The 1,096,717-nt window shown below is 37.9% G+C and overlaps 81 protein-coding genes, 19 long non-coding RNA genes, 9 other non-coding genes and 1 pseudogene across 157 annotated transcripts; 46 read left to right on the forward strand and 64 right to left on the reverse strand.

The window, feature by feature from the left end:
• Window positions 1–310: 310 nt before the first annotated feature.
• Window positions 311–44,011, forward strand: LOC119077290 (2-oxoglutarate dehydrogenase, mitochondrial). Of its 8 annotated transcripts, XM_037184445.1 has the most exons (14): window positions 311–322; window positions 9,154–9,156; window positions 20,316–20,426; window positions 20,715–20,855; window positions 22,944–23,135; window positions 26,207–26,327; window positions 31,687–31,765; window positions 31,838–32,014; window positions 32,083–32,897; window positions 32,964–33,524; window positions 33,588–34,210; window positions 34,295–34,449; window positions 38,620–38,808; window positions 43,265–44,011. In XM_037184445.1, exons 3-14 carry the CDS (start codon window positions 20,331–20,333, stop codon window positions 43,365–43,367), a joined length of 3,252 nt encoding a protein of 1,083 aa, XP_037040340.1. In that variant the 5' UTR covers window positions 311–322; window positions 9,154–9,156; window positions 20,316–20,330; the 3' UTR covers window positions 43,368–44,011. The 8 variants fall into 8 exon arrangements, with proteins under 8 accessions (XP_037040340.1, XP_037040345.1, XP_037040337.1 ...); XM_037184442.1 differs by lacking the exons at window positions 311–322; window positions 9,154–9,156 and adding an exon at window positions 15,228–15,376; XM_037184446.1 differs by lacking the exons at window positions 311–322; window positions 9,154–9,156; window positions 26,207–26,327 and adding exons at window positions 15,228–15,376; window positions 28,814–28,913.
• LOC119077302 (calmodulin-like) lies at window positions 12,627–13,178 on the forward strand. Its single transcript, XM_037184466.1, has one exon. It carries the CDS (start codon window positions 12,627–12,629, stop codon window positions 13,176–13,178), a length of 552 nt encoding a protein of 183 aa, XP_037040361.1.
• Window positions 44,012–44,379: 368 nt separating the features above from the next.
• Window positions 44,380–46,086, reverse strand: LOC119077260 (piggyBac transposable element-derived protein 4-like). Its single transcript, XM_037184409.1, has one exon. It carries the CDS (start codon window positions 46,084–46,086, stop codon window positions 44,380–44,382), a length of 1,707 nt encoding a protein of 568 aa, XP_037040304.1.
• Window positions 46,087–51,719: 5,633 nt separating this feature from the next.
• LOC119077291 (golgin subfamily A member 6-like protein 6) lies at window positions 51,720–53,125 on the reverse strand. Of its 2 annotated transcripts, none has more exons than XM_037184452.1 (4): window positions 52,973–53,125; window positions 52,703–52,907; window positions 52,559–52,643; window positions 51,720–52,499 (listed from the first exon to the last, which is right to left on the reverse strand). In XM_037184452.1, exons 1-4 carry the CDS (start codon window positions 53,032–53,034, stop codon window positions 51,811–51,813), a joined length of 1,041 nt encoding a protein of 346 aa, XP_037040347.1. In that variant the 5' UTR covers window positions 53,035–53,125; the 3' UTR covers window positions 51,720–51,810. The 2 variants fall into 2 exon arrangements, with proteins under 2 accessions (XP_037040347.1, XP_037040346.1); XM_037184451.1 differs by having other exon boundaries at window positions 52,703–52,910.
• A 1,982-nt stretch (window positions 53,126–55,107) lies between these two features.
• On the reverse strand, window positions 55,108–55,436 carry LOC119077292. The gene is made up of 2 exons (XR_005087771.1): window positions 55,302–55,436; window positions 55,108–55,140 (listed from the first exon to the last, which is right to left on the reverse strand). It is a non-coding gene; the product is annotated as an uncharacterized LOC119077292 (long non-coding RNA).
• Window positions 55,437–58,401: 2,965 nt separating this feature from the next.
• Window positions 58,402–70,587, reverse strand: LOC119077356. The gene is made up of 3 exons (XR_005087779.1): window positions 70,577–70,587; window positions 68,014–68,017; window positions 58,402–58,674 (listed from the first exon to the last, which is right to left on the reverse strand). It is a non-coding gene; the product is annotated as an uncharacterized LOC119077356 (long non-coding RNA).
• LOC119077334 lies at window positions 60,699–65,627 on the forward strand. The gene is made up of 6 exons (XM_037184517.1): window positions 60,699–61,055; window positions 61,120–61,631; window positions 64,823–64,922; window positions 64,982–65,071; window positions 65,124–65,279; window positions 65,539–65,627. The coding sequence occupies exons 1-6, from the start codon at window positions 60,762–60,764 to the stop codon at window positions 65,590–65,592; spliced, it is 1,206 nt and encodes a 401-aa protein (XP_037040412.1). The 5' UTR covers window positions 60,699–60,761; the 3' UTR covers window positions 65,593–65,627.
• Window positions 70,588–74,288: 3,701 nt separating the features above from the next.
• Window positions 74,289–80,952, forward strand: LOC119077335. Its single transcript, XM_037184519.1, has 6 exons — window positions 74,289–74,582; window positions 74,649–75,160; window positions 80,273–80,372; window positions 80,432–80,521; window positions 80,574–80,729; window positions 80,791–80,952. Exons 1-6 carry the CDS (start codon window positions 74,289–74,291, stop codon window positions 80,842–80,844), a joined length of 1,206 nt encoding a protein of 401 aa, XP_037040414.1. The 3' UTR covers window positions 80,845–80,952.
• A 6,705-nt stretch (window positions 80,953–87,657) lies between these two features.
• Window positions 87,658–473,220, forward strand: LOC119077315 (fasciclin-2-like). 2 transcript variants are annotated; one of them, XM_037184485.1, is made up of 8 exons: window positions 87,658–88,883; window positions 88,948–89,179; window positions 89,300–89,474; window positions 90,151–90,313; window positions 90,387–90,538; window positions 90,616–90,720; window positions 91,228–91,580; window positions 473,082–473,220. In XM_037184485.1, the coding sequence occupies exons 1-8, from the start codon at window positions 87,697–87,699 to the stop codon at window positions 473,082–473,084; spliced, it is 2,370 nt and encodes a 789-aa protein (XP_037040380.1). In that variant the 5' UTR covers window positions 87,658–87,696; the 3' UTR covers window positions 473,085–473,220. The 2 variants fall into 2 exon arrangements, with proteins under 2 accessions (XP_037040380.1, XP_037040379.1); XM_037184484.1 differs by lacking the exon at window positions 473,082–473,220 and having other exon boundaries at window positions 91,228–91,787.
• LOC119077352 lies at window positions 93,179–98,892 on the reverse strand. The gene is made up of 4 exons (XR_005087775.1): window positions 98,677–98,892; window positions 94,064–94,134; window positions 93,410–93,539; window positions 93,179–93,346 (listed from the first exon to the last, which is right to left on the reverse strand). It is a non-coding gene; the product is annotated as an uncharacterized LOC119077352 (long non-coding RNA).
• Window positions 102,946–106,805, reverse strand: LOC119077351. Its single transcript, XR_005087774.1, has 4 exons — window positions 106,596–106,805; window positions 103,562–103,721; window positions 103,380–103,500; window positions 102,946–103,297 (listed from the first exon to the last, which is right to left on the reverse strand). It is a non-coding gene; the product is annotated as an uncharacterized LOC119077351 (long non-coding RNA).
• Window positions 109,588–117,269, reverse strand: LOC119077324. 3 transcript variants are annotated; one of them, XM_037184508.1, is made up of 5 exons: window positions 116,811–117,269; window positions 113,868–114,005; window positions 112,121–112,302; window positions 110,318–110,845; window positions 109,588–110,251 (listed from the first exon to the last, which is right to left on the reverse strand). In XM_037184508.1, exons 1-5 carry the CDS (start codon window positions 116,918–116,920, stop codon window positions 109,731–109,733), a joined length of 1,479 nt encoding a protein of 492 aa, XP_037040403.1. In that variant the 5' UTR covers window positions 116,921–117,269; the 3' UTR covers window positions 109,588–109,730. The 3 variants fall into 3 exon arrangements, with proteins under 3 accessions (XP_037040403.1, XP_037040402.1, XP_037040400.1); XM_037184507.1 differs by having other exon boundaries at window positions 109,588–110,284; window positions 116,811–117,252; XM_037184505.1 differs by having other exon boundaries at window positions 109,588–110,845; window positions 116,811–117,252.
• LOC119077349 lies at window positions 128,744–129,371 on the reverse strand. The gene is made up of 2 exons (XM_037184535.1): window positions 129,210–129,371; window positions 128,744–129,145 (listed from the first exon to the last, which is right to left on the reverse strand). Exons 1-2 carry the CDS (start codon window positions 129,346–129,348, stop codon window positions 128,808–128,810), a joined length of 477 nt encoding a protein of 158 aa, XP_037040430.1. The 5' UTR covers window positions 129,349–129,371; the 3' UTR covers window positions 128,744–128,807.
• LOC119077327 (histidine-rich glycoprotein) lies at window positions 132,751–135,225 on the forward strand. Its single transcript, XM_037184510.1, has 5 exons — window positions 132,751–132,956; window positions 133,346–133,439; window positions 133,508–134,586; window positions 134,644–134,836; window positions 134,902–135,225. Exons 1-5 carry the CDS (start codon window positions 132,879–132,881, stop codon window positions 134,991–134,993), a joined length of 1,536 nt encoding a protein of 511 aa, XP_037040405.1. The 5' UTR covers window positions 132,751–132,878; the 3' UTR covers window positions 134,994–135,225.
• LOC119077361 lies at window positions 132,951–138,331 on the reverse strand. Its single transcript, XR_005087784.1, has 3 exons — window positions 138,321–138,331; window positions 133,099–133,101; window positions 132,951–133,048 (listed from the first exon to the last, which is right to left on the reverse strand). It is a non-coding gene; the product is annotated as an uncharacterized LOC119077361 (long non-coding RNA).
• On the forward strand, window positions 140,014–141,440 carry LOC119077337. Its single transcript, XM_037184522.1, has 4 exons — window positions 140,014–140,502; window positions 140,560–140,675; window positions 140,807–141,140; window positions 141,193–141,440. Exons 1-4 carry the CDS (start codon window positions 140,123–140,125, stop codon window positions 141,425–141,427), a joined length of 1,065 nt encoding a protein of 354 aa, XP_037040417.1. The 5' UTR covers window positions 140,014–140,122; the 3' UTR covers window positions 141,428–141,440.
• LOC119077319 (Bardet-Biedl syndrome 1 protein homolog) lies at window positions 150,757–184,171 on the reverse strand. The gene is made up of 12 exons (XM_037184499.1): window positions 184,036–184,171; window positions 183,637–183,893; window positions 183,453–183,568; window positions 183,274–183,393; window positions 159,026–159,288; window positions 158,649–158,962; window positions 157,177–157,245; window positions 156,845–157,012; window positions 156,508–156,644; window positions 151,213–151,347; window positions 151,013–151,153; window positions 150,757–150,889 (listed from the first exon to the last, which is right to left on the reverse strand). The coding sequence occupies exons 1-12, from the start codon at window positions 184,038–184,040 to the stop codon at window positions 150,821–150,823; spliced, it is 1,794 nt and encodes a 597-aa protein (XP_037040394.1). The 5' UTR covers window positions 184,041–184,171; the 3' UTR covers window positions 150,757–150,820.
• Window positions 152,400–152,472, forward strand: Trnak-cuu. The gene has a single exon. It is a non-coding gene; the product is annotated as a tRNA-Lys (tRNA).
• On the forward strand, window positions 160,287–165,490 carry LOC119077333 (gustatory receptor for sugar taste 43a-like). 2 transcript variants are annotated; one of them, XM_037184515.1, is made up of 13 exons: window positions 160,287–160,714; window positions 161,799–161,853; window positions 162,041–162,173; window positions 162,258–162,360; window positions 162,431–162,493; window positions 162,818–162,970; window positions 163,246–163,344; window positions 163,542–163,629; window positions 163,684–163,786; window positions 163,953–164,048; window positions 164,134–164,193; window positions 165,152–165,241; window positions 165,363–165,490. In XM_037184515.1, the coding sequence occupies exons 1-13, from the start codon at window positions 160,558–160,560 to the stop codon at window positions 165,423–165,425; spliced, it is 1,263 nt and encodes a 420-aa protein (XP_037040410.1). In that variant the 5' UTR covers window positions 160,287–160,557; the 3' UTR covers window positions 165,426–165,490. The 2 variants fall into 2 exon arrangements, with proteins under 2 accessions (XP_037040410.1, XP_037040411.1); XM_037184516.1 differs by lacking the exon at window positions 162,818–162,970.
• Window positions 167,259–169,283, forward strand: LOC119077346. The gene is made up of 5 exons (XM_037184533.1): window positions 167,259–167,391; window positions 167,850–167,972; window positions 168,028–168,093; window positions 168,844–168,926; window positions 168,991–169,283. Exons 1-5 carry the CDS (start codon window positions 167,329–167,331, stop codon window positions 169,205–169,207), a joined length of 552 nt encoding a protein of 183 aa, XP_037040428.1. The 5' UTR covers window positions 167,259–167,328; the 3' UTR covers window positions 169,208–169,283.
• LOC119077323 (sodium/potassium/calcium exchanger 4-like) lies at window positions 190,226–198,678 on the forward strand. Its single transcript, XM_037184504.1, has 10 exons — window positions 190,226–190,539; window positions 192,560–192,754; window positions 192,816–192,952; window positions 194,096–194,266; window positions 194,332–194,363; window positions 197,271–197,476; window positions 197,645–197,740; window positions 197,800–198,033; window positions 198,090–198,191; window positions 198,266–198,678. Exons 1-10 carry the CDS (start codon window positions 190,464–190,466, stop codon window positions 198,589–198,591), a joined length of 1,575 nt encoding a protein of 524 aa, XP_037040399.1. The 5' UTR covers window positions 190,226–190,463; the 3' UTR covers window positions 198,592–198,678.
• LOC119077358 lies at window positions 202,070–202,954 on the forward strand. The gene is made up of 3 exons (XR_005087781.1): window positions 202,070–202,203; window positions 202,265–202,369; window positions 202,431–202,954. It is a non-coding gene; the product is annotated as an uncharacterized LOC119077358 (long non-coding RNA).
• Window positions 217,149–218,076, reverse strand: LOC119077345. Its single transcript, XM_037184532.1, has 3 exons — window positions 217,853–218,076; window positions 217,628–217,719; window positions 217,149–217,554 (listed from the first exon to the last, which is right to left on the reverse strand). Exons 1-3 carry the CDS (start codon window positions 218,046–218,048, stop codon window positions 217,222–217,224), a joined length of 621 nt encoding a protein of 206 aa, XP_037040427.1. The 5' UTR covers window positions 218,049–218,076; the 3' UTR covers window positions 217,149–217,221.
• On the forward strand, window positions 223,590–337,547 carry LOC119077311. 4 transcript variants are annotated; one of them, XM_037184477.1, is made up of 13 exons: window positions 223,590–224,307; window positions 280,018–282,985; window positions 287,766–287,857; window positions 330,260–330,468; window positions 330,525–331,658; window positions 331,734–331,911; window positions 331,985–332,280; window positions 332,350–332,470; window positions 332,536–332,678; window positions 332,740–333,130; window positions 333,198–333,256; window positions 333,324–333,528; window positions 337,129–337,330. In XM_037184477.1, the coding sequence occupies exons 2-13, from the start codon at window positions 280,089–280,091 to the stop codon at window positions 337,290–337,292; spliced, it is 5,889 nt and encodes a 1,962-aa protein (XP_037040372.1). In that variant the 5' UTR covers window positions 223,590–224,307; window positions 280,018–280,088; the 3' UTR covers window positions 337,293–337,330. The 4 variants fall into 4 exon arrangements, with proteins under 4 accessions (XP_037040372.1, XP_037040375.1, XP_037040374.1 ...); XM_037184480.1 differs by lacking the exons at window positions 223,590–224,307; window positions 337,129–337,330 and adding exons at window positions 265,772–266,002; window positions 335,585–335,637; XM_037184479.1 differs by lacking the exon at window positions 223,590–224,307 and adding an exon at window positions 265,774–266,002 and having other exon boundaries at window positions 337,129–337,547.
• LOC119077339 lies at window positions 227,649–229,824 on the reverse strand. Its single transcript, XM_037184524.1, has 5 exons — window positions 229,571–229,824; window positions 229,477–229,510; window positions 228,478–228,678; window positions 227,986–228,399; window positions 227,649–227,928 (listed from the first exon to the last, which is right to left on the reverse strand). The coding sequence occupies exons 1-5, from the start codon at window positions 229,680–229,682 to the stop codon at window positions 227,793–227,795; spliced, it is 897 nt and encodes a 298-aa protein (XP_037040419.1). The 5' UTR covers window positions 229,683–229,824; the 3' UTR covers window positions 227,649–227,792.
• Window positions 236,349–239,240, reverse strand: LOC119077314 (protein artichoke-like). The gene is made up of 3 exons (XM_037184482.1): window positions 238,976–239,240; window positions 238,504–238,897; window positions 236,349–238,436 (listed from the first exon to the last, which is right to left on the reverse strand). Exons 1-3 carry the CDS (start codon window positions 239,220–239,222, stop codon window positions 236,414–236,416), a joined length of 2,664 nt encoding a protein of 887 aa, XP_037040377.1. The 5' UTR covers window positions 239,223–239,240; the 3' UTR covers window positions 236,349–236,413.
• LOC119077355 lies at window positions 240,033–264,791 on the reverse strand. Its single transcript, XR_005087778.1, has 4 exons — window positions 264,543–264,791; window positions 264,185–264,191; window positions 252,505–252,511; window positions 240,033–240,064 (listed from the first exon to the last, which is right to left on the reverse strand). It is a non-coding gene; the product is annotated as an uncharacterized LOC119077355 (long non-coding RNA).
• Window positions 241,639–243,256, reverse strand: LOC119077329 (carboxypeptidase N subunit 2-like). Its single transcript, XM_037184512.1, has 2 exons — window positions 241,912–243,256; window positions 241,639–241,840 (listed from the first exon to the last, which is right to left on the reverse strand). Exons 1-2 carry the CDS (start codon window positions 243,211–243,213, stop codon window positions 241,739–241,741), a joined length of 1,404 nt encoding a protein of 467 aa, XP_037040407.1. The 5' UTR covers window positions 243,214–243,256; the 3' UTR covers window positions 241,639–241,738.
• Window positions 253,901–256,389, forward strand: LOC119077336 (TRPM8 channel-associated factor 3-like). 2 transcript variants are annotated; one of them, XM_037184520.1, is made up of 2 exons: window positions 253,901–255,094; window positions 255,147–256,389. In XM_037184520.1, the coding sequence occupies exons 1-2, from the start codon at window positions 253,950–253,952 to the stop codon at window positions 255,160–255,162; spliced, it is 1,161 nt and encodes a 386-aa protein (XP_037040415.1). In that variant the 5' UTR covers window positions 253,901–253,949; the 3' UTR covers window positions 255,163–256,389. The 2 variants fall into 2 exon arrangements, with proteins under 2 accessions (XP_037040415.1, XP_037040416.1); XM_037184521.1 differs by having other exon boundaries at window positions 255,047–255,094.
• LOC119077330 (aminoacylase-1-like) lies at window positions 294,735–296,505 on the reverse strand. Its single transcript, XM_037184513.1, has 6 exons — window positions 296,398–296,505; window positions 296,151–296,329; window positions 295,313–296,091; window positions 295,108–295,241; window positions 294,985–295,045; window positions 294,735–294,921 (listed from the first exon to the last, which is right to left on the reverse strand). Exons 1-6 carry the CDS (start codon window positions 296,448–296,450, stop codon window positions 294,778–294,780), a joined length of 1,350 nt encoding a protein of 449 aa, XP_037040408.1. The 5' UTR covers window positions 296,451–296,505; the 3' UTR covers window positions 294,735–294,777.
• LOC119077342 (platelet-activating factor acetylhydrolase IB subunit beta-like) lies at window positions 302,835–316,530 on the forward strand. The gene is made up of 3 exons (XM_037184528.1): window positions 302,835–302,867; window positions 315,715–316,081; window positions 316,145–316,530. Exons 1-3 carry the CDS (start codon window positions 302,850–302,852, stop codon window positions 316,507–316,509), a joined length of 750 nt encoding a protein of 249 aa, XP_037040423.1. The 5' UTR covers window positions 302,835–302,849; the 3' UTR covers window positions 316,510–316,530.
• Window positions 342,829–343,557, reverse strand: LOC119077348 (carboxypeptidase Q-like). Its single transcript, XM_037184534.1, has 2 exons — window positions 343,227–343,557; window positions 342,829–343,020 (listed from the first exon to the last, which is right to left on the reverse strand). Exons 1-2 carry the CDS (start codon window positions 343,550–343,552, stop codon window positions 342,867–342,869), a joined length of 480 nt encoding a protein of 159 aa, XP_037040429.1. The 5' UTR covers window positions 343,553–343,557; the 3' UTR covers window positions 342,829–342,866.
• LOC119077343 (transmembrane emp24 domain-containing protein 6) lies at window positions 347,481–350,801 on the reverse strand. Its single transcript, XM_037184529.1, has 3 exons — window positions 350,448–350,801; window positions 348,025–348,288; window positions 347,481–347,953 (listed from the first exon to the last, which is right to left on the reverse strand). The coding sequence occupies exons 1-3, from the start codon at window positions 350,661–350,663 to the stop codon at window positions 347,726–347,728; spliced, it is 708 nt and encodes a 235-aa protein (XP_037040424.1). The 5' UTR covers window positions 350,664–350,801; the 3' UTR covers window positions 347,481–347,725.
• Window positions 363,561–364,816, reverse strand: LOC119077338. Its single transcript, XM_037184523.1, has one exon. It carries the CDS (start codon window positions 364,537–364,539, stop codon window positions 363,598–363,600), a length of 942 nt encoding a protein of 313 aa, XP_037040418.1. The 5' UTR covers window positions 364,540–364,816; the 3' UTR covers window positions 363,561–363,597.
• Window positions 369,760–370,213, reverse strand: LOC119077359. The gene is made up of 2 exons (XR_005087782.1): window positions 370,094–370,213; window positions 369,760–370,020 (listed from the first exon to the last, which is right to left on the reverse strand). It is a non-coding gene; the product is annotated as an uncharacterized LOC119077359 (long non-coding RNA).
• Window positions 377,870–378,939, reverse strand: LOC119077344. Of its 2 annotated transcripts, XM_037184530.1 has the most exons (3): window positions 378,768–378,938; window positions 378,521–378,736; window positions 377,870–378,457 (listed from the first exon to the last, which is right to left on the reverse strand). In XM_037184530.1, the coding sequence occupies exons 2-3, from the start codon at window positions 378,711–378,713 to the stop codon at window positions 377,958–377,960; spliced, it is 693 nt and encodes a 230-aa protein (XP_037040425.1). In that variant the 5' UTR covers window positions 378,714–378,736; window positions 378,768–378,938; the 3' UTR covers window positions 377,870–377,957. The 2 variants fall into 2 exon arrangements, with proteins under 2 accessions (XP_037040425.1, XP_037040426.1); XM_037184531.1 differs by having other exon boundaries at window positions 378,521–378,939.
• On the forward strand, window positions 387,314–388,070 carry LOC119077353. The gene is made up of 2 exons (XR_005087776.1): window positions 387,314–387,391; window positions 387,520–388,070. It is a non-coding gene; the product is annotated as an uncharacterized LOC119077353 (long non-coding RNA).
• LOC119077350 lies at window positions 388,593–389,275 on the reverse strand. The gene is made up of 2 exons (XR_005087773.1): window positions 389,136–389,275; window positions 388,593–389,070 (listed from the first exon to the last, which is right to left on the reverse strand). It is a non-coding gene; the product is annotated as an uncharacterized LOC119077350 (long non-coding RNA).
• LOC119077331 (multiple inositol polyphosphate phosphatase 1-like) lies at window positions 423,113–424,710 on the forward strand. Its single transcript, XM_037184514.1, has 4 exons — window positions 423,113–423,353; window positions 423,410–423,843; window positions 423,895–424,454; window positions 424,513–424,710. The coding sequence occupies exons 1-4, from the start codon at window positions 423,173–423,175 to the stop codon at window positions 424,682–424,684; spliced, it is 1,347 nt and encodes a 448-aa protein (XP_037040409.1). The 5' UTR covers window positions 423,113–423,172; the 3' UTR covers window positions 424,685–424,710.
• LOC119077328 (facilitated trehalose transporter Tret1-2 homolog) lies at window positions 424,918–427,868 on the reverse strand. The gene is made up of 6 exons (XM_037184511.1): window positions 427,487–427,868; window positions 427,095–427,425; window positions 426,006–426,198; window positions 425,795–425,945; window positions 425,257–425,672; window positions 424,918–425,194 (listed from the first exon to the last, which is right to left on the reverse strand). Exons 1-6 carry the CDS (start codon window positions 427,572–427,574, stop codon window positions 424,928–424,930), a joined length of 1,446 nt encoding a protein of 481 aa, XP_037040406.1. The 5' UTR covers window positions 427,575–427,868; the 3' UTR covers window positions 424,918–424,927.
• Window positions 432,551–433,854, forward strand: LOC119077357. The gene is made up of 2 exons (XR_005087780.1): window positions 432,551–432,688; window positions 433,818–433,854. It is a non-coding gene; the product is annotated as an uncharacterized LOC119077357 (long non-coding RNA).
• On the reverse strand, window positions 441,846–451,045 carry LOC119077313. The gene is made up of 3 exons (XM_037184481.1): window positions 449,566–451,045; window positions 444,586–444,713; window positions 441,846–444,507 (listed from the first exon to the last, which is right to left on the reverse strand). Exons 1-3 carry the CDS (start codon window positions 450,996–450,998, stop codon window positions 441,917–441,919), a joined length of 4,152 nt encoding a protein of 1,383 aa, XP_037040376.1. The 5' UTR covers window positions 450,999–451,045; the 3' UTR covers window positions 441,846–441,916.
• On the reverse strand, window positions 458,129–459,875 carry LOC119077321. Its single transcript, XM_037184501.1, has 2 exons — window positions 459,695–459,875; window positions 458,129–459,628 (listed from the first exon to the last, which is right to left on the reverse strand). Exons 1-2 carry the CDS (start codon window positions 459,863–459,865, stop codon window positions 458,183–458,185), a joined length of 1,617 nt encoding a protein of 538 aa, XP_037040396.1. The 5' UTR covers window positions 459,866–459,875; the 3' UTR covers window positions 458,129–458,182.
• On the reverse strand, window positions 463,058–464,799 carry LOC119077341. Its single transcript, XM_037184527.1, has 2 exons — window positions 464,642–464,799; window positions 463,058–464,564 (listed from the first exon to the last, which is right to left on the reverse strand). The coding sequence occupies exons 1-2, from the start codon at window positions 464,714–464,716 to the stop codon at window positions 463,821–463,823; spliced, it is 819 nt and encodes a 272-aa protein (XP_037040422.1). The 5' UTR covers window positions 464,717–464,799; the 3' UTR covers window positions 463,058–463,820.
• Window positions 468,074–499,396, forward strand: LOC119077320 (arabinose-proton symporter-like). Its single transcript, XM_037184500.1, has 5 exons — window positions 468,074–468,531; window positions 469,314–469,507; window positions 469,572–470,815; window positions 485,233–485,236; window positions 499,359–499,396. Exons 1-3 carry the CDS (start codon window positions 468,264–468,266, stop codon window positions 470,775–470,777), a joined length of 1,668 nt encoding a protein of 555 aa, XP_037040395.1. The 5' UTR covers window positions 468,074–468,263; the 3' UTR covers window positions 470,778–470,815; window positions 485,233–485,236; window positions 499,359–499,396.
• LOC119077322 (ecdysone-induced protein 78C) lies at window positions 497,242–583,002 on the reverse strand. Of its 2 annotated transcripts, XM_037184503.1 has the most exons (9): window positions 581,785–583,002; window positions 554,040–554,188; window positions 520,790–520,923; window positions 517,539–517,680; window positions 499,452–499,774; window positions 499,189–499,313; window positions 498,918–499,074; window positions 498,576–498,834; window positions 497,242–498,474 (listed from the first exon to the last, which is right to left on the reverse strand). In XM_037184503.1, exons 1-9 carry the CDS (start codon window positions 581,859–581,861, stop codon window positions 498,353–498,355), a joined length of 1,488 nt encoding a protein of 495 aa, XP_037040398.1. In that variant the 5' UTR covers window positions 581,862–583,002; the 3' UTR covers window positions 497,242–498,352. The 2 variants fall into 2 exon arrangements, with proteins under 2 accessions (XP_037040398.1, XP_037040397.1); XM_037184502.1 differs by lacking the exons at window positions 554,040–554,188; window positions 581,785–583,002 and adding an exon at window positions 540,744–541,535.
• LOC119077354 lies at window positions 501,240–515,632 on the forward strand. Its single transcript, XR_005087777.1, has 3 exons — window positions 501,240–501,395; window positions 514,485–514,488; window positions 515,623–515,632. It is a non-coding gene; the product is annotated as an uncharacterized LOC119077354 (long non-coding RNA).
• LOC119077317 (salivary glue protein Sgs-3-like) lies at window positions 518,113–520,175 on the forward strand. Of its 6 annotated transcripts, none has more exons than XM_037184495.1 (3): window positions 518,113–518,261; window positions 518,326–519,413; window positions 519,501–520,175. In XM_037184495.1, the coding sequence occupies exons 1-3, from the start codon at window positions 518,217–518,219 to the stop codon at window positions 520,087–520,089; spliced, it is 1,722 nt and encodes a 573-aa protein (XP_037040390.1). In that variant the 5' UTR covers window positions 518,113–518,216; the 3' UTR covers window positions 520,090–520,175. The 6 variants fall into 6 exon arrangements, with proteins under 6 accessions (XP_037040390.1, XP_037040392.1, XP_037040388.1 ...); XM_037184497.1 differs by having other exon boundaries at window positions 518,326–519,276; window positions 519,691–520,175; XM_037184493.1 differs by having other exon boundaries at window positions 518,326–519,245; window positions 519,312–520,175.
• On the forward strand, window positions 524,479–534,989 carry LOC119077360. The gene is made up of 3 exons (XR_005087783.1): window positions 524,479–524,634; window positions 532,815–532,821; window positions 534,979–534,989. It is a non-coding gene; the product is annotated as an uncharacterized LOC119077360 (long non-coding RNA).
• On the forward strand, window positions 525,068–527,021 carry LOC119077326 (probable cytochrome P450 6d5). The gene is made up of 2 exons (XM_037184509.1): window positions 525,068–526,259; window positions 526,355–527,021. Exons 1-2 carry the CDS (start codon window positions 525,143–525,145, stop codon window positions 526,774–526,776), a joined length of 1,539 nt encoding a protein of 512 aa, XP_037040404.1. The 5' UTR covers window positions 525,068–525,142; the 3' UTR covers window positions 526,777–527,021.
• On the forward strand, window positions 565,829–570,206 carry LOC119077340 (CD151 antigen-like). Its single transcript, XM_037184525.1, has 5 exons — window positions 565,829–566,033; window positions 568,940–569,128; window positions 569,192–569,362; window positions 569,416–569,715; window positions 569,971–570,206. Exons 1-5 carry the CDS (start codon window positions 565,941–565,943, stop codon window positions 570,085–570,087), a joined length of 870 nt encoding a protein of 289 aa, XP_037040420.1. The 5' UTR covers window positions 565,829–565,940; the 3' UTR covers window positions 570,088–570,206.
• Window positions 583,003–586,323: 3,321 nt separating the features above from the next.
• LOC119077316 (protein kibra) lies at window positions 586,324–598,587 on the reverse strand. 6 transcript variants are annotated; one of them, XM_037184487.1, is made up of 10 exons: window positions 598,467–598,587; window positions 597,343–597,448; window positions 593,939–594,073; window positions 593,553–593,752; window positions 592,879–593,175; window positions 591,771–592,015; window positions 591,487–591,688; window positions 590,798–591,055; window positions 589,733–589,894; window positions 586,324–588,340 (listed from the first exon to the last, which is right to left on the reverse strand). In XM_037184487.1, exons 1-10 carry the CDS (start codon window positions 598,583–598,585, stop codon window positions 588,130–588,132), a joined length of 1,935 nt encoding a protein of 644 aa, XP_037040382.1. In that variant the 5' UTR covers window positions 598,586–598,587; the 3' UTR covers window positions 586,324–588,129. The 6 variants fall into 6 exon arrangements, with proteins under 6 accessions (XP_037040382.1, XP_037040381.1, XP_037040383.1 ...); XM_037184486.1 differs by having other exon boundaries at window positions 589,733–589,912; XM_037184488.1 differs by lacking the exon at window positions 598,467–598,587 and adding an exon at window positions 598,137–598,197 and having other exon boundaries at window positions 589,733–589,912.
• A 1,178-nt stretch (window positions 598,588–599,765) lies between these two features.
• LOC119077300 (integrin-linked protein kinase homolog pat-4) lies at window positions 599,766–603,751 on the forward strand. Its single transcript, XM_037184464.1, has 6 exons — window positions 599,766–600,082; window positions 600,781–600,946; window positions 601,005–601,553; window positions 601,611–601,778; window positions 602,062–602,245; window positions 602,317–603,751. The coding sequence occupies exons 1-6, from the start codon at window positions 599,994–599,996 to the stop codon at window positions 602,508–602,510; spliced, it is 1,350 nt and encodes a 449-aa protein (XP_037040359.1). The 5' UTR covers window positions 599,766–599,993; the 3' UTR covers window positions 602,511–603,751.
• Window positions 603,752–605,069: 1,318 nt separating this feature from the next.
• Window positions 605,070–610,618, reverse strand: LOC119077299 (baeyer-Villiger monooxygenase-like). 2 transcript variants are annotated; one of them, XM_037184462.1, is made up of 8 exons: window positions 610,494–610,618; window positions 610,287–610,405; window positions 607,102–607,158; window positions 606,559–606,766; window positions 606,134–606,504; window positions 605,859–606,082; window positions 605,573–605,746; window positions 605,070–605,513 (listed from the first exon to the last, which is right to left on the reverse strand). In XM_037184462.1, the coding sequence occupies exons 1-8, from the start codon at window positions 610,526–610,528 to the stop codon at window positions 605,217–605,219; spliced, it is 1,485 nt and encodes a 494-aa protein (XP_037040357.1). In that variant the 5' UTR covers window positions 610,529–610,618; the 3' UTR covers window positions 605,070–605,216. The 2 variants fall into 2 exon arrangements, with proteins under 2 accessions (XP_037040357.1, XP_037040358.1); XM_037184463.1 differs by lacking the exons at window positions 610,287–610,405; window positions 610,494–610,618 and adding an exon at window positions 607,961–608,027.
• Trnat-agu lies at window positions 608,176–608,248 on the reverse strand. The gene has a single exon. It is a non-coding gene; the product is annotated as a tRNA-Thr (tRNA).
• Window positions 610,619–611,922: 1,304 nt separating the features above from the next.
• On the reverse strand, window positions 611,923–612,530 carry LOC119077301. The gene is made up of 3 exons (XM_037184465.1): window positions 612,418–612,530; window positions 612,147–612,350; window positions 611,923–612,086 (listed from the first exon to the last, which is right to left on the reverse strand). Exons 1-3 carry the CDS (start codon window positions 612,443–612,445, stop codon window positions 611,992–611,994), a joined length of 327 nt encoding a protein of 108 aa, XP_037040360.1. The 5' UTR covers window positions 612,446–612,530; the 3' UTR covers window positions 611,923–611,991.
• Window positions 612,531–614,794: 2,264 nt separating this feature from the next.
• Window positions 614,795–614,867, reverse strand: Trnav-uac. Its single transcript has one exon. It is a non-coding gene; the product is annotated as a tRNA-Val (tRNA).
• A 198-nt stretch (window positions 614,868–615,065) lies between these two features.
• Trnav-aac lies at window positions 615,066–615,138 on the reverse strand. Its single transcript has one exon. It is a non-coding gene; the product is annotated as a tRNA-Val (tRNA).
• Window positions 615,139–615,657: 519 nt separating this feature from the next.
• Window positions 615,658–615,730, reverse strand: Trnav-aac. The gene has a single exon. It is a non-coding gene; the product is annotated as a tRNA-Val (tRNA).
• Window positions 615,731–616,189: 459 nt separating this feature from the next.
• Window positions 616,190–616,262, reverse strand: Trnat-agu. The gene has a single exon. It is a non-coding gene; the product is annotated as a tRNA-Thr (tRNA).
• A 765-nt stretch (window positions 616,263–617,027) lies between these two features.
• Window positions 617,028–621,639, reverse strand: LOC119077298 (FAD-binding monooxygenase ktnD-like). Its single transcript, XM_037184460.1, has 8 exons — window positions 621,536–621,639; window positions 621,332–621,450; window positions 618,987–619,043; window positions 618,510–618,717; window positions 618,079–618,449; window positions 617,714–617,937; window positions 617,457–617,630; window positions 617,028–617,393 (listed from the first exon to the last, which is right to left on the reverse strand). The coding sequence occupies exons 1-8, from the start codon at window positions 621,568–621,570 to the stop codon at window positions 617,097–617,099; spliced, it is 1,485 nt and encodes a 494-aa protein (XP_037040355.1). The 5' UTR covers window positions 621,571–621,639; the 3' UTR covers window positions 617,028–617,096.
• Window positions 621,640–627,518: 5,879 nt separating this feature from the next.
• LOC119077278 lies at window positions 627,519–628,412 on the reverse strand. The gene is made up of 2 exons (XR_005087768.1): window positions 628,132–628,412; window positions 627,519–627,764 (listed from the first exon to the last, which is right to left on the reverse strand). It is a non-coding gene; the product is annotated as an uncharacterized LOC119077278 (long non-coding RNA).
• Window positions 628,413–637,337: 8,925 nt separating this feature from the next.
• On the reverse strand, window positions 637,338–638,967 carry LOC119077276 (baeyer-Villiger monooxygenase-like). The gene is made up of 5 exons (XM_037184423.1): window positions 638,732–638,967; window positions 638,296–638,666; window positions 638,009–638,232; window positions 637,728–637,901; window positions 637,338–637,657 (listed from the first exon to the last, which is right to left on the reverse strand). Exons 1-5 carry the CDS (start codon window positions 638,743–638,745, stop codon window positions 637,361–637,363), a joined length of 1,080 nt encoding a protein of 359 aa, XP_037040318.1. The 5' UTR covers window positions 638,746–638,967; the 3' UTR covers window positions 637,338–637,360.
• An 18,106-nt stretch (window positions 638,968–657,073) lies between these two features.
• Window positions 657,074–657,926, reverse strand: LOC119077275. Its single transcript, XR_005087767.1, has 3 exons — window positions 657,585–657,926; window positions 657,438–657,521; window positions 657,074–657,381 (listed from the first exon to the last, which is right to left on the reverse strand). It is a non-coding gene; the product is annotated as an uncharacterized LOC119077275 (long non-coding RNA).
• Window positions 657,927–683,286: 25,360 nt separating this feature from the next.
• On the reverse strand, window positions 683,287–689,392 carry LOC119077283 (FAD-binding monooxygenase ktnD-like). The gene is made up of 8 exons (XM_037184432.1): window positions 689,292–689,392; window positions 689,109–689,224; window positions 685,684–685,740; window positions 685,226–685,424; window positions 684,782–685,152; window positions 684,489–684,712; window positions 683,726–683,899; window positions 683,287–683,663 (listed from the first exon to the last, which is right to left on the reverse strand). Exons 1-8 carry the CDS (start codon window positions 689,348–689,350, stop codon window positions 683,367–683,369), a joined length of 1,497 nt encoding a protein of 498 aa, XP_037040327.1. The 5' UTR covers window positions 689,351–689,392; the 3' UTR covers window positions 683,287–683,366.
• A 1,046-nt stretch (window positions 689,393–690,438) lies between these two features.
• Window positions 690,439–692,054, reverse strand: LOC119077286. The gene is made up of 2 exons (XM_037184439.1): window positions 691,980–692,054; window positions 690,439–691,819 (listed from the first exon to the last, which is right to left on the reverse strand). Exon 2 carries the CDS (start codon window positions 691,230–691,232, stop codon window positions 690,582–690,584), a length of 651 nt encoding a protein of 216 aa, XP_037040334.1. The 5' UTR covers window positions 691,233–691,819; window positions 691,980–692,054; the 3' UTR covers window positions 690,439–690,581.
• Window positions 692,055–698,391: 6,337 nt separating this feature from the next.
• On the reverse strand, window positions 698,392–719,028 carry LOC119077282 (FAD-binding monooxygenase ktnD-like). 3 transcript variants are annotated; one of them, XM_037184429.1, is made up of 9 exons: window positions 718,580–719,028; window positions 709,350–709,447; window positions 709,166–709,281; window positions 700,287–700,343; window positions 699,865–700,069; window positions 699,429–699,799; window positions 699,142–699,365; window positions 698,861–699,034; window positions 698,392–698,790 (listed from the first exon to the last, which is right to left on the reverse strand). In XM_037184429.1, the coding sequence occupies exons 2-9, from the start codon at window positions 709,427–709,429 to the stop codon at window positions 698,494–698,496; spliced, it is 1,524 nt and encodes a 507-aa protein (XP_037040324.1). In that variant the 5' UTR covers window positions 709,430–709,447; window positions 718,580–719,028; the 3' UTR covers window positions 698,392–698,493. The 3 variants fall into 3 exon arrangements, with proteins under 3 accessions (XP_037040324.1, XP_037040323.1, XP_037040325.1); XM_037184428.1 differs by having other exon boundaries at window positions 709,350–709,450; window positions 718,580–719,026; XM_037184430.1 differs by lacking the exon at window positions 718,580–719,028 and adding an exon at window positions 711,783–711,867 and having other exon boundaries at window positions 709,350–709,450.
• Window positions 719,029–731,880: 12,852 nt separating this feature from the next.
• On the reverse strand, window positions 731,881–740,251 carry LOC119077288. Its single transcript, XR_005087769.1, has 3 exons — window positions 740,241–740,251; window positions 738,581–738,589; window positions 731,881–731,910 (listed from the first exon to the last, which is right to left on the reverse strand). It is a non-coding gene; the product is annotated as an uncharacterized LOC119077288 (long non-coding RNA).
• LOC119077279 lies at window positions 735,140–738,475 on the reverse strand. The gene is made up of 2 exons (XM_037184426.1): window positions 736,621–738,475; window positions 735,140–735,806 (listed from the first exon to the last, which is right to left on the reverse strand). Exons 1-2 carry the CDS (start codon window positions 738,434–738,436, stop codon window positions 735,175–735,177), a joined length of 2,448 nt encoding a protein of 815 aa, XP_037040321.1. The 5' UTR covers window positions 738,437–738,475; the 3' UTR covers window positions 735,140–735,174.
• A 3,936-nt stretch (window positions 740,252–744,187) lies between the features above and the next one.
• Window positions 744,188–768,797, forward strand: LOC119077285 (probable serine/threonine-protein kinase DDB_G0282963). Of its 3 annotated transcripts, none has more exons than XM_037184436.1 (6): window positions 744,188–744,813; window positions 751,104–751,821; window positions 757,577–757,686; window positions 766,889–767,218; window positions 767,807–767,902; window positions 767,965–768,797. In XM_037184436.1, exons 2-6 carry the CDS (start codon window positions 751,191–751,193, stop codon window positions 768,250–768,252), a joined length of 1,455 nt encoding a protein of 484 aa, XP_037040331.1. In that variant the 5' UTR covers window positions 744,188–744,813; window positions 751,104–751,190; the 3' UTR covers window positions 768,253–768,797. The 3 variants fall into 3 exon arrangements, with proteins under 3 accessions (XP_037040331.1, XP_037040333.1, XP_037040332.1); XM_037184438.1 differs by having other exon boundaries at window positions 751,129–751,821; XM_037184437.1 differs by having other exon boundaries at window positions 744,188–744,809.
• LOC119077287 (integumentary mucin A.1-like) lies at window positions 756,239–756,935 on the forward strand. The gene has a single exon (XM_037184441.1). It carries the CDS (start codon window positions 756,292–756,294, stop codon window positions 756,907–756,909), a length of 618 nt encoding a protein of 205 aa, XP_037040336.1. The 5' UTR covers window positions 756,239–756,291; the 3' UTR covers window positions 756,910–756,935.
• Window positions 768,798–770,064: 1,267 nt separating the features above from the next.
• LOC119077289 lies at window positions 770,065–771,260 on the forward strand. The gene is made up of 2 exons (XR_005087770.1): window positions 770,065–771,028; window positions 771,097–771,260. It is a non-coding gene; the product is annotated as an uncharacterized LOC119077289 (long non-coding RNA).
• Window positions 771,261–788,537: 17,277 nt separating this feature from the next.
• LOC119077280 (low-density lipoprotein receptor-related protein 1B-like) lies at window positions 788,538–794,488 on the reverse strand. Its single transcript, XM_037184427.1, has 4 exons — window positions 792,887–794,488; window positions 792,586–792,830; window positions 789,053–789,172; window positions 788,538–788,991 (listed from the first exon to the last, which is right to left on the reverse strand). Exons 1-3 carry the CDS (start codon window positions 794,418–794,420, stop codon window positions 789,059–789,061), a joined length of 1,893 nt encoding a protein of 630 aa, XP_037040322.1. The 5' UTR covers window positions 794,421–794,488; the 3' UTR covers window positions 788,538–788,991; window positions 789,053–789,058.
• A 3,620-nt stretch (window positions 794,489–798,108) lies between these two features.
• LOC119077284 lies at window positions 798,109–803,070 on the forward strand. 3 transcript variants are annotated; one of them, XM_037184434.1, is made up of 4 exons: window positions 798,109–798,357; window positions 801,393–801,454; window positions 801,523–802,349; window positions 802,461–803,070. In XM_037184434.1, exons 2-4 carry the CDS (start codon window positions 801,444–801,446, stop codon window positions 803,063–803,065), a joined length of 1,443 nt encoding a protein of 480 aa, XP_037040329.1. In that variant the 5' UTR covers window positions 798,109–798,357; window positions 801,393–801,443; the 3' UTR covers window positions 803,066–803,070. The 3 variants fall into 3 exon arrangements, with proteins under 3 accessions (XP_037040329.1, XP_037040330.1, XP_037040328.1); XM_037184435.1 differs by having other exon boundaries at window positions 801,415–801,454; XM_037184433.1 differs by lacking the exon at window positions 801,393–801,454.
• An 804-nt stretch (window positions 803,071–803,874) lies between these two features.
• LOC119077362 (integumentary mucin C.1-like) lies at window positions 803,875–805,160 on the reverse strand. The gene is made up of 3 exons (XM_037184539.1): window positions 804,913–805,160; window positions 804,732–804,853; window positions 803,875–804,669 (listed from the first exon to the last, which is right to left on the reverse strand). The coding sequence occupies exons 1-3, from the start codon at window positions 804,928–804,930 to the stop codon at window positions 803,979–803,981; spliced, it is 831 nt and encodes a 276-aa protein (XP_037040434.1). The 5' UTR covers window positions 804,931–805,160; the 3' UTR covers window positions 803,875–803,978.
• Window positions 805,161–807,648: 2,488 nt separating this feature from the next.
• On the reverse strand, window positions 807,649–807,721 carry Trnat-agu. Its single transcript has one exon. It is a non-coding gene; the product is annotated as a tRNA-Thr (tRNA).
• A 3,222-nt stretch (window positions 807,722–810,943) lies between these two features.
• On the forward strand, window positions 810,944–813,774 carry LOC119077272 (adenylosuccinate synthetase-like). The gene is made up of 7 exons (XM_037184419.1): window positions 810,944–811,118; window positions 811,181–811,260; window positions 811,893–811,995; window positions 812,067–812,352; window positions 812,833–812,907; window positions 812,970–813,100; window positions 813,159–813,774. Exons 1-7 carry the CDS (start codon window positions 811,031–811,033, stop codon window positions 813,728–813,730), a joined length of 1,335 nt encoding a protein of 444 aa, XP_037040314.1. The 5' UTR covers window positions 810,944–811,030; the 3' UTR covers window positions 813,731–813,774.
• A 3,382-nt stretch (window positions 813,775–817,156) lies between these two features.
• LOC119077274 (secreted chorismate mutase-like) lies at window positions 817,157–819,422 on the reverse strand. The gene is made up of 2 exons (XM_037184422.1): window positions 819,256–819,422; window positions 817,157–818,016 (listed from the first exon to the last, which is right to left on the reverse strand). The coding sequence occupies exons 1-2, from the start codon at window positions 819,327–819,329 to the stop codon at window positions 817,464–817,466; spliced, it is 627 nt and encodes a 208-aa protein (XP_037040317.1). The 5' UTR covers window positions 819,330–819,422; the 3' UTR covers window positions 817,157–817,463.
• A 5,927-nt stretch (window positions 819,423–825,349) lies between these two features.
• On the forward strand, window positions 825,350–826,588 carry LOC119077273 (probable G-protein coupled receptor tkr-1). Its single transcript, XM_037184421.1, has 2 exons — window positions 825,350–826,225; window positions 826,311–826,588. The coding sequence occupies exons 1-2, from the start codon at window positions 825,417–825,419 to the stop codon at window positions 826,468–826,470; spliced, it is 969 nt and encodes a 322-aa protein (XP_037040316.1). The 5' UTR covers window positions 825,350–825,416; the 3' UTR covers window positions 826,471–826,588.
• A 14,754-nt stretch (window positions 826,589–841,342) lies between these two features.
• Window positions 841,343–842,749, forward strand: LOC119077259 (brevican core protein-like). The gene is made up of 4 exons (XM_037184408.1): window positions 841,343–841,811; window positions 841,880–841,995; window positions 842,198–842,306; window positions 842,387–842,749. Exons 1-4 carry the CDS (start codon window positions 841,739–841,741, stop codon window positions 842,650–842,652), a joined length of 564 nt encoding a protein of 187 aa, XP_037040303.1. The 5' UTR covers window positions 841,343–841,738; the 3' UTR covers window positions 842,653–842,749.
• Window positions 842,750–851,765: 9,016 nt separating this feature from the next.
• Window positions 851,766–853,422, reverse strand: LOC119077308. The gene is made up of 4 exons (XM_037184475.1): window positions 853,289–853,422; window positions 853,116–853,231; window positions 852,667–853,000; window positions 851,766–852,092 (listed from the first exon to the last, which is right to left on the reverse strand). The coding sequence occupies exons 1-4, from the start codon at window positions 853,312–853,314 to the stop codon at window positions 851,858–851,860; spliced, it is 711 nt and encodes a 236-aa protein (XP_037040370.1). The 5' UTR covers window positions 853,315–853,422; the 3' UTR covers window positions 851,766–851,857.
• A 689-nt stretch (window positions 853,423–854,111) lies between these two features.
• Window positions 854,112–882,789, forward strand: LOC119077310. Its single transcript, XR_005087772.1, has 5 exons — window positions 854,112–854,122; window positions 855,432–855,443; window positions 866,351–866,353; window positions 875,892–875,896; window positions 882,652–882,789. It is a non-coding gene; the product is annotated as an uncharacterized LOC119077310 (long non-coding RNA).
• Window positions 859,692–861,427, forward strand: LOC119077307 (dnaJ homolog subfamily B member 13-like). Its single transcript, XM_037184474.1, has 6 exons — window positions 859,692–859,858; window positions 859,923–860,041; window positions 860,113–860,224; window positions 860,283–860,711; window positions 860,990–861,078; window positions 861,218–861,427. The coding sequence occupies exons 1-6, from the start codon at window positions 859,791–859,793 to the stop codon at window positions 861,289–861,291; spliced, it is 891 nt and encodes a 296-aa protein (XP_037040369.1). The 5' UTR covers window positions 859,692–859,790; the 3' UTR covers window positions 861,292–861,427.
• On the reverse strand, window positions 861,334–863,343 carry LOC119077309 (zinc finger protein 239-like). The gene is made up of 4 exons (XM_037184476.1): window positions 863,061–863,343; window positions 862,830–862,999; window positions 862,229–862,310; window positions 861,334–861,467 (listed from the first exon to the last, which is right to left on the reverse strand). Exons 1-4 carry the CDS (start codon window positions 863,260–863,262, stop codon window positions 861,382–861,384), a joined length of 540 nt encoding a protein of 179 aa, XP_037040371.1. The 5' UTR covers window positions 863,263–863,343; the 3' UTR covers window positions 861,334–861,381.
• Window positions 869,145–877,514, reverse strand: LOC119077306 (solute carrier family 46 member 3-like). 2 transcript variants are annotated; one of them, XM_037184471.1, is made up of 10 exons: window positions 877,364–877,514; window positions 872,511–872,648; window positions 871,487–871,606; window positions 871,312–871,422; window positions 871,111–871,253; window positions 870,665–870,812; window positions 870,216–870,598; window positions 870,012–870,149; window positions 869,705–869,945; window positions 869,145–869,397 (listed from the first exon to the last, which is right to left on the reverse strand). In XM_037184471.1, the coding sequence occupies exons 2-10, from the start codon at window positions 872,636–872,638 to the stop codon at window positions 869,232–869,234; spliced, it is 1,578 nt and encodes a 525-aa protein (XP_037040366.1). In that variant the 5' UTR covers window positions 872,639–872,648; window positions 877,364–877,514; the 3' UTR covers window positions 869,145–869,231. The 2 variants fall into 2 exon arrangements, with proteins under 2 accessions (XP_037040366.1, XP_037040367.1); XM_037184472.1 differs by lacking the exon at window positions 872,511–872,648 and having other exon boundaries at window positions 877,364–877,509.
• Window positions 882,790–887,220: 4,431 nt separating the features above from the next.
• LOC119077277 (leucine-rich repeat and fibronectin type III domain-containing protein 1-like) lies at window positions 887,221–888,261 on the forward strand. The gene is made up of 2 exons (XM_037184425.1): window positions 887,221–887,295; window positions 887,355–888,261. Exons 1-2 carry the CDS (start codon window positions 887,273–887,275, stop codon window positions 888,232–888,234), a joined length of 903 nt encoding a protein of 300 aa, XP_037040320.1. The 5' UTR covers window positions 887,221–887,272; the 3' UTR covers window positions 888,235–888,261.
• Window positions 888,262–894,574: 6,313 nt separating this feature from the next.
• LOC119077305 lies at window positions 894,575–895,411 on the forward strand. The gene is made up of 3 exons (XM_037184470.1): window positions 894,575–894,840; window positions 894,904–895,031; window positions 895,112–895,411. The coding sequence occupies exons 1-3, from the start codon at window positions 894,717–894,719 to the stop codon at window positions 895,325–895,327; spliced, it is 468 nt and encodes a 155-aa protein (XP_037040365.1). The 5' UTR covers window positions 894,575–894,716; the 3' UTR covers window positions 895,328–895,411.
• Window positions 895,412–898,664: 3,253 nt separating this feature from the next.
• LOC119077296 (mannosyl-oligosaccharide alpha-1,2-mannosidase IA-like) lies at window positions 898,665–901,736 on the reverse strand. Its single transcript, XM_037184458.1, has 9 exons — window positions 901,600–901,736; window positions 901,034–901,203; window positions 900,755–900,973; window positions 900,457–900,636; window positions 900,192–900,399; window positions 899,635–899,862; window positions 899,401–899,539; window positions 899,048–899,309; window positions 898,665–898,872 (listed from the first exon to the last, which is right to left on the reverse strand). Exons 1-9 carry the CDS (start codon window positions 901,607–901,609, stop codon window positions 898,807–898,809), a joined length of 1,482 nt encoding a protein of 493 aa, XP_037040353.1. The 5' UTR covers window positions 901,610–901,736; the 3' UTR covers window positions 898,665–898,806.
• Window positions 901,737–909,662: 7,926 nt separating this feature from the next.
• Window positions 909,663–933,881, forward strand: LOC119077293 (glycogen debranching enzyme). 4 transcript variants are annotated; one of them, XM_037184453.1, is made up of 24 exons: window positions 909,780–910,014; window positions 910,095–910,139; window positions 910,232–910,385; window positions 910,482–910,656; window positions 910,719–910,929; window positions 911,023–911,499; window positions 911,569–911,708; window positions 919,863–919,999; window positions 920,074–920,613; window positions 920,677–920,942; window positions 921,002–921,112; window positions 921,180–921,394; window positions 922,906–923,136; window positions 923,227–923,555; window positions 923,675–923,768; window positions 923,835–923,918; window positions 925,388–925,574; window positions 925,637–925,927; window positions 925,989–926,352; window positions 926,417–926,610; window positions 926,673–926,853; window positions 926,922–927,127; window positions 927,267–927,293; window positions 933,630–933,881. In XM_037184453.1, the coding sequence occupies exons 1-24, from the start codon at window positions 909,952–909,954 to the stop codon at window positions 933,666–933,668; spliced, it is 4,761 nt and encodes a 1,586-aa protein (XP_037040348.1). In that variant the 5' UTR covers window positions 909,780–909,951; the 3' UTR covers window positions 933,669–933,881. The 4 variants fall into 4 exon arrangements, with proteins under 4 accessions (XP_037040351.1, XP_037040348.1, XP_037040349.1 ...); XM_037184454.1 differs by having other exon boundaries at window positions 922,933–923,136; window positions 933,630–933,878; XM_037184455.1 differs by having other exon boundaries at window positions 922,936–923,136; window positions 933,630–933,878.
• Trnag-ucc lies at window positions 919,416–919,487 on the forward strand. Its single transcript has one exon. It is a non-coding gene; the product is annotated as a tRNA-Gly (tRNA).
• A 3,554-nt stretch (window positions 933,882–937,435) lies between the features above and the next one.
• Window positions 937,436–939,639, forward strand: LOC119077294 (putative peroxisomal-coenzyme A synthetase). Its single transcript, XM_037184457.1, has 3 exons — window positions 937,436–938,397; window positions 938,458–938,694; window positions 938,752–939,639. Exons 1-3 carry the CDS (start codon window positions 937,839–937,841, stop codon window positions 939,528–939,530), a joined length of 1,575 nt encoding a protein of 524 aa, XP_037040352.1. The 5' UTR covers window positions 937,436–937,838; the 3' UTR covers window positions 939,531–939,639.
• Window positions 939,640–940,024: 385 nt separating this feature from the next.
• On the reverse strand, window positions 940,025–951,417 carry LOC119077297 (myosin light chain kinase, smooth muscle-like). The gene is made up of 9 exons (XM_037184459.1): window positions 950,848–951,417; window positions 945,819–945,912; window positions 944,490–944,633; window positions 941,734–941,793; window positions 941,506–941,656; window positions 940,841–941,031; window positions 940,648–940,687; window positions 940,471–940,583; window positions 940,025–940,281 (listed from the first exon to the last, which is right to left on the reverse strand). Exons 1-9 carry the CDS (start codon window positions 950,879–950,881, stop codon window positions 940,095–940,097), a joined length of 1,014 nt encoding a protein of 337 aa, XP_037040354.1. The 5' UTR covers window positions 950,882–951,417; the 3' UTR covers window positions 940,025–940,094.
• A 3,272-nt stretch (window positions 951,418–954,689) lies between these two features.
• On the forward strand, window positions 954,690–961,811 carry LOC119077303 (transcription factor Sp2). Of its 3 annotated transcripts, XM_037184468.1 has the most exons (8): window positions 954,691–955,068; window positions 955,118–955,368; window positions 955,466–955,615; window positions 956,753–956,944; window positions 957,027–957,214; window positions 957,282–958,439; window positions 958,506–958,661; window positions 961,742–961,811. In XM_037184468.1, exons 2-8 carry the CDS (start codon window positions 955,228–955,230, stop codon window positions 961,794–961,796), a joined length of 2,040 nt encoding a protein of 679 aa, XP_037040363.1. In that variant the 5' UTR covers window positions 954,691–955,068; window positions 955,118–955,227; the 3' UTR covers window positions 961,797–961,811. The 3 variants fall into 3 exon arrangements, with proteins under 3 accessions (XP_037040364.1, XP_037040363.1, XP_037040362.1); XM_037184469.1 differs by having other exon boundaries at window positions 954,690–955,368; window positions 956,765–956,944; XM_037184467.1 differs by having other exon boundaries at window positions 954,691–955,368.
• A 2,848-nt stretch (window positions 961,812–964,659) lies between these two features.
• Window positions 964,660–966,608, reverse strand: LOC119077526. Its single transcript, XM_037184752.1, has 2 exons — window positions 965,391–966,608; window positions 964,660–964,851 (listed from the first exon to the last, which is right to left on the reverse strand). The coding sequence occupies exons 1-2, from the start codon at window positions 966,561–966,563 to the stop codon at window positions 964,741–964,743; spliced, it is 1,284 nt and encodes a 427-aa protein (XP_037040647.1). The 5' UTR covers window positions 966,564–966,608; the 3' UTR covers window positions 964,660–964,740.
• Window positions 966,609–972,387: 5,779 nt separating this feature from the next.
• LOC119077377 lies at window positions 972,388–1,002,747 on the reverse strand. Of its 3 annotated transcripts, none has more exons than XM_037184568.1 (10): window positions 1,002,669–1,002,747; window positions 975,251–975,446; window positions 974,608–974,914; window positions 974,429–974,542; window positions 974,119–974,367; window positions 973,696–974,016; window positions 973,213–973,415; window positions 973,036–973,153; window positions 972,809–972,965; window positions 972,388–972,746 (listed from the first exon to the last, which is right to left on the reverse strand). In XM_037184568.1, exons 2-10 carry the CDS (start codon window positions 975,407–975,409, stop codon window positions 972,626–972,628), a joined length of 1,749 nt encoding a protein of 582 aa, XP_037040463.1. In that variant the 5' UTR covers window positions 975,410–975,446; window positions 1,002,669–1,002,747; the 3' UTR covers window positions 972,388–972,625. The 3 variants fall into 3 exon arrangements, with proteins under 3 accessions (XP_037040463.1, XP_037040465.1, XP_037040466.1); XM_037184570.1 differs by lacking the exon at window positions 1,002,669–1,002,747 and adding an exon at window positions 976,132–976,609; XM_037184571.1 differs by lacking the exons at window positions 975,251–975,446; window positions 1,002,669–1,002,747 and adding an exon at window positions 976,132–976,605.
• On the forward strand, window positions 981,265–982,154 carry LOC119077423 (antigen 5 like allergen Cul n 1-like). The gene is made up of 2 exons (XM_037184637.1): window positions 981,265–981,426; window positions 981,489–982,154. Exons 1-2 carry the CDS (start codon window positions 981,313–981,315, stop codon window positions 982,140–982,142), a joined length of 768 nt encoding a protein of 255 aa, XP_037040532.1. The 5' UTR covers window positions 981,265–981,312; the 3' UTR covers window positions 982,143–982,154.
• On the reverse strand, window positions 982,259–988,478 carry LOC119077394 (UDP-GalNAc:beta-1,3-N-acetylgalactosaminyltransferase 1-like). 3 transcript variants are annotated; one of them, XM_037184597.1, is made up of 3 exons: window positions 988,343–988,478; window positions 988,157–988,257; window positions 982,259–983,451 (listed from the first exon to the last, which is right to left on the reverse strand). In XM_037184597.1, the coding sequence occupies exons 2-3, from the start codon at window positions 988,229–988,231 to the stop codon at window positions 982,291–982,293; spliced, it is 1,236 nt and encodes a 411-aa protein (XP_037040492.1). In that variant the 5' UTR covers window positions 988,232–988,257; window positions 988,343–988,478; the 3' UTR covers window positions 982,259–982,290. The 3 variants fall into 3 exon arrangements, with proteins under 3 accessions (XP_037040492.1, XP_037040493.1, XP_037040494.1); XM_037184599.1 differs by lacking the exon at window positions 982,259–983,451 and adding an exon at window positions 986,946–988,090 and having other exon boundaries at window positions 988,343–988,457; XM_037184598.1 differs by lacking the exons at window positions 988,157–988,257; window positions 988,343–988,478 and adding an exon at window positions 983,518–983,623 and having other exon boundaries at window positions 982,261–983,451.
• Window positions 990,272–992,288, reverse strand: LOC119077398 (beta-1,3-galactosyltransferase 5-like). 2 transcript variants are annotated; one of them, XM_037184604.1, is made up of 3 exons: window positions 992,186–992,288; window positions 992,001–992,147; window positions 990,272–991,934 (listed from the first exon to the last, which is right to left on the reverse strand). In XM_037184604.1, exons 2-3 carry the CDS (start codon window positions 992,073–992,075, stop codon window positions 990,861–990,863), a joined length of 1,149 nt encoding a protein of 382 aa, XP_037040499.1. In that variant the 5' UTR covers window positions 992,076–992,147; window positions 992,186–992,288; the 3' UTR covers window positions 990,272–990,860. The 2 variants fall into 2 exon arrangements, with proteins under 2 accessions (XP_037040499.1, XP_037040500.1); XM_037184605.1 differs by lacking the exon at window positions 992,186–992,288 and having other exon boundaries at window positions 992,001–992,162.
• Window positions 995,550–996,639, forward strand: LOC119077262 (annotated as a pseudogene).
• Window positions 1,001,565–1,008,557, reverse strand: LOC119077437. Its single transcript, XM_037184653.1, has 3 exons — window positions 1,008,038–1,008,557; window positions 1,007,793–1,007,950; window positions 1,001,565–1,003,882 (listed from the first exon to the last, which is right to left on the reverse strand). The coding sequence occupies exons 1-3, from the start codon at window positions 1,008,130–1,008,132 to the stop codon at window positions 1,003,698–1,003,700; spliced, it is 438 nt and encodes a 145-aa protein (XP_037040548.1). The 5' UTR covers window positions 1,008,133–1,008,557; the 3' UTR covers window positions 1,001,565–1,003,697.
• Window positions 1,008,558–1,009,258: 701 nt separating this feature from the next.
• LOC119077416 (m-AAA protease-interacting protein 1, mitochondrial) lies at window positions 1,009,259–1,010,666 on the forward strand. Its single transcript, XM_037184628.1, has 4 exons — window positions 1,009,259–1,009,737; window positions 1,009,994–1,010,158; window positions 1,010,236–1,010,366; window positions 1,010,443–1,010,666. Exons 1-4 carry the CDS (start codon window positions 1,009,282–1,009,284, stop codon window positions 1,010,576–1,010,578), a joined length of 888 nt encoding a protein of 295 aa, XP_037040523.1. The 5' UTR covers window positions 1,009,259–1,009,281; the 3' UTR covers window positions 1,010,579–1,010,666.
• Window positions 1,010,667–1,012,776: 2,110 nt separating this feature from the next.
• On the reverse strand, window positions 1,012,777–1,013,820 carry LOC119077263. The gene has a single exon (XM_037184410.1). It carries the CDS (start codon window positions 1,013,818–1,013,820, stop codon window positions 1,012,777–1,012,779), a length of 1,044 nt encoding a protein of 347 aa, XP_037040305.1.
• A 1,473-nt stretch (window positions 1,013,821–1,015,293) lies between these two features.
• LOC119077389 lies at window positions 1,015,294–1,017,485 on the forward strand. The gene is made up of 3 exons (XM_037184589.1): window positions 1,015,294–1,015,339; window positions 1,015,407–1,016,084; window positions 1,016,174–1,017,485. Exons 2-3 carry the CDS (start codon window positions 1,016,015–1,016,017, stop codon window positions 1,017,448–1,017,450), a joined length of 1,347 nt encoding a protein of 448 aa, XP_037040484.1. The 5' UTR covers window positions 1,015,294–1,015,339; window positions 1,015,407–1,016,014; the 3' UTR covers window positions 1,017,451–1,017,485.
• LOC119077533 lies at window positions 1,015,390–1,015,570 on the forward strand. Its single transcript, XR_005087830.1, has one exon. It is a non-coding gene; the product is annotated as a U2 spliceosomal RNA (small nuclear RNA).
• A 752-nt stretch (window positions 1,017,486–1,018,237) lies between the features above and the next one.
• On the reverse strand, window positions 1,018,238–1,024,480 carry LOC119077368 (testis-expressed protein 2). Of its 2 annotated transcripts, XM_037184556.1 has the most exons (9): window positions 1,024,001–1,024,479; window positions 1,023,677–1,023,792; window positions 1,021,068–1,022,389; window positions 1,020,711–1,020,951; window positions 1,020,199–1,020,642; window positions 1,020,030–1,020,095; window positions 1,019,706–1,019,894; window positions 1,019,273–1,019,637; window positions 1,018,238–1,019,207 (listed from the first exon to the last, which is right to left on the reverse strand). In XM_037184556.1, the coding sequence occupies exons 1-9, from the start codon at window positions 1,024,023–1,024,025 to the stop codon at window positions 1,018,802–1,018,804; spliced, it is 3,174 nt and encodes a 1,057-aa protein (XP_037040451.1). In that variant the 5' UTR covers window positions 1,024,026–1,024,479; the 3' UTR covers window positions 1,018,238–1,018,801. The 2 variants fall into 2 exon arrangements, with proteins under 2 accessions (XP_037040451.1, XP_037040453.1); XM_037184558.1 differs by lacking the exon at window positions 1,020,030–1,020,095 and having other exon boundaries at window positions 1,024,001–1,024,480.
• Window positions 1,024,481–1,029,824: 5,344 nt separating this feature from the next.
• Window positions 1,029,825–1,034,593, reverse strand: LOC119077366 (synaptojanin-1). 2 transcript variants are annotated; one of them, XM_037184552.1, is made up of 9 exons: window positions 1,034,380–1,034,593; window positions 1,034,012–1,034,311; window positions 1,032,909–1,033,929; window positions 1,032,602–1,032,836; window positions 1,032,192–1,032,531; window positions 1,031,684–1,032,129; window positions 1,031,112–1,031,615; window positions 1,030,460–1,031,044; window positions 1,029,825–1,030,392 (listed from the first exon to the last, which is right to left on the reverse strand). In XM_037184552.1, the coding sequence occupies exons 2-9, from the start codon at window positions 1,034,136–1,034,138 to the stop codon at window positions 1,030,135–1,030,137; spliced, it is 3,516 nt and encodes a 1,171-aa protein (XP_037040447.1). In that variant the 5' UTR covers window positions 1,034,139–1,034,311; window positions 1,034,380–1,034,593; the 3' UTR covers window positions 1,029,825–1,030,134. The 2 variants fall into 2 exon arrangements, with proteins under 2 accessions (XP_037040447.1, XP_037040446.1); XM_037184551.1 differs by having other exon boundaries at window positions 1,034,369–1,034,593.
• Window positions 1,034,594–1,037,661: 3,068 nt separating this feature from the next.
• LOC119077376 (zinc finger protein 135-like) lies at window positions 1,037,662–1,040,092 on the reverse strand. The gene is made up of 2 exons (XM_037184567.1): window positions 1,040,052–1,040,092; window positions 1,037,662–1,039,973 (listed from the first exon to the last, which is right to left on the reverse strand). The coding sequence occupies exon 2, from the start codon at window positions 1,039,955–1,039,957 to the stop codon at window positions 1,037,726–1,037,728; it is 2,232 nt and encodes a 743-aa protein (XP_037040462.1). The 5' UTR covers window positions 1,039,958–1,039,973; window positions 1,040,052–1,040,092; the 3' UTR covers window positions 1,037,662–1,037,725.
• Window positions 1,040,093–1,042,153: 2,061 nt separating this feature from the next.
• LOC119077440 (myotrophin) lies at window positions 1,042,154–1,046,206 on the forward strand. The gene is made up of 3 exons (XM_037184656.1): window positions 1,042,154–1,042,604; window positions 1,042,692–1,042,802; window positions 1,045,741–1,046,206. The coding sequence occupies exons 1-3, from the start codon at window positions 1,042,524–1,042,526 to the stop codon at window positions 1,045,909–1,045,911; spliced, it is 363 nt and encodes a 120-aa protein (XP_037040551.1). The 5' UTR covers window positions 1,042,154–1,042,523; the 3' UTR covers window positions 1,045,912–1,046,206.
• A 3,652-nt stretch (window positions 1,046,207–1,049,858) lies between these two features.
• On the reverse strand, window positions 1,049,859–1,051,276 carry LOC119077413 (zinc metalloproteinase nas-15-like). Its single transcript, XM_037184626.1, has 2 exons — window positions 1,050,274–1,051,276; window positions 1,049,859–1,050,209 (listed from the first exon to the last, which is right to left on the reverse strand). Exons 1-2 carry the CDS (start codon window positions 1,051,008–1,051,010, stop codon window positions 1,050,026–1,050,028), a joined length of 921 nt encoding a protein of 306 aa, XP_037040521.1. The 5' UTR covers window positions 1,051,011–1,051,276; the 3' UTR covers window positions 1,049,859–1,050,025.
• A 37,872-nt stretch (window positions 1,051,277–1,089,148) lies between these two features.
• Window positions 1,089,149–1,090,703, reverse strand: LOC119077447. The gene is made up of 2 exons (XR_005087792.1): window positions 1,089,520–1,090,703; window positions 1,089,149–1,089,482 (listed from the first exon to the last, which is right to left on the reverse strand). It is a non-coding gene; the product is annotated as an uncharacterized LOC119077447 (long non-coding RNA).
• Window positions 1,090,704–1,096,717: the final 6,014 nt, after the last annotated feature.

Consider the following 1,096,717-nt stretch of genomic DNA (forward strand, 5'->3'; position numbering starts at 1 on the left):
CGAATCGATTTATTGACTGGCAATACTTGGCGGTTGATTTTTTTTGGCTGGCGATACTTAAAAGTTCCATATTATTAACTGGCGAAAGTTGGAAGTTCAATTTTATTGACTGATACGTTGCAGTTCAATTTTATTGGCTGTCGATTCATTTGCAGCATTTTTGCCTAAATCTTTTAAAAAATTACCAGAATATTTCTGATAAATCGCCTGTTGATTATAATTAACGGTCAGAAAATGTAACTCAGTTTTTTTTATTCCAATGAGTGTCAAACCCTAGCATATCATAATAAGTACAAAAAAATCTTACTGAAATTATCATAGAGTGCCATGAAATCACTCGATTAATCAAATGCACGCAACACATTGCATTTGACAATAAACAAAAGATGTAAAACGGTTGTTAGTTTTAGAGTCCAATCGAATAAATTCATGGCATGTTTTTTTCGGTATATTGAATTGATTCTTGTGTGTGTTTGTGTGGGTTGGTGTTACCATACTGCCTCAGAACGAAAAAATCTTATTGAAATGATCAAAGATTGCCATGAAATCATTCGATTGACAAATGAACACAATACGTTACATTTTTTTTATTATTTGTATTTCAACTCTTGCAGGCGCAGGTCGTTTTTGTGCAAGTGTATAAAACTTTATTTTAAATAATAATCTCTTTGACGTTCTATATTTCAAATAATATTCTTTCAAGAAACGGCATTTTTCAATGCCAATCGTTTGTCTCGGCTGTCAGGACCAAAAACGGTCCAAAGACAGCAAGTTTTACGTTGCGAATTCTTTGTCTTTAGTTGCCGTTAATAACTTAAGACAAAAATTCAATGCTAAAAAACGAAAACTGGACGCAATCACCGTAATACCCGAGTCAAGCAAAATATGTAAATCTTGTTATGACATGAATCACAATAATGCCGTTGTGTCGGTAGATTTGAACGAGCCTGATTTGACCATCTACAGAAAGGGGTTGCACTCCATACTCAGTGTACTTTTGGGTGTCGGACTCTGGCAACTTGGTTTCTGTTCCCCGTGCTACACGAATGTTTCTGTTGATGAACTATAAGTTTTTAATTCTAAAGACATCTCAGATGTGTTCCGATCATATTGGTCTAGAGAATTACTGGCCCTTGGTAAAACAAATTACTCGTGAAGTGGCACCAGAAGAGCAAAAACTGGTCAGCGATCTTATGTTCGAGTACTACCAAAGTTCACGAAGTGAACTGGTTTTTAATATTGATAATTTGAATTCAATCGACGACGAGGATTTTAAGTCCTGGTTCGGTTTTTATAAAACCGAATTTACTACCATTTGTACATATATCAGATCAAGCGAAGCCAAGCATGTGGCCGTACTCTTATGCAAGATGCGCACTTCTTTGTCGAATAAACAGATGAGTTTTTTGTTCGGATGCTGTGAGCAGACGATTGCAAATCACATGACCAAAGCAAGGAATGACTTGCTAGAAAATCTGGTTCCCCTGTTTCTCAACAATAATGATCGCAATATAATTTTAAATCACAACACACCTATAGCAAAATCCCTTTTTGATATGGATGATCAAAATGGAGTTTGTTTATTCGATGCTACATATCGTTTTGCTCAGAAATCTAAGAATTTTGTCGGACAAAAACAACTCTGGAGTGAACAGAAAAAAATGCCCCTTACAAAGCCAATGGTCGGCTGCGCTCCAGATGGTTATGTGTTTTATGTTTTAGGTCCATACGATGCGACCCATAACGATGCCGTAATTTTGAAAGATTGTCTGGTTCGATATGAAGACACGTTAGCAGGTCTACGAAAAAATGATGTGATTGTTGTTGACAATGGATTTCGTGATGTTCTTGGTGATCTTAGCGAAAGAGGTCTTTTGGCCTACGTTCCTGGAACTGGTCAACGAGACACTTTTGAAGCAAATAAAGCACGGTTTGTTACAAAGATTCGTTGGGTTAACGAACAAGTGTTTGGTCGCCTGAAACAAAAATTTAAGCTATTCGCTATACCAGCTCATAATAGTACTTTATTCCATGACTATGACTCCCTCCGTATTGCCTTTGCGCTTCTAAATCTTTTTCATAAGCCTATCCTCAGCGATAAAGAACATGAAGATATTGCTATTCTTATGAAATCTCGTTTAAATGTTCCAAACCTCTTAAAGGATGTTGTTGACCATTACAATTTATCCAGAGTAAAGATTCCCTATATTGACTTAAATTACACGTCGCTTGATAACAGAGCGAACAATATGTTACTTCGGTTTCCCCAACTTTCAATGGATGATTTTATACAATGTTAGTCTTGGGCCCTATCAGATTAAAAATGCCATATCGTATTATGCGCAACACCAACAAGAAGATATCTTCCTCGTTCAAAAGTTTGAGCCCAGTCTTCGATATCGAATTGCTTCATTGGACTACGCCAAGTTTGATATTAAGATATCAGATCCAGTGCTCAATAAAAGCGTACATGAAATCTCGATTTCGGAGCACAAAACATCATCACATTTTTGTACTCTTCGATCAATCAAAGTCTGCAAGAGACTCGATTGTTGAATATTTTTGTACTTGTGAAACAGGATCTCGTACCGTTGGCTGTTGCAGTCATGTGATGACAATCATATGGTATCTCGGATACGGGCAGTACAATGAAATACCAAGTACCTAATCCTAATATAACGAATGTGTCGATAACAATTCCCAAAGTCCGAGTCAATGATGAAGAAAGGCATTGAAGATAGTGACACGGGACGACTAAAAAATAAGTGGTGGATGTGTATGAATGAATCAATGAGTGGATGGATATATGAAAGCGTGGATTAGGCAAGCTTTTTTTGGGTAGGGAGGGGCAGTCACCTCGAAAGGGGCTTACGTGGTCCGGAGGGCTAAAATATTGGACACGTATTTTTTCTTAGAATTTAAAAAAATATTTTAGGCACCTAGAAAAAGGCATTCATTCATATATACGAACACGTTGGTTAGAGCAGTAAAAAAGATATGCACAATATATCTGTACTGCTCTAACCAACGTGTTCGTATATATGAATGAATGCCTTTTTCTAGGTGCCTAAAATATTTTTTTAAATTCTAAAAAAAAATACGTGTCCAATGTTTTTAGCCCTCCGGACCACGTAAGCCCTTTTCGAGGTGACTGCCCCTCCCTACCTGTTGTAATTTCCTCGTGTACTTCGTTGCGTCTATTCTCCACCAGAATAGACGATACCAAATGTTGATTTGTTTCTCTGAGCTCAGCCGAGAACTCTTCGTAATTGAAGAACCCGTTCTCCTGAGCTCAGAGAACTAGTTAAAACAAGCTCGTTTTGGTTCAACAATAACAAAAAGACTGGTTTTATTCCATTAATTCACCTGCTTTTATACAAGAATTCTTCCCTACTACTTCCATACATAAATTTCGGTTCATTAACTCTTCGACTAATAATTGTCAAATTGACAATAATAATTCATTTTAAATAATTCAACGCATTTCACTTATCATGCAGTTATTTTCTTCAATAAGTATACTTCAAACAGAAACGCAACTTATGCATTTTTGTTTCAACTCAAAACATTCTAGATCAATATTTGTATTGGAACAGCGATCTTGCCAACCTTCAAATACTCTGTCCAATTCGGACATTCTCCCCTCTGTCGGCAGACCCTTGTAATGGCTGTCTGGTGTTAATCGGATACGTGTTAGATCGTTCTCTCCATGTTGCCAATTTCAAATGTTTTTAGATACTCATCAAAAGTGATTCCATTCAGTCTGACGGCTGCAGGCGGGCAAAAACGTAAAAAATTTTATCTGGCTGTAGATAAAACATTGAACAATCTGTTCCCATAAAGGTACTAATTTCTTCTCAGGGGTCGACAAAATAAAGAGCTCTTGGGTTAATTTCACAACTGCTGACTGCAGATAGTTCATTGTTAGGTTCTTTGATCTAATTACCTTTGCTTGCTAAGGCTTCAAATTTAACTGGCCGTTAATTAGAATTCAGGCTCTTTACTTGGTCAATGCTCAGAGTTTACTGGCATGATTCAGTGCTGCGTAATATTCAACATATATATATCAATTCTTCATGTCGTGGTCTTACATATGCACGATGCTCTTTCTTCATTGTTGAGTATCGTGCATCTTGCCACCTGATCTTCAAAAGGTATTTTCAGTAGTCGTTTTTAGATCTAATGCATTGTACCCGAATTCATTCAATCAAGTGTACTAGATTAATTCAATTCATCAATTCAGTTCTTAGTTCAATTCAAAATTTGTTATTTTCCGTTATGACATATTTTCAAACATCATATTCAAAGAAAGTTGTATTTACCCGAAATTGCATCTCTCTTTAATCATTAACAGACACATGTGTATTTACAACATAAACTTGCTTCCAATGTATCATGCGCATAGTTCAAAAAATTCTTCTAAAGTGTCGAATTTCACTCATTATTAGGGAGACGCCCTGGTATAACAACAACACAGTTAATTATTTCAAAGAGGATCGTTCGATTAAAGGATTGCTCAATATTTACTAGAATTGATCAAAGATTCAAATTAATTGTTTGTTTCATTTCTGACGTATCCAATTACGTCGTTTAATATCAACTGGCCAGTCAGGCATTACATTTGAACAGAGATTGTGACTTCCCAGAACGTTTTCAATAATTTTCAAATCTGTGTGCCTTTAAATCACACATCAATCTCTGTTCATTTGATTCTACCGTTTATGGGTCTCATGCATGCATGATGATTTTACATTTAGCGTGCATTCTATCAACAGAAATTTTATTCGGTTCTTTTTGTATTGATAAGCTTGATAACATTTTTCTTCCTTGTGTCCTTAACAAATGTGTACTCTTCCTCACAAGATTGGCATTTTCCTGCCCCTCAATTTTTACTTGATCAGTTTATGGCCGAATGATGGACCTTTTCAAATCTTCGTTTAATTTATTCATCAATATTGTTTAATTTTCAAGAATTTTATGATCAAACTTATCAAACATCGCTAATTTCTTTTCTAGTTCTTTTCACCCAATCAAGTTATTGCTTTTTGAATGATATAAAATTCACCAACATTAATTCGCTCAAAATTCTTTTCATTTTTTGTTGCTATTGTTTAGGTATTCGATCATAGATTGTGATTGATTGCAGATGAACTCGTAATCATGAATTTAATTACAGAATATCTTCCCTTCATTAGGTATTGAAACTTGCACTCAGTTCAAATTTAAATCACAATCTTTGATCTTGCCCATCTTTCGATTTCAATCTCAGGCAGGCGATTCATCAATTTTTTCAAATTTCGATGTTAGGTTTTTCGTGGTTCCCCATACTTAGGTAGTGTTGATTCAATTTCAACATACTGTAAAGAAAGAATTAAAGTCATTGTTCAAATTTAACAACTTATCCTTTTTTCCCAAAATTGGTTCAACGTTCATAGTTTTGTGTTCCATCAGTTTGTGTGGCTGCCGACGAATTGCTATTTCCAGGTTTTCGTTTCTCAGTTGTCGGCGTCAAATAACATTTACCTGCCATTCAAGAATTAGTTGGTCCAGTATTTGTTTGCCTTTTGCGTTCGTCATTCATTCAGTCGTGTCATATGTCACAATAATTTCGATAACCTTGGGTTGTTCATCTTGTAGTTTCAATAAGATTCCATTGTTCTGGAAGTTTCTGATTTGTTGACTCGGTCCCGTCCATTGTTGGAGGTTCGCTTGTTGTTCGGTTGTTGATTTTTATATTCATCTGCTTGTACTTTCTTCGGTCTCGCGTGGTTTCAGCCTGTTTGTTCATAGACAGGATTTTTGTTCCAAACAGTTCAATGTTGTTTCTTCAACTGCCAGCTGACGATATGTCTTCAGTATTTTCGTTCTGCTACAGGATATTGCATTCGAAATGCATTTCTATCTCCTGCCACTTTCTGTACAGTAGATTTGTTAATAAGGCCGCTCTTGTCACTTTCAAGTGTGACCGCCATTACAGTATCGATTCATTTATTGACCTGCCACTTTCTGGACGGTGTGAGTTTGTTGATAAGGCCGCTTTTGTCACTTTCAAGTGTGACCGCCATTCCATTATCGATTTATTCTTTGATTCAAATAGTCTCGCTGGTCATAACGTTACTATATATCATGGTGCGACAAGCATTTTTGTTAGCGCAACCTCGCATATTTTCATTTAAGTTCATTTGTTTTCGAGTCAATGGTTTCAGATATCACAATATTTTCAACACTCATGTTTTTTTTGTATATTTGGTTAATTCGTTTTCAAGTTCAGTTGTTTCACAGGTTGTAGTTACGACTTTTTTCATTAGTTTTCAGTTTTAAATGTCTCAAGTGTCTCACCATGTTCCGTTGACCCATATTATTCAATATCTCAAGCTCGACAGTTTCAGGTATCCAACTGTTCAATGTTGTTGACCCAGATATTAGTACAATGAATGTTATCCATATGCAGACCTTTACTGGTATTCAGTCAACTTCAAATTCTTTTAAACTCTTCCGAATTGATAAGACTCATGAACAACCAACGATCAGACAGATTGCGTCCAAAATGCCTAAGCTGTCTTTACTTCATCCTGCGTCCAAGATGATGTAAAGTTTGATTATTTACTGAGTCAAACCTATTCTTCCAATTTTAAAAGATTTATTCATCAATTGAATACGTTCTTCGTTCAATCTTTTCACGATTCTTAATGTATTTTTCCATTTTTCATTTCACACACATTCTCGTGTTATTTACTTGTTTTCCTTACAGGATTTGATACTTTAAGTGCCTGCTATCCACAGGATTTTTCCATTTCCATCAATTTGTGTACTTTTGACACTTTGAGTGCCTGCTATCTGCAGGACTTTTTCCATTTCCATCAATTTGTATACTTTTGACACTTTGAGTGCCTGCTATCTGCAGGACTTTTTCCATTTTCATCAATTTGTGTACTTTTGACACTTTGAGTGCCGGCTATCTGCAGGACTTTTTCCATTTTCATCAATTTGTGTACTTTTGACACTTTGAGTGCCTGCTATCTGCAGGACTTTTTCCATTTTCATCAATTTGTGTACTTTTGACACTTGTGTGCCTGCTATCTACAGGACTTTTTCCATTTTCATCAATTTGTTGTGTAATAAATTACCATTCGATGCTTCGAACCTGTCATTTACAGGAATTTGTTGCTAGGTGTCGCGTGTTGATTTTAACATCCTCGACGATTCGTACCTGCTGCTTACAGGAATTTTGTTTCCAAGTGTCGCGTGTTGATTTTAACATCCTCGACGATTCGCTCCTTCTGTTTACAGGAATTTCGTTTCAAGTTGTATCTACCATTTACAGGATTCGTGTTTCCAGTTGTGTTTCCAGGATTTTTTATTCAAGTTGTATCTGTCATTTACAGGAGTTGTTTCAATTTGTTGTGTGAATTGACCACATCCATCCGATGTTTCGTACCTGCCATTTACAGGAATTGTTTCAAGTTGCTTTTCGATTCAATTTGGTTTCAGTAGTTTTTCAAAATAGTGTCCATACCAATCTTCCCGGCTGTAGAAAGATTGCATATAAACAACTGTAATAATGCGGTGTGCTTGTGTGGTTTAATAATATTATTAACCCATTTCACTATTATGCGTTGCGTTGATTTAATTTTGTTTTTTCTGGTTCGTAATCACTTTTCATGTTGAGGTTCGTTCAACCTATTCGTTAATTCACTCTTGTAGTATTTATGTTATTTTCTTTTGTTGACCTTGCAACTTTATTATTTTCATTATCATTTTTGATATTTTGTTGCCTTCACAAATTGTTGTTGGCAAGTTGTAGCATATGGATTTGTTAACACTCATTCGATGCCGTTTCACAGGAATTTGTTTCATATTTAACAGTCATCTTTCACAAAATTTCTCATTTGAAAGTGTCTTTCAACCTTATTTTAATGTTTTTGCCCGCACAGTCAATTAGTCACAAGTATTCCGGTTTGATTAATTATTTCATTCAATTTGATTCCGAAGTAATGTTCACCCTTGTTTTCAATCAAGTTCTCCAAGTTATTTCGCGAATTTATGAGAATCCGGAATTCGGTTATAATTTAATTTCTGCTCATGTTTAATACGAACTGTAATTCGTTGATGTTAATATTCACTTTTCATTAAATTGTTTTAACCGTGCGGGCAGTGTTGAATTTTTTACCCATTATAGACATATTGTAGATTTTTCTGCTACACAATCGTGATTTATCCCGACCATCCGTCAAGACGTCATTTGTAGGATAACTGCTACACCAGTGTGATTGGTCCCGACCATCCGCCAAGACGTCGTTTGTAGAATAACTGCTACACCAGTGTGATTTGCCTTGACCATCCGCCAAGACGTCATTTGTAGGATCACTGCTACACCAGTGTGATTTGTCCTGACCATCCGCCAAGACGTCATTTGTAGGATAACTGCTACACCAGTATTTATCTCGATTTCTTTTGACTGCCAACAGTCAACTTGGCCTCTCCAAATGGTACGAGGACTATTTTTCTTTCTTGATTCTCACCGCACCCCGAGTGTTTTTTTTTACTTTCCGTACACCCGGAGTTTTAACTTTGCTCGAAGGACCATGTTGTAATTTCCTCGTGTACTTCGTTGCGTCTATTCTCCACCCAGAATAGACGATACCAAATGTTGATTTGTTTCTCTGAGCTCAGCCGAGAACTCTTCGTAATTGAAGAACCCGTTCTCCTGAGCTCAGAGAACTAGTTAAAACAAGCTCGTTTTGGTTCAACAATAACAAAAAGACTGGTTTTATTCCATTAATTCACCTGCTTTTATACAAGAATTCTTCCCTACTACTTCCATACATAAATTTCGGTTCATTAACTCTTCGACTAATAATTGTCAAATTGACAATAATAATTCATTTTAAATAATTCAACGCATTTCACTTATCATGCAGTTATTTTCTTCAATAAGTATACTTTCAAACAGAAACGCAACTTATGCATTTTTGTTTCAACTCAAAACATTCTAGATCAATATTTGTATTGGAACAGCGATCTTGCCAACCTTCAAATACTCTGTCCAATTCGGACACTACCACAAAAAAAGCTTGCCTAGCGTGGATTGTGTGTGTTTGAATTTATGAGTTGATGTATTGATGTATGGAGTGTATGAATGAAATGTGTGAGAGTGTGTGAGTGTGTGTGTGTGAGTCAGTGTGTGAGTGCGTGTGTGAGTGTATGTTAAAACTAATGAAGTAAAAGACCCTTTCAATTAAAAGGTTAACTTTGATGTCGAAACTTAAGTATGGTTTCCACTGAACAAAAAGTACCCCGTGTGAGAGCCGTGAGAGAGTAAGCTGTCAAGTAAACAAAGCAAAAATAGAAAAAATTCAATTTTGTCTCTCACAAGGAGTACTTATTTGGTAAGTGGAAATCAGGCCTTACTCTCAACGGATATATTGAAAAATTGTTTGAAGATTATTGTTCTGCCAAGTCGGATTACATTATTCCCACTCGGAAAAACCACAAACCAGAGTGTATATATAGTATGTTCTATAGTTTATTAACTTTTTTTGGTTTCAAAGGCATTTCAGATGTGTTCCGTTCATATTGGTGAAAGATTATCGATTTACTACCATATGTACATATATCAAATCTAGCGAAGAATTTTATAGAACCATGTATGCAAGATGGCATATGAAATAAACGCCCGAGCATATTAACCATTTTTATAATGCATTCGTGTTTCAACATTTCATATTCTAAATTCATGTTTACAACAACTGGTTCTACTGAAATCTAGTTGTTCGAACATTTATAAATCAGATGTCTTTTGCTTTGCGTTATTATTGACGAGTGTGGGAAGAGTAGATTTCGTATTTTAAAAAATCGCAAAGAATTCAGAAATATATTCTAGGACATACAATTTATACGCAAAAAAAACATATATCGTTCTGCGACCTATTTTTAAGCTTAAAGTTCTAAATACATGTTTGCAATGTACTACCATATGTACATATATCAAATCTAGTTAAGCACATTCTACGACCTAATGATACTGTTTTCGATAGCTTTGTGAGCCATAGGTTAACGGTGTCCCACCGGTTGGGTGGGTCATATCCCTTGACTGTCTAATTTTTGTGTTCTTTATTCGCTGTTTGACCAACATAATGTTGGCAGTTCGATTTTCTTGGTTGGCGATACTTGGCGGTTCGACTTTATTGAATTGCGATGCTTGGCGAATCGAATTTTTTGACAGGCACTACTTTCCAGTTCTATTTTATTGGCTGGCGATACTTGGCGGTTACATTTTATTAGCTGGCGACAGTTGACAGCTCGATTTTGTTGACTGACGAAACGTGATAGTTCGATTTTATTCACTGTCGACACTTGCCAAGTATCGCCAGCCAATAAAATCGAATCGTCAAGTATCGCCAGCAAATAAAATCAAACTGGCAAGTATTGTTAGTCAATAAAATCGATTCGTCAGTCTACAAAATACTTCGTAGTTTGATTTTCTTGACTGGCTACACTTTAACAGTTCCATTTTATCAGCTAGCATCATTTGGCTAACTGTCGCTAGCCAATTAAAATGGAACTGTTAAGTATCGCCAGGCAATAAAGTCCAACCGCCAAGTATCACCAGCCATTAAAATCCAATCGACAAGTATCGCCAGTCAATAAAATCGAACTGCCAACTGTCGCTAGACAATTAAAATGGAACTGTTAAGTATCGCCAGGCAATAAAGTCCAACCGCCAAGTATCACCAGTCAATAAAATCGAACTGCCAACTGTCGCCAGTTAATAAAATGAAATTATTAAGTATCGCCAGCCAAGAAAATCAAATTGCGAAGTATTTTGTAGACAGTCGATTCGATTTTATTTTATGTGATGATGGGCGAATCAATTTTCTTGGCTGGCGATACTTGGCAAGTGTCAACAGTGAATGAATAAAATCGAACTGCCAACTGTCGCTAGCCAATTAAAATGGAACTGTTAAGTATCGCCAGCCAATAAAATCCAACCGTCAAGTATCGCCAGCCATTAAAATCCAATCGACAAGTATCGCCAGTCAATAAAATCGAACTGCCAACTGTCGCTAGACAATTAAAATGAAACTGTTAAGTATCGCCAGCCAATAAAATTCAACAGGCAAGTATCGCCAGCCAATAAAATACAATCGCCAGTCAATAAAATCGAACTGCCAACTGTCGCCAGTTAATAAAATGGAATTATTAAGTATCGCCAGCCAAGATAATCAAACTGAGAAGTATTTTGTAGACTGGCGACTCGATTTTATTGGCTGTCGATGTTTGGCGAATCGATTTTCTCGGCTGGCGATACTTCGCAAGTGTCGACAGTGAATGAAATCCATTTGCCAAGTAATAAAATTGAACTGTCACATATCTCCAGTCAACAAAATCAAACAAGTATGGCCAGTCAATAAAATCGAACTGCCAACTGTCGCTAGTTAATAAAATGGAACTATTAAGTATCGCCAGCCAATAAAATCCAACCGCCAAGTATCGCCAGCCAAGAAAATCAAACCATCAATAAAATCGAACCTCGAACATACGAAATTGAAAGAGGAATATCATTGATTTTTTGAACTTTTATAAAAGCGTCAATTTCATAGTTTGTTAGCTGCCGCCTATCGCTTACGCTAGTTCCTTGCTTGTGAAGGCTTGTTGTATTGTCACAAAAGGGGACCTCACCCTACCCATCAAAAAAAAACCTAAATCCCAGCTTTTTTCGTACACTACATTTTAGTCATTTTTGGTAATACAGCAGTTTCTGTAAACAGCTTCTAGAGAGGCTCCGAGGATCCCAAACTCAGTAACCCGAGTCAGGATCAATCTGGAAAATTGTGTAATTGCATTTAGCACTATTTATTACCATTTTGTATCAATTTCAAATAGAATTCAGAGGGTGACGAAACAGGAAAAAACTGATGAGCCTCTTTGCTCAGACATTGGTTTGTTTTCAATGATTAATCTTGACATTTTCTGGACTGATAAAAACTGTCGTTGTTTGTAGTCCGGGCGGCTATGTCAAAAAAAAAAGTCGCGTTCTCGCTCGCTAGGGAGTTTTCAAATTGGATTGACTAGTGGATACCATTGGTGTGTCAAAGTTTTTGAACCATTTTTTTTTTTGGTCTTATGAACTGGTAATAACCGGTAAAAACAGGTTTTTCTGTACCCCATTACGGGTCACTACAAAGTTTGACAGACATACCGGTTTTGACCGGTTATTACCGGTTCATGAGGTCGCAAAAAAATTTCGAAAACGTTGACCCCCAATGGTATCCAAAAATCAACAGATATTGAATTCACTAGCGAACGCGATAACACAGCAGCCCAGACTATTAAGCTAGCGAGCGTCTAAGAATTGTTGTGAAATTAAATTACGTTCGGGGAATATTTACCGTTGATGCCATTCGCCCGCACGAATATGCCCTATAACGTTTGTTTCCTTCACAGAACTGGTTGCGTTAGTGAAAAAAAACACTTGAATGTCATCTCGTTTAAAAGATTTTTAATTACCAGTTTGATCGAACCAGTCGATTTGAATATATTTGAATAATAAATTGAGTTGACAATAAAAAGCAACGACATTCCATCTCTACAATCAGTCAAGTTCAAACAGGCAAACATTCAAAATGTTGTTCGTTCCCGCTGTCTTTCGGAAGTTAAATCCATTAACCGTTGAGTCAAAATGGAAAGTTTTATCGGTAACGCTCAAAAACTTCAGCTCCAGTAGTGGCTTTTCACCGGAAGAAATCGAACGATTCCGGAAAGTATTCCGCACAATGCCATCCTACGAAGAGTCTATAACTTCCCAGGACCTACCACAATTTTATCGCTCAATTAACTACATCAAATCCATGGAGACTTACCTAAAGCATGCCGAATACACCGACAAGATATTCGGCGGCCGAATCACGACCACCCAGCTTATGACATATCTTGCCAATGAACACGATTCACGTCTACTGATGCACGAATATTTGAAGACGTTCGATCGGAACAATGACGGATACATTTCGAAAGACGAATTTGAGATGGGCATTGGAGATATTAAAGTTCACGATCCGAGATTTAAGCATGTTTCTTACGAAGATTTTCTTAAACAGGCGGATACCAACAAGGACGGTAGAGTCAGTGTGTCCGAGTGTAGAGATTGGGTCAATAAGAATCTTGTGCTACCATGATTACACGTCATGACGTGTCAGTGTGTGGAGTTTATGAGATTTTTCATCCGTTGAATACATGTGTGAAAACGAACTGTGTTTGTATTTGTGTCTGTGAGAAACAAAAGTGTCCAATTTACCCTTTGCGATCAACCTTTATTAAACAGAGAGATGCTAATATGATGACTCGGTCGTTTCGACGGATAGAGGGAATATGTCGAATGATTTTGAAATTGGTTGAGCGAAAATGTATTGAATTCTCTCTCAAAAACCCAACTGTCATTCGACATATTCCCTCTATCCGTCGAAACGACCCAGTCGTCATATTAGCAACCTTTGTTATTAAAAGGTAGACAGATATCTCACTGCCATGTAATGGTTCACTAGAGATTCAAATCTAATTTTACCCATTTAATGTGGCACTCAATCACAGAAAATTCTCCCGACTTCCTGTAGGTCCAGTTCGGTTGACGAATCGTTCATGAAGTACTAATATCACTCTAAAAGATGAGACAAAACATCGAAACAGCATACCAAAATCCTATTTTGTCTTAGCGTGACATAAAAGTACTTCATGAACGATCACAATCACTTGGTCATCGGGCACCTTACAATATCTCAGGTTACTTAAGAATAACAGCTGCCGTGCCTGAAATGTCTTGTTTTTCAAAGATCTAGTTGTGATAGTCGTCATTGTGCTTCTAATCAAAACTTGACTTTTTGTCCTTCCTAAGTTACTTAGGCTTGCGGGTTCGAGTAACAATTACGTTTCTAGTGTCTTGTAAGACATCTATCTCTCGGTTGTTCAATAGCTGTGCCTAAATGAAAATTTTGCGCGGTAAATGCGAAAATTGTCTACCCGAGGCTAAGGCGACATTTCAGTTTAGACACATGTTAGTAACAAGATTTTATGTACAGAAGTCGTCTTTTTTACAAGCGTCACTTTTACGCACTAGTGCTTAAATATGTGAAAATCCATTCACTCACTACTTTTCACACATGCCCTAGGACTGAGAAAATCAATATTTCAAAACTCTGTTGACAAGACACTTGTCTCACTCTAAGATTAACTTTCTTATCGTTTGACCTTCGATACATTGAGAGATTTTCATCACCGATTGTCATAGGTCAGGGAAAATTAAATGATGTATGCGATTCAGTGTTGCCAGACACTGAGCTGTAACTCAAAAAATTTCTGATCTATCCCCCATTCAGGGGATCAGTCATACATTTGTACTAAAAGCGCCAGTAATGCATACTTATGGAGTTATCAGCGGTTTTCAATGGAAACACTGAATAGCAGGCGTCCTTTAAGTATACCCCCTGAATTGACGATGAGAGTACCTTACTTCTGATAAATAAGCTAAGTGCAGACATGTCCTGTGACGGTTGCCATTACATTTAGTTTCGACGATGAGAAGTCGCTTTTTAAAGACTTTCAACAAGTGCCACATTGTCAGGTGGCACGCGTCAGGTGCAACCGTTCAAACGTTTGAGATTTTTTTTATTCATCGTACGCCAGAAAAATGATAAGTTGGTACGCCTGTGGCGAGATAGAAGGAGCAGGAGCATGTCGAGCAGGAGCATGTCGAAAAAATTGACACCTCTCTTGAGAGAATTCGTACGTAATTCTCTCCCATACCGTACACAATTTTTAACCTCAGATTCCTTCTATCTCGCCACAGGCATACCAACTTATCATTTCTCTGTCTTACGCCTTACGTTACTTCAATTCTCACAAAATGTTTCCCTTGACAAGGTAGAGCTCGTCGTTGAAAATATTCGTTTCCCCTTCAATACCAATCCTACTACCGAATTCAATAACAATTCTTTTCCGCTCTTCTGCCTCTAAATGACGCAAAACTTGATCCAACAACAGAAAATGCAAAACAAAAAAAAAACCTAAAATTAACCAAAACACCAAAATGTGAAGTCATTTCAGTTCCAAAGAAAAAAAATTGTCAAAAAAATTTAATCGGTCGGAACCACACTTGTTCTGTGCTGAAGTGTAGGTATGTTGCTTAGTACTATTATACCGACTCGCTGTTCGCTTTATTATGAAAGAGCACATCGACAGTCAACACATAACGTTCGAAGCGATACGAACTCGCAGAAATAACAATTTCGTTGGTATAAATACAAAAGCGAAACTTTCGGTTTATCTGTCGTTCGAACGGGGAAAAAAATTATTTTTCATTGAACCAAACCAAATTTCAGATGTGAGTAAAACGAACGAAAATCTAACATTTTCATCGATCGACGTCTTAGAATATAGAACTGAAAGGTTCAGTGTTGTGTTCTTGATTCGAATTGTGGAAAATCGATAAAAGGAAAACCCGCTGTGCATTGTTTGTGACAGTCTCGGTGTGTGATGATTTCTGTGATATGACCTAGTTCATTGCAACGTCTTCTGACGGTTCCTATTCTCTTTTTTTTATCTATTTCTTTGCGGATTACATAAGACGAGAGTAAACGCAATTAAACGAAACTGGTGTTCATGGACTGCGGTGCTTCCGGACTGTACAATATTGTTTACGCTACCTTCATACTGTTCGTTGTATTTCTTTACGTTTTCTATTTGTAAAAGCTCAGTGAAAGGAAAAGTAAGTGGAAATGTCAGTTGTGGATGTCTTGAGAACCCGTCCCGTTCGTGGTACTAATTGTCAAAATGTTTTCCAAAAGTGATTCGTTATGTAAGCGGCAAAAGGAATCGAAGAAATGTTTTTTTCTTTTCTATCCGTGTGTGTCTGCACTGCAGCAACAGTAAAAATATAATTTCATTTTGTTACGGAAAAGTTCTTCGAATTTTTATTTAAAATAGAAATTCATTGACGTAGGTTGCCTGTATGGTAATCGAGAGAGGAGGAAAACTGAAAAGCAAATAAGTTGCCGCGAGTCAAAAATTCATTCAAGAAACAGCGAACTCTCTGTGTTTGTATTTGTTTGAAGTTTCTGTTTAAGCCGAACGCAACAATAGAACGGTTTTCAAACAGTCAGCTGACCTTATTTTTATTCAATTTTCGTTCGTTCGTTTGTGTATATGCACTCTCTCGTGATTCTGGTGTAATAATAAATCCGCATCGGCGAATATAATAAAAATGTACTGCGATTTCGCTAACAAATTACATGTCAAGTAATTTCAAGATCCGATTTTTTTGTTATAGCACAAACGGTTATTCTCACTAACATTTCCAATTCAAGGTCGATAGCGCGAGACGATAGTTTATTGTGGAAGGACAACTTGTGTGCTTTGCATATGTGCTCACTGCTCACCGTCTAATCGGAACTTTTATTTTCAATAAAATCGGTGAAAATACACCTACCTACGCAAATATCCGCAGCATGTTGTCTTGTCACAACATTGTTGTGTGCTTTCGTTTTCCGAATTCTTTGCTGGAAAATTACAATTAATTGTTACTGTCGCTAGGAGCTACAATTAGCCAATGAAAGTGTAAAACAGGTACGGTCGATCGTTCGTCCGGAGGACATAAAAATTTACGCACTCAAACGCACTCATTTTCATATTATTTTGACATAATTTATGAATGCGTTTAAGGTGAATTTGCCGATCGGCAATACCTGTTCTGTACTTTCATTGCACTTAGCGACGCGAAAGAGACCTAATTCAAATTTATTGCTTTTATAAAACTGTCAAAGTTGACAGCAGAACAAAAGAAAAATTTGAATTTAGGTCTCTTTCGCGTCGCTAAGTTAGTCGGTCGGGGAAATAAGCATTCAACACAGATCTCGCCTTAATTGTCCTAGGATTAAGATTAGCATAATCTAGGTGACACACAGTGTACCAGCACCTTGGTCTCTAATGTCCTGTTTTCCGTCTCATCGCACTTTGTACCTTTTAGTACCCTTCATGTAACTAAGAATATGCTTTGGATGGATGCGCCGAGTGGAACTGTATTGGATCGTGAAGTTACCCAGGAATCTTTTACGATCCATCACGAATGCTGAGGAATTTTTTCTGCTGGTTCTGTGTCTCCTCACCTTTTACAGTTCGGTTATTGTTATCGGGGTTTGACGAATTGTGGGTGAATTTAATTGTTTTGCGAGTTCGGGGCTGTGAAATGAGTTGAAGTTCAGTGATACGGACTTTTACTCTAGCTGAACATATCCATGTGAAAGCGACCTAATTCAAATTGGAATTAGGTTTTCTTTGAGTCGCTATGTGCATTGTGCAGCTAGAGTTACTTAGCAAACATCATTGTCTAACTGTAGCTACACATAGCGAAAGAGGCCTAATTCAAATTTATCTTTTGTTCTTCTGACAAGTTTGACAGAAGAACAATAGAAAAATTCGATTTAGATCACTTTCCCGTCGCTGCGTGTGGCTAGAGTAACTGCTCGTACACATATCGACGCGAAAGAGGCCTAATCCAAATTTATCTTTTATATTCCAGTCAAACTTGGCTGGAATACAAAAGAAAAATTTGAATTAGGCCTCTTTCGCGTCGATTATTGTGAAAATTCTGACCTGGAATCGTCCAATAAATGATCAAATGAAGTACCCACTTCTCCATCACGTTGTTACATATAATTTAGTCTAAAAAGTGGTCACGCGGTCACCCCTTACTTAAAAGTTAGCTTTCAGTGAGTTGCTGTTGCTGTTGCTAAAAATGTACAAAACTTTCAAACATTCGGTCCACGACAATTCTCATACACCCAGTTATCAGGGCCAAAATATTTTATTTCCAATTTCGATACAGCGTTGTTTCTCTCCACTGTGAGAATAATGAAAGCTGACACAAACATAGGTGAAAGAATTGCTGAGATTGAACATTCCAATGTCTCGTGTACGTTGGCCCTGATACCTCAGCAACTTACTGCGCAACGATAACGCGTAAATTTGCACAATTAAAAACGATTGAGTCAAAGTCCAACCATTAAATACTCGCAAAGTTTGCCGTTCAAATTTACATGACCATTGGGAATGGGTTTGGGTGTCATTTGCAGATCGTTATTAACCAAAACTTGTCATTGATCTAGAGCATTACCGCGGTCAATTAACGCCTTACGCCTAACTAGACTGACAAATTAACGTTTCCAAATTTGCTTGAACGAAAAAAAAAATTCCATCACGTCGTTTGCTGCTGGTATACGCTATATCACCGTGTAAACAAATATGATTAACGTGTCAATTTCCAACTCATAAAATCATTCCAATTCGGAAGTTCCTATGTGATTCACAGATTCGACGGACGAGATAGATGCTGCTGATGTTGTTCATGTTCTTATGTCTCATTCATGCAAACATAATCTTGTTTGTTCTTAGTTTAATAAACTCGTCGAGCTAATAATTTGAGCTCGTGATTTTATTGACACAGTAATTCCATGTCGTTTAACAAACGTCGTCATTGCATCAGATGTGTTGTTATATGGTGATGACGCTTTTTCATTATGAAATTCGGTTTCGCTGCCGATACGAAGTCATGTGGATTAATGTGGTGATGTCATCGTCAGAAGGGAGAATAATGGGAAAATGGTTGAGGAATTCGAAATGGATCATTTATCGAACAGATCATCGTCGAACGCGGAGAAATGGTAAAATGTTTCATTTTCAAGGTCATTCAAACCGTATCAACGGCCGCTCATGCGTCTATGCTATTCAAATGTTTCAATTTTAAATATAGAATGACCGAGATCGTTTCGGATAGGATTAAACCAGAATTCTTATCCAAAAATATGAAAAAGATCTCGCAGCTCTAGTGTAGGTTCTGGGCGCCCAAGATCTGATTGTTTTAAATTGACCACTTGCAATGGTATTCGCTAAATCACGTTTTGATTCGTCATAAGCTGAAGTGTTTTAATGAATTTTTGATTCTATTTTAATGCTCTGTAATCTTATCGCCGTTTTTCAATTGTTCATATTCTCCAGAGGGGTAACACCTAGACACACAATCATATCTCCGGTTCTGTAGATTCTACGTTGATTCTTCGTAAGCTCTCAGCTTAGCGTATTTACGATTAATTTCTCTATTCGTACTCGCTGATGGCACTTGCTCAGCGATGATAACACTATATTAAAGTCGCTAACTGACTGCTAGCAGCTCTAATAGAGCTCTAATAAAAAATAAATGACAATGAAAACTAGGACCTAAACACGTTTGAAATGCTTCGTTTTTGCTATCGGTAACAATGATTTACGAAAATTGTAGCGCCTGTATACGCTCTAGTGAAAAACAAATTAAACCGCTGACAGTAATGCGATTGGAATGAAATTCAGAACGGTTGGAATGATTTGGGATGTATTTTAGTGTATAGTTCACTTCATCCACGCGTTTTGTATGGGAATTGACATTCAAACGTTGATATCTCCCCTGTTTTTAAAGAATAAGAGCCAAATTTTGCTAGGTTTGCATCTTTTATTGGGTTTTATCGATTGGCATACTCATTTGTGTGAAATGTTGAGTAAAAATTTTCTTCGAATTATTTTACACAAATGAGTATGCCAATCGATAAAACCCAATAAAAGATGCAAACCTAGCAAAATCTAGCTCTTATTCTTTAAAAACAAGGGAGATATCAACGTTTGAATGTGAATTCCCATACAAAAATTCAAAATATCGGATTCGATCGTTTTTTTTCCGCAGCGCTTTCTACCACACCACTAAACGCGTGGATTGCAGCATTTACGATTCCAACAGAATTTTTTTGCAGTGGTTAAACATTCATATTCACCACATTCTATCAATTCTATAGGAACCGTTAGCGCTACACTAAACGAACTGTGGCGCTGCTCCTAAATTCACCCAAAACTTGGATTCTGTTTTTTGTTGTGATACGCTAAAGGTTGGCATTACCTTCAGTGGTGATAACGATAAACTTGACGCTGGAGGGTCGCGTTTAACGTCCACGAATTGAGAAGATGTCAATGAGACCTAACATTTTACTAAAACTAAATTACCGTTTGGGTGGTAAGGCCGGAAACAAACGGGCTATTTTGCGTTGATGAATTGACAATTTTGTTGAGTTTTCCATTGGTGAGACTGTGGTGAATATCTGATTACAATGCTGGTGTGTTTTCGACCTAATCCCTTTTCGTTCGCATTCCAATTTTGTCTTTCTGTTTCCCCCTCAAATTGAGCGACGTCGTAAAAGCGCTTATCGATTTTAAATAAAAAATTCTTTTCCACTTTCCATTTTCAGATTTAACTGATAACGATGCATAGGGCCCGTTCGGCATTTACATTGGCGTTGGCACCAGTGGGTCAACAAAGTTTTGCGTCATGGCTGTTAAAAGGCGCTAACAAATCGCGGGTAAGATTCACCAAAATTGAAAACTTTTAGCTTCTCTGACACAATTCAACCAGAAAGAATTGAAAAGTAAAAACGTTTAATGTGGTCATGCATGCCTAACGCTTAAGGTCGTTTCAAAAACTCTCTCATTCAATCCATCGTATTCATTCATTTCGTTCAAATAATGCCAATGTCACTCGAACGACAATGGTTTTTACAGTCTTGCATGGTCATGGCATTTTTTTGGCCGGATGGTTTTGTTCGAGTTGAATTAAAATTAAAATTTGTTTTTTATCAAAACATTTTCAGCTGAGCAAAGAAGTACTCGGTGCATCATCGATAAAATTTTACAATTCAACAGCCGCCGAACCATTTCTGGATGGTACCAGTTCTAGTTATGTAGAAGAAATGTACAATTCATGGTTACGCGATCCAGCGTCCGTACACACGGTGAGTCTAAATTTTTACGGTTAGAAAGTCATTTGTGTCTGTTTATGAGTTGAGTAGATCAGTCACGTGACTCATGTGTATTGTCGAAACTTTTAGATAGATGACACAAAATGCAGGGGGTTCGAACTAAATTGTGTATCCTCTATGGAAAAGAAGTAGAGGCACCTTGCTCTCGATCAGAATATTTCAAATCTCGAACAGGGATGACAGTTTTAAGTTCCCCTAACCGTAACGTTGACAACTGTAGACCGTGGCGTTCAATGACCAACAGAAGAGAAACGCTTGGTTTACTTTGGCCACATAAAATGGATCGGTTTCGAGGGCTGGACTGCCGGAAGCTGCAGCTAATTTGTAAAATGCCGACAAATTAAATGTACAAAAGTGCAATGAAAGTGTTAAACAGGTATGGTCTATCACCCGTTCGGAGGACATAAAAATTTGATTTCCGCCATGAAACGCACTCATTTTCATATTATTTTGACACAAATTGTGAGTGCGTTTAAGATGAATTTGTCGATTGGCCATACCTGTTCTGTACTTTCATTGCAAAAGTGTCCCTTCAGGAATCTCCTGAATGCACAGTATGGTCAGTCGGGGCCTGATGGTTTCGTTCTGTGAATTTGTAATGCACGAACTCAAATGTATTAGATGGACTGGTTCCATACATCAGCATGACATGACGATAAATTGGATGATAGACCAGATTTTGATGGAAACTCATAGTTACAGACTCTGCTCTGGTCACGTGTGATGTTAAAATTGTTACGAATAGGATCAGTACGATGCATACAACGCCAACGCCCGCGACTTGTCTTCATCTCTTTCCATATCTCAAGTACAATTCCATACGTTTTCATGTATCGTAATCGTGCCACTTGAACGTTCTTTATTCGAGTGGTTTGCCAATGGCATTTGACGCACTGTGAGAAATGTGATGCGAGAGCCGAACTCTTTAGAAATTTTGGATGACGAAACGTCTGTTCGACCCCGTCAACCTAGGTTACTGTAAGAAACTTTACTTTATGTTTGACGGTCTAAGGCTACTAAGCAGAGGGTATCACTCCATTTCACCACGATCACAGATCAAACAGCAAGAGCCTTGTTAACAGTGTTCTTCACACTTTTTTCCAATAGGTTGCCAAGTCTTGCCAACCATTCCATATCACATTTTAGGTGAAATACTGTAATTGCTAGAGTAGCTCAATCCACTAGAGTCGGCAAGCATTTCCTATAGACTCAAATACGGCTATGGCACTCAATTAAAGATTTGAGTCCGCCTTCAAGTACCGACAATGATCTTTCTAAATTTTTAATTGCCTGACTTTGAATTTGAATCCAAGTGTTTGGTGTGTCACTGTCACAGACGTCAAATGTGTAGGTTGTAATATTTTGTAGAGTTACGCAGAGATTCTGGGATCAGTTCAAGGCAAAGAGCTAGTTTTTTTGACCCGAAATAAATTAGAAAACCAACAACAAATTACGTTGCGTCCGTTTAGTAAACTGTTTTTAAGGTTCAAGGAGCACAGAGGAGCCCACATGTATGTCAGTCCACCACAACAACGAGTTCTAAATCCTAGGCCGTATTGTTACCTCAACGACGAAAAATGTTTGCTCTGGTTTTGACGCACTTAGGGAGTCCCTTTAACGATTAACGTCTATATCGGTCAGCTCACATCGTAGAGTCGAAGTGTTGCCGATCAATGTTGCCGATAAAATTTTGAACTGGTCAGGCACGTCAAACTTGTCTCTCTAATGCTCTCGTTTAAAAACGATAGAGTGTTTCACTTCGGACATTTTAGCACAGTTTAAGCTGTGCTGCGCTATTGTTTTAGTGTCACGTTAGCACACTTGATCTGTGGGACAACAATAGATTACCACTTGCGTCACTGTTATAACGAGGTAAAACACCCTATACGGTCACTAGAGTGAGAACAAAAACTTTTTCGCCTTAGGGAGTCTAACACAGTATGACATAGGTTTGAAACAGTGAAGGACTGACATTTACGTCATCTTTCGGTCTGGTATCTGTTTTTCGTGAGGGACGAATGTTTGTTCCAACTTGTACCAATAATTTCTTCTTCATTTCAGTCATGGGACGCATATTTCCGTAACAATGCGTACTGTCCACCACCATCTCTGGCACCAACACAAAAAGGACACGTTCCCATATCTCAGTTTGGTCCGTATTTGGGCGGTGGATCGGCGCTATCACGAGCCGAACCCGACGAGAAAACCATTGACGATCATTTGGCTGTGCAGGCAATCATCAGAAGTTATCAGGTACATTTGGAAATTGTTTCGCCCCGTTATTTCCCGTTTATAGAGCTTTGTGTTCTTCCCACCGGTTTCTTTTATTGGATCGTTTGTTTATTTTTACCACTCCATCCACAAAACCCGCCCGGTTAATTTTTTTGGTTTATTATTTTGATTGTAAAATACACTCTGATCATAATATGATGACACCAATTGAACCAGTGTTGAGCGATTAGCCAGCGTGATATGCACTCTCATAAAGTTCAGAAATTTAAACATAAAGAGGACGACCAACAATCAAAGTGAAATTGATGTATTTTGTAGCGAAGGAAAAGAAGTCCAATGATGGAAGGAAAATCGAATGAAAACGTTTTGATCAATGCATGCCACACAAACACACACAAGACACAGAATTAATTTTCGGTCGATTTTAATTTTTTTTAACTCTAATTTGCATGTACGTTTATGGTCCGAACGAAAATTAAATTAATTTTTCATTTGTGATCCGTTTTTACGATAACAATATTTTGGGAACTTAACCAACTTGGTGTCAGATTACCAATACGAGGTGCTGCAACCGTTTCGGTGACCATTAGAGAATCCACGCGTTTGGTGGTATGGTTTGTAGCGCTGCATAAAAAATCGGTCGAATCCGATATTTTGAATTTTTGTATAGGAATTGACATTCTAACGTTGGATACCTCCGCTGTTTTTGAAGAATAAGAGCCAGATTTTGCTAGGTTTGCATCTTTTATGGAGTTTTATCGATTGTCATACTCATTTGTGTGAAATAGTTAGAAACACATTTTTACTCAACATTTCACACAAATGAGTATGCCAATCGGTAAAACTCCATAAAAGATGCAAACCTAGCAAAATCTGGCTCTTATTCTTCAAAAACAGCGGAGGTATCCAACGTTAGAATGAGAATTCCCATACAAAAATTCAAAATATCGGATTCGACCGCTTTTTATGCAGCGCTTTCTACCAAGCCACTAAACGCGTGGATTGTAACAACCGACAATTTCAATCCAATTCGTCATGAGTACAACAGTAGGATGCGCAAACGTAAACGTATGTTACATACAGTAACATCTCGATATCGCATGTGGAATGAATCAAGGTTGTATGTGAAGAGGTTTCGCCGATCGCCATTTTTCAATGTGGTCTTATCCAAAAAAGAAGCATGCGGCGGCTATCGGTAACTCTTACTGCTTTTCAGTACGAAATTTCAACTGAACTGAAATTGCGCTACAATTTTGTATGAAAATTACAGCAGAATTCAGTGGTTTTTTGCGATAACGGAGCTAGCGATCAACGTAACCTCCTCATATACCACCTTGGAATGAATATCATGTATTGAATTGAAACTGTCAGTTCATAAAGCTCTCAACCAGTTATTCTGAAATATCTTTTGGCGCAGGCATCACTTAACTTTGGTCAATTTCGACTAGTTTCGAGTAGACGGAAAACATTTAAAAAAAAAATATTTCGAACAAAAAACAAAAAGTTGCAACAGCTTGCGTTGCCTTTGCAGACTACCAACAAAATCCGTCATATTTTCCACTTCAAATTGGACTTGACGTAAAAGTCCTGCAAATTGTTAACTGAATATTTGAAGAAAATTAATCGACGTCGTTTAGTTAATATCATGCATGCACGACACACTCATTAATGAAAATTACATTCGAAAATGTTGCGCTTTCGTTCTACGTTTGACTTTTCTTTACAGTTATTTAGCACGCAATTTGAATTCGTGGTTGAGATTTTAAGTTTTAGATTACAGTTCAGCCATTTTTATTTCAACCAGTTGTTGGTACGCCTGGTTTGAATGAAAATCAAGATAAGATTGAAGACGTCGAGCCTGGTTTTTGTGTATAATGGATATGGATAAGAGCATATATATTGAGTAGTCGATCAGTCGTGGTATCCTATCAAAATGTCAAATTTTTAATCGATGAAAGTGAACGCGAATCAGACGTTTCCGAATGTAACGAGATCGTAATGCAGATTTCTAGTACATTTTCGAAAGAGAAAGGTTAAGTTCGTACGCATGTTGCGAGAAGGAACATGTGACAGCTGGCACATGTGGGAGATAATTTAACCGATTTCGTATGAAATTCTCTCACATTCTCTCCCATATATTTACCAGCTGTCATTCACATGTTCCTTCCATCTCGCCGCACTCTCTGATTTTCGTTGAACTTTTTTTCATTATCGCTCCGATATTTCTGGGTGTTAAGGAATCTCGCGCCGCGTCATTCACAATAATTCACAAAGTGACATCTTCCTTATACAAAATGTGTCAAAATGTGAATAATTGTGAATGACGCGGCGCGAGATTCCTAGCAACCTGCGCCACAACCGACGTTTGAATTATCCGTAGTAAGGTGTTGCATCGGCTACAGTTTTAATAGTTTATGTACCGTCACCGTCTACGTATTGGTATACCAAAGAAACTTACTCCTTGCTACATGTTGACCAAAAAAGACAAATTTATGCTACAATTGCGCTACAGCGTAAAGTGCAGACAAAAGATTTTCCGAAGCCGTAAGTTCATACAAAGCCAATCGTCGTTTTTATCTTTCCCGATCAACATGTACGTACAGTGTACACATGCCGATGCGAAAGAGACCTTTCAAATTATTCTTTTGTTCTACTGTCAAAGTTGTCAAAAAGTTGACTTAGGTCCAAATGTGCTACAGTTTAGGTAGATTTCCCTTTCAAGTTTAAACGACATGTTGGTTCAAACTGATAAATAGCTGCTCTCAACGATCACTATCCATATACCAAAAACAAAAGCCAACTGCATATCGTCAAGCTTCGATTGTTTTGATTTTTATTTAAGGTCAGGGTGACAGTCAAAAATAAAGCGAAAGCGAAACATTTTGAAGAAAATAGCTCACTTCATGTAGTCAGTAAGTTTAACAAAAAAATTAGTTTTTAGTCCTAAGAAAAACCAGCAAAACCGTTACAAAATTCCAACATTTTTTATTCAAATTTTCATCTAACCAAACCAAAAAAAACAACACAAAAAATTTCCAAAAACCAAAAAACAAAACAAAAAATCGAAAATATCAAAATTACATGTAATTTAGTCACGTGGTCATTTGGTGGCTGATCTGGATCCCCTTGAAATTACAACTGCACAAGTTAAGGAAGTGGCCGGCATTCATCGACGTGCTAACGAAAATGTCACACGAAAATATTTTAATTTCGGTAATTGTTTTTTGTACAAATTTTCCAATTGAATGCAGATCAATTTTATAAAACAATCGGCTTGTCTAAAAACAAAACATTTAATTCTGACAACAGAACCAACAAATTGAAATTCGGAGATGTTTTTGGAACAAAATTTTTTTCTTTTTTCTTTTGACTTATCGTTGGTGTATTTTAATCGATTCGTAGTGTGTTAACCATTTTGGATAATTTTTTTTTATTATAATTTAGATGGCAAAATTTAATCAATTTGATCACAGGCACACCAAATTTTGTTTAGTTTTTAAGTATAAACTTGTAATTACATTGGTGGCCGGACGGTGTTGACTAATTTTATTCATAGAATTTTTTCCTAACTCTAATTGTGTGTGTGTTTCTTTCCGTTTTAATTTGTTTTCACCTTTCACTAATTAAATTAGTAATTGCATGTTCGACTGATTTTCTCACCGTTAACATCACTTGCTTAAAGAGATTCCAATTTAACAGAATAACAATTTCTCCCATGCTTAAATCCCACATATTCCACATAAAAGTGGACTTGCCAAAAAATTCAATTTCGCAAATTCCACAAATTCCACAATTAAATTCCAAAAGCTCCAACAGAGTTTAACTAATGCGTTCCACTCTACTATTTTACAATTATTGGAGCGTACAATGTAAGTGGTTTTAAACCAACCGAAAAGAGTACGATGAGAACACAGGGTGGAATATGTGGACGATGTTATTATGTTGTGGAACTTCTTTACGCCATGTTGTGAAGCCATACTCAAAAATCGTAATTTTCATAAAAAATTGACGACAATATCAATTTGAATCGAGTGAGCTTAAACATTTTTGTTTTAATAACGCTTTGCCGCGCACTTTACATTAAATTTCTAACTTATTTCTTGCAGCAAAAATTTAATGTCTTTATTGTAGTGTAACAGAGAAATGATTAGATGCGGCGGCTCTGCCACTGGATAGAAGGAAATGAAAACTGGTTCATATGGGACGGGATTCCCTTAAAATACAAAATGTTTAGTGTCATCCCATCGAAACCTACAGTTATCATATATGTTCCGTTCATTCTATCCGGCGGCTCAGACGCTGTTTCATTATCATTTCCCTGTAGTGAATTGACTACGTAAAAAATGACGCGGCTCCGTTATCTGTGGTGGCTCTAGAATTTCTAGCAATTAGAATTAGAAAGAATAGTAATTGAGGGTTGACTTTTAGTGCATTCTCGAAAGATGTAACCTATTTCAAGAAGACGTCACGTCTCAAATGTGTAAATTTGAAGATCATGCCGGTACCTACCACATAAATCTCTAAGTTCTGAATCGGATCACCTTCAAAGAGGGTTTCTTGGGCTCACATCTAACAAATTCCAGACAATAGGAAAGTTAATTTCATTTGCCTCTTGTCCGTGTTTGATGATCAGATTTTATAGCACTAGTGCGCAAATGAGATCTGCTTACGGCATCGAAAGTAACGGTTCTGTCCTCGAATTTTAAAGAACATTGTTCAGCAACATGTTTCGTCTGGTGGTGTTTTCTTTAAGTGCAAGACATTTTGTAAGCCTCAGTTTCGGCTCAGGTTGACAATGTGACACGCCCTTTCTAAGGTTACGTAGTTTACGCTGCCAACGTTCATATCAGTCGCTAGGAATACGGTTTGAAACATATTGTTACTCGACTGAAAACAAAATTGTTTGCACCGGCACTTGTGTTTTTGAAACGAAATTGGTGTCGAAATTAACTGTTGTTGTCTCATTAGGTAGGAATGGAAATCAAAAGTAAAATTTTCATTCTGTCGTGCTTCACAAATTAAATTTCCGAGATTTCATCTCGTCAACGACCAATGAAAATTTCAATTCCATTTTTCATATGTAGCCCTCCTTAGGACAATACTTGTGCTCAAAAGCAAAAGTGGCAGGGAGTCGTACAAAAATGACGTCATCTTTGTTCAGTGCTGTCATCAGTTTGAAATTACTAATAACTCGACAAGGATATTGAGCTTAGCGCATTCGGAAGTAGCACTGAAATAGCGTGACGTCATTTATGTTCGACCCCCCAACAACAGATAGCTATTTTCATAACTTGTGTCTAAATAGATATTTTGTGGGCACTTGGTGGTAGTGTGGGTAGAGAAGATTTTATTGGCTTTTTGGGTATTTAGTTGATTATTTTGAAGTTCAGACTCATGAAATTGAAATTGAATACAAGAACAGATACACTTTGACCACACGTCACATTACATTTGAATTGTTTACACAATTTTTTGTTTCCCCTTTTACGTTCCGTTTTGTTTGTTTTTCCCCCTAATTTCTCCTTATCTGTTTAGTTTACCGAATTTGATTTTCCATTATCCGTTGAACGAAAAACTTCCCACAACACTTGACTCGTCTATGATTTTCGTTAAAAAATTATTTTATTTTTTATTTTATTTTCATCCAAAAAAAACTTTATCTGTCTGACGACTTACCTAAAAATGTATGCACAAAATAGATACGGGGCCATCATATTGCAAATCTCGATCCTCTTGGTATTAATTCCAGCGAAATTACCAAAGATTCGATTAAATTCATTTACAATAATTACAATTTCGGTAAGTAAATTCTTTGGAATTTTGCATTTTTTTTAATTGTTGAAAATTTTGTGCAATGTTCCGAAATGAAATTACAAATATATAAAAAAAAGTGTCATTGTTTGTATGTTGCACCTATATATTATAGTCACACGTTCACTCAAATTTTGATTGAGACGACAAAAGAAAAATTAAATTGGAAAAAGGTTGCCTAGCGGATTGCCTGTCCTTTCATTTAAGATTCAGATTGGCATTGCATGCGGTGCATTAGCAATTTTACGCGGTTTGAATTTGAAGATAATTTCTGCATTCCTTTCTTTACAACGATGCGACGGTAACGTCATTGGTAGATGGTACAATTTTAACTAAAATTCTCTTCAGATTGCATGATTCTACAGAGATTAGGGGCCGTTCATAAATTACGTAACGCTTACATCTCTATTTTCAAGATCCCCTCCCCCTGTAACGCAAAATGTATGAGACTTTAAAAAAAATTGCAATGGACTGTCACGCAAGCCCTTTGAGTTACGTAATTTATCACGAGACCTTAGGGATCATCCATAAATGACGTCCACTGTTTTCAGTGCTGCCAGCAGATCTAAATCATAAATAACTCGATTGCATTTCGCCCTAATTGGAGGATATAACCCACATTAGACTCTACTGAACGCATGTTTTAGATCTGCTGGCAGCACTGCAAAAAGCAGACGTCATTTATGAAAAATCCATTATTAGCCTTGTTACGAGGGAACAAAATGTTGTCTTGATGAAAACATATACAAATCAGAACTTAGAAACGTGTTAAGTGTTCAGGTTATGTGACTGTAGGAATAAGGCAGGACAATTATCAAAATTCTTGAATTTCTTACAGGAAAGGGCAACTCACAACTGACAGTTTATACGGATTTAACAGCACACGCATATGTGTGGTACTGGTAGAGCCGTATAAACATACATAGCCAGTTTTATTTGTATTTGCTGAAAATCAGCTGAAAATCAGCTGAAGCACATTTCGGCTGAAATTTGGCCATTTACTGTAAGAAATTCAAGAATTTTGAGAATTTTCAAGAAACAATTCGCGTGGAAATAGGGCATGTGTGGATGGATCTCAATCCAAGAATGTGGCAAAACGCTTCAGCTGATTTTCTCACTCATACAAACAAAACTGGCTATAAATGATGGAATTTGTTTATGTACTGTCCGTTTGACAAGAGGATCGCCACGGTTCAGCAGGGGGTTTTGAACATTTGTTTTTTACACGTTGGCACACGTGCTCTTGTCAGATTCAAGATTCTTTTTACGAAGGTTACGCTGATTATACTTTGTGAAAAAGGCCAATACCTTGCAAATATGTCACATCTTGGACAGAATTTGACACTGCAATCTCTGCAACATGAAAAAACTAAATATTCGAAACCCCCTGAAACCCCGTGCTTCCACCTACGTAATATACACAAACTAGGTCAGCCAATCTTAATTTATAAGGTTCTACAACTATACACACATGCGTGTATTGTTAAAATCGTATAAACTATCAGTTGTTTGTATGAGTAAACCAGCAGAAAATCAGCTGAAGAATATTTCGGCAAAAATCTGATTGCCCTGTCCTGTAAACGACGAATTCAAAGAATTTTCAAGATAGAATTGGCGACAATAGATCTCGATCCACTCGCCCTTTTGTTGCCACTGTGGCAGTTTTTCATCGATTTCACAAAGTTTTTTCTTTCCTCATTAATATCATGAAGCGAGAAAGTTTCCGATTGTTTCCGATTGCCTTGCTTCTCAATCTACACATGCTTATCGTTTCGAGTGTCTTTTTAGAGAACCCTGAATCTATTCAGACAATTCGCGGTCTAGACTTTTTATACGGCTTCGTCGGACGAAGATCGTGAAGGTGAATTGATCTTTCTTTACGCAACATGTAAATGGCTCCACGGTCAGACGACCTTCAAAGACAAATTATTCGAAATTTAAACCGATCAATCAAAAAATTCATTTTCTTTCACCCTTTAAATCACAGCAAACATTTGCCGAATCAAATGAAAAACTCTGCGAGTCCTATACTCCTTTAACTGCCTCTATCTCTAATAAACGTAGCAAAATCTCAAAGAATTCGGATCACTGGAACAACTCCTTCATAGGAGATATCATTTGTTCACCAAACTAATTTCATTCGGTGCGCGGACGATGTTCATTCATCTTTCTAACAAAGCTGCTTCATTCTTCACACGTTCCATCCATACTACCTCTTTTACAGCTACGCTTTAGACACAATTAGTTACATTAGGACGAACGACTACGTCCTGTTTCAGGCATTTCGAAGCTCCTAAATGGTTCGCGCGTTCAATTTCCTGTTATGAGTAGACCTTAGAACTGTTTGTGCCACATACTGTCCACGTTGTAGCTTAACGTTGATTTGGTAGTCGGTTTTCTGCTTTTTTTTTAGCATTTTGTTTTTTATTGGCTTTGGGTATGATGATTAAGGTTCCTAGAACAATGGTTTACTGTCAGACAATGAAGCTCCGAATTTCAAGATCGCTTCGCTTTAACCTTTCGCAGACGGATATTGTCATGTGTTAGCGACCAGTTCTCGCTAAGATCTAGTACTTAACACTTGACAGAATTGTTAAAACAAATGAAGGACAAGATTTTGACCTAATCCGTTCGATCAACGGAAGTAGTAGACTGAATGTTTGTACGAAAATGACATGCTTGCCGTCTGTGAAAGTGTTCGATTTACAAAAACTTGCAGGCTGTGACAACGAAAATTAATTTCTTTTTTTCACTTGTAAAGACGAGAAGGACATGGATCGAGTATTCAAATTGCCAAGCACGACGTTTATCGGTGGTTCGGAGAAAGCCCTACCTTTGAGGTAATTTAGACAAGTTTTATTTCAACAATCGAATCGACTGACTGACCTTCGTCGTCGTGTGTTAATTTGTAGAGATATTCTTGACCGCTTGGAAAACGCTTATTGCAATAAAATTGGTGTCGAATTCATGTTCATCAATTCGTTGGAACAGTGCAATTGGATCCGACAGAAATTCGAGACTCCCGGCGTAATGAACTTTTCGCCGGAAGAAAAACGATTGATTTTGGCCCGTGTGACCAGAGCTACGGGGTAGATTTACTAAACCAATAAAGAGAAGTCCAACCGTCCCACTTAAACCCGCAAACCTTTATTCGCAGATTCGAGGCATTCTTACAGAAGAAATTCCAGTCGGAAAAGCGTTTCGGTCTGGAAGGCGGTGAAATGATGATTCCGGCTATGAAACAGATCATCGATCACTCGACAAAACTTGGTGTTGAATCAATCATCATGGGCATGCCACATCGTGGCCGTCTGAATACATTGGCCAATGTATGCCGCAAACCATTGCATCACATCTTCACGCAATTCGCCGGTCTGGAAGCGGCTGACGATGGATCCGGTGACGTTAAATACCATTTGGGCACGTACATCGAGCGCTTGAACCGTGTGACAAACAAAAATGTTCGTTTGGCCATCGTTGCCAATCCATCCCATTTGGAGGCTGTTGATCCGGTCGTACAGGGAAAAACTCGTGCCGAACAATTCTATCGAGGCGATGGTGAGGGCAAACGCGTCATGTCAATGTTGATTCATGGTGATGCTGCATTCTGCGGTCAGGGCGTTGTCTTTGAAACAATGCATTTGTCTGAGTTGCCCGACTATACGACCCACGGAACGGTACATTTGGTTGTGAACAATCAAATTGGTTTCACGACCGATCCACGTTTCTCACGCTCGTCACCGTACTGTACCGATGTGGCACGTGTCGTGAACGCACCAATTTTCCATGTTAACGCTGACGATCCAGAGGCTGTTATGCACGTCTGTAACGTTGCGGCTGAGTGGCGTGCCACTTTCCACAAGGATGTTGTCATTGATTTGGTCAGCTATCGACGCAACGGTCACAACGAAATCGACGAGCCAATGTTCACCCAACCGCTGATGTACCAAAAGATCAGACAACACAAAAATTGTAAGTTGTCTTGACTCGACTGACTCTGCATGACTCGATGACTAAAGTTCCACCATTCGATTGCAGGTTTGGACATTTATTCTGAAAGACTCGTCAACGAGGGTATCGTCACGCAAGAAGATGTGAAGAATGTTCGCGACAAGTACGAGAAAATCTGCGAAGAAGCCTTCCTGTTGGCCAAACAGGAAACGCACATCAAGTACAAGGACTGGCTCGACTCCCCATGGTCCGGATTCTTCGAAGGCAAAGACCCGTTGAAGGTGTCGCCAACTGGTGTCAAAGAGGAAACTCTTGTGCACATTGGAAACCGATTCTCGTCGCCGCCACCGAATGCTGCTGAGTTCATCATCCACAAAGGTCTGTTGCGTATTTTGGCTGCACGCAAGGATATGGTTGATCACAAGGTCGCCGATTGGGCGTTGGGAGAAGCAATGGCCTTCGGTTCGTTGTTGAAGGAAGGCATCCACGTTCGTCTGTCCGGTCAGGATGTTGAACGAGGCACGTTCTCGCATCGTCATCACGTTTTGCATCATCAAAATGTTGACAAAGCTATCTATCGACCACTGTGCCACTTGTATCCTGACCAAGCTCCGTACAGTGTTAACAACAGTTCCTTGTCTGAATATGGTGAGTAAATGGTCGACATATGGCGTTGACACGACGAAAATTTTATTTCTTTTTGTCCTGCAGCTGTCCTCGGTTTCGAACTGGGCTACAGTATGACCAATCCGAATGCCCTAGTCATTTGGGAAGCGCAGTTCGGTGATTTCTCAAACACCGCCCAGTGCATCATCGATCAGTTCATTTCAAGTGGTCAGGCCAAATGGGTGCGTCAAAGTGGATTGGTCATGTTGCTTCCGCACGGAATGGAAGGCATGGGACCGGAACATTCGTCGTGCCGTGTTGAACGTTTCCTACAAATGTGCTCGGACGATCCAGACTACTTCCCACCCGAATCCGAAGAGTTTGCCATCCGACAACTCCACGACATCAACTGGATCATTGCTAACGTTTCGACACCGGCCAACTTGTTCCACATTTTGCGTCGACAGATTGCCTTACCCTTCCGCAAACCGTTGGTTCTGTGCACACCAAAGTCGCTGTTGCGTCATCCGGAAGCGAAGAGCAACTTTGATTTGATGTGCGAGGGTACGGAATTCTTGCGAGTCATCCCCGATGAGGGTCCAGCCGCCAATAACGCTAACAATGTGAAGAAATTGATTTTCTGCACCGGTCGCGTTTACTACGATTTGACGAAATCTCGTGCCGAGCGCAGTTCCGAGAGTAACATCGCCATCACACGTATTGAACAAGTGAGTGTTTTTGCGCGGGTCTCGTCTATACCATGCGATGCTAATGGGTCGTTTCGATTTGTTTTTCTCTTTTGTCGCACACAGATTTCACCCTTCCCGTACGATCTAGTGAAGCAGGAATGCGAAAAGTATCCGAACGCTGAAATCATCTGGGCGCAAGAGGAACACAAAAATCAAGGCTGCTGGACGTACGTTCAGCCGAGATTTTTGACAGCGCTAAGTGGTGCACGTGAAGTGAGGTATGTAACCGGGCCGTTTGCCGTTATTTAAACATCTTAACCGAATTCATTCATTCAAATGATCACTTCAATTTTACTCTTCATTTTGGGGCAACCGGGGATTATGCTACCGGGGATGAACAAACAATGAGATGAACTAAATTGTTTGTCATGCAGTCAATCGACCTGATCGATTTGCTTGTTATGGGTGAATCGTGCTTTGAACTTATGCATCCGAAGTAGTAGATTTGTTAGGAAATTGTTTCACCTAGTGCTGACAGCACTGGCACAAAACAAGTTAATTTGATTTCCAAAAAAGGCAAGCTTGGTTTGCAAGACAATGTCAGATTCGCAGGACAGTTGGACTTCGAATATTTCGTTTGACGTTTAAAACGTCAATTTGACAGATGGAAAAGACCGACTTTTTATTCCAACTGCCACAATTGACAGCACAATTTTTCAGTGCATCCAGCAGTTAATTCGCAATGTCTTTTGCCACGAAGTACTATCAGGCCACCCTGCTTTAGTACTGAACATCGAATTGTTCATCGACGGAAGCAAGACGATAAATTTCAATGTTTCCAACAAAGTCACTTCAAATTTGAAACCTTGCTCAAGGGCTTTCAGGCTGAACTTCTGTCACTGGAGACTTTTCGCTCAGCAAATCTATGCTATCGTTCACCGATGGGTTCAGCAATTTTATTTTAGTTGGAGTATTTGCGTCCTTAGTACGTCTTTGGACCAAGTGATTTCTTAGCATGAAAAAGGCGAATTTTTGCCACTCAAATCAGTGACTCCATTCAATAACCGTTCCGGTCTCTCCCACTTTCGGCCTAAAAACCAGAAAAATTGGCGAAATGACTATTTGCACTCCGGGTGCAAATGTTCACACTACTGTTGCAGATGCACCTGGACTCGTCAAAATTCATCAAAGAAAATTGAACGAAAAAAAAACTTTTAACAAAAAGTGGCTGTGCTCCAACGAAAAAATTAGTCCGTCGAGTCGCAGGAATGATTTTTTCTTTTAAAATGCATACGTTCAGCAAAAGCTTCGATAAAATGCAGTTCATATCAGTCTTTGCTTCAATATTCAAACCAACATACACGGTGGCTGCGACACAAAATGTTAAATTATCAAAATTTTGCGATTGGGAAATATTTTATTGGGAATTGATGAACGGTTCATTTTAGAATTGGTGGAAATTAGCTGGGTCTCCTAACATCCCGATTTTTTATTTCCGTTTTTCTCCAAAACTTCAGTTAATTTCCTATTTTTTGTTCATGAAGTGCCAAGCTTCTATGTGAGTTACAAGTTCTCAGAAGTTCGGATAGAAAGTTACAGGAGCTCGAGAGTTACCGTTCCTCATAAGTGACTATTTCACCGGGATTTGTACGGTTTCTACTCCTAAGTAATGAGTCCTTGAAGGCTTTGGTTCACTGAGAATCACAGATTCGTTTAAATTTTAATTAAAAAAAAAATCCCAGCCGCACTTTCTAAAAAATAACTGAAGATGCAACCGCCCCAGTGAGAATTGTTTTGTACAAGCTGTCAACCATCATATAGTTTCACGGTGGTGAATTTCGCAAATACTCACCTCTGCACAAATTTGATTGTCGTGCTCAAATACATGTTCGTCGAGAGCTGTAGATTACTGTAGATACACATAGCAACGCGAGATTGACACAAAATCCTTTTGTTTTCAGACTTTTTCCAATTGCTTTGAAATGTCAAACTTACGAAAGCTACTCAATTCGGTCGATTGATTGGTTTCAATCATCGAAATTGCGTAGCTTTCGCAAGTTTGACATTTCAAAACAATTGGAAAACGTCTGAAAACAAAAGAATTTTATGTCAATCTCGCGTTGCTATGTGTATCTACAGTTAAAAAGTACTTTTCGTCACACAGTGCAATCAAAATTATCGCTGTCACAGAAATAATTTCTCATTTTGCTAGAAAATTGCGGCGAATTTCGCAGCAATTGCTCTCTAAATTTTTTGAAATTTATTTTCTCCTGCACATTTTGCCGCTTAAACGCTAGCAACGTTCAATGACGACATCTGTCACTGTAATGAATCTACAGCATTTACATGTCTATAAAAATCTTACAAACTCCACTCAATTCCAAGCCAAAATAACGTGTCGCATTTGTGACTTTGCCTTTGAAGAGCTTTCGCTGGCTCAAAAATTCCATTGAAATCTTCCACTTTTCCGATGGAATCCAAAAGAAGCTCAAAGCTTTCGACTCCAAAGCATTGTCATAACACGCTTCAGAGGAACTTACTTCTTAATGTCAGAGTTCGACACCGTTTCCTTATTGTCACACGTCTTAGAGCGTAAATTGCTTGTTCAGCACTTATGTTTTTAAGCTTAGATAGGCTTAAACGAGGATGGGTTTAGTGGGTATCCCGCTCAGATTGCATCGTTCAGTGTCGAGAAGCCATATTGGTAGAAATAGATGAAAGTTTAGAAATTTGACGTGCCATGCACGACACTCTGTTAAATAATTTCTTTTTTAAATTTGATTTTTCTTGCGACACCAACACTTTAACTTTGACAAGAATCTCATTCGTCTACGATGTAAATTAACTGAGCGAGATAAACTAGATTCACCCTCATTGGTGTCGTTCTTGCGCTGAAGAAGAGCCTACGTCTGAAATTTTTGTTTTCAAAATATCGAGAAACTTTCGCGAAATGGTTCAGATTTTACCGATTTTCTTGATAATTTGGGAAAGCCGAGAAAATCCACGAAAATTGAAAAAATAAGGAAAATTAGAGAAAATCAAAAAAAAAACTTTTTTCAAAGATAAGTCAGTGGTATCGAAACGCATACTTCATATCTTACTCTAGCTACACTACACATATCGAAAGAAAGCCTCATTGAAATTTTTCTTTTGTTCTTGTGTCAAGTTCAGTATAACAAAACATAAAAATTGAATTTAGGTCTCTTTCACATCGCTCTATCCTATGCTACAGTTAGGTATTGTGACAATTGGCAAAGACAAGTTTGAATTTAGGTCTCTTTCGCATCGCTGTTAGGTAGTGTGACGATTGACAATACGGCATAACTCTAGCGACACATAGATTCGCGAAGGAGGCCTAATTCAAATTTTTCTTTTGTTAAACTGTCAAAGTTGTCAGGAGTACAAAACAAAAATTTGAATTAGGTTTCCTTCGTGTTGCTATGTGCAGCTAAAGTAGCTAAGGCTTGACACTCAAAAAGGTCTATCTGTAATTACGTCTTTGTTTACTTGACAGATGCGTCTATAGAATAGCGCACGTGTATTTAAACACTGGGAGCACTTGTTATAATAGGCGTGACCTAACATGGTGCGCTATCTTTTAAATGCATCTGTCAAATAAACGGAGACGTAAGAGAGAGAGAGAGAGAGATCTTTGTGAGTGCCGCCTATAGTATTCAAATCGTGATCTTACCAATGACAGGTACAGAGGTACTCTCTCAGTCTATTTGGTCGTTTTTGTCTAAGATTGGCTCTTGGGAAAAGCCTTAATTGATGAGAAAAACTTTTGAGACGACAGAACTGAGTTTTTAGTCACCGTATGTCGCTCTGTATTGCTCCGATCTCTCGGCTGTCTCTCATCTAAATAAAAAATTTCCACCAAGTCTCAGATGAATTTTTCAGAATTATTTGCACAAAATTCGAAATTATTACTTGGGGGCTTTTCGATCGATTTCATCCATCATAATTGCACAGAAATTTACTTTTGATAATAATCGTTCTCTGTAGAACACTTCAAATTTACGTTTTCTCTCTTTCCAAGGTGCTAAAATTGTTGGATTTGATTTTGTTTTTGTATTTTTATATTTTAAACGAACATTTTTAATTATTATAACCACTAAGAGCACGAATTTTGTATTACGTTTCTCCCGTTTTTTTTCTTTTAGTTTTATTTTTTGTTGACTTGGTTTTATACCCCTCCATCTACCCCTGATTGCAAATCAAAAGAAACTCCCGATCATATCCAATCTATGAAATCCACCAATCATTATTTTCTCATGTTAATCACTCTACGAAACTAAATTAAAGACGAGAAGAAAAGATAAATTGAAAACAGAAAAGAAAAAAAGAAAAAATTTCGAACACAAAGTGAAAAAAAAACTCGAAAACTTCTTTGTTTCGTGGTTGTGTTTTCGCTGTTGTGTTTGTCTCTAAAATTGTTTGACTTACAGCCATGACGCCAACTCAGCAGACAGCTCAGATCAATCGAAAGATCCCGGTTGGTTGAAAAATATGTTTAACAAAAACACCGGCACCAACATTAAACCAGGCTTCGTTGCGATGAAATCTGATTTTAATGTGCCCACTGATGGTTTGCCAGCTACGACAATCAAATCGAAAAAAGCTGGACGATCGCTTAGGTGAGGGGATGGGATGTAGAGCTGAATTTTTTAAAAAAGGAAAAAATTTTGTTTGACAAAAAAAATTGGTTTTACGTTTTTCTTAGAAATTTATTTTTCGAATTTTTTTTTTCATTTTTGGTTTGGAGTTCGTGTAGCAAAAATTGAAATTTGTAACGATGATGGAAATTGGTTTTGTTGTTTGCTTAGAAATTTTATTTTTTTGGCGATCCTGTCTCGGTGTATTCTGATTGTTTCGACAATGTTTTCTAAAGAGAATTTTCGTTGGCCGAATGTAGATGTCGCGACGAAAAGAATTTTAATTTTTGGAGTAGTTAAAGGGCTACTCTCGACCAAGGCTGTAAACTTTGGGAAGTTCACGCAGGCTATGACACTCACCACGTTCCATGCTAAAAGTTCACCACGGCATACGAATTCGACTTTGGTGAATTTTTTGTTTGGTTTCCCGCGTATCTAACGGTAGAGAAACATGAAAAGTACTTCCTTTATTCAGATTTGAGTGTTATGTCAAATTGAGCGAATTTTCTTCTTTCGATTGACGTTGTCTTCGATCCTCGCTCAATTACCCTCTCCGTTAAGACTGCATAAAGCGACCATCTACTTGACCTCACCAAAGTTTACAGCCTTGTCTTCGACAATATGCTGTTTGTAATGCAAACTTTGAATCGGTTTAGTATTCTGTTGGCAATACGTTTATTGGCCTCGAAGCACAAAAAACACAGTCAAACCGTGTACGTATTTCGTTACGCTCAAACGATAAATATTCTTCCCACTTTCAATTGTTCTTAAGCAAGCGAAGAGTTAAACAGCTGTAGTGATAGTCAGAACCGCTCACGGAAACCTAAACAGAATGGAGAAAAAACTGCGGTTCATGCTTAATGTTGTGATTCTTCGTACAAAGAGTACATCACAACTCATACATTTGGTGACTTTTCCACTATATTACGAGGCTCTAAACTTAGGGGAGATCACGCAGATATGTATATACGCGGTTGACACAACACGAACACACTTGACGATAATATTGAACGGATTTTCACACACAAAATTCACCTTCCATGCGGAAGTGGTGAATTTTTTTGCATGTAAAATCATCAGAGGGGGTGTGTTTGGGCGTATCTGTGTGACATTCCGAAAGTCGCAACCTTGACGACATTATGACGCGGTGAATTTTCTTTGACTTATCATGTTATCGTCGAAAAAGTCAAGCTAGGTTTAATGAGAGTTTGAACGAGGGTGTTCTCTCTGATTCAGTGGCCATGACTTAAGCTTTGCAATCTAATTACAACAAGATGTCACTGTATCATTGTATACCCATATACAGTGTTCAAAGAGCGTATAAACAGGGGAAAAAACCAGTTAAATTAACTGATCTCGATGGGTGATACGTCAAAGTTTGTATGTAAAAAGGGGAAAAAACCAGTTAATTCAACTGATCTCGATGGGTGATATGTCAAAATGAGAACTCTCTTTGAACACTGTATACCCATGGGTCACTATAGACTGTTATGATCAGAGCGAGAGATCCGAAGACCAGTTTATTACAACTTGCCTTGGGGTACTTGTCAAAGTATTTGCTTCTCTTTCATCATAACACTCTATTGACTTTTCTGAGTCAGTTTTCACTGCACAAAAGGGTTCAATAACTGTCTGACTAATTACGTGCGTTCGACTTTTCTCTTGCTTGAACAGCATTCAAAACAATCAATTTCCATTGGTCGATCATTTTGTTCAACTTTACTTTGCTGAACGCCAAAGCGAAGACGAAGACGAAATTTTTTTTGGATTTAAAATTTTAACATCAAAACAAAAAAAAATTAATTTTAATTTAGTGCGATCGCTTCGTAATTGAAATTTTGTTTGTTTACTCAATCACATCCACACATTTTACACACAGGAAAAAAAAGCGTTTTTATTTGTTTTACTCAATGTCTTGGTTCGAGATCAAATTCATTTTCGTTTAACTTTCGTGTTACATTTTGTTTTTGCTGGCTTGATGCGTCACTTAATTTCCAAAGCGACCAGAATCCAGTCGCAATTTTGATTTCTATAATTTGCAAAATTTTGGTTTTAGGCCGAAAACACACGAGCAATTTGAAGTTGATCGGATTTTCCATCGTTTCGTCTGTGGTGAATATCCCATCAATGCCAAATCGCTCGTGTGCTTTCCGCCTTATTCTCGCGTGCTGGTCCTGAACTGTCGACGTCCTCAGTAAAAGTGAAATGTAATACAGGACGCAGATGAAAAGTTGCGTTACCGTGTGATTACTGGTGCCAGCGCTCCGCTGAGATCAACACATTTCACATGAAAACTCAACTTTTCGTTCCCACACAAATTTCTAAGCTTCAGTTACTCTGAAAACTTAACATTTTCTTTAAGAGGGATGGCTTCCGCCACAGACACTTTTTTTACGGCCATGGCCATGGCCAAGTCATTATTTTGATTTTGTTGCATTTTGGATTGTTTTTCGTTCAAAAACATTCATTTTTTTGGGCCAAACATTCACATTTATCATTTCTTTTCTGTCCCAGGATTCCCCCCTTTTTTTTGTTATCAACACAGACTTGCATGTTATTCGCTTTTTATACCAATTCAACAGAATTGATGCACATTTTTGCTTGCTGTAAATGTTTTTTCAACCTTGATTGTGTGTATTGCTTAGTGTTTTGCTTGGCTTTTCTGTTCACCTAGCTGAAGTACAGTCAACGACTTTCAAATGAGTGACGCATTTTGTTTCAGTTGTTTTTCAGCTGATCCACTCATACAAACTCATGTATTTAAACGGATTTTACCTTTTACCATTACTATGCGTATGCGTGTACTGTTCAACCGTGTAAACAAACATTAGCAAATTTGTTTGTATGAGTGGATCAGCTGAAAAACAGCTGATACAAAATACGTCACTCAATTCAAAGTCGCCGACTGTAATTTTAATTCCAACTAGACGTCGATTAACACAGACGGCGATGTATTTTTATGCGCAACGCAAACCAAATTGAAAAGAAAACTGTGAACTGTCTTTCGCGCCGCCACACCGTTACGACTCTCTTCTTTGAGCGAACTGATTGGTGAGCTAAAGGCCATAAGTTCTCTGAGGCTTTAAAACATCTTTCATGAGACAAATTTTCTTGTAGCATTTCTCTCTAAGAGAGAAAATCAGCTGAAGATCATTTGTAGGCCCTCTCTGAAACAGATGATTAAGCTTTTCGTTTAAACGATGAACTACATTTTAATTACTTTAGTTGCTTATAAATGGCTTAAAAAGTGGTGTGGTCTGTCAATATTTCGTCCTTTATTTGTAACGATTAACGACCGGAATAATTCATTCCTCTGCTTAAAATATAGGTCGTCTGGTTGCTCGTCTGTATTATGTCGTGCTAACTATCATTTTCGGAAGCAGGGATGAGCAGAGAGATTTTATGTCCTCACCACTTCAAGTAGAGTGATGACCTTTCCGATAAAACAGTCGAAGTTTAAGTCACTGACACGCGCTACCTTTGTCGGAAAAAACGATTGAAAAGAATCATTTTCAGTATAGCGGTAGTGGGTGTCTGATTTGTGAATAGAAACCTTTTCCAAGGCAACAATTTCCTCGATGGTTATGAGCCGCAGAAAGTGACAGATTTTTGAGATGTTTGAACACAAGTCTTACACAGCTGTAAGGCCGAGAACACACGAGCAATTTTGCGTTGCGTCGTTGTATATGCTACAAATCGGAGTACAACGGAAAACGCAGAATAATTGTCGATTTCTTTCGGCTAAAAGATTCCTCGAAAGTAACTAATGTTAGGAGAATGACACACCTTGGGAGCCACGACTCTACGTGAGTTATGAACCTTATTACCAGGATCTTAATTCTGGGTAAATTCGAGGGCAACGCAATTTATTTGCTCCGGTGTGGTGGCTATGATTTCAATCGAATGACTTAAGGTGAATATCGAATTTCGGGAGTGAATTTCACCGCTGAGAGAGTTCCATTCAAATCGTAATTTCTGTACACTGAGAGAACAACGACACCAGGTCCAAAAAATGAGAATTACCTAAAAAATTCAATGAATTTGGTGAATGTTCTAGTGACATTTGGGGAAGTAATTCTCATTGTTAGGACTTGTTACTCGCACTGTTACCCGATTAGCAGAGTCCATCTTCTATTTAACTTACATCTAAAACAGCGTTCAGCCTGTACCACACTACGCATTGCCTGGTAGCTTTTAATGTTCGTTTATCAAGCCACATGCTGCTAGCTTACCGTTTGAATGCTTGTAACTTTTTCCATCGTTTTTCTAACCATTTAAGAAACTACTAAACCGAAATGTCGATGCACTCCATTAATTTCCATTAACATTTTCCTCATTTAAACAATAAAAACGAAAAATTATTCGTCGCATCACCACACACGAACGGAATCGATTCCTAATCCGATGTTTTCTATTTTTGTTTTTCTATTCTGCGCAGCTATGCCGGCCGAACGACAGCCGCATCAACTGCAACCGGCTCGAAGGCTCAGCATAACAAGGAATTGGCCCATCTACTGGAATCAGCTTTATCGCTTCATTAAGGACAACAATGCAAAAATCCGATCATCCAGTCACTATATTGTACACACACACACACACCGATTCGTAATGGAGAATCGGAATATTGAAGAGGAGGAGGAGGAGAAGAGGAAGAAAAATTTATTTATTTCGCTTAAGTTTAATCTGTAGACTCTAAAAAAGTTAGTTGAATTACAACAGTTACAACAAACTGAACATTGCACCCGAAAACCATTTGTTCTCTGGTCGAATGATCGGAGTTCTCTTTTCCGTTTTTTTTTTAGGATTTTTGTTTTGGTTTTACTTCTTCTCGTTATACATTTCTCCGATGAGAGAAATGTGTCGTTCGTGTAGTATGGAATTTAATTTATTAATTTATTTATGGAACATTTGCAATCCGTTTTCCTTTTATCTGAATAGAATTCGTCAAACCCAAACGTGATTTACAAAATGCACCATTAACGACCATTTCGAATGGGCAAACAATTTGGAGAACAATTTGTTTGTTCGTTCGATTGTCATTCTAAATATTAGATCAACCCAGACTTAATCTACACTAACTTGTTGTTAAACTAGACGCTAGGATTTTTAAAACTATCAAATGAAAAGAGAGAATAAATTCAAACAAAAAAAAAAAAAAATATTCAAAGCATTGAGCCAACAACAAATTTCGTTTTTTATTTGTCCTAGAAGACTTAAAGGTAGTAGGCTGTGAGTGTCGAGTGTGGATGGTCGCGAAAATTTAACTAAATTTAAAATCAAAATAAAATCGTCTAATTATCACTAAATATTAATTAAATCGTCTCGAAAGTATCTTGGACGGATGCGCCTTGCTAGGAAAACGGAATATTTTTTTCCACTGCGAAAACAGGGTGCGGTCGAAATGACGCCTCCAAATTTTGAAATAATTTGGTACCGCGCGCCACCTGTTAGCGCTGGATAAGCGTGAAATATACCAAAAAACGATGCAAGAGGGATCCACTGCCTGTGTCAGACAAAAAAAAAATCTTAGCCAAGTAAACATTCGGTCAAATTTCATTTTATTTCCAAGCCCATTCCTAGGCTTTTGTTCCGGCACTTCGGTGTCTGGCAAATCGGTCGGCATCCGCTCGAAGTCATGATCTTTTTATTGGGTGAGTCCGGCAAAATTAGCGGTCGTTTCTCTGGTGCTGACTTCGACGTAATGTAGTTCTTTCGTAGGTCGTCAGCTAACGATAACAGATATTTGATGCGCGAAATTTTTTTGCCAGTCACCTCTCGATATAAGATCCAGGCGTTGATGGCGGCAAGGTCCAATATATTGTAGAAAACGTGTACCGGCCATCGACGTGAAGCAGCTTTGACTGAATGCGCCTTGGCCATTCCGTCGGTAATGTCAACGCCGTACTTGGTGTTGTTGTAGTACTCGATTGTGTCGGGTTTTTTGTTTGTTTTGTTTCCAACAACAACCGAATCATGAAATGTACTGAAGACTCCGATCAACTTGCTTTTCTTGCTCTGGTATAATGTGAGAATCTCGTTATCTGGTCCAGCAAATAAAATGGTTTCGTGCAAAGTCAGTCCGGCGTTTTTCTTCCTGGCAGTCGGCGGCAGCCATCTTCTATTCTTGTTGACAGTTCCCACAACAGTAATGCGCTTATCTTTCAATACTTTGGCACTGATCGGGCTAGTAAAAAAATTGTCCATCGTAGCACAGTAACCATTTCCGAAGAATGGTTCCAAAAGGCGAAGCACTATTTTGTCAGCAGCACTCCCCTCGTAGACACACTGTTCATCATTGCCGATGAATGGAAACCCATTCAGAACAAATTTCGATCGCAGATCAACGGCCAGGTAGAACATTATGCCGAATTTATCCGGCTTCTTCGGTAGGAACTGGGTGAATGGACATCGAGTTTTTGAAGGAAACAGTTGCTCGTCGATGGTTATGTTTTCGCCAGGTGCGTAGCAGGAACGACAATTGTGTATAAATTTGTCCCAAATCTGTCTTGCCATAGCAAACTTGTCGGTTTGCAGTCGTTCAGCGCGTGTCTCCTTTACATCGAACCGGAGGTAGCGCATTATTGACTTGAAACGTTCCCGGGACATGGTCCCACGAATAAGCTCTGGTCCATATTTCGTTGAAAAGATGTTCGACACCGACATGTTTTTCAATCCCATTGCTCCTCGCGCATACAAAACTGCGATGAACGCTTTCAGTTCATTTGGCGATATTGACCAGTCATTGTTTCCCATAGATCGATGAGCCTCCGCTTCTGTACATTCACGAATATATTCCAACAACTCTTCGTCGATCATTGATGAAAATGCAGTAAGAATGTCGGTGATGTTTCTTTTAGCGACAGGTGTCGGTCCGGGAATGATTTTAATTATATTTTGAGCGGACGCTCTGCCAACCCGTTTTTGACCAGACTTATCAGCCAGAGCGGTTTTCAGCCAAACTGTTCCATCGGCAGCAGTCTCACAATCCTCACCATTTTCTTCTTCTTCTTCACTCTCGCTTTCTTCTTCTTCCTCCTCACTTTCTGTTCCCGAATCGTCACTGTTCTCTGTAAATGGTGAAAAGCTAATGTAAACACGGACTTCGCACATCGACTTATGCAAGAAGCTTTCACCTTCCACACTTGGAATTTCGTCTGTGGCTGAGTCCTCTCCTGAATCACCAGACAACTCGGGATCAATATTGACTAACGCTGCCAATTTTTCGGAAACTTTTTTGGATTTCGATCGCGTATTGTACATTTTAAACAAAAATTTAGGATAATGCGAAAAGAACGTGAAGATTTTTAAGATACTGATTGACTGACTGACGTAACAGATTGAAAATGCATGGCTTGCTACATGCATTTTGATGTAAAATTAGCGAAAAAAATGTGCGGTCAAATTTACCGCACGTCGTTTTTAATGCTTAAAAATGGATTTTTTTCTCGATTAACGCAAGGTTTTAACTACAAGTTAGTGTTTCATGGACAAAAATGTTAGCCAGGAAATGTAGCAAAGCTACATACCGGGAATTTTTATTTTGTCAGAAATAAACCAAATCGTGTTATGAAAGTGATCATTTTGACCGCACTTGGCTTCCTCAACAGTGAAATTTGCACGAAGTGGCTCTTTGTTTTGAGACTTTCGCAGTAGACTAATTTTCTGTCTGGCTTCATAAAAGACTTGAAGATCGCGATACCGTAGTTGAGGATTACTTAAGTCAAAAATGGTGATGTATTGATGCACGGGAAGCTATGTTTGAAGATTGCGAGAGATGGTTGCCCCGTCTTGGTTTTGCTCTGTATCCCACTCAAAAATGCATAGGCGAAATTTCAAGCACTACCAGTTATTTTGAGCTCGAGCAGTTGGTTCATCTTCCCACTGCCACTTACGATGAGGATCCATTGTGTGGATCCCTGATTGGACTAGAATGATCTTTGGACTGTTGGAAGCTTTTTTGGCGGATAAGAGATACAAAAATGAATTTGAGAGTAAGTCTACATCAAAACTGTTAATTTCCTCGACGACCTGCACATGAATATCAATGAATTTGGGTGGATGAATGGAATGGTTTAAAAATTGGAATCAATGCTGGCAATAGCTACGATCTTCACTTTTTCGCATATTTTATTATGATGACAAATCGAATGGGCAAACAAGGTACTAACTTAAATGAATAGATGCAACTGACTCAGGTAAATCAGGTCAGGTAATTTCAATTAAGACTATGTTCAACTATATTGAGACAAATTTAGTAGCTAGTCCGGCCACAAGTCGAGCGACGGTGGTTGTTGTTAGTTTTAAGTTGTACATGTCAAGTTGCGGGCCAGCGCTGTTATTTTTGGACTCACGTCCATTATATAACTTGGAGGATCAAAAGGTGGTTCTGTCGGTAACGCTTTGTGCTACCAAAGTTCCAACGTTCATATCCTTCTGGTCGTGTGCAAAGGCACCAGGCTTGATTGTGTCAGGTCAGGTAGAAGACTTAAAGGTAAAAATTTTGTTTAATCGGACACACCATTTTTCTTTCCGTACATTTATGCCTCTATCGAAACTGAATTTCAAGGTGATCGTTTCGTAGAATAAATCGGTGAACCTTGCCAAATTTGAAAATTTTAAAATCAACCTGCAAAAAATTGAACTACCGGAACTAAGCGACCCGGTCGATTTTGATCTAATGGTAGTTTGTAGAGAATTGACGGATGTTTCTAATAAAAATATCTTTGGGTCGAAATATTGTAACGGTGAGTCAGGGTGAGGCATCAAAGTATAAATTTAGTGTTTTGTCAATGAGCACCAATTTTACATTTTATTGGCTTAAAATGAAGGCTAGCACATCCAATTTTTAAAACAAACAAGGTGCGAACATTCTTTTATGTGCCACCATTCCTGAGATTTTTTAGCCCCGTACGAAGTACAAAGGGGCTTATAGGATTACGATGCCGTGTGTAATTGATGGAATTCGAAGCAGACGGTAAGGGCAAAGTGTTTGCCTATGTTCATAGATGACGAATCTGCAATAAAAATTTTGTCTGTCCGTCTGTCACGTCGATATCTTGAGTAAATCAAATCCGATTTCAATTTTTTTTTCCCTGAAAGATAGTCGAAATAGTGAGGCTAAGTTCGAAGATGGGCATATTCGGGTCGGCCCTTCGTGAGTTAGGGCCACCTAAGTGATTTAAGGTCTTTTGGTGATATTTATGGCAAAATAAACGATGGAAATGTAAATGACACGGCAAATGATAGGTATTGTCAATACCAATCCAGCAAAAAAAATTTTTTTTTAAATCGGGTGAGTGGACCGTGAGTTAGGGCCTTAGAAGTGAAATGCTACTAGGGCCCTATGTGTATTTTACATAGAACTCGAGTAAATTTCATTCTTTTTTCGTAATTTTTGTTTCATTTGGAAAGTAATCAAAGGCCGAATAGAATGTTGTTGAAAAAAAATTAAATTTGGGTCCTTGGACTAAGGCCACTACTAGGGCCCTATGTGTATTTCACATATAACTCGAGCAAATTTCATCCGTTTTTCGTAATTTTTGTTTCATTTGGGAGGTAATCAAAGGCCTAATAGAATGTAGTTGAAAAAAAAAAATTAAATTTGGATCCTCGGACTGAGGCCGATACTAGGGCCCTATGTGTATTTTACATATAACTCGAGTAAATTTCATCCGTTTTTCGTAATCTTTGTTTCATTTGGAAAGTAATCAAAGGCCGAAAAGAATGTAGTTGAAAAAAAAATTTGGGTCCTTGGACTAAGGCCACTACTAGGGCCCTATGTGTATTTTACATATAACTCGAGTAAATTTCATCCGTTTTTCGTAATTTTTGTTTCATTTGGAAGGTAATCAAAGGTCGAATAGAATGTAGTTGAAAAAAAATGAAATTTGGGTCCTTGGACTAAGGCCACTACTAGGGCCCTATGTGTATTTCACATATAACTCGAGTAAATTTCATCCGTTTTTCGTAATTTTTGTTTCATTTGGAAGGTAATCAAAGGTCGAATAGAATGTAGTTGAAAAAAAAAAAAAATTGGGTCCTTGGACTAAGGCCACTACTAGGGCCCTATGTGTATTTTACATAGAACTCAAGTAAATTTAATCCGTTTTTCGTAATTTTTGTTTCATTTGGAAGGTAATCAAAGGCCGAATAGAATGTTGTTGAAAAAAAATTAAATTTGGGTCCTTGGACTAAGGCCACTACTAGGGCCCTATGTGTATTTCACATATAACTCGAGCAAATTTCATCCGTTTTTCGTAATTTTTGTTTCATTTGGGAGGTAATCAAAGGCCTAATAGAATGTAGTTGAAAAAAAAAAATTAAATTTGGATCCTCGGACTGAGGCCGATACTAGGGCCCTATGTGTATTTTACATATAACTCGAGTAAATTTCATCCGTTTTTCGTAATTTTTGTTTCATTTGGAAGGTAATCAAAGGCCGAATAGAATGTAGTTGAAAAAAAATTAAATTTGGGTCCTTGGACTAAGGCCACTACTAGGGCCCTATGTGTATTTCACATATAACTCGAGCAAATTTCATCCGTTTTTCGTAATTTTTGTTTCATTTGGAAGGTAATCAAAGGTCGAATAGAATGTAGTTGAAAAAAAATGAAATTTGGGTCCTTGGACTAAGGCCACTACTAGGGCCCTATGTGTATTTCACATATAACTCGAGTAAATTTCATCCGTTTTTCGTAATTTTTGTTTCATTTGGAAGGTAATCAAAGGTCGAATAGAATGTTGTTGAAAAAAAAAAAATTTGGGTCCTTGGCCTAAGGCCACTACTAGGGCCCTATGTGTATTTTACATATAACTCGAGTAAATTTCATCCGTTTTTCGTAATTTTTGTTTCATTTGGAAGGTAATCAAAGGCCGAATAGAATGTAGTTGAAAAAAAAAAAAATTGGGTCCTTGGACTAAGGCCACTACTAGGGCCCTATGTGTATTTTACATAGAACTCAAGTAAATTTAATCCGTTTTTCGTAATTTTTGTTTCATTTGGAAGGTAATCAAAGGCCGAATAGAATGTTGTTGAAAAAAAATTAAATTTGGGTCCTTGGACTAAGGCCACTACTAGGGCCCTATGTGTATTTCACATATAACTCGAGCAAATTTCATCCGTTTTTCGTAATTTTTGTTTCATTTGGGAGGTAATCAAAGGCCTAATAGAATGTAGTTGAAAAAAAAAATTAAATTTGGATCCTCGGACTGAGGCCGATACTAGGGCCCTATGTGTATTTTACATATAACTCGAGTAAATTTCATCCGTTTTTCGTAATTTTTGTTTCATTTGGAAGGTAATCAAAGGCCGAATAGAATGTAGTTGAAAAAAAAAAAAAAATTGGGTCCTTGGACTAAGGCCACTACTAGGGCCCTATGTGTATTTTACATATAACTCGAGTAAATTTCATCCGTTTTTCGTAATTTTTGTTTCATTTGGAAGGTAATCAAAGGCCGAATAGAATGTAGTTGAAAAAAATTTTAAATTTGGGTCCTCGGACTGAGGCCGATAATAGGCCCTTCAAAAAAATAAAATTTTAGGGCGATTTGAAATTTTTGTTTCATTTGAAAGGAACGTCGTACGGGGCTTCGTAATTGCGCTATGCGCAATTTGTAAGATGTACATATTACATAATAATTTTACTTTAACTACATTAACCGGCGCAATAGGCTTACGGTCAAAGTAGGGTGACAGACGCACTAGGGTCACGTACGCAATAGATATACGGGTTTGTACGGGTCTCAGTCGCAGCAAACGCTCCGACTGTTCTGATGGCTCTTTTTAAAAGAAATTCATTGAAAGTTGGACTAAAAATGAAATGAATTGCTATGTAGTGTTTGACTCTGGCCTGCCAAAAAATTATATGCACTAACAAGAAATTTAACATTTCTATTTTGTGAATACTGGACATCTTTCATTGATTTCTTCAAAATTGTGAAGCTTGCTGACCATCTGCAAATGCTGCTATATAGCCTGAGATCTCACCATTCCAAAAATACCAAACTTACCCTATTCGCTACCCGGCTTATATACTTTACGATGTCAAATATGCAAGCATTGGTTGACTGCCGGCAGTGCCGGACTGGCCCTATGGGCGTTCGGGCGATTCCCGAATGGCCTTTTGATTTTTGTATGGATAAGGGGCAACGATGGGCCTTTCGAAAAATTTCTCCATACAACTCCCGAAGGGCTTTTTCGAGCCAGTCCGGCACTGACTGCCGGGTAAGGTTTCTGAGCTATGGAAGCTCCTTGAAATATCGTTCCGCTGCGAACACCAAATGTCTTATATGACCAGGTACAATATGTTTTCTAATAGTTTTGAAAAGATATTGGGCATTCGGAACAATTATTGTTTTGCTATACTAGCTCATAGTGTTGTTCAGCCTCGAAAAATTTAGTCGTAGTTATACTCGGCCCTCGAGGTGCTACCGTAGTCGGCCACTCTGAGATGAGGCGGAAGCCTGCCGAAGTAATTAGTGTAATCGAGGAAGAAAATGATTTATACTGACTGCTAAAGACGCAAATATTTATCCGGTCCATTGGTTTGATATTTGCTTGTCGTGTTATCAAAATATCGCTCTTTTCAATTACATGGTGAAAAGTAAAACTTCCTTTGCCTGTATAAAAAGACGTTGTGTGCCTCCGAGTCGAGGCCGCAGACCCCGTCATTCGATTACAGAAGAAAGACGTGGTCCATGTATCAACTGTGGACATTATTGCACAGGGTCAATAATTTTTTTTTTTAATCACATGATCGACTCAAGCAGTTTCTGTTTTCCTTAGTAGCAATGTGTCTGCTATACGTTGGAGGATCCCGTGAAAATTATTCATTACGGCCTTAGGTCTGCGTAAGTATTAGCGGAAAGAAAATTGAACTCAAAGCAAATACTTCAAAACGATTTTTAATGTGATCCACAAGAAACGAGAGCTTTCGAAAGAATACAAAGAATTTAATTTGCATCAAATGTCCGGCGGTTACGATTTTAATTAATTTTTTTTTTTAATGAAATAATTTCCAAGTCAATACTTAACTCTTCTGCGATCATGCCCAATTTTTTTTGTTGAAGTCTGTTTATGTTTTTTTCAATGTCAATAATATTACTTCTAAGTTTGGCTTTCTTTACCTCTAACTTGTTTTGTGCTACCTTCCAAAGTGTTATTTCCTCATCACTGGCTTTTTGTTGTGTCTCAACTGTTTGAGTCTCCAACTCTTTCATGGTTTCTTCTTGTTCATCGGAATCAGTGGATCCAACCACTTCAGACTCATTTTGCTGTTGGTCGATTTCGTTCAATCGAGACTGTTCCATTCCGAGACGCTCGTCGGATAGATTTTCGTGTTCATCGGAATCAGTGGATCCAACCACTTCAGACTCATTTTGCTGTTGGTCGATTTCGTTCAATCGAGAATGTTCCATTCCGAGACGCTCGTCGGATAGATTTTCGTGTTCATCGGAATCAGTGGATCCAACCACTTCAGACTCATTTTGCTGTTGGTCGATTTCGTTCAATCGAGACTGTTCCATTCCGAGACGCTCGTCGGATAGATTTTCGTGGTCTTCCGAACACGAAGAAATGTTTCGATGCTGTACCGGATCTTCGTCATCGACATGTATCTCGGATGGAGATGACGAGGATTCTTTATCCAGTTGTTGTCCAGAATGTGATCTAAGATCTGAAAAAAATAGACAGATTTAGCTGGTGCGATCGGTGTCGTTATCAACATATAATCACCCCTCTGGTTTAGACGAACATCCTCCTCAGCGCAGATTGGCGTCATTTTGCCAGTAGCCCGGCTGTTAATTGTCCGAAGTCCAATCTATGAAAGTCAGTCAATTGTTAGATAGTGCATTGTTTAAAATGATGTAAAGACCTTACCTTTGTCGATCCCAACTTTTTCGGTTTCTTACGAAACCATTGTTTGATCTGAATTAGTCTTAAATTTTTCAATTTGCAGTCCAATTCGATAAAGTCGAATTTGTTTGGTCGGCCCTTTGTTCGAAAATATGCCTTTTCCAAAATCCGCAATTCATATTCAGCTAATCGTCTTGTGGGTCGGGGCTTCGCTCTGCTTTGTTCTGCTCTGCTTCGAAAATATTTTTTTTAAATTTTCAAATCACACGACTTATCGCCACGATAGATGCTCACCCTCTGGGTTGCAAATTTACGCTACTTTCCGGTGATTTGGAGCCTTCTTGGATGGATTCCATTATTGAAGATTGGAATGTATTTTTGTATGTGCAATGTAAATTGTCAGTTTTAGAGGTTTAAGATGACAGCGGTAAATTGTCAAACTCCCAGAGAAATGGTAAGTTGGTTCGCCTGCGACCAGCAGATAAATGATAACAGGTGGCGCTGCGCCCACGGCCGATCCCACACTGAAGGTAATGCAAATCCACATATATTTTCTCTATAGAGTGTTATGATGAAAGAGAAAGAAATATTTTGACAAGGCAAGATAAAAAAAAAACTGGTCATCGGACCTCTCATTCGCATCGTTAAGTATAGTTTCCACTTAAAAAGAGCACTCCGTTTAGCCTCCGTTTACACGACAGTTGTAAAATAGAACAAAAGGACTGTCACGCAAACGGAGTGGAAATTGAATTTATTTCAATTTTTTAGTAGACATGGGCGATATTGATATTGATAATCGATAATTATCGATTATCGATAATCGATAATTTTTTTTATCGAAAATTATCAAATGAATATCGATAATCGATAATCATTGATATTTCGATAATTATCGAAATATCGATATTTTGATAATTATCGAAATATCGATAATTATCGACATATCGATATTTTGATAATTATCGACATATCCTGTTACAATCCTGTTACAGCGAACGAAGCGAATGTAAGTATCTATAAATATGAAAAGAAGATTCTCGAGGTCTGTAATGTTTATAGGTTCATAAGACACCAGGGCATGAAATTATCGACATTTCCTCTATATTATCAAAAATAAAATTTGAAATTTGAAATTACCGAAAATAGGCTCTGTGACATACATATACTTTCGAATGAAAAGAGAAAGCGCTAACAAATTAATGTACACTAAACGGTGGTAATGAGCATTTTTGATTGATATGTAGTTTTCAGTAGCAATTTTTTATATTTTTTTGATATTTGTCATATGAAGCAATCCATGACCTTGTCCAGTGACGGACAAATTTCGTTTTGGAATTGCTCAAAATCTCTAGGACTTTTCGTAGAGCAACCTTCATGGATCGTCATCTGATCTACTAGTGGACCAAACTGAAGAGAATCCAACATGCTCTAAGAAAAGTCTGATAGATTCCGAAATATTTGGGTTTGAAAGTTTCGTTAGTCACGGGACAGGTCATGGATTGCTGCATATATTGTTTATGAAACTATCGATATTTTGATAATTATCGAAATATCGATATTTTTATAATTATCGAAATATCGATATTTCGATAATTATCGATAATTATCAAAATATCGATAACGATATGATATATCAATTATCGATAATTTCTTTCGATTGATATTATCGATAATATAAACCTCCTCCCATCCCTATTTTTTACGCCGTTTACGTGACAGTTCCTTTGTTCTATTTTACAACTGTTATGTAAACGGAGGCTAAACGAAGTGCTCTTTTTAAGTGGAAACTATACTTTAGATGTTGAAAAAGAAGCAAATACTTTGACATCTTTGACCCCAAGGCAAGTTATAATAAACTAGTATCCGCTCGCTCTAAAGTACATAAACATAATAAAGCAACACATTTCTACCAACATTAAAACGCCAAAAGTCACGCAAGCAACGTAACCAGTCTTATATTCCAATGATTATAGACCACAGGTATGGTCTAATGTCACGTTAGAGGAAATACGGATTTGAAAAACAGATTCTAACGCACCTATTTTTATATTATTTTCACAAAAATAATGAGTGCGTTCAAGATAAATCGACATATTTTGAAGAATCGGCCATACCTGGTATGTACATTCATAGTTATATTCACCCGAAACTTGGGTTGGGAACTTGGGTGGGAAAAATCCGATCATCCAGTCACTATATTGTACACACACACCGATTCGCAATGGAGAATCGGAATATTGAAGAGGAGGAGGAGGAGAAGAGGAAGAAACATTTCTTTATTTCGCTTAAGTTTAATCTGTAGACTCTAAAAAAGTTAGTTGAATTACAACAGTTACAACAAACTGAACATTGCACCCGAAAACCATTTGTTCTCTGGTCGAATGATCGGAGTTCTCTTTTCCGTTTTGTTTTTTAGGATTTTTGTTTTGGTTTTACTTCTCTTCGTTATACATTTATACAACCTCCGTTGTAACCTATATACATAACACTATACATAATAGTCATTCGCGCTCATATGTACGTTCAGAAAGTTACACAAAGTTAATGTCAGATGGCTCTCCTATCAGTTAGTTCTCGTTAGTATAACACTTATCTATTTGAATGTTCGCAACGGTTTCCGAACCAAAATGTGTCGTTCGTGTAGAATGGAATTTAATTTATTAATTTATTTATGGAATATTCGCAATCCGTTTTCCTTTTATCTGAATTCGTCAAACCCAAACGTGATTTACAAAATGCACCATTACCGACCATTTCGAATGGGCAAACAATTTGGAGAACAATTTGTTTGTTCGTTCGATTGTCATTCTAAATATTCAATTCAATTCAATTCAACTTTATTCAGCAGGACAAAAAGGAAAAACCTTGTACAAATATCCTTTCGATTTAACAAACACTATTCAACTCTCTCTATCGATAATTAAACATACCAAAGATAAACATTGAGATACAAAAAATATTAAAAAAAAAAAAAAAATAGCAAGTGACGGCATTAAATGGGAAAATAAGATTTTTAGCTCAGAGTATAAATGAACAAATAAACTCACCTACGGTGCTACCAGACACCACGCCCGCAAGCAACGCAGAAACATTCATTATATAAAGAAAAGAAATAATAATCTTGAAACGAAGGACTCCAGTCACAGAGCCGACAAGCAAACCCCGTGTGCAAAGCGTTTTTGACTCAATGGGGACGTACGTGATCTCGACATGCGTTGGAGAACCTCGACACAGAGCTAAGCATCCTCACTCCGACGGGAATCGCGTTGTAGTCAGCTACAGTCCTCACAAAGAACGACCGCCCATATTGGGTCGAAACATGCCTCGGAATGACGTATTGGCGGCTACGTCCTGACCTCCCCTCGGTCAGCTTATCAAAGAGAAATCCCGGCTCACGAGAAAGAACAAGGCCATGCATGAACGAGCAACGCCGACGCTTCAGATACGTCATAATATCACACCCTAATAACTCGTCGACGCGATCACGAGTGCTGTCGTAGCGCCTCAATCCAAAGACAAAACGGACACAGGCACTAAAAGCACCACCCAATGACCTAGCATCAGCGAAAGATAAATTGGTCGAGTAAACCGAGTCACAATACGTAAAGGCAGGCAGCACGAGCGACTTGATCAGCATCATCCGAACCTTCCGAGAGAACACGTGGCTATGGTGCCAAAGGCTACGAAGCCTGGCAAACACCTTCGAGCAAATCTCGCGCACTTGGTCTTTAAAGGTCAGCCTATTATCCATAACAAGCCCAAGGTTCAGAACCTTGTCTGCATATGGGATGACTATACCACCGAGAAGGACGGGAGGAAGTCGGTAAGGCGACAAGGATCTAGAATCCTCAAACAGGATAACTTGAGACTTCTTGGCATTTAGTTTCAAGGAGTTTTCACGAGCCCAGCGATCGACTGCGTATAGGTCTTGATTGACACGAAAAACGGCCTGATTGACCGCATCTTTGGGACTGGAGTACATCAACTGAACGTCATCAGCAAACATGTGGTGCGATGCAAATCTAAGGCAGCTCGGCAGGTCATTGATATACATTGAGAACAACAACGGACCCAAGACCGAACCTTGAGGTATCCCGGACTATTAGATATTAGATCAAAATCTAAATATTAGAAATAAAATCTAAAATCTAAAATCTAAATCTAAATATTAGATCAACCCAGACTTAATCTACACTAACTTGTTGTTAAACTAGACGCTAGGATTTTTAAAACTATCAAATGAAAAGAGAGAATAAATTCAAACAAAAAAAAAAAAATTATTCAAAGCATTGAGCCAACAACAAATTTCGTCTTTTATTTGTCCTAGAAGACCTTAACCACCCATGAGCATCATATCCGCATTTCTCATAGGCACTATCAACTTATCACACAAGTTAGCACTTAAATGACACGAGAGCAGCGAGTGGAGTATTTAAAATCAGTCAAAAAAAAATCCCTAAAGGGTAAATGTGACGCAAGTACTTGTATCCTTGTATATCTTACAATCATCAGTTATTGCCTTGCCACTTGTGACGCAATATTTTTAGAGTTCTTTGCTTCAGACGCAGAATGCGTCACTTCTAGCTATATCAGTTATTTTTGATGTTGACTTGCGTCACCTTTACCCTTAAAGGGTTTTTTTTTTCGACCAATGTCACTTTTTTGTAAGTATGGCTTGACTACTTCAAATGGTTGGGTTGTGTTTTGTGTAACACAAAATCTAGTAGCCAACCCATGGTTGGTTATAATGGTTCATTGAAAAACATGATGGAACTCGATAAATGCTAGAGAAGTCAAAAAGTTGCTTATTCTTTAGGAAGCATTCTTAAGTGACAGCCGGAAGGTTTTATCCTTTTTTACACACCCACACCCTGTCAACATTGGAACTGCAGCGCTTTTTATAAAATTGAATTTAACGAATTAATATCTTCAACGGAACTGTGTTTGGTATCAGAATTGTCCGAAATAAGAACTTCCTACAAAGAACCTACGACTCTACGTTCGGTAAAATTCGCTAACAATTCGTATTGAATTCTGTCAGTGCAAAAGTATTTTTGCGAGACTCTAGCTTTGGTGAACATTCGATTAACTCTACTGGGCGTCAATTCTCGTGAATTTAAGAATTACGTAACTTGACAGCTGTCAACTTAATGCTAAGAGTGGTCCATATGATTGGTAACTTTTAAGCCGATGACTGTCAAGTTACGAATTCCTAAATTCATGAGAATCGACACCCTGAAATCGTAAACGCTACACCGAAGGAAATATCGCACTGCACACAAAATGTCGGTATTTGTGGTAGCTCACAGGTCACGTTTCACTCGTTGGGAAATCGTAGAGTTGAATGCTGAAAATCACATTTTAAAATGTAAGTAGCTCATTTCAGCGCCAAGAGTCCTTTAGGGATCGTTCATTAATTTCTCAAACTTTCTTGAGCGAATAGCTATTAAGTTAACGCGTACTCAAGCTGTTACACGAGAACATTTTTGCGTAACTGGCACAGCGGTCGTATCAAACCTTGAATATCATTTTGAATTTTAGCGGTCGTTTTAAAATATCAAGGTTTCTGTTCGAATTCGAAACTTTGTCCGAATGACAGCTGTCATCGCAACTTGACATCAAAGCCATCAAAGACACCGAGAAACCGATTTTATTTTTCGTCCAAAGTGTTATACTCCAGTACCAAATCGATTACAAATTCCAAAGCTTCGTTCAATTAAATCGATTAAATTAAGCTTAAAAGTTTGACGACAATAGAATGGCTACCACACAGCTTCACGTCCAACAGAAGTACTTCGACTTTATCAAAAAAGGCCGAAAAACCGTCGAAGGTAGACTTGCATCCTCATCGTTAAAAGCCGTTAATGCGGGCGACACAATACTGTTCGAATGTTCCAACGAATCGGTAACCTGTCACGTTGTCGAGAAACGTGTCTACGAATCATTCGAGCAAATGCTGAACGACATGGGCCTTCAGAACTGTCTGCCTACGGTCACTGATGTTGCAGTTGGGGTGGAGATTTACCGTTCGTTTCCCAATTACAGGGAGCGTGAGGCAGAATGTGGTGTCATCGCTTTTAAAATAAAGTTGGCCTAAGCACCGTTCGACAAACGAATCGATGTTGTTTTCCGAAATACAATTAAGTACAATCCAAAAAAGGACGTTTTTTTTTGTTTAAGGCCAGTTCATGGTCGCATATATCGCAAAAATGTATGCGAGTATGAACTGGCCTTAGACATAAATGCGTAGGCCGAAGATCTGGGTGGATCGTCGGTGGTCATGGGAAATCGTGAGATACGCCTGGGTACGATTTGTGAAGTTGCAAAGACATTGAAATACTTCGCAGAATAGATTAAGATTGGATCGTTCGGAAAGTGTTTTTCACATAGGTGGAAGCACAAGGTTTCGGCGGGGTTTTCGAATTTAGTTTCTTTATGTTGCACACAATGCAATGTCAAGTAATATGTCCAGTCCAAGATCTATGATTTGTGGTAGAGGTGAAGTCCTTTTTTCCCAAGCCATCTGCGCAACCTTCCAATGTCTTGAAATGAAATTTTGACAGAAAATGCATGGATTGTCTGTCACTTTTGACTTGGTTTGGTAGCTGCGAAAAATCAATGAATGTACAAACCAGGTATGGTCTGTCCATACAAGCCGGAGGAAATAGCGATTTCATATAAACAAATCCATCTTTCAATGAAAATCATTGAGAGGTGAGTTTCTTTACATGAAATCGCTATTTCCTCCGCCCCATACAAATTTTTACATTAGGCCATACCTGGTTTGTACATTCATTGCGAAAAGTGACAGATAATGAAGATTGTTAATATCGGGAGAAATTTGAGGATTTTAATTCCTTTTATTGTGGACAACTAGATAATTTGTTAGAAATAGAAATTGTTAAAAATGTTCCCATCAACCCATCACTTCACCACCCACAAATAGTGCATACAATCAATATATCGCACAATTTAGTATTAACAAAATTCCAAAACAATAACTGATGTCCCGCCACGACGATAGAAACCTTATCAATTATTTAGCGAAGAGTTCGTTTCTAAACTGTCGGTAACATTACATCCATTCTCCCATGCTCTTGAACTCTCCATTTTTCTATCAAACAACAAATATCACCAACATATGCATCATGAGGGTCAACTCAAGTGAAACTTTTCACACGATTTTAGTCGAACGATATTTAAATTGAAATAAAAAAAAATTACGGAAAACGAAAGGGATGGACCCGTACGAATGGTGTCCGCAATATCTACTTGTCCATAACTGTTATGTTCATCGAGCCCGCTCGTTAGTAATCGATCGTGACGCAAGTCTTCTATACAAAAATAAATGTCATCCTCGGCTTCGCCTTAATAGGTAGATTTCACGCAAGAAATGCCATTTCTTGCATTCGTTCCATTTAATTGGTAAGTAATGCACTGTAATTGGCAATGCGACAAATGATGTAAATGACTTCTTGTGTTACGTTTACCGATCCGAGGCGAAGCCGATTTCTATCAGTTGCCCCATTGTGTGGGTAAGTAATGCACTATTAGATCTCAGATGGCTAAAGCGTTTAACATCAGAAATGGGTACCAAATGTGTTCACTCAAATTACAGTGGACGTAAGTAAAATTTTGGACATGAATTTGCTTCAGCTGTTGCACACTCGTACAAACAAATGCATACTTATTAATCGGTGTACTAACCTGTGTTGGTAACACTGAAATTGAGCCAGTTGCATGTCAAAATTTTATGAGACGATGGTGTAGCGTTGCGCCCTAGCATTGTATGAGTGAACCAGCTGAAGCAAATTCATGCTCAAAATTTCACTGTCGTTCACTGTAATTCTGCGACCAGACATATTAAACCTATAAGACCTAAGTACTTCGTAGGGGGATAATTACTATTTTCCTCTTCACAACTAAACAGTCGAGAACGAGCAGAAGCTCAGCATGTTTACAAAACAAAAAACTAGAAATCAAGCAAAGTATAGCTTTTGCAACATTTAGTAATATTCGTACATTACGACGGTTCGGAACGTAACGGAAGAGTTAAACACTTTAACACAAATAAGATAGGAATATGGAGTTTCTGCAGGGAATTGTCTCTAAAGTAAAACAAAAACTGGGCAAAAACGGAAAAGTAGCCAAACATGAAACAGCCAGCGAACAGATGGCCGTAATTTTGGAGTTCGTCCATAACTTCGCGTATCCCTTGGGATTTGAGCTAACAAACGAATGGCAGTTCAGTCTCAGAACCGCGTTCAATGTGTTTGTGAAGTGGTTCACCTGGTTTCTCATTGTTTACACAATTTACTTGGACTTCCCGTCCTTGGATGATGTTGTTGTGCTGGGTGGCACCTGTGTACACATAATAGTATAGCATTGAAAATCCAACTAACAATTTGTTGGGATTCAAATATTTGTTTCTACTCTCGTAGCACACGGCCAAATTTGTAGTTGTCGTTCTCAACCACAAAAAGTTCATGTCGCTGCTCAATTTCATACTCCAAGTGTACGAAGTTAATGTGACGGGAAACAGAGAGTGGATCCTAGCGAAGAGTGGGAAAACGATTTCATATCACTTTAACTGTGTCATTGTCGGCTCAGTGGCAGGAGCCGGTCTATATTCGTTTTGGCCATGTTACGATTTTCTAGTTAATGGAAATCTGACCAAAGTTTCTCCATTGATAATACCATTTGTGAATGACGAACAGCTTAAAGGATATTTAATCGCAACAGCTATAAACATCGGCCATGTAGTCTTCCACATTTTGGGCACGTTTGCGATGACTTGTGTATTCATAGTGTATGTGGACGTCTATGATGACCTGGTCTCTCTGATCGAGGACGACTTTAAATTGTTTGACGCAATGTCTGAGAAGGGGGTTAATGACTCCGAGCGCCAACTAGCGTTTAGAAATATGATCAAGGAGTTAATGGACTTAGCAAGGTACGTAAACATTAACTTCAAGGGCATGATCATCAGTGGTACAAAATCATTTTCATGCCTTGGGCATAAATTTCAGAAATTTAGGCCATCCGCATGAAAAGTGTTATACACATCTGTTGTGGACGATAGATCTTAGGCACTTTCGCAGGTCGACTTGTCTTTGAAGTACTGTCAAGTGGAACTTTACAAGGTTTTCGGGGGAGATAGCCAATTTTGTAATTAGACGCGAGCTCAGAAATACGTCTTTCGACGAGTTGCATCAATATGCAGTTCAAAAATACAATTTCTCATCAGGTCATGGCGACATTGGCACTGGCACAAATGCTCTATGAACCATTTTTCTCACGAAATAGTCTAGCGAATAATAGTCGATATGAAATTTCGTGGCCAGCACGTGGTAAACTACCACCAAACTAAAGAAAACAAAGGTTTGTACATTTGTATTTGAGCATATCAAAGCTTTTTCAAACCTTCGCTGCACATACCAATAAGACGACAGTTTTGATTCTTCTGGAGATACAAAATGCGAGTTTAGTAATGAGAAATTTCATTTCGACTATGATTCGCTAGACTTTTTCATGAACAAAATGGTATAGTGTTCATAGAGCATTTGTACCACTGTTGCCATGGCATGATGAGAAATGGTATTTTTGAACTGCATATTAATAGAAAACGTCGAAACAGTTAAGTGGTCAAATGTCTTTCCTATTTGCTCGACATTGTGTCTGTCTAATGTTAGACTAAAAAGTATTACCTAAGGCACCGATTCGTTGTTGATGTGATGAATTGCACACAGCATTCGAGTCAACGAACGTACTCCAAGAACATGATACATGCAAGAACAGATTTTATTAACGGTCAAAAGCCCTTTCAATTTGACAATTCAACAAATGTGGATATATGTGGACATTACAATCCGTATCAACAGAGGAATCGAAACAATTCACGCCGTAAGTGTGCCTAATATTTGAATTTCAAGTGAACCGATGAAAAAATGAACCGAAAAATACATTTCAACGCTTCCTTGTGCGTTAGAAAGACTTGCGTGAGAATGATTTTAAATTTCGACCGAACTTACGGCGTGAATTGTCACATTAATCGAGTTTTTGTCTTTTTTGAGCACTATGGAATCCCCAAATAACATTTTTAAGGAAAGGTTTCCGCCCTAATGTTCCACACAAACCGATAAAAATGCAGATTTTTTTGGTAAAATTTTTGTTGTTTCCAGTCAATTTTTTTTTGGTAAAAATTATTTGGCGGATGATGAGAAAAACTAAGCCAGCTTGTTTGAACTAAAATTGGGTGTAAAATTTAATTTTTGCGTAACGAAGCTGAAAGCGTCAACTCTAGCGATATCATTCATTTTAGAAATTGTATTTCAAAGACTGCGTCACACTTTTCTCGAAGAGGTTTTTGTTGGGACATCAGTCGTTTTAGAAGTTTTAGAACACTGCTTTTTATAACAGTTTATAACAGAAATTCGGAAATTTGGCGAAATTTGAAAATTTGACGAAATTCTAAAATTTGACGAAAATCGAAAATTTGACGAAAATCGAAAATTTGACGAAAATCGAGACGAAAATCGAAAATTTGACGAAATTCGAAAATTTGACGAAAATTGGACGAAGAAAGTAATTCTCTATCTGCCACCATTCAAGAAATATCTCCAAAACCCCAATTGATCCACCCATTTCCAACTTTCGACATTTTTCACGTATGCCCCTCTGTTCTACTCGTAAAACTCTGAGACTGCCGAAGAAAGTAACTCTCTATCTGCCACCATTCACAAAATAACTCTAAAGCCCTAATTGACCCACCCATTTCTAATTTTCGACATTTTTCACATATGCCCCTATGTTCTACTCGTAAAACTCTGAGACTTTGCCGAAGAAAGTAACTCTCTATCTCTCATAATTGCAAAAATATTAGTCCTTTCATCCTGCGCTCGAGTAGCTCAAAATTTGGTCACTCTAATCACTCTAGCTCAAACGAATCTGCCCCGATTTTTTTAATTATTTTTTTGTTCGAATCGTGTTACGAATACCTTTCATTTGATGGGTCGCACGCCTCTGTAGGTTTCAATACAGCTAAGCTACAGCCGAAAACGCGTGCCCGACCCTAGAAAACAACACTCAGAAACCACTTCGAGGCCAATAAAATAAAATTCTGGTTTTTCCTGGGGTAATGGCGTATCACATTTTCATTTTTATGCCCACCCTGAGGTTCCTGCAAAATTTCATGGAGATTGGCTGACTAGTTTCCGAGATCGACCGTCGATAGATAGATAGATAGATAGATAGATAGATAGACAGATAGAAACATACAGAGTAAGTTGAAAGATTTTGATTGTTTGGGAAAAGTCAATTTGGTGTATTTTGTATGAAAAGTGACCAATTTGAAAGCGATGTATCTCCGGCAATTTTAAACATACATACTATGTAGTACATAGTCGAGTGATAGCTCGTTTTGCTCGTATTTGAAGCGAGATGATAGAATATGTTTTGTGGTGATATAAACCAAACGGTAGAAACTGAAATGTTCGGCTATATATAGTTGCCGCGTCTCGAAAAAATTTCTTCGTTCTTTTTTTGGAACTTAGACTGCGTCAAGTCCTCCGCTATCGCTTTGGACATGATATACGTCTTCGCAAGAAACACAGCGAACTTTGTAAATTCCGCTCCTCTTGTCTTTTTCGATTTTGTCTTTGTTACAACACTCTTTTGATTTGCTTACCACTGGAAAAACCAGAGGCAACATTCAGATTCTTGAGCACTTTCGTCATCTTATCGGTGATGGGCGGAAAATAAGTGACGAGTACACGATGGTGTACGATGGTTTTACTCAATCAACTTGACGACGATTTGATAAATTTGAGATCAACAGTTTGGTTTATCACCTCCTGTAGATGGGTTCATAGATCCTGGAAACGTTCGAGGTAAATTTTAATCGTTAAAATATCTGCTCGTCCAGTTTTTTTCTGTTCGGTTGTGCATTTTTATCGGTTTGTGTGGAATATTAAGGCGGAAACCTTTCCTTAAAAATGTTAATTGTCACATTGGTGTGTACAATGTTATTTTGACACATGCAGTTGCATTACTCGCTCGCCTTCGTCTCGGATATGGAAACTTCACACTTTAGACGTTATTTATGTCAACAGTTACACGAAATTAAATTTTTGTAATTACTTTCAGATACAATGCGTACATGAACGAACTATTTACTGACATTGCAACCGTTGAATGTGTATGCTGTTATATTGGTACTGTAGCTTGCCTATTCGGTTATTTTGCCGTATAAATCTTAAAGCCATTTGTGTAGAAACTAGCTGTTGAAACCACTTCGTTTTTTAGGTTAATTTTACGAACGGAATTGGCGCAATTGCATATTTTGCCACCGAATTGTTGATGGTCTGCTATATCGGGCAATTAGTTGATAACACGGTAATCTGCTGAATTGTGTCTTCTCCGTCTGTATTTGTTCGCTTCTTTACAGACTCAGAGAATAACTGAAGTAATCAACAACACAAAGTGGTATATTTACGACGTAAAATATCAGAAGGTCATACTGTTGGTCCTGAATATTGTTGGAAGAATCCAACCGATTCTAATCATGAAGTTGCATCCGTTAAACTTTGCAACTGGCCTAATGGTTAGTTGAGTTTCGTAAATCGTTTTTTACCTTACTAGGAAAGTAAATAAGGCAATTACTACCCTAGGGCAAAGCCTTTACCAACCTCGTAAGGTAAAATAGCATACTATAACTGGGAAGTAACTAGTTATCTCGTATCACGGTGAGTAAAAGTATCCGAGGGCGGCACATACAAGATACAAGATAACTCGTCGCTTCCCAGTTATAGTAGTCTACTATTTTTTTTGTCGTAATTCGAATTTTGGTTTTCGTTGTACAGATAATCAAGAACATTTACAGTTTAACGATGTTCATGCTAAACTTTCTGGAGTGATCTACCGGAAATTGTCTCACATGCCTGTGGCACCGAATGTACACGCAGTACAATTCGTTATATGCAATTATTTATCTATATATTGAATTGACTAAACGTCATTGTTATTTGTCCGCACACCTAAGAGCAACTCCATTATCTGTTTTATATTTGAAACGAAGAAAAAAACATAGCTAACGCCGACCCGTACGAAACACCTATTCGTATCAAAAGCCTTTACTGTGAAACTCTTCATTTCTTTTACTTCATTCTCTACTGAAAAGCTATTCGCCCGTTAAAATCACTTACATTATCCACTCTTTGCCTTGTTATCATGTACAAATAAATTGCCGGAGGCAATATAGACAGCCCCGTACGAAGACAAATTTCATAAATTCCTATTTAAACAGCTATATACCGCTTTATTTACCTATATTTCACTACAAATAAACATTTCACAGATGAATATGCTATTATATAGCTCAATATGCCTGTATGTAGCTCAATATAGCTGTATATAGTTAAATATAGATGTCCATATATGGAATGCCTGAAACACCACACACACATAACCAATTACTTCTATGTTAACAGAAACTCTCTAAGTACAATTTTTCCCACTTTATACAACTTTTAATAAAATCCAATATGGCCGCCGGCAGCCATTTTATTAGGAGACCGGAAATAGTACCGACGCTTTACATTCGTTAATAGCTTTCAAACAAAAAGAAATTCATGAAATTCGGTCAATATTTACTCGACATATTGACAAAATACTTCACGTTCACGCTCAGGTGAGCCTAATTTCATAAAAAAAATTTCCCTGATTGGTACAGTCAATACCTATCTAACAAAGCGAAAGTAGACGAAATATGTTCAAAATTGGGCGCCCTACAAGCAAAAATACCTTTTATTTGGCGTATCACTGACAAGTGTAGTGCTTAAAAGTCTGGAGATATCGTCGAAAAACACTTAGGCACACATTGGGCCAAAGCTCCGGAGAGGTCGATCCGAAATCACCCATCTTCAAACTTAGCCTGTCTTTTGACATTACCAAACGAGGAAAAAGAGAATTGTTAAAATCGCAGAGTTCCCACTCCTCCTAAAATTCATAAAATTCCTAAAATGGACCAAATCCTCCTAAAATCTTCTGAAACTCCTAAAATTCCTAAAATGAGCCCATATTATCAAAGAAATTTTTTGATAAAACTGAAAAACAGTCAATTCTTATTGTTAATTACGCTGCAATGAATTTGAAAACAGTCTTTTCTTTGAATCATGCAAACAGCGATCCTGAACATGGATTTAGCGAAAACAAATACATTCTCGAGGATCGCAGTTTGTTAGAAGATCGTCGCACTTCGACCAAAATTATGGTGAATCTTGTTAACTTGAAAGAAGCGTCCACAATGAAAATAAAATCTACCAATTTTACCGTTGATTTGGAATCAACGGTCAAATTGATACCATGTACCAATTAGTTTGTGCAGCATGCCAACGATTGGTACGACTCACCAAATAAATTGGAATGTTCATTCCAAATCAACGGTAAAATTGGTACGTGGTACGAAAAAAAATTTCAGTTCAGTCGACAAGAAACAACTGATAAAGGCCAAGTTGCTGGTCGATACTGGCGTCAAAAAAGTGTAAACCATAAGAGTTTCAATTATTAAATTACATAAGGAAAAAGATGTTTTGATAAAAAAAACCTTTTTGTCAGTTAGGGATAAAGTATCGAGACTGGCGTAAATTTTAAAAACTCATTTACAACTTGTGACAAATCATAGAAGCTAAATTTTTTAGTTTTCGGTCTCCCACCCAAGGTTCTGAAAGAACAGGTTAAGACACCCACGAAGGCGGCTGACACACGAATTTTGACAAATAGATACTATGTAGTAGTAGTAGTAGTAGTATTTTTATTCTTCTTTTCATCAGTTTTGTACAATAATTAAAAAAAATTTGAAAAGAAGGTAATAGCAATTAATTTTTGACAAAACAATAAATTTAGGGCATCAATTCCAGCGAATTTCTTCATTTAAGGAATTTGATTGATAATTTAATAAAAGTTTAATACAATTATTTTTAGGTTAAAATCAATAAATAAAAAATTAGAAATAAAATAAAATTATTCCGTAATTGTTTTGATATTCAATCAGGATTATAATAATAGTAGCTTTGATAAAATGTCAAGTTGGGATCTTTCCAACAACCACAATTTCAAATTTTCTTTGAATTTAAAGAAACTAGACGTATCACTTATTGAATCAGGAATATGATTAAACAAATAAGGACCAATATAACTGATCGCACCCTTACCAATGTTAGTATTCGCGAATTGATAATATAAAGCATTCCTTGATCGAGTCTCATATCTATGCTCTACGACTTGAAAATCAATCGTCGAACATTTTCTTCCCAAAATCCTATCTTTAACGTACAGACAGACCTGGTAATAATATAAAGCTTTAAGTGGAAGTATATGTACTTGTCAGACTATAGAGATCAGCCGTGGAAATATATATATATAAACTATATATTGAGCATACTCATTACAGATTGTTTGAAATGTCAACTTGATAAAAACCATTTTTTTTCTTCAAGTTAACACATCAAACAATCTATGAGCAATGCTCATTGAGCTAGCCCTACTCACGTTAAAAAAATGTGGTTCAGATCCTTCGGAGGAATGTCGATTTCGTTTCATTATCGGACACTAAACAATTCTCTAGAACATCATAATTGACAAAGAATTGTTTCTGAGTCGCGCAACGCAATCAAAAATGCATGCGTTTCTATGCGTTACCATGCGTTTCTATGCGTTTTCATGTAAACTTTGAATGCGTTGCGCGACTCAGAAACAATTTTTTGTCAATTATGATGTTCTAGAGAATTGTTTAGTGTCCGATAATGAAACGAAATCGACATTCCTCCGAAGGATCTGAACACAATTTTTTTAACGTGAATAGGGCTATTGAGCATGCTCAATAAATAGTATCTATTTGTCAAAATTTGTATTTCACCACCTTCGTGATCAACTCAGATGTGTCTTACCCTGTTCTTTCAAAACCTTGCTATCACCTACTTCGACTTCTACCAAAAACCTTCCTTAAGATCTTTATTAGTTGCTACTAAAGACTAATATTCTACTAATTGGAGTTCAGTGCTACAGAAAAAAAAAATCCAGGCGAAGTTTGTCGAGAAAGTATTTTTGGTGAGTCGTCAAAGTTTGCCGACTATGACAAATTAAGTGAATCTTAAACTTGAAAATTCGGAAATTATACCAAGAAAATAATTCGATCTTTGATCAAGTGGGGTTAAATTCTTGGGAATGTTGTAGAACAGAAAAGTTTTTGAAAATCATGTGAGAAGTGTTTGTGTCGTGAGTGTTTGTTTGGTCTAAAATTGAGGCAAAATGGCTCAATTGAGAAAATCGAGTTTTTGACATCTAGGGATGCCAGTCTCGATCCTTTATTCATCGCACACCCCTAATAGAACATATTAATTTTCTGAAACATTTTTATTATTTTACGAAGTGTATGAGAAATAGAAAGATCTTGAGACTGCAAAAATTCCTCCGGAAATTACTTATAAAAACTTTATCAAATTTTTAAAAATTCCTTCTAAAATTACTTTCAAAACCTCCTAAAATTCTCCTAAAATTACCGTTAAAATTTCCTAAAATTCCTAATTTTAGGAGCCTGCCTAAGTCGTGGGAACTCTGAAATCGGATGCGTTTTACTTAAGTTCACAGAAGAATGTTTTTTTTTCGTTCAAACTTCAAAGTACCAAATCCACTACAAATTCCAAAGTTTCGTTCAATTAAATCGACTAGATTAAGCTTAAAAGTTTCACAACAAAAGAACGGTAACCGCACAGCTTCACATCCAACAGAAGTACTTCGACTTTATCAAAAATGGCCGAAAAACCGTCGAAGGTAGACTTGCATCGTCATCGTTAAAAGCCGTTAATGCGGGCGACACAATAGACTATGCCAATCATATTTAACCAATGATGCCATTTTAAAGGTCATCAATAGTGGTGACTTTATCACTATTTTATTTTACCGGAATCATGCACACATTCAAATAAAAGCATTTCCGCCAAAAAAAATCATTTTTTAAATTAACGGACAAAAAATTTCAGTTTTGTGGTGTCACTTACGACTGTCTTCACAACAGACATGTCAAGAATTTTGTTTACCTGAATGGCAACATATTTTTGTATGTTTTCTTCACATTTTACCGACTGAATTAGCACGAAACGTATTGCAGGCAATTTCTAGGCACATAAAATTAAGGAATTGAACACTGAATGGCACAATTCACACCAAATTACTTTTAAAAATGAGATTTTCACAACACCCACAATGTTTGACCAAATTAATTTGTCTTTGAAAGTATTTCGGAGAATTTGTCCTAAATTCTGTTTAAGACACTAGCATGAGCACACTCGGAACTATTTTCTGTGCGAAATTTAAACTGAATCACTTTGTTTTACGCGAAATACTCCAAATTTTCGACACAAACTTGTTTGAGATTTAAAATTTACTGTCCCGATTTGACATTTCATCAAAACAAAATTCAGTGAATCAGTCAAAACTGGATGAACTGAGTGAACAATACTACTCATACTACTGTAATTGAAAAGTGGCAAACTTAAGACCTTATGTGGAATTTGGGTGGAAAATGGCGCAAATCACATATTTCAGGAATTTATAAAGTGAAAAATCTTTCCGGTTTCAAGTTTTTTCGTCAAAAGACGAGACACGGGTATCTTTATTTTCAATTTTTAGCTGCTTTATGTAAAAAAATTGAGAAAAAAAATCATTTTGGCGTAGTCTATACTGTTCGATTGTTCCAACGTATCGGTAGCCTATCATGTTGACGGTAAACGTGTCTACGAAACATTCGAGCGAATGCGGAACGACATGGGCCTTCAGAACTGTCTGCCTATGGTCACTGATGTTGCAGTTGGGGTGGAGATTTACCGCTCGTTTCCCAATTACAGGGAGCGTGAACCCAAGTTAATGCTTAGGTGGCTCCGTTTTAGATTGTTGTGCTTTGGAATAAGATTTGTATTGAAATAAATATGCGTTCAGTTCATCAAACATTTTCGTTTTTATTGACCAATTTCGCGATATACACGATGACAGCTACTTTTCGCAGCTAGTGGTAAAAAGACTTTACGCAACAAGTGAAAAAAAGACCCCCATTACGCTCATCAAAGTAGGCATGCAAAAGTTCTCTTTTCGCAGAATTTGCAGAAAATAAAATATTAATAAAAATTGGATGTCCGCGTGTCAATAGTCACTGTATGCGTGTGTGAAGAGTAATGGAACCACATCATTGCGGCTGTTGTCGAGCTGTTAGCTGGTAACAAAATATCAACACAAAATATTAATATTCGAAATCAATTGAAACATAAAGGGCTGCTGGTAGCTCGGACTCTGATCCATCGAAATCAATCAGGTATTAAATTTAGTGCATTCTTTACAACAATGTGCGTCCTTACTTTTGAGACTGTTAACTTTTTCGGATTTTTTCTGAACCAGTTTCAAATAGTTAAGTTTGCCGTCTAACTCGATGAAGTCGTACTGATTTGGTCGGCCATTGGATTTAAAAAATGTTTTCTCTAAAATTCGTAAATCATATTCTGCCATTCGTCTCTGTTGTTTTGGGCTTCACGATGCTTCATTAATTCGATTTTTTTAATTTTCAAATAGCAGGTAAATTACAAATAGGCCATGTAAACTGAAAATTTTCTCAAGTCTCAAGCCAAACATAAATTTAATATGATGCCACAGAAAAACTCATCGTCACGATAGAAATAATTCAAAATTTTGACCACTGGCAGTGCGATCGCATACCACAATTTTGTGTGCTAAGTAAACACAGCCAACTTCGCGGAGCGCGGTAATTTTTGGATTCTTTGTTAAGAAAACGAATAAATTGAAAATTCGGACTAAAAAGTTGATTGAACAATTTGCCAGGAAGTAGCCAGGAAACATTTATATTTGAAGTTAAGTCACTAAATTTGTGAGGTTAGCTATACAATTAGTTAGCACCGTTAGCACACAAAATATTCAAAGTGAACTAGGTACTGTTATGATAAACTTTTTTCGATATTCTAAGAAAATGGTGGCCATCTTGAAACTTCGTTTTTTATTTTAAGATATTTTCGGCTATACGGACGGAATTTCAGATACAGTGTCACTTTTAAGCTTCGTTGCCGAATACCTTTTTTCGACATTTTAAGAAAATGGCGGAAAAAATTCGATTTTGTCTCTGACACAGAGTAGTACTTTTTTGTTAAGTGGAAATCAAGCTTAAGAAAACACAATTTTAGATTATTTATCAGAGTTTTTAATCGACGTACCCAGTGCATTTACTGATTCCCAGAGTATGGTAACTTGAAAAGTGGAAACAACTTAATTTGACTTAATTCGATGGCTTTTAAAACTCAACTTCTTAAATATGTACCAAACTAAAAAAGCCGATTGTTCGGTATGTAGACTTGGGATAAAGTGTCACTTGTAGAGCTCGCCTAATACTAAGCATTACCCAAAACAGCCGAGGGGGAAACAACAAGAACGAATGATGAGACAGGCTGCATTAGCCATTGGAACGAATGTAGGGAAATATGAGCGAATGATTGGAACGAACGAGCGCAAATTATAAACGAATGAAGAGAAAATGTGGTCGAACGTAGGGAAAATTTGAGAGATTGAACGATAAATATAATGCTGAAAACAAACGAGGCATTCAAAACATGTTTTGGTCCTTGTTTTCATGACGAAATTGTCGCAACTGTCAAATAAAGTTAGAAATTTCTCTATCGAAAATTACGATTGCTGCATTTGTCAATGAAAACTAGGACCAAAACACGTTTTCAATGTCTCGTTTGTTTTCAGCATAAGCGAATGTATGGAGTGAACGACGGGATACTATGAGCGAATGGATGGAGATTACGAGCGAATAGCATTTGAATGCGAATGGTGGGACAGGATTTTCCGTTGTTGTTTCTCTCTCGAAAACAACTGATATCCGCAAAAAAAAACTCAAAAGAGGAAAAGTTGACCCTAGTAATGTAAAAAATAAACTTCCAAAACATTTGATATCAGTTTTTGGGACGCATTCTCTGCCTTCTTATGTCTTTAGTTTACAAAAAAAAAAAATGTTAAAACCAAATATGTTTCCATGGTTTATTTAATCAACCCATCACTTCACCACCCATAAATAGTGCATACAATCAATAAATCGCGCAATTTAGTATTAACAAAATTCCAAAACAATAGCTGATGTCCCGCCACGACGATAGAAACCTTATCAATTATTTAGTGAAGAGTTCGTTTCTAAACTGTCGGTAACATTACATCCATTCTCCCATGCTCTTGAACTCTCCATTTTTCTATCAAACAACAAATATCACCAACATATATGCATCATGAGGGTCAACTCAAGTGAAACTTTTCACACGATTTTAGTCGAACGATATTTAAATTGAAATAAAAAAAAAATATGGAAAACGAAAGGGATGGACCCGTACGAATGGTGTCCGCAATATCTACTTGTCCATAAAGGTTATGTTCATCGTGCCCGCTTGTTAGTAATCGATCGTGACGCAAGTCCACTATACAAAAAAAAATGTCATCCTCGGCTACGCCTCGATCGGTAAATTTCACACAAGAAGTGCCAATTTGCTGCATTCGTTCCATTGGTAAGTAATGCACTGTAATTGGCAATGCGACAAATGATGTAAATGACTTCTTGTATTACGTTTACCGATCTGAGGCGAAGCCGATTTCTATCAGTTGCCGCATTGCGTGGGTAGATCTCCTATTAGATCTCACATGGCTAAAGTGTTTAACATCAGAAATGGGTACCAAATGTGTTGCACTCAAAATACGGGTCTGCGAATCGCTCGAGTTGGAATTTCCCATTTTTCCCCGGGGCAAACACAACGTTTCTCATGTGTGCGTGGTGTGATTAGCTGTTTTTCTCCACTAAACGAAAACTTTTATTTTTCGCGGATTTATAAATGTTGAGGGGTGACACAGGTTCGAACGTTCGAAGGAAATGCCACATAAGATAGCATATGTCCGGTGAAGATACGAGCAAATTAAGACACCACGTAGATCATATTCAAGGACGTTCGAAATGGCATGCACGTTGTAAATGAATGAATGAATGAAACAATTAACGAGACTTGGGTGAGGTTATGTCTGAAAGTACCGTAACTTGAAGATGATCTATTTTGACCAGTGGATAACGCCTTGATAAAAATCGAGGGGGAAACAACAACGGACAATTCTGTCCCACCATTCGCTCATTATCTCCCTTCATTCGCTCATATTTTCCCATTATTCACTCATATTTCCATTTAGTCGCTCCAATGGCCAATGAAGCCTGTCCATCTCTCGCTCTTGTTGTTCCCTCTCGATAAAAATGCTCTGCCATTACCGCCTGCTTCGAATTATTTGTGTTACCAACAATGTCCGAATCCAATACACCCGCAGTGCTTCGTATGAGGCGCGTTACTACTTTCCTATTGTTGACTATGATAGTCGAGAAGCAGAAACACGTCAGAATGTTTATGAAACAAGCAGAGTATTGCTTTTGTCGATTCATTTGCCCTTAGTAATATTCGTATGTTACTACAGTTCGGAACGTTGCGGAAGAGTTTGATATTGAACACTTTAACACAAATACGAGAGAAATATGGAATTTCTGCAGCGACTTGTCTCTAAAGTAAAACAAAAGTGGGGAAAAACCGACAGAGTAGTCAAACGTAAGACGGCCAGCGAACACATGGCCGTAATTTTGGAGTTCGTACATAAAGTCGCGTTTCCATTGGGACTCGAACTAACAAACGAATGGAAGTTCAGTCTCAGAACAGCGTTTAATGTGTTTATGAAATGGTTCGTCTGGTTTCTAATCGTTTACACAATTTACTTGGACTTCCCGTCCTTGGAGGATGTTGTTGTGCTGGGCGGCACCACCGTACACACAATAGTATATAACATAAAGAATCCAATTCAAAATCTATTTGGATTCAAATATTTCTTTCTACTCTCGTAGCACACAGTCAAATTTATAATTTTCATTCTCAACCACAAAAAGTTCATGTCGCTGCTCGATTTCATACTCAAAGTGTACGAAGTTAATGTGACGGGAAACAGAGAGTGGATCCTAGCGAACAGTGGCAAAAGAATTTTCTATCACTTTAACTGTGTCATGGTCGGCACAATGGCAGGAGCCGGTCTATATTCGTTTTGGCCATGTTACGATTTTCTAGTTAATGGAAATCTGACCACAGTTTCTCCATTGGTAATACCATTTGTGAATGACGAACAGCTCAGAGGGTATTTAATTGCAACAGCCTTAAACATCGGCCTTGCAGTCTTCCACGTTTTTGGTACGTATGCGATGAATTGCCTATTCATAGTGTATGTGGACGTGTATGATGAACTGGTCTCACTGATCGAGGACGATTTTAAAATGTTTGACGCAATGTCTGAGATGAAGGTTAACGACTCCAAACGCCAACTGGCGTTTAGAAATATAATCAGAGAGTTAATGGACCTAGCAAGGTATGTAAACATGAACTTAAGGGTTATGGTCAGTCAGTGGTATAATAGTTGTTTATGCATCAAGTTGCGAAATGGGGCTGTTTTCGTCATTACACCCAAAAAACGTACTAAGTTTTCATCGCCCAAAAACGATAAAAAGACCAATGGTTTACTTATCCGCACACTATGTACATTGAAAACGTACAGTAAGTGTCATACAAACTTTGACGTTTGATCATCAATTTAAGAATAGATCGAACATACAGTGAACGACATCTCAAATGTCTCACTGTCAAATTTTTCTGAGAATTTTATTGTGTCATTGCAAATTCACAATGACATTCTCTGAAAAAAATGACAGTGAGACACTTGAGATGTCGTTCACTGTAAATTACTGATTCAATCATATTATCTGGGAGCTGCGGGGATCTACAGTTCTCACCAATGAAACTTAAAATATAATTCTATCATAACTCCAGTGGTACATCACCCAAAATTCGAATAAGTCTAAACTCACACCACCTGTAACTAAGAAAAGAAAATGTCGATTTCTGACATTGGTGACGAAAGTAAATTCACGCCGTGTAAGTGTGCTTAAGGCCCGTCATTGGGAAATGACAGGACAGTTTCCCGAAAATGTATGGAAAATTTTGTCACAAAAATTCACCGAAAAAATTCAAAGAAACTCACCTCTTATGCTTTCCATTGAATTCGGGCATAGTCTCTTTAGGTCGCCAAGGCATATTTGAACACTAAACACTTTTTACTCGATGCAAAAACCAAAAGTTTTTTTTTGTTTTGTCGCGACAAAAAGACAGAAAATATTTCGACACAACTGTGACACTCCGCTACTTCTTTAGTAAGCTAACAAGATTTCGCTGGATCTAATTATGCCAACTCTTTGAAAATACGGCTTAGGTCGAATAATTCTCCGCTGAGCCTTAACAAACCTCCTCTGAGCTCTGATAATTCTCCACTGAGCTTTGACAAACCTCTAATGAGCTCTAATAATTCTCCGCTAGGCCTTAGCACGTTGTAGTAAGGCAATGAAGCTAAGCGAACACTCAATAAGCATCAGCGGATACCTAATGATTGTTGCTATGATTAAACAAGACTCCACTTAGCTTTGGCAGATCTCCGCTGAGTGTCCGATTCGCTCCATTAAGCCTTCCTGCAACTTGCTTAGGCCTAACGGACACTTCCTGAAGCCTAGCGGAGAATTATTAGAGCTCAGCGGAGGTTTGTTAAAGCTCAGCGGGGAATTATTAGAGCTCAGCGAAGAATTATTAGAACTCAGCCGATATTTTTATTCAAAGAGGTTGCATAATTAGACTTCGCGAAGTCTTCTAAGCTTACTAAAGAGGAACGAACATTTATTTACGCTCAGCGCAGTCTTCGTAGAAGCTAAATTTTTAATAAATGCTCTCCCATCGTTGAAAGAATGTCCGCTTAGCTCTTGTAAAGCTTTGAAAAACGATCGGCGAACATTATTTAATGTATACGCTACCTTTTATCAACTGTTTGATGGTTTTTATAAAATGTCCGACACTTTTTCAAATGAAAATATTTTACCGCCGAAGTGAACACAGCAAACATTCATTCTAGTACTTATAATAGCGGAGTGTCACAGTTGTGTCGAAATATTTTCTGTGTTTTTGTCGCGACAAAACAAAAAAAAACTTTTTGTTTTTGCATCGAGTAAAAAGTGTTTTAGTGTTCAAATATGCCTTGGCGACCCAAAGAGACTATGCCCGAATACAATAGAAAGCATTAGAGGTGAGTTTCTTTGAATTTTTTCGGTGAATTTTTGTGATAAAATTTTCCATACATTTTCGGGAAACTGTCCTGTCATTTCCCAATGACGGGCCTTAAAATTTGAATTTTATGTGAACGATTCGATGAAAAAGTGAACCGAAACGTACATTTCAACGCTTCCTTGTATGGAAATGACGGTGCGTTAGAAGGACTTGCGTGAGAAAGATTTTGAATTTCGACCGCACTTACGGCGTGAATTGAAATACACTCCCAGTGTATTCAATTTCTCCTTTTTAATTATTTTTTGAGGACTCAATAGATTAAGATTGGCTCGTTCGGTATGTGTTTTTTATGAAGATGGAAGCACGGGGTTTCGGTGGGTTTTGAAATTAAGTTTCTCTATGTTGCCCACATTGCATTGTCAAATATGACTTTTAATTTGTGCTTGGTGAAGTCCTTTTTCACCAAGCGATCAGCGTAGCCTCCCAATTGAAATATCTTGAAAGTGTCAAAAAAGTGTGGAAACGTGTGAAAAACCAAAATCAAAGTCCAGAAACCGGTGGCGATCTACATGTCAACGGACAATACATAAACAAATTCCTGAATCTATTGTTAAGGTGCTTTCAGTCTAAAAAAAATCATCCGTTTAAAAGAAAAATTCACGCCGTAAGTGCGGTCGAAATTCAAAATGGAAAGTGCGGAGGTCTTTTTAACGTAGCGTCATTTTCATACAGGGAAGCGTTGAAATGTATTTTTTGGTTCACTTTTTCATCGAATCGTTCACTTCAAATTCAAATTTTAGGCGCACTTACGGCGTGAATTCATCCGTTTACAACAAATGTTCATCCGTTTGAACACATCTGTCAAGTACACGGATGAACTAAACGGACGACTCTGAATTGGGCTTGATACAACTTTTTGACCGTAACTGGCCATTCTGAGAGCAATGTAAATGTGACAGATGCGTAATTTCAACTCGAATTTTCATTCATAATTCAAGCCGTAAGTGCGGTCGAAATTCAAAATGAAAAGTGTGGATTTGTTGGAAAAATACAAAATATCATTTAAAACAGACCCATACCGCCATATAATCCAAGGCTGTAAACTTTGGGAAGGTCACGCAGATACACCACAGTTGATGACCGATTTCATACAAAAATTCACCTCCTGTGATGATTCTCGTCGCCTTGATGATGTGGTGAAGTTTACAGCCTTGGGATTTTTGTCGTTTGTTTAATTTTTGGGAATAAAAAGTTACGTAGAATTTTATTTCAAATTGTAACTCATTCAATCTGTTCGAAACAGTGATTTATCCCCTTGGTAAACAATAGCTATTTGTGTTTGGACGATTATTTTGTGGAATTCACGACGTAGGTGTGCCTAAAATTCGAATGTTATGAACGAGTTGATGAAAAATTGATCCGAAAAATACATTTCAACGCTTCTTTGTATGAAAATGACGCTGCGTTAGAAAGACTTGCGTGAGAAAGATTTTTAATAGATCATTGTTATGTGCATTTGATCAAAGTATATAAACATACTGGTAGGTAATGCAAATGCTCAGCGGATCACAAATTTTGCGGAACCCCAGTGAATATAAGAACTGTTATGTTGCTTGCGTATCGTTTGGCGTTTTAATGTTGGTAGAAATGTGTTGTTCTGCATACAATTTTTTGTGTTGAGTGTAAGGATGCAACCTAACAAAGTGGAATTAACTAGTGGCCAACATGGTAAAAATTATATTCACCCTAAAGTAGGGTTCCGTGAGTTTTTGTGGATTTGCATTATGTTTAAATACTTTGCATTTGATATGAAATAGTATTTTACATAACTGGGGATAAAAAGAAAAGGCGAAGCCGAGGTCAATAAACACACGAAAACGAGACTTTTCTTTTTTATCCCGAGTTATGTAATGGATTTTACGTGCTGAGTGAGGGCCTCGAAAGAAGTGCTTGAAACATGAAAAGTACGGTTTTCGACGCATGTAGCATGCAAAATTATTTGTCATTTTCACAAAGCTAACCTCAAACTTTGAAAAATTTAAATGAAATTTTATTTTAGAGGTTCGCTTTATGAAAATGACAGTTAAATGCATAATATCAAATGCACTTGACAATCATCTATTGCGACCGAATTGTGAATTTCGCGAGTTGTAAACTGAATGTAATTTTTCATGCAAATGACCGAAAACAACCCACAAACTTCCTGATTTTTGGCCCGCAGCCTAAAATAGTAATTTATGAACTTTCGAAATACAAAACATAACTACGTGATACGAGATATCAAATTATTTCAATTATATATTAAAGGGTGGCGTTTTACTTTACGAGCGAGGGAAAGGGTCACATTCCCTCACTAGTAAAGTAAATACAATTTCATGCTTTGGGGCACAAAAATGAAAGCAATTCATCAGGTTTTTTCTGGTTTTCGGTCGTTTTCATGAAAAATCATTCGGTGTGCAACTGTCGAATCAATCGTCCAAAACAGGTACACAAATAACTATTTCCCATGCCTCAAGAGCGATGTGTGATTTTCGGGATAGTAGAGTGAGATTACATACATCGCTGAATGATTTCTCTGACATGCATGAGGTGTCGTGAATGTTGATTTAACCTGTCACAGACGGCAAGCATACTAACAGTTTTACTATCTGATCTGTTACTTCATTTGATCGAAGATTTTCGTAGATTTATTTCAGAAATCTTTTACTTCATTAGCCCCGTACGAAGTACAAAGGGGCTTATAGGATTACGATGCCGTGTGTAATTGATGGAATTCGAAGCAGACGGTAAGGGCAAAGTGTTTGCCTATGTTCATAGATGACGAATCCGCAATAAACATTTTGTCAGTCCGTCTGTCCGTCACGTCGATATCTTGAGTAAATCAAATCCGATTTCAAAAATTTTTCCCTGAAAGATAGTCGAAATAGTGAGGCTAAGTTCGAAGATGGGCGATTTGAAATTTTTGTTTCATTTGAAAGAAACGTCGTACGGGGCTTCGTAATTGCGCTATGCGCTATTTGTAAGATGTACACATTCCATAAAAAATTTACTTTAACTACATTAACCGGTGCAATAGGTTTACGGTCAAAGTAGGGTGACAGACGCACTAGGGTCACGTACGCAATAGATATACGGGTTTGTACGGGGATCAGTCGCAGCAAACGCTCCGACTGTTCTGATGGCTCGTTTGTTTTGAACTTGCTTTTTGCTATATAAGAACTCTTTAGTCAGAGCTTGTCGTTTATTATTACTGTCGTTGTCGATAACAGATGACAGCCGTCTGTAACAGGTTTGGCACTTACATGTCGGACATTGTACGTGGGTCGGTTGTCTCGACCATGACCAAGTTACTGGAAATTTTTGTAATTACTTTCAGATACAATGCGTACATGAACGAACTATTTACTGACGTTGCAAGCGTGGAATGTGTATGCTGCTTTATTGGTACTGCAGCTTGCCTATTCGGTTATCTTGCCGTATAAATCTTAAAGCCATTTGTGTAGAAACTAGCTGTTGAAACCACTTCGTTTTTTAGGTTAATTTTACGAACGGAATTGGCGCACTTGCGTATTTTGCCACCGAATTGTTTATGGTCTGCTATATCGGGCAATTGGTTGATAACACGGTAATCTGCTGAATTTTGTCTTTTCCGTTTGTATTCGTTCGTTTCTTTGCAGACTTGTAGAACGGTTAACGTAATCAACAATTCAAAGTGGTACATCTACGATGTAAAATATCAAAAGGACATGCTGTTGGTCCTGGATATTGTTGGAAGAGTCAAACCGATTCTAATCATGAAATTGCATCCGTTAAACTTAGAAACTTGCCTACTGGTTAGTTGAGTTGCGTTAACTGGTTTTGTTGTAATTCGAATTTTTGTTTTCGTTGTACCAGATAATCAAGAACATTTTCAGTTTAACGATGTTCATGCTACACTTTTTGGAGTGATATACAGGAATTTGTCTAGTATTTATAATTGGTTAAAACCAACGCAAACTCTCACGCGACTGTGGCACCGAATGGACCTCGGAATGGACACAATTTTTTGCTGAGACACACAACACGACTTGTTTTGCAATGAATTATTTATTAAATTGACTTATGTCATTATTATTCGTCCGCACAACTTAGCGCAACACCCCTAGCTGTTTTATGTTTCAAACGTAGAACAAAAGAACTTTCTTGTTTTTCCCCTCCCCTTTTAAGAAATAGTCCACAAAATCCAAACGTTTTGTGATATGGTAGGAAGTTACGTCGATCGCCGTTATCGTTAATGCGAGCGACACAATATTGTTGGAATGTCCAAACGAATCACTACGACATTGGTCTCCAGAACTGTCTGAACTGGGAGATTTACCGCTCGTTTTCCAATTATATGGAGCGTGAGGCGAAATGTGGTGGCATCGCTGACGTACAAAGACGACTGAGCAGTTCGAAACGAAAACTTCTATTTTTTTCGGATTTATGGGATTTATAAAAAAACACGAGCAAATCACGACACCACATAGATCATATTCAAGGACGTTTGAAATGCCATGCACGTCTCATACAAATGAATGAATGAACGAAACATTTAACGAGAGTTGGGTGAAGCTGCGTCTGAAACAGGGCCTTTCATAAGGAACAAGCGCGTGGGAAAAATCCCACCCAGGTCCACCTGAATCCCCCCACTTTTTATAAATCCCCCTCAGTGCCCCCCACTTTTAAAAAATACTCCACAGTCTCTCACTTACAGTCAGTTACTAAAATTATAAGAAGTTGTTATTCTTTAAAAAAATCGCTGCGCGGCAGCTCATTATTAGTCAACTGCGAAGTATCACAATAAAACTTTCGTCCGTATGTTAAGAGAATTTGAGTAAATGTTATTCGGCTCTCTTTTTTTGTTCCACGTTAGTTAAGTGATTGTTGTGGCTTCTTCAGTTCGTCCTTAAAAATTCGATGGTTAAAGAGTTTAGATTCACAAAATGTAAATAAAAAGGTAACTAAAATTTTAATGAGGAAAGGAAAAGCTTATGAAAATTGGATAGTTTCCAATCTAAGGTCTATTGAGTGACCTAAAGTCTGGCTACTCGACCATAGAAGATTTTTAAAATAGAATCGGAATAATAGAACTAAGAAAAGTTAATCGATTTGTCGCTGAAATGGTGACTTTGTGTTCATTGTTCTATTAGCATTTTAACGGAACCCCAAAAAGTCGAGGATTATTGGAATTATTAGGAAAATTTTACAATTCTATTTTTTCGTTGCGAACCCAAAAAGCTGAACGGAAGTTGCTTGTGTGGTTAATTGGACAAAGCAACTCACGGATCAAATAGCACAACTCTGATTTCTCTAAAAAGCTACTCTGTAAGCGTAAACTAATTGCCGATTCATTAAGAAGTGTTTGATCTTCACAGTACCAATGATCCCTGCTGGTTTCCGTCAAAATGTTCCAAGAACAAAACTTTGAAACAAAGAAAATCCGGTTCCACTAACTCATTATCAATTATCAATTCCTTAGTATAAAAAATCTATTTCGAAAAAGTATGGTATTAGATTCCAGACGGAAAGTTCTTTTAGTTATATAAAAATGTCAAGTACCAAAATATTTAGCGTTAGAAACGTAACTAAGTTTCTACTCATAAATGCCTATTCGGATTTCTGATCACCCTCCTCCCAGTAACTAGTAAAAATAAGATTGCGTTGGGTCTACTTACAGGGAGACAAAGGTGAAATTCAGCATATTTTCTCATTTGAAAGTTTTGCGGTTTTTGATTGATTCCAAGAAAAGTTCGTTGAACAAGTGAAGATTTTAATTTTTTGAATTTTGATTAGACACGCGCACAAAACAAGGATGAATAAAATAAAAAATCTAGATTTTCATTTGTTAAATAAATTTTTTGTGGAATCATTTACAAACCAAAACAAATGGCAAAACAGAAAACATGACGAATTACACTTTTCTCTCCCTGTAACTCGTAAAATAACTGCCAAAAAACAAGTAAGGGCCGAAGAACTGGCAATAACTCTTTTGAAAACGCCATTATCGCCAATCGCGAAAGTTTGACTGAGTTGTCCATGTCCTCCTATGGAAACTTAATAAAGCTTTTTCGGATAGATGATCCATCCTTAGTGTTCCAGGAATTAATATAGAAAATATTGAAAAGATTGTGAAATCATAGTATGTTCTGCAGCTAAAACACACAATATACATGCAACATTAAGCGGCACCTGACAGTACCCTAGTCACTAAAGTTCTCAAATTTGAAACTTGTCTAATTTTTCAAAGAAGGCCCTTCACAATAAAAATATAGGGCCCCTTCACGGAAAAAATTGGGGCCCCCAAATCGAAATCCCCCCAGTGCGAAACTCTTATAAAAGGCCCTGGTCTGAAAGTACCGTAACTTGAAACAACAACGGACAATTCTGTCCCACCATTCGCATGGCATTCGCTCATTATCTCCATTCATCCGTGTCCGTGTGTCCATAGTCACTGTACGCGAGTGTGAAGAGTAATGGAACCTTGCGACTGTTATCGTCTCGAGGGTAACAAAATATCAGTTTTCGAACTCAATCATGTTCGGAGCGATAGCGGAGGACTTGACGCAGTCTAACTCCCAAAAAAAGAACGAAGGAACTTTTTTGAGACGCGTTAACTATGCATAGCCGAACATTTCAGTTTCTACCCTTTGGTCACAAAACCTATTTCATAATATTCTTTAAATACGAACAAAACGAGCTATCACTCGACTATGTAGGTTTAAAATTACCGGAGATACATCGGTTTGAAATTGGTCACTTTCCATACTAAATACACAAAATTGACTTTTTCCAAACAATCAAAATCTTTCAACTTACTCTGTATGTTTCTTAGTCAAGTGCGAGTTGTCCAAAAAAGCCGTTTCGCTCATATTGAATGTAAAAAGCGATATTATGGTTGATTATCGTAGATGTATCAACCAGTAACTCAAGTCGCGATGTTGCCAAGCTGGGATCGGCCTGGTTTGGTCTAGGGGGCCAACGTTGCCTAACACTTCTTTTCGCTCTATGAAATTTTGATTTTTGAAAATTTATTTAAAAATATAAAACGAAATATTTTTGACATGGTTCCATGTGCGAAATAATTCCGAATGGTGTCTATTTTATGCTAAAAATAAAAAACATTAATTACTTTAAAAAAAGCATTTACCGGATTTTCCAAGTTTGCACATTTTGCTATCACTCGACTATGTAGCTTTAAAATTACCGGAGATACATCGTTTTGAAATTGGCACTTTTCATAGAAAATACACCAAATTGACTTTTCACAAACAATCAAAATCTTTCAACTTACTCTGTATGTTTCTATCTGTCTATCTGTCTATCTATCTATCGACGGACAATCTCGGAAACTAGTCAGCCAATCTCCATGAAATTTTGCAGGAACCTCAGGGTGGCAGATAGAGAATTACTTTCTTCGAAAGGACCAATATTTTTTTGGGTTATGAAAGATAGAGACTTACTTTCTTCGGCAAAGTCTCAGAGTTTTACGAGTAGAACAGAGGGGCATATGTGAAAAATGTCGAAAGTTGGAAATGGGTGGGTCAATTGGGGTTTTGGAGATATTTCTTGAATGGTGGCATATAGAGAATTACTTTCTTCGCAAATTTTCGATTTTCGTCAAATTTTCGATCTTCGTCAAATTTTCGATCTTCGTCAAATTTTCAAATTTCGTCGAATTTTCGAATTTCGTCAAATTTTCGAATTTCGTAAAATTTTCGATTTTCGTCAAATTTTCGAATTTCGTCAAATTTCGTCAAATTTTCGATTTTCGTCAAATTTTCAATTTTCGACAAATTTTTGAATTTCGTCAAATTTTTAAATTTCGCCAAATTTTCGAATTTCTGTTATAAACTGTTATAAAAAGCAGTGTTCTAAAACTTCTAAAACGACTGATATCCCAACAAAAATCTCTTCGAGAAAAGTGTGACGCAGTCTTTGAAGTACAATTTCTAAAATGAATGATATCGCTAGAGTTGACGCTTTCAGCTTCGTTACGCAAAAATTAAATTTTACACCCAATTTTAGTTCAAACAAGCTGGCTGGCTTTACCAAAAAAAAATTTGACTGGAAACAACCAAAATTTTACCAAAAAAGTCTGCGTCGCAAAGTGGCAGATGCTCATGGACAAACCTACGAGAACTTTAATCTGCCACTTTGCAACGCAGAATTTTTTTGGTAATTTTTTTTCTGAGTTCCTCGATGTATCGATGTTTGGGATAAGTGGAATTGTTGTTGAAATATTATGGAAGAACTGTTTTCTTGAAAAAAATAATAAACAAAATGGCGGCGGTATTCATGTTCAAAGAAAAAGTGTCCTGGAAAATTCCTCAACTTTATGGACTGATAACTTCGCCAAATCTTAGTCACTTTTGATAAGTAAAATTGATTTGGAAGGATATAAGTAAACTCTTTCACTATTTTGACCGTTAATTTAAAAAAACGATTTTTTGGCGGAAATGCTTTTATTTGAATGTGTGCATGTTTCCGGTAAAATAAAATAGTGATAAAGTCACCACTATTGAGGACCTTTAAAATGGCATCGTTGGTTAAAGTTGATTGGCATAGTCTGTTACCTCGTGGTGTGGGACATAATCGCTACAATTGTCTTCGTCGTCATTTGACGGACAGTCGTTCGGACAGCCTTTCACCAGCAAACTTCGAAGAATTTTTTGAAAATGGTTTCGGCTTCTATAAGGGTGAAATACCTTTCTAGGCACATATAAAAAAGTCCAATAGAAAATGCGTTCGATTTCGGCAGCCTGTTTTTTAAAAGAATCTCTCTATTTGATTAACCCTGTTTCGATTCGACGTATTTAGTACACCCATGATAGTATGAAGAATGTTAATGATTTGAATTTAATTTTGGGCAAATTTATTATTCAGATTGTTGGACTTGATCTTGAGATGAGATTAAGATCTCAATCTCAACCCAATTCTCAATTTTAGTGATCTTGAGTTGAGGGTGAGTTGTGCTAAAGTAATACACATCGTTTATCATCTAATTTTTTGAAGTTAATTTTTGCCCCGGGAGTACTCGACCTCAGCTTTCCAACGAGCCCATAAACGCCCGTGTCCTCGACACCTTACGGAAATGAAATCCGGACTACGAAACCCCATTTTTCGACTTTTGGCCGGTTACAACCAGCCAGGTATGGAAGATCAAAAATATCTGAGACTGGTTTTAAGGCCTAAGCACCAAGGCCTAACTAAACATTACATATAAAAAAGTCCCAGAATAAATAGCAGCGATTTCGGTCAGACGAAATTCAAAAGAATCCCTCGTTATGATTTGATGATGATTTTATTGTGGTGATAATTGTTAGTGTTTTATTCGCTGAGAAACGTATTTTATTCAGCCAATATTGGCGGTGGCAGGCAAATGGAAATAAAAGTTCGAAAACAAGAAATTTTAATAAAAATTAAAATTCATCGAAGTCGCTCAGCATCATAACAATTAATAGCCCATTTCCTATCAGAGCTTATCAGCGATGATAAATTTAACACGTCGCTAAGCTGCAAAAGGCTATCGTCGATGCTACTATAAAGTTACCGAGATAAATTTAACTGACCGCTGTTAAATTTATCAGTGCCGATAAACTCTGATAGGAATTGCGCTAAGGGGCCGTTCATAAATTACTACCCTACTTCCTTGGATGCTACTACCTAAAGGTGAGCACGTTATTTTTAGCAGATCGTGTGTCGTCCCCAAATCTCAAAGATATGATAACAGATGGCGTTGCTTCCACCCAACGGACGCCATCTGTTATCAACTCTCTGCATCTATGTTTTCAAAGCTGAATTGAATTGACGCCATAGAACTAGTCCCTTTTCGCTGAATGCGCCATCATAGTTGTATACGCTTCAGAAAGTCGTTGATACTTAACTTGTCGTCGAACATCCGGTGCAAGAATTCGCAGACCGAAGTTGAAATGAGCGTTTACCTGCACGTGTCGGGGATCCATTCAGTTTATTCTCATGAAAACTTCTTTTGACGTCTCCTTCTTTTCGGACTTGTCCTACTCTGGAGAAATTTTTTTCACTTGATGTCTTTGCTGCTGGGACTGCTAATATGATGTAGAAAACCATTCCAATATCCGAAGACTACGTTGTTCCCTGCCGGTAGAAAGCTCTACAAGAAAGCAGGGAGAAAGACAACAGAAATAAGGAAAAAGGCAGATTTTAGTCTGGTCATTTGAAAGAGAAGGAAACGTCAGTTTTAGTATCGGAAGTGATTCTGTGAACGGAGGAACGATGAGTCGATGACAAAGATTTGGTTGGTCCAGATAATAGAAGTGACATATGTTCTAAGAATGTGGCCGTAGTCAGCTCATCGGAATGCAGATTGGACACAGCCCAGTGCAATATGTTGTAAGAAATCTCGAAGTGTTGTTGGTTTGACAATACGAAGGAAGATTCGATTGAAAAGTGAGTTGGGGGCACCCTCTGGCAGAAAATCAGATGATCAATGTTAGACATGAGGAAAATAAAGTGATTGTTGAACAAGAGACAGCATCCTAACGCCCCTAGCATGTTCTAGTATTTGGGGAACACTCCCTCTTCCCTAACGTGGGTGTGTGCATAATTCATCATTGGCCTCTCAACGACCATATCATGTGCTGTATTTTACTACGAACGAGAATGAATAAATTGTTTTTCGATAATTTTCTACGACGCAAGATAAGAATTCAAAGAAATAAATGGACAGCAGAATCCGCTCAATATAAAAAGCGCCGATAAAAACGCCTGCGTTAGTCACACTGTTTGTTCACCAGTTGAGTTATGTTGTTGAAGTTATTGATTGTATTGGTAAGTTGCAAAGACCTTCTTTGCAACGCAGCAGCAGAGGCCTACTATCATGAATTTGAAGATGGTAAACCGGAAATTGTCAACGTTGATTTGGTGCATGACGTTAAGATTGGAGACAGCTTTGCAATTGATTGCTTAGCAACTGAAGATCCTGTACAGTACAAATGGTCCAAGGAGCAACAAGACATCGTGAATACAGATCGCTTTACAGTTTTTGCGGAAAATGGAACGATGCGAGTGATTCGTGTGGATGAGGCGGACAGTGGAGTGTACACATGCGCAGCTAGTAACAGTTTCGGTTCGAGCGAACAAAACTTTACAGTCAATGTGTTGGTACCGCCAAATATAGATGAATTCGAGAACATTTCGATTGTCGTGGGTACGGAAGGTATACTAACATGCAAGGCATCGGGACGTCCTGCACCTTTCGTTACGTTTAGTTGGTATGGTTGGAAATTTACGACTCCAGAAAGTAGTCCCTTCAGGGATGTTATACCGGCTCAAGTGGCGAACGAAGAATTGGGACAAACAATTGCTACACTTAATTTCACGGGAGCAATGCGCTCGTACTACGGAGAGTATGAATGTTTGGCCGAAAATCAGATCGATTCAGCCAAACAAATTGCTTACGTTACAATCGAGTATCCGCCCGATTTTAATTACATGGGAAATCCATCGCCCGCTTACAGCTTTCATCGTCGTCCCGTTAACGTAACTTGTGTGGCAAGAGCTCTTCCCGAAGCAACTATCGCTTGGTATTGGAACGAAAAACTTATCAGTGACCTTGATCCGTTCTTTGAAGTCATCAACAGTGGATCGGAAAGTATGTTGGTGGTTGAGCCGGTCGATGATAGTTATTTTACCACCTACAAATGTGTCGCTTCGAATAAACACGGTGAAGCTGAACGCATCATGGAAGTGCGAGAAGCTCAGTCCCCAGAAGTTATGGCTGACGTTATGGTTCGACGGTGGTCGATCGATTGGATTGCTTTCGAAATAACGGCTTCACCGACGGGAACCCCGGCTGAATTTTACAAATATCAATACAAGGAAGACGCAGAATTGGATTGGATAGATTCGGTTAATGTCACCAGGGTAGTGGGACCAGTAACAACGGTTATGGTTCAAGGTTTGAAAGCGAACACCAAATATAATTTTAGGTAAAATGAAAGAGAAGAAATATCGAGAACTTTCCCGGGTGATTCCATTCGATAAATTTTGTAGATTTTATGCTGAAAACGAGATCGGAACCAGCCCGTTCATAGAATTAAGTGAACAGACCATGTGTCAATACAGATATGAAGAGCCAAAGATTCTGAACAAAATCAGTGAAGACCGTGCCTTCGAAGAAGTTGAATTCATTGAATCACCTTACACCGATAAATTTGAAATGATTTGGGAGCCAATTATAGAACCGTGCGAAGAGATAGTCCAATACTCGGTCGAATATTGTTTGGTAAGAATGCAGAGAATTGCTAGCAGCACTGCACCGGTCCGCAGCCGTGTAGTGCTGTTAACACTTCTCTGCGAAGTGTTGTAGAAAATTGCTCTTTGTAAAACGGAATATTTTTCGCAGGCCTCGCTGATGGATTTTAGGTCGTTCTCAATTTATGAAGGGGAGTGTAGGTATATTTACGGGATAACCAGTACCAATTATGTCATCGGAAACTTAACCACTGACAGCTATTACGCTATTAGACTCACTGGAGTAAGACTTTCAACTTCATACCATTTGATGAGAACTGCAAGAGGTAATTTTTGGCTCAAATACATCAGGGGCTGTCCATAAATAACAATAGCAAGGGGATGTGTAAGAAGGGGCTGGGCGTATACAATTTGAAAGGAACTGTCTCCATCTTTCCACCTGTCAATGGAATGATAGAATGCTGTTATACTGACGCATTACATTTATAGCCAATCATTCGTTGCCTGTCGAGTGAAGATGCTCTCTCCGATCAATTCCCTGTTAATCGAGTCCACAACCATAATCTGCATAAAGATTTGTTTCATACCTGCCCAGCACTTGATGGTTGTACTTCTCTTTCTGCTAGTACTTGCCATGCTATAAATGATATCGAATCTGTGTTGTCGCAGGTACACTCAATGACAACACTAAATTTAAAGCGCCACATCCCATCAAAGAACTTTTCATTCTGGGATACCAGGCAGTGCAGTGCAGAGTCCGTAGACTTATCCATTTGGTAGGCATGATAGTTAACAGTGGAAAGTCAGTGGAATATCTTCTATAGTTTAAGTGTCTATGGGCCTCTCCTAATTGGGTTAAGCCAAACTTTAGTAGTTAGTAGTAGCAGTTGTCGGTGTCAGAGCGAAGAGAAGTCCAATTTCGAGTTTTTGATGGACTTCATTTATGGACAGCATCTCACCTAGTTTTAGCGTTGTTACACCTAACTTCTATCCTAACTTTAGATCCAATAACTGGTGGAGATCCTCGGTTAAAAATTTATCCGACTTATAGCTTACATAGCATTGCAGTCGGTACGTTCTTCAATTTTACTTGTAAGTCCAAAGTGGATACAATTACTAATCTAATCTGGCGAAATACTTTCGACAATCCTATCAATGCCAAATCGTGAGTAGCGCCATCATAGGAAGCACACAGAGAGAAACTGAAGAAGAAATTTGATTTTTTCGTTCAATTTTAGATCGGATGACGTTATGTACACTGAAATTATAAATGACAGAGAAGTAATGTTGGTCATACCGTTCGTGAAACATGCAATGTCCGGGACCTACTATTGTGAGTCGGCTGCCGGATCAGAGACCATTGACACTTTTGTAAAAATTGAGACGTACAGTAAGTCAGATTGACTGGTTTTGCAGAGTACCAAGGACTCAAAAGATTCTAAATTATGGCAAATGTCTGTCTTTTAGCATTGATACGATCATCAGACGAATTGCAGTACAACTTTGGCGTTGCTGGGGAAGATGGTTACGTGAGTTGCAGCTTCTATAATGTTGATGATAACACGACTGTAGGTGGGTATCGTTCTTCTTCTTCTTCTTTTTCAGCCTGATTGCATCTCACCTATCTCCTTCTATTTTGAACGCTCCATTGCCACTTATTGCCAAGGGATCATTCATAAATTGCGTAATGATTTTCAGTGCTGTCATCAGAATGAAATCTTAAATACTTCGAGAAATATACGATCTGCGAAAGTGAGACTATGTTCAATACAGCTCCCTAGATTGGAGGATAGAGCATAGCTTCAACTTTAGATAGCACGAATTTCTCGAGTTTTTTACGATTTCATTTGGTTGACAGCACTGAGAACACGTTACGTAATTCATAAATGATTCCCTATGTCGGTGTCCCTACTCCATAACATCAAGGACTTCCGTTTGTTTCCTAATCCAGTAATCTCTCTGAGCATAATTCCAAGCATATTCCTCCGCTCCAGTCTAATTTCTTGAAAACACTCTCCAGATTCGGTTATCATTCAGACAATGAGAGAGACTTGGACTAATTTCCATTTCCATTTTCAGATTGGATGTTCGAGAACAATCCCATTGAACCTTCTGATCGCTACGAATACCGTATCGACGAGTACCCGGGTTTCACGACGTCATACGCTTTGCTTATTCATCATCTTACCGAGGCTGATGAAGGCTTTTACACCTGTCGTCAATCTGCCAATGAAAGACTGATGTACCACGAAGTCGTAGTGAAGCCAACAATTTTGAGTAATGCCACGGAGTATTCGGCTGTGGAGGGAGTCGACTTTGCTATTGATTGTCCGACACTGGGAAAACCTGCGCCAATTGTTAAATGGGTCGATCGATATGAAATCGACGTGACGACACGGGACAGTCGATTCTCGGTGGATCGTTCGGGTCAAATGAAAATACGACACATTGAAGAAGGGGATGAAGGAAGGTATACGTGTCAAGTTGTTAGTATTGCTGGTAGGGATGAGAAAACTGTTCAATTGAAAGTGGATCCAAGCGAAAAGAATCGAGGGAAAAGTGTACACGAATACTGCGTGTTCACTGCATTCATTTGTTTACTTTTGTATACTTTTCAATTAAAGTGATAAAAACTTAAGTTAACCATGCACGGCCAATTTCTTTGTTGCAACCCATTACAAACCTCAATAATCCCAAAATACCAGAATGGAATTCCACAGGTGGAAGTTGTGTGACCTCAGAAAAAGAAATTCCTTCTGAATCATGACCACTGATTTTGACGTGTGATAGGTTGTGCTCGTTTAGGAAAAGCGTTGTTCCTAACTTATTCGATTACAGTATTTGTACATTTTTCGTTAAAATTTTCGTTAAAATGAAAGTTGAGGTTAAGTGGCCTTCTGTGGATGAAATTTGACATTTCAAACCTATAGGTTTGTTCCAAGGCCATATGAAATGTCAAATTTCATCCACAGAACCATAACCTCAATAATATTTTCGTGTAAATCGCGTAGGCGACGTTGCTCGATTTGTATGAAATATCACGTAAGCGACGTTGCTGTGGATAAAATTGTCGTTGTTCGGGTTGTCAAAGTTTGTGTTTAGAGTTACTTGGAACAAACCTATTCAGCACAACAAAAATTTGATGTAAACACAATCGACGTAGCTTAAATATTGCGATGTAGCGTAACTCTTCCTTAACACAACGACGTATGCGAGGTTGCCAATTGTGACGCGAGATTCAAAAAATTTTCATTCATAAAAGCTTACCGCTGCTCTGAATCTATGCAACATCGACATGACATTTTGGTCACTGGAAAGACCACGACAGAGTAAAGGTCAATGAACGTCAACACAAGGTAAAGTCGAATGTCAAACTTTGTATGGAGCAAGGCTGTATACTTTGGGGAGGTCACGCAGATACAGATACGCGGGTGACACACCACAGTTGATGATAAAATGGCCGATTTCATACAAAAATGCAAAGTATATAAACAAACTGAAGGTAATGCAAATGCTCAGCGGATCACAAATTTTACGGAACCCAAGTTTCGGGTGAATATAAGACTTGTTATGTTGCTTGCGTGACGTTTGGCGTTTTAATGTTGGTAGAAATGTGTTGCTCTGCATACAATTTTTTGTGTCTTTATAGCAACCTAACAAAGTGAATGTAACTAGTGGCCAACATTGTAAAAATTATATTCACCCGAAAGTAGGGTTCCGTGAGTTTTTGTGGATTTGCATTACCTTCAGTATGTTTATATACTTTGCAAAAATGCACCTACTCTGATGATTCTCGTCGTCTTGATGATGTGGTGAATTTTTTTACATGTAAAATCATCAGAAGTGGTGTGTTCCCGCGTATCTAATAAAATGGCGGTCTGCGTGACCTCCTCAAAGTATACAGCCTTGGTATGGAGGACATCAATGAATATACAGCATTCGACCATACCTTGTGTTGACGTTCATTGCTCTGCATTTCAGTTTTTTTCGTTGTTCTTTTGTTCAACAAAAACGACATAAACCATCGATTTTTATGTCTGGAAATATTTATTCATTCTCTAAATTCGAGAGCATCTGTAAAATGTTCAATAATATTCCTTCGTCTCTACTAGTAGCATAGGTTCGAACTGATAATATTTAATTTGTCGGTAATAAATCGTAACGGCAATGGTCAAGCAGACAGAATAAATGTACGCAGCTGCAAAAACAAAACGAAAAATCGTAAAAAATCGCTTCTTTTTGTGGAGCATCCCAATTTTACCTGATTGCATGAAAATATAGCTCGCTTCTTCCTTCATAATTGCTTGGAGAGTTCTAATTATGGAATGGGTCATAAATACCATGACAACGAAACTGCATAGAAGCCATGGAGAGATGAAAGCCGCCGATTTCTGACAGACACATGAAATGATTCAAAGAGTAAATAAAAGCTTGATTCCAATTTAAGCGCGCAATTCAGCAAGAGTGTAAACTTTCGGAAGGTCACGCAGATCGCTTCGATCAAGGTAAATATACATTCTGAAGGTAACGCAAATCCTCAGGGAATAGCAAGAAATGCGGACCCCAAGTTCCGGGTGAATATAAGATTTGTTATGTTGCATCCGTGACGTTTGGCGCGATAATGTTGTTGGAAGTGTGTTGTATAGTATTGAGTTGTGGCATGTGTTGCAACCTGACAAAGTAAATTTGACTTGTGTCCAACATTATAAAAACTATATTCACCCGAAAGTTGGGGTCCGTGTGTTCTCGCGGATTTGCGTTACCTTCAGTGTCTATATACTTTGGCTTCTACATACAGAGAAATTCACCAAAATTGAGTGTGTATGCCGAGGTGAATTTTTAGTATGGAAAGTGATGCGTCATTCGCTTATCCCCAAAGCTTACAGCCTTGCAATTCGGTCGAAATATTGCTAACCTTGTAAATTCCATATAACAGTAGACCATTAGTGATTGTCGGTATGCTCATACATATGACAAATAGAAGAACTAAGACATAAAATGAGTAAGATAATAATTTCAACTAAAATTGGTCTATATTTAGAATGAATTGTTAAGGCGTCGGACACTTTTTTGAATGAAGATATTTTACCGCCGAAGTGAACACAGCAAACATTCATTCCAGTATAGTAGCGGAGTGTCACAGTTGTGTCGAAATATTTTCTGTGTTTTGGTCGCGACAAAACAAAAAAAAAACTTTTGGTTTTTGCATCGAGTAAAAAGTGTTTAGTGTTCAAATATGCCTTGGCGACCTAAAGAGACTATGCCCGAATACAATGGAAAGTATCAGAGGTGAGTTCCTTTAAATTTTTTCGTTGAATTTTTGTGATAAATTTTTGCATACATTTTCGGGAAACTGTCCTGTCATTTCCCAATGACGGGCCTTAGCATGGATCGCACAACACTCACTTTAGAAATCGGACCATCCGTTTACATGGCACTTAAGGTGCCAGCGCAGTTCACCGTTTTGGGTCTCCGTTTAGACAATGCGCATGTGCACAGAGAGAATTCTCTCTGTGCGCATGCGCAATATCTAAACGGAGACCCAAAACAGTGACGGTATTTTTTTTGGCATATCTTTTAGCATATCTTTTCAAAAAAAATTTTGGGTTCCAAAAATTATTTTTGTTTCCAAAAAAAAGTTTTGTAAGTATATAAAGAATTTTGGTTTTCAAAAAAAAGTTTTGATTAAGTATATAAGGAGTTTGGTTGAAGAAAAAGTAACTAAAAAATACTTGTTTTTTCTACATATGAGAAAATATGGTAATAATTGATTGCAAAGAGAAATTTAGAAATGAAAACTAAAAGAAAATTGAGAAAATAGATAAAAGTGAATAAATGAAAGGGAATATTTTTAAGGGAAAGGATTGGTCTGAGCAATGGATCGGTGGTTGGATGTAATATTTTTTTTTGTTTTTTGTGTAAAATTGATTTCTAAAATTGAAAAGGAAATAATTTCCGTATAACACGTAAAAGAAAATTGAGAATGCAGATAATAGCTATTTTGCTAACATGTGCCTAAATGGAAATTTTGCGCAATAGATGTGACGATTGTCAATCCGAGGCGAAGCCGAGGTTGACAACACATCGTATGCGCAAAATTCCAGTTTAGGCACAAGTTAGCAACAAGATTTTATGTACTGTAGCAATTTTACACTTCATCGAATGCATATTTACGCACGCAAAATGAACATATGCGCACTACAGTGCATAAAAGTGATTAGATGCAAGGAAAAAATCATTTTCAGTTGAACCATCGAACTTTTATTGTCCAATTTGTTTTTATGTATATTTGCCGTCTATAATTTGGTTTTGTAAATTTAATTTTTATGAAAAACAAATTACACAGGCTAATTATTGGACGAGTCGAGAAAAAAAAAAATTAACTCCTAAGTTACCGACACCGTTCCGGCGCCCGGCTCGCATTGCGGCCCTCCGCTTCGCTCCGGGGCAATGGGCCGGATCGCTCGGCGTGTTAAAACACTTTTTATGTGCAATAAAAATTGGTATTCATTTCGTAAAAAGACGAACTAAACTCCTTTACGTTTTCGTAAAAGGATGAATTCCATAGGAACCAACAAAACGGCTTGAGTTGAACTTTCGAACTTCTAGATAGATAATCTTCAAATTGCAAATTTATAAAAAAAAATCCATGATTTCACTTTACTCTCTCAATCTGTTGTTTTCTGACTTTGATTTGAAGTTGTAGTTGTACCTTCGAACTTTTATTGGAAAGAATCGCCAGTGAAGAGAATATATTTGCACTCTCCAAAAAGCAACTTTTCCCAAAAAGTATTCGTGGTTATATTTCACTGTGCTCCACTGGCGATTCTTTCCAATAAAAGTTCGAAGGTACAACTACAACTTCAAATCAAAGTCAGAAAACAACAGATTGAGAGAGTAAAGTGAAATCATGGATTTTTTTTTTATAAATTTGCAATTTGAAGATTATCTATCTAGAAGTTCGAAAGTTCAACTCAAGCCGTTTTGTTGGTTCCTATGGAATTCATCCTTTTACGAAAACGTAAAGGAGTTTAGTTCGTCTTTTTACGAAATGAATACCAATTTTTATTGCACATAAAAAGTGTTTTAACACGCCGAGCGATCCGGCCCATTGCCCCGGAGCGAAGCGGAGGGCCGCAATGCGAGCCGGGCGCCGGAACGGTGTCGGTAACTTAGGAGTTAATTTTTTTTTTCTCGACTCGTCCAATAATTAGCCTGTGTAATTTGTTTTTCATAAAAATTAAATTTACAAAACCAAATTATAGACGGCAAATATACATAAAAACAAATTGGACAATAAAAGTTCGATGGTTCAACTGAAAATGATTTTTTCCTTGCATCTAATCACTTTTATGCACTGTAGTGCGCATATGTTCATTTTGCGTGCGTAAATATGCATTCGATGAAGTGTAAAATTGCTACAGTACATAAAATCTTGTTGCTAACTTGTGCCTAAACTGGAATTTTGCGCATACGATGTGTTGTCAACCTCGGCTTCGCCTCGGATTGACAATCGTCACATCTATTGCGCAAAATTTCCATTTAGGCACATGTTAGCAAAATAGCTATTATCTGCATTCTCAATTTTCTTTTACGTGTTATACGGAAATTATTTCCTTTTCAATTTTAGAAATCAATTTTACACAAAAAACAAAAAAAAATATTACATCCAACCACCGATCCATTGCTCAGACCAATCCTTTCCCTTAAAAATATTCCCTTTCATTTATTCACTTTTATCTATTTTCTCAATTTTCTTTTAGTTTTCATTTCTAAATTTCTCTTTGCAATCAATTATTACCATATTTTCTCATATGTAGAAAAAACAAGTATTTTTTAGTTACTTTTTCTTCAACCAAACTCCTTATATACTTAATCAAAACTTTTTTTTGAAAACCAAAATTCTTTATATACTTACAAAACTTTTTTTTGGAAACAAAAATAATTTTTGGAAACAAAAATTTTTTTTGAAAAGATATGCTAAAAGATATGCCAAAAAAAATACCGTAAAACAGTGAACTGCGATTGCAGCTTTAAACAAAAGCCAGTGAATCAAAACGTATTTTTAAGAGAAAACTATGTAAACCGTTTTCAATTTTGATCGTAAAGCACATACCGAACGAGCCAATCTTAATCTATGTCATTCAAACGCATTTTACCCCAGCGGAGAGATACCGCTTAACATTTCTTTGATGAAAAAACCGCAAACAATAGGTTTGTTCCAAGGCCATATGAATTGTCAAATTTCATCCACAGAGCCATAGCCTCAATAATATTTCTGTGTAAATCGCGTAAGCGACGTTGCTCGATTTGTATGAAATATCACGTAAGCGACGTTGCTGTGGATGAAATTGTCGTTGTTCGGGTTGTCAAAGTTCGTGTTTACTGTTACTTGGAACAAACCTACACAGTAGTGCGAGTCTTGCTTCACAGAATGGAAAATGTTAGTCTTAAAGATGAGTACACAGTTCGTGAAAAATGCATGCAAAATCGACCGCTGCAAAATGCTTGCAAGATATGACACAAAATGTATTAGCCAAATGTCAAATATTTTGCAAGAACAGTGTAAGCATCAGGTTTCACGGCAGAGGTTTACACCGAGCTTGCAAAATATTTGAGAGATAACTCATGCATTTTATGTCATATTTTGCATATGGGTCGATTTTTCACGCTTTTTTCACGATCTGTGTACTAGCCTTATTTACGAATTTCATTAAAGTTTGACGAAACAAAACACAGTAAATAGTATAAACGTACTGATTTGGAGATATTTTTATTTTGACAAGCGAAGGGTGTACAGCAATACAGTAGCCCAATTCCCATCAGAGCTGGTATATTTAACAGATTTCCGTTAATTTTGGTTAAATTTATCGATCGTTAAACTTTAACTAGTTCCGACACCACCTTTTGAGCTCGTTCAGAAACTCTTCGTTAAGTTTCACTGTTGACGATTTTGACACTTCTTGCATATAAAATATGTCAAAATCTTCACTTTGGGTAGCGAATTTTTAGTTCGTGAACGAGCCCTTTTGATCGAATAAATTTAACTGACAGTTGTTAAATTTACCAACGCCGATGCGAAAGTGACAGATGCGAAATTTTTCTTTTGTCAAATATCAAAAGAAAAAATTCGAATCTGTCACTTTCGCGTCGTTGCGTGCGATCGATAAATTTAACCGAATTTTACAATCTCTTCAAAATTATCAGCTCCGTTAACCTGTTACAGACGGTAGTATAATTATCGGGTATATTACTTCCATCGATCAAGTTATTAATCTGTTGATTTCAAATCTTGTACTTCAATTGTTTTAACATGCATTTTACTTTATAACGGACCATATTACCCAGAGCTTGTCACTATTTTTGTCGCCGTTATCGATAACAGATGAACACCCGTATGTAACAGGTTAAATGCTGACGGGAATTGGGCTAGTAATACAAACCCACAACTACAAAAATATCTCCAAACCAATACGTAGCAACGCCATAGTCATTGACCACCAGGGGGACAAGCACTGCGATGATTACCGAAAGGGTCGTAGGGTTCGAATAAAGCAAAAACTATGCAGATTGTTGAAACAATAAATATCACAGTTGCATTTGACACCACAAACCAATGCAAAATGGTCTTTGTCGTCGATTTCATTGCAAATTTTAAAGTACAACAACAACAAGTAACAAAACCTTCAACTCACAGTTGCAATAATGCCGTCTGTAAGACCGATATGCAACGACTGAACGGAGAAACACGATGCAGTGTGCAAATCGAGACCAATGGGATCAATGACATTATAGTCAACTAGTGGAGCCCGTCGCTTTTGGGCGATCTAAAAGTTAAACAATTTGAATTTCCTCGAATTTGAATTTGAATTTTAGTGGCAAATCGTAAACGTGCGTTTCGACACTGTAAACAACCATTTCATACAAAATAGTACGCTATCCACGCGCTTTGTGGCATGCTAGAAAGCGCTGCATAAAAAAACGGTCGAATCCGATATTTTGAATTTTCGTGTGGGAATTCGCATTCAAACGTTTATATCTCCGTTATTTTTAAATAATAAGAGCCAGATTTTGCTAGGTTTGCATCTTTTATGGAGTTTTATCGATTGGTCCACTCATTTTTGTGTTAAATAATTAGAAGAAAATTTTTACTCAACATTTCACACAAATGAGCATGCCAATCGATAAAAATCCATAAAATATGCAAACCTAGCAAAATCTGGCTCTTATTCTTTAAAAACCACGGAGATATCAACGTTTGAATGTGATTTCCCATACAAAAATTCAAAATATCGGATTCGACCGCATTTTTATGCAGCGCTACAAACCATATAACTAAAAGCGTCGATTTGGCAGCTGTCGACTATGATCACTTTAGCTTGAAGTGCTTTGAAGTAAGTTAAAATCAGGTTAGGAATGGCGAACACAGTGGCTGTAAAATAAAGACTTCCACAAAATTGACCGCATTTCCAAGAAAAAGTCTCTCAGTCTGATGTCAATTTATTGCGAGCAGGTTATGTCTCTATATGAGAGGAGAGGAGTTTCGGATTTTTCGCTTGATACACTGCAACTAGTGACAAGAGCGCATTTTTTCCTAAAGAAAAGTTGAAAGATAATGGTTTGTCTTACCTTCCCGCCCCTTTCCACTCTATTGACCGTGTGTTCGAATTTTTTTTTATTTTATTTTATCGTTCAAAGGAGGCGTTAATTAAATTAGGCAAATGTTTGAGACCGAAAACTGTTTGATCTGTCACTCGAGCGTGATCCATTTTTACTTTTTGCGTTGCGTGTAGTTTTTGAACGGCACCCGAAAACGTAGAAATTTTCAGTAAAATTGATTGATTGAATTCTTGTTGTAATGCAGCTAGTTTTTCAGCGCACAACCGTAGTGCAACTCGTGACCCATGGAACATTCCGGCATCCGATAAATTTGGTTCCAAGCCGATGCCAGTCTAGACGATCTGAGCTTTTCATCGAAATTGTTGTGAAGGAACTTACATCCGTATTCGCACATTGACCAAAATTTAGCCAGAAACGCTTCAAGGTAGCGCAGAAACGCAGATCGGCTCGGTTGCATTCGATTGCTTTCCAAATAGTAGTATCGTCCTTTCGGCTTCAAAACGCGATGAATTTCAGCCAGAGCCGCTTCGTTGTCGTTAATGCAGCACATGATCAACGTTCCGCAGACGATGTCAAAGGTATTGTCCTCGAAACAGGTCATATTCTCGGCATTGGCCACTTGACTGTCGACAACGCTGACCAGCGGATATTCTACGGACAATCTCTCGGCCGTCTCTTTGAGGAAGGGATTCAAGTCGATTGTAGTCAATTGGATGGGCAATTTGTAAAATTTGAAGTTGTCGCCAGTGCCTGGACCGATTTCTAAAACTTTGATTGCATGGTCGGCTTCTGTTGGCGGCATTTCCTTCAAATGCTTGTTCACCGAATCGAACAGTTTTCGCTTGGGTTCAACTAAAATTTTCGTGCACAATGTGCAAATCAGTCCGAAAATGTTTGAGTAGTACCATTGGCGAGTAATCGGGTGCAGCTGAAGCAACAAAATAATTGGCCATGTTAGCACCGTCAATATCATGAATGTTGTGCCCAGAAATATGACGTAGAGACGACGTAGTATTAAATCCATTTTGTCTTTTGTGGTGGACCACTGTCTATTTTAACAAACTCGTTTTATAAGTTGCCACCTCAACCGCTTTTGTTATACTACTCAAATCGGGTTTCATTTATTCATTATCAGAATTTCTATTATTTTTGGAACAATAGAATTTCTTTGTTGTTAATTGGCTGTCCAGTGGCGAATTAATAAATCGTACGCCAGGTTCAATGGTATTTTGTATTTCACCTAACGATGCATCCCGAAGTGTGACTTGTAAATGATGTTGCGCCGATAGTTTGAATGATAATAGACACAGCATACACGTAAGTTCACTTCAATGCAGCAGCACCCACAATTTCAATAGAATTTTTGCAGTTGTTCACGACTTGCCATCAATTCTATAGAAATACTAAGCGCTACAATGAAGTGACCTTACGCTGCAATTATATTCATCAGAAAGTCGGGCTCAGGACTTTTTGTGAACCTCTTGAAGGTTTACGTGTGGATCACCATTTTATGAGTTACGTTGTGACTCAACACTTTCGATGATGACACAAAAGAAGCAAGGTTCTTAAAGAACAGGTTAAGACAACCCTGAATTGATCACGAAGGCGGTTGCACACAAATTGCGTCAAGGGTTGCGAAGGTTTTATGAAAAATGCAAATTCGTTCACTTTGACATTGCACTTACTCCCGAACAAAAGAAATATTTTGTCACCTTCTCTCAGTTGAAACTTTTCAATTGACCGTTGGACCTAACCGGTTCCGAACCTTCGTAGCCATATAAAATACCGTTTCGCCTCTGATTCGATTTCCGGTCAAATTTTAGAATTTGACTTAGAATTCACAGGTGATAGTCTTCAAATTTAATCGACAAAACTGTTTCGATTGCTCATTGTAATTATTTATAACAATTGAAAAGTGCAAGCCGTCATATGAACAATTTGTCGATATAATGTAGCAATGCACTTCAAGCAAAAGTACGTTTAATGATATGTAGCTTACAAATGAAGACCTATTTCGTATGGAAAAATTTCATTTTTTGATACTGTTACCGTTGGTTCGCTATTCTGTCCAGTTAGATTACCACTCATGCCTGAAGTGCGTGGATTAAATGATTAATTGCATTGATTTAGCTAAATTAATTCTATAAACTTTGGCTCGCATAGTTAAATTGTTAAAATTTGGTTTTTCATTCAATTCGGATTCTTAATGCGGATTCTTCCACTAACCAAATTTTTCCAATTTTTGCTTTGTTTACTTGACAGATCGCTCTCTTACGGCTCTCACACGGAGTACTTTTTGTTGAGTGGAAACCATACTTATGTATGGTCAAATGGTCAAATAAACTAAACAAAAACTGACACTGAGTACTTTTTCGGTAAGTGAAAATTAAGCATTAAGCTCTAATCGAACTTCACCGTTTTAATAATGCGCATGCGCAAAGAGAGAACAGAGACGGAAAAGTGGTTTAATGGACGCTCTCCGCGTCACAGTATTTAAACACAAAACACTGAAGATAAATACAAACCTTCAGATTCATTACGGATCACGACTTTCAGGTGACTAATGCTGTTGCATCCAAGGCTGTGAACTTTGGGGAGATCATGCAGATCCCCATTTTATTAGATACGCGGGAACACACATTGTCCATACAAATATATTCACCAAAATCGATGCTATATCACGTGGTGAATTTTAAATATGAAACATCGGGTGCCACCCGCGTATCTGCATCCCCAAAGATTACAGCCTTGGTTGCACCGAAGGAATATCAACACTGAAGGTACTGTAAATGCGCAGTTACTTTCAGGTGAATTTAATTTCGTTGTGTTGCACACATGTTGAATCCGTTTGCGTCAAGTTGCAGCTGGAAGTCTGGTGAATTCGATTACGTAAAGGTTGCGGTACCGTTAGTGTTCATATACTCTGCTCAGCATGGTGTTTTGAATGGCAATTGTGTTGCAAAAATTTCGAACTGGAGTCGGAGACTCTAAAATAGATTCCTCAGTTGTCAAATGTTTCTTTTCATAAATCAACACGGGCGTAAGCAGATTTTCTACTTTCAAGCAGAAAATGGACAGCTCAAGCTCATCTCTTCACTACGGTAACGTTGCTTCGCATTTAAGCTGGATTCTCTCCGAGTAATTTTGTTGAGAAAGGAAAAAGTCAGCGTAGAATCTGTGCAAAATTTTTATTGAAAATCATGTTTCGTAAATGTAAATTTTTATGCTCACAAAACGATCATGAATCATTGGATTGTATACGAAGATGATCAATCAATAAACGAGAAAGAGACTGCGTCACAAAACACAATCGCTAGAGAGTTTCTGTTCTTCTGATCAACAGAAAAGAGCTTACTTCTAAAACAGCGAAAAATTACAATTTTTTCGATTCAAATTTGACGTTTTCTTCGGATTTGGATGGTGAAACGAAATCGAAATTCATTAGATTTGTGAACCGCAATTGGCGCAAAAGAGTCTCGGCTCACGACACATCTTCGTGCAGTAAACGAATGGAGCGCATGGCCAACACCTGAAAATGAGCCAAGAAAAAAAATTCAAAAATTCAAACCTCATCCTCCGTTCAATTACGAACACTTTCTGTAGGTACTCACAAAAACAAACAGCAGAACAGAAAGGCACAGTGCGTTGAACAGGTGGATACATAACCAGAACGTGTATGCAACGGCATTCGACAGGATCCACAAGTTGCTGCAAGTCCGCCAATGGTAATGTCTGAAATGCCGATATACAAATGAGATGCGTGGCGAGATTTCGAAATTTTTCGATTGCCTACTGTGGACTTGTAGTTGAGGCTGCACCGTTTGAGGATAATATGGATTCGGCTCAATGTTCGGATACAGTTGCTGCGTTGGGCCATTCATTGCCTCTTCGTATGATGGTACAGTTGGTGGTACAGTTTCAAATGATTTTGATGCCATTACGAGGTTTCACGGCTTGTAATTAGAGTAATGAAATTGAGATGTGGAGTTGCATGATGTGACAGTATCACTTTTAAAAGTGTTTTTTTTGCTACCACAAGGTACGGTCAAAGATTCGGTGACGTGTCCGTTCATTACACAATTACACACTTCAATCAACGCACTGCAGATCGTAAGTTTAATGAATTAAAAATATCACTTTGTGGTATAGTAGCGGAACTGAAGACTAAAGCAAGAAACAATTTCCAAAAATCGCTTCCTTCTTAGCACCATGGTTAACTCATAGTATATAAACAGCTGAAGTTAATGAAAACCTTCAGCGGATCATAAAAAATTCGGAACTCAAGTTTCGGATGAATTTAAGCAGAGGACGCACGAGCGATTTTGCGTTGACGTAATCGCTAATCGACAATTATGCTGCGTTTTCCATTGTTTAACCTGTAGTGAATAGCGGATTACAGTGGAAAACGTAGCGTAAAGCGAATATTCGTATCGCGTCCCAATATATACTTAATTACAGCTTTAAGTATGGGTTCCACTCAACAAAAATAGTACTCTGTGTGACAGCCGTCAAGAGAGAGCGGAGCTGTCAAGTAAACAAAGTAAAAATTGGAAAAATTAAATTTTATCTCCCATAAGGACTACCTTTTTAGACCCGTACGAAGTACTGGGGTCTTATAGGTTTACGTATACGTTTGTAACACGTCGAATTGCACTCCCTGAGTAAGGGGAAACCTATTGTGGTTGTCTAGAGATGCCAAATCCGCGGAAAAAAAAATGTCCGTCTGTCCGTCTGTCTGTCTGCACGATAACTTGAGTAAAACGCATCCGATTTCGAAAATTCTTTTTTTCCCGTTTGGTAATGTCAAAAGACAGGCTAAGTTCGAAGATGAGTGATTTTGGATCGACCCCTCCCGAGCTGTGGCCCAATAAGTGCTTTACAGTTTTTCGAAGATATCTCCGGACATTTAAACGTTAAACTTGTAAGTGATACGTCAAATAAAAGGTATTTACAATACCGATCGACAAAAAAAAGTTTATGGAAATCGGATGACCGACTCGTGAGTTAGACCCCTTGGTGTGGAACAGGCACAGGGCGGCAAGCAGTTTTTGCTTGTAGGTCGGCCACATTTGAACATATTTCGTCTGTGTTAGCTTTATTAGATAGGTATTGACCGTACCAATCAGGGAAATTTTTTTTTATGAAATTATGTTCTCCGGAGCGTGAGCTAGGTCTCTTGGAGTGAGCTCTTATCTGGCTACTCGGAAGTACAGTGAACGTGGTGTATTTTGACAATATCTCGAGTAAATTTTGACCGAATTTCATGATTTTTTTTTTGTTTGAAAGGTATTAACGAATGTAAAGCGTCGGTACTATTTCCTAACAAAATGGCTGCCGGCGGCCATATTGGATTTTAGTAAAATAGAAATATCTTGGGAAAAATGATACTTAGAGTGTTTCCGTTAACATGGAAATAATTTGTTATGTGTGTGGGGTTTCTGGGATTCCATATACGGACATCTATATATACCTATATACAGCTATATTGAGCTATATACAGGCATATAGAGCTATATAATAGCATATTCATCTGTGAAATGTTTATTTATAGGAAAATATAGGTAAATATAGCGGTATACAGCTGTTTAAATAGGAATTTATGAAATTTGTCTTCGTACGGGGCTGTCTATATTGCCTCCGGCAATTTAGTTGTATATGATAACAAGGCAAAGAGTGGATAATGTAAGTGATTTTAAAGGGAGAATAGTTTTTCAGCAGAGAAGAAAATGAAGTAAGAGAAATGAAGAGTTTCACATTAAAGGCTTTTGATACGAATAGGTGTTTCGTACGGGTCGGCGTTAGCTGTGTTTGGTAAGTGGAAATCAAGCCTTAAGTTGAATTCTCAGTCATCCGTTTTGTCTCTGTTTTCACTCGGTTTTGCCTACGTGTACTTGACAGTTGACCCTTCAAACAATAGGTCTAACATTGTTTGAAATGTCAACTGTCATGTACAGGGAAGCAAAACAGAAACGAAATGGATGACTCTGTGGCTGATTACTATCTGTATCAGCAAAGCCAAATTGCTAGTGTGTTTCCAGCCTTAAGTACAGCGTGTAGCGCTAACGATTTCTATAGAATCGATCGATTGCTGTGGTGAATGTCAATGAACATCAGAACAAGGTATGGTCGAATGTCAAACTTTGTATGAAGCTGAGGACATAGCGATTTCATATAAACAAACTCACCTCTCATGTCCTCCGGTTTGTATGAACAGACCATACCTGGTTTATAGTTTCATTGGTGAATATTGACTGCAGTCCTAACAATTGATCGGCAAAGAAATCAATTTTAACGAAAAGAATCGCGGATTGTCATATTGGTTTTCATTCGTGTTTCGATAAGGCCCGAAAACACACTAGCAATTTTGCGTTGATGGAATCGACAATTACGCTGCGTTTTCCATTGTTTATCCTGTGGTGAATATCGGATTACAATTGAACACGCAGCATAATTGTCGATCCCATCAACGCGAAATTGCTAGTGTGTTTTCGGGCCTTAGCCAAAAACCTGTCTCACAAATGCGAATTTCAAAAATTTCTGAACTCTGAGCGCCCTCCTACACTGCTGTCAATTTGCCCCTGTTATATCTATTCTACCCTGAAGACGAGTAACCATCAGTTGAAAACTCTGCCATTGTTGATAAAATAAGAATATTTCTCCAGTAATGACGCTCAAGTGTTCTAAAGAATTTCTTCGAGTAATAAAACAAAGACGAAAGACAATTGATCGCGCGTTCTTCTGAGGGCTCGTAAACTAAATGTCGATCTTGTTGTTGGGTGTTGAACAAGCACGATAAATGAACAAAAGAAAATTGCGCATCAGCTTACCGTAATCACAATCCTGTTCACTCCCTGCTTTAACGCTCACAAAATAATCGCAAATGTTCGATGTGACGAATGAACAAAAGAAATGGTGGGTGAAATTACTCACTGGAAAGCGGATAAAACGTTTACACTCACTTCAAACACAAATTCCAACTAAATTCTCAAACGAAAGGGAAAGCAGTGTAATCGACCGATTGAGGTTCGTTTTACTGAGATGTTAGAAACAGAGAAAACGTTCCGTTTCTTTCGCACCGGTACCAGATGCGTGTGACGACATTCTCATATCAAATTTGTTATGCATTAACAGTGGTGGAGTCTGACAAAAATTTTGAATTTGAATTTGACAAATGTTGTGCGTCACACATGATCAAAGTGAAAATAAACAGCAGAAATGTTTGGGGACAAATAATTTCGTATTCTCACTATGTATGTACCATTCGACGACAATGATTGATCTATTCGAATTAGAACTTGAGCTGAATTTTTTTACTTGTCCATTGGTGGTATGAACCTAATGCGTCACTGACCATCAACATAGAATGTGTCGAGTTCGTTTTTATCTCTGAACCGTTTTTCCTTTTGCTGACACAGAATTCTTCGAAGAGTTGAGTTGTTGAAAGATACTTATAAGTAAATAGCCTCAATACGAACAACACACACTCTACGGATAATAGCGGCAGAGTCGAAATTTTGCTTGATTTTTGCAAGTGGTTCCAGTCGGTTCCGGGTGGTTCCCGTGGTCCAATCGAAAAGTGATGTATGGAAGGTGCCCCTTATTTTTGATAATGAACAAGTCGTCTATACATCATTTTGTCCAAAAACTTCAAATTTAGCCGATATATTTTTGGGTCATTTTGACTCTGCCGCTATTATCCGTAGAGTGTGTGTTGTTCGTATTGAGGCTATTTACTTATAAGTATGGCATATTCCACAGCAGAGTAAAATAAACCAGGCAGGAGCGCTTGATTTGACTAGAGACCTGGATTATCTAGTAGCCTTATGTTTTGAGAATAAACTTAATTCAATTTATGTCCAGTGTTCATTTGAGTTCATTTTCTTCCCGTGTATTAGGTCGTTTCAAAAATGAACCGCTCCTGCCTGGTTTATTTTACTCTGCCGTGCATTTTGAGATGCGTGTACGACGTTGTATATTTCAAAAATGAACCACACTTACTCAATTTGCATTAAAGATAACGTAACAGTTGCTGCGTAAGCCTACAGTATACTGTATACAGATCGCGACTTTGACATAAAAACATTTTGTTTTAAGGTTTTTTCCAAGATGGGCGGAGGTTATGCCAAATATAACCGAATCAGAAGTGGATACAAACGTCATCTCTTTACTTTATTAAAAGAAAAGAAATGCATAGAAACCTGGGCCATATGTTTTGTGATAGGCACCATAAGCACAGCGCGTCTACGCATTAAGCCCAATTCAGAGTCGTCCGTTTAGTTCATCCGTGTACTTGACAGATGTATTTTAACAATAGAGCACGTGTTAGAAAAGGCGTGGCTTCACAATTTCGCTATTGTTAAAACACATCTGTCAAGTACACGGATGAACATTTTTGTGTAAACGGATGAATTTATTTGAGTGAAACTGAAAGCACCTTTATCTCCGTCTATAAATTTTCGATTGTGTAGCAATTCATCAAAACTGCGTAGCTTACGCGAGTTTGACATTTTAAAACAATTCAAAAAAAAAGTTGAAAACAAAAGACTTAAGTGCCCATTCCACTTAAAAAAAGTACGCCGTGAGAGAGCCGTTAGAGCGCCGTGAGAGAGCAAACTGTCAAATAAACAAAGAAAAATTAAAAAAAAATCAATTTTGTCTCTCACACGGAATACTTTGTTGGTAAGAGGAAACTAAGGCTGCGAGCGCACTTACGCCGTTTAGCACTCCGTTTACGAGTGAACAATGGAAGCTCCTCCCACTTTCCATTGTTAAAACGTAAACGGAGAGCTAAACGGTGTAAGTGCGCTCGCAGCTTAAGCTTTATGTGAAACTCACGTTGCTATGTAAACCGTTACATTTACGCATAGATGAAAAGTACTTGGAGAGAAAATAGATTTAGGGAGAAGAACCAGAGCCGATACCTTCTTTTGTTACTACTTAACTCTACTTAATCCACAAAAAATATAGTAAGAGCGATGAACCCTTTGCAAATTTGTAGCCTACATTGGGCGGAAAAATATTCTTTTTTTGATGATTTCTCTGAACCAAAATCTTTTTTTGAAAATTGAAACATTGAAGCACGCAAAAATGTGTTAGTTTTAAAAGAGAAATTGGTTTGTGGGTAACTTATCCCACTTGGAGAAACGTGTGCAGCGCAGATTACATAAATTTACATAATCTGCAAGGGTTTGCAAGGGAAGAAGTGGTTCATCGCTCTTCAGAAATGCAGTCGTCAACAGAGTGTAGGCACGAAGTATTTTGAGTTGGTGTTCGGGCAAACGTTGAATGAAATATCTTAATTTTATATTCTGTGGGAGATAAGTCAATCATCTAATATCGCTAACGACTTTACACATCACATAGATGTATCTGGAGATGTTTGCCGATTTTTATGATCAACAGATGGCATATTGCTTTCTATGTACGATTTGCAATTTTTGGTGTCTTTGGTTTTAGTCTTTGTGGAATTTTTAATGGAGTTGTAAGAAGGCAATGTCTGCTTTATCTCTAGCTTTATGTAAAGAAGGCGGTTATTATAAACTGTAATTCATATAAAAATTTCTGTTGTTCTTCTGTCAATTTTGACAGGTTTGAATTAGGTCTATGTAGCGTGGCTATGAGAGTCGCTTGAGTTTGTAACGATATTGTTTCCGCTAAGCTCTTTTTAATCACCACATTCTACACCCTTTGTTACAATAAGGGATGTATGCTAGCTGTAGGTGGTTACTTACATGTAATTCCACAACTGACTTTCGGCTGTGTTCTCTAACATCCATTCTTCAATCTCTGTTTGCGGAAAGTCGTTAAGACGCTTAGGGTAAGTCGTTTCTTTTATTCAATTTTATTATTACAAAATCATACAATAAATCATAGCGAACCAGTAAAGAATCGACATTTTTCCTTCCTGATTCAAACCCTTAATCTTCTTGGGTCCGCGCTCCTTCCATCAATTCTCTATCGTTTCAGTATTGTTTCGATCTCTGTTCGTCTCTTCGCAAAGCATCTGACGGTGATGGTGGTCGACCGCCCAACGGAAGTAAATCGATGCTTTGCACATGTGCTCTAACAGCAGACCCAGGTGGCAGACCCACATACCAATCGCCGGTATTTTTGATCAATGTGGAATCTTGATGATGCTGCGACCAATCACTGTTGCGTTCAGCATTCAAACCGAAATGGTCTCGGGTGATGTAAGGTGGTCCCAAGCTGGCGATGACATTTGGCCGATTGTTCGGACTGTAATCGGAACCTTTGTTGCCTGAATATCGAGTCGATCCCCGATTTGACGAAGATGTTTGACGATGTGAGCTGTCAGTGTCGTGCACCGAATTGTCGTGATGTCCATCTGTTTTATGGTAATTTGGTGATGATGGCGAATTATGTGCATTGCCCCCGGAGTTTGTTCCTGATGAAAATGATGAACCGGATGTGGGATGGTCTTGACTACTATGCAACGGATCTCGTTCCCTGTTGCCATGTGCGGCTGCCGGATCTCGTTCCCTGTTGCCATGAGCGGCTGCCGGATCTCGTTCCCTGTTACCGTGAGCACCTGCGTTATCGTACACATTATTCTGTCCTCCACTTCCTCTATTTGGTACCACCGATCCCGATTCGGCCGTTTTGAATCCACTACCATCAATATCGCTGATGTCATTCGATTGCGGCGGCACACTATTGAAATCCGGAATGTATGGTCGTGGTACCAGATGAGAGCCCGGACCAGTTGTTGTTTTAACCACTCGATAACCGATTCCAGCACCAGCAATATATTCGACAGTTCTCTGCACACCTTTATCATCCAGATATGAATAGGAACCGCGTGTAATGCCATCGGCACCCGTACTTTCCGAACGTCTCTGATCGGGACCGGAAGAAATAAATTTGTACTGGGCACCAGGTCCACGTTCGTAGCTAATGCGACCACGAGTGAGACGATTGGCTTTATATAACGGAGCTGTGTATCTGACAAATGATGGACTATCCGGCACAGCATTCGTAACCTCATAACCAGTTCCAGCTCCAGCTGCATAACGTACGGAATGCCTTTCGCCAATGTCATCGATGTAGGAGTAGAGACCTTGAAATGAAAAATTTCTTAATGAGCTCAATCGGTTAGGTTTCGATGGAATAAATTGAATTTTTCGCAAGAGTAGGACTTCGACTCAAATTTGTAACCACGTATCTGTGCATGTAGACAAGATTAGGTAAAACACACCTATGGTCAAAATTACCTAAAAAAATTTCGTTTGCAAAGTCAAATAACAAAGGAAACTTTAGCATAATTTGACTTTAGGTATGTTTCACCCACATAGAATGAGACATACAAAAATTTAACCGTTAACCGTAGACCTAAAGCAAAAGAAATGTTCGCAATAGGTGTCTTTCGTGTCGCTATGTGCCAAAACGACTTTGCTACACGTAGCGCCGCAAAGTAGACCAAATTCAGATTGTCATTGGATTAGGTCTCCTTCGCGTCGGTATGTGTAGGTATAGGTACTATAAGGAAAGAGGAAATTGTCATATGTAAGGCAAAATGTCGTATACCGACATAACAATTGTATGCTTACAGGCGAAACAATGGAACTACAATGACAACGGATCTCTGCACATACGTCTGGCGTCTACAGTCTTCACTATACGATAAAGACAAGAACTTCGATAACTACGTACGATTCTGTTTGCACTAACGTCAAATTTAGTAGTGGCCACTTCACCACTTCCTGAGGAAATTACTCTGGCGACGCGAAAAAGACTTAATTATAATTTTTCTTTTGTTATTTTGGTCCCTTTCGGGTCGGTATGTGTATCTGCAGTAATAACAACAAATGTAACCGTAGACCTAAAGCAAAAGAAATGTTTGCAATAGGTTCTTTCGTGCCACTATGTGTAAGTGCTGTAAGACTTTATCATGTTGTCAAAACATCTGACATTGTTGTATGCATTTGCACAATTTCACCCAAAACTCTTGTTCTTCTACACGAACCAAAGACACTTTAGGTGAAAATTTGAATTAGGCAAAAGCATTTGCTAGTTGCGTCTACAATCTTCACGCTTCACTGTACGATGTTCGATGGAGAGAAGAATGTTGACAAATACCACCCATAGCGACGCGAAAGAGATCTAATTCAAATTTTTCTTTTGTTCTCCTGTCAGAATTGACAGTACTAATGAAAAAGAAACATTTAAATTAGGTCTGTTTCGCGTCGCTATGTGTAGCCAAAGAAGTTCTATGAAAATTAAGAAATTGGTTGACATTCGAGAGGAGAAAAAGAAGTTAGTAAAATGTTCACGCAAATTGTTCCTCCTTGATTAAAATGCTCAAACCCAACTCTGCCCACTCAAGAAAAATTACCTCTTACACGCCCCGTACTATCGCCATCTTCACGACGCTGATACTCCGACGTGCGAAAGCCAAAACCATAGGAAGGATCGTCATACGGATCGGCCAACGGGTCATCGATCGAACCAATCGGTCCACGAGGCACTTGCGACAAATCCATTTTCCGATGAATATTCGGTCCACGAGCACGAAATCTATAAATGTTACAAATATACAGCGAACGCATCGACCATTAAAAATTGATGTCAAGATCAATGTTTCTAAAAAGCATTATGCAATCGGCACCGAAAATATTTTCGGCCACTTAAAGTGTGGGTCTTATTAATAAAACAGGTGCTTGCTGTTTATTGTTTATATTTAAATTTATTGTGTCTGCGGAGCGTGTCGACACATATGATCCACTCTCATTTGTATATCAGGAGAATATTTCGTATGCAAATGAAATTCATTAAAAGAAACAACGAAAATCTTTTGGCGATTTCTGTTTTGCATAATATTTGGGGCATTGTTGTTGTTGTTATGTTCTCTTTAAAAAAAAAAAGCAACGGAAATGACGGAGCAATAGTTAAATCGTTTCATATCGTCGAGATCAGTTTGTTGGCTCGTTTGCTCATTAATTAGGCGTAAGTTTGTTTTGTTTGTTTTGTTTGTAGCCGAGTTTTAATAGAATGAATGGATACTGTTAAGTGAATAATCTCGCACCACTGACCCGGTGTGTGTATATATAGTGTGAGAGCGAGATGGGCGCGTGTGTAATATTATGCATTTACAATTCCATTGATGAATAAGTTCACACACAAGTTCATGTTTGCGTAGTGGACTACAACTACTACACAAAACTGGTGCAATATTGGCTCGTAATACGATGAACAATGGAAAATGAATTGATTGAATGATTCTCCCAGTAGGTACTTTGTTAGAACAACTTTTAATGGATTAATGGCCTGTAAGGCTTGATTTCCACTTACAAATTTTGGCATCGGGGAATCTGGCACACGGTGCCAAAAGAACGCGCTTTTAAACTACGTAAAAGGGTTAACTCGCACACGCAAGTTTATTGCTGCAAATGCTTTTTAGCCATGTCATCGACTTAATGACTCCTTTTACAAAATGTTTGTATCGAAAAATCGTGCGCGAGTTCACTTTTCAAGTAGTTTAAAGTATAGTTTCCACTTAAAAAGAGCACTCCGTTTAGCCTCCGTTTACATGACAGTTGTAAAACATAACAAAGGAACTGTCACGTAAACGGAGTAAAAAATTGTAATGCTCAAAACAAACGAGGCATTGAAAACGTGTTTTGGTCCTAGTTTTCATTGACAGATGCAGCAATCGCGATTTTGAATAGAAAAAGTTCTAACTTCATTTGACAGTTTCGAAAATTTCGTCATGAAAAATAGGACCAAAACACGTTTTCAATGCCTCGTTTGTTTTGAGCATAATAAATTCAATTTCCACTCCGTTTGCGTGACAGTTCTTTTGTTCTATTTTACAACTGTCATGTAAACGAGGGCTAAACGGAGTGCTCTTTTTAAGTGGAAACTATACTTAAAGGTGTGTTGTTTTAGCACCGTGTGCCAAATTACCCCACGCCCAAATTTTCGTTGTAAGAGAGGATTTTTTGGTTAAAAAACGATGCTCTATTACGGCGAACATTTTTAAGTGGTAACCAGACTTAACCATGCTAATCATGCTTTATCCATTCCACATTGGGCAATAGAAAATTCAAAGAAATTTGTTTTAAATTTATGTTTACACTCACCCTCTCGGACCGGCTGTGTACGTTGTTTCGTCGACTCTTCCCGTCTCTGGATTTCTTGAACCATATCTGCCCCTGACTATTTTGTTGTTTGCACCAGATGCAGTGTGGTAATGCGCTCCATAGTCGTTGTTTGAAAGACTGAAAAGACAAAGTTATTTGACTGGTGATTTCAAACTTTGGATTAAGAACAAGTTGAGAGTAAAGGTTCAACCTAAGAGTATATTATACGCAGAGAGAAGAAATTTTGAACAAAATTATGTAATGTATGTGGTCCTAACATGAAATACAAATTAGTATGTGTTTTCCCACTTAATTAAGTGGGCAATTGAACTATCAAAAGCGTCAACGAGTCCACATGTATTAGTGTAAAATCAGACGAAATGTGTATCTTATACAAACTGATTTTGAGGACACATGGTACGAAATACCAGTCTAGGTGCAATTTGTCTTAAGGATAACATTTGTATGTGGGTATGTGTATAGACTCTACACAAAATGCTTTATCCAACGCACTTCAAGCAAAAGTGCTATTTTTGACAGCTGCCAAATAGAGTACTTTTTGTATGAAAAAAGTTTCCAGATTTTTTTACAGTGCTAAAATTTGTTCGATACACTGGCCAGTTTCAGTAACCTATTTAGAGTACCACTCATGCTTGAAGTGCGTTGCTATATCAAAAATTCAGATTTTCAGTTACGTAAAAGCTGCGTAAAGGTAAGGTTTGAACAAAGTAAAAAGGATGCTTTGCGAACAGTTTAGCTATTTTAACTCGAATTGTAGCTTATAGCTTTCGTTCTTGAGCTTTTATTTCTGGTAATACCATAGTTGTGAATGACCATCAATCGGCAGAGAGATGCTAGTATGAGGGAATATGTCAAATGACTGCTGGTTTTTCGAGAGAGAATTCAATACATTTTCTCTCGACCAAATTCAAATTCATTCGATATATTCCCTCTATCTACCCAGTCGTCATAATAGCACCTCTCTGTCAATTAGTATAAGTGTTTCATGGATCAAAAATAACTTAAATGTTCGCATTCTGTTGTATTCTTTCTCCGTAAGTGATTCAACATCATTAATTTCGTGTGGGGTTACTTTCGATTAATTAGGGACGGTGAGGAAGTAAAACGTATTTTAATCCCACTGGGTTTCTCTGTAAGAATGGTTGTGTAACACAATGGTTACTTAACATTCAAATATTTCACATTTGCGATGAATAAAAAATGACTCCTGTCCGACACGTTTAGTAGATGTCGACACATCTAGAAAGAAAAAAATCTAAGTCGACGTCCAATGAAAGTAGTTCTTGAGGGATTCAATTTTAATTCCTAAAAAGATTCGTTCGAACACCGTTAATCACTAAAGGATTTAAATTGAAGCTCACATTTATATCAAGAATCAATCAATAATTTTCCATCGCATTGTCTCGTATTATTCTCAGGTAATAATTTATTTGTGCGACAAAATTCAATGAAAGTCTAGAACAGGTATGGTCGATCGGCAAATTCGTCTTAAACACACTCACATTTTATGTCAAAATAATATGAAAATGAGTGCGTTTAAGTACGAAAATCAAATTTTTATGTCCTCCAGGCGGACAATAGACCATACATGTTTTACACTTTCATTGACAAAATTCACGCCATAAGTGCGCTTCAGAAATTGAATTTTCGATGAATCGATGGATGAACCAACAACCAATGAATTGAAAAATAAACTTCAACGGAATATGAAAATAAAGCGAGTTGACGAAACATTACGCTGCCTTTGATTTGGGTGGTGTGCGTTTCATTTTGAATTTGCAGCGGACTTATGGTGTGAATACAAAGAACTGCTTTATTCTGCTTCATTTCAGGGAACATTTTTGCTATTTTCTCTATTTACTGATTAATGAAAATTGTCGAAATCTACCAAAATTTAACAAAAGTTCTCAGTCATCTCTGACTGACTGAGAACTTTTGTCAATACAATTAAAAATTTCTCTGAACCTATTAGAAGCAAAACCAGCAAAACATTAGAACAAAGATTAGCTTTTCTTATTTTTCATGGACCTGAGCGTAGGCCCGGACTGGCCATATGGTGAATTCGGGGAATTCCCGATGGGCCTTTTGGATTTTTGTATGAGAATTTTTAATTTGTGGGCCCTTTTAAATTGAGTTGCATGGAGCCCCCGATGGGCTTTTTCGAGCCAGTCCGGTACTGCCTGAGCGGTTTTTCCTCATAAAAAATTGTCTAGAAAATTTTAACTAAATTAAAATTGGTTCCTTCAGAACTCAGTGTGGTATCTCCATCTTAATGTAATATATGAATGAACATCGCTGGTAAAAATATTCAGTGAAACGAATCAGTCGAGAAGATAAAAAATTTCCCTTTCGTGTGCACCAACGACTAACACTGTCTCATCCAATTATCTATAACTTGAGGAATCCCTATAATAATTTGCATTAGACAATCAAGAAAACTACCAATATGATTTTGGTATGAAAGTTTTTAATTTTAGGGATTTTTATAAATGAAGTAGCCCCGGGGTAAATTTCAGTAGGTAATTTCAGCTCATCAGATTCCCAATAACAAATCCTGATGGCTTGACTTGATTATTTGGAGAAAAAAGTGACGAGAAAATTCAACATTGAACTCGTTAAGAACGAAAGTCGTGACGACGAACAATGGAGTTTCGAGTTTTCGCTAGAGTTTTAGATATTTCACTTCTACTTACTTCACAGTGTGAAGTTCACACACTAGGTACTCGAAAGATTCGTGTTATCAGGACATTTTGAAAATTATGCCTTAAAAACGTAAAATCACAAAAATCTCCACATTTTTTTCCTGTCAAGAGTACTAGTCATTCCTTTACACATGCACAAATTTGGCGAATCATAAGTGAAATGAAAATTGAGTCAAAAAATCTACAACTTTATACAACAGAAAAATGTCCAAAAAATTACCCAAATGAAAATGAACCATCCGGACTGATGATATTGTAATCCGTTTCATCCGAATGTACACCTCCAGAAATTGTCGCAATTATAACGATAACACTGAGAACCGATCGCATTTTATGTTCCGTTTTTCTTTCTTTCTCGATTCTTTCAAAGCACTTAACTTAGCTAAACTCCAACGGCTATGTTTTCATAAGCAACACTCAAATATGACTTGTTCTGTATAACATTAAGTACCAGCGTTCTAGTTGATCAAATCTATCTCGAAATTTGGTAATATACTCGCAATTCGCAATTCGTAAGGTTTATCTGTATCATTCCATCATGTTACACATTACCGATTCATAAGTTACACACTTTACACAATGTATTTACAATTTGTACACAACCTTCTTCAAATCAACCGACCGGTACATTAACGATTTACACGTTCAATCCACTCGTGATTAAGACAACAATAAAACTGACGTGCAATTTTTCCCACATCATTTTTATATGGTTCTTGATTCGCATAATCCCTCTTCTTCTTCTTTATGATTTTCTTGAAATGAAAAATTAAATTTTACATAAAATTAGCGAAAAAATTATTTATAAAAAATGCACGAAAACGAAAATAATTATTACTTTTGTTGCCTATTGGAGTCTACTTTAGATGGGCGATTTTACTTATGGAACGAAGACAATTCGTTTATTAATACGGACAATTATAACGAGTTTGATTTCCTTTCCGTGTGGGCGATATAATTTCTAATCGATGCTTTGTTCTGGTCTAAAACGATTTTTTTTTCGTTAATTGTAGGCTCGTACGAAGTATGCGCAAGGTCAATGCTTTAACGATTACTTTTGTCATCTAATGTCATCTAATGTTGAGCTTTGGAAATTCTGTTCTGGTACAGGTTGGGTTTGACCTTACCATCTTACCTGAACCTGAAATTGTCTTTTATACAGAAGTATCGACTACGTAAGAAACGAGGTCTTCTAGAAGAAAATTGGAAGTCTAGAAGAAAAAGGTTTGCCTTTTATCAACAGTCGCCTTTGAGGAACCTCAAAAATGTAAAACGGTGTTTCGACGAAAATTCTCTTTGTTATAGTTTCGTTAAACATCAAAGCACTAAGAACATTTTGGTCGAAAGCAAATGCGTTGAAAGAGCAGGTTTTGTCACTAAGGCTACCGGCAGCAAAATTTGAGCGATTGAGAAGATTTTCTTCCATACATGGGGAAATTTCCGTAAAGTTACGCTACAGTTGCGCTACAATGAAAAGAATTTACATTTTTTGACAATAGGTTTGTTCCAAGGCCAAACGAACTGTCAAATTTCGTCCATAGAGCCATAACCTTCTCAATATTTGTATGTAGCGTATAGAGTGTTATGATGAACGAGAAGAAGATATTTTAACAAGTACCCCAAGGCAAGTTAAAATAAACTGGTCTTCTGTCCTCTCGCTCTCAACGTACCACGTTGAAAGAGAAGCAAATACTTTGACAAACACCCCAAGACAAGTTATAATAACTATTCTTCGGTTTTCTCGCTCAGATATTATTCTTTCTGTTATTCTGTTACTATTCTTTCAGACAAAGTATATAAACACTGGTCCGTATTTCTTGCTATTCCCTGAGGGTCTGCGGTACCTTCAGTGCGAAATGCATTTTACTGCGAAATGAAAGAGCGATCTTCGGAGTCAGAATTGTCGATAAAACTATAATCAAATTATGCTACGATTGCCCATCGTACGGGTCGCTTGACGTAACACACGCCAAACACAATGTTTTTGTCTTTAGCGATAAAATGATTCTATAATTTAAGAACAAAATTTCGACTCATATTACATTGGTTGGATTAATGGACGGTCGACCAAATCAGTTCATTTGATTTTATTTATTTTTTAAATGTTAAATACTCATGCTATAAAGTAGACCATTTATGGGACACATGTATGGTCTATTCATCTCAATTTTTGCGAGTATGAATTGGAGATTATAATTGGAGACACATTTCCGTTGGACGAAAATTATACAAAAATTTAATTATAATTGGGTACGAGTGCCTCGTGTGGCACCTGACGAAGATCATTACGATTACATCATTCTTTTTGAAAAAAGATAATCGAAAAAATGAAAAGATAAAATGGGTTTGAAGTGCACGGAGCTCAGTGCCGGACTGGCTCAAAAAAGCCCTTCGGGCTTTGTATGAAGAAATTTTTCAAAAGGCCGCTTTATCCATACAAAAATCAAAAAGCCCTTCGGGAATCGCCCCAACGCCCATAGGGCCAGTCCGGCACTGACGGAGCTACAGTTAGGGCGCCAATTTCTCTCTAAACATCATGAAGCTTGAAGCCATTTTATCATAAATTTTAGCATCAGCGCCATCTCTTAGTAAGAAAAGTACTAAAAAAATCGAAAGTTCACTTTCTGTATCCTAGTGCTATATATACCTCACGCATCAATTCTGTTGTAAGCGCTACACCGGAGAATGTATGGCGCTACATTTGAATCCACACCAACTTCATAACCTCATCTATGAAGTGAAATTGACACATCCCTGCTACCCTACCTACCTCGCTTAATAGAGAGCGGCGATTCCGTTACAGTTTAGAGCATCCGTTAAACTTGTCCCTAACGCTGTCACACCGTCACATTTTCTCGTGTAGAACTAACTATGTTCCGGACTGTAACATTTCATAATAATTGGTCAATTGAATTGATGCTCTCCAGCAGTGTGTCCTTTATTGTTTTAAACTCAAATCGGCGTACAATGAAAAACCCATTCATATTTTACATGATGTAGCTCGGATGTTTGATGTTTCGTTACACTTGGTGGCTGATTCAATTCAAAAGAAATCCATGGAATTATTGCAACATTTCGCAAGATAAATCAAAAATCTTTCAATCGAATAAATTCATAAATCAGATAAGGTGTTTTGAATATCTCATAAAACTGCGGCCGCTGTATGCATTCTACTCGGTCGTTTCGTTATTGAACACGGCTCAAACAAAAGACATGTGTTGTATCCATATACGCAAATGAAGAGTTTTTAATGATTTTTGCGCTGTTATTAATTGGTATGATCCATTGTGCAGTTTCAAGGGAATGTTTTGCTTACCATTTGCAGAGAAGAAATTGTTCTGACACAAAATCGCAATGAAAATGTTTAAAGGAGCGGAAACCATACAAGCAATTTTGAGTTACTGAGATCGACAATTATGTTGCGTTTTGCCAACGTATATAAACACCGAGGGTAATGCAAACCTTCAGCAGATCAGAGAAAATACCAAGGTACATATACATACTGAAGGTAACGCAAATCCTCAGGGAATAGCAAGAAATACGGATCCAAAGTTTCGGGTGAATATAAGATTTGTTATGTTGCATCCCTGAGATTTGGCGTGATAATGTTCTTGGATCTGCGTTGTTTAGTATTGAGTTTTGGCATGTGTTGCAACCTAACAAAGTGAATTTGACTTGTGTCCAACATTATAAAAACTATATTCACCCGAAACTAGGGATCCGTGTGTTCTTGCGGATTTGCGTTACCTTCAGTGTCTGAATACTTTGGAAAATACGGATCCCGACTTTCAGGTGAATTCATTTTTGTAATATTGTCATTGTAGGATTTTCTTGTTTGTAATGTTGTTGCACCTGCTCAGTTTGTATGGAATCCATGGAATCGAATTCACCTCACTAATTAGCTGCAACTTGACGCGAACGAACTCAATATGTGTGAAAGATAACGAAACTAAATTCTTTGCTTTGCGGAACCCAAGTTTCGGGTGAATATAAGATTTGTTATGTTGCATCCGTGACGTTTGGCGAAATAATGTTGTTGGAACTGTGTTGGTTAGTATTGAGTTTTGGCATGTGTTCCAATCCAACAAATTCAATTTGACTTGTTGCCAACGTTATAAAAATTAAATTCCACCGAAACTAGGGTTCCGTGGCTTTAGCAAGGTAAAATAAACATACTGAAGGTAACGAAAATCCGCAAAAACACACGGACCCCTACTTTAAGGTTAATATAATTTTTATAATGTTGGACACAAGTGTAACAACGCAGTTCCAGCAACATTATTATGTTAAACGTACCGGTTGCAACATAGCCCAATCATGCCCGCACGCTAGTAAGCGGGCGTGACGCAAGTCCACTACCAAAAATGTTTTAAACATTTTTTGTTTGGCTCCAATGGCTCTCAACCAAAGTATATACAGTGAGCGACATCTCAAATGTCTCACTGTCATTTTTTTCAGAGAATGTCATTGTGAATTTGCAATGACACAACAAAATTCTCAGAAAAATTTGACAGTGAGACATTTGAGATGTCGTTCACTGTAAACACTGAAACGTAACAAAGTGAATTTTACTCCATTTTACTTGTGTAGAACGTTATGGAAATTATTTTCACCCGAAAGTAGGTATCCGCTTGTTTTTGCGGATCTGCCCTACCTTCAGTGTTTATATACTTTGGCTCTCAACCACTTGCCACTTGTGACGCCATTTTTTTTTTTAAAGTTTTCTTTCTAAAAATTTTTGTGTTCATTTTGTGTTGATAAAACTTTTGCGTACAGGCGCAGAATGCGTCGCCCTCAGCGATATCAAGTATTTTTTAAGAAAGATAAAGGACTTGCGTCACATTTACCCTTTAAGGGTTTTTTGACTGATCTTATATTCACCCGAAAGTTGGGGTCCGTATCTCTTGCTAATCCCTGAGGGTTTGCATTACCTTCAGTATGTTTATATGCCTTGGGTTTTGATGGATTTGCATTCGCTTCAATGTTTATATACTTTTCACTCTGCGACCGATGTTTTGAAAACGAAACCGCAGAGTTCATTCTCTGCCAATGCCCAGTCCACATAAAGCTCGAACCAAATTCTTTAGTTATGCTCTATAAAAAATCACTCACCCAGAATAGTACTAAATTATCTTAACCGAATTAAAAGGACAAACCTTCAAATTATGTGGGTTCCATTGGATGCTTAGGTGCGAGAAATAATTCTGGTTAAAATTCAATTTTGTATTAGCTTAATCACAGACTCTCGCATGTCTGGTGATGAAAGTTTACTTTCATTTTAGTTACGATTCGCTAGACTTTTTCATGCAAAAAGAGATGACCTGCTTCGTAGATGTCACCATGGCCTGATGAGATGTGGTATTTTTGAACATTATTATTAAATGCAAAGCATCAAAAGATTCTGTTATCATCTCATAGATGGAAACCGTTCGATACCTGCCCTCTCCTTTCCTAGATATCAGATATCGAAATCCACAATATAAAGTCAGCAACAGATTTATACCGTTCTCTTCAGCCCCGTCTAGATTGGTAACGTATAGACCACAAGCAACGTTAATTCGCATTTAATTTGCATTGCCTTCATTTAAGAAAACACACCTCGGACAACCCATTAAATTACAACACTCCCGATGCGGCCATGCTCGAGTGCCTCTACAATTTAAACTTTGGCATCTGAAACAGCGCAAACGGCAAACATTTACGTGTTTGTTATGGAGGAACTCATAAACCATATTTACCATTAATAAAACTCAACGGCATTATTATACTGCACATCACTGCTGTACAAGCAGGTATTATATACGATAGTGGGTAATAATATAAACAGTCAGTGCTACTATATACACAAAGCGTCGTCGTCGTCGTTGACCCCAACTCATTCATTTCAAATTCCATTCATTAAACAATTCTTTTAATTGGCAACAAAATGTTCATTGTTTTTAACCTTAGAGATATTCAAATTCGTTACCAATTCTTTTTATGAATAAAAATGTAATTCTCTTTCGACGATAATTTCGTTTTGATTACTCATTTTGCCGTGTCTATATTGTGGCGGACCTTGAATTGTCATAAAGATGGTCTATGGTGCATAGAATATGAAAGAATAAATTTTCTTTTAAATTTTTATTTTTTAATGAATTTCGATTGACTGACGGTCTCATCTCAACTACAGTGCGATCCATCCGAAATAAAATAGAATTTTAATGCGCGCGTACGTTACATACAGCGATCATAATTCCTACGATAAATTCGTTTAGCACAACCACAAGATTTATGTTTCCATCGCCGACAAAATCTAATTTTAATTTAAAGTTCTGAACAATGGACACGCTAAGACATCTTGAAATGATGTTTGAATGATTCCTCAGAGTTTCCGTCATATCGTTCCGATGTGAATTCTTAATTCGCTATTAATTTGTTGTTCGCATCTTTATTGTTCAATTCGATGATGACGGACGATGAGCACGGTTGAAGGTGTATTTTTCTGCATCATAAACCGATCACAAGGATAGACACATTTAACTCGAAACAGTTTTTAGGAACGCACTGACCATACGATCAACCATCGCGTCGATGGATGAGGCTTCAGAATTCAAATTTTGAGTGAATTTTGATTAAGAAATGAATTGATATGGTTATTTGTTTACCAAGGAAGAGAATGGGAAATTCCAACAAGACCGAAAGTTTGCTGCCAGAGCGAAGCGAAGTTCGCAATTCGCCCGAGTTGGAATTTCCTATTTTCTTCCCGAACATCGAAACGCTTTCAAAACGATTGGAAAAAGTGGAACTGGAACTCACAAAAGCTGAAGAATGAAGAATCATGGGAATCAATCACTGGACTGATAAACCCTCACACGTCTTACTGACTTCTACCCTATAACAGTCAGTACATCTCATCAGTAGTAATAAATTAACGGAAGTTAAGATTGTACTATTAATACCAATAAAAGGTGTTTTTGAAAAAAAAAAAAAAAAAAATTCTTCCCGAGGTGAAGACATAATTTTTCATCCGTTTTAACCGTTTTTATCCACGAAACAAACACATCCATTAGTTTCACCCCTCTTAAAAATCAAAGCAAAGTGACTGTTACAAAGAGAAAAAAAAACCTCTTGTTCGCTCAATGGGAAAAATAAGAGTTGAGAAATTAAGAATTTTTTCACCTATAAGCTCTCATCAGAGCGAGCGTCAACAAAGCGAAAGCTTCTTCTAGAGAAAATAGGGTTATTCACGCCGCACGGATGAAAAACAAATTTCAACGCACTGCACACAATATGAGTGATGCACATACCATACTCAATTTTCCACATAATTTGACAGATAAAACGTCAAACAAAATATTAGTGAATCACAAAATGTATGAAATATTGTCAATATTGTGTATGATTGGGCACGGATTTAACTAACACACTCCAAGAACAGGCACAAGAACAGAATTCCACGACGCAGTAGTCCAAAATCCCAACAAAAATCTCTTCGAGAAAAGTGTGACGCAGTCTTTGAAATACAATTTCTAAAATGAATGATATCGCTAGAGTTGACGCTTTCAGCTTCGTTACGCAAAAATTAAATTTTACACCCAATTAGATCAAACAAGCTGGCTTAGGTTTCTCATCATCTGCCAAATAATTGTTACAAAAAAAAATTTAGACTGGTAACAACCAAAATTTTACCAAAAAAATCTGCGTCGCAAAGTGGCAAATGTTCAGGAACATACCAGCAAGAAAATTTATCTGCCACATGCGACGCAGATTTTTTTGGTTTTTAGTTGTTTCCAGTCAATTTTTTTTTTGTAAAAATTATTTGGCAGATGATGAGAAAACCTAAGCCAGCTTGTTTGAACTAATTGGGTGTAAAATTTAATTTTTGCGTAACGAAGCTGAAAGCGTCAACTCTAGCGATATCATTCATTTTAGAAATTGTATTTCAAAGACTGCGTCACACTTTTCTCGAAGAGATTTTTGTTGGGATATCAGTCGTTTTAGAAGTGTAGTCAACACTGCTTTTTATAACAGTTTACAGTTTTAATTCAAAAATTTTACAAAAATCGAAAATTTGACGAAATTCGAAAATTTGACGAAATTCGAAAATTTGACGAAATTTGACGAAATTCGAAAATTTGACGAAATTCGAAAATTTGACGAAATTTGAAAATTTGACGAAAATCGAAAATTTGACGAAATTCCAAAATCTGACGAAATTCAGAAAATTTGACGAAAATCCAAAATTTGACGAAAGTAATTCTCTATCTGCCACCATTCAAGAAATATCTCCAAAACCCCAATTGACCCACCCATATCCAACTTTCGACATTTTTCACATATGTTCTCTGTCCTACTCGTAAAACTCTGAGACTTTGCCGAAGAAAGTAATTCTCTATCTTTCATAACCCAAAAAAATATTAGTCCTTTCATCCTACGCTCGAGTAGCTCAAAATTTGGTCACTCTAATCACTCTAGCTCAAACGAATCTGCCCCGATTTTTTTAATTATTTTTTTGTTCGAATCGTGTTACGAATACCTTTCATTTGATGGGTCGCACGCCTCTGTAGGTTTCAATACAGCTAAGCTACAGCCGAAAACACGTTCCCGACCCTCGAAAACCACACTCAGAAACCACTTCGAGGCCAATAAAACAAAATTCTGGTTTTTCGTGGGGTAATGGCGTATCACATTTTCATTTTTATGCCCACCCTGAGGTTCCTGCAAAATTTCATGGAGATTGGCTGACTAGTTTCCGAGATCGACCGTCGATAGATAGACAGATAGACAGAAACATACAGAGTAAGTTGAAAGATTTTGATTGTTTGGAAAACGTTAATTTGGTGCATTTTCTATCAAAATGACCAACTTCAAAACGATGTATCTCCGGCAATTTTAAAGTTACATAGTCGAGTGATAGCTCGTTTTGCTCGTATTTGAAGCGCGAATAAGATAGAATAGGATTTGTGGTGATACAGGCCAAAGAAAAGAAACTTAAATTCTCGCCTATATATAGTTGCCGCGTCTCAAACAAATTTCTTCGTTCTTTTTTTGGAAGTTAGACTGCGTCAAGTCCTCCGCTAACGCTCCGGACATGATTCTCATATAAATTATTGCCAAATTCATGCCTTGGTCTGGCAGATTTATGTACCTAAATATGACCCATTTTTATACTGTTTTTGGTAGTGTGTCTAAACTGAACGGAGCCAACGAAGAACCGAAGTCGCAGTCATCTGCAAATAGTCAATATTAATGCTATTTGCAGTCAACTGCCACTAGTCAATATTGATGCTATTCGCAGTTACTTATTTGAAAAATTGTAAATTACTAAAAATATCTTCTAAAATAAAAGTAGAGCAAGTTAGGAAGATTGTTGGTTTGTTAGTTATATTAAAACAAAGAAAATTCGTTCAGTCAAAAAATTAGAATTGTTCGATAATTTGTAAAGTATATATATTGCAAAATGCAACGAAAGAAACTGTTTATCCATTGTATAAGCTTTGAAGACTGTTGGTCACATGTATAAACTGTAAAACTAGGGATTGATCATCCCTTTTACCAACTGTATCATTACGGATTGTTGATCCCTTTGACAAACTGTGACATTACAAAGTGCTGCTCCCTATAACAAACGGTAACATTACAGATTCTCGCTCCCTTTTACAAACTGTAACATTAGAGAATGTCGCTACACTTTATAAACTGTAACACAGAGTGTTGATCCCTTTTACAAACTGTGACATAACAGAGCGTTGCTACATATAACAAACGGTAGCATTACAGAGTGTATATCCATTTTAAAAACTGTAAAATTACAGAGTGTTGATCCCTTTTACAAACTTTAACATTACAGACTGTTACTACCTTTTACAAACTGTGACATTACAAGGTGATATTCGCTTTTATTGCCTGCCCCATGCGAAAATTGACTATTACACGGCTGTTTACCCCCTGCGAAAGTGATCCATTACACTAGTGATATTTGGGGTTTATTTCAAGTTGACAGTTCTTTCAAGTAAAATTTGACTTGCTTTCACTTTTTTTGTTGAATGAGTCGATCGATCGAAAAAGAATGTAAGAAATGTCGCTAAAATAACATTTTTTTGATAAAAATATTGATCGACAAACACAGTTATTTCAGAAAAACTTGTTACGCAAGTAATCTGGTTACAACATACTTTTAGAAGAATTCGCAACACAGAATTGTCGGCCATATTGATTGTAACAATAATTTTGATGTTCCGAAGTAACACTTTATGGCCACACATTTCGTTGTATTTTTCTCTTGTAACACTAGATGCTTTTGCTTTTAGTACAAACACTACACTTTGATGCACATTTTTTTGAAAACATTAAAAAGGACTAAACAAAATAATTGCACAAACAATGCGTCTTCATCGATACTAACTGCGAAAAACTATTCAATGTCAACATGTCACCAACGCAATTGTAACTACTGTTGCGACAATACTAATGTAACACGACTGCTGTTTTCGGAATCAATTTTTTAGGAGACGTGTAGCGTGTGAGCCGATTTCGTAAGTACACTAGATTTGTTTATAAACGTTTCATCGGAAGATCAGATTTATTTTTGTTTTGTTGGTTTTGGTTTATTGAGATACTGAATTTATGTAGAATTTCTGCAGAACAGCCGTGTAATAGTCAATTTTCGCATGAGCAGGCAATAAACCAGAATACGTTGGATGCTGCGACGTAATTCATTGCTCTCGGACACAATTTTGTAGAACTCGCAAACTCACTCGTGTTTTTGAGCAACAAGCTTCGGTAACTGTTTTCTCGATAAGTGAACTCTACACTTTCCTCGAAAACAGTTACCGGAGCTTGTTGCTCAAAAACTTACTCGTGAGTTTGCTCGTATCACAAAATTGTGTCCTTGTGTAATGAATTACTTTCGCAGCATCCAACGTAATCTACTATTATATTCTGTACCATTACAGACTGTCGCTCCCTTTTAGAAACTGTTACATTACAGAGTGCAGATACCTTTTACAAACTTTGACATAACAGAGTGTTGCTCCTTTTTACAAACTGTAACATTGCAGACTGTTGATCCCTTTTACAAACTGTGACATCACAGATTTTTGCTGCCTATTACAAACTGCGATTGTACAGACTCTTGCGCTACTTTACAAAACTTTAATCACAATTTCTAAAAACAGTCAATATTAATGCTATTCGCAGACTAATTGTGCCTTCACATTGATGAGAAATCATTTTGCGCTGCGCAAAATCATTTCTCATCAATGTGAGGGCACAATTAGTCTGCGAATAGCATTAATATTGACTATTGGCAGTTGACTGCGAATAGCATCAATATTGACTATTGGCAGACGCAGTAGTCTAGTCCCAAATTCTCATATAAATTCAGTTTTTATCTTTTTTAAGTTGGTATAATGCCACTTCGTTAGGAACGTTCCATACAATAAAAGGGGCCAAATGGCAGTTAATAATAAAATCTGCTCCGTTACCTCTTGTCGTGAGTTTGAATAAACGCATGAGAATATAGTGAACGAGACAAATTCAACGCTGCGTTCATTTAACTCTTGCCTATTTCCTTTTCGAATGTTTAGCGCGCTAACGACGACGTCAATTAGGATGTATGTATGGATTCGTATAAGTATTTTAAAGCTGTGCTGCCCAAAAAATCATGACCAGTCCCATAGTCCAACTAGAAATTTTAAAAATGAGAAGTCCTGAAAAAATGTATTGGTTGTCGGTTAGAGTTTTCAAAGAAATTATTTAGAAAAATAAAGGACACAAACAGTAGTATTTTAGTTTACTCCATTCCCTCACTAGTGAAAAGTCTGGACCGAAAACGGGAGTTTTGGAGAAGTTTTCTCGGGTTTTCGGAAAGTTGTATACGCATCTGTAGTTGTGGACGGTTGATTTTTGAAAAGTAACTTTTCTACTTAATACCGAAACCGATCCAGGCGATTTTGACCAAAGATATACCCAGTACCGGACTGGCTCGAAAAAGCCCATCGGGGGCTCCATGCAACTCAATTGCAAAAGGCCCACAAATTAAATATTTTCATACAAAAATCGAAAAGGCCCATCGGGAATCCCCCGAATTCACCATATGGCCAGTCCGGGCCTGGCTATACCTTTTCGCAAAGTCCAAAATGTTTGGATTCAGATTATCAAACTCAACAATTTTTCGAAAGAAAAATGTTTTATTTATCGCAAGTCATATGTTGCAGGAAAACCATTCGACATTCTATCCACAGCTGACGTGGACTCCAACGTATAACCAGCCAACTTCAACCACCAAAGAGCACTTAAATCTCAGAGCAGCTTTTCTTTTCGACCGACGGATACCAGTTTCATTTTGTTCCGCGTTACGAATTATTTCGCAAATTTTTCCCGATTCTTGAGTGATAACCATTTCACATCCTCCTGGTACACAAGCTGAACATTCAGATCTACCTCCATCGACATCTTCGGCAGTCACCCATTTTATAGTCAGTAGTTCCCTGCTTTCGACACAGTAGAATTCTTTGCCCTTCAGTAAACCCTTCGTCTCCAAATTGGCTTGCATACATTTGCATAATTCATCTGGGAATGGAACCAAAACTTAGTAACAGCTAAACACCAAGTTTCACAAATTTAATGTGCTCACCAATTGCATGTCCACCATCGTACGAAAATGAATACGAAGTGTAATTGCCTCCTGTTTCCTCACAATATTCGGCAGAAATATTGGAGATCAACGTCGCTGCTAGCAATAATAGGATTTGAATTACTTTGTTGTCTCGCATTTTGAATTTTATTCAATAGAAAACAAAATGTTTAATGTGAAGCAATGGAAACTGTCTGATGCTTTTATAGTGGCAAGAAGTCATTGTTGTTCATACAAGATATTTTTAGGCAACAGGTGGAAAATTATTTCCATGAATTAAATTCGAAACGAAATAATTTATTCCGAGTGTTACGTAGGTCCAGTCCCGATAAACGTTTTCATAAAAAATTTGAAATTAACAAACAAACAACGCATCTCTTTTAATGTTTTGCACGAAGACAATGGGGCAAAACATTAAAACCGATCGTTTCACCTTAATGTTTTGCACCATTCCAATTGTCTTTATCGTCAAACAATTTATTTTGTGCCATGCAATGAACTCACCTCATTTGGGTCAATTGCCTGTAGTTTGCACAGCATCCAAAACAGTGAGTTTATGGAGCATGACAAATAGTGCACATGTCTCTTGTTTCTAATCTTCAAAAAGTACTAGATTATCTTCTGGTACATAGATATAAGAGTACCTAGATATGCGCCATGGTCAAACAATGTGGAAACAATGTATTTTTAAATTTAAACATTTAATTGAAATCCAAAACTTGTTGATTGGGATCAGCCACGGATAACCAAACAAGGTCACAGGTGCTGCTGATCCTATTTTTGTGCTACGAAAAAAAGCCCCGTCGACCGATGGCACGTTGGAAAAATATAAAATTGATGTGGCACAAAAAACGTAGATTAATAATTAAGACGGAAATAGTATATAGCTTAGAACACACGTTTATTGTTTAGCAAAGCACACTAATTTCATTCAATTGTATTATAAACATCCTCATCACCTTCATGTACCGAAAATAGTGTAGTTATGACAAGTAGACTGCTAAGAAAATAAAAGGAATTTAGGAAAACTATTACATTTTGCACCATAAACTGAACTGTCAGTTTCAGTTACGTTTGAACAGAAAATAATATGAAACGAAAGCGATTACGTAGAAAAGTAGAACTAACAGTGAACTAACAATGACATTCTTTTCAGAAGTAGAAAGGACAAATTAAGTTGAGGATAGTGTCAACAGATACCTTTTATATCAAAAACCAACACCCTCTCTAGCAACCAAACTACTTTTATTAAGAAGGTGGTGAAAGAATCAAGTAGCCTTTGGAATTTACATGTTGATTACAGCCAGCGTATAGTGTTTGTAGACTACAAAGAAATAACTTGGGAATTTGACACAGAGAGATGAGAGTTTGATTGCTAGAGAGAGTATTGCAAAAACGCATGTGCAACAGAGCCAAAAAATCATTTTTCAGCGTAAAGACTGAAATTCGACGGATTTCGACACGCAGACTACCATCGAATAGTTCAATTTCATAAAATTCGCCATCCGAAAATTGATTTTCATATTTTTTCGGACGCGATCAAGTTCGTTGTTGAAATTGGGTATCGAGTGATTTCTTTGTTTTTTTTGTTGTGGTTTCGTCTCATTTCAGTTTTCAGCGCAGAAAATGTCGCTTGTTTCGGTACATTTCGTAAGCTGTCCTAACGAGGCGGAGCCGAGTACCAAAAATTCAACTTTTCATCGAATGGTTCCATTGTGATTGTAATTGTGATTTAAGGTGGCCCCACAGTCATCCGTTTACATTCCGATGTGCTCTATTGTATGAACTGCCAACTGTCATGAACATTAGGGTGTGTCGATTTCAATTATTTTTTTTAGTCATTCCGGGTTCCGCCCTACCGCGATTCACCCTCGCACTAGCAATAATAATCAGCAAAATTTTTTTTTTCTAAGTCAATATAAGCTTGCACCGTCACTTTTTCAAAAATTTTCGAGCTACACGAGATAGCTGGATTATGGGTCCGAACCAAAAAAAATCTACAGATGCTTTTGCAAAGTTTTCACTCTGTACGGCATCTAGAGGGTCTACTAGAACATACAAAAATTAAAAAAAGTTAAAAAAATGTTTTACCGTCATTTTGGTCAAGTTTCACCGAGGTGGAATTTTCAAGAATTTTGTAAGTGGAAAAGTCATCTCACCTGGGTGAATTTTTTTCAAGCTATTGTTGTGATAGCTCATTTTGTAGGTATTTCAATAGCGCATCCAGCAAACATACAGTTTCGATACGTAAATTTAAATATTTTTTGGTTTCGCTGTTGGAAGGCCCAAAAATTGGGCATTTCTTCGAGTATGGAGACAATTAACATTTTAAATACAGCAAGTAAATGAAAAATTTTGACAGAAATTCAAATATTATTTATGAATAACACATTTAAAAGCTGAAAATAGTAAGATTTCGTTTTTTAAGAGAAGCCAATTTGTTATGTTTTCGAAAATACCCAAAGAAATGCCCCATTTTTGGTCCTTCCAAAAGTGAAACCAAAAAATATTTAAATTTACCTATCGAAACTGTACGTTTGCTGGATGCGCTATTGAAATACCTACAAAATGAGCTATCACAACAATAGCTTGAAAAAAATTCACCCAGGTGAAATGACTTTTCCACTTACAAAATTCTTGAAAATTCCACCTCGGTGAAACTTGACCAAAATGACGGTAAAACATTTTTTTAACTTTTTTTAATTTTTGTATGTTCTAGTAGACCCTCTAGATGCCGTACAGAGTGAAAACTTTGCAAAAGCATCTGTAGATTTTTTTTGGTTCGGACCCATAATCCAGCTATCTCGTGTAGCTCGAAAATTTTTGAAAAAGTGACGGTGCAAGCTTATATTGACTTAGAAAAAAAATTTTTTGCTGATTATTATTGCTAGTGCGAGGGTGAATCGCGGTAGGGCGGAACCCGGAATGACTAAAAAAAATAATTGAAATCGACACACCCTAATGAACATGGAGATAAAAACGAATGACAACGGATGACTGTGTGAATTCAGACTTAGGATTAGTACAGAAAAATTGCGAGCTTCAATTGAACCATGTTTTAAGTTATTTAGCCTGTGATGAATTTATCCATCAACGCAAAATTGCTCGCCTAAAATTAGTCTTGTGATTTACAGCATTTCTTTGTTGTTGTTTCCCCCTCGCTACAAACGAGAAACTCACTTTCAATACGCTTCTTCTTATCATCTCTCGTCAATTGTTACACCATCAACATGGTCAACATTTTGGAATCGTTGTTGTTTTATTGCAAAATAATTGACTTGAATTTATGACTTAAACAATCATCGAAACAGTAGAAAGTAATTTTACTATCCAAAAACAGTCAAAGATAATTTCTTGTTGCATCCATACGGAGAAAAAGAAAAACCCGATCAATGTCTCTTCTCGTTGCATTCAATTAAATGAGCAGAAAAGTGATAATCAATTCGTGTTAGACGAGCTTCTTCATGTCTCTTTCCATATATACGTAAAATTTTCGATCATCTTATACCACTCTTGGCAACATACATAGATGATGAGAAAGAAACATTGAATTTATATCCGATCCGATTATCAAGTTCATTCGGTGTGTCTGATTGCTAACATTATCGAGCCGCTTTGTCGTCTTTGGTTTAATCAAAAAGTGAAAATATTTTCTAATCGACCGAAGAAATGATCAAATTTTCATTCGTAACATTTTGGTTATTTGGTGTGTGCATGCTACGAACTAGTAGCAGTCAGGAAACGAAAGTAAAATTTTTCAAATATTTTGAAATATTTTTCCGTGCGAGCATTGTGTTTTCTATTATTTTCTCCCCTCAGTAGGCCATGAGAAAATAGTACTGTCTTGAAAACTAGTTGAATGACATTTCTAGTGAAAAAAGTGCTGCACTTTCTGTGCCGTGGGAAGAAATTAGAACTTTTCTCATTCGAACTGTCACTTTGTTTATGTTATCGAAAATAGTATGGCGAATCAATGTTCGTGGAGAAAAACGACAAACACAACATGCACGCACGAAAAACACTCTGTATGGGAGAAAACAGGAAATTCCGACTCGAGCATCGCTCTTGTTGGAATTTCCTATTTTCTCCACTCTGTAAACAAATAACTATAATCGTTTGACCGGTACGTGATCTAGACGCCAAAATGTGCAAAAACACCCGATACTTGGAAGAAAGTCGACGCAGCAATTAAGGAGTGTCAGGAGGACGTTAAATTGAAAATCATTACAGGTGACTCGATACAATACCATAACGCAATCAGACCTACTTACTTTGTTCTTGCATTTGTCTCGGTTAAGATACCTTCTATTCAAACGAATGGGACGATTCCATATTCGATGACGATGGCCACTTTCAGTTTTCTAGTGCACATGAAGATCATCTGCCAATAATCGATCATTCTACAATTTACGGTCGTAAACCTCATACGATCGAGGATCATCCGCATATTCACGATCACCACTCACTCGTTTCTGATCATTCATCACATAATCTCGGTCATGGATCTATTTATGATCATCATTCAAACGTTCATGATGATCATACCAAAATCCACAATCACCATCCGCAAATCCACGATCACCCGCAAAACCACGATCACCTGCAAAACCACGATCACCTGCAAAACCACGATCACCTGCAAAACCACGATCACCCGCAAAACCACGATCAGAATACACAAATCCATGATCACAGCTCACAAATCCACAACCACAATCCACCAATTCACAATCACCACCCACAACAAATTTACGAATACCACTCACAAATCGATGATCACAAACCACAAATTCACGATCACAATCCACAAATCAATGATCATAACCCACAGATTCACGATACACAAGCTCACGACCACCACCCAAAAATCCACGATCACCTCCCACAAATCCACGACCAAAATCCACCAATCCACAATCACCACCAACAACAAACCCACGAATACCACTCACAACTAAATGATCACAATCTACAAATGAATAATCACAGCCCACAAATTCACGATCACCTCCCGAAAGTTCAAGATCACCAAATTCCAATCCATGATTCTTCTAAAAGTGAGCATTTTCCAACCCTTCTCAGTTATGAAGCCTTAGCGCATCGTCCACATGAGCTTTTACCGAAACCACACCATTCGCATGATGTACTCCGACTGAAGAATCCACAACCTTTTTCACTCTCTACCCATCAAGACAGCACAAGAAATGCTGTACATATGCCGGAGGAACATGTCAAGCATACCACGTCAATGTCTGATAGCCCGATCGAGCAGGATCACTACATTGATTTTAATGAATTTCGAAAAAAGCGACATGCAAACGAACATGATCGTATTCATTCGTCCACTGCCACGTACCATGATAAACGAATCGCTGGTGTAAGTATTATTGATTAGCAAATCCGAGACCCGACCCGATCGAACAATTCCTTCCAGTGCATAATGCAGTGTATCTACAAGAAGAACCATGCTGTTGACAAGCTCGGCTGGCCAACACTTGATGGGCTAGTAAACTTTTACTCTGAAGGTGTCAACGACCACGGATATTTCATGGCTACTTTGCGAGCCGTTGATTACTGCCTGAAAGGGTCATCAGCTAAATATCATGTAAACAGACGCTCAACACCAGGTGACAATTTGTAATGTTCAAATCGTTTTATCGCTCTCTAATTCAAAAAAAAATCGAATTATTAGAAAAGGGACAGACGTGCGATGTGGCTTTCGATGTTTTCGACTGTATCTCGGATCAAATTACCGAATATTGCAGTGATGGTCATTCTGATTGAAGTGTGATTCGAATCATAAAAATACAAAAAAAAACAAGAAGCTAATGAACGATCGTGTTTGAGTTATAATCTCGATTATGACGCCGCGGTCATTGGGAAGGAAATAATTTTTTGGTTTGAACCGTTCCGTAATGACTTCCTCATCAGATTGACGAGATTATTGTGGATAGATAAAATCTATGTCTTCGAAGACATTATCTCACTCGATCGTATGCGTTTTAAACATTTTTTTTTTGAAGAATCACTCATAAAAACGTACGTAATATAAACGGTCAAGCCCAATGGACTACGTCAAGGATTTCTGATCAATTTCAAATTCAAACAAAAATAATTTTTCTGTTTAAAGTTTAAACAATTTAAAGCATAATTATGGGCATTTATGGCATCACAGAAAAATGATTGTCTGTTTGTTTGTCGATTTGATAATCATTTTCGTTTGTTTTCGTATTATATATATTCACTGTTTAGCTGTTGTTGATGGTGCATGTGGTACTTTGTCGATCTTTACGTATTCAAACAGACAATCTTTTGATATCTTGATGAGCATAATTACATTATCGGCTAATTATGGCACGAAACGACGTTAAAATTGTCGACGGCTGTGTGTCTGTGCATTTTGTGGGTGTGTGCGTGTGTTTGTTTTAATATTTAAGATTTTTAAATTGCAAATTTTTGTTGATAATTTTGTATTTATGATATGAGATTAGTGTCGAAGGCAACGCTGGTTATTAATGCTTGAAGATTTCGTATCGTCTCATTGTAGATTATTTTTGTTGATAAATAAATTAAAAAAAAAAAATCTTAATTAACCGAGAGAATTTTCATTCAATCGAAATGTTTGACCATTTGCATCGAGACAGATTGTCGTTTTTGCATATTATACATTACCAGAAAGAAAATGAGTGCCAAACGAAAGGTATGGTGCTACTAATGTCCTATTAATAGCACGGTATAAGCATCATTAATGAAACACTACGTTAATATTCTTTCATATGAAGACAACAGACAATGAAAATTGTCGTATGTGACTAGAACAAAGGTCAGGGCTATTAGGGAACGTCAGATTTTCTGAACCGAAAATCCGAACAAAAACACAAACAAAAACGAAAATTTGACAGATTCACTGAAAAATAATTAAGTTCTGACTCAATCGGACAGGCAATTGGACCAATCACCAATATATGCCGAGCGATAAACTTTTGAAAATGTGATTTTTATATTGATTGTATCAAAGTCTTATCGCTCGGAAAATATTGGCCTGATTAAGAAAACAATTTGTTTACCAGCACTAGGGTTACCATTTTTCAATATTGAAAAAGAGGACGTTTGGATGTAAAAAAAGAGGTCGAAAAGTGAATTTTTAACGATGGATTATAATGAGTGTACATGCACTTTGTACAGTTATTGTGTAATTAAAACACACTGAAGATAATTGCGGCTCGCTGAATTTCGGCTTCCTCGATTGTTGTCAAGGAGACCTGCAAAAAAAAATCTAAAAATCTAGAACTTTATCTTTTATTTTTAAATGTTTTTTGAGGTGTTCCCTGACTCCTTAACAAAAATCCAGGGAGCCGCAATTGTCGGCACTGTGACACCAAAAGGTTTTGAATTCAAAATCCGTTGTACAATCACGGAACTGTCAGCTATAACATCCATCGAATTTTAATACAATGAAGCGTTGAAGCGTTGCAAAATCTTTATCATAAACAGTTCTTGCTGAGAATCATACATGGCATATTTGGTATCATTGGAAAGCTTAGACTTCAGGCTAACTGTTACTGGTATGTCGTGTTGAAATATTCCAACAGGCAAGGTATGGGAGTAGCCAAAGTTCACCGAGGGTTGCAAAAAAGTGACTTTTCTGAAAATGTACCAAAAGAGACCACTTAAAAAAAAATTTATTGCCATTCGAAAGAGCACATTAACTTTGTCTAGAAACGCTATTAAAGTGCTGGATCGAGAACTTCGTCGAGGAGGCATCACCCCTTGAAGAGGTGGAATTTTCGACTTTCAGCTTCTATGGCTCTGCGACCAAATGACCGAGAGCAATAATTTTTACATGGTTGTTCTTAGAATTTGTCCCTCTACCGATTCCAGTTTCAAACACTGGTCCAGCAACTTCCGCGTAGCCAGGCGACGATATTCCTAGTTCTCAGAAACGGCTCAGCGGTTGCGCCCGCAACATGTGCCGTTGGATAGTACCAGTCCCCCTAACACAGCTATGAAAAGAACCAAGATGGAAGTCGACATGTTTATTTAAAGTTCCTTCAGCCCCACCGTGATAAAAGAATATTTTGAAAAGATTTAAAAAGGTGATAAAGAAGACGAGCGGAGCGAGCGAAAATTGCTGAGATACAAAATTACTTGCATGTAGCTAATGCCGCGCAGCGAAAATTTTCACTCTGTGGGTATGAACTGCGTCAAATTTACTTAAGAAAGAAGAAGACCCTAAAAAAAAGACATGTCCTCTAAAAAGAGGACGAATGGGAACCCTATGCACAATAGCTTTTTATTTAATTGAAGTCTTTGCAGTAAAATTTTATTTATTTTTCAGTGAATCTTTCGTTTTCCGTTTGTTTTCGTTTGTGTTTTTGTTAGGATTTTCTGTTCAGAAAATCTGACGTTCCCTATTATGTCCTACGCTATAATCACAAACCATTTCGACAACAAAAATTTCGCATTCTTGTCGATTCGCTGACAAAAATAAAAGGATAGACTGTTATGATCAGAGCGAGAGAACCTAAGACTAGTTAATTATATCTTGCCTTGTGGTTACCTGTCAAAATGTTGCTTTCTCTTTCATCATAACACTCTATAGCCTCCACAATTGCGCTCACGCTCACTACTAAAAGATCAATAAACAAACGACGATGTTGCGAAACAATAGGTTTTTTCCAAGGTCATTTCAGCTGTCAAAACGTCATCGATGGAGACATAACCAAAAAAATATTATTGACGAAATGTTTACAGAGCGTTGAGGTTATGGTTGTCAAAGTATATAAACACTGAAGGTAATGCAGACCCTCAACGGATCAGAGAAATTACGGATCCAAACTTTCAGGTGAATTCATTTTCGTATGTTGTCTAACTTAGACTTGTGCAACATGACGGCCCTAAATACTTCCAATTCACCACTAAATACAACTTGACGCAAACGAATTTTATATATGTGCAACATAACGCCGCTAAATCGTTCCAGATTCACCACTAGATGCAACTTGACGCAAACGAATTCAATACGTGTGTAACATGACGGAGCTAAAATTCACCTGAAAGTTTGGATCCGTGTGTAACTGCGGATTTGCATTACCTTCAGTGTTTATATACTTTGATGGTTGTTACTTAGCACACAAAATTTAGCATGCGATCAGGTACAAATAACTAGCAGTTCTAGCAGTACGATACTTTTATCTAATCCGTTGGTTTCCCCAACAATTTCGTTGTACTCATCGATACACACTTTCTTTCAAACTAAGATCGAATCACAGCAATTCGACTTAATAACATGAAATTTCCGTTCATCAACTTCAAACTTTTTAACAAACAAACAAACCGAGTTGAAAACTTTTATTCCCTTGATTGAGTGAATAAACGGCGCTGATTGATTGATTGATACTTCATTTTATTGTCTACTATATACTAGTCGACATGGAAAAAGCCTCACAATGAACCGTAGTAAATTTGTTGGATTCTCTGGCTTATTGATTTTACTATTCCATGAAATTGGTTCCTCATATGGATTCTATGCAGGCTATTTGTCGATTTCCAATTGCAAAACACCGAATCTCAAACCGTGGATCAATTTCCCATTTGGTGTGTGCCTTCATTTGATTGCAAATGATCGGTCATCATCGATTTGTTACAAACAGCTAATCGATTCGCTCACTGAGGATGGTGTAACGATCTACCAGAAATCGTCGATTTCCATGAAAAACCAAAACATTTTGAATCGAACAAAAACGAACTGCGAATCCTATCTGCTAGTCGTGGAAAACCCTCAACAATGGTTCGATGACATCGTCAACCAGCCGTTTAATGAGGCGCAGCGAATATTTTTCCCATTCTCACGCCTCTACGTTTTATCGTTCAATGCTAACGACACCAATTATCAAAGTGGAAATGTAGCAGAATACTTGCACCGGAATGCACTTTTCGGATATCGTTTTCATTTGGATGGCAATGACCAGCAAGTGGTATCGGTACACGATATAATGAACAATTTGACAATAGACAGTCGTCCGAATCAGACCGACATTGGTCATCCTTTGCTCGACACTAACGTTCATCAGAGAGGATTCAATGTTAGCGTTTTTAGCTGCCCTCCACACATTTTTCGCGTAAACGAAACTGGAGGACGGTACGTATGTGCCAGACATTGTAATTTGTTCCGATGAGGTTCAAAACTTAACCATACATGGATCGACTTGAACATGAAAGATTTCAGGCTCAACCGTAATGAACCTGCGTGCGTAAGTTCTGGAAATTCAAGTAATATTCGTGACAACTTGAGCAGAGCTTACCAAACCTGAAGTAATGAAAGTTTGTCAAATTCGTTGACAAGTCCCGCAAGGCAATTTAAAATTTACTGATCCTCGGTTTTCTCGCTCTAATCGTAGTACTATACACAGTGATATCGGAGAGAGATTTCGGCTCAGTTCAACCTAACTGGAATCGAAGGCCAGAAATGATAGAATATTCGCAAACAAAATTCTTTGAATTTCGATTTGTTTTCATTCATGTTAAGGGAGATCGTTAACAGTAAAATTTAACTGATCTCTGGATCAGTTGTCGGTAATTTATGAATGAGAGTTAATTAGTAAACCAGTCAGAAATCGCTCTCCTTGAACACCCTATTAATCAACGAGATTTCATGAATTTCTTGACGGATTTTATGCCAACCTTGACACAATTGTTCAAGGTCATCCCCATTAACGAGGTTCTCTTCAACATTTCAACTTCTTTGCAGTCCCTTTACGTGACAATAATAAAGTTTTAATACAATAAATTGGTCCATGTTCAACAGAATCGACGGCCTGGAATACCGGTTTCTAACTCACGTGCTGAAGAACTGGAAATTGCGATTTCTGTTCCAGAACGAATCTATAATATCATCCACCGTATATTCATCAATGTTTAAAGAATTAGCTGAAGGACAAAGTGATGTGGTTGCATGTGGAGTCTGGCAATCTTCAAACCGTTCCACCAAAGATTTAACATCTTATTTCGACGACATGTGCAGCACCTGGATAGCGCCGAAACCCCAGAGACTTGATCCAGCATCTCTGATTTACTTGACACTGAGCACACCCGTGTGGGGCTTGTACATTTTCTGTTTCATTTGCACTGCAACTCTGTTGACAACTATATCGAAAATCGAGGAGGAAATTAGGAACACCAAAATTGCATCGTCGACGCTTGGTCGATCTTTTCTGGACGCAACAAATGCGGCCACATCTCATGGAATTACAAATTTCCCCAATCAGATCTCGGTTCAGGTTCTTCTGATCAGGTAAAGTGAAGTGTGAGATTTTTAAGGGCGCAGAGCTGAAGTACAATTCATTTGAAGTTGGCATCTACTCAACCTATTGGTTGGAGCTGGCTACACCACGATGTACACTTCGCGTTTAACAAAACCTGGCTATACAAAACCGATTGATACTTTTGAGGACTTTGCTGAGCAAGGTAATTTGTTTCAATGTTTGAGTCTGTAGGTGTCCGTTCTCTGGGATTGTCTCTATCCCGACTCGAATTTGTTGGATTTACTATCCGATTGCTCGTCAAAATTGAAATATTTTTCGCTATTCAATCGAAAGGAATCTCCTGGATAACGAGACTTCCGTACAAAGTAGTAACCACCGCGTTAAACGAGTCGACAAGACCAGCTTTCCAACACATTTACATGAGTAAGCTAACCGAATACAACGATGAGCAACTGGTGAAAAGTCTCCGTACCGGTCATTATGGCGTCTTCATGACAATTCGTTCGAATAAATATCCCGTCGATCTTGAGCGCATCACTCATCCCAGTGGAGCCGGCATTTGGAATTTATTTCGATTTATGAAGGTTTGCTTCTACAGCCACTTCTCGGTATTTTCGTTGCGTAAACACTCTCCGTATACGGTGCTGTTTAACAGTCACATCAAGAGGTAAAACGCTCTTTCGCTTGGAAGCCTAACATTGACAAAGTTCATTCTGTAGATACCAGGAGTGTGGTATTATCAAACATTGGTATGAAGAACTGTACAGAAAAGATGAATTGATCGACACGCTGTTTGAGACACATCCCAGAGGTAACAACGAACCGAAATCGTTAACGCTATGGGATATGAGGGGAGCGTTTTTTGTCTTATTAACAGGACTTTTCATTGCCATTGTAGCTTGTTTGTGTGAGTTCAGTTTCGTGGTGTTGAAAAAAATGTTATCCAGCAAATAGAATAAGTCTCGAGCTCTCTTTAAACACTATGTTGCCTTTGAGTGAATAAAAATGTCTTTGTGGATGATGTGATTAAATTGAACTTGGAAATAAAGTCATTGAGAGCCAAGGGAGCTATTATGCTATACAAGAAAGAAGAAACAGAGTTCTATTACGATTTAGGAATGGTAGGATTTAGGAAAGCTATTCAGTGGTTTCGCCTGAAAAGTTGACTGGAGACTTTGAATTGCGTGTAAATGCAGTGATTGATGTTAGAGATTATAGCCACGACTCGAAAGCATAACTTAAGGAGAAAACAAAAAACAAATTTTTCTCTACATGTGTAGGTCAGCATTTAACTCGTATACATATATAGCACCGCATCACGGTGAGCTTGAAATAACTTTTAGTCACAATGGTTTATTGTAGGGCTCACTAGATGTATTTTCGTGCATTTTTGTATAAAAGCGTGAATTTTTTACCATTGATAAATATGCATTTGGGGATTCCAAAACGATTAGGAGACTTTGAAAAAATGACCACCAGCGCCATCTACATCCGATGGAAGTTTTCTATGCAGAGTTGAAGAATTTCTGTGAAGCGCCCCTCGAAGTTACATAGATGATAAAGTGCACAAAAATTTTCGGAATTTTCCGTTTTTCTCGTAGTTTTTCCGACTTTCGTTAAGGCTAGTACAGAGTTCGTGAAAAATGTATGCAAAATCGACCTCTGCAAAATGCTTGCAAAATATGACACAAAATGTATGAGCCAGCTGTCAAATAGTTTGCAAACTCGGTGGAAACCTGATGTTTACACTGTGCTTGCAAAACATTTGACAGCTGGCTCATACATTTTGTGTCATATTTTGCAAGCATTTTGCAGAGGTCGATTTTGCATGCATTTTTCACGAACTCTGTACTCATCTTTAGAAAAGAAGTTTTAAATTTGTGGTTAAAATTGACTATTTTCTTTTAAATTTGTTCAAAAACTTTTTTTCTTCTTCTGTATTACCATTCCGCATCCAGTTTCCGTATTTGTAGCTAGTTTCTGTTTTCATCGAATTCATGGCGAATTTTTTCTGTCAAATTTTTTTTTTTCATGAATTCTAGCACTAATATTGTTGGGTTTTCGGTTTTTTTTTTTAAATATTGAGAACTCGAAATCTGCTAAAATCTTAGAATTTTCTGCCCTCGGCGAACTTTGTCATACGCTACAACTCCTATAGACGTCTCAGACGGCAATAGATTACTTGTATCCAGGGCCGGATTAGCATTTACAGCGCCCTGGGCAATGAGCCTTGCAGCGCCGCATGAAAAATTTATTAAAGAAATTGTTTCCCACATTGTCAACCAAATCAAATAAAATGTTTTCAACATTTCCTCAAGAATATTATTTTCTAAGTAATGTGTAGTTAGAAACGGCGAGCGAGGCGAGGTGGCAAGCTTATGATAACATATAACCATATATGAATGAGAGATACATGATATAACCAGAGTTTTCGTGATTAATTAGCAAAACTTTCCCACAAACAAAAATCAAGTAAAGTTATAAAAAGGTTTTGCTCGTATTTTTCGGGATTTTAAGTTTGAAGTTTGTAGAATGAATCCGAAACTAATTTATTTAGCAAATAGCTATTTTCAAATACAAAGTTCCATAATCACAGACATTGAAAAATGAACACTACAATTCAAATTTACATCACAATTCTATAGTTTCATTCAGGTGTTCTTTCAATTTACACTCGAATGTCCTCTCATTATTCTCACTTTTCACTTCCCTTGGAAGATCGTTAGAACATGAACGCGTTGTGAGGAAAAACCAAGAAAAAAACGTGAATTTTTGACACAATATTTGTGATACTGTTACAGTTTCATTATATTGCGAGATTTACTCTACTTGGTAAGGCAACGCACTGCTCCTAGCATGAACACTACTTTGACAAACGTCGAATTTGGAGGTTTTTGTGATGAGAGTTACCGCTTAAGACTGATTGTATTGTGTGTTTGAACTCACACAACTAAAACAAGTCACCTATCTTCACGAAAGAAACGCAGTGCCTACTGTGACTTCATCAGCCTCCAAATATTTCTTACAGTGAACGACATCTCAAATGTCTCACTGCCAAATTTTTCTGAGAATTTTATTGTGTCATTGCAAATTCACAATGACATTCTCTGAAAAAAATGACAGTGAGACATTTGAGATGTCCTTCACTGTATGTTCATGCTAGGAGCAGTGCGTTGGGTAAGGTCATGATTCGGAAAAAACGACTTGCGTTGAAGCAATTTCAAGGATCTAGGACTCGGGATCCCAAAAGTATTGAAGTTTAGGGCACTCTAGAATGATCCTTTGTCTTCACTCTGAAAGTGTTAGATCTTGAAATTTCGGTAGTTGGCCTTGGATTTCGACAAAAAAAATCGCGAATATATGCCATGAAAATATATGCCAATGGGCGGAAACGGATTTGTTCGGCAGCTTTTCCAGCTGCTTTATTTGTTCCAAACTCCCGTTGTCCGGCGATCATGAGCAGGTTTCAGCTCATGAGGAATTTTCAAAATTTTCGAAAATTCCTCATGAGCTAAAAGATTTTCATCATCCGACTATCACCGGCGGCTGACGAAAATGAAGCAATGGAATGGTTATTGAAAATTATTTATAGTGTCTTCAGCCAGAAGCCTCAAAGTTCAACTTTTCTAAAGCAGGACCATCAAAAAAACGCTTTAAATAACCAAATACGAACAGCCTTGGGTTAGTCGATGTGCGTGTATTATTCAAAAATATCAAGTTAGATGTATATATGCATTTCTTGTAGCTCACATTTACCCCAAGAATGTAATGTACAGACGCAAGCGAAGCGAGCGCGATTTTTTTTAAATCGACGTTGATTTGTGCATGACTTATGTTGAACGTGAAATTGTCGAGAAAATTTAATTTCAAAGCGCCCCTATTTTCCCAGCGCACTGGGCCGGGCCCACTTTGCCCATGGGTTAATTCGGCTCTGCTTGTATCGCTAAGCTGGTAATTTTATGTGCTTTTGGGCCAAATAGGGTCTTATGGGGGTTTGAAAGCATCTACGATGAAATAAGAGAAGTTGAAATGTTTAAGTGCCCATATTTCATCGCATATGCATCCAAGCCCCATAAGACCTTATTTAGCCCAAAAGCACATAAAATTACCTTTCAAATGATACCCCACACCACCATGTACGGCTCGTGTAACTAGAGAAATATTGGTAAGAAAAGTGCAAGTTTTCTGTTGAAAACTTCAACTGCACATATTTCAGTGTGGATTAATTTTAAAACCAATGAGTCTCTATTCGGCTCAATAGTACATGTGATTACCTTTCTAATGACACCCCACACGACCCTGTACGGCTCGTGTATCTGGAGAAATTTTGGTAAGAATTTTCGGCTTTCCATCACCTTTAACAAGTCATAAAAGCTTCGAAGAATTTTTTTGAGAGTGGTTTTGGCTTCTAGGGTCGAAGTCCTTTCTAGGTACCTATAAAAAGTTCCACTAGAAAACACACCCGATTTCGGTAGGCTGTTTTTCAAAAGAATCCCTCTTATACATCTAGTGAGCCCTACTATTTGTCTATTTCATGGTGTGGCGAGTGTAAATTTTTGTGCATCACAGTTTTCAAACTAGGAAATTACAGTCGCCTCCGTCTCGACGAAACATACATACTTATGCAAAAATTATACTCTCGGTATACGAATTCACACGCATACTGTAATTTCGTGGTTTCAAGCCAAGTGGGCGTGGGCTAATTTGGCACACCACACAAAATGTTTGCGTGCCAAATTCACCCCTAAGGTGAATCTGGCACAGTGCCAATTTTACCTTTTTGGGGCGAATTTGGCACAATAGTCGCTTTATAATACTGTGGCTAATGGCACCGGGTGCCAATAGTCTCTTTATAATGATGTGGCTAATGGCACCGAGACCAAGAAGTGGAGATGTTTTACGAAGACATTGAAAAAGCCATGGACGAAAATCGGTCATACTTCCAATACCTAGTCGGTGATTTCAATGCGAAGCTGGGGAAACGAGAAGAAGAGTCTGAAATTTCTATTGGAAAGTTTAGTTACGACCAAAGAAACGAACGTGGAGACACATTACTCAATTTCCTACTACAGCACGAATTATTCGCAATGAATTCATTTTTCACTGGAAAAAGTCAACGGAAGTGGACTTGGGCCAGTCCAGATGGTGTAACGAAAAATGAAATTGACTACATCATAACAAATCGCAAATCAACCGTTAAGAACGTCGCGGTCCTGAACAAATTTACAACTGGTAGTGATCACCGGATGGTTCGTGCAAGAGTCACGTTAAATACCCGATTCCAAAGATCAAAACTAGTGAAAAAACGCGAAGGGATTGACGTTCAACGACTGTACGAACAAAGTGAAGAGTTTGCAACACAGATGAGTGCTGAATTGGTCGACATAGACAACCAATACGAGACATTAGACGAATTGAACAACAAAATCGTCGAATCAATCAAGGGTTATATGGAGATCAAATGCAAATCTATTCATTTAAATGAATCGAAACTGAGTAAAGAAACGCTGGATTTAATAGCTAGCCGAGTAGAGTTGATAAAAAACGGAAAGAGAGATTCAGTAGAATACCGAAACTTAACAAAAACTATCAACAAGGCAATGAGATCAGATCTAAGGAAATATAACGTCCAACTGGCTCAAAATACGATTCAAGCGAATTGCAACATGAAAGTCTTACGATCCAAACTGATGAATGTGAAGAAAGAAATCTTCAAATTACGAGACAAAACAGGAACGATTCAATCGGATCGACCCGAATTCTACGACAGAAGAAGACAGACCAGTCGTTAGGAACGTAGGATCAGAAGATCTGCCTGACGTACTTGTTGAAGAAGTAAAGGCTGCAGTCAACGAAATGAAAAACAAAAAGTCACCTGGTGAAGATGGTGTTCCCATCGAAGCCATTAAACTAGGTGGAGACTCCCTATTAAGTGCAATAACGGCTTTGTTCAATCAGTGCCTCCAATGGGAAAAAATCCCGGAAGCATGGGAAAATGCAGAGATCACATTACTGCACAAAAAAGGGGACATAACAAAGCTAGAAAATTACCGGGCCATAAGTCTTTTATCAACACTGTACAAGCTATTCATGAAAATCATCACAAAAAGGAACACGAAAAAGTTCGACTTCTACCAACCAGTCGAACAAGGTGGATTTAGATCAGGTTTCAGCACGAACGATCATTTACAAGTGATGAGAACGTTGATTGAAAAATGCAACGAATACAAGATTAGCATAGTCTTGATATTCATTGACTTCGAAAAAGCTTTTGATTCAGTTGAAACATGGTCGATATGGGACTCATTGGACGAATGTAGAGTGGACTCAAGGTACTCCAAGGTGCTCCAATATGTGTACGAAAATGCTACGTCATGTATTAAACTTCATGAGAACACGACGAAATTCAGGCTAGGTCGAGGTGTAAGACAGGGTGACACCATCTCACCGAAACTGTTCACATCAGTCCTGGAGAGTGTTTTGAAGAAATTAGACTGGAGCAAAAAGGGAATTGACATAAAAGGAGAATTCCTTAGTCATCTCCGTTTCGTAGATGACATTGTCCTAGTCGCACTAAATCTATACCAAGCACAAGTCATGTTAGAAGAGTTAAATGAAGAGGCTAACAAAGTTGGTCTCAAGATGAACTTATCTAAAACGAAAATCATGACAAACATTGACGACGACAGACAAATAAAAATTGGAGATACAGTTATTGAAAGAGTCGACAGCTATGTATACCTTGGTCACAAACTGAAATTAGGTCTAGACAACCAAACTGCAGAAATCAAACGTAGAATTGGTCTTGGATGGGCAGCTTTCGGGAAACTCAGCCTGATTTTCAAAAGCAAAATGAATAATAGTCTAAAACGGAAAGTTTTCGATAGGTGTGTCCTTCCAGTGTTGACATGTGGAGCAGAAACGTTAACATTAACCAAAGCATCTGAAAATAAGTTGAGAGTGGCACAAAGAGCCATGGAACGAAGTATGCTTGGAATTACACTCAGAGACAAAATGACAAACCAATGGATTCGCCAACAAACAAAAGTCGTTGATGTCATGGAAAGAATTGCGTCTCTAAAGTGGAGTTGGGCAGGACATATTGCAAGAAGGACAGATGACCGTTGGACCAAAGCCATCATGGACTGGAGACCCCCCACAACAAGACCTGTCGGAAGACCACCAGAGAGATGGACAAACGGAATAAAGAAATACATCAAAGGTACATATGGACACACGAACTGGCAACAAGTGGCAATGGATCGTACAACATGGAAAAATTTAGGGGAGGCCTACATCCAGCAGTGGATACAAACAGGCTAAAGAAGAAGAAGAAGAGAATGGCACCGGGTGCGATTAGCCTTACTATAATAAATAGACTATTGACACCCGATGCCATTAGCCACAGTATTATAAAGCGACTATTGGCACCCGGTGCCAAAAGTAGAATGTGTGTGCCAAACAGTAAAAAGTGCGTTATAAGTGCTAAAGGTATTTTCCGGTATATATTTCAAGGTCAAGGGTCTCTGAATACGAGAAATTGGAATACAACAAATCGTGGGAAGGAAGAACTACGTTTTGGAGGTTGGCAGACGGTTCCCATTTTTGGCACATTTTGGATTTTTCATATAACCAGACCATCGAAATACTCTGAAAAACACTTCCCACCACTTGGCAGACACATTTTAGAGGTTGGCACACGGATCCCATTTTTGGCACACGAATTCGAATTTTTCCTATTCCCAGACCCTCGAAATGCTCTGAAAAATACTTTCTACCACTTGACACAAACGTTTTAGTTATTTGCACATGCATTCCATTTTTGGCACATGACATTTTTGACACACAAATTCCAAATGTAGCAAGGTCTTTAAAAGTTAAGTTGGCACATAAATTCCGTTATGTGCCAAAGTATACAAAATTGAAAAAAGATTGGCCCGTGAGTGAGATTATCCGATGCCCCAAGTGATGCAAATAACTATTGAGTTTTCTATTTTCTTCAAAGAGTGTGTAATATTCAACATTATACAGCACCGTATCAACACTACGTTATAATATAAAAAGAATCGATGAATGAAATTCGCTCAGTTCATTTATGCGTCCTTGGGTCGTTGTGTGTAAACATTTTCGCTCGTTTTATTTCTCCTCATATAATAAAATTAAGTAAATTTTGACCGGAAAGAATGACCATACCGAGCTATTTAGCCGTGGAATTGGCTAAAATCGCTGATAGTGCAGGATTTGCTGTTTATACCATTGAACAAGCACCCGGTTCTGACCACGGAGATGGTTTCACAGCTACAATGTTAGCAGTTACGTTGGTTGATTCAGTGTCCGACGCTCGGCTGCATCTAATGTGTAAGCTGTTACCACAAGTCGAAGATCGTTTCGATTCAACTGAAACGTCCAGCATATTCGAGCACGAAGTTTTTGTGTACAACAATGTGTTGCCGGTGTTCGAACGGTTTCAAAGTGAGAAAAATGTACCAGTCGCCGATCGATTTACGGAATACCCGAAATGTTATGTGGCCGTAAACAATGTTGAGCAGCATGTAATAATTATGGAAAATTTGAAAAGTTTTGGCTACGGACTGTGGGACAGAACGAAACCAATTGAATACGAAACCGTTTGTCTATTTATGAGAGCAGTGGGTAAATTGCATGCACTATCATTCGCCCTTCGTGACCAAGAACCGGAGCTGTTTAACGAAATAATCAGTCAACCTAAAGACAATGTAATAACAGAGGATGGGAATACATTCTTTTTCAATATGTTGGACGTTGTTAACAGCAAAGCAATATCATTGATGGATAACGATGAGCATCGCCAGTTTCTTCAAAATCTTAGAGCTGACTGTAAAAAAGATCTTTGTCGTTTGATGTCACCAGGATCTTCTCCGAAGTTCAGTGTCATAAATCACGGCGATTGCTGGAATAACAATATGCTTTACTCAAATGAAGGAACCGTAAGTCTCGGAATCATAACTTCTGATCTCTCGTAATTTTCAATTTAAATCAATCAATCCATAGTCAACGCCACAAAAGATAAAGTTACTGGACTGGCAGGATGGTCGATATGCTTCCCCAGCGTTAGATATCAGTTGCTATCTCATGACATCGACCAATAAACAAGTTCGTGAACGGTACGACGAACTGCTGACAGAATATCACAGCGCATTCTGTCAATTAACTCGCCAGTTGGGTAGCGATCCGGACCAGTTGTTCAGTTTCGACGATCTTCGTAATCAAATGAAAGAATCAGGGAAATACGGAGTACATGTGGCCGCGTCGTTTTTAGAAGTCTTGGTTTCCGATCCCGAGAATATCGTCAATTTAGATGAAATTACGAAAGAGTCGCCTCAATTACCCGAATTTGCAGTATTTGACGAAAAAGCCACACAATTGTTTACGCAACGATTGGCTGACGTAATTGACGATGCGAAGAGATTGGGATGGGTGTAAAGTTCGAAAATCCGTGTGCGGAGCAATATTAGCAAAATTATGTAGGTTGTGTAGGGTGGGCATGAACCAGTAGTCGGATACTTGTTATTTCGTTCATAAAAACGGTTACCTATGAAAGAACAATAGGTGATCGATTTCTGGTACATGTGCGTAGACTGGAAGATGTCACCTACGATGTGGACATCCACTATCTGTCGCATTGTAAATAGGTTTATTGCCTGCCCTATGCGAAAGTTGACCAAAACATTAACTAAATGTTGTATTGCTTTTTTATTAGACCAGATTGTTGAAAAAATTTCTTTCATTCAACCGGTGAACGAAACGTGTTACCGTTTACAATTCATGACGAAACGTTTTACCGTTTACAATCAAAGTGGACGAACAACAAGGACCCGTCACCACTAAGTTTACAAATACGTTAACGGAGAGATTGATTGAGCGAGGCTGCAGAGCAACATTTGACAAAAGAAGTTTCGCTCATTTTGACATTGTCCTCAACCCCGAACAAAACAAATATTTTTCAAAATTTTAAATCTGTTTCTTGTCGGACTTGGGCTCGGTTCGGGTTGAACTAAAATTGCAGATTCGACCCGAATCTGAACCGAACCTTTGTGGAAGATGAATCCAGATATTCCACGAGTTCTATGATCTGTATAAAAATCCACAAGAACCTCTGAAAAGAAGCATCTACATGCGAAGTTGTCTCATTCTGTTTGTACAGTTAGCTTTCTCCCTCTTCCAACTACAGTACAACAACATTGATACCTTTTTCTGGACTTCACATACTGAGTCGGTGTAACAAAAATCGTTCGCAATTTCGAGTCAAATTTTATTGAATCAAACAACACAAAATGTAATTTCATTTAAAGCATAACGATTCCCAAATTAATAAATGTCATTCTCCAACGGTTCAGTCATGGGCATTGCAATTGTAGCAGCAATAAGTGGTTTCGCCTGAAAATACACATACGATTGAGACTTTTAATTGCGCCAGTGAATGCAGCAATATTGTTCTAAGAAAATATTGTCGCAACTCGAAAGCATAACTAAAGGCGCAAAACAAATTTTCATTCTTACATGTCCGGATTTGATCAGCATAACTCGTATAATGGCATTTTCAGGCGTTAGATCCGATGGAGGTAGGCCATCGTTTGGGTCCAACAGTGTTGTTATTTTGAAATCGATTTTCATTGGTGAACCGGGCACTAGGGATGGTAACTGAAAATTTGAAAATGTTTTGCGGTGAGAGTGTCAGTTATTTTTGTTATCGTTCAGACCATCGCATACGGTTGCTCCAAGCGATAATGTTGATCGTCTGCATGTAAGAGAACGTTTATATGCGATGCATCTCGTCTAGCTGCCATATTCTCTAATGTTAGAACAATACGAAAGACTGGTCCCAGACCTAGTACCTGTATCAGTAGGAAATTGTTGTTGTTTGAGTGGAGAAGTGAAAATTGAGAAAGTAGAAAAAAATAACGATCGGGAGCCCCCTTAACACTACTAGTTTTTTCCACTTATAAGTCTGCCCCGTAAATTTTGTGAGTTTTTTTTTGTGACTTCTGTAGGTCTTTTCTAGGTACAACAACCACATAGACTACGAAATTAACTTTTTTGGGTGGGCGATGTCTTTAAAATGTTCTTCTGGGCGTGAACCAGCGTGAAAAATTTCGTTGATTTCGTTTCAAATAGTTTCTAACACTGTCTAGAATCAAGTTTGGTTCTCAAATTCTGACATATGATGAAGAGAACAGTTTTCTGTTAAATCTTTCGTTAAGTTACAAATGGAACGCTCTCAAAGAATTTCTGTAGGTGGACGTGGTAACGCGAGTTTGACATAAAATTCTTTTGTTTTCGGGATTTTTTCAATTGATTTGAAACGTCAAACTTGTGTAAGCTACGCAATTTAGTTGATATTAATATGGCGGATATCGGTAACCGAAACTTTACTTCAATACGAAATTCCAACTTCGCTAGAATTTTGTTTGAAAATTACGGCACAATTCAGTGGTTTGTTTGTGATAAAGGCGAAGTCTGAAGAATACTATCTTCAACTGTTTTATGTCTGCGTATATTGTATTCACGCCATAAGTCCGCTAAAAATTTAAATATTTTCAATTGACAGTTGGACAAAATCAGGGAGCCCACTCCTCCTTGATTCCTTAAATCTCCTTGATTTTCAAAAATCCTCCTGAAACCTCCTTAATCTCCTCAAACTCCTTATTTTTAGTTTCAATCTAGTTAAAACTTCTAACATTTTAATTCTCACTGTATATCTTTATTCAAAACCGTTCCTCGCTTACTTCACCAAAAAAAGCTCATGAAACCTAAATAATTAACAAATGAGATCGATAGTGCTAAAAGGTACTTGCAAAACCCTATTGCTTCAATTGTTCTTTTCATCGATTGTGTTGATGCTGCTGGTAACTTAAAATCATTTATTGTCAATCAATTGTTAACTTTCGCCCGGCTAGCTCAGTCGGTAGAGCATGAGACTCTTAATCTCAGGGTCGTGGGTTCGAGCCCCACGTTGGGCGCCACTGTGATGTCCCAGTCCCGGCTAGAGGATGTTCTGGGGCACACTTAGATCACTTGTGATCACAGAATAATACGATACACGAAAGTCCGTAAATTGATTCCAACTATAATTTATTTTTATAACTGAAAATTATATCATTTCTTTACAACACAATTTTACACATTTAAAATGAGTTAGCCAACATTATTCTGATTATTTTTATATTTAACTACTCTACCCGAAAACCGACAAGAGGCTAAATTAAGAAGGATCCAACCACTCTCTTCAAAATGCTATAACTAACTGACTTGAGAAGGATTGAACCGTTCTAATCAAAATATTATAATAGACTGACTTAAAAATCATTTCACTGAAACCATCTAAGCTTAGATCATGGATTCGTCTCGCTATCAAACCACACCCTTCGAAGGAATAAATGGATCATTCATAGATATGAAATAGTCATACGCATATATGAAAATAGCAGATGTTTCCACTTTAATAGTGTCTAGACAGCATTTCCTTTCACACACTTGACTTATCTCATGGGTCAAAGTGTTAATGCATCTAATCTGCATTTTCATATATCTATTCGTGTGAACAAATTCATAAATGAATTCTCACAAATATCGATAACACACAAACGGCTCATTATGCAATGAGTCCGTTATGTATATGATTCTAAGAATATCCAACCTCAATATGATTTCGTGGAATATTCTAGAATCGACAAATTCCCTTCATCATTCACTATTCGGAATACGGGATACCACATGTATCGTGTTTGAGAAAAGTTTGGCCATCTGGTTAAGTTAGCCAATGCGTATTTATTCCTCAATCATAGGAATTAGGGATTACAAACCGGTTTAAACCGAACCGGTTAACCGGGCGATTTTGGGCGTTAACAAACCGCGGTTTTTAGACCCGTACGAAGTACTGGGGTCTTATAGGTTTACGCATACGTTTGTAACACGTCGAATTGGACTCCCTGAGTAAGGGGAAACCTATTGTGGTTGTCTAGAGATGTCAAATCCGCGAAAAAAAAATGTCCGTCTGTCTGTCCGTCTGTCCGTCTGCACGATAACTTGAGTAAAAGGCATCCGATTTTGAAAATTCTTTTTTTTCCCGTTTGGTAATGTCAAAAGACAGGCTAAGTTCGAAGATGAGTGATTTTGGATCGACCCCTCCCGAGCTGTGGCCCAATAAGTGCTTTACGGTTTTTCGAAGATATCTCCGGACATTTAAACGTTAAACTTGTAAGTGATACGTCAAATAAAAGGTATTTACAATACCGATCGACAAAAAAAAAGTTTATGGAAATCGGATGACCGACTCGTGAGTTAGACCCCTTGGTGTGGAACAGGCACAGGGCGGCAAGCAGTTTTTGCTTGTAGGTCGGCCACATTTGAACATATTTCGTCTGTTTTAGCTTTATTAGAGAGGTATTGACCGTACCAATCAGGGAAAATTTTTTTTATGAAATTATGTTCTCCGGAGCGTGAGCTAGGTCTCTTGGAGTGAGCTCTTATCTGGCTACTCGGAAGTACAGTGAACGTGGTGTATTTTGACAATATCTCGAGTAAATTTTGACCGAATTTCATGAATTTTTTTTTGTTTGAAAGGTATACATCTATATATACCTATATACAGCTATATTGAGCTATATACAGGCATATAGAGCTATATAATAGCATATTCCTCTGTGAAATGTTTATTTACAGTGAAATATAGGTAAATATAGCGGTATATAGCTGTTTAAATAGGAATTTATGAAATTTGACTTCGTACGGGGCTGTCTATATTGCCTCCGGCAATTTAATTGTATATGATAACAAGGCAAAGAGTGGATAATGTAAGTGATTTTAAAGGCTTTTGACACGAATAGGTGTTTCGTACGGGTCGGCGTTAGCTATGTTTTTATCAAGAAAACCGCGGTTTTCGGGTTTTCAATGAAGCGTTAGAAATCTCTAGTTTTTGGGAGAATTTAAGCATTTATTTTGTGTATTGGTATCATTTCAGCAACGTTTTGAGCTAGTTGCAGATAATTTCGCCAGCCATCAGTCTCTGTAAAAGAAAAATGCTATTCCTACCAATAGCTTTCGTAAACAGGAAAAGGCTTACTTAAAATGTGAATAGTAATATAAGATAAATTATCTTAGTTCGTTCTAACAACAAATTTCCGTTTCCGTGCTGAGACTCAAAATTTTGTGAAATAGAACTAACTAAAATACGTAAAAATAAGGAGCCTGATAGGTCTGATTATAAGGGGACAACGTGATCAACTCAGAGGAACAGGTTACGTCGCCTCTGAGTTGATGACGTTTTCCTTTCAGGTCGGTATATTTGGTAAAGGTCTGGCAATTCACATGTCATTGTGGAGTATTTGGAGATCATTTTAAGAAAATCAAAAATATTCTTAAAGTAAGCCCGAGAAGACATTTTGAAGATGCTTTAACATTTACTTTTCACCGAGTTGCATCCATTGTGCGTAACAGGGGTAATAAGAGGCGACCATTTTCCGCATTACGATTTCCAATTACATTTTTTTAAAGAAGAAAGCAAAAAAGCCCAAAAAATAGTCTTTTCATTTTGTTAATTACGAAAAGCGAATGCAATAAATAAAAGAGCACGCTAAAAAGTAGTGGAACCAATTAGACTTGTTTAAGAATTTGCTTTAGATTTTGCTGATCCGAAAAACCGCGGTTTTTCAAAACGGGTTCGGTTTGCAATCCCTATAGGGCTGATCCTGAGCGAGGATTAAGCGTAAATAAATTTATGCTTCCCGAAATTTCAAGGAGCAACTCTTAGAAGAAACGATTGCGGCTATTCGGATAGAGTTAGAATGCTTTGTATTTCTACGATAAGTTATTAGCAAAATCGAAACAAAACGAGTCAGACAAAAACGAAAAGCATAAGAAAGAGGCCAACATTCAAAGCATCGAAGCTGAAATAGCTGAGGAGACTTTAAAGTTAAAAGTCGCCGAAAAGTTAATTGATGATGGTAATAACACTTCGTCAGCTGTAGTTAGCGAACGTAAATTAAATAAATCATCAGTGGCCAAGGCACAGATGATTTTAAATGCAGGCATTACAAGTAGCAAGAAGATGAAATCATAAAAATCAAAAAAAAGACAAAAGTAAGAAACTAGGCTAATCTTTTTTTAAATCTAACTGCGTGAACATAGGGGTACGTTGGGTATCTTATCTAGAGTAAACATTTTTTGGAAAAATCTTCGATAAAATATTTGTGAAAAATTCGGAAAAAATTTCCCAAAGAATATTCTTTGAGAAACACCAAAAAATCTACTTCATATATCCTTAACATGACTTTGGAAAGTCAAAAAAATTTCGAATTCATCAAATTTAATCCAAAATCTCTTTAAAACTCCTGAAATGCTCCTTAAATTATCGAAATATCCTCCTTTATTCCTTAAAAAGGAGGCCGAATTTTGAGTGGGCTCCCTGCAAAATACCGCTGACGTCATTGTAACAAATGTCAAAAACTGCGCGTCAAAATGTCCCGATTTGCGTTATGTTTTGAAATGGAACTTACGCCGTGAATCCTCAGTTCGAATTCTTAAATTCAAGAATTCCAGGAATTCCCAAAATTTTAGAGAAACAAATCCTGAAAGTAGGCTCTGCGGTCTTCTGTCAAAATCTTATAACTCAAAAGCTAATTCGAAGGATTTAAACGTTTGAAAGAAGAGCTTTGAAAGCTTCCCTGCTACTATCTCTAATCCTGAATAGACCTTTTAAGTTCATCTTCATACCCCCGGACCATCTAATCCATTTTCGAACTTAAAAGGTCTATTGATTATGAAACCTTTGAACTTGGTGTGACAGGTTGAAAGCGCCCCGTAGTGATGGATTCCTAAAGTGACATCAAGTTAACAATCTGTTTGTTAAGGTAATGCCATTGATATTATGTCACCACATAGGGTATAGGATCGTTTAAGAGATATCGTTTTTTGGGAGACAAGATCGCCTACCGAGACAAAACTGTCCTCAATTTAACTCCCATTCAGACACAATAAAAAACTGTAAAATTTCAAACCTCTGCTGCCAATTTGATGGGTGCACTGCCAATGTCACCAGAAATTGTACTTTCAGCCGAATTGATTGTGTCGATGGTAGTACGGGCAGCTGTTAACCTTAACCTCCACAATTCCGTTTGAAAATTGTGATAAATTGCTAGCGAGAAAATCAATTTTCGATAATTTTACCAAGTAGCGACGACACGAATGTGCCTCTTTCTTTTACACATTTTCATTGTCTTCACATGCTCAGCCAATAATTTAATGAACATTTACGAAATCAACAAAACCGCAAAACGAAATGTAAGCAACGAGAAGCAGCAAAATGTTTATAATTTTCGATAAAACAACATTTACCTGATGCATTATCGCACTCACGAATTGTCTGTTCGAGGAAAACTTTCGACTTCTTGGGTATTTGCAATTTACCCGTCGCATTACCTGTTCCATCGTTAGTATGATTATCAATTGCGTCTACCTTGAAATCAGCGGTTCGCTTTAATATTTTTACGATAAACGAACCGTCTGTTGTGTGTATGTGGTTTGGGTATACGCGGAGAAAAACATTAAAAAAAAATTTAAATTTAATTCTCTCTAAATTGACGATCGTAAAAATGATTGATTTTATGTGCACGACGATTACAATAAATTGGTTGGACAATAAAACACAAAAAATTGTTTTAATTTACCATTCGTGACCAAGATCAACACATGATCCTCCTGACCAAGTTTTCCGAATGCCATTGCAGACACAGTGTCTACGTGTTTGTGTACAGGTGCGGTGAAAGAGAATGAATGAAAATGTGTTGTTAATCAGAGAACATTGTTGTCATGATGCTAAATTCAACAAGCTTTCGCAATTAACGCATTAACTTGTTACAGACGGCAAGCATATGACCAATATTATTGTCGGGTCTATTACTTCCATCAATCAAAGTATTTTTAATCGGTTGATTTCAAATCTTGTACTTCAATTATTTTACCATGCACTTTTCTGTATAAGGGACCATATTGCCCAGAGCTTGTCATTATTTTTGTCGTCGAAATCGATAACAGATGAATAGCCGTATGTGACACTTGTAATTGGAAGGAAAGCGTTCGACTATGTTCAGGCCCGTACTGGCCATATGGTGAATTCGGGGGATTCCCGATGGGCCTTTTCGATTTTTGTATGAAAATATTTAATTTGTGGGCCTTTTGCAATTGAGTTGCATGGAGCCCCCGATGGGCTTTTTCGAGCCAGTCCGGTACTGACTATGTTTGTCGTTTGTTGGAAGAATGCTCAGTTTTCAGCACAGAATTTCTGTATTTCATATAGGTTCCATGTGCAACATCGAAGTCAATGGTTATCCACAGACAACATAACCAAACAAAATGTTGACAGAATGTATGAAAAAGCGTTGAGGTTATGAATCTATAAACTATACTTTGCGTCTGCACTTGGAACAGATCTGTGGTAGAGAAATCATCGTTGCAGCTTTAACTGTCACGCAAATTTCAATCAGTTAGTGGTTTTTGACAGCTACCCCTAATATAACACTGGGTTCTATGGGTGAGAATCGGTCCAATAGACTGTTTGTACGGCACTATTTTAATTTCCATTCAACACATACAATGGTAGAGAATGGTACAAAGCAAACTCATATTTGCCAGCCATATAGGCCCCTGAGCTGTACTGTAGTGGTCGTCACTTTTCTTTATCAAAAAGCAAAGATCACGAGTTGTCCTCTCATTTTTCCATAGATCTGTTCAATCGTACGGTAAAAACGATTTTTGACAAAGAGAAAACGAACGAGATCATCCACAGAGCCATATAACATCAACGCTTTTACAAGCAATTTGTCAACAATACATTTTTGGTTATGGCTCTGTGGATGACGTTTTGACAGCTCAAATAACCTTGTGTAACAGACCTATGTATTTTTGCCGTATCGTGATCGTTGCTTACAGTGTTGTCAGCTTACACCCAAAGTGCTAATGTCAACAGACTCTTTTTTCAACGGTTTACTTAGTAAGCAATTCTCTCCCATATCTCACATGGACTTTAACCTCTCGACTGCAAGTTGACAGTGTTAACAAAGTTCAAAGTGAACAGATGCCAATGGCGAAACTGAGACTTTACTTGGAGTTAAAGTCTGACTTGATTTTCGTTCCGTCTTACCTGGAGCAGTAAATTGATCCACTAAATTCTTCTGCAAGTACAATTGAACCAGGCCTCCGCGTAATGCCACACAAATTAGTGTCAGGTTTAGGTGAGTTAGCCCAATGGGAACCATACACGTTGCCGATTCACTCAATCCAACCGACCACAATTGCTTGCCCTTTTTCGAGAAACAATCCAACGTTTTGTTCATGCAAACGACGATTATCGTCTGTTCGATAGGCAAAATTGATAAACCGACTGTCGGATTGTCTAATTTAGTGATCTGACGACCTTCCAGCCAAGACTTCCGGAGAATGCAAATCGATCCTTCCCTGGAATGTAAAATGGTTCTTACACCACCGGTGGATTTATTGATTCATTGTAACGACACAAACCTAGTTCCGATTACAATTTTAAAGTCAACGTCGAAATGACCACTAACGGAGAGTAAGGCTGGTGTGGACTTAAGAGAACACACTCTAGCTTCGTGTATTACGGTGAATGCTTGGCAGTCCAGGAATATTATGTCACCAGATTCGGTGGCTAATATTAGAAAAGAAACTCCATTGTTATCGGTGGATGATTTACGTAATGTTGCCGTAGCAGTTATGGTTGCAAAACGTTGAAGATCCTTCATGTCATGTTCTTTGACAAATTGCTAGAAAAGACGGAAGCAAATTTCATCAAACTGAAAAGTACTTAAATCGAGGGGGTAACAACTACAAAAGATCCTGTTGGTGAACTAGCAAACTTTACAGGGGCTTCTAAGGACAAGTGAGGCCTGGGCACCACTTCTCAAAGGTTGATTGATACCGATCACCAGCACTTTTATAGCAAAATAAATAAAAAGGGTGTCATGGGCATCATTACTCACAAATACAAGTCGGCGCTTCTGATACTTTTTCGTACTCATGCCATTTCGAAAATAGTATTTTTCGTTACGAGTGATGAAAAGTGAAAAAGTCGTAAGCTTGTTCTAACGAGGCGAAGCCGAAAGAGTTTTTCAAGAAATTTGGGATCATTCATAAAATCCAGAGCGTTGGTTCAGTGCTGTCATCAAAATAAAATTTTTAATAACTGCAGATAGCGCAGCAAAGTTAAACTATGTTCACTAACATCCATTTAGGGAGTATATTGGTGGTGTAGTCCGGAATTCAAGATCTAACTTAAACGTTACATGGGGAATCACACAAAACACATTTCAAAAACGCTATCATCGGAGACGGATGATATTCAATAGTTTGTTTAACCGGCCTATCAATTCAAAACTTAATGAATGCATCGAAAAAGCTTTGTTGATTTGTAACACGAACACGAGTCACTTAACGTATTTAAACGCTACAATTAAACTTAAATTTGTGTTTACAATACAAAACAGCGTAGAAAAGGAACAACAATTTTTGCTGATCAATTATTCAGTATACTGACCGGAGTGTAGAACGTGTCGAAATTAAATAAAAATATAGAAAAAAAACAACTGCCTGCCTACAGATACCGTCAACGCACTTCAAGCAAAAGTAGTCATAGTCGACAGCTGCCAAATAGGCTACTATTTGGTATGAAATGGTTTTTACTGTGTCTTACAATTGTTGAGTTTCAGTACCCTATTAAGAGTACCACATATGCTTGAAGTGCGTTGATATATCAGTGCATGATATTGCTAATTAACACGAAATCAATGTTTTTTTCATGTTTCATTAATCTAAAAAAACAAAATTGAATAAAACGTTGAACATGAAACTTTCGTCGTCAGTATTGGAAAGTAACGACGCGAGACAATGTTTTAAGAAAGAACACGTGCTCCGAATGAAGTTGTTGAGTTGAGAAAAAAAATACAATCGAACGGATGCGTACTTCGTAATGAGAATTTCGTAATTGGTCGAACATTGACGTGACCATTTGCGGTGTTTAGTGACCTATTCCATCTATGGAAATCAACGAAGCATCCCTACCTGTGTTTTATGTTAGCCGAATATTTGGATATGCACCCTATCGAATTGAACGGACTGTTTCGGGGAAGTTTAAAGGGGTTCTGAGGAGTATTCCAATCAGAATCTACAGTGTTGTTTTGCTCAGTACATTAGGTAAATTAATATGTTGTACACAACAGAGATGTTGTAATGCGAATCAAGGTTGCAAACACTCTGTCACGAGGGTATAAGCGCTTTCCATATATGGGTAATTCTAGCAGCTATCCACATTTTTGCTTACAGAACAACAAAAGAATTCCAATGAAATTTTTGTGAATTTTTTAAAATTCTCAGAAGTAATGTGGGTAGCTGCGCTGGAATTAGTCATATGTGTTCTTAGTCCTACGGAACTTTTTTTTTTACAAACTTTTTAGTGGGTTAGGACTTGGGTCACGGCGCCTTTTACTGATGTAGCGACATGATTACTTAGTCATAAGTAAGAAAGCACTTGCTAACGGCCCGTGATTGCGTGATTAAATCTACACTTCGACTAGTTAATCAGCTTCTGTTGTTACATCAACTCACTTCAAGTACAAGTGATCATAGTCTACAGCTGCAATACCCTCTCTAGCAACCAAACTACTTTCATTAAGGTAGTGAAAGAATCAAGTAGCCTTTGTAATTTATATGTACATTACAGCGTAGTCAGTCGTGATGTAGAAGAGTGTAAAGAAATAAGGCGTGAATTTGACACAGAGAGCTGCGAGTTGGTTTGCTAGATAGAGTATTTATTGACAGCTGTCAAATTCAGTTTAACTTTGCATGAAATGGTTTTTTTACAGTATCTTACAGTATCTGTGACCAGAGTGCTACTAATATGACGACTGTGACCTCGCTTCGACGTCTGGAGGGAATATGTCGAATGACAGCTGGTTTTTTGATAGAGAATCAATACATTCTATCCGTCGAATCGACCCGGTCGTCATATTAGCAGCTCTCTGTGTGTGGCCCACTATCAAGTTTCAGTACCCTATAGGTTTGTTCCACTTAACGTTAACTGTCCACAGAGATGAACATAACCTAAACGTCAACTTTCCGTTAAAATTTTCGTCAACCTGAAAGGTGAGGTTAAGTTACCTTCTGTAAATGAAATTTGACATTTTGAAATGACCTTGGAACAAACCTATTTAGAGTACAACTCATGCTTGAAGTGCGTTGGTTAGATTCTTGAAACAAACTGTCTATTCTACAATTGCAGCTCTTTTGTGTGCATATGGAATGTATTGCGACGTTGTAGCTACGGTGACTTTAAGGTAAATTCCGATCCTACAGATCATTGTCAAATAGCGATTTCTTCGCTCAAATAGTGTCCCAGACGTTGTCAATTTCACACAGCTGACCTCAAAGATAGAAAACTTCAAACGACACTGTCAATGATCTATTTACCGCAACACCTGAATGAAGGGAAGTTAATTTTTTTCCTCAAATATTCCGACACAGAATGAAATCAACTACAGCGAGAATTGCTACCGTCTTCGATGTGAACATTATTGGGGTCTCGTGTCTATTTGGGGTTTTATCAGGTACGGTTGGCTTCGATCAAATGCTGGAAATAAATCGTCGACTTAAAGAGGTTAAATGAAGAAATCTTGAAAATGACGAAGATCAGTGAAGCTCAGCTGCTCCATTGATTTATTTAATTTTGAAATTTCTCTAGGTAGACGAGATTTTATTGATTTATATTGACCGGGACAAGGAATCGAGACGTAGAGCACTTAAATTGCTTCTTCCCATTTATACAGCGATACTATCACTGTTAGGTAAACCTTTTTTAGAGCGGCGTTCTGCTTTACATGTTCATTAAATCGAATTTCAATTCTGTTGGAATAGCTTTAGATGTGTTCGGTTGGTACAGACAAGCTCTGAAAATTAAAGAAACTGATCCCTTAGCAGGTAAGTTCAGTAGAGTGTTATGATCGGAGCGAAAATCCCGAGGACTAGTTAGTTATAACTTGCCTTGGGGTACTTGTCAAAGTATTTGTTTCTCTTTCAACATGTTATGATGCGAGCGTGAGGACGGTGAGGACCGAAGACCAGTTCAAAACATTTCTTTCTCTTTCATCATAACACTCTATTTTGTCTTTCTTTCATAGAGTGATGACATAACATGTCAGCGAGTTTTGTCGTTTCGTTTCCTCCTAGTAAAAGAAATTGACAACCCGCGCCATATCTTAAAAATTTCGAGAGTAAATCTGTCAATAATCAATAAACTTTCAGTCAATGTTGTAAATAACTTGTATTGGTATGCACCATTCTACACACTGTACATCTTTCTGCTGACATTGCAAATTCAATTTACCCACTTATCATGGAGTCTGGGAACAAGATACCAACGTTTGAATTTGGCTTTGAAGTACACGTTTTATAGAGGTAAGGCAAACAAATAATTGTGAATCGACAGCACTCTTCTGTTGTTAGTAAAAACAGAGCCTGTCTGGCAACACTGACATACCTCAGCGTTGCCAAACCAGCCCCTTTCAAAGGACCTGGTATAGAGGCTGGTATAGAAACGTAGAGAAAGGAAAATTGAAATTGTTGGAACAGGTCAGCACTTGTTTGAACTGAACCTGAAATGGAAAATCCAGATAATATTCAGAAATAGAATTTTTGCACCAAATTGTCAAAAAAAGATAATTTTATTGCAGAGAGATCATTTTTACATCAGAAGAATGTAGCTTTCGGTATCACGTCAACTAATGAATTTCCCAAAATTGAAAAAGCCATCAACAATGCACCTCGTCGTGGTAGGATGTCTCTGAAGTATACGCCTCACGAACGTAGCCTTTAAGCTTAGCGTTCTGCTACTTTTTCTTGTAAATGTACTAGATCAGCGAAAATTCGCATAAAAAATTCGATCGCTTCGTTCGTTCGGTGTATGCTTAAGCCTAAATTAAGACTTCTATCAATCGCGAAACGAATAAATTCTAAATTTCGTATGTAGATCGGGCTGCTTATCTGCACAACATTTACTTGAAGAACTTTGCTTACGTTCACGAAACATTGGGAAAAACAGTCATTTCTATTTCAAGGTAAGACTGATGATTATACTGCGCTCGAATGTAAAAGAAAAATAATCTCAACAGCTACTTCGGCATCACCCTGTTGATGCTGCTGTCGTCCTGCCTTCTACATTTGACAGTGACCGCATACTTTCTGATACTGTCGTTACTGGATCAGAATGCATTGGTAATGAAAATGAATTTGATAATTCAGAAAAGGCTTTTTGCGGCACCCAATTTAATAAAATGATTTGCTCAAATATTTGATTCGAAAAAATTATAAAATAAATTCAGCAAACTTAATCCGCCATTTTGTTTCACAAATATAACTTTGAGTGCCATTTTCGTTACAGGATCCATTTCATATATCGTTGCAAGCTGTATGGCTGGTATTTCACACTTTTCGGTTATTGTTAATTGTTGAGCCCTGTAACATGACGTCTGCAGAGGTAGTTTTTGATAAGTCCTTTCATCGAAGGACAATCACAATGAATCTTTGATGCCCAATAAAATTTTCATTGAAATCAATTTCAGTCTAGCCACACTACCCATCTCGTCTGCAATATATTAAGGGACAGACCAAAATCAGCCATTGTAAGTCAAACTGAAAGCTTTTATCACAAGTTCACGTTCTCATTTAAAACCTAACGTATAGTAGGGCATTTACCGCATAGTTGCTTTAAGTAAAGTTTCCACTTAAAAAGAGCACTCCGTTTAGCCTCCGTCTACATGACAGTTGTAAAATAGAACTGTCACGCAAACAGAGTGGAAATTGAATTTATTTCAATTTTTTACTCCGTTTACGTGACAGTTCCTTTATTCTATTTTACAACTGTCATGTAAACGGTGGCTAAACGGAGTGTTCTTTTTAAGTGGAAACTATACTTTATACGTCTATAAAGTGAGAGAACTATACATGTGTGCTCATACAGTTAAAGGCAGTGAAATTTCAGAATGAATTTGCTTCAGGAGTTTTTCAGCTGACTCACATATACAATACTGTTTACTTGTTCATACGGTTGAAGCTGCTACACGCACGCACGTGGTAATGCTAAAACCGCATACAAACAGTTTGGATTAGATTGTTTGTGTGGATCAGCTGAAAAACTTTGCCTCTACCTGTATGTGTCGATTTACGGTAAACTGGGCATGTAATACAGTGAAATGATCAACAGGTGGCACTAATTCTCAGCTCCAGAATGAGCGCCATCAATTTATCATTTTACTGATTGTTTGTCTCGTAAATCCGTGTGTTGAGTGCTAGTCAGAATTCACAGTCATTCCGTTTTGTCTCTGTGTACATGAGTTGGCATTTCATACAACAGAGCACATTGTTTGATATGACAACTGTCACGTACACGAAGCCAAAACGGACGACTCTGACGCCACCTTCATTGACTGTTTACAAGTATTATGATAGTTAACCGGTTGTCGAATGGAACATGAACATAAGATCTTTCTGTAGTCTCTCACCAAGGCACACTTCGAAATAGTCTTGATTAATCATATTTCAATCGACTGAAATCCGTGAGTTGATCCAAATTATTTTCAGCTAGAGTCTTTTTGGCAACAGTTGATAGCAAAGGAAACATACTTTACTGCGCATGGCATCTGTAGGATTGATCGCAGTATTTTAACAACGGTAAGTGTAGACTTTGACAGTAGGTATACTTGCGACGAATTTGAAACGACATTCCTCTATATCCGATTCATAGCGTCCAATGTGTCGGAACAACTAAGCTTCACTCTCATTTATTTTACAGGTACTGTGGTCTATAACGACATATCTGGTCATACTATTACAGTTTGAAAAGATCTACGGATAGACATTTCACTGCAATTTAAATTTGATGGCTTCTTTACTGTAACAGATTATTCAACTGATGATTCAATTATAGAACTGACCTGTGCAATATCGACAGTGTTTTTATTTATCATCGAATCGAATTTCTACAGTTATTAAAGTCCATAACTTATACGGGAAAAATTCTAAGCTGACAGCACTGCGGCACGACTTCTACTTCTTATACAGAGAGTATACAATAGGTCGGTTCCAAGTGCTACATAGAAATGTCAATTATCATCCACAGACAACCTAACTAAGCAAAATGTATGGAAAAGCGTTGAGTTTATGGCTCTGTGGATGACGTTTGACAGTAAACTGCATTTTGCACCTGCACTTGGAACAGATCTATATCCAGCAACTGATCCAAAGTCCAAGTGAATCATACACAGAGCCTGACACATAAAATGAAAAATTTTATTCGCAAGACACAAAGGCTACCAGATTATTCAGGTCCCTAGTTAAATCAGCGCTACTGCCTGGAACACGTTGAAGTTAATTGCGGCTTGTCAACTTTCGACACCCTGGACTTTAAATAAATCGTCGAGGAATGCCTCCAAATAAATTTGTAAAAATCTAGAATTCCGTTTTGGATTTTTAGAAATTTATTTGGAGGCATTCCTCGACGATTTAAGTAAAGCCCAGGGTGCCGAAAGTTGACAAGCCGCAAATAACTTCAACGTGGTATGAAACAATTTTCCAGATTTTTTTACAGTGCCAAAATTTGTTCGATACATTGTCCAGTTTCAGTACCCTATTTAGAGTACCGCTCATGCTTGAGGTGCGTTGGCTTTAAACAAAAAAATCGTTTCAAAATCAACAGTTAGGCTTGATTTCCACTTACAAAAAAACACACAGTTTTGCCATCGTTTAGCTATACAACCCATTTCTATTGTTCAAATACGAGAATTATGAGTTACTGTGAACTCTGGTGTAAAACCAACAAATTTTTTTTTGAAACATACTTGACATCAAAAACTGAAGTGAAAACATAAATGTCCATAATGTCCTTAGCTGGGCTTGAACTAGCAACCTCTAGTTTATAAATCCAGCGCCTATACAACTCCACCAACGAGACGAGCAAAAATGAAGTCATTTCAGATGTTTATGTGCCACGTGCAACATTTAACGTTAACAATCTATTGTTCAAAGTGTAAACAAAACAAAACGTAAGTGAAAATCAAGACTTTAGTTGAATTCACAGTTGTCCATTTTACAGCCGTTTACTTGACAGTTGGAATTAAAACAATACAAAAATCATCCAAACAATAGAAACGTCATGTAAATGAAGAGCCAAGGCCGAAGTCACAAGAGCAATTTTGCATTGATGGTATCGAAAATTATGCTGCGTAAACAGAGGCAAAACGGACGAGTGTATTAAGCTGAAAACAGACGACGCATTAAGAATCTATTTCGATCAAATTTTTCGTTGCTTTAATTTCGTTAAGAGGGAAAAGTGACTTTAGAACAAGGAAAAAATTGATCGAAACCAACGTTTCGTTAGTTGTCAGCATTAACACTCAGAAACCCCAATACCATTTCGATTGAATCTAAAAGGCCAGAAACGATTTTAATGATAGGAAAATAAAATCTGCTTTCATTACCTGTGTATGTAACTAAAGTACAGATCACTTCATCACGCTACGGATGAATTCATCGTTAATTTGTTCACCGAAATTAGTTAAGGAAACAATAAATGTTAAAATTTTTTTATGATTTTTCAAGTTTAAAACAAATTTTTATGGAATAATCACATCCGCAATCGATAACAACTAACGACCACAGTCAATGGATCCTAATAGATTGCCATGAATGAATAAAACCCACTGAACATCGGTATCTCGCCAAACAGTGCCAAAGTTTATCCGTTTTGAACAGACTTAACGATGATATCTACACGTTTTATAGTAACTGTGATTACTGTGACCATTTGGATCGGAACGGCTAATGTACGAATATAGTGTGTCCGTTAGGGCTCAAAATGGTGCATTTTGGGGTAGAGTTGATTCGATGATTGAATATTATTCTAAAATCATCGCGGTCTATTGCGGCAGCTCAATATATCGCCATCACCTTCCGCCATTTTTTTCGTTTTTTTTTGTCAATGAAAGAACTTTGAACTTTTCAAAATATTTTACAATCTGTTCAACATCGATATCTACTTTGGAACCAGAATGAAAAAGTAAAGCCAACGTGACAAAACAGCCGCTCACAGACAATTTATTAAGCTGCCGCAAAGAACCCTGATGATTTTAGAATTAGCGTTCGCTGCTGAATAATATTCACTCATTGGACCAATTCTACCTCAAAATGCACGATTTTGCAAAAAAAAAAATTCTGCCTCAACCGACTCAATAGAATCTCGGCAACATGTGTACAATTTAACTACTTTTTGTTTTGTCGACAGGGCGAAGGTTGTCGCATTCGACGAGCTAATCCGGAAGAATTTGCTGACGCGTTTGGTCAACCAGCAGCAAAGACACATGCTGGAAGATGTATCTATGACTGTATGTTACGTTTGACTGAAGTGGTAAGAACATAAATTGTACGTCTAGCCAATAGTACTGATGAATCTTTTAATTCAGTTAAAGGGAGGCGGTCTCGTTGACGTCGATAAAGTGGTGAAAAAGTTACGAGCAATTACATCGCAGGTAAGAATTAGGTTTTAACAAGTCTGATTAGTCCAGTCATTGCACTGCTACTAGCACGAACATAGAAAATATTCGGAGGCTGATGAAATCACAGTAGGCACTGCGTTTCTGTTATACAGATAGATGACTTGTTTTCGTTGTATGAGTTAAAACATACAATACAAACAATCCTAAACGGTAGCTCCTATCACTAAAGCCTCCAAATTTGACACTTGTCAATTCAGTGTTCATGCTCGCTATAGTCAAAGACCGTGACTCCGCTCGCTATAGGTTTTTCGAATTGTTTAACATGAAAAAACTGTGCGCGAAAAACATAATTCCACAATTTTTCTGAAAAATCACGACAGAGTAAAGTAACCCAGGCAGGAGCGCTTGTTTGACTAGGGACCTGAATAATCTAGTAGCCGTATGTTTTTTGTGAATTAAATTTTTCAACTTATGTCAGTGTTCATTTGAGTTCATTTTCATACAGTGTATTAGGTCCCTCATTTGACGTTTCAATAATGAACCGCTCCTGCCAGGTTTACTTTTACTCTGCCGTGGAAAAATACAATACTTTCAATCAGAAACTCAGTGTCGGACTGGCTACCGAGAAAATCGGGAAAAGACTCGTAAAATTCGAAAAAGGTCATATTTCAGACAAAAATGCAAAGAGCCCTCCAGGAATCGCCCGATTTCCCAGAATGGCCAGTCCAACAATGCAGAAAGCGAATTAGAAAACCTTTTTGATTTGAACAATTTTTTAACTAGGATAAATTGTCGTCAGAGCAAATTAACAAGATAGAGAATGCCATCAAGAGATGCACGAATCATAGGCATTTAAGTGAAGACAAGTTAGTAATAAATTCGTAAAGGTCTTCCTAGTGTCACGAAAGTTAATTAACTTTTTATGTTTAGATGTGAAACTGCTGGAATTTTTGTACTTTGTGGCTCGGAGGAGGTGGCAAAGGAAGGATTGCCACCAAGGACTCTAGTTAATGCTCTGCTAGCCATTTATTTCGACTTACCACAGCGGATAACCGACGAGCCATCACCGTATGGGAAAGGTACATTCCTATTTCCAGCGTTGTGGGACAAGATAAGCGAATTCGTGAATAGTTTTTCAACGGAATGAGAGCCGCATCACAGCGGAATAAAAACAAATCTTTCAAAATATTAACCGACAATAGCAACTGAAAAGTTAAAAAGCATTTTCGTGTTGTTTTTCATTTACTATAAATTCCACATGATATGTGTGCCACACATTGTGGCTGCAAAAAGCAAAAAAGTTTTTAACTTAAACCCGTACGAAACACCTATTCGTATCAAAAGCCTTTAATGTGAAACTCTTCATTTCTCTTACTTCATTTTCTTCTCTGCTGAAAAACTATTCTTCCTTTTAAATCACTTACATTATCCACTCTTTGCCTTGTTATCATATACAATTAAATTGCCGGAGGCAATATAGACAGCCCCGTACGAAGTCAAATTTCATAAATTCCTATTTAAACAGCTATATACCGCTATATTTAACTATATTTCACTGTAAATAAACATTTCACAGATGAATATGCTATTATATAGCTCTATATGTCTGTATATAGCTCAATATAGCTGTATATAGGTATATATAGATGTCCATATATGGAATCCCTGAAACCCCTCACACTTAACACATTATTTCCATGTTAACAGAAACTCTCTTAGTACCACTTTCCCCAAGATACTTCAATTTTACTAAAATCCAATATGGCCGCCGGTAGCCATTTTCTTGGGAGACCGGAAATAGTACCGACGCTTTACATTCGTTAATACCTTTCAAACAAAAAAAAATTCATGAAATTCGGTCAAAATTTACTCGAGATATTGTCAAAATACACCACGTTCACTGTACTTCCGAGTAGCCAGATAAGAGCTCACTCCAAGAGACCTAGCTCACGCTCCGGAGAACATAATTTCATAAAAATCTTTCCCTGATTGGTACGGTCAATACCTATCTAATAAAGCTAAAACAGACGAAATATGTTCAAATGTGGCCGACCTACAAGCAAAAACTGCTTGCCGCCCTGTGCCTGTTCCACACCAAGGGGTCTAACTCACGAGTCGGTCATCCGATTTCGATAAACTTTTTTTTTGTCGATCGGTATTGTAAATACCTTTTATTTGACGTATCACTTACAAGTTTAACGTTTAAATGTCCGGAGATATCTTCGAAAAACCGTAAAGCACTTATTGGGCCACAGCTCGGGAGGGGTCGATCCAAAATCACTCATCTTCGAACTTAGCCTGTCTTTTGACATTACCAAACGGGAAAAAAAAGAATTTTCAAAATCGGATACGTTTTACTCAAGTTATCGTGCAGACAGACAGACGGACAGACAGACGGACAGACAGACGGACATTTTTTTTTCGCGGATTTGGCATCTCTAGACAACCACAATAGGTTTCCCCTTACTTAGGGAGTCCAATTCGACGTGTTACAAACGTATGCGTAAACCTATAAGACCCCAGTATCGCCTTTGTGTTTCTGCTTTTGAAGAGCGACTGGTAATTATCAAGGTAAATACAGTATGGAGGTAATGTCATATATAAACATATGTGCGGTGGCACGAATAGAACGTTCGATAGAAACACCATCTCCTTTCTTCGTCAAAAACATAAACAGAATAGAAACTCGGACCATCTGTTTTGAGATAGCAAAAATATTTTAAACGCGCTCATTTTCATAGTACGTTGACATAAATTATGAGTGAGTTTAAGATTAGTTGGTCCATTTACCCCCACTTTCATTGCCGTCACTTACATGCTTCAAAGTGGGAGTAGTATACATTTTCTGTGTTTGTTTTCGAGTATTTCCGTCTTCTTCTTCGGTAATACAGTTGCAATAGTTATATAGAGTGTTTAAGTGAGAGAGATGGCGAAACGACAACCTATTGTTTCATCTCGGGGTCTGCTGTCAGATTCTTTTGTATTATCGATGACAGTTGATTTTACATCTCGCTCTACTTAAACACCGTGTACTGCTTGTTATAATTGCGTATTCAAATTGTTGCAACTAATTCAGTTTACCGTTACTTAGTAAATGGAGTGGACGCAGTTGACGAAGCAATTAGACAATCAACAAAGAGGACAAACCAAATTCATTACGTAAGTTATACTACACTTCATCTGCATTTTTCTTTAGATTATGATTGACAACTATATATGTGACGAATCAAATTCTCAAAGAGCAAACGTTGCTCTTCCCATTATTTTTGGTAGAACCTGACGATCTCATGCTAAAACTGTCTTCCTGTGAAGTTGCGAATTCCTCTTTCAATGCCAGGAGAGGAAGATTTTCGTGGAATGATACGCACACTTCATATTTTCCAAACAAATGGAAGAATATGAAATCAAAAGCCGACAACAACATGCGATTGCCGCTGATCTGGTATTTAGGTTTCATAACGAAAAGCTATGCAACCCAACAACAACCATCGACCTGCATGGCTTATACGTCACGGAAGCAATGGACAAAGTTGTGGAGCGAATAAATACCCTCATTAGCAGTGGTATCGATAAATTGGACGTCATCGTTGGCCAGGGACTTCATAGTCTACACGGGCCAAAAATCAAGCCAAGTGTCATGGATTTCGCCGCAACACACGAGATGTCCCTACCTGATACTATGTTAGTGACAGCTAGGAAGAAAAGAACGTCCGCAACGCTGGACCAGTATTTGGTTGTCAAGAAGCCGAGATATAGTAAGAAACTCAAGAAACGGGCAAAACGTATTGGTGACAGCCGAGAGTCGTCTCCAACGGACTGATAATTGGCAACAATGACGATGACTGTGGCGGAGCATATGGCACATGTGATATCTTTTTCCAATTGAACTATACACGACAATATTAATCTTAGCGAACTATGATCTCATTTGAACATAATTTTATGTTTAACCTGTCATCTGTTATTGACAACGGCAGAAAGAATAAACGACATGCTCTGACTCATTAGGTGTTATATAGCAAAAATTATGTTCAAAACAAACGAAGTAAAAGATTTCTGATATGAATTTCTGAAAATCTTCGATCAAATGAAGTAGTAGTTTGTTTAGTAAAACTGTTAATATGATTTTGCCATCTGTGACAGGTTGACAGGACCAAAACCAAATAGTTCTTAGGTAAAAACGAGCCATCAGAACAGTCGGAGCGTTTGCTGCGACTGAGCCCCGTACAAACCCGTATATCTATTGCGTACGTGACCCTAGTGCGTCTGTCACCCTACTTTGACCGTAAGCCTATGCACCGGTTAAAGTAGTTAAAGTAAAATTATTATGTAATGTGTACATCTTAGAAATTGCGCATAGCGCAATTACGAAGCCCCGTACGACGTTCCTTTCAAATAAAACAAAAATTTCAAATAGCCCTAAAATTTTAATTTATTGAGTATAAATACACATAGGGCCTAGTATCGGCCCCAGTCCGAGGACCCAAATTTTAATTTTTTTCAACTACATTCTATTCGGCCTTTGATTACCTTCCACATGAAACCAAAATTACGAAAAACGGATGAAATTTGCTCGAGTTATATGTAAAATACACATAGGACCCTAGTAGCGGCTTAGTCCAAGGACCCAAATTTATTTTTTTTTCAACAACATTCTATTCGGCCTTTGATTATCTTTCAAATGAAACAAAAATTACGAAAAACGGATGAAATTTACTCGAGTTGTATGTAAAATACGCATAGGGCCCTAGTAGCGGCCTTAGTCCGAGGACCCAAATTTAATTTTTTTTTCAACAACATTCTATTCGGCCTTTGATTACCTTCCAAATGAAACAAAAATTACGAAAAACGGATGAAATTTGCTCGAGTTATATGTAAAATACACATAGGGCCCTAGTAGCGGCCTTAGTCCCAGGACCCAAATTTTTTTTTTTTTCAACAACATTCTATTCGGTGTTCGATTATCTTTCAAATGAAACAAAAATTACGAAAAACGAATGAAATTTACTCGAGTTCAATGTAAAATACACATAGGGCCCTAGTAGTGGCCTTAGTCCAAGGACCCAAATTTAATTTTTTTTCAACAACTTTCTATTCGGCGTTCGATTACCTTCCAAATGAAACAAAAATTACGAAAAACGAATGAAATTTACTCGAGTTCTATGTAAAATACACATAGGGCCCTAGTAGCTTTTCACTTCTAAGGCCCTAACTCACGGTCCACTCATCCGATTTTAAAAAACTTTTTTTTCCTGGATTGGTATTGACAATACCTATCATTTGCCGTGTCATTTACATTTCCATCGTTTATTTTGCCATAAATATCACCAAAAGACCTTAAATCACTTAGGTGGCCCTAACTCACGAAGGGCCGACCCGAATATGCCCATCTTCGAACTTAGCCTCACTATTTTGACTATCTTTCAGGGAAAAAAAAAATTTTGAAATCGGATTTGATTTACTCAAGATATCGACGTGACGGACAGACGGACAGACGGACAGACGGCCCAAATTTTTATTGCGGATTCGTCATCTATGAACATAGGCAAACACTTTGCCCTTACCGTCTGCTTCGAATTCCATCAATTACACACGGCATCGTAATCCTATAAGCCCCTTCGTACTTCGTACGGGGCTAAAAATATATTTTTACAGCATAAAAATCGACGCATTTTCTTCTTACAGCAGGGTTTACTTTAGGGAATTTTAATTCTGAAAATTCCGAAAATTCTGAAAAAGAAGAAGAAGAAGAATTTTTCAAAACTTTTTCGGAATTTTTTCAGAATTTTCGGAATTTTCAGAATTAAAATTCTCTAAAATAAGCCCTGTCTTACAGTAATCAATTTTAGCATAGAAAGTTTCATTTACTCTATACCACAGTTTCTCAATACCATCGCTGTCACTGAGGTGACGCGTAGTGCACAGAGGTGACGCGTAGTGCACAGAGGTGACGCGTAGTGCACAGAGGTGACGCGTGGTGCACAGAGGTGACGCGTGGTGCAGGTGCACCGAGGTGACTCTATTTAAGATGAAGTGCACCTATGTTGGGATTTATACATATTATAGATATAAATTATAGAAATGATCTTATCCGGCTGTTTCCATCTGCACGATTACAATAGAAAAAGTAAAACATCCATTTGTGGACAACTTCTTATACATCAAAGTTCAATGTCGTTTGTAGCGTAAAACAGATGGTGAATTTAACCTCAATAGTCAGACATCACGAAAGAACAACAAAAGAATAAAAACTTTGCGAATGATTTTGTCTTTGTGGTTATGTTACTTGATGCGATGATAAATGTTAAAAAGTTTATGCTCGAATTTTGTTACACTTCCACAAATGTCACAGCATAAAAATCAGGATATCTAAGGCAAGGGTGTAAACTATGGAAAGGTCACGCAGCCGCAGATACGCGAGTAACATACCCCAGTTGATGATAAAATGGCCGATTTCGTTCAAAAATTCGCCTCTTCTGATGATTCTCGTCGTCTTGATGATGCGGTGAATTTTTAGCCCCGTACGAAGTTCTGGGGGCTTATAAGATTAATATGCCGTTTGTAACACGTCGAATTGGAAGCAGATAGTAAGGGCAAAGCATTTGATTATGTTCATAGATGACGAATCCGCAATAAAAAAAATGTCCGTCCGTCCGTCTGTGACCCCTCTAGCTTGAGCAAATCACAACCTTTTTTCAAAATTCTTTTTTTCCCCGATTGGTATCGACAAAAGTAAGGTCAAGTTCGAAAATGGGGATGGTAGGGTCGGCCCTTCCAGACCTAGGGCCCTATAGGTGTTTTTCAGTCTTTCGACGATATCTACCGAAATACGCACGCAATAGTTGGTTGTGATAGATCAAATGAAAGGTATTCACGAGTAGAACAAAGTTGCTGAACATTGTTTTTGGGTAAGATGCAACGTGGGCTTGTTGGGAGGGCTCAAAGGTCGTTACTCGGCCCCAAGTGTTTTTTGCACATAAATCGAGTAAATCTCATCCGATTTTGTTAGATTTAGTTTTTTATGGAAGGTAATTGAATACCGAAAAGAACGTGGCGAAAAAAGTTTCAAATTTGGGCCCTTAGACTAAGGCCGCTACGCGGCCCTAAGTGTTTTTTGCACATAAATCGAGTAAATCTCATCCGATTTTGCTAGATTTAGTTTTTTTATGGAAGGTAATTGAATACCGAAAAGAACGTGGCGAAAAAAGTTTCAAATTTGCTCTCTTGGACTAAGGCCGCTACTCGGCCCTAAGTGTTTTTTGCACATAAATCGAGTAAATCCCATCCGATTTTGTTAGTTTTTGTTTCGTTTGAGAGATAATTGAATACCGAAAAGAACGTGGCGAAAAAAGTTTCAAATTAGGGCCCTTGGACTAAGGCCGCTACTCGGTAAATCGAGTAAATCCCATCCGATTTTGTTAGTTTTTGTTTCGTTTGAGAGATAATTGAATGCCGAATAGAATGATGGCAAAAAAAGTTTCAAATTTGGGCACTTGGACTAAGGCCGCTACTCGGCCCTAAGTGCTTTTTGCACATAAATCGAGTAAATCTCATCCGATTTTGTTAGATTTAGTTTTTTATGGAAGGTAATTGAATACCGAAAAGAACGTGGCGAAAAAAGTTTCAAATTTGGGCCCTTAGACTAAGGCCGCTACGCGGCCCTAAGTGTTTTTTGCACATAAATCGAGTAAATCTCATCCGATTTTGCTAGATTTAGTTTTTTTATGGAAGGTAATTGAATACCGAAAAGAACGTGGCGAAAAAAGTTTCAAATTTGCTCTCTTGGACTAAGGCCGCTACTCGGCCCTAAGTGTTTTTTGCACATAAATCGAGTAAATCCCATCCGATTTTGTTAGTTTTTGTTTCGTTTGAGAGATAATTGAATACCGAAAAGAACGTGGCGAAAAAAGTTTCAAATTAGGACCCTTGGACTAAGGCCGCTACTCGGCCCTAAGTGTTTTTTGCACATAAATCGAGTAAATCTCATCCGATTTTGCTAGTTTTTGTTTCATTTGAGAGGTAATTGAATACCGAAAAGAACGTGGCGAAAAAAGTTTCAAATTAGGGCCCTTGGACTAAGGCCGCTACGCGGCCCTAAGTGTTTTTTGCACATAAATCGAGTAAATCTCATCCGATTTTGCTAGATTTAGTTTTTTTATGGAAGGTAATTGAATACCGAAAAGAACGTGGCGAAAAAAGTTTCAAATTTGCTCTCTTGGACTAAGGCCGCTACTCGGCCCTAAGTGTTTTTTGCACATAAATCGAGTAAATCCCATCCGATTTTGTTAGTTTTTGTTTCGTTTGAGAGATAATTGAATACCGAAAAGAACGTGGCGAAAAAAGTTTCAAATTAGGACCCTTGGACTAAGGCCGCTACTCGGCCCTAAGTGTTTTTTGCACATAAATCGAGTAAATCTCATCCGATTTTGCTAGTTTTTGTTTCATTTGAGAGGTAATTGAATACCCAATGGAAAGTTGGCAAAAAATTTTGGGTTTCTAAAATAATGTCGTAAATTGTTGGTTTTATTTGAAAGGTACTTCGTACGGGCTTTCGTAATTGCGCTATGCGCAATTTTAAAAATGAACAGTTTCAGTAAATTTGACAATGCCCAACTTGACTTGCATTTTGGTAACAGACGCATTAGAGGGTTATAGACGTATTAGGGTTCCGGGCTTATTAGGGCTACGAACGTATTATGGTTGCGGACGAAATAGGATTACGGGTCGTACGGGGCTAAGTCGCAGCAAACGCTCCGACTGTTCTGATGCCTTGTTTTAACATGTAAAACCATCAGAAGTGGTGTGTTCCAGCGTATCTAATAAAATGGGGATCTGCGTGATCTCCCCAAAGTATAAAACCTTGTATAAATTAAAGGCGTGGGGAATCTGGCACACCATACAAATTGATGGTGTGTCAGATTCACCTCTAAGGGACGAATCTGGCACAGTGATGTCTTTTCGTTACATACTATGATCGCGTGTTCCAGATTCCGCGATACCAAATTAAACTGATTAACGCTGACCCTAAAAGGGAATATGCAAAGATAAACGGAGCGAAGAAGAAAATACTTGTTTAGGCCGAAAATACGCAAACAATTTTATGTTGCTGAGATCGACAATTATGCTGCGTTTTCCATTGTAATCCGATTTGCATCGTACGTGGAACAATGGAAAACGTAACAGAATTATCGATCTAAGCAACGCAAAATTGCTTGTGTGTTTTCGGCCTTAGTCAAACGCCAGATTTGTGACATGAACTGTGTACTAATTTCAAATCGCTTATTATTCGCCAAATATGTACATGCAAAAATGTATGACTTGATGCCTAGATCGCAAAGGATATATGTGTGGTCAATATACAAAACCAAAGATTCAAAATCTAATGAGCGCTCAAACTTTGGTTCAATAATCAAACGAGCCGACAGGTTTTCGAGCTAATACGAGACATTAATTGAATTAATTGGACTTGAAAAAGATATTTCACATTCACTCAACAGTGAAAGATAATATCGCTTATTAATCAATCTAATTACACCCCTTAGTGTTGTTTCACATCATAGACCATTTCATTCAATCAATTTCGTGAAGAGCTTCTACAATGTCAAGCAACCAAATTACAATTTTGAATAAATTCCTGTCCGTGACATATTTTGTGACCGTAATTTTTGGATTTTGGCCTTATAATGTCGAAAGGTCCACGAATCGTAGCCACTACAACCGTTTCAAATTCATTTATTCAATTTTTTTGCCTTGTGTCGTGGTATACAGCTACTACTATTTCGGCGTGTTGATTCTCATTTCACCAGCAACAAAACAGGCAATATTTCACAGCAAAATAATGGGACTGACAACGGCCTTCAATGGCATGTTGACAATGTTTTGTTACTTAGTTGTCTACGTTAGACAGCACAAGAAATTTCGGACGAGACAGTTAATTTGCTGCAAATTTGATAAGGTCATGCAATTGCTAAAAACTTGCGCAGTCGAAAAAGTTGACCTTCGACCCTATTTTGTCATGTTTTTGTTCCGAGCAGTAGTACTCGAAGCGTGCAGCTTTGTAGCGATGTGGTTCAATTTGAGCCAATCCGCTAATGTTTTGGCCTTGCACCCATATTTGCACATGGTTCTGTACGCTCCAATCCTGACAGTGAGACTTTACGAAAACTTATTTTACGGAGGAATTTTACTCCTTCACATTGTTTTCAAGGGGATAAATGAAAATGTACAAACAACTATGGCAACGAGGAAATCGAGTGAATATCAGAGAAATAATGTGACAAACTAACTATTGCCAATTAAGTGATGAGTTGGACAAACTGTTGGTTTTGCATACCGAATTGGGTGAAGCGACGACAGCCTTTAATTCGACTTTCGACGTTCATGTTGGTCTACATATCATATTAGAAATGGGTGGGATCCTATTTCGATGTTTCTTTCAATATGTAGACGTCGTTTATCTAGTGGATAGTTCCGAAAGCTATGTGCACATCATCACAAAAAACGTTTTTAATTTATTAACCCTACTGTTAGCGTGGAGCGAATTAATTTTAGTATCAAATGCTTGTGGTTCACTATCAATTGAGGTTAGTATGTAATTTTGTAACAGACCTGTGACTTCATTTCGCTTATGATTCGTCAAAGACGTGCTTGAAAGAAGTTTTATGACAGAGCGACGAGCTACCAAAGATTGTTGGAAGATTTAGTCTTTCTTAAGATATTGAATTTCGAAAAATTGTGTCACAAAAATCATTTAGTCAGGTCGGGAATGCAATTCAAGTAACAGTACAACACACATAACCCCAATTTTTACAGCGACGTACGTACATAATCGAATTTTTTTTTTGTTATAACATGAAATTTTACTGAAGAACAAAAGAAATTCGATAAGTACGTCGCTGAGTGTAAGCCCTTTTAACCTTCAACCTTTTATCAACAGGCAAACCGCACTGGGGAAATTCTTCAAACACGGAACTTAGACGCAAAAGTTGATATTCGGTTGAGAAGAAGTGTAAGAAAAACTCTCCGATGGATTTTTCCAACGCATTCCAAAAACAGACAAAGGAACAGATTTCATTAACTGTCATTCGGCCTCTTATTTTGATTTTTGTCCGTAACGCAGTGGCTTGTACCAACATAAAAAATTGCATTTATATGAGAATTTTGGACTACTGCGTCGTGGATGCCTCTTATTTAAATTCTGTTCCTTTGCTTGTCCTTGGAGCACGTTGATTTTTCCAATGAAAGTCTAGAACAGGTATGGTCGATCGGCGAATTCGTCTTAAACGCACTCACATTTTATGTCAAAATAATATGAAAATAAATGCGTTTAAGTACGAAAATCAAATTTTTATGTCATCCGGGCGGACAATAGACCATACCTGTTTTACACTTTCATTGGATTTTTCACATGAAAATAACTTGAATGCCAAAATGTGTTGCAGATTAACAATTTTTCCACACATATTTTGGTGAACCAACTCAAAATTACCAGTTTTGGTATGTTCACCATAAACTTGAGGACGGTGTACCTGGTAAGTTTCTAACGACAATAAGTCTTTCTTCTGTAAAACCTTACAACATACCTACACTGCCAAAATTGTTAAAAATCAGGTACTTTATCTCCAGGTAATGTACATTATATGCCACAGTTGTATGATGCGTTACAGTTGTGGCAGCTATAGGAGATTACCTGGAGACAAAGTTACCCAGGTAAGATTTTCAACTCTTTTTTGTCAGTGTAGAAAATGACACCAAAACAAAATTTATTTTTTTGTTAAATTTTGGCTTAAGTCGAAGTTAAGCGAATACTGTCAGGCTAAGCCGTTATTCCGACGAGTTCAAGATTTTCATTCAGCCTATTTTCAATAGAATGTTTTCCGAATTTTTCTAAAACTTTTTTTTTAAGAAAAACTTGACTTCTTTAAAAAAAAATCCCTGCATCTAACACCACCACTTAGAATTCGCAGAAAGAAATATTTAAAATTTATCAATATTTTGTGCTTGCAGGCCTTTGCGACGGTTACTACATATTTTGTCATACTGGTGCAGTTTGAATTAGCAAAATAAAACAATATTTGTGTCACACAGTCACTTTGCTTTTCATTCACTGAGTAACAACAGTTTTCTCTTGAGAGCAAACGTTTTCCGCTTTAACGGATTTGCTGTTGTTTATTTGCGAATTTTTGGCAGTTTTAACAAGGATACCCATATGAAAGAGATGATGAAAGAGAAAGAAATATTTTGACAAGTACCCCAAGACAACTTATAATAGACCGGTCTTCGGTTCTCTCGCTCTGATCATAGCAGTCTATAGATTTCTTCCAAGCAACGGTTAAGCCGAACAAAACAGGCCTCTCACACCGCCTTGTTTCCTTATTTTTCCTTATTTTTGTAAAAACCTCTTTATTCCTCCTTATTTGGTTAAAAAATCCTTTTTTCCTTATTTTTCGCAAATTTCATCGACGGAAATCAAAATTAAGAAAAAAATTCGCTGCGCGGCGAAAATGACCATTTTTATTATTTAACACAAAAACTTTAACAAAAAGGTGGTGTTGTAGCTCATGATCGTTCCAACACTACTGGTTTAACACGAGGTTTAACATTATATTTTTGTGGTTCCACGCCGCCTCTTGGCTCGAGAGTCTCGAGTAGAACTATTTGATTTAACATATAAATCACCCTTAGCATTGTCTCAGACATGCGTCCTTATTACAAGCAATTCAAGGTTTTAGCCTTATTTACACTTACTTCTTTCAAATTTATACGTTTATACTTTCACCAATTTATTATTTCGAAATTCGAACGGGAAAGAACAGCTTTTGCAGTTAACGAGATCAAAATCTAATCCAGCAAGTTTTTAAACTTGAGGGTGGGGTCAAGTAAGAATTCCCGCCGTAAGTACGTCTTAAATTTCAAAAATTTTGTCGTATCGAAAACTGATTGAAAACTGCCACCCTACAAAAACGGTAGGTACGTCAAAATAAACAGTGATGCGTTTTATTTTGAATTTTGAAGCGCACTTACAGTGATAATTGGTAAAGCTAATCTTTGCTAAGAGGGCGTACAGAAATTGTATTTGTTTCACTGGCGTTAACTTTTTTCGCTCAATAAAATCTGTCAAAGTTAACTGTGAGGTTAGATTCTTCACGGCCTATTTTGTTCATTAAGAATTAACTTGTCAGTGAAACTTGACATTTTTGATGTAAAAAGGTGTTTGTTTTTTCGTATTGATGCAAAATAATTATTTTTGAGTGGTGACATTGTGTTTAATTAAATAAAATCAATGTTCTTGTCAAAATTTTGCTTCTTTAACTGAGCGCATTAACCGAGCGACGAAAAAATAGATTTTCTGTACGGCCTCTAAGAATCTAATTCAAGCCTTAAACGCGCCCACAATATTCAAATTTTCATCGTTTTAAAAGTGAATTTTACGATAGAACTTTACAAAAACGATACGTCAAAATAAACAATAATGTGTTTTACTTTAAAGTTGAGGCGGACTTCCGATGTTAATTGCTGTATTTTAGAATAATTTCGATTTTTATCGAAAAATGTCTCCTCATTTTTCTTTAATTCCAATAAACAATTTCCTTATTTCTCCTTATTTTTGAGCTAAAATGTCCTTAATTCCTTAATAAGGAGTCCAAATTTAAAGTGGGAGGCCTGAACAAAATTAACCGAACACGAACCGATGTCATCCATAGAACCATAACCACAACTTATTTTTCTTTGTTATTTTGACAATTGCATTGTTAAAGTGTTGAGGTTATGGCTCTATGGATATGTTTGCATGGCTCAATGGATGACGGTTGGACATTTCATTTCACCTTGGAAAAAACCTATCGCAGACATGGGTAGAGGAGAGATGTCAGTTGTCCCTTAACGACAAACAATTGCTGTACACGCCCTATGATGAAGAGAATCGTATACAAAATTGGAACGATATTATTCGTATTTCTTGGGAGGATGTCAAGTAAGAGTCTGACAAGTAAGATTAAATGTACGTTAAACAGCATAACGGTAAGCCTTTGACTTTGTTTCGAACTTTCAAGCTGAGTTTCGAACATCTAAAAATTTTTGGTGGCACTAGAGTGTTCCAGTTCTAATACCTTATTTTCTGTATGGTGTACCCGCGGCATAAAAGTGAACTGTCTTCGAAATGGAATGCACTATAGGTTTGTTCCAAGGCCACATGAATTGTCAAATTTCATCCATATAACCATAACCTCAATGATACCTCTGTGTAAATCGCGTAGGCGACGTTGGTCGATTTGTATGAAATATCACGTAAGCGACGTTGCTATGGATGAAATTGGCGTTGTTCGGGTTGTCAAAGTTCGTGTTTACAGTTACTTGGAACAAACCTATACTCAGCGAGATGCTAAGATGACGGCTGGGACCTCTATATATTCGTCGAAACGGCGTCCCAGCCATCATCTTAGCATCTACTCTGACTATACTGTAAAATATAGTTTCCACTTAAAAAGAGCACTCCGTTTAGCCTCTATTTACATGACAGTTGTAAAATAGAACAAAGGAACTGTCACGTAAACGAAGTAAAAAATTGAAATAAATTCAATTTCCACTCTGTTTGCGTGACAGTTCTTTTGTTCTATTTTACAACTATCATGTAGACGGAGGCTAAACGGAGTGCTTTTTTTAAGTGGAAACTATACTTAACAATAAATCATCTCCAAAAAATCAAGTGAATCAAAATTGAAATTAGATTTGATTCGTTGTCAGGCATATACCACGGTCACATAAAACCAAGGTAGATATAGTGTGGAGGTAATGTCATTCGCGCATTAGCTCGATGCTAATGACAATTTCTTTTAAAATTTTTGACTACTATGAACTTGCGTAGACGAGATGGCGTTTGTATCGAACTAGAATTTTCGGGAATTTCGGGAATTTTTGCGAGCTTTGGGAATTAACTCCCCAATCTTAAGGCCTGCGACCGTACATCTGATTCGGTTATATATGACATTACCTCCGCCCATATATTTACCTTGCCTAAAACCAATCTTATGAACTACATTCACACGAAATTTTCTAATGTTGCAAGTCAAATGTACAAAAGTAGCGTTCGTGTCGGTTCGTGTTACTGTCGTTTCGAAAAAAAAGTTCTGCGGCACGATGCATTTCTCACTTTTATTTAGCCGTACCTTCCGTTCCATCTATACGTTTGCTGGTAAAAATCTGCAAGAATCATACCTGAATGTCATCCGGTGGAGCGGTCAACAATTCCTGCGACACTCTGCTAAGCTCTCCGATATGTAACCGTCTCAACTGATTTATATGGCTCTCAATGTTCTCCGCTTTCTCTGTGGGCAGCTAAAACGAACGAACGAATTTAAACACACGCCATCAACATACGAAGCCGCTGTGCTCACTTTTTGCCACACTTCCTTTTCGATCGGATTGATCGGTAGACTGGGCACTGTGTACTTGTAATAAGGCTTCATGTTTCGATAAAACAACACTGACGGTCCAATCGACACAGCAATGACTGAAGCACAGAACAAACAGTTCAAAGTCTGACCACACTCACTGCGGAGAAAACTCTACGTTCGTTACCTGGTATTTTTGGGTAGTGTTCGTCAACATAGAAACTTTCAACGGATGCTGGAACACCCGGCAAAGACTGTTCACTTATCAAAGTCGTTCCTTTGTACGCTTTTAATTTGGCTTTTCCGGTAATATCCAGCGGAAACTCAGCGGCTACCAATTGATAGTAACCGTCGTGCTTCAGATCACATAATGTTAGACATGCTGGCAGGGCACGTAGCGTCGTCTTATGTTCCGATTGTGCATCGAGCCATTTCTTTGATGTTCTAAAAGTACGAGTTGTTTAAGACATGATTTTTGTGATTGGATCAACATAAAAGGAAAATTTCTGCAGAGAATGACTCGACAAGACGGTTACAGTCATTGCAGGAATGATGACCTTGTTTGTCAGTATCGACAGAGCCTCACCTCATTGTATACAACAAGAAATTTTATTTTAAATTAGAAATTTTGATTGTCTCGCGGTTTAACTGATTACATACACGTTAGTTCGCACAGTTTTATCTATGACGAGTTTTGTTTGTCACATGTACTGTTGTCATGGTCATGGTTTTTATCAAGTGCGCAGAGTAGTGTATACCGATGTTGCGCTGCAATAATAACAACAGTAATGTGTACGTAATGCGTATATAGTATAGTGTAGCAGAACGAACGACTCGTTCGATTTTTTACCAACCAAGAGAAGAGAAAATGGTCAAATATTTTCGGAGAGCAAATTGTTCGTTCAAACTGAACGATACAGAAATTAGAGTCTAGGCCCTGCAGCGAACACCATCAGAAATTCAGAAATTGTGTAAGAGTCCCTTGGAATATCATTACATTTTTCATCAGGGCCGCACTGGCCACATTGATTTACGATTTCCCAAGGGCCTCTCGTCTTTTTCCATATCCGAAGGGCTTTTTTTTCAAATTTTCGTCATTTAACGGCCGAAGGGCTTTTGGGTAACCGGTTTGGCTCTGATTCTTATAAAACCGATGAGATGTGATTCTCGGAATTAATTACTAGCACCCATTTCACAGAGATAACATCACTTATTAATCAGTCTAATTGCACCCCTTAGTGTTGCTTCACATCATGCCCTATTTCAATCAGTCAATTTCGTGAAGAGCTTCTACAATGTCAAGCAACCAAATTACAATTTTGAATAAATTCCTGTCCGTGACATATTTTGTGACCGTAATTTTTGGATTTTGGCCTTATAATGTCGAAAGGTCCACGAATCGTAGCCACTACAACCGTTTCAAATTCATTTATTCAATTATTTTGCCGTGTGTCGTAGTATGCAGCTACTACTCATTCGGTATACGAGGACTAGCACCACAAGGATCTACACAGGAAGTATTTCATAGCAAAATAATGGGACTAACGGCTGCCTTTTATGGATTTTTCACAGTATTTTGCTACTTAGCTATATACGTTAGACAGCACATGAAATTTCGGACGAGACAGTCGATTTATATGAAATGTGTAAGACTAGTGGAATTGCTGAGAACTTTCGCCGTCGAAAATCGTGATCTTAGTCAGTGCTTTGCAAGAATTTTGTTCAAAGTGGTTTGTCTTGAGGCGTGTAGTTTTGCATCGCTTTGGTTCAACATCACTCGTTCGGCTAACGTTTTGACGGTGCATCCATATTTGCCCTTGTTTCTGTATGCTCCGATGCTGACAGTCAGACTTTACGAAAACTTATTTTACGGAGGAGTTTTACTGCTTCGCATTGTTTTCAAGCGGATAAATGAAAATGTACGAACAACTGTGGCAACGAGGAAATCGAGTGAATTTTATCAGAGAAATAGTGTGGCAAACTATTGCCAGTTAAGCGATGAGCTGGACAAACTGTCGGTCTTGCATACCGAATTGGGTGCAACGGTCAGATCGTTCAATGCGTTATTCGATGTCCACCTTGGTCTATACATCATTATGGAAATGAGTGGGATCCTTTTGCGGTGCTTCTATCAATATGTCGACATCGTTTATCTACTGGATAGTTCCGAAAATTATGTGCACATCGTGGCGAAGAATATTTTCAATTTTTTCACAGTCATGGTCAGGTGGATTGAATTAAGTTTAACGTCAAGAGCTTGTGGTCTTCTTTCACATGAGGTTATTTTTTCCCATCATTTATCACATTCCAAATGAAGCTTGCTATTTACCCCGTATGTGTTGTGTTAAAATAAAGCAAAGCGAAAGTATTTTCATTTCGCATATTATTCGCTAAATATATACATACGCATCAAGTCTAAGTGTAATTATACCAAGAGAGGAAATTTCGAACAAAATTACGTAAAAATATGTGGTCCCAACATCGAATACGAAATGTTTATTTGTTTGTGTCTTAATCAAGAGGGCAAATTAAACTATCATAAAAGCCTTAACGCTGTATTGATGTAAAATTATACGAAATGTGTACGTTATACAAACTGATGTTGAAACCACTTTTCGTCGTCCAAACTTCCTCTCTAATTACTCTTAGCTTTAAGTAGCAACTCAAGATCGATACCAAAGTTAAATTTTATCGGCATTGAAATTATTGCATAAAGCATAGACAATCCACGCCATTAGTCGTATAAATTTATACGTCAGAGAGAGCTTTTTTCTCCTTTGTTGCGATCTGTCAGTTTTTCTATTTTGCGATTTAGTATGGAAATGAAAACTAAAATTGAGATATCTTTGCTGTTTTAAGTGGTTTTTCATATTTTTTTGGGACCAAAATGTTTTAAAATGTGTTTGGAATCGATTGGCATTAACAGATTGTGTGAAAATATTTTTTTCTATTTTATCATTTGGTTAATGTTAATCGATTCCAAACACACTTTAAAACATTTTGGTCCAAAAAAATATGAAAAACCACTGAAAACAGCAAAGATTTCTCAATTTTAGTTTTCATTTCCATACAAAATCGCGAAATAAAAAAACAGACAGATCGTAACAAAGGAGAAAAAAGCTCTCTCTGACGTAGAAATTTATACGACTAATGGCGTGGATAGTCGGATATTGGACAAAACTATGCTAAAAAGTATCTCGGGCTGAAGGACTCAACTATTTTTGCTCGTCGGGATTTTGAGTCACAATATTTTCAATAAGACGGTTGCACTGAGCTATTCGGATGCTTTTTTACGAAAGTACGTAAACACTGAAGGTAATGGAAACTTTAGCGGATCACAGAAATTACGCAACCCTACTCTCTGGTGAATTTGAATGAATCGCCATGCTTTCTTCGGTACAGTTCGTGAAACCGTGAAAAATTCCAGAAAAATAGGCGTTTACATCAGCTTTACATCAAGGGAATTCACGATGTCAAATATACATCATTTTTATGACCTTGTAAACGTCAGACACGACTCCAGCTGTCAGTAGTCGAGATGTCCGTTTTTGCGTTGAAGTAAAAATTGAACTTAGTCGAGTTGTCCGTTTTTGCGTTCAATGAATCGAACAAGGTATTTGCACCAAGTTTACATCAATTGATTGAAATTAATGACAACTTAACGAAAACTAAAGGAGTGTTACGATGACAAGTACCTGATAATGAAAATGATGTATACTCCGTATAATCTCGTATATCTTACATATCTCTGTATAAGTTTGACAACTGTCACCTGAAAAAAAATATTTACGCGTCGCATTTCCATGAAGCGCGTCATTTCATAGTTTTACGTATCTGTCCACAACAGATGCGTGTACAGCTTTTCATGTAAGGGACCGAAAACCTGCAAGACCACCGTTCTCGGCCCGACACTTGAAAAATATTTGACAGCTGGCTCATTCATTTTCTGTCAGAATTTTTCATTTTTCAGACCAGTTTCTTGTACTGTGTTCTCATCTTATAGAGTATTCTGATGAAAGAGAATGAAACATTTTGACAAGTACCCCAAGGCAAGTTATTAAAAACTGGTCTTCGGCCTTCTCACTCACATCATAACATGCTGCAAGAGAAGCAAATACTTTGACAATTAATGCTTAGTTTCCTCTTACCGAAAAAAGTACTCCGTGTGAGAGACAAAATTGAATTTTTTCAATTTTTCTTTGTTTATTTGACAGCTCGCTCTCTCACGGCACTCTAACGGCTCTCTCACGGAGTACTTTTTTTTTGAGTGGAATGGGCACTTAACGCAAGGCAAGTTATAATTAAATGACACTCTATTGGCACTGTAGATGTTTCATAGAAAAGTGTAGCCCTCAACTTCCCATAGCTCTTATAATTGAATTAGGGCTTGATTTCGACCTACCAAAAAAGTACTTCATGTGAGAGACAAAACTGAATTTTTTTCAATTTTTGTTTTGCTCGCTTTCACACGGAGTGGAAACCATATTTAATGTGGTGAAAATTTTATTGACATCGTTAGAGTTACACTGAAGAGAACATTTCGCTGCACTCGAATTCACCCGAAAGTACAGTTTTCCTTGTGTTTTCCCTAACTTGTAATACCTTCCCTGTTTATTGACTTTGTATCCAATCGTCTGTGCTTTCTATTGGCAATATTTGCGGAAGTCTTAATAAGTCCCTACTATACCCAGACATACGATGGGAAAATGTTCCATTTATAAATCGTTGCTTGTCGTTGCATATTTCAACAGGCAAATCGCACTGGGGCCATTTTACAAGCATCGAATGTAGACCCGAAAATTGATATCCGGTTTAGGAGAAGTGTAAGACAAACTGTCCGGTATGGATTTTTCAGATGCAAATAACTGGAATGTGAAAATGTGTTGCAGGTTGACCATTTTTCCATGCACATTTTGTTGAACGAACTCAAAATCACAAGTTTTGGTATGTTTACCGTAAACTTCAGGATGGTGTACCTGGTAAGCATCACAATCACCGAATTTAACTGTGCAGCCTCTGTGTTCTCGGGATAGACCTAGGCCGCATGTGGATGTAATCAGCATGAATGATGTAGTATCTGATTTTTAGACTGCAAGTGATGTTAAGGCTGACGGTTTTGACGAGACCACTTGATCCACTCATCCTCAGACTCGTTACAAAATGTACTAAGCACATTTATCTTTTGAATTTGCAGGCCGGAGCGACGATTTCTTCTTACTTCTTCATATTGGTGCAATTTGAATTGTCAAACCGTAGAAAATGAAACTAAAATTTCTCTTCAAAAAAATTTGGTTCAACAATGTCGCAAGTCTCTAAATAAAAATTTTCACACGTTATTATCTACAATCCTTCAGTGGATCAGAAAAAATACGGAACCTACGTTTCGGGCAAGGTTTTATACAAGGTAGTATATGAGGAGGTTACCAATGAAAGTATAAACCAGGTATGGTCTGTTCATACAAACCGGAGGACATAGCGATTTCATATAAACAAACTCACCTCCCATGAGAGGTGAGTTTGTTTAAATGAAATCGCTATGTCCTCCGCTACATACAAAGTTAAGTTTGACATTCGACCATACCTTGTGTTGACGTTCATTTGAGGTTACGCCAATCGTCATAACTCAGTGCGAAATATCAACTAACCTGAAATTGCGCTACAATTTCGTACAGCAAAGTTTAGTGGATTTTTGCAACAATGGCCGCAGTGATCGCCGCAACCTCTTCCTATGAAGCCTTGGTTTCGGATGATCTTAAGCGTAGTGTCATTTTGTAGTTTAGTGTAGTGCTAACGACTTCTGTTTAAATGATGGAATGTTGTAAATATGACAGCTCGAATGGTGGAAAATAATTTCAACACAGCGTAAGTTCCAAGGAAGATAAAGTTGGGGAGGTAATACTAAGTTGACTACAATTGGCTTGTGTTTCACAAAATATTGTGCCACAACAGATTGTCCGAGCTTCTATGCCAGTTTTTATTGACAAGATTAGATAGCATCTGCATCGACCTTACGTGCCTCTCTAATTCGGATATATAGTTAAACACACCATTTTTCACAACAAAGGCTTCCGAAGTTCCGAAGGGCGAACAAGCACAATAGTGATAACAGGTGGCACCACCTGCGTTATCATTTCTCTGGGAACGAGCCGAATACATGAACGCACAACCCGGACGATGTTGTATTGAGTGACTAACATTGAGTGCGTAAAAATAAAAAAATCAATCACAGACGTTTCGACAGTAACAACTTCGATAATATGGTCAATAACAAATCAATTCCATTATCATAAGTAAGATTGCGGATCGTCTTAGTATCAGTGAACTCGATGACAAACGAAACGGGTTTTGATTGTCAATCGTACGACTCGCACGTCAACTGACAGAATGTCTATTCTTTTGTTCGAACTGTATGGGGGTTTATGTGTTATGAGTTATGCCCGTTTTCTCGTTGAAGTATGTCCCCTGATAACCTTGGACACAGTTAAAGGGAAGTTTTTGGTGAGGAAAACAATGGACTATGTGAAAAGACGTGAAACAATCTAAATTTTAATGAGTAAAATCGGAAGGCGCAATCGGGTTGCCCGATTGCATCACATCGTCAGTTCCTGTGAATCTACGAAGCGACTATCCGTATAAAAATCGAGATTATTTTCGTCCAAAAATACCTCTACTGCTATTGGCAAGCCCCGCGAGGCAAAACATCTCTGTAAAAAACAAATCGATAAATATCTCCTAGAGATTACGTGAAATCAATAAAAAGATTTAATTTAAAGTCAGTCTGGCTTCAGGGAGTAAAACAGTCGTCTTTGAAATTTTAATCGGCAGGAAGTCTTTTTCGTTGCCTCTATGTTCTATCGTCGAAGCAAAACCTAGGGTTTTTCGTTGCGTTTAATGATTACAATAATTGTGAACAAATATTTGAACATCGAAAACGAATATTTATGGAAAAGGCAGAGTGAACCGGTCATAATATCTTGAGAAAGGGTTTTTTTTTTCGTTCGAAATTTATTTCAAATGAAAATGTTAACGATTATCAAAGTCATAGGAATAGTTTCGTTACAAGTCGTCGTAGCCAACGGATATTCAACAGGTAAGTGAGATAATGAAGTTACAATTTTAGAGCGAACATAACATCTGTTCAAGATAATTTACAATCTTTAGCTTATTTCATACAAGAGATCGTCAATACATTTTCTATTACATTTTTCCAGACACTTATGTCATTTCCCACAGTGTACTTTTCCAACATTGGAGCTTTGACAGTCCGCTGATTTTATTAAAATCGTTTCGTACGAGATACAAGATCATTATAGTGAGATGCAACCAGGCCCGGACTGGCTCGAAAAAGCCCTTCGGGGGTTCTATGGAGAAAATTTTCAAAAGGCCCTTGGTTCTATTTTACCCATATAAAATCGAAAAAGCCCTTCGGGAATCGCCCGAACGCCCAGTATGGCCAGTCCGGGCCTGGATGCAACGCACTTCAAGCAAGAGTAGTACTCTAAATAGGGTACTGAGACTGGACAGTGTATCGAACAAATTTTGGCACTGTAAAAATTTCGGACAATTTTTTCATACAAAGTCGTACTCTATTTGGCAGCTGTCATTAATAGCACTTTTGCTTGAAGTGCGTTGGAAGATGTCAAATTTAGAGTCAATTTTACCAAAGAATATATATACTGAAGGTAATGCAGACCCTCAGCGGATCAGAGAAATTACGAATCCAAACTTTCAGGTGAATTCATTTTCATATGTTGTCTAACTTAGACTTGTACAACATGACGGCCCTAAATCCTTCCAATTCACCACTAAATACAACTTGACGCAAACGAATTTTATATGTGTGCAACGTACCGCCCAAATTCACCACTAGATGCAACTTGACGCAAACTGTGGATTTGCATTCAGTGTTTATATACTTTGGTCGGGCCCACGTTATCCTATTTCTACCCAGATAAAAACGGTAGCCTAGATTACACTAAATATTCACCACACGCGTTACAAGCAAAGCATATAAACACTCAGTATGTATATTTACCTTGGTTACAAGCAGGTCCACTCATTCAATCACAATCTTACCGTAAATTTCCTCTTAAAAAAATTGAATTTTTTCAACTTTTGCTTTGTTTATTTGACAGCTCGCTCCCTCACGGTTCTCTCACAGAGTACTTTTTGTTGAGTGGAATGGAAACTTTACATTTGACGATGAAACCGTATAGAATATTAACAGAGAATGTCAAAAAGAGTGTGATCCCATCGAGCTCAGTTAAATTAACTGGTTTGTTTCTAGTTAACTGAACTTTCACATACAAATTTTGACATATCGCCCCTTGAGGCAGTTGAATAAGTGTTTCCTTCTCTCTTTTTCCGCTCTTTTAACACTCTATAAACAGTATATTTCTATTGTTGTACCAGCTGGCAAAACAGCTGAAGCAATCTTTGATATAAGTTTGGTTGACACAACGCACTTTTGTGGTACTCTGAATGTAAAACACTGTAAAAAAACCTCTTTTTTACAAAATAGAACTCTATTTGGCAGCTATGATCACTTTTGCTTGATGTGAGCTGGTTGACATTGTTAATATTAACTGTAATAGCCTATAGGAGAATGGAGTTTAGAAACTAAGGGTAAAATCTAATAAAATTTTGTACTTTTGTTCATCAAAAGTCAGCTGTCACTGAATTATTTTTTCATGAACAAACTTCACTGCTGTGACATTTCATAGGAATGAATCAATGTGAAGTTGTTACACAAAAAAATAGTACAGTGAGAAAGAAGTACTATAAAAAAAATGTGGCGCCTCTACAGGCCAATCGACTAGGCGAATAATACTTGATAAAGTGGCTAAAAATGCCATTAGTTCTGTAGATTTCATTGATTGATCCAAGGTAACTGCATTGATTGATCATATTACAATTGTGGTGGGATTAAATAAAGTTATCTGAAGTCTTGATTGATTGATACATCAATTGAGTGGAATTTTTTCACTCTACCTTTCTAAACAAACAGACATCGCGGCGCGGCGCACCATCGTGGTAGCAAAGTTGTAGGAGATCAACATCTCTGGCTCGGTCAATAACTTAAATAATCAAATTGTCGAAAATCGTTGCAGGATACCATGAAGTACAGCTCTCCGATAATTTAGTCCACAATTCATCGTTAACCTCGCACAACATTACCGAAGATGTTGTAATCGAACCATGGTCACCGTGGACGAAATCTCAATCGAAGAATATCAAACAGGATGCCGAAGAGTGTCATGGACCTGTGTCGTCCATTGATCAGTTTCCCCAGGATGCATTTACACGTAATCATACACCGACTTATAGGTCGTACTGAAGCTAAAAAAATTTCTTAATGAACCATAGAGGAGCAACGTCTTCAAGGCGCTGTAGTGCTGCATTTCATTGGTGCCGCCTATTTTTTTACCGTATCCGGATTGATCATAAACTACTTTTTCATTCCATCCGTTCAATGTATTTGTCAAGATTTGAAGATTACGCCGGTAAGTGATGAATTATGAATTAAAGCTAAGCATAAAACTCCCAAGCCAAGCGTACATGAAAATTTTCGGTGATCTAGTACGTCGAAGCGACAAACTAACATAAAACTCATTACATTTTCTGCAATTTTTCGAGACGCTACTTAGTGACTAGGCTTCTCAAATAACAAAACGAACAAAACCCGAGAAATGTTGATGTGGCAGCTCACTGCGAGATTTTTCTACATCTGTGAGAGGCTATTTAACCTACATGAAAATATTGTTTTCAAGAGGACAGTTGATAAAATACGTGTATAACCTGGACGCACAAGTATTTAATCAATTCTCCGAGTCTCCGATCTCATTAAGAGTAGTAAACATCAGAGAGTACCACATTCTCCCAATCTATGACCAGTCATACGATTTCAGATGGATAAAATTCTGGAGAGTTTGTTACTACTTGCTTAAAACAATCCGATGGTTTATTAGGCAAGTGTTTCAAAAAGCCCTTATCTTTCTAGACAATTTACAATTCCTCGTCAAGATGAGCTGCTTGTTTCTCAAACTTGATTCATTGATGTATGATGAATGAGTGTTTCGATGACCGCATGTTTCTGAAACCAGTTACTTATCTACAGATAATTCAAATTCATTCATCCGAATAGTATTTCGAACATTAAACACTTTGTTGGTCGTTATCGAAATTATGTTTTCGATTAGAAAATGTAATTTGTAAGTGTCGCAATCGTTCATCTTTTTGTAACAATAGAGACCAAATCTATTAATCGATTAATAATGGTACTCATTCACGTCACAAAAGAGAGAAGAAAATTTGACGGCTTCGGAACAGAGAAATGATAAGGTGTCATTGTGACAGTGTCGTTATGAACATGTTCTTATCGTTGACAGCTGATTTTCTATTCAATTTTTTTGTTTACTGTCTGGAAAACATTTTTGTTTACGATTTATTGGCGATTTGCAACGAATGGTAGCGGAAATAAATCGAACATTTGTCCGACATTCAAATCCAACATAGAAAGTAGTGTCATCTGATGAACGTGAATATCACGAATAGGATCCGTTAGTTTTGCTTATTTTTATTATTAAATAATAACAGATGGCGTTGCTTCCGCTGCGATAAAATTTCAAATTTAATTAATCTTTAAGGATGTTGGAGCCGCCGTTTTCATGGCTTCAGCGACGGCCATGCCAGAATTGTTTACGAATTTAATCAGTACTTTCATTGCTGATTCCGACATGGGATTAGGTGCAGTCATTGGCTCACTTATGTGGAATATTTTAGGTGTTGCATCCGTGGCTAGTCTTGTTACGAAAAAGGTACAAAAAATGTTTTAGTCGAGTGCATGTAAGGCTCAATACTTATAATTTCGTTTGATTTCCAGCCAGTCAAAATGGATTGGGTTCCTATAACAAGGTAATATTGTTCTTTGAAAATATGTGTCTGCTCTCAACAGTCGTGTAGTTAGTTGCATATCCGAGCCAGTATAACAGTTTCCTAACCTTGTTGCTTAAAAATAACTCGTGAGTTCGGTTCGTATCACAAATTGATCCCTCACGTAATGAATGCTTTCCGCCGCATCCAATGTAATCTACTATTGGTATTGAAAGGGTTGTACGCAGCGAAACTATAGTATGACTTTAAACACTTTGTGAGATTTATCAGGTTGGGACGATCAGTTAAATAAACAGGGAACACAGATCTTGTGATCCTTAGTTTCTTTCCCGTTAGAGGTTGTGACTTGTTAAGTCGGATTGTTATCATGGGAGCGCGTTAGCATAGCGCCCGTGACGCAAGTCCTATTACTAGAAAAAATTTAAAAAAAAAAATTTTGTCGTAGACTGCAGAACCATATATACAGCAAATATTGAAGTTCTACAATTCAAATACAAATGACTCCAAATTACCATTAAAAAAAACTCGGCGTCCGTACGAGTTCAACGAGCTATCACACGTTCTTGCAGCTTAAAATTTGGCCACGCAAAAAATCTTCCAAAATATAGATATCCATATATGGAATCCCTGAAACCCCACACACATAACAAATTATTTCCATGTTAACAGAAACTATCTAAGTACAAATTTTCCCACTTTATATCGTTTTACTAAAATCCAATATCGCCGCCGGCAGCCATTTTGTTAGGAGACCGGAAATAGTACCGACGCTTTACATTCGTTAATACCTTTCAAACAAAAAAAAAATCATGAAATTCGGTCAAAATTTACTCGAGATATTGTCAAAATACACCACGTTCACTGTACTTCCGAGTAGCCAGATAAGAGCTCACTCCAAGAGACCTAGCTCACGCTCCGGAGAACATAATTTCATAAAAAAAATTTCCCTGATTGGTACGGTCAATACCTATCTAATAAAGCTAAAACAGACGAAATATGTTCAAATGTGGCCGACCTACAAGCAAAAACTGCTTGCCGCCCTGTGCCTGTTCCACACCAAGGGGTCTAACTCACGAGTCGGTCATCCGATTTCCATAAACTTTTTTTTTGTCGATCGGTATTGTAAATACCTTTTATTTGACGTATCACTTACAAGTTTAACGTTTAAATGTCCGGAGATATCTTCGAAAAACCGTAAAGCACTTATTGGGCCACAGCTCGGGAGGGGTCGATCCAAAAACACTCATCTTCGAACTTAGCCTGTCTTTTGACATTACCAAACGGGAAAAAAAAGAATTTTCAAAATCGGATGCGTTTTACTCAAGTTATCGTGCAGACAGACAGACGGACAGACAGACGGACAGACAGACGGACAGACAGACGGACAGACAGACGGACAGACAGACGGACAGACGGACATTTTTTTTTCGCGGATTTGGCATCTCTAGACAACCACAATAGGTTTCCCCTTACTCAGGGAGTCCAATTCGACGTGTTACAAACGTATGCGTAAACCTATAAGACCCCAGTACTTCGTACGGGTCTAAAAACCCCATTTCCATACATTTTGGTCAATTTCTGTACTTTAAACGAAATGAAAAAATCCTACGTTACTTTGTTAGTCCGTCCGTCCGTCCGTGTTTCCTATCTTCTAAAGTCTTCTTTAGATTTTTTTGAAATTTTGGGAGTAGATTCTAGTCGTCATTCTAAGACATTCCAGAAAAAAAAATTGGGGGGAACCGGCCTCGTTTCAGAGCTAGGGCTCCTCGAAGTTCCCATATAGACCCCATATAAGAACACCTTTAAGTGTGTGTGTGTGGATGGGTATGGTAGAACAAATTTGTTCGCTTTTGGTATTTGGTAAGCTCTGCTCGTCTCAATTTTTTTCCCTAAATTTAGTATTTTTTAAATTTTGAAATTTTTCAAATTTTTTAAAATTTTTCAAAAATTTCAAATTTTTTCAAATTTTTTTAATTTTTTAAATTTTTCAAAATTTTTTGAATTTTTCAAAAAAATTTCAAAATTTTCAAAATTTTCAAAATTTTTCAAATTTTTCAAAATTTCCTTTTTTTTCAAAATTTCCATTTTTTTTTAAATTTTTCAAAATTTTTCTAAATTTCAAAATTTTTCAAAATTTTCAAAATTTTTCAAATTTTTTAAATTTTTCAAGTTTTTTAAATTTTTCAAATTTTTTAAATTTTTTAAATTTTTTAAATCAACTAATTCTTCCAAAAGAACTGATATCAGTCAAAAACACTCAAAAGAGTAAAAGTGACGCAAGTCCCTGTGCATACTTCCAAAACAACTGATATCGTTGGAGGTGACGCATTCTGAGCTTGTACGCAAAAACTGTAACAGCAAAAATTTGACCAAAGAAATTCTAGAAACAAAATTTTGCGTCACAAAGTGGCAGATGGTTCGGACGTATTAGGACATATTCTTGCCTAATTTAAAAAATTTCTTAAAAGTACTTTCCTCAACATCTGCCACTTGTGACGCAAAATTTTTTTGGTAAAATTTTGTTTCTAGAATTTCTTTGGTCAAATTTTTGCTGTTACAGTTTTTGCGTACAAGCGCAGAATGCGTCACCTCCAACGATATCAGTTGTTTTGGAAGTATGCACAGGGACTTGCGTCACTTTTACTCTTTTGAGTGTTTTTGACTGATTTAAGTCTTATGCCTAAAACATCTTCTGGTAAGTCCTTTTGCGATTGAACTGAGGTGTTGATTTTGAATTAATTGAGTCAAGGGATTAGGGATTTTCAAAAAGTATGAAAGTGGTAGAATTTGAACTAGGAGCCACTAATGTTTAATGTGTCCTTTGTAAAGGAGTAAAGCCAAAGCTTTTAACTCTGGCTTAATATCAAATGTCTACCAACCTCCTTGAATGTCCCCTTCACAGTTTAAATCCTTCAACTATCTCTTCAGGGATGGCTGCATGTTTACTTTGAACGTCTTGGTGCTAATCGCAACATCATGGGATGGCTACATGTACTGGTACGAAGCGCTGATTTTGGTCTTATTTTCCATTCCATATTTTCTCATTGTGTTCCAATCACCACGGATAAGTCGATTTATGAAGCGGAAATTTGAAGAAGAATACCAATGCTTCTGTTGCATTGGCAATAGTCTGGGTAAGTCGTAAGTCCGTTCGTTTAGTTAGGAAGGGTGTAGTGACACCGCCCGTCAGAGACTATTTTTTTGGAAAACATTTTCCGCATTTTCCTAAACCAATTTGGGAAAATGTCAGAAAATGTGGGAAAAGTAGGCTCTACCATCTACTGAAACCATTTTTCGTACAGATTTGGTAAAGGATCCGAAAATGATGAAGAAAAAGAAGCAAATTCAACCTGCAGAGTCGAAAATTGTCACCGAAGAATCAATGAGAGAAGACGCAGGTAGAGTTGAAACAGTAAACGGCGCCAACGGCAAATTCTCGATCCCATTACTATTACAGAAAGAGAAGCCTACGAACTGTTGAAGACGCAACGCTTCGGATTGTATCCCTGTCCCAAAGACACCCTACCTCGCACCATCTTCTGGTATTACAGTTGGCCCATTCGTGTGGTGCTTTCCTGCACTATGCCAAATCCGAAGACGCAACGCAAATTTTATTTGCTGACATTCTTGCTGTGCATCGTATGGATTGGTGTCATAACCTACCTGATATTCTTCATGTTGATCGTAATATGTAAGTGAAAATGGAACAGTATTTCACGCAGTCATTGCCATTGAAACACTTTCCAGGCCACACATTTAGCATACCCGAATCAGTAATGGGATTGACAGTGTTCGCCATCGGTGGCTGCACACCGGAATTGATAACTGGAGTCATTATGGCCCGACGAGGTATCCGTCTTATCTTTCATTCAATTTGCATTCTAATCGACTCTCGCGATTTTCTTTATCAATCGTCTGTTAAGGTCAAGCTGGCACTGGTCTGGCTAATTCGTTCGGTACAAGCTCGATGGGCATTTTTATGTGTTTGGGAGGACCTTGGCTGGTGTCATCCCTTATTAAACTGTACAGTGAACCATCTGAAGTTATTAGTTTAGGAGAAGCACAAGTCAGATATGTGATACTCGCCCTGCTGCTGATTCCACCAATTTTGTGGACGATATTTGCAAGCTTCAAATTCCATTTACGCAAATTGTCGGGAATGTGTTTGGCTACCACGTATGGATTGCTAGTTACGTTCGCCATTCTAGTCGAAGTGCAGATTTTATTTCCGTCTGGAAATTTGTGTTAACATTGTCGTACGACATCAAAAGGGGGAAAGAAGAGTTCTGTCCGCATTTTACGATTTAAATAAAAAAAAAAGTTTTGTCCAGCGAAATCTTGTTCTATTTCCTGTCATATAACCTACACTAAGTACTCAGCCAATTTTTTCCGAAATGGCCGCAGAATGATATTGTTAAAGGTAAAGTATCGATTTGGTCCGTTCCGATTACGTTGCAGCTTTTGCGATTGATGTTTAAGTATTCCTTGTGGTTTACAATCAAATAGATTAGCAGGAAATTTCTCTGTTGTCTCAATTGTCTCACATCTTATGATTTCCACGTTTTCAATGAATTCCACACATTCCACACAGCTCTCACTCTGTATCAGTATGATCCGCTGTGGTTGCCAAGGTTGTATATTATTAGGAGGTTGGGCCAACAGTCTTTTTTCGTGGTGGTATTAAATCAAAAATAACTGGTTGCTACTGTGTTGCTGTTGCGTTTCAAATTAGTTGAACTCTTTGCTGTGGCATTAACGCGAAAAAATAAGTGACCGCTGCGAAGAATTCATCTAAATACAGATTCAGTTCCATTTTTGATTTTGTCGATCGACATCATTGACGTACATATTTTAAGATCTCATTAACTACTTTGCGTGCCCAAGCACAGGTAGCGTCAATCAAAATTCTAAAAAGACAGGCTAGCTCACATCTGACTTGATCACGAAGACAGTAAACCAATTTAGAAGAGATTTTTTGTCTACTAAAAGGTTTGTATTGATGCTATTTCGACAGTAGCAACCAGTTATTTTTGGCAACCACACAGCGGATCATACTGATACAGAGTGTGGGATGTGTGGAATATGTGGAATTCATTGAAAACGTGGAAATCATAAGATGTGAGACAATTGACATGTCTTGGACTGTAAAGCCCAAAACTAAAGGTGCTTTGTTTGGTCGCAATAATTTGAATTAAAATATTGACTCATCAGTCCCTAGTCCCCGTTGAAAAATCTCAGTTTCTCCTTGAATGTGGTTCTTCAATAGAAGGAAATATAAATTCAGTCACTTGATTTTGCATCCAAGGCTATATGAAATGTCAAAATTCAAATCCATAGAGACGTAACCTCATCAATATTTATATCAAAACCGATCTCTCAAACAAATCAGTCTTTTGCTTGCCGCAGTTGTACTCATCAATCAGTTCCCGTTCTCGTCCTCATCCATGAAAACAAACAGCGAAGATCACAACTAAAATCACGCGAATTTACCTAAAGTGACCTAGAGATACCGTTTCGTCCCGCTAGTCGTAAATACTCACCAGTTCCCTTCCGAAAGCATTTCCGAGATTGGCTGAACAGAGCGCACTGTGGGGCTCGCCGGGGACGACGGTGCCGAAAGCTTTATGACTGTTAGACGGTTAGAGAAGGGCTGGTCAATGTTTTTCGCATTTATTTACGAAAATTATGAATTCTCCATTAAGAATTTACTTTTTGATAAAGTTGATTTTGTAATTGTCTCGTACACTCACGGAAATGATCATATTATCCAGAGCTATTTTTGTCGTCGTTATCGATAACAGATGAATAGCCATATGTGACAGGTTAATTAAAACTTGACGTTATTTACGCAGACTTCAAGCAAAGAGATAACTAACACGGTTGTCCGGTATTTCTGTTGGCCCAGAATATTTTATGAGATTGATACAAAGAATCTCTTACTTCATTAGATTTAGATTTTTTCTGTGTAGGGAATGACCATGTCAGTTCAGTTAGAGCAACAATCTAACATCGATGATAGCTATCAGCAGATTTATGTAAAGTTTGTTGTACTGAATGACTCTTTGTTCGTAGTCTTATATACCAAAAGTCATGTCAAGAATTTTATTGACATTGCTTTTGTGCCTCCAAGACAAGATTGCGTATTCGATAACAGTACAACCAATTTGCACAGAATATAGAGGTGTGCCATGCTAACTCATTTGCATATTCGACTTTTTTTTCGAGTTCTTATTATGAAGACACCGTTCGTGCAAATTGATTGGACTTTGGACCTCACCTCATCTCATCTCGTTTTCTTTTGTTAATTTTGATTTATTACTCTTTGTCGTTTTTGCTCAATTTTAAATTAACACCGCAAATTATGACGACATTATACATGTATCGATGTTGACGATGACGATTCCTCATTAATTTTTCATTTTGTTTATCGCTTATGCTGCCATGGCAACAATTTCTGTTATGGATGCGTCGTAATTCATTGCGCATAAATAACCCATATTTTATGCTGAAAAGTGCAAGTGAGCCTCTCTTAAAAGGCATTCAATTGATCCACATTACAATCATAATAATAAAGTGCACTGCGGTCTTATTACGATTTCGCTTAGGGTTATAATTTTCGAACATCGAAAGTGAAATTCGGCGATAAGTTTCACACGGTTAGGCTCCGTTGTTGTATACCAGTGTTGTATACAGGTACAGGAAATAATGCGAAATGTGTTTTTGAAAAGTGAAATTGAGTGTATTGCGATATGATTGACAATTTTAAAGTTACGGTGGTGCAAATGTCGGCGGAAACAATGACGATTGTCATAAAACCAGCGCAACTGTATGGAACATTTCTCAATAATTTTTGAATCCGCACTGCCTAACTAGAATTAGAACTAGAACTAAAGGTAGGTCATCGATTTTTGTCTATTTTTACTACGACAATACATGCTTCATTGTGCTTAACAACAACATTTGTATTAGATGTAGTTCGTAAAGTAATACCAGAAAAGGAATAGTAGGTTTAATTAGGCACATCTGTCTAAAATGTTTATTTTGACGATTTGGATCACGGCAGAGTAAAATAAACCAGGCAGGAGCGGTTCATTTTCGTAACGTTAAATAAGGGACCTAATACATGGGATGAAAATGAACTCAAATGAACACTGACATAAATTGAAAAATTTTATTCGCAAAATATCAAGGGCTACTAGATTATTCAGGTCCCTAGTCAAACAAGCACTCCTGCCTGGTTAACTTTACTCTGTCGTGTTTGGATCAGTCGAAGGCGTTGGCTATTTTATCTGTCGAGAACAGATATATCGAGATGAACAGGTTTGCCCTAGAGAGATTAATGCGAAATTATCGTTCTAGGCAGATAATTGTCTCTAACAAGGAATTTATAGAGTTTTATCTGCTTAGAACGATAATCTCGCATGAACCTCTCTAGGGCAAAACTGTTCATCTCGATATATCTGTTCTCAGTCTCTCAATAGAACAAACTGACGAATTAAAATGAAAAATCATAAATGTGTGTGTGACAGCTTCGTGTACAGACAGCAAAAAGGGACTCTAAATGTCAAAAGTAAAGGGACTCATAACGTCAAAAGAAGCAAAGTTGACCTTTTCGTTTTAGTGGTGTGTGTGATATAATGTTTCAACGAACTTCTGGTCATAATTCCTCTATAGGTAGTCTACCTCTATGTTCTCGGCAGATAAAACAGCGTTCACTGCATAAACCAAGCAACCACTAGTTTGATTCATTTCAGTCAAGAACCCATTGTTTTCAAGGACATTAAATAACAATTTAATGACATGAAGTTGTTGTCGGTCCAAGGCTTTGTCGTCGTCACTTTGTGCCTCATGATAGTGGAAAGTAATGCTAAAAGTTTTACATAAATCGTCGCACCAGTAAATAATGACATGACCTGTTCTAGCCTTCGGTTTGAAATGTTTTTACTGCGATGATAAGGACCCACATTGCCGGAATTTCAGTTCAGATTCATGTCCATCGGATTTCATCTGCTTTGAAATTACGCTGAGTAATATTAATGAATCATTTGGGAATCGCTCGTCGATCTATTGTACGGTAAATCTTCACAGGTACAGGTCACAAAAAAGGATGTACCCTATTGAAAACGTACTGCGAGCACTATAATGACCGCATCGGACCACTTATTATCGATTGCCATACATGCCTCGAAGACTATTGCAACAGAGCTGACAGATTTCAATCCTTTAATTGGATGTATGTTTTCGTAGTGGCGAGTTTGAGCATTACTAAGTGGACATTCTGTTGATCTGGCCGAGAAATACAAAAATGAATTGACTTCAGAGTCTAGTTTATTAACATTACTTTTCGGGTGCAACGACAAAGACATTGAATGCACGTCCATCCCACCTTACAAACTGGGTCGCTCCAACTTCCATTGACCATTTTGCAGAAAATGAACTTTCCGAGCCAACTACTCCTAGAGAGTTTATGTCACCTATACGATTGTTAACGTATTCGTAAATATATTTGCATCTGGTGTTGCTGTCGACATTCCATTTTCGGCTATCCAAAATTTTCTTGAGCCTGCTGGCAATGTTATCATCATTGTTATTTGTGTGTACCACATTGATGTTTCGATTGTACTTCCTGAACCAGGCATAAACATATGCACTGACGAATGTTACATAATGGTTATCTTCACCGTATAACTCGTCGTCGTAACTCGCTACAAACCAATATCTCCAGAAGTACTTATTCACCAATATAGTCCACACATCTCGAACAAATTTTGTATGATCGGCAGCAGGATGTGATGAAGCATGCGCATAAATCTCCTTCTTTGCCTGTTCAAAGAAATTTTCTTTGATATCATTGGTACCGTTCTCGACCACATTGAACATGGCATCTGACATATTCCTGAAGAACAACATGTCACCATCTAACGTATCATTTAGGTCCGGTTCATTCTTGTATTTGGCAAACATGCAAATGGTATGCAACATCATGCATTGCGATATACTGCCGACTAACATCTTCATCCAGATCTGGAAGCTCGCCAAATTGTAGTCGTCTCTCATTACGGACATAAGTGAGAGTCAGGGACTAAACTAAGGAACATCGCAGGTGGGAATTTTCCCACCTGCGCCCCTCTAATTCCCACCTGCGAATCCAGATCTGCCCACAAGAAAAATTACAATTATCTGACTTGAAATAGTCAAATGAATGTAATTTTAATACAAATTTTGCCTGCGGCGCATTGAACCTAATTGAAAAATGATAATGGCATTGTCGATATCAGTTTTCTTTAATCTTTTATCATCATTTATATGGAGATACAGAATCAAAGTATTTCACATTTGTAGCTTTCACTTTCCTAAAAACTAAAAAAAATGGAAAGAAAATAGACGTGTAAAAAGTGACACTAAAGGAACTAAATCATTCGAAAGGTCTTGGCCTGGAACTACTTTCAGTGAAGTGGCGTATGAAACTCTAAAATGGAGTTATTAACAAAAATGTGAATTTTGTTTCTCATTTATTTCTCTCTGGTTTCCATATGCTAGACAAAATGTGCTACTACCGTTTTTGGTCATTTGATTTGTCTTCATGGAATGTGCCTACATTACAGTCAAAGGCAGTCAATTTTCAGTATAAATTTGCTTCAGCTGTTTTTCAGCTGATCCACACATATAATCAAAACTGGTTTTCCTTGTTCATACGGTTGAAGCTGCTACACGCACGCGCATGATAGTGGTAAAACCGTATAAAGACGTATAAACGGTTGTTATTGTTTGTATGGATCAGCTGAAAAACAGCTGAAGCTAATTTATGCTGAAAATTGACTGCCTTTGACTGTGTGTAATTTACTCAGATTATTTAAAATGGTGGAACACAGCCTAATTTAACGAAGAATATTTGAATAAATATTTTTACCTATAAGTAGGGGTCCAAAAATTCAGCAAAAATCACAAATGTTACAGACGTTACTTGAGAGTTTTTTCAGTTACATCCATTGAGATATATAAATTATAGACAAAACTCACCCTCATACCCAAAAACTCACCACTATTGTGATTTTTAGGGCTGATATTCTACCAAAAATACCTTTTAGTCCAGTAAACCGATAATTATCTGTAATTTTCTGGAATTTGATTTTTAGGTCATATTGTTCATTTTCCCCATCAGGTATGATCGGCAACTTGACGAGACTTTACATTTTGACATTTTGAATGATTTTTTGGATGAAAGATCCTAGACTTACGGTCAGGGGAATAATTCCATTTAAATCGTAAAATATATTTACGTCAACGTCCTGAACGCATGATATTACTTTTGGATAAAAAATTGTTACTTTGGCGCCCAAGATTTTGTGATTAGGCGCCCCTTCGAAAAGTTTCCCACCTGCACAGAAATCCTTATTTTAGGCCCTGGTGAGAGTATGCTGGTATCTCTTAACTCGCGGTGCACGTAGTAAACATAATCCAGAACATTATTCCTGTTGCAGTTGTTGATTAATTCGTTCATGTTGATGTTCGTTCCTTTATTGATATATCGCTTATAAGACATTTCAATCAAATTGATTTTTTCCGCCTGTACTTTGTAATAAGAGAGGATGTTTGTGTGTGTGACTAATTTGGCCAAAGCATCAATCTTATTTTCAATAGCAAACAAGTGACTGTCCATTTTGTTGAGTTGTTCCTTTATTTCTGCGAATTCATTTGAACCGGGTATCAAATTCAACAAGCCACCCAAAATCGGACCGAGATATGGTATAGCCTCACTTAAAGCTTTCACGGCTTCAATTATTGCTGCACTGTCTGTCGAAACGGTTATTTTGGATAAACCAACTCCGATATCCGTCCAATGTTGGATTGCTTCAGGATCGAGTTTTTTGTTTGATGTCGTTTCTGAAAATTTGCAAATCTTCGTATAATGTGATAAATTGATAAAGTGAAAAATACGTTTGAACACCAGAGAGAGGGAGAGAGTGTACATTCGTACACTGTCTTTTCAGTATATATCAGGTACCTCTTATATACTTGAACCAGTCATGCATGGATCAGTGTATATTAGATGTTTATGTAACAAGAATCGTATGCTAGTATTTTATCGCACACGATGTCTTGCCAACATCGGCTTCGCCTCGGATTGGCAATCTGACATCTAGTGCGATAATATACCAGCATACGATTCTTGTTGCATACAACGTTTTATACAATGAAGAAAATCGAATAAATACCGAAGATAATTTTAGTGTGACTTCAGTAACACGTGGCGCTAGTGCGATAAAACCCCTTCGCAAATCCTTTATCGCACTAGTGCGATAAAATGCCGTCATATGACATTGTACACAGGCGGCGTTTTGAAGTTATACTTTTATATACTGGTGCCCAGGACATTGTACCTTTCAGTGTACATTGATCTCTCATTGAGGCAACATCGCTGAACGTGTTAGTAAAACAATTTTTTGGGTTTTCAATTCAACGTTGTTGTGAAGAATTCAATCGGTAAGGTTTCTCTTGTCAGGTTTGTGTTGTTAAAGGATCTCGTTAGGTATATTTAGGTTATGGTTTGCTCAAACGTTAAATTGGAACATTAAAAATTGTTTTGCTAACGGTTACTCGAAATTTGATATTTGATCAAATTGGAGGAGCGAATACAAAAGCATGATGTGAGTGCGTTCGTGCCAACTATTTGTACTTTCTTTTAGTACCTGATTTCATCTCAACTAAAAATTGCCTTAATTCATCATTTCGAATGTTACGCTTAGTAGCATAGCACTGCTACTAGATCGAACACTCATTTTGTCAACGTCAAAATAGCTTCCAAAATTCAAACATGTATGCGTGCGTTTTTATTCACACCAACAAATCATGACTCCTGTCTTTACGAAAGAAAGGCAACGCCTATTAAGATAGCATTAGCCTCCAAATACTTCTTATGTTACTGCTAGTAGCAGAGCTGTGTTAGTAGTAGAGTCGCACCAATATATGAAAGTAGGCTATCATGCCCAAGGTTCTGAAAGAACAGGTTAAGACACCTCTGAGTTGATCACGAAGGTGGTGACGCACAAATTTTGACAAATAGATGCTTTTTATTGAACAGACTCATTACAGATAGCTTGAAATGCGAACTTGATAAAAACTTTTTTTTTCTTCAAGTTGACATTTCAAACAATCTGTAATGAGTCTGTTCAACAAAATGTGTCTATTTGTCAAAATGTGTGTGTCATCCGCCTTCGTGGGTGTCTTAGCCTGTTCTTTCAGAAACTTGATCATACCCGGCAATTCCCTTTACTGGCGAATACTTAAAATCTGTATAGTTATTTATACTGTTTTTGTATGTAGAAAGGTCGAAAATAGGTGTATTTATACCCTGCACAGTTCACGCATTTGTTCGTATACTTTTTGTCGATTTTCTTTCGCTCGGGTAACCAGTCGTCAAATTTAATTTAATTTTCATATCTCTGTTGAAGCGACGTCCCAGTCGCTAAATTATCATCTCTCTGATGACGACTAATGTAAATTATCGACTACTGTAAATTAAGTGTGATAACACGCTAATAGACTGATCTCGGCATCAGTTTTTCAAGTGTTTGCGATTTCTAGCTTGTTTTACATTGTACTACAATGATTGTAGACATGTTTGCTACACTTTACCCTTTTCATCAGTTAATAGATCAAGAATAATCGGGTCAGACAGGCCTACAGGTTGTTTTTGGCTGAACACTACCACGACAAAAATAATCAATTCTTTCAAATCCATTTTGTTTATGAAATCTGGAACTTAAAACTATTTGTTGCAAATGGTTGTTGTTCCGTTGCTCGTGCTGTGAAATATTCAAATATTTTAACAAAGATCTACTATATAAGCTACAGTTGTTATCATCTTTGTTAAATTCCGAGTAAAAAATTAGTTTTTCCCAAATGAAGCTGTAACACTGACTGTGGATACTTCAGGTTTTTCTATTTGAACTTTTCTTTGTAATCTTAATGCAATTCGTTGCATGCATGTATATATTGCTAACCAAAAATAATTGATTCGATAAGAGTTTTCGATTGCTAATTAATTTAGGGTCGCGACATAGTAATACAAACCAGGCAGTAACGGTTCACTTTTGAAACGTCAAATAAGGGACCTAATACACGGCATGAAAATGAACTCAAATGAACAGTGACATGAGTGACATAAATAGAAATAAATTTTATTCGCAAAACATGAGGCTACTATATTCAGGTCCCCAGTCAAATCAAGCACTCCTGCCTGGCTTACTTTACTCACATGATGCCAAAACCGACCTATTATTTGTAGGAAAGTTTATAAAAGTCTAAATTAGCAGCTGGAACGGATGAAATTGGACTCATTGGAAATCCGTACTTAGTAGTTATAGGTTAGTTCTACTGAATTCCGGATGAGCTTAACCTTACCTGATTGTTTACATTTTTCGTAAATTGCATTGCTGAATGATCTGGATGATAGAAATGTTAACCCAGCTCTTGTACTTTCTTCAAATGCCCGCCTAATTTTACAGACAATAAATCTTCATATTAAATGTTCGAAAGCAATTATTTGACGCTTGCGGGCCACCACGGTAATTAATTAGTGGCCAACATATTCGAATTCCATAGCAAAAAATTGATAATTTGGAGTGATACGGCTACATCAATTAATTAATTTTTACAATTTCTGCCTTCATTTTTGTCTAATAATTTTTTTTTTGCCCGTACAACATACAACCGTTTCACATTTGGCTAATAAATTACACACACGGCGATCATAGCCTACAAGTAATAATGTCTACAATAATCTACAATGAACGTTATATTACGAAAGAAAAAAAAATCACTTCGAATCATGTGTGTACGTTGTGTTGAGTTACAAAAGCGGCAAAACGGTAATATTTATTGCAAGATATAGAAATAAAAACATTTTCGTTTTCTCACAATCAATGAGATGTATGAATATGAAACTGGCACACAGAATCCGTAAACAATAAATATAAGACGCACCGAAATACCGTCGATCGTTACTTTCATAAAAACCTTCAATAATTGTGAGAAATTCAGTTTGTTCTTCATGTGAAGGAAACGAATGGAATATCCACTACTGTAAATGGCCAAGAATTGGTCCAGAACAAGATTCCCAATACCACAAAAACCTTTAAATTGAAATAAATCACGCAGTTCCGATCTTTTCCAACTTCCAAAAAATCTGACAAGTCACCTGAGAAAATGAAATTTTCTAAAACAACAAGGGATTTTTGTCACTGTTTCGATGAAATAATAAAAAAAAAAATCCAAATTGATGCTTTGTACTTAATAGTGGTGTTCAAAAATACCACATCTCATCAGGCCATGGCGACAGTGGCAAAGAGATGACCACCATCGAGAGATAGTCATACCTTATCGTATGTAAAAGCTTAGTGAATCATAAGCAGAATGAAATTTCTTTCAAACCGATTCATCACTAAACCCGCCTGCACATGTTAATAGCGAACCACAACGCGAATCAACCCAAAAAACACATAAACAAGTGCTTGGATGTGTATGTGAAGCAAATGCTTCACACATTCATACAGGTAAATGTCCGGTTGGTTCAGCTCTCCATAGAAACACCGACTGTGGAGCCAATGCACAAAAAGTCCGATGCATTTTCGGGCAGTGGCCACATAAACTCGTTAGAGTGGAACCATGTAGAAAAAAATGTATTTAAGTGTATTATGATAATTACTCTTGTAGTGACTGTGGATTTAATTTCGCATACTTAAAAATAAAAAAAGATTCGACTAACCGATGAAAAATTGCAAAAAGTGCTCAAGACTTTTTCGGACATTTTTTGTATTCAAAGCTTTCTATAATCTGTGACTTGAAAGCAAAAAAGTCGTGCCGTAGCTCATTTTAGAGGGAATTTCAAGAGCTTTCGATTAGAATGAATATAGACTCGACGTAAGATTTAATCGAGTTGCAGATTCGTTGACCTTCGGAGCCTCAAACTTCATTTTTTTTTCGTGATCAGGAGGCCGTACAGAAATTCTACTTTTTTCGTCGCTTAGTGAGTTAATGAGTTTGTCGCTCAGTTAATACTGTCAAAGTTAACTGTGAGATTAGATTCTCCACGGCCGATTTTGTCCGTGAAGAATTAACTTGCTATTGTGAAACTTGACATTTCTGATGTAAAATTTTGTTCGATTTTCATATTGTTGAAAAATATTTATTTTCGAATTATGACATTGTGTTTAAATAGTGAAAAACAATTAATTAAATTTTGTTTATATTCCAACGGAAGTTGTCAAAATTCACTTTCATTAACTCGGCGCATTCACTGGGCAACGAAAAAATAGAATTTCTTTATGCGCCCCAAAATCGTCTTCACGGCCAATATAACCATAAAGGTGGTTTAACTTTGACAGGAGCGACAAAATTGACACCAGGGAATGAAATAGAATTATTGAACGCGCTCCAGGGGACCATTCTGCATCGAACCTTAACCGTAGGCCTTAAAAAAAGTACTTTTGTCAAAGCGCTTCATCCTAGTATATACTTGATACTTAGTGTAGCAACGCGAAAAAGACCTACAATTGTTAAAAGTTTACTATGTGCAGAATGAGCACCAGCTGAATATCACCAGCTGGATCTACTAACACACACTAATTGTATGATAAAGAATCAAAACACATTCTTCACAATGTGTTTATTTCATTCATCCGTTTTATGAGCGCGCATAGATGACATTAACGTAGAAATGCACTGTGTGTAGGTTTGTCTTTGAATTGTTTACAATTCAAAGTGTTTTTGTTTGTTTACCAGCTGGTGATATTCAGCTGGTGCTTATTCTGCATATAGGAAACTTTTAGCAATTGTAGTTCAAAGTTTTCTTTGTCAAACTTGTCACCATCCGTATTTTTTGTGTTTCGATGAAGGTTTGCATTACCTTTAGTGTTAAATAAACACTGTTTATAGTGTTGTACACACTGTGTTTAGAAGGGAAAATTAGGGACACTTTTCAAGTCCCACTGTCCCACTGTCATTGTCACGATCTCGCTCTCCAATCGATGCAGTGTAGCTCGTTAAAGGTTTAACGTGAATGTGCTGCCTCTCTTCATTCAAATCTATTAATTACATATGAGTAGCGAGTTTGGATACAATTTGTTGGTGAAGGTAACATTTCATTTGTTGATTACTTATGTACCTTTGTTATTATGACTTTTATGGGGATTGTTAAAAGAAAAACAAGTAACAACACCGGAGCCATACAATTCCGTTTTCGAAAGATATTATTTTTTTTTGCTATTATTTCGATTTAGATATCACAACACAATCTGAGATTTCGATATGTTTTTTCGTTGTAGCGCAAAAAAGCCGATTTTTACATTCAAATCCTCTGTAAGCATAAATCATTATCTCTCACACAGGTGTCTGAAGCCAGTACAATTAATATTCATCTGTTTAAAATTTACGACTCAAATGATGATTCGGTGATTAATCGTTTTTTGTTTAGGAAATAAATTTTAAACCGAAGATCCATTGTGTTATTTAGACGATGGGATATTATTATCGGCTACATTTTCAAATCATCAACACATTCGATGCTGTTTTGTAGAGAAGAGGCGTGTGCTCGCGTCTCATATTTATTAACAATCGCGCTCAATTTTTATTGGAATGGCCATCATAATATCGGCATATCGACAACAACGGCGGAGAAGGTTTCGTATTCATTGTGGTGGTTTTGTTACCGTTTGCAATTGAAGAAAGGAAAAGTTATTAAATGTGGACTGGGTGTATTGATTACACCATTTATTAAAAATGACTGTGAGTTTTGATATAATTAATCTAAAATGAAAACCGTTTTGAATAGAATCGGTTTTTTTGCGCGCTTCAATTTACAAAAGTGAAATTAAAAGTCAAAAAAGGTGAAACTGATTTGCGGGACGGGTTATGGAATGAGTTCGAATGGAAATTCAGCGAAAGGATGACTGTTGTCCATTTCACTTGGATATTACATTACAATAAATCGATTAAATGAGATTTTTACGGAAATGTACAAAAGAAAAATGTAGAGAAGACAATGACAACAAGCAAACTGACACACCGAGATTTGTGAAAATATTCACCGCAACAACACCAAATGCCAACTTTTGCTGTTAAAGAAACCCTTATCAATGAACGTCAATACAAGGTATGGTCAAATGTCAAACTTTGTATGTAGCGGAGGACATATCGATTTCATATAAACAAACTCACCTTCCATGAGAGGTGAGTTTGTTTATATGAAATCGCTATGTCCTCCGGTTTGTATGAACAGACCACACCTGGTTTATACTTTCATTGACCCTTATGCCTCTCGCGCACAATATGGGTGACATACACACCATATAGAGTGGTATTATGAAAGAGAAATAATTATTTTGATAAGTACCCCAAGGCAAGTTATAATAAACTGGTCTTCTGTCCTCTCGCTCTCTGCTCTCATCGTAAGGTGTTGAAAGGGAAGCAAATACTTTGACAAGTAATCCAAGGCAAGTTATACTTAACCATAGCACTGACAGTGCGTTGACTTAACTAGTATTCGGTCATAACACTATTAAAATTGCCAGACGATTTGACAGATCACCTGTCAAATAAATGTTGCGAATGTACGATTGTGGCACCGGCATTACTGTAGCTACACAACGATGCGAAGGAGACATAATTCAAATTTTTCTTTTGTTATACTGTCAAACTTGACAGAAGAATGAGGTCTGCTTGGCGTCGGTATGATTATGCTTGATTTCCTCTTACGCCGTGTACGCTCCGTTTAGCTAAACCACGCCTCTTTTTTATTGTTTAACGAGTAAACGGAGCGTAAACGGAGTGAGAGGAAATCAAATATTAATCAGAGTGGAATCGCAGTTACGCAAAAAAGGTGTCCGTATATTTCATACTCTTCACATTCCATTATTTCAATTGAAATCGTAAGAAATCCACAATTCCCTAACGAAAAATAAATTTTGATTTGCTGTGGGAATATTTTCTCCCCTAATATGCCATGAGCAAACTACACTTCTGCTAAAGTGCAGCAGTTTTTCTACCGGGGGAAGAAAATAAAACTTTTCTCACTATAACTGTCACTTTATTTAAGTTTTCAAAAATAATATGGCGAATTAATTGCTGTTGTTTCGAGGAGAAACACGGTAAATCACACGTCGCACATATGAAAAACGTTGGGTTCACCTATGCGAGAAATGGGAAATCCCTCTTGTTGGAAATTTTCTAATTTCTCCGCTTGGTGAAGGAACAACTCAAATAAATCTTTTACGTGATAATCGGTCTCGTTCAGCTTCAACAGAGTACAAATAAGTCAATGTACATGTCGAATGGAAGGAATGAAAGGAGACACTACTGATATGTGGAACGAACCGATGGAAACGAATAAAACCCCCAAAAGGTGAAAACTAATCTCGACCTAAAACGTGGGTTCCGTTTAACATCTGATCCACTTAACTGAGATTTCATTTACTCCTTCTGAACACAATACTATAAAGATATCTGCAGATGCTTCTTGTACACATTTAGAGATCACCCTGTGCCAAATTTATTTTGACTAACTTTGAAGCAGATCAGAGAATTATCATTTCTTTCATGGATGATTCCATGATTTCCCCTGCGGTGTCTTCTTTGTTAAAGAGCTCGAGACTACCATAAAAATCAGAGCAGAGCTAAATTGTTAGGAATAAAACCCTGCCAATTATTCTCATGAGCTCTTGGGAACTAAGTTAGCATTTCTCTGGTCCAAGTACAATCTACTAGATCCTCACCTGACATCAGAATAGAACTACGATGATAAGCCTGGAAGCTAGCGAGATGGAATTGTTTTTTTTAAATAACGAAAGACATGCATCTGTAGGAGGAGTGATCTTATAGACAATAATATTGTTGGCGAGTTAATCGTATTATTGATATAATTTTGTTAAGTCACGGTTGTATACGACAAATTATATGGCCGTGTAACAAGCAGCCAATTACCAACATGTTTTTTGTTGTTCATCATTTCACTTTATCGTATAATTTGATATGATGACAACGATAGTCATCGCTTGGTCTTTGATGATTTTTTTTCGTCGGTTGTTGTTCGTAAAATGTTCAGGTAAAATGAAATGGAAAACGACGCCGTCTCTAATTGCATATATGTGATCACAATAGCAAATGTTTTGTATTCAAATTAATTTTACTAATTTCGCTGTATTGATATCTTTGCCAATTTTTTTCGTTGTTGTTCTGTTGTTCATTGGATTAGACAGACAACATAGAGATGCGGCAAGTTTTCTTTCATTTTTTTTTCTCTACAAATCGAAAAATATTAATTTCGAATTGTCGATAAATGTCATCCTCATCAGCAATGTCGCTTGGTAAATTTTTTATGAAAAAAGCCGATTAAACCTTTCACAGACGGCAAATAAATCATCCATAATGATGGATGGAGTTTGTAGCTATTTTAAATCTACGATATTGATGGTAAATCTATTACTTCAACTGTTTTAACTCCATTCAAAGCCAAGTATACAACCAGTCGGTGCAATGAAATTTGACACAAAATGTATGGGCCATCTGTCAAAGTTTTCAGCAAGCGTGTAATTCGTTGTAGTTGACTTGATCTAAAAGCTCACGAGTCGGACAAACTGCAAACTTGAATTTTGCAATAACGTAAATGTATTCACCAGCATCGATCACTATTTGAAACGACTGATTGCCTATTATGCCCACAAGTTAAAGGCTCCAATTTGAAGGAATCTTTAAGAAATTCTAAAGAGGATGACCCAACCATTACACTCTATGAAAATGACATCGGAAACCGAAACATTTTTGTAGAGAACACACTATACTAAGCTGAACCAAAAGCCCCAAAACGTTTTGACTGCTTTTGGGTAAGAGCACCAAATATTGTTCAACTAAATGAATGCGCAAAAAAAATCGTCTTATCCAATTATTACGCTCATCACATCTAATATAACAACACAACGTTCAAACAGTCAAATGTTATGTGGTTCCGGATTGTCATTTCCTTTCCTTTTTAATCTCAAAACAGCTAATTTTGGCCTGTCATCAATATGATCGATTCTTCGCTAATGCATTTTTATAAAAATAGTCCGATACGGAGAGGGAAAGTTAAAATTTAAATTTTTAATCTGCCTTTGTGAGAGACTCATATACGATCCATGACCTCTGAAATGGACACCGTGTGTATTTTAGTGTGTGGATGGTGTTCAATATTTTCACTTTCTTCATTTCCGTCGAATGTCTGCGATGAGTTTAGGTTTTTTTAATAGATCAACGCGTTGTTCTGAAGGTGAATTTTAGTGTGAACGCTGCATTGTCCGCAGTATTAAGCTAACAGTTTCTATCAGGGTTGTGTTTGGCTTGAAAACATCGCACGCAACGTTTATAAACACTGAAGGACCTTTCAGTGAATGTAATACAAACATCTAGCGGAACACATATCACAAGAGAAGCTGCTTTCAGTTGAATTGAATGAGGTTCGCCGTGGCGAATTACCCTATGGGAAACTCAATACCGTGCCCATGGCGCTGAAAAAATTTGGCGCTGAGTTCAATTACTGAATCAACAATTATTGTCTGAAGAGAAATTGTTTATTAATATGTAGTCATTTTTCGAAAACTTCGACCAGCTTATATGAAATTTGAAACCAAGGGGTCTCCTTTCTTTCTAAGTTATATCTTGTTCGAGAGCTTTCTCCAGACTGAGTAATTTGTAGAAGATTTGTTTTCTTCAAACTCTTTCACCTTAGGTGTGGACCTAATAGAAAAATGCACTACACCAGATCAGGCATGAGCGCCGCCGAAAATAAGCCGCCGATCAGGCCGCCGCTGGCCATTTTTGAGCAAGCCGCGCCGCAGTCGAGCCGGTGCCAAAAACACGGCTCAAGCCGGCTTGAAACGGCTGGAAAATGAAATAAAGATTTCGAAAGGTGAACTCGAAGGTGAATGGGTGAAATAATTTTGGAAACCGAGATTCCTGTTGATCCTAAGCAGCTCAAGTACCTTTTGAATTTTTTTGTCAAAATTAAGAAAATTTTGAAAGTTTTCTTGAATTTTCATGATATTTCCAGAATGGTATATTACATCCTCGCTTCTAAGTTTGTTGTTTTGGCTATGTATGACCTTTGCGGAACGAGCCGAAGGCGCACAATCAGTTAATTCACAAATTTGAGAAAACTTTATCGATCTTTGCGAATTTTCTCGATTTTTTTTCTTTTCAATTTTTACTTGATTTTCGTGAGCTTTCGATTTCTTCTCGAAAACCATTTTCTTAATGAGTTAAATGAGTGTGCTGGAGCATGATTTTCCATTTAGTTCAAGTTTTGAGGCAATAAAACTTGACGTGTTAGTGAACCTTAGACTTAGAGACTTGCTTGTAACAAGACCAGTTCCACTTGCACTTTGAACAACCTAATCTACCTACATTTTCGCTTTCCGTACAATTTCATTTTCATGCTTACTAGTTCATTTTCCATGAATTTATCTAAACGTTTTTATTTAAAAAAAAAAGTTAAAAGGAACCTCCAGCCGAGCCGTTTTAAGCCGGCTCAAGCCGACTTTTTCGCCGCCGCCGAGAAATTTTTTTCGGCTAGCCGCCGCTGAGGTTTCTCCGTCGGCGCTCATGCCTGCACCAGATGGGGCAAAAGTGTATTTGGGCAATATTCTCCTTAAAACTAATCGAATAAATGTAAAATTGAGGTCAAATACCAGTCTCAACAAATTTAACAGTATCGATATGTTCGAAAAAGTTCTACTGAGTGGTTCCAGCAGTAATTTTACCTCTAAAAATTGACGATTTTTAAAGAGGTCTGTAGGACGGCGTTATCCGGATACCTAAAAACTGATGGTATGGGATGTTATCACTAGGCACCTAGATTAGAACCATATTTGAATCACATAGGTTAAGTGGTCACACAGGCAGCAGTATCACTTTCTAAAAGAAAAGAAAACACAAAGATGGGACCATTGTGAAACTTGAGTCGCTGTAGCTCCTCCGTATCAAAACTTTTGATAGAATTTCGTCTTATATTCTTCCCTGAACTCTAACATTTCGATTTACATCTTACACGATACGATCCGACCCCGATAAGTGTGATCTGTAGACATGCTTTCGCACTAAAGGTGGCCTAAGACGAGGCTGAAAAGTTTGGTCGTTGGAGGTTTGGTGCATAAGCGCCACTGTTTTCGAAAGTCATGTGGTCGTTATAGACCTTTTTGGAAAACCGAACCAACAATGTAGGAATATTTCGGTGTTTCTACATTAGAGCCAAACACTCACTTGTACTTGTGTGAGCGTTCAAAGTTTCGTTCTTCGTTCGTTCTTGTACAACACTCGTACGTGTTTTTGTTGGTATTTACCAGCCATGTGGTAAATATTCCACATGTCGCACATGTGACAGTCACATTGTGATTGCATGGCTAGTGATGAAGCGGAATGAAAGTCTACTTTCATTTTGCTTATGATTCGCTAGATTTGTACATGCAACAGGATATGACTAGCCACTTGTTCGTTGTATCCTTGCCACTGTCGCCATGGCCTGATGGTTGGCAAAAATAATTCTTCAAAATTTTTGAGGAATTACGAAATTGCATTGCACTGTCTCTCAGATCGAAACAGTGGCAGAAACCATTTCGCTGATATCAATTACTTCTTCTTCATTCAAATGACAGTCCAATGAGTCCATACCAAAAAAGCTATATTTGGATACCCCTCGAATTTCAATTGGTCGACGTTTTCGCAAAGTTTTCAAACATAAAAAATTGTTGTCATAAAACACATTGAGAGTCCAAACATTGATTTTAGTTTGAATCCTGTATTTTAATAGCAATATCATAACGTTGTATGTAAAACAAAGCCAAGAATGGAAAATCTAGTTGATTCTGATATCGACGCAGTTTCTGAAGGTCTGAGCGTTGTTTGGATTCCAGCATGCATCTGGTGCTGGTGGGTATGATGTTCTGTACGTCCAACGAAGAGTACATCTTGTGCATCTGACACCAGCTGGCAATTGAATTTGAGCACGCATCTGTCCGTTTTGATGGTCGCCACCGGAGCAGGCCCAGTTGTTGTCGCGGACTCCTCTGTCGGCACTGTTGATTCGGAGACGTTGGAAACAGGTGTTGGTCTCAGTCACTTGTGGGCAAAGTTCGAACATAAAGCCACCACGGTGATTAGCGTTGAAGTCGATAATGACGGTGACAGCCTATAAGTCAGGTGGAAAATTCGATGACGAGTGAATGAATATAAAATATGAAACTGAACCGGTTGGTACGTACCTGTCCAGCAGTGTATGTGCCAGTGATGATACCTTTATCGTATCTACCACCTTGGTTGGCATGGGTGTTGCCTGGAGCATCACCGCAACGTCCTGTAATTTTTTTTTTAAATTACAAATCTTATAGTGGTGGTGGGTTAGCAGGCCCTAAGATTTTGGAATTAATTCCCAAAATTCCCGCCAGGGCCAGGTTAGAAATAAAATTATAGAAATAAAGTGTGCGTACCGCAAGTGGAGTATTGTTGGTCTTGTTGTTGATTACCGCAAAATACACCTGTATCGTCCCACCAGAAGGGTTGTTGAGCTCCAGGGAACTCATTTGGTCTACGGAAAATAGACGTTCTGGAGAGCGGAGTGTGCACGTAACCGTGTGGCTCGACAAGTGCAAGGCCAGCAACGAAGATGAGTAATGCGAACTTCATTTTGATTCAGCAGTTTTAGACTTAGCAAAATATATTGATTGTGTTCGCCTTTTATAGGAGAAGCTCTTTTGGGTTCGAGTAGTTGATAAGATTACGGGAAAGTTTGATTGATGGGTCTTCAGATTTTACCAATTTGTTACGCGTAATTAGCAAATACACAAAATGACGGTGCCGGAACGTAAATTTTGGAAATTTATACGAAACTTTATCTACTACGGCCTGAGTGTTACAATAAAATGCGTGATTGACTCCGTTGCCTTTACTAATATTTTGATTTTGATCTACTGTAATATCTGCTGAGTGACCCAAAATTTCTTGTTTACAGCCCAATTGAACAAAATATTTTTTACGCCTTGACATTCGATTGCAACCAGTATATCGAATGTCCTTCCTTAAAAGTTCGAAAATCCAAGCCCTAACACCGTTGCATACAAACTTACATGTTAATTGTCGGTTCCAATCCTTGCACTAATCAAATGCACTCGCATTACACCTAAGAACTTACCACCAACGTGCCTAAATATAATTGACTATCAAAAATGAAAGATTTATCATTTTCTTATCATTTTGAGAGACTTCGGGAAAACAAACAACGAAGTGACTATTCGCCCGCACGGGCGATTAGTCTATAAGATGCTATTCGTACACGCGGGCAATTCGCAACGGCTAACAAACAAAATTCGCGACATATTTTTCTCACAAAGGCTTTCGATTAAATTTAAGTGTGAATTCGCGAAATGTTGAACAAATTGAAATTCAAGCCATAACCCATTTTTATGGGCGATAGGTTGAAGGAATCGTGGTTCCATGCTGAGTAATTTGTGGAAGAACTATTATTTTCGGCTTCCACTTTTCACTACCATATAGTCGACGAGTTCGGCAGGTTATTCTCAAACTTAAGGTTATTGATGATTTCAATTTGAGCTCACATGCACTTATTACGTCGACTTTATGAAAGTCATTCGGGGCGAGAAGGACTTGCCAAGGTACCAGCAGATGCCGTACTTTATTCGAGACAACATCTGGTGACATTTATCAAAAAGAAACATGAATGGTGAAAGTAGTTAACACTAGTACAACTGGAGACGCAAACATATTTTCGCCAACCATATGAGATAGTATACATTTTGGCGTTTTCTTAATAAAACGCCTGCGAAAATATGTTTGCCTCTCCAGTTGTACTAGTGTTAACTACTGTGAAGTCTAAAATGAAACATTTAGAACCAAAGTTCTTTCTTTACATCTTGTTTTAAGTGGCAAACAAGGAAAAAAAGCTGTTTCTTCGTGAACTAGTTCAGAATGGAGTGATCAGCTCATTTGTTTGTGCTAGCCTATTACACTCAAGAGCGTAAATCAGGTTAAGAAAGGAAGGCTGATGACTCAAAAATGGTACCACAGCGCAACAAGAAGTGAAAAAATGAAAAATAAAAACTTTGAATTGTGATTGTGGTCTTCATGAACTAAATTTTTTAACTTTTACCTCATGCACGTCAGTCTTGCTATACGAATAATCAAAACAGCATTTTCTCTTAAGATGTATCATAATCTGTGTTGTGATACCTTATTGTCGAAAATGTTCTTGCTCGCTGCGCTCGCAATTACATTTCTTACACTTTTATCTTAACACTGTCATATATTTCAATAGGCTCCGTAAAACGTAACGTTCGTCTTGAACAAGCAGTAATCTTTGTTATTACCACCTTGATTATATATATGAGTATAGGAACATTGGCGCTGAAAACCTTATTCTGCCATGGAGGTTCATTCCCTGAAAGAAAATTGAACCAATGCCGCAAACATCCACCACCTAGCTACAATAGTTCACCGTAATATGACCATTTGCGGAGTTTATGCCGTTAATGCATTCATCAAAGGGGTAATCTTAGATTAGAAGACTACAGATGCTGCGAAAGTAATTCAACACATGATGCAGCAATTTTATGATAATAGCAAACTCACAAGCGTGTTTTTGAGCAAAAAAGCTCGCTTTCGGCTCAGAATCTGAGCCTCAGATATGCAAACTCTACAATTGTCGAAAAGACATTTAAAAAATTTATCTTAAAATTGTGTCCTAATTGATGAATTGCGTAGCAGCAGTATTCCGGTTTATTGTCTGTCCCATGCGACAGTTGATTATCACGAAGGAATTCGCGTAAAATTGAACCGAAAGCATTGGGTCATTACAATTCCTCATTTTCACAAGGGGCAAACTGCTACGCAATGATCAACTTTCGCATAAAGCAGACAATAAAATTTACGCGCGAGCGGTTTTGAATTTGAATGTTTTTTGACGCGTGAAAAGAATTTTGTTATAATCCTGAGCAAAACCGGTGGTACTTCACTATTCAGGTATATTCAAAGGCGTGACATTTCTAGCGTGTGATTGTCGTGTCGAACGATAATATCGCCTAGAAGACGAAAATATGCAGTTCTGCAATATTATCGCTACGAGGTTATATTATATCACGAAAATACCGTCCAGAAAACTTTAATATCACCCTGAGGGCGATATTATTGTTCCGAAATTAACACCCTAAACAATAATGTCACCCAGGGTGATATTAGAGAACTTTAGCAAATCACACAATAATGACAAAACCAATAATTTCCAACAATAACGAAAACGATATTGACACGGTAAAATTTTATCATTGTGAATGGAGCGAGATGGGTAAATATGTTCACAAATCATGGTGTGTTATGTGGTGGCAGAATTCAAAATTCTTCTGAAGTACTTTAAAAGAAATTAATTTGAAGTAGAAAAATATAATTTGTGCACCGGACAACTTTCTTAACAGCAGATCTTTAAAATATTTATCTAAACCTAGGTGAAATAATAGCAGTGAAAAAGTGCTATTATTTCGTCTGGGATGAATATACACATGGTTTGAAAGGTCTTTGCCAGTAGACTACAAAACAGACATCACACAGTCTCGAGCTACACTTGGTTCCTGGTTGAAGATATCCGAAGATGGGAAAAATGGTGTTTTTTAACCTAATTTTTTGCCGCTATAAACGATCGTTCCGGGTGAGAGTGGGCTCATTGGAAAGCTGAGTTCAAATACTTTCGGGCATGCCTAGTTTGATTAGATTAGATTAGATTGATAGATGTTGGAAAAATGTTCAAAATCTGTGTGAACTTTTGACAGGTCTGGGCTGGTACTGATGACGCTTAATGTGAACCTAATATGCTAGTTGTAACTTACATTATCTAAGCTTTCCATTGATAGCTCATTTTGACTGCTGGTGAATTTTACGAGTAGCGGGTGTACTAACATAAAAATCTGTTATGTGGACAATCCTATTTAATTTCTTGTTTATGGCTAAAAATTTCCAGTTGTAAGACAATTATTGAGAGTCAAAAATTGCGCAACCAATTAGAGGATGCGATTTTATATTTGTCTCATGCTGCTGTTTCATAAACCACTCGAGACAAATATAAAATCGCATCCTCTGATTGGTTGCGCAATTTTTGACTCTCAATAATAATTGTCTTACAACTAGAAATTGTGAGTTAACTTACAAAATTTAGAATTTTTGTCTACAACGTGTCTATTTGGATGGTACAGGGAGTTATCCGCAAAAAAAAACTGAAAAGCAGCGAATGAATTTCAAAATGTGTTTCGGGTGAGCATGTGCTCCACGTGCCGTTTGTGAGGTTATGCTCACCACAGCACAACTTGTTCTCTAAATTGTGTCGTCAAAAGGCAAGCTAATTTTTCCATCTCATTTCCACTAGCTTCAGAATGTTCTAGTCTACAGATTTCAATAAATCTATGTATGTTCAGAGACACACGTTGTAGACAACAATTCTAAATTAAATAAACAATCAACGATCTGACGATTCTGTCAACACATTTATACACGATATAGTGGATATACTCGAATATACTCAAATATACTGGATTGCTGGAGCTATACTGGATTACTGGATCTACTGGAGCATAAATTCGAGTCTTGATTCATTTGGGCGTTTGTTTATTTCAGTTGTCATGTGCATAAATCGTTGTTTCTACCTCAACAGGAAAGTGATTTTCTCAGCACACGTCCTAAAACTGAAGACTGGTGCTGATAAAATCGACTCTGCCTGCCTTGGCCTTGGTACAAAAAAAAACTATTTTAGGGTTTGTATTTTCTATATTATACTGTGGCAATGCGTCACGCTTATATTTCACTTATCTCCCGATTTCCTCTCGTTTGTCTTTCTTTTGTTTTCAAAAATTCCCAAAATTTATTTATCAAAATTCGAAATTCACTTATTGTCAACGCAAACGCTGGTCTATCGAGAGATTCATATAAATTTATCATTTTCACATGAAACGCTTATATCCTCTGTGTGACTTTCATTCGAAAATGTCAAATCAATCGGATTCAAAAATTTTAAACACAAAATGAAAGAAGTTTGAATTCTGCCACCACATAACACCATGATTTGTGAACATATTTACCCATCCCACCTCATTCACAATGATAAAATTTTACCGTGTCAATATCGTTTTCGTTATTGTTGGAAATTATTGGTTTTGTCATTATTGTGTGATTTGCTAAAGTTCTCTATTATCACACACAATTTTGTGGACGATATTATCATCTTCCGGGCGATAATATTGCCCAGAACTGCATTTATTTTCGTCCGCTGGGCGATATTATCTTTCGAGACAATAAACACATAGTAAAAATGTCACGTCACCGTTCGTTCCTTTCTTTTATTGCCGCAAATTACTCACTCACCTAAATAATTCCAATTAAAAATTAAGTTCGACCAGATCCACCAGATTATTATTTCATTGATGATGGTCTCGTAGTGCTATTATAAAGTGAATGCAAAAACGGGTGTAATCCCAATTTACCCACACCAATCCAAAAATGCAAATAGAATGCAAGCGCAAAAGTAAACAAAAAATGTTTCATCAAATGCAACGTCATCCCCGAACATCGTTTTTACCGTTTTATGACCAAAATGGAAAATCCAAAATTACTTCTTTTTTTTACCTGGATAAGGTACAGTCGATGGTTTGTTAGTCTTATCTTCTTCAGAGGAATATGAATTATGGAACACCATGCATGCGATATTTATAGAGAGTATGCATTTCATGTTAATAAATTTAAGCTTATCGCGTTATTTCTCATTCATTGTGCTAACCTAGTGTCGCCTAGTGTTTGCTGTGAAATATTTTACCCTATTTTGTTTTGACCTACATTTTATACTGTAAAGACAATACATGCCACAGCTGGTGGATAGTTACTGTCCATTGTTCAAATAAACAATTAATTAAATATCCGATGAGGCATATATCAGTTCTAATTTTGTTAGTACATGCTACATCCTACCCTACATGCAAAAAATAAGAGCAAACCACCTTGATCAGCAATTGATCGAGAATACAATAAACGCAAATACAAATAAATAAAAATTGAACGAAAATCGAATTGACGAAAACAATACAATACTAACATATCGTCTGGGGCACAAGAAGTATATCACTCCGAAGAGTGTAAGTATATTGTTATGACTCTTACTCTTTGAATATCGTTTTCAGTTGATCGTCGGTCGTGTTTATGAAAGGTTGTCGTCGGAATTAAATTTAAAAAAAAAATTGTGTTGTGCACATTGTGCGTACTCGAGAACTTGTTTCGCTGTTGACATATTATTTGCGATCTTGCCCATTACACTTTTATAATAATTGTGGTTTCCCATGTGCTTAATGAAGAGTGTCATTAAGCAATTCAACATATTTAACGTGAATTTATGACGAAAAGGTGATTTAGTTAGTTTTGACTGTTGGACATTTCATATGCATGTGTGTGTAGTGAGTTATATTATTGTCAGTTCAAGTGAAATTGTTGCAAATTGTTTTGGAAAATATTGTCGCGAATCGGTAATATTTCCCTGTCGATCGGTTGTGTTTTTGTTAATTGAAATGGGAACAAAATAAAAATAAAATTAGAAAAATGAGAATTTAGTGCAAATTTAGTGTTCCATATTCCATTGAAAATATAAAATTCAAAAATTTCTATGAGTCATTGAACACACTATCGTGTCTCTGCGTTTAATATTTTCTGGTCTTTCGATGGGATTATTCCATTAGAAACTCTATTATATACCGAGCTAAACTATAAACACAACAAGCAGCAACAAATCGGATTAAGCAAAAACATTATATTGGAATTGAGGACACGGATTACCTCAGTTTGCATTGAACGACGTCAGCGGAAAAAAAAAACTCAACCAAACGAAGAATTACAACGAAACCAAAATGTAAATATTGTTACAATTATGTTCTAAGCATTTTATCATTTAAGTAGCATGCATGCACATTTTGACATGGCATAATCTTCGATAACTCACTCTACTTCTTATGCTGTCATGTTATCACATTTCCTTGTCTTGTTCGCCTAAAACTTTAATTCGATTAAATAAATCGAGACGAATTAAGATCAATTAGAGGATTGATTAGGTAATATACATAACATGTTGGATGGATGGATGCTAATTTATTGATTGGATGTTCGGTTCGTGACATGGATAGAGAGAGAGAGAGGGGGGGTTATCAACCTCTTTGGGAATTAAATTTGGGTATGGTCTCAGATTGTCAACACGATATTTCCGTTGTATATCTTTATCACTTCGAAAAGAAAACATTTAAAAAGTTTGGTTTCGTAAACATTATCACACCAAATGACTCTAGCTACACATAGCGACACGAAGTAGACCTAATTCATTTTTTTTCTTTTGTTCTACTGTCAAGTTAGTGAGAGTAAGGCATAAACAAATTCGTCATGTTATGTCCACTAAGAACGTAAACACCCCATTAACCACGGATAAGGTAATAATCGACCAGCTCAAAAACATTGAGTTTAACCAGTTCCTAACTCTAGTTACACATAGCGACGCGAAAAGGGCCTAAATCAATTTTTTCTTTAGTTCTCTTGTCAAATTTGACAGCGGAACGAAAGAACCATCTGAATATGGTCTGTCGCGTTGCTATATGTAGCTAGAGTCAATCCATCTGAGCATTCCATCTGGATTGATTCGGAATGGCAATGACAAGCATAATCCGTCCTCTAACCCACCTTGTTCGTCGGAAGATGTAGTATCAGAGTCTTTGATCAATTTGTTACCGAATCCGTGATTTAAGAAGATTCATTGAATTCACCTCAACAATTGACAAGTTTGCCGATTTTTTTTTTCAGTTAAGAAAAGTTTGACAGATGGCCCATACATTTTGTGTCAAAATTTCATTGCACCGACTGGTTGTTGTATACTTGGCTTAATCTCAAAACTCTAATATTCTGATTGATAATGTGGAAGTTTGAGCATGAGAAACTATTTCAGATTCTATGTTGTATTGCTGTGTAACCATAAGTGATGTGTAGAAATACTGGTTCTGCATCAAAATTACCAATTCGGGTGTAGATCGTTTTGGCTTTTTTCACCTTGTACCGGTAATTAACACCTCTCAATAGCAGAACGAAACTGAGACGTAAAACCTGTAGTTGAATTCGTAAAATTTATTTCCATTTTCTCTTAGTTAAGTCAACAATGACCCATACCATTTTTCGTATCTTCTGATGTAATTCTCGACATTCCGCGTATTTATAGCTCAGTATAAGAATCTAGTTTTTGTTATTTATGACGTCAACGACTGAATGTATGACGTGAATCCATTAGAAATTATGAGACATAAGTTGCATTTAACTCGTAGCACGACCAACGAGCAGGTATTTTTGTCGAAAAAATCAAAACAAAACGATTTATGTCTCTCTACTAAACGGCCAACCGCATTCATTTCGGGTATGCCATCGCATCAATCGTCGGTTTGTTTCTGATTTTCTGAATAAATTTCTATTTTTCACTAGAAAAATGAATGTTACAGTCGCAGGGCCCCTGTCACCATAAACATTGTCTTGATGAATGCGAATGTGAAGCACATCCAACAAAAATTAATTTCTCTCTGATTTGAGTGAAATTGAATTTCTGAATCAATTTTCTTTGACAAAGGTTTCAGGCCGATGCGCATGCATTCCATTTTGGTCACCGTTTAAAAAATGCGCATGCGTAGAAAGAGAATGTTCTCTTATGAAAACGGAGTGCATATGATCCCCGCTTTGAGTTTAAGCAACGCACTTCAAGCATGAGTGGTACTCTAAATAGGGGACTGAAACTCGATCAAATTTCGTCACTGTAAAAAAATTCGGACACTTTTTTCATACAAAGTAGTACTCTATTTGACAGCTGTCATTAATAGCTGTTTTGCTTGAAGTGAGTTGGTTTAAGAAAAATTTAAAGAAAATCCTCTGACCGTCTCACAGTCTTGTCACATTATTTGGACAGTCAACGAAAATCAAAAAGTTAGAAGTTGATAGTATCACTGATTTGTCTAAGGGATCGTGTAATAATGACATCCTCATTTTTCAATGCTGCCAGTAAATTTGAACCATCGATAGCTCAACAAAACTGCATTCTATGCAGTCAAATGTGTGTTCTCCTCCCTTGATATTAAGGGCATAGGGGGTAGAACATACATGTGACTTCACGAAATTAATATTTGTCGAGTTATCGATGGTTTACTGACAGGGAGGTGCGGGAAAACATTAAAAGTACGAGAATATGCAGTTTTGCTTGCTTTGTAAAAAGACCCAACATTGGGAAGTGCTTCAAAAGAGCGAATGAAACGCAACGAATCGGATTATCTACTTTTTAGAAAAATCAGTTCTGTCGATCAGTAGTTAGAGGCGACGGCGAGAAAGCAGGTAAAACAGCGGGTTTTCCTTGTTTTGCCTGTTTTTCACTAGTTTTTCCAGCATCTCTCTAGACGTTTTCGCTCGAAAATGATGTGAGACAAGTCAAATAAAAGGTATTGACGAGACGAAACAAAATTTTTAGTTTTTAATAAAATCCAGTTGGTGCAACAGTAACTATTGGCGAAAAAGCAAGGAAAACTGCATTTTCTCCTACTTTTCCTGTCCTCCTGCACCTCCCAGCCCTGAAAAGTGGGGATGTCATGACCCCTTATATGATTGCAGATATTTCACGGAGCCTTAAAATGTTGGTTTAGCCTTATAGAAACGGCAAGCGTCGTCGCAACCAAGGTTCAGAAAGAACGGGTTAAGATACACACGAAGGCGGGTGACACATAAACGCATTCAGTACAGATTGTGTGTGAAATCATCTTAAAGAAAATGTTTTTTTAGAAAAATTCGAAATTTTGTTTTTGTTAATTTGCTTTTTTTATATAAACTCCGTACCAGCTGACACAATTTGTATGTCACCGCCTTCGTGATCAACTCATAGTTGTCTAAACCTGTTCTTTCATAACCTTGGTCGCAACCAAACACCAAGTCTTTTACTTCATTTGTGTTCTAGACTTACGCGCAAAATCTATTACTTCAATATGTTTATCAAACATTTCGCTGTATAAGAGAACACTAGCCAGAGCTCATCGTCCATTCTTGTCGTCGTTGTCGATAGCAGATGACTAGCAGTTTGTATAAGGTTACATGTACGTTTCACTCAGCTTGAAAATATTTTTCTTTTTTGGAACGTTTATCAAAAAATGTCAGGCACGACGTACGCTTCAATTCAAATTTGATTTTCTATTTTCATTCTGCTTATTGTCGATGCTCGTTAGGGCTCTGATATCGTTCAGAAACAAAACGTCAAGACAAACATTTATTCTTCAGCTGTAGTATAACAATGTGACAAGTACTCTAAGCACGGCCAGTCTTATAATCAATTAATTTTCAATTGCGAATTGAAGTGTAATTGAGCATCAGTGACCCTCCACCCGTAGCAGCGTAACGATTTCCTCCCCAAAAGACCATGTAAAATCCGTTCTCGTTTCTAAGCTCCGTGTAATCCGATGTGCTATCAGTGAATCTGAAATCCGGAGAAACTCTTTATTGGACGAAACTCATGACTTTGTCACAAACTTACGTTGAATGAACCTTCAGAGTGCCATCATTCTCAATCAAAAATACCATCAGCAGGCTACACTCTTTGTTTATCCAATCGCCTCGGCCTAATCCAGGACAGTCTGTATATATATCCGTTTGTAGCTTGACAGGACTAATTATCATCTCCATAGTGTGCCCATCAGTTCGATTTCCCGTTGGAAAAGCGAACGTAGACAAAGAGTTACCAATGAAGCCGGCTCCAAAGTATGGAATCGGCTGTACGGATGGCTTTCCATACGAATTATATGCGGTAACAAATCGGATCCGACTGTAAAACCCGGTTCCGCGCCATGTCAGCTTGAATCCGGTGTTTTGTTTGGACGACTCACTAATCAGTACGACGATCAACACACTGCCTTCGTTTTTTATGTGGATCGGTTCGCAAGTTGATGCTCTTGTCGATTTGTAACGCCACCAATTAGCGTCACGAAAACAAAATTTTATTTCCAAAAAAAAAAATAATTAAACTTACTGAGTGACTGGCTTTGCTGAGCTACTTTCATTAAGCCAAGTGAAGCCGAGGCGATCGTTGTTGGCGTTGCACGTCAGAGAACTGGAATCGACCGTTACTTCGATGTATCTTTGAAATGGGTATGGAATTATTGTCCACACACAAACCTTTTTCATGTCGGGATCGGGATTCGTTTCGGTGTTGTAATGAAAGTCGATTGTTCTGAAGTAGTAGTGAAAAAGAAGAGTTTCGACTGAGTTCACGGAGAGCGATTTCTGACCGGTTAATTTTAACTGATCTGTGGGTCGCACGTCAAAATGAGAGGAATCACATATTAAACCGGACCGACTCTGAATGTTTCCAACAGGTCAGTTAAATTTACCCGGTTTTTGCTCTCCGTGAAACACACTAAACACAGTGTTAACGGATAGCGGAGACCAATTAAATTTAACTGGCCTCGAGTGCAATGTCAACAATTTATAAATGAGACTTGTAAATTGAAAAGATCCAAGTTTTTACAGGTTGGAATGACGGCTTAGCCTGGCTGCCTTTTCTTGGCATTGTAAATAAAAACAGAATTAAATTGAAATTCAAAGAATTTTTTTTGTGAATCTTATGTCATATTTGACATTCCCCTCGAGGCCAGTTATGTTAACTGAACCGAAATCTCTCTTCGTTAACATTGTATAGTTTAGCACTCTAGAGATCGAAGACCAGTTGAAATTAACTAATCTCGAGGTCCAATTTCAAAAATTGGTGACGTGTGAACCCGACATCAGTGGAGGTAAACTAGTCAGAATTCACTTTCCTATAACACTCTAATTGAGCTAAAATGACAACTGAAGTTTCTTTACTGTGTAAACTGACTGACAAGACTGAGATGTATACTACATATGTCCTGCAAAGGACATCCCTAGACTTCAGTTCTGATGACTGTCAGTCTGTTGCCAGATTTCTTTAAATGTAAGCGTAGCCTATGCAACCAGTGCAATTTCCTTAGTCACTCTGAAGGCAAATTACCCATTCACTGTTCGAAAACGTCCACCGCATTGATCTGAAAACTGAGTGTTGATTTACGTTCTCTCAAGAAATGAATGGGTTTCCTGCAGCTTACTGTTGGGAGTCTGATATTGGCCGTTTACAATAATCGGAGTTAGATGTCCAACGATACACAGAAAAACCACTGTCTCAATTATGATATTGGTCTGAATTTTTCGGAAATTCATTTTTGAATGACGAATGCAACTAAGCTACAACTACACTCTGATACACTGATTCGATCATTCATCTAACTGTTGTACTGTGAAGAGTTTTGAATCTTATTTTCAGTAGCGTCGACTACACCATAGCGACTAACAATGCAAAATAGATTAAACGGCAACAGTACTCGAAGAAAAATGCGATGATTAGCCACTGGAGTGTAGTATGTACCTAGTCGTTTTCGAACTGATAATAAGCCGTACAGTAGTATTTGTGTAAACAATGTTTGCGGAATTGATAACAAATTTTGCGTTCGTTTTGTAGGAAATGGAGGAATTTCAATTACAAGGGAACAATATCCGATCTGTTTTGCTGTTATCAGACTGACCAAAAATGAAAGTTGCCTATCAGCAAATGCGAATGCTACGCTACCTTCAAAATCACACCTTCAATTTCTCACGCAAAAAAACTTTGTTTCATCCAAAAATGAACGACTCAATTTTCCGCTCCTAGTCTTTGCATGCGAATTTTGTCACTGTTTTAATTGGAAAACAAAAATTTTGTCTTTATTTCAACGAGAAAGTACTATACACGTAAGTCGAACGAGAGTTGTTTAAAAGTGCAAAGTTCGCCACGACAACGGAATGTATTCATTATTACCATACATACATTTACAGGTAACACACCGCTCACATGATCGCACGATCAAGTGTATAATTTGAACAAATGAGAAAGAAACCTTCATGCTCGGCAATTATTTGCGACAAATGTGGTCTCTCTGACACAAAATTAGCGATTCAATATTTACTGAAAAGATTCCGCGGGTCAATAGACGAGACTAATTTTAGTATGACCAATTTTGGTCTGAAATGTCCCACACGAATTGAGTCTTAAAATATAAGCAGAAAATTCGTACAGATTACGAGCAAACTATTTTTATTAAGTGGTCGAGGCATGGGGTTCGATTCAAAGCAAATATCACGATGGCGTGCCATCTACAGTCGAAATAGTTATATGCAAAAATGGGACGTGTCGTTTTATCGAATTATAAGAAAAATGAAATTTCATTGATTCAGCTTCGCTTTAAGCAAACTGGCAATGTCAAACCATAAAATGGTCAATTTTTAAGAGTTTTACTTACTGAGAGTGTAAAAGATAGTTCTGATGTCAAAGAGATGCTAATATGGCGACTGGATCGTTTCGACGGATAGAGGAAATATGTCGAATGATGAGAAAATACATTTAATTCTCTCTCAAAAAACCAGCTGTCATTCGACATATCCCCTCTATCCATCGAAACGGCGTCTCAGTCGTCATATTAGCATCTCTCTGGCTGATGCTAAAAGGTTTATGATAAAATGGCTTCAAACTTCAAGAATTTTAGAGAAGTTTTTCGCCATTTTTGACACAAATACCCCAACGTCCAGAGCTATTTGCGGTGGAATGCAGAAATGATCGCGTCACGTATTGTAATCGGAGCTAGATGAACGAAATTTCATTTTTCTTATAATTTGGTCGTGGTAACACCAGTTTCTTTTGCTCTTTCATAAATTACGTAACGTGTTCTCAGTGTTGCCATGAAAACTAAATCATAAAAAACTCGAGAAAGACGGTCTCTGGGACGTTAGGACATATATATGGCGGCATATTGGAGAGTAGAACATAGTTTTAGCGTCGCAGAACGTGTGTTCCTCGAGTTATTTAGGATTTAATTTTGATGGCAGCACTGAGAACACGTTACGTAATTTATGAATGATCCCACAGCATCCGAAGTTGTTTTGAAATTGACAATGAGAGAGGACCTTTTCTCTGCCACTTTTCTCTAGATCCAAGACTCTCCTTTGTGTAGAGGCTACTTGTTAAGTGCCATTTAAAAGCCAATTTCTTTGCTGAAAATTTTTATTTGAACAAATTCTTCTGCGCAAACACATGAGATATATCCAATTTTAGTCGTTCGCTTACCTCGTTTAAACAGTTTGTTTTTTGAGTCAGTGACCGTCAAAGCAAATTTTACTAATTCATCACGTTCGCGCACATATACATAAATGATACGAATCCCATTACAGCTATTACAGCAACAACAGATCAGTTGTCTATTTGATCATTCAATTTGCACAGAAACATATTTTTGAGTAATCCACTGTGAATATTGATGGCTTGTGTCGTATTAGATCACAAATTGAGTTATATTCCGCAAGCCAGCCCACACTTTGATTTATTCCGGTAAAATATTAAATCGAAAATTGAAGATTTTTGTGGAATTTTTTCGCTCTTCAAATCACTTTGCTTTGCGTACGAGTTGACCAAAGGAGAAACCCAGTACATGACCTGTTTTTTTCATGCCAATTCGTGACTTATAGCTAGCTGAGTATGAGTAAATATACAACTTTTTCAATGCAAAGAGAGGCCATTACAATGTTTAAGCAGTCAATTTTCGTTCGTTTATATGAATATGTTTGTCTCAGAAAACATTTTATCCATATTTCGAATTTCGGTTGATTGTTGCTCCACCATCATCAGCACATGAACTTCTCGTAGTTTCTCGTTGTGCGATAAAATCGTGGAAAATTTACATTTTATATCAACAGGCAATGAACAATGAATTTCTAGTTAAATGCATTCTCATAAATTAAAACAATTTACTTTCGACATTCAAACGTATGTACTACAAAATCAACAAACAATTTAATTCTTCGCACATTTTTATGCTTAGACGACAATAAATGAGTTATACTGGTTTATGGTCTCCATAATTTAACGTGTGGTGGATAAACCATTTTCATAAATTGGTACATACAAGGTTTACTGCTGTATCTATACAGTCCGTTTTTTTTATTTCGGAGCACATTTGAGATATTTTAGAGTTTTAAAAGTCATCGATTTCATGGCATCGGCCTATAACAGAAGATGCGTCCGTTTCACACTTTCTCGCAGGCGCACTTTTTATTTTGAATTTGAATTTTTCGTCATTTTAATTTTTTTGTTGTTTTGCTACGCAAAGTGTTTAATTTCCGGTTTTAATATTTTATTTTAGAATTTGGAGGTTCGATACTCTAATTTGAGACTGTGCGAATAACAGAATTAATATAAATAACTTATTTTGAAGTTTTATCAGATTTTTGTCGTAAATTTTTCATAGATGAATAGTATTAGTATAGTTCTTCGGTAACGCGTAACATTTATTGACATTTTCAAGGTTATACACACGTTACAAGGCAGCGTCAATGTATAGAAGCACGACTAACCTTTACCCTACTGATTAAAATTTTTCAGATTTGGTAATTCAAAGAATTTACGACACATTTGTCGATTCAATACTAAGAACACACATTCTTATTCTACGGACTATAAAGGACCGTTCAGTGTGTGTGGCTTCTATTGAGACCATTTATGGAAGAAAATCAAAGCCTAGCTTAGAAGTTTCTTGAATTAAATTTAATCGCGAAAGGTAAGTTTATCAATGGCGGTAAACTCTGACATTTGTTTCAACTAAAACTAAAATCATTTTAGACGAAGAGGAAAGTCTTATTAGAATAATTTAGATGCTAATACTTTGGAATATCGCATAAAAAAATCTTCGTAAAGGTTAATACGAACATTCGAAAATTTTCTGACGAAATGCCTAAAGCTGGGTTATGAAACAAAAGCTCTAGATTCATCGAAATTCAAAGGAAAAGGAAGAGCCAATATGCCGTAATTTGTAAGAAAAAACATGTGTAAAAGAGACAAAAAGAACTGTTCGAAGTTTTATGAAGTACTTTATGAAGTTCCAATATTCAGCTCAAATTAGAAAAAAAGTTTTCATTCAGGCGGAAAAAAACTTCACATTCCCTCACCAGGTAGAGAGCCAAAACAACAACTTTTTCTCTCACCTTTTCTTCTACTTTTCGTTACAGTGGCATCACTTTTCGTTTCCAGTGACATCAATTTTCGTACCCACTCAAGTCATTTTCGGACGTTTTCACCACCTGGGTCAAAAACAAAACTTTTCGTACCTAGGACCAAAAAAGTGCGACTTCATCGCACTTTTTCTTCGTCTGATAATATACTATTTCGACACAAAACATGTTTTCCACACAGAACATGTTTTTCCATGTGAAACACATTTCTTATCTGAACCATGTTTCCCATTTGAAACATGTTTTCTATCTGAAATATGTTTCCCATCAGAAGCATGTTTCGAATCTGAAACATGTTTTATATCTGAAAAATGTTTGACATTTTAAACATGTTTTCCATTTGGAACATGTTACTTATCTGAAACATGTTCCTTATCTGAAACATGTTCTTATCTTAAACATGTTCCTTGCCTGAAACATGTTCCTTATCTAAAACATGTTCTTATCTGAAACATGTTTTTTACCTAAAATATTTTTCTATTGGAAATATGTTTACTATCAGAAAAGTGTTTTCCGTTTGAAACATGTTCTCCATTTGGAACATGTTTTCAATTTGAAACATTCTTTCCATCTGAAATTTGTTTAATATCTGAAATATGTTTCCTATGTGAAACATATTTTTTATCTGAAATATGTTTCCCATCTGAAATATGTTTTCCATCTGAAGCATGCTATCCATGCGAAACATATTTTCCATGCAAAAAAATATCTTATAAAAACAACGAATACACTATCTTTAGTCGTATTGTTAACGATAATAAACAAACCACTGTTGCTACTTTCATCTACAACTGATTATAAAATTAACTGACTTTCCCTGTTTACATGGACCAGACTGTCAAACAGCTGAATCGAAATAGTCCACAAAATTTAAAGTCGCGCGGCCACTATACCAAAAAATTAAAAGTCGGCCACTATACGACAAAAATCTGATAAAACTTTTAAAAAAAGTTACTTACAGTGAACGACATCTCAAATGTCTCACTGTCATTTTTTTCAGAGAATGTCATTGTGAATTTGCAATGACACAATAAAATTCTCAGAAAAATTTGACAGTGAGACATTTGAGATGTCGTTCACTGTATTTCTATTGATTCTTTTATTTGCCCGGACGTAAATTACAGTATTGAGCCTCCAAATTATAAAATAAAATAATAAAACCTAAAATTGAACACTTTCTGTAGCAAAACAACGAAAAATTGAAAAAGATGAAAAATTCAAATTCAAAATAAAAAGTGCGCCTGAGAAAAAGGCTGAAACGGACGCATTTTTGCTATTTGACATTAATGACTTTAGAAACTCTAAAAAATCTTACTGTCGATTTACATAGCAACGTAAAAGTGACAGATGCAAAAATTTTCTCATACGGCAACTCGAAATTTCATTCATAATTTTAATTTTATGAATGAAATTTCGGGTTGCAGTATTTAAAAAACATTGCATCTGTCACTTTTACGTTGCTATGTAAATCCACGGTTACGGTGTTCGAATTTAGTTTGAACACACTGTAACCGTGGATTTACATAGCAACGTAAAAGTGACAGATGCAATGTTTTTTAAATACTGCAACCCGAAATTTCATTCATAAAATTAAAATTATGAATGAAATTTCGAGTTGCCGTATGAGAAAATTTTTGCATCTGTCACTTTTACGTTGCTATGTAAATCCACAGTAAGTCGATGAATCTTGCGATGCAGGTGTCCTCTCGCTCGTATAAGTACGAATGTCCACATGACCCACAAATACAACACCTGGTAGATAACTGATTAGGATACATAACAATATATGAAGTATATACTATATATGCATACTATATATACATACTATATATGAAGTATGAGGCAAGATGTAATTTACTGCGACAGTGACAGTTTGTTGGGCAAATGGTATTTGCTGTCACAGTGACAGTTTGTTGTGCAAAGAGTAATTTACTGTCACATTGACAGTTTGTTGGGCAAAGGGTAATTTACTGTCACAGTGACAGTTTTTTGTGGAAAAGAGTAATTTACTGCCACATTGACAGTTTGTTGAAGCAAAGAGTAATTTACTGCCACATTGACAGTTTGTTGAGGTAAATAGTATTTTACTGTCACAATGACAGTTTGTTGGTCAAATGTGACAGTTTGTTGGTCAAATGGTAATTTACTGTCACAGTGACAGTTTGTTGCAGTAAACAGTAATTTACTGCCACATTGACATTGACAGTTTGTTGAGGCAAAGAGTAATTCACTGCCACATTGACAGTTTGTTGAGGCAAATAGTAATTTACTGTCACAGTGACAGTTTGTTGCAGTAAAGAGTAATTTATTGCCACATTGACAGTTTGTTGAGGCAAAGAGTAATCTACTGTCACAGTGACAGTTTGTTGAGGCAAATAGTAATTTACTGTCACAGTGACAGTTTGTTGGTCAAATGGTAATTTACTGATAATTTTTTGTGACAAAGGGTAATTAACTGTCACAGTGACAGTTTGTTGTGGAAAAAAGTAATTTGCTGATAGTGACAGGTTGTCACAGCAAAGGGTAATTTACTGTCACAGTGACAGTTTGTTGCAGTAAAGAGTAATTTACTGCCACAATGACAGTTTGTTGCGGCAAATAGTAATTTACTGTCACAGTGACAGTTCGCTGCGGAGAAGGGTAATTTGCTGTCAGAGTTTGTTGCGACAAAAGGAAATTCATTTGATGTTCTGAATTCTTTGGAAAATTAGATTACGTTGGATGCTGCGAAAGTAACTCATTACGTGAGGTAATAATTAACTTGTACAAGATTTTAGTTATTTTTGTGTTGCTGTTTGTTATCAAAACTTTATTTATGATTCAAATGCCAACATTTTCACTTCATCAACTGAAGCGGCTTATTCTATCCAAATGGTATCAGATGATGGACGCTTTTTAGCATACGAACAGTTAGCTGTGATTATGCCTTGAAATTGTGTCAGATTTTCAAATTTGTTGCGAAAAAATGTCGCCGAATCGTTAGCATTGTAAAACACGGCGTCTACGCAAACATTTTTGTAGAGATTGATGTGAAAAGCACTCTTAATTTTAGTGAAATCAATTCCAATAACCTTCAAGGAATTGCCGCGGAAGTCGATGTGTCGCAACAATTTGTTTCTTCGGAATAATTTCCTCGGCAGCGATTGCAATCGGTTTCCTTCGAAAGAGATTTTCGTGAGTCCTAAATTTGTGCGGAAAATATTTCCGTCAATTGTTTCAATGAAATTTGCGGACAGATCAATGATTTCCAGATACTCCATTCGTTCAAACAGGTTTGTCGGTAGGGTATCCAATATATTGTCCGATAGATAGATCTGACGGAGATTCAGGTTATGGTTGAAAATTCGCTCATCTATTGCTTCCAATGAATTATTGCCCAAATCAACGATCTCTAGCCGTGAATTATTTGTGAATAATTCGATGGGTAGAAATGGGAGAAAATTTCCTTCCAAATAGACTTCTCTCAGCATTTCATTCGCTTCGAAAGTGTGTTCGTTCATTTCCACCAAGAAATTGCCTCGAACATTTACCAATTCAAGATGTGAATTATGTTGGAACAAGTGACCGGGCAATGCATCTAAGCGATTGGACGCTAAAGAGACTTTTCGAAGTAGGGCGTTGTTTTCGAAGAGAGTTTCATCTATTGTCTCGATGAGATTCTTACCAAGATCGACCACTTCCAATGCTGAATTGTTGTGGAATAAATGTCTGGGCAGAACTTTCAGCTCATTTGACCACAAATAGATCTCACTGAGCCTTATGTTTGTTTCGAACAATCGGTCGTCTATGGATTTCAATAAATTTTTTCCGAAATTGATTACCTTCATCAGCGTTTTGTTCTGCAATAGCTGTGGGGGAATAGATTCCAACTCATTTGATGCGAGGAAAAGTGCACTAAGTTTGAAATTGGTGCTAAAGGTTTGTTCGTCAATGGTCTTGAGAGCATTGTTAGAGAAATCGACGGATTCCAATTCTGAGTTATTTCGAAATAAATTGCTGCCAACCGATTCCAAACGATTTACTGCAAGAGAAACTATTTTCAGGTTGATATTCGCATCGAAAATTCCATCGGCTATCGTCTCAATGGAATTTCCACTGAAGACAATCACTTCCAGCAAGGAATTGTTTTCGAATAAAGTCGGCGGCAACGCTTTTAAGACATTCGAGTAAACGAACACTTTCGTCAGTTTCGAATTTCTGCTGAATGTAGACGCATGCAGTAATTTGAGCATATTATTGTTGAGTTCAATTGATCGTAAATTCGGCAGATCCCACAGAGAATCTTCATCTAATTCCTCAATGACATTATGCAACAATCGAATGCCTTCCAAATGTTCTAAGTTCTGGAAATTTGACCGACAGATGCGCTTGGTATCAATCGACACTGACCTCGTCTTTTCTACACTGAGGTACTTTAGGTTCTTGAACATACGTCCAACATTATCAGGAAGAAAATGCATTACACCACCCACAAATGCAATCCGCTCAACATCCCTATCCTTCTGTTCACGTTTATGAGAACCGGTGACAGAATTTGCCAGAAAATTCGGTTTTCGAATATTCAAATCAAGCAGCCAGCAACCATAAATCCCATCACTGTTCCACTGATAAGTGCAGTGCAGATTGATTTTAATTGTTGCTTCGCTTACCGAACTTCCGGATTGTCTAACAGTTTCGTTTATCCAGCGTGTGAAGGACGTTAACTTCGTGTAGATGGCAAATGAGCCAATAGCAACTTGTCCGATAGTGTTTGTGCGAACCACTGATACAATTCCACATTGAACCCAAGCGGAGCCAATGATCACAAAATAACCGCCGCCAGAATCGCCTTTGTTGGGTGTTCCGCTACCCACCCCGCAAAACGAACGTTCCGAAGAGTACCTCAAAACAGATTCGAAATAGCGAACTGTTAGGAGTGGAAGAGGAGATGCGAATGTATTTGAAGTACCTTGCAATAACATTATCGGCTCTGTAACAGTACGAATCATTCAAGGCCATTGAGTCGGTTTGTCTTGGAATTCCTTCAGCAGTTCCATTTTCCGTTAAACCCCAGCCGACCACCGTTCCTTTATCTCCTTCAATGGTATCATCATCCATGGGCACGCAAACTGGACGAATTTGACTTGAAAATGTAACATTTTCGTTGAGAACCAAAATGGCAATGTCTGCGTCATATTTCTCTTCGAGTACGTTCCAATCGGGATGTACATGAATTTGAGTAACATTTCTGTTAACAACTCCAGACTCATTTGTCGCTGTAAGATTGTAAGCTCCAAGACGTACCGTCAACTCATCAGGCGAAAGAATAACATTTGAAAACTTCCCGTGGATGCAATGGGCGGCTGAAATGTGCAATTTTTGTGAATCCGGTCCGCATTCACTTTCACGAACAGAACCGGATGTCTGCTGTAAATCATTACCTGTGAGCACATGCTTGTTGGATATTATTGTACCGCCACAGAAGTACTTTAATGAGCCAGAATAATGCAGCGCCGCAATAAACGGCCACTCGTCTCGAAGCACTTCATTTCCACCTGAGATGAGTTCACGAAATAAATTTACCGTGCCACATTCGATGGCAGTCCCAATGTGGATTCGGTCAATGATGATTATCGCGAAGGCTAAGCACAGTAAGTGATAACGTTGGTTCAGCCCAAGATTCGACATTTTTTATGTTGGAGTTTGGTGTCCTGGAGTAGGTGAACCGGCGATCAGAATGTGGAATAAATACAGTAAATGTCAACCAAATTTGTGTCTCAGCTGGTAATAGTCGGCTCGTAAAAACACCTGTTCACTCATCTTTATGCGCTCTATATAGTCATATAAAACCGGAAACGAGAGCATAAGCAGTATGATTGTATGAGTGGAGAGCATAAGCAGTATGATTGTATGAGTGGACCAGCTGATAAACCAACTGAAACATGTAGGAAATCCACATAGCATATCCATTTGTAATCTCAGTATCTATAGTCAAAATTCGCCGTGTTCGGACGTATTAAACTCTTGTTTTATATGAATCAATCACTCCAACCAATCTCCCAATCTTCAACCAAACAAACTGAGACACAAATTCGGTTGACATCAACTTTAGATTCATAGGGAAAATGTGAATAAATTCTTAAACTTAAATCTCCACACGACTTCTCTTGATACTTACCATTATCACACTAAGCGCTAAGAATCAAAAGAAACGAGCCATCAGAACAGTCGGAGCGTTTGCTGCGACTGAGCCCCGTACAAACCCGTATATCTATTGCGTACGTGACCCTAGTCACCCTACTTTGACCGTAAGCTTATTGCGCCGGTTAATGTAGTTAAAGTAAAATTATTATGTAATGTGTACATCTTACAAATTGCGCATAGCGCAATTACGAAGCCCCGTACGACGTTCCTTTCAAATGAAACAAAAATTTCAAATCGCCCTAAAATTTTATTTTTTTGAAGGGCCTAGTAGTGGCCTTAGTCCAAGGACCCAAATTTAATTTTTTTTCAACAACATTCTATTCGGCCTTTGATTACCTTCCAAATGAAACAAAAATTACGAAAAACGGATAAAATTTGCTCGAGTTCAATGTAAAATACGCATAGGGCCCTAGTAGCGGCCTTAGGCCAAGGACCCAAATTTTTTTTTTCAACAACATTCTATTCGGCATTCGATTACCTTCCAAATCAAACAAAAATTACGAAAAACGGATTAAATTTACTTGAGTTCTATGTAAAATACACATAGGGCCCTAGTAGCTTTTCACTTCTAAGGCCCTAACTCACGGTCCACTCACCCGATTTTAAAAAACTTTTTTTCCCTGGATTGGTATTGACAATACCTATCATTTGCCGTCGTTTATTTTGACATAAATATCACCAAAAGACCTTAAATCACTTAGGTGGCCCTAACTCACGAAGGGCCCCGAATATGCCCATCTTCGAACTTAGCCTCACTATTTTGACTATCTTTCAGGGAAAAAAAATTTTTTGAAATCGGATTTGATTTACTCAAGATATCGACGTGACAGACGGACAGACGGACAGACAAAATTTTTATTGCAGATTCGTCATCTATGAACATAGGCAAACACTTTGCCCTTACCGTCTGCTTCGAATTCCATCAATTACACACGGCATCGTAATCCTATAAGCCCCTTCGTACTTCGTACGGGGCTAAAAAGAAAAAGAAACTCGTCACAATCAAAGTTATCATTTGAACGTTCACCTACTACCAGAGCTGTACTGAGCCGGTGATCAGGACAAAATTCAATGTACCAGTTTTTTCTTTTTAATCGGACCAACCAGAATCCGATTAGCCATTTCACGGAAATTTAATACCAGTTCATGCTTTGATAGCACATGTTTAATTGCTAGTTCGGTCCTGCCTACCAAAGTCGACTTACAACGAATCTTTCAATTCGGTGTCGGAATAATACTTTTCGATTTAAGTCGATTAGAGGAACAATAAATTGTTTTGAATAAGCGAAATGTGTTTATAACTTGAGGTTTACAAACCAAACGAAGGGAAGCTTTGAAGATTAATCTCACACATCACTTTAACTTGTTTTAACACAGGTAAAGAGAATGTGAGACTGTGAGGAGTGTATTTTGTAGTTTTACTCAGTAGCCTACGGAAAATGAGTTATTACTTCATCGACATGTTAGCGGTAAAACTCATATCCCGGAGCTTGGTGACACTATCCGTATTCTGCTTTATAGCCTGCCCCAAGCATATTATAACAGTTGACTATCACAAAGGAACGTAAAATGATCCGAAAATATTCCACCATGCAATGGATCATTTTCGTAGGGGGGAAAATGCTGTGTAATGATCAACTTTCGCATGAGGCAGACGATAAAATGTTTTCCCAATAGGTATTTTCACCATGTGGATCATTTTCTCAATGCGAAAACATTTTATCATCTGCCTCATGCGAAAGTTGACCATTACGCAGCAGTTCGCCCCTGCGAAAATGATCCATTACATGGTGGAAATTCCCATTGGTGTTTGATTGGTAATTTAGGAAAATAGGCCCTGGTTACTCATACTCATGCTAGTTTTGTTCTTTGAGTTCATGATTTTCTCATATAAACAAAATTTAAATGACCAATCGAATCTTTATTATACCTTCACCACCATCACCACCACTATCAAATAATTTGGGAAAACAAAATGTATTAAGCTTAAGAATAGATGTTCATTTCACTGGGTGTACCAAGTATCCTAGGTTGTGGTCTCTCCCGCTTCTTTTTAACTGTAGAGACGGTTGTTGTTTCCCCATTACCATCGGTTGTTGTATCTAAAACCAAAGACATTTTAAACTCAAAAAGTTTCTTGAAACACGATTTGAAAGTGTGACGCTTGCATTACCAATAATGTTTCATAGTTGTCGAAACAATCCTTAAGTTCCGGCAGCAGTTCAGTCCGATTGGCTACGAAGTCTCTAGAACTGAAACTTGCACACGAATTGTCGAAGAAGAAAAAATTATTTAGCCGAACGGCATCATCAATGATTGTTGCATTAACTGCTTGGATGTTATTCGAACCCACCGCAAACCAGTCTAAATTCCTTAATGACCCGAAACTATTTCTGTGGAGACTTTGAAGCTGATTCTGCGATACGCTAATGCTTCGTAGATCGAATGCGCTGAAAACACCTTCTGGAAGTTCTTCAATTTGGTTGATGGATAGAGAGATTGAAGTCAGTCTAGGCAGATGATGGAACGAATTTGACTGAATTTGGCGTAATCGACAGACTTCCATGTTTAGCGTCGACAGGCTATCAAGTCCTCGAAAAGCGTTTTCATTAATTAATTCGATTGGATTATTGCTGACGAACAGATGGATCAAATTTTTGAGTCCTAAGAATGTGTCTGCTTGGAGTTCAGTTAACTTGTTGCCATTTAGGTATAATACTTCAAGTTTTGTTAGTCCGCTGAATCCGCCAGATCGGATCTCGCTGATTTCGTTGTTAATAAAAAGGAATGTTCGTACATTTTCCAATCCAATAAAACTGTCGGGTAACGCAGCAACTCTACTATCTGTCACCCATAAAGTCTGTAGTCTTGTGTTAACAAACCATTGGCTCTTCACCTCATCAATGCTTGTGATGAAAAACGTATCAAGCTTTTCGAGAGGTTGGAGAAGGCCGTCAGGAATGGTGTCCAACGGATTGAATTGGAGGTCCAAACGTTGCAGATTTATTTGATTGACAAACACATTTTCCGGAAGTGTCGTAAGATTATTGCGACCGAAACTAATTTCCTCAAGACCAGCCAGTCTCATCAATGCGTTTCCAGAAATCGCTCTGATGTTGTTGGAACCCAAACGAAGACGAACGAGTTGTGAACAACTAGCGATATCATCATCACCGATTTCAGTCAGTCCAATGGTAGTTAGCTCAATCCAGGCGAGATTTGGAAATGTGGCACAAATGATACTCGGTACATTGGTGCTAATACTGTCAGCGTTACGCATGACTAAGAGCCTTGTTACTTCATCATTTGTGAAGTTCTCCAGATGAACGCCTCCAATTTCGGTAAAGTTATTTAATCCATTTGGATTGATGATTGTTAAGTCACATTGGTATGTGATATGATTCAGAGAGTAGGTACAATTTAAGAAAGACTCTGCAGCAGTCACAAGTAACAAGATAATTGCACAAATTTTCATCTTAAAACGTGAAAGTTCGCAACACAACTGAGGGTACTAATGTTCCCAAAAATTCGCGAATACTAATCAATGACATCCGATAAGATAACGATGGCAATATTATCGAGTATCCTAAATATAAAAGTTACGGATGCAGGTTGATGATGATGATGATGACGAACGGTGTCAAATAAAACACGATTGTTATACGTACACAGTGTGTGCTACATAAACAAATATTAAGAAGTATCAGCGAATCGGTTCTAGCACTGATTCGTTTTCTGAGATGATGCATCTTTCGATGCTTTGAACTTCTCGATGTAGCTTAAAGATACCATACTTTATCACTGATGAATCATCAGGGTATTGCGACAATGACTAAGAAATGACCAACATCGAGTTGGTCATTCATACCTTCTTTCCATGTGCAAATCTGGCGAATCATAAACGGAATGAAAACAACGTTGGATCACTAAACATGCGCAAACCACATATCTACAATTGCTGTGCAAGAACAGATGAGGAACTTACGAGACCTACATTTGTAACATGTCTAGTTACATCATCGAAAGAACTCTTCTTTAAGTTACACTTCATCATTGCACAAGACAACAAATCCAAGGCTTTTGTCTGCTTAAAAATCAGAGGAACACCCTACACCACATTGCAACTGCATGATAACATTGGCATCAAGTACGTCAGTAATTTATCAGTAAGATAAAATCACATTGGACCCACAGCACAGGTGTAATCCATCACTTGATCACGTAAGGCAGGCTTCTAATATAACGAATTTTGATGTTACCACTGCACTGTTTCGATCTGAAGAAATTCAAGTCCGTCGACAGTGGTACTTGATACAATGCTCTAAAGACACTAAGGACACCAATTTGTACACGAGCAAGTCTAGTGAACCATAGTTGAAATGGAATTTCAAACCAAACTTTCCACAAGTAACTTATGCCTCTCGTTACATTTAAGTTGATCACGAAAGACCAGTTTTCGCTTTACACTCTACCACATTTTTCCTAATACTTTCCACTGCCATTATCAGTTCGCATTCCTGCCGTGGTTAATTCAATTCAAAAATTTCGATGTATTTAACACAGGTTTCCAGTTACAAAACAAGCAAACAACATTGAATGTTAGCTTTTAAATTCCTAACTTTATGTCTCGTTGTGATAAGACTACAAATTTAACGAACCCATGGTATTTGTAAAACAGAATACATTTTATTCAAATAACTGGCAATTGAGTACAATAGTTTCTGATAAAATTATAATAAGGGCGATGCGATTGAAACTATAAGATTAAAAGCAATTTGTTTACTAAACAATCTTTAGGTGGAAAACCCACAAGCAGGTTGTCCAACATCCAGCGTTGTCGTAATATCCTACAATAATCTAACACGAGAGTTGGAACTTCTTCGAGAGCTGGAATTTTTTCGAGAGTTGAAACTTCTTTGAGAGTTTCAACTTTTTCGATAGTTACAACTTCGTCGAAAGTTGAAACTTTTTCGATAGTTTTACCTTCTTCTAGAGTTACAACTTCGTCTAAAGTTTCAACTGTATCTAGAGTTACAACTTCATTGTGAGTTAGAACTTCATTGTGAGTTAGAACTTCTTTGTGAGTTACAACTTCTTTGAGAGTTTCAACTTCTTCGCGAGTTACAACTTCTTCGCGAGTTACAACTTCTTCGCGAGTTACAACTTCTTCGCGAGTTACAACTTCTTCGCGAGTTACAACTTCTTCGCGAGTTACAACTTCTTCGCGAGTTACAACTTCTTCGGTAGTTTAAACTTCTTCGAGAGTTTCAACTTATTCGAGAGTTTTAACTTCATCAAAAGTTTCAATTTTTTTGAGAGTTTCAACTTCTTCGGGAGTTTCAACTTCTTCGGGAGTTTCAACTTCTTCGGGAGTTTCAACTTCTTCGGTAGTTTCAACTTCTTCTGTAGTTTCAACTTCTTCGGTAGTTTCAACTTCTTCGGTAGTTTCAACTTCTTCGGTAGTTTCAACTTCTTCGATAGTTTCAACTTCTTCTGTAGTTTCAACTTCTTCGATAGTCTTAACTTCTTTGATAGTTTGAACCTCTTCGAGAGTTTAAACTTCTTCTAGAGTTTCAACTTCTTCGAGGGTTTTAACTTCTTCTGTAGTTTCAATGTCAAAATAAATGGATTTGTGTTTAAAACACTCGTCTGACTGAAAGTGCTGCACTGAACACACAGACTTGTTAGTAATAAGTTATTACATGCCCTTTTATAAGTGCTATCATAAGGCACGTGCCGAATCTATTTTATAAGTTAAGATTGTCTTGCGTGCTCCACATCTTAAGTAAATCTCGATACGATAAGGATGTTGTTAAGACAGATGAAAGTGTGTATGCATTGCCCATTTAAATGTATACGCAGCATGACGCATGAGGTTGTTAAAAAACAAAATATTATCAGCCGGAAATTAAATATTACGAAATGGAAAACCGATGCTGCAACTGCAAATTTACGATGCACTTTAATGTTGAACTGGTTTTTCTTTCGTGTAAAGTGGTTGCACGAATGGGGGACAGATGTGCAATATGCAAATTAACAAATTATTTTTGTCTTTGCTGAAAAATTGTTTTCGTCTGTTGTTGGTGCGAATGTTTTCTCCACACGACACAAAAGGAGAGAGTGAATGTGTAGAAATAAATCTGAAACATTTGTTAACATCTTCCTATTCCTCTGGAGATCGTTGCAATTTTTCAAAGTTTCGTCGCTTAATAAAGCATTACAATTCGATGAAACACAATGAAAAGAAAGGCGCTTGTTCGTACAACCACCGTAGAAAATCATTTATTGTTGCTGTACAGAAAACTGTTGCTGTAATAACATTCAATCGAACATCTCATTTAAAATAAATTCAATTTTATTGGGATAATGTTGTGCATATGTGACACTGTCCGACACACACTCTATACGAAGCATTACATGCACACATTCACTAAAACTAAATTTTTATACTCGCCACTCGCCAGTCATTTGGATGCAGTGTGACATTTACAATTTATTTATTGCTTTTCAAAATTAATTTTAATTGCTTTCTATTTGTTCTGTTGGCTGGGAAATGACTCGCATAAGTTTGGGTTCATTGGCAGGCATGACAGTGTTCGTTTGTCTATAATACCCGTACGTTTCAGAAGTAATGCTACGACAAAGTGTTTTCTGATTTTTCTAAGCGATTGATTTTGTTCCAGTAATTTTGTCCTTACATACAAATGGTTTATACCGCGTTTATTGAGCACGAAAGCTCACGAAAGCTTCATGTCTGATTGACTTTGGTGATAGCTCTTTAAAGCCCCAAGGAATTTACACTTATAACTACGAAATTAAGCTGATAACAGGCATGAGCGCCGCCGAAAATAAGCCGCCGATTAAGCCGCCGCCGGCCATTTTTGAGCAAGCCGCGCCGCTGCCGAGCCGGTGCCAAAAACATGGCTCAAGCCGGCTTGAAACGGCTGGAAAATGAAATAAAGATTTCGAAAGGTGAATGGGTGAAATAATTTTGAAAACCGAGATTCCTGTTGATCCTAAGCAGCTCAAGTACATTTTGAATTTTTTTTTCAAAATTAAGAAAATTTTGAAAATTTTCTTGAATTTTCATGAATTTTCCAGAATGGTATATTACGTCCTCGCTTCTAAGTTTGTTGTTTTGGCAAGTATGACCTTTACGGAACGAGCCGAAGGCGCACCATCAGTTAATTCACAAATTTGAGAAAACTTTATCGATCTTTGCGAATTTTCTCGATTTTTTTTCTTTTCAATTTTTACTTGATTTTCGTGAGCTTTCGATTTCTTCTCGAAAACCATTTTCTTAATGAGTTAAATGAGTGTACTGGAGCATGATTTTCCATTTAGTTCAAGCTTTGAGGCAATAAAACCTGACGTGTTAGTGAACCTTAGACTTAGAGACTTGCTTGTAACAAGACCAGTTCCACTTGCACTTTGAACAACCTAATCTACCTACATTTTCGCTTTCCGTACAATTTCATTTTCATGCTTACTAGTTCATTTTCCATGAATTTATCTAAACGTTTTTAAGCCGTTTTAAGCCGGCTCAAGCCGACTTTTTCGTCGCCGCCGACAAATTTTTTTCGGCTAGCCGCCGCCGAGGTTTCCCCGTCGGCGCTCATGCCTGGCTGATAGTGTGAGGGTTCGAGACTCAACAGAAGACAGATAAATAACGATTGTCAAGTTGGTTAGCCAAACAAAGCCTATTTAGTCGATTTTTATCAAGTGGAAATTGAGTGTAGAGCCTTCACTCGGCAAAAGCATTGTCGGGAGAAGCGGTATTCGACTCATACTAGTTTCACTTCTAAATAGCACTATGCCACTGGATTTGTCGCTCAGATTACAACAGGCACAGTAAAATCATTCGGTAATAAAAGGGTCTGAAAGTAGAACCAGAATCCCTAACCCTTCGAAGGGTTGGCAATGCAGATTATTATTACTTACTGCAAATCTTGTCTTTGTTAATGTTAAAATAACTGGGATACCTCACTGTCACATTCACTCATAGCTCACCGGATAGGAATGCCTCGTTTTCTCACAAGGGAACTGAGAGTTATGCAACCGTTTCGTCTTTTAATTCCCTTCTATTTATTCAGTCACCCAATCACAATACCATCTGAAACAACGGGCATGATGGTATTCAATAGTTGATTATTGCAACGCGACTAATAGCGCGAAAGTTCGTAGATGAAGGTTCGAACAGGGTGTAGCCTTAGTAAAGTCAAAGGGAAAGAAAATTCGCGAAAAGATGAGGACTCTCAATAGTCTCAGCTATGTCTCATTTTGCTTGGACTATATGCTATACCAGTAGCTATATCAGCGCGTAGAGAAACACAACTGCAGAACTTCCGTCATTTTTAACGTACTTATCGAAAATGTTTAATTTAATCAAGAATAGTTGAAACAGTCATTCAAATTGGGTCCACGAGTACTCTACACAATAATCATTACCATATCAGAGCACACACACATACATACACCTAACTCGTGTAGTTTTTGTTTCTCTCAATTGAAATTTTTAAGCTGATTGTAATAACATCAATGTGGGTGGAAATCGCCTCTAACAAAATGAGATTAGTTGTCGCGCTAATGAAAATCGGTTTTGTTTCTGTTGCAAGCTGTGATCCATGTAAATTGGTGCCACCGTATTTTTATACGAGCAGAGCAAAAACGAATCTCATAAATTCAATCACCACCTCGTTCAAAATCAAATTTAGAAAAAATTCAATTCACTTCATCCGCAGCACGTAACACCTATTTCTAGTCCGGCACGTCAGACCATACGAGAAAAAGTTGTTTTTTTTTCTTTTAAACTTCCTATTCTCAAAACGACAACTCGTTTTCTTGATGATTCCACTTTGCACACGCACAGAAAAAACCAGGTGCTGCATCTTGCCAGTTTCATCTCATCAAATGATACCGCATTCGTCGATTCAGCGCTTTAACCGGACCAGATCATCGTCATTCTTTATTATTTCCCTGTGATAAACTCATTAATTTACTGCTTCGGTGGTCAGTGTGTGAGGTGTCTTGTGTCAAGAGAGAGATTATTTTTTGTCTTACGTTTACTGAGGTGTAATTCTCCAATCTGCAAACGTATAGCTGACACGAGTGTTAGGAGAACAACACACATTGTTAGGTGTTTGTACGGGGTATACTTCTTGAGGTTGTAACTTATAACCTTGACGGGGAACCGATTAATCTATCACTATCGTGTCATGTCAACTACTTTAGTCATATCCGTCATATCCTCCAGATATTCACTCGAAATATGGGTTTTGTATATTCTTCTTGAGGCTATTCTGTGACACCATTTATACCTGTCGTTCTTATCTTTCTTTATCCTTTTAAAAATGGAAAGTGATGCAATAAATAAATCTTTTATATTCTTCGGATGGAAACATCGCTAAACATTTAGGAGAAAATCTATTACTTCATTGGTTTTAACATAATGTTGTGCTGTGAAGAAATGAAGAATAGTTTAAGAATCAATCCAAATGGCAACGGTCATTCCAAAATCTTGTAGATTATTTTGAGGCAACAGATTAATAGTGAAATTAGCTTCAGTTTCTGCCACTGTTTCGATCTGAGAGACGACAGTGGAATGTAATTTCATAATTTCTCAAAAGTTTTAAAGAATTATTTTTGCATCAACATCTCATCAGGCAAGGAAACAACTAACCACAAGTGGCTAACCACTCGCATGTACAAGTCTAGCGAATCATAAGAGAAATGAACGTTGAAAGTAAACTTTCATTCTGCTTCATCACTAGCCATGCAGTCCCATGCATAGTTACCAAAAGGCTGGTAAATACCAATAAAAACACGTACGAGTGTTGTGCAAGAACGAACGAAACTTCGAACGCTCACACAATAGTCATGTGGTCATGTCATTGATAAGATGTCTGCCAGAAGACATTTTTTTCCTTGAGTCCCCTGACTATTTAAAACTGTCATTGCAAAAGATGACAATTAAGAATCTAGTCATTTAGACTTTGTATTCACAGTTTACATATGTCAAAGTAAAGGTGGTCTCACATGCGTCCGTTTTGCCTCAGTTGACATTTGTTGACATTTTCATTGTCTTAATTTCAAAGGTCAAAGGAAGAAAACGGAGGCAAAACGCACGACTGTGAATTCAACTTAAGTGTTCGAAGCTTGCAGTTTTTTAACAGCAGAACTTATCGACACCGTTCCCATTATGAAAAATAAAAAAAGTGCCAAGTTATTGACATTTAAATTATACACACAACCACCCACGGACTTTTTTTTTTCTTCTTCGTATAATAAAATTGGTTTAACGAAATGATACAACTATTATAACGGAGATTATTATTATTCTTTTACGTCCTTCATACCCATTGTATAGATCGTGACAAAAAACTACACCCAAAATTTGCATGTTTAGTGTGAGGTTTTATGGATGAATATGAGATTACGACTGATGATTATATGGAAGAGAATACCGTTGCCAAAATATAAATAGAGACAAATTCATTCAAGAGTTGATCTGAAAGGTAAAGGTAAACGGACATCGCAACACATGAGATATTATGAAGGACTCAAGTATCTACCAGTTTATGATATTTTGGCGCAAAATTTGAATTCGCTATGGTGTTTTTAAATTTGGCGCCAAAATTTCATAAACTGGAAACGTAATGGAATGGCAACATTGATGACTTTTTAAACTCACTTATATTGAAAGTTTGGTCGGATCATCATCAATATCCATTAGGCCATTCCTAGAGGGTGTTTTAACGTTACACAATTTTGCAACGAACCAAACCACCAATATCATAAAACGTACAAGAAGTCTTCTACGAAAAGGGAAGAGACTGAGAACCAATAATCACGTCTTGCGACGTCGCTTTGATGGAACGAGCCAACGAAGATGAGAAGCTGTTTCGACCTCCGAAAATGGTGGTGGTCACAGGGCAGTATAGGACAACCCATCGTTAGTTGTTGCCACCATATTCGTTCACAAGACAGCGAATATTACCTCTTTATTGTTGTAATTGTTGAGTGGTGCTCTGGCACCTTTGCCTTCGCCATCTCGTTAGTTAGTGGCGGGTTTCAAATGTGTCAATCCATGAGTATTGGGCAACCATTGTGATCCACTTTGCAAAACCGTTCTGGTTAAGAACGCAACGGTTTGAATCTACACGGGATTCTTCAATCAATGATTCGAAACTTAGAACGAGATACATCCATGGGAAAGGGAAGAGTTATTATGCTCTGTTTGTTTGTTTGTTTTGGTGATTGTTCTGCATATTAGATAACGCCAACCCTGGAGTTAGTCTGGCTTCCAGGTAAAATAAATTTGTGTACCATTGGTCGATTACAATCACTTATATTGAAAGTTTGGTAAAACACTTGAACTGATATGATGAAAGCTTACATTTTCATGGTAGTCTAGCTTTAGGGATTAAAGTTTCACGGCAAGTTTAAAGATACCAACGAGGCCAATGACAACTTTACAAACATGTGATTAGCGGTTACCCTTATTAACTTAACAAGCCATCTAGGTACTTAAAGTAACACCTAAGAATTTCTCCAACTTTTCAGTACTTTCAATTATTTTTTTCAAAAACACCTTTACTGGTATGAATACTACAATCTTATCTTGTTTGATAATTTATTACTAGTGTTGAATTGTACTACCTCCTTTTTACATTTGTTACGAGGTGTAGTATATACGCGTGTGGGACTTATGATCCATTGATCAAGGCCCACAGTGTATACTTCGTTACGTTAGCTCATGTGGTTTGACTCGTTTCAGCCTTCTTACTTCGTCAGTTATGTCTAGAAGGAGGATGGCTTCAATGTTGCTGTGGTAATGGAGTCTTCTGTCGTGCCCAAGCGCAATTTCCCGAATGGATACTAATAAACGACCGATAAATGAATTCAAAACTACCGATAAAAAGTAATAAATGACCGATAAACACGGTACCGATAAAAAATAATAAAGTACCGATAACGAAATTCCCGAGTACCGATAAAAATATTCCAAACTACCGATAAGTTTTTACCGATAAAAAGTGCTGAAATACCGATAGATTGTTCATTTTATTGATCATTTTAAATTTTTTGTCGGTAATTTATTATTTTCTATCGATCATTCATTATTATTTATCGGTACAGTGAACGACATCTCAAATGTCTCACTGTCATTTTTTTCAAAGAATGTCATTGTAAATTTGCAATGACACAATAAAATTCTCAGAAAAATTTGACAGTGAGACATTTGAGATGTCGTTCACTGTAGTTCATTATTTTCTATCGGTAGTTTATTATTATTTATCGGTAATTTATTATATTTTATCGGTATTTCGGTATTTTTAATCGGTAAATTATTATTTTCTATCGATGCTTTCTATTTTTGATCGCTCGTATGTGTGTTATAATTTTGCTATTTTTCATTCAGTCATAGTTATAGATTTACTTCCTCAGTTCAAATTCCTAACTTCACGATTATGTTGATCCATTCTATTGCTCAAATCCTCAAATTCCAATCCCTTGCGATCAATTTCTTCCATCATTCTTCGAAAGAATATCAGCTGGACTATGGCTTTTACACCACGAATAAAGTTCGAATAAAGTTCGAATAAAGTTCGAGGATAATTAAGTTTGAAAATAGTCTGTAGTATGCTGCCTAATAATCTTAGGTTAGTTCCGAAAAGATGCTCTTCTTGCTTCCTGGTAACAAACGTTAACTTGAGTAAATCTTAACAGATTCCCTAAGCTAAATTTCTGATGATGTGGGCAGGACTGTCACCCTTTGTGGTCAAATATCTCTTCTGCCTTTTTAGTTTTTTTTAACTGCCTTTTTGTAGAAGTACTATCTGCCCTTTTTAATATTTTGTCTGCGATTTTAGTTTTTTAAACTCAGCTAACTCTTCTGCCATAGAGCGTGGTTCCCCAGAAGCCTTTTGCATTAATGATCCCAATTTCTTTATAAATGTCTTTGTCTCAGGACCCATGCTACCTAGTGATTCAAAAGCAACAGGGGTGAATCCGTCATCTATAGAAATTCCCGGAGGCTGTGCTGTACTAAATTCGGAAACCCTGCAGAAGAAAATGCATGAGAAAAGATTTTATTGACTTCGTCATGAACTGAAATCCATCCTCCGCATTTATTTCAAGACAAACCGTGTAACGTTTTCTTAACGTTTTTACCACAGACATTTATGTTCTTCGCATAATTGACAACCTAGACGAAGACCAACAGCAATGCCTTTTTGAATTTTTTACCTCCTTTTTTATCTGCCTTTTTAAATGTTTTATTTCAACGTTTATATTAATTCAATGAAAAATAGCAAAATTATAACACACATACGAGAGATCAAAAATAGAAAGCATCGATAGAAAATAATAATTTACCGATTAAAAATACCGAAATACCGATAAAATATAATAAATTACCGATAAATAATAATGAATGATCGATAGAAAATAATAAATTACCGATAAAAAATTAAAAATGATCGATAAAATGAACAATCTATCGGTATTTCAGCACTTTTTATCGGTAAAAACTTATCGGTAGTTTGGAATATTTTTATCGGTACTCGGGATTTTCGCTATCGGTACTTTATTATTTTTTATCGGTACCGTGTTTATCGGTCATTTATTACTTTCTATCGGTAGTTTTGAATTAATTTATCGGTCGAATATGTTATCCCTTCCCGAATTACCTCGGCCACCCATTTAATTTCTAAGTCTCTGTTAATTTCCCTGTTTCTCACGTTGGTGCGTTGGTGATCATACGAAGAAATATGTTTTGGCTTGTTTGTATGACATCTATGTTGGATTTTTTAGTACAACCACAAAGTGCTGAACCGTACATCCAGATAGGTGCGAAAATTTATTTATATATCAACCTTTTGCAGTTTATTTCAGAATTATATCCAACCAGCCAGTACATTTTTATCGTTTTATGTTTTAATATGATTCAATATGAGTTGTTGTAAATGTTCCTTTATCCAAAAAAAAGGAATATTTTGTAGCAGCGGACTTGCGTCACGCCCGCTTACTAACGTGTGGGCATGATCTTACGTAACATGTGACACATGAAAAGAATATATCTAATCTATACTAAAATATAGGAAGAAAGTAATTGAGGTTCGATATAAAGCAGAGTATTGGGCCCAGTCCGTTCAATACAAGTCACAAAGTTCTTTGAGATAAAACACTTTTGTATTTAACGTTTAAAAAATGTTACGAACTGGAAAACGGGCGAAAGAAATACTTCTGATATTCGCGCTGTGTATAGTAACCGTGGCAACGTACACGGAACATCAAACGTTAATTCTATCTGGAGTTGAGAGAATTCTTATAAGACGTACTCCGGGAACGATTTCTTTGTTGAATGAGAATTCTTTTCCCATTCTGGCGGGAAGAAACAGTGAAATTTTACGATCACACGTTGCAGCAGTCGAATATGGAGCAGGGAGAATAATTGCACATTCACATACAAGCTCCCTCCTGGACGAAAACATGCCTCCAGAATACGACAACATTCAACTACTCATCAACAGCATTGATTGGTTAGGAAAGAATCGAACCGGAAAAATTGGATTGTATCCGGATTGGAAACTCCATGAAAACATCCTGACTGAACTTGGTTATGAAACACAAGTTCTGTCAGCGAATGACTTCAATAATCCAACATATTTGGAACCGTTCTACGTTTTAATTATTTCAATAAATGCCAACGAAACGAACGTGAGGGAATATGTTCGAAACGGTGTTGGTGGACTTATGATTGCGGCAACACCTTGGAACCACGATGTAAACGATATGGAATCGTTTTGGGGAAATATCATACTGCGAGATACTGGCCTGTTCTACATCGGCAAATATTATTCCTTTGGAACAATGGACTGTAATGATGAAGTCGATGGATGTTTCAACGCCTCTACAGAATATTTGAAAGACACACACTCTGCCCACGTTTGGAATGAACTCAAGCAATTAAATTCAAATCAAACACATCTTCCACGCAATCGAACCCAGCAAGTTATGCAGATACTTAGAGATCGATTGCGTTATGCACCCAGTGACGATGTATTCAACAGAGATATTAATGAGGAACTGAAGAAACTTCCAACGTTTGTGCCGACAGCTACAAATCCAGTAACTGCTGAAAAGGCAAAGCAATTTCTTGTCGTTCATCGATTTCTATGCGAATTTCTGATTAACGAGGTTGGATTAACGAGCAACATTCCACCTCATCCTTCAGCCATGTCATTTCCAGGTGATGTTGTTACTTCTAACGGGGAACGCTTATCTCATCTGATAGAAATCGATGCTATGCTACCGTCTTGGACAGAGAACCTGAGTGTCAACGAAATAATCGCGTTCGACACAAGAGAGACGAAGATTTATGAGAATGGTGCAGAGAATTCGAAGTTACAAATCCCATTAGATGTCATAGAAGTGAACACAAGAGGGACTGCTTGGTACAGTACAGGATTATACGCTCGACCAGGAGATGAAATTCACATTGAAGTGTTAAATGCAACCAATTGGGAATTTGATCTGGATGTTCAAATTGGGGCACACATTGACAATCTGGAACATTTATCAAGTTGGAAAAGGTGTCCTAAGGTAGTATTTCGAAACAAAATCATAAATAACACAGCGAGTTTAGCTAACCCGTTCGGCGGACCTATCTACATTCTTCTTAACAACTACAACAACAATGGAATGCTACAACTATCAATAACCGGAGGAATTCGATCACCCACCTATTTTATGGGAAAAACACTTGTCAGCCAATGGCGAAATGAGATCAGAAATAGTACAGCTCCGTGGGGTGAGCTAATCGGAGAAAATTTGATAATTCTTACACAGAACCAATACCTGTCCCAGATGGACGACCCTGAAGCGATAATCGATTTTTGGAATCGCGTCCTAGATGCCATATCCGATCTGGGAGCTCTGCCTCGTGAAAGAGTGAAATCCGAAAGATTCGTGGCTGACGTACAAATCTCGGGTGGATCGATGCACAGCGGATATCCAATTATGTACTTATTATCCGAACAAAACAAGCCTCTGCGCATTTCTGAGTTTAGAGCCAACCCATCAAGATTGTGGGGACACTTACATGAACTGGGTCACAACCATCAGAAATCCGATTGGACATTTTCAGGCACTGGTGAAGTTACTTGCAACTTATTCGTCTTGTACGTCATGCACAACATTTTACTGGCTCCTACGAACCAAACACACCCTCGACTCAGCGATGCTATTGCAGCTCAATCAGTGAGACAATATATCAACGATGGAAAGCGGTTCTCAGATTGGAAGTCAACACCGTTTCTTGCACTGTTGACGTACATTCAGCTGCAAGAGTACTTCGGATGGTCGTCTTATCAAAGAGTTTTTAGTAATTACAACCAACTAACTGAAGGTGAACGACCCAAAAATGACCAAGAAAAAATCGATTTGTGGATGATAATGTTCTCGAGAGTCGTAGAAGAGAATCTGACCCCGTTCTTTACTTCGTGGGGATTTCCAATTAGTCCAGGAGCGGAATCCAAAGTAGAGGACCTTCCAAGCACCACTCTTCGTATCAGGGATCCGTAATCATTCGTTCATATAACTGCTTTTAGCATAGGAGTTTCGAGTGTTTCACCAGAAGCTGTCCGTTCAAGTAAAAATAAATAGATTTTGAGTCCAAATTTCTTTTGTTAGCAGACTGTTATGATGTGAGCGGGAATAGTAGTTAAACAATTGTTCCAGTTTGATTTTCCTGGATAATGAATCGAGTGTCCTTCGAGAAAGTGTCGATTGCCGTTCATCCAATAATGCTCAATAAATAGGTCAGCATTCCCGCCATGACTAAACAATCAGCGATACAAATCTACAGATTCTAGACCAACAATCTACCAAGGCGCCTGTAATGCTTCACCATTCACCATTCACTTAACGCAATTCAAACCGGTGCTGATAGGCTACTGATATTTACCGATAACTTAAACAGTGCGAATATTTACGAGCACGATTCTATACCTGTCACACTTGTAAATCGGTTTATCGTTAGTACGTCGTCAAATCAATATTTATCAATCGGTTTATCGACCCATTAAAGAAAAATTAATTTCCTGCTGTATAGTAAAAAGTCGTTAAGTGTCACATCTATGGCACACTCATAATATTCGATCGTTGTGATAATTTTCAACTAATTACAATAATAAAATCCATAAACGCATCTACAGTGGAAATGGATGATACATAAATTAACGAACTGACTCTACGAACCACAAAACATTGCAGTGAGGGAAAAAGCATCCGTTGATTGCGATCGTAAAATGTTTGAATATTAAAGCTGGTAAATATATGACATACCAGCATAAAATGTAGTTTATCCCAACCAGTTTATTATATATTACTCTGTGGCCTGTGTTCAGCGTTTTGTGATTTTAGATCACGGAAAGAAATTATCATTCTTTTCCACAGTATAAATTTATGCTTCAACATCAGCAAGTTATGCCGTCATCTTGTACATTTTATGTAGGTATACGTTAAAGGCCATCGAACAATTTTTTTCTTTCTTTCTCTACAAATTTTTCGTATATAAAGACAAAGTCGTAACATAGTTGACTGCATTTTCGAATGCATAACAACATGCAATCGAACAAATAATGTAACTTAGATTTCTCACTTTGAAAAATGTGCCGTACGTGATTGAAATTGTTCAGTAGTGTGTTAAGCGATGAGGGGAGTGCTAATTTCACACAGATTCCACGACGATTTTTGCATAGAATTTATCGTCTTCTGTCGTTGCACTATGAGCTAGTTTTTTTTTTAAGCACTGTCAAGTTTCTGGGCGTGAACTGGTTCTTTTTCTTCCAGCATGGATTCGTTACCAGTCACATAAAGAACGTGGTGGTGGTTTTTACGTTCTAGTAACACCTTTTTTGGTCATTTGTTCATTAGTGATTTGAATCTACACGAATTGTTTACTGTAGGCTGTTTATGGTGGAGAATGTTTTGAACGGTTTTTACTCGGATGTGACTCAAGATTAAAGAATTTGACACTTCCCTCAGACTAGTTGTTTAAATCACATATTTACCCTAGTACCCTATTTTGGTATGCATAACTAACAACAGCTGATTTTGCTTCAGCTGACGAACATTGTAAAAAAAAGTGTTTATCGACCTGTTCTCTTTATATTCATGTGCGTTTGCGGTGAGTACCGACCGATAAATGTAGATCATAACAATAATTGTAATAGAGATCAGTTGATTCGAAAACAGCTGTTGCTAGTTATGCATGTCAATAGTAGATTACATAATTGTGCATAAAATCGTTCTTTTGAAGAGTGTGGAGTGTGTATGCTGAGCCGAAGGCGAAGTATACAACCACACGAGTCAAAACAACGATTTTATGCACAATTATGTAATCTACTATTGGCATGCATAACTAGCAACAGCTGTTTTCGAATCAACTGATCTCTAAGTGACAGAAGACCGACTTGCCGACAGTGTCAATCATTGACGGTGCTGTAAAGTAGTGCTCAAATCCAGAATCTATTGACAGGATCCAAAAAAAATTGTGAACGGGTCTAGGGCCGCTATGTGTAGCTAGAGTAAGAAGCTAAGGATAACTTAGTTTGGAAAAGAATCGTTTCAATCCAATGTGTTTATGTCATTCGATTTGAACGTAAAACGACATCTTAAATTACAAGCGGATAACGTGAGGTTGTGGTAACCAAGGAAGTTATAGACTGTTAAAGACTAGATGAGCTGGATGGGTAATGTCATCATTTGCAGGAGTTTATAATGCGTTCACTATTGAAATATATTTGTATGGAAATAATGCCATTTTCCACCCGGCTCATCTAGTCTTCTTCCTAACTGAAACAGTCTATATACGTACTGATAGAACGAGAATATTTTGAACGAACTGTCAAAAATCGCTGGAGGCGTTGATCAAGTTAAATATAGTGTTGACTATATCTACCTTTGTGCTGATCTCGCATTTTTCGTTCAAAGTATTCACCTTCTTTCAGTCCATATAGCTTCTTCGGTTACCACTGTTGGGAATTCTACGTTTCTACCAACTACAATGAAACTATTTATTTGAGGATGTTGTCCCCAGGGAACTCCCCAGCGAACTATATGTTCACAAAATCACTTTTTTTCTTGCCAATTTGCAATTCTGATTGACTTTTCGTTCAGTTTGCCTCGATTGATTCCAATCCATCCGACTTCTTGATTATTCTTAATACAATTCCAGACAACCACAGTCTCACGTATTCTTTGGTGTTTTTAAGAGACACACACACCGTCAACGGGCTTTTCGCCTTACTGACTGAATGACATTACCAACGAAGTTCGTTGAACGAACGAATTCATGTCACTTTATAATACAGATGTTTCTGAGGCCTTTAAATGTAACACAAAGAGGCGTTATCGATACTAAATCCGAGACGCAACCTTAAAACCAACCGGTACAATCAGATATCATTATTGTGGACAACAACCTGATGAAATAAATTATTTGTGTTGCGGTTGAGTTTCGAACCCACAACTGGCAATTCAATAATTCAATATGAAGTCTCGACTTAAACAGTGTGCTGTTGAGTTGTTGTTGTGTTAACTGAAGTTTTGCAAAGAAATTTAACGTTTAAGAGGAAATGGACAAAAATGTTTTGCAGGTGAGCGAAGCTCATTTCTGAGAGAGTCTGTTCCAAGCAGAGAGATGATAAAACCAAAGTTGTATGCAACAGGTTACGACACCTTTGCCTTTTTCGCTTGGTGGCAGCCAAATTTTCCTGTGGTGACATCTGTTGTTATTTAATTTTTGTATAGGATTTACAACTTGAGGAAAACAATTATTTTCGTCAAGTTAAACTTTCATCATGTCCGGAGCGTTAGCGGAGGACTTGACGCAGTCTAACTTCCAAAAAAAGAACGAAGAAAATTTTTTGAGACGCGGCAACTATATATAGGCGAGAATTTAAGTTTCTTTCCTTTAACCTGTATCACCACAAATCCTAATCTATCTTATTCGCGCTTCAAATACGAGCAAAACGAGCTATCACTCGACTATGTAACTTTAAAATTGCCGGAGATACATCGTTTTGAAGTTGGTCATTTTGATAGAAAATGCACCAAATTAACGTTTTCCAAACAATCAAAATCTTTCAACTTACTCTGTATGTTTCTATCTGTCTGACTATCTATCGACGGACGATCTCGGAAACTAGTCAGCCAATCTCCATGAAATTTTGCAGGAACATCAGGGTGGGCATAAAAATGAAATTGTGATACGCCATTACCCCAGGAAAAACCAGAATTTTGTTTTATTGGCCTCGAAGTGGTTTCTGAGTGTGGTTTTCGAGGGTCGGGAACGCGTTTTCGGCTGTAGCTTAGCTGTATTGAAACCTACAGAGGCGTGCGACCCATCAAATGAAAGGTATTCGTAACACGATTCGAACAAAAAAATAATTAAAAAAGTCGGGGCAGATTCGTTTGAGCTAGAGTGATTAGAGTGACCAAATTTTGAGCTATTTTGAGTAGGATGAAAGGACTAATATTTTTTTGGGTTATGAGAGATAGAGAATTACTTTCTTCGGCAAAGTCTAAGAGTTTTACGAGTAGAACAGAGGGGCATATGTGAAAAATGTCGAAAGTTGGAAATGGGTGGGTCAATTATGTTTTTAGATTTTCGTCAAATTTTCGATTTTCGTCAAATTTTCGATTTTCGTCAAATTTTCGATTTTCGTCAAATTTTCGATTTTCGTCAAATTTTCGATTTTCGTCAAATTTTCGATTTACGTCAAATTTTCGAATTTCGTCAAATTTTCGTTTTTTGTCAAATTTTCGATTTTCGTTAAATTTCGTCAAATTTTCGAATTTCGTCAAATTTTCGATTTTCGTCAAATTTTCAAATTTCGTCAAAATTTCGAATTTCTGTTATAAACTGTTATAAAAAGCAGTGTTGACTACACTTCTAAAACGACTGATATCCCAACAAAAATCTCTTCGAGAAAAGTGTGACGCAGTCTTTGAAGTACAATTTCTAAAATGAATGATATCGCTAGAGTTGACGCTTTCAGCTTCGTTACGCAAAAATTAAATTTTACACCCAATTAGTTCAAACAAGCTGGCTTATTTGTTCTCATCATCTGCCAAACAATTTTTACAAAAAAAATTTAGACTGGAAACAACCAAAATTTTACCAAAAAAATCTGCGTCGCATGTGGCAGATAAATTTTCCTGAAAGTTCCTGAACATTTGCCACTTTGCGACGCAGATTTTTTTGGTAAAATTTTGGTTGTTTCCAGTCAAATTTTTTTTTGGTAAAAATTATTTGGCAGATGATGAGAAAAACTAAGCCAGCTTGTTTGAACTAAAATTGGGTGTAAAATTTAATTTTTGCGTAACGAAGCTGAAAGCTTCAACTCTAGCGATATCATTCATTTTAGAAATTGTACTTCAAAGACTGCGTCACACTTTTCTCGAAGAGATTTTTGTTGGGATACAATGAATATCCACTGAACTGGTCAAATTTGGATGCCAGCCGCCCTCGCAGGTGACGTAACCTGTGCTATAGAACTTTGGATAAAACGCTTCGATGTCCTAGTCGCCATATTATCATCTATCCGGTTCAAAGTTTTTTCAGCTATCGAAACGTTATGCATAGAGACATAACCAAAAAATTTATTGACAAGATGTTCACAGCGTTGAGGTTGTAGCTCTGTGGATGCTCTTGTTTGTTTCCTTCTTTTCATCGTTTTTACAGTAACGATGGAACAGACCTATGGCCTCTTTGTAGAACTTTGTTAATTTAAATGTGGGAGAGGCAGTGATTTGCACCTCCCTCAAATATCCAAGTTTGGAAAGGATCAACGATTTCCATGTCACTATCTAGTCTTGATTGCCTTGATTATTATCTATTTTTATGGAGCATGTAGCAACGTTTAACTGATTGGCAAAAGTAACAAAAAAATGTTAACCCAAAAATCGTACCGATAAGATATCAACGAAGAACTTTCCGACAGAAATCATATTGTACACAAACTCTTTCACAACAAATCATTCATTGTCGTCAAACAATGCCAAAACAATGAAACGAAATATTTCCAATCACAAGCACAACAACAACGACGACAAAAAGTCGATTTCAAAATTGATATGCAAGAATTTTTATTGTATTTGCACTTAATGTTCATTTGCTCGTTGAATGAATGAAACCGATCATAATAATACGAACGGTAAGACGGAATGAACCGGTTTTCTCATATGGATTTGTTTATATTTTTAATGGAATTTCTTGAAAATGCTGAAGTTTCACGTTCTTTCAGTTTTTGAATTATAGCGAATCAGGCTAATACGTCAACTGGTTCGGCGGTTGCATTCGAATGGATGGATATTAAAATGAAATGCAATGGTCGATGAATTATAATATTCCATTGGATCCATTGAAGTAGTAGATTAGTTCAATCGAGTACAGTCTACGGGAAAAGTGTGGAGGAACAAACGTTACCACAGTCTCATTTGGTATGTTTAATGAAATAATCAACTGAGAAAATATTTCCAACTAAATTTATGGTAATTATAACGTATCGTACGTTATGTGCGTAAAACGTTCGTTGTTTTACCATCTTAACTGTGGCTATTACAGCAATATAAGAAAAAAGTTGGAGATCAATTAACATTTATGTGTTGTAACGCTGAGACATGTTTGAAATCGTTAAACAAAAAACTAAATAAATGTACAGCAGCTAGGTCATACAGAAAAATGCAAAGTAATTCATCTATGAAATATGTGCGTAACATTTCGGGCGGTTAATATTACCAATACTTACCTCGTCAAATCACCATTCAAATTTTAAAGAGACATATTCATGAAGCAATTGGTTATCTCATCACTGCTGGAGTGATGTTAAAATAAATCCTGATACACGACCGCATCAATGGTGAAATATACGACTCAATAAATTAGTTGTACCAACCAGCCAGCGAGATAGATTCATAAATTTGTGGAGTTTGTGGCTATTTTCCTAAAACGTGCCCTTATTGCAATTTTTCGCAGAAGATGTGAACGTTGTCAAACCGAGCCTCAGTCGATATTGACAACACATTGCATGTTCTAGGCACACACGATGTATATTATGATCTGCGTCACTCGACGACACAAATGAACACTATGTCCAGTAGTGAGACCAAAATAAAGCGTAGAATTTTCACTTTTAGACACTAGTGTGTAAAAGTGACGTTTGTAAAAATGAAGATTTTTTATGACAAACAACGTTTTTTGCAACATAGGCATCTGAAGCTCGCAGTTTTGGACCATTATGAGTAAAATAGTGTTGCCTAACTTGTGCTTAAACTGGAATTCTGCACCTACACGATGTGTTGTCAACCTAACCATCGCCGCGGGTTGACAATTCATTTCTATTGCGAAAATGTCCATTTAGACACTTTGTTATAAAAAGCAACTTTTTAGTTTAGGCACAAGTTAGGAATAAAATTTTATGTACAGGAGTAGGATTCTCATTTTAACAAACGTCACTTTTACGTACTAGTGCGTAAATGTATGTATAGATATCCAGTTACATACTACTTCGCAATGAAAGTGTAAAACAGGTATGGGCTACTGTCTGCCAGGAGGACATAAAAATTTGGTTTTCGTACTTAAACGCACTCATTTTCATATTATTTTGACATAAAATGTGAGTGCGTTTAAGACGAATTCGGCGATCGACCATACCTGTTCTCTACTTTCATTGCTACTTCGAACGCAGTAATAGCTATTTTCAAAAATCTAGTTCAGTAGAGGTGAGTGAGCCTACCAAATAAAATGCCCAGGTCATGACCAAGAATAATAGGCCCAGTCTAAACTAATTGCCAATTAATTTGAGAATTTGTTATTTTGTGATCGTTTCTTGTTTAAATTCAACTATTTTTATCGTTTTTGTTCTCGTATTTCTTTAGATCAAACTTTGTCGCTTTTATGGGCAGCTCACTAACCTCTAGTTCACAAGTTTATGTGTGTGTACATGAATAGGTTCCTCATTTTTACAAACGTCACTTTTACAAACGTCACTTTTACAAACGTCACTTTTACAAACGTCACTTTTACAAACGTCACTTTTACAAACGTCACTTTTACGCACTAGTTACTGAACTGGAATTTTGCGCTCACGATGCGTTGTCACCCTCGGCTTCGCCTCGAGTTGACAATTTTCACATCTACTGAAAATTGCTATTTTCTAATTAGCTATAAGTCGATTGCGGTTTGTATCGTAACTGTTCCCACATCGTTAATGGATCGTTGTAATTTTCCATTTTGAAATCCCCATCAATTCAAGAAACCAGCCGCCGGACCTCACCAGAAATTACCTTGAACTTGCAGACAGTGCATCTCGAAATGATATGGGATTACCAATTAGGACGTTGCTAATTTCTCGACAAAAAAATCCCCAACTAACCAACACACTCCACAATTATATAGATTTTATGGCATCGTGTGTTCATCATATATATATACATCGTGTGTGTATATTAAATACAAAAATGTCTGAAGAAGAACCTTCTTTATAACGTTCGGTTAAATACTATTCTGAATATTGAAACAACAAAACGGCAGAAAAGACATTAGCTAACGCCGACCCGTACGAAACACCTATTCGTATCAGAAGCCTTACTCTCTTACTTCATTTTCTTCTCTACTGAAAAGATATTCGCCCATTAATATACTCTTTGCCTTATTATCATGTACAAATAAATTGCCGGAAACAATATCGACAGCCCCGTACGAAATCAAATTTAATAAATCCCTATTTAAACAGATAACCAATTACTTCTCTGTTAACAAAAAACTCTCTATGTACCATTTCCCCCATTATATTTACCTTTCACTAAAAACCAATATGGCCGCCTGCAGCCATTTTGCTAGACCAGAAATAGTACTGGAGCTTTAGTATCGTTAATACCTTTCAAACAAAAAACAAAAATCATGAAATTCGGTCAAACTTTACTCGAGATATTGACAACAACTCCACCTTCAATGTACGGCCGAGTAGCCGGATATGAGCTAAATCCGTTCAAAATTGGCCAATAACTGCTTGCCGCCCTGGACCTGGTTTACATCAAAGGCACATCAACTCACGAGTCGGTCATCCTATTTCCATAAACTTTTTTTTTTGTCGATTGGTAGATCGGTCTGGCGGTATTGTAAATACCTTTCATTTGACGTATCACTTACAAATGTATCCTTTAAATGTCCTGAGATAGCTTCGAAAAACCTTAACTTGGCCTCCAGCTCGGGAGGGGTCGAAATCGCCCATCTTCGAACTTAGCCGGTTTTTTGACATTACCAAGCGGAAAAAAAGAATCTTCAAAATCGAATGCGTTTTACTTAAGTTAAAGAACGGACGGACATTTTTTCCCTATTGGCATCTCTGGACAACCACAACAGTTTTGCCCTTACTCAGGGAGTCCAATTCGACGTGTTACAAACGTATGCGTAAACCTATAAGACCCAAGTACTTCGTACGGGTCTAAAAAGGCACACAATGAATCGAACCAATGTTGTGTGGTTATATAGCCATATACAGCCGCAGAATTACAAGAAATTCCAATGTGCAGCCTCGCAGTTTATTTTTTATCGTTGACCGTTGAACATCGTGCGGTGTATATAACGCTGTTCTACGAAATGTGCGTTTGAGCGAATAGAAGAGAAGGTCTCATTGTACTTAGATTTTTAAAAAAAAATTTTTTTATTACTTGTCGGAAGATTGAATGATAAGGCTACGGTTTTATCAATTTTATTTTTTGTTTCGTTAGTTCTGTTGTGATAAAAGTTTGGCATCGTTCGGTGTAATAAATAAAATATTTTCGTGTTGTGTTTAAACATTGGCAAACGAGTATTTTTATTGTGTTTTTCAAGATTAAATAATAGCCAAAAAATTATTCAAATAACAACAACAAACGGCACACAGGCAAACCAAACAAAAACAAAAAGTTTTTGGTTTATTTTTATGAATATGACGTAGGTGGATTATGTGTTTATATATCTTGGTACGGTGTGGTATTATAAACAAAGCCACGATACTTAACGTACGAAAAATATTCCTTTTTTTCTCAAGAAACGAAACAGTTTGCCATTTTCGGTGCTCAATTTGTCTTGTTTTAAACATTCAAATTTTTCGTTAAAATTAAAAACGAAATGTTTGTGATTGGTCTACACCGTGGCCAAATTGGATGGATTGTTTGGATATATTAAAAGAAAGCAATAAGAAAAAACGGTAAATATTGAAAACCAATTCTTTCTTTTTTAATAATAAAATTATCGCCTAATTGGGTTATGTCTCTCTCTCTCTCTCTGATTGCTGTTCATTCAATTTTCGATAACACAATTGATGTTGTTTGATTCAATAATTCAGCATAATTCGACTGACGAACTGTAAATGCAAAGATGGCCTTCGAGTGTAATGACTTTGAAGGAGGTCTTGTGTTCTATCGGTCGAGTCTTCATTACACCTGCACCTAATATTTACGGCAAAAATTCTGTTATGAAAATTTGAGCATTCAACAAATTCTAGAGAATTCGTCACGAAGTAAGAAATACAGAAACATGTCACGTTAGTGGATTATAAGAAAAATGAAATTTCATTTTTATTATAATTCGCTAATGTGACACGTCCCGTTTCTGCATTTAACTATTCGTGTGTGAATGTTATTGGATTATCCGCTGTCACTGATAACACCTTCAAAAATCAATGGTTAGCATAACGCAGGCCTAGAATTGTTAGGCCTTGACTGGGCTATACGTGTGGCAACTTGAAAAAATACAAGAACAGAACACCTTCTGTACTTTTATTAAATTTGCTATATCGACGCAAATTCTAGCAAAGAAAACTCGGTTTGTACGCTGAAAATGATCAAGTAATTTGATATTTCCTACCTAGATGAGTAAAAGTGGCCGAGGACTTCAGTCCGAGGTACGTTTACTCATCGTGATACAAATTTTGAAATTACTTCCTGAGTCTATTGTGACGTTTTACTTTACGAGCGGTGTAAAGCCGTGCCCTAGGCACGGAGAGGCCACTTTACATCACTAGTAAAATAATAGTTATTTACGTAACAAAGGAAAAGAAAAGTTGAAAAGTAGTGTTCTCGTGTGAATTTTGTTAATCCGAGGCGACGCCGAGGTCAATTCAATAAACACACACAAAACGATACGTTTGAACTTCTATCCCGAGTTATACGATGGATTTGACATGCTCTTGAAACCTTAACCAACAATCTTGTTTTCCCTAGGTGTGTAATAGGCCACTTTCGACCCTAAGGGATCCTTGATTTTTCCTCTCTTTCCTCGCAAGATTGACAACAAATTAGGGCACTACACCGTTTACTTTCAAGGAAAAGTCTTAAATGTCCATTCCACTCAACAAAAAGTACTTCGTGAGAGAGCGAGCTGCCAAATAAACAAAGGAAAAATTGAAAAAATTCAATTTTGTCTCTAACACGGAGTACTTTTTTGGTAAGATGAAACTAAGCATTATGACGACAAGTTAGCTCTCTGCGAGGCTCTCTGTTCACTTTTGACAGTTTGTTAAACAAGGTAAACCCCGTCTCTTTATTGTTTTAATGAACTAATCGGTAAGATAAACGACTTAAATGCGATGAGGCTCATGTTTTCAATGCATCACACTCACACAAGCACTCTCAACGTCAAAGCATGTGTATTGAATTCTGACATCGTTTGGATTGAAAAGAGTCGAAAAGATTAACGTATTTTTCCGGCATCTCTGGAAGCCACTAAAGTTGTACGAGGACTAAAAATCACAAAGTTCTACGAGTCAGAGAGGTTGTCGGCCGATGCAGTTGGGTGCTGTGACTTTAAGAAAACATTGGACGTTATGACGAATATTAAACAGGAAGATATGGACGACATTGAAAGGGCTTAGATCCAAGGTAATGCAAGGATCTAATCACCGAACATCACGTGCCTATATTATACCGCATAGACTGACTGGTATAAATGCATAATTTACCAACGATCAAACATTCCCTTTATTAATCAAATATCAAATTAAATTTGCATTTTCGTTTGCATAATGTTCCATTTTAACAACAACGACACTCACTGAAACAGAATATTGAATAACTCGAACAAGAGTGACACTTGTACGGCATTCGGTAATTCCATAACCATATATCGAGGAAGTTCAGTATCACACTCGGCCAATTACCTACACAACAATCACTGTGAGTTAGTGCATTGTGCATTTAAGTAAGCGCATTACCATTTGTGCATTTTTATCGCTTTTAATGCGGCGAATTTTAAATTTCCATTCTCATGGCTTCTTTTTCGATATCAAAAAAAAAACTGTGACAATGTTTGCGCTTGTAACTGTTTTCCGATGAAGCCTTGGGTTCATCATTTATCATACGTAAACAAATGCGATGCAATTTGTGTAGCGAATGACCTTATGCGAATGCGTCTTCAATCGGTTTGTCGTGCAGTTTGCATGCAAATTATTCGGATGCATCTCTCAATGCAATTTCTTCAATTCACATGCTGTGGTCGTCTTCAATTCACATGCTGTGCTCGTTGTTAACTTTTTCAGACCCGTGCGAAGTGCTGAGGAAATGAAATCGATAAAAATTTCAGCCCTAGAGTAAGGGTGCCCACGTCCACATACAAATAGTCAGGATTTTATTGCTTCGCGCCGATCCTGTGACAAACTTAACCCATTCAAATCGTTCACGAAATCCTAGACGACGTGAAAATTTATTAGTGCACGACATGGATACTACATGGTCTATGTGCTTGCTGTAGTATATCAAGAAAGAGTTATGCCTCATTCTCGAAGATTCGTCATTCTCGTGCGACATCTACCTCGACTGATATCAGTTACTTCACTTCAGCGCTGTCACTTTGAGATTGTCCTGACTGTTCGACGACATGTGTATCGACAACTTTCTGAAGATTACGAGATTCCCTGAAGAAACGATGATTCTTTTCGTCGTTTATTTACAGAATGTTAGGAAACGACGACTTTCTGAAGAAGAGGGAAGTTCCTGAAGAAACGATGAGTCGACTGCTAATCGTTTCTTCAGGAACTTCCCTCTTCTTCAGAAATTCGTCGAGTAATCAGGACAATCTCTTTCAGCAGGGTTCAAAAATGTGTCATACGAGTCTCGCATACCACCTTGGTCTGTTCGCTTTAATAAGCTTTTGATCATGACACAACGGTCCCCAAATATTAATGATTTTCTTCCCAATGTTGACAGCGAGAGTTCCGTGGTGTGCCTAACAGTTTCTTCTTAACTTAATCTTCATTTGCAAATTGCCAATTTAATTACAACGAAGAAACGAAAGAAAAAACTGTAAGCCCAATAAAAATCAATTAACTTTTTCTATTCGCAACGAATTTGGGAAGTAGTAGCATTACCGTGATCGTAATTTGCGGTCCAAAAACAAAATTCGTTCATGTCTGTCAAAACGGAGAAAATTGAAATGTCTACCGCCATTCCGACTTGAAATTTTTCGGTGCTGGTGATATGCTGGCCTTTATTTCAGCGAATCGTGACTTTCATATCAAAATCGTTTTTTTCTCTGTATTATGACGAGAGGACAGAACTTTGTGTTATTTATATGGATCTGGCAGCATCAGAGATCTGCAATCTGCCTGTATGTTATGTATGATGTGTGCGGCGGTAATAAAAGTTATTATTAAAATGAAGATGATTTGATTGGTAAAATTATATTTTCAGCGATAAAATCAAGTCGAGTCTCTGTTTTCCGAATGCGAAAAAAGTTTTTTTTTTTAATTAATGTGAGTGAGACAGAGTTGATCCGGCAAGAGCTCGCACATTTTTCAGTTTGTTCCTTTGTTGTGCTTTGTTTATGAAGGTCAGAGAGTTAAGAGGGTACACGTCACTTGTGCTTTACTAGTCATTCCATTCGAGACGAACAGTTAAACTGATACATCCGAAAGGTTGCGCTCATCGTAATGTATATAACAACTTTGAAAAAAGAAAAAATATCGACGCCAAGAAGCGAGGGGGAAACTACACACTGAAAAACGTGTATAGTGACATTTCTGGGCCCTGTACCAGGATTTTCCGGAGTAGTTTCGTTAAGATGTACAGATCATAGAAAGCATCTGTTGATCGTGAAAATCTTCAATAGGTGCAGACCGTTTCGCTCACAATTTTTAGACCCGTACGAAGTACTGGGGTCTTATAGGTTTACGCATACGTTTGTAACACGTCGAATTGGACTCTCTGAGTAAGGGGAAACCTATTGTGGTTGTCTAGAGATGCCAAATCCGCGAAAAAAAATGTCCGTCTGTCCGTCTGTCCGTCTGCACGATAACTTGAGTAAAACGCATCCGATTTTAAAAATTCTTTTTTTTCCCGTTTGGTAATGTCAAAAGACAGGCTAAGTTCGAAGATGAGTGATTTTGGATCGACCCCTCCCGAGCTGTGGCCCAATAAGTGCTTTACGGTTTTTCGAAGATATCTCCGGACATTTAAACGTTAAACTTGTAAGTGATACGTCAAATAAAAGGTATTTACAATACCGATCGACAAAAAAAAAGTTTATGGAAATCGGATGACCGACTCGTGAGTTAGACCCCTTGGTGTGGAACAGGCACAGGGCGGCAAGCAGTTTTTGCTTGTAGGTCGGCCACATTTGAACATATTTCGTCTCTTTTAGCTTTATTAGGTATTGACCGTACCAATCAGGGAAAATTTTTTTAATGAAATTATGTTCTCCGGAGCGTGAGCTAGGTCTCTTGGAGTACAGTGAACGTGGAGTAATTTGTCAATATCTTGAGTAAATTTTGACCGAATTTCATGAATTTTTTTTTGTTCGAAAGGTATTAACGAATGTAAAGCGTCGGTACTATTTCCGGTCTCCTAACAAAATGGCTGCCGGCGGCCATATTGGATTTTAGTAAAATAGAAATATCTTGGGAAAAATGGTACTTCAGGGATTCCATATACGGACATCTATATATACCTATATACAGCTATATTGAGCTATATACAGGCATATAGAGCTATATAATAGCATATATTTATCTGTGAAATGTTTATTTACAGTGAAATATAGGTAAATATAGCGGTATATAGCTGTTTAAATAGGAATTTATGAAATTTGTCTTCGTACGGGGCTGTCTATATTGCCTCCGGCAATTTAGTTGTATATGATAACAAGGCAAAGAGTGGATAATGTAAGTGATTTTAAAGGGAGAATAGTTTTTCAGCAGAGAAGAAAATGAAGTAAGAGAAATGAAGAGTTTCACATTAAAGGCTTTTGATACGAATAGGTGTTTCGTACGGGTCGGCGTTAGCTATGTTTTTAAGAGTATACAGTGTAATATGTGAGAGATTTTGGCTCAGTTCAACCTAACTGACCTCGATTGCAATGAAAAAAATCCGAAGTCTGAGTTTTGATTAATAAATATTTGACATTGCCTTCGACGCCACTTAAATTTAATTGATCTACGCTCTTAACTTAACTAACTAACTAACTTCGTATTGTCAGACGAAAGCTCATCGCTTCAAGTCCTAGTTCTCTATAAGTGTGCACCGGCCTTCCTACCCATTGCTCTTCGTTTCAACCCTTTTTAATTCACAGAAATCGTATAATTTCATATGATCGACCCAGTATATTCGAGCAGCTCGTTCCAATTTGTTATAACAAAAAGGAAAACTAACAGACATACTACAGTCAAATGCCGAAAGTCTCAGATGATACGATTTCAGGGTTTTTCGCGTCGAAAATGTCTTATTAAATCGCTGGAACCGCACAGCATAAGAAAACTCTTCACAAATCTTCGAGCAGTATGTCTCCTGTTGGAATGCAAATTGCTTTGTCTGTGTAAGATTATAACTGACACTCAGATGCTGATAACCGGCATATGACCAGTATAATTATCGGGTCTATTACTTCCATCGATCAAGTTATTAATCTGTTGATTTCAAATCCTGTACTTCAATTTTTTAACATGCATTTTACTATATAAAGCACCATAATACCCAGGCTTGTCGTTATTTTTGTCGTCGTTATCTATAACAGATGAATAGTCGTATGTGAAAGGTTGAAATAAATGGGTTATTGGGCTTATGATTGAACTCATGATATTTTTGAGAGAGCACTTTTTGTGCCTCGCTACTAGATTCGGTGTACTACAAAAATTGGTGAACAGTTTTGTGACAAGGGCGAACATTAAATTTGCTCGAAGAACACATGGAAGATATCTGACCCATAAAACTCACGTTAGCTTTTCTTTACATTGCTATACCACCGTCTGAAATTCTTTAACATTTCGACAAACTAGGAAAATTTTAATGGAACACCATCAAAGTTCATGTGCAGCCGGTAAAATTTCAACATGAATTTGCTTCAGCTGTTTTTCAGCTGATTCAGCTTTAACCGTGTAAACAGTTGTGATTGTATGTGTGGACCAGCTGAAGCAGATTCATGCCGAAATTTCAGTACCTCTGACTGTAACGTAAAATCCATTTTACTCTAAAGAAACCTATAGGTGTCTCACGACACCATCAACACATTTTCTTTTTTCGAATAAAATTCGAAACATTTCTTTCTACTTTACTTGATGTTACCCCGTCAACAGTGTGTTGTGTCGATGTTTGTGCAATCAACAGAAATCGAAATTTATTTGACATTGAAAACGGCAACTGTTCCAATTTTTTTTTCGATTTTTTAAATAATTCGATTGCATAATCGCGAAATTAATTCGGTTTGGGATTATAATGATGTCAAAAATGGTTTTGTTATGAATATGACCACGTCAATAAATAATTTGTTATTTGTTTCTGTAAGTAAAATAGAATGTTGCAACTGAACTGATCGGTTGTTATGGTCCCATTAATATTGAATCCACACAAATGGCTTCACAAAATCATTTCAATCTCAGTCATCAGACATTGTTCAATTAATATTCAAATGGCAGATATTAATTGTAGGCCTGGTGAAGTCTCTCAATAAACTTCTGCTTCTGATGTGTAGTTTATTTGCCTTTAACAGCAATCAGAATGCAGTTAAATTTAATGACTTTGCGTGAAGCGAATTCATTTCGAAATTTCGTTTTTATTGTGTGCGCACATAATGATCCTCGAAAATAATCGTCAATAATGGGCATACATTCCGTAAGTCCTCACTAATCAACGTTTAATGTAAAATGGAAACGCGTTAGTCGATCCGTTAGGTCGATGTCATTATATCAAGGCATAGAAACAGTGAAGGTAATGCAAACCCTCAGCGGATCAGACAAATTACGTATCCTCACGACACCACTACCTGCAACTTGACGCAAACGAATTCACCTGAAAGTATGGATCCGTACATAACGGCGCATTTGCACTACCATGTGATGAAGTCGCTCAAAGCACATGTGAAAATAGGAATCAATGTGGATTAGTTACTCGTAACGGTACCAAATCTCCGTATTGAGTTCATTAAGAGTTTTAATTCTAAAACTGGACTGGAATAGAGTTAGAGACTGGCATCATCTAGAAGATATGGCACTCGGGTCGGTACAAAAATGTGGGCGAATTGACACGATTTAAACAAATAAACAAATCTCGAACCAGGGGCGTAGCTAGAAGTTTTGACAAACATTTTCTGAAATAAGAGGGTAAGAAGGATATAGAACAGTGAAAGGATGCGTTTTTTCGTCATAACTATTTTAACATCCAAGCTTTTATTTGTGTCTGTTGAAATCAAAGTTGACATTTTCCATCTGTCAAAGTGACGTTTTAAACGTCAATTTTTTTTCCCTTTCACACATTTATTTTCGTTTGACGTTTTAAACGCGTCACTTTTGACAGATGGAAACGACAGACTTTTAATTCCAACTGACACATTTCCGAAAATATATTTTTAGGCAATGTTTCGATCATTATAGAAACTGTTACAGAGATTGCCATATCTTATAGCTGCGGTCCTAGTTGAAGATTTGTTTATATCTTGTCAAGTTGCCCAAACTACTATTGACCTTGGATTACTGTAACATTTACTGAGAGGAAGGAAGGACTTAATCGATAAAGTAATTTCGACAAGCACATTCTGTTGCCCAATACTTCAATTTGCCGAGAGAACGAAGAATCATCAAAACAAAATGTTTATGTGCGTGCATCAAACCAGCAATGGTGCAATGTTCTCTAAACAAGTGTGTTGAGTTGGTTGATCGTTAAAACTAAAACTGAAATAGCAAAATGCCTTTTTCCATATTTACGTCTCGTATAGAATTACAATATTTTTCAATATTATATCGAGTAACTGGATGTGAGTTCATTACCCGTTTTAGTGTTTTGAATGAAGTATGCAAACATTATATTAGCGAACATTCCAATTTTTAAATGGACTACATCCGGAGAGACGACGTTTCAGTCTTGTTATGTTTCTCTCGGTTTCAATAAATATTTTCGCAAAATTTCATAAATTACAACATCGTTGATTCGACATTGCATTTTGAGTTTGATTGAGGAAGCAACGACAGTGTACCAATGACTATTACCTTCACATAAATTCTAGACCTTGCTGTTGTAGCTTATTAGTTGAGGGAGTTGATTGAAATATTGATTGTCTGCCCCGTGCGAAAGTTGACCATTACATAGCAGTTTGCCCCCTTCGAAAATGATCCATTACTTGAAGAATGTTTTCGATTCATTTTAAGTGATAGTCAACTTTTGTATGGGTCAGGCAGTAAGTCAGAATACATTGACTGCTACTACATAATTCATTGATTCGGAAATAACCTTCTGATACGCGTCAACTCACCCATGTGTTTTTGAACAACTTGCTTCATCAACTATTTTCTGACATGTCTAATCGTAGACCTCGTCTTCGACTCGGATATACAAATTATACAATCGCCGTAAAGACGGTTACCGAAGCTTGTTGCTCAAATAACACACGAGTGAGTTTGCTTTGTTCAACTAGGGAAGAAAACTTGGAAATTGCATTTCGCTGATATTGTTTGTGTCGAGAGTGTAGCGAGTGCAACAGAGCCACCAGAGAAAATGGAATTTCCAACTTTCCTTCCCTAGTTGAACAAAGCAAACTCGTGTGTGATTTGAGCAACAAGCTTCGGTAACCGTCTTTACTGCGATTGTATAATTTGTATATCCGAGCCGAAGACGAGGTCTACGATTAGACATGTCAGAGGTAAATACAATGGTTTTCACAATAAATGCTTCCAACGTTTCAGCGGAGGGTAGAAAATTACAATTTTTCGTCTGCGTTGTGAAAAACTGTTACCTCACGTAATGAATTACTTTCGCAGCATCCACTATAATCTGCTGTCATATGAAGAAGGAAAAAAATTAGCTGCCTCTTTGAGTGTCTTAGCTGGTGCCCAAAGTTACCAGTCTTGCTCTTGAGTAAAGCTCCATTAGTTATACCTAAAATTGTTTATTTGGATGTGGCGGTTATTTTTTCGTCACCAATATGTTATTGGACCCGGTCACGTTCCTATCTCGTCTTAATAATTTAGCCACGAAGAAAATGAGTTCTCGTCAATTCATCTTCATTTTCTTTGTTACATTTTTTGTGTGTTTTATTATCGTCGACGACCTGTAAAATTCTCTCCACCAAGTTTCTTTCACTACAAATTGCAGGTGTGTTTTGATTACACAGCCAAAAGACATACCTATACAACATGTAACTTGTTCTATGGCACTTAATTTATGCAAACAGATCTAATGTCAACTGAAAAAAATGAGACCATGAAGTAGAAAATGTGTTTTGCGCAAACATTTTCCGCGACTGATGAAGAAGATAGCAGAAATTTGTGTTGTGTTTTGTGAAAATTTATTGCTGTCTCTAATGTTACCGCCGTCCGTTAGATGTATCAGAAAGATGTTGACTCAATTTTCCTACATTTTGTAACATCTTCATTTCAGCGGTTTTTTTGTTTGACTTCCGAGAGTTACGAAAAGTGGCCGCTTCTTTGATCCATTTAATTAGTATCCGATGTACTTATACGTGAAAGTGTAGCGCCTATTAGAGTGAAAACAAACTCTCATCGATAATAATATTCAAATTGCTCGTGGTCGTGTGAAACAAATTCAAAATTAATTTTTGCCGCGCGAATTATTTGTTTGCATTTTATAATTCGTGTTACGTTCAATTGGATCGGATCGCAGTATAATTGAATGTGAATTTGTTTTAATTAAATGCGAAAATAAATAATTTAATTTACGGCTGAACGGTTGGTTATGTTAAATTGGCTGCCGAAATTAGTTACGTTCCATGGTGTGGCCCCGGCCAATTAACATTTTAGTGAATAGTGAAGCGATCAAATTTTTTAGACAGATTTCTTACATAATCAAATCAGTAGGTGTGAATTAGCTGTACAGTACCGGAAGGCTTTTGGTTATCGTCAAATAAAATTTTCATATGAGCGAAGTGTAAATAACCTTATTTTCTCCACTTAAAGACTGTGAGAAAATGGCGTTTTGTTGACTCTTCGTAGGATGACAGTTTGGTGGAGAAAATATCTAATTTCTTCCCTCTTGTTTTAACAGGGGACAAATGTAATTTTTTTTGCACCGAACTGTCACTTTTCCTTTTGTTTTGAAAAATAGTACAATCTCTGGAAGAAAATAAACAAAATTTCAACCTGGCTCTGCTCTGGGCGCAAAATTTTGCTCTTTTTTTGGAATTTTCTTCACTCTGTAAGCAATTACCGAATAAGTCGGCGAGTAGTGGATGACATCGAGAACAATTTGAAAATCTTCGGCTAGAGGAAACTTATATTTGGATACCAAAGAGGAAATAGTTATTTGTCTACCGAGGGTGATAGGAAACTTCAACGAGAGTGATGATTGCGGCCAGAGCGAAGCAAGGGTCGCAATTTCGCTCGAGTTGAAATTTCCTATTTCTACCAGAGGTGAACACAACGGTTTTCATGCGTGCATGTTGTGCTTTGCCGTTTTCTCCACGAAACAAGAACGTCGATCCGCCATACCATTTTCGAAAACATAAACAAAGTGACAGTTCGAATGAGAAAAGTTCTACTTTCTCCCCACACGAGAGAGAAAGTGCTGCACTTTTCTCACTAGAAATGTCATTCGACCAGTCGTCAAGAAAACGCAATTTTCTCATGGGCTATTGAGGGGAGAAAATACGGCAAATATTTTTTTTTTCACAACGCAGGCGCAGGCGAGAAAATAGTAATTTTCTCCATTCCGATGAAACTTTGGAAGCCTTTCTTGTGAAAAGCGTTGTGTTTACCTCGGGAAAAAGAAGGACATTTCATTTTCTCGGGCGCCTTATGGTCAACACCTTCGAAATGAAATTTCCAACTTTTCTTTCCTTTGCTCAATAACCCGAACCAACCATACGCTAACTTTGTAGAGAGTTTTCAAAACTTTTTACCAATGAAATGTAACCGTCACTGGTGCCACAATTTATACCAAAAAACCGTAATGACCTTGAGATGTACATCACCTTCATAGTCGAACACAAAACAATTCTCTTCGTGTCTTTGCTCAACGGTTCAACGCAGAGATTATTGCGTGTGCATTGTGCAGTTGCTCAAACACTTTCTTGTAAACATACGAGTGAGAACAACTGTTCCATCAAAACAAGCGTATCTGCGGCTGATCTAACAAAACGACAAAGAAAGAAGGATCATCGGACTCGTACCCACATTGATCGATTGTTCTATTATGGTAATTCGAATCATCGTTTTATCGATAAACGCAGTACCGATGAAGAATCTCATTTAATGAGTAATCCGTCGTGTTATCAAAACAACAACTGAAAATGACTGATTTATGGTTGTGTGAGAGGTTGAGTGTGATTATCAGTATGTGCCTTTTTTTCAATTCATTGAGAGTCTATAAAATGTGGTTCAGTGTTTCAGAGTGAGTGCTGATTAATGTAGTTTTTGGAACAATGCAAATATTTCGTGAATATGATAAGCACTCGGGTCGACCTAATTTAAATCATTTTCCATTAAAATTATCTGCCATCCCAAGACCTAACTCCCACCTTTCTAACCGCCTTTTGGCTGTGGCAAATTTGATCGTAAAGCTTCGTCATGCAACAGTGCATTTAAAAAGCTTTAGTGAATTTAAGATGAGTTAGAAGTGTGAATGGCGGGCAGATGGTTGAAAATGCCGAGACTCGCTGTCCTATAACCTTCATTCATGATCCTCATCCTCATCGCATTTGTGTCTTTGCTTTTAAAGAGCTTTCGAGAGCTTTAAGCTTCTTTTTTATTCGACTGAAATATTCCACTTTTTCAACGGACTCTAGAAGAAGTTCAAAGCTTTCCAAAGCTGTGCAATGTGCAATACAATGTGATTACGTTATTTTGACTTACCACGGGAGTCATGTTGTCTAAATTTAGATTATAGCTTTGGAAGGCGTTGCTTTACATTGTCTGCTACTTTAAACAGGAGCATTGACGTCTCCGATCATCAAACTTAAAATTTTCGACTTGGTCGGAACTTCTTATTTGATCATTTTGTGTCGAGGAAGATTTCTACCGAATTTTGGTATGGAGTCTTCAACACAGAGAGGGAACGGACGCAAACATTGAACGTAATAGAGAACAGCGAAAATGTTTTCTTGAGTTCGACATGCCAATGATCTACTGAATGACAGTGTCAATTCTGCTGTGTTGCCATATTATACATATCATGCATATCTCTGCTTCTTTGTTAGAGACCTGACTGACAGCCTTTACCAGAGAAATGATAATTTAGTACGTCTGTGGCGAGGTAGACTGAACATGTGAATGATAGCTAGACAGTTGAATACAAAATTGGTTCCATTCTCTGTCATGGGTGCCACCTGACATTCATGTATTCATTCTATCTCGCCATGTACCTACTTATACCTACTTATCATTTCTCTGTCTTTTACGGCCAATAACAATTTTAGTATGGACCACCGGCTTAACGTGACTTCCGAACTTTGCCTCGAAGTATGCAAGTACTCTCTGAGGAAATTGAGAAGCCCAAGTGCAGGCTAGAAATATGCACACAAATCCTTCGTATTAGAGCTGCGTCATGCGAGACATTAAATGTGTGCATTGTTGCAGCCACCAAACACAGTGACAGGGCTTATTATTGGGAATTTCAGTTCTCAAAATTCTCAAAAATTCTTAAAAAATTCTAAAATTTCTCAAAATTCTCAAAAATTCTTAAAAAAATTCTTAAAATTCTTAAAAATTCTTAAAAATTCCTAAAATTCTCAAAAATTCTTAAAAAATTCTTTAAAAAATTCCCAATAATAAGCCCTGCACAGTGACACTAGCCAAATTATGAATCTTGAATGAATGTTAGGACAATTACCAGTGCGATAAAATTGTTAGAAAACTTCAATGTGGAATTGTGCCTGACACAGGAATTGGTCATTTTTGGTGGAAGGTTTGTTACGTAACCACTGTAACCACACGCATCTCGGGCAAAATCCCGTAATTCGTCTACAATACACCGTCAACGAATCGTGAATAATTTTTGAGTTTTCTTAGATGACCGTTCAAGATCTACACTAAGAACAGTCCAGGGCGCAGATACTCGCGAAATAAAGAATTCTTAACTTGTCAGTTGTCGCCTTAAAAGAATGGACCACTCTTAGGTCTAAGGTGACAACTGTCAATTTACGATTTATTGAATTCACGAGAATCGGCACCCAGATAGAGAAATTGATCGTTGATTGATATGGCCCCTCCGCGGAAAAATATTTTTTCGAATTTCGAAATCTTCGGTTGGTATGACAACAATCACGCGACCCATATTTAATGAGTACTATTAACTATGTTCGTGTATCAGACATTCCACAACAACACTAAAATTCTGCGAGATATCGAAATTGAATGAACGAAAATGGTTTTTGTGTATTCACAAACTGTACACACAAACAAACCGACCGACGACGACGACGATATACGCTATTTTCGTATTGAATTTTTCTGGTGAACAAACTTGTTCGAAACATACTCACAAATTGTATTCTTATCACAGACTTAATCGTTATGCATGATATGAGTGAAAAAAAAAGAGAAACACCAACAACAGTCTGGAAAAAACATTACACATTGGCGCATCGACAATTATTACAACGTAATACGGTCGCTCATTTCTTCTTCGTATTATAAAACCGAAGCTTTTGTCTCATGATTGTACACATAAACAAACAGTGCAAGTTGATATTTAAATAAAATAAAAATTTGTCGAAAGACGCGAGTTGAACACTTAACAATCCGATTCACTTTCACGAAACTAAAATTTTCAATTTTTTTTCCTCCACTTACAGGTCGTCGTCTACCAGTACCGCGCGCATTTCCACTAGAAAAGCATCAATCGCTGCACTTCTCCGATCGGTAAATGCAAAATTGCGCTACAATGATCGCGAACAAAAATCGTTCCCACTATGCCACCACCAATGAACAACAACCATCGACGCAACACACCCTCGACGAAATCATCCCATCAACATTCGGCAGTGCTCGAAACAGTGAAAAGTGTGATTGTTTCGTACCGCAACGATCACAGACCATTGAGGAATTCAAAAGTGTGCAATCGCTGAAACAGTTTTGGATTCACGCCTTCGGTGGCGGTAATCATTCGAAACCGGTAACGGTGAAATGTGTTAGTGACAATTGTCGCTTGAAGAAAGAAAAAAGTGCAACGCTAAACGGTACAGTGACTCGTCGGACTAAGTTGAATGAGTGCCGCGGCAAATCGTTATCGTTGAATCGGAATTTTCAGTTAAGTGACGATGTGGCCGATTGTTGCGGTAGTGCACAGTCAGTAGTACAGAAACGGTTGTCCGATAATTTTTACAAGTACAAAACGGCTGATTTAGTGAAAAATAATAAATTTTGTGAACGAAGCTACAGCTCGGACATTAAAGTTAAAAGTGCCGACAATTTGTGCGGGACAAGGACTAGGAATTTTTCCGATTTTCTTTCGTGCGACGATGTACACTCCATTTGTAGTGATGAAAGTCGATTAGGAAAATGTACAGACACTAGTGTTACGGTCAACGATAATACCGTGGAAATGCTTGTATCAACAACGACACCAGATAACGTTCCAGATTTTAATGAGCGCACCACAATGAGAGAAATCGAAACTGATAACAATCCCAGCGATAAGATGGCGATTACAACGAAATTATCTGCAACAACAAGCGATAAAATTCCATTATCGCCGAGTTGTAGCAAAAGCACCAACAGCTCAACGAATTCGTTGTGCAGCGATTCGCCGCGAAAATCGACAGCCAATCAAACGCGTAAATGCAGTTTTCGCACGAACAGTTTCCAATTCAATCGGAAAATGACGTCGAACGGCGGTGGTAGTACGGTGGCAGCACTGACACATCGCTTCAACCGGTTGATACAGAGCGATGCCGAAATTCTGGAAGAAGTGAAACGAAACAAGGAAGTGATCATTCGCCGGGCCGGTGGTCATGTGTTTAAGATTATGGACGGTGATGCGACCGTGAAAAAGAAGAGTGCTCGGAAAGTGGATAGTTCGGACGGAACGTTACCGAAGGTGACGAAAAAGAAATTGAGTGTCAAACGGAAGGCCAGCGTTAAGGCACATCCGGTGTCGGTTAAAGATGCTATCGAACTATTCGAGCCGTCCGTCGTCGGTTCGGTGGATGAGAACAATAAATCGGTGAAACGTGAAAAACCGAAAGTGCCGGACAAAAGTCCACAAGTTCTACTTAGGACTAAGGAGATCGTAATACGAAAAAATTTACTGAACAAACCGCCGGCTGTGACAAACGAACTCGCTGCTGAAACGGATAAACAAACCGTGTTGGATGAAATCCAAGAGTGCAACGAAGAAAAAGATGTTGAGTCGAGTAGAGTGGATTCGGTGGACACGAAGGAATCTACTAATGAGTCTGAAATCGTCGTTGAAGATGCAACTCCAACTGCAGTTACAGTTGTTGATCAACCTTCAGAAGAATGTCAACCAAAGCCAGCCAGGGTGTACCAACGACTCTATGCAAAATTCCGTTTCAAGTCTCCTTTCGTCAAAAAATTGGAGTCGGCAACTACTTCCATTCAGGACCTCAATCCAATTGATCAAGTACGAGAAGTGAACAGCTCACGTCTGGACCAATTTTCGCGAAGCGAACACTGTCTCTCATGGGAAGACGAGAAGAATTATCAGAAAATGGCCCGCGACATGAAGCCGAACAAATCATTTTTGTTCAGCAATCCGCCAACCGATCAAACCACCAAAGTTGTGGAGGCTATCAATCCATGCGTATTGAACAAGACACGATCGATGGACGAAACGCGATTCCGCAGTATATGTCTGATGACACAGGTGTCACTGGACGAACGTCGATTCGAAAGCATTTTACAGGAGACCGACGATCTGTTGAGTTTAGTCCGTGAGAATGTGCAAATCGAAGACGACTACGAGATAATAAAGCATCCGGATGATAACACAGAGAATGACGACGCGTTTGGATCATCACAGACTCAGGCAATCACATCGTTTGTCCATGAGGAAAGTAAGCGTTTCAACGATACGCCAGTCATTAACGTAACAAGCGACACCCACGACTCGTTTAGCATATACCAAAGTATATCTGAAGCGAGGTCAAACCATCACAAGGACATCGATTGTGACAGTGTCACAAGCTACGAATCGTTCGAAAACTACGAATCGGTGGACGAGACGACCCTTCAAAAAATTAAGCAGGAAAATGGCTATGAAATATGCAATCCACCCAGTCCACCGCCACCACGAAAAAGCGACACATCGAACGACACATCAACGGCAGGAATACCCGCACTACCAGTACCAAAACGTAATCTCAACCAGTTCAACGATCTTCAGAAATCGGAGAGCTCATCGTCAAACTACGAAAAAATCAAGTACGATAAAGCACCGCCACCGCGTCCTCCAAAATCGCCATGTCTCTACAAAACTGAGGATCGGCTGCTCGTGACAAATGTCGGCGACGAACATGACTACGACGAGGAAAACATTTACGACACCATAAAGAATGTGGACTGCCATTCCGTTACGGGCTATGAAAGCATCAATTCCGGCAATGGATTTCTGCGGGCCAGAGCATTGAAGCACTCGGATTCGGCATCAACAATGTCGTCCGATCAGAAAACGAACAGTTTGTACGGAACGGTGGCGGGCAGACAGAGTATTACACCGCCGAGCGAAGGTGGCAGTGAGAATAGCGATGATTGGATGGACATATCAGATGGGGAAGACGATCGGAAGCATAAATTTGTTGTGTGAGTTGAACGATTTTTTGATTTATTTTTTTAGATTGGTAGGTAGATGGGACTGCCGTTAGAAGTCTAGTTGTTGTACTGTTGCTCAGTTCCCATTCAAAATTCGTTCTCACGAAACGTTTAAACGAGTCGAAGAGCGCTAAGAAATCCTTGTAAGTTGTCCTATATGGAGTAATCGTAGATGGAGATGGGGACACAAAAGTCCACAAAAAAAGTATTTTTTTCGTACAAAATTACTGAATTTGTCGCCCCATCCGTGTCTTATTGGATCTGATCTGTCATGTCCAGCTAATTACTCGAAGTGCTTTACGCTCGTCCTGGCCTCAGAACATCGACAAGTTTTTGTTGACAAACTAGTAAATCACTCGCCATGCTCCCTAGCTTATCATTCCGTTAGTTTTCAAACTCTAGCTAGTCCCAAGTCCCAGCTCTTACTCGAGAGTGTCCTAATCCGTATGGTGACTGCTATGACACATTAATAGCTGTCGAGTAACTGGCTGTCTACTTTCTTCAATCACTTTCAACTTCAATAAGCCGATTAGATTCTGCTTACAGTTCCCGCTACTCATTATCGCCACCTCTACTGTTGTTGACAATGAAACAGTGCCTCGTAAGTTGGTTTAAATGCGACGACCCGAATATTTTTCACTGATTTTCGGCCCTTTACATGCACAGCTGTACATACCTGCCTTGGGCGATTGAACTTAGGCACTCGCGTAATTGCTTCAATTGGCCAAGATACATTCGAAAATAACTATTGATGGCCAAGATGATCGCGTTTTTCTTCTGTACAGAATCTGTAGAAGGAACAGTGTTCTGAGTAAATTATACTTTGATGCGCACATCTAGCAACAGCCGTTTTTATTTCAGCTGGTCTCTACGTCATTGTTAATACGATCTGCATTTATCGTTTGTTACCCGTCATCTATTGACTAGTCGAACTAAGGCGACTAGTTGGGGCACTGATGAACCACTGTAAGCTTAACGATTATCTAAAAATAGATAATAAAATAGATCGATTCTATCTGTTAGTATAGTATTTCAACTAAGTCTGGTGGAAACGCAGGGCATGTGACTTACTTTTCTCACTAATTCTGACTTTATTTTTAAGGAGGGATAGTGACTTACTTTTTTTTGTTTTTTTACTTTTCTAACTATTTCTAACTATTTCGGAAAAAGTATTGAAAATCGGAACCATTTCTTGTTCCAACTAAATGTTTATTACACAAAGACATCACAAAATTTGCCTGCGGCGCAAAGATGTACGTAGTAAGGTAACTGACTGAAAGTTGACCTAGTGGAAAAGTGATCTTAAGTTTTCCGTGTATGAAGAAAAAATTATCGGTCAACTCAACATTCAATAAACCGTGATATGTCCTATGACTTTTGTATAGATAGGACAACTCACGATTCAATGTGTTTGAGATTTGTCAAATTAGGTCAACTTTCAGTCAGTTACCTTATATGAAAATTTTCCGATTTTCCTACGTATTAGGGCAACTCAGTTTTTCTGTTTTTTAGTCGTAGAGTAGTTTACGGTAGCCCACTTATCCCATATGAAAATAAAATTCGCTGAGAATTTTTTTTAGTCGAACAGAAAGAAGCCTAAGGTAGCTGTATTCTGGGACTGGTAAGACGACCAGTATCCTACCGATGCTTCTGCAAAGGTTTTATTGTGAACGCAATCTAGATGTCCCCATCCCCATACGACATTCAAACAAAAATATATTAAGAAGCAGAAATTTAAAACATTTTAAGTTCTTGTGTTGACAAGGTTCAAAAATAGGGTGACTATACATGAATGGAGAAAATCATCTCCTGGAAAACCTCCAGCTGATGCGATTTTTTGACATAAATTCAATTGTATTTAACAAAAAACACATTCAAAATAGAGGAACAGTGAAAATCAGCTTTTGGGAGGGATTTTTTTATCCCTAAAAATGCTCAAAGGTTCGCCCTATTTTTGGACCTTGACAATACAAAACTTAGTTTCTGCTTCCAATGCTTCTATTACTTTATAATGAATTGAAATACCTCTCAAATGAGCTGTGCCAGCTACGGCTCTACTCGTACGTTTTCGGAATAAAATTAAAGCAACATAAAATGATCGAGTCTAGTTTTTGACAATTGAATTTCAACTGTCAAAAACCAGATTTTATTTTGCTTTTACCCGCACAAGCTTCGACCTCGGCTTCGACTAAAAAAGTGTATCTACGGATAACTAAACTAAATGTGGAAAACCGATGTACGTATAACAATTGAAAAACCTAATCTATCGAGGAATCATGTTCAAAAAAGGAACGTGAGGTAAAATTATATTTAAATTTTAAATCAAGTTTTTGAGTAAAATACCTTACTTGGCATTGCCAAGTTGGCAATGGAATAAATGGTGTAAATGGCAATTCTTGTGTGTTTACCAACCTCGGCTACGATTCGATCGCCAAAATCCGCACAAGCAGTGCCATTTCCAGCATTTGTTCCATTTGTAAGTAATGTACTATTTGAATCAAGCGAAGGTAAACAATTTTAAAGGACTACTCACTCCGAGGGGTAACTCACTTCTAGATTAAATGGATTAAATGGATTAAATGGTATTAAATGGATTAAATGGATTAAATGGATTAAATGGATTAAATGGATTAAATGGATTTAATGGATTAAAAGGAATAAAAATTGGATTAAATGGATTAAATAGGAAAAAAGTTCATTTTACCAAATACTGTAAAAGTCTTAAAAATTGTTGATTTTGATCGAACCACGTACTACAACTCATACTACAATGTTAAAAAGCGAAAAAATCCACTTTTAGGAGTTTTTGGTGTAAAGTGGATTAAATGGATTAAATGGATTAAATAAATTTAATACCATTTTTCACAAAAAATTTTTTCCTATACCTCATGAGTTCTTAAACGAGCTGGGGATCGTGCAAATCTATTTTTCGCAATTACTTTACAAATTTTTCAGGTCTGTAGCCTAATTATTTCGGTAAAACTAAAAATTTTTTTTTGGATTAAATGGATTAAATGGATTTAATGGATTTAATGGATTAAATGGATTAAATGGAAGTGCGTCACCCCTCGACTCACTCTTGTTTTTAGCAATCTTTCAGTTTGATGAGGTAAGCGAGAAATAACTTCGATATTTTATTTTTCCCATAAACAATTCTAAATTTTTGATCACCTTCCTTTACTGTCCTTTATCGTACATTCAGATATTATCGATTTAATAAAAGTGTCTGTTTAAACATGTGCCGTTGAGTTTTAAGTATTATGGAGTTATTTTGATAACTCATCGTCTCGTAGATATATTTGCTCTAAAAAAACGTTTGTAAAAATAAAGTTGCATTTTGTGAGTCATGTCAGTTTAAGGGACAAATACAAGTCATCAGATAACAATAAGTTCTTAGTCAAATCGTCAAAACTAAGTTTATTATTATTTTCTGATCTCCCAATCACAATTTGTGATAAAGAAAAAGGCTTTGTCTCAATACAGTAACCAATAAATCATAATCGAATTTCGTGCTTCTTTTTCAAGATTTTTAAACCTCCCGCCTGCTGCTAACAAGCGCTAAAGTGTACTTTACTCTTTCTTAGTAGAAAGCAAAAGTGTGTGCTTGAAATTCACGTTTTAGAGCTTGTTTTTGTACACTATTCGGTCACTTTTTATAAATCAATCGATAGTGAGAATACCAACTATTTTCGGAAAATTTGATCACTTTTTCACTATTTTCTGAAGAAAAATCACATGCCGCCCTGGAAACGTCATCCTTAGGGATTTTCCTCTCTACACCGGCTTCAGGTTGAACATCTTCGGGTGTTACAAACATTACGATGAAGATTTGCCATCTTTATACGTCTAACGAAGTCTAAGAACTGGTAGATTCCAGTGATAGAAGGATGATTGAAGGCTTGAGATTAGGAAACAAGGGATCTTAGATCTGGGCTTTCGCCCAGAGGCCTCACAACACATCGAACCTGTCTAAGTACATTATTACATTATAAAGAAAACAATACCATACATTTAACAAACGTTTCAAGGTTCACCAGCTGATCCTCTTAAGGTGCGGGAAAACAGGAATGTGAGGAAAATATACAGTTTTGCTTGATTTCTTGCTGCTGTTGTACAGACCTAATTTTCTTAAAAATTAAACATTTTGTTTCGTCTCGTCAATACCTTTCAATTCACGTCGTAAGTGTGCCTAAAATTTGAATTTTAAGTGAACGATTCGATGAAAAAGTGAACCGAAAAATACATTTCAACGCTTCATTGTATGAAAATGACGCCACGTTTGAAAGACCTCCGCATTTTCCATTTTGAATTTCGACCGCACGTACGGCGTGAATTGACATATCGCACACCATTTGTGAGCGAAAACATCCAGAGATATGCTGGCAAAACAGGCAAAACAAGTAAAACTTCCTGCTTTGCTCCATCTCTCGCCTATTGATTTTTAAGAAAATTGGGTTTGTACAGTCGCAATTGGCGAGAAAGCAAGCAAAACTGCATATTTTCCTCACTTTCCTGTTTTCCCGCACCTCCCTAGGAGGAGCTGTATCCACACACAGCGACGAACGTATCGTATTTGTTCTCTTGTCAAATTTTACATTCAGAACAAAAGAACTTCGATGCGTACGTTGCTGTTTGTAGCTACAGTAACTTGATCTGTCCACAACTACCAGAACAAACATTCTCAGTCTCATCTAGTCTAACCACATAGCATAGGTTTTAAAGCGTGGCCTTTTAATCGACTGACTAATATCGTCATTTGTATCAATTGCAGCGTCTGCGAACGTAAGAAACTCAACCGGCCGGATTGGAGCACTAAAGTGAGAGACCAAAGAATGAATCAACAAAATCAACAGTATTACGAAGGTAAGAAAATTGTTTCTTTTTCTACTCTCGAAATTTTCGCCTGAAATGCCTTTTCAATTATTCATTTGGGATGATATTCAAACTCATTGAACGCTAAATTCATCGCAAAAGTTTAGTCATTTAAATCGACGGATTTTTTACCGATTATGTTTTCTCTCTTGACCACAACTTGTACCCGTTTTACGTCGATGATTCATCAGCATTTGTGAACTAAATTTCTTGGGTGTTTATGGTCAATTGGATGAAAGAGAGCTGAAGACAAATGAAAGTTTAGCAGCTGATGATTGTGTTGTCTTATCAACAAACGAAATGTTACACTCACTGCAACACGTGAGTCGCTAATTAACAACGAACAAAGACAATTGCAAAACGAAGAAAACTGAGAAACGCATGTGAGTCATTGCAACATTTTTTGTTTTTGTTTTTGTTTCGTTTTCCATTTTACCTGCATTCCTCGACGGTTAACCGTTCTTAGGTAATGCATACGTTTGTGTATACCGAACGAAAACAGTGCAAGATCAATTATTATGCCATTGTTTCGTTCCCATCTCGACCGTTTCGCATTGCCAGCATTGCACTTACAGAAACGATTTACCATAAACAAATTGTCTTACCTCAACGAAATTATGGTTCGGTATGATTAAGTGTACGTTGTGTGTTGTTATGCATTGCATACGAAATTGTGCAAGGCCTAACTGGTTGATCATTTACCTTGTTGTTCATTTATTTACATTTTTCGTTGTCTTGCGTACCGTATTCACTTACACTCTATTTGAGTGAATAATTGTTCTTTTACTGTTGTGTTGTTGTTGTTGCTAATAAATGGGAAATACTTCATCATCTAGCCCATTTAATAATTACATTTGTGTTGCGAATACGATTCCACGTTTTTTCTTTCTTCTTCTTTTTCTTATATTTAAAGAACCATGCACGGCTAGGGTGGCCAGAAAAAAAATCGAAATCGAATGCCGTAACTCCCCACAAGGTATTGTTTGGACTCATATCCAACGGAGAATTTTTGTAAAAAGAATTTTTGAGACTTGATGAAGTAAACTCACCAAACTGCCCAAAGTGTTCTCGCTGTGAAACGTAACGCCACCTAGAAAGTGAAACCAAAAATGAAATTTAAATTTCGAACATTCATTCTACGGTTTAGTAGCCTGGAATGAAGGCTCGCAGTCAGGTCAGCCTCTTTTCAACCTGAAACCAGGTTACTTGAACCTGATTGGCTTAATTATAACATGACCTGAATTAACCTAAAATTTATCCTGACGAATTCGTAAGTTTTCCGGTTGCCTGAGTTTGTCCTAAAATTTTTCCATTTTCCATTTGAATTTCTGATTAAAATGTTCTTCAGAAAAAGTCAGGTTTAATTAGGTCATGTCAGGTCTAATTAGGTCACTTCAGGGCAACGGTAGATCAGGTCAAGTTCACTTCAGGTAATTATAATGACAGACCTGAAAATGACCTCGATATTTTCAGGTCCACTGCTTCAGGTTGTTCAGGTCAGGTCAAAATCGACCTGATCCTGATCCGAGTCTTACCTAGAATTACATCACTCTAACTGGTCTTAAAATTACAATATTTCGAATAAAACCTCAAGCTACTAGATGTGGCCTAAGACGAAAATATTTTCATGTCGATGAAAACTGCTTCACAGTGGCCGAAAAATTAGGTTTTCGAATTTTACTTCATCTAGTTTGTTTAGAGAAACTCCTGTCATTTGAGTCAAAACAGTTTTTTGTTCACGGCATTCAATTTCGAAAAAAAATATATTTCTGGCCACCCTAATGCACACCATGCCTATGTTTAAGCTCATTTTGTACCAGAGCCAAATAAATTAATTGTTTGAAAATGGGTGTTCGTGAGGAAATTACACGCAACAATAGAGTAATAAATTGTTTTCGCATCGTTTCTGCCATAAAATCTGCTGTGTGTGGTTAATGCACACGGATTTTCGTGGTTGCATAATTTAGTTTTGATTGCACGTGGGCAACGGGGAATCTATGATACAACTCAACGGTCCGGCGTTTTTTCCTCGAATTCTTAGAAAATGATTACTTTTCTTCCGAACAAAGTTTGTGGTCTAAAAGCCACATGAAGTCGACGAGACGGTTTACTATAAAAGAACTAAAAAACAAATGAGATCGGTTAGCACAGCTGCGTGACTCTTCCTTATAAGGCTTTAACACTTTTTCTTAGACGGAAATATTTATTATGGCACTTCTGCTTTTGCGGGTTTTGGGTGATCCACAACAAGGGTTTTGATGCCACATGAAATTTGAAAATAAATTTTAATTTAAAGATCTTGGTGTGGGACAAGTCAATCTTTCAAATTGCAAACTCATCCTAACCTCTACTTCTCCCAATGCATACGTAAATGATTTACCATCTCAAACGAGTCACTAGTCCAGAAGTCATTCAGATAATTTTACTTGCTTCTGTTTGCCCTATTGGCTTATTACAACCCTAGGGAAACAAGAAAATTTTCTTGGGGCTCAAGGGCATTTAACAGTTATTTACATAACAAGGGATAAAAATTTGGAAAGTAGAGTTTTCGTGTGAATTTTGTTGATCCGAGGCGAAGCCGAGGTATAAAAAAACACACGAAAACGAGACTTTTCAACTTTTATACCTAGTTATGAAACATGCTTTTGAAACCTAAACCAAATTTCTTGTTTTCCCTAGGTGTGTAATAAGCCACTCTCGACCCTAGGGATCACAAAATCATGTAAAATCTATTGCGGAACTTGGGATAAAAATGAAAGCCTCGTCCTCGTGTGTCTGTCTCGGCTTTGCTTCGGAACAATAAAGTCCACACGAAAACTCTATTTTAAATTCAAGAAAAAGTAGAATCAACACCGCTTGGCACGTGGTTTTTTACGCTTTTGTAATTGCCCGCATAACCTTAACAATTTTCAAATGATTTCCATTAGTTTTGGGAACACAATTATCGTCTTTTTTACGATTTGCATGTATGTTGCATAATACCAGTAGGCCGTACGCACTAGGAAGGTTACCAGATAATTTTCATTGAAATTTGAGATTAAGAGTAAACAGACTGAACACTGAACTAGTTTCGTCACGAGCCAATTAGTTCATTTCGAATTATGATTCTGCCCAAACTTACTCTCGTAGGTCCATAGTGATTAGTGATGGATGATGTTACTGTTAAATGTACTGGCAGATAGCCATTTTTCATGTCTCATTTTGTGTGCATTCCTTCAACAAAACCGAAATGATATTTTGACTCCGGAAAGTGGACCAACTTTCCAACGATTTGCTGAAATTATGAAAATTGAAATACGGTCGCACCAAAAACAAATCTCTCAAGATTGATAATAATTGTACACAAACGAACAATGTTCCCTTTTGTTAGCCGTATTTAAAGTACAATTCATAGACAGCGCAATTTTATTCATATTTTGTGATCCACATATTTCGTGCTATGCATTTGTAACAGACACGCGTTCCCATCACAAAAACATTGTATATCGGGTATTAGTCCGGATCGTTATGGCATTTCGATTGTGAAAAAAAAAAATATTTGACCTGAAAGAACCGCTTGCTTTCATGGCCGGAAATGATCGTAGTTAATCCTTATCAGATAGCTCCAGTTCAGGCTTGATTTCTAATTCCATAGAAACACCATCGTGTCTCTTAACATGCCCGATACATAATTCACAATTGAATGAAGAAAATAGGAAATTGCAACATAAACGAAGTTCGGCAGCCAGAGTGGAAATAAAAATTTTCTCTCTTCCAAAGATGAATTCAACGTTTTTCTCCACGAAACAACACGATCATTGATTCGCCATAACATCTTTGAAAACATAAACGAAGTGACAGTTCTAGTGAGAAAAGTTCTATTTTATTTCCACGGGAGACAAAGTGCTGCACTTTTCTTTTTAGAAATGTCATTCGACCAATTGTCAACAAAACGCAATTTTCGCATTTTAGGTCTATTGAGGGGACAGTGGAGAAAATTAAGTCCTATGTTGATTTGGTTTTTCTTAGTATTGTAAGTTATGTATAGGAAAAGCCGGTTGGCCTGAAGAGGCCGCACGAAAAACGTTTTTCATATGCGCGAGGTGTGATTAACCGTTTTTCTCCACGAAGCGGAAACATCGATTTGTCACACAATTTTCGAAACAAAAACAAAATCTAACAATTTGGGGAAAAAAGATTCTATTTTGTTCACTGTCAAAGCAAGGGTGTGAAAATATACATTTTCTTCCCCGAACTGTCATCCGACAAACCGTCAACAAAACATCATTTTCTTTTTTTTTTACAAGCCGAAGGCAAGGGCTACAATCACACAAAACAAAATTTGTAGGTCCAAAGACTTACTTAAGCTATTTTACTTAATTAGCCCACGGGAAGAGAGTTTTAACGCTCATGTCATCAAAGCAATGACTCACTTCCGAAGGAAGCAGTGAGTAAAATATGTATTTCATAATAAACATGGACTACTTAGCGCTCATCAACTTACTTCTCGTCCCTAAATTTAGGGTAAATTCGCAAAGAAGCAAAGCCAAAACGGAACGACTAGTTTTCGACATGTCGACCCGGACTATAAACGTATAACACAAATGGATCTATTTCAACTGCGAGCTCATCAGACCATAAAAACTATCATTTTTAGATTATATTACACTAATTTACTTAAATTGCTTTTATGTTTATGAATAAATCAACGGGAGATTGATATACATACTCTTTTAAATTGACTTGAGAGTCCGAAACGGTTTTCTTTTACGATAACGAACGGGTTCAATAGATGACATCTTTTCCGCTGATACGACTGAAGATCGTGTTATATAGATTCCGATGCATTACAATAAATATTGTCGTCAATAAAACCGTGAAACGTAGAAAGTTTTCGTGTTGAATTTTAGAATCAATATTACACTCAGCTGCTGTCGACTCAAGTTTTATTTTCGGTTTTATATTAAGGTCCGGCAATACTTGTTAAAATTACTATTTCATCGACGGTGTTAGTGCTTCATTAGGCTAAATCAAATTATTTTATGACAATCGGTGTGAACATTGCATAGATGGGTGTTTCAGTTCCTTCACCTATAGTGTCCAGGGACTACTTTATTTAGAAAATTTTCCCATATTTCCTAGATTTTCCAACACTTTTTTGAGCTTTAATGAAATTTAAGAAAATCTGCTCCCGAATGGAGTCCTTGCGTGGAGTCTAATTTTGTCCGAGATTTTGTCCAGCCAAATGGTTTCCATAAGATTTGCTAAACATAACTATCAAACGTTAGGAGTTTAACATAACAATGTCTTCACAATTGAAATCAATCGAACAGAGGGAATTAATAAACAGAAAAGACCCGATGGGCCTCCTCCTCTTGCTCATCTTTAATGATAATTTCTCGATCATATGGGTCAAGAACCTTTCAAACCATTCGCCTCCACAAATCGAATATATTTTCTCGTTTAATATTTCTCTTCGCCGCCGTGGAATCCAAGGCTGTAAACTTTGGTTACCTCTTCAAAGTTTACACCCTGAATCGAGTCTTGAAAAATTACCGCCCCATTAAGTCAGCTGACAAACCGAACAATCACTAAGCTTTCGTTCCCATTCAACTCTACACAAACAATGAATGACGATCTCATTCAGATAAGTAAATAACTCTTGCACGCACTTCATACTCACACTATACTCACGTCGATTAGATACATGCTCGCGTACTTAACGGTACGGTATAACATTACGAACGAATCGGAAAGCATAATTTATGGCGTTTCAATATAATGAACGCGGTGTGTATGAATGAAGTGTATACGAGGTAGATGTTACAGGTTTCGCGTTAAAAATCTCTGTGGTAATTCAGGTCTGCTTGATGCAGATTTCGATGTTATTATATTGTGCTAATGGTACCCAGAAAAGAAGGAATCAAAGTTCAGAACTTTCACATTGCACTTGCTGTACTGAGTTTTATTCACCAATCCGTTCTACCTCTACATCTGACTTACATTGAAAATTAAATCGTCTGTAAACTTCACTACCAACCAACCAACCAATCTGAACATTGGAATATTCATTTGAAAATACGATTCGCAGTGATCTCTTTCGGCCATATATGTATAAGCCGAACGTTTCATTGTCTTGGACAATCCTTGCTTACCACTTGTATCGCCTATCGATGCCAAATACAACATTCCATTAGATTTTGTATCCTGGACTCCACTCCCTTCTCCGTCCACATCTGCAGCGAAGAGACGATGTGGTCACACCGTCCACAGTTCTCCAAATATTATTGATCCAAGTTTCGGATTAGATCTGTCCACGTAATCACATCAGAAACAGTGGATTACCCTGGTTTATTACAGAATAGCACAACGGGATAGATCACAATTGAGGGCTTGCTGTGTCAGAAATGCAATAGTGGATTCTGTAAAATCAAATGTTCCCGCTGACCGTTTGGTGTTGTTTTCTTTACCTTTCTTTCCGGTGGAATGTCTGATATATTGTTTAGGAAATTATTTTGATGATTCTGGTAGTTCTGCCAAGGAAACTAAAGTTTTCAATTTTTCTACTGTTAAGAAAGCGCCAACAAAGTGCCGACCAATTTATGAGAAGCAAGAAAAAAACTTTAAAATCAGAATGCATCTACCTACGAAAGTCTGTCTCGTTACGAAACTACCAGTTCCGATACCTAACATTTCGTTGAATTTTTCATGCTGATTAACCGACTCATTAGAGTACTTGAAACTGACCGATTTGACCGATTACAATCACAAGTGTTATACACAGGTAATGAAAGTAATCAGCCAATAACATTATCACTTCAGCTCTGTCTCGATTTAACTGAATTATCTTAAATTACTGCGTACCAGCTCTAATAGAGTTAAATGCAGATGTGGCATCGAGTGTCGAATATTTATTTATGAAATGAATGTCGCTATATGTCGCCCAAATTCGAAATGATTCGTTTGTACGTGCCAATAGAGGCCAAATAAACGTCGGCGAACACAAACTCGTCATGATCGTGAAGACGTGTAGGCGTGTTCGTCATTGGATTGAATCCAAACGCAGGAATGTTTTGCTGGAAAGAAATGACTATTGTGAATGCGGGGTCCCTCAGAAAACCGAGCCGATGTCAACATACCCGACGTAGAAATCTCATATCAGTTCCGCCTGTCGGTACACCGGGAACGATTTCCAATCCTCTGTGAAATTGCAAAAAATTGAAATAATTTCAAAACGGAAAAACCACTCAAGTTAGAAGTACAATTCTCTAGCTGTAGTCTCCAACACAATCCACAGTGGATTCGTTTCGTCTGCATTCGTTTTGGGTGCTTTTGGATCTTGAATTAAATAATTTACTGTAATATTGCCGCCAGCCTCTTCGATCCATCGGTCTATCTGTAACACCAAATTCAGTCAAAGGGTGTTCATCCCGGACACACATCTACAACTCAAACAGAAACTCTTACATCTCTTTCAAAGGCATCAAGATCCTCATTAACAGACAAGCGCACGTCGAACATAACACTTAGTTCTGGTGGTATCACGTTACCTTGAACGCCTCCTTTCAACATAGTCAAATTGATTGACGTTACATTGGCGTACGTCGTAGCATTCGAATTCCTCATATTCTCCACTTCGACTTTTCGTCGCTCCATAAATCTGCTGATCAAATGCGTGATCTTCTCGCCGGTTGTATTTTCGAATAAAATTGAACCGTGTCCCGTGACGCCATGGCACGTGAATTCCATTCTCCTCATAGTTCTCTCATCATTGATGACCGTAATTACGTTTGTCGGCGATACTGAACCTTCGTCCAGTGCATAGCCAACATTTAAGGCCGTAAAATCAGCTGTTTTCGCAAAACTGTCCATTCCATGGAATCCTCCCATTTCCTCGTCGGGAACGAATGAGATGTGGAAGGTTCGTTTCAACTGTTGAATGCCTTCCCTCTTCAACGCTCGTATCGCTGCCAAATACATCATTCCAGTCGATTTCGTATCCTGTGCACCGCGAGCAAAAATTCTTCCCTCTTCATCCATCTCAGCAGCAAATGGTCGATGGGTCCAAAATTCTTCGAATATTGGTACGACGTCGGTGTGCGAATTCAACAGAATTGACTTGAGACTGGGATCTGATCCTGCCCACGTCATGACAACAACTGGATTCGCTTCATTTACAGGATAATAGATCGATAGGGGCAGATCGAGGCTCGCTGCTTGTTGCTTTAGGAATTCAACGGTTGGCACTGGAATTGAAACAGAATTTTGGTCCCGCTGTGTCTGTCCTACATGGAAATGTGTTTACCATAGTCGATATCTGGAGGCATTGTGGGAAATGACAAATACTGACGAAGTATCCGAATCTCCTCGTCGCCGTACCATTTCGATGTTTCTGAAAGTTCTTCGAAATAGCTGTCGACATTTTCGTTGTTGTTGCTATTACGTCTTGGTAGCAGGACACCCAAGAGAACGCCCAGAATGACACTGATGTAAGGGAGTTGTGAAATGAGAGAATTCGCCACGGCAAACTGTGTTATCGCAACTGAACTTACACAAGAACCAAAACAACTGAGATACCAATAATCCACTTCTTGTTAACGATCATTGTGATGTACGCGGAAAGCGGACAATGCCTCTGCAATGACTGAACCAAATTACTTTGTTCAAAGGCTCGAATTCGTCTATATCTCTTCTGTGATAAGACCACCAATAATCAGACAACCTCACCTACACTACTACATCGATACCATTATCTTCGGAGCTTCGTCTCAACATTATTAAGTGCAACAACTTCATACTCTCGAAATGTACCTACTGCGGTCGTTCGAAGACAAAATTACTATTTCATAGCTCCGACACAACGATTTGTTATCTGAAGAAGCTTAAGAGCTATCGATACATAAAATACCACGACGGTCTTGGGTAAATCATGTCTTGACCTAATATAAAATGTGAAGTGTCAGACCCTCGTGAGTTTGAATTATTGCTTTTTAAAATCAATGCAGAAAGGTGGAACCACTCAACAGGGCCTCAATTCTCATACGTTCGTAACTTTACAGTTCTTTACTAAAGAATCTTTAGGCCCAAAAGCAGTTCACCGTTTAGGGTCTTCGTTTAAAAAATGCGCATGCGCATAGGCAGAATTCTCTCTCTGTGCATGCGCATTGTTAAAACGGCGAGCTAAACGGAGTGACTGAGATTCCAGCTTTATGGGATTTTGTAGACTCAACTGTCAATTTACGAATATTTGGAATAACGAACGCGTGACAATCGAAGCACAGATCACTTATTTACCAATACAAGTTTGTGGTGAAGTTGACATTAACGACTTCTTCTTTGTGTACTTAAATTCTCCAGAGTGTAAGTACTTTCCCAATAGAGGATCATTGTGTGTGCCGTTGTGTAAACGTTGAATTTGTACGACTTGAATGTAATCATCTCATCAATTGTTAAATTCGAAGAAGAATTACGTCACCCTACTTTCGATTGGATTCAATTGATTCAATCAAAGCGCCTCTTTTCCTGCAGTGCAACTATAATTGATTGGGTTGAGGGTATACAATAGACATGGCAAGCAGCATCGATTCAAGTTAATATTGAGCCGGGGGTTTTGTTATCGAGTTTTCAACACAAACTCACCTCAAATTAGGATTTCGTGGTGGATTTGCATTACCTTCAGTTTTTACATGCTTAGATTACGGGAACCTAGTTTCGGGATAATTTGAGTGCAGCGCCCGTGGCAGTGGTGAATTATTTTTCATGCGTGTGTGGTGTGATTAACCAAATTTTTTCCACTTAAAGCGTCATGAGAAAATGGCGCTTTGTCTACTTCCTCAGCCCTTTCTGTTCCGTTGGGAAAAAATCATGGAAAAAAATAGAAAATGTCTCACGTGAAATTTCACTTTGTTTTTGACTTCAAAACTGTCAAATTGACGTTTTGTTTCGTGAAGAAACACGGTTAATCACACCACGAAACGTATACATGAAACACGTTGTGTTCGTCTCAAGGGAAATGGGAAATTCCAACTTGAGCCTTTATGACACTTGCTTCGCTCTGTGCACAAACTTCGCTCTTATGGGAATTTCCTATTTCTTCCTCTCCACCAATAAATATCTCCACCATTCGAGCTACCAAATTCACCACATTTCTGTGATCTTCTTAAGACTTAATCCCCACTTACCGTTCATACGCTACAACAACGGAAAGAGAGACCAATTTTCATTGTTTTCGTTGTCTAACGGTGAGTGAACGAAATGAAGTGCATTTCGTGTGTAGAGTGCTTCGTCTATCGAAGCCTCAAAATGTCTGGTTATGAACATTGTTAAGGTCAAAGTATCTGAACAAAAACTATTTTTATTTGCAATGTCACTCTATTCAGCGCACTCTCTAATTCGATAAATTAATGTCTAGCTCTCTATGTCACCAAGATTCGATATGATGCGTTTGTACGTGTCAATAGCAGACAAGTAAACATCAACAAACACGAATTCATCATGATCGTGAGCGAGTGGTGGCGTGTTTATCATTGGATTGAATCCAAAAGCTGGAATGTTTTGCTGAAAGAATTGAAAAGTTAGTAAGTTCAAAAACGGAAGCTCCCAAGGGAACATACTCTACGCAAAAATCTCATGTCTGTCGCGCCTGTGATTACTCCGGGCACGATCTGCAATCCTCTATAAAGTGAAAAATGTTGAAGTTTCGTTCAAAAGTAAATTGAAATCGAAAGTTACAATTCTCTAGCCGTACTCTCCAGCACAGTCCACAGGGGATTCGTTTCGTCAATACTCGTCTTCGGTGCTTTGGGATCGTGTATCAAATAGTTTATGGTAATATTTCCTCCAGCCTCTTCGATCCATTGATCTATCTGAAATTCGAAATTAAGAAGCTAGTTAGCCCTCTCTCCCCTCAATCCATACTGGTTACCAGGTTATGTCATTGGCATACGCTCTATTTTACGCTTCCATCTAGAATTATTAAGAACACTGCTAATGATATGAACCTTGTCCGAACCGAGCACTCCTAGGAAATACTACAACAAGAATCCAAATTCAGAACCTTACATCTCTTTGAAATTGATCATGGTCAGCATTGACAGACAACCGTACGTCGAACATAACACTTAGTTCTGGTGGTATCACATTGCCTTGAACGCCTCCTTTCAACACAGTCAAATTGATTGACGTTACATTGGCGTACGTCGTAGCATTCGAATTCTTCATATTGTCCACTTCGACCTGTCGTCGCTCCATAAATCTGCTGATCAAATGCGTGATCTTCTCGCCGGTTGTATTTTCGAATAAAACTGAACCATGCCCCGTGACGCCATGGCACGTGAATTCCATTCTCCACGTACATCGCTCGTCATTGATGACCGTAATTACGTTTGTCGGCGATACTGAACCCTCGTCCAATGCATAGCCAACATTCAAGGCCGCAAAATCGGCGGTTTTCGCAAAACTGTCCATTCCAAGGAATCCTCCCATTTCCTCGTCGGGAACGAATGAGATGTGGAAGGTTCGTTTCAGCTGTTGGATGCCTTCCTTCTTCAACGCTCGTATCGCTGCCAAATACATCATTCCAGTCGATTTCGTATCCTGTGCACCGCGAGCAAAAATCCTTCCCTCTTCATCCATCTCAGCAGCAAATGGTCGACGGGTCCAAAATTCTTCGAATATTGGAACGACGTCAGTGTGCGAATTCAACAGAATTGACTTGAGACTGGGATCTGATCCTGCCCATGTCATGACAACCACTGGATTCGCTTCATTTACAGGATAATAGGTCGATAGGGGCAGATCGAGGCTCGCTGCTTGTTGCTTTAGGAATTCAATGGTTGGCACTGGAATTGAAACAGAATTTTGGTTCATGTCCCGCTGTGTCTGTCCTACATGGAAATGTGTTTACCATAGTCGATATCTGGAGGCATTGTGGGAAATGACAAATACTGACGGAGTATCCGAATCTCCTCGTCGCCGTACCATTTCGATGTTTCTGGAAGTTCTTCGAAATAGCTGTCGACATTTTCGTTGTTGTTGCTATTACGTCTGGGTAGCAGGACACCCAAGAGAACGCCCAGAATGACACTGATGTAAGGGAGTTGTGAAATGAGAGAATTCGAAGTTAATCACCAGGCTGTCGTAGCTATCGTAGCTGAACTTACACAAGAACCAAAACGACTGAGATACCGATAATCCACTTCTTGTTAACGATCATTGTAATGTACGTGGAATGCGGACAATGCCTCTGTAATGACTGATGAACCAAATTATTTTGTTCAAATGATCTGAAGACGAGAATTTGTCAATATCTATTCTGTGATAACACCACAAGTACCAGACAAATGATAAGTCTCGTGGTTCGAAAACACTCTTAATCGATACCATTATCTATTGAGCTTTGTCTCAATCTTATTGAACTGCGAAATAGTTAGACCCTTGAAAAACACCATAGCCAGCGATTCAAAATTATTTAAAAAAATTACGTGTTCATGGCTCCGTGAGTCACACAGCAGCAATATCAATTGTAGCAGGTTGAGGAAACAATTGAAAAAAAAAATATTTTTTTAGAGCTCAAGGATGGGTATATGACATTGAACTAAGCGAGACGAGTGGAACGATAAAATTTCTAAAAATTCAACAAATTTCGTTGACCTGTCCCAATAATTTCATTTCGGATTTACCCTTCATTGTCTCTTGAATTCTCGCTGTCTGGAATGAATGCATAGAAATGTCTCTTTCACGGTACCATTGATTATCGTAATCTACGTGCCAATGCAAACACTGTGAACTGAAACTGTGAACTGTTACTGAAAGTATAGAGAAATAGATCCTTATGCCTTGACCTTTCCCAAACGGCAGTCATTTAAGAAGTTTCACTGTCAAATCTAGTACTTCAATAATAAAATTGGTCTTTATTGGTCAGCATTAGAACAAACATTGAAAAACTGGCATTAATACAAAATTACGTCAAAATATAAAAAATCTCTTTCATTTTATCACATGACCTAAACGTTCCCATAACCGCCGCCACATTGCCTCTCTGAATCGCCATGCTTAGCCGTTGTTGAAGGAATGACCTAGCTCTCGGTTCCTGTGTTTTTCTCGCAATTTTCTTGGTCAGAATGTTGAAGAATTGCATAGCTTCGTCGCTCCACGGACCCATTGTTTCTACGGCAAATGGCACAAAGAAGTAATTTTGGTTGATTAGCGATCTGTATTTCGATGTTTTTCCGTTAGCCTTGTTCTCCGCTGCTTTGCCAGCCTTTTTCAAACTGAAACGCAGGTTGCTAGGGGCCAATGTGTCCGTACAGGTAGCGTCCCAGATCAGCGTGCTGCCACGTGACCATGGGATTAATGACATTCCGTCAACTCTCTTTCCATCATCTCTGGCTAAGCCAAGTGGTTCAAGCCTGGCAGGTATGTCAGCTGAAATGAGTGCTCGTTTGATGATTACATTGAGTTCTGCGTGTCTTGCATGACGGCCAGCACTTTTTCGACATTTTAGTCCGTGGTAACCTTTCGTGTCAACCAGTGCTCCACACCAGCACACGTGTGGTGAGCAAATGTCGATTCCTAAGCGGAGGCTAATTGCTATTCGGAAGGCGTTGTTTTCCAATAGAGTACCAATGGATCGTGATGGCAGTGCTTGCAACCATGCGCCTGACTCTGGCTTCTGGATTGCCAAAAATCTCGCTTTGTCTAAGTCGGTCGCAAAATTCACATTCTCCAGCAGTCTTGTTGTTGTAATTTTGTTCCATTGGTGTTGTAGCGATGGAATTACTGGTGGATCAGATCCTGGATGCAAACTACTCGAAGCGTTCAAACCATCCTGGTAACCAGCGATTTCTTCAACTTGCAGCGATGGTTGGTGTAACATGATACTAGCAAGTTGAGAACACACGTTAACAGATGACAAGAAGGCTGGTAAAGCTGTATCGCGGACTCGTCGAACTCCAACACCACCTGAATTTATCGGAAGTGACGCCTTAATCCAAGTGTCATCGTTCAGGACTGCGTTCGAAAGATGTTCCAGCGTAGATTTGATTTCATTATCTAACTCATCAATGAGATCTGTGTGGTTCCACGTCGGTGTCCTTCGTAAAAGAAAGACTAGTTTTGGGATCGCAAAACAGTTTTTCAATTAAAACAGTACTTCAATGAAATATTTTCAAGAATCTTTTACTTCATTCATTTTAAAGTGATTTATTGCTATATAAGACGGCATTAGTCAGAGCTTGTCGTTTATGCCTGAAGTCATTGTCGATAGCAGATGCGAAAATCTCTGTCTTAAAGTTTTGAAGCGGTTGATGAGCATTCACGTCATCAACTTTAAACTTTAATTAAAAAGTTCGTTTCATTGTCCCTCTCAAGAGCATATTTCCGCTGTCTAAACACAAACAAGATGCACTCTACCTATATATACAGCTGCATACTACACAATGTGCAACAAAAGTGATAAAAGCGCACAATTCCAACATAAACTAAGAAAAAGAAAATTGTCAGCGCCAACGCACTAAATGGAGAAGTATATGTGGTGTGCATCGACGCTGTGATGGAATACAAGCTCACACAATGTTTTTACACAGACAAAACTATACTTAGTTTACTGCTGAGAGTTATATGTTGTATATGCCAGCCCGAACCCACCAACTGTATTTCATTTCGGCCACAATTTATAGTTTGTTTTAGTTGTCTGATGAATCTCGTTGAACAATAAACCGCGAGTTTCGTTGTTCCGTTTCATGGCGGTGTGTTACGGTAGCCATACATTATATATACACAAATTGTATTCGGTTGTTGTGCAATAAAAATCGTTGTGCTTGCTCTCGGTATACTTGTGAATCAACGAAAAAATAATAATTTTTGGTTTGGAATAGAGACGGCCAAATGGTCAATGAAAGTGAACGAAAATCGGCTAATGGGCATGGCCAATGAAGTAAAATAAAATTTATTGTTAATTGTGCTGTAATGAGCCGAGAGACACATTCATTACATTGTTAATAGTATGCAGCGACAACGAGTTGTATGAATTTAATTGCTTGATTAACCGACGACGTCCACCTTGATGCATAAAAATGTCGTCGGCGATAGTATTGGTTGAATGTTACAATTTTACATAACTCCAGTGCAACAGATACGTCGGGCCGAATGGTTTTTTTTTTGTTCAGAGCGATGTCAACAGGTCGTTGGAAATTTTATTCGAAAAAAAAATGTCGGATGGAGCACTGTTGTCAGGGAACTTTAAGCAGAAAATTTCTCTCAATGGTTTTCATTGGTATCCCCCTAAAACTGACAAGTTTCTAGGAAAATACATTTTTCACATAAATTGGGACTTCAATTGTATAGAGCCGGTAAAAACTTGGGCGGAGACCATTCATATTAGGCCGAAGACACACGAGTAATGTTGCGACAATTATGCCGCGCGCTTTTTTCATTAATCCGATGTTCACCACAGGCTAAACAATTGGAAAACTCAGCATAATTTGTTGATCCCATCAACGTAAAATTGCTCGTGTGTTCTCGGCCTTACAAATCTGCATCAAGCTTGTATTTTAAGAGTGATATCGCCAAATCTTCATGTGATTTTTGTAACTTTGGAGATAAGCGGTCTCCGATTTTAATGAGTGCTAGCTCGTTGGATTCGTCTTTCAATTCTACGAAACACGTGTCTTTCACTTTTTCTTAAAAAAAATTGTTTTCTTTGAAAAGCGCTCAAAAGTTAAGACATGTCAGAGGGTACCGAAAACAGTTTTTCGGCAATAACTCAAGAAAAAATTATTTTAAATTGTTGTAATGTTGTACGATTGTCGGCCTTGGAAAGACCTACAGGTGGAGTATACGCACCGCTTGGTGCTAGTTGATCCACTAGAGTTATGACTAGAAATATAGTGAATGTTCGGAGAGTCCGCTTTTTCTGCAGCTTCGATGTACCACGGAGCTGAGTATGGGGTGTTGTAGCTGGCCTCACCCACTATCGTTGCACATATAAATGAATCCAGTACTTTTGGGCTGCAAGCCTACAGAAGTCTTGAAAAAAAAAAGTTGGTGCCAAAATGTAGATTTTTTCCTTCTGTCTGAGGGCCCAACTGCCAGAACAGCGTCTGGAACGGTTCTACGTGAGTAATTTTGTATTCCCTACTATTCCCTTACCGTATACGCTTCACTTTGACTCGAATATAGGTCGTTACAACATATCCAGTGTTAGTAATTCTTGTGAAAAATTATTAAATTTTTCTCGGAGGATTTTAGTCAAATAAAGAGTTAGCGTATAGCAAATGACCTCAGGAGTCCGGAACAGTAATTTGTTTTTCAATTGGATAAATATTTGCTACGCGACAGGAGTTTGGAAAAGCGATACGATCAAGTGGGAGCAAACGGTTTTCCAAACTCCTGTCACGTAGCAAATATTGGTCCAATTGAAAAACTAATTACTGTTCCGTAGTCCTGAGGTCATTTGCTATACGCTAACACTTTATTTGACTAAAATCCTCGGAGAAAACTTTAATGATTTTTCTCTTGATATTACTAATAGTGGATCTGATATATTCGCGACATAGCGAAGCGTTTTTCTATTGATAAGGTGAAAGAATAGTAGACAATAAAAAATGATTGCCGTAGTACCGTTCCAGACGCTGTTCTGGCAGTTGGGCCCTCAGAAAGAAGGAAAAAATCTACATTTTGGCACCAACTTTTTTTTTCAAGACTTCTGTAGGCTTGCAGCCCAAAAGTAATGGGTTCATTTATATGTGCAACGATAGTGGGTGAGGCCAGCTACAACACCCCATACTCAATTCCGTGGTACATCGAAGCTGCAGAGAAGGCGGACTCTCCGAACATTCACTATATTTCTAGTCATAACTCTAGTGGATCAACTAGCACCAAGCGGTGCGTATACTCTACCTGTAGGTCTTTTCAAGGCCGACAATCGTACAACAAAAAACTTTGTGTTTATCTGTGCTGAATTGAAAAATTTATTGAAAATTTTTCATTTGAAGCAGACAATTTGTAGCGAGAAAGGCTAGAATTTATTTGTTTTCTTCGTTCTCTTCTTCAGAGTTGGATGATGAACTTGATGAACTTTCTTCGTCGTTTTTATCCTCCGGTGCGTTCCAATCGTCTGGTTTTTGTGCTTTGCTCGGTGACTCGGGCCCAGAATCGGATGATGAGAAAGAGGGTCCTCTTTTCGAAGAGCGTTCCAACGGGAAACGGGATTCCACTTTGGATGTGGCTGCATTGACTATTTCCATAGCGGTTGACTTTTCAGGCGCTTTTTGATCCGATGTACTTGGCGTCGGTTTTGGCGGTGAAAACGTATGTTGAGCCGGAGCTTCCAATGCTGGTGCGATGATCGGTACGGTCGGTTGATGCGGATGTGATGTTGGTGTTACCTGAATTGTTGCCAGGTTACGCATGGACTGCTGCTGTGTCATGTGATCGACAAAATCGCAAGGTGGTAGGCAATTCACTGAGGCTCGACCAAATTGTCGGTGAAACCAGCAAAATCGACCGGGTTGGGCTGACGGTCTTGTCGGGCGCTTGATTGGAATGGCTGCTTGACGAACGGCGACCGATGCTTGCCTAACCGAAACACGTGTTCTCTGCACTGAACGTTGAACGACTGATTGGCGATTTTTTGCTGACGATTGCCTGGGATGCGACGTTTGACTAGCCGAAAATGATGGATTGGCTGAGAAAGGCTGACCTGGTACAGATGATTGACCGGAACTGCGTTGCGTTTGAGTCGGATTGGTAGACTGAATTGGATTATTGCGCATGCCGCGCAAAAATTGTTGATTTTCCATGGCGATTATACGGATTTCACGGATTGCCAACTCTTGATTCCTTAAAATTTGCTGTAATGCGTTGAGCCACTCCGGGTTTTCGGTAAGTTTCTTATTTGGTGCCATGACTTGGTTGCAAGTGAAAAGCACGATGACTTGTAGGATTCTTTGAATAAAAATTTTGCTGAAGTAGTGTGTAGTGTGTTACTCGTACCACAGACTTTTGTAGAAAGGATGAGATGAGAGAATTTCAGTAGGATGAATGCGATTTGCTGTAAAATTTTATGTTTATAGCAGTTGATGTGTTTAATGATTTTTAGCGAAACGTACTTTCTTTTTAAGTGGTTTTTTCACCGAAACACATTCATTGAAATCAAATGAAGGTTTTAAACGGTCAACTGAAATTACCTTATTAATTTTTCCAATTTTGATTGTGAAAAACTTCTCATTTCGTGAAATTACTTCGAATGGGCCGGTATAGGTCGGCTGGAGCGCTTTTTTAACCCCGTCCGACCGGACAAAAACGTGAGTACATGAAGACATGTCTTTGTGTACAAAAACGTTTTGTTTGTTATGATTAGAAGATGGAATGGGTTTGATTTCAGCCATTGCATCTTTTAATCGTTCGACAAATGTTGAAGCATTTGAGACTAGGCTGGGCTTGATTTTGTCGAAGTAAAAATAAGGAAGACGCAAATTTGTTCCATAGACTAACTCTGCTGGAGATGCGTTTACATTTTGCAGAATTACTGAACGGAGACCGAGTAAAACTGTTGGAAGTGTTTCTGTCCAGCGAATGTTTCCGTGACACTTGATTGAATTTTTAAGTGTGCGGTGCCATCTTTCTAAAATTCCGTTAGCTTGAGGGTGATAAGCAGTAGTGCGGAATTTTTGGACCCCAAGCAGTTTATTTAACTCGGTGAATAAGCTACTTTCGAAATTTCGGCCTTGATCGCTGGTCAACCTCAAGGGCACTCCGAAACGAGCGATCCAATTGAGAAACATGGCCTTTGCTACTGTTTCGGCAGACATGTCTTGAATTGGTATTGCCTCGGGCCAGCGAGTAAATCGATCGATGATAGTGAGACAATACGAAAAACCTTCTGATTCCGGGAGTCTTCCAACGATATCTATATGAATATGTTCGAACCGAGCGTTAGGCGTTTTGATTTGCTCAAAGGCTGCTTGGTTGTGCTTGCTGACTTTGGTTCGTTGGCAAGCTAAACAACTTTTACAAAAGACTTGGATGTCTTTGCTCATTGAAGGCCATACAAAACTTTTGCTAATTAATTTTTGCGTTGCCTTGACCCCTGCATGAGCGAGGTTATGAACTTTTTCAAAAACTTGTTTCCTTAATTCTGACGGAACGTATGGACGAGGTTCTGTGGTTGAAACGTCGCATGCCAAAATGATATCGTGAAATTGAATATCGAGGATTTTTAATTTAGTTTTTTTGCTTCCTTAGCTGGCTCAGCTCCTCATCTTCTAATTGTTTTAAGGCGATGAGTTTGTAATCAACAGTGCTGGACAGTGAGACTGTGGAAATGCTGTTGATCCTAGACAGAGTGTCAGCAACCACGTTATCTACTCCAGAGATATGTTGAATATCTGTTGAGAACTGACCGATCAAATCGAGGTGTCGAAGTTGACGGGGAGTTGCTTTTTCGTTGGCTTGTTGGAAAGCAAAAACGAGCGGTTTATGATCTGTGTAAATCGTGAATGTACGCGCCTCCAGCAGATTTTGGAAGTGTTTAATTGAAGCGTAGATTGACAACAGCTCCCGGTCATATGTTGAATACTTTCGTTCAGCTGAGGAAAGGCGTTTGGAAAAGAACGCGAGAGGTTTCCAGTGATTATTTTCTAATTGATTTACCACCCCTCCGATAGCAGTGTCGGATGCGACAACCATGAGACAGAGCTTCGCGTCTGGAGACGGATGGGCGAGCAAGGCTGCGTCGGCTAAAGCCTTTTTACATAGCTCGAATGCGCCGAGGCGCTCAGGGTTCCACTCAATTACCGATTTGTCGTTCTTTTTGTTACCTTTCGTACAATCTAGCAATGGAATTTGCATGTGAGCTGCTTTAGGAATAAAACGACGGTAATAATTGATCATACCGAGGAAACGTTTGAGTTTGTCGATTGTTTCCGGTAGTGGAAAATTAACAATCGAGGAAACTTTTGATTGTAAAGGTTTAGTTCCGTTTACGTCGATTGAATAGCCCAGAAAACGTACCTCCTTTTGACCGAACACACACTTGTCGACAATAATTACGACACCGTAATCATTTAGTCTACCGAACAAGATTCTTAAATGTTCAAGGTGTTCTTGTTCATCTCTTGATGCGACTAAAATATCATCCAAATACGCAAAGCAAAAGTCGAGTCCTTGAATGATGGAGTTGACAAAACGCTGGAAAGTTTGAGCGGCGTTGCACAACCCGAATGTCATGTAAGGGAACTCAAAAAGTCCGAAAGGAGTGATCAAAGCTGTTTTTTGAATGTCTTCATCAGCCATTGGAATCTGATTGTAAGCTCTTACCAAATCAACTACTCCAAAAATTTTCTTTCCATTCAAAAAATTACTGAAATCGTGGATATGAGAAATTGGATAACGATCGGGTAAGGTTTGAGCGTTAAGACGGCGGTAGTCACCGCATGGACGCCAACCGCCGGATGGCTTGGGCGCTATATGTAATGGAGAAGCCCATGGACTTTTTGAAGGACGGCAAATTCCAAGTTCGAGCATCCTGTCGAATTCGGCTTTGGCTACTTTAAGCTTTTCTGGGTTAAGCCGGCGCGGCTTAGAAAAAATAGGCTGGCAGTTCGTGACGATTTGATGACGAACGTTATGTTTCTTCAACGGGTTTTTAAAAGAAGAAAGATCGAGTAGCGAAGGAAACTCTTGTACTAGTTCATGATAGATTCCTATGTTTGTGAGAGATTTCACTTGGATATCAATGCTAGCCTGTTTGATTTTTCCTTGAATAGGCAAGGTTGTAACGTTATCGATTAGGTTACCATTTTTAACATCGATTAAAAGGTCAAATTTCTTTAATAAATCGGCGCCAATTATTGGTGATTGCACGTCTGCAATGATAAATAACCAAGTTATCGGTCGGCGAAGACCGAGATTGAGCGTTATAGATTTGCTTCCGTAAGTCTTAATCTTAGAGCCGTTTGCTGCGAAGAGATTAAACAGACATGGAGCGTTGAGCCTTTCTTTCGACGTTGGGGGGACCACAGAAATGTCGGCGCCCGTGTCTACCAAAAAATCTCTGTTTGAGTTTTTATCAGTAACAAAAAGTCGATTAATGAGGGGGCCCTGAGTGAGTGTACGAACTGCTGGCTGCCCGATTTCTTTAGACTTTCTGTTAACCCAGCTACAGGGTTGAGAGCAATTATCGGCTTTGGATCCGAAACGTTTGTGATAAAAACAGAGTTTATTTGGTTTAACATTCGACGCTTTGGCCGGCGTCGTCGATCGGTTTCGTGATTTTTGTCCACTACTATTCCAAGACCTGCGAAAACCCTGTGTGAGAGTTTCGACTTTGTCTTCCAGCTTATGGACAACGTTAACTAAACCGTCGAGAAGGTCGTTTGAGGGACTAGAGACTTCTTGAACACTTACAGAAGAAGACTGAGTAACTTCAAACATTTGATCTGCCAATTGTGCTAGTTCCTCTATAGGTGCTACACTCGTAGCGAGGAATGTATGAATTGTAGTTGGTAATCTTTGCAAAAACAAGGTGCGAAGGAATTCATCACCTACCTTCTTGCATGCGAGAGCTTTCATTTTACGTAAAAGATCCGTGGGTCTCATATCTCCGAGGGTTAATTCTTCGAGGAGAGCCTTCAGTTTTTGTTGATCAGTAGCAGTGAATTGCTTGATAAGGCGGGCTTTGATTGCTTGGTACTGATTTCTCGCAGGTGGAGCGAGTACAATATCACTAACATAATCGAGAATATCCGATTCAATTACACCTACGATGTGATTGAATTTGGTTTGTTCGGTTGTTATGTTTGTTGTAGTAAACTGCGCTTCCAGCTGTATGAACCACAGCTGTGGGTTCTTTTTCCAGAATGGCGGTATTTTTAGCTGGATGCGTTGCACCGAATTGTTAACCGGTGGAATATTTCCATTACCTAAATCAGAGTTACCTCCACTACCAACTGTAGGAACAACCATTGGAGTTTCTCCGATTGATTGATCGTTGTTATCACCATCTGCCATAGTAGATATGCAAGTGTAGTGAAAATAGAGAAAATTTAAGTTGAACTTGAAAGCAACGAATTTTCTGAACAGCAGTTGAAACGTATTGTTTGCACTGCGCAATGATTTTAAAGACGAAAAATGTCGAGGGTCACCAGTTGTGGGAAGATATTAGAATAAACTAGTTTCTTGAATCCACAAGAAGGAATAATTTTATTTATGAAAAGCACTTGGTTTTATACGGTAATGTTTACATGCAAAATAAGACAATAGATATCCAAAGTCCAATTGTCAGCTGATAATGACATGCAGTGTTGCTAAACTTTAACTAAACTTAATACGCATGATGAGTGCGTCCGATGTGAGATGTAGTGCTGCCACAATTACAACCATTTAAAATAATTTTTTCTTGAGTTATTGCCGAAAAGCTGTTTTCGGTACCCTCTGGCATGTCTTCACTTTTGAGCGCTTTTCAAAGAAAACAATTTTTTTTAAGAAAAAGTGAAAGACACGTGTTTCCTAGAATTGAAAGACGAATCCAACGAGCTATCACTCATTAAAATCGGAGACCGCTTGTTCCCCAATCACCTGAAGATTTGGCGATATCACTCTAAAGCACTGCCTATATTGAGGACTTAAGAAGTCTTATCGTGGCAAAGATCGAAGTATGACTCTAATTAGTTCTAGTCAGGTCAACTTCAGTCAGATTGATTAAAGGTTACATTGAGCAATATTTCGTCAAAATGCACTAAAAAATTCACCAAATTTAATGAGTTTATTGGTGAAAAATTTTGTGAAATATGTTCTTTGCCGTAGCGTCGATATGATTAATGAAGAACCAACAATAGGTTTGTTCCAAGTAACTGTAAACACGAAATTTGACTGGCCGAACGAACACGATTTCATCCACAGAGCTCGGTTTTCATATAAATATTGATGAGCTTATGTCTCTATGGATGAAATTTGACAGTAATTTGACAATTCGCATGGCCTGGGAACAGACCTATTGGTCTAACAATTGTGTCATTTCAATATTTGGCCTAGGGTGACAGCGGGAAGCTCGTAATAAAATCTGAAAGCTAATGATCTGAAATGGAGTTTAAACTGGCACTACACAGTTCAGTTTGCCTCTGAGGCTTTAATTTCTGCCATTTACAGAAATATTTGAGAAACGGTAGTTCATGGTCGGTTCATGTAGATTTTCGTTTCAAAGGGAAATCATGCGTTCAGTAGCATGTCGTTGAAAACCCCGTCTAGAGTCATGTCCGAATTGGGCATATAATGTAGTTGTGGTGACGTACCAATCCTGTCTTTAGTTATGCGTATGGAAAATATGAGGCCGAAAACACACGAACAATTTTGCTTTGATGGGATCAACAAATTATGCTGAGTTTTCCAATTGTTTTGCCTGTGGTGAATATCACAATGAAAAACGCAGCATAATTGTCGATCCTCCGTCAACGCAAAATTGCTCGCGTGTTTTCGGCTTAACAAGTGTCGTGGTGACATATTTTCTCCCAACTTTAGACCTAGACTCTCCGGGATATAACAACACTAAATTTTGGGTATATTGACACAGTGCACTAATCAGTGCCGGTACAACGAAACTTATAAGATGTTCGTCATTTTCATTTCGTCTATGCAAGACAATGAGCAAATATTTTCTCTTTCTTCATCGGTTTTCGTTGCATAATTTTTGCAGTTAAAATGTCAGCGTTGTGTATGCGTTTCCTATTACAGTGATTTGATTTATTAACCAGCTTTTTATATTTCGAATTAAATCGTATAACAACATGCTAACTGAGGCAAGACCAGAAATTTTTGTGTTCAGCCATTCCACCAAAACAGACATGTGCATTGAGATACGCTCGCGAATTCAGTTTTTTTTTCGTTCAGTTTCTTACAAAATTTAATTGTTGAATTTCAATTTAATTATTTAAAAAAAAAATATTTTATTTCACCAAAGCATATCCATTCATACAGCACCTCTTATAATTGTGTGTGTGCTGTTATGTCGAACGATTTTTGTGTGCAACTTTGGCGTTTCGTGTTTGGCAAGTTTAGTCTGAAGAAAAAATATTTTTCTCTTTAATTTGAATTGAATTGAAATGGAAAGTGAAAATTTCTTTGAAATTAAATTAAATGAAAAAAAAAAACGAAAACTTTATCGGAATGACTGAATGGCTGGATGGTCTGGATGCTCTATATTAAATTTGTGTACGTGCAATTGTTCTCTCAAATGGTAAAAATCGTAATTTTGTTTAGCATACAATAGAACCGCATTCACATGTGAGTAAGATATGGTTTTTGTGTGTGGAAGCGCGAATGGGTTTACGGAATGCGAACAATTATGACAAATTCGTTCGCATGTTATGAGCCAAGAAGCTTTTTTTTGTTTGATTTCATTTCTTTGTTTGTGAAGTTATCTTATCTCTAATTGCACACGCTTGCAATCACTGATTCTGCGAGCATCATACTGTAATTGAGGGAAAATCACATTATGTCTTTCAATAAAATGGTAACGAAATTGTAGGCTTCATTAGATCCGTGCTTTTAGCATTTTCTTTAAATTTACTAAAATACCACAGCTCGCTACACTCAGTATCTCACAAAGTGAAATACCATTTTGACAGAAGAGAAAACTGAAGACTGAAAACGAAAATCTCAAAAAATCGAAACGCCTGTCAGTCTATCGTTCCAAATTCAACTGCGACGTGAAACTACTCTTTTTCATTTCTACAATCGGAGTAACAGTCTTGCATTAAGGATCGACGATGGCGAGCTGACAACTTTTGGGTCACATGGAATTTATACAAGAAAAACCTAACTTGGCGAAATAAAAAACAAAATTTTCGTCAAGTTAGATTTGCTTGTAAAAAAGCCAAGTGTCCCGGAAGTTGACAGTTCCGCGAAGTTTCCATAGGATTTTGTCGTCACTAGTGATAACTCGAGAGCTCGTTCAGGAACTCTTCGTTGAGTTTCACTGGTGAGAATTTTGACATTTCTTTCATATAAAATATGTCAAAATATTCACTTCGGGTAACGAATTTTTAGTTCCTGAACGAGTTTCGAGAGTTAAATTAAGTTTTCGTGTGATTATTGACCTCGGTCTCGACTCGAATCACCGAAAAGTGGACTTTTCAACTTTTTATCCCTAGGTATGTAAATAACCATTTCTGTTATTTAGAGGCACGAAATTACCTTTATTGCTTTGACATTGACCTCCAAAAATTGCGTCCAAATTTTGGTTCGATTCATCTGGTATTTCCATCTGTATTTGCTAGCAGAATTCAGTTTTTTAACTTTATATTGCTCAGCCGAATTAATAATGTGATTTCGTGACATAATACGTACAGCAACCTACACACATTCGATGCTGACGAGTATTGTTGACCAATAATAATATTTTTCAAAAAATCTGCGACATTATGACCACATTTTCATCGAAACGTTTAATTGTGTACACAATTCAGAGAGATCTACAATAATTATGGTTAGCAGTTTGGACTTAATTGCGATTATGAATTTCTGTAATATTTTTGCGTTCTATTGTTACAATCAAAGCAAATAAAATTTATATTTTGGTTTACACGCACACAATTCAAACACAATATTTAAATTGTTTTGTGTGGGTAGGTGCGTGATTTATGACCCATTGAGTAAATCGAAACAAAAACGTTGCTAATCAATGGTGAGCTGGTTTTATGTATACTCGATTTCAGCCAAAAAGAATCTAAATAAACAAAGTCGCTAATTGAGTAAACATGTTTCTTATGAAGCTGTACAACTTTTCGCATCTCAATTATTATACTTCGACATGTTCGAAATCTGAACACGGAGTGAAAAACCGTTGGATGTGTGCAACTCTCTTTTTCCACGTGCAAATCTTTTTAACGCTAAATATTTACCTCACACGTGAAGCGATGGTTTCATACACATTTTCGCTGATCTAGTACGTTGAAGCGAAAAATGACAGAACTCTCATACATCTTCTGTCATTCCTTCGATTCGCGCTTCGTTTCATAATTGCTGTTTACCTTAATAAATTGGGTAACTTTGCGTGCTCAATGTCAAAAGGAGTCGCAGACGATATTGTGTTAGGAAAGCTCGTTTCATAGAAGCAAATATTCTTTTCATATTTACGACCTTGCTTCCTGAAGGGCCTTTTTATCAACTCAGTGACGAAAACAGTGCATTTATGCAACTCAGCATCATAATGTGCAAAATTTGCAAACTTCAGCTTCCTCTGTTGCATAAATGCTTGTATGAGTCTAGGTGCAAAGTGAACCTCATAAATAACCCATTTTCGTATCATTAGTACAAAGAAATGATAGGTTGGTACGCCTGTGGCGAGATAGAGAGCCAACTGTCATTCACATGTTCCTTCTATCTCGCCACAGGCGTACCAACTTATCATTTCTCTGCATTAATAGAGTACTTTTTGACATTAGTTCGAAACCGATTTTTTAGGTCTTTTTTCCATAGGAAAAAAAGACCTATTGTGGGCACTTCATCTGTCCGTCCGTTCGTCCGTCCCTCCGTTCGTCCGTCCGTCCGTCTGTGTCACAAATAAAATGTGATTGATAAAAGTTAAAATTGCAATGCTACTATGAACAAACCAACACCAGGCAAATCAATTATTATTTGTTGTCTGGTAACCAATCGCTCATAGCAGACATTGCAATTTGAAAGTTTGGTAGTTGTTGGTAGTTAGACCCCCAAACTATATAGCAGCAAAGATGTTTCTTACTCGAGAGACGCACACCGACTGACGAAATTATTCGGCCTGCTTGCCTATTTATAAATCGAGTATTTGTTAGTTGACTACCAAAGTGGTAGTTGACTGACTACCAAAGTGGTAGTTGACTGACTACCAAAGTGGTAGTTGACTGACTACCAAAGTGGTAGTTGACTGACTACCAAAGTGGTAGTTGACTGACTACCAAAGTGGTAGTTGACTGACTACCAAAGTGGTAGTTGACTGACTACCAAAGTGGTAGTTGACTGACTACCAAAGTGGTAGTTGACTGACTACCAAAGTGGTAGTTGACTACCAAAGTGGTAGTTGAATACCAAAGTGGTAGTTGACCTCACCAGGCTTCAGCCGGTCTATTCTTGTTCGACATTTGCGCTCAAATTGTTAATTAAGAAGCAGAGTGCACAATGACATATTCCATCACTAGGTGTGAAATTGCGAATCCGAGGCGAAGCCGAGGTTCACAACACATGGTTTAATTATGCATCATGTTTCATACAAATTTTTATGTAACGAAGCGATTTCATCATTTACTTTATCACACTAGTGCTTGTATACAAAATAATCCTCTGTGACCTGCGTCACGGCTGTCCTGTCCTTACGTTCTGATTTCCAAGCATACCACACGTACTCTTCATTATACTCACAATCTGGTGTTTACCATTTTGATTTGACCTGCTTGATTTTGTCAAACATTTTTGATTTACTTGTCTATCTTATCGGAACAATGGAGCACATAATGCATATCATCCAAATCTGAACTTATTCCGCTAAAGAAATTTTGGTGAATTAGTGGAAAGTGGTCATGATGGAAGGATGTCAAGCATGTCTTGAGAGCTAGATCGAATATATTTTCAGTTCTCTCATTGCCAATAATGTGTCCCGAGTTTCATTTACAAATCAAAGGTCTCTGGCAAACGCATTAAAATTCGAAATGAGCGGGAAGTAGTAGCAAATCATCAATAGCGAAGCTAGCGCCGTTTGATTCGCTACCGAACTCTTGAAGAGAAAAAACCCAGCGTCGATAACACGAGACAGATAATGAGATTGAGCACACACTCTGATTGTGTTCATGCATCCACCGAATGAAAGATATCGATTTCAAAACATTCCGACAACTCAGTCGACTTCACAGCACGGACAGCAAATGAAGCTCTTATTTTTCGTACTGACATACCTTACTGTTGCGTCGGCATGGGAACCTTGGATCCCTGTGCGCCGAGACGATGCATCATGGATGGCGAGATTTGAGTCAAACATCAACCACACCAGATCGAATGCGGCGAATATAAACGTCATTTTCTACGGTGATTCAATCACTGAGGGATGGGCTATCACCGCTCCCCAATTGTGGAATCAACATTTTGCTCCGCTTGGTGCGGCAAACTACGGTATCGGTGGAGATTTAGTACAAAATCTTCTGTGGAGGGTGATGAACGGTGAACTGGATGATGTTAATCTTCGACCGAGACTCGTAGTACTCTTGATTGGTATGAGCTCAGACACAAATGATGGTGGTAGGCGGAAGTGAATCTTGTTTTCTATATGCGCAGGTACGAACAAAATAAATTTGAATTACTCGTTGGAAAGTGATATTGCAAGAGGGATATCCACAGTCGTAGAGGAGATTCGCCGCAGACTACCCGGTACTAGAGTTTTGGTATTGGGCGTTTTGCCACGCAACGACGCAACTTGGACAGACTATGTGGACCGGATAAATGGGTTTGCTCGTGGTGTCGATGACGGTGTTAATGTTCGATTCTTGAATATGAAAGACGCTTTCTTTAACACGGCTACGAGACAATTGTTCTTCGAATTGTACAGAGGTGGTGGCGATTTGTTGCATCTTTCTTTGGCCGGATACAACCGTTGGCAACAGACTATGAATCCATTGTTCCAACAAATGATGAACCCTTAATAAAGACATTTTGATCGACTGCACGTTATCATTTCGAATTTTCCATCTAGTACTTCAAATGATAGACTTTCGGAAATGGTGCGGTGGTTCACCTATGCTTTGTTTTTACATCGTCATCTCAGCTTTGTACTTTCGATGTATTAACAGTAATGACATGATCATTGATGATGCATACATTTAAACGGTTAATAAAATCACGGTTCATCACAACTGAAATGTGCTTGTGCATGTATCGTTGTGAACGTGTCCTACGATTCGATGTAGCGAATAGAAAAACTTGTTAGCCTTGTGTATAAGCTCTGCTCATGTTACGAAGACGAAAAAATGAACACAAAGATCTCTACATTCAGAGAATCACACGGTCGTCGTGCCAGTATCATTTTGTAAATGTTTTTTTCTTTCTTTTTCTTGTGTACTCGTGCAGTGTATAACGAAACTGGAAATTAAATTACAAAAATAATGTGAATACCGGAGTCGATGTGGGCACTATTGACTGTGGGTAAATTTCACGTTACGCGATAAAACAAAACGATTTAACCGCCGCGTCGTGGCGTATTTCCCCTACGATAATTAACTGAAGAGAATTCGTTGAACGTTTTTGATTCGATAACATTAAACTAAAGATAAGAATTCCGTCGGTTTATACCAAAAATTTGGTTTAGTTTTTCCCACATTTGATTGCGATTGCATACCTACTTCAACTTCCTCTGCGATTTCCTTGTGTTACGCAAGTTTTAGTTTTCAATCAAAAGTTTTGGTAATGGTTGTGAATGAACAGACACCCTTACCACACTCGTATCTATACAGAATTTAGATGAAAATAATAGGAACCCATGACCTAGGGACAAGGTCATTATTTTACTAGTTCAGCCAATGCTCTCTCTAGCACCGAAAGTTAACTGTGACATGAGTCAAATAGAGTGCCAAAATCATATCGATTATGGTGACCCTTTATTTGACTCATGTCACAAATAGCTTTGGTGCTGGAGATATCATTGGTTCAACTGATTTTATTGGTTGTTCCTTCTAATAGCATTTCATTATCAAAATGTGTCGTCATTTCACTCAAAAATTGTACTTTTGTGATCTCGGCATAACATAATCAGCTCCGCAATACGTTTGACAGCCAAAAGTGAACGCTGTTCCTCATTTGTAATGCTGCACTTCAAACAAAAGTGATCATAGTCGACGGCTGCATAAAATTGTTTTTTGCAGTTGTATGGCATACTGTCCATTTCATCGACTGCGCACAAAATCATAAACTTGCAATAGTCTCTGAAAAAGTCCTTTTCCAGTAGGTTGAGTAAAGCCTCTCCTCGCTCTCAACTTAACTTGAACAGCTGATATGTTCTCTTCTCTACAAATCGGACAATAGAACCAAATATGTCTATGATTGAGTGTCGAACTCACACACAGGCAACTCAGTTGCGAGCAGAGACTATGGAACTATGGATGATCAATAATGTCTGACAATACTTTTGTTTTGTTTGTTTAGATACCTCACTAACAGCCAAAGATAATGTTCAGTCTGGACCACCGGCTTGACATAACTTCCGAATCACGCCTCGAAGTATGCAAATACTAACTGAGGAAAGTTAAGTGCTGAATTGATATCTCGCCTAAATGTAGACATGAATGTTCATCGTATTTAGGTTACGTCATACTAGTCATAGGATGTTTACCAGTGAAATTTACTCGCTAGGAAAATTCCACGTGAAATTTTGTCTGAGACGGGAATCGAACCCGGAAGGATGGTTGAAATTGAGTGATATGTTTCACTGCGAGCAACGTCTGTAGTATTAGTGAGAATCAAAACTATGCAACAACTCACTTTGAATCTGTCGAGCTTGAACTGGTGTAAGACCTAAACACTAACACTTATCAAAATATCTAGTTACGGGTAAGGTTTCCATTCCTATTAAGCCATTATAAGATTTCATGTCTTCGATTGCCTTACTCACACAGACCTTTCAGATAATTTTGATTGTTTAGTAATATCAGAAGAATCCACTACTGGAGTTAGTGGGACATGGCAATGGAATCTAATAGTGGAGTCCATTGACATGTCCCACAAACTTCACTATTAGGTTCCATTGCCATGTCCCACTAACTGGTTGACATGGCAATGGAATCTAATAGTGGAGTCCATTGACATGTCCCACAAACTTCACTATTAGGTTCCATTGTCATGTCCCACTAACGGGGACATATGACAATGGAATCTAATAGTGAAGTCCATTGACATGTCCCACAAACTACACTATTAGGTTTCTTTGACATATCCCACTAACTGTTAGTGTGACATGGCAACGGAACCCAATAGTGGAGCTAGTGTCAATGGAATCCACAAGCGAAGTTAGTATGACAAGTCGATTAAATTTTTAGAATTTGATCGGAATTTAGTGGATCGGTTGGAAGTTTAGAGAATTATGAAAAATTAGAATCAAATTGACACTTAATGGAACTCTTGGAATGTAATTGTGGAACTGGTTTTTTTGTGACTGATTTTTGACTAAAAGTTAATAATTGACAGTGTGCTGAGGACTTGCGAATTTCTGAATGGAAATGACTCTAACCATGGCCTAGAAGTTAAGAAATGTTTCACTCAAAGATTCACTAAATTTAGTGAAATTTCGTGAAAAAAATCTCAATATTAAGCTCTGACTCTCACTGACGTAAAGACGCCAGAAACATTCGCTAAACGAAACATTTGCGAAAGCACCACAATCAAACAATAATTTATTGTTTAAATTATTCCAATTTGTCTGTTGCATTTGACTTCATTTGCCTTGATATTAACAAATTAATAAAATTGATTCGCGCAATGAGTATGTTCCAAACAACTGCTATTTTTATAATGTGTGGCTGGCTGTTGTATTGTACATATTGGTATGATGTGTGATGATACAACTCCATACTGCATCATTCACGTTATATATAACGAACAACTATATTCATTTGCGTCTCTGGCAGACACACCGTGCTATAACATTTTTATTTGTTAAAATTCATTCAGTTGTATTTCGACCGTCGTTGTCGTGCCGTGTTACACATTAGCAACCTGTTACGTTTGCTTGTTTTGCGATTGAAAAATTTATTTTTATTTTTTTTGTTTCGTTTTGTTAAAATGCAAATGATTCAAATGAAACTAAAAGCAAACTCAATAGACTGAATGATAAATGAAAAAAAAATTTTACGAAATAAAAAAATTACTTTTGTTGAATCATATTTACCGTGGCAGCAGTGTTGTGTAATAAAAAAAAAACGTTCATACATTGCAAGAGACTAACGTATGGTTTCACTTCAAATGAATTCAAAGTTTTGAAGTGAATTTTTTTTTGCTGTGAGTGTGGGTCTTCTCGAAAACAACATAAAAATCTCGAAACATTCCAAACTCGTTGAATGTAACGATTTTATTATTGGCATGAAAAGTGCCATTACTGCATCATGTTGCAAACATATAGCAACAAATTGCCTGTGTGATTTTAGTGAACAATTAGCGAAATGAAGCTCATTAGTGAAAGTCGGCGATGCTTAAAATTCGACTGTTAATTGCACGAAATTATCGAAAATTCATAATTATCAAAAATGAAATCCGATTTTACTGCCGGACCATTGTGTGCATTTTATCACACTTTTTCGTAGAGAGTGCTTTTGTGTTGTTTTACGTTGAAAAAGTGACCAAACAACTTTACTGTGTGATTGTACAAACGGTGACCTTCCCCCAACAAACTATAAGTCACTTGCTCGTTTAACGTGATATTTATAGCTCTAATTAGTCATTTATTGTGCAGCCATTCAAGCGTTAAAATACACAACACATACAGTCGTAGGCTGCGAATGTGAATACTAATTGATGACTGTCATGACCGTTGTTTTTCTTCATCATGTTTGTTACATTTTGGACAGATTTAGAATTTCAAGTGCGACATTTGAATTCATTCATTTCCTGGGCAAAAGTCTGGGTGATATGCGTGCGAGTTTTGGGCTAATTTTCAACATAATGTCGGTCTCGGCATTGATTTCGTGACCATTGTTGATTTTGTGGAGAAAATTGAGGAAGGATTATCAATCTAAGTTAACATTTGATCGCGATATCATTTCTCAATTTTCCAAACGCGCGATGGAATCATCTTTCCTTAGGCCGAAAACACACGAACAATTTCGCGTTGACGGAATCGACAATTAGGAAAACGCAGCATAGTTCTCGATCTCAGCAACAGACAGAGAAAAGATAAGTTGGTACGCCTGTAGGAACATGTGAATGACAGTTGGCTCCTATTGGAGAGAATGGGACCAATTTTGTATGCAATTCTCTCCCATAGGAGCCAGGGGCTGAACGCTCTGTGAATAGCAGCATTTAAAAAATGAAGAATAGCGTGAATAGTGTCAGGCCCGTGATAGGAGCCAACTGTCATTCACATGTTAGTTCTATCTCGCCACAGGCGTACCAACTGCCGACAGAGAAATGATAGGTTGGTGCGCCTGTGGCCGGGTGGAATGTGCATGTGACTGAGAGTTGGGTCCAGTGGGACAGAATGGAACTAATTTTGTATGAGATTCTCTCACATTCTCTACCATAGAACCCATTCGTCATTCACATACGCATTCTACCCGGCCACAGGCGTACCAACTTATCATTTATCTGTTTCAGCAACACCAAATTGCTCGTGTGTTTTCGACCTAATGCGCTTAACAGCATTAAACAAAAAACCATAAGAGTCATTAAAACATTCCATCCCGGCAATTTCATTAGAAGATTCCATCAAATTGAAAATCGGCAACTGGACGTACACATTCGAATGTGCCGCATGTTCTGAGCTTTAGTGCTTCAAAGCTTCGTTAAGTTTAACACAGATTTGAAAAAGTTTCGTTCAAGTTCATTAACATCAAACGTCTGGGACAATAATTTTCCACTGGCCAGTGCAACTATTGTTGCGAGGATTTGACTTCAATTTGTCCAAGAACTAAGAAGTACATATTCCGAGAACTAATTGAAACCCAGTCGACATTTGAACTACTTGTAAATCAATGAAAGAAGTTATTTCGAAGCATTTCAGCTGGTTTAAGTTAGGTATTGTTCAGGGCAGGTCATGTCACTGGTTAATTCAGTTTACTGGTCTCCAGTTTCAGATGAATTTATGCCCACAGTTCAAGTATCCTCTAATTAAATTCTAGTCAAACGGTTCTATCCTAGTTCTTTCTAGCCAAACCATTCTATTCCGGATGAAAATCATGCACAAAAAAATTCAAATTACGTTTTGACTGCCATGATCTTATTTTCAAATGTAGTTAAAAACATCGAAAACAACCAATTTTAAACTACAATAATCCACAAAACAACAAATTTCGATCAATTATTTGCGGTGTAAAAACATTGAATTACGCACAACAAAAAATTGGTTGAAATTGAGTTTTTGAAACGGAGAGAATACACACAAACCGAGAATAAAAGAAGCGGCCCATTAATAACATTGGTAACACTCTCATTGTTGGCAATAAAATTAATTTTTTTTTGTCGAAAATTTCATGGTCAACCACATGGTATGGTATTCAAATAATTTCGTCTGTTGTTCGCTCGAAATTTTTGTAATTGTGTAGCTGCATTGTATGTGTAAAAGTGTGCGTGTTAAGCTTGCGGTTTTTAATTTATTGTAAATGAACTGTGACAATTTTACCTTCGAAATGAGATTCGAGTAGTAAAACAACTACCACAAGTGCACGATTTCTCAACAATTTCAACCGTTTATGACCAACTCATAATCCTTCAGTTGATGTTTCATGTACACAATACAATGTCGTCGATTCAGTTCCATAAGAAACATAACACCGAAAACACACGAACAATTTTGCGTTGCTGAGATCGAAGATGCAGTGTTTTCCATTGTAATCCGATTTGTAGCCGTTAAACAATGGAAAAGATCAGCATAATTGTCGATCTCAGCAACGCGAAATTTCTTGTGTGTTTTCGCCCTTAGAGTTCATTGTTAGTTGCGGCGATTATGAAAATGTGAACAGACGACAAAGCTCAGGTTTTCTTAGGCTCGTCTGTGCCTAACCAGTTTTCTTTGTAGGTAGAGTAGTTTCATCAGTTTCTGTATAGTAAAAGTAAAAACGGGGGTCATATGTGGACTGTATGAACTTTTCAATCTCCGTGTATTTCCGTGTTTTGGATTTTAGAGCGGCGTCGGGGAATCTCACACGAGTTCTATAAGCTCGCACACGAGTTCTATAAACTCGCACACACAATATAATTCGTGCGAGATTCCCTCACAGAGGGAATCTCGCACTGTGCGAATTTCACCTACAAGGGGTAATCTCGCACACTCCAAAAATGGCCCGTGTGCGAGGTTCCCCGTACTCTTTAGAGCGACAACTGCACTTTTGATAAAACATTTTCCAATATTTTCAGGAATTTTCCCACATTTCACTTAATTTTCACAAAAAAATTTTTTGGGAAAATTTTAAAAAATGAAAGAAAATCTGGAAAACGAAGAAAAATTCGGGAATATATTGGAAAATATTTTCCTTAAAAAAATGGCTATTACTTAAGACATTCGACCATGGTTCTGAAAGAACAGGTTAAGACACTTCTGAGTTGATCACGAAGGCTGTGACACACAAATTTTGACAAATAGATGCTTTTTATTGAACAGAGTCATTACAGATTGTTTGAAATGTCAACTTGGAAAAAATTATTTAGTTTCCTTCAAGTTGTCATTTCAAACTATCTTTAATGAGACTGTTCAATAAAATGTGTCTATTTGTCAAAATGTGTGTGTGGGTGTCTTAACCTGTTCTTTCAGAACCTTGCATTCGAGCGCTGTTTCGATCTGAAAGATAACTTAAATACGTCTTTCGATGTTTTGCATTAATATGTAGTTCAAAAATACCATTTCCCATCAGGCCATGGTGACAGTGGTACTCGATACATTGCTCTAAGAACACTATACTGATTTACACACGAACAAGCCTAGCGAATCATAGTCGAAATGAAATTTCAATTTATCACCAAACTTGCTAACTCGATGCCAGTCAGTGGTTTCTTTACCAAAGGCCACCACTTGAGCGGATCAAAGCAAAGTTTGCACATATGTTTGAACGTGAACAAATGAAAGTTTTGAAAGACTTGGGTTGATTCTTCTATAGATACCAAGTGCAATGTATCTACATTCGTTGAATTTTCAACCACCAGACGACTAAGTCTTCAATTGTATGTGGTTGAATCGAATGCTAAGCATTCAGCACATCAACAAAGATTGTTCGTTGATCACTTATCACTCAAACTGGTAGTGACCATGACAGGAACGTCGAACTGACTCAAACTTCATAGTCCAACTCCTATAACTTAGTATAGTTCAACCAACACGATAGATGAAAGGATAAGCTTTTAGAATCTCGTCACTGTAGAAATTCTTTAAATTCCGTCAGATCTCCATCATTCGGAGGGCGTAAAAAATAGGAGTTTGCCTCATCTTTCCCTTTATCGCCAGATGTCAGAGAAATGACAGGTTGGTATGCTTGTGGCGAGGTGAGCATGTGAATGACAGTTGGCACCTATGGGAGAGAATGCGAAAGAGTTACATACAATATTGGTTCCACTCTCTCTCATATTGACCAGCTGTCATTACATGTTCGTTCTATCTAGCCATAGGAGTACCAACTTATCATTTCTCTGCGAGGTGTAAAATAAATTTCGTGAAACTAAGAAATGACTGAATCAAGCAATCAGTTAGAAATCTTATGATGGTCCAAACTTAGTTCATGCCAAATTTTAGATACAAATTTCAATTAAATCACGAATTTCGTGAGAAAATTTTGGCGAGGCCCTAATGACCGTAACTCTAGTTTCTTTCCCTCTCAAGCATTGAAATGCTCCTATAGGAGCACAATGTCTGAAGACATAACACTCGAATCATTCGACTATTCAACCCCATTTTTTCGCTGTCTATCGCGAGAAAATTGTTCTAAAAATACGCTCATCACTTAAACAACACTATGGCTTCCTCTGGTTAATTGAATCGTTTAAATCTTTGCCAATTAAACACTTGAAATCTCTCCAGTTGCATGCTTTATATGGATGCACTCAATTAGCAACTAATCCAACGAATTTCTATGCAGCGCAATGGCTCAGTTAACATTTCGGCGATGTTTACCACTGGCAAATGTATGGAAGGTGGTTCTATAATCGAGTTAATGTTCCAACATACGTTTGCGATTTGTTTCGGTTGTCTTAATTGCATTAGCACCATCTGACTGCATGCACATATTGCCATAGAATAACATGAATAACATGTGTCCCACTCTGAAGTTCAAATTAAATCTGAAAATTTTGTTCACCACCATCCAGGGCTCTAATGTATTCGATCCACAAAATATTTGCTCATTGTACATATCCGCTAATTAAAACCATAGTTCCGCCAGATGTGCTGCACGTTTGACTAACGTTATGTTTGCGGTGTCAATATTTTACAAAAATAAAATTTAAAAAGAAAAACTCGGCTCGGTGTTGAATTGAAATTGAAAACTTCCACAGAACGTTGTGAATGCAGTGAATCTGTGAGTGACTATACACAATACGAAACGAATGGAAAAACGAAAAACAATGAAAAGTGAAGTGCAATGATTGGTTCATCGTTCTAAACCAACCGCAAACAGACAAAAATTCCGAAATTTTAGACATGAAAATCAATTATGGCTATGGGTGTATCGAATTGTTCGACGGTGCCGCGGAAACGCCGTCCGCGCGCTATCGGTGAAGTGTTCATATCATCACAATCGGCCGTTTATTTAACGGATCCGACCGCACCGAAACACCACAGTGAACCCATTGTGGAAGAGTCGGAACCGCTCTATCAAAACACTGAATCAACTAAGGCAATCAAATCACCGACCCAACAATTGTTAGCCAATTTTAATTCGTGTCGAACATCTGAACAAGATATTGATGAGTCATCGGCCGAACCGCATACGGAGACTCAACGTGTATCGGTTTTTATTGGTGAGAATATTCAATTCTGTTTGGGTTTCAAACTATTATTCGTTTGGTTTTTTTGCTTGATTATATACACACAATCCCTCTGCACTGTTGGCTCAAATGCCATATTCGTGATGTTGTTTTATACGTAGAGAGAGAGGTGCCTGGTTTTAATGTGAAAATAAATACGAAAAAAAATGGAAATTGTTATGAGTTCACCGCTGAGTTCATCTTTGTATTATGCTCAACTATTTCCATTGCATAAGTGTGCGAGTATTACTACGCGGACAGTCGAAACTCGAAACCATCATTCCATATATCACTCTCGGTTGTTGAGCAGTCAGCTGGAACTGAACAAGAAAAATAATCCAAAATTTCGATTTCGGTAAATTGCTGCGATGGTAATTTTCTTCCGGTGTTGAAAGGTGTACCTCTGCTACCTTAATGTACCGTTAACCGAGGGGAAAACACCACTCCTTCGTTTGCTTATTCTGTTTCGTCGTTTACACTCAGCTGTCGTGTAAATGTAAATTTAGTATTTAAAGATTGGATTTGTCCTTGTAGTGCAGGTACTTGTGTAATTCCACGGACCTTAAGTTCTTCAAAATTTTTCTTTGTTTAATGTTGTTTGCCATAAAATGTCGTGCAACAAAAATATTTTCAGAAAAATGGAAAATCATTTTTCCAGTCGGAAAAGCCATTCATATGAATTCTGTTGATGGTTAAGGTCACAGGAGGGAAGTTCATAAGAAAAAACTAGGGGGAACTAGAAAAATCGTCTGAATTCCCTGCAGTTCTACAGTTCTAGGATAGGGAAAACAGTGAACCATGAAGACGTCACTTCTTTTTAGGAACTTACCTCTGATGACTTCAAACTCGGTTAAAAGTCTGAATGTTAGCCGAAAAAATGGCCAAAAACGTAGGAAATTTCTTGTGTCCAAGTAATAGGAGGAACGTCAGGTTTCGACATTATTTTGGATGAGTTACTACCCGCCTGAAGTAGTTGCAAAATTAGTAAAAGGAAAATGTTTTCTGCAAAATTTTTGCAACTACTTCGACTACTACGACTGAAGTAGCTGCAAAAGTAGTTGCACAATTTGTAAAGGTAAAATAGTTTTTGTCACTTCTTTAGCAACTACTTCAAAAGGCTTCCACTGAGAATGACACCACTTTTATGAAAAATGGATTGGAAATAGCCAGGGAAAATGGCATCAAAATTGATAAATTTTCCGGGACACTTTTTAAAGGAACGAATCCATGCCGATTCCAACAAAAAACGTTTTTCCGTGAAGTATCGGTGTCACCGGTGATAAGCCATACTTTCCAAAACAGAAGAAGTTTTTCAAAACGATATTGTAGTTTCGGAGATATTCGAAGTTCGAAATTTCGTTCCACAGTTTTTTGGTGGCAAACAACATGGAACAAACAAAAATCTTAAAGAATTCAAGACGCACGGAGCCTTTTTTCGACACAATGACAATTGACAAAATTAATTGAGGGAAAATCATTTGAAAAATTGCAGGTTAGACTTTTAACCTGTTACAGACGGCAAGCATATGATCAGTTCTGTTATCGGGTCTATTACTACTATTGATCAAAGTATTTTTAACCTGTTGCTTTCTTGTACCTCAATTGTTTTAACATGCATTTTACTTCATAACGGACCATATTACCTAGAGCTTGTCATCATTTTTGTCGTTGTTATCGATAACAGATGCGTAGCCGTATGTGACAGGTAACAACACGGAAAAGGCGGACGTCTTTTATGAACGCTCTCTAAGCCATTTGAAGCGCTAAAAGCGCAACGTTGCCTTTAAATATGGAACTTATTTTTCGGAGTGTTTGGTTTATGATTGGAACTGGTCTCCAGCAAAAAAGTAATGGTATCTGGCTCGGTAACACATTACCGCTAAATGTAACACAATTCGTAATTCGGTTGTCTCTGTTACGAAATATCAGTTTTTCATTGAACTGAAATTCCGATTCGGATTGTTTTTTCTTGTACTTCATTCTTCAATTGCGCTCCGTATAAATGAGGTAGTTAGTCAACCGACGTTCTTGTTTTGCTTTTTTTTCGCAAACCGAAATAAAAACAACATTAAATTTGGTTCGTTGATTCCGAACGTTGTTGTTTTTTGATGTCTCAATAATGAGCCATTCCATTTCTCGACCATTAGCTATGTTCAATGTAATGGTGGTGTAATGGACCGACGACTAATTAGTCAGTCGTAATAAGTCTCTTTGAATTATGCAACTGAAAGGAGATGTTACAGTGACTAACATTCTAAAACCCGCCAGTGTATGGAACTTTAATCTGTCAAAGTTTATGAAGTTTTGAGTGCTTAAAATGTCAGTGATGTGTTTATCAGTATCTCTGCTTATTAGGTATCGGGGAATCTGAGACACCGTGCCAAAAGAACGCACTTTTAAGCTACGTAAACGGTGAACTCGCACAGTAGAAAATTTCTTTAACAGACAGACCAGGCCACCGCCATTCGTAATTTTAAAATTGTTCTAGTCACAGGCATCCACTTCTTAAAAATCATTTCTTGAGAGTTCCTTATAGAGTAACATTGACTCGTTCGGTATGTGTTTCGGACTGGGTTTCGGTGAGAAATTACGTTTACCTATGTTGCTCACAATGCAGTGTCACATATATCGAGGGCAACATGACTAAAGGGCGTCCTACCATTTTTTAAACGACCATGTCTTTGGAACCATTTGTCGGATTTCGGTAAACTGTTTTTTTCCCTAAAGTCTGTTGACATTTGTCAGATTTTGAGCCATATATTATGTCTAATCTACCAATAGTTCCAAAGATATTGTCGTTTAAAAATGGTCATGTTGCCCTCGACTCGATATGTCCATATGCCTTGCGACAAAGTAGAATATTCGTGAGACAAAGAATCTGTGTTGGTAACACTGATTTTGAGCGCTAGTTGCATGCCAAAACTGTGTGAAACGATGGTGTAGCGTTGTGCTATACATCGTCTCTCCTTCTCAGGCCTACCACGCCTTAAAAATCTTCATATTTGGAGGAGGTTTTCAGACCTAGGTTTTAGGAGCTTTTGTTCGCTGGGAAGAATATATATTTTTGAACAACCTTAGGCTTCCTTGACCAAGGAGCTCGATGTGCAGGTCACTATTATTGTGATAAAATCATTATTGTACGAATTCTGATAAACTCATATTTTTCCTTTTACAATGGCCATTGCTGGGAAGTCTCTATTTCTTGTAACATCCTTCGATTTTCTACGTGCAAGGTATTGTTTTGTCCGTAGCAACATTAAACTCACCTTGTAGCTTACTCTTAGACTAGGTATGTAGTCCGATTTTACAGGATTGGAAATTGACTATCCAGCAAAATTGTAGTAACGCAAAGTCAGCAAAAAGCTGTAAGCTCAATTTTGGTCATTTGGTCAATGAAAAGTGCTGCAGGCAAAGTTTTTCATGTCATTTTACTCATCCAGTGATTGTAATACAACCATTGTATTGATCTTGGTCCTGATTTATAGGAGGTTTATGAGATGTTCGAAGTCTCATTTTTTAAATTTTAGGAGATTTTCGGAAGAGTGGGAGGCCTGCCTTCTTGTTGTCCAAGGTCTTTAATTTGGGCATATTTGGGCAATCGAAAATTTGAAGCAAATGTTGAATTTTTAACGAATGAGTGAAAATTTTAGCGAACGAGTGAATCACTCACTCTATCGACTCGCTGATTCTGACTCTTCTACACTCGAAGGAGACCTATCTCAAACTTTTCTTTTGTTCTCCTGTCAAGTTTGACACTAGACACAATTTTTTTTTTAATTAGGTCTCTGTCGCGTTGCTATCTGTAGCTACAGTAAGTTTCTAAGAACTTTATTCTGTTCGTGTTTCAGTCTCCGCGCCATTAACCGTTATAATTTCTTGTCGGGTTTTACTCAGTGCGATTGAATCGATTTCTAATAACACTCGGTGTCCACTACTTCAACATTATATCGCATTTTGACTCGTTGAAAAACGCTGTTTTAAGAACGGAACATGAATGGTAATGTGGGCCTAAAAGAGCCAAACCACATCGAAATTTTCTGTCGTGAAATGACAGTTTTAACGTTGACATTTTTGACGTTGTCATTTTTGACACCCGAAAAATTCCGTCATAACCTCAATTGAAAACGTGAATTGTACACAAAACTTGTCTTTAAACAATTAATTTTGAATAACATTACAGTATTATCGTATATACTACAATAAGGATACGATAACACTGTAATGTTATTCAAAATTAATTGTTTAAAGACAAGTTTTGTGTACAGTTCACGTTTTCAGTTGAGGTTATGACGGAATTTTTCGGGTGTCAAAAATGTCAATGTTAAAACTGCCACTTCACGACAGAAAATTTCGATGTGGTTTGGCTCTAATAAACCAAAATACGCTCTATATTCTGTCACAGACGGCAAGCATATTAACAGTTTTACTATCTGATCTATTACTTCATTTGATCGAAAATTTTCAGAGATTGATTTCAGAAATCTTTTACTTCATTTGTTTTGAACATGATTTTTGCTATATAAGACCTCATCAGTCAGTCTTGTCGTTTAGTCTTTCTGTTGTTGTCGATAACTGTAACATGATATGAGCATCACAATATTTAAACTGCAATTAATGAGAGACACGTTCTCAAAGAAAATCTTGAACCCTGATTCCCATATCGTAATCCAAGCTCAGCTAAACGCATAGAATATCCCAATAACTATGAAATTAACAAAGGAATTTTTCCTTCGTTCTTTTCAGATGATTCCGATCATTACTATGAATCTCTAGACCCAGCCGGTGTCGCTGAAAGGATCGACACTCAACAAAGTCCTGTTATGAACAGAACCAAATCGCCACTAGTCAACCATAACCTTAGTACGGATAATTCACCAGCAACCGTTGTGAACGGAGACGATGAATACGATTCATTCGATTCGGACGACGACTCGGAAGACGATTTTAAGAAGGTACATTTTTAGCCGATCTGTCTCTGACGTCCCATTCAATTTTGATTATAATTTAGAGTGATAGCGGTGTGGACATAAGTAATACCCGACTGCCAGAGCCACCGACTTCCACAAATCAAGTCTACGCCTTCATGCAAAAGCTGAAAAGTTTCGGTTCGTTGTCCAAGAATCTGACCAAGCTGACAAAGCGAAAGTCGCCGTCATCTTCCAAATCCGAATCGCCTCAACAGCAACCGCAACCGTACGAGACCACACAGTTCTACGTGCGCAACGACTATCAGAATGTCGACGAAAAAGACAAACCGAAGAAAGGTCAAACGAAAACACCGCGACCCAGCAAGAAGAAAGATCAACCAACCGATCCGTATGAGAATTTCGAATTCCATTCACCGCGAATGCCGCCACCACCACCGGCCATTTCATCATCATCCGTTTCGGATGTAACTGCATCTAGTCCGAATCTGAACGGTTCGACCGACGATCCGACACAATTGACGCGAAAGAAGTCCAAGTCGGGCAAAAGTTTCAAATCGAAATTTCGTAAGAGTTTGGGCTCGGAATCGTCCAATTACTTAACTAGTCCTAGCACTAATGCACCGGATGGCGTTAATGGTAACGCACGCAGCACATTCTACATTTCCGATTCGGTTGACGTGGATTCTGGCATCTTCACCAGTTCGGATAAAGTGGCCAATCCCGACGATTCAACCGATGCCAGTCAACGACCTGTACCAGCTATAGAAATTCAACCAGCTCCAGAAGTTCCAGTTAGACGATCAAAGCGATTGCTCAGTTCACCGGAACTGAATCGCCGCAAGAGCAGTCTCGGCATACGACCAAACAATCCACCGCCACCGCCACCACCGGCTGGCGAAAAGAGATCGTCAAAATCGAAACGATTCGGTACGACGTCCTGGTACACAGAGTGTGGCGTTTTCAAGGCTGACCAATTGATCGAGCAGTCCGTTGAGAGCACGCCGAAAGTGTCATCGAAAAAGGAACGGAACACCAGCACATCGTCGTGGTATGCGGACGCTGGACTGTATCAAACTAGTGGAGCGTCGGAAGCTAGTTCTAGTGGCAGTTCCGGTGTTTCGACGGGAGGAGAATGTGGTCCAGGCGATGATAATTCGCACAGCATGTTCTTGAACGAACCGTTGTACCAGATCTATTCGGCAGCTAAGCTGGAGGTAACGTTTTATGACTTCACTTCATCGGTGCTGGTACTTAAGGTTCCGCTTTTTTTTCCCTTGTTCCCCTTTCAGTCAATAAACAAAGACATTGAAGAGAACAGTGACGGATACGAGGAAATCTCAGCGAATCATCGTCCAGATGAGGAGAAGAAACAAGTTCGTCCGTCAGCTTTGCAACTCGTCGGCCCGAAAGGTCCTTCCCGAACGTTGTGGTGTGAAATTCCAGAAGTCATCAATTCTCAGATACTCTGTAAGTTGGTGCACTGGCCACTCTGACTCCACCAGCAGCTCTTTATCCAATTTTATCTCTTTCGTTTCCGCAGTAACCTTAACGCCAACCGAAAAACGTCTTCAAGAAGCGAAATTCGAGATCCTGACTTCAGAGGCTTCCTACTTGAAATCGCTTACGCTGTTGCGCACACACTTCATGAACCATCCAGCCTTCCGGGACACCAACATACTGAGCGGCAGTGATCGCAAGACGCTGTTCTCGTTCATCATATCCGTGCAGGAATGTTCGGACCGTTTGCTGTGCGATTTGGAGAACTGTTGGCAGGACAATATCATGCTGTTGGGACTGAGTCACAGCGTGTACAAGCATGCGGAAAAGTATTTCAATGTAAGTGTAACGGTGAAGGGGAAGTCGGAGGTTCTGTTTCGGAGTAAAATTTTGGTTTCAATTCCGCAGATCTATGTGGCGTACTGCGAGCATCAAGGCAAACTGGACCGGACATTGAAGAAATTGAAAGAAACGAAAAATTCGTTCTGCCAAACACTGGAAACATTGGAGAGCGATCCGGCTTGTTGTGGTAAGTGTAGACAGCGTGGAGTTGGAACTTCCGATCACACAAATTTACGTTTCGACTCACCACAGGTCTGAGTCTTCACTCCTTCCTCATGTTACCAATGCAGCGTATCACCCGGCTTCCGTTGCTCGTCGATGCTGTTCTGAGTAAATTGAAAACCGACGACGACGAATTCGACAGCTGGAAAATGACGTTGGCCATTTTGAATAAGGTAACACGTGTCGATGCATCCACCATGTTGCCAGCCCCATTACACCCAATTGCCCTTTCAGATTGTCAGTCAATGCAACGAAGCGGCGAACCGTTGCGAACAGGCCTACGAAATGGAAATTCTGTCGCGACAAATTGAATTTCCACCGAACATTCGACCACTAGCTATACAACCAGTCGGTGTGCCAGCTCCAGGCACTGTTCCCCGATCGCTGGTGCGCCGTGGCGAATTGATTCACCTGGTGTGGCGTGGTGACGATGGCAAACTCACATTCGGCAAAAAGTTCACCAAGACGAGCGTCTATGCGTTCCTGTTCACCGACCTACTGGTGCTGACGAAGAAACGGCATGAGGACGCATACACGGTGTTCGATTACTGTTCGCGATCGCTGTTGACCGTGTCTTCAGGTGATGTCATTCCACAACTACCAACCAAAGAGATTACAATGGCCGGTAAGTTCGACGGATTTGGCGTAAAATGAACCGATGGTTGACTGGAGCTTTCTTGTTACATTTCCAGGCAAACACTTAATTCTGATGACGTTGATCGAGAATCACGACGGGAAAATGGTTGAAATGGTACGGTCAATAGTTTTGCAAAATCCACCCGAAAGGTCGGACCAATGTTCCCTTCTCGCCTTTTCAGATTTTGTCCTGCGCATCAGAAACGGAGCGGCAACGTTGGCTTCATGTAACCGAACCGCCACTGTCGGAAAATCCCGACGAAAAGGTCTACGAACAGTGGGACTGTCCGCAAGTGATGGCCAAGCATACGTATCTCGGTCTGCAGCCGGACGAATTGAATTTGGATCCGGGCGATGTGGTCAACGTAACGAGAAAAATGGCCGACGGTAAGATTTTCCGATGGCGAGGCCGTGTCGTGATCGTAGTTTTATTTAGTTGAGCTAACACAAAAATTCCCCCCCGCTCCAATATCCGTCCCAGAACCAGAGCGCACCAATCCACTCCACCTGCTTTGTCATTCACCATTTTCTATCCCGCGTTGCCGGTATTTTGCATTTCGCCTTTACAGTACACACACAGTGCACACTTTATGATACACCGATCATCCATTAATACGATCAACAGACAACAGTACCACACTCACTACACTCCCTCGCTCTGCAGACATTACTGCTCAATTATTCGGATTTTGTAAATAGATTTAGCCAAATTTGCTTTCCCTTTCGTCGTCCAATCATTTTCATGTGTCGGAGAAGTTGTCACGATACGAACGTTATTTCAGCTCCTGGGAGAAGGGCGATGAGGATCTGATCGTTTTTCACTATTTCAAGTTGAGCCGAACCGGACCTGAAAGTAAAATTTTTGATTTCGGTTTTAACTCGAGCCCGACCCGAACCTGAGTTGTTTTGAACCGAAACTGACCCGAACCTGAACTTTTACTTTCGGATTTGACCTGAACCTGAAATTGGCTGGAGAGCGCAGCTCGACGTGTTTACACCAGAAATCACAAATTTTTACGAAAAATTTCGGGTTACCCGGACCTGATCTAAAAGGCATCATTCATAAATGACGTCAGCTTTTTTCAGTGCTGCCAGCAGATTTCAATCATTAATAGCTCGCCAAATATGTATTCTGATGAGTCTTGTGTGTGTCCTACCCGCAATTAGGGGATCTATTTGGGGATAGAGCACATATTTGACTCACGACGCATATTTAGCGAGTTATTAATGATTCAAATCTGCTGGCAGCACTGAAAAAGCTTGACGTCCTTTGTGAATGATCTCTAAACCGGAAAACTTCAGGTCACGTCAAGTACGGGCCAAACCTGAAAGTGAAAGTACATATTCGGGTCCGGTTAGGGCTGAACCGGAAATCTAAAATTTCCAGTTTCAGGTCAAGTCCGGATCGAACCCGAAATCTTAGTTCAGGTTCATGTCGAAATGAGGTTCGGGTTCCCGTTAGACTAAACCTTTCCGAGAATTACAAAATAGACTCAGCAACAGAGATAGAAAACGATAGACATTTCAGGAACAGAAACCATCATTGTACCTTCAATGGTTTAAAGACTCAGGATCAAATATCGAGGTAGTGTCTGGGCGCCGATTCTATGAATTTGAAAAATCATAACCTGGCAATTGTCACCTTACGAATCGTATGAGCTTAGCATTAAGATGACCAACTGTCAAGTTACGAATTCTATAATTCACAAGAAACAGCGCCCATCAGTAATGCTTGATTTCCACTTACGCCGTTTTGCCTCCGTTGAGCGAAACCTCGCCTCTTTTCTTTTGTTCAAAGAATAAACGGAGAGCAAACGGTGCGTATACGGCGTAAGTAGAAATCAAGCATAAGTGTAAACGTTCAAGTGCAACTGACAACTGAACAATGAGAAGAGCATCTCAGAAAACGATCGTCAACTTTCGGTCGAAACATTTTTTGACGAAGATCTTTTGACCAAAAATTGCGAAAAGTTAACGAATTTAGCGCCTGAGTTCCATAGTTTTAGCTTCAGACAACAATGGTTCGATCAGAAAAGCGATTCATCATGTGCTACATGTAACTGCAGCTGCACATAGCGACGGAAAGGAGACCTAATCCAAATTTTTCTTTTGTTCTTCTGTCAAGTTTGACAGTGTAATAAAAGAAAAATTTGAATTAGGTCTCTTTCACGTCGCTTTGTGTCGAGCTAAAGTAAAAGATAATTCCAAAAGTGACAGTCGGGCCGAGTCTTTTTATTTCCACGTTCAAGCGACAACTTCTCCGAAATATATTCATTTTCATGTTGGCAATAGACGCTTTCTCCCTTTTTCTCTCTTTTTGTTTGTTTGTTTTCACACCCAATTATGTGGCTGTTCGCTGCGCTTGCATTTATACGAACTGAACGAGAAAAATGTTAACGTTTGTTTCAAAAAAATTTCTTTCTTTCTTTCTCTCCGCTTATAGTGTTGATTAAATCATAACAACCCCAACGGTTACTGTAGTGGAAATATAAAATAGAAAATGAAAAAAGAAAAATTCGCAAATTTTTTACAACCAAAGGTACGCCAAGTGGTTTGAAGCAGAGGGTTGATGCACTACTTCTTCTCGGCTAAAACTGAAAACCAAATGTGAAGAAGTGCGTCACGCCTCGGATGGTTTAAGTGATTCCTAAATACTAACCAAACAATTTTTCACATCAAAATTATTTTGCAGCCAATATTCTAGTCTAGAGGTGATTGCGCGGTCGGTTTAATAGTTTACGCACTCTTAGTAATAAACTGGTCCGAACAGGTTGGTAAAGCATTGTACCATTGTATGATCCATCATTTAAACACAGAGAAAACAATTCGGTGGCAGCTCCATTATTTTACCATCTGTTCAGACTAGTTGTTTGCTAGAGGTGCGTTGCTTTAGTCTTTTCGAAAAAAAGTGTGTTCATTCAGGTTTACAGTGCTGAATTGGACGCGAGATTTGCAAATTTTTCATTCATAAATCTCACCGGCATACTGAATTTGCACTGCAACACAAAGTTTACACTACGTCGGTTTACATCCAATTCTTGTTGTGCTGAATTGCTTTATTGGAATGTTGTGGCGAATATTTTCGCGTACTTCGTTGTGTGTGTAGGGTCAGATATTTTGAAAGCTTATCTCACACAGCGAGCGAAAATATTCGCCACAACAACACCAAATGCCAAATTGTTCTGCTATGGTAACTCAGCATTTCAATCAGAAAATCAGTTTTCCAATACAGCAATTCAGCACAACAAAAATTTGATGTAAACTCTATCGATGCAACGTGAATTTTCTGTCGTAGAGTAAGTTCAATGTGGCGGTTAGCTTTTGTCAATAAAAAGTTTTAAAACCTCGAGTCGAAATACAACGTTGGAACTCTCACACACTAACGTTCAATGTATTAGTGACCCATAAATTTCAATTACAATCATTGATGAATCTCCCTGGAAAATGACGTCAGTTCTGACTTCCAACAAATTAGAAAACGTTTCATTTGCACCCAAAACCTTGTTGTGCTTTTACATAACGACGTTAGCCAAATTTCCATTGCTGTATTGCAACGCGAAATTTGAAAATGTTTGATTCATAAAAGTTAACCACCACACTGTAAGTTACTACGACAAAAAATTTACGCCACATCGATAGAGTTTACATCAAATTATTGTTGTGGAGAGTTGGTGTATTGGAAATTGACTCGAAACATGTCCGTTTTGCCTCCGTTTTCCAGCCGTTTTCTTGACAGTTGGAATCAAAACAATGAAAAAGTCATCTATCTAAACAATGGAAACGTCACGTAAACGGAGGCAAAACGGACGACTGTGAGCTGAAACATTTATGTTCCTTTTAAGAGCTCCAATTTACGGTAAATCGACAACGTGTAATTTACACCCGCACACATCGCAAGACTATAATATTTGGCAAATAGTTCAATTGGTTGTGGACGACGTATCAAAATTAAATTATTTTTTCCTAATAATGTTGTACCGAATCTAGGATGGTATCACGGCGAACGAATTCGTGACGGTGCACAGGGCTGGTTTCCCGGCAATCATACCGAAGAAGTGGCTTCTCCGCATGTCCGAGCCAGAAATCTGAAACAACGTTACCGTCTGCTTACATTCACTGCCGCGTACTACGAGTCACAGAAGAAGAAATGAGCGGGGGACATTTGAAATTTCGTGGCGCCAATTTTTTTTTTAAATAATTTTTTGGCGCGAAAAAGTGTGGAAGAAAATGTTCAATTTTCGTTATGTTAGAACATTCCTCGTTGACGATTGCCTTTACCATTTATATGTTGATATGTGGATATTGTGATAGATGAAGAATTATATGACGAAGAAATGATGTTGAACTGTGGTGCTCTATTGTTTAAGAAGAATAAAATGGATAATTCTATGGCTGCCAACATAAAATTTGATTTAATTTAAAAAAGAGAAGAAGAAGAGGAAAACGGGCGAAAATGTTACGATGATCGATATTTCCTCTATTTATCGCCCCGTTCATGGAAAGTGGGATGTTGTTTGAAATGAAATTTAATTTAATTTAAGGAAAAAATGTAATTTAAATTCGTGTTTCTATATCCTAAATTAAAACGAAATTATTTAATTCAACACGAACGGTCGTTTCATTCCACTACCGAAGCATCAGACGTCCTCAATATACGAACTACGTTACTGCACAGTTTCTCTTCGTCTTGGCTCAGTTGTCGGAAACGTTTGGATGAAAAGGCGACCATAAAATTACGCACCATCGTTACCGCTACCATTTCGACAATTTATTCATTATCATCAAATGCTTGAGATGTCTATTGGTATGTGCGCCGTTGCGAAAACTACCAGAGCGGAATACTGTTGACGTTGCCTTTTCGAAGTGAACGACAGAAGTGTAGAGCCGAAAACACACTGTCAAATTTGAAATGCCGAAACCGACAATTATGCTGCATATTTTCTATTGTAGTCCTATATTCACCACAGGTTAAAGAATAGGAAAAGGTCAAAGTTTATATGAAAAGGTTACGCCGATTACTGACGCAGTCCACGCGTTTAGTGGTATGGTACACTCGCGGAATTTTGAAAACTGACAAATTTTCTGTTTCGTGGCTTACTGGTTTTTTGCGAATTTTGCATGTGTTTTTATATGGAGAAACCAGAAACTCAAGTAAAGCACAGAAACGTAAAATGTGTCGGTTTTCAAAATTCCGTGTGTGTATGTAGCGCTGCATAAAAAAGCGGTCGAATCCGATATTTTCAATTTTTGTTGCCGTTGCTTCAATTCGTTTATGGTTACTGTGGTCGGAATAGCCTTGCAGTAAGCAACCATACGGCTAAATTGCGTCGACTGCGATTGCTGCTTTTTCAAACTCATCTCTCACACTCAATTCTCTTCTTCTTCCTCCTCTTATCTGTATCAACAGACAATGAGAGAAACGTCGTCTGCCGTCTGCCGCGTTAGACTGCACAGAGAATAGAGTAACGTACAACAACAACAACAACAAAAACAAACAGAGCGTTGGGCTCTTCCCTTACCCAATGGTTCACGTTCATACATTGACCACTAAATTCCATACATTAACCACTAAACTCAATTCCATACATTAACCACTAAATTCATTTCAATTCATTTCGTACATTAGCCACGCCACACACCACTATACCAACCATATACCAACCATGTACCAACCCTATACACTGACCATTCGTGACGCTGACCATTCATTACACTGACCATTCATTACACTGACCATTCATTACACTGACCATTCATTACACTGACCATTCATTACACTGACCATTCATTACACTGACCATTCATTACACTGACCATTCATGACTCTGTACTGTACTGTGTGTTGGCCGTTCACGCTTATCTAATGTGCATATCTAGTGTGCATATCTGTTGTTTTTTCTTTCTTTCTTTCTTTGGCGGATTTGATTAGTGTGCGTATCTAAAAGAAGTGTCTGAAAGAATCTGTCTAATTTTCGCTGTTACGTTGTTTCCTTAATTTTGGCTGTTACATTGTTTCCATAATTTTGTCGGCGATGCAGAATCAGGAGCAGAATCGGAAGCAGGATGGAAATCTTGAGATGAAGAACCAGGAAGCGGAGGTGAGAAATTCATAAAATGCGTAGAAAGAAGTTTCTGTTTGAAAATTGTTAAAAAAATTTTGATGTTTTTTGTTTACGGCGTTGATTTTTTTCTTTGATGCTACGATAGGGTTTTCTTCGAAGTAGCTTTCTATAACGTATCCTGTTTCCATCAGTAGATGGCAAGTATTTTATGCAAACTTTTTGAATACTAGTCCAAAGAAAAAGTTTGCTGCTGTCTTGGGAAGGGTATCAGTGGAAACAACTGAGGATGGTCAGATCACACTGGCCTGGCACCGCCATTGATACCCGAGGTCGAAACAGCTTTTGTCTTTTCTGTACCCTCACTTAACGTGAACCATTGGGTAAGGGAATAGCCCAACGCTCTGTTTGTTGTTGTTGTTGTACGTTACTCTATTCTCTGTGCAGTCTAACGCGGCAGACGGCAGACGACGTTTCTCTCATTGTCTGGTGATACAGATAAGAGGAGGAAGAAGAAGAATTTACTGTTACTCCAATAATTACAGAACCGTCGAGCTCTATCAAAGTTCATACGTCGACCGCAGAAATTTCATAAAATGATAAAGGCGACAAAGTCTCAACGACTAATTGAATTATCGAAAGTTTCGCTAAATCGAGAACCGAAAATCTATTCAGCCGGTAAAGTTCAAAGTTCGACTTTTAACTGCAGCGCTCCAAAAGACAATTTTCAACCAATGATACCGTTAATACTGTCGAATCTCAAAATGGCTAACGTTGCGATCAGGGTTTATACTTCACAGAATTTTTTTTAAATGAAAACGGACACTTATCTTTTACAATGCCATAGTCCTATGCCCAGCAGTGCAATTGATCTCGTGTTTTCCGCTTCCCCAATGTACCACCAATCGAATGTACCGCAAACCAAACGTTCTTTGTTCTCCTTTTCTGTTGTATCTTATTTGACGAAACTTCGAGGCGTTTCAATGCCTTAATTCGACGAAAATTCGAGGCTTTTCGGTTGCCTTAAACAACGAAACAATGACTGTCTTAGTTCCACGTAACTACAAATCGACGCGTTTCGGTCTCTTATGTAACTTCCGAAAACGAAACGTCCTTGAAAACTGAATGTAAGACTTTGAACTCTACACACTATCTTTGTATCACACACGATTTCGACTAATTTTCCTTGTTTTATTTGGCCGAAATCTTTTAATTAAACGCTCTGCTACCAAAATGTTGCCATCAATTCCAAATAATAGTCGGTTATTTAACAAGTTTAATTAATCGGTTATTTATTCAAAGATATCTGTTAACTGGTCAGTTGATTAACAAAGAATGAAACTAAATCATACAAAGCGATGAGCATACAAAATGAAACGTAGCAACAACGTAATAGAATCGTCGCTGAATAATATCCGCTAAGTAATGCTTAGTTTCCTCTTACCAAAAAAAGTACTCAGTGTGAGAGACAAAATTGAATTTTTTCAATTTTTCTTTGTTTATTTGACAGTTTGCTCTCTCACGGCGCTCTAACGGCTCTCTCACGGCGTACTTTTTTTAAGTGGAATGGGCACTTAAGTACCGCCGTAAGGTTCAAATAAATTCTTAACAATGGGAATTCACATTCAAATACAACCGCTGTAGAAGAATCCGTTGGAACGAGTATGTCGAGAGCGAGTGAAAATGCTGAAAAAATGTTTTGATCACCCTCTGACATCACATAACATTTAGACACATTACACCCAAAATGGATTTTTTTGAAGAAAAAAAAAATGTCAGACACCCCTTCGCTAGAATTGTACGACGAATCGAATGAGCTATAACTCAATAATATCGGAGGGAGCTTGTTTTCCAAGTGGTCGAAAAATTGGCGAAATTTTTTGAATTCTTTTATTTGAATCTACCTTCTAGTCTCTTCATGTCCATGGCATTCATGTCATCATTGGTTCTTACGTTTCCTTTGAATTCCGATGATTAAACAACGCGTGGTAGTCAAAAGTTTTGGAGAGCATTTGTTTCATAACACAGATTTAGGCATTGAAACAGAAAGTTTTTGAATTTATACTCTCTTTAGTTCTACTGTTGACGATAATGAACAAACCACTGTTGCCATTTTTATCTACTCCTGATTATAAAATTAACTTACTTTGTTTACATGGATCAGCTGGTCGAACAGCTGAATCAAAATAGTGCACAAAATTGAAAGTCCGCAACTGTAGTATACTGAGTAAGTGCAACCAATTTTATTCCCAGAACTGTAAATGGTAATCTCATGTCAGGGTTTGTAGGGAGTGAGGAATTGTTTCCTTTGTCAATCGAAACGAGAGATATAAGCCGAAATTTCACCCTACGCGTTGAGAAACCAAAGCCGTAGATAATTGGAATTCCTTTATTTAATACCGCGAAATAATTTATTGAAGAACCTACTGACATCGACACTTCAATTAGTATTTCGATCCAAATGAAACATTTCTCAGCGATGCTAACATTCCTACTACAATTGTTAAAATAAAGGTTGATGCAGTCGCTGTGCCCACATCCGTTGTCACCGAACGGTATAAATTTAGGCTCAAGTCGGCAATGACATATGCCGAAGCCGCATAAACTGCAAGGCATTTATCAAGTTCATCAGAATCCACAGCGGACATCGTATCGGAGTCGGCGTGATGATACCAAAATAGTTTCTCGCTGTCCGTAACGAAATCTAGTGTGGGAACATGTAGGTCTGATAAGAGCGAAATATCGGATCCCACCCTTTCTCTTCTCTCAAATTTTGTAAAGTTTACTCCTTCGAACAACTTTAGAATCTCTTGTGTGATGCACGCTCCCCTATCGGATCCCGCGAAATTATAGCCCAGCGGCTGAAATAATCCATAGTCCGATTCAATTGCTGCAACAATTTTGCCAGCATTAATTTCTTCCTGGTGTTGCTGTATATAACCCTGGACTCCAATCAATCCATTTTCTTCGGAGGTCCATCCAACAGCTTGAATAGTTCTTCGAGGAGTTAGCCCTAAGCTCTTCAGCAAAGTAATAACGAGAACGGACATAACCACCGCAGCACCGTCATCTTGAACTCCTACACCGACGTCCCAACTATCAATGTGGCCAGAAACAATGACTGTTTCGTTCGGAAGTACAGATCCAGATAATTGACCGAAAGTGTTCCGCGACTTCGTCATACCGAGGTCCTCGTTTTGCATATCCATTTTCAACTTAATTACTGTTCCTGTAGAGTTTTTGGGCGACATTTGACAACAATGAGAATGAAATATTGATGAATTTCGTCAACATGTACCTCTCCGATGCATACGACCAAGCATCTCTGCAGCATCTACGCTAATTGATGCCATGGGAATTCGAGGTACAGTCGCATCATCGTAGGCCATTTGACCTAATAGACACATTGTATGAATATCAAGTTCCAGAAAATCTGATAGAGATATGCTAACCGGTGTGTGGTAGATCCATAGCTTGATTCGATACTGCTGCAACGAGGGCAGCTACTGCTCCTCGTTTTCCGGCTTCAAACGCTCCAGAATATCGGAATTGATTACTAATTTCGTAAGTGACATATTTGTGGTCGTAAACGACTATCTTCCCAGGAATCTAGAAAGACGTGCTCAATGTTCACCGCTCGCACTCAACTGTGTTTGAATCATCCGTTTAAACCTCATTCGATCTTTGTTCCAATTCAGCGTAATCTCTAACCACAATAATTTCAGCATAGATCGGTTCCCTTGTGGGCACACTTGATCCGTAACCCAATATCTTGAGACGTTGATGTCTCGGCTCAATCATTTCCAAAGTTTCTTTTCCACTGCAAATTTGGTTTGGGTTCAATTCACAACTTTAAACTTTTAGTCGTTCACTTCAGTGCCGGACTGGCCCTATGGGCGTTCGGGCGATTCCCGAAGGGCCTTTTGATTTTTGTATGAGGAAATGGCAACGATGGGCCTTTTGAAAAATTTCCTCATATAACGCCCGAAGGGCTTTTTTGAGCCAGTCCAGCACTGGTTCACTTACCGTTTCCAATTTGGCGTATCAATTTCCTCACCGTGAACATCGTCGAAACCTTGATCGTTCATCCAATTCAAAATGAAATCGATGCCGTTGTCTAGTCCTTCCGATCCTACAACTCTTGCCCCAACAGTATCAACGAAAAGTGCCGTATCATTGTACAATTTGCCTTTGAAATCGCCAGTTAGAACCTTTTGTATGATTGCTTGAACCACAGGCGCATAGTCTTTTATTTCATCAATTAGAACCGAACTGAGATCGCATTGAGCATGCGAATGAAAGTTAGAGACGTTAAATAGAAACAGGACTAAAATTGGAGACACCTTTCCCATTTCTGATTTGTAGATGTACTGCATGCATATGGCGAATGGTCAAGTAGCAATCATCTGATTTGATAACTACTGATACTCCACTATCTACGTAGAACGTATTTGGTGGTTTGCTGATAAAATGCTACTGATTTCTGATTGTCAATACCCTCTCTAGCAACCAAACTAGGAAAATTAAAGTGGTAAAACTGTACAGTGTCATGGAAAATTTTACACTTTTAAAAATAAATTAAATGAAGTATGAGCAGCGATGTCCTTTCTTGTGTTGAAAATATTATGTCTCCTGTTACCATTTCGGTGTTCGAAAATGTATAATTTGTAATTGTGACGTCTTTTTTTGTGTGTTGATCCGTCATTTTGGAGTGCAAAAACGAAATAAGTTTTAAAATTTGTCTTTTTCTCGTGACGTCGATATTGCTTTAAAAAGGAGCGCGTCACGGCAACTCTATTACAAAAAAAAGTCAGTGTCACATTTGTCTAAATAAGGTGGTATTTTGACTGCGTCAAAACGAAGTTTGGTTGCTAGAGAGGGTATTGACCTTGTTTATACTCTATTTCAGTGTAAATTCATAATAATTTTAATGAAGTACTTTGATCTACGCATAAAAACGATGGAAAAATTCAAATTTCCCTATATTTTGTCATTTTTCACCTTTTCATAGTATTTTCGGACCACCCTGTATTTTCTACAAAGTGACCACCAAGGAGACTTTTGTTCATAATTTAATTCTCTGAACTTTTCCCGAAGAAAAGAAAAATTTAATTTTCGTATTTTACCATTGGGAAGGTAAAACATGCGTAAAAACACGGATTTAGGGTAGGGGGAAGCCGATAACTCGGGTGTGACGCAAAATCAAGAAAAACACCCGACCGATTATGTATCTGGGGACCATTGCCCATTTTCACTTGGTCCCGACATACTCGTTCCTACGGATTCTTCTACAGCGAGTGTACTAAAACGTTGATATCTCTGTTGCTTTTAAAGAATAAGAGCCAGATTTTGCTAGGTTTGCATCTTTTATGGAGTATTATCGATTGGCATAGCAAAATCTGGCTCTTATTCTTTAAAAGCAACAGAGATATCAACATTTGAATGTGAATTCCCATACAAAAATTCAAAATATCGGATTCGACCGCTTTTTTTGCAGCGCTTTCTACCATACCACTAAACGCGTGGATAGGAATTAAGGTCTAAGTTTTTATGAAGAGGTTACGCCGATAATTCGCGCAAAAATCCACTGAATTGTAGCGCGATTTCGGTTCAGTTGAAATTTCGAAATGCAGTTTGAGTCAAGGCTGTATACTTTGGGGAGGTCACGCAGATGCAGATACGCGGGTTACACACCACGTTTCATACAAAAAATTCACCACGCCATACAAATTCAATTTTGGTGAATTTATTTGTATGGAAAAGGTGTGTTCCCTCGTATCTAATAAAATGGCGATCTGCGTGACCTCCCCAAAGTATACAGCCTTGGTTTGAGTTACCGATAGACGCCATGTTTCTTTTTGTAATTTCCAACATTGGGAAAAGGTAGCCTAATTGTCGGTTTCGGGAACTGAAAAGTGACACTGTCTTTTCAGCATAAGATTCATGAGGAGATCTGTTTTAATTTATTGCTAGTTTGCTAAGTCCTACTTACGAAAAAAGCACTTCGTTTTCTCTCCGTTTACTCTTTGAACAAAAGAGAAGGTTCGTAGTTTAGGAAAACGGAGGCAAAAAGTACTGTTTTTGTTGAAAGTGGGAGCCATACTTAAGAATCGCTGAGAGATTAAAGTACGTAGGGTGTACGGCGCAGAGTTTCTGTGGTGAAAGTCAAATATTTGGTGTGTTTCACTTGAATGTGGCAGTGGTAAGAACAATTCGTCACATTTTTCACGTTGCGCTCATGGTAACGCAGATGATGAGAGATAAGAGAGCCGAAAACTCAAAATTAAGCTGCAATCGCAGTTCACCGTTTTGGGTCTCGGTTTACATATTGCGCATGCGCACAGAGAGAATTCTCTATCTGCACATTGTCTAAACGGTGATCTGCGATTGCAGCTTTACGGATGTAAGTGCTCGACAATTTCCCCTTATCGGAAGTTAAACAATTGCATGTATGACGAATGACATTTTTACATAAAGGTTAGGATCAAAATTTAAATTGAAACAGACTCGATACCAGCGAATTAGGTGTGTTTGCATTATCTAAGCTGTTTGGATATTATTATGAAGGAATAGAGTGTCCTAGGAAATGTTACCCTTTCGTACTTGTCGAGAAAATCACCAGCCGAGAATCTTTCACACAAATTTATGAAATTAGTTCTACTTAAACCATTGTCAGAAGAATCTTTCGTCGATTTTATATCGTACATAGTCCCCACAATTGACGATTTGTTCTCAAGTTGAACTCAAGTTTAGGTAGCTAAATCGGTGTTTTAGTAAGATGGTTGTTTGTTTGGCCTGTTACGGCCAATAACAAATTCAGTCTCAATCATCAGCTTAAGAGCAATAAACTCTTTGCAAATTTTTAGTCTACATTTAGGCGGAAAAATATTTGTTGTTTTATGGTTTCTATGAACCAAATTTTTTTTTAAATATTAAGAGGGACCGATACTTAGCTAAAATTGTAGCCTACATTTGTGTGTCTCACATTTCATTTTCAATGATATCTTTCGATCAGAATCCTTTTTGAAAAATGTACGACTGCAATTCCGATCACGAATGTGTTAGCTTTAAATAAAATTTAGTTTTGGTTGTAGCCGTTTGACCAGCTCTGAGAAAAGTGAGCACTTTAACGAAATTTTCATAAACTGCTCACGTTTCTCAGAGCCGGTCAAGCTGTTACAACCAAATGTATTTTCTGTTGAAAGCTAACACATTCGTGTTCGGAATTGCGGCTGTACATTTTTCAAAAAGGATTCTGGTGGAAAGATATCATCAAAACTAAACTAAAATCCAACATTTAAAAAACGCCCAAATGTATGCTTTTCAGCAAAGCATCGGTGCCTCTTAAAGAACGCAAAAATGTGTTACTTTGAAAGAAAAAAATTGGTTCGTGAATCATAATTTGGAAAAACTTTTGCAGATTGGGTAAATCTACACAATCTGCAAAGGTTTCTTCAAGTAAGTTAAGTTATGACTCACAAACCAATTTTTCCTTTAAAAGTAACACATTTTTACGTGCTTCAATGCTTTCACTTTTTCAAAAAAAGATTTAGGCTCAGAGAAATCATCGAAAAACAAATATTTTTCCGCCTAAATGTAGGCTGCAAATTTGGGAATGTTCCATTGCTCTTAATGTGACTTCTTCCAAACTATGCCTCGAAGTATGCAAATACTCTGAGGAAAGTAAGTGCCTAAATGTAGGCGAGACATATATGCTCACAAATTCATCGTATTTGTGCTGAGTTCTACGAGTCATCTGGTGTATACATCCATTGCAGCCACCAAACACAGTGTCACTACCCAAAGGCTTGAGTGAACTTTAGGACGTTACCAATGCGATATAATCCCTAGAAAAATTTCATGTGGGAGTTTCTGGCACGGGAATCGATCCCGGACCATTTTGGAGGAAGGCCATTACGCCCAATGAAAGTCTAGAACAGGTATGGTCGATCGGCGAATTCGTCTTAAACGCACTCACATTTTATGTCAAACTAATATGAAAATGAGTGCGTTTAAGTACGAAAATCAAATTTTTATGTCCTCCGGGCGGACAATAGACCATACCTGTTTTACACTTTCATTGATTACGCCTTCCATCATAAAGCGTCGAGGATTTTTTTTGAAAGAGGTTTTGGCTTCCAGGGTCGAATACCTTTCTTGGCACATATATGGGTGCACTGGAAAATGCGTCCGATTTTGGTAGGTTGTTTTTCAAAAGAATCTCTCCCACTGATCTCCATAATCTCAACGTTGCAGGTCCGCACAAATGAAACGCCGCCATTTATAAAACTTTGATCCATTCAACAGGTTTATTTGGACGAATTTTCCATCAATAAATTAACGTTACAATTAGAATCGAAAAATAATTTTTTTCCGGTTGTTTTGTGCAACAGCAGAACCGTTAGATCTCATACTCTAGTAATAAAAAAAGACTTGCAAAATCAACAGAATCTCAACATCAAAATGCATATAAGTACAAAAAAAAACGAGAAATCTTTGTGGGACAATCAAACCCATCCACGTCTCTAAATTCGACTTCGACTACTGCCGGACTTAATGTCGAACAATTTCCGGACAAAGTACACCTGAACGGTACACGTCAATATGATGACCGCTATCTGAGTGAGTGACCAATTTTGAATGTACGAATTGTTGTCCAACAACAGAGCCATGTCTCTCGATTCCCGGCTGCGACTGTACGATTGGAATTGCAGCATATCGTTGATGTTCTTCTCGACCACATGCACAACCGACTAATGAAAAAAGATTTTTTTTTACATGTTTGATTCAACAAATGCACTCGTCCACCCAGCTCCATTCTCACCGTAAAATTCTGCATGTCCAACTGGAGGGCCTCGATTTCCTTCGCATATTTGTCCCATTCTTCGTACTTTATCACAGTTATGTACATGTTCACCAGTTTACCGGCAAATCTCGAAAATTGATTGTCGATGCAAACGCCATAGTAGCCGCCAGTGGACGTTTGATCCGTATATTCGGAATTCGCTTGCCATTGGTATGGATGGACTATTTGACCACTTGGATGGCGTACGGCAAATCCAGCCATGCCGTCACCGCCGCGGATCACCTGCGATTTGAAATTGGAATGTGAACATTTTCAGCGAGGGGACTAAGTTGACATTGACTATCGTTATATCGCGGAGACAGATTAAAATGCTAGGAGACAGTACATCGAATATGATCTGTTAGATCTATAGCTGAAACCAAGGTGGGTCATTCGAACCTTTTCCCTTTTCAATATTCTACAGAGTCTCCGGCATTTAGGCAGGCCTACCAAACGACTTCTCCTTAGTCCTTGTTGGAATTTCAAAAGTGAAAACAATTTTATTGCCTGCGCCATGAGAAAGTTGACCATTACGTAGTAGTTTGTCCACTGTGAAAATGAAGGGCAATCCACTACATGCAGCATATTTTCGGTTCAATTTACGTAAATTCCTTTGTGATAATCAACTTTCGCAGGGGGGCAAGCAGTAAACCAGAATACATTGGATACTGCACAGTGCTACGTGATTCATCAATTCGGAAACAACTTTGTGTTACTCGTAAACTCAATCGTGTGCTTCTGAGCCACTTTCTTCACTAACTGTTTTTCGACAAGTGTAGTTGTATACCTCGCCTTCGGCTCTGCACTTGTTAAAAAGACAGTCACCGAAGCTTGTGCTCAACAAATGCACTTGTCAGTTTGCATTTATCACAAAGTTTTCACCTCTTGTAATGAATTACTTTCCCAACATCTGTGATGTAATGCAATAGCGAGGTAACGCCATATGTTAAGAGGTGTTTAGCTACGCCCCAAAATAGTCTCAAATTATTAGCGGCACATCGAAATACTTCTTTAGGAATGCGAAATATGATAGCAGCCCCCTAGCACCGAAACAACACAGATGTTATGTCAAAGTCTTTAATGTATTGACTGTTCTTATTTGCTCTCTGGTGGTAGTGACGTGTATGTTGGTATTCACAAAACTTTGCATTTGGTTTGTTTTTGAGTGCATGTCACCCCACACCGAGACTGTAAACTTTGGGGAGGTCAAAGTGTATTAACACTGAAGGTAATGCAAACCCTCAGCGGATCAGAGGTATTGTGGATCCCGACTTTGAGGTCAATTCATTTTTGTAATGTTGCCAGCATCGCAATTTCTTAAGACTAATGTTGTTGCACCTGCTCAGTTTGTATGGAATCGAAGTCACCTCATCACTAGTTGCAACTTGACGTAAACGAATATGTGTGCAACACAACGAAACTAAATTCACCTGAAAGTGGGGATCCATGCATAGAGAGACAGACAGTGAAATGATAAGTTGGTACGCCTGTGGAAAGATAGAAGGAACATGTGAATGACACTTGGCTCTTATGGGATGGAATGTGAGAGAATTTATATGCCACAGGCGTACCAACTTATCGTTTCTCTGGACTCCAGAGTCTGGAGACAGAATCTTTTTGTATGAAACCAGAGAGGTTGCAGACCTCTATTTGACATAATTTTCGTGTTGTGTCAGTGGCAGATGGGTGCTGTGGAAGCATAAACGTTCTTTGTGACGTGGAACACTAAACTCTTGGCTGGAGGTTGAGGATCAATGATATCCGGGGAGTGTCAATAGTCTGAACAGCTGTCTATGAAAGACACCCGTTCCATACATTAAGATCCCATGTAGAGTGATTGAATCTAAATTTGGTAATGACTCCCACCATGGTCATTCCCAAGAACTTCACAAAAGAAAACCCAATGAAGCGAGACCTTCCAACTACAATTCCTACACTAATACTTCGGTAACGGACATGAAGTCTACAAGTCTCTATTTGGAGTGATTAAATTCCGAAATTCGAGTGTTAGAAAATTGAAAAATGAAAGCAAGTCTCGGGGCTATCGTAGATCTACACGAACGAGTTTATCAATTAGAATTTCGTCTTATCAAAGTCAGTGTTGATAACAGAGGCTCTTCTGAGAAAACTGGAATTTGTTTTGTTGACTTACGGTTGCCACAAACACTGACGTGTTATGAACAAAAAATTTATGAAACAAACCCGTACGAACAGAGCGAGACAGATGTATGTGTGCCGTTCAATTCATGTTATTGTCTTGTTAGCAATTTTTTTTTGTGTATTTGGATCATACAAGTGTCCTCTACTAAACTTCTTCGCCGAATTAAACCACCCCAAATCCACCGAATTTCTCGCCACTTCTATCGGCTAAGGTCCCCATAAAAATTCGAACAAAAATTTACCTGAAAGCTGACATAAAATGTTGCACCCGGCTGTACGTATTGATAATAACAGTCCTCTTTGCCCGCATCGATGTGCACTTTGTAGTCCATTGCAACAGCCGGAAGGGACTCGTACCACGGTCGACTATCTGATTGTGTTATCACATTTTGACACACGAAACACATAAATAAATACACGAAAATGGTACCGTAGACGTGCCACGTACTGTTCGCCATGATTGAGCCACACAATTCGAATGAATTTTTTTTTGCTTTGCCTTCACACCAGAGGTATAATGTGTGTAACTCGAAGACTTTCACCAATGTTGCCGTTGGTGTTCTTTCCTCTTTGTATTGAATCGAGCTTGACAAACGGAATGCGAGAGTGTGAATGAGACGGATACAGATGGATTTGCTTATATTGCTGTGTGTTTTCCATTCAAAAGTCAACCTGTTGAATCTGTTCATTTTTTCCCATTCATTTCATTCATGGAATATGCGCACAATGATAAGACAGAGTGAATGATTTAGTCAGGGGGATATTTGCGGTAATATTTCGTATTTTGCGTGCGGAATCGTTTGATACCCTTGTTACAGAGCATATGGTATTTTTAGCCCCGTACGAAGTACGAAGGGGCTTATAGGATTACGATGCCGTGTGTAATTGATGGAATTCGAAGCAGACGGTAAGGGCAAAGTGTTTGCCTATGTTCATAGATAACGAATCCGCAATAAAAATTTGGGCCGTCTGTCCGTCTGTCCGTCTGTCCGTCTGTCCGTCACGTCGATATCTTGAGTAAATCAAATCCGATTTCAAAAAATTTTTTTTTCCCTGAAAGATAGTCAAAATAGTGAGGCTAAGTTCGAAGATGGGCATATTCGGGTCGGCCCTTCGTGAGTTAGGGCCACCTAAGTGATTTAAGGTCTTTTGGTGATATTTATGGCAAAATAAACGAAGGAAATGTAAATGACACGGCAAATGATAGGTATTGTCAATACCAATCCAGGAAAAAAAAGTTTTTTAAAATCGGGTGAGTGGACCGTGAGTTAGGGCCTTAGAAGTGAAAAGCTACTAGGGCCCTATGTGTATTTTACATAGAACTCAAGTAAATTTCATTCGTTTTTCGTAATTTTTGTGTCATTTGGAAGGTAATCAAAAGCCGAATAGAATGTTGTTGAAAAAAAAAATTAAATTTGGGTCCTCGGACTAAGGCCGCTACTAGGGCCCTATGCGTATTTTACATACAACTCGTGTAAATTTCATCCGTTTTTCGTAATTTTTGTTTCATTTGAAAGATAATCGAACACCGAATAGAATGTTGTTGAAAAAAAAAAATTAAATTTGGGTCCTTGGACTAAGGCCGCTACTAGGGCCCCTTTGTGTATTTTACATATAGCTCGAGCAAATTTCATCCGTTTTTCGTAATTTTTGTTTCATTTGGAAGGTAATCAAAGGCCGAATAGAATTTTGTTGAAAAAAAATTAAATTTGGGTCCTTGGACTAAGGCCACTACTAGGGCCCTATGTGTATTTTACACTGAACTCGAGTAAATTTCATTCGTTTTTCGTAATTTTTGTGTCATTTGGAAGGTAATCAAAGGCCGAATAGAATGTTGTTGAAAAAAAAATAAGTTTGGGTCCTTGGACTAAGGTCGCTACTAGGGCCCTATGTGTATTTTACATATAACTCGAGCAAATTTCATCCGTTTTTCGCATTTTTTGTTTCATTTGGAAGGTAATCGAACACCGAATAGAATGTAGTTGAAAAAAAATTAAATTTGGATCCTCGGACTGAGGCCGATACTAGGCCCTATGTGTATTTATACTCAATAAATTAAAATTTTAGGTCAATTCGAAATTTGTGTTACATTTAAAAGGAACGTCGTACGGGGCTTCGTAATTGCGCTATGCGCAATTTTTAAGACGTACACATTTCATAAGAATTTTACTTTACCGACGTTTACGGGCGCAGTAGGTTTACGGTAAGAGTAGGGCGACGGACGAACTTAGGTCACGTACGCAATAGATGTACGGGTTTGTACGGGGCTCAGTCGCAGCAAACGCTCCGACTGTTCTGACGGCTCGTTTACGTTGCGATTTGGCAACGGACCAAATGCAACACTGGAACTCACCCACAGCGCGAGGCTATTAATACAAAACCGAGTTATAAAAGCAAACAAACAGAACAAACAGCTCTTCCCTTACCCAACTTGATCACGCGAGGTGAAAAACAGTGAAGCAGAGACGCACTTGTTCAATTGAAAGTTTTATTGCTGTCTTGGGATGGGATCAGTGGAAATAACTGATGATGGCTAGATCACGCTACTCGCTGACCGCCACTGAATCCCGAGGTCGAAACAGCGTCTCTAGTGTACCAATCACGGAAAAAAAAGTTTATGAAATTAGGTTCACCGGAGCGTGAGCTAGGCCTCTTGGAGTGAGCTCTTATCCGGCTACTCGGCCGTACAGTGAACGTGGAGTAATTTGTCAATATCTCGAGTAAATTTTGACCGAATAACAAGGCAAAGAGTGGATAATGTAAGTGATTTTAAAGGGCGAATAGCTTCTTAGTAGGAAGAGTATGAAGTAAGAGAAATGAAGAGTTTCACATTAAAGGCTTTTGATACGAATAGGTGTTTCGTACGGGTCGGCGTTAGCTCTGTTTAAAATTTAATTCGGTCTTAGTTTAGAAAAGTGAGTTTTAAAGGTAAGTGCACGCATGGATTTACATAAGGTATTAAGTGTTTTCTGATGGTTTCGACCAGTAGGTTAATTCATGTGAATTAATTTCTAATTGTTGCATTGCTGGTCTGGTAATATTAAATTACTAAGCTGTTGTATTGCTTTGTTCCGACCAATGTTGGAAATTTTTTATTTCAACGTAAAACATAGCTAACGCCGACCCGTACGAAACACCTATTCGTATCAAAAGCCTTTAATGTGAAACTCTTCATTTCTCTTACTTCATTTTCTCCTCTGCTGAAAAACTATTCTCCCTTTAAAATCACTTACATTATCCACTCTTTGCCTTGTTATCATATACAACTAAATTGCCGGAGGCAATATAGACAGCCCCGTACGAAGACAAATTTCATAAATTATTATTTAAACAGCTATATACCGCTTTATTTACCTATATTTCACTATAAATAAACATTTCACAGATAAATATATGCTATTATATAGCTCTATATGCCTGTATATAGCTCAATATAGCTGTATATAGGTATATATAGATGTCCGTATATGGAATCCCTGAAACCCCACACACATAACAAATTATTTCCATGTTAACAGAAACTCTCTAAGTATCATTTTTCCCAAGATATTTCTATTTTACTAAAATCCAATATGGCCGCCGGCAGCCATTTTGTTAGGAGACCGGAAATAGTACCGACGCTTTACATTCGTTAATACCTTTCAAACAAACAAAAAATTCATGAAATTCGGTCAAAATTTACTCGAGATATTGTCAAAATACACCACGTTCACTGTACTTCCGAGTAGCCAGATAAGAGCTCACTCCAAGAGACCTAGCTCACGCTCCGGAGAACATAATTTCATAAAATTTTTTTTCCCTGATTGGTACGGTCAATACCTATCTAATAAAGCTAAAACAGACGAAATATGTTCAAATGTGGCCGACCTACAAGCAAAAACTGCTTGCCGCCCTGTGCCTGTTCCACACCAAGGGGTCTAACTCACGAGTCGGTCATCCGATTTCCATAAACTTTTTTTTTGTCGATCGGTATTGTAAATACCTTTTATTTGACGTATCACTTACAAGTTTAACGTTTAAATGTCCGGAGATATCTTCGAAAAACCGTAAAGCACTTATTGGGCCACAGCTCGGGAGGGGTCGATCCAAAATCACTCATCTTCGAACTTAGCCTGTCTTTTGACATTACCAAACGGGAAAAAAAAGAATTTTCAAAATCGGATGCGTTTTACTCAAGTTATCGTGCAGACAGACGGACATTTTTTTTTTCGCGAATTTGGCATCTCTAGACAACCACAATAGGTTTCCCCTTACTCAGGGAGTCCAATTCGACGTGTTACAAACGTATGCGTAAACCCATAAGACCCCAGTACTTCGTACGGGTCTAAAAATGTCCGAAATTTTTGTAGAAAATGTCCGAAATTTTTATGAATTGTCCGAAATGTCCGAATTTCGGACAAGGCAAAATTTAGTGGGACGCCTGCGTATGCGTAAACCTATAAGACCCCAGTACTTCGTACGGGTCTAAAAATGAAACGTGTTACCGTTTACATTAAGAATAGACGAATACAAGGACAAACGATGCTGATTTCGGCGTATCACGCCTCATCAGTACACCTATGTCTTGCCAGGACAACGTGTATATTAGACAAACTAGTGTCTGCAATATGCATCTCTACTTGCACAAAAAATGTACTCGAATTTAATAATGTTACCAAACAATCCAGGGACTAAAGTAAGGATTTTTTTCGGTGTAGCCACATCTTGTCAGGGGCCCATGTTTTTGCTCTCAAGGGGCCAAATATAATTTTTAAAACCAAACTTCTCAGGCGAATAAAGGAGTAGTCAAGTCACAGACTTTATTTCAATTATGTTCCTTAACTGGGATCACTGGTTTTAAGATTTGACACTAAAAACAAAACGTTGTTCCTAACTTATGCTAAGAGGCTTTTTTAGCGAACTCGATTCCAGAACTCGCCTCCGGCTCGTGCTGGAAACCTCTCATTCGCTAAAAAAACCTCTTAGCATGCGTTAGAAAAAATACTGTTTTGAATTTGATGGAAAATGTCGTTGGCTCAATGCGAAGTCATTTTAGGATTCATTTTAATTTTTAAAATTTTCTCAAGTTTCTTAATTTTTTTTGAAGAAAAAGAAATCGCGAGCGGAGCGAGCGAATTTTTTGTTACATACACGGAATTTTGAAAACCGACACATTTTCTGTTTCTTTGTTTTACTTGAGTTTCTGATTTCTCCATATAAAAATACACGCAAAAATCACAAAAAACCAGTAAACCACGAAACAGAAAATGTGTCGCTTTTCAAAATTCCGCGAGTGTAACACTGACCTTTGATGATGCAAAAATAGGCAACTGCACAACTCTTAAAGTGTAAATGAATCTCTGATTTGAGCAAATAATTATTATTTAATGGAAAAATGCGGTGCAGGCAAAATTTTTTTTAAATTCCTTGGTTTGTGCAGCCTACAGGGAATCTTCTGACCAAAAGTAGTTATAATTCATCGGGTTAAACCTAGAGAAGGGATTTGGGTAAAAACGTTTTCGGTAAAACCGGTAATACCGGATCCCAAATACCAGTTTTACTAGCTTGAATACCGGTTTTTTACAGGAATAGAAAAAATTACCATCGTAATTTTCTTGAAAAAATTTCAACGAATGAAAATGAATAACTTTGATAGCCCTTTGCGTTGTGATATTGTAAATTTAAACTTCATCTATTCCTTCCTAGAAATTCTACACTAAGAAGATGTGATCTCCCGCATTCATAGCTGCGGAATGTAAGCGATTATGAACTTTTGGAAAAGTCGAAACCATTGATCTTATCAGTGCCGGACTGGCTCAAAAGAGCCCTTCGGGCGTTGTATGAAGATTTTTTTTCAAAAGGCCATTCGGGAATCGCACTGGATCTTATTTAAACATCTCAAGCGTGTCAAGTCTCAAATTGAAAATCACATGAGATAAACTCTATCGTTAATTTTTGTAAGAAAAAATGAGGACTCAGACCCAATTTGAATTTGTGTAGCTGCTTGAGAGATGTTTTGATTTCATTGAATGTCTATCAATTTTGTATAAACGCTTCTGCAGATTAAATCCACAGATCTTAAATTTAGAATAGGTTAAAGTAATTTAAAAAACACGAAAATATAACAGAATGAAGGTACGCTTCTCCATGGTGTCTGCTATTACCAAAAACCGGTATTGCTCAAATCCTTCCGGTTTCCTTTCCTTAGTTAAACCTTCTTGTGAAGACGTTTTTTTCAGCGCAGCGGGTAACTGATCGGAAAATATTTTTATAGATCTGTATATTATGTCTGCAAACTTGTAGTTAGAATTTTGGCGTGGTTATTCAAACTTTCGAACTCATGACCGCTGATGGTGTCGCATTCTGCGTCTGAACTCAACAAATTTAACCAATGATTCGGTTTTTGTCTTTAAAGTTATTTTATTTTATAATATTTTATAATATTTTCTTGAAAATGGTTTGATTTCCTCAACAATTGCCATTTGTGACGCAAATTTTGTTGGTAATTTATTGGTTAAATTTGTTGAGTTCAGTCGAAGCATAAATTGCATGGTGATTGGAGCCATAGGGGAAGTCAAATGCTGTAAATATGCTCCTCAGTTAGAAAAACTGTTTCGCCATATGATACAGTGAAATTTCTGTGGTGGCAAACGTCGACGGCAGTGTCGCCACTTTGAGGGCCACTGTCGCCAATTGCCTACACACTTGTTCCTTACTTTAGTCCCTGAAACAATCATTCAAAATTTCACAAATTTATTGAACGAAAAAAAAATCTGTCGCTTGGCTAGACGAAGTGAGTGGAATATAAGATTATCGTCACTCTGCGGAAAGCAGAGAATAACCATTCAAGTGTATATTACACACAACGAGCGAGCGCCAGCGAGAATGGTTATTCGAGGCCAGTGCCGGACTGGCTCCAAAAAGCAGGGACTAAAGTAAGGAACAAGTGTGTAGGCAATTGGCGACAGTGGCCCTCAAAGTGGCGACACTGCCGTCGACGTTTGCCACCACAGAAATTTCACTGTATCATATGGCGAAACAGTTTTTCTAACTGAGGAGCATATTTACAGCATTTGACTTCCCCTATGGCTCCAATCACCATGCAATTTATGCTTCGACTGAACTCAACAAATTTAACCAATAAATTACCAACAAAATTTGCGTCACAAATGGCAATTGTTGAGGAAATCAAACCATTTTCAAGAAAATATTATAAAATATTATAAAATAAAATAACTTTAAAGACAAAAACCGAATCATTGGTTAAATTTGTTGAGTTCAGACGCAGAATGCGACACCATCAGCGGTCATGAGTTCGAAAGTTTGAATAACCACGCCAAAATTCTAACTACAAGTTTGCAGACATAATATACAGATCTATAAAAATATTTTCCGATCAGTTACCCGCTGCGCTGAAAAAAACGTCTTCACAAGAAGGTTTAACTAAGGAAAGGAAACCGGAAGGATTTGAGCAATACCGGTTTTTGGTAATAGCAGACACCATGGAGAAGCGTACCTTCATTCTGTTATATTTTCGTGTTTTTTAAATTACTTTAACCTATTCTAAATTTAAGATCTGTGGATTTAATCTGCAGAAGCGTTTATACAAAATTGATAGACATTCAATGAAATCAAAACATCTCTCAAGCAGCTACACAAATTCAAATTGGGTCTGAGTCCTCATTTTTTCTTACAAAAATTAACGATAGAGTTTATCTCATGTGATTTTCAATTTGAGACTTGACACGCTTGAGATGTTTAAATAAGATCCAGTGCGATTCCCGAATGGCCTTTTGAAAAAAAATCTTCATACAACGCCCGAAGGGCTCTTTTGAGCCAGTCCGGCACTGATAAGATCAATGGTTTCGACTTTTCCAAAAGTTCATAATCGCTTACATTCCGCAGCTATGAATGCGGGAGATCACATCTTCTTAGTGTAGAATTTCTAGGAAGGAATAGATGAAGTTTAAATTTACAATATCACAACGCAAAGGGCTATCAAAGTTATTCATTTTCATTCGTTGAAATTTTTTCAAGAAAATTACGATGGTAATTTTTTCTATTCCTGTAAAAAACCGGTATTCAAGCTAGTAAAACTGGTATTTGGGATCCGGTATTACCGGTTTTACCGAAAACGTTTTTACCCAAATCCCTTCTCTAGGTTTAACCCGATGAATTATAACTACTTTTGGTCAGAAGATTCCCTGTAGGCTGCACAAACCAAGGAATTTAAAAAAAATTTTGCCTGCACCGCATTTTTCCATTAAATAATAATTATTTGCTCAAATCAGAGATTCATTTACACTTTAAGAGTTGTGCAGTTGCCTATTTTTGCATCATCAAAGGTCAGTGTTACACTCGCGGAATTTTGAAAAGCGACACATTTTCTGTTTCGTGGTTTACTGGTTTTTTGTGATTTTTGCGTGTATTTTTATATGGAGAAATCAGAAACTCAAGTAAAACAAAGAAACAGAAAATGTGTCGGTTTTCAAAATTCCGTGTATGTAACAAAAAATTCGCTCGCTCCGCTCGCGATTTCTTTTTCTTCAAAAAAAATTAAGAAACTTGAGAAAATTTTAAAAATTAAAATGAATCCTAAAATGACTTCGCATTGAGCCAACGACATTTTCCATCAAATTCAAAACAGTATTTTTTCTAACGCATGCTAAGAGGTTTTTTTAGCGAATGAGAGGTTTCCAGCACGAGCCGGAGGCGAGTTCTGGAATCGAGTTCGCTAAAAAAGCCTCTTAGCATAAGTTAGGAACAACGTTTTGTTTTTAGTGTCAAATCTTAAAACCAGTGATCCCAGTTAAGGAACATAATTGAAATAAAGTCTGTGACTACTCCTTTATTCGCCTGAGAAGTTTGGTTTTAAAAATTATATTTGGCCCCTTGAGAGCAAAAACATGGGCCCCTGACAAGATGTGGCTACACCGAAAAAAATCCTTACTTTAGTCCCTGCCAAAAAGCCCTTCGGGGAAAAGTTCCAAAAGCCCAACTTTTCGGGGGACCATTTCGTACTAGGCCCATGGGACTCTGAGTTTTATAAGCTCTAGGAAATATTCTTTAGTTCGATTTCATTTAAAAATTAAGTAATTACGAGGACATTCGACATTGAAATACTGATTGATTCTTGAAAAAATGTTTAAGATAACTATTCTATTACCAATCTATTTAATTATTTTGACGTTCATGCAAATAATTTCACATTATCGCCAATGTTTAATTCAAATGTTAATTCATTCTACGAACATTGACCGTAATGCCTGGAGGTGTTGTTGTACAGATATGAAAGAAGGATCGATTTTCTTATTTTTCGTTAATAGAAATTAGAGCTTTTAATTATTTGAAAACTCAAGTACTCAAGGTCGCAAAGCAATCTGAAACGACCTGATGGTCCAGGGCCAACCACACTAATATATATACTGAATTAAAAGTAACAAAAAAATAAAAGAAACAATTGTTGTCGATGTTTCGAAAATAGCAAATTATTCATTTGTGGCATTATTATGTTTTAAGTTGATACATATATTTCGCCTACGACAATCACGGCTACAATAAATTAAGTACAATGTGTTTCAATATTTTCATACTGCAACCTTGCACCAGGACAATATACTCCCTTTTATGACCTGTGCAATGTTAAGTACTTGCTTGAGAATTTCAAAATTGTTCGAAAACAGACTGTAAACTAGTATCTTTAAATTGTGCCGTATCCTCAGTATTCTAGTTACCAGAAATATATTCAGACAAAATCCAGGAAATAAAGCCTCGAAAAGAAAAAATTTAAAAACGATCAAAAATATATATAAATTAGGAAAAGACGTAGGACATAGGAAATAATTTAGGAAATCATAACCAAAATAATATTATTTAAAAATTTTAGTTTCAGCAAATGGATGGTAATAATCGAACGTTATTAGTTTTGGGTTGAGCGTTAAAAATAATTCCATTTACCAATATTTCCATCTGATTGGTACCAATTTGATGATAATAACGGTAGCGAGAATTAAAATATTTGTAAAAGGAAAAATTCCAATGGTCGTCGATCAAAAAATATTGGTCGAATATAATTTCCTTTCAGCAAATCACTCATTCAAATAAGAAAATTTGAAAATTTGATTCACAGCTAAAGTATAATAGAATTTGAAAATACTAGTTTTAGAGCACCAATTACATAGCCAAAATAAAAAATTCATTAGGCTCATTCCGGATGTGTGATTCACTGGAACTACAATTTTGGCTGTGTGATTTTCTGAAATTGCAATTTTCGATTTTCCCTACTTCGGCTATGTGATTTCCTTTTTTTCAAATTCCTTATTTGTCGGTGTTATTTCCGAAAACTAACATTTTTAAATTTTTTTAGTTTTGGCAGTGATTTTCTTTATTACGAAACGTTTTTGTGGTGTGACTCAGCTAACGACAAAAACTTCCAATATAGTGATTTAGAACTACAATTTATTTATGTGTGATTTCCAAAAACTATAATTTTCAAATGTCGAAGAATGTGGAAAAAGTACTGAATCTCTAAATTAAAAAAAAAAACTAACAAAAAATTTATGTTTTTGAGTGACTTTAGCTAATTTGAGACCAAGTCCTGGGAGATGTATTTCGGTAGAGGGTTTAGCCAAAAAAAGCGTAGAACTCTGTTAAAAAACTTTTTTCTCACAAAAAATTCTATTGGCTTGGGTGGCTTTTGAAGTTTGGTTTGTGTGGATCAAAATCATTTTTTGCGATATTTTTGCCGGTAAATGAGATTAAAATTGAAATATAGTGAAAAATGGCTTGACCTCGTTAACACATCAAAACTTCCATAAATTTTCGCGCCCCAAAATGTAACAGCAAATTCTTAAACAAATTAATTTAGGTTCAACGTAACTAGGAAATATTGTGAGCTTCATTGGAGTTGATATAATAAAGCAAATAAATATTAAATTTAAATCGCTCTCACATTTTTCGAAACATAAGTAATCCAACTTCCACTATTGCGCCGAAATTAACAGATTTCACGACTATTTGGTAAAAGTTTTCCAAACGAGGCGTTTGAAATTTCGCAATGTTAGGTGGGGGCTAGTCGGGTTATCACCCGAACGCTACTGGTTTTTTAAACAAAACGTTTTAAGATTTTGAGCGCAATCAATTTTTAAACGAAAACTTTCACACTTTTCAATCGAGTCGAGTTTTTCAAACGAAATGTTACATACTTTTCAATTTTAGGTCCAGTTAAATAATCATCCTAGCGCAAATAGTTTTCCAAACGGAACGTTTCCAACTTTTTAATGTTAGGTCCACTCACCAGTCGGGTAATCACCCGCAAATAGTATTTCAAACAGAATGTTTTAATTTTTTCGATGTTAGGCCTAGTCGGGTAATCACCCGAGCGCAAATAGTTTTTCAAACGAAATGTTACAAACTTATTTCTAAATAATAATTTTTTAAGATGTCGCTTCTTCATTCTTAATGTAAAAATTCTGAAAAAGCCCATTCGGGACTTGGCCCGAGTCAGGCAAAAGGCCCTTCGGGATCGCACCGAATTCCCATAGGGCCAGTCCGGCACTGTTCGAGGCTCTCGCAGAGTGACGAATTATTTTATTGTAATAGTGTTGATATGTCGAACTCACCAACTAACTGATGCTACACATACCTATGTACAAGAATTCGTGTAGCACTTACTTCAATTCATGAAGCATCTACTTCAATTTATCCATCTAGACAGCGGAATTTATACTGACAGTAATTACTCATTTACCCTCTCAAATACAATCAAAGAAAAGTCAATAAGTACCGGCTTATCAACACGTATACGGTGTTTAAGTAGAGCGAGATGAAAAATCAACTCGGGGTCTGCTGTCATCGATAATACAAAAGAATCTGACATCAGACCCAGAGAAGGAACAATAGGTTGTCATTTCGCCATCTCTCTCACTTAAACACTCTATACAATAAAATATATTGCCCAGCAATGACTCGATAAGTTTTTATTTTTAATTAAATATGGTTTCGCTATTCAAAATTGGAGCTTTGAGAAAATTATTATTGCGCTGAATAATTGCGAAGAAATTGCGACGGCTCTCTTTTCTCTCAATTTATTTCATCCGTCAAAATTTTGTAAACATTAACCTAAATTGACTCGTGCTTAATTAAAACTTGAAATTTTGTTAAATATGGCTCAAATTTTGACGAACGTTACCAATAAACACGCCTCAGATGAAGTTAAGTGGTATGCTCTATATGCATACTACTTTTTGGGGCGAAGCAAGACCCAAATTTCGCAGACATACCACAAAAGTGTCTCCACAGTTACAAATTGGATATCCTACTACGAGAATACCGGCACTGTTGTTCATCCATCAAGAATTGGAATACCAAGAAAGTTCGACGAGGATAAACGGCAATGGCTGATGAATTTATACTACGAAAACCCCGTGCTCTACCTCGACGAAGCTAAGTACCAGTTTCAGCTTCAGTTCAACATCAGCATTTCGACATCACATATTTGCCGGATCCTTCATGACAATAATATGTCATGGAAAACTTTAGAGCGAAGGGCCATCCAAATCAAGGATTCGCAAATCTTCCGATTCATGGCTGAATTGGATTGTATCAATTGGGACTACAGCAGTTTGGTTTTTCTCGACGAGGTTGCAGTTGACAGCCAAGGTCTTATACGAACGAAAGGGTATGGTGTTGTGGGCGAAAAACTTATTTATAGAGGCGAGTTCAACAGAAAGCCGCGAATGTCAATATTGACATTCTTAGGACAGAACGGAATTTTCGATACTTACGTGACGGAGGGGACATTCAACCGATTGAAATTTTTTGACAATTGCAGGGATTTTGCACTTTCCGGAAGTTGTCAAAAATACCCCGGTTTCAATTCGGTATGGATATTGGATGGTGCGAAGATTCATTGCCACCCCAGTATCATTCGTTATTTACGATCGATTGGAATAATTCCTATATTCTTACCCGCATACACCCCGTTCTTCAATCCGATAGAGTACGTGTTCGGCTATATAAAAAAACATTTGAAACGCAAACATGCTGGAAGTAGAAACAATATGGAGATCTTGGTGAACGAGGAATTCACAGTAATGAGAAAGTTTCCGTGCACGAAAATATTCAAAAAATGTGGATACGTGATGAACGGAAAATTTGACCCGGAAGTCGCTTACCAGCAGAATGTAAAGGATTTCGGTTTCGGGAAAGTGAAAAAGTGATCTGGAAAAGTACTATATAAAAGGCGCAATAACCCACCGATTCTCATTTCATTTTTAGCCTTCTGCACCTCAACATCAGATTTTTAGCAATTGCGTTGTATTCAGTTCAATCGTATTTACATTAAATGTAATATTTACATGGTCCCAATAGTAATTCAGTGATATGATGACCGATATGAAAATAAACGAACATTCAATTGTGGTCGCAATCTTCCATATCCGTTATTTGTCTTTCCTCCTGCAAACTCACCGCGGTAACTTCGACGTCCAATTGGCCTCCCATTGAATGCACCAATGATCTGTTCGCTGTCAACATATCTTCAGTGGCATTTAATCTGATTTCATACAGATCGAGCATTCTGTTGACATCTTCTTTCATCTTAGTAAATTCCTGCCGCAAAGTTTTGACATTTTCCAAATACAGGTCATTCAGATTGCCAGCAACCTGTAACCCATGTTGGGTTGAACGCATACGTTCGGTTTCGGATGTTGGGACGGAACGAAATAAATGGACCAAATGAGCAGGTGGCAGTTCGTTTACCATTGATTGATGTCGGTTCGCTGGAGCCGAATGTATTGCGTTTGCCCACATGGTCCACGATGACATATTTCCAGACAAGTAGTGCCCATGTATTTCTTTGAGCTGTTTTGCCAATTCGGTCAACATTACCGTACTATGGGCGCCAGCTCTATCTCTGTCGACTGGTTGCAATATAGCCGACGTCATCTTTTGATGTATGCCTTTCGATGAGATAGCTTTGCCATACACATGTACCAAAACATGTACATGCTTGTCTCTCAATTTTCGTATAACGTCAGAGGTCATCTGGCCCACGGAATAGTTTTTCTTGCCAGGTTTATCATGGAATATGATGAACTTGGCGATTTCCTCTCGATCTGGCGTCTCTTTTTCTGCGAAGCGAAAATTGTCTCCGTCGACGACAACCTCTCGCTTAATCCATGGGTTGATCTTAGCCCAGATGACATCCAACACCTGCTGACAGTTATCTCCACCGACCTCTTCCTCAATATCTTCATTCATGGCTTTTTGTCCAATGAATTCTTTTCGCTGGTAAACGGCAATGAATCGGTACAATGATCCAGTATAATCGATTGGTTCTTCGACATCCATCATTGCGAACTGTAAAATATAACGTAAACTGCAACTATGCACACATTTTGATAATTACGTTCACAAACCTTTCCAATTTATAATAATTCGAGTCTAACGCAATAACACAATGTTGCAGTTTGAAATAAAAACAAATTTTTAACTGTCAACTATTTGTGGTAGTGGTACAACTGTTACCATTAACATAAATAGCAAAAGCTACCGTTACCACTCATATTGGTACATTATACGTCGCCGCAATTATATTACGAGAGAGCAGAGAGAATTGTAAACATCCAAATTTGAACATGGATCATAATATCGAACAATGACAGAAAGGTTTCCATTTTTAGTTAATTTTTGTTAGACGAAATTCAGTTTTCGTAAATATGCCTCTTCTCATTTTTATTTGCGTAACTCGGTAGAAAGTTTCTTTTCGCCTGTGGGATTGTAGCATTTATTCCTTGCCTCTCGGACTACAAACCTCTATGCAACGCCAAAGAAAAATAAATGTCTCCCTTGTTACGCAAATAACTATTGTTGGACATTGAGCACTTCCAGCCTACACATTTATATTGAAACATTCGTTATTCGATGCAAATACCAACAAAAGTCCCAGAATCGTTGCGCTACGTGTCGAACGATTCATGAAAATCCATTGTATCTGTAGTGCTTTTGATACCAGCGACTATCGCAGATTGCAGAAAAGCCACTTCAGTAACAATTAAAGCTACAAGAGGTTTGACTTGTGTTTATTTTCGTGTGTCTCCTTTATCTTACCGGAACCTGTTAATCAATTATCAACTTTAATATCGGTTAATTTGACGAGTGAGATGTAATTGATTACTTCCTACGTTCATTGTACAATTTCGAATCCGGTACAGGTGTACGGTGCCTCAGCGCTTAGTTGTCGCAATGTCATTGATGATGCAGTTTGCATTGAAGTAGCAATGGTGTTAAGGCCACAGTGGCTTATTTAAAGGAATTTAAGGACGAAGGCAAGGTAGTGATATAACCAGTTTTGAATATATAAAGTTGGTGCCCGAGCCGAGCCCGAAGGCAATGTTGGTATAAAAAAAAAAGACTTTTCAAGAATCTAATTCTCTTAAGATAGGCTTTGCTTCGGACTATGCTGAGAGTCTTCCCCCATACCTTTTATTCGTTGAATTTAACGAACTCTCAGAAAAATTACTTTGAGAAATAACTCGTTTGTGGGCCTGTTGTTGTGCCGGCTGGATCTGTTTTTGAACTTTATTTATCAGTGATATTCATTTATCGACCATTGAAGCACAAAATATGATTAGATAGACACGTTCTATATTATGTCAATGATTGCGTATCTCAGATTCAGTATATTTTCCGCGATGGAATTGAAATTTTTAAAATTGTTTATTCTGCTACAAGCAGTTTATGGCTCTTTAGCGAATCCGATTGGAGAGGGAACAACAACAGGTCCAACAGGCAGTACATTTCTACCTTGTGGTAGATTTACCTGTCCTCCAGGTACTATTCCAGACCCGGTGAAATGTGTTTGCCATACAACTACTGTGACAACTACAACTCAGCGACCTTGTTGGAGATTCACCTGTCGGCCTGGCTATGTTCAAGATCCGTGGCTTTGTGTCTGTCATCCAGTTACAACAATACGACCACCTTGCGGTAGATTTACCTGTCCACCTGGTTATATTGAAGATCCGGTGAACTGTGTCTGCAATCCTGTCAAATCATCAATACCTTTTTAAAGTGTAATTATATGTGAAACATTTGTCGGCACTTTGTCGGGATTAAAATAAATCAAGAAAGAGAGATTGTCCTTGTTCCTTTGTGGTACCTTAGCGTCATTCGCATTGCTCGATCCTGAAGTTTCTGCAAACGAAAAGAGAGTATGCGCAGTATTCAAAGTGTGGTGCGATTATAGATTGAGAATTTAGCCTTTTCGTTTCGAGTCCACCTGAATCGAGCTGTAATCAGAAACAGTTCTAGTCACTTTGATTCGTAGTGTAATTGGTAAGTTAATGGAAGAAGGATGCATTGTTGAAGACACTACGAGGACTAGAATAATCTTTATCGCCCAAAACCACTTACAGTGGAGGTCAGGGCCGGATTAACGTTTCCAGCGCCATGGGCCAAGTGATAATTTAGCGCCAATACCAAAATTTAAATTTTTGACGGATATTGTGTTTTTGTATTCCCTCAAATTGGTTCATGATCAGGCCTCACATGCAACATTAAGCCACCTTATTAAGGAATTTAGTAGGATTTCGAGCAAAAGTAAGAAGAAAATTAGAAATTTTTAAGTTCTAATTGATAATGATGATAAAAAAGGGAAAAATTAGAAGTTTTCGATCTAAAATTTTCAAACAAACAAATGAAAAATGTTAACTTGAATGAAAATCACAAATTTCTAAACAGTAAAAACGCCTAATTGTACAATCCATTCGGACGATAATAATTTCGTAATGAAGTGAAGTACAACCAATTGACAAATTTATTGGTTACTAAACTTAGAATAACCGAGGAACATATAGAAGGGCGACCACTTAACATTTTTTAAATTCTAACTTACAGTGAACGACATCTCAAATGTCTCACTGTCATTTTTTTCAGAGAATGTCATTGTGAATTTCCAATGACACAATCAAATTCTCAGAAAAATTTGACAGTGAGACATTTGAGATGTCGTTCACTGTAGTCATTTTCGTTGCTTTTCCATGCCATTCGATTTTTCTATGGAATAAAATAATTTTTTCGACTTTTTCTTATAAAATATTTTTTTTGGTGAGAATGTAGCGTCAAAAATGCCTATCATCAGACAGAGTGTTTTTGATTGTTGAGGTTGAGAACGAGTCATCTCAGTGTAAAGAATTAGGCTGCATCTGTGTGGAGGACAAGTATGCTTTCGAGAATAATTTTGCAGTTGAGCCTTTCTTGGAAGGATGGAACCAACCTTTAATGCCGAAATGCATTGTTTTTCACTGAAAAATTTAGGTTTGTGTGGTGAAGTAATAATTCTAGAAAACACAATTGTCATCGAAAACTTTCTCAGTTCGCGGTTTGGATTTTTCGAATTGGACTGCTTTGCAACGCAAATCTGTATTTTTTGGCCAAGTGTAACGTCAAGCATAGGGACAGCTGGCAAATAGAGTGATATTTTGTATGAAAATTTTCGTCCCAATTTTTTTACAGTGCCATAAATTAGTTTGCTACACTCACGGTGCGGTTGAACAACTTTTTTTGACAAGTTCGTAAACATTGGGTTTCTCGTCGGGAAATTGTTTTTGGGAACCAAACAAAACTTTTTTGTTCTGGCTCAAAATCGGCTGCTTGTGCATGTTCGAAAAAAGTGATAAAAACGACGTTTCTCCATACATTTTCCTTGTGTTGCTGAAAGTGACGAAAAAAAATTGTTGCGTACGAACGCTTTCTTTTTATCGATAGATAACATCATTTTAAGCAAAAAATTGTTCTACGGCATGCCTCCAAAAGTCGTAGTTTTTTTATATCACTAATTCTGTCAGCAATTTTTGTAGAATTCGGTACTTCATTTGAGCGATATAGAAAAACGATTTCCCGACGAGTAACCTAATGTTTACGAACTTGTAAAAAAAAAGTTGTTCAGTCGCACCGTGCACTGTTCACTTTCAGTTCTACCTCACTCATCCTTGGAAGTACGTTTGCCAAGCAGATACTTTGACACCAAATGATGGTTCTGACTGTTTTATTTTTCTTCAAATGTTACTCGAATATTTTCGAAAGTTTACTTGTTTTCCTCATAAATGTTGACTGGGGTTTTACACAACAACGATTCATCTCAACATATATAGCTTCACGTCGAAACAATACTTTGCGGAGGACATAATTTAGATGAATTTGAATGTTAACATTAGGCTCTGTGGTCTGAACTTCTACCATATACATTTTGATTGCGAGTTTGTGACAGACTGACCAAAATTTCGATTATACTCAGGAAGAACCCAATGTTTTCTCACATTTGAGCATAACGAATTTGTACACAAAAGAACAATTTTCTGTCATCATGATTAAAATTCCAGCGCCACTTTTTTCCAGCGCCAGTGGGCCGGGCCCCCCCCCCCCCAAGCCCATATGGTTAACCCGGCTCTGGTGGAGGTGTGACGCAAGTCCTGTTATCCACTTACAAAAGAACTGATATCGGTGTAGGTGACGCTTACAGATTCGACACGCAAAAAGATATGCGTCACAAATGGCAGCTGATGTGGAATATACGCGAAAGTTTAACAAAAATTTTACCCGAAAAACACACCAATTCTGGTGATTTTGCATAACAAACTTTCGTATATATATCTACGTGACCTCCCAATGTTTACAGCCATGGTTTTTATGTGGGTGGAAGAACAAGGTTCGGAAATAAAATTTCTCTACGCTGCGTCATACTACCTCGTATTAGCACTGAATTAACCGTTGACGATTGTTGACAACAAATCACGACAGACTAAAGTAAACTAGTATAAGCAGTAGCGCTTGATTTGACTAGGGACTTGAATTATCTAGTAGTCTTCTATTTTGCGAATAAAATTAATTCAATTTACGCCAGCGTTCCGTTCATTTGAGTTCGTTTTCATTCAATGTATTAGGTCCATTATTTGACGTTTGAAAGATGAACCGGTCCTGCCTGGTCTATTTTACTTTGCCATGCAACAAATCTTTTATCTTTTGTCTTTACAATAGATGCACAGAGCCTACTGTCATTTCATAAGTCCCCGAATATTTGCTCTTGTACACGTTGTAGTGTCCAAAAAATGTCCAAGGTATCTATCGGATAGGATAAGTCATGTTTTACCAACCAATATGCGTTACCTCCTAATAAAAAAAAACTTGAATGTGTTCAACAGTAGCGGTTATCAACGTGTTAAAAACAATAATAGAAAACCCACTAGAAACCAGTGGTGATCAAGACTAAGTTTTCATTTCACCGCAGAAATTCTCGATGGTTGTGCAACACCGCAAAACATAGCCTCTGATCAATCACAACTCCTGATTTGAGAATTCATGTCGGTGTATCCAGTTCCACCTATTCACAGCAATCATACGTAATGCAAGTAAAAAGAGGAAGTATAAAAAACGAAAAGACCATGGACGTCCAAAACACAGAGGATGGAGGGTACAGTACAGTCATTTCGTTTCGGCCGATACGATTCTTGCAACACAGATAACACCGAGTTTATCGATCCTATTTTTCGATTCGACTAAAAAAAGTTAATTTCATCAAATTGAAACAATTTTTCTTTTATTGTTTTCCGATTTTCTCTTATTTTATGCATAACATTGATTACGGCTCAAGCAACGACAATCGTTAAACGGTGGAAATCCATAGTTGACACAATATCCACCCGAGCTATAACATCCACCGTCGCTGCATCCTCCAAATCCGATTGAATTACACTTGGCCGCATCAGCAAACGGAGTCCAATCGGGATACAAAGTCAACAGCAAAGCGAATAGAAAGAAAATTCTCATTTTAACGGTCTGGACGAGTAGAAGAAATTATTTTCTTTTTGAGGAGAAATTTATTAATATTTTTAAAGCGAAACTGTTTAACTTGATGGAGATGATTGTACAAAATATAGTTCAGTTATAGAGAGCGCCGAAGGGCCGAATTGGTACTCTTTCCACGACCAAATGTTCAATTATGAAATGAATTTTGTTTCCTTAACATTGACTCGGTCGGAAATACATTTTCATTATTTTGATGTCTGCGCTAGAAACTATTTTTATGGCGAATGGATATTTGTGTTATAGTCAGAGGGCGTGAAGTCCTTTTTTCAAAATATCAAAAATACAATTCGTGACGGAAGCATAATTTATTGATGTTCTAAACTTGACTCTGCTCTCGCAATTAAAACATTTTGGCGACGTCGTCAGTTTCTATTAAGAGTGATGTCGCCAAAACATCGAACAAAATCAGACCACGAATATTATTGAGTTATACCTCATTCGATTCGTTGAACTGTCCTTGGATCAGTTTCACTGCAAAGGTTTGGAGCGACTTTAGTGGAAGTCTTCCCTAAATCAACGAAATTTTATCGTTCTTTTTTGCTTTTTTAAAGTTTTTTGTGAATTTTTTATTGCTGATAAGAGTGAGATCAACTAAAATAAAGGGTTCCTCGATGTATCCACGTTGGTAACGTACTCGTTCGAAATTCTTGTGACGAACTTGCTGAACACCTCCTGCTCAATTTAACTTTAATCTCCTCGACTACAATTTGTTTGTTTATTTAATTTGAATATTTAAAAACTTATGGCGGAATTTAATTGCCGCTTCCCATATTGCCTCTGTTGACTTTACTAAACGTGGATGTCTTTATTAAACTAAATTGTGCGAAATATGTCAAACTTGAATAATTTGCTTCTATTTGTCCAAGTGTATGGGATGTTTCCCAAGGTAACGATCGACTACAATATGCGTCGCAAAAACTTCACATATTTTGAACGCAAAATATATTCTATTTTGATTCTGTAGTCTTCACATCAAATTTTGTTATCCTTACAAGCTTCTGCAACCTATAAAGTAATATTACAGAAAGTTAGTCACAAAATCGAGAGATATTTTAACCCTAAAACGAGCCATCAGAACAGTCGGAGCGTTTGCTGCGACTGAGCCCCGTACAAACCCGTATATCTATTGCGTATGTGACCCTAGTGCGTCTGTCACCCTACTTTGACCGTAAGCCTATTGCGCCGGTTAATGTAGTTAAAGTAAAATTATTATGTAATGTGTACATCTTAAAAATTGCGCATAGCGCAATTACGAAGCCCCGTACGACGTTCCTTTCAAATGAAACAAAAATTTCAAATCGCCCTAAAATTTTAATTTTTTGTGTATAAATACACATAGGGCCTAGTATCGGCCTCAGTCCGAGGACCCAAATTATAATTTTTTTTCAACTACATTCTATTCGGCCTTTGATTACCTTCCAAATGAAACCAAAATTACGAAAAACGGATGAAATTTGCTCGAGTTATATGTAAAATACACATAGGGCCCTAGTAGCGGCTTAGTCCAAGGACCCACATTTTTTTTTTCAACAACTTTCTATTCGGCCTTTGATTACCTTCCAAATCAAACAAAAATTACAAAAAACGAATGAAATTTACTCGAGTTGTATGTAAAATACACATAGGGCCCTAGTACCGGCCTTAGTCCGAGCACCCAAATTTACTTTTTTTTCAACAACATTCTATTCGGCCATTGATTACCTTCCAAATCAAACAAAAATTACAAAAAACGAATGAAATTTACTCGAGTTATATGTAAAATACACATAGGGCCCTAGTAGCGGCCTAAGGCCAAAGACTCAAATTTAATTTTTTTTCAACAACACTCTATTCGGCCTTCGATTACCTTCCAAATGAAACAAAAATTACGAAAAACGAATGAAATTTACTCGAGTTCTATGTAAAATACACATAGGGCCCTAGTAGTGGCCTTAGTCCAAGGACCCAAATTTAATTTTTTTTCAACAACATTCTATTCGGCCTTTGATTACCTTCCAAATGGAACAAAAATTACGAAAAATGGATGAAATTTACTAGAGTTCTATGAAAAATACACATAGGGCCCTAGTAGCATTTCACTTCTAAGGCCCTAACTCACGGTCCACTCACCCGATTTTAAAAAACGTTTTTTTCCTGGATTGGTATTGACAATACCTATCATTTGCCGTGTCATTTACATTTCCATCGTTTATTTTGCCATAAATATCACCAAAAGACCTTAAATCACTTAGGTGGCCCTAACTCACGAAAGACCGACCCGAATATGCCCATCTTCGAACTTAGCCTCACTATTTCGACTATCTTTCAGGGAAAAAAAAATTTTTGAAATCGGATTTGATTTACTTAAGATATCGACGTGACGGACAGACAGACGGACAGACAAAATTTTTATTGCGGATTCGTCATCTATGAACATAGGCAAACACTTTGCCCTTACCGTCTGCTTCGAATTCCATCAATTACACACGGCATCGTAATCCTATAAGCCCCTTTGTACTTCGTACGGGGCTAAAAACATCACACGGCGCGTCGACATGTCTGGAGGACTTTCTGGGCATGTAGCCAAATCATAGGAAACATTCAGAAATATCGTTTCGTTAGTCTAACATTAATAATAAATCTCACTTAAAGCATTTGAATTCGGAAGGATACTTTGAACAAAACTTTCATTTCCCCTTTGAATTGCCAAAGAAATTCGTTGAATTAGGAAATTCTTTGAGCGGCGATCTCCAGTCGTTTCTAGCATTAAGAGTTTGAAATTTAAATTTAAATTTCTTGGTAACTTACACACACGGAATTTTGAAAACCGACACATTTTCTGTTTCTGTGTTTTACTTGAGTTTCTGATTTCTCCATATAAAAATGCATGCAAAATTCACAAAAAACCAGTAAACCACGAAACAGAAAATGTGTCGGTTTTCAAAATTCCGCGAGTGTATATCGAATCACTGGTTGCTGAAAATAAATGTTTTGTTCTGCTTTGTCAGGGTCTGTTTCCTTTCTGTAAAACTTTCACTACCTCGGGCCTGTTGGAGTAGGCAAAGTTTCTACGAGAGTAGGCCATTGCAAATTGTAAAATAATTTTCATCACTTCAATAAAAGCTATTGTACATTCAAGTCGACATTCTGTTTGCTCTGTAAATTAGTGATCCCCGGAATACCAGATTCCAATAGGTTATGGGCCCAGGACGTATACACAAACTTTACGGATGCTTAAAAACAAAAATGGAGAAAGTGAAAATTGGAAAACTGAACGGATGCAATTATCAAATTTGGAAATACAAGATGGAGCTTTTATTGACGAAAGAGAAGCTGTGGGACATCGTTACGGACGATTTACCGGATGCCGCAGCACGAATCAATGCATCGAACAAACGAAATGGTAGGGCGAAAGCTTTCACCGGACTTTCTGTAGAGGACAATGAGTTGGGACACATACGGAAGGACGTGACTGCTAAAGCTGCTTGGGATGCTTTGAAGAACTACCATGTGAAGTCAACTTTGACGAATAAAGTTTTCTTACTGAAACGTTTGTGTCGTATGCAAATGAGTGACAATGGTAATATGGAAGATCATGTGAACGTGATAATGGATGTCGTGAATCAGTTGGAAGCGTTGGGCGAGAAGCTGAAGGATGATTTGGTCGTTGCATTGCTGCTGTGTAGCTTGCCGGATAGCTACGATACTTTGATCATCGCTCTCAAAAGACGCGCTGATGCAGACATAACGTTGGGCATAGTCAAAGCGAAATTGATTAGTGAGTACAAACGGCGAACGGAAAGCAAAAGTACTACTAGTTCAATGGAAAAGGTATTAAAGGTGTCACGAAAAACAACGGTGGTTTGTTACAAGTGTAACAAATCAGGTCACTTCCAACGAAATTGTCCGTTGCACGGAAACGGTCAAGAAAGCAATGGGGCAAATAAAGTCACACCAGTGGAAGCTGCTAAAACGATTTCTGGAAGAAAGAACGTGCAGGTTTCTGGTAAAAGCGACGATGATGTGGAAGTTAACTATTGTTTCAAGATATCTGAACCAATCGAACGATTTGATGCGGTCAAAGAACGTTGTTTGACGGTGCGGAAATCGATCAAGAAAGTCAACGGAAATTGGTATATCGATTCAGGAGTTACTTCTCACATGTCAAATTCTCTGGATTTCTTCATTGATATTAAGATGAAGAAAGGCATTGTTGAATTGGCTAATGGAAAATCAATTAGCGTCGAAGGAATTGGTGAAGGTATTTTCAATTGTGTCGACAACAATGGGAAAACACGAAAAATTCAAATCAAGAACGTACTGTACGTACCGGAGCTGGAATCAAATTTGCTATCTGTGAAGAAGCTTACAAAATTGGGTTTCAAGGTCGCATTCGACAATAAATTTTGCTCGATATTCAAAGATGGAATCAATGTTGTATCAGGTGTATCCGAAAACAATTTATTCAAGTTGAATATCGAGAGCAACACTTCGGAAGTCGAAAAGAAGGACTTGATGTTTGGTAGAAATGGTCGATTTGGAAATCTTGATCAATCTACTGAATGTGTCCGAAAGGCGGAAGGTGTTAATTCGATCGAATTGCTTGATGACGTCAATAATGATGCTGGATCTCGACGATGTATTCGTGGCCACAAAGAAATGACGACAGAGAAATTTTCAGCTGAAATCATTAAGGAAGTCATTGGTGAATCAAAAACATTAAAAGAAAATTCAATTGGACGAGAAAGAGTGGAATATATCGCTGATCAAATGAAAACGGCGGTTCGTTATTGTGATGTCAGGACGGCATGTATGTATGGAGAACTAGAGCAAGACAATTACAAGTACACGAATCAGCCGGAAAGTTTTGTTGAGAAGGGGAAAGAGCATCTGGTTTGCAAACTAAATAAGTGTTCGTATGGAACCAAACAATCGACTCGTATATGCAACCAGCAAATCAACAAAACTTCGGAGAACATTATGGACGATATCATTATAACGAACATTAACGAAGAAACGATCGATGATGTAGCAAACGAAATGGGAAAAGTTGCTCACAACAATTGGTTGAGTGATTTGAACTATTATTTAGGAGTTCAAAACTTTAGAGACTACAGGTTGGACGATTCGGATGAAAAGGACAAAATGAACTATTGTTTGAAATTAAATCGAAAGTCGAATAGTGGTTACGTATTCAAACTATTTGGTGGTACTTGGACCAGTCATAAACAAATATGCGTTACATTATCATCGACCGAAGTTGGATACATTGCATTGTCTGAATCATGTAAAGAGGCGCTATGGGTGGAAAATTTTCTATTAGTCATTTGCAACATTCAAATCAATGAAAGTTGTTTGAAGGTGCTGGCAAATAAAAAGTCTAGTAAACGAACGAAGCATGCTGAAATCAAATATCATTTTTCTAAGAACTTATGGACAACTTGGAAAATTCGTTTAAAATATTTTCCAACTGAACGTGGCCGACATGTTAAGTTCAAGAAGTTCGCGGAACTTTTTAGTCTTCAAAATTCAATGCGAGATAAACTTTGAGAAGGGGTGTTGGAGTAGGCAAAGTTTCTACGAGAGTAGGCCATTGCAAATTGTAAAATAATTTTCATCACTTCAATAAAAGCTATTGTACATTCAAGTCGACATTCTGTTTGCTCTGTAAATTAGTGATCCCCGGAATACCAGATTCCAATAGGGCCAAGGAAAATACTACGCCTAACGCCTTTCCTATTGGTTTTTACTAGGTCGTGTAAAAGACCTTGCTTGATCTACAATTAAAAACCAGGAGAGTGTTACTCGTTTTATTGTGATAAATTTTCCTTACAATCTAATCGTATTTATACCCTAAACTGTGACTACTCGATATGATTTAATTTAAATTACAGCGAAAACGTGACAAGGGCCTCGAGATTAAAAAAGGGGTCATCGAAAACAAAACGGTAATCTATTTAAATTCAAGTACAGTGAGTAAATCTCTAAAATGTTTTATTTCAGTATATTTAGCTAATCCTTCTGTCACTTCTCTTGACAGCTTTTTACGTTTTAGTACGTTTTCTCTCCCAGTAGCAAAAACCCAATCCCAGCAAAAAAAGAAACTATATCGAATGCCGCAAATGCATTTGAAAACGAACATTCGGTGAAATACTTTTTTATCACACCAAATGTTTATCATTTTATACAAATATGTTCATCTTTATAATAACATCGGTGAAAAAAAACCTAATTTTGTCATGCAAAAATATAGATAAAAATATAGCAAAAGAAGACAGGATCAAGCAACGTAATATTTTGTCTCACATAGAAGTTCAACTTTCTTGTAAGACAAATATTACGTTGCTTGTTCCTGTCTTCTTTTGCTATGCATGCTCGAAAACAAAAGTAAAATTGACAAATTTATCAACCTCAAAAATATGTTGTCGATTTATATGCATTTTTTATGCATAGCAAAAGAAGACAGGAACAAGCAACGTAATATCTGCCTTACAAGAAAGTTGAACTTTTATGTGAGACAAAATATTACGTTGCTTGATCCTGTCTTCTTTTGCTATGCATAAAAAATGCATGAGAATCGACGACATAGTTTTGTGGTCGGCAATTGTGTCAATTTTTATCTATATTTTTGCATGAAAAAAATTAGGTTTTTTTTCACCGATGTTATTATAAAGATGAACATATTTGTATAAAATGATAAACATTTGATGTGATAAAAAAGTATTTCACTGAATGTTCGTTTTTAAATGCATTTGCGGCATTCGATAGTTTCTTTTTTTGCTGGGATTGGGTTTTTGCTACTGGGAGAGAAAACGTACTAAAACGTAAAAAGCTGTCAAAAGATGTGACAGAAGGATTAGCTAAATGTACTGAAATAAAACATTTTAGAGATTTACTCACTGTAGTTTGCCATATATGTTCACTAATGGAAGTGTTCTCAATTTCTCAGTTGATGAACAACGTCAGAATCAAAAATTATTACTAAATACAGAGCTGAACCAAGTTTTGGTATTCTTGCTCAATGCTCGACTGAAAGTAAAACAAAAAGACCTATTCTCAATGAATCTTTGCATCGCGCTCCTATTGATCAGAATGTTTTCGATTGTAATTTTGATTCGATTGCGTTAAAAACACGAATGGTTAGATCATATAGATGGTGTATCTGGTATTGACCCCTGATTACAAAACAGCAAACTTTTAGCGATTTACGGGATGAATTTAAGTAGTATATAGAGTATATATATATATATATATTAGTATAATAGCTTCGCGCTGTGGGATAGTGCTAATGTTAGAAATAGTCCGTTGCGCAATTGTAACGTTAAAAAGCACTTCGCATATGTCAGAGTCACGGATGTTTGCAAAATTTATGCAATCAACCTTAGTATGGTGAATCTGTTCATGATGTGTCTGAAATATTCTTAGTAGTTGAATAGCTGTTGTCTCTTTCTAACCAATGTATTTGTACATGTGAATGAATGTGCCTCTAGAAGGTTCTAAATTTTTTTTTTTAATCAAACAAAAAATACGTGTCCAATATTTTTTCGCTCCGGACCTAACCAACACCATTTTGGGTACAAATTTGACCATAAAAATATCCCTAAGAAGATGCTTCAATTTCTCCGGATTTTAAATGATCTATAGCTCGTTGAACTTGTATTGAAGAGTACTTTCGTTTTTGATTTTTTTATTCGGTTCAGGATGCAAAAGTCAAAATGTTCGCCAATATATAGGTTCCTTAGTTCTCCTGTTCTTTTTCTTGTTCAGGGAAGGAGTACGAGCGTCACGAACTCCGCGATCGCTCCGTTCATGATACTGATCCAAACATATATTTTTGTTATCCAAATTTTTTTTATTTACTTTAACGTTTCGTTCAATGGATCCAGTGGATCATTCACTTCGTCAATAACGATTGTGACTCAAATATCTTACAACATTGCAATTATAATTGGTAGAAGAATCAAAACTTTAAGAAATACTGCGAAAGCAGTCTCTCCACTACTGTACATACCTCTCTTATAATTAGTAAAAATTCGAATGCCACCGTCTTCATTCTTCGTGTTTCCAATATCATTTTGATTATGTCCACCGCCGTTATCGTCGTCGTTATCGTGCAGGCAACATGTTAGACGCATCGAAACCGTCGAATCACATCCAGGCTTTTGACCTATTTCTCTTCTCGTTTCTCTGTATTCAGGTGGACAGGATTTTTCCGACTCAGAACTTGTGGGACAGGTCATGTCGAAACAATATGGCAGATGTGCTTTTTTGCAGCAGTAAACCTTGGCCTCAGAGCATCCGACTCTGGTGCGATCCAGTTCACGATAATTTTCGGGGCATGCTTTATCACCATCACAAGCGGTGAAGAAGCATTGAGGACCCGTACCAGATGGGCAACAATAGTTTTTTTGTTTGGAATCAGAACAGCCTAGAGTTTGATTTAAGCATTTTCACACTGTGATTCTGTTTGGCGACACACATATCAACTTACCGTCACGCGTTTGGGTGAGACTATCATGACCATATGGACAAATGGGGTGATGGTCGCAGGCTGAGTATCGGCAAGCGTGGAATGTTCCACTGAAAATTTCACCATATGCAGCCGATACTGGTCGAAACGAAATTAATGTGACCACCATAGCAACTATAATGTGCAACAGCTTCCAAGAATCCGAACAAATCATTTTCCGAATTTATTTACACTCTTCAATGTCGAAGAAACTTTTCGATTGCTTGAATTTACACTTATCTTGTGCTCCTCTAGTTATAAACAAAAAAAAAGTATCCAAAACCTTTCCTCGGAAAATGCGTTGTGGTATTAAGATATAACCTTTGACACAATAAAACAACAACTGATCTCGCTTCATACGCAAAATGCCAGTCAACGTGAAATTAAAAATTAAAAAAAACGAGCCATCAGGACAGTCGGAGCGTTTGCTGCGACTGAGCCCCGTACAAACCCGTATATCTATTGCGTACGTGACCCTAGTGCGTCTGTCACCCTACTTTGACCGTAAGCCTATTGCGCCGGTTAATGTAGTTAAAGTAAAATTATTATGTAATATGTACATCTTACAAATTGCGCATAGCGCAATTACGAAGCCCCGTACGACGTTCCTTTCAAATGAAACAAAAATTTCAAATCGCCCTAAAATTTTATTTTTTTGAAGGGCCTAGTATCGGCCTCAGTCCGAGGACCCAAATTTAAAATTTTTTTCAACTACATTCTATTCGGCCTTTGATTACCTCCCAAATGAAACAAAAATTACGAAAAACGGATGAAATTTGCTCGAGTTATATGTAAAATACACATAGGGCCCTAGTATCGGCCTCAGTCCGAGGACCCAAATTAATTTTTTTTTTTTCAACTACATTCTATTCGGCCTTTGATTACCTCCCAAATGAAACAAAAATTACGAAAAACGGATGAAATTTGCTCGAGTTCTAAGTAAAATACAGATAGGGCACTAGTAGCATTTCACTTCTAAGGCCCTAACTCACGGTCCACTCACCCGATTTTAAAAAACTTTTTTTTCCTGGATTGGTATTGACAATACCTATCATTTGCCGTGTCATTTACATTTCCATCGTTTTATTTGCCATAAATATCACCAAAAGACCTTAAATCACTTAGGTGGCCCTAACTCACGAAGGGCCGACCCGAATATGCCCATCTTCGAACTTAGCCTCACTATTTCGACTATCTTTCAGGGAAAAATTTTTTTTTTGAAATCGGATTTGATTTACTCAAGATATCGACGTGACAGACGGACAGACAAAATTTTTATTTTAGATTCGTCATTTATGAACATAGGCAAACACTTTGCCCTTACCGTCTGCTTCGAATTCCATCAATTACACACGGCATCGTAATCCTATAAGCCTCTTTGTACTTCGTACGGGGTTAAAAACTGAAGATGCGCTCTCAAGAAGCATCGTCTTCATTGGGAGTGTTCATTTAGTATGTCGTTAGCACTTTTTTCTGCAGCATCGTTCTAATACTTTGTTATTAATGCCACTGACTCAAAGCAAAGAGAAAACAATTTTACAAATTATTTTCAATTAAGTCTTTAGTGAACGATCGCCCAATTAATTAGAATAATTAAACTTATCCAACGAGAAAAAATGCCTTACGAATTGAACATAAAAACAGAATAATGAAAGAGTAGACAAACGAAAATGTGTATTATTACGTCATGCGTCGTCATCGACGCTATGAATAATGGTTACAATGTCAATTACACACCACACTTCATTTCCCATTGATTAGAATTATTTTTTATTTGGAATATTTTTTTGGACTAGTTGTACGCTTGTTATAACGTGGGCAAGCCAAACGTGGCCTAAAAGTCGTGTTAGGGGTCATTCATAAATGACGTCCGGTACTGAGGGGGGTCTACGATTTCGGACACTCCATACAAAATTGGGTCAAATTTGACCAGTTTTGCGTGACGAGGGAGTAGGGGGGGGGGTCTAAAACTGACCAAAAGTAGTGGACGTCATTTATGAATGACCCCTTAAGAGTGATTATCGCGAAATCTTCGAACAGCTCTGGGACAAGGGGTCACGGATATTATTGAGTTATAGCTCATTCGATTTGTTGAACTGTTGCGAGTAAAACGTAGTACTACGGTTGGTGAAATTTATTTTGTTGTCGACGATTGAGGTCATGAAATAAGGGTCTTCCAATAGAGCCCCCCCAAAGGGTCTTGTGATTAGTCGATGGAAACAATTTTGAGAAAAAACTTTTTTAGCTAGCCTTATAGACCTTGAAAAGACGCACATTTTGAGTATACACACCACCAAGTAAAAATAGCAACATCAACAAATACACACCATCAGGTCCATGTTGACCTGTAGGTGATATTAGCCATTTTAGGTGAAAAAATAGGTGATTAACCCTGACCGCCAACAGTGACACAAGTCCGTGACACAGTGCCGGACTGGCTCCAAAAAGCCTTTCGGGGAAAAGTTCCAAAAGCCCAACTTTTCGGGGGACCATTTCGTACTAGGCCCATGCGACTCTGAGTAGAATATAAGCTCTAGGAAATATTTTTTAGTTCGATTTCATTAAAAAATTAAGTAATTAAGAGGTAATTATTTTGACGTCCATGCAAATGATTTCACATTATCGCCAATGTTTAATTCAAATCTTAATTCATTCCACGAACATTGACCGTAATGCCTGGAGGTGTTGTTGTACAGATATGAAAGAAGGATCGATTTCTTATTTTTAGTTAATAGAAGTTAAAAGTTAACTTTTAGCTATTTGAAAACTCAAGAACTTAAGGTTGCACGAACCGAGTTTGCTTTATATTTCCAAAATCGACAAAGTGTGAAGGAAAGACAATTTTTAGCCCCGTACGAAGTACAAAGGGGCTTATAGGATTACGATGCCGTGTGTAATTGATGGAATTCGAAGCAGACGGTAAGGGCAAAGTGTTTGCCTATGTTCATAAATGACGAATCTGCAATAAAAATTTTGTCTGTCCGTCTGTCCATCTGTCCGTCTGTCACGTCGATATCTTGAGTAAATCAAATCCGATTTAAAAAAAAAATTTCCCTGAAAGATAGTCGAAATAGTGAGGCTAAGTTCGAAGATGGGCATATTCGGGTCGGCCCTTCGTGAGTTAGGGCCACCTAAGTGATTTAAGGTCTTTTGGTGATATTTATGGCAAAATAAACGATGGAAATGTAAATGACACGGCAAATGATAGGTATTGTCAATACCAATCCAGGAAAAAAAAGTTTTTTAAAATCGGGTGAGTGGACCGTGAGTTAGGGCCTTAGAAGTGAAATGCTACTAGGGCCCTATGTGTATTTCACATATAACTCGAGCAAATTTCATCCGTTTTTCGTAATTTTTGTTTCATTTGGAAGGTAATCAAAGGCCGAATGGAATGTTGTTGAAAAAAAATTAAATTTGGGTCCTTGGACTAAGGCCACTACTACGGCCCTATGTGTATTTTACATATAACTCGAGCAAATTTCATCCGTTTTTCGTAATTTTTGTTTCATTTGGGAGGTAATCAAAGGCCGAATAGAATGTAGTTGAAAAAAAAAATTAAATTTGGGTCCTCGGACTGAGGCCCTTCAAAAAAATAAAATTTTAGGGCGATTTGAAATTTTTGTTTCATTTGAAAGGAACGTCGTACGGGGCTTCGTAATTGCGCTATGCACAATTTGTAAGATGTACATATTACATAATAATTTTACTTTAACTACATTAACCGGCGCAATAGGCTTACGGTCAAAGTAGGGTGACAGACGCACTAGGGTCACGTACGCAATAGATATACGGGTTTGTACGGGGCTCAGTCGCAGCAAACGCTCCGACTGTTCTGATGGCTCGTTTTTTTACTTTTTACTGATTTACTGAAGAATATAATATCCCATAAAATATCACGACTCGTGAGAATTACGGCCCTCGCTTCGCTCTGGCCGCAAACTACACACTCGTATCGGAGTTGTAAAATATTTTGTTTGATTGTTGGAATAATGAATTTAAAGAAAATATTCAGAAATTAATTGAGAATGACTTATCTTATATTGCCTACAAAGAATGATGGTTTAACGTTTTTCATAAAATTTCCTACACTTTTCAATCATAGTGTGCTCATTTGATAGCAGGCATTTTTCTGCCGTAAGACATTGAGTAAAAAACATCTTTCTTTGTTAGTCAACTATCGAATTTGTTAGTCAATTATCAAGTTGTTAGTCCAACTATCAGATTTGTTTAGCAGTTCACTAACAAGAGTTGTTTACCGGTTAGAGGCTGCGCATTTACTGACGAAATTTTTCTTCCTACATGTTTCATGCACATTATCGAAAACAAACTTAAGATGATTTGCTCATACTACGCAACAAAATCAAATTTCATCAAAGTAATCTTTTTCGATTGAGGCTATAATCAACAGTGTAAAATGCTGTTTTTCTGGGATAGCTTCCGGATCCTTCGTCCCACATAGCCCATCTTCGAACTTAGCCTCGGGATTTTAATTCCACACATTTAAAATAAAGATTCATCCAAATTGCTTGAGAATTACTCAAGTTATCGTGCCTTGAACGAAAAACTGTCACCCACATTTAACGTTTTTCATACCATTTCATACATTTTCAATCACAGTGAACAGTGAACTTTTTTGTCACCCACATATTTCGGTATTTTCTGGTGTAAGACCTTGACTTTCAGTCAAGGGAATAATCAGCTAAAACAGCACAATTTCGGTCCAATAAACAAAAATACAAACATTGCATTGGTTACCGAGGAAAGAATTGAACAGCGAAAGCTGAATACTTCCGCTTCGGAAATGTTGGTACTTTTCACAAGTTTCGGTTTCATGGTCGGAGATTTGATTCCGGAAGAATCTTCAGAATGGGACGTATATTTGACAATGCGAGAAATCATAAACTATGTTGCAGAAAAAAGTTCACAAAAACACTCATTATTTGTTAAGAGATCTTGTAACTGAACACCACACATTGTTCAAAAAAAAAAAAAATTAAAAGGGACTTGACACCAAAACTCGAGTCTGCAAAGTTTAATTGTAAATTTTCGAAGGCGTAAATAATTTGAAATTGGTAGCATGGAATTAAATAAAGAATTTGTAACGTTTTATTAATTGTTTATTTCTTCTTGAAAAACTTCCTTCTTGATCGATTCCATAACATTTGGAAATTACATTACAGCGCAACAGTATAAGAATATGAGAGCTTTTGATGTTCAATTTCACAATACTGCTCAACTGAATATTAATCTTCAGCAAAACGGTACTATAAAGACGTATGATATTAAACGATCTGTTTGACATAATGTCTGCCAAATACAAGTTCTGAGTTGTCACATAGGTAAGTTGGTGGATTAGAGTGTTGGAGGTCGTGAGTTCTAGCCGCGGTAGGCGCACTTTTTTTTCAATTTAGTTCATTTAATTTAACGTTCTAAATAATATAACGATGAAAAATGATGAATTTTAACTATATTTTCTGTAAAAAATCTAATTTTGGATCAGACAATCAACGTTCGCTCAACAGTACATTAATACAGCTGTGCTGTAAATATTCCTGCTACGTTAACATAATGTACTTGTCGCGAATTTGTACAGTACATTTGTACAAGACTACAGCTGAGCTGGACAAGATTTTTTTAGGTGTACAAATAATTTTATACACTGCTTCATTCTTGACTGGTTGAAGTATATTTCGGGAACCTGATTTATACTGGAAGGTAGTGTAAGAAAGTATAATTTCAAATCCTATTATACACTGATCCATGCTTGATAAATCAAACATAAATTTTGTTTGACGATATTATGGGACGTCGCGTCGCACCATTAAATCTTCGAAGCAACAGACCACCCATGCTTGACTGGTGGAAGTATATGTCAGGTACCTGATTCGTACTGAAAAGACAGTGTACGAATGTACTGATTCTTCAAATTTTTTCGAAATTCCGAATATGAAAATCTCAGTTTTTCGGAAAACGATAAATTTTAATGGATTTTTTACGACTTGCTATCCCTGTAATGTCGAATTGTGTATAAATGAAGAGCTGGAAAGCATCATAGGATGGATTCAGTTTAGTTGTCACACTCGACCCGCAACTGGTAATAGAAAAATTGACCATACTAAAAAAGTGAATTGTGTTTTGTGTGTAAGCTAATAATTTTAATAAAAGTGTTTGAAAATTTAAGAAATGATTTTTAACGTTTCTTCAGCGTGTAGACACTTATTCAAAACCGAAGAGAATTGATGCGTTACATCTTTCGAATAGTGAGTTCGTCGAAAACCAAGGCTGTACGTGTCCAGTTTGTGTAGGTCACCTAGATCTCCATTTTATTATCTACGCCAGTTTCACATACAAACAAATTTACCAAAATCGAATTTTTATGGTGTGGTGAATTTCTAGTATGAAACGTTGTGTGTCATCCGTGCATCTGCTTGACCTCCCCTAAAGTGCACAAAATCGATTTCCACTTTACTTTTCTATTTTTGCTATTGAACCAACTGAGTCAGTAACGATAGAGGGTCTCATGGTGATTGATAAGACTAACGCCCAATAAAAGTCAAGTTATGCAGCCCGTCATTTGCGTCAAAACCCAAGTTGCACTATTAAAATTCACTGAATTACGGTGAATGCAGTATGTTGCTTCGTTAAGTTACCAGCTAGTGGTGTGGTAAATTCGATTACGTACAAACTTAGTATGTGCAACAACATTAGTCACAAGATATTGTGATGATGGCAACATTACAAAAATGAATTCACCTGAAAGTCGGGCTGGTAAGTTTAGCATAATAATATAATCAAATCGGGGCTCGGCTTACTGACCCGCCAATGAAACGGTGATGATGTAATCTTTTATACACTTGCGGACAGCTTGAACGGATGATGCACAGTGAAGAAATAGTATTTTGCCTAACGCATGCTAAGAGGCTTTTTTAGCGAACGAGAGGTGGAGGCGAGTTCTGGAATCGAGTTCGCTAAAAAAAGCCTCTTAGCATGCGTTAGGAACAACTTTTTGTTTATAGTGTGTCGGAAATGAGCGACGAAGTCACGATATTTCGACACTACATAAACAAAACCAATAAAGAGTTTAAAGAGACTGTCAAAAGGAGTGTCACACCCATCGAACTCAGTTAAATTACAATACAAATTTTGACGTTTCACCCATCGAAACCAATTGTTTCATTTTCTTTGTTTTTCTCTTTTAACAATCTATATACGTGGATGCAATATGTCGAGACACTGTTGAGAAGACCATAAAAACGAATAACCAAACTTCGGTTAAGTGACGATTTATTCTTGGAATTTTAAAAATCTCAATTAAATTTCACGACATGTTGATCCCATGTTTCTCGTGTTACTGCAACATTGTTCGAATGTGGCCCTGGCGCCTAGCGTTTCACAATGAAGAATCGTAGCGTATTTGTAGCAGTAATGACTGACTCCACAAGCTGCAGTTGCTTGTCCGGCAGCTCTGGTATTCATGCCTAATCTGGTGCATTTACATATTTCCTTAGCGTGAACGGTTCCAAGGATCAAAACCAATAAAAGGATGATTGTTGTTGTGGATTGCTTCATTTTTCGACTTTTTTCTGAAGAGTTGAGGAGTGACTTATAACTGAAGTAAGGGTATGCTTCTTATTCAAATGAACACTATGAATACGATCGGAGTGATCGCCGCCTTTTATAGAACAAACATTGTTTGTGTGCTCAGCAAAATTGTTGTTGATATGCTGTGTAATCGATACAGTTTTTTAATTGTGAAATGTTCAGTAAACGTATCAAGGGCACTTATCGGAAGTATTTTCATTTACTATTTGTATAGCATTTGACATTTCGTGGGGTTACGTGGGGTTATCTTGACTTATTTATTATACGGCAGCTGAATGACAGTATTGCTAGGTAGGTAGCAGCCAGTTAAGATGTGGAACGCAGCGAATATTTTTTTATTAACATAGATCAAAATCATTATTGTGGTAGTTGCGGGAATCGTTAATAAATTGTACAGTGGCTCATCGTTGACGATAAGCACAATCGCACATTTAAAAAAGAAAAGAAAATCGAACTTCCGAAGATTGTTCTGTTCAGTAAATGGACAATATGAATAAACTCGATAGAATGAACGTTTTAAGTCTGCATTTTTAAAGACGACCAGTCCAAAAGAATTAAATGTTTAACTCTTTTTCGGAATTATTTTACGTAAAAACTTTACCACATCGGTTACATAATATAAAACGTGACGGTGACACTATTTACCCTGTAACTATAAAGAAGTCTTTAACTCCATCGCTAGAAAACAATAAGAAATACAGCTAAATTAGCATTAAAAATAACAGAAAGCAAACACTTTTGACTGTTCCTGGCATAGACTTGGCACATTTGCCACATTTCTTGGATGGAAACAGAAAATAAGCCGCCGGTCAAGCCGAAGTCGAGCTTTTTTGGTCAAGTCGAGCCGCCAGCCGACAAGGTGGTAAAAAACCAGCTCAGCCGACTTAAAACGGCTTGAAAAATTAGAAATATTTAAAACAAAAACAAGAAAAAAAATAAAACTTCAGAACAAGAAATATTAGGCAATTAATTTTTTTTTCTGTAAAGTAGAAATATAACAAACTAATTTGAACAATCATCTGAATTAGCATTTAAGTTTACCCAACTTGTATTACGATTACCCCAAGCACACAAAAGTAAGGTGGCGGAATCAAAATAGCCTGGTAAGACATATTTGGATGGAAATGATTCGAAAACATGTCAACAAAGAAAAGGGCATAGCAGGGTTAGCATGTAAAAAGTGCCCCCAAAGGAACTAAAGCATATGATACATCATTCGAGAGGTCTTGGCCCAGAACTACTTTTAGTGTAGTATCAAACTCCATAATGGAGTTATAGCGGAGTTATTGACGAAAACGTGAATTTTGTTTTTCACTTATTTCTCTCTAGTGGGTTGACGTAAAAATCTGTAAAAATTCTCAAAAAATGTCTGTATGAAGGGTAACATCTGAGATTTTTATCTGATTTTTTGGACCCCTATTTAAGGGTGAAAAAATTCAGAGAAAAATTCTGCGATTTTTTTTTTCGTACGTTGGAGGTACAGAACTAACTCGGTATTTTGACCATTGATTGGTCTTATAGACATGTATTTTGCATAATTTTTTCAGATTTTTCAAAATGGTGGAACATATTCAATTTTTCGAAACAATTTTTGAGTGAATTTTTTAACCCCAAAGGAGGTGTCCAAAAATTCTGCAAATAATCACAGATGTTACTCTCCGTCTCCATACAGACATTTTTTGAGAATTTTTTCAGAATTTTAAGTTACAGCCAACGGGAGATATAAATTATGGACAAAACTCACCCTCATACCCAAAAACTCATTCCTAGCGTGCTTTTAAGGGCTGATATTCTACCAAAAACCCCGTTTTGTTAAGTCCAGTCAAGTTGCCGATCATATCTGATAATAATCTGCAGTTTTATGGAATTTTCTTTTTCGGTCATGTTAGGGGTGTATTTTTACCTGTGGAAAATGCGTCCTCGATATGACCGAAATTTTTTTTTCATAAAACTGCAGATTATTATCAGATATGATCGGCAACTTGACTGGACTTAACAAAACGGGGTTTTTGGTAGAATATCAGCCCTTAAAAGCACGCTAGGAATGAGTTTTTGGGTATGAGGGTGAGTTTTGTCCATAATTTATATCTCCCGTTGGCTGTAACTTAAAATTCTGAAAAAATTCTCAAAAAATGTCTGTATGGAGACGGAGAGTAACATCTGTGATTATTTGCAGAATTTTTGGACACCTCCTTTGGGGTTAAAAAATTCACTCAAAAATTGTTTCGAAAAATTGAATATGTTCCACCATTTTGAAAAATCTGAAAAAATTATGCAAAATACATGTCTATAAGACCAATCAATGGTCAAAATACCGAGTTAGTTCTTATCTGTACCTCCAACGTACGAAAAAAAATCGCAGAATTTTTCTCTGAATTTTTTCACCCTTAAATAGGGGTCCAAAAAATCTGATAAAAATCTCAGATGTTACCCTTCCTACAGACATTTTTTGAGAATTTTTACAGATTTTTACGTCAACACACTAGAGAGAAATAAATGAAAAACAAAATTCACATTTTCGTCAATAACTCCGCTATAACTCCATTATGGAGTTTGATACTACACTAAAAGTAGTTCTAACTGTTGAGAAGACCATAAAAACGAATAACCAAACTTCGGTTAAGTGACGATTTATTCTTGGAATTTTAAAAATCTCAATTAAATGTCACGACATGTTGATCCCATGTTTCTCGTGTTACTGCAACATTGTTCGAATGTGGCCCTGGCGCCTAGCGTTTCACAATGAAGAATCGTAGCGTATTTGTAGCAGTAATGACTGACTCCACAAGCTGCAGTTGCTTGTCCGGCAGCTCTGGTATTCATGCCTAATCTGGTGCATTTACATATTTCCTTAGCGTGAACGGTTCCAAGGATCAAAACCAATAAAAGGATGATTGTTGTTGTGGATTGCTTCATTTTTCGACTTTTTTCTGAAGAGATGAAGAGTGATGTGCAAAAAATACAAATTTTCAAGAAAATATGAATTTTGTCTTACTTGTTCAACAACTTTTCAGAACGACGATTGCTCAAAACTCAAAAACGTTTAACTTAAGTGTAGGGTATATGCCTCTTATTCAAATGACAAAAAGAAAACTGTGCTGATGATCGGAGCGATCGCCACCTTTTATGGGACAAACATTGTTATTGTTTTTGTACATAGTAAAATTATTATCGATATGCTGTGTAGTTGATACAGTTTTGAATTATTTCCTTGACTGTAAGTCATGGGTTTTACAAAAGAAAATACACCGTACATAACACGTCCACTATGATTGAAAATGTATGGAAATGTGATTAAACGAGCCATCAGAACAGTCGGAGCGTTTGCTGCGACTGAGCCCCGTACAAACCCGTATATCTATTGCGTACGTGACCCTAGTGCGTCTGTCACCCTACTTTGACCGTAAGCCTATGGGCCGGTTAAAGTAGTTAAAGTAAAATTATTATGTAATGTGTACATCTTAGAAATTGCGCATAGCGCAATTACGAAGCCCCGTACGACGTTCCTTTCAAATAAAACAAAAATTTCAAATAGCCCTAAAATTTTAATTTATTGAGTATAAATACACATAGGGCCTAGTATCGGCCTCAGTCCGAGGATCCATTTTTTTTTCAACTACATTCTATTCGGCCTTTGATTACCTTCCAAATGAAACAAAAAATACGAAAAACGGATGAAATTTGCTCGAGTTATATGTAAAATACACATAGGGCCCTAGTAGCGGCCTTAGTCCGAGGACCCAAATTTAATTTTTTTTCAACAACATTCTATTCGGCCTTTGATTACCTTCCAAATGAAACAAAAATTACGAAAAACGGATGAAATTTGCTCGAGTTATATGTAAAATACACATAGGGCCCTAGTAGCGGCCTTAGTCCAAGGACCCATTTTTTTTTCAACAACATTCTATTCGGTGTTCGATTATCTTTCAAATGAAACAAAAATTACGAAAAACGGATGAAATTTACTCGAGTTGTATGTAAAATACGCATAGGGCCCTAGTAGCGGCCTTAGTCCGAGGACCCAAATTTAATTTTTTTTCAACAACATTCTATTCGGCCTTTGATTACCTTCCAAATGAAACAAAAATTACGAAAAACGGATGAAATTTGCTCGAGTTATATGTAAAATACACATAGGGCCCTAGTAGCGGCCTTAGTCCGAGGACCCAAATTTAATTTTTTTTCAACAACATTCTATTCGGCCTTTGATTACCTTCCAAATGAAACAAAAATTACGAAAAACGGATGAAATTTGCTCGAGTTATATGTAAAATACACATAGGGCCCTAGTAGCGGCCTTAGTCCAAGGACCCAAATTTAATTTTTTTTCAACAACATTCTATTCGGCCTTTGATTACCTTCCAAATGAAACAAAAATTACGAAAAACGGATGAAATTTACTTGAGTTCTATGTAAAATACACATAGGGCCCTAGTAGCTTTTCACTTCTAAGGCCCTAACTCACGGTCCACTCACCCGATTTTAAAAAACTTTTTTTTCCTGGATTGGTATTGACAATACCTATCATTTGCCGTGTCATTTACATTTCCATCGTTTATTTTGCCATAAATATCACCAAAAGACCTTAAATCACTTAGGTGGCCCTAACTCACGAAGGGCCGACCCGAATATGCCCATCTTCGAACTTAGCCTCACTATTTTGACTATCTTTCAGGGAAAAAAAAAATTTTTGAAATCGGATTTGATTTACTCAAGATATCGACGTGACGGACAGACGGACAGACGGACAGACGGACAGACGGACAGACGGACAGACGGACAGACGGACAGACGGACAGACGGACAGACGGACAGACGGCCCAAATTTTTATTGCGGATTCGTCATCTATAAACATAGGCAAACACTTTGCCCTTACCGTCTGCTTCGAATTCCATCAATTACACACGGCATCGTAATCCTATAAGCCCCTTCGTACTTCGTACGGGGCTAAAAACGTTTAATGTAACAATTTTGTGCTCTTTGTTACCACGATAACTTGAGTAAATCTTAAGGAATTTTCAAAAACTTTTTTTATTCGATGAAGGATTGAAATCCCTAGGTCAAGTTCGAAAATGGGTGGTATCGGTTCAACCATCTGGGAGTTCTCAGAAGAAACCTTTTCTGATCTTTGTCAACACAGTAACTGAAGCAAAGTTCAACCGATTAAAAAAAATGTTTGGTGGAGGATGGAATTTCTGAGGTTAGGTTCCAAGATAGATTATGTTGGTCTACCGATCTAGCTAAACGAATTTTTGAATCGATTTCAATAGTATTATTCTTATTTGATTTTGATTTGCTACAGCCGTTGAAAAGTGAAAACTAAAATGTTTTCTGTTTTGGGACTAGTTTTGGGTTGAATTGTGGAACTAAAGTACTTAATTAAATGAACACTGGCGGCGCTAGTTGTCCAGCAAAGTTTTTGTTCAATTTTGTCGCGAAATCTTGATGCATTCGAATCGTTGGTTACGGTAATGAGCAGCCAAAATTCAAATGTCAGAAACAACTGTTCGCGTAGTATTGTTCGCGCATTCATTATTCTTGTGTCAATTACATTCAGTTGTGATGTGAGAATATTTCTGTTAAATTTTGTGCTTAATTCGTGATTTTTAAATGCGTAAACATATTAGATAAATTGCTTACAATTTTTGCGAACATCGAAAAGTGTTAAGGAAATTACGGAAACTCTACGTGTGCAGAAGGTACACATTAAAACACATTTTATTGCTAATAATTTCTAGTTGCTAATAGAAAATCTAAAAATTTGACTTCGGAGAATATTTCCAATTTTCATGTGGGCAGAAGTAATCAATAAATTATTTGTTTTTGTTCAACTGAAAAGTTTTTTTTTTAAATCAAATTTCATAAGGTTATCTTGTTCAAAACGTTTCTTGAAGCTCTTGTGTACATCAATATTTTCGAAATATTTAATGACACATATGTGCATCAGCGTCGTAAGAGATGTACACTGACTATTTACAGTGCCAAAAATTGTTCGAGATTGCTGATGCTGAAGAAAATGCTCTTCTTTTCAGCGTCGGAGAGACTGTCCATTTTCCGTACTCTATTTAGAGTACCACTCATGCTTGAAGTGCTTGAAATCAAGCTAAATTGAGCTCTTGGAATGATCGGTTTGTGATCAATATTATGGTCTAGGTTCCATCGAAATATGAAATCTTTAATGAGGAGGTTTGCAGATGGGAGTGATTTCCCTACTTAACAAAAGCGAATAAATAGAACAAAAATTAACTAGTGTGAAGTTTTATTAAAAACATATGCCAATTTTTTGGATCAATTTTTAGCTGCAAAATTATTGTTTATTGATAGGCAAAACTATTCCTTAGCAATAAGCAAAGTTATTGGTTGTGGAGCAATTTTTAGTCGAAAAAACGTCTTGTTCAACCATAGGGAATTCTTCCTTCTGCGTAATGTGTCGAAAAAACGATTTCTTCGACCACATGGAATTCTTCCTTCTACGAAGATTTCGTTGTGTGTTCTCCTCAGGAAACAATTAATTTGCAGACATAAAAATAATATTGTGAAGTTACGACAGTCAAGGGATCTGACCCACCCAAAAGGTGGGACCTAGTGTAAATGTGAAATGTTCAGAAAACTTGTCAATTGCCCTTGACATCAGAAAATATTCTCATTTCCTATTTCTATTGCTATTGATATTTTCTAGGGTTACATGGGGTTATCTCAACTTGTTTAATGCGGGTAGATGAATGACGTTGTTAATACTAGGTAGGTAGCAGCCCGTTAAGATGTACTTAGATAGATTGTGTGAAAATGTTTTTTATTTTTTATTTTATTATTTTGTTAATGCTAATCAATTCGAAACATTCCAAACACATTTTAAAACATTTTGTTTTTAAAAAAATGGAAAAACCACTTAAAACAGCAAAAACATTTCAATTTTAGTTTTCATTTCCATACTAAATCGCAAAATAAAAAAACTGACAGACCATACAGTTATGAAAAGATACGTATTAGCACAATTTTGTTTTCACATCTTTTATTCAATCCACAAAATTTCCCAGCAATGATTTTGAATAATTTTGTGGATGTTGTCCCAGACTACATTTCTTACGACGCGCAAATAGACTGCTTGTTTAATCTCGATAAGAACAATATATCAAATTTACATGAAATCGGCTCAATTTCTCAATTTAAATTAATTAATTAAGTAAGTTAATTATCTTTCAAATATTTCTTTTTCTATATTTCTCAAACAATTATGAAAGGCCGATGCTATTGGACACCGGTGTCAAATAGCATGCACTGTGTTGTGTGGCTATTCGACACCGGATGCGAATAGCTGAGCAACACAGTGCATGCTATTTGACACCGGTGTCGAATAGCCAGACAACACAGTGAATGCTATCGGCATCTGGTGTCGATTAGCCACACAACACAGTAAATACTAATTGACACTGGTGTCGATTAGCCAGGCAACACAGCGGATGCTATTCGACACCCACCTTTGAGAGCCAGAAATAAATTTCGCGCGCGTGAAAAATCACAGGTTAAGTAGTAACGAAAATTTGACTCACAAGCTTTTGGGCTCTACTTTTGGATCACATATTTTTAAGGAATAAAACTTAAACCGGACAATGATTTAAGTGATATTTCGAAATAGTGATAGATGCAGCAATCCATCATGACCTGTCCTATCACGAACGAAACTTCAAACTCAAATATATGGAAACTATTAAACTTTTCTTAAGCATCTTCGATTCTCCTGATTTCGGTCCACTAGTGATGATTGTCCCAAACATGGACCGAAATATAGCGAAATTATAAATTTACAGCTTTTTGGAGCAACCTTCATCTGATCTGATCTGATCTAGGCTGGTAATTAAAAAAAAAACACGGCGAAAACTAAAAATAAACCATTACGATATCGCTGGAAGTATTTCAATGATAGATTTGCATATCTGATGTATGGAAGATGTGAAGATTGTTTCCATTTTTACACCCGATGAACTTAGTTTAGAAATTTGTTTCTGTTTTCAACGTTTATTCAATCCAGATATACAATCCAATACAAATTCATTTGAAATCACACAGCAGTATCAGCATGAATGTGCGTAAAATGTACGAATAATATGTACGAGGTTTTTTTTTTATGTGGATTGAGAAAATGTGGTATGTAAGTACACAGCACTGCTACTATTCGGAGGCTAAAAAAAATCACCGTAATTCATGTGTTTCTTTTAGGATGGTAATAAATGACCGATAAATTAATTCACTACTACCGATAAAAAATAATAAAATACCGATAGAAAAAAGGTACAAGTCTGTGGAATTTTTTGAGAGTGCTATTTTGTAATAGGGCTAATTATTAGACGATGCGAGAGAAAAAAAATAACTCCTAAGTTACCGACACCGTTCCGGCGCCCGGCTCGCATTGCGGCCCTCCGCTTCGCTTCGGGAGAATGGGCCGGATCGCTCGGCGTGTTAAAACGCTTTTTATGTACAATCAAAATTTGTATTCTTTTCGTAAAAAGTTGAATTCTGTTGGGACGAACTTAACTCCTTTACGTTACATTTTATAAAAGAATGAATTCCCTAGGAATAAGCTAAACGCATTTACGTTCCATCATTGTAAAAGGATTTATTCCCTAGGAACCAACAAAACGCCTTTACAGTCTCAATCTCAATCTCAATCTCGCCTTTACAGTCTCAATAACGATAGATAACTTTTTTTCGTTGTATGAGTTAAAGCATACAATACAAACAATGCTAAGTGGTAGCTCTTATCACTAAAGCCTCCAAATTTGACACTTGTCAGTTTAGTGTTAGTAGCAGTGCTGTGGTAAAGGGCAAAAAACGTAGAATTTATTGTTGTATGCTTTCTGTCTTATCTACGATTCGCTACAAGGTATTTTAATTTATTACTTTTCAAAAAAAAAGTTAAAATAATTCAAAATTGATGGCTCACTTGATACGTCAATTGATCATAGTTACTATTATCAACACCTTTTGGCCTTCTTACACGAAATACCAACCTGGCGTAAACCACAACTTATTGACGTCAATCTTTATTTGAATATATGCATTACAATTTCGCCTATAAATAAATGAGTGTGAAAGGTGTCAATTAGCATGCCGTGTGTTGTTTGGCTATTCGACACCGGTGTCTAATAGCATGTATTGTGTTGTTTGGCTATTCGACACCAGTGTCAAATAGCATGAACTGTGTTGCTTGGCTATTCGACACTGGTGTCAAATAGCATGCACTGTGTTGTGTGGCTATTCGACACTGGTGTCGAATAGTCACTCCGTTTTAACAATAGGTAAGATGCGTGGTCAACGTAAACGGAGGGAAAACGGAGACAAGACGGAATGCTTTTTTTGACTGCGTTGTAAAGGGAAGACCTCTTAGATAGAAAAACAATTACGAAATTCCGAAGATGAAAATCTCAGTTTTTTCTGAAAACGATAAATTTTAATGGATTTTTTATGACTTGATATCCCCAAAGTATATAAACAAACTGAAGGTAATGCAAATGCTCAGCGGATCACAAATTTTACGGAACCCAAGTTTCGGGTGAATATAAGACTTGTTATGTTGCTTGCGTGACGTTTGGCGTTTTAATGTTGGTACAATTTTTTGTGTTGAGTATAAAGATGCAACCTAACAAAGTGAATGTAACTAGTGGCCAACATTGTAAAAATTATATTCACCCGAAAGTAGGGTTCCGTGAGTTTTTGTGGATTTACATTACCTTCAGTATGTTTATATACTTTGGCTATCCCTGTAATGTCGAATTGTGTATAAATGAAGAGCTGGAAAGTATCATAGGATGGATTCAGTTTAGTTGTCACACTCGACCCGCAACTGGTAATAGAAAAATTGACCGTACTAAAAAAGTGAATTGTGTTTTGTGTGTAAGCTAATAATTTTAATAAAAGTGTTTGAAAATTTAAGAAATGATTTTTAACGTTTCTTCAGCGTGTAGACACTTATTCAAAACCGAAGAGAATTGATGCGTTACATCTTTCGAATAGTGAGTTCGTCGAAAACCAAGGCTGTACGTGTCCAGTTTGTGTAGGTCACCTAGATCTCCATTTTATTATCTAAGCCAGTTTCACATACAAACAAATTTACCAAAATCGAATTTTTATGGTGTGGTGAATTTCTAGTATGAAACGTTGTGTGTCATCCGTGCATCTGCTTGACCTCCCCTAAAGTGCACAAAATCGATTTCCACTTTACTTTTCTATTTTTGCTATTGAACCAACTGAGTCAGTAACGATAGAGGGTCTCATGGTGATTGATAAGACTAACGCCCAATAAAAGTCAAGTTATGCAGCCCGTCATTTGCGTCAAAACCCAAGTTGCACTACTATTAAAATTCACTGAATTACGGTGAATGCAGTATGTTGCTTCGTTAAGTTACCAGCTAGTGGTGTGGTAAACTCGATTACGTACAAACTTAGTATGTGCAACAACATTAGTCACAAGATATTGTGATGATGGCAACATTACAAAAATGTATTCACCTGAAAGTCGGGCTGGTAAGTTTAGCCTAATAATATAATCAAATCGGGGCTCGGCTTACTGACCAGCCAATGAAACGGTGATGATGTAATCTTTTATACACTTGCGGACAGCTTGAACGGATGATGCACAGTGAAGAAATAGTATTTTGCCTAACGCATGCTAAGAGGCTTTTTTAGCGAACGAGAGGTGGGGGCGAGTTCTGGAATCGAGTTCGCTAAAAAAAAGCCTCTTAGCAGGCGTTAGGAACAACTTTTTGTTTATAGTGTGTCGGAAATGAGCGACGAAGTCACGATATTTCGACACGACATAAACAAAACCAATAAAGAGTTTAAAGAGACTGTCAAAAGGAGTGTCACACCCATCGAACTCAGTTAAATTACAATACAAGTTTTGACGTTTCACCCATCGAAACCAATTGTTTCATTTTCTTTGTTTTTCTCTTTTAACAATCTATATACGTGGATGCAATATGTCGAGAAGACCATAAAAACGAATAACCAAACTTCGGTTAAGTGACGATTTATTCTTGGAATTTTAAAAATCTCAATTAAATTTCACGACATGTTGATCCCATGTTTCTCGTGTTACTGCAACATTGTTCGAATGTGGCCCTGGCGCCTAGCGTTTCACAATGAAGAATCGTAGCGTATTTGTAGCAGTAATGACTGACTCCACAAGCTGCAGTTGCTTGTCCGGCAGCTCTGGTATTCATGCCTAATCTGGTGCATTTACATATTTCCTTAGCGTGAACGGTTCCAAGGATCAAAACCAATAAAAGGATGATTGTTGTTGTGGATTGCTTCATTTTTCGACTTTTTTTCTGAAGAGTTGAGGAGTGACTTATAACTGAAGTAAGGGTATGCTTCTTATTCAAATGAACACTATGAATACGATCGGAGTGATCGCCGCCTTTTATAGAACAAACATTGTTTGTGTGCTCAGCAAAATTGTTGTTGATATGCTGTGTAATCGATACAGTTTTTTAATTGTGAAATGTTCAGTAAACGTATCAAGGGCACTTATCGGAAGTATTTTCATTTACTATTTGTATAGCATTTGACATTTCGTGGGGTTACGTGGGGTTATCTTGACTTATTTATTATACGGCAGCTGAATGACAGTATTGCTAGTATTGCTAGCAGCCAGTTAAGATGTGGAACGCAGCGAATATTTTTTTATTAACATAGATCAAAATCATTATTGTGGTAGTTGCGGGAATCGTTAATAAATTGTACAGTGGCTCATCGTTGACGATAAGCACAATCGCACATTTAAAAAAGAAAAGAAAATCGAACTTCCGAAGATTGTTCTGTTCAGTAAATGGACAATATGAATCCCGGCAAAAACTCTTTCAGAGCAAAGTTGGACGCAGTCTACAGTCTATATGTGTGATAACTTCTAAAACAAGTGATATCGCTAGAGGTGACGCTGTCAGCGTCGTTACGCAAAATTGAATTTCACAGCCAATTAATTGAAATTAGCTGATCTAGTTTTCCAAACCATTCGCCAATTTTTTTTTTTCAGAAAAAATTTTAACCAACAGAATTTTGACTGAAAAATTTTCAACAAAAAATTCTGCGTCGCATGTGGCAGATTAAATGGTCTCGTAGGTTTGTCCGTGAGCATCTGCCACTTTGCGACGCAGAATTTTTTGTTGAAAATTTTTCAGTCAAAATTCTGTTGGTTAAAATTTTTTCTGAAAAAAAAAAATTGGCGAATGGTTTGGAAAACTAGATCAGCTAATTTCAATTAATTGGCTGTGAAATTCAATTTTGCGTAACGACGCTGACAGCGTCACCTCTAGCGATATCACTTGTTTTAGAAGTTATCACACATATAGACTGTAGACTGCGTCCAACTTTGCTCTGAAAGAGTTTTTGCCGGGATATCAGTCGTTTTAGAAGTTAAGTCGGAAGTTGACGAAAATTAGAGGTGTGTGCCGGTTTTAAAATAGTCGGCGGCGGTGCGCCGACTGGTAAGGGATCGGCGGCGGCTAAATTATTTCAGAACGGCACATTGACTTAGTGTCAAACTTCGAAAGAACTCAGCTGATAACATTGTGATGCTGAGTTGCATAAAGTTGTTTTAGTAACACGCTAATACGTACCAATGATGAAATGGTCCATAATTGTGAACAAAAATAGTGTTGATAATCAAGGCTCCACATTTTGTCTCTTTTTATACACTTTAGGATATGCAAAAATTTCAAAAGTCTTTTTGTTACGCTAATTTTGCACATCTTTGATTTGAAATGTTTCAAGTATGTGCATGTTGTCAAAATTCGCAATAGTAAAGTCTACCTCTACACAGTAATCTTTGCATAAAATGCGTAATGTGCAGTGCCGCATCTAGTATACTCATACTCAGTGCTCCGGACCATTCTAACCTAGCGCACTTACGATCTATATCCATAGGATACCAATATTAGTTGTAAGACGCCGCTCAATGAAACCATATTTTACTTTGAAGTAAAAAAGTTGGTAATAAAATTTTTATTAAAATCGTTGTAAATGTTGCACACATTACAAATGCAAATAATATGAAAACCTAAATTCTATATAACTAGAGGTGTGCACCGATTTTAAAAAGATCGGCGGCGGCGCGCCGAGTGTTCGAAGATCGGCGGCGGCGCGCTGAGAGAAATTTAGGGTCGGCGGCGGCGTACTTTGCGGCGCGCCGAAAAATTTTCCAAAAAAATATAAATTCGAAAATTTTGCATCTACCGATTAGAAAATACAGCCAGGTTCATTGTAAAACCTCAGATAATTGAAAAAAAAGCTAAAAAAGTAAGAATTCAGAAAATGTCAATCGAAATTCAGACTCACAAATGAAAGCTAACAAAACAAGTTGATAAAGCCGAAAATAGACGAGAGATTTTCAGTTGTTGAGGTCCCCACCAACTCAACTTTAGTCTGCTCTCGCCCTGAAGAATTTTTGAATGATAATCAATTGTAAATATTTTCGAAATATATTATTTCAGGTGATCGTAATTTTTATGCACAGGGTAGGTCATATCACTAGGATTGAAAATTTTGGGCTTCGAACGGAAAACAGGAAGCAATTCTATATAAAAAAATGTCTTGTGGGCCGACTAGATTGAAGGCCTTTTAGGCTCATATCTCAATCAAGACGTGATTTAACTCATCGGTTGCTGTCTTATTTCTTATGTATTTGAAGTCTTTTAAAATGTGTCTAAAGAATTCTGACTAAAGACTACCTGCGTCCATATATTTTTGTATGTAACTTTGTGGGCACCCTGTGATTTCAACTCCGAAATGTTCTTAGATATTTATACACAATTTTGGGTTTAATAGCTAAGAACATTTGAGTCAATAAATCATTCTATAATTTGGATTAAATCCGAGCATCAAGTTTCATCACTTAGAACGAGATTCCCAAAACTTGTTCGTCAAACTTTCAACGACTACCTCCTTCGGAAGTAAAATTAAAGAAAAGTTTGTTAAAATCCCTCTTATCTTGTAATATTTCTCGTCTAAAAAAACCATCCTACTAAATTCAAGCTTCTAAGAATTGTACAAAGAAGTGTTGGGTTCGATCTTACTGAATTCATTCTTATACAAATTCGTGTTTGCGAATGGTCACCCCTTTTTTCGGCCTAATGATTGATTCTACAAGATTTTTTTTATCTATTATTAAAAAAATTTCGGCGCGACCAAAAACGAGTCGGCGGCGGCGGCGGCGTAGGTCAATTTTTTTCGGCGGCGGCGCGCCGAAAAATAAGCTAAAAATCAGCGGCGCGCCGGCGTAAAATCGGCGGTGCACACCTCTATATATAACTTAACGTGTAGAAACGCTTTCATAGAAGAGAACATATACATTTTTAGCCAAACGTGGCCAACGTTTTGTCGTTAAGTTTGTATCATTGAGAAGGTGCCAGTGATTCCGAATTGTAATGTAAGCTGTGTAGTGACCGCTATGTTGACTATTCCCTGAAAATTTGACGAAATTCGAAAATTTGACGAAATTTTAAAATTTAACGAAAATCGAAAATTTGACGAAAATCGAAAATTTGACGAAAATCGAAAATTTGACGAAATTTGACGAAATTCGAAAATTTGACGAAATTCGAAAATTTGACGAAATTTTAAAATTTAACGAAAATCGAAAATTTGACGAAAATCGAAAATTTGACGAAAATCGAAAGTTTGACGAAATTTGACAAAATTCGAAAATTTGACGAAATTCGAAAATTTGACGAAAATCGAAAATTTGACGAAAATCGAAAATTTGACGAAATTTGAAAATTTGACGAAATTTGAAAATTTGACGAAATTTGACGAAATTTGACGAAAATCGAAAATTTGACGAAAATCGAAAATTTGACGAAAATCGAAAATTTGACGAAAATCGAAAATTTGACGAAATTTAAAAATTTGACGAAAATCGAAAATTTGACGAAATTTGAAAATTTGACGAAATTTGAAAATTTGACGAAATTTGAAAATTTGACGAAATTCGAAAATTTGACGAAATTCGAAAATTTGACGAAATTCGAAAATTTGACGAAATTTGAAAATTTGACGAAATTTGAAAATTTGACGAAATTTGAAAATTTGACGAAATTTGAAAATTTGACGAAATTCGAAAATTCGACGAAAATCGAATATTTGACGAAATTCGAAAATTTGACGAAATTAAAAAATTTGACGAAATTCGAAAATTTGACGAAATTCGAAAATTTGACGAAAATCGAAAATTTGACGAAAATCGAAAATTTGACGAAATTCGAAAATTCGACGAAAATTAAAAAATTTGACGAAATTCGAAAATTTGACGAAATTTAAAAAATTTGACGAAATTCGAAAATTTGACGAAATTTAACGAAAATCGAAAATTTGACGAAATTCGAAAATTTGACGAAGAAAGTAATTCTCTATCTGCCACCATTCAAGAAATATCTCCAAAACCCCAATTGACCCACCCATTTCCAACTTTCGACATTTTTCGCAAATGCCCTTCTTTTCTACTCGTAAAACTCTGAGACTTTGCCGAAGAAAGTAACTCTCTATCTGCCACCATTCAAGAAATACCTCTAAAAACATAATTGACCCACCCATTTCCAACTTTCGACATTTTTCACATATGCCAATGTGTTCTACTCGTAAAACTCTGAGACTTTGCCGAAGAAAGTAAATCTCTATCTCTCATAAGCCAAAAAATATTAGTCCTTTCATCCTACGCTCGAGTAGCTCAAAATTTGGTCACTCTGACCACTCTAGCTCAACCAAATCTGCACCAATTTTTCTAATTATTTTTTTGTTCGATTCGTGTGGCGAATACCTTTCATTTGATGGGTCACACGCCCCTGCAGGTTTCAATACAGCTGAGCTACAGCTGAAAACGCGTTCCCGACCCTCGAAAACCACACTCAGAAACCACTTCGAGGCCAATAAAACAAAATTCTGGTTTTTCCTGGGGTAGTGGCGTATCACATTTTCATTTTTATGCCCACCCCGAGGTTCCTGCAAAATTTCATGGAGATTGGCTGACTAGTTTCCGAGATCGACCGTCGATAGATAGACAGATAGACAGATAGACAGATAGACAGATAGACAGATAGACAGATAGACAGATAGACAGATAGACAGATAGAAACATACAGAGTAAGTTGAAAGATTTTGATTGTTTGGAAAACGTTAATTTGGTGCATTTTCTATCAAAATGACCAACTTCAAAACGATGTATCTCCGGCAATTTTAAAGTTACATAGTCGAGTGATAGCTCGTTTTGCTCGTATTTGAAGCGCGAATAAGATAGAATAGGATTTGTGGTGATACAGGCCAAAGGAAAGAAACTTAAATTCTCGCCTATATATAGTTGCCGCGTCTCAAAAAATTTTCTTCGTTCTTTTTTTGGAAGTTAGACTGCGTCAAGTCCTCCGCTAACGCTCCGGACATGATAAACTCGATAGAATGAACGTTTTAAGTCTGCATTTTTAAAGACGACCAGTCCAAAAGAATTAAATGTTTAACTCTTTTTCGGAATTATTTTACGTAAAAACTTTACCACATCGGTTACATAATATAAAGCGTGACGGTGACACTATTTACCCTGTTACTATAAAGAAGTCTTTAACTCCATCGCTAGAAAACAATAAGAAATAGGCCGCTGCTATTCGGACGTGCGTCCGAATAGTGAATTCCATTAATATTGACTATTCGGACGCCGCGTCCGAATAGTGTATATCATTAGTATTGACTATTCGGACGCCGCGTCCGAATAGTGAATGTCATTAGTATTAACTATTTGGACGCACGTCCGAATAGCCATATCCACTAGCAACGACTATTCGGACGTGCGTCCGATTAGCCAGCCCTACTAGTACTGACGAGTACTGACTATTCGGACGAATAGTCAGTACTAGTAGGGCTGGCTAATCTCTTGCCTATTTTCATATAATAAGAAATGTAAAGGTGCCTCCGCGGTCCTTCGTCTTCGGTCGCTTTGTCTCCATTTACATGACGTTTGACAGCAATAGTTATTTGCGTATTTGTTGCTCAGGCTACAACAGGCGAAAGCTCCTAAAAACTACCTTCCAAGGCAGATGTGCATACACCTTTACATGCAAAAGGACAAAATACAGAGAAAATTTGAAAAATCCCATTATTTTCGGCTCCGAAGAATGTAATAGCTATTTTTATGACACATACAGCGATATTTTCATCAATTTTCACAGTGATGATACGAGTCAAAATCACCAAAAGCACGTTGCCATACACATTCGCAGAAGTGTTGTCACATGAACGTCAAATAGTTAAAAAGTAGTGGTGTGTGTGAATCTACTGTAGCGGAATTATAAGATTGTGCAACTTTTTGTTTCACTACTGAAATAAAAAGGTGAACGATCTTATGATTCAGCTACTGTAGTCATTTTCCTGTGAAAAATGCATGAATCTTATTTTGCATATCTTAATTATTGCATATCTGTCTAATGGGGTGGATTTTAGGCTTTCGAGTCTTGTAGCCACAGCGAGACTACCGTCCAAGACATATACGCATACAGCTACAAAGTATGTAAAATTATATTGATATCATCAAAAATAAACATTGATATCCATGAATATCTTTAAATATATACTAGGAAAACTGAATCCGATATCATGGACAATAGAATTTGATTTACGAGAAAAAGAAAACTGATTTCACTAATCCAAAAATCTAAAAAAAATGCTGAAATCCAATAAAGAATTTCGTAAATATTCTACAATCAACAAATTTCTTCCTTTCTTTTTTTTTGAAATTTTCACTCATTTGAATTGTGTAATTTGATCTACACCTACCACATCATCAATAACTAAAATTAATCCTTCAATCTCTATTTTCATGAATTCTGATACCACTAAAATAGCCACATCTATCGCCGTCTTGTGGCGTTAATTCTTAACGTCATAATAAAGGTGGTAGTATCCCGCCGCTGCAGGGCGCTATTTTCAGGCAAAACATTCACGGATCAGCGGCGCGCGTAATTCATCCTTACACATTTTGTTGATAACAAAATTCTTTTTTGTAGACATCAAATTCATTTCTATAAGAAATTAAAATACTGAAGAATAGTCCGGGTTGCTATGTCATCTCGCTCGCTTTAAGTTTTTCGATTTTTTGAGTAATGCCATTCGATTGGAAATGAAAAGTTATGAAAAATGTCTAATTTTTAAAAAAATCACTCTTTTTATTCATTTTTTCCGATCGAACCGTTTTTTATGACATAAGAGCCTGGACTAGAAATAACTTTTTAAATTATCCCTTTTCCCTTTCCCTTTTCGATGTAATGATTCGTCTTTTTAATATATCCATTGCGAAAAGCGCAAGATATCAAAATTATTTTTTAGAATTATCGATTTAAATTTTTCCCATTGAGTTTGCATCAAATATGTGGCGTCCAAATAGTCATTACTAGTGAAACTGACTATTCGGACGCGCGCCCGAATAGTCAATACTAACGAAATTCACTATTCGGCCGCGCGTCCGAATAGTCAATACTAATGAAATTCACTATTCGGACGCGCGTCCGAATAGTCACTGCGTAAGAAATACAGCTAAATTAGCATTAAAAATAACAGAAAGCAAACACTTTTGACTGTTCCTGGCCTAGACTTGGCAGAAACAGAAAATAAGCCGCCGGTCAAGCCGAAGTCGAGCTTTTTTGGTCAAGTCGAGCCGCCAGCCGACAAGGTGGTAAAAAACCAGCTCAGCCGACTTAAAACGGCTTGAAAAATTAGAAATATTTAAAACAAAAACAAGAAAAAAAATAAAACTTCAGAACAAGAAATATTAGGCAATTAATTTTTTTTTTCTGTAAAGTAGAAATACAACAAACTAATTTGAACAATCATCTGAATTAGCATTTAAGTTTACCCAACCTGTATTACGATTACCCCAAGCACACAAAAGTAAGGTGGCGGAATCAAAATAGCCTGGTAAGACATATTTGGATGGAAATGATTCGAAAACATGTCAACAAAGAAAATTTGTCAACGAACGGTGTTGAGCAACATCAAAGAATATCTGAAGTACACGTCGGTAGCAGATTTGGTTGACGATCCTCTTTTGTGGTGGAAAACGCATGAGACAGTGGCGGATTAACCCTTGGGACATTCGGTACCGTGCCCATGGCGCTGGAGAAACTCGTGCACCATACAAATTTCAAATAATGTTTTCTAAAATGCGTGCAATAAAAAGCAAAAACAAAACAAAATTGGCGCTGAAAACCTTAATCCGCCCCTGGCATGAGGGACCGTTTCCATATCTAAGCGCGCGCGCAAAAATAATGCTTTCCATACCAAGTAGCTCCAAAGGCTGTGTACTTGGGGAAGTCACGCAGATCGCCATTTTATTATCTACGCCAGTTTCACATAAATCGAATTTTTATGGTGTGGTGAATTTCTAGTATGAAACGTTGTGTGTCATCCGTGCATCTGCTTGACCTCCCTTAAAGTGCACAAAATCGAGTCAGTAACGATAGAGGGTCTCATGGTGATTGATAAGACTAACGCCCAATAAAAGTCAAGTTATGCAGCCCGTCATTTGCGTCAAAACCCAAGTTGCACTACTATTAAAATTCACTGAATTATGGTGAATGCAGTATGTTGCTTCGTTAAGTTACCAGCTAGTGGTGTGGTAAACTCGATTACATACAAACTTAGTATGTGCAACAACATTAGTCACAAGATATTGTGATGGGCTCCCCTACAAAATCCGGAGAACTAAAATCCGGAATTACAAAATCCAGACAAAAAAATCCGGAGGCTTCAAAATCCGGAAGCCTCAGAATCCGGAAACCTCAAAATCTAGATGCTTCGAAATACCGAATTATAAAATCCAGGTTAAATTTGGTGCAAAAGCACATGTGCCTGCACCGACTCGGTACAACAATCAGGATGGAAGGAAAAAGCTGTATCTAGAAGGTACAACTCTTTTCTTTATAGAAATAGAATAAGTCCATAAAGTTGTGACAATTATAACAGTTGTAATGGTTGTACCTAATTCATCATAAAAAATCTGTACTAAGCTAACTTCAGACACATCAAAAACACCCGGACAAAGTGTCGTTGAACCTTCAAGGGGGGATTCTCCCCCCTTGACCCCCCTCAGCGGGGGCTGCCGCCCCTTGACCCCGCTTTTTTATTTTTCTATTTATTTCAAGGCCTGCGGCGCTGATTTCATCCATTAACTACTAAACCAAACCTAGCAATTAAAGAATATATTTCAAGAATAACCAGAAGCAACTTTTTATATTTTCCCACTTGAAATTACAATATTCAATTGTCAATGCAACTGTGTCAATTACAGTTGGTAGCGTCCATATTTTATGCCTTTTCTGTATTTATTTTGCTTATCCCTTCTGTCAACTCTTGACAGCATTTCACGTTTTAGTACGTTTTCTTTTCCTGCAGCGAAAACCATATCTCAGCAAAAAAAATCAATAATTTTTATCAAACAAATATCTAGAAATGACGGGTCCTACTCAGGTGGATGAGGATTTACAGTTTTGGACGCCATTTTTTAGAACTTTTTCGCAAAACTTCCGAGGTCGAAATAGCTCTCTCTTTGCTCAACAGTTATACTATCAGATCTCTACGTGAAGATGGAAGAGTGACAGTTCTGTAGAAGATTGTTGAATGGTATCCGTAAGCCTAGAGTATACACCGAATTAAATCCCTGTGTACATTGACAAATGTGATTCTAAACAAGGCATCAGAACAGTCGGAGCGTTTGCTGCGACTTAGCCCCGTACAACCCGTAATCCTATTTCGTCCGCAACCATAATACGTCCGTAGCCCTAATAAGCCCGGAACCCTAATACGTCTACAACCCTCTAATCCGTCTGTTACCAAAATGCAAGTCAAGTTGGGCATTGTCAAATTTACTGAAACTGTTCATTTTTAAAATTGCGCATAGCGCAATTACGAAAGCCCGTACGAAGTACCTTTTAAATAAAACCAACAATTTACGACATTATTTTAGAAACCCAAAATTTTTTGCCAACTTTCCATTGGGTATTCAATTACCTCTCAAATGAAACAAAAACTAGCAAAATCGGATGAGATTTACTCGATTTATGTGCAAAAAACACTTAGGGCCGAGTAGCGGCCTTAGTCCAAGGGCCCAAATTTGAAACTTTTTTCGCCACGTTCTTTTCAGTGTTCAATTACCTTCCATAAAAAACTAAATCTAGCAAAATCGGATGAGATTTACTCGATTTATGTGCAAAAAACACTTAGGGCCGAGTAGCGGCCTTAGTCCAATGGCCCAAATTTGAAACTTTTTTCGCCATCATTCTATTCGGCATTCAATTATCTCTCAAATGAAACAAAAACTAGCAAAATCGGATGAGATTTACTCGATTTATGTGCAAAAAACACTTAGGGCCGAGTAGCGGCCTTAGTCGAAGGGTCCAAATTTGAAACTTTTTTCGACACGTTCTTTTCGGTATTCAATTACCTTCCATAAAAAACTAAATCTAGCAAAATCGGATGAGATTTACTCGATTTATGTGCAAAAAACACTTAGGGCCGAGGAACGACCTTTGAGCCCTCCCAACAAGCCCACGTTGCATCTTACCCAAAAACAATGTTCAGCAACTTTGTTCTACTCGTCAATACCTTTCATTTGATATATCACAAGCAGCTATTGCGTGCGTATTTCGGAAGATATCGTCGAAAGACTGAAAAACACCTATAGGGCCCTAGCTCTGGAGGGGCCGACCCTACCATGCCCATTTTCGAACTTGACCTTACTTTTGTCGATACCAATCGGGGAAAAAAAGAATTTTGAAAAAAGGTTGTGATTTACTCAAGCTAGAGGGGTCACGGACGGACGGACGGACGGACGGACGGACGGATGGACGGACGGACGGACGGACGGACGGACGGACATTTTTTTTATTGCGGATTCGTCATCTATGAACATAACCAAATGCTTTGCCCTTACTGTCTGCTTCCAATTCGACGTGTTACAAACGGCATATTAATCTTATAAGCCCCCAGTACTTCGTACGGGGCTAAAAATTGCAATAATTGCAACAATAGGAACAAGGTCGTTGAAAATGTCAATCGTCATCCACAGAGAAACAACACAACCTCGCATTTACGTTTTAATGAATGAATGTTGATGTGGTTATGTTTGCGTCTGTGGATGCTCTCGTTCGTTTTCGTCTTTTTAAAACTCTTTTTTTACTATACTATAGGATGGAACAAACCTATGGAAAGTGTGTATTATTTGCCTCCGACGACTTTTGAATTTTCACTGCCACTGTGCCAATTATGTGACACTGCAGTTTCAATACTATCACTAATAGCAGTTTTCAGAATTTTGCAAAGTTCCAACATCTTCGCCAAGCTAACATCTTCGTCAAAGTTATCCGGAAAAAATCCGGACGAAATCCGTAAAGTTTAACATCGATCAGGATTTTGAAGCTTCCTGATTTTGAAGTTTCCAGATTATGAGGCTTCCGGATTTTGAGGCTTCCGGATTTTTTTGTCTGGATTTTGTAATTCCGGATTTTAACTCTCCGGATTTTGTACGATTACCATCGAAACCAATTGTTTCATTTTCTTTGTTTTTCTCTTTTAACAATCTATATACGTGGATGCAATATGTCGAGACACTGTTGAGAAGACCATAAAAACGAATAACCAAACTTCGGTTAAGTGACGATTTATTCTTGGAATTTTGAAAATCTCAATTAAATTTCACGACATGTTGATCCCATGTTTCTCGTGTTACTGCAACATTGTTCGAATGTGGCCCTTGCGCCTAGCGTTTCACAATGAAGAATCGTAGCGTATTTGTAGCAGTAATGAGTGACTCCACAAGCTGCAGTTGCTTGTCCGGCAGCTCTGGTATTCATGCCTAATCTGGTGCATTTACATATTTCCTTAGCGTGAACGGTTCCAAGGATCAAAACCAATAAAAGGATGATTGTTGTTGTGGATTGCTTCATTTTTCGACTTTTTTTCTGAAGAGTTGAGGAGTGACTTATAACTGAAGTAAGGGTATGCTTCTTATTCAAATGAACACTATGAATACGATCGGAGTGATCGCCGCCTTTTATAGAACAAACATTGTTTGTGTGCTCAGCAAAATTGTTGTAATCGATACAGTTTTTTAATTGTGAAATGTTCCGTAAACGTATCAAGGGCACTTATCGGAAGTATTTTCATTTACTATTTGTATAGCATTTGACATTTCGTGGGGTTACGTGGGGTTATCTTGACTTATATTTATTATACGGTAGCTGAATGACAGTATTGCTAGTATTGCTAGCAGCCAGTTAAGATGTGGAACGCAGCGAATATTTTTTTATTAACATAGATCAAAATCATTATTGTGGTAGTTGCGGGAATCGTTAATAAATTGTACAGTGGCTCATCGTTGACGATAAGCACAATCGCACATTTAAAAAAGAAAAGAAAATCGAACTTCCGAAGATTGTTCTGTTCAGTAAATGGACAATATGAATAAACTCGATAGAATGAACGTTTTAAGTCTGCATTTTTAAAGACGACCAGTCCAAAAGAATTAAATGTTTAACTCTTTTTCGGAATTATTTTACGTAAAAACTTTACCACATCGGTTACATAATATAAAGCGTGACGGTGACACTATTTACCCTGTAACTATAAAGAAGTCTTTAACTCGATCGCTAGAAAACAATAAGAAATAGGCCGCTGCTATTCGGACGCGCGTCCGAATAGTGAATTCCATTAATATTGACTATTCGGACGCCGCGTCCGAATAGTGTATATCATTAGTATTGACTATTCGGACGCCGCGTCCGAATAGTGAATGTCATTAGTATTAACTATTTGGACGCACGTCCGAATAGCCATATCCACTAGCAACGACTATTCGGACGTGCGTCCGATTAGCCAGCCCTACTAGTACTGACTATTCGGACGCTCAAAAAATGGTGGAATAAAATTCGCGCGCGCGAAATTTTATTCCACCATTTTTTGAGCGTCCGAATAGTCAGTACTAGTAGGGCTGGCTAATCTCTTGCCTATTTTCATATAATAAGAAATGTAAAGGTGCCTCCGCGGTCCTTCGTCTTCGGTCGCTTTGTCTCCATTTACATGACGTTTGACAGCAATAGCTATTTGCGTATTTGTTGCTCAGGCTACAACAGGCGAAAGCTCCTAAAAACTACCTTCCAAGACAGATGTGCATACACCTTTACATGCAAAAGGACAAAATACAGAGAAAATTTGAAAAATCCCATTATTTTCGGCTCCGAAGAATGTAATAGCTATTTTTATGACACATACAGCGATATTTTCATCAATTTTCACAGTGATGATACGAGTCAAAATCACCAAAAGCACGTTGCCATACACATTCGCAGAAGTGTTGTCACATGAACGTCAAATAGTTAAAAAGTAGTGGTGTGTGTGAATCTACTGTAGCGGAATTATAAGATTGTGCAACTTTTTGTTTCACTACTGAAATAAAAAGGTGAACGATCTTATGATTCAGCTACTGTAGTCATTTTCCTGTGAAAAATGCATGAATCTTATTTTGCATATCTTAATTATTGCATATCTGTCTAATGGGGTGGATTTTAGGCTTTCGAGTCTTGTAGCCACAGCGAGACTACCGTCCAAGACATATACGCATACAGCTACAAAGTATGTAAAATTATATTGATATCATCAAAAATAAACATTGATATCCATGAATATCTTTAAATATATACTAGGAAAACTGAATCCGATATCATGGACAATAGAATTTGATTTACGAGAAAAAGAAAACTGATTTCACTAATCCAAAAATCTAAAAAAAATGCTGAAATCCAATAAAGAATTTCGTAAATATTCTACAATCAACAAATTTCTTCCTTTCTTTTTTTTTTGAAATTTTCACTCATTTGAATTGTGTAATTTGATCTACACCTACCACATCATCAATAACTAAAATTAATCCTTCAATCTCTATTTTCATGAATTCTGATACCACTAAAATAGCCACATCTATCGCCGTCTTGTGCCGTTAATTCTTAACGTCATAATAAAGGTGGTAGTATCCCGCCGCTGCAGGGCGCTATTTTCAGGCAAAACATTCACGGATCAGCGGCGCGCGTAATTCATCCTTACACATTTTGTTGATAACAAAATTCTTTTTTGTAGACATCAAATTCATTTCTATAAGAAATTAAAATACTGAAGAATAGTCCGGGTTGCTATGTCATCTCGCTCGCTTTAAGTTTTTCGATTTTTTGAGTAATGCCATTCGATTGGAAATGAAAAGTTATGAAAAATGTCTAATTTTTAAAAAAATCACTCTTTTTATTCATTTTTTCCGATCGAACCGTTTTTTATGACATAAGAGCCTGGACTAGAAATAACTTTTTAAATTATCCCTTTTCCCTTTCCCTTTTCGATGTAATGATTCGTCTTTTTAATATATCAATTGCGAAAAGCGCAAGATATCAAAATTATTTTTTAGAATTATCGATTTAAATTTTTCCCATTGAGTTTGCATCAAATATGTGGCGTCCAAATAGTCATTACTAGTGAAACTGACTATTCGGACGCGCGCCCGAATAGTCAATACTAACGAAATTCGCTATTCGGCCGCGCGCCCGAATAGTCAATACTAACGAAATTCACTATTCGGCCGCGCGTCCGAATAGTCAATACTAATGAAATTCACTATTCGGACGCGCGTCCGAATAGTCACTGCGTAAGAAATACAGCTAAATTAGCATTAAAAATAACAGAAAGCAAACACTTTTGACTGTTACTGGCCTAGACTTGGCACATTTGCCACATTTCTTGGATGGGAACAGAAAATAAGCCGCCGGTCAAGCCGAAGTCGAGCTTTTTTGGTCAAGTCGAGCCGCCAGCCGACAAGGTGGTAAAAAACCAGCTCAGCCGACTTAAAACGGCTTGAAAAATTAGAAATATTTAAAACAAAAACAAGAAAAAAAATAAAACTTCAGAACAAGAAATATTAGGCAATTAATTTTTTTTTTCTGTAAAGTAGAAATACAACAAACTAATTTGAACAATCATCTGAATTAGCATTTAAGTTTACCCAACCTGTATTACGATTACCCCAAGCACACAAAAGTAAGGTGGCGGAATCAAAATAGCCTGGTAAGACATATTTGGATGGAAATGATTCGAAAACATGTCAACAAAGAAAATTTGTCAACGAACGGTGTTGAGCAACATCAAAGAATATCTGAAGTACACGTCGGTAGCAGATTTGGTTGACGATCCTCTTTTGTGGTGGAAAACGCATGAGACAGTGGCGGATTAACCCTTGGGACATTCGGTACCGTGCCCATGGCGCTGGAGAAACTCGTGCACCATACAAATTTCAAATAATGTTTTCTAAAATGCGTGCAATAAAAAGCAAAAACAAAACAAAATTGGCGCTGAAAACCTTAATCCGCCCCTGGCATGAGGGACCGTTTCCATATCTAAGCGCGCGCGCAAAAATAATGCTTTCCATACCAAGTAGCTCCAAAGGCTGTGTACTTGGGGAAGTCACGCAGATCGCCATTTTATTATCTACCTACGCCAGTTTCACATAAATCGAATTTTTATGGTGTGGTGAATTTCTAGTATGAAACGTTGTGTGTCATCCGTGCATCTGCTTGACCTCCCTTAAAGTGCACAAAATCGAGTCAGTAACGATAGAGGGTCTCATGGTGATTGATAAGACTAACGCCCAATAAAAGTCAAGTTATGCAGCCCGTCATTTGCGTCAAAACCCAAGTTGCACTACTATTAAAATTCACTGAATTACGGTGAATGCAGTATGTTGCTTCGTTAAGTTACCAGCTAGTGGTGTGGTAAATTCGATTACGTACAAACTTAGTATGTGCAACAACATTAGTCACAAGATATTGTGATGATGGCAACATTACAAAAATGAATTCACCTGAAAGTCGGGCTGGTAAGTTTAGCATAATAATATAATCAAATCGGGGCTCGGCTTACTGACCCGCCAATGAAACGGTGATGATGTAATCTTTTATACACTTGCGGACAGCTTGAACGGATGATGCACAGTGAAGAAATAGTATTTTGCCTAACGCATGCTAAGAGGCTTTTTTAGCGAACGAGAGGTGGAGGCGAGTTCTGGAATCGAGTTCGCTAAAAAAAGCCTCTTAGCATGCGTTAGGAACAACTTTTTGTTTCTAGTGTGTCGGAAATGAGCGACGAAGTCACGATATTTCGACACTACATAAACAAAACCAATAAAGAGTTTAAAGAGAATGTCAAAAGGAGTGTCACACCCATCGAACTCAGTTAAATTACAATACAAGTTTTGACGTTTCACCCATCGAAACCAATTGTTTCATTTTCTTTGTTTTTCTCTTTTAACAATCTATATACGTGGATGCAATATGTCGAGAAGACCATAAAAACGAATAAGCAAACTTCGGTTAAGTGACGATTTATTCTTGGAATTTTAAAAATCTCAATTAAATTTCACGACATGTTGATCCCATGTTTCTCGTGTTACTGCAACATTGTTCGAATGTGGCCCTGGCGCCTAGCGTTTCACAATGAAGAATCGTAGCGTATTTGTAGCAGTAATGACTGACTCCACAAGCTGCAGTTGCTTGTCCGGCAGCTCTGGTATTCATGCCTAATCTGGTGCATTTACATATTTCCTTAGCGTGAACGGTTCCAAGGATCAAAACCAATAAAAGGATGATTGTTGTTGTGGATTGCTTCATTTTTCGACTTTTTTTCTGAAGAGTTGAGGAGTGACTTATAACTGAAGTAAGGGTATGCTTCTTATTCAAATGAACACTATGAATACGATCGGAGTGATCGCCGCCTTTTATAGAACAAACATTGTTTGTGTGCTCAGCAAAATTGTTGTTGATATGCTGTGTAATCGATACAGTTTTTTAATTGTGAAATGTTCAGTAAACGTATCAAGGGCACTTATCGGAAGTATTTTCATTTACTATTTGTATAGCATTTGACATTTCGTGGGGTTACGTGGGGTTATCTTGACTTATTTATTATACGGCAGCTGAATGACAGTATTGCTAGGTAGGTAGCAGCCAGTTAAGATGTGGAACGCAGCGAATATTTTTTTATCTGTCTAGAACGATAATCTCGAGCTTAACCCTCTAGGGAGTTTTTGTTTATCTTGATATATCTGTTCTCGACAGATAAAATATGATATGCACCTATTGCCAAACTGGTGCATAATATATATTATTAACATAGATCAAAATCATTATTGTGGTAGTTGCGGGAATCGTTAATAAATTGTACAGTGGCTCATCGTTGACGATAAGCACAATCGCACATTTAAAAAAGAAAAGAAAATCGAACTTCCGAAGATTGTTCTGTTCAGTAAATGGACAATATGAATAAACTCGATAGAATGAACGTTTTAAGTCTGCATTTTTAAAGACGACCAGTCCAAAAGAATTAAATGTTTAATTTTTTTTCAGAATTATTTTACGTAAAACTTAGAGGTGTGCACCGCCGATTTTACGCCGGCGCTCCGCCGATTTTTGGCTCAATTTCCGGCGCGCCGCCGCCGATAAAAATTGACCAACGCCGCCGCCGCCGCCGATTCATTTTTCGTCACGCCGAAAAATTTACATATAAAACAATTTCTTTTTTAAATTCATCATTTTTTAACGTTGTGGCTAATATTACCAGACATAAAATTCCTTTCATTAATTTTCGATTCCTCAAATAGCTGCTCTTGCAACCTTAGATCCTATAGATAGCATGAGATATCAACCGAGAAATATTTAACTTATGAAATTGTCTGTTCAATGAACAGTGTTCATACAATAGTTTAATTTTTCATTTTTCAATGTCGAGATGTTGAACCTTCCTAGTTAAAAAATACTCTCGGAAAGCATATTGATAACGTTCAAGTTTCTATTTAAAAAAAAGTAACTGAATGTAAGACAAGAAAAAGATTAGCAAAAAATCTGCTGCAAAAAGATTCAAATGAATAAATCTTTGAAGCTAGGTTTTATTGATTGGAAAGCAATCAAACATTGATGGATTACCGAAACATTATTTTTGGATTAACTTTTTTACAACCGTCTCTAGATTAGATTACTTGGGACGAGAGCCCTCTCTGAGGAAACAGGAACCCAGATCTTTAGGTCAGTTTCACTGTTTTTAGTAAGAAGTAATAACCATCAAACGATAGATTTTTTTATTCGTAGTACCCGAAGATGTGAAACCTAAGGTCGGTGTTAGGACGATCCTTAATGATCCCTACTCTCAGGTGCCACACCGGAAGCACAGACAGGATCGATTGATTGATCGATTGGTCTGTGGCGATGATCGTGAGGTTGAAGTGGTTTGTTATAGCTCCAAAAATCGTCTTACTTCCAATATTGTAAACTTTAGGAGCTCTTCGCTTCGGCCCAGGATCTTGATACAGATGGGCGTATTCGTACCTCCTTGAGCAGAACAATCTTTCACAAGATATATAATCTTTTTTATCATTAAATCAATATCAATAAAACCAAAATTTAAAATTTGAATGTGAAATAATAAAAACTTCGGCGCGCCGAAACACCGCCGCCGCCGACTCTAATTTTACGTAAAATAATTCTGAAAAAAAATTAAACATTTAATTCTTTTGGACTGGTCGTCTTTAAAAATGCAGACTTAAAACGTTCATTCTATCGAGTTTATTCATATTGTCCATTTACTGAACAGAACAATCTTCGGAAGTTCGATTTTCTTTTCTTTTTTAAATGTGCGATTGTGCTTATCGTCAACGATGAGCCACTGTACAATTTATTAACGATTCCCGCAACTACCACAATAATGATTTTGATCTATGTTAATAAAAAAATATTCGCTGCGTTCCACATCTTAACTGGCTGCTAGCAATACTAGCAATACTGTCATTCAGCTACCGTATAATAAATATAAGTCAAGATAACCCCACGTAACCCCACGAAATGTCAAATGCTATACAAATAGTAAATGAAAATACTTCCGATAAGTGCCCTTGATACGTTTACTGAACATTTCACAATTAAAAAACTGTATCGATTACACAGCATATCAACAACAATTTTGCTGAGCACACAAACAATGTTTGTTCTATAAAAGGCGGCGATCACTCCGATCGTATTCATAGTGTTCATTTGAATAAGAAGCATACCCTTACTTCAGTTATAAGTCACTCCTCAACTCTTCAGAAAAAAAGTCGAAAAATGAAGCAATCCACAACAACAATCATCCTTTTATTGGTTTTGATCCTTGGAACCGTTCACGCTAAGGAAATATGTAAATGCACCAGATTAGGCATGAATACCAGAGCTGCCGGACAAGCAACTGCAGCTTGTGGAGTCAGTCATTACTGCTACAAATACGCTACGATTCTTCATTGTGAAACGCTAGGCGCCAGGGCCACATTCGAACAATGTTGCAGTAACACGAGAAACATGGGATCAACATGTCGTGAAATTTAATTGAGATTTTTAAAATTCCAAGAATAAATCGTCACTTAACCGAAGTTTGGTTATTCGTTTTTATGGTCTTCTCGACATATTGCATCCACGTATATAGATTGTTAAAAGAGAAAAACAAAGAAAATGAAACAATTGGTTTCGATGGGTGAAACGTCAAAACTTGTATTGTAATTTAACTGAGTTCGATGGGTGTGACACTCCTTTTGACAGTCTCTTTAAACTCTTTATTGGTTTTGTTTATGTCGTGTCGAAATATCGTGACTTCGTCGCTCATTTCCGACACACTATAAACAAAAAGTTGTTCCTAACGCCTGCTAAGAGGCTTTTTTTTAGCGAACTCGATTCCAGAATTCGCCTCCACCTCTCGTTCGCTAAAAAAGCCTCTTAGCATGCGTTAGGCAAAATACTATTTCTTCAATGTGCATCATCCGTTCAAGCTGTCCGCAAGTGTATAAAAGATTACATCATCACCGTTTCATTGGCGGGTCAGTAAGCCGAGCCCCGATTTGATTATATTATTATGCTAAACTTACCAGCCCGACTTTCAGGTGAATTCATTTTTGTAATGTTGCCATCATCACAATATCTTGTGACTAATGTTGTTGCACATACTAAGTTTGTACGTAATCGAATTTACCACACCACTAGCTGGTAACTTAACGAAGCAACATACTGCATTCACCGTAATTCAGTGAATTTTAATAGTGCAACTTGCGTTTTGACGCAAATGACGGGCTGCATAACTTGACTTTTATTGGGCGTTAGTCTTATCAATCACCATGAGACCCTCTATCGTTACTGACTCAGTTGGTTCAATAGCAAAAATAGAAAAGTAAAGTGGAAATCGATTTTGTGCACTTTAGGGGAGGCCAAGCAGATGCACGGATGACACACAACGTTTCATACTAGAAATTCACCACACCATAAAAATTCGATTTTGGTAAATTTGTTTGTATGTGAAACTGGCGTAGATAATAAAATAGAGATCTAGGTGACCTACACAAACTGGACACGTACTGCCTTGGTTTTCGACGAACTCACTTTTCGAAAGACGTAACGCATCAATTCTTTTCGGTTTTGAATAAGTGTCTACACGCTGAAGAAACGTTAAAAATCATTCTTTTGATACCAACATTGAAAAATGATACTTTCGCCCCGCATATGAGGGGCGAAAGTAAAAAAATGCATCCCGCGGGGAGAAAGTACTTAACGAAGAGCGAACGCAACTGAACGAACAGCGAAAGTGACTGACGTCACAGAAAATGAGAGAAATGAGTCGAGTTGTCAACAAAATCCGCTCATATTATGCAGAATACTTTGATCAAAATTGTAAAACACTGTGCGCCAGTGTTCTTATTGAAATTAGCATACAAAGTTGATACTTATTGTTACTGAATGATTTGTTAGTTATATCTTAATTTCTGTGTGTGTTATTGTTGTGATGGCTAAATTATTAAATTTTTCATATACCAGGGGGCTACCGCCCCCTGGACCCCCGCATTTTCTGGCTAAATGCCTTTTTATTTCAACATTTTGTTGCGATGTTTGCGATGTTTGCGATACGTATCAATTTTCAATGTTGGTATCAAAAAAAATAGTATGAACAACTCGGGGCAAAAGTAAAAAAATTCAACCTGTGCGATTAGAGCCCTTGCCTTCGGCGCGGGCTCCAACTCTCGCACACGGTTGAATTTTTTTACTTGTCATTCAATGTACTATTCTTAAATTTTCAAACACTTTTATTAAAATTATTAGCTTACACACAAAACACAATTCACTTTTTTAGTATGGTCAATTTTTCTATTACCAGTTGCTGGTCGAGTGTGACAACTAAACTGAATCCATCCTATGATACTTTCCAGCTCTTCATTTATACACAATTCGACATTACAGGGATAGAAAGTCGTAAAAAATCCATTAAAATTTATCGTTTTCCGAAAAACTGAGATTTTCATATTCGGAATTTCGAAAAAATTTGAAGAATCAGTACATTCGTACACTGTCTTTTCAGTACGAATCAGGTACCTGACAAATACTTCCACCAGTCAAGCATGGGTGGTCTGTTGCTTCGAAGATTTAATGGTGCGACGCGACGTCCCATAATATCGTCAAACAAAATTTATGTTTGATTTATCAAGCATGGATCAGTGTATAAAAGGATTTGAAATTATACTTTCTTACACTACCTTCCAGTATAAATCAGGTTCCCGAAATATACTTCAACCAGTCAACAATGAAGCAGTCTATAAAATTATTTGTACACCTAAAAAAATCTTGTCCAGCTCAGCTGTAGTCTTGTACAAATGTACTGTACAAATTCGCGACAAGTACATTATGTTAACGTAGCAGGAATATTTACAGCACAGCTGTATTAATGTACTGTTGAGCGAACGTTGGATCTTTTTATAAACAAATTTTTGGCGCTCCAATGGGTTCACCGTCATCACCAGTTTTTGCCGATTTAATTCTTGAAATTCTGGAAGATGTGGTCATCAATAAGCTTGGTTTTAAGCTACCATTCTTCTGGAGATATGTCGATGATATACTCACAGCAGTTCCAGAGGACAAAGCAGACCAAATTCTGAAAGCATTTAATGACTATAACCCACATGTGCAGTTCACTACTGAAAAAGAATCCAATCAAAGAATTTCGTTTTTGGAATTGGTCATCATAAGAGACAGTTGTAGTATTAAATTGGACTGGTATCATAAGCCATCATGGTCAGGCAGATACATGAATTTCGGGTCACACCTTCCATTGGCTTATAAGAAAAACACGGTCGCGTTGTTGACTGAAAAGATTTTGGTACTATCTGATCCAAATTTTCACGAACAAAATTTCCAATTACTAAGAACCACGTTGCAGACTAATGGATATCCTAGCAAATTGACGGAAGACATCATTAGTAAAACGAAGTTGAAGATTGCAGGAAAAGACAGCCCTTCAATCCACGATCAACTACCAGCTCATGGACCACAACATGATAAGCCAACTGTAGCTATTCCGTATTCCAGAGGCTTGTTTGAAAGTCTAAAATCAATTTGCAAAGAACATTTTACCACAGTTGGTAGAGGTAAAAATATTGTTTCAGTAGGCTGAAAGATAAGACAGTCAAGTTGTAACAATCTAATGTTGTTTACAAAGTCACATGCTCTTGTGATGCCATTTACATTGGACAAACGAAACAGAAATTGAAAAGAAGAATGTACCAGCATAAATACAACGCCAAGATCAAGAACATTGATCATAGTGCCATCACCGAACATGCTGTTACATTAAATCATGAACCGAAGTGGGATGATGTAGAAATCCTCGAATTTGAATACAACAAGAAGAAACGTTGTGTTTTGGAAATGATCCACATAAGGAAGAACGCAAATTGCATCAACAAGCAGAAAGAATCAGTTTTTCTATCGACTGCATACAATAACATCATTTGAATTGTCGCGACGAATGAGAATGCCATTAAAGTTTTGTTAGTCGTACTTTTGTGAAACGGATGGCAAAGCTTTTTCTAGGAAGTGGTTCTTTATGCTTTCAAATTACTGATGTCATTTTGCCGGTTGTTGTAGAAAGTGTTTTTTTCTGGTTTTGTTAATGTTTTTGACGAAGTGTTTGTTTCTGTAAGTTGATTTTGCTAATGTAATGCCAGTAGCATTTTCTTATAATTTGTTTTTACTAGGCCCCACCTCTTGGGTGGGTCAGGTCCCTTGACTGGCTATTTTTTTTCTATAATTCCAGCCTTAGTTTTCTAACCATTTTTAAATGAGGTGGTGTTTTTGAGATCACAAAATTAAAGTCACATGAAAAGGTGATGTCTCTTTTATTCAGAAAACAGCAGTCATCACATGCTTCATTTTACTCATATTTATTTAATTTCCTGAAGAAACAAAAAGAGCTATGAGTTGAAGGTCCAGCGAGCGATGTCTTACTCCTAAGTTGAGTCTCCTATATAGTCTACTAAAAGCGCTGAACAGGTGGCGCATTTCTTGCTTTACCTCTTGAAAAAAAACTCATGTGAATTACGGCTCTGGCAAAATTCACACTCGTGCAAACACTTTAGGAACGAAAAATTTCTTTTAGGAACGCGAATTCACGCAAAAATTGTCGTATATCGCAGATTACCAGTCCAATAAAGTCCAATGTTCGAATTTAACCACATGAATTACGATACTGGTCGAAAACACTTAATATTTTCAAATCTGCGATTTTCGAAGCCTCTGAGAATTACTCGAGTTATCGTGTTATCAAGCAAGTAAGATTGTTCTAGACTTCTAGATTGTTCGACCAAAAATCCAGATTCACTTACTCGTGGAATATTTTTTTTTCTGGAAATCCGTTGCAAAAATGTCGCGGTAACAAGTTGTGTTTACAATTATACTCCAACCTCACTACTCCAATATTATCCATCTACGAACTTAAAATCGGGTAAAAATTACTTAAGTTATCACGATAACAAGGAAAAGCGTCTGAGTATAATTTGGCGTATTTCCTGCCTACCTCTTGAAAAAATATAACTCGTGTGAATTACGGCCCTCGCTTCGCTCTGGCCACAAAGTTCACACTCGTTCAAACATTTTAGGAACGAAAAAAATTCTTTTAAGAATACGGATTTCACGCAAAAATTGTCGTATATCCCAGATTACTAGTCCAACTAAATTCCAATGTTCGGGTTTAACCACATGAATTACGCTACTGGTCGAAATTGATTTTTGAAGCCTCTGAGAATTACTCGAGCTGTCGGTTTCTCAAGCAAGCAAAAACTCTTTTGGGAAGTACTTCTTAATCCAGAAATCCAGAATTTCACTACTCGTCAAATAAGAAATTTTTCTGGAAATCCGTTGCAAAAATGTCGTGGTAAACAAGTTATGTTTACAATTACTCCAAACTCACTACTCCAATATCATTCTCTGTCAATTAAAACAAAAAATTTGAAAATCGGGTAAAAATTACTCAAGTTATCGCGCGGTAACAAGAGAAAGCGTCTGTGTAGAATTTCTCCCATCTCGTTGTTCGAACATTATCCATCTGCAAACTCAGCCTCAAGATTTTCAATCTTCGTCGATTAAGACAAAATCTTTGAAAATCGGATAAGAATTATGGAAGTTATCGCGGTAACAAGTAAAAAAATCTCTTGAGAATTACTCCCATCTCATTACTCCAATATTGCCCATCTACGAACTTAACCTCATGATTTTCATTCTCCGTCGATTAAAACCAAAATTTTGCAAATCGGTAAAGAATTACTCGAGCTATCGAGTCCACAAGGAAAAGCGTCTGTGTAGAATTTCTCCCATCTTGTTGTTCTAACATTATCCATCTGCAAACTCAACCTCAAGAATTTCAATCTTCGTCGAATAACACAAAAAATTTGAAAATCTGATAAGAATTAGGGAAGTTATCGCGGTAACAAGGAATAAAATTCTCTTGAGAATTACTCCCATCTCATTATCCCAATATTGCCCATCTACGAACTTAACCTCATGATTTTCATTCTCCGTCGATTAAAACCAAAATTTTGCAAATCGGTAAAGAATTACTCGAGTTATCGAATCCACAAGTGTACGGACGTTTTCTGTATTTAACGTTTTTTTGCCAATGTAGAACATTTTCAAAATATCAAAGTGAACTTAGCGTTACGGACATTTAAGGGTATTTTCTTTCATAAGACCCTGACTTTCAGTCAAGGGAATAATTTATACAGACGGAACATACACAGAACTTTTGTTATGGGCAGTTTTTGCTATTTTGTATGAATAGCATAGGTACGCTGTGTCTCTTTATACAGCTATGATTTGTGTTGTTATCAATGAAATGTTTTTGTTACAGCCCTGATGATGTTTTCGAATTGAGGACGAAATATATTGGCAAAAACAATAAAAAATTTGTCTTTTGATTGAGCTATTCCGACAATCTGAATATTCATTGATCAGCTCATAAACAATTTGAAATATTCCAATATAATTGTTAATTGTATTAACTTTTTTGATATTCTGCGTTGTGCTTTTATGTAAAGACTGAATTGTTATTGGGCCTCTGCCTGTTATTTGGTCTCTAAACGAAAATAAATAAATAAATAAATAAATATGAGAGCACTTCATGCCATTACTATCAGACCGTAGATACATTTAAGTTCTCACATCAATGGCAGGCAACAGAGAAATCAGTGGGAGGTGGGGCCGTTCTGTAACTTTTCCTTCATGTTACTGCAGATTTGTGAGACATGGTCCTTCTCCTAAATCTGTTTCTATTTTACCACATAAAAGGAGTAGAAGTAGAAGTCTTGTAGATCGACTTCATCCATTCATATATGTCATTCCTCGATAACATTTTAATTGGCGTATAAATCGAACAGACAAAATCCTTATCATTCAATTTTAATATGTTTCACCTACAGCTGAAAACGTGCCAATTAATTATCTCAATCTCAATTATCACTACAAGCCTGATACGGCACACGTTATCGACCTACAGAGTCAAGCAAAAAATATAAAAGAGACCATCATCACTCAATGTGAAGGGATACCACTCAGAGTGTAAGAACGTGAAGTAGTCTGACCAAAATGTTGAAATTATTTTTTTTGATTTTTCTGGGAGTCATCTGCGCGCATGGATCAGTTTCGTTGCACAATCCTTTCTATTGTTTCGATACCGATCCAATAAAGCCCCAGAATACAATGTTTGCTCCAGTTACTAGCTACGATAACGCACGTGGACGAGGATTCATTAACCCTTCGGTCTCAAGTTGGTTCTAAGCTTTCTTAAAAATTTAAAACAAAAATGAAATAAAACCTTAAAAGTGGGCGCACCAAGAAAACTGTTTCTGCTGAGTCGACATGGGACAACGTTGCCAATTGCCAGTGAAATCAATCGAATGCTTGACATACATGAAAGCTTGAAACGCCGTGTTATTGAAAACTACGATGCTGGTCGATCTCAGCTGTGTAGGGAAGATATTCAGAACATACGTGAATGGTACATCAGTCCGGACTTGCAGCCAGAAAGAAGCTTCGAATTAACACCCCAAGGGTGGAATGAATTTCGTGGTCTTGGAGAACGGTTGTCGGAAGCTTTTCCCGATGTATTGCCGAGAAAATATTCGCCTGCGCAATTTTTATTCCGTGGCTATGGCAACACGAGCGTGAATGGACTACAAGGATTTGCTGAAGGAGTTTTCGGTGAATGGGACATTGTTGAGTTTGCTGCAGGTTCTGAGCCTGATATTCTGTTAATGGTCAGAAAACGATTTCCTTTGAAATGGTTCGTTAAATACGTTATCTTTCAGCCAACTTCACACTGTCCTTTATACGACGAGGCCCGTACGAATTCGATCGAAATGGATGCCTTTGAGTCGGGACCAGAATTCAACGAAATGGCCTTGCAAGTTAATCGCAAATTAGGGTTCATCGGAAGCAACCAGCTCGGTGCTTGGGATATAAGAGTTGTCTGGGACTTTTGTAGATTCGAACAAGGCTGGAACTCGACGACTCCGTCGCCTTGGTGCGCAGCATTTTCGATTTCGAATCACGCGATTTTGGAATACTGGCTGGATCTTCAATATTACTATATTGCAGGGTATGGCGGAGATGTGCCCCTTTTTTCCAACATCAACTGTCAAGTACTGCAGGATCTGTTAACGTTTATCGAGTCAAACGACCCCGACGATCACCTAGCGAGAATTTATGGTACTCAAGCCTTAGCGCTACCGATGTTTCTAGTTTCGCTTGGTGCTTTCAATGGTGATGAGCTTTTGACTCGACATAATTTTGCTCAGCAAACCTTTCGGCAGTGGCGAACCAGTTTAATGGATAACACTGGATCTAATTTTGTTTTAGTGAAATTTGAGTAAGGGCAAGCGACAGACGAATGAGAATTTCAATTTTTACTACTTTTACTTCCACAGATGCACGGATGGTGACGACGACTTGCTGTTATTGCTTAACGAAAGACCTTTGAGTATACCTGGCTGCAATGCTGTTACAGGTCTGTGCAAGCAATCTGTTTTCGTTGAACGTTACAGACGCTTCTTAAACGCCAACTGTTCCGAAGTGTTTTGTAGTCGTACGAGTAGTTAAGGAATGAACGTGTCAGGAAGTTCATTTGCAAAAATGGGTTCTATCGCCGGCGTGACAAAAAGCTTGTGTTGTGCACCGGGCTTTAGTAATAAAAGACTATTTTCAGAAGACACTTTAAATGACTTGTGTCGCTTGTGGTCAACAAGCAGCTTGTTTTGATTGCATTTGATAAATTGAGTAGTTTACAGGAATCGATTTACAGATAAAAGGAGATCTGAGTTCGTTGTCCACTCATTCTTCTCGTCACGAAATCAACGGCTGTTGAGCTTTATTCGATGAGCCCTTCTGTCGATCTCTTGTTTCATTTGAATCATCATCATCAAGAGATTGGCCACGAGTTTCTTCCAACACAATGATTACAAATACAACCCCAACAACACAGCCAATTCCATAGATCAGTAAAGATCCATGAAGACCAACGAGTTCCATTAAAACCGGGAAGGTCTTGACTGAAACGAAGCCAGTTATGCTAAGTACCATGCTGATTATGCTCATGCCGAACGTACGAATCTGGATGACAAAGCAAAAGCCATTGAATCAAAGCAAATTTTTTGAAATAGTTTCCACTGCACCTTTGACGGAAGATACTCCACAGAGCATATGATAGACACAGGTGTGATACCAGCTGCGGACAAAAAAATCACAAGCGATATGCACACTATCGGTGTCCATGCGAATGCAGACAGGCTAAAGCCAATGATTTTGAGATACAGATACAACGACATTGCAAACAGTCCGAGTGCAGCACCGACTAACGAGATGATGGTTAGAAGCTTTCGTCCCAGTGCCTCAATTAAATAGGCGGTGTGTAGGGAACCAAGTAGAAACGAGACAGCCGAAATTATGGACGACACATATGGATTGAAGGTTGTTCCGGCATTTTCGAAAATCGTCACCGCATAACTTACTATGGGAAAACTGGCCGTGAATTGAGTAATTGTCACTAAAGCAATTCCGACTCCTAGACCGTTAATGGCCTTCCAATTGGCTGGTAAATATTCTTTGCGTTAATATGATTCATTTGACCATAGCTCTCTAGATCCAAGCATTAGTTCGAAGCTAGGGTGCTATGATTGGTCACATAATGGAGGTTGTGCTAGATATACTCACAAAAGTCGGCCCAGATGAGTTTCTCTTTTGGTTGTTGTTTGAGCGCAATAGTTTTCAATCTTTCAAATTCTGCATGGAAGGCACTAAGTTCTTGTGGATCTCTCTTTGATCTCTCGAAGCCTTTGTAATGCTTTAACGCATCCTCAGCTTTCTAATAGCAAACCAATTCAATTCGTACGTAAAACGGGAAACAATAATTCCACTCGCCTACCTGCAAATTCCCTCGCCGAAGATAATATTGCGGAGTATTCGACAATGTCACGAAGATAATTACGAACACGATTGGGATAGTCACGCAAATCCATGGAATAAATTTATAGTCCACTGTGGCTCCGATAATGTACGCGATTAAAATGCCAACATTGCGAAAGAAGAGGGGCAAGCTACCAAGACGCCCACGAATACTATAAAGCGGTAAAATATTAGCAGTCAGCCAGCTGTTTTAAATGAGTTATTGCATAGCACTTCTCGTGCTACAAGCATTAACACTGATTCGATTGGTGCCATATTTGGAGATTGGCCAGTCTGGGCCTGGGTATCGCTTCAGATTGAAAGGTTGTGTTTTAACGACATAGTATGCTAAGCACTGACAGTCGCCCGAACTGTACTTTGCTTGCGTCCAGAGACGGAATCTCGTGAAAATGTCTACAATTTCACTTTCCTCCCTGATGCATGTAAACCATTTTAATGTGACTAGCTAGGTGCCTTCTTTGACAGTTGTTTAGGTATCGGTTTTGGATGATTGATTTTCGGCAATTTTGCTAGCCGAAATTCGACCGACCCAAACAGATAGACAACTTAACTGCACGAAATTACGAGAAAAAATCTAAAATTTCCTTTCATCCCCGAATCATGAAAATGTATTTCCCACGACCGCCTCTGTTTCACATTACTATGTCGTCGTTTCACCTCACACAACAAAAACAAGTCTTTACTAGATCTACACAAAGCGACGCAAAGGAGACCTAATTAAAAATTTTCTTTTGGCAAACTGTCAAACTTGACAGAAGAACAAAAGAAGAATTTTAGTTAGTTCTCTCTTGCGTCGCTAAGTGTACCTACAGTCTCCAATTTCTTTTTTTTTATGTTGACGCTTGCAGCACTTCAGCGCTATGACAACGCACTTCAAGCAAAAGTGCTTCGAGTGACAGCTGTCAAATAGAGTACTACTTTGTATGAAAAATGTTTCCAGATTCTATTACGGTGCCAAAATTGGTTTGATACACTACTGTCCCGTTTCAGAACTCTATTTAGAGTACCACTCATGCTTGAAGTGCGTTGGCTATGAACATTGCCGTACTTATCATTCGCAATTTCTGAAATATACAAAACGATTGTCGATGCAGACCCTCCAGTCACCCATCCGCCACAGAAGTTCGCAAACAGAATGTAATAATAATTGATTCCGAAGTGAATTAACAGCCAAAAGGCGATTGACGGAATTGCTAAGAGAAGTGTGGCTCGTTTACAGCCAATTGAAGCGGTGACATAGCCAAACGCTACCGATCCCACTAAACTTCCAATACAATTGATCGAACCAATCCACGAGAGTTGTTCATTCGATAATGGACCGGATTCAACCAGTGGCGTGTCTTGTGAGGCCAGTGTTGGCAATGCCGGTGCAACCCAACCTATTTGTTTATTTGTCGATTATCGTTTTGCTAGACGTTGATGCAATAACCATTCATTTACCAAGTATGAGACCTTGTCCTAGCATTACCAAATTTGCGGCAACTGTGGCAAAATATTGATTCCGTACACTGTGTGTTTCGGTGGCCATGATTATCAGTTGCGGAAAGAGTCTTCTCGGATATAATTAGCACAACAAATAAAAAAACTGGAACTCTTTAAGTACCCATCAGAATGTCAATGGGTGTGCAAAATTCGATATTTTCAGGTAGAATGAGATCCGTACGAACGGTAGACAAATGCGTGAGCATTACAACCATCCCACTTTGACTTTTGTGATAACAACTTTGAATGTTTCAATGTGAGCGTCTTGTCTTTACTGTTTCAACATTTACTAATTGCTACAATAATAAACTACTTGCGATGTTTCGTCTTTCTCACAGTGAGCTTATCAGTTTAAAGATAATTTTATCAACTCAGCGACGGAAAGTAAAATTTTCGTTGGATTTCTTGAGAAAATAGTTATTTTCGTGTGTGTCTTTGTGGTCGATTGATTATAGGCAATTTCACGAGTTGCAGCAGAGAGTCCATGAGTCCAAGGCTGAATTCTGGTAGCTCTGGAACAAAGTTCTTTACCAGAACTATACCCATAAGGTATTTTGGATTTAAAAGTGTTATAAACAAGCTTTCAAAAGAGTATAACAACATAAGACATTCGACCACTGCTTCGAAAATTAAATACGTCTTTCGACGTTTTGCATTAATATGCAGTTCAAAAATACCATTTCTCATCAGGCCATGGCGACAGTGGTACTCAAAGCATTGCTCTAATAACACTATACCGATTTGCACACGAACAAGTCTAGAGAATCATAGTTGAAATGAAGTTTTTGCGAACTTGCGAACTTGTTCGAAATATTATAACTGCCACTGACGAGCGTTTCCACTGCACAGAAATGAAACATCAAAGAAGTCAATTAAATTAAAGTCGATCGAGTAGACTCAGAAAGTTGTTTAAATAGAGCTACTGTATGTACGAACAATTAGATCAGAATAAACTTGAACGTTGAACGGGCAACAGCCCTAAATAAGTGTTTATTTCTCAAAGTAGATAGGCAGAGGTTTCTGACACTACTAGTGCCGGGAAGAATATCCCGTCCAGTCACCAAAGCTTAGTAGTAAGTATCAATACGGCCAACCGGCAATTCAAAGAGAAACAGTAAAATTGTCAACAGAACTCGAGGCCAGTTAGAGGTGAGTGGGCATACCTAATTTTTATGCCCGCCCTGCCCAAAGCCCAATAGTTTAAAAAAACATGCCCACGGCGCAGCCAATGCCCAAGAATTTTAAAAAGCATGCCCACTGCCCAGCCCATGCCCAAGGCCCACATCGGAAATTTTCGCAAAAAATTTGAAAATTATCAATCTGAGGCGAAACTGAGGTTGACAGCACATCGTTCGTGCAAAATTCTAGTAAATTGATGAGTTGGAAACACGATTTTATGTGCGAAAGCCGTTTTAAAATTTCTTGATGAATATTACATCGTACGGAAAATCTTGACTACACTTAAGACTTAAGTTTGTGGGCTCACACATTTTTGAAAAGTGCCCATTCTGCGCCCTATGCCCACGAAATTGAAAAAAGCCCATGCCCATGTCCCGTGGGCATGCCCATGGGCGTGGGCAGCCCACTTTTATGGGCAGCCCACTCACCTCTAAGGCAAGTCAGTGGTTTCTTTACCAAAAGCCCGCACTTGAGCGAATCAAAGCAAAGTTTGCACATATGTTTGAACGTGAACAAATGAAAGTTTGGTTGATTCTTCTACAGATACGAATACAAAGTGTATAACAAGACATCGATCCGAGGCTTCCTTTTTATAGCTCCAAAGTAAATAAAAGTAATTGGTACAACGAGACCAGATAGCTACTATACGACAATTACCGTACTTCATGTAAGAACGATTTAGCTCACATAAGTTGTCATGGGCTGATGTGTGAGAGGGCAAGTGTTCGATCCCAGAGATGTGTCGATTTTTATTTCAGAAATACAACTCTCTCTCTCTCTCTCTCTCTCTCTCTCTATCTCAAGAGAGAGATCCTAGGATGCGTTCCATTTTCATGTGCTGGTTTTTCTCATGTGCTGCATACATGACTGCTTGGTGTATTTTGGGTGCGAAACACTTTTTTTTCCACTTCACACTCATTTTGGGTGGAAAAAAAAATTTCGCACTCATCTTTGGATGAATAAACCTGGTTCAAACGACATAACACACAGGCGACGTTAGTAACGAATTCGCTCATCGAATTGCATAAAGAACTATTGTACCTAACATTTCAAAAACGCACACTTTTCGTGATGATCTCTCTCGTCTTGTTATAATCTGTAATGCTTTGTTTAATTGTCTAACCCAACGACCTTCAGCAATTACACAAAACTTGCAACTAATAGCACAATATAACATTTATCATGCATATTGTAACGGATTCATTGTGGTGTGTGTGACTGTGTATAACAAATATTATATAGTGTAAACGACAGAGTAAAGCTGCCCAAGTCTACATACTGGCCATTGAGTTTTTCATTGAGCATTTAACTAGATTTGCTCACTTTCTTCCTCTATATAATATATTGATAATTGAACTATGAACTATTAGCTTGATTGAACATAATAATGAAACAAATCGTCAATTTATGTATTAAACAAATCAATTGAAGACTTGTTTCCAAGCCAATGATGATCTCCAGATGGTGAAACGACAATCACGGTTATTCGTCCTGTATTCTTTGAGTAATGATTGGCTATGCCCAATAGCTGGGATAGCATGTAAAAAGTGCCGCCAACGGAACTCAGGCGTATGATACATCATTCGAAAGGTCTTGGCCTAGAACTATGCACTTTTAGTCAATATGAAACTGTAAAGTTGATCATTACTCATTACATATCAATTTGCCCCCGCGAAAATGATCCATTAGGTGCAAGCGAGCTTTGATATTGAAAAATGCCATCGAAGGACTATTTCACAGCACTGCTACGAGCACGAACATAGAAAATATTCGGAGGCTGATGAAATCACAGTAGGCACTGCGTTTCTGTTATACAAATAGATGACTTGTTTTCGTTGTATGAGTTAAAACATACAATACAAACAATCCTAAACGGTAGCTCCTATCACTAAAGCCTCCAAATTTGAATTTTTCAAAATTTTTTAAATTTTTTAAATTTTTTCAAAAGTTTTTAAATTTTTTCAAATTTTTTTAATTTTTTTTTCAATTTTTCAAATTTTTCAAGTTTTTTAAATTTTTTCAATCTACTAATTCTTCCAAAAGAACTGATATCAGTCAAAAACACTCAAAAGAGTAAAAGTGACGCAAGTCCCTGTGCATACTTCCAAAACAACTGATATCGCTGGAGGTGACGCATTCTGCGCTTGTACGCAAAAACTGTAACAGCAAAAATTTGACCAAAGAAATTCTAGAAACAAAATTTTACCAAAAAAATTTTGCGTCACAAGTGGCAGATGTTGAGGAAAGTACTTTTAAGAAATTTTTTAAAATAGGCAAGAATATGTCCTAATACGTGCGAACCATCTGCCACTTTGTGACGCAAAATTTTTTTGGTCAAATTTTGTTTCTAGAATTTCTTTGGTCAAATTTTTGCTGTTACAGTTTTTGCTGTTACAGTTTTTGCGTACAAGCGCAGAATGCGTCACCTCCAGCGATATCAGTTGTTTTGGAAGTATGCACAGGGAGTTGCGTCACTTTTACTCTTTTGAGTGTTTTTGACTGATAAGAAACACATTCGTCGAGTCTCTACCCACGCGTGTTTAGTATCATTGGAAAGTAAAGACCCCTAGCAACGAGGTCTGATATGTTTTTCGTTTTTCGGTGGCTTTATGGCGGCAGAAAGGCCCTTAGAAGTTCTCCGACGTAGTCAAATTTTCTCAATTTCCTGTCACAGCCTTGGACAGCGACGGCCAACGGCTTCCATAGCATCGTTGGGCTCCTGGTGGACTACTCTCTACTACCCATTGTCAAACTTGTTTGGTCGCTGCTGTCCAAGAGATTCCGAAACCGAAAACCATATACTGATTTTCGATGTCTAGCACCTCCACACACGGACCTTTCGACCTTTTTTGGGTATGTATCGCAGCGTCTTTCTAAGCACTATAAACCTGCACACTTCCAAATAAATCGTCGGTTTATTGGCGAAATAATTCAACTTTAAGTTCACAAAGAAATATTTTTCAACATGTGACACTGCTCACGTTTACAACTTTACTGCCAAAAATAAAAAGACTTGAATTTCATGTTCATAGAAGCTGGATGAAGTTTTCGCAAATTCATTCCTAATATCTCGGCCAAATCTTAACCTTTTGTGGCGTGTGATAGCTCGTTGAAATCGTATGGACGCCCAGATTACGAATAAATTACTTTGGGTGTAGTAGGAGGAGCAAAGGGGGAAAAGTCAAAAAGTTCGTTCCTCAGTTCAGCGTAAAAATTTTTGACAAATTTTTCAGTGTAAATGGACTTGCGTCACGGCCCTTCACTAACGTAGGGCCATGATATTCAGTTGGTAAAAACAACTAATTGAAAAACAATGATGGTAAAATAGAAGAAAAAAACTTTAATTTTCTTTTTCTCGTTTATAAATCGATTTATGATAAACTATAAATCAATTCTGAAGCAAATCTAATTAAATTCACAATAATAATACTTTTCTTACGCTGTAAGAATCTAACGGACAACAAATATTTATCATTTAAACAGTCACTAATAAAGCCACTAAACACAATGTTTACAAACATTAAAAAAAACAATTTTGAGTCATTGTTGTTGACTTAAATATACCAATCAATCGTTTCCATCGTCTCCTTCAAAAAGTTTTCCGAACTTCTGCGCCGTTCTTCACGACGTGCTTCGTATTCCATCCTGTCTCGATCCGGGGAAGATTCTTCAACTGAATCCACTGATGCTCGCCTTTTTTCATTCTCATCAAACGATTTCTGTGGAGACATCCCCGACTCACGTTTGTCATCTTTTTTATCAGACATTTTGGTCGCTCACTGTTATTGATCAAAATTGGTATTTAGTTGGGTTCAGATTTCTGCGTATAATTATTGTGATCTTATTGTTCAAATCGCAAAACTGTTATGAATAAATACGCACAGCTCGAGTCCGCTTTATATGTTTTACTATATGCGTTGTTGCACTACGAGTTTTCCAGAATTTCGATCGTAAAACCAAGTGGAATATTTCGGGACAAATGTGTTTATTAGGGTGTAGCGGTTTTTACAAAACGTGTTAGTTCTTTTAAGGCTCAGCCGGAAATCCACTCAGCTGGTCCATCTGATCATTTTATGAAAAAAAAAAAAAAAATTCAAACTTAATTTTGTGCTGCCGCCAGATCGATTTTCGAAAATTTCGTCGTTTTCGGTCCATGTCACATATATCGATTTTTTACGGTGGGTTCGGTGTACATAAAAAGTTGAGTCAACATGGTAATCTAATCTCCAGGCTTCACAGATTATTTTATAAAAATGATCAAGTCTAAAAAATATTTTTTGAGTTCATGACTGATTGTCAAAGTTCCCCGATGGTGATTTTGAGACCTTAATCTCTCTACAAAATTTGATCAAAATGTGCAAAAATGTAAATTAAACTTTAAATATGCTAAATGGACCGCGGTGAGTCAAATACAACATCTGATTTGATTTAGGACACCTAAATTTGATATTTATCTGACAAAAAGTTGTGTTTTTGGTACATGGAATATTGGTGGCGAAAGTCGAATTACCTCAAATCAATAATTTTTTAGCTTATAATGTATTACCAGGTTCTGACAATGCGAATACCTTCAATTTTAAGCGTTTTCTAAGCTAATTTACGTACTGTTGACAAGTTCTAGAGCCAGTAGCTAACGTCTCTTTACATTTTCAAATTTTGATGTATTTAATGTTGTAAATTAGCTTAGAAAACGCTTAAAATTGAAGGTTCATTTAGCATATTTAAAGTTTAATTTACATTTTTGCACATTTTCATCAAATTTTGTGGCGATATTAAAGTCTCAAAATCACCATCGGGGAACTTTGACAATCAGTCATGAACTCAAAAAATATTTTTTAGACTTGATCATTTTTATAAAATAATCTGTGAAGCCTGGAGATTAGATTACCATGTTGACTCAACTTTTTATGTACACTGAACCCACCGTAAAAAATCGATATATGTGACATGGACCGAAAACGACGAAATTTTCGAAAATCGATCTGGCGGCAGCACAAAATTAAGTTTGAATTTTTTTTCTTCCATAAAATGATCAGATGGACCAGCTGAGTGGATTTCCGGCTGAGCCTTAAAAGAACTAACACATTTTGTAAAAACCGCTACACCCTAGTGTTTATTTACACAAGATAACGGAAATTTTTGGGACACAAAAAAACTGCGACGGAAAAGTGAAAAAATGTTTTGATGTTTACGATCAATTTGTAAATGTGCTTGTCTGACGATATTTTCGATACTAAAATAGTATTTTTTTGTTACGAATGATGAAAAGTGGAATTTTTTAGGACAAGTCGCAAGCTTTTCCTAACGAGCCGAAGCCTGAGAAACATAATGAGACGAAACCACAACAACATATTCAAAGAAATCACTCTGAGACCATTTAAATTTTTCTTGGCAACATTCTTTGCATAGTCGACCGCGTCCGAAAAATATCAATGAGGTTCAACGTCGAATTACGTTACTCAGGCGCAGAAACATATTTTAATCAACATGTTGTTTATTTACAAATATTCGTGTTTTTGCGTGAAGTGGAGTAAACATGTTTGAATAGATATCATGCCGGTCCGTTAGTCAGCGGTTGTGACGCAGGTCCTCTACTAAAATAGTTTATTTTTTTTAGGAACCGTGGAAAATCACAGCAATAATTGAATAATTTGTAAAATGTTAAGAGGCACCGGTACGTTTTCATACCACAAAACCCGAAAAAACGACCCGAAAACTATCGATGTATCTCTTAGGAAGTCATATAAAATGATTCGAATATGCTTCAGAAAGGTAATATGGACTTTCGCCGTTGGAATTGCGGTCTTACATTTTCCATAAATAAATAAAATTTTAATAAAGTAATGAAATCAAAATACCCTTGTTTTGAGCTAAAATTTTCACAAAACTGCTCACTTTTCTGACAACACCAAAAATATCACAACACAAGAGCGTATATGGTTAAATCCACGTATTTTGTGACAGAAATTTTTCTCTTTCACTCTCACAACATCTCCATTGTAGCGATGGCGCTCTACAATATGCATAGTCACATTTGGTATCATGACTTACGGTATGTTTTTTCGCATCTTCTTTGGTGCGTATTCGTACATCAAAAAGAGACAAAATTTGATTTGGTAACATGACTTACGCTGGAATTTCCCATATATGAAAAACTGCCACTGATTCGGTTGAAATTGAGGTTACAAATTTTTAAAATAAGTCTTTAACCTGTCACAGACGGCAAGTATACTAACAGTTTTACTATCTGATCTATTACTTCATTTGATCGAAGATTATCATAGATTGATTTCAGAAATCTTTTACTTCATTTGTTTTGAACTTGCTTTTGCTTTTTGCTGAACTCTTTAGTCAGATCTTGTCGTTTATTATTACTGTCGTTGTCGATAACAGATGACAGCCGTCTGTAACAGGTTAAATTTCACAAATGTTAAAAAACAAACTGCAATAGGCTTAAGCATTATCAAAACATAATAAAATGGCGTCACACTAATTCGAATCATTTCCGAAAAATGATTTCAAAAATGATGTCATTTCGATTAAAATGCTACTTTCAGTAATTTAAACTATTTCAGCCTTTATTATACGCTGATTACCAGTGAATACATTGTAGAAGTTGATTTAAGCAAATAAGTGACAAAAAATCTAAATATTTTAGTAAAAAAATTTTGTGTTCAAAATTTAAATTATTGCGCTTTTCCGAATTTTCTAAGTTGTTTTAAGTTGTGATCGTTGGATGGACCAAGTATCAATCATTAAGAAGCATCTTGTTGGAGTGTGTCTAGGCCTGACTTGCGAAATTAAGCCACCTTCTTAAGGAATTTAGGAGTTTTTCGAACAAAAATAAGGAATTCTTAAGTTCAAATTAAGGTGCAAATTAGGAGTTTTGGAACGAAATTTTTCAAACAAACAAACAAATGTGTCGAATGAGATGAAAAATGTTAACTTGAATGAAATACACAAATTTCAAATCAGTACCACACCAGTACGACCCATTCGGGCAAAACACTGATTGTTGGGATGCGTATTGGGAGAACTAAGCGATGCGGCTGATTTTTTGTTTTTTGTATATGTCCCGACCTCAAAACTATGGTCTTTCGACGTTTTGCATTAATATGAAGTTCAAAAATACCATTTCTCATCAGGCCATGGCGACAGTGGTACTTGATACAGTGCTCTAGGACACCATATCAATTTACTTTTTAGTTTAACAAATTCAACAAATACAGAAACATTGCACTTCGTATTTGCATAAGAATCAAACCACCGTCGTCACATACATGTACGGCTTATGAAAGTTTGAAAAGACTTTCGTAAGTTCACATCGTATGGGACACAAAAACCAAAACTATGGTCTTAACACAAGATCAATGTGAAATACGGCAGCAGTAATTAAAAAAAAAGTTTCCTTACACCAAAAACACAAACAGCTGAAAAATTATTGACATACTCTTCAACTGAACAAACAAAAAAAACTTCTGAATATTAAAAATGATGATAATGAATCCTCGATCAGGGGAGTTGCGGGAAATGTGTAACATTCTTATAGAAAATTTGGACTGTATATTTGACATGCAAAATCATATGTCGCTTTCAAAGTTCAAATTTTTCAACTATTCACCATCGAATTCAAATGTCTAACTCTTCACCGAACCTGTTTTTTAGAACCTTGCCTTCGTGAGCGTCTTAATCTGTTCTTTCAGAACCTTGGAATGTAGGAAGATTTAAAAAAAAATCATAACATTCATAACATTTTTAGCCCCGTACGAAGTACGAAGGGGCTTATAGGATTACGATGCCGTGTGTAATTGATGGAATTCGAAGCAGACGGTAAGGGCAAAGTGTTTGCCTATGTTCATAGATGACGAATCCGCAATAAAAATTTGGGCCGTCTGTCCGTCTGTCCGTCTGTCCGTCACGTCGATATCTTGAGTAAATCAAATCCGATTTCAAAAAATTTTTTTTCCCTGCAAGATAGTCAAAATAGTGAGGCTAAGTTCGAAGATGGGCATATTCGGGTCGGCCCTTCGTGAGTTAGGGCCACCTAAGTGATTTAAGGTCTTTTGGTGATATTTATGGCAAAATAAACGATGTAATAAATGTAAATGACACGGCAAATGATAGGTATTGTCAATACCAATCCAGGAAAAAAAAGTTTTTAGCCCCGTACGAAGTACGAAGGGGCTTATAGGATTACGATGCCGTGTGTAATTGATGGAATTCGAAGCAGACGGTGAGGGCAAAGTGTTTGCCTATGTTTATAGATGACGAATCCGCAATAAAAATTTGGGCCGTCTGTCCGTCTGTCCGTCTGTCCGTCTGTCCGTCACGTCGATATCTTGAGTAAATCAAATCCGATTTCAAAATTTTTTTTTTCCCTGAAAGATAGTCAAAATAGTGAGGCTAAGTTCGAAGATGGGCATATTCGGGTCGGCCCTTCGTGAGTTAGGGCCACCTAAGTGATTTAAGGTCTTTTGGTGATATTTATGGCAAAATAAACGATGGAAATGTAAATGACACGGCAAATGATAGGTATTGTCAATACGAATCCAGGAAAAAAAAGTTTTTTAAAATTGGGTGAGTGGACCGTGAGTTAGGGCCTTAGAAGTGAAAAGCTACTAGGGCCCTATGTGTATTTTACATAGAACTCGAGTAAATTTCATTCGTTTTTCGTAATTTTTGTTTCATTTGAAAGATAATCGAACACCGAATAGAATGTTGTTGAAAAAAATAAATAAATTTGGGTCCTCGGACTAAGGCCGCTACTAGGGCCCTATGTGTATTTTACATATAACTCGAGCAAACTTCATCCGTTTTCAGTATTTTTTGTTTCATTTGGAAGGTAATCAAAGGCCGAATAGAATGTAGTTGAAAAAAAAAATTAAATTTGGATCCTCGGACTGAGGCCGATACGAGGCCCTATGTGTATTTATACTCAATAAATTAAAATTTTAGGGCTATTTGAAATTTTTGTTCTATTTGAGAGGAACGTCGTACGGGGCTTCGTAATTGCGCTATGCGCAATTTCTAAGATGTACACATTACATAATAATTTTACAAAAGTAGGGTGACAGACGCACTAGGGTCACGTACGCAATAGATATACGGGTTTGTACGGGGCTCAGTCGCAGCAAACGCTCCGACTGTTCTGATGGCTCGTTTAAAATCGGGTGAGTGGACCGTGAGTTAGGGCCTTAGAAGTGAAAAGCTACTAGGGCCCTATGCGTATTTTACATAGAACTCAAGTAAATTTAATCCGTTTTTCGTAATTTTTGTGTCATTTGGAAGGTAATCAAAGACCGAATAGAATGTTGTTGAAAAAAAAATTAAATTTGGGTCCTCGGACTAAGGCCGCTACTAGGGCCCTATGCGTATTTTACATACAACTCGAGTAAATTTCATCCGTTTTTCGTAATTTTTGTTTCATTTGAAAGATAATCGAACACCGAATAGAATGTTGTTGAAAAAAAAAATAAATTTGGGTCCTTGGACTAAGGCCGCTACTAGGGCCCTATGTGTATTTCACATATAACTCGAGCAAATTTCATCCGTTTTCCGTATTTTTTGTTTCATTTGGAAGGTAATCAAAGGCCGAATAGAATGTAGTTGAAAAAAAAAATTAAATTTGGATCCTCGGACTGAGGCCGATACTAGGCCCTATGTGTATTTATACTCAATAAATTAAAATTTTAGGGCTATTTGAAATTTTTGTTTCATTTGAAAGGAACGTCGTACGGGGCTTCGTAATTGCGCTATGCGCAATTTCTAAGATGTACACATTACTTAATAATTTTACTTTAACCGGCGCATAGGCTTACGGTCAAAATAGGGTGACAGACGCACTAGGGTCACGTACGCAATAGATATACGGGTTTGTACGGGGCTCAGTCGCAGCAAACGCTCCGACTGTTCTGATGGCTCGTTACTATTACCGCAACTCCTGCGCCTAATGTTTCATTATGCGACGTCACAATAAACTGCGGGTTTTTTTTGTTTGCTGTTTCTCAAATTTGATCTATTTCTGTACTTCCCCTTTACCAGCAATTGGAATGAATTTAGTATAAAAGCATCGACAGACAACAGTGTTTCAATGGTCACATTGGGAGTTCTCTAACTGTACGAAAGTGAAGTCGTATTCAAAATGTTAAATAAAAATAAGTTATTCTGCTGCTCATTGATTGTCTTCCTTCTTGGAGCATTCGTTTCGGCTTATCCATCGCCCAATCCTCAGGGTCCACAGAAAGTCAACGTAGCAAATGACAAAATATACGATGGCACTCAACTCTCTGGTGGCGGTAGCGTCAGCAACTCAGGAACGGACATCTCTCTAAAAGGTACACAGCGTCTTTGGCAAAGCGACAACGGGAATCACCAGATACATGGTTTTGGACATTATAGCCAGCAACATGGTGGAACACCGAACTATGGAGGTGGACTTGGTTACACATTTCAATTTGGGAAATAAGTTGAATAAAATGTTATCTCAAACACAATTATTGTTTGGAATTTTCAAAGCGATTCAATCCATAATTATACTTCATTTCGACAAAATACTCGACACTTTCGATATTCGATAATTTTCAATTGGGTAAAAACTAGCGTACGCGTATGTTGGTAAGGAAGTGAGACTTTTACCGATGATCCTTAGAAAATAACAGGGCCGTATGTAGCTCATAGTCTCAGGATGGGTCATGCCCCGACAGTTATCACAACACATAAAAACGCAAAATTTCGAGAAACGTGAGCATAGTATTTGCTCCGAGGTTTTATCCTAAAATTTTCTTGAAAATGGTGTGGTTTCCTCAACAATTGCCATTCGTGACGCAAATTTTGTTGGTAATTTATTGGTTAAATTTGTTGAGTTCAGTCGAAGCATTAGTTGCATGGTGATTGGAGCCATAGGGTGAGGTCAAATGCTGTAAAAATGCTCCTCAGTTAGAAAAACGGTTTCGCCATAAATACAGTGAAATTCTTGGTGAAATTTCTGTGGTGGCAAATGTAGGGGCAAATGTCGACGGCAGTGTCGCCACTTTGAGGGGCACTGTCGCCAATTGCCTACACATTTGTTCCTTACTTTAATCCCTGTTCGTGGCTGCTGTATTTTTTGTATGGAGAAAGTTACCGATTCTCTGAATAGATGTCAATGAGTTATCGTAAAACGGTTGCCGGGTTTTTTCTTGAGTAGACCTTAGAGTAATTATACCTAGAGAGGAAATTTGTACGACGAAATGTGGTCCCAACATCAGTTTGTATAAGATACACATTTCGTATAATTTTACACCAATACATGTATACGTTCGGTTTTGATAGTTCAATTTGCCCTCTTAATTAAGAGGGCAAACACATATACCAATAAACATGTCGTATTTGATGTTGGGACCACATATTTTACGTAATTTTGTTCGAAATTTCCTCTCTAGGTATAATTACTCTTAGGAGTAGACCAATTGTCAATTGAGAAATGGGAGCTTTGCAGCTTCGTAATCATAAAATCTAATAAATGTTCCTCAATCAAAGTTCATCAAAAACTAAATTTAAAAAATTTTTAGATTTCGTCATGTTTAGCATGATCAAAAGTGTAAAAAAAAATTATAAATTAAAAAATCGTTTTATTCACGAGATATTTTAGCGAAACATTAGCAATCGCTATTAGCGCGCTAACTTTTTTTCGGTTAGCGAATGAGTTTAGCTACGCTAACATTTTTCGAAATTAGCGTTAGCGTTAGCGTCGCTAATAAAAATAGTTAGCGATCGCTACCTTGCTCGTAACTATATGCGCCTAGTAAGACCAAGACTACTAGAAGCTAAAAGGAGAGATTTCAATTTGACTTGATGATTTTTTCTGTTTTGTGTTACATCGAACGATTTCATTTTATTTATTTGCTTAACTGATTTCAAGGGTCTAACGCTGGAAAACGAAAATCATGAAAGATATAAGTACTCCGACAGAGACGTTAAAGTTGGAAACACTGCTATTGAAAGAGTCGACAGCTATGTGTACCTCGGTCACAAACTGAAATTAGGTCTTGACAACCAAGCTGCTGAAATCAGGCGCGAAATAGGCCTTGGATGGGTAGCTTTCGAGAGACTCAGACTAATTTTCAAGGAAAATGAATAATAGTGTAAAACGGAAAACAGTCAATTCGTTTGTCCTTCCAGTGCTAACATATGGAGCGGAGACTTTAACGTTAATTATCAGAAAATAAACTCAGAGTAGCACAAAGAGCCATGGAAAGAAGTAGGTATGCTTGGAATTACGCTCAGAGACAGAAACACAAATTAATGGTCGTTGATATCATGAAAAGAATAGCGTCTTTAAACTGGAGCTGGGCAAGACATATTGCGAGAAGAACAGATGGCCGTTGGACCAAAGCCACCATGAGCTGGAGACCACCGACAACAAGACCAAGAGGAAGAATACTAGAGAGATGGACAAATGAGATCAATGAAATAGCAGGCTCAAAATGGCAACAAGAGATAATGAACCTTTCGAAATGGAAAAATTGGGGAGTCCTCCATCCAGCAGTGGATACAAACAGGCTGAAACAGAAGAAGAAGAAGAAGAAGACGCCAGAAAATGAGTGTCGTTAACCAATTTTCCTAATTGTGTGTCGGATACGAATTATTTGTAAAATGAGGGTGAGGGGCGACATCCTTTTTTTCAAAATTGAGTGAAAGTAACCATTTCAACTTCGACACTTCGATTACCTGATCAACTAAAGTCTTATTCGTCGCTGATGATGTAATAATAAAATTACAAAACGTCTGGCTAGCCTACAGTCTTTGATTTATTTGGATCGAGAAAATGAGTACAGGGGACGTCAGTGAAATTTAGACATGAGGAGTAAACCATTACGGTTCGTAAAGTTCGTAAGTTTGGCGATTTCGTTCGTAGACTTTTGACATAAAATACATGGGAGAAAAAGAAATGTCAAAAGTTCACGAAATTGTCATACTGACGAACTTTACGAACCATAATGGTTTACCCCTATGAATTTGCTTCTGCAGTTTTATAGCTGATCCACTCATACAAACAATATTGCTTGTACGTCTTTATATGGATGACTGAATTTCACTGACGTCCACTGGTGTGCAAGTTCTGGGACTGGAGTTTTACTTTTGTTCCAAAACACAGTCGTTTCTATTCGAATAACAACTTTTTTATTACCGAGTATGATGCTTTGAGTACGTGTACATGTACCACGCACGTCAGTGGAAACCATCTCCAAACCTTTGAATATTTGGATATTTGTCGCAAACGTAAATGCATATCAGATCTACAATGGTTGCAACTTTGAGTGGCGTTTTCACTGTGGCTGATTTCGACAGAAGATAGTCGGCGATGTTCAACAGATTAACGACTTCCGATCGATTGAAACATGACTTGTCAATGATGTCTGTTCCGCAACGCGAATAAAATCGATTCAAAGCGATATGCAGTGCTGATAAATCTTCCGTATCGTATGCATTGATGTCAACCAGCCGACGTTCGACGATGAATTTTATCAATTCGAAATTTTCGGATATAACGGCCATGTGTAGAACATTACGATGGAGCTGATCGTCGGTTAGTTGACGTGGATCGGCTCCGCTTTCAATCATTTCTTTGAATTTATTGGTATCGCCAATGGCAGTGAAAAGGTCCAATTTATCCGGATTCACAACGAAATCCGATGCGTAAACTTTCAACAGGACTGCTTCGCACGTGTCATTTTCGCTATTCTCGAACACATGCTGCAGCACAATGTTGTTGCGTAAAAATTTAACGGTCGTACGGATCTGGCTCATCGTTGTACCGGTCTTGAACGAATCGTATGTGTCGGGTACACAATATTTGTTAATGAATTTCACCTGCTCGTCGAGTGACTGGAAACCGAGACATTTAAACGAATCCACCTCACCACCACTGAGGGTTGCATTCGAAATGATACATTTGGCGCCAACCATGGTCAGAGGTGTGGTGCTTGGCAATAGATCGTAATTCTCGGCAGCGAGATGCACGAGCGATTGTATTTCAACTGCTTGATTTGAGTCGAAACGACTGAGACCACGAACCGTTACCGGTTCGAAATGCTCGACATTCGTTGGTAGTGCAATGATGGAAATGCGGTTCGGTTTGAAACCCCAGTTCATAATTCGGAATTGTGCGTCGGATTGTTTGTCCGTCAGTACTAACTGAGTCATGCCATTACCACCCTTCCCTTCCTTAACTTCAATATTTTGCGCCGAAATCGATTCATAGATTCGAATTACGTTGATGTGGAAAGCGTCAGAATCCGGGTCCTCGTTGCCCGTACCCAAATTTCCCATGAGAGAAACTGAGATTCCAGCCGTGAATCTAGTCTCGGCAAATATTCCGCCGTAATCTTGTTGCAACTTCGTTTTGTAGTCAATGATGTCGGCAAATCGATCGAAAATGAATCCGTAACGTTCCGCCAATGTTCCGTTAGTGTAGTACATCATCCATGTAACATTCGACCAAATGTCGGGCGCCATGTAAAAATTATCAATTGTTATGACACACGAAATGTTGTCGGCTCGTTGTTGTAGAATCAGCAGGTCATCGTTGTCGCGATACATTTCATAATCAGCATCGTCGTTACCATTATGTAGCACGATGTGCGAATGATTGAACGAGGCGTCAAGGAAAAACGCATTCTGCTGCAGCGTTGCGCCCAAGAATGGTGTCATCTCGTATGTCGACGTTACCGGGAAATATTGCTTCAAATCGCCATCGATGAAAACGATGTGCTGGTACTGCAATGAAACGAAAAAGTCTCGGACCTCAACGTTGCCAACCACTAGGCTGTTGTTTCGTCTGGTTAACGCTCGCGGTATTTCCGTTTGCATTGCAACGAAGTCTAACGCATTGTCATCGGCATAATTCAATATCACCAGCGCATTGTCGATGTCCGTCTTCACCGAGTACATGTCGTTACCATTCCGACCACTGCCGAATTTAATATGATCGGTGAAACGAATAACGTCCGAATGTGGTGAGCCAACGATCAGACTGTCATGGTGTTGGCTGTCATTGAACTGCACTGTGATTAGCAGTGGCAAATCCTGGTACAGTGAAATCGTCTGGGCAATGCATTCGTCGTCATTATTCGCAATGAGATTTCGATACGACGCTTGCGAGCACATTGCAAACACTTCGTATGGGATTGGCGCTGCTCGATCAGTGTCGTCACCTATTTCGGGAATGCGAGGAACGATCATATGCTGATTCCTATTGAACAGACGGAAGGACAATTGAGTCAGATCGTAGCCGTGAACGAGTATCTGAAATTTGTTGGCCTGTTCCATGGTGTACTGGAATTTCACGGCAATCGTCAACGTTCGTTCGGCATGATTGTATGACATGGTTGTATCCCTGCTCGTCAATTCGAATTGATTGAATAGCAAGTGAATTTCGCCCGTTCCCACGTTGATATGGGACACAAGATCTTCGCCCTTGTAGCCCTTTGTTTGAACGTCGAAAATGATTTTCGACGGACTCATTTCACTGGCCATGTATGTGGTGAACGGTGACAGTACGACTCTCGGACAGTCAATGATAGTATCGTGTGTGTCCTGATTTCCACCGCCGGTATGCAGCAACAGGAAATCGAAGGATGGGGAGTCGGACAAGCATTTCACGACATTCGGTGAATGGGACTTAGCCAAATAGTGATAGATTCGTTTGTCTTCGGCTGGATCGAAAACATCGACCAGTATCGAAGGAGAATCACCTTCTGGTATCTGCACCATTGCGAAGGTCTTTTTGCCGTAAGTGAATAGAATTTCGGGCGTTCTCTCTGTGAATCAGACAAAAACAAAAATTTGGATTGAGTCTGCAAACCAACAAAAAAATCTGAAAAAATCAAAACACCTACCGACATTGGTCATATCGATTAAATTTGTCGCATCCACTCCACCGGAAAAGTGAAATGATTTGGAAACAGGTGAATCGACAAAAATAAAGTGGTTGGTCACAGTCCTGCCGCCGTACAGCTTCACCGCTCTGAAAGAATATTTATTTATTTTGCCGAGTGATAAAGACCTGTTCAGGCACTGAATGTGTTTATTGTCACTTTTCAAAGCGATATTATCGTTCCAAAATGACATTATCGTTCCAAAACGATAGAGCCGTTCCAAAACGACATTATCGTTCCAAAACGACATTATCGTTCCAAAACGACATTATCGTTCCAAAACGATATTATCGTTCCAAAACGACATTATCGTTCCAAAACGATATTATCGTTCCAAAACGACATTATCGTTCCAAAACGACATTATCGTTCCAAAACGACATTATCGTTCCAAAACGACATTATCGTTCCAAAGCGATATTATCGTTCCACAACGACATTATCGTTCCAAAACGACATTATCGTTCCAAAACGACATTATCGTTCCAAAACGACATTATCGTTCCAAAACGATATTATCGTTCCAAAACGACATTATCGTTCCAAAATGACATTATCGTTTCAAAACGATATTACCGTTCCAAAACGACATTATCGTTCCAAAGCGATATTATCGTTCCAAAACGACATTATCGTTCCAAAACGACATTATCGTTCCAAAACGACATTATCGTTCCAAAACGACATTATCGTTCCAAAACGATATTATCGTTCCAAAACGACATTATCGTTCCAAAATGACATTATCGTTTCAAAACGATATTACCGTTCCAAAACGACATTATCGTTCCAAAACGACATTATCGTTCCAAAACGATATTATCGTTCCAAAACGACATTATCGTTCCAAAACGATATTATCGTTCCAAAACGACATTATCGTTCCAAAACGACATTATCGTTCCAAAACGACATTATCGTTCCAAAGCGATATTATCGTTCCAAAACGACATTATCGTTCCAAAACGACATTATCGTTCCAAAGCGATATTATCGTTCCAAAACGACATTATCGTTCCAAAACGACATTATCGTTTCAAAACGACATTATCGTTCCAAAACGATATTATCGTTCCAAAACGACATTATCGTTCCAAAATGACATTATCGTTTCAAAACGATATTACCGTTCCAAAACGACATTATCGTTCCAAAACGACATTATCGTTCCAAAACAATATTATCGTTCCAAAACGACATTATCGTTCCAAAACGACATTATCGTTCCAAAGCGATATTATCGTTTCAAAACGATATAATCGTTACAAAACGACATTATCGTTCCAAAACGATATTATCGTGTCAAAACGACATTATCGTTCCAAAACGACATTATCGTTCCAAAACGACATTATCGTTCCAAAACGACATTATCGTTCCAAAACGACATTATCGTTCCAAAACGATATTATCGTTCCAAAACGACATTATCGTTCCAAAATGACATTATCGTTTCAAAACGATATTACCGTTCCAAAACGACATTATCGTTCCAAAACGACATTATCGTTCCAAAACGATATTATCGTTCCAAAACGACATTATCGTTCCAAAACGATATTATCGTTCCAAAACGACATTATCGTTCCAAAACGACATTATCGTTCCAAAACGACATTATCGTTCCAAAGCGATATTATCGTTCCAAAACGACATTATCGTTCCAAAACGACATTATCGTTCCAAAGCGATATTATCGTTCCAAAACGACATTATCGTTCCAAAACGACATTATCGTTTCAAAACGACATTATCGTTCCAAAACGATATTATCGTTCCAAAACGACATTATCGTTCCAAAATGACATTATCGTTTCAAAACGATATTACCGTTCCAAAACGACATTATCGTTCCAAAACGACATTATCGTTCCAAAACAATATTATCGTTCCAAAACGACATTATCGTTCCAAAACGACATTATCGTTCCAAAGCGATATTATCGTTTCAAAACGATATAATCGTTACAAAACGACATTATCGTTCCAAAACGATATTATCGTGTCAAAACGACATTATCGTTCCAAAACGACATTATCGTTCCAAAGCGATATTATCGTTTCAAAACGATATAATCGTTACAAAACGACATTATCGTTCCAAAACGACATTATCGTTCCAAAACGACATTATCGTTCCAAAACGATATTATCGTTCCAAAGCGATATAATCGTTACAAAACGACATTATCGTTCCAAAACGATATTATCGTGTCAAAACGACATTATCGTTCCAAAACGACATTATCGTTCCAAAGCGATATTATCGTTCCAAAACGACATTATCGTTCCAAAACGACATTATCGTTCCAAAACGACATTATCGTTCCAAAACGACATTATCGTTCCAAAACGATATTATCGTTCCAAAACGACATTATCGTTCCAAAACGACATTATCGTTCCAAAACGACATTATCGTTCCAAAACGACATTATCGTTCCAAAACGACATTATCGTTCCAAAACGACATTATCGTTCCAAAACGACATTATCGTTCCAAAACGACATTATCGTTCCAAAACGACATTGTCGTTCCAAAACGACATTATCGTTCCAAAACGATATTACCGTTCCAAAACGACATTATCGTTCCAAAACGATATTACCGTTCCAAAACGACATTATCGTTCCAAAACGATATTACCGTTCCAAAACGACATTATCGTTCCAAAACGACATTATCGTTCCAAAACGACATTATCGTTCCAAAACGATATTACCGTTCCAAAACGACATTATCGTTCCAAAACGACATTATCGTTCCAAAACGACATTATCGTTCCAAAACGACATTATCGTTCCAAAACGACATTATCGTTCCAAAACGACATTATCGTTCCAAAACGATATTACCGTTCCAAAACGACATTATCGTTCCAAAACGATATTACCGTTCCAAAACGACATTATCGTTCCAAAACGACATTATCGTTCCAAAACGACATTATCGTTCCAAAACGACATTATCGTTCCAAAACGACATTATCGTTCCAAAACGACATTATCGTTCCAAAACGATATTACCGTTCCAAAACGACATTATCGTTCCAAAACGATATTACCGTTCCAAAACGACATTATCGTTCCAAAACGATATTACCGTTCCAAAACGACATTATCGTTCCAAAACGACATTATCGTTCCAAAACGACATTATCGTTCCAAAACGATATTACCGTTCCAAAACGACATTATCGTTCCAAAACGACATTATCGTTCCAAAACGACATTATCGTTCCAAAACGACATTATCGTTCCAAAACGACATTATCGTTCCAAAACGACATTATCGTTCCAAAACGATATTACCGTTCCAAAACGACATTATCGTTCCAAAACGATATTACCGTTCCAAAACGACATTATCGTTCCAAAACGACATTATCGTTCCAAAACGACATTATCGTTCCAAAACGACATTATCGTTCCAAAACGACATTATCGTTCCAAAACGACATTATCGTTCCAAAACGATATTACCGTTCCAAAACGACATTATCGTTCCAAAACGATATTACCGTTCCAAAACGACATTATCGTTCCAAAACGATATTACCGTTCCAAAACGACATTATCGTTCCAAAGCGATATTATCGTTCCAAAACGACATCATCGTTCAGAAGCGGCATTATAGTTCCAAAGCGGTATGGACGGTGTAGAAAAGTCGCATCATCAATTTACGTACAGCCGCTTAAATATCAACTCTTCTTTTAAAATTTGACTGGAGAAGTGCACCGGCAGAAGTAGGCCCAAAAGACTGTAGCACTTTTTTGTTTTGATCATTTTTTCAGACTGAGTACTAGCCTTAAATGTGAAATATCATATAAATCAATGCAAAATCCTTTTCTTTATGATTCGCTAGACGTTCTCATGCAAAAAGAGTAGAGGTCGCCATGACACAGAGAAATGATAAGTTGGTACGCCTGAGGTCGGTTAGAATGCGTATGTGAATGACATCTGTGTCCTACGGCAGACAATACGAGAGAAACCCATACAAAATTGGGTCCACTCTCTCCAATTGGACCCAATTAACACTGACATGCGCATTCCACCTGGTTACAGGCGTACTTATCATTTGAGATTTGTGTGTAATCATGAGATGTGTGATTTGCCGAGCATTATTAAATGCAAAGCGTCGAAAGATGATACTATCGTCTTACAGATCAAAACAGTGATAGAAACCGTTCGTTAAATATGTCTTCTTGTCGCATTAGCAAACTATAAGAACAATGAACCTCTTGAGAAATTCGTACAAAATTTCCTTTTCATTTTTCTTATAATTCGCTAATATGTCATGTAAACATTCTGCATTTAACTACTCAATGAGTAACTCATGTAAAATGGCATTTTAAGAAAACTTGATCGCAAAAGAAACTTGCAAAAGATTAGATTTCAATGGTTAGGCTGCAGGTGTAATGTTCAACACTGCCGCAAAAAGATCAAACTGTTCTATTACGGAAAGAATTGACAGTGCCAAGGTTGTATATGAGGAGGTTACGTCGATCGCTGAGGCCGTTATCGCAAAAATCCACTGAACCTTGCTGTAATTTTCATACAAAATCGTAGCGCAATTTCAGTTAAGTTGAAATTTCGTACCGATATGCAGTTAGAGTTACCGATAGCCACCATGTTTCTTTACAATACGGGCCAGCGAAGAAATGGTGGTCGACGTATAACCTCCTCATATACAACCTTGAGCTTCTTTGGCGGCAAAGGCAATTTTTAAATGGGCGTACATGATTCAAAAAACGTTTTCAAGCAACTGTGGGTGAGCCGAAAATGTGCCGTATGAATTCGTAGACTTAGTGCCAAAAAACGTTTCTGTTCGGAAAACTCTACAACTTCCCCCTTTTGAGACCAATTCTCTATAGATACCGTCGGGCACGTAAGTTCCTATGAAATGAAAAAAAAAACTTCTGAAACAACTCAAGGACTTACTCATTCGCTTTGGTGATTTGAAAAACGTTGTTCCATTCGTTACTGCCTTTGACCTCACCATTCTTAACATACTGCAAATTGTAGATGACAGTGTCAGCCTTCGGTCTACCCTTGTGAATGAACACCATCGCATTGTCACAGTAATAAACAGCACTTTGATGGTAGCTCTTCACACCATTTTCGTAATCTTCGCCCTTAAAGTCGGGCAAACAAATCATTTCCACGTTATCATTGACCGAACTCGGTATTACACGTGCGAGAGTTCTGCTAGCCTGGCTCGTCAGATCGATGACCGATCGTGACGGTGTCACATCGTTATTGTGTATCGAAATGTGACCCAAACCGATACCGAAACCTCGTACCGTGTCCGTATAATTGTCCAACGTTTCCCACATCTGGTTTGCGCTGAATTTTATGTACTCCGTACGTTTGGCCAGCATTTGAACTTGTTCGTTCGGCCCGAGAAACACGAGCGACCGGAAAAAGTAAGTTGTGCTCTCGCCGAATGTCAGATGATATTTGTCTCTGTACTCGAACACGTTGCTGAAGGCAGTGTAAAACAATTGACCGACCATCAGCACCGCACTCACAACCAGTCCAACACCGGGCATGGCCAAAGCAGCAAACGCAATACCAGCAACAAACGAAACACCGCTTATTGACATCGAAACAATGCTATCACGAACATCGCGATCGCTGCAACCACCATTAGTGTTACAATCGACCAGAATCTTTGCATTCATGGCAATGTCGAACACATCGAACACACCACCCAATGCTGCTCCACCCACTTCCAGCAGTTTTATTGCCGCTTTCGTGCCAACCAACCGAATGGCGAATTGAACCTTTGGCATAAATTTACCGATTACCGTTCCAATTCGTGACGTCATTGCCACTATTTTCGGTGCTAATTTCGCTATCGCAATTGGTTCCAATTTGGCTAGCACTAGCGATGTGGTTAGACCGCCGGAACTTAGAGCACAATTTGTGCTGAGAATCTGATGAGAACATGTCACAATTGTCCCATAAATGCCATGCACTAACATCACACGACCACCTATTTTGACTACACGTTGCCTGATATGCGCATTACTGATGGCATGGTGAGGTTCATCACTTTCATGGACCAATTGATTCAATTTAGTGGCAGAGTCCATGTTTGCTATGCCATTGAAATTGATGATTCGTTCCAATGAAAATTTGTAATTGTCGTTGATGTGAATGCGCTGTCGATTGTTGGTAATAAAATTCAAAACGGCCAGCTCATTGGGATTGTCCTTTATAAACACCATAACGTCTTTACTCTTGATGGTCACCATTTCGTTACTTTTGATTTTCGTCAAGTCATCGGCCGAAAATAAGCATTTTTCCCCATGAACGTTTACTGTGGCTAATGCCAGAAGAAGCCAACAACAGCCGTCCAACGAAATCATTTTGTTGTTGAAGCGTTGAGCTCAAAACTTCGACTGGCCGATCATGAAATGCACGGCTAAGAAGAAATGTATGCGAGAAGCAAGAACTCACTTTTTCAATTTCTTTTTTAGAATTTCAAATTTCATTATCAAACTGCCGGTGTTAGTTTTAGTCGTCTTAGCCGGATGCACGATTACACATTCGAAATTCGATATTTCCGTCAAAAAATGTATTTTTCATGATTTCGATATTCAACCGCTTTTTTTTATCAATTTCGCTGAATTTATTGCAACAGTTTAGAGGGAGAGTTGTTACATTAGGCCCGTACCAGGTACCAGGTCTTCTAGGTTGACTATCACGTTTGTAACGCATACGCATCAAAATCGAATTTATTTTTTGAAGCAGCAAATATAGCTACTTTGCTAACTAGTCAAATAGCTAGGAACCAACCTATAACTTCCACCATAATACGGAAAGTCCAGAGGGGAATCCCAAAAAATCTGGAAAAACATCAATATCCTTAATCTAGAACTAAAAAGATGTTGGACCATGAGGGGTGGCAGATTTTTAGGAACCAACATGCTACCACTTTAAGGATCCCAAACTTCCAGAACGGAATACAAAAAAACAACTCAGAAATCCTTCAAAATCCTCTAGAGTGGGAAAGGTGGGCCACGTGGTGTGCCAGAATTTTTGGATCCAACATGTTACTAATTCAATAATTAGGCAACAGAGGTCATGTACACGGATGGTGACATAGTGCGTTGGATAGGTCTCGGTGCCCTGAATATGGAGCACGCCTCCATTCGTTCCAGTCACGTCTGTATGGATAGGTAACCCACTACAATTTATGACAATGATCGGTCGGCCGTTAGTGTGGTAAGGTATTCGGACATCCTGAGTTCAAATAACAACTACATTGGTCTCGGTCATCTGAGGTTCAGACCAGAAATTTTTTTTGACTGTGTAGGTGAAATTTAATGTCCAGGAAGGAACTCAAAAAATTTCAGAAATTATTCAAAATATTGAAGTTCTAGAACTGGGCACCATGAGGAGTGGTGTAACTTTGTGGACAAACATATTCCAAAAGCTGAAAAAATTATGAAAATCGGTTTTTGCTTCAGCTGCATGCAAGAAAACATCATTCTAGCACTTACGGCCACTCTGAGGGCTTTAGTTCATGATCCAGTGAACCGTTTTTCATAAAAAATCTATTACATTTCGTCCGTAAAATTGCAAATGTACGCGTCCTATTTTTTTGTGAACCAACTCCTTTGTTATGACATTTCATAGACGTTTACCGGAGTGAAGTTACAGTGAGGTCACCAGAAAATAGATCGCAAAGAATGAAGTACTGAAAAAAAAAATTGTGGCGCCTCTGCAGGCCAACCTTGTATATGTGTGTGACAGCCCTTGCAGTTGCCTACAAAACAAACTATAACAGGACTATGTTTCTTTCAAATCATAGGATCTATGAGCTTTCAAAAATTGCAAAAATGTAAGCGAAAAGTCATGGTCGGGAACACTTCTGTCACGACAGAGTAAAGTTAACCAGGCAGGAGCGCTTGTTTGACTAGGGACCTGAATAATCTAGTAGCCCTTGATATTTTGCGAATAAAATTTTTCAATTTATGGCAGTGTTCATTTGAGTTCATTTTCATCCCGTGTATTAGGTCCCTTATTTGACGTTTCGAAAATGAACCGCTCCTGCCTGGTTTATTTAACTCTACCGTGCTTCTGTCTATTTCTTCATAATAAGACAAAAAAATTTAACTTTAAAGTACCGTAAATTGTAGCTAAAGTAGGCTACTGTCAGTAGCCCTAGGAGTAATTATCATACCAATTTATCCAGCAGCCGAGAGGGTTGAACGTTCAATTTTTCATGTATATGAGGTTTGATTATAGTTATTTACGTATCACTTCGTTCGGGCAGCAAATCGCGAAATTACCTAAACTCTACAGTCCGTACAAGATACGGATACCACTTTTAATGCTGAGGGCCTAAATTAAATGAAAAATTCCGAAAGACATGGGCCCAAGACATGAGAACCTTATTTTCTCCCCTCAATAAGCCATGAGAAAATTACGTTTTGTTGAGGATTGGTCGACTGACATTTCTAGTGAGAAAATAGAACTTTTTTCACTTGACATGTCACTTTGTTTATGTTTTCGAAAATGGATGAAATTTATGGTTTTTGTTGCGTGAAGAAAAACGGTAAACCTCTGCTCTGGGACAAATAGGAAATTCTAACAAGAGCGATGTTTGTGGCTGGAGCGAAGCGAGTAAACAAATAAAGAATTTTCAAATAGTTTCCACCATTTCCACTGTTCAAAATGAAGGCTTTTGAAAGGGTACCAACAAAGTCATTGTAGAAATGAAAAGATGGATCCACAAGGAGTTTTAATCAGATCCTTCATTTAAACCTTACTTCGACTGAAGGACGTCGTGCCTAATCTGTATAGCGTGGCGAATGTTTAGAATGAAAAGTGGGATGTCACCTGCTGAATGGCCTCCGTAAAGTTTACAATCTTGCTCCATACAAAATAAGAGGCCAAATGACCATTAAAAGAATCTGTTCTTGTGCCTGTTATTGGAGTGCGCTGTTAAATACCCGTGGAGGCACTGACTGTGTTTGTGCTGAAAATAAAACTTTTTTCGTCAGACGGTTGATTGTAGTTGGCATAGGTCTCCGAAACTGAAACTAATCCGATCAACTAAAATGAATTTCTTTTCAATTTTTCGTGAGTTCTATTTCTGTCTTATCTAACGGAAGGCAATTTTGAGAACTGCAAAAAAAACTTTTGTTTCTCGATTCATTCTGCACTTCACGTGACATTTTTATTTCATTTTCTAACTTAGTTTAGCTGTGGCCATTGGATCAGAAACAGTAACAGGTCTCTGTATGAACGATGAACTTCTTAAAGTTTATTGTGACTGCCATCGTACTACAAACATTACTGACCGTCGAGTGTTGCATTATCGACAGAAAGGTGAACCAACATGGCCTCTTCGTACCACGAATAGATCGAGTGTTTATACCACAAGACAAGATACTCGATCCAACAACGCCAATTGGTCAACCAACATTCCAAACAGTCCGAGCGGAAGAGATTCCAATGTATCATCTGATTACGAACGTCCTTGATCAAATTCCCGTTGTAACGTACATCGATCCACAGTTCAATTTCGGCGGTAAAGTCAAAGAGAAATACAATTTTCGACTCAACAAATTTACACCGGCGAACAGTCGACAAGTCATTTACGCACTGGAATTTCACTCCGATGCAGATCTGACTGCACAATCAAATTTGGACACGCATGCGTATTGGTGTCCTCAAGGTAAACACGTCGATATTCCAATTCATCCGAACATCCGCGGCGATCCCAGATTCGTTTTCACACCGACGTTCAGTGGCTGCACCTTGGCCGTCGATCTCATCGAAAAAGTGGTCGCTAGTGGAAGATTGGAAAAATTCTATCGTGTGTATCACGTCCAGGGCGGCAAAGAGAACGTTGAGTATAATGATTTGGACTACCACGGACTCGGAATGGTCACATCGATGGAATACCGTAACTACGGATACTTTCGGCCAGAAATAGGAAAGCCAGACTTGTACATAGAAAATGTGATTGGCTCAGCATTTATGGCATACCATGAGCAACAGGCAAAATGGATAATCTACCATCAGAGCCAATACGGTCCGAATGGGTATTTGGTCGTGTCGAAAATTTTGCATGTGAATGGTCGCAAGGAAATCACCGCATCAATACCAGAGAATACGACAGTCCCCAAGTCAGCTCTACTGTCAGTAAAAGCGACCGTAAGCGAACGCACGGCGGTTCCATACCATGAAGCGCGAGTTGCGAAGAAAGTCTTCGTGGCTGAGGTGCATAAGGAAATAGCGAAGAAAAAGGCCGACGAAAACTCGAGTAAGTTTAATTGTGCTTAGTGTGTTCGTCTGTGTGCGTTAACATGCGGCATATCAACCAATGAAAGTAGAAAATATCAGGAATGGTGTAATGTCGGCCCGGAGGACTTAAAGGTAGTATTTCATAGTATTTTGACATAAACTGAAAGTTCGTTCAAAATGATCGACCAATTGGCCCATTGGCCATACCTTCTTTTTGTACTTGCATTGATACGAACGGCCATCCAAAAATAAATAGCGAAAGTGTTCATTGTCGACTGTGTTTTGATTTTAATTGGAAGACCTAGGGTGCCGCTGAGTGGCTTGATCGGTTTTTTAAGAGGAAAAACATGCCATTCAAATGAATGAATGAACGGAACATTTAACGAAACTTTTTAGGAGCATTCGTTCGCTGGGTTTCCAAACAGCTCGATGTGGACGGCCGAAGAGCTCATATTTTTCCTCTTACAATGGCTATTGCAGGGAAGTATCTATCTATTGTAACATTCTTTGATTTCCTACGCGTTGTCTTGTTCGTTCCAGTATGCAGCAAAATTAAACTCTCGTTGTAGCATACTCTTAGACTAGGTTTTTAGCCGGGAAATCCAGGAAATGGATCTACCCAGAAAAATTGTAGTCACCAACGCACTGCTCCTAGCATGAACATAAGAAATATTTGGAGGCTGATGAAGTCACAGTAGGCACTGCGTTTCTTTCGTAAAGATAGATGACCACATAGTTAAACCACACAACACAATCAATCTTAAGCGGTAGCTCTCATCACAAAAGCCTCCAAATTGGACATTTGTCAAAGTAGTGTTCATGCTAAGGAGCAGTGCGTCGTAGTCACCCAAAGTTACCAAAAAGCTTAAACTTTGATAAAATGTGACTGAAAGTATTTCGATATGAGATTGCGACAGCTAATTTAAGAGGTAATTCCAAATGGACTTCAGGACCACAATTAATGTTTTCCAACATATTTTACAATTTGATTGAGTTATCACAACTGTACGTCAGCTGTTAGAAATTAAAAAAAATTTAGTTCAAAAATGGTGAGTCTGTTCGAAATTGTTTTTCTTTGAAAATAATCATATCGAAAGTGTGAAATGTCATTTTTGGGTCCACATACTGCTGAAGAGAAGGAAGACCTACTGGTGTTGTTCAGAAATGCATGTCCTGGTATCCAAGAAATGGAGACAAACAATGCATTTCTTCTTGGTTGCCCTCTCACCTACCAGTCTGCCATAATCTGTTTGGATCGAAAAATCACCGATCTTTAGGTATTTACAAACAAATTAAAGAATATTTCATCTCACAGCGCATACTTTTTGTTACGCATGTCGATCACAATTCCAGGTTTGATTTTCTTCCTTCGCGGTAGCCCAATGTGGCGCAATTACGTGGGCTTACAAAGATACGATGATGTCCTAAAAGAATCTTTTGAAACCATACTGAATGTTCAATTGACCGACAGAGCCTGGGCTGAATCATCCTTACCTACTATCAAAATGGGAGGAATCGGCATCAGACATGCAACTGAAATGGCACTTCCTTGCTTTTTATCATCAATTCATGACGTCTCTAACCTACTTGACAAGCTGTTACCACAACCATACCGGCAGATTGACCAAGCTAGAATTGAGGCCGAAGGGATTTGGTTTGAAAAGTTCAACGAGTTGCCACAATTGGAACTAAGAAACGTTCAGAAAATCTGGGAATCCGTCGTCACGGACATTAAAATTGATTCAATTAAAAATACATTAGAAAAACCAGCAGATAAGGCTAGATTCCTTGCCAATTCAGTTCGCGAATCAAACGATGAGTTTCGAGTCGCATTGGCCTTACGAATTGGGTCACCGATCGTTCAACGCCATACTTGTGTTTGTGGCGACACTGTAGATAAGTACGGACGTCATGGTTTACCCTGTTCAAAGGCGGCTGGAACCAATCCGAGACATGCATCGGGCAACGAAATTATCCAAAGGGCATTAAAATCTGCGGAAATCCCTGCAGTCCGAGAACCACCGGGTTGTTCAAGACTAGACGGAAAAAAACCTGATGGAAAGACGTTAATTCCTTGGGCGAGAGGCAAATCAGCACTGTGGGATTTCACATGTCGTGACACTTTCGCACAATCGTATTTGAACAAAACGTCACAACAAGTGGGTCATGCAGCGAATCAAGCAGAAACAAAGAAAATTGACCACTACAGTGACCTAGCAGATCATTTCATTTTTATTCCTGTCGGCACTGAAACGTCTGGAGTGTTTGGTGATATTGGTTTAAGATTCATTAAACAAATTGGCAGCAAAATTGCAAAGGTCACAAATGAAAAACGTTCAACGTCATATCTTATACAACGTTTAAGTGTAGCCAAAAAGGTAATGCGGCGTCAATCATGGGAACAATACCTCCATCCAAGAATTTGAAGGAAATATTTTATTTATAAAAATAATTATGTAAAAATGTCTCGATTTAAATATTCCACAAAAGTCATGCGGATTGGCAGTATCTGAATCCAGTATGAAGCAACACTAACATCTTCCAGAATACTATTTCAAATCAATTGTTATCGTAATTACCAAAAACAATTGTTTTATTAAGATTTAAGATCCTAGGGCCGTCCCCAAGTTCTGAGGCCGAAACAGCTCTCTGTCCGATAGCCAAGCTATCAAATTTCACTCTACGTGATGATAGACTGGGTAAGGGAAGAGTTTTTCACTCTGTTAAGAGACTTGCTTTATCTTTATCTGTGGCAAGCCTTATTTGATTTTATTTCAAATTTGTTAGGCATTGCAGGTATAAAATAAGAAAGAAGAAGAATCGGGTAAACCCTCAACATTCTTCATATGAGAATGTTGAGTGAATTGAAGATGTTTAGGTTTGGCCTCACTTTATTTACCTTGGTCTATTCGCTTCCCGTTGTACAGTGTACAATGTACACACACCTGTTATCATCTAATCATTTTAATTCCTGATTCCTGTTCGTTTTCCACTCATTTCGCCATTTTTACACGATTTTCTAGTTTTTCAATCAATTGTCGGTCTCGATTGCAAGGACCGATCTTACGTTTTCTGGTAATTTTCCCATTTCTAGCTCCGAAAAATTGCTCGTGTCTCGTGTGTTTTCGGATTGAATTTCCTAGCAATAAGGATAAAAAAATGATCTCGAAGCCGATGACAGTCGAAATAATCGCGTGTGGAAGCTTCGCACTGCCGAACAAGTCATTAAAGTCTACCGTGCATTGCACCAAAAATATTTTTATTTGCACAAACTGAATACAGAGATCATCGACTACAAATGAATATGGGTTGTGATGCCATTACACGAAATTTCCAGAGAACCTTTTGCCTTGCCGGATTTCCGTCGAGCGGCTGCAAGACGACATTGCATTACTTCGTCAATCACACAAGGTGTTGTTAACTGAAGCTCAAGCCTATTCAGATCAGCCAGCCGTCTGACCATGTAGATTAGGTCGAATGTAACTACTAGATCGGAGGTTATATGCAATTCTTGCAATCCTCTCAATTTGGCTAGTACGTCAAAATCTGTGAATTTATCACAATTTTGAATTGTGAGAATTTGCAACGACTTTAGCTCGCCCAGAAACTTTTCGATACAATCGTTAAAGCGAACGCATATCAATCGGAGCTCTCTCAATGAACACAAATGCTTTAACTGATGAATAAATCTCGACGCCCTTCGATCACCATAAATCGATAGTGTCTTCAAGTTCTTGAGTGCTGGCATCGTCGAGACATAAATACAACGTTGTTCGTCAGATTTGTTGCCACTGGAGCGAAGAGATAGTTCTTGTAGCTCGGTGCAGTTTTCAGCTATTGCAGGCAATAGAACTGAATCATCTTCAATGCCTACCATTCGCAGCGATGTCAGTCCCTTGTGACGCGAGATGAAATCCTTCAACAAAGTCTTGCTGGTGCACCAGAAAGTTAAGTAGTGAAAGGATCTCATTTTGGGAAATGTGTACTGCAATATTTCCGCCATGCACGCAGCCTCGTCATAAACCTTTAAAGTTAGCAATGACCTACAGCGGGCAAATGCCTTCATAGCACCACCTTTGAAATGGCAGTCGTGAATATAGATGCGTTCCAGTTTCCTGAACAGCTTCTTTAACACCCAGGTGCTAGATTCATCAAATGTAAATTGTCTAAGATCAAGCCATTTCAACGAGTTGCAAAAAATCAAAATCAATTTAATTGTCTCATCTGCATCTACACCACTGTCCGTTGCAACGTAAACCATCAGTGATCCAAAATTAAGCAACAGTCGTTCTATGTCGCTCTCTTTAGTCGCTTCCTTATTAAGATCGATGCATCTGAATCTGCGTACAAACACTTTCTTGGCGATGACTCTCAGACGAATGATTTTACTTAGGTCCGCCATTTCAAACATCGAACATAAATCCATGGCCGATATTCGATTTAATATTTGACGGAGACAGTAATCGTTGAGGTCCATGAACTCTGTACCAGTTAGATTGGTCAATTCTATTGGCAATTCGTCGTTCGTTGTCGGTTCATCGTGATGACAATCGTCTGCGATTTCAACTTCAATCGTGCGACCCTCAATGATATGACGTTCCATTTCCAATGCATTTGCGGCTGCTTCTGCTTCTTCGAATTTCACAAATCCAATTGAATTGGAGGTATGGTCATGAATCCGCACGCTCTGAAGAGGACCGAAAGCAGAAAAGTAGTCAGAGAGATGAGTTTCCTTCAACTGAAAGAGCAAACGACAAAAAATCAATATACCAAGCGGGAAATTACATTAAGAGGAAAATCGTACGTCTGTCGGCAACGATTTCAGGTACAGGGTTTTGGCGGCAAGTCCATCCTCAGTACAAAGACTTTTATCGTTCATTTTATGCGCCGAAATGGAAGAATAAAAACTTGTCACTGAATAAACAACAGAAAATAAACAAACAAACACATACGCGGGGATGTCACCCGGGCACATGAAATGACAGTTAAACTGTCAAAGTGCAGAATCTCATCTTAGATATAAGGGATATAAGCGATATAAGGCGTGTATATCAATGAATATAAACTACGCAGGTACGGTATAATGTCACCTTGGAGGACGTTAGCGATTTTAAAAAAGGATTCTAACGCAAACGCACTCATTTTTATAATATTTCGACCAAAATAATGAATGCGTTCAAGATAAAATGACCGATTTTGAAGAAAGTCTGGTATGTACATTGGTGTACAAAGTTCAGTTGAGTTCACGGTTCGTGAAAAATAGATTTAAGTATAGTTTGCACTTAAAAAGAGCACTCCGTTTAGCCTCCGTCTACATGACAGTTGTAAAACAGAACAAAAGAACTGTCACGCAAACGGAGTGGAAATTGAATTTATTTCAATTTTTTTTACTCCGTTTACGTGACAGTTCCTTTGTTCTGTTTTACAACTGTCATGTAAACGGAGGCTAAACGGAGTGCTCTTTTTAAGTGGAAACTATACTTTAAGATTGGCTCGTTCGGGATGTGTCTTTTTATGTAGATGGAAGCACGGGGTTTCGATAGGTTTTGAAATTAACTTTCTCTACGTTGCCCACATTGCAATACCAAAAATATGTCCAAGGTCTTTGACTTGTGTTGGGTGAAGTCTTTTTTCACCAAGCGATCAGCATAACATCTCAATTGGAATATCTTGAAATTTTCAACAATGTGTGGCAACTTGTAACAATCAAAAATCAAAACCCACCAAAAACTGTTAGTTTTCTAATCATGCCCGCACGTTAGTAAGCGGGCGTGACGCAAGTCCACTACCAAAAATGTTGTAACAAAATTTTATTGAGGACGACGGAGCATATTTACAGCAACTTTTTTTACTTCTCCCCCTTAAATCCAACGACCCTCGAAATAGGATATCTGCAATCTAGGAATCCATACGAGTTCAACGAACTATCACACGTTACTGCAGCTTTAAAATTTGCCGAGATATTGAACTTCGAAATATTGATTTTTGTATGAAAATAAGCAAAATCTCGAATTTTCATATAATGAAAATCACCTACGTTAGTTAGTTAGTTACTTAGTTACTTAGTTCCTATGGAAAAGTGGATCCAGCAACTCCTAAACGTTTCTATAGATTTTCCTGAAATTTTGGTTATAGGCTAATAATGCCCCAAAAATAAGAATGGAATTTTCAAAAGTTGGAAAAAATCCATATCTTGGGAGCTCGAGCTCCCCAAAGTCTCCATACAAATGCCATATAAAAGCCAATTTGTATGGAATTTTCTGTTTCAATTCGGTTTTTAGAGGGGGTAGGGTAATCTCGCACACCACACAAATTCATGGTGTGCGAGATTCACATCTAAGTGGTGAATCTCGCACAGTCATGACTTTTCGTTACATGTCGTAAAAGGACGCATACAACGATCGCGTGTGCGAGATTCCCCGACACCTTTTAGAGCTATCTCTGTTGGCGCGGCAGATGGAGAATTGGTGTCGGCAAAGTCTCAGAGTTTTGGGAGTAGAATACGGGCGAAATGACCAAAACTGGAAAAGTGTTTCAATGTTTCAATTTTATGTTTTTAGACTTTTTTCGAAATGTATGGCAGATGGAATATTGGTGTCTTCGGCAAAGTCTCAGAGTTTTAGAAGCAGAAAACCGAGGCAAATATGAAAATTGTCGGGTAGTTGGATTTTCCTGTTTCAAATGTGGTTTTGGCATTATCTTTTGTGTTGAGGGACACATAAAATTGCTTACTTCGTCTCTAAAAAAAAACTTTGGATATGTTATAACTGGCGTTTTATCCTTAAAACTTACAAAAGTACTGATATCAGTCAAAAAACCCTTAAAGGGTAAATGTGACGCAAGTCCTTTATCTTACTTACAAAATAACTGATATCGCTGAGGGTGACGCATTGTGTGTCGTACGTAAAAGTTTTATCCACAAAAAATTGAGTCAAAAAATTTGTGAAAGAAAGTTTTACAAAAAGAAATTTGCGTCACAAGTGGCTGATGTTGAGGAAACTATTGTTAGAAAAATGGTTAAAAAAATGTTCTGAAAGAATTTAAACAGAAGAAAACCGAATCATCTGCCACTTGTGACGCAAATTTCATTTTGTAAAATTTTCTTTCACAAATTTTTTGGGTCAATTTTTTGTTGATAAAACTGATGCGTACGGCGCACAATGCGTCACCCTCAGCGATATCAGTTTTTTTGTAAGTACATAAAGGACTTGCGTCACATTTACCCTTAAAGGGGTTTTTGACTGATTTACTAATATCGGGGAATGTAATAATGGAGCCGTTTTAGAAAACTTCTTTATTGATTTGAACGGAACTTCAACATTTTCTGAAGCCTATTTCGATTACAATTTAATTAATGCCACCCTCATCATCAAACAATGAAAAACCAACAAAAACCGGTGGCGAAAGTCATGAAAAATGCGCCCACGGAATTTTCATTGTTTGTACGAACTGACCCAAACCAATAGATCATTGTCAATGTCGTTTGAGATGTCAAATGAGCTGTCATTTTCACAAAGCTAACCAAAAAGTTACAACAAATTGTTTGAGGTTAGCTTTGTGAAATTGACAACTCATTTGACACTATTTTGAGAGAAGAACAGTTATTTGACACTGATTTATACCTTATCTAGCAAACAAACTTCGTTTCACCACTACTTTTCTTTGTCTGTAGAATCATGAACAGTCGACTAGGTTGCTGCAGTAAACCCAAAACGGTGATGCTGAAAACAGACGAAGCATTTCGAATCTGTTTCGATGAAATTTTTCGGTGTTTTTATTTCCATAAGAGTCAAAAGTGACATTAGAACAATGAAAAATTTGATCGAAACAGATGTTTCGTCTGTTTTCAGCCTGAGCTTCGATTACAGCTTAATTTCTGATACTCACTTCACTCCGTTTACTCAACGTTTACACTAAAACAACGGAAACAGAGAGCGGTGAAGTGAAAATGGCGAGTATACGGATTAAGCGATGAGTATTAAGCTTAAGTTGTCAAGACTGGATGGATTACAGCGCGACAACCCTCAAGAAGTGTTTTTAAAAAATGCAAAATGTTTACAAAATAAAACTTTTTTACTTAATTGTACCAACGAGATACTCGGACTAAGTTTTTTGTTTATCTGTGCCCCGTAAACTGACTACCACAGACCATCAAAAACATAAAATTTGAAAGGAGCTATTAGAGAGACTACGTTCTACAGAGATCACCGACTATGAGCGAAAGCTAGTTTTAATGTTATTGCATATAATTCTAAGGGTACGTTTGGCACTGCCCGATTTTGATCGAACGTCGACAATTGTGGAATGCATGTTGTCGTCGATCGTAAAACTTTGCTTTAACTTTAGTACAAATTTTTCCAAATCGGCTAGACGGCTGACCATGTAGGTTAGGTCGACGGTAACGACTTCCTTCGATGTTATGTACAATCTTTTCAATCGATACAATTCTGCCAGTGGATTAACATCTGTGAATTCGTAACACTTATAAATGTGAAGACATTCCAGCATTTTTAGTTGTGATAAAGCCGTTACGATACCCGGTGCACAACGAACCTTTTCCAGTTTGAGGTCTCTCAATAACTGCAAATGATTTAACTGTCGAACGAGTTCCAACGCATTCGGATCATCACGAATGATGAGTTTTTTTAAGTTCGTCAGTGCCGAGATACTCTTGACAGAAGTTTCGTATTGGAGAGGATTTTCGTCACCATTGGTGCAGACCGCCAACGTGCTTAGATTCGTACAGTTTTCGGCTATTATGGGCAGCAGAGGTGAGTGGTCGTCCAGGCTTAACAAATGAATCAATTTCAGTTTCTTGTGACGCGAAATAAAATCTTCCAAATTGTAATTAAGGCTCTCGCTCAAATCTCCATACACGAAGCGCGTTAAGCAAGGGTACGTGTGTTGGAATATTGCTTCCTTGGCTCCTACTAATTCATAAACAAATAAAAACCCAATGACTGACAGCTGGCAAATAAGTCCATCGCATCACCTTCAAAATGGCACCTGAAAATATCAAGTCCTTCCAGATTACCGAACAACGATTTCATGGCCTTGATATCGTTTTCACCGAATTTATAATTTCTAAGTCTGAGCGTTTTTAACGTTCCGCTGCAACCGCTGCAACGTTCAATTATCGATCTAAATTTGCGAATGGAAACGGTGTCATCATCATCAAACCCGTCCGTCAGAAAGTGTAGTATTGACGATCCAAACTTGGCTAAAACTCGCTCTAAATTATCTTCTGAAGTCTCCACATCATTCCTAAGGCGTTTGAATTTTCGTGTAAATATTTCGTTGGTGATCGCTTCCAATCGAACGTTTCTATTTGTCTCCGACAGTTCCCGTAACGAACATAAACCTATTGGTCTCAATCGAGCTAATACTTCACGAAGGCAGTCATCGTTGAGATCCATGAACTCTGTACCAGTGGCATTGGTTAATTCTATCGGCAATTCGTCGTTCCTTGGTTCGTCTTGATGACAATCGTCTGCTATTTCAACTTCAATCATACGATCATCAATCGCATGGTGTTTCATTTTCAATGCTTTTGCGGCTGCTTCGAATCCTTCAAATCTTATAAATCCAAACGTATTGGAGGCATGGACATGAATCCGTACACTCCGGACCGGACCGAATCTAGAAAAGTAGTCAAAGAGATGATCACCACCAAGCTAAAAGAGTGTAATCAACAAAACCAAAATGATTAGACACAATGACGTGTACAATGTGATTGATAGAGATGTCTTACGTGTCTCGATAAAGAATTGACGAGCAGAGTTTTGACGGCGAATCCAGTTTTCGTGCAAAAGATTTTATCGTTCATTTTGCGTGCGTCGAAACAAATTAACACTCGAGATAACAAAAAAAAAACATAAACAAATTTACCAAGCTGTTGACGGTTCAAACAAACACGTGTGAGATGGACAAAGTTCCTTTTAGAAACTGTCAATATACGAGCTGTCAATATCCTGAACTGTCACATTTTCCAAAACTGTCAAAATCAACGTAAACAAACACATGCCCTTAAGTAACCAAATTGTTAGAGGGGTCAAATGTGGAGATCGCTTCAATAACTAATTTTCTCGAGTGGGTTAGCAAGATTCCTCAAAGCTCAAATTTTTGACCAATACTCTCTCTCTAGCAAACAAACTCTCAGCTCTATGTGTCGAATTCACACCTTATTTCTTTTTGTATTCTACAACCACTATTCTACATTTTGACTGACTACGCTGTAATTTACATGTAAATTCCAAAAGCTACTTGACACTTTCACCACCTTAAAAAAAAGTAGTTTGATTGCTAGAGTGGGTATAGAGTGTTTTGATGAAAGAGAAAAAGATATTTTGACTAGTACCCCAAGGCAAGTTAAAATGAACTGGTCTTATGTCCTCTCGCTCTCAACGTTCCACGTTAAAAGAGAAGCAAATACTTTGACAAGTACCCCAAGGCAAGTTATAATAACTAGTCTTCGGTTTTCTCTCTCTGATCATAACAGTCTATTGACTGCACACTCTACGCTAATGAGTTTTGTCGGACATTGTGTCACAAACGTTTGATCTATATGAGCGGGCAGTAATTGAATTTTTTCAAAAATTTCAAATCTTTTCCTGCTTGTCGAACGCGATGGCTCACACTAATGGCGTTAGGGAGGAAAATCCACTCTCTCCACACAATACCGTTGCGTTTGCGAAATGACAATACGCAGAAAAGAATGTGGAAGAACCGCGACAAAATAAAATCAATAAACACGTTCCCGTCATAATTGTCAAATGTCAAGGCTATAAAAAGTTGAAAAGTCTAGTTTTCGTGTGTTTATTGACCTCGGATTCGCCTCAGATCAACGAAATTACCGCGAAAACTGAGCTTTTCAACTTTGTATCTCTTGTTATTTAAATGACTACTACATGCGCATTGCAGTGGTGCAGTACAGTGCAATGAAAGTATAAACCAGTTATAGTCTGTTCATACAAACCGGAGTGTTCATACAAAACTTGTGTTGACGTTCATTGGTACAGTGGTGTCAATCTCTCATTACTCTGGTAAATTCAGAATAGAACTTTGCCACGCAATGCATTGCTTACCACTATCGTTCTGAGCGGGTGTTTTAGGCAAAGTATATATGTTCATATACTTTGGTTTTAGGCACCACAACCTCACAACTCATTGTGTCACCCCAAACACGATTGGATTGCGGATTTGTTTCAAATACCGACTGAATTTCATTTTTAGCACAATTTTCAGTTATTTGAACCGGCTTATAACAAGCTTATTGAAAACTTCTAGTTCGGAGTAACTACTCCGAAAAAAAAAACAAACAAAATGGCGCCGTGCACTGCCCAATTCGATAAAAATATTTATCTTAAGACCATTTAACATAGTATTGCAACGCTAAAACTGTTCAAAATTATACTTTAGACGTAGCAAAATCACATTTTTCGATTAGAAACCAAAAAGAAAAAATCAGTTGAACATTTCCGTCTTAGGAAAACGAGCTGCCTGTCGTCTCTATGTATCTATTTGTTTGCAAAATTTGACACACAAATTATTGGTATTTTCACTATTTTCACTATTTTGAGTCATTGAAGAATGGGTCGAATTGGTCATCCTGTTAACATTTGAAGTACTTGATTGAAATATTGATAATTACCGGGTTCGTAATCGTCTCTTACAACAATTGTCATAAATGTACGACCGATGTATGAGAAATGATCAATTGTGGCTAAATGTGTGAATTGGTAAGCGAAAAAGGGATTTTATCAATTTTAAAGAACTAACAGGTCATCAGTGTATTACTATCCTAGTGTCTGGTTTAAGCAACAATTTTTTTTAAATATTTTATCCCTACGACACAATTTTATCTTTTGAATTTTAATTTTAATTTTTTTTAGTGTAAATTTAAAAATTCAAATGTTTATCAACTAATGAACCGATTTTTTAATTTTCAAAATTTTCCTTTTCTAACTTTTTAGAAGATTTTTTATTTTACTTTTTTTAATTCACTAAAGGTCCTGATATGTTAGTTGTATGTGTTTAGTATTTTAGTTTTATCGTTTTACTGTTGGCTTTAATCAAGTGGAATTTTTGGCAATATCGAAATAGAATTTTTTTGTTTTTATTTTAGTAAATTTTAAGGTTTTTCAATTTTTTTAATTCGTTTCAATAGCCTGTGTGGTCGTGATTGGTATTTCTAATTACAACAGAGTGTACTCAGCAGAACGAAAACAATTTTAAAATTCGTTAAGTCAAGACTATCTTTGACAGTTCGTTAGGCCAAACACACTGAAGGTCACGTCAATGCGCAGTTACCGGTGCAGTTGCACACGTATTCCTACTTTCAGCTTCAGGTTTTAGTTTCGTTATGTTCCGCACATATTGAGTTGGTTAAGTATAGTTTCCACTTTAAAAGAACACTCCGTTTAGCCCCCATGACAGTTGTAAAAAAGAACAAAGGAACTGTCACGTAAACGGAGTAAAAAATTGAAATAAATTCAATTTCCACTTCGTTTGCGTGACAGTTCTTTTGTTCTATTTTACAACTGTCATGTAGACGGAGGCTAAACGGAGTGCTCTTTTTAAGTGGAAACTATACTTTAGAGTCAAGTTGCACGTTCACTACTAGGTCCCATAAAAACGTAGCAGGCGCAACAACATTAGTCACAAGAAAATGTGATGCTGACAACATTACCATAATGAATTCACCTGAAAGTGGGGGTCCAAAATTGCATTACTGTCAGTGTTTGTATACTTTGGTCAGGATTTGCTATGTGAGTCATAGTATGTGACACATAGTTCCATTCGTATTCAATAGTGTCACGAAACAACCATATTCAGCATGAGAACAACGGCTTCGCACCCGATTGGCAATTCCACACGTAGTGCGAGAAAAAACCTTCATACCATAGGAAAATAGCTATTTATCGTCCTTAAGTTGCGAAATGTCGTCTTTTCCTGCTTAATATCTTCAACTGAAAAGACTCTCGTTTGAGTAATTCCATTTTTTTTGGCACAAGTGCGTAAAAATAACTTTTACGCACTGCTTTTGCTTCAGTCCATAAATTAGATTAAATTTCAATTTTTTTTTCACATCAAAGTTTAACGCAACCCCATTTCGATTCTTGTTAGGAAAATAGCTATTTGCGGCATTACCCGTTTTGTCTGCTTCTGTTTTAGAAAATAATTTCCAAACTAAAACAAATGAATTCGTTCGCGGAATAGATAAAATCCATTATATAACACCAACGCCGTTATCGCTGTTTATCAGTTAAAATCAATCAAAATTTTGGTTCAGCACGGTCGAATCAAAACGAAATTGTTTTCGAATTAGTTCATACATTTGTGCGTAAAAGTGTTCTGTGCTATATTGAGAATCAATGTACAAACCGAGTACGACACATAACAATGGGAACGGTACGCCATCAGCGCCGGAATTGATTGAGAATCAAAGGGAAGATTTTGCCGATGGAAATCAGCCGGCATTCATCAATCATGGATTTCAAGATGATGTCAATCAAAAGTCCTTTTCTGACTCACCTCAGCAGACGGTGAATACAAGGTTTATGCCACACCAACCGGACGTAAATGATTCATATTGTGGTCGGTTGGCGAAAAATCGTAGACAGGCCAGTTCCGTTTCAGGAGGTACACTTAAAACGCAATGTGTCAAATTGTTGAAAGTCCAAGCAAAGTGAAATTTAATATTTCTTTTTCGAAGTGACTATTCGCCCGCGCGTGCCAGCAGCATCTTATAGACTATTTGCACGCATATGCCCTTTTTATCGCTCTTACAAAATATGATACAAAGAGCTCATGCTCTCTACTACAAAATGTGAGAGAAGGGAGCTGCCACTCTCTTCTACAATATGTGAAAGAAGGAGCTGAAACTCTCTTTTACAAAATGTGACATTTGTAGCTTAATGCTCCTTCTTACAAAATCAAACGCATGTCATCTTTCAAAGAATTTGACAGAAGGAACTTTTTACAAAGTGTGACACAAGGAGCTTTTAGATAAAGTGAGCTTTATGCTCCTTTTAACAAAATAAATGGCAGAGAGCGTATGTTCCCTTGTCAAGAATGTGATGCAAGGAGCTTTTTTGGAATATGATTATGTCTTTTAGAACATGTAACACAATAAGTGAAAGCTTTAAGTGATTTAGGGCTGTTCATAAATGATGTCACGTTGTTAGGAGGGGGAGGGTTCAAGAAAAAGTCATTATCCTCACAAAATTGGGTCAATTTTGACTCATTTCGCGTGACTGCGACTTTCGAAGAATCACTAAAATAGCATGACGTCATTTATGAACGGCACCTTCAGTCTATAAGATGCTATTTGCACTCGCGGCCGATTAGCAACTGCCTTTTTTTTATCTTGAAACATTCCAAAATGTATCATCGAAATGAGTTTATTGTTTGAATTTGCAAAGGTCTGTTGCTGATGATCAACTCTGGCCTTCATATCGGATGGGGTGTATGGCGTACTGATTTTGAAGGACGTTGGATATGGACTGTGAATTTGAGCCTTTTCATTTTTCTTATAATGGCATGGTCAGTGGGAGCATTCATTGGAGGATTTCTGGGAGCGATTCTAACGCCAATATTGAGAAAGGCTTCAATTTACGTAAGCTACGTTGTCCATTCGTATGATAGTTCGTTCCGTAACTTTTGTCATAAATATTTTCCAGCATTTGTCTGGCGCAATTATGATTGTTGGAAATGTGTTGATCATTACTTTGGAACAATACGCAGAAGCTGTTAGCGCTGGCCGTATTGTCATGGGCTTAGCGCATGGCATAGCATATGTCACTCTGATTACTCATGCCGGAGAGAATGCAGCGAGGGATATGCGTGCAACGATTTTGTCAATCGTCAACTGCATGCTGTACACCGGAATTTTCGTATCGGTTGTCATAGCCGGAACATATCGTTTCGATTTTCAGGGATTTTCCGGACCAATGTCGGTTGATCGAATTGTTGGACTTGTGGGTGTTGGATTAGGCCTTGTGTCCATATGTCTCACTATGTTTCTGACAGTCGAATCGGTTCCATTTCTATTGCATGAGAACAATCTACAGAACGCGATGCCAACTTTGAAACGATTACGCGGTACAAGTCACGAGACATTAGCGGTGTCACTAGAAATGGAAGAGCTCACTTTGATGGTTGCGCAGGACAAACGGGACAATTGGAATATATTCATCGACGGCAATGGACGGCCACTAGTGCTATTGATTTTGATGCGGTTAATGGTAGCGCTGACCAACAATTTTTTGATCAATATCGTTGCATTCGCTTTTGTTACACAAATGATTGATGGACTCGAACACTATTACGTTCCACTAGTCTACATCGCTCCCCGATTGGGAATGTCAATTCTACAGATTTTCTATGCAGACGTTTTGAAACGAAAAGTCCAGTTGATCATTTCGTCCGTATTGGCGTCCATCACTTTAATTGTGATTGGAATTGTGTTCAACACGGTCGAGGTTTTTTCATTCGATCAACTGCGCGCGTCTCTTATTGCATTGGGCAGCTTGTGGTTGATCTTTCAGTTTTCCTGCAGCATTGGAATGGATCAAATGCAGGATGTGTATTTGTCTGAAGCATTTTCGACCGCCAAGAAACGATGGTCGCTGCCATTTGTTGTTGGCATTGAGCACATGTTCCACATATTTATGATTGGTCTGTACTTCATCATTTTCGCTGGGTGTTGCCCTGGTGTTAATTTCGATACCGTCGCAACTCCGGTTATTTTCGCGTCGGCAGGCGTGATACTGTTCTTCGGAATTTTGCTAATCTTTTTGATGCCCGAAACGCAAAATTCATCGCCGAAACAGGCCAGAGACATGTTTCTGGAAAATTCAGTTCACTTTACGACACCATTTGCATAGCTTCCGTAACGAAACGAAACCATTTTTTCTTTATAAAACTCAAAGTTCATTTTGGATATGACAAACGTCAAACGTGTAATAAAAGACTACGGAAACACTACCATTGTTTAATTAGTTTATACTAGTGAAGGTGAAGAGGAAGAAGCAATTTTTTTCATTTTTCTGCCATATTAAGGCTTGATTTCTACCTACCAAAAAAGTGTGAGTAACAAAATTGAATTTTTGCTTTGTTGCCTTGACAGCTCGCTCTCACACGGAGTACTTTTTCTTGAGTAGAAACCTGACTTAATCAAAGTATATAAACTCTGAAGGTAATGCAAATCCACAGTTACACACAAGGCTGTATACTTTGGGGAGGTCACGCAGACCGCCATTTTATTAGATACGCGCGAACACACCACTTCTTATGATTTTACATGTAAAAAATTTCACCACATCATCAAGACGAAGAGAATCATCAGAGTAGGTGAATTTTTGTATGAAATTGGCCATTTTATCGTCAACTGTGGTGTGTAACCCGCGTATCTGTATCTGCGTGACCTCCCCAAAGTATACAGCCTTGGTTACACACAGATCCAAACTTTCAGGTGAATTTTAGCGCCGTCATGTTGCACACGTATTGAATTCGTTTGCGTCAAGTTGCATCTAGTGGTGAATCTGGAACGATTTAGCGGCGTTATGTTGCACACATATAAAATTCGTTTACGTCAAGTTGTATTTAGTGGTGAATTGGAAGGATTTAGGGCCGTCATGTTGCACAAGTCTAAGTTAGACAACATACGAAAATGAATTCACCTGAAAGTTTGGATCCGTAATTTCTCTGATCCGCTGAGGGTCTGCATTACCTTCAGTGTTTATATACTTTGGACTTAATACGATCTAGGAAATGCAATCTAGGAAAACACCAATACCGAATACCGGTTTTGACGAAAAGATTCCGGTATTAACCCGGCATCACCGAAAAATTAGGTCTATTTTAAATGGAAAATTTTTAGTATTTTAAGTGTTCTTACGCACAGCGACGTACGTATCGAATTTCTTTTGTTATAAATGTAATATTTGACAGAAGAACAAAAGAAATTCGATACGTACGTCGCTCGTCGCTGTCTGTAGGGGCAGTAAGTAATAGATCATCTTCAAGGACGTTTGAAATGCCATCCACGTCAAGAAATGCCTTCCACGTTAAAAACACGCCATACAAATGTATGAATGAACGAAACTAAAGTGAGGTTACGTCTGAAAGTACCGTATCTTGAAGATGAACTGAGGACTCCGCCCTACCGCGGTTCGCCCTCGCACTAGCAATAATAATCAGCAATTTTTTTTTTATAAGTCAATTAAAAATTGCGCCGCCAATTTTTCAAAAATTTTGGGTTATGGGCCATAGCCAAAAAAAATCTACAGATGCTTTTGCAGAGTTTTCACTCTGTACGGCATCTAGAGGGTCTACTAGAACATATAAAAATTTAAAAAAAGTTTAAAAAAATGTTTTACCGCCGTTTTGGTATAGCTCCAAGTTTCACCGAGGGGCAATTTTCAAGAATCTTGTAATCGAGAAAGTCATCTCTTTTGGGTGAATTCTTTTTCGAGCTATTGTTGTGATAGCTCATTTTGTAGGTATTTCAATAGCGCATCCAGCAAACATACAGTTTCGATACGTAAATTTAAATATTTTTTGGTTCGCTGTTGGAATATGGGGCATTTCTTCAAGTATTTTCGAAAACATAACAAATTAGCTTCTCCTTAAAAAACGAAATTTTACTAGTTTTTCTACCTTTCTTGGTCCTTTTTAGTGAGACTAGTACAGAGGCTTGACTTCTTCTTACTGACAAAGACCAATTTTAGGGCTTTTACGGCTGATTTTCGGAATGATGGCAACAAAATGGTTATTTGTGTACCTGTTTTGGACGATTGATTTTAGGCAATTTCGCTGATTGTAGGCCGAACAAAGTGAGGCTTACAAGCGAAAGTTCCTTAAATCAACCGTTCCAAACAGGTGTACATGTAAGTTTTCATGCAGAGGGCCGGAAACCCGAGAAAATTCGAAAAATTGCCCTCATTTTCGGCCCCGAAGCATGAAAAATCTTTTACAAACTCAAATTTATCCAATATCATGACCAGTGCTGTGGTATTAAGAATCAAATATGACTCCATTCAACAAGATTCATTTGTTAAAAAATTTGTTGGACGAAATGTCTTTTCATTCGTGGAACTCGAACAATTTTGCGTATCATTTATACAATATGTAAATACGATCAGCCTTTAGCCTTGTACTCTCAATAATAATCCACGCTGAAGGCGCAATAGACCATGTCGAGCCATTTTAACTAATGATGGCATTTGAAAGGTGACCTAAGACTAAGACTGGAAAACTATTTCATTTCACCGGAAACACGCAACAAAGTACTTCCACCGAAAGAAGTTTTGAATTTGACCACGAAAATAATTTTAGACATATGAGTACATCTTATGACAATCTTCACATCAGATGCGGCTACAATGTTTGTTTACATGCAACGATAGCGTATCTTTTGCAGGCGCGCCGACTTTTGTATTGAGTGTTGGATGCTCAAGTTCAGATTTCTATGAACTTTTGTTTCGAGTGTTGGGTGCTGTGGAACAAAAAATTTTGGTTGTTGGGTGCTTTAGCAGGTGATGCAGGTGATGAGGTGATTTCGATTCAGTGGAAACATGGTCGATATTGGACGCATTAGACGAATGTAGAGTAGACTCAAGGTACTCCAACACAATTCGATATGTGTACAAAAATGCTACTTCATGTATAAAACTTCATAAGAGCACGGAGAAATTCAGAATTGGCCGAGGTGTAAGGCAGGGTGACACCATTTCACCGAAATTATTCACGGCGATTCTGCAGAGTATTTTTAGGAAGTTAAACTGGAGTAAAATGGGAATAAAGATAAATGGAGAGTACCTGAGCAATCTCCGCTTCGCTGAAGACATTGTACCGATAGCAGCGAATCTAGGTCAGGCTCAGCTTATGCTACAACAGTTAAGTGAAGAGGCGAGCAAAGTTGGCCTCAAGATGAACTTATCGAAAACAAAAGTCATGACCAACATCGGGGACGATAGAGAAATCAAAATTGGTGACACTGTCATTGAACGAGTCGACAGCTATGTATATCTAGGACATAAACTGAAGTTAGGTCTGGACAACCAAACTGCAGAAATAAGACGTAGGATTGGTCTTGCATGGGCAGCGTTCGAAAAACTCAGACTAATTTTCAAAAGCAAAATGAATAATAGTCTGAAACGCAAAGTTTTCGACACTTGTGTCCTTCCAGTGCTCACTTATGGAGCGGAAACGTTAACTTTAACAAAAGCATCCGAAGATAAATTGAGAGTGACACAAAGAGCCATGGAACGGAGTATGCTTGGAATAACACTCAGAGACAGAATGACGAATCAATGGATTCGACAACAAACCAGGGTCGTTGATGTCATGGAAAGAATAGCATCTCTGAAATGGAGCTGGGCGGGACATATTGCAAGAAGGACAGACGAACGTTGGACCAAAAAGATCATGAACTGGCGACCATATAAAAGACGAGCTATAGGTAGACCACCAGAGAGATGGACAAACGGAATTAAGAATATTGCAGGTACAAACTGGCAGCAAATGGCAATGGATCGTACGAAATGGAAAGAAGTTGGAGAGGCCTACATCCAGCAGTGGATCGAAACAGGCTGAAAAAGAAGAAGAAGAATACGAGTTCAACGAGCTATCACACGCCTCATAAGGTTAAAATTTGGCCGAGATATTAAATTTCAAAACTTGAAAATTTGTGGAAATTTGTATGAAGAAATGGATTTTCATACATTTTGAAAGTGACGAATTTTACCAACCTTTGTCACTTTGTTACAACGAAACTTTTGAATTTACCGGTGGATTTGGCTGAAATTTTCAGGGTATGTCAGGGACATAATTCTAAGAAACTTTGAAGGAATTTTCATAAAGGCTTATAATTTCGGAGCTATGAGCGTTTGAAGTGAGCTTTAGGACCCATAACTCAGAAAATATGTCAGATAGAAAGTTGGTTTAAAAGACAAAGTTATAGAGTTTCACATTCTAGTCGATGCGTGTTTCATCTTTTCACTGAAAAGTCGCTTATTTTGTAGCTATGAGTGTTTTAGGTGCGTTAAACTTTTGAATTTCGACAAATTTTCGTCAAATTTTCGAAATTCGATAAATTTTCGTCAAATTTTTGAATTTCGTCAAATTTGCGATTTTTGTCAAATTTTCGATATTCATCAAAGTTTCGATTTTCGTCAATTTTTTTATTTTCGTAAAATTTTCGAATTTCGTAAAATTTTCAATTTTCGTCAAATGAAAGCTCGAAGGTTCAGATCAAAGAGAAAGTTATACAGTTTTGTAAGAAGAATATTTTCGTTCAAACTGCACAATATGATTGTCTATTATCTGCGACCAAATTCTCAAAAATCACAACTTACAAAAGAGCTGATATCGCCCAAAACCCCTTATAGTGGAGGTGTGACGCAAGTCCTGTTATTCACTTACAAAAGAACTGATATCGGTGTAGTTGACGCTTACAGAGTCGACACGCAAAATGATATGTGTCACAAATGACAGCTGATGAGGAAAGTAAGCGAAAGTTTTGTCAACAAAAATTTTACCCGAAAATTTTTAGGAAGAAAATTATTTAAAAAAAAATTGCGTCAAAAAGTGACAGATGTTGAGGAAGGAAATTATAACAAATTGTGAAATATGTTGCTTTAAAGAATGGAATTCAAACGGAAGAAAGCCGAATCATCTGCCACTTTTTGACGCAAATTTTTTTTTGTTATAATTTTCTTCCTAAAATTTTTCTGGTAAAATTTTTGTTGACAAAACTTTCGCGTATATTCCACATCAGCTGCCATTTGTGACGCATATCTTTTTGCGTGTCGACTCTGTAAGCGTCACCTACACCGATGTCAGTTCTTTTGTAAGTGGATAACAGGACTTGTGTCACACCTCCACTGTAAGTGGTTTTGGGCGATTTCAGATCACACAAAAGATTTCCGCACAATAATTTAGCTTTAAACTGGTTTAGGAGAATTTTTCGAAATTTTTGTTAATTTCACTAATCACAACACTCTTTTCTGGCGAAGAATAGAAGTAGATCAAATTAGTGGAAATAACACAACTTTTCTGCTGATAATATTTTCAAGAAAAAAATTTACATTTTTTGCCATTAACTAAAAAAAAAGTTTTTGATTGATCAATTCAGGGCGGCACTGGGCTTTCATAAGTGAGGGACTTAGGTATAATTTTGACTTCATATGAATCCTTAGGCAGAATGCACCTGTGTTGTGCAAAGTACAGGACATACGGAATGGAGTTTGTAGTGAATATGTACAGTGTACAATCAGGACCAGACTGGGCATCGGATATTGTTGAGAAAGTTTTAAATTTAGGACCTTGGACTGGGGCTGCTATTCGGCTCTAGACATAAATTAAAATTTTAGGTCTATTTGAAAGGATGTTCTTACGTATGTCAAAGTTGTCTCTATAAATGTTTTTAAACTGTAGTAAAGGACTCGCGAGACACCAGCTAACTATCGTTCGGCCACGATAACACAGCTGCTATATGGGAAGCCCAAAGTCTCTGCTGTTATATGTGTTAAGGTGATAACCTCAGGTCGTATTTGCGATTAGTGAGAATAGAGTTTTTTCCCATGTTGTCATTAATTGTTGGTGGTTCGTGAGACGCTGACGCGTAAATTGATTTAAAAATAAAAACTTTAATTGCACGAAATGGCTAAAAAATATAAAAACATTCTTCGGATCGATTTTCAAAGCCTCGCCAGTCTGGTGTGCATGGTGTGCATTTTAACAGTTTTTCTTGTTCAAATTGTCGAATCGATTGATGTGGAATGCGGCTCAATGACACAAAGCAATATTCCTGTGGTGCTCAATGGTGAGCCGTCACGCAGAGGCGATTGGCCTTTTATTGCCGCTTTATACACAAAAAACCCAAACTGGTTTTATTGCGGAGGAACGGTATTATCGAAGAAGCATGTCCTCACAGGTCAGTGCAGTCATCCTTTCTTTTGCATCGCTCCGAATCAATTAATTCTTTTTTAGCGGCTCATTGCATTGAGTTAAAGGATACGTCGATAATGTATCGTGCTAAAGATATTGCAGTACGCTTAGGAGCATACAATCTAACAGCAGACAGCGAGGAAGGTGCACAAACTGTAGACGTGTCTAAAATTCATGTTCATGACGACTGGTATCAGTGGAGTCGCGATTTTGACGCTGACATTGCAATTTTAGTTCTGAGCCACGATGTCACTTTCAATTTGTACATTCAGCCAATTTGTTTGCCGGACGATGACGTCACCATTGATGACGTTGAAGGTCGTATTGTTGGTTGGGGCTATGCAGAAAATGGTAAAATGCAAGTAATTCCCAGATCAAATGTCACGAAAACCTGTACGACACCGACGCACTGTTTCTTGGCGAAGACGGTCACAGCAACTATTGCGTCATTGCGGACATTTTCTGCCGGAAACGGAGGCGGTGTTCCGAACAAAGGTGACTCAGGTGGAGGCTTCTTTGTCGTTTCTCGTTCACGTTGGGTCCAGTATGGCATTATGTCAGTGGTTACGGCGAATCAGACCGGTCATATTACTCTAGACTCATTTTCGGTGTACACTAACGTGAAGTTGTTCAAACGCTGGATACTGGAAATCATTGAATGGCTGATTTTCGACTGTCTGTTCGAATACTTCAGAAGCACGTGAGTCGTTGCTCGGTTGAAACAGTCAGTTTCAAGAACTAAAAATGAAACTTTTGTTTTTACAGCTATTCGTGTCGCCTGTTGAATGTCCGAACGAAACATGATCCATCGCATCCCGACAGTATTTCCAATCTGGAAGGTAGAACAGATGATGATGTTGAATCGATTCGCATTACAAACATCACGACGTTTCTTGAAGCAAGTAGAATCGGAGAGACTTTCCGAAATGTAAAGATGTTAGAAGTTGATGACCCGGACAGTAGTGAATCGAAGCTTCGCCTCTCGAACACATATTTGAAAGATTTGCAACATTTGGTAGAACTGAAGATTAAATCAGGGCGGGTTTGCTTTCTAGACGATTCATTCAGCAATCATCCAAATTTACAAAATATTTCTCTTGATTTTGTTAGACTTACGGTGCTTGATGCTGCACCATTTCGCACAAATTTGAAGCTTAGAGAAGTCTATTTAAGTTTAGCTGATCCAGAATTCATTCCCACGACTTTATTTGAAAAAAATGATTTATTGGAAAAAGTAGAGTTAGACTTTAGAATAGAAGAATCAACAACACAACTAAGACTAGTCAGTCAGGAACCTTTTAAGCCGGAAAATCTTCTCCGGAATTTATTTAAAAATAAATTTTTGTTGGAAAAAGTAGCATTGCGCTATATGACGAACATAGACGGTCTCACTTTCGAAACAAATGCAAAGCTTAAGGAAGTCGAACTGACACTGTCGGATGTCAAACTTCCCTGGAATCTATTCGAAAAAAATATTTTATTGGAGAAAGTAGCGTTAGATTTTCAGTTAACAGAAATAGACGGTCGCACATTTGAAACAAATACAAATCTGAAGGAAGTTCGTCTGCACGTCATGGATGAGATTCCCAGCAATTTATTGAACAATAATTCGCTCTTGGAAACGTTACATTTACGATATCAGAGCGACGAAATACACAATCAGACATTTCAAACAAATACGAAACTAAGGGAAGCCAGTCTGAAACTAACGCGGCTGAAAATACTTCCCTGGAATCTATTCAATAATAATTTGATGTTGAAAAAGTTAAAATTGTTCTGTTCGATAACAGAAATAGACGGTCGCACGTTCGAAACGCAAACTGAACTGACTCAAATTACTCTAAATGCACCAATCAGACTCATTCCCTGGAATTTGTTCAAAAATAATTGTTGAGAGGAACCCGACTATGTTCATATTCACCACCTTTATATCATGTACATAGAGTCAATTAGCTACATTTATATTAGGAACAACTACGAGAATAAAGTTTAGTTCGTATCGTAAAACCAACCACACAACGTCTTATCATTTTACCCAAATACTCTGCCATTAGGTTATGGGCAGGCCAGTTAAATAATTTTAAACAAAGAAAAATTATTTAAAAAGTTTCGAATAATTTGCATATATCTACAAATTGGGCCAAATTTCATCAAATATTTTTGTGTGATCTACGAATATGGCGAAGAAACCTGAATTTGATCTCAAGAAGTTAACGGGATCGGATAATTTTCATTACTGGAAATTCCAAATGGAAAATTATTTCGCACTAAAGAAATTGGATAAAAGCATAAAGCCAAAGCCGAATTTACCGGATGTGTCTTGTGAAAATGATCCTGAAAAACTCATCGAAGCGAAGTCGATTTTATCGCTAAGTGTGCACGAGTCATTGGTGGTTCATATTCGTAAAGCAAAAAGTGCGCTGGAAATTTGGAGGATATTCGAATACATGTACGAGGACAAAGGTTTACTGCGGAGAACGGGTTTGTTGCGCGCCCTAATGTCTGTTCGTTTGGAAGAGATGAATTCTATGCAATCCTATGTGGAGGAAATCATGAACATTTCAAACAGGCTAAGCAGCATTGGATTTGAAATTGGCGACGAATGGATAGCATCGATTTTGCTGGCTGGATTAACAGAGGAATTCAAGCCGTTTATCATGAGCATCGAAGGAAGTGGCGTTGAAATAACAGCCGACATGATAAAGCAAAAATTGCTCGATTCGGAAATTGGCGCCAATAATGTGAAAGGGAATGTGTTGTATACGAATAAGAAACCGAAGCCGAAACAGAGCAAGAAAGGTTTTTCGTGTTTCAATTGTGGTGGGAGAAATCACAAAGCCATCGACTGCAAGAAGGAGAAAAAATCAAACAATTCATCACAAAGTGGAACTGCTGGTTCGTCTGTTCACGCATCGAATCAACAAAATACTACGGCCAAAGTGGTGTTTTCAACGGCGTTTTCAGCTCAAGTTAAGGATGAAAAGAGAAAGCACGAGTGGTATGTTGATAGTGGTAGTGGACGAAATATGACACCGTATGGAGACATTGTTATGAACAAATCGAAGAGCAATGTCGATAAAGTGATGACTGCTGATAACTCAAATTTGGACGTTAAATGTATGGGCAATTTGGATTTGAATGTTTCAAACAACAGAATCGATGTGAAAAATTGTCTACACGTACCAGATTTATCGGTCAATCTTCTATCAGTGTCGAGCGTAGTGAAGAATGGCAACAAAGTGGTTTTTGATCATAACGGCTGTACGATATTCAACCGAAACAATGATGTTGTTATTCAGTGCAAAGAGTCAGATGGTGTATACAAATTCGAGTCGTCAGCTGTTGTAAACAGCAATTTTTTGAACGTAAACAACAACAATTTGGTGAAGTGGCATCGTCGTTTGGGCCATTTGAATTATCAAAGTATGTGCAGCATGCGTGATGGAGCTGTGGATGGAGTCAAATTTCAAAACGATTCGAAATTGTTGAAGTCGTGCGAGATTTGTGCATTAGGTAAACAAAGTCGACTGCCGTTCAAGAGCAACAAGTACAAGAAGAATACGAAAAATATTCTGGACATGATTCATGCAGACCTGTGTGGCGATATGGAAAAGATTTCTATTGGTGGTGCGCGCTACTTTCTTACGTTCATCGACGATTTTTCCCGGAAAATTTTCATCTACTTCCTAAAGTCAAAAAGTGAAGTTGCAAAGAAATTTTTGGTGTTCAAAGCTTGGGCAGAAAATCAATTCAACCGCAAAATCAAGATATTCCGCACGGACAATGGCCTGGAATTTTGCAATAAGTCGATCGATACAGTGTGTGTGGAAAGTGGAATACAGCATCAACGTACTGTAGTGTACACACCGGAGCAAAATGGTCTCGCCGAGAGAATGAATCGAACCATAGTTGAACGGGCAAAATGTTTGCTATTCGATGCCGATCTGGACAAATCTTACTGGGCAGAAGCGGCGAATATGGCAGTTTACCTCATTAATCGTTCAGTGTGCACTGCTCATCCTCGAAGTACACCGGAAGAAGTATGGTCAGGAGTGAAAGTCGATTTGGGCCAGCTTCAGTTGTTTGGCTCGCACGTTATGGTTCATGTTCCAAAGCAAGTACGGAAGAAATGGGACCACAAGTCAAAGAAGTTAATTTTCGTTGGGATGGACAACGACCGTAAAGGCTACCGATGCATCGATCCAATTACCAAGAAGTTGCTAATCAGTCGCGACGTGATATTTTTGGAAAAGGTAATTGACCCGATCGATAATCCGAACAATGAATTCGTTTCAGTGAGGGAAATCGAAGTCGATGACATGGAACGATCAAATGGAAACGAATCGGGTGTTGTCATCGAAGAGTCGTCGAGTTCGGACGATGATGAGTACAATTCGGGTCTAGAATTTTCGGATGAGGAGGAATCATTCGATGACACTATGGCGGATCCGAACTACGAGCCAAACGAAAGCGAAATGAACGATGCGACAATGTTTGTGAGGCATCAGCAGCTCAACCGTTACGTTTTATCAGCGAAAGTACAACCGACAGATGCTGAACCGTTGACAGTTCAAGAAGCTTTCTCGAGCCATAATGCAAGTGAATGGAAGGTTGCCATGGAAGATGAGATTAATTCGTTGGACGAAAACAACACCTGGAATTTGGTTAATCTGCCGCCTGGTCGAAAGCCTGTGAAGACCAAATGGGTTTTCAAACTGAAAAGAGACGATAAAGGAAACGTAATTCGTCACAAAGCACGATTGGTTGCGAAGGGTTGTTCGCAACGATATGGCGTTGATTACATCGAAACATACTCGCCGGTCGTTCGTCACACGTCTCTACGATTTCTCATTGCACTGGCGGTGAAAAATGGACTGAAGATCGACCAAATGGATGCAGTTACGGCGTTCATGCAAGGTGACCTGACAGAGGAAATATACATCGAACAGCCTGAAGGTTTCAAAGATGGTACAAGCCGTGTATGCAAGTTGAATAAGGCAATCAACGGCCTGAAACAATCTGGTCGTGTCTGGAATATCAAATTGGTAAAAGCGCTAAAGTCATTCGGTCTGAACCAATCGAAAATGGACCCGTGCGTTTTTTATACGAAATCGTTGGATTTGTTGTTGGCAATCTGGGTCGACGACATCTTTATATTCTGGAAAGACGAAGTGGTTTTGAAAAAGTTAAAAAAGTCGTTGAGTTCAACTTTCAAAATGAAAGAAATGGGGCAAGCTACAAATTGTGTTGGCGTCCGTATCACCTACACCGAGGACGGGATTGGATTGGATCAATCAGCGTACATCAGAGATGTGTTGAGTCGTTTTCGAATGGAGGATTGCAAACCAGTTTCAACACCGAGCGACGTTAACCAAAAGCTATCGATCAATTCAACAACAAACGAGGAGGAGGATGTCGATATTACAGGAAGTGTTCCGTATCAAGAGCTCGTTGGTTGTTTATTGTTCCTGGTGCAGGGAACCAGACCGGATATTGCCTTTGCCGTCAGCGATGTCAGTCGATTCAATCAAAAACACCGAGCAGTTCATTGGAAAGCGGTGAAGCGAATCGTTCGTTATCTCAAAGGAACGATCGAATTCAAGCTCCACTATTCGAGTCAAGGCAACGGAAATCTGATCGGTTATACGGATTCGGATTGGGCATCGGATGTGGATAAACGTCGTTCGTGCAGTGGGCATTTTTTCAAGTTTTCAAATGGAGCTATTTCTTGGTATAGCAAAAGACAACAAACAGTCGCTTTATCAAGTACGGAAGCTGAATATATGTCATTGGCGTCATGTATTCAAGAGGCAATTTGGTTGAAACAATTTGGTCGCGAATTGGACAACAGTTTAAACGAAACAGTTCAGCTGTTTTGTGACAACCAAAGCGCAATAGATTTGGCAACATGCGATGGATACAGGCAACGTACAAAGCACATAGACATCCGTCATCATTATATACGCGAAAAAGTAGGAGATGGTACTGTTGCCATTGATCATGTTTCAACAAACGAAATGGCTGCAGACAATTTGACAAAGGCTGTAACCAAGGACAAACACGAATTTTGTACCAAGGAAATGGGTTTGTGGTTTTAAAATTTTTTTTCATTCATTTTGCGTTGCAGTCAATTTTTTTGAGTAAATCCGTTAAAGTTTTTTTTTTGCATTCTTTGAATCGAGTACGATTTTGAATAAATTTCTTTTTGGTATTTTTGCTTAAACTTTCAATTAAATTTTCATCAAAGGAGTAATCAAAAATTTTAAAAAGTGAGGGTGTTGAGAGGAACCCGACTATGTTCATATTCACCACCTTTATATCATGTACATAGAGTCAATTAGCTACATTTATATTAGGAACAACTACGAGAATAAAGTTTAGTTCGTATCGTAAAACCAACCACACAACGTCTTATCATTTTACCCAAATACTCTGCCATTAATAATGTTTTATTGGAAATCGTATCGTTAAGTTCAAACGTAACCGAAATCGACGAACGCACATTCGAAACAAACCGAAAACTGAAAATGGTCTTCATAAAACTTAGAAATGCGAGAAAAACTAACGATCACTTAACGCTACCCAAAAATGTATTCAAAAATAATGTTTTGTTGGAAACTATAATGATAAGCTGCGGATTGAAGACAATAGATGAACACATCTTCGAAACAAATGTACAATTAAGAAATACGCTTTTGCCGCAAAACAGGCTAGAGTTCCTGCCCAGGGATTTATTCAAAAATAATTTATTGTTGGAACTAATTGATGTATCCGACAATTTGTTGAAACGAATTGATGTTGACTTCAGTTTACTAAATCCGGACGTACTCAAATACATTGATTTATCAGGCAATGTTTGTACTAGAGAAAAGTATAGTCCTGAGAAAAGATTTGACCGACCTTTAGTTGACTTTCAAAGTCGGCTGAGATACCAGTGTAGTAACGACTCAATAGTTTCAATTGAGCATGTCCCGCAGTAGCAGTTTTGTCAAAATGTAATAGATCACGCTATGCTTTCCTGTTCAGAATAAAAACCGAATTTTGCATGATGAATAATGGTATTTTGCTTTAAAAAAATTTCAAGCCACATATTACGCGGACCATGTGCCAATTTCACTTAGAACATTTAATTTCATTCTAAAACAAATTATTTCTGGAGTATATCGATCCGTCAGAGAAATGATAAGTTGGTATGCCTGTGGCGGTATGGGAGAGAATTACATGCGAATTCTCTTAAGAGAAGTGCCATTTTTATTCGACATGCTCCTTCTATCTCGCCACAGTAGTACTAAGTTATCATTTCTCTGCGATCCGTATATAATCATGGCCCTACGTTAGTGAAGGGCCGTGACACAAGTCCGTTCACACTGAAAAATTTGTCAAAAATTTTTTCCGCAGGACTGAGGAACAAAAAGACACAACTTTTTTGACTTTTCCCCCTCCGCTCCTACTACCCCCACTTATTTTATTCGTAATCTAGGCGTCCATACGAGTTCAACGAGCCATCACACGCCTCATAAGGTTAAGATTTGGCCGAGATATTAAATTTCAAAACTTGAAAATTTGTATGACGAAATGGATTTTCATACATTTTGAAATTGACGAATTTTACCAACCTTTGTCACTTTGTTACAACGAAACTTTTGAATTTACCGGTGGATTTGGCTGAAATTTTCAGGGTATGTCAAGGGCGTAATTCTAAACAAATTTGAAGGAATTTTCATAAAATCTTATAATTTCGGAGCTATGAGCGTTTTAAGCTATTAAGCTTTAGGACCCATAACTCAGAAAATATGGCAGATAGAAAGTTCGTTTAAAAGTTATAGAGTTATAGAGTTTCACATTATAGTCGATGCGTGTTTCATCTTTTCACTGAAAAGTCGCTTATTTTGTAGCAATGAGTGTTTTAGGTGCGTTAAACTTTTGAATTTCGACAAATTTTCGTCAAATCTTCGAAATTCGATAAATTTTCGTCAAATTTTTAAATTTCGTCAAATTTGCGATTTTTGTCAAATTGAATTTCGTCAAATTTTCGATTTTCATCAAAGTTTCGATTTTCGTCAAATTTTCAAATTTCGTCAAATTTCCGAATTTCGTAAAATATTCGATTTTCGTCAAATGAAAGCTCGAAGGTTCAGATCAAAGAGAAAGTTATACAGTTTTGTAAGAAGAATATTTTCGTTCAAACTGCACAACATGATTGTCTATTATCTGACCAAATTCTCAAAAATCAAAACTTACAAAAGTGCTGATATCGCCCAAAACCACTTACAGTGACGCAAGTCCTGTTATCCACTTACAAAAGAACTGATATCGGTGTAGGTGACGCTTACAGATTCGACACTCAAAAAGATATGCGTCACAAATGGCAGCTGATGAGGAAAGCACGCGAAAGTTTGATCAACAAAAATTTTACCCGAAAATTTTTAGAAAGAAACTTATAACAAAAACAAAATTGCGTCAAAAAGTGGCAGATGATTCGACTTTCTTCCGTTTGAATTCCATTCTTTAAAGCAATATATTTCACAATTTTAAAAACTTTCTTTCCTCAACATCTGCCACTTGCGACCCAATTTTTTTTGTTATAACTTTCATTTAGACATATGCATTTAAACTTTGAAGTGGAAGGGTGAGGTGGAATGTTTTATCTCTTCTTCAGAAAACTATTTTTTTCGATGTCCCCAACCAATCGTTTGTTACAAAATTTGCGTTATCGACTACACTATGAAGAAGAGCCAATCCAAAGCTCGAAATATTGTAAACAAACCATCGTTTTTAACTGCCTAACGCCGCTATAGTCCAAGAAACACCAAACATTCATTGACAAACGGCGAAGAAACAACACATAACATCTGTCAAATCGTATGGCAGTTTTAACATGGTGGATATGTCACTCATATTGTGTGTATTATACCAACCTTTATTTCCAGAATTTTATTTCTCTAAAACATAGAATTGGTTGTGTCAGTTTGTTGTTACGCCACGTGCGCCATTTCTGAATCAGCAACCTCATTGAAAAAAAGTGTTTTTTCGTTTGATTTCAAAGATTTTATATTTTATTTAAATACCAAAAAAGGATATCTTCTCTTCTTCGTCTTGTTCTTGTTTTCTTATTTACACGACAAAATAATTATTTCAATTTCACTCGTCATCATCGTAGTTTAAAACATAACAGTAAAAATTTTCTTAATTTCTTTTTTTTTTTGCATTTTATTTATTTAAATTAACTAGCATAATAATCATGTCATTTTTTAGTGTTTTCTTTTTCTTTTAAATATTAGTAAATAGAAAAAACTCATCTCACATTTCGTCACGTGAACAATAATAAATAGAAAAAAAATTGTCAAATAAAAAGGAAACACAAAAAAAATCTTAAAATATTTCCACTTAACAATTAAAAAATAGAAACTTTTTCAGCAATTAATAATTCAGTAATAACAACGCGTAAACTGAGATTGACAAAATTCACTCTCAGCTTAATTCATTTAGGTTTTAGAATTGAAACAAATTTCCCGCTTCTTTTTCAAAAAAAAATAAACAAAATTTTTCTCTAACCTTTAACGATATCAAAAATCTTGTCTCATTTCACTTGATTTTAACTCTAAAAATAATCAAAAAGTGAGGGCATAACACGCGGCACATTCCTTTTCTTTGTGTCACGTGACTCAAATGACGGTTCTCAAAGAACACGTTGTGAAGAACACGTTCCACGGCTGTGGTATCAGAGTCTGTGATCGCAATATTTTAATCTTGATTTTTAAATGCTCGGCACCACTAGCGTCGTAGGATGTATTCTCTTTCTATCCAAATCGGTTATTTACGTAACTGGGAATAAAAAGGTGAAAAGAACAGTCGAGGTCGATGATCACACACAAATGTGGTTTGTCATTTTTATACCGAGTTATGTACACAACTTTACGCACGAACTACCAAACAAGGAATCCATTACAGCCATGGCGTTGTAAAGTATATATTTGACAATCCATTACATCTCTGTAGGAGATGTGTCATAGTATGTTACGTCACTGTTTGTAAATATTTGTTTAGGCAAGTGTGAGGTTTGCGGAACGAGCCGAAGGCGAGTGGAGTAATCACACGTGCCTAAACAAATATTTACAAGCAGTGACGCAACAAATTTTACATGTTTGTGGACGGTAAGTGCATTTTCCCTGTCACAAGCAGTGATGTAAAGTGCACTTTACAGTGCATAGGCATGTAAAATGATTTTACATGCTTGCGGCTCGTAAATAGTTCTTTTCATCGAATTGCATAACAGGAAATAAAAATTTGAAAAGTCTAGTTTGCGTGTGTTTATTAACCTCGGACTCGTCTCAGATCAACGAAATTACCGCGAGAACTGAGCTTTTCAACTTTGTATCTCTTGTTATTTAAATGACTATTACATGCGGATTGCAGTGGTGCAGTGCAGTGGTGTCAATCTCTCATTTCTCTGGTAAATTCAGAATAGAACTTTGCCAGGCAATGCATTGCTTACTACTATCGTTCTGAGCGGGTGTTTTAGGCACCACAACCTCACAACTCATTGTGTCACCCCAAACATGATTGCGGATTTGTTTCAAATACCGACTGGATTTCTTTTTTAGCACAATTTTCGGTTATTCGAACCGGCTTCTAAGAAACTTATTGAAAACTGTTAGTTCGGAGTAACTACTCCGAAAAAAAAACAAACAAAATGGCGCCGTGCACTGCCCAATTCGATAAAAATATTTATCTTAAGACCATTTAACATAGTATTGCAACGCTAAAACTCTTCAAAATTATACTTTAGACGTAGCAAAATCACATTTTTCGATTAGAAACCAAAAAGAAAAAATCAGTTGAACATTTCCGTCTTAGGAAAACGAGCTGTCTGTCGTCTCTGTTTCTATTTGTTTGCAAAATTTGACACACAAATTATTGGTATATTTTCACTATTTTGAGTCATTGAAGAATGGGTCGAATGGGTTGTCCTGTTAATATTTGAAGTACTTGATTGAAATATTGATAATTACCGGCTTCGTAATCGTCTCTTACAACAATTGTCATAAATGTACGACCGATGTATGAGAAATGATCAATTGTGGCTAAATGTGTGAATTGGTAAGCGAAAAAGGGATTTTATCAATTTTAAAGAACTAACAGGTCATCAGTGTATTACTATCCTAGTGTCTGGTTTAAGCAACAATTTTTTTTAAAATATTTTATCCCTACGACACAATTTTATCTTTTGAATTTTAATTTTAATTTTTTTTAGTTTTAATTTAAAAATTCAAATGTTTATCAACTAATGAACCGATTTTTTAATTTTCAAAATTTTCCTTTTCTAACTTTTTTGAAGATTTTTTATTTTACTTTTTTTTAATTCACTAAAGGTCCTGATATGTTAGTTGTATGTGTTTAGTATTTTAGTTTTATCGTTTTACTGTTGGCTTTAATCAAGTGGAATTTTTGGCAATATCGAAATAGAATTTTTTTGTTTTTATTTTAGTAAATTTTAAGGTTTTTCAATTTTTTTAATTCGTTTCAATAGCCCGTGTGGTCGTGATTGGTATTTCTAATTACAACAGTGTACTCAACAGAACGAAAACAGTTTTAAAATTCGTTAAGTCAAGACTATCTTTGACAGTTCGTCAGGCCAAATGCATAAACACACTGAAGGTCACGTCAATGCGCAGTTACCGGTGCAGTTACACACGTATTCCTACTTTCAGTTTCATGTAAATTTAGTTTCGTTATGTTCCGCACATATTGAATTCGTTAGAGTCAAGTAGCACGTTCACTATTCGGTCCCATAAAAACGTTGCAGGCGCAACAACATTAGTCACAAGAAAATGTGTTGCTGGCAACATTACCAAAATGAATTCACCTTTAGCAGAGATCCAAAATAGATCTGATCCGCTAAGGGTTAGGAATACTGCCGTTCACCGTGCAGACAACTATTAATTAAGTAGTAAATTAACTCATAAACCACTCAATTTGTTACGTACACATTACGGAAACAGCATGAGTGGTACCCTAAATAGAGTACTGAACTGGACAGTGTATCAAACAAATTTTTGCACTGTAAAACAATCTGGAAGAATTTTGCATACAAAATAGTACTCTATTTGGCGACAGCTGTCATTTGAAGAACTTTCGCTTGAAGTGCGTTGATTTCACCCAAACTTTGTTTTGTCGGTTGGAAAAAGGGAAAAACTAGATGTGGAAATACAATAACCGTGCCCAGGTGTCCACGGTTTATTCAGTTTCATGAAACGGAGAGAAAACTTCAATTTTAAGTATTTTGCTAAAAAATTCTTCATGATAACACAGCTGCTTATAAGTGGACGCTAATTTTTGGGAATCCCAAAGTCTCTGCTGTTATATGTGTTAAGGTGATAACCTCAGGTCGTATTTGCGATTAGTGAGAATAAAGTTTTTTCCCATGTTGTCATTAATTGTTGGTGGTTCGTGAGAAGCTGACGCGTAAATTGATTTAAAAATAAAAACTTTAATTGCACGAAATGGCTAAAAAATATAAAAACATTCTTCGGATCGATTTTCAAAGCCTCGCCAGTCTGGTGTGCATGGTGTGCATTTTAACAGTTTTTCTTGTTCAAATTGTCGAATCGATTGATGTGGAATGCGGCTCAATGACACAAAGCAATATTCCTGTGGTGCTCAATGGTGAGCCGTCACGCAGAGGCGATTGGCCTTTTATTGCCGCTTTATACACAAAAAACCCAAACTGGTTTTATTGCGGAGGAACGGTATTATCGAAGAAGCATGTCCTCACAGGTCAGTGCACTGTGCAGTCGTCCTTTCTTTTGCATCGCTCCGAATCAATTAATTCTTTTTTAGCGGCTCATTGCATTGAGTTAAAGGATACGTCGATAATATATCGTGCTAAAGATATTGCAGTACGCTTAGGAGCGTACAATCTGACAGCAGACAGCGAGGAAGGTGCACAAACTGTAGACGTGTCTAAAATTCACGTTCATGACGACTGGTATCAGTGGAGTCGCGATTTTGACGCTGACATTGCAATTTTAGTTCTGAGCCACGATGTCACTTTCAGTTTGTACATTCAGCCAATTTGTTTGCCGGACGATGACGTCACCATTGATGACGTTGAAGGTCGTATTGTTGGTTGGGGCTATGCAGAAAATGGCAAAATGCAATTAATTCCCAGATCAAATGTCATGAAAACCTGTACGACACCGTCGCACTGTTTATTGATGAAGACGGTCACATCAACTATTTCGTCATTGCGGACATTTTCTGCCGGAGGCGGTGTTCCGAACAAAGGTGACACAGGTGGAGGCTTCTTTGTCGTTTCTCGTTCACGTTGGGTCCAGTATGGCATTATGTCAGTGGTTACGGTGAATGAGACCGGTCATATTACTCTAGACTCATTTTCGGTGTACACTAACGTGAAGTTGTTCAAACGCTGGATTCTGGAAATTATTGAATTGCAGATTTTCGACTGTCGGTTCGAATACTTCAGAAGCACGTGAGTCATTGTTCGGTTGAAACAGTCAGTTTCAAAAATTAAAAATGAAACTTTTGTTTTTACAGCTATTCGTGTCGCCTGTTGAATGTCCGAACGAAACGAAACGAATCGCATCCCGACAGTATTTCCAATCTGGAAGGTAGAACAGATGATGATGTTGAATCGATTCGCATTACAAACATCACGACGTTTCTTGAAGCAAGTAGAATCGGAGAGACTTTCCGAAATGTAAAGATGTTAGAAGTTGATGACCCGGACAGTGGTGAATCGAAGCTTCGCCTCTCGAACACATGTTTGAAAGATTTGCAACATTTGGTAGAAATGAAGATTAAATCAGGGCGGGAATGCTTTCTAGACGATTCGTTCAGCAATCATCCAAATTTACAAAATATTTCTCTTGATTTTGTTAGACTTACGGTGCTTGATGCTGCACCATTTCGCACAAATTTGAAGCTTAGAGAAGTCTATTTAAGTTTAGCTGATCCAGAATTCATTCCCACGACTTTATTTGAAAATAATCATTTATTGGAAAAAGTCGAGCTAGACTTTAGAATAGAAGAATCAACGACACAACTAAGACTAGTCAGTCAGGAACCTTTTAAGCCGGAAAATCTTCTCCGGAATTTATTTAAAAATAAATTTTTGTTGGAAAAAGTAGCATTGCGCTATATGACGAACATAGACGGTCTCACTTTCGAAACAAATGCAAAGCTTAAGGAAGTCGAACTGACACTGTCGGATGTCAAACTTCCCTGGAATCTATTCGAAAAAAATATTTTATTGGAGAAAGTAGCGTTAGATTTTCAGTTAACAGAAATAGACGGTCGCACATTTGAAACAAATACAAATCTGAAGGAAGTTCGTCTGCACGTCATGGATGAGATTCCCAGCAATTTATTGAACAATAATTCGCTCTTGGAAACGTTACATTTACGATATCACAGCAGTGAAATAGACGATCGAATACTTGAAAAAAATACAAATCTGAAAGAAGTCAAACTGCTTCTGGACGGTGTGGTACATCTTCCCTGGAATTTTTTAGAAAATAATTTTTTATTGGAGAAAGTAGATTTGACCTGTAGGTTTCCATTTTTAGAAGAAAATACATTTGAAACAAATACAACGCAGAAAGTCAGTCTGGAAATATCGCCAACAGAAAAAATTCCCTGGAATTTCTTCCAGAAAAATTTGATGTTGAAAATGGTGAGATTGATCTCTAGTATAACAGAAATAGACGGTCGCACGTTCGAAACAAACACAGAACTGACTCAAATTACTCTAAATGCACCAATCAGATTCATTCCATGGAACTTGTTCAAAAATAATGTTTTATTGGAAATCGTATCGTTAAGTTCAAACGTAACCGAAATCGACGAACGCATATTCGAAACAAACAGAAAACTGAAAGAAGTTTCAATGCTATTTACAAAAATGGGATATCACTTAACGCTACCCAAAAATTCATTATTCAAAAATAATGTTTTGTTGGAAACTGTAACGATAATGTGCGGATTAAAGACAATAGATGAACACATCTTCGAAACAAATGTACATTTAAGGAAAATATTTTTACCACACAACAAGCTGGAGCTCCTGCCCAGAGATTTATTCAAAAATAATTTATTGTTGGAACTAATTGATGTATCCGACAATTTGCTGAAACAAATTGACGTTGACTTCAGTTTACTAAATCCGAACGTTCAGGTATATGTCGTCAGCACCCCCACCTTTTTGGGCTGGTGTTTTCGTTGCTGATTATTATGAGCTATGTTTTGTGCTTTCGAATGACGCTATCCAAAAATTTTGTGCTGCTCAGGCGCCCGAGCACAAAACTACTTTCTGGTCAAAGCATGTCACTTTGTATGGGAGACCCCTAATATATCAACTGCAGCCAAAATACATTTCTAGGACTAAAATGTACACATTATGTGCTGACGATATCACCCCACCAAAAATTTTGTGCTGCTCAGGCACCCGAGCACAAAACTACTTTCTGGTCAAAGCATGTCACTTTGTATGGGAGACCCCTAATATATCAACTGCAGCCAAAATACATTTCTAGGACTAAAATGTACACATTATGTGCTGACGATATCACCCCACCAATAGTTTAGGGCTGCCACCTGTGTCCAGCACAAAACTACTTTCTGCTCAAAACATGTCACTTTGCAAACATAGAAGACCCTCACAATTTTGAGAGTTTGTTTTGCATGCAACTGAATTCTTGCACAATAGCCTGAGTCCATTGTGCATGCAACAAGAGGCTTGCACAATAGTTAGAATTCATTGTGAATGCATCTCGATGCTTGCACAATAGTCAGAGTTCATTGTGCATGCATCTCGATGCTTGCACAATAGTCAGAGTTCATTGTGCATCCAACAGAATTCTTACACAATAGTCAGAGTTCATTGTGCATCCAACAGAATTCTTACACAATAGTCAGAGTTCATTGTGCATGCATCTCGATGCTTGTACAATAGTCAGAGTTCATTGTGCATGCATCTCGATGCTTGCACAATAGCCTGAGTCCATTGTGCATGTAACAAGAGGCTTGCACAATAGTCAGACTTCATTGTGCATGCATCTCGATGTTTGCACAATAGTTAGAGGTCATTGTGCATGCATCTCGATGCTTGCACAATAGTCAGAGTTCATTGTGCATGCATCTCGATGCTTGTACAATAGTCTGAGTCCATTGTGCATGTAACAAGAGGCTTGCACAATAGTCAGAGTTCATTGTGCATGCATCTCGATGCTTGCACAATAGTTAGAGGTCATTGTGCATGCAACAAGAGGCTTGCACAATAGTTAGGATTCATTGTGCATGCATCTCGATACTTGCACAATAGTCAGAGTTCATTGTGCATCCAACAGAATTCTTACACAATAGTCAGAGTTCATTGTGCATGCATCTCGATGCTTGTACAATAGTCAGAGTTCATTGTGCATGCATCTAAATGCTTGTACAATAGCCTGAGTCCATTGTGCATGTAACAAGAGGCTTGCACAATAGTCAGAGTATGCATCTCGATGCTTGCACAATAGTTAGAGTTTATTGTGCATGCATCTAAATGCTTGTACAATAGCCTGAGTCCATTGTGCATGCAACAAGAGGCTTGCACAATAGTTACAATTCATTGTGCATCCAACAGAATTCTTACACAATAGTCAGAGTTCATTGTGCATGCATCTCGATGCTTGTACAATAGTCAGAGTTCATTGTGCATGCATCTCGATGCTTGCACAATAGCCTGAGTCCATTGTGCATGTAACAAGAGGCTTGCACAATAGTCAGACTTCATTGTGCATGCATCTCGATGCTTGCACAATAGTTAGAGGTCATTGTGCATGCATCTCGATGCTTGCACAATAGTCAGAGTTCATTGTGCATGCATCTCGATGCTAGCCTGAGTCCATTGTGCATGTAACAAGAGGCTTGCACAATAGTCAGAGTTCATTGTGCATGCATCTCGATGCTTGCACAATAGTTAGAGGTCATTGTGCATGCAACAAGAGGCTTGCACAATAGTTAGGATTCATTGTGCATGCATCTCGATACTTGCACAATAGTCAGAGTTCATTGTGCATCCAACAGAATTCTTACACAATAGTCAGAGTTCATTGTGCATGCATCTCGATGCTTGTACAATAGTCAGAGTTCATTGTGCATGCATCTAAATGCTTGTACAATAGCCTGAGTCCATTGTGCATGTAACAAGAGGCTTGCACAATAGTTAGAATTCATTGTGCATGCATTTCGATGCTTGTACAATAGTCAGAGTTCATTGTGCATGCATCTAAATGCTTGTACAATAGCCTGAGTCCATTGTGCATGTAACAAGAGGCTTGCACAATAGTTAGAATTCATTGTTCATGCATTTCGATGCTTGCACAATAGTCAGAGTTCATTGTGCATGCATCTAAATGCTTGTACAATAGCCTGAGTCCATTGTGCATGTAACAAGAGGCTTGCACAATAGTTAGAATTCATTGTGCATGCATTTCGATGCTTGTACAATAGTCAGAGTTCATTGTGCATGCATCTAAATGCTTGTACAATAGCCTGAGTCCATTGTGCATGTAACAAGAGGCTTGCACAATAGTCAGAGTTCATTGTGCATGCATATTGATGCTTGCACAATAGTTAGACTTCATTGTGCATGCATCTCGATGCTTGCACAATAGTCAGAGTTGCATCGAGATGCATGCACAATGAACTCTGACTATTGTGCAAGAATTCTGTTGGATGCACAATGAACTCTGACTATTGTGCAAGTATCGAGATGCATGCACTATGAATCCTAACTATTGTGCAAGCCTCTTGTTGCATGCACAATGACCTCTAACTATTGTGCAAGCATCGAGATGCATGCACAATGAACTCTGACTATTGTGCAAGCCTCTTGTTACATGCACAATGGACTCAGGCTATTGTACAAGCATTTAGATGCATGCACAATGAATTGTAACTATTGTGCAAGCCTCTTGTTGCATGCACAATGGACTCAGGCTATTGTACAAGCATTTAGATGCATGCACAATAAACTCAAACTATTGTGCAAGCATCGAGATGCATGCACAATGAACTCTGACTATTGTGCAAGCATCGAGATGCAATGAAGCCTCTTGTTGCATGCACAATGACCTCTAACTATTGTGCAAGCATCGAGATGCATGCACAATGAACTCTGACTATTGTGCAAGCCTCTTGTTACATGCACAATGGACTCAGGCTATTGTACAAGCATTTAGATGCATACACAATGAATTGTAACTATTGTGCAAGCCTCTTGTTGCATGCACAATGGACTCAGGCTATTGTACAAGCATTTAGATGCATGCACAATAAACTCAAACTATTGTGCAAGCATCGAGATGCATGCACAATGAATTCTAACTATTGTGCAAGCCTCTTGTTGCATGTACAATGGACTCAGGCTATTGTGCAAGAATTCAGTTGCATGCAAAACAAACTCTCAAAATTGTGAAGGGTCTTCTATGTATGCAAAGTGACATGTTTTGAGCAGAAAGTAGTTTTGTGCTGGACACAGGTGGCAGCACTAAACTATTGGTGGGGTGATATCGTCAACACATAATGTGTACATTTTAGTCCTGGAATTGTATTTTAAATAAAATTGATTTATTAGGGGTCTCCCATTCAAAGTGACATACTTTGACCAGAAAGTAGTTTTGTGCTCGGGTGCCTGAGCAGCACAAAATTTTTGGTGGGGTGATATCGTCAGCACAAAATGTGTACATTTTAGTCCTAGAAATGTATTTTGGCTGCAGTTGATATATTAGGGGTCTCCCATACAAAGTGACATGCTTTGACCATAAAGTAGTTTTGTGCTCGGGTGCCTGAGCAGCACAAAATTTTTGGTGGGGTGATATCGTCAGCACATAATGTGTACATTTTAGTCCTAGAAATGTATTTTGGCTGCAGTTGATATATTAGGGGTCTCCCATACAAAGTGACATGCTTTGACCAGAAAGTAGTTTTGTGCTCGGGTGCCTGAGCAGCACAAAATTTTTGGATAGCGTCATTCGAAAGCACAAAACATAGCTCATAATAATCAGCAACGAAAACACCAGCCCAAAAAGGTGGGGGTGCTGACGACATATACCTCGAACGTTCTCAAATACATTAATTTAGCAGACAATGTTTGTATAAGAGAAAGGTATCATCGTAATGACAGAACTTTAGTTCACTTTCAAAGTCGGCTGAGGTCACAGTGTAGTGTAACGACTCAATAGTTTCTTTTTATTTCAAGTGTAATCATTATTCTAACTAAATACTTAAGAGCATCTCAATAAAGTATCTCACTTTGACTGTTGAACAGAACAAACCTTTTCTTACGTTTCTATTCCATTCAACAAAAAGTACTCCGTGAGAGAGCCGTGAGTACTCACTCGGAGTACTTTTTTGGTTAAGAGGAAATTAAGCATTCCATTCCACTTTCAATGTGCCCATAACCTGAGCACCAAAACTCTCATTGCTTGCTTAAGTGATGCGCATAACGAGAAGGGTTTTATCGTTTGTCACAAATTTACCGATCATCTTTCAAACGTATCCTCTAACTGATGAGTCACACAAGCATTACAGATAAGAAATACCTCACTCTGAATATTGTTTTGAAGGGATTTTCGTTTATATGAATATGCAAACTGTCAGCGGATAAGAGAAAATACGGATCCAGACTGGCAGGTGAATTCATTCAGGTGAATGTTGCCATCATCATATATTCGGATGAGAGATGTTGTTAAACCTGCTAAGTTTACATGGAATCGATCATGTTCATTATACGGTACTCGCGGACGTAGCTCCACCTGAGTTTTCGTGACGTTGGTTCATTCGACGTGTCTGACAGCTGGTGATGTATTCACGTACTAGCTGCAATTTACGCCGTAAGTGCGGTCGAAATTCAAAATGGAAAGTGCGGAGGTCTTTCTAACGTAGCATCATTTTCATACAGGGAAGGAAGCGTTGAAATGTATTTTTTGGTTCATTTTTTCATCGAATTGTTCACTTAAAATTCAAATTTTAGGCACACTTACAGCGTGAACTTGACGCAAACGAGTTCAATATGTGTCATATGTGTACAACATAACGAAAGTAAATTCACCTGAAAGCAGGGATCCGTGCGAAACTGCACATAGAGAAAGAAACATTTTGACAAGGACCTTAAGTTAACTGATCTCCGGTTTTCTCGCTCTTATCATAACAGTATTGGCATTACCTTGAGCATTTATATGCTAGGTCGCGTACAGCAATTGTTCTTCGTTAAGTGACAACTGCCAAAGTTCACTATCCATCTCTCTCCTCTACCCATGTCTGCGATATGGGTAGCCTTGACAAAACTGTCAAAAATTCGCTAATGAATGTTGACGAATAATTGCTCTTTGAGTGAATTCGACATAAATCCGCATCGAACTACTGTCGTTTAATAGACGTTGTGTCACCCGCGAATCTGACACAATTCTCTGGTAGACTCGAAACGAGCGAGTGACACGACAAATAGAGACAAAGTAAATCAAACAAGTCACTGTGACTTTTTCGAAGGTACGACTATCACAAAGAGTTCAAACTGCGAATCACCTTGGTTTTCGATCAACAAAAGCTGCTGAAACCACTGAAACTATCAGTCGCAGGCGATGGTTTTAAATTCTTGAGTCTGTGAACTCTGCGAGAAAGTGTCACACCAGGAGGAGTAACTCAAGGGAAGTATAGTTCGTGCGAGGGGGTAATCCACTTTCTCATGTAATCCCATATAATCCTTGTCATAAAATCAGTGATTTACCCCTCGAGCTCGTGGTAAAGTATAATTCATCGGGCAGTATCTCGATGAGTTAGTTCTTCGCTCTGATAAAGACTTCCCGATAATTTCCTACCCGCTGATAAAGGCTTACGAACAAGTTCATCCCGCTCATAAAGACTTCCCTACTAGTTCTTCCCGTCGAGACAGTGCGAAAAAGTGAAATTTTCAATTTTTTACATTGGCAAAAATAAAGTAAACTTTTCCGGTGGCTGCAAGTTCCAAAATTCTTTCTTTAGGAATTCTTTTATTGAACGTTACTCAAAATCCATAGACGATAAGCAGCAATTCTAATGCACACATCTGAGGACCACGATCTAACGTAGAAATTAGAAACTGGGCCCATAACCTGAACAGTAAAATTCTCAGCACATGTTCAAACGATGTTCACAACCAGAATTTTAAAAGTTTGTCACAAATTTATCGAATTGTTTTCGTGCACTAACTGATGAGTCACACAAGCATTGCAGATTAGAAATACCTCACACTCTGAATTTGGTGTTTTTGAATGGATTTTCGTTAATATGAGTTAAGTTGATTAGATCATTCCATTAATTTTCCATATTGTTGTCTGTTGTTTAGTAATAAATATAATCGACGAGCTGTCTATTACATAATAGCTAAAATGTCTCGTCAATAATTGTCATGCAACATTCTAGAGATCACCTAAGTTTACAACCAAATTTGCAGTTCATTTTTCACTCAATTTAAATCATCTTCACTCTTGGGAATGTCAAATATTTCGGCGAACAATGGCGGCAATCTTATGTGTGTCCAATTCGTTCGCAGCCAGTCTAAATGTGTACAGTGTCTAGCACCGAGACCTGAAACAAACAAAAAAAAACGATTTCGTTCACCATACCACTATCAACCAACAATTCGTTATGATTCGCTAAACATGTGCGTTGATCGGAAAGTTACGCACCTCTCAGTTCTGGGATTTTGGCCTCTAATGCTGGCATCAATTGTAACGATACCGTCGATCCGGGTCGCGATCGAACAATTTGTACACGCAGTGCTTCGGCAATTTTCTCGCGTATTCGCGAGATCTGTTTGTGTTCAGTGATGCCAGATCGTTGTGATGTTAACAGTACCAATGCGGAGAACAGGCCCACTTCCGTGTCGCTCAGACCGAATCCCTTCAGACCGGTCGCGAAACTTTGAAATGCAGTCACAAATTCGTTCTGATTGGACGGGACAGCAAAGAAAAAATGAATTTCATTTCACGGATAGAACACATCGGACACAACCGCCCCATTCCACTTACATCATACAGTATTTCCAATTGTTCTTTCGTCAAATAGCTCCCATCGTCGAACGTTAACAATGCATCAGCTTCGGTGGCAATTTTCGTGACATGGCTGAGCCAGACTTCAAAAAATCCTAACTTAATTAATATGAGTTGATCGTCTTGGGAAAAATCACTGAAATTTGAGCGCAGAAATTTACAATCGATGATGGGCTCATTCCAATCGCAACTATGAAAGCGTGTCTTCACAACGCGTGCATAGTTGGAATGGGAATTGAACGGTCTTTACCTGAAACCAGGTACCCGTTTAGCAAATTCAACGACACGTTGTACACTTGGCGTTATACGAGATGCATACTGCTGCCAGAGCCATATTTTCTTGTTCTCCAGCGATTCGGTTTGTGATGTCGTCACCTTTGAATTTAACATTTGAATGAACTGAACAACTCAACAAAATCCCAGAGAAATGATAACAGATGGCGTTGCTTCCATTCCACATGGAAGCAACGCCATCTGTTGTCATTTCTCCGCGAAATCCCTGTCCAAACTTACCTCACAGTCAACGTTATTCATGATCGTCATTGGTATATTTATCGGTCGCCGTTGTATGCCTCTAGTCAGTTCATCAATGTACGTACAATGTAAACGATGTGCCTGTGACACACATAAAATTACATCGTATACAGACAGTTCGGTGGAACCGGGCAGTTCGGGATCGGGTGCCAATGGACTTATGTCCGGCGGTGTTGCTACTGAACACATTTGTGGTGTAGTGGGTGTTAACGGCGTTGTCGGCGTTGTTACGCGTACGGACGTATTGTCGTCGTTGCCGCAAAGTTCACGTGATCGTTTTGGTACTCGGCCATATCGAACAGCTGTGGATTGACGGATTGGGATCGATTAGATGAAGTTATGCGTGCAATGTGGTTTGACTTAGTTCTATATCAACGTTTGAATTGTTGTAACAATAATAATGTATCAGGGTCAACGATCGTACTCTTCCACAAATCAACCCGGAAACGAGTGATGCAAATGACCATTTCCATTCATTATAAATTGAATAGAATTCGATGTCACTCAGCAAAACACTTGGTTCACAGACTATGGATGATAATTCATTGTTATCGGTTCGACATTACATCATCTTTCTTCATAAACAAACATCATGCATAAGAACTGGCGTCGAGTGCATCGTATGCAGTATGTGGAATCAATGCAACAATTATAGAAAGTGCAGGTAATTTACTCTCGAAACAATTGCCTTCGGAAAATGGAATTATTTCCCATTCAAGCATAATTGCCAATTCATTGAAACGAACAACAGTTTTTCGTTTCCGCGTTTCAAATTAACCATCGCTGAGGGAAATGACTAACTGTACAGTACATAGATTATGCTCAACATTTTTTCTCTGTTGCAACGAAGAGTATTCGACATTGAGTATGCCTGGGGTAACAATATGGAAGAAATTATGAGGCATCATTAATAGGAGGGCCATAGTGTATAATAAGGAACTGAAAGCCGCATATTATCTGGTAGAAATTCAAATATTTACTACGTCGGCCAGTAAAGGTAAATTTTGTGAGTTCTGTTGTCTGGAGGAAGTTATTTTCAAAAAGACCAAGAGAAAACGTTGAATGTTCACCACAAAGCTTGTTTTGTTATCGGCTTCCGTTTAATTGACTGAACGAAACCTGAACAAAAAGAACAGACTATAGTGCAAGTTTTTGTATAATGAGGAGGTTACGTTGACCACTGGGGCCGTTATCGCAAGAATCCACTGAACCTTGCTTAAATTTTCATAAGAAATTGTGGCGCAATTTCAGTTCAGTTCAGTTCTTACTGAAATGCAGTTAGAGTTACTGATAGCCGCTATGTTCAGTGAAAAAAATGGCGATCGGCGTAACCTCCTCATAAACTACCTTGGATCGGCGTAACCTCCTCATATGCAACGCAAAGTCTGTGTGGTGAGTTTAAAATTGACATACAAGATTGAATGAATTTTCTCCCGACGTCCCACAAACATTTATGGAACTCTTGGAGCTCGTACAAGAATTGTATTTCATTCACTCACGTTAACTTTTGTCGCTCAGTTTATACTGTCAAAGTTAACTGTGAGGTTAGATTCTTCACGGCCGATTTTGTCCGTGAAGAATTAACTTGTCAGTGAAACCTGACATTTCTGATGTAAAAAAGTTTTCGATTTTCGTATTGATGAAAAATAATTATTTTTGAGTGGGATGACATTGTGTTTAAATAGTGAAAAACAATTAATTAAATTTGCGGCAGTTGTCAAAATTTACTTTCATTAACTCGGCACGTTCACTCAAGGTTCTGAACCTGTGGCTTTGGCGCTAGAGCTCTCGACTCATAATCGAGAGGTTCCGTGTTCAAATGCGCGGCTGGGCAAGATGATTTTTCCTTCATTCGCTTTCTATGTAACACTTACTCGTAGATATTCTAATAGTCCGTTGCCAATTCGCAACGTTAAAAATATCGTAGTGACTATTCGCAGGCGCCTGCCAATAGCCAAATTATTACTAAAGATGCTATTGGCAGGCGCCTGTCAATAGCATTTTTCATTTTACAAAGACTATTTGCAGGTGAAATGGCCTGCCAATAGCATCTACGTAAAAATACCGAATGTCCTATTTAATTTCATACACAAAACCTAATGTAATATCTATGTTCCCACAACGAATGGGCGACGAAAAAATAGAATTTCTGTGCGCGCCCTTGTGGACTATGTTCACTTTAAACTGTCATGTGTATTGCGGAAATATGTCTTGCGAAAGTCGCAAAATTAGAATTTTATAGTGAAATGACAATAGATGCAAACAAGAATAGACCGGCTATAGGCCGAAAGCACACGAGCAATTCTGCGTTGGTGGTATCGACAATTATGCTGCGTTTTCCATTGTTAAGCCTGTGGTGAATATAGAGTTACAATGGAAAACGCAGCATAATTGTCGATCCCATCAATGCAAAATTACTCGTGTGTTTTCCGCCATAAGCCTTTTTTGTTTCTCTCAATTTTCTCAATTCCGGAGCTGCCAACTGCAAACTATGTGAGTTATAAATAGACAAGCAGGAAGCAGTTTCATCAATCGACATCCAGCTGTTCAACAGTAAACATCTCCGCCAACTTTATTTCAGTTTCCAATTTAGTATTCAACTACCAATTGGGTAGTCAACTTCCAAATTATCGAATTATAAATAGGCAAACAGCCTAAATAATTTCATCAGTTGGTGTGCAGCTCTCAAACAGTTAAGCTGTCAGCGAACTTACGTCGTTTAGCACTCCGTTTACGAGTGAACAATTGAAGCTCCTCCCACTTTCCATTGTTAGAACGTAAACGGAGAGCTAAACGGAGTAAGTCCGCTGGCAGCCTTAACATCTCTACCACGTCTCTATCAGCATTGTAGTCGCAACTACCAAAAATTCAAGCTTTAAATAGGCAGGCAGGCAGAATCATTTCGTCAATTGATGTTCTCAAATAGTACACATCTCTGCCGAAAATTACGTTTGGTAGTCAATTTTAATATCGCACTGATAAAAAAAATTTCGTCAACATACGTCCAGTATGTATGAAATGGCTGTCAGACAGCTTCATTTCTGCCTTACTTCGGATATGTATATTCCAACGTCTGACATGTATATCGTAGTACGATATTATCGTACATGTCCAACGTATAATCATACACACTTCTCATGACTATTCGTGTCACTCGTATGATTGTACGTCGAACATGTACGATATACATGTCAGACGTTGGAATATACATATCCGAAGTAAGGCAGAAATGAAGCTGTCTGCCAGCCATTTCATACATACTGGACGTATGTTGACGATTTTTTTTATCAGTGCGGTAGTCAGCTACCAACCACAAAATTTTCTAATTGCGTTAACTGTGTGTGTTTAGCTAGCTATCGGTTATCAGATAACAAATAATTATTATTTGACTGGTGTTGATTTCGCTCCTAGTGGCAAGGCCATGAAGACTAATGTGCCTGCCTGTGATGGCCTGTTGTTGCCTGAACAAACACTATATGCGAAAATATCTAAACTGACATTGGAATTGATGCGTTTCAATAGGAGTCAGTTGGCGGTGATACCATACCCTTAATGAGTCTAAAATGACCCAACCATATTGAATCACAAAACATTATTTGCTCCGAAAAAAAAAAGAATTTGTAAAACGTTCGCATTAGTTCCACTCCACGCCCACATTATTGAGGCATTGAGGAAGTAGCAAAACGTTAAATTCTCTGCATCGTGAATTGTAATGAAGTCAGAGACCTACAATACAACAAAAGCCAATCTAAAAAAAAACTTTCTCTAATGACATCTGACATCACAAAGCGAACACAACAAGGGTCATTATACCTTGCCTACGATTTGTTTCCATACAATATTCAAATTGCATGAGCTTAATTCCAATTTTCTTTTCAATTAATTTCATTTTTTTTTCTTCTTTTCATAAATGGTATCCACCATGCGATTGTACACATCTATTGAATGAGTCCGCATTCGTTTACTGTGTACATGTACAATGAATGCAAGTCAATCATAATATCGTACACAGTAATTGTTTAGCCAAATTTGGGTAAATGAGCGACGCGCTTATGTTGTATGTAAATAATTGAAATTAAAAAAAATATTTTGGCTGCTTCAGGCGAGACCCGTGCGATGCATTTTTAGATGTGCCGAATTCGTTCAGAGTATTAGGAGTGATATCGCCAAATCTTCAGGTGATTTTTTTAACTTTGGAAACAAGCGGTCTCCGATTTTAATGAGTGATGTTGGATTCGTCTTTCAATTCTAGGAAACACGTGTCTTTCACTTTTTCTTAAAAAAATTGTTTTCTTTGAAAAGCGCTCAAAAGTGAAGACATGTCAGAGGGTACCGAAAACAGTTTTTCGGCAATAACTCAAGAAAAAATTATTTTAAATTGTTGTAATGTTGTACGATTGTCGGCATTGAAAAGACCTACAGGTGGAGTATACGCACCACTTGGTGCTAGTTGATCCACTAGAGTTATGACTAGAAATATAGTGAATGTTCGGAGAGTCCGCCTTCTCTGCAGCTTCGATGTACCACGGAACTGAGTATGGGGTGTTGTAGCTGGCCTCACCCACTATCGTTGCACATATAAATGAATTCAGTACTTTTGGGCTGCAAGCCTACAGAAGTCTTGAAAAAAAGTTGGTGCCAAAATGTAGATTTTTTCCTTCTGTCTGAGGGCCCAACTGCCAGAACAGCGATTTGGGCAATCATACGGAAACTGTTAGAAGTATTGAACTTTAGAATGCTTTATTGATTAAGCTTTTTTATAGATAGAATATGCAATTATGTCAAAGTTTATAAACACTGAAGGTAATGCAAACCCTCAGCGGATCAGAGGTCCGATCAGAGGTTTTGAATCCAGACTTTCAGTTGAATTCGTTTTTGTAATGTTGCCATCATCACTTTTTCTTGTGACTAATGTTGTTGCACCTGCTAAGTTTGTATGGAATCGAATTCACTTCACCACCAGCTGCAACTTGGCGCGACCGAATTCAATATGTGTGCAACATAACGAAACGAAATTTACCTGAAAGTGAGGATGTGTGCGTAACCATAGTATATAAACGCGGAAGGTAATACAAATGCGCAGTCACGCAGGGATCCCTACTTTCAGGTGAATTTAGTTTCGTTATATTGCATACATATTGAATTCGTTTGCATCAAGTTGCAGCTAGTGCGGTGAATTCGATCAAGGCTGTATACTTTGGGGAGGTCACGCAGATACAGATACGCGGGTTACACACCACAGTTGATGATAAAATGGCCGATTTCATACAAAAATTCACCTACTCTGATGATTCTCGTCGTCTTGATGATGTGGTGAATTTTGTGTATATGTACAGTCATCAGAAGTGGTGTGTTCCCGCGTATCTAATAAAATGGCGGTCTGCGTGACCTCCCCAAAGTATACAGCCTTGGAATTCGATTTCATAAAATCCAAACGAACTTAGCAGGTAAAATGATGCGTTTTATCGATGTTACTAAATAAATAAAATTTCCGTACTTAGCAGGTGCAATAACTTTAGTCATAAGAAAATATGATGATGACAACATTACAAAAATTAATTCACCTCAAAGTCGGGACCAAAAATAACTCTGAACCGCTGAGTTACAGTGGGTGACTTAGAAATAATCAATGAAAGTATAAACCAGGTATGGTCTGTTCATACAAACTGGAGGACATAGCGATTTCATATAAACAAACTCACCTCTCATGAGAGGTGAGTTTGTTTATATGAAATCGAAATGTTCTCCGCTACATACAAAGTTGACATTGTGTTGACGTTCATTGGAAATAATGCTCCTACCAAAAAGTACTCCGTGTGAGAGTCAAAATTGAATTTTTTCAATTTTTTCTTTGTTTATTTGACAGCTCGCTCTCTCACGGAGTACTTTTTGTTGAGTGAAATGGACACTTAAGTATGGTTTCTATTCAACAAAAAGTACTCCGTGAGAGAGTGAGCTGTCAAGTAAACAAAGCAAAAATAGAAAATTTGCGATTTTGTCTCTCACACTGAGAACTTTTTTGGTAAGTGGAAATCAAGCCTTATTTCATCGATTGCATGCTCCGTTTTTCATAGTTCATTGGTAAATTCATTTACCGAATTTAGTAATATTTACCAAAATTTAACGAAATTTACCGGAAATTACCGAAAATTTACCGGTTTTGATTTTCGTTAAATTTATTAAATTTTCAGAAAATATCGGTAAAATTGGGTAAAATCACTAAATTGGGCAAATGAAAGTCCTATGGCATGGGACAACGCGCTTGTGCACCGGGCTTTCAATAATTTTTGTTTCCCATATCAACATGTCAACGGACACGGATATGAACATTCGGTGAATTATAAGACTCGTCACTCGGTACGGGTCTAACAATTGTTCAAACTCTTAATCCGTTTGCGACTCTAAATTCGTCTTACATTTTGGATTTGATTTACAAAAAAAACGCAAGTTCAACAACCGAAACAAATTTTTTCTGGGTTAAGATTGTTGCTCGACGTGCAGCCTTTCGAACAAATTGAAATATAAATAAAAACAAAAACAGAAAAATTATTTGGAAAATTAGTGGCAATATTTCAGTTGACACACTTTTCGCTTTATGGAGAGAGAGACGCAGAAGAAAGAAAGAAAGAAAAAACAGCACACACAACAATCACGGACCGGAATTATAGAAAATTAGGCACGTCACATTCATATTATTATATTGTTGTGTGGTCGTTGTGCTTGATTCAAATTAAATTGAAATTTGTTTTCGATACGAAATTTAGAAAGACTTTTCTAAGGTTTCGCAACCAAAACGTACGTACCTGCCAACTTAATGGCAAGTTGTGCTTGATTCTTGGCTAAAGTCTTTATAAAAGCATTTGATTGCAAATGGTTATTTGATTGCCGCTTTAATGTTGTTAAGTCAATACTTTCGTCTGTGCAAGCAAGCACACGAATGCGAGATTCTTCAATTAAATTCTCTCGTAAGTTAAGGTAATCTTAACGACCGACGCGACGTATTTGGGCAATATAATAGTTATTTACATAACAGGGTATGAATAGTCAGTTTTTGGGTGAATGTTGTTGCTCGGAGGCGTAGCCGAGGCAGCGAAAACCACAAGGATGAGATTTTTCATTTACATCGAGAGAGAGAGTCAAAATCAGGACTTAAACCATGAGAAGCAAGCAATAGATATTTACGCCACAACTACGGAAAAATAGAGTTTTTGCGTCTGTTGATCCGAGGCGAAGTCGACGTCGATAACGTCATTTTTCGTCCGAGTTATGTTAAATATTTGACATGCTAAGGACACGCAATAAAAATACTACATTGATGGACACCGCAAACCGTCCGTCTTATAATTCCTTTTTCACTTTTATTGTATATAAAAGCAATCATCACTGGAAGGCTTGAAGAGTGGGTGAAGAGCTTCTAATTCCATGGATTTTTAGAGTCTGTAATACACGAAAACTAGAACTTCGAATGAAAATCACGAGCCTGAGAACCTGGTAATAATTTCAGACCATGGCAACTTCCATCGACAATTTTGCTGGGGCTCTTTATGAGAAAACGTTTTCCCGATATTTCATATATTTTCACAGATTTTTCCTAAAACATTTTTTTTGAGGAAAATTAGGAAAATCTAGGGAAATATTGTAAAACTCAAGAAAATGTGGAAAAATTGTTTTCCCTAACATAGTCCCTGGAACTTTGTGGTGATCATTTCGTAGAACGACCGTAGTGTGGTGAATATTAAAAGAAAATCCTTCGTAAAGATAAGGTCGGGCCGACGCTTACATTTTGAGAATTAGAATAACGGACGATTTCGATCCAGTTTATTCCACTCAATAATAGCACTCTACCATTACACCCGTTTTTGTATTCAACACACAAGTTAATTCGGCGGAAAGAGAGGCACACAAAATTCCATTATTACCTGAAATCAACAATTTCTCAAAGTTTGTACAATTGTTAGACGTTACAACGTTGGTTGAATGCTGCACTTGGTTCAAATGTTTCCGAGATTTAATCAAATTTGTTGTTGGTTTTTGGTGAGGTTTTCGTCTTCTCTCCACTTACTTTAAATGAAAACAAATGAGAGTGCATGTTCTTTGTCGGCAACAACACGAATACTGATTCAAAAGCAGACTAAGTATACAATTTTCCTCCTTTCCGCCTTGTTAATACTTGGGTTGGGTTGCTTTCTGATACTTCCAAGATTGAAGTAAAGGAATTGTGGAAAATTGAATGAAGCCATAACAAGGAAGATGAGATACATAACACATTCTGCAGGAGGTTTGATTGGCTTGCACATCAATCACAATTTTGTAAGCCCAAACACAGAAAGTTTTGTTTCCATATTGATTCCATTCTTCCCTCGTATCTAGTCTTCCTAGTCTTATAACGACGATTTAAAAATTTGATTTTTTCCCCTCCGGAGGAAGTTTAATAATTCTCGAAGAGTTCGAAGGGATCATTCATAAATTACGTATCGCTTTTTCAGTGATGTCATCAAAATTTAATCATAAATAACTGAAGCAACCTGCGAAGTTAAAAGTCCCAATGCTCCCAATGTACCCAACTAAAGCATAAATCACTTCATAGAGCACGTACTTCTCGACTTATTTAGGTTTTTCGTTTTGATGACAGCACTGAAAAACGTTACATAATTTATGAATGATCCCTCACAAATAAGACTTTATAAAGTATAGTTTCCACTTAAAAAGAGCACTCCGTTTAGCCTCCGTCTACATGACAGTTGTAAAATAGAACAAAAGAACTGTCACGCAAACGAAGTGGAAATTGAATTTATTTCAATTTTTTACTCCGTTTACGTGACAGTTCCTTTGTTCTATTTTACAACTGTCATGTAAAAGGAGGCTAAACGGAGTGCTCCTTTTAAGTGGAAACTATACTTAACTCTCCAGCAGTGTCCCTATTGTTGGTATTATTATACTGTTGCTGTGGACACGATTCGGGCCCTAATACACGTCTTGCGACTGTGATTTTAGTATAACTGTAGATATAGTTGGAGATGCGAACGGGAAAAATCGGAAACGATAAAAGAAATCAAATTATAGTCGAAAATATTACATCCGATCAGCGAACGTAACAATAACGAACAAAAAATTCCTTACACTTTTCACCTAACGGCATATTTCCGCCCATGACATTTTGTAAATCACACTGCATCCTTCATCAAGCATCACTGTAATCCTTTGAAAGAAGAACTTATTGTCACACCACCACCGCACACACACACACAAACAATGTTATTTATTATCCCGTCGTCTCTCTGCCAATTTCCGTTTCTTTATTGACACCAAGAATGTTTTATATTGAAATTGTCGTCGTTCGGAAAATGGAGAGTGAGAGAGGAAAATATGCGGAAGGGAACGAATATTGCTCGAGATCCTTGTCACGTGAATTGATATAAACACAACGACGGCACGTAACAGGAAAAAAACGTTTTTCGTTCGGTTAACACAACTGTTCCCGATAAAATACACCGAACAACGGATCTTCACCGAATTTCTGTGCTGATAATCGAGCAGCAAAAACAGACGAAATAAACGCAACAAATTCTCAAAGCGAAATCTCAGTAAAATTAATTTGCCACCAAAAAAAACGGAAAGAAACGTTCACATCACATCTGTCCGGTGAAAGAAATGAAACTGTTTCACTTTGATGGTGATATGCCAATGCCTCTGATCCAAAACTAACGAAAATATGTTTTGCACCGAACGGTTATAATATTCTGCATTTTTATTATATATTCGTGTTGTTGGGTTACACTACACGATACGTTAATACGGCGGCGGTAATGGCTCTTGGTGTATTACATTCATTTCAGTTTTTAGAGCTGTAAACAAAAAACTTTCTCCTTTTGTGTTCGGAAAAAAATAGCTGCAACAACAACAACAACAACAACCAGCAACTACATATCGGAAAATAGTCATTTGGAGGAAGTGTTTTTTAACTGAATGAGGTAGTGACGACTCTATCTATAGATTAGTTGTGTTGTGTGTAAACAACAAGCTTTTTTGTTGTGTTGTGGTTCGCTTGAGGTATGCATTTTATGAGCATTTTTATTCAAAACGTACGGCGTGTAGAGAGTAAGTTTTGTTTTGATTCTGTCTTCCTATGTGTAATGCGATTTAGATAGCAAAAGTTCATTTACATCGCGACGACGGTTGTATGTGGGGGAGATCAAAGTTTCGTTTATGGAAAAAAGTGTGTGGCAAAGAATTTCATTGTCATTCGCAATTAGGGTCCGGTAGGGAAATGGATAGTTTCTTGTGTGGCTCATTGATAATTGATCGTTATTGAACTCGGTAACCCTTTCCGTAGCGATCCTATCACTCCAGTAATTTCAATCAAACCATAGGCAAGGATTTGTTCAGTCAGGACTACTCGTAGCAGTTACTATCGACAAGAGCAAATTTATTCAAAGTAACACCGCACTCCAATCTTTTCTTACTCATTCTCTTATCTCACTCCTCTCCCAAAAATTTTCTAAAACGAGCCATAAGAACAGTCGGAGCGTTTGCTGCAACTGAGGCCCGTACGAACCCGTATATCTATTGCGTACGTGACCCTAGTGCGTCTGTTCCCATACTTTTAGTCCAGACGCTTGTGTCACGAAAAGTGGCTCTGTGGGATTCGAGGTTTTAAGATTTTTTGTGAATGGATTCTGATAGAGTATCAAAAGTTGTAGAACTAAATTTTTTTCTTGAGGTCGATGAACCGGTATTACCGGTAAAATTACCGCTTTAGTGTAAAACTAAGAATCGCTATAACTCGAGATAGAAGTGACTTGGTTCGGATTTCTTTTTTTTGTTAGAAAGGTACATTAATTACCTAAGTTTTATGGAAGAACTTTTTTTTTGGAAAAACAAAATGACGGAAATATGGTCATTTTCCGTAGACACTACACAAAAAAACCGCTAACTTTGAAGCCATTTTTGGCCGGTGTCTTACGACCGGATTTCGTGTAAGTAGGCTCGATCGACAGGTACAGGTCTCAACTACAGCCAAAAAAGTTCCGAAAGTGATAAAAAAAAATTTGCCCGAGATATTGAGCAAAAAGTGCGGTTAATACACAATTGGATTTTTCTTGCACCAAATTACACTGTTTCCTTTCGATTTTCGAGACATTTAAATTTTAAATGAGCCGGAAAATGACAGAAAATTGTAGTACTAACGTTAATACATCCGAAACAATGCATAAAAATTTTTCTATATGGGACAGACGCGTCAAAAATGGTCACAGGATGACACAAGCGTCTGGACTAGTAAGCCTTTCGAATGATATCTGTACATCTTAGAAATTGCACATAGCGCAATTACGAAGCCCCGTACGACGTTCCTTTCAAATGTAACATAAATTTCAAATTGACCTAAAATTTTAATTTATTGCTTATAAATACATATAGGACCTAGTAGCGGCCTTAGTCCAAGAACCTAAATATACAGTTTTGTCAACAACATTCTATTGGGTGGTCGACTACCTTACAAATAAAACAAAAATTAGCAAAATCGAATGAAATTTACTCGATTTATGTGCAAAAAACACTTAGGGCCGAGTAGCCTTTTACTTCTAGTGCCTTAACTCACGGTCCATTAAACCGATTTCAATGATTTTTTCCTGAATTGGTATCGACAATACCTATCGTTAGCCGTTTCATTTGCATTTCCATCGTTTATTTTGCCGTAGATATCCCCAAAAGACCTTAAAACACTTTGATGGCCCTAACTCACGAGGGGCCGACCCGAATATGCCCATCTACGAACTTAGCCTCACTATTTCGTGAAACAAAAAAAAACAAATTTGGGTTAAGAACGAGAAAGCGATCGTAAATAATAGAAAAGGTCCGGACTGGTCATACTGTGAATTCTCGCGATACTCGAAGGGCCTTTAGGATTTTTGTATGAAAATTTTTAATGTTTGGGCCCTTTATAAATGAGTTCTGCGTAACCCCGAATAGCTTTTCCGAACCAGTCAGACCATGGAGACTACATCTTGACTAGTCACCAGTTATTTCTTTTTACATACTCCGTATTTTGGACAGAATGGACCATTTAACTTATGTAGTCTAGGACACACTTTCTGAACAGTCCTGAACAATTTTACGACGGGTAGCGATCATCGATTGGTAAGAGCAAAAATCATGTTGAATACACATTTTGAAAGATCAAAGATGGTGAAAAAACATGAGAAGGTGGAGGTCCAACGACTACAAGAGTGAAGATTTTCAAACGGAAATTAGTGCCAAGTTAGAAAATCCAACTGGCCAAAACGAAACACTGGACAACATGAACAACAAGATCGTTATGGGAAACCAGATGCAAATGTGTCTGTGGGAAAGAATCAAAACTCAGCAAAGAAACACTAGATCTGATTGCGAAGCGAATAGAACTGATAAAGAATGGAGAAAGAGACTCGGTAGAGTACCGAGACTTAACGAAAATCATCAACTACTATGCTCCAAACTGATGAATACCAATGAGAAAAGTTTTATTTTCTCGCCACAAGAGAGAGACAAAGTGCTGCACTTTTCTCACTAGAAATGTCATTCGAGAACTCGTCAACAAAGCGTAATTTTGTCATGGCCTATTGAAGGGAGATAATAAGGCAAAACACAACGCGAACATGACGATGCACTTCTACCTTCTACCATTCAGTCGGAAAAGTTCAAATTGACAGACAAAACTGGAACGATTCAATCGGACCGAAATGTTCAATAGAACATTGCGCAGGAATTTTACGAAGATTTATTCTCATCAGTTCAACCAAAGCCAACTACTACAACCGAAGAGAACCAGCCCGAGAGACCAGTAATTACAAATGTTGGATCGAATGTTTCATATCTCTCTAAACAATATTTGGAATTCTACACAACTAACGAGAAACTTGAAACTGAAATTCTTCAAATCAAATTGCATCTCAGTATTGCTCTACGGCTGCGAAACTAAAAAAATGACATCGACAATCGAGAACAAAATACAAGTCTTCGTAAATCGATGCCTTAGAAGAATCCTGAGAATACGCTGGCCAGAAAAGATTTCAAACATCGACTTGTGGAACCTAACCAAATTCGAGAAAATGAAAGTGATGATCAAACGTCGGAAATGGAATTGGATCGGACACACAATTCGACGCCCTGCGGAAAGCATCGAGAAAACCACACTGGACTGGAACCCACAGGGAAGACGGAAAAGAGGCAGACCCAAAATCAGATGGAAACGAACAGGCGTCGACGAAGCGAGGAAACCCGGGAAAGAATGGACGGAAGTCAAGGCGCTAGCTCCAAACCGAATTCGATAGAGACAATTTGTAGACTCTCTATGCTCCCTCGAAGGAGTAAGAATCAGATGATGATGATGATGATGATGGATCGGAAGAGCTGCCTGGAATAACTGTTAAAGAAGTCATGGTGGCGTTAACAGAAATTCAGGTAGGACTCTAAATTAAAAAAAATCTGACCAATCAATCGTCTACCTGTCTACAATATCTGCATACGATGACGAATTGAAGGGATCGAAGAATCAAGGATACCGAAATGGAAAGAAAATAGTTGGACTGATTGCCAATGATAATTGTTACAGGCAGAGGCGGTGAAATTTCATCATGAGTTGTTTTTCAGCTGATCCACCCACCCAAACAATCAGAACGTTGATATTTCTCTATACGGTTTTACCACTACCATCCTCGTGCTTGTACCAGCTTCGACCGTATAAACTAAACAGATTTGATATCTGAGATCTGATTGCATGTGTGGATCAGCTAAAAACAGCTGAAACAAATTCAAGCTGACCCTGACTGTACTGCAGTTAGACAGTTAGGTGCGACATTAAGTTTGAACTGCGAAAATTCGTATAGCAAAGGTTTGGTGGGTCATAAGATGGCCTACATTTCCGGAGATTGATACCGCCAGCTTATTTTCAGAATTAAAATAAATTATGGCCAATTGAGACGATTTTTAGTCAAAGGAATTAGAGTGAGAGGACATTAAGTATTTTAAATATGGAGGTGATGCGCTGTGTGCACGGTTACATGAGCTGATTATGAAGATTTGGGAACGTGAAGAAATGCCAGAAGAATGGGAACTCGGAATCATTTGTTCAGTGTATAAGAAGGGTGACAAATTGGATTGTAGCAACTACAGAGGAATTAATCTATTGAACACAGCGTACAAAATATTTGCGGATATTTTATGGCAGCGTCTCATGGCGTATTCGGAACTGGTGAATACCAGGGTAGATTCCGCAACGATCGCTCAACAACAGTTGTTTAGCATCAGGCAGATCATGGAGAAATGCAGAGAGTTCAATGTTGCTCTACACCATTTGTTTGTTGATTTCGAAACGGCATATGACAGCGTTTTTCGGAGGAAACTATGGAATGCGATGGTGGAACTTGGTTACCCCAAAAAACTTATTCATTTGGCTAGAATGACTCTGTCACATGTGGGAGCCAAGGTCAGAATTCGGAACAATCTATCTGATACCTTTGAAGCCTTGGAAGGACTTAGACAAGGCGATGGACTGGCAACTTTTGTTCTTCAACATTGTTCTTGAGAAGGTGATAAGAGAGAGCGACGTGGAAACCAGCGGTACAATCTTCAGAAAGTTGAGTCAGTTGTTAGGATATGCTGATGACCTAGACTTAATTGGATGGAACATTGACATCGTTAAAGAGAATTTCACGAAAATTGAAGATAGGGGTGCTGAGTACGGTCTCAAGTTCAGTGAGAGAAAAACCAAGTACATGACAACTTCATCGCTGATTCGACCAGTTGTAGCATATGGATCGGAAGCTTGGTGCATGACACAAAGTGACAAACAGACACTTTTGGTTTTTGAAAGGAGAATTCTTCGAACAATTTTTGGAGGTGTCAATGTGAACGGCAAGAACGGAAAGAAGATACAACCATGAGCTGTATCAGCTTTACAAGGAGCCTGATATAGTCAAATTCATCAAAATCAATCGATTAAGATGGCTCGGTCATGTGCAAAGAATGAACGAGGAACGTGTACCACTGAAACTGCTAAATACAAATCCCGATGGAAGACGCAGACCAGGAAGACCAAGAGCGAGATGGAAATATGCAATTGAGTCTGATCTAAAAGTACTAAGAGTGAGCGACTGGAGAACGTTGGCGCGGAATAGGTCCGATTGGAGAAGATTGCCCGCCTAAGTAAGTAAGTAGGACATTAAGTCCGTGTTGCTTAAGTCTTAAATTTTTGTTGCAACAAATTCGTACAACAAAGACCTTAGAAAGTTAAAATCGAACGCCAGATGGTTCGTGTGCACATGGAACCTATATTTATTAAATGCTTCAACGAACGAGTTTGTATATGGAAAATCTCCGTAAATTCTTCCATTTTGGTATGGCATCCACTCAAACACGGCAATTATAATTGCCTTTCTTTTCGTCTCTATAACTTAGTGTCTATCCGAAACAATGTTTTCTTCATTGGTTGGATTTCCTTTTTGCAATAATTTTGCATCGCTATGTTACCGTGTACACGAACAGCTGCTTGTTAAATTTAATTAAATTTATGCATTTCCAACATAAAATCGTGAAATGCTAAGAAACGAAAAAGACTTCGTTCATAATAATCAAAAGAGAAAAAAAAACGAAAATCACAAAACTATCACGTCCATAAAGTAAAATCCAAAGATTATAAACTGCAAAATGGTAACAATTCAAGCGCTTAAAATATAATAATTTAAATTAAACTTTGTATCTATCTCTCTCCGGTTGTTATTTGTATTTTATCGGACTTTTTTTTCGTTCTTCTCAACTATAATGTCCGCATGCTCCAATGCTACCATAAAGTGGTGCACAGTTTTACCAGATTAATTCCAGTTGCTCTCTGGCCAATATAAATTCCATATTTTTCATGATTTTATAAGAACAATTTCCGATAGGATTTATTGGCGTTGCTTTTCTGTTTAGATATAAATGTTTTGCAATACAGAAAAAAACAAACATTTTCAATGCAAAATCATTTTGTTATGCACACAAAGTGTGTGTGTGGTGATGGAACCGGTGCGCCGCCACTGGTCGCAGAGCCTTAACTGTAGTTGAACGAAAAGACTGACCTTTTTTCATCCCCTTTTCGGGGCTCTAATACATATAAACTCTTCGTCCCCACTAGTTACTGAGATGCACATAGAACTTCAAGAATTTAAGTGAAATTTTTGAACATTTTTGACGTAAATACCGGAACGCTTTGGGGTGAAATGACGCTAGTTCCTAGAATTCCATCATTCCCTCTTTTAGAACTCAAACCGACAAACATTTCCATCTGTTTTTTAGCTCTTTTCGGGATACAAGAAAGGCATAAGGTTTGAGGAACTTACGTTCAGGAGTGATGAAATCGTAGGAACTGACCTGTGGAGATCTTATGCCTTTTTTGTATCGAGAAAATAGCTCAAGAAAACAGATGGAAATGTTTATTGTCCTTGTGTTCTAGAACGGAATGATGGAATCCTCTAGACAACCCAAAATTTTCCTAAATCCTGAAGAAGAAAGTTTGAAAAAATTATAGAAATGCATGTCATCCCTGAGTTCTAGAACTAGTCCTCCTGGAGTGACCGGAGTGACGCAATCCTGGGAACTGTACTTTAGACACCTTAATCTTTCCACAAGTTCAGAAATGCTTGAGTTTTAGAGTTGGGAAAAAGTTGGACCTTCCAGAGTGATGGAATTCCAGCAACTGACCTCTATATACCTCAATGTTACGCCAAACCAGAAATATTTACAGATCATTCAAATGCCTTGTGATTTTGATAGTTGAAATCCTTCGAGGCGTTGGTGAATTCAGACATTTTCCTGAAGAAAAAATGTGAAAAAAGAGGCTCCAGAACCTTTGACGTGTCAAAGCTCGGCCAGCTATCGTTGATAGGGTTTCGTTTGTTTTTGCGGATTTGCAAACACTTTCAGTGGTTGAAACACTTTGGATCAGGGACTATGTTTGTGAAAATGTTTTCATCAAATTTTGATATTTTTTGGGAAAGTTAAGGAAAATTGTGGGAAATTTGAGGAAAATGTGTGAAAGGACGGGAAAAGGTTTTCCTGCTTTGGATGGACCGATGAGAGTTTGTCAGTATAAGAACGAAAATTGCCATTTTCTGATGTACAGAGGCATGGTTCTCTCTATTGTTTCTTCGCTACCGCATTTCGAAATGCTCTCAGTTTATTTGATTGGCTTATAATCGTGGATCAAGAAGCTGCTCTTAACGTAGAAATTTGAATGTAATTTTCATTATGTCCTCCTTCTCATATCTCAACTGATCCATTGGGAGGTAACGCAATGAATATTAGTCTTAATCAAGAACAGGCACCGTTTCGCTTGGATCAATCCATCTGCTGAGGTGGCGCACGGGTCTATATGTATGGTGCATAGCGATGTGAATTTAGACATATTTTTAACTGCCGCAATTCGGTTAATTCATTGCAGGTAATATTTTATGGTTTATTTATTAACATTTGGATTTCAAATTTTTACCAACAATTTGTGAGAAAGTTTAAACCAAATTGACTGCAGTTATGTGTGGGGAAGGCTGAGTAAAGTTTTGCGAAAAAGTTGAAATATTGAAAACAGATGATGACCGTTTTATGTTCGACCTAACATTTTAGTTTGCTATGGTAGAAATGGTGGCAGGACTGGACATTTTTACACGATCAATATCGTCAGGAACGATAATATCGCCCTGTAGATGATAATATCGTTTTTTTAACGATATTATCGTCCACATGACGATACTATCACCAACATGACGATACTTTTGTCCCCATGACGACATTATCGTCCACATGACGATACTATCATCAACATGACGATACTATCATCAACATGACGATACTATCATCAACATGACGATACTATCATCAACATGACGATACTATCATCAACATGACGATACTATCATCAACATGACGATACTATTGTCCCCATGACGACATTATCGTTTTTTGAATGATAATATTGTTCCTGACGATATTGACCGTGCAAAATGTCGCCTCTCCCTTAAAAAATAAAAATCAAAAATCAAAAACGACAACACTTACAATCTCGACTCATTCCAACGGCTAAACATTTTTTGAATCGGCAAAATTGGCAACGATTACGATTCAGTCGAATAACCAAACATTTTCCGTCACGAAGGCAACGATATTCGATTTGCTTTTGAATGCTCCGGCGAAAGAATCCCTGAAAGTATACAAAATCGAGTTGAAATTAATTTTTTTAAGAAATAACTGGGTCACTAAACACTTTTATCCAAAGTGTATAAGGCAAGAGACGAACGACCCTCAGCGGATCACAAAAATACGAATAATGTATCGCGGAACCTTTGGGTCAAAGTAGGGTTCTGGGTTCCATGTACTTAGTGTTCAATTTGACTTTTATCGACCTGACCTGCGAGATAGATAGTTCTGCCTAGGGCAATAGAATTTAAAATTTTCGATAATTTATTCATCTCATGACCACCACATCTTAACCGGCGCAACGGTAATTTTCCATATCATTTTTCGCTGGAAACAAGATGATTTGACGATAAAAAGAAACTGAAAACGCGTCACATCAACACAAAGGAAAACCTTTTCCGAAAATGTTGTGTGGACACAAGTGTTTCTAAATTTAGTAGAATGAAAAAAGAGAAAAAATTATAAAAGAAGGTGCGCTGTTTCGTATCTTTTATCAGAACGTTTATAACCTTCGCAGCAAGAGAATAATTAGTTTTTGCAATGAAACTTGTGCACGTTTTGTTGATTGCTGTAAATTTAGTACAAGTAAGGAAATACGGTTTGGTGCTTCCTCCATGTTTCTGGTAATTAATATCTCTTTGCAAATTAGTTAAATCTTGGAGCAAGACCGGGCTTTTTACGCAGATACATTTTCCAAGATGAAAATCGTAAACATCACGAACATGGCTTCACTACATGGCCGCCTGACATAAATTGCGTACCGACTGGCACAACATGGCAACCAACTGATAGCCCTACATCGGATTGTGCTCCAACTTGCACGACATGGCGTCCGTCAACTGATGATCCCACCGGAACAACTTGGCAACCAACTGATAGACCTACTGTAGACTGTGCCCCAACTTGTACAACATTCGTTCCAACAACTGCTGACCCAACAAACAGTCCTACATCGGATTGTGCCCCAACTTGTACGACATTCGTTCCTACAACTGCTGAACCAACTCACAGTCCTACATCGGATTGTGCTCCAACTTGCACTACATGGCGTCCGTCAACTGATGATCCCACCGGAACAACATGGCAACCAACTGATAGACCTACTGTAGACTGTGCCCCAACTTGTACAACATTCGTTCCAACAACTGCTGACCCAACAAACAGTCCTACATCAGATTGTGCCCCAACTTGTACGACATTCGTTCCAACAACAGCTGAACCAACTCACAGTCCTACATCGGATTGTGCTCCAACTTGCACGACATGGCGTCCGTCAACTGATGATCCCACCGGAACAACAAGGCAAACAACTGATAGACCTACTGTAGACTGTGCCCCAACTTGTACAACATTCGTTCCAACAACTGCTGACCCAACAAACAGTCCTACATCAGATTGTGCCCCAACTTGTACGACATTCGTTCCAACAACAGCTGAACCAACTCACAGTCCTACATCGGATTGTGCTCCAACTTGCACGACATGGCGTCCGTCAACTGATGATCCCACCGGAACAACATGGCAACCAACTGACAGACCTACTGTAGACTGTGCCCCAACCTGTACAACATTCATTCCAACAACTGCTGACCCAACAAACAGTCCTACATCGGATTGCGCCCCAACTTGTACGACATTCGTTCCTACAACTGCTGAACCAACTCACAGTCCTACATCGGATTGTGCTCCAACTTGCACTACATGGCGTCCGTCAACTGATGATCCCACCGGAACAACATGGCAACCAACTGATCGCCCCACTGTAGACTGTGCTCCAACTTGTACAACATATCGTCCTTCAACTGATAATCCCACTGGCACAACATGGCAACCAACTGATCGCCCCACTGTAGACTGTGCTCCAACTTGTACAACATATCGTCCTTCAACTGATAATCCCACTGGAACAACATGGCAACCAACTGATCGCCCCACTGTAGACTGTGCTCCAACTTGTACAACATATCGTCCTTCAACTGATAATCCCACTGGCACAACATGGCAACCAACTGATCGTCCCACTGTAGACTGTGCTCCAACTTGTACAACATATCGTCCTTCAACTGATAATCCCACTGGCACAACATGGCAACCAACTGATCGCCCCACTGTAGACTGTGCTCCAACTTGTACAACATATCGTCCTTCAACTGATAATCCCACTGGCACAACATGGCAACCAACTGATCGCCCCACTGTAGACTGTGCTCCAACTTGTACAACATATCGTCCTTCAACTGATAATCCCACTGGAACAACATGGCAACCAACTGATCGCCCCACTGTAGACTGTGCTCCAACTTGTACAACATATCGTCCTTCAATTGATAATCCCACTGGCACTACATGGCAACCAACTGATCGCCCCACTGTAGACTGTGCTCCAACTTGTACAACATATCGTCCCACTTGAAATATTGTAATTAGTGTACATTTCTCACCTTGGGAAACACTTTCTTTCAAATGTCAATCAATGTTGAAATAAATTTGGTCACTGTAACTGAACTTGATGCATTTAGCAAGGCACACGCTCATATCAGTCCGTCATAGAGCCACGGTTTGTGAGACTACCTCGGTACTTCTTTATAGAACACCAAACATTTCGCACTTGTTAGTGTAAGTAAACACCACGAGGCCAGCATGTTTGGTGATGCATGGAGTTTTGCAAATTTCATTTTCATAAGATTTATAATTCGCCAAATGTGCCCATGCAAAATGGTATGGCCTCATTTTACCAATCTTATGTAGCCAGTGATTTTTCAAGCAACAAATTCATTGTAATCGTTCTACAAATCGAAACAGTGTGCGAAATCATTTCGGTTGGCCATATTGTTACTCAATTAACACGAAAAGGGTTTGCTTTTGGTCGCAAAGAAGCGGCAGCACGAATGAGAGCTCTAGGTCGATTACAAAAGACGAAATAAAGAGACCGCCTTAATTGTCAATACAATTTCTGAGATCTGTAAATGCCCTGCATAGAATCTCCTGATCAAACCAATGAATATCAGACTTTACTTAAGTGATAAGTGATGCTAAATAGCCATTTCAAATTCATGCAGAAAATTGATTTTAAACAGTCAATGAAGATGCAAACTATCGTTAATAAATCGTACCTTACAACCTTCACAGGATGTTACACCGTAATGATAACCAGACGCCTTGTCTCCGCACACTTTACACGGAACGAATTGTTTTGACGGTACACCTGTTGAATTTGAATTCGAATCGGCTGTAGCAAATTGTTGTTCTGCAAATCAAAGAAAAACAAACGGTCAAAAAACAACAAAACAAAAATTTAAAAATGCGAAAAAGTGTTCGTTATCGTTCGATAGCATCTCTCTTTTGTCACGAGCTGTTACTTTCAAGATTTAACATAAAAAAATGTGTTTTTTTCTCTCTCTCTCTCCCGTTTTGATGTTATATTCGGTGTGTGGAAGACGTATAATTAATTATTATAATAGACCGTGCGGTAGAATACAGTTAAGATAAATTATCATTTAAGTCGCCTGCAATGAAGATATAATATGTTTTGGCAGGGTAATAGTGTATTTGGTTTACCATTTGACAGACAATGTAAGAACGGAACGGAAGTAAAAATTTGTAAATTACTGTAACGAACTGAAATATTAGCAGCTACGCAATACTAACCTGTTACAGACGGTAAGCATATGACCAGTATTATTAATCTGTTGATTTCAAATCTTGTACTTCAATATTTAATAACATGCATTTTACTACATAAAGGACCATATTACCCAGAGATTGTCATTATTTTTGTCGTCGCTATCGATAACCCATGTATGTGACAGGTTAAGGAGATTCCCGTCCACATATCTTAAGCACGAAACTTAAGAAACCATCCAATAACAGTACGTATGGTTTCTAGGTAGTCAGCGTAGATATTTCGAAATTTATCGCCTATTTGCGACCGTGTTATGTGTAAACAGTTTAAAATACACTAATTGCACCCAAACGGCTTTGCAAAAGTTCATTTTTCCTTGTGGAAACTGGCCTAACAATTGGGTGTGTCAGCAGAAGCAAAGTGAAACTTCCTTGTGAAAACTGGCCTAACAAATGGGTGAGTCGGTAGAAGCAACGTGCATCTTCCTTGTGGAAACTGACCTAACAAATGGGTGAGCCGGTAGAAGCAAAGTGAATCTTCCAGAGCCTTTTATAACATATAAGCTCGGGGGAAAAGTGCACCCCAGTCCCCCGTCGGTGCGACCCAGTGGTTCTAGGTGCGACCCAGTGCACCACAGTACTACAAAATAATATTTTAGGATCCCTATAATTCAAATAAATCGTATATAATGACATAAAACGCACCCACTCTGGATGCGATAATTGCAAAAATACACAAAATTTTAAATTTTCTGTGTCTGAGGTTACGTTAAACCATTTGGTGACTTTGATAATTTTGGTGAAATTTAAAAGAAAACTGAGTTTGTCTGAGGACGAAATAAACGAAATCGCTATTTGATCCGGCTTATATGGATGTACCATACCTGGTTTGTGCTTTCATTGGTGCCCAGGGCCTTTTTTAACATACAAGGTCGGAGGAAAAATGCACCCAGTCCCCTATCAGTGCACCCCACTGTTTATAAATCCGCCCAGTGAAAAACTCATTGTAATCTGTCACATAATTTGTTTCTTCAAATTTAATCTAATTATTTTAGCGCTGCAATTCAAAACTAATCATCCGCTGTAATTCAAAGCTGCGCCTATATTTTTGTATTTATTTGATAATTGCTGATAATTTCATCGGCAGCGAGACATGAATTAAGAGGGGTTAAGAGGGCCGTCCTAGGACGTTGGAGTTTACATCGCGCGTAAGCGTAAGAGAAATAGAACGTTTTGAAAGCAGAATATCTGAAAATTTTCTCGCTCGCTCCGCTCGCGATTTGTACCTTTATCTCGAAATAGACTAGAAGAGACCGATTTTTTGAAGCCATGAGATCTTGCAAAACTAGTGACCAGCCTTTCTTCAAAAATTTTTGCCTGCGGCGAAAAAAGCAATATCTTGAACCGACTAATGTATGTTTATCTGCGTTCACTACTGTTAACGAAAACAAAAAATAAACATGGGCCCCTTGGCGAGAAAAATTGTCCCTTTCGAGAGAAAAAATGGGGCCCTGCGGAAAGTTGTGCACCCCAGTGAAAAATCCTTATAAAAGGCACTGAATCTTCCTTGTGTAAACTGACCTAACAGTTGGGTGTGTCGATAGAAGCAACGCTTCACGCGATCCATGGGAAAGGGAAGAGTAATTATACTCTGTTTGTTTGTTTGTTTTGGTGATTGTTCTGCATATTAGATAACGCCACCCCTGGAGTTAGTCTGGCTTCCAGGTAAAATAAAGTTTTGTACCATTGGTCGATTACAAGTTTTGTACCATTGGTCGATTACACTACTGCACGCTTTGTTCTAAGTTAAGGATGGGCAACATCACATACCCTGTTCCATGTGATAGATGGGTAAAACGCTTTTCTGATTAAACTCTGTCCAAGTTTGGGTCACTACACTGACTGAATCAGTATTCTGACAGGATCAGTACGTTGACAAAAAGAAAATTTTTTCGTTTTTTCGTTCTCCGTTTTTCTTTATGTTTTCGTTTTTTTGGTTTTTCGTTGTCGGGTTTTTCTCATTTTTGGATTAGTGGTCGTGCAGTTTTGTTAGTGTCAGTGTCAATGCTTTTAGTTTGTGTGTTTTTTGCGGTTTTCGGTTTTTTTGTTTTGTGTGAAATTTGAGTGGTTTTTGTGTGAAGGCGAGTGGATTTTTTGTGTGGAAGCGAGTGAGGTAATCCGTGCGTGAGCTGGTGGGGTGAGTGATTTTTAGTTTGTTTTTAAGTCGGTTTTTGTTCCGTGTTTGTTTTTTGATTGAAATGAATTTTCTCTTTATTGAGCTACGTTTTACGGGTACATTTTCATAGTAGCTTCTCACTAAGTTTCGACATTTCCATCGAAAGGTGGCAGAACTTTTATTGTAAATTTTCAAATTACTAGTTCAATCAGAAAATTTACTGCTGTCTCGTGTAACGGACCAGTGGAAACGACTGAAGATGGTTAGACCACGCTAACCTCTGACCGCCACTGGTTCCAGAGGTCGAAACAGCATTTTATCTCCACTTTCGCTTCACGCGATCCATGGGAAAGGGAAGAGTAATTATGCTCCGTTTGTTTGTTTGTTTTGGTGATTGTTCTGCATATTAGATAACGCCACCCCTGGAGTTAGTCTGGCTTCCAGGTAAAATAAAGTTTTGTACCATTGGTCGATTACAACGTGAATCTTCCTTGTACAAACTGGCCTAACAATCGGGTGTGTCAGCAGAAGCAACGTGAATCTTCCTTGTGAAAACTGGCCTAACAAATGGGTGAGTCGGTAGAAGCAACGTGAATCTTCCTTGTGTAAACTGGCCTAACAATTGGGTGTGTCAGCAGAAGCAACGTGAATCTTCCTTGTACAAACTGGCCTAACAAATGGGTTAGTCGGTAGAAGCAACGTGAATCTTCCTTGTACAAACTGGCCTAACAATCGGGTGTGTCAGCAAAAGCAAAGTGAATCTTCCTTGTGGAAACTGGCCTAACAAATGGGTGAGTTGGTAGAAGCAACGTAAATTTTCCGTGTACAATCTAGCCTAACAATTGGGTGTGTCAGAGTAGAAGCATCTTAAATTGATGAATTTTAATGGAAGTGAGAGATATTGGAAAAGTGAGACTGTGATTCGAAATCGTCTACTAGGGCCGGACACGAGTCCTGAAGTTGAATAAAAAATTTTTGCCTGAAATGACTGTTCCAAAAGTACAGTGCTATCAAAAAGTCGCCGAACATGAGAACAATAGAACAAAAGAATTACAAACAAAAGAACAATATAGCCGATTCTATTGTTCTATTGTTAGTTATTCTTTTGTTCTATTGTTCTCGTGTTCGGCGACTTTTTGATAGCACGGTATATTGACTTCCGTTGAAAAATTTTTAAACCCGCACCCGAAACTCTCTCTCTCTCTTTCTCTCTTAAGCATAATCCCACTACCAGAAGAAAGCTTTTCCGGCCCATTGCAGTGGCCACTACTTAACACATATATCGTCCATACCTGGCTATGACCTCAACCAGAATTTCACCACAATTTTATCTTAAATGTTGATAGAGCGTGCATGACCGTATTCATTGTTTAGCTAACAACAAGTTGTTTTGTTTACGCCGATTTATCAGAAGATTAAAGACGACCAAGCACCAACAGCTATAAACGAGTTTTCGCTATCAGTCAGCGAAATATTCAACATTTAATGCTACGTTGACGCAATCGGCTGATATTGTTTTCTGTATAGTCATCGTTACGGAGTAAAATTTTGACTTTCCGAGCGAAGATACATATGTGTATAAGTACTGAAGCCGGTTCTTTCTACTGTTCAGTTCTTAGTCGGTATTTGTTTGAATCGTTCGCACAAAGTCATCAAATAAAGTTGAAAAATGTCCGCGCTATTGATTCCTTTGTCATTATTGGTAACGCTACTAGTAACCGCATATTTGTACGTGAAACACTCCTATTCATATTGGAAACGGAGAGGAGTGCCGTATCTAACGCCCTCGTTTTTGTTCGGAACGTTCGCGAATTCATTCCAACAAAAAACGTCATTCGGCCAGGATCTTGCAGACATGTACAATCAAACAACTGAACCATTCATCGGGATTTATACGTCGGTTCGTGCAGGCCTGTTAGTGCGTGACCCAAAAATCATTAAGGACATCCTGGTAAAGGACTTTCAAAGTTTCGGGCATCGTGGATTCAATACCAACGTCGATGTCGATCCCATGTCTGACAATGTGCTTCTGCAACAGGGAGATAGATGGAAACGGGTACGTACGCAACTATCGCCAGCATTTTCGTCCGGAAAATTGAAGGGCATGTTCGAGACGATTCTCAGCAGTGGAAAGTCGTTGGATGAATTTGTGGGCCGTTACTTGAATACAAATAAATCGCTTGAAATGCGTGAAGTGTTCGCGCGGTTCGCTACGAATGTTATAGTGTCGGTTGCATTCGGCATTGACATCGATTGCATTAAAAATCCGGATTGTGAATTCCGGAAAAACGGACAGAAAGTGTTCGAACCGAACATGAAAAATATGTTGCGTGCAAACGTGGCGATAATGCTACCAAAACTGCATAAGCTACTGGGTCTTCGGTTCGCCGACAAGGACGTCGGCGATTTTATGATTGACGCTGTCCGGCAAAATTTTGAGTATCGTGAAACGAACAGTGTGATCCGCAAAGACTTCTTCCAAATGCTGATGCAGCTCCGAAACACTGGCAAGATACGCGACGATGACGACGATTGGTCTGCCAAATCTAGTGCAAGCGAAAAAGCTATTACCTTGGAAGAGACAGCAGCGCACGCATTTCTATTCTTTGCCGGAGGATTCGAATCATCCTCATCGACAATGTCATTCTGCATGTATGAACTTGCCAAACATCCCGACATTCAACAACGGGCATACAGTGACATTGTTGACGCATTAAGGGCCCATGGCGGACAAATGACGTATGAATCTGTCGCTGAGATGAAGTACATCGATCACTGCATTGATGGTAAGACATTTGACGTAGTAGATCACTTCGCGCTGTCATCGTTGTTGTGATACGTTGTTGAATATTGAAAATTCATTACTCTTATTCTTTTGAAGAATCATTGCGACTGCATCCACCCTTTCCCATGACCGCAAGACAATGCACGAAAGAGTATAGAATACCTGACACAAATGTGGTAATTGAGAAAGGAACGACCATGTTCTTCTCTACTTTGGGACTGCACTACGATCGGAAATATTATGACGAACCGGAAAAGTTCATGCCGGAACGGTATGCAGAATCAAATGGAGCAAAAAGTTTCCTGGAAATGCCGAATTTGACGTTCGGAGATGGCCCTAGAAACTGTCTGGGTCTGCGATTGGGCAAATTGCAATCGAAAATTGCTATCGTTTTGCTGTTGCATAAGTTTAAGTTCGAGTTGGACGACATGCACAAAGGTAACGAGCTAAAGATCAGTCCGATTAGTGTTGTTTTAGCGCCAACGAATGGCATCAATTTGAAAGTGTTGAGTCGCTGAAATAATTTTTGGATTGGATTCGGATTAGCAGCGTCGTAGTACCGCATGTATTTGAGGTCACGATTTTTTGTGTCATGGCTAAACTCCTTCATTGGACAGTAGCAATGAAATATTTGTTCATCAATCTGGTTGATTCTCAACCACAGCTACAATGTAAATTTGTATGAGTTACCTTGACCTAATTTTAATGAACCAGAACTTCGATTTTGCTTGTTAATAAACTCACACAAATAACGACTCAACGTTTTTTAAAAGCTCTGCGAAGTCTGAAGAACTGCGTCAAAAGTCAGAAAACCCGACCCAACTCTTTGGGATGAAGTTTTTGCGTTCAGACGCTAAATAGACCTAATTCAAAATTTTCCTTTGTTCTTCTGTCAAGTTTGACATAAGAAGAAAAGAAACATTTGAATTAGGCCTATTTAGCGTCGCTATGTGCAGCTAGAGTACGTCACCTCAAACAATATCACTTGTTTCCAGGGCAGAATATAATAAACGAGACAGGAGCAGTTCATTTTTGAAATGTCAAATAAGAGACCTGATACACTAGTTCACTTCAAAAAATCAGGCTACTGGTTAATTAAGGTCCCTAGTCAAATAAAGCGCTACTGCCTGGTTTACTTTACCCTGTCGTGCTGGTTTGTGAAGTGTATTGACTTGAGCCGACAGTCGAACTTCACTCTAAACCGTCTCTCACAGCAGTTTCATGCAATATCAGTAGCATCGATGTATAATTATTAATGTAAATTCTTACGTGATGGTCAACCAGAATACATTGGATACTGCCACGTAATTCACTAATTCGAAAACAAGTTTGTGCTTTCATCAGTGCGTTTTTAAGCACACTGCTTCGGAATTTCAAAACGTTTCTATAGGGAAATGTTGTTTTCTAACCAGTTACATCTCCACAGTGACGCGAATAAGAACTAATTCAAATTTTCCTTTTGTTCTCCTGTCATGTGTGACAGCATAACAAAAACAAATTGAATTAGGTCTTGTTCGTGTCGTTGTGTAAAGCTCAAATGTAATAGATTTTTGTGTAATTTTATTACATTTCGTCATATCAGAGCATCACCGCTCTATCTTTGTGTAACCAACTTCACTTCTATAAATTTTCATAGATGTTTACCAGACTAAAGTTATTTCACCATTAAGTACTAAAAAAATTGTGGCGCCTCCACAGGCCAATGCAGGTTTCTCAAACATTTTTCTGAAATTTCTTTGAGACCTTAAACTTTAAAAAAATCTCATTTTTATCAAGAGCCTGAGATCTCTAGAACTTTTAAGTTGAAAAAAAGACTAGATGGTCTGGGGGGATGAATTGACAGCGGACAGCTGTAACCGGTTCACCTTTGAACACTTTCGTGTTTACTTTAACTTTTTAATCAACGAAAGTAATCAAAAGCGAACCGATTACAGCTGTCAGCAGTCAATTCATCGCCCAGACCATCTAGTCCTATTTTCAACTTAAAATTTCTAGAGATCTCAGGCTCTTGATAAAAATGAGATTTTTTTAAAGTTGAAAGTTTTTAAAGCCGGCGTTGTTGGAGCTTTGGCTCCCTGAAGTTTTCATTCAGTAGCAGAACCCCTGACGATAACAGATATTCTGTAAGTGAAGACACAAGAACTTGCGTCACTTTTACCATTAAAGATTTCTTGTTTGACTAGCGATGGTCAGTAATTCCACCGACCGGGTACTACTATGATGGGCCATCATATCCAGCATCAAATCTGAGTTTTCGCTTATGTTTTATGATGATGGGTAATTAGAAAATTTGCATAAAACAAGAATAGTCAATAAAGTAATCCATGTGGAGAAAACAAACAAAGGCCACATGGAAATGGCAAACAGGCGCATTAAAAAAATGAGAAATGAAAAAAAAGAAACAGAAATAAATATGCAAATCAATCTCTACGTCTACATGGTAAAACTAAACAAACAAACAAACTATTTTGATGATGAATAGCATTGTCGAAAGTTATGTTAAAAACAAAGACAGCACAATTGTTGCTTGTTTTTGCTTAGATAACTGTTTTGATTTTACATTCAAAATAGAAGGAAAATTGAATTGCACCGTTCATATTCCCGAGATGCAGTAATAAAAGAGCTTCGCTCATTATTAGGCTGTGAGCAATTCACGGCTCAGAATTTGAATTTTGAATATGTATCATCGAATATAAACGTTTAACTGCAGCTACAAATTTTTCTTTTGTTATGCTGTCAAACTTGACAAAAGAATAAAACAGAAATCTGAATTAGGTCTCCTTCGCGTCGTTTCGTCTACAGTAACGTTGCGTTATGCTCAAAACAAACGAGGCATTGAAAACGTGTTTTGGTAGTATTTTTCAAGGTTCTGAAAGAACAACCTGTTCTTTCAGAACTTTGGTATTTTTCATGACGAAATTTTCAAAACTGTCAAATGACGTTAGAACTTTTTCTATTCAAAATCTCGACTGCTGCATCTGTCAACGAAAACTAGGACCAAAACACGTTTTCAATGCCTCGTTTGTTTTGAGCATTAGCGACGCAAACGAGACCTAATTAAAATTTTCCTTTTGTTCTTCCGTCAAGTTTGACACTAAATATAAGAAAAGAAACATTTGAGTAAAAGGTCTCTTTCGTGTTACTAACAACTCCAGCTACACATAGCGACGCAAAAGACTTAATTCAAAATTTTCCTTTAGTTTTATGTCAAACTTGACAGAAGAACAAAAGAAAATCTGAATTAGGTCTCCATTACATCGCTATGTGTAGCTACAGTAAAAGTTGTTAGGAGCTTAATACTTCATTTCCTCTTACGCCGTTTACACTCCGTGTGAACTCCGTTTACTCTATAAACAATAAAAAAGAGGCGCGGTTTAGCTAAACGGAGAGTAAACGGCGTAAGGGGAAATCAAGCATAAATCTGCACCGATTTGGGGTTCCGTTTGCATAACACCTTCAAATTGTGTGAGCGAACTGTTTAACAGTGAGTGAGTGGCGTAAGTATGTGTAGAGCTTCAGTCTTGATTTCCATTTAGGTGTGGTTTGGTTAATAGGACGTAAAACGGAGTGGAAATCAAGCCTTAAGGCGACCTCACACTCAAAAAGGTCTCTCTGTTTTCATTCCGTTTACGTCTTCCTTGAGACGACACATTTTATAACATGTGTGCTACTGATCAAACACATTTGTCAAGTAAACAGACGCTGGGTTTAAAGTGACCTCCGTTTACTTGACGGATGAGTTTAAACAATAGAACAGGAGCGTGGTCGTAAGAGTAGGCGAAATAGAGGTAAAACGGAGACAAACCAGATGACTGTGAATCCATGTTTAGTGAAGAACTGATTTTCAATTCGTCATTCCGACACTATAGCATCTAAAAAAAATCCCCAATGCGATTCCCCAGCGTCCGACCATCTAACTATCGGGTTCACTGTCCCTGGCTACAAAGTAAATTTCCGTTGCGAAACAAATCGTCAATTTCCATTTAATTCTCATCTGAAAATGTAATGAAGACTTAAACTGTGAGCAGATTAAAATCATCATAACGATGCCTCGATAACGTAAAATGAAGATGACTAAAAGGAATGACCGAAGTATGGAAGTACTTAATGCGAAAAGCAGCAATCTCTGCACTATATGCACATAGATCGCGCAATATATGGCAGCATATTTGTCTGCTGCTGCAAGTATAGGTATTAGTGAAACAAGAAGTTCAACGATTCATTATGTAAGAATGAAACGAAAGCAAGGTGATGAAGAAAGTCTTTTTCTTGAAATCTTTCGAACAATAAAAGCTAATTGTGTGCGCACCTTTTTAATAATTTTTATTTACCAAATATGCGATGCGATGAATGTTCAAAGGAATTCAATTTACTTTCAGTCATTCACTTCGCATATTTGGTTCGATTGTGAAACAAAACGCTGAGCTCGGAAAGCATTTTGATTTTTTTTTTCTTTTTAATTCGACGCGCACACGAAACATTCTCTGTCGATCACACAACATATATGCAACAGATTCCGTGGTATGCATTTTAATCAGAGATAGTAACTTTGCCCATATTGTTCTGTTGATTAAGGTATGTAGAATGTAGAGTGGTGGCACCAGTCTCCGGACATGTACCAGTAGTCGGTTACGTATTGCTCTTTCATCTATCCTACTCCTGTACTTTCAGGAAGGACAAACTCTTTTGTGTAAGCATTTGACACTTCCCGCATGTTCTTTGTTCAATTGAGCTCTTCAAGTCCAATTTTTCCTTCAAGACATTTCCTCGTCGAAACAGAACATTCTACATCTGTGTTTCGGTGCTGCCACCTACATGTAATTACGCGTACTCAACGAGGTCACTACAGTTTGTGGTCGATTTACAAAGGGTGAAACGCAAGTGAAAATATCCATAAATGCAAAAATCAGCATATCGTACAACTTAATGCACAAACTACTATTCATGTTCGCGTTGAAGTTTGTGAACGCTCCACTGAAATAAAGAGGAGACATACCCATGGTAATGGAATGCAATTACTTTCAGGAATGACATGGATATGCTGCATGTCGTTTGGTAATTATGAAAAGTTTGAATGAACATTTATGGCAAGCGATTTTATGTTAAACTTTATTTTGATGAAAATCCATATGGTAATTGGCTGTTAAATGCGGATTAACGTTTAGACGAATTTTTTTTTTTTTTTTTTTTTTTTTTAAAAAAACATGGCATGAAACCACGTTTTGACACCTTTATTGGTATGCTATAGTACAATCTTAACTTATATGTTAATTTATTACTATTGATGACAAATGTTACCAACTGTCTCTCTGTTAGAGACAACCAGCCGAACGTGTGTGAGTTTTTCCATTCCATTGATTGGATCTCATTTTGATGATGGTAGCATCGTTCACTGCGACATCTGTATTTCAGCAACCCAGACCTTGAGAACATTCTCTTCAACGACATAGCCAAGCACCTTACTATATCGCTTGCTTGATTGCTGATTGAAGAGCTTTTCCCATGATAATACCGACCAGAAATTCTATGAGAATGTCTTCTACGACGTAGCCAAGCACCTTACTAAATCGCTTGCTGACTGCTGACTGAAGAGCTTTTTTGTTCCCACCATTTGCTGATAGATGGCGATTGGTGTCTGATGTATTCGCTCGTTGGATTCGTATATCACATAGCATTAATAATTTTTTTATTAATGTGTCAGCGATTTCGAACTTACGAACTTTCAGCACAATAATTCAGTGTGAGGCTAACGACTTACACACTGCGCTATTGAGTCGACAACGAATGAATAATGTGTTCCAAAAAGGAAGACCTACATTTGGTAGGAGTTGTTCAGTCGAGAAATATTTCGTGGAAATCAGGCGTTTTCATTACGGATCCTTTCTTAAGACAGTCGTCCAGGTCCAGGTCCAGGTAGCTCAATTGGTAGAGCATAGGACTCATACCCAAGAGGTCCCGGGTTCGACTCCCGGTGCAAAAATGCTTGCCTGGTTTTATTCTAATCACTTGGTGATTAAGCACTCGCTATTAGTTATCTAATGGCTGTACGACCGTAACAAAGTCGCGAATTTCAAAGAAATCCAATATTCGATTTCTTCGCAACAATCACGCCATATTGACATAATGTCAATGACACAATTCACAATATACAACAGACTCTAGGATAAGCGCCATCTATGATCGACTAGTCGCTCATTGGGAAAAATGCATGAGTCATTAGTGATGGTTGTGGTCTTCGCATACCACTCGTGGCTTAGAGAATTCACAACGTATGGGACGTTTACACGGTCGATTTGTGAGCTATCTGAGTCCGAAGAGATATGATGAAAAATCACAATTCATATGATCAAGTGACTTGTGCAATAGCACAACAGGCCCACTAGAGGCTTAGGTGCTGGGCTAACCCCCTTCCCATCCAATCCAATCCAATCCAATCCTAAGACAGTCGTAAAACCTCTAGTAAAACTTGTATGACCGGACAACTTTGAATGAAACTAGGTTCAGGTCGGGTCATGAAGAATGGTCGCCTCGTTCTAACCTTTGTCCCGTTCTGTAGTGAGACTGTACGACTGAAATAACTGGAATTATAGAAGAGGATCTCTTCCACCTACTGAAATGTGAATCGGTTTTTTTTAGGAACAACAATCCAACACCTGCAAGCCTTGTTATTTGAAGGAGTAAATTAAGAACTTTTTCGTAGGAATTCAGTAAATCATAGCACTGGCTAATAATCGACCCAAAATATTTACGTGTCAAATCAAGGGTTTCGAATAGGTCAATTTGACCCTTGTTGCTGTCAGCACTGAAAACTATCGATCATATATACAACTTCACACCCACCAGAATGACAAAGTTCCTTTTCCGAACATCATGACCAAAGATTGGAGCTCTGTTTTCTGGTACAATTTGAATTTAGGTTTACGGAATCATCGGAATTGTGAATCGTCCGGGTTGTGGTAGAGCACAAACGTGATTTAAAAACTTAAGGCCAACACACATTAGCATCTAGTGTCATCGGGAATACGATATTTCTATTGTTTAAATCAGCTAAAATCGAAAAAAACGACATCTCTTAGATGCTAGTGTGTGTTGGCATTTATTCTCTTTGTACAAACATAACCTAACATTTCGGTAATTCATAAACTTATAGCTTTACAAACATCGTATCGCAATAAACGTATTTCATATAAGGTCTCAACTGCTCATTTATTTCCCCGGCAACGACAAGGACTTCCCACCAGAAACAACCCTTGACCCTTTGATCTCACGTTTTATTTTCCAATCAACGACAACTTAAACTATTCGAAAAGGAATGATGCTTCCTTGTACAAAGTGTTTGTAGATGAGAGTGACGCTTCAATCAAAGAAAACTATCGAGAATTTCCCTGAGCACGAAACAAGCATCCGTTGGTCCCAACGACGTCTGTGGTTCCACTGCAGCCGCTTCAGAAAAGAAATATAAAGAGACGGACTCCTAGGATCAAAAGTGTTTTTTTTTAAGAAAGCTAGATGCTCGATTCAGACTTTGGACTTAGATCCACCCCACTTAATGGATTAATCGAATCAACATATAACCGACGCAAACTTCGACCATCATGGATTGCATTTCATTCCGATACGTCGTATCGGTTTTTTTTTTCTATTGGAAACCAATAAATTGATGAATTCAATCTCATCTAATGTCCGGTGTGAATAACCCTGATAATTAAAACGGCACAGTTCATTATAAATAAATCGTCTTTCTAATCCAATAATAAAACTAACGACAAAATCTATATAAAACACAGAAGGAGAGAGAAAAGAGAGACAAAAAAAAACGAAGAAGTTAAAATAAGAAAAACACCTCAACAACGACTGGTAAAATGCCATCCTCACATCTCTCGATGGCTCTACATTATTTATAAAAGATACACGGGCGCTGTTATCATTTTCGATTTAAATGAAGCAATCACCAATATACAAACTCAGTGGTTGACTTTTTTCGCTCTCTCCATCTCTCTTCCACTCACTCTCTCTATCGAAAGAGTTTGTTGAACCTTTTACCACTATTCAGCTGTATTATATACATGCAGATACGCTACATTTTGTTTGATTGTACAAAGTTGTTACAAGAAATGACGACGATATCCACCAACATATTATACCCGCGGGTATACGATTTGAATTTTGAAAATAATAAAAAATTATTGAAGAAAACGAGGAAAATGCACAAATGTGGAACGGTACAATCGTCGTGCATATTGTAAACATGTTGTAACGCTGAGCTTATCGAAGGTGCAAATGAATTGGATTTGATTGGATTGGTTCATTTCAGAGGTGTAGTTAAGTACTTCGACTCAGTCATTTATTATCTCTTTCATCACTATCACACATGACTAGGCAGTAGGCTGAACCGAGCAGCATCCATTGCTAACTATGAGAACTGATGCCATCATTGCTGATATCATTGAGCTTCAACTCAATGTACTACTTACATATTCTGATAGAAAGTCCCCAGCGTTTTCATTTGGCGCTACACTGACAAAAAAGTTTCAAAAAACTCAGCTGTTGCCGGTAACTTTGTCTCCAGGTAATCTACATTATTTGCCGCAGCTGATTTTTTGTATGGGGAGCTACAGCTGTGTCAGCTGTTGTAGATTACCTGGAGACAAAGTTACCTGCAACAGCTGAGTTTTTCGAAACTTTTTTGTCAGTGTAAATGTATCTCCGCCTTATGTAAGACTATAGTACGCTGATTACGTTAAATGGATGTAAATTAGACGGCCATTGGGGACATGTTATATAAACTTTTCACCCGCACTCAGGCCCACTACGATCTCCAATGTCGTCAGGTTATTATAAGGCCCTAAAATTGAACATTTCACGTAGTCCTACGTTTGTTGCTTTAATCAGACCATCAGGTCCGAGCTGGTCATTCTATAAATTCGGGAAATTCGCAACGTACCGTTTGGATTTTTGTATGAAAATTATTAATTTTTGAGATTTTCGCAGACCTGTTCCGTCTGCTATTGCACTCAAGTTTATAAAAGCGTGGGAAAGAATTTGGAGTCTACTGTACGGACAGGAAGCTCTTTGTTTGAGCCATTTATGCACAAAATACAATATTGTATGCGTACAGTTAGACGTAGTGAAATTTTAGCATGAATTTGCTTCAGCTGTTTGTCAGCTGATCCACACAAACAATCACGCGCGTGACATAGATCAAACAGTTTTCGCCAAAGGTGAAGTGCAGTAATACGGCAAAGCACCTAGCATAGTTATATGATATTTGGTGTGTCGTGTTATCTTATAGCCTTGATGATATTGTGATTAATACCATTAACAAAACTAATGGTATTAAGAGGCACCGGTACTTTAAGTACCGTAGTTAGCTAAAATTGTAGACTACATTTGTGTGTCTCGTAACTGCAATAACGGCCACGAATGTGTTAGCTTTAAATAAAAATTAGATTCGGTTGTGGCTGCTTGACTGGCTCCAAGAAACAAGAGCAGTTTATGAAAATTTCGTTCAACGGCTGCTTTTCTCAGAGCTGGTCAAACTGCTACAACCAAATTTTTGAAAAATGACTCTGGTGGAAAGATATCATCAAAAGTAAACTAAAATCCAGTATTTAAAAAACGCCCAAATGTATGCTTTTCAGCAGAGCTTAGACGTCTCTTAATGTACGTCATTCATAATTTCAATCGTACCCGTTGTTTAGTACCATGACTATAAAGTGTTCTAAATTCTAGCGAAATATTAGCGAATAACTCGTCTCAATTTCCAACGCAATTCTCTTTCATAACAATTCAATTTTACTGGCACAGAATCCTTCTGTAACGTTTTCCGCGTTGAAAATTTATCTTCGACAAATCCACGCTAATTATATTCCATTCCTATTGTTGTAACAAACATTCTGGTCTTTCGTTCTCCTAACTCTCCATAGTGATATCGTGCTGCATCAAAAATATATAAATTTTACCATCAAATTGTGCAAATCATGTGCGCAATCCAAAGTTAGAAGAAAAAATATTTTTTTTTGTTTTGAGTTTAATAAGAACAAATCCATAATAAAATTCGCGTTGTTGTTCGGCTCGTAGTTCCTATTATTTACTTGATAATAATGCATAAGTGAGTAAAGTATTACGTATACACATCTCATAGGCGAACCTATTTCATATCTCAACCAAACGAATGGAAATGCAACAGAAAAAAATTGCTCAAAAACAGTTTTACGTTTTGCACAATGATTTATTCCACATGCACTGATTTAATGATGTTGATACCGAGATTTTTAAGAGCACGCACACGTAGATGTTACGTTGGTTGTTGGAAAGAAGCAAAGAATTAAAAAAAAAACCGACTAGCAAACCGAAGAGTGTTTTGTGCATTGCATCTTGGGTCTATCTGTGTGAAAAAGAGCAATTCGATTTAGACGATGAGGAAGTGCATTTTTGTGCATATAAATAACGAATATGATGGCATTTGATGTGAAAATGCGGTAAATGTAATTAAGGCTTTTGATTTTCAGTTCTCAATCAGATCTAAAGTTGGGTATACTGTAGAACAGGCCTGTTGAGACGGTTTTTAGACCCGTACGAAGTACTGGGGTCTTATAGGTTTACGCATACGTTTGTAACACGTCGAATTGGACTCCCTGAGTAAGGGGAAACCTATTGTGGTTGTCTAGAGATGCCAAATCCACGAAAAAAAATGTCCGTCTGTCCGTCTGTCTGTCTGTCCGTCTGTCCGTCTGTCCGTCTGTCCGTCTGTCCGTCTGTCTGTCTGCACGATAACTTGAGTAAAACGCATCCGATTTTGAAAATTCTTTTTTTTCCCGTTTGGTAATGTCAAAAGACAGGCTAAGTTCGAAGATGAGTGATTTTGGATCGACCCCTCCCTAGGGTTCCCATTTTTCAATTTTGAAAAAGAGGACATTTCGGCGTCAAAAAAGAGGACAAAAAGAGGACGCCTTCACATTCAAAAAAGAGGACGAAAAGTTCTGACGCGGAATTACAACGACTGTACATTCACTTTGTGCAACTATTGTGTAATTTACACCACAGTTCATGCTGAAAACAAAAAATTCAAAAATGCTCTGTGCAATATGCACTGAAATAGTCCTGATATTCTTTTGGATTCCTTCTGAGTGATAACATCCACTCCATATTATCTGAATACCGAATTTGTTTTACCTTATCATTGCGTGATCTTTGGTATTTCACACAACGCTACACTATTTTCTTTCTGGTAAAATTACTAACTTTTGTTTTAATGTAAGGAAAGAATTAGGTAAAGAATGCGAGCGGAGCGAGCGATTTTTTTTTTTTATGAGAAGAGTTTGTTGTATTACCTTTTAGAGATTCTCTGACAGAGAAGAACATTAGTTAATGCCGCGCAGCGAACATTTTTCGTTTTTTAGGTATTAAATTTACTTAAAAAAGAAGACCTGAAAAAAGAGGACAAAGAGGACGTTTTCATCAAAAAAGTGATGTTCTTAGAATTTTTGTAAAAAAGAAGAACGAGACGAAAAAAGAGGACATGTCCTCTAAAAAGAGGACGAATGGTAACCCTACCCCTCCCGAGCTGTGGCCCAATAAGTGCTTTACGGTTTTTCGAAGATATCTCGGGACATTCAAACGTTACACTTGTAAGTGATACGTCAAATAAAAGGTATTTACAATACCGATCGACAAAAAAAAAGTTTATGGAAATCGGATGACCGACTCGTGAGTTAGACCCCTTGGTGTGGAACAGGCACAGGGCGGCAAGCAGTTTTTGCTTGTAGGTCGGCCACATTTCAACATATTTCGTCTGTTTTAGCTTTATTAGATAGGTATTGACCGTACCAATCAGGGAATTTTTTTTAATGAAATTATGTTCTCCTGAGCGTGAGCTAGGTCTCTTGAAGTGAGCTCTTATCTGGCTACTCGGCCGTGCAGTGAACGTGGAGTATTTTGTCAATATCTCGAGTAAATTTTGACCGAATTTCATGAATTTTTTTTTGTTTGAAAGGTATTAACGAATGTAAAGCGTCGGTACTATTTCCGGTCTCCTAACAAAATGGCTGCCGGCGGCCATATTGGATTTTAGTAAAACGATATAAAGTGGGAAAAATGATGCTTAGAGAGTTTCTGTTAACATGGAAATAATGTGTTAAGTGTGAGGGGTTTCAGGGATTCCATATATGGACATCTATATATACCTATATACAGCTATATTGAGCTATATACAGGCATATAGAGCTATATAATAGCATATATTTATCTGTGAAATGTTTATTTATAGTGAAATATAGTTAAATATAGCGGTATATAGCTGTTTAAATAGGAATTTATGAAATTTGTCTTCGTACGGGGCTGTCTATATTGCCTCCGGCAATTTAGTTGTATATGATAACAAGGCAAAGAGTGGATAATGTAAGTGATTTTAAAGGGAGAATAGTTTTTCAGCAGAGAAGAAAATGAAGTAAGAGAAATGAAGAGTTTCACATTAAAGGCTTTTGATACGAATAGGTGTTTCGTACGGGTCGGCGTTAGCTATGTTTTTTATTTTATTTTGTGGATACAGAACGATTAGGCTGGCAGTTTGCAATATGGCTATGTGCTGAATCAATTATTCGATATTGTGGCTCATGGGGTCCGTTCATTCAATTGCGTAGTTGAACATGGTAGAAACAACTCTAATAGTAGTCCCTGTGTTCTGCACTACCCGTTGGGGATGGCTGTTATTAAGGTCAAAAACTTCTTTTGATAAGGTGGCAGACCGATTTAGTAAAGTGAACAGACAGGAGTTGTTCATTTTCTGAAAATCAAATTAGGGACCCTGATAGGAGCAATTGACTTTATAGAATAAACAGAATGAAAGAATGAATTTCAAGTGCTTGTTCACCACTGAAATAAATTGTCAGAAAATCTAGATCTACTTTATGAATTAAAGGTCCCTCGTCAAATCAGTTACTACCGTCTGTGTTTACTATGTCGGCGGTGGCAACAACTAAGGTTAGATCACAAAAATATGGCAGTAAACAGAATCCATTCACACCTCAAGCCTGTGTCAGCATTTTAGTTTTAAGTAAATAAACGGTATCAGGGACAGACGGGCTATCAAAAGACTTATGCCGCGATAAAAGGAAAATTTTAGTCTAAAGAAGCGTCAATGTAGATTTTAAATAAAAAGTACCATATGGTCAGTCTGGCACTGAACGGATGTCTTGAGAATCTCATTTTTCAACGGATAATGGATCCGTTAGTTCGTATTTGTCCATTGTCACTAGATTACCAGAGTGGAGCTGATCTCAGCAATGACTAAACATCGGAATTATCCATCAACCAATAGCTCTTATTCCACTTTTTGTCGAACGATTATCATCTTGTGCGAAGACAAAAGTGTTTCCGTTATCTATTTTCGGTAAAATGATCAAATCAATAAATTTGAAACGTTCAACCTGAACCCGACCTCATAAGAATCTGATTTTCTCATTTCGGGTTTAGGCAACGCACTTCAAGCATGAGTGGTACTCTAAATAGAGTACTGAAACGGGACAGTGTACCAAACAAATTTTGGCACTGTAAAAAAATCTGTAAACTTTTTTCATACAAAATAGTACTCTATTTGGCAGCTGTCACTCGAAGCACTTTTGCTTGAAGTGCGTTGGTTTAGGTCATCCTGAAAATTTAAACCGAAAAATTCAGGTTATGTTAAACTTGACCTGAAGCTACCAGACCTAAAATACAAGTTTCGGATCCAGGTTGAATCTGACAAGGTTTTTTTTTCATTTCGGGTTGAGGTCAAGCCTGACCTGTTCCAAGCATTAAACAGATAAGTTCGGCTGAGAAGTGATTTATCTGTCAATATCATCACGTATTATCAACAGATCCGACTTCTGTCGTACATTTGGCCATTATTCGCTTCGGTTTGTCGTATCAGTCGCTGAACAGGCTACAGCAGAACTTAGACATTTTTTGTGGGAACAAAATCTCTCCCAAGGAAAGCAAGCAGTTTACACGACTCGACAAATCTTATTCAATATTTATCAAAAATTAACTTGACCATATGGATCAGTGGACCATGATGAGCAACAACTGGCCCAATGTACTTTTTAAAAACAAACTTTTCTCAAGCAGCTACACTCTAAAGCTATATCAACATCAACATGGTGCAATGGAAACAGCGGAGTGATAGCGCCACGGTGTTGCTACCTTGGGATTACGTCAGAATTGGCAGAGTATACAAGATCACTGCCAAAATCACGGCCTGTTTGCTCAATCTCACTATTGGTAAAACACCACAACCTTTTCATTTCATAAGCCAAAACTTAACATTCTCCTACACCTACACATTCGTGTAGAAACGTCTGAATTATTTAACCGACTCATCATCGGCGTTCACATTATCATTGTGTAACGCTTAACCGATTTTATCATTCCTATTACACGCGCTGGCAAAAGAAATGCCATTTTCATCTGTTGACAAGCCTACAGTTAAAGTCAAACGGAAACTTACCAGACTTAATATGCACTAGAGCTGGCGGCTGAACAATTTGAAACTGACCGATGCCATCACCAACAAACGGTTCAATCAAATTCCCACCGCAATTGTTACTATCATTATTTATCGACGGCGACGGTGACCGCACCGACGCATCGTCCACCGATCCAGCGTCACTGAAACCGCCCAACGTATTCGAATCATCCGGCGCATTAAAGAAACGCAAATTGAATTCGGAACCAGCATCGAAATTCACCTCCGGCAAGCGATCGCACTCATCATCAATGATATTCGTTAAATTGGCACTAATCGACGATGATCCCGGTTCAATTTTGAAAATATCCATTTTGTTGGAACCCCACACTTTCCATTCATTGAAATGGCACTTCGCGAAGCACAGTGTCTAAAATTATGAATATTTCACTGGGGGATTTTATTGGAGCCATCGTTTTGACGATTTTTTTTTTTCGTTTTATTTTTGTTCGCGCTTCACCAGAATTTTGGCTTGTTTGTTGATGTGGCGCGAATCATCAAACCACCAAAGAAAAACAACAACAAAAAAAACAACAAAATTTCACTCAAAAACCACAAACGACCGATCATATGGCATAACAATGTTTCTTGTGTAAAATTCGGTTCAAAGCACCACCGACTAACCGAACATCTGATTCTATGTGGATCTGGTTCGATGACTATTTTGCATGCGACCGATAACTCTTTGGTACACACACCGAGCGTAAACGGTTACTGGTTAAGAACATCGGATCGTTGGGCCCATTCTAAAACCAAAATTGAAAACACACTGTACCATCATCCACAACGAAATGGTACACATCGCATACCCTGGCAGGTAAATGCCAATGCCACGGCCATTGTGTGGTTCCCATATAGCGAAACAGAGAGATTTACAAAATGTTGGACGAAGAATATATACGCCAAACAAAGACGATCAGATGAGGAAGAAAATGTATGTAGAAATGGAGTTCATTGACCGATATAGGTTTTAATGTAGCTTTTGTACACACGTACATAAAAACGAAAAACACATAAACCATTAGGTTTTTTTTGTACGTTCGGAGTGCTGTACGAAGCATGCGGGGCTTATGGTGCTTAACGTTGTGTTTGGTATACAATTTTGAATCTCGGAGTGTACGGGCTGAAGTTTGTTTTATCGAACTTTCTCTTCCTCTCAAGATGGGCTTGGCCATTTAGTTTCAATGGATGTGGGTCCCTTTTCTGGGATGCATTGGTACTTTTCCGTAACCCTCTGTTACCGACGTATTTGATGAAATGTAAAATTTAATTTTCATTTCGTTTATGATTCGCTAAATCTGTACATGCAATAAAGAATGACTAACCAAACCACATTGAGATTGGTCAATACCCTCCCTAGCAACCAAACTACAATTATTAAGGTGGTAGGTACGTTTATGAATCACTGCTACTTTGTTCGCTCGTGTTGTTGTTGTTGTGTTTAAGCCATATTAAAAATCAGCGTTTCTCAAACTTATTTTCCCCCTAAGTCGATTTTTTGAGAGAGTTTGGATGCTAGAGAGAGTATTGGATTGGTTTTTTACTTACTCATTGTCTCCATGACCTGCTGTTGTTTTTAATAGCATTGAAAAAGCCAAAGTATCGACAGATAAATTTGATTGACGCCTTGAGTGACATTTAATTGATGCACGGAAGTGCACTGAAAATGATAGTTGGCAAGGGTTAAGCTAACGCAGAATTTGTCCCGTTCACGATATTCTCATATTCGAAATCGAAAAAGTGATTCGATTTGTTCGTTTAGAGACCTCTCTATCTTTTACGGCCAATAACAACTGTCTGTCTATTACCTACTGTGATTTCGTCAGCCTCCGAATATTTTGTACGTTCATGCTAGTAACAGCGCTGTGTCCCGTGCGTTTTCACTGGTTTTGAATGGCTACCTGGACATAATCCCTACTTTCAGATAAATTCAGTTTTGTTACGTCGAGTTGCAGCTAGTGGTGATGAGAATTCGATTCCATACAAACTTAGCAGGTGCAACAACATTAGCCACAACAAAATATGATGATGACAACATAGTCATGGTATAGGTCGACCGGTGCCGGCTGCGGTCAATTTTTTTTTCAACATTACCTGACCTGAACCTGAATTAAACCTGTCAGGTCAGGTTTCAGGTATACCTGACAACTTGCATCGGTCGACCTGAACTCTGACCCCAGGTCAAAAATTTTAGAATCAGGTTCAGGTTTAAATAGGTTTCAGGTAATTTGAGGTCAGTTTCAGGTACTTGACCAGTTTCGGGCCTTAAAAACGGCAAAGCTGAAATGACCCGAAAAACAGGATCTGTAATTTCTCTGATCCGTTCGGGGGTTTGCATTACATTCAGTGTTTATATACATTGATCCACAACTGTGGCAACTATTGTAAATTACCTGAAGATAAGAGCTGCTTCAGCAGGTGAGATTTTCAACAGTTTTAAAATATCTTAAATATGTTCAGATTGAACAGTTCGTTGCCGCATCTAGTACATTCAGCGCTCTGGTTCAATTCACTTCTCTAGACTCTAGCGCCTCCTCTTCATTAGACGTAATTAGACAAGTTTTTTTTGTGTTTCCTTTACACTCGATCATATTCAAACGCCTTTCACATTGTCCTTGAACTATTTGTTTTTAATAAGAAAATTCGTTTTTAAAATTGTCTTTTCGCATCTGACCCTCTTCGTCGAATGGAGAAACAACGCAATTCAAGAATTTACAGATATTTAAGCACTTGTAACGACCTTTCGTGCGTTGTACATGTCAATTGTAATGACAATTTGACGAAGAGTACAGACCAACTGAATTTAACCATTTCACTGCACTTCGTTTCTACAGAAGAATCCGAAGAATCCCAAACCGTCGTCACATACATGTGCGGCTTGTGAAAGTTTGAAAAAACTTTCCTTCGTTCACATCGATAGGAACACTAAAGCCAAAACATTTATCTGGCTTTTGAGGTGGCTCAACCACAGACCGCCACGAGTCTGCAAGTATAGTGATAAATTGGAATTTCATTTCGATTATGATTCGCTATACTTGTTCGTGTGCAACTTGATAAAGTGTTTCTAGAGCATTGTATCAAGTACCACTGTCGTCATGGGTCGGTGAGAAATGATATTTTTATAAACGCAAAATGTCGAAAGAAGTATTTAATTTTCTCTCAGATCGAAACAGTGGTCAACAGTCCTACTTACTGTCTTTCTCACCATCAGAAAACCATAGAAATGGAAATGATTTTTAAGTTTGAAACAATCCATTGCTACTGTTCAATGAAACTAAATAAATCTTCAATTGGTCGTTTCCTCTCAGTGTACGCTCTCTTCCTCTTCGTATGAAATTGCGTACGGGTCGCATACGGCCTGCAAGCCATATACTTACAATTCTTTTCTCTTAACTTTTTAAGGTATAACGACATCATAGGTAGGCAATACATACCACACTCCATCCAGCACATAAATGATTTATATAAGAGGTGAATATGATGTAATAGTAAAAAAGAATAATAACAAAAATAAATAGAGAATTTAATAAAATAAAAACGAACAAGAAGAAAAGAACTGAAAAAGAATGCTACAAAAGAGAAAGATCGGAAAAGTTAAGCAGATGAAGAAAAAAAAAGCAGCAGCAACAACGAGAAGAAGAGTCGCGCATTGATTGACAAGATTTGTATCTTATCTTTTGCAGTTGGATGGAATTATATGTGTTTTTACAGTGAAACATTGTTGCGCGAAAATTGGATGTATTGTATAATAGTTGAGCGATGATGACTAGAAGATATCGTGTGTGTTGTGTGTACGTTTATTACGGTACTGCATTTTATAATGAACATTGACATTTTGCTGTGTGCTTTCTTAATATAGAACAGAGTCGTGATATACGGACTCATCTGGCGGTATTAAAATGGTATAAGATTGGCTAAGTGTTCTGTTGCGAATTTTATTTAGATTTCGGACGGAGTATTGTCACATCGTGCGGTGTGGTGAATGTCCAATGTGATACAAATATGTATTCGGCGACGACAAATGGAATTCAATTTGAATAAATCAAATTAATAAACAACTTAGTTGCGATTCGGGAAAAATCTGCATTTTTATCGAAATATTTTAGTAAAAAGAAGAGAAATTTGAATAGTAAACAATTTGTACACATTGCCGTTCATTTTTTAGTTGCTGGAACAGTCACAAGTCTCTTTTTAAAGCACGATAATATTTGGTGAATTATAACGAAAATGAAGTTTCACTTCGAGGCTTTCGATCAGACGCATTTTCCAGTAGAATTTTTGACATGTGCCTAGAAAGGTATTCGACCCTAGAAGCCAAAACCACTTTCAAAAAAATTCTTCGAAGCTTGTGTGGCTGGTCGCAGGTGATCAAAAACCGAAAACATGCAATTTTCTTACAGAAATTTCTCCAGTTACACGAGCGGTACAGGGTCGTGTGGGGTGTCATTAGAAAGTTATATGTATGCTAAAATTCATTCACTTTGAGATATGTGCACTTAAAGTTTTCAATCGAAAAAGACTGAAAACTTACACTTTTCTTACTTCTCGATGTACACGAACCGTACATAGTTGAGTGGGATGTCTTTAGAAAGGTAATTTTATGTTGTTTCAGGGCAAATTGGGTCTTATGGGGGTTTGGAGGCATCTACGATGAAATATGGCCACTTAAACGTTTCAACTTCTCTATTAGCCATTAGTAGTCATCGGTCCTGCACCATCGATGACCGTATCTTTCTCAACTCTTAACGGGAAGGAAACTGGAAAGCGCAGATATTCAAGAAACATTGAAACCCGCTGACCACCTACAGACAAGCCAGGAAGTACATGAAGATAAACGACAAAAACGCGAGATATCGCTTGAAAAGAACCAACCTGAAAAAGCTAACAGGAGTCTCAACAGGACACAACTCTTTAAAGAAACACTAACATAAGATTGAAATGTGTGGAACACTTTCTCTTCAAACCTACGTTAGACTCATTGCATTATACCTGGGCTCGTATACTATTAATTACTATTCTATCTGGAGCTTAGCTCCATCAGAATACTTAAATTTCATGAAAAATGTGAAAGAATTTAAAGAAACCGTTGGCTAAGGGGCAGTAGTACTCCACCCACTTATTTCATTCATCATCTGTTAACGACAAAGATGGCAAATACAATACCGAGCTCTCGTTGACTTTGTTTCATGTATCACAATAAAATGTTAGAACAAATGAAGTAACAGATTTCTTATCGATCTATCAATATTACTAAAATGAAGTAGTAGATTCGATAGTTACACTAACTTACAGTCTGATCGTGGTCAAAGATTAATTTAAAACGAGCCGTCAGAACAGTCGGAGCGTTTGCTGCGACTGAGCCCCGTACGAACCCGTACATCTATTGCGCACGTGACCCTAGTGCGTCTGTCCCCCTAGTTGAAGTCAAATTATTATGAAATGTGTACATCTTACAAATTGCGCATAGCGCAATTACGAAGCCCCGTACGACGTTCCTTTCAAATGTAACACAAATTTCAAGTTGACCTAAAATTTTAATTTATTGAGAGGCCTAAGGCCTAGTTACGGCCTTAGTCCAACGACGCAAATTTATTTTTTTTTCAACATTATTATATTCGGCCTTCGATTACCTTCCAAATGAAACAAAAATTAGGAAAATCGGATGAAATTTACTCGAGATATATGCAAAATACACTTAGGGCCGTGTAGCGGGCTTAGTCCAAGGACCCAAATTTATTTTTTTTTCCAACAACATTCTATTTGGTGTTCGATTACCTTTCAAATGAAACAAAATTTAGGAAAATCGGATCAAATTTACTCGAGTTATATGCAAAACACACTTAGGGCCGTGGAGAGGCCTTAGTCCAAGGACCCAAATTTTAATTTTTTTTTTTCAACAACATTCTATTCGATGTTCAATTACCTTTTAAATGAAACAAAAATTAGGAAAAAAGGATCAAATTTACTCGAGTTATATGCAAAATACACTTAGGGCCGAGGAGCGGCCTCAGTCCACGGACCTAATTTTCAAACATTTTTCTCACCACATTCTATTCGGTATTCAATTACCTTTCATATAAGACAAAAATTAGGAAAATCGGATGAAATTTACTCGATTTATATGCAAAATACACTTAGGGCCGAGGAGCGGCCTCAGTCCAAGGACCCAAATTTAAAACGTTCTTCGCCACATTATATTCGGGCTTCGATTACCTTTCAAATGAAACAAAAATCACGAAAAAAGGATGAAATTTACTCGAGTTATATGTAAAATACACTTAGGGCCGAGTAGCCTTTCACTTCTAGGGCCCTAATTCACGGGCCACTCAACCGATTTTAAAAAACTTTTTTTTCCTGGATTGGTATCAACATTACCTATCTTTTGCCGTTTCATTTACATTTCCAACGTTTTTTTTGCCGTAAATATCCCCAAAAGACCTTAAAGCACTTAGGCGGCCCTAACTCACGAAGGGCCGACCTAAATATGCCCATCTTCGAACTTAGACTCACTATTTTGACTATCTTTCAGGGAATTTTTTTTTTTTGAAAACGGATTTGATTTACTCAAGATATCGACGTGACGGACAGACGGACAGACAAAATTTTTATTGCGGATTCGTCATCTATGAACATAGGCAAACACTTTGCCCTTACCGTCTGCTTCGAATTCCATCAATTACACACGGCATCGTAATCCTATAAGCCCCTTTGTACTTCGTACGGGGCTAAAAATATTTCCAAGCTTGACTATTAGTGACGCAACGCTTCAATTTACACGTTCAAGTTCGATAGTTCCGGGTCAGGACAGGTCAGGTCCAAGGCCAGTTTAGGTCAGTGCCTAAATTAATCAAGTTTTAGTCAGGTTCCGGTCAGCCCTGACCTGTTTTAAGATTATTTTTCTCCGAACTGTGGTGTGCTTGTTCATCCCATTTGAATGTCCCTTTCATTTTACTATTTTACATGAATCACACGTATAATCGTTGCTGGAGCAATCATTGACTTTGTAATCAATTCTCAAGAGTTTTTTTCTTTTATTGCAACTCGAATCAATTGAATAAATTAAAGGGATCGCCTCAGACTCTAATAATATGAACTGCTTGTTGACTGCTTGTTCTTTTATGTCGAATTTGTTATATTGTTAACTCAGCAACCATTCCGGATAAAATGTTGTTAGTATGCAAAGTGAAATGGATTTGAATATAATGTTAACAACCGAACGTTAGGATTACATTCAGCGATATGTGTTCTTCCTCCCATCCACAATGATTCAAACAACATCTCACCTTCATTACTATTATAGAGAAATGGATTTGCCAGAGCAGCAGCGCCCATACAGCCAAGACAACATTTTATTTATTTAATATGCAAAATAAATTTCAATTCAGCCCGGAGGAATAGAATGAAATATGACTATCGTAATCAGGTCTCTTCTTTTATGTTTATACACGGCCAGAGAACATTATTTTCGTTTGCATATGCAAGTTTATGGTGTATACGGTAAAATACACCTACATTGCGCGAAAAATGTTTTAAGATGCCATGAGGAAGTGAGTTAGAAAATACGTTTTAAATAAATGGTTCCATTGTTACAGGGAGAGAGGTTGGATGCAAGAATGAAATTGTATAGCTCGCGGTGTTTCTCGTTTAAATTCTATCCCGGCTTTCGGGCTATCTCTCTCTGTGTGTGTGTGTATTAGATCGTCTTCCATCCGTATGCTCGATCCAGACACCATTTTATTATAATCAACTTAATGAAACATTTACATGAACCATTTTGCAACCGACATGGTTTTGCATTAATTAAATTCATAAATAATAATGCGAGGACCGACCGGGATACTTACATTTTATTGCTTTCAAATGCCAAATTATGGGGCCGACTGCTGTTCCATGTTTAAGAACTGTGAGGGACTGTTGCGAATAATTGGAAAACTTTCGCAAGTACAATTAGATTCATCCATCATAGATTATGGGAGTGCAGACGTTGTGTTTGCCTTTTAAACGGGAGGGCCATTAAAACAGTGAAGCAGAAGAGGCTACAGAACATCGATACGAGAGAAATTTCTTTGGGAAGGAGCAAAGTTCAAGTTTACGGGAGATGATTGTGAAATGGACTAAGGTTATCACTTGCTTAAGGTATTAATAACGAACATTCGGCGCCACCACAGGGACTAAAATAAGGATTTTTTTCGGTGTAGCCACATCTTATCAGGGGCCCATGTTTTTGTTCTGAAAGGGCCAAATCTAATTTGTAAAACTTGTAAAGAAAAACTTGAAATAATTCATCTTGGGCGAATAAAGGAGTGGAGAGATCGTTCGAATGAAGGTTTTCGTCGTTTCCCCTTCGATTTATTACGCTTCCTTAGCAAATGTTCTCCGCGATTGATCAACTCACTTGTTTCATTTGTTGTAAAGTTTTGGTAAGGACAGAACTGATTCTCAAAATGTGTTAATTTCGGTCGTAAGGCATCATGTAGTTTTTGACGAATAAAGATTGAATTGAATTGAAAATTAAGTGGTTACAGACTTTATTTTAATTATGTTCCTTTAGGATTCATTTCAAATTTGTAAGATTCTATCAAGTTTCAGAAAAAAAAATTCAAGGAAAAGAAATACTCACTTTATACTCTCTGATTCGAGCAAATAATTACGAAAAGGCTATTCGCACGAAGTGCGATTTGTCTTTATTTGACTATTCACACTTTGAGGTATTAGTACCTCTAAGGAAAAATGCGTCGAGGGCGAAATTTTTGAATTCCTAGATTTGTGCAGCCTACAGGTAATCTTGTCACCAGAAGTAGTAATAATTCATCGGGTTGAAACTTTCTGGTGAAGAGGTTTCCATCAGTGCAGCGGTAAGAACTGATCGGGAAATATCTAGATATATACATTACGTCTGCAAACTCGAAGTTAGAATTTTGGCATAGTAATTCAAACTTTCGAACTCGTGACTTGCTAAGGGTGTCGCATTCTGCGTCTGAACTCAACAAATTTAACCAATGATTCGATTTTTGTCTTTAAATTTACTTTATCCTAAAATTTTCTTGAAAATGGTGTGGTTTCCTCAACAATTGCCATTTGTGACGCAAATTTTGTTGGTTTATTGGTTAAATTTCTTGAGTTCAGTCGAAGCATTAATTGCATGGTTATTGGAGCCATAGAAAAACTGCTTCACCATAAGATACAGTGAAATTTTCCGTGGTGGCAAATATCGATGGCAGTGTTGCCACTTTGAAGGGCACTGTCGCCAATTGCCTACACAATTGTTCCTTACTTTAGTCCCTGCGCCACCATGCGGTAAATTTCACTACTGAATACTTTGTCAATTGACACTGAGAACTAATTGACGCAAAAATCATTTCACCAGTCGTGGTCGACGTCTATGTTGAATACAAAAACTATGCGCCGAACACCAGCTTTCTTTTCGCTTTTTTATTATTCCAATGTGCGTAGTGATGGTATGGAAATCTTGAAGGCAGTGTAAAGCTGAAAGATTAGATGTATGGACCCGATACTACATTTCTGATGAATTCGTACGAAGTACAAAGTTTTTGTTTGAAAATTCAAATCTTAAACAAATTCTCAGAGTGGCCGCAGCGACGCAATGCAATAGAACCTGTGTGTGTTCTATGAAGTGAATAAAGAAGTGCGTCACCCTTCCGTAAACAGGGAAATTTTACTTTTGTAATGTTCATTAATTCATACTTCAGTCCCTGATAAAACTTCTTAAACTACACATACTCTAGCTGCACGAAAGAGACCTAATTTCAATTTTTTTTATGAAATAGAATAGGGGTAGTTTTTGTTATTATGTGTAGCTATAGTTATTGCAGCTACACATTGCAATGCTGAAAAGACCTAATCCATTTTTTTCTTTTGTTATCATGTCAAACTTGACAAAAGAACAAAAGAAATTTTTTAATTAGGTTGATTTCGTCGTTTCACGTCGCTATGTGTAGCTAGAGCATGTTAGTAGTTGAAATCATAAAAAGACTTTCTTGTCACTGTAGATTAAGAATGGCTTGCCTAATATGTGTTTCGTGTTTAGTACGTATATGGAAGCACTGAATTTCACGGGATTTTGAAATTTAGTTTTTTTTTCAAGTTGCACATAGTGCTGTGTCAAATACATGTCCAAGGTCTTAAACTGGAAAGGTAAAGTTCTCCACACAGGCAACAACAAGTGTGGTAATGTGTCAAAAACAAAATCAAAAGCACCTCAAAACCGGTGGCGATCTACTTCTTAAACGGAAACTCGATGAGATTCGTTAAAAAAGTTAAAATTTAGAAATATTTTGACGCGGGTGGTTTTTGATAAATAGTATTTTTACGGAACAAAAATAAAAAAATAACCAATTGACCTGGAGGATCCGCGCCTGTTGGAAAAAGGTTAATTTTTCGCGAATGATGTCTAGGACATATGTCGGAGTGCACACACCAAATTCGAATTGAAATAAATTTAAACGCAAAAATTGAAATTCACTTCACATTTCGCCTGGTTACAACAAAAAAAACAAAATTTTTTTCGTTCCATCGAAAATAATTCATTTTCATTCAGACGATTTTTTTGTTTTGAATTAAATTTTTTCCTCATTTTTTTTCTTTTACTTTTACACTGATCACACAGAGCCACTGATTTGTAAATCAAATTTTTTTTGGCCATCATTTGTAAGTTTAGCCATAAATTTTAGCCGTTTCGTCTTTTGCTGTAATTATTATGCGCATAACAACATCACAAAAAAAGGTAAATGAACTTTCCTTCAGCGGTTCTTGCCGGAGAAAGACATTAAATTATTTATGCTAAATATAACGTGATCATGATAAAGAGCGAGAGAGAGAGAGAGAGGAATAACATTTGAGGTATAGGCAATATGAAGAGAAATGCACAAAATGCGAATGGAAATTTAGTAATCAAATAAATGTGGATGGCGTGAATTATCCAACTATTTTTTTTGCGGTGTTGATCTGTTATTTCTCCTTCTTCTTGTTTTGCAATAAAAATTCAGTTATGATTATTGTTCGCGTCAGTTATGATAATTTGAATTTCAGCTATATGATGGGAGACTTTGAGAAATGTTATTTTAGCAAAAGATCGCATTCATTTATCGCGTTAACTCTAACTGTAGCTATTAGTGACGCGAAAGGGACCTACCCGAAATTTTTCTTTTGTTTTAATGTCAAACTTGACAGAAGGGCAAAAGAAAATTTGAATTAGGTCTAGGTCTCTTTCGTGGTACTATTTTGTAGCTAGAGTGATTCCAGCCACACATAACTACACGAAGGCGAAACACACATTATTAAAATTTTTATTTTGTTATACTGTCAAACTTGACAGAAGAACAAAATAAAATTTTGAATTAGGTCTATTTCGTGTCGCTATGTGCAGCTACAGGAAGTCGGCGCCTTTCATCAAGAAAATTACTTAAAAAGGCTTGTCACAAAACGTTCGCTGTCAGGAGATTGCTTTTCGCCGGCTTACTCCAGCTGTAATGTCAAAATTAACATAAGAACTTAAGAAAAGTTTGAATTAGGTCTCTTTCGCATCGCTACGTGTAGCTACAGTCTCATATCTGTGATTTGAATTTTAGTGATTTAATCCTCAAAACTAGGCCCCACCTAGTCGACAGATATATTTGGTGACAGTTCGTGCCAAGTATACAACACAGCGCCTGAAGTGTTCCATACAATCATGTTCATTAAATATACCAAAATACACGGTGGCGCCATTTTTGTCCAAGCAAAAACGGCATTATTGAGAAGTTGGTGATAATGATGGGAAACGGCCTCCGTGTCTTTACATTAAATTTTACGCCGTCCCATACTGATGCAAATATTGTGTACCCGAAGATTTAATCAAATTCTATCATCCTACTACAATTTACTGCCATCCATTTACGGTTAGATAATAGTGGAGCATTCGCATATAAAATCAACATCCTTAAAATGTGTAAACGTGGAGCAAACATTGTGTATCTTTAAGATTATTATGAGTTTGTTGCTAATTAATATAGCAAAACCACTCCACCTCTTCTTCTTCTTCTTCTTTCATTTCTTTTCTTTTTCATTAATTCACGTTGCTGCTGCCGGTTTCATTATTATGTTCATCAGCTTTGAATGACATAATCTTTAAGAAAGATCAAAGAGCTTGAATTTTTATAAGGAAGCAGGAAATGCGATAACAGTGAAGAAGTTGACGACTTTTTGTTATTATATACATTATACACATACACACACTGGCAATGGGTGCAGTTATGGAATATAAAGCCAATTTTATGTGGATGGATAATTATCTCGTTCTTCTTGTCATCCATTATTCGATGATGCTAATCATCAGGTAGATGATAGAAGTTAACTATGGTAACGATGGTAAAAAACGAGCACGCTGTTCTCAGCTTCTGTCTCAGATTTCAATTGAAAGGACAGATTGTTGAACTTTCAAGATGTAAACGGTATATCGTATACAAATTAGTACTTAGTCCATTCATAAATTGTGTCTGAAAACGGTAGCAATATAACGATTCTAGCAGTAGAAACGACATTTCGACAGTTGATTTTTGTAAAGTTGCTGTAGCTACACATAGCGACTCGAAAGAGACCTAATTTAAATTTTTCTTTTGTTATACTGTCAAACTTGGCCGACGAACAACAGAAAATTTTGGTTTAGTTCTCCTTCCTGTCACTATGTGTAACTCCCTGAGTTGACATTTGTCACGCGATCGTTTCAGCCAGAAGAATGTTACACAGCAAAGCGCGACACCTAATTTTAATTTCCATTTTGTTCCACTGTCACAAACAGTTTGAGTTAGATTTAGATGTGTTTTACGTCGCTTTGCAACGGTGATAACGAAAATAACCAGTGTGGTCCACAGAAAAAAATAATCTCAACGTTTACTGTTGCTACACATAGCAACGCAAAAGAGGCCTAATTTAAATTTATCTTTTGTTATACTGTCAAACTTGACAGCAGAACAAAAGAAATTTTTGAATTAGGTCGCTTTGTGTTGCTGTGTGTAGCTAGAGTTACTCTGCACATAGCGAGCTTGACAGAAGAACAAAAGAAAAATTTGAATTAGGTCTTTTTCGTGTTTTCGATTTTAATTTTTGGTATAAACCTTTTGTCAAAATCTCAGAAGTCAAAATACCAAAAAAATCTCTTGTTGTTTGACATTAATAGCAAAAGAAATGTAATTTCGCCTCTAGATGTGAATCCTGCTCTTTTAGGGTTCTCTTTTTAGCATACATTGTAGTTGATGGTCTCATTTAAATATTAAATCCTACCTGATACGGCCGTGTCACTTGACTCGGAACTGATGAGTGTTAATCCGTCCGGGCTGATCGATTCTCTTGGACTGACTGGCGTTGGTGGAGTATCTGGTGTGTCTGGATTCTGGATTTGTAGCGTTATTTGCAGAGTACTGATTGTAACGCTGAAAGCAAAATGATTTTTTTTTGTTAGAGAAACCACGGTTAGGAAATCATTCCCCATTTTCTCAATAAGGTCATGTGAATGCGCGTATGACTAAAAGTGCCGTATGGAAAGAAATTAATTCTCTCGTATTCAAATGTCAAATGTTGCATTCCCGTCGAGGCTTTCATGTACATAATACTACCTACAAAAAACAATAATCTCACAATATCATTCGGCTCAGTTCAATTTTCATTTCTCTATTTCCCGAAGGTATAATCAACGTGCATTACATATAGTTGCTGGTATACGTTTTCAGGCCTCCCACTCATTTTTGTTTTAGTTTGTGAATTAATTTTAATAGACAATTGAAATCTAGAACGCAATTAGAAAATTCTTAATCGATTTCCTCTGTCCACTCGACTCCACGGAGTCGGAGAGTCAACGAATTCGTCTACCTCTAATTCCGTCACAACACATTCGTTTCAGTAGCAGTGAACTTACAATTCCAATACAACAGATGATGTGAGAACTTTATTGGAATCGTTAGTGTGTCACTGAAGCAATTTATTAGACACCATGTTCAATTGTGTGTGAAACATCAGACATAACGAAAACTTTCAGACGTCGCGAAAGAAAAGCAAAAGAACTTAACTCAACGAAACAGAAAGACATAACCTCAATCTTTTGGTTTCAATTGATGGTTATATTTGTTTACAGTTTACACGACGTATTGTGATGCAAATACACTCAAACCATATATGAAAGAGTGATACGACAAAGTCGAATATTCGTGGGACAAAAAAAAACTGACATTAAGCTAGTAACAGGTCAAAATTACATCTTACTAGCTCAATTTCAGTGTGTCCAACACATAAAACTCCAGTCCACGGTTTCCTTCGACATGTCGTAAATATCTCTCATTCATATATGCTCAAACTCAGACATACATATCAGAGAAATAACAGATCCAGACTTTCGGGTGTATTAGTTTTTGTAATATTGCCATCATGTCAATTTCTTGTGACTAATGTTGTTGCTCCGACTTATATCAAATTGAATTCAAAGTATATTCGCGATTTTCACGCTCAACAGATGACACTACTTTCTATAACACTGTAAATATCGGACATAAAGTATGTCCGATTTATTTCCGCTACGCATCGCACCCTTTGCTGCAAATCACCAATAAATACTGAAGGTGAAGCAAACGGGCTCGTTGGAGTGCGCGAACAGTTATACTTTCGTTAAGTTACAACTGTCAAAGTTCACAAGTCTTCCGTCCTGTTGTACGAGCTCCTGTCTTCTGTGAATTACGTTTGACATTTAAAAAGACCTCGGAACAGACTAATCACCTAAAATGTTCGCTAAAAAGCACTTAAAACTTACATAGAGATGCTAGTATGACCACTGTGACGTAGTTTCGACGGATATAGGGAATATGTCGAAAGACAGCTGTTTTTTTGATAGAGAATTCAACACATTTTCTCTCGACCAAATTCAAAATCATTTGACGTATAGATCTCTTCCAAGTGCAGTATACTGTCAAACGTCATCCACAGAGCCATAACCTTAACGCTTTTCCATACATTTTGTCAACAACATTGTTTGGTTATGTTGGTTGTGGATGACGATTAACATTTCGATTTTGCACTTGGAAGAGACCTATTACCTCATCTATATGTCGAAACGACCCAGTCGTCATATTAACACCTCTCTGAAAACTTAAGAAAGAGTGTGATGAAATTTAAACCAATGAAAGTGTAAAACAGGTATGGTCTATTGTCCGCCCGGAGGACATAAAAGTTTGATTTTCGTACTTAAACGCACTCATTTTCATATTATTTTGACATATAATGTCAGTGCGTTTAAGACGAATTCGCCGATCGACCATACCTGTTCTAGACTTTCATTGATTTAAACATGCTGGATTGAGACTTAAGACGTTCAGAATTGCGGTGTGGGACACCTGTTACTTGTTTGCATCCAAGTCGTACACGACTTCTCAATTATGTACTATTTTGAAAATTGCAATCCAAAACTAAATAATAAATCTTAAGCAAAAATTGTATTTTCAAATAAAATTGTTTCGTCGTCTGCATATCATTCTATTCATTCCCATTCTTTCTTTTTAAAACCGATAATAACTCTTCTCTTGTGTGTATCGGAGATTGTTGTGGGCTGCATAAATTCCTCACATCTTCCTACAACTCGTAAAAAGTAATAAAATCGAGAATGCTTTCATGTAATCATTCAATTTGAATGAAATGTCTAGTGGATACACTCTTTATATGGGGGGGACTTCATTATTCGTTTTATTTTATCGATTTTATTTGGAATGAAAATCCATAAATATTTGCATGATAATCAACCTCACTGGAATGAGAATGGATGGTAAATTTATTTGCTTTTTTCGGTCATTATTGCGCCCCCATTCAAATTGAAATTCGTTTTTTTTTTCAATTAAAATGAAAATTGATATTTCCTGCGTGTGTTTTGTAAAATTCAATATTTCCGATTCAAATTGCTCCAAATTGTTAATCATTTCGATTTGCTGAATGTTTTATGTGAATTTTGATATTTGCAAAGCTTATCCGTTTCACATAACAGTTCGCTGCAGGGTCAGTAATACTTGTTTGTAACAGGAAATGAAAAAAAGTCAAAAAGCTTGACCATACGGACTTAAATCCATATCATCAGGTGACTTCAAAAAATAATGATTTCCATTCGAAATTTCAACTGAACTGAAATTGTGCTAAAAGCATGGATTGCGATATGGCAGAGGCGTGCTAGAGGTCATACGTTCGAAATATCGTAATACGTTCGTCAAGTTAAATTCAACTGGTTTTCGCTCTCCTTAAACGCTTTATAAACTACCATAGAGGGTTCACAGAGATCGAAAACCAGTTCAATTTAACTAGTCTGTGGGTCAGCTGTCAAAAATTAATGAATGAATAAAAGACCAGTTTAAATTTGTAATGTAACTCCTCTCACTTTAACGTGTGACCAACAGATTAGTTAAAATATAATTAATTATTAACTGATCAGATTTCCATCTCACTGAACACTCTATATACAGTGTTTAAGTAGAGCTATGTAATGTGGAAACATCATTTTCATGACCTTATAAACGTCAGACACGATCCCAGCTGTCAGACATGTCGAAAAATATCGAATTGAACTAATGATTTTCATGTAAAAACCAGTAAATTAAACGCAGTTAACGTCAATCCACGCCATTAGTCGTATAAATTTCTACGTCAGAGAGAGCTTTTTTCTCCTTTGTTACGATCTGTCAGTTTTTCTATTTTGCGATTTAGTATGGAAATGAAAACTAAAATTGAGATATCTTTGCTGTTTTAAGTGGTTTTTCATATTTTTTCGGACCAAAATGTTTTAAAGTGTGTTTGGAATCGATTAACAAAATAATAAAATAGAAAAAAATATTTTCACACAATCTGTTAATGCCAATCGATTCCAAACACATTTTAAAACATTTTGGTCCAAAAAAATATGAAAAACCACTTAAAACAGCAAAGATATCTCAATTTTAGTTTTCATTTCCATACTAAATCGCAAAATAGAAAAACTGACAGATCGTAACAATAGAGAAAAAAGCTCTCTCTGACGTATAAATTTATACGACTAATGGCGTGGATTAATTGAGGTTACGGACTACTTGACGAAAAATTTAGTGGGGTTACGTTGACAAGTATTGTATAATAGACTGTTATGGTCAGAACGAGAAAACCGAAGACTAGTTAGTTTTAACTTGCCTTGGGTTAAAGTATTTGCTTCTCTTTCAATTCATACTTCGAAAATTCGAACTTTAAATTTCGATTAATTTTCATTCAGAAATTTTCGCCATGACCATTGAGGCCAGTTAAATTTAATTGGTCTTCGCTCTCCGTTAACAATGTACTTATTATCATTATTGTAAACATTTGTTTGTGCCCACTTTTCCAAATCTGAGCCTACTGAAAGTTCACTCGACAAATCAGCCACTCCTGCTTGTGTTTACATACCATATCTCGCTTAATCAATTCCCACTGTGCTGAGAAAGTTTTTCAAACAGTGAAGTTCTGTGAATGGCGTAGGCGCTGCACGAGTTTTATTAATCAGACTGATCCGCTGAAGGATTGCATTACCTTTAGTGTTTAATTACTTAGAATGACTTGTCGTTAAATACATTTTTCTTCACCATCCTTTCTCTTGGTTAACATTTTCAATTGAAAAACCCGACAGGATCGTTTTTGGCGTGAATTCGTCATGATGCCACCGATATTCAAAACAATAAAACATAAAATGCCAATAAAAATCAAATTAAAATTATCGAGAGGAGGAAATGCCCTCAATGTCTTATTGTGAATCATTCGAATATTTTTTTCGAATGAAATGCTCTCCATTTCTAATAATCGAGCAAATAAATCATCAAAATGATGATTGTCACAAGAAAATTGTTTGTCAATGGGGTGGGATGGAACTCAAGTGCATGAGGGACGATGAAATATCTCCGTTAGCATTTCGTTTCTCCGCTACATCTTTCATTGGTGTTACTGCATTTTCGTTTGTGAGCACAATGAAACCAGATTAAAATGGCAAATAACTTCAGTCTTTACACTCACAATTTTACCTATTTATTTCCAACTGATTTCGATCATAATTGGGCACGCAAGTTCTTGCAATGAACGTCAACACATGGTATGGTCGAAACTATATTATGTCAAGATAGAGGCCAGACAATACGTTATGTCACTTATGTAAAAGACATTCTTTTCACACATAGCGACGAAAAGGAGACCTAATTCCAATTTTAATTAATCTTTTGTTATAATGTCAAATTTGGGAAATCAGTCTACTGCTTTACATGTCTGTGAAATGACGATTCGACGAGCCAAATAACCCTGGAACAAACCTATGACTGGAATGCATAAAATGATAAGAAGAGTGAATGATTCACTGTAGCTACACATAAGACCGCGAAAGAGACCTAATTCGAATTTTTGCAACAAAAAGGTGGTGGCAAGTTAGTCACATGCTGAAATGTAACCTACATCTAGGCATTGCAACGCGAAGGAGACCCAATTGTTCTTCTGTCAAGTTTGCTTCATTTATTCAAGGTTCTGAAAGAACAAGATAAGACAACTCTGTCACGAAGGCGGTGACACACAAATTGTGTCAACTGCGAAGTTTATATGAAAGATGCAACTTAACAAAAACAAAATTCTGAATTTTCCGAAAAAAATTTGTTTTTTCAAGTTGAATACATTCTATTTATCTTGATTTGATTTGATTTGAATTTATTTCACCGCCAAATACTGGCTGAATAATTTACATAAAAAATCAGATATAAATCAACTTACGACAAAGAAACCTTATCAAATAATCAGTTACAATTTCAATTTCTATAACTCACCGCCAAACTTGGCTGAACACAACTCAAAAGCGTTAAAAATTACGTTAAAATCTGTGTTTACGGGCGTCATTGTCTCCTACATTTCTTCCAGTTCTTTTCTAGCAATTACGTGTTACAATTTCACATCCACTGATTACATTTGTTCCAAATCAAATTCTCGTATGTGACAATAAGACGGCCAGTGCATTGGATCCATTAACAAATTGAAATTTGATGTTGAGCACGTTATTCGGAACGATATAAACGAGTACGTTGACAAATCCCTACCTTTCTTCACGAGTTTTCGGACCGATATATCTGGCGACGAAATTTTAATCGAATTCCTGATGTATAGAGACATTTCCTCTTCCGTCGTTTCCCGATGAACGCGTGAAATCCATAAAGCTTTTTCGGGTTTCATTGATTTAGAACGATCCTTCACTAATGGTCTGCCAATCACACTTGTTGACGTTCCGGTTAGAACTGGTTTACTCGGCCGTGTTGTCAGTGTAGATTTCGGCGTTTCATTGTTAACAGCAACCTGTTTAGCGGCTTCAGCATATGACTTTCTCGTCGCGTTCTTCACGGTTTGTGGGATTGACTTATTTATCGATAGAATGCTTTCATTGTTGACTACCGTTGACTCACAAACAGCAACTTTTTGTTGAGAAATGGTTTCGTTCATCGTTTCCACTGATATTTTTAGTCCTTCAATCGTAGCGGTTTGGATTTCGACCTTTTGAATCAATGATTCCACAGCTGTTTGAATTTGTTGACTTTGTTTGACGGTATTGTTGTTCGGCGGTGTCGATACTTGTGGAACGGTTACTGATTTCGACAGCGATAGAACGGAGTTTTTTACATCGAATGTTCTTTGGACAAGATTAGCGGTTGACGGTTGCTTACGTTTCGGTGACGAATATTCCTTAGGATTGTTTAGGCACTCATCACAGACTAGTACGACATTGACGGTTACTAATATAAAACTTGGCGGCCTGTTAATTTCATAACACAGCCAATGAATTGGACCTTTACAGATGAAGCAATTGTACGTAACATCCTCTGAGCTTTCTGACGAACAGTTTTTCTTCGTGCACTTCCTCACTGTCGGGGGCGGCATCGTTCAGTAATCCGATTTTCCAAAAAAATATCAAAACTCAGCACTGGTTGAGTAGTGAGGTTATGTTGAACGGTACATCAGTAGTCGCACGGAAAAAGTTGATTTTCTTGACGATTTGGCGATAACTCCAACTTTTTCGGTAACCGTAACACTACATAACAGAGATTCAGCCAACAAAATGTTTAGTAAATCAAATCTGACTAAAAGAAATACAATTACTCTGAGACACAAAAAACAAAACACTTTATCGTAAACACACGTCAGTCGTCCACAAAATTCTGAATTTTCCGAAAAAAATTTGTTTTTTCAAGTTGAATACATTCTATTTATCTTGAACATTATATTTGTTGTGAGTAAATAAAAAAAAAATAATCAAAAAACACCGAAAATGGGAAGGGCAACACATTTGCATGCGAAAAAAATAGGGTTTCAGACGACCCTAAAAATGCACCCTAAAAATGAGTTACAAAACTCGTTTCGAGTTTTCGACAATAAACAAGAATTGCACAAAGACGAAAATTGTATCATTTTTCAAGCGCTTACCTGAACCAAAGTAAATATATGGGCGGGAGGTTGGCATATTTACCTTAACCTGAACTAAGCCTCAGGAAACTACGATAGTGAACAGTGAACCACTTTAATTTTTGATGAAATCAACGCATGCGTCAAAGAAGTGACAGCAGCCACTTCCCTTTTTAAAAAAGATGAGTACACAGTTCATAAAAATGTTTGGAAAATGACTTAAAAATAGATCATCTTCAAGGCCGTTTGAAATGCCATCCACGTTAAGAACTGCCATCCACATAAAAAAATAATGTCATTTGAACGAAAGATTTTGAACCGCCGCCTATTGATCGTTCTCTTTTTTACACAGGATTTTAAATTTAGTACTCAAATGGCAGCTCCTTTTTGACATAATATTTTGGGTTAAATAAAACCAATAAAACACAACGAAAATAATCTGAGTCTACGTTTGAAAGTACCGTAACTAAAGATGATCTATAGCTGAAAAATCTTTTTCAAAAGAATCCCCCATTGTAATTCCACACATTTTTCTGCTTTACAGTCAATCTGCATTCTGCAACAATTTTTCACAAATTTTATTATGTGACACACTGTCAAGTTTCAGTACTGGTAGTATGATTGACGTGCGTTGATAAAATCCTTGTTTTTGACGAAAGTTGGAACAATAAAGAAACGAAAAGTTACGAGTGAAATCGCGAAATCTTCGAACAATCGGCTAGCCATGCCATCCGGATTTTTGAAGTGTTTGGTACCCATAAAATCCTTGCTTCATTTAGATATCAACGAAGTATATCTTGCCTCTCTCGGAATCCTCGTTTTCTTGATAGAAATGTTTGAAAAATCGATGGTTCTCAGGTGGAATTTCGGCTAGACTAGGCCGATCACAGAAGACATCAAATACGTCGGACCGTTTGCTGTACTAGCTCTATCAACTGTATTAAGAAAAATGTTTCTCTGACCAGTGACGCCTGCGCGTATCAAAAAACCTGGCCGTTGATGGTTCCATGGGAAGGCATAGACTTCCTACTTTCTAAAAGTATAAAAACTTGGGCTGAATCAACGCACTTCAAGCAAAAGTGGTACTCTAAATAGGGTATTGAAACTTGACAGTGCTCCATACAAAATTTTACACTGTAAAAAGAGTGGGGATAAAATTTCATACAAAATAGTACTTTATTTGGCAGCTGTCATTAATAGCACTTTTGCTTGAAGGAGGATGCCTGTGATAAATGATCCTCGGAGCTTGTGCTACATTATGGAACATTTTGATGTACCAAGAAAGCCAAATTCACATGAGGTAGAGGTGGGTGACCAAAGTTCCCGATGGTCAATTTTTACCAGAAATTTTCGTTTTCTTCTTGTAAAAATGGAAAATTTCAATGAAAGAAATTGTTTTTCCCAGGTTTTGACAAATCCGAGAGAGGTGAGATATAGCTCCTTGAACCGGTAATGAAGCAAGGATCCTCCATACAAATTGTTCGAAGAATTCGCGATTTCACTCTTAAATCCTACTACTCTCTCAATGATTTTTCAATTCACATCGTTGAAATCAACGATAATTTACCGATGATCGTTGTAAATGTTATTTTTCCCAAATCCTGTTGATTTTCTTTACATTTTAGACCTTCATCGAAGGTGAAAGCCGAATCCTCTAAGTATTAAATTTTCTCGATTAAAGATCGCTAGTTTTGTGATGATAGCGAGTGGCATATCAATATCCGTCCTACTTTCTCCGTACAACGTCATGATGGAATACGGTTTCAACACTTTGATAATTTTCGCCCTAGTAACCGGAATAGTTCTAATGATCGTGGCTGTGGTTGGTGTTGCTGTAACCTTCATGGAAAAGACAGCCTTTGCGAATCTGGTAAGGTAAAAAAATGATTTCGCTCAGATAATGACTAAAAACCGCGTCACTACGATAGTATGGATTGGCAATGATGTTGGTGTTCGTATTACAAGTGGCCACAGCAGTCACCAGCTTCGTTCTGATGTCTAAATCGGGAGATATGGTCTCCAGTCAACTCAGGTCGATGATGTACTTTTATTCATATGAACAGGAATATCTACAGGAAGTCGATTGGATTCAGTCACAAGTCAGCCATCCATCAACGGGTCAATTGAGAAAGTACTAAAATTTAAATTTTAGTTCGAATGTTGTGGCGCCAATGATTACACAGATTGGCAAAAATACGGCAAATATTCACCACCTTGGCCTGCTTTTGCTCACTCTTATGACGATTGGACGACCCATCACACCCCCAGAACCGATATGATGCCATCATCGTGCTGTCTTCGAGACACCAGTTACACAGACCTAACGTGCGATCAATATCATAATTATGGATGCTTCGAACCAATCCGTCAAATTGTTTCTGAAAGCCTTTTGATCATTGGTTCGTCGGCTATTCTCTTTTCGGTTTTGCAGGTAGCTACAGCCGAAAACAAACGATCTATTTTCCATTGCTGAGAAATGGAATAAAGAAAGAAAGAGAAATGTTAACCAACTCTGCTCCATGGTGTGGCCATCTGTTATCATTTCTCTGCAATTGTGCTACAGTTGATCGTGTGTTTTCGGCCTGATCGAATTTACAATTACGAATTTGTAGTAAAACATTGTCTGGTCTCGCAGATTTTAGGTATTGTCGCAGGATTCGCGTATGCAAGGGCTATACGATGCAGAAAAACTCAACGCGACGTACAAATTTGGAACAATGGTCAAGCAGGTTACGCTGCTGTACGTAATGAACAAGCACAGTAGTCTCCAGTACATCTTTAACTTCGTAATTGTGTCAGAAATGGTTGTAATTTTAATGGAAAACAGTCGAAAATGTAAACTAGGAAAGGAAGCGAAAGTTTTCAATAAACGATTTATGGATTACAAACGTGGTGTTACTCTTGGTCAATTCTAATTGCTCTATGGATGACGCTTTGACAGCTCTAGTAACATTGGAACAGACCAAAGAGCGTTCAAACACAAGTGTAATGTCATTTGAACTGTCAAAGTGCTGAATACACGCCAAGGTAAACAAACAAAATGGCAGTCGTAAAAGTGCGGAGAAATGATAGGTTGGTATACGCCTGTGGCAAAGTAGAATAAACCCACTGAAACCGATGAAGATAACAGTGACAGAGTCGTTTTGCGTCATTTTGCGCCAAAGTGGTACAACGAAAAAGTGAACCTAATCTGATATAAATTAGATTGTCGCGTTTCAGACAAGTAAAGGCTTGAGCTGTTGTGAGCATTATACCTAGGAACATTTTGATTATTTTTTGCATAAAAAAATTAAAAATTTTACGACAGAACCACTTTCTCGCATATTTCGGTCTCTGCCACTGTTACCCGCTTCATCCAGGCTGTTTTGAACAGAGAGATGCTAATTTGACGACTGGGTCGTTTCGAGAGAATATGTCGAATGATTTTAAAATTGGTTGAGAGAAAATGTATTGAATTCTCTCTCAAAAACCCAACTGTCATTCGACATATTCCCTCTATCAGTCGAAACGACCCAGTCGTTATAATTAGCATCTCTCTGGTTTTGAATGAACATGTGAATGACAGCTGGCATGGCATCTATGAGAGAGAACGCGATAGAATTGCAATTATTTTTTAATCCTTGACTTCCAATAGCCCGGGGCGCTGAAATCCAAAATTCGCTACTGCGACCTACAGATCAGTTAAATGTAATTGATAATCGCTCCCCATTTTCCTGCTTTTCATTTTTCGTCCCGGTAATCAGATTTTCGGCCCAATCCAGGTATCTACGATACCCAGAGATACACATAATTTGCACACGCGAATTTAAAGTCTAATAGTAGGTTACAGTGCATGCTGCGAAAATGATTCATTACATGGGGGAACAATTTTGAGATACGAGCAACTCACAAGTGTGTGTTTAAGCGCCAAGGTTTGAAAACTGTTATTTTGACAAGGGTAGAGTTTGCATATCCGAGCCGAAGGCGAATGACTGTGCACCCCGCGAAAATAGAGATTCCTTGACGATAGTGTCACACAAATATCCCTCATGTAATCGACCATTTTCGCAGGGGCCAAATTGATATGTTAGAATCAATTTTCGCTTGTGGCAAGCAATAAATTAATTTAAATTTCAAAACGACTCAGTTTATATGTGAACGCGAACGAAAAAGAAACGAAAACACAGAAAAGAGAAAATTGTGCTGGGTACAAAGAGTTTATTTACTGATAGAGCACGGGTATCGAACATAAAATGCGAGATTTACACCTTGCAAGATTTTCGACATTAGGCGAGATAAATCGGCAACGGTAGTCCGATTTGTCTGTTTTAGTTATCCATATTTTTAAAATTTTAGCACGCCTAATGTCAAATATCTCGCGAGGTGTTGATCTCGCATTTTATGTTCGATGCCCATCCTCTATCAGTAAATAAACTCTTTGGCTAGGTATTGTAAGTGCTTCCATCCCATTGCTTCGTGCAAAAGTTGAGAGTTATGACTTATCTTCCATTTAGTTTTCTAATCAGGTGAATCAGCGCCGGATGTATCGACCTTTATCAAAACACAGCTTGATTTATTGGCATTTTATCAGGTAAAGCGTCGATAAGCTTTTTTTGGACTGATAACATGTGTGGAATCGAAGATGGAATGTTGCAAAAACATTTCACTCTTTGTCTGTGTGCAAATCAGTCTGATTGCGCATTTTGTTAAAGAAGAAAAGACCTACGAAAAGACTGGAAAAGTGACACCAATCGAAAAATGGAGCCAGATCGGAGTCAAAAGAAATCGGAATTCGATTTCCGGCTAATGTGTTGGAAATACATTCTATTTATCTTGAACGTGATATTTGTTGTGAGTAAAAAAAATAATAAAAAAAAAAAAACCGAAAATGGGAAGGGCAAACCACTCGAAAGAGTTACATGCGAAAATAGTGTTCCACCCTACAAAAGAGTTGTATTCGAGAATAAAGAAGAGTGGCATGCGGAAGAAATAAATTCTAATGTTTTTCAAGCGGTTACTTGAACTACAAATAGTGAACAGTGAACCACTTCAATATAATCTTTGAACAAATCCAAAGTATATAAATGAAGGTAGTGCGTATGCACAAGGCTATAAACTTTAGGGAGGTCACGTAGATCGCCATTTTATTCGGGAACACACCACTTCTGATGATTCTACATGTACACAAAATTCACCAAATCATCACGGCGACGAGAATCGTCACAGGAGGTGATTTTTTGTATGAAATCCGCCATTTTATCATCAACTGTGGTGTGTCACCCGCGTATCTGTATCTGCGTAAGCGTAACCTCCTCAAAGTTTACAGCCTTGTGTATGCGCAGTTACACGTACGGATCCCTACTTTCAGATGAATTTAGTTTCGTTATGTTGTACACATATTGAATTCGTTTGCGTCAAGTTGCACAGGTGCAACAACATTAGACACGCGAAAAAATTACGATGACAACATTACAAAAACGAATTTACCTGAAAGTCGGAATTCAAAATTTCTCTGATCCATGGAGCATTGGCATTACCTTCAGTGTTTAAATACTTTGGATCAAATCAATCCACTTCAAGCAGAAGTGCTTCGAGTGACAGCTGTACTATTTTATATGAAAACGTACAGACAAATAGAGCCAAAATTTGTATGATACGCTGTCTACTTTCATTACTCTCAAAACCGAATAGAACAGGACAAAATTAACGAGTGTGAAGTTTAAGTTCTATTCAAGACATACGCCATTTTTTAACCAGACATTTTATAGACAGTAACTAAGTAGCTCAGTAGAACTCATAGAGGTAGACTAAGCAAAATGAAATTACTAATGAGAGATTAAGACCGTTCTAGGTTCTAATAGTTCTTCTTCTAAGTATGTTTTTCGTGACCATCAAAATTACATTCGATTGAAGTAAATCAATAAATCATTACCAATACAAAAACTATTGACAAGTTCAGAGAGTCAAGGGATATGACCCATCCAACAGGTGGGACCTAGTAAGACTTTCGATCACTGTATCGATCTCTGAGAAAATTTGATACGTCTTTCGACGTTTTGCATTAATATACAGTTCAAAAATACCATTTCTCATCAGACGGCGGTACTTGATACAGTGTTGATACACCATACCGATTTGCTCGCGAAAAAGTCTAGCGAATCATAGTTGAAATGTAATTTCAGCTCATCACCAAACTTCCTAACTCGTGACTATGGTAAAGCGACCACAAAGCGAACAAAGCAAAGCAGGGTTTGGCACATACGTATATGTGTAGACAAATGAAAGTAATTTTCATAAAAGTCAATAATTTTTAAGCTATTGAGCTACGTCACCCAAATCTCGGGAAATATGGCAGAGAGAAAGTTGGTTTAAAAGACAAAGTTATAGAGTTTTAGATTCTAGTTGACACGTGCTTCAGGGTTTTCCCCACCCATTTGAGAGCTATAAGCGTTTTAATTGTCTTTCAGATGAGTTTAGGAGGTGAATGCCATCGTACGAAGCCCTATATGTTTTAGTGGAGATTCGATCGAAAAGATGACGAAACACTTACAAAAGAACTGATATCGCCCAAAAACCACTTACAGTGGAAGTGTGACGCAAGTCCCTTCCACTTACAAAAGAACTGATATAGGTGGAGCTTAAATCTTTGACACGCAAAAACAAATGCGTCACAAATGGCACATCTTGAGAATAGTGTAAACAACTGATTCAGAAAATTGTTTTTTTTTTCAAATAGTTTGCTATGTCATTCAGAGAGATGCTAATATGACGACTGGGTCGTTTCGACGGATAGAGGGAATATGTTGAAAGATTTTAAAATTTGTTAGAAAATGTATTGAATTCTCTCTCAAAAACCCAACTGTCATTCGACATATCCACGCCATTAGTCGTATAAATTTAGAGAGAGCTTTTTTCTCCTTTGTTACGATCTGTCAGTTTTTCTATTTTGCGATTTAGTATGGAAATGAAAACTAAAATTGAGATATCTTTGCTGGTTTAAGTGGTTTTTCATATTTTTTTGGACCAAAATGTTTTAAAGTGTGTTTGGAATCGACTGACATTAACAAAATAATAAAATAGAAAAAATATTTTCACCCAATCTGTTAATGCCAATCGATTCCAAACACATTTTAAAACATTTTGGTCAAAAAAATATGAAAAATTACTTAAAACAGCAAAGATATCTCAATTTTAGTTTTCATTTCCATACTAAATCGCAAAATAGAAAAACTGACAGTCGAAACGACCCAGTCGTCATATTAGCATCTCTCTGATGTCATTATAAGGAAAATGCGTCACAAGCGTCACAAGTATTAGTGGCAGATAATTCGGTTTTATGAATGCATTTCTTCCAGGACATATTTTCTGCCTTCTTTAATTCTCTTATCAGTGGTTTCCTCAACATCTGCCACTTGTGACGTATTCGTTATTCCGTGTCAAAGCTGTAAGCGTCACTCCTACCGATACCAGTTCTTTTGTAAGTAAATAAAGGGAACTGGGTCACACTTTTACTGTAAGTGGTAGGACCGTGTGCTACTTTTCAGTCATTCTTCATGAACTATGTACTTTCCTTGATATAAAATTAATAAATGTGATGAACCAGAGCTTACAATTCTAATTATTTTTCGGAATTCCAAAGATTTTTTAAATTTTTTTTTAGGAATTTGAAGAATTTTTGGCAATCTACGAATTCCTATGAAGACCTTCATCGAAGGTGAAAGCCGAATCTTCTAAATAAAAATTTTTTTCGATTAAAGATCGCTAGTTCTGTGATGATAATGAGTGGCATATCAATATCCGTCCTACTTTCTCCGTACAACGTCATGATGGAATACGGTTTCAACACTTTGATAATATTCGCCCTGGTAACCGGAATAGTTCTCATGATCGTAGCTGTGGTTGGTATTGCTGTAACCTTCATGGAAAAGACAGCCTTTGCGAATCTGGTAAGGTAAAACAAATTATTCGATTTCGCCGAGATGTGACTAAAAACCTCGTGACTACGATAGTATGGATTGGCAATGATGTTGGTGTTCGTATTACAAGTGGCCACAGCAGTCACCAGCTTCGTTCTGATGTCTAAATCGGGAGATATGGTCTCCAGACAACTCGACTCGATGATGTACTTTTATTCATATGAACACGCGTATCGACGGGAGGTCGATTTGATTCAGTCACAAGTTAGCCGTCCAACGACGGGTCAATTGAGAAAGTACAAAAATTTTAATTTTAGTTCGAATGTTGTGGCGTATATGATAACACAGATTGGCAAAAATACGGCAAATATTCAACACCTTGGCATGGTTTTACTCAGTCTTATGACGATTGGTATCCGACGACCCATCACACAACCACATCTACTGAAGCACCCAGCGTTATGATGCCAGCAACGTGCTGCCGTCCAGACAGCAATTACGTAGGCCATACCTGTGATCAATATCATAGTACAGGATGCTTCGAACCAATCCGTCAAATTGTTTCTGAAAGCGTTTTGATCATTGGTTCGTCGGCTCTTCTCTTTTCGGTTTTGCAGGTAGCTACAGCCGAAAACATGCGATCAATTTTGTATTGGTGAGAAATGTTAACAGACTCCGCGCGCTGCCGGCAGTAACGCCTTCTGTTATCATTTCTCCGGAATTGTGCTACATTTTCCATAGTTTAACGTGTGCTGCGAATTGAGATTACTATAGAAGACGCAACATAATTGTCGATCTCAGCAGTGCACAATTAATCGAATTTACAATCACATGTACGAATTTGTAACATTGTATGTTGTCTGGTCTCGTAGATTTTAGGTATTGTCGCAGGATTTGCGTATGCAAGGGCTATACGATGCAGAAAAACTCAACGCAACGTACAAATTTGGAACAGTGATCAAGGAGGTTACGCTACGTTACATACATAATGAACATGTACAATATTCCACAGTACATCTTTAACTTAGCAATTGGGTCGAAAATGATTGTAAGTTGTAATTTAAACTAGGAAGCGAAAGCTCTCAATAAACGATATATGATTACAAACGTGGTATGAGTTTTGTCCATAATTCATTTTTTATGTGTCGCCCATTTCTACGTCAAGTGCAAATACGTTCATATCGTGAACTAAAGTAACTTCCAATACAACTAGCGCCACATTCAGCTAGAAGAATTTTGCTGACATGCAGTTTTATCGTTAGGGCCAACACGCACTAGCATCTAGTGTCAGTTGGGAATATGATATTTCTATTGTTAAAACCGGTTTTAACCGATTTTAGCTGATTTAAACAATAGAAATATCGTATTCCCGATGACACTAGATGCTAATGTATGTTTTCCTTGAGCAAATCTACGCACATGAAAGCATGTTATTTAGAATTAGATTATTAGATTATCATGTCCGGAGCGATAGCGGAGGACTTGACGCAGTCTAACTTCCAAAAAAAGAACGAAGAAATTTTTTTGAGACGCGGCAACTATATATAGGCGAGAATTTAAGTTTCTCTCCTTTGGCCTGTATCACCACAAATCCTACTCTATCTTATTCGCGCTTCAAATACGAGCAAAACGAGCTATCACTCGACTATGTAACTTTAAAATTGCCGGAGATACATCGTTTTGAAGTTGGTCATTTTGATAGAAAATGCACCAAATTAACGTTTTCCAAACAATCAAAATCTTTCAACTTACTCTGTATGTTTCTATCTATCTACTATCTGTCTATCTATCGACGGTCGATCTCGGAAACTAGTCAGCCAATCTCCATGAAATTTTGCAGGAACCTCAGGGTGGGCATAAAAATGAAAATGTGATACGCCATTACCCCAGGAAAAACCAGAATTTTGTTTTATTGGCCTCGAAGTGGTTTCTGAGTGTGGTTTTCGAGGGTCGGGAACGCGTTTTCGGCTGTAGTTTAGCTGTATTGAAACCTACAGAGGCGTGCGACCCATCAAATGAAAGGTATTCGTAACACGATTCGAACAAAAAAATCGGGGCAGATTCGTTTGAGCTAGAGTGATTAGAGTGACCAAATTTTGAGCTACTCGAGCGTAGGATGTTTTACGAGTAGAAAAGAAGGGCATTTGTGAAAAATGTCGAAAGTTGGAAATGGGTGGGTCAATTGGGGTTTTAGAGATATTTCTTGAATGGTGGCAGATAGAGAATTACTTTCTTCGTCAAATTTTCGATTTTCGTCAAATTTTCGATTTTCGTCAAATTTTCGAATTTCGTCAAATTTTCGATTTTCGTCAAATTTTCGATTTTCGTCAAATTTTCGAATTTCGTCAAATTTTCGATTTTCGTCAAATTTTCGAATTTCGTCAAATTTTCGATTTTCGTCAAATTTTCGATTTTCGTCAAATTTTTGATTTTCGTCAAATTTTTGATTTTCGTCAAATTTTTGATTTTCGTCAAATTTTTGATTTTCGTCAAATTTTCGATTTTCGTCGATCGGGAAGAGACTAGGAATATTGAAGCGGACTGAAATCGGTAAATGACCAAAATTCGGAAATGGCCAGAAATATGGAAACGGACTAAAATCAGGAAATAACCGAAAATCGGGACATGACTAGAGATCAAGAAATGACTAAAAATCGAGAAATGACCAGAAATTTGGAAACGGCCTGAAATCGGGAAATGAGCAGAAATCGACAAAAACGGAAAATCGATCCTTGCGATGAATCGCGATCTTTGTAGGAAAGTAGAAAAAAAGGCTTGTCATTGAACTGTCAAACGAAAATTTTCGCTCGCTTCGTTTAAAACATCGTTTATCGATTTTCTTCACTTCGAAAAGGTTGAAATGCTTTAGTAGCTTTAGTCAATGTACTTTTTCCTCTACACTCGCGTAATTTAAAGGAACAGAATTCAAACATCTGGACTAGTTCATTTTTTTAGCTCGCTCCGGTCGCGCTATTTTTCTTGATTTGTATATTTTCATTCATAAGGCTACATTCATAAAATATTTCGCTCGCTCCGCTCCCGCCTTCCTTAACGAGGATTCACATAGGTATGTATTGCTTCAGTAGAAGCGGGAACCGGGAAATCCTAACATTTTTACCGGGAAATTTGGTCGAAGTTAACACATTCAAAATAATTGCGGCTTGTCAACTTTCTGTACCCTGGACTTTACTTAAATAGTCGTGGAATACTTCAAAATAAATTTCTAAAAATCTAGAATTCAGTTTTGCATTTTTATAAATTTATTTGGAGGCATTCCTCGACTATTTAAGTAAAGTCCAGGGTGCCGAAAGTTGGCAAGCCGCAATTAATTTCAATGTGTTAAGGGAAAAAATCGGGAGTATGAATGCGGATACCGGGAAGAAAACATATGCACACGCGCGACAACGTTATGTCGTTTCGGTGTTAGGGAATCTTGCGCCGCGTCATTCACAATAACTCACAAAGTGACATCTTCCTTATACAAAATGTGTCAAAATGAGAATTATTGTGAATGACGCGGCGCGAGATTCCTAGCAACCGTCGTTTCATGTGTAAACGTTGAAATACTTGGCCGACAGACTACATCAAGACCAGACAAGCTTTATTTTTACTTGTTTAGTGTCAAAACCGAAGTTTTCGGTTCGGTCAAAACCGAACCGGAAGTTTCGGTGAAATATTTGGTTCGGTCAAAACCGATCCGATATTTTCGGTTTTTCGGATAACCGACTCATGTCTGATCAAGACTAGAGTTAATCAACCAGTTAAACTTGACAACACTTTATGGCCACTGCAATCAGACTGTTCGACGCATTTGAGGTCGAATGACCAGTGAAAGAACATTGTGACGCAGTAGAAGTCTAATGGAATGTCTGCTGCCGTATAGTAGGCTAATGGAAGAAAATGAACAAAATTTCAAGTAAATTAAGAAAATTGGCAGCTAAATTCTGGTTTCGCATTTGATATTTATCTAAAAGTTATTTTGACGAGCTAAATTATCTGTAAAACAATGGAACCAACAAATGTAACCGTCCAGCAACTTGAAGATGCTATATTACATTCTGATGGTGATATGAACGAGGCCATCGAATATTTGCATCGATATCATCCGTACGCCGATCGTATACGCATTGGGGATCTAATCAAATTCTACTCGAGAGGCTATGGCAGCAGACAAGTATATGTGGAAGATCTGCTTCACGCCATGACTTTGGATAGGGATGAGATGATGGAGTATTTGTATCAAACGTACCCGTTTATGTCAAAGAAAAGAATTCAGAGAGCATTTAACAAATTCGTTACAACAATTACTCCAAGCGACGTCGATGAGGCAATAGAATTTCACAATTTCGAGTACGGTCCAGACCTGAAAGATAAAGTGGTACAGTACCTTGGCGAAAAATTCCCGGGTCTTACGCATGATCAAATTGTCGAACAATTGCTTGGATACGACTTTTGCATGACTAGTCCAACCAGTTCATGGTCAGACATTAGCACGACTAGTCCAACCAGTTCAGCTGGCCCAAGTAGCCCAAATATTCCAGCGACTAGTTCAAGTTGGTCGCCAACATACTACGTACCACCTTCTAAACGACCACGATATGTGTAATAATGCAGCTGAATAAAGATGTTTAATTGACGAAGACTTCGCATATGTTTTATTTGAGAGCTAGCCAAAAAGTACATTAACGGACACGCCTGACTTGGCGCAGAAATTTTGATTTTTCCATTGCACCCTTCATTCGGCACCGATACCTTAGTTTTGACACCAATTTTCTGCGATGTGTAACTGCCGAGATACCTTCGTTAGGGTCCTTTTCATTTGGTTGCATTGATAAGCCAGAAAATTGTGTAGTTGACAGAAACAATCTTCGTACAGGGGAAAATTTCCACTAGGGTCGGACCGAACACTCGTATTGCCACTCGTCAAAATCATGTCCGGAGCGATAGCGGAGGACTTGACGCAGTCTAACTTCCAAAAAAAGAACGAAGAATTTTTTTTGAGACGCGGCAACTATATATAGCCGAACATTTCAGTTTCTACCCTTTGATCTTTATCACCACAAAACATATTCTATCATATTCTCGCTTCAAATACGAGCAAAACGAGCTATCACTCGACTATGTAGGTTTAAAATTGCCGGAGATCCATCGTTTTGAAATTGGTCACTTTTCATACAAAATACACCAAATTGACTTTTCCCAAACAATCAAAATCTTTCAATTTACTCTGTATGTTTCTATCTATCTATCTATCTATCTATCGACGGTCGATCTCGGAAACTAGTCAGCCAATCTCCATGAAATTTTGCAGGAACCTCAGGGTGGGCATAAAAATGAAAATGTGATACGCCATTACCCCAGGAAAAACCAGCCTCGAAGTGGTTTCTGAGTGTAGTTCTCGAGGGTCGGGAACGCGTTTTCGGCTGTAGCTTAGCTGTATTGAAACCTATTGTGGCGTGCGACCCATCAAATGAAAGGTATTCGTTACACGATTCGAACAAAAAAATAACTAAAAAAATCGGGGCAGATTCGTTTGAGCTAGAGTGATTAGAGTGACCAAATTTTGAGCTACTCGAGCGTAGGATGAAAGGACTAATATTTTTTTGGGTTATGAAAGATAGAGAGTTACTTTCTTCGGCAAAGTCTCAGAGTTTTACGAGTAGAACAGAGGGGCATATGCAAAAAATTGCCAAAATTGGAAATGGGTGGGTCAATTAGGGTTTTAGAGCTATTTCTTGAAGTTAGAGAGTTGCTTTCTTCGTCAAATTTTCAATTTTCGTCAAATTTTCGAATTTCGTCAAATTTTCAATTTTCGTCAAATTATAAAACTGTTATAAAAAGCAGTGTTGACTACACTTCTAAAACGACTGATATCCCAACAAAAATCTCTTCGAGAAAAGTGTGACGCAGTCTTTGAAGTACAATTTATAAAATGAATGATATCGCTAGAGTTGACGCTTTCAGCTTCGTTACGCAAAAATTAAATTTTACACCCAATTTTAGTTCAAACAAGCTGGCTTAGTTTTTCTCATCATCTGCCAAATAATTTTTACCAAAAAAATTTAACTGGAAACAACCAAAATTTTACCAAAAAAATCTGCGTCGCAAAGTGACAGATGGTTAGGATCAGACCAGCAAGAAAATTTATCTGCCACATGCGACGCAATTTTTTTGGTAAAATTTTGATTGTTTCCAGTCAAATTTTTTTTGGTAAAACCTAAGCCAAGCCAGCTTGTTTGAACTAATTGGGTGTAAAATTTAATTTTTGCGTAACGAAGCTGAAAGCGTCAATTCTAGCGATATCATTCATTTTCGAAATTGTACTTCAAAGACTGCGTCACACTTTTCTCGAAGAGATTTTTGTTGGGATAAAGATTAGGAACCTCGTACGTACTGCGCTTTAGGTGATTACGCAATGTGACCATGCACATTCCATATGAGCGAAATGTAAACATTGTTAGAAGTTAGTAGTCCTTCATTGTACCTTCGGCCTAGGATCACAATCTTCCACTCGTCAAATGAATATTTGGACATAATATTTTACTAGAAAAACGTTTTTGAAAGGGATCAGATTTCCTCAAGTAATCTTGCTTTAATTAATAAAATGAAACAGACAACTACTCTTTCAGGAGTAACTCCTACATCCATCTGATCGACTTTGTTCATCTGTGAAGCAGACCTCATAAATTTGATTAAGCACATCCAGGTTATCATGCCATCAAGAAAATAGGCAAAATTCTTTTGGGAATTACTCCGAGATCATTAATCTTTATATTGCCCATCGACGAACTTAAACCCTATAATGTTATTCCTCGGCGAATAAAACCAAAACTTCCGAATTTGGTTCAGAATTTCTCAAGTTCACGGAAAAAACGGAAAATGTCAATGTACGTCTGATTCGATCACGATTTACGTGTGAGTCGCAAATACTACATCTCCTACGTAGTATGTACATCGAAGTCGTGAAATTTTACGTCTAAATCGTACAATAAACGACTGAGTGAACCATTGGTTTTGTACATTGTAGTTGAGTGAGGACAAAACCAATGGTTCACTCAGCCGTTTATTGTACGATGTAGACGTAGAATTTTACGACTTCGATGTACATACTACGTACGAGACGTAGCATTTGCGACCCACACGTAAAACGTGATCGACTCAAACGTACATCGACATTTTGTGTTTTTTCCGTGTTATCGTACCATCCGAAAGCCATACAAAAATTCTTTTGGGAATAACTCAGACTTCATTAAGCCGACATTTCGTCCGGGTACTTGTGTAATTCCGTGCTCCTTAAGTTTTTTAAGATTTTCTTTGTTTGACACGAAAAGTTGTGGAAATTTGTTTTTTCTTCGGAAAATGGAAAATCGTTTTTCCGGCCGGAATAGCCATTCATATGAAGACCTTCAAAGTCGAATATCTACGAAAATACAAGATCTTTTTTGAAAAATGTCTTCATGTAAGAATTTATTTTTGGAGGAGTCGGAATGGAGTCGGCGCATTCCCTTTAAATGGGCGAAATCCTGACATTTTGCTCAACCCCAAATGTCAGCCCTTTCAAGTGAATGCATTAGGGTTTCCCCGAAAAGGAGTTCCGGAAAATTCATCAACTTTGAAGCCATTTTCTCTGGCCAATTTATTTTTCATAAAAGTGTCCTAGAACTAAAGAACTGCATGGAATTGTGACGATTTTTCTGGTTCTCTCCTGTTTTTTTTTGTCTAATGAACTGGCCTGCTGTCAGAAAAATGGTCAGAATTCCCTACAGTTCTATAGTTCTAGGATTGGGAAGACAGTGAACCATGAAGGCGTCACTTATTTTTAGGAACTGACCTCTGGTGACTTCAATCTTGTTAAAAGTTCAAATGATAGCCGAAAAAATGATCAAAAAGGTAAGAAATGTCTAGTGTCTAGAAGTGCTAAATATCGAGCTAAATATGGCAGGACTCGAAATTATTTTGGATCCTGGAATGGGACCAATAAAATAGTTATGTCACACGAAAAAGTTTTCGTAAATGTAAATTGAATTTTTTATAGCAAAACGTCAATAACATCCCAAATATGGAACTTCCCATAATCCTTGAGCCGAATGCAAGGAGAGGGAAAGGAGTGACGAGTTGTATGTACAAGAATCACTGGAATTAGTATCCCAAATTATAGCCACGTATCTTTCATTGATCTAAAAAAACTTACAAAATCCTTAAAAGGACATGCAAGACTTTTCCAGGCCATATCTCAGGCTCCTGAACATGGAACATAGCCGGCTGATTGAAATCAGAAATACTTGAACATAGCTTTCGAATCAGGCATGAGCGCCGACGGAGAAACCTCGGCGGCGGCTAGCCGAAAAAAAATTCTCGGCGGCGGCGAAAAAGTCGGCTTGAGCCGGCCTAAAACGGCTCGGCTGGAGGTTCCTTTTAACTTTTTTTTTAAATAAAAACGTTTAGATAAATTCATGGAAAATGAACTAGTAAGCATGAAAATGAAATTGTACGGAAAGCGAAAATGTAGGTAGATTAGGTTGTTCAAAGTGCAAGTGGAACTGGTCAAGCAAGTCTCTAAGTCTAAGGTTCACTAACGCGTCAAGTTTTATTGCCTCAAAACTTGAACTAAATGGAAAATCATGCTCCAGTACACTCATTTAACTCATTAGGAAATCGAGAAGAAATCGAAAGCTCACGAAAATCAAGTAAAAATTGAAAAGAAAAAAAATCGAGAAAATTCGCAAAGATCGATAAAGTTTTCTCAAATTTGTGAATTAACTGATTGTGCGCCTTCGGCTCGTTCCGCAAAGGTCATACTTGCCAAAACAACAAACTTAGAAGCGAGGATGTAATATACCATTCTGGAAAATTCATGAAAATTCAAGAAAATTTTCAAAATTTTCTTAATTTTGAAAAAAAAATTCAAAAAGTACTTGAGCTGCTTAGGATCATCAGGAATCTCGGTTTTCAAAATTATTTCACCCATTCACCTTTCGAAATCTTTATTTCATTTTCCTGCCGTTTCAAGCCGGCTTGAGCCGTGTTTTTGGCACCGGCTCGGCTGCGCCGCGGCTTGCTTAAAAATAGCCGGCGGCGGCTTGATCGGCGGCTTATTTTCGGCGGCGCTCATGCCTGTTTCGAATGACACCACTTTTATGAAAAATAAATTGGAAATGACCAGCGAAAATGGCTTCAAAGTTAATGAATTTTCCGTGACACTTTTTAGTGGAACCCTAACACCGACTATATTCCGACTCCTCCAAAAATAAATTCTTCCATGAAATATCGGCCATACTGTCCAGAATTGAAGATTTTTTTCGAGAAGATTTTGTATTTTCGGAGATATTCAACTTAGAAGGTTTTCATATGAATGGCTTTTCCGGCAGTAAAAACGACTTTCCATTTTCCGTAAAAAAATTTGTTCCACAACTTTTCGTCATGGAACATGAAACACAAAGAAAAATATTAAAAAACTTAGGGCGCACGGAGCCCTTTTTTTCGACACAAGGAATAATTGCCCATGTACGAACTTGGGCTCGGCAATTTTATTTCTCGTTGATCAACAAAAAGTTCCAAAATGGGTTCACAATTACTTAAGTGAGACATTTGCAGTTGAAGTTTTCAACCGAAAAAAGACTGAAAACTAACACTTTTCTTACATAAATTTCTCGAGTTAAACGAAACGTTCATGGTCGTGTGGGGTGTCATATGAAAGGTAATTGCATGAACTTTGAGGAGAAGTAGAGCTTACGGAAGTTTGGTAGCATCTACGCTGAATTATGTGAAGTCGAAATGTCTAAGTGCTTATATTGCATCGGAGATGCTACCAAACTTCCGTAAGCTCTACATCTCCTGAAAGTACATGCAATTACCTTTCATGTGACACCCCACACGACCATGTATGTTTCGTGTACCTCGAGACATTTCTGTATGAAAAGTGTTAGTTTTCAGTCTTTTTTCGGTTGAAAACGTCAGCTGTACATATCTCAGTGTGGATGAATTTTAAGCCCAATTAGACCCTATTTACCCCGAAAGTACATGCAATTACCATGACAATGACACCCCACACGACCCTGTACGGCTCGTGTACCTGGAGAAATTTCTGTAAGAAAAGTCCATGTTTTCAGTTTTCGATCACCTCCCACCAGCCACACAAGCTTCGAAGATTTTTTTTGAAAGTGGTTTTAGGTTCTAAGGACCAATACGAATCTAGACACATATAAAAAAGTCCAATGGAAAATGCGTCCGATTTCAAGATTCTGTTTTTCAAAAGAATCCCTCTCGAGTAGAGGAACTGAGTCTCCAATTTGTCTTTCAAAGGTACATTCATCATGACAATATCCATGCATTGCTAAGCTGAGACCAGTGGCAACCAGGAATAACAGTTTCTTCTTAATTTTTGGTTGTGTTTCCGTTGCAAAGGCACCGCTAGAAGTTTGCCGAAATAGTCAAATTTTTACCCAATTTTCCAGCTGCTCATATCTCCGTTTGAATAAATTCTAAGCCAGATAAAACCCTGTCTGGTCCGCCGTAGTAAGGCATATAGTATAGAGATGTGCGGGCCGACCTATTTTCAAAACCCGACCCAGCCCGGCCCAGACTAATTTTTGGTGCCCGAGCCAGAATTTTGTAGTAAGGCCCGGTCCGGCCCGACTCGGCCCGTATTTTTTTTACTGAGCGAAAAAACCTAAAATTGGCGCGCCTAACAAGTGGAAATCGTTCGGTTACCTATCGTTATAATAATGTAGTCTCACAAATCTGTCAAACGCTTGAAAGTAAGCTTACGCTCGGACTGTATTGCAATTTTTCTTTAAATTTTAGTTTAATTTTTCACATTTTTTTAAAAGACGAACAAAGTCGGGCCAGCCCGAATCTTTGTTTTCGAAACCCGAGCCCGCCCGAACCCGACTAATTTTTGAAACCCGGACCCAAGCCCGGTCGGGCCGGGCTGGGCCGGGTCGGGTAGGTGAATTTCGGGCGGCCCGCACATCTCTAAATATAGAACGAGCAGTCGTGATAAAACCATCGCGTTATGAGATGGCAAAATAGATGGTAAGTGTGCATCTATTGTTGAAACTGTCAAGAGATTCGCCAGTGAATGCTTACGAACAATAGCTGAACACAATAGAGTGACGCTACCGATTTGTTGGCAGTAAAGAGAAACTGAGCTTTATAACAACCTACACCTACATAATCACCGAGTGCACCTCAATGAGCAAGTGTTAAAGAGGCGAACACAAGAGAATCCTTTGCATAGCTATCACAATCCCCTGTTAAGCGATTCTTACGCAGAAGATCTATTATCGTACGACTCTACATGAAACATATGCCGTCCCACATCCCATCGATTTTATGTCAATTTTTGTTTACAATTTTCCACTAATCAAATAGCAGGTGACAATATATTAGATTAGATTAGATGGGAGGGTGTAAGCCCAGCACCTAAGCCTCAGATGGGCCTGTTGTGCTATTGTACAAGTCTCTTGATCATATGGACTGTGATTTTACATCATATCTCTCCCGACTTAGATTGTTCACAAATCGACCGTGTGTTAACGTCCCATACGTTGTGAATTCTCCAAGCCGTGGGTGGTATGCGAATACCACAACCATCACTAATTGACCTGTACATTTTCCCAAAGATGGCGCTATCAACATTGTCATGTTGTAGCTCTTTCTACTATTGACATTATGTCGATATGGTTTCTTTTATGGAGAAAGCGAATGTTGGGTTTTTTGATATTTCCGACTTTGTTACGGTTACGGCTATTAGTTTTAGGTAATAGCAAGTGTCTAATCACCATAGGCCATGAGTTGCCTCTTCGTATAAATCGCCATGCCACCATGTGACTGAACTCGTTCTGGCGTTGCAGGTTGTAGCGTTTGAATGATTCGTATTTCGTCATATCCCTTGACATCCATACAACGTATCAATCAATAGATCTGTTAAACCTCGCGGTCATTTTGGAGTACAAGATAGTTTCTGTATCTTGGGATTGTACCACAGCAAATTTGTAAAAATTTGCTATGTGGTTTTGGGGTGTCAAATGAGAACCCGAAGCGTTTGTACCTTACCTGCACTAAAATTGACTGCCAGATGCCATACGGCAATGTGTCATTTTCGTACATTAATCGAGCACGTAATTTAGCATTAGCTTCTGGTAGAGTCGATTGTTAATCCGTAAACCGACGCCACGAAGCACATGTTAAATAACAAAGGAAATAACACAATTGTTGATATCGCACAATGAGGCGAGAACGACTTTATTGATCAAAGAGAAAATGACCTACGAGAACAACACTTTGACTTCGTTAATAAAACCTTTAAAATAATTTCACCATTTAAACATTACAGCAAAATAAAAACACCAAAGCCGTAAAAGTTGGCACAGAAATTAGACAAAATCGAAAATGAATTCACACACAGCCACACAAAAGAAACACTTTTAGAGAGCAACGCATAAACACGTCCGTTCTCTGTGACTGCCGTTGTCCCAATATATTGTCCACCGAAAGACAATGACGATGGGAGAGAGACTCTTTACACGATTATCATTTTTGCGTGTAAATAATTTATGGTTTTCCATAAAACAATTGAGGCGATGATGACGGTGTGCACACATACGACACAATTGAAATCAATTGAACGAAATGAATGCCATTTGTTTGGTGGTTGGTTATACAAATCAAACTCATTAGCTTACCTGTTTCCATCAGTCGAATATGTTGATGAAGTGGGAAGCTCCATTCGTCGCCGGCCCCTGATAGGGCTGGCTGACATTAGCAAAAATGATAGACATGAGTCATAGTGTCCTTATATGCAAATAACTGTTACCACCGCAGCGCTGAGCTTTAATTTACACATTTTTCCTTGCTGCGAGAGAAATTTAATTTTCCATGCAAGGCGAACGGTATACGCGAATTCCCTTTTTTTTCTTAATCTTTCTTTGATACCAAAAGGACACAAATCTTCTTCTCAAACAATTCTATTCACACTTCACTCCATTTAAACGAACAACCAAAAAAAATCCAATTCCATCACAAGGTTCACACGGTTCACTCAAACAATTTATCTTGACAAGGCAGGAAAAAGCACTGACAATGAAAATTAATAATTTTCATTTACAACAACAACATCACCACACAAAAATCTACTTTCCACTTCCTTGTTCCGCATTAAGTGTGTGTATGTGCACCACACATGAAAAACGAATGAAGGAAATCCGAACCGACCAAGTGAAAATCCGAGACTGAACTGGAAAACTTGTCTTTTTTTCGGTATGCAGAGCGGATGAAAACGGAAGAGAGAAGGAGAGAAAAACCGTTTTATATCCTTCAAATGTGACATATGCGGGTACAATGGACGAATAAGTTCATAATATGGAGCAAAGTATTAAAACAGGTCATGGTCGTGTGTGATACGTGTAAAATGCTTCTCCATCACCACCACCATCAGCAATTGATGGGGAGAAAATGAGAGACTGTTCACCGACATATTGAACGCGGTGTGCTCAGTTTCTGTATTTTCATCTCTGTGTGTCGTCTTCCGGCATTGAGAACGGTACATAATAGCGGAAGAGAATAAAGTGGCACATCAGGAAGATGATATTTGCAGCAAACAAGAAAAATCAATGCCATCGGAAAGATGATGCAGTTTTCTGCATTTTCGTTCGTTGCTTGCTTTCATATGTATGGGAAGGGAGTGATGGAAATGGCGAATTGAATGTAAGAGCACAGAACCGCAATGCAATGTCATTTGGCTTGTTGTTCGGAAATATTATTTGTTTTTGGCTGGATGGCTCGTTGTACCTTGACCTTATTTTCATTCCTCCGTTTCCATATTGTCGACAGGCGTGGTAGCATACGATAGTATCTCAGTTCGACCTTTTAGTTTTTAGGATTAGGCAAATCCACCGATTACCACCTTGTTGTATGATATCCGTCTTTTACCAGTGCTGATACCTTTCATAGAAATATATTGTTGTTGGTACAATACCTTGAGTGATGCGAGGTGACTGAGGAAAATAGATTTTGACAAGATCATGCACTTTCAGCCATATGTTAGGACCGTTGTTGATTACGCAACGAATAGTTCAACCAGCAAAGTAATTTGATATTTCGTATCCAGATGCGTGAAAGTGTTTGAGGGCTTCAGCCCAAGGTACGGTCCTCATCGTGATACGAAATATTCAATTATTTCCCGAGTGTTGCATAACGTTTCACTTTACGAGCGATATAAAGACTTTTCCCAAGAGAGGGAAAGGCCACTTTACATCTCTAGTAAAGAACGTTCTTTTTTCACAGTTGATCTCGCAATCAACTCTGCTACGTGACTACGCCAACTGGTAAGACAGACTTTTACCTCAAACTTCACCTGATTGTTAGTTTGACGAAAGTCTATTCAAGGACTCACATGCCTGTCTAAACGGAAGTACCAACATGCAAATAATTATTGAAACTGAAAATAAAGGGCTTTGACGGCTTTGACGAAGACAATCAGGGAAGAAACGCATAGAAATGATAAGTTGGTACGCCTGTGGCGAGATAACATTGGAACATTGGAATGACAGTTGGCTTATATGGGATAGAATGTGAGGAGGGATTCTTTTGAAAAACAGCCTACCGAAATCGGACGCATTTTCCAGTGGACTTTTTTATATGTGCCTAGAAAGGACTTCTACCTTAGAACCCAAAACCACTTTCAAAAAAATTCTTCGAAGCTTTTCTGACTGGTGAAAGGTGATCAAAAACCGAAAACTTGCACTTTTCTTACCAAAATTTCTCCAGGTACACGAGCCGTACAGGGTCGTGTGGGGTGTCATTAGAAAGGTAATCACATGTACTATTGAGCCGAATAGAGACTCGTTGGTTTTAAAATTAATCCACACTGAAATATGTGCAGTTGAAGTTTTCAACCGAAAACTTGCACTTTTCTCACTAATATTTCTCTAGTTACACGAGCCGTACATGGTGGTGTGGGGTATCATTTGAAAGGTAATTTTATGTGCTTTTGGGCCAAATAGGGTCCTATGGGGTTTGGATGTATCTGCGATGAAATATGAGAAGTTGAAATGTTTAAGTGCCCACATTTCATCGCATATGCATCCAAACCCCATAAGACCCTATTTGGCCCAAAAGCACATAAAATTACCTTTCAAATGATACCCCACACCACCATGTACGGCTCGTGTAACTAGAGAAATATTGGTAAGAAAAGTGCAAGTTTTCTGTTGAAGACTTCAACTGTACATATTTCAGTGTGGATTAATTTTAAAACCAACGAGTCTCTATTCGGCTCAATAGTACATGTGATTACCTTTCTAATGACACCCCACACTACCCTGTACGGCTCGTGTACCTGGAGAAATTTTGGTAAGAAAAGTGCAAATTTTCGGCTTTCGATCACCTTTCACCAGCCATAAAAGCTTCGAAGAATTTTTTTGAGAGTGGTTTTGGCTTCTAGGGTCGAAATCCTTTCTAGGTACCTATAAAAAGTTCCGCTAGAAAACACGCCCGATTTCGGTAGGCTGTTTTTCAAAAGAATCCCTCGAGAGAGTTACATACAAATTCCCTCACTTTCTCTCCCATTGAAGCCAACTGTCATTCCAATGTTCCTTTATCTCGTCACAGGTGTACATACCAACTTATCATTTCTCTGAAGAAACGCTGATTAGAATTTTGCTTAAGGCTTGATTATGTCCGTAAACATAGTCCAATGTTTATTTGACGACGCACACAGGCATAACCTGTCCTTAACTGCATGCAACCCTCAAGAATGCTGAAAATTCTAAGGTACTGAAAGAACAGATTAGGACACTTTCGAGTTAATCACGAAGGCGGTGGAATCAACATTTTCCTGTGGCGCAACTTAACAAAAAAAAATGAAGTTGATTTTTCCCACAATATGTAATGAGTTGCCTTAAGTAAATTGGATTTCACCCTCCTTCGTGGGTTTCTTAACCTGTCCTTTCAGAACCTTGGAAAATTCAAAATGGAAAGTGGGATTAAGGTAGCGTTAAGATGAATTCACAGTCATCCGTTTCCAGCCATTTTGCCTCCGTTTTCCACCCGTTTACATAACAGCTGGAAACTAAACAATGCAAAAGTCATCTGAACAATAGAAACCTCACCTAAATGAAGGCAAAAGCGACTTTAACTGTAAATTAACACATTCTGATGTGAAGGGAGTGTTTAAATTTACTCTACACATAGTGAAGCGAAGGAGACCTAATTCAAATTTTTCTTTCTTTAATCTGTCAAACTTGACAGAAGAACAAAAGAAAAATAGTTTTTAAATAAGGTCTCTTTCGCGTCGCTTTAGGTACAGTTGTTCTATCTTAACACAACGATGTCAAAACGACCTAATGAAAAAATTACCTCCGATTTCTCAGAGAAAAGAAACTGAAAGTCAATTTCGCCTTAGGTGTCTTTTGCATCGTTGTGTGTAAGACCAGTGCTACTTTCGGATTTACTAAAATTACGTTTTTAAAGTGTGACAGGTAAGTAAATTGATTCAAAAGAGAAAGTTCTAGAGTCTCGAGTTCTAGATTATCTTTTCTAGAAAATGCATTTCTGGGATGCAGTTTAAAATGTAGTTCGTATGTTGTTTGAACAGATTACGATTTTGCAAATTGTTATGCAGATAAGTTTACTGCATTGGCTCCTTTCTTATGGTAAACGAAATAACAAAATGTTGATTTTGCAACTGACATTTATTTTACATAAATTTACATTAATCTTCTTAGTTACAATTTCTTTCGTCTTACAGTTAATCTTCCTTCCACGATCCGTTTCATATTGTTTTTCTATTGCCACAAAATTCTATTTTAATTCATAAAATTCTTGACTAGATCACGATATTTGATTCGTTCCGATGCGATTTTATCATCAATTTGTACAGCGTTAGCACAACTGAGAAATTTGTCTTGACCGCTTCGATGGAGAACAATTAACGTTCGGAAAATGTAAACTCGATTATGGGCGTGCATGGTCTCGGTGTTAGTACATACAGTAACTTTTGCTACACTTAACAAAGCGAAAGAGACCTAACTAAAATTTTGCTTTGACAGTATAACAAAGTTGACAGAAGAAACAAAAGAAGAAATTGAATTAGGTCTCTTTCGCATTGCTATGTATACCTAGTGTTACGAATATGCAAAAGAGACCGAATTCAAATTTTTTTTTGTTATACTCTCAAACTTGACGGGACAACAAAAGAAGAATGTGAATTAGGTCTAATTCGTGTCGCTGTGTTCGTGCAAAAGAAAGTCTTTTTTCAGTCACACTGACGCTGTATACCAAAAAGATTAGACAAAATCGCCATCTGGTGGTTGTCTATAACACTACACAAATTTGAAATATATTTTTTTTGTCTTTTTTTATTAAAATTATTTTCAGGTAACTTCAAATTAAAGTTTTTAGTTGTTGAGTGAGTTGATTTTTGGTTTAAAGTCTATGTGCAAATATAACATTCTTGTGTTGTAGTAATGGTAATATGTCGTGTAGCCTCTACGGAAGTTAAATGTCATCTTAAAATTAAAATATTTTTTTTAACTCTCTGTTTTACTGCTAGTCTATGTGGCTACGAGTGATTTAGTGTAAGTGATTTAGTGATCTGTTATCGATTTTCTTGTCTTTTTTTTACGAAAATATATTTTTCTGTTGTATCGTTTTAGTGTATTCTCTCACTACTCTTATTGATTTAGTCGATTACAATCTTTTCTTTTACAAATATTCAAAATGTTTTGGACGATTAACTTTTTAATATGGTGAAACAATTCTTAACTTCTTACTTAGACACGAGGAAAATAATTTGCTAATTTATTCGACGACAGCTCGATCGATGTCAGTAAACTTAAAAAATCGGGGACGGACTCACCACTGCACTCTTCTAGCAGTAAACTAGACTAGACTAATGTCAATCTAAGTGTAATATTTGAGTGGAGATTTTGCTTAATGAATATGTACGATTTCGATCACATATTTGAGGAGAGATATGCATGCTCCGAAAATTTGTTATTTGGGAAATGTCTTTTTGTGACGGTCAGTGCATAACTCTCTTCATTTTATCATCTGGCAAGTCTAGTTTACTGCTAGGAATGCGTTGGTCTAAAATGGAATGTACAGGTATTTTGAAGCGCTGATGAGAGGTAAGTACTAAAGTACGAGTCGAAGCGCTTTCGTGCTGATGAAAGTACAAATCTAGTACTTTAAAACTTTATTTATTTTAAATGCGACAAAAAAGACTGCTCATAATTATGGCGCAACCGGTACTTTAAAAGGTGTGAAGTTCGACAGTTATGACAGTTATCTTTTGAGAAATATTTTCCCGACAGACGCTCAGCTTTTCTCATCGTAGCCTACGAAATAGCTATTTCTACCTATCAATCAAATAAAAATTGAAATTGCGTCGATGAGAAACACGTCGCTGTATCAATGAAACAACCAACGCCATCTCTGAATAAATTCCGTAGCCCACCAGCATCACTGTTTCAAATGTATAATGGGAATTATTCCGTTGTTGTGCATCGTATGTAATCGTATACAGTTTGGTCATTTGAAAGGGATTTGGCTAGCAGCACTGAGAGATGTTTAAACAATATATCAACAGTGTTGCCCAACAGGTTTCTAACTGCTTTCGAACGGAGCAGGAATAAAACTTTTTGCTTTTCTAGTCTGTTGAAGGAAAAGGGAAATGACTCATGACTCAATAGGCGAACGGTGCGGTGTACGAATACAACGGGAATATAATCTTCACATTTAATGTTTCCCTTCATCGTCGTTGCGTCGAAATTTCAAAATGGAACTACAAATTACAACAATTAAGGAATGCGTTCGAACTAATATAATTTTGAAAATTGAATTTAGTACAAGGGAATATTGTTGGCACAGTGGAATGTTCAGAATTCAATTTAGAAAGTCAAACTAACGGGAAAATCTGACCTTGAACCATTACGGATATCGGAACTTTACATTGAATGAACAAAAATGTGTTGCCCTTAAATCGAGAAAAAAATTTAAATCTAAAAACGTGCGTCTTAGTGTCTAACCTAGTTACACTTAACGTTAGCCATCGGCCGATTAATCTGCGAATAAATACTTCCCTTTGCCAGCCCTTTGGAACCAGTGTACAGGTCATGATTCGGTCCATTTGCCACCACTGTACGGGCAGTTCGCAACGATGGATCCGAACCGATTGCTAGATTCCTTGTACCAGCGCACAGGTCAGGATTCGGACCATTCCATGTAATGTAGTCAACACTGTACGAGAGAATTTTTTTTCGTTTTACAATCAGAATTTACTTTCCACACGAAGTACGTACAAGAAGGTATGTTAACAAAAGAAGTAGTCGAGGGAACAGCGCAGATTTCCATTTCATGAGATGTGAGGCGACCAGAGAAATGATAACAGATGGCGTCGCTCCATCACCTGTTATCATTTCACCGGCGGCGACGCAAAGTCCCACTGGTGAGTTTTAAATTTAAGTAAAAAAGTGCCGAGGAGTCATAGACATGATAGACCACATGTTCAACATTTCTCGGAAAAAAGTTTTTGTGTCACCACAGAAACTTTGCGTCCTACGCACAAGTACACACCAGAAATGTTGAATAAACAACTAAAGGAAATGTCAATCTTCAGCCAGTGAAACGGTAAGCTAATACGCCACAGGCGATCATTTCTCCGTCTTCAGTAAATCACAAAAAATAACGATCCTAAGCTTCGGGTGAATTTGAGTGCATCTACATCGTCATATTTCGTTTGATGTAGCGCTAAGACTTGATTTCCACTTACCAAAAAAGTACTCCGTGTGACTCACACGGTGTAAGAGGCAAAATTGAATTTTTTCAATGTTTACTTGACCGTTGGCTCTCTCACGGAGTACTTTTTGTTGAGTGGAAACCATACTTAATGCTTAGTTTCCTCTTACCAAAAAAGTACTCCGTGTGAGAGACAAAATTGATTTTTTTCAATTTTTGCTTTGTTTATTTGACAGGTCGCTCTCTCACGGAGTACTTTTTGTTGAGTGGAATGGACACTTAACGCATTAATGATTTTGCATTCCGTTACAAGTTCAGCGAAAGCGATTTCTGCTGAACTGGACTCTGTTTTGTTTGCAGAGAGAGCGTAATAATCACGCCGTGATTCTCAATTTTAATTTTCAGTCATGAATTTAACGTGATAACCTGATACCAGTTAAATTTAACTAGTCTTCGTTACCACTAAACGTTTCATTGTCATTTCAGTTCAAAACTCTACTTTACGATCTCCGCAACACAATTGACACTTAAAAGTGAACACAGTCGCTCAATATAGAGTGTTATGATGAAAGAGATAGAAATATTTTGACAAGTACCCCAAGGCAACTTATAATAAACTGGTCTTCGGTCCTCTCGCTCTCAACGTGACACGTTGAAAGAGAAAGCAATATTTTGACAAGTACCCCAAGGCAAGTTAAATTAACTAGTCTTCGGATCTCTCGCTCTGATCATAACAGTCTATGGCAAGTTATAATAACTAGTCTTCGCTCTGATCATAACAGTCTATTTGAACTACGGAGATTGTGAGTGCGGCTCTGTGAGCCAAGCGCGTAGTAAAATGTGCTGCAAAAAATGCAATAACAACAACAACAAAGAAAAACGAACAATACTCACAGCAATATGTCGTCATTCGGTCCACGGTACAGTTCCGTATTCGGTCCACCCGATCGAACCCGATCTAGAACCGATTTGAATTCGGTATTCCGATTGACGGCCGTCGGACTGATGACATCCTTTGCATGCGGTGTCCCATCGCATTCTTCGTCCGGTGATGATCTGAAAACAATTGACGACCTACAATTGACACCGTCGCAACAAACAAGTTAGTGATGGTATACAAATAGTAGGACGTTGATTTCATTAGCGTCGTTGATTTGGTGTAAAATTGATGAAATCGAAAATGGCATTTTATAAGCGGGGGAAATATGAATTTCGAATCGAATTGAGTTTGATATTAAGCTGGGCGAATTTTTCGTTTCATTTTTACTGATGGTTCAGGAATTCGAAAAAGCTGTGGGTGATTTTATCCGAATTACTAAAAATAATTTAATTTTTTTTTTCAATGACTGCGGGAATGTAATAGAGTATGGGGAAAAAAGCTGAAAAGTTTTTGGAAGAAGGACTTGGGTTTCCGATAACACCTGAAAACGAGTTTGAACTTTTGAGGTTATGATTTCCGTTTATTTAAGATTTTTGTTGGAGATGTGCTTGTCGGTTTGCTTTATTTCATGGGAGGGAAGTCCTTTATTGAAAATTAGTTTAAGAAGTTGTGGAAGATAACATGAAAAGGAGAAAGAGGTTGAAGAGACTTTTTTGAAGGATCAGAAGATCTACTGGGTCAAAAAAGGTAATTGATCGTGGGTTGTGATCTAAAAAAGCTGAAGTTGAGTAGCTCAACTCCAAAATTTCAACTGATCAGTTTGGAATTTTCGGTGAAATTCGGTGAAAAGTTTCTTAATTTTAGCTCATAATTCTCGAGTTACAATTGTGGCAGTTTCACAACTCTTGAGCCGTAGAACATGTTTCTGTGGGTTAGCAAACGATTGTTATCCTCCTGCTCTTCACAAAACTGAAATGAGGTGATCCGACAAGTCCCCTTCCACGAAAGGATATCCGATCCTCGACGTCGTCATAAACTTAAAAACCTGTGGCAACAAAATGTGATTCGTGTGTTCATACTTCAAATGATCGGATCTAGCCTTCGATCGACTGCGTTTAGACTTTTTGCTGATGGACATGTCGGTGATGGTGGCTGGTTCATCGGACGGCAATGATTCAACGGTGGTATCGGGAGATGTGGACGATGAAATTGTTTTGGTGGTTGCATCATGTATGTTATTAACCGAATCGTCTGGACGTATTTTTGATTTAACTGCTTGTGCTGATGAAGGTGATTTAAGGGATGATGTTGATGATGATGAAGCGATATCACTTCGGCTGCGTGGTGATCGTTAAAAAAAATAAAAAATTTCGTTTCGGTTTTCGGAATTTTTTTGGTTTTTCGTTTCGGTGCGACACTACGTTAACAACACAAACAACACACAGAAAATGAGAAAAAGAAGAGAGAGAGAGAGAGGAAACTGTGGGGAAGGAAACGGGCTTACGGGTGAATGGGTATATGTATATGGCATGCAAATGCTTCATGCAAATTTTGATTAACTTGATGTTGGTTGTGCTCGTTCAGGACATTGTGAGACTTTCAAAAAAGTCAGTACACTTAGTCTTCGAGGGGGAAACCACCACGTGCAACTCCCTCTATCTCTATTTGCGTGCAATCTGAGCGTGCAACTCTCTTTCCGGTGGTTTCCTCCTCGGTGTTACCCTTAAACAGCTAAACATTAAGAGTGAAAACCCATCAATCCATTCACCTTTGATGTTTGGCGGATTTGTTATCAACGGAAGCCTCTTCTGCAACGCAAACCTTTTCGGTTTTCACACCAGATTTATCATCCTGCATGACAATTTGTAGGATCTGGCATGCTCTATCCACCGAATAGTCAACGCTCTCCAGTGCCATTACGATGATCCGTTCAGCAACGTCACTGTACTGGGCTTGGAGTTGCATTTTTACTGAAAAATGCAAATTCAATGAGAATTCAGCAACTCCTACTGCAATGGATGGTGGGAAAATTCAAATCGATTTTTCTTTTACTTTTGTTCTTCTCGTCGTTGGTCCGAATCTTCGGTACGGGCGGTGGTGTATTTTCCGCAATTTTCCGGTCTTTCATCACCTGTTCCTCCTTGTTTCGATTGGTCAGCTTCGGAGCAGTGGTGTCACGTTTCTCGTAGCCCATGGCCAGTAGTTTTTCCGATGCAATTTGGACATTATTGTCAGCATTGGCCAGAATGTCCAACAAGAGAGTCTCTTCGGCTTTTGGGAAGATGCTTTTCAGATATCTGCAAGAGAATTGCGGTCAACTCATTGCGTTAATCGAACGTTTTGTCGTTGGAATTGATCAAGGGAAGCTGTACCAAAGAGTAAAGCGGCAAAATATAAATGAAGCTAAGAATACGCTACAGTCAAAACGAAAAGAAAAAGTTCTCCGCGTGTCGGCTCTTGTGTCAGGAGACAGTCGAAACCAAACGTTCAGGTCTCCATTGAGTCATCGAATTAAATAAATTGGGGGCTAGAAGTGTTTCTGCCTTTCACCAAGGCAAAGAAGTCATTTGTAGTGCTATTAGAAACACAGAAGTCTTGCACTTGCGGCTCAAGGATTCGATTAATTCAAAGAGTAACTCGATGCTCTACGATCGTCAGAAGTATCGACGAGTTATATAACTGTGCTGGACTCTCCTGAAGTCGTTAAACTATCGAGAAAACTATTGTCATCATGTAACCGGATGCTAAGCAGATTTTCGTCCACCGTTTTTATTAGTGTGGGAATGAATCCAGCAAAGTAAGACCACAAATAGTAGACGAAATTCAGAAGAAACTAATGGTTTTTCTGTCAAAGAAGACTGTTAGAAAAATCTGTTTTGTTGCATCAAACGCCATCTTGTATTTCTCCGCCATTTTGTATTTATCTGTCAAATGTTTGCTCAACCTTTGCAATAATTCGCAATTGGAGTAAGCGAGTCTTACCATTAAGGGACAAGATTCTCTTAAGGCTGTGTCGAGGCACAACGCGCTTAATTGTATCCCAACAACAAAAGCTTCCAATCAAAGTAAAAAGTGTAAACAAAATGAAATTCAATGGCGAAACCCAAAACGAAATGAAAAACAACATCGAACAACAACGTTAACAACAAGTCAAAACCACCTCAATTTCATTTTCGGCGACGAGTGAGGCTTCGGCGAACTGCGAATACCTTCACCGACTCGTGGCGATCCATAGCTTCCACTCGCACAGCTGCTCGGTCTCGGTATCGGACTGCCAGTTCGTGACGCAACGTCGAATCGTCCCAGTGGTGGTGTCATCGACATCAACGAATTCACACCCATTTGTGTCATATTATGCCTACCTGGTGGTGGCGGCGTTGAAAATGGTCCAGGCGTTGTGACCGGATGTTTTTCGACTTGCAAAGCACTGATAACTACAGCTTCACGATTGTAGTATCTTGTGTGTGTTTTGTACAATTTTATGGTTTTTTGGTATTTAAGGTGAGAAAGCAGCACAAAAAAAACGAAAATTGTGTTTATTGGTACGAGAGATACTTTTGTTAGTCGATATAAGTATTTGAAACAGTCTCGACACTGATCCTGCGCCACACTTCACAGAATTACACGCGTTGAAGGACAGCGTTGCGTTAAATTTGCATAACGCAACAACAACAACGTTAATGTCACTCTCAGCGAACTGTGTGGATGCAAGATGAATGTCGACACAATTCGAATCCATTAGAATTCGGATAGAAATGTGCTTGTTAGCCACAGAAAGGACGAAAAGGTGATTGTCTATGTTGATAAAATGTTATCAAACGACGGCATACTAACTTCTTCAACAGTAAACGAATGTGAGGTTCACTTGCTGTCGGAAACATCGTATTGATCTTCGTAACGGCAGCGTCCGTCTCGGCCTGCGTTATGAACGACGTTTCTTGCTGCTGCTGTTGAATATGTTGCTTGGCCAGTTGGCTCATCATCCGCGGTGTATGACTGGTGATGCTACCGTGTCTCATAACCGGAGACATTTCCTAAATGAAATTCACATTGGGGTCACAAAGCAGATTCACAGACAAACTCGGCACGCAAAACAATTTTTTTTTTTTTAACTATTTAGCCGAGATGACTGAAGCTCGGAACGAACATATTTTGGTCGAACAAAAAAAAAACGAAAAACTTTTTACATCTTGTCCGTTTGTACACGATGTCACACTCACCATTTGATGTATTTTGGTGGCTAGCAGTGGACTGGATGACTTATTATGTATTGATGTTGTTGACGGACCTTGGAATGCTTGGACTGCGGGGTAATTATTGGTGGGGTATACATGATAGGGTGATCCATGCATTGGCTGTAGAAAAACATTTTTGGGGTAAAAGAAGAAAAGGAATTGTGGTCTTAAGATAGCTTAATTTTGGGGTTATCTATGTATACCAAGAACTGCATACTGGAGACTGCCCCAGGAACTGCAGATCTCATATGGAGAAATGTTATTTTTGAGTTCTTGGTACATAGATAACGCGACTTTATGTACAGAGGGCTTTAGAGTTACAAGTAAGAGTTATAACAAAATCGTAATTACATCAGAGAAATGATTACATCAGAGAGGGCGTTGCTGTCGCCTCACCGGCTGGCCCGGCGCAGCGCCATCTGTTATCATTTCTCTGAATTACATCTAAAATCCAACATCTATTTGAATGTAAATAGATAAGTCAGGAGATAGATTACTGATGTGGGTGTTTCTTGTCATTTACAGTGGTGTAAGAATGTCGGTACAATAATTTAGCAGCTACTGAAACGATTCTTCTAAACATTATTCTTCGCGGCTTATAAACAATGGGGAGGTAGCGCCATTCAGACGTGTGACCTACAGCACGTTACTTCGATGTTAATTATTTGTCGCACGAAACAACGAAACAATTCCCGATAATTATGCCAATGACACCTATATCAATTACCGAAACGATTGGCTTGTAAGGAACGTGAGAATTGTACAGTTAATTATCGCATATACAGTCGGCGACTTTGAAATAAGTGACACATTTTGTTCCAGCTGTTTTTTTTAGCTAATCTAGATTAGATTAGATTAGATTAGATTAGATGGGAGGGTGTAAGCCCAGCACCTAAGCCTCAGATGGGCCTGTTGTGCTATTGTACAAGTCTCTTGATCATATGGACTGTGATTTTACATCATATCTCTCCCGACTTAGATTGTTCACAAATCGACCGTGTGTTAACGTCCCATACGTTGTGAATTCTCCAAGCCGTGGGTGGTATGCGAATACCACAACCATCACTAATTGACCTGTACATTTTCCCAAAGATGGCGCTATCAACATTGTCATGTTGTAGCTCTTTCTACTATTGACATTATGTCGATATGGTTTCTTTTATGGAGAAAGCGAATGTTGGGTTTTTTGATATTTCCGACTTTGTTACGGTTACGGCTATTAGTTTTAGGTAATAGCAAGTGTCTAATCACCATAGGCCATGAGTTGCCTCTTCGTATAAATCGCCATGCCACCATGTGACTGAACTCGTTCTGGCGTTGCAGGTTGTAGCGTCTGAATGATTCGTATTTCGTCATATCCCTTGACATCCATACAACGTATCAATCAATAGATCTGTTAAACCTCGCGGTCATTTTGGAGTACAAGATAGTTTCTGTATCTTGGGATTGTACCACAGCAAATTTGTAAAAATTTGCTATGTGGTTTTGGGGTGTCAAATGAGAACCCGAAGCGTTTGTACCTTACCTGCACTAAAATTGACTGCCAGATGCCATACGGCAATGTGTCATTTTCGTACATTAATCGAGCACGTAATTTAGCATTAGCTTCTGGTAGAGTCGATTGTTAATCCGTAAACCGACGCCACGAAGCACATGTTAAATAACAAAGGAAATAACACAATTGTTGATATCGCACAATGAGGCGAGAACGACTTTATTGATCAAAGAGAAAATGACCTACGAGAACAACACTTTGACTTCGTTAATAAAACCTTTAAAATAATTTCACCATTTAAACATTACAGCAAAATAAAAACACCAAAGCCGTAAAAGTTGGCACAGAAATTAGACAAAATCGAAAATGAATTCACACACAGCCACACAAAAGAAACACTTTTAGAGAGCAACGCATAAACACGTCCGTTCTCTGTGACTGCCGTTGTCCAATTTAGCTAATCTACTCATAAACAGAAGTGCTTTACACGGGTGAAATATTTACAAGCATACGCGTGGTAGAACCTGATTTAAGTCGTGAAAATACTTTAGTTTGTATGAGAAGATCAGCTGAAAAACAGCTGCAACAAAATGAGTCACTATTTCAAAGGCGTCGACTGTAATCCAATGAAGTGAAACCTTTTTTATTATTATTATTTTATCGCAATACCGAGTCGAACATTCATAAGTTATGGTCAATGCCTTACACGGTTTCGATTTCATTTAATGATACCCTAAACATTCAATCGACCCGAATGTGGAAATTAAATCTATCGAAGGAAGCGTGTTATAGACAGACGAACGGGATTATTGGTGTCGTACTAGTGCAACGCCACATGAAAAATTGGAATTTAAAAACGAAAATTTCTATTGAAAGACCAGTCGTATTTGACAGCTAAAATTTTCAACTTGTCTGTCGCTGCATGCCTTTGAATAGAAAATTTCGTTTCAAACGAAAACACTGATGAAGGTAATGCCAATCTTCAGTTGATCACAGAAAATACGGAACCCAAGTTTCGGGTGAATTGGTACAGCGCTACTGTTCTATAATGATTTCTATAAAAGGTCTATGATTAAAGGTGGTGACTATGATAGTATTTCATCACTGCGTGAATTCTGATCATTTGAAAGGGTTAACGCTGGCTGCACTGAGGGGTGTTTAAATAAATTTACCACAGTGCTGCCAATCAAATCCCTTTCAAATTAGCAGATTTCGTGCTACCATGAAGTGAACTTTTGCGCTGAACTCGAATCGATTGAAACCTGTGTTACGTATGTTTTGAATTAGGTTTAGCGGTGTATCGGAACTTTAGGTGTAAGCTGGCAACACTATATTGACACTCGAGCAGCATTGTCATCTCTCATTTTTCCATACTTGATCTTTGCTAAATGGTGTTGCCAACTTGCGCCCCAAGTGTCAATTAGTAAAGATCACGTCAAAAATATATGGAAAAAATGAGAGATGTGAGAAATTAGATGACAACTTGTGATCCTTGCCTTTTCACAGAAAAGTAACGCTCTCTACAGTGCACCTCAAGCGCCAATTTACTTTGGTCATATGGTGTCGCACCACCACTTGTATTTTCCGTCATAGAAAATGAAACAATATAGGTTTTACACCGACACCTCTGGACTGGTTTACATTGAAGGTCGTACAATCCATATTAATAGATGAAACCATTTCACAATACGACCGCTCAACTACCTATCAATCCCTACGCGACCGACAAACAAACAAATTCAAATCTTCTTTTTGTCTAACCTTTTCCACCTGTTCATTACACCTACTCAATAACTGCGTTCTGAGTAAATTTCTGTCAATATCACAATGATTAGGGATCTACAAACATGATAACAAATTCCTTGTTCCGTAATACACAACAGTGAACACATACCTGCATGGGGATCGATTCATTGGACGCTCGTTCATTCTGGAGCTGACGATAGCGTATTCTGGGATCTTCAAGCTGCATTGCTTTCGTCAAGTAGTTAATGTAGTAACTGAAAACAAAATCCAAAAAAAAATGATTAAAAACAATTTGTTGAATGCACGTTATTGATAAGATAAGGTGTAGGCAGGTAGCTTGATCGACATACATTTACATTTGTGACACAGGGGGACAACACTTCCAAATCTACGAAAAATATGTTGAAGTCAAAATGAAAATTGGTTTTTGATTAACGCAATGACGACACACTAAAAGAAACAATTCCGAACATTCAGCGGTTCACATAAATTACAAGACTGAACTTTTTGCTGAATTGGAATCATTTCAAAATTAGCCAAGTTTCAATAACTTTGGTGCAGTGCTGTTAGCCTTGCCCTAATATTGATTATCATACCCTAAATCAATGCCCGTGCCATCACGGCGAATTAGCAAATCTGCCAAACTTATTAACTTACACTAATTGTGATTAATGAAAATTCGGTTCTGTTAAAGTAAAAAAAATCTGAAATTAAACTGAAGTCACATTCAATTGCATAGACAAAAGACACCCTGACGATGCACTTCCAATCAATAAAGTGCATCGTGTAATATGAACCTATACTTGTCTGCGAAAAAAAAATCGTTAATGCAACAGCTATCAACTCAACAGTTACGTTCTCACGATTTTCTCATCTTTGATGCATAAAATGCACACAATATATACTACATCGTCATTACAGCACACTTGACTTGACACTCACAACACATCAGTTGACCCATATTCCACTATGCACAGTTTTTCCTGTCACTTATACTGGATTCATAACAAAAAACACCTCGAAGGTATAATTCATCATCATGGAACACACCACCTTCCAAATCTATATATCATATAAATAACGCCTCATCTTCTGCAACCTGTGCTTAACCCAATTATAAATAGCAATATTTTGTCGTCATGTTAAACGCCATGTTTTATGTTATGAATTTCAATCGTATTTTCCGTCAATGAAAACAAGTTTCGATGCACATCAATTGTTTATGCGGAATCGGAAGACAATCACCATTGATTATCACTTGGTATTACTCACCATTTTCCAGTATTTGTGTCGTATTTACAGTCCCAACCAGGAGGATATTTTGATTCTTGGTGATATTCAGCCATTTTTCGTTTTCGGTATGTGTGTATTGCATAACTTATGGCGCACATCAAATAATCTCGTTTGTGCTTTTCGAACTTTTGGGGTGTGAGCCGAATTTGACAGTGTGGTCCGGGAATTTTTTTATTACTAATAAGAAAAAGAAGTTTAATGCGGTTGAAATGCACTCGAAACCATAAACTTGGGGCTGAGTGTTGATGAAGATCGGGTTCTGGTAGAAACCTGATCTGACTGTGGTCGACTTAAATCAACTAAACACGTACTATCAACTCTTTTAGGTGGATTTTCGTTTTATTAAAAAAATGTTCCAACGGATGTGGAAGTCAGGGCCTATTTTAAGGAAATTAAATTTCCAAAAATTCTTAAATTTTTCCATCACTTTTCGTCATTTTATCTAAAAATACAGCAGATTGCATCGTAAATGTTGTTTTTACTGCCTTTTTAGGTGTTTTTCATGTCTTTGAGCTTAACTGATTACTTTGGAATGAGATCTAACAGAAAACAAAATTTAGAAATTTTAAGAACTTTTGTGAAATTTGTGAAATTTTGGAAATTTTTGGAAATTAAATTCCCTAAAATAGGCCCTGGTGGAAGTGGACTTATGGACCAGCACTCGGGGAATTTGGTACCATTCGATCGGTAATGACTCCTGCTATACGATAAAGGTTTAAAATTGGAAAAATCCGGTACTCCGGAAAAAATGTTCCAACGGATGTGGAAATGGACCTATGGACCTACTTTAACGAATGCCAACAAGAAATTAGTTGACGTCTTAATAGCAAAATCTCCTTTTTTTTGATGTCTACGGTTAGGTCCAGGGCACACACATCAGCTAATTGTAACTAGATGATTCTGCTGAACAGAACATAATTTTAGATTTCATTTCGTTCCTATGCTAAAACTTGTATCAGATTGATCGAAACGTACACAACCGCCAGTCCTTACGGTGGTTGTGGTTCTCAAACTTGTCAGATCAGTTATGAAGACTTTTAGAAGTTTTAGATGACAAATTTACCTTGTTATTATGTGAAGTGAAATAATGAACACTCCAGTGACTTGTGGGTTTAGTCTGAAACAACGACAACGATTTTGTCTTACAATGACAACGCTTTTCCCTTTTCTATTTTATTTTACAGTGTAACGTTTTTGCTCAGTAACATTTTCGAACAGAAATAATTCATTGCAGCCACACGCGAAACAATGAAAAATCGTGAATGAACCCACACACATGCATACGCCTTACTGTCATTCAAGCCATTTTTTGTGTGTTGTTTCGTAAATTTTGTTTCTGTTCTTTTATTACGAATTTTCGTTGTTAAGTCATCATGTTATTCATATGACAAACTGAACGATTGACACCCAAGTGCCTAAATTTTAAGAATTTCGAAGAGAAATTGTCGTGGAACAAAGTGCTATTTGTGGAAAATTAAAAAGGAAAAAAAAATTGTGTGATCGAACATGGAAGACATATTTCACTGGTGCCGTGAAGGAAATTCCATTCAAGTGCGATTATGGCTCGACGATACGGAACATGACATGAATCAGGGGTGCGTTTAAATTGACCGTATTTCCGCCGTACATGATTTGTGATTGCGACCAAACTATTGAGCCCAATTTTTCCTGGAATATAATTCCTTTTATGGAACGTGAAAATTTGTGTTGGCATTTGGCACACCCATTTTAGATGTGTGTGTGGGATATTGTTGAATGACACAATATGATGTCAAAATAGTTTCCGAGTATTTTGATTGCGGGTTTGTTTGTGGTTGTGTTTTTGTTTACATCTCTGAGAATATTAGCCCATTCAGATCCGTGTTTTTTTACGCTCAGTTCAATCATGATTTTGATTCGATGAATTTGTCGAGATGACACGATTTTTGCTTATCACTTAGTTGGACCAAAGTTGACAACCAATGTCATTGTTGAAAGCTTATAACTGAACCATAGAGTTCACTGCTAACATAAGTGATTAAAGAGAGCAAGTAAGAGACATTTTGTTGGCCTTGTGTACAGGGCCAGACTGATTCCAAAAAGCCCTTCAGGCCTTGTATGACGAAAATTCGTAAAAAGCTTTTCATTGTCCTTCATTCGTACAGCAATCCCTTCGGGCATCGACCAATCCACGATGGATCTTGAGATTATCTTGCTTAAGATTCTCACGGATTTCAGTCTCTCTTGTTCCCTTGAAGATTATTGTCGCCTGTTTCGTGCCAAAAAAATACTAAAACAAAAACCATTTCTCCAGTGACGACCATGGATTCAGTCCGTTGCATTGGTGCGCTAAAGAGGGCCACACAAAACTCGTCGAAATGCTGTTACAACGTGGAGCGCGAGTGAATGCCACCAATATGGGCGATGATATTCCTCTACATTTGGCAGCTGCACACGGCCACCTAGATATTGTTTTGCTGGTAAATGTTTCCAACACAAACGAAACCAAACTTTTTACAATTTCATCGTTTGCTTTAGCTGCTACGTCACCGGTCTGACGTTAATACGACTAACGAACACGGCAACTCTCCCCTTCACTACGCCTGCTTCTGGGGCTATCAAGCCATTGCCGAAGAGCTGGTCAATCATGGTGCTCTGGTATCGGTAGCTAACAAAGATGGTGACACACCGCTGGACAAGGCCAAAGCAATGCTGGCGAAACGTTTGCACGATTTGGCCGTCGAAAGTGGTCAGGAATTGAAGAAGATCAGTTTCAAAGACCAAAGCTGGTTGGGCTTGAAGACACGATCCCGTGACGCAACACTGTCCCGTTACAAGGGCATTAACATCAGAGATCTGGAATTGCATACGAAAATCGCCATTTCACCGTCGGGTGAGACGTGGCGCGGTCGCTGGCAGAAGAATGACATCATCGCAAAGATCTTGAATGTCCGGGACTGTAATGCAAGAGTATCGCGCGATTTCAACGAAGAATTCCCAAAGCTGCGAATTTTCTCGCATCCGAACATTTTGCCCGTCATTGGTGCATGCAATAATACGCCGCAGAACTTGGTGGTCATCAGTCAGGTGTGTAAGGCAAAATATGTGCTGCGTTATCGGTAAAACTGACGTTGTCTCGTTTAGTATATGCCTCGAGGATCACTGCACGAATTGCTGCATAGTGCAGCCGGTGTAATAGTTGACACAGCACAAGCGGTAAGGTTTGCTTTGGACATAGCTCGTGGAATGTCATTTTTACATTCACTGGAACGAATCATACCGGAGTACTTGCTGAACACGTATCACGTCATGGTGAGTTTTTGTAAAAAAAATAAAAAAAAATTTGGAATCCATTCTGTCTCGACGTACTTCACATTCACAAAATCGAAAACATCGCAAGAAAGCGATGGCTTCAGGTCAATAGTTTCGTTAAAAAAATCATTTTCCTGCAACCCAACGAAAGAACGATGAAAATTTGTAGCAGGATTTTGTCCGTCCCGTCAACAAAAGCTCTCTCATTATTGACTTATTGAAGCCAAAGATGTCAAAGCCTTTCGATTGAGCCAGTTGAACATATGAAATCTCTCTCTCTCAGATTGACGACGATCTAACAGCACGCATCAATATGGGCGATGCGAAATTTTCGTTCCAAGAACACGGCCGTCTCTATCAACCAGCCTGGATGTCACCAGAAGCGCTGCAACGCAAACGAACCGATCGTAACTGGGAAGCGTGCGATATGTGGAGTTTTGCCATTTGCATCTGGGAATTAGCCACAAGTTAGTAAACCGAATCCGCTCGTTCATCAACGGTTGTTCGCGAAGTCTAAAATGTTTCTTGTTCCGTTCAGGGGAAGTGCCATTCGCCGACCTGTCGCCAATGGAATGCGGAATGCGAATCGCTACCGAAGGTCTACGCGTACAGATACCGCCCGGGACATCGCCGTATCTGACAAAGTTGATCAACATTTGCATGAACGAGGATCCGGGTAAACGGCCGACATTCGACATGATCATCCCGATTTTAGACAAAATGAAACGTTGATGACATGCTTGGACTGATGATCCGCTAGTGTTTCCTGTCTAATTTGAATGGTATATCCTCCCCTTCTTCCTTATTCCCCCCAGTAATGTGCTAACATTTTCGAAATGAAAGTTTTAAGTTTGAGAAATAACCAAAAAAAAAAGAAATTCTTTTAACGTCGGACTTAGTCATTGTTGGTTATAAGTAGTATTCGTGTCGTGACTAATAAAAAAAATGGTTGAATTTCGAAATGCCAACGTAACACACACGCCCATGACAAAATATCGAACGTTTTCATTCAACGAACTTCCAGCTAATGTGCCAGACTATTTGTAACGTAATTACACTCACCATACATAAGACAACCACTCACTCAGCCTTCGAATGTTAATTGTAATATGGTTGCTAGTCACAAAATGATTTTTTTTTTGAAATTTTCAAAATATATTGGAGGTCGATGGTGCCAAAGTATATAAACACTGAAAGTGTGGTGTCAATCTTCTGCGCATCACAAATAAAATTCGGAGACCAAGTTTCGGTTGAATTTGAATGCAGCGTCACATTTTGTTTGGTGTAGCGCTATTTCATGAAATCGCTAACACTTACAATGAGGTGAACTTACGCTGCACTCAAATTCACTCAAAACTTGGCTTCCGTGTGATTTCTCGGAGTTGCATTAAGCCTAAAACACACGAACAATTTTGCGTTTATGAGATCGACAATTATGATACGCGTTTCACTGTTTGTCCTATGCTTCAAATCAGATTACAATGGAAAACGCCGCAGCATTGTCGATCTCAGCAACGGAAACTTGCTCGTGAGTTTTCGGCCTTACCTTCAGTGGCTTATATATTTTCAATGGTGCGCTTACTGTTTTTTGAAATATGCTCGTTAAGAGCAACGATTTCTTGAGTTTGGATACACAAACATTGTCTTGTTGATATATTGACACATGATGCGATGATTCGTTTTAGTTCGAAACGGAAATTGTAACAGTCCACTGTTCATTTGGGTTTTAAATCCAGGCTCAAGTAATCATTTCTCTTAAAACATTGTAATTGCCAAACAATAGATGGCGCGCCTGCACGATCTCTCTTCTACCGGTTGGTCGATTAGTTTTCTTTGAAGAGTCTCGTAACGCGGTGCCTTTTCTTCTTTAAAAAAAAACGAAAATTATTCTCGCTTTTCGAGTTATACGTTTGAATGTAAAAAGAAAAATTATTTTTAATAAAAAGTAACAGAGAAAAGTATTAACAAAATGACTCGATGTGTTTGAGATGTTCTTACGAGGAAAATAACGGAAATGGCGCCACCAGATCATATCCATGGATATTATGATTTGAACGAGTATTCCAGCAAACTACACGAATCACTGAAGGTAGTGCAAATCAGCAAAAACACACGTTTTGACAGGACCCAAGTTTCGGATGAATTCGAGTGCAGCACAAAAGTTCACGTCATTGTAGCACTCACGATTTCAATACAGGAGAGCGATTTTTGACCACTTTGTTTAAACTCGGTCTTGGGATCACACGTCAAAATGAGAGACATCACATACAAGTTTAAACTGGGCTCAACTCTCAATTTCTTTTTTCATTGATGAATATTTGACAGCTGACCCCGAGACCAATTAAATTTAACTGGTTTTCGCTCTCCTTAATATAAACACTGTATACGATTCACGTAGTGATGAAATACGTTTACAACATTCATGTCATATCATATTCAACTCTCACCACATTCCATCAATTCTAAGATATCGTTAGAGCTACACCAAGCGGACGCAGCACTTAAATTCACTCGAAACCTGGGTCCCGTATTTTTGTAATGAATCAATGATGATTCACCATTACTTCGTATGACTAATATTGCCGCACCTGCCAAGTTTGTGAAAGTATATAAACACTGAAGGTAACGCAAACGTCCAGCGGATCATTTACGGAACTCAAGTTTCGGGTGAATATAAGATTTGTTATGTTGTATATCCGTGATGCGACGTTTGTCGCAATAATGTTGTTGGAACTGCGTTGATTATAATCTTACAACCTAACAAATTGATTTTGACTTGTGACCAACGTCATGAAATTATATTCATCCGACACAAGGGGTTCCCTGTGTTTTTGTGGATTTGTATTATCTTCGGTTGTTCATTATACTTTGAAGGTCGTTTGGAATCGAATTCCCCTCACCACTAACTGCAACTTGACACAAACAACTTCAATATGTGTGCAACATGCGAAACAAAATTTACCTGAAAGTAGGGATTCGTTTTCAAGTGCGCATTCAGCGATTATATACCTTGGTTACGCACGGATCCTCACTTTGAGGTAATACAAACTTAGCAGGTGCAACAACATTAGAAACAAGAAAAAGTGATGATGGCAACATTACGAAAGTGAATTCACCTGAAAGTCGGAATCCAAAACATTTCTCTGATACGCCGAGGGCTTGCATTACCTTCACTGCTTATGACTTTAAAACCTAAATGAACGTCCTATATGTCAGATTATTTCTTTCGGTGTAATATGATTATGTTCGGACAAGCAATAGAATCCACAGCGGAATGTTCCATAAATTTTCTCAATTCACCGATTTATTTCGTTCTCTTTATTCAACGCATTATCGCTATCAACACCACCTCAAGTCCTTACATATTGTGAGAAAATTAGTACACGCAATAAAAAACCCTTAACAGACGGCGGCTCCTCATTTGTTTTTTTTTTTTTTTTAAATAAATTCAAAATTCGACCAATCCGTGTTTCGCAACTGCCACCAATAACTTACGGAGCTATTCGGCCAAAGTACAATGATGTCACCCTTCGTATTGGCATAAAAGGAGCCACAACCTTCTCGTCCCCAAATCATGTCTTTCATATCATGGTCCAACTTGTCCATGAACCGATCTTCCGCCTTTTTTGTCAGGCTTATCACTTGAGCATCTCGTTTCATCATTTCAGTGATTGCGCTCGCTACAAAATTTACTTGACATTCGAGCATAAAGACGACGGAACTGTGACCGAGAGCCTTAAACGACGAATGAGGAATCAATATTACGTTCGAGTGTGTGGTGTAGCCACACCTACCGTATTGGGTCCGAATAGGTAGAAGTAATTGGGCGTATCGCTGAATGAAACGCCATAGTAACTTCTAGGTCTGTCATCAATCCATGACTGGAGTATGTTTTTGCCACCTTTTCCGATGACTTCTAGCGGTCCAAAGAAATTAGAAACTTGAAACCCAGTGGCGAGTATTAGAACCTAGGCGTTAGAGGCCAACATGAAGCATCAAAAACTCAGGAAAATAATGAAAAGTTGAAAGGGGAACAGATGGAGTACTCGAACATAAAAGCTTCTTCCTTGAAGTACTTACATCCACCTCTTCCTTTGATCCATCTTTGGTGTAGATGGTTCGTTCGACAATCTTGTCAACGTGACTCGAGTGAACACATACATTCGGACGAGCCATGGCATTGTAGTACTGTTCGGACATTAGAACTCTTTTACATCCGAAATTGTATTGGGGAGTCATATCGTCCAATAGGTGTTTGCGTCTCCTCAGCTCATGTTCCCGATACAATTTCGTCGATTTTCGACCTGGGTAACTGATTGTCAATAACGGAACGTCATCAGCTTTTAATCACTTACTGAAAGTGTTGAGGAATGAGTCAGCTTTGAAGGCTGAATATATGACCTCTTGTATCACAAAAATTGTGCATCGATACAACCACATGACCAACGGGAACCATTTGAAAATTGTTTTCATAAAATTCGGGAAGGTAAACTGTGGCCTGGGGAAAATGTATGGAGGCTTTCGTTGGTAACAATGCAAAGTCTCTACACCGTCCACAATGCTGGGAATGACTTGAATCGCAGACGCACCACTGCCGATCACGGCGACTTTCTTATTCTTCAAATCGATTTCCTTATTCCACTCGGCCGTGTGCATTTTAGGTCCGGTAAATGCATCAAACTCACTCGGAACCAGTGGGACGCGTAGACCGCCGGGTCCATTTATTCTAAACTTGCCAAGTGAGGATCAGTCATTTACGTTGCATTCAATCAGAACTCACATGATATCAAATGCCCGTGTTTCGTCGGACACAACGTTCGGCAGAGAACCATCGACGTATCGTAACATCCACTTCATCAGTTCATCATTCCAACGAACAGTTTTAACTTCGTGCTGAAATTTGATGTGCTCGCTGACGTTGTATTTTCGAGTGACTCTCTTTAGGTAGTCCAGAATTTCAGGCTGCGATGGGTAGTTTTCTGTCCAGTCTTTTTCAACCGAAGATTCAATGATTTAGCAAAAATTAAATGAAAATATATTCTTAGCGTCAAGGTTATACGTGAGAGGTTATGCTGATCGTCTTTATTTCACTGTGTCCGTATCGCAAAAAAACATGGTTGCTATCGGCAACTCTAACTGAACTAAAACCGCGCTACAATTTTGTATGAAAATTACAGCAAAGTTCAGTGATCGGCGTAACCTCCCCATATAAAACCTTGCTTAACTCAACATTTATATTTGCCAATGCTGTAAAGTTTATTGTAAACTTTGGAGAAGTCACGTGGATTAACATTGGTATATGTCAACCTTACAAAAGACTTACTTGGATTTAGTTCGAAGGAAAAACTATACAAGTGACTGGATATGTCACACGCACACCCTGAAACGATAAGAAAATATATTTTGAAAGTGATTTAGATTGGCCACTAGCAGGGATTTGTTTCTGTAACCTATGGAAGTTCTCATCTAATACCAGACACCAGACTAAAAATCGTCGCTCTTGAAAAATTGATGAATTAACCAAAGTTGTATATGAGGCGAAGAGGTTACGCCGATCACTATCACTAAGGAGCGTTATCGCAAAAATCCACTGAACTTTGCTGTAGTTTTCATACAAAATTGCAGCGCAATTTCAGTTCAGTTGAAATTTCGTACGTAAATTGACGCCGTAAATGTGCCTAAAATTTGAATTTTAAGTGAACGATTCGATGAAAAAGTGAACCGAAAAATACATTTCAACGCTTCCTTGTATGAAAATGACGCTACGTTAGAAAGACCTCCGCACTTTGCATTTTGAATTTCGACCGCACTTACGGCATGAATTGTTCAAATACTTTCCACGAATTATGCTATTCACTTTCCATCAATTCAATGGAAGTCATTAGCGCTGCACGGAAATAAATATGATGCTGCACTTAAATTTACTCGAAACTTGGGCTCCGAATTTTTGGTGATCCCCTGTATGTTTGCATTACCTCCAGTAGTTATATACGTATATATACCATTGGTAGTAAGAGTAAACTGGAAAGATCTTTTTGAAAAAAACTTCGCTCTACTTGGCGATTCTATTTATTTTGGCGATTTTTTTTGTCGAAGTTGAAAATTTTGGCAATTTGACTTTGGCGATATTTCACTATAATTAAATTCTCGTTGACAGCACCATTCGTATCGGAGTACCATACCTTTCACATACACCGTTTCTCTCATTCGTTCATATACGATAAATATTCTCATTTTTATAGAGAATTTCTTCTGATAAAAAATTACTTTGAGATGTTTAAACTCCGTGTGTTCGATTCTCTCCGAGGTCTTTGAATTTTTGTAAACAAAAATATAAGCGAAAAATTGAAAGAAAAACAAATTTTCGCCTAAGTTTTCATTAAAAAAAAAAGTTGAAAGGCCCCGGCGAGAATCGAACTCACGATCTCCTGTTTACTAGACAGGCGCTTTGCCTACTAAGCCACGGCGCCCCACACAAAAATTGATTCGTTTTTGCCATGAAATTTATCACACTATTTGCGCACCTACAAAGCAACGTCAGAATGTAAATGCAGCGATAAAAAGAAAACACATAAATTAGTAGACCAGCAACGTGCCGCTTTTATTGGAGTACACGAACCAGTTCAATAAATAAAATGTAAATTGTTCAAGCTGATAGCAGTATGTTTCAGCGAGAATTTTTGTTGTTTTAATTTAATTGAAAGAGATTAACATCGAAATGTTGTTATCCATGAACACAGATTTAATAGACCTACAACACTCTAGTGTCACCATATTCAGAGTTTTACTATATTTATTGAGCGGAGTGCGATAAGAGAGCCGATTGCTTATAGTTTCATTTACTAAATTATCAACAAAATGAGAGCAAAATCAATTTCAAAAGCATCAGAAAAATTCGTCAACTCGACTGATATGTTTACGTTTAGATGTGGCAGCTGGTCGCTTGTCAGTTTATCAGTTGCGTTTTATCGCAGAAAAAACGGTTATGACTTATAAGCAAAGAATGTTCCCATCTGGTTCAGACTCAATCTAACCAGAAATGTTTAAATTAAGTCTTTCACTTTAATCTGAATGCAGCATGTATTTACGGAACCTGAAGTGATAAATATTGGGCTCAGGCCCACTTTGCGAAACCCTTTTGACCCCTTAGACCCCTTTGATTGGGCAATTTACTCGTCGAAGCTACGTTGTTCAAGTTAGGGGGTCAAAGTTGAAGTGCACATGAGTTAGTCGCTAAACAGACTGCAAACAAATAAAATGAAAACCAATCGAACTAATCGGAAGTGACAGCCTAGCTTATTTCTTTCGGTCTCTCTATTTAGGTATTAAGCAAATTTTGTTACTGTAAAGCCTCATTACATTGATGTCATTGATTACTGTCGAAAACGGATGACTTTTGTTTCGAGGTCACAGTCAATAAACAGACTTGGAGGAGAAATTGGCTGCGTTTGGAAACCGTAAATCATGGACGAAAACTACTATCATTGTGTAAGTTACCTAACCAACCATGGGTCTGCTGTAACGTACTATTACTGACACTCGTGGTCGAGACGTGTATAATCAACGCATTTCAAGCAAAGAGTCAAACCACATCGAAACTTTCTGTCGTGAAATGACAGTTTTGACATTGACATTTTTGACGTTGTCATTATTGACATCTGAAAATTTTTGTCATAACCTCAATTGAAAACGTGAACTGAACACAAAACTTGTCTTTAAACAATTACTTTTGAATAATATTACAGTGTTATCGTATCCTTATTGTAATATTTACGATAATACTGTAATATTATTCAAAATTAATTTTGCTTTAAGACAAGTTCACGTTTTAAATTGAGGTTATGAAGAATTTTTTCATATTTCAAAAATGACAACGTCAAAAATGTCAATGTCAAAACTGTCATTTCACGACAGAAAATTTCGATGTGGTTTGACTCTAGAGTCAAACCACATCGAAACTTTCTGTCGTGAAATGACAGTTTTGACATTGACATTTTTGACGTTGTCATTATTGACATCTGAAAATTTTTGTCATAACCTCAATTGAAAACGTGAACTGAACACAAAACTTGTCTTTAAACAATTACTTTTGAATAATATTACAGTGTTATCGTATCCTTATTGTAATATTTACGATAATACTGTAATATTATTCAAAATTAATTTTGCTTTAAGACAAGTTCACGTTTTAAATTGAGGTTATGAAGAATTTTTTCATATTTCAAAAATGACAACGTCAAAAATGTCAATGTCAAAACTGTCATTTCACGACAGAAAATTTCGATGTGGTTTGACTCAAAAAAGTACTATTTATGACAGCTGCCAAATCGAGTACTTTTTGTATGAAATTGTATCCCCACTCTTTTTACAGTATGGATCACTGTCAAGTTTCAGTAACCTATTTAGAGGACCAATTTTGCTTAAAGTGCGTTACAATAATACATCGGTGTATGCAAACAACTGAACCGTCCTAAGAATGAAACGAATTTCTTCAACAAAACACCCTACCTGGATAGACATTCTTCAGCCAGTTCCCTCCAACATCCGCATTCTTTTCAAATATCGTAAACGAAATGCTGTCACCAAATTTCTTCTGCAACTGAACGGCCGCACAGATACCTGAGACACTATAAGTGTTTTGTGATCACAAAATGATTATTCAATTGGTCGATTTTCAATTGAAATTTGCAAGTGAAAGTTCACTTTATAACTAACCCGGCTCCAATGATTCCGATCTCGTACCGAGCCATTGTGTCTACGTGTAAAATTGCAATACAACTGAAGACGATAACGTTCTTGATATTGCCGATCGATAGATTCTATACAGTCGTTACTACATCGTGAATAGTCCGTGCAAAAGAAATATAAATTTTAAATTAAAACGACGGGTATGAGGTAGGCTGGTAGGTAACTGTAGTAGTCGTAGAGTTACGATTATTTTCCCACAATAGTATTTTGTTTACCGAAGGAAAAAAAAGTTGGAAATTTCATTTAGAGGGATCTGTTTGTGGCCAGAAGAGGGCAACGAGTCACCAGAGAAAGTGAATTTTCTAACTTTTTTCTCTAGGTCAACACAACGTTTTTCATGACCGCTTAATTTCTCTCCACAATAGACCATTAGAAAACGAAATTTTGTTGACTCTTTGTCTGTTGACAGTTCGGGATACAAAAGAGCTATTTTCTTGCCTCAGTAAAGAAATAGTTATCTACATAACAAGGGATAAAAAGTTGAAAAGTAGAGTTTTCGTGTGAATTTTGTTGATCACACGAAAACGAGACGTTTCAACTTTTATCCCCGAGTTATGTAATGGATTTTATCTGTCTAGAACGATAATCTCGAGCTTATCCCTCTAGGGAGTTTTTGTTTATCTCGATATATCTGTTCTCGACAGATAAAATATGATATGCATCTATTGCCAGACTGTTATTTTGACGTGTAGGCATTATGGCGCACGCCTTCGGCTGGGGCAATAATGTCCTACACGTCAAAATACCAATCTTGGCAACAGATGCATAATATATATTACATGCTTTTGAAACCTAAACCAAATTTCTAGGTGTGTAATAAGCCACTTGCGACCATAGGGAAATGAAATGCATGTAAATATCTATTTTTTTCCCTGAACTGTCACGTTGAATTAACATCGGATAGAAAAAGGAAATTGCAGCACGGGTGACTCCACCCTAGTTGTAATTTCCTATTTTCTCCCCTTGGTTAATAAATAACTGAGTACCAAAAGTTCACTTCATTGTAGAACTTTCAATTTCAAGAGAATGTGTCATGTGTGATACATACCCACCCACACACACACACAATTGTAACTTCGATAGTTCTCGCACACCACACAAATTCATAGTGTGCGAGACTCACATCTAAGTGGTGAATCTCGCGAAATCATGACTTTTCGTTACATGTCCTAAAATGACGGATACTATGATTCGCGTGTGCGAGATTCACCGACACCCACAAAACTGGGCGATGACTTGTCAGGGGTAAGTTGATTGAAAATTATTTGTAACCATCGACACCACCTTACACCTTACCACCTTACAATACAAATCACTGGACATTGAAAATTTAATTTCTTTTATTTCGGTCATAAACCAAAAGCAATTTCAAGATCTATCTGTATGTTCTACCTACGTTCTACCAAAAGGTCCACGAATTTTATTTTCTTCTAAAAAAACATTTCTTCTTCCACGCATCCCCTTATTACGTGATGATATCCACTGGTTCTCTTTCGATCGGAGAAATGGTAACCATTTCGTCATCTGGATAACATGCACCCTCCCAGTACTTGTAGAAAGCTAAAAATCATTTTTATGGTGAATTGATGCGAACCGACTGAAAATTGGCGGAAATCTTACGAGTCGAAGGATGTTCACAATTGTACAAACTCAATTGGCAATCGTTGTTGAAAGTGTAAGGACGCCAGCAGCCATCCACGGCCAAACCGCAAACTTTATTCTGCGGAAAGGTGTCACACGAAACAAATTGTAGACATTGAAGCTCTGGCGGTGGAAGGTCTCCTCCGACTCCATCATCAGAACACTCGCATAGCCCCAACACGGCTGTAAAGAACCATGAGAACCATCAAACACTGAAGAAAAAATTCGGAAAAGTTATTAATCTGTTTACCAAAAATGAGAACAACCAAGAATTTCATGGCGCTTTATTGATGGAAAATTCGCTACCGATTGTTACCGATTGGCAACAAATTTCCAATTTTGTTCTATTTAAGGCATAAAGCGGATGGCAAATATTTGAGTTCAAAATTTTCCAAGGTATACGAAGAGACACGTTGTTTTTGTCGAAACATGTTTAAATAACCTGAATGTGCAAACAACACCTTTTGAAACACCGAAAAAAAATATTTTTTTTAAATAAATACGTCCGTGTAAAAGCACTCGTTGGTTGGACGAGTTGGATAAGATTAAGTGGGTGGATTTAGGTCTAAAAACTGAATCCAGAACATTAGGCCAGGTTGTACAACCTACATAATTCCTATCTACACAGTTAAAGTAGATGAAGCCAGAGCCGATTTTACGATAAAGCCAAAAGCATTCACCAAAAAACAAGCAAATTAACAGAATTTAACAACGCGACGCAACAGACCAGTCCAGAGTGGAGAGCCGAAAAATAAACGCCGGCGGCGTCTAGCCGTCCAAAAAAGCGGTGGCGGCGGCGGCTAAGTACGGCTTAGCCGTTAAAAAAGTTCAGGCGGCGACTGGGCCTAGCCGCCGACCAAAAAGGTCGGCTGGCGGCGGCTGGATGTCAAATTTTTGTAATTTTCACGAATTTTTGCGATTTTTTACGAATTTTCGCTCTGTTCACAAGTTTTCGCGGTTTTAACGAATTTTTGCGCTTTTCATGAAATTTCACATCTGTTACGATTTTCATAAAATTTGGGATTTTCACAAACAAATGACCATGTCCATAGACAAGATTTTCTAGAAATTCTTGAAAATTTTCTTAAATTTCTCAATTTGCTTGGAATGTCGTTTTGAAGAAAAAATAAAAAAATACGAAAATCAAAGAAGAAAATATCTCAAAGATAGGCATCGCAAGGGACATTAAAAGTACGGGTGTATTCTCAAGTAACGGTATTGTCCCAAAAAATTAATTTAATTTTGTTGGTTTGTGTCATCTTTTTGTCTTTTATGGATAAAATATGCACGAGCCGCCGAGTTAGCCGACCTAAACCTCTGGCGGCGGCTTACGGCGGCTAGCTGCAATTAGCCGACCAAAATCTCCGGCGGCGGTGGCGGGTCGTTTTGGGCGGCTCTCCAGTCTATACCAGTCCAGAATTCTCATATAAGTTCAGTTTTTTGTGTTCCATCAACGCACTTCAAGCATGAGTGGTATTCTCAATAGGACACTGAAACTAGACAATGTATCATACAACTATAAGACACTGTAAAGGAAAATTGCATGCAAAATAGTACCACTCTATTTGACAGCTGTCGACTACGATCACTTTTGCTAGAAGTGCGTTGGTTTCACACAAAATAAAAGCTGTTACATTGCCTGTTTTTGGATAGCGATGCACTATAGTAGAGAAAAGCCTTTAAACACTGTTTTCGCGGGTAGTCTACACCGGGACATTTTTGGAATGAGTTCACTGATCTTCCGATTGGACCAGGTTCAAGCAGTGAGATGATAACATCTGGCGTAGCTTTCGTCCAGCGCAGAGCCATCTGTTATCATTTATCTGAGTTCAAGGTGACCAACATACAAGTATCGGCCAAGGTAAATGTAGTGTTCGCCGTCCATATATCCTTGGTATCGGCTCCCAGCGTTTGTAAATCAAAAACGAATTTTGTAGAAGGTGTCGCGAAAAAGAAGTCCGAGGTTCCGAACTCGTTCCGAACGGAATGACATACTTGTCTAAAGCCTTGAATGACTACCGAAAATTGCGTCGGGAGTTCTACTCAATGGTCAGAAATTCTACTGTCAATATAGGAGTGTTAAGTAAAAAAGACAACGGCGAGCCGAGATTTGCCCGATTTGCACATATAATGACGGTCCGGTCTGTATCCAGAGATCAGTTAATAATTAATGTCCTGGTTGGGACGAATCCTGCAACTAAACATCCGACGGGGAAACTGTGCCTGTGTTGTATAAGCAGATAACAGTTAAAATACGCGACTACGGTTCTAATTAGAGAAATCAAAGATCTTTCCGCTGCAATACGGGGACAATTCGGCTATTTTACATTCGTATGTCTACAATGTTCACGCGGCTGGTGCAAATTGTGATCTTCATCTCATTTCAGTAAAATTCTGTTCACCGATTTCCTCTCACAGATCATTCGTAAAATGTGTCACACCTCTATGAATGAACGTACGCTAGTAAAAGATAAAAATAGGCGCCACGCGTGTCAACACGTCTCTTACCACTATTATATAAAAAAAACGACCAAACATCAAAGAGTCGATTAAAATTCGAAGACCCGGCTGAGTTATAATTAAAACTGGTCTGCCCTGCCAATAAATAAAAAAATTTAAAAAAAATCTGTTCCCGCCCAGGTTCGAACTGGGGGCCTTCTGCGTGTAAAGCAGACGTGATAACCGCTACACTACGGGAACTGCTGGTAGATCGAAGTTAAAAACACTTCACAGTAATTTACTCTTCAAGCTCTTCGGCTATACCTTACCTATGTAGATTGTGTTGAGTCGTGTAAAAAATCTGAAAGTTGCTCGAGAGATCCATCAAAGCAACTGTAATTACTCTCTTAACTACTTTTCAATTACATTCAATGGATTTAACGAAAATAAAAAAGAATCTGTTTTCGCCAGGGATCGAACCTGGGACCTTCTGCGTGTTAAGCAGATGTGATAACCACTACACAACGAAAACCCATGACGGTAGCAGAACTACTCAGTTTTCCGTTCTATTCGTTCTAACGCTTTTCTATTAATATTTGTTTTATCAATAACACGAAGCACATTAGTCGATCAATAAAATTTGTTGTCACAGGTGTGTTATGTAGATCGTACGATATTTTGGTTGTCTTTGCTACACATATATCAGCCTCGGGGCCTCAACCTCATTTCATAATATTTTGTTCAATGGTTTTAAATTGATTGAGTCGGTTTAATATGGGACTGTAGTAGGTTCGCGTATGTAATGCGTTGTGGTGACCTCTACTCTGATTTTTTTAAATTTTTTTTTTTAATTTTTAAAACAAATCTTGAAAAGGTGCTTTCTTTCCAAGATTTTTTTCATTTTTAGAAATTGAAAAAATATTTTTTGACGAATACTTCACTCACATCAAAAGTCGATCCTGCAGCCATGAATCTTCGAAATGTGTTAAAAATCAAAAATTTCGTTTTTCTTCTACTTCAGAACCCAATTGTTGTCCATCAAAAAAAAGATTGTTTTCGCCAGGGATCGAACCTGGGACCTTCTGCGTGTTAAGCAGATGTGATAACCACTACACAACGAAAACATGTTTATCGAGCGGCTCGCTTCAACAGATAAATCAACGATTAATAATGTTGAGCGAACAGTTTACAAAGGCTTTAGTGTAGCATGCTACACCTGTAGGTGTTTCTCATGCTAATCTCTGTTTGCTTGTTTATGTATATTGATTTACACACAGCATCTATAGACGTAGATATCTCAATTAAATTTTTTACATTAAATTGATTACGCACTTGCAGTCGAGCGGGTAATCTATTTTGAGCTGAAAAGTATTCTGGTTGAATTGTTGATTTTCTACAGTGTGTACACTGTCCTCACAATCATAGCTTGTAGAGTTTGTAGATCAGATAAGTACAAATTGATGTGCTGGTAAATATTCCATTTATTGATTTGTGACAAGCAGACGCGAATTTCAAAGAAAAGTTCAATGCTTTAACGCAAAAGACAAAAAAAAAATGTTTTTCATTAAAAAAAAAAAGTTCAAAGGCCCCGGCGAGAATCGAACTCACGATCTCCTGTTTACTAGACAGGCGCTTTGCCAACTAAGCCACGGCGCCACATTCGCCTGGCTTAGACGTCAAAATTAGTTTCAGAATGTGTAATTAGGTGGAAGAAAAGGTGTTTGTTTTTAAATAACGTACCTACAATGTTGGAGAGTTGGAACAGACACAACAAGTACTTATCGTTAAGAATGGAAAATAAAAAGTTGTCGAAATCGGGTTTACATTTGATTACAAGTTGGCGGTTGATTAGGGAAAGGTATGATGTGTTTTGCATTATTAAACGTTTGACTATATGCAGCATTGCAGCATGTAACATTGCACAAGGTGAGAAAGCGATGCACGGCTTATCATCGAGAATTTTTTAATTTTGAAGATTGGGAAAAACTCCGAAAATGTCGGAAAAAATTCCGAAAAATTCTCATTTTTTTCTGAACTTTTTCAGAATTATTCGGAGTTTCTCCGAATGTTCAGAATTAAATGCTTTGCGTGATGGTATCAAGGTCTATAAATACCGAGGGTGGCTATTTTCATCTATTGGTGTCATTGGTGTTTATCCTGTCCCAGTATTTGCTCGCGTAGTTTCACCATCGATAGATACTTCCTGGTGAAAAGTTGTACATTTTTTCGTCGAAAATTTAAGGAGACTTTTTGACATCTGACATAAGAGTGTTAATGCTGTGAGCAGTGCTATGCTTTTCCGAATGAGACCTTTTATCTTAAAATTATGGGCAAATGACAAAAAAAAAACAGAGATTCAGATATGTGTCAGTCCAGGAAGGGAGGGGTCGTGAACATGATTGCACAGACTGAGTAGGTTTATTTTCCCATCGAATCTCCTGATTTATTTACATAATAGCATCTGATACAACCGCAAAATTCACCCGAAAATCACAGAAAATCAAATTTCGACCAACTAATGTTTCTCATCTGCCACCAGTAACTCGATGTGGTGCTCGACCACAGAATGGTAATATCGCCCCTCGGATTGGCATACCACGAACCACAGCTTTCTCTGCCCCAAATCGTCTCTTTCATATTCCTGTCCAGCCGGTCCATGAACTCATCTTCCGCCGACACTTTCACATTTATCACTTTTGCGTTTCGTTTAACCATTTCAGCGATGGCGCTCGCTATGAAATTCACCTGACATTCTATCATGAAGATGACGGAACTGTGACCGAGAACCTGTCCGGAAATAAAACGGAAATCAATTTTACGTTCGAACGGGACACAATTGCCCAGACGCACCGTATTGGGTCCGAATAGGTAGAAGTAATTGGGCGTATCGCTGAACGCAACGCCATAGTAACTTCTAGGTCTATCGTCAGTCCATGACCGAAGTACGTTTTTGCCACCCTTTCCGATGACTTCCATTGGACTGAAGTAATCATTCGTGCGGAATCCAGTGGCGAGTATCAGTACCTAGCCGTTGTAAAGTGAAATGGAAGTGAAAAGGATGGAAAAATTTGTGCACTCCCATCAGAAGTCTCGCTTGATGCACTTACATCCACCTCTTCCTTTGATCCATCTTTGGTGTAGATAGTTCGTTCGGAAATTTTGTCAATGTGATTCGAATGCAGATGAACATTCGGACGGGCCATGGCATCGTAGTACTCTTCCGACAGAATGACCCTCTTACAGCCGAAACTGTATTTGGGAGTCATATCGTCCAGTAAGTGTTGGTGTTCCTTGAGTTCACGTCGACGATATGTTTTCGTTAATTTGTGGCCTGTAAAGCGTTGCAAAATGTATAAGAACGACGGAACTTTGATCGGGTAAGTGCCACGTCATAAATGAATCAAGAGCATGGCTCAACGCCCTGCTGAAACGATTTCCCCGGTCATGATGATGCGTATCCCGGTATACTTACCGAGCGTGTGAAGAACGGAATCGGGTGTGAAAAGACCATACAGGAGCTCATGCAGCACATAAAATGTAAATCGATACAACCACATGACCAACGGGAGCCAGTTGAAAATTGCTTTCACAAAATTCGGAAATTTGAACTGTGGCCTGGGTAAAATGTACGGAGGTTTCCGTTGGTAACAATGCAAAGTCTCCACACTGTCCGCAATTCTGGGAATAATTTGAACCGCAGACGCACCGCTGCCAATCACAGCGACTTTCTTATTCTTCAAATCGATTTCCTTATTCCACTCGGCCGTGTGCATTTTGGGTCCAGTAAATGCATCAAACTCACTTGGAACCAGTGGGATGCGAAGAGCGCCTGGTGCATTTATACTGTAAGTTCGTTGTTGGGAGTCAGGGTTTCTTTTCGTTCGTCCGTTATTTTTCACTTACATGATATCAAACGATCGTGTTTCCTCGGATCCAGCGTTCGGCACAGAACCATCCACATATCGGACCATCCATTTCATCAGTTCGTCGTTCCAGCAAATCGTTTTCACTTCGTGCTGAAATTTGATGTGCTCGCTGATGCTGTATTTTCCAGTGAGACGCTTCAGATAGTCCAGAATTTCCCGTTGTGATGGGTAGTTTTTGGACCAGTCTTTAAGGATGACAAGAACAGAGAAAATGGCGCGAAATTGCTTTTTGAACACTGACGTAATAGAAGTGGAAAATTTTATCTGCCGCAGGTAACTTTGTCTCCAGAAAGCCCACAATAGCTACCACAGCTGCAGCTCTCCATTCATAAACATTCAGCTGTATCAGATATCATAGAGTACTTGGAGACAAAGTTGCAACAGGTAAGATTTTCAACTTTTTTTTGTCAGTTTACCGCAACTAGGTGCTGAAACTACTGAAGGTATCACTTACTTGGATTCAATTCAAATGAAAAACTGTAGAAATGACTAGCAACATCGCACGCACATCCTGAAGAGAAAGAATGACTTTAATGAGAGTGAGAGTGAGTTCGGAGTGAAATCTTGTGTTTACGAAAGGGTAACGATCAGTCCATATATGGGAAATTCCAGCGTAAGTCATGTTACCAAATCAAATTTTGTCTCTTTTTGATGTACGAATACGCATCAAAGAAGATGCGAAAAAACATACCGTAAGTCATGTTACCAAATGTGACTATGCATATTGTAGAGCGCCATCGCTACAATACAATGGGGATGTTGTGAGAGTGAAAGAGACAAATTTCTGTCACAAAATACGTGGATTTACATGATTTATATACTAATTCACTTTTTATTTAGAGTGTCAACGCTCTCTGAAAACCTGGCTGGTATAACACCTCCACTTATACCATTTCATTCTAGTAAAGCCGGTAAAGCCGAAAGCACATGAGCAATTTTGCGTACCTGAGATCGACTTGATTTCCACATAAAAATGTTCGTAGTGAGTCGTAAGAGAGCTTCGTGAAGGATTTCTAGTGGTGCTCTCTTACTGCGAAAATTTTAAAGTGGAAACCAGACTTAAAGCCGAATTCACACGAGCCATTTTGAGTTACTGACATGCTGCGTTTTCCATTGTTTAGCCAGTGGCGAATATCGGATTACAACGGTAAATGCAGCATAATTGTCGATCCCCATCAACGCCAAGTTGGTCGTGAGTTTTCGGTCTTAACGTACGCTACAAAATCACATTTTGTAGCGCCAACGGTTTCTATACAATTGAATGTGGTGAATTCGTTTCACAGCTGACTGCTAAAATTCAAATCGTATGAGCTAATACAATGAAGTGAGCTTGCGCTGTACCCGCTGTACTAGAATTCACCGGAGACTTAGGTTCCGTGTGTTTCTGCAAGCTCGCATTATTTTCAGTGGTTAACAAACTTTTGTCGGTTTCAAGATAACTGAAAGAACGGGTAGTCAATTTCAATTTCAAGTTTCAATTCTTCGGAAACCAGAAAAATGAATTTATTAACCCTACACTGTTTAAGAAGGAGAAGAAGCAAGAAGTGTTTCTAGTGTTACTAGTGCTCCTGAAATAAAATTTCGTTTTTCTAAAAAAAATAGTTGTCGTGTTACACCCTCTCACCCACGATTTTATACAAGGTTTTACATCGCAAAAAGAAACATGGCGTCTATCGGTAACTCGAACTGCATTTCAGGACGATACATCAACTGAACTGAAATTGCGCTATAATTTTGCACAGTTTAGCGGATCTTTGTGTTAACGGCCCTAATATGATCAGCATAACCTCCTCACATAAAAAACTTGCTCTCACCATCTGAACTGGATAAACTTGAATACGGAACTACATCGTACAAGAAATTATTAGTTTAACTCGACTAAAGCATCTTTAATTTACTAAAAAAAAATACGTCAACCGCTACTATCGCTTAGTCATCATGTAGTTGGTTGATTACGATCACAATTCACACGTTTAGCAATTATATTTTCTTCTTTTCCATTTGTGCCATTAAGGATTGTTCACATTATTGATAATTGGTTAATTTGCTGTCAAATCAGCGTTAAGTCGTTTAACTTACACTTTTCTCGCGTAAATGTTCAGTGTCACTATAGTGATTGCATATGAATGTGTCTATTAATACGAGGTTATTGTCAATGGTTCAAATAAACTGCAACTCGCGTAACAAAGTTGCGTTGTTTTTCCATATTTTTTCATCCCAATCAACGCACTTCAAGCATGAGTAGTACTCCAAATAGAGTACTGACGCTGGACAGTGTATCATACACTGTAAAAATATTTTCATGTAAAATAGAGTACTTTCTGGAGCTGACCGCTATAACAAGTGACCGTTATCGCTATCGAACGAGTTGATTTGACGAGGCCAGAGTATAAACTTTGAAGGTAATGCAAATCACAAAAAATCGGTACCCAAGTTTCGGGAGAATTTAAGAGCATCGTCATATTTCGTTAAGTGTAACAGTAGAGCTAACGATTTCTGTAGAATTGACGAAATATCACCACATTATATGATTGCATAAAGATGAGCAAAAATTCTATTGAAACTCCTTCAATGAATTGAATCTAAATAAATAGTGCACTCAAATTCCCTCGAAACTTGGGTCTTGTGTGTTTTTACGGATTTGCAATACCTTCGGTGGTTACTTCGGACGAAGCATATTCATCATTAAAAAGTAAAGAAAAATCGAAAAAAAACGTCACCGTCATCGGCATGAATAAGATGTTGATGACCGAATAACGAGTCAAAGTTTGTTTATATTCGTTTTGATTTTACGTTTACCTGGATATACGTTACTGAACCATGTTCCCCCTACATCTCGATTCTTTTCAAATATTGTGAATGAAAGCGATGAACCAAATTTTTTCTGTAATTGTATGGCTGCACAGATACCGGACACGCTGTGTGTTTTTTTTAGTGATTTTTTCTTTGTTATCAGCAAAATATTCAATCAAAATTTAACAAACAAAATCCACTTCAACTAACCCAGCACCGATGATTCCGATCTCGTAACGAGCCATCTGTGTTATGTGTTCACGCACTCGATGCTATACTAACACTATAAAAACGTTTAACGAAAGGCAATCAACGTTTCGTGATTAAATCCGCTCAATTCTCAGCACAATAAAAATGAGAAGCTCAACTCGTTTTTGCATTGGGACCGTTCATAAATTACCACGGCACCGTGAGAGGGGAGTGATTGGCGTTTTCATTTTACATACTAAAATTTTCAGAAAATTTTGATCTTCACGTGGAACAAAGGGTGAGTTTCCAAAAAAAAAAACAATTTTTCTGTTTCGAAATATGTGAACGTCCTCCCTTTTGTTTATACATAATCCTGACACTGACCTTCAAACTGACTGTATGAATCGAGCTGTAATCTTTTGCATGCACTTTTGTTGCAAATTGCAATGGTCGTTCCGTATTTCGTCTTTTTAAAATATGGTTCAGGTTTGTCAGTTTTGGAAGTAAACGGTCAATGTCTTATAGGTACAGTGGGTACAGTGTGCATGCTGAGCAGCTGATAGTATATCATAGCGATGTACTTGAGTGTTTTTAGCCCCGTACGAAGTACGAAGGGGCTTATAGGATTACAATGCCGTGTGTAATTGATGGAATTCGAAGCAGACGGTAAGGGCAAAGTGTTTGCCTATGTTCATAGATGACGAATCCGCAATAAAAATTTTGTCTGTCCGTCTGTCCGTCTGTCCGTCACGTCGATATCTTGAGTAAATCAAATCCGATTTCAAAATTTTAGAGTTAGGGCCGCCTAAGTGCTTTAAGGTCTTTTGGGGATATTTACGGCAAAAAAAACGTTGGAAATGTAAATGAAACGGCAAAAGATAGGTAATGTTGATACCGATCCAGGAAAAAAAAGTTTATTAAAATCGGGTGAATGGCCCGTGAGTTAGGGCCCTAGAAGTGAAAGGCTACTCGGCCCTAAGTGTATTTTGCATATAACTCGAGTAAATTTCATCCTTTTTTCGTGATTTTTGTTTCATTTGAAAGGTAGTCGAAGCCCGAATATAATGTGGCGAAGAACGTTTTAAATTTGGGTCCTTGGACTGAGGCCGCTCCTCGACCCTAAGTGTATTTTGCATATAAATCGAGGAAATCTCATCCAATTTTGCTAGTTTTTGTCTAATATGAAAGGTAATTGAATACCGAATAGAATGTGGTGAGAAAAATGTTTGAAAATTAGGTCCTTGGACTGAGGCCGCTCCTCGGCCCTAAGTGTATTTTGCATATAACTCGAGTAAATTTGATCCGATTTTCCTAATTTTTGTTTCATTTGAAAAGTAATCGAAGGCCGAATATAATTATGTTGAAAAAAAATTTAAAATTTGGGTCCTTGGACTAAGGCCTCTCCACGGCCCTAAGTGTGTTTTGCATATAAATCGAGTAAATCTCATCCAATTTTGCTAGTTTTTGTCTAATATGAAAGGTAATTGAATACCGAATAGAATGTGGTGAGAAAAATGTTTGAAATTTGGGTCCTTGGACTGAGGCCGCTCCTCGGCCCTAAGTGTATTTTGCATATATCTCGAGTAAATTTCGTCCGATTTTCCTAATTTTTGTTTCATTTGGAAGGTAATCGAAGGCCGAATATAATGATGTTGAAAAAAAATTAAATTTGGGTCGTTGGACTAAGGCCGTAACTAGGCCTTAGGCCTCTCAATAAATTAAAATTTTAGGTCAACTTGAAATTTGTGTTACATTTGAAAGGAACGTCGTACGGGGCTTCGTAATTGCGCTATGCGCAATTTGTAAGATGTACACATTTCAAATAATTTGACTTCAACTAGGGTGACAGACGCACTAGGGTCACGTGCGCAATAGATGTACGGGTTCGTACGGGGCTCAGTCGCAGCAAACGCTCCGACTGTTCTGACGGCTCGTTTAAGTTAAATGTAAAGTCTGCCGTCGATCTTAGATAAGGGCTGCTATTGTATTAGAACTAAGTTGAGGAGCTAATTTGCTGAAATTCTCATCCTGTCGTAACTGTAAGGTGAAAAACATCTGTATTTTTGTTGTTATAAAATGCCTTTATTGATTGATTGATGGTCGAAAAGTAGTGTGAGCCCTTGTTTATACATCGTCATCGTGACAAACACAGCCAGTTGTGTTGCACATTCCTGTAAATCCACCTCTGCTGCCGCAGACCCAATTGCAATTAGAGCAACCAGTGCCTGTTATCAATCGAATACCGAAAAAATTGCAATAAGTTTGAATTTGTGGAGAATTACAATGCACAAACTTTAATTATCATTCTTGAATATTACCTTCTTCCTGGCCATTTGCAGCGAATGAATTGCCAGCCAGAGCAGCAAGCACAAAAATTAAGAAAATAGCGAAAAGTTTGAAATTCATTTTGTTTTAAATATTGAACTTGAATGTGACTAAATGACGCTTGAATAATGGTTTAATATATCGATGTGCAGCATCATTTATATATTAAAATATATTGATCAACTCGAAATACTCGAATTTGTTATCGTTTTAAAAACAAAAATAAAATATTTAGCTCGAAGACTAATTGCTTCGCAACGAATGTTATTGGTAATGGGGCTCTATTATTTCTTAAGAGGCATCGGTACTTAACTAAAATTGTTTCATTTTTGATGATATCACTGATCACTGATTCATCAGAATACTTTTTGGAAAATGTTCAAACATTTTTGAAAGATGAGTACGCAGTTCCTGAAAAATGGTTGAAAGATGACTGATACATGGCATACGTTCCACTCAGGGCTTACTTTAGAGAATTTTAATTCTGAAAATTCCGAAAATTCTGAAAAAATTCCGAAAAAGTTCCGAACTTTTTCGGAATTTTCAGAATTAAAATTCTCTAAAATAAGCCCTGGTTCCACTGGCTGAAAAATCGTTGAAAAATATGTGGAATTACAGTCCACAGTTGCCAATTACGTTCTAATGGTATGCAATTAATGCTCTATTGGTAATTATATTTCACCAAAGGATTTGTATACCATTAGAATGTAAATTGGTAACTTTGGACGGTAATTCCACACATTTTTCAAACATTTTTCTGCCAGTGGATCGTATGCTATTTTTTCAGTTATTTTGCAACTGTGTACTAGCCTTAAATAGAAATTAGTTTTGGTTGTAGTCGTTTGAGAAAAGTGAACAGTTTAACGAAATTTTCATAAACTGCTCAGTTTTCTCGAAGCTGGTCAAACTGCTAAAACCAAATCTATTTTCTGTTGAAAGCCAACCCATTCGTGGTCGTTATTAATGTGGGGCAATGACGGCAGCTCAATCGTTTACCCGTGAGCGGTCGTTATGTTACTTTTTTTCCTATGATTTTTCATTCGTAAGCGAGAAGAGATAATGTACTTTCAACGGAATAAATAAAAGAAAAATGTCCAAAAAAAATTTTGATGCAATTTATTTTTTGACATTTGAATCCAAAATGGCGGAAAAAATTGGTCAAAGTCGAAAAATATTTTTTTCTCAAAGGAAAATTTCTGAAACCGATAGAAAGACTGTAAATTTGCAAATACTTTCTTCGGAAGGATTATAGAGAATTTAAAGAACTATGGCTACATCGGTGAGTTCGTTCTGGAGATATGCCAGTAATAGTTGAGTCACCACATGTTTTCTTCAATGTTCTTCATGTAAAAATACATCGAAATTATTATTCGTTTAGAATAAATAATTAAGCGTATATCACGGCAGAGTAAAAGTAAACCTGGCAGGAGCGGTTCATTTTCGAAACGTCAAAGAAGGGACCTAATACACTGTATGAAAATGAACTCAAATGAACACTGACATAAATTGAAAAATTTTATTCGCAAAATATGTAGGGCTACTAGATTATTCAGGTCCCTAGTCAAACAGGCGCTCCTGCCTGGTTAACTTTACTCTGTCGTGCGTATATTCATGACTATCGATTTGAAGTTGTGTTTTATGTAAATTTCAGTAACTGGATGTGAAGCCGAGTTTAAAAATTACACGAAAATTACACATGCTCCCAGTTCTAGAACTTAAGGATTTTGAAGGGTCTCTGAGGTTTTTTTTTCGATTCTCTTCAGAATTTATTGAGCTATTGTAAAATGCACGAATTTTTGCCTAAGCAGGTCCACTATTGTCTCAGTGTAAGTGACAGTTGGCTTATTATACAATAGGTTTGTTCCAAAGTGATTTCGAAATGTCAAATTTCATCAACAGAAGGCAACTTTACCTCAACTTTCAGGTTGACGAAAATTTTAACGAAACATTTACAAAGATTTTTGACGTTTATGGTTGAAATCGTCGTAGTTCGTGTTGTCAAAGTTAGGGTTTACAGTTATTTGGAACAACCCTATATATAGAGTATATTGTTTTAAACGACAACTGTCACGTCCACGGAGACAAAACGAAATGAAAAGGGATGTCTGTAATGCCACCTTAAGTCTTGATTTCCACTTACGAAAAAAGTACTCAGTTTTCTCTCTGTTTATATTTTAAGCCAAAAATACGAATCGCATAGGCTCTGTTTACAAAGAAGTTCTCCGATTCGCCTCTGTTTCGATCAGAAATTGAACACGATTCAATTTTGTCGCCGTTTACACAGGTTTCTAACAAAAATTCATTTTGGCTGGCTTTTGTTTAATTGTCATGCAAACGGATACACCGATTCCTGAACGGAGTGTAACGCGATCCATGCTTAAAGATGCAATCGCAGTCAAAACAAGAATTACGTTTTGCCTCCGTTTACGTAGACCATGTCTCTTTCCTATAGATCTCTTCGTTTGGTGAAACTGATGACGGAAACGTGAGGAATGGTGGGGAAAAGTGTGCAAACTAATTGAAACCAACTTCACAATTTCACATAGTAATGAATAAGTGAGTGCGTCCAATTCTTTGAAATGAATGTAAATGAACTAAATACGGGGAATTCCCTTAGAAGCAAAGTTGGTTCTCATTAGTTTGCACACAAAACCGAACCGTCGATCGTCACGCCAGCGGTCATTTTAGTGATCTATTGTTTAAAACGATCTGTCAAAGCAAATCGGAATGTTTTTGTTGACTCAGATTGCTTAAAGACAACGCACTGCTTCTAGCATGAGCACAAGAAATATTTGGATGCTGATGTAGTCACAGTAGGCACTGCGTACCTTTCGTAAAGATAGATGAATGGTTTTCGTTGTATGAGTTAAAAACACACAATACAAACAATCTTAAACGGTAGCTCTCATCACAAAAGCCTCCAAATTGGACGTTTGTCAAAATAGTGTTCGTGCTAGTAGCAGTGCGTTGTTGAAGATAATTCGTCTCTGCAGATACACATAGTAACCCGAATTTGACATAAAATTCTTTTGTCTTCTGACCTTTTCCAATTGTTTTAAAATGAAAATGTCAAACTTGTCAAACTAGACAGTTTGCGCAAATGACTTATAATTTATAAGTAGGACATTATAAGTAACTTTCCCTAACTTCTTGTATGGCGATGTTACTAATAATTTCCGGCTTATAAGTTGACTTATTAATTATACGTCATTTGCGCCAACTGTCTAATGAATCAATCGACCCTACGCATTTCAATCGTCAAAGTCAATCGTCAACAATTGGGAAAGTCCAGAAAAAAAGTGTTTTTTGTCAAACTCGCGTTGCTATGTGTATCTGCAAGGCTTGATTTCCACTTACAAAAAACACACTTAGTTTACTCTTTAAACAATAGAAGTGAGGCGTAGTTTAGCTAAACGGAGGAAAAAAGAAAGGTTTGTTTTCGTAAGTGGAAATCAAGCCTTACTACTCTCGTAAAACCTTGACAGATACACCGATGATTCACGATGGGTTCATCGAAAACCAATTTCGAGCTCTAATCGGGCAGGTCTCATTGCAATAATTTAAAATTTGTCTGACGAATTTTCGAATTGACAGTCCTAATTTTATTTTTGAACTAAAGCAGCCATTTTATTGGTGATGGCGGCCAAACTGATCTTGTGGTGGTATAGGTAGTAAAACGTTATTTTCACACTTTCAAAATTTTATTAATTTATTAGAAACATTAAATTAGTGATTAGGGATTACAATACGGATATCAATCTGCATTTACAAATTCATTGCTGCAAATTGAGCTTTTTCTTCATTACAACACGGGAAATCATCAGTTCTCGTAGCAATGACAAGTGTGAACGTCACAAGAAGTTAACTTTTTAGCGCATTGAAGGTGACACGTTGCTCTGCGGAGTCCATTGCATCCAGCTTCAACCTTTAAACAAATAAGATTTTTGTTTAACGAAAAAAAAAACTCCGAAAAACCGTTCCAAATTCAGTTTTGATCAGCTGGTTTTTTACAAAGCGATGCTAATAACACCATAGGTAACGAGTTTTGTGCACAAATGGTGGTTGGATAGGTCTTGATGCCCGGAGTACGAATCACGTATCCATTGGTCCCAATGACGTCACTAGTTCCGGCGAAGCAACTTCACAAAAAATTAATAAAAAGTAACCAGCGGAACCACAGGCGTCATTGAGACCAGTAAATGCGCGGTTTGAATTCATGGCACCAAAGCCTATCCAACGCACTATGCCAACTTTGTCACAGTGGCTTTGCCTAGTGAATCGTGAATAATTACCCCGTAGATGTTCAGCACGGCAAATATCAAGACGGTCAAGAGGAGTACCATTAAAAATGTGTTATTCATTTTGAGAGTTTTATTGGCTGGCTAAAACAACTACTTTTGTAACCACTGAACACAACTGTTAACTTGCTAAGTAAAAGCTTAACTGAAGGATTCGGACTGAATTTTCCTTTATATATACCGATCGGTGAGCAACAACTCATCTTCAGAATAATAATTCGCGTTGAAAAAGTTCCCCGCACATTGTCTTTCACACATACCGCGACTTCTTGTACCATTTCGTTTCAAATGCACGGCGAGGGGAAGTCCACTGGTTCTTGGTTCGAAATTCGAAACGTATGTCTTTCAACCGACAAAGTCTTTGCGTTGCATCGATCAACAAAACAGGTGAACTACAGAACTCTCACGGACCATTGATCGATATCCCAATATCTGGTCATTATATTATGCTGATCTTATAGATTATGCTTGCCCTGAATTGCTTTGAGTAGCTTCCATTTTTATTTTTAATAATTTGAGCTTTTTGTACTTAATAAAAAATGAAGAAGTGATTTCCCCCGGTCGGTGGATGAAAGGAAAAGCGAATTTCTTAAGAAATTTATTCAATTGTTTGTTGCTCTGCACTTACTACACCACGCTCTCTTTTCAATATATCGATACTTGGTGTATGAATGACTCTACCTACACACATAAACACCACTTCAAGCATGAACGGTATATATATCGAATAGTAGTGAACTGCTCGATGACTCAAAATTAGTGTAAAAAAGAACAATGGCACAGAAGGGGATTCCTCATTGTTTTTTGTGTGTGCTGCGTTGATATGATTCTACATAAAACAAAGAAATCAATGAAGTGGATCAATACGATGCACATGTGGCATCGTGTACTTTACATTTTAGTCAAGGCACAGTGCTTGCGTAAGCCTATACAGGAGGGCTTATTTTTGGGGATTTTATTTCGGAAAATTTCCCACAAAAATTCGGATTATTTTTCGGAATTTGATCTGAATTTTCGGAATGAATTTTTTTTTAAGTAAGCTCTGGGCCTCACTTCTCCGTATTCGTAACATTAGGAATTCGTAATTTGACAGTTTCATGTACGAAATCCCACAAGAACTGTCAAGTTACGAATTCTCAAAGTTACGAACGAATGCGAATTGAACCTCTGAGCTTATCATTTTGTTTGTTCTTTGTTCAATAAATAAAAGGATTACGCAAACTGGCTGACCCAGTAATTTACTTAGCGCTTAGAAATTCATTTCAAAATGTTCGGCGTGTGACACATTCATTGTCAAAGAAAATAACTGCTGTTACACATAGCGACGCGAAAGAGATTTAATTCAGACTTTTCGTTTGTTCTACTGTTAAACCTGAGTTACCTATGGAGTCAGTTGATACAATTGTCACCCCACAGAGTGGTTATGACTCCTCTTGCGTTAGGAAACCACGAACCACAATTTTTCCTGTTCCACATCTTGCTCTTCATGTCCGCTCTAAACTTGTCCAACATTCCAAGGCTGTATACTTTAAGGAGGTCACGCAGACCGCCATTTTATTAGATTCGCGGGAACACACCACTTCTGATGATTTTACATGTAAGATAATTCACCACGTCATCAATTCACGCCGTACGTTCAACGCTTCATTGTGTGAAACTGACGCTATGTTAAAAAGACCTCCGCACTTTCCATTTTAAATTTCGACCGCACTTACGGCGTGAATACGACGGGAATCATCAGAGTAGGTGAATTTTTGTATGAAATCGGCCATTTTATCATCAACTGTGGTGTGTATCTGTATCTGCGTGACCTCCCCAAAGTATACTGCCTTGGATCATTGTAGCGTACAGGAAACGGCATTTATCATAAAATCAACCTGACATTCGATCATGAAAATAACCGAGTTGTGACTGTGAGGTGAGGTGAAGTTTGGGAATGGGTCTTTTATCATTGAAAGAAACATTGACACCTTGCAACGCTAAAACATTATAGTTAATGGGATTAGTATGATAACAAGCTTCAAGTTGAAGACGTTGAAGATAAACATTTAAACAATAATGATTTCGTTCTATCGAAAGGAAATTTTTATGTCAGTCAATAGCAAAAGTAGAAAAAAACATTTTTCATACCTAGGACCCGAAAAGTGCGACTTCTGTTTCGCAGTATCATGGTGGCCTGACGGCAGTATCGAACAATCATCAGTTGCTCCATCGGGCTCTTCTTCACAACTGATATAACCTTTTATTTCACGTGAACTAGCGTTGAGTAATATACAATCAGAGGATATCGTGGTGTTATAGAACACGAAAGGGACAGCGTTGTAGGGTACACTTGAAGAAACATCATAAAAGAAATCACAAACATGTCAGAAAGCATGCCGTGCAGTCACCCAAACAAGTCAGGTATCAAAAAAAAACTTGAAGAGCTTTGAGTCAAACTTAATACCGGAAAAGAAATCTCTTCGGACGTTGGCCGATACAAGCTTTAACTTACCTTAAAGTCATCGACACCACATTCATTGAACGCACCGACCAGGGGCTATTTAGTTGAATTAATTCGCTTAAATTCTCCAAATTCGTAAAAATTCTCCAAATTCACCGAAATTCGCCGAATTCATCAAAATTCACAAAAATTTGCCAAATTCACCGAAATTCGCCAAAATTCTCCAAAAATTTACCCGACTTCCTAGCTTACCAAGGAGTACTTTTATATTCAATTCGACTGTATATTTGTCCTCACAAAGAAACTCAAGACAAAACTAAAGTGGGATATTGTTCTGATCTTTAATTTTAAGAAAATATTATTCACTATTTCCATAAATGGAACGACTTCTATTCATTTAAAATACCTGAAAAGTAGAACAGCTCTACTCGAATATTTTCAGAATAAAATCGAAAAAACGTAGACAGGATTGTCTACCGAGTCGCTCATTTCACCATCAATCGAACTTCTGATACGTTGATCGTTGTCATCCGTTCTATCGTTATCGTTCGGGCTTTAGGTTCAAATGTCTAAAGCTTTAGCGCGACCAAAATAACAACCAAAATTTAGGAAGTCACAGTAACGAAGGAGAAAATGGATATTGAACTAAACAATAATAGTTGGCAGTGTCGAAACTCTGCAATATGTCAATTTCTAAATTTCTAAATTTTGGGATGACAGATGATTCCTCGGGCACATGCTAACTCTCATCTGATTTTTTGATGGATCTAGGTTATTTTCGACATGAGTGACGTGTTCCAATGTTAGATCCTAAATTTTGGGATGAGAGATGATACCTCAAGCACTTCCTAACTTCCATCGCATTTTTTAATGGTTTTGGGTTATCTTCGACATGAGTGAGGTGTTCCAAGATTTGTTTCTAGATTTTGGGACTTAGACTAATTTCTCTAGAATTTTTTAATTTCATAAGGTCTTTTGATGTTGTCGAAATGACATACTTACAAAAGTAGTGATATCAGTCAAAAAACCCTTAAAGGGTGAATGTGACGCTAGTTCTTTATCTTACTTACAAAATAACTGATATCGCTGAGGGTGACGCATTGTGCGCCGTACGCAAAAGTTTAATCAACCAAAAATTGACCCAAAAAATTTGTAAAAGAAAATTTTATAAAAAGAAATTTGCGTCACAAGTGGCAGATGTTGAGAAACCTATTGTTAGGAAAATGGGTAAAATTGTATTGAAGGAATTTACGGAAAAAACCGAATCACTTGTGACGCAAATTTCTTTTTGTAAAATTTTCTTTCACAAATTTTTTGGTCAATTTTTTGTTGATAAAACTTTTGCGTACGGCGCACAATGCGTCACCCTCAGCGATATCAGCTATTTTGTAAGTAAGATAAAGGACTTGCGTCACATTCACCCTTTAAGGGTTTTTTGACTTAGGAGTCAATTCGCCAATTTCTAAGACAATTGGAAAACTAGCTCGCTCTGATATTATTGAGTTATAGCTCACTCGATTCGTCGATCGATTCTAGCTAACACGAATATTCCATTTAAAAAAAAATAAATTTCACTTTGGGTTTTGGGTGTAATGTGTCTGTCATGTGATGTCAGGGGGTGGTCAAAACACATTTTTAGCAATAACCTGAGGAATGAGCAACCCGAAAAATAAAGCTGAGAATTCTGAATTTGATTGATATAGGCCTTTTTTTGTCTCAGTAGAGTACGTTTCTGTACTTAAAAGTACTTTTTCGCAACAAGTGACGAAAAGTAGGACTTTCCGTTGCCTTTATTGCGAAAAACGTTGTATACAACTCGATGATAAATGCTTTTTTAGGCACAAGATGTGTATTGTCACACTCGGCCTGCGGCCTTGAGTGACAATCTAGACATGTAGTGCCTAAAAAAGGATTTATCACTCGGTTGTATAAATAACTATTTCCTAACTAGTGTCGTCGTCGTCGCTCATTTTCCGCGTCGTTTAGGAAAAACGTTATTCCTAACTTATGCTAAAAGGCATTTTTAGCGAATTTTACTCCAGTACTCGGCTCCGGCTCGAGCTGGAAACGTCTCATTCGCTAAAAAAGCATTTTAGCATGCTTTAGGAAAATAACTATATCGATTGTGAGGTCTTGGAGATTTTCGTGAGGCTTTATCCGACATCATTTTGAGATATCCTTGATGTTGGTGAGGTTTTTTTTTTTTTTTTAAATAAATTTATTCAGTTATCATTCCTTAGACTATGCCGTGCGGAATACAATGTATAGCACATTTAGGGTAAAATTTACATATAAAAAATAAAATAAAATTTAAATTGGACTGTTTTTTTGAGATTTTGGAGATGCTTGTGAGGTTTTTATGAGACATTTTTTGAGAAGGGAATTGAAAATAATCGTAAACCTAAGATAGATATTTATTTTTTTTTCCGAAGATATTTTGGATAAGATTATAAAAAAATATAATCCAACAATGGAATGAATCAAACGCTTGGTTAAATGTTATTCCATTCAAACACATCGGTACGTTCCTCGATAATAATTCCGTCAGAGTATGTATGGCACTTAGAATCGGAGCTCATATTTGCCGTCCTCACATTTGTTCGTGCGGATCTTCAGTGAATGAACTCGGAATTCATGGTTTGAGCTGTCAAAAGAGCGTCGGCAAGTTGTCAAGACACGCGGAGTTGAATAGGATCTTATGTCAAGCGCTATCTCCAGCACATGTACACGCCAGGCTAGAACCACCGGGTTTGTTTCGGGATGACGGCAAGAGGCCCGACGGATTGACTTTGGTTCCTTGGTTGAACGGGCGCTATCTCGTTTGGGACGCCACCTGCTGGGACACTTTGGCTCCCAGCCATCGCGACATCTCGTCTAGACAAGCCAGACGCACCGCCGAGCTCGCTGCCAGAACAAAACACAGCAAGTAAAAGCCAACAATTACATCTTGAACGCCTTTGCCGTCGAAACTTTCGGCCCTTGGTCGTCCGAAGCAATAGACTTGATAAACAAAATCGGTCCCATGCTCAACGAAGTGAGCGGCGACCCACGTTCTCACAGTTATTTAGTGCAGCGCATCTCCCTCGCCATTCAGAGAGCCAATGTTTCTTGCGTTTTGGGCACGATTGCCCAATCTGCGAGCCTTAATCAGATTTTCTATTTATAAATTTTGTAAACACAACCTGTATGTACATGAATGACCTCAAATAAAAAGATTTTGAAATCCAACAATTTTTTAATTACAAAGAAAATTCGTGAAAATTCGTCAAAATTCGCCGAAATTCACCAAATTCGCCAATTTGCCAAAATTCTCCAAATTAGTAAAAATTCGCCAAAAATTCAACTAAATAGCCCCTGGCACCGACCCCACACACACTGATATGTAAAAAGCTTAAGGCTAGTACCACGGCAGAGTAAAATAAACCAGGCAGGAGCGGTTCATTTTCGAACCGTCAAATAAGGGACCTAATACACTGGATGAAAATGAACTCAAATGAACACTGACATAAATTGAAAAATTTTATTCGCAACAAATATAGGGCTACTAGATTGTTCAGGTCTCTTGTCAAACGTCCACTCCTGCCTGGTTAACTTTACTCTGCCGTGCTAGTACACAGATCGTGAAAAATGCATGAAAAATGGACTCGGTGTAAACCTAATGTTGCCAAATATTTGACACTTGGCTCATACATTTTCTGTCATTTTTTGAAAGCATTTTGCAGCGATCGATTTTGCATACATTTTTCACGAACTCTGTACTCATATTTACTGTCGAAACTGTGGTGGAAACCCTTCGCTATTAGAGTCTTAGTTTCTTTCTGAGCAAAAAAAAAATGTACCTACTAGTGGAGGTCCATCTTCATACAAAAGCTTATTTTAGCGTGCATTTGATGATAAAAGAGCGAAAATTTTACCATCGATAAAGATTGAAATTCTGAACATTTTTGGATATGGCGCCCAAAATTTCCTCCCCACTTGCTCCTTTGACCCCCCCTTTAAAGTTTTCGATGTAGAGGTAATTTTGATGAATTTCTGTGAAGCTACGGAGGCCATATGGGGCTCGAATGAGAGCTGAAAGTTCAAAGTTTTTTAGTGAAAAAAAAATCCGGAAAAATTGAAATTTTAAATTTAAGGTTAAAAAGTTAAATGATTTTTAAAATTTGTTCTAAAAATTATTTTTTTCTTGGTAATATTGTTTAGTATTGAAATTGCAGACTTTTTTCCATACAAACCATATTTCGAATTTTGCACATGGAGCAACCATGCTAAATTTTCATAGAAAATAAAATGTTAACCCTTTTGCATGGAATTTTTTTTGCCATTTTTTTTTACGTTTAATCTGATATTTGGTGTGTTTGCTTAGAATGTTCTAAAAACCAAATAAAACCACTTTTTTGATTTGAAGATCAAAATATTTAGACATCAAAATCTGCTAAAATACGCAAATTTTCCACAGTTGGTGAACTTTGCCGATCACTACAACACCCACAATGGACTTAGACAGCAAAATATTACTTATAAAAAATGTGTGACCTGTGATGTGAGGTGTGTGGTGCGATCCTATTTCAAGCAAATTTTGAAATATTTGAGAATTAAGTGAAAAACCAAAGGCTCTCTACCAGGCAAAAGTTGACCGATTTTTAAACGTCGGATTGGTTCCTTACATCCGCCGTTTATACAATTGAATTTCAATTGTCAAAAACCAGACTCGATCATTTTATTTTGCTTTCATTTTATTTCAGGTTTTATCCACTGCAATTATTGTTATTGTATAAACGGCGGTCCGACGTTTAAAAATCTTTTTTTTTAACATCAAAAATGGAAACCATGTTTTGACACTTTTATTGGTATGCTATAGTACAATCTTAACTTATATGTTAATTTATTACTATTGATGACATTTTTACCAACTGTCTGTGAGAGACAACCAGCCGAACGTGTGTGAGTTTTCCATTCCATTGATTGGATCTCTTTGACGGTAGCATCGTTCACTGCGACAGCGACATCTGTTATTCAGCAACCCAGACCTTGAGAACTATTTTGTCTTCGACGACATAGCCAAGCACCTTACTAAATCGCTTGCTGATTGCTGACTGAAGAGCTTCTTTTCCCATGATCCTAGCACATTATTAGTCAGTGCTTGATTATAAATTCAGTATATTTACGATTTAAGGATTATTTTAGTATCAATTGATTAATTAGGTTGATTAATGATTCACTTTCTTTTGTACACAATTCAATTTTTCTTGTATACAGACAATCGATTCGAATTCCCTCCCGAGTAAAGGAAAGATAATACACAAAAGCATTATTCAGAATTGTACAAAATAATTGTGGACTTATAATTGAAGACTTTTGTTTCGTATAGGTATGTTCCAATGTTACTAGAGCTGTCAAAGCGTCATCCATATAACAATAACAGAAAAATTATTGTTGACAAAACCAAGGTAAATATAGTGAGGAGGTAATGCCATTCAGACGCGCGGCCTAGCACATAAGTTCGATGCCAATGACATCTCTTTTTAAAATGGTTGACAACGATTTACTTGTATTTCACAAAAATATTTTCGCTATCTCACAACAGATGGCCCGACTTTCTATTTCATTTTTTGCTTTCAACGAAGGGATGAGATGGAGTTTGTATCGAACTTTCGTGCCACCGCACATCTCATTCGGTTATATATGACATTACCTCCTCACTATATTTACCTTGGACAAAACTGTTGAGGTTATGGTTCTGTGGATGCTGTCGTTCGTTTTCGGCTTGTTTAAAATCGTTTTTATCGTACGATGGAACAAACCTATAAGGAATCAATATCTTTTCTAATTTCGTATAAAACATATGTCAACTCCTTCCCCTATACTTCGTGTAAGGTATAGTATAAGGTATAAGAGGGGACTTTCGTCAAAAAAAGTGATTTGCGTTTCTATTAAGTTCAACAAAAAAAAAACTTTGATGGGATAATTTTAAGCATTATTAGTAGTCAAAACGAGCCATCAGAACAGTCGGAGCGTACGCGTGTATCTATTGCGTATGTGACCCTAGTTCTCGTCTGTGGCCCTACTTTGAAAGTAAGCCTATTGTGCTCGTAAAAGTTAAAGTAAAAATATTATAAATTGCGCAATTACGAAGCCCCATATGACGTTCCTTTCAAATGTAACACGAGCCTACTCGCAGCCTCAGTACAAGAACCCAAATTTAAGTACAAGATGGGCCGAATAAGATTTTTTTTTCTATACGTCGTCGCTTCTTTATCCGTATGCACAGTTTTTGGACGAATGTAGTAACGACGTGATGTTTCAACGAAATGCCCCCCTACTTGTAGCCATGTTTACCAAAAAAATCTCATCAATCGACTGACGGAAATTGACGCTATTTTTCCGGGACTTTTTAATTTGAGCCTAGTTAGGTCTTGGTGCCCAGGCCCAAAAACCAGTCTCAGATATTTTTGATCTTCCATACCTGGCTGGTAGTAGGCGGTCAAACGTCGAAAAATGGGGATTCGTAGTCCGGATTTCATTTCCGTAACGTGACGAGAATATGTGCGTGTATGGGTTCGTTGGAAAGCTGAGGCCGAGTACAACCGGAAAAAAAATCTACAGAAATTTCTCAGAACCTCTGTGAACTTTGACGAGGCCTGTGACCTCACTAATGCAACTATTTGATTAAATTATTATTTATTATAAATCTAGAGGACCTCAGCTTTACAGCGATACCCACACAGTACATGAAAGCTTTAATTTAATTTAGGGGAACTAGTCCAGCCAGCAAACCATTTTTTATTTAATTTCAAATTTAGACCAGTCGGTGGTTCTAGTCTGTCTCCAGTAATTGGTGCAATTATCACCCCACAGAGCCGTTACGGCACCTCTTCCGTTAACATACCACGAACCGCAATCTTCACTGTTCCACACGGTGTTCTTCAAATCCGCTTTCAACTTGTCCATAAACTCGTCTTCAGCCTCAACTTTCAGATTGATCACCCTAGCGTTTCGTCGCATCATTTCCCGGACGGCATTGATCATAAAATTGACCTGACATTCGACCATGAAAATGACGGAGCTGTGACCGAGTGACTGTTTGGAAAACGACGAGAAGAGGAGGTCAGTGCACAAAATGGAAAATCAGCTTCGGATTGGCACTTACCGTATTGGGCCCGAGGAGAGCGAAGAGGTTTGGCGATGAGCTGAAGACGATTCCGTAATAGCTTCGGGGCTCTTTATCGACCCAAGTTTGGAGCACATTCTGGCCATCTTTTCCGAATATTTGCATGGGGCTGAAGTAATCAAGAACTTTGAAGCCAGTGGCCAGTATCAGAACCTGTAATCGCAAATCCGTAATTAGCAATGGATCTTATGCTCCTGCAGCTAATTGATAATTGGAAGTTTATAGCAGTTGCCATTCCTTCCCGTAACCCCATCACTCACATCGATTTCCTCTTTTGTTCCATCTTTGGTGTAGATCGTCTGATCGACAATTTTGTCAATGTGGCTCGTATGTACATGAAGATTGGGCCGTGTCATTGCACCGTAGTATTGTTCGGACAAAATTACTCGTTTGCATCCGAAACCGTATTTGGGAGTCAGATCGTCCAGCAAGTGTTTGTGCGCCCTCAATTCGTTTCGACGATATCTCTTGGTCAATGTGTGGGCTGAAAACGACATCCGATTCGTGTGACTGAACGAACTCGCTGTATAACTGTGACCGAACTCACCTAATTTGTTGAACAGGCTGCCTGCATAAAATGCTTTGTGCAATAGCTCGTGCCGTACGTAGATCATGCACCGGTACAGCCACATTATGAACGGGATGTAAAAGAAAATTTTCTTCAGAAAATTCGGGAATGTAAACTGAGCCCTGGGGAAAATGTACGGCGGTTTCCGCTGGTAGCAATGCAGCGTATGAACATCGTCAACGATGCTGGGAATAACCTGAACGGCCGACGCTCCACTGCCAATAACAGCGACTCTTTTATTTTTCAAATCGATTTGGTGATTCCACTCGGCCGTATGCATTGCAGGTCCAGTGAAAGCTTTCAATTCGCTCGGAATGTGTGGAATGCGAAGGCCTCCTGGTGCCATGACTCTAAAATCGCACAAATGGGAGATCATTGCAAAAAGCATAGAGTTAAGTCCCAGACAACGACTTACATAATGTCGAACATCTGCGTCTCGTCATCAGCTTTTGCGATGGAAGCATTGACGTACCGGACAATCCATTTTTTCAGCTGATCATTCCAAGTGAGCGTTTTGACTTCGTGCTGAAACTTGATGCGCTCGTAGATTCTGTGCTTTCTTGCGACGTCTTTGACATAGTCCAATATCTCCGGCTGGGCTGAGTGGTTTTCGGACCAAGCTAAGAAGGAATTTGTGGAAACAGCGTGATGTCAAGACATGATTTTTTTAGTCAAGACAAATTCAAATGAGGAGCAGGAAGTGGTAATTTACGTCAGGATAAGTTAAAGGATTTTCAATTGTATGTGATGTCCACCTCAAAACACACACACACTCAAGGCACCAGCAGAAACTCTACCAGTAACGCCCGTAACACAAGCACTTGATACTGCACCGTCAACAGAAAGTAATAACAACAAACCTCGCAACAAACAGATTCTACAGGACGCAAATTACCATACGGCCTACCAGCTCAAGATATGCACGTACTTATCAAAAGCGAAGAAGATGCAGCCTCCGTTAATGACCAATGGAAACGCCTAACCACATGTCTCCTAACATCAGCTAGAAGCACATTGAACAGACGACAAAATCCGCTTACACCTAATAGAAAATAGAAAATGGTTTCTGCCACTGTTTCGAACTGTGAGATGACGTATAAGCATCTTTCGATGCTTTGCATTTAATAATGCTGTTCAAAAATAACCACATCTCATCAGGCCATGGCGACAGTGGCAAAGAAATGACGAACTTCTATGAAGTAGGTCATACCTTTTTGCATGTACAACTCTAGTGAATCATAAATGAAATGTAAATAAATTTTCATATCATTTCATCACCAGACTTGCTAACACATGCGGGTCAAGTGGCATAGCGACCACTACGCTGTGTATAAGCAAACACAGATATTGTTGATCTGATCAACACATCGGATAGCCGATCCAATAATATTGAAGATAAGTGGTATTTCAATATAGAACTGAACGTCCACACATGCAAGTGTGAACATTTGGAGTTTTCATGCTCTATGTTCACAAAAAGCACTTGTATTGTGTGTTTGCCTATTAGAAAGAAAATCCTGAATCGAGTTGAACAGTTACAGAAGTCTTGGGCAACTACGACCTTAGCGGAATTAATCTATCACTTCCATTTCTCCGAGCATGAATGCCGATGATTTAATATTGCTGACAGAAAACAAAAATGACCTCGACCGATTCGTCAGGAGGTAGGACTTCATATCAACCCCGAAAAATGCGAGCTGTTAATCCGAGATCCAAACAAAGTCCAACTAAACATTAAAGTAGTGAAGAAAATGAAATACCTGGCATATGGCATATAAAACATTCACATTCACTTCTACCATTTACGCTTACACAAACTTCCGATGAACCTACTAACGAAAATATATCACACTATTATTGCACCAGTAGCTATATATGGATTAAAAGCATCAACGATGACGCGCCGAAATAGAATCTCGCTTACGAATATAGAACGTCAGATATTACGAATCATGTCTGACACGTCGAGTGATAAGCCATCCAACACGCAACCCAAAATAATACTACAAAATAAAACGATAGTCAAAAGGGTGATGGTTCTACTGATACGCTACCACCGGCACAGGGTGGAGAGCCGAAAAATAAACGCCGGCGGCGTCTAGTACGGCTTAGCCGTTAAAAAAGTTCAGGCGGCGACTAGGCCTAGCCGCCGACCAAAAAGGTCGGCTGGTGGCGGCTGGATGACAAATTTTTGTAATTTTCACGATTTTTTTTTTACAAATTTTCATCCTTTTCACGAATCTTCGCTCTGTTCACAAGTTTTCGCGCTTTTAACGAATTTTTGCGCTTTTCATGAGTTTCACATCTTTTACGAATCGAATTTTCGCAATTTTCATAAAATTTGGGATTTCACAAACAAAAGACCATGTCCAGTCCATCGACAATATTTTCTACAAATTCTTGAAAATTTTCTTGAATTTCTCAATTTTTCTTACAAAATTTACGAAAATCAAAGTAGAAAATATCTTAAAGATAGGCATCGCAAGGGACATTAAAAGTACGGGTACATTCTGTATTCTGTATTGTCCCAAAAAATGAATTTAATTTTGTTGGTTTGTGTCATCTTTTTGTCTTTTATGGATAAAATATACACCAGCCGCCGATTTAGCCGACCTAAAGCTTACGGCGGCTAGCTGCAATTAGCCGACCAAAATCTCCGGCGGCGGCGGCGGGTCGTTTTGGGCCTAGCCGCCGTTTTTCGGTGGCTGAAATTTGGCGGCTCTCCAGTCTGCACCGGCACATTGAACGAAGACCACACGATCATATTCTACATGTCGCAAGACGCTTTCGAACCAATAGCAAGTCCAAAGTGGGTCGGCCGTGGTTCATATGGGAAGATACGCTGCATAAAGAAGCAGCAAAATCGATAACCACCCATCTGTTAACAAATGTTGAAGAGGACGAATTCGATATGTGAGTCGTATGAATAGGCCATATACGACGGCCATATATCCGAAGAAGAATGATAATAATATAACACAATTTTGCGTCATTATTAAATTCTTAACAGCTAACCCCGACTATTCAAGACAGGTGAATCTCGCAAGGAGAGATCGGAAGCTTGACACTAAACTTGATGGATGGTGAATCTCCCACGGAGATCGGAAATTGCAAAAACAATCTAAACATAAATGTCGTAGTTCGTAGTTAGTCGAACTATACACCAGCTGAGGGTCAGTTCTTTGTGTGTTTGTCCATTTTCTACATACCTGGCTGGCCTAGCGAAATCTAGGAGGCATAGCGAGTGGAACACATCGCTCGCTGAGTATTGTGAAGTCGGAGTCGGATAAGTTAGTGGATTTTCAATGAGCTGGATATGTATAGGGAAGATGGAGCATGAATCTAAATGCAAGAGCGCATGCAACACACATAGGTACACTGAAATGGTCACATACTTACTTGGATTTAGCTCGAACGAAAAACTGTAAAGATGGCTAGCAACGTCGCACGCACAACCTTTGTAGAAAACAAAACAATCAAACGGTTAAGTGAAGTGTAAATACAAAATATTCAAAATTTTTAAGACAAAAAAGACTTTTGGCAATGAAAAGAATCAACGGAAAAAGTACGATTTCCTGCATTATTAATGAAAGACTAAACGACAATATTGTTTTGTGTGTGCACATCATCGGAAGTGGACGTAGTAATATATACAAAAATAATAATTTGCTAATCGACAGAAAGTGTTATCTACACCGCAAAAAAACACTTTGGCTGAATTCTAATTCATTTAAGTGTCCTACTCGAACCGCCAATAAGCCTCCGAGTCAGGCAGTCAAAAAGTAGCACTCATATGCTGGTCAGAATTTGAATTAATTCATATGATTGTAATTCGTAGACATGACCATGTTGATTTTTTGTCACATGTATGTCCGCAGTGTATAGTGTAAAGACTGTAAAGAAAAGGTGCCAATACGCTTCCTTGTGGTACTCCTGCGAGGATATGATAGTAACTTGAGTAAGTCTCTTCGTCCTCAACTCTGAACTTTCTGTCCGATATGTATGTTTCGAGCAGTTGACAATAGTTTCCTGGAAGGACTTTACTCATTTTAAAAATGAGCCCTTCGTGCCACACTTTGTCAAATGCTTGTGAGACATCCAGAAATGCTGCTTCGCAGTACTCTTTCTTCTAGAACGTTTATTTCAATTTTGGTGAGTGATTATTCCTGAATCCAAATTGGAAGTCTTGAATTTTTACTAGTGGTTTCAGCTTTTTGATTAGCAGTTTTTCGAATATTGTTGATATTGTTGTTTACAATGATATCGGTCTGTAAGACGTTACTTTTTCTGAAGGTTTATCTGGTTTCAAGCGTTGTAGAGGAATGTAACTATAATGATAGCCTGTTTTGCCAATTGCGCCTTTTTCCTGTTCAGTCTGTCAATTTCCTTTGCAACTTCAAATGGTCTGATTTTTTTGAATTTTTTGTCTGGATGGTAGGTTATTGTGGTATCCATATTTGAATTTATATCGTGTGATTGAAACACTTCTGCTGATGTTTGGCGAAATATTCCGTTTTTTCGTTATCCTTCCTTAACCATTTTCCACTGGGGTCTTTGATAGGATGGATTTGTACTGATGGTCGCTTGTATTTTCTTGTTGCTTTCCATAGTGAGTAATCATTTTCTTTGCTTGAGCCCAAATTTCTCAGAGGGATTTTTTTGAAAGTGGACCAGGCTCCGTCGGAGCTAATTTTTAGCGACTCTTTGTTTACATGCCCAGATAGCCCTTGGCCCCAATAGTCTAAAACCGCAGTCGTTTGACTTGAATATTCTTTTATTGGCTGGGGATCTTCCACCTAAAGTCGAAAAAGGGTGTTTTTTGTACATGATTTACTGCCGCTACAAGCTACGGACACACATGTGTCTAATCTAATCTCCTATTTTATCTCCACTTCACAATTTTACGCAAACGCTATGTCAACTTACAGCAACCATCGTAAAATCATTTACGTTGTCCAGATCTTGTTAGCGTTTGAGTCTGTTGTACTTCCCTGAGAGATGAACTAATTAAAATAGGAATTCAAATTTTTACTTGTACTAAGTGATTTCCAAAAAGGTTGAACCACTGGGTCGACAAATGTAAGTAAATCAATTTTCAACAGATGTGGAGTCAATTTATTAACGGTATTACACTCACTCAACTTGAGTCATTTCAAAATTTAGTTTGAAAAACACACGAAAACTGCTCTGAAGTATAATGACATTTTCGGTTAAACTTTTAAAACGACACGACAAAATCTATATTCGGTTCTTAAGTGAAAATTATATTGAAGTGATGTCCTTCCTCAATATTCAAACCATTTTTTTTCTAATCCAAGAGCTGCAATTGAAATTTTCTTGTTGTTTCACCTACGAAATTTGGGTACATCGTTTATGGCTAAAATGCGTATTCATATGACCACACCACCGATTTCGACAAATCGTTTTTACCCTGAAAGCTGTAATATTTTCAAGAATTTTTGAGCCATAGCAAATAGGGTAAAAAATCGATTCGTAACGATCACTACAAATCGTGGAGTTTTACATTGAAAGAATGAGGTCTTAGCTAACACTTTCCGAGTCCATATGAGCACATAAATAATAAAATAGTCATTTAAAAGTCGCGTATTTTAGTGTTTAAAAAAATTTCTTGTTTCGCGATTTTTGCTTGATATCTGTTGCTCCATTGGTCGGAAGACTTTTATACATGTTTCAAAGTTCTACAAATTAAGCTAGCTTTTTGAATAAAAACTAAAGCTCTTAGTTAATAGAATAAAGTTGAATAGTACCTGACATACTCATGAATATGCCCTTTAGTCATGACACCCTCTTCTTCCCACTTAATTAACACTGACTGTCCCGAAGGGGCTGAATTTTGCTTACGATAAAAAAATCACACACAACAGAATTTCGTCTATCGCTGATACAGAGTTGCTCCAAGCGTCCATAAATAACTTCTTTAATTGGTGTTGCAGAAACGGTTTCGAGTTGAATGAAGGTAAATGCAAGATTATGTCAATTATGCAAGATTTTGGCTGATTATTATATGAATGGCAAACTGCTGGAACGAGTGAATGAGGCCAAGGACCTCGGTGTAACGTACAAAGACGATTTCTCATTTACCAATCACGGAGAGCTAGTTGCCAAGAAAGGGCAGTCGATGTTGTCGTTCATTAAACGGCAATGCTATGGAAGGTTTAACGTCGAAACAGCGAAGATGCTTTACTCATCGGTCGTTCGCTCACATCTCGAGTTTGCTTGCTCAGTTTGGTCGCCTCATCATGACGTCCACATCCAGGCCCTAGAAAGCGTCCAACGTCAGTTCGTTTTATATGCAAACCAGGATCGCCTTGTCGACCCAAGCGCGGAAGTTTATCGTTTGCGACCGTATGTTGACAGATGTGAGGAATTGAATCTGAAGCCATTAGTAAGACGGCGCACGAATGCCGCTGTCTTTTTTATCCATGACGTGCTCACCGGGAAAGTCAACTCACAGGTGTTACGTGACAGGATTTCATTGTATGATGGCTCGAGAGCTCTTCGTAACCCGCCACTGATTCGTTTGAATACATGCAGGACCACTTACAACCAATATTCGCCATTCAATTTTGCTTGCCAACTTTTTAACATGGCGGTCGCTCACGTGGATCCCACCCTACCGTCTCAGAAATTTAGATGCAGCGTCCAGGAGCTCGATGGTTCTGTATTTGGTCGTTTTGGCATCCTTGAGGTTCACACTTTAAACCTCGTTCTTATGGCGCATAGATTTTCTGTTACAATGACCTCGTTATCTATTTTGCTTTGACGAAGCCAACCGGCTAATAGTTGATTTTACGGCACAGTCTAGTCTGGGTTTTTGTGCTTACCTACCTATGTTTGAATTTTGTTGTTGTTTTCTTTTGCAAATGCTTTCGACTTATTGTGACATATTGATTTTCACTTTTTTTCTGTAAATCATTTATTTATTTTTTGTATTGTCTATCTGTGATTTTGGTTATAAGTTTTTCATTTTGATTTTAAGTTGATAAGTTGATCACTTTTTACTGTTATAGTCGGCTAGGAAATAGTAGACTAATAAAACTATTATTCATTCAATGAAAAACAATTCTTTGGGTCTTGCTACGGCCCTGTTGACATGTGAACAGGTAAAGTTGAATGAGCGTCTGAACTTCTTTAATAGAGAAACTAGTAAATATGAGTCTAGTCTGCAAATCTATGTTGCACATTGTTGGATAGATTTTTGTGTTTAAAAGAAATGTCATTAAAACTCACTTGAATTATTACTCAGTCGATTTGCTTGTGCATCAGCAGCCAGTGCCGCACTGGGCGTTCGGGCGATTCCCGAAGGGCCTTTTGATTTTTATATGGATAAATGATGACGAAGACCTTTTGAAAAATTTCTCCATACAACGCCCAAAGGGCTTTTTTGAGCCAGTCCGGCACTGTCAGCAGCATCATGACAATGGTCTTCATTGACAATGTCAATGGCTTAGTCGGAATCGATTTGGGTCAAAATCTTTTCGTTCGATAGTTCACTATCGTCAAACTTTGTTTCTTCCCAATCATCGATATTTTAGAGTTATAATTTTCATTCATAGCCGCAAGATAAAACGGAGAATTGTTTGCGAGGGACGTAATGACAGCGCTAAGCAAAAACACAACCATTGTTCGATTGACTGCTAACCAAATCTTCATTTTCGTCACATTCAATTATTGACACTTCTGATACATCATCTTCATCGTCTGCAAATAAAACGGAGAATTGCCATACGATGACGTATGGGAATGTCAAAGTTGACAATTTACATGGGTCTTTCTTCATTTTTTTTCTGGTGAAAACATCGTACGACACAACGTCGTTGGAGTCTTCCAGACCAGTTTCTGCGAATATTTCTTGATCCAAAGATTATCGGAAATCTTTACGGCTACCGTAAATGTCCATTTGATCAAAATGTTTAAAATTACACATCTTTTTGTTCGCCATTTGTTCACGTGTACATTTGCGGAAGAAGCATTAGTGTTGCTCGATATATTGGCATTTCCATGGTTGCGTTCATTTTTATTAGGTGTGATAAAGGCAGAGAAATGATAAGTCGGTGCCGCTGTGGCACCTTTTTGTATGGAATTATGGAGATGCCGTTTAATTAACAGCGCCTGAGCAATAGTTTTTGTGTCCGTACAAATTGGAGAAATGGGCCGAATGGACAGCGTACGATTTCAGTCCTGAGATTTTTACACTCATCAAGTGATCAAGTCTAGTTTGGAGAGGCTCCGGACACATCATCCACTTTATATCAATCTTCACACAGCCAAAGGTTCTAATCTCTTGTAGTAACAATTCCATAAAAATTACCTGGATACGTGTTGCTCAGCCACGTTCCACCAACGTCGGCGTTCATTTCGTATATCGTAAATGATGTGTTTGCCAGCTTTTTCTGTAGTTGAACCGCAGCACACAGGCCCGATATACTACATCGATTCATTAGATTAATCAAACACACCAAACGTCTAAAACAAACAAACAAAAAAAAAACACTTTCACCTACCCAGCACCGATGATTCCTATTTCAGGCATACCGTTTGACGAACCATTTTTATTATTTCCAGACGACATGTTAATGGTGGCTTAATCACGCGACTACTGAAATACCCAAAAAAAATTATTCCTTTAACTCATATGGCGATATTTATGTGCGTTGAATACACGCAAAAAAATGTATTACCATTGACAAGGTAACAAGACATTCATTTTACACTAATACCATTTGACTTCATTTTTTTGCTATTAGATAGTAGTTACTAAATACAACCAATTCTCTCCATTTGGTTGTGTCAGCGCCTAGAATAAAAAATTTTCGGCGGGTGGGGGGACACATCTGGGGGCCTTTTATTTAGTGAAATGGGCCTTTTTTATTCTAATAAGAGAATACCCTTAAGCCGAAGCGTTTTTGTTAGAAAGATATGAGGTACCAGGTACTTTTTAGCCATATGAATGGGAAAACTCAGTCATTCGTAGTTTCTCGATAGTCGAGTGGGCGTGCAGCCTTAAGTTCTTTGTCTGAATTCTTGGGGATGCTATGTTCATCCATTATCATCGAATTATTTATAGTCGTGTAAGAAACTTTTTGGAGTTGACATATAATGGATTCTTCAAATTTGTGCTTCAAGTCAAATCAGTGCAAATTAATTCATTTTGCATGCGTTTTCATTTGATGAAATCGTAAAATCACTTGGGCAACGTTGCCCAAACTTATGCTCAAACTGGAATTTTAAGTATACGCTGTATTTTCATAACTATTGCGACAAATTTCCATTTATATACATAATGTGTGCGTCCGTGACATATGACATATGACATACCGCGAATTTTGCGTATGTATATCCTGCTCAAATAAAACCTTGGGGTTTGTTAAATACAGTTCGTTCATCTTTAAAAAGCACAATTTTAGATTTATTACACGGTAGGACTGAACAAATTTTAAACATGTCCGCTTCCATCTCAGTCCTTTTCTCAGCTGAGGTAGGGGAGGCGTGTAGTACACGTCGTGCACTATTCAACGGCACATGTTACAGGCACAACTGCTGAGCCGTTTCTAAAAACTAGGAATATAGTCGTCTATCCCACGGAAGTTGCTGGACCAGTGTTTGAAACTTTAATCGGTAGAGTGACAAATTCTAAGATCAATCGTGTAAACATTATTCACACAAAAAGTCAAGCAGAACACAAAAAGTATTGAAATGTAAAATTTCTGTGAGGTGGAGGTCCCTTCTTGTCATTATAAATCAATGGTTTCATTGTCATTTTGACAATTGTCATTTCAATAGAATATGTATGTTGGCTGACTGGTTTGCAGAATAAGTTACGTGTATCTAATAACAAGAGCAACAATATGAGAGAGAATGTGTAAAGAAGAATTTACCTCAACTCTATTCTCGTTTATTTGCGATAAATGTATGCATTGCTTGCGCCACGCGAAAATTGATTCTTACACATCAATTTGGCCCCTGCGAAATGGTCGATTACATGAGGGATATTTGCGTGACACTAATCGTGAGAGAGCCGCGAGAGAGCAAGCTGTCTAAAAAAAAAACAAACAAAAAAATTGAAAAAATTCAATTTTGTCTGTCACACGGAGTACTTTTTTGGTAAGAGGAAATTAAGCATAAACACAAATCACAAAACACATGGCAATCACTTTAATTTTCATACTTTTCACTTATATTTGAAAACACTAAACACTTTGCTTATGTTAGACCAACGCACTGTCAAGCACCGAAGCTGACTTTGACATCACTCAATTATAAGGCCAAACACACACCTGTTGACCTTTGATCGGTTTGGTCCTCTATTTGAGTGACGTCAAAGTCAGCTTCGGTCCTAGACATTCTGAACCCGTGGCGTTGGCACTAGAGCTCTCGACTAATAATCGAGAGGTCCCGTGTTCAAAACCGCGGCTGGGTTAGACACAATTCACTTCGTTTCACTGCAAAATGTTTATTCTAAATAACAAGAACAACAGCAAAGAATAGGACATTCATCTTCCATAATGTAAATGTAACACATAAACAATTGATTTGGCTGTGTTTAAATTACATGCAAATGCTTTTGCGGTGTTCGATGAAGTTTCCTTTTTTGCTGGGATAGGGTTTTTGCTGCTGGGAGAGAAAACGTACTAAACCGTTAAAAGCTGTCAAGAGAGGTAACAGAAGGATAAGCTAAATATACTGCAATCAAACAGTTCAGGCTTTATGTATGACCAAGTTTAGACGATTCGCTGGCGCTTGAAATATGCCATTATTGTAACGCAACAATCCTAACTCTAACAACTATGGATCATACTTATGGGTTAATTCATAGCGAATGGGTTGTAGATGATCCTGTATCAGCCTCGGGTCGATCTCGTTTGAAGTGGCAAGAGTTCCAGTTTTAATCAAGGCTGTAAACTTTGAGGAGGTCACGCAGATACAGATACGCGGGTTACACACCACACTTGACGATAGCATGTCGGATTTCATACAATAATTCACCTACTGTGATGATTGTCATCGCCGTGATGATGTGGTGAATTTTTTTTGTATGTAAAATCATCAGACGTGGTGTGTTCCCGCGTATCTAATAAAATGGCGGTCTGCGTGACCTCCCCAAAGTTTACAGCTTTGGTTTTAATAAGGAATGTGACACCCCTCTAACTTAAGGTGTTATCGTAAAGCTCCTCAAAAGTGGATGCTTTCGCACTAATTTATTTCACCGGAAACGTACAAACATTTAAACTGCAGCATTTCCACTAAAACGTAATTTTTAAGCTTACAGCCGACATTTTATTTCTACTGGGTCATCTCTTTTGAACCTCACATCCCACCAAACGACAATATTGTTGTTTGTTTACATAATTGGTCATAATAAATTTTTCATAATTTTGTTGGCTTCGACGAATATTTTAAGTAAACCGTTGATTGTCATGTTAAAAAAACAAAAGAAGCACATTTTCGCACAAAATCTGAATTAAATCACATCGAAATCACCGAAATTACATGCAAAATTCACAAAAAAAAAACCAGCAAACCGCGAAACAGAAAATGTGTCGGTTTTCAAAATTCCGTGTTACACTTTTCACAACCGACACTAACTTTTGTGTTGGTGATTTGACGTTTCAAAAACAATACTCTTACAGGTCCCCCAAAAAAGATAAATTTGCTCACGAGAAGTATAGGTTTGTTCCAAGGCTGTATGAATTGTCAAATTTGATCCATAGAACCATAACCTCAAAAATATTTGTGTGTAAATCTCGTCGGCGACGTTGCCATATTTGTATGAAACATCACGTAGGCGATGTTGCTATGGATCAAATAATCGTGGTTCGGGTTGTCAAAGTTCGTGTTTACAGCTATTTGGAACAAACCTATAGTAGACTTTGACTCTAATGTCAAATGTGTTTCAAATGTTGACGGGGCCGAAATAGGATGTGAACTGTCTTGATAATTCTCTACGAACCAATTTTTTTTCTCAAATTGAATGAAAAAAGTTGGATTTAGTCAACTGTATTTCGTTAACTTTAACGGAGACCATTTCGAATTGGTAAACTAGTTAATACAGACCGACAGCATAACAATGATGTGATCCTCACTTCTCATTAAAGTGTACGTTGTAACCGGTGTGTTTCTGTTGAATTTCTACGAATAATAAACGCGATGTTCTACCAGTTTTCTACATTTATTTTCACAATTTAATACAAAATTCTCATCGCTTATGCTTGATCCAACGATTTGCGTCAAATTTTATTACAATAAGTTGCCGTGAAGTGTTTTTTATATGAAAAAAAAAAACTCGTTCGGCCGTCTTGTCGATAACAGATGTTGACATTACGCTATTGTCCGCTTGCATATTATCATAAATTCAATGGAATTTAATTTTGTGAATTATTTCACCTGGATTATCACTGTTTTTGGCTAAAAATCAACTTCATCGGTATCACTGTCACATTCGACTGGAACCTCTTCGAATTCCTGATCACTGCTGGTAGATTCTGGAACAACATCAACCTCAATGGTTTCCATTTGGATTTCTATGGCGAGAAGTCGATTTTCCTCATTCACGGCGCGTCGAACGGTTTTCCCAAGGCTGTATACTGTTGTGGAGGTCCCGCCGATCGCCATTTAATTAGATACGCGGGAACACACCTCAATTGTTGAAAAAAGCACTGCCATCTGTTATCCATGTTAAAATTATTTTGAGTAGGCTAGATTTTAAAATTTTGGCAAAAGACTATTTAGTTGAATTGATTTCTATACGTACAAGTAAAATGGTTGATCAAAATACGACAATAAATCAATTGAGACAACAATTAATATGCAAACAAAATGAAATTGACGATTTAAGAGCTTGTCAAGCTATAAGTGAAAATGAGATCAAACGTTTACAAATATTGAGCTGCGACAAAAAGAAGAAACCAGCCTCAAATCATGATGAGTCGCTTGCAAAACAATTTCCGATGTTAACTGAAAATCAAATAGCCATAATGACCAAGAAGAAGAAGCGAGTGAATTGGACATGCGACGAAATCGCCAAAGGATTTACTTTGAGTTTTTTTAATAGACGGGGCTACAATTATCTCATACAATCATTGCACTATCCATTGCCATCAATGAGAACGTTACAGTCATGGTCAAAAAACATGTCTGTGGTTCCAGGAATAGTACTGAAAGACAGTTTAATAGTCCTGAAGGCATTAAGTGAAACTTTGACAAATGGAGAGAAACAGGTCAGTTAACAACTGTGGTCGGCAAGAACTAGGTTTTAAAATATTAACAGAATCATCGAATTATGATATTGTTTAGGTCGTTGTGGCTTTTGATGAAATGAAGTCGAAATCATTATATGAATACGATAGAACTTTGGATAAAATTTTTGGACCACACGAGCAAATGCAATGCGTAATTGTACGAGGCTTATTCACAAAGTTTAAACAGCCGATTTACGTAAACTTCGACGAAAAAATGACACCAGAATTACTGAAGCTTCTATTCACAAAACTGCACGAAATTAACTTAAACGTGGTGGCGGAGGAGGAAATGTTGGTCTGTGGAAAGATTTGGGCGTTAGTTATGTACAAACTTGCATGAAACATCCAACAAATGATATTTACGTGTTCTCCGATGTTCCACATTGTCTCAAACTTCTTAGAAACTGGTTCATTGATGGAGGCCTCCAGTTGCAAGATAAAACAATCTTAAATAAATTTAAAATCAGAGAAATAATTGAGACCAATCCTGAAATAAGTCCAATCTTTAAAATAAGCATGCATCACATTACAGTAACTGGAGCGGAAAGGCAAAACGTTAGAGTTGCTTCTCAGTTATTTTCTCACAGTGTAGCCCAGTACTTATTGAGACATTTCCCTGACGATCAGCATACTCAAAAGTTAGCGAAGTTCATTGAACAAGTCAATAAGTGGTTCGACATCTGCAACTCATATACGTTTTATTCACATGGTTTCAAGAAACCATACGGACTTAATTTAACAGAGCAAGATAAAGTGCTAGGTTTGTTTATCAAAAGGTTATCTGTTTGTGTATTCACCTAAACTGACATCCTAATTAATTTCTTCAGATGAAATGTACGACACCGTGAAGAATATGAAATGCTTCAATAAATCTGGCGAATTTCAAAACTCGCTTCAAATATTTCAGAAGGGAATTCTTATGTCTATCACATCGCTGAAGCTTCTTCGATCCAAAATGAATGAAAAATTTGGATTCAAATTCATTCTCACGCATCGCCTAAATCAGGACTGCCTAGAAAATATCTTTTCTCAGATTCGTGGGAGATCTGGATCGAGTGACCATCCTACGCCCGTCGAATGCTTGCAAAGAATTAAAGTTATCATGTTGGGGAAGAATCCAGGTGTAGCGTTACACAACCACAGCAATACAATTGAACTTGATCCAGAAGAGTATGTCTCTGCCAAATTTATGAACGTGCTGACTGAAATGAATTGCACGCAAAACATTGAAATGCACGAAACTGTTCACATTGATGGTCTGACCGATCAATCATCGAAATTCGACATACAAACATCGATGGACAGTGTTAAATTGCCGAACGAATTATATTCGACTGATTGCAGTGATTGGCCCGTTGAAATTCTTGATGATGATTTGACTAGTTCGGAATTCCTTCCGAACGAATTTTCGGACGGCAGTGATGATTGGCCCATAGAGTTTCTGGAGTTTACAGCACTAGAAATTGAACGATTGGAAACTTTCAGTTTTGAATATTGTACCGAAGATTCGATCGGTTCCAGCGAAGAATTTTTAACCGATGAATTTTTAGCTGACCTTGACAATGAAATGCCACTTGATCAAGCCTCTAAGCGAATCGAAAAAACGATTGAAGATGGCATAGGTACGATTTTCGTTACGAGAATCAAAACAGATACATCCGTTGCAACTTTTGTTGAATCATCTTTTTTACGTTTCACAGAGTATATCGCAGGATGGGTAGCTTTTAAATTAAAAAGAAAGTGTAATGAAGAATACTCAGTATCTAGACGTCCGAATTTACCCAGTTATGTGACTGATCATACATATGCCCGACATTTGGGGTCGCTTTCAAATTCATGGATAGATCGACTAACGTATGGTGGCCTTACGAAACCAACAAATGAGCTGCTCGGTTGGGTCAAAGGTTTGGAGAAACAGTTTACTCATGTTCATGGGACCGAATTCGGGGAAAGGAGCGATGCTCTGAAAAATCTAATTTCATCCCTACAGTCTACCTGCTCTCATGTTCCTATCAAAGTTATCAAACTTTACGCAAAGTTTCGCATATATGCTCGGTGCAGATATTTGAATAAGGTAAGACTGGAAGCAGCTATTCTGAAAAGAATAGAAAAAAGAAAAGCAAGAGCAATGCTTGCGATTGAAGCAAATCAACAAAAGGATGTAAACTTAGAGCAACCAACTGACGACTTGTCACGTTCAAAAATGAAAAAAATGAAGAAAATAATTTCGTGAACTTTCAATAAAATTTAAACTTTATTTTCGTTATTCGGGTGAGTTTTTATGTGGAAAACCAAATTTCCCTTCTTCGTAACTCTTTCCGCACTGATCGCAACGAAAGGTCATCATCATCATCATCTTTTATTATTAACAATATTGTAATGTACAGAATATAATAATATAATTTATAATAATTTAAGAGTTGAACCTATCGTGGTTTTACAGCTTTGTTTCTTGTTTGTGTTGTAATGTCATTTATATAATTCAAATTATGTTTAAACGTGGTTGTAAGGAAAATTCTTTTAAAACAAAAACCTTATCTAGTCTTTTTTCTCTTATAAAACTCTTCGAGTAACTATCAGACTAAACACTAGAATTTAGAAGATTTCCGAAATTGTTGATTCTTTTCTTTGTTCGTTTGACTTTAGCATCGGTTGCCTTTTTATTTATATTTGCTCTAATCGTCTTTGATTGAGATTTTTGGCTTTTCATTTTTTACTAAATTGCTAATGTTTTATTAGCGCATTTCAATCGTCTTGATTGATTTACCTTTGTTCCTTCAATTTCCTTTCTTTCTTTTTTTTTCTTTTTTTTGATTGTCTTAATCAAGTAAACTTGTTATAAGAGGGTTGTCGGATTGATTGCATTTAGTTAAAAATGTTTTCGTACGATTTAAAATTGCTGTTTGAAGAAACTTCATATTGAGTTTCGAATGTAATTTAGTGGCTTTGTAATAGTATGGTTTGTTTAAGATTAACTTCAAAATTTTATTTTGTGTGGTTTGAAGTTTTTGTATATGTGTTTTTGCACAAGTGCCCCAAACTGGTGAAGCATACAACATGACAGGGTGAAAAACATTTTTGTAAAGTAAAAGCTTGTTTGTGAAACTCAGTTTTGATTTCCTATTGATAAAAGGATACAGAATTTTAATATATTTAAGAGCTTTTAATCTGGTATTATTAACATGCTCTGAAAAAGTGAGCGTTTTATCGAGTTCCATTCCTAAATATTTGACGGATTTGGACCATGTAACTATGTGGTTATTAATCTGAAGTTGACGATGGGGTAGGAAGCGTTTAGCGCGTCTTCTGGTAAAAAATATAGCTTTTGATTTACTCTCATTGATCTTGATTTTCCACTTGAAGTAATATTGACATATCTTGTCAAAGGAATTTTCCAAAATATTAATAATCGGCGTAGCGCGTGTGTGTGAAACCATTATGTTAGTGTCGTCAGCGAACTGAGCGAGAGTCGTGTTTTTTGGTGTTTTCAAATCTGATGTGAAAAAGTTATAGAGACTAGGGCTCATTGTGCTTCCTTGTGGAAGTCCAGCCGGTATTAAGAATCTTTCTGAACTTTCACCAAAAATTTGGACAAAATAGTAGCGGTCTGAAAGAAACGATTTGACAATTTTGATTATCGGAAGTGGAAATCGGGATTTCAACATTTTGTGTATTAGTCCATCATGCCACGTAGTGTCATACGCTTTTTCTATATCGATGGTAATCATTCCAGTCGACTTTAGCCTTCGAAAATCGTTTCTGATTAGTTTTGTCACTCTATAGAGTTGATGTGTCGTAGAATGACATCGTCTAAATCCAAATTGGTAATCCGGGATAAGCTTATGGTTGTCAATATGCATGTTGATCCTTTTTAACAATACTCTCTTAAGCAGTTTACTAAGACAACTTAGTAAACTTATAGGTCTGTAACTAGTTGGATCCGTTGGATCTTTTCCTTGTTTTTGAATTGCAATAATTTTTACGATTTTCCAATCAGTAGGAAAATAGAACCGCAGAAGGCAAGCATTTATTATCCTTACAACCACCACTATAGCTCTGTGCGGGAGTCGTTTAAGAACAAAATTCTGAACACGATCCTCACCAGGTGCTTTTCTGTTTTTAAGTTTCTTGATCAACGTTCTCACTTCTGAAGGAGTGGTAAGGAGCGGTGCTACACTTTCAATAGTAGGGCTAGCACTGTTAACTCTCGCGTTAGATCGATTCACTCGAGTCGTTGTGGGCTGATGATTGAACTGTTGCGTTAATATGTGAGATTTGTAAATCGTCCGGGCAATCAGTTGAGCTTTTTCACTGTTCGTGTAAATGAGCTCGTTCGAACCGGAGTTAAGGGGAGGAAGGTTCGTTTTCTTGTTTTTTATTAACTTGGTGAATTTCCAAAATTGTTTGGAAGCGAAATCAAAAGATTGCAATTTCGAATTGAACGCTCTGTTTCTAAGAAGTTTTACTTGAAAGTTCACTTGTCTCGTTAACGCCCTGTGGTTGGAAAGTGCGTTCGCATTTCGAGTACGCTGGTACTGTCTTCTGACATCACTTTTACGTTTAATCAAAGCTTTTATCAGCGGGGTAAGCTTGAGGTACTGGCTTTTATAAGTCCGCTTTGGGACTGATGAATTCATTGCATCTAGAATGTCTTCTGTAAACTTTTTAATCTCAGAATCAATTTCAGTTGTCGTATCCAAGGAAAGACTATTCAGATCAATTTTTTGATTCACTTCTTTCTGAAATCTTTCCCAATTAGCTAAATCGAATCTGTATACTTTGTCTTTGGTATTATCTTTAGAGATCAGACAGTCGATTTCGAACTCGATAGCGCAATGATCTGACATAAGATCATGGTTAGGAGTCACTCGTGAAATGGTGTGTAGACCATTTGTCAGCACTATATCTATGTTAGAAGGATTTCTGTTTGCCTGTGGGGGGAAATATGTAGGCGTATCAGAGTGTTGGACAGTAAATGGTGTTCTCATTAGTTCATCGTATATTATGTTTCCTGTAGCGTTCGCTCTATTATTATTCCAGAGTCTGTGTATAGAATTCAGATCTCCACATATGAAGTAACTTTGACGTAGCGTGGTAAGTTTTCTAATGTCGCGCTTAAACAGCAATTTTGACTGGTTTGTTACGTTTGTTCCAGGGAAATAGACTGAAGACACATTGATATCACCAGTTACAACAATTGTTACAGTTTCTATTATATTGGTCACGATATGTACGTGTTTATGAGGTATGGTTTTGTGGATAGCAATCGCAACACCTCCGTGGTTATCGGTTTGTCGATCATTTCGATAAAGTCTATACGAAGGAAGGTAAATAATATCTGCATTTTTGAGCCATGTAGTATATGTTCTGCCGAAGCAAGAACTCGCAACGAAATCTATGACTTCCATCATGATTGTCTCTGTAAAACAATTAAATTGAGGTAACTACTTGTTTTGAAAAATGAAAAGAGAGATTGAAACCTACTCCATATGCTTCTTAAATAACATTTTGTCAACAAGCACCCCACAAACTGCACACACACATTCATTTGTAACATTGTTAAATTTGTGAATTTTAACGTGTTCGTTCAAGTGACCCTGTCTCCAGAACTGCTGGTTACAATATGGGCACGAATTTTCCAATTCAGAAGAATGAGATCGGAGATGCGTCTGCAGGTGCTCTTTTCTGGTATATTTTTTCACACATTGAGGACAATTAAATGATTTTATGGCCCCGTGAGACAGACGATGACCTTCCAATTCTTTTTTAGTCTTGAAGACTTCACCACATTTCTTACAATGCATACCTACAACCGACCATAACATAATGTTTTTGTCAAGGAAAATTACATGCATCATATACCGTTTTTGTGCGTCAGAGCGTGATTCATATGATGGTCTAGCCTCAAGAATGGCTTGCCACAAGTTTGGCAATGAAATGGAGTTTCTAGAACATTGGGCACAGAACCGTCATTATTGGTTTTTCATCAAACAAATGTATTTTCTTTACCTCGAGTATGTACCAATCGAATATGGTTTTCCAAATTTTTGGTAGACTGAAAAACGTTTACGCACATTGGACATGAATGTTCATCGCGAGTAACAGCGTGAATATTTCTATGCATGATTAATTTATACAAACAATCAAAACTTGCGTTGCACTGATTACATTCAAACATTTTGAGAGAAAATGTTTTAGCCAAATGTGGTAAACATAAACATTTAACGATAATGTGCGATTATTTTACAACTGTCAATTTAATTTCACCACAATCTCATTCAATTGGAGGGGCAATAGTGAATATTGAAACTAACTTCATTGCATAGGTGGTGTGTAACCCGCGTATCTGTATCGGCGGGACCTCCACAACAGTATACAGCCTTGGGTTTTCCTCCATGTGTCAACGGTAACATTATCAAATTCTTCTTTTGTTAATTTGATTATATCGTTGATGTTGTACGTAACGTTCCGAGCTGCGACCCTTTGCTTCACAATGCCCCAAATATTCTCAATTGGGTTGAGATCTGGATGATACGCTGGGAGTCGAAGGATGGTGTGGCCAGCTGCTTTGAATATCTCGTCAATGTCGTATTTGACAAAACGCTTTTTATGTTTCTTTACAAGCTCAAGCAATTCTACCTTGAGCATTTTGTTGTCAAATAAAATGTTTTTGTGAGCCAACCAGGCTTTGATGTCATCTTTTCGAGTGGATGTATTCGGAACTTTTTCCACCTGAACATTATGATATGGAGCATTGTCGATAACAACGACAGAATTCTTCGGCAGATTTGGGATCAACATTTCGCTCACGTACTTCTTACAGTTTCAAGCGTTGATATTGCACGGTGGGCTTCAACGATGGCTAATTAAAAATGTAGTGTAACTCAAATTTTATTGTAGATAAATGTTAGTCGATGTCCACTGATCATAAATCAGGGCAAGTGGTCGGAAAGTGGACGGCAACTTTTTGAAATATTTTTGAAAAACTATTTTTTAACGGGTACAGCGTCTCTCCTGCACAACAGTGTCAACATTAAGGTCCTACCATACAGTTTAAATTAAAGGCTATTCAATTACCTTTCGAACGATACCACACTTTCTATATTTGTGTTTAAAAGCGTGAAGTTTGAAGAATATTTTCATATGAGTAGGTACTTTAGCGCATTTATTCAATATTGAGAGCTAAGATGGATATAAGCCGAGACTCTTTGATGTTAATTTCGTATTCTAGGAACTATTCTTGACTAAAACTGACCAAATATCTCGAATATAATTTAGTTTGTTCGATTGATTCAATGTTTTTCAATAAATTGCTTACCGCCGCGAATACTTTTGAGCATCTAGGCAACCACATGGCGCTTAGAATGGTCTTATTTTGTATCAGTTGAATTGTCCTGGATCCCAGCTTCACGACGATACCAGATTTGCTATATGTAGTGTGCCACAGCTGTGCTGTACAAGTCATTTTATAGGCGAAAGTCAGTCTACTCGAAAGTACAGAGATCGTAAGATTTCGAAGATTTTTTAATCAGTCTACATGGCAAAATTATTGAACGTTTTAGCTTATAATCGTAAATAGAAACCAAAATGAAACTAAACATTGGCAATGAAAAGAGTTTTGAGTTCAGTCCAAAATCTTACGATCTCTGTACTTTCGAGTAGACTGACTTTCGCCTATAAAATGACTTGTACAGCACAGCTGTGGCACACTACATATAGCAAATCTGGTATCGTCGTGAAGCTGGGATCCAGGACAATTCAACTGATACAAAATAAGACCATTCTAAGCGCCATGTGGTTGCCTAGATGCTCAAAAGTATTCGCGGCGGTAAGCAATTTATTGAAAAACATTGAATCAATCGAACAAACTAAATTATATTCGAGATATTTGGTCAGTTTTAGTCAAGAATAGTTCCTAGAATACGAAATTAACATCAAAGAGTCTCGGCTTATATCCATCTTAGCTCTCAATATTGAATAAATGCGCTAAAGTACCTACTCATATGAAAATATTCTTCAAACTTCACGCTTTTAAACACAAATATAGAAAGTGTGGTATCGTTCGAAAGGTAATTGAATAGCCTTTAATTTAAACTGTATGGTAGGACCTTAATGTTGACACTGTTGTGCAGGAGAGACGCTGTACCCGTTAAAAAATAGTTTTTCAAAAATATTTCAAAAAGTTGCCGTCCACTTTCCGACCACTTGCCCTGATTTATGATCAGTGGACATCGACTAACATTTATCTACAATAAAATTTGAGTTACACTACATTTTTAATTAGCCATCGTTGAAGCCCACCGTGATTGTCGTGATAGTCTTCGGTTTTAGTTTCTGGGCGAAATATGAGTAACGAATTAGACACGAACCCTTTCTCATATCAAGCGTTGACAATAATGATTCGTGGCCCCTTAGAGACTGGCACCTTCATTTGAGTCGTCCGACCATCCTTTTTTTTATGATGATCACTGTTGATATATGTTTCGTCCATGTAGACGATTGGACGTCCTTCTGCTCTGTAGGCCCGAAGTTTCTTTATGTATTTGACTCTCCACAATCGAATGTCTTCTCTCTCCATCAAAATCTGCCTGTTGTTTTTTGTTTTTCGCCAAAGAAATCCCATTCGTTTGATGATTTTTCTCAGAGATTCAAGGCCACCGTCGAATCCCATCTCAGATTTAACCTTTTCGAGGAGACGTTTCATTGTAACGTGACAATTTTCGGTGGAGTGAAAATCGGTGATCATTCGACGTAACGCGTTCTCATTGTCCTGAGTGAACCTTTTCGTTGGTCGGCCTCTACGTTTGTTTTTAGGTGTGGGTTCGTGCTTAGTGTCATCCGTTGCACTTTCAGGTTCATTGCTGCTTTCATCAGTCTCAGTTTTATCATATTTCACTTCCATCCGATTAGCGGAGCTCAATGTTTTTTCTCGCAACACTTTATCCACCGTTGATTTGCTTACAAACGCAGCGGAAGCAACGAGTTTTTAGCCCCGTACGAAGTACGAAGGGGCTTATAGAATTACGATGCCGTGTGTAATTGATGGAATTCGAAGCAGACGGTAAGGGCAAAGTGTTTGCCTATGTTCGTAGATAACGAATCCGCAATAAAAATTTTGTCTGTCCGTCTGTCCGTCTGTCCGTCTGTCACGTCGATATCTTGAGTAAATCAAATCCGATTTCAAACATTTTTTTTCCCTGATAGGTAGTTGAAATAGTGAGGCTAAGTTCGAAGGTGGGCGATTTTGGGTCGACCCCTCCAGAGCTGGGGCCCCATAAGTGCTTTAACGTTTTCCAAAGATTTCTCTGGCCATTTAAAGGCTACACTTGTAAGTGATACATCAAATGAAAGGTATTTACAATACCTATCCACAAAAAAAAAAGTTTATGGAAATTGGACGACCGACTCGTGAGTTAGACCCCTTGGTGTGAACTAGGTACAGGGCGGCAATCCGTTTTTGCTTGTAGGTTAGTCAAATTTGAACGGATTTAGATGGATTTTGATTTATTAGATAGGTATTGACCGTACCAATCAGGGAAAAAAAAGTTTATGAAATTCGGTTTACCGGAGCGTGAGCTAGGTCTCTGGGAGTGAGCTTATATGTGGCTACTCGGCCGCACAGTGAAGGTGGTGTTTTTTGTTAATATCTCGAGTAAAATTTAACCGAATTTCATGAATTTTTTTTTGTTTGAAAGGCACTAACGAATGTAAAGCAGCCGTTGTACTTTCCACCTCCTAACAAAATGGCCGTCGGCCGCCATTTTGGATTTTTGTAAAATCAATATAAATAGGTGAAAATGATAATTCCAAAATCACTGATCAGTGGGAAGTGTAGTTTGTGTTACTTTTGAAAGGAACATCGTACGGGGCTTCGTAATTGCGCTATGCGCAATTTTTAAGACGTACACATTGCATAAGAATTTTACGACGTTTACGGGCGCAATAGGCTTACGGTAAGAGTAGGGCGACGGACGAAGTAGGGTCACGTGCGCAATAGATGTACGGGTTTGTATGGGGCTCAGTCGCAGCAAACGCTCCGACTGTTCTGACGGCTCGTTTTAAATCACTATCCGTACTATCGAATAAGTTGATTTTGTTAGCCCCGTACGAAGTACAAAGGGGCTTATAGGATTACGATGCCGTGTGTAATTGATGGAATTCGAAGCAGACGGTAAGGGCAAAGTGTTTGCCTATGTTCATAGATGACGAATCTGCAATAAAAATTTTGTCTGTCCGTCTGTCCGTCTGTCACGTCGATATCTTGAGTAAATCAAATCCGATTTCAAAAATTTTTTTTTCCCTGAAAGATAGTCGAAATAGTGAGGCTAAGTTCGAAGATGGGCATATTCGGGTCGGCCCTTCGTGAGTTAGGGCCACCTAAGTGATTTAAGGTCTTTTGGTGATATTTATGGCAAAATAAACGATGGAAATGTAAATGACACGGCAAATGATAGGTATTGTCAATACCAATCCAGGAAAAAAAAGTTAGGGCCTTAGAAGTGAAATGCTACTAGGGCCCTATGTGTATTTTACATAGAACTCGAGTAAATTTCATTCGTTTTTCGTAATTTTTGTTTGATTTGGAAGGTAATCGAATGCCGAATAGAATGTTGTTGAAAAAAAATTAAATTTGGGTCCTTGGCCTAAGGCCACTACTACACTCACAAAATAAAAGCAATCGGTTCTGGTAATAAACGACTAGTTGCACATTGACAATTTTAAAATTTCTACTGGGACAGGCAATATTTCATTTTTATGTTGGTAGCTATGCCGCGATAAATACGTTCTTCACCTGTTCCATTTAAGGATGGCCTCCACCGAGTGCTTAAAAATGATCTTAATAGATGGTCAGTAAAATATGTAAAGATTCGCCATCAATCAATTTCTACACTGAAGTCGGAAAGTTTATTATTGGAAAATTGTTGTGGAGGAGGTTGTAAAGTAAGTAAGTAGAAGACGTTGGCTGATGTATCAATAATCTCGTAAAGAGTACAGAAAGAGTGGAGAAACTCTTTTATTTGAACAAAAGTCCGAACCAAAGTTCCTTTATGATTAATGGTCAAGTTGTTATGCCAAGGATGAAAAGTCTTTCCTTTCAGTAGCTAAATGCAAAATATAGGCAAGAAAGTGGCGTTTAAATTAAATTTAATATTTTTTATAAGTAAGAACAAACGAGTTTTACAGCGAATTTTATTTTTTTTCCGAACTTTTTTTTTCAGCCCGAGCTGCTCTGCTCGGTGCCCCCTTGATATAAGTAGTTGTGAAATATTCTTCAACTGTTTTTTCAACCGACTTGAACATTTTCTTTTTCTCTTTAGCTTTAATTATTTTCTTTGCATCGTCCATTTCAACCTCTTCTTCAGATTCGTCTTGTTCCTCCTCTGTTCTTCTTATGATAGAGTCGATTGCCGACTTTACAATCAAATGTTTTATGTTGTCGTATTCCTTGAATCGAAGTTTTCCTTTCTGTCCCAAATAAGAAAAATCTTTCAGAACTTTGTCAGAAACCAAATGCTGACATATTTCTTTGACCGTTTCATTATTCGTGGGTGCTTGGTATTGCTTGTATATATTTCGCTAATAAAGAAATTTGGTTGAAATGCAATAGAAATTTAGAAATATTGTCTTATTACGTAGTAGGAGAAGTATCGTTTTTCCGCAAGGATCTCGTGGAATAACTTGAGTTCGGGCACGGAGAGATTTGGGAATTTGAAAGACGGCAGATCGGTATTATTCTCATTTTCTCCATCTTCGTTGACATTTCTATACGAATCGGTGTCGCTTGAGTATACTATTATTGTAAGGACGTAGACAATGTTTTTACACACCTGAAGCACTCCGAACGTTCCCGCAACACAACCGAATTACAATTAGAGTTATTTGCATCCGCGTCGCCACCCTCAATTTGGGCGTTAGAATTCCATTCGACCAGTGCTTCGCTAATGTTATCATTCGTTTCATAGATTTCAGTTTGTGCGGTGAAATGCTCTTGATTTTCCGTTTGAGGAAAAGTTGACGTTGTTTGAAATAATTGACCATTTCTTCTTCAAAGATCATTAACAACTAATTAGCGAATATAATAATGGCTTCTTTGGAGCTAAACGGAGAGACTATTTTGGAAAATGGTTTAGAAATTTGGAAAAAAATCAAAAAGAAAATTTCCACATAGTCCTCCACGATGGGGTTGAACAAAACTTAAATAGAGTCGTGACACCCACTCTGATTTTTCTTCATGTTCTGGTTGAAATATTGGAGTACTACGCGAAACTAGAGGGAATAATTCTAAGCTAAATCGTGTTAAAATGGGTTTCCTCGATGTAGCTACAGCCAGCTAAAGTCGAAAATCCGACATTTTTGAATGGTGATATGTCCAAGACGAAGAGAGTTTGAAACTCTTTGAATGGCGGTATTGATAGAGGATTGTATGCTCTACTGCTCTACTAAACACTGTGAATGGATTTTATAAAAATCATCTGACTTGTTCAATATTTGAAAAATTTATTTTAACCATCCTTCACGAAACTTGGACGGTTCTGTAATACACAGGTAGACCCTTCTTGCAACAAAACAATAATGCCTGACCAGCCTGAACTCTAAGCTTTACAACGATGCCAATTTTGCCATATTAGACTCACAACAAGTGTCTACCACTACATTTGTTTTGCAGCAAGGTCACTCTACGACAAAATTTTCAATTATTATGTATCTTCAAGTGCCCGTTTCTTTAGAATGAGTAAAATTGTTATCCATTCTTCATAAATAAATGGTTGAAGTTGTTTCTTTCTGCATTTTTTTCAATTATTGCGTGTATCTGAAGTCGGCTAGAGCTGATTTTGTAAGCTGTTAGAGGAAATTTACCCCAAAAATATTTGGAAATCAGCTTTAATCGACTCTAGCAGCTCATATAAATGGTAAGAAATGCAGAAAGAAACAACTTAAACCATTTATTTCCGAAGAATGTATAACAATTCCACTCATGCTAAACGAACAGAGAATTGAAGATAGATAATAAACTGAAAATTTGATCGTAGAATAACCTTGCTGCAAACAAAATGACAAGATAGGAACTTGTCTTGAGTATGGTATGGCAAGTTTGGTATCGTTGTAAACCTCAGACTTCAGGCTCATCAGGCATTATTGTTTTGTTGCAAGAAGGGTCTACCTGTGTATTATAGAACCGGCCAAGTTTCGTGTAGTACTCGAGTCCCTCAACCTGAACATGAAATAAATCAGAGGTTGTGTCACGACTCTATTTAAGTCTTGTTCAACCCCACCGCCCCTCGGGTTGAATTTATTTTTGATACAAAAATTGAAAAAACGATCTCGTAAAATTGGAAACCAGTATCGCAATCTCATTTCTCGAAATTTTCTATTGTACATTTGTTCCGCTCGTCCGATACTTGAGCATTACGATGCCAAGGGAATGATAATGAGCGAAACTTCAAGTAAACAGTCGAGAAACGTTTACTTTAAATTCCGGTTGTTTCTTTCGAAAATTTGTGGCACATTATGAATACTTACTTAGAGCAATTTGCACATTCAATTTCTGAATCAGTTTGGGAAGCGACACTCTGTCCATTTACATGTACCGTTTGGGTACTCACATCAGTATGAACCTTCATATTTTGAACGAAATTAGCCGGAGGATTACTCCTGAAGAAAATACCAAATTTTGTATTTTGATTCGTAACATTCCATCAGTTTACTTACAAGAGGTCTTTGATCTCGTCCTTCAACTTGTCAACCAAAGCCTTTAACTCCTTATTTTCATTTTGCAATTCGTTTTTAGATATTACGCCGCTTTTTGTCTTATTTTTGGAGACATCAGCCTTTGTAAATTGTCCCTTCACAAACTGGAAGTTAGACAAGGACCTTACGTGATTTTTTGTTTCCATTTTGTGAAATTATTTAAGTTATTCAAGAAGAAGTGGACTCTCAGTCTACTACTTAATTTGAAATATTGAATGAAAAGTGTACTTGGGTGAGTGGCAACCAACAAAATAACTTACAACGTCTGAGTCGTTATACAATTTGCATTTCTTAGCGTCACCATAATAAACGAAATCCGTCTTCATTGCACTTTTTCTATTTTCCGAAGTCCTCAACATTCTTTTCATATTAAAATATAATCGAATACCTCTTGTGTTAATTAATAAAAAATAGCAGAGAAATAAAATTCAGTCACTGATAAAAGTAAACTCTTTTTAAAAACAGGTCTACTCATCTTTGTCTAGTGACGATGTTTCAAAAGAACGTCTAAGGCCGTTTACAAACATTTCGTTACGCCTAAAATGTTTTGTTCTGTTATCTGGTTTACGAGATTTTTTAAATAAAATTTTCTCGGGTTGCAGCAACTTCGCAAGAAAATAATATGCAATGTTTCGACAAGACGTTTTCAGGTGAAAAAGCTGTATAACCGCTTTGATAGATAAACACGCACTTACCGTGTCCAAACGGTCACTTTTTCTTTAAATAGAAATCCCAATCAGAAAAATATCGGTGCCACATTTCAGGATAGGCAATCCGGTATATTCACAATCGGTATTGGGGCCATCCATATAGTACGTACGCGGAAAATTTCGTGTTTTTGTCAGCCCCTTCCCCAGAAGGATTGCCGAATTTGTGATGCGAAAAAGTTTTGTTTACTGATCTCTAGCAAACGTTTTTGGACCGTAAGTTCACTGCTTCATTAAAATTGTGTTGAAAAGAAAACGTGGAAACAAGGGTCCTCTCAATAGAACAAACTGACAAATTAAAATGAAAAATCATATATTTAAATATATGTGTGACAGCTTCGTGTACAGACAGTAAAAAGGGACTCTTAATGTCAAAAGTAAAGGGACTCAAAACGTTAAATGAAGCAAAGTTAGTGGTGTGTGGGATATAATTTTTCAACGAATTTCGGGTCATAATTCCTCTAAGGTAGTGTAATGTGTAAGGTATGTGTGGAAATTTCACGATGGAATTCACGCCGTAAGTGTGGTCGAAATTCAAAGTGGAATGTGCGGAAGTCTTACTAACGCAGCGCCATTTTCCTACAAGGAAGCGTTGAAATTTTAGTCCAACTCAAGAATTTTCACGTAATATGTTTCAGTACGTTTTAATATGTTTCAGTACGTTTCAATACGTTTCAATACGTTTTAATACGTTTCAGTACGTTTTAGTACGTTTTAGTCCGATTGAATATGTTGCGACACGTTTTAATACGTTTCAGTATGTTTTAATACGTTGAAACGTACTGAAACGTATTAAATCGTATTGCAACGTATTGAAACGTATTAAAACGTACTGAAACGTATTGCAACATATTAAGTCCAACTAAAACGTACTGAAACATATTAAAACGTATTAAAACGTACTAAAACGTTTCAAAACGTTTTAATTACGATTTAATACGTTTTGAAACGTTTTAATACGTTTTAATATGTTTCAGTACGTTTTAGTTGGACTTAAAATGTTGCAATACGTTTCAGTATGTTTTCATACGTTTCAGAACGTTGCAGTATTAAAACATACTTACTTACTAAAACGTTTCAAAACGTATTAAATCCTATTTAAATATGTTTAAAACGTTTCAGTACGTTTTAGCCAGATTTAACACGTTGCCTGTTATTGCGACTTGTCAACTTTAGGCACACCGGAAACTACTAAGTGAGTCCAATTTAATATGTTGCAATACGTTTTAATACGTTTCAGTTCGTTTAGTACGTTGCAATACGTTTTGATACGTTTCAGTACGTTTCAATACGTTTCAGTACATTTCAGTACGTTTCATTACGTTTCAGGACGTTTTAATACGTTTCAATACGTTTTATTACATTTCAGTACGTTTTATTACGTTTCAGTACGTTTTAATACGTTTCAGTACGTGTTGATACTCTTTGATATACTGCGCAGAAAAAGCACATCAGGACGATGTGTAAACATATACACAACAGACCTGTAAACAAGTAAAATGCTCATACATGAGTAGTTTGATTCTTCTACAGATACGATGTGCAATGTGTCTGCATTTGTTGAATTTGTTATGTTTATGTTATGTTATGTATACGATTAATACAATTTAATAGTTTTGAAATGTTTCAGTACATTTTAATACGTTTCATGAAAAAATTGTTCGGTGAATTGACAGAAGTGACCGACTTGCCCACACATACGTTTCAGTATTTTTTAATACGTTTTATTACGTTTTATTACGTTTCAGTACGTTTTAATACATTTTAATACGTTTTAATACGTTTTAATACGTTTCAGTACGTTTTAATACGTTTCAGTACGTTTTAATACGTTTCAGTACGTTTTAATACGTTTCAAAACGTTTTAATACGTTTTAATACGTTTCAGTATGTTTTATTACGTTTCAGTACAATTTAATACGTATCAGTACGTTACAGTACGTTTTAATACGTTTCAGTACGTTTTAATACGTTTCAGTACGTTTTATTACGTTTCAGTATGTTTTATTACGTTTTAGTACGTTTCAGTACGTTCAGTACGTTTTATTACGTTTCAATACGTTTTATTATGTTTCAGTACGTTTTAATATGTTTCAGTCAGTTTTAATACGTTTTATTACGTTTCAGTACGTTTTATTACGTTTTAATACGTTCCAGTACGTTTTAATACGTTCCAGTAGGTTTTAATACGTTCCAGTACGATTTAATATGTTCCAGTACGTTTTAATACGTTTCAGTACGTTTTAGTACGTGTTGATACTCTTTGATATACTACGAAGAAAAAGCACATCAGAACGATGTGTAAACACATACACAACAGACCTGTAAACAAGTCAAATGCTCATACAGGAGTAGTTTGATTCTTCTACAGACACGATGTGCAATGAGTCTGCATTTGTTGAATTTGTTATGTTTCAATACGACTAATACAATTTAATAGTTTTGAAATGTTTCAGTACATTTTAATACGTTTCATGAAAAAATTGTTTGGTGAATTGACAGAAGTGACCAACTTGCCCACACATACGTTTTAGTATTTGTTAATACGTTTTATTACGTTTCAGTACGTTTTAATACATTTCAGTACGTTTTAATACGTTTCAGTACGTTTTAATACGTTTCAATACGTTTTAATACCTTTTAATACGTTTCAGTACGTTTCCGTATGTTTTATTACGTTTCAGTACAATTTAATACGTTTCAGTACGTTACAGTACGTTTTTTACGTTTTAGTACGTTTTATTACGTTTCAGTACGTTTCCGTATGTTTTATTACGTTTCAGTACGTTTTTGTATGTTTTATTACGTTTCAGTACGTTTTTTACGTTTTAGTACGTTTTAATTACGTTTTAGTACGTTTTAATACGTTTTAGTACGTTTTAGTTCGTTTTAATACGTTTTATTACGTTTCAATAAGTTTTATTATGTTTCAATAAGTTTTATTATGTTTCAGTACGTTTTAATACGTTTCAGTCAGTTGTAATACGTTTTATTACGTTTGAGTACGTTTTATTACGTTTTAATACGTTCCAGTACGTTGTATTATGTTTCAGTACGATTTAATACGTTTCAGTACGTTTTAATACGTTTCAGTACATTTTAGTACGTGTTGATACTCTTTGATATACTGCGCAGAAAAAGCACATCACAACAGACCTGTAAACAAGTAAAATGCTCATACAGGAGTAGTTTGATTCTTCTACAGACACGATGTGCAATGAGTCTGCATTTGTTGAATTTCTTATGTTTCAATACGATTAATACAATTTAATAGTTTTGAAATGTTTCAGTACATTTTAATACGTTTCATGAAAAAATTGTTCTGTGAATTGACAGAAGTGACCGACTTGCCCACACATACGTTTTATTACGTTTCAGTACGTTTTAATACGTTTCAGTACGTTTTATTACGTTTCAGTACGTTTTATTACGTTTCAGTACGTTTTAATACGTTTCAGTACGTTTTAATACGTTTCAGTACGTTTTATTACGTTTCAGTACGTTTTAATACGTTTCAGTACTTTTTATTACGTTTCAGTAGTTTTTAATACGTTTCAGCACGTTTTAATACGTTTCAGCACGTTTTAATACGTTTCAGCACGTTTTAATACGTTTCAGTACGTTTTAGTACGTGTTGATACTCTTTGATATACTGCGGAGTAAAAGCACATCAGAACGATGTGTAAACACATACACAACAGACCTGTATACAAGTAAAATGCTCTTACATGAGTAGTTTGATTCTTCTGCAGACACGATGTGCAATGTGTCTGCATTTGTTGAGTTTGTTATGTTTCAATACGATTATAATACGAGTTTTCAGTACATTTTAATACGTTCATAGAGTTACACTCGAGAGGTGCCAAGGTGGCGCTGTCATTATTTATGTTTCCCATATATTTTTGTGGTTTCCTTTGATCGACAGCGCCACCATGCCACCTCTCGAGTATATGAATACGTTTCATAAAAAAATTGTTCGGTGAAGTGACAGAAGTGACCGACTTGCCCACACATACTTTTTTCTTGGAGTGGCACAACTACGAATAAAACAACTTTCAGGATGCATTTATTCAATAAGTTTTGCTATGATTTAATATGTTTCAGTACGTTTTTATACGTTTTAATACGTTTCAGTATGTTTTGAATGCGTTTTAACAATAACACTTTGTAATTTAATATTACCAGACCAGCAATACAACAATTATAAAATAACACCGGTTTCGGTGTTTTAGAAAAACAAAAACACCGCAGTTGCTATGTCAATACTGCCCTAATTTGGAAGAAAAACAAGGTACGTCGAAAAAATCAGCCACAAAATCAATCTACGAAATTAATTTGGATAAAAAACAATCTCCTACAAAATCGGCCAGAAATAATTTTTGAAAAAAAACTTGTTTTTCTTCCAAATTAGGGCAGAATAGCAGCTGTCATGTCACTAAACAAGTTTTCGTTTATCTGCACTTGGCGTGCAAGAATTTTAAAGTTTCTCACATTGTTGGGAGTGAGAGACCCAACAAGAAAGTCTATGAATGAGAGACGTAGCAAAAAAAACGAAATTCTCGCGCAGTACTTCGCAATCGTTGGATGTGAGAGATCCAACAACGCTATATGTGGCAGATAAAGCAAAAAGCCAAAAAACGAGTTTTTGAACAGATGGCGAAAAGTGTATGTTGCCGATGCAACCGATGTGATTGTATGTTACTCCAGTTTGTGTCGCACTGACATTGTCCTGGCAAGACATATAGCGGTACTGATGTGACGTGATACGCCGAAATCAGCATTGTTTGTCCTTGTATTCGTCTATTCTTAATGTAAACGGTAAAACGTTTCATTTCAAATGTAAACGATAACACGTTTGATTTTTACGTTGAGGTTATGGGTGAAATTTGACATTTAGATGCACTAAAATTACTCTTGCACGTGAAACAGACCTATACAGCCTTGATTATTTGAAGATATTAGGTACTACATGGAATCGAATCGTAGTAGTCTAGATTACTTAAGCTTCGAAGTGTAATTCACGCACGTGAATAAATTTCAGTAAAATTATGTTGGCTCGAAAATACATTTGGAGAAAGATCAGTGGAATTTTATTAATCAAAATATCCAGACTGAAAGGGTTGTTAGAGCATCGCATTTGGACAAAAGTTAGTTAAATTTTTCAATCAAAACAGCGAAGCCAAAAAATGCAACATAATTGAACAAAGATCAGTGGAATTTTCTCAATCGAAAGTCTAAAATCACACGCGTCTCCAGGGTTTCGCATATTATCGCATTTGGACAAAGATCAGTGGAATTTTCTCAATCAATTTATCGACGCTATGAAATGCATCGCACTTGGAGAAAGATCAGAGATTTCTTTACAGAAAAAGAGAGACTCTACGTATTTTTGAATTCAGATCAGTGAGATTTTCCCAATAAATATTTTGTTTGAACGTACGAAGGTTTTTACATGTAACACCCCAAGTAGATCAGTGAATTATGACGAAAATGATTTATTATGACAGTTTTTAAATATTTTCATGTGTCGGGGCCGAAAATGAGGGAGTTTCGAGATTTTTCTCGGGTTTTCGACCCCTTACATGAAATTTTTTTTGAGTATCTGTTTTGGACGTTTGATTTTAGGCACTTTCGCAAAATTGCCTAAGATCAAACGTCCAAAACAGATACACAAATAACTATTATTCATTTTTTCAATCGTAGCATTTAAGTTTTTTCTGTGACAAAACTGAACATAAAATAAAAATTCACTCTTTTCCACTACTCTTTTCCGACGTAAACATAAACATCGACGTAAAAATGCTGACCTGTTTTAAGTGCAAGAAAGAAGTTGCTGATCCAGAAACTTTGTTTCGACACATAAAAGATGTTCAAAAAATTTGTGGAAAAAATTGCACAGTTCAATGCATGCTGTGCAGAAAGACGTTTTCAAACTTTTCAACCTTCAAGACAAATGTTTTGCTTCTATTGACGATGATATTGAAGATGAGGATGTCCGAGCCGATCCCGAATTATATGTCTATGCCGTTGAACCAGAAATAGACAACTTTGAAACTTCTATCCGAGACGCAGCCTTAAAATTGTCATGTATTCTTTCCGCCAAAATGAATTGGCCACGGCAAGATGTGTTCACCACAATCAACGAAGTCCAAAATATCTTTATTTCAGTCATATTATCAGGTAAGATGTGGTTCAGGTTGTTTATATATTGGCTTACAGTTTTCAACATCTCAAACCCAGCCACTATCGACAATTTTAAATTAGTTTCATTTCACATATTCCACTAATTGAGGTAGTTTTCAAGAAGAATTGGCTTATTACTTTAGTTTCGCTTCTTTTAAATTCAAATAAATTCGATTTACGTAACATTCACTAAACGTATTGGAAAATCGACTTTGATGTCAACTTCAGTAACTATTGCGCGCTACGTGAGACAAGATTTGAGTCAGAGAAAAATTAGAGAGTTTGCGATTTGAACTTATCGCTCTTGTAAATTCGAATGTTGCATACAAAACTGGAATTCATAAGAACGATAAACACAAGTCTTCCAATACGTTATGAATTCAGTGAATTGGAATTCATTCGCCTTGGAAGTGAAAAAATCAAAAACCGTCTGAAAAGTTAAGGAATTTTCGGGAATTTAAAAAATAAACCCTGAAATAAGCCGTATTCATCCTTCTTCTAGAAATTTCTTACATATTATAAACCGTCCCGACTTACGTCACGTCCGCTTAATAACGTGCGGGCATGATGAACTTATTTGATATGAGATGAGATTTGTTGTAGTTGTCCGAAAAGAAAATTTGATAAAAAATTCGTTTTTTAAGCTTGACAAATGATTTTCCTCTTTCAAGGCATGGAGAAGACTTTCATTCCAAATGTTCGTCCAGGGAAAGAAGATATGGTGTACAATTTTATTGAGGTCATTACGTCAGCAATTGAAGATATTAAGACCGAGAGTAGACTTGACCGGGTTTTAAACGACAAGGACTTGATTCATCCTTCATTGGAGTGCAATATCGTTAATAGGCAACAACCAAAGAAAAAAAAGCGACGAATAGAGTTGAGGGATGATACCGACGTTGACGGTAGTAAACAGCTGGGTTATGGAAAACGAATGAGGAAAAGTGATGATAGTGAAGATAGTAGCGAAAATGAATACAGCGAAGATAATGAAGATAACGAAAACAGAGAAGAAACTGAATTTGAAGTAGATGGCGAAGACACAGGTGATGAAGTGATCAGTATTGAAAAGGGTAAGGTTCTCTAGAAAATTAAAATATTTTATTGTTTGAGATGACCTTTTTCGTTTCCTACAAAATCAATTCATTTAATTATCCGATTCATGTAAAGATGATTTAACTGCTTTCTAATAGGTACAGTAATCATATTGCCAATTGCATTCCAAATAAAAAAAATTTTTGAACTGCCAAATGTGTTCGAAAGAGTGATGTTATACACCTCTAATATTCAAAAAGGGGCAAAACTGGATCATCTTATCAAGGGAAGGTTGTGGAAGAAGAAATTGAAAAATTACAGACCCGATCAGGTCGTTCATGAAAGTAAATTGTATTTGCTAGCTCTATTACATTTTTTTAAAATTTAGGTCGTTATACCTTTCCATTTCTACGGGGACGGAGCCCAGATAAACAATCCTTTAGGGCCTCATACTAAGTCGGGGGAGCAACAATTCAATTACCTTTCCTTTCCCACGATGCCGAGTGAAGACTCATCTAGATTGGAAAATATGTTGGTAGCGCAAATATACCCAGGTTGGGATCTTTTTCTTTTCACATATTTTTACCGAACCGCTAACGAATAGGACGTCACCATGCTTGGCGACTTTGACGACCTATTCGTTCCACACTTTTTATGCTGAACGTGTTTATGCTTAAATTGAAGAAAAACATATTTAATTTTCAGCGAAATACCATAAGAATTTTACCAATGAACACATATATAATAATATCGTCGACATATTCACTGCCTTAGCTGAAGATGGTATATCTCTAAATATTGATGGAGAAAATATTCAAGTTTTTTTCGTGTGTTGTTGTTTCATAGGTAATATCAACTTGTGTTTTAGTAGAAAAGACGAGTTAGAAGATACTCGACAGTACTAACTCTAAGTAACTCTAAGTCTTTCAAATAGTGTGCACGCTGTTTTGAAGGTAGGAGGGGTTAAACCAGAGCGTGAGCTTCATGTATTTAAAAAAATTCAAGTATATTTTGCGTGCAGGGGGAGTGGCTCTAAAAACCGTTATCTTAACGTACGCACTATTTGAATGACCCCTTAAAGTTAAGGGAGTGTATAAGTTATTTATTTATTATTCCGTTAAGTTAAGGAATTTTGTCTAGGCTGCACAGTACTATATCTGAAGTGACTGCATTCTTTCTATGTTTTAATGATACAGACTCGTATGCATCTTGATGTTACTCTTCACAGTAATGTACGAAGTGCTATTTTCATTAGATTTCTCTTTTTTATATGTTTTATTCAATCTAGATTTTCAAGCTGAAACTATAATTAGGATCTTATAATTATTGTTAATTGTCATGAAGTATTTGAGACAGTTTAAAATTTAAAATCTACTACTTCAATTACTTTAACATCTATTTTGCTTTATAAGTTTCCCTTAGTTAGTGTACATTGCTGCCGTTTTCCGTTTCTATCAATAACAAATGGTATTGCCTTACGCGAAAGAGTAAGATCAGTAGAATTTTCTCAATAAAATAAGCTTTGGGAAAATAGACAGTTCTTTGTCTTCGAATTTTTAGCCATTCTTACTAAATAACTCGGAATCAACTATATGAATATTAACGACGAACCGGCGTATCTCGAGAATTCAATAACAACTAAACATTGTGTAGTTAATTTCTTAAAATTCTACTGATCTGATTCAATTTTTTGAATTTGTTTCGTAGACACGTATTGAAAGTAACATAACATTAAACCACACTTTATTATCTACGTAGAAGATAAGAACTGAAACTCCAACTTGTCTTATTCAATCTTCTAGGTGACAATAAAGAACAAAACCAAAGATTGGGTTATGTAGGGAGTCATAGTGCTAACTATCCTTGTCGTTACTGTAAAATGTTCATTGCTGATATAAGAACAAGCGAGAGCTCGGAGCAGGCAGTTCGAAGGAATAGAGACAATTAGACATCGATGTAGCTACAGCAAAACCTAGTGTTACTGGCATTAATGAATACTCAATTTTCAACCGTATTCCATTCTTTCACGTCACTGAAAGCTCTAGTGTCGATCTAGCACATGACCTCACCGAAGGAACTCACCACATAATTTTCAGAAAAACATTGACTTACTTCATAAAGAAAGGGTATTTCGATCTTGAGTATTTGAATAATAGAATTCGAACAATGAATTTCGGGGCAATGGAAAATGGAAATCGGCCGGTCGACATCACGATGGATAGACTAACAAAAAAAGATAAAACACTAAAAATGACCGCGTCGGAAATGTTTTTTTTTTCTCACCACATAACACTTATAGTCGGAGATCGTGTCCCTGATGAAGATCCAGTGTGGCAATTAGTTTTGACAGCGATAACATTCTTTGATCTTTGCTATCAACACAGTTACGATGAGGACGAAATCGAAGAGTTAAATACCCAGTGCGAAATTTTGAATCGAGGATTAATGGACATATTTGACGTAGACCTTAAACATAAATCCCATTTGAGCACACACTACAGCGAATTGACACTAGATTTTGGACCTTTGCGTTACTTGCAAACAATCAGGTATACGCATTTTCTATTTAATAACAAAGAGCTCGATAAGCAAATATACTTTGTGGTTTTGTCTGTCATAGCGTGTAGAGATCATTACATTTAAGGCGCTACTCTAAGGGGTCACCCATAAATCCTATCACCCTTCAAAAAAGTTGGGTATTCCACGCTCCATACAAATTATCTTTTTGTAAGGACAGTGGAAGCGGCCCGTCTGAAAATTGATTTATAGATGACCTCTAAGAATACCAGTTTCTTAACTGTCGAAGGCGTAATAGGCATATGATATGAGCTTCTGAAAATATTAGAAGTCTGAAAGCAATAAATAAAGCTTTCAGTTTAGTTTTAATATTGTAGAAGAGTCTTTCAGATTTTCACAATTTTAAATTTGAATCTATGCGAAAATTATCACCAACTTATGCCTATTTAATAGACCCGATTTAACTGGATTCTGAACCAATATACGCTCACAAATGTTCTCTATACCGATACAGAACTTAATTTACCTAATTTTATTAGGTTTGAAGGAAAACACAAGGAAATGAAAAGTTACGCAAAAAACACTAATAACAGAATCAATCTGGCGTATTCTTTGGCAAAAAAAATTCAATACAAGTTCGCTTTTCGGCTGCTTAAACGTGAAGGGCTTGAAGACAGGATTCACATACCCAAATATACTAAGGGTCGTATACAGGATAAGGTTTGTAACATATATCCACAATGCACTATCGGCTGATCAAAATTATTTATAAAAATGGACAGGTGTATTACGAGAAGTTACAACCCTCTAATCATTTGACAGAAATATCGATTGATGAATGTTGTTTTGCAAATGAAGTCGTTTTGAATGGAATAATTTTTTCTTTGGAATTATGGCTACCAAATTTTGAGGACCTGAAAAACAAGAAAATTCATGAAGTAATCGATATTGTAATTGTCCAAATGAACCAAATTTCTAAAATGTTCGCCATATGCAAAACGTATGCCGTAGAATTTGATGATCATTATAGAAGTTATAGAGTAAAAATGGAGTCGTTGCAAACCGATACAACAATTATAAATATTAGTGAATTTTTGTCCCAACATTTATATCCAATCAAAATTCACCATATTCAAAACAAATTCTACTTTCGTTGTAAGAATTTTTAATAAATAATAAATAAATAATCCCTTTGGTAAAAAACTTGAACCCGAGGTGGAAACGACTCCCTGTGACATGATTCTGATTCTCGTGATCACGGAATCATTTTAGCGGTTTCGGAATCATTACAAAGATTTCCGGATGATGTATAATTTCAATGATTCTGTTTGATTCCGAGTGAATTACAGGAATGATTTCAGTGATTTAATGAGGACACTTTGAGGGATTCTTTTGAAAAACAGCCTACCGAAGTTGAAGTTTTCAACCGAAAACTTGCACTTTTCTTACCAATATTTCTCTAGTTACACGAGCCGTACATGGTGGTGTGGGGCATAATTTGAAAGGTAATTTTATGTGCTTTTGGGCCAAATAGGGTCTTATGGGGTTTGGATGCATATGCGATGAAATGTGGGCACTTACACATTTCAACTTCTCATATTTCATCGCATATGCATCCAAACCCCATAAGACCCTATTTGGCCCGAAAGCACATAAAATTACCTTTCAAATGATACCCCACACTACCATGTACGGCTCGTGTAACTGGAGAAATATTGGTAAGAAAAGTGCAAGTTTTCGGTTGAAAACTTCAACTGCACATATTTCAGTGTGGATTAATTTTAAAACCAATGAGTCTCTATTCGGCTCAATAGTACATGTGATTACCTTTCTAATGACACCCCACACGACCCACACGGCTCGTATACCTGGAGAAATTTTCGGTTTTTGATCACCTTTCACCAGTCACAAAAGCTTCGAAGAATTTTTTTGAAAGTGGTTTTGGGTTCTAGGGTAGAAGTCCTTTCTAGGCACATATAAAAAAGTCCACTGGAAAATGCGTCCGATTTCGGTAGGCTGTTTTTCAAAAGAATCCCTCTTTTTGATTTTTTCAATGCCTTTCAATGTCACTTGCGTTCGAGAAAATTTCTTTTGATTGGTTGTCGACACCAGTGACTTGCGAAGCGTAGATAGAATCACGGAATTATATGAAAAATCATGGATTGATTTCAAAAATCAACTTAATTGCTGATTTATTTCGAGAATCAATAATATCACGGTAATCAATGAATTAGTTGTAAAATCACAAAAATGAAATTTAAAGGTAGCTAACCTGTAAAACTTTACAATATTACGAAGCTAAGAAATATAAATCGCAGTAAATCTACGAGTGTTTTGATTTAACGAGTGATTCTTAAATGATTCCAATGGTTCTCGTGATTCTAATGATTCGAGTCACTCTGAAGATTCTCAGAATCAATCCGTGATTTCTGGATGACTATCTTGCTTGTGATTCTTCCTCTCAAAATGAACACAAAATCGACTTTGTAAGTCAACTCTGTCGAAATTTAAAATTTCGATGCACTTCTACGCATTTTTCTAATTTATTTTATGGTCCATTCATACTTCATAACCGCAACAATAGACGCCCTTGGGTGCTATTTGCACGCTATACGAAGAGGACTCAAGGGCGACTATTTGCATGTCGTGAAAATAGGACTTAACGGATACTATTTGCACGACGTTTAAGTAACACCCAAGAACGACTATTTGCACAACTATTTTAATAACTCTTGTTTACTCTCAGATAAAAATTGATCAGCTAGATTCAGTTCACTAGCCACTGGTCACGTATTTTGTTAAAGTAGCCATGGTAGTGGAATAAAGAAAAATTTCTAATGAAAACTGAGTAGTAACATTAGCCGAGTTTGTTGTCACTCCTTTCGATTCTGTCGTAAACTTTAAGTGAATTTTAAATCGTAAACTTAAAATGGAAGGAAAACGACAAAAATTAGGTAATTTCAGTTAAAAAACAGAGTTTTAGAATACAATCTGTGCTAAAAGTCGACTCTACTACAAAATGTTTTTCCACTTTCCATGTGACTAGTTTAATTCCTATTTAATGTTCGATTCAAGCATTTTATATTGTGCCGTGACGTGACGGGTGCTTTGTGATGATAAATTATGGTTTAGGAACACGATGAGACTAGCTACGGCTCTTAACCATTACCTTTTAACTCAAATGAGTCTCGTTTTGCTTCAGATATTACCGACATCGAAGACATTATTATTTATGATCCAGAAAACGAAGATGAACAGTTGAAGTCTCTTTTAGATATGTGGGGATGTTCGTCTTTATATGAAGGATTCATCAGTAATTTCTGTAGTACAATTTCTAAAAGTACCAATTTAAGAGTTATTTCGAAAGGTCGAGGGGTGACGTACGAAACCATAAGGTCCACGGAAGAATCGGACTACGTGCTATTGGTCCAAGATAAGCTATTGAGTTATACCGAGATGGTCAATTTCAGAAACCACCACCGGGAGTGGAAGAGCAAAATGGTATGTTCATTATTAATTCATTAAAAGTTAGTGTGTGGTCTCTGAGAAAGATTTAATTCTGATTGTGGAGTAAGGTACTATCGATTTAAACGGATGTTCTTCTATTATTGTTAGATCGGTTCAAAAACTCAATCAACAATCGTCGACCTAAAAGCTATTTTGAGCAACGGAGGGGAAAAGGCGACTGAAATTATGAAGTTCTTTAAAGAAAATGTACATCTGACAGATCCGTTGAGAGAACAGCTGGTCGGTATAATCATTAAAGCGAAACCAGTACTCTCCAGACCAATGATGAACAATGTAGCTGATCAAATTTGTGATGTATTTCCCGGGGAAGAAAAGGTATTTTATTTAGTAAAAAAGCAAAGTAATTTCTATGGAAAGTTACCTTTGTGTCACTAAATGTTTCACAAACTTTTAAACATGAAAATCGAAATATTTTTACAGAGAGTTTATTACGAAAAAAAACTTGGTCGGGACCCTACTGGTTTGCTTTATGTGCGATATTCTCAATCCAGAAGAACTCAGTCAACAGCCCGTACACCTAAAGAAGATACTCCTTATTTGTTAACAGGTTTACCTTTCACAATAATATTGCAGCCTCCTAATTTTTTACAAAATTTAGATGACGAGCAACAAAGTATTAATTTTGTCAACGATCGAGAAAATTTCACTGATCTTAGTAAAACTGATTTACTTTTTGAACACTGGCAAGCTACTTTTTCATATCGCTACTCCAAAGTATATGTAGCGGAAGATGCTTTACAAACTTGGCCAGCTCTTCAGGAAAAAGATGCATTGCCATTGGTTAGTGCCAATTGAAATTTTTGTCAGATTAAGTTAGAACCAAAAGTAGGTAGAAGGTCCCGTCTGATAGGAGAGGAAGGAGGTGGTATATATAAAGATGACAAAAATTACGGTGGGAGGATGGGTTGTTTGCCAAGTCTGTTTTTCCTGTACAGCTCTTTCGTCCTTTCCAATTCTTGCCCTTCATCATCTACGAAATCTCTGATTTTGTACTGATGGGATTTGTGACAGATTTTATGGTCTAATGTTTTATGAAAAAAAGAATCTTAAAACTTACACTTTTTTTCATTCGCTTCAATGTAACACTCACTCATATAATATTCTAATAATCCGTTGTCAAATCGCAATGTTAGAAATTTCGAATGTCCTAATTAAAACTTATGCGCTTTCCACATTCTAATAAACAAACTCTTGATATGTATACTACTATATGAGTTAAACATCTTACACATCCACCACATTTCCAGTTGAATTTACTTTCTTACAAAAGTGTCGTTTAAATTATGCAGATAAAAGATGACTTTCGGACAAGGTTTGGTCGAGACATTGGCAATTCCATGAATTCCAAATGGAATGATTTCATATTCAAGAACTCGCTGGTGATTTCTGAGGGAATAAAAAACTCTGTGGTCAAACGAAGTTTTCTTCGTTTGCAGTCTGAAAACGGTGATTATTTTATGCAGTTCTTTTCTTAGTTATTTATGCAATCTAGGTGCAAAGTATCTACTTTATTAGGCTCTAGTTGTGTAATTATGACATAAGGCCGCAGGCCGTATGTCATAATACACATCATGAGCCTAATAACGTACTTTGCAACGAGTTGCATGCAACGTTTTATGCCAGCGAAGCATCTAAAGTTTGCAAATTTTGCATACTACGATGCTGAGTGGCATATTGCTCAACCGTCAATTAGTACGGTTTAGATGGTACTTAAACATGTCAATGGTTTCAGACTTCAATATAAGAGATCGAGAAATTATGAAGGCTTTTCACAACTTACATTATGTTATTCCGACGAAAACAAGCGTCAACAAAAAAACTTGGACTCCAACGATTCCTGATTCAGTTGGAGCCTTCATTAAAATTGTTAAAAACTTAAATGCTATTCCCACGGAGATGAAAAAGCAGAAAGTCACCTTTGCTGATCGCGATATTCCGGACCATCCAATTGTTTTTGAAGTAGGAAATGCAGACCCATCCGCTTATTTTGTTGCTATATGTGAAGCGGTATATGAGTGCGAATCGCTAATTGATGCTGTCGATTCAGCATTTAAGTTTTTTGTTATGTTTAACATTCCATTCCCGCCTCAATGCAAAATTTTTTGGATGTTTCTGAATCAAATTTTTTACAAAATCGAACTTCAACAGGAGCCAAATTTTAAGATGATTTCGATCTTAGATTCTTTTGAATTTTAATCGAAAAGTTTGGTTTTGGCACATTTACTTCGAAATATAAATGCATTGCTGCAAGAGAAAGATTTGTTTTTCAATTCATGTTTATAACAGGTCCAAATGTATCCACTAACAATATTCATCCAAATAATTTATTACCCAATCACATCAGAAATAGAAGAACATTTCCATCAAAATTTCAAGATTTCGTCGTAAAAACTTAAAATAATGTCCGCATTTTCTGCGTGATAGAAGCTTCACACCAAATGTTGGTTGTGGTCCAACTGTTTTATGACTCTAACTACAGGTATAGAAATCGCAAAGTTCTTATGTCTCTGTTTGCTCTGAAAAAGTTTTATTTTTGCATCAACACTCAGAATACATTACGTTCCTACAGGAAAATTTATTGAATCTCTCGGAGGACTACATTCCTTGCCTTCGGCGCGGGATACAGCCCAACTCGAAGATAAAGAAATTGTCCAATAGATGTATATTATTCATCGGATGTCACATGTCTACCAACAAAAAACTGTCCCAGCCAAAATTAATATATTGTCAATACGCCAAGAGTCGTTTATTTCCATGACCAATTGCCTTTTTTCTGTGAGTGTAGGGCCCTATGTGTATTTCACATATAACTCGAGTAAATTTCATCCGTTTTTCGTAATTTTTGTTTCATTTGGAAGGTAATCAAAGGCCGAATAGAATGTTGTTGAAAAAAAATTAAATTTGGGTCCTTGGACTAAGGCCACTACTAGGGCCCTATGTGTATTTTACATATAACTCGAGCAAATTTCATCCGTTTTTCGTAATTTTTGTTTCATTTGGGAGGTAATCAAAGGCCGAATAGAATGTAGTTGAAAAAAAAAAATTAAATTTGGGTCCTCGGACTGAGGCCGATACTAGGGCCCTATGTGTATTTTACATATAACTCGAGCAAATTTCATCCGTTTTTCGTAATTTTTGTTTCATTTGGAAGGTAATCAAAGGCCGAATAGAATGTAGTTGAAAAAATTTTTAAATTTGGGTTCTCGGACTGAGGCCGATACTAGGCCCTTCAAAAAATAAAATTTTAGGGAGATTTGAAATTTTTGTTTCATTTGAAAGGAACGTCGTACGGGGCTTCGTAATTGCGCTATGCGCAATTTGTAAGATGTACATATTACATAATAATTTTACTTTAACTACTTTAACCGGCTTACGGCAAGGCTTACGGTCAAAGTAGGGTGACAGACGCACTAGGGTCACGTACGCAATAGATATACGGGTTTGTACGGGGCTCAGTCGCAGCAAACGCTCCGACTGTTCTGATGGCTCGTTTACTTGAATATCGCGTAATAACTCAAAAATATTGACTATAATTTGTTTTTTCTCGAAATCAAGCCACTTTCTCTTATACATGGTGGAAAACGTAATAGACAACTAAATAATTTTGCAATTTCGTCTCATAGCCTACTTAGGAAAACATTTTTGCCCCTCGATTCATCTCTGATTAAATTACATTCGTTATATTTCGTTACATTTTCGATAAATTTATCTTTTTTGGGGGACCTGTACTCATGTTACGATTAACGACGATTTTCTTCGTTAAACATATTTGACTAAGTTCAGAGTGGATGTGATTTGGGTGTGAAATTGAGTGGGAAGCGCTATTTTCATAGATTTTCTTTTTGTAAAATCTTTTAAATGAGACAATATTTTGAGAATGCCCGATATACGAGTTTCTTATTTTTCGTGTTTCTGCTGATCTGTGACAAAAAATCGTGAAAAAAATCGATCCGTCCCTTCCTTATTCAAAAATTGATCACAAAGTGATTACAAAATGCTGTGGAACAAGTTGTCATTAAATATAATTTATTAATCCACAATACCACATCCACCCACCAGCCAGTACATTTTTTCATTCAATTTCAAATTTGGACCAGTCAATGCTCCTAGTCTGTCTCCAGTAGTTGATACAATTGTCACCCCACAGAGTCGTTATGACACCTCTTGAGTTAGCAAACCACGAACCACAATTTTCCCTGTTCCACACCTTGTTCTTCATGTCCGCTCTCAACTTGTCCATAAATTCATCTTCAGCCGCTACTTTCACATTGATCATCATAGCGTTTCGTCGCATCATTTCCCGGACGGCATTTATCATAAAATCAACCTGACATTCGGCCATGAAAAGGACCGAGCTGTGACTAAGTCCCTGGTAAAAGATGGAAGAAATTCTCTCAGTTCGTCGAACCGTAATTTTCTTTCCGAGCTCACCGTATTAGGTCCGAGAAGTGAGAAGAGATTTGGCGCAGAACTGTACACAATTCCGTAATAGCTCCGCGGATCTTTCTCGGCCCAAGTTTGCAGCACATTCTGACCGTCTTTTCCGAATATTTGCATTGGGCTGCAGTATTCGTGAACTTTGAAGCCTGTGGCCAGTACAAGAACCTGTAATGGTTAAATTGTTTCCCTGATGCTTCGAAATAAATTGGTGGGTGGGAAGGTGGAAGCACTTACTATCGTACCCTATTGTAAAAAAAAATCGTACCCTAATGACATTGATTCAAGAAGAAACAATCGACTTTACAGCTCTCTTTACTTCAAAAAATCGGGTCAGAAACCCTGGGTGCCGATTCTCATGAATTTAAGTTTTCGTAACTTGACAGTTGACACTTTAAAAGTTACGAATCGCGCATGGACCACTCTCAGCTTTAAGGTGACAGCTGTCAAGTTAAGAATTCTTAAATACACGAGAAACTGCATCCAGGTTGTCGATTCTCGAAACATTTGTAACTTTAAGAATTCGTAACTTGACAGTTCTTATGGAATTTTGTACATGCAACTGTCAAATTACGAATATTCGCAGTGACAGTCATATAGCTTTTGACAGTTGCGTGTGTAAAATCCCATAAGAAGTCTCAAGTTATGAATTCCTAAAGTTCCGAATGTTTCGAGAATCGGTGCCCTGAGCTGCATACTAATAGATATAGAGAGTTGAACGAATGACGAGTTCTAAATGTTTTGCATCTGTACTCACATCGACTTCCTGTTTCGTCCCGTTTTTGGTGTAGATCGTTCGACCGACAATTTTGTCAATGTGACTCGAATGCAGACGCACGTTTGGTCGTGTCATTACAGCATAGTACTGTTCCGATGTGAGCACTCGTTTGCATCCGAAACCGTATTTGGGGGTCAGAGCGTTCCACAAGTGTTTGTGTGAATTTAATTCCCTTCGGCGATAGTTTTTCGTAATTGCATGCACTGCGTAAACCGAACGGTATTCGGGTTATCGTACCAGTGCTAATAACCAATTCCATTTCATCAACTTACATATTTTGTTCAGAAGACTTCCGCTATAAAATGCCGCGTGGAATAGCTCGAACCGCATAAAAACGATGCACCGGTACAGCCACATCAGCAACGGAATGTAACGGAAAAATGTTTTCAGAACAGACGGGAAGGCAAATTGTAATCTGGGATAAATATATGCTGGCTTCCGCTGGTAGCAATGCAACGTTTGAACATCGTCTACGATGCTGGGAATAACTTGAATGGCCGACGCTCCACTACCGATCACGGCGACCTTTTTATTTTTCAACGCGACTCCGTGATTCCACTCGCCCGTGTGAATTGTAGGTCCAGTGAACGCTTTGCATTCGTCCGGAATGTGCGGAATACGAAAGGCGCCAAGAGCCATGATTCTAAAATCTCGGTGTAGCAATTTCGCAATTGAGAGAAGTCAAAATTAGCGGAAAAATTCCGACGATAACTCACATTATATCGAACATCTGTGTCTCGAAATCACTTTTTGCGGCGGTTATGTAACGGACAATCCATTTCTTGAGATGTACATTCCAAGAAATCGTTTTGACTTCCTGCTGAAACTTTATGTGCTCGTAGATTTGGTGCTTTCTGGCGACGCCTTTTATATATTCCAGTATTTCCCGCTGAGGAGGGTAGTTGACGGACCAATCTTAAAAATTTGTGGGAACAAAATCAAAAGCGTACGATGAAGTACAAGATTCCGTCTTAAGGCTGGTAACATCTTTTAGTTTCGGTTTTACTTGCAGTCTACCTCTATGGCTGGTAACGCTGTTTAATGTACCGCAAGACTGTAAAATTGGAGAGGTCTTGGGGAAATCATGAAGCTCCGGCGAAACACCATATATGATGCATGTCATAAGTTTACAGTCCTGTTCTTGCAGTGTCATCGTGGCACTTTCAACACTTACTTGGATTTGGTTCGAAAGAATAGCTGTAGAAATGCCCAGGAACGTCGACTTCACATCCTGAATTGAGTAAATATGGTAGTGAACGAATGAGTTAAATAAAAACATTTAAAAGAAATATAAGACTCTCTCTCTCTCTCTCGATCTTTAACTTTAAGACAGCCTGAATCGTAGTACATCACCTCCCTTAAAAAAAGGTTTATCCGTTTTGTTGATATTTTGCTAATATGAAAGAGAGCGTTTCCTAAACCTAAACTGAGGTGGACCTCCCGTGATCCAATCCAAAAAGTGATGTAAGGAAGATGTCCTTCATTTTTGATTATGAAATTTTGAAATTCCGGCGGTATTATCTGTGGAATGTGTGTTATTTGAGGCTATATTTTCTATCACAATGGAAAGAGAGAGAGAGAGAGAGAGCATTTTCGTGTTTAAATAGTGCGAGTGGATGCTGCAGGTTCGTAAATACGTCAAACATTGCCGAACTCTTCAGATTATGGACTTTTTTTCGTTCATATATTGTACTTTGACAAACGGAGGTAGATGAAGATTGTAGATATCCTTTTCGAGTGATCGGCAAAAGCTACATGTCAACACACTTGAGTGTAACTCTAAATTCACGCTGTAAGTGTGTCTAAAATTTGAATTTGAAGTGAAAGATTCGATGAAAAAGTGAACCAAAAAATACATTTCAACGCTTCCCTGTATGAAAATGACGCTACGTTAAAAATACCTCTGCACTTTCCATTTTGAATTTCGACTGCACTTACGGCGCACAGTGATCCAAAACGTTACTGCCACATTCATAAATCTATTTTTGACATCAATACGTCACTTTGCGACCCCTTTTTGTACCGAATTACCCTACAGTAACAGTAGATTTTCGAAAAACCAAGAAAAAAATTTCTTGGTTTTTTGGGTTTTGGAGCCCATTTTCCCCGTGAGGGGTTTGTAAATTTTCCTTGTTAAATATAAAAATCTTAAGGACGTTGCAACTTGCATTGAGACACCTCAAGCACACTTCTTATGGTATTTTCTATGTTCCTCTGCCTCTCGCCTTCACTTACTACTGCAGAAATGTTAAAGACAACGATTTTATTTCATGAGGCTTTTTTGAATTTTTTTGGTTATTGATGAAAATGTGGAATAAGAGATCTGTTTTACAGCGAGTGGTGAGCAGGTAGGTTCGGGAACATAGAAAATACAATAAGGAGTATGCTTGAGGTGTCTCAATGCAAGTTGCAACGTCCTTAGGATTTTTATATTTAACATGGAAAATTTACATACCCCTCACGGGGAAAATGGGCTCCAAAACCCAAAAAACCAACAAAATTTTTTCTTGGTTTTTCGAAAGTCTACTGTTACTGTAGGGTAATTCCGGACATAAAGGGGTCGCAAAGTGACGTACTGATGTCAAAAATAGATTTATGAATGTGACAGTAACGTTTTGTAACACTGTGCGGCGTGAAACTTGGCAGTGTGTCACACAACTGAAAAACACCGTAAAACCCATTTCACACAAAATAGTTATCTATTTAAAAGTATCATGGCCCTACGTTAGTGAAGGGCCGTGACGTAAGTCCGTTCACACTGAAAAATTTGACAAAATTTTTTCAGAAGGATTGAGGAACATGTATACACGAACTTTTTGACTTTTCCCCCTTCGCTCCTACTACCCCCAAAGTATTTTATTCGTAATCTGGGCGTCCATACGAGTTCAACGAGCTATCACACGCGACACGCCGCATAAGGTTAAGATTTGGCCGAGATATTAAATTTCAAAACTTGGAAATTTGTATGAAGAAATGGATTTTGAAATTGATATATTTTACCAACCTTTGTTACTCTGTTACTTTGTCACTTTGTTACAACGAAACTTTTGAAATTACCGGTGGATTTGGCTGAAATTTTCAGGGTATGTTAAGGACGTAATTCTAAGAAACTAATTTGAAGGAATTGTTATAAAAGCTTATAATTTCGGAGCTATGAGCGTGTTAAGCTATTGAGCTATAGGACCCATAGCTCAGAAAATATGGCAGATAGAAAGTTCGTTTAAAAGATAAATTTATAGTTTTAGATGCTAGTCGACAAGTGGTTCATGGTTTCACTAAAAAGTCGCTTCTTTGGGAGCTATGAGCGTTTTAAGTGCGATCTATGTCAGCCATAACTCGGAAAATACGGCAGATAGAGACTTCGTTTAAAAGACAAAGTTATAGAGTTTTAGATTCTAGTCGATGCGTGTTTCATGGTTTCCGCTTATTTGAGAGCTATGAACGTTTTAAGTGCGTCAAATTTTCGATTTTCGTAAATTTTTTTATTTTCGTAAAATTTTCGAATTTCGTAAAATTTTCAATTTTCGTCAAATGAAAGCTCGAAGGTTCAGATCAAAGAGAAAGTTAAACAGTTTTGTAAGAAGAATATTTTCGTTCAAACTGCACAATATGATTGTCTATTATCTGCAACCAAATTCTAAAAAATCAAAACTTACAAAAGAGCTGATACCGCCCAAAACCCCTTACAGTGGAGGTGTGACGCAAGTCCTGTTATCAACTTGCAAAAGAGCTGATATCGCCCAAAACCACTTACAGTGGAGATGTGACGCAAGTCCTGTTATTCACTTACAAAAGAACTGATATCGGTGTAGGTGACACTTACAGAGTCGACACGCAAAAAGATATGCGTCACAAATGGCAGCTGATGAGGAAAGTGAGCGAAACTTTTGTCAACAAAAATTTTACCAGAAAATTTTTAGGAAGAAAATTATTTTAAAAAAAATTGCGTCAAAAAGTGACAGATGTTGAGGAAGGAAATTATAACAAATTGTGAAATATATTGCTTTAAAAAATGGAATTCAAACGGAAGAAAGCCGAATCATCTGCCACTTTTTGACGCAATTTTTTTTTGTTATAATTTTCTTTCTAAAATTTTTCGGGTAAAATTTTTGTTGACAAAACTTTCGCGTATATTCCACATCAGCTGCCATTTGTGACGCATATCTTTTTGCGTGTCGATTCTGTAAGCGTCACCTACACCGATATCAGTTCTTTTGTAAGTGGATAACAGGACTTGCGTCACACCTACACTGTAAGTGGTTTTGGGCGATATAAACTTACTGAAGGTAATGTAAATCAACAAAAACTCACGGAACCCTACTTTCGGGTGAATATACTTTTTACAATGTTGACAACTGCTTAAATTCACTTTGTTAGGTTATATTTTTAATACTTAACACAACAAATTGTACGCCAAACGTCACAAAAGCAACATAACAAGTCTTATATTCACACGAAACTAGGGTTCCGTTAAATTTGTGATCCGCTAAGCATTTGCATTACCTTCAGTATGTTTCTATACTTTGCTCTATTCGGCAGCTGTCGACTATGATCACTTTTGCTTGTAGTGGTTTGCACATGTACATATGACCGGATTACCTGGGTAAGTGTTATTCAACCATGTTCCACCTACGTCCGTATTTTTCTCAAATATCGTAAATGATGTGATTGCCAACTTTTTCCGTAATTGAACGGCAGCACACAGACCCGACATACTATATCGGGTATTGATTGATTAGCTTGACCAATTAGACGAACAAACAAAAATTCAGTTTCACTAACCCAGCGCCGACGATTCCAATTTCAGGCACACCATTTGACCAACAATTACTAGACGACATGTTTAAGATAGTTAAACTGTACGACTATACTAAAACACAAGACCATTCGTTGAAATATAATTCACCAATAAAATTGAACGCTTCGTGTAAAAGATGCTCGCTAGCCCTACTCACGTTAAAAAAAATTGGTTCAGATCCTTCGGAGGAATGTCGATTTCGTTTCTTTATCGAATCCTAAACAATTCTCTAGAACATCATAATTGACAAAAAATTGTTTCCGAGTCGCGCAACGCAATCGAAAATGCATGCGTTTCTCTGCGTTACCATGCGTTTCTATGCGTTTTCATGTAAATTTCAAATGCGTTGCGCGACTCGGAAACAATTTTTTGTCAATTTTGATGTTCTAGAGAATTGTTTAGGATTCGATAAAGAAACGAAATCGACATTCCTCCGAAAGATCTGAACCAATTTTTTTTAACGTGAGTAGGGCTAATGCTCGCCCACTTGAATAAACATTCCTATGACTCAACAGAGTTTTAGAGCCTACAATGAACTACATTCGGTTTTCGTACACCAGCCATTCAAATACAGCAAGAATTCAAATTTTCACAAAATTTTGCTATTTAAGAATGAATTTGCGAAAACTTCATCCAGCTTATATGAAAATGAAATTCAAGCCACATCCGATCCGAACGATCGATGGCTCTATAGAATCGTTTTATTAGTAAACACACAGTACGTCTATGTAAAAAATACATTCGTCGAGTCTCTACCCACGCGTGTTTGGTATCGTTGGAAAGTAGAGACCCGTAGTAACGAGGTCTGATAGGTTTTTCCTTTTTTAATGGCTTTATGGCGGCAGAGGAGCCCTTAGAAGTTCTCCCACGTAGTCAAATTTTCTCAATTTCGTGTCACAATCTTGGACAGCGACGACCAATGGCATCCGTAGTATCGTTGAACTCCTGATAGACTACTCTCTACTATCCATTGTCAAACTGGTTTTGTCGCTGCTGTCCAAGAGATTCGGAAACCGAAAACCATATACAATACTGATTTTCGATGTCTAGAGCTTCCACACACGGACCTCTCGACCCTACTTTGGAACCCTACTTTGGAACCCTACTTTGTTTAGCTTGTGGAGGAAGAGAAACGCGTTGTTCACTCGTCTATATCCAAAACTGGAATGAATTTATTTCACAGTCGTACAGGGTATTTATAACTAAGTTCGGAGGTTACTCTGTTAATTACAATTTAAAGGCAATCTATGATCGCCACCACAATACCTCCCCTCCTATTCTGAAAGATTTAATAGTTCATTTTCGAGTTCCAAACTCATTTCTTCGGCAGTTGGAATGGCATTTCGTTCCATCGGTTCGGGTAACAATGGTGGTGGTAAGTTTTCCGCATCAGATATGTCCAGTTCATTGTCCATCGGTGGATTTGCGGGAGCTGGATTGCGCATAGTGCACCAATCGGGGCATCGCTGGATGTCTGTTGCCTTTCCAAACCTTTTGTGGTTTATGCAAATGGTTCTGGGTATTGGTGTGTCGGCTGCCTTGTTCAAAACACGGCGCATATTGGATAGACGAATTTCGGCGGGACCAGCAGCTTGTATTGCAACGGATGATGAATTTCGAGACGACGATGGTACTGGCTGAGCTTGCATTGCGACGGAGGATGAATTTCGAGACGACGATGGTACTGGCTGATTTGAAGGGCCACTTTGATACGGGGCAAAGCGGTGGGCCTGTTGATTTGGTTGTTGTTGTTGTCCAGGCCAAGTCTGCGTGGCTCGAGATGCGGAACGACGTCTTGTACGGCAGGGCGGCTGCATAGTGCCGGCTTCCATACGAACTAAAGTTCGCTGGATGGCGGTAACATCTTGTTTGAGTTCAGTAATACCGTTTGCAATTTGTTGCAAAAGTTGTTGAACTGAAGTCATTTTACTTTTTTTATTTTTTACGATGTTTAAGGAATAAAGATCGTTATTAGACTGATAAAATTTTGTAGGGCGTATGCCGTATTTATAGGCCAAGTCAGTGAAGGGTTGATCGAATTTAATTCAAATCTAGTAGTTCGTATGAACAAACTAGTAGAGTGATTTATTCGTACAGTGATTATTCAGTGTACTTTGTAGTTCCTTAGTTAATATATCCGAATCTTTGAAGAAAATCGGAACCTAGAATTATGTGTGAAGTATCTGACGTGTAGAATTGCCACGTAAAGATAGTTCCACGTATTTTAATAGTTTTATCACACAACCGATATAGTGGGAAAATTCTGTTCGGAGTGTATAATGATAGTTGAGTCGGCTGGTTTTCGAAAATAAATTCCGGAAAAACAGAGACTGAACTTTGTGGATCAATTGTTATTTTAATTTGAGTAAATTCGTCTCTCAATGTTGTTAGCATTTTTAGTAGTAGAGGAATTATTTCGCAGTTGTTGTTCGATTGAAGAACAGCTGTTTAATGTGAAAATTTTGTTTATTTCTTGCGTATTTATAGGAAAGTTAGTTGGAATCCTCGATAACTAAGTTTTCTAAATTGAAAGTTACGTGCTTTTTAACTTTTATTTCTTGGATTACTTTTTCTTCCGAAAGTTGAAAACACGGTTTGAGACGGTCAATACTTATGACTTTTTCAGTTCCTTTGATTTTCAAAGTGAAGTGTTTTTTGTCTCGTTTTACTACTTCAAATGGTCCTTCGTAATTTGGTTGGAGAGGTTTTTTATACCCATCCTTACGAACGAACACATGTGAACAATCTTTAAGATTTTTGTAAACAAAGATTTTTTGTTTATGATGATTTGAGCTCTCTGTGGGTTGAATATCGTTCATATGTCTTTTTAATTTTTCTACAAAAAGAAAAGGATCTTTTGTAGGATTTGCTTCAGCGTTATTGAAGAAATGGTAGGGCAATCGTATTGTTGAACCGTAGACCATTTCTGAGACTGAAGCGTTTAAATTTGGTAGGATAATTGATCGTAATCCTAGCAATATTAACGGAAGGATTTCAACCCAATTGGAATTGTTATGGCATTTTATAGAATTTTTTAATGTTGTGTGCCATCGTTCTACAATTCCATTTGCTTGAGGATGGTATGAAGTCGTTCGAATCCGTTTAGTTCCGAGGAGTTTGTTAAGTTGATCAAAGAGATCGGATTCGAACTGTTTACCTTGATCTGTCGTTATGATTTCTGGTACTCCAAAACGAGAGATCCAATGGTACAGAAGATGTTTTGCAACTGTCTCAGCCGAGGCATCTTTTATTGGAATGGCTTCTGGCCAACGGGTGAAACGGTCGATTATTGTTATACAATAGCGGTATCCTTCGGAAACGTTAAGCGGTCCTACTATGTCTAAATGAATGTGATTGAATCGTTCATTAGGAACCTCAATTGGTTGAATTGGGCTTGAATTGTGACGAGTGATTTTACATTTTTGACATGGAATACAACTCTGACAAAATTTTTTTATATCTTTGGACATTGTAGGCCAAACGAAATCTCTTTTGATTGAGTCTGTTGAAGCCTTTATTCCAGGATGAGAAAATTTGTGGACATTGTCAAAAATTATTTTACGAAAACTAGGAGGGATAACCGGTCGTAGTTTTCCTGTGGAAATGTCACAATATAATTTGGCGCCTTTGTAGTCTGTTTTAATTACGTGGAGACTAGAATTAAGGTTTTCGCAAAACTTTTTGTCGTTTTGTTGTGCTTGTGACAATTTTTTATAATCGATTGAACTCTCGAAAGATATTGCATAGATCGAGTTAATAGTGGCGATACGTGATAGAGTATCTGCGACTATGTTCTTTTTTCCAGGGACATGACGAATATCAGTGGAAAATTGAGAAATATAATTCAATTGTCGTATTTGTCGTGGTGTCGCTTTATCGGATTTTGAGTTGAAGGCATGTGTTAGGGGTTTGTGATCTGTAAATATGGTAAAATCAGTTCCTTCTAGTGTTGAGCGGAAGTGTTTTATTCCTTCATAAATGGCAAGCAATTCTTTGTCATAAGTTGAGTAACTTGTTTGAGCTTCTGACAATTTTTGTGAGTAGAATGCTAATGGTTGCCATTCATTGTTATTCCATTGAAGAATCACACCTCCTAAAGCGAAATCGGAAGCGTCGACGTGTAAAGAGATTTTAGCTTTTGGATCTGGGTGTGCAAGTAATGTTGCATTGGCTAAATCTGTTTTACATTTTTCGAACGCGTCTATCATATTTTTTGTCCAATTAATTGGCGTTTGGTCTTTTTTTACGTTTCTTTTCATGCAGGAGAAGAGTGGTATTTGTGTTTCTGCTGCATGAGGCATAAAACGACGGAAGAAATTTATTAAGCCGAGGAATTGTTTTAATTCGTGAACTTTTTGTGGTAACGGGTAGTTCAAAATTGTATCAACTCGAGACTTAATTGGTTTTGTTCCGTGGTTATCGATATGAAACCCAAGGAATTCGATTTCTTTTTGACCAAATATAGATTTGTTTAAGTTGATGACTAAGCCATATTCGTTTAAACGAGCGAAGAGTTTTCGTAAATGTTCTTTATGTTCTTCTTCGTTTTCAGAAGCTATTAAAATATCGTCAAGGTAAATAAAACAAAAATCTAGTCCTTGAAGAATTTCGTGAATAAAACGTTGAAAAGTCTGTGCTGCGTTACATAAACCAAAGGTCATAAATGGGAATTCAAAAAGACCGAATGGTGTAATTATGGCAGTTTTTTGTACATCATCTTCATGCATAGGAATTTGATGATAGGCTCGAACTAGGTCAACCTTACTAAAAATCTTTTTACCGTGCAAAAAATAATTAAAGTCTTGCATGTTTGGTATCGGGTAACGATCAGGTAAGGTGTGAGCATTTAGTCTGCGATAATCGCCGCATGGTCTCCAACCACCTGTTGGTTTAGGTGTTATGTGTAATGGAGTGGCCCATGGGCTATTTGATGGTCTGCAAATACCGAGACGTAACATTTCATCAAATTCCGCTTTTGCTACTTGTAATTTTTCCGGATTTAATCGTCGTGCTTTTGCAAATAAAGGAGGACAATTAGTTACAATCCGGTGTTTGACGTTATGCCTTTTGTTTGTTGTTTTGAATGAATTCATGTCGAGAATATCCGGGAATTCATTTGCAATTTGGTGATAGACAGATATGTTAGATACTGTTGTAACTGATTGACTTGTTGTACTTTGGACTTCAATTCCATTAACAGTAAGTGAAGTTAAGTTGTCGATGAGTTTTTTGTTTTTGATGTCAACTAAGAGATCAAATTTTTCGAGAAGGTCAGATCCGATGATTGGTTGTTGCACGTCTGCAATAACAAATATCCAACGAATGTTACGTCGGAGGCCCAAATTGAGGGTGACGGATTTGCTTCCATAAGTTTTAATTTGCGAACCATTAGCGGCATGCAAAGTAAAAGTACATGGAGCATGACTTTTCTCTTTCGATGTTGGTGGAATAACGGAAATATCTGCACCAGTATCTATAAGGAAATTTCTTTTTGAATTCTTTTCTTGTACGTATAGGCGACTTATTGTTTTGCCTCTATCAAATTGCGCCTTATTTGAATGGCTATTTAGTTTTTTGACTTGTAGTCTCTCGTGAAAGTACAAGGCGGATTATCTTTATTTTTGGGTTCATCATTGGTGCAACGTTTTGCTTTATTCTTATGAGTCTGATGATACCAACAATGATTGGGATTTCGTCTCGTTTGACTGTTCGAACGAGAGGGAGAACGATATCGTTTATCAGAACTGGAGCGAGATCTAGAATAACCGAGTTTCTTTTGTAGAGAATCGATCTTATCTTCCAGCTTGCAGAACTGCTTTTCGAAATCGATTTCAGACTTCTTACCATAAGAAAAGGCTTGGATCGATGTTTTGTCTAAGGTTTCGTATATTTTATCAGCCATGATTACTTGGCGTTCCAACGGTTCGGTGGAACAAGCCAAAATGGACTGAATTTGTTGTGGCAATCGATTAGACCATAACTCATGTAGGAGTTCGTTGCTAACTTTATTACATGAGTTGTCTTGCATCTTACGTAGTAAGGTGGAAGGTTTTTCATCATTTATAGAAAGATCGGAAAAAAGTGTTTTAATCTTTTGGCGATCTGATTCTTTAAATACTTCAACTAATCGATTTTTAAGAGTCTGATATTTACCATTGTCGGGTGGATTTTTGACTATATTACTGACAGCCGTAAGGGTATCACTGTCTAGCTTTCCAACAAGGTGGTTATATTTTGTATTATCAGCTCTTATGCCAGCAGAGAGAAACTGGGCTACAACCTGCAGAAACCAAAGTTCGGGGTCTGCTTTCCAGAAAGGTGGTATTTTTATCTGGATGGTGTTTATTGCACCCCTTATGTTATTTGCTGGTCCAGGTGGTATAATTCCATCTACCTCTTCTAATGGAATGTCATTACCAGCATCATTACCTTCAGCCATTATTAAGTGGTAAACTCAACAGTTGGATTTGAAGGGTTTTTGGTTTTTGTCTCCACAGATATTTGATCTGGACAGTAAGACAAAAACTTTTGTGTTAAAAGTTTGATTGAATTGTAAAAATCAAATCAAAGTTTTTAACAATTTGTTGCTGACTCGAGGTTTACAAGTAAACGTTCAAAGTCGGGGTCACCAATTTGTGGAGGAAGAGAAACGCATTGTTCACTCGTCTATATCCAAAACTGGAATGAATTTATTTCACAGTCGTACAGGGTATTTATAACTAAGCTCGGAGGTTACTCTGTTAATTACAATTTAAAGGCAATCTATGATCGCCACCACAAGCTTTTTGTGGTGGCTCAACCATAAGACCGTCAGTAGTCTGCAAGGATAGTGATGAATTGGAACTTCATTTCGATTACGATTCGCTATAATTGTTCGGGTGCAAATTGATATTGTCTTCCTAGTGCATTGTATCAAGTACTACTGTCGCTATGGCCTGATGAGAAATGGTATTTTTGAAATTGTGATGAATTTTCGGAAATTTTATTTCCCTAAAATTGGCCCTCATTACAACACATGTCAAAACTCAGTACTAACAGACGCAGTCCAACAACATTATAACGCCAAACACTGACCCCTGAATGCAAACCCCCAGCGGATCAGAGAAATTACGGATCCAGACTTTGCGGTGAATTCATTTTCGTCATCATCGTCATAATTTATTGTGAGTGTTGCTGCGTGTTCTAAGTTTGTATGGAATCGAATTCTGAATTCACCTCACCACTAGCTACAACTCGACGCGAACGAATTTAATACATGTGTACAACATGACGAAACTGAATTCACTTGAAAGTCGGGATCCGTGCGTAACTGCGCATTAACCTTCAGTGTTCTTTGCTTTAGTCTAAACAATCTCGTATAATAGCTTGTCTTTCCGAAGAGTTCCCGTGAAGAGACGCCCAGAAACACAAAGAATGGTAAATTTCTCTTTATTGCGTTTCTTCACGTTCTGGCGATTTTTCGTGGTGATTAAACAAATAAAAAACAAGGCATCAGAACAGTCGGAGCGTTTGCTGCGACTTAGCCCCGTACGACCCGTAATCCTATTTCGTCCGTAACCATAATACGTCCGTAGCCGTAATACGTCCGGAACCCTAATACGTGTACAACCCTCTAATGCGTCTGTTACCAAAATGCAAGTCAAGTTGGGCATGGTCAAATTTACTGAAAGTGTTCATTTTTAAAATTGCGCATAGCGCAATTACGAAAGCCCGTACGAAGTACCTCTCAAATAAAATCAACAATTTACGACATTATTTTAGAAACCCAAAATTTTTTGCCAACTATCCATTGGGTATTCAATTACCTCTCAAATAAAACAAAAATTAGCAAAATCGGATGATATTTACTCGATTTACGTGCAAAAAACACTTAGGGCCGAGTAGCGGCCTTAGTCCAAGGGCCCAAGTTTAAAACTTTTTTTGCCATAATTCTATTCGGCATTCAATTATCTCTCAAATGAAACAAAAACTAGCAAAATCGGATGAGATTTACTCGATTTATGTGCAAAAAATACTTAGGGCCGAGTACCGGCCTTAGTCCAAGGGCCCTAATTTGAAACTTTTTTTGCCACGTTCTTTTCGGTATTCAATTACCTTCCATAAAAAACTAAATCTCGCAAAATCGGATGAGATTTACTCGATTTATGTGCAAAATACGCTTAGGGCCGAGTAACGAACTTTGAGCCCTCCCAACAAGCCCGCGTTGCATCTTACTCAAAAACGATGTTCAGCAACTTTGTTCTACTCGTCAATACCTTTCATTTGATATATCACAAGCAGCTATTGCGTGCGTATTTCGGTAGATATCGTCGAAAGACTGAAAAACACCTATAGGGCCCTAGCTCTGGAAGGGCCGACCCTACCATGCCCAATTTCGAACTTGACCTTACTTTTGTCGATACCAATCGGGGAAAAAAAGAATTTTGAAAAAGGTTGTGATTTACTCAAGCTAGAGGGGTCACGGACAGACGGACATTTTTTTTATTGCGGATTCGTTTTCTATGAACATAGACAAATGCTTTGCCCTCACCGTCTGCTTCTAATTCAACATGTTACAAACGGCATATTAATCTTATAAGCCCCCAGTACTTCGTACGGGGCTAAAAATGACGATGATTTGGTTCGATCCTAGGAAATTTATCCTTTTACAAAAGGTGGAAAAGGTGTTATATTCAATCCTAAGGAAACTATCCTTTGACGAAAGGTAACACTTTGCCGTTTGATTGTTCTTGGCGTTTCTTTACACTCACTTCATGGTAATTCATCATTTTCGGTTTAAATCACTAAGAAAAATCGCCAGAATGTGAAGAAACGCCAAAATATGACAAATCGCCAAAATATGACCAATCGCAAAAAAAATCTTGGCATTTTGACTTCAGGGATACGTCACTGCTATCTATTGAACAATTGAGTGCTACAATGACGTAGTGTAGCACTCGAATTCACCGAAACTTCAGTGGTTTATATACTTTGGGAGAACAAATTCTTTCTCGATTACAGAATCCTTTGGTGAGAGATTGACTTCTCCAGACTTGTGCTCGGAATAGGGATATTGTTTGCCCACGAAATATGAGACAACAACGTTTAAAATCACAAAATTTTGCTTTATTTGCCATGACACACAGTACACGAAAGCTTTGGTTTAATTTTGGGCAACTAGTCCAGCCAGCACACAAATTTCTTTCTTCATTTAATTTCAAATTTAGACCAGTCGGTGGTTCTAGTCTGTCTCCAGTAGTTGGTGCAATTGTCACCCCACAGAGTCGTTATGACACCTCTTCCGTTAACATACCACGAACCACAATCTTCACTGTTCCACACGGTGTTCTTCAAATCCGCTTTCAACTTGTCCATAAACTCGTCTTCAGCCTCAACTTTCAGATTGATCACCCTAGCGTTTCGTCGCATCATTTCCCGGACGGCATTGATCATAAAATTGACCTGACATTCGATCATGAAAATGACGGAGCTGTGACCGAGTGCCTGTTCGGAAAACGACGAGAAGAGGATGTCAGTGCACAAAATGGAAAATCAGCTTCGGATTGGCACTTACCGTATTGGGCCCAAGGAGAGCGAAGAGGTTTGGCGATGAACTGAAGACGATTCCGTAATAGCTTCGGGGCTCTTTATCGACCCAAGCTTGGAGCACATTCTGGCCATCTTTTCCGAATATTTGCATGGGGCTGCAGTAATCATGAACTTTGAAGCCAGTGGCCAGTATCAGAACCTGTAATCGCAAATCCGTAATTAGCAATGGATCTTATGCTCCTGCAGCTAATTGATAATTGGAAGTTTATAGCAGTTGCCATTCCTTCCCGTAGCCCCATCACTCACATCGATTTCCTCTTTTGTTCCATCCTTGGTGTAGATCGTCCGATCGACAATTTTGTCAATGTGGCTCGTATGTACATGAAGATTGGGCCGTGTCATTGCGCCGTAGTATTGTTCGGACAAAATTACTCGTTTGCATCCGAAACCGTATTTGGGAGTCAGATCGTCCAGCAAGTGTTTGTGCGCCCTCAATTCGTTTCGACGATATTTCTTGGTCAATGTGTGGGCTGAAAACGACATCCGATTCGTGTGACTGAACGAACTCGCTGTATAACTGTGATCGAACTCACCTAATTTGTTGAACAGGCTGCCTGCATAAAATGCTTTGTGCAATAGCTCGTGCCGTACATAGATCATGCACCGGTACAGCCACATTATGAACGGTATGTAAAAGAAAATTTTCTTCATGAAATTCGGGAATGTAAACTGAGCCCTGGGGAAAATGTACGGCGGTTTCCGCTGGTAGCAATGCAGCGTATGAACATCGTCAACGATGCTGGGAATAACCTGAACGGCCGACGCTCCACTGCCAATAACAGCGACTCTTTTATTTTTCAAATCGATTTGGTGATTCCACTCGGCCGTATGCATTGCAGGTCCAGTGAAAGCTTTCAATTCGCTCGGAATGTGTGGAATGCGAAGGCCTCCTGGTGCCATGACTCTAAAATCGCACAAATGGGAGATCATTGCGAAAAGCATAGAGTTAAGTCCCAGACAACGACTTACATAATGTCGAACATCTGCGTCTCGTCATCAGCTTTTGCGATGGAAGCATTGACATACCGGACAATCCATTTTTTCAGCTGATCATTCCAAGTGAGCGTTTTGACTTCGTGCTGAAACTTGATGTGCTCGTAGATTCTGTGCTTTCTTGCGACGTCTTTGACATAGTCCAATATCTCCGGCTGGGCTGAGTAGTTTTCGGACCAAGCTAAGAAGGTATTTGTGGAAACAGAGTGATGTCAAGTCATGATTTTTTGAGTCAAGACAAATACAAATGAGGAGCAGGAAATGGTGATTTACGTCAGGATAAGTTAGTGGATTTTCAATGAGCTGGATATGTAGAGGGAAGATGGAGCATGAACGTATATCTAAATGCACGAGCGCATGCAGCACACATAGGTACACTGAAACGGTCACATACTTACTTGGATTTAGTTCGAACGAAAAACTGTACAGATGGCTAGCAACGTCGCACGCACAACCTTTGTAGAAAACAAAACAATCAAACGGTTAAGTGAAGTGTAAATACAAAATATTCAAAATTTTTAAGATAAAAAAGACTTTTGGCAATGAAAAGAATCAACGGAAAAAGTACGATTTCCTGCATTATTAATGAAAGACTGAACGACAATATAGTTTCGTGTGTGCACATCATCGGAAGTGGACGTAATATATACAAAAATAATAATTTGCTAATTGACAGAAAGTGTTATCTACACCGCAAAAAAACACTTGGCTGAATTCTAATTCATTTAAGTGTCCTACTCGAACCGCCAATAAGCCTCCGAGTCAGGCAGTCAAAAAGTAGCACTCGATCATTTGCTGGTCTGAAGAACGCAAAGAATTAAAAATTCAACTCACATGGTTGTATCTCTTAGAAGTGACCATGTGTCGGGTCGACCGATATTTGTGAAAAGAGCTAGTGACACAGATGGAAAAATGAGATTAAAATTTTAAGGTCCAAGGGGAATACTTTCTAATTGAGATTTTTCAGGGATTACATTTGTACTTCTTCATACTTTTTGTGTGAAATTTACCGATCGAGGAGTAGCTGAGGTAAACACACAAGAAGTACAATTTCCATCATTTACTGCTCTGCCAAGTAAGGTATTTTATTCAAAAACTTGAGGTAAACTTTTGAATCCGTGCAGTAAAGTTGACTTTACCTCACGTTTTTGAATAAAGAAATATAATTCCTACAGGGATTAGAACTAAACAACGATATTAGGATTTAATGATTAAAGAACATTCATAAATTCCGTATCGCTTTTTCAGTGCTCTCATCAAAATTTAATCTTAAATAAATCAAGAATTATGTAAAAACTATGCTCTTTCTCATTGGGTGGTTAGATCATTAGTTTGAACTTTGTAGACCGCATATTTCTCGATTTATTTAAGATTTAATTTTGATGACAGCACTGAAAAAACGTTACGTAATTTATGTAAATTTATAGGAAAACAGAAACTTTTGAAATGATATGGATAGACCACCCTTTCTCTTGAGGGTATTGCTCCAAAAATTAAAAGTGAGCTTTTTTAGATTTTCAGGCATTCAGACCTTAGAAAGTTTTGAGAAGAAAAGGTCAATTGTTATTCAAGCCGTAAGTGCTCTGACAAGTCAAAAAGGAAAGTAAGAAGGTACTTTAAAAGCAGCGTTAAATCGTGTCATTCTCATAGTAAGGAAGCGCTAAAATAACTTTTTTCGTTCATTTTTCGGTCACACTCGTTCACTTTAAATTCAAATTATAGAGCGCACTTCATGGCGCACTTACGGGGCGTGAATTGGTCACATTTGTTCGGGAAAATATGTCCTTTAATACAAAACGTTTTTTTTTTACAAGAAATAAAGCGTTTAAAATATCTCGTTCATATTTTCGGACGTATCGAATGTAGTCATTACGCTCGCAGCATTGCTTCTTTGAATGGCTAAACTTATCCGTTGTTTTAGATACGCCTTTGATTTTCTTTCTCCCGTTGCTGGTGATATTTTTTTGCCGAGTTTGTCGATGAAATCTATCGCTTCTAAACACCAAACACCCAAAGTTTCCACAGCAAATGGACGGATCAAGAAGTTCTGCTCCAGTAGTCCTTTGTATTTTCGATGTTTATGTTTTGCTGCTAATTCTGCGACCGACCCACTTTTGGAAGATGATAGATTCAAATAAGATGGTGCAAGTGTGTCGGAACATGTCGCATCCCAAACGAGCATTTGACCACGACTCCATGGCACAAGGGTTACTCCGTCAACTCTCTTCCCATCATCACGAAACATTCCTGGTGGTTCTTTTCTCGAAGGAATGATAGTTGAATGAAGAGCGTTTTGAATGATTGTGTTCAGATCTGCATGAAGAGGTAGACGGCCTGCCCTTTTTGAACAGCTTAGTCCGTGTGTTCCATCGGTTGATACTATATCACCACAAATACATTTGTGTGTTTTACAAATATCGGAACCGATACGAAGAGCTGTAGAGATTCGGAACGTGTTGTTGTCCAAAAACGTGCCAACGAATTTGGAAGGTAAAGCTGACAGCCATGCATTTGACTCGTTAAGTAAAGATGCTAGGTGTCTTGCCTTGTCTTTATTGGATTGAAAATTGAATGATTCCATTTTGTCTAACATAAGTAAATCATCCCATTCATTTTGATAAATCTTTCTATCTGGAAGTGAATCGGACACTAGCGACCATTCATTTAGAGCGTCGGTATAATCGGCTATCATTGTCTCATCGGATATATTTGGCAACATGAGTGTGACGAGATTAATAACTGAATTAATTGAGCTCAAAAATGCAGGAAGTGCAATGTCCTCACATTTTCTAATTCCCATTCCTCCAAAGCGAATTGGCATTGAAACCTTGGACCATTTCTCATCGTTCAAACGGCAATTCGTTATTGATTCGAATGTTCGCTTGACGTCGTCGTCGATCGATTTCAAATGATTATTGTGACGGAAGCATGAACTCGTATATGTTCTTTGAATTTGGAAACAAAAAAAATTCTTTGAAAAACTTTCTACAAAAATGAATTTTAATTCCGCGTGGAATTAAAACATTTCTTACGAACGAAATGTAGCAGTGACAAGATCGTCGGCTGGAGATGCCGGCTTCTTGTCAGGTAAACAAGAACAGATGATCTAAAAAATAATTGGATTTTGAACTAAAGTTTCAACAGATCAAAAAGTAATCTGTCTGAGGTGAAATGACAGTAATCCCAGAGGGAATTAAATTTTAATTATGCGAAAGATTTGGTCACATACTGTCAATTCCTAAAAGATTCAAATATAAGTCCTGGTCCATACTCCTATCTGTGTATACCATCTATGGGTTCGTCAACCATGACGAGGAAGCAATTACAGGGCATCAAAATCTTCTTCAAAAATCCAAATACATTTCGAAAATGATGCGCGTACAATGTGCAAATAGCGAAAAAGGGACTACTCGGACATTGCGAATAGCGAAGAAGAAGCTTCATAATGAAGTGATGTCAAAAAGTTGTCGAACATACAATATACTTACGAACAGTAGAACAATAGAGTTCATTTCTGTTGTTCATTTGTTTGTTTGTTCGATGAATTTTTGACATAATTCACGCCATAAGTGCGGTCGAAATTCAAAATGGAAAGTGCGGAGGTCTTTCTAACGTAGCGTCATTTTCATACAAATGGTATGAGACAATGAAGCGTTGAAATGTATTTTTCGGTTCACTTTTTCATCGAATAGTTCACTTAAAATTCAAATTTTAGGCGCACTTACGGCGTGAATTTGGCTAATGCACATAACGTATATTATGAAGTCGATATTCGCACTAAATGGTGCAAATAGCGTTAACCGATAGTTATTAGAAGAAATATGGTCCCCGCACTGATAAAAAAATTTCGTCAACATACATCCAGTATGTATGAAATGGCTGGCAGACAGCTTCATTTCTGCCTTACTTCGTATATGTATATTCTAACGTCTGGCAAGTATATCGTACATGTTCCACGTACAAACATACGAGTGACACGAATAGTCACGAGCAGTACGTATGACTATACGTCGGACATGTACGATATACATGTCAGACGTTGGATATACATGTCAGACGTTGGAATATACATATCCGAAGTAAGGCAGAAATGAAGCTGTCTGCCAGCCATTTCATACATACTGGACGTAAATTTTTTTATCAGTGCGTCTAATATACCGTTCATCTACAAATGAATTATCAAAAACAAAAATTTCGTTTTATTTACCCACTTTTAATGTAACTAAAACAAAACATGTCTCCGATGTCGCTGTATTTACCTTTATTATTAGTAGATAAACATTCAGCATACGCAAAAATTTGTTAATAAATTTGATATGCGGTCACTGCTGCGTGATATAATATCGACGGACAAACATAGTTTTTGTATTAACCGAAAATGTTGTTTTCAATTGACTCTCTTACGTTTATTTATTCATTGTGTTTGCATTCAGTCAACGTTGGCTCATCATTGCATTTTATGAAATATTTTTTGTTTTCGTCTGCTTGTATGTAAACATCGTCCATTGTTATCGAATGCGTGTTCTAGAAGCTAATTTTTATTTGAGGGAAATGTTGGAAGCATGTGATATCCGATGATCTATGGGACACTCGGAACATTACTCTCTGTTGTCCCAGTCAAATCAAGCCACTGAACTTTTACTTTCAATTAACCCAATCAAACACTTTTATTGCCTACACCATTGGAAAGTTGTTCATTACAGAGCAGTTTTCCCCTGCGAAAATGACCCATTACTTGAAGAATACTTTCGGTTCATTATACGTGGATTTCTTTGTGACAGTCAACTTTTGCATGAGACAGGTAATAAATCAGAATACATTGGATGCTATTTCGAAATTTATTAATTCCAAAATAACCTTTTGATGCTCGAAAACTCGCTAGTGTGTTTTTGAGCTACTTGCTTCGGTAACTGTTTTTCGACAAATGTAATTGTATGCCTCGTCTTCGGCTCGCCTATAAAAACTCTACACTTGCCGAAAAGGCAGTTACCGAAGCTTGTTGCTCGAAAAACACAAGAGTAAATTTGCTTTGATCACAAAATTGTTACCTCATGTAATGACTTGCTTTCGCTGCATCTAACGTAATCTACCATTATCGCTCTCGCCAGTTTTTTTTCACTTTTACGTTGTAAATCGATGCAAAATAGAACTCTTTGAAAGTTTCAACTTCTCGGACATTCAAGAGGCCCTAGAGGCCCTAGAAAGTTAAAGCTCCCCTAAAGTTTAAGCTTCACTGAAGTTCAAGCAGTTCTATACTTGCAAGAGTCTCCTTAAAACTGAACTCTCCTACATTTTTAGGTACATGAATGTTTCTCTCAGCAGATTTATTTGAGTCTGAGACATTTGATTCTTAGAAAGGATGAAGTCGTCGATAGACTAAACATCTCGAAAGATTTTATTCTTGTGAGTCCTTAGTCTTCGAGGACGTTTAATGTTCAAGAGTTGTGTGGTAATCAGGCGATTCTAATTGTAAAGAAATTTGACACTCCTCAGCAGTTCGATCCCTTAAGGCTGGTATTTTATCTAGTGCTTAACATTTAGATGACACTCAAATGTCGGACAGCGAAACGATTCACTTGTTATTGCCTCTGGTAAACACTAACAACAAAACTACTGAATTAATGACTACCTCAAGACGCACTAAAAGTTCATGCTAATTGAAGACACAAACAAATTCAAGTAGTTAATCACAGCTTAAGATTGTCAAGTGGTAGACCGTAGATGCAGCACTTTCCATTTCTGTACAAATGTAAATATTTGTAATTTTCGTCACCACTGAATGTCGATTTATTTGCAATTTACATTATATGGGTATATGAGCAATAAGCGCCGTCTTAAACACACCCGTGCGTAATTCCACTGAATAATGAGTCGAATGACAATGTGAGTTCAATTGCTTTGACTTGGTACAGACCAACGGCCCAAGTGCATATATATAAAGAGTGTCTCGCTGTCATAACACCTCGGCTGTGTCATTGCTGCGACAGACAATGTTTGCTCATCTGGCACTTCAGGAACGTATTGAAATTAATGTTAATTTGAAGGTCAGGTAATTTCGTACAGGCTCGGACCGGCCATATTAGTCATCTCTCGATTGATTTTTTTTCAATTTTTGTATGAAATTTTCACTCCTAGGAACTTTTCGAATTTTTTTGTACCTTTTGGTAGCCAGTCCGGCCCTGTTTTCGTACCTGACAAATTAAATATTCGAATGATCAACTGGTCTCAGCACAACAAATTCTTCAATGGAAAATTTTATTTTTGAAATTCAATTCCGCATGGGCCGCCAATAGCTTCATTTCGACGCTAGTTTAGTTTCTCTATGGTGTGCACATTCTGAGCTCCCATAGCTGCCATAATACTCAAAAACAAAAGTGCCAGGACCAACATTGTTTGACTACAATTTAGTGCATTTAGTCCACGGGATGCCTCAACAGTAGTGGCATTGCGAGGTTATTCGTTTTTCTCAGACAGATACGACGCTTTACCTACACATTTCATATGAAAATTATTTATCGGAAATGTATACCAGATCAACAGGTATGTATAACTGATGAGTAGCAGACAACGATCAGACAACATAACAAAACCCAATTTATTTATGGCGCACACACAACCTGTACACCATGTATGTAGTAACATAGTCTTCTTTGATATGATTGATAAATTAAGTTCAAAGAGTTATTGCCCTGCACGACACTGTGTGGCAAACTAATATTGCATGGTCTTTTTAATGACATGCAGAATATTGATCTATTCAAATCCAAAAGAAAAACATAGCTAACGCCGACCCGTACGAAACACCTATTCGTATCAAAAGCCTTTAATGTGAAACTCTTCATTTCTCTTACTTCATTTTCTTCTCTGCTGAAAAACTATTCTCCCTTTAAAATCACTTACATTATCCACTCTTTGCCTTGTTAGCATATACAAATAAATTGCCGGAGGCAATATAGACAGCCCCGTACGAAGTCAACTTTCATAAATTCCTATTTAAACAGCTATATACCGCTATATTTACCTATATTTTCCTATAAATAAACATTTCACAGATGAATATGCTATTATATAGCTATATATGCCTGTATATAGCTCAATATAGGTGAATATAGATATATATAGATGTCCATATATGGAATGCCTGAAACACCCCACACACATAACAAATTATTTCCATGTTAACAGAAACTCTCGAAGTACCATTTTTCTCAAGATATATCACTTTTACTAAAATCCAATATGGCCGCCGGCAGCCATTTTGTTAGGAGACCGGAAATAGTACCGACGGTTTACATTCGTTAATACCTTTCAAACAAAAAAAATTCATGAAATTCGGTCAAAATTTACTCGAGATATTGACAAAATACTCCACGTTCACTGTACGGCCGAGTAGCCAGATAAGAGCTCACTCCAAGAGACCTAGCTCACGCTCCGGAGAACATAATTTCAAAATCTGGTTGGTCCCTGATTGGTACGGTCAATACCTATCTAATAAAGCTAAAACAGACGAAATATGTTGAAATGTGGCCGACCTACAAGCAAAAACTGCTTGCCGCCCTGTGCCTGTTTCACACCAAGGGGTCTAACTCACGAGTCGGTCATCCGATTTCCATAAACTTTTTTTTTGTCGATCGGTATTGCAAATACCTTTTATTTGACACATCAGTTACAAATTTAACGTTTAAATGTCCGGAGATATCTTCGAAAATTGGGCCACAGCTCGGGAAGGGTCGATCCAAAATCACTCATCTTCGAACTTAGCCTGTCTTTTGACATTACCAAACGGGAAAAAAAAGAATTTTCAAAATCGGATGCGTTTTACTCAAGTTATCGTGCAGACGGACAGACGGACATTTTTTTTCGCGGATTTGGCATCTCTAGACAACCACAATAGGTTTCCCCTTACTCAGGGAGTCCAATTCGACGTGTTACGGACGTATGCGTAAACGCATAAGACCCCAGTACTTCGTACGGGTCTAAAAATTAAAATTTCAATTTGGGTTGGAATGTTGATGCGCACACTTAATTTGGATGACAAGCACGTGCTTAATCGTATATTGAAATCAACAGCACCTGAATGTATGGTCTGGTGTTGTTGAATAATTACTGATGGTTAATGACTTTGCAGAGAAGTCTATTTAGAAGAAAAATAAATTTAAAAATTCCCGACTCTGATATGATGATTCAAGTTTGTTTGCAACTGCAGGTTATGAACAGTGGCTCTTAAATATCAGTATTGGGAAATCTGAGTCGAAGGCATGTGTTTCGTTAAACTTTCAAACTATGCCGTACCTACGACAAAAGACCTGTGGGATCATTCAAATTCACGCCAAAAATTTAAATATTTTCAATTGACAGTTGACAGTTGAACGAACCGCTCTCTTCAACAAATGTCAAAAACTGTGCGTGAAAATGTCCCGATATGCGTTATGTTTTGAAATGGAAGGCGCACACACGGTCAGGATTATGCTTGATTCGAGTTTAACATTTTAGAATGGTCCAAAGAGTCTTTCATGGAAAAAACTTTTTTTTTTATTTGCTTTTCACATTCCTCAAGAGCGATTGTTGATTTTCGGGGTAGTTGAGTGAGGTTGCATATATCGCTGAATGATTTCTCTGACGCGTGTGAGGTGCAATCATTAGTCATCGACTAAAGTTAGTAGCGGAACAATGTCGTTTTAAAATGCCACTAACATGTTTAAGGTCGAGGTCTACATTCGGACAGTGTACGTCAGTCACGTTTACAGACCATGACTTCAATAAAACAGTGTCACAGTTGTGTGAGATATGCCTGAACAGGTAAGCTCATAGGGAATCTAGGACACCAAAACTTTTTGAAATTGCTTGAAAAATACTTGACAGATGGCGCCCCGAATAGTCTGGTAGTCATTACAATCCTTGAATACAATATTCATTGTTGTCATGTCATGTCATGATCGTCTCATTCCCCCATTTCCCTATAACACACTTTGTCTCGCTCTCTTCCCACCTTCGTTGTGGACGTCCTTTCTGGATGGTTCCTTATTTAGAAACAAGAATTTTTGCAATATTATCCCAGTCAGTGAAAAAAATTGAGACCTTGACTGGACTGATCTCAAAGCAAGCAACGGTTTCCCGCGCCTGAAATTTTGTGGTATACATGCAGAGTGTACGATTTCAGATCTGAGATTTTTACACTCATCAAGTGATCAAGTCTAGCTAGGAGAGACTCCAGACACAGTCTTCACATACAGCCAAAGGTTCTAATCTCTGGTAATATCAATTCCATAAAAATTACCTGGATACGTGTTGCTCAACCACGTTCCACCAACGTCGGCGTTCTTCTCAAATATCGTAAATGATGTGATGGCCAGCTTTTTCTGTAGTTGAACGGCAGCACACAGGCCCGACATACTAAATCAATTGATTGGTTCATTAGATAAGGCAATTAGACGAACAAACAAAAAATCACTTTCACTGACCCAGCACCGATGATTCCTATTTCAGGCATACCGTTTGACGAACCATTATTATTATTATTGTTTCCAGACGACATGTTCATGGTAGCTTAATCGCACGACTACTGAAATACCCAAAAATAAAAATTCCGTTAATTCATATGGCGATATTTATGTGCGTTGAATATAAATAGTGACTGGTCTGGTCAATGGAACAGCATAATAATAAATAAAAAAAAATTTAATTTCTCAAAAGTATAGAGTATGAGTAGTCGGTTGCGTCGGTATATTTTGCCCGTATAATTTGTTCAATTGAATCAACGTCTTATTTACTTCCGAGAGTTCGGTTAGTTTTTAAACAAAAATTCTGACCTTGCGACCCTGCCCAAATTGTTGCGTATGAAATTTGGATGGAACTAGCTCATCATTCAGATGTACTTGAAATCGTTATTTGTTGATAAGAAGAAATCAAACACCCGAATTGTTATCAATTCGAGAGAGATTAGGTGTTAGATGTATGTGCACAGACGAGTCAAAGAGCGATAGATATTTATGGAACAAGTTTCTTGCACTTGGAACCAGGGACCATTTTTCAGAAATTGATTTCTCGTAGGAAGAGTAAATTTTCGATGTCCCGCATGTGACTGCATGGCTAGGGATGATGTGGAATGTAAGCATATTTTCATTTTGCTTATGATTCGCTAGACTTGCACATGCAACAGAGTATGACTAGCCACGTTTGGTTAGTTGTTTCCTTGCCACTGTCGCCATGGGCTGATGAGATGTTGGCAAAAATAATTCTTTAAAACGATTGAGGCGTTATGAGCTTGCATTGTACAGTATCTCATCTTAAAATCGTTTGGCTAGAACAGTCACAGAAAGACGCGTCTGCTTAGTACTGCTTATTTAACTTAGTAAAGGGAGCAAATTCCACTCAGAAGAGGCGTCAGAATGGTAAGTAAATAAATCGGGATTTACCCGATTAGTCTGTATGGCCATTCGAAGCCTGAGCTAGAATGTGCACCATGTTTACTGTTTAACGAGATACGCATTCTCGGACATATTTTTTCCAAATTCTATTAAGACGCTTGGGAATTTTAGCAAATAAAATTTTAAAAAATAGGTCCTGCGGAACCTACCCCAGCTTTGGGACTCATCCTAACATTTCTCTGATGGTTAATGTGTTAACGTTTAGGGATTGAGATATTGAAAGAAAGGATTCCTTAAAGGCCAACAGAAAGGTCAAAAGCTTTTTTCTCGTAAAATTGGACAAGTTCAAGCTACAACTAGAGAAGGAAGTTAGGACAAGTCGGGGAATATTTTTGGGAAAATATTTTCCTCAGATTTTCCTAGATATTTCCAAATTCAATCAAAAATTAAGGAAAGAATTGGAAGATGTGACATTCCTGTCGCTCCATATCACACTAACACTCTTTATCACACTGACACATCCTACCACACTTTTTATTACACTGACACTTCTTACCACACTCACACTTCGTACCACACTGACACTCCGAATCAACCGATATTTATCCTTAGAGCTCGTACAGAAAATCTATTTTTTCGTCGCTCAGTGAGCGCGCCGAGTAAATGAAAATTAACTTCACAGTTAACTTTGACAGAGCCAAAACCAAGTGAATCTAAGTACTAACGAACACTAAAACACAATTCGAATCACATTCACATTTCAGGCAATTAATTTCAAAAATGTTCCATGTAGGACAGGCGTAGGATGTTATGCAAGTCGATCATCATCTTGACGCAATTAGACCACAAACGATTAGTGGTTTCAGAGTGTCGATGTGAGTGAATAAATTAAAACAGAAACCGCATCTCGACAGAGCGTTCATCCATTTTTTTAACTCTAAACTCGAACGATTTCAAAAGGGAACGATAAATCTTTTCGTTTGTTTTTAAGTTTAATGTTTAAGACGTGTTAAGATTTCAGTTTGCATTGTTTAGCTCTCTTCACAATTTTACGATGTTGCGGTTAGACAACACCAACAACTGACAACCTAATTCACAAATTTTGTTTCATTCAAATCATAATTTCAATGAGTTAAATACACATTGCACTATACACTGCATCGCTGTTGCTACACTAATTAAATGATTGAAAGGTAGAAGAGATGCATTCACTGGTTTGTGCTTCATGAACAATACAAAGTAAAATCCAACGAATGCGATGAACTTCTCACCAGACAATAAAACAAAATGCATTAAATTTCCATGGGAATATTTACTCAGGGAAATGCCAATGTGAACCGAGAGTGTATGATTTGATTAAATTAACACATCGGTCGCTCGATATAATTATTGAATTTTCACACATTTTATTGCACCAAACAATCCATTACATAACAATCAGAACTGTTCATTTTCGTAATGTGTCGTCTTGTGCCATTACTGACAGAATGTCTTGTTTTTTGCGCCACATAAGCCATGTATGTTTACCAGGTAAAAATTCACCGGAATTCACAAATTAATTTCAATTTTGTTTGATTTGAACGGTCAATATTTGCTCAGATTTATGCTGTGTTTTGCGAGAAAATTGAACTCTTTTGGTCAGTGTATTATTCGCTGAACAACATTATAGTGCGCAGGTTGGTGCATTTTGTTGTGGAGCCGGAAAGTCTACCAGAAATAAAACGCAACGGCATTACTTATGCTTTCTCCTCGGCACGGGTGTACCACTTTACCATAAAAATTGTCGTAAAATACCATCGATGTTAGGCAATTGCCGAAGACAATTAAAAGTTACTATAACAGAAAATCGTTGTTGCCGAAAACTATAAACATTAACGAACTACATGAAAAAGGCACTATTTCTTTAATTAAATTAATTAAAATTTGATATTATTTTTAAAAAAAACCTTGGAACGAGCCGAACAATTCGTATGATCTGGAATTTCCAATTGTATCACAGAAATCGGTTAAATTTGCATTTAAAATGTTTGTCGATTTATTTGACTGGGTTTGCGTTGGGTAATCAAAATTCCAGATCATAAGAATTGTTCGGCTCGTTCCAAGTTTTTTTTTTACAATAAGAATCAGATTTTAATTAAATTAATTGGAGAACTAGACGCAAATGCGACTTTAATTCGCCACCCACCGGTTCAAAAAATATTTCGGTTGTGGTATTGTCGGTAATGAGCTGAAAGAAAATTAAAAAACGATTCGATGTTTTTGAACAACATTCAACAGGGCTGGTACAAAAATCCAAATTGTTCTAAGTTACACCCCTGTGCTCCTCGGGCTCACAATCGACATCTTGTGCGATATAATATACCAGCGTGCGATTTTCGTGTTGCAGTTGCATACAACTTTCCATGCAATACTGTGACGAAATGAACTGTTTCTGTATGCCAAAACACGCAAACTTACTCTACGCTGTGTATAGCAACGCAAACGTTCAATGCGAAGAAAGAGGATTGAGACTGTCGGGATGAATTTTTTGGCATTTTTTGTCCTCTTCTCATAGACGTATCTACTGTGTATCACATTTACTAATAAAAAATACATTCGTCGAGCCTCTACCCACGCTGGTATCGTTGGAAAGTAGAGACCCATAGTAACGAGGTTTGATAGGTTTTTCGTTTTTTTAGTGGCTTTATGGCGGCATAGGAGCCCCTAGAAGTTCTCCGACGTAGTCAAATTTTCTCAATTTCCTGTCACAACCTTGGACAGCGGCCAACGGCTTCCGTAGTATCGTTGGACTCCTGGTGGACTACTCTCTACTATGCATTGTCAAACTTGTTTGTCGCTGCCGTCCAAGAGATTCCGAAACCGAAAACAATATACTGATTTTCAATGTCTAGCGCTTCCACACACGGACCTTTCGACCTTTTTTGGGTATGTATCGCAGCGTTCCACATTCACCACTAGACGCAACTTGACGCAAACGAATTCAATACGTGTGCAACATGACGGAGCTAAAATTCACCTGAAAGTTTGGATCCGTGTGTAACTGCGGATTTGCATTACCTTCAGTGTTTATATACTTTGACGGTGTCATGGCGTGCTTCAGTCTGATTTATTAAATTTGTTTTTTATGGTGATTATGACATTACAGGAGATAAAACCTTGTTCCTAACACGGTAGTAAATGGGATTGTTTTGCGCACTAGATGTGAGATGTGTGCCGATACGAGCGAAGCGAGTTCGGCAACACATCGTGTGCGCAAAACCCCCATTTACAACCGTGTTAGGAACAAGGTTCTATCTCCTGTAATGTCATAATCACCATAAAAAACAAATTTAATAAATCAGACTGAAACATAAGCACGCCATGACACCTTCAAAGTATATAAACACTGAAGGTAATGCAAATCCGCAGTTACACACGGATCCAAACTTTCAGGTGAATTTTAGCTCCGTCATGTTGCACACGTATTGAATTCGTTTGCGTCAAGTTGCGTCTAGTGGTGAATGTGGAGCGATTTAGCGGCTTCATGCTGCACACATATAAAATTCGATTGCGTCAAGTTGTATTTAGTGGTGAATTGGAAGTATTTAGGGCCGTCATGTTGCACAAGTCTAAGTTAGACAACATACGAAAATGAATTCACCTGAAAGTTTGGATCCGTAATTTCTCTGATCCGTTGAGGGTCTGCATTACCTTCAGTGTTTATATACATTGGACACCGTCACTCATTCATATTCCCCACAAATAAAACACACATCTAGTACACTGTCAAGAATTTGTCAATTTTAAGTGAAATTATCGAAGTTTTCCGTGAATAAATGTGAAATTATCGAAGTTATCCGTGCGCAAATGACCATCTATCGAAATTTTAAGTTAATGAACGTACGCTCTGTTAATGACGTGTTTAAATCTCGCCCATTTTGATTCTAAAAGTGACACTAAGTGAATATTATGACATTATGAGCTGCGACACAGCTCACGTTTACAACTTTACTGCCAAAAATAAAAAGACAACCAAAAAACGTTGTTCCACAAAATTGTCAAGGCGACTAGCGATTCTATAGAGCCATCGATCATTCGAATCGGACGTGGCTTGAATTTCATTTTCACATAAGCTGGATGAAGTTTTCACAAATTCATTCTTAATTTCCAACTACCAAAAAAGTTCTCCGTGTGTGAGACAGAATTGAATTTTTTCAATTTTTGCTTTGTTTATTTGACAGCTTGCCCTCTCACGGCTCTCTCACAGAGTACTTTTTGTTGAGTGGAATGGAAACTTAACGACAACAAACATTGCCAACATTTGAAAATGTATTCAGATTTCCGAGAGTGAGTGTAAAGTATTTTTTAGATTTGTAAAAAATTAGCCGCATTAAGCTCGTGAGGGAAAATTTACAATTTTTTACTTAACAAAAATTTTGAAATAAACATTTTAATTTTTATGTTGCGTGCTGGTATCGCAGCACTATGCGCATCAAAAACTGGAAAAATATCATGGCAATAATAAAAACGTCCGAGAATCATACGGAAGGTACCCCGCACCAATGGTCCAACTTCAGAACCGTCGAAGGTATCTTGTGTTATTCTGGTATTGGTGTATTGGCATACACTAGAATCTTGTGTCCGATTATGATGAACCTTGATCGTTTTTGAAACATCCTGGACTAGGATCCCATCTTTTACACCGAATTGGTCCAATATGTTAATGGATATAGCTTCTGCTTGCATTAAGTCAAATGATGTCCGAGTTATTTCACTTCCATGTTCGTCGAAAACTTGTAAATTTAAGTATCTGTCGTTTTCAACACTTTTCATCCCGATTGACCTTTCTGTTTTCATTGACGGGTTTTCTGTCGTCTTAAATGTTACTGTTATTCGAACTGACTCCAAATCCGACATATTTGCAAAAAATTTAAAAAAATGAATCTCTAAAATAAAATTGGCTGTTGAATAACTTTCGAGTATTGATGTCAAAATTTGACTGGTTTAGTGGAAGTGAACTAAGTTTTTACAATGCAATTAAATTAAAACAATCAAAATAGCGGGACTCTTTAGTTGCATCATTTTTTGCCATCACTTGATTCGGCCTATTGTGAAAAATAGTCATTTTGATATGTCGGACCGAAAAAGGGGGTTTTGAGTGTTGTGGTTGTGGCGCGAACGAAGTGACTTCTAATTTCTAACTTCACCAGGTGCCAATAGTGTCTTTATTATACTAATGTAAATCGCACCCGGTGTCATTAGCCACAGTATTATAAAGAGACTATTGGCACCCGGAAAAAATAAAATTTTAATAAAAAATCCGGATATTTTGAAAATTAAACTTGTTTTGTACACAATACTAGGAAATCTATATTTTTACGAAATTTAACGTAAAGGCGGATTGTTCGATCCTGAGGAATTCATCCTTTTACGAAATGTAACGTAAAGGTAGTTTGTTCGATCTTATGGAATTCGTCCTTTTACGAAATGTAACGTAAAGACGGGTTGTTCGATCCTGAGGAATTCATCCTTTTACGAAATGTAACGTGAAGGTTGCTTGTTCGATCTTATGGAATTCGTCCTTTTACGAAATGTAACGTAAAGACGGGTTGTTCGATACTAGGGAATTAATCCTTTTACGAAATGTAACGTGAAGGTTGCTTGTTCGATCTTATGGAATTCATCCTTTTACGAAATGTAACGTGAAGGTTGCTTGTTCGATCTTATGGAATTCGTCCTTTTACGAAATGTAACGTAAAAACGGGTTGTTCGATCCTAAGTAATTAATCCTTTTACGAAATGTAACGTGAAGGTTGCTTGTTCGATTTTATTCATCCTATTGATAAATGTAACGTAAAGGCGGATTGTTCGATACCTTTACGTTACATTTCGTAAAAGGATGAATTCCTCAGGATCGAACAATCCGCCTTTACGTCACATTTCGTAAAAAGATGGATTCCCTAGGATTGTGTTAAAAATAAGTTTAATTTTCAAAATATCCGGATTTGTTATGAAAATTTAAATTTTTCCGGGTGCCAATAGCACCTCCTAAAACTCCTAAAATTTCAAAAATCCTCCTAAAACCTCCTTAATCTCCTAGAACTCCTAAAATGAGACTTCGAAAATTTCAATAAACTTTTATAAATCAGGATCAACATCAATCCAATCAATGGATGAGTAAAATAACTTAAAAGTTTCGCCTGCGGCGCTTTTCACTTCTGCAGAATTCTTTTAAAATACGACCTGCCGAAATCGGACGCATTTTCTATTGAATTTTTTAATATGTGCCCTAGAATTCTTTGGTCAAGATAGAATTATTTCGAAAAAGTGAACCAGCAGCTAAAAGTTGATGCAAAAAAATATTTTTTGAGTAGAGATACTGAGCATCAAATTTTCATTCCAAAACCGTATCAGTTGAAGAAATCCTTTTTTTTGTGTTTCTGTTTCTTTTCGGATGCACGGGAACCGTTAGAAGTTCGCCGAAATTATTCCTTTTTTACCCATACTTTCAACTGCTCATAACTCACTGTCCCGAAAGAACATGCAATTGCCTTTCTAATGACACCCCACACGAGCTTGTAGGTTACGTAGCCTACGAGAAATTTCAATAAAAAAAGTGCATGTTTTCGGATTTTGGTCAACTCTCACTAGCCACACAAGCTTAGAAGATTTTTTTTTTGTAAGTGGTTTTGGCTTCTAAGGACCAATACCTATCTAGGCACATATCAAAAAGTCCACTAGAAAAGGCGTCCGATTTCGGCTGCCTGTTTTTCAAAAGAATCTCCTCTTTAGATCACAATAAAGCAATCGTTTTTGGAAATTCAGTAAATGTTAGTGTTGGTTTATCCTGGATTCAGATACACATGATTTTTGTGACATAATTTTCTTTACAAAAAAAAAAAAACAATTTGGAAGAGTCTCACTCATTTTTATATTAAGAATTCGTTTTATTCAATGTAAGTCTACTCTACGTATGATTGCAGTTTCATTGGTTTTATTTAGTTCTAAAAATCTTCGATGAGTACACAGTGACGATAGCTCGATCAAATTGTAATATATAATACCCACTTAGTCACAATTTGTCAAAGTTTAAACTTTTGTATGGCGAGACAAACATCTCAAATCAGACAATCCAACTTTTTCGTCTCTTTTACAACCTATGTCCAAAACTGAGCGCTTTTTGGTAACTTTGGGTGAGACTAGAATTTTTCGTGATAGATCCATTTCCGATCCTGTATGATGAGACTTTGCACGTAGGAAATCGAAGGATGTTACAAGTAATAGAGACTTCTTAGAAATAGCCATTGTAAATGAAAAAATATGAATTTTTAACAAGAAATAAGGGCTTATCAGCATTTCTACAATGATGAATTTATCACGAAAGCTCTTAAAAATCTCCTAAGACCTGACACTAAAAACCTCCTAAAACTCCTAAAATAGGAGGATTTTTAAAGCGTGGGAGGCCTGCAATAGTCTCTTTATTATACTGTGGCTAATGGCACCGGGTGCGATTAGCATTGGTATAATAAAGAGACTATTGGCACCTGGTGCCATTAGCCACAGTATAATAAAGAGACTATTGGCACCGGGTGCCAATAGTCTCTTCCTTATGACTTCTAATTCTTCTTTTTTGGTTGAGCAAGCACTAGGCTTAAAATTCTAAGCGAATGTAGGTCAAAACTACAAGAATTTACCAGATGTTTTAATACAATAAATTCTAAACAAAACTTACTGTTCAGAAGATAGAAACACGACAAAACAACATCCTATGTACGATAAGGTTGCATGATAAACAAGAAAGCCAACGGAGCTTTCAACAGACCTAAACGCCCCAGTCGAATAATATCCACACAACGTACATTAACTGCCACATTCTTTTCAAAAAATTGTTCGTATAGATGGTGCTGGCAGGTGGCGAATGATATTGTACTTCACGATACTGCCGTGTTAAGCCAAAATAACGTATTGTATGCGTTGAGTGTTGCTTTGAAGTGTTTCGAAAGCTTTGAGCTTTTTTTGGATTTCATGGGAAAAGTGGAAGATTTCATTGCAACACAAAAAAAGCTCGCGAAAGCTTTTTAAAAGCAGGAACACAAATGCGATACGTTATTCAGGTTGAACACGACAGAATATTGAACTGGATGTTAGTAAAGGGGAAAATGTGGATGATATTGAACTGGAACTGTGGATAATATTGGACGGGAAATTTATGTGAGTTACTGTCTAAAATATAGTAACACATCGATACTGAGAGTTTACATCGAATTTGAATCTAAAATGAATTTTGCATCCGTCCCAAAAAATTCATAAAATCGAAAAATGAAATCGGTGTCAACAGCAATTACCTTTTATTTAAAGGAGAAACGTTCAGCGCGAGTACTTGGGATTACTGACAAATTATTTACATGTGGAGAAGGTTTCAGGCGAAAGTGGACGATTCACTCACTTTCAATTGTTTTATTTTTATTCGTTATTAAAATGGTTAACTTTGCATGCCGTCACCGCAAGATTTTTTATTAAAAAAATTCACTTAATTGATCACAATAGTAGCGATACAGCCGATGAACCAGTCCATCAACAACTTTTTTTTTCAGCAAATCCTTATCCCAATTTAAAAAGTTCTACGAAACTAACGATCACCAACAAACAACCGAATCACTAAACACTTGACACGGCACTGATATTGAACAACACAAAATTTTCGGTCACTATGCAAGTCCACCAATTTTATCAAAATAAAAATAAAGTTTCTTGGAACCGAAAGCAATAAATGAACATACATCAGCGCGAATGCAAACTGAAAGAGCAACATTTCAATGAATTATATGGTGTAGTCAGTCTCGTTTGTTTACAATTTTTCAGACATGGTGATGTATGTACATGTGCTGCGCTGTTAAGAAACAACAACGTTGTAACTGCTCAGCACTGGTGTATATATTCGGCGTGATTGTTACGAAAACGTTCGAACGAAATTCAAAACGGTTTACATCCATCCACCACATATACTTGAATTTACCAACCAAATTTTAAAGGCACAAAATTTCGTCGGTATAATAACGATGACGTTGTTTTGTTTAAAACAAAAATTCGGTGTCGAATCATTCGTAGATGGAAGGGTCACAATAGGTTTTTTTTCGATACAAATAATGAAATGAAGTTGGTTTTTGCGAGGGGTAAATCGCTCTAAGGACTGTACGGGATTATTTTGAAGTTATTGGCCCTCTCGGTTTATATTTTTGCACTAGATGTAAGGTTGTCAATATGAGCGAAATTATAAATGTCATCACATCGCTTTCAACGTAGCTTAATTTTAGTTATTTAATCGAGCAAAATTGTGGTTGATTATGAAAAGAGTAATTTTGACGGATAGCAGCGTTTGTTACACGTTACGTATATTAGCAGGCCATGTAGGGCTATGTAGGCTTTGTGTACCATTTCTTTACATGCTGCCCTCAGAATATAATAGTTAGTTACGATACTGTTTTGGACAGAGTTGTTGCCCAAACAAAGTGAGAGCGCCAAGCGAAAGTTCCTAAGATCTACCGTCCAAAACAACTTTTCATGCCGAGTGACCAAATTACTGGAGAAATTCTGTAATTTTGTCCAAAGGCATGAAAAACATGTTTCATATTGCAAAGGCTTAGGCGAGAGTGTGTTGGTGCACATATAGCGGAAGTGATGGGAAAATACTTTCTGTCACATCAATAGATTTGCTCCAATTAACTGTAAGCCCGAACTGTGACAACACGAACGACAACGATTTCATCCACAGAGCGGAACATAACCTAAACGTCAACAAATTTCTTTGTAAATTTTTCGTTAAAATTTTCGTCAACCTGAAATTTGAGGTTAAGTTGCCTGCTGTGGATGAAATTTGACATTTCGAAATGACCTTGGAAAAAACCTATACACTTTTGCATACAGCAAAATGCTTAATCACATCAAGGAGATTACTGCCGTGGTTCGAACTTTTATTTTGACGAGAGACAATACCGCCCTCTCCTTCGGGTCAGGCAATGTTCTAATAACCATCTGCTTAGATTCAGTTACGTTCCACTTATCAACTGAACAATACGAGAACCAATGCCTTCATTTATTCTACCGTGTTAAGCCCGTGCTGCTTTGGAGAGTTTCGAAAGCTTTGAGCTTCTTTGGGATTCCATAGGAAAAAGGAAGATTTCATTGGAAAACAATGAAAGCTGAAAGTTTGCGAAAGCTCATCAAAACCAGAAACACAACTGCGATACGTTATTTTGGCTTAACACGGCGGCTGTAGTTGCTGTGTTGAATGTTTCTTTTCGACACTAGGGGTTCTTCACATTCACTTATTTGTCTCATTGTATGAGGCCCTCATACTCATGTGAAAGCAACGCATTTTAAGCAAAAGTGCTTCTAGTGACAGCTGCCAAATAGAGTACTATATTTTGTACAGACAGTAAAAAGGGACAGTTACTGTGGATTTACATAGCAACGTAAAAGTGACAGATGCAAAAATTTTCTCATACGGCAACTCGAAATTTCATTCATAATTTTAATTTTATGAATGAAATTTCGGGTTGCAGTATTTAAAAAACATTGCATCTGTCACTTTTACGTTGCTATGTAAATCCACGGTAAATGTCAAAAGGAAAGGGACTCATAACGTCAAAGCAAAGCAAAGTTGACGTTTTCGTGTTAGTGGTGCGTGTGATATTATTTTTCAATGAATTTCGGGTGCGAAAAAAGTTGTATATAACTCGATGATAAATGCTTTTTTAGGCACATGATATGTATTGTCACAATCGCTCACACAGTGTTTCACCAGCTGTATAACACACTATCCAGTTTCACTACTCTATTTAGCCGTAACATTTGTTCCATATAGTTTTCCCGCAATAGCACTGAAAATTTTAGCCAAATAATGAGAACTCCTTACTTAAGGCCTCCCATGTAAATGTTACTTGAGTTTAAGGTTGAAAAATAATCCCGACACTTTCTTCTGTTCCAGTGTCAATATTGTAAATCAGACGGTTTACATGGATGAGCCATTAATTTATGGAGTTTTTAATTTGATGAGTGTTGCTTTCGCTTGTTTTCCCTTTGTTCATCAATGCTGTCAGGATGTTTGTCGCCTTTCCCATTAAATTTTCAATTGGCGCCAAGGTTATTTTGTATAACGGCGTGATAACATGACATGTTACATACATTGTATGTATTAGCATAACTGAACGAGAACCTACGATGTCGCGTTAAGTCGCCTCGCATTTTTTGTGTCTTGGTTGTTAAAGAGCTTTGATCTTCTGGCACATTCCATTGTTCCAATGGAATTTAAAAGAAGTACACAGACAATGAGATGCGGTGGTTAAACTTGACACGGCAGTACGATAATGGTAACAACGTACACTTTGCAAATTTTCAACGCGGATGTTTTTATACCATCGTGGTATGACCGTCGCGTCGAATCTATTACTTCCTTTGGATTATTGTGTCTTCTAGTTTGTTAGTGACGACGTTAGTGACATTATATTGTATTTGGAAAATTTTCTCCCAGGACTATAATATAGTCTAAAGAAATTGATGATATTATCACCCGAAATGACAATACCGTCCTAAGCGATCGGCACAATAACTGTACTGGACGATAATGTAGATTTGGATCACGGCAGAGTAAAATAAACCAGGCAGGAGCGGTTCATTTTCGAAACGTTAAATAAGGGACCTAAGACACTGTATGAAAATGAACTCAAATGAACACTGACATAAATTGAAAAATTTTATTCGCAAAATATCAAGGGCTGCTACTAGATTATTCAGGTCCCTAGTCAAACAAGCGTTACTGCCTGGTTAACTTTACCCTATCGTGTTTGGATGACAACATCGTCCAAAAGAACGATAAAAGCAACTGTTCGTCTGTGAACGATTAATCCTTTTTTCGTCTTACACTCCACAGTCAGTCATGTTCATTCACTCATATCAATACAATTAGTCGACACATTTTTTACAGATTGATTGCACAATCTTAAACATACACTTTTTCGATGATCAATGATCATGTAACTTAATAACCGTTCGAATCACCAAAATCCAACCATTTTCATTAAGTTCATAAAATATGCAAAAAAAGATTATTTTTGTGTTTGAAAACGAAATTGTCTGCATAACTGAGCTTAGCTTCTACAATAATAATTGGCATTGATGGACGTGAAGATGGTACTTTCGTATTTCTTCGTTTTTTTTAACGTTTTCTTTCTATCGAATTCATCAATGGGCTTTTAACGAGCTACTTGTTTTTTACGGCATGTATGGATTAGATCAAACATTTTTTGTTTTGTTTTGTTAACTCTTTATGCTGGCCCCGGTCGAAGTGATGACAGGTGATTTTTATCTTCTTCTCTTTAATTTGTGTTCAATCGTGCATCTACCATGCATCACGTTGTCGGAGCTTTGTAAATCATCTACTACCAACGACGTAATTTCAAATTGACAAATCGACATTTCATTTGAATTACGATTCGCTAAACGTTTTCATGTGCAAAATTGAATAGTGTCCTTTTGCTGCTAGATGAATTTGCAATGTTTTAGATAGGTTCATGGGCTCATGGAGGAGAAAAGTCGTACTCGCGCTCAAAACGAAACGAGTTCACATTGACATATTCACACATTCAAACTCACTCACTCATTAAGCCAATTTGATCTTTTATACCGAATTACGAATCGGTACGAATGTAATTGTTACTGCTCTGCAGCACTGCTACTACACCAAAGAGAGTTAAATTACAGTTGCGATTATGTATAAGAGAAATTCGTAATAACTTACGAGGAGAGTCAACAATGATTCAATTATGATACCCTCTGTGCGAATTAACTGAAAGTTCCTGCTACATCCAGAAGCTTGTATGTACACTTTATGCCACCAGGTGAATGTGAGCTTTACTAATTATACGAAAATAGACTCACCAGTCCATCATTTCCGCTGATAATTTCCAGCCAACATGTCAAAACTAATTCCAACTTTGCCACCATTTCACAAATCCCTCGACACCAAATCTAACAACATTTTAGCCAGGCACACATTCAGCAATGACTCGCAATGTAAACATCACCGAATTGCCAAAATACAACACGGAACTGAACACCGAAGTCATATGTATTATACTGGCTGGAAGTCAAAGCGCTGCTGGTGTAATTTCATCAATAAACTTGTAGATATTTCTGTAATCCGCTGGGAGCTTATTAAGCTGTGTACATTCGTTCCGATAGCGTTATATATCATGATAAATGCCATTCCTTATGAGATTTGTAAATCATGTAAGTTTGTGGTATTGGAACTTAAAACGATATAGTCAAGGGGAGTCATAATCCATAAATGTACTTTCTGTGTTGGGGAGTTGGATTTTCAATTACGCAATTCCGGGGACATTTCGTTCGAGAGCACATACATCATTTACATGCTATCGGGGAAATAAGAACTACAACAAGAAAAACGACCGACTGAAGGCATTTTTTTTCTTGTGTATCAAAGTTGTTGGATGCTTGGCATCATGTACTTCAATCCCCTCATCTTATGTTATATGTGTATGAAAGTCCCTTCAGACTTTATTGGCATTATTAGACAACGTACATGCATATATATACGGCTCCGATATAGACTCGTATTCTGAGCTGATTTCAATGTTTCATGAAATTTCTATTATAATTCGACATATCGTGGAAGACAAAGGTGAAACATGGAAAAATGTTCCCCATCTCACAAGTGAACATGGCAGCTTCATATCTTTTCCGTATTCAAGTTTAAAAAATGGATGCAATTTGTTTGGGTGATTTCTTTACTGCCACATGGCAGACAATGCACAAACAAATCTGTGATTCGATTCTACATATATAAGCATATGCATCGGGCTGCTCAAAAAAGACAAAGTAAGATGTTGATTGGCTTTGTATGTGCGAGAATTTGATGTATACACGGCTTTGAGAAATATTACGTTAAACTGTAGCGCAATTGTAGCGTCAGTTTATCTATTTCGGAGTGACGTTGTTCGGGCGGTAAAATTTCGGGTCGAATTACTTTCACAGCAGAGTCATTCTCCGTGGATTTGTGATAGTTCTGGAGCTTGTTTTGGTAAAACATTTTCCCAAATTTTCTTGAATATTTTCACATTTTCCTAGAGAATTATTTCCCAATAATAGTTCCCAGTACATATAGTCGGAAAATGTTCCGCCCTATCCAGTACCCTATCTTGACCAGCACTCTCATGCTCAAAACAAACGAGGCATTGAAAACGTGTTTTGGTCCTATTTTTTATGACGAAATTTTCGAAACTGTCAAGTGAAGTTAGAACTTTTTCTATTCAAAATCGCGATTGCTGCATCTGTCAATGAAAACTAGGACCAAAACACGTTTTCAATGCCTCGTTTGTTTTGAGCATCATATTTTATTATATGACACGTTGCGGAAGAAGTTCGAAGTCAGCCTAAACTGCTGTGGTACTTGGGTAAAACAACGTATCGCAATGTACATATTTGTGCTTTGACGGGCTTTCAAAAGCTTGAACTGCTGTTTTATTCCACTGGAAATACGAAATATTGTTTTGGCTAATCACGAGAGAGATGTCGGGTTCGAGCGCAGAATGTGTCACCTACAACGATATCAGTTATTTTGGAAGTATTCGTAGGGACTGCGTCACTTTTTACTCTTTTAATAGTCGGATCCCTTGTGTCAATCCGCTCGCTTTACGTTTTTCGAGCTTTTCAGTTATCATACATGATTGGGAATCAAAAGTCATGAAACCAATTTTGTTTCGATTTTTTGAGTACATTTTTGGCGAACAGAGGCATAATATCTGACAGAAGGGCTCGGACTATAAGGGTTTTTGACTGAGTTAAACACTTAAGTTAAGTTTCTAAATACATTTTCTACAATAGGCTGAAGTTGTCTTCAGTACGTAGACTGTAACTTATCTGCACCGCAAAATACATGTATGTACACCAGATAAAGGATTTTATAAACATTAACTGACCTAACCAAACACACATTATGTATCCATAAACCATTCGGTATGTTTCAAGGCTTATTGCTATATAATCGACAAATTTATGTGAGTGGCTTGGGATTAAAATAGATTTTCCATTACAACATTTGCTTTTGTAGTTTTCTCCATGTAAAATCCATTAGCTTTGTGTGCCAGATTTATGAAAATGACAAAAGCTAGTAGAGGTTCTTGTAGAACAAAAGTCATAAAAATAGTTCACTTTATAGTAGAATGGTGCGCTTTGGACCAGTGATTAATATTGGTAGCCTGAGTCCAAAAAGATTAACACCCCTCAAAAAACCCCACCCCACCACTCACAACCCCTCACCAAAGATTTTAGTGTAAGGGTCACTTCAATGAATTATTGTGAAGCGTCTGTCAATGCTAGACTGTCGATATGGGGCTTAAACGAAAGGTAAAGGTTCATACTTTTTTTATATGACCAAACGCTTTTCAATTTCTCCATTTTCCTCATCAATTTTCCGAGTTTTCCATTAAAATCTATGAAATCTCAAATATGAAGGGTAGTGAATACGTTAAAAAACTTTATGTGTCTACATCCTTCTGCAATATGGTTATCCAGTGACTTCTTCGCTAATTTGACGAAAAAAATTTAAATAATGTGTCATAGACTAGTAGATACGCTCGGTTTTCCACCACCGGAAAATTTCATTGAAACACTTTTTTACATAGAACTGATTAAATATACGAGCTATGTCATTGAATTTGCGAGATTATCATAGGAGACTTTACTGACGCATTTATTGAACTCTAGGAGAAACCCATACACCATTAACATCAGATCACCCACCACCCACTCTTCCTCTATTGAACAAATTGAAGAAAAATTTTAAAATAGAAAGCAGACTATTTTTGAACTGACAAATTTACGCTGTAAATGTTTGGAATATTGCCTGCAATACCTTTTTCAATGGGACAGTGGAAATAATTAAGAGTAAGTACGTAAAATACTACATTTTCAAATGAATATCGTTGTACAATTACGCTGCAAAAATGGTGCAGAGGCAGTTTCTGTCTACGGAGTAAAAATGATTCAAATGTCCCACGTTCAGCAATTCTTCACTCACATCCCACATTATGTGGTTTAATTATTTGGATATTTTTTATGAATGAAGCTTCTGGTATCACTACATCCTCTTTATTTTATTTAATAACGACGTATTGGAACATTCCCAGGTAAAAAAAGTTCTCACAAATGTCTGAATCTGTCGAAATCAGATATCTCAGACAAACGATTTTGAGACTTGAGATATCTGATTTCGACAGATTCAGACTGTGAGATATCTCATTGCAAAAATTTTTTCACTGGGCATTACCATTGAGAAGCTCGAAACTATCTGATTTGCTCGATTTGCTCTACCATCAAAAATACTCGTCTGATACCGTAATAAATGTATCTACATTATGATATTATGATAACAAATACGTCAGAAAAAACAATCTGTCACTTATTTTTGGCACCGAAGGTCATGGTCTCGAAGGTGGCTAGTTCGCCAGTGGTTTTTGTGCCAGGCCTCGGCTGTGATGTTGATTCAATGCAAAGAAACGTTACGTTCGGACAGGCTAGTTTTGTGAAATATAAGCCTGGACTAAATGTTACAGGCTGTGACAATTTCAATGGGCATCGGGGAGTCTGGCACACGCGATCATAGTATGCGCCCTTTTACTACATGTAACGAAAAGTCATGATAGTGCCATATTCGACCCTTAGAGGTGAATCTGGCACACCATCAATTTGTATGGTGTGCCAGATTACCTTACGCCATTTCAATGATATGATAGGGACAGTGATAAGAGCAATAATGTTGTCTTATCAGCTATCATTAGCGAAGACCTAAGCCGTCAGCCATCGCCATAGGACTGCGAGGTGTGTTTCTAGGTCCTAGAGATTAACTAGTCATACGCACCCATTTGCTATCCTGGAGTAAGGCAATGGTGTTAGTTGGAGATGAAATGAAGAGTATGGTTACTAGTGGTACACCAGATGTTTGGAGATGCGAGGAGATTATTTCGTTCATAGAAAGTTTGATGGAATCATCTCCATGGCTTGTTTTGTTTATTGGTCTGTTGCGGCTATGGCGGTCTATTACTATTTCAACATAATCATCTTCAAGCATCTACCATTTTCAAAAGCAGTTAAGTCCGCTGCCCATATAGAACGTGAGACAGAAAGAGACAACTATATTTCCTCTTCCAACGCTAGAAGAGTTGAGAGAATGATGGACTTAACTGCTTTTGATCAAACACTCTTCCATAATCTCACTATCCAATGTCCAACGGATACAAAATTTTTATGGTGACAGGGTAGTACAATGGATCACAAGATCTGTGTGCATCGATCAAAAATGATCGTAATATATTGATTCATAAAAAATATCCAAATAATTAAACCACATAATGTGGGATGTGAGTGAAGAATTGCTGAACGTGGGACATTTGAATCATTTTTACTCCGTAGACAGAAACTGCCTCTGCACCATTTTTGCAGCGTAATTGTACAACGATATTCATTTGAAAATGTAGTATTTTACGTACTTACTCTTAATTATTTCCACTGTCCCATTGAAAAAGGTATTGCAGGCAATATTCCAAACATTTACAGCGTAAATTTGTCAGTTCAAAAATAGTCTGCTTTCTATTTTAAAATTTTTCTTCAATTTGTTCAATAGAGGAAGAGTGGGTGGTGGGTGATCTGATGTTAATGGTGTATGGGTTTCTCCTAGAGTTCAATAAATGCGTCAGTAAAGTCTCCTATGATAATCTCGCAAATTCAATGACATAGCTCGTATATTTAATCAGTTCTATGTAAAAAAGTGTTTCAATGAAATTTTCCGGTGGTGGAAAACCGAGCGTATCTACTAGTCTATGACACATTATTTAAATTTTTTTCGTCAAATTAGCGAAGAAGTCACTGGATAACCATATTGCAGAAGGATGTAGACACATAAAGTTTTTTAACGTATTCACTACCCTTCATATTTGAGATTTCATAGATTTTAATGGAAAACTCGGAAAATTGATGAGGAAAATGGAGAAATTGAAAAGCGTTTGGTCATATAAAAAAAGTATGAACCTTTACCTTTCGTTTAAGCCCCATATCGACAGTCTAGCATTGACAGACGCTTCACAATAATTCATTGAAGTGACCCTTACACTAAAATCTTTGGTGAGGGGTTGTGAGTGGTGGGGTGGGGTTTTTTGAGGGGTGTTAATCTTTTTGGACTCAGGCTACCAATATTAATCACTGGTCCAAAGCGCACCATTCTACTATAAAGTGAACTATTTTTATGCTAAGGACCTCTACTAAGCTCTACAAAGTGAGCACTTCGAGAGGAAAATCTACATAATAAACGGGCGATCGATCGATTCGGATTATATGCAGGGCATATTTATACGACACAACTATGGAGATGTGTGTATATCGTCTCATGTATCGTACGGCTTATTATTAGTACGCGCATTTAGTTTTCCAAATCATTTATTTGCGATGCTGTTTCGAGACGTTTGTTGTTGTAAATGTGTGGTGAGTATCTTATGCAACAGTATAACTCGATTATGGTATCCTTGCAACAAAATTTGCTTGAAGGCGGTTTTAATAAAATTATTAACAGAAATAGACGAAGAGAACTAATGTGGTTACAAAGCTGAGTAGAGTGGCTTTATACGTATATAGACGACTTCGGGAAAATGCTGCTGTTGAAAGTTTTACCGCGAGCGCAGTTTTCACTACTTTTTCAAGCTCAAACTCAAAGTCTATGACGACACTGCGATCCCCTATCCTGTCGTGTTTAGTCAAATCAACGTATCGCATTTGTGTCTTTGCTATTAAAGAGCTTTTGGGGCCTTTAGGCTTCTTGTATTCCACTGACAAGTTCCACTTTTCCAATGAAATATGACAGAAGCCCAGAGCTCTGGGAAAGCTCGTCAAAGCACGAATACAAAGCGATACGTTGTTTTGGCCTACCACGGTCACACAGTCTCTGGAAGCATCACAGGCAGGCTACGCAGACCAAGCGTTTTATATGCATAGGTTCCACAGATCGTTTCGCACAAATTTTCAACTCAACTTAATAGGTGTTTGACATTTTCATGTCTATTTATGTCAGGCACCCACGAGACAGATGCATCCAATTGAGACTGAATAAACTGAATAAAAACCGACAAGATTCTTAGTACTCCAGACTTAGCCGGTAGACTTGCATTTTATTGGGAAAAGAAGATTTTTCACCCCTGCCCCGCATGAGTTATAGAAAAGTCATGTTTCAATAAAATTGTAAAGAAAAACAAAAACGTTCGCAGCATTTGGATAGAGACATCTAGAAAGATTGATACCGCTTATCAAACGAGTACTTGCAATAAATGTTCACCCACAACAACGGTACATTCGGCAAATTTATTTCATTCAAATAAATTCATCGGTTTTTCGGCTGAGACCTGACAACGACTGGTTCAATTCAAATTAATTATTTAAACCGGCGACATAACCGTTGTAAATTCCTCACACATTTACGAGGACGATAATCCCAGCCCCAAACATGTTAACAGCAAATTTTGTTGGTATTTTGAACTTTCAACACGTTCCCCATACCACGACGATTTTTGATACATTGTGCAAACTACGATGCCACTTCACACTTCCACTTGTATCTATATTTTATAATGTTGTAGAAATCGGTTCATACACCGGAACAAGCAGCATGTTTTCGTTGGGAAGTGATTTGTTAAAGTGTAGAACATGATTATTTAGGGCATTTCGTCAACACAGTTCTGTATACCAGTTGAGGTCTGATGTTAAACCTCAGATAACAATGTGGGTATGGGTGAATATTATGAACGATAAAATTGGTGTTGACGGTAGTTATACGGTGGAGTAATTAAGTTTACTGAAGGGAGTACGTAATTGAATTCAATTGCATTGTTGGACTGAAAATTTAGAATTTCACCGCACTGCTGCCTCTTTGAACTAAATGGTCTTAGAGCACCAAATGTCCCGTCCGTAAGTATTTTTTTACACGTTTCGGGTTTTTAGAGACCCTGGACCTGATGGGTTAAATAAGGCAAGTGCAGATAGCAAATCGAATGACTCAATTTGCCTGATAGTAGATAGTTTGAACCAATCAGGTCATAGTATTTGTCCAAAGTTTAGCAAGGACACTTTTAGTGGTGAATTTAGCAAAGACTCGAACCATTGTTGATAATTCACCATTCGTGTTAGAAAATTAGAACTTTGGGTTAGCAATAGATACATACTTTGGACTTTAAACTAACTTCACGCTCATGGTTTCTTTTGAGTAGATTTTCAAGATGCGTTTCTCTCCAGAAGAAGCTTAAAGAAGCTTAAAGCTCTCGAAAAGCTCTTCAAAAGCAGACACAAATGTGATACTGTGGTTTGTCTTAACACGGCAGACCAATGTGGAGACCAAGGCTATAAACTTTGTGGAGGTCACGCAGATACAGATACGCGGGTGACACACCACAGTTGATGATAAAATGGCCGATTTCATACAAAAATTCACCTACTATGATGATTGTCACCCCCGTGATGATGTGGTGATTTTTTTTTTGTATGTAAAATCATCAGACGTGGTGTGTTCCCGCGTATCTAATAAAATGGCGATCTGCGTGACCTCCCCAAGTTTACAGCCTTGTGTGGAACGGCATTTCATTCTGTAGATTATTGTTTTTATAAACTACCTTCAGTTCCCGTCAGTTCCAAATAGTAGAATTGACTTTATTCGTAAAGAACTTCTCGTCCTGTTATAAGCTTTTATTGTTTGCATTGAATTTTAATTTCAAAGAGGATGTTGAACGATAGAACCGTAAATGTTGGGGTTACTAAATTATATGAAAATATACATTCGAATTGCCAGCGTACACGGAAAAGCCAAATTGAATTTAATGTTCGTTCGTACATTCCCAATGTTGGTGTTGTACAGCCAGGAGATTGAAAATTGTGTTAACTTTTCGTTTACACTTCTGAAAGTGCCTGTTATACGACTCAAATGCTTTTCATTCTACCATCCACACTCATCATTCATCGATATACCCCGCAATGATATTCGGCTACAGTATGACGACTACATGAACGGTTGTATTTTTTCAAATTTTCTCTCTATTTCTCGTTTTATTGAATTTAACCTGCATGAAATTGATTGCTAGCGGAAAACAAAATTTTCTATTTACGCAGGCAGGAAATGGAAATGAAATTTTGAACGTTGTATGTTTGAAAGTAAACTGATTTGGAAATTGGTTTTACAAATTTGCATGAACGATGTGATGGTTTTTGTTACGGACGAATCGAACACAAGATGTTTTACGTTTGGTAGAGATTATATCCGCTTTTCGTTTTAAATTAAGGGAAAATTCGCGTAAATTTACATTACGATCATTTTAGCGAATTGCTTTCAAGGTCTTGTTAGCGGAGGTTACGAATTGTAATCGCAAAAAATTCCGTAAGATTCGCTGTAATTTGTGTACATGCAATCATAGCACTGAACAAAGCACTAGAACAGATTTTTTTAACGGTCACTTGGCCCTTCAAATATGCTACTGCGTTCCAATTAATTTATTTATTTTTATATGAGAAATTTAGACTACTGCGTCGAGAAGGCCCGCTCGAAAATTCTGTTCTACTGCTTTGTTCAGTGCTATGATGCAATGGACTACAGTGAAATTTAGACCTGAATTTGCTTCAGCTGTCTTTCAGCTGCTCCACTCATACAAGCAAAAGTGCATAATTGTGGTTCATGCGTGAAATAGCTACACGCATGCGCATGGTCGTGGTAAAACCATCGATATAATATACTGTAGATAATGAGACACGGAGAACGAAATTTCGGAGATAATGAGACCCGAAGAACGAAATTTCGGAAATATAGCACACATACAAGTGCAAAAAATACGAATCGCAACACAAAACGAAGAGAAAAAGGAAATTGAGAAATGCAGAGTTTCAATTATTTTCAATTGTATGACATTATTTCGCGCGCTTTCTCAAAACGTAAGTTACGTTACCCATACATCTTTCCGCATAAAGTTACTTTGACATTACTTATCTACCCTATTTTATATCGTTGGATAAAATCTAATAAAAACGTATGAGCAGTTTTGGTTGCATGGATAAGCTGAAATGCATATGCCTAAATTCGTCCACTGTAATTTCAGTTCGCTTGTCAACTGCCACTTCTTTTTAAGCGTGGGAACACAACACTTCTGATGAGTGTACTTACAAAAAAATCACCACGACCACATCAGCACGTAACGATAATCATCCCGACAGGTACACTTTGAGGTACATCTCAATGTGTTTTTTATCTAGATGGTGGAACCACAGAGAGGGTTTTAAATTTAAGTTTCTATATTGCAAATGTCAAATATATGACCAAGGTCATACAGTGAACGACATCTCAAATGTCTCACTGTCATTTTTTTCAGATTTTTTTAATTTGTGCTCCCTAGTACAACTATTACGGAATAATGTCCAAGACCGCCATTTCAATAGATACGCGGGAACACACCACTTCTGATGATTTTACATGTAAAATAATTCACCACATCATCAAGACGACGAGAATCATCAGAGTAGGTGAATTTTTGTATGAAATCGGCCATTTTATCATCAACTGTGGTGTGTAACAATGAATGTACAAACCAGGTATGGTCTGTTCATACAAATCGGAGGACATATCGATCTCATGAGAGATGAGTTTGTTTATTTGAAATCGCTATGTCCTCCGCTACAAACAAAGTTTGACATTCGACCATACCTTGTGTTGACGTTCATTGACAAAATGATGGGATATTTCCGTGGAATGACATATTGATTTGCATGCAAGAAAATTGCGCAATGTGTAAAAGGTGTAATTGAAATTGATAGAATTCTCTCGTCGTTTCAACGGATGGAGGGAATATGTCGAATGATTTTGAATTTGATCGAGAGAAAATGTATTGAATTCTCTCTCAAAAAAACCAGCTGTCATTTCTCTGTGTCTTGATTTGTCAGCAAGATGTAACAACATCTTCCTAACAAACCAAGTTCAAAATCCACTCGAAGATACGGAAGATTAACACTGAAGGTAATGCAAATGCACAGTTACGCCGAGTTACGCACGGAGGAAATTACGATTTTAAGGACGCATTCAAACGCACCCATTTTCGTATTATATTATTTTAACATGAATATGTTTTAGATAAATCAACTTTCAAGTGAATTTAATTTCGTCATGTTGCACACATATTGAATTCTTTTGCGTCGAGTTGCAGCTAGCAAGGCTGTATACTTTGGGGAGGTCACGCAGACACACACACGTTTCATACAAAAAATTCACCACGCCATACAAATTCAATTTTGGTGAATTTGTTTCTATGGAAAAGGTGTGTTCCCGCGTATCTAATAAAATGGCGATCTGCGTGACCTCCCCAAAGTATACAGCCTTGGCAGCTAGTGGTGAAGTGAATTCGACTTTATAAAAAATTAAGAGGTGCAACAAGCAACAATATTAGTCACAAGAAAATATGACGATCTACAAAAATTGATTCACCTCAAAGTCTGAATTCGTAAATTCTTTGATCCGCGTTATTTTCAGGTGCTCGTTCAGGAACTCTTCGTTAAATTTCACTGGTGACGATTTTGACATTTCTTTCATATAAAATATGTCAAAATCTTCACTTTGGGTAACGAGCTCCAATGTTTATATATTTTGCTCGAAATTGGTGGCGATCCACTTTTCAAACGAACAATAAATGAAAATATTCCATAATCTAGAGATCATTTGATATGTCAAATTAGTTGTCATTTTCATAAAGCTAACCTCAAACTTTGAAAAATTTAAATGAAATTTTATTTTTTTAGATGTTAGCTTTGTGAAAATGACAGTTAAATGCATAGTATCGAAGGCAACGGACAATTCAATTGTCGGTTCCAAAAGAATATCGAAACTGTATACAACTCGAGGGAGCTGCCGCCATTGTAGATATCGTTAGAATGTCAATTGCAACTGACGTTTGTTGAATGTGTCTCTTAAATCCCGTTTTGGGTTTTCCTGTTTTTCCCCTTTCCACACTGCAAACCAAATGAACGTGACTTCTAGGCGAATTTCAGCGATTTTTTGTTCGTTTTCAAAATGCTTGATAATTAAAAAGTTCATTTTACCGTTCATAATGCCAGTGCACGTGTGCACAAAACCATGAACGCAAAAAAATTGTTCTTCAACTTCCGAAAATAAAAACAACAACAACAACAAACATCCCAGCCATATTTATGATGACGGCAATGGAAAACAAAATTGTCATGTGATGACTTCAAGAGCTTTACTTTTAATTGGTTGGTAATAATTAGTGTGTCGTGCATGGAGGGTTGGTGGGCTTATAATATCCATTTGAAGGATATTTTTTTGTGAGAGCTTTAACCAGATTTTTGTGTCTGGGCTTATAATGCAAGTACATCAAGTGACTGCGTGTAATGGGTAAATCAACCGCATGTATAGACTCTTTGCACTTCCCCATCTGTCTGCTCTACACTGAAATGTGAACTCCTACTTGGTGTGTACGAGTACACAATATATACGTAACTGTCAAAGCGAAAGTTCTTATCATGCGATTAGGGGGACGTGTATGAAGTAGTACTTTTCGTATACGAAGAACAATGTGTTCTGCAACACATTGTAACTCAAATATTAACCATTCAAAAACAGAGAAACAATAACGGCAGCTCAAGCTCCGACTTGGAGGGGTAGAAAAGATGACATTTCTCTGTTCAGCAGTGTTATCAAAACGTTTACTAATTCGAAATATTTTACTTCATTTGTTCAAACGCTCGCACATTTGGTCATACAACGCTGTTTTCTGTAGTGAGTGTTAGATCAATAAATACATCAGTAATGTTCTCAGCTCTTTATTGTGGACTGTTAGGTTCAACAGTTTTGTTTGAAATAGTCGCCAAAATCAAAATTCGTCACATCAATCCCGAAGAAATTGTCTTCCGTTTCCAGACTTACACCTTTCGGCACACAATAGAATCTACTACCGAAATATTCTTGTATCCAGACACCAACACGAGACTCTACATCGTTCCAGCTCTCGTACATCCACTTTAGATCGCACGAGCATTCGAAGTAGCAATTTGTTTGAATTTTATTTTTCGGATTGGCATCCAGGAAATTCGTTACAGTTTGCTTGTCCAGCAAATAGGTAATCGGTTTACACTTCAGCAGGCAGCCTATCGTCTCGCAATTTTCCCGTTCGCCGATGTGCAAATTCACAGCCGTCGCGTTGTTCAATGCGGTAAAAGTGTTCGGCTCGATAATTCCGTCATTGCCGACGAAAACGTTTATTTCGTCCGGATGAACGGTTGACGCGGAGAAATCGAAATTCGAGCTGTTTAGGCGGAAAGTGTGGTAGTCGTCCAGTTGAATTGTTTGCAGATTCGGAAATGATGCGAAGTTTGGGTAGTACGTCAGATTTGTGTTTTTCGCTGAAAATTGTTTGATTGTGGCAGTTGACGCTCCAAATGCATTCGGATGGATTGATGATAAGTTCCTACAGCCTGCCACGAAAAAATCGAATTTTGAAAGGTCGTCTGCATATTGAATATAGTACATGGGATCATAGTAATGGAGCAATAATGGAGTGAACACATTCTAGTCAACTTCTTGAAACTTCCTGCTCTTTGAGATTTTCAAGAGTTCGAACAAATACATAACCAAATATCACACTAAACACAGACTGAATGAGAAGCTGGCCCAAAAATTAGCAAAGTCGTGAGTTTCAGTGGTGAATTTCATTCAATTGTGAGATTCATTCAGTGGTGTAATTCATACAGTGGTGAGTTTCATGAAGTGGTAAAATTCATTCCGTAGAGAAATTCATGAAGTGGTGAATTTCATGAAGTGGTAAATTTCATAAAGTGGTGAATTTCATGAAGTGGTGAATTTAATGATGTGGTGAGTTTCATGAAGTGGTAAAATTTATTTCGTAGTGAAATTCATGAAGTGGTGAATTTCATGAAGTGGTAAATTTCATAAAGTGGTGAATTTCATGAAGTGGTGAATTTCATGAAGTGGTGAATTTAATGATGTGTTGAGTTTGATTCAGTGGTTAATTTCATACAATGAGATTCATCAAGTGTTGAAATTCATTCAGTGGTGAAAAACTTGAACTTTTGGCCAGCCACTTGATTGCTTGTGCTAGTGACATGAAGCTAAACAAATAGAATTTTTCTCGACTTTCGGTCATCCCAAAATTACTTACACATGACAATGAAGCAGCTTCACACTCGGTATGCATTACACATCTCGTGTGTATTTGGCAAAATAGTTAAAGGTTTTTTAAATGGAAGAGAAAAGCACGGAGAACTTTACCTGTCAGGTCAACGATATCAAACTCAAAGCTACCAAATGAGTCCATCGGAAGCTCTTCGATTTCCTTCGACGAAAACAGCAGCCTACTAAATCCTTCCGTTCCACTAGATTCGCTCAACCGAAGAAAAGTTGCTCTGACATCAAACTCCTTATTGCCACCACAGTGAATCAATCCAGCCGAGCGGAATGATAGACAATTCGGCAAACACTCGAACGAACTGTTGACTTTGCATTGCACAGACTGTGGATCACTTTCGATTACGTTATTCATGACCCGTTTGATGCGCAATCCATTTTGTACGCTTCGTTTCAAGCGGCCAATGTCGTCAAACATCCATCTGCTTTTGCAGTCACACCACACGTCCAGATTGAAATAGTCAACTTCAAAGTAATTCTCCGGATTCTCCTCGATGAACGGCCGGAATACATTTTCTGGCATAAAATCGATAGACGGAGCATTGGCTGGGTCCGATGCCGCAAAGCTATCGATTTCGAATTTGATGTGAACGGGCCGCTGGGAACCGGAAAATGCGTTCTCCTTCAATCCGTACGTATCGTTAAATGGATTTCCTCCGATGTGTGTGGTCAACGGTTTGGTCGACGTTTCGTTGAAGGCGAAGGCAAATGAATCGAATTTTTCGATGAAATTTTTTGAGATTCCCAGCTCCACCAGTTTTGGTGCGCCTGAAAATGCGTAACTACCGACGGACTTTATGCCACTTTTGTAACGTCTCCGGTCGAATGAAAGAGAAAGATAACGTAAGTTGTTCAGTAGTTTTTGGTGGTCTTCCGGGACAAATGCATGGGACGGAATATAAGGAATTCCGCACTCACTGAGTCGAAGTACTCGGATGTTCGTCAGTGACGAAAAAGCTTGGAATAAAGCCTCCACTTCACTCGTCGTGGCGGCTGTAAAGTTTGCTGTATTTATATCCAGTACCTGAATCGATCTTGCAGTATGGTCGCTGGTTGCACTAGCAAATGCTTTCGGATGGATCGATTTCAAATTGGACACGTCATTCATCCAAATAGCAGTTATCGACACGTTGGAGAATACATCCATTGGTATGTCAGTCAAACTCATCACTCCTTGTATTGTAAGAACGTCAAAATGTTTTGGTTCGTGATCACTGCGCGAAAGATTTACAAATAGTTGTTTGAGCTGCTCGCCCGCCAGTCCGTCTGTGTTACAAGTGACTTGCGTAGTATTACCGAACGTATTCGATGTGCCAGAGCTCCAACCGTACAATTTTGATGGGATTGTACGTGGTAATTCACCAAATTCACACGTACAAGGAAACAATAAGTTCTCATCGGAGGGACAATGACTCTGCCGGCCTATGTACACTTCGTGCAGTTCTGTAAATCCATCAAATGGATTCTGCATCTTGTGCGGATCGTTGCCGAAATCGTTGTACTGCGGCAGGCCAGTGTTGATGGCCCGAAAATCCGTCAGGTCATCCTTCAGTTCAATCAGTGCTTTCGGCGATATGGTCGTCAACTTTGGCGCATTTTCGATGAGAATCGTTTCGAATTTGAAGCCGTGGAATTCGAAAAATTGATCGCCGATCTCCTCGATGTTCGAATCGAATATTTCCAGACTGCGAAACGTTCGATGCCAATAGGTATCGTCATTCCGATCGCGCAGCTGCCGTTGTTCGAATAAAATGTGACTCACATTGAAATCGCCAGTGCAACGGATGTTATTGAAATATCGAACGTAACAGTTCGAAATCACTTTGGGCGGTTTCTCTCCACATTTTACACCGAATGGAATTAGGAATGCGAAGACAACCACTATTAACGCTGTGCCCATGTTACACTCAACCGATTGTGTTAGAGTCTAAGCGCAACTGATGATTCTGAGTTAAAAAAATTATTTTCTTTTCTTCGATATATTGAAACTGGTTTGTAAGCAGTGCCGGCTGAAAATATGCCTGATCGTCTGTAATGAATTAACCTAGGATCTCTACATCTATTTCAAGTTTGAGGAATGACGATTTTCATCACAATGTAACCTTGCAATAAATATCGATTACTTGAGAAGCAGAGTGTCTGTAGATCCTAAAGATCGACGGGTGTTTTAACGCTTAATCCGACACTGCGAGTAAATGAAAACCAGTTCAGATGTTCGGTTCGTTCATATTTTAAATATCAAATTAATTGCAAACAAATGGGAAGTTTGTTGATTCCTTAAATTTGAATGTTTCATGTACTGGATCATACGTGCGGTCATGAACACTCAACGGTTAACAGTAAATAAGAATACCAGAAAATAGTCATCTAATAGACATGTTCATGGCCAGGTCAATGGAATGAATGGAATTTTATTGTAACAGTTTAGTTGCGGGACAGTCTTTCTACTCGCGAAAATAAATCGTGAGTGCACGGAAGGATATGAACTTTTCTACACTTCCAGGTGACATTTTCAAATTTTACTTAACGAACTTGAGAATTCTACTGCTTAAACCAAATTTCAATTATCGACTGAAAGGTGTGTAGAGCAAAATTATTTCAAAAATTCCCTGCACCCACAACCCACAAAAAAAATCAAAAAAATTCAATTCAGATGGTACAGTAAACGTCAGTGAAAGTTAGGCGTGTCGTCCATTCAGCTCTTTTTTAGCTGGTCCACTCACACCCATATACTGCTGAAACGTCTTTATACTAGCACGAATTTCGTTTGTATGCGTCGACCAGATGTGAAACAGCTGAAGCAAAGTCGTGTACAAATTTCGTTGACGTCGACTGTACAGTCAGAGGCAGAGAAATTTCAGCATTAATTTGTTTCAGCTGATCCACAAATACATTCAAAATTATATATACCGTTGAAGCTGCTGCACGCTCGCGCGTGGTTGTGGTAAATGCGTGTAAAGACGGAAATTTGAATGTTTGTGTGAATCAGCTGAAGCAAATTCATCCTGAAGTATCACTGCCTCTGACTGTACGTTGATGCTAAGTGCAGCACCCTCTTAAATGTGAGATAAAACAAAGTTTTGACTTAACATAGCGCGTATTTCATGAGTTATTTAAGATTTATTTTTGATGACAGCACCCTAACTGACAGATGTATTTACCACATGTACTTGAAGTACTTGAAGTGCGTTGCCTAACTTGGATTCGAAACATCTGAACGCTGCGCTTAAAAAATGTTATACGTTCGCCTGCATAACGGTGAATGCAAGTGTAAATAACTTGAGATAACGTTACCGTCCATGTCAATAGGCAATTTGACCGTCCCAGTCGAATGAAATCAACGTAATCATGTGGTAATCGCTTCACATTTCCATTATCTAATTGAACTTTCCAGTTGTGCTTAATACCCGTTCGATCTGTTTTAAAAAACCGGATTTAAATTGTTCAGTTTCACTGACAATGTATCTTATTCACTGGTGACGGGTAATGTTTAGTTTATATTCACTATAAAGCTCTATAGAATGTCACGTACCGAGTGATTCAGCGACAAAGCGCTAAACTTATGATCAGGAGGTCTACGGATCGAGAGACCACCGAATGCAAAGTAGTTTTTTTTGTTTGAAACATTACTGGTGAGAGCCAGTTTTCAATAAATTACCTGCCGCAGATAGAGTATAGAATATGAGATTATCGATACATGAGACGAACAATCGAGGCTTGGCGAGATGACCTCTCATGTATCGATATCCCATTTTATCATATGAGCGAAAACAAGACAAAACCAGTTGCACTTGTCAATAATTTCCATTTATCCATCTAGACAGCCGATTTATCTGTCTAGACAAATAACTCAGACGTCATAACATGACGCGAGTTTCCATATATTTCGGTCGATAACCGATCTAGGAGTCATCATTGATGATAAATTATCATTTAACGAACACGTTGACTTCATCACAAGAAAATCGTACAAGCTTCTGGGTTTCATTTTTCGCTGCGGAAAATCAATCAAGTTTTATGTCACTTTACAACGCTCTCGTCCGAAGTAGACTTGAATATTGCTCATCAGTTTGGAGTCCGTTTTATCACAATTCTATCAGTCAAATCGAACGTGTGCAAAAGGAATTTTCCAGAATGCTGTACTTCAAATTTAACATGGAACGAATATCGTACGACCAGCGACTTAGAGACGATTTGAGAATGATGAATTGGCTCTCTACAAGTTGATCCATTACCGTATCGACTCCAATCTACGCAATCAGCTCGCATTTGATCACCGGAATAAGTCGACACGACGAAGAACCGTATTCTATCTGCCGAAATTCAAAACTAACATCCAGAGAAATTGTCCTATTTATCGGCTGCAGGAGCATCACGACATGTTCTTCTCAGAGTTGGATATTTTTGATGGCAGGTTTTCAGTGTATAAGGAGCTTGTCAAGTCTCATCATACGTATTAGTTTTTGGAATTTCTGGTTTTGAACTATTTTTGTTATGTGATTCGGATTTGAATATTCTTTTTAGACCCGTACGAAGTACTGGGGTCTTATAGGTTTACGCATACGTTTGTAACACGTCGAATTGGACTCCCTGAGTAAGGGGAAACCTATTGTGGTTGTCTAGAGATGCCAAATCCGCGAAAAAAAAAATGTCCGTCTGTCCGTCTGTCTGTCTGCACGATAACTTGAGTAAAACGCATCCGATTTTGAAAATTCTTTTTTTTTCCGTTTGGTAATGTCAAAAGACAGGCTAAGTTCGAAGATGAGTGATTTTGGATCGACCCCTCCCGAGCTGTGGCCCAATAAGTGCTTTACGGTTTTTCGAAGATATCTCCGGACATTTAAAAGTGAAACTTGTAAGTGATACGTCAAATAAAAGGTATTTACAATACCGATCGACAAAAAAAAAAGTTTATGGAAATCGGATGACCGACTCGTGAGTTAGACCCCTTGGTGTGGAACAGGCACAGGGCGGCAAGCAGTTTTTGCTTGTAGGTCGGCCACATTTGAACATATTTCGTCTGTTTTAGCTTTATTAGTTAGGTATTGACCGTACCAATCAGGGAAATTTTTTTTTATGAAATTATGTTCTCCGGAGCGTGAGCTAGGTCTCTTGGAGTGAGCTCTTATCTGGCTACTCGGAAGTACAGTGAACGTGGTGTATTTTGACAATATCTCGAGTAAATTTTGACCGAATTTCATGATTTTTTTTTTGTTTGAAAGGTATTAACGAATGTAAAGCGTCGGTACTATTTCCGGTCTCCTAACAAAATGGCTGCCGGCGGCCATATTGGATTTTAGTAAAATAGAAATATCTTGGGAAAAATGGTACTTAGAGAGTTTCTGTTAACATGGAAATAATTTGTTATGTGTGTGGGGTTTCAGGGATTCCATATACGGACATCTATATATACCTATATACAGCTATATTGAGCTATATACAGGCATATAGAGCTATATAATAGCATATTCATCTGGGAAATGTTTATTTATAGCAAAATATAGGTAAATATAGCGGAAATAGGAATCTATGAAATTTGTCTTCGTACGGGGCTGTCTATATTGCCTCCGGCAATTTAGTTGTATATGATAACAAGGCAAAGAGTGGATAATGTAAGTGATTTTAAAGGGAGAATAGTTTTTCAGCAGAGAAGAAAATGAAGTAAGAGAAATGAAGAGTTTCACATTAAAGGCTTTTGATGCGAATAGGTGTTTCGTACGGGTCGGCGTTAGCTATGTTTTTTTTCTAATTTTTGATTGACATGTTATTGGGCTTCGGCCTGTTTGTTGATCGTTAAACGAATAAAAATAAAATAAAAATTGAAGTAAACAAATTGTTCAGAATGTGTTTTGATTGTTTTTCATACGGTAAGTGTGTGTTAGTAGTGATATTCAGCTGGTGCTTGTTCTGCACATAGCAAACTTTTAACAATTGTAACGAACATACGAACGAGCGACAGCGAGTGTTGTATATTTTCTACGTAAGCATAATGTGAGTGTATCGGTGAAAACTCCTTCAGAACGAATTTTTCGAATTCGACCAATTTGGCTCATCTTTCAACACCTTTGAAAATACTTTAAAAGAGAAAACAAAATGCCAATTGTGACACATTTCTTTTTGCTTGTCAAAGCTCCCACCAATGTCAGACCTCTTGTAAGTGGATAAAAGGGCTTGCGTCACACTTCCACTGTAAGCGGTTTTTGGGCGATAACCTCTAATCAACACACCCTGAGCGCAAGAATTGACGAACAACATTATACCAACAATTCCGTACTTATGCAGTTGCAGAAAACGAATCGAAAATGATAAAGAAATGAAAATCTGAGCTAACTTTTCATCGACGCGTCTTATTCATATATCGTTAAATATGCCACAAAAATAAGCAAAGTGTTAAGAAACAACAACGTTGTAACTGCTCAGCACTGGTGTATATATTCGGTGTGATTGTTACGAAAACGTTCGAACGAAATTCAAAACGGTCCGAACGAAATTCAAAACGGTGCACATCCAATAAACAATTTCGAATCTCGTAAAAATGTGGGACCATATGCTGCAATAAAACATATTTCACACTCCGAAAAAACCGCCCTAAATTCACACATCTTCCGTCAACCACCTATTAATATTACATGCGACATACAAACAGGCAAACATTTGTTCCCACAAATTTATCGTCCCCCGAAGTAAACCTTAAATCGAATATTTTATTTGTACGAACCAGAATAAGAAGAAGAAGAGAAAAACCCGCCACAGAGAAGACGAAAACACACCATTCGATTCCATGTCCATACAACACAAACATAATAATACACAAATCGATTACACCACCTCATAAGCACACGATTTTTCGTTCTTTCTGTCTTTAACCGTAAATGGAAAATATAACACAACATTTTCCGTACATAATCAATTGTAAATGCATACACATAACATCGAGCCATCCTTCAGTCATCTAATATACTACACACACCGTATAAATAAATGTACGTACACGAGTCGAGGAAATGATATTGTTATATACATAACATGGTGCAATATAGTTGTAATTATCATGGAAAATCCTCCGCTATACTCACATAGGGCCCATCATCAACATCACATATAAACAAATTGTACAGAACGAACACACGAGCTTGTAAGCGCACAAACTGAAAAAACGCACGAACTGAGACAGTTTCCCAATGAATGCTTAAATCATAATTGGTATTACTGCGCGCGGCTCTTTTTTTCCTATAATGTAAATAGAGTTGTGTATGACTCGATTTTTTTTACATATTATTTCTCTGATGGAATTCGATCGACGGCCTTGCCAGCCTCGCCCCACTCACACCCCACTATATATATTCACACACCGAAAAAAAGAAAAACTTTTCATTCTTCTGTTACCAATTTTCGCAATATTTTGCCAATGAGCACAGTTCACACGAGAGAAATAGGAGAGAGAGAGTCAATATAAAAGCTCCTTTGCCGCTCACATTCTCCTTTTTTCCATGCTATAGTCCTGGCTTTTGCATTTTACATGGAGCCGAAACGGTTATGTACAGCAAAGGTGGCCCCATATTATATTGCGAGTTTGTTTTCGTATATGAAATGTAGAGCATAACGTTATTCCGTAGCTTCTTAGCTTATGCATTATCACAGTCTTCGTTTAGTCTCCAGCCGGACAAGTCGGTCGGGTGTGTCATGCCGATATAAAAATTGACTTGTTATCCTTTTTCCAATAAATATGTTAAGTGCACTGGACACACGAAAAAAAAATTGTTACCGTTGTGTCGTCGATGACTTAATGTCGTTGCAAAGTGTTCGATGAAATTTTTATACGTTTCCATAAAATTTGAATTGCATGTCAATGTGCGACACACACATACGAAAAAGAAAACTATTTTCGCAAGAAGAAAAACCTCAGTTTGTTCTAATGATTCGTATACATAGACACAAACATACACACACACTACACAGTTTGATAAGAAAAGCACAGAGTGAGAGAAAAATTTCGGTGTAAGTTAATAAACGGCACATTAGAAAATTACTTCGGAATATTTTCCGTGAATGGTGATGTGGTAGGGTTGTTTACAAAATAAAAAAAAAAGAAGAACAAGAAAAACGAAAAACGAGTGAGTGGTTTTTCCTATGCGAAAATTGCGTGGAAATTCCATTTGTTGTGTATATTGTTATGATGATGATGTGCCGAATAAAAAAGAAGAAAAAGTAAAAATAATCAATGGCCAAAGGATTAACCTGAATAAATGAAACACGTTGAACAATGAATTTTGGTTGGTAGGTTATGTTGCCCGATTACGGTTTTGTAATTTTCGAATTTTGTTCACGGGGGGGAAGTCGATGCCTAGTCGGAAGAAAATCATTAATTATTTTTGTTTTGTTTACCTTTAATCATAGGTTTGTTGGGTGGTATTGATCACTCTCGACCTACAATTTCTCGTCCTATTAATAGAAGAAAAAGCCAATTTTTATGGAGCGAACATTTTCGGTTAACCGACGAATTTAGGCAAACAATTCACCTCCAACCTTTGATTTAATGTCTAAAAATGTGGAGAAACCCTAACGTTTCAATCATTAACATTTATTAATTGACAATCTTGTCAGTATCAGAATGAATGGACTCGAAAGAAAAATGCCAAGCTACGCCCGAAAGACGGCTATCCAGGTAGAAAAATATTTCGAAAAAAAAACCGAAACTCCTAGATCTCCTTTTGTAATGCTTATTGGGTGTCCATTATGCTCAAAACAAACGAGGCATTGAAAACGTGTTTTGGTCCTAGTTTTCATTGACAGATGCAGCAATCGCGATTTTGAATAGAAAAAGTTCTAACTTCATTTGACAGTTTCGAAAATTTCGTCATGAAAAATAGGACCAAAACACGTTTTCAATGCCTCGTTTGTTTTGAGCATTAACTTTTTGTAGAATTTGGCTGGAAAAGTAGCTGCTTAAGAAAGAATTTCGGACTTTCCATTATGAATTTTGCCCGCACTTACGATGAATACAGTTGACGAAAGACAGATACATTTAACGACAATTGGTTTTTTATAAATGTCACTGAGTTCTGAAAACCTGCAGCGCAACTAAAACAGATAAATTTACGCTACAATTGGGCTCCAGTATATAGGAATTTCATATAAAGCCAAACCTCGTTTTAATCATATTTGGTGAACTGTCCTTCTTACTTTTATAGCACTCCTTGTGGCCTCACACTTATAGTCAAGTATGCAACCAGTCAGTGAGATTCTCATACATTTTTCCACACGAGCTGAAAATTTTGACAGATGACCCATACTTTATCTGTCGAAATTTCATTTTACCGACGGGTTGAAAACTTAGAGCGCGTACAGCAATTGTTTTTCGTTAAGTGACAACTGTCAAAGTTCACAATCCGTCTCTCTACTCTGTCAAGAGTTCGTTCAGCAACTCTTCGTTAAGTTTCACTGGTGACGATTATGACACTTCTTTCATATAAAATATGTCAAAATCTTCACTTTGTGTAACGAATTTTTAGTTCCTGAACGAGCTCCAATGTCTGCGGCATGGGTAGCCTTGTTAAAACTGTCAAAAATTCGCTTGTGAATGTTGACGAATAGGACAGCATTATTCGTAAACAAAAGAAAAAGTTGACGAAAAGAGATGAATTTAACGACGATTGCATGAAATGTCAATCGGGAAATCTTTGGTCAACATTTCTTCTTGTGCTACTTCCAGTCATAGTTAAATAAATGAAGTAAAAAATTTTCCACCGATCTATTGAACATACTAACATACATGAATGAAAGGTAGTTACTTATGCGATAACTTCAGATCAATCAGACCCATTCCCTGTGACACTCTACTTCCCTTTAATTCTGTCATAAGTTATGTCCCTTCTCTCAACTGTGTTACAATGGTTTTCTTGAAAATCACCAAAATCAATGGACTAAAATAAATGTAAAGATGGGACGTGTCACATTAGTGAGTCATAAGAAAAATGAAATATAATTTACGTTTCTAATAGTCTTACAATTCGAAACGGACCTAAACGAATGAAATTTCATTTTTCTTATGATTTCCTAATTTGACACGTCTCTTTTCTGCATTTAACTATTTAACAGAACTGGAAAACGAGCAACATACTTGAGCTCAATTCATGTATCATGTATTCATGGGCCAAGTATCAAATCAGATCAATGCCTCAAAACCAGTCCGACAACGTTGACTCCCATAAATTAATTGTAACTAATCCCGAGAAGCATCCCTCCTCACTGTTTCCTTAAAATAATACGTAAACGCCGAGGTTATTATCCTCGTTCGCCCGTACATGTTACCAAATCGAAACTAAGTTTGAGGCATTGAAAGGAAACAAATTCCCGAAGTTTTACGGTTTGGATGAAAGTTTTGTTCCGTATTTTCAGCAGCTTATAAGGGCTCACACGGTCGTGCTGTCTCTACATTCATGAAATTTCCTGTCTTAAGCATATACTTACATGCCACATGCCGATACATAAATGTATAATAGTTTCCATATCCATCACAAAACTACGATATAGCAAAACGAAAACTTACACACCGCACTAAATTCTAATCCAACCGTATCGATCGCTCATACCGCCAAAAAACAATGTGGCACTTTGTGCAATGCTCTAACTGAATATAATACCTCCACTACTCTGGCTCTGGGTGGGAATTTCGTATTTTATGTACACTTCACCAAGATGAACTAGCTGCATTGATTTTTAAATGGGTGAGCGCAAAAAGCATATCGATTACGTCATGGGCGTGGGGAATTTTTTTTTTTTGCTTTTTTCTTGTTCAAATGGAAACCATACAAATGTTCAACACTTACACATACACACAACCAGCCGTGGTACCCATGATGAGTATATGGTGTGGTGTATGTATAGAAAAAATAAATTGTGGAAAAGGGAATGTGAAATCGATAAATAATAGGGTTTTCTGCTGTTGGATAAGATTTATTTAAGGTACATATCTAGTGTGTTATCTATGTACAGTATACATACAATGTCGAGGTGTTGTTATATCAAAAATATTGCTCTCGAAATTGGCTAGGTATTTGTCACTAGAGTGTTGCAGTGCAGAATGGTGTTGCATCTGATCTGAGAAGATTGAATATATGATGATGAATCTGTGTAACACATCGCTTCGTTGAGAGATATTTTATTCTTAATCTGTTAAGTTACCGAAAATTTTTGAAAATTCAACAAAGTCGGGTACTGAACTTACAGGTTACAAGAATAACTTTTCCGAGTGATATTCGGAGCTTTAAGCCGGAAACGCACGAGCAATTTTGCGTTGATGGGATCGATAATTATCACACAGATTGATACCATCACCAATTAGGCTGCAATTTCAATTGTATTCACCATACTCACCACAGGTTTTGGGTTGTCGGGTTTCAAAAATGTATTTCGGGTCGGGACGAGTTTAACTTTCAATGGGTGTTGGGTCATTGGTTTTCGAAACTACTCGCTCATAATTGTGGAGCTAACGATATCAACAGGACTTTTCTAGTGGTGAAATACTTTTCCAACATCCAGGCTATCATATTCAACGGACTCCATCAGTTCTATAGAAATTTTTTGTGTTTATTGGCACTTTAGGTGCAAGCTGGCAACATTATTAGCAAAGGTCACGATGCGACAAAAATATATGGAAAAATTAGAATATATTTTCATAGAACATTGACGCCATCTACAGTCTATGAGAAGTGTCAATTGACACTTGAAGTGCAAGCTGGCAACACTATTTAGCAAAGATACGTCGAAGATAGATGGAAAATGAGAGACATGACAACTCGTGAGTGACCTTTCCAAGGTAGATATAGTGTGGAGATGATGCCATTCAGACGCGCCGCTTACATAAGTTCGATGCCAGTGACATCTTTTTTTTTAAATGGTTGACTACGATTTACTTGAGCTTCACAAAATATTTTCGCTATCTCACAACAGATGGCCCCACTTTCTATTCCATTTTTTTGCTTTTAACGAAGGGATGAGATGGCGTTCGTATCAAACTTTCATGCCACCGCACATCTGATTCGGTTATATATGACATTACCTCCACACTATATTTACCTTGGATCTTTCCTCATCATGTCCGGAGCGATAGCGGAGGACTTGACGCAGTCTAACTTCCAAAAAAAGAACGAAGAAATTTTTTTGAGACGCGGCAACTATATATAGGCGAGAATTTAAGTTTCTTTCCTTTGGCCTGTATCACCACAAATCCTATTCTATCTTATTCAAATACGAGCAAAACGAGCTATCACTCGACTATGTAGCTTTAAAATTACCGGAGATACATCGTTTTGAAATTGGTCATTTTGATAGAAAATGCACCAAATTAACGTTTTCCAAACAATCAAAATCTTTCAACTTACTCTGTATGTTTCTATCTATCTGTCTATCTATCTATCTATCTATCTATCTGTCTATCTATCTGTCTATCTATCGACGGTCGATCTCGGAAACTAGTCAGCCAATCTCCATGAAATTTTGCAGGAACCTCAGGGTGGGCATAAAAATGAAAATGTGATACGCCATTACCCCAGGAAAAACCAGAATTTTGTTTTATTGGCCTCGAAGTGGTTTCTGAGTGTGGTTTTCGAGGGTCGGGAACGCGTTTTCGGCTGTAGCTTAGCTGTATTGAAACCTACAGAGGTGTGCGACCCATCAAATGAAAGGTATTCGTAACACGATTCGAACAAAAAAATATTTAAAAAAATCGGGGCAGGTTCGTTTGAGCTAGAGTGATTAGAGTGACCAAATTTTGAGCTACTCGAGCGTAGGATGAAAGGACTAATATTTTTTTGGGTTATGAAAGATAGAGAGTTACTTTCTTCGGCAAAGTCTCAGAGTTTTACGAGTAGAACAGAGGGGCATATGTGAAAAATGTCGAAAGTTGGAAATGGGTGGGTCCATTGGGGTTTTGGAGATATTTCTTGAATGGTGGCAGATAGAGAATTACTTTCGTCAAATTTTCGAATTTCGTCAAATTTCGTCAAATTTTCGAATTTCATCAAATTTTCAAATTTCGTCAAATTTTCGAATTTCGTAAAATTTTCAAATTTCGTCAAATTTTCGAATTTCGAATTTCGTCAAATTTTCGAATTTCGTCAAATTTTGTCAAATTTCGTCAAATTTCGTCAAATTTTCGAATTTCGTCAAATTTCGTCAAATTTTCGAATTTCGTCAAATTTTGTCAAATTTTAAAATTTCGTCAAATTTTCGAATTTCGTCAAATTTTCGAATTTCGTCAAATTTTCAAATTTCGTCAAATTTTCGAATTTCGTCAAATTTTCGAATTTCGTCAAATTTAGTCAAATTTTCGAATTTTGTCAAATTTCGTCAAATTTTCGAATTTCGTCAAATTTCGCATGTGGCAGATAAATTTTCTTGCAGGTCTGTTCCTGAACATCTGCCACTTTGCGACGCAGATTTTTTTGGTAAAATTTTGGTTGTTTCCAGTCAAATTTTTTTTTGGTAAAAATTATTTGGCAGATGATGAGAAAACCTAAGCCAGCTTGTTTGAACTAAAATTGGGTGTAAAATTTAATTTTTGCGTAACGAAGCTGAAAGCGTCAACTCTAGCGATATCATTCATTTTAGAAATTGTATTTCAAAGACTGCGTCACACTTTTCTCGAAGAGATTTTTGTTGGGATACTCATTTCTTCATAGAAAAGTAACGCCCTCTACAGTGCAGCTCGACTGCCAATATACATACTTTGGCCTAATGGTTAAAAGTAAAGTTAACCAGGCAAGAGCAGTCGATTGGACGAGGGACCTGAATGCAAAAGTAGGATTTTGATTTTGATGCAAAACGCTTACTAATACAAATACATGAAACGAATACGTAAACCAGTGCAACGGGATTCAGGTCACTCCTTTGATTGTATGTACGTCCTCAACTCCTGCCTGGGTTACTTTTCTCTGTTCTCATTAAACTTTGTGTGTATTTGTCAAATTAAGACTGTTTTCTGTTGCGTATGTTATTTAGGGCTATCAAGGGTTATAAAAGCCTTTAGCACAAATTTTCTGTTGTCAGTTTGACATGTGTAGAAGCTTTAAGAAATCGCGTAAACTTCTTGAAGTTTATCATTTCTCGGGAAAGTTAAGTTTTATGAATATTCGTGGCCGCTACGTGTGAGCGTGCAAATTTTGACAGATGGCCTATAGATTTTGTGTCAGAATTTCATTTCACCGCCTGGTTGTGATTTGGCAATACTATCTCTAGCAAACGAATTCTCAGCTCTATGTGCCAAATTCACACCTTATTTCTTTGTATTCTTTGCTATTCTACATTTTGACTGACTACGCTGTGATGTGCGTGCAAGTTCCAAAGGCTGTACTTGATTCTGTCACCACCTTAATAAAAGTAGTTTGGTTGCTAGAGAGAGCATTGGATTTGGGCTTTAATGACAACCCTATCAGGTACCCGAGTAGCTTTTAGAATAAGTGGATCGAGTCAGTTGCCATTATGATATGTAGCCGAATGTAATGACTGACTCTTGTCCGAAATCCAATTCAATCACAAAATCGTAATCGTAATAATCCACAACACAGATCAACACCTGAACTGACTACGCAGACACTTTGAATTCGGAAAAATAAATAAAATTCGTTAGAACTAAATGCTTGCGAATAAACGCAATGGATTGTTGTGGTAACTACCCAGACTACAGACATTCAGCTGGTGGTGGGGTGTTATCACCCTATCATCCATACAATCAACAAAGTGCAATGAGATATCCACAAGCCGCAATATTTCACAACGGAGGTGTACGACCGCCAAATATCTACGACAGTTACGACCGTTTCGGCTATCAGCCGTCGTCGTACAACCCAAATTACAATGGCAGTATGTTTGCGTACAACCAAACGAATGCTCGTGATAATAGTTTTTATGGCCATCACCATCCGTATGATAGTTTTCGTATAGCACCTGCATATCCATATCACCATCATCATCACAACAGTCGCGAACACTACAATCCCGATGTTATGTATGGCAGTTCTCGCAGCGGATACGTTATGCGAGATACGCTACCATCAACATATCCATATTTGGCGACAAGAAATGTCGGAGAATATCCATACCATCATCATAGCGGTGGTGTGCCAAGAGAATTCTACCAAACATCTCATCACAATTTGCCAAACAATGTCGATACAGCGGGTGCACATCATGCGACTGAATCAATATACGGAGAGTATCCAGCTATGTCAGCCAGCCAATTCGCAAATGGGTCGAATGGTTTCACATCAAATTCGAATGCAACAGGTAAGTTTTGTTGGTTAATTGAGAAAGCTTTCGTATGGATGGGAAATAAGTTTTGGTTTTTGTTGTTGCGGTGGCGAAATCTATTCGAGTGCGTGTGTGGTAGGGAAATTTGGTTTTTCTTTAATGGTTTTAAAGCCGAGATGAACGAACAAAATTCTTCGGAGTTAAGCATTTAGGGAAAATGTGAATTTCTTTGATCGAATTTGCGAATATAAAACTCAGTTGACTTTAGATGAACCAAAGTAGCCACGATCGGCATAACTAGTATATGTACACCTAGTCGTCGAGAAAACACGCGTGACTGTTAGTGCACCTTATAGAATCTATTAAAAAGGAAAAAAAAGGCAAAAATTAACTTTATTGTTTACCCCATCCGAAAGTTGACCATTACATAGCAGTTTGCCCCCTGCGAAAGCGTTCCATTACATGAAAAAAAATGTCGGTTCATTTTACCATTTTACGTGAATTCCTTTGTGATATTCAGTTTTCGCTTCGAGCAGGAAATAATCCAAAATACATTGGCTCTTGCCACGTAATTCATTAATTAGAGCACTACCTTGTGATACTCGCAAACTCACTCATGTGTTTCTGAGCAACAAGTTTTGATAGCTGTCTTTTCGATTAGGCTCGGAATCGGTCGACCGCGGTCAAAAAAGTGACTGAACCTGAATTTATGAAACCTGTCAGGTCAGGTTTCAGGTTGACCTGAATTCTTCATACAAATTTTCAGGTCAACCTGTCAGGTTTCAGGTCAGGTCAGACCTGATACTTCTAATCAGTTTTCAGGTAAAACCAGGTCAAGTCAAAGTTGATTGAATCAGATTCAGGTCGAAACAGGTTCAGGTATTTTCAGATCAGGTTTAGGTAAATCTGACCTGTTTCGAGCCTTACTTTTCGAAAAATGTAGTTGTAAAACCGCGTCTTCGGCTGGGATCCTCGGATATACACTTGTCGAAATGCGGTTACTCCTGTGTGTGCGCTTCTATCGACTGTTACCTCATGTTATGAATTACTTTCTCACAACGCCGGCGGGAAAATAGTCATTTTCTCCCCTCCGTTGAGCACAATTCAGGTTTTTTTTACCTCGTACAACCTTGACCTCTCACGCTATTTGAGCGCTCTAACGCTCGAAACTGAAGGTAATGCGCAGTTGCACACGGATCCCTACTTTCAGATGAATTTAATTTCGATATGTTGCACATATATTGAATTCGTTTGCGTCGTCAAGTTGCGGTTATTAGTGATTCCACACAAACTTAGCAGGTGTAACAACATTAGCCACAAGAAAACATGACGATAAGAACATTACAAAAATTAATTCACCTGAAAGTCTGGATCCGAAATCGAAGGATGTTGCAATGTATGTCTGTCACTTAAAGCCCGAAAACCCATGAGCAATTTTGTGTTGCTAAGATGGACAATTACGCTACAGTTTCCATTGTAACTAAAAGTGTAGCATACGTTAAACAATGGAAAAGGAAACATAATTGTCGATCTCAGCAAATTCGAATTGCCCGTGTGTTTTTCTCTTAAAGTGTGACGGGTATGTTCATTGATTTTGTGACACAGGCATGAGCGCCGCCGAAAATAAGCCGCCGATTAAGCCGCCGCCGGCCATTTTTGAGCAAGCCGCGCCGCAGCCGAGCCGGTGCCAAAAACACGGCTCAAGCCGGCTTGAAACGGTTGGAAAATGAAATAAAGATTTCGAAAGGTGAATGGGTGAAATAATTTTGAAAACCGAGATTCCTGTTGATCCTAAGCAGCTCAAGTACTTTTTGAATTTTTTTTACAAAATTAAGAAAATTTTGAAATTTTTTTTGAATTTTCATGAATTTTCCAGAATGGTATATTACGTCCTCGCTTCTAAGTTTGTTGTTTTGGCAAGTATGACCTTTGCGGAACGAGCTGAAGACGCACAATCAGTTAATTCACAAATTTGAGAACCCTTTATCGATCTTTGCGAATTTTCTCGATTTTTTTTTTCTTTTCAATTTTACTTGATTTTCGTGAGCTTTCGATTTCTTATCGAAAAACAATTTTCTTAATGAGTTAAATGAGTGTACCGGAGCATGATTTTCATTTAGTTCAAGTTTTGAGGCAATAAAACTTGACGTGTTAGTGAACCTTAGACTTAGAGACTTGCTTGTAACAAGACCAGTTCCACTTGCACTTTGAACAACCTAATCTACCTACATTTTCGCTTTCCGTACAATTTCATTTTCATGCTTACTAGTTCATTTTCCATGAATTTATCTAAACGTTTTTATTTTGAAAAAAAGTTAAAGGGAACCTCCAGCCGAGCCGTTTTAAGCCGGCTCAAGCCGACTTTTTCGCCGCCGCCGAGAAATTTTTTTCGGCTAGCCGCCGCCGAGGTTTCTCCGTCGGCGTTCATGCCTGTTGTGACATTGCTCCAAAAGTTACTCCAGATGATTGACAAGTTTACCGTTGAGTGAACGGAACAACGTTCCGAAGGAATTACCAAACTTTCTTCTTCTTTAAACGAAAGGGAGTCAACTTTACTGATTACATTTTAATGATATCGTAAAATGTATATCGTCGTAATGCACTGGCATGTTCAATCCACTACACAACGAGACTCTCTTACCTGCCAACGAAAACATTAATTTCGTATGGCTGAACGAGTTTGTTGATATTTTTCCGACTGACATTCGTGAGACATAAAAAGCTTCATTAATGATAACATTAAATTGCCATTCCCTTTTACGACATTACGGGTAATCATCCTAATTTCTTAATAAATTAAATTTATCGCATTGATTGGTAGTTAAGCCTGTGGTAACAACACTGATATGAACGGCTTTTATTGCACGTGTAATAACGTACCCGAAATGCTATCCATTCGGAATTAATTACATGTTTCGATTATGGGTGTTGCAGGCGTTTAAATGTTGCGTCGACAGGTGATCTTTTTTTTCGCAGTGCACTGTGACGGTTTCCGGTTTTAAGGCAACACTTCAAAACATTTGTAAACTTTCAAATGATGATAGCAGACCTCTCGAAATTGATAAAACTAATTTGAAAATGAGAAGATTAAATTTCAGTTGTATTTGTCCATATCTCAGTTGATCATGAACCCGCAATGGTACAGTCGATGTGACGCAAGTCATTTGTGAGTTTACTGGAAAACTCGACTTACATGTCAATTATATTCGCGAAAAACAAATAATTGAACCGACCAATGAGAGACAAGAAAGTTTCATTAAATTAAGCCAACGATTCAACGATTCAATGAAAGCAACTTAACGAGAAATTCTTGTATCTCATTGGCCGGTGCAATTATTTTGCTAGTTTTTCAGCCAATCCACTTTAAACCTGGACGTGGAAAGAATGTTACAACTTCTGAATCTGGTACTTAGTGCTGCCATAGAAATTTTGCAGTAAGCGTTTCATCATCATTTTTACACGAAACAAACCGGAAGTGGCCCAAAACAAACCGGAAGTGGCCTGAAGTGAATTTAAACGAAACAGAAGCGGCCTAAAACGAACGGCAGATGGTCCAAAATAAACAGGAAATAGCCTAAAACGAAGCGGATGTGACCAAAAACGAACCGGAAGTTACGTAAAACAGACTGGAAGTGGTATAAAATGAGCCGAAAGTAGCCTAAAGCGAACTGGAAATGGCCTGAAGTGACTTAAAACTAACCGGAAGTGACCTAAAACGAACTGGAGATGTCACAAAACAAACCGGAAGTGACTTAAAACTAACCGGAAGTGACCTAAAACGAACTGAAGATGTCACAAAACAAACCGGAAATGACCTAAAACGAAGCGGATGTGACCCAAAACGAACCGGAAGTTACGTAAAACAGACCGGAAGTGGTATAAAATGAGCCGAAAGTAGCCTAAAGCGAACTGTAAATGGCCTGAAGTGACTTAAAACTAACCGGAAGTGACCTAAAACGAACTGGAGTTGTTACAAAACAAACCGGAAATGACCTAAAACGAAGCGGATGTGACCCAATACGAACCGGAAGTTACCTAAAACAGACCGGAAGTGACATAAAACGAACCGGATGTGGTCTAAAATGAGCGTAAAGTGGCATAAAACGAACCAGAAGTAATCGGATATAAACTGGAAGTATTTACTCAACTGGAAATAGACACAAACTACTTCAGAAACCAATATAAATGTAACGCAAATCGACAAGTCAACTTCTAAAGGTTTCGTTGTCGTGTAAATTGGAATTTTCAGAGTCAAAACAACTCACTCATAGAATACTTTCCATATTATCACTACGCCAGTAAAGCTCTTTGGTTTTTTATGGAAGTAAGCTTTAGACTTGCATCACAATGCCACCTTGAATGGGTTTACGATGTATCTAACGTGGACGCCAATTCGTTAATCTTATCTTTTGTTATTAATAAAAGTAGCAGATAATCTTAACAAAGACCGAATTCACCATCGACAATACGTGAAAAGAGTCAAGACGCTTCTTTCGTTCAGCAAGCATGTTCATACGGCTGCTATCACTTGCATTGATACTATTTTCATTAACGAATAAATTCGTTGAAACGGCGCGCTGTGCCTACGGTGAATATTCTGGTGATCCTTATGACTGCAATGCATACTATCAATGCAGCAATGGCGAATGGATTCACAGACGATGTCCAAGGACATTACACTGGCACCAAGAGCTTTTAAAGTGCAATTGGCCCCGATACGCAAACTGCGATTTGGATAAGACAACTAGTACGATTCCGACACAACCAACGACGACAACCCAAACAACTACTTTACCACCAACAACGTCTACCACACCAATAACACCTTCACCCACGACCATTCCACCAACTCCCACTGCACCATCAACAACTACTTTGGGACCTCCGACTCCAACTGGACCGCCGCCACCGACTACTACTGACTCAACTTCTATTGGACCGCCAATTCCAACAGAACCGACTTCTACTTCCACCGAACCACCTCTGGAACCACCAACACCATCGCCGTCACAACCAACAACAACGCAGCAACCGACACAAACAGCACCACCTCTAGAACCGCCTACACCAGCGTATCGGAAAAAGTTATCTTTAGTGTCTGATGAGCTTATCCAATCGAATTAAACGAAACGTTTTATAGTTCATGACAAGTGCGAATCGATCTTGTGAATTTTTGAACATAAGTATTAGCACCTGCCTACGTCCAGGAGTATCTTTAAAACCAGCTATTGGATAGATGATATTCTAATAGAAGGATTATTTGCGGTGAGGATAAATGTCAGTGAAGTTCGCACTGTAATACCATCTTACGTTGTGACACCACAAGAAACCGTACGTAACAGGAAAGGGCCATTAGTTTTATCTAAATTCATCGTCTTAGTCCTCATAATATTTCGCTTATATTTCATTGGCAAACATTCCGTTCATGCCACTTTTAATGCGAAGAATAGAAAAGATTTCTTTTTCCTCGAACATTTATAGAATTAAATGGGACCATCAAAAGATAAACTCACTGACGTGATCTGAATAAGAAACAACATTTTTTCGAACCCGAAATATCATATTTTCACTATAATTCCCATAGTTTAAAGCAGAGTTTCTCTTCGTTTTCATATCCCAAACAGAAATACGTGCTGTGCTATATATCCAAGCGCCGTAATCTTTATGCGAGTCTAGCGAACAATAGGAATGTGTGTGGTGCATGGAAGAATGATTGAAAATCGTAAACAATAATGTCGATGCCTTCGTCAACAAAATTTTCCATTTTTCTTATTTTGGTGATAAATTTCAGCATTTTCACCGGTCACTGCAAAGGACTCCAAGCCAAGGAAGCATCAACGAGATAAGAATCTGTCAAAGCTTGCAGCTATGAGCAGACGTCTGGAGTCTTCATCTAACATGGTAAGTGAATTAAAGGTTTTTTGGAAGCAGAATGTACAAAATAAAATGCCTGCTGCAGTCAATCCTGCTAGTAAAGTTAGGTCGAATCAAATTGTCAGTTTTGTATGTTAATTCTGGAAAGCTTTAAGCTTTCTGCAGATTCCACTAATTGCTACAATTCATTGGAATCCATGCTCAAAGCTTTCAAAGCTCTCAGAAGGTAATATTCAAATGCGACATGTTGTTCAGAATCAGTCAAAAAAGAACTTTTAAAGTGTAAACGTGACGCAAGTCCTTTATGTACTTACAAAAAAAACTGATATCGCTGAGGGTGACGCATTGTGCGCCATACGCATCAGTTTTACAACAAAAAATTGACCCAAAAAATTGACCCAAAAAATTGACCCAAAAAATTTGTGAAAGAAAATTAAAAAAATAAATAAATTTGCGTCACAAGTGACAGATGATTCGGTTTTCTTCCGTTTAAATTCTTTCAGTACATTTTTTAACCATTTTACTAACAATAGGTTCCTCACTTGTGACGCAAATATCTTTTTGAAAAATTTTCTGTCAAAAATTTTGTCTGTCAATTTTTGTAAGTGAGATAAAGGACTTGCGTCACATTTACCCTTTAAGGGTTTTTTGACTGATATCACCACTTTTGTAAGTATGTCATTTCGTCAACATCAAAAAACCTCATGGAAATAAAAAAAAATTCTAGAGAAATCAGTCTGAATCCCAAAATCTAGAAACCAATCTTGGACTACCTCACTCATATCGAAAATTTAGGAACCAACCATGGAACACCTCACTCATGTCGAAAATAACCCAAATCCATCAGAAAATCCGATGAAAGTTAGGTAGTGCCAGAGGAATCATTTATCATCCCAAAATTTACCATCCAACCTTGGATACAAATGTGACGAGTTGTTCAGAATGCTGGACTGATTTGCCGACATTTAAGAGTAAACATTATTAGTACAGGCCTTGCAAATCATAATAGACGGGTGGCACACCCTGATAAGGCCACAGCTTGAAACCTAGGCCAAATCGTTACTTTACCTGAAAGCCATTTGTTCCAAGACTTTTGTTATCTAGCCCTAGAAGGGATAGAACGAAGTTAGCCCTCGTGTTTATCTCGGCAAACGCAAATCGTACAAAAATCCAAGTTGAAGCCAAACGAAGAATGGAATTGAAAAAAAAAAATCGTCGCGTCTTACAAGTCAAATTGACGAATTTTGAACATGTCAGACGAGTCAAACCCGCGAACAAAAATTTTACTTTTCAATTCCATTCTTCATTTGGCTTCAATACCTTCATTTTGACACCAACTTGGATTTTATACAATTTGCGGTTGCCGATATATACTAGAACTAACAAAAGCCTTCGAACAGATATCTTTCGTATAGGTAATCTAACAATTTGGCACAGATTTTAAGCTCTGACCGTGTACTGGTCTCTAAACAGAACGATATCCATCTAGTACCCGCGATCTATGACCTTCCGGTCTACATTTGATATTGAGCGAGTTGAATCGCAGGGACTATAGACTGTTTGAGTTGGGTAAAAAGACTTGATGAACCGTATGGACAATGTCATCATTTTGCATAAAAAAAATATTTCAAAAGTGAACGCATCCCCCATCTTAAAACAGAGTCTATAGAGAAGTGGACAATCAAGGACATGGAATCGCTCTCCATTAATGCATCGCCCTACATTTGAAAATGTTTCCCAGAAAAAGAATTCGCATAAAAACGAGGCTGCCATAAACGAAGTGGGTGGATGGGCGAGTTGCAGCACAAAATAAAAAATATTTTGAGCCGTGTAGTAAACGATGTTCGCATTTCTCTGTTGTGGAATACAATGCGAATGTGAAATCAGAGCATCTCAGCGATAAATCAATTTCGAATGCAAAATTTATGGATAAATCTTTTGCTGTAATGTCGCAAATCCCAATCACTATGCAACATTGTTCACAGGGGTGTAACTTAGAACAATTTTTATTGTCGCCCTTAGAACATTTTTGATTTTTGTACCAGCCCTGTTAAATGTTGTTCGAAAACATCGACTCGTTTTTTAATCTTCTGAATGTCAGCTCATTACCGACAATACCACAACATGTACCGAAATATTTTTTGAACCGGTGGGTGGCGAATTAAAGTCGCATTTGCGTCTAGTTCTCCAATTAATTTAATTAAAATCTGATTCTTATTGTAAAAAAAAACTTGGAACGAGCCGAACAATTCTTATGATCTGGAATTTTGATTACCCAACGCAGATCCAGTCAAATAAATCGACAAACATTTTAAATGCAAATTTAACCGATTTCTGTGATACAATTGGAAATTCCAGATCATACGAATTGTTCGGCTCGTTCCAAGGTTTTTTTTAAAAATAATATCAAATTTTAATTAAATTAATTGGAGAACTAGACGCAAATGCGACTTTAATTCGCCACCCACCGGTTCAAAAAATATTTCGGTACATGTTTGTGGTATTGTCGGTAATGTTATAGTTTTCGGCAACAACGATTTTCTGCTATAGTAACTTTTAATTGTCTTCGGGCAATTGCCTAAAATCGATGATGGTATTTTACGACAATTTTTATGGTAAAGGGTGCACTGTTGCTTTGCCATTTTTCACATTTTATTATAGCGCGCTCGACAATACACCCCCTAGTCAATGGCATATAGTTACAGAGAGAAACTTTTCTGAATAAATAATATTTCATCCGTTATGGCGAGCATTATCGACTGGAAACGTGCTAGTCTTTGCCGGTTTTCCTTTGCTGCTTCTTCGTCTTGTTTTTTTTTTGTGTATACATGTAACGAGAGCAATGTAATAGAAAAAAGATAAAAGGAAAATTCTGTGTATTAATGCAGAAATCTTGCTGACACACAGCTTTCGTAATAATATCCATTTTATACGAAGCGTTGTTCTATACAGTACTCGTAGGGTGTGTAATAATACAACATTATACGAAAGTGAATTGCTACGGTCGGAAGCAAAAAAAGAAAGAAAATGCCCCCGTAAAATGCACGACATTCCTATAGTTATACGGGAAATATTACAAGCCGAGATGTGTTGTTTATGTTCAAGTGCTAGGATATATATACATTCACTCGAGCCTCAACTACGGATGCTGCTGCTGCTGACGATGATGACGATATTAATTTCTTTCCGACTGTTGTGGCTGATTTGCCTATGGCAATTTTAGAATATGTTCACGGAATGTACATTCTTAAAATAAGTTTCAAAGAAATGTTTTGAGGTGAGGCGGCTTTTGCTGTTTTAGACATCCTCTCAAAAAGGATGTAATCGAGAAAATGATGCGGACGGCAACAATGTTCGTTTCAAAATTTTAATTACAAGAGCTAAAGTTGTTCAATCGAATTGGACGGAATCAGATTGTCGATACGAACAAACATTTTCGAGCACACAGGGCAGGACTGGGACGTAAAATCAAGAAGTCCTGTAGGAGCAGAAGAGAAGTAGAGATGATAAAATTCCACTGAATCCATGAAGGCAACAATGTTTTTACTGATTCTAAAGAGCTGATTCAAATAAAATTTTGTTCACTTCACGTTCCGCCTAAGACTTGATCTAATCACAATTGACGAACGATGTGCAACAATCAATAATGTTACTACTACTCTGTACCCACACAGCCCCCTCTCTTCTTCTTCCATCCTTCTTCCATCAAAACCATTCGTTTCTTCGTCTTTCGATAAATCGTTCGCCGTTCGACTTTGCCATCGAAATCAAAGTTCTTCCATCAAAACCATTCTTTATACCCAAGATGTACCGCTACACGTTTTCATTGTTTTAATCCGATTGTTTACGCCATGTGATTTCAACAAAAATTCTTCTCGAACTGTCGGCTTTCAATTGACCTGTCTCATACTTTTCAACGTTTCAGCATTCCGATTTGCTTTGTCCCGACTGGCTTTGATACTCGATTGCTGAACGGTTGAGCCCCCATGTAGGATCAGAAGAGAGAGAGAGAGAGATGATAAAACTCCAATAAAATGTTGTTCTCTTCACGATTTGTGTAAGACTAAATTTAATCACAATGACAACTGTAGAACCGATGTGCAACAATCAATGATGTTACTCTAGCTTTAACTCTGTACCCACAGTCTTTCGGGCACCGCCCGATTTCCAATCATGCTTGTTCGAACCTGCAAGCACACACCACCGTTTCAATACTGTTATACTTACTTCAATGCAAATGTTAACAGTGGTAGGCACTTGGTATAATATTAGATACGGTCTTGATTGAGATTATAGTTCTTGCTATGATCAGTTACAGAACAACAGAACTGAAAATTACCACAAATGCCATCGGGTATCGTGAATCGCTTCTGTGGGGTGCTGTGAGTAAAAACCACCAACATATGATTAACAGTATATATGTTCGTCTAACGTGAACATTTAGAGAATTATAAGCGAAATGAAACAAAAAATGTTACACCAAGAACTCGTTGTGTATAAAAGTTTGCCTTTCACTGACTGCTCAAATAAATATGCAATCGTTACAATGGGATCGTCACAGAAGACCTATCCTAGGTGACTGTTCAATGCACAATGCCATATCGGAAATAAAAAAAATAAAACTGAAAAAAAAACGCCTAATCCGACTTACAATCGAACTTATCCGCATAAACATCAACGATAACACCATGCATATGTATTATGATTAACAGGCAACAAAAACCTGTCTTTTTCAATTCCAACTTACAACTTCAACACCCGGTCTTTGACTATATATATCGCGTTTTTCATCACACCATATTTTTTCCTGCGAAAGTATTGACGTTTTTCTGGTGCTGCTGCTTTTTTTTCTATCCCAACGACTATTCCGGCTCAACTCATACCTCCTAGGAAAGTATTTTCGTTTGTACATAATACATCAATCCATGTAGTACATATATACAATGTATATTATACATTGCCATCCATCAGCTATTCAACTGACATTCAGCCACCCTTTTATGCGAACAATTGCAAAACTTCTTCTTCAAGTTTTCGTCAGTTTTTTTTGTTGTTGTTGTTGCTATTTTCTGTTCGTATTTTCAACATTTCGGGTCGATCGCTCAATGAACTTGTTCATCCCTTTTCCGCTGATTACCATATTGAATTACATTTTTCCCCTAGATATGCTCATGCAAAGCGACAATCTCTCTCTGTGTATACATAACAAAGCGGGTTACATAAAGCTCCGGTGTGAAACGGGCATTGATAAAAATCGAAATGAGAAACGGGGAGACATGCGCCGGTTCGAGTGGCGCCAAATTTTCTCTCGGTCTTTAGTGTATTATGTACTCTGAACGCTGGTTATTTACTAACGGAATTCTTCTCTCAGTATATATTTTCACGCCGCAGGTCAATGTTCATACGAAAAGCTCTCTCCATTTCAACGAAATAAAACCGTTCGTTTGCTCACAAACAAAAGCGAATAGGGGAGAGACACAAAATGAAAAAAAAACACAATTCTCATTTACGGAGCTGCATGTGGTATTCCATGGTATACTGTTTATAGCCAAAAATAGAAATTCAATATTTTGTCATCATGTCGTCAGAAAGTTATGTAAGACAAAATCCGTTGTAGTGTGTGCTTTGGGGGAGGATGAGGGAAAAAAGCATTTACTTTTTCGGAGAATGAAAATGTTGAAAATGCATGATGGGAAAGGGGTGATGGAGTAACATTTATTTACTCTTCGCATGTGTATATGTACAAAATTTCTGTGCTACGTTTCGGTTACACCGATGAACGATGTGTATATAGTGTGCCGCAAGCTATTCGTTCTCTATATACCACCTCACTCACATGTAACGATATTTCATTTACTTTGTTATTTAATGTATGTTACATAGCTCGTCGGCATTTGCCCTGTAGGAGGGTTGGGGGATTCGGAGAAACATAACACACATCAATATCGTATAATCAATTGTCTCCTGTGCTTTTTTTTGGAGTCGTAAATGTGGTATGGATTCACATATGACGTTGCTGTTGTATGTGGAATTTTCTTCGCATCAGCAGCAAGCTTTTAAGCCACACAAAATAAATGAGTTATTGAACGGAGGGTTGTGGGGCTCTGAAATTAAATTAATTTTTTTTTCTGTCATTCTCTGCGCTGTTATCCTCAAAGTCAAAAAACGAGAAGAAAAATTATGGAAATGTGGCCATGTCGAGCGTTTTTTATGATGTTAAAGACAAATGAAAATTCTATTTTATTATCATTCCCTTTTGATGGGATACTTTATAGCCTAAATGGTTTTGTGAATGATGTGGGCATCATTATACACAACTTGTTTTATTGCTCCATATATGCACGCACACACAGCCGAACACACACTGAATGTCATTTATTTGTATGTCTAAATCAACGAGCATTATACGGTGCCGTTAATAATGGAGTTATTACATTACATTTTATGTGTGTTCTGTGTGCGCAACAAGTGGAAGGAAAATGAATTGGTTCCCAGAAATAGAGCGCCAAAATATTGTAGTGTGTCCGTTTTAATGAATTTTCTCTTTATGTTCGGAGTTATATTTATTACGTTGTTGGTCGGTTGGATGTTTGTCATTAACATTCAATTGATCGACCTTTTTTGTTGATTATAGAAATCAATTTTCCTTGACTAATGTCTTCGATGTGAACCGATTTAGACTAACAGTGAGGGTCTAGTTGAAAATTTATTGGATTGAATTTCATACCGAGTGTTGATTGTTCTGAAACCTTACAATCGTGTCAAATTCATCCCTAAGTACTAGTAGGTTTCATGACGTACTATGCAGTTGTACCAGAATAACATCTCTAAATTTCTGACGACGAACCCGATAAAATTCATCGTGTGAGAACCTCACAACCGCGTGAAAATCACCCATAGTACTAGTATACAATTCCTAGCGATGAGCCTGATCAATTTTATTGTGTTGGAAGTTGGAACCCGACAATCGGGCGAAATTCATCTCTTTGTACTAAACGAACCTCTTAGCATTCCTAGCTATGACCTTGATCAATTTTTGATTTTTTCGTATTAACAGCCTTTTACGGCCAATAACAAGTTCAGTCTGGACCACCGGCTCAATGTGGCTTCTGAACCACGCGTCGAAATATGCAAATACTCTCTGAGTAAAGTTAGATGCTTAATTGATATCTCGCCTAAATGTAGGCTAGACACTATGCCCACAAATTAATCGTATTTCACAGTCACCAAATACACTGCAACTACCCAAATTATGAAGCTTGATTGAACTTAAGGACGCTACTTATGCGATTATAATAACTAAAAAAAATCCATGTCGAATTGTCTGACACTGGAATCGAACCCGTTTCATTTTGATTGAAAGCTAGTACGGAACCACTGAGCCATCCTGTCGCGTTTGAACTACATAACCACGTGAAATGTATCCCTTTGTACTAGAATAACATCATAAAATTCCGACCGATGAGCCTGATCAATTTAATGGCTTTGAAACCCCACAAACGGGTGAAATTACTGATAAACTATCTGGCGATGAAACCGATAAAATTCATGGCGTTAGACCCCCACAATCGGGTGACATTTGTCCCGTTGTACTAGAATAACTCCATAAGATTTCTGGTGATGAACCTGATCAATTTTACTGCATCAGAACCCTAAAACATTGGTAAAGTCATTTCGTTGTACTAGAACAACATCATAAAATTCCTAGCGATGAGCCTGATCAATTTTATAGCGTTAGAACTCTTCAATCGGGTGAAACTCATCTCTTTGCACTAGAATTCATCTCCTTACTAGTGAAGAACTTGATAAATTACATGGCGTTGGTTACCACGCGTCGGAAAACCCGCAACAGTGAAAAATTCATCCCGCTGTAGTGTACCCTCAACGTTGAATCAATCAAATAAAAAATAATAATTTTACTAGTTTTCATTAGCACTACTCATGCACCCACCCACTAATTGTCCCGATTCTTTTTTTGCTATTTTTTGCTGCTGCATGCTAGCCCAATTTGTAATATTATTCCATTTCGAGTGTGCTCAATGAAATGTCTGAGTTAAGCACATAATACGAAGCGAAACTCAAATTGCTCGTTATTAATGTACTGAATCATTCATTTGCAGGGTTCATATATGCGAATGGTAATAGAATCTCTTGACGAGAATTATTATTCATTCGAATTGTATGGGTGGTACGGTATACACGCATATATATATCTGCGAATGGGAAAACGAAAATTTTGCTATTTTGTATAATTTGATGTGTAAAACATCGCCTATAGGAACATTGATGTAGTAATGCTTGCGAAGTGTATATATATAGCTTTGTGTGTATATATAGTCCCCCCACTACCCCATTACTCTGCGATGCTATCAGCTATCAGGAATGAAGAAAATGTACAACACAAATAAACAAGCGAAGAATTTCCACTTGTTGAATGGGCACTGAAGTGGATATAAATTCTGGCGCCAGAGAGTGTTCATCTTTTTCTGTTTCAATTGGCACAGTTTTGGGACGATTTCTTTTTTATCTCAACGACAGCCACGTCGTGAAGTGGAAATTGATTTTCGTTAAATAACATTGACGATGTTCAATTGGGACTCATTAGCATTATTGTAACACAAAAGTGATGCTAACGTTAAATCGATCCGACCAATTCGAATCATCATCATTTCATCGAACTACCTACTATTATAGAAGCAAGGGCCACCGAAATCAATGAAAGTGTAAAACAGGTATTTGATTTTCGTACTCAAAAGCACTCATTTTCATATTATTTTGACATAAAATGTGAGTGCGTTTAAGACGAATTCGGCGATCGACCATAACTGTCCTTGACTTTCATTGACCGAAATTTACCAAAAATTTCAAGAAATTTAACGAAAGAATTTTTTGGTAACGCGATGAATTTCGACAATTTTCGGTAATTTTAAGCTCAAAACCAGAGAACCAGCTCCTATGGGAAAGAAGGTGAGATAATTACGTGCAAATAGAAGCCAACTGTCATTTTAATGTTCCTTCTATGTTCCATTTCTCTGCTCAAAACACACGATGCATAGAACACGTGTTTCGACCTAAATTTTCTTTATTCTTTAATGCTCAACGAAAGAGAATTTCGATCAAAACACGTTTTCGGTGCCTCGTTTGTTTTGAGGTTAAATCTACTTCCAAATAAGGGCCACGTAACAATTGATCCTGCTGCCAGCACCTCTGATTTTCCACAAATTTTCAGATTAACGAAATCGATCGCATTGGTGGCATTGGTACAACGCCATTCATACCGAATCTTTATCAAAATCATCTTCCCGAGCACAATCCGAACAATTTTAATCCAACAAATTCATCACGCTTCCACGACGAATCTTCGCCTTCCAATACCATTCCAAATTGGCATTCCACTGAACAACCAAATCCAACGTACAATTGGATGAATGGGCCGTACGGTTCGAGACCTCATCATCGCAAGAGGCATTTGACGCCCGAACCGCAGGTATCACCAATGCTTCCATCGATTCGCCCGCCCAGCCAGCCCAGCACCACAAAGGATTATCAGAAAATTGCGGTAAGATTGTTGAATTTTACAGATTTTGGTTTTTGTAGTGCATCAGGTAAGCATTCTCACATTGTACGTGTGGTATTAGCGAATTATAAGGAAAATGATTTTTTTCAAATTGATAAAAGGGCAAATCCGAATTTCCCCGGAAAATACTTTACGATTTTTGAGGATTTTTTTGTGACATTTGTGACAGTTAATGCGTTTTCTATAGACAAAGGCATAACCTCTCTATCTAGCAAACAAACTACATTTATAAACGACGTGGAACGAAGTTATTTATAACGCCGGATGTTTCGGAGTTGTACTGTGACTATTTTTGGAAAAACATTTTCCCTTAGTTTCCTCAAGTTTTCCACATTTTCCTACATTTTTGTCAAATTAGAAAAACTATGGAAAAGTCTAGGAAAATGTAAGAAAGTTTTAAAAAAATCAAGAAAATGTTTTCCAAACAATCGTCGCTGAGATTTTCTTAAAGCTTTGAAATTTCCGAGATCATTTTTTGATTTTCTCCACCAGCTTGAGGTTTTCAGTTCTATCCCGACATGACCTCAATACCATTTCCTCAATAAAATCATTAAATTTCTACATTACCAGAGTGGCGTCCTTGAATCCGACTTCATACCGAGTAAGAAACGTCGAAAGAACAAAACGGACAATGAAGACTCGCTCAGCAGTCGAGAAGAGTTACAGGTACTCACTCTGACCGAACGACAATATGATAACTCCTTCAACCACACTCGTTTCTCTTCCAGAACATTACTCCACTGCCTGGTTTCCAGCAAGCTTTCGGTTCGACCGAAATCGGCCGATTTTCGGAAGTATTCTTCAACGCACCGGAAAGTCCGTTCGAATTGGTGTTCGAATCGGAAGCGGACACATTGAGTCCACAAGCATGGGAAACCGGCGACTCGTTGGAGGGGCCGCATATTAATTTGCAAATTGGTGCTACCGTTCAGCCGATTTATGCTGAAAGTTATGCGTCAACGGATTCGCCGGCGAGTAGTAGTTATTTTAGTGAAATTCGATGCAATGATTTCTAATTGTTGTCATCAACAAAAACGGTTTAGCGAAAAAACAGAAAAATGGTAGCCAATTTGTGTAACATTAAGTGTTCGTTATGAAAATGAAAATTTTCTTTATCGTTTTTATCGTCGAAGACAAAACTCACAGTGTCAATGTGTCGCGTGGGTCGTATCCGATGCACACACAATGCACGTATTCGAATGAACGTTTATTGATTTGTTGATCGGGGCTTTATTAAAGGAAAACAAAAACCAAAAAAAATTTTGCAAGTTGAAATGGAAAAAACTTTAATTGTTGTTGTGCCTTTTCGGGATTTATAAATTTTTTGAAAATTACTTAGCATTTCGGCATTTACAAAATTTTACAGAATTTCTTCGTTAAGATTCATAGAATTCGTTAAAAGATATTTAACCGAACAAAAAAATAATAATTTCATTCGATACCCCGTTACCGTGAGCGTTCGTTATCTATAACTGCATTCAAATAGAAAAAGTCAGAGAGTTCTTGTCCAATGTTATTTTATACCGTTGTGAGAGCTCGTACAGTAAATCATCGTTAAGTTGAACCTGTTAATTTGTCAAGTCTACCAATATAAAATTATATGGGCAATGCTGTCACAGAACATACGAGCTCTAAGAAATGTTGCCAGCGAAGTTATATTTACAAATAAAACGAAATTGCCGATTTGCAACAAAGGGTGCGACGCGTAGCGGAAATAAATCGAACATACTTGTGTCCAATATTCAAATTTGGTCAACATAGAAAGTAGTGTCATCTGTTGAACGTGAAAATCGCGAATGCGTCATTTAATATTGGCACTTGAGCTGGTAGGGCTAGTTCGAGGGGTCACGCACTCCTTCAAATTTAATCCATTTAATACATTTAATCCAAGAAATACATGGGATTAAATGGATTTAAATCCATTTAATCCCGAGTGCGTCACCCCTCGGGCTAGTTACTTTTCTATATGAAAAAAGATAGTCTTAGCAAGGATCACGAGTTGTCATCTCACTTTTCCATATATTTTTGACGTATCGTGATCTTTGCTAAATGGTGTTGCCAGCTTGCAGCGAAAGTGCCAATCAATTTCATTTATTGTTCGATTGAAATTCGCAATAGTGATGTTGGTGTAAAAAAAACATTCGCGCTGAGATACAAGCTCGCAACACCATTTAGCAAAGACCACTATACGTCAAAATATATGAAACAGTGAGATGACAGCTCGTGATCCTTGCTCTTACTGATTTTTCCTAGGTAAATTATAGTGTGGAGGTAATGCCATATATAACCGAATCAGATGTGCGGTGGCACGAAAGTCCGATACAAACGCCATCTCATCCCTTCGTTAAAAGCAAAAAATACGAGAGAAAGTCGGGCCATCTGTTGTGAAATAGTGAAAATATTTTGTGAAGCTCGAGTATGTCGTCGTCAACCATTATGTGCTAGGCTGCGCGTCTGAACGGCATTACCTCCACACAATATGTACCTTGATTTTTGAATGGAAAAGTGACGCCATCTCCAGTGCAGCTCAAGTGTCAATAGTCTGACGCTCTGTGTCAGAAAAAGTCGGTTCGCTCGCTTTACGTTTTTCAATATTTTTTTCGTTATATCATATGATTGACTATGAAAAACTGGGGGAACTAAACATGCAAAATCACTTTTCCGGTCGAAAAAAACTTTTTTTCTTTTCTTGAAACCCTGATCAATTGACAACATTTCATGGACCGTCAATGACCGTCAACGTTTACTTTTGAATGAAACAAAATGGCGTCGATATTAGGACTTTCCCGGAAAGTGTATCTTCTTAAATTTTGTACCTACCTCAGACTGACAAACCGATTTCATTGAATTACGGTTTTTTGGAAAGCTGATGTCAGTACTGTAGCGGGCTTTGCGCCGTTTGCACCGTTGCCTGGATGTTGAGACATTGGCTAGGATGTTAACGGCTTCTAGAACTGAAATTTTCCAATATTATTCAGAGCCTCATTCTGGTGTGAAGTGACTGGAGATTAATATTAATTTTGTGGAATAACCTGCCATAAACATTTTAGAAAAGAATCATAGATCCTTGGACGATGTGGATGCCAGCCAACAGCAAAATTTGTGAGAACTTCATTATCAGTGGTTTTATTGTACCAACATTTTGTAATATACACGGATTCAATGCCAAGTCCTTTTTATGATGATGACTATTAGCCCAATATACTGTTGATTGGAGTAACAGCCTTTCCTGTTGTTCCATCGTTTTCTCACTTCTAAAATCTAAGGAAAGTTCATCATTCCTCATTAGTCCATTAACTTCCGAGCTCTAGATTCTGTCCTAGAAATTTATTTCCTCAGGGCTATCTGAATTTTTTGGATTTTAGCAGGTCCGACCTGGACATACTGTTGGAAGTTACAATTGAATAACTCTATAAAGTGAATGAACGTAGTAGTCAGTCTAAATAAGAAGAATATAGTAAGCCTAGATAAGTTTGTAAAACATATAAATACGCCGTATTTGTTCTAAATAAAATCAGTCTATTCTGAGACGGCAAACTGGTCGTTTCATTGTAGATTCCGGAGTGGAATGAAACCGTAATTCCAACAGGTTATGGGCCCAGACACATTGAACTGTGGCAATTAATCTGCAGCGCCAGTTTGTACTGGAAGGGGTGTCAATAACACTCGCTGTATGATTAAATTGTGGTTGTTGTGTGTTCTGCGGAAAGTTTCGACGCTGGTTCGCGCTATGGCAGTGGTGGCGGTAACTCCAAGTATGGCGGTTGGTATGGCATCGTTTCGTCTGAGGAGGTAGTCACAAAGTGGTGGCGGTAAACTACAAGTATGGCGGTTGGTATGGCATCGTTTCGTCTGAGGAGGTAGTCACATGGCAGATGGTCGCGTCGATGATGGTCGATGGTCAAGTCAATGACAGACGACAGAATTGGTCGAGTCATGGCAGATGACAAATGGTCACGTCGATGACGGTCGGTAGGCGTAATACTGGGTGAGCAGTGCAATCTCACAAACGGTTCAGCATCAATCAAGATGGCAACAGTGGTCAAGATGACAATGGTGGTCAAGATGGCAACAGTGGTCAAGATGACAACGGTGGTCAAGATGGCAACAGTGGTCAAGATGACAACGGTGGTCAAGATGGCAACAGTGGTCAAGATGGCAACAGTGGTCAAGATGGCAACAGTGGTCAAGATGGCAACAGTGGTCAAGATGACACACGATGGTCAAGATGACACACAATGGTCAAGATGACGCACGATGGTCAAGATGACACACGATGGGTGTGATGACTACGGATTTTAGTCATGGAAATAGCTAAATGCTATTCGTGGCAACTACGGATTAGTTGCAATTGGACATAAAGGAAAGTCGCTGCATCACAATTGATGAATGTTCAAGTAAAGGGCAGACGACAAGGTCGATTGTGAAAGTTGAACGGCAGTATTGAAGGTAAACGACAAGGTCGATTGGCAAGGACGAATGGCAAGTTCGGAAGTACCGAAAGTCAATGGCAAGGACGAATGGCAAGGACGAATGGCATGGTCGAATAATTTGTACGAGGTCAAATCGAATTTGCACGAATAATTTAATTGAGTGGGTCATGATTGAACGAATGGTCGAATGTACACAAGGTCGATGGTCGAATGGCTCAGTTGAATTATCGAATCAGGAGGTCTATGGAAATGGTCCGCAATACGATTTAAGTGGGAGTCGAAGTACACTTATAGAATTATCCAATTGAGTGGGAGTGTTGGAAGTTACAATTGAATAACTCTATAAAGTGAATGAACGTAGTAGTCAGTCTAAATAAGAAGAATATAGTAAGCCTAGATAAGTTTGTAAAACATATAAATACGCCGTATTTGTTCTAAATAAAATCAGTCTATTCTGAGACGGCAAACTGGTCGTTTCATTGTAGATTCCGGAGTGGAATGAAACCGTAATTCTGTTGGAATGACACTCGAAATGTACGAGTCTCCTCGTAACCGAATCATCAGTTTCCCTTTTCCGACATTTTAACCAAATTTATTTATTGCAATTTACACAAATCGATAACATACTGGGGGCAAATACAGCGGCACTCAGTCAATTAACAACCAGAAAAACATTTTCAAATTATTGACTGACAAACTCTTAACCAAAATAAATTGTTCTCATTTCTCGCTTATATCTCTACATCGTCGTCCTCTTACGCGTACAGATTACAATGCCTGCACCGTTGCTTTCGCATGCAAAAGCAGCAAATCAAACCCACCGGGAATAGGAATATGGCACAACATATGCCACAGCAGGTAAATTCCGAGCGGAAGCTATGTCTGCAAGTGCAGTGATTGCCGGTGTGTACGATTTGAATTGTATTAACGACTTGCTGTTGTTGTTGTTGCTGTCGAGGTGGTTGTACAATTATTGGTTGATTTGTGATGGCTGGTTGGATGATTGGCGGTCCTGTGTAATGAAATGTGCACGGAAATCGTTTAGACACTCGGTAATAATTGTGGGGTGGATGGTTTGTGGTGGCATATGCGTTAATTGGAAAAAAATTCGATTTGATTATATTTCGCAAACATTTTGTCGCTATCGATTCCGTTGATTGAATGGTTGTAGATGTTAACCACAGCTGACATTGTATATGACAAACCCAGCCATTCCAATTATTGTTTTGTTTTCTGTTGTTTCTGCACGAACACCCAAAACCGTTTGAATTAGTTCTCGCAATTTTGCTTACCTTGTCTATGCTGGTTGTTGATTTGATTGATCTGATGGAACGTTACTCATTTTGGATGCTAAACTGAGTTTGCCAATAAAAATTCAAACGAAAATCGTAGCAAATGAGAACGCGACAGACACTATGTGGCATACCAAACAATGGCAATGGCTCATATCACCAAAGTTAATATTCGAAAGAAAAAACCGAAAGATATCGATGTTTGATAAGCATAATCATTCATCCAGTGGCGCAGCAGGTAGTTTTATTAAAGCGCATCCGTAAGGAAATGGTAAACTGCGCTACCTGTTGATATAAGACCTTGACCAAGTTCAAGGTTCCAGATTAAGTAGAACTTCATTCTGCACTGTGGCTCGCTAATGTTTGCGCTTTGCACCGTCCAGCGATTAACTTCCAGTGATCTCCATAACTTTTGTACATAAACCCCTAATTGGATCTGAGTTTCCAGTAAATTCGATTTAGGGGATAAGAATTGGAAGCGGAAAGCAGCACGTTCGTTTCCATTTAATAAGTAAATGAACGACAATCGAGTTCAATTCTCGATGCATAGTCCGGTTCACTAGCGAGGTAGATATCAACAAATTGTACGCTACTGTCTGCCGTTAATGCTCAGTAATTCACCTTATCAATAAGGATGACGAATCGAACGTGATTCAGTGTGCGCATACGACGGCAGCAGAGTGTATAATTGTTCTGAATCGCCAAGATTATGATTGCGATGACAAAGCATTACTGTACGGTACTTGTTCCATATGTCCTAGAAGGTATAACATTGGGCTCGTGTTACAGAGGTAAAGGCAGATTGCAAGTAGGAGAGCAAAACGTTCTGGACTTGATTTTCTTATTTGAATTTGGGAAATTTATTTTTATTTTGTCTACGTCAATTATTCCCATTTTTGAGAAATATCGCTCAAATGCACGTTCTATACTAGCAACTTATTTCGATGGACCACTTGGTGTTCTTGCAGATTAGAAGTAGAGACGGGTATACACGTTGTATGTGAACGTTCCAAGTTTATTCAACTAAGACCTTATGAGGAGCAACCTTCCGAAGTTACTGCTTTGGCATCTGTCCTGGTGACGACAGGAAGATTCCTATGATTTAAATGATGACAGTGAAAGAAACAAAGGATCATCAGGTTTCAAGTTCTGTAAATTGAACGTCCTACCCTGATCAATCTAACGCGTATAGTTCTGTTCCGACCTTATTTCTTCCAACTTGATAAACAAGTCAAGTGTTGAAATAAAATTAAATCTCGTAAAGTATAGTTTCCACTTAAAAAGAGCACTCCAGAGTAAAAAATTGAAATAAATTCAATTTCCACTCCGTTTGCGTGACAGTTCTTTTGTTCAATTTTACAACTGTCATGTAAACGGAGGCTAAACGGAGTGCTCTTTTTAAGTGGAAACTATACTTAAATCAAAAATGTCAGACAATATTGGAAAAAGCTGTCGTAAACATTGTTTAATAGTCATACGTAACGTTTTCACACTCAACGTCACTATTATGCAAAGTGGGACGACACAGTTTCATCTAAACTGTGTCGTTCTCAGTCCACAATGGGGACATTGCCAGCGTATGGTTTGTGATATTTCAATAAATACCATTTAGACCCGTGTGCCACACAATATGAGTGCTGTCTACAGTATATCGCAAATTTGGTTTTGTCGTGCGACCAGAAAGCGACTCATTACCGTCTCGCTCAAAACAAGTCCCATACTGTCTTGCTGTGAATTTTTTTGTTGAGGTGTGGGAAGGTTGCATTTCGTGCCGAAGGCAAGGGATGAATTCCAATCGAAAGTCACGTACGAATACGATTTGATTTGATAAAGTGTGGAGCAGATACTACGAAAAGTGAAAATATATTAATCAGCTTCAAGGACGTTTGAAATGCCACATACGTTAAAAATACGCCAATACGCCATACAAATGAATGAAGCAAGAGACGAAATTTTTAACGAACGTTAAGTAAGGTGACGTTTGAAAGTACCGTATCTTGACGATGATTTATTTACAATATCGTGTAAACGAATGTGGCATCCGCTTAACGTCATTTCATTGCTCTACTTTATTTGTTGATCTGGACCACCCCTACTTGTAAGTACTAAAGTGTTATAAATAGCCGCGTCGCATATGTGTCTGTTAGAATAGATCATCTTCAAGGTACGGTAATTTCAAACGTAACCTCAGATTATCTTCGTTGTGTTTGATTTAACGGATTTAACCCAAACTTTTATGTCAAAAAAGAGCTGCCATTTAAGCACTAAATTTAAAGTCCTGTGTAAAACGGTAAGTGACATTACTAAGGTGTTTACGATTTTTAAGTTTTAAGTATACCCAGGTACATATGTACATCCCAAGCGAAGAGTAATTTTCATATCGCTGATCTAGTACGTCGAAGCGAAAAAAATGACAGAGAGGTTATACATTATATGTCATCTTTTCGCTTCGCTATAGGAGAATGATGTTTAGAAACTAAGAAGAAATGTAATAGATTTTTGGTACCCTTTGGTACATTCAGTCATAAAATTACTGCTGTCACTGCGCTTATTTTTATGTGAACCAACTTCATATTGTTGACATTTGTTCTGTAATGACAAAAGTGAAGTTGGTTCACATGAAAATAAGCCGCAGAGAACGAAGTACTATGAAAAAAATGTGGCGCCTCTACAGGCCAACCCACTTGTCCCATATACTAGGCTTATGTGATATGACGTTTCACGTTTCATAACTAATAATTTTAACGAGACGCCGATCGGTTTTTAATTTCGACAAACTCTCTGACTGATTGATTTGGAGTAATATTCGGTTCCGGTTGATATCAACAAAAATTTTTAATTAAAAGTGATTCGCAGATCATTTGTTTATCTGGTGAACATGTAGGCAACTGTTGCGAAGTGGAAAAAAAAACTTATTGTTCTATTACTGATGCCAAAGAAAGGATTGCAAATGAACTTATTAAGTTAAACAACAAATATGAACGAATGCGTTTTTTTTAGAAAAATTATATTTGAGATTGTGAGACACAATTTGAAAAAAGAAAATTAGAAATGAGAAACGTCCAACGGGACGGTAAAGTGTATAAAATAGAAAAATATACTCAAAACAAAATCCATAAAGTTTAACTAAATAGTAAAAACGATCGACAATGTTAGAGAAAATCAAAAGTAAAAAGAATGAAGAGAAAATGAATAAAAATAAAAATTTGTTTAAGAAAAAAGGAAAGTAAACGTTTTTTGAATTATACATCTTTGTGCCATTTTTTTAACCAAAAAAAAAATATTTAAAAACAAAACTAAATTTAAGAAAATTATGGAAAAATTACAAAAACACAAAAAATGATTATTACAGTCGAAGAAATTTAGTTTTCGGGTTTTCCAAAGGTATTAATCTTATTTAACCCACACTTTATCCCACAACAATGGAATCCACAAATTTAAATTTAGTTAACTCAGCGGTCGCAATGACGGCGCTGCAGTCACGATTTCAAAATGTGATATAGGGTGGATAAACTAAATTTTGGTTTTGGTTACATTTTCTCTTGGTTTTTAATTATTACATCAGGCTTCTAAATTAAGAGTAAATTTATGCAATATAAACCGTTTGAGTTTGAAAAAAGATGTTTTGTATCAGTGAACGATATAGGAAAGCGTTCAGTACGTCTCAACATACAAAAGAACGTAAAATATAATTGTACATTTAGCCACCCTACGTCCGTCATCGCTTCTATTGTCTTCAAAAACATATTGTGTGCTTGTCATGATACGTATCAGACGTTTGTTTATTTATGTGTCTCATCTAAAATACTGGCCAGCAAAATTTTGATCATTAAATTCAACGGCCAAATTGATCTAAATGTTAAAATAATTGTGAATAATAGTGAAGTTAATGTGGTTTTGTTTTCTCTTCATAAAGGAATTTGCATCAGTTCGATGTAAAGTGCGGAACACCATTAGAAAAAAAAACTTGTCGCTGAAGAATGATCAAAAAGTTGCTGGACGCAGTAGCTACAATTAATGCTTTGCAGGATATAGAATAAAAATTAGAGAAACCCCAAGAGCCATCCATTTGAAATCTTCACAATCATCATTTCAACTAAAGGCTTTTTTTTTAAACGAAACGCAGATTCGGAACATTATTTTCGCCAAATTACAATTTGGCATAGGAAATAAATTCAACTCTTTGTATAAGTGAAGCTCATGATTGAGCTCAATCATGAAAACAGAATCTGGTCAGGAATAAGATAAGAATATGAATATATGACGAACTTCAAAGTTCCTGATTTATAATCCTGAGATGCCTGCTCATGCAATTATGCGATTTACGATTTCCAAAGAATTTTAATATCAACTTTTAGACAAAATAACAATTTCCAAGTCTGTTTTCTATTTGATTTATTTGATGTATTTCCGACCTCGTTCTAGGGTAATAAAATTTTCTGTGGATTATTTGTAACTTCATGAAAATATTAAGAGTCATATCGCCAAGACTTCAGGTGATTGGGGAACAAGCCGACTCCAATTTTAATGAGTGATAGCTCGTTGGATTCGTCTTTCAATTCTAGGAAACACGTAAATCTTTTACTTTTTCTAAAAAAAATTTGTTTTCTGTGAAAAGTGTTCAAAAGTGATCACATGTCAGAGGGTACTGAAAACACTTTTTCGGCAATAACTCAAGAAAAAATTATTTTAAATTGTTGTAATGTTGTACGATTGTCGGCCTTGGAAAGACCTACAGATAGAGTATACGCACCGCTTGGTGCTAGTTGATCCACGAGAGCTATGACTTAAAATATAGTGAATGTTCGGAGAGTACTGCTTCTCTGCAGCTTCGTTGTTCCACGGAACTAAGTATGGGGTGTTGTAGCTGGCCTCACCCACTATCGTTCCACACATAAATGAGCCCAGTACTTTTGTGCTGCAAGCCTACAGAAGTGTTGGAAAAAAGTTGGTGCCAAAATGCAGATTTTTTTCTTCTTTCCGGGGGCTCTACAGCTGGAACAGCATCTGGAACGGTACTATGGCAGTCATTCTTTATCGTCTACTATTCTTTTACCTTATCAATAGAAAAACGCTTCGATATGTCACGAATATATCAGATCCAATGTTAGTAATATCAAGAGAAAAATTATAAAAAATTTCTCGGAGGATTTTAGTCGAATAAAGTGTTAGCGTATAGCAAATGACCTCAGGACTCCGGAACAGTAATCAGTTTTTCAATCGAACCAATATTTGCTACGTGACAGGAGTTTGGCAAACCGTTTGCTCCCACTTGATCGTATCGTTTTTCCAAACTTCTGTTTGAAACTTGTGGATTATTTGTAACTTCATGAAAATATTAAGATTGAAAACCTCAGAAACATTCACATAAAAATTATGCTTTCCTAACTAATGTTGAAATAGCCTTTTTGCACTCATTAGGAACTTAGGAAAATAACTACTGGTCGAGACGGTTTACTTGTAGTCCGAAATTATATTTTGGCTTCGTAGAACACAGATAAACACAAGAGAGAGGAATTATATGATATGCAGTACATACTGTCCCGCAATGAAAGTAGATAAGTAGGTATGGCCAGTCCATACAAGTCGGAGCACATACGGATTTGCATGGCGCCACCTCAAACTAACTCATTTCTAGTGGAAATTTGTACTAGAAATGAGTTTGTTTGAGGTGGCGCCATGCAAGTCCGTATGTGCTCCAGCTAGAACAAATTTGAACGTTTGGCCATATCTATCTATTTACTTTCATTGCTGTCCCGTACAATCTTTTTCTAAATTAAAAGTTATAGTCAAATCGACAATATTGTATTATTTGGCGATTTGTCATATTTTGGAGTTTCTTCACACTTTGGCGATTTTTCTTGACAATTCATCATATTTAGTTGATTTGTTAAATCATCAAGAAAAGTCTCAGAAGTGTGAAGAAACGCCATAAAGACAAATTTTCAATTCTCTATGATCCTTGGAGTTTCTTTACTCTTTGGCGATATTTCTTGGTTTTTCTTCACATTATGGCGATTTTTCTTGTTGATTTAACAAATCAACCATAATGATGAATTGTCAAGAAAAATCGATAGAGTGTGAAGAGAAAAATCGCCAGAGTGTGAGGAAACGCCAAAGTGTAAAAATACGTTTTTGAAATGTCTCTACATTATCTTTCGTAAAATGATAGTGTCCTCGGGATCTTTCGTTAAAGTATGAATTCCCTAGGATCGAACAAGATGCCGTTACCTGACGTAAAATAAGAGTTTCCTTAGGATCGAACCAGGCAGCATTTCGTAACTTTTATAAAAGGATAGATTCACTAGCTTCGAACAAATAACGCCTTTTAGATAAATTTCGTAAAAGGATAAATTTCCAAGGATTTGTTTAATCACCACGAAGAATCGCCAAAGTGTGAAGAAACGCAACAAAAACAAATTTATCATTCTTTGTTTTTGCCGGCGTTTCTTCATCCCTTGCCAATTTTTTATTTTTGGCGATTCTTCATGGGAATCATGATTAATGACGGCTACGAGCTTTAGCGAAAACGAATGAGATGTTCCGATCCGAATCTGCGAGCGAACTTCCGTTTCGTTAAAAAAAACCTTTAGTTGAAATGATGATGAAGATTTCAAATGGACGGCTCTTGGTGTTTCTCTAATTTTTATTCTATATCCTGCAAAGCATTAATTGTAGCTACTGCGTCCAGCAACTTTTTGATCATTCTTCAGCGACAAGTTTTTTTTTCTAATGGTGCTCCGCACTTTACATCGAACTGATGCAAATTCCTTTATGAAGAGAAAACAAAACCACATTAACTTCACAATTCACAATTCACAATTATTTTAACATTTAGATCAATTTGGCCGTTGAATTTAATGATCAGAATTTTGCTGGCCAGCATTTTAGATGAGACACATAAATAAACAAACGTCTGATACATATCATGACAAGCACACAATATGTTTTTGAAGACAATAGAAGCGATGACGGACGTAGGGTGGCTAAATGTACAATTAAATTTTACGTTCTTTTGTATGTTGAGACGTACTGAACGCTTTCCTATATCGTTCACTGATACAAAACATCTTTTTTCAAACTCAAACGGTTTATATTGCATAAAGGTACTTTTAATTTAGAAGCCTAATATAATAATTAAAAACCAAGAAAAAATGTAGCTAAAACCAAAATTTAGTTTATCCACCCTATATCACATTTTGAAATCGTGACTGCAGCGCCGTCATTGCGACCGCTGAGTTAACTAAATTTAAATTTGTGGATTCCATTGTTGTGGGATAAAGTGTGGGTTAAATAAGATTAATACCTTTGGAAAACCCGAAAACTAAATTTCCTCGACTGTAAATGTAAAATTAATTAAACAAAAAAAAATTAAATTAAATTAAATGAAAATGTTGAATTATGTACAAATTTTAGCTTCGAAATGTGGACATAAGAAAAATATTGGAAAATTGAATGGATCTAATCGTATAATGGGTATGGAAAAATCAAAAATTTTAATTAAAAAAAAATAATTAAGAAATTTAGACGAAAGATTTACAATGTCAATCTACGACCGAAACTTAGAGTTAAAGACAAAGAAATTTCAGCATGAAGTTGCTTCAGCTGTTTTTCAGCTGATCCACACAATAAAAACTGTTTATACGGTTTTTCCACTACCACGAGTGTTTGTGTGTAGCAGCTTCAGCAGTATAAACAAGTACAAATAGTTTTGATTGTGTGTGTGAATCAGCTGAAAACCCGCTGAAGCGAATTCATGCTGACATTTCACTGCCTCTGACTGTATTGCATTGGCTTCTGGTTACTAAGAACATTTTCTGACAAAACTAAGTCCTAACTATAGGGATGGAATTCTTACCTTTCGACAATACCCTATCTAGCAACCTAACTATATTCGTTAACGTGGTAAAAATGCAACGTAGCCTTTGCATTTTACAATAAAAATTAGAAATTAGTCAACAGTGTATGATTCTACAAACAAAGGAATAAGGTGGTATTTTGACGGCGTCAAAACGAAGTTTGTTTGCTAGAGAGGGTATTGCTTTCGATTAATTTGACTTTTAAACAGAAACTTGAATTATTCATAAAAATTGGACCCTCAACATTAGGGTGGATCTATTTCAAAATCCACACCCAGTTCCATTTTTAGTTTCCCGATACAAACACCTGGGCCTATAGATCTCTTCGTTTGGTGAAACTGATGACGGAAACGTGAGGAATGGTGGGGAAAAGTGTGCAAACTAATCGAAACCAACTTCACAATTTCACATAGTAATGAATAAGTGAGTGCGTCCAATTCTTTGAAATGAATGCAAATGAACTAAATACGGGGAATTCCCTTAGAAGCAAAGTTGGTTGTCATTAGTTTGCACACAAAACCGAACCGTCGATCGTCACGCCAGCGGTCATTTTAGTGATCTATCAATGGAAACGACTTCGTTTGAGTACCGTTATTCAGTTTTTACCACTTTCTGTATATCATGTCTAGGACGCTGCTAGTTCGATAAACCAAACAAACCAACAAAATGTATTGACTATTATGTGATAGATGGACTTTCCTTCACATCTCCAGGGCGTTCCTCTAAGCTGTCAACTTTTTTACAAGAAAATTTTGTGTATGTCAAGTTCAGAGCGATGATAAAATTTGGTGACTGTGACGTCGCTTCGACGGAAATACGTATTGAAAAATTTGTCTCCAAAAGGGCATTTTTCAAACAAGAATTTATGCACAAACACTGATTATTTTAGCGATTCATTGCTAAAAAATGTGTAGAAAATAATTTCAAATGTGTGGTTATGTTGGTTTCTATTGGTCGCATATGATTCAGTTTTGTGTAGCACTCTACTACAACTTACCTCTATCTGTCAAAGCGACGTCCCAGTCGAGAGATTATCAACTCTCTGGCGTGCTTGACATATGTCTTCTCAAAAAATTCAGTAGGATGGAAACAATTCTAATTGAAAAACTTAATTGCATTTACGTCAGCCGACGGTTTGCATTTTTGGCTCATCGCAACCCAAATCTGGAATGTGACCCTCTTGCAAAGTAAAACTGAATTTTTGCATAGATCATTTTGATGACCTTCCAAACGTCAGACACGATACCAGCTGTCAGACACGCCGAAAAATATCGAATGAATTGAACGAATGATTTTCATCTAAAAATCAGCAAATTGAACGCAGTTAAACATCAATTGATTGAGGTTAGGGACCACTTGACGAAAAATTAAGTGGGGTTACGTTGACGAGTACCGTATAATGAAAATGATCTATACTAGTGGTTCGCCTTGAACATATTTCGTTAAGTGGCCTTTTAAAAATCGGCACTGGAGATGCACCCAATTTGGCATCTCATTTTTCACTCATTTTGTCATATTGTGTTGCTAGGGCAATTTTTCGGGTCAGGAACATTAAAATTTACGTTTTTAGTTGAAGGAATATTGAATCGGGTTCCAGGCTTAGATCTACAACGTGGAAAGGGTTAGATCCAAAGATTCTCTGCAGATTCCTACTGCCTACCTTTGCACACTTAGAATAAATATCAAAACGAGTCTCGTCAATATGATTGTACATTAGTAAAAGTCTTAAACATTTTACGTTTTAAAAGAATAGAAAAAGAAAAAACAGTCAAGTGCCTTATACGTATCGTATTATATTGATAAACAGTTAAGCAACAATATGAAAAAAAAATTAAATTATAAATTATAAACAACACCATTAAATGCATAACCCAGTAGTTGTTTCTAGGAAATTAAATGACAAGAAGAAAAGAATCTGAAATCTGAAGCATAAAAAATGAAATCCGTTCGGTAGTCTATTCAGAACGGGAAAAAAAATATTTCTAATAAATGTTTCTTAGTAAGAAGAGCCATCAATAGTAAACTGAAACGCAGCCTAAGTTACTTACGATCTTCTTTCATGTGCTTGAGGGCCAGAAGAAACAACTGGCAAAAAATACAACAAACGAATTGATCATTGTCAATGTCGTTTGAGCTGTCAAATAAGCTGTCATTTTCACAAATCATCTCAAATGTCTCACTGTCAAATTTTTCTGAGAATTTTATTGTGTCATTGCAAATTCACAATGACATTCTCTGAAAAAAATGACAGTGAGACATTTGAGATGTCGTTCACTGTAACCTCAAATCGAACAAAAAAAGTATTGAATGGTGAGACGCCACACAAATTTTCACACATTTCAAGGGGCGGCAAGGGACTTTTTGATCGAAGAAACCGCTATTTGACACTGATCTATTCTTTCGTACTATTTTTGACAGTTCCTTTGACAGATTGCTGCGATTTGTGACAAGTATGTTTGTGTCGACGGATGCAAATTAGCCCTCCACCAACCTTTACAAAAAAGGAGTTTGAACAATAGTCATTCACATAACATGGGAAAGCAGAGTTTTCGGGTGATTTTTGTTAATCCAAGGCGAAGCCGAAGTCAATAAACACACGATAACAAGACTTTTCACTTTTATCCGGTCGAAAGTAGTGCTTGAAACATGAAAAGTACGGTTTTCGACACATTTGCATGTAGAAACCATTATTTCAGCGCTCGAATTTAGGCTGTATTTTCAGCCTGCTAGTGATTGGCTCATAACATAATCCGTAATTTAAAATTCAACTCTTCAAAATATATGAAAATATCATCAGCATAGCTCCTGAATGTTTCGTCAAATTAAGACGAAAATTCTTTTCTTTTTTAATTAAAATCCCATACGACAATCCAAAGATTTCTAATACTAAAAAAATCAAAAGAAAAACCAAAACAAAATTTAGGAGAGACAAAATGTTTTTTGATTATAAATAAGAGAAATTTAAATCGGTTTCAGTATAAAAATAATAATAATGGGCCCAAATGACGAACGGAGGTGTTAAGTTTGTGTTTTTTTGTTTCTAAAATAAAACTAAAATTTACTCTAATTCGATAATTCACAATACACAATACAATAGAATTACCAGTGACGTTTCAAATCGAGATAAAAACAAACCAGAGAAAACAATTGACACAATTGTCAGATCGAACAACTTTAACAACTGTCAAAAAAAAAAAACGTTTGTGCATCCGCTGAATAATCTGACAGCAATTGAGGTCTGGGAACAAAAATATGATCAAGAAATAACTCTATTAATACCATTAGTACCGTTAATGATATTGTTATTAATACCGTTGCTGGTAACAATCTGCGATCACAACGCGTCAAGCATCAGAACAGAATTTAAATATGCTTCAAGCGGTAGTCACTGATCACTTAAGATTGTGTGACAAAATTTCCATGAGGTTTTGAATATTTACAGACATTTCCTCTATTGCATGGTATTATCTCGTAGAAGTGCCACACCATTTCTCTGTTCTCCCACCTCTCCCACTGTCCTCGCTACTGTCAATGTCGGAATTTTACACAAAATAACCGGCCTAATCAAGTCATGGCAAAGTAAAGTGAACCAGGCAGTAGCGCTTGATTTGACTAGGGACCTGAATTATCTACTAGCCCCATTTTTTGGGAATAAAACTAATTGGACTCATGTCAGTGTTCATTTGAGTTCATTTTCGTACAGTGTATCAGGTCACTTATTTGAAATTTCAAAAATGAACCGCTCCTGCCTAGTCTATTTTACTCTGACGTGTTCTGGTGCGTTGATTCAATACGTCAAATGCAACATGAATTCTACATTTTGGCGTATTCTCTCTCTGTAATATAGTTTCTAGTTTCGACGTTGGACGGTTCGTACCACACAGAAATATTACCAGTTTCACAGAAAATATACAAAATCGTCCCATGTTTCTAGTGCCTAGCATATTCAGCACCCATGGTCATTCAGGTCTCCAGCGACTCTTTTTCTAGACCAGTACGCAAGTTTTTTGTGGCAAAAATTGTCTTATCCCATTACCATCGATCATATTCCGGCGCCATGGACCATGGTCCAATTAGTCTCTATGAAGATGCGGCACTGCATTCATTCAAAAACTAATTTAACGACAAAAATATTTAATCCGAAACATTTCCAATCTTTCAGCCAATATGATGCAGAGAAAAACAGACAAACACAATGAACCTAACCTTAAAATCTACCTTATCTTACCAATAAAAATGAATTTTCGATTCTATTGAAATAAAAAGAAAATCATCAATCGATTACACTACGTCACAAATGGTGTAAAAGATCAGTTAAAAGTTTAAATTAAAGTAAATGTAAAATGTAAAACAGCAGACAGTTTTCGCGTAAAGAAAAGAAATAAAAACCAAAAACAAAAGCAAAAAAATTAAAAAAAAAGAAAATTTTGCAAATTGAAAATATCAAATAAAAACAAACAAAAATGTATCTAACTACTCTCCACTGTAATTTTATCTCTGTCTATAAAGTCAATACCGAAGAAAGTGAAAAATTATATTAAAAAAATTAAATATATAAATAAAAGTACAAAATTAAACGCAGCAGTTTTTCTGGTTCTTTTTCGGTACAAATCTACAAACAAAAACCTCTTAGAAGAGGAGATGAGACGCAAGTCATTTACTTACAAGAGTATTGATATCAATTGAAACCAAGCTGTCACAGTCCCACAAATAACCTAAAACCATAAACTTCCGACATTTTTTGCGAATGCCACACCCTTCTACCATCAAAACTGTGAGTCTTTGCCGAAGAAACCAGTAATCTACCTGTCAAAGTTTCATAAATAACCTGAAACCACAAAATTGAAACACTTTTCCAACCAGCTGACATTTTTCGCGAAAGACACACGGTTCAACTTTTTAGAGCTAATGTTACCTCGGAGGACTTCACTTTGGGTTGATGTTTCAGAGTTAAGGCCAGATTCCCAGTAGGTGAACAAAACGCTCCCAACCCGATTTTCTTAATTGGGTATTGAAGTTTCATAACTTATTTTTAATCGACCTAAAATATTATTCTAAACAAAAAATTGTTCAACGGTATGTCTCTAAAACGCACTGATCTTTTATAAGTTCGTCTAAACTTCGAAACGTACCTACAGCCGCCCGTAAGAAAATTACAAAATGGCGGCCCTATATTTTTGATTTTACACTGTTTTTAGAAATTCTTTTGATCCGAATTGTCTATACCCATTTAGTTCTTGAGACTGGAAACGGCCTCCGGCACATTTTAGGCGGCTGACAAAATTGGGTCAATTTAGGATCGTACTTTGTAAACTAAATTAATTTTATTAAAAAAAAACTGTGAATTTTAGAGGCATACCGTAGAACAATTTCTAGCTTAGAATAACGTTTTGCGTCGAATTGGTCGAAGAAAATGATGAAAAATTTATTATTTCCAGTCATGTAAACAAACAACAATATTGTCGCTTGGTGTGATGTGAGTTGCAGAAGAGATGACCGATGACCCAGTAGAAATAAAATGACGGCGGTAATCTTAAAAACTACGTTTTAGCGGAAACGGTTTAGTTTAAATGTGTGCACGTTTCCGGTGAAATAAATTAGTGCGAAAGCATCCACTTTTGAGGAACTTTACGGTAACACCTTTAGCTGTTGGTGGGTCACATCCCTCATTGTTAAATGACAATGACAAAATAGAGAACGTCAGATTTTTTTAACGCTAAATGCCACACACTAACGCTAACGCTAAATCCATACGCTAATGGCAAATGCCGACGATAAAGGCAAGATTAATGAGTTAGTCGACGCCATGTTGTTTTTAATGTTAACATCTGAGGCCGCCAATATCAAATATGAGATTCGTCATTTAATTGCAAGAAATTTACGAAAGTTAAAAATTTATTTATGAAATACGGATACATAGTCGGCCATTTTTGATTCCAATTCGAATTGATTCTATTCCAATTGCACTGCATTTGAATTCTTTAATCTTACATCAAAATGGCGGACCATGTATCCATATTTCATAAATAAATTTTTAAGTTTTGTACCTTAGAATTATGGCAATGAATTAATTTTTAAATTTCAAACAGCGATTGATGATATATTCAGAGATGAAAAAGTGTTTGATATTGGCGGCCTCACAGATGTTAACCTTAAAAAGCAACATGGCGTCGACTAACTTATTAATCTTGCCTTTATCGTCGGGATTTGCCATTAGCGTATGGATTTAGCGTTAGCGTTAGTGTGTGGCATTTAGCGTTAAAAAAATCTGACGTTCTCTAATATTGGAGAACGTCAGATTTTTTTAACGCTAAATGCCACACACTAACGCTAACGCTAAATCCGTACGCTAATGGCAAATGCCGACGATAAAGGCACCATTAATGAGTTAGTCGACGCCATGTTGCTTTTAAATTTAACATCTGTGAGAACTGTGAGGCCACTAAAAAATCAGGCACTTTTTCATCTCTGAATATAACTGCAATCGGTGTTTGAAATTTAAAAATTTATTCATTGCCATAATTCTAAGGTCCATTCATATGAGATTCGTCATTTATTTGCAAGAAATTGACGAAAATTAAAAATTTATTTATGAAATGTGGATACATGGTCGGCCATTTTTGATTCCAATTCGAATTGATTCTATTCCATTTTGCGCTGCATTTGAATTCATTAATCTTACATCAAAATGGCCGGCCATGTATCCATATTTCAAAAATAAATTTTTAATTTTTGTAAATTTCTTGCAAATAAATGACGAATCTCATATTAATGGACCTTAGAATTATGGCAATGAATTAATTTTTAAATTTCAAACACCGATTGCTGATATATTCAGAGATGAAAAAGTGCCTGATATTTGTGGCCTCACAGATGTTAAATTTAAAAGCAACATGGCGTCGACTAACTCATTAATGTTGCCTTTATCGTCGGCATTTGCCATTAGCGTACGGATTTAGCGTTAGCGTTAGTGTGTGGCATTTAGCGTTAAAAAAATCTGACGTTCTCTATTATATTGCATTATTGGCTGACATAAAGTTAATTTAAACAGATCGGCTCATCAGGTCAGGTTTGGTCGGGCCAAAAGTAAATTAAATCACGTCCGCGAATCGCTCGTTTTCCTAGATCCCACAACGTTTTTCCCATGCGGGAAAACGAGTGTTTTTCTACGAATTTCGATTAGAATCAATCACTCTATCTTTCTTCGAATTTTGATTGAGTTGATCATAGTCAAGGCTGTATACTTTGGGGAGGTCACGCAGATACAGATACGCGGGTTACACACCACAGTTGATGATAAAATGGCCGATTTCATACAAAAATTCACCTACTCTGATGATTCTCGTCGTCTTGATGATGTGGTGAATTATCTTACATGTAAAATCATCAGAAGTATCTAATGAGATGGCGGTCTGCGTGACCTCCCCAAAGTATACAGCCTTGGATCATAGTAAACGTTCTCTCAGTAAATAGTGCGGGATGGATAAGCAAATTTAACGAGTTACACGAGTAAACAAGTGAATTATGCTGGTTATAGGTGAATTTAAGTGAGATTAAATAAATGGAGAGAGTTGTCAACATAAGTAATTTTCATGCCTTGGGCCACAGCATGAACATAAGAAATATTTGGAGGCTAATGCTATTTTAAGAGGCGTTGTATTTCTTTCGTAAAGACAGGAGCCGTGATTTGTTAGTGTCAATAAAAACGTACAACACATGCAATCGTACACACATACATCTTTGAAATTTGGAGGCTATTTTGACGTTAATAGATCAGTGTCAAATAACGGTTTCTTCTCTCAAAATGGTGTCAAATGAGTTGTCAATTTCACAAAGATAACCTCAAACAGTGACAGCTTCATATAAATTTTTGTAACATTGTGGAAATGACAGCTCATTTGACATCTCAAACGACATTGACAATGATCTATAGAATGAGTGAATGAGTGAGCGTAACTCGTTTCTCAAAGGATTACTTATATGAAATTTGTTTGAAATGGCATTTTGATTCAAAATTCTTGAATTTGTCATTGATTTTTGACCCCCTTCCTCCTCTCGCGTATTCATTAATTACATGTTGCATATTGTTTCATCAAAACCATCTTCTAATCACATAGTTGGTATCGAAGACAACTGCCACTAAAACATTGGAAGTAATTGCTGCATTCTTTCTGCTTTAAAAATAAACAAAAATTGAATTTGCCCTTCTGCTACAGTATAACCAGTACTTACTGTTTGTTAACAATAATCAGGTTCATCTGAGTCATCATCACAATCGATGTTTCCATCACAAAAACGACTGCTTTCAATGCATTCACCGCTAGCACACGTAAACTGGTCCAACGGGTGACACTAAATAGTTTTGCAATTATATAGCACTTCGTGGAAATGTCAACTTCTGTTCTAGAAGTTCTAGGACGCTTGGTTTATTTACAAGAAAATCCAACTTGACGAAAAGTATGTATTTTTGTCAAGTTATATTTTTCTTATAAAAATAATTCTGCTGAGTTGATCACGTCGGCGGTGGCATCAAAATTTCTCTGTGGCGCCAACTATGTTTGAGAAAGTCTATATGGCGATTTCAACTTAACAAAAAAAATATTTCTGCAAGTTGACTTTTGACACAATAGGTTTGTTCCAAGGTCATTTCGAAATGTCAAATATCATCCACAGAAGGCAACTTAACCTCAACTTTCAGGTTGACGAAAATTTTAACGAAAAATTTACGAAGAAATTTGTAGACTTTTAGGTTATGTTAATTTTTGTGGATGAAATCGTTGTCGTTCGTGCTGTCAACGTTCGGGTTTACAGTTAATTGGAACAAACCTATATCTAATGAGTGCGTCTAACAATTTTGATGCCACCCACCGTATGTGTCTTAACCTAGTCTTTCAGAACCTCAATAAAAATACCAATGAAAGTTTGTGCCAAATATGGTACATCCATACAGGACCGGAGGACAAAACAATTTCACATTTATTATCCTAAGACGAACTAGTCCAGCCCAGGGACTAACGTAAGGATTTTCCCGTGGGTGGGATTTCGACGAAAAGGCGCAAAAATGACTTCCTAATTCTTACTTAGAGGCGCCAAAAACAATGATTAAAAAAAGTCGAATTTTTCCTAGGGAGATTTGAAACACATTTTCCTTCCACTTCTGAGCCCTTCTTCTGGTGAAAAAGCCCGCGTTTGTTTTGTTGTCATTTAATTTGATTTCCTATTTTGCAGAATAATTTGAGATCTTACCAATGGCATGCAATTTCTTGATAATTTTGCCATTTGGCAAAACAGATTTGCAGTAATCATCTTTTCACAAAGAACGTGACTTACGTTACAATCAAATCTGAAGTGAATATGTAATAAAGGGTAGCACTCAGCACGCTTCCTTGTGGGACTACTGCTAGGATATGAGCTAGATATCCTAGATTTCTGACAATTTGGTACAAAGACCGTTTTTGTGGAAATGATTGAACAATTTTAATAAGATAGAAAGGAAACTTTCGAAGGAACATTTTGTGTATTAGACTCTTATGCCATGCACTATCAGAGGCCTTCTCTATGTCAAATGTGAACAATCCTGCAGAGTTTTTCTTATTTAGAGCTTGTTGGATATGATTACCTAAGATTTTGCTGATGGAGTTTGGCAGGCTAATTGGTCTGTAGTTGCTAGCACCTGATGTATCCTTAAGGAATGAAGACTGCTTTTGCAATTGCTAACCAGCCTAGTAATTTTCCACAGTTGGTTAGAGTAATTTTTCAACTGTGAAAGTCGGTCGTTCCACCTTTCCTTATTGAAGAATTTAAATTGAGCTTTGATCAATATGTTCAGATGGTTAATTTTCTTGTCAATGCTGAGGACATGGTTTCGCTGCCACAAAACTTGGAATAAAATCAAAAGTACTTTTTACGTTTTTGTAAAAATTTATAGTGTGGTCAAAATTGAATTCGTGGATGGGAATTCAAAAGGCGCGGGTGGGAAAATTCCCACCCACGATGTTCCTTAGGTTAGTCCCTGGTCCAGCCCCTTGTGTGAATCCGATTTTATTTTATGTGATTGAGCATGAAAAACTGCGAAGCAGCGAAACTATTTTGGAGAAAAGCGGTTTATTTGAGAAAAAAAAGTCAAATATCTATGTACATAGTACCAACGAACATCAACACAAGGTATGGTCGAATGTCAAACTTTGTATGAAGCGGAGGACATAGCGATTTCATATAAACAAACTCACCTCTCATGAAAGGTGAGTTTGTTTATATGAAATCGCTATGTCCTCCGGTTTGTATGAACAGACCATACCTGGTTTATACTTTCATTGCACAGTACCGAATGTGAAAAGTCAATTCAAAAATTCTTTTTTCACTTAAAGGCCTGATTCAATAGGTTTCTTCCATCGTACAGTAAAAATGAATTTTGACCGGCCGAAAACAACCGACCGTCATCCACAGAAGTTAACCTGTTACAGACGGCTGTCATCTGTTATCGACAACGACAGCAATAATTAACGACAAGCTTTGACCGATGAGGTCTTATATAGCAAAAGACATGTTCAAAACAAATGAAATAAAAGATTTCTGAAATCAAATTCTGAAAATCTTCTATCAAATGAAGTAATAGTTTGAATAGTAAAATTGTTAATATGCTTGCCGTCTGTGACAGGTTCATAACCGCAACTCAAAAAAAAATTCGTTCACTAAAACTTCAAAGTGAGGTTGAGTCATCTGTGGATGACGATTGACATTTTGAACGGCCTTGGAACCTATACCAAAATTTAGTGGAAAATCTATTTTATTGTGAAACAAAATGGCGTTGATATGGGAATCTTCCCAAATGACTCGGAAATTTCCTAAACTTTGACTTCATCTCACACCATCAATACGAAACCGATTTTCATTAAATAAGGGCTTTTTGGACAGCTTGAGTTTGAGTGCCTTTCGAACGCTGCGTCGCGGACTTAATGCCCTTTCTTGAAGCCAGTATTTCAACTGTTACTAGAACTGATATCTTCCAACATTATTTAGTATTTCTTTCTGAGCAAAATAGTGACGCGTAATTAATGAATATTGAAGAAGAGCCTGTCGACAACATTTTAAATGAATTTCCCGAAAATGTATGGAAAATTGTATCACAAAAAATCACCGAAAAAATTCAAAGAAACTCACATTCCATTGTATACGGGCATAGTCTCTTTAGGTCGCCAAGGCATATTTGAACAGTAAACACTTTTTACTCGATGCAAAAACAAAAAGGTTTTTTTCTGTTTTGTCGCGACAAAAACACAGAAAATATTTCTAGATTGTTTTTAAATGTCCGACACTTTTTTGAATGAAAATATTTTACCGCCGAAGTGAACACAGCAAACATTGATTCTAGTACTTATAGTAGCGGAGTGTCACAGTTGTGTCGAAATATTTTCTATGTTTTTGTCGCGACAAAACAAAAAAAAACTTTTTGTTTTTGCATCGAGTAAAAAGTGTTTAGTGCCTTGGCGACCTAAAGAGACTATGCCCGTATACAATGGAATGTGAGTTTCTTTGAATTTTTTCGGTGAACTTTTGTGAGAAAATTTTCCATACATTTTCGGGAAACTGTCCTGTCGTTTCCCAATGACGGGCCTTAGGCACTTACAAATTACTATTACATTCCAATAATTGTTGAATTCTTTATCCCGAGTTTTATCATTTATGAAATTCAATGAAAATCTTGAAAATGGCAATGATGAGAAACAATTTACCACCTCCCACAAGGAAACAAAGCGCTGACTTACTGCTTCCATATTTACACTTCCGTAACCTGTGTTCATTTCGGGGCAGTTCATTTCATCGGAATTGTCATCACACTGTACGATGCCATCACAAACCCATTCGTTACGTATGCACTGCCCGTTGTTGCAGATGTGCAGATTGCAGGTGCTGTTATCGTAAGTTATTTCTGGTGCTTTGGTAACGTTTTTATCGTTACTACGATCCGAACGATCGATGTCTCCATTTTGTCCACGCTGTGATTCCATTGCTGAAAATGAATGCAACTGTTTCCAGTTTTTGCAGGCACAGAAGCTTTTGTTTTACCTGCGATCGACATGCACGTGTGATCATCTGCTTCCACGTATCCATCCACACAATCGCATTCGAAAAGAGGCTGTGTCTCTTTGCAGTACGCGTTGTCAACACAATCATGTCCGTCGCCTTCTTGTGATTTAGTACAAGTAGCACCCACAAGCCCCAAACATTGTCGAAATCTCGCATTATATTCGTACATTGCGTCTGGACAAGAACACTTGTTATTAATGCACAACAGTCCGGCAAAGCTGTCGCATTTTACATTTTCCTCGGTACAATCTGCTCCGTAAGCTAGGTCGCAGTTTCTATCTATATTCGCTACAAAATTCGGATTGCAGCGACAGTGCCCACTTTTGTTAGTAGTTGACGCATGCACACAATTTGAATTTGGAACGCAGGTCGACGAACTCGTGCAATGACCACCGACTTTCGTAACGCAGGTGTTTGTAGAATAGTCAAAGAATTGATGCCAGGGCGATGGGCAGTTACACTTTCCAGCCGAACACACCAGATCATCAATGCAATCTGAGTCGTCAGTGCAATCTTGGTCATAGGTCCCAGCACAATATTCGAAATTTTTGTTGGGTGAGTATTGCTGGTTTATGCATCGACATGAATCATATATCGGTTCTGTGTACGAATCCGAATATTGAACTTCCGCATCACAAAATGCATTATTCATGCAGTAACCCTCTGGACATTTCTCCCCAAGTCTGGGAGCACACATTTCCACAACTGGTCCTGTAAATCCGATTGCAAAAGGTTTGAAGCCATTATCTGTTGGAAACCTACTATAGTCCCTGTATTCGTACTTTTGCACAGACAAGTATTCAAACTTATCCTGGCAGTTACATATGCCCGAAATGCATCGGAGATTTAAGGTATCCGTTTGCAAGCATTCCACATCTCGGGTACAATTATCCAATATTTTCTTCCTCGGCAGACAAGTTTTGTCGATCGAGTGGAAGTGGTCCGAGTCACAAAGACATTTGTCTTGAACACATATGGCACCGTCGACGCATTCGTTTCGCAAACAACTGCCTTGACTTCGTCCAACACAAAGTCCTCTTTCTCTGGAGTAAATCCCATCTTTACATTCGCATTTCCCATCCACACATTGCAACCCAACGAATTTCGAGCATTGATCTTCTTCGGAACAATTTTCCCCGAATAGTACCGACAGTCTGCATGTACCGTTGTACGTTTCATGGTATTTCGAATCGCATTCACACACGCCGTCAGCACTGCAAATCGAGTTCTTTACACAGTCGGTGATTTCCACAAGTGTTTCTTCGCTTAATGCACCGTACTTGCACCGTTCCCCTGATTTTGTCACACATTTGCCCTTCCCTTCATCGTACAACATCTCGTCTGGCTTGGAACAATCACATTTTCCATCTCGACATGAAAGCCATGCCGCCTTGTCGCATTTATTGATTCGGTTACATTCTTCTCCATACGATCTGCGAGTGGCCAAAGTTATGCCAGATGAAAATGCGCAAACACTGAGAACAACGTACAGAAAATTGCTTTCGATTTTCATTGTTAGAACCTAGAACGTCTTTCCTTTCGCGATAACTTCAATGAACTGATATGAAGAACCTTCGAATCACAGTTTTTCTAACAAATCTTGTGCACTCGCAGTCTAGAAACTAATAGAAATAACAGAACACGTTTGAGTGTCGTGCAAGGGGTCAGCCGCTGTTGAAAATGTTGTCACAGCGTTTTTCAATATTGCCTGAAAGCAGTTGGTTCTGCTTGCCTTCTGTGCGAATTGAATTTATGGCCCGTATTCCGTCGAGTTGAACTTACAGCCAAATTTAAAGCGATGCAAACATAAAATCGTGTTGTTAGTTCACTTCCCCGGTTAGCACGAGTGGCATATAAAGCGAAGCGCAAAAAATTGAATTTTCTCACCTGATACACGGTCAGGAAAATCAACGCAAGCATCTCAGAGGTTTTGACAGCTAAACATCAAAAACCGAAATTTTTGTTTCAGTTAAATTGGGTAAAATTGCACTTGACCAAAGCAAACTACTCTATTTGACGTGTAAAAACCTCTATTACCCTGCTAGGTGCTTTGACTTGACACAATTTTCTTCAAAGATTGACGACCTCTAAAATGATGATGCAGTCAAACAAATCAATAAAATCAGAACGCGATTATCAGTGTCGCTACTTTGTATTCATTCAGTTCTCTGTTTGTTATTAGTAGATTACAGCAACGCTCATGCAAACGGCGCATACCGCTGTATAGTAGATTTCTCGTGTGAATTTTGTTGATCCGACACGATAACGAGACTTTTCATTTTTATTTCTAGTTATGTAATGAACAACGCAGCCGAGAAAATAGGCATTTTCTCACCTCAGCTGAAACTTCTGAAGCCATTGTTGTGAAAAACGATGTGTCGGAAAAAGTAGCAAGTTTCATTTTCTCTGGTGACTTGTTGCTCTTGAACGGAGGTGTTAAGTTTGTGTTTATTTCTAAAATAAAACCATAGAGTTACACAGCAAGTAAAGACTCGATTATCAATAAAACTCACTCGAATTCGATAACTCACGATACAACAGAATTACCATGACGTTTCAAATCTTGGTAAAAACAAACCAGGGAAAATAAGTGACACAATCAATAAGCTGGCTACATTTGCAATTGTGGTCTCGGGACAAAAATATGATTAAGAACAATTCTATTTAATACCATTAGTACCGGTAATGACGTTGTTATTAATAGCATTGGTGGTAACAATCTGCGATCACAACTTGGTTTGCAGTGCGTTGATTCAATACGTCAAATGCAATATGAATTCTACATTTTGACGTATTCTTGGTCATATAGTTTCGACGTTAAAGTATAGTTTCCACTTAAAGTATAGTTTCCACTTAAAAAGAGCACTCCGTTTAGCCCCCGTCTACATGACAGTTGTAAAATAGAACAAAAGAACTGTCACGCAAACGGAGTGGAAATTGAATTTGTTCTATGTTATAACTGTCATGTAAACGGAGGCTAAACGGAGTGCTCTTTTTAAGTGGAAACTATACTTAACGGTTCGTGACACACAAAAATTGAACCATTTTCAAAGAAATTGTACAATATCACCGGATGATGCCAGTGCCCATTCAGCATACACAGCACCGAGTACCATTCAGGTCTCTGTCGCCTCTTTTTCTAGACCAGTAAGCAATTTTTTTGTGGTAAAAATTGTATTTTCCCTTTACCATCGATCATATTCCAGCGCCCTGGACCATTGTCAAATTGTTATCTATGAAGATGCGGCACTGTACGTTTCATTCAACTAATTGAGTTCCAAACAAAAAATTTTTATATTTTTTATCGATGGAGAACCTAATTATAAGACACTTGGTCTCGTATCATATGCCAAAAAAAGTTAAAACTTTTTTTATAAATCATTTTGAAAGTCACTAAAAACACGAAAATTTGAATCAAAATACAAAAATTTTTGATGACATATATTTCTATTCGAATTTTCGTGTTTTTAGTGACTTTCAAAATGATTTATAAAAAAAGTTTTAACTTTCTTTGGAAAAAAAAATTGTTTGGAACTTAATTGAACGACAGAAATATTTAATTTGAAACATTTCTAATCTTTCAACCAATTATGATGCCAAGAAAACCATACAAACACATGCTCACATGCATTTAGTTCACAAAATGTAAGACTAGAGGGCGACGTTTACGTACATTTATTTCAGTAAAAACGGCAACTTTTGTTCGAAGAAATGGTATTTTTTGAGAATTACTCATTACACACGATGTAATATAAACTAATTTTCTAATTATAAATAGCAAATTGGAATTTTGTATAAGCAAAAATCCATTATTCTCCATACAAAATTCGCTTTTTATACTGAACTGAACAATGGAAAGTATGGCGCGTTCCATTACATTTTGATCGATTTTGACAAAAACTACTACTGCGTCCCATGCCCTATGAACCTAACCTTAAAATCTACCTTATCTTACTAATACATGTTCAGAACAATCTGAATTACCATGATAGTTGGCACAGTCAATACGTTTCTAGATTATGTAATGTCAAGCTTTGTCCTGTGATTTTTAGTTTTGAATTATAACGTTGATCTATAAACAAACAACAGGAAACCGATTTCACTAAACAATAAAAACGAACTTGGATTCTATTGAAAATCGTCAATCGATTACCTACACTACTATGTATAACATCAGTTTGAAGTTTAAATTAAAGTAAACCGATTTTGTCAACACTAAAAATAGTGTATTATGGATAGGTCTAAGGCGTCTAAGGTAGCTCAATCGATAGAGCAATGGACTCATATCCAATATGTCCCGGGTTCAATCTCCGGCGTCGAAAGTATTTAAACGTTTTTACCTGATCTAGAAATGATTAGAGTGACTATTAGTGTAAGCTAATGAGTCCCACCGACCGTAACGAAGTCGTAAAAACATTAATTCGAAAGAAAGAATCCTGACCAGGAACGTCAATCATTAACCGATACCGATTGTTTTTAACCCATACCAGCGCGTTTGGGTTTATGCTGTTTAAGCCGAAAACGATTCATACCAGTGAGCACAGTGTGGTCAACTGCCCATTCATGGAGGGGTAAAAATACCTCTATGTATTCGCTTCTTTTTACTAAGCAAATTTTTCGGTCTTTGCGAAGACTTATCGTCGAGTTTCTGCTTGAGATTATGTTGCAAAGCAGCTGTCTCTGTCTTGTTTATGTTACTCATCAACTAATCTGTCTAATCATTGGTCGTATCGTATTGGAATGCTTTATCTTTCAGTCAGGGGCGCCGAGATCTATACGGCGTATGGGGCAGATGCCCCATACGACTTCCGGTCGCCCTATACGTTGCCCTATACGGTTTTACGTATTTCTTTTGTTTACCAAAATTTTGCCCCATACGAGCTGATGAAAAGTTGGCTCCTCTGCTTTCAGTGTGGAAACATTCATTTCGTTCGTTCACATTATTGTTCAATGTATAGCAATCAGATCTTCTGTTTTTTTTTGAACGACTACGGCATCGATTTATCAATGGGTTAATCGTGTGATAGGTAGTATTGTAGTCCGAGGTGTCGTAATTGTTTTTAAGGAGGAAATTAGCACTTATCTTGTCTGGGTTAGTCATAGCATTGATACTGATTATACAACGGCGATAATCAGTGGAAAATAAAATCATTAGTTTCTTATCTATTTGGGCATGTTTTACCTACACGAAACCATTTTCGACGTTTCGATATGAACTAGTTTAGTCAATCGAATCGCCAAGTTCTAGCGGTAAAACATAAGATTGGTTTCAGTTTAAACCGAGTCTTTCGATCAGGTTGTTGGCATGCCAAAGTGTCGGTAGTAGGAACTGTGTTGTTAGTACAGTAGTAAAATTTGTAGAATAGGGTCATCGACGTGTAAGTTATTATCTGTTAAATAGGAGGAAAACATGTGATTGCGTGAATGGACGACACTGATAAACTGTCGAGGTAAAAATTTCGTCTTTTTGTCGCAAAAAGTGCTGTTGAAAGTTTGACTTCTTATACTTAAGACGAATACACAAGTCGTGAAAAACGTCTTGAAAAGTATGAAATTTCCGAGTTTACGTCAGGTTTACCCCACACATGACTAAAATTTGACAGATTTCAAAATTTTGCATAGTCATTTTGCAATAGATCAAAATTGTCAAATAAGATGTCAATTTCACAAAGCTAACCTCAAAAGAAAAGATGTTTCGTTCACAGAGCCGCCCCTTGAAGTATATGAAAATCTGTCTGGCGTCTCACGATCCAATACTTTTTTCGTTCTCTTCGAGGTAAGCTTTGTGAAAATGACAACTTTTTGACAGCTCAAACGACATTGACAATGATCTATTGTCAGAGAACAATAGAAAATAAACGTCAATATCGCATTCGGTGCTCTTCACATCATTGTGTGTTGAGGCTATCCCTTTCTAATATCATGCAAAATGGCTGAAGAATGAGCCTTTAGATCAACCATAAAAATAATTGACAGATGGCTCGTACATTTTCTGTCAACGTTTTTCTGACATTTTTCACGAACTGTGAGCTCATTCCTAAAGTACACTTAACCAGTCGGTGAAATTTTCCCACATAAGCTGAAAATTTTGACAGATGGCAAATAACATCTGTCAAAATTTCATTTCACCGACTCGTTGTATACTTGACTTAAGACCATATATACTCTATTTTTTGCTATCTTAAGAGTACGTTCATAAATGCGGTGTAAACTGCTTTTCCTGCAATTTTCCTGCAGATGGCGCATCTCACTAGCAAGATTCTGACGAGCCACCGCCGACCGCCATAGTGCTTAATTCATAAATTACGTTCTACACTAGGCGAGAGGGGTTTAGGAAACAAGCCATAGTTGTTACAGTATCAAAATTTTCCAATGAGACTATGAGTGTTATACGTCAAGTGTTATACAATTGGAATGAAACAATAAATTGTGCTTTGACTAATCGCTAATCGTATCAGATACACTCATGGGCAACTCGACATTAATGTAGAGTTTATATCGACAAACATAGTGAAATGAATTGTAGAACATAAAACTGTTGTAAGGTGTGATTGGGTTGATAACGTTCGACGATACATTGGGAAACTTCCATAAAAGTGACGTCGGTTATTTTTAATTAGTGTTGACAATACAGGTGTGTAAGAACAAGATATTTTGAGAGGTTTTGCAGATTAATTGGGCAGTAAACGCGAACATTTCTGTGAGCTTTATTGGAACTCTCATCTGAACTTACCGACAAAAAACCAAGGTTCTGAAAGAACAGGTTAAGACACACACGAGGGCGGCTGACACACAAATTTTGACAAATAGATGCTATTTATTGAACATACTCATTACAGATTGTTTGAAATGTCAACTTGATAAAAACCATTTTTTTTTTCTTCAAGTTGACACTTCAAACAATCTGTTATTTATTTGTTGGTTTTGAGACCGTTCTAACAGCCTTTTACAGCCAATAACAAGTTCAGTCTGGACCACCGGCTTTACGTGACTTCCGAACCACGCCTCGAAGTATGTAATTACTCTCTGAGGAAAGTTAGGTGCGAAATTGATATCTCGCCTTAATGTAGGCTAGACATATGTACACAAATTCATCGTATTTGGGTTACGTCATACGATTCATTCAGTGTGTACATCGTTGCAGCCACCAAACACACCGCAACTACCCAAATTATGAAGCTTGAGTGAACTAAGGACGTTACCAATGCGATATAATCGCTAGAAAAATTCCATGCGGAATTTGTCTGTCACGGGAATCGAACCCGGATCATTTTGGTGGAAGGCTAGTACGTAACCACTGAGCCATCCCGTCATAAGTGAGTATGTTCAATAAATAGTATCTATTTGTCAAAATTTGTGTGTCGTAGGCCTCCTCTGAATCCGGGGAGCGAGTCATTTGTACAAATGTACGAAAGCGTTGGTTAGAAGAGTAAAAAAGATATACACCATCATTCTTCTCTCTTCTAACCAACGCTTTCGTACATTCGTACAAATGCCTTGCTCCCCATGCCTAAACTATTTTTTAAAATTCTAAAAAAACATACGGGTCCAATATTTAAACCTTCCGGACCAGAAAATCACATAAACGCCCAACATGAACATTTTGAGCGGAGAAGTTTAAATGGTTTCAGATAACGTTTAACTTCAGCTTCACTTTCGCGTCGGTAAATCACACAGATTACCGACAATTTGTTTTTGGTGTAATCAAGAGCCACAGATATGCAGAATGACATTCTCGGACTCCATCTGGTAGATCAGGTAGAACACTAGTAGACCATCGTCAACCATTTTAAGAAAGGACGTCAATTGCATTAATATTGAGAGGGTATTGCCTCCACACTATATCTAAATGTTACCCTAACCATACCGGAAACGATAATTTATAAGATCATACAACTTGCGTGTAATCACTAGCACTTACTGCGTTGCAGATCATACTTTTCCTTCCTCACCCTAGCTAATGCAGGAAAACACGACACTACTTTTGTCAATAGGCAATGGGAATTGTTTGCGTATTTACCGCAATGGCGCTGAGGGCAAGTCGGACTTCTGTCAAAATCTCATAGATTAAAAGCTCGTTCAAACGATTTGAACGGTTTGATAGAAAGCTTTTTAAACTTCCTACCCATTGTGTTATGACGTAACTCTAGCTTTACATAGCAACTCAAAAGACAAATTGAAATTTTTCTTTTGTTCATCTGTCTGTCTGACAGAAAAACTTAAATCAGTCCTCTTTCCCGTTGCCATGTGTCGGTACATAGCACTATGGTAGGTATCAATGATCCGGAGCGTAAGAAAATTGAAAAATTAAGAAAAATTAAAAGAAATCAACAGAATTTTCCTTTCAAACCTTTCAAATTACTCTGACAAAAGACCGACTCGTCGTGACTGAATCTGTTAATGTAACGTCAAATCCACAATCTATAATTAGAGGCCTAAGTCTACTGTTCTTGCCTTCGGTTTAAAAACATTAAACCTTTTGCAGGATACACCCATCGAATACGTAGTTTTGCAAATATCGTATGTGGCACACAAGATGACGTCACAGTGAGAATGATGAATTTTTGACGTAAAACTTTGTCTCTGTCGCTAAAATTATTTCATTTCCGCTTTAGATGGTACAAGTATGGCCTAATTATTCTGACATGTTTCGGCTTTGTTGTGACATTTTCTTATCTAATTACATCGACGTCCACATCCACCACCATATACAATCCAGTTCGTACAACAGCTAAACGATCTTCTGTCACATCAGCACCACCACACCTTGTGCCACCCTCGCCCATCTCGTCTGCACATCTGCCAATTTCAGTACCGCTGCCAATGGCGCACATACATGCTCACAGCTATACTCAACTGCATTCCTTTAACGAAACATTTATGACCTTCCCGTGGGACGAATTAGAAACGGCAGCCGCAAACAATCTCAAATCGGAGCGACTGCAATTAACGAAATTGTTCATCGACGAGTTGACATACTTCATCGAAATGGAGCCATTGGTTCCGATAAACGAGAATTGTCAGCCGCCACCGTTGCCATCTTCAGCCGAAGTGAACTGTTCACTTTATCCGAACGCTTTTAGTGGCGTCAAAAGAAACGATTCGGTTAAAATTGGCGCCATTTTGCAACTGGGCTTCGATGTCGATGTACTCGAAATTTATTTGCATGAACTGTACGGTGTGGTCGATTTATTTTTCATCATCGAGTCGACGCATGCTCATTTCGAAAGCATACGGAAACCATTGGTGTGGGAACGTGTTCAGAGACAAGAAAGATTTTCGAAATTTCCGGTGGTTCATTTTATTATCGATGATGCTGAGCCAATGGTTCAGTCGAAAGACAAAAAGTGGTCGATGGAAATTATGCAAGAGCGGCGGAGATGGGAGAAGTTTGTCGATTGGAATGATCAGACGAGATTTTTTGGAGTTAATGACGTGATAGGTAAGCACACGAGCCAAAGAGTGTTGCTCGAGAAGCTTTTAGAAACACACCAGGTGTAGTTGGCACGGCGTGGTTGAAAGGCCTTTTTCAATAAAATTTCAAATGTTCCAGGTTTCGGAGATGCTGATGAAATACCCAGCCGAGCTAAGCTCAACATGTTCAAATACTGTCAGTTGAAAGGAGAGTCAGTTGATTTTGGTATTTGGTTTCCATTCGGCCGGATCGACCAGGCGTTCAAGACTGACTATCCCATAAAAGGTCATCCATACACATTAGGCGACCCAACGTTCTACACGGTAGCCTCAGCCAAAGCTTTAGTGGCAAAAAAACCGAACGAATATCCCAACAGAAAACGCGGCAAATCCGGCAACTTTATGCTTGGTGGCATGCACATGACGCATTACGGATATCTACCGTTTCAATTGGTCAAATACTGTACCGCCACGGAAAGTAATATGCAAACACTGAAGGACGTACAGAAGTTATCCAGCTACTTGAGAGTGGGCGATGTGCGGGAAATGGAAGCGGCTTTTGCTGCCACACCGAAACATTTTGAACGGAGAATAATTAAAGTTGATTTATCGAAGAGTGAAATGAAAGAGATCTGTGTTTTACCTTGGTTCTATGATTGTAATCGGAATAGATATCCGGTGTGGGAAGGTGGACATGATACGAGACTTGATACACTGATAGACAATAAAACGATAGAGGTCTGACTTCACGATTTTGCTTTTATTATAGACGGCTGTGATAGCGTTAACGCATAAGCTCAGTCTTCATATGAACGTACAGATATCCCAAAAAAGATAAATTCAACGACGATCGGCTTTGTATGAAAAGCTCAGATGCGGCTTCGGAAAATTTTTTGTTTTAAATTTTTCTTACGGTACTTTACTCTGTAGCGCAATTGCAGCGTAAATTTATCTTTTTTGTGATAGCTGTAACGTGGCCTCAGAGTCATCCGTTTTGTCTCCGATTTGCCTCCGCGTACGTGACAATTGACAGTTCAAACAAGAGGTCTGACATGTGCTAAATTTGTTTAAATGTCAACTGTCAACACAGAAACAAAACTGATGACTGTGAATTCACCTTAAAGATATATTTTACATCGAGGAGATTTAAGGTGGCCTCACAGTCATCCGTTTTGTCATATTGAACGTGACAATTGTCATTTCAAACAATGTGCTTTATTCACGCTGTAAGTGCGGTCGAAATTCGAAATCTTTCTCACGCAAGTCTTGCTAATGCAGCGTGAAACACCAACTGTCATGTAGAATGAAAATGCATGACTGTAAATTCAGACTTACTAGCTTTGAAGAAAACTTTTGGAAATGCTCACAATAGCGGACAACGATGGCAATTTAAAAATTCTCGCAGGCCAACGCAACGTATAGGTTTGTTCCAAGTAACTGTAAACACGAACTTTGACAACCCGAACAACGACAATTATATCCACAGCAACGTCGCTTACGTGATATTTCATACAAATCGAGTAACGTAACGTCGCTTTCAGTCTTCGTAAAGCAAAAAGCTCATACTTATCCTCGCATGTAATCACCATAGGAATTCAATTGAACTGGAACTCGTATAATTACAATGACTGGAAATGTTTTTCGAAATGTAATAAAATTAAAATGGAATTGTTGTGGTAGTTGTAGTTGGGGTTGCTGTAGTCGTTGGCGTTGTTGTAGTAGTTGGGGTTGTTGTGGTTGTCGGCTCTGGCGTTGTTGTGGTTGTCGGCTCTGGCGTTGTTGTGGTTGTAGGCTCTGGCGTTGTTGTGGTTGTAGGCTCAGGCGTTGTTGTGGTTGTAGGCTCTGGCGTTGTTGTGGTTGTAGGCTCTGGCGTTGTTGTGGTTGTAGGCTCTGGCGTTGTTGTGGTTGTAGGCTCTGGCGTTGTTGTGGTTGTCGGCTCTGGCGTGGTTGTAGTTGTAGGTTCTGGCGTTGTTGTAGTTGTGGGTTCTGGCGTTGTTGTAGTTGTAGGCTCTGGCGTTGTTGTAGTTGTAGTCTCTGGCGTTGTTGTAGTTGTAGGCTCTGGCGTTGTTGTAGTTGTAGGCTCTGGCGTTGTTGTAGTCGTCGGAGTTGTTGTAGTTGTTGGGGTTGTTGTAGTCGTCGGAGTTGTTGTAGTTGTTGGGGTTGTTGTAGTCGTCGGAGTTGTTGTAGTCGTTGGTGCAGCAGTCGTTGAAGTTGTGGTGGTAACTGTTGTTGCTGTGCAAGAATATCCAACTACACACTGTTGAACTGACGGTTTAAACAGAGTAGTTCCAGTACAGTTGTAAAATGCACCAACTATAGCGCCATTACTCGCGAAACATTTTGCGTACCTTTAGATTTAAAATCACAATGTAATTTCGTTGATGATACTAGATTGCTTACAGCATCCTACTGTTTACAAGTTCCATCATCGGGATTCGGAAATGAACCCACTTTTCCTTGGCTATCACATACACTTTGTGCAGTTGTGGCACAGAAGACACCGCTTTGCTTCAAAAGAAAGCATAGCAACATCTGCAATTTTTAAAAACCAATTATTTATTTTAAAAACTTTATTCTGTAAATTGACTCACAAATTGAAATTTCGCCATAATTGTGCAGGGTTAGAAATGACTTTCAAGCAATGGTCTTATCACAAACCAAATGGATGATTCGAAGCTAATGACTTCGTTGATATGTGACAAAGAAATCAATGTTTCACACTTTTCATTCTGATCATCGAACTTGTTAATTTATTTAACTTTGGTAATCTTTATTACCTTGATCGTCCACGATTTTATGGCTAAAAAATTATTTTTGGCACTTTTCGAAATGGTGCCGTTGTTACCATTTGTAGATTTTTAAGGTTTTCAATTCTTCACATTCTTTCTGCTTTCACAGAAAATCCGGTAAGGAAAGCCGACCAAGTATTTTTGATTGAACGTAATTTTCATAAAAAAGTTTTCAGATCCAAGGAGCAGCGTGGTCATTATTCAAAATGATCTTGTACTACCGTTTTCAATACTTATATAGAAAGATGTGTGAAGATTAAAATGAGAAACTGGATTTCAACGAGAACCAACTTCACTCTAGTCATCATTGTTAGTGTGTTAGACCAAGGCCACGAAGGCTGGTTACATCGAAATTGATAAACGCACTCAGTACAGCTTGTGTGTGAAATCAATTGACGAAATGTGTTTTCTCAGGATAAACCAACGCACTTCAAGCATGTACTGAAACTTGACAGTGTGTCACACAACTGTAAAACATTTGCATGTAAAATAGAGTTCTGCAGCGGACCGCTATGATCACATAAAACCAACTTCAGAACGATGACCTCTGCTATGACATTTTATGGATATTTACCAGAGTGAAGGTATTTCACCAAAAAAATAGAGCGCCAAGAACGAAGTACAAAAAAAACTGTGGCGCCTCTACAGACCCATTGAGATTTGGTTGTGGATTGAAAGCGGTTGGCAAGTCAAATATTTCGAATGAAACCGTTATCATCAGGTAAACATTATTAATATTACCGAAATTACTGTTAAAATCATGTCGGTTCTGCATTGATTTAAAGAAAAAAAAAACTTTCCGAATTACTATCCAAATCTGTGTCAATATCATTAAATTTGTTAAGGTCGACTGTTTTAATCTATATGTCTCGTAACATCAATTAAGTCAATAGAGAGATTGCGATTTTCAAAATGGCGCTCTCTCCAATTTCGTTATTATTTAAAGAAAGTTTTTCATAAATAAGGCTTGATTTCCACTTACGAAAAAAGCACCCCGTTTTCTCTCCAATACACTAGAAGGCGTGGTTTAGCTAAACCAGAGCCTAATATTTGGGAATCGTTTTTGAGAATTTTTGGGAAATTTTGGGAATTTTGAGAATTAATTCCCTAAAATTCCCAAAAAATTTCTTTTTTTTGCATTTTTATAATTAAATGCTCGTAAAAGATCAGGAAAAGTTCAAAAACCTTTAAAAACTATGAGCAAGCAAAAAAAATGGTATTTTTTTGGAGTTTTAGTGATTTTTTGAGAATTGGTTCCCAAATATTATGCTCTGAAGGATATAATTCTCGTCGATGTACTCGCACCAGCCAGGGCGTATACTCTACTTGTAAGGTCTCTCCAAAGCCGACATTAATACAACACTACAATAATTTAAGAGCAATCTACACTCCGACCCCCTATGAAATACATTTTTGATGATAAATTTTTATTCGAATTATTTTTGAAAAAAGTGGCCTCATCGTTTGGTGCCAGAACATATTGAAAAAAAAAAACAATTTCGTGACTTAACAAATTGGGATGTTTTATTTGTTGACAGTTTTGTAATTGTGATCACCGAGATAACCAAAAAAGCCAACACTAACAAACAAAATATTCCTATCACCTGACAGAAACCTAATATCACATTTCTATTCTTTAGAGTTTCCGTACGTGAGTTCATCATGGCAGTGATTTTTTTAATTAATTTCTATAAAAAAATATAAAAAGTTTTTATAACAAAACTAAACTTTTATTAAAAAAGGCTCGCGGTTTATTCTGGTGGCTATCGAAACTTTATATGTTGTGGCACCAAACGATGAAACCACTTTTTTCAAAAAATATTCTAATAAGAAGTTATCATCGAAAATGTTTTTCATAGAAGGTCGGAGTGTAGACTGCTCTTAAAATAATTATTTTTGAGTTATAGCCGCAAAAATGTTTTCGGTACCCTCTGACATGCTTTCACCTTTGAACACTTTAACCGAAAATTTAAAAAAAATTTCGAAAAAAATGAAAGATACGATTCTCTAGAGTTGAAGACGAATCTATCACTCCTTAAAATCGGACACCACTTGTTCCCCTATCACCATCACCTCCAGTTTTGGCGATATGCCGTTTAAGCTCAATTTACTTGTTGTTTTTTTTGGGAATTTTTGGGAATTTTTGAGAATTTTAGTGAATTTTTGGGAATTTTGGGAATTTAGAGAATTAATTCCCAAATATTAGGCTCTGAGCTAAACGGAGGGAAAAACGGAATGGTTTTTTTGTAAGTGGAAATCAAGCATAATAAATTGAGAAATTTGTTCAATACTTGGCCGCATTTTAGTACGATTTTGTACAGCGCTGATGTCAAGTCGGTATGTTATATATGTATCAGATTTTACATGAGTGTGCGTAACTCATTGTGTTGTTGCATACATCTATTCAATCGACGTTCTATTTGATATAGAAATTAATACAGCGACAATCAGTGAGAATCTCTTGTTCTAAATTAAATACATTCTTCGACGTATCGTCACAGTATCTGGACCACTGCAAAACAAACAAAAAAAATCCAAAGGCCCCGGCGAGAATCGAACTCACGATCTCCTGTTTACTAGACAGGCGCTTTGCCTACTAAGCCACGGCGCCCCACAAAAATATCAATCGTTTTTCCTAATGTGCTGATTCTAAATCATTTTCTATTAAGAAATGTTTGTTAACAGGTGCTATAGCACGTATCGAGAAAGATAGAACGTCACAGAACCACACTTTTAAATGTGCGTATTTGAAATCATTAATTTGTGTACGTCGTAATCAGTGCGTTATTTGGTACGATGAGTGTTTTCAATATTGTATGTACCATACCTAGTACTGGCTGAATACGTAACTGATTACAAAAATAAAATAGAAACAGACTTGGCATTGGTTCAAAGGAATCAACGTCACTACAGACTATTATCAGTGAACTTTCAGTAGAATATTGGAAGCAAAGCATCGTTACTGACACTGAATATTAACAATGTGATATGGATTTTCGGTGATAGTACATTACGCAAGTTGTTCCAAATTTGTATTTTGCCCGACCCAAAGGGGACGTTGGTATTACCAATCGTCAAAATGAAATTTTTGAACTATACGTTACGTACTTTTCTACTTAATTAGTCAATGTATATTTACAACGCACTTCAAGCATGAGTAGTAAATACCCCAAATAGGGTAATGAAACGTGACAGTGTCTCACAGTTGTAAAGCACTGTAAAAAACCATTTCATACAAAATCCATTTGGCAGCTGTCGTTTACGATCACTGAAGTGCTTTGATACAGTTAGAGGCAGTAAAATTACTTCAGCTGATCCACACAAACAATCAAACGTATACGTCTTTATACGGTTTTATCAGTACCACGCGTGCGTATCGAAGCTGCAAGCGTATAAACACTTTTGATTGTATGTGCGGATCAACTGAAAAACAACTGAAATCCATGCTGAAATTTTACTACAGTCAAAGGCAGTCAATTTTCAGCATAAATTTGCTTCAGCTGTTTTTCAGCTGAACCACACACATACAATCAAAACTGGTTTTCCTTGTTCATACGGTTGAAGCTGCTACACGCACGCGCATGATAGTGGTAAAACCGTATAAAGACGTATAAACGGTTGTGATTGTTTGCATGGATCAGCTGAAAAACAGCTGAAGCTAATTTATGCTGAAAATTGACTGCCTTTGACTGTACATCTGGACGAAGATTTTCGTATTTTCGTAACTCCAAACATTCGTAACTTGACAGCTGAGTGCGTAAAATTCCATAAGAACTGTCAAATTACGAAGCACTTTTTCAGTCACAAACAGTGATGTAAAGTGCACTTTACCGCGAGCTAGCATGTTAAATTTTAGGCGTGATCTCTAAAGTAACGTAACACCAAAGAGTCATTGGTAAGTTTGTTACGAAATGCTATGGGCTCAGTGGTAGGTTTGTTCAAAGTGGTATGTAATGGAGCTTTTCTGCAGTTGATTTTTTAACATTGTTATAAACCAACTGTCAAGTAAACGGAGTGCAAAACGGGGAAGTACGTTTACAGCTCTTTAAATATAATTTTTCAAACGTTAATATTCAAACTATATCTGTCAAACGAATACCTTACTGTCATATTATCTCCTAACCTTTGCCCTCAATAGTTTTTTCTTTTTACTCGGTTAGGATTTGCTTATGTAGCAAGTGTATGCATTAGGATGGATCAATTGAGCTATTATATAGTTACTAACGATTCGTTCGGTACAGTCATTGTTTGGGTGCATTGAGTTAAAACTTTATGTTTACTTAGTAGCAGAGATGGGAAATTACCGGTAATTTATTTCTTGTCGGTAACATTACGTAATATTACGGTAATATTACGTAACATTGGGTAATATTACCGAAATCTTAAATTACCAATATTACCAATATTACCGATGTTTTACGTAATTTACCAATACAAAATTGTAAGAATTAGACATTTTACTATCAGACTCATGCGAAAGTTGAATATTATTCAGCAATATGTCCTTTGCGAAAATGATCCTTTAAACGGTGGACTATTTTCTGTTCATTTTTCGTGAATTTTATGTGAAACTCAACTTTCGCATGTGTCAGACGGTAAACCAGACTACATTCGATACTGCTACATACTTGATTGAAAAAACTTTGTGATACTCGGAAACTCACTCTTGTGTTTTTGAGCAACTTGTTTTAGCGATTCTACACTTGTCAAAAAGACAGTATTCGTAGCTTGTTGCTCAAAAACACCTTTATCACCTTTCGCCTTTCGCAGCATGGAATTCAAACTACTATTACATGCTTCACTTTGAGCTTTGCTCAGTAAAGTATAGTTTTACTGAACGAGACAATAGATAATGTGAAATCTTACTTCTTGCGTAGCAGTTTCCAAATGTCTGTTTCGACTATTCGGATTACCAAACTCGTATTCGGCTAGTTGAAGAAGGGGTGAGTCGAAACAAAGACTTGGTAGCACTCATGTTACATTATCACTGAATTACTGAATATGTACCCATAGATAGTGACAATTGTTTATGTTGCTAACAAATTTAAATTTTCGATCTAGAGCCCGTGGAAATATTCTTCTTATGAAGTGACAGAAGACCGAGTTGCCGACGGCGTCATTCAGTGACAACTCTGAGAAATCCACGCTTTACTAAATATCAATTTCGGTTGAAGCACATTCAAATGTATATACTACTCAACTGTTTTTGAACAAGTTATTTAACTAGGTTGACAGTTAAGCAGTTCACAAATGAAGGGCTGTAGGCCAATTTCCCGTTTTATTAGAGCAAAATTCTACGATAAAATACACTTGAATTTGCTAAAAACGAGTAATTTTTGTTGAAAATGATTAAAATTTACAATATGCTGACTGATTTTGGGTAATAATACGTAACTTACGTAATATTACGTAATATTACCGAGGCTTTAAATTACCAATGTTACTGGAGCTTTGGGTAATATTACATGGTAATATTACCGGCCCATCTCTGCTTAGTAGGACTTCCAAGACAAGGATATAATAACCAAATCATCTGTCTGTGACGTATTTTCTTTCGTAATTATGTAAGTTTTCTTTACAAATTCTTTTGATGAAATTTTTGCGCTCAGGCGCGGAATGCGTCCTGTAAAATGATATAATTTGTTTTGGAAGTATGCACAGCACGAGCACATGGACTTGCGTCACATTTCTCTTTGTAAGGGTTTTTGACTGTTTTTATTTTTGAATGTTATACAAGCGAGGAGATGTTCACCAGTGCTTTAGATTACAAATTTTTGTGGAAAAAAAATGACCCATAAACTACTCATTATCATGTTCACTGTTTAATCAGACATAGAGCGTAGAGCTATTCTCGCGTAAAAATATTAAATTAATCTAAAGATTCAACATTTGGACCAAATTAACGAATATTCGTATTTAAATGGAACATCCTTTAGCAGAAGTAATGTCACAAAAGGCAACGAATGGCATCAAACGCACACCTGAATCAAAAGTGACTGTTGTTCTGGGTAAATAGAATTACAATTTCAAAATGTGAATCGAATATTTCCCTAGTGACAACTCATTTCAGGCGCACAATGGGGCGACGAAGGGAAAGGCAAACTCGTTCATTTGCTGACAAATAATGGGAATATCGTGTGTCGATGCCAGGTGAAAATCTGCTGTATTTCAACTTTGAAATTATTTTGGTTCATTGAAAATGTCGGTCTAGTCTCACTGCAATCAGTATAGGAAACTTCGGTTGGCCTGTAGAGGCGCCACAATTTCTTTTTCAGTACTTCATTCTTTGCGATCTATTTTCAGTTGAAATAACTTCACTCTGGTAAATTGCCGTGAAACGTCATTGCAGTGAAGTTAGTTAACAAAAAAATAGATCTCAGACACCTCAGACATTAGTGATTTCATGACGAAACGTACTAGAAATGTAATAGAAATTTACGAAAATCTTTTACATTTGAGCTTTAGTTTCCAAACATCATTTCCCTATTTTGCATTATCGCAGTGTCGACAGTGTTTTATGCAATCGTAACCTGTCTATAGCACGTTACAACCTTGACAACAGCACATGTGGAAAAGTGTAAGAAACGAAAATCCCGTTCAAAAACGGGTGGCGATTCACAAAATAAGGTTTTTACGCCGCACGGGTCGGGTATGAAAAATTATATTCACCCGAAATTAGGGTTCCGTGTGTCTTTGCGAATTCACATACTTTGATTTCGCCGTCCGCAGAGATCTATGTCAGTCCTTCCACCTGTTATTATCAATCTATTGCACATTTTCAGGCTGGAAACAATTCCGATCATCGAATTTTTGCAAATGGCAATGAATTTCACCTTCATTTGTTGCCGAGTGGAATCCTCCATGAAAATGCCACCTCACTCATTGGTAAGATCAAATTCCAATTCGAACGTCTCACCTTGTATCCCTTGACAAACTGGCGTTTGATTTCGATTTAGGAAATGGCGTAGTCATTCATTTGCCCGGTTTATTCGACGAATTAGCCGCACTCGAGAGCAAAGCTTTGCACAACTGGGAAGAGCGTTTGATTATTTCGGATCGTGCTCATTTAGTTTTCGATTTTCATCAACTAGTTGACGGTTTACAAGAAGCTGAAAAGGCCGGTCATGGCAAATCATTGGGCACAACGAAAAAAGGCATCGGACCAACATATACCAGCAAAGCCAGTCGGAATGGAATTCGTGTTAGCGAATTAGTAGGCGATTACGACGTCTTCACTGAACGGTGTGATTATGATCTGGCACCAGTGCCGTGTCTAACGTCCTGAGCGCGCTTGACCATAGACTGTTTAAGTTGGGGAAAAAGACTAGATCACTCGATTCGACAATGTCATCACTTGCCTACAAAAATATTGCAGAAGTGAACCATTAACGCGTTCACGTTTGAAATGTTTTTTTATGCAAAAGACGCAAAATTGTGACATTGTCCACCCGGTTCATCTAGTCTTTTTTTTTCAACTGAAACAGTCTGTTGTCAGTAAGGTTATGGCGCAAAATATTTAATTATTTTTGTGCCATGACATGGCACTGTCTAGCAAAATCTCCATTTCATTTCGACTTTCGATTAAACTGATGAATAATTCCTCGGAGTGCTCAGTTTGTCGTCTATGAAAGTCACTCCGATTTTTTCATTTATTGGTCTTTATACGCTCATCCAACACCCAGAACAAAACTAATGAATAATTCCTCCGTGCTTTTTGAGTAGATTTCGGTCGATGGTATCATCGTATCAGAGACAATATCCCAATTTAACTGTTGATGTTGAAGCAGAACTTAAAAAGTATGTGTAAGACGCGTAACAGCTGTACCTTTAATGACATGGATTGCGATTCCTCTACGTAGGTACAAATTGTATGCTGAGAAGTTGCGACCGTTGGTGAAAGATACAATTTCCTATTTGCACAAGGCGTTGAAGGATGGCCGTGGAATACTAGCCGAAGGAGCCAATGCGGCTATGTTGGACATTGACTTCGGTGGGTTGACGAGATTCTCTAAATCTAACGATGAATTTAACTTCATTCCGAATAACAGGAACTTATCCGTACGTCACTAGCAATAATTGTAGTATTGGTGGTGTTCTAACCGGTCTTGGTCTTCCACCGCAAGCTATTGGTGAAATAATTGGCGTAGTCAAAACTTATACAACTCGGGTCGGCAACGGACCGTTTCCCACCGAAGACATGGATGAGCTATTGCAGACACGCGGCAGAGAAGTTGGCTTGACAACGGGACGAGTACGACGATGTGGTTGGTTGGACTTGATGTTATTAAAATATTCTTCAGCTATAAACGGTTACACAGCCATTTGCCTAACGAAACTCGACATATTGGACGCAATGAAGGAGATCAAAATCGGTGTTGCCTATAAATTGAATGGCCAACAATTGAAACATTTTCCCGGTCTGTACACTGATTTGAGTAAAGTGGTAGTCGAATATGTTACATTACCCGGCTGGGAGCAGTCAACCAGAAATGTGCGCAAGTTCGACGAGCTGCCAAAAAATGCGCAGAGCTACGTACGATTCATTGAACAATATTTAGACGTTCCAGTCAGGTGGATTAGCGTTGGCGAAAGCCAAGAAGCAGTCATATATGTCGCTTGAACAATATAATTTGTTACTAATCGGATACAGTAAAAATGATAATCAGAAACTCATTTGTGGTTATATTTATGACTTAAACCAATTCTTTCGTTCAAATTTTGAAAGTGAGGTTGTGTTGGCTTCTCTGTGGATGACTATTGATGTTTTCAACGACCTTGGAACAGACGTATTGGTCTATAGATCGTCTTCAGGTTATGGTACCTTCAGACGTAGCCTCACCTAAGTTTTGTTAAATGTTTCGTTCATTCTTTCATGGCATTTCTTAACGTGGATGACATTTGAAACGTCCTCCAAGATAATCTATACTTGTTGTTACAAATGGGTTTCTGCCCATATAAACTGTGGCGTGAATCTCCTGATCCGTGTACAGCCAATGTCTTCTATTCAATTCGATAGTTCTGGAAACTATCTTCACACGCGCTAATGTCGATTACGCGTTTATCATTGTCGTTCTAAGATGGCGTCGCTGCCATTTTGTTACGAAATCGTAGCAAATAAAATTTTGTAAACTCACTACAAAAATCTTTACTCCACACGCCCTTATGGGCAACACTGTTCTTCTATCAAACGGCACAAAAACACAAATTTGAGCTCACTCTAGTCTCCAGACTGGCTCAAACGAACACCATTGCCTTCCTCACGGAACCTGGTAACCCAAAGTATTTACCAGGAGCCGGGCGTCCTTACCGGTTGAAGGCTGAAAGGGCTTAAAGCGAACTCTGATTTATACTTTCATTGCATTTTTCCCAGAGAGATGCTAATATGACGACTGGGTCGTTTCGACGGATAGAGGGAATATGTCGAATGATTCTGAAATTGGTTGAGCGAAAATGTATTGAATTCTCTCTCAAAAACCCAACTGTGATGCGACATATTCCCTCTATCCGTCGAAACGACCCAGTCGTCATATTAGCAACTCTCTGATATATCCGGATAAATGGGACAAATGCAACTTTGAGTGCGTTCGATGCGCGCATGTCAAATGAATGTAGACTTGTTTTGTTTAACACACTCATTACGATTGTCAGATTGCCAACTTGAAAAAAAATATTTTTTTTAAAGTTTACTTTTCACACAGAGAGATGCTAATATGACGACTGGGTCGTTTCGACGGATAGAGGTAATATGTCGAATGATTCTGAAATTGGTTGTGCGAAAATGTATTGAATTCTCTCTCAAAAACCCAACTGTCATTCGACATATTCCCTCTATCCGTCGAAACGACCCAGACGTCATATTAGCAACTCTCTGTTTTCACACAATCTCTAATGAGTGTGTTTAACAAATTTGTATATTCGTCAAAATTCGTTTCACACGCCTTCGTAAGTGTCTTAAACTGTTCTTTCAGAACCTTGGAATTGATCAGCATTTATCCAAACATGTCCAAACCGCCTTCGTGATCAACTGAGAAGTGTCTTAGCTTCTTCTTTTAGAACCTTGCATTTCCCACCAGAGTAGGAATATGGCAATTCTAACTGTTAGTCATTCGAAAGCACGGCAGAGTAAAAGTAACCCAGGCAGGAGCGCTTGTTTGACTAGAGACCTGAATTATCGTAGTAGCCTGATTTATTTTTCGAATAAAATTAATTCAATTGATGTCAGTGTTTATTTGAGTTCATTTTCATACAGTGTAATTTGACGTTTCAATAATGAACCGCTCCTGCCAGGTTTACTTTTACTCTGCTGTGTTCGAAAGTCAACAAACGAGACATTGAAAACGTGTTTTGATCCTTGTTTTCATTGACAAATGCAGCAATTGTAATTCGCGATAGAGAAATTTCTAACTTTATTTGACAGTTGCGACAATTTCGTCATGAAAACAAGGACCAAAACATGTTTTGAATGTCTCTTGTCAGCATAAAACGGTAACGAGTAATTTCGCGCCGCGCGAGATTACACATATTATAGTGGAATTTCGCGCCAATACATGTTTCAATGGCTAACTTGATTTAGAGAATTTTTACGAGTACCTGGCGATAAATTGGCGGTAGATTCAGTTGAGTATCAGGCACATAAATTTTGGAGATGCGAATTTTATTCTAACGCCCTAGAAAGTGTGGATTTTCCTTTTACAAAACGTTAGGATACCGGTATCCCAATTGAGATACACATATTTTGCATCAAGGATACCGGTATACTTACTCAGAAAAAGTGGATTTTCCTTTTACAAAATGTTAGGAACTGAGACTTTTCGAGATTCCTACCAGCAAGAAATTCCTTATGGGCGCGAAATTACACTAATAAAGTATGAATTTCGCGTGGCGCGAGATTCCTACTTTAATAGTGTAATTTCGCGCCCCATAAAACTCATTTAATAAATTAGTCTGGGTTCTTATGTCGAAAAACACCATTCCGCGCCCTGGGGAACTTATGGAGAATTTGGCAATGGAATATGATAGAGGGGTCAAAGTTGTGGAACTATTTTTTTTTGTCGCGAGCCGGTAATACCGGTAAAATAACCGGTTTAGTGTAAAACTAAAAACTTGAATATCGCCGTTAAAAAGCAACCTTTTCTTATGGGGGTTGTTTTGCTTGAGAGCCTCATTCATTGCCGGCATTTTATGGAAGAACTTTTTTCTGGGACTGGAAAAATGTTCTAGATATTCGAGGATCCCAAAAAAGTAACACAAAAAAAACCGCTAACTTTGACCCCAATTTTCCTGGCCGAATCGAAAAATATTTAATTGATACAGAGCGCTTTGAAAAGCTGACAACTAGCACTTTCAGATCTAGCCGGCCGAGTCATAAGCTTTTCAGAGGGACAATAGATACGAGTCTGGAAACTAAGAGTAGCAAAAGTACATTTTTTATCTCAAGTTTTGCATATTCTATAACCTATAAAGTGGTTCTTCTTTTTCATTTTTTTGTGTCTAAAATGTGAACGAAGTGTTACCCATTAATAAGTAGAACCTACAATTACTTTCAATCCTGAATGCTCCATCCATTTCCAATCCTAGAAATCACGGCCTATGTTCCATCAAGTTTTTTTTTGTTTTCTGCTGGATTTGTGGCATTTTTGAGGTGAATAGAGATAAGTTTATTATTCCTGAATGCTCCACCCGTTCCTGATCCTAGATCTCAAAGATTACGTTCACTTCCGTCAAGTTTTTTTTTTGGATTTCTTCTGGATTAGCAGCATATTTAACGGGCGCAATAGACTTACGGTCAAAGTAGAGTGGTAGACGCACTAATGTCACGAACGCAATAGATATACAGGTTCGTACGCAGCTCAGTCGCAGAAAACGATCTGATGGCTCGTTTTATGTATTTTTTTGGTTTTGTCTCATTTCAGAATGGTCACTCCTGATGAAAGTAGAATTTTTCATCATTCGTAAAATAAAAACTATTTCGTTGTGTTCCAGCACGACTCCTTCAGTTACATTGGAAAATACCGTAATGAAAAGACCATTCATTTCATTTATTTCATCCTAATTAAAAGTACTATTCAACATAACCGACCAGCGTAGCTCTAGTTTTTTGCTTAATGGTGGCTTAAGAATCTATTGAAATTGTTTAAAATCGCAACTTAAAATGACGTTCAAGGGTATAATTCAAATAGAGTCTTCCATTTCGGAGATGGTTCAAGTTTGTCCCACGGCATCTTCATATAAAAAATACCGAAAGTGAACACATAACTCATTTTTTGTATGATGTGTCCCACGGCATAAAAGTGAACTATATCCGAAATGGAACGCCCTATATATTGTTGGGGTCGATGGTTAGTGCCATACAGTTATCGTTTAATTGAAACAGATGAACGCACTACTAGTATGGCATCGAACAATCGCATTTTATCAGCACACTTCAAATTATCCTGTTCTAGCCGCAAAACGAAAGCGTTCCGTTCATGAGCTTCCACTGGTCTATCATTAGCCTGTGCAGCCAACTCTCGTAAAATCTCACTACTGAGTTGACCAATTTTCTCGCGCACCATATCTAACGGTTGTGGTTGCCAGTCTTCCTCTGTATATGACAGCCAATCGGCACGGTAGCGATACTGAATTGCTTTGGCTGCATTAATTTGTGCGACAATAAATGATATGACAGATTCTGGATCCAACCCCAGGTCTTTGGCTTCAGTTAACGAGCTATTTATCACTTTACTTTCTTGTACAACATCCTCTATCTGCAGATGGTTTTGCGCCTTGTAACCGGCTACATCTTTCATATATGCTAGGCGTTGATTAACTTTCTCCGCTAGCAGGACCAGTCTACTTTGTGATACAACTGAGTCATCGAAAGACTGTCTCACACAATCTTTTGGCATCCTAGATCTCCTAGAAACACTGTAACGAACGATACACTCATTAGCCATAATGTGTTAAGGAAAAACAACTTTATGCAATTTACGGAAACATTAACGAAAACCTAGATAGTTTTCAAATGTTTGTCAATTTTAACCAAGACCATGTCGAATATTTGTTAAACAATTTCTTAAATTAAATTATTTCTTTTTCTATAAGTATATTGTTTTACAAGGTAATACTCAAAATCTTTCAACGAAGAACGAAACGATGATGTTTCATATCGCGTCATCGCTATAAATGTTAAACACATAATGCAACGTATATGTAATCGATGTTTGCGCAGATAAGGGGACTTTTTTGTACCGAAACTTCTGCGAAGCGAAAAATTGTAATTCTTCTATGAATGGACCATCGGACATTGTTAACTTTGAGTTTTTTATCGTTCCACAAGAGGCAGTTGACTGATACCATCACACAATCACAATCGCAGACATCAACATTGATCAAATTGATCAGAATTAAGCTTTAAACGCTTTCCTAACAGTCGGAAATAGTAGTTTACAGTGCATGCTGCGAAAATGATTCATTACATGGGGAACTGTTTTAAGATAAGAGCAACTCACAAGTGTGTGTTTAAGCGCCAAGGTTTGAAAACTGCTATTTTGACCAGGGTAGAGCAACTACCTGTGTCAAAATAATAGTTTTCCAACCGAAGTGCTTAAAGCACACGCGTGAGTAGAGGTGCGCGCCGATCGATAAAATGAAAAATGGAAAACGTTTGTTTTTGTATATGATCGGCTGAGCGGTAAGACTTTGAAATGTCTTACTGCTCAGCCGATATTGGTCCTATTGAAAAACTAATTAACTTGCCAGCCTCCTGAGATCACAAGCTACACACTGGCATTTCGTTTGATCGAAATCCACCGCGTAAAAAAATTCATTTTTCTAAATGTGGCGGTTGTCAAACTCATCTGACTTATACTCGATATACGGAATATATGAAGATATACTCGATATACTGGATATACGAGCGTATATGGAGTATAAATAAAACGAAGGGAATTCCCCTATTGATTTGAAATTTTCGGATTTTTCTCACGAATTCAAACGGAAATGACATCTAATCTATTGTATAGTCATGAATTTTAACCAACGTCTATCTCAAATTTTCAATTTATTATCGAGTCATTTTGAGTCATAGCCCCCCCTCTCTATCCACCAGTACACTAGTCATCCCATTTGTAACGAAAGCATCTCTTCAAATAGTATGGCACTTACTGATTATGATGTTGATGTGATCGAACACCAATTACCAAAAAAGCAACAGAAATAGTAACAAAATAATATTTCATTTCACGTAAATACTTTCTAGAAAATAAATATTTCGAAGACAACCTCAAATGGTGGTCTGGAAGCTCTAATTGTTGACGATGTACTGCCTTTTATTATCTCCAACGCAATGCTAACAATGAATTTTATATAATCGTCGCAAAAAATGTGATTAATTCAACTGTTTATATGACTAACAAATTATCAGTAATATCATCGCTGAACGCGCGAAATGTTTTGTTGTTTTGATGAGTGTCTAAACAGTATCGAGCGTAGCGAGTAAACTAATGTAAAATAAATCGTCATATGATAATAATGTTTGGAAACGTCAAGGCTTACAACAACAGAAACTGGAAAATTAGGGATACGATATCCAGGGCTGTATACTTTGTGGAGGTCACGCAGATACGCGGGTTACACACCGCTGTTGATGATAAAATGGCCGATTCCATACAAAAATTCACCTACACTGATGATTCTCGTCGTCTGAATTTTTTTTACATCTAAAATCATCAGAAATGATGTGTTCCCGCGTATCTAATAAAATGGCGGTCTGCGGGACCTCTGCGAGGGAGAATAGACATTTTAACGTGTACCCACTCGGTACGTTGTGTTTACATAGGCAATTCACCGCTATGTAGGTAACGTCAGATTTTTCGTCCATAAATGCCGAACAATAACACTAACCCTAACGTATAGTTTTCACTTAAAAAGAGCACTCCGTTTAGCCTCCGTTTACATGACAGTTGTGAAATATTACAAAGGAACTGTCACGTAAACGGAGTAAAAAATGGAAATAAATTCAATTTCCACTCCGTTTGCGTGACAGTTCTTTTGTTCTATTTTACAACTGTCATGTAGACGGAGGCTAAACGGAGTGCTTTTTTTAAGTGGAAACTATACTTAAATCCTGACAATAGAGAGCGTCAGATTTTTTTAACGCTAAATGACACACACTAACGCTAACGCTAAATCCGTACGGTAATGACAAATGCCAACGATAAAAGCTACATTAATGAGTTAGTCGACGCCATGTCGCTTTTAAGTTTAACATCTGTGAGGCCGCCAATATCAGGCACTTTTTCATCTCTGAATATATCAGCAATCGCTGTTTGAAATTTAAAAATTAATTCATTGCCATAATTCTAAGGTCCATTAATATGAGTTTCGTCATTTCTTTGCATGAAATTTACTAAAATTAAAAATTTATTTATGAAATATGGATACATGGTCGGCCATTTTGATGTAAGATTAAAGAATTCAAATGCAGTGCAATAAAGACAAATGTCAAACGATAAAGGCAAACGTCAGACGATAGATCATTTTCATTTCCGGTACTCGTCAACGTAACCCCACTTAATTTTTCGTCAGGTAGTCCTCAACCTCAATCAATTGACGGTAACTGCGTTCAATTTACTGGTTTTTACATGAAAATCGTTCGTTCAATTCATTCGATATTTTTCGACATGACTGACAGTTGGGATCGTGTCTGACGTTTACAAGGTCATGAAAATGATCTATAAAGGGAAATGCAAAAATGATTAAATTTCTTCTAAAATAAATGAAATGAAACATAAAGCTTTTCAAGCTTTTCACTTGAATTTTCTGTTGCAAGAAAAATATCAAGAGCAATATTTATTAATATGAAACCTGGAATGACTATTTTAATTTATTAATAAAGTTCGTCACAGATAATGTAGTTATACAGTATCATTTTATCACTTCCTGAAATGGACAGGATGTAAATGAGGGAATGTCACTCGTATTTTTTGATTCAGACGTTTATCGCTCTATTAGCTATTTTGCTAACGCAATGTATTTATTGTGTATGTTTCTTTCCAAAATCATGAAAATGAAGTGAAATTAGATGATCAATGTGAAAAACATTTATATTTTGTGATTAATTTACATTGTTTGATGTGGTCAGGATTGACAGTACAAATGGCTTTACAAACTGGTTCGCTTTGGTGGTCTTTTCGCTGGTAAAACAGTGTAATAATTGCCTTTTTCTCCTTAAAAACTGATAAATAGAGTAATTTATTGCATTAATTTTGGTAGAAAACACTACAAATTTTGTTATTAATAGCACGGCCGCTCCTGCCTGGTTTTGTTTACTCTGCCGCGTTAATAGTTATTTGTTTGCCTGTTTTGGACGATTGATTTGAGGCAATGTCGTGGGTGGTACAAGCGAAAGTGCCTCAGATCAATTGTCCCAAACTGGTAAAATTTTTACAAAATTCTCTTTGATTCATTTAATTCCATTTAGTTACAGTGAACGACATCTCAAATGTCTCACTGTCAAATTTTTCTGAGAATTTTATTGTGTCATTGCAAATTCACAATGACATTCTCTGAAAAAATGACAGTGAGACATTTGAGATGTCGTTCACTGTATTTAAAAAAAAATCTTCAGAAATTAGTTGAGATAACTCATCTTAAATTGCTTGAAAAAATTCAACTTCTTCATTAAAATTCTTACACTTTTTAATCAAATTGTGCTCATGTGGTTGTACAGTTAGTAAAAAACTACCTACTAGATAAATGACTAACAAACAACTTGATAGTCAACTATCAAATTTGATAGTCAACTATCAAGATGTTAGTAGTTCACTAGCAAGAGATGTTTACGCGTTAAAAGCTGGGCATCGAATGATGAACTTATTCTTCCTACTAGTTTCATGCACGTCGAAAACAAACTTATATGATTTACCCACACTACCAAACTGTCGAAAATTTTACTAACAATTTCCAGTTCGTCGATCTACATTCGTCTTGGTAGGATATTATCCCCAGTTCGCAAGCGCCAAGACACTATGACTGTTTTTGACATACTCCCCTTGATACTCCCACTTTGACCTTGAAACTCAAGGTGGAAAGGTTAAATCACATTAAATTGTTGCATCCAATACGATTTGATATGTTACGCCAAATGACAAACCAATTGAAGTGTTGCGACAATGACCAACGACTTGGATGTTGGATTTATGCATGAACTCGTCACACCACCAACCTGGATGTTGCGCCACCGAACAACCAATTGATAAGCAGCGCCCAATGACCAACCAATTGAAGTGTTGCGTTGCGACAATGACCAACGATGTCAAAAATAGTTGCTAGTAAAAACTGAGCAGTGATTTACTCACAAAATAGAAAAAACCAAAGTATAGATCTCTTCGTTTGGTGAAACTGATGACGGAAACGTGAGTAATGGTGAGGAAAAGTGTGCAAACTAATCGAAACCAACTTCACAATTTCACATAGTAATGAATAAGTGAGTGCGTCCAATTCTTTGAAATGAATGCAAATGAACTAAATACGGGGTATTCCCTTAGAAGCAAAGTTGGTTGTCATTAGTCTGCACACAAAACCGAACCGTCGATCGTCACGCCAGCGGTCATTTTAGTGATCTATTCCATTAAATTGAAATTGGTCGAGTTGTCTTACAACTGGCCTTAAATACGATGGAATTGTATGGAAATAGTTCAGAATTCACTGTATCGTTCAACGGGCAACATGGCCAAAGGGAAGCGTTTTTCTCATAGTGTCTTGGCGCTTGCGAGCTTGGGATAATATCCTACCAAGACGAATGTAGACCGACAAACTGGAAATTATTAGTAAAATTTTCGACATATGGCGCAGCAGAAAGGATTCATTCGTTGGTTGGACACATGTCGAAAATTTCATCAAAGTAACTTTTTTTAATTGAGGCTATGATCAACAGTGTGAAATCCCGTTTTTATCGGATAGCAAAGATCCCAGATCTTTAGTCCCACATAGTCCATCTTCGAACTTAGCCTCGGGATTTTAATTCCACGTATTTAAAAAAAAGAATCATTCAAATTGGTTGATAATTACTCAAGTTATCGTGCCTTGAACGAAAAACTGTCACCCACATTTAACGTTTTTCATGGCATTTCATACATTTTCAACATAGAGTTACACTCGAGAGTTGGCGAGATGGCGCTTTTCTATGGAAATGCTAGTTCTAAGAGAAAACCAGCATTTTGGGTGCCGATGCTCCTTGAAAAAGCATTCTGTGCGGTCAGTAGCCATTTTGTTTAACAAAATTTCATATTTTTTAGGATTCTGTTTGTTGTGTTTGTGTATTGCTTGATTTACTTTTTAATTCGGTGGTTTTTGTGTTAAATTTCAGTGCTTAAAGGAAAATTATAAAAAGTGAAAGAAAATTGTGCAAAATGAGGATGTATTTAGATTAAATTGTGTCGAAAAATTGATAGTTTTTAGTGAAGTTAGTGTCATTGAATTTCGCATCAAATTTTTTGGAAATTTTCAATAAAAATATGTTTCTATCATTCATTGGATGTGCATTTTAATATTTTCAATTTTATTGTGTCTATTTTCACCGGCGAGGACAAAAAAATCAAAATTGATCGAACTGTTTATGAAATGAACGTTCTACACTTTTCCATTGTAAACGAGCCGTCAGAACAGTCGGAGCGTTTGCTGCGACTGAGCCCCGTACGAACCCGTACATCTATTGCGCACGTGACCCTAGTGCGTCTGTCAAATTATTATGAAATGTGTACATCTTACAAATTGCGCTTAGCGCAATTACGAAGCCCCGTACGACGTTCCTTTCAAATGTAAGCCTAGTTACGGCCTTAGTCCAACGACCCAAATTTAATTTTTTTTCAACATCATTATATTCGGCCTTCGATTACCTTCCAAATGAAACAAAAATTAGGAAAATCGGACGAAATTTACTCGAGATATATGCAAAATACACTTAGGGCCGAGTAACGGGCTTAGTCCAAGGACCCAAATTTAATTTTTTTTCAACAACATTCTATTCCTCGTTCGATTACTTTTCAAATGAAACAAAAATTAGGAAAATCGAATCAAATTTACTCGAGTTATATGCAAAATACACTTAGGGCCGAGGAGCGGCCTCAGTCCAAGGACCTAATTTTCAAACATTTTTCTCACCACATTCTATTCGGTATTCAATTACCTTTCATATAAGACAAAAATTAGCAAAATTGGATGAGATTTACTCGATTTATATGCAAAATACACTTAGGGCCGAGGAGCGGCCTCAGTCCAAGGACCCAAATTTAAAACGTTCTTCGCCACATTATATTCGGGCTTCGATTACCTTTCAAATGAAACAAAAATCACGAAAAAAGGATGAAATTTACTCGAGTTATATGCAAAATACACTTAGGGCCGAGTAGCCTTTCAGTTCTAAGGCCCTAACTCACGGGCCATTCACCCGATTTTAAAAAACTTTTTTTTCCTGGATCGGTATCGACAATACCTATCTTTTGCCGTTTCATTTACATTTCCAACGTTTTTTTTGCCGTAAATATCCCCAAAAGACCTTAAAGCACTTAGGCGGCCCTAACTCACGAAGGGCCGACCCAAATATGCCCATCTTCGAACTTAGCCTCACTATTTTGACTATCTTTCAGGGAATTTTTTTTTTTGAAATCGAATTTGATTTACTCAAGATATCGACGTGGCGGACAGACGGACAGACAAAATTTTTATTGCGGATTCGTCATCTATGAACATAGGCAAACACTTTGCCCTTACCGTCTGCTTCGAATTCCATCAATTACACACGGCATCGTAATCCTATAAGCCCCTTTGTACTTCGTACGGGGCTAACAAACTTTATTTTTTTCGCATTTCACATGTAATCATTCGATTCTGTTTCACTTCTTTGATTTTCTCACTTGTCTTCTACGTTATTTTATTTAAATATTAAAAAGAAACGCTGAAATCGCTTCACTAAAAGCATTTTTGTTATGTGATTCATATCAAAACATAAAATTTCACAGGACATGTCATGTATGACAGTTTCACATACGAGTCAGGGTTACTAAATATTGCAAGAATAGGGCTGTCCATGTGCAGGCCACAAGGGTAGATGATAAAACGCCATCTCGCCAACTCTCGAGTGTAACTCTATGATTTTCAATCACAGTGAACCTTTTCGTCACTCACATTTTTCGGTATTTTCTGGTGTAAGACCCTGACTTTCAGTCAAGGGAATTATGAATATTTTCAACTCACAGTAGATAAAGTCGTTACTGAATTCAAATTTAAAATCAGTCAGATTCAGTACGCAAATCACTACGGAAACAATGTCCAACACCACGATCGCTACGGATACAAGATCGGCATTCATACAGGATTCATTTGTCTTGTTTTTGTATATCATTACTGGCATCGTTGCAATTCTTGGTAATGGCTTTGTCCTGGCGGTTATTTTACGGAATCGAACACGTCACTTTTCATCAGTCACCTATACACTAATTGCGAACATGGCACTGAGCGACCTTATAGCCGGACTCATCATATTCGCTCAATTCGGTTTCTGTTCGACAGAAGCGTTGAGTTGTGGTTTATCAATGGAATTTATGTGTTTAATGATAAAATTGATACAAATCGTGTCCTACTTCGTATCGACATACACAATGACTGCCATTGCCTATGAGCGACTACATGTGATGAAGTCACCTTTCGCCCCTAAAACACATCCCAAATGGTACATTGCAATCAGTTGGATTGTCGGAATAATGTACATAACGATCTGTACATTTAATGTGCGTGTCAGTGAATTCTTCACCCCCACTGAACTCATCTCATGCAAAGTTCTGTTTCAAATCGGATTCTTGAACAAGCCATACGTGCGAACCATTCGTGCCGTTTTACTGATGCTGTTGCAATTCGTTATTCCGCTGGGAATCACCAGTGTGATGTACACATGGTTGTTGATCCAATTGCGCTGTCAGAAAATCGTAGGTGAGGCAACGGATGACAAAATTGCTCGAAAGAAAAAATCGAACCGGAACTTGACGATCATGTTGATGTTTACTGTGATCGCATTTGCAGTCAGTTGGCTTCCAGTTCACATTTGGCATCTCGTGATGTTCTTTCAAATCAAATTGAAGTGAGTGACGGAGAGGTACTAAAGTACAGCAGCAAAATGCATTTTCTAACGTTTTTTTTTTTGTTGTTGTGCACCATTTCTGCAGAGGAAGTAAATGCAATTCGTCTCTTGCATACTCATTGTGCTACTGGTTCGCTGTCAGTTCGTGTGCTTGGAACCCATTCATTTACTGTTTGAGAGGATCGAAATTTCGACGCACAATATCTGATTTGAAGATACGTGTTTTAGGATCGTCTTCTTCTTAAGAGAAAATTTATGACTGCCCAACACTTATGCTGGTCCCAAAATACGAAAATTCGAACATTTTTAGGTAATCCTACGAAGCAAGCTTACATTAAATTATTATTTGAAAAAAAGTCTTTGGCGATAATTATTCTTCGTTGAAAGGTGCACATGAGTGATGTCACATAACAAGGTAGATTCAAGATTTCAATTGAAAAAAAACGAGCCATCAGAACAGTCGGAGCGTTTGCTGCGACTGGAGCCCAGAACGAGCCCGTATATCTATTGCGTACGTGACCCAAGTGCGTCTGTCCACCTATTTTGACTCGTAAGCCTATTGCTCGCGTAAAATCGTAAATCTATTATGAAATGTTTATTTTCATCGATCAACGAATGAGATGACAATCATGTCTTATCGCTCAGCCGATATTGGTCCTATTGAAAAACTAATTAACTTGCCAGCCTCCTGAGATCACAAGCTACACACTGGCATTTCGTTTGATCGAAATCCATCGCGTAAAAAAATTCATTTTTCTAAATGTGGCGGCTGTCAAACTCATCCGACTTATGCACGATATACGGAATATATGAAGATATACTCGATATGCTGCGTATAATTAAAATTAAAGGAATTCCCCTATTGATTTGAAATTTTCGTATTTTTCTCACGAATTCAAACGGAAATGACATCTAATCTATTGTATAGTCATGAATTTTAACCAACGTCTATCTCAAATTTACAATTTATTATCGAGTCATTTTGAGTCATAGCCCCCCCTCTCTCTCCACCAGTACACTAGTCATCCCATTTGTAACGAAAGCATCTCTACAAATAGTATTACACTTACTGATTATGATGTTGATGTGATCGAACACCAATTACCAAAAAAGCAACAGAAATAGTAACAAAATAATATTTCATTTCACGTAAATACTTTCTAGTAAATAAATATTTTGAAGACAACCTCCAATGGTGGTTTGGAATCTCTAATTGTTGACGATGTACTGCCTTTTATTATCTCCAACGCAATGCTAACAATGAATTTTATACAATCGCAAAAAATGTGATTAATTCAACTGTTTATATGACTAACAAATTATCAGTAATATCATCGCTGAACGCGCGACATGTTTTGTTGTTTCAAGTTTATTATAGCTATTTTTCTGGTAAGTGTCTAAACAGTGTTGTTATGTGATATGGAGCCCGAGCGTAGCGAGTTCAGGAGCACATCGTGTACGTTATAGGAACAAGATTTTATCTGCTATCCAACACAGATAATGATAGTGACATAATGCGTTGGATAGGTCTTGGTGCCCTCAATATGTAACACACCTCCGTTCGTCCCTGCTTCCTGCTTTGTGGTCAATTCCTTCTACAACTGCCACTTCCAATTCCAATTCTAAGTGTGTGACTTTATTAAACATTTTGTATGCACTTGGTCACATCTTATCGATGTGGTAGGTCCCTTGACTTAAATTGTTAAATACAACTAATGTAAAATAAATCGTCATATGATAATAATGTTTGGAAACGCCAAGGCTTACAACAACAGAAACTGGAAAATTAGGGATACGATATCCAGGGATGTATACTTTGTGGAGGTCACGCAGATACGCGGGTTACAAACCGCTGTTGATGATAAAATGGCCAATTTCATACAAAAATTCACCTACACTGATGATTCTCGTCGTCTTGTGTAGTGAATTTTTTTTACATCTAAAATCATCAGAAATGATGTGTTCCCGCGTATCTAATAAAATGGCGGTCTGCGTGACCTCTGCGAGGGAAGAATAGACATTTTAACGTGTACCCACTCGGTACGTTGTGTTTACATAGGCAATTCACCGCTATGTAGGTAACGTCAGATTTTTCGTCCATAAATGCCGAACAATAAAACTAACCCTAAATCCTAAACCCTAATAATAGAGGTCAGATTTTTTTAACGCTAAATGCCACACACTAACGATAACACTAAATCTGTACGTTAATGGCAAATGCCGACGATAAAGGCAACATTAATGAGTTAGTCGACGCCATGTCGCTTTTAAGTTAAACATCTGTGAGGCCGCCAATATCAGGCACTTTTTCATCTCTGCATATATCAGCAATCGCTGTTTGAAATTTAAAAATTAATTCATTGCCATAATTCTAAGGTCCATTAATATGAGTTTCGTCCTTTATTTGCATGAAATTTACTAAAATGAAAAAATAAATTTATGAAATATGGATACATGGTCGGCCATTTTGATGTAAGATTAAAGAATTCAAATGCAGTGCAATAAAGACAAATGTCAAACGATAAAGGCAAACGTCAGACGATAGATCATTTTCATTTCCGGTACTTGTCAACGTAGCCCCACTTAATTTTTCGTCAGGTAGTCCTCAACCTCAATCAATTCAAGGTTCTGAAAGAACAGGTTAAGACACATCTGAGTTGATCACGAAGGCGGTGACACACAGATTGTTTGAAATGTCAACCTGATAAAAACTATTTTTAGACCCGTACGAAGTACTGGGGTCTTATGGGTTTACGCATACGTTTGTAACACGTCGAATTGGACTCCCTGAGTAAGGGGAAACCTATTGTGGTTGTCTAGAGATGCCAAATCCGCGAAAAAAAAATGTCCGTCTGTCCGTCTGTCTGCACGATAACTTGAGTAAAACGCATCCGATTTTGAAAATTCTTTTTTTTCCCGTTTGGTAATGTCAAAAGACAGGCTAAGTTCGAAGATGAGTGATTTTGGATCGACCCCTCCCGAGCTGTGGCCCAATAAGTGCTTTACGGTTTTTCGAAGATATCTCCGGACATTTAAACGTTAAACTTGTAAGTGATACGTCAAATAAAAGGTATTTACAATACCGATCGACAAAAAAAAAGTTTATGGAAATCGGATGACCGACTCGTGAGTTAGACCCCTTGGTGTGGAACAGGCACAGGGCGGCAAGCAGTTTTTGCTTGTAGGTCGGCCACATTTGAACATATTTCGTCTGTTTTAGCTTTATTAGATAGGTATTGACCGTACCAATCAGGGAAATTTTTTTTTATGAAATTATGTTCTCTGGAGCGTGAGCTAGGTCTCTTGGAGTGAGCTCTTATCTGGCTACTCGGAAGTACAGTGAACGTGGTGTATTTTGACAATATCTCGAGTAAATTTTGACCGAATTTCATGAATTTTTTTTTGTTTGAAAGGTATTAACGAATGTAAAGCGTCGGTACTATTTCCGGTCTCCTAACAAAATGGCTGCCGGCTGCCATATTGGATTTTATTAAAAGTGATATAAAGTGGGAAAAATGATGCTTAGAGAGTTTTTGTTAACATGCAAATAATGTGTTAAGTGTGAGGGGTTTCAGGGATTCCATATATGGACATCTATATATACCTATATACAGCTATATTGAGCTATATACAGGCATATAGAGCTATATAATAGCATATATTCCTCTGTGAAATGTTTATTTATAGTGAAATATAGCGGTACATAGCTGTTTAAATAGGAATTTATGAAATTTGTCTTCGTACGGGGCTGTCTATATTGCCTCCGGCAATTTAATTGTATTTGATAACAAGGCAAAGAGTGGATAATGTAAGTGATTTTAAATGAAGAATAGTTTTTCAGCAGAGAAGAAAATGAAGTAAGAGAAATGAAGAGTTTCACATTAAAGGCTTTTGATACGAATAGGTGTTTCGTACGGGTCGGCGTTAGCTATGTTTTTTCTTCAAGTTGACATTTCAAACAATCTGTAATGAGTATGTTCAATAAATAGCATATATTTGTCAAAATTTGTGTGTCAGCCGCCCTCGTGGGTGTCTTAACCTGTTCTTTCAGAACCTTGAATCAATTGACGGTAACTGCGTTCAATTTACTGGTTTGCACATGAAAATCGTTCGTTCAATTCATTCGATATTTTTCGACATGACTGACAGTTGGGATCGTGTCTGACGTTTCCAAGGTCATGAAAATGATCTATAAAGGGAAATGCAAAAATAAGTAAATTTCTTCTAAAATAAATGAAATGGAATTTATTTGTAAGTTTTTCAAACACTTGAATTTTCTGATGCAAGAAATAGTTACTTATCTACCAAGGTAGGTATGAAGGTATTTTTTCGCACTAGATGTCGATTGTCGACCCGAGGCGAAGCCGAGGTCGACAAGACGTCGTGTGCGAAAAAATACCGGCATACCTACCGTGTCCTTCCAATGCAAAACATGTCCTACATTTTGTTCCAAAATTCTTGTGTATACAGAAATTCATTTGAACGATCAAGAAGGCTGCATTATAATACACATTGCAATGTGATGTAAAGAGACGCGTTGAATGAAATCGAGTAGTCAATGCTTAGTATATACGCTTCAACAATACGTTCGGTATAATTGTGTGACTCTACAGCCGAATGGCTATAGTCGCTGCTTTGTGCTCAAAAACCTTTTGGTGTCGGGGGTTCGATTTCTGGTCAATGCAAGATTTTTATTAATAAAAAATTAGCCTTCGTTGAAGGTAATAGGTTCTTTAGCGGGCGAAAAAAAAGTTGATATCGCACTGCGTGCGAAAAAAAGTTCATATTGCGCTGTGTCCGGGAATACAGTGAAATAAATACCTTCAAAACGACATTAAATGGATACATGGAAAGGTGATGATTATGGACCGGAATTGCGAAAAATATCAAGAGCAATATTTATTAATATGAAACCTGGAATGACTATTTTAATTTATTAATAAAGTTCGTCACAGATAATGTAGTTATACAACATCATTTTATCACTTCCTGAAAATGGACAGGATGTAAATGAGGGAATGTCACTCGTATTTCTTAATTCAGACGTTTATCGCTCTATTAGCTATTTTGCTCACGCAATGTATTTATTGTGTATGTTTCTTTCCAAAATCATGAAAATGAAGTGAAATTAGATGATTAATGTGAAAAACATTTAAATTTTGCATTGTTTGATGTGGTCAGGATTGGCAGTACAAATGGCTTTACAAACTGGTTCGCCTTGGTGGTCTTTTCGCTGGTAAAACAGTGTAATAGTTGCCTTTTTCTCCTTAAAAACTGATAAATAGAGTAATTTTTTGCATTAATTTTGGTAGAAAACACTACAAATTTTGTTAGTTGCACGGCAGAGTAAACGAGGCAGGAGCGCTTGATTTGACTAGTGACCTGAAAAATCTGGTAGCCTTTGTGTTTTGCGAATAAAAATTTTCAATTTCTGCAGTGTTCGTTCATTTGAGTTCATTTTCATACAGTGTATTTGACGTTTTGGCAAATTTGGCCCGCTCCTGCCTGTTTTTTTTTTACTCTGCCGCGTTAATAGTTATTTGTTTGCCTGTTTTGGACGATTGATTTGAGGCAATGTCGCGGGTGGTACAAGTGAAAGTGCCTCAGATCAATTGTCCCAAACTGTCTAAATATATTTTCGATCAATTTCATTGCATTTTCACTTTTTAATTTTTTGTTGTTGTTAAGCTTCAGAAGCATCACTGATTCCAGTTTATTTTTTCAGCTGTATTCATAAAAACTTGTGAAATTTAATACATACCTATTTACTGTATTAATAACTCAGTAAAAAACCATCGAGTGTAAGGTGGAATGATTTTTAACCACTTTTTCAGTTCTCAATTTTCTTAGAAGTTTTCAATTTTCTTAGAAGTTTTCAATTTTCAAGATTTTCAATCAACCTCAAATCATAAATAAAATATGGCTCGTGTAGATTACGACCCTCGCTTCGCTCTGGCCGTAAACTTCCCACTCGTGTGAGCTGTCTATTATTCTGTTTGATTGCCTTTTTGTTACACCAGAGTAGATGCGAAGTATGTTTTGTGAATATAGCAGAATGATGTTTAGAAACTAAGAAGAAATGTAATAGAGTTTTCCCATATTTTAGTGCATTCTGTCATAAAATTACTGCTGTCACTGCGCTTATTGTCATGTGAACAAACTTCACTGCTGTGACATTTCATAGGAATGAATCATTGTGAAGTTGTTTCACAAAAAAATAGTCCAGTAAGAATGAAGTACTATAAAAAAATGTGGCGTCTCTACAGGCCAACCGACACACAAAATAAAAAAGTGCGATAGATGTTCTTCTCTTACACTTTTGTATAAAAAAGGAAGTCCTCCGGTACTTAATATACCTACACATGGTGACATGGTAATAAATGAACTTTATTAGTTTTTGGTTGATCGTTAAAAATAACTCAGTTTACCAATATTTTCGGTAAATTGGTACCAATTTCGACTCTATAATGGTAAAGGGATTAAAAATATTTGTAAAAGGAGAAATTTATTGGTAGACCGAGAAAAAATAATCCCTCGAATATAATTTCCCATTCACAAAGCCTTCAATCCCGAATAAAATATCACGACTCGTGTGAATTATGGGCCTCGCTTCGCTCTGGCCGCAAACTTCACACTCGTAAAATATTTACAATATTCTCTTTGATTCATTTAATTCCATGCATTTAAAAAAAATCTTCAGAAATTAGATGAGAAAATTCATCTTATATTGCTAGCAAAAATTTAACTTTTTTATTTTCTCACACTTTTTAATCAAATTGTGCTCATTTGGTAACAGGCATTTTATTGGCGTAAGATGTGGTTGTAAAGGGAGTAAAAAACTATCTACTTGATAAATGACTAACAGGTTTATAGTCAACTATCAAGATGTTAGTATTTCACTAGCAAGCGATGTTTAGACGTTAAAAGCTGGACTGGAAAATTATTCTCCCTACTACAATTATGAAAAAATAGGAATTATCACGTTTTTGTTTTATGTAGGATCTGATATTTCTAGTCCCACAGACTCTGACAGCTGTTATATTGAATGAAGTTTTTGAAGTAGAAGTAGTTTCCCAGTAGAAATTTTTGTCGCACACGTACAGTGAACCACATCTCAAATGTCTCACTGTCATTTTTTTCAGAGAATGTCATTGTGAATTTGCAATGACACAATAAAATTCTCAGAAAAATTTGACAGTGAGACATTTGAGATGTCGTTCACTGTACTGGGATAAAAACCAAAAAACCATTCAGCATCAAGACTGTCAAATTTGTGGATCTTGGAATTTTGTAGAATCTGTTAAGTGTAGTTTCATGCATATCGAAAACAAACTTATATGATTTACCCACACTACCAAGCAAAATCAAATTTCATCAAAGTAATCTTTTTTAATTGAGGCTATGATCAACAGTGTAAAATTCCGTTTTTCTCGGATAGCTACCAGACCCTTAGTCCCACATAGCCCATCTTCGAACGTAGACTCGGGATTTTAATTCCACGCATTTAAAAAAAAAAGAATCATTCAAATTGGTTGATATTTACTCAAGTTATCGTGCCTTGAACGAAAAACTGTCACCCACATTTAACGTTTTTCATACCATTTCATACATTTTCAATCACAGTGAACCTTTTTGTTACCTACAACTTTCGGTATTTTCTTGTGTACGACCCTGATTTTCAGTCAAGGGAATTATGAATATTTTCGACTCACAGTAGATAAAGTCGTTACTCAATTCAAATTTAAAATCATCAGTCAGATTCAGTACGCAAATCACTACGGAAACAATGTCCAACACCACGATCGCTACGGATACAAGATCGGCATTCATACAGGATTCATTTGTCTTGTTTTTGTATATCATTACTGGCATCGTTGCAATTCTTGGTAATGGCTTTGTCCTGGCGGTTATTTTACGGAATCGGACACGTCACTTTTCATCAGTCACCTATACACTAATTGCGAACATGGCACTGAGCGACCTTATAGCCGGACTCATCATATTCGCTCAATTCGGTTTCTGTTCGACAGAAGCGTTGAGTTTTGGTTTATCAATGGAATTTATGTGTATAGTGTTACAATTGATACAAATCGTGTCCTGCTTCGTATCGACATACACAATGACTGCCATTGCCTATGAGCGACTTCATGTGATGAAGTCACCTTTCGCCCCTAAAACAGATCCCAAATGGTACATTGCAATCAGTTGGATTGTCGGAATAATGTACATAACGATCTGTACATTTAATGTGCGTGTCAGTGAATTCTTCTCCCCTACTGAACTCATCTCATGCAAAGTTCTGTTTCAAATCGGATTCTTGAATAAGCCATACGTGCGAACCATTCGTGCCGTTTTACTAATGCTGTTGCAATTCGTTATTCCGCTGGGAATCACCAGTGTGATGTACACATGGTTGTTGATCCAATTGCGCTGTCAGAAAATCGTAGGTGAGGCAACGGATGACAAAATTGCTCGAAAGAAAAAATCGAACCGGAATTTGACGATCACGTTGATGTTTACTGTGATCGCATGTGCAGTCAGTTGGCTTCCAGTTCACATTGGGCATCTCTTGATGTTCTTTCAAATCAAATTTAAGTGAGTGATGGAGAGGTACTAAAGTACAGCAGCAAAATGTATTTTCTAACGTTTTTTTGTTGTTTTTGTGCACCATTTCTACAGAGGAAGCAAATGCAATTCGTCTCTTGCATTCTCATTGTGCTACTGGTTCGCTGTCAGTTCGTGTGCTTGGAACCCATTCATTTACTGTTTGAGAGGATCGAAATTTCGACGCACAATATCTGATTTGAAGATGCGTGTTTTAGGATCGCCTTCTTCTTAAGAGAAAATTTATGACTGCCCAACACTTATGCTGGTCCCAAAATACGAAAATTCGAACATTTTTAGGTAATCCTACGAAGCAAGCTTATATTAAATTTATAGCACATCACAATATTTCAAACCAAAACCGCGCTTAACTTCAAACATTCAACAATTGACAACATCACACAGAGATGGCGACACACAGCGAAACATCAAAACCATCTGGAACGTCTGGAACAACATTCGGGACAATGACACTCGTCAGCTAACAATAGGTTTTTTCCAAGGCCATATGAATTGTCAAATTTCATCCATAGAACCATAACCTCAATAATATCTCTGTGTAAATCACGTAGGCGACGTTGCTCGATTTGTATGAAATATCACGAAAGCGACGTTGCGTGGATGAAATTGTCGTTGTTCGGGTTGTCAAAGTTCGTGTTTACAGTTACTTGGAACAAACCTATGGACCAACCGGCTATTTAAACCGATGCACCGCTGTGTTCTACCGGTTCCACCTCTTTCTCCGTCAGCTCTTGACATGAACCACATGAACGCATCTTAATGTTAGATCGACTGTCACTTATGCTTAATAAAGAGAATATTTTGTAGGTGGAATCTTTTCATTCGATAAAGTCGATGCTATTGTGCGATTGCAAATACGTCTTACCATTAGTCTATTTCTTCGTACAATTAGCATTTCGGCCAACGATAACCCCTCATCATCGTTGCCTCATCTAGAAATTGTTATTTAAAAAAAAAGTCTTTGGCGATATAATAATTATTCTTCGTTGAAAGGTGCACATAAGTCATGTGACATGACAAGGTATTCAAGATGTCAATTGAAAAAAAACGAGCCATCAGAACAGTCGGAGCGTTTGCTGCGACTGAGCCCCGTATACGAGCCCGTATATCTATTGCGTACGTGACCCTAGTGCGTCTGTCCCTAGGCATGTTCACTGAAAAATATCATCAATCGATGATAACATTTCCAAATAATCGATACTATATCCATTGAATGTTTTATCGATAATCGATAAATATCGACTGATAATCAACAAATATCCACTGAAAATCGAATTATCAGTCTATATTTGCCGATTATCAGTCGATATTTATCGATTTTCAGTCGATATTTATCGATTATCGATTAAACATTCGATTGATATTGATTTTCTGAAAATATCGATAATCGATTCCAGGGAAATAATCGATATTTTATCAATCAAATGAATTATCGAACATGCCTATCTGTCCCCCACTTTGACCATAAGTCTATTGCGCCCGTAAAATCGTAAAATTATTATGAAATGTTTATTTTCATCGCTCAACGAATGAGATGACAATGTTTCGTGCAAATTACATTCTTCGGGGGTGAAGTATGGAAACTTCCGATGGACATTCGAATGTCGAATCTGTAATGCAACGTTAACATTTTGAAGACGTTGCTTATCAGTCCAACATATGTCTTTAATTTAAAGAAACCAGAAACTCTCGAAGGCAATGTCTGTGAAGTGATTTCTATTGTCCCGTTTTCAAAGCGCCCCAAATTAGACTGCACTGAAAAACGATGGATTTTTTCTTCGTAAGGGGGAAACCATTATGGTTCGTAAAGTTCGTAAGTAAGTATCGCAATTTCGTGAACTTATAATACCAAAGTTATCAAATGGAATTTATCCAAGGGTCTGAAAGAACTTTAACACTCTATAAAATTTTCTGTGTTGAGTATAGAGTGTTCCATTTCGGATATAGTTCACTTTTATGCCGTGGGACATCATACAAAAAATGAGTTACGTGTTCACTTTCGGTATTTTTCATATGACGATGTCGTGGGACAAACTTGAACCATCTCCGGAATGGAACACTCTATTGAGATGCAACCTAAAGGTGCTTTCAGTTTTAAAAAAATTCATCCTTTTAGAAGAAAATTTCATCCGTTTACAACAAATGTTCATACGTTTTAGTAAACTCTGCCTACATTCTATTGTCTGAACACATCTGTCAAGTACACGAACTAAACGGACGACTCTGAATTGGTCTTTATGATGAAAGCGAGGGGCAACCGACTGGCCAAAATGGTGGCAAATCAATTTCTAAATCCTTTCAATTCCGTTTAATTACCAATTACTCAATACCCTTTCAATTTTTAAAGGTACTTCCTGTCAATTCCTTTTAATTGCTCTTAATTCCTTTTATTTCTTTAATTAACGAATTAACACCACTACTTGCCGGATTCGCCCTTCAATTCCAATCAATTCCTGCTACGATGTCTGGACGACGATACCAAATGCTGCTCCGTACGTTCAATTGTCACACACCGTTCCGTGAGGGTGAAAAAAAAGATAAATTGGTTAAAGTGAATCGTCTGGTAGACGCACTTATTAAAAGTTTTAATGATGCGTATACACCTGGTAAAAATCTTTCGTTGAATGAGTCCCTTCTGTTATTTAGGGGAAGACTCAGTTTTCGACAATATATCAAAAACAAATCGGCCAAATACGGAATAAAATTCTATGAGCTAACGACTTATGACGGCTATGTTTTGAACCTCACTATTTATCAGGGAGGTCAGGGAAGCAATGCAAATTCTAACGAGTCTGGTGGAAAAACTGAACAAATAGTGCAGACACTAATGGAGCCTTATCTCAACAAAGGCCATAATTTATTTATGGATAACTTCTACAACAGCTTCAACCTGTCCACTTATTTGTTGTCAAAGCAAACACACGTCACAGGTACGCTCCGAGCTAATCGCAAACATAACCCTAAGGATGTAATTGAAGCAAAGCTGAAGAAGGGTGAAATGATATGGAGAAGAAATGGGGAAGTGTACGTCACAAAATGGAAGGACAAGCGAGATGTTCTATCAATTACTACAGCACATCATCCCCAATTGGTAAAACTACATTACCACATCGCTAATTATGGCTCATCCAATTTTTGCAGGTTGAAGCTTCAAATCGTTTTGGTGAAACAAAATTGAAACCAAAGGATACAGAAGATTATAACAATAATATGGGTGGAATCGATCGTCTGGATCAAATGACTGCATACTATAGCTCTCCCCGTAAGACGATAAGATGGTACAAAAAAGTCCTGTTTCATTTACTTGACATGGCTGTGTGGAACTCATATTTTTTGTATAGAAAACTTCATGAAAAGACCACTTTCCTCGAATTCAGAGACTCGCTAATCATGTCACTGGTAATTGAATACTATTCGAAAGGAGCGGGAAACTACGCGAACAGACCAACTGTTTTTGGCGCACTATTTCCTTCTATTGGTTGCACATTCCTAAGTGTTTGCTCGCTTAGTTTCCCCCTCGATTTAAAAGCAATTCAAATAACATCACAAACAATTTATCAGATACAGCTTCCACGTAATGTCTTAGAGGAAAGACAACTTGTTGACATGATACCCTCCTTGGGTCGCCCCATTTCTAATTTGGGTGAACCACAACCTGGAGTTGGACAACTCACAGATCCACACATCATGGAGAAAATACCTATGCCGGAAGCTCACCAGCCGTCATACTACCAACGTTGCAAATTCTGCGCTGAAAAAAGGATACGCAAACAAACCTGCTATCGATGTAACAGCTGTCCTGCGAAACCACCAATTTGTGCCGAATGTTTCAAAGAAAAACACGAATAATTTTAGGTTGTTTACATCTATTATCACATTTGACTCGAGCAAAATTTGCTCGATTGTAATTCGAATTGATTTATCGAAATAAACATTTAGTGTATCCACTAAAACTGAAGATTTTCTAGAATATATATTCCAAATACCCTCGGCGGGTCGCCCCATTTCTAATTCAGGTGAACCAATTTATGTACGCCATCAGGTCGGCCCATTTCTAATTGTTGTGGGTCAATCCATGTTCATCTGTTGTCGTAGCGTACTCTGGATTGCCTGACCAACAAAAATACCGGTGTGCGATATAAAAACCCATCAACTTTGATGGAAAAAATAAAAAAATTCGGGAACTTTATCCAACAAAACGTTGCCATCGTAGCAATTATTTTTTGCGTCAAAGTTATGTCATTATCAACATGTCAGAAACTCAGCCGTCGAAAGTAATAAGCCAAGGGATTTATACGATAGTAGCTCTAGTACATATTTGAGATTTACTTGATCGTGTTGTCAAAGTTAAACCCTTGAGTATTTTGGAAAAAGAATCGTCAGACTATATCAAACTAAAATTTGGAACAACTATGTTGTCCTACATTTGAGACTCATTTTGTTAGAATCTTTACTTTTTACTCGTACTTTTTAGAAGAGATTTTTCAATGTCAATTTAGATTAAACCGTCCAATTGACTGCAGTTGTGTTTAAAATGATTTCACATCGCACATCATTGTTTATTTTAGATAAATAGTATTTTTCGTACCAAGCCAGGAAATGACGAAAAACTTTTGTGCATCCGACAGCTGAAATACGACATATTTTGCCATGATTTTTCATTAAGAAATGTCAGTTTTTCCCGAACTATATATCGTGCAGGAATAGTTGTTTACGTATATGTTCTGGACGGTGTATTTTATGCAATTTCGCGGATTGTAGCGCGAACGAAGTGAGGGCGACAAGCGAAAATGCCTAAAATAAACCGTCCACAACAGATGCGTATACAACTTTTCATGCTGAGGGCCTAAGTTACGAGAAAAATTCCGTAATTTATGCCCAAGGCATGAAAAAAACTTCATTTCTTGACGATTTATGGTGCGGGAAAGAAATTACATGAATTTTTCCATGACTAAACGATTGATTAATATGGTGATTGTGAAGTGTGTATGTTTTCAAGTAAATTGCTGAGTTTTGTCCGATGCACAAAACGTTGTTCGTACCTCGACAGGAAATGGATTTGTTCAGCACACGTCAGCAAAAGCCGAAGCACTCAATTTTTTGTTTCGTTCAAGTGATTGACATCGTAAGATTTTAGGCTTTTGAAAAGTTGATGTCGGTGATGCATTTTTTTGTAAATTTGGTTTGAAACTGGAGCATTTCGCATCGGCAATGCCCCAGCCTAACATTCCCCCGACGAATATTCACTTGTTTGTTGCGGCTCAAACTCTTCCGTATCTGACTCACAAGAATCCTCTGAAGAAGAATCGTTCAGTGTGCATATTTTGAACATAAAAGGACGTTGAACCTGTTCTAAAATGGAACTGATCAACACTGTATACTGTTATTTATTGTGCGGGAGCTTTTAAAACTAAAACAAAAAGGAAATAATGTGGTTTTGCATTCGCTGGTCCTTCTTTCCTATAATCACACTTATCAGCATTTACTCTCATTTACTTTCAATTCCTTACAATTCCACATATTTCCAGTCAATTCCTATCAATTCCGATCAATTCCTGCCAATTCCGATCAATTCCAGTCAATTCCGGTCAATTCCATCAATTCCAATTATTTACCGGATACTCCGGCAATTCCTTTGAGGGTCTGTAGTCAATTACCCGAGTCGGTTACCCCTCGGATGAAAGAGAAAGAAATATTTTGACAAGTACCCCAAGACAACTTATTTAATAGACTGGTCTTCGGTCCTCTCGCTCTCAACGTAACATGTTGAAAGAAAAAGCAATATTTTGACAAGTACCCCAGGCATAGAGTTACACTCGAGAGGTGGCATGGTGGCGCTGTCGATCAAAGGTTCTCTTTCTCTGATCATAATAGTCTATACTGAGCAACGCAGTTCTGACAACATTATTACGCCAAACATCACAGATGCAACATTTTAATTCTTATATTCACCCGAAAGTCGGGATCCGTATTTCTTGCTATTCCCTGAGGGTCTGCGATACCTTCAGTGTTTATATACTTTGCATTTTTGTATGAAAATTGCAGCAAAGATCAGTGGATTTTTGCGATACCGACTGATCCACTGATCTTTACTGTAAACTTTGTGGAGGTCACGCAGATACAGGTACAGATACGTGGGTGACACACCGCACTTGTTGATAACATGGCGGATTTCATACAAAAATTCACCTACTGTGATGATTGTCACCACCGTGATGATGTGGTGAATTTTTTTTGTATGTAAAATCATCAGACGTTGTGCGTTTCCGCGTATCTAATAAAATGGCGGTCTGCGTGACCTCCACAACCTTGCTCATATACAACCTTGAGTTATTAAATTTATTAGAGATGATGGGAATTGGGCTATGATTCATTTATTTGTGTTTTTCCCAGCCTGTGTCAACATATTAATTGTTGTTATCAGCTTGATTTTCAATTAATAAATTTTTATTTCTAAAAAGAAAAACATTTCTCGTTACTTGTTGACGTGATAGTCGTGTGTGATCATTGGTCGGTCGATAGCTTAGCATGTCCCCATCATTTCTTATATTTTCGATGGGATTGCTTATTTAAAGAAGAAGTAAGCTATCAGTGTCGTTAATGTGTGTTGCATTTATAACGAGCTAACTTCTGATATTTCTTTCGAGTTCATACGACAGCTTGACCTTGCGTGGAGTTTTGTGCGAAGCTAAAAGTGTATCATCATTTCCGACTAGTTTTAGTTAAGAGAAAACAGAATTGTGATCGTTTTCGTGATATTAAAGTGTCGGGTCACGAACAGCTAAAGCTCTATCTGACAAAGCGAGGCTTATTTTCGAGAATTTTAATTCCCACTTAAAAAAGCGATTTTCCTTAAATTGTGTAGATTGTGAAAATCTTAGAGCAAAAATGAAATTGTGTTCATTTTTAGCGATAATTTTCCTGTCGGCTGAACAGCTCTTGGCCAACGTAATTTTGTCTGGTATGTGAACCTTATTCATTCAATGATTCAATTCATTTTCAAGTTACCAACCGACTTTTTTGCTTCAGTACCAACTGCAGATTACTACGAATATAGCTATGAGATTGGGGAATCACTCACACCAGAACCGGAACCAGAATCACTTGACGAGTCAGCAAAAAAATATCATATTTTCACTGAAAGGGTAAAACCGATTTAATAGGGGTAAATTGTAGTGGCTCGTAAAGTGCGTGAGTATGGCGATTTCACAGACTTTTGACATAAAAAATATTGGAGAAATGTCAAAAGTTAACGAAATTGCTGTAATTACTAACTTCACGAATTACAACGGTTTATCCCTAATAAAACCAGTTGTGTTCCCGTATCTTACAACACTTCGATTCCAGGCGACGTGGGCAGAAGCAGTCAGCCAATGTCAATCGCAAGGGTACCAGTTAGTCAATATTTTGTCACAAGAAGACAACGATAATGTCATAACTGCCATAAAAGACGCAAGTAAGTTTGATTTCTTCAACAGACAGTGCAATCTATACGAACGAAAGTGTAATGTGCCTTTTTCTTGTTTGTTCGACCAGACCAAGGCGAAATTGGTTTCTGGACATCGGGTAATCGAATCAACACTAACGGAACATATGTCTGGGGAAATGGGCAACCAGTCGTGTACACGAATTGGGAACACGGAATTCCGGACAATCTGCATTATTTCAACGGTTTCGGTAGAGAGGAGGAGTGCATTGAAATAAAGGGATATAATATTCTGAAATGGAACGACCACTTGTGCGATTACCGACTGTACTACATATGCGAAGATATTTCGGAACAAAATTTAGTTGTCATCTAAAGATAAGAATTTTTTTTTATTATGCCAACCACAACCTCGCATTATTATTATCAGAACTTATTATTGAACAAATTGAATACAAGAAATTTGCAGTAAATTGTTATGGAGAAGTGAGCGCAGATGCTTTTGCATTTTTCGGAAGCAACACCGTTATCATTTCTCTGATTTTTTTTTTAGTATTTTATGCGTCATTAACACGTAAAACGTATCACACGATGAGTGTAACCAACGTGCTTCAAGCAAAATTGCTTCGATTGACAGCTGACAAATAGAGTACTATCTTGAATGAAATGGTTTTTCCAGGTTTTTTTACAGTGCCAAAATTTGTTTGATGCGCTGTCCCGTTTCAGTTTCAATACTAAATTTAGAGTACCACTCATGTTTGAAGTGCAACTAGTATACCACCAACTTTTGTGTTATACAGGTAAGTCTAACTTCTCTTGTAACTGGTAACTCCGTTGATCACGAAAGGCATCCAAAAGTAGCGGACCAAATCCACGTGTTTCTTGGTATGGTTTGCAGCGCTGCATAAAAAAGCGGTCGAATCCGATATTTTGAATTTTTGTATGGGAATTCACGTTCAAACGTTGATATCTCCGTTGTTTTTGAAGAATAAGAGCCAGATTTTGCTGGGTTTGCACCTTTTATGGAGGTTTATCGATTGACATACTCATTTGTGTGAAATGTTGAGTAAAAATTTGTTTCAAAATATTTCACACAAATGACTATGCCAATCGATAAAACTCCATAAAAGATGCAAACCTAGCAAAATCTGGCTCTTATTCTTCAAAAGCAACGGAGATATCAATGTTTGAATGAAAATTCCCATACAAAAATTCAAAATATCGGATGCGACCGGTCTTTTATGCAGTGCTACAAACCATACCACTAAACGCGTGGATTGCTACTCCAATAACTTACAGTTATCTCCACCGCTATCATATATTAAACCAATGGTTATCTCTACGTCTACCGTACAACGCATAAGAACCTTCGAGAGGCGAATTTGTGAGAGAATTTCTCATATATTTTCTCTCACACATTCACCCCTCTAAGGTTTTTTATGCGTTGTACGGTAGATGTATCTGCACGCTGTTCCACCATTTTGACATGCAATAAACCAGAATACGTTGCAACATAATACCAAGGTTCTGAAACTCAGCTTTTCATACAAAACGTAATGAGTGCAGAGTGCGTCTACCGAATTAGTTGTCATCCGCCTTCGTAAGTGTCTCAACCTTGGAAAAGTCTACTTGAAGCAGAGAAATGATAAGTTGGTATACCTGTGGCGAGATAGAAGGTAGAAGGAATCTGAGGTTAAAAATTGTGTACGGTATGGGAGAGAATTACATACGAATTCTCTCAAGAGAGGTGCCAATTTTTTCGACATGCTCCTTCTATCGTCACTTATCATTTCTCTGACTTGAAGAAACAATTTTTTTTGTCAGGTTGAATTCGTTATTTAAAGTTTAACAACCCTAGGTGGCGCCACAGGAAAATTTTGATACCACCGCCTTCGTGATCAACTCAGAAGAGCGTCTTAACCTTTTCATTTCAGAACCTTGCGCAATACGCGAAACGGTGAACTCATTCGTATGTTTTTGACAATCTTAGTTGCATAATCTGCTCTGCCAACGCACTTCAAGCAAAAGTGATCATAGTCGACAGCTGCCAAATAGAGTACTTTTTGTATAAAACTGTTTTTTACAGTGTTTTAGCCGCCAACTGCCTCTCGGCTGAACGGTGCAGTGCTCTAACCTAAATACAGCTTGTATATAGCTGTAAGGTCCTATATATAGTTAGTATATAGCTATATGGTCCAACATATAGTTAGTATATAGCTTTAGATAGTTAGTTTTTCTAAGTGGAGACTGAAACCGAACGTCGACAAACCAGTTTCTTGTGTGTTTCATTTACACAATCGTGCAGCGAACCGTCGATTGAGACTATGTTTCAATGGAGGGAGGATTAAACACGATACGAACCCGAAATATCTTGAAGTCCTGCTAGACCGAAGTCTTACGTATCGGCCTCATTTGACTATTACGAAGAAAAAGCTCAAGCCTCGGATGAACATTGTTCAGAAATTGGCTGGTTCGTCGTGGGGATGCACGGCAAAAACACTACGGATCACAACTCAGTCTTTGGTCATGTCGATAGCCGACTATTGCTCACCGGTGTGGATGAACAGTTGTCACACTAAAATGGTCGACACACAAATAAACGTTGCGAATTATCTGTGGTGCAGTTCAGTCAACGGAACTGGAATGGCTTAGCGTTCTCAGTAACATTGCACCAGCTTTCATTTTGAGGGAAGAATCGGCGTTGCGTGAATGCGTAAAAATAAGGATGAACGAAGAACTTCCAATTCACTATGATATGGAAACGGCACCCATCACACTGCGTTTAAAGTCTGGTAAGCCGTTTTGGTGCTTCTACAGAGAATCAACGAACATGGACAATTGGAAAGACCGATGGAGACATTGGTGGGGAAATGCCGAAATGCACAACAAATCGCACATAGAAGATGCGACCACAGCAGTCATTGGAATCGAACTACCCCGACGAACTTGGGTCAGAGTGAACAGAATCAGAACGGGACAAGGATGAGTAGCATATTTACTGCATCGATGGGAAATCATTGATTCACCGTTGTGCCATTGCGGTGTGGAGCATTTTGTTAGTGATTGCCCGATTCACCGATTCGAAGGAGACATTTACGAAATTCACGAAATTACCGACAGAGCTCGAATTTGGACTGATAATTTAACTGTGGACATTTGATATTGAGTGTTGTAAAAGCTAACAGAGCAAATTGTTTCGCTGTGATACTAAACTTAGTGGATTTTGATGTTTTTATTTTTGTATCTTGAAAAGTCATTGGAATAAATAAATAAATAAATAAAGTTAGTATATATAGCTACATGGTCCTATATATAGTTAGTTAATAGCTATATGGACAATTTTTTTCGTCACAATTTTTTTTCATCGACAATTTTTTGAACCAAAATTTGTTTTGGACAGCAGGCAGGGTCAAAAGTTTCGGACCAAAAAAAATTCTGCGTCGCAAAGTGACAGATGCTCACGGACAAACCTACAAAAACATTTCATCTGCCACATACGACGCAGAATTTTTTTTGGCAAATTTTTTGTTGAAAATTTTTCAGTCAAAATTCTGTTGGTTTAAAATTTTTTCTGAAAAAATTGATTGGCGAATGGTTTGGAGAACTAGACCAACTAATTTCAATTAATTGGCTGTGAAATTCAATTTTTGCGTAACGACGCTGACAGCGTCACCTCTAGCGATATCACTTGTTTTAGAAGTTTTCACACATATAGACTGTAGACTGCGTCCAACTTTGCTCTGAAAGAGTTTTTGCCGGGATAGTTGTAAACGAGCAATTGATGAATTCAGCTAAAATCACAAAAATCGGAACAAAAAACGACCAAACATTCCGAAAATCACATCGAGAAACTACACAAATATAATTGTCCTTGTTTTATTTTCGTTTTTGGAAGTGAAATTAATATTATTTTCAATATACGAATGTTTCATGTTATATGTTTGGGATTTTATTTATTGAACATTTTAATGCTGCCGAGCAATTTTGAGACTGGTTTTCCCAATCCTTTTTATCTAATTAAATTTTGACAATGTTGATTCGGGGTTAAGCACTTTCTGCATGAGCCCATTTACTCCACGAATAAGTTTGGTTGTTGGAACTTTGGCTATAATTCCGTTCGTAACCAGTGTAAGGGTTTGTACAATATATTCGGCTGTGTCTGAACCAACAGTTTTTTCGAGGATCTTCTGAAGTTCTTGTTGATCGGCAGGAGTAAGATTCTTGATTTTTCCATTTCCAGCGGACAGTAATTTGTCAACAGTTCCTCCTTCTTTCGCAAGCATGCGTACAAGATTAGTAACTGATTTATTAACGCCATTTATTGAAACCTGGCCCAAAGCACCGTTAACCAATTGTTTGACTATTTTAGTTGCAAGCGTGGTAACTATTGGACTGCCAATTCTTTGAATAATCTCTATAAGTTTTGCTTCATCTTCAGGCGACAAATTCTGTGGGGCACTGAATACTCCGACCCCAGCGGCCAATAGAACTACGGCAAAAATCAGTTTCATTTTCAATTAGATTTGTAATGAATTGACTTTGAACTGAATCGATAATTTGATATTTTTCGGTCGATATTCGCAGCCTTTTATAACAATTTTCGGTCTGGTCTTCAAGTGAAACATACGTCAATGGAAACTAATGTTGTTTAATTTTTAAACAGACTTCTAATACAGCTGAGCATTTGTACGGTGTTTTGAGCATATGTATTTCAACAATTTGTTTAAGAAAAAAAAATTGAAAATGATGTCATCCCGAATTTTGCGCACAAAGTGAAGCCAAAGTAAAATACCAAATGCATGGTAGTGTTTGTTTCAGATTGACATCTTAGATACGAAAAGTTTTAAAATGGAGCGGCAGCGTCAATTTCAAAACTTAGACTTTTCACCGGTAACAAAAACAAAATCGAAATGGTTATTTGTGTACCTGTTTTGGACGATTGATTTTAGGCAATTTCGCGGATTGTAGGCCGAACGAGGTGAGGCTTACAAGCGAAAGTGCCAAATCAACCGTCCCAAACAGGTACACATGTAAGTTTTCATGCAGAGGGCCGGAAACCCAAGAAAATTCGAAAAATTGCCCTCATTTTCGGCCCCGAAGCATGAAAACACAATTTGGCACGCACTTTATCAACAAACTACAATGAAATTTCTTCAATAGACAGATCTGTCAGATTTAGCTTACTGCAGATGTATTGGTGTGATTTTCTATTTTATCAAAGCACCAAGCAGGGTAATAGAAAAAAATAAAGGTAATTTTGGCAGTGTCAAATGTCATTTTTATTTTATAAGATTTTTACACTCTTAAAAATGCGGTAAGAGCCAAGATATATTCGAAAAATAGGCACGAACGTAACTGAATGTAAATTCTTTAATAAAAGTTAACTGAAAACCCTTCGCAGTAACCACTTTTTCGTTTTCAAATTTGCCTCCAATGCGGCATCTCACGGCGACTCCTGTCTAATATAATGTAAATGACAACTCGTACTAAAAACTACTCTATTTGACACCAAAAAATCTCTATTACCCTGCTAGGTGCTTTGATTTTATGCATACGTAAAATTTAGTTTATACTTTGGCTTCGCTGTTTTGCGTACGTAATCCCAGTCTACACATGTCTATGCTTACACCTAACAGTAGTGTAGCATTTTCGAAAATAATTTCGTGGTCTCCAATTTTTGCGGAGAAATAGAATCCCAACAAAAATCTCTTCAAGAAAAGTGTGATGCAGTCTTTGAAGTACAATTTCTAAAATGATGCGGATGTGAATGCGGACGAGCAGTGTACTTTTAGATTGACGAATTTTCAGGATTGAATTATGAATTAAAAGTTGTGACGAATTAATGGAAAAATATTAATTTAGATACTTTGCCTACTGTTAAATTAATGAAATTTTTCTTTTAAAAAAGACAAGAACAGAATGAGTTCTGTACGGAAACAAATCCCTCAAACACAAAACAAAATTCACGATTTAACGGTCAAATTAGGACTTATTATTTACGAACACATCTGAAACGTATAAAATTTAGAAGACTTTGAAACAATTTTAACACAAAACTAGAAGCTGTTTCAGTCAGCGAAAGCGAAAGCGAAATGTTTGGTTATTTATGAAACAAGAATCGTATGAAGGTATTTTATCGCACTAGATGTCGATTGCCAACCCGAGGCGAAGCCGAGGTTGACAAGACATCGTGTGCGATAAAATACCAGCATTCGATTCGTGTTTCATACAACGTTTTATGCAATTCAGTGAGCGAATTCCCCAAGACTACAAAACAAACCACAAAAACAAAATTTTCACTAGGAAACTGAAACTGAAATTGACATCTACTAAAAAACGTGTTACAACTGGTGCAAAAACAGTTGTTCTATATTCATAACAGTTGTTATTACATTTGATGAATATATGATTATGATCGTGTCGATGTATTTTGGGTACGATAAATTTTTTTCGCACTCATTTAGCGTGCGATAAATTTTTTTTCGCACTGATTTTTGGATGAAATAAAACTGGTTCATATGCGCACAGGCTACGTAAGTATCGAATTCGCTCACTGAATTGCATAAAAAATTGAAAAGCACTCGACAAAACCAACAAATCAACAAAAAATCAATCAGATGTCAATTGAGTAGCAGTCGCTGTTTCTCCAAGCACTCGCGTTCCACGCATTCCACATGACATTTGGTATCTGTGTTAAATAAATTAACTACGATCATGACCAATTTTGCATGTTACCAATAGTAATGATAATCTATAATGATAATCTATAATGATAAAATATTTTATGCACGAGGAGCACCGCATTCCTTTTTGTGTACACTGTGTATACACAGTCTGTTTCTAGACGAGCGATGTAAAAATAACTAATGGAAACGCGTTTTATTGTGTGAACATGAAATATTTGTCTGTTTTTTTTTTGAAGGCTACTAATTATTTTATCAATTGTTTCGCCTATTTTAAATTCCAACTTGTGGAATGTTCATGCCTAAATTAAGTTAGTGAACATCCCGGCAAAAACTCTTTCAGAGCAAAGTTGGACGCAGTCTACAGTCTATGTGTGAAAACTTCAAAAACAAGAGATATCGCTAGAGGTGACGCTGTCAGCGTCGTTACGCAAAAATTGAATTTAACAGCCAATTTATTAAAATTAGCTGGTCTAGTTCTCCAAACCATTCGCCAATCAATTTTTTTCAGAAAAATTTTAACCAACAGAATTTTGACTGAAAAATTTTCAACAAAAAATTTACCAAAACCAGAGAGATGCTAATATGACGGCTGGGACGCCGTTTCGTCGAAACGGCGTCCCAGCCGTTATCTTAACATCTCTCTGACCAAAACAAGGCATCAGAACAGTCGGAGCGTTTGCTGCGCCTTAGCCCCGTACGACCCGTAATCCTATTTCGTCCGTAACCATAATACGTCCGTAGCCGTCATACGCCCGGAACCCTAATACGTCTACAAGCCTCTAATGCGTCTGTTACCAAAATGCTAGTCAAATTGGGCATGGTCAAATTTACTGAAAGTGTTCATTTTTGAAATTGCGCATAGCGCAATTACGAAAGCCCGTACGAAGTACCTCTCAAATAAAACCAACAATTTACGGAGGAATTCTTTTGAAAAACGACCTGCCGAAATCGGACGCATTTTCTAGTGGATTTTTTGATATGTGCCTAGATAGGTATTGGTCCCTAGAAGCCAAAATCACTTTCAAAAAAATTCGTCGAAGCTTGTCTGGCTAGTGAGAGGTGACCAAAAACCGAAAACATGCACTTTTCTTATGGAAATTTCTCGTAGGCCACGAAACGTACAGGGTCGTGTGGGGTGTCATTAGAAAGGTAATTGCATGTACTTTCGGGGCAGATTGGGTCTTGTTGGGTGTAAAATTCATCCACACTTAGTTATGAGTAGTTGAAAGTATGGGTAAAAAATGGATAATTTTAGCGAAATTCTAACGGTACCCGTGAATCCGAAAAGCAACAGAAACACAAAGAAACGGTTTTCCCCAACTGATACTGGTCTTAGCTTTCAAATAATACCAAACATGCATGGGTTGTGTTTCGATGAATGTGGTTTTGGTATGAAAATTTGATTCTCAGTATTGCTACTCCAAAAATTTCGTGAACGTGAAATGTTTGATGAAAAAATATTTTTTGCAGCAATATTAGCTGCTGGTTTACTTTTTCGAAGTATTTCTATCTAAAACAATGCCAAGCAACGTATTTCAGCTTAACATTTCAACATTTCACACAAATGACTATGCCAATCGATAAAACTCCATAAACGATGCAAACCTAGCAAAATCTGGCTCTTATTCTTTAAAAACAACGGAGATATCACCGTTTGAACGTGAATTCCCATACAAAAATTCAAAATATCGGATTCGATCGCTTTTTTATGCAGCGCTACAAACCAATACCAACTAAACGCGTGGATTGCTGCTCCAATAACTTACAGTTATCTCCACCGCTATCATATAAGCATATACGCATAAGAACCTTCGAGAGGCGAATTTGTGAGAGAATTTCTCATATATTTTCTCTCACAAATTCGCCTCTCTAAGGTTTTTTATGCGTTGTACGGTAGATGTATCTGCACGCTGTTCCACCTTTATGACATGCAATAAACCAGAATACGTTGTATGCTGCAACGTAATACCAATTTTAGCTTTCCATACATAATTTAATGAGTACGTCTAACGAATTAGATGTCATCCGCCTTCGTAAGTGTCTCAACCTTGGAAAAGTCTACTTGAAGCAGAGAAATGATAAGTTGGTATACCTGTGGCGAGATAGAAGGTAGAAGGAATCTGAGGTTAAAAATTGTGTACGGTGTGGGAGAGAATTACATACGAATTCTCTCAATAGAGGTGTAAATTTTTTCGACATGCTCCTTCTATCGCCACAGGCGTACCAACTTATCATTTTTCTGACTTGAAGAAACAATTTTTTTTTGTCAAGTTGAATTCGTTATTTAAAGTTTAACAACCCTAGGTGGCGCCACAGGAAAATTTTGATACCACCGCCTTCGTGATCAACTCAGAAGAGCGTCTTCACCTTTTCATTTCAGAACCTTGCGCAATACGCGAAACGGTGAACTCATTCGTATGTTTTTGACAATCTTAGTTGCATAATCTGCTCTACAAATGCTCACTCTATCACAGAAGCTAACTGAGAGTATTGACTCTACACTAGCTACTTATTAAAGGTGCAGTTGCCGAAGCACATAAGAGAGTGTGCTCCAATGATAAAATTGTTACCTCATGTGACGAATTACCTTCGCAGCATCCAATGAAATCTACTCTTTGCTCTCAATAATAGATCATTGTCAATGTCGTTTGAGATGTCAAATGAGTTGTCACAAACGGCAATAACAATGTTACAAAAATTTATATGGCGCTGTCACTGTTTGAGGTTAGCTTTGTGAAATTGACAACTCATTTGACACTATTTGAGAGACGAAACCGTTATTTGATACTGATCTACTTCGTTTCCAAGTTCTACAAATTCGATTTCTCATCATCCATAACGGCATTTTTATTCATTTAAAGGTAACAGTACAGTGGGGAGTGCTCCAGACTGACTCTATTTGTTGGATAAAACTTTTTTCAGCTCCATAAAACTAAACTCACACAAATGAGCTACACCGGCAATGGAAAGTCCAGTTAATAAGACGAAAAACGCTCCCCTCATATCCCACAATGTTAACAATTTCGGCCCATCGTTACCCCTTGGATGTGTCTCAAACAACGTGTCCATCAATTCATTTTTTCTGTACAATTCCTCAAACCAATGCTTGATAAGACCACACTCCTGGTATCTATATTTTAACAGAAAATGAATTTTGTGGTACCAATGTTCGTACATGGAAATATGCGGTATCTTTGGTCAATGAAAGTATAAACCAGGTATGGTCTATTCATACAAACCGGAGGACATAGCGATTTCATATAAAGAAACTCACCCCTCATGAGAGGTGAGTTTGTTTATATGAAATCGTTATGTCCTCCGGTCCATACAAAGTTTGACATTCGCTTTTATTGACGTTTATTGTTTTTGGTTAACGGGAAACTTTCAAGTTTAAGCAGTTTAAGCGGAGAAAATAAGGTTATTCACACCCCATTCAAGAAATAGTTATTTGTTAACTTAGAGGAAAAAGTTTCATTTCGAAGGCGTTGTTTGTCACCAGAGAAAATGAAATTTCCTACTTTCTCCCATGTTTTTCACAACAAAGGCTCTTAAAGTTTCAACTGTGGTGAGAAAATGACTAAAATGACCGGCTTTCGCAGTAAAAACTACCGTGAAATGTGTGGGAAATTTGAATTGGTTACCGGAAAGAAAACATTATCTCCATGCCATGTCAATGTCAGACCTCTCAACAATGAGAATTTTACCTTTTCATGTGACTGTCCAGCAGAACCGTATACGGAGAGTGTTTCCGTAAAGCAAACACCGAGAAGTGGCTGTAGAAGCAAGCCTTCATAAATCGAAATAAATTCCAAATGCCCGCTGCACTGGGATGAGTGATACGCTCAATATCGACGGGATATTTGTGCGAACAGATTGCCATGAAGACACCATAATGACCGGATCGGAGACTTTTCACCAGTTGCTCTTCGCTGTCTTCGGTTTTCAGAGTGTCGTAAATTATTTGGAACGCTGGTTTGGTCGACTCTTTCAATGTGTCCCTTATTGAATCGTACTCGTGTCTCGTTATCCAGGAAATCCCTTTCGATTAAGAAAATATTTCGATTGTAGCGGATCTTCCACTCAGCCAAGATGTAATTGCTTAGCAGACATTATGTCACATGCAGACTGACACACTGCAACCGATTGAATTTACCTTGCTCAGCAAAGTCCTCAAACGTATCAACAGGTTTTGTATAGCCAGGTTTCGTTAAACGCGAAGTGTATATCGTGGTGTAGCCAGCTCCCACCAGGAGATTAAGTAGATGCCAACTTTAAATGAATTACTACAGCGCCACCCCTTAAATCATGTGACATTCAACGTTTTACCTGATAAGAAGAAATTGAACCGACATCTGATTGGGCAAATTTGTAATTCCATGAGATGTTGCCACATTTGTTGCTTCCAGAAACGATCGACCAAATTTCGACGATGCAATTTTGGTGTTCCTAATGTCCTCCTCGATTTTCGAAATAATTGTCAGTAAAATTGCGGTGCAAATGAAACAGGAAATGTAAACTCCCCAAACCGGTTTGCTCAGTGTCAAGTAAATCAGAGTTGCTGGGTCCAGTTGTCGGGGCTTCGGTGCTATCCAGGTGTTACAATTGTAATCGAAATACGACGTTAAATCTTTGTCGGAATGGATTGTAGACTGCCAGACTGCACATGCGACCACATCGCTGTGTCCTTTAGCTAACTGGCCAAACATTGAGGTAAATGGGTTGTATGGGATTATGGACTCGTTTTGGAACAGAAATCGTACTTTCCATTTCTTCAGGGCATGAGTCAAAAACCTGTATTCCAGGCCGTCGATTCTGTTGAAGAATTGTATCACATAACCTTAAAAAGTGTTTGGAAGTTTGCGAAAGGACTTCCAAGACTGGCGAAGTCTTCAACGTCTTGAAGAGACACACGTGGTTAATGATGACCTTGAAAAATTGTGCCAAGGTTGTCATAAAGTCCATCAAGGAATTCAAGTCAAGCAGAGCATGTGAGCACTTATTCCGAATAAATGTCTTCAACACAATTCCCCAGCGATTAACCCAGTCGACATTAGTATTACTCGCTTATTGTATACTTACCGTCTACCAGTTTCGTCCACGTGAAAAATATGTGGAGGGCAACTGTAAACGCTAACATTGAATTCTCTGTGTTGTACGTTTGTATTAAGCAAAGGATGACCAATGTCGGTTTGATTCGGCCGACTTTCTATTGTCAAATTGTTAATCATATCGTGTACCGATACCACTTGCTGATCATTGGCATCCAAATGAAAACGATATCCGAAAAGTGCATTCCGGTACAGATATCCCGTTAAATTGTCACTCATCAGAATGGTGTCGTTAGCACTGAACGATAAAAAGTAGAGCCGTGAGAATGGGAAAAATATTCGTTGCGTGTTATTCAACGGCTGATTGATGATGTCATCGACCCATTGTTGAATGCCTTCCACGACCAGCAAATAGGATTCGCAATTCGTTTTGGTTCGATTCAAAATGTTTTCACTTTTCATGGAAATCGACGATTTCTGGTAAACCGTTACACCGTTCTCAGTGAGCGAATCGATTAGCTGTTTGTGGCAAATCGATGATGAGCAATCGTTTACAATTAAATGAAGGCAAACACCAAATGGGAAATAGATCCACGGTAGGAGATTCGGTGTTTTACAGTTTGAAATTGACGATTTGCTCGCACCGAATCCGTGTGAGTCACCAATTTTATGGAACAGTAGAATCAATAAACCGAAGAATCCGACAAATTTACTGCGATTCATTGTAACGTCGTTTGTACACTCAATCAAGGAAATAAAAGTTTTCAACTCGATTGTGTGTTTGTTTGAAAGTTGGAAGTTGATATCTTGAAAATTTCATGTCATTAAGTCGAATTGCTGTGATTCGATGGATTCGATGTAAGTTTCGACGAAATTATTGATGTCCAGTTCGATGGGAGCAACAAAATTGTTAGGGGAGAAATAACTGATTAGATAAGGTATAACATCGTAGCATAGGAACATATATACGGAAAGCCGCCTCAATAAGGGACACTTTTTACGTTCCAAAAGGTTCCTTGCCAAGGATTCCTTGGTAACTCAGAAAAAACTACCTGAATAGGTTAACTGTAAACGTTTCCTGTTATTGTGCCATAGGGCGTATCGAATTTTGCAAATTTTAAGGACCGCGATGGTGGTAGAGGAGGTCGAGCACTTCCAGTACACTAGGCATGTCCCGATCCATTATACACTTGAAATCACTTTTTTAACCTTTTAATTGGAATTTTTAAGAGTGGCCACGTCGCCCACGAAGCAAGTGCAGACACTGCAACCGGTGCTGTTGAGTCGAGGACACCTTGGCCAGTAAGTATGCATAATACTCCACGACAGTAGCTGAACTTTTTCACAAAATATCTGTGATTTCGATGTGGCACACTTTGTACTACAAAATCTGAATAAATTGAATTTATGAGAAAAACGAGAAATAATCATTTGTCTCTCAGGAAATATAAGTCAAAAACCAAATGGTCACATTTTCGATGTTAGGCAATCTTGGCAATGGCACCTTTTGGACCATAGGTTTCTTCGGTAGGTTTGTAGAGTTTTCAAAGCTCTACATCCCGCTAGAACATTGTTTTCAAAAATACTCTCAACTTTCCGAATTATGACCATCGGAAACTTAAAGCCGCCCAGGGGGACTTCTTCCATGGCTCCATCGGATTCATCAACGGCATCTATTTTTTTGGTAGCAAATTTATTCTTTTACCAGCAAAATTATTCTTTTTATCTGCAAAATTATTGTTTTTATCAGCAAAATTAATCTTTTTGTAGGCAATTTTATTCTTTTTTTTCTGCAAAACTATCCTTTTTTTTCTGCAAATTTAATATTTTTTCTAACAAATTTAGTGTTGCCTGAGTAACAAAATTATTGTTGCCTGAGTAGCAAATTTATTGCTTTTCAACGACATATTTATTTTTCGTCGACAAATTTTCATCAGCAGAATTATTGTTTTATCGGCAAATTTATCACTTTTCGACTAACAAAATATAGGCAAGGTATCGTGAAGTGTGTGAAAAATGCAACACGAAACTTTAAAATTAACGACAGATAATTTACGTTTACTTCAACCTTATCAGACTCACATTGTCGATCGTATTTTTTACAGGAAAGGCGAGTAAAAATGTCTAAAAAATAACAACGCGCAAGTTTGAAACGCACGACAGAAAATTTTGTTTTGATATGATTTGTTTGACCGGGATACAAAATATTGAATTTCAACAAATAATTAACCACCAACCATATCAAACCAAAATTTTCTGTCGTGCGTTTCAAACTTGCGCGCCGCTATTTTCCAAACATTTTTCAGAGTGACGATTTTTCAGACTTTTTTCAGAAACTTTGTACTCATCTTAATGATTTTCTAAATATTTTCCAGCGACCTGTGTGCCCATGTGTTTAGAATATTGACAGAACTGTCAATAATATACGCAGAGTTATTATGCTGATGTCGTGTGTTTGTGTGTCTCCAGCTCAAATCAAAGCAAATTTTAACTGGTATCAAACAAACAAATTTTATTTTTTTAAATAGTCGAGTTAACTTATGTTTGTAAGAAAGATACAAAACCTAGAAAATACTAAAAATTCAAGAACAGTCTTAGATGAATCGACTTTTTGCCGTTTAGTTACTGGCGGAATCTTTTTTTTTATCAAAATATTAAACAAAGAAAATACTAAAAATTCAAGAATAGTCTTAGCTGAATCGACTTTTCGCCTTTTACTGGCGGAATCTATTTTTTATCAAAATATTAAACAAAGAAAATACTAAAAATGAAAGAAAAATCTTTTTTGTACAAAGTCTTACGCTACAATCAGAGCATGTTTGGCCTTACGTGGGCGCCCACGCTCGGCGTGTTAAAACGCTTTTTATGTGACTAAATATTAGACGATGCGAGAGAAAAAAAATTAACTCCTAAGTTACCGACACCGTTCCGGCGCCCGGCTCGCATTGCGGCCCTCCGCTTCGCTCCGGGGCAATGGGCCGGATCGCTCGGCGTGTTAAAACGCTTTTTATGTGACTAAATATTAGACGATGCGAGAGAAAAAAAATTAACTCCTAAGTTACCGACACCGTTCCGGCGCCCGGCTCGCATTGCGGCCCTCCGCTTCGCTCCGGGGCAATGGGCCGGATCGCTCGGCGGGTTCAAACGCTTTTTATGTGACTAAATATTAGACGATGCGAGGGAAAAAAAATTAACTCCTAAGTTACCGACACCGTTCCGGCGCCCGGCTCGCATTGCGGCCCTCCGCTTCGCTCCGGGGCAATGGGCCGGATCGCTCGGCGTGTTAAAACGCTTTTTACGTGATTAAATATTAGACGATGCGATAATTTTGTTTCTTGCAAGTCAATAATTTTGCCGATACCAAAATTAAAATTTGCTGCTGAAAATTACAGAAAAATCTAATAATTTTGCTGGTTAGAAAAAATAAAATTGCTGATATAAAAAAGATAAATTTGCAGAAAAAAAAATTGCGGTCGAAAAAATAATTTTGCTGGAAAAAGGAATAAAACTGCAGTCAAAAATTAATAATTTTGCAGATAACAACTATAATTTTGCTGATTTAAAAAAATAATTTAGACGGGTAAAAATATATATCCCATTCATCAACCACATGCCCGGACACAGTTTTCGATGATATACGTTTTCCGCACACAGGCTATCGCGGTCCTTAAAATTTGCAAAATTCGATACGCCCTATTGTGCCATAATCATTTTTCGTCAGGTGTTCGACGCAATTTTCTTTTAGATTTTTAGTCCATCAAGTTTCGAGTGCCCTCCAAGAATCTTTTCTGCAAACTTCTCGGTCACAGTAGTTTTCAAAAATCCTCCGAAACATCTGTGAAATCGGCTCAGAAACCACCGTTAATGAATTACTTGTCAAACGGACTAAAAGAGGTGGGAGAGGTAAACTCATAGAAATACGTTCTAGCCAACAAAAGTGTAAGACAAGTATGTTCTATTGCCACGCCACCCGCAGGACAAAAAAATTTGATTTTGAATCAAACGCACTCATTTTCATATTATTTTGACATGAATTGTGAGTGAATAAGATGAATTTGCCGATCGACCACAAAGTATATAAACACTGAAGGTAATGCAAATCCGCAGTTACACACTGATCCAAACTTTCAGGTGAATTTTAGCTCCGTCATGTTGCACACGTATTGAATTCGTTTGCGTCAAGTTGCATCTAGTGGTGTCGAAAATATTATTAGCAGTCACTGGCAAGTGTTTTCACTTTACTAAAATCACAAATCAAAGTGTCCTTTTCAATTGAATAAGATCAAGTAGACATCGAAAAGGCCTATAAATACGGCGAATTTATATGAAAAAGATTCAGAATAAACACAACTACTGAACGGGCAACATGCCCTAAGTAACGAGTTTCTCTCATAGTAGATGTACTGGCACATGCGTGTTGGGGAGAACATCCCTCCAGTACAAGTAGAAACAGTAGAACCATCGATGCAGCGGCCGACCGACGAATTTAGAAGAATGTAAAATTCTTAACAAGTGGTGAATTTAGAGAGATTTAGCGGCGGTATGTTGCACAAAGTATATAAACACTGAAGGTAATGCAGACCCTCAGCGGATCAGAGAAATTTCGGATCCAAACTTTCAGGTGAATTCATTTTCGTATGTTGTCTAACTTAGACTTGTGCAACATGACGGCCCTAAATACTTCCAATTCACCACTAAATACAACTTGACGCAAACGAATTTTATATGTGTGCAACATAACGCCGCTAAATCTCTCTAAATTCACCACTAGATGCAACTTGACGCAAACGAATTCAATACGTGTGCAACATGACGGAGCTAAAATTCACCTGAAAGTTTGGATCCGTGTGTAACTGCGGATTTGCATTACCTTCAGTGTTTATATACTTTGATGTTGCACACATATCACATTCGTTTGCGTCAAGTTGTATTTAATGGTGAATTGGAAGGATTTAGCGCCGTCATGTTGCACAAGTCTAAGGTAGACAACATACGAAAATGAATTCACCTGAAAGTTTTGATCCGAAATTTCTCTGATCCGCTGAGGGTCTGCATTACCTTCAGTGTTTATATACTTTGGATCGACCACACCTGTTCTGTCATTGGTTTTACCAGTGTGTTTGAATGAGTGGAGCAGCTGGTTAAATTAACAATTCTACAATGTTTTGATATCATTAACCTATTACGGACATTAGTATTAAATGATAAGCTCTGACTATTGGTCTGTTCCAAGGTTATGTCAGCCATAACCTAAAAATTATTGTTGACTAAATGTTCGCTGAAAACCTTGAGGTTATGACTCTGTGTATGCTCTCGTTTGTTTTCCGTTTGTCAAAAATCGTTTTTACGATGGATCAAATGCGATCTCATAAAATACATGCCCAAATAAATGAAGTAGAAGATTCGAAATCAATCTCTTCAAAATATTTAGATCAAGTGAAGTAATAGATTCGACAGTAAACGTCTGTGAGAGGTGTGCGTAATTGTTTGCGCAATTTCGATTCTTACTTCCAAGTAAACTGTCTGAGAATAAACTGGATGAATTGAATAAGAAAAAGTCCAAACTATGCATACCCCTCTGTATGTAAACGATTACCGTATCATGAGCAGAGGATCAAGAAGCCTGAAGTCTTGTCAAGAATTTCCTTCCATTTCGAATCACTGTGATATGTTAGAAAAATAATTCCTTGTACTGCTACAGAAACAAAGTAGCCGGGGTCCTTCAGAGATAGTTGTCTCACAATTTTTAGAGAATCGAAAATTCCCCAACAAGAAGGAAAATGGTTAAGGATTACTATGCCATTCTGAACATTCCCGAGAACTCATCTCCACAGGAAATTTTGGAGGCGTAAGTCTGATGCATTAAAATTTGGTTTGCCATATGAACAATTCTACCAATTTTGCCCGATCAGCTACAAAGTGTACGCCACAAAATCTCATCCGCAAAATCCATCCGAAGATGTAGGCCATCTGCCGGAATTAAGCAAATCAAAAATTTGGCAATTGGTGAACGAGGCTTACGATGTTCTCAGTAATTCATTCACGTTCCCTTTGGCTGTACAAGCTTGTTTTAACATCAATGTGCTATTCTGTCTATGTTAGGCAATCCAGAAACAAAAGACATATTTGACCGTTACGGTGAAGATGGTCTGTTATCCGGCACCACCTATCACGAACCGTATGTGTATCGCGGAGATCCAATGAAAACTTACAAGTAAAAGCTGCTATTTAATTGAGTGGGTATCAGTTCTGAATATGACTGTTGTTCGCAGTGACACCTTCGCCTTCGAGAGTCCAAAGACCAAAGACGCAAACCTGGAAATTACTCTGCCATTGGACATAACAGAAGTGTATCACGGAACTGTTAAAGTCGTGCAAATACTACGCCGTAATTACGATGCCATTCGAAAGAAATCTGTGCTGCAAGAGCACAGATTGATTATTCCGATACAGCCGGGAGTGACGACTGGAACAAAGTATTTGTTTCGCGAAGAGGGCGATCAAGGTCCGGATGCAATTCCAGCGGATGTTATTTTCAAAGTAAAAGACATGGAGAATGGGACCTACCGAAGGGATGGTTCCGATTTGCATATGAACTGTCCGATTGAGCTTATTGATGCGTTGTGCGGCTTTCGACAACCGGTGCCCATTCGCACCTTAGATGATCGGACGTTTAACATAATGCTAACTGGAGTGGTTGGGTGAGACTTGTTTTATTAGAAAATTGATTTTCTGATGGCATAGCACTGAACCAAGCACGAGAACTGATTTTTTTTTAACTGGGAAATCGTCCCCTCCTTTCATATATAAAATTGTGTCAGCGACGCAGTTGCATAGTACCAACCTTACAAACTTAATTTACATGCGAAACTTTGACTACTGAGTCGCAGCTGTACCTTGCAAATTCTGTTCATATGCTTGACTCGGTGCTATTCTGATGGGGATCATCGATTTTAATGTTGATCCGTTGCGATCATAGGCCAAGTTATGTGAAACAAATACCGAATGAGGGCCTACCGATGGAAGATAATTGTGAAAAGAGAGGAGATCTGTACATTCACTTCAATAGTAAGTGCATCCATTCCGTTCGTTTCTCTTCGATTTATTTCGTGTGTCAGTGAGATAATGCTTAAAAACTGATTTTGCATCGCTGAACTTGTCACCGAGAATAGAGTAACAGGTGGATCTGAATGAATTTCCATTCCAGTTAAGTTTCCTGCTGAAATTCCAGTACCAGTGAAAAAAGAGCTAAGAAAACTACTCGAACAATTGCCACAGTAATCATCAAAGAGAAAGACGCCGCCTTTTTGCTCAAAATTTTAATTTTAATTTTTCATTTTAACAATTCATTCGTTTATGCTGTGATCAAATTCATGTTTTGTGCAATAATTCATGAGCTCGTAGAGTCGTTTTCTTCGAAAATCCTTTTCCACATTTACAGGTGAATGGCCATTGTCCTGGGAGCGAAAAGAAATTGGAAAATGTCAGGCAAATTACGTCATTCAAAAGCTTACAAACTCTCAGCTAGAGGCCAAAAATCTGATTAGTCAAAATTGACTTTACCCTGTTTGTTCTATTAGGCAATGGGTCCATATGGACAGGTTTTAGATTTTTGACACTATGCTTCCTTCTCCCCGCCCATTTTTAAACTAACTGTCACGCAAACGGAGAAGTAAGCAAAACCAAGGAAGTGCGGGAATCCCTTAAAGTTTAGTGCACCGATCGTGAGAAATTTCGGAAATGCTTGGAAAATAGACCCACGCAAAATGCTTTCAGAATGATTGACAGTCAGCACTACTTTTTAGGCACATTTTCATGTATTTTGCATGGTGTCACAAACTGTGTACTAGCCCTCACTTCGGGCAGACATATTTACGGAAACAACTCTATTTTAAACGGTATATTGTTAAGGCTAGTATACAGTCCGTGGGACCGTATGGAATGCTTGAAAAATGTCTGAAAAATAAACGTTCACATCGGGTTTACATCAAACATGACAGTATTTGACAGATGGCGCATACATTTACTGTCATCATTCTGCAAGCATTTTTCACGAACTGTGTACTCTCATCTTTATGATTAAGATAGCATACCGAAGACCGGTTAATTACTGGTCATTGAATGGTCTCATCATAACAGTCCATTCAATGAGAAAATGCGACTACACAGAGAGCACTAATTCTACATTCCCTAAAAAATTTGTTGAAGGTCCACCTACCAGTATGCTTGTAATAATGACCTCTTAAGTCTCCAGGAGTTGAGAAAGATTTAGGGCAAAGCATGCACTTGTGCGGTTTATTCTGAAACGATGGTAGTGTAAGAAAAATGTTAGTTAATTAGACTTAGTGATGTAATGCACTGTCTAAACCATGGTAACTATAGTGTAGTCCGAATCAGATGTGGCACGAAAGTTTGACAACAAACGCCATCTCATCCCTTCGTCAACCTGTTACAGATGGCTGTCATCTGTTATCAACAACGACAGTGATAATAAACGACAAGCACTGACTTATATAGCAAAAAGCATGTTCAAAACGATTGAAGTAAAAGATTTCTGAAAATATTCGATCAAATGAAGTAATAGATCAGATAGTAAAACTGTTCATATGCTTTCCGTCTGTGACAGGTTAAAACCAAAAAATGGAATAGAAACTCCGGCCATCTGTTGTGAGATAGGGAAAATATTTTTGTGAAATACAAGTAAATCGTAGTCAACCATTTTAAAAGAAGATGTCACTGGCATCGAACTTATGTGCTACACCGCGCGTCTGAATGGCATTACATCCACACTATAATTACCTTGGTCTAAACACACATACCTTATAGTGTGTCATCCTATGATAGTACAAATTTGAGCTGGCTGTAAACGATTTACCGCAAACCAGACACAAGTGGGGTTTCTCACCGCTGTGAATCCTTGAATGTGTATTCAACGACGACGATGTGCTGAACCGTTTATCACATATCACACAAAGATGAGGCCGTTCTCCTAGAAAATTGAATGATTCCGAACATGCGGAGGGAATGAATTTTCACACAATAATACAAACCTGTATGAACGCGAGAGTGTCGTTTCAGCAGCGAGGGTCGATCGAATTTCTTCGAGCACACCTCACACATGAGCAACATTTTGCCGGAACGTTTTCGTCTGCAATAAATTGGTGGTGGCTTGGACTGCAATTGAAGTTGCTCATCCGATTGGTTCGGTTTGGGAAGCGATAGATCTAGTGGAAATTCTTGAATTTGATTCATCGTTATGCACACACACACAAGGTGTTGACAGCAACTCAACTACTTTTTGAAAACTGAAAATGATTTCAGTCCGTTGGTGGGTGAACGTTGGTTCGAAGGATACCAACACGGTTTGAAATTTAGCAAAATCATACAGCACTACAACGATTGAAAGGAAATGAAATATATTGGAATTTAACAAGTTCGACGGTATGGTGCTTGAGTGTAACAGAGTGTGGCTCATTTTTGATTATTTCAATGTGCGTACAGGATGGTCGTGTCGAGGAAATGTGCTGACTGATGACTAACTTATATCTTAAATATTGAAGGGTGCGACGCGTAGCGGAAAAAATATCGTCACCAGATGTGTACGAGGTGTACGAATCATACATGGAAAGTAAGGACTTTTGGGAGGTGCGGGAAAACAGGTAAAACAAGGAAATCACGCTGTTGGGAACGTAAAACAGAGGTAAACAACATAAAATAATGTTTTTTTTATGTCGGGTCTCAAAACAGTCGGCGTATTTGCTGTTTCCCGTTGAAAAAACGCGGGAAACATATCTTGTGCTATATGTCAAATGAAAGGTATCGACGACATTAATCAGAATTATTTAGTTTTAGGAAAAACTGGTTGTTGTTTTGCCAATTTTTTTACTAGTTTTTTAAGCATATCTCTGGATGTTTTCGCCCAAAATTGGTGTGCGATATGTCAAATGAAAGGTGTACTTTTTAAGAACATCGGGTTTGTACAACAGTAGCTATTGGCGAGAAAGCAACATATGGTCTAGTGTCCTACTTTTACTGTTTTCCCGCACCTCCTTGGCGATTGTGAAAATCGCTAGTACTATATAGATCTCTTCGTTTGGTGAAACTGATGACGGAAACGTGAGGAATGGTGGGGAAAAAGTGTGCAAATTAATCGAAACCAACTTCACAATTTTACGTAGTAATGAATAAGTGAGTGCGTCCAATTCTTTGAAATGAATGCAAATGAACTAAATACGGGGAATTCCCATAGAAGCAAAGTTGGTTGTCATTAGTTTGCACACAAAACCGAACCGTCGATCGTCACGTCAGTGGTCATTTTAGTGATCTATATGTGCAGTGCAAGTTGCAAATTCTCCCTGAAAATTGCTAAACTTAGATATTTTCGGAGAACGCGAAGTAAAATCTCTCTCAAACATGCCAGAATTTCAGATTTGTCAAAATATTCCGGAAGCACTTGATTACAATTTTCTCTACTTTGACATACTTGACAGATGTGACATTAAAAAAAAGTCGTCAACAAAGTGAATAATTTTTGACTTGTTACAGGACATCGCAATGTCGTCATTTCCGTATCAAAATTCAAATTCACGCCGTAAGTGCAGTCGAAATTCAAAATGGAAAGTGCTGAGGTCTTTCTAACGTAGCGTCATTTTCATGCACTGAAGCGTTGAAATGTATTTTCCAGTTCACTTTTTCATCACGTTCACTTAAAATTCAAATTTTAGGCACACTTACGGCGTGAATTGTGAAGTTAAGGCCAGTTCATGGTCGCATATATCGCAAAAATGTATGCGAGTACGAACTGGCCTTAACGTATCCTTCGATCACTACCCTCTCTAGCAACCAAACTACTTTGATTAAGATGGTGAAAGAATCAAGTAGCCTTTGGAATTTACATCTACTTTACAGCCTATTCAGTCAAAATGTAGAATAGTGTTTGTAGAATACAAAGAAATAAGGTGTCAATTTGATACAGGGAGCTGAGAGTTTGTTTGCTAGAGCTAGTATTGCTTCGATTTATGACTTTAATGTTGGATGAAACATCGACACCCTGTGAACTTACCCGTACGTATTATCGCGTTTCTAAAATAAGCTGCCACCCTCCAGCCTAATTTCTTACACATCAATATTAATCCATTCATCAATTCTTATGCCTATCTCATCGTTAAATTTACTTACCGTTTACAATTTTTTCGATGTATATTGACTGTGTGGCAGGAAATTTTGATTTATGCGAAAGGTCGTCGTGACTATGCAAAAAAATAATTTTCCTTTCGTTTCTTTTTATTGTCGATGCTTTCCCACATAAAACCAATCAATTCGTGAAGCATGAGAATTATGTGCGAAAATTTGGATTTTCTTTTGCATTCATGGGATGTATGTAAATCGTAGAGGGAATGCGTTTTCATGTTGCATCTCAATATTGTACGGTGTATGCGACAAATTATTATTGCACTAGTACAACCAAGACCAAGGCAAGGTTCTGAAAGAACAGGTTCAGACACCCACGAAGGCGGGTGACACACAAATTTTGACAAATAGATGCTTTTTATTGAACAGACTCATTTCAGATTGTTTGAAATGTCAACTTAAAGAAAAAAAAAGTTTTTATCAAGTTCACATTTCAAACAATCTGTATTGAGTATGTTCAATAAAAAGCATCTTTTTATCAAAATTTGTGTGTCACCGCCTTTGTGATCAACTCAGAGGTGTCTTAACCTGTTCTTTCGGAACTTTGGACCAAGGTTCTAATTCTAAAAGAACAGGTTTAGACACTCACGAAAGCGTATGACAAATTGTTAAACACACTCATTGTGTGAGAAATCGACTTGAAAAAACAATTATTATTTTTTGTCAAGTTGAATTCGTCATATAAACTTTCATCACAAACCTAGTTGGCGCCACAGAACATTTTTAATGCAACCGCCTTCATGATCAGCTCAACCTGTTCATTTCATTCGGTCATTTCATATTTTGAGAAGAAAAACCCAAACCATCGAGGATTCGAAGGTCGCAAAAAAAGGACACACTGAAGGATTTCAGAAACGTAGTTTCCGGGACTCTTTGCATTCTACTGATATTCTCAATAACTCACAAGTGACATTTTCCTTATACAAAATGTTCGCAGCCCTTTCTACCATAACACCAATAAGTTTGACGTCGTTCATACTAAAGACTCTAGAAAAATTGGTAGACAGGTATTTACGAGATGGGGCCCTCCAACAATTCACTATCCATGCGAACCAACACGCATATCAACCTAGCAAATCAGCTGAAAGCGCCCTTCATCAAATCGCAAGCACAGTGGAAAAAGCTCTACACAACAACCAGTACGCACTAGGCGGTCTCATCGATTTATCCAATGCGTTTAGTAATGTCATATTCTTGTCGATAACTAAAGCATGTAGTGATCATGGCGTAGACAATACTACATCCAGCTGGATTTATGCAATGTTAAGTAGCAGAGTAGTTACATCTAAGTTAGGAACTTCCACAGTTAAAGTTCTCACGTGTAAAGGCTGCCCACAAGGAGGAGTACTCCCTCCTCTTCTATACATTATGGTAAAGGATAGTCTATTGTCAGTCTTAAACGACTCGGGTTACTTTTCAGTAAGTTTTGCAGACGATCTCACCATTATCATTGTCGGACTGTTTGTCAGCACTCTTTGTGAGCTCATGCAATCGGCCTTCCGACTAATTGAACGCTGGTGCGCGAATCATGGTCAGGAAATTAACGCCGATAAAACACAACTAATCCTATTCACAAATAAAACGAAAATAGAGGGGTTTAAGGCACCCAAAATCTGTGGTAAAGAAATTGAACTATCACCATGGGTGAAGATTTTAGGTCTAACATTCGACCCAAAAATGAACTTCAATATGCATATAAATCATAGATCCAGTAAAGCCATAGCCTCTCTATGGACAACTCGAGCTGCATGTGGTAAAAACTGGGGCCTTAGCCCGAAAGTATTGCTATGGATTTACATTGCAGTTGTACGTCCTATGCTCACATATGCAGCATTTATCTGGTGGCCTCGATGCCACATCGGCACTGTCCAAAAGAAGCTAAAAAAAAATTCAAAGGCTTGCACTTATAGGTATCACAGGAACAATGAAAACAACACCCACGGCTGCCCTAGAAGCCCTCTTGAACCTCGCTCCTCTCCATATTCATGTGGAAGGAGTGGCTAGAGCAACGTGTCTCAGACTTCATCAATCATCGCTGCTTAAATACGCTAATTACGGACACACAAATCTCTGGAATATTATGTTAAAAGAATCACCGTCGTTCCTTATGCCACACGATAAAATTAAGCCTGCATTCAGATTCGACAGATCTTTCAAAATAGTATTCCCGTCCAGGGAAGAATGGACCCAAAATAAGGTTTTACCACCCTCCATCAACTTTTCGTGGTTCTCGGACGGGTCAAAATTTTCCAACCGATCCGGTTCAGGCATCTACTGCCCACAATCTAAGGTATCTAAATCCTTCACACTAGGTAGCACTGCCCCCATTTTCCACGCGGAAACTTTCGGCATCGAACAATGCTCCAAACTCATGCTAGAAGATAATACAAATAGCAAAGACATCTGGTTCTGCTCCGACAGCCAAAGTGCACTACAGGCTATCGGGGCAAATAAAATAAACTCAGCCCTCGTCCTGGATTGCTCCGATAACCTTAATCGTCTTGCTACCACCAATTCGGTCACTCTTGCATGGGTCCCAGGACATAGTGATATCATCGGTAATGAACTAGCCGATCGTCTGGCTAAAATCGGAGCAACAGCCTCATTTATGGGACCCGAACCCATACTTAAAGCAGCGCCATCTTATTTTAAAAACTTTTTAAAAAATTGGGTGCAAATCTTCTTTAAAAACCACTGGTCAGCTGTTAAGAACGCTTCATTCGCAAAAGAAAGCATTAAGATTAACCCTAAAAACTCAAAATACATTATCTCTCTAAGCAGAAGAAACATTAGAAGAATCACAACTGCGTTAACAGGACACAGCGGTCTCAACAAACACTTATTTACAATGGGCGTGGTGGATGACCCTCATTGTCCCAACTGCGGCGATGTCGAGACAATGGAGCACTACCTGTGCAAGTGCCCGGCGTACATTACAGCCCGATCGAAATCATTTGGCGCGTATATCCTGCCTCACAATAACATCTGGAGTCTATCTCCTCAAAGCATCCTGGACTTTCTCAATCAAACTACTGGATTGTAGATAGTCCGGCGTGGGTACGCACAACAGGCCCACTAGAGGCTTAGGTGCCAGGGTATTTACCCTACCCACTTACACTAACTAACTAACTAACACTAAACTGTTTCCTAGCAGCCCAATTGTAATGCGATTTCAGCTCAGTTGAAATTTCCAAGGTTGTATATGAGGAGGTTACGCCGATCGCTATTTTTCACTGTAAACCATATCGCAAAGAAAAAAAGAACATGGGGGCTCGGCTATCGGTAACTCTAACTGCATTTCAGTACAAAATTTCAACTGAACTGAAATTGCGCTACATTTTTGTATGAAAATTACGGCAAAGCTCAGTGGTTTTTGTTATAACCTCCTAATATACAACCTTAAGCTTGACACTCCCTTTCATACAAATACGTCTTGGTACAGAATTTTTCGAAGTAGTTTCTCATCGGCAGTGCCTGGCAACTATACAACATTTCCAGTCAATGCACTGCAAACATGACTGGTACTCTAATTAGAGTCCTGAAACTGGACAGTGTGTCAAACAAATTTTTACACTAACGAGAAGAGAGCTACGCTTTTCCTTCGGCAGAGACTATCCATAGACATTTAACGTGGAAATTCAGCTTCTGTGCTAGGTACATTGCCGTCAACCCAAGCATTGGACGAGATTTATTATCTTCTTTCGAATGAGAATAAAAAACGATAGTGAATGTTTTCCCCTGATTCTCCTGAATCAGGCCAGTTTACATGGTTCTGGATAAATAGAGTGGGGTAATTTTTGTTAAGAATAGAAGTCACTCCATGGGTGGAATTTGTGTCATGTACAGGTACAAATTTTTACACTGTAAAATTGAATTTTTTCTTACAAAATCGTACTCTATTTGACAGCTGTCATTAGTAGCTTTTTTGTAAACAAAAGTCGAAATTGGAATTTTCTAAAAAATTTATTTTAAAAAGTTAGAAACTAAAATAAATTAAAACATTTTTGCAGTCGACTCTAAAAACACGTTCCTTATTTTTGGACCGGTCCAATTTCATTATTTCCATTACAAAATATTTTTGGATTCAGATGCTCCATTTCATAAACCAAATTTTGAGATATTTTTCGGCTACTCGCAACTTGATCAGCTTCATCAAACCTAGTCTTTAAATCTCTTTTCTTCATCTTATACAACCATCTAAAACGAAAGAAGAGGAACGCATTTGATCCAAGTAATGTATACGAGAATAAGCTACTACAAATCTGCGCTAATTCAAGGGATGCTACTGTCGGGTGAATTCGAGTGCAGCGTAAGTTCACTTCATTGTAGCACTTTCGATTTCAATAGCAGTGTTGAAATACTTTCCCAACGTTCCTGCTATCGTATTCACCAAATTACATCGATTCTATTGAAATCGCAAGCGCTACACCGTACGAACTGTGGAGCTGCAGAAATTTATGTGTTTCGCTGAGTTTGCATTACCTACGACACGATAAGAACTTACAGAAAAATGAACACCGTCGGTGATAGCAGCGCCGAACCGGCAAAGAAGAATGCACCCGGAAATGTGTGTATTGTAGCCTTATACATAAATGCATACATTGGCATGTAAACCAGTGGCATCAGCGCTTCAGCTGCACCAATCAACGAGTTTACTTTTCCCAGTTCATCTTTTTCCACCAATTTGGTCGCAATCGATCTCATTGCGGTAAAGGATGTTCCGCTCAATATTTCGACTAACGGACCTGTACAAAATGGATTCTCTTTAGTTGTTTTACGGACGCAACGGTCAGTACATTGCAAACACTTGCCTAAATACAATTGCCACTCGGTCACAGCGAATGCATAAATGAAGCTGGACAATATTTTGGACACGCTCGCCATTATGCCAATGAAGGCGTCATCGATCTTCAATTTGTGTGAAAATACTCCCACAGCGAAAATCGTTCCTGCAATTATGAATTGCATCTTAGCCAAACCATGAGCTTAGTTCGAATCTTCTTTGTTCAAATTACCTAACAACCCAGTGACAGTTCCATACGCCGAGAAGAGACTAAACTCAATTTCGCTCCAGTTAAATTTGTACCGTGTGTACAGGTAAAACACCGACATTTCACCATACACCGGTCCAATGACAACCATCAGTGACACCATCAACAAAATTACTCGCAGACGTCTTTTGTTCGGTCCAGACTTAAGAGCTACCTTAAATGTGTCCACCACATGCTTCGTGTCAAAGAAGTCCGCAACCAGTGATTTTCGTGTCACTTCATCTGTTTCGCTGAATTCTTTCGGTTTCGTTGGAGCACGTGCTTCTCGAACACACGTTAGCCCGTACACAATGGCGATGATATAGAGAGTGGCTGACAGAGAGAAGATGCCATAAAATCCAACTAGCCTGTTTGGAACGGTCGTTATTGGGGATTAGATCATTGAGTCATATACTTTCCAATTGATTGCTGACCTTAGTAAGATTCCGCTGAATGCCGTTCCAATAGGGATTCCTAATGTGAAACATAAGTTTGCTATGCCAATTCTCACGGTTCGACTTTCTTCTGTAGTTACATCACCCATGTAGCTAAACACTCCCATTAGCATGGTGAACCAACCGCCTTTGAAAATTAAATTCCTTCAATCAGCGCCAAAATTCAAATATTTTTACATTGACAGTTGATTTAGCAACTGTCAAAGGCTTAAAAAACAGAGAAATGACAACATATGAAGGCTGGGCCGCCTGGTAGAGAACAATAACAATGTGACGATAGTTCGTTTCGATCGGAGAAGATTCTCTCGAAAATCCATTTTGGCACCATTCTCCTCCATAGAAACCAAATGTTTAGGCTGCACAACTATCGTATTTTGCCATTTCTCAGGTTGACGTTTTATTTCAAATTCGAAGTGAGTCATTACCGGAAAGTCCAGGAAACAGCGCATCTGTTATACCGACCACTTCCACACTAGCGCTTTTAAAGTACGTGCAACATATCAGACCTAACACAGTTATCAATTCGCCAAATATTGGCATCAAAATGCACGGCAACCTTCGTCCATGCCTAAAACCATATATTGAAATTGCAGCAGTTGTCTCACTGTCCAATTCAAACCATTTACCTGTCACTCCAAGCTCCGTAAAAAAGGATCATCATGCAGGGTACCGCACTCTGAACTATAGACTTCCAAGCAGTCATACCAGCAACAACCTGTTGCACCATTTTCTCCTCGCTAAAATTTGAAAATTTTTCGGTTAGTTGAACATTTCTTATTTCTGTTTGAGGTCAATTTATACTTTGTGAAGTTGGCTGCTTCTCTTCGAGTCAGCGCATCGCATGTTTGAGTCGAATAAGCGAGATTCACACGACAAGCTCTTTCCAGGCATAAGTTTTGAGTCGCTAGATTCGCTAAGACACTTGATCAAAGCAAAAAAAATTGTTAAAAACATGGCCACTGTTGAATGTTCAGGCTAAGGGAGTATCTAGATTTTTTTTGCAATGCAAACATTCTGTAGGTCATCTAAATGGCAGGATCTTACTTTCGGGTGTGTTTTTGTGAAGCTCCATCTGTTTGTCGATATTTAACCTATGGTTTCAAACTGATGAAACGTGGTGTGCAAGGTTCTGAAAGAACAGTATAAGAAACTCACGAAGGCTGGTGAAATCAGATTTGTTAAACGCACTCATTTCATTGTAAAAAGTCAACTTGAAAACAGTCATTTTTTTTTGTTCAGGTGAAATTGGCATATAAAGTTTGTCAAACCTAGTTGGCACTACAGAAAAATTTTGTTTCCACCACCTTCGTGATCAACTCGAAAGTTTCTTAACCTGTTCTTTCAGAACCTTGGTGGTGTGTACCAAGCAAGATAGATAGTAGTGTGAAGGTTATGACATTCAGACACGCGACCTAGCTCATTAGTTCGATGCTAATGACACTTTTTACATTTTTTTGTTTTTAACGCATGGATGGCTTTTTTATCGCACAGATGACATTACCTCCACACTATATCTACCTTGGAAAGAACACGCACGCTCCCACTCTGCGAGAAACGATTCTTTTATTTCTTTGATGGCTGAGTAGAATAGATTGAATGTTGTCAGCGTATAGCGCTGTCACTCTAATGAATCCCAAATCTCTTGTAACGTTACCTTCCCTGTCTACATACTTTGGATGTCATAATAACATTGTCATATGCAACTGAAAACACCATCTCAAACACACAAATTTCAGACATTTCAACTAATGCACCTTCGTTCGACTATACTATAATGACTTCTTAGCGAGCTTCTTAATTGAATATTTGTTTAAAATTAAATTACCATCCAACGACGTAGCAGGCTAGCATTGGTTCAACTGTGATATTATTGCGAACATACAACAATTTTTTGGACCAAGTGAGGGTTTTCCAGTTGTCCAAATTTCCATTTTCATCGATTTGATGTGTCATTTGAGGAAATCTGTTTTGAGAAAAGTTTTCTTTTTTAAATTTTGACGAGAATATTATTAGCGACATCATTGATAAACTAAGCTTGTTCTAACCAAGGTTATACTGTGTATAAGCGAGGAGTTTGTTCCGATCGCTGGGGCCGTTCTCACAAAGAATCCACTGAACTGTGCTGTAATTTTCCTACAAAATTGTATGGAATTTTTGCCACAGTGAAATAATAGCGTTCGGCGTAACCTCCTTACATATAACCTTGGTTCTTCCTCTTAAGTCGGATGCAACAAGAGTGCTATGAAGTAAACAGCCTCGATGAAGTGGGTATAGCATTGGCCACTCTTCGATAGTCATACACTCTAATATCAGGGTTCAATATCAATCCGAAACGAAGACAAGGCAGGCCTCCGACACTTTAAAAATCCTCCTATTTTAGGAGTTTTAGTAGGTTTTTAGTGTTAGGTCTTAGGAGATTTTTAGGAGCTTTCGTGATCATTGTAGAAATGCTGATAAGCCCTTATTTCTTGTTAAAAACTCATATTTTTCCATTTACCATGGCTGTTTCAAAGAAGTCTTTATTACTTGTAACATCCTTCGATTTCCTACGTGCAAAGTATCTATCTCATCATACAGGATCGGAAATGGATCTATCACGAAAATTTCTAGTCTCACCCAAAGTTACCAAAAAGCGCTCAATTTTGGACATAGGTTGTAAAAGAGACGAAAAAGTTGGATTGTCTGATTTGAGATGTTTGTCTCGCCATACAAAAGTTTAAACTTTGACAAATTGTGACGTGGGTATTATATATTACAATTTGATCGAGCTATCGTCACTGTACTCACCGAAAATTTTTAGAACTAAATAAAACCAATGAAACTACAAACATACGTAGAATATACTTTCATTGTATAAAACGAATTCTTAATTTAAAAATGAGTGAGACTCTTCCAAATTGTTTTTTTTTTTGTAAAGAAAATTATGGCACAAAAATCATGTGTATCTGAATCCTGGATAAACCAACAATAACATTTACTGAATTTCCAAAAACGATTGCTTTATTGTGATCTAAAGAGGAGATTCTTTTGAAAAACAGGCAGCCGCAATCGGACGCCTTTTCTAGTGGACTTTTTTATATGTGCCTAGATAGGTATTGGTCCTTAGAAGCCAAAACCACTTACAAAAAAAATCGTCTAAGCTTGTGTGGCTAGTGAGAGTTGAACAAAATCCGAAAATCTCGTAGGCTACGAAACCTACAAGCTCTTGTAGGGTGTCATTAGAAAGGCAATTGCATGTTCTTTCGGGACAGTGAGTTATGAGCAGTAAAAAAAGAGTAATTTCGGCGAACTTCTAAGGGTTCCCGTGCATCCGAAAAGCAACAGAAACACAAAAAAGGATTTCTTCAACTGATGCTGATCTTAGCTTTCAAATAATACCAAACATGCACGTGTACTGTCTCGATGAATATGGTTTTGGAATGAAAATTTGATGCTCAGTATCTCTACTCAAAAAATATTTTTTTGCAGCAACCTTTAGCTGCTGGTTCACTTTTTCGAAATAATTCTATCTTGACCAAAGGTTTCTAGGGCACATGTTAAAAAATTCACTAGAAAATGCGTCTGATTTCGGCAGGTCGTATTTTAAAAGAATCCCTCAGAAGTGAAAAGCGCCGCAGGCGAAACTTTTAAGTTATTTTACTCATCCATTGATTGAATTGATGTTGATCCTGATTTATGAAAGTTTATTGAAATTTATTGAAGTCTCATTTTAGGAGTTTTAGGAGATTTAGGAGGTTTTATGAGGAATTTTGAAATTTTAGGAATTTTAGGGGGTGTGGGAGGTTTTCTGCAATTCATGGCGGAACAAACTATTTATTTGAAATTCGAGATCAACGATCCAACCCTCTTTAGATGCGCAATAATCCCAAAGGCACCAGGCGAGAAAATAGCTATTTGCTATTAGCCCATTCGATTATAAACCAAAAGTTATGAAAGAATTTCGTTACTTCGAAAATCGACTTTTCCATACATTTTCGGAGAGCGGAACGGTTTTTTATGACACAAGCACCTGTACTAGGCAATAGACGATGTTAAAATAAGCATAATTTACCGCTACACCTTATCAAAATATTCTTTAGGTTTTTTTTAAATCAATGAAGGACATTATTTTCAGAGGAAAGTATGACGTCGGACTAGTGCGGTCGTTCATATGTTATAATACATACACTAACGCACTCGCAAAGCTGCGCTTACGTCATTAGTTGTTCGTCTATTTACGTACCAACATAAAAAAACGAAAATATTTAAATTGCTGATTTAAAATACTAATTCACTCAAGAGATGTGTAAGATTGTGTATTTAAGAGTCAATTTGCCAATTCTTCAGCCAAATTTTCAATTTTTGAAACAAGCTATCCCCGATATTATTGAGTTATAGCTCATTCGATTTGTCGTTCAATTCTAGCGAGGGGGTGTCTGCCATTTTTTTTCAAAAAAATCTATTTTGAGTGTAATGTGTCTAAATGTCATATGATGTCAGAGGGTGGTCAAAACATTCTTTTAGCATTTACTTGAGGAAGGAGAAACACAAAAAGTTGAAACTTTGTGGGATTGTTGGCCTATCCACGGCCGACAGTTTGAGCCCACTCTGACGTCCGCACTCACCACCCATGGCCAGTCATCAGTCAAAGTATGGTCAACTTTCAAATAGTACGGAATCTCTTCAACATCATTATTCTGATGGGCCATCTACATATTATGGTAGCTGGCTTCAGCCACCATAACATATCAAAATTCCACCACAGAAGTTTGATGTTGCAGGAATTGCGGACCATTTGAAAAAAAGTTGACCTTTACGGCTGGTATAAACGAGAAAATTTGAACCAAATTCTTGTCCAAAGTAGTTTTTTTTTTATTAGTAACGTGTCTGGGGGACAACTCTAGCCCATAACCGATCGATTCCGAGCGACTCTTTTCGAAAAAAATCTATTTTCACACATTTTTCTCATAGCTGAGCTCTAGAATTTTTTCGGTCAAATTTTTGTTTTACAATTTTTGCGTACAAGTACAGAAAGCGTCACCTACAACGATATCTGTTGTTTTGGAAGTATAAACAAGGACTTGCGTTACTTTTTACTCTTTTAAGGGTTTTTGGCCGATCTATACTACGTCTTAGGTGAAATATTCGATATGCACATGATTGCAAAACCTCTCTAACTTGTTGAATTGCAACAGGTAGAGCATGTATGTAGTTCTGGAGTGCCTAGCAATGGTTTAAAGATAGACTATGTTCACTCTGCATCGCTTCACCATTTCCCTAGACTCAAAGAGGCTTCCCGACTATGAGGAAAATGTGTGAAAATAGATTTTTTTCGAAAAGAGTCGCTCGGAATCGATCGGTTATGGGCTAGAGTTGTCCCCCAGACACGTTACTAATAAAAAAAAAACTACTTTGGACAAGAATTTGGTTCAAATTTTCTCGTTTATACCAGCCGTAAAGGTCAACTTTTTTTCAAATGGTCCGCAATTCCTGCAACATCAAACTTCTGTGATGGAATTTTGATATGTTATGGTGGCTGAAGCCAGCTACCATAATATGTAGATGGCCCATCAGAATAATGATGTTGAAGAGATTCCGTACTATTTGAAAGTTGACCATACTTTGACTGATGACTGGCCATGGGTGGTGAGTGCGGACGTCAGAGTGGGCTCAAACTGTCGGCCGTGGATAGGCCAACAATCCCACAAAGTTTCAACTTTTTGTGTTTCTCCTTCCTCAAGTAAATGCTAAAAGAATGTTTTGACCACCCTCTGACATCATATGACATTTAGACACATTACACTCAAAATAGATTTTTTTGAAAAAAATGGCAGACACCCCCTCGCTAGAATTGAACGACGAATCGAATGAGCTATAACTCAATAATATCGGGGATAGCTTGTTTTCCAAGTGGTCGAAAAATTGGCAAATTGACTCTTAAGGGTTTTGAAACCTGAATAACAATAATAAAATATTTCCAGAAGACCATGCAAGTTGTCTATTTCGAGAATTATAAGCCGAACGAAGTGATTTTCGTCCCCGAAGCATGAAAAGTTTATTTTCAAACATAGAGACCAATCCGTTACCATATGAATCATTGATTAAATTCGCCTGCACCACATTATCGATGCGAAACAGCCGCATAATGCATGTTAGTCGTTGCATAAATCAAGGCGTTTAAGACAAAAGAATTGTCCACCATCAGTACTCATGATTTGAATAAGAAATTTATGTGCGGTACATGATCACGGAAACACACAATTCGTTTATTGTTATGATATACATGCTAAGAATGGATTTCGATCATGAATACCAAATGGGACGAAAACCATCCAATATCAATAAACCTGTACAGAGACCTCGACAGTGACTAACCATAAAGTCATACGAATTATGGGAGCCAGAAAAGATAAATGTTTTCGAAAATGAAATCGGTTCGGATTTGTTCCATATATTACTTGAGAAATTTAGGACTGAGCGTGAGCATGCACTTCACAACGAGCTTGCACTTACTTCACTGCATTCTTTTCGCATAATAAGAACTGTAATTTTCATATATTTCCCTTACACACTCATTTTATATAGTTCACCTCGTCCATTATCAAGACTTTTGATTCACTTATGCAGATATCAATACGACTGCATCATTCTAGCTGTGGATGGATGCAGTAGTCCTACAGAAAGATTCTTTTTACTTACTTTGAGTTCACTTCACAAACACAATTGTTGCAACAATTAATCAAATCACGAGATTAAAAGCGACCAAATATTATAGTCCCAGTCGGTCGGCGGAACTTTTCAGTGTGACTGGGTTACGTATCGTTTTTGAAGTCACAAATGTAAATGATAAATTGTTCGATAAAATTAACAAATATAAAAGCGATAGTTTCGTCGGCGGGTATTCCCTCTGCGAACATTTTACTTATTAGCATGTATGAGATGTGTGCAAAGCACTCTTAGGAATTGTTTTTAGGCTTTTTTTTCTGTATGATTGTAGATATGATGCAGAATTACAAAAATCATACCTTATACATGCCATACCAGCCTCTTCGTGCCATAACCACTCACTCATCAGTGTAGTTTTTCCCCCTGAAAATCTTCTAAAACTAAAACCATTGAGGCCATTTATTTGTGACATGCAATCCTCAATCTAAGTGACATATCACCGGAGATATCCCGAAAGCCACAGATTGAACCTCCTTCCAAGACCTAATCTGTACTTCGTACAAACCCAAGTACCAATTTTCTACTAATCTATTTTCCAACTATTTTACTCTTACTTTCGACACTAAATGACCTTGCTCTTACATCTTGCTTTACATTATTATGTCGTCATCGTGAACAGTTCTTGCAACATGAGTTAGTCAAAGCACAGTGTTGGTCGATGATTCATTTCATTATTGTGCGGTAACAAGCAAAGTTTGCTCTCGATCACTATCTCTCTGTTTTCATGCATTCGTCACACTACTCAGGGGATTTCTTAGTTTTGTATGAAGTATTGTTGTAAGTTTATAGTTTGATCACCTGGCCGGATTTTCGTGGAAGTATTACAACTTCGAATAAAACAAGGCATCAGAACAGTCGGAGCGTTTGCTGCGACTTAGCCCCGTACGACCCGTAATCCTATTTCGTCCGTAACCATAATACGTCCGTAGCCGTAATACGCCCGGAACCCTAATACGTCTACAACCCTCTAATGCGTCTGTTACCAAAATGCAAGTCAAGTTGGGCATGGTCAAATTTACTGAAAGTGTTCATTTTTAAAATTGCGCATAGCGCAATTACGAAAGCCCGTACGAAGTACCTCTCAAATAAAACCAACAATTTACGATATTATTTTAGAAACCCAAAATTGTTTGCCAACTTTCTATTGGGTATTCAATTATCTCTCAAATGAATCAAAAACTAGCAAAATCGGATGAGATTTACTCGATTTATGTGCAAAAAACACTTAGTGGCGGCCTTAGTCCAAGGGCCCAAATTTGAAACTTTTTTTGCCATCATTCTATTCGTCATTCAATTATCTCTCAAATGAAAGAAAAACTAGCAAAATCGGATCAGATTTACTCGATTTATGTGCAAAAAACACTTAGGGCCGAGTAGCGGCCTTAGTCCAAGGGCCCAAATTTGAAACTTTTTTCGCCACGTTCTTTTCGATATTCAATAACCTTCCATAAAAAACTAAATCTGGCAAATCGGATGAGATTTACTCGATTTATGTGCAAAAAACACTTAGGGCCGAGTAACGACCTTTGAGCCCTCCCAACAAGCTCGCGTTGCATCTTACCCAAAAACAATGTTCAGCAACTTTGTTCTACTCGTCAATACCTTTCATTTGATATATCACAAGCAGCTATTGCGTGCGTATTTCGGTAGATATCGTCGAAAGACTGAAAAACACCTATAGGGCCCTAGCTCTGGAGGGGCCGACCCTACCATGCCCATTTTCGAACTTGACCTTACTTTTGTCGATACCAATCGGGGAAAAAAAGAATTTTGAAAAAAGGTTGTGATTTACTCTAGCTAGAGGGGTCACGGACGGACGGACGGACGGACGGACGGACGGACGGACATTTTTTTTATTGCGGATTCGTCATCTATGAACACAACCAAATGCTTTGCCCTTACTGTCTGCTTCCAATTCGACGTGTTACAAACGGCATATTAATCTTATAAGCCCCCAGTACTTCGTACGGGGCTAAAAATGTTTTTTTAGGAACTTGGAACTTTAAAATTGAATGTCTTGTGACGAGGTGTTAAAATCACCGCACCGGTTCTTTACCTACGAGAATATAGTTACTTACGCGACATATTTGCATCTTATAATGGTGATCCGCACTACTTTTCATGTTGATATGGATTTTCTTGAGGACGTAAACTCTGCAGAACCATTTTACTAGGCCCCACCATAGCATCTATGTGCTATCTCATGTGCTATGGCCCCACCCTTTGGGGTGATCAGATAGATTCCTTGACTGACTGACTTTCGGGGCTGGGTAATCTGGCATTCGCTGCTAAAATAACGTAATTTTCAAATATAACGCAACATCCTTTGGCTGCTATAAAATGCGTTGAAAATATTTCTTGAACAAAAATGAAGCTCGTGTGAATTACGGCTCTCGCTTCGCTCTGGCCGCAAAGCTCACACTCGTTCAATTTGTTTTATACAAACAACTAAAACAAAATTAATCAAAAAATTCTTTTCGGAATGTGTTATCAAGCGTCGAGACAAAAATTCTTTTGTGAATATCACAGAGATCCTCCGTCCGTTATATAGCCCATCTTCGAACTTAACCTCAGGAATTTTATTCCCCGTCAAATAAAAAAACGTTTTTGGAAATCCGTTGAGGACTGCTCAAGTTATCGTCTTTCATCAACGAATGAGCAAACATGTTAGAGTGTTTATCATATGTAAGACCCATAACTTTCAATCAAGGGAATGAGACAGCATTACTTTCAGCATCAGATATAAATTTGCTGACATGCGACTCAAATTCCGAGACTGAAATTTGCTTCTATTTTATACGGCCCTGACGTTTATTTATCGACTTAAAAAAGACGATCTTTCCGAAGTGGAAAAGCGAAAATTTGTTTCTTTGCCTTAGAATCATAATTCGACGTATTTCGTCACTGCACCTACGATCGAAAAGTGATTGCTAAGAAAAGCTGAAATTGTTGTAATGTTTTAGTTTTGTTTTTCGTCTCATTATGATCCTTGCGGCACAGAAAACGTAGTTCGTGACTTGTGACGAAAGCAGATTTTTTTCAGGACACGTCTTAAGCTTATCCTACTCGGCTTCGCATCGTTAGGACTGAAAAATTCTACTTTTCGTCACTTGTCACGAAAAATACTATTATTTGATCAATGATGAAGACTTAAAGTATTTAACTTACATTGAATGGCTGCATCAAGACTGAATATTTACCGAATGTTTTCAAGTTGACAGAGTTTATCCCGATTCCGAAACAAGGTAAGGATCTTACTCTCCGTTACAGCTACAGGCTCATCAGTTTGCTCAGTTGCCTGCACAGCAACAACATCATTGCTAAGGAGCAATTCGGTTTCAGACCAAGTCACTCTTTTTATTTATTTAACTCTTCGGTTAACCAACGGCACAACGGCCGTGTGTACATATTGAATTCGTTTGGTGTTCTTGAGTATCTGATAAAAATTATCAAGTCATTCGTCACCGATCGTCAGTTTACGGTCGCGCTTGGGAACGCCTCTTCCAACTATAGAGACACACCAGCTGGACGCGCCGATTTCTTCTTCGACATTTCATTTCTTCTTCTAACATCATTGGAAATGACACATTAGTCATACCTTTTTACGTGTACATCTCTGGCGAATCATAAACGAAAATGTAATTCAACTTTCATTATCAAAGTGTTATATCCTATCGTGGTTAAGATACCTCGACTGGTTTAACCCGACAGAATTATGATGATGATTGTCTGGGCTGTGGTTATGTAAGTTTTATTTGAAAACGACGGTTTTGCTAAATATTTTTTTATTATTGTAAAAGCTTACAGTCTTGTTGTCGGGAAACGTTTCAACACAGCGTTTCACTTTCGATATTAGTGAAGAATGATTTCATGAGTGGGTCAGGTGTTTGTGACAGTCCACAGTCTCCGAAAACTGTGCCCATACAATTCACTGTCATATTACGAAAGCTGAAATTGAGTTATGTTCAACAATATTCAGCAAACGAGTTATTAGTTTCACATTTACCGGCAAAAGTCCTTCAATGTTGGATTTGAGAATGGGTCGGAGGAAATTCCATACTCGCGAAAACATGAATATCCTCTCGATATGCCACATTCGAAACCTTTGGTGTTGACTATATCGACCAATTGATCAATGTTTCCACAAAAATTTTCAAACGTCTGCAACCAGGATGCTTTTCCAGCTGTACCTTCATTCTTTTCAGCCAAAGTCAAACATTTTTCGTAAATGGGTGACAGCACATCGTCACACTTTACATAACTGATCACTTTGGGACAATACCTACCAAACGACAAGAAAGCTGTTTGTAATTGCTCCGGAAAGTTTTCCTCTCAATGTGTATTGGTATAAATTCCAATCAGACAAAAACTTCTTAAAAGAGGAAGGGTGACGCAAGTCCTTTACTTACGAAAGTATTGATATCAGAAAGGTTGACGCTCAAAGCTCCGATACGCAAAAATTTAACTTTACAACCAATTTCAAGATTTAACATGGATATTGTTATCATCGATCCTATTCGTGAAAGGAATCTCTGACAAAACAGTCTGCCCAATATTTAGCAATATGCAGAACTCCCATGAAAACTTAAAAAAGTTTTTCAAAATTAGCGAAGGTTATCGATCGCTACTAGCGCCCCCATTACGATTATCATGCTTTGAGTGTTGTCGGAACTAAATCCCTAAGTTCCTTAGTCCCTAATTTTGTTTACAAATTTTTGCAGTGAGGACGTGCGTCGAAGCACTTTACCAACGATTGTCATACTAACGTTTGCAAAAAAACAATTATTTCCGTTTTCCGTTAATCTGACAGGGAAACAGTAGCACCGGAACGAACCATCCAAATGTCTTTTAGCACTTCGAAGGCGTCATCGAAGAACTGTTCGTAATCACCAACTCCTGTCGCACAGTCATTGTATTCATCGTAGAGACTTTCAAAGTCTACGGCGATACCATCGGCACCGGAAACACTTCTACACTTGTCACTAAATTCTGTTCCGTATTTAGAATAAGTTCCTTCAATTACACTCCTCTTTGTATGTTTGTGGTTTGGCCAATGACTAAATATCGGAGCGGCTGAAATAAGAAACAATTAAAATTTAGATAAAAGAAGCCCTTCGTCGGCACAACACTGTTACCAAAAACCACAGCGATAACCAAAATTTTAAACATTTTTCGCAAAACCAGTGTTCTAGTTCTGATTGAAATTTGAAATGATTCTATAAAAACATCGAGTGCGCAATTTCATAAGCAGAAATTTTAAGCTGAAGACAAACGAGGCATCGAAAACGTATTTCGATCAAAATTCTCTTTGTTCTTTGACACTTAACGAAACTATAAGAAAGAGAATTTTGATCGAAATACGTTTTCGATGTCTCGTTTGTCTTCAGCATTAATCAAATTTTGTTGCAAATAGAAATGTTAAAGTTTATCGCAATAAAAGAATATCTTTGATGCGTATTACGGCAAATGAAATTCGAAATTAACCCAAGTCGAAGAAGAGCTTTTCGTTTTAAAATAAAAACTTGTGTTGCCTGATGACAAATTTCTTTCATTCGATGAAAATTCAGTGGTCACAAATGACATTCTTGCACACAGTTTCTGTTTAAGAGTCTTCGATGCTTAGCTAAAATTGTGGCCTACATTTGAGTGACTCGTATTTCATTTTTGATCAGTATCCTCTTTGTAAAATCTACGACCGAAATAACGAACACGACGAATGTGTTAGCTTCAAATAAAAATTAGATTTGATTGTAACCGTTTGACCAGCTCTGAGAAAAGTCAACAGTTGAACGAAATTTTCATAAAATGCTCAGTTTTCTCAGAGCTGATCAAACTGCTACAACCAAATCTAATTTTTATCTAAAGCTAACATATTCGTCATGGTCGTTGTTGCGGTCGTAGATTTTTCAAAAAGGATTCTGATGAAAAGATATCATCGAAAGGTAAATAAAAATCCATACGCCCAAATGTATGCTTTTCAGCAAAGCATACATGCGTCTTAAGCGTCTTAAGTGAATGTGTGGTCGATTATTGTAAAACGAATATCTTCGTCCTACCCGAGTTCTTCGTGCGAATGAATTTTTGCAAATTAATAGGCATCGAACTGACTATGGATTCTATGAACCAGTCAACCACCTATGTATGATCTTCAACCGTTTATCAACCGCTTCAACATTTGTACGACCGATCAGTGTCTAGGGGCGCATTTCGCAGCAGTGTTCGTTCTGTCGATTTACCTGAGAACTATTCATTTGCAAATTACAGAACGAACTGAGTTTAAAAGTTTTCATTATTCTGTTTTTGTTGCTTCGCTTTTAGTTCTTTTTTCTTCATTTTCTTTTTAATTTTTCTTCTTTGGTTTTTTCTTTGACGATAATTTTATTATTGATTTAAGTTTGATTCACCTTTTTGATTCATATCTAAGTTAAATTCTCTGAAGAAATCTATCACACTCTTCCCCACCGTTCCGCGCGACCCAAACCAAAGCCCACGAACTGACGGCTTAAATACCTATCGAATGAAGTAAGACGTACTTGAAGCGAAACGAAATTCTTGGAGTCGTTTCAGATAAAAGTTCCGAAACGTGCCAATGCAAGTGGTGTTGGCGGACCCACAAATGGCGTTAATTCCTGTAAAACCCCCTTTCTCGGCCCGGGCACATGAATAAAGTATTTCCATTTACCAATATTTTCATGCAATTGGTACCAATTTGATGAGAGAATTAAAATATTTGTAAAAGGAAAAGTCCGAGTGGTAGTCTCACAAAAAATATAATGATCGAATTGTAATACGAAATTGTTTTATGACGTTTTTTTCAACAAAATGAAACTAAACAACGCACTTCAAGCAAAAGTGGTACTCTAAATAGGGTACTGAAACTTGACAGTGCTCCATACAAAATTTTACACTGTAAAAAGAGTGGGGATAAAATTTCATACAAAATAGTACTCTATTTGGCAGGTGTCATTAATAGCACTTTTCCTTGAAGTGCGTTGAACTAAACGAAACGAATAAAACAAAACAAATCATGTTTCGGCAAATAGGCTAAAAACTTCAAAGTCTGTTTTCAAGATTAATGTACTTGGATTCCGATTATTATTCTTAATTGGAAGCATAATTGAGGTTGGACTCAGAGGTAAACATTCTTTTCATTTAAATTACATCAAAACAACATCTTTTTTTCCCCTAGACCGTTTCACAATTAAACTACCTGAAAGGTATCATTATCGAAATCGAAATAACAATCCTTAAAACAAACTATGACTTTTTTTTCGAAGCAATAATGGCAATTTACAATAAAACGTCATAAAGTAATAGAGTGTCATGATGAAAGAGAAAGAAATATTTTAACAATTACCCCAAGGCAAGTTATAATTAACTGGTCATCGGTCATTTCGCTCTCAACGTAACATGTTGAAAGAGAAAGAAATATTTTAACAATTACCCCAAGGCAAGTTATAATTAACTAGTCTTCGGTTCTCTCGCTCTGATCATAACAGTCTATTTCGTGTGTACGAAAGTCAATGTACACACAGGCCCGGGGACTGGCCATATGGTGAAAACGGGAAATCCCGATTGTGCCTTTTGGTTTTATCCATTAAAATTTGTATGGCTCATCTCTCACATAATTTTTACGATTCTTACGCTTTCCGACCATGTCTATAGTAAAACGTCCGATTTAAATCTGAGTTTTTGATCGAAGTGTCATACAACATTTGCATAGAAAAGTAAGTCCGTCCAGATCGAAGCGAGTGCCTTTGAATCAAGGTCCTAATTTCCATTTAACGGTCGGTTTACGATTCGTTATGATGTAGTCAATCCGCGTGTGGAAATTCACGCTATCCGCGGTATCCTAGATACCGGGAAATCGTTAGGCAAAAATTACGGATACCGGGAAATAAAACCACTGCCGAACAAACCCACCGGGAAATGTATGTACCGGGAAGTTCCCTTTAGCTTTTTGGCTACCGGGAAATTTTGACTCGGATACCGGGAAGAAAACATCATTTCCACACGCGAGTCAATCTCGTTTTTCGTTACACAATCTAGACTAGCCCATGTCCACTTCCGTTGAATTTTTCCAGCGAAAAATGAATTCATTGCGAACAAATTAATTGTGTTGCTGTAGGAAATTGAGTAATGTGTCCCCACGTTCAAAAAATTTCTCTACTTCTTCGTCGTCATGTGTGGGCGCGTATGCCTGAATCACGTTTATGCTGTACTTGCTGTTAATCTTCAGGCATACGTATATCAGTGATATACTCTATCACTCTATCAGATATACTTTTTGTGTGAGTTATGCCATTTGACCATCGTTTATCAATGAACAGTCCGACACAATGCGTCAGCATCTCGCTGTCACTTCCTTGGTAGAAGAATATGTGCCCTGATTGTAGTTTAACACATTCTTCTCCGGGTTTTCTCACTTCACTCACACCGATCACATCCCATTTAATCTTCTCTAGTTCCATCTCCATTTCGAGCATTTTTTCTCTTGATGACAATGTTCTGACATTATATGCGGAAATGTGTAATTCACACCGTAAATAGTGCCTAAAATTTGAATTTTAAGTGAACGATTCGAAGAAAAAGTGAACCAAAAAATACATTTCAACGCTTCATAGTATGAAAATGACGCTACGTTAGAAAGACCTCCGCACTTACGGTGTGAATTCATTTTGGTTTCGTTTGGGGAGTTTTAGCATTGAAACAACACGCTTGCTATTGCGGGTTGGTGAGTGCTTTATGTTGTTCGCCACCGGAAATCCTCGAACTCTGGCCCGCACATTCGTGCGCGTTATGGGATCACTAGTTGAGAGCGTAGTGACCAGCGGGATAGTGTTGTTTTTGTTTCCAACCATTTTACATAATGCTTGCCCATTCTTTTGAACCTATCTGAGCAAAAGGTTGCAGCCTCATCTGATAGTGTCATCTGATGTTGTTGTGTCTTGTTCACTGCTCTTGTTTTCAACTTTTTACATCATTTCTGAAAACGCTCCACCTTTTTCAAACTGGCTTGCGACAGTCTTTGGCCGTGTATCTAGAGTAAATCTAATCCCAACAGAAATCTCTTCGAGGAAAGTGTGACGCAATCTTTGAAGTATAATTTCTAAAATGAATGATATCGCTAGAGTTGACGCGTTCAGCTTCGTTACGCAAAAATTAAATTTTGCACCCAATTTTAGTTCGAACAAGCTGGCTTAGTTTTTCTCATCATCTGCCAAATATTTTTACCAAAAAAAATTGGCTGGAAACAACCAAAATTTTACCAAAAAAATCTGCGTCGCAAAGTGGCAGATGTTCAGGAACAGACCTGCAAGAAAATTTTTGTTGTTTCCAGTCAAATTTTTTTGGTAAAAAGATAGAATAGGTTTTGTGGTGATAAAGTCCAAAGGGCAGAAACTGAAATGTTCGGCTACACATAGTTGCCGCGTCTCAAAAAAAATTGTTCGTTCTTTTTTTGGAATTTAGACTGCGTCAAGTCCTCCGCTATCGCTCCGGACATGATCCGATTTTCATGATTTTTCTTCTTCTTTGAAATGCAGTGACGACCGCAATGCGTTGGTACTACTTTCAGTTGCATAACAATAAGGGCGTCACCGCCATCGCGTATTTAGTAAAAATGATACTTAGAGAGTTGCTGTCAACCACTGCTGAATTATTTTCGACTCTTGCAATCTAAATGACTGTTTCACTGTTGAAAACAAAATTTTATATTGCGAATCGACTCAAAATGTTATCAAAGGTTAATGTAGATATCTCAAAATTATCAAAATTTTTTTTTTTGATTTCACTCTCACATTCGACTCTTCTGGTCGGCCTTTATATTAGTTGGTGCTTAACAGTCGGAAGAAGACCGACTAAAGAAAATTTTTGTCCGAAATGAAGCTGATTCAGAAATTATCGTAAGCCACAAGTTGTTTTCAGTTTACAAAATGTGTTCCACTAAACATTTTCATTTCAGATTGATATCGCTATTGTTAGGTGCGTCATCATTCGTTACCGAACCATCAGACGATAATTTACCAACAGTCGAAGTTTCGTGTAATAATTACGAACATGAAACGAAATTATGGAATCTAGACTTGAATCGTAATAAAATCAAATCCTTTGGGCCAAATACATTCATCGGATGCAAGAACGTTGCAAATTTGTATTTAGATGACAATCAATTGGTGACAATTCGACAAAACGATTTTGTTGGACTAACAAATTTGAAGTATCTTTGTCTTCGCCGGAATAAAATAGAATCGATCGAGGATGGTGCTCTGAATTTCACCCATTTGACGAATCTCTATTTGGACAACAATCAACTGCAACAACTCTCCGATCATACATTCACCGGGATGCCAGAACTGACATATCTTAGCATTGATAACAATAATTTAGCACGAGTTGGTTCATCGTTTCAACGTTTGACGAAGTTGCAAAAAATTTCGCTGGCATGGAATCGCATTGTCGATCTCAATTTTACTGCACTTCTACAGATGCCCGAACTGACTGTCATATATTTGAGAAGCAGTGGATTGACGTCAATTAATACCGAATATACGCCAGGTGTAACGTATGCTGTAGACGATTTGGATCTGGCTCATAACGGAATTCGACAATCTGACTTGTTGACTCGTCTAAGGAACTGCGGTAATCTCACTAAATTACGTCTTTCCGGAAATAGTTACGACAAATTGGATGAACTTGAACGAATTGGAGAATTGCTTCCGAAATTGCGCAGAATTAGTGTTGGTTTCCAATACACGTACTCAGAAGCCCAGTCTATGGCAAGTAAGTCGAAAAGATATGTAGATATTTCACCGAATGATTTTCCTGATATTATGTATTTGTAATAAATAAAATCTCAAAAGAGGAGTAGATGATGCAGTTAGAATCTGTTCCACCTTCCAAAACATCTGATTTATAGCTGTTGTTGACGCATTCTGCAAAAAGTTTCGAAAATTAGTCTCTTTATAATACTTTGTCTATATGCACACGGTGCAAATAGTCTTTTTATAATACAAATTCTATTTGCACCGTGCGCAAATAGTCGAAATATTAGAAGAAAAAAAACTATTTGCACACTGTGAAAATAGCCAAAGTATATAGAAGAGACTATTTGCACCGTGTGCAAATAGTCAAATTATTTTGAAGAGACTATTTGCACACCACGGGCTTTTTTAAGCGTGTAATTTACACATTGTGTGTAAAAACTTTTAAAAAGTGTGTTTGCACAAAAAATGTGTAATTACTTGTGTCTACTTGAAGCAACACTCAAAAACTGGAGAGTTAGCATGTAATATTTGGTCGATGAGAAACTGACTCGCCTGAAAAATGTCTGATTATAAAAAGATTGCAAACATTTAACTTGTCTCTCTTAGCCGATAAATATGGCCTTAATTTACAAACGATTCCAAAAATCTTTTATGAGCAATTCTCTCACGATTGTCGACATCCAACTAAAAATTCAGAAAACTATAAAAAAAAATCATCGAGCTGATAGAATGGGAGAACAGGAAAAGGATTTCGTAGATAGCCTTTCAGAAGCTGAGACCGGGTTAAGGAAAAAATTTACAACCTTCATGGGCATGTGGTTTCCGACGGAAATTTCAGTCAAGATTTCTCTCAGTTTCGACAAGAAATTATTTCATCAATTTTCGAGTGTGACTATCAGATAAGAGAGAGAGAGACTTACAATTACGATCGCTCGATCATATCTTAGTTGAACAAATGAGAACGTGCCATCGAGTAGCATGCCCAGATTAAGAGTTTCGTTTATTCGCACAGGAATATTTCGATTTGGCTTGTACCAACAGTGTTCTCCGGTACAATTATTGCAAATTGTCTGGGACAATTCGATACGGTCAAAATATCGCTTGCGTGATTTTGAGGTCACTACAAAATAGTTTTGTTTGAAGAGGGTATTATTTTCCGTATGGGATGGATTATTTGCCGTTGGGATAGAATGAGTAATAGAACGAATAGGACTGAAAAATGAGCTTTAAGGGGATAAATAAGATTGTCACAAAACGAGACTATTTGAGCTGTTGTTGACTGTTCTTCCTTGAAAAAAAAGTGACGCTAAAGGAGAGATACGTTCTTCTACAAAATGCAACGATAAAGGAGGAATACTCCCTTTTACAAAGTGCTACGAAGAAAGAGTGATACTCCCTTTTACAAAATGTAACAACGAAGGAGTGATATTTCCTTTTACAAAATGCACACGGTGCAAATAGACAAAGTATTATAAAGAGACTATTTGCACATTGTGCAAATAGCATCAACCAATGTTTTTATTGTTTAACAACCAGTAATATCTAGTAATTTTCGAATTTCTTCGAACGATGTCCGCTCATTTTTCGAAAAAGGATACCTTTATAGACCCGGATTTTTCCGTAATGCTTATGTCGAATACTTGGTGTGTTTAATTGGTGAAATGTAATGAATCACACCCGTTATTTCCCAATTGGTCATGTTTGGCTCTGGTTTAGAGATTTTCGTTCCTTTCAAAAAGATTTGATTTAAGTCATTGGATAGGTCTTTTAGCACAACATTTGTCGCCGTATTTTGATTTTCGTACGTTAGTTGAATGCTTCTTAGTTCATCGTCCGTTGTTATTTCTTGCCAGTTGTTATCACTGGATTCGAATCGATAGTCTTGATTGACTAGATACATCTTCATCTTCCATGTTTTCATTAGCTTTAATTGTGTCATGTCGTGTTCTCATTTCTTTCGTCATCACTATCCCACAAAAACCGCATAAGAGGAAGAGGTGAATGTGAATCACTTATAATCGCATCACACTTTGGGACGTATAACTAGTGGTGAAAAGTAAAACATAGAAACCCATAGAAAAAAAGACCCTTCGATCGCCACCCAAATCACGCATGAAAAAGTTCAGTTTTCGCAGCCCAGTTGCAGAAATAAATTTTATGGAAGTTATGCACTTAATAACAGTTTGTTCATACTAAATTTTATACAAAGTGCGCAATTCACTCAAACTCACTATACGTTTTGACTTTGTAGGTTGACCTTGATGCTTCTTATTTTTCTAAGGAATTTCAGCGTGTTTCTATTATGCTGCATGGAAACTCGGATGATCTTACAACCTGTCAAAGGATGAGCCATTGTGAACCCTCAAAGTTTCTTTTTAGTGAATTTGAGTGAATTGCGCACCTTGTATAAAAAAAGAACAGGTGAGAGAAAAAGTTGTTGTTTTGGCTCTTTACCTGGTGACAGAATGTGAAGTTTTTGGTCCGCGTGAATGAAAACTTTTTTTTCCTAATTTGAGCTGAATATTAGAACTTCATAAAGTAATATATGAATTGACAAAGTGTTGTATTGCTTTAATATATATGAACAGAATTATAAATTTTGTTTTGATTCTACCTTATACTCTCTTTATGTCCATGGCATTGAATGTCATCCACATCATCAAACTTCTCATTGGTTCTTACTTTTCCTTTGGATTTCGATGATTCGAGAGTTTTTTTTTCATAGCCCAGCTTCAGGCATTTCGTCAGAAAATTTTCGAATGTTGGTATTAACCTTTTCGTAGATTTTTCTACGCGATATTGCAATATGCCAAAGTGTTACCATCTAAATTGTTCTAATAAGACTTTGCTCTACGTCTAAAATGGTTTTACCAACTGGTGTACAAACAAAAACACATTTTTTTTGTAACATTTTCGTAAAATCTCTTCGGTAAAATTCTCGTCGACATATTTTCTTGTTCAAAATTGATTACGTTTAGGCGCAGAATGCGTCACCAAAACTAATATCAAATGCTTTAGAAGTTCAATTTTTACTAGACTAGCGTCACCTTTTCCTCTTTTGAGGTTTTTGTGGGATCATGTCCGCACGTTAGTAAAAATGTTTTTAAAAAAAATTTTGGGGACGGCGGAGCATATTTACAGCAACTTTTTGACTTCTTCCATTGGCTCCAATTGCCAATTCGTAAAGTTCGTGAGTGTGTTGATTTCGTAGACTTTTGACATAAAATAAATGGGAGAAATGTCAAAAGTTAACGAACCATAATGGTACCCCTATTATAAAGACTGCTCTTACAGCCTTTTATGAAAAATCTATATCTTCAAAATCATTGCTATGTTGTATAGTCGACCTCATGATCTGCTCTGGTGGTGTAATAGTCAGAGGAGTCGACCCACAATCGACGTGCTCCGATTTCGACGCCAGTCATTGCAGAGAGTTATTTTTCATTTCAAATTTCAAAATTAGTTATAGAATCGCTTCACTTACACAAACATTGTTAAATTAATTAGGATAAACCTTTGAAGAAGTCCGCTTTTCTTGCAATCAGTTTGCACATATGCCTAGAACACCGACCTCAACTCATGTTGCCGAAAAAAATTATTGTCAAAACATTCAAGTGAAACATTTGTTCAAATATTGATCGATTTTTTATTGTTTGCACCTCGTGTGGGAAATGGATAATATTTAAGTATAAAAACATCGGCGATGCGACCAACAATTGAGTTAATTTTTAACACGCTCTCACAGCAACATGATCCGCTTATTTTTACTGTCCATCATTTTGGTGGCGTTCAGCGTAAGTTTAGTCGTATGACAAGAGACTCTCCTGTTATTTAAAAAACGAAATCAATTTTACCAGCTCGCATCAGCAACAGAAGGAGATGGCAAGTCAGCTATGACATGTCGATGCATGCAAAAGATCTGCCCACCATGTAACCCGAAGGCTGGTTGCCGCATCTGGAGATGTCCGTGTACGCACGATGGTTTCATCATGCACCCTGGAAATGAGCCGTTAAACCCACCAAGACCGGTCGGTTGCCCCAAATGTGTCAGTAAATGCGATAATTTTGCCATCAAATGCTCCTACCCGTATCTTCAATGCACTGCCGAACAGGTTGCCACGTACAAATGCATTGAACCGATCGAAGATGACGATATTTTTGGAGAGGAGGTTTTTGGTAATGTTGAGGCATAAGAATGGTGTTTGTCTTGTCGGATATCAGTCCAGCGAATTAAATACACAAAATTTTCGTTCTAATTTTTCATGTAAACTTTGCAGAAAAGTCAATTTCAATAACATCAAATCGATTTTAATGTTTTTTTTAGAATCTACGCAATGCGTCATCGGCTTCTGTCAAAGTATTGTGTTTTTCTCACTATGAGATGCATAAGATCCAAAACACACGAGCGATTTAACACCATAATTATCGATACTCACTGTGCGTGTGTAAACACACAACGACGTACGCAAAAAATATTCGCCACAACAACACTAAATGCCAAATTTCTTTGTTCTGGCACACTTGCATTTTCCCAATTACACGCGTATCCATACTTTGAGGTGAACAGAATTAAATAAGAGGCTAACAGTAGTCTAAAAGTAGTCTAAAATTCCCATATAAATTCAGTCTTTTTATGTTGGTATAGGCCACTGCATCACGGACGTTTCAAACAAAATAAGAGGCCAAATAACCGTTAAAAAATCTGTTATTGTGCCTGTTATTGGAGTGCGTTGCTTAAAGCCATAGTTAAGCTAAAAGCGTTTAAGAGGAACTTATACACGGCGAGAAAGTTGAAAAGGTGAATAGATTTCTCCCAACCAACGGTTAAGCCGAACAAAATGAACCGAACACGAACCGATGTCATCCATAGAAACATAACCACAACTTATTTTTCTTTGGTATTTTGACGATTTCATTGTTAATAGTGTTGAGGTTATGGCTCTATAGAGTGTTATGAACGGAGAGAGACGACCGAATACCAGCTAATATATAACTTGCCTTGGGGTACTTGTTAGGATATTTGCTTCTCTTTCAACATCTTACTATGCGAACGAGAGGACCGAAGACCAGTTTATTATAACTTGCCATGGGGTGTTTGTCAAAATATTTCTTTCTCTTTGACGGTTTGACATTTCATTTCATTTTCTAAGAAACCCATGGGTGTAGTTTCACCACGGCACTTTGACGCCACCATGAAGATGAAGAAGTTAAGGGACATGCAAATTCTTTGACTGATAAAATCCTTCACCACTCGCAAGTGGCCAACGGAGGACTATTTATTTTAAAATTGTCCAAAACAGTCACATCAACATTTAGCTCACCAAGTTTCCAGAGATTCGATAATTTGACAGTTAATTCTCGGGTTGTTCAATAGATGGCAACGAATGCAAATACATATACTGGAAAGAGCGTTCAACGAAATGAAAACGATTTTTTGTGGAAGTGTTTGAGTAAGGTCTTATACAATAAGGTTGTGCAGATCACTGGTTGTACGAATTTCGAGCTTCTGACCCTATGAAAGAATAACAGCCCGTAAAACCAGGAACATAAAGCCTGGTTGTTCGAACATAGTCTCGTACCCTAAGCGATCCGGCCAAGCAATATTGTGTGTGTTGAGGTGTCGTCTACGCCATAAAAACTAAAATCAAATGTTTTGGAAGTGTAATTGAAGTAACTGGCGTCACGTATTCCTCCTTTGAGGTTTTTGAGGGATGACCAAATATTTTTGCGTGAGGTAGTGAATCACGACAAAGATAAGCGATGACCTCTAGTTAATGTGATCAAATATAGCAAAATGCATGATAAAACAAATGAAGTAACAGATCTGGTATCAAATTGCCGTTTCTATAATAACATCAAAAATAAGCTCACAATCCACCAATTGCTTCAGGATTCGTCACTAGTAGGATACACAATGGAAATTTTACCAGCGTTACAATAGTACCACTCTTTTAGTTCTACTTTTTTCGTAAAAGGAAAAAGTGGAACTATCTTCACGCCGCATATATGCAGCGTTACAATAGTTCCACTTTTTCCCTTTTACGGAAAAAAGTGGAACTAAAAGAGTGGTACTATTGTAACGCTGGTGGAAATTTTACTGTTTTGAGGAGAAAGTGGTCTGTCTTATGAGCCAAAAAAGTGCTTCACTTTACGCAATTGTCATTAAACATGTGTATTGTCTCCTTTTACTCAACAAGATTCCCTTAGTTCAGTTCTTTCGTACAACATTGCTTGTACTATTTGATTAAAAAAAACTTTTTAAATTTTGTTTATAAAAACTCTTTTTAACAGATTGCACAATCAGACACTATTACCAACGCTCTTCAAGCAGGAGTGGTACTCTTAATAGGGTACTGAAACTTGACAGCTGTCGACTTATGATCAATTTTGCTTGAAGTGCGTCGCTATTACGTAATTTCTAGTTCAACGTTCTTTGAATTCCAATTAACTATACCACATTGAACGGTCATCATTCGCACAAAAATTTACGGAGTCTTCGATTGAGCAACGACTGTGAGTTGATTTTGTGAAATTATTTCGACTATCAAGACAATTACAAAATGAAGAGTTACATTGTGGCTGCAATATTCCTGACTGTAATATCGATAATGATCACAGTCTACTGCCAGACAGATGAAGATGAAGAAGGAATGACCTATTTCGAACTTGGCCGTAAATACGATGGTAAAGACTTGATGACAAAGCTCTACTCAGTTCATTATTCAATTTAACGAATTTTCCATTTAGACGACTCTACTTCGTACACTCAAATTGGTAAACGAACTGATCTCAGTCAGTTGTTCAACAATGAAATTGAACTCCGTTATGTGGCTCTCAATACGCCAGTTACGTTTATGAAAATAAAAGTGAATGCTGTACGTAAGAAAATCATTCATTCATCCATCGAGCAATTTATCACTTCCGACATTTTGCTATATTAACATTTGAACCGTAGATTGTGAAAACATTCCAATTCGCCTATTTAAACCAATCAGCTTGTGTGATACGACTCTACGGTTTGAGATCGCCTGATCGCTTTGTCACGGCAGTCGCAACCATTCATTCACCCGACGGTGCTGTAAATGAAACTACCGGAAAATTTGAATTCAATGTGGTAAATAAGACAATGCTTCTGGAAAAAGTAGTAGAGGGAAAACCGGGACCGCAATAAAGTGAATTATGGCTGAAGAGCTACGCATTTAATCTTCACGCAAATTTTAAATAAATTGTAACTAAATGTACTTTTCTCAATAAATATTGTATTTGATTAAAGCAGTATAAACAGGCTATTTTATTTGGAGGTAACCCTCGACTGCAATGTGTTAAGAACAATTTTTTTTAACGGTCGAAAATCCTCTTATTTTTAAGGTTCTGAAAGAACAGATTAAGACTACCACGGAGGCGGCTGCCACCAAATTTTAGAAACGCACTCACTACAGATAGTGTGAGAAATCAAGTTGAAGAAAATATTTTTTTGGGAAAATTCGGAATTTTGTTTTTGTTAAGTTGCATTTTTCATACAAACGTTGACGCAATTCACGCCGTAAGTGTGCCTAAAATTTGAATTTTAAGTGAACGATTCGATGAAAAAGTGAACCAAACGAGCCATCAGAACAGTCGGAGCGTTTGCTGCGACTGAACCCCGTACAAACCCGTATATCTATTGCGTACGTGACCCTAGTGCGTCTGTCACCCTACTTTGACCGTAAGCCTATGCGCCGGTTAAAGTAGTTAAAGTAAAATTATTATGTAATGTGCACATCTTAGAAATTGCGCATAGCGCAATTACGAAGCCCCGTACGACGTTCCTTTCAAATAAAACAAAAATTTCAAATAGCCCTAAAATTTTAATTTATTGAGTATAAATACACATAGGGCCTAGTATCGGCCTCAGTCCGAGGATCCAATTTTTTTTTTCAACTACATTCTATTCGGCCTTTGATTACCTTCCAAATGAAACAAAAAATACGAAAAACGGATGAAATTTGCTCGAGTTATATGTAAAATACACATAGGGCCCTAGTAGCGGCCTTAGTCCGAGGACCCAAATTTAATTTTTTTTCAACTACATTCTATTCGGCCTTTGATTACCTTCCAAATGGAACAAAAATTACGAAAAACGGATGAAATTTACTCGAGTTATATGTGAAATACACATAGGGCCCTAGTAGTGGCCTTAGTCCAAGGACCCATTTTTTTTTTTCAAAAACTTTCTATTCGGCCTTTGATTACCTTCCAAATGAAACAAAAATTACGAAAAACGGATGAAATTTACTCGAGTTATATGTGAAATACACATAGGGCCCTAGTAGTGGCCTTAGTCCAAGGACCCATTTTTTTTTTCAAAAACTTTCTATTCGGCGTTCGATTACCTTCCAAATGAAACAAAAATTACGAAAAACGGATTAAATTTACTTGAGTTCTATGTAAAATACACAAATATGTTCTAAATAGAGGGACCCTGGAGGAGTTCAAAACGATGGTCCGTTAAGCAGGACCAGGTGCTTCCCCAGCCCATACAATTTTTTCCTTAGTTGTATGGGTGTGGGGAAGCCTCTGATCCAGCTTAACGGACCATCGTTTTGAACTCCTATAGGGTCCCTCTATTTAGAACAGCAATCAATTTTTGGGTGCATTTTCGGTAAAACTTTATTTTTGTTCAGGGGAGGTGTGCCTAGTAGCTTTTCACTTCTAAGGCCCTAACTCACGGTCCACTCACCCGATTAAAAAAAAAAAATCCTGGATTGGTATTTACAATCCATTTACCTATCATTTGCCGTGTCATTTACATTTCCATCGTTTATTTTGCCATAAATATCACCAAAAGACCTTAAATCACTTAGGTGGCCCTAACTCACGAAGGGCCCACCCGAATATGCCCATCTTCGAACTTAGCCTCACTATTTTGACTATCTTTCAGGGGAAAAAAAATTTTTGAAATCGGATTTGATTTACTCAAGATATCGACGTGACAGACAGACGGACAGACGGACAGACGGCCCAAATTTTTATTGCGGATTCGTCATCTATGAACACAGGCAAACACTTTGCCCTTACCGTCTGCTTCGAATTCCATCAATTACACACGGCATCGTAATCCTATAAGCCCCTTCGTACTTCGTACGGGGCTAAAAATACATTTCAACGCTTCCTTGTATGAAAATGACGCTACGTTAGAAAGACCTTCGCACTTTCCATTTTGAATTTCGACCTCACTTACGGCGTGAATTGTGTGTCGACGCCTTCGTGAACAACTCAAAATTGTCATAACCTGTTCTTTCAGAACTTTGCTTATTTTGAGCCTCGCAGTCAACGTATATTAGCACTGGGCGCCGGATTCGCGAAACATTCGTGACTCTAAGAATTCGTAACTTGACAGTTCTTATGGGAATTGATGAAGCTTTGAGAATCTGTTTCGAAACAATTTTTCATTGTTTACTTTTGACACAAGTGTGTTTTTGAGCAAAAAGCTTCGGTAATTGTCTTTACTACAAGTCTATAGTCGAGCCGGAGGTGAAAAATATTGAAACTGGAAATAATGTAACATTTTAAGAAGTTGTTCCACAAATTACTCAGTCAAGTCCAACGTATCCAAAAGTATGTAAATTATTTGAACCTGATAATACTTGAAATTCCATAAGGAATGCCGAATTCAATTAGTCGGGAAACAGCAACATCTTTTTAATTTATTTTGATTCGTTGACTTATTTTAAGATAAAAATTGTTCGACGACATTTGAAAAAAACGCAGTTTTTTATTTTTTAAATTGAACTCAAAACTCACAACATTATCTTCTTTAAAAAAACGCAAAAAACAATGTCGACTTTTTCTTCCTACGGCTTTGGATTCCCTCTATAATTATGACATTTCCCTCTGTATTTGCTTAAATGTATTTGTGTTAGCATCTCACTGCCTTCTGACTGCCTCTTTGACAGCATTTACGAAAATGTCGTTTCGCATAGCTCGATCGTTAAAAATTAATTTATAAAAAAATCTGCTCAATTTAAATTGTTTCTGACAACGCAAATATTTCTTATTTTGGTTATAGAATCAAAATAAATTATAAAAAAATCATCTGTTTCCTGACTAATTGACCATAAAAGTTGAAATTGAAAAGAATTTATAAGTTCCAGAGAAATGAGATTTGCGCTCTTTTTTCACATAATTCCACATAGAATATGAAGTTACCAATGAGACTTTATCGCAACAATTTGCGATCACACAAAAGTTTAACGATTATAAGTATCACAAATTTTGTGATTTATCGCATGGCAAACGTCAATTCTCCCGGGAAATTTGTCGTTTATTTGAAAATGTCTTTCTTCGGTGGAAACGCTTTAATTTGAAACGACATCATGTGTCAAAACACCTTGGCATACCCTATTGGTAGCAAATTACTCTTAACTTGGATGGCATAATTTGCTAGAATTACGAAAAATCAACCAGGATTAAGACACAACCTTTACTCTTTGGTTTTTTATTCAAAAATTGTCCAAAACAGTCACATCAACATTGAATTCACTTACTAAGTTTCTATAGATTCCACAATTTGACAATTAATTTCCAGGTTGTTCAATAGTTCCCATCCATTTGTTGAGACCGTAGGAATGGTCTGTACCATAGTGATCCATTCACTGGGAGCGGATGCGCCTACGTATTAAACACCCATTCATCGAGCGATAACAGTGAATCGTCAGAGTATAGCAAATATAGATACTGGAAAGAGTGTTCAGTGAAATGAAAACGAGTTTTTGTGGAAGCGCTTGAGTCCAGGTCTTATACAAAAAAGGTTGTGCAGATCACTGGTTGTGCGAATTTTTAGAAAAAATTGCAATCTGCACAACCTGGAATACAAAGCCTTGGTTCGAACGGTTCAAACATAGTCTCACACCTTAAGCGACTCAGCCAAGAAGAAACTTTGTTGAACGTCATCTTTTACTGGAAACGGTGAATACACGTTCCTTATGCCACTGTATCCACCTGATGTTCGGCAATACCGCTCAAGTGCTTCAACGGCATCCCAGCCCCAATCACGGTATTTTTGATCATGTGTTAGACGCCACAGTATAAAGTAGCTTTCGAATACTTCCGGCCGTAAAATGTAGTACTGGTCTTGTCCAACACTCGACTTTGCTTCCCAACTCCTCTCAAAGCTGGACATTAATTTAAATCGATTGCGAGCTTATAACAGTCTCGATCAACGGTTTTTCCGCCGAAATATTCAAAATCAAAAAGTCAACGCACCTAAATGCCTCAGGTCCCAAGTGTGTGGCTGTTCGAACGTAACTCTCATGACATGTGTTGGTTATACCCTCACCAATTTTCATATGATTCTCGCTATTCTCGTCATTTTGTGTGCTAGCACCAAGAGCAAACATACCACCTGTCAAAGAAGAGCAACGATAAGCCGTGCGAACCATTATTGTCGAAACTTGCCAACGAAAACCTATCGTGGCAAAGTTTGCCAGGCAAACTCACCGGCAAAACATGCCAAATGACCCATCTTGTGGTCGAGACGACCATATTTCATATCAGACGCATAAATCAATCCACCTGCCGATATTTGAATGAGATGGTTTTCAATGATGGCCGTCATTGCACTGTCATACATTTGTCGAGCAGTCGTGTCAGTTTTATTGGATTGAATCCACGCTTTCAGCAAGTATTCGTAAAAACTGTCCCCCAGTGCACCCAACGAAATGTGATCTTAAAACATTCAACGGAAATTGTGTTCGTTACGTGAGTTGTTTACACTTTTAAAAACAGGACGCCACCTAGCGGCGTTGCCTGTACTGAAGTAAAGCAGAATAAGTTCAGAGAGATAATAGCAGGTGGTGCTGTATCGATCATATGCAATGTAACCGGTTACTGTTTCGCTGGAGCTCGTTCAGGAACTCTTCGTTAAGTTTCACTGGTGACGATTTTGACACTTCTTTCACATAAAATATGTCAAAATCTTCACTTTGGGTATCGAATTTTTAGTTCCTGAACGAGTTCCTGAGTTTGTTTAGAATTAGGGCTTTTATGTCACTTACGTTGTCCCCATCTGCCGGAAATAGGATCAATAAAGTTTGGATACAATCCGTTGAGTTTTGTCGCCTCGTTTAGTACTTGACGAACGTTCTCTACACGATCACGATATATTGGATTACCGGTGATATCACTCAAATAGGTAAACTCGAGATGCAGAGATCCGAGTTCCGATAAAATGCTGCCACTGGCCCAATTATAGTTTTTACTGTACTGAATGTGCAAGAGAAATGAAAACTGATCCGCGGTCTCAATATCGAAAATACTTACCCCGGTTTGAATGTTAACAAGCGACCTTGGAATGCCTGAATCCGTTTCAAAGGCTGGCAGCAATTTGTCAGCCACTTCTTGGGCCTTGGTTTTAAATAGTTCATCGCCAGTGAACGCATACATGGACAACAAACCACCAACAAATCGGATATTTGTCTCGAATACAGACAGATCGCCATTCTACGATAAAGGTACAGTTAAAATGCAGATGGTGTGTCGATTCGTGTGTTGACCACTAGAGGCAGCACACATTTTTTTAAGTTACCGTTACAATCACGGTCAACTTTCGCTGACTTACCACATTTCCAAATGAAAAATTCTTTTCAATCCAATCCCGCCCCTTTTGATATTCCTCATTCAAGCCCATGATATACAATGTATCCAAGCTGTCGACAATTGTAGCCCCAATTTCACTGTTGCCAAATACACTGCCTCTATTCGGCAATCTGCTTACCGGACGCAATTCGTTCTTTCCCCACGCATACGTTTCATAATTTCGCCAAGCATGAAGTGTCATCTGAAACGTTCATGTCTAAAGACTTGGCGGTACGAAAGTGTCTCTTTGTTAGGCACTTACTTCACGAATCTTATTCCGACGTTCTTGTGGCGTCTGATCATTTGAACGAATTACATTAGCCAAGCAGATGTGCGTTGTCATCAGAAAAAGTAAGGACAATTGCTCAACTGAGCGGAATGGTTTTAAGAAAACGGTAACCGGTGATCGCATTTTATACGGCTGTAGCAACTCTAGACAAACAGATTGCTATTTTAGGCCGAAAACACACGAGCAATTTTGCGTTGCTGAGATTGACCGCATTTTCCATTGTATAACGTACGCTACAGATCGGATTATATTGGAAAACGAAGCATAGTTGACGATCTCAGCAACGCAAAATTTCTCAAGTGCTTTCGTTCCAAATTGTGCTTCGTCTTCGTACAAAAATTAGCGAAAGAAATTTACATTCAAAAAAATCCAATCTTGACGTCACGTTTAAGAGATAATTTTTGAACTCTCACAAATCTCTCAGACTCTGTTTCAACGTGTAAAAAAACTAAAGCAATTACATGTATGGCATTAGCTACGTAATCAGTTTAAATTCGCGTAAAAATCGCTATTAAATGAAACTCCGAAAAAAATGTTACCTCTCCACATACACAGGACAACAGGGGCAAGACAACAAATTGACCGAAAAAATTGTTAGTTTACAAGACCCTCAATCTGATCTCTCTGAACGAAATTCACTACATTACTGAGTAAAGCAAATTTTAATTTCATCTAAGCGCGCTTTGTTGTTGACGTGAGATCAATTTTAATTATGAGATCGTCGATTGCGATTATTTCACGTTATCGTTCTGGGAAAAATCCCACGAACCAACGCACTTCAAGCAAAAGTGCTTTGAGTGACAGCTGTCAATATAGAGTACTATTTTGTGTGAAAAATTTGTCCACATTTTTATACAGTGCCAGATTGGTTTGATACACTGGCTCAGTTTCAGTGCTCTATTTGGAGTACAACCAACGCACTTCAAGCAAAAGTGATACTCTAAATAGGGTACTGAAACTTGACAGTGCTCCATACAAAATTTTGCACTGTAAAAAGAGTGGGGATAAAATTTCATACAAAATAGTACTCTCATTTCATTTCATTTCATTTATTTCAGTTTAAATGCGATTATAAATACAAAAAAACATCTGCGTAGCTCTAGTGTGACGAAGTCAATTCGAAAGAGCTACGATTTGGCAGGTGTCAATCGAAGCACTTTTGCTTGAAGTGCGTTGGTACAACTCATGTTTGAAGTGCGTTGCGTGGATTCAAACTTAATGCAAACTTGATATTTACATTTTGTAATTTAAAGTACTGCACCGAGCCAGTCGATCATAGAGAACTTAGATAGGAAACCAGAGTAGACTAGATTACCATTTTCAAGTCCAATTCTGTTGCACAAAGGAAGTAACAAAAATCATCTTCTATGAAATAGGTGGATGCTGTGGCCTTATGATTGAAATGACGAATTTCTCTATCTCTTTCTCTCATGATCCCCATGATCCATTGTACCTTTCATCGCAATTATATCATGCTTTCACCCACTTCCCATCCTATATTTTGATGAAATGTTTAGCAAAACTGATCAAACAATTGACAGCCAGTTTCGTTTTCCGTTAGAATTCTCATTTACTGATAGGTTCTGACCTCATTTAAGAAAACGGAATTTGTTGTCGTTGGGTCCGTATATATTCACATCTAATCAGTACGCAGTAATTACGTCACCGTGCTTTACAATTTCATCGAGTGTGAATAGAATTTTAATTTAATTTGTTACATACATTTAGGCGCAAGATTAAAGAGTAAAATAGCAATTTAATTACAAGTTCTCTGATTTACTGACGTATGCAATCATAACGAGTTTTCCGGAAAATTTATGGTTTTCAACAACGCAGTTGAAACATGAATGGTACTTTAAGCCTTGATTTCCACTTACCAAAAAAGTACTTCCTGTGTGAGAGTCAAAATTGAATTTTTTCAATTTTTATTTTATTTACTCGTCAACTCGCTCTCTCACGGCTCTCATGCGGAGTACTTTTTGTTGAGTGGAAATCATACTTAAATATGGTTCTGAAACTTGACAGTGCAACTGTTAAACACTGGAAAAAACCTTTTGCTTGAAGTGCGTTGTTTTTGACCATATTCACATCTGTGCTTTGTAACACACTTTAAAAAAAATATATTTTCTGTATACGTGAGAGTGTATTGGTGAGCTATGATATGAATCGGTCGGTAGGGAAAGTAAACGGTCGAGAAGGAAAGTAACGGTTGGGAAGGAAAGCACCAACACACTCTCACTATTACAGAAAAATATCTTTCAAAATACCCCAATACACACTCGATGTGTGTTTTCGCTTGGGCTTCGCCCGCGCGTGCACACACATCTTGTGTGTATTGGGGTATGTTGAAATATACTATTTTTAAATAAAATGTTTGCGTTCATGTGCGTGCGTGCAGAATGTGTCATCTAAAATGATATCAGATGTTTTCAGAGGCACGTTCGAAGAAAATGAAATTCATTGCATTAACACAAGCACAGCCCTACCATTTGAGTCTAGTGTCGTGTGAAAACAAACCAACTCTCACAATTCAATAATCTCAAAAATCCAGACAGGAAACCACATAAACTGAAAAACATCAATAATGCCAAAAGTTCAGAAGGGCTTTTGAAGAAAAAAAACTTTGAAAACTTTAGAATTATACAAGAAATCCCTGAAGGATAAACTATATTCACAGCTGCAGCTGGGATGATGTCTCCAAAAAAAGAAGGTTACTCGCATGCTTTTCCGGAATGTTTATGTTTAGATCAGTGGATGTCCTGATAGTAAGAGGTTTAACCTACCTTTACGCAGGGCCTACTTTTTAGAAACTTTTAGAGAAAATCGAGAAATTCAAGAAACTTCGAGAAATTCAAGAAATTTCGAGAAATATTTCTTGAATTTCTCAAAGTTTCTTGAATTTCTCGAATTCGAGAAATTTCAAGAAATTCCAGAAAATTCAAGAAATTCGGGAAACTTCGAGAAATTCAAGAAATTTCAAGAAACTAATTTCTCGAGTTTCTTGAAGTTTCTCGAATTTCTCGAATTCGAGAAATTTTAAGAAATTCGAGAAAATTCGAGAAATTTCAAGAAATTCAAGAAATTAGTTTCCAAAAAGTAGGTCCTGCTTTACAGTGTTACCCCACTTGGCATTGAAGTGAAAGGTTCAGGACAATTATTTTTTGGGTTCAAAGTCCTTCAGTGGCAAGCAAAATATTATTTTAGAAAAATACACAAACTATTTGCTGTTTTTGATGTCTGCGCATCAACTGATCTAAACATAAACATTCGCCAGGTGAGGATTCTTTTGAAAAACAGCCGAAATCGGACGCATTTTCCAGTGGAATTTTTCACTTGTGCCCAGAAAGGTATTCGACCCTGAAAGAACAACACTTTCAAAAAAAAAAATCGAAGCTTATGTGGCTGGTCAAAGGTGATCAAAAAACCGAAAACTTGAACTTTTCTTACAAAAATTTCTCCAGTTACACGAGCCGTACAGGGTCGTGTGGGGTGTCATTAGAAAGGTAATCACATGTACTGTTGAGCCGAATAGGACTTGTTGATTTCAAAATTCATCCACACTGAAATATGTGCAGTTGAAGTTTTCAACCGAAAACTTGCACTGTTCTTACTGAAATTTCTTCAGTTATACGAAACGTACATGATCGTGTGGAGTGTTATTAGAAAGGTAATTTTATGTTGTTTCAGGGCCAATGAGAAGTTGAAATGTTTAAGCGCTTACATTTCATAGTAGATGCTGTTAAACTTCCGTAAAATTCTACTTGCTCTGAAACAACATAAAATTACCTTTCTAATGACACCCCACCCGATCACGTACGTTTGAGAAATTTCTGTAAGAAAAGTGTAAGTTTTCAGTCTTTTTCGGTTGAAAACTTCAACTGCACAGATCTCAGTGCGGTTGAATTTTAAACCCAATAAGACCCTACTTACCCCGGAAATATATGCAATTAACTTTTCTTATGACACCCCACACGACCCTGTACGACTCGAGTAACTGGAAAAGTTTTTGTAAGAACAGTGCATGTTTTCAGTTTTTGATCACCTCACGCTAGCCACATAAGCTTCTAAGAATATTTTTGAAAGTGGTTTCGACTTCTAGGGCCGAATAGGGATGTGAGGCGTTCAAAATTATCGAAAATATCAGTCGAAAGAAATTATCGATAATCGATTAATCATATCGTTATCGATAATTTAATAAATATCGATAATTATCAAAACATCGATATTTTGATATTTATCTGAAAATTCATGATATATCGGAATATATCGATTAATATCGGATTTTCGGACCAAAATATCGATATATCGAATTATCGATATCTTGATAATTATGAAAATATCAATAATTATCGGTTATCGATATTTTTTTGATAATTTTCGATAAAAAAGTCGATAATTATCGATTATCGATAATTGATAATTATCGATAATCATTATCATTATCGTCCATGCCTAGGGCCGAATACCTTTCTAGGTACATATAAGAAATTCCGCTGGAAAATGCATCCTATTTCGGTAGACTGTTTTTCAAAAGAATCCCTCGGTGCGAGATATCAAATTTTGAAGTCCATGAAAATTTACGGCCTTTAACTGAAACATTATTTTTGTTATATTTTCGAACAATGGTACAGGACATGTAAGATATCTGTGCTTGGCCCGTATCTCATGGACAATACCTATCCAATGAACCATCACACATGTATGTCCATAACCTGTAGCGGCAGAAAAACACGGACAAAAAAAAACCTTTTTCGACTTTTGGTCACTAGCTAATAAAAGAATATTAAAATTAAACGACTGCGGTTTTAGACTATTGTAACCAAGGGCTATCTGGGCATGTAAACAAAGAGTGACTAAAAATAGCTCCACCAGAGCCTGGTCCACTTTCAAAATAAAATACCCTCAGAGTGTTTTCTAAGAAAGTAAGGTGCGAACTAGACCAAAAATCGAAAACTTTCCTTTTACGAAAAGCGTTAGTTTCTCGGAAAACATTCTACATCGAGTTCGCCCTCATTTTAAATTTTTTGTTTCTCTGAAAACGCTATACATGGGGCATCTCTCTCATTTCCAAAATTGCGAAGATTCAAAACAAATGTATGTATCCACTAACCACTATACAAACGTGAAGTGCGAGAACATAGCAGTCGATAAATCCATGAATAAACATAAAGAGTGTCCGTTATTAAGGTTTATTGACAAGCGAAAAAAAAGACTGCTCACAGTGGCGCAGCCAGTAAAAAATCGATCTTTTCAAAAAATAAATTTTACAATAAATAAAAGTCATCTACTCTATTAGCTCCTAATGTTCCCAAAATGCATGCCGCGTTCCCTCTTTGAATGGCAATTGAAATTTTCTGTAATAAATAATCTGTTGAACGTGGTTTTCCTGAAGCAGCCTTCATGATTGATCCCAATTTTTGAACAAATTTCATAGTTTCTGGCCCCATACAACCTAAAGTTTCGAAAGCTAATGCTCAAAACAAACGAGGCATTGAAAACGTTTTTTGGTCAACGCACTGTCTAGCACCGAAGCTGACTTTGACGTCACTCAAATAGAGGTGAACCGATCAAAGTAGGCTATTCTTTTTCATACAATGGCTATCAAAAAATTTAAAAAAATAGTCAACAGGTGGGTTTTTGGCCTTCTAATTGAGTGATGTCAAAGTCAGCTTCGGTGCTTGACAGTGCTTTGGTTTTGGTCCTAGTTTTCATTGACAGATGCAGCAGTCGCGATTTTGAATAGAAAAAGTTCTAACTTCATTTGACAATTTCGAAAATTTCTTCATGAAAAATAGGACCAAAACACGTCTTCAATGCCTCGTTTGTTTTGAGCATCGGAGTGAACAAATAATTTTCTTTCAAATGTTTGTAATGATTATGTTTAAATCTTTCCGCCTTATCCGCAATTGACCGTTTTTTCTTGCTAGATTCCTCAAGAGCTCGTTCAGGAACGATTTTTTCTTCACTCAGTGAAGATTTGACGATTCGTTTAATCTTACACTAACAGTTGTCTGACGTTTGCAGTTCAGATACGTTAGTGAAAGTTACGAGTTAATTTTCTGTTTATGTTTACATTCCCACAAAGGGATTCTTTTGAATTTCGACTGACCGAAATCGGCGCTATTTTTTTCCGGGACTTCTTTATATATGCCTAGTTAGGCCTTGGTGCCTAGGCCCCAAAATCAGTCTAACATTTTTTTGATCTTCCATACCTGGCTGGTGGTAATCGGCAAAAATTTCTCAGAATCGATGGAACATAGGTGAACTTTGACGAGGGCTGTGACCTCCAACTCACTAATGCAATTATTTGACTAAATTATTATTTATTATGAATGTGGAGGACCATAACTTTACAGTGATACTCACTTGCGTCCTTAACTTACCTTAACGGACAAACTTACTAGACCGAAAGTGGAGGGGAACGGAACTTATATACGAAATGAAGAGGAAGGAGGTGCCACAAACAACTGACAACAGAACTATTTTGTTTCTTAGAAATTTATTTGACCATGACGAACATCACTCATCCATTATTCAGAATTCATTCGACGCAATGAAAAGTCAGAAAATGTTCTGTTAGGTCGGTGTCAGATCGATTTGACATCGGAAACTCTCTGTTCTTGAACTGTCGACGCTGGCATATCGATTCATCAAATGGTCCACAGAAATCGAAATGATTTATATCCGCAGACCACAACACATCCATTGTAAATTCACTTCACCGAAGTTTCATGACATTTGGGTAACATATTTCACGACCAAAATAGACTGTTATGATCAGAGCGAGAAAACCGAAGACTAGTTATTATAACTTGCCTTGGGGTACTTGTCAAAGTAGTTGCTTCTCTTTCAACGTGGTACGTTGAGAGCGAGAGGACAGAAGACCAGTTTATTTTAACTTGCCTTGGGGTACTTGTCAAAATATCTTCTTCTCTTTCATCATAACACTCTATACATCGTGAGAAATCTAACCTCACAGTTACACCTGTCATCGCTGAACGAAACTTAGTGAAGAAAAAATCGTTCCTGAACGAGCTCTAATGTATGAAGGCGCTAATGTATCCCTAATTGTTACGATCTCAGTGAAGTATCGACCAACTTTAAACCTACCAACTTTTTTATAGTCCGGTCGTCGTGACGAAGATTTTTGCGAGTTTTCCAAAGTCGGTAGATTTGAACCTCCGACAAAAAATTGGTAGGTTTAAACCTACCAACTTTTTTCCAAACCTACCAACTATTTGTCAAACCTACCAATTTTTTTGCCCAACTTACCAAGTTTTCAGTTGGTAGGTTTTGTTGGTAGGTTTAAGCCTACAAACTTTTTAGTATCGCTCGATGAGAAAAGTTGGTAGATTTGACAGAAAGTTGGTAGGTTTGACAAAAAGTTGGTAGGTTTGAACCTACCAACAAAAACCTACCAACAAAAACCTACCAACTTTCTGATCGAGCGAGACTAAAAACTTGGTAGGTTTGGCGAAAGGTTAGTAGTTTTGAGAAAAAAGTTGGTAGGTTTGACAAGAAGTTGGTAGGTTTGAACCTACCAAAAGAACCTACCAACTTTCTGATCGGATCGCAATAAACGGAAGTTACAATATCTCCAGACAATATAACAAAAATTACACAGACTAATTATTAGACGATGCGAGAGAAAAAAAATTAACTCCTAAGTTACCAACACTGTTCCGGCGCCCGGCTCGCATTGCGGCCCTCCGCTTCGCTCCGGTTCAATGGGCCGGATCGCTCAGCGTGTTAAAATGCTTTTTATGTGCAATGAAAATTGGTATTACTAAACTTCTTTACGTTACATTTCGTAAAGGTATGAGTTCCCTAGAAACCAACAGAACACCTTTACGGCGTGAAGAAAGTTAGAAATCGAGTTGAGATTGAACCTACCAACTTTTTATCGCGCTCGATGACAAAGTTGGTATATTTCTTTGATAGGCTTAAACCTACCAACTTTTCAGTCGAGCTCGATCATAAAGTTAGTAGCTTTGGTAAAAAGTTGGTATGTTTAAACCTACCAAAAAAGATACCAACTTTCTTATCGAGCGCGACTAAAAAGTTGGTAGGTTTAAACCTACCAATTTTTTTGTCAAACATCATAACTTTTTGCCAAAATTGTCGTCACAACGACCGGACTATAATCAGAAGTTGGTAGGTTTGAGTTGGTCGATACTTCAGAGAGATATTGTTACGTCCCATAGAATAGCTTTTCCATGACTCCAAGGAATTAAGGTCATACCATCCGGCCTTTTACCATCATCTCTACATATTCCTGGTGGTTGTATAATATTTGGAAATCCTGCTGAAGAGAATGCATGTGAGAAAACTTTGTTAACTTCATCATGTTCAGCTATTTTGGCTTTTGTTATCATGTTGCATGAAAGACCATGTAAACTATCCTTTTTGACCATTTCGCCACAACCACATCTATGTTCCTCACATAAATTAGAAGTGTCCTAGCCCAAGAGCCCATTATTTACCATTCACGATCAGAAAATTACTCAACGTCATTCACGTACCAGCGACATCTATATGATATTTCTTTCCCTACAACATTCACCGGCGCACACACACATTCAGATCTGTCAATCTACTGTCAATGAAGGTGACCTTCGTATCAGTTATATTTTTGATTTTTTTTTGTTGGTTGATTACAGTTGAACATTTCTGACAAAAACACAGAATTCTGGACAATATTCTAACGGTAAGCAGTAAATGAATGGAATGACAACACAGTGACACGAAATTATTCCAAAAGATTATCGAAAGTCATCAGCGAGGATTGTACTTTGCGTGTTTTCAATTTTGTGATTATTATTTGTGTGTGCAATTTGTTAACCGCGAATTGGCCCCGAATTGCTCTGACGATTCGATAAAGTGGAATTCAAATGTGTTTCTGTTTGTTAGTTGGATTGAAGTGTTTGTACGGCTCGGTGATGGACTATTTTCTGGTATATTGTTGTGTCGATCAGTAGCTCTAAGGGCCATTCGTTTGAATAAATTATTCTGACCGGAACACCTTGAATTTCAGAAACTATTCGGTGGCAGATCAGTGAACACAACTGTCGATTGCAAAGTGAATTTTCTCGTTTTTTTTGAATTTTGTTTACTCGTCATGTTGTCGTTCCAACATTTCCGTTCTCATCCACATCTCTCGTCACTTTTCAGCCAACAATGCCAATTGTGTCGATTGCAATCAACGATTCGTTCCATGCGGAAAGCTCACTGTATCGCCTGAATCGGAAGACGACACTGCATATAGTTCCCGGTGCCTCGTTACTCGGCCGACGTGTGGCATTGTATTGCAATGTTCCGGTTACCGGTTAGTGTTTTGCCCCTTTTTTCCTTCCAATCCCGATGTGAACTGAAGCGGTGACACAACAAAAACAATTTCATTTTCATTGCTCCCCAACGGAAGACAAGGGTGAGTTCATTCGACTGCAGTACGTTCACTTGAACTGGTTCAATCGGCACGGAAAGAAATTGACCGACGAATACCATCCGCACACTGAGATCAAGGAACTGGACGTTTACTGTGAAATCGAGATAAGGCGCGCCGGATCCTTTCACTTCTACTTCACCTACGACGGAAGGTATGACCATTTCTGTCGCTGTTTCGTTTCAATCAAAATCCATTTCGTCTCTCCGTTGCTAGTGATTCAACGACACCGCAAGGTTCATTTTACATTCAAATCGAACCGAACATAACTGTCGGAGCCGATGGAAGCAGTCAAGTGATACCGCTGGATGCGATTCGTTGTCAGACTGTGCTGTCCAAGTGCTTGGGACCCTTATCGAGCTGGGACAGTAAATTGATCGTTTCAAAGAATTCCGGCTACAATGTGATCCACTTTACGCCGGTTCAGGTGAGACATTTCCGAGTTGGCTGTCTGTCCTTTGGGATTGAGTTACAGTAACCGATCAAATCGATTTGACTTTTCCGTTCCCTCTGCCAAAAGGAACTCGGAGCATCCCGATCCGGTTACTCAATCGCCAATCAACATCGCGTCAATCCGGAATTCTCCGACGTCTCAAAATCGAATGCTAAAACCGCGCCAGGTCCAACGTTCGACGATCTGGAAAAAGTCATCAAACGGATGCGAGCCAACTGGGGCATTGCATCCATCTGCGATATCGTTCTGAACCACACGGCCAACGAATCTGAATGGATCCACGATCATCCGGAAGCGGCTTATTCGTGCTTCACGTGTCCATACTTGCGACCAGCCTTCCTGTTGGACGCGTTGCTGGCACAAGTGACTGTTGACACAAAGGCCGGCCTATTGGAAACCGTCGGCGTACCACAGATAGTCGAAACGGAAGATCATCTGCAGGCGTTGAAGTATCAATTGCACACGGTTTATTTGCCGAAAGTGCGGCTGTGGGAGTTCTATCAGGTGGACGTGGAGAAGTATTTTCAAAAGTTTTACGAAAAGGTTGGTATCCGAACCAGACTGTCTTCAACAGTCGAAAGTGGTCGTTAAACTTTTGGTCAACTGTTTCAGATGCAGAATAGTTCGCCACCAACTGCGCATACAAGGCAAGCGAGTCCAACCGAAATCACGCTGTTACAAGATCCGGAATACCGTCGGCTGGGATGTACAATCGACTTTGATGCGGCCTATGCAAAATACAATGTGTTCAGGTGAGTTGGTCATTCCGTCGTGTTGCACTTTGTGTGTAAATTCAGCAATGATTTCCTTGCATTCTTGCTTGAGTCCCGTTCATGTACTGCTACGGTCCCATTCATCGTTCTATAAATTGCCGTAATCATTCGTGTAATATCGCTTCCCTCGTTGCATGACTCGCGGTCTCTTTGTGCTTAACACAACCAGCGAATGAGTGCATGCACGAACGGATGCCACCTTGAATCATAACCTTCCTAATCTCAATCGTCGTCTCCATAACACCAGTGACAACAATTCCATCCGATTGTACCGCTTCATTTCGCGCACATAATTGCAATAACAAATCGAAATTGTAAAATTAGTAAAGCGCTTATGTCCGTCGTGATAACGCGCCAGCGACCAGCGTAATGTCACGAAGTTCAGTAAAACATTTCGCTTGGAAAAATGATTTGTCTCGCTATTATCAAACGGTGGAGACATGAACAATAAATGTTTACAAACACTGCTCAGTAGATACGGGGTCGACAGTCGAGGTGATGCTATTTTCGTTTGAAATTTCCCGAGCAACAAAATTGCATCACAGACTTAGAAACAGTGATAAGTGTGGCTGTCGACAAGTGTTAAAAAAGTGCCGAAGTATTTTGTGTTAGGATAGCGCAATTGCCTTTCATATAACACAAAATTTAGCAAAAACCACTTACGGCCATAAATTTATGATGGAATCTTGGGAACCAACCGTTAACCACTTTGACAATCCCAAAAGTACAAAAAGAATTACAAAAAACCTGGCAAATCCTTTTATTCGCTCCTAATCCTAGAACTAGGAAGATCGAAGACCCTTGGGTCTCCAAATTCCAAAGTGGATCCCGAAAACTCACCTCAATAATATCAACAGTCCAGAAGAAAACCTCACAAATCCTTCAAAATCCTACAGTTCTCGAATGATGGACCATGATGAGTGCAACTTTGGGAACCAAAATACCACCTCAATATTTCCAAAAAGCTGAAGAATTTTTGTGAGGGCTCTTTAGCTCATGGTCCAGTGAATCAGTTTTCATAAAGATTTACCCAACCTGTTGCACGATTCCCTCCAATACATTTTTACAATTTTACATTCGGTTTTTATGCAACTGCCTTACTGTCCAGGAAACCAGGGGTTACGTGGATCAAAGGATGTTCGTTTCACACTCAGATGATCGCAATCGAACACATTACACCGCACTGAAAAGTCGTTTGTTATCAGTCATAATTCCTGGATAAGTCTCTGCACCATATATCTAGAAATCGATTTATCTGACCTTTCTCCTGATTGCCCTAGATTGTCTGTTCGGATAACTGTGACAGTTGCGCCTAGGATGTAATCACTTCAAAGTGATCAAAATCATAAGCCGCAATTTCTCAACCAAAACTTTAATTTTGCTCTCCGATTCTTATCGGTCGTCTGTTAGACACAACATTCCCGTCAGCAATCAGTCGACATATCCACCAGGCGAATATAGTCTCGAATCTCTCCTTCAAACGTGTACCAATGCGAATAGAATCCATAGTAACGATTCGCGCCCGGAGTCTGCAGAACGAAATTCCATACATCGTTTGGACCACCCAACGATGCTGCCACCAGATGACCACGTTCATCGTTTGGCAAAGCCGGTTGATCTCTGACTTTATTCATGTCCATCATTTGACGATTAACGGCATTCGGAGTGTTGGGTTAGATAGCGATTTTCGATGCGAGCGTTTATGGACAGTGGAACCTCAATGTCATTCAGTCCTTGAATTGGTGGCACAAATATCGTAATATATGAGCGAACTGTGCCTTGATTGTTAACAATGTGTTCGTTGTAGTAGCGCCATTATGTGGCGGCCAATGTCAGCACAACCACACCAAGTATATATCCTTCACTTTGCCTCTTTTTAAGCTACAATATTCCCATTTTCCTCCACTACCAAAGAAGCCGAAAGCTCCACATTTACTTGTGCACATTACGCCTTTTTTGCTTGAATAATAAATCAGTTCGTGAGGACCGTCGTCCGGTGTACATTTTACCCAATTCGACGCTCCCCATCCAAGATAGCAAAAATGATAGTCGCTGTACGGTTCGCATCCTGTCATACAATTCGCGTTGCTGTTGTAGCGTACTCCTTCACACAACATAACATTCGGGTAAAAGACGAGTCTCTAAGCGTGACGGTAAAAAACCACCTACCAACGAATGCGAACAGTAGTGCGGTGACTAGGAAATATTTCATTATACACACGGTACAAACACCGCCAATTCCAGTGACGCTTCTTCATAGAGACCAATTGGACCATGGTCCAGGGCGCTGGTAAAATGGGGCACTGGAATATGCGAACAAAAATTTCATACTTTGCATGAAAATTCATGGGATGTTGCCTCAAAGGAAAAAAAAGTCCGCTGCGCGGCCTTCCTATCATAACACTGACATCTTTCGAATACAGTACATCCCGTCAGTGTAGAAATTGATAGTTTACTTTATTGATTTAGATCATATCTCTAAACGAGGAATTGAAGGAAATACTAGAAGTTGAAAAGTTACAAGGAATTGACTGGAAATACGAGAAATTTGACGTAAATGAAAGGAAATACGGATAAGTATGACAAACGAAAGAACTAAGCGAATGAAAAAAAAAACTTGATCTTCTCACTCGCTGCAGGTTTCCGGTCCTAGCTATTCGGTTTGTAAAATACAGTTCACTCACTGATTGATCCTTTCATTTACTTTCAATTTCTCGTATTACCAGTCAATTCTTGTAGCTCCTTCAATTTCTAGTATTTACTTCAATTCTTATTATTTACCGGATACTTCGGCAGCTACGACACTGCAGTAATTTCGACGGTTTTTGTTCGTTTTCTTTAAATTTGGAGGAAATCTTAGAAAATTATCGGAATAAAGAAAAGGAAAAAAAAAATTTAGAAAATTGTTTCTAAAAAGTAGACAATGAATTGGATAGTAACAGAAAATATCGTGCAATTCTTAGAAATTATTAGGAATTATAGGAAATAATAGGAATCAAAGTGCAAATCCGCCAAAACGGAATGTACTTTTCTCCTCGTCTCTGGTTCAATTTACAGTCGGAGAAACATAGATTTCGGGATTTTAAGAGGCATCATCGTTTTCATCGTTTTTCTGTATTCTCTCATTTCGCATGTAATTTCAAATGGCAATTGAGAGAATTACAGAAACGATGGTATCTCTAAAAATCCCGAAATCTATATTTCGACTGTAACGGATTTTTTTTTATTTTCGAGCTTAACCGCAGAATAATGTGAATGGATTAAGGGACTGGCAGTTTTTGAACCTTAATTGGAATCCTGCTTTTTTCATGTATCTCAAAAAAATGTTTTACATGTCCTGCTGCAGGACACGAAACATACATTTGGACACTGGATTTCCATTTACTTTTGATTGTACCTTTCCACCAGAATCCTTTTTCAAAAATGTAGACCAATGACGACCGCAATAACGACCACGAGTTTGTTAGCTTTCAACAGAGAATAGATTTGGCTGTAGCAGTTTGAACAGCCCTGAGGAAACTGAGCAGTTTATGGAAATTTCGTTAAATTTTTCTGCTCACTTTTCTTGGAGTTGGTCATTGACCAGTGGTTAAACGAATACAACGAAAACTAAGTTTTATTTAAAGCTTACACATTCGTAACACATATTGCGGTCGTACATTTTTTAAATCAGATTCTGATGAAAAGATATTAACAAAAATGAAGTACGTGACACACAAATGGCTGTAATTTTAGCTAAGCATTGATGCCTCCTAAAGAAAGAAAAATTTTCTCGGGGTATTTGTTCAATCCTGGAAGACTGAATCAGATATGATCAAGGGTAGTGTTTGGTAAAGGCTTGCTTGAAGTCGAAGACGCATGTCTCAATTTTTTTACTCTAATCTCACAAATAAATTTTGACCTATAAATATATTTACAAAATAAAAACAATCAAAAACGAGGCGCTAGATTGTAGTGGTCCAGGGCGCGCAGTATGCTAGAAGCGCCTCTGGCCAATTCAATGATCTCTTCGCTGTTGCAGTCTCCTTTTATACCCCGATGACTATTTCGATTCGTTTTTCCTTTTCGGTTTACTTTTTACCACCTGATAAAACCAGGCAAATTGTCGACCTGTATTCAATAACTTTGCTGTCTAACCAGGTTACACCTTCCAAATCAATGCGATACCCAATTGAGTCGAATGGCTCAACTCGACTTTGCTGCTTTGTTTTCTCTTCAGTCCCCCATTAAAATTTTGAAATTTGGAGGATAATGAAACGAAGTTGAAGTTTGAAGTCTGCCAAAGGTTTATGTAAGACATCTGATGTACAAACATAGCGCTGTTATTAACCATATTTTCTCCACTCAATGTGAAAATGACGTTTTGTTGACGCATCGTCTGATGACAGTTCGGGTGAGAAAACGTCTATTTTCTACCACCCTTTTTTTGGCAGGGGAGAAAATACTTTCCCGAATTGTCAGCTTGATTTTTGTTTTCATTGTTCAACAAATTGATGTTCGTGTTTCGTGGAGAAAAACGGTTAATCACACATCGCACATATGAAAAACGTCGTGCTCACCTCTTGAAGAAAAGTTGAAAATACAGCTCGAGCGATTCGAAGCCCTCGCTCCGGTCTTGCCGCAAAACTTCGCTCTTGTTGAAATTTCTTATTTTCTTCCCTCTGTCAACAAATAACTACAATTTTTTCCTCTTCTTTATAAATTAATTTCTTTATTTATGTGGACTCTTAGCAGCTATACAGTAACCATTAACTATTTTATTAAGCAGAGGGGCTGTTAACCCGATTCTGTCGATATAGTAAGCGCAGTTCAATCATATTGGTTTCAATTCGCAAACATCGAATAAATCGAAAAAGTTAAACGCAACAACGCTGGTGTATTGCACCACCGATACTCGAACATCCAGTGTCCCAAAATACGCTTCTGTAACCTGCCGGACAGTCGCCCCATACACAAATGGGAATTCGAGCGACACCCTGACTTTGACAGGATATTGCATCTGAAACTAAAGACAAATTCGATGGGATCGATGTCACAAAAATTTGAATCGATTCGAAAACAGATTTTATTTTCAAAATGCGATGTTTTTTTCCAAACATCTCCTGGGCATTTATTTCAAATTCTGCGTTGTACATACTCTGTACAAAACGTAGTTCGAATTCGAATGATAGATGTAACATAATTTAACATCGCAACATTGGATATGTGTACAAAATTCTATGTTTCTAGATAGACTCTCGCCTGCAAGACACAGGTATTTTTCACAGTTTGAAATAAATTTCAATTAGCACCAGAAAATAACTGAGTAAAACATCGCACAATAATTGCGCATTTAGCCTTTGCGATTTCAACACTTACCAGCAATGCCCCAGTAAATCAAACAAACGAAGAGTAGACGAATTACCACTTTAGCCTGCGACATGCTCAGCTTTTTACTATTCAAAGTTTTGAAAGTTTATAAATTAGGATTTCTATTAAGTTCTGGCGATCACTTTTGCACTTAACTCTGTGGTAATAGACTGATACATCAAATGCCAAAACCTGCGAATTTATTTCATTTTGAGTCTGAGTTCGCAATGGTAACTCGAAAACAATAACAGCCCGATAACACTCGAGCGGTGTGCTGCGTAAAATTCGGGAAAATACCTAAAGCTATTGTATCGGGTGGTGCTTATCTTGTTTATTTGTATGCACAAAGTCTCTTGCTAATAATATATTCAATGAAGTGAGCGGCAATCAGGCAGGCATTACTCACTTTACCCATTATTTTGGTAAACATTTTTTGACTATCCAGACAGCAATGAGTCATTTTTTATTGCTTATTTTCTGACATTTATTCCGTCATTTTCTTTGGAATTTGATGGAATTACAAGATGTTTGTCAGTGACATAAATTGAGTTTAATTACAATTCGTACGGTGCTGATACTGCGATGTTTTTCATAACATCTTCCGATGACAATTAAGAATTCTGTCCTAATGAAGGGAATGTTGGACCAATCTGCACTAAAATACCTACATTGAATGTATACGTTGATGTGTGATATGCGAATCGTCGATCAATCGCTGATGAATCGTCGATCAATCGCTGATGAATCGTCGATCAATCGCTGATGAATCGTCGATCAATCGCTGATGAATCGTCGATCAATCGCTGATGAATCGTCGATCAATCGTCGAAGAATCTTCGATCAATCGTAGTATCAATCGTCGATCAATCGTAGTATCAATCGTAGAATGAATCGTCGATCAATCGTAGTATCAATCGTCGATGAATCGTCGACCAACCGTCGATGAATCTCCGATTAATCGTCGATGAATCTTCTATCAATAGTTGATGAATCTTCGATCAATCGTCGATGAATCTTCTATCAATAGTCGATCAATAATCGATCAATAATCGATCAATAATCGATCAATAATCGATCAATCGCTGATTAATCTTCGATCAATCGTCGAAGAATCTTTGATCAATCGTCGATCAATCGTAGTATCAATCGTCGATCAATCGTAGTATCAATCGTCGATGAATCGTCGACCAATCGTCGATGAATCGTCGACCAATCGTCGATGAATCTCCGATTAATCGTCGATGAATCTTCTATCAATAGTCGATGAATCTCTGATTAATCGGCGATGAATCTTCGATCAATCGTCGATGAATCTTCGACCAATCACAGATGAATCTTCGATCAATCGTCGATAAATCTTCGATCAATCGTCGAAAAATCTTCAATCAATCGTAGGATGAATTGTCGATCAATCGATCGTCGGTGAATCTTCCATTAATCGCCGATGAATCTTTGATCAAACGTCGATGAATCTTTGATCAATCGTACAGTCGAAGGCAGTCAATTTTCAGCATAAATTAGCTTCAGCTGTTTTTCAGCTGATCCATACAAACAATCAGCACCGTTTATACGTCTTTATACGGTTTTACCACTATCATGCGCGTGCGTGTAGCAGCTTCAACCGTATAAACAAGTATAAACCGTTTTGATTGTATGTGTGGATCAGCTGAAAAACAGCTGAAGCAAATTTATGCTGAAAATTGACTGCATTTGACTGTAGAATGAATCGTCGGTGAATCTTCCATTAATCGCCGATGAATCTTTGATCAATAGTCGATGAATCGTGAAATAACGGTGATTCGATGCTAATACAAATCGTTTAAGTTTACTCTACCGCTACGTCATGTCAATAATTTGTTCGCTTCCTTAACTCCTCTTAGCTAGTATATAAAGGTAATTATTCGTTTTTCGAGATTTCCTACAGGCAAAAATCTCTCGAAAATGCAAAAGTTTCGTTTTTTCCAATATTTTTCGCTTTAGGTTTGACTGTTTTATTGCAACGAATTAAAATGACAACGTCGATCGATGTATTGTATTACGAACTAACGAAGATCACGTGACCAACTATTTAATGAATCCAACAGGGTAAACAAAAACAGAAGTTTCATTTTCTTACTAAAACACTAATGCGTGCACATATGGTAAATTCAAAGTCATAATAAGTCAATTTTGTGATAATGAACACATATAGTGTGCTCCCGAACAAGCTGCCGATTATTGTATGTTTCGTACCTACAACTGTGTTGGAATATGTATGTGAAAGATAATGGTTCTTCTGTACGAATAGTATGTGAGGAAAGTGTTAGTTAATGAGAAATTTGCACGACAATGTGCATAGCGTCAATGGTGTAATGGTCAGCATAGTTGCCTTCCAAGCAGTTGATCCGAGTTCGATTCTCGGTTGACGCAATTTTTTTTTTTAAATATTTTTGTAGATGAGTGATGCAAGGTACCAAATGGTACCCATTAGGCCTTTTGAGAGTCGATATAAAGATTACGAAACGCTCTATACTTCTTTGGTTCGGTCTGAAATATTGTGGACTATGGAAAATAGCCCAGACTTATGCACAGACCGCAAGGACCGCATGAAACAATATTCGATCTGGTTTTGTTACAAATTCTCGGCTAGTAAAGTCAAATTATTTCTAGAAAAAAGGCAATTTTTCGTGTGAGGTTAATCCGAGGCCAACAAACTCACGAAAGTGTTACCTATGCAACTCCCAACTCTATGTAGACTATTGAGACGACGATCTTTACAATAATTTTACGAAAAACCATTTTCAGCCCCGATGTGTTCGACGAAGATTCCCGCTTAAGAAAATGCGCAGCTGCCTTCCGTAACAAATTGGAACAACTGAATGAAGTGGCTCGTAACGAGATCAATGATTACCTAAACTATGCTGTAGAGAACTGTCTCGCATGTTCGTATTGGCTCATTTCAAATTCTAAAAATTTCTGTTTCCAACTGTCCCGTTCTGCCACTTGTTTCTTCCAGCAATACGATACGAAAGAGTTGAACCATTCGGACCCAAGGTGAAGGAAATCTCGTTGCAGTATCCATTGCTCAGCGTTTACTTCACCGATGGTGGAATGAAGGGAGTCGCTCCATTGACGGACATCGAACCGGCCATGTACACGGATAAGGGGAAATATTTCATGGCTCACAACGGCTGGGTAATGAATGCCGATCCATTGTTGGATTTTGCCGCACAGCAACCGGGACGTGGAAATGTTTACTTAAAGAGGGAACTGATCTCGTGGGGTGATTCGATTAAATTGAGATTCGGTGAAAAGCCGGCTGATTCACCGTACCTGTGGAATTACATGAAAGAGTATGTGGCAACCACTGCCAAGATATTCGATGGCGTTCGGTTGGACAACTGTCATTCGACACCATTGCATGTGGCCGAATATTTGCTCGATTGTGCACGAGAGGTTAATCCGGAGTTGTATGTGGTGGCCGAACTGTTCACCAATTCGGATCAAACGGATAATATTTTCGTGAATCGTTTGGGAATAACGTCGCTGATCAGAGGTACTGTTTTGATGTTCAAGGTCCATTCGTGGTACTCATGGCACGATTTGTAACTTTTGTTAGAGGCACAATCTGCATGGGATAGTCATGAAGAGGGTCGACTAGTTTATCGTTATGGCGGTGCTCCAGTTGGCGCATTTTACAATTCAGTGGAACGACCACTGGCACCGACCATTGCTCATGCACTATTTTTGGACATCACGCACGATAATCCGTCTCCGATTGAAAAGCGATCCGTTTTCGATCTACTTCCGTCTGCTGCTTTAGTTTCGATGGCGTGTTGTGCTACAGGCAGTACACGAGGCTATGATGAGCTTGTGCCGCACCATGTAAGTTCAAATGACGGGAAGTCGCTATGTGCAATTTTCTGACGTTTTATCCACGACAGATTCATGTGGTCAACGAGGAACGACAGTATCAGGAGTGGAACAAAGGTGTCGACGCTAAAAGCGGTATCATAGCTGCCAAACGGGCGATAAATATTTTGCATGGAAATTTGGTAACCCTTTCCGGATGACACCGACCCGACACGGTAACATTAAAACGAAAAACTTAAATTTTTGCAGGTCCAGGAAGGCCTGAACCAAGTCTACGTCGATCAAATGGACGTTAATGTGGTGGCTGTGACTCGCCATTCGCCGGATAATCATCAAACTGTCATATTGGTGGCGCACACAAGTTTCCAAAATCCTGAACCCAATGCCGGTCCATCGAATGTTAGGCCGTTGGTGTTCGAAGGGGATTTGGAGGAAATTATTTTTGAAGCCGAACTGACGCACAAGTAGGTAGTGATGTGATTGTCGTTTGTGTTGGCTGCAGTCGACTGTTTGTTTGCCCTTTTCTGTATGTTTCATGTGAGGCTACGGCTTCAACGGATGTCGAAACTTTCGAAATTCGACCAGGTGGATCCGAGACAATTAGTTCTAGGGCACACAAAGCTGGGGATTTTTTTTTATGAAACGTTCAATGGCTGACGTTTCACGTAAACATTTTATTCCATCTTCTGTGGGAGGTGGGGCACACTCGTAATGAGCTTTTCGACTTTCACCTTTGATGTCGACTTTTTGGTTTGGAAGTTTGTAGGAACTTCGAACCAAATTACGAGATAAAATTGTGTGCTGGGAAGGATGGGTTGGATCAGCTGATAACTTGAGGAATCGATTTCTGATCTAAAAATTCTGATTTTCAAAGCAGATGAGCAAACAATGGTCCAATGGTTGTTTGGCCAGTAATTGGTACCGTTTACAGGCTACATGCGTTGAAAACTGTACTTTTCTTGGTTCATCCACTTCTTGTGACGCCCTCAGCGTGCACAATTCATTACAAAACTCGAAATAAAAAAAATGAAAAGTCTCGTTTTCGTGTGTTCATTGACTTCGGCTACGCCTCGGATCAACAAAATTCTCACGAAAACTACAGCCCTTGTTATGTAGGGACTAGGGATGAAAAGTCAATTTTTCAAGTGATTTTTATTGATCCAAGCGTGTCGGTCTTCGTTGAATGCATCACCGAAATTGTGAATCTCAAGCTGTGAGGAGGAGAGTGGGAAATCCACAGTTACGGTGGAAAAGCAAGAGAAAATGTTTTTGGATTATGCCTCCTCCTCTCCTTCACGACTTTCGAAAATTGTTTCACGTTCGATGATGCTCCCAGACTAATGCTCTGATCGGGCTCGGTCTGACCAGAACCCGAACCTAAACTAAGGGTTCAGGTTCGACTCAAACTTACTTTACCTGAAACTGAGATTATCGATTTCGGCAGATTTCGGATTCAAACCGAACCGAACCCGAACCTGAAGTTCAGGTCTAATCTGACGTGAAGCTGAACTATTACTTTCGGATTGACCTGATCCGAAACTGATCTGAAACTGAAATTTTTAGGATGGATCAGGTCAAGTTCGAGTAACCCACATTTTTTGTGTGAAAGTTTGTGATTTCTGGAATAAAAATTTCAGGTCACCCGAACTCGACCTGATCCGACCTGAAAATTTCCGGGTCAAATCCGAAAGTAAAAGTTCAAATTCGGATCGAGCCAACTCAGGTTCGGGTTGATTCGTGTTAAAATCCGGTTCGGGTCAACCTGAACTGAAACAGGTTAATCCGAACCCGATCCCAGACTTTTCGCCTCCAAATTTCAGTACAACTTTTTCCCAACAAAGTCTTTCGTCCAACTCCCCCGTGTAACGCATCCTCACTTTAATTTCTTTTTTCTTATTCTTTTCAAACTGCCTAACACATTCGACCTATTCGACATCGCACACACACACACACAAAAACACACAAAACCAATCAGGTGCTTTTCTGTCTGCAATTTTTTCAGTAGCTCTGGAAAACCGTTCGATCGTCCGTACAATTTCGAAAAAAATCCGAAATTCATCAACGGCCTCACCGAATACGAACTGAAGATCAGCGAACACATACCGCTGGTCCAATCGAATATCTTCAAGCACACGGCCGTTAAAGACGGAAATGTGACGAAATTGGAATTCGGAAATTTACGACCCGGAAGTGTAATAGCTGTTCGGTAAGTCGATTAACTGAATGGTGTGCACTGCACACGGTGCCACAGAATCAAAATCTTTTTAAATCGATAAATGTCGCAATCGATAAACAGTGTTCGTCCGCACCAGCACGTCATTCCGCACTTTGCCAACTTGGACGATTTGGTGCGCAGTTTTATGAGCAAACAGTTCGGCACCCGGGCCAACGAATTGAAGACAATTGTCTCGAAATTGGATTTGAATGACTTGAACAAGGCCATTTACTGCTGCGATCAGGAGGAACGTGATGCTGGCAACGGTGGAGTGTACAACATTCCCGGTTATGGTCCGTTGGTGTACAGTGGATCGCAAGGATTCAATTCGTTGCTGTCGGTCATTGGACCGAACAACGATTTGGGTCATCCGATTTGTTGTAATTTGCGTGAGGGCAATTGGATGATTGGTGAGTTTCGTAATGATGCTGGGAAGTGAACGTTGAGGTTCGTTCGGCACCGAAGGAGAAGAACTTTTCGTTCTGTTTCTGTTTACGTCTTCCGAAACGTTTGATAAAATTCCTTGCAGATTACATACACGAACGGCTGAATAAGTACCCAGGCACAGTCGAATTGGCGAAATGGATCGATGTGAATACCAAGTCGCTGAAAGAAATTCCAAGGTGACGTGAGCTTTGTTACCGGCCTATTTTCACTCGTGGCTTAATCTGACCCATTCGCTTTTACAGATATCTGATTCCCAGTTACTTTGACGTCATCTACACCGGAATCCATGACTTGTTAATCGGCCAAAGTCACAACCTGATGTCTGAGTAAATTTTTCTATTTTTTAATTTCTATTAAGTTGACCACGCCGACTATCAATCGACAGTCGGTAGTGTCTAGTGTGTTAGTCAGCATCATTGTTATGGGGACCATTAAAAGAATTTCGTACGAAAAATCATTGACAAAGAAAAAACGAGTTAACGAACGGCTGTTCATTTATTCATTCATCACCCGCACAGGACCGGACTGGCCATATTAGGCGATCGGCTAAAACACCAAATTATATCAATTTTTGGCGTGCTTAAAAGCCTCAAACAAAGTTCATTTCGACACCATTCAGCCACTTCGCCCGATGAGTCCTATCACAGCTAGTCCGGGCTTGCACCTGGAAATGTTACGTTGCATCATCAGAAAAATAGTTGGTTTGATGGGAACGTCAACGAGTCCACGATGCATGGAAGCAATGGGAACAGGTCGGGATATTAGATCATTAGCAGGTGTAGTTGGCGTAATGATAGATTAAGCTTCAGCGGCAAAGTTTAGTAATTTCTCGGTCATCGACCGATTGATTTTATAACTTTAATGATGGCTGCTATGTCAGAAAAAGTGGTCCCGCTCGCTTGAGAATTTTAATGTATTTCGACAATTGGATGTGACTGATGGGTCAAAGTTTCCGAACTATATTTTTTGGTCTCATGAACCGGTTATAACCGGTAAACCGGTTGTAGAACAGGGAAGAAGATGGACCCTTAGGAATGATGGAATTCTAAGAACTAGCGTCGAGACACCTCAAAAACGTCCTTAATCCAGAAGAGAGTTCAAAAAAGCTGATAGAAACGCCTGTCATCACTGAGTTCTAGAACTAGAAAACTGGGATGGAATTCTGGGAACCTTAAAATTTTCCAAGTCCAGAACATGGTTCGAAAATTAACTGATGGCAGGCTATCCTTGAGCTCTAGAGCTGACCTCTCTTGACACCTCAATCTTTCGCCAAATCAAGAGGAAACTACAAAAATGATTGAAATGCTTGTTGAGTTCTAGCTTCGTGTGTAGGAAGACTCAGGAATAGTCATGTAGATGCAGATCATTCAAAGCCAGTATTTTTAAATTTGTTCGGAAACTTTGACCTGTCACTCACACTGTCAAAATGCATTAGAAATCTCTAGCGAGTGAGATGACACAGCAGCCCGGACTGATGCGAGAGTCGCTGTACTTCGATCTGTAGGAGTTCAGTTCTGACCAGCTTTCTTTCGCTTCCACGTGTCCGCAGCAGAAATGTTGACTGATCTGCACGATTGTTCTTAGTCAACATTCTGTCGACGTCATGTGGAAACGAGAGCCAAGTATTCACTCTGCAGGTAAGGAAAATGGAAGGAAAATGTCTATTTCAAAGGGTTAAGACTCCCGTCAGTTTAGTAACTACTCAGTCGCTCCTATTTACTGTGATGCAAAGTAACGTTCCTTCAACCATCTGATTGTTCTGTCATCACTTTCGTCACTCTCCCATCAATTTTAGATTCATTAAAAATGGCAGTGGATTCGAAAAGTATCTTGCGCTCGGTTCACTTCAATTCGTAGCAGTAAGCCCATCATGCGATCTACCGAAATTGAGTCCAAAAACTAGTCCACCACTGCCTCCATCCAGATGTTCGACAATATCGGCCGGTTTGCCACACTTTTCAACGGGATATATGCGCACTTGGGTACATACAAGAACACATCCGATCATACATAACATGACTGACTGAACATTTCCTCCATCTAGGGTCGCGACACATTCATTTCCTTGCGTGGACTTCTGATTTTGACGGGACGATACGACGAGGCCAGATATCATATCTTGGGATTCGGATCTTGTTTACGGCACGGACTGATGCCCAACTTATTGGATAATGGCACAACGCCGAGATTCAATTGCCGTGACGCCATTTGGTGGTGGATGCATAGCATTAAGCAGTACGTCACCGAAGTGCCGAATGGACAGGCGATTTTGACGGAATCGGTTTCTCGAATCTTTCCCACAGATGATTCGGAGCATCGAAATGCCGGCGAAGTGGTAGGTGCTCCATCGGCCGAGATGAAAAAAATTTCCTAATTTTTCGGGCAACTTTTCCAAGGATCAACCACTATTCGACATAATGCAAGAGGCCCTGACAACGCACTTCCAAGGACTGATATTCCGTGAACGGAACGCTGGCAAAGCTATTGACGAGCATATGCTCGATGGGGGTTTCAACAATCAAATCGGTATCCATCCGACGACTGGTTTCGTGTTCGGCGGAAATGTACTGAACTGTGGCACTTGGATGGACAAGATGGGCTCGTCGGAACGGGCTGGCAACAAAGGTATTCCCAGTACGCCACGTGATGGTTCGGCTGTGGAATTGGTAGGATTACAAATGGCTGTGCTGAGATTTATGGACGATTTGGGGAAGAGAAAACTCATTCCGTACCAGTCGGTTGAACGAACTGGTAAAAATGGTACGGATGATGGATGGGTGTTGGATTTGTGAGTTGGAGGAATAATTTCTTGTTCAACTGACAGGTGAGAAAACCACATGGACGTACGAACATTGGGCCAATTTGATAGCGGACAATTTCGAGACGAATTTCTTTGTGTCGAACCAGTGCACCGATCCATTGGTGAACAAGAGAGGAATTTACAAAGACTCGCTGGGAGCATCGAAAGCATGGGCCGACTTTCAATTACGCTGCAATTTTCCAATAGCAATGGTGGTGGTAAGACCCTCGACAATAATCAAAGCCTGACACCGATTCAGTGAGAAGTCTCAAATTTCAAGGCACCCGAACTGTTCGACCCGAATCACGCTTGGCAAGCACTCGAATTGGCGAAGAAACATCTCGTCGGACCGCTCGGAATGAAAACACTGGATCCGGACGATTTTGAGTATCGCGGTTTCTATGACAACAGCAATGACTCGGACGATCCGCACGTTTCGCATGGATCAAACTACCATCAAGGTAATCAAGGACAAAATTGTCTCGATTGGTTCCAGATCAATGACAATTTGACGAAATTTTCCGTTTAGGACCGGAATGGCTGTGGCCCATCGGCTTCTATCTACGAGCTCGATTAATATTCGCCAAAAAAACGAATCGTCTGCCGGAAACGGTTGCCGAAACATGGTCCATACTGACGAAACATTTGCATGAAATTCAAACGTCACCGTGGCGTGGACTGCCGGAATTGACCAACGAGAATGGATCGTACTGTGTGGACTCGTGTCGAACCCAGGTAAGTTTTCTGTGGATTTTTTCTTCAATTTTTCGGTTGATCTCGAGTCGAATTCCGTCGTTCATCCAACCCAATTCGACAATCAGCAAAAGGATCAATTTCCCTACCGTTTTGCATTAAAATGTCGTTTCTCTTGCAGGCATGGAGCATGGCAACAATACTTGAGGTGAGTACATTGATAGATAATCGCGATTGGTAGTGTTAGTGTTGTCACATCGGCTGTGATCTGTTATAGATAAAACGACCACGACTTTAGGAATAAACCACCAGCTGTGACTAGTAAAATATTCGAATTATTTAGAACAAATGAAGTAAAAGATTCGATAGTAAAAATTCTGACAAGCTAACGTCTGTGAAGGGTTAACGGAGAGTAACACCAGGTTCAAGGACAAACTACCACATTTTTTGCTGTGCAAGGTCGGACGCTAGCAGTCAGGCGGAGGATCGAAATCTATGTACAGAGATGAAAATTGTTTGCTCTCCCCCTTCGTTTAACAGTGATAGGCAGAGGGTTTCAGACGAGCAAGACGCCTGTGCAAATAATGTTTTCATCCGTGCGGCGTGAATAGCTGTATTTTCTCCACTAAAATGCAGATGACGTTCTATTGACGCTCTCTCTGATGACAGTTCAATTGAGAATTATTTTTTTCTTTCTCAACTCTTGTCCATGGGACAAACAAAAGTTTTTCTCTTTCCTCCAAATGCCACTTGGTTTTGGTTTTGAAAAATGGTTACACAAATCGATGTGTTTGTTTCGTGGATAAAAATGGTTATTCACGCCACGCTCGGATGAAATAGTTATTGGCTTACCTCTGGGAGAAAATAGGAAATTCCAACTCGATCGATTGTTTCGAGTTGGAATTTCCTATTTCCTCCCATAAGGGAACACAACGTTTTTCATGCGTACATGTTGTGTTTTGTCGTTTTTCTCCACAAAATGAAAACATCGGTTCGTCATACCATTTTCCAAAACATAAACAAAGAGACAGTTCAAGTGAGAAAAGTTCTATTTTCTTCCCGCCGGAGAGAAAGTGCTGCACTTTTCTCATTAGAAATGTCATTCGACCGGTCGTCAAGAAAACACAAAATTCTCATGGCTCTCTCATGGGAGAGAAAATAGGGCAACAAACGACGCGTGCATGAAAAGTTATGTGTACATCTCGGGAAGAAAATAGGGAATTCCAACTCGATCGAATTGCGGCCCTCGCTTCACTCTGACAGAAAACTTTCGATCTTGTTGGAATTTCCTAATCCGATTTCCCGATATCCACTAAAATTCGAACAAAGGGCATAGCATGTAAAAAATGCCCCCAACGGAACTAAAGCCTGTGATACATCATTCGAAAGGTCTTGGCCTAGAACTACTTTTAGTGGAGTATGAATCTCCAAAATGGAGGTATAGTGGAGTTTTTGACGAAAATGTGAATTTTGTTTTTCATTTATTTCTGTCTAGTGTGTTGACGTAAAAATCTGTAAAAATTCTCAAAAAATGTCTATACAAGGGGTCTGCGATTTTTTTCAGATTTTTTGGACCCCTATTTAAGCGTGAAAAATTCAAAGAAAAATTCAATGATTTTTTTCCATCTGTCAGACAAAAAAGTGCTACCACCATTTTTGGTTCATTGAATTGTCTTCATTATGTGATTTTTCCAGATTTTTCAAAATGGTGGAACACAGCCCAATTTATTGAAGAATGAGTTTTTTCACAACTAACGGGGGTTCCAAAAATTCTGCAAAAAATTACAGATGCTACTCTACATTCTTTGACATTTTTTGAGAATTTTTTTCAGAATTTTCAGTTAAAGCCATCGGCAGCTGATGAGGAAAGTACGCGAAAGTTTTGTCAACAAAAATCTTACCCGAAAAATTTTAGGATTAAAATTATAACAAAAAAAAATTGCGTCAACAAGTAGCAGATGATTCGGCTTTCTTCCGTTTGAATTCCATTCTTTACAGGGCCGTAGCTACTAATGGGCTTAGGCGGGTTGAGCCCGCCCTGGAACTTTCAGAGTTCATCTGGAAATTCTGTTAACTTAAAGACATATCGATTGAAGTTGATGTCTATCATATGCCTTATGTATTTATCAACCTAATTCTGTTTGTTCATTTGCTTTGTATATCTTCTAAGTTCATAAAAAAAGTCTCGCTGCGCGGCTATTTACATAGTAGAGACTTAAAACAATTTTGAGTTTTAATGCAGGACGTTTTATGAAAAACATTCAAGATGCTCAAAGCGTTTTTTCCTTCAACCTTTGGCTATCCTAATCCCGAATTACCTTTGATGGACGTGTTGAGACAAAAACTTGTTTAGTTGCTTAAACACGAAATTTTTGAATTTTTTCCTTTTTGAGTCATCAAGTACTTATGTTCATCTAAATCCTGATCAAGGTTTGAGGGCTCGGAATCGGGTAAATTCAGGTAAAAAATGAATGCTTTAGGTCTGATCTACGCTGAAAGCTGAAGGTTATAAAAGATGTTCAGCGTTCACTTGGCTCAATAGCTACATTTCTCGCATTTTGAATTTTAAATGAACAGCTTTTCTGTACGATTTGCTTTCTCATAAAAAAAGCATTCGTTCTTGAACTACTACTAAAACCTGATAGTAAGCTTCTAAAGATATCGGATCATGGCAGCGGTTTTCATAGACGAGTTGAGACGGCTGTTGCACCGCTAGAAAATTTTTAGAAGTTTTTTCTCAAAAATTCCATGTTTTTTATTTAAAATATTTTCTCAGCTTTCTGACTTCAAGATCACTGACAAAAAGTAAAAATTTTAGATCAGCCTGTAGTTTCTTGTTTGGAACAAATCGAAGCTATTCAGAGAATTTTGTGTTTCCTAAGTTTCTTCATTCCTTAACAAAGTTCAAAGAAGAGTACAATTTTTGGCTGGAAGTAAATTTTTTTTATGAAGCAGTGACTTCAAAAGTTATACTAAACGACATCACTCTTCTTATTTATAATTTTGAACTATATTTAACATACAAGCATGGATTTTAAAAAGGCAGTACGTTTTCGAAATCTAATTTTTTTTGTAGTCAATCTTTGAGTCTTTCTTGAGGGGATGGCCATTTCTTTAAGTTTTCAAAAATGAAAGTGCGTTGTTGCAATAGTGAAGTCGGCATCAAATGGCCATCCTGACTACCGATGTTATGTTCAAATCAAATCAAATCAAATAAAAATTGAAGTTGTCTCTATCATTATTACTGAAAAAGTTTCGCTCGCTCCGCTCGCGTAGTTACAACTCACTAGTACTTTACACAATCTAGTTTTAGTAAACACAAACAAAAATAGTATAATAAATTACGACAATCGTTTTAAGGGCTTGAGCCCGCCCTGAAAATCTTGTCTAGCTACGGCCCTGATTCTTTAAAGCAATATATTTCACAATTTTAAAAAATTTCTTTCCTCAACATCTGCCACTTTTTGACGCAATTTTTTTTTTGTTACAATTTTCTTTCTAAAATTTTTCTGGTAAAATTTTTGTTGATTAAACTTTCGCGTGCTTTCCTCATCAGCTGCCATTTGCGACGCATATCTTTTTGCGTGTCGAATCTGTAAGCGCTACACCGATATCAGTTCTTTTGTAAGTGGATAACAGGACTTGCGTCACACATCCACTGTAAGTGGTTTTGGGCGATATAAATTACAGACAAAACTCACCCTCATACCCAAAAACTCACCTCTAGCGTGCTTTTTAGTGCTGATATTCTACCAAAAACACCTTTTTGTGTAGTCCAGTCAAGTTGCCGATCATACCTGATAATAATCAAGGTTCTGAAAGAACAAGTTAAGACACCCACGAGGGCGGCTGACACACAAATTTTGACAAATAGATGCTATTTATTGGACATACTCATTACAGATTGTTTGAAATGTCAACTTGAAGTAAAAAAAAAAGTTTTTATCAGGTTGACATTTCAAACAATCTGTATTGAGTATGTTCAATAAATAGCATCTATTTGTCAAAATTTGTGTGTCAGCCGCCCTCGTGATCAACTCAGATGTGTCTTAACCTGTTCTTTCAGAACCTTGATAATAATCTGCTATTTTCTGGAATTTCAATTTCTGGTCATGTTGCTGACGCATTTTCCACTGACCAAAAATCGAACCCGTTAGTTGTGAAAAAATTCAGTCTTCGATAAATTGGGGTGTGTTCCACCATTTTGAAAAATCTGAAAAAATTACATAATACTCCCGCCCACTCCTCCTTGATTCCTTAAATCTCCTTGATTTTCAAAAATCCTCCTGAAACCTACTTAATCTCCTCAAACTCCTTATTTTTAGTTTCACTGTAGTTAAAACATTTTAATTCTGACTGTGGAACCATATATATTCAAAACCGTTCATCGCTTACTTCACCAAAAAAAGCTCATGAAACCTAAATAATTCAACAAATGAGATCGATAGTGCTAAAAGGTACTTGCAAAACCCTATTGCTTCAATTGTTCTTTTCATCGATTGTGTTGATGCTGCTGGCAACTTAATCATTTATTGTCAATCAATTGTTAACTTTCGTCTGGTGTGTATCGTGTTTGAGAAAAGTTTGGCCATCTGGTTAAGTTAGCCAATGCGTATTTATTCCTCAATCATACACTCACGGAATTTGGAAAACCGACACATTTTCTGTTCTATGTTTTACTGGTTTTTTTGTGAATTTTGCATGCATTTTTATATGGAGAAATAAGAAACAACTCAAGTAAAACACAGAAACAGAAAGTGTGTCGGTTTTCAATATGCCGCGAGTGGAGGAATGCTGATTCTGAGCGAGGATTTAGCGTAAATAAATTTGTGCTTCCCGAAATTTCAAGGAGCAGCACTTATAAGAAACGATTGCGGCTATTCGGATAGTTAGAATACTTTGTATTTCTACGATAAAGTGGAAGATTTTTCAATTATTCGAAAATTGTTAAACCTCTGCTCGTCGGCCCGTAAAAGATATTTTTTGCATTTAGATGTAGAAAACGAGTGGAAGACGTTATTAGCAAAATCGAAACAAAACGAGTCAGACAAAAACGAAAAGCATAAAGAAAGAGGCAAAAATTTAAAGCATCGAAGCTGAAATAGCAGAGGAGACTTTAAAGTTAAAAGTCGCCGAAAAGTTAATTGATGATGGTAATAACACTTCGTCATCTGTAGTTAGCGAATGTAAATTAGATAAATCGTCAGTGGCCAAGGCACAAATGATTTTAAATGCGGGCATTACAAGTAGCAAGAAGATAAAATCAAAAAAGACAAAAAATTTAGTTACTTTTTTGGAAAAATCTTCGATAAAATATTTGTGAAAAATTCGGAAAATATTTTCCAAAGAATATTCTCTTAGAAACACCAAAAAATCTGCTTCATATATCCTTTATATGACTTGGGAAAGTCAAAAGAATTTTGAATTCATCAAATTTAATCCAAAATCTCATATTTTAAAACTCCTGAAATTCTCCTTACTTTTTCAAAAAAAGATTTCGGTTCCTGAAATCATCGAAAAACCAATATTTTTTGCGCACAAATGTAGGCTAGAAAATTACCAAGGGGTGAGCGCTCTTGAAGATGTTTGGATATCCCTGTAAATAATATTTATTTTCAATCTTGCGGAAGCTACATGCCTATTTAAATTATCTTTTTAAGGTTGCTGAACTCATATGACTTCACAATCGATCCTGCTGACAAACAATTTTTTTTAAATATAATTAGAAGTTAATTAATGACGCAAGTACAGAGGAAAAGGTGTATTGACTAAAGCTGCACTATTTCAACGTTTCCGAAATGTAGAAAATCGATTTTGTAAAATCTGAAATCGTGAGCGAAGCGAGTGAAAAATTTCGTTTGAACATTTGATCACTACCGCAGGTCAATGACGAGGTTTTTTCTATTTTGCTATACAAAATATCTCGATTCGGTTCCCGTTGTATACTCACCTGTTATTATCAAATCCTTTTAATTCCTGATTCCTGTTCGTTTCCCACTCAATTTGCTATTTTTACGAGTTTCTAGTTGTTCGATCAATTCTCGATTTCAAGGACAAATTTCCCGGTTTCTGGTCGTTTGCCGACTATTCTGGTCATTTCCAGATTTCTAGACATTTTTCAATTGTTCAGTGTGATAGGCAGCCAAGATGTGAATCTACGACTATGTTTTGAGACTACCCGCAAGGGTTATGGGTTTCTTCAATGTAATTTTTCGTATTCCAAAATAGTAGCGAAGAAATTAACCTGTCTCATACGGCTATTCATCTGTTATCGATAGCGACAACAAAAATAATGACAAGCTCTGCGTAATACGGGGCCTTTTACATTGTAAAATGCATGTTAAAAAAAATTGAAGTACAAGATTTGAAATCACCAAATTAAAAAATATTTTGATCGATGGAAGTAATAGTAATACTGGTCATATGCTTGCCGCCTGTAACCGGTTAAAACACACATCGATACGAACAATTCGTTCAACTGCAAATCTAATTTGATTTGCCATGATGGTCGCTAAATTGTTGCAAAATTCTTTATCATTTCCAGGTTGTGAAGGACCTTAAGCAGATCGATTCATACAAGTAAAAAAGTGCAGTTGGTGTCCGGGCGATTTTTAAAATGAACGGAAATCCAAAATACTCATAGTTGCCGTTGTGCGCATCGTTAATTTTAAAATATTTTTTTTTTCGTTTTTTGTTAATTGTGTTTTTTTCGTATGCATTTTTAGAGGGAAGAGAAATGTTGCTTGTTCGAACCGGACTAATTGTTGAATTAATAAAAGTTTTAAATGTACAGCCAGACGTCTTTTATAGTGACTGCAACTTATTTAGTTGATGCTCTTCAAAGAATCAGGACCTGCGCCTAATATTCGACAAAGTTTTTTTTTGTCAAATATTAGACCTTGATCATGACCATTGAAGTGAGCGGTGAAATATAATGATTGCGGTGTTCCTCAACGAAAAACATCGTTCGATATCCCCTCCATCACCTAAAAGCAACGATTGATCGAGTATGAACTCAATTATTAATCTAAGACAGAAAAATGGATGTGAAGTGCAAGCACTTTAATATTAGAGCAACACGACGTACATAACGAGAGACAGCCTAGACGTCAGTCATTGCAGCGCTAAGAGTAATTATACCTAGAGAGGAAATTTCGAACAAAATTACGTAAAATATGTGGTCCCAACATCAAATACGAAATGTTTATTGGTATATGTGTTTGCCCTCTTAATTAAGAGGGCAAATTGAACTATCAAAAGCGAACGTATACACGTATTGGACCAATACTATTGGTGTAAAATTATACGAAATGTGTATCTTATACAAACTGATGTTGGCACCACATTTCGTCGTACAAATTTCCTCTCTAGGTAGAATTACTCTAAGTTGCAGCAATATTGTATTTGTGTCCAATAGAAACTGTGATTACTTTTACTGTGGCATCAATTGCATCAATTTCTGAGCGATCATCGATCCTTAACTTTTGAAACTTTAATTTTGATTTATTTGGTAGATCCGGTTAGCACTTGGGTGCAAGCAACATACTGTCCAGTATAGAACACTGTTTGTACAGGTCTAAAATACACTATTTGCTGCAGAGTGGAAATACAGTCACTTCAAACACGAGTCGTACTCTAAAATAAGTTTCTTGAACCTGACACTGTGTCACACAAGACTGTAAAAAAACCATTTCACACAAAATAGTACTCTATGTGGCAGCTGTCGACTGTGATCAATGTTGCTTGATATACGTTGTTAGATACAGTGAAATCTCAGCATGAATTTGCTTCAGTTGTTTTTCAGCTGATCCACACAAACAACCACAGAAGAGGTAGGCGGTGCGTTAAACTGAAAGTACGAAAAAAATTGTCGTTCCACGATTTTTCCAATATTTTCATCGATTTTATTTATTTTGCAATTGCTTGTTCCGGATTATTGCCATTAAGTAGAGTGATTAAAGTGTGTAGAGCTGTGTGGTTGCGAAATTTGTGTTAATGTCCGTCTATTTCCGGGGACTTTTGATTTTTGACTTTGAGTGAACGATTTGGTTGCGTAACAATATTGTGTTGTATGCGTGAACGTTGTGAACGAAACTGAATGTTGTCTTGTTCATGTGGCCGCTCGGCATTAGGTTTGAGCAATTGGATTCATATTAACGAATTTGCTGTGCGGCACGTTCGAGTTCGAGAGAATGTGTGACTGTTGGAAGCCCACAAATCTTGTGTAGCTGTTGGCGGTCCTCTCGGCTGTTCGGATACTTGTGTGCTTGTCTGCTCATATTCTTATATGTTGGAATAGTGGAGCTAATAGGATACGTGGCACGAAAGCTGTTCCAATTGCTTTGTCGAATTGGTCGCGGATGTTGTTGGTGCCGATGCATGAAAGTGGTGTCGATGCATGAAAGTATGAATGAACGTTGGATCGAAGTGTTCGAGTAACAGGTAAAATGTGCTGTGTTTGACAGGTATTACCACCGCAGGTAATCTGATTAACTTGTTAGTGCAGATCAATGAAAGTGTAAAACAGGTATGGTCTATTGTCCGCCCGGAGAACATAAAAATTTGATTTTCGTACTTAAACGCACTCATTTTCATATTATTTTGACATAAAATGTGAGTGCGTTTAAGGCGAATTTGTCGATCGACCATACCTGTTCTAGACTTTCATTGGTGCAGATCATACATTCGGTAATTCGGTAATTCTTCATTGTGTTGACTATATTTGATGCATTATCACACCGTTAACGTCGGCCGAAAAACCGAATTTTTGGGTCAATTTGTGGAAGGAAAGATTCAAGTTGCTTATGAAGTGCATGGGACGATGAACTGTCGCAAGACTATGGGTGAAAATAGTAAGGCCTGGCTTAACCCATGGGCTAAGTGGACTGAGTCCAGGGCGCTGAGAAGTGAGCAATAAAATCTTTTTTCAGAAAAAAAATTAAAAATTTTGTAGCTCGCTCCGCTCACGATCATTCACTTTCTACTTCATCTCAACAGCCCAGGTCACTGGAATTGTTAGTCCGCCCCTGAAATAGTGTCTCAGGAACTAATTGCACTCTGGTCTAAAAAGTTAGACCCTACACGGTGGCGGGACATTTCTACAGGTCAATATAGTCAGGGACGATATTATCGTCCAAAAAATGATATTACCGTCCATAAAACGATATTATCGTCCAAAAAAAACGAAACAGTCGCCTTTATGCTAAACTTGTCGCTATCTTGCATCTCATTCTACAATTTCCTTTGTCGATGCTTATGCGATAAGTACCTCAACTTGAATGTCAACAGAAATCTTATTGACTTAATCATTCATTACACTGATAAAATGGTGGAATTGTTTTGAATGACACGCTTTACAATGTATTCGCCCAATTACCTAATATTTACACTCATCTACCGATTATGGTAGCACTACATAAACGAATGCATTGTATACGACATACGACAAACAAAATAGCGTAACACGATCAATGCGAATGTTTGGTGTAATTTTGGCTAGTCATTGAATGCTACAATGTGACGGTGAATTCGTGGAAATTTTTCGATTAAATACGGTTTGGAAAAGATCGATAATTCGTTCGAAAAAGTTGTAAACAACGGTTTTCGAGTACTTGGACGATTGATTTGATAAGAGTCTGACTTCTGGAGTGTTAATCAGCTATTCGACAAACATTTCCCTTGAATTACGTTTGTACTTCGCGTCCCGTTCATCGGTACAGATTTTAGACGCAGGAGGAGGAGGATGGATTTATAGTCAACGTGACAGTAATGTAGCAGTCTGCCAAAAAAGGTATGTGGAACCTGTTGAAACATTTCGTTGATTTCGTTTTTTGTCATTTTGGTTATGACTGTCACGTGACTGTGTTGCTTGTTAAAAGCTTAAAGCTTCTTCCAATTTTTGGAACGTAGGCTCTCATGATAAATCAGTGGGACGATAGCTGTGGACTTTATTGATATTGGATATGAATTTCTCGTTACTCCACCAACCAGATTCTATGGCAAGACTATATCTGAGACCGTATCTGAGACCTCTGTGTATCTTACTATACTTAATCAAGGACAGGGGAACAGTTTTAGACATTAGAGCTCTTTCAAACATTGCAGACATTGTTAGTAGTTTTTGGAAGCTAGAACCAAGACTGGATCCGAAGGCGTTGGAAGTTTTTGGAACTCTCCTTCTAAAATTTTTTAAAGTGATTAGTCTCCTTCCTCTTAGGAAATGCTTTTGAAATTCCAGGAAGGCTACTATGGCTTGGAAAAGGTTAAACAAACTTTTGTCATAACTACTTCCTTCATGAACCTCTGCTTCTGAGATGCCCCATCACCAACTTCCACAGAAATGTTCCCTCTGTCTGAAACTTTCGTTTCGAACACTTTCTACGAACCTTTGCTAAATACAAATCCGGATAGAAAATTCAACTCAGACATTTCGCAGACATCGAACGGATGCATGAAGAACGGACGTATTATGTATGCTGGCTGAACGTTCGATTATTAATTACGTATTCCTAGTATTTGATAAGAATTATTGGAAAGATTACACACAGCAAATTCACTAGGTCAATGTAGGTGCCGATAAGGAAACAAGTGAGTGCGTTGCGTTTATTGAAATGAAAAAATTTCTTCTTCGCAAAGTAGTTGATATCTGAACCTCGAGTGATTAACAAGTGAATTTTGTTCTGCTGCACGTAACCATTGTAACCTTGAAACCGCTTCTGGACATTCATTTTCCTACTTATCATCTGCTTTCGGAATGGATTCAACCGCAACGTTACGTGCCATTTTCGATAGGGATAACGGTAACCAGACCGCTGTTATCATTCCTCGCTCCTGTCCCATACCAACCACATTGTCATACAATCAGCTGTATGAAGTCGTACAGGAATTCTGTGCCAAATTGGCCAGCATTGTGCCGAGATCACAATTGGCACCAGGAAATTCCATTTCCATTGCCTATCCCAACAGTCTAGAGTTTGTGGTCAGTTTCTTGGCCTGTGGTCTGATGCGATTGGTAGCGTCGCCGTTGAATCCGGCCTACACGAAAGAAGAGTTCCTGTTCTATTTAGAAGATGCCAACAGCACGGTTATGATTGTTCCGCCCGGATCCATCAAAAGCAACTATGCAGCAGTTCTGGCTGCGCAACAGAGACGCGGAATCCATGTGATCGAAGTATTTTGGAATGGAAAATCCATTGTGATGAACACAGCACAGACTGAAGGTTCGTCGAGTGGTCAGTCAGTGGTGTTCAGTCCTCAGCCTGAAGATGTGGCTTTACTGCTGCATACCAGCGGTACAACGGGACGGCCAAAAGGTTTTTTTTTTAAATTTCATTTTCGAGTGATTGAGTGACGAATGAGCGAATGTTTTGCAGGCGTTCCATTGTCGCACTTGAACCTGACCACCTCCATGAAGAACGTTAGTAATACCTACAAATTGACGCCAAACGACCGAACTCTTCTCGTGATGCCCTTGTTTCATATCCACGGATTGATATGTGGTCTCCTCGCAACACTTTTATCGGGAGGATCGGCGGTTATTCCGCAAAGATTCAGTGCTTCCACTTTCTGGTCCGACTACACAGACATGAAATGCAATTGGTACACTGCCGGTAAGACAAACATTTTACGCAAATTCGCAAAGACAAAAGCCTGAAATTCTCTTTCAGTTCCCACCATGCATCAAATCTTGCTGCAAAAACCACCATCGACCATCCCATACATTCGATTCATCAGATCATGTTCGTCGAGTCTGGCACCGACCACATTCCATGCTCTGAAACGAACATTCAAAGCGCCAGTGCTGGAAGCGTACGCAATGACCGAAGCATCCCATCAAATGACATCGAATCCGCTACCAGAATTCGGCGAAAGTAAACCGGGAACGGTGGGCTTGGGTCAAGGAGTAGAAGTGGCGATCCTAGACGACAAAGGAAATCCGGTTGAAGAAGGTGAAGTTTGTGTCCGTGGCCGCAATGTTACCAGAGGTTATTTGAACAATCCACAAGCTAATGCTGAAGCGTTCACTGCTGACGGATTCTTCCGCACTGGTGATCAGGGTAAAAAGGATAAAGATGGCTATCTGATCTTAACCGGTCGCATCAAGGAGCTGATCAATCGAGGTGGTGAAAAGATTTCACCGTTGGAGTTAGACGCCATACTTCTAACACATCCGTCAGTATCTGAAGCGGTCACATTTGGAGTCCCATCCGAAATGTACGGACAGGAAGTGCATGCGGCAGTGGTGCTAAAATCTCCGACAAAGTCTGTGGCTGCTGTGGAAAAGGAGTTGCAAAATTATGTGCAGTCGAAGGTGGCCAAATTCAAAGTGCCGAAGCGAATCCATGTGACGGATCAGTTACCGAAGGGAGGAACTGGCAAGATCCAACGCAGACTTATGGCGAACATATTTGCCAAATCTGAACCAAATCTTAAGTCCAAGTTGTAAGATGATATAAACGACATGACTGCCTGCTGCTGATGCCAGACTGACTACATTGTGTAGTGTTTCTCAAAACGTTTTCGACTAAAATTAAATCAAATTGAACCTAACAAACGAAAGCATGTTTTTTGTATCCTTTCCCTCTCGTCGTGCAGGTCCGGCCTGGCCGGATGGCTTTATGAACAGTTACTAAGGAATTTCTGTCTATTTTTTTATGCATGGTCGGCCTTCCATTCCGGAAAGTACCATTTACTTAGACCAAATCCAAGGGCTCGTCATCTGTTAGTTTTTGAATTTTAAGTGAACGAGACCGCAGAACAAATGAACCGAATAATTTCAACGCATTGCCATAGAGAACATCGTGAATGGGGGTGATTAAATGCTGCGTTAGTAAATTTCTCGTAACTTTACATTTTGAAATTTCGGCGCACTTTTGTGTGAATTCGCATGTTGTTGTGCTGTAGAAATCCTGGTTCATCTTCAATGAATACAAATCGGCAAACTGTGGCGACATATTCATTTTTATTTAAATAATTAATTTGTGCGGTGAAACAACTTTCGTTTCCGGCGCTACACCAATGTCAAATCGAGCTTAGCGCCCATACGTTTCAACGCGATAATCGTATTAACAGCCTTCACCCATCGCTTCTTAATTACATATCGTTTCAGTTTGGTTTTCGTAACCGACAATTCTGTATTCAACGCTGAATGTATCAGCCATGGATGCTGCAATGCATCAGATGCGGACATCCTTTGACTGTGATGGAGGAAAGGTATTTATAAGAAACATTTATAGACACCGAGAGCCTGGGTGCATATCAGTCCTTCGTAAGGTCACGGTTTCAAGATTATTTTATTGCGTTTGTTTATTGCCTAGCGAGGGACTGACATCCGAGCAGGCTCATATGGGTGAATAAATCATCGACCCGGCACCCAAAATACTCACACTCCATCTTTGACTAGCAGAGATCGTATGAAATTTTTAGCATTTTCCGACACATCATTGAAAGCGTCATCTTTGAAGCTAAATTTGCCGACAGTTACATTTGCCATGGTATCCTGAAACGAGATGAATTCGTAAAAAAAAGTCCGATTTGATACCGCGAACAGTTGAAATAGTTACCATGTCTGTATCGCCCATAAACGGCGAGAGTCCAGAAAGTCTGTGGACGTGGAAAATTCAAAGAAGAAATTATTGTTTGTGCACCAATGGCAAATCGAGTTAGACCAGCAATCCCGAGAGGTGGCATGTAGCAACGTCGCTAAAATGTCAACTCTCGGGCGTGAGTCATAAAGGTATGATCAACAACACTTACAGAACATAGCAAATAACGCCAATGGACCACATGTCCGTGTAATATCCTATCGTATCAAAGTTAACAATTTCGGGCGCTACGAATTCCGGAGTGCCAAACAAAATTTGCAATTTTTTGTTCGGATCGTAACGTCTGGCCATTCCAAAGTCAATGATTTTTATTCGGTTGCCGGTTTTTGTAAGGCATAAAACCTGGAAAGAATGTTGTGTATACGGAGGTGATTCGAGAATGACGACAATGATTTTGAATGTGTCTAGTGTCGCCAACAAATAAGGGAGATTTTCAGGCTGTTGGGACTTTTATTTCAATCCTTTGAGACCCATCCATGAAGGACGTAATGAGGTAAGACGCAGAGATATTGTTTGGTCAAAATTGCCGATTTTTCTACACATTTTTTGTGGAAACCATTAGTATGGAATTAGTGGGACGTGTAAATGGAATTTTTGGAATTTAATTGTGGAAAGTGGAATTTCAAGCGACTGTTGATTTTGTTTCAAAATTTTAAAGACAAAAATTTGAAAATTTCTCTTGTGACGCGTAACATTGTCTCCAGGTAATCTCACTGCTACAAAGGTGTATCTTTTTGTATGGCGCACTTCAGCTTTGACAACTATTACAGATTATCTGGAGACTAAGTTACCTGCTACAGGTAAGATTTTCCTTACATTTTCCGGTTTTAAGTCCAAATGTAAAATGTGTCTGCTGTGAATGAATTCAACAGCTTCGCATATTTGTCTCATGAACACCGTGCACGCCTTTTCCGTTAACACATAGTCCTCTTCGATCACTCGTTCAAACAATTCACCACCTTGAATTCTGGAAGAACATTTTTTGTGCTCAAATTGGTTTAGTTTGAATTGGTGAGAAGGCGCAAAGATTTGAAATTAACTTACAGCTCTAATATGCATGTGATTACTTTACCATCATCGAAAGCATCGTACAGTTGAATGATTCTGTTTCGAATAGAAAGAATTTAGAACTTTACGACCAGTGCGTAGATACTGATATACTCCTGCTCAGTACGTTATTCAAATTATTGTTCGCTTTAAAAAAGGATCTAGCGAGCATTAAGCTTGTCTCTCGAGTGACAGTGGCAAATTGAATTTTGTTATTGTAACTCTGAAAGCTGGCGAAAGCTCTTCAAAGTTGAAAGCAACATTTTGATCCAAGCGATTTTGACGTAATACGGAAGTGTATAACGTGACCGTTATAGCACGATAGAGTTAAACACGTTGCAGCTGACAGTTTTAGAGCAATAATTACACGCCAAAAATGAATAGATGGGTAAACAGCCCGATGTACTGTCAAGTTAGGTTTAAAATATGTTTCAATTTGTACCGTATAGCTTTGGAGAGCTTTCAAAAGCTTCGAGATTTTTTAGCGTCAGCAGGTAATTATAAGTATAGTTTCCACTTAAAAAGAGCACTCCGTTTAGCCTCCGTCTACATGGCAGTTGTAAAATAGAACAAAAGAACTGTCACGCAAACGGAGTGGAAATTGAATTTATTTCAATTTTTAGCCCCGTACGAAGTACGAAGGGGCTTATAGGATTACGATGCCGTGTGTAATTGATGGAATTCGAAGCAGACGGTAAGGGCAAAGTGTTTGCCTATGTTCATAGATGACGAATCCGCAATAAAAATTTGGGCCGTCTGTCCGTCTGTCCGTCTGTCCGTCTGTCCGTCTGTCCGTCTGTCCGTCTGTCCGTCTGTCCGTCACGTCGATATCTTGAGTAAATCAAATCCGATTTCAAAAATTTTTTTTTTCCCTGAAAGATAGTCAAAATAGTGAGGCTAAGTTCGAAGATGGGCATATTCGGGTCGGCCCTTCGTGAGTTAGGGCCACCTAAGTGATTTAAGGTCTTTTGGTGATATTTATGGCAAAATAAACGATGGAAATGTAAATGACACGGCAAATGATAGGTATTGTCAATACCAATCCAGGAAAAAAAAGTTTTTTTAAATCGGGTGAGTGGACCGTGAGTTAGGGCCTTAGAAGTGAAAAGCTACTAGGGCCCTATGTGTATTTTACATATAACTCGAGTAAATTTCATATGTTTTTCGTAATTTTTGTTTCATTTGAAAGATAATCGAACACCGAATAGAATGTTGTTGAAAAAAAAAAAATTCGGTCCTTGGACTAAGGCCGCTACTAGGGCCCTATGTGTATTTTACATATAACTCGAGCAAATTTCATCCGTTTTTCGTAATTTTTGTTTCATTTGGAAGGTAATCAAAGGCCGAATAGAATGTTGTTGAAAAAAAAAATTAAATTTGGGTCCTCGGACTAAGGCCGCTACTAGGGCCCTATGTGTATTTTACATACAACTCGAGTAAATTTCATTCGTTTTTCGTAATTTTTGTGTCATTTGGAAGGTAATCGAACGCCGAATAGAAAGTTGTTGAAAAAAAATTAAATTTGGGTCCTTGGACTAAGGCCACTACTAGGGCCCTATGTGTATTTTACATAGAACTCGAGTAAATTTCATTCGTTTTTCGTAATTTTTGTGTCATTTGGAAGTAATCGAACGCCGAATAGAAAGTTGTTGAAAAAAAATTAAATTTGGGTCCTTGGACTAAGGCCACTACTAGGGCCCTATGTGTATTTCACATATAACTCGAGTAAATTTCATTCGTTTTTCGTAATTTTTGTTTCATTTGGAAGGTAATCGAATGCCGAATAGAATGTTGTTGAAAAAAAATTAAATTTGGGTCCTCGGACTAAGGCCGCTACTAGGGCCCTATGTGTATTTTACATACAACTCGAGTAAATTTCATCCGTTTTTCGTAATTTTTGTTTCATTTGAAAGATAATCGAACACCGAATAGAATGTTGTTGAAAAAAAAAAAATTGGGTCCTTGGACTAAGGCCGTTACTAGGGCCCTATGTGTATTTTACATATAACTCGAGCAAATTTCATCCGTTTTTCGTAATTTTTGTTTCATTTGGAAGGTAATCAAAGGCCGAATAGAATGTAGTTGAAAAAAAAATAAATTTGGATCCTCGGACTGAGGCCGATACTAGGCCTATGTGTATTTATACTCAATAAATTAAAATTTTAGGGCTATTTGAAAGTTTTGTTTTATTTGAAAGGAACGTCGTACGGGGCTTCGTAATTGCGCTATGCGCAATTTCTAAGATGTACACATTACATAATAATTTTACTTTAACTACTTTAACCGGCGCATAGGCTTACGGTCAAAGTAGGGTGACAGACGCACTAGGGTCACGTACGCAATAGATATACGGGTTTGTACGGGGCTCAGTCGCAGCAAACGCTCTGACTGTTCTGATGGCTCGTTTACTCCGTTTACGTGACAGTTCCTTTGTTCTATTTTACAACTGTCATGTAAACAGAGGCTAAACGGAGTGCTTTTTTTAAGTGAAAACTATACTTAATACTCCATTGAAATCAAGTGAAGAAGGTCAACGCTCTCGAAAGCTGAGATACGATTAGTGAATCCATTATTTTGCGTAACACATTGTAGTCAACTCTATCGTACTCAGTATCCGAAATTGTTACACACCGGACGCAATTATTAGCCACAATCGAAAAACAACAAAAGAAAACGAAAATTTTTCATCGGAAAATTTTGTTAACGATCTTAGCGCGATAGAAAAACCAACAAGCGAAAATCTAAATATTTACAAATGATGATGCAATCCGCTCATGATATCTATTTCACGCTCCATATTTACTCGATCAGATTTATGTGGACATGATACGAATTTTGCTGCTAATTGTAACGAGGTTGATTTGTCTTTGCATAAGTATACGGTGCCATATGTTCCGCTGAAACGTAAAAATTCATTTGTAATAAAAGAGCGTGGCTTACGGCGAAGCAAAAAAAAAATATTTTTTTTATTGTCTTGGAGGAAGGTTATTGTGCAGAGACAATTTAGTTCATTGGAAAATTACGATTGGGTGAAAATTCGAAGCGTGAGATTTTAAAAGCTTTAAAGTTACAACATGTCCACCAGCCTTGGCTAGGTGACAAAATTAACCGTCAAACTCATTCACGAAATTTCAAATACATTGGGGGAATCCCATTCTTTGATGTTTCACACACAAAGTTTAATGGCTTATCGATAATGCAGCACGGCATAGTACGGTTCCATGAATCATAGAGTAAACGTATTTCCACATTATTGAAGAGTTTTTAGCCCCGTACGAAGTACAAAGGGGCTTATAGGATTACGGTGCCGTGTGTAATTGATGGAATTCCAAGCAGAGCCGGTAATGTCAAAGTGTTTGCCTATGTTCATAGATGACGAATCCGCAATAAAAATTGTGTCTGTCCGTCACGTCGATATCTTGAGTAAATCAAATCCGATTTCAAAAAAAATATTTTTCCCTGAAAGGTAGTTGAAATAGTGAGGCTAAGTTCGAAGATGGGCATATTCGGGTCGGCCCTTCGTGAGTTAGGGCCGCCTAAGTGTTTTAAGAATATTTACGGCAAAATAAACGATGGAAATGTAAATGAAACGGAAAAAATAGGAATTGTCGATACCGACCCAGAAAAAAAAGTTTATTAAAATCGGGCCCTGGAAGTGAAAGGCACTCAGCCCTAAATGTATTTTGCATACACTGAGAAAAAAGTTGACAGTTCTGTTCTCAGGTAATGTAATTTTTCATACAAAAATCACATTACCTGTGACAGGTAATGCTGTTTTTGCATGAGAAATAACATTACCTGGGGAAAGATTATCTGTCAGGTAATAATCTGAAAACTTTTTTGTCAGTGTAAAACTCGAGTAAATTTCATCCAATTTTCCTAATTTTTACTGACATATACAGAGGACATTAATGAAATTTAGACATCAGATGTTTTTTCAGCTGGTCCACTCATACAAACCACAAACAAGAAGTTTTAGGCGTCTTTGTAGTTACAGACGTGGTAGTGGAACCGAAACAAATTCATGTCTAAATTTCGCTGACGTTTCCTGTAAAAAAAAATCAAACAAAAATCGACCTTACCGTCCCAATTCTTCAGCTGATATGTCGTAATAAGCTCGTGGATCTTCGCCATGCCGAATAGTGACCTCTTTATATGGAAAGCTTGCTTCAATTTCTACGAGACAAAAAAGAAAAACAAAATAAGTTTTTTAAATCAATCGAGATGAACGCTAGGCAATGTAACAGTGTTTGCCATCAAATTGAAGCGGAAGCCGTTAAACTGAACTGCAGAAATATAGGCGCATTTTCAGACCGACATGCTGTGTTCAAACGGCCTTCACTTCGCTAAATGCAAGAAATGAAAGGCTCTGCACTGCACGGAGGCAATCATATGGTTAGGTCTTGTCAGTTATCGAATCTACTACTTAGTTTGTTTGGATGGTTGTAGCGATGAAACTTTGAATTAACGGTACTGCTAGCCTAGGCACAGCTCTTTGGTGCTACACCCGTTAACATGTAGATTAAGTTCGGAGGCGGAGGAAATGATAACAGCCTCTCCGTTAACCCAGTCACTTTGAATTGCCATAAGTTCAAGTGAGACAGCAATAGTTTTATGAAAGGTATTTGGAGCGACTAACTTAATACATTACGCATGCTTTCTTAGTGTGAGTTAAAACTGCAAGACTAGACGCATTCATGTGTCAACATTTAAACGAAATTTTGACGTCTGAAATACGAGTCTTAATGCTGGGAGCAGTGCTTAAATCTATTAATCGAATAAGTCGAACGGAAATATTTGGATGTTAGCACCGTAAGTACAACAACCACCATCTATGAATATCTGAATACAAAAAGGGAATCTGCTCAATTAGCGAATTTTAAGAAAAAATGAAATTTCATAAATTTAGCATCTTCCTAATCCATATGACAGCCTGATTTTCTGAAGTATCGAAAAACGTCTATTGACATCGTCAGACTACTTTTGTAAGGAAGTTAGCTAAATAAAATTTCATTTTTCTTACAATTCACCAATTGGACACGTCCACTCTCTGCATATAGACATTTACATGTTGTCAATAAACGAAAAAGAAGTTCGTCCACCCTAACCTAGAGATACTTGCAACGTGTTACTAACAAAACATTTTTCAAATTATTTGTTTACAAATCGTCGTCGCTGATGGTTTTTTTGTGTATACAACAGGTACGTTCATCCACACACATATGTATTTTCGGTGTAAATTGTTTACAACGCTTTTACACATCACATATTAAAGTATTGTAAACAACCGAGAGAAGAAATAAAAATAAAAAAAAAGTTCAAGATCATTAATCAATTCGGTAGGTTCATTCACATGCTAAAAATAACTTTTGTTCTTCTTCGAAACGGACACTTATATGTAGCTCTGGGTCAGGAAACAACACCGTACTGCGATTTACATTTTATTTTAAAGCGAAAATTTTGTGAGGTATATAAACATTCATCATCGCCACGAAATTGAACCGTGCATATCGACGTCCTCAAATTGAATGAAAACTTGGCCAAAAAAATGCAAAATTTATTACTGGGCAGTGGGCATGCATGTTGCAGATAGTAAAATTATTCGTTTTGATCGGCAAAATTATTTCCTTGTAGTAGGTCGTTGAACCATTTTCTTACAGTCAAGGGCAGTGAAATTTCAGCATGAATTTGCTACAGCTGTTTTTCAGCTGATTCATTCAATCAACACTGTTTAAATCTGCGTTTATACGGTTTTACATGCGTGCGTGCAGTTGCTTCAGTATAAACAGTTTTGATTGAATGCTGAAAAACAGCTGAAGCGAATTCATGCTGAAATTTCACTGCCTCTGACTGTAGTCGACGAAAAAAGGAATATGTCAGCTTTTCCTACTCTAGTAAAGCCCTGCTAGCGCTAGCATTATCAAGAAATTAGAATTTTGAATGTTCTATTGTTTTAGCCATAAACTTGAGAACTAGCCAACAGGAGTGTATGGAAACATTGTAGTCCAATTTTAAATCTGCTGCTAGTTGAGATAGTTGAAAGAGCCTACAGTTTTGATAGGGCTTTGGCGTTCGTAAAAGGCTTTCGCTTTTTTCCCAGTTTTAGGGTTCCTTCATCCAATGTCTAATAATCATGTCCGGAGCGATAGCTAAGGACTTGACGCAGTCTAACTTCCAAAAAAAGAACGAAGAAATTTTTTTTGAGACGCGGCAACTATATATAGCCGAACATTTCAGTTTCTACCCTTTGGACTGTATCACCACAAAACATATTCTATCATATTCTCGCTTCAAATACGAGTGTGGTTTTCGAGGGTCGGGAACGCGTTTTCAGCTGTAGCTCAGCTGTATTGAAACCTGCAGGGGCGTGTGACCCATCAAATGAAAGGTATTCGCCACACGAATCGAACAAAAAAGTAATTAGAAAAATTGGTGCAGATTTGGTTGAGCTAGAGTGGTCAGAGTGACCAAATTTTGAGCTACTCGAGCGTAGGATGAAAGGACTAATATTTTTTGGCTTATGAGAGATAGAGATTTACTTTCTTCGGCAAAGTCTCAGAGTTTTACGAGTAGAACACATTGGCATATGTGAAAAATGTCGAAAGTTGGAAATGGGTGGGTCAATTATGTTTTTAGAGGTATTTCTTGAATGGTGGCAGATAGAGAGTTACTTTCTTCGGCAAAGTCTCAGAGTTTTACGAGTAGAAAAGAAGGGCATTTGCGAAAAATGTCGAAAGTTGGAAATGGGTGGGTCAATTGGGGTTTTGGAGATATTTCTTGAATGGTGGCAGATAGAGAATTACTTTCTTCGTCAAATTTTCGAATTTCGTCAAATTTTCGCATTTCGTCAAATTTTCGAATTTCGTCAAATTTTCGATTTTCGTGAAATTTTCGATTTTCGTGAAATTTTCGATTTTCGTCAAATTTTCGAATTTCGTCAAATTTTCGAATTTCGTTCTAAAATGCACTTCTAAAACGATTGATATCCCAACAAAAATCTCTTCGAGAAAAGTGTGACGCAGTCTTTGAAGTACAATTTCTAAAATGAATGATATCGCTAGAGTTGACGCTTTCAGCTTCGTTACGCAAAAATTAAATTTTACACCCAATTTTAGTTCAAACAAGCTGGCTTAGGTTTTCTCATCATCTGCCAAATAATTTTTACCAAAAAAAATTTGACTGGAAACAACCAAAATCTTACCAAAAAAATCTGCGTTGCATGCGGCAGATAAATTTTCTTGCTGGTCTGTTCCTGAACATCTGCCACATGCAACGCAGATTTTTTTGGTAAGATTTTGGTTGTTTCCAGTCAAATTTTTTTTTGGTAAAAATTATTTGGCAGATGATGAGAAAACCTAAGCCAGCTTGTTTGAACTAATTGGGTGTAAAATTTAATTTTTGCGTAACGAAGCTGAAAGCGTCAACCCTAGCGATATCATTCATTTTAGAAATTGTACTTCAAAGACTGCGTCACACTTTTCTCGAAGAGATTTTTGTTGGGATCGACTATATCCGTCAACATTATTGAACCATCTCCTCTCCTTTCGACAAAGTTCATGAACGGTTTTGTAATGTTAAGTCAAGATTATGGACCTATCGCTATTTTGGGTGTTACAACCTTCCAGACTAATAGGTAGTATAAACTCACTACAGAGCTTGTGTGTCGCTGAGTACCAGCTGTTTGTAGTCTTTACTTCAGAAGAATTATGCCTTCCAAGAATTTGTTCCTTTTAAGATTTAAGCCCACTTACATTTCACGTAAGAATTATTTTGATGGCAGAAACGTTATAGATCTTCAAGATGCTGTACTTCCGAACCTAACCTCACTTTAGTTTCGTTAAATGTTTCGTTCATTCATTCATTTTTATAAGTTTGTTTTTTTAAATGTGGATGGCATTTTAAACGTCCTTGAAGAGGATCTATACTGAAAACTGACGAAGCATTGATAATCTGTTTCGATCAAAATTTTCATTGCTTCAATTTCGTTAAGCGTCAGGAGCAATGAACGTCAACACAAGGTATGGTCGAATGTCAAACTTTGTATGTAGCGGAGGACATCGCTATGTCCTCCAGTTTGTATGAAGAGACCATACCTGTCCTAACTACTTGGTAACTACTTGGTAACTACTTGGTAACTACTTGGTAACTACTTGGTAACTACTTGGTAACTACTTGGTAACTACTTGGTAACTACTTGGTAACTACTTGGTAACTACTTGGTAACTACTTGGTAACTACTTGGTAACTACCTGGTAACTACTTGGTAACTACTTGGTAACTACTTGGTAACTACTTGGTAACTACTTGGTCAGTAGTGACAGTGAAAAATTTTATCGAAAAATATTCTCACGGCAGAGTAAAACAAACCAGGCAGAATGCTGTTTATGTCAGTGCAGTGGTCATTTGAGTTCATTTTCATACCGTGTATTAATGCCAAAAATTTATAAAATTGTTCAAATGCTGACTGGTGAATAATACATTCTTTTAGGTCCATTAGGTCCCTCATCTGACGTTTCAAAAATGAACCACTCCTGCCTGGTTTATTTTACTCTGCCGTGATATTCTCAATGTTTCGTTTGTATTCAGCTGTTATCCAGCTGGTCCATTTATACAAACAAAAGTACTGTTCATTCCTGTCTTTATATAGGTAGAATAGTTACACACACGAGCGTGTTGGTGCTGAAACCATATAAAGACGTACAAGTAGTTTTGTTTATATGATCGGATCAGATCAGCTGGAAAACAGCTGTAGCAAATTTTTCTGTCTAAATTTTCCTGACAAAAGAAGCAATTTTTCGGTCGCAAAAACATTCATTTGTAATATTGGATGGTTAGCGCGCGTAACTTGCCTTCGGAAAAATTATTTAATTTTACGACAGAACATAAAAGAAAATATTTTTTGCTCTCGACAAAATTTTCACGGTCTCAATGAAATATCTTTTGGCATCAGAACATAAACACACATTTCCTTTGCATTTAATTAAAAAAAAGTTTTTTTTCACATTTTCGTACATTAAAATGATTTCGCACCAGGCAGAAAAATTGAGAAATCGTGTATGAGTTAGATATTATAAATGGTATTTAACACAACACATACACACAGACACGCACCTCCGACGGGATCACTCTCATCCACATAAATCATGATCAATCTTTCAGCTGATCAATTTGTTCAAATTAGCGTAATTTGAATATTTTCTTTTTGAAACCTGCGACCAGTCCAGACACTTTGTTTCTATCGTAAAATTTAATTCCAAAACGAACACCGACGCGTGTAAGAGAACGCCAATTTAAAAAAAAAATGAAATTATTTTCGGAGCAACAATTTTTCTTTCGGGAATATATAGAAAATCGACGCTTCCGATCCGAGTTTTACAACCAAACTGTGTCTGTCTGCTTGATCGGAGTCGATTCTTTTTTGTTCTCGCTCGATTTTCCTTTTGCTGGTGCGCCAAAACAAATGAAAATTAAAATTATATTTCGATTGGCGCTCGAGTTTATTATGAAAATGTTCATTCATTTGTGTATACAAACTGTATAACATTAGCTCATCATATAATTGTGACGAATTCAGCTCTCTGCTGGTGCACGAAGCACAAAATTGTTTGCAAATAAAATGAAATTTTGATTATTTTTAGCCCCGTACGAGGAGTATACAGAGAGGGCTATACTGTGCATTCAAGAACGTGTTACAGACGGCAAACATCTAATCAGTATTATTATCGGGTCTATTACTTCCATAGATCAAACTATTTTAGATCGGTTGACTTCAAATCTTGTACTTCAATAATTTTTAACATGCATTTTACTATATAAAGGACCGTATTACGCAGAGCTTGTCATTATTTTTGTCGACGTTATCGATAACAGATGAATAAGCCATGTGTGATAGGTTGACGTTTGTGGCTTTGCGAACCACGATTTATCAGAGTAGAATGAAAACGTAGTCTTTTAAGAAGTAAACACGACTATAGGAGAATGATGTTTAGAAACTAAGAAGAAATGTAATAGAGTTTTCCCATATTTTAGTACATTCTGTCATAAAATTACTGCTGTCACTGTGCTTATTTTCATGTGAACCAACTTCATATGGTGACATTTGTTCTGTAATGACAAATGTGAAGTTGGTTCACATGAAAATAAGTCGCATAGAATGAAGTACTATGAAAAAAATGTGGCGCCTCTACAGGCCAACCCACTTTTCCCATTGTCAGAACAAAGACTTCCGAAGTTACAGAGGAGAGGAAAAATGACTATTTTCTCGCCTGCATGTGTTGTGAAAATAGCACATTTCGTATCTAGGACTAAAAGTCTTTTTTAGCGTGTGAGGAAGAGCCGAAGGCGAGTTCTGAAATCTAATACGCTAAAAAAGACTTTTAGTCCTAGATACGAAATGTATTTTTCATATTGAACGGAGAAAAAGTGCACTTTTCTGGTCCTAGTTATGAAAAACTTTTTTCCCCTTTCCATTTCCACTTCATTTTTCATTAATGAGTTGTCATCCTAAAGCTTCATTCAAGTTCTTTTTCATGCTTCGGGGCCGAAAATGAGGGCAATTTTTCAAATTTTCTCGGGTTTCCGGCCCTCTGCATGAAAACTCACATGTGCACCTGTTTGGGACGGTTGATTTAAGGCACTTTCGCTTGTAGACCTCACTTCGTTCGGCCTACAATCCGCGAAATTGCCTAAAATCAATCGTCCAAAACAGGTACACAAATGACTATTTTATGCCAAATACTGCGAAAGTTTGTATTTTCGGTCCTCAAATGGTGACCGAAAGTAAAAAATTCAGGCCTTGGGCCGAAAGTAAATGTCACTGTCATCATTTTACTTTCGCCCCGTGGGCTTGCGTATTTGCGGGCCGAAAGTAAATGTCACTGTCATCATTTTACTTTCGGTCCTCATATGTCTCGAAAACACATGTTCACTCGATTGAAAGTACGCATTGAGTGTTGTGTTGTGTTGACGATAGCCAAATGTTTTGTGAGCAAGCTGCCGCCCCCTGGACCCCCCCGCTTTTCGGCATTTTGGTGTTTCTACAGCAAATTTTGTTGATAGCTCAACAGTTTAATTAAAATTATGTTTTGTTTCGGACCGAAAATACAAATCTTGCGCAGTATTTGGCATAAAAAATAGTATGCATCACTCGGGGCAAAAGTAAAAAAATTCAAATCGTGTGATTGCCGCCCTTGCCTGCGGCGCGGGCTGCAAACTTCACACGTTTGAATTTTTTTACTTTCGCCCCTTGTTATGCAAAATACTATTGTATGCTTGCTAAGAGGACCGAAAGTAAAGCTGTCAATTCGCGGGGCGAAAGCTTTCGCTTTCGCCCCTTCAATTGACATTTCTTTACTTTCGGTCCTCTTAGCAAGCATACAAAACTTAATACGTAACTCTTTCGGCCTACTCAATCGATACGTAAATAACCATTGATTTCTTGACCCGTGTTCAGGAGCCTGAGATATGACCTGGGAAAGTCATGTACGGACTTTTCTAGGTCAATAAAAGATACGTAGTCATGACTTGGGTATACGAGTTCTGATGTTTCTTGCAAAGACATTTCATCACTACTTTCCCTCTTCTTCATGTCTGTTTAAGGATTATGGAAAGTTTCAATTTTGAGATGTTATTGACGATTTCCCTACTGTTTAAGCGGTACCTCATCTCATCCGAAATAATGTGTAATCTTGACGTTCCTTGACGCAATTTTTAACCTTTTAATCCTTGAACGATAGAACTGCAAGTACACTTCCAATATATGAGAATATCACAAATGAACAAAAGACATGACGGGGCAAAAGAGACTCAAATTATTATTTTTTGTATTACTGTCAAATTTGACAGTAGAACAAAAGAATAATTGCAGTAATTCTAGCAAGAAACAAATGACAAAAATTAAAAACTCGTTTTCTTATGAAAATTACGGCAGAACTTGAGTTAGTCGTCGATGCATTCGACAACAATTTCGAATATTTCCCGGCAATGAGGTGACAGTTTCAGCGGCCGATCTTTCATTTAATTTTTTTCCTTCTACGTGCCTAGTGAACGCAACCCCTGGTAAAGAGTGTCTCTCGTGTCTCTTGCCTGCAGGCGTGTGACACTTTGAACGAACTGGCAATAAAATCAATGGTACGCATATTTCGATTTTTTATTTGGTCAAGTTGAATTTTAGTGTAGACACAACCCATTCGACCGACTACCAACCCATTTGACCGATTACCAGCTGGGCCATGGGATAATATACTCATTAAACGCCTGAACTTCTTTAATTAAATTCATTAAAATCTGATTTTATTTTTTACAAAAATCTGTGATACGAGCAGAACAGTCTGTATGATCTTGATTGTCCAATTTTATCCTAGAAATCGGTTAAATTTGAATTTAAAATGTTTGTCGATTTATTTGACTGGGTTTGCGGAATGTATCAAAATTCCAGATCGAACGGACTGTTTTGCTCGTTCCAAAGTTTTTTTTTACAAAAAGAATCAGATTTTAGTTTAATTTAATTGGAGAACTACGAGCATAATAGACTGGACCGTACCAACCGCCACCGGTTCGAAAACATTTCGGTACATTTTTGGTATTGTCGGTAATGAGCTGAAAGCGCTGAAAGGTATTACCGGTATTGCACAGTTTGTATATGGGATTTCAACCTAACAAAAACGAAAAAATCTACCAATTGTCATACCCCAGCCTGTCTCTCTCAATCCTCTCAATATAATGGGTTGTGATGGAAGTTCATGGTTTGACCGTTGAAACTGATCGCCAGCGCCAATGTCAACATTTTCTTTTTGATTTTTCACATCAATGATCTATTGAAATTGAGATATAGACTCAATAAACCAATTTATTCAACGTATACTACATGTCTGGAACATAAATAGTTTCACAAATTGCGTATTTACTGAGCGTCATAGACCTGAAACGTCATTCTTCTTCTTCTTAAAATGGCGAAAATCACAACCCATTGAAAAACAGATCTGTCATCGGCCATTTGTCGTGTTTGGAAAACAGCGTCATAAAAACCCTTAAAAATTGCATAATTGTTTGTGAATTAATATCAAAAACAATCAGTAAACGAATGACTTTTGAATGAAAAGTTTGAATCCGCTGGGCGACTCTAAATTTGGAGCCAGTTAAATTTTCTCATTGATTTTTCCGCGCAAGATGTGTCTCTGCTGTGGTCGTTCTGTGTTTTCACATATTGTGTGTTTGTGTGGATGTTATTGTGATTTATTGTGAAGTAAAGAATTTTCAACACAAATCGGAACTAATGTTGTGCATGGATTGCCGAAACGGCAATGTCGAATCGATGTAAATTTATCGGATGTTCCCGACCGTTTTGAATTTCATTTTTTGTACTGAATAATGCTGGTACAGACCCGATAAAACGAGAAAAAAGAGCCCACAGTGTCGATCCGTTTGTTGTTGTGCATTGGATAATAGCAAACCGAATAGTGTTTAATGTCTTGTGCGTAACTAAAATTGACAATGTCCGGATATCGTTGTGTGAACTACTATGAACTATGCCGCCTTTGTACGGCCAGTCATGGAACGAAAACTCACATATTTTCGGAGGAAGGAAAGAAGAAGGATCTCATCGGAAAGATTGCCGTTTGTTTACCGGTTGTTGTAAGTAGTGTGCCCTCTTCACCATTGAGAGTTTGAAGATTTTCTTTTGTCCAGCGGGTAGTCTGTGTGTTCTAAAAGGAAAATTTACGATTTTTAGATCGATGCGGAAGACAAACTACCGAAAATTCTCTGTGCTCAATGTCTACAACAGGTCGAAACTATCGCAAAATTTCGTGAGACGTGCATCAATGCACAGACAATGCTGGAGAGCTGCCTGAATTCGTCAAAGTTAAGGAATGGCGGGAAAGTAAGTGGAAAACGTTACGCTAAAACTAGTTTTATCGACTCAAAAATTCTGATAAAGTTCTGAGGCATATCAGCCGTTTGGTGTTAGAATTTTAGGTCTGTTTCCATTCCATTGTCAAGGCAACGAACACTCAAGGCAACGAACACTTTGATAAAATGAATCATCAACAGAGTTGAGGGTTGATGGCTCTTTGCTTCATTTATAGGAGTGAAAAACTAAATCTTTTGTCGGTCTACCACGGCACCATCTGGCACTCTATATTCAGTTCACCTTCGATCTCAATTTTTTGTCTATATTTCGATAAGTTATCGACGACAATCGTCGGACTCCGAATGCTGTCAAACGCGATACGAGTTTCCATTTTAACGAAAGAGAACCAGAGCGCCGATTCTCATGGAGGGGGATCACTGCGGATGAAAATCTATTCGTCGTAGGGCTCAAGAGGCACGGAATAATTCGACTCAAATTTAACGTAACGTCGGTCTGGGCGAATTCTTGTCGAAGCCTTTGGTCTTTGTTCGGTATTTCAAGCAGAAATTCCTTAAGAAATTCTTCTTCGAAGCAAGACCATCGATTCCAAGGCAGGCAGCACAAAAAACCTTAAATTTTGCGCCAAATTCTCCGACTTCCGGGAAAAACAATTTCGACGGAAATAATGTTAGCGAAGCTGATGAAGAAACAGTTTGGTCTTTGTAGGTTTGTTGGTTGTGAATATCGAAATTTTACCGAACGAAAACTTACCCTACCGAAGTGTCACCTTGTGCTGCTCTGAAAATCCGATCGAATTTTTCATTTGTTCGTGTTCTAACATTGTACTAACGTCTGTGAATAACACCCTCTCACATGGACATGACATACCGTTTTCTGACAACATTTTCTGCTCAATCAAAATTATCTCTCATAACCGTTTCGGCTCCATGTCCCGATTCTCAGTAATCGAATCTTCTCCGAAAAAATGTCCCGGTAATTGGATCGGGATTTTTACTCCTATATCCGCTGTGCAAGCGTACCATGAAATATGTTTCACGAATTCAGATTTTCTGAATTCAGCTCAGTGGCTGCGACAGCGTGTGAGATGCCGGCCCATTTTCTAATTTTAAGACAAAAAACTTGCTCCTAATTCCATTTCAACTGAAGGTTTACATTAAGGATGTTGCGGCCAAAAAAGCAGTTCCACTTAGTACATCGATCCCGGCGCCACCATTGGTCAAAACATCGTTGATCGGCAGTACGAACATAACGAAAACGCAAGTTGTACAGAACCCAGTTGTGACGCAGAGCAGTTCCACCGACTTTCTAAGCAGTATCATTCAGGCCGTCGGAATTCAGGTAAAGCACAAAAAAAAAACATTTTTGACCCACTGCTGAAGGCATGGTGTACTGATCCCTGGATTTTATTTGATCGTTTCAGAATGTAGACGATTCGAATGACCAACAGCCACAACAGACTGCCGCACTATCGACGCCTCAATACACAATCACGCTGGATGGTCAAACCATCAAAACCAATCAAATTCACTACAAAATCGAACCGGCTAAGCCAGTAACGCAGGATCAGCAACAGCAGACGTCACAGAGTTTCGGACAGTCGTTTAACAGGTAAAACGCTCGGTTGGTCACAGTGACTCGTCGGCTCATTCTCAGCTTGTTTTCCATTCGTTTTCAGTTCTACCGTCGACGAATTTTTGAAGCTAAAAACGAACCCAAACATCTCAGCCACCATCAAGAAAAAGGAAGCGACCGGAGGTCAAAAGAAAAACTTCGATTTAATTCTATCATCGCCCCAGCAACAACCACAGCTACAACAACAACAACAGCAGCAACAGCAGCAACAGCAGCAACAGAAGACCCCGACCACAATGATTCAAACGAATTCTGCACTGGCCACCACACCGAAAACGGTTTCACTGCAAGACCTGAAGTTTCTCTCGCCGAACAAGTGCTTCGTGCCGATCACCATCAAAGATGCCGGCAACGATCAACGACAAATCGTCGCTCAATTCGATACGAAAAATCTCGTACTGCCCACGGCATACCTGCAAATGAAAATTCAGCCACAACAGCAGATCGCGACCATTGACGGCCAACACATCGTACAGTTGACGGCGGCCAATCTGCCCAACACCATATCCATTTCACCGCAACAAAACCAGAGCATTCAGGCACAAATACGACAGCAAACGTCGAACGCACAGTTGATCTCAAGCGCCGCAAGCACCCTATCCACCATAGCCAGTGACACGAAATGCATTTTCACCACGTCCAGCGGACAAAATGTTACGATCACACATCAGCCGCTGCAAACCATATCGGGAAATGCTCAGCAACAGCAACAGGAGCAATCCAATCAGTCAACGGTTCAGCATCAATTCGTTGCGCCATTGCCACCGCTAACACCCGCATCGAACACAACGAACTCCATCGACACGTCGATGGGAAAAATTCAACTGACGACACTGCAGAACGTTTCCACCAACAACATAACGCATCCGCTGCCGCAAAAGTCGGGCATAACCATTCAGCGCATCAAACAGGAGAACAAAAAACTGCCGACCACCAAAACGGTTACTAGTCCCACGGCAACGACGGCACTCGTTCAAGTGTCGTCCACCACATCGACGCCGGCTACGAAATCGACGACAACCACTACGACAACGGTCCGGAAAGCTAGCAACAAATCAAACCAAAATCAAGCGAGTGCAAACAATGAGAATAACAAGACCGGATCCGGCAACGAAGCGGTGCCCACGTGTGAGGTGTGCGAAAAAGTGTTCAAACGGAAGGAGCATTTGGCGCAGCATATGAAACTGCATTTAGGTTTAAGGTAAGCGGACTGGTCGCGCTGACCGTTGGTTTCAGAATTAAATCTTTTCTCCTTTCCACCATGCAGGCCATTCAAATGCGAGGAATTGAATTGCAACAAAGCTTTTAGTCGTAAGGAGCATCTGATGAGGCACGTCATCTCACACACCGGCAAGAAAATGTTCAATTGTGAATTTTGTCACAAATTATTCTCAAGGAAAGACAACCTGAACAAGCATCGAAGGTGAGTCACGCCATTGTTTTTTTTCGAAAAATTCCCTCTCTATCCATTTCCATGGACGAACTTCCTTCCATTTTAACAGTCCCTTCACCGTCTCAACTAGTGTGAACTGCCCAAAAACTCGACCCTTTGTTCCTTTGTTTATCGGTCTTTGGGCTAGGACAGTCTTGTCCGAGTTGGGTCCAGTTCGGAGCTCGGCACAAATCTTAGCCACAGACTCCTGGGATTTGAGTTTATTTTTCGGTTGTCCCGTGCTTGTGGTCTATATCCCGGGTATTCAATATTCAGTTGCAACATGTTCCGCCCGTCTTTGACTCTCATATATATGGCGACGGAATTCGTTGAGACCGAAGATTTGAGAATTTTTTGACTGACCTTGGTCGACAATAAAAGATTTCGAGAATTGTTCGAATATGAGGAATTTCCAGCGACTTCAGAAATGAGGTCCACTGGCCGCACATTTTTCCCGAAATACAAAGAGACTAAAGTGTTGAAGCCATTGAAGCACTGGAAAAATCTTCTGAAATTTTTCTTCGATGTTTCAAATACATTGCAGCTAATCCGGCTTTGCAGTGTCCCACAGTGGTTTATGTACTTTGGTCTCAAGTCTTACATTAGCCGGTTACAAAGACCGCCACTTTCTTCTGGGACAGAGTCGCTAAAATGTCGGCAAATTTCGCTGCATTTTAGTAGGAAATGTCAACCGAATTATCCATGAAAGTTACAGCAAGACCTGACAGACATATTTTCGATTGCTGCCCCAGCGAACTGGTGTTATTTGTCGATATAATCACTCTGAGCGAAGCATATTGATACATGAGCTCTGATGTCCCATGTTTGTATTCATCGAGCAATTTAAGCTTCCACGCTACAATAATGAAAAGAGGGAGAGACAGAGAGCAGTTTTCATTTTTTTTATTGAAAACAGAGACGCAAACGGAGTGAGATGCAGATTAGGCACGAAACGCGCTTCCGATTACTCACCGTTTTTGAAAAAAAAAAACAATGAAAAGTACTCTGTCTCTCTATCCATTGTTGTAGCGTAAACATTAATTGTGGTTTCCACTCAACAAAAATTACTCTGTGAGAGAGCCGTGAGAGAGCGAGCTGTCAAGTAAACAAAGCAAAAATTAAAAAAAAAACAATTTAGTCTCTCACACAGCGTATTGTTTTGGTAAGTGGAAATCAAGCCTTAAGCACCAAACGCACTGCGGGATTCTTTTGAATTTCGACTGACCGAAATCGGCGCTATTTTTTCCGGGACTTTTTTATATTTGCCTAGTTAGGCCTTAGTGCCTAGGCCCCAAAACCAGTCTCAGATATTTTTGTTCTTCCATACCTGGCTGGTTGTAAGTGGCCAAAAGTCGAAGAATGGGTTTCGTAATCCGGATTTCATTTCCGAAAGGTGGCGAGGACACGGGCGTGTATGGGTTCGTTGGCAAGCTGAGGTCAAGTACTCCTGGGGCAAATATTACCTTCATAAAATTTGATGATAATCGGCCGAAAATATGACTTCCGGAAAATTTCTCAGAATCGATGTAACCTCGGTGAACTTTGATGAGAGCTGGGACCTCAATAATGCAATTATTTGATTAAATTATTACTTATTATGAATGTGGAGGACCTCAGCTTTACACCGATATCCATATTTAGTAGTTTGGCACGTGACTACGTAACAGATGAAAACTGTGTGTTTCACTCCGCCAAACTACTAAATATAGGTATCGGTGTAAAGCTGAGGTCCTCCACATTCATAATAAGTAATAATTTAGTCAAATAATTGCATAGGTGAGGTCACAGCTCTCATCAAAGTTCACCGAGGTTACATCGATTTTCAGAAATTTTCCTGATGTCATATTTTCGGCCGATTATCATCAAATTTTATGAAGTTAATATTTGCCCCAAGAGTATTTGACCTCAGCTTCCCAACGAACCCATACACGCCCGTGTCCTCGCCACCTTACGGAAATGAAATCCAGACTACGAAACCCCATTTTTCGACTTTTGGCCACTTACAACCAGCCAAGTATGGAAGAACAAAAATATCTGAGACTGGTTTTGGGGCCTAGGCACCAAGGCCTAACTAGGCAAATATAAAAAAGTCCCGGAAAAAATAGCACCGATTTCGGTCAGTCGAAATTCAAAAGAATCCCTCACTACATTCCGTTTACGCTATAACAATGGCAATAACAATTTCCATTGTCTTTTCAAAAACAGTGAGAGAAAATGAAATGCAGTGTGATTCAAACTTTAAAGAACGAAACGCACTACACCCCGTTTACTGACCGTTTTTGAAAAAAACAATGAAAAGTGCTCTCTATGTCTCTCTTTCTATTGTTATAGCGTAAATGGAGAGTAAACAGAGTGTAGAGCGATTCACGCTTCAATGTTGCAACCCTCTAGTGTCTCTCAGAGAATCCACGCATTTAGTGGTATCGTTTGTAGCGCTGCATAAAAAAGCGTTCGAATCCGATATTTTGAATTTTTGTATGGTAATTCACATTCAAACGGTGATATCTCCGTTGTTTTTAAAGAATAAGAGCCAGATTTTGCTAGGTTTGCATCGCTTATTGAGTTTTATCGATTGGCATAGTCATTTGTGTGAAATATTTTGAAACAAATTTTTACTCAACATTTCACACAAATGAGTATGCCAATCGATAAACCTCCATAAAAGATGCAAACCTAGCCCAATCTGGCTCTTATTCTTCAAAAGCAACGGAGATATCAACGTTTGAATGTGAATTCCCATACAAAAATTTCAAATATCGGTTTCGACCGCTTTTTTATGCAGCGCTACAAACGATACCACTAAACGCGTGGATTGTCACCTTAGCTGCATTGTAGAATGCGTCAGTTTTCTGGGAAGAAATGATTATGAGCAAAGATCCCGAGTTGTCTCTCAGTTTTCCATACATTTTTGACGTATCCTGATCTTTGCCAAATGGTGTTGCTTGCACCTCAAGTGCCAATTCTTTGTTCTGTGTGTTGATCAGATCCTCATTCCTACTGTAACTAGATATTGTAGTAGTTTATCGTCCCGCTGATTCTAATTAATTGAATATTCTTCTCACATCAAACAGATCTCACGAAACCAAACAACCCAGCATTGTGTATACCATCACAAAAGTTGAATAAGTAAACCAAAAATGTTTTTAAAAAAATTGTCGGAGGTGGAAACACATTCATCGTAATTATAGAGTAAATCGACACAAAAAGTCAGTGAACCCGGTTCGTCCTCTCGCCATCAGAACTCGTAAATCGAATTTTGTATTTACGACAGCCAGAACAGAATCACAGTGAAAATCGTGGAAACGAAATTTGTAAGAAATGAAAAGAGAGAAAAGTTAAATTTAAGTTAAAAAATTGAAGAAGAAACTTTAAGTTTAAGAAGAAACAAGTGGAAAATGATAAATTTTAAAAGCAAAAAGAAATAATTGAGTGAGTGAGTGAGTGAGTGAGTGAGTGAACGTATGAAGAGATTGGGAGAGAAAATATATAAATTTTAAGCTGAAATTTCTTATCGTTTCTCCGGTGTACAATATTTTCCTTCTTCAGTTTTGATTTTCTCTCGTCTTTTATCTTTGTTGTTGTTTTCCAATTATTATTTTTTCCAATTTTTGTCATATTTATAATAAATTATATGGAACATAATATAGATAGCGCGCGATGCAAATTTTTTCCCCTTTTTTTTGCACTTTATAAAATGGGTGTCATAAATGAACCGAGAAAAAAGCCAGAAGTTTGGAAATGAAAATGTTGTAGAATTGCAATCATCATGCAAGAATTTGAAAATAAAAAGTCAAATTGATCAGAATACAATGCGAGAGTCGTTTCAATTCAACAACTAAAGGTGCCAGCACAGTTCACCTTTTTGGGTCTCCGTTTAGATATTGCGCATGCGCACAGAGAGCATGCGCATTGTCTAAACGAAGACCCAAAACGGTGAACTGCGATTGCAGCTTCAAGTATCGTTCCCACTTAAAAAGAGCACTCCGTTTAGCCTCCGTTTACATGACAGTTGTAAAATAGAACAAAGGAACTGTCACGTAAACGGAGTAAAAAATTGAAATAAATTCAATTTCCACTCCGTTTGCGTGACAGTTCTTTTGTTCTATTTTACAACTGTCATGTAAACGGAGGCTAAACGGAGTGCTCTTTTTAAGTGGGAACGATACTTAAAGATGGGTACACACACAGGTCGTGAAAAATGTCTGAAAAATGGTTCAAAAATAGATCCAAGAAAAATGCTTACAGAAAGTTTGACAGAGAATGTGTGAGCCATCTGTCAAATTTGTATCAAGCTTGGCTTGATGTAAATCCGGCTTGGCTTGATGTAAATCCGATGGTAACCCCAACGTTCTGAAAGAACAGGTTAAGACAACCCTGAGTTGATCACGAAGGCGGTGACACACAATAGCGTCAACGGCTGCGAAGTTTATATGTAAAATGGAACTTAACAAAAACAAAATTCTGAATTTTCGAGAAAAATATTTTCTTCAAGTTGATTTCTCCCACTATCTGTTTATAAAATTTGGTGTCAACCGCCTTCGTGGTTGTCTTAACCTGTTCTTTCAGAACTTTGGTTAACCCCACTTTTTCAGACATTCTTTAATGGATTTTGCGCTTTCTCGTGAACTGTGTAAAGTTCTGAAAGAACAGGTTAAGACAACCACGAAGGCGGTTGACACCAAATTTTATAAACAGATAGTGTGAGAAATTAACTTGAAGAAAATATTTTTCTCGAAAATTCAGAATTTTGTTTTTGTTAAGTTCCATTTTACATATAAACTTCGCAGCCGTTGACGCTATTTTGTGTCACCGCCCTTGTGATCAACTCAGAGTTGTCTCAACCTGTTCTTTCAGAACCTTGGAACTGGGTACTGTAACCTTTAAAGGTTAACTCGTGCAAAACGAATGAGAAATGTCAAATATTTTTCACGATTGATGTCTGAATAGATCGAGAGAGAGAAAAACTTGGCGGCTGTCGGTAGGTCAAACTGCATTTCAATACACAATTTTAACTGAACCGAAATTGCTCGCAATTTTTTATGAAAATTACAGCAGAAGTTCAGTCAAGAAGTCCACTGAACCTTGCTGTAACTTTCAAACAAAATTGTAATGCTCAAAACAAACGAGGCATTGAAAACGTGTTTTGGTCCTATTTTTCCTGACGAAATATTCGAAACTGTCAAATGAAGTTAGAACTTTTTCTATTCAAAATCGCGACTGCTGCATCTGTCAATGAAAACTAGGACCAAAACACGTTTTCAATGCCTCGTTTGTTTTGAGCATAACGCAATTTCGGTTAAGCTGAAATTGTGTATTGAAATACAGTTTGACTTAGGTTGAAAACCAAAGAGGCATCGAAAACGTGTTTTGGTCCTTGTTTTCATGCCGAAATGGTCGCAACTGCTAAATAAAGTTGGAAATTTCTTTATCGACAGTTGCCATTGCTGCATCTGTCAATGAAAACTAGGACCAGAACCTAGACGCGATGTTTCTTATTCCAAATTGTTGGATTTATTCTAATTTATCATAAAGTGCCCATTCCACTCAACAAAAAAGTACTCCGTGAGAGAGCCGTGAGAGAGCAAACTGTCAAATAAACCAAGGAAAAATTGAAAAAAATCAATTTTGTTTCTCACACGGAGTACTTTTTTGGACATGAGCCTTTGACTTTGGAGCTCAAGTCCCCATGTTCCCTCCGATAAGGCAATGCCTCTCGTTCAGCGATCTAAAGTATCACTAGGCCAATGATCCATTAGAGAACATAAATGAACCGAACCGTTTGGATGCGCGAAGATGTAGAACAATATATGGACGAGGACATGGACATAGACATGGAGAGCCTTCCGGATTATGTGCTGGTAAGTTATGTAAATCTCGTGCGAAAGAAGGAAATGTAGAAGAAAAAGGGGGAAAATGCAAAGAGAGACTCGTGAAGTAGGCGACTTCCAGTGATTGGAGGATGGAGGCGCACAGAGGGACATCACGCCTATTAAGGACAACGTTCCTGTGTTTTTCGCTTGTGTATTTGATAATTACAAAATCTTATGCCACCAACGACACAGCAATTTCATCAATGATCTGACGGAGAGTCCGGCCAACTGGAACAGTTGTGACGATGAGTCTGGCAGGTGATGTTCTCGTTCGTCGCTTCGAAAGTGAATGTATCGGTGGATCGGTCGATCTGAAAATTCAAAATAAAATTTTAGGTTATTCCAGTGGTCGGATGGCGGTTCCGTTATTTGGAAGGAAAAATAGGAAGTGCAGCCACGGGACATCGTTCTTGAAAAATGAATGAAGAACGAACGGAAATATGGAATGAACTCGGTCTGGGATAGGAAACCTTAGGTAAAAATCAGAACATATTGTGCGTACACAATAGTCTATAGACTTCTTCGGCTGCAGACTATTTCGCCTATAGACTTCTTGGGCTACATACTTCTTAAGGTTGGACACTTCTTAGGCCACATATTTCTGAGACTGCAGACTTCTGAGGCTACAGCAGTGGCGCCGACTTGTGTTTGGGAGTATTCTGAGACTACAGTCTTCTAAGACCACATACTTCTTAGGCTGCAGACTTTTTTAGACCACACACTTCGTAGGCTACATGCTTCTAAGGGAACACTTCCCATATAGAGTGATCTTCCCCTCGCCGTAACTTCCAACTACTCTCCGTGCTAATTTAATGTTCCCCGAATGAATCAAAATCACGAAACTACAAACCTTACTGATGCTCGGAACCGGTCCACTGTCATTCCAGTTGATACCCGTTCGTCCACCAATTTTGAACGTAAAATGTGGCCGTCCCGTCAATTTGTTTATATGTTCAATTCTATCGACCGTATCCAGCGTAACGCCCGTGCACCAGTACACTGCAAGCATTCTCAATTTCTCGCAATTGCCCACCAAATTGCAGATACCTTCGTCGTTTATAAGTTGAATGCAATCGAAACAGCGTAGGTGTGTCAGCTGCTTACATGCCGACATTATGTTCAAGTGATTGCTGGTCATGCCAAAGTTTTTGCACATTTCCAACACTTCCAACGACTTGATTTTCGATAACGACTCGTAAATGCTGTTGTTACTTATCGTACACATGTGGAAGTGGATCTCTTGTAGGCGGCACTGCTCTTTATTCGCATAGCAGTCGAACAGTTTCGTCAGTTTGTTCTCGTTGAAGTGAAGCAAAAACAATTTCCTCAAATTAGGCAGATCGGCGATCAGCTGCAAATTCGTACACTTCACACTGTAGTCCAGTGTGAGACATTGCAGATGTTGTAGTGACGATATGATGACATCGTTAAACAGACCGGTCATGGTCTCGTTCGCACATAGACAACAGTTTAGCAAGCGCAAATGACGCAACTTTGGATTCATTTTCAAATAGTCTAACAGTATGAGTATATCACCGCTGGTACATGTATTCAATGTCAATGCATTGATGGTCATGTTAAAGTCATGCTGCTGAGACGCAGACGGCACCATCGAACTGCACAACGATGAATTTTCCAATTCTAATGTCTGCAAATCAAAGTGCTGCTCGAAATCGGTCAGTCTAATGCCACCGAAATGTTCGATTCGCAAATGCTTCACATTGTAGCAGTACGATTGCAGTAACTGCGTCACTTGGTACACATACGACAAATTATGACTGTCCCGTTGAATTTCGACGATTTTAATCGTTTCGATGTGATGACCGATTCGGCGCAGGAATTTTCGAATTTTATTGTAGGCAGTCGGTGTGTCAACGGTCAGCGCACATTTCCGTTTCAGTTTCGTTTTATTCACATTATCACGGAAGTGTTTACTCACATTGCTCATGGCATACAGATCGTCCAAGTCCAGAAACTCGAATATGTGACGGACACAATCCTCGTTCAAATTTTGAAAATTCATGACGGAATTACGTGCTTACCGATCGGAAACAATAAACAAACTGAGATTTCAACGGTGGTTGTCAGGGCCGTCATTGGCTAAGGGGCCCATGGGACTCCGAGTAAAATCAGGCCGATCATTTTATCTTACGTTGTCTGGTTGTCAATGCTTATAGAGGTCGTTTTGTTGCATATTAGAGTCGTCGGTGGCTCTCTCTGACTTGTGTGTATTTCAAAAACTTGTGCCGGCTGAGGACTACAAATGTCCGTTCATGTTTGTCATCTTGTCCAGTGACGATGACCTGATTGTACTGACTGCTAATTGTACAATAAATTGATCTCTCATCAGATTAACACAAGGTCTCCAACCGCCCTTCAATGCAATTGTAACCTACGGTCCGGTCCTGGTGCTTGAGGTCACAGAGTTGTTTTTTTTCTTTTTTATCATTGTGAAATATGAAACCCACACATTGATTCATGAAACGAACACTGAGCACTCACACACAAAAGTTTATTTACCAACAAAGAACAGCCTGCCGGTAAAAGATAATTTTGTTATTGAATCAGCCCAGGTGTTTTGTGTTGTATAGGAGAAACGAAAGTGTGTTAGAGAGTGTTTGCGTGAAGGTAGTGCTTCGTCTTACAGTAACTGTTTATATGGCTTAAGTCAATGTCAACGTATTTGTAGCTCGGTTGTAATACTCGAGGTGTATTAAATGATGTTTGCGATGTAGATTTCCAATGATTTTGATATTGTTGTCAATTAGTTATGTATATACACCGAAAAAAACATGCCGCACTTACAATGTACGTCGTACATGAAGTACTAGATCAAGACCAGATGTTTTAAGCTTTGAAATTAGTCAAATTGGCAATGTAGAGCTCACGAAGGCGGATAGAATTTTAGATCGAAAACAAGAGGGTGTTAAGGAATCTCGCGCCGCGTCATTCACAATAATTCACAAAGTGACATCTTCCTTATACAAAATGTGTCAAAACGTGAACTTTAAAGTCGAAAAATTGTCCTGAAATGACCTGTTTACTGTTCCTCTAATTTTATCCAATTTGTTCGCATTTTTTCAGGTCCGCTTTCAGCAGAATTTTGGCCATTTGAGAGTCGTCCAAAAAATATACATTTCGCTCAAATGTGAAATAGTTACTCGTTCACCGAGGGAAGAAAATGAGAAATTCCAACAAAAGCGAAGTTTTGCGGCCACAGCCAAGCGAGTTGGAATTTCCTATTATCTTTCATAGGTGGAGACAACGTTTTCATATGTTTGAGGTGTGATTATAACCATTTTCTCCACAACTATATCAATTTGTTGCACCATTTTTCAAATTAAAAACGATGATGACAGTTCGGTTGAGAAATTGTCTATTTTCTCAAGGAGTCACAGACTTTAAAATAGTCCTAAATAATCTCTGGAAACCTCGTGTTTTCTCCCTTGTCAAAACAAAACGTCCATTTTCTCGCTCGAACTGTAATCAGACGAAGTGTCAACACAACGTCATCTTCTCATGACTTTCTGAGTTGAGAAAATAGGGTTATCATAGCGCCCATATGAAATATTTGTTCAAGGAGGGAAGAAAAGTTGGAAATTGCATTTCGAGGGTGTTGTTTGTCACCCGACAAAATGTAATTTCCAACTTTTTTCCCGAGGTAAACACAATGTTTTTCACAACAAAGGCCTCCGAAGTTTTAGCGGAGGGGAGAAAATGTCTGGCAGACGAGAAAATAGTTTTTTTCTTCCCTCCACTGGAACTTCGGAAGCCTTTGTTGTGAAAAACGTTGTGTCTCCTTACCTAGGGAAAAAAGTTGGAAATTACATTTTCTCTGGTTCCCTCATTTGTGTCCAGAGACCAACATCATCCTCGAAATGCAATTTCCAAGTTTTCTTCCCTCGTTGATCAATAACTATTTCTCTTTTCAATTGTCACTTTGTTTTGGTTTCGTGAATTGGTGAAAACCAATAGATCATTGTTAATGTCGTTCGAGATGTCAAATGAGCTGTCATTTTCACAAAGCTAACCACAGTGTTATGATGAAAGAGAAGAAGATAATTTGACAAGTACCCCAAGGCAAGTTAAAATACGATGTTTAAGGAGAGCGATTTTTGACCACTTTGTTTAAACTGGTCTCGGGGTCACACGTCAAAATGAGAGAAATCACATACAAATTTAAACTGGGCTCAACTCGCTCAACTCTCAATTTCTTTTTTCATTGATGAATATTTGACAGCTGACGCCGAGACCAATTAAATTTAACTGGTTTTCGCTCTGCTTAAACACTGTCTAAACTGGTCTTCTGTCCTCTCGCTCTCAACGTACCACGGTGAAAGAGAAGCAAATACGTTGACAAGTACCCCAAGGCAAGTTATAATAACTACTCTTCGGTTTTCTCGCTCTGATCATAACAGTCTCTGTTACAAAAATTTATATGGAGCTGTCATTGTTTCAGGTTAGCTTTGTGAAATTGACAACTCATTTGACACTATTTTGACAGAAGAAACCGTTATTTGACACTGATCTATTGGTGTGTTTGCTTCACGCCGCGCAAGGATGACAAAATATGTGTTCATCTCGGGGAGAAAGATGGAATTGTAACTGATGCAAAAGCTTTTTCAGACAATTTGCACGATCTCACGAACTCTCTACTAGCCTACACAGTTGAGACTATCAAAATGTAGATGCTCTTACAAGTCAAGCGGTCATTCTCACGGGAGTTTTATCTTCATAATCGGTCGTCGTAAAACAATTTGTTTATCACGAGCAATAAAATTTCGCTTTTTTGTTTCTCACGTCTCTTATCTCGTCTGAGGTACCTAATATAAATTGCTAATGCATTTTGGCCATTATTCACAGTAAGACTAAATTTGTTGCCAGTTCATTACAACGATCAATTTTGATGGCGTACCTGAAATCGATTATCTTTCTGTTCGTTTTTCTCAACGGTACTCTGATATTTGGGCAAAATGCACCCGATCCCTTACTGGACAAGGAATTCGAAATAAAATACTTTGGGAGGGTCAGCTCTACCAATTTTATAAAATTTAAATTCCATGAAAAGGTTTGTTTCCTCCATAGGTGACTTGGTTTAATGCCCATCTGTCCTGCCTTGCATGTGGTGGCCAATTGGCATCCATTGAGTCAGAAGCCGAACATAACTATGTTGAAGGACTGATACATGATTTAGGTGAATTAATTGTTCAAGCAGTCTATGGGGTTTATGTGGGCAGCTACATCTAAGCTTTATGTTTAGGTCTGCAGAATGTAAGTTTTTGGATTGCTGGAACCGATCTGGCTAACGAAGGCATTTTCAATTGGTTTACTACAGGCGACTTGATTAGGTATTCAAATTTTTCACCGGGACAACCTGACAACCACAATGGCATTGAACATTGTCTGGTTTTGTGGGGAGCGAGGCAATTGCAGTGGCACGACACTGTTTGCAACAACGTAGCCTTTTTTATTTGTGAAAAGAAACCGAAATGTAATCCTGAAAAACAATGGCGAGTTCCGTTGAAATAATTTGAAATCATTTTTGATCAGAATAAAATATATTTTAATTGCAAGCACATGATCAGATGAGCACATCTCAGTCTTGCAGATTCAATCACACTTGCGATATTACCTTTTGCCAAAGATTTCCTCGAGTTCTGCGTTCGTTCTAATTCTCTACGTATCTCTTACCTTATCCGCACCACATATTGATCTTTGGATTTTCCTTCCGGAACATTTCATTCATTCATTCATTTATTGTTCATTTTCAGTCGACTTAATACAAGCGGACTTAACTTAGGTATCACAGGTAGGACTAGGTAGCAAATAAATTAACATACCACTGGTACTATACCAGCCTTTAACGGCAAGTGCTTCAAATGTCCGTCCGTCCGTCTGTCTCACAAATAAAATGTGATTGATAAAAGTTAAAATTGCAATGCTACTATGAGCAAACCAACACCAGGCAAATCAATTATTATTTGTTATCTGGTAACCGATCGCTCATAGCAGACATTGCAATTTGGTAGTTGTTGGTAGTTAGACCCCCAAACTATATAGCAGCAAAGATGTTTCTTACTCGAGAGACGCACACCGACTGACGAAATTATTCGGCCTGCTGGTCTATTTATAAATCGAGTATTTGGTAGTTGACTACCAAAGTTGTAGTTGACTGACTACCAAAGTGGTAGTTGACTGACTACCAAAGTGGTAGTTGACTGACTACCAAAGTGGTAGTTGACTGACTACCAAAGTGGTAGTTGACTGACTACCAAAGTGGTAGTTGACTGACTACCAAAGTGGTAGTTGACTGACTACCAAAGTGGTAGTTGACTGACTACCAAAGTGGTAGTTGACTGACTACCAAAGTGGTAGTTGACTACCAAAGTGGTAGTTGACTAATACGGATGTTGTAGATATGTTTACTGTTTGAGAGCTGCACACCGACTGATGAAATTAATCGGCTTGCTTGCCTATTTATAATTCCAAAATTTGGTAGTTGAATACCAAAGTGGTACTTGAATGAGCACCAAGCTAGTAGTAAACAGAAATTGAAAAAAAAATGAAAAAAGACCTCACCAGGCTTCAGCCGGTCTATTCTTGTTGATACACTGTCCCGTCTGAGTACTCTATTTAGTTCATGCTTGAAGCGCGTTGGTCAACAGCAGAACGTATGCCTGCCATAGAGTTGCAACCGAGAGGTGGCATGGTGGCGCTGTAGATCAAAGGAAACCACAAAAATATATGGGAAACCGGGAAAACCAGGACATGTTCAAATAATGACAGCGCCACCTTGGCACCTCTCGAGTGTAACTCTATGATGCCTGCAAAACTTATCGTTGACGAGTGCAAGGTAAATATATGTACATACTGAAGGTAACGCAGACCCTCAGGGAATCAAGGCTGTATACTTTGGGGAGGTCACGCAGACCGCCATCTTATTAGATACGAGGGAAAACACCACTTCTGATGACTTTACATATACAAAAAATTCATCACATCATCAAGACGACGAGAATCATCAGAGTAGGTGAATTTTTGTATGAAATCGGCTATTTTATCATCAACTGTGGTGTGTAACCCGCGTATCTGTATCTGCGTGACCTCCCCAAAGTATACAGCCTTGCAGGGAATAGCAATAAATACGGATCCAAAGTTTCGGGTGAATATAAGATTTGTTATGTTGCATCCGTGACATGTGGCATGATCAAATTGTTGGAACTGCGTTGTTTAGTATTGAGTGTTGGCATGTGTTGCAACCTAACAAAGTGAATTTGACTTGTGTCCAACATTATAAAGGTTATATTCATACGAAACTTTGGATCTGTGTGGTCTTGCGGATTTGCGTTACCTTCAGTATGTATATTTACCTTGGACGAGTGTGAGAGAATGTGGTGACATTTAGTCTCAACGCATGACGTAACCTGGGTTTTTTCTTAATCATTACGATGGTATAGATCATTGTCAATGTCGTTTGAGACGTCAAATAAGCTGTCATTTTCACAAAGCTAACCACAATATTAAAAAAAAATTATTTGAAGCTGTCATTGTTTGAGGTTAGCTTTGTGAAATTGACAACTTATTTGACAATATTTTAGAGAGAAGAAACCGTTATTTGACACTGATCTATTGTTCCACACACTAGTAAAAGCACACTTTTGATCTTTCATATCGCAGAGTACTCGAGTTTACGATGGCTTTGAGCTTTGGTTGAGTTTTCACTGGAGTTAGAAAAGCTTGAAGCTGGCAAAAGCTCTTTGACCAACATCACTTCTATTCCTGTATTCCTTAACAGGCTTGTGGATCGTATCGACTAAAGAAAATTAAAAGCCAAACACATAGGCGACTCCTTCTTCACTTTCCACACATTTATTGGTTGTGAAATAGAACAATCTCCGTCCAGAATTCACAATTTATTTCTACAAACACAGCACTGCTCCTGGCATGAACACTGAATTGACAAGTGTCAAATTTGTAGACTTAAGCTACGATTTCATCAGCCTCCGAATATTTTCTATGTTCATGTTAGAAGCAGTGCTGTGCTACAAAGCTTCAAATGTATCACAATGCAGCCAACCTTCCATTTTACTCGTCCGAATCACTATCGTTTCGGAGACAAGTCTCCGCAGCCTGCCTATCATTAGACAGTGATTCTCCTGTCAATTCTTCTGTTCCTACATGCGTTCTCACCCAATAGTACAGTATCCTGCAATGAGTAATCTTCGCTCAAATCCGAAATCCCCTCCCATATCCAACAACGACATTTACCAACACAGCATCGAAACGATGGTTACAACCACCAAACTGCAGATGAAATAGGCGTTCGGGAAAAAGTCGACGGTGTGCCTGTAGATGTTGGTGTAAATCGGAACGAAAATGAATTGGCTCAAGTTCTCCAGCACCCCCATCATGGAATAAATTTTGCCTGAAAAAAACGTGAAAACTCAGTCAGTGAGTGGAATTGGTTGGTATGACTGACTCAAAGTTAACTCAACCGATCTCTGTGTTATCCACAACTGTTGAAACGATACTTCTGACGGTCAGACTTGGAATACCGTAAAAAATGTCAATTGTTTTGGCCACATAAAGCATGAAGGTAGTCGTCACGGTTATCTGCAAATAGTTAAGCATTGCATGCACTGAAGGCCCACAGACGTCCCAGGAAAACTCACACAAACGAGCTTCGACACAGCTGTAAATGACGACGAAATGATCGCAAGAATTGCGTCGTTCACTTTAAAATATTTGCTCATCACAGTAAGCATTAGTGTGTTCCCTACGAACGATGTGATGCTGCCATAAGCGGCATACGGCGCTTCTTCTAATGCCTCCCAATTCAATCTGGTGCGAACGAAATAGTACTCGTTCTCATACTCTGCAAAATACAACAACATGACATATAAACAGTCAAATGCAGAGACGGGACGTGCAACAATAGCAAATTATAAGAAAAATGAAATTTAATTCATTTAACTCGCTATCGAACCTTTCAAATGTTGGCAGCACAACGAAACAAGAAAATTTCATTTTTCTTATAATTCGCTATAGTTGCTCGTGTCGTTTCTGCATTTAACTATTGATGTGTGGACGACAAGTTAAGGGACATTCACACTTTTGCTAAATTTTCAAAACGATTATCATCGCTGGTGTCATACCATGCTCAAGCACCTGAATTAAACCCGCAATGGCCAGTGTCAGACACACAATCTTCCGACCGTTGCCACTTCTCTTCCTCACAATGACCATGGCACAGTCTTTTATGGCCTTCATACACTTGTTACCGTCTGCACTAGTTGCTGATTCGATCGGTGCAGTTGCGTTTTCTCGTGATTGTCTTTTCGTCAACATGTCGGTTAGCTCAGTCTCGGGTAACTGCTCTTCAATGTCGTCCTTTGCACGGGGTTTGACTTCATCCAACACAAAGATGATGTACAACGACCCAAGGACATTGATCACCATGCAAATGGAAATTAACTCTGCAAAAGGCAACATCGACTCAAGAGATAAAGGAAATTGGACATCGCACAGTCATAGATTCAAATGCAATGGCGTTAAATTAGTCTGGGTGTCATGCTTACTGATGTATCCCAAATTTTGATACAAAATTCCAGAAAACGGCAGAGTGCAGATCGTTATGATTGGATAGAGTTGATAGAGAATGCCGAATCGGAAGACTCGATCCTTTTCTTCGGTTACTTCGGCCAAATAGCTGAACAAACCGATGCCCATTAAAGACCAACCTCCACCGATGGCTGGAAGAAGAGCTCCCAAGATTGTGTTAAATTCGATCGGAAGTTGTTTCATGAATATGGCCGCAATCAGAGCAACTAAAACGTAAAGTATAAGAGACTGACTACACATCGACGAGCTCGTCTCCACTTGTCTCACCCAATTGTCCCAATAATTCACCAATCTGTGGTGCTAAAATGCATGGCTTCCGTCTGCCACTTTTGTCACTCCAATTACCCCAGAAGAGCACAAGAACGATACCAATTACGGCAACTAAACAAACTCATATTGCTCATCTTGCCCCTTTAATGTGTTCTAATTTGCAATCAACACCTTACCGAATGGTGCATTGTATGCACTCATTGTGCTTCCAAGCTTCTGACTTTCACGTTCCGCCCGACACACCTCCATGTTAAAGGCATGGTTAGCACTGAAATTGTCACTGTTCGTTCGGAGGGTGCTGCTGCCGTAGACATTTTCGAACGGAAATGTCGATGGGATGCTCTCTTCGGTTGTGACACTATTTTGAGCAAATACGATCGATCTTTGCGTGTCGGACACGTCGCCGCAATTGATGTTATTCATAGCTTTGTCCATCATATGGTCACACACCAACTCGGGAAATCCGAGATTCACCCGGCATGCCTGTAAATGATGCAGATGGGAAGATCACTTCAAGCTCTCACTTGTGTAATGTAACATGTGACGAGTGGCAGGGACAAGCAAATTTTTTTTGGAAAATGAAAATGTCACAACGGAATATCTTTCACTCCTACTCGCCATTGGGACGTTTCAGTGAACACTTGTCGTAGCAATCAAAGGACGAAATAATGAAATAGTGATACCGAGGCTAAAATACTTATTACTAATGAACAGCACATCAAACGTTGAAACTCAATGCTAGGCAAAGTGAACTAGCGGTTGCATGTCTTTGATGGGTGAATTGGGAAAGTTGCAATCAGATTGCATTCGATGACTTACCTTTTCTAAAGTCAAATTCTGCAAACAAATGACCAGCAGACAATACGGTACATTGATTGCGAACGTTACCGGTTCAACAGTAATGTAACGTTTTAATTTTCTGAATTTACTTTCGCTGCCGTCTCTTCCATTTCTCAATTCCATTTTATTGGTGCTCATTGTGTCGATCGTTCAGCGATTAGTTGTCTCTAATTTCCTGTAATGGAAATTTGTACAACTCACGTCAACTTTCAATTGACGCTCGAGCACCGCGGGTAGCACTTGAATACCACCGAATTCCACTGTGTTTTTATGTTTCGTAATCCATACAGTTGGTTTAACATACGAAGAACTAGATTCGGTACGATAAGCGAGGAGCACTGACTAATGCGGTTTTATATATCGAAAGTTATGTTTACAAAAATGAAGTAAAAGATTTGAAATCAATACTTTGAAAATGCTTAGGATAAATGAAGTAATAGATTTGATAGTAAAGTGATGATATGGTTGCAAACCTGCAACTCCTTAATTAGAAGACATGAGCGAGTTACACTTTACAACGGGTGTACATCGAGTGTCATTTTCTTTTAAAATAATTGAAAGAGAGCACTGCTTTCAAAGCAGTATTTCTCTCAGAATAAATGGTCACAAACTCATTGTCTGTTCTTGCAGAAACAAAACCCTCCAACTTTAACCTATTCTCTAGTGACTCTGTAAAATCGGAATTCATTTCGTCTCCTCTTTCATCCTCTCTAATTGTTTTCACTAATCACAAACGAAACGAGTTGTTTCGTTGGAGTGCTGGTGATTCATCTTCTATTTCTTCTAAATGGCTTTGACAAATCGAAATGTAAAAACGAAATAAAATTCACATCCAGATGAGATTTAGGGAAACTCCTTACCCCGTTACCAATGAATCGCGGAGTGTCGAAACTATCGAAGCGTACAATTTTCTTCCACCTATTCCAAATATTGATAACAAACTAAAATGGAAAATTCAAATTGATTCAGAATCACTATACTGATAACAAACGATGAGATCTCTATAAACCATTTCATCTGTGTAACAATTTCCTATCAAACAACACAATCAATTTGAACTTGTAAACACACATTCGCAAATGGTACAAGGTTTCCAAATTTTTTCGCATCGCTATCTGAAGTGATCTCTGTAAATTTTCTCAATATTGAAGAGAATGGAAACAGTCTGGCATTTGTTTACCGCTCACGTGTATACGCTCTTCAGCCAGGGACTGTTTTTTGAAGAATATTTTGGGATTTTTTTCCTCTAAAGAATTATTTGTTTGGAGAAATTTCTGATCCTGCCAGTTTTAGGTGGAATTATGGATTGGAATACTTTTACATTGCCAATAGTTGGAACCCAACAAAAACCTCTTCGAGAAAAGTGTGACGAAGTCTTTGAAGTACAATTTCTAAAATGAATGATATCGCTAGAATTGACGCTTTCAGCTTCGTTACGCAAAAGTTAGATTTTACACCCAATTAGTTCAAACAAGCTGGCTTAGTTTTTCTCATCATCTGCCAAATAATTTTTACCAAAAACAAATTTGACTGGAAACAACCAAAATTTTACCAAAAAAGTCTGTGTCGCAAAGTGGCAGATGTTCAGGAACAGACCAGCAAGAAAATTTATCTGCCACATGCGACGCAGACTTTTTTGGTAAAATTTTAGTTGTTTCCAGTTGATTATTTGGCAGATGATGAGAACAACTAAGCCAGCTTGTTTGAACTAAAATTGGGTGTAAAATTTAATTTTTGCGTAACGAAGCTGAACGCGTCAACTCTAGCGATATCATTCATTTTAGAAATTGTACTTCAAAGACTGCGTCACACATTTCTTGAAGAGATTTTTTTGGGATATCAGTCGTTTTAGAAGTGCTTTTTAGAATAGTTCTAATTAAAAAATTTGACGACGAAAATCGAAAATTTGAAGAAATTCGAAAATTTGACGAAATTCGAAAATTTGACGAAAATCGAAAATTTGACGAAATTCGAAAATTTGACGAAAATCACCTCTGTGCTATTCGTAAAACTCGGAGACTTTGCGGAAGAAAGTAACTATCTATCTGCCACCATTCAAGAAATAACTCTAAAACCCTAATTGACCCACCCATTTCTAACTTTCGCCATTTCTCACATATGCCAATCTGTTCTACTCGTAAAACTCTGAGACTTTGCCGAAGAAAGTAATTCTCTATCTCTCGTAAGCCAAAAAATATTAGTCCTTTCATCCTACGCTCGAGTAGCTCAAAATTTGGTCACTCTGACCACTCTAGCTCAACCGAATCTGCACCAATTTTTCTAATTATTTTTTTGTTCGATTTGTGTGGCAAATACCTTTCATTTGATGGGTCATACGCGTTCCCGACCCTCGAAAACCACACTCAGAAACCACTTCGAGGCCAATAAAACAAAATTCTGGTTTTTCCTGGGGTAATGGCGTATCACATTTTCATTTTTATGCCCACCCTGAGGTTCCTGCAAAATTTCATGGAGATTGGCTGACTAGTTTCCGAGATCGACCGTCGATAGATAGACAGATAGACAGATAGATAGACAGATAGATAGAAACATACAGAGTAAGTTGAAAGATTTTGATTGTTTGGGAAAAGTCAATTTGGTGTATTTTGTATGAAAAGTGACCAATTTCAAAACGATGTATCCGGTAATTTTAAACCTACATAGTCCAGTGATAGCTCGTTTTGCTCGTATTTGAAGCGCGAATAAGATAGAATATGTTTTGTGGTGATATAGGCCAAAGGGTAGAAACTGAATTGTTCAGCTATACATAGTTGCCGCGTCTCAAAAAAAATTCTTCGTTCTTTTTTTGGAAGTTAGACTGCGTCAAGCCCTCCGCTATCGCTCCGGACATGATTTTAGTACTAGGGAAGAAAATACGAATTTTTACGGCCAGAGCACGGTGAGTTTTTCCAGATATTAACACAGCGTTCTTCAAATGTGCACGAAATCCACACATCAATTTTTCAAAACAAAAATAAAGGTGACAGTTCGGGAGATAAAATGGCTATTTTCTACCCTGTCAAAACAAGAGGAAAGAAAATAGACCTGAAACACAGTCATACCGTCAACGTGATGGTTTATTGTTACAGATTTAGAACTTTTTTCAACTTCCATTTTGTTATTGCGGCTTCCTTCATTCCTTTTCGAAACAGCACTTCTTCCGTTTTATCAACCTGCGTTTCATGCTTTATTGTCTAGTTTTAGAGAAACACGATTCAGGAAAGATAGGAATTCTTCACGGTGCTTTTTTTATTTGCCATAAGCTGGATTCTCAAGTGATTTCCCCATCTGCGAAAAATTTATTGATAAATCAACTTCGACTTGGATCTGTCACCCACTAATAATGGTTTGTGATGAATGAAAAATTGTAAGATTTCTTATCAGTGGCTTATCGGTTTGCATTGTTATGACGGACACCCTTTTTTCATTGGCGATAACGTTTTCATATGTGCAGGGCGCCGATTCTCGAAACATTCGGAACTTTAAGAATTCGTAACTTGACAGTTTTTATGGGATTTTATACATGCAACTGTCAAATTGCAAATTCTTAGTGTTACGATTGAAATGAGAATCTACGCCCAGTGTGCATAATAATAACAGCAGAAATGCAAACTCTTACAGTGTATTGCCGCTAAATGTCATTCACATACTTTACATACGATATCTCTTATCCAGATGAGTAAAAGTATCCGAGGGCTTCAGCCCGATTATTTCCCGTGTGCAGTATGCTATTTTATCACATACCGGATGTTCGGATGTCAAAATCAATGAAAGTATAAACCAGGTATGGTCTATTCATACAAACCGGAGGACACAGCGATTTCATATAAACAAACTCACCTCTCATGAGAGATGAGTTTCTTTATATGAAATCGCTATGTCCTCCACTCCATACAAAGGGATGGCCCTATTACCTCCCTAGTAAACTCAGAGAGATGCTAATATGACGGCTGAGACGCCGTTTCGACGGATAGAGGGAATTTGTCCATCATTTCTGAAAAAAATTGAACCGTATGCGACCAGCTGTAGAGGTGAGTGGGCTGCCCATAAAAGTGGGCTGCCCACGCCCATGGGCATGCCCACGGGACATGGCCATGGGCATTTTTCAATTTCGTGGGCATAGGGCGCAGAATGGGCACTTTTCAAAAATGTGTGAGCCCACAAACTTAAGTCTTAAGTGTAGTCAAGATTTTCCGTACGATGTAATATTCATCAAGAAATTTTAAAACGGCTTTCGCACAAAAAATCGTGTTTCCAACTCATCAATTTACTAGAATTTTGCACGAACGATGTGCTGTCAATCTCAGTTTCGCCTCAGATTGACAATTTTCAAATTTTTTGCGAAAATTTCCGATGTGGGCCTTGGGCATGGGCTGGGCAGTGGGCATGCTTTTTAAAATTCTTGGGCATTGGCTGCGCCGTGGGCATGTTTTTTTTAAATTATTGGGCTTTGGGCAGGGCGTGCATAAAAATTAGGTATGCCCACTCACCTCTAACCAGCTGTCAAATTGAAAAAGACATAACCACAGATTTTTTTTTAATTCTTCCAGCATCACCAATTTTAATGAAATAAATTGCTAACATGATCCTTGTGGGATCAGAATGAACGTCAGTCCATTTATTTATAAATCAGATTCAGTATTCGTACACAATTTCCAAATTGAAAAAAGCAATTTTGGAGACCAATTTTTGAACGCGTATATCTCAGATAATACGAAAGTACCTTGCAAATAAAACCCTTTACGTTAATTTTGACACCGATGCAAACGTATTTCCATATTCTGCTTCTCGAATCATTGTAGTAAAAAATTAATTATTTTGTAAACAACCGACCAATTTTGGAAAAGTCAGCCATTTTTGACATTTCATTCGCATTCACAAATTCCCTCTATCCGTCGAAACGGCGTCCCAGCCGTTATCTTAGCATCTCTCTGAGTAAACTAATAAATATTATGCACGTATGACAAGGCGGTCGAGGCTTGCCGAGACGGCTTGTCATACGTGCATATTCTTTTTTATCGCATAAGCGAAAATCCATTACAACACTAGTGATAAAAATGTAATAGTCATTTACGTCACAAGGACATAGCATTTTCGTGTGACGTATGACGTTTTTTATGCTTGCTGAGGTATACGAAAGTAACTTTTAACTTTCGGTTCCCTTAGCAAGCATGAAAAGCCATGTTTTCGTGAGTTTATAGAACTCTACTTTGCTTCGGATCAACAAATATACACGAAAATTCTAAAAAATGAATAACTTTCTTGACCTCTAATTGAAAATATGAGTAAGTTTTCGGCATTCGGAACTTTGATTTACACCATCTAACCCTTTACTGTGAAATTTGTCTTGCGATCATTTCAGCCGAAAGACAAAAGAAGTTCACAACAATTTGGTAAAACGCACGGATGCGTCATCTCTCCGTTGCCACAACGGAGGGTCGTTAGTCCAATTACGATAGATTTTCAATTTTAAAAGAGAGCTTGACATATTGCAGTGGTATTTACGATAACCAACCGTCATTTTCTTGATGGACTCGAAAAAACGCAAAATTGTTTGTGCAAATCTGACAGTTTCCCTGATCGATTGTAGCGATTTCAGTGCTGCCATCTGTGATGAGATCTAAGATACCGTTGCAACTCAATACATAGAAAGTAATGACATCTATTCAGCGTAAAAATCGCCAATTGACCTTCATGATGGACGGGGCTCTTCTTCTCTTTTTTTTATTGCTTGAATCAAATCTCAACGAAGACTCGCATCGTACACTCAAATGTGCCATTCTATTAAAAGGAAAACGTGACGCATATCAGTCTTATCGTTTTCAAAAAACAACCTGATAGTGGCGAATGTGATGCTTTCAGCGATTGATTGAGTTAACTACTGTATTTGTATTCTGGACTTCGCTGTGTCGAATAATATCGCTATGGATGCCAATGTTATCGCCAGCTATCACTAATTGATATGAACGGGGCAAAATTGAGCTGATAACGAAAGTTCATAAAAAAGACAATTCCGCACCTGCCACCAGAACAATTCGATCATGAAATTGGAACTAATAGTTTTAGTCGTTTGCGTTGCTCTAGCGACGGGCCAGGATTGGTGCAATATCGCTTCGTGTGCACCTAATGCTCATGTTGCCTGCAATCACGACGGCGTAAGTGGAACACACAATATTTAAGTGGAACAACATTTGCAACAAAAACCCTTATCCCTCAGAATTTTCATCAAGACTGCAGGCGTCCTGCAGCGGTTACCCTCACCGCCGCAAATATTCAATCAATTTTGGATCGACACAACAACTTCAGAAGCTTAACGGCCGTAGGTCATACGCTTGGACGTGATGGCAATCTTCCGACTGCCGTCCGAATGGCACAACTTCGCTGGGATCCGACGTTAGCGCACTTGGCTGGCTTAAACGTTCGTCGGTGTCTGGTGAGACAGGATAACTGCCGAAACACCGAGCAATTTAACGCTGTCGGACAGAATGTGGGCACCATGTTCTTCTTGGGCAACATGCCAGCAGACATTATAATAAACACCGTCACCGATGCATGGTTCGACGAACGGCGGCTTACCCTACAATCTGACATTGCCAGTGTTGTGACGGGACGACTGTTCGATATGGGACGATTTGCGAATGCAGTTAATGAGCGTCAGACACATGTCGGGTGTGCCATCTCAATGTTTGATCAAGATTCGGGAAGTACGCTTTGGCGCGTCGGTCTTCTCGCATGCAATTATGCTTCGACCAATTTTGGTGGTACGCCGATTTATCGAAGTGGACCAGTGGGTTCACAATGTGAACTCGGAACAGATGGCACGTTTCCTGGACTTTGTACCCTCAACGAACCGATCAATCCGAATGTATAAATTGTAAACCGAGAGGGCCCCTAACCTAAAGCAATTTTTCATATAAATAACTTGGATATCGCTTACGCATTGTCTTCTAATTAGCACGAGATTCTAGATCAGAAAACCTTTACGTCTCCGTCGATTAAAACTCAGTCAGATGGCTTCTTCACTCAATGTCGCTTTTAATGGTCGCCTCTTCATGTCGAAACGAATTTACCACCAAATACCACAATCTCATAAATTTCCATTCGAAATCGACGTCGTGTTGAAGAAGATAGAAGACCCGCGTTCCCGATCGCTGTCGAAACTCATCAAAATCGACGGGTTTATTGAACGCTTCGTTACTAACTATCCAAATGTAATGGCCGTCGACATTCGGATTATTCTCATCGATGTAGAATATCCATTCCCTAATTTTGTTGACACGCTCGATGGGCGGTTCGTGACCATCTGAATTTATCTTTTCTGGTACGATGCCCGTCATGAACACATCCTCGTGAGTACAAATCGGACCGAGAAACGATTTGGAAATTTCGTCTGCAATCAGACGAATCACATGCATTGTCGCTACGTAGCCCACACCAGCACAATGCTTAGGAAATTTCTCACGGCCATATTCCGCTGGTGAAACGTAGTAGATGCTCTCCGGATTTCTTTCGATGGTTTCCGGACTGTGGACGCCGCACCAAAATTTAAATGATTGGAGTTCAGCCGGCGTCCATTTACCCAATTCGGCCGTTAATTTGAAAATGTCCACCATCACATCGTCATCCGTTTTCAGAACCAGATCTGCTTCACTACAGTATGAAGTTAGCCAATCATACGTCATGATCGTTTTTCGACTCAGACTACGGTAGGTGTCAACCAAATCTCCCACAATAATGTCGTCAAATCGCAACCGTTCAACATTCAATGCATTTGGGTCAGTCGGCGAGTCCTTTGGATCATCATCACTTCCCAGAACGAACACTACGGCCAAAATGTTCACATTGTTAACCTGTCGCACCGATCCGTATGTCTGACGGATCAGTCGACGCTGCATGAAATTGTTCCGACGTGACGGAACCACGATCACAATAGAGATTGCGGGGTCAGTTTTACTTGCTGATGGTTTGGTTGGCCAGCTATGGCGATGCTGATTGTACATATTCGCCTGGGATGTATTGGAAGAGCACAGTTGTTCGTTGTTGTAAATTAGTAATGTTTTGGGTCTGTGGGGAATGTTTTGGGTCGGCGGGGGAAAATTTGTTGATGGAGACCTGCGGGCGACGTGAACATTCGTTGGTGGATACGAGCAAATAAAGATTGTGGTGAGAGCAACAACTGCCTAGAAATAGGAATTCATTTAGCACTTGAGTAGCGACAGGATTTGGTAGGGAAAGGCTCAATTTACGGCTGTTAAAATGAGAAACAGGAGTTTCCATTTAGTCGTCAATTTCAGCGGTACACGAGTAGGGAGCAGTCGCATTTTTTTGATTGTCCAACTAGTTTAATATTCAAATTAAAAGTGTGCCAGCTATAACTACGCAATAAACGAAAGAGATTAACGAAAACGATCAGCTGCACCAAGCGACATCGACATCGAAGCGACATCAACATCGAAGCGACATCAACATCGAAGCGGCATCGACATCGGAGCGACCCCGTCTCAGGAAGTGAAATATTTACCAAATTTGTGGTTACGGTGAATTGCGATTGTGACCTTTATGTAAAAATTATTTTCTCCCAATGCCACTCCACCGATCAATACCATCAGGTAAGTACTCTGATTGAAAATTGAAGATGAACTGACGGAAAAGGCACCATGAAACCAGCTTAAATACTAACAAAGTTGTATCACGTGTAGGAAATTCAACGATTTCGTTGTTTGGTTCTTTATAGAAGTTTATTTATGTCGATTTTTTATGGTACTCCCAAAACACCTGTTCATACAACAAAACGAACAATGAGTTAATTTTGATAAAAATTATTTTTATAATTAATTGACCTCAGTCATAGCACTGCTCCTAGCATTCACACTCGTATGTCAGACGTCAAAAAGCTTCCAAATGTGGATACATGCAAGCGTGTCACACCAAGGAAGCGTGACTACTGTGTGTACGAAATGCAAAGCCTATTCTGAATTCTGATAGCATCAGCCTACAAATATTTTCTATGTTAATGCTAGGAGCAGTGCTATGTCAGCGTTAAAAATGTATGGCAACATCGACATATCTAAGTTAGGATCTTAAAATTAACATAAGCGATATATAGTCGTTATGTTGTCAAAAAGACGGTATAATCGTTGTAGCATCATCGGCTTTGACGCTATAGATATCCTATTTTCAGCACATGAGCGATCAATTTTTTATTGGAAAATTCCGTGTCGTTTCGCACAAATTTCTGAAAGAAGTCGTCCATATATAGATCGATTTCGGAGTGAGTTAAAAATAGGGTGCCAAAGGTGAATTTTCGATGTTTTCTTTAAATATTTTTCATTTACAGTTTATCCCAATCAAATTTGTGATGAAATTTTCTTCGGCTGTTTTTCACTCATCAGGGCTTATTATTGGGAATGTTAAGAGCCGCACCGGTACTTTGCTGAAACGCATACATTTGGGCGTTTTTTAAATGCTGGATTTCAGTTTACTTCTGTTGATATCTTTCCACCAGAATCCTTTTTCGAAAATGTACGACCGCAATTCCGACCACGAATAAGGTAGCTTTAAATAAAAATTAGCTTTGGTTGTAGCAGTTTGACCAGCTCTGAGAAAATTGAACAGTCTATGAAAATTTCATTAGCCGAGATATTGAAGTTCAAAATATTGATGTTTGTGTGAAAATAAGCAAAATTTCGCATTTTCAGATAATGCAGATCGCCTGCGTTAGTTAGTTAGTTCCTATGGGAAAGTAGATCCAGCAACTCCTAAACGTTTCTATAGATTTTCCTCGAATTTTGGTTGTAGGCTAATAATGGCCCAAAAATAAGAATGAAATGTTCAAACTTTGGAAAAACCCTTATCTTGGAAGCTGGAGCTCTCCAAAGCTCCATACAAATTTCACATAAAAGCCAATTTGTATGTGTGTAGTATATTTTGGTGCATGATGTGGATAGTAATGTGGTGAAAGGTGTGTGTTGTTTGGGGATATGTTTCTTGTTGGACAGATCATTCCTCTGCGCTCTGGCACTATCTAACCTCTATCGGATTTTTTGATGGATTTTTGTTATTTTCGATATAAGTGAGGTGTTCCAATGTTGGTTCCTAAATTTTGGGATGACAGATGATTCATCTGGCACTTCCTAACTTCCATCGGATTTTTTGATGGATTTTGGTTATTTTCGATATAAGTGAGGTGTTCCAATGTTGGTTCCTAAATTTTGGGATGACAGATGATTCCTCTGGCACTTCCTAACCTCTATCGGATTTTTTGATGGATTTTGGTTATTTTCGATATAAGTGAGGTGTTCCAATGTTGGTTCCTAAATTTTGGGATGACAGATGATTCCTCTGGCACTATCTAACCTCTATCGGATTTTTTGATGGATTTTGGTTATTTTCGATATAAGTGAGGTGTTCCAATGTTGGTTCCTAAATTTTGGGATGACAGATGATTCATCTGGCACTTCCTAACTTCCATCGGATTTTTTGATGGATTTAAGTTATTTTCGACATGTGTCAGGTGTTTCTAGATTGGTTTCTAGATTTTGGGAGTCAGACTGATTTCTCTAGATTTTTTTAATTTCCGTCAGGTTTTTTGATGTTGTCGAAATGACACATTTACAAAAGTGGTGATATCAGTCAAAAAAACCCTTAAGGGAAAATGTGACGCAAGTCCTTTATCTAAAATAACTGATATCCCTGAAGGTGTCGCAAACACAATATTGTGTTCTACGCACAAGTTTTATAAACGTAGTGTTCCACACAGAAATATATTGGGATGATAATAAACGGATTACTTAAAAAAAATGACCCAAAAAATTTGTGAAAGAAAATTTTACAAAAAGAAATTTGCGTCACAAGTGGCAGATGTTGAGAAAACTATTGTTAGGAAAATGGTGAAAAAATGTACTGAAAGAATTTACACGGAAGAAAGCCGAATCATCTGCCACTTGTGACGCAAATTTCATTTTGTAAAATTTTCTTTCACAAATTTTTTGTTGATAAAACTTTTTCGTACGGCGCACAATGCGTCATAAAAAGGACTTGCGTCACATTTACCCTTTAAGGGTTTTTTGACTGATTTTATTTTCGGAACTTTTTCAGAATTTATCGGAATTTTCAGAATTAAATTTTCCAATAAGAAACCTTGTTACTTCACTGAATACTATACCATAATACTTGTAACGAACCTTTATACGTGTTTTTGTTCATACGACTTTAATAGTCATACACACGGCAGCTAGAACCGTATAAACATAAATCGTATAAGAAAGTGAGGCTGTAGTGGTTCAAAAAATGGAGCAATACAAATCAACGAATGTTGACAGTTAACCTACTCCGATTTATCGAAGTGGACCAGTCTGTTCCCAATGCACACTCGTAGCAGATGGCACATTTCATGGTCTTTGCACCCTCAACGAAACAATTAATCCCAATGTATATTGTATACCGACAGGGTGTGCAGTCCTACAGTAAATTTTTATGTAAAGACCTCACGCATTTGATGTCGCCTTCCCAACAGTCTTGAGTAGTTTGTTCGAATTAGCTTGAGATTTTTGTACAGAAAACGTTTAGGTCTCCCGTCTCCATCGGTCGTATGAGTAAAACGTTTTCACAGTCTCCGAGAACCGGTTACTGCTCCGACAAACTTTAGGTCTCCGTCGATTAAAACTCAGTCAGATGGCTTTTTCACTCAATGTCGCTTTTAATGGTTGCCTCTTCATGTCCAAACAAGTTTACCACCAAATACCACAATCTCATAAATTTCCTTTCGAAATCTGCGTCGTGTTGAAGTAGATAAAAGACCCGCGTTCCCGATCGCTGCCGAAACTCATCAAAATCGACAGGCTTATCAAGCGTATCATTACTAACCATCCAAATGTAATGGCCGTCCTCATTCGGATTATTCTCATCGACGTAGAATATCCACGCCCCAATTTTGTCAACACGCTCGATGGGCGGTTCGTGTCCATCTGAATTTATCTTTTCTGGTACGATGCCCGTCATGAACGCATCCTCATGAGTGCAAATCGGACCGAGAAACGATTTTGAAATTTCGTCTGCAATCAGACGAATCACATGCATTGTCGCGACGTAGCCCACACCAGCACAATGTTTAGGAAATTTGTCATTGTCATATTCCTCTGGTGACACGTAATAGATGCTCTCCGGATTTCTTTCGATGGTCTCCAGGCTGTGGACGCCGCACCAAAATTTAAATGATTGGAGTTCAGCCGGCGTCCATTTACCCAATTCGGCCGTTAATTTGAAAATGTCCACCATCACATCGTCATCCGTTTTCACAACCAGATCTGCTTCACTACAGTATGAAGTCAGCCAATCATACGTCATGATCGTTTTTCGACTCAGATTACGGTATGTGTCAACCAAATCTACCACAATAATGTCACCTAATCGCACCCTTTCTGCATCCAATTCATCCAGGTCAGTCCTGGAGTCCTTTGGATCATCATCACTACCCAAAACAAAGACTACGGCCAAAATGTTCACATTGTTAACCTGACGAATCGATCCGTATGTCTGACGGATCAGCCGACGTTGCATGAAATTGTTCCGACGTGACGGAACCACGATCACAATAGAGATTGCGGGGTCAGTTTCATTTGCTGATGATTTGGTCGGATAGCGGTGGCGATGCTGATTAGCATAGGAAGTATTAGAAGAGCATAGCTGTTCGTTGTTGTAAATTAGTAATGTTTTGGGTCTGTGGGGAATGTTTTGGGTCGGCGGGAGAAATCTGCAAGCGATGTGAACATTCGTTGGTGGAGACCAGTAAATAAAGATTGTGTAGAGAGCAACTACTGCCTAGAAATAGGATTTCATTGATCACTTGAGTAGCGAGAGTATTCTGTTGTGAAAGTCTCAATTTACGGCTGTTGAAACGAGATACAGGAGTTTCCATTTAGTTGTCAATTTCAGCGGGACGCGAGTACAGTGCAGTCGCATTTTTTATTGTCCAACGACTGATGAGTCTGAATAAAGGAAAATGGTTAGCGAAAAAGTTCAGGAGCACAAGTGACATCGGAGCGACACCGACTCAGGAAGTAAAATATTTACCAAATTTGAGTGGTTTCGGAGGTAGATATTGCGATTGTAACGTTTTGTTAATAATTATTTTGTCCTAATTCCACCCCACCAATCGATACCATCAGGTACGTAGTTCAATTGAAAACGAAGATTTTTGTTGTTCTTTATTGAAGTTCTGTCGACTTTTTTTTATAATACTCCAAAACACCTGTTCAAATGAACGGTGTTCATACAATAAAACAAAAGGAACAATGAGACGATTTTTAGAAAAATTATTTCTGTTGATTGACTTCAGGCATAGCACTGCTACTAGCATTCACACTCGTATGTCAGACGGCAATAAACATCTAAATTTTAACTATCGAAAAGAAAGCATAAGTCCCATTATATACGAAAGAAATGCCATCAGCCTCTAAATATTGTCTAAGTTAATGCTAGGATCAATGCTATGCCTCAGTGTTGTGACTATGCATCGACAATATGTGTCTTCAAGCCTGCACATACGTTACAGTTTGTTCACCTTTCGAAAACGCAGTTTTAGATTTGTCAGTTTTAAAAGTCATCGATGTTCCCAGTCAAGTGATATCCAGCAATGAAAGTAGATCAGTAGGTATGGCCAGTCCATACAAGTCGAAGCACATACGGATTTGCATGGCGCCACCTCAAACGAACTCATTTCTAGTGGAAATTTGCACTAAAAATGAGTTTGTTTGAGGTGGCACCATGCAAATCCGTAAATTTGAATTCGCTAAGGGATAATCTGGAAAAACTTTATTAAGTGGGAACATCGATGACTTTTGAAACTCTAACAAATCTCGAATAAGTTCAGACCTAAAAAAACCCACTAGAGCGAGAGAGAAATAGTCATGCTGTCACAAAAAACGGTATAAAGTTTGTACCACCATCGGTTTTGACGCTAGATATCCTATTTTTCAGCACATGAGCGAACAATTTTTTATTGGAAAAAGTCGTGTCGTTTCACACAAGTTTCTGGCAGAATTTTGGAAATTTTTGTTGGCACAGCTACGAACTGACCGAGGTTATGAAAGAACAGGTTAAGGCAGCCACGAAGGCGGGTGACACCGAAATTGATTAAATGCACTCGGTACTAGATTTTGTGTGGAATCAACTTGAAGAAAATGTTTTTGTAGAAAAATTCGGATTTTTTTTGTTAAGTTACCTTTTTCATTTAAACTTCGTAGTTGCTGACGCAATTTGTATAGATCAAGTCCAAGGTTATTCGAAATGTCAAAGAACCCTAACCTCAACGTATGTGCAGTGAAAATGAGCAGGCACTTTGCTCATGTTTGAAAATAGAAACGAATGTTTGAATGGTTTTCATGGTTTTCTTGTAAAATATTGAGCTTAAACACTTACGCCATACAAAAAACAATCAAAATTTCACCTTTTATACATTGGAAATTTATTAAATTTAACGTTTTTGTAGATCCGGAAAAAACATAAAATTAAACGGCATCTCAATAATTTCAATTTTTTTTCACCTAGTTGAGGTTAGGGTTCTCTATGGATGACGGTGCAGCTGTCAGTGTTCAGATTTACAGTTACTCGAACGTGATCTATGTCCACGTCTTTCAGAACCTTGGAACTGACCAATAGGTTTGTTCTCAGTACACACGAATTTTCACTGGCCGAACGAACACGGTTTCATCAACAGAGATCGGTTTTCATATTGATTAGGCTATGTCTCTATTATGGATGAAATTTGACAATTCGTGTGACCTTGGAACAGACCTATGAATGGCGATATCGTCCATATATTTAGTGTGTGTTGAAAATAGGGTACCAGTGGTGCATTTTCGAGTACTTTAATATTTTCCTTTTTCAGTCAATCCCAACTGTGACGTAATTTACTCCAGGCTTCACCTTCAGACAGGTGCTATAGAGTGTTATGATCAGAGCAAGAAAACCGAAGGGCATTAAATTATAACTTGCCTTGGGGTACTTGTCAAAATATTTGCTATTGGTGACTAACAGAAGGCAATAGTACGCCAATAGATGCACCAATGGAATTAGGTGGAGCAAGATCTGTTCGCGTAGTTTTTTTCCGCTTGCAATAAATCAACGAAAGGACAGTGTTGACAGTAAACTTATATTTGGATGGTATACTATGTATACCCTAAGAGCACAATAACGTGATCATTGAAAACCTACTTCTCTAACAAAAAAAGAGTTGAAAATCTGACATGAAAGGGATAACTTTGTCAACAAGTAATCTGCAATAGCTGCCACAGCTGTAGCTTCTCTTACAAAATATACATCTGTTGCAGATGATGTAGGTGGAGACAAAGTTACCCGCTCCATGTTAGATTTTCAAGTCTTTTTTGTGAGTGTCGATAATTCTGTTTTTTATCAGAAATTGTGGAGCCACCGTTCAATTTTCCAATTTTCCATACACCTTCCAAATATATGTTCACTGAGTGTCGATACTTCTTGTCTGAATAAATTTATTGATTTTTCGCCTTTCTTAGTCTCAGCTTCCCGTTCCTGTTCCTGTTACCCTCCCACTTAATGCCAATCATTCTTTTTACTATCGAAACGATTTTTCCACATAATACCACAGCCTCAAAAACTTCCTTTTAAAGTCGGGACCGTGTTGAAGTAGATAGAAGACCCGCGTTCCCGATCGCTTCCGAAATTCGCTCAAATCAAGAGTTTTATTGACTGGTCGATCAATTACTTCCCAAATATATTTGCCATCTTGGTTCGGATTATCCTTGTCGATGTAGAATATCCACTCGGACATTTTATTCGCAAACCGGATGGGTGGCTCACTTTTATTCGAATTTATTTTTTCCGGCACAATCCCCGTCATGAACACGTCCTCGTGACTGCAAATTGGACCACGAAAAGATTTTGAAATTTCCTCCGCAATCCGACGAACTAAACTCATCGAAGTAACGTAGCCAACTCCTGCGCAATGCTTTGGGAATTTTTTGCGCGCATATTCCGCTCGTGATACGTAGTAGATACTCTTCGGATTTCGATCGATGGTTTCGGGGCTGTGAACGGCACACCAAAAGTTGAATGATTCGAACGAAGTTCGTGGTAGTGTGCTCAATTCAGCCGTGAGTTTAAAGATGTCCACGAAGACATCGTCATCCGTTTTCACCACCAGATCCGCTTCACTACAGTATGACGTCAGCCAGTCGTAAGCCATAACGGATTTTCGACTCAGATTCCGGTAGGTGTCAACGAAATCTCCCACAATAATATCCGCAAATCGACGGCTTTCAGCATCCAATTCATCCGGGTCGGTTTTAGAATCCTTCGGATCATCGGCACTACCCAACATGAATACTACGGATAAAATGTGCACGTTGTTAACAGTGCGAATCGATCCATATGTTTGACGAATCAAGTTTCGTTGCATGAGGTTCTTGCGGCGCGATGGAACGACGATCACAATAGTTGTTGTGGACGATGTTTCACTTGAGGAAGACGTGATCAACCGGTGACCAATGTTACTATTAGCAGTTGCGGTCGCATTGGAAGAGCACAACTGCTCGTTGTTGTAAATTAGTAATGTTTTGGGTCTGAGGGCGATGTGAGAGCTCGTTGATGGGGAACAGTAAATGAAAATTGTGGTGAAAGTAATTGCTGCCTAGAAATAAGAGATCATTGAGCACTTGAGCAGCGAGTGGGTCGTTTCATGAAAAGCACACTTTACGGTTGTTGAAGCGATCAAAAGCAGTTTCCATTTAGTCGTTAATTTCAACACAAGGCGCGTACGATTTGGTCGCATTTTCCAACTGGGTGTTCTGTCTATTAAAAACGAATTTGCACCTTCCGTAACAACTACAGTAAACGAATGAAACTGAGAATCACTTTAGCTATGAATGTCTTGCAATTTACTTCGTTATTACCCAAGATGTACGGGCAGCAAGTGTGAAATGGCCGACAAATTGACACGCATAATTGTTGGTAGTTTCCGTACGGAACACATGGATGGAATGGAGAAAATTTAAGAATTAAATGAAAATGAAATCACCATTAGCATATTACATGATAGGCGACGAAAGTACGCTTTTACGAAACGGGACCATCAGTGGTAATGTTTCGTAAAAAGTTAACTGTTAAAATCAGCGGTTTATATGAAAGTCTTCATTATGTGTCCGATAAAAGAGAACTGAGAGCAAACGTAAATTGTTTCACTGTCCTTACAAGCGAAGCGAGATCCACCAATCCCTAAGAAATTAAAGACTGTCACATTTATACTTTTCACCTGACAGAAGTCTAAACTCGCTGACTAAGAAACGGTAAGGTCACCGGAGGCGCTATAGTCACACATGTACATTATAGCGTTGTTTTTGGCTATCTTTTGTTATTATAACCGCACCGTGTTATGCGTTGTAAAAAGCAACCTTTTCCCATACTGACTCTGAAAAAAGTGACACAATCTACCTTGTGGCGATGCGGAATCGCGATATATGAACCTGAACCTGCACAGTAGATAATAAAGACAACATTACATTATTTCATTAGGTAGGAAATCGGTCTATGTTAGATAAGATGGACTGCTTGTAATAAAGTTTTTTAATTTACTGTAATTGTCGGTGTTGCTGATCCAGATAATTGATTTGAAATAAATTGTAGCCAGCTTTGGAGGTAGCACTGTATTGATATGGTGGGGAGGGAATCAGTGTTTGACTATTTAATCGTTTATGTTAGTTGAGTTGAGAGTGAAGAGCCGTTACAAATTGTCCAACCAAGGAAATAAAAAACTTGCGAGAACTTTTGATTCGGTTTTAAATGTCGCTGCTACCACGAGTTGGCCCCGAACATTTAATAGTGCTTATAGGTACACAAATTACAACCAACTTCACTCGAGCTAAAGTACTTACAACATAAGCGAATTTGAATTAGGTCTCTGTCGCGTCACTATGTGTAGCTATACCGTTAATAAAATGTTTCCGATGAAAATTTAGAAGCCTTTATTTGTGAAAAACGTTGTGTTTACCTTAGGAAAAAGTTGAAAATTACATTTTCTCGGGTGAATACACTCGAAATAGAATTTCCAACTTTACTTCTACCGTTGAACAAATAACTATTTCTTCGCTAAACAAAGACACTACTAAAACGTCAAATGTGACATTTCGGAGGAGAAAATATTTATTTTCTACCCTCTTGTTTTGACAGCGGAGAAAGTAGAGAACTATCATTAGACGTAGCTTCAGCAAATAGTTATTTATGTCACCGAGTATTCTATCTTATCATTTTCTCATGTTTTTCGAGTAGAGAAAATACGGTTAATCATAACGCATATACGACAAACGTGTACAGCTATTGGTCAAAACAAACGAGGCATTCAAAACGTGTTTTGGTCCTATTTTTCATGACGAAATTTTCGAAACTGTCAAATGAAGTTAGATCTTTTTCTATTCAAAATCGCGATTGCTGCATCTGTCAATGAAAACTAGGACCAAAACACGTTTTCAATGCCTCGTTTGTTTTGAGCATATTACAACCCAAATCAAAGTAAGATCAATATTTCACATGTCCGATAATTGTCAGGTACGTTACAGTTATTTGTTCACAGAGGGAAATAATTGGAAATTTAATTTCGAGGGTGTGGTTTCGCTACGCTCTGGCCCCAAGTCATACGATAAAATGAAATTTCCTATTTTTTTCCCAAGGTCAACAAAATATTTTTCTCGACAAAAGCTACCGAACTTTCAGCTGAGGTGAGAAAATTTGTATTTTCTCGCCTGCGTTGTGAAAAGTTCAAATTTTCTGACTTGATCTTATTTTTGCTCACTCAATAATTTCGATCACAATTTCTTGGGTAAACTCTCTCAACTGACAATTACATTAAAAACCATTCCCCAGTGAATCTAGTTCGCTTTTAGCCGCACACACTAATGTCTTATTAGTTCGTCCAGTTCTGACGCTAATGCAATAAACGAATGCAACCAATGCACTTCAAGCGTAAGTCGTACTCTAAATAGAGTACTGAAACTGGATAGTGACTCAAACAAATTTTGGCGCTGTAAAAATGTCATCGGCAGCTGTCATTAGAAGCATTTTTGCCTGAACTGCGTTGATTTTATGCAAATTAGCTATATATATGATCACTTTTGCTTGAAGTGCGTTGATGCAGCATCTTTTTTATGACGACGACATAATGGAGTGTGTTTCTGCATTAAGTGGAACGTCTGATTTTTTGCAACCAATTTAGTTCAATATGCAAATATTGACACGTATTATGTGAAACAGTACCTGGTCTATTGTTTGGTTTTAATTATTTTTCCAATGTGTTTTCGCATGTGTTTTCAGATACTTTTTTTGATGCGATCATTGCCTTCTAAACGAGCTTTACTTTTGAATGCAATTGAACTTATTTTCAGATAGTAGGGGTGAACCGAATAGTTTTTTGGCAGGTTTGTTGGGCTCTTATATACGAGTCACGTTAGGGTTTTATTTAACTGGAAACATAACCAGGGATGGATACGATAGTGTTTCGAAAAAGCCGCTTCCATCCAGATCTACGTTAAAGTATAGTTTCCACTTAAAAAGAGCACTCCGTTTAGCCTCCGTTTACATGACAGTTGTAAAATAGAACAAAGGAACTGTCACGTAAACGGAGTAAAAAATTGAAATAAATTCAATTTCCACTCCGTTTGCGTGACAGTTCTTTTGTTCTATTTTACAACTGTCATGTAGGCGGAGGCTAAACGGAGTGCTCTTTTTAAGTGGAAACTATACTTAAGAGTAAACCATTGCTGTGGCCGACGGGCAGATAAACATAGGAAATCTTAAATATACGATTATCTTCCCCTCGGCTGTGGCTGTCATCGTACGCATAAATCGTGTTATTGGAAAGGCTCTCTACCTTTGGTTCTTGAGTTAAACAATGCCGAATGTTTGAAGACGAAACGCTCGTCTTGTACCGTCTCAAGCAATGCAATTGTTTAAGTTCAAACACCATCGGTTGGTCCTTGTGGAGTCCCTCATGAAGTCTTCTGTCGTGGAGTCGTTACTTAAAAATTTCGTCAACAACATCATTTGGGTCTTACCCCTATTATGTGACTATATTCGCACAAATTTGAGTCTATAACTAAAATGGCCTGCACTTCTCTCTCGCAGATCGTTTCGACGAGTGAAATGCGACTGCATTGTACGCGTTTTCCGCTCAAATTAACGACTAAATGGAGACTGCTGCTTATCGTTATACCAGCCGTAAATTTTGATTTTAATAACAGACCACGTTCACTACTCAAGAGCTCAATGGAATTCTTATTTCCAGGAACTGTCTCTAACCACAACCTTCATTTATTGGTCCTCCTCAAATGTCGCTCGGAGACCCAAGACAATGCTAATATACAACAACGAGCAGCTGTGCTCTTCCAATACATCCCTAATTAACAACCATAATCAGCTCCCGTTCAAAACAACTATTGTGATCGTCGTTCCGTCGCGCCGCAAGAATCTCATGCAACGAAACTTGATTCGTCAAACATATGGATCGATTCGCACTGTTAATAACGTGCACATTTTAGCCGTAGTATTCATGATGGGTAGTGCTGATGATCCGAAGGATTCTAAAACCGACCCGGATGAATTGGATGCTGAAAGCCGACGATTTGGTGACATTATTGTGGGAGATTTCGTTGACACCTACCGGAATCTGAGTCGAAAATCCGTTATGGCTTACGACATACTGTCGTGAAGCGGATCTGTTGGTGAAAACGGATGACGATGTAGTGGTGGACATTTTCAAACTCACAGCCGAATTGGGTAAATGGACTCCGGCTGAATTTGAATCCTTTAAATTTTGGTGTGGCGTCCACAACACCGAGAAAGTCATCCGAGATCGAAAGAGCATCTACTACGTTTCACGAGCGGAATATGCGCGCAAAAAATTCCCAAAGCATTGCGCAGGAGTTGGATACGTTACGTCAATGCGTTTAATTCGTCGGATTGCCGACGAAATTTCGAAATCGTTTCTCGGTCCAATTTGTAGTCACGAGGATGTGTTTATGACGGGGATCGTGCCAGAAAAGATAAATTCAGCTGGACGCAAGCCATCCATCGAGCACGTTAACAGGAAGATAGATTGGGTATTCTACGTGGACGAGCATAATCCGAACGTGGGTGGCAAATACATTTGGAAAGTTGCTGGTGAAACGTTTAACGAAACCGTAGATTTCGACGAGTTTCGGAAGCAATCGGGAACACGAGTCTTTTATCTACTTCAACAGGATGAAAACTTCGAGAGTAAGTTTTTGAGGTTGTGGTATTTGGTGGAAAATACGTTTCGTAAGGGAGAAGTGAAAACTCAAATTTTGTCGTTACGTGAAGCTGTTTAACGATCAATATACTGTAAATGGCAAAGATCACGAATTGTCATCTCAAATTTCTCTCTCATTTTTCCATATATTTTTGACGTATCGTCACCTTTACTAGTGTTGCCAGCAACGATTACGACATGTCAAAAGTATATCGAAAAATGAGATGACAACTCACGATCTTTGCTTTTTCATAGAAAATTGACGCCATCTCCAGGTCGGAAGTACCAATCAATCTGTAAACTTAAGACGCTTAAGACGCAGAAATATCGGGTAGACAATGTACATACACGAATTGAAAGAAAATGCAAATGTGCGATTGAAACAGTAAACAAATTTCATTTTGATTTTTCTATTCCTTACTCTCAACATAAAATTTCTAAGAACAGTAGCTAAGGCTAACCTCGAGGCTAATAAAAAAATCTGTACCAAAAAGGAACCGAACCCTTAGCGAGAGCTGACTTCTTGCACTAAAATCGCATGAGATTAGAATGGGCTAGATGGTAAAAGCTCGACCATTGTGTCTACTAAATATTTTCAGTTAAAAGGCTTAAATCAAGGACTATCGATCGGCATAAAAGTGTGGGTCCTATAATTTAGTTAGAGTTACTGTTGCAGCTCCTTAGAATTGTAACGCTTACTGGAGCTATGCTGTGCATAGTTTAAGAAATGGTTTTTGGAAATAAATAAAATTGAAAATTGAAATTGGCATTTACTAGAAACACACTTGATATACGTTGAACTCATGTTCATACGTCAATGATGCATATTGTACGATTCCGACGGATGTAATTTCCGACAAATAATTCCTGTTGTATAGGTTTGTTCCAAATAACTGTAAACCCGAACTTTGACAATACGAACGCCGACGATTTCATCCACAGAGATGAACATAACCTAAACGTCAAAAGTTGAGGTTAAGTTGCCTTCTGTGGATGAAATTTGACATTTCGAAATGACCTTGGAACAAACTTATACATTTTTAGTATATATAGTGTTCCAGTTCGAATATTCGAACAGCTTTCAAAAATTGATGCCGTGGTACGCAGCTGTCCAAAACCAAAACAAAGCAAAAGAAGACAAAATAAAATTTTTGTTTTGGGTGTTTTTATGTTATTTATGTTATTGATTATATGTAAAATCAATTAAATTTTATTATTTGATGATGATAGTGTTCATAAAAAACAGGAAAACACTCAAAACAAAAATTTTATTTCGTTTACTTTTGCTTTATTTTGGTTTTTGATAACTGCGTACCACGGCATCCATTTTTGAAATCTGTTCGAATATTCGAACTGGAACACTATATTGGCTATTTGCATCGAAGGGTGCGAATTCAAAGTGCCAAGTTTGATGAAGAAAAGGCTGACACAAGATCGTATAGGTTTGTTCCAAGGTCATTTCGAAATGTCAAATTTCATCCACAGAAGGCAACTTAACCTCAACTTTCAGGTTGACGAAAATTTTAACGAAAAAATTTCAAAAAAATTGGTTGACGTTTAGGTTATGTTCATATCTGTGGATGAAATCGTCGGCGTTCGTATTGTCAAAGTTTACAGTTATTTGGAACAAACCCATTGAATATATTTTGTACGATTCAAAGTGCCAAGTTTCACATAGAAAGTAATGCCACCTGGATATTTGGAAAATCGCCAATGGCGAAGCTAGTGAAAAACTAGTGTCGGTGTAGACGGAAAGGGATCATTCATAAATTACACAACGCCTTTTCAGTGTTGTCATCATAATTGAATCTTCAATAAAACTCCAAAAATGCGAACTATACGAACCTTAGTCATTAAAATAAAAATTTGGAACCACGGATGTGATGTGCGCATCTATCAAGCTATTAAACATGTTGACAATTATGTTGACAGCACCGAAAAAGCTTTACGTAATTTATGAACGATCCCAAATTTAAAGTGTCTGGAAATAGAAAACATCGGTTGGCCTGTAGAGGCAGAATTTTTTTTTTTCAGTACTTCATACTTTGAGATCTATTTTCTGGTGAAATAACTTCACTCTGGTAAATGTCATAGCAGTGAAGTTGGTTCACACAAAAATAGAGGTCTGACGTTGACATTAGTCAGTCTATTTGTTGGTTTTGAGACCGTTCTAACAGCCTTTTACAGCCAATTACAAGTTCAGTCTGGACCACCGGCTTAACGTGACTTCCGAACCACGCCTCTAAGTATGTAATTACTCTCTGAGGAAAGTTAGGTGCGAAATTGATATCTCGCCTTAATGTAGGCTAGACATATGTACACAAATTCATCGTATTTGGGTTACGTCATACGATTCATTCAGTGTGTACATCGTTGCAGCCACCAAACACACCGCAACTACCCAAATTATGAAGCTTGAGTGAACTTAGGACGTTACCAATGCGATATAATCGCTAGAAAAATTCCATGCGGAATTTGTCTGTCACGGGAATCGAACCCGGATCATTTTGGTTGAAGGCTAGTACGTAACCACTGAGCCATCCCGTCACGAAATGTACGAATTACGAATGTACGAATTACGAAATGTAATACAATCATACCAAAACCTATGTACTAACATTTTCGAGCAGCGTTTCCCTATGGTATGCTCTGGATTAGCACGTTTTAAGTACTAATGATAATCATTAATGTGTAGACAGCACTACTAAGGGCACCAGGTCCAGGTAGCTCAATCGGTAGAGCATAGGACTCATACCCAAGAGGTCCCGGGTTCGACTCCCGGTGCAAAAATGCTTGCCTGGTTTTATTCTAATCACTTGGTGATTAAGCACTCGCTATTAGTTATCTAATGGCTGTACGACCGTAACAAAGTCGCAAATTTCAAAGAAATCCAATATTCGATTTCTTCGCAACAATCACGCCATATTGACATAATGTCAATGACACAATTCACAATATACAACAGACTGTAGGATAAGCGCCATCTATGATCGACTAGTCGCTCATTGGGAAAATACATGAGTCATTAGTGATGGTTGTGGTCTTCGCATACTACTCATGGCTTAGAGAATTCACAACGTATGGGACGTTTACACGGTCGATTTGTGAGCTATCTGAGTCCGAAGAGATATGATGAAAAATCACAATTCATATGATCAAGTGACTTGTGCAATAACACAACAGGCCCACTAGAGGCTTAGGTGCTGGGCTAACCCCCTTCCCATCTAATCCAAGGGCACCAGCCTGCTCCCAGCATAAACACTGTTTTGACAAGGATCGTGGGAGGCTTTAGTAATAAGAGCTTAGGACTGTTTGTATGTTATGTCTGTATGTTTTGAATCACACAATCAAAACAAGTCATCTGTGCGTACAAAAGAAACACATTACCGACTTTGGTTTCTCAGCCTCCCAATATTTCCTATATGCTAGAAGCAGTGCTGTGGTAGACAGCCTTCTTACAATTTAATTATTTCTGGAAAAAGATATTCTCAATCACTCTGCGATGATCCAACTCCTCCGTCTTTACACAGTGAATTCCGAAAGCTTTTGTTATCATATGAACGTTAAAAACTAACAGTCGTCGTCATGCATGAAACTTTTACGATCTGAGCTCTGTCTAGCTCATCAATCATCTTCAAGGCCGTCAGACATCACCACGATACGCCCACCAATCTCTGAATCATATGACAAGTTAATTCATGCGCTCGTACAGGAAGTAAAAGGGACCGTGTCAAGGCCATGACATTGTGCGTAGAATTACTAAAACATCAACGCATTTATCTCACACATCGCGTACGGTTATGTCGGCTATGTGTACCACCTTCATATATATGAACGTACATGTACCGAAAGATAAGTAATTTTATTCGGAAATATTTTACTAGAACAAAATTCTCTTAAAAATACTTGTCGTTCTCTTGCGTCCGATTAACAATAATAGAAACTTAAAATTTAAAAATCTTTTTTTTTCTTCATTTCAATAAATTACTGGGGGAACAAAAGGAATTTTTACGAAAAAATATAATAATTATTAGTTGCCATTATGCGTGCGGTACTTTGATTGATGATGTGTTAATACAATAAGTTATAATAGCCTATGGTGTGTAATGCTTCAGAAAATGCTCAATCTCTTGAGTGTGTTTACATTTGTATAAATAGCTCGATAAATTGGTATTGATATCAATGAATATGGTTAATGAAATTGCTCTTTTTTGCCTATTGTGTCAGCGCGCTAGGGTGGCTCGATTATTTTTTTAATTACGAACTGTATGTCGAGAGAAACGTTTCTCAATTTTTCGACTACTAAAATGGTCATTATTGGCGCCAGCTCGAGTAGGGTTAGTGATGCATTCCAGTGCTTCACTGGCTTACTATCGAAAAATTCGTTAGTCAATCTACTGATTGAATAAATCACTTCGAGGAACTGTCAAATTCTGTGACACTTGGTTTGTTTGAAGGCTGTAAACTTTGGGGATGTCACTCAAATCGCCATTTTATTAGATACGGGGGAACACACCACTTCTGAAGATTTTACAAACAAAAAAATTCATCACATCGTCACGTCGACGAGAATCGTCACAGGAGGTGAATTTTTGTATGACAACCGCCATTTTATCGTCAACTGTGGTGTGTCACCCGTGTATCTTAAATTTGACATTAGGGATCAAAAGTCGGTCTATTCCATCTGTCAAAGTGACGTTTAAAACGTTAAACAAGATTTTTTATGTGAAATGTTTACAAAATCGGTAATTTTTTCATAATTCTATTCCACTAATTGCATTGAGGAAAAATAAACGATTTTGTAAACATTTCACATAAAAAATCTTGTTTGACGTTTTAAACGTCACTTTGACAGATGGAATAGACCGACTTTTGATCCCAACTGTCACATAACCTCCATACAAACTACACACACACTCTACGGGGTAGAGTGTGTGTGTAGTTTGTATGGAGGTTATTTAGTGTATCTGTGTGACCTACCGAAAGTTTACAGTCTTGGTTTTTTACAAGAAATTCTAACTTGACGAAAAGTTTGTATTTTTGTCAAGTTAGATTTTTCTAATAAAAATACCAAGTGTCCCAGAAGTTGACAGTTCCGCGACATTATGGCACTACTACAAAAGAACTTGTACGAAAACCAATCACACAAAAAATCCAGATCAGGCATAAACAGTCGTCATATTAGCATCTCTCTACTGTCGCATGGCATCGGGGAATCTGGCACACGCGATCATAGTATGCGCCCTTTTACTACATGTAACGAGAAGTCATGACTGTGCCAGATTCGCCCCTTAGAGGTGAATCTGGCATACCATCAATTTGTATGGTTTGCCAGATTACCCCTACGTCTGTCTCTTTAATATTGGAACTAACTTGCTAGATGGCGCACATCTGAATGGCGTCATTCTTTATCAACCTTGTCCATAGCTCTTTCAACAACATACCAGAAATGGTTAATGAGCCACCTTGATATCTCGCGGGATTCCTTTATCATCGTCACATACACTACTCTGCACATCACGATCACACACAGATTTGACATTATTTTCACACGGGCGATTTGTAGCATAATTGACACTTAGACGATTCAAGCCATTGGTCAACTGAATCGATTTTTCATCTTAAATTTTACAAAAAAAAATTGTGACTGTCACGCGATCCTTGAACCCCCTTCTTGAGTTACGTAATTTATGAACGGCCCCTAATCACCATCACTAACACAATCAAATATTAGCGAAAAGTTTCAGCAAATTTCACCAAAATTTCGTTAATTTTCACTAAAGTTAGCGAAATTTAGTGAAACTTTCCGCTTATATTAGGCCCTGATCACTAATTTTCATTGTCTCTTCAAAAAGGATAAGTCCAAATTGGAGGACAGATTCCGCCATGCGCTATGTAATAAACGCGTGACAACAAATAAATGCCACTTGACCAATGACTACACACGATTGAATACTAAATGCATTGCAATTTGTTTCGTACACTTTGCAATGAAATTGATCTTGACTGTGAGCCATTTGCACTTGTAATTCGAACAATTTTGATCAAAACAATCCATCCGAATCACACTCTATCACTCGACACGATCAACTCATTTTTCAACATTACCGCCACGGGTGGTTAATACTTCGTTCCGAGTCTACACAGCAGCTTGTCCCTGACTTAACTGCATCGCAATGCATTAGTGTTGCTGATCAAACAAAATATATTTCTATTCAAACTCGAGCGTCGTTCAACTTCGTGAGTGCACACAAAATCTGTGAATATCATTAAATCGCCGAGCAAACTATCAAACATGCCTGACGACGACACTTAGTGTACATAATAAGTTATTTGCATGCATTAAGAGCGAAAATGCAGTTTTCACGTCGTTGTTAGTTGTGAAAGCGGACTCTAGGCGTCTATAAGCTTGTTGAATTATGGGTGTGTCGAAGAAGGGAGTGTTCGCATTTGTTTAATAAACGTGGTCCTTGGCCAGCTACAACAGTGAGAACACATGCCGTCCCGTATTGTAAATAACTATTTGCTATGTTGTCGTTGCACATTTTTGCATTTCAATAGCGTCAACATCGCGCAATAATTTATTATAGGAAATGCAGTGCGGAACCGGTTCCCTGAATCGGGTATTCCGTATTTAAATACAAAAACCGGATTTTGATATCGGTTTTCGGTTCGGTATCATAAAATTTAAGAATGTTAGACTGGTCTGCTGTCTAGTCTAGGTTATGATTTCCATAATGTAAATGGGACTAATCGACTGGTTTAATGGCATCGATTTGATGGCATACAGTCTCTTGTCTCATGAGAATCGGTAAATTCGGAATCATTTGAGTGCAAAAAAAAAAATCCTGGCTGAACCGTAGCGAGACCAGAGGGTTAGGAATGACCTCAGTATTGAAGGTGCCAGTTTTGTTTCCGACAAGAGATTGAGTCGTGCGATGATTTTATTGTCCCTTTAAATGAGTGAACCGCAATCACAACAAGCATCAAAAAACAAAATAAAAAGACATTCGGATGTTGTCCGAACAGTGATGTGATACCAAAATTTCGAGCCACCCTAAGCGCGCGTATAAGGTCCACTTGGTATTTCAAACAAAAAATGATCATAAAACTAACATCCGCGTCTTAATGCGGCCGTCAATTATTCTTCATTCGAAAAATGATTTCGCTGACATATTCGTAGTCGTCCCAGATTTGCACCGATCGAATGTCGTTGATATCGAATTTGTGTGTGAATGCGTATTGGTAGCATCGTCCTTGGTCCTCGGTGTACACAGTTATGTCGGAATCGGTGAACAGAAATGTTAGTACGAACGATTGGCCTGCAAAAAAGAAAATTTTGGAAAAATTGAATTTGTGGTGAGGTGTACGAGCGTGCATATTCCCGCCACACATTCACTTAACGCTACATAATGAGGATGGTATTACTCGATCAAATCAACGCTCTCTCGTTTCTTTCACTCCTTATATGATAGGCGACATCTATAAAGAAGGTCCACAATTCACTGCTGCCAGACAGAGTTATAACGTGAGAAGTTTTCATTTTTGCAAGTTAAATTTATGCCCTGGGCGTATTTGAAGGGTATCGTTCACACATTTTACAACTCAGAAATTTGTATTTTTGGAGTTATTAGTTACACTGAATAACGTATGTCCTTTGTGGATTTTGTGGATGTCCCCATATGAACCTTCGCTATGACTTAAGCTTGGAAAAGCTAATCTCAAAATACCTGAACCTGTCTTGCCCTGAACCCGATATGACCAATTTTGACTTGACTAGGGATAGGAGACCTTTTATATTATCGATAATATCAATCAAAACAATTTATCGATAATTGATATATCATATCGTTATCGATAATTTGATAATTATCGATAATTATCGAATTATCGATAATTTGATAATTATCGAATTATCAATAATTATCAATGTATCGATAATTATCAAAATATCGATATTTCGATAATTATCAAATTTTGATATTTCTGAAAATAATTGATACTCATAAAGTTATGTTACTGTGAAGAAATTGAAAACTGTTCTCAGCAACTTTTCGAGATATCTTTCCAATTTATCATCATCCTAATGGAAAGATGGAAGAGTTACAGCTGAAAACTGCATGCATTTGTATTGATTTATCTAAATATTCATATTAGAGTAGCTATCAAAATATCGATTTTTCGATAATTATCAAAATATCGATATTTTGATAATTATCGAGATATCGATATTTTGATAATTATCGAAATATCAATTATTATCGATTATCGATATTATTTTTGATAATTTTCGATAAAAAAATTTATCGATAATCGATAATCGATTATCAATATCAATATCGCCCATCCCTAGACTTGACTTGAAATTGACCTAAAACTTGAAAACAGGAAATGAACCAGGGACTATTTTAGAGAAATTTTTTTGAAAATTTTGAGAATTCTTTGAGAAATTTGAGAAATATTTCGTTTAATTTCTCAAAATTAACTTTGTCACGCGCCTAACGATGTAGATCATTTTCATTATACGGTACTTGTCAACGTAACCACACTTAATTTTTCGTCAAGTAGTCCTTAACCTCAATCAATTGACGTTAACTGCGTTCAATTTACTGATTTTTATATGAAAATCGTTCGTTCAATAGGTTTGTTCCAAGTAACTGTAAACACGAACTTTGACAACCCGAACAACGACAATTTCATCCACAGCAACGTCGCTTACATGATATTTCATACAAATCGAGCAACGTCGCCTACGCGATTTACACAGAAATATTATTGAGGTTATGGTTCTATGGATGAAATTTGACAATTCATATGGCCTTGGAACAAACCTATTCATTCGATATTTTTCGACATGTCTGACAGTTGGGATCGTGTCTGACGTTAACAAGGTCATGAAAATGATCTGTAGACAATATTAAACGTTTTTGGAACTGATTTAGACAGCTAGTTTTGATAAATACTTGAAAACTGAATATCGAAGGCTTTAATTACTTCTTCTTACTCTTTTTCAACTGTACGAGTTCTCTGGTTACTTTTTTGTCTGTCTGAGAATTTTGAGAAATCCGATTTCTCAAAAATAGTCCCTGAAATGAACTGACCTGGAACCTGGTGGGCTACTTGAAAAATCTTTATTTCCAGGTTAAATGAAACGAAACATAGCCGTGAAGTATCGCCAAAGTCAAATCGGCAAGACATTTTGGCGTTTTCTGGTGATTTGTCTGAGGGTTTCTTCTTTTTGGCTGATTCATAAATCGTCGAAGTGTGAAGAAACGCCATTAAGACAAATTTTCAGTTCTTTATGTTTCTTGGCGTTTCGTCACAACTTTGCCGATTTTTCTTGGCGATTTCACAAAACAAGAGAGTGAAGAAAGGCCAAGAAAAATCGCCAGAGTGTGAAGAAACGCTAAAGTGAAAAAATACGTTTTTGATTGATTGACAAAGACTGTAGTACCATAGCATTTGCAACCAAGCAGTATAACACATTTTCCAAGATAGGGCCTGCGTACGCAACTCTACTAGGTTGTCATTATAGAAGGTGAGAGATGCCGGAGTACCATATTTTGGACACACACGCTCTAGTTGTTGACAGTATTTTGGTTTCGATAATTAAATGTTTCTGATTGTTTATAGACAAATTTCCATTCACGAATAATATTTGACAATTATTTGTCGGATAAATCGGATAAAAAAGGTTTTACGTTACCTTTCGTAATGAATGTGGCGGAAACGATCAAATATCATCAACACAATATATCCGAAACAAAATCTTGGTCGAGTATAAATCAACAGTCGGTAATATCGAACAGCCGGAAGATCTACATTGCAAATTTCAGAAGACTGACAGGACATGATTTGTTATATAAACATTTGGCTCGCATTGGAGTTGTAACATCGCCGAAATGTACTTTCTGTAACGTTGATGATCAAACATCAGAGCATATTATGAACTGCCACCACTTGAATAACGTTAAATCAAATTTGCTTGTCAGTACTTCGAATGAAGAAGAATTATTCTCGGAGCTATACTGGCATGTTCGGAACATTCAATGACATTCCATATAATCAAATATTTTTGACTAAAATGTTGAACGCATTAGAAATAAAAAAAAAAAACCTTTCGTAAGACGATAGTTTCCTTAGCATCGAACCAAATCATCATCATTTTTGGTTGATTGTTTAATTACTACGAAAAATTGACAGAGTGTTTCTTCACACTCGATTTTTCTTTGGAGATTTTTCTTGGTAATTCATCAAAGCGTAAAGAAACGCCAAAAAGACAAATTTTATATTTCTGGGCGTTTTTTCAGTGACTTTCACTTTTTGATTTTGGCAATTCTTCACGGGAATAAATGAAACTTGGCCTGACAGATTGGAATGAAACCATGATCAGGAAGTTTTGCTTCCTAAATTTATCTGACGTGACCTGAACGGTCAGGTCAAATGTCTGCTGACACAGGTCAAAACACCGTAAAGCTTCAAAATGGATAAGAAAAATGTGAACATGCCATGTCCCATGTCCGATGTTCGTCCAAAAACGCTAAAAATTTTGAGCTGTTACCACTGCCTTGCCTAGCTTTAAGTTTTTGTTGTTGTTGAGAAAATCGAGAAAATCTGCCGAAATTTTGAAATATTTTCTACCTAGGACTGAAAGTCTTCTTTAGCGTGTGAGAGGTCCTTTTCGGGTCGGGGGACGGATTTTCAGGGGTTATAATGTATACCAATACATGTGTGGCAACTTGTAAAAATAAAAAATCTAAACCCACCGATGACCGGTGGCGACTCGCTTGACGAACGAATAATGAGAGAACAAATTCCTCACTCTATTGAGAACGTCCAGAAAGTTTGAATGATTTTTCATGGTCATCCGAACGATGCCGGAAGATCTTTTTTTTGGGAAATGAAGGACTTTTTACAAATTATCCCCATAAAACTCCCAAAGGATTTTTCGAAACTAATAAACGCGATCGCATACGTTTCCCTGTGACTGGACCTCTCTCAATTGTATACATTTATCGAAGTACTCATTGCACTCATTTACCGTTCAATGGAATGTGTTATGGTGTCTTATCAGAGACGAGTCTTACAGAAAGATAGATGACTTCAATGAGTATTTTTATTTCACTGGAAGTACTTCATTCATACACCCGATAAGAGTTTTGATTTGAACAAAAAAAAAAACAAAAACAAAAAAACAGAAAACGAAGCAAAAAAAAAGGACCGAAAACTTACCCGGACCATCGATCCATGTATTTTCTTCGTGAATTTCATCCTGCCATGTTCCCGATTTAAAGTTGTGGACAACACTGTTGCTATCGAACACAGTCTTGAAATGGTACGCAACATAGGACGGTTTCGGACAGCAGTCCAAACAGAAATTTACGGAAAATCTAATTTTTTGTGTGTGAGAGTGAAAGGAAAAATTAGAATTTCTTTAGCGGAAAACAATTTAGAAAATTAATGGTTCGTCTCCTTACACCGATGCATTGTCCTTAATTTTTCCCTTAATGACCACTTCATCGTTGAATTCAGGTGGCTTCGGAAACAGAGCAATAAACGGCTTCTGACTCATTATTCTATTAATACCGAATTGCGTGCGAACTAGATGAAACCGATTTTTTTTTTGATTTTATTAGATTGGAATGCTTTTTTATTGGAACGCGGCGGTGATGTTCATTTCGATTGACCCGACATCACAGCCAAAATACCGATAGACAATTTACAATTAATGTCGATACCGACAACACTTTTGTTTACACACGCGAAACGGAACAGAAATAAACAGAAAAACGTTTTTCGAGCCCGTGTCTCACTCAGTCAAAAATTCCTTTAAAATTTCTTATTGTGTCCGCACGACCGTGAACATTGAATGCTTGCATAAGACTACTTACTGCTGCACACATGAGTCTACGTTTTGACAATATTTTTATTTATATTTCGAATACCGAAGAGTTTGTGTCAACACATGCAGTGTGTACACACGCACACAATCAACCGATTGAAACAGCTGTTTTACGGCTTCTTGGTGTGGAGAAACAGTGTACGACATGAGTAGAAGTGGTAAATGGGTTGTTGAAAATTGGTTGTAGCAGAAGTTAGTAGAGACAGAGACACTAAAACAGAAGCGGTAAATTTCGAGCAAACATTCGCTTAATTGGATTGACGAAAATTCAAGTCACTCGATTGTAGAATGACCAGCGCCACAGATTGCATCGTCGTTTTGCTAATCTAATATCACTTACCATAGCACTGCTCCTAGCATTAACGGCGGAAATGCAAAACCTATTCTAGTACCATCAGCTTCCAAATATTCCCTCTGGTAATGTTAGGAACGGTGTTATGTCAGTAACACTGAAGACAACTTTGTACTCAAGTCGGCGAATTTCAGAGAATGTCATCGGCTTCAATGACTTCCAATGTATTGATTTTGGGAATATTAAAAACGCGGAAGGCTTAGAAAGCAGACTATTGGTACTTGAGATGCACTGTAGATGGCGTCTATGAAAATGCAATGATCGCAAGTTGCCATCTCATTTCTCTCGCAAGTTGTCATCTCATTTCTCTCTCTCATTTTTCCATGTCTTTTTGACATATCGTGCTCTTTGCTGATAGTGTTGCCAGTTTGCAACTAAAGTGTCAATAATAGCAACGTTGCTGGTATCGGAAAAGTAGGTCACGAAACCTGCCATTGTGTACGTATACACCACATGCACAAACACCTATGTCTTTCATCTGTCAAACGAACTTCAGTTCAAATATACCCTACGCTATGGCATCGTCTGTTCTACAATTAGGCCGAAAAAAGTGCATAACATCCGCTCCAAGGACCATTTTAACCATCCTTAATCAACCAGCTAGTGCATTCGGACTTGTTACAAACAAATACACACATTGGACCCATACACGCAACCTGTCCTGTCTAACCACACAAAATGCAATTTCCCAAACAAACGATCGCTATGGGCTAATACCCAACGGTTACCGGCAATACTCCACCAACGACGACCATCGACCGTCAGCACAATTGCCAACACTGATGGATTTCCCAAAACTTGTTTGGCCATCGCTGCTGAAGACAATAAAAAATTGGATTTTAGTCAACTTCATCATACGGCCGTATTTCGATCAGGAGTTCAATATGCCGGATTTTGTGGATGGAACCAAACAGGCGTTGCAGGTGGGTCTGACCTACTATATGTGTGTGCCCTAGACTGAGAGCTCAAGACTGTTGCGGACCGCGGATCAAGGAAATGCTTAAGGTTTTCCGCTGAACCTTCCTTCATAGTTTGTTGTTGTAGATGACACCATTCTTGTGTATTCCAACTTGGAAAATGTAGTCTATCAAAGACTACAGATTGTTAGGCTCTCCGTCTAGATCGGCAATTGCTGGCTAGTATACCCAATGAACTGTGTTCGTTTCTTTTGCGGTTTAGGTTGTGTCAACAGCTCTCGCTTCAGGAGAACTACAGTCTTTAGAGGGTCTGGTCAGTACGGAGGCACTGGATGAGCTGAAGAAAAATCTGTCCGTGATGTCAGTGAGCCAGAGGAATGAAGTGGCTGTCAATAAGGACGACATTTACTTCTCGTTTCCGTATCAGGTGAGCGACTGATCTCCTGTGTACCTTGTAAGTGTGTGATGGACATTCCATTATAAATCGCAAGTTCGATTTAAAAGGTTGGCGTCATATTCGACGAGAGTAACGAGAGTGTTCAGAAGCGTTTCGTCGAAATTACAATGGTCTTCCATGTGCTGCGCGGTTTGAAAGAGATGCAAGACAATGGTAATCCGCCACCGCTTAATGTTGGGTAATGGGAATACCATCAGGTCGATGAACGAATTGGTTTTTTTACAAATTTTTTTTGTTTGTCTCCTCGAATCCAGAATGCTGCCGGAATATCGCGACAAAATATCCGTCTGTAACTATCGATTTATCAAACAATTTACGCAAGGCTTCGAGTCGGATTGGACGGTCAATGTGGCGAGCCACTACAAGCCGATTGATATGGTGAATGAGTAATGTGAAAAGATTTCGAACGCTTTCGGTTTGGGTCAGACGTTCAAATGTTTCTTGTGTTGATAGCGAACAATAAAAATTCTGTTATTTACCCGTGACTATTACTACAACCGGTAAAGGCGGGCTTTGTGTGTGGAGCACTTAGGGGACATTCATAAAGGACGCCCGCAATTCAGTGTTGCCAGACAGTGTTATGACTCGAGACGTATTCATTTTTGGAAGTTAATTTATGCTCTGTGGCGGGTATTTGGAGTAGAGGGTGTACATCTTATTGCTCAGAAATTCATATTTACGGCGCTATCAATGATTTAAGATATGTATGGCAACACTGAATTTCGTACGTCCTTTATGGGTGTCACTTTAAGGTAATGCGAATCCACAACAACTCACGAAACCCTAGTTTCCGGTGAACATAATTTTCAAAACGTTGGCCACAAGTCAAATTGTTTAGATTGTAACACATGCCAAAACTCAACCCACGCAGTTCCAACGACATTACTACGCCAAACGTCACGGATGCAACTGTATAACATAACAAATCTTTATATTCACTCCGAAACTTGGGTTCCGTAAAGTTTGTGATCCGTTGAGTGTTTGCGTTACATTCAATGTTTATAAATATACTTAAAGTAGCTTTGAGACAATTGCAATGATTTTGTGTTAAAAAAAAGTGGCATGAACCGTATGATCCCAAATAGTAAGCGAGACTCACAACTGCCAATATTCCGTGGTCCAATTTGTCTTTTAGCGAGTGGCTGCACTGTAAAATAGACTTTAGTCTTTGCGATTTATCATAAAATACAAATAATTTTGGAAATCTTTTATTCAAAAAATTGCACATGAAATTGCCACAAATTAGCTCTTACGAATCGTTACTGCAAATTGAGTCATTCTCTTTTACTCACTCTCTTTAACTTAAAATTAGATTTTGATTCATTTCCTTAATCTCCGTTCCATACAAATTGCTTTGGTACGAAAATACTTTTAAACCTGGCTAACTTTCATTTCTGACATCATCAGTCAGATTTTACAGTATCAAGTCGCACGAATCATTCGAGCGTAGTAAACGCAAGAATTGGTTTATGATGCTGCACATGACAACATAGCATTATGATGGAAAAATTAAAACAAACCCTTGGTCGTGATTCGTCTGCATCCCTCCTTCGCATTCAATAAGATGCTAGAGAGGAAGAGACTTAGACTGACTTAGGCTGACACTGACTAAGGCTGACACTGACTTAGGCTGACACTGACTTAGGCTGACACTGACTTAGGCTGACACTGACTTTTAGGCTGACACTGACTTTTTAATCGATGCAAAGCACCCGTCATAGTAGTACAATATTTCTTATGTCAACAACGACAGCGTACCATGCAATTTTTCACTTTTATACTGGTTTACAGTTTACGGTGTAAATTTTACTCAATTTGACATAAGCAAAATCGTAGTACGATGCTAGAAGCATCAATTCTTGTCATGTGAAGGATAACCGAATTTCATGAATTATGCAACTTTCTGCGGTAATACTGCGTGAGTGAACCTGATACTCATTAGGGATCCTAAAAATTGCAATTCCTGTAGAAGAATCTGTCAAATTACAATACTATAACGCAGTGATTCAAATCGTCATCTGCACGTTTATTGATTTGATGTCGACGACGCGGTATGTATGCGTAGATTTAATCGTGTAGAATGTTTTTGGTCGCTGTATGAGCACAGTGTTTCTCTAAATTTTGATAAAACCTTAACGAATTAGGGAAATTAAAGGGAATGGGTTAACATTGGGCGAAACTTAGCGACACAATATCCACCATGAAACTTTTAAATTTAAGAGAATTTCTAAAGGAAATGACTATGGAAATTAGGAAAATAATCGATCAGAACCGATTTTGTGAATGGAATTTAAAGAAAAATTCATAAAACCAATTCTTGAGCACAAACTCACGATTGTCGTGAAACGTCAATTCTCTGAGGCCGAAAACACACGACCAATTTTGAGTTGCTGAGATCGACAGTTCTGCTGCGTTTTCCATTGTAAGCTTATTGTAGCTACGTTAAATAGTGGAAAACGCAGCACAATTGTCGTTTTCAGCAACGCAAAATTGCTCGTGTGTTTCCGGCTTAAACTTTCAACTCCAGCGAATTCTCGTATTTTGCCGCATTCAATCGACAGAAGCAAAGTTTCGCAGAGCAACCAAAGCTACAATTGATTTTTGAACCACGGAAGAACTCTACTTTTAACTAATCGACCAACCTCCGCGGAGTTAATATCCGATGCGTCCATGGTATCCTTTTCCTCTTTCACAATGTCGCCGACCAGCCACTTCATAAATACACCAAAATTTTTCATTTCAATCGGCAATTGTTGCTCTCGCATATACTCCAGTCCCTGTTCCATACGATTCTCGGTGCAAGCGTAATTCACGAAACTTTGAAGATTTTCGCATTTGACAGTATCCACTGCTGCTAACGTTTCGACCTTGGTAACTGAGTGCTTCTCTCCCTTTACCTTGAACACTAAACTTCCGTTCGATTTTTCCCATTCCGTCCAGACAACACCTTCGCCGAGACCAGTGCGATTGAAATGACTGCCCACTGGACACTGTTCTTCGACTGATTCAGTGATTTCGATCAGTTTGTTTTGCACCAGTTGTGGACATTCGAAATTGATGTCAATGTCGTACGTTGGGAAGTCGTAGATGTTGTAAATGGATTTCTCGTGCCATTTGATATGCGACCATTGTTGCGGTGGAAGCCAGACCCTAGGGTTTTTTGATTCGTCGTCGTTGCTGTCATCAGGCTCCTCTCCTGTGGTTTGAGTTTCATCATCGCACAGTTGAACGTTGAAAATGACGAACATTTTCGGCAGCCCGAATATCGCCACATTCTTTTGAATTTTGCCGCCACACCATTCACCGAACAGTACAATTCTACGACCCGATTCATAGTGTTCACGGAGCGCTGGACATTGCGGTAAAATGAATTCGGTGAGGAATTGATCAGCCACTGGACTGAGAGATTTTGCAAATCCCTCGAAATCCTTTTTCGGTGTAATGACGTTGTTTCTCGATTGGCACCAGTGACCATCATCTTTGTGAAAGCCGATGGCTGCATTGGACCCGTGCAACTTAACGGTTCCAACGAATTTTAACGTTGGTAACCCTTCGCTACGGTTTTCCGCATACCTTTTCACACTGGTAATCACATGACGGAACTGTTCCGTCGACGGGTAATGCGTAAACATGATCGCTAAGTTTTGGTAATTTCAATTAATTTTCTCTTCTTTCTTTCTTGCACTGAATGACGCAATCTCATATTCGGTATACACTATACTGCACAGTCAATTCACAACCAAAAGAAATATATTTATCTAATCAACCTGCCTGACTGGTAAGAACTGAATGAAAATCGCGATGACATTCTTTATATGAATGAACGAATGAATGAATATGATGCAAACTTATCGTAATGTTGAGAAATATACCGATGACGAAGTGCCGCGCTGGTTGATAGAAGAGGTTAATTCCTGGAAGACTTATGCGATACACAAGCGATTTATGGTGAACTGCTACGAAGTTGATATTTGACTATCAAAGTTCAAAGTTGACTAACAACTTTATATAGTTGAGAAGTATGAAATTTTGTGAAAAACGTCAAATACCATCATTCCTAGTAGGCAATATAAGATGAATAATTCTCAACCAATTTCTGAATCTTTCTTAAATGTATTATTCCAATAATCAAACAGAATATTTTACCATTCCTGCGATTGTGAAATTTGCGGCCAGAGCGAAGCGAGGACCGTAATTTACACGAGTGTCTATATTTCAGTCACAACTGAAGGTTTTGTAAATATAATACACTGGGGTCGTCTGTCTTTTTTTGTGTACCAAAGAGAAAGAGTCCTCTCTTCGTTTCGCAAGAAATGTCTCTGCAAGACATTAATGTACTATTCTGTATAGCTTCAGTCTTAGCTAATGTGTTTAAAAGAGTATCATTTCGGGCACCTTCGGAGAGACGGATTTAAGTAAAAAGTGACTTAATAAGTCAAAAGCTGTTCGAATGATTACTCAAAGAAGTATGGTATTTTTCCGCAAATCAATACTAATGATTTCAAAATGGATTTTCTTTTAAGTTTAATAACAAAGTATTCTCTATGTTAAACTACTCATCGGTAATAACTTTATCTGAGATGCTTAGCTTCCTTTTTGTTCTCCAAACTCATAGACCCGATCGAAAATAGTACATTTTGAAACGAGTAATGAAAAGTTGAATTTTTGAAGCCGAGTAAAACAATCCCACCACGTACCTATACTGTAAAATTCCGATTTCATTACGAGTTACGAACGATGTTCTTGCACTTAGGTGAACATAGTTAAGGAAACCACATAGCAGTACTAAAATCTTGAACCTTTCGTTCTAAGGTGCAGTGGATTTTCATTGAAAGGTGAGTTTGTTTGTATGAAATCGCTATTTCCTCCGATCCATACAAATTTTGACATTAGTCCATACCTATATAGAGTATACTTTCATTGCAAGTTATGTTCGCTCATTCACATAAAACATTTGTTCCGTACGTTATGCATGCAGCAGAACTGTGTATATTGTAGTAGGTATGTATAGCATTATACAACAAATTTTCGAGACGAATTTCTTCGAACATTTTTGTAAAGAGTCTCTAGACTTTCTCATGTTCATTTTTATGACCTTTCTACGGCGGTGACGGTACGGTATCGCTTCTCGGCCTAAAGGCTAAGATCAAAGTAAGGACGCTTCAAAGTAAGTGGCTTTGGAACATATACTAATCAACTTTTTTTCTTTTCCTTTCAGGTGTAGTATCTGTTCTTATTAGCTTAATATCTAATAGATCCCCTATATGGGGACATATGAATATTAAACTTATTTTTGAATACAGACGAAGTGCTAGGAGCTTGCTCCACCTTTGTCACGGGTTGGCCAGGTATTGCAGTACCGCCTGGATCGGCCCAAATAAACTTTTTCAAAAAACAAAATCAAAAGATTAACCAAATGGTTGATTATCGTGTACGCTGGTGCTCATTCCATGATAATACTCATACGCAATTTTTTGAGTAGATAATGGTGTTAGAGCTAAATCAATTCAATTTCAATGAAATCATCATAACTCTCATATTTCTGTAGACTTTCAAATGGAATCTTAAAGAGTTACGAAAGGAGTTTTAGAGAGTTGTAGAACTCTTTCATAACTCTCTAACTATTTGAAACACAATTCAGTGGTTTCCCCTCTCGTTTATTTGTTTCTTGAATAATTCAAAATTGGTAAATATTTTGTTAGAATTGAAAAAAGTAACACAATTTTCGTGCGTCACATTTATTTCGAATCAATAAAAACCGTGGAGCAACCGAACATCAATCCAGTTGTGTAAAGGCTTTGCACCTGACGTACAACAAAACCAAAAATGTTGATAAAAGTGTTGTCGTTGACTTATTGTCTTCTTGAATTAACGACATACATAGACAAAACCACAGGTAGATTCGAGAGGCCAATTTTTCTTTGAAAGTTTTAAGTAATTGAAATTGAAACATCGGAACGTAAATTCCAATTTTTGCAATTCCAGCTCTCGATCCTATCAATCCCCGAGTCAAAGGGACACCATCCGTAATCGGCGTTGTAACCGACCCGTACCTCAATCGTGATTCATGTGGATCAACAAAATTTGGTTCACGAGCATTGTGGGTATGTCGAGACACAAATGTTTTCAATGCTACGTTGCCCATTATCTGCAATTCTGCATCTTGGACGGATCTTCCCTCTCGTGGGGGTGGAACTAGCCTAAATATGTACGGCGACAACAAATGGCGCTCGTTTTATCCGTTAGTACCTCATAATTGCGACGGAGAGTCTGGACGACCGGGAAATCAAGCAGGAGGATGTCCAGGCAGTAGTCGTTACCCACATTGGCCTTCATCTCCTCCACTTGTTGCATCCGACGATGGGAACACAGCGATTGCGTATACGTGGATATCAAATACCCATTTGAAACCACATTCATTGGATGCTTACGATTATGATCCCTCAACTGCACTGTATCGTGTCACTTACAAGTACGGGTCAGATAAAGGCTCCTTACCGAAGGCTGAGCTAGTTAATCCGACATTCTGGTCGAAAAACGATTATTCATACGGATTGGCAGGAGGAGTTGTTCGCAAAAACGTTGCATATCTTTGGGGCCAAGATTCTCAGGGAAAAATGGCTCTTGCTCGAGTCTCTGCGCAGAGCATAGAAAACAGTGCCAGTTACGAATTTTTTGTTGGTGGCACTTGGACTAAGAAGAAGCCAGTAGTGTTCGATAAAGCTGCTTCAATTGAAAATGTGAGTGCCGGTGGCCAGGGAACATACTATTGGTCGGAACACTGGCAAAGTTACGTTTGGATTGGACAGTCGTCTCCTTCAATCCACGCGTACTTCTACATTACCACCGCACCAAAACCGGAAGGTCCTTGGGCGAAGCCGTCGTATTTTTATTCGGGAGAAAACGGAAACGGTATATTTCCAGCATATTCCATCCAGGCTCATCCAGGATTCTCTGACCCAGCAAAGAATGAGATATACGTGACGTACACGAAATGTGATGATCGGCCTTACGACGGCTACTCCACGCCATTGATTCGAATCGAATGGGAAAGCATCAGTCCTAAAGGAAGCACTGGTTGCAGTGGTAAATATCAAAATGAGAATGGCTGGTGCTGGCGTTACTGTAACGGAACCAGTGGACGGTGGTGTTACACTCGCAAGGATTGCTTATCAAAGGAGTATGTTTGCGATTCAATGTCGAAATGCACAGGGCTCAGCTGTGATATCGCAGATGAAGGATGTGTAAAAGATTGTCCGTAAAATATTAAAACCAGCCACTGGATTTACATCCATCATGATGGAGTGTTTTAAATCAAGAAGAATTAAATTGGTTTTGGGCTTAGAACTTATTTATATCAGTCAAACGCAGCATTAGTAAACGCCCTCGACAACAAACTTTCAAGCTTCGAAGAATTTTTTTTGAAAGTGGTTTTGGCTTCTGGGGTCGAATACCTTACTGGCCACATATAAAAAAGTCCAATAGAAAATGCGTCCGATTTTGGACTTCTGTTTTTCAGAAGAATCCTCATTTTCAAATAATGGTTCAGAACATATAAGATGTCTGTGCTTGCCCAGTATCTCATGGACAATACCTATCCAATGAACCCCCACACATGTATGTCCATAACCTCTGTAACGGCAGTAAATCACGGCCAAAAACACCATTTTTCGACTTTTGGTGGAGGTTCACACGCTAATAAATGAAAATTAAAATTAAACGACTGAGGTTTTAGAGTATTGGGGCCAAGGGCTATCTGGGCATGCACACAAATAGTCGCTAAAAAAGCTCCGACAGAGCCTGATCTACTTAAAAAAATCATTTTAAAGAACTTAAGACGCACGGAATTATACCTGCAGCAAAGCCTCACCTGTGAAACGTGTACGTTTAATGCGACGTATTGGTAATGTAAGTGAAGTCACCGAATAGTTGATAACCTATTGCTCGGTTACAACTGAAGAATTATCACAGCCGACTCAGTTCGTTCATTCAGGCTTTTATACATGTCGGAACGATGAGGTGCGGCGGCACAAATGAAACGACACGACCTTAAATTCACAGTCACAATTTATTTCCCAGTTTTTTTTTTTATACACAGAAAGCGGTTAAAGGTTGTCCTTGTCCTCCTCCCCTTTTTTAAAGTACGCACAAACCCCGTTGCCATTCACAAATTCAAAAAAAATCGATAATTCCTGTAGTTAAGGTGATATCACCGCGCATTCAAATTATAAATTAGTCAAAAAATCAAGAAAAAACAAAAAACGAGAAATTAGAGTGCAACGTCCTATTGTATTGCACACGAGTCGGGGGATCACAAAAATTTCATTTTTCTTCTTCTCAAAATCGATGAAAATCACAAAAACAAAACGGAAAATTCGCCTAAGGCAAAATTAGATTAGATTATAATACAAACAGAATGACCATGCCCACAAACACCCCTGTCTCCTGTCATGGTTCAATTATTTTGGTATATCATTTCCGGGTGGGTAACATAAAAGCCCGTGTTCCCGGTCATTCGGCATAATGGAAGGGATGGAATTTGAACCAAATGTTTCATTGGCTTAAACACAAACTACTTGTTACGTATGGGTATGTAAGTCACGACGCTACATATCACTCTCGGTACGTTGAATGACCCAGAAACGGTGCGATCATATCGACCATATTCGGATACACCAAATACTTGGACACCTCGTCGCACAGTTTACTCTCGATGGCATTCGTCACGATTGTCCAGTCGAACGTATGATCGCCAACAGCTGGTGTAGCTGATATCCAGAGACGTGGCGGTCCACGGAAGCCCATCCAAATGCGATCGGACGGTGGCGGTGGAATGTTCAACACACACCTGGCCACCAAACCCTTCAGTTCGACGCGCAGCCGAATTTTGGTGTTCATATTTTCCATGGCCTTCTGGATGTACGGAATTTCAGCGGCCGATTGGAACAGATTGGAAGCGGTGATGCGATCGACGATGCGAAGGAATTTTTTACTGCTGCCCTGGCCGAACGATTGTTGGCTGAGAATGGGATAGGAGATGGTTGTCAATTACGGATGAGAGGAGCTACACGCAAAAAAACTTACTCAGCCAAATTCTCGGCATTCGTTTGGGTCGGACTGTCAGACTCGGAACTGGAAGCACCTGAACTTTCGGCATTGCTATCATAAATGGCATCACCGCTGCTGCAATACTTTTCCGGCATCGACGAAACGGATGGTGTCGGTGACTGCTTGGAAACACTATCCACTCCGTGATGTTGCTGACGCTTCAGTCGCAACAGATTCAATTTCGTCGTTATAGTCATATGAACCAATCCCTCATAGGTAACATCGGCATCAACCCATGTGCCTCGTTCGTCAAGCAATGGCTGAGAGACTCGATGTATGAGCGGCGGTGTGTCGCCCAAATTCACTTGGGCAATTTGAACTTCTTCCATGAAATTCGGTAGCTGGAAGAGGATTGAGAGACGAGCCGTGAGCTTAACAGCCGACTGTCGTCGTTTGGTAAACAGCTTACCCGAATCGAACTCAATTTCTTCTGCAGAAACTCTTGGATGTGATCCAATAGCTGAGCGTCGTTCAGGCAACTGAATAGAATGCGTCCAACGAGCACATTCGCCCACACAACGCTACCGGATGGTCCAAGGTACAGCGATTGATCGATGCCCTTCCATAGTTCGTCTTCCTGCTTGCGTTCACGTCGGTTCTAGAGTTGGAATGGAATGGATAAATTTTAGAGTTTGTAGTCGAGGCTCACAATAAGCAGCTTGCGATGCAACAACTTCGATGGATGGAAATGAAGCGACAAAAGCAACGCAAAATAATGAAATCATAAAATTACTTTCTTATTCGGCGATTCGGATGGATAGGCTCGTATGACCGGTATGGACTTAAGGGTACAGGCTTTCTGTTCAGAAAAAATCATAAAAAAAACGAAAAAAATAAAACGAAAAACAAAGCAAAACTGTGAAGGCTGCTGGCGCCTCTCCGGACCATCCTCCAATACGAACCTGAAATCTGGTCATAAATCGCACATAATCAGCCGGACCACGGGCCGCACACGATGTCAACAACAGACCCTCAAACACCGAATCCGAACGACTACATTTGACACATTCACCCGACTCACAATCCGATTTCGTCGGTGCTGTAGCATTCGAAACACCGTCTGCTGGCGTTGTTGGTCCATCGGTCGACTCAATCGAATCTCGTTCCTGATTCGCCAGTGCTGCAGCCTTAACTGCTGCCGCCACATCATCGTCGTTGACCATCACCATGTCGGTGAATTGGAATTGCTGATCGACGATTGCGCCAATGCTAGCCGATGTAAATCGCCGGTACCAGTCCTCTTTCTCGCGATCACAACGCGCAAACAACAGAATTCGAATATCGTCACCGCACGGTACAGATTGGTGTTCACTGGTGGCATCGAGTCGGTCTTGTAGAATTTGTAGCTGGAGAAGGGAAGACAAATTGAAATGAGCCAAACCGAAAGATACGAAATCGTTGATCAATCACTCACATCTGACAGCATAATGACCGAACCAAGGTCATTGCTAGCGGATTTGTCATCGGTGGCAGTCACCGATTCGTTGGACGATTGATGTATCAGGCTGGAGACTCGTTTCGTTTCAGTTTTGAAATCTTTGGTCGGACTGGATTCATTTTCGCCATTTTGGGATTTTGGGTCGTCTTGTAGTTGTTCCGTATTCGACGAAATGTTCTTGATGATCAACTGGATGGGATACTTTCGACTGAAGTACCTGGTCGGAATAGTCGGAACAATTTTTGAATTAATTTTGGCTTCGAATACAACAATGGAAGGTCCAGGTTCGACTGGTCCATCAAGAGTAAAAGTTTTTTTTTCTCTAAATCTCACCTCTTCCTCGCCAATCCCTTCGGACACATTTCAATATGAGCTCCAGTCAGATCGTAGCAACTCCGCTGTGTGAACGTAATGGTCTTTCTATCAATTGGCTGTTCGTTCCACATCGATCGTTTCGGTACGCGAGCATTGGTAGTGGACAGGGTCAACTTCGATCCGTCCAATTTAACGAATACCGACCGTGTCATCGATATGTGGTAATTGGTCGGATCGTAATTGTTGATCTGATTCATCCAGCCCGAGTAAGTCTTCAGTTGCTTGTGCTCTTCGACCGGAGGAACCCGGCAAACTGGCATCGCGTCATAATTCGGGATGGTAAATGAACCACGTTCCGGTGCGCAGGTGCCGCCATTATTATCTCCACCATTCAATGAAGTCGACAGTCGCTGATCGATGAACGCGACGATCACTTCACAGAATTTGCTAAATAAAATGGTGCAGCACAGACAGGCCAGTACGCCTTGAATGAACGGTGGAATGCTGAATGCCCAGCTGGAAAATGCTGCCAATGCAACGAACAAGATACCTCGATGGTTGAACGCATGACGAAAAAGAGATTTGGTAGTTGCTGCCGAGTCAGTGTTTGCATCTAAATTGGGCGGTAAAATGGCATCGGTTGTGGGTGGTATACTATCAGTTAACATCTCCCGGTCGTCATTTGTACTCTTTTCACCGGAATCGTTTTTAACGTCTGACGCAACAGCGCCCAACGACATCTCTTCGGTGATCTCGACACCCGATTCGATTTCAATGTCCTTCGGTCGAACTGGTGACTTGGAGCGTCTTTTTCGTCGTCTTAATACTGACTTGCCAGCGGAACGACATTCTTCTTTCGTTTTACCAATTTTCGATAAAATTGTGTGCGCAGTCGATTGTCTTTTACCGCTGTACGACTTTCTCAAATTGGCCGAATCAGTTTCGGCCAGAGTTTCGGAATCGACGTCCAGATCACTTTCCGATTCGGTGTTATTCGCTCGGCTCAACGGTTGATTCGCTGGTGTCGTACTGTGGAAGACTACGGCCTCGTTGAACTCGTCACTGATCGAACTGTTTATTGTGGCCGAATCGGCATCCGAGTCGTCACCGTTCAGATCCGTTTTGACACTGTCCGTTTTCGATGATTTTATATCCTCCATAGCTTGCGATACTCGGCCTTTAATCAGTTTCCATGTGCCGACTGATTGACCTTCGTTGGATGTGGGTAGTGAGCCAGATGGACTAGATGTCTGAGCCGCAACATTTTCTGAGCTGCCAGATCGTTTTCGGCTGAAGAAGGTTCCTTGCAGAAAGTCTTTGCGCCAACTGGAATCGTCACTCTGCGAGAAAATAAAAAAAAAAACAGAAAATTTGGAATTCTGATTGACTACTTGAGGTCAACCAATTTGACCCGTTTGACAGGATGGGTTTAGACAACAAAACGGAGGCGCGACCCTAAATGCAGACTCCTTTTGAGTGTGAGGCTTCTTTACAAAGGGAGATAAGACGCTTTAACTGACCGAGTGGAGAACACTATTATCGAAATGTAGAAAACTTCCCTTAAGGCCAGGTTAAAGCGGCTTATTATCGCAATGTTTGCATGCGATGTAAGACGCTGTAACCTGGTCTTAGCCGATACGAAAGGCATATGTTCCGAGACTTTTATTATCTAGCGCTAGAACTAAGGTAGCCCTAGTGTCTATCTAGACACTCACTTATCGTATAAACTCCAAATTGGTGTCAAAATGAAGTTATTTTTCGCTCAAAATCGTGTGCGATATGTCAAATGAAAGGTATTGACGAGACGAATCAGAATATTTTAGGAAAATCTGATTGTCTGATCAGTAGCTATTGGCGAGAAAGCAAGCAAAACTGCACATTTTCCTACTTTTCGTGATTTCCCGCACCTCCTTAACAAGTTGAATATTCGAAAACGTGATTTGTCAGGCTCAGCCCGCCAACGAAATCTTTTATTTTTGAATTCAATTCTTCATTTGGCTATCTGGTAATGTAACAATTTGGCATAGTTTTCAAAGCACGGCCTTATGAGGTACTCAAAGTGCTGTGGGTCACCTGGAAAAGACACCTTCCTGGTCTAGAAGGCATGAAAGGAGAGGGAAAGGAAATATGTGTAATCACTGGCAGCGAGACAGGCAGTCGAGCTTTCAACCTTCGAAAACGTATTGTATGCATATCCTGCGTGCATAGCCGTTCACGGAAAACCGGAGAAATTTTTCCGTTTCGTTCTGTGGTTATTTAAAAAGGATAAGTGAATGAATCGTAAGGGACGTCGGCAATACAGTGTTGCCATACGGGACTTACATCCCTGAAAACTCCATAAATATGATTTTCTGCAGTGTCAAATGTATGACCAGTCCCCCAAATACCTCCCATAAATAGGAGACAGATTAATTTGTCTGACAACACTGAACTGCGGACGTTTTATATGTGCCATCCAACTATAGGCATGTGTTTCCGAACAGAGTCTGCACTCTGTTCAAAGTATATCGAGTTTAACTTCCAGTGTCTTTTTGTAGAAACTGCGACCGAAAGTCGTAAGGGGCATGTCGATTCCAAAAGGGACACAAAGAGACATAACAAACAAACGAATCAAATACCAAACTTACGTTTCCATGAATCGGACTGCTGGACAATGAATCACAGGGTTTCGTTACATCTTCAACACTCTCTTCGTTCGCATTAAATCGAATAGCCACCGGTATACTGGTTTTGTTAGCACTACCTGTTGAAGTGAAGGATCGTAAATACATTTTCCGATTTTAATAAATTAACACGAACCACGTATAGAGTGTGAGTCACACAGCGAAAAGTGTGGACACACAATAGACGTAAAAGATATTAAGCAAACAAAGCAGCGAAATACAAAAAAAAAAAACAATTTTCATGGACAAAGAAAACGTTTTCCCACAACACAACGCAAATTTATTTACCTTTCGGAACCTTAAGTGACTCCATATGTCCAACGTATTCAGTCAGACCATAATTTTAATCTAGTAAAAAACGACAGCGAAAACTTTCGACGCACTAGTTCGTCGGTGAGTTCTATTACAATTATAATTTTTGGTTCCGATAAAACCAGGAATTACGAATTCATACGCAAACAGAAGATAACAGAACGAATAAATTACACAGAGCCCCGTTTAGTCATCGAAAACATTTTTTCTTTTCTTTTTTTTCTCTCTCACTGTTCAACTCTTGATTCGTGGGTTACTTGGATAAAAACGATTTTAACGAAACGGAAAATGAGTTAAAATTCAATTTGTGATACGATAGATTTGGCAATACTTTATGGTTGTTCCGTACACGAATCGCGTATTCTAATTAGATCTGAGAGAAAATCGAAAATAAAACTACAAAACATATGGGGGAACAACACTCTAGACAATAAACTTTCGTATTTTGACATTTAATGACAACTTTTATTATGAAAAAATTACAAAAGGAAAAACATTTCGTATCCGTCAAATTTCAGCCATCCATTGAACTCCACCGGAATTAGAGATGCTGTTCAACTTCTGCGCGCGAATAATTCAAAATTTGTGTATGGTTTACGGTGGCCTTACAGTCGTCCGTTTTCATTCCGTTTTGCCTCCGTGCACGTGACAGTTGTCATATCAAACAATGTGCTCTATTGAAATGCCACCTATTCCACTCAACAAAAAGTATTCCGTGAGAGAGTAAGCTGTCAAATAAACAAAGCAAAAATTGAAAAAAAAAAAACAATTTTGTCTCTCACACGAAGTACTTTTTTGGTAAGTGGAAAACAAGCATTACGCTGAAACGATATTCTATTATTTTGTACGGTATCTTACCATAGAGTTATACTCGAAAGGTGGCATGGGTGATGTCGATCAAAGTAAAACACAAAAATATATATGGGAAACCAGACATGTTCAAATAATGACAGCGCCACCTTGGGACCTTGGCACCTCTCGATTGTAACTCTGTGTATCTAACACTAGGGTAAGAAAAATACACTACCCGAAAAGAGCGATGCGACTAATATATATTGTCCAAGGCCATACGAATTGTCAAATTACTGTTAAATTTCGTCCATAGAGACATAACCTCATCAATATTTAATATGAAAACCGATCTATGTAAATGAAATCGTTTTCGTTCGGCCAGTGAAAATTCGTGTTTACAGTCACTTGGAACAAACCAAGTCAAATTTTTCTTCTGTCAAGGTTGACTGTGGAACAAAAGTAAAATTTAAATTAGGTCTCTTTCGCGTCGCTGTGTGTGGCTACAGTAAATTTTACATTTACACTACAGATATCGTTGTACACTCATTCAATGAACGTCAACACAAGGTATGGTCGAATGTCAAACTTTGTATGGAGCGGAGGACATACCGATTTCATATAAACAAACTCACCACTCATGAGAGGTGAGTTTGTTTATATGAAATCGCTGCGTCCTCCGGTTTGTATGAACAGACCATACATGGTTTGTACATCCATTGCACTCATTTGACACAAACATTCATTTTGACACCAAATTCCCGGCACTGCTTCCAGCATGAACACTGAAATGACAAGTGTCAAACTTGGAGGCTTTAGTGATAAGAGATACCGCTTAGGGTTGTTAGTATAGGTTTGTCCGAAGTAACTGTAAGCACACTGAAAACTGACCCAACAAACACAGAGATTTCATCCACCAGAGATCGGTTGTCATATAAATATTGATGAGGTTATGTCTCTATGAATGAAATTGGACAATTCGTATGACCTTGGAACAGACCTATGTTTGAACTCATGCAACTAAAACAAGTCATCTATCTGTACAAAAGAAATACAGCGCCTACTGTGATTTCATTAGCCTCCAAATATTTTCTATGTTCGTGTTATGCTAGGAGCAGTGCCGATCGGCAAATATTTATATCCTTTTTCAGTCAAAAGAAAATCCTAAATTTTACGAAAGAAAGTCTTCAAATTCGTAGAAAATTCTTTAAGGCCAGGTGAAAGTGTCTAATATCGCTAAATATGTAAACAACTTCACATGGCCTTAAAAGGCTCAAGAAAATCAGATAAAAAGAAGAAAATTTTGAAAATAAAAAAAATATGGAAAATTCATCCAGAAACAGTAACAATCCTCTGAAAATCCTTGAAAAACGATGGGAAAATCATCAAAAGATTGTCTTTTTGAAAATCCTCAACGAAATGTACAAATATGTTCCCTCGAGCCGTGCTGTACCGCCAAATTGAATGTTTTATCGTGTGAAACGGATGAGATCAACGCACTGCAATACGCTGTTCTTGTGCTTGGCTAGCAACTTATTGACGAGTTATTTATTAGACATAACCACATAGCCTGCTTAAAATGCTCATCAGCAAGTATCGTCGAAAGATTGTCTTTCAGAATGGCTTATCCTTCAGCTCTTCCATAGACAAAACCGTCTTATTTTCACTGATACTAATAAAATAACTGAAACACATTTAGTGAAGTCAAAGTATTGATTTTAGAAGGCGAGCGGAGCGAGAAATTTTAATTTTTTTTATCGGGAGCGGACATAAGAGGGTTGAAGAGAATAAACAGGATTTAAAAAAAAACGAGAAATTAATTTTTATATTTCTCACCAGTACGGACGCACACAGGGTGTCAGTCTATCATACCTTTACATAGGCTGAAAACCGTCCTTTATTTTCCTCGTTCCGAGCACTTCTTTTGGGATTCCTCAGCATGTGAATCCTTTTGCATGCTTCTTCTTCACCGAAAAGAGTTCATTTCATCAATTAAGCATTTTCTTTGGTTGTCTCAGCATGCACAAATATTTTACAAAACTCGGACGGAAAAAGTCTCGTTTTATGGTGACTATTCACCTCGTATCAACAGAGAACTCATTGGCACTGGATAAACAGCAATACAAACAACAAACCGCTTTATTTCAACAGCATAAATTTATTGAACTAATTTTTACTCTTCGCACATCTCCATCCAAAGACGGCATGCAGCACAATTATATATATATGTATATTATGTATAGAGACATTCAAGCGTTAACGAAAGATTTAAACATCCAGAACAATGTCTAGAATCGTGTGGACTAATCTAAGATAATTTTATTGGTTTGTTTTCCAAGCATGGATAATCTGTCCATATCGATAAACTTCCGGTTATTAAGTTCACATCCAGTCACACAATTTTATAACCTCGACATCGACTCGACATAATAAATTGCACGTTGAGTGTGTGGGTAACTTAATCCTAAAACATTTTTGAATTTATACTTCCATCGACAATCGACATCAATTGGGGGGAGGGATCTCATTTATTGTTGCTAAGGGAAATTGATAACGTCGAGCAGCATTGTTCGCATTCAACGACAGAACAATTCTATGGTCCAAATGGTGGTGAGGGATTCTTTTGTAAGGCAGCTAACCGAAATCGGACTTATTTTCCAGTTGACGTTTTTATGTGTGCCTCGAAAGGTGTAAGTGTCTAGAAGTCAAAAACATTTTCAAAAAATTCCTCGACGCTTATGCGAGGTGACAGGTGGGAGGTGACAAAAAACCGAAAAGTGCACTTTTCTTTTGGAACGTACAGGGTTGTGTGGGGTGTCATTAGAAAGGCAATTGCATGTACTTTCGGGGCAATTGGGTTCTATTGGATTCAAAAACGTCCACATTGAGATATGAGCGGTTGAAAATATTGGAAAAAATCTGACTATTTCGACGCAGTTTCAGCGGTTTCGGATGTAGAGGAACCGCTAGAAAGTTACCGAAATTGTCAAATTTGAATTTATTTTTCAGCGGAGCGGCTCACATCTCAGCAGTGTGGTTCAATTTTGGGTCCCAATAGGACCCTTTTGCCCCGAAAGTACATGCAAATATCGTTCTAATGACATCCCACACGACCCTTTGCGTTCCATGTAGCTGAAGAAATTTCCGAAAGAAAAGTGCGCGTTTTCAGTTTTCGAGCACCTCCGAGCACCGACTAGCTTTAGCAGCGTCGAGGAACTTTTTGAAACTGATTTTGGCTTACAGCGACTAACACCTTTCCAGACACACAAGAAATGTCCACCGGAAAATCTATCCGATTTCGGAAGGCTGTTTTTCATCAGAATCCCTCGGTCCATTTGTGTTCAGTAAATGACCATTTAAGCACATCATCAACAACTAGCATTTCATTTCGATGATTAAGACTAACGTTGTCAGAGAAGTGACATGTGGAACCTCTCGACAGAGCAATGGAAACTCTATGAAGAGTTGAAATTCTACAGAGGAAGTGGAACTGTTCTCAGAAACTCGAAACTATCCTGAAGTTGAAATTCTTCAGATAAGTTGACAAGAAGAAGGTGTAAACTTCCAGAGTAGTTCAAACTCTACATATAGAAGGTTGAAAATCTAGATAACAATTCTAAATTCTTACAAGTCTGAAGATGAAGTTTAAACTCCTGAGAGACATTGAACGTTAAATCTCTTAAAGATCTGATGAAATTCTCTGAAGAAAGTCCCATTGATCCTGATCAAATCGATAATTTGGAGAAAGTTGAAACTCTGAGGCTCTAAAAATCCACCAGAAAATTAAAATTCCAGAAGATATTTGAAAATCTTCTGAATGGGCGCAGACTTTACAGAGGAAATGAAGTCTCCGGTGGAATTTTAAACTTTCCAGAGGAATCCTGAATCCTGGTGGAGTCCAAACTCTCTGCGTTTTTCACGGAAAGATTGATCTGTCTGGGAGGGGTTGAAATCTTCCGATCTCTTAAAGGCAAAACTGCCGACGTTAGCCAGTATTATTTCCCATCATTGTTAACGTTGAAATGACCACACTTTTCTGACCACAAACTTCTCCAAATCGACTGGTAGAAATTTTCCAAGTAAGGATCGGATCGGGCCCGGGTTGATCTTTTCCATTTAGGTTAACGAGAACCGGATTTTAACCAGAACTTCAACTAAAAATTCCGGTTCTACCCGAAATTGACATGAATCTAAATTCTTCGATTTCGGGATCGGTTTAAAACCCGAACCTTTATTGGGTCGGCCCGAACCTGAACTTTTACCTTCAGACATGACCTGAACCTGAACTTTTCAGGATGGATCAGTTCGGGTTCGGGTAACCTGCAATTCTCCAACAGGAAATTAAAACTTCAGATGATAGTTGAAACTCTGCTGAATGGGCGCACATTTTACAGAGGAAATACAGTCTCCGGTGGAATTTTCAATTTTCCAGATGGAGTCGAAACTCTCTGCACTCTTCACGAAAAGTTTGAGCTTTTCGGGAGAGTTGAAATCATCCGCTGAAGCTAACAATTTCCGGATGACGTTTCAGATCTCTTAGAGGCAAACTGCTGAACTTCCGGTTCGATCTAAACTTGACATGAACCTGAACCATTCGATTTCCGGTTCATCTCAAACTTTGGGTCTAACCGAATCTGAACTTTTGCTTTCGGATTTGACTCGAACCTGAAATTTTCAGGATGGAGCTGGTAGGGTTCGGATAACCAGAAATGACAGATTTTCACGAACCCTACCAGCTCCACCCTGAAAATTTCAGGTTCGAGTCAAATCCGAAAGCAAAAGTTCAGATTCGGTTAGATCCAATTAAAGTTTGGGATGAACGCGAAATCTAAGGGTTCAGGTTCTGGTCAAGTTCTGGTCGAACCTGAAATCTTAGTGCAGTTTCCGGTCAGTAAGAGCCCGACCCGTTTTGAGCATTGTTTCCAATCCAACGAACGGCTGGCCTGAACCGCATTCACTTTTGTTCTTAATTTTGCTTTTCTAATCAAATGGAATGTTCACGAAAATTCTAACTGTTCCATCAACGAATCACTTGCTACCGGTTATGCACTAACGATATAATCATGATTTTATCACATCATCTACCTAGCTACACAATCGGTTGAATGATTTCCTAATTCTTCTTCTCCTTCGTCTTCCTCATCTCCTTCTGCTGATAGATTTCCTCATTTTTGCTTTGCTTTTAAATTAAAATAAATTAAATTTCTTAAAACTTTAAATTCAGCTAACATTTATCCTGCCACCGGACGCGACCCAACGAGCTACGCGTTCCGATACCGAACACTCAAAATTTACAAAAGAAACGCATCCACAATTGGTCCTTACTGATTCGGTCGGTTCGGTAACGGTGGTGGTGCACCACTTCGACTGGGAATCGGCGGTCGCACACGCATTGGCAATGGTGGTGGCTGTTGACGCACTACTGTCGGTGGAATGCGTGGTGGTTCTTGTTGTGTTACGTCTAGGTCATAAACATTTCCGTCCGGCTGTTGATATTCGTTCGGTCTCATTGGACCGGATGATGATGGTAGTACAGGTGGCGGAAGTACTGGTGGTGGTTCGCGTGGAACGGGAATATTCTGAACGGGAAAGCGAAAGTTAAAAAAAACCGAACAGGCACACGTTGCATTGACCAAAAATACTCACAAAATTGTCGTCGTTAATTTCCTCGTAAATGGCCGTCGATTGTTGTTCCTCTTGCGGTGAAATTGGTTGACTTGGCACCGACACGGGCGGTTCAATTTTCATTCGGCCCAACATATCCGGAATGACGCTGATAACACCGGCTCTCGGCACATGTTTCGGCGATGCATTTGTCGATTTCGGTAATGGTGGACGAGATGGTGGCGCTGGTCTCTGTGGACTTTTCGGCCGTTGTGGCGGTACTTTCGGTATGCCTAACGAATTGTAATCGGCCGGCGCAATCGGTTGATAATCGCACAATGGAACGGTGTTGGTGGTGCAGAGTGCTATCTCACGTTCCACTTCTTCGACCCAGTTTTCGGTTTTCAGCTTGAAATGCAATGTGATGCCACAAACGCATACCGAACGTTTCTGGACGGCTGTGAGTGCCGATTGACCGTCACGGAATGTGATCCACATTGTTTCGCCAACGTAACGCACGAGTGTCACCTCACCGATTTGTGTTAGCTCTTGGAGCAGCGCTGCCATTACATCCTCGTCATAGATGCTGGATTCATCGTCGTCATCGTGATTGGTCGAATGTTCCGCCTGTGATCATAGACCGGGACGGTTACACTTCAGAAAAATTTTGTTCAGAAATTAAAGGGAGACTTACGTGAATGACGATGGTTGCATCTGGTGGCCCAAGGAACTGGATAACCTCACGGAACACTTGCTGTCTCAGCTCCTGATCAATTTGAAAGATTTCTATGTCGATAATTGCGATGACTGGCCGATGATCGCTCTGCTTCAATTCGGAACGGCCGTAGTGGATGAGTTTGCCTTGATTCCAGTCGGGTGATTTATCAGCGTCTGGATGCGATTTTCTGCGACGCCACAGTACGCGATCTGTCCAAGCTGGTGCCCGACATTTTTCGCTGGTATCGTAGTCGTCGCTGAACAGATCATACTTGTATGTCGGCGGGAATGTTATGGGCCCTTCGATGAAATCGTTGAACACATTTCCTTGCGCCTTCTGCTCGTTTAACTGGTCGTGCTGGAGAACGGGATCGATTTCACCGGTTTTCAGTTGCTCCCTCAACTCCTCTTTGTCCATGTCGATTCGGTAGTTGAAGTCGCCGCACCAGAAAACGTAATCGTGTGACTTCAGTGACCGACCCTGAAAATTGGGAATTTCGTTTTTTGTGAATGAGAATCACATCTGCCCCGCATAACGTTCGGACTTACCATCGGAAAGGCGATCTTTCGCGTTATCTCCGCATAGTCGGCATTCCGTTCGGCAACTTGAGACTGACCAGCAGCAAAATGAGCGGCCAAAAAGCAAATGGATGAACCGTACAACACAAATCGGATTGCTGTGGCACCTTTATTTCCCGTTGCACCGCCCAGACCAGTTTTCACACAGTCGACAGCCACGTCTCGGATATGTGGCGCATGCTCTGGTCTTATGAAAATGTACAAGCACACACCGACCAATTGCTGATATGTTAACAGTGCATACGGATGCTCTCGGGACAGTGTTCGTTGTAGTTCTTCCGCCCAGGCTTTCGCATTGTCCGAACTGGCAGCCATAATGTTACCAGCATTCAAATCCACAATCTCCTGGAAACCAACGGCAACAATGTCCAATGGTTCGCTGGAACCGTCCTGCGGGTGACTGACGTCGACCAATGCTGTCGAACCGAAAATGTTGGAATTAGACGAACGCTGGACTCCGGTACAATAAACGACTTACATTTCGATCGAGCCAGTTGATGTGAGTCGAGTAACCAATCGGCTAACGACACATCTTTGTACGCAACGCTACGGAAATGCTTGCCACCATTGACGTTGTACGTGCCGACCGCCACTCGAATTTCCTTCGGCCGAACGTATTCGGTGTGGCGTTTGCACATTTCTCGCAGAACCGTTGTCGGTGCGTGCAGCATATTAGATGGCAATAGTATCCGGGCTCTGTCAGCCAATTCGGACGAAAGTGTCGATCCAACGAGGAGAATGTCGATCGCTTCCTGCTTTGAATTGTCCAGAAGATTATTTTGAATGGTGCGAGCTGCCGAACGAGCACCGTCCATCAGCTGAAAAGACGTCGAAGGTGCAAACACACATTTCAACCAAGATCACGAAGCGTCTGAATCAACGACTTACCTTAGATCCACCCTGTATCGCTCCGGTGCCCGCATAGATTTTACTGACCTCGTTGCCATTGTTGACCCACATCTGTCGGAAAACTTCTTCGAACCGCGTGTTAGCCTGTCGCTTATCGGCGAGACCCATCACTTGGATCTGTTCGTTGAGAGTGTCCAAACCGAGGAATGTTTGGACGCAGTTCGTTCGATCCAGGCAATCGAGACAATTCGTCCTGATGCATCCCCGTTGTTCACTATAAGCGATGTGGAAAGTCCGTGTCAATTAAGTCGATGCAAGCAAGAGTCACTTTCCGGACTAAAATTACCTCAAGACCTGATCGCCGGACGCATGAAAAATGCCAAACTGGCACGTGTACTCTTCCAGTCGATTTTTCAATTTGGCCAACGCGGTCATATTGCCACCACGACACTCCTGATGATAATCGAAGACGATGTGCTGGACATCTTCGCTATGCTGTGACTCTTTGTGATGGCGTTGGAACTCATTGCTCAACATCGCCTCACCCTCCTTGCTTCCGATCATGCTCGTTCCCAGTAAATTAACGATGGCCTGATGTCCATACCGAGCCTTCATCATGACCATGTGTCGATCGAACGAGGCCAGACTCGCCTCAAAGCCACGTGATAATCGCACTTTATGCGAACCGACTTGGACTCCGGGCTGTTCCCAAAACAGTGGAACAGATCCCCTCGTTTGCACATACGATGACACGTCGCCGTCCACATAAATGACCTGTTCCGTTTCAACGAAATTGGCCACACATCCTTCGTCATTCGTACCACGAACATTGAATCGAGTGCCAGCTCTTTCGCAACTCAATCGGGAAATAATGGCAGCTCGGGCCTGACGACTTCCAGCGTAAATGGTCCGAATTTCGATGGAACCGCAAATCGTTTTGAGCAACCAGAATTCCGTGTCGACACCGTAGCGCATCAGATGTGTGAACAGCATACGATTCCAGAAAAATCGATTGTCCACTTCATTGGCACGCCGTCGACGTTGTGCACACAACGTCAAATCGAATTGGGACAGTCCAACGGTAATGCCACCCGACCACGAGAAATAGAACGTGCCCGAATTCAACACCTTGCGCACCTCGGCAATTTTGTCCTCATTCGGTTGCTGATGTTGCAACGACACAAACTGTGTCTGGGTGATGCGAAAGATTTCGACGTCACCGATTTTGCCAACAGAAAAGCATCCCGTCACCACCACCAGATACAATACCGACGTCTCGCCGGCATTGAGTTGAAGTACTCCCAGGCAACCGTATGCGTCTGCAATCTTTGTGTAATTCTTGCGGATAATTTCAGTTTCCTGCGACGCTGTAAGGTAACAGATTGTTTCGAAATCACAAAAATTTCCGTTCGATCGATCGAATCGGTTGCAGTGCAACGAATGACTTACACAAAACAGCCACCGCTTGTGACTCGAATAAAAGTGCATCCGATTTGTTTCGATGTTCCAGCAGGATGCTGTGCGGACTCGGCGGTTTCGATTTTTCGAGCACTCGAAACCCCTTTGACATTGCCATTTCTTACTGAACCAACCGAAAACCAGGTTTCGATCGCAAAAAATTTCTTGTCTTCAATTTTATCGTCGACTCACACTTAACCCGAAAATGCTATTTTTGCATTTAATGTCAAGATAGCCAAGAGAGTTCAACACGAACGAACCGAGATGTGTGTTGGCCTCCGTTCGCAGAGACTAAAACAAAAGAAAAGATGAAAATAAAATCAAATTACGCCCCCAATTCGAACACACAATAACATTACATCCCCCACACTGGACGAGAAACGAATATTGGCAACGTTATGACGAATTGCGATTATTTATTCTGTTCACTCGTACGACCGACAATTCAATGCAATAAATGTGTGCACGACAAAAACATCGTCGATTGTTTGCCTCAGATCAACAGCAGAAAAAATTTCGTGAGGACGTTTCAAAGAAAACAATCTATTGACTTTTGACGTTTGAATAATATGGAGTTTCTCTGGTAGGTTGCACATGCGTGTGTGTGCGAAATGCACTTGTCAAATCGCATCACATCGCACTTGTGTGGGTGACACGAAACGTTGCTGTGAGCGGTCGCCCCTGGTATGAAATTTAAATTCCTTTGTTGGGTACCGTTGGGACGGTTGGGACCTTCTTAGGCCATACGAATTGTCAAATTACTGTCAAATTTCATCCATAGAGACAAAACCTCATCAATATTTGTATCAAAAACCGAGCTATGTGGATGAAATCGTGTTCGTTCGGCCAGTCAAGTTTCGTGTTTACAGTTACTTGGAACAAACCTATAGGTTTGCAATTTCGGCAATAAGTTGTGCATCGATCAAGCAAATTTTTAAAGAATTATCTCTGCCAGAGAATGATGTTTATTCTGCTAATGAAGCATACGATGGGCTTTCAGATGAAAGTGATGACGATGAACAGTGCAGAGGAATACAATTTTACAGTGGGTGACCGATAAACCCAACAAAAAGTTGGGCAAGGCAGTGAGCTCACCCTCTAAACTTGGGTCTGCGGGAAGGTTTTTTCGCGTATTTTGTAAAAGTTACTTAAGCGACTGAAACGAAATATTTTGTCGGACTTAATGGTGAACTTTGGTGCACTTTTCTCTTTCGAACCACACCAGCTTTAAAGATGTAATTCGTCTAACGGCCTCAGAATATTAAATTTGACAGTCTCCACTAAAGTGTCCTTGTGGCCGTATCACATTTTTGTGTGAAATTAGTGAATTTTTTAAATTTTTTGTTTATGTTCTACGTAAACGCTGTTCATTGTTTTATTTCAACTACTCAATTTGGTGGCTCGTTGTGTTTTTGGGCTCTTCAATGTTTACCCGTCATTGTTCTTGATCGAATCGGTAATGGAATGGAGTAAAAAGTATGACGTGTGCGACCACACTAAATTTGGTGGTGTAAACGTTGAGGTTTGTAATGTTAGATTCTTTAATAATTTGAAACTACATCGAAGAATGAAAGGGACACGATAGTATGTTACGTCACTGTTTGTAAATATTTGTTTAGGCAAGTGTGAGGTTTGCGGAACGAGCCGAAGGCGAGTATAGTAATCACATGTGTCTAAACAAGCATTTACAAGCAGTGACGTAACACATTTTACATGTTTGTGGACGGTAAGAACGTTTTCCCTGTCACAAGCAGTGATGTAAAGTGCACTTTACCGTGCATAAGCATGTAAAATAATTTTAGCATATAACAGAAGTTATGTTCCATTCACGGCATCTTATTAGAATTTCCCGCAACTTCGTGCTAAAATAGGGTTTACACTCGCGGAATTTTGAAAACCGACACATTTTCTGTTTCTGTGTTTTACTTGAGTTTCTGATTTCTTCATATAAAAATACATGCAAAATTCACAAAAAACCAGTAGAACCCAGAACAGAAAATGTGTCGGTTTTCAAAATTCCGTGAGTGTATAATGACGAATTATACAAATTTGGGTGTTGAAGCCTTCATTTACAACCACTCTCTGGACTTCCAAACTTTGAACTCCTCCTTACAGTTTCACACCACCGATTTTGAAATAAAAACTTCTTCGGACGACAAACAGAGTCTTAGCTCTTCCTTTGCCCGCACATCACGTACATACCAATTTTGCTTAACCTGAGACGAGACGTTCAGGGGCGCAAATTGCAGGAACCGAATTTCCTTTGGAGAAACATCCTTTGGAACGACAAACAGAGCTATAGCTCTTCCCATTCCCGCACATCACGTAAAGCTGTTTCGACCTCGAGAACTAGCGGCGGTCACAGGTCAGAGTGGACTTCGTACATACCAATTTTGCTTAGCCTAAGACGAAAAGCTCAGGGGCGCAAATTGCAAGAACCGTACACAGAAAACCAAAACAAGACTCCTTTTCACACTTATTGGACTTCAAGGAAACATCCTTCGGAGAAACATCCTTTGGAACGACAAACAGAGCTATATCTCTTCCCTTTCTCGCACATCACGTAAAGTGGCAAAAAAAAAGAAAAAAGAAAAGCTGTTTCGACCTCGAGAACTAGCGACGGTCCCAGGTCAGAGTGGACTGACCATCTTCAGTTGCTTCTGCTAGCCTCTTACACAAGACAGCAGCAGTACTTTCCATTAACAAGTGTAGGATAGTTTGCATTGAGACATTGCCATCTGCTGATGGAAAATTTGGGTAAATCGCGGAAAGCTGCTAAGAAATCACCAAAAAAATGCAGCAAAGCAAACAAAAGAATTGAGCCTGAGCTCCAAAAGCAAAAGTAAAAAACAAAAAATTCTCATGCGCCGTACTCACGATTCTTACGTCGTCACCAACCGTCTGATGCGCCCATTTTCACCATTCATCCATCCAGCGAAAACTGCACAATCACCAGCAAACAGCAACAACAACGAAACGGAAAAACGAAAATATCGCGAAAAACCTTCGATCGAAGGACTGAAAATGTTTCTTAGCCTTCTCCGCAGCAACAATACTGAACAAAATCAGTAGAAGAAAATCTCGTAGTGAGTGAAGTATGGCCTCAAGCTACACTAATTGGCCCAAAATTCCGCAAAATTGGTATGTACGAAATTGTGCCGGGTAGCTCAAGTGGTAAGAGCATTGCCCCGGAAAGGTGAAGATTGTGGGTTCGTCTCCCACTCTGGCACCAATTTTTCATTTCAAATGACACCTTCAAAATCACTCTACATTCCAAATTTACATTTGAACACTCAGAATTTCGTACATTTGAAGACTTTCCTCAAATCTACTGTAATAGTCCGTTGCTAAAGCGTAACGATAAAAATACCGAAGATTCTAATCAACGTGAAGGACATCCACAACATCCCATCCAGAGTTAGTTTTCCGACTAAAAAAACTAGGAGGCTTGCGGCTCCCAGCAAGTGCGTAATCTACTATTTGATAGATGACAACGGAGCCATAGTCCGGTTTTCTTGAAAAAGTAACCCAGAAAAATCCTTAATGCTTTCGACTGGATAGACAGACTGCGCGTAGACTCTATACTGTAGGGCTGAGCCACTGCTTAATGAGATTAAAATGCGATCGTTACATTGGTGTGACAATTTCAAAATCTTTTTATTGGAACCAATCTTTCGTTTAAGCTTATGAAAGACATTACAAACGTTACAGTGAATCGTCGGCCATTTTCTTCGTCTTCATCATCTTCTTCAACTTCAGTCTTTGGTACTCGGACGGTGCACCGATTTCGCGATGAGAGTATTTCTTATGTCGTTTCACCTGCGAATTTTCATTACTTCTGTATGGACATAGATCACAAGCAAACGGCTTCGAGCCCGTATGTGTCCGTAAATGAACCGTCATGTAACTTTTGCTGTAAAACGTTTTACTGCAAATGTCACACGCATAATTTGTGTCGGCACTATGACCCCATCTGTGTCGCTTCATGCTCAGCGCAGTTTTGAATTTGCTTCCACAGACATCGCACTCGAAATTTCTATCATCCGTGTGGGTTCGCCTATGGTGCTCCAGCGTGTCCTTCCGTGAGAATTTCGATCCACACGTCTCGCAAGCGAATCGCCGTTCACTATATGAGGCATGGGTCAGTTGATGGGTTATCATGTTGGCTAGTTGGTTGAAGTTCTTGCCGCACTCCTTGCAAGAGTACGGCGTCGATCCGGAATGAATGCGTTGGTGAACTTTAAGATTCTTCTTCCCGCTGAATGTCTTTCCACATTCGTCACATATGCAGGACGATTTTTCCTTCTTGGCACGTTCGTGGGCTCGTTGATGGATTTTCAAAGCGCTGACGCGCACGAACCTTCTCTCACATTCGTTGCAAGAAAACGGCCGTTCCGTTGATTCATCACATGAGTTTTTGGCTGCGGTGTCTTTGTTCAGTAGCTTTCCTTTATCACTCGCATTGTGATCATCCGATGTCGTTGGCTCAGATTTCCAGATGTCTAATGATGGTTCGTCAATCTCCGTCGTTTCTTCTTCTTCCTTAATTTGAGTTAAGACGGTTGAATCAACGAACAGTGACTGTAGTGTGTCGGTGCTATGATCTACCGAAAACTTATCTTCGAATTCGGTGGACTCGTCGTCATTCGTCTCTAACCAGCTTTCTGAACAGCTTGACTCGCTCGCTACGCTTTTCTCGATTTTGATGGTTATGAGCGGTTGTTGAGACTCAGTACCAGATTCCGTTGCATCCTTCGATTCATTCAAGTCAGGCGTGTTAAATGGGACAATGTCCGTTGAACCTATGGCACTGATTTCTGATGATTCTAATGACTGCACATGATCGTAGCTACTTTGCTCGTCGTGTGTAACAGTTTTGGGTGCTGGACCTGTTACGGATATCCTGTCGAGTTGCACTGCCGTCTTCTGTTGTTTCAATGGAGCTGTTGATAGGCCATGTTGCTTCATTCTGTGCGTTTTAAGCGTATATTGCTGAGTAAACCGCAGCCCACATTCCTCACATCCGTAGGGCCTAACATCGCTGTGTATCACTTTGTGCACGCTCAACGCTCCGTTCTGAGTGAATCGTTTGCCGCAAATTTCACAACCGAATGGCCGTATGGTCAAATGATTACGTTGGTGCGCGTTGAGACTTGTCTTGTGATAAAATCCTTTTCCGCATTCCGAACAATTGAACGGCTTACCATCGACGGCGGTGTGCGTTTTTTTGTGCGACTTCAGCAGTGATCTGCTGTAGAACCTCATTTCGCATTCGTCACATTCGAACGGACGGTTGCCACTGTGCTCCAGTTGGTGTTTAGTGAGACCGCGTCTTTGGGCGAATCCCTGACCACATTCGCTACAGACATACGGCCGCTCACCACTATGCTTCGATCGATGATGGAATTGCAGATAGAATTTCGATTGAAATCCCAGGCCGCACACCTCGCAGAAAAACTTGCGTTCATCGGACTTTCGGTCGGCGTCGTGCGTCCTTCGGTGTAGCTTCAAAGCATAACTTTGACGGAAGTTGGCTCCACAGTTTTGCTCAGGGCAAACGTAAGGCCTTAGATCGGAGTGCAACAGTTTGTGACGACGGAGATTTTCGGGTCGACTAAATTCCTTGTCACAAACGTCACAGACACATGACTGCTTCTTGCCCTTCTTTTCAACTTTCTCACCATCAGATTTGGTAGCAGACATTTTCCCCAGCTGTCGCTTCCGATTGTGTCGTTTGTCGATGATGCATTTGACATCATATTCAGCAGTTGGATCTTGAATACCACCAATTTCTATTGAAGCATTTTCGGCCTCACAGCACGAATTGTTCGACGCATCTTGGCTAATTATTGTTAGCAGCTCGGCATTGACATCGATGCCAGTTTCTAATTTGACGGTGTCATCGTCAGGTTCAGTCTTAAGCCAGACTACTTCCATGGTCTCTAGTTCGATGCTGGAATGAACAATTTGCTGTGAGCATTCGGTATTTCATGTTGATTCACTTGATTGCTGATCAAGCGAACAATCGTACCTTCGAGCTGGGTTTTGCTGGTGAAGTTTACACGGAATAATCTCCCGGACTATGGCTTCAACAAATCGATCTTACAGAGAGTGCCCGACAAAAACATCGTCGATCGATCAACAAACGTTCGAAAGAAAACAAAAATCTCATTTTTGACGTTTGGATAATAATAACATTGCAGTTGCGTGTGTGAGTGTGTGTATGTGTATGACACAAGGCTTTGCTGTGAGCAGCCGCTTCTGAAATGAAATTTGAATTCCTTTTTTTGGGATATCTCTTTCTTTATAAGTTCTGGAAGGACCTAGGTTTAGGCTACCTTTTCTAGTCAGTAGATGTTGGGACCCCAAGTTAGATGCAATTAATGCGAAAATAAAACCTTCAAAACACTTCTCTCCTCGATGAGTAAGAAGATATTTCCTGGTCTCATCTTGTTAGACAAAATTTTGTTACAAAAATCTCTCAACGAAAAATTTGTTTAATCTGACCACACATTCCTATCTTGTGACTGGTGCAACCAGAATAGATAATTTTATCAGTTTTCGAGTTGAAATGAATGAATTTACAGAATCGAAAACCCGCTGACAACACTTGAATTACCTAAGTTCGACTGCTTATTTGTGCTAATCGTTTTTGCATCGATTTCACAAATTGTGTGATTGTTTTCGGATGACAAGTTTTTTACCGCTGGGCGTAGATCTCGTAGCATTCATAATTTGACAGTTGCAGAACTGTCAAGTTAAGAATTCTTAAATTTAGGAATGTTACAAGAATCGGCACCCTGGGTGTAGATTCTCATACTGTTCGTAACTTGAGAGTTGTATGTATAAAATTCCATAAGAACTGTCAAGTTACGAATTCTTAAAGTTAAGAAAGGCATGAGAATCTACGCACTGCTCTGATTATAGAGTGTTCATAACTCTGGGGTACAGATTTGTTCCAGGGCCAAATTTCAAATTTCATCAATATTTTGTATAAAAAAATCGCTTGTGTTGTTTTGCTGGGGATGAAATCATTGACATTTGTGCTGTTAAAACTCGCGTTTATAGTTATTTCGAAAAAACCTACTGAGGCGACGCTTTTTTTGTATTCACAAAATATACTTCGGTGCGATGGTAGTGCCATAATAGATTGTGGAAATTGTTATCGTCACTACCGCAAAAATCAGCTTCGAGCCGGTCTTTTTAGATACGAAATTCAAAAATCAAAATCATTTTTTAGGAAATTAAATTTTCGATCACATTGTCCACGAAAATATTGTTCGATGAAATGACCGACTTGCCGACAGCGTCAATCATTGAGAGTCCTGTGAAATAGTGCTCAAATCCGCAATCTATGACAAAAACATAATAATAAACGTGAGTAACCCACGGAGAGTAAAAACTCGCGCTCTTAGAACAATTCATATTAGACGGTCTCGGCCTGAACAAAGAATCGATTACGCTAGACTGGATGGCTAAGTGGTTACATTTACAAGTCTTCCACCAAAATGATCCGAGTTCGATTGCCATGTTCACATTGACGTTTTTCTACTTATTTTATTGGTTGGTAACTGTCACGTAAACGGAGTAAAAAATTGAAATAAATTCAATTTCCACTCCGTTTGCGTGACAGTTCTTTTGTTCTATTTTACAACTGTCATGTAAACGGAGGCTAAACGGAGTGCTCTTTTTAAGTGGAAACTATACTTTAAGCTTCACCTTCGCAGCTCGGAATTAAGTCTATTGTATTCGTAGATTGACTTTCGTAGAGAAGGATTAAAATGCGAATCATAGACTTGCCTCATTCTTCTCGACGAGCGTTGATAAACGGTACGGTTGAATCTAATGTCAAAACTATGCTTTGTCATCATTTTAATCATTTTGTGGAGATGCGTTACTCGATCAACAACAGCTAGCTATCCGAGCGGAAGTATGCTGGTGCTGTTTGCTTGAAATCACTCTCTCCGATAACACTGTATTTACTCATGTACCACTCATGCTTGAAGTGCCCTGCTGTATTACATAAAACATTCTCTTATCATAAAGTGCGCAAACAGCATGATACGACGCATAGGGTAATTTTATAATCGGTCCTGTCAAACCATTTTCTGTCACCACTGGCTTTGTGTGGTGGTGGTGGTGTTTTTTTTTGCAAAAGAAATGTCAACGAATTCCGTGCAGTGTGTGTCGCTTATTTCGGTTCCCTGTTTGCATTTGATTAAAACAAAAGAAATTTCCGAAATATTCGCGTGAATCTGTGTAAATTCAGCAGATCGATTGATTTCAAATCATTTCCCGAAGTGAAGCAGTGACAAAACCATTCCGTGTCGTTCCCCGCGAATAAGGTTTCATCAAACGCCGGCTATCGAAAACATTTTTCGATTACAAAACATTGCGAAAAGCAAAAAGTGCAAAAAGCTAATTTGTTTGGGTGCACGAACGCGCTGTGTGTCTTAGTTTAGTTTTGGGTGCATCTGGAATATCGGAAAAAAGCGACAATAAAATGGACAAAAGCAGCGAAGAATTGCTGTGGGCAATTAAGAACGGCGAATTGAATACCGTAAAGGATGTCGTTGAGAATCAGGTACGTGTGGTCGTTCATTCTCTTCGCATTTTTGTCAGACATGACACGTAATATTCTGTTTATGTCGTTCCTCCGTATCTGCACCAGAACTTTGACGTCAACTATGAGATTGCTTCACGATATCCGTTACATTATGCAGCTGATTATGGACAGACGAACGTTCTGGATTATCTACTGACCAAAGGAGCTAACGTTGATGTATGTTATTAATGCTGGTTAGGGTGGATCGGTTTGTAGAGATTTTTGTGTGTGAATTGAACGACCTTTTGTTATAGTTCGAAAACTGGGGAACTGTAGGAAGGGAGAGGAACGTAGCTTAATCCATGGTGGCTCAGGGAAATTTTAAGAGCGAGGGAGGGCGAAATGGACTCTGCTTAAAAGGAAGAAAGCTTTAAGGATGTTGAATGTGAACAGTCGCCGGCAAATAATTTCGCTGCAGGTTCCATAGGGTTCTCTGTCTCGGAAATCTCTTATTTTTGACTCGGTTTATAGTTCCTTTTTTTCGCTTCATCGTCAAGCAGAACTTCACACTTGGCTTAACGGTTTAGGTTTTCAGTCAAGACTCGACACTCTCCATCCGTTCCAACGTATTGTCTATACTATTTGAAGCCTTCATTTTGACTGTTCAATGAATCAGTGTTCATCCAGCAACAGGTTAAAGTTCAGGTCAGGTAATTTTAGGAAAATAGTCGGAGCCGATATGAACCAAGATTTCATTGAAATGTGTCAAGTCAGCTTTTAGTTAATCTGAAATGTTCTCGCCAGATTTCAAGATCGAGAGAGATTCATGTCGGGCTCAAGTAAATCAGTTCAGAATTTTCATTTTTACTCCAATTCGAATATTCTTGACCACACCTTCAAGTTCTTTTATAGCTCGATAGTGCATGTACGTTTATAATAACCCGGAGGGGTAGGGTAATCTGGCACACCGTCACATCGATGGTGTGCCAGATTCACCTGCACGGTGCGAATTTGGCACAGCCATGACGTTTCGTTACATGTCGTAAAAGGAGGCATGCTACGATAGCGTGTGCCAGATTCCCGGATGCCCTCGAAGAATAAGCGCTTTTTTCCCACATACCAAAAAAGTACTTCGTGTGAGAGACAAAATTGAATTTTTTTAAATTTTTGCTTTGTTTATTGGACGTCTGAGCTGTCACAGCTAGCTCTCTCAAGGAGTACTTTTTGTTGAGTGGAAACCTTACTTAAAGTTTGTTCAAAACATTTGGTCTTTTAGTTATTGGAATGTCCTAACTTAGGTAGACTCAGTATGTCAATGAAATGTACACGTATAGTATGCCTACCTACCCTCTCGAAGGCCGTACCAAGTCTCGAAAATAAAATTGCCGGAGCGAACATGTTTCGTCAAGTTTAGGTGTAAAACGATGAAATTTTCCTGGCCGGCCACAGTGACTCAATGTGATTAAAAGATGCGTCAACTCACAGACATTTTCGAAAATGCATAACTTAAAAATCCTTACCGTTAGATCTCGCGTTACATGTTCAATTAAAAATCAGAAAGTCTTGCAAATAGGACGTGTTATATTGACCTTAAGAGCAATGAACCCTTTGTAAATTTGCAGTCCACATTTAGGCGGAAAAGTATTCGTTTTTTTATGATTTCTCTGAATCAAAATCTTTTTTTGAAAAATTAGAACCATCAAAGCACGCAAAAATGTCTTACTTTTAAAGGAAAAATTGGTTTGTGAGTCACAACTTATCACACTTGGAGAAACCTTTGCAGATTGTGCAAATTTATGTAACATGCAGAGGTTTCTCCAAGTGGGTTAAGTTATGACTCACAGACCAATTTTTCCTTTAAAAGTAAGACATTTTTTAGTGCTTTGATGGTTCCACTTTTTCAAAACAAGATTTCGGTTTCGGTTCAGAGAAATCATCGAAAAACGATTATTTTTCCGCCTAAATGTAGGCTATAAATTTGAAAAGGATCCATTGCTCTCAAACCATGATTTCCACTAATATAATTCTTATCACGTTGGCTAAAAGTCAAATTCGCTTTGTTAGATTGCATTGTATGCCAAAACTCAATTCTAACGAATGCAGTTTCAACTACCTAGAGAGGAAATTTGTACGACGAAATGTGGTCCCAACATCAGTTTGTATAATTTTGAATTTGAATTTTGAACAGTTTATTATCAAACGGCCCTGAAACGAAAATCTTGGCGAGTATAACTGTTCTAATAAATGGATTTGAAAGGTTCGAACTCTCTACAAATCGCAGTTGCTCGGAATTTTCTCTCTAGGTGTAATTATACTCTTAGGTTCCAACAATATTTTAACACCAAATGCATCATAACAAATCTTATATTCACCGGAAGCTTGGTTTCCGTAAAGTTTGTGATCCGTTGAGCGTTCGCGTTACCTTCAGTGTTTATATACTTCGGCTGTTAGCAGTGAGGTGCGGCAGAACAGGAAAAGTAGATAAATATGCAGTTTTTCTTGCTTTCTCGCCAATAGCAACAGTTGTACAAACCTGATTTTGAATATTTTGTTTCGTCTCGTCAATACCTTCCATTTGACATATCTGACACCATTTTTGAGAGAATGTGGATGGATATTCTCACTCAAAAATGGTGTGTGAAATATGGAAGGTATTGCCGAGAAATCAAGCAAAACGCTGCCAAACGGCATATTTTCCTGTTTTCCCGCACCTCCTTCCGGTTGAATATCGTTGCCGTAGCATTGTAGTAAAAGAAAAATCAAATATCTCCCACTCGATGGGAAGAGATATGTTCCCGAAACAAGTCACTAGTTTGTTGTGGCCAAATCCTCAACGAATCAGAGATATTACGGATCCGGACTTTCAGGTGAATTGATTTTTTCAATGTTGACAATCATCATATTTTCTTGTGCCTAATGTTGTTGCACCTGCTAAGTTTCCCTTCACCACTAGCTGCAACTTGACGCTCATAAACTCAATGTGTGTTCAACACATAACGAAGCTAAATTCACCTGAAAGTAACTGTGCATTTGCACAGTGCAAATTGCACTACCTTCAGTGTTTATATACCTTGGTTGTGAATGGGACTGAAATGTGTGAGACAATAAAACCGAAACCGATCCGCCCTTGTCACAAGCGATTTTTTTTTTCATTGAAATTCTGCAATCGAAACAGGCAGTCGATAAGCATGGCATCACACCGATACTGGCCGCCATTTGGGAAGGACATACGGCTTGCGTTCAATTGTTGCTGGACAAAGGTGCAACGAAAAGTGGAAGTGCCCCAGACGGTACCAGCTACGTTGATGCAGCCGAAAAGCCTGAGATTAAAAAACTTTTAGCTTAAGATGCGGACGTGAGTGGGGAATTGGTCGTCGTCGTATGTCAAATGAGAAACAGTGTGTCGTATCAGTATTTCGGTCAAACATCAACAATTCCATTATGTGGCTACGTACACAACGGAATGTTTTTACGTAAATTTGTAATTCTTAAGAAGCAAAATTTTTGTTGTTTATAATTTAGAGACAAAAAATGTTTAATTTCCCGGCAAAGAAAAAAATATTTTGAGAAACATAACGATGTCAGCGATGTAGTAGCTTCGATTGGATCGGCAATAAATTATGTGGAAATTTGAAAAGGGATTCCATCTTTGAATTCATCAGGAAAAAACTCGAAAAATCAACGGTAAAATTGTGAACAATCTCAGAATACAGTGCTGCATCTATAGCATATTCCCCTCATAATAAGACTTTTCTGGGTTTACACATTCACTCTAAACTGGTCCATCACAATACTCTGCAAGATCGCATGCGATATCACAAGTGTGGTCTTTTTGAGTTGAAATCTCTTATGGAAAGTTGACACAGCTGGGGTGAAAAAGTTTGGAAAAAAGTAAACTTGAAAGAACTGAAGCGAAAAACAGGGAAGAAAAGGTGAGCAAAAAGTTGCGGTTCTCTATCTCGTGAGAGAATGTGACGTTTTTAACCCGCCTGAATATAAAAGTGATTATTTGTTGGACTACTCGCTGTGCACGGTCTATATATATCCCTTTCAACTGTTGTACTGAGTAAAAAAGTCCAAAAAAACTGCAAAATACGGAAAAATGGCTTGACTTTAGCATAATTTGGGGTAGAACGTTGTGACCCCGTTCATCGACCTAGCCTTCGATGGTCAACTCTTTCGACCCCATATTAACTGTACATTGTTGTCACATATCTCAACTTTCTAACGACATATCACTTCAATGTGTATTTACAACGCACTTCAAGCATGAGTGAAACCCGACCGTGTATCGAACAATTTTTTGCATTGCAAAGAAATTTTGAACAAATTTTCATCCAAAATTCTACTATTTGGTAGCTGGCTTTAGAAGCACTTTTGCTTGAAGTGCGTTGGTATTTGGAATCAATTTAATGCGTAACGGCAGGCCTACTCAAAAAATATGAACCATGATCAAAGTGAAGAAGATTCATAGTGGTAGAGAATTGACAGCACATTTTGTTAGAACGAGCTCGTCCAAAAAATTCAGCTTTAGTCACAAGTCACAAACAACGTTTTTTGCGTTTGAAAACTGAAATGAGACGAAACCACAACAACAATACCAAAGAAATCACTCTACGAGCCATTTCAACAGCAAAACATGTCCACTTGATCGCGGCCAGAATTTTATACGTGAAAATCCATTTTCGGCCAGAGAGAGGAGAGAACTTTCTTGGCTGTAGTTTGCGTGTCGAATCCACCGAATTTCAGTCTTCAAGCGCGACAATAGTATGTTGTTTTACTAGTATTGTAATGTTGATTACGAGCGATTTCAATCTAGTTATCGGTATAGCAATCCGTCGTATTTCAATTCACGGTGGCACAAAACCTTTTTAGGCAACTGAGTGACAATTTCACCTCTAGCCACTTAAATAGTTTTTTGAGAGGAAATTTACATTGCCAAGCCGATAGAATTGGCGAAGGAAAGACTTGTGGTTTATAGTAGAATTGTAGAATTAGTAACACTACAACATAAGCTAGCGTTCCGGTTAAAACTTACTGCTTAGAACATCATCTACTATTTGCACTATAGAGTGTTTAAGTGAGAGAGATGGCGAAACGACAACCGATTGTTCAATCTGGGGATCTGCTGTCAGATTCTTTTGTATTATCGATGACAGCAGACCCCGAGTTGATTTTCCATCTCGCTCTACTTAAACACCGTATAAACCACACGCCTTTCTTTCGCCAATTTAGTTCGGCTCCACCTCGTTAGGACAAAAAATTCAGCCTTCATCACGAGTCACAAACGACGATTTTTGTGCTTGACAACTGAAATGAGACGAAACCACAACACCATTAACATAGAAATCATTCTACAGCCATTTCAACAACAAAGCATGCCCACTTGATCGCGACCGGAAAAATATATATGAAATTCCATTTTCGGCCGGAGAGAGCGTCCGAGAAAGTACTTTTCATACCTAGGACCCGAAAAGTGCGTATTCGATTCCACACCTCGCCTTCGGCTCTGTCTGGAAACTTCTCACACGCTAAAAAAGACTTTTAGTACTAGGTACGAAATGTACTATTCTTGGCCGCAAATACCTCTCTCTGAGAAGTAAAGAAAAATTGAAATTCTCTATCGTAGAATGCGTGTCGAAATCCGTCGAATTTCAGTCTTCAAGCACAAAATAGTTTATTTTGTCATGAGTGATGAAAAGCTGAATTTTTCGGTGCTAGTCAGCTCCGCCTCGTTAGGACAAGCCTACCGAAAAATTCCACTTTCATCACGAGTCACAATTGACGTTTTTTTTAGCTTGAAAACTGAAATGAGACGAAGCCTCTACAACATTGACAAAGAAACCACTCTGCAGCCACTTCAACAACAGAGAATGCACACGTGATCGCGTCTGAAAAATATGTATGAAATTCCATTTTCGGCCGGAGAGAGAAACTTTTTGGGCCGCAAATACCTCTCTTTGAGTTGTACAGAAAAATTGAACCATTCGATCGTAGTTTGCGTGTCGTAATCTGCCGAATTTCAGTCTACCGTACTAGTCGAGTTTTCGAGTTTTTAGCCCCGTACGAAGTACAAAGGGGCTTATAGGATTACGATGCCGTGTGTAGAGTATCGGTATTGGTCAACACTGATTATTGTACATTGAATGAGTTAGTATTAAACGAGTTGTCAAACTAAGCACAAGTCTTATTACTCCCGCCTGTAAGCGGATACATTACACCGTGTGTAATTGATGGAATTCGAAGCAGACGGTAAGGGCAAAGTGTTTGCCTATGTTCATAGATGACGAATCCGCAATAAAAATTTTGTCTGTCCGTCTGTCTGTCCGTCACGTCGATATCTTGAGTAAATCAAATCCGATTTCAAAAATTTTTTTTCCCTGAAAGATAGTCGAAATAGTGAGGCTAAGTTAGGGCCACCTAAGTGATTTAAGGTCTTTTGGTGATATTTATGGCAAAATAAACGATGGAAATGTAGCTGACACGGCAAATGATAGGTATTGTCAATACCAATCCAGGAAAAAAAAGTTTTTTTTTAAAATCGGGTGAGTTAGGGCCTTAGAAGTGAAAAGCTACTAGGGCCCTATGTGTATTTTACATAGAACTCGAGTAAATTTCATCCGTTTTTCGTAATTTTTGTTTCATTTGGAAGGTAATCGAAGGCCGAATAGAATGTTGTTGAAAAAAAATTAAATTTGGGTCCTTGGCCTAAGGCCGCTACTAGGGCCCTATGAGTATTTTACATATAACTCGAGCAAATTTCATCCGTTTTCGTATTTTTTGTTTCATTTGGAAGGTAATCAAAGGCCGAATAGAATGTTGTTGAAAAAAAATTAAATTTGGGTCCTTGGACTAAGGCCACTACTAGGGCCCTATGTGTATTTTACATATAACTCGAGCAAATTTCATCCGTTTTTCGTAATTTTTGTTCCATTTGGAAGGTAATCAAAGGCCGAATAGAATGTAGTTGAAAAAAAAATTAAATTTGGATCCTCGGACTGAGGCCGATACTAGGCCCTATGTGTATTTATACTCAATAAATTAAAATTTTAGGGCTATTTGAAATTTTTGTTTTATTTGAAAGGAACGTCGTACGGGGCTTCGTAATTGCGCTATGCGCAATTTCTAAGATGTACACATTACATAATAATTTTACTTTAACCACATTAACCGGCGCAATAGGCTTACGGTCAAAGTAGGGTGACAGACGCACTAGGGTCACGTACGCAATAGATATACGGGTTTGTACGGGGCTCAGTCGCAGCAAACGCTCCGACTGTTCTGATGGCTCGTTTGACTTCGGCTTCGCGTGAGTGATTTGATTTTCATTCGAATTTGGACCACCCTATCAACTGCCTCGCAGACGAATTGTTTATCTCAGTTCCGATTTTGTGATTTTTTTAGATTTCTAAACGAAGCGACACAAAAGCAAAATGAATAGTTGAATTTCGTCCCTTTATTTATGTCTCATTGCCAATTCCCATCAATTTGCACAGCGAGTAATACTTCCTGCTGGACCGTGGATTATCCAAACAACGATACAAATCGTTCACTTTCAAGCAATCCGTAACACTCATTCCCCTCCTCTGTCCCAGCTCCATTCCCGGCATTTTCGATGTAAGGGTCGGTTTGCCTTTCTGCTTGCTGTAACAGAACAGAATGCATGAGATGAGACAACGATGGTATTGTGTATCACACACACACAAACCTGAAATAGTTTCGACCGTAATGCATAACCGAGTCGTAATCGTATTCGAATGCAAACGATGTATTGCTCAACGATTGCTTTTCGAAATTGTTTTCGTATCCTTCTCTGATGTTCTCCCAATGAACCGTCACATAGTCGTCTCTATCGGCACGAGACTGTTCATGGAAAATGCCCAACGCATGCAATAACTCATGAATGGGCCGTGCTTCTGTACCCAGACAGTTCGGTCGACCTCCACTTGGCGGCTGCAGTGAAACAATCTGTGGACCACCAATTCGACCAACATACGACCAGCAGCCTTTCGGATATTTCATTGGCCAAATCAATAAGAAATCTTTACTGACGCCGTTCCACGGTATAAATCGAATGCAGGTCATGAACTTGATCGTCCGCAATGCCTTTAGAATGATCATGTGATCGGCGGGATCGTACAGTGGACTGATATAATACGGTACGGTGTTATTGGGCCACAATCGTTCGGGGAATACAGTCCACAGCAGACCGACTTTCCAGAAGTCGTGCATTATGTTGTCAATGGCAATGTCACCCTGGTACAGACCGGGCGCTAATTCTGGATCGTCTGATAACATACTCGGCTCATGAAGGAAAAAATTGTTTGGAACTGGCGGATGTTGAATGCTTGATATTTTCGGAACGACAATTGCAGCAAAATGTTCGGTGGCGATGAAACACACCGACAGCAAAAACACTTTGTGAAAATCAAGGTGAAAACTCATTTTAACAGCGAACACTGACACTGACGAGATATATCGACGTGATGTTTAAACCATCAGGTGTTACTAGCGACGATGAACTGATTTTCTACTGATTGGTACAGATGTTTTTAATGGCAACGAAATAGATAATCAAATTGCCGTATGTATACCCAGTTGCATCTTAAGTACATACATTGCAAATCGATAATGAGATGAATGTGTGCTGAATGAATAAAACGAAAGAAGAGAAGTAAAAAAAAAGTCGAAAGAAATTAATTCTCTCATTCGAAGACTGACAATAAAAACTGAGTTGAGATTGTAAGACAACATTAAATTGGAAACAATAAAATTGATGTGCAATTGATAATATGTAGACGAATATGTAATCAGTCAAAAAAGACCGTCAAGGGTAAAAGTGACGCAAGTTCTTTACTGCGTCTGCACTCAAATATTTTGCCAAAGATTTTACTCAAGAAGAAATTTCCTCAAAAATGACAGACAATCCGGGATTCACTCGAGTCAAAACACTAATTTGCAAGCAATTGAAGAAATGGCAGTCGATGAATTTTAGTATTTGTTCATCGCTGGAGGCTATGGACATACATGTACTGGAGTAGAGGTGCTATTTTTTGTTAAATTAGTCTGTTTGTTTGCCTGTCTGTTTGTTGGAATTGACTGGAAATACGTTACATTGTAAGGAATTGAAAGTAAATTATAGTAAATAAGGACTAGGCCCCACCTTTTGGGCGGGTCAAGTCCCTTGACCGACAATTTTATTAATATATTTGTAATCAATTTCAATAAAATTCCGTTGTTAAACTTCCAAAACCTCACAAATAACTGATATGAAAACCTTCGCTTGAGTCCAAATTCTTTGGAAAAGTACTTTTTGTGTTCTCAATTTCCTTGAAAATTTGCGGCAAGATTTTTAATCAACCATAAATCATAAATTAAATACAAGGACTCGTGTGAATTGCGGCTCTCGCTCCGCTCTGAACTCTGACCGCAAACTTCCCACTCGTATAAGCTGTATATTATTCTGTATCATAGTCTCATTGTTAACGCTAATCAGAAATAAGTGATGCGAATGTAGAACGATTAGGTACAATATAAACATAGCTAACGCCGACCCGTACGAAACACCTATTCGTATCAAAAGCCTTTATTGTGAAACTCTTCATTTCTCTTACTTCATTTTCTTCTCTGCTGAAAAGCTATTCGCGCTTTAAAATCACTTGCATTATCCACTCTTTGCCTTGCTATCATCAACAAATAAATTGCCGGAGGCAATATAGACAGCCCCGTACGAAGTCAACTTTCAGCTATATACCGCTATATTTACCTATATTTCACTATAAATAAACATTCCACAAATGAATTTGCTATTATATAGCTCTACATGCCTGTATATTGCTCAATATAGCTGTATATATGTAGATATATATATTGAAGTCCACATATGCGATTCCTAAAAACCCCCACACATAACCAATTACTTCTCTGTTAACAGAAACTCTCTAAGTACCATTTTTCCCAAGATATATCACTTTTAATAAAATCCAATATGGCCGCTGGAAGCCATTTTGTTAGGAGACCTGAAATAGTACTGACGATTCACATTCGGTCAAAATTTACTCGAGATATTGACAAAATACTCCACGTTCACTGTACGGCCGAGTAGCCAGATAAGAGCTCACTCCAAGAGACCTAGCTCACGCTCCGGAGAACATAATTTCATAAACTTTTAAACCTGATTGGTACGGTCAATACCAATCTAATAAAGCTAAAACGAACGAAATATGTTCAAATGTGGCCGACCTACAAGCAAAAACTGCTTGCCGCCCTGTGCCTGTTTCACACCAAGGGCTCTAACTCACGAGTCGGTCATCCGATTTCCATAAACTTTTTTTTTGTCGATCGGTATTGTAAATACCTTTTATTTGACGTATCACTTACAAGTTTAACGTTTAAATGTCCGGAGATATCTTCGAAAACCCGTAAAGCACTTATTGGGCCCCAGCTCAGGAGGGGTCGATCCAAAATCACTCATCTTCGAAATTAGCCTGTCTTTTGACATTACCAAACGGGAAAAAAAAAAGAATTTTCAAAATCGGATGCGTTTTACTCAAGTTATCGTGCAGACAGACAGACGGACATTTTTTTTCACTGATTTGGCATCTCTAGACAACCACAATAGGTTTCCCCTTACTCAGGGAGTCCAATTCGACGTGTTACAAACGTATGCGTAAACCTATAAGACCCCAGTACATTCACAAAACCTTTAATCTTGAATACAATACAACGACTCGTGCGAATTACGGCCCTCGCTTCGCTCTGGCCGCAAATTTCACACTCGTGGGAGTTTTAAAGTTTTCTGTTTAATTGTTTTTTTTATGTCATTCCATACATTTGAATAACGATTCAAAAATTGGTTTTTCACAAAATTTTAGACATTTTTATGCCATGGCGTGAAATATGCTACTTTTGCCCGTGAAGCCAACTAACTAAATTTCAACGAAGTAATCTTTTTCAATTGATTGAATTTCCAACAGAGTAAAGTACTGTTTTTCTGAAATAACTTCCAGATCCTTAATCCCACATAGCCCGTCTTCAAACTTAACTTCAGAAATAATTTATTCTGCGTCGAATAAAAAAATAAAATTGGTTGATAATTCCTCAAGTTATCGTGTTTACAAGCAAAATATTGCGACAAACAATTCCGTTTTTCATAACATTGCATACAACCTATGGGACAAACATTTCAGGGTATTTTCTGGCATATTCCCTGTCAAGGGAATAAGTATGATGATCGGAAAAAAGTACCACTCCCTGGATGGATCTGTATTTAGTCTAATTTACTTTCAATTCTCTTACAATTTAATTACAAAAACAAGAACAAGTCTTTAAATTACTTATTTGAAGAGAATCCAACGATTTTTTTTTCAATCTCAACACTAAGTAAGGCCTGAACTCGTAAAAGTTGTCATGGGATATTCAAAAGTAATCGGACATCAAAAACTAATGATGCAGATCGATTCGTCTCTTCAAGCCACACACCCTACTGGTTGTGGATTTTAAAATTGGGAAAATCGACCCACCCTAGCGTAGAAGGACCATGTTTAAAATGAGAAACACTTTTCGGTTTTCATTCTAATGATTTATTGAGCTATATATTTAATTCTGGCTCGTCAGCATTTTCTGCTTTAGCTGCAGCTGCTGCGTTTTCTGCTTCAATTTTTTTAACGAACTTAGTCAATGTTTCACTTTGCCGAATTTCTTCGCTTTTGATGCGGGTATACCATCTGTTCTCCAAACAAGTATCTGTCGTTCGTCGGGCGATGAACCGCTACTTTCGCGATTTTTCCGTTTTTCCAATCCATTCGCTGACAAACGGTCACTACTCGCTGACAAACGGTCAGTACTCGCTGACAAACGGTCAGTTTCGCTGACAAACGGTCAGTACTCGCTGACAAACGGTCAGTACTCGCTGACAAACGGTCAGTACTACTGTTCATCAGAGCATCCGAGTCAAACTCAAAATTATATTCGCGTAGTGGTGGAAATATCGGAATGTGAAGGTCGAATGGTTCGTTATTAAATGGCGGCTTAACGATTGGATTTTCTTTATTCCATTGACAACGACGAGGAATAGATGAAGGAAGCGATGCGATTGGTTTTTTCAATACTGCGGAGGTACCGGGTCTGTTTCTCGACTCAAACGAACTCGTTAGCTGACTAACTTCTATATCAGCCATGTCGTCGTCAGTTAGCAAATCCTGCTTATTTCGTTTAGGGCTTTCTGCTAGTGACGTTGATGCAGCCATCGGTGCAGGCGTAGAGCTTCCTGCTAGTGATGTTGATGCAGCCATCGGTGCAGGCGTAGAGCTTCCTGCTAGTGACGTTGATGCAGCCATCGGTGCAGGCTGAAGATTTGCGTTCGTACTCTCTTGCTGTTGCAATGCAATCATCTCATCCACATTCACTTCAGCATTCGTTGGATGAGCTCTGGTCAACGACTCAATAATCTCTCGATCCATTTCTTCTTCACTGGTAGCTGGTAGCTGATCGATTTTCATGTTTATCGGTTTTTCACTTTCTGTTTTTACTTCCGCTTCAAGTTAATCGTATAAACGTGTACTTTCAGTTGTTAGACGCTACTAAAGGTTTTCTTTCAGGTGATGTCAAACACAAACTTTGACAGCACGAACTCAAACACGTTTCAACCATCAACTCACGCGTTTTTTCATTTGACATTTTTAGCTTTTAGTGCGGCATCAGCGTGTGTCAGTAGGTTTGGCGCGAATAACTCTTCGAACACTAAAATTTGAATTTTGTATTGGAAATACCAGTCAAAACACGATATTTCCGTTATCGTTAAAGAGAAAGAAACAGTTTTTGATGAATTTGTAGCTTTTAGTGGGTATTATCGAGTGAAATTGAGTATGCAACTCGATAGCGCTTTTGTAGAATCTGTTGAAAACGAAAATGTGATACTTCGTTAATAAGGTAAGTGAAGTAGTAGCTGACCGGCTAAGCAATTTTTCAACTTTGGTCATCAGTATCTCAGGATGGTTTCGATGAAGCTAAGTTTTTCCTTCGTCAGAATTTAATTTGATCTGTTCCCATTCCATCAGAAATATTGACAATTAATTAATTTTTATTGTAAAAACCTGATTTTACTGAAGCACTGTTTTTGATGCAGTAGCTGACCACAAAAAAACGAGTGTTTTTATACCTGACCAGTCTTGTTGCAGTAGTTGACCGCTACAAAATTAAGACATTTTTCACATTTTTCGCAATAATTTCGCATTATTCGACACATTTTCAACCTTAATTCACTGATATTAACCAATTTCAATTATAAAACCACAAAATATCAACAAATTTTAATCACATCATTTTGTACACAACAATGTACATGGAAGGTAAATTTGTCACATGAAGAAAAATGTACGGAATTTGGTGCGGTCAACTACACAAACATGGCATATTTTCGATGCAATGTTTTGACCACCATGTAATTAATCAAAGGATAGTAATAAACGGGAGATATAAAAATCAAAAAAGGAAATATAAAAATCAAAAAAGGAGATATAAAAATCAAAAAAGGAGATATAAAAAACAGAAATGGAGGTATAAAATTAAAAGTCGAAGATAAAATATTTGAAATTGCAGATAAATAATTAAAAACAGGAGATAATAAAATTAAATTTGGAGTCATACCGTCTCCTTTTTTGAATTTAATATCTTCATTTTAATTATTTTTTATCTCCATTTTTGTAATATCGTTATCTCCAATTTAATATATTAATAATATTTAATATTATTTCATTTTAATATATATTTATCTTCAAAATTAAATTTTTTATCTGTAAAATATATTCATTTATCTCCAAAACTAAATTTTTCATTTTCAGAATTTAGTTTTTTATCATCTTTTTTATTTTATTTATTTCCAAAATTAATTTTTTTAATTCCAAAATTTAGTGAAAATTATCTCAATTTTTGAATTTTATTACGTCATGTAATGTGCATACAAATTTTTGAAACTTGAGTCAGTTTTCATAGCAAGCGCTCTAATTGTGCAAAATTTTAGTGGCAGGCACAGTGCCGCATCCAGCATATTCAGCGCCCTGGACCATTTTGGTTTCTAGGGCCTGTTTTTATGAAACACCTTTTTAGTTTTCATGATGTAAAATAGATTGAGGAAATTGCTCTCGTCACTCCTTCGAGTCAGTCTTTCCAATGTCCATACAATCCGGAGGAAATAGCGATTTTATCTAAAAAATTCACCTCTCAATTAAAATAATTGAAAGGTGAGTTTGTTTATATGAAATTGCTATTTCCTACACTCCATAGAAATTTTGACATTAGACCATACCTGGGAAATTCCAGCGTAAGTCATGTTACCAAAACAGAATTTTGTCTCTTTTCAATGTACGAATATGCACCAAAGAAGATGCGAAAAAACACACCGTAAGTCATGTTACCAAATGTGAAAATGGATATTGTAGAGCGCTATCGCTACAATACAGTGGTGATGTTGTGAGAGTGAAAGAGAAAAATCACTGTCACAAAATACGTGGATTTACCCACCTATTGAGTATACTTTCATTGGGTTTTTACTGTACGATGAAAGAAACCTATAAACAGTTTTGTCTTTATATTTGGATTAGCTTAAAAACAGCTGAAGCAAATTCATCCTGAAATTGCATTGTCTCTAACTGTATTGATACAATATAAAATTTCTAAGAATCTATACCTTAAAGTATTGGTTTTAGTAATAGTTGTTCGACTTTATAAAAAGCCTAAACTTTTAAAGTTTGACCCTCACCGCAAAATCTTACTTTTTTCTTTTTTCGTTTTTGTAAAAAAAAGTTGAAGATCGTTATCATTAGAGACGAATCTAGCACACATGAGTGGTAAATCGAAAAATCTTAAAAAATTAGCCTGCAGCGCTTCAAGTTGTTTACTTGAGTTAGAACAGTGGAACTATATATCTTAAGATGGATATTAAGGTGAATTGTGTTAACCCATTCACAAGGGTTTGTATCTGGATTTTGAACAACGACTCACATTTGTAACTATTTTATCTTCCTTGAGTTCGAAAACTAGATAACAGACCGCAGCTGAAATGAAGTAGCAACCTTACAACTTTTCAATAACTAGTCTGCATCCCGTGGCACTTCGTGCCACGTCGCATCCTAGCAAGCTAGACCGGGCAGACACCTGTTATTGAGAAACACCTGTTCGAAAGCAACTCTACATTTGCTTAAAAGAGATATACGAAAATCGAGGGGGTGGTCAGTAACACACAATAGCTCAATAGCTTACATTTTGGTCCCTTCCACACAACCACTCTTTCAATACAGAATAATTCTTTGCCGAAGAAACTAACTCTGCATCTGCTCGAGGGAATGGTCACTAAAAGCTGACTTTGCTTTATGTAAAAAGGCCCTTTAAGGGTTTGTGACTAATAAACACTCCATCTGCCAGTCGCAGTAATTTCAGCACATTTCTGCCCCGGAAAAATTATTAAACGAAGCGAGAAAAAAAAATTAACACCTAAGTTACCGACACCGTTCCGGCGCCCGGCTCGGCGTGTTAAAACGCTTTTTATTTGCGATGAGTTACACAGACTAATTATTAGACGAAGCGAGAGAAAAAAAATTAACTCCTAAGTTACCAACACCGTTCCGGCGCCCGGCTCGCATTGCGGCCCTCCGCTTCGCTCCGGGGCAATGGGCCACATCGCTCAGCGTGTTAAACACCTATTATCGAAAAACACCTCGTTCCCCGTAGACATTTTTCCGTTTCACGTACACATTTTTCCATTTCCCTTTGTTGAAAACCATCAATTTGGTGAAACCCGTACCCTTCTACACCCCACACCACAACCACTGTTTCAATACCGAACAACTTTGCCGAAGAGACCAACTTTCCATCTGCTTCACACAAAAAGTTAAAAAAATCGAGGGGGTGGTCACTATTACATAGAAGCGTACACTGTGGTCACTTTCAGACAACAACTCTTTAGATAACCAACAACTTTGCCGAAGAAACCAACTTTCCATCTGTCAAACCGCTCCACAATTGTAAACGCGTTAAATATTTATCTGCAATTTCGAATTTTTTATCATCGATTTTTACTTCCATTTCTAATTTTTTTATCTCCATTTTTTGAATTTTATATCTCCACTTTGAATTTATTTTATCTCCATTTTATTAATTTCGGTATCTCCCTTTTTAAATTAAATATTTCCATTTTAATATATATTTATCTCCTCTTTTATGTTTTTTAACTTCATTTTCAATTAATTTATCTCTTTTAATATTTTAATTATTTCCAAAATTTAAATATTTATCTCCAAAACGAAATTATTATCTCCAAGATTGTATTTTCTATCTCGAAATTTGATTTTTATATCTCCTATATTAATTGTTTTTAACTCCTTTTATGAATTTCATATCTCCAACTGTGAATTTTTTATCTCCAAAAATATTTCCCTTTTTGATTTTTTTATCTCCCGGTTTAATATAATCCATTAATCAAATATTAACTTTTAGACGCTATTTATGTTAATAATATTAATTGTCGAACTATTTACTACATCAAAACACCAAAACTTTGTCCATTAATAATTCTTTTGGCAATAGAAACCTTAAATTAGACCACACCGATCTTACGATTTTCTTAAGAATTGTGCAACTTTGTACTGAGATGGTGCACTGGTTTCATTTTATGGTTTTATCAAACTAGGCCCCACCTTTTAGGCGGGTCGGGTCCCTTGACCGACAATTTTATGAATATATTTTAAATAAATTTCATTTTATTTTTCGTTATTAAACTTCCGAAGCATCACAAAGCATCACAAAAACCTTCGCCTGAGTCAAAATTCTTTTGAAAAGTACTTTGTTGTATTCACAATTTCAATCAACCGGCGTGGGGTAATCTGGCAAACGGTGCTAAAACAACGCATTTTTCACCTACGTAAAATGTGAACTCGTACACGATTTTTCGATACCAACATTTTGTAAAAGTAGTCATTAAGTCGATGACAGGGCTAAAAAGCATTTGCAGCATTAAACTCAGAGCCTAATATTTGGGAATTAGTTCTCTAAATTCCCAAAATTCCCAAAAATTCCCAAAACCATCAACAAATATTTCAGAACATATTAGGGCAATAATATATTTGGCATATCGCCAAAACTGGCGGTGATGGTGATAGGGGAACAAGTGGTCTCCGATTTTAAGGAGTGATAGATCGTTAGATTCGTCTTTCAATTCAAGAGAATCGTACAGCCGTTGTTTTTGGGTCCTGTTTGTGGGTTGTTAATAATTGGTTCAGCAATCGGTGAAGGAGCTACATGCATTCAAATGAGAGAGTGTAAAAAGTTTGTCCCTTGACTCATCGAGAATGAGCGTAAACGAGACCAACATATGTTCGCCATTGATTCTTTTAATGACCGAGGGGCATGTCACTGCCGAAAATTGCTTTTAGTACATGATTTTTTCAGCGTGAAAAAATGATGTGTGTAAATTTTCATGTTATTTTCTTAAATATTTTGTTGATCTACAAGATATATTGCCACGCGACTCTCGACGAGTCCTCCAGTGCCTGTTCTTACGATTGAGAATTTTACATAACACCAACAAACAGCGAAGAGCCAGCCTGGATACTCGTATAAATGTTACCACTTCCAATAAGCTTTAACAGGAATGAATAGAGCAATCGATTATTTCTTTGTCCATTTGCATCATTTGTATTCCTCAAACACTTTTAGCTTTTACTTTGAAAACTCTTATTGATACTTTTGGGAGTTTTAAAGTTTTTCGTGTTAAGGGAAAATATCGCGGTTCAACGCTTCTTTTTCTTTAAATCATTGATTTATAATCAAAATTAAAGTGATTTCCGGCAAATTTGTATGACTTCAATCTATAGTAAGTGTGGAAAAGATTAATTTTTGTAAAATTATATGTTATCAAAAATATACTTAATCTAAGTGATAACTATTCCCATTTAAATTGAATACAAATTTCATGACTGATATCCCCCTCGCATATATAAACATAGCTAATGCCGACCCGTACGAAACACCTATTCGTATCAAAAGCCTTTAATGTGAAACTCTTTATTTCTCTTACTTCATTTTCTTCTCTGCTGAAAAACTGTTCTCCCTTTAAAATCACTTACATTATCCACTCTTTGCCTTGTTATCATATACAACTAAATTGCCGGAGGCAATATAGACTAGAGGTGTGCGCCGAGCGAAAATTCTCGGCGGCGGCTAGTCGAGTGTAGTGGTTCCGGCGGCGGCCAGCCATAACAAGTTTTTATCGGCGGCTCGGCTCAGCCGCAGCGCGCCGATCCATTTTATAGGAAATTTAAATTTTCTTTTTTTTTAGTGATTTTACTGATTACGAGTGAATTATGTAATTTTGCATTTTCTGTTTTTTTGTCGAACCTGAATATCCTCCCATCAGTTACTTATAAAGACTTACACTCGCATTCTCAAAAACGCATTGAGAGTGATTTTCCTAAAGGTCTGTGTGCCGAAATCGGAAGTATTTTTATCGCATTTATATGGATCGATAGATCTTGTTCCCTAGTTGCACTTTTCTTACAAAAATTTCTCCAGTTACACGAGCGTACAGTGTCGTGTGGGGTGTCATTAGAAAGGTAATCACATGTACTATTGAGCCGAATAGAGACCTATTGGGTTTAAAATTACTGAAAAAACTGAAATATGTGCAGTTGAGACTGAGAACTTACACTGTTCTTACAGAAGTTTCTCGAGGTTTCTAATGACACCCCGCATGACTCTTTACGGCTAGTGTAACTGGAGAAAGTTTTATGAGAAAAGTCCAAGTTTTTGTTTTTTTCGACCTCCCGCTAGCCACACAAGCTTCGAAGAATTTTTTTGAAAGTGGTTTTGGTTTCTAGGGTCGAAGTCCTTTCTAGGTATAAAAACTTCCACTAGAAAATGCGTCCGATTTCGGTAGCCTGTTTTTCAAAAGAATCCCTCTGCCTTCCGTAGTCAAGAATTGTTTTTAGGAACAGTAGATCAACAAGTGAGAGCCCTTTCGGAACAAAGCGTACTCTATGAATTTCATAGTATGAAACCTCCGATAGGTATACGTGAAAAACAGGCTCTTATTAAGAAAATCAGAAATGTCTTGGGAGTGATAGCTATTTAAATAATTAAAATCTGGTAATCGATTGTGCAGCTGATAATTCTAACATTTAATGAAATTTAAAATTCAAATTTTTCAAGCCGACGAAAAACATCGGCGGCGGTCGGCGGCTGGCTGAATATTTTGTATCAGCGGCGGCGTCTTCATTTACTCGGCTCAGCCGCGCCGCCGGCTGAAAACTCGGCGGCGCACACCTCTAATATAGACAGCTCCGTACGAAGACAAATTTCATAAATTCCTATTTAAACAGCTATATACCGCTATATTTAACTATATTTCACTATAAATAAACATTTCACAGATAAATATATGCTATTATATAGCTCTATATGCCTGTATATAGCTCAATATAGCTGTATATAGGTATATATAGATGTCCGTATATGGAATCCCTGAAACCCCACACACATAACAAATTATTTCCATGTTAACAGAAACTCTCTAAGTATCATTTTTCCCAAGATATTTCTATTTTACTAAAATCCAATATGGCCGCCGGCAGCCATTTTGTTAGGAGACCGGAAATAGTACCGACGCTTTACATTCGTTAATACCTTTCAAACAAAAAATAATTCATGAAATTCGGTCAAAATTTACTCGAGATATTGTCAAAATACACCACGTTCACCGTACTTCCGAGTAGCCAGATAAGAGCTCACTCCAAGAGACCTAGCTCACGCTCCGGAGAACATAATTTCATAAAAAAAATTTTCCCTGATTGGTACGGTCAATACCTATCTAATAAAGCTAAAACAGACGAAATATGTTCAAATGTGGCCGACCTACAAGCAAAAACTGCTTGCCGCCCTGTGCCTGTTCCACACCAAGGGGTCTAACTCACGAGTCGGTCATCCGATTTCCATAAACTTTTTTTTTGTCGATCGGTATTGTAAATACCTTTTATTTGACGTATCACTTACAAGTTTAACGTTTAAATGTCCGGAGATATCTTCGAAAAACCGTAAAGCACTTATTGGGCCACAGCTCGGGAGGGGTCGATCCAAAATCACTCATCTTCGAACTTAGCCTGTCTTTTGACATTACCAAACGGGAAAAAAAAAGAATTTTCAAAATCGGATGCGTTTTACTCAAGTTATCGTGCAGACAGACAGACGGACAGACGATCATTTTTTTTCGCGGATTTGGCATCTCTAGACAACTACAATTACAATAGCTTTCCCCTTACTCAGGGAGTCCAATTCGACGTGTTACAAACGTATGCGTAAACCTATAAGACCCCAGTACTTCGTACGGGTCTAAAAATCGCATACAAAGTAACCAAGTGTCACTGCGCCAATTGTTTTCCTCAACGTCAATCCATGTAGCTTTGAAAATTAAAAGTGTGCAAGAATTTCAGTTTGTGGACATGAAAAGTGTTTTCAATCAGAATTTCTTTTAGACATCTCATGTGAGGAACTACGATGTTTTTTGGCACATTAGGTCCTAGGTGTTTGCATGTCCAATGAATAAAGCTGAGAAGTCTAGTTGTCGTGTTAATTTTGATTATCAATAAAGTAAACGGTCTTCCAATGTAAAGGCAAAAAAGAATTGTGACAAATGATGCAGCTGAGAAGTTGTAGTAACGAATTTATTTAAGCAGTTCACTAATTTAATAAATCTTCGAAAACTATGTCCGAGGCCAGATGATGTTCAAAAAGCTAAACACGTATTTTACTGTTACGAGGAAAATTCGTTGCTTCTTCACAATTGAAATAGCTAAAAGCATATTCTGACTCGAAATTCACAGGGTACATACGTATATGGGTATTCTCTGAAATTGCTTACCATTGGCTGACGAGTTGCGAACCAAAGAACTCGTAACAGTGTCTTTGTTCGAGAGTTAACTCAACATTTCCTTTACGTCCCGTGCTAGGCTCATTTATAAGTATTCTGTTAGAAAAAATTTTGGTCTCTCGTGTTAGTTTATTTATTCCGTTTAGACGGTACCAGCTATGTTGATGCAGCCGAAAAGCCTGAGATTAAAAAACTTTTAGCCTAAGATGCGGACGTGAGTCGGGATTTGGTCGTCGTCGTATGTCAAATGAGAAACAGTGTGTCGTATCAGTATTTCGGTCAAACATCAACAATTCCATTATGTGGCTACGTACACAACGGAATGTTTTTACGTAAATTTGTAATTCTTAAGAAGCAAAATTTTTGTTGTTTATAATTTAGAGACAAAAAATGTTTAATTTCCAAGCAAAGAAAAAAATATTTTGAGAAACATAACGATGTCAGCGATGTAGTAGCTTCGATTGGATCGGCAATAAATTATGTGGAAATTTGAAAAGGGATTCCATCTTTGAATTCATCAGGAAAAAACTCGAAAAATCAACGGTATCTATAGCATATTCCCTGGACCATTCAGCTCTCTTGTTTTTTTCCTTTACTCTCGATTATATTCCAGCGCTCATAATAAGGCTTCTCTGGGTCTACTCAGCCACTCTAAACTGGTCCAACACAATATTCTGCACACTGCGATATCACAAGTGTGGTTTTTTTTGAGTTGAACTATCCTATGGAAAGTTGACACAGCTGGGGTGAAAACGTGTGGAAAAAAGTAAACTTGAAAGAACTGAAGCGAAAAACAGGGAAGAAAAGGTGAGCAAAAAGTTGCGGTTTTGGCTCTCTATCTGGTGAGAGAATGTGACGTCTTTACCAAAAAAAAACTGCAAAATACGGAAAAATGGCTTGACTTTAGAATAATTTGGGGTAGAACGTTGTGAGACCGTTCATCGACCTAGCCTTCGATCGAGGGGTGACGCACTTCCATTTAATCCATTTAATCAAAAAAAAAAAATAGTTTTACCGAAATAATTAGGCTCAACAATTTTTAAGACTTTTGCAGTATTTGGTAAAATGAAATTTTTTCCTATTTAATCCATTTAATCCAATTTTTATTCCATTAAATCCGATAAATCCATTTAATCTAGAAGTGAGTCACCCCTCGCCTTCGATGGTCAACTCTTTCGACCCCATATTAACTGTACCATGTACAGTGTACATTAGAAACGTTTCTTTATTTTTAAAAGCGAAAGAAAGGCTACAATGCGCAACCAGTAAAAAACGATCTTTTTAAAAAAAAAACAAAGTTACAATAAATAAAAATCATCAATTCTACTACGTCCTAAAGTCCCCAAAATGCAACTAGCGTTTCTCCGTTGAATTGCAATAGAAACCTTTTGTATTAGGTAATCCATGGAGCGTGGTTCGCCAGAAGCTTTTCGCATTAATGAACCCAATTTCTTTATAAATGTACTTGTTTCAGGACCCATGCAACCTAGTGATTCAAAAGTAATAGGTGTAAATAAGTAATTTTCTTTAAAACGTATGTAATGATTATGCTTGAATCTTTCAGCATTATCTGCAATTGATCCAGATTTTTTTAGATGATTGACTTAGGTAAAATGGAGCTAGTGTGTCTCTAATGGTTACATCCCACAAAATTGGTTTACCGTGACTCCATGGAATTAGAGTCACACCGTCCGGTCTTTTACCGTCATCTCTAGAAATGCCCGGAGGTTGTACTAGATTCGGAAAACCTGCAGAGGAAAATGCATGAGAAAAGATTTTATTAACTTCATCATGTCCAGAAATCCATCCTCCGCTTTTATTGCAAGATAAACCGTGTAAGCCATCCTTCGTAACCGTCTTTCCACAAATACATTTATGCTCTTCACACAATTGACTGCCCAAACGAAGACCAACAGCAATTCTTGCAGAATTGTTATCTAATAGTAAGCCTAACTGTACATTGTTGTCACATATCTCTAATTTCTAACGACATATCACTTCAATGTGTATTTGCAACGCACTTCAAGCATGAGTGAAACCCGACCGTGTATCGAACAATTTTTTGCATTGCAAAGAAATTTTGAACAAATTTTCATCCAAAATTCTACTATTTGGTAGCTGGCTTTAGAAGCACTTTTGATTGAAGTGTGTTGGTATTTGGAATAAATTCAATGTGTAACGGCAGGCCTACCCAAAAAATATGAACCATGATCAAAGTGGGAAGATTCACTAATCATAGTGGTAGAGTGATAATAGAGTAGTTTGGTGCCACAATGCAGATTTTTTTCGTCTTTCTGGGGGCTCTACAGCTGGAACCGCATCTGGAACGGTACTACGGCAGTCATTGTTTATCGTCTACTATTCTTTCAACTTATCAATAGGAAGGAGGATTTTAGTCAAATAAAGTGTTAGCGTCTAGCATATGTTCTGTTATTTACTTTATTTTTTCTTTGCAAGATAGCAACAAAAACCGAAACTATGAATCGAAATGAATTTTTTGTGTGGAAATTTTAAACTTTTATGTAAAAATTGTAGAACAAGTCTTTAAATTACTTATTTGAAGAGAATCCAACGATTTTTTTTAAAATCTCAACACTAAGTAAGGCTCTGAACTCGTAAAAGTTGTCATGGGATATTCAAAAGTAATCGGACATCAAAAACTAATGATGCAGATCGATTCGTCTCTTCAAGCCACACACCCTATTGGTTGTGGATTTTAAAATTGGGAAAATCGACCCACCCTAGCGTAGAAGGACCATGTTTAAAATGAGAAACACTTTTCGGTTTTCATTCTAATGATTTATTGAGCTATATATTTAATTCTGGCTACAACTACCTCCGCCCGTAGGCTGGAGACAAAGAGGACGATTTACATCAAAAACACACTAAAAGCGAGCGATTTACTGTTTCTTTTTGTTTTTCTTTTCTTTTGCCGAATGCTTTTTCGGATTGCCGGACGTTGATGCTGCCGGCTCGTCAGCATTTTCTGCTTTAGCTGCATCTGCTGCGTTTTCTGCTTCAATTTTTTTAACGAACTTAGTCAATGTTTCACTTTGCCGAATTTCTTCGCTTCTGATGCGGGTACCATCTGTTCTCCAAACAAGTATCTGTCGTTCGTCGGGCGATGAACCAGCTGAGAACACCGACGGCACTGAATCCCTACTTCCGCTACTTTCGCGATTTTTCCGCTTTTCTAATCCATTCGCTGACAAACGGTCAGTACTCGCTGACAAACGGTCAGTACTCGCTGACAAACGGTCAGTACTCGCTGACAAACGGTCAGTACTACTGTTCATCAGAGCATCCGAGTCAAACTCAAAATTCAATTCGCGTAGTGGTGGAAATATCGGAATGTGAAGGTCGAATGGTTCGTTATTAAATGGCGGCTTAACGATTGGATTTTCTTTATTCCATTGACAGCGACGAGGAATAGATGAAGGTAGCGATGCGATTGGTTTTTTCAATACTGCGGAGGTACCGGGTCTGTTTCTCGACTCAAACGAACTCGTTAGCTGACTAACTTCTATATCAGCCATGTCGTCGTCAGTTAGCAAATCCTGCTTATTTCGTTTAGGGCTTTCTGCTAGTGACGTTGATGCAGCCATCGGTGCAGGCGTAGAGCTTCCTGCTAGTGACGTTGATGCAGCCATCGGTGCAGGCTGAAGATTTGCGTTCGTACTCTCTTGCTGTTGCAATGCAATCATCTCATCCACATTCACTTCAGCATTCGTTGGATGAGCTCTGGTCAACGACTCAATAATCTCTCGATCCATTTCTTCTTCACTGGTAGCTGGTAGCTGATCGATTTTCATGTTTATCGGTTTTTCACTTTCTGTTTTTACTTCCGCTTCAAGTTAATCGTATAAACGTGTACTTTCAGTTGTTAGACGCTACTAAAGGTTTTCTTTCAGGTGATGTCAAACACAAACTTTGACAGCACGAACTCAAACACGTTTCAACCATCAACCCACGCGTTTTTTCATTTGACATTTTCAGCTTTTAGTGCGGCATCAGCGTGTGTCAGTAGGTTTGGTGCAAATAACTCTTCGAACACTAAAATTTGAATTTTGTATGGGAAATACCAGTCAAAACACGAATAAACTAAATAGTATGTTGTGTTACAAGTATTGTAATGTTGATTTTTTTGCTTTGTGCCAACCGAGAATTGAAATAGACAAGAGCACAAACAATCATAATTTTCATTGTAAACAATCACTCTTTAAATTTGATCGATCACATTGCTTTGCATTTTCTCAAACGAATGCTGTAACAACTCATACAAATTCCATATCAACACTGCTTCGAGTATTGTAATATCACATCAAACGGGTGCTGAAATAGGTCACTTTACAACACTAAAATGAGTGCTGAAAAGAGTCGTATTTCAATTCTCGGTGGCACAAAAGGTTTTGTTGCGCTTGAAGACTGAAATTCGACGGATTCGACACGCAAACTGCGATTGAAAAATTCAATTTTTCTGTTCTTCTCAGATAGAGGTATTTGCAGCCAAGAAAGTTTTCTCTCCGGCCGAAAATGGATTTTCATATATATTTTTCCGGCCGTGATCAAGTGGGCATGCTTTGCTGTTGAAATGGCTCCGTCGAGTGATTTCTTTGTTAATGTTGTTGTGGTTTCGTCTCATTTCAGTTTTCAAGCGCAAAAAACGTCGTTTATGACTCGTGATGAAAGCTGAATTTTTCGGTACACGTCGTAAGCGGGTCCTAACGAGGCGGAAAACTCGTAACAAAATGTGCTATAGTAGTATACTACTCCATTATCACTATACCACTATGATTAGTGAATCTTCCCACTTTGATCATGGTTCATATTTTTTGGGTAGGCCTGCCGTTACACATTGAATTTATTCCAAATACCAACACACTTCAATCAAAAGTGCTTCTAAAGCCAGCTACCAAATAGTAGAATTTTGGATGAAAATTTGTTCAAAATTTCTTTGCAATGCAAAAAATTGTTCGATACACGGTCGGGTTTCACTCATGCTTGAAGTGCGTTGCAAATACACATTGAAGTGATATGTCGTTAGAAAGTTGAGATATGTGACAACAATGTACAGTTAATATGGGGTCGAAAGAGTTGACCATCGAAGGCTAGGTCGATGAACGGTCTCACAACGTTCTACCCCAAATTATTCTAAAGTCAAGCCATTTTTCCGTATTTTGCAGTTTTTTTTTGGTAAAAACGTCACATTCTCTCACCAGATAGAGAGGCAAAACCGCAACTTTTTGCTCACCTTTTCTTCCCTGTTTTTCGCTTCAGTTCTTTCAAGTTTACTTTTTTCCACACTTTTTCACCCCAGCTGTGTCAACTTTCCATAGGATAGTTCAACTCAAAAAAAAGCCACACTTGTGATATCGCAGTGTGCAGAATATTGTGTTGGACCAGTTTAGAGTGGCTGAGTAGACCCAGAGAAGCCTTATTATGAGCGCTGGAATATAATCGAGAGTAAAGGAAAAAAACAAGAGAGCTGAATGGTCCAGGGAATATGCTATAGATACCGTTGATTTTTCGAGTTTTTTCCTGATGAATTCAAAGATGGAATCCCTTTTTAAATTTCCACATAATTTATTGCCGATCCAATCGAAGCTACTACATCGCTGACATCGTTATGTTTCTCAAAATATTTTTTTCTTTGCCGGGAAATTAAACATTTTTTGTCTCTAAACAACAACAACAACAACAACAACAACAACAATTCTAAACAACAAAAATTTTGCTTCTTAAGAATTACAAATTTACGTAAAAACATTCCGTTGTGTACGTAGCCACTTAATGGAATCAGTCAAAAACACTCAAAAGAGTAAAAGTGACGCAAGTGTCTGTGCATACTTCCAAAACAACTGATATCGCTGGAGGTGACGCATTCTGCGCTTGTACGCAAAAACTGTAACAGCAAAAATTTGACCAAAGAAATTCTAGAAACAAAATTTTACCAAAAAAATTTTGCGTCACAAAGTGGCAGATTAAACAAATTTAAAAAATTTAAAAAATTTAAATAAAGTCGGAGCATTTTAATTTGATCGATTCTACTCATTTTTAAATTATTGTAGTTTTCGAAGAAATCATTTCGAAAGCATTACAGTATAAAATCTTTGACACGAGCATTTGAACGGATTACCCGCAGGTATACCGCGAGTAAACAGCTCTAATGCGTATGTGTAAGCTTTTATACTGTAATGTTTTCGAAATGATTTCTTCGAAAACTACAATTATTTAAAAATGAATAGAATCGATCAAATTAAAATGAAAGCAAAATAAAATGATCGATTCTGGTTTTTGACAATTGAAATTCAATTGTCAAAAAGCAGACTCGATCATTTTATTTTGCTTTCATTTTATAATGCTTGAACTTCATAAAAAATTTAAAAAATAAAAAAAAATTAAAAAAATTTGAAAATTTAAAAAAATTTAAAAAATAAAATAAAAAAAAAATTTTGAAAAATTTAAAAATTTTGAAAAATTAAAAAATTTAAAAAATTAAAAAATGTTGAAAAATTTAAAAAATTTAAAAATTTTGAAAAATTAAAAAATTTAAAAAATTAAAAAATGTTGAAAAATTTAAAAAATTTAAAAATTTTGAAAAATTAAAAAATTTAAAAAATTAAAAAATGTTGAAAAATTTAAAAAATTTAAAAATTTTGAAAAATTAAAAAATTTAAAAAATTTAAAAAATTAAAAAATGTTGAAAAATTTAAAAAATTTAAAAAATTTGAAAATTTAAAAAATTTGAAAATTTAAAAAAATTTAAAATTTTAAAATTTTAAAAAATTTTAAAAATAAAAAAAAAATTTAAAAATTTAAAAAATTAAAAAAATTAAAAAAATTAAAAAAATTAAAAAAAATTAAAAAATTAAAAAAATTAAAAAAATTTAAAAAAAATAAAAAATTAAAAAAATTAAAAAATTTAAAAAATTTAAAAAATTGAGGCGAGCAGAGCTTACCAAAAGCGAACAAATTTGTTCTACCATACCCATCCACACACACACACACTTAAAGGTGTTCTTATTCCCTTGACTGAAAGTCATGGGTCTTATGGATGATAAACACCCTAAAATGTTTGTCACACTTTGATGATTCCTTGATAACACGATAACTTGACTAATTCTCAACGGATTTCCAAAAACTTTTTTTTAATCGACGGGGAATTGAATTCCTGAGGTTAAGTTCGAAGATGGGCTATGACGGTCGGGTGATCTTAGAGATATTCCCAAAAGAATTCTTGTCTCGTCCCTTGATAACACGATAACTCGAGTAGTTTTCAACGGATTTCCAAAAACTTTTTTTTATTTCACGGGGAATTAAATTCCTCAGGTTAAGTGCGAAGATGGGTCGTAACGGATGGGTGATCTTAGAGATATTACCAAAAGAATTTTTGTCTCGTTCCTAGATAACACGATAACTTCACGTAATACTCAACGGATTTCAAAAACTTTTTTTATTAGACGGGGAATTCCATTCCCGAGGATAAGTTCAAAGATGGACTATACCATAACGGTCGGGGGATCTGAGAGATATTCTCAAAAGAATTTTTGTATCGTCCCGTGATCGTGTATCGTGTTTAAGTTGAGTAATTCCTAATGGTTTTTCACAAAAGAAAATTATAAATACTAAAAAAGAAATTTTTGGGTTAAGTTCGTTAATGGAATATACTGGAATAATATTCTAGGATTTATTCCAAAATTTTTAGCCCCGTACGAAGTACAAAGGGGCTTATAGGTTTACGATGCCGTGTGTAATTGATGGAATTCGAAGCAGACGGTAAGGGCAAAGTGTTTGCCTATGTTCATAGATGACGAATCTGCAATAAAAATGTTGTCTGTCCGTCTGTCCGTCTGTCCGTCTGTCACGTCGATATCTTGAGTAAATCAAATCCGATTTCAAAATTTTTTTTTTCCCTGAAAGATAGTCGAAATAGTGAGGCTAAGTTCGAAGATGGGCATATTCGGGTCGGCCCTTCGTGAGTTAGGGCCACCTAAGTGATTTAAGGTCTTTTGGTGATATTTATGGCAAAATAAACGATGGAAATGTAAACGACACGGCAAATGATAGGTATTGTCAATACCAATCCAGGAAAAAAAAGTTTTTTTAAATCGGGTAAGTGGGCCGTGAGTTAGGGCCTTAGAAGTGAAATGCTACTAGGGCCCTATGTGTATTTTACATAGAACTCGAGTAAATTTCATTCGTTTTTCGTAATTTTTGTTTGATTTGGAAGGTAATCGAATGCCGAATAGAATGTTGTTGAAAAAAAATTAAATTTGGGTCCTTGGCCTAAGGCCGCTACTAGGGCCCTATGTGTATTTCACATATAACTCGAGTATATTTCATCCGTTTTTCGTAATTTTTGTTTCATTTGGAAGGTAATCAAAGGCCGAATAGAATGTAGTTGAAAAAAAAAATAAATTTGGGTCCTCGGACTGAGGCCGATACTAGGGCCCTATGTGTATTTTACATATAACTCGAGCAAATTTCATTCGTTTTTCGTAATTTGGAAGGTAATCAAAGGCCGAATAGAATATTGTTGAAAAACAAGGCATCAGAACAGTCGGAGCGTTTGCTGCGACTTAGCCCCGTACAACCCGTAATCCAATTTCGTCCGCAACCATTATACGTCCGTAGCCCTAATAAGCCCGGAACCCTAATACGTCTACAACCCTCTAATGCGTATGTTACTGTAGTTAATGTTAATGTAGTTAAAGTAAAATTATTATGTACATCTTACAAATTGCGCATAGCGCAATTACGAAGCCCCGTACGACGTTCCTTTCAAATGAAACAAAAATTTCAAATCGCCCTAAAATTTTATTTTTTTGAAGGGCCTAGTATCGGCCTCAGTCCGAGGACCCAAATTTAAATTTTTTTTCAACTACATTCTATTCGGCCTTTGATTACCTTCCAAATGAAACAAAAATTACGAAAAACGGATGAAATTTGCTCGAGTTATATGTAAAAAACACATAGGGCCCTAGTAGTGGCCTTAGTCCAAGGACCTAAATTTAATTTTTAGCCCCGTACGAAGTACTGGGGGCTTATAAGATTAATATGCCGTTTGTAACACGTCGAATTGGAAGCAGACAGTAAGGGCAAAGCATTTGGTTATGTTCATAGATAACGAATCCGCAATAAAAAAAATGTCCGTCCGTCCGTCCGTCCGTCCGTCCGTCCGTCCGTCCGTCCGTCCGTCCGTCCGTCCGTCCGTCCGTCCGTCCGTCCGTCCGTCCGTGACCCCTCAAATCACAACCTTTTTTCAAAATTCTTTTTTTCCCCGATTGGTATCGACAAAAGTAAGGTCAAGTTCGAAAATGGGCATGGTAGGGTCGGCCCTTCCAGAGCTAGGGCCCTATAGGTGTTTTTCAGTCTTTCGACGATATCTACCGAAATACGCACGCAATAGCTGCTTGTGATATATCAAATGAAAGGTATTGACGAGTAGAACAAAGTTGCTGAACATTGTTTTTGGGTAAGATGCAACATGGGCTTGTTGGGAGGGCTCAAAAGTCGTTACTCGGCCCTAAGTGTTTTTTGCACATAAATCGAGTAAATCTCATCCGATTTTGCTAGTTTTAGTTTTTTATGGAAGGTAATTGAATACCGAAAAGAACGTGGCGAAAAAAGTTTCAAATTTGGGCCCTTGGACTAAGGCCGCTACTCGGCCCTAAGTGTTTTTTGCACATAAATCGAGTAAATCTCATCCAATTTTGCTAGTTTTTGTTTCATTTGAGAGATAATTGAATGACGAATAGAATGATGGCAAAAAAAGTTTCAAATTTGGGCCCTTGGACTAAGGCCGCTACTCGGCCCTAAGTGTTTTTTGCACATAAATCGAGTAGATCTCATCCGATTTTGCTAGATTTAGTTTTTTATGGAGTCTAATTGAATACCGAAAAGAACGTGGCGAAAAAGTTTCAAATTTGGGCCCTTGGACTAAGGCCGCTACTCGGCCCTAAGTGTTTTTTGCACATAAATCGAGTAAATCTCATCCGATTTTGCTAGATTTAGTTTTTTATGGAAGGTAATTGAATACCGAAAAGAACGTAGCGAAAAAAGTTTCAAATTTGGGCCCTTGGACTAAGGCCGCTACTCGGCCCTAAGTGTTTTTTGCACATAAATCGAGTAAATCTCATCCGATTTTGCTAGATTTAGTTTTTTATGGAGTCTAATTGAATACCGAAAAGAACGTGGCGAAAAAGTTTCAAATTTGGGCCCTTGTACTAAGGCCGCTACTCGGCCCTAAGTGTTTTTTGCACATAAATCGAGCAAATTTCATCCGTTTTTCGTAATTTTTGTTTTATTTGGGAGGTAATCAAAGGCCGAATAGAATGTAGTTGAAAAAAAAAATAAATTTGGGTCCTCGGACTGAGGCCGATACTAGGGCCCTATGTGTATTTTACATATAACTCGAGCAAATTTCATTCGTTTTTCGTAATTTGGAAGGTAATCAAAGGCCGAATAGAATATTGTTGAAAAACAAGGCATCAGAACAGTCGGAGCGTTTGCTGCGACTTAGCCCCGTACAACCCGTAATCCAATTTCGTCCGCAACCATTATACGTCCGTAGCCCTAATAAGCCCGGAACCCTAATACGTCTACAACCCTCTAATGCGTATGTTACCAAAATGCAAGTCAAGTTGCGCATTGTCAAATTTACTGAAACTGTTCATTTTTAAAATTGCGCATAGCGCAATTACGAAAGCCCGTACGAAGTACCTTTCAAATAAAACCAACAATTTACGATATTATTTTCTATTGGGTATTCAATTATCTCTCAAATGAAACCAAAACTAGCAAAATCGGATGAGATTTACTCGATTTATGTGCAAAAAACACTTAGGGCCGAATAGCGGCCTTAGTCCAAGGGCCCAAATTTGAAACTTTTTTCGCTACGTTCTTTTCGGTATTCAATTACCTTCCATAAAAAACTAAATCTAGCAAAATCGGATGAGATTTACTCGATTTATGTGCAAAAAACACTTAGGGCCGAGTAGCGGCCTTAGTACAAGGGCCCAAATTTGAAACTTTTTCGCCACGTTCTTTTCGGTATTCAATTAGACTCCATAAAAAACTAAATCTAGCAAAATCGGATGAGATTTACTCGATTTATGTGCAAAAAACACTTAGGGCCGAGTAGCGGCCTTAGTCCAAGGGCCCAAATTTGAAACTTTTTCGCCACGTTCTTTTCGGTATTCAATTAGACTCCATAAAAAACTAAATCTAGCAAAATCGGATGAGATCTACTCGATTTATGTGCAAAAAACACTTAGGGCCGAGTAGCGGCCTTAGTCCAAGGGCCCAAATTTGAAACTTTTTTTGCCATCATTCTATTCGTCATTCAATTAGACTCCATAAAAAACTAAATCTAGCAAAATCGGATGAGATTTACTCGATTTATGTGCAAAAAACACTTAGGGCCGAGTAGCGGCCTTAGTCCAAGGGCCCAAATTTGAAACTTTTTCGCCACGTTCTTTTCGGTATTCAATTAGACTCCATAAAAAACTAAATCTAGCAAAATCGGATGAGATTTACTCGATTTATGTGCAAAAAACACTTAGGGCCGAGTAGCGGCCTTAGTCCAAGGGCCCAAATTTGAAACTTTTTCGCCACGTTCTTTTCGGTATTCAATTAGACTCCATAAAAAACTAAATCTAGCAAAATCGGATGAGATTTACTCGATTTATGTGCAAAAAACACTTAGGGCCGAGTAGCGGCCTTAGTCCAAGGGCCCAAATTTGAAACTTTTTCGCCACGTTCTTTTCGGTATTCAATTAGACTCCATAAAAAACTAAATCTAGCAAAATCGGATGAGATTTACTCGATTTATGTGCAAAAAACACTTAGGGCCGAGTAGCGGCCTTAGTCCAAGGGCCCAAATTTGAAACTTTTTCGCCACGTTCTTTTCGGTATTCAATTAGACTCCATAAAAAACTAAATCTAGCAAAATCGGATGAGATCTACTCGATTTATGTGCAAAAAACACTTAGGGCCGAGTAGCGGCCTTAGTCCAAGGGCCCAAATTTGAAACTTTTTTCGCTACGTTCTTTTCGGTATTCAATTACCTTCCATAAAAAACTAAATCTAGCAAAATCGGATGAGATTTACTCGATTTATGTGCAAAAAACACTTAGGGCCGAGTAGCGGCCTTAGTACAAGGGCCCAAATTTGAAACTTTTTCGCCACGTTCTTTTCGGTATTCAATTAGACTCCATAAAAAACTAAATCTAGCAAAATCGGATGAGATTTACTCGATTTATGTGCAAAAAACACTTAGGGCCGAGTAGCGGCCTTAGTCCAAGGGCCCAAATTTGAAACTTTTTCGCCACGTTCTTTTCGGTATTCAATTAGACTCCATAAAAAACTAAATCTAGCAAAATCGGATGAGATCTACTCGATTTATGTGCAAAAAACACTTAGGGCCGAGTAGCGGCCTTAGTCCAAGGGCCCAAATTTGAAACTTTTTCGCCACGTTCTTTTCGGTATTCAATTAGACTCCATAAAAAACTAAATCTAGCAAAATCGGATGAGATCTACTCGATTTATGTGCAAAAAACACTTAGGGCCGAGTAGCGGCCTTAGTCCAAGGGCCCAAATTTGAAACTTTTTTCGCTACGTTCTTTTCGGTATTCAATTACCTTCCATAAAAAACTAAATCTAGCAAAATCGGATGAGATTTACTCGATTTATGTGCAAAAAACACTTAGGGCCGAGTAGCGGCCTTAGTCCAAGGGCCCAAATTTGAAACTTTTTCGCCACGTTCTTTTCGGTATTCAATTAGACTCCATAAAAAACTAAATCTAGCAAAATCGGATGAGATCTACTCGATTTATGTGCAAAAAACACTTAGGGCCGAGTAGCGGCCTTAGTCCAAGGGCCCAAATTTGAAACTTTTTTTGCCATCATTCTATTCGTCATTCAATTATCTCTCAAATGAAACAAAAACTAGCAAAATTGGATGAGATTTACTCGATTTATGTGCAAAAAACACTTAGGGCCGAGTAGCGGCCTTAGTCCAAGGGCCCAAATTTGAAACTTTTTTCGCCACGTTCTTTTCGGTATTCAATTACCTTCCATAAAAAACTAAAACTAGCAAAATCGGATGAGATTTACTCGATTTATGTGCAAAAAACACTTAGGGCCGAGTAACGACTTTTGAGCCCTCCCAACAAGCCCATGTTGCATCTTACCCAAAAACAATGTTCAGCAACTTTGTTCTACTCGTCAATACCTTTCATTTGATATATCACAAGCAGCTATTGCGTGCGTATTTCGGTAGATATCGTCGAAAGACTGAAAAACACCTATAGGGCCCTAGCTCTGGAAGGGCCGACCCTACCATGCCCATTTTCGAACTTGACCTTACTTTTGTCGATACCAATCGGGGAAAAAAAGAATTTTGAAAAAAGGTTGTGATTTGAGGGGTCACGGACGGACGGACGGACGGACGGACGGACGGACGGACGGACGGACGGACGGACGGACGGACGGACGGACGGACGGACATTTTTTTTATTGCGGATTCGTTATCTATGAACATAACCAAATGCTTTGCCCTTACTGTCTGCTTCCAATTCGACGTGTTACAAACGGCATATTAATCTTATAAGCCCCCAGTACTTCGTACGGGGCTAAAAATTAAATTTAGGTCCTTGGACTAAGGCCACTACTAGGGCCCTATGTGTTTTTTACATATAACTCGAGCAAATTTCATCCGTTTTTCGTAATTTTTGTTTCATTTGGAAGGTAATCAAAGGCCGAATAGAATGTAGTTGAAAAAAAATTTAAATTTGGGTCCTCGGACTGAGGCCGATACTAGGCCCTTCAAAAAAATAAAATTTTAGGGCGATTTGAAATTTTTGTTTCATTTGAAAGGAACGTCGTACGGGGCTTCGTAATTGCGCTATGCGCAATTTGTAAGATGTACATAATAATTTTACTTTAACTACATTAACCGGCGCAATAGGCTTACGATCAAAGTAGGGTGACAGACGCACTAGGGTCACGAAAGCAATAGATATACGGGTTTGTACGGGGCTCAGTCGCAGCAAACGCTCCGACTGTTCTGATGGCTCGTTTTTGTGTAATATCTTGGTATCGATGATAAGAAAAAAATTAAAGTTTGGACGAGTGTGAGCTAGAGGTGTGCGCCGATCTTAAAATAGTCGGCGGCGGTGCGCCGACTGGTAAGGAATCGGCGGCGGCGCGCCTGGAGAAATTTATAGTCGGCGGCGGTGCGCCGATAAATTTACAAAAAATCTAAACTTTCGAAAATAATGCAAAAACACTGAATTCTTACTGTCTTGCGATCTGAAGTATCAACCACTTATACAAGGGGAATCAACTGAGACGTATCTCACCTTTTATATTTTGAATGTACAATCACTGACCTATTATTTTAAAAACGTCTAATTTAATGAATCCAAGAATGATTAGTGAGTTTGCGTAAATGACATATAAGCTATATGTTAACTTATAAGTTGGAAATTTTAAGTCACATCTTCATACTAGATGTTCTGCAGGTTTCTTATTTCCAACTATAATTTATGCCATTTACGCAAACTCCCTACTATTATCTTTCGATTTATGCAATAACCGTTCCCGTTGCCTTTAGTCCATCTTCGATGTAGGAGTGAGATCGTAGTAGAAGGTTTTCGCAAATAAGAGATTTAGATAAACTTAAATTTATAAGTAATAAGTGTATAGACTACGCCAAAATGATTTTTTCCCCAAATTTTTTACATAAAGCAGCTAAAAATTGAAAATAAAGATACCCGTGTCTCGTCTTTTGACGAAAAAACTTGAAACCGGAAAGATTTTCCACTTTATAAATTCCTGAAACATGTGATTTGCGCCATTTTCCACCCAAATTCCACATAAGGTCTTAAGTTTGCCACTTTACAATTACAAGAGTATCACACAGTTTTGACTGATTCACTGAATTTTGTGCTCTTTCTTCTTCCTCTTATCTGCATCAACAGACAATAAGAGAAACGTCGTCTGCCGCAGTAACATATGGGGTAGTTGTGATTTTCATAAATCTATAACTCAGAGCCAGATAGAGATAACGAGCTGAATGTTTCACTAAAAGTTGTAGAAAATGTCAAAGATTATAGGAAAATTGTTTTTTTTTGCTGCATCTTGGAACTTCCAGGAACTATGGTTGAATTCAAGATATCTGACCAGTATACGTGAATCTCGGGAATTAGGTTCACTTCCACCTGATTTTTTGGAATTTTAATTTACTTTAAGCCAAATTGCAGGTGACTGGGAGCTAGTTCCCAAATTTCGGATGGTCTTTGGAAGTTCTGTGGGATCTTTGAAGATTCTCTAGAGAATCACGAGAACTAGGTTAACTTCCACCTAGTTTTTTGGAATTTTAATTTAATTTAAGCCAAATTGGAGGTGACTGGGTGCAAGTTCCCAAATTTTGGATGGTCTTTTGGAAGTTTCATGGGATCTTTGAAGATTCTCTAGAGAATCGCGGGAACTAGGTTAACTTCCATCTGTTTTTTTGGGATGAAAATTGAATTTAAACCAAATTGAAGGTGATTGGGTGCTAGTTCCCAAATTTCGGATGGTTTTTTGGAAGTTCTGTAGGATCCTAGAAGATTCTCAAGAGAATCACGAGAACCAGGTTAACTTCCACCTGGTTTTTTGGAATTTTAATTTAATTTAAGCCAAATTGGAGATGACTGGGTGCTAGTTCCCAAATTTCGGATGGTCTTTTGGAAGTTCCATGGGATCTTTGAAGATTCTCTAGAGAATCGCGGGAACTAGGTTAAGTTCCATCTGTTTTTTTGGGATGAAAATTGAATTTAAACCAAATTGAAGGTGATTGGGTGCTAGTTCCCAAATTTCGGATGGTTTTTTGGAAGTTCTGTAGGATCCTAGAAGATTCTCAAGAGAATCACGAGAACTAGGTTAACTTCCACCTGGTTTTTTGGAATTTTAATTTAATTTAAGCCAAATTGAAGTTGATTGAAGGTGCTAGTTTCCAAATTTCGGATGATCTTTTGGAAGTTCTGTAGGATATTTGAAGATTCTTTAGAGAATCACAAGAACTAGGTTAACTTCCACCTGGTTTTTCAGAATTTTAATTTATTTTAAGCCAAATTGGAGGTGACTGGGTGCTAGTTCTCATATTTCGGATGGTCTTTTGGAAGTTCTGTTGGATCTAAGAGCTATAACGTGATTCAAGCTAATCAGGTCTTGACTCGGTAGTTCTATCTAATCTGAAGTGATTCTACTTTCTTTTCTATTTTTAAGTTTCGAAGGCAGATGTAAATTTCCCCATTATAGAAAAAAAATGTAAAAACTGGGCTGTTGTGAACATTATTATAAAATTATATTTTCAATTAATTACAAAATGTTTCCAAATGAAATTAAAAATTATTTAAAATTCGATTGAGATGTTTAAACTTCGATTCTTTTGTTTAATTTCTACCACATTCCGTTTAAAAATAAATAAAAAAATTTCTCTCGCGAAACGTATCAAATTGAATGATAAGGATAAAAATTTAAAAATACGAAATTCAAATATAAAAAAATGGATAAAAATTGCACTACTCTAATCCAAACAAACAGCGAAAGTCCTCAGGTAGTTCATCATGTATTGATTTGCATCTTTTTTCCAATAAGATTGTCGAAATTAGCGGATCAGATAGGTCGACAGATCTGTTAAACACATCTTTAAGCCGATTCGCTCGGCTGCACTGCCTAGCGTGAGCAATACTGTTTTTTTTGTAGTACTTGTGCATTGACTCGGCACCGTCCTCGGCAAAATACGCCAAGCTTAATGGAAATTGTCTAGCAATATCGACACCGTGACGAAGCATTTTATGAACTGATGGGTTCATCTTAGCCCATGTGTGTAATTGAAAAAACATCTTGTATGTGTCCGTGCAGTACTGTTGTAGTAAAGTGAGGTCAATACCCTCCTTTTGCTTGAACGCCAACACTACATATGCCAACCGTTTAACCAAATCTTTGTCGAGCCCAAGCGCTTGTGCAAGTGCTGAAGGATCCTTGAGACAAGTTCGCGCAGTATTGCCGTTCAGTGAAGTCCCACTTCCATGTTGGACCTCGTCGATTCGAACAGAAAATGTTTCGAATAAATTTTCTTTGATTTCTTTCATTGCGGCTGTCTTGGCATCTGAAAGAAGTCGATTTTTGAAATTATATCACTTCGCTGTGTTAACATTAATATTGTGAAAATTTTTCACTTATTCTTCTTCTTAAAGGTCCTGGGTCTTACTTCTCAGAAAATACATCTAACAGAAATGCAGAAATGTCTGTAACGCTTGAGTACGATAACTTGAGGAAATATGTACCGATTTTCAAAAATTTTAATAGACAAGGAATAAAACTCATGAGATCAGTTTCGTAGATGAGCTGAAAGTAATTACCCAAAAAATTTGATTCTGGTTTTTTGATGGCACGGTAACTTGAGAAATTCGGAATTAATTTTGGAACTTTTGGTTCTAATAAGAATAACATTTTCTGAGTCAAGCAGAATATTTTCTGTTTTACAAGGGAGTAAAAAATGCCAATTATTTTTTTTTGCAATTTGTCTACTTCCTGTGGTATTATCTCCTAACCTATGCATTCGGTTTTTTTTTCAGTCGGCTTAAACTTATTGAAGCGCATTCGGGTTTGTGCATAATAATAACAAGTTAAAAAAATGTAGGAACTATTTTTAGGAAAAATTATGAAAAAATTGGAAAATATGAGAAAATCGAGATACACACACGGAATTTTGAAAACCGACACATTTTCTGTTTTTGTGTTTTACTTGAGTTTTTGATTTCTCCATATACATGCAAAATTTACAAAACAAAAAATGTGTCTGTTTTCAAAATTCCTTGTGTGTAATTCGAATTATAAAAATTCAAGAAAAATGCAATGTGTTGAAAAAAATTGAGAAAAACGGTAAAGTAAAAAAAATCAAAATAAAAACCAATTTAGAAAATAAAAAAAATCGCAAAAATAGGCTCTAGAAATGAGTGTAAACTTTTAAATAGAGTTTTGATGTTTAGATTGTATTAGTGAAAATCGCAATATCACGATTCCTCGGAAAATATTTTTCCCAACCTTGTTCTACTTTTCTACTTTTATTGGCAAAATGGAGGTACGAACGGGTATGAAATACGTTTTGTTTGAAAATAAAATTTTGTAAGTTTAGAAATGTAAAATTAAGGCAAGAAGAGAGTACATAGATTGAAAATACACTGTTGCTGTATCTGTAATTATAAAAATCTTTTACTACGAGGAGAGAGAAGTGAAATTGAAGTTGTGTTCGAATTTAGGAGTGGTTGTGGTCTCTAATTGATTTGGCAAGAATTTCGTTGAACAAATGAAAATCAAGATTTTTATTTTCTGAACTGTGGTTAGGCAATAAGAATGAAACACTAAAATACAAAATCTAGATATTCATTTGTTAATGTGTAAAATCATTTACAAACAACAACAACTTCCAAAACAGTAAAAATATCGAATTTATCTCTGCACTCTCTATATACTTCAAATATTGGTTCGAAATCGCAAAAACTTTTCGTATATAAACAGATGATTTTTTACTTACCAGTCATTTTATTTTGTATGGTCCATGTTTCTAAGCCTATCTTGCACCTGCACGAAAGCTTTATTAGAAGCTCCATAGTCTTTATCTCACAATGAAGATTAGCGATTCCATGTTTCAAGTTTGATGGTGGAACAACAGACTTCCAATCGCAGTCTTTGTTAAAGTTATCCATGGTTAGAGTGCAAACCGGGCATCGGACAGTGGCTGGATTGTTCAAAATTACATTCAAGATCTTTCCATCGATCATCGTCAAATACACGTCGAAGTTCACAGTTACGGTCTTTTGGTTAGGCAGCACAAAACAATGTGAATGTAGCGCTTGAACTTCTTCATCCAACCGATTTTTTTCAGCCGCTATAGCTTCGTTGGTTTCTTTTTCAATTGCAAGACGCAGAGGCCGACAAAACCGGATGCTCTGAGGAGTCGGATTGATCCACATTCGGGTGTTGTTGCTGCGAGTAATCAGTCCAATTACTGTAAATGTTGATGCAAACAGCGATTGTTCCGATTTTAGACAAACGTTTTGTGCCTCATTGAAGCGTTGATGTGGATTTCTCAAGCCGGAGCTACTGTCGAACCCATACGAACAGAGTAAAACTAGGTCGTTCAAGTGGTTTTGTGACCATTCCCAACCAACTGCAGCGACAAGACGTTCAGCAGATTTGTTTAGCAATATTTGAAATGGAACTTGTACACATACTTCGTCTTCTACAGTAAATTCTGTTGGCCGGCAATCCTGCTTCACTTTGTCAAGCATGTAGAACGAAGGATAAATAGGAGCATTTCGCTTCTTCGAATCATACACCAACCGATCCCATTGAGCTTTTGAGAAGTCATTCTCTAAAAAGAGCGCAAAAGCTGATTCCAGGGTATGTGGATTTACAGATGAGTTGTCATCATCGTTGTCAGTCGCTTCACCAACATTCGCATTTCTCTTCGCTATATTTAAAGCGAGTTCAATCGTTGCAATATCAAATTGTTCAGCCATTTCATGTGCTCTTCTATTAATCGTTGAGTACGAAACATCGAGCATATCCATTTTCCGGGACCTGCCCGGGTTAGCACTCACTTTCGTACCAGCCATCGACCGCTTTTTGGGTCACCCAACTTGTTTTTTTCCTGGCTGATCTGACATTTTTCACTTCAACACTTCTAACACAATCACAGAGAATTTAGATAATTTTATATCGAACGGAAGTCAATCACTAAACAATATTGACATGTGGTATTTTTGAAATGAGATTTCAAAGTTGTGTATATCAAATGACTCGATAGACCAGAAAGTCATCATGGGATAACAATAGAAAATCTAGATTAGCCTCTCTGCTGATGGATTTGAATTCTTGTATTTTTACACAGATCTACTCATAAATACTCACTGATGTATGTTTAATCAATTAAATAGAATATTTGATATTGGATGCATTAACTTATACGAAAAAGGAGCTTCAATTGTATTAAGTTCAGTAAACTGTAATTTGTAAGTTTAATGGCCCGGAATTGTTGTTGATGTGTGAATGCTTAGCGTTCACTTCGTATTTAGAGTATTTACAGAAAAATCAAAATTCACATCACTTGAGTGTGGCTTGTGAAGGTTTGCAAAAACTTGCATAATTACACTCAAATCCTTGTGAAAAGCTTATTAAAATTTGATGATATCTTCTAAAAAATTTTGTTTACAATATATGTATCACTGAAGTGTTATTCAACCCTGACTATTATTTACGGTAAATGTTCAACATGTTAATGTTTCTACGCAAAAATATTAAGTTTGTTTGTGGATTGGTTTATTTATCATCCTAACGAAATTATGTGAAATACTAGTTAACACCTGTGATTGCGATTTCGCACGTAATTGTCTAAAGGCTATAAGAAAGCTTCCAATAACATAATTCTCTCAGTTTTGGTTTAAACTAATTACTACTCCTATTTGCACAAAGAAACGGAGGCAAATTTATCGGAACTGTTAATCTTTAACAAAAAATCCATTATTAAAATCTGTTCTTTGATAAATGAGGCCGACTTCCAGTGAATTCCACAAAAGCTAATGGTTAAATCTTCCTTTCGAATCCGTTTAAATGCCCGGAGACCACCTTAAATTTAAGAAACCTTTAGAGCATCCGTTTGGAAAATAGCACTCAGTCACCTTCAATTTGGCTTAAATTAAATTAAAATTCCAAAAAAACCATCAGAAATTTGGGAACTAGCACACAGTCAAAAAACCAGGTGGAAGTTAACCTAGTTCTCGTGATTCTCTTGAGAATCTTCTAGGATCCTACTGAACTTCCCAAAGACCATCCGAAATTTGGGAACTAGCACCCAATCACCTTCAATTTGGTTTAAATTCAATTTTCATCCCAAAAAAACAGATGGAACTTAACCTAGTTCCCGCGATTCTCTAGAGAATCTTCAAAGATCCCATGGAACTTCCAAAAGACCATCCGAAATTTGGGAACTAGCACCCAGTCATCTCCAATTTGGCTTAAATTAAATTAAAATTCCAAAAAACCAGGTGGAAGTTAACCTGGTTCTCGTGATTCTCTTGAGAATCTTCTAGGATCCTACAGAACTTCCAAAAAACCATCCGAAATTTGGGAACTAGCACCCAATCACCTTCAATTTGGTTTAAATTCAATTTTCATCCCAAAAAAACAGATGGAAGTTAACCTAGTTCCCGCGATTCTCTAGAGAATCTTCAAAGATCCCATGAAACTTCCAAAAGACCATCCAAAATTTGGGAACTTGCACCCAGTCACCTCCAATTTGGCTTAAATTAAATTAAAATTCCAAAAAACTAGGTGGAAGTTAACCTAGTTCTCGTGATTCTCTAGAGAATCTTCAAAGATCCCACAGAACTTCCAAAGACCATCCGAAATTTGGGAACTAGCTCCCAGTCACCTGCAATTTGGCTTAAAGTAAATTAAAATTCCAAAAAATCAGGTGGAAGTGAACCTAATTCCCGAGATTCACGTATACTGGTCAGATATCTTGAATTCAACCATAGTTCCTGGAAGTTCCAAGATCCAGCAAAAAAAAAAAACAATTTTCCTATAATCTTTGACATTTTCTACAACTTTTAGTGAAACATTCAGCTCGTTATCTCTATCTAGCTCTGAGTTATAGATTTATGAAAATCACAACTACCCCATATGTTACTGTGATGCCGTCTGCCGCGCTCCATTCCATTGCACAGAAAATAGAGTAACGTACCCAAGGGTTCACGTTAAGTGAGGATACAGAAAATACAAATGCTGTTTCGACCTCGGGTATCGATGGTGATCCTCAGTTGTATCCATCGATACCCTTCCCAAGACAGCAACAAACTTTTTCTTTGGACTAGTATTTAAAAATTTGCATAATTTGCAAGTGTGTCATCTACTGATGGAAATAGGATACGTTATAGAAAGCTACTTCGAAGATAACCCTATTGTAGCATCAGAAACAAAATCACCATCGTACAGTGCAGGTAAGAAGAAAAACCCAAAGTTACAACAAAAAATTTTTAACCAAAAACTCCTTTCTACGCATATAGAAACCTGCCTTATAAATTAAGAGAGATAAACATTTGCTAAAACCTTGAACTCAGGCAACACTTTTGTATAGATTTTTCAATTTAAGTTTATATTGCCGCCCATTAAAATGGCTGAAAGCACTAAACGTATAAAATTTCGGCGCGACGAAAATACAATCGACGGTGGCGGCGGCGTGAGCTACTATTTTTCGGCAGCGGCGCGCCGAAAATTTAGCAAAAAATCAGCGGCGCGCCGGCGTAAAATCGGCGGTGCACACCTTTAGTGTGAGCCAGAGCGAAGCGAGGGCCGTAATCACACGAGTTCCATTTTTATTTAAGAGGTAACAAATTCGCGCCTTTCCAGGGTCTGTTAGCAGACAATAAAACTTAAGAGGCATCGGTGGTTAGCTAAAATTGTAGTATTAATCAACATAATGGAAAAACTCGCACACGTTCGGCTGGGTGTCTCTCACAGAGAGACAGTTGGAAAAATTGTCATCAATAGTAATAAATTAACATATAAGTTACCATTGTACTATTGCAAACCAATAAAAGGTGTCAAAACATGGTCTCATTCTTCCATGTTTTTATTAAAAAAAAAACTTTACCAGCTCTAAAAAAAGTGAGCAGTGTAACGAAATTTTCATAAACTGCTTAGTTTTCTCATGGTTGGTCAAACTGCTACAACCAATACCCTCTCTAGCAAACAATAGTACATTGAATGACAAGGGGCGAAAGTAAAAAAATTCAACCGTGTGCGAGAGTTGGAGCCCGCGCCGAAGGCAAGGGCTCTAATCGCACAGGTTGAATTTTTTTACTTTTGCCCCGAGTCGTTCATACTATTTTTTTTGATACCAACATTGAAAATTGATACGTATCGCAAACATCGCAACAAAATGTTGAAATAAAAAGGCATTTAGCCAGAAAATGCGGGGGTCCAGGGGGCGGCAGCCGCCTGGTATATGAAAAATTTAATAATTTAGCCATCACAACAATAGCACACACAAAAATTAAGATATAACTAACAAATCATTCAGTAACAAAAAGTATCAACTTTGTATGCTAATTTCAATAAGAACACTGGCGCACAGTGATTTACAATTTTGATCAAAGTATTCTGCATAATATGAGCGGATTTTGTTGACAACTCGACTCATTTCTCTCATTTTCTGTGACGTCAGTCACTTTCGCTGTTCGTTCAGTTGCGTTCGCTCTTCGTTAAGTACTTTCTCCCCGTGGGATGCATTTTTTTACTTTCGCCCCTCATATGCGGGGCGAAAGTATCATTTTTCAATGTTGGTATCAAAAAAACTACTTTTATTAAGGTGGTAAAAGAATCAAGTAGCCTTTACATGTAAATTACAGCGTAGTTAGTCAAAATGTAGAATAGTGTTTGTAAAATACAAAGAAATAAGGTGTGAATTTGACACAGAGAATTGAGAGTTTGGTTGCTAGAGAGAGTATTGCTACAACCTAATCTGTTTTATGTTGAAAGCTAACAATTCGTGGTCGTTATTGCAGTCGTACATACTTGAAAAATGATTCTTTTTTTTTTTTTTTTTTTTTTTTTTTTTTCATATGGCTTTAATACACTTAGATGACTTAATTGAAATCTTGAGGCCGAATACTTGCTATTTTTGATGGGCACCAAAAATTACTTTCTGGCAGCAGGCTTACCCAAAACCTCGATGATTCGCAGACAATTCATCCATCAGACTTCGAAATTATTCAATGCCAAGCAAGACAATTTCATCCTTATAGATTGGAGTTGTCCTATTTCTTCGTATGATGAAGTTAAATTACGACCATTTTGAGAAAACAGCAGAAACTATGATTTTTAATGATTTTTTCAGGAAAACTGGACTTGGTTACAGCATCCAACCATGTTTACTGTCTGCTTCACCTCTTATTTATTCAGTTTTACTTAGAAAAATGATTCTGGTGGAAAGATATCATCAAAAGCCAGTATTTTAAAAACACCCAAATGTATACTTTTCAGCAAAGCATCGATGCCTCTTAAGTACTGAAAACACGTATGAGCCATTTTGAAGTACGTGATATGAACGAAGTTTTTTATGTGGATTGAGAATCTGTGGTATTTAAGTAAAGGGAATAAGAATCTCTAAGCTAAACTTTGCTACTGGACGCATACCCTTGTACTTTTATATAACTTTTAGAGTGATTTTTTTTGCTCGGATTACAAAAATCTTATTGAAAAATCTAGTCAGTCAGTCAAGGGATCTGACCCATCCAAAAGATGGGGCCTAGTATGGGGCCTATATGGGAACTTCGAGGAGCCCTAGCTCCGAAACGAGGCCGGTTCCTCCAATTTTTTTTCCTGGAATGTCTTAGAATGACTACTAGAATCTACTCACAAAATTTCAACAAAATCTAAAGATGACTTTAGAAGATAGGAAACACGGACAGACGGACGGACGGACTCACAAAGTAACGTAGGATTTTTTCATTTCGTTTAAAGTACTGAAATTGACCAAAATGTATGGAAATGGGGCTTCTTGGAAGATTTTTTGCGTGGCCAAATTTTAAGCTGCAAGAACGTGTGATAGCTCGTTGAACTCGTACGGACGCCTAGTTTTTTTAATGGTAATTTAAAGTCATTTGTATTTGAATTGTAGAACTTGCTGTATGGTTCTGCAGTCTACGACAAAAAAAATTTTTTGAAATTTTTTCTAGTAATAGGACTTGCGTCACGGGCGACGGGCGCGCGTTAGCATGCCCATGATTCTTTATTATTTCATACATGACCACATTTTTGGACAGGGAGGGTCATGGGTTTCAATTTTATTTTTTGAAAAATGTCGTCATACGCATTCTATCCGGCGAGGCGGCAGCAACGCCCTCCGTTATAATTTCTCTGATACTGTCATTCATATTGTGTGGCAAGGCCAGAAATTAGCACTGCTAAAATTTAGCGGCAAATGAAAATGCAGACGAAATTAATTTTTAAAAATTTTTAATAACATTAGAGCGACACATTTCTTTTAGCCATAATTTTTGTTTTTGTTTTGTTATTTTAAAATCGTTTAAATCTATTGCGGAACAATTAATTTGAAATTTGATATTCTCAGTAAACTTTTTTTTAAATTTTTTTAAAAATTATTTAAATTTAATTTGTTCGTAGATAGTCTTAATGGTTTTTTTTTATTTAATTTTTTTTTGTAAATTTTATTTTTCTCTTTTTTTATAACATCATTCTGGGTTTGTTTTAATAACTTTTTTTGTTTTTTAATTTTTTATTTGTTTTCTTTCTTCTCTCTATTTCAATTTTAATTAATTAATTTCTATAATAAATTACAATTACAATTATTTGATATGTCTCTAATAGGCTAGCTATACCATTTAAAAATAGGTTATTGTTTCTGTGTTTTTAAACATATTATCTCCAATAATTTTTTTTATTTTTTTGCCTCATTTTATTTACAAATTGCGCTATAATTTAAAAAATATTTTTTTTTATTGCAGGCTGTTAGCTATATATTTATAATTTAATCGGCGTTACACTTTTTTGTTTTACTGTCATCTTCAATATTTATTTCGTTTTTTTTTATTTGTTTGCTGACTTGATGTTTAAGTATAATTTTAATGAGTTTGTATAAAATGAGAAAGTGCAGTCTCTTTGATTGGTTTCCAATTATACATTTGTTTATTTATCTCTTTTTTCTCGAAACAATTCACAAATCTTTCATTCTACGCAAACTGTAATCTCAATAATATTTACATGATTCGAGATGAGTATGAGTCAATTGTTTCAGTGTAAAAAATCACGAATAACAGTTGAGGTTATGTATGCTAGTACGTTCTCGTTCGTGTACACATTTTAAGGTCATCACGAATATGCTTGATTAATGCTCATCCGATCAGATTCAGTTCAACCGGATTTAGTTCCTGATCCTGTACTAAAGACAACAGGTTCAACATTCACTTCACTTTTTCATGTTCAGGTTAATTCTGACCTAAAATTTTTAGAGCAACCTTAAGCTGAATTTGATCTGAATCGAAAGACGTTCTGGGTTCTGGGTCATTTTGGTTGAACCTCACCTGAATTGAATCAGGTTTTCTCATTTCAGGTTCAGGTTAGTTTACGAACCCCATATTTTCGCTGTACATGTAGATGCCTTTCATAAATTAGATGACCTTGACATAATTAGTTGCGACCTCGACATTATTGTTTTGTTTTATTTGAACAGATATCGATTGTCAATTAGGCTCGGTACTCTGCAATCTCAAGCGTTCTAAGAAAAAATATATTTTTTTTAAAATGAGGATAGCTTCTAACCTCACTTCTAACCGGAATCTACGCTGCTGTGAAAAAATCCTTATAAACAGTCGCCTGTAGTCAGGCCCAGACCGGTCATACTGTAAAATTCGTAACTTTTCAATTTTTAAGCCTTTTAAAAATGACTTCTATGTAATTTCCGACTACGGCTGTTATGAACCAGTACGGTCCTGCATGTAGTGCGGTTACATTTCTAAAATATGCACCGCGCGCCCATTATGTACAATTTAAAGACACGTCCAATCTTCTCCTTAATGTAAAAACTTAGAGTGAGAGTGATAGAAGCTATTGGTTTTACAGGTGCTGAGTGTCACCTGGCTATGTTTGCTTTGTTGAATAATGTTAAACAACTGATTCTGACTATGACTCTCTCATCGAAATTGTAAATAATTTTTTTTTGACAATGGCACCGATAATATCAATTTTAACTCTCTCGTCTATGGTACAGCTTAACCGTTTATTTATTTTTTTTGCGTATTAAATTCAATGAAATTATTTTGTAAGCCGAATCTTTTAATTCTACTTGATCAATGTCAAACAATACTTTGTCCAGTTTGACTAGGGTGGATCGGTTTGTCAGTTTTTTCTTCTAGGTTTGACATTTGATACGTTACTCTAGATACACATATCGACGCGAAAGAGACCAAATTCAAATTTTTCTTTTGTTAATCTGTCAAACTTGACAGAATAAAAAGAATATTTTGAATTAGGTCTCTTTTGCGTCGATATGTGTCGGTACAGTTAGAGTTCATTAAAATAATGCTCAAAACAAACGAGGCATTGAAAACGTGTTTTGGTCCTATTTTTCATGACGAAATTTTCGAAACTGTCAAATGAAGTTAAAACTTTTTCTATTCAAAATCGGTACTGCTCCATCTGTCAATGAAAACTAGGACCAAAACACGTTTTCAATGCCTCGTTTTTAGCCCCGTACGAAGTACTGGGGGCTTATAAGATTAATATGCCGTTTGTAACACGTCGAATTGGAAGCAGACAGTAAGGGCAGAGCATTTGGTTATGCTGAAGACAAACGAGACATCGAAAACGTATTTCGATCAAAATTCTCTTTGTTATAGTTTCGTTAAGTGTCAAAGAACAAAGAGAATTTTGATCGAAATACGTTTTCGATGCCTCGTTTGTCTTCAGCATTATGTTCATAGATGACGAATCCGCAATAAAAAAAATGTCCGTCCGTCCGTCCGTCCGTCCGTCCGTCCGTCCGTGACCCCTCTAGCTGGAGCAAATCACAACCTTTTTTCAAAATTCTTTTTTTCCCCGATTGGTATCGACAAAAGTAAGGTCAAGTTCGAAAATGGGCATGGTAGGGTCGGCCCTTCCAGAGCTAGGGCCCTATAGGTGTTTTTCAGTCTTTCGACGATATCTACCGAAATACGCACGCAATAGCTGCTTGTAATATATCAAATGAAAGGTATTGACGAGTAGAACAAAGTTGCTGAACATTGTTTTTGGGTGGGATGCAACCCGGGCTTGTTGCGAGGGCTCAAAGGTCGTTACTCGGCCCTAAGTGTTTTTTGCACATAAATCGAGTAAATCTCATCCGATTTTGCTAGATTTAGTTTTTTATGGAAGGTAATTGAATACCGAAAATAACGTGGGGAAAAAAGTTTCAAATTTGGGCCCTTAGACTAAGGCCGCTACTCGGCCCTAAGTGTTTTTTGCACATAAATCGAGTAAATCTCATCCGATTTTGCTAGATTTAGTTTTTTATGGAAGGTAATTGAATACCGAAAAGAACGTGGCGAAAAAAATTTCAAATTTGGGCCCTTGGACTAAGGCCGCTACTCGGCCCTAAGTGTTTTTTGAACATAAATCGAGTAAATCTCATCGGATTTTGCTATATTTAGCTTTTTATGGAAGGTAATTGAATACTGAAAAGAACGTGGCGAAAAACGTTTCAAATTTGCTCTCTTGTACTAAGGCCGCTACTCGGCCCTAAGTGTTTTTTGCACATAAATCGAGTAAATCTCATCCGATTTTTCTAGTTTTTGTTTCATTTGAGAGATAATTGAATGCCGAATAGAATGATGGCGAAAAAAGTTTCAAATTTGGTCCCTTGGACTAAGGCCGCTACTCGGTCCTAAGTGTTTTTTGCACATAAATCGAGTAAATCTCATCCGATTTTGCTAGTTTTTGTTTCATTTGAGAGATAATGGAATGCCGAATAGAATTATAGCAAAAAAAGTTTTAAATTTGGGTCCTTGGACTAAGGCCGCTACTCGGCCCTAAGTGTTTTTTGCACATAAATTGAGAAAATCTCAACCGATTTTGCTAGTTTTTGTTTCATTTGAGAGATAATTGAATGCCGAATAGAATGGTGGAAAAAAAGTTTTAAATTTGGGCCCTTGGTCTAAGGCCGCTACTCGGCCCTAAGTGTTTTTTGCACATAAATCGAGTAAATATCATCCGAGTTTGCTAGTTTTTGTTTTATTTGAGAGGTAATTGAATACCCAATGGAAAGTTGGCAAAAAATTTTGGGTTTCTAAAATAATATCGTAAATTGTTGGTTTTATTTGAGAGGTACTTCGTACGGGCTTTCGTAATTGCGCTATGCGCAATTTTAAAAATGAACACTTTCAGTAAATTTGAGCATGCCCAACTTGACTTGCATTTTGGTAACAGACGCATTAGAGGGTTGTAGACGTATTAGGGGTCCGGGCGTATTACGGCTACGTTCGTATTATGGTTACGGACGAAATAGGATTACAGGTCGTACGGGGCTAAGTCGCAGCAAACGCTCCGACTGTTCTGATGCCTTGTTTTAGCATAAGAATAGTGACTCTGTGCTGAAGTGTTGAAGTTAAGCCCAAAACAAACGAGGTATTGAAAACGTGTTTCGACCAAAATTTTCTTTCTTCTTTGACACTTAACGAAACTATAACAAAGACAAATTTAATCGAAACACCAAACACGTTTTCGATGCCTCGTTTGTTTTGAGCATAACGTATCTTTTGTGACTGTTGACAGTTCGAACTGTTATCTGAAAATTATCTATTGCGTGCAACAGAAGACACATGATGCTGACAAAATTCTTCAAAGATCTGCCTTCTTAAAGGACTTTTCAGATTATAATTAGAAGGACATGTAGATGTTATTTTCCTTGTCACATGATTATGCAAATTATAAATTTAAGAAAAAAAAATGTCAAATCGATCCATCTAGTGCACCGCCCACTGGTTTCACTAAATTTATTATTTTTTCTCAATTTTTTGTTTATTTAAATAAATTCATCAACTCTTGGTAAAATCTATGTTTTTAATTGGGGAATGTGTTTTCTCTTGTTAATTAATAATTTCTCTTCTTTCTCCTTGTAATTTACATTCTATAATTGCTTCATAACAAAATAAAATAAAAAACAAATTTTTACAATAATAACAAAAATTTACCTCAATTCGAGAGTCTTTTAACCCACATCAAGCTCAAAATTACCTAAAGTCATAGAATATATCAATTTTAAGAACTTAACAAATCCTTATTCAAGTAGAGTGTTTGCTATTAAAACTAACACTTGCATGGGATACGTGAGCCCACAAATTCAGACGATGCGGGAAAACCACTTTTCAGAACGAAGCTAGTCCGAATTGTTTTGCGAAGTTAAGACTGCTGTCTACACTAATCATTTGGTTATGTCTCGCTAATGAAGGATAACAGTAAGGAATGAAAATACGTTAAACATTGTACAACAAGAAAGTTGTAGGATTCATGTTAAAATTCTGAAACTCTCCTAAACGTCACGTATCGCATGAAAACATAAAAAAAAACATTGAAAGTTGGACGTATTCTCCATTGACTTTGAAAAGATCGTCTAAATGAGTATCAGGGATTTTAATTTGAGTTTTTTTTCTAAATGTTTCTGTTTCAAGAAAACCACCACATTACCAGCTCAACATTCAAACACAAATATTTATTTATGCCACTCGATGTGCAACACGTTTTTCTTTACATAATTAGAGTAAATATTACAAAAAGTGGAGTTTTCGTGTGATTTTTGTTTATCTGAGGCGATGCCAAGCTCAATAAACACACGAAAACGAGACTTTTCGTCTCTTTATGTCTAGTTATGTAATGGATTTTACATGCTAAGGGCGTCGAAAGTAGTACGTGAAACATGAAAAGCTCAGTTTCCGACGCGTGTGCATGCGAAAACATTTTTAACACCGAGTGTCATACAACATACAACGTTTTGCCAAATTAAGACAACGGAAGTTTTATCTTTCGTCACTGATTTGAGAAAGTAGTTTCACCAATCCAAAAATCATTTTCCTTTTCATTTCTTCTTTTTTGAATATTTTTCAATTTTTTTTTCGTCTTTTGTCTAAACTAGGAAATTACTAAACCGCGCTCTTGAATTTTGTTTTTCTTTTAAATTTTATTTACCAAAAATCATCAAAAGATGCCTAAATTAAAAATTCGAAATTTATTCCACGAAAAATACGTTCGCGCAATCAAACCTTTCTACTATGTTCTGTTTACATTTTTTTAAGACTTTCATCCAATTCACACCATTAGTGTAACCTTCTAATTCAAAAAGAAACGTACCGTTATATGAAATGTCAAATTTCATCCACCATAACATCAACAATTTTAACAATGAAAATGTCAAACATGACAAAGTAAATTATGTCAAAGTTCGTGTTCGCAGTTTCTTGCAGCAAATCTACAGTACGATATTATTGTAATAAGATCGTTGCTGCAACGGCCCTTCAAGGATGTTGCAACCTTTTCGGGGAGACATGCTCTGCTTGTAACATCGTCGTAACTACTACTTGGAACTGAAATTGCGAGATGTCTGGGTAGCACAGCACATTTGGTGATGTACATCACAGTCATTTGACAGCTATGGTATAGTGCGCACTTCGTGGAACCGTCAACTTCTGGAACGCTTGATATTTTTACAAGAAAATCTAACTTGACGGAACTTTTGTGTTTTTGTCAATTCAGATTTTTCTTATAAAAATACGAGGCGTACCAGAAGTAGACCAGGCTACAGGCTACAGGACATACATTTTTGAATGGACTAGAAAAAAAAATTTTTACACCGCGCTGTAATCTATTATTCTTTATCTGTAAGTGAGACGCAACCTATTTATGTTCTTTGCTTTAGGGCCATTCAAATAGTGCGCACGCACTTAAGGGGGGAGGGGGTGTCTAAAATTGGGACTTTTTATATGGAAAAACGCGTGCGAAACGGGGGGGAGGGGGTCAAAAAATAGCCGCACACCACGTGCGCACTTTATGAATGGTCCCTTTTGTGCCATTCACATATGATCGTTGACCTTTCGTTTCAATCGATTCAATGTGATTTCTTGAAATTTTTAGATTTAGAGTGTTTTTGCAATTCGAAAAGATGGCGCCACCACCTATTGAATACAATCGAAACTGAAACATTACAAGGTACACGGTCGTTGATCCCTTCGTGGTGTCAAATTCTCTAACATGCCATTCTTAACACTAATGTGAATTGATGCGCTAAAAATTCAAAAATTTAAAATAAGAAGAGCCTAATTGGCGCAGCGTTGAATCTACCCTAATCATGACATGACATCCTGATATAACGGAGCGTCGAATTTGACTTTCTTTTTTATTAGTTCATCTGCTCGTTCGCTCAAAATTCAAATTCTGCAGCGCATTTAGGTGTGAATTGGCGTTGAAAGTATCGTTCGTCATTAAAAAATATTTTTTTGATCCGCGACCTTGACAAAGTATAATTACCATTTCTTTATAACTCCTAAAAATAACAAAAAAAATCGTCCCATGGTCTAGTCACATAATACGGAAATGCCATAAGAACGCTAGTCAACGAAATGCGCTTCTACTACTAAATGGTAGATATTTTTGTGAGAAAATGTAAAAGCAGAACAGTCGATGAACGTAAAGAACGGTGTACCTAAAGTATTTACTCATCGTATTTGCCTTCATTTGCCTCAGTAATTTTTTTGACTTCTTTTTGTTAATTAAATTTCTAGTTTTTGTTTTTCGATTAAATAAATCTCGAAATATTTACATCAACACATTGAACTTTGCAAAAATTTTTCTTTAATTTAAATTTTGTCTCTAAAATTATTTTAGTTTTCACTACATTTTAAATGGTCGTAAAAAATTAATTATTTATTGCTTTAAAAAATATTATTGGCTTAACTGGTAACAATATAAAAACGTATCGCAAATTTATTTTTTGTTTTTTTTTTCTATTTTAATTTTATCTCACATTTTCTTCTAACTTTATTTGTATATTCGAATCAATTTACAGACTTTCTGTACATCATTTCAAATTCTCTCTCTCCCCTTTCTCTGTTTAAATTCCATCAATTGACCAACAATTCCCAAAAATTCATACGCTAAACACTTACAATATCAGAAATTAGCTTAGGAACCAGGCATGAGCGCCGCCGAAGATAAGCCGCCGATCAAGCCGCCGCCGGCCATTTTTGAGCAAGCCGCGCCGCAGCCGAGCCGGTGCCAAAAACACGGCTCAAGCCGGCTTGAAACGGCTGGAAAATGAAATAAAGATTTCGAAAGGTGAATGGGTGATATAATTTTGAAAACCGAGATTCCTGTTGATCCTAAGCAGCTCAAGTACTTTTTGAATTTTTTTTTTCAAAATTAAGAAAATTTTGAAAATTTTCTTAAATTTTCATGAATTTTCCAGAATGGTATATTACGTCATCGCTTCTAAGTTTGTTGTTTTGGCAAGTATGACCTTTGCGGAACGAGCCGAAGGCGCACAATCAGTTAATTCACAAATTTGAGAAAACTTTATCGATCTTTGCGAATTTTCTCGATTTTTTTTCTTTTCAATTTTTACTTGATTTTCGTGAGCTTTCGA

The sequence above is a fragment of the Bradysia coprophila genome, unplaced genomic scaffold (genome assembly GCF_014529535.1).
Source record: "Bradysia coprophila strain Holo2 unplaced genomic scaffold, BU_Bcop_v1 contig_235, whole genome shotgun sequence".
In the NCBI taxonomy this organism is placed as follows: Eukaryota; Metazoa; Arthropoda; class Insecta; order Diptera; family Sciaridae; genus Bradysia; species Bradysia coprophila.

Excerpts from the sequence above, each read along its gene's own strand:
- LOC119077337 (XM_037184522.1), top strand. The coding sequence starts at position 140,123 with ATGTTTAAAGAATTAGCTGAAGGACAAAGTGATGTGGTTGCATGTGGA. Across the intron at positions 140,676-140,806 it reads TGAGGACTTTGCTGAGCAAG|GAATCTCCTGGATAACGAGA; the intron begins GTAATTTGTTTC and ends TTCAATCGAAAG. Across the intron at positions 141,141-141,192 it reads TTTAACAGTCACATCAAGAG|ATACCAGGAGTGTGGTATTA; the intron begins GTAAAACGCTCT and ends TTCATTCTGTAG.
- LOC119077285 (XM_037184436.1), top strand. The coding sequence starts at position 751,191 with ATGGATTGTTGTGGTAACTACCCAGACTACAGACATTCAGCTGGTGGT. Across the intron at positions 751,822-757,576 it reads ATCAAATTCGAATGCAACAG|CATTTTCACCGGTCACTGCA; the intron begins GTAAGTTTTGTT and ends GATAAATTTCAG. Across the intron at positions 767,219-767,806 it reads AGGATTATCAGAAAATTGCG|AGTGGCGTCCTTGAATCCGA; the intron begins GTAAGATTGTTG and ends CTACATTACCAG.
- LOC119077348 (XM_037184534.1), bottom strand. The coding sequence starts at position 343,552 with ATGGGAAAGGTGTCTCCAATTTTAGTCCTGTTTCTATTTAACGTCTCT. Across the intron at positions 343,021-343,226 it reads GATACGCCAAATTGGAAACG|TGGAAAAGAAACTTTGGAAA; the intron begins GTAAGTGAACCA and ends CCAAATTTGCAG.
- LOC119077293 (XM_037184453.1), top strand. The coding sequence starts at position 909,952 with ATGTGTTTCTGTTTGTTAGTTGGATTGAAGTGTTTGTACGGCTCGGTG. Across the intron at positions 927,128-927,266 it reads TGGACTCGTGTCGAACCCAG|GCATGGAGCATGGCAACAAT; the intron begins GTAAGTTTTCTG and ends TTTCTCTTGCAG. Across the intron at positions 927,294-933,629 it reads GCATGGCAACAATACTTGAG|GTTGTGAAGGACCTTAAGCA; the intron begins GTGAGTACATTG and ends TATCATTTCCAG.
- LOC119077339 (XM_037184524.1), bottom strand. The coding sequence starts at position 229,682 with ATGAATTTCCGAAAAATTCAGACCAATATCATAATTGAGACAGTGGTT. Across the intron at positions 229,511-229,570 it reads CCAATATCAGACTCCCAACA|ATCAATGCGGTGGACGTTTT; the intron begins GTAAGCTGCAGG and ends CTCAGTTTTCAG. Across the intron at positions 228,679-229,476 it reads CGTTTTCGAACAGTGAATGG|AACAATCGACTTTCATTACA; the intron begins GTAATTTGCCTT and ends CTACTACTTCAG.
- LOC119077283 (XM_037184432.1), bottom strand. The coding sequence starts at position 689,350 with ATGTCGTCTAGTAATTGTTGGTCAAATGGTGTGCCTGAAATTGGAATC. Across the intron at positions 685,741-689,108 it reads GTTGAATAACACTTACCCAG|GATGTGAAGTCGACGTTCCT; the intron begins GTAATCCGGTCA and ends TACTCAATTCAG. Across the intron at positions 683,900-684,488 it reads GGACGAAACAGGAAGTCGAT|GTTCTTGTACTGGCCACAGG; the intron begins GTGAGTACAGAT and ends TAACCATTACAG.
- LOC119077340 (XM_037184525.1), top strand. The coding sequence starts at position 565,941 with ATGGAGCCAGATCGGAGTCAAAAGAAATCGGAATTCGATTTCCGGCTA. Across the intron at positions 569,129-569,191 it reads AGACAGCCTTTGCGAATCTG|TATGGATTGGCAATGATGTT; the intron begins GTAAGGTAAAAC and ends TGACTACGATAG. Across the intron at positions 569,716-569,970 it reads TTCTCTTTTCGGTTTTGCAG|ATTTTAGGTATTGTCGCAGG; the intron begins GTAGCTACAGCC and ends CTGGTCTCGTAG.
- LOC119077306 (XM_037184471.1), bottom strand. The coding sequence starts at position 872,638 with ATGACACATCAAATCGATGAAAATGGAAATTTGGACAACTGGAAAACC. Across the intron at positions 870,150-870,215 it reads AACTGTCACTGGGTTGTTAG|GAACGATTTTCGCTGTGGGA; the intron begins GTAATTTGAACA and ends TCATAATTGCAG. Across the intron at positions 869,946-870,011 it reads CGAGTGGCAATTGTATTTAG|GTCCGTTAGTCGAAATATTG; the intron begins GCAAGTGTTTGC and ends CATTTTGTACAG.
- LOC119077362 (XM_037184539.1), bottom strand. Across the intron at positions 804,670-804,731 it reads GATGATGGAACTTGTAAACA|GTACGCAAAATGTTTCGCGA; the intron begins GTAGGATGCTGT and ends TTAAATCTAAAG.
- LOC119077322 (XM_037184502.1), bottom strand. The coding sequence starts at position 541,074 with ATGGATATTTTCAAAATTGAACCGGGATCATCGTCGATTAGTGCCAAT. Across the intron at positions 499,775-517,538 it reads CGTTGGAATGAGTCGAGATT|CTGTTCGATATGGCCGAGTA; the intron begins GTAAGTGTTGTC and ends GTCAATCCACAG. Across the intron at positions 499,314-499,451 it reads TGAATAACGTTGACTGTGAG|GTGACGACATCACAAACCGA; the intron begins GTAAGTTTGGAC and ends TTAAATTCAAAG.
- LOC119077286 (XM_037184439.1), bottom strand. The coding sequence starts at position 691,232 with ATGACTTCAGTTCAACAACTTTTGCAACAAATTGCAAACGGTATTACT.
- LOC119077342 (XM_037184528.1), top strand. Across the intron at positions 316,082-316,144 it reads ACTCGTAGTACTCTTGATTG|GTACGAACAAAATAAATTTG; the intron begins GTATGAGCTCAG and ends CTATATGCGCAG.
- LOC119077291 (XM_037184451.1), bottom strand. The coding sequence starts at position 53,034 with ATGGAATCCATCCAAGAAGGCTCCAAATCACCGGAAAGTAGCGTAAAT. Across the intron at positions 52,644-52,702 it reads AAAAGTTGGGATCGACAAAG|ATTGGACTTCGGACAATTAA; the intron begins GTAAGGTCTTTA and ends TGACTTTCATAG. Across the intron at positions 52,500-52,558 it reads TGTTCGTCTAAACCAGAGGG|ATCTTAGATCACATTCTGGA; the intron begins GTGATTATATGT and ends TATTTTTTTCAG.
- LOC119077329 (XM_037184512.1), bottom strand. The coding sequence starts at position 243,213 with ATGAAAATTTGTGCAATTATCTTGTTACTTGTGACTGCTGCAGAGTCT. Across the intron at positions 241,841-241,911 it reads ACAACTATGAAACATTATTG|ATACAACAACCGATGGTAAT; the intron begins GTAATGCAAGCG and ends CTTTGGTTTTAG.
- LOC119077345 (XM_037184532.1), bottom strand. The coding sequence starts at position 218,048 with ATGAAGTTCGCATTACTCATCTTCGTTGCTGGCCTTGCACTTGTCGAG. Across the intron at positions 217,720-217,852 it reads CCAACAATACTCCACTTGCG|GACGTTGCGGTGATGCTCCA; the intron begins GTACGCACACTT and ends AAAAAATTACAG. Across the intron at positions 217,555-217,627 it reads GCACATACACTGCTGGACAG|GCTGTCACCGTCATTATCGA; the intron begins GTACGTACCAAC and ends CCTGACTTATAG.
- LOC119077413 (XM_037184626.1), bottom strand. The coding sequence starts at position 1,051,010 with ATGAGTTTTCACCTTGATTTTCACAAAGTGTTTTTGCTGTCGGTGTGT. Across the intron at positions 1,050,210-1,050,273 it reads TACGGTCGAAACTATTTCAG|CAAGCAGAAAGGCAAACCGA; the intron begins GTTTGTGTGTGT and ends GTTCTGTTACAG.
- LOC119077279 (XM_037184426.1), bottom strand. The coding sequence starts at position 738,436 with ATGGGCACAGCGTTAATAGTGGTTGTCTTCGCATTCCTAATTCCATTC. Across the intron at positions 735,807-736,620 it reads TGATATCGTTGACCTGACAG|GCTGTAGGAACTTATCATCA; the intron begins GTAAAGTTCTCC and ends TTTTCGTGGCAG.
- LOC119077297 (XM_037184459.1), bottom strand. The coding sequence starts at position 950,881 with ATGATTTATGTGGATGAGAGTGATCCCGTCGGAG. Across the intron at positions 941,032-941,505 it reads TGGACTTAAAACCGGAAAAT|GTTTTATGCCTTACAAAAAC; the intron begins GTAAGGAAAATC and ends CATTCTTTCCAG. Across the intron at positions 940,688-940,840 it reads GGCGTTATTTGCTATGTTCT|ACTTTCTGGACTCTCGCCGT; the intron begins GTAAGTGTTGTT and ends CCACGTCCACAG.
- LOC119077343 (XM_037184529.1), bottom strand. The coding sequence starts at position 350,663 with ATGGCGAACAGTACGTGGCACGTCTACGGTACCATTTTCGTGTATTTA. Across the intron at positions 348,289-350,447 it reads CATTTTATGTCAGCTTTCAG|GTGATCCGCGGCGGTGACGG; the intron begins GTAAATTTTTGT and ends TTCAAATCGCAG. Across the intron at positions 347,954-348,024 it reads TGGACATGCAGAATTTTACG|TCGGTTGTGCATGTGGTCGA; the intron begins GTGAGAATGGAG and ends TTTTTTCATTAG.
- LOC119077330 (XM_037184513.1), bottom strand. The coding sequence starts at position 296,450 with ATGATCGTTAACAAGAAGTGGATTATTGGTATCTCAGTTGTTTTGGTT. Across the intron at positions 296,092-296,150 it reads GCCTCCAGATATCGACTATG|TGCCAACCGTTGAATTCCTA; the intron begins GTAAACACATTT and ends TTTCAATTCCAG. Across the intron at positions 294,922-294,984 it reads ATATGAGATTTCTACGTCGG|CAAAACATTCCTGCGTTTGG; the intron begins GTATGTTGACAT and ends ATTTCTTTCCAG.
- LOC119077333 (XM_037184515.1), top strand. The coding sequence starts at position 160,558 with ATGGAAATCAACGAAGCATCCCTACCTGTGTTTTATGTTAGCCGAATA. Across the intron at positions 164,194-165,151 it reads ACAGACCAAAATCAGCCATT|CTAGAGTCTTTTTGGCAACA; the intron begins GTAAGTCAAACT and ends AATTATTTTCAG. Across the intron at positions 165,242-165,362 it reads ATCGCAGTATTTTAACAACG|GTACTGTGGTCTATAACGAC; the intron begins GTAAGTGTAGAC and ends TTTATTTTACAG.
- LOC119077335 (XM_037184519.1), top strand. The coding sequence starts at position 74,289 with ATGGAATTTCTGCAGCGACTTGTCTCTAAAGTAAAACAAAAGTGGGGA. Across the intron at positions 75,161-80,272 it reads GAGTTAATGGACCTAGCAAG|ATACAATGCGTACATGAACG; the intron begins GTATGTAAACAT and ends AATTACTTTCAG. Across the intron at positions 80,373-80,431 it reads GCCTATTCGGTTATCTTGCC|GTTAATTTTACGAACGGAAT; the intron begins GTATAAATCTTA and ends TTCGTTTTTTAG.
- LOC119077336 (XM_037184520.1), top strand. The coding sequence starts at position 253,950 with ATGTTACGAACTGGAAAACGGGCGAAAGAAATACTTCTGATATTCGCG.
- LOC119077290 (XM_037184445.1), top strand. The coding sequence starts at position 20,331 with ATGCATAGGGCCCGTTCGGCATTTACATTGGCGTTGGCACCAGTGGGT. Across the intron at positions 20,856-22,943 it reads ATCCAGCGTCCGTACACACG|TCATGGGACGCATATTTCCG; the intron begins GTGAGTCTAAAT and ends TCTTCATTTCAG. Across the intron at positions 32,015-32,082 it reads CGTGTGACCAGAGCTACGGG|ATTCGAGGCATTCTTACAGA; the intron begins GTAGATTTACTA and ends CTTTATTCGCAG.
- LOC119077302 (XM_037184466.1), top strand. The coding sequence starts at position 12,627 with ATGTTGTTCGTTCCCGCTGTCTTTCGGAAGTTAAATCCATTAACCGTT.
- LOC119077308 (XM_037184475.1), bottom strand. The coding sequence starts at position 853,314 with ATGTCGGTTCAATTTCTTCTTATCAG. Across the intron at positions 853,232-853,288 it reads GTTCAATTTCTTCTTATCAG|TTGGCATCTACTTAATCTCC; the intron begins GTAAAACGTTGA and ends ATTCATTTAAAG. Across the intron at positions 853,001-853,115 it reads TGAGGACTTTGCTGAGCAAG|GGATTTCCTGGATAACGAGA; the intron begins GTAAATTCAATC and ends CTTAATCGAAAG.
- LOC119077313 (XM_037184481.1), bottom strand. The coding sequence starts at position 450,998 with ATGATTTCGTTGGACGGCTGTTGTTGGCTTCTTCTGGCATTAGCCACA. Across the intron at positions 444,714-449,565 it reads CAAATCACCAAAGCGAATGA|AGCGGTGAAGCTGTACGGCG; the intron begins GTAAGTCCTTGA and ends ATATTCTTTCAG. Across the intron at positions 444,508-444,585 it reads AATCGATATGACCAATGTCG|AGAGAACGCCCGAAATTCTA; the intron begins GTAGGTGTTTTG and ends TCTGATTCACAG.
- LOC119077307 (XM_037184474.1), top strand. The coding sequence starts at position 859,791 with ATGGTTAAGGATTACTATGCCATTCTGAACATTCCCGAGAACTCATCT. Across the intron at positions 859,859-859,922 it reads CCACAGGAAATTTTGGAGGC|CTACAAAGTGTACGCCACAA; the intron begins GTAAGTCTGATG and ends TTGCCCGATCAG. Across the intron at positions 860,042-860,112 it reads CGAGGCTTACGATGTTCTCA|GCAATCCAGAAACAAAAGAC; the intron begins GTAATTCATTCA and ends TGTCTATGTTAG.
- LOC119077331 (XM_037184514.1), top strand. The coding sequence starts at position 423,173 with ATGTTGAAATTATTTTTTTTGATTTTTCTGGGAGTCATCTGCGCGCAT. Across the intron at positions 423,354-423,409 it reads CATTAACCCTTCGGTCTCAA|TGGGCGCACCAAGAAAACTG; the intron begins GTTGGTTCTAAG and ends AAACCTTAAAAG. Across the intron at positions 423,844-423,894 it reads AGCCTGATATTCTGTTAATG|CCAACTTCACACTGTCCTTT; the intron begins GTCAGAAAACGA and ends GTTATCTTTCAG.
- LOC119077324 (XM_037184505.1), bottom strand. The coding sequence starts at position 116,920 with ATGCGATCGGTTCTCAGTGTTATCGTTATAATTGCGACAATTTCTGGA. Across the intron at positions 112,303-113,867 it reads TACACAGCCGGTCCGAGAGG|ATTTCGTGCTCGTGGACCGA; the intron begins GTGAGTGTAAAC and ends TAACATTTATAG. Across the intron at positions 110,846-112,120 it reads TAGTACGGGGCGTGTAAGAG|GTCTCTACTCCTACATCGAT; the intron begins GTAATTTTTCTT and ends TTTCATTTCAAG.
- LOC119077276 (XM_037184423.1), bottom strand. Across the intron at positions 637,902-638,008 it reads GAACAAAAGAGGAAATCGAT|GTTCTGATACTGGCCACTGG; the intron begins GTGAGTGATGGG and ends TTGCGATTACAG. Across the intron at positions 637,658-637,727 it reads CTCTCCTCGGGCCCAATACG|TCACTCGGTCACAGCTCCGT; the intron begins GTAAGTGCCAAT and ends TTTTCCAAACAG.
- LOC119077316 (XM_037184486.1), bottom strand. The coding sequence starts at position 598,585 with ATGTGCGCCATAAGTTATGCAATACACACATACCGAAAACGAAAAATG. Across the intron at positions 597,449-598,466 it reads GACACAAATACTGGAAAATG|TTACTACATTAACTACTTGA; the intron begins GTGAGTAATACC and ends TTTTGTTTTCAG. Across the intron at positions 588,341-589,732 it reads CCGAATGACGACATATTGCT|TGTTGACTACATTACATGGA; the intron begins GTGAGTATTGTT and ends TCTCTCGTACAG.
- LOC119077437 (XM_037184653.1), bottom strand. The coding sequence starts at position 1,008,132 with ATGAGTCAGAAGCCGTTTATTGCTCTGTTTCCGAAGCCACCTGAATTC. Across the intron at positions 1,007,951-1,008,037 it reads ATTAAGGACAATGCATCGGT|ATTTTCCGTAAATTTCTGTT; the intron begins GTAAGGAGACGA and ends ACAAAAAATTAG. Across the intron at positions 1,003,883-1,007,792 it reads TACATGGATCGATGGTCCGG|GCCAATCGTTCGTACTAACA; the intron begins GTAAGTTTTCGG and ends TCTTTTTTGCAG.
- LOC119077394 (XM_037184597.1), bottom strand. The coding sequence starts at position 988,231 with ATGCGACTGCACTGTACTCGCGTCCCGCTGAAATTGACAACTAAATGG. Across the intron at positions 983,452-988,156 it reads TGTATCTCGTTTCAACAGCC|GCAGTTGTTGCTCTCACCAC; the intron begins GTAAATTGAGAC and ends TCCTATTTCTAG.
- LOC119077277 (XM_037184425.1), top strand. The coding sequence starts at position 887,273 with ATGAAGCTGATTCAGAAATTATC. Across the intron at positions 887,296-887,354 it reads AAGCTGATTCAGAAATTATC|ATTGATATCGCTATTGTTAG; the intron begins GTAAGCCACAAG and ends TTTTCATTTCAG.
- LOC119077311 (XM_037184477.1), top strand. The coding sequence starts at position 280,089 with ATGCAAAATTGCGCTACAATGATCGCGAACAAAAATCGTTCCCACTAT. Across the intron at positions 282,986-287,765 it reads CGGAAGCATAAATTTGTTGT|CGTCTGCGAACGTAAGAAAC; the intron begins GTGAGTTGAACG and ends TATCAATTGCAG. Across the intron at positions 287,858-330,259 it reads AAATCAACAGTATTACGAAG|ATGATTCCGATCATTACTAT; the intron begins GTAAGAAAATTG and ends CGTTCTTTTCAG.
- LOC119077301 (XM_037184465.1), bottom strand. The coding sequence starts at position 612,445 with ATGAAATTCTTGGTTGTTCTCATTTTTG. Across the intron at positions 612,351-612,417 it reads CTTGGTTGTTCTCATTTTTG|CCGTGTTGGGGCTATGCGAG; the intron begins GTAAACAGATTA and ends GGTTCTTTACAG. Across the intron at positions 612,087-612,146 it reads TTGTGAACATCCTTCGACTC|CTTTCTACAAGTACTGGGAG; the intron begins GTAAGATTTCCG and ends AATGATTTTTAG.
- LOC119077323 (XM_037184504.1), top strand. The coding sequence starts at position 190,464 with ATGAAAATGTTAACGATTATCAAAGTCATAGGAATAGTTTCGTTACAA. Across the intron at positions 190,540-192,559 it reads AGCCAACGGATATTCAACAG|GATACCATGAAGTACAGCTC; the intron begins GTAAGTGAGATA and ends AAATCGTTGCAG. Across the intron at positions 197,741-197,799 it reads ATCAATGAGAGAAGACGCAG|AAAGAGAAGCCTACGAACTG; the intron begins GTAGAGTTGAAA and ends TTACTATTACAG.
- LOC119077299 (XM_037184462.1), bottom strand. The coding sequence starts at position 610,528 with ATGGCTCGGTACGAGATCGGAATCATTGGAGCCGG. Across the intron at positions 606,083-606,133 it reads CTCATTCCTCAACACTTTCA|GTCGAAAATCGACGAAATTG; the intron begins GTAAGTGATTAA and ends TCAGTTACCCAG. Across the intron at positions 605,514-605,572 it reads ACCTATTCGGACCCAATACG|GCTCTCGGTCACAGTTCCGT; the intron begins GTAGGTGTGGCT and ends TCGTCGTTTAAG.
- LOC119077260 (XM_037184409.1), bottom strand. The coding sequence starts at position 46,086 with ATGTACAATACGCGATCGAAATCCAAAAAAGTTTCCGAAAAATTGGCA.
- LOC119077344 (XM_037184531.1), bottom strand. The coding sequence starts at position 378,713 with ATGATTTGTTCGGATTCTTGGAAGCTGTTGCACATTATAGTTGCTATG. Across the intron at positions 378,458-378,520 it reads TCTCACCCAAACGCGTGACG|GCTGTTCTGATTCCAAACAA; the intron begins GTAAGTTGATAT and ends ATCAAACTCTAG.
- LOC119077319 (XM_037184499.1), bottom strand. Across the intron at positions 158,963-159,025 it reads AAAATTGTAATCGGAACTAG|GGAAGGATCGATTTGCATTC; the intron begins GTTTGTGTCGTT and ends TTTACATTCCAG. Across the intron at positions 157,246-158,648 it reads GGATCAATTTACTGCTCCAG|ACACTGTGTCTGCAATGGCA; the intron begins GTAAGACGGAAC and ends ACAAACACGTAG.
- LOC119077298 (XM_037184460.1), bottom strand. The coding sequence starts at position 621,570 with ATGGCTCGTTACGAGATCGGAATCATCGGTGCTGG. Across the intron at positions 618,718-618,986 it reads TTCATTTGAATTGAATCCAA|ACTGGTCCAAAAACTACCCA; the intron begins GTAAGTGATACC and ends TCATCCTTAAAG. Across the intron at positions 617,938-618,078 it reads TTCCGTTCTTCACACGCTCG|GCCACAAATTAACGAAAACA; the intron begins GTAAGTATACCG and ends AACGCTTTACAG.
- LOC119077338 (XM_037184523.1), bottom strand. The coding sequence starts at position 364,539 with ATGATGGATGTCGAAGAACCAATCGATTATACTGGATCATTGTACCGA.
- LOC119077377 (XM_037184568.1), bottom strand. The coding sequence starts at position 975,409 with ATGAGCACCAATAAAATGGAATTGAGAAATGGAAGAGACGGCAGCGAA. Across the intron at positions 974,915-975,250 it reads AGAATTTGACTTTAGAAAAG|GCATGCCGGGTGAATCTCGG; the intron begins GTAAGTCATCGA and ends CATCATTTACAG. Across the intron at positions 972,966-973,035 it reads TGTGGATAACACAGAGATCG|GCAAAATTTATTCCATGATG; the intron begins GTTGAGTTAACT and ends CGTTTTTTTCAG.
- LOC119077273 (XM_037184421.1), top strand. The coding sequence starts at position 825,417 with ATGTCCAACACCACGATCGCTACGGATACAAGATCGGCATTCATACAG. Across the intron at positions 826,226-826,310 it reads TTCTTTCAAATCAAATTGAA|AGGAAGTAAATGCAATTCGT; the intron begins GTGAGTGACGGA and ends CCATTTCTGCAG.
- LOC119077259 (XM_037184408.1), top strand. The coding sequence starts at position 841,739 with ATGAAATTGTGTTCATTTTTAGCGATAATTTTCCTGTCGGCTGAACAG. Across the intron at positions 841,812-841,879 it reads GGCCAACGTAATTTTGTCTG|TACCAACTGCAGATTACTAC; the intron begins GTATGTGAACCT and ends TTTTTGCTTCAG. Across the intron at positions 842,307-842,386 it reads AACTGCCATAAAAGACGCAA|ACCAAGGCGAAATTGGTTTC; the intron begins GTAAGTTTGATT and ends TTGTTCGACCAG.
- LOC119077368 (XM_037184556.1), bottom strand. The coding sequence starts at position 1,024,025 with ATGGAGTCACTTAAGGTTCCGAAAG. Across the intron at positions 1,020,096-1,020,198 it reads GATTTATGACCAGATTTCAG|AAAGCCTGTACCCTTAAGTC; the intron begins GTTCGTATTGGA and ends TTTTCTGAACAG. Across the intron at positions 1,019,208-1,019,272 it reads AATGCCGAGAATTTGGCTGA|CCAACAATCGTTCGGCCAGG; the intron begins GTAAGTTTTTTT and ends TCCCATTCTCAG.
- LOC119077263 (XM_037184410.1), bottom strand. The coding sequence starts at position 1,013,820 with ATGTTTACGCATTACCCGTCGACGGAACAGTTCCGTCATGTGATTACC.
- LOC119077274 (XM_037184422.1), bottom strand. The coding sequence starts at position 819,329 with ATGAAATATTATTTTGTTACTATTTCTGTTGCTTTTTTGGTAATTGGT. Across the intron at positions 818,017-819,255 it reads TCACATCAACATCATAATCA|TGTTTCTAGGAGATCTAGGA; the intron begins GTAAGTGCCATA and ends CGTTCGTTACAG.
- LOC119077328 (XM_037184511.1), bottom strand. The coding sequence starts at position 427,574 with ATGGCCACCGAAACACACAGTGTACGGAATCAATATTTTGCCACAGTT. Across the intron at positions 426,199-427,094 it reads TCAGAAATTGCGAATGATAA|TATTCGTGGGCGTCTTGGTA; the intron begins GTACGGCAATGT and ends ACCGCTTTATAG. Across the intron at positions 425,195-425,256 it reads TGGAGTATCTTCCGTCAAAG|ATTCGTACGTTCGGCATGAG; the intron begins GTGCAGTGGAAA and ends TTTGTCATCCAG.
- LOC119077366 (XM_037184552.1), bottom strand. The coding sequence starts at position 1,034,138 with ATGGCAATGTCAAAGGGGTTTCGAGTGCTCGAAAAATCGAAACCGCCG. Across the intron at positions 1,031,616-1,031,683 it reads GAAAGATCGCCTTTCCGATG|GGTCGGTCACTGAAGTCACA; the intron begins GTAAGTCCGAAC and ends CCCAATTTTCAG. Across the intron at positions 1,030,393-1,030,459 it reads AAATTAACGACGACAATTTT|AATATTCCCGTTCCACGCGA; the intron begins GTGAGTATTTTT and ends TTTCCCGTTCAG.
- LOC119077398 (XM_037184604.1), bottom strand. The coding sequence starts at position 992,075 with ATGCGACCAAATCGTACGCGCCTTGTGTTGAAATTAACGACTAAATGG. Across the intron at positions 991,935-992,000 it reads TTTTGATCGCTTCAACAACC|GCAGCAATTACTTTCACCAC; the intron begins GTAAAGTGTGCT and ends TCTTATTTCTAG.
- LOC119077326 (XM_037184509.1), top strand. The coding sequence starts at position 525,143 with ATGTCCGCGCTATTGATTCCTTTGTCATTATTGGTAACGCTACTAGTA. Across the intron at positions 526,260-526,354 it reads CATCGATCACTGCATTGATG|AATCATTGCGACTGCATCCA; the intron begins GTAAGACATTTG and ends ATTCTTTTGAAG.
- LOC119077389 (XM_037184589.1), top strand. The coding sequence starts at position 1,016,015 with ATGTTGATAAAAGTGTTGTCGTTGACTTATTGTCTTCTTGAATTAACG. Across the intron at positions 1,016,085-1,016,173 it reads ATACATAGACAAAACCACAG|CTCTCGATCCTATCAATCCC; the intron begins GTAGATTCGAGA and ends TTGCAATTCCAG.
- LOC119077305 (XM_037184470.1), top strand. The coding sequence starts at position 894,717 with ATGAAGAGTTACATTGTGGCTGCAATATTCCTGACTGTAATATCGATA. Across the intron at positions 894,841-894,903 it reads ACTTGGCCGTAAATACGATG|ACGACTCTACTTCGTACACT; the intron begins GTAAAGACTTGA and ends TTTTCCATTTAG. Across the intron at positions 895,032-895,111 it reads TGAAAATAAAAGTGAATGCT|ATTGTGAAAACATTCCAATT; the intron begins GTACGTAAGAAA and ends TTTGAACCGTAG.
- LOC119077294 (XM_037184457.1), top strand. The coding sequence starts at position 937,839 with ATGGATTCAACCGCAACGTTACGTGCCATTTTCGATAGGGATAACGGT. Across the intron at positions 938,398-938,457 it reads TACAACGGGACGGCCAAAAG|GCGTTCCATTGTCGCACTTG; the intron begins GTTTTTTTTTTA and ends AATGTTTTGCAG. Across the intron at positions 938,695-938,751 it reads ATGCAATTGGTACACTGCCG|TTCCCACCATGCATCAAATC; the intron begins GTAAGACAAACA and ends ATTCTCTTTCAG.
- LOC119077303 (XM_037184467.1), top strand. The coding sequence starts at position 955,228 with ATGTCCGGATATCGTTGTGTGAACTACTATGAACTATGCCGCCTTTGT. Across the intron at positions 955,616-956,752 it reads AGTTAAGGAATGGCGGGAAA|GTTTACATTAAGGATGTTGC; the intron begins GTAAGTGGAAAA and ends TTTCAACTGAAG. Across the intron at positions 956,945-957,026 it reads TTCAGGCCGTCGGAATTCAG|AATGTAGACGATTCGAATGA; the intron begins GTAAAGCACAAA and ends TGATCGTTTCAG.
- LOC119077423 (XM_037184637.1), top strand. The coding sequence starts at position 981,313 with ATGAAATTGGAACTAATAGTTTTAGTCGTTTGCGTTGCTCTAGCGACG. Across the intron at positions 981,427-981,488 it reads TTGCCTGCAATCACGACGGC|AATTTTCATCAAGACTGCAG; the intron begins GTAAGTGGAACA and ends CTTATCCCTCAG.
- LOC119077314 (XM_037184482.1), bottom strand. The coding sequence starts at position 239,222 with ATGTCGAATCTTGGGCTGAACCAACGTTATCACTTACTGTGCTTAGCC. Across the intron at positions 238,898-238,975 it reads CAACAAGCATGTGCTCACAG|CCGCCCATTGCATCCACGGG; the intron begins GTAATGATTTAC and ends TGCACATTTCAG. Across the intron at positions 238,437-238,503 it reads GCCGATAATGTTATTGCAAG|GTACTCTTCGGAACGTTCGT; the intron begins GTACTTCAAATA and ends ATCTGTTTTGAG.
- LOC119077349 (XM_037184535.1), bottom strand. The coding sequence starts at position 129,348 with ATGCGAGACAACAAAGTAATTCAAATCCTATTATTGCTAGCAGCGACG. Across the intron at positions 129,146-129,209 it reads CGATGGTGGACATGCAATTG|ATGAATTATGCAAATGTATG; the intron begins GTGAGCACATTA and ends TTCCATTCCCAG.
- LOC119077309 (XM_037184476.1), bottom strand. The coding sequence starts at position 863,262 with ATGAATCAAATTCAAGAATTTCCACTAGATCTATCGCTTCCCAAACCG. Across the intron at positions 863,000-863,060 it reads ACACTCTCGCGTTCATACAG|GAGAACGGCCTCATCTTTGT; the intron begins GTTTGTATTATT and ends TCAATTTTCTAG. Across the intron at positions 862,311-862,829 it reads ATAGGATGACACACTATAAG|AATAAACCGCACAAGTGCAT; the intron begins GTATGTGTGTTT and ends CCATCGTTTCAG.
- LOC119077327 (XM_037184510.1), top strand. The coding sequence starts at position 132,879 with ATGATCAAATTTTCATTCGTAACATTTTGGTTATTTGGTGTGTGCATG. Across the intron at positions 132,957-133,345 it reads GTAGCAGTCAGGAAACGAAA|ACGCCAAAATGTGCAAAAAC; the intron begins GTAAAATTTTTC and ends TACGTGATCTAG. Across the intron at positions 134,837-134,901 it reads AAACAGACGCTCAACACCAG|AAAAGGGACAGACGTGCGAT; the intron begins GTGACAATTTGT and ends TCGAATTATTAG.
- LOC119077317 (XM_037184492.1), top strand. The coding sequence starts at position 518,217 with ATGAAACTTGTGCACGTTTTGTTGATTGCTGTAAATTTAGTACAA. Across the intron at positions 518,262-518,325 it reads TTGCTGTAAATTTAGTACAA|TTAAATCTTGGAGCAAGACC; the intron begins GTAAGGAAATAC and ends TTTGCAAATTAG.
- LOC119077334 (XM_037184517.1), top strand. The coding sequence starts at position 60,762 with ATGGAGTTTCTGCAGGGAATTGTCTCTAAAGTAAAACAAAAACTGGGC. Across the intron at positions 61,632-64,822 it reads GAGTTAATGGACTTAGCAAG|ATACAATGCGTACATGAACG; the intron begins GTACGTAAACAT and ends AATTACTTTCAG. Across the intron at positions 64,923-64,981 it reads GCCTATTCGGTTATTTTGCC|GTTAATTTTACGAACGGAAT; the intron begins GTATAAATCTTA and ends TTCGTTTTTTAG.
- LOC119077320 (XM_037184500.1), top strand. The coding sequence starts at position 468,264 with ATGTACAAACCGAGTACGACACATAACAATGGGAACGGTACGCCATCA. Across the intron at positions 468,532-469,313 it reads GGCCAGTTCCGTTTCAGGAG|GTCTGTTGCTGATGATCAAC; the intron begins GTACACTTAAAA and ends GAATTTGCAAAG. Across the intron at positions 469,508-469,571 it reads TGAGAAAGGCTTCAATTTAC|CATTTGTCTGGCGCAATTAT; the intron begins GTAAGCTACGTT and ends AATATTTTCCAG.
- LOC119077321 (XM_037184501.1), bottom strand. The coding sequence starts at position 459,865 with ATGTGCCCGGGTGACATCCCCGCGTATGTGTTTGTTTGTTTATTTTCT. Across the intron at positions 459,629-459,694 it reads TGAAATCGTTGCCGACAGAC|TTGAAGGAAACTCATCTCTC; the intron begins GTACGATTTTCC and ends TTGCTCTTTCAG.
- LOC119077272 (XM_037184419.1), top strand. The coding sequence starts at position 811,031 with ATGGAACATCCTTTAGCAGAAGTAATGTCACAAAAGGCAACGAATGGC. Across the intron at positions 811,119-811,180 it reads AAAAGTGACTGTTGTTCTGG|GCGCACAATGGGGCGACGAA; the intron begins GTAAATAGAATT and ends AACTCATTTCAG. Across the intron at positions 811,996-812,066 it reads AAATGCCACCTCACTCATTG|GAAATGGCGTAGTCATTCAT; the intron begins GTAAGATCAAAT and ends ATTTCGATTTAG.
- LOC119077282 (XM_037184429.1), bottom strand. The coding sequence starts at position 709,429 with ATGAACATGTCGTCTGGAAACAATAATAATAATAATGGTTCGTCAAAC. Across the intron at positions 700,344-709,165 it reads GTTGAGCAACACGTATCCAG|GTTGTGCGTGCGACGTTGCT; the intron begins GTAATTTTTATG and ends TTTTCTACAAAG. Across the intron at positions 699,035-699,141 it reads GAACAAAAGAGGAAATCGAT|GTTCTGATACTGGCCACTGG; the intron begins GTGAGTGATGGG and ends TTGCGATTACAG.
- LOC119077440 (XM_037184656.1), top strand. The coding sequence starts at position 1,042,524 with ATGGACAAAAGCAGCGAAGAATTGCTGTGGGCAATTAAGAACGGCGAA. Across the intron at positions 1,042,605-1,042,691 it reads AGGATGTCGTTGAGAATCAG|AACTTTGACGTCAACTATGA; the intron begins GTACGTGTGGTC and ends TATCTGCACCAG. Across the intron at positions 1,042,803-1,045,740 it reads CCAAAGGAGCTAACGTTGAT|GCAGTCGATAAGCATGGCAT; the intron begins GTATGTTATTAA and ends CAATCGAAACAG.
- LOC119077284 (XM_037184433.1), top strand. The coding sequence starts at position 798,332 with ATGGACGACACTGATAAACTGTCGAG. Across the intron at positions 798,358-801,522 it reads GACACTGATAAACTGTCGAG|ATGGTACAAGTATGGCCTAA; the intron begins GTAAAAATTTCG and ends TTTCCGCTTTAG. Across the intron at positions 802,350-802,460 it reads TGGAGTTAATGACGTGATAG|GTTTCGGAGATGCTGATGAA; the intron begins GTAAGCACACGA and ends CAAATGTTCCAG.
- LOC119077296 (XM_037184458.1), bottom strand. Across the intron at positions 900,637-900,754 it reads ATTTTTCATTTGGAAATGTG|AATGGCGATCTGTCTGTATT; the intron begins GTAAGTCAGCGA and ends CCTTTATCGTAG. Across the intron at positions 900,400-900,456 it reads TTGTTAACATTCAAACCGGG|TACAGTAAAAACTATAATTG; the intron begins GTAAGTATTTTC and ends TTGCACATTCAG.
- LOC119077376 (XM_037184567.1), bottom strand. The coding sequence starts at position 1,039,957 with ATGGAAGTAGTCTGGCTTAAGACTGAACCTGACGATGACACCGTCAAA.
- LOC119077526 (XM_037184752.1), bottom strand. The coding sequence starts at position 966,563 with ATGAATTTTCAAAATTTGAACGAGGATTGTGTCCGTCACATATTCGAG. Across the intron at positions 964,852-965,390 it reads CGGTTCCGAGCATCAGTAAG|ATCGACCGATCCACCGATAC; the intron begins GTTTGTAGTTTC and ends TTGAATTTTCAG.
- LOC119077341 (XM_037184527.1), bottom strand. The coding sequence starts at position 464,716 with ATGAACGATAAAATCTTTTGCACGAAAACTGGATTCGCCGTCAAAACT. Across the intron at positions 464,565-464,641 it reads TCAATTCTTTATCGAGACAC|CTTGGTGGTGATCATCTCTT; the intron begins GTAAGACATCTC and ends ACACTCTTTTAG.
- LOC119077300 (XM_037184464.1), top strand. The coding sequence starts at position 599,994 with ATGGAAGACATATTTCACTGGTGCCGTGAAGGAAATTCCATTCAAGTG. Across the intron at positions 601,554-601,610 it reads ACTTGGTGGTCATCAGTCAG|TATATGCCTCGAGGATCACT; the intron begins GTGTGTAAGGCA and ends TGTCTCGTTTAG. Across the intron at positions 602,246-602,316 it reads CATCTGGGAATTAGCCACAA|GGGAAGTGCCATTCGCCGAC; the intron begins GTTAGTAAACCG and ends TGTTCCGTTCAG.
- LOC119077287 (XM_037184441.1), top strand. The coding sequence starts at position 756,292 with ATGTTCATACGGCTGCTATCACTTGCATTGATACTATTTTCATTAACG.
- LOC119077280 (XM_037184427.1), bottom strand. The coding sequence starts at position 794,420 with ATGAAAATCGAAAGCAATTTTCTGTACGTTGTTCTCAGTGTTTGCGCA. Across the intron at positions 792,831-792,886 it reads CACGTGCATGTCGATCGCAG|CAATGGAATCACAGCGTGGA; the intron begins GTAAAACAAAAG and ends ATTCATTTTCAG. Across the intron at positions 789,173-792,585 it reads GAAGTGTAAATATGGAAGCA|TGTCACCCGTTGGACCAGTT; the intron begins GTAAGTCAGCGC and ends AAAACTATTTAG.
- LOC119077416 (XM_037184628.1), top strand. The coding sequence starts at position 1,009,282 with ATGTCTTTCATCTGTCAAACGAACTTCAGTTCAAATATACCCTACGCT. Across the intron at positions 1,009,738-1,009,993 it reads GAACCAAACAGGCGTTGCAG|GTTGTGTCAACAGCTCTCGC; the intron begins GTGGGTCTGACC and ends TTTGCGGTTTAG. Across the intron at positions 1,010,367-1,010,442 it reads CCGCCACCGCTTAATGTTGG|AATGCTGCCGGAATATCGCG; the intron begins GTAATGGGAATA and ends CCTCGAATCCAG.
- LOC119077315 (XM_037184484.1), top strand. The coding sequence starts at position 87,697 with ATGTTGTTGAAGTTATTGATTGTATTGGTAAGTTGCAAAGACCTTCTT. Across the intron at positions 89,475-90,150 it reads TTTGATGAGAACTGCAAGAG|ATCCAATAACTGGTGGAGAT; the intron begins GTAATTTTTGGC and ends TCCTAACTTTAG. Across the intron at positions 90,721-91,227 it reads TGATGATAACACGACTGTAG|ATTGGATGTTCGAGAACAAT; the intron begins GTGGGTATCGTT and ends TTCCATTTTCAG.
- LOC119077346 (XM_037184533.1), top strand. The coding sequence starts at position 167,329 with ATGATATCTACACGTTTTATAGTAACTGTGATTACTGTGACCATTTGG. Across the intron at positions 167,392-167,849 it reads TTTGGATCGGAACGGCTAAT|GGCGAAGGTTGTCGCATTCG; the intron begins GTACGAATATAG and ends TTTTGTCGACAG. Across the intron at positions 167,973-168,027 it reads TGTTACGTTTGACTGAAGTG|TTAAAGGGAGGCGGTCTCGT; the intron begins GTAAGAACATAA and ends CTTTTAATTCAG.